The sequence below is a fragment of the Pogoniulus pusillus genome, chromosome 11 (assembly GCF_015220805.1).
Source record: "Pogoniulus pusillus isolate bPogPus1 chromosome 11, bPogPus1.pri, whole genome shotgun sequence".
NCBI classification, from domain to species: domain Eukaryota; kingdom Metazoa; phylum Chordata; class Aves; order Piciformes; family Lybiidae; genus Pogoniulus; species Pogoniulus pusillus.
In genome coordinates this window covers 28,987,316-30,052,134 of record NC_087274.1, presented here as the reverse complement: position 1 = coordinate 30,052,134, position 1,064,819 = coordinate 28,987,316, and the positions used below count along the sequence as shown (strand labels likewise).

At 47.8% G+C, this 1,064,819-nt stretch overlaps 6 protein-coding genes across 22 annotated transcripts; 4 read left to right on the top strand and 2 right to left on the bottom strand.

Annotated features, from left to right (window-relative positions):
* Nucleotides 1–101,829: 101,829 nt before the first annotated feature.
* Nucleotides 101,830–139,300, top strand: RNF24 (ring finger protein 24). Of its 6 annotated transcripts, XM_064151668.1 has the most exons (8): nucleotides 101,830–101,900; nucleotides 109,946–110,014; nucleotides 120,455–120,576; nucleotides 127,126–127,275; nucleotides 134,971–135,013; nucleotides 135,952–135,993; nucleotides 137,962–138,041; nucleotides 138,821–139,300. In XM_064151668.1, the coding sequence occupies exons 4-8, from the start codon at nucleotides 127,133–127,135 to the stop codon at nucleotides 138,957–138,959; spliced, it is 447 nt and encodes a 148-aa protein (XP_064007738.1). In that variant the 5' UTR covers nucleotides 101,830–101,900; nucleotides 109,946–110,014; nucleotides 120,455–120,576; nucleotides 127,126–127,132; the 3' UTR covers nucleotides 138,960–139,300. The 6 variants fall into 6 exon arrangements, with proteins under 6 accessions (XP_064007738.1, XP_064007737.1, XP_064007740.1 ...); XM_064151667.1 differs by lacking the exon at nucleotides 120,455–120,576; XM_064151669.1 differs by lacking the exons at nucleotides 101,830–101,900; nucleotides 120,455–120,576 and adding an exon at nucleotides 105,700–106,971.
* Nucleotides 139,301–142,958: 3,658 nt separating this feature from the next.
* Nucleotides 142,959–168,755, bottom strand: PANK2 (pantothenate kinase 2). 2 transcript variants are annotated; one of them, XM_064151657.1, is made up of 7 exons: nucleotides 168,475–168,755; nucleotides 153,249–153,601; nucleotides 151,086–151,339; nucleotides 149,646–149,822; nucleotides 148,702–148,825; nucleotides 146,568–146,693; nucleotides 142,959–145,144 (listed from the first exon to the last, which is right to left on the bottom strand). In XM_064151657.1, the coding sequence occupies exons 1-7, from the start codon at nucleotides 168,674–168,676 to the stop codon at nucleotides 145,094–145,096; spliced, it is 1,287 nt and encodes a 428-aa protein (XP_064007727.1). In that variant the 5' UTR covers nucleotides 168,677–168,755; the 3' UTR covers nucleotides 142,959–145,093. The 2 variants fall into 2 exon arrangements, with proteins under 2 accessions (XP_064007727.1, XP_064007728.1); XM_064151658.1 differs by lacking the exon at nucleotides 168,475–168,755 and having other exon boundaries at nucleotides 153,392–153,482.
* A 2,017-nt stretch (nucleotides 168,756–170,772) lies between these two features.
* On the bottom strand, nucleotides 170,773–182,569 carry MAVS (mitochondrial antiviral signaling protein). 3 transcript variants are annotated; one of them, XM_064151653.1, is made up of 7 exons: nucleotides 182,519–182,569; nucleotides 180,973–181,102; nucleotides 180,036–180,210; nucleotides 179,420–179,658; nucleotides 177,662–178,241; nucleotides 176,781–176,932; nucleotides 170,773–176,296 (listed from the first exon to the last, which is right to left on the bottom strand). In XM_064151653.1, the coding sequence occupies exons 2-7, from the start codon at nucleotides 181,087–181,089 to the stop codon at nucleotides 175,718–175,720; spliced, it is 1,842 nt and encodes a 613-aa protein (XP_064007723.1). In that variant the 5' UTR covers nucleotides 181,090–181,102; nucleotides 182,519–182,569; the 3' UTR covers nucleotides 170,773–175,717. The 3 variants fall into 3 exon arrangements, with proteins under 3 accessions (XP_064007723.1, XP_064007725.1, XP_064007724.1); XM_064151655.1 differs by having other exon boundaries at nucleotides 179,429–179,658; XM_064151654.1 differs by lacking the exon at nucleotides 182,519–182,569 and adding an exon at nucleotides 182,092–182,414.
* Nucleotides 182,570–183,008: 439 nt separating this feature from the next.
* On the top strand, nucleotides 183,009–345,357 carry PTPRA (protein tyrosine phosphatase receptor type A). 4 transcript variants are annotated; one of them, XM_064151661.1, is made up of 24 exons: nucleotides 183,009–183,091; nucleotides 216,862–216,996; nucleotides 257,739–257,810; nucleotides 307,251–307,329; nucleotides 307,822–308,184; nucleotides 311,369–311,386; nucleotides 319,164–319,248; nucleotides 320,478–320,551; nucleotides 326,562–326,698; nucleotides 327,645–327,735; nucleotides 328,208–328,284; nucleotides 329,861–329,897; nucleotides 331,676–331,773; nucleotides 331,919–332,038; nucleotides 334,210–334,376; nucleotides 335,934–336,069; nucleotides 336,743–336,892; nucleotides 337,016–337,109; nucleotides 338,404–338,480; nucleotides 340,769–340,903; nucleotides 341,377–341,502; nucleotides 342,150–342,301; nucleotides 342,703–342,838; nucleotides 345,026–345,357. In XM_064151661.1, exons 2-24 carry the CDS (start codon nucleotides 216,979–216,981, stop codon nucleotides 345,098–345,100), a joined length of 2,517 nt encoding a protein of 838 aa, XP_064007731.1. In that variant the 5' UTR covers nucleotides 183,009–183,091; nucleotides 216,862–216,978; the 3' UTR covers nucleotides 345,101–345,357. The 4 variants fall into 4 exon arrangements, with proteins under 4 accessions (XP_064007731.1, XP_064007730.1, XP_064007732.1 ...); XM_064151660.1 differs by lacking the exons at nucleotides 183,009–183,091; nucleotides 311,369–311,386; XM_064151662.1 differs by lacking the exons at nucleotides 183,009–183,091; nucleotides 216,862–216,996; nucleotides 257,739–257,810 and adding an exon at nucleotides 279,518–279,539.
* Nucleotides 345,358–349,271: 3,914 nt separating this feature from the next.
* On the top strand, nucleotides 349,272–355,116 carry MRPS26 (mitochondrial ribosomal protein S26). The gene is made up of 6 exons (XM_064151672.1): nucleotides 349,272–349,522; nucleotides 349,929–350,071; nucleotides 352,493–352,664; nucleotides 353,128–353,265; nucleotides 353,963–354,086; nucleotides 354,413–355,116. Exons 1-6 carry the CDS (start codon nucleotides 349,287–349,289, stop codon nucleotides 354,542–354,544), a joined length of 945 nt encoding a protein of 314 aa, XP_064007742.1. The 5' UTR covers nucleotides 349,272–349,286; the 3' UTR covers nucleotides 354,545–355,116.
* Nucleotides 355,117–379,786: 24,670 nt separating this feature from the next.
* On the top strand, nucleotides 379,787–1,051,575 carry SORCS2 (sortilin related VPS10 domain containing receptor 2). 6 transcript variants are annotated; one of them, XM_064151649.1, is made up of 28 exons: nucleotides 379,787–380,444; nucleotides 625,734–625,801; nucleotides 801,402–801,495; nucleotides 937,505–937,669; nucleotides 941,621–941,694; nucleotides 956,659–956,723; nucleotides 958,112–958,230; nucleotides 963,670–963,759; nucleotides 972,960–973,139; nucleotides 979,142–979,288; nucleotides 983,362–983,464; nucleotides 988,197–988,273; nucleotides 992,746–992,837; nucleotides 994,215–994,322; nucleotides 1,010,449–1,010,569; nucleotides 1,013,297–1,013,430; nucleotides 1,014,046–1,014,174; nucleotides 1,015,560–1,015,731; nucleotides 1,019,808–1,019,994; nucleotides 1,025,581–1,025,714; nucleotides 1,027,056–1,027,179; nucleotides 1,029,780–1,029,892; nucleotides 1,031,588–1,031,713; nucleotides 1,033,341–1,033,440; nucleotides 1,035,835–1,035,937; nucleotides 1,047,167–1,047,270; nucleotides 1,049,626–1,049,705; nucleotides 1,050,045–1,051,575. In XM_064151649.1, the coding sequence occupies exons 1-28, from the start codon at nucleotides 379,992–379,994 to the stop codon at nucleotides 1,050,066–1,050,068; spliced, it is 3,486 nt and encodes a 1,161-aa protein (XP_064007719.1). In that variant the 5' UTR covers nucleotides 379,787–379,991; the 3' UTR covers nucleotides 1,050,069–1,051,575. The 6 variants fall into 6 exon arrangements, with proteins under 6 accessions (XP_064007719.1, XP_064007720.1, XP_064007716.1 ...); XM_064151646.1 differs by having other exon boundaries at nucleotides 379,788–380,444; nucleotides 1,047,167–1,047,324; XM_064151650.1 differs by lacking the exons at nucleotides 1,049,626–1,049,705; nucleotides 1,050,045–1,051,575 and adding an exon at nucleotides 1,047,868–1,048,072 and having other exon boundaries at nucleotides 1,047,167–1,047,324.
* Nucleotides 1,051,576–1,064,819: the final 13,244 nt, after the last annotated feature.

The following is a 1,064,819-nucleotide window of genomic DNA, read 5'->3' as shown; positions in this document are numbered from 1 at the left end:
TCAACACTGAACTGTGTCCCTCATCACCACATCTACACTGCTTTAAACCCCTCCAGGGAAGGGGACTCCAGTGCTGCCTGGGCAGCCTGTTCCAGGGCTTGACATTCTGGTTTACCCTCAATTTGGCATGGTGGGCCATAGGATAGTCCTTTGCTGGCAAAAACCCTTTTGCTTTAACTTACTGGCTACTTATTATGATTAGCACTGCTTGTTCCACAGGGGAAATGAGTAGAGTTGAGGCATAGGAGGTTCCATGTGAACCTGAGAAAGAATTTTTCCACTGGGAGCACTGGAACAGACTGCCCAGGGTGGGTGTGGAGTCAGATACTCAAGAACCATCTGGATGCATTCCAGTGTGATCTGCTCTGGATGATCCTGCTCTGGCAGGGAGTCACCGTCCCTGGAGGTGTTCAAGCAAAGTCTGGATGGGGCACTTAGTGCCATGGTCTGGTTGACTGGCTAGAAATGGGTGCTAGGTTGGACTGGATGATCCTGCAGGTCTCTTCCAACCTGCTTGATTCTATGATTCTATTCTATGATTCCATTCTATCAGACAATAGATTCCTCCTCATGTCCAACCTAAACCTTCCCTGGTGCAACTTGAGTCTGTTTCCTCTTGTCATACCTCTTGTCCCATGGGGGAAGAGACTGACTCTCACCTGCCCCCAACCTCCTTTCAGGGAGTTGTAGTGAACAAGAAGCTGGCTCCTCAGCCTCCTTTTCTCCAGGCTGAACAACCCTGATTCATAGAAACATAGAATCCAGCAGGTTGGAAGAGACCTCCAAGCTCATCCACTCCAACCTAGCACCCAGCCCTGGCCAATCAACCAGACCATGGCACTAAGTGCCTCAGCCAGGCTTTGCTTCAACACCTCCAGCCACGGTGACTCCACCACCTCCCTGGGCAGCCCATTCCAATGCCAATCACTCTCTCTGGCAGGAACTTCCTCCTCACATCCAGCCTAGACCTGCCCTGGCACAACTTGAGACTGTGTCCCCTTCTTCTGTTGCTGGCTGCCTGGCAGAAGAGCCCAACCCCACCTGGCTACAGCCTCCCTTCAGGTAGTTGCAGACAGCAATGAGCTCTGCCCTGAGCCTCCTCTGCTGCAGGCTGCACACCCCCAGCTCCCTCAGCCTCTCCTCACAGGGCTGTGCTCCAGGCCCCTCACCAGCTTCATTGCCCTTCTCTGAACACTTTCCAGTACCTCAACATCTCTCTTGAATTGAGGAGCCCAGAACTGGACACAGGACTCAAGATGTGGCCTGAGCAGTGCTGAGTACAGGGGCAGAACCTCCCTTGTCCTGTTGCCTACACTGCTCCTGAGCCAGGCCAGGATGCCACTGGCTCTGCTGCCCACCTGGGCACTGCTGCCTCATCTTCAGCTACTATCTACCAGCACCCCTAGGTCCCTCTCTGCCTGGCTGCTCTCAGCCACTCTGCCCCCAGCTTGTAGTGCTGCTTGGGGTTGTTGTGGCCAAAGTGCAAACCCCTGCTCTTGGCCTTGTTCAATCTCATCCCGTTGGCCTCTGCCCACCCATCCAGCCTGGCAAGGCCCCTCTGCAGGGCTCTCCTACCCTTCAACAAATTGACACCTGCTCCTAGCTTGCTGTCAGTGATGGACTCAATCCCCTCATCCAGATCATCACTAAAGATACAGAACAGGACTGTGCCCAGCACTGATCCTTGGGGCACACCACTAGTGCCAGCTGCCAACTGGATGTGGCATCATTCACCACCACTCCTGGGCCTGGCCCTCCAGCCAGTTCCTGACCCATATCTGAGTGAATCTGACCAAGCCACGAGCTGCCAGCTGTGCCAGGAGCTTGTTATGGCAGCCACTCCTCGCATGAGTTGTGCTCTAGACTCATCATCAGCTTGATTGCTCTTCTTGGAGCCTCTCCAACACCTCAGAACGATTCTAAATGCCTTCAGGCACAGAGCAAGACAGATGTCATTACAGTATAAGGAACTGGGAGAGGAGATACAGAGCCCTTTAGCAGAAGAGACAGGGTCCCCCTGCTTCCCAGTTTGCTGCCTTCCATGCAGCTGCAGGCAGCAGCCTTGTCTCCAAGCAGCAGCCTCCCAAACAGCACCTTTTATTAAGTTCTAGTCTCTATCCACAACGTTTGCAACCAGGACCAAGTGATGTGTAACATATGGGATGAATCATAGAATGCTTTGGCTTGGAAGGGACCAGTAAAGGTCCTCTGGTCCAACCTCTCTGTAGTCAGCAGGGACATCTGCCACTAAGAGCAGGTTGCTTGGAGCCTCAAACAACCTGACCTGGGATGGTCCTGGGGATGGGACATCTACCACCTCTCTGAGCAAGCTGGGACAGTGTCTCACCAACCTCACTGTAAAATGTTTTCTCCACAGGGGAGGAGTATCCACCAAACACTTAGACATGCCCCAGCTTTCCCATTAAACCCTGGCTGAAATTACTGCTGGATGTCTGGAGGATAGGCTGTGCCTTGGATGGAAACTCTCATGCCTGCAAATGGCCTTCAGACGTTTGGAGGCTCTATAAAACACATTCAGCTGCCTGCTGGAGGTTTACACCTGCACAGCTGGGGTGAGGTTACTCAGCCAGCCAAAATATCTGGAGGAAAAAAAAAAGCCAGAACAACATGGGGCTTGGGCTTCCCAGCTTCATCCAGATAGCAAATACTGACTGTGCAAACTTCTCCATTTCACACAGGCAGTGTTTGCTTTCTTCCAGACCTTGCACCCTTCTGGCTGCACTTCACCGCTGGTGGCTCCTGCGACTACCCAGATGCTGAAGCTACCAGTAGCACCTGACCATCAGTGTAGGGCAGTGGGCATCTCCTGACCACACACTGGGCTTGGAAGGTGGCTTCAAAGCCTGCAAAGCCACAAGGATAACTGCTCCTGTGCAGGGCTGGGCTGGGCTGGGGTGTGAATGGCGAAGAAGCGGCAGCGCTGCCCTCTCACACAAGCCCTGTGGCCTCAGCACAGGGTCTCTACCAAGCCTACAGATGGAAGCAGAGCTTTGCAAACTAAAGGACTTCAGGGAAATGAGCCATGCCCCTGTTTCAGCCAGATATATCTGTAAAGAGGAATTGGCAGCCAGGTTGGTTTTGTTGGCTGGGAAGAGCAGCCTTTCCCACCAGAACAGGCAGAGTCTGGGATGATGAACAAATAGGGTTGCTTTGGTGGTGCAACTTGCAGCTACCTATCTGGGGGGGAAGTCAGGATTTCCTGCCCCTAGTCTTCAGCATCTCACAGAGCTATACCTGCCTCCAGAGCTGCCTCTAGCTGAGGCCAAAGAGGAGCCATGGTGATGAAGAACAAGCTGCCTGTTCCCACAGAGAAGCTGACCCCTGAGAGATGCCAGTCACCCAGCAGCTGGGAAAGCTGGTGAGCCAATTCCTGCTGAATGGCACTTCTATTTCCTCCAGAGCAAACAAACAGCCATGCTCCAGCACTGCACTAGCTCTCAGCTTGCTTGGCTGCAATTTGAAGGATCTGAACTAAAACTAGAAAGCTGTGAGTAGCTGGGGTCCCCTGGGCTCTACCCTCTTTCTGCCATTTAAATTTGGCAGCAGAGCCCAGCCAGCTCAAAAGCCCCAGACATTGCTTGCAAGATGTTTTGAGGGTAGAGAGAAATGCAATAACCTGTGGGAAAATAAAGCTCAAACACTTTGCAAGCGCAGGCTTAATGTGGTGCTCGATACATTAAGAAGGAGGAATTTGCAGAGATGGCTGATGCTGGTGGCATACTCAGAGAGTGGCTCCAAAGCTATTTGCTGAAATCCTAAAATAAGCACTTTTTTAATGCCTCTGACTTCTGTTTTCTTAGCTCATGGTCTGTGAACAACCATCATTCAGAGTAAACAGAGCATCTTTCCTGGGAAGGACCTCTGAACCACAGCTTTACTAATGAAATGAAAGGGAAGAATCCTGAGAGTGTAACCTAAAAGGTAGAGAGAAAGACCTCCACGTGCAACAGACCTGAGGAGACCACCAAGAGCTGCAAGCCAAAGATGTAATCATCATAGAATCACAGAACTGTTTTGCTTGGAAAAAGCCTTTAAGGTCATTGAGTCCAACTTTCAACCCAACACCACCATGGCCATTAAACCACATCCCAGAGTGCCCTGGCAGCAGGTTTCTTGAACACCTCTGGGGATGCTGACTCCACTACCTCCCTGGGCAGCCTGTTCCCATGCCTGACCACTCTTGCAGCAAAGAAAGTTTTCCTCTTCTGCAACTTAACCCTCCCCTGGCACAATTTTAGGTCATTTCCCCTTGCTCTTTCACCTGACACTAGGGAGAAGAGACCAACCCTTATCTCACTTCAACCTCCTTTCAGAGAGCAATGAGGTCTTCTCTCAGACTACATACCATGAATGAAAGAGAAAGGTGTTATTGCCCAGCAGGTCTCTTTCTGGGAGGGTTGTTGGGACTTTTTGCATCACAGCAAGATGTCCCAGGGACAGACAGAACTAGCTCAGATCCCGTGTCCTTTGGCACACGTTCAGCTGGGGAAGGGAGTCTAGCAAACTTAATCCCATAGTGGGCACAAGGCAGGTGGAAGGGTACCTGGACATGACATATCTGGGTGTGGGAGTGTTTGAAGTCTTGCCAGGAGAGCTATTTGATGGATTGGTCTCTATTTTTTTTTTGTCTGCCAAGCAAAATAATGATTTAAAGCCATTAAGCAATTGTCCTCTGGATTCCTATTGACCAACAGAATGCCCTATTCCTAGAACTGTCAGGAGAGATGAGGATCAAACCTGGCATGAAGCTTTGTTTTTTTTTTTTTTTTATGGAAAATAAAGATCCAGCTGCCTGGAAAAGACAGCAGGAGTGGAAATGAAAAATGGGCAGCATTCAGCACCTCTCTGTGCTCCAAAACACCACATTCCTGACATTTGATATGAAAAGGTTTTGCCTCTTTACCATTCTCACACAGCATTTTTCATCCTCAGGTTTGAAAGGAATGGTAAAAGTGCTGTTACCCACCTGAAGCCAGCAATCTTTCACCACAAAGCCATCTGATACCAGCCACAGGCTGTGCTATGCTCTACACATCACCCACTCCTGCTTAAGATTTGGAGCTGAGAGCAGCCAAAGGCCTCGTTGCCTGTCAGAATTTTGTCAGGTGCTCAGATTTTCCCTTAAACACAAGGAAAAACCTCTTTGGTGTGAGGGTGCAGGAGCCCTGGAGCAGGCTGCTTAGAGAGGCTGTGGAGTCTCCTCCTCTGGAGAGATTCCAGCCCCACCTGGACGTTGTGATCCTGGCCAAGCTGCTGTGGGTGACCCTGCTTTAGCAGGGAGGTTGGGCTAGATGATCTCCTGAGGTCCCTTCTAACCCCTGGCATGCTGGAATCAGAGAATCAGAGAATCAACTAGGTTGGAAGAGATCTCCAAGCTCATCCAGTCCAAGCCCTATCCAGCCAATTCATATAATCATAGAATCATAGAATCAAGCAGGTTGGAAGAGACCTCCAAGATCATCCACTCCAACCTCCCATAGAATCCCAGTGCCATGCTGGAAGGTGTCCAGAGAAGGGTGATGAAGCTGGTGAGGGGCCTGGAGCACGGCCCTGTGAGGAGAGGCTGAGGGAGCTGGGGGTGTGCAGCCTGCAGCAGAGGAGGCTCAGGGCAGACCTCATTGCTGTCTGCAACTACCTGAACGGAGACTGTAGCCAGGTGGGGTTGGGCTCTGCTGCCAGGCACCCAGCACCAGAAGAAGGGGACACAGTCTCAAGTTGTGCTGGGGGAAGTATAGGCTGGATGTTAGGAGGAAGTTGTTGTCAGAGAGAGTGATTGGCATTGGAATGGGCTGCCCAGGGAGGTGGTGGAGTCACCGTGGCTGGAGGTGTTGAAGCCAAGCCTGGCTGAGGCACTTAGTGCCATGGTCTGGTTGATTGGCTAGGGCTGGGTGCTAGGTTGGACTGGCTGAGCTTGGAGGTCTCTTCCAGCCAGGTTGATTCTATGATTCTATGATTCAAAGCCAAGGTGCCATGAGGGCTCAGACAGAATGATTTATTATCTTCCCAGCCCTACCTACTCCAGAATTTCCATGATTCATTCACCCACTTGAGGAACACTCGAGTAGCCAAACAAAAACATACATTCCCAGGAGAAAAAGCAAAGCCACATCCGGTGCAGGAGAGAGAGACAGGCTACTATAAACACCAAATCCCACTCCAAGTTCCATCTGAAGCAAGGCTGCTGATCATAAACACAACAGGGAAGGGCAAAGATCAAATGGTTGCTTCTTTGTGAATGTTCTCCTCCGTTCCCTCACAATTCCCCAGCAATGGTCACTTGCAGCCCAGAAGCCAACCATGTCCTGGCTGCATCAAGTGTAACCAGCAGGGCAAATTCTGCCCCTCTGCTCTGCCCCCCTCTGCTCTGCTCTGTTCTGCTGAGACCCCACCTGGAGCACTGCCTCCAGTTTTGGGGCCCTCAGCATAAGGATGACATAATACTGAGGAGGTTATTCTTCCATTGTGCTCAGCACTGCTCAGGCCACACCTTGAGTGCTGTGTCCAGTTCTGGGCTCATCCATTGAAGAGAGGTGTTCAGGTACTGGAACATGTCCAGAGAAGGGTGCCAAAGCTGGTGAGGGGCCTGGAGCACAGCCCTGTGAGGAGAGGCTGAGGGAGCTGGGGGTGTGCAGCCTGCAGAAGAGGAGGCTCAGGGCAGAGCTCATTGCTGTCTACAACTACCTGAAGGGAGGCTGTAGCCGGGTGAGGGTTGGACTCTTCTGCCAGGCAAGCAGCAACAGAACAAGGGGACACAGTCTCAAGTTGTGCTGGGGGAGGTCTAGGCTGGATGTTAGGAGGAAGTTGTTGTCAGAGAGTGATTGGCATTGGAATGGGCTGCCCAGGGAGGTGGTGAAGTCGCTGTGACTGGAGGTGTTGAAGCCAAGCCTGGCTGAGGCACTTAGTGCCATGGTTTGGTTGATTGTCTAGGGCTGGGTGCTAGGTTGGAGTGGATGATCTTGGAGGTCTCTTCCCACCTGATTGATTCTATGATTATATGATTCTATGGGGACAGGCTGAGAGAGTTGGGGCTGTTTAGCCTAGAGAAGAGAAGGTTTTGAGGGGAATTTAGAGCAGCCTTCCAGTAGCTGAAAGGGGCCACAGGAAAGCTGGAGAAGGACTTTATACAAGAGTTTGTAGTGACAGGATGATGCAACAGCTTTGAGCTGAAAGAGGAGAGATTTAGACTGAAGACTAGGAAGAAATTCTTTCCAGTGAGGGTGGTGAGACACTGGCACAGATTGCCCAGGGAGGTTGTGGATGCTTCCTCCCTGGATGTGTTCAGGGCAAGGCTGCAACAAGACCTTGAGCAACCTCGGCCAATGTGAGGTGTCCCTGCCCATAGTAGGGGACTTAGAACTGAATGATCTTTAAGGTCCCTTCCAACCCAACCCGTTCTGTAATTCTATGAATAAGGCAATAAAAGGTTGTCCAAGGCTACAAAGAGAGTCTGGAAGCCCAGCAGCCTCCCTCTGGAAGGATTATTCCAGCTTATAGGTGGTTTCAAAAGTCATTTCAGAGAGTCTTGCCCTTTGCTAAAATGCCTGGTGACCTTCCAGTCATTCCAGAACAGCTGCAGTAATTCACAGGCATGAGTAATGGTGACATTTGCTATTCAGTCATTGTTTGACAAGCTAAGTGACAGGGAGACCCATCAGAAATATTTCCCTGTGCTGATAAACAAACCAGACACAGATCTATGTGATCTGGCTTAGATAGTGTTGTCCTGCTCTGGCAGGGGGGTTGGACTCAATGATCCCTGGAGGTGTTGAAGCAAAGCCTGGATGAGGCACTCAGTGCCATGGTCTGGTTGATTGGCCAGGGCTGGGGGATGGGTTGGACTGGATGATCTTGGAGGTCTCTTCCAACCTGGTTGATTCTATGATCTCCTTGGGTCCCTTCCAACCCCTAACATCCTGGGAACCTGTGAACAACCACCCTGCTCATCTTTACAGTTAGAAACAAAGCAAGCTCAGGTGGAGAGGAGAGCTCCTGAAATTCCCCCCTGCAGTTGGGTTTTTTTTCCTTCCTTATTCCCTTCCAGGAGGATGATTTCCAGAATGACACAGCTCAGACAATGATTTCTTTTAATATCCATGAGCAACAGGCTTCAACACCTTCCTACATAGATTCCTGTGAGGGAATAGCTGCTGAGAAAAGTATCCAATCTCAACCACAGGAAGGGAGGCTGTAGCCAGGTGGGGTTGGTCTCTTCTGTCAGGCAGCAACCCACAGCAGAAGAAGGAGACACAGTCTCAAGTTGTGCCAGGGCAAGTCTAGGCTGGATGTTAGGAGGAAGTTGTTGGCAGAGAGAGTGATTGGCATTGGAATGGGCTGCCCAGGGAGGTGGTGGAGTCACCGTGGCTGGAGGTGTTGAAGTCAAGCCTGGCTGAGGCACTTAGTGCCATGGTCTGGTTGATAGAAAAGGGCTGGGTGCTAGGTTGGAGTGGATGAGCTTGGAGCTCTCTTCCAACCTGCTTGATTCTATGATTCTATGATTTTTTGTGGCCTCCTCTGGCCATGCTGCCATAGGTCTACCTCTTTCTTGTGCTCAGCCATACATGGGTTCTCCATGTTTAGAATCCTTCTCTGGAGTTTGTTTCCACCTCTTCATTTGATGTACTGGAAGAGACAGTGAACAGCTGACTCCTTTACAAGTTCTCCACTCTTCTACACACCTCTAGCACATAATTCTTAAGTTATCCCCAGGAAAGTCCTATCCCACCTCGTGTGACTTGCTAAAGAAGCAGTTATGCACCTTTACTCCACTTTGTCACCAGCTGCATGAAACCACAATCCCTTAAAGCATTCTGAACATAAAGCATCCAGGAAATGAAAAATTGGGAGGCACAAAGCGATAGAACTGAATGTGGAAATCTGGGAGGAGGCTTTGCCAATGACAGCAGCATAGCTTCTGCCTTATCTCACAGCAGGTCACATGGAAGAGCAAGGAGTGGCAGCTGCAGTGAGAACAGTGGAACAAAGCAAACTAGTCCTAAGAGACTCCTTTTTGATGTCTAGAACTGGCCACTTGACAGCAAGACTTGCAGCTGACATGTCTCCTGGGCTGCATCAAAAGAAGCACAGCTAGCAGGTGGAGGAAGGGGATTCTCCCCCTATATTCTGCTCTGGTGAGGCTTTATTTGGGGTTCTGTGCCCACCTCTGGAGCCTCTCAACACAAGGGCATGGAACTGTTGGAGTGAGTCCAGAGGAAGCCACAAAGATGGTCAGAGGGCTGGAGCAGCTCTGCCGTGAAGAAAGGAAGAGTTGGGTCTGTTCAACCTGGAGGAGAGAAGGCTCTAGGGAGACCTTCCAGTATTTGAAGGGGGATGCAGGAAAGCTGGAGAGGGACTTTGTACAAAGGCATGGACAGGCAATGGCTTCAGACTGGAAGAAGCTCAATTTAGATTAGACACTAGGAGGAAATTCATCCCCTTGAGGGTGCTGAGGTGCTGGAACCTGGTACCCAGAGAACTGTGGAGGCTCCACAGCCTGAAAGTGTTTAAGACCAGGCTGGATGGGGCCTTGTAGGAGAAGTCCCTGCCCATGGCATAGGGGTTGAAACTAGATGATCTTTAAGGTCCTTTCCAACCCAAACCAATCAATGATTCTATGATCTCTCTTCTAGCAGTATCTCACTGTTTCAGATGCTGCCCCTTAAGGATCAAACAGCTGTCCCAGGAACCCTCCTGCCCACACCACTGTGTCCATCCCCATCCCAGCAGTTATTGTCTCCCCTTCTCAGCCTCACTAGGGGCACAGCACTGCCCACTGATGCCCACTGGCAGTCTGCAGCCTCTGGGGTCAGCCCTGCTGCCTGCCCGTGCCTGGCTCTGGACTGCTCACCCAGCTCACAAGCAATCCAGTACAGAGGCTGCCTTTGTGTTCTGCATGTGTGTTCTGCCAAGTGCTATGAGCTGCCCTGGTACTGCTTCTCCTAAAAATAGCTTGCCCCACAGATAACCTGCAGCCTTGAAAAGTGGCAGCCTTGAAAGATACACTCTCACCTAACCTGTACAAACCAAAAGCTCTAAAGGGAAAGGCTCTAAAGAAAGAAGCTACGAAATACAACACAACATGTGGCCTGGCTATACCCACAAGCAACAGAGGAAAGCAGTGCCAGGGGGCCAGGGACTCAGTTTTGTGGTGCACAGCCTGCACACAGACAGAAATCCAGCAAGTGCTGAGCCACAGGGTGTTGTTTACAGACAGCCTCCAAGTTTTCTGCATGAAGATACAGCACTGCTGGCAAAAGTAACCCAAAAGAAGCACAACTCATCTAAATAACCAGAAAAAAAAGCACTCCAATTTCACTCCTCCTTTCCAGAAGAGTACATATTTTGGGTACAAAATACATCCAGAGAGCCTTTTACCCTTCCAAACCCTGCAACACATCCATTTGCTCTTTCACATTTCATTTTAATAACAGGGGAGTCAAGCAAGCTCGACTGACAGGCTGGTTCCCAGGGAAACACCAGCAACTTACTCCTCTTAAATAGCAGGCACAAATGTTTCCTGTGCTCAGCCATGCAGCCTGCTGTGACATTCAGCTCTCTGGGATATAATCCCAAAAGGACAGAATGTGTTTGCCTGGCACTGAGGTGAGGAATGAGAAAGGTAGCAGCACGCTACAGCTGGTGACAGGCACTTTTGTGGGAGCAGGTGCTTTGTCCTGAACCCCAAAGCAAAGGCAAAGCAAGGCTTTAGCAAAAAAAACTGCTAAAATTACCTAGTGTTGCTGGGAGAGAAGCAGAAAAAGGGAACTGGTAAGACCAATCCATCAGTGTCAGTCAGAATGTTGCTGTCTGCTACTGCTGGGACACCTTAAGAGGGTAAAAAGAGCCACCTTGCTCTGGCCCAGAGCCTGCCCAGCTTGGGGAGCTGCTCTGGCAGGTATAGACAAAGATGGGGAGGAGCCTGGGAAAGAAAATGGAAGATGCATCACAGAAGTGTTTTGGTTGGAAGAGAGCTTTGAAGGTTAACAAGTGCAGCATCTTCATTAGGTGCTCTGTGGTAGCATTGAGGGCACCTCAAAACCTGAGATCACCTCCACGGAGACTTGCAGAGAACACATTCCTGCCGCGGCTCACCCAGGATGCTGATGCTGCTTCTAGTGCCACTCAGGTGCCACAAGGTGCAGTGGCTTTGGTGGCTAAGCTCAGTTTGTTTCCTGCTGTTTTGAGGTAATAAGATGAAAGAAAAATAGCTAAACCCAGTAGCCATGGGCAGGCACCCAAGGATGGTTCAAACACATAGGATACTTCTGCAAAGAACTCCCTCTCCTCTTTCATACTCAGCTCAAGGATTCTCTCTCCTCTTTCATACTCAGCTCAAGTGATGCTTTGAGCCTGATGGGATTTATCTGCCAAGTCAGTCCCAACAGATCTCTCTTCCACTTGCCCATTTACCTCTTAAAGCTTCTTCTATCCACAATGTCCTTCAGCAAGAGGCTCATGAGGACCCACCTCCATGGGTATCCTACTAAATTCAGTTGCTGGGCACTGATTCTTGTTCTGACTGAGAACCAGACAGCTGCTCCCTCACCTTCTCCCTGGCACACAGGATTTTTCCACATGTCCCTGACGGGCTGCCCAGGGTGGTGGAGTCACCACCCCTGGAGGTGTTCAGGAAAAGCCTGGATGAGGCACTTAGTGCCATGGTCTAGTTACAGAGTCACAGAATGAACCAGGTTGGAAGAGACCTTCAGGATCATTGAGTCCAACCTAACACCTAACCCTTCTAATTAACTAACCCCTGGCACTAAGTGCCTCATCCAGCTTCCTTTTAAACACCACCAGGGATGGGCACTCCACCACCTCCCCAGGCTGCCTGTTCCAATGCCAATCACTCTTGGTGTAAAGATCTTCTTCCTAATGTCCAGCTTGAGGCTGTGCCCTCTTGTTTTGTCTCTATGTGCCTGGCAGAGGAGCCCAACCCCACCTGGCTTCAGCCTCCCTTCAGGTAGCTGTATCACAGTGTCACAGTATCACCAAGGTTGGAAGAGACCTCATAGATCATCAAGTCCAACCCTTTACCACAGAGCTCAAGGCCAGACCATGGCACCCACAGAGCTCAAGGCCAGACCATGGCACCAAGTGCCATGTCCAATCCTGCCTTGAACAGCTCCAGGGATGGCAACTCCACCACCTCCCTGGGCAGCCCATTCCAGCAGAGAGCAATGAGGTCTGCCCTGAGCCTCCTCTTCTACAGGCTGCACACCCCCAGCTCGCTCAGCCTCTCCTCACAGGACTGTGCTCCAGGCCCCCCACCAGCCTCATCTAAGAGGTGAGACCAGCCCTGAGAAGAGTCAAGACACCCTCACCGGGATTGATTGGCCAGGGCTGGGTGCTAGGTTGCACTGGATGAGCTTGGAGGTCTCATCCAATCTGGTTGATTCTATGATTCTGTAATTCAGTATCTAGAGCTACATTCTGCTGTCACCTCCCTCTGAGCCCACATTCAAGTGTTTTTTAAGCAAGCAGGTGAGACCTGCCTCTGCCCTCTCACACAGTTTGCTTTTTAGTTCAATCAAAACCAAAAGATTAAATTTGTTTTTCCCCTCCTCGGTTGTTTTAGGCCTCAGAAGGGAAGAAAAAACAAAAAAAAAAAAGATAATGAAATACAAGTTTGGGTTGCCAAAATCTCCAGGTGCCCAACGTCCTGTTACTGGGACACTGAACAAACAGCCTACAAACACCATCCTCTTGCCTTTGTTCTGCCAGCTGGAACCCTCAGGTCACCCTGCACCCGCACACTGCTGCAGAGCAGAACCTCAGGAGGAGACAACATCTGACTGGAGCAAAATGCTGCTTTCATTGCACACAGGATACCAAGAAGAGAGCTGGAGTTTTTCTACTGAATGAGTGGGGTTTGTTCATCAAAGAACATTTTCTGTGGAAAGGTCTCTGTCCACGCCAGTGAGTCAGCTCAGCAAACAGCCTCGGTGATTCATTACAGTGCCTGCTGACTTGTGTGGTGCAGAGTCTCTTCCTCACCAGGAAACAGGCTTAATAAATGACATCAGCAGCGTGATTCAGTTGGTAGGACCATGGACTCTAAGTCTCCCACTCGGGTGCTCCCTCCAGATGTCCCTTCCCCAGCCAGCTTTTCCTTCAGGAAAAGCCTGTCTTTTTCTTCATGGACACTGTTTTCCTGTCCAGATAGTAAAATTAGTATCCCTGGAGGTGTTGAAGCAAAGCCTGGCTGAGGCACTTAGTGCCATGGTCTGGTTGAGTGGATAGGGCTGGGTGCTAGGTTGGACTGGATGAGCTTGGAGGTGTCTTCCAACCTGCTTGATTCTATGATTCTATGGTCTAGTTGACTGGCTAGGGCTGGGTGCTAGGTTGGACTGGATGAGCTTGGAGGTCTCTTCCAACCTGCTTGATTCTATGATTCTATGGTCTAGTTGACTGGCTAGGGCTGGGTGCTAGGTTGGACTGGATGAGCTTGGAGGTCTCTTCCAACCTGCTTGATTCTATGATTCTATGGTCTAGTTGACTGGCTAGGGCTGGGTGCTAGGTTGGACTGGATGAGCTTGGAGGTGTCTTCCAACCTGCTTGATTCTGTGATTCTATGATTAGAGTCCATCTCTCAACTCAAGCCCAGCCTGTAGACCAGAAGACCACAGCTCCCCAGGCAAGAACTGGCTCTTGCTGCACATCTCAGTGATGCCTAGCATGGAGGAATCTCTAAGCTGGGCTGTGATACAAACCCCAAAGTGACCACATGGTGAATTCACCCCAGTGACAGAATTCCAACCATTTCCCTGAACTCTCCATGAATGCACACATAAAAGTTACTGAGAGGAAATGAAATGGGCCAGCCAGCAAAGGTAAATGATGATCCCTCATGGAATTACTTGCTCACAGATGCATGTCCTGAGTTGGACATCCCAGTCTAGCTCCAACTGGGAACTTCTTCTCAGGTTATTTAACCAGATCACAAAACAAGGTGAGGCACAGATATGATGTGATCTGAGAAGAGGGGAGAGTGCATCACAAAAGTCATTCCCCTTCTGAGGCACAGATCTGGTGTGGTCTGAGAAGAGGGGAGAGTGCATCACAAAAGTCATTCCTCTTCCCTGTGTTCAGGCTAAATACCCCAATACCAGCACCCCTCCAAGACCTGATGTTGCTGATTGGTCTGAATCATAGAGTCACAAAATGGTTTGGTCTGGAGGAGACCTTTAGAACTTATCCAGTCCAACCCCCTTGCAGCCAGCAGGGACATCTGCAACTACAGCAGGTTGCTCAGAGCCTCAGACAACCTGACCTGGAATGGTTCCATGGGGACTGGGGCATCTCCCACCTCTCTGGGCAATCTAAGCCATCATTTCACCACCCTCAGTATCAAATATTCCTTCCTTCTCTCTAGTCTAAATCTCCCTCTCTAAGCTTCAAACCACCACCCCTTGTCCTGCCACAACAGGCCCTGCTAAACCTGTGTCCCCATTTTTCTTATCACCCCCTTTAAGTCGTGGCAAGCAGATATTGCTGCTCCCAAAGCATTCTACAAACCACAGAACAGACCCAGCATGGAAAGACACTTAATTCATGTACAGTTGTTTTCCTATCCCTGCCCAGAGAATGAAATTAATCTCATTAGAGTCCACCTCTCAGCTAAAGCCCAGCCTGTAGACCAGAAGACCACAGCCCACTCCAATCCTATCCAAACAGTGCCAGGTTTTATCTCCCAGCATCCGCTTTCCCCCCTCGGCCTCTCAGTCCTATCAGTGTTTGTGCAGTTGCACAGAGCTCTGTGAAATGCTACAGAGACACAGAATCAGGCATAGCTTTAAACTTTGGTCAGCTTGAAGGCCCCTAAAACCTAGTGGAGGCTCAGCTCTTTCTTGTGTCTACTCCAATCTGCAGACCGTGGTCCTGCTTATCTTCGTTCCCTTCTGCTCAGCCCTGCTGGCTGTGTAGGTGGAGGGAAGCAGGTCCCTTTAAATCCTTTGTTGTGCTTGCACAAGTGGAAAACAGCTCCTATGGAAAAAAAAATCCTCTCTCTTTGCCAAGCTGTGTGTAGAGATTATGAATCACTACATGGCAGCCACGTGGCAGCAAAGGGAGCAGGAAGTGTCTTGCCTTTGACCTTTATTTATGGCAGCAAGAGAGCTTCGCAGCGTAGAGTTACTGTGGGCTGATGATCCCTGCTCACCAAGATGTGGCCCTGAAGAATCTGCTGCTTCCATTAAAAAAATCTGGGTGCTGGAGGTGCCCAGGGAATGGCAAAGAAGCTGATGAAAGGCCTGGAGAATGGAGCAGCTGAGGGAGAAGAGGAGGCTAAGAGGAAACTTCATTGCTCTCTACGGCTCCCTGAAAGGAGAATGGAGTGAGGTGGGGGTTGGTCTCTTCTCCCTAATGTCAGGTGAGAGAATGAGAGGCAGTGGTCTGGAATTGTGCCAGGGGAGGTTTAGGTTACATATTAGGGAAAATTATTTTCTGCAAGAGTGGTCAGGCACTGGAACAGGCTGCCCAGGGAGGTGGTGCAGTCACCATCTCTCCAGGTGTTTAAGAAATGTGTGGCCATGGCACTCTGGGACATGGTTTAATGTTCATGGAGGTGTTGGGTTGGCATTTAGAATCATAGAGTCATAGAATCAACCAGCCAGGTTGGAAGAGACCTCCAAGATCATCCACTCCAACCTAGCACCCAGCCCTAGCCAGTCAACCAGACCATGGCACTAAGTGCCTCAGCCAGGCTTGGCTTCAACAACTCCTGGGCAGCCCATTCCATGCCAATCACTCTCTCTGACAACAACTTCCTAACAACATCCAGCCTAGATCTCCCCTGGCACAGCTTGAGACTGTGTCCGCTTGTTCTGTTGCTGCTTGCCTGGCAGAAGAGCCCAACCTCACCTGGCTACAGCCTCCCTTCAGTTAGTTGTAGAGAGCAATGAGCTCTGCCCTGAGCCTCCTCTTCTGCAGGCTGCACACCCCCAGCTCCCTCAGCCTCTCCTCACAGGGCTGTGCTCCAGGCCCCTCACCAGCCTCATTGCCCTTCTCTGGGCACCTTCCAGCACCTCAACATCTCTCTTGAATGGAGGGGCCCAGAACTGGACACAGCACTCAAGGTATGGCCTGAGCAGTGCTGAGCACAGGGGCAGAAGAACCTCCCTTGTCCTACTGGCCACACTGTTCCTGATGCAGGCCAGGATGCCATTGGCTCTCTTGGCCACCTGGGCACACTGCTGCCTCATCTTCAGCTACTATCTATCAGTACCCCCAGGTCCCTCTCTGCCTGGCTGCTCTCAGCCACTCTGTCCCCAGTCTGTAGTGCTGCCTGGGGTTGTTGTGGCCAAAGTGCAGAACCCTGCACTTGGCCTTGTTCAATCTCATCCCATTGGCCTCTGCCAACCCATCCAGCCTGGCCAGGTCCCTCTGCAGGGTTCTCTCCTCCCTCTGCTCTCTCTGCTGTATGACTGTGCTCATCTGCAGGTTTCATTCTGCAGGACAAGGCTGGGCCATTACGGAGATCCACCACGGTCAGCTCTTGCCCAGAAACCCCCTTCCCTGTATTCACAGCAGCAGACCAGAGGATGCCAACTCACTGCCTGTCTCCAAACAGGCCCAGCACACCATGGAGATCTCACCCAGCTTGTCACCACAGAGCAGCTGTGTCTCCACATCAGGTCTGGCCCACAGCTGCATTCTTGGAAAGGTTGCACACACCCTGACGTTGGGTTGCTGAGGCAACCACGCTTGACATCATCACCTCCCATCCACCGCTGTCATGCAAGAGGTTGTGAAAGCCTCTTTGGCACTGTCAGGCAGCTGAGCATGTCAATGGCTGGACAGGAGAATCCCATCCAAACCCAAGCAGTGCTTGGAGCAGATGTGTGGTGTCTCCAGAAGAGCAGGGTCAGGGGGCAGCTCCATCTGCCTAGCACAGCATCGACCGTGGAGCCGCGAAGCAAAACAAGCAAACGAAAGCCGTGGTCCCCTGGGGCTGGAGCTGGCTGCCTCCAGCAGCAGCGAGCAGCAGGTGCAGAGCTGGCTTGGCAGCACCAGGATGTTCTCCAAAGAGATCCCTGGCTGTCTGCACAGGGCTTAATACTCCCTTACAAAATCCCTCAGCCCTGCAGGGCTCCAGGGATGCAGCTGGGAGCAGAGTCACCGTTCAGCCCGCAGACAGCAGCAGAGTGCAGCCACTCTATGGACTCCATCCTCAAACGACTTGGGCATCCCTGTGGGAGGTGAGTCCTGGAGCTTGTTCCAGACCTCCTGTGCAGCTTCAGACAACATGTGGCTCTGTTTTGCTGGTGCCTGTGGCCATTTTACAAGCAGGGCAGAGTCAGGATGGCAGAATTCAAAGGTTTTTGTCAGCCTCACTTCTGGGTTTATGTCTTTTACCCACCAGAGACATTTCTAGGACAAGGGACATCGCCAGCTCACACCTTGTCAAGAGGAGTGGCCTGATTTCTGTCATCCTTCCTAAAGCCCATCCTTGCAGTGGCTGAGCTGGGGGAGGAACCCAGGTTTGTGATACCACACACAGAGAATGGGTGGAATTTTCCAGCCTCCAGCTTGGCAGGGTTTGAAGGAGTGACTTGTGCCTTTCAAACATAGAAGCTTGTTGCTCCTTGAGGAGCATCTGAATTTTCAGGCAGGAAGGTCTGTTGTTTCCACAGCATAGGCTGCTAGCTATGCCAGGAGTGCCTCATTAGCATGAAGCATAAAATCACAGGATTGTAGAATCAACCAGGTTGGAAGAGACCTCCAACTCAGCCAGGCCAACCTAGCACCCAGCCCTAGCCAATCAACCAGACCATGGCACTAAGTGCCTCAGCCAGGCTTAGCTTCAACACCTCCAGGGACAGTGACTCCACCACCTCCCTGGGCAGCCCGTTCCAATGTCAATCACTCTCTCTGACAACAACTTCCTCCTAACATCCAGCCTAGACCTCCCCTGGAACAACTTGAGGCTGTGTCCCCTTCTTCTGTTGCTGATTGTCTAGCAGAAGAGCCCAACCCCACCTGGCTACAGCCTCCCTTCAGGTAGATGCAGACAGCAATGAGCTCTGCCCTGAGCCTCCTCTTCTGCAGGCTGCACACCCCCAGCTCCCTCAGCCTCTCCTCACAGGGCTGTGCTCCAGGCCCCTCACCAGCTTCATCACCCTTCTCTGGGCACGTTCCAGTACCTCAACATCTCTCTTGAATGGATCAGCCCAGAACTGGACACAGCACTCAAGGTGTGGCCTGAGCAGTGCTGAGCACAGGGGCAGAAGAACTTCCCTTGTCCTGCTGGCCACACTGCTCCTGAGCCAGCCCAGGATGCCATTGGCCACCTGGGCACACTGCTGGCTCATGTTCATCTGTAGAAACAAGCTCAGCAGAGTCAGGGGAGCTAAGAGCAGAGGCAGAATGCCAGAGCCTTTAGCCAAGAGTGACAGGTTATTCAGGTCTGGGCTGAGGTTACACCCAGGAGATGGGATGGACAGCATGATGCAGTTGTATTTCTTAACACCAGCTCACTCCCAAGCCTGCTTCACACCACACAGCCCCAGACAAGCTGCTCAGGAATTTTCCAGATCAACATTTTTTTTCCCCCCCATCAGAATGTGAAGTTTTGTGGCACAGTGAAATGTGTCACAGAAAACACATTGCAGTCAGTGAACCTCTGCTAGAACACAGGCAGGGAATTGTTTCAGTGAGTGAGACAAATGTCCATCAGGCACCTGCCTGCCAGTTGGTGTGGTGGTGTGAAGGACTCCTTACAAACCAGTTGTCCATACATGCTGGGAGCCAGGCTTTTAGCCTTGCAGTGAAGATGCCAGCTTGATATTGGAACAGGTTGGCTAAAGATGTGGTGGAGGCCTCACTCCTGAAGATGCTCAAGATCAAACTTGATGGGGCCCTGAGCAATTTGATCTTGTTGGCAATGTCACTGCTGACTATAGGGAGAGGTGGAAAAGGTGACCTCTGTGAGTCCCTTCCAACTCCATGCATCCTGTTGTTCCATGACCTCAGTTCAGGGCTCCTCAATTCAAGAGAGATGTTGAGATGCTGGAAGGTGTCCAGAGAAGGGCAAGGAAGCTGGTGAGGGGCCTGGAGCACAGCCCTGTGAGGAGAGGCTGAGGGAGCTGGGGATGTGCAGCCTGCAGAAGAGGAGGCTCAGGGCAGAGCTCATTGCTGTCTACAGCTACCTGAAGGGAGGCTGTAGCCAGGTGGGGTTGGGCTCTTCTGCCAGGCAACCAGCAACAGAACAAGGGGACACAGCCTCAAGTTGTGCCAGGGCAGGTCTACGGTGGATGTTAGGAGGAAGTTGTTGTCAGAGAGAGTGATTGGCATTGGAATGGGCTGCCCAGGGAGGTGGTGGAGTTTCTGTCCCTGGAGGTGTTGAAGCCAAGCCTGGCTGAGGCACTTAGTGCCATGGTCTGTTTGATAGGCCAGGGCTGGGTGCTAGGTTGGACTGGTTGAGCTTGGAGGCCTCTTCCAACCTGCTTGGTTCTATGATTCTATGACTTCTCCAAAAGCCTCTCCTAGAGCTCCTAGTCAAATACTCTGACAAGCCTGGCAGTTCCTGGCTCTAGGGCAGCTCATTACAGGTGCAATCTCAACTCACACTAACTCCAGCCTGCTGGACTATCCCTGGGGGAGCTTCACTGCCTCATCAGACAGGCAGCCCAAGGAGCCATCCAGCTGATTGATCTAAATCTGTTTTGATTGCTTGAGGTCATTGCACTTTCCTTAACCCCTAGCAACCCCTGCAGCCAGCATCTGAAACCAGCACAGGTCCTGTCAGCTTGTAACAGCAGTTGGCAAGAGTCACGGCAGTGCTCAGTGCTGGGATCCACGTTTGAGTCTGGAAGCACTCAGATTTGGCATGGCCTCAAACAAAAATGTGATGAGATTTCCATGTGGAAGGGAAAAAAAGCCACTGAGGACAGAACTGAATTCTATCCTTCCAAGCCATTTGTGGTGCTGTCTGCAGTCATGCTCTGACAGCCCAGAATCTGTCAAGCTCATCTGCTGGCCATGCCTTTCTATGAGGTGTATGATCCCACCAAGCTATGTTTCTAACACAGAATGCTTTGGGTTGGAAAAGACCTTGAAGATCACTGAGTCCATCTATCAACCCAGCACTGCCAAGTCCACCACTAAACCACGTCCCTCAGCACCACATCTACACAGCTTTGACATCCTTCCAGAGACAGGGAATGTGGTAGATGTCTACTTTTTCCTGCTCTCAGGGCCAAGGATTAGCAACCCTGGCCACTAGTGTCATGTGCACTTGTGAAGCACAGGTGAGGGGTCAGTGACCTACAACCAGCAGCTGTGTGAAGCCTGGGGAGTAACACACTGAAGGTGTTCCATAGGATCATGAATTCAGTTTGGTTGGAAAAGATCCTTGAGATCATTGAGTTCAGCCACTTCTATCAGTCTTCCTCTTCCTTCTGTTTTTAATCCTACTCCCTTTTCTCCTTCCTCATCTTCCCCTTTTTCTTCCAGCTTTTAACCCTGCCATTGGAATGGGCTGCCCAGGGAGGTGGTGGAGTCACTGTCCCTGGAGGTGTTCAAGCAAAGCCTGGATGAGGCACTCAGTGCCATGGTCTGGTTGATTGGCTAGGGCTGGGTGCTAGGTTGGACTGGATGAGCTTGGAGGTCTCTTCCACCCTGGTTGATTCTATGATTCTATGATTCTCAGAGCACTGACCAGTTCAGATTGGCAGAGACCTCTCAAGGTTTATGATCCAACTGTCACTGCTCCCACAGCTCCCATTACAAGAAAACACAGAGAAACCTCTCTTCAAAGCCAGGTCAGGACAATCAATGACCTTGCTTCAACCTCTCTTGGCAAACAAGGGCCTGACAGGTCAACTACCCATATGGTCAGTCACATTTGTTGAGTGTTGAGTCCCTTCTCGAGGGCCTAGACCTTCCATTCAACTCCCCAGACCAAGGCTGTGGAGCTTTTGCACTATGAAAAGTCAAACAGAGCCTTCATGGCCCTTGAGCAAGCTACAACGGGTCTAGATAACTTGGACTGTCTCCATACTGCCAAAGTCCCCCTCTCCAGGAAGCAATTTCTGGTCTCCAGGCTGAATGCTGAGGGCTCTGGTCTATTCTATTGGCCTGGAACAGACCAACCATGTCCACTCTGAGCTCTGCTTGCTGCCAGTCTCTTCTGGGGCCCTTGCTCCTGTTGTGCACAAACTGAGTCTATGCTTTCTTTTCTGGTCAAAGACCTTGTGAGGGCTGTGTCACAACCCTCTGGGGTATGTGTTACTGCCCCTGGACAGAACTGTGGGCATATGGGCATGGCAGATGGTACAAGACATGCTGGGATAGTGCTGGAGGAGACCCTGTAGCTTGGCCAGATAGTCCACAATTTGAATGCTTTAAGCCATGATGTGCTAATGATGTGTGTGGGATGAAGTCAGGGCCACAAAATGATCCAAGGGTTGGAAGCCCTCTGCTGTGAAATCAGAGTGAGAGAGAAAATGATCCAAGGGCTGGAAGCTCTCTGCTGTGAAATCAGAGTGAGAGAGAAAATGATCCAAGAGCTGGAAGCTCTCTGCTGTGAAATCAGAGTGAGAGAGAAAATGATCCAAGAGCTGGAAGCTCTCTGCTGTGAAATCAGAGTGAGAGAGAAAATGATCCAAGAGCTGGAAGCCCTCTGCTGTGAAATCAGAGTGAGAGAGAAAATGATCCAAGGGCTGGAAGCTCTCTGCTGTGAAATCAGAGCGAGAGAGAAAATGATCCAAGAGCTGGAAGCCCACTGCTGTGAAATCAGAGTGAGAGAGAAAATGATCCAAGGGCTGGAAGCCCTCTGCTGTGAAATCAGAGTGAGAGAGAAAATGATCCAAGAGCTGGAAGCTCTCTGCTGTAAAATCAGAGTGAGAGAGAAAATGATCCAAGGGCTGGAAGCTCTCTGCTGTAAAATCAGAGTGAGAGAGAAAATGATCCAAGAGCTGGAAGCTCTCTGCTGTAAAATCAGAGTGAGAGAGTTGGGGTGTCTGCCTCTGTGCTCTCTCCTGCACTGTACCTTCCAGCACAGGTGGGGAGAATTTCTTTTAAACAGCCTTCTTATCCTTCCAGTCTCTTCTTAAAGCATCACAGTGCTCTGTTGGTTACAAAATGGACAGTTGAGGAAGGCTCAGTGTTCTCACTTCTGCCTTCTGAAAAGCTGGGCAGGAGCTGGCACTGAGCACTCACAGCCCAGAGCCACTGTCCTGAGCTGATCCCCAGCAGGGTGAGCAGCAGAGGCAGGCAGGGGATTCTAACTCTCTGTCCTGCTCTGCTGAGACCTCACCTGCAGTGCTGGGGCCAGCTCTGGAGTGCTCAGCACATCACAGACAGGGACCTGCTGGAGTGGGGCTAGAGGAGGCCACAGCAATGCTGGGAGGGCTGGAAGGGCTCTGCTGTGAGGCCAGACTGAGAGAGCTGGGATTGTTCAGCCTGGAGAAGAGGAGGCTCCAGGGAGACCTTCTGGTGGCCTTTCAGTGCCTAAGGAGGCCAATCTGAAAGTCAGGGACAGACTTTTTAGCAAGGGCTGTTGCCCCAGGACAAGGAGACATGGTTTGAAACTGAAAGAAGGAGATTAAGACTAAAGAAGAGATTAAGACTAAAGAAGAAATGTTTTACTGCGAGGGGGGTGAGCTCCTGTCCCAGTTTGCTTGGAGAAGTGGTAGATGCCCCATCCCTGGAACCATCCCAGGTCAGGTTGTTTGGGGCTCTGAGCAACCTGTTCTAGCTGCAGATGTTCCTGCTGAGTGCAGAGGGCTGGACTGGATGACCCTCAGAAGCTCCCTTCCAAAGCCAAAGCATTTCATGGCTCTGAGAAGTCACAGGCTGCATGCAGCCCTTGTCAGAGCTGCTGCAGCATGAGCCCAGTGCTGACAGACATGGGCCACAGCAGCACTTCCCCAAGATCAGGTTATTCTGTCAGTGCCCAGCTCACAGCCACCATCATGCTCAGAGGATTGCTGGTCTCACTCCAGGGACCAGTGCCCTGCCTTAGGACACCCTCAGTAGCTGTACTTGCTGCTGGGACGTGCCAGAGGTCCTGCCAAAGCATGCATGGGGCACATACATGCTCTGCAGGGCACCTCCACACCCTCCCTTGTGCTGTCAGCATGGGGAGCAGAGACACAGCTGATCTAGGCAGCTGGACATCTGCTCCCCACCTCTGCTGCCAGTCAGACCATTCCCTTGTGCAGTGCCTTCCCACCCCAAGCATGGCATTTCCCCTTCTCTCCAGCCATCAGCCCATGTTACTCGAGGTCAGGCTGTTCAAACAGCAGCTGTGGTGTTTGTCTTGCTTGTCTGTCACGGAGACAGTTTCACCACGTACAGCACTTCCTCTTCTGAGCCATTTAAGCACTGAGACTGTGACCTTTGGCTGCCATAGTGGGCTTGGCAGCAGAGGCAGCAGTCCCAGGAGTGGGGGGAGCTGGGTTGAAAAAGACAAGTCCTGATCTTCTCCCTTCATCTCTTTATAGGCAAACTCAGGTCAGATCAAGCAGCCAGCTGTGGTTGGACACCATGTTTAGCCTGCAGAAGAGGAGGCTCAGGGCAGAGCTCATTGCTGTCTGCAGCTACCTGAAGGGAGGTTGTAGCCAGGTGGGGTTGGGCTCTTCTGCCAGGCAAGCAGCACTAGAACAAGGGGACACAGTCTCAAGTTGTGCCAGGGCAGGTCTAGGCTGGATGTGAGGAGGAAGTTGTTGGCAGAGAGTGATTGGCACTGGAATGGGCTGCCCAGGGAGGTGGTGGAGTCTCTGTCCCTGGAGGTGTTGAAGCCAAGCCTGGCTGAGGCACTTAGTGCCATGGTCTGGTTGATTGGCCAGGGCTGGGTGCTAGGTTGGACTGGCTGAGTTGGAGGTCTCTTCCAACCTGCTTGATTCTATGATTCTATGATTCTATGGGGAAGATCTCCATGCAGAGCATGGCTGAAGCAGTAAAGTGGCTCAAGCAGTAAAGCCTCAACCCATCCCTGAGTGTGGGCAACATTTTGATTCCATACCTGACTTTCTTATGGCTGAAAGCAAGGGAAATGAATCCCCATGGGGCACATAGGAAGGAAACAGGACCCACCACAAGTACTGTTTCTGCCAGAGGTTTTTATACACACTCATCCCCCTCCACATTTCATGCACATTCTCCCCCCTCTACTCAGCACTGGTGAGGCCACACCTCAGAGACTGGGTTCAGTTTTGGAAGGACATTGGAGTGCTGGAACAGGTCCAAAGATCAACTAAGCTGTTGGGGTTGTTTAGTCTTCAGAAGTGGAAGCTGAAGGGAGACCTCATGGCCTTCTGTAACTCCCTGAAAGGAGGTTGGAGGCAGATGGGAGCTGATCTCTTTTTACGTGCAACAAGTGGCAGAACGAGATGAAATGGCCTCAAGTTGTGCCTGGGGAGGTTCAGGCTGGAGATTAGGACAAATCTCTTCCCAGAAAGGGTTCTCAGGCACTAGAACAGGCTGCCCAGGGGGATGGTCGCTGTCCCTGGGGCTGTTCAAGGCAGGATTGGACGTGGCACTTGGTGCCATGGTCTGGCCTTGAGCTCTGTGGTAAAGGGTTGGACTTGATGATCTATGAGGTCTCTTCCAACCTTGGTGATACTGTGATGCTGTGATACTGTGATGGTGGAGTCTCCATTGCTAGAGGGATTTAAAAGGCACATGGAGGTGGTGCTGAGGGACAGGGCTTAGTGGCAGTGACTTAGAAGCAGTGGTGGGGTTGTGAGCTCTAGGTGAGCAGTTGGACTTGATCACAATATCACAGTATCACAGTGTTATCAGGGTTGGAAGAGACCTCACAGATCATCCAGTCCAACCCTTTACCACAGTGCCCAAGGCCAGACCATGGCACCAAGTGCCACGTCCAGTCCTGCCTTGAACAGCTCCAGGGACGGCGACTCCACCACCTCCCCGGGCAGCCCATTCCAGTGTCCAATGACTCTCTCAGTGAAGAACTTTCTCCTCACCTCCAGCCTAAATCTCCCCTGGCACAGCTTGAGGCTGTGTCCTCTCGTTCTGGTGCTGGCCACCTGAGAGAAGAGAGCAACCTCCTCCTGGCCACAACCACCCCTCAGGTAGTTGTAGACAGCAATAAGGTCACCCCTGAGCCTCCTCTTCTCCAGGCTAACCAATCCCAGCTCCCTCAGCCTCTCCTCGTAGGGCTGTGCTCAAGGCCTCTCCCCAGCCTCGTTGCCCTTCTCTGGACACGCTCAAGCATCTCAATGTCCCTCCTAAACTGGGGGGCCCAGAACTGAACACAAAGGTCTCTTCCAACCTCAACAATCCTATGATCCTATGATCCACTGCTGAAGCCTTTCTGCCAGCTTCTGTAGCAGGAGCTGCTAAGCTTTCTATGAGGGCAGCCTAAGTCCAAAGGTTCAGGAAGAGGCTGGACCAGTCAGGAGCAAAGCCTCATGCTTGGGCTGACTTTGGCCAGTTAGCTCAGTTGCCAGGGAGGCTGAATGCTCCCAAAGACCTTCTGGGTCAGCAGATGGGGCAGAACACACGGCCTGGCAGAAGGATCCCCTTCCTACAGCAGAACTCACCATGGGTGAGAGGACAGGCATGTAACATAGGAGGCTCCAGGAGGCTTTCCCTGGCAGGGACCATGAAATGAAGGGAGACTATGTCCCTTTGCCCACAGACGTTTATAAAGCTGCTGATGAGAGTGGAAGTGATTGCAGAAGACCAAACTGCCATCTGCCTTGGCAGAACCTGGCAGAGCTTGGGGTGGTGCAGTCTGGCTTCTGGCTAAGGCATGAAAACAAATCCTTCTCTGGGTGCATGAAAGAAAACAAGAGAATCTCTCTCCAGAGATATTCAAGACCTGCCTGGATGCATTCCTGTGTGCTCTGGTATAGGTGATCCTTCTCTGGCAGGAGGGTTGGACTGGATGACCTTTCAAGGTCCCTTCCAGCCCCTGACCTTCTGTGTCTCTGTGGAAATGAGCACCTTGAGAGGCACAGCTGTCCCCCTCTTCAGTCACCCGTCCCTGCCCCTCAGCCCCACCTCAGTTCAGCTCTATTTGTGAGGACTCAGCAGTTTTGCAGCCGTGGCCAGACGTGCAGGTGCACAGACCCACAGAGATGCCTACAGCGTCCACAGGATTCAGATCCCACTCAGGCACCAAGGCAGAGCATAGATTTTGAGCAGTGTGTGGCACAGGTGAGAACTGCAAACCACTGACAGCCTTTGGACCACATTCCTGGAGTGTAGCAGAGTCCTGCCCACCCCCCTGCAGACCTCTCTTGGCATCCTGGATGCTTATTTTGATACCTACTCACAAACCGTGGCCCCAGCAGAGGAAGTGGAGACTCCACCATCTCCCTGGGCCTGAGGTGTCCTGTCTGAGCAGTGACCAGCAGAGCATTTGAACTGGAGTGACCTCAAGGGGTGGTTTCAGTCATTAGAACTAAATCACACAACCACAAACTGGTGATGTTGGAAGGGACCTCTGGGGATCATCTAGTCACACGTGATTTATACACCAGTGAGGAGTCCAATGCTGCAGCCAGTGAACCCTGGTGAATAATCCCAGAATCCCAGCATGGGGAGAGTTGGAAGGGATCTCTGGAGATCACCCACTCCAATCCCCTACTAATGCAGAGTCATCCAGAGCAGGCTGCCCGGGATCACACACAAGCAAGTGTAGAATCTCTCCAGGGGAGACGCCACAGCCTCCCTGGGCAGCCTGCTCCAGGGTTCTGGCACTTTCAAAGTAAATAATTTTGTCCCCTATCTTCAGATGGAACCTTTAGTTTGTGCCCATTGCCTCTTGTCCTGTTGCTGGACACCACTGAAAAGAGTCTGACCCCATCCTCATGAGCTCAGCCTTTAGCTATTGGTCAGCATGGAGAAGATCCCCTCTTAGTCTGCCCTTCTTCAATACATTCCTGAACCAACCTCAGCCACCTCCTTGGTGCATCTTGGTAGGACACACAATAAAGAGAACTCAAGTTAAGGTCAGAGTGCTGGATCCTGGACTCCCAGGACCTCTGTTCATGATGTCCACCTCCTGATAAAGCAGCAGCTCCTGGACTCCCAAGACCTCTGTTCATGATGTCCACCTCCTGATAAAGCAGCAGCTCCTGGACTCCCAGGACCTCTGTTCATGATGTCCACCTCCTGATAAAGCAGCAGATCCTGGACTCCCAGGACCTCTGTTCATGATGTCCACCTCCTGATAAAGCAGCAGCTCCTGGACTCCCAGGACCTCTGTTCATGATGTCCACCTCCTGATAAAGCAGGAAACCCTCCAGTCTAACAGTAACTTTTGCTGCCTGGTGAAACTTGTGCTTGTGCACAGCTCTGCAGCCCTCCTACAAGGACTCCTGATGCCTTCACCCAGCAGTGTTTGTTGCCATCTGCAGCTATCCCAAGTCTCTTTCTGCTGCTAGACAGCTCAGTATGTGACCTATAAACTTCACACCTCTGAATCCTAACAATGTCCTTTAGCTCATAACAGGATAACTGATGCTGGCTTTTCCCCACAGCATCCCTGCCTCAAAGGTGAATGGGTTGGGAATTGGCAGGACCTCCTGATCTGTGCAGCAGAAGAGAGGTCTCAAGGGTTTGAGGTAGAATCAGAGTGTTTCATTGCCAGCCCAAGGCACAGGAGGTTTCCACTGATCTGAAGCTGGTGTAACCCAGAGGGATGCTTGGGGCTGGCCTCTAGGTGTTAGAAGCATGACCTTTGATGCTGGTTCGTTGTAGCTTCCCTGGTGATGGAGGGAGGCAGCAGAGACTCACTGGCCCTGGTGGGATGGTGCTGCCTGAGGTGTGGATGTCAAGCACAGAGAAAATCCTTCTCACTCTCCAAATTTCAGCCCATCCTTTGCACCCTCACCTCCAGCCTTCAGACTCTCCAGCTACAAAGCTTCAGGAGCTGCCACAAGGACTAACCAGTGTCGTGCCTTACCTCGTGGACAAAGTCACCTCTCACTTTTGGCTCTGAAGAGTTCAGGCGTTGTCAGCCAGGTGCACGTCTTGGCTTGTTCTGGGGTAGCTCTGGCATGAAGTGTCCTCCCTGGCCCTGTGGAAGGAATCCAGACAGGGAAGCTGATGTAAACATGCAGCTGCAGCAAAGCAGAGACTCCTCACCACCAGAACAGCCAGTGCCAGCAGCGTGACTTCCCTCGGCCCTTGTGATCCGTGGGAAACGGGAGGAGAGCCAGGCAGGGGACACTCAGCAAGCCTGCAGCTTCCCAGGCACAGGAGCCTCTTTCTTTGCCTCCACAGGTCACTCCCTGGTAGCCAGAGGGAACATGCTAAGCTTTTAAAGGTCACCAAGTGGAACTGGGTTAGAAAGGACAACAGGCAAGCCACAGAACAGCTCAGGGTCCAGCTTAGAATCATAGAATCATAGAATCAACCAGGTGGGAAGAGACCTCCAAGGTCATCCAGGCCAACCTAGCACCCAGCCCTGTCCACTCAACTGGACCATGGCACTAAGTGCCTCATCCAGTCTTCTCTTGAACACCTCCAGGGACAGCGACTCCACCACCTCCCTGGGCAGCCCATTCCAATGCCAATCACTCTCTCTGCCAAAAACTTCCTCCTAGCATCCAGCCTAGACCTCCCTCAGCACAACTTGAGACTGTGTCCCCTTGTTCTGTTTCTGGTTGCCTGGCAGAAGAGACCAACCCCACCTGGCTACAGCCTCCCTTCAGGTAGTTGCAGACAGCAATGAGGTCTGCCCTGAGCCTCCTCTTCTGCAGGCTGCACACCCCCAGCTCCCTCAGCCTCTCCTCATAGGGTTTGTGCTCCAGGCCCCTCACCAGCTTGCTTTGGTCTTGCCCTTGAACTGGGGAGGTCATTTCTACCCCTGCTGATTCACAGAAATATAGAATAGAATCACAGAACTGTTTGAGTGGAAAGGAATCTTTAAAGGGCATCTGATCCACTCCTGCAGTCAGCAGAGACATCTGCAACTGGAGCAGGTGGTTCAGAGCCCCAAACAACCTGATCTTAAACACCTACAGGGATGGAGCATCTACCACCTCTCTGGGCAACCTGGGCCAAGGTCTCACCACCCTCACAGTAACAAATCTCTTCCTTCTCTCCAGTCTAAATCTCTCTCCTTTAGTTTCAAACTATCACCTCTTGTCCTCTCACAACAGATCTTGATCAAAAGTCTGTCTCCAGCTTTCTGATCTGCCCCTTTCAGCACTGAGAGGCCACCAGAAGGTCTCCCTGCAGCCTTCTCTTCTCCAGGCTGAACAACCCCAACTCTCTCAGCCTGGCCTCACAGCAGAGCCCTTGCAGCCCTCCCAGCATTGCTGTGGCCTCCCCTGGCCCTGCTCCAGCAGGTCCCTATCTGTGCTGTGCTGAGGACTCCAGAGCTGGCCCCAGCACTGCAGGTTGGATCCCAACAGAGCAGAGTCATTCCCTTGCACTCCCTGCTGAGAAGCCACTTCTGCAACGACCAGAACACCCACCTCAAGCCCCCATTCTTCTTGGCTGAAGCTCAAGTCCTGCTCCAAGACAGCTGACAGCCAGAGATCCCCACAGCCTGCCTTATAAAGCAGCAGCAGTAGCAGCGTTGTGCAAACACAGAGGTACAGTGAGGCTGTGGCTTCACCACACCAAGCCTTTGCAGAAAAACCTGCTGCAGGTGTTGCTGCCTGCTGCAGGTGTTGCTGCCTGCTGCAGGTGTTGCTGCCTGCTGCAGGTGTTGCTGCCTGCTGCACCCTTCCCCACCCAGCAGCTCCCACTCCACTGCCTCGTCCTCTCAGCTGCAGGCAGCACAGCTTTGGAGACAGCCACACTGGCTGCTGTTGCTCACCCATTTCTCATGTGGATCATAGAATAGTTTTGGCTGGAAGAAACCTTTGAGATCATCCAGTCCAGCCATCCAGCCAACACCACCATGGCCATTAAACTATGGCCCAAATAGCCATGGCCACAGGTTTCTTGAACACCTCAAGGGATGGTGACTCCACCACCTCCCTGGGCAGCCTGCTCCAATGCCTGACCACTCTTGCAGGAAAGAAGTTTTTCCTAATCTCCAGCCTAAACCTCCCTTGCCACAATTTCAGGCCATTTCATCTCACTCTATCACCTGATGCTAGGGAGAAGACACTAACTCCACCACACTCCAGCATCCTTTCAGGGAGTTACAGACAGCAATGAGGTCTTCCCTCAGCCTCCTCCAGGCTAAACCACCCCAGTTCCCTCAGCTGCTCCTCACCAGGCTGTTCCCCAGAGCCTTCACCAGCCTCGTTGCCCTTCTCTAGACATGCTCCAGCACCTCAATGTCCTTCTTGTGAGGGACCCAAAATGGCTACAGCAGTCAAAGTGCAGGCTCAGCAGTGCCAAGTACAGGGGCATAATCACATCCCTGGTCCTGCTGGCCACACTTGTGCTGATCCAGGCCAGGATGCTGGTGGTCTTCTTGGCTATAGCTGCATCTGTGCCTGTCTCTGCAGTCACCAGGCTGGGGCTGGGCACTGGGAAGGGAATAAACACTTTGTTTTGCTGGTACTGAGGCACTCAGGTGCTCAGAAACAAGGGCACACAACTGCCTTCAGGTCCCAGGGAAGCTGCACGATCTGCCCAATGTTTCTGGTCCACACAAGCCTAGGCATGAAGGCAACAAAAGCTTCTCTGATGCAGCTCAGCTCCATAACTTGCTCAAAATTGCAAATGGAGAAACCACAAAGCTTGTTCTAAGACCAAAGCCTAATGCAGATGTAGTTAGACTTACCTCCACTGTGATGCTTCCTGAAGAAGCCAGAGAGTCCCACTATAAAATACCTACAGCTGATCTGCAGATGCAGGTTAAAGGAGCACTTAGGTTTTAGGTTTGGAGGCCACAGTGAGCATGGACTATTAAACACACAGGGATGACACAAACAGTTTCTAAGCCATGGCATGTACAAATCTTCTTGGAGATGACTTGCCTCCTACCTGCAGATGACTTGCCTTCTACCTGCACAGTGGTCAATAATTTATCCTGGCATCACATCCACCAGGAGAAGCTCCCTCAGCATACCACCAAAGCTCATGCAGCATCCTCACAAATCCTGAGACCTAAAGAGTAGTGAAGGTTCTAAGCTACCATCAGGTATTCAGGTAGCAAAATGCAGGAGCATCAGAGCAGCCATCAAGATCCTTTCACCCCAGTCACTTGTCTTGAGCCAAGGCCAAGGGTGGGTGTGTAGAGAAGAGTGTCAGAGCACAGCAAATGGTTTTGAGACACTTCCAACAGCCTGTGGCTTCCTGTGTGCAGTGTTTCCACATTTAATTACCCCTGGGGAGTTATTCTTCCATGCATTTAGCTACTTGCTTTATCAACCCCCATCCCTTTCCAACATCCGCAACATCCTGTTGCAGGGAGTTCCACAGCTTAATGCAGGGAGTTCCACAGCTTAATCACACACCTGGGGGAAGAACCACCTCTTCTTGTTCACTTTGGACTTGCAATTTCATGTCCTGTAATTCTTGTGCAGATAGAGATGATGAATACACTCTCCCTGTCCACCCTTCCCACACCGCTCACTCCTCTGCCACAGCTCTCCTCTTATCGGAGAACCAGAGCGTGGTTTGGGTTGGAAGGGACCCATAAAGATCATCTTGTTCCAACTCCCCTTGCTATGGGCAGGGACACCTTGCACTAGAGCAGGTTGCTCAAGGCCTCATCCAGACTGCCCTTGAACACTCCCAGGGATGGAGCATTCACAACTTGCCAGGACAACCTGTTCCAGTATGTCTCGCTTCCAGCCTGATGAGTCCTCGCCTGCTTTGTGGTCTGGTAGCCACTACAGGGTTCAGAGCAACTTGGTGTCCTGAGTCTTTTCCAACTTCATTTTATGTTCACTTGCATCTTGATGCCTAGGAGCCATCTTTCAGGTGTTCATGAGCATCTAATGCCTCATTCCATGAGGGTGTGCACATCTCACACAGGCTCAAAACAAAGGGGCTGCCCGACATGTGAATGTGAAGCCCTGTGAGGCCAGGCTGAGAGAGTTGGGGTTGTTAAGCCTGGAGAAGGCTCCAGGAAGGACTTCTTGTGGCCTTTCAGTGCTTAAAGGAGCTGATCAAAAAGCTGGGGAAAGACATTTTATCAGGGCCTGCTGTGACAGGACAAGGAGTGATGGTTTGAAACTGAAAGAGGAGGATTCAGGCTAGAGAGAAGGAAGACTTCTTTTGCAATGAAGGAGACACTAGCTCAGGTTGCCCAGAGAGGTGGGAGATGCCTCATCCCTGGAACTATTCCAGGTCAGGTTGTCTGGGCTCTGAGCAACCTGCTCTGCTGGCAGATGTCCCTGCTGACTGCAGGGGGTTGGAGCAGATGACCTTCAGAGGTCCCTTCCAACCCAAAGCATTCTGTGACTGATGTTATGATCCTATGCAAAGCAGCAGAGGAGACCTGGATTTCTCTCAAGTGCTTTGCCTGAATGGAAGCCCTAAAGATGGCTGGCAGGGCACTGCAGAGATCCCTGAGCAGTGCTGTCCTCCAGGAACATCTCCCTATTGCTTTTCTCTCTGTCTTGCCCCAGGGGCTGGGCAAAGCATCTCCAGCACCCTTGCTGCCGAGGAGGCAAAGCCTTCCCTGCTGCAGGCAGGGCAGAGCAGAGCTCACACGTGCTCTGCTGGGCAAACACTGGTGTCTGCCAGCGTTTGCAAAGTCAGCACAGCCAGGAACCAGCCCCAGAGGGCTGGCATCAGTTTTCAAACACTGACACAGGAGGAACCTCTAACAGCCAAGGCAGGAGGCCCCCAGGAGATGCTGCTGAGCGTGCTGAGCCAAATCCACCGGCTGGGAAGGTGAGAAGTGTGAGGGGAGTTGTCAGGTTATTTCCTGCCCTGATGACACCACTCCCAGACCTGCAGAGCTGCTGTGAGGCTGTTTCACCTCTCCGTGTCCCCTGCTCTTACCAGAGCATCCAAAGCAGTGACCAGAGCCCAGAGCTGCAGCGTGTCCAGGGCTGTACGAACAGGGACAGCCCTCCCCAGGAGCACAGCTAAGCCTCTAAGAGGCTCTGACAGAACTAACTACACAAGCACCAGCAGATCTCGTTTGAGACCAGCTGGTGTTGGCTGGCAATAACAGCCTGCCTGCCATGCAACCACCCATCTGTCCTCCAGCACCTACATGTCCTCTCCAGGCAGCATCCCACAGCTTTGCCTTTCTTTAGGAGACCCCAGGGAACCAGACTCGTTTCTGTTGATATCACAACTCCAACAAGAGAGATGTTTGAATTGGAGACATTTCATCATCCCAGGTTCATTCAAATTCCTGTTCACTCAGAACTCTGTGAGCCCAGAGCTCAAGTGCCTGTGGTCAGTGGACACCAGTAAACACCAACAGGAATCAAGGCAAGTTATCAGGGATGGCTTGGACTGGCAGAGACCTTTAAAGTCCAACCCTGCAGTCAGCAGAGACATCTGCAACTGGAGCAGGTGGTTCAGAGCCCCAAACAACCTGATCTTAAACACTTACAGGGATGGAGCATCTACCACCTCTCTGGGCAACCAGGGCCAAGGTCTCACCACCCTCACAGTAACAAATCCCTTCCTTCTCTCCAGTCTAAATCTCTCTCCTTTAGTTTCAAACTATCACCTCTTGTCCTCTCACAACAGATCCTGCTCAAAAGTCTGTCTCCAGCTTTCTGATCTGCCCCTTTCAGCACTGAAAGGCCACCAGAAGGTCTTTGGATCTTTCTCTTCTCCAGGCTGACCAACCCCAACTCTCTCCACCTGGCCTCACAGCAGAGCCCTTCCAGCCCTCCCAGCATTGCTGTGGCCTCCTCTAGTCCCACTCCAGCATGTCCCTGTCTGTGCTGAGCACTCCAGAGCTGACCCCAGCACTGCAGGTGAGGTCTCAGCAGAGCAGAACAGAGGGGCAGAACCCCCTGCCTGCCTCTGCTGCTCACCCTGCTGGGGATCAGCTCAGGACAGGTTGGCTCTGGACTGTGAGTGCTCAGTGCCAGCTCCTGCCCAGCTTTTCAGAAGGCAGAAGTGAGAACACTGAGCCTTCCCCAACTGTCCATTTTGTAACCAACAGAGCACTGTGATGCTTTAAGAAGAGACTGGAAGGATAAGAAGGCTGTTTAAAAGAAATTCTCCCCACCTGTGCTGGAAGGTACAGTGCGGGAGAGAGCACAGAGGCAGACACCTTGGCTGAAGAGAAGCAGGGATCAGCTGTTTGCTGTGCTGTGGCAGTGCTCAGCCACAGAGGATACTTGCAGTGATGAAGGCAGCAGATGCCATGGTCCATGGATGAGACCCATATAACTGTACAGAGGAGTAGGATGGAAAGAACTGGCCAGACTGAGACACAGCACAGTTTGCAGGGGCTGGGGTGAGCTGTGTGTGAGCAGGAGGGGACAAATCCACTGTGTCAGCAGAGGCAGTGGTGTCCTCAGGCTGCAAGAGAAGACAGCAAGGCAGCACAGGAGGAACGAATTAGCTATGCTGGGCACAACCCAAAATCCATGAGGTCCTTAGTGAAGACATGATCTGGGTCTTGGCACAGTGAGTACACAGAAGTGGCAGTCAGATGGAGCTGGAGGGGAAACCAGAGCTGAGGGAGAGTTGTTTCAGATGGGAAAGATTAAAACGTGTTTGGGCAGTGAGGAGGAGAAGCAGAAGCCAGTGGAACAGTAAGCAAAAAAGAGAGCCAAAGCAGAAGGGAGCATCAGGTGATGGAGCGGGGAGGATGGTGAGGACAGGTGTGGGGCAGGAAAGGGGCTGCCAAAGGGAGAGGAAGAAATGTGCTCCTTTGTCAGAGCCTCCTTGGCAGGGAACAGAGAGCTCCTGTTCAGAGCCAGGCGGGGGAGGGTGAGCAAGGAAATCAGCTTTATCACGAGATGTCCCACAGCAGGGAGGAGAGGAAGGGAAGTGGATGCTGGAAGGTGGCCGAGGCTGGTGGGGTGGGCTGGGCTGGGCTGGGGGACCTGCATGAGCTGTAGAGGGACAGGCACTGAGGAGAGAATTGACTTGACAGATTCACAGATTCTATCACGTTGGAAGGGACTCTCAAACCCTTCTGCAGCCAGCAGAGACTCCTCCAGCTAAAGCAGGCTGCCCAGGGCCACGTCGAGCCTGATCTTGAATGTCTCCAGGGATGGGGCCTCAACTCCATCCCTGGGCAGCCTGATCCAGTACTTCACCACCCTCATTGTAAAGAACTTCCTCCTAATGTCCAACCTAAATCTGCCCTGTTTGATTCAAACCACTGCCTCCCAGACCTAGTCCGTACCACACCCTCACCTAGGGCCACTTCTAGCCCAGGGCCTCTGACCTGCAGGTTATGCAACGTGCTCAGAGTTGTGCTGCTACCTGCAGTAACGTGAGGAGTGGAGGACTCATCGTGTCCTCTGCCAGCACCTTGGCTTCCAAGCAGTAACCCAGCAAGCAGTGTTTGTGTTGGCTTGGATGTGAAGACAGAGCATGATGCAATCAGGTGAAAATCAGAGCTCAGGAAAGGGGCATTGCAGCTCTGATGGAAATGTTGCAGTGCTACCCTTGGCTTGAGAGGGTCAGGAGAGTCATGGCCATGCCTAGACAACAACCCACAGAATCACAGCATGGTGGTGATTGGAGACCATCCAGTCCGACCCCTCTGCTAATGCAGGGGCACTCACAACGATTTGCCCAGGGTCACAATGGCCAGGTAGGTTTGGAATCTCTTCAGAGGAGACTCCACAACCTCTCTGGGCAGCCTGCCCCAGGACTCCAGCACCCTCACAACAAAGAATCATAGAATCAACCAGGTTGGAAGAGACCTCCAAGATCATCCAGTCCCCTTGTTCTGTTGCTGGTTGTCTGGCAGAAGAGACCAACCCCCACCTGGCTACAGCCTCCCTTCAGGGAGTTGCAGACAGCAATGAGCTCTGCCCTGAGCCTCCTCTTCTGCAGGCTGCACACCCCCGGCTCCCTCAGCCTCTCCTCACAGGGTTTGTGTTCCAGGCCTTTCACCAGCTTTGTTGCTCTTCTCTGGGTGACAGAGTTTTCCTCATGGTCAGATGGAACCTCCTGGGTTCCAGATTGTGTCTACTGCCCCTTGTCTTGTCACTGGAAACCACTGACAAGACCCTGGCCTCAACCTCTTGACCTTTGTCCTTTAGCTCTTGCTGAGCATTGATCAGATCCCCTCTGGGGCTGCTCTTCTCCAGGCTAAGCAGCCCCAGGGCTCTCAGCCTCTCCTCCTCACAGAGCTGCTCCAGGTCACCTCTCATCTCATAGCCTCCACTGCACTCTCTCCAGTGGTTCCCTGTCTCTCTTCAACTGGGGAGCCCAGAACTGAGCATAAGACTCCAGATGTGCCACCTCTGATGACCTACCTCTCCCACCTTTCCTTTCCTTTCCTCCTTTCCCAGGGGTACAAACACTTCTGCTCCCTCTCTGACACAGGATGTGACAGCTGCTTCCCTGCCCATCTGTCATTAGAGCTCAGCTCACGTATGCTGTACCTGGGCTGGTCACACACTCCATGCCAGAAGCCAGCTGCCCCTGATAAGGCTGCCGGTGGGCACAGCTGCCCAGGAAGGCACCATCCCCGAGGTCAGTACCAGCTATGATGTGGCCACCCTCTAGTGGCCACCACCCCTGTCACAGAGCCTCTCCATCGACCTGAACTTCCCTTGCCTACTCCTCCTTGGTGCACAGGTGCACAAAGAAAGCTTTGTGCAAACTCTTGCTCCCCCCTGCCAGCAGGGCTGGCAGAGCAGCACTTCACTGACTCTGTGTTCCAAGCACAGAAGAAACCATGGAAATGAAGGTGCCCACAGCAGTTCCTCCTGTCCCCTGAGCAGGATAGGTCACCAGCACCAAAAAGAGACCAGACAGGGATCAAATGCCTTCAGGTTTCAGTTTTGTTCTGGGTTTGAAATGGAATATTCTGATCCTCAAATGGTTTTGGCTGTTCTCTTGGAGAACTCCAAGCAGGCCAACCCCTGCATCCATGAAGCATCTCCTGTCAGGACAGGCTGAGAGAGTCGAGGGTGTTCAGAGCCTGGACAAGGCTCCAGGGACATTTCTCAGTGTCCTTCTTGGAGTGAGGGAGCCAAAACTCATCCCAGTCCTCTGTAGCTGTCCTCAAAGGCAGCATTAAAGCTACATTTGCCATTGGGAAGTGCACTTCCACACCAGGTTGGTGGTGTAGGTGGCACCTGTCAACCATCCCACCTACTCCAGTAGCTAAGTGTAGCACAGACAAAGTGAATCAATCATCTCAGATGATGCTCAGAGGGCTGGAACAGCTCTGCTCTGAGGACAGGCTACAAGAGCTGGGGCTACTCAGCCTGGAGAAGAGAAGGCTTCGAGGAGACCTTGGAGTGGCCTTGCAGTATCTGAAGGGGGCTACAGGAGGGCTGGGGAGGGACTATTGACAAGGTCTGGTAATGACAGGACAAGGAGGAATGGGTTTAAAGTGGCAGAGGGGAGGTTTAAAGTGGATGTTAGGAAGAAGTTGTTTGCAGTGAGGGTGGTGAGACACTGGCACAGGCTGCCCAGGGAGGTTGTGGAGCACAGAATCACCCAATGTGATCTTTGATCACATTGGGTGATTCTGTGCTCCACAACCTCCCTGGAGGTGTTCAAGGCCAGGTTGGATGAGGCCAATTCTGTGGGCTCTGTGCTCCACAACCTCCCTGGAGGTGTTCAAGGCCAGGTTGGATGAGGCCAATTCTGTGGGCTCTGTGCTCCACAACCTCCCTGGAGGTGTTCAAGGCCAGGTTGGATGAGACCTTGAGCTTGAGTTCTAGTGGGAGGTGTCCCTGCCTATGGCAGGGGTTGGGAACTGGGTGAGCTTTGACCTCCCTTCCAACCTCAACCACTCTATGATCTCTGGGATTTCCTGAGATGGGAAATATTTGTCCTGCCAGTTTCAGTTGTCTGAGACAGAGCCTAGCTAGTCCTTGTCCACACTCCCCAAGCCACTCCTGGGTTTCTAGACTGCTCCTGTGTCCTCTCACAGTCATCTCCTTTCAAAGCCAAGAAGCCTCTACCTGTCTACTCCTTGCAGGAATGTGACTCCACAACTCTGCCCACCTTGCTGCTCTTCTCTGGACCTCATTCCCCTTCTCTGGACCTTCCCCAGCTCCAGCTCCTCTGCTACCAGGACACCGTATCCATGGTGCAGGGTGGAGTTGTTGTTGTGTTTCCTCTTTGCTCTTAACTCCTAGCTGAGAGTTCCTGATGCCTCTGGAACCTAGAGAGTGCCTGAGGCTGCCTCTAGCCTCAGTCTGGCTAGAGACAGCTTCACCTAAGAGTGAATGTGTCTGAGCAGGAAAGGCTCAGGGCAAGGGACTCAGCAGTAAGGAGCATTCCTCTGGTGAAAATGGAGATGGAGAGCCTGGAAATATCCTCCCCTTCATGGGAAGGACTCAGTGACCACATTTCCATCCCTGTGGCAACAACACAGCCATAAAGCAAGGTCTCAAGGACCTAAGTCAGGAGCTCCTGACAGCCTAGGGGAGGGCAGGAAAGCACTTGGGCTCTCACAGAGGTGCTTGGGCCCCCATGGGCCCCCGTGTGCCCCCGATGCTTTCCTTGCCACATCAGCTGTGGTGAGCACCCAGCGTGAGCCTGCAGCAAGCAGGAGAGGTGCCTGACTTATCAGGGAGGAATGGGAAGATAAGGCCAGCTGCTGTGGTGTCCTTCCTCAGGAAAACCCCTCTGGGTATCAGCTAGCCCTGTGCTGACCTCGCTGTGCCCCTGCCTTCTGCAGCCTCTTTGTCTCTCTCCCCAGCCCAACACCACACTCGTGGAGGCTCAGGCCAGAGAAGAAGAGCAGAGCTGGAGGCATTCAGGGAGGACAGGAACCAGCACTGCCCAGAGCAGGGCACCACTTGGGAGTGGCACAGCACTTCCCCGTGACACTGAGCTGGGGACAAGCACAGCCAGAGTCACAGCATCACAGGATGCTAGGGGCTGGAGGGGAGCTCCACAGATCATCGAGCCCAGCACCCCTGCCAGAGCAGGTCCTTGGCTCTGCACTCATGGCCGTGATGGGGGCACAGGGATGGGCTTGTCCTCAGGGTGACTGGGGCTGTTTCTGTCTCCTTCTCCCCTTACCAGGTGTTTTCTGCTCCTCTTCCCTGCTCAGACACCTTTCATCTTCTCCTCCCCACAGGGCTAGGCTGCTGGAGCTGCCTTGGGATCACGTGTTGCTTAGCAACATCTATCATCCCTGACAACATCCAACTTCACTCCAGCTGCCAAAGGCAACTGGAACGAGAAAGAGCCTCCCCCACCCGAGGCATGGAGAGATGTGAACTAAGTCTGCATCGACTGCTGCCTTCTCTGCATGCACACTGCAAGGTGGTGCTCATCCTTCCCCTCCACCACTGTCCAAGGGCCTTCTGCAGGGGCTTGTCCCACAAAAGGTCCCAAATCTCAATCCTGGCTCAGCAGAGGTAACAGAGATGTAACCAACACCAACCACAGCTGGTGGGTGAAAGAACCTTTGGGCCAGAGCACAGCATCTCTAAGCAACCTCATCTACTTAAAGATGTTCCCTGCTCACTGCAGAGAGCTTGACCTTTAAAGGTCATCTTCCAACCCAAACCATCTTGTGATCCTCTGATTCTTCTGGGCTGTTTCTATCTTAAACACAGCTGTGGGATGTTTACAGCCATTGATTTCAGTGACACATCACACACAGACAACAGGAAATGGCCTCGAGTTGCACCAGAGGAGGTTTAGGTTGGACATGAGGAGCAACTCTTTCCCCAAAAGGATTGTCAAGGGCAGAGGAGGTTTAGGTTGGACATGAGGAGCAATTCTTTCCCCAAAAGGATTGTCAAGGGCAGAGGAGGTTTAGGTTGGACATGAGGAGCAATTCTTTCCCCACAGGGCTGTCAAGACCAGAGGAGGTTTAGGTTGGACATGGACATGAGGAGCAACTCTTTCCCCAAAAGGGCTGTCAAGGGCAGAGGAGGTTTAGGTTGGACATGAGGAGCAACTCTTTCCCCAAAAGGGTTGTCAAGACCAGAGGAGGTTTAGGTTGGACATGAGGAGCAACTCTTTCCCCAAAAGGGTTGTCAAGACCAGAGGAGGTTTAGGTTGGACATGAGGAGCAACTCTTTCCCCAAAAGGGCTGTCAAGGGCAGAGGAGGTTTAGGTTGGACATGAGGAGCAACTCTTTCCCCAAAAGGGTTGTCAAGGGCAGAGGAGGTTTAGGTTGGACATGAGGAGCAACTCTTTCCCCAAAAGGGCTGTCAAGGCCTGGATAAGGCTGCCTGGGGCAGTGGTGGAGTCCCCATCCCTGGAGGGGTTTCAAAGCTGTGTAGATGTGGTGCTGAGGGATATGGCTTAGTGGTGAGCTGGCAGTGCTGGCTTAATGGTTGGACTTGATCTTAAAGATCTCTTCCAACCAGGAAAGCTTTATGATTCTACATGAACACAGCCCATAGGGAGGATATTTCCTGACACACCTTCTGTTGCCAGTTGTGCCACCATAGCAAGCCACAATTGCATCTCTCAAGACAAAGGATCTGCTGGAGAGAGTGCAACAGAGGGCTACAAGGACAGTTAGGGGACTGGAGCACTGCCTGATGGGGAGAGGCTGAGGGACCTGGGGCTGCTTAGTCTGGAGAAGAGAAGACTGAGAGGGGATTTAATCAATGTTTATAAGTATCTGAGGGCTGCCAGGATGGTTAGGACAGGCTCTGCTCACTGCTGCCTGGGATAGGACATGGAGCAATGGGTGTAAGTTGCAGCACAGGAGGTTCTGCCTCAACACAAGGGGGAACTTCTTTACTGTAAGGGTCCCAGAGCCCTGGCACAGGCTGCCCAGAGAGGCTGTGGAGTCTCCTTCTGTGGAGCCTTTCAAGGCCTGTCTGGATGTGTTCCTCTGTGACCTGAGCTAGATTGTGTGGTCCTCCTCTGGCAGGGGGTTGGACTCAATGATCTATGGAGGTCCTTTCCAACCCCTATCATGCTGTGATCCTGTAAACACAGGTCACCAAAGAGATGCAGCTGGTGAATGAGCTGGAAGATGATCTACAAGGCAGTGACAGTATCAGTGTGTCACCTGCACCACGACAGGGAGGGAAGAGCCTGCTGCTGATGTGTCAGCAAGCCCTATGCAATGCTTCTCCTCTTTCAGACCTTAGAGTGATCAACATCCTCTTGACTCAGCAGGAATGGGGCTCAGTTCACAGGAGAAAACCTCACTACCTTTAGGTGTCTGCCTGGAATGGAGGGGCAGGTCTCAGCTGCCACAAGGTAGGCATTCATTCCACTGGGGACAGCCCTGGGTATCCCACCCCCCTCTCTGGAAAGGCATGGCTGTCCCTTGGTCATCTGCTACATTTGACAGCCCTTCAGATGTCCTGGGCATGGAACAGCATCTCTAAAAGGGCCTGAGGGGCCTACACTGAAGCAACTGAATTTAGCCAGAGGTGTCCAAGGGCTGTTATAGTTCATTGAGACTTAACCAAGGGACTCTAAAAGAGCTGTTGCCCTCTACAGAAACCACCTCTAGAGGAGCTTCCTCTAGACATTATTGCCTGTGCTGGCAGGACACTTGATGTAACTGACAAAGCTTAGATGTCCAATGTTACCTGAGACCTGCTGTGGTGTCTGGGACATGCACTTAGGGATGTGGCACAGCCTGTTCAAGCTTGGAGATGCAGGCACTGAACTAGAGGAGAGAGAGACATGCCAGGCAGGAGACCACGGCTAGCACAGACTGCTTTAGGTTGGGAGAGACCTTTAAAAGTTACCTACTCTGCTGTCCTTCTACTAAGCAGGGACATCTGCAACAAGAGCAGGATGCTCAGAGCCCCAGATAACCTGAGCTGGAATGGTTCCAGCCATGGGACATCTAACACCTCTCTGGGCAGCCTGGGCCAGGGTCTCACCACCCTCAGTGTCAAACATTTCCTCCTTCTCTCCAGTCTGAATCTCACTCTTTTACTTTCAAAGCATCACCTCTTGTCCTCTCACAACAGGCCCTGATAAAAACCCTCTCCCCAGCTTTCTGATCTGCCCCTTTAAGCACTGAAAAGCCACCAGAAGGTCTCCACGGAGCTTTCTCTTCCCTAGCCTTAACAACCTCAACTCTCTAAACCTGGCCTCACAGCAGAGGGCTTCCAGCTCTCCCAGCACTGCTGTGGTGTCTTCTGGCCCTGCTCCAGCAGGTCCCTGTCTGTGCTGTGCTGAGCACTCCAGAGCTGGCCCCAGCACTGCAGGTAGGGTCTGAGCAGAGCAGAGTAGAGCAGAGCAGAGCAGAGCAGAGGAGCAGAATCCCCTCCCTCCACGTTGCTGGTATCTCAAGCAGCACTGGAAACCTGTACTTAGGCAGCTGACTCATTGCCCAGGTGTATCTTCACAGTCCAGAGGTGTGTCCATGCCACAGAGAGCACAAACAGCTGGATGGGATGACACAGAGCCTGAGCTGTGTTAGTTTGAGTCAAGAGTGCATTGGCATCCAGGCTGCCAGCTCAGCAAGTCTGTGGAACTCCAGCTTCACCCACCAAGGAAAGGAACGATGCTAGCTCTGTTCTCCAGCAGCTGCAACAAACAAAAGCTGTGTCAGAGCCTGTTCCAGCAACGAGGCACAGAGTAACAAACTGCCCAAGAATATGCCAGGAATTTCCTGACACAGCCAGCTCTCCTAGCATGATCCATGCTCACGGGATGGATGCTGGAATCCCTGCACTGTTACCTAAGACAGGATTTAAAATCACATATAAACACTCCCAGGACCAATTGGCCATCATAAGCACTGCTGTATGGTGGTGGAGCTCTGGGTCTAGTCTGGACTCTCCAGTTGAAGAGAGTCAGAGAACTACTGGAGAGAGTCCAGTGAAGGCTACAATGATGCTAAGGGGCAGATGTGGCTGGGTTGGAGGGCAGAAGGGCTCTGCAGCGGGACCTTGACCACCTGGACAGATGAGCAGAGTCCAAGAGGATGGTGTTCAATAGCTCCAAGTGCAGGGTGCTGCACTTTGGCCACAGCAACCCCATGCAGAGATACAGGCTGGGGTCAGAGTGGCTGGAGAGCAGCCAGACAGAGAGGGATCTGGGGGTGCTGATTGATACCCACCTGAACATGAGCCAGCAGTGTGCCCAGGTGGCCAAGAGAGCCAGTGGCATCCTGGCCTGCATCAGGAATGGTGTGGCCAGCAGGAGCAGGGAGGTCATTCTGCCCCTGGACTCTGCACTGCTTAGACCACACCTTGAGTGCTGTGTTCAGTTCTGGGCCCCCCAGATTAGGAGGGACATTGAGATGCTTGAGCGTGTCCAGAGAAGGGCAACGAGGCTGGGGAGAGGCCTTGAGCACAGCCCTACGAGGAGAGGCTGAGGGAGCTGGGATTGGTTAGCCTGGAGAAGAGGAGGCTCAGGGCAGACCTCATTGCTGTCTACAACTACCTGTGGGGAGGTTGTGGCCAGGAGGAGGTTGCTCTCTTCTCTCAGGTGGCCAGCACCAGAACGAGAGGACACAGCCTCAGGCTGCACCAGGGGAGATTTAGGCTGGAGGTGAGGAGAAAGTTCTTCCCTGAGAGAGTCATTGGACACTGGAATGGGCTGCCCGGGGAGGTGGTGGAGTCGCTGTCCCTGGAGCTGTTCAAGGCAGGACTGGACGTGGCACTTGGTGCCATGGTCTGGCCTTGAGCTCTGTGGTAAAGGGTTGGACTGGATGATCTGTGAGGTCTCTTCCAGCCTTGGTGATACTGTGATACTGTGATCTCTGTGAGGAGGAGAGGCTGAGAGCCCTGGGGCTGTTTAGCCTGCAGAAGAGCAGCCTGAGAGGGGATCTGAGCAATGCTCAGCAAGAGCTAAAGGTCAGGGGCAAGAGGATGGGGCCAGACTCTTTTAAGCAGTGCCCAGCAACAGGACCAGGCACAAACTGGAACCCAAGAGATTCCATCTGACCATGAGTTAAAAATTCTTTGCTGTGAGGGTGCTGGAACCCTGGGGTAGGCTTGAAAGCTGTGGAGTCTCCTTCTCTGGAGAGATTCCAACCCTGCTTGTACACTCTGACCCTGGGCAAATTGCTGTGGGTGCCCCTGCTTTAGCAAGGGGATTGGGCTGTGTGATCTCCAGAGGTCACTACCAACCCCCACCAAGGCTGGGACTCTGTGAAGGTGCCTGGAAGAGGCAGCAGATCAAACAGAACTGGGTTCAGAGGGCAGGAGGGGTTTTCTGAGGGAATTTCCCAGGGCAATGCAGAAGGCAAGACATTAAATGAGTGAAGTGACTGTAGGCAACGAGGAGCTTGCTGTAGAGCAGCCACAGTGCTGGGAGAAGCACTGCTTTGGATGGGAACATCTCTCCATGGCCTTCCACAGGATAAAACAGGTGTTGTAACCTGCATTTCCTAACAGAAGGGAAAGCCAAGGGACTTGAGGGGGAAGCAAGAGGAGGAGCAAGGATTACAGCCTGACCCAGGAATGAGGACAAGCCATTCCTCTTCCTGCCATTCTTCAGCCTAAAAATCAAAGCAATCAAGAAGGGTTTCTGGAGGTGCATCCAGGACTTCCTGGCTGTGGAGAAGCACCAAAATATTCTCCTTTCAGAGCCAAAACAGAGAAGTGCAGGAAATAGGTAAAATCCTTTTCCTTCTTCTGCCATGGCCCTGCATGATCCAGAGGACTCCATCCCACACCTTCCTCTAGACAGAGGAACTCAACAGCACAACCTCTCTGAGGCATGTGATTGAGAGCAGCCCTGTGGGAAAGGACTTGGGGGTGCTGGTGGGTGAAAAGCTTGCATTAGCTGGCACCAAGCATTGCCAACCCAGAGACAGCTGTGTCCTGGGCTGACCCCCAGCAGTGTGGGCAGCAGGGGCAGGGAGAGGATTCTGCCCCTCTGCTGTGCTCTGCTGAGTCCTCATCTGCAGTGCTGGGCACAGACCTGTTTGAGCAGGGCCAGAGGACACCACAGCAGTGCTGGGAGAGCTGGAAGCCCTCTGCTGTGAGGCCAGGCTGAGAGAGTTTGGGGTTGTTCACCCTGGAGCAGAGAAGGCTCCAGGGAGACCTTCTGGTGGCTTTTCAGTACTTAGAGGGTCAGATCAGAAAGCTGGGGAGAGGGTTTTTATCAGGGCCTGTTGTGAGAGGACAAGAGGTGATGCTTTGAAAGTAAAAGAGTGAGATTCAGACTGGAGAGAAGGAGGAAATGTTTGACACTGAGGGCAGACCCTGGCCCAGATTTCCCAGAGAGGTGGTAGGTGCCACATCAGTTGATGCAATGGCAGCATCCCAATGAGAGCACAACGCTGCTGGAAGGAAACTGAGGCACAGCTAACCTCTGCATCCCAAGGAGAGGATCCTAGTCTCATGCTTTCCTGCAAAGAATCCCTGCTCCCTGGGCAATGGAGACAGCAGATACAGTATCTGGCATCTGGATCCATTTTGGCCAAGCCCCCAGCCCGTGTCTGATGGCTCAGATGACAGGTTTCTGTGGTGTCCCTGCTCTTACTGGAAGTGAGCAAGGAAGAACAGCTTGGCTTCCACTTACAAACTGAGCCAAGCCCTAATAGAAATTCCAGGAGGAAGCTGAGCAGGCTTCAGGATGTCCTCTCCCCTACATCTCCCCATCTGTCACAGCAAAAACAGGGATGAGAGGGTTGGGATGTGCCCTGATTACCCTGCTCTGGAAAATGCTCTGCTCCGCCACTGCCATTTCCTGCCCACCTACGACCAGTGGCTTTAGTGTTCATGCTCTTGGCACAGCCTGGGGAGCCTGGGAGCTAGGCAAACATGCAGAGGGCTGGGATGAGTAGCAGCCCTGTGTCTGGGCTGAATAGCTCCGGGAGCTTGTGTGGGCTTCCCTTTCAGAGCCCGCTGAGAAAAGGTTTTGTTGTGACTCCCAGGCCAGAGGCTCTGGGGAGCCTTGAATTCTGCTCTCTGTGCTTGTTTGTGCCCCTTACAGATCACTGTTTATTCCATTGCTGCTCTGAGGGCTGAAGGAGCTCACAGCTCTTGCAGAGAGGACTCCCACTGCTCCTAGGCAGGTGAGGCCAGGGTCTGTCAGTTAGCCCCCAAGGATCTAAACCCCTTCCCACGCAGGAAGTCATTGCTATGGAACTGGACCTGTGATGCAGCCTCTGTGCTGGCCCAGAGTCTCCTCTTGGCAGGGTGCTAAGAGGGTCCTTTTGCACTCAAGGAATGTTCTTGCACTCCACATACTGCAAGAGGAAGAGAGAGCAAGATCAGAATGTGGATGGAGCTGTAGCCACTGGAGATCTTCCCCTTAAGACCTCTGTTCTCAAACCATCGCATTATCCCACAGCTTCTGTCTCCTCTTCAGTTCCCTCAAGCACCCCAACAGCCGTGATGGGAAAGATGTGCTCCCTCCCAAATAGCCCTGACCTTCATCTGGCACCTCATCATCTCATCCTTGGGCCTGGCTGCACTTTCCCACAGACTTGATGGTTGCAACTCCCTCTGCTTTGGGAAGAAGACACAACACACTGCCTGGGAACACCCCAGTGCCCTCAAAACTCATCTTCTCAGGAGAGCAGCACCATAGGAACCCACAGCTCCCATGGCCTGGTGCTGGCTCTGTCAAACACCCTTTGGTGCCTCCTGAGTGCAGGTCAGTACTTCTACAGCCACCACCCAATGGCATCAGACACACATGAAAGAATAACTTCAGCCATGCATGGGCTTCTACATGCTTTTGTATCAGCAGTGGTCTGACCAGCAGGACCAGGGCAGGGCTTGTGCCCCTCTACTGGGCACTGGTGAGACCACACCTCAAATACTGATTTCAGTTCTGGACCCTCACTCCAGAAGGACATTGAGGTGCTGAATCAGGTCCAGAGAAGGGCAACAAAGCTGGTGAAGAGCCTGGAGAGCAGGGCTGGTAAGGAGCACCTGAGGGAGCTAGGGTGATTTAGTCTGGAGAAGAGGAGGCTGAGGGGACACCTCATTGCTCTCTACAACTCCCTGAAAAGCTGGAGCCAGGTGGGAGTTGGTCTCTCCTCTCAAGGAACAAGTGACAGATGCTTGATAGAACAAGAGGAAATGTCCTCAGGTTGTACCAGGTTGGATTTAAGAAACAATTTCTTCCCCAGAAGGCTTATCTGGTCTCTCTCAAAGAACAAGTGACAGGACAGGAGAAAACAGCCTCAAGTCGTGCCAGGGGAGATTTAGGTTGACAACATTGGCTAGTCAGTGGCTTTAGATATGAAGCTCTTGGAAGGGCTTGGAGAGATTTAGATACCAATTAATTAGACAAGCCTGAGATGCAGGATGCTCAAGATGAAGCTGGATAACCACAACCAGCCTGTATGAAAAAGGGTTATTTGTTCATGAATAATTCAGGACTAACATAGAAATCCCAGCTAAGGCCAAACCTCACAGAGAGAGAGAAGTGGATCTAGGATTGAAGCTCTGCCTGAATCTGGGGGCTAAGTTCAGCTTTGGTATTGCAGACGTGTGAATTGTAAGTGCTGCCCATCCTCCCTCACTGCTTTGTGCCTGTATTCACTGAATGCTGGGGGGTGCAAGGGACCTCTGAAGATCATCCAGTCCAATCCCCCTGCTGGGAGTGGGAGTGGCTGGAGAGCAGCCAGACAGAGAGGGATCTGGGGGTGCTGATTGATACCTGCCTGAACATGAGCCAGCAGTGTGCCCAGGTGGCCAAGAGAGCCAGTGGCATCCTGGCCTGCATCAGGAATGGTGTGGCCAGCAGGAGCAGGGAGGTCATTCTGCCCCTGTACTCTGCCCTGGTTAGACCACACCTTGAGTGCTGTGTTCAGTTCTGGGCCCCCCAGTTTAGGAGGGACATTGAGATGCTTGAGCGTGTCCAGAGAAGGGCAACGAGGCTGGGGAGAGGCCTTGAGCACAGCCCTACGAGGAGAGGCTGAGGGAGCTGGGATTGGTTAGCCTGGAGAAGAGGAGGCTCAGGGGAGAGCTCATTGCTGTCTACAACTACCTGAGGGGAGGTTGTGGCCAGGAGGAGGTTGCTCTCTTCTCTCAGGTGGCCAGCACCAGAACGAGAGGACACAGCCTCAAGCTGTGCCAGGGGAAATTTAGGCTGGAGGTGAGGAGAAAGTTCTTCCCTGAGAGAGTCATTGGACACTGGAATGGGCTGCCCGGGGAGGTGGTGGAGTCGCCGTCCCTGGAGCTGTTCAAGGCAGGAGTGGACGTGGCACTTGGTGCCATGGTCTGGCCTTGAGCTCTGTGGTAAAGGGTTGGACTGGATGATCTGTGAGGTCTCTTCCAACCTTGGTGATACTGTGATACTGTGATAAAGCAGAGGCACCCAGAAGAACTTGCCCAGGATCACAGCATCCAGGTGGGTCTGAACCCTCTCTAGAGAATGGGACCCCACAGCCTCTCCGAGCAGCCTGCTCCAGAGCTCCAGCACCCTCACACCAAAGCATGTTTTCCTCATGTGCAGGTGGAACCTCCTGGGTTCCAGTCTGTGCCCACCGCCCCTCATCCTGTCACTGGGCACCACTGAGAAGAGTCTGGCCCCATCCTCCTGCCACTCACCCTTTAGCAGGTGCTCAGCACTGCAGGTGCTGCACCCCAGGGCTGTGTTTCAGCGGCCCGGGAGCAGTGCTTCAGCCACGTAGGTACGAGGCCATCCATCTGCCAGCTGCCGTCCCTGCACGCACGGCACATGGGATGTCCCTGGGGACATTCTCCTCCCCACGCCTGGAAACCTGAGCTCAGGCAGGCAGGGCTCCGGCCGCGGGAACCTGCTGGCCCCTGGGGCAGGCTGCCCCGGCTTGACACCAGGATAACCTCCTCAGTGTCCGCAGCGCCTCCCGCCCCGCACGTGTGTCGCTGGGAGGGAGATGACCCTGCCGTGCTCCTGGCCCTCCAAGTGTCCTCAGGGAGAGCTCCGAGCCTCCCAGCTCCCTGCAGTGCCTCACGTCGGATCATCTCGCCGAGCCTTGCTCCTCCCAGGAACAGGAGAGGCAGAGAGAGACGCTGCTGCCCGGGCAGCCAGAGGTGCCCTTCTCCGCACGTCGATCGGCTTCCTACCGAGCCCACTGGACACAGCACTTCAGCCCAGGTGTCCCACTGACTCATTCCCCTGCAGTACAAAAAGCTTCTTCCCTGGCTGTCTCCTGCAGATCTGCAGACGCTGGGCTGCTTCCCACCCATCAGCAGAGCTCTTCGCCTGCACTCAAGCCAAGCTCTGGCATTACACCAAGGGACGTCTCTGCTTGGGATCAGGCTCTCTCAGCAGCCCACATCATGCCCCCTGGTGAAGCACAGGTGATTGGCACAACACGGGTGAAAGGATGAACCAGGATTACTGTGAGCACCCCCACTCTTCCAGAGTGCTCACTGGGTGAGGAGTCAGCATCCCCTCTTACATCCAAGCCAGTGAAATCATAGAATCATAGAATCATAGAATCATAGAATCAGCCAGGTTGGAAGAGACCTCCAAGCTCAGCCAGTCCAACCTAGCACCCAGCCCTAGCCAGTCAACCAGACCATGGCACTAAGTGCCTCATCCAGGCTTTGCTTCAACACCCCCAGGGACGGTGCCTCCACCACCTCCCTGGGCAGCCCATTCCAATGCCAATCACTCTCTCTGTGAAGAACTTCTTCCTAACATCCAGCCTAGACCTACCCTGGCACAACTTGAGACTGTGTTCCCTTGTTCTATTGCTGGTTGCCTGGAAGAAGAGGCCACCCCCCACCTGGCTACAATGTCCCTTCAGGTAGTTGTAGACAGTAATAAGATCATCCCTGAGCCTCCACTTCTCCAGGCTAAACACCCCCAGCTCCCTCAGCCTCTCCTCATAGGATTTGTGCTCCAGGCCCCTCACCAGCTTTGTTGCCCTTCTCTGGACATGTTCCAGCACCTCAACATCTCTCTTGAATTGAGGGGTCCAGAACTGGACACAGCACTCAAGGTGTGGCCTGAGCAGTGCTGAGCACAGGGGAAGAATAACCTCCCTTGTCCTACTGGCCACACTGCTCCTGATGCAGGCCAGGATGCCATTGGCTCTCTTGGCCACCTGGGCACACTGCTGCCTCATCTTCAGCTTACTGTCAATCAGTACTCTTCTCGGCACGTTGAGCACCCTGCTTTCCAAAGAGGTCTTGGCACCACTGGGGAATCCTTAGTGACCTGCTGCATGAAGCCCAGAGTGGGGAAGATTTCACAGTGCCCTTCCCTTGTGCCTTATAGTCAGTTTGTAGTGACAACCAAAGGCAAACCCCATTTGCCACTGAGTGCTTCAGAACCAGCTGTGGGAAGGATGCTCCTGCCTCCCTCTGCTCTCCACACAGCTCCCATCAGGTAAAATCATAGAATCAGAGCATGAATCAGGTTGGATGGGACCCTTGGAGCTCATTTTGTCCAACCCCTCTGCACAAGCAGGGGCATCTCCAAACAGAGCAAGTTGCTCATGGCTCTACCAGGTCTGACCTTGAATGTGTCCAGCGATGGAGCCTCCACCACCTCTTTGGACAACCTGTTCCAATGTTTCACCACCCTCCCTGTAAAGAACTTTTTCACAATGTCCAACCTAAATCTCCCCTGCTCCAGGTTCAAACCATTCCCTCTCATCCTGTGACCACAGGCCCTTCTAAACAGTCCCTCTCCAGCTTTCCAGAAGGTCATCTTCAGATATTGAAATGCAGCTCTTAGGTCTCTTTGGAGCCTTCTCTTCTCCAGGCTGAACAGCCCCAACTTTCCCAGCCTGTGTTCATAAGAGAGGTGCTCCAGCTCTCTGATCATTTTCAGTAGCTGTCCCCCATCAGGTCCATGTCCTTCCTGCATTGAGTATCATAGAATCTATGAAGATCATAGAACTTTATGATTCTATGATCCCAGAGCTGGACACAGTACTCCAGGGGAGGTCTCAGCAGAGCAGAGAGGCAGGATCACCTCTCTCTCTGTCTGCTGGCCACGTTTCTTTCAATGCAATCCAGGCTGACATTGTCTTCTGGGCTGTAAGTGCCCATTGCTGGCTCATGTCCAGCTTCTCATCCACCAGTAGAATCATAGAATCAACCAGGTTAGAAGAGACCTCCAAGATCATCCAGTCCAACCTATCCCCCAGCCCTATCCAGTCAACTAGACCATGGCACCAAGTGCCTCATCCAGTCTCTTCTTGAAGACCTCCAAGTCCTTTTCTGCAGGGCTGATCTCAATCCCTCCCAGCCTATGCTAGTACCAAATATTGTCCCAACCCAGACACAGGACCTTGCACTGGCTTCCAGGAGCCTTCAGAAGCACAGAGAAAGGGGCAGGGAAGCAAATCTCAAGGCCAGGCTGATGCATCTTCACCCTCAGAAAGCAGTGTGGGTGATTGTGGAGCTTGCTGTTCTGGTCTGCAGCTGCAAGGTTGTTAGCTAAGAGCACAGCAGTAACTTTACATTGTGACTGCGTTAGGAGAAGCACTCGAGCCTCATTATCTTCTGAATAAGACACTTGAGAAAGCATCCACAGCAGTTATAACCTCTGATGGATCCCTGCCTGTGACATGACTTAATGTGCTCATGGTGGAAAAGAGGAGAGAAGAAGAAGCAGATATCAGTCTTCCAGCACAAAAAGCTGCAGCACAGCAGCAGGTGACACGCATCCAGATGGAGGAGGTTCACCAGATATTGAACTGCTTTTATGATAGTAGGAAACATTTTTTTCACAGCACTGGAATGGGCTGCCCAGGGAGGTGGTGGAGCCACCAAGCCTGGGTGTATTTAGAAGTCGTTTGGATGTGGTGCTTGGGGATGTGGTTTAAGGTGCACCTTGTAGAGCAGGGATCTCAGTTGGGCTTGGTGATGCTGAGGGGCTTTGCCAACCTGAACGTTTCTGTGATTCTGTGACCTCCTCTAGCAGGCAGTTTCCAGCCTGGGACTTTCATAGGATTGTTGTGATCCGAGTGCAGGACCTGGCACTTGGCCTCGTTGAATCTCACACCACTGGCCTCAGCCCATTGATCCAGCCTGGCCAGGTCCCTCTGCAGAGCTTGCCTAGGTGAAGACAGCTTTAGACCCAAATCCTAAAGCACCTAAAGACTCCCCAGCTGAATGGCTTTTCACTCCTAGGGCAGAAACCTCCCCAGACAGACCCAAATCCTAAAGCACCTAAAGACTCCCCAGCTGAATGGCTTTTCACTCCTGGGACAGAAACCTCCCCAGACAGACCCAAATCCTAAAGCACCTAAAGACTCCCCAGCTGAATGGCTTTTCACTCCTAGGGCAGAAACCCCCCCAGACAGACCCAAATCCTAAAGCACCTAAAGACTCCCCAGCTGAATGGCTTTTCACTCCTAGGGCAGAAACCTCCCCAGACAGACCCAAATCCTAAAGCACCTAAAGACTCCCCAGCTGAATGGCTTTTCACTCCTAGGACAGAAACCTCCCCAGACTGTCTATGGTTGGTGTAATAAATCCTTTAACCAGGATCACTCAGATTTGCAGCTGAAACGGTTTTGTTTCTCCTGAGCCACACACATCTTCCTAAATTGTGGAGCAATCCACTCCATGATTTAAAATAAGGACAGGGCAGAAATAAAATCAAAGCAGATTTCAGTGACACCAAATTAAGATTCCTGCCAACATCTGCTTTTGGTAAAGGAGAGAGAGAACCTTGAAAAGGTTGTGCTTGAGAAGGAGAGGGGCACCTTCAACTTGAATACTTGAATGTATTGGAGAGGAGGAGCTGTGCAACCCTCTCCTTCCATACAGACACTTCCCGGGGAGGCCAGCGGATTCGGGCGGGTCCTGCTGGAGGATGCCCTCCCTGCCGCATCCCACCTCTCCCGCTGGGCTCCCAAATGTAGCTTCACCCCCAGCTCTGAAACTCAGGCAGGCAGAAACAAAATCCCCTCCCAGGTCCTGCATTGCCTTCCCTCGAGTGGGCTCCGGTGAGGCCAAGCCCCGTGACTGGCAGCGGAGCTCCGCGGGTGCCGTCCGGCAGGCCGCCGGTGGGCAGCAGTTAACGTAGCCAGCGCAGGCTGTGCTGCCGCACCCCCCGCACCCGCGGAGCGCAACCTGCAGCCTGCCGCACTCCCTACACCCGCGGAGCGCAGCCTGCCGCCTGCAGCACCCCCTGCACCCGCGGAGCGCAGCCTGCCGCCTGCAGCACCCCCCGCACCCGCGGAGCGCAGCCTGCCGCCTGCCGCACTCCCTACACCCGCGGAGCGCAGCCTGCCGCACCCCCCGCACCCGCGGAGCGCAGCCTGCCGCCTGCCTCACTCCCCGCACCCGCGGAGCGCAGCCTGCCGCTTGTGGCACTGCCTGCCGCTAGCTCCTGGCTTGCCTCCGCGCTGCTGCTGCTGCATTATTTCGCAAGGACAGAAGGTCATTTTCGCGGGCACCACGCAGCATCCAGCCCAGAAACAGCAGCAGGGTGCAAGATTTACAGAGCAGCTCCTGCTCAGCCCCCGAAGTGCTGCTCAGTGGAACAAAAGCACCTTGTAAGCAGTGTCAACCATCCGCCGGCAACCAGCTCCCTCTACTGCTGCTGCTGCTGCTTTCAACTTGGCCCAAACTGTCTGCAGAGACGAAAAGCCACTAGAAGCAGGTGATGGAATCATAGAATCATTCTGGTTGGAAAAGGTCTGTAAGATCATGGAGTCCAACCACTCTCTAACCCTTCCAAGCCTGGTGCTAAGCCGTGTCCCTCAGCACCACATCCTTGAAACCCCTCCAGGGATGGGGATTCAACCACATCCCTTGAGGAGCCTGTTCCAGTCTTCAAGAACCCTTTCAGTCAGGAAGTTTCTTTTGATATCCAACCTACAGACAGTCCTTGGGACTCTGCAAGATACTTGGTGACATATGGAAAGCTCCATGATACCTTATACAGGCTGGGGTCGGAGTGGCTGGAGAGCAGCCAGACAGAGAGGGATCTGGGGGTGCTGATTGATACCCACCTGAACATGAGCCAGCAGTGTGCCCAGGTGGCCAAGAGAGCCAGTGGCATCCTGGCCTGCACCAGGAATGGTGTGGCCAGCAGGAGCAGGGAGGTCATTCTGCCCCTGTACTCTGCACTGCTTAGACCACACCTTGAGTGCTGTGTTCAGTTCTGGGCCCCCCAGTTTAGGAGGGACATTGAGATGCTTGAGCGTGTCCAGAGAAGGGCAACGAGGCTGGGGAGAGGCCTTGAGCACAGCCCTACGAGGAGAGGCTGAGGGAGCTGGGATTGGTTAGCCTGGAGAAGAGGAGGCTCAGGGCAGACCTCATTGCTGTCTGCAACTACCTGAGGGGAGGTTGTGGCCAGGAGGAGGTTGCTCTCTTCTCTCAGGTGGCCAGCACCAGAACAAGAGGACACAGCCTCAGGCTGTGCCAGGGGAGATTTAGGCTGGAGGTGAGGAGAAAGTTCTTCCCTGAGAGAGTCATTGGACACTGGAATGGGCTGCCTGGGGAGGTGGTGGAGTCGCCGTCCCTGGAGCTGTTCAAGGCAGGATTGGACGTGGCACTTGGTGCCATGGTCTGGCCTTGAGCTCTGTGGTAAAGGGTTGGACTGGATGATCTGTGAGGTCTCTTCCAACCCTGATGATACTGTGGTACTGTGATACTGTGAAACTCCTGCACATGTCCTAGGTCCTGGCAAGGAACCATCACAACTTGAAATCAGCAGACCCTAGGGCGAGGCTGGCTGAGTGTTCAGCAGTGGCTGCTGAGCTGGACCGAGCCCCACAATCCATGTGAACAGACTCCACATGGACTTCAAGGTCCCTGGGTTCTTTGCCACCCTTTGGGGGTGGTGGGTTTGGTTTGTTGGTGTTTTTTTTTTGGTTGTTGTTTTGGGGTGTTTTGTTGTGGTTTGGGTTTGTTGTTTTTTTTTTTTTGGGGGGGGGAGGGCATGTGTGTGTGTGTGTTGTTGTTTTGTTTGTTTTGGGGTTGTTTTGGGTTGGGTTTTTTTCATTAAATAAGGCCAGACCTGTACTAAGACCAAGCAAATGCCTCCACTTCATCAAGTCCAGGAAGATCATTTTGCACCTTCCCTGTTGATGCTGCCTTGGTGGCTCTCCATTCACATGATCACAGGATCCCAGGATGTTAGGGGTTGAAAAGGACCTCCATCGAGTCCAACCCCTCTGAGCAGGACCATACAATCCATCTCAGGTCACACAGGAACACATCCAGACAGGCCTTGAAAGGCTCCAGAGAAGGAGACTCCACAACCTCTCTAGACAGCCTTCACACCCTTCAGAGGGACCATTCCCAGACCAGAGGAGCAGAAGCTTCTTCCTGCTGTGTTTGGAAGATGCTTCAAAGACTGGATGAGGCACTTAGTGCCATGATCTAGTTGACTGGATAGGGCTGGGTGCTAGGTTGGACTGGATGATCTTGGAGGTCTCTTCCAACCTGGTTGAGTCTATGATTCTATGATTCTCTAACCGCTGCACACTGTGCTTGCAAGTCTCAGCTGGAGTGAAACTCAATGGCTGCTCTTGGCCCAAGGTATTTCAACAGCTCAGCATTTGCAGTGCTAGCCCTTGGAGGTATGGGGATGCCAGATACCTTCTGAGCTAGCAAGAAAGGTGAGGAAAACAACATGCTGGCTTGCTGAACATCACCTGTGCCCACTACAGGAGGAGCTACCATCTGCCATAGTGATAATCCTACAGCCACCACGTGTCCCCAGGAGATCTGAGCCCTCCCAGTATGCTTGGGAGTGTGGCAGAGCAAGAGACAGCCCATCTTGGGCTGAAGAGCATAGAGGTGAAATAGCCTCCTCCTCCAAATCATACATGGGGAAACTGAGGCACACAGGGGCTGGGACAGGCCAGTTTCGTAGAAGGTTAGTGGTGAAGTGGAAATGTGTCCCTCAGGCTCTGCCATGAGGATGAAGCTGTCATAGAGGGGTGAGAAGGTGGTTGGGTTCAATGTATCTTTAGAAATAAGGTGATGCCAGCAGGCTCCAGCTGTAGTGGGGTCAGCCTGCAGGGAAGGTTGTGCAAGTCGCTGCCCAGTGAGCCCTTAATTGTTCTGCAGCAGAGAGCAGTGTCCCCTTCTTGTGGCAGCAAGGCCACTGACCTGTTAGAAGTCACAGAATCACAGAATGCATTAGGTTGGAAGGGACCCTCCAAGGTCATCTTGTCCAAGTCCTGCCAAGTGTCCTTCCACCGGGCACATGGAGGAGCCATCGATTCCCTTCTCCCTTAGCCACCCAGCAGGTGCCAGACGTGACTGCATTCAGCTCATCCCCCACCCCTGGCCAGGCTGCACCTGCTAACCTCAGGCTGTTTGCAGTGGTGACCCACGGATGAATCACAGCAAGGTTTATCTTGGAAGGTTTATTTTGACAAGGGTGTCCACCCTGAAAAGAAAATAGCTGGCATCCTCTCTCAGAGCTGCACTGTGCCGCCACGGCTGAGCAGCTGCTGGCAGGAGTGGGACAGCAAAGCCCTTGCTAATGGGCAGCAGAGAAGAGCTGTAGTCAACATGAGCCTGAATTCGTCATCACAGGTCTCTACATGGGTCACAACCCATGTTGTTTTTCAGCATCTTCTCTGAAAGGGTTGCCAAGCCCTGGACCAGGTTGCCTAGGGCAGAGGTGGAGTCCCCATCCCTGGAGGGACTGAAAAGCTCTGAAGATGTGATGCTGAGGGACATGGTTTAGTGGTAACCTGGCAGTGGACTTGAAGATCTTAAAGGTCTTTTGCAACATAAATGATTCTAGGGCTCTCCTGTCTGTGGGCAGTCACAGGGAGCAAGTAGGACTTAAGAGCTAGAAAAAGAGGAATGATTGATCTGGAAGCATAGGAGCTGCTCTGATCAAGGATGCCAGCTCAAAGCAAGGCCCCAGCTCCACTGCTGCAGGATGATCAGCTATGGCACAAAGCCCAGGCCAGGATGGATTCAGAGGGAGCAGGAGGAGGTTAAGAGGCTGGGCTGTGGAGAGGAGGGTGCACTGGTGGAGGAGCATAACCCTGCCTTATATATCAGTGTGCTCATGGCTGCAGAGATGGCCTCGGTCCATGAAGTGCTCTGTCAGCACAGGGCTCTGATGGAGCACCTCATGAGGGGGCACCACCCACAGCCAGCTGAACAAGGAGAGCAGCTCAGGGAAGCAAGAAGGATGCACTCCTGGCAGAGCAGTGTCCTCCTGCTTGCTTCTGTTTGGCCAGCCCAGCAAACAGGCTGGCTGTGATGACAGGGGGCCATACTCCTTTGCTGGAGCCCCAGATGGATGAACATTTGCTATGCAGCTCACAGAGCACAGAGAGCCTCAGACCTTGCCTGCCCAGGTCTGCCAGGCCTGGCCCTCATCCACTGAAGGATCAGAGGAGGATTCAGGTGGCAAATGTAGGTAACCCCACAGGCTGCCTGCTGAGGCTTGCATGAGTGAGCTGCCAGCTAAACCATGAGCTGCTCCCACAAGGGCAGCAGAGGGGAGAGAGTCTGCAGAAAGAAGAGGAGAAGAAGCAGAGAGCAAGGATGAAATTACTAGATGGATATTGCCAAGAGTTTGTCCAGCCCTGATCTCATGAGGGACCTTCTTCAGCCTCCATCTCTTTCCTTCTGCCCCTGGCTGGAGAAGATCAGTGACGGTGACACAAAGACTGGCTTCAGAGGATATTCAAGCTACAGGAGGAGGCATTTTTTGCAGAGGACACTAAATGTGAAAGGAAGAATGTTTGAAGCAAAGGCAAAAGCAAACAAAGACCTGCACAGAAGACAGCTTCATGGTCCTAGATGAGGCAGAAGACCCAGAAGAGGAGAGAAATTCAAGAGGATGAAAGAAAAGCAAGATCAGAGCCTCTTATCAGAGTGCAAGGAGAAGCCAAATTTAGGGTGCTCCACTTTTCATTCACAGCCTGAGGGCTGTCAGCTGCTGGATGCATCCAATCTTCTTAGCAGCCTATAGCTACTGGCTTCTTATCTTTACCTTCACTTGAGCTGGATACCACTAATGGAGCTTCATGACAGTGAAGCACAAGTCCTATGGAGACAGACTGAAAGTTGGGGCTCTTCAGTCTAGAGAAGAGAAGGCTCCAAGGAGACCTTATTGTGGCCTTCCAGTGTCTGAAGGGAGCTACAAGAAAGCTGAGAAGGGACTTTTTAGGATGTCAGGTAGTGACAGGACTGGGAAGAATGGAGCGAAACTGGAAGTGGGCAGATTCAGATTGAATGTTAGGAAGAAGTTCTTCAGCATGAGGGTGCTGAGACACTGGAACAGGTTGCCTAGGGAGGTGGTGGAAGCCTCATCCCTGGAGGTGTGTAAGGCCAGGCCTGGATGTGGCTCTGAGCAACCTGATGTAGTGTGAGGTGTCCCTGCCCATGGCAGAGGGGCTGGAGCTGGCTGATCCTTGAGGTCCCTTCCAACCCTGACGGCTCTGTGATTCTGAGTTCACACTCCAGTGTCAGCTCAGACCATCAGTGCAGGATGAGGAAGGCATGGGTGAGAATGCTCAACACTTCAGCAAATCCCACCTGGAAGAGCAGTAGCTACTCAGGATTGCCTCTCTGCTGGCTCTGCTTGCAATGTGAGGATATCAGACCAATAACCCCTACAACATCTTAAGAGGAGTCCTAGATCATTGCCAAGGAGTTGATCACTTGAGCTAACAGCTAAAATGGGGTCTAGATTGTTTGAAATTAAGCAGACTTTGCCAAAGACAGGAAGATCCATTGTCCTCCCATTGGTTTCTTCTGCTGATAGGAAAGGAATCCTCCATGGATCCTCCCAGTAGGTCAGGGGGAAGACTAAACCAGTCCTGCATTTAAGATCTTACCAGGTCAGGTGAGAGGAAAACTTTGTCAAGGAAGGAGAAAAAAGAACATAGAAGTTTTTTGGTTGGAAAAGACCTCTAAGATCATTGAGTCCAACCTTCAACCCAACACCATCATGGCAATTAAACCATGTCCCAGAGTGCCATGCCTACATACCTGCAGGGATGGTGACTCCACCACCTCCCTGGGCAGCCTGTCCCAGTCCCTGGCCACTCTTGCAGCAAACTGACCCTCAGGCCATTTCCTCTCATCCTATCACCTGATACTAGGGAGAAGAGATCAACCCTCACCTACCTCCAAACTCCTTTCACGGAGCTGTAGAGAGCAATGAGGTCTCCCCTCAGCCTGCTCTTCTCCAGGCTAAACCACCCCAGTCCCCTCAGCTGCTCCTCACCAGCCCTGCTCCCCAGAGCATTCCCCAGTTTTGTTGCCCTTCTTTGGACCTGCTTCAGCACCTTCTTGCAGCGAGGAGCTCTCCTCCCTTTACCACATCACTTGGCAGCCTAGTGTCAACTTTCACCCAAGGATGTGAAGATGTAAATGCTGCAGGATGCTGAACTTCCTGTGGCCTTGTCCCTCCTGGAGGAACGTGGAGCTACCTCTCTTCCGAGGGAACACAACAGGATGCTTCTCTTCCAAGTACCCACTTGGACAACAAAACATCACTGACTTCACTGCACCTTCCTCCCTCTGCTCTCAGGCTCAGCCGAGCTGACAGAGCTTCCTGCCTGGCAGTGTTTCTGGGGGTGCTTTTGGAATTCATTATTGTAAACAGAATCCCAGCGTGGTAGGGAGGTGGAGGAAATCTCTGGAGATCATCCAGTCCAAGCTCTCTTCTAATGCTGGGTCACCCACAGCAGCTTGCCCTGGATCACAATGCCCAGGTGGGGTTGGAATCTCTCCAGAGAAGGAGACTCCACAACATCTCTGAGCAGCCTGCTCCAGGGCTCCTGCACCCTCACACCAAAGAAGTTTCTCCTCTTGTTCAGGTGGAACCTCCTGGGTTCCAGTGTGTGCCATTGGCCCTTGTCCTGCCACTGGACAGCACTGAACAGTCTGGCCCCATCCTCTTGATCCTTTCCCTTTAGATATTGATCCCTGGAGGTGTTGAAGCAAAGCCTGGATGAGGCACTGGGTGCCATGGTCTAGTTGACTGGCTAGGGCTGGGTGCTAGGTTGGACTGGATGAGCTTGGAGGTCTCTTCCAACCTGCTTGATTCTATGATTCTGAGATCATTAAGAAGCTCTCCAGATGTTGATCATGGGCAGCTGCAGCAGAGGATTGCTTTGCTGTTGCAGCTGTAAATCCTCTCCAGCCATGCAAATGCTGGGCACAGCTCTGCTGAAGGTGGTCAGGAATCCTTCCAAAACTTCAGACAGGAATTCCTACAGGGAACTGCTTCTCAATGAAGGAGCTTTACTGGATGTGGAGAGCTGCTGTGTTTCTCCTCTTCTTCTCCATAGAATCATAGACTCAACCAGGTTGGAAGAGACCTCCAAGATCATCCAGTCCAACCTAGCACCCAGCCCAATCCAATCAACCAGACCATGGCACTAAGTGCCTCAGCCAGGCTTTGCTTGAAGACCCCCCAGGGACAGTGCCTCCACCACCTCCCTGGGCAGCCCATTCCAATGCCAATCACTCTCTCTGTGAAGAACTTCTTCCTAATATCCAGCCTATACCTACCCTGGCACAACTTGAGACTGCGTCCCCTTGTTCTATTGCTGGTTACCTGGGAGAAGAAGCTATGACTCTTGGAATGGTATTGGTTGGGACCTTTAAAGGTCATCTACATTAACCCCCCTGCAGTCAGCAGGGATATCTGCAGCTCAAAGCCCCAAACAACCTGACCTGGGATGATTCCAGGGATGGGGCATCTACCACCTCTCTGGGCAACCTGGGCCTGCTTGCAGAAGTCCTGCCAGACCTTTGCCAGCTTTGTGGAGCTACAGGGATCTGAGATGGCTGAGAAACTGCAAGAGACCCCTGGCCCTCTGGGCCAGCAGCCGAAAACCAGGCAGGATATCCCAGGTCACATCCAACAGCGCTCGACACACGTCAGCAGCTGGAATGAGCTGGGTGGGATGGGGGCCATCAAGAGAAAGCAGAGGAAGGGTGGGAGCAGCAGTGGGGCTGTCTTGCAGGTGATGTGATTTCTTCCTCCTAGATCACTGGGCTATTTCCTGATGGATTTGTCCTCACTGTAGTGCCCATGTCTCCTACAAATAACCACTCTTGCAAAGCTAAGGCAAATCACAGACCACCTCTCTGGACCTATCAGGGCAGCTCTCTGAAGCCAATGAGCTCACCACTAGGACAGCAGAAGGAAGGCAGGCTGAGGAGGACCTTGTTGCCCCTGCTTGACTCTGTAGCTGTTTGGACAAAGCCCAAACACCAGGCTGCAGAAAGCCAAGGAACCTCCAACACCAGGAGGGGTGGGAGTCAGATTCCCCTCAGCCTGCCCTGTTTGTGAGCTTTCCTCATGTTTTCTTCTCTGTGGAGCCCTAATCAATGACAGATGCATAGAGCTCCTGAGCTAAGTGTGCCTCAGAGCAGAGGAGGACCAGCACTCCCCGTTCCCAGCCCACAGCCAGAACCACAGTCAGGGGGCCAGTATAAAATCAATGGTTTCGTGGTGTGAACTTTCCAGAGGAAGCAAGATTTCTCCTGCAAAGAACAGCAATCGTGTGTGGCAGGGGCAAGTGGCTCCTTAGGGGCTGCCTGAGCAGGAAGGAAGATGTTTGGATTTGTTCTAGGTGTGAAACTTGGCCAGGGAAGTGTGCCAGGTGTTTGTGTTGGCTCCTCTTCATCGCCAGGCTGTGCTAACAGCAGCGACTTTGCTCCTCAAAGCTGGCCTCTTAATATCCACAGCCAGAAGAAGGGGCAGTCAGCAGCAAGGGCTGCCACACCTGGGGCTGGGTTGTTCTAAGGGCTTAGGTTAGGCTGAGAGCAGCCCTGTGGAGAAGGACTTTGGGGGTGCTGGTGGGTGAAGAGCTGACATGAGCTGGTACTGAGTGCTCACAGCCCAGAGCCAGCTGTGTGCTGACTGATCCCCAGCAGTGTGGGCAGCAGGGGCAGGGGGAAGATTCTGCCCCTCTGCTGAGCTCTGCTGAGACTCCCCCTGCAGTGCTGGGGCCAGCTCTGGAGTGCTCAGCACAGCACAGACAGGGAACTGTTGAAGCCAGAGGAGGGCACAGCGATGATGGGAAGGCTGGAAGCCCTCTGCTGTGAGGCTGGGATGAGAGAGTTTGGGTTCTTGAGCCTGGAGAAGACTCCAGGGAGACTTTCTGGTGGCCTTTCAGTTCTTAAAGGGGATGATCAGAAATCTGGGGACAGACTTTTTTGTTAGGGCCTATTGAGGCAGGACAAGTAGTGATGGTCTGAAACTAAAAGGAGATTTAGACCAGAGAGAAGGAAGAAATGTTTTACCCTGAGGGTGGTGAGACCCTGTCCTAGGTTGCCCAGAAAAGCAAGAGATGCCTAGAACCATCCCAGATCAGGTTGTGTGAGGCTCTGAGCAGCCTGCTTTAGTTGCAGATGTCCCTGCTGACTGCAAGGGGGTTGGAGTGGATGATCTTTAAAGATTTCTTCCAACCCAAACCTTTCTATCAACTGAGCCTCCACCAGCATCTGTCAGGTATCATAGATGCACATGGGCTTCTTCCAGGGTAAGCCTCACCTCCATCCCTGCCATCTCATCAGGGTGAGCCTCACCTCCATCCCTGCCATCTCATCAGAGTGAGCCTCACCTCCATCCCTGCTATCTCATCAGAGTGAGCCTCACCTCCATCCCTGCCATCTCATCAGGGTGAGCCTCACCTCCATCCCTGCCATCTCATCAGAGTGAGCCTCACCTCCATCCCTGCCATCTCCTCAGTGCTGTAGAAAAAAATACAAGACCCCCCCTTGTCATCATCACTTTGGGGCATTTCTCAGAGGGCAGATCAAAGCAAATACCTTCAGCCGGGGTGTGAGAAGCCAGACCTGCAGCATGAGGGTGGCAAGCCTTTGATGGCCCAAAAATGCAACAGCTTCCTGCAGATGGGGCCAGTTCAGAGCAAGCCTTTGTGCTGCTGGACAATGTGACACTGGGCCAGGGGACAGCCAACAGCCTTCCCAAGCCTGCAGGAACCGGAAGGTCCTGAGCTGGCCTGGCAGCAGGCTTAAAGCAAAGCAAAGCAAAGGAAATGCTGCTTCACACCACTCACCGAGATGGTCCAGCTCACTGCCAGCAAACACAGCCACCTCACACCCACCCTTGGTGATGGCAACCCAAGCAAGTTGTGTTCTGGTCCCCACCTGCCTGGATGCTCATGAATTCCCTGACTGCAAGGAGCTTCCTTCCCCTCACAGGGTATGGAGGCATAGTTTTTACTTGTTTAACTCTTCCCTACCCTTCCCCTTATCTTTATCCACCAGCATCACCTTCTCTGTCTGCTTGTGTTGCTTTCTCCACATGACCTCTCATAAGTGGGATAACAGAAAGGGAGAAAACTGTTCCTCCTCTGTTTTCCTCTAACCCTCCTAATCGTCTTGGCACCTCATTTCTTTACTTTCCTCCAATTTTTTTCCCTGCTGCTCAAGGCAACCATGCTGCAGAAGGAGATTATGCTGGGAGTGGAGACCTGCTCAGCCAGCAGGTCAGGGGAGGTTCTCCCCAACTCTCTACTTTGTCTTAGTGAGCCCTCACCTGGACTACTGGGTCCAGTTCTGGGAACCTCAGTTCAAGAGAAATCAAGAAAGAGAGGAAACTACTGGATGAAGTCCAGTGTAGGCTACAAGGATGCTGAGGGGAGGTCAGTCAAACATAGGCTACAAAGATGCTGAGGGGAGGTCAGTCCAACGTAGGCTACAAAGATGCTGAGGGGAGGTCAGTCCAATGCAGGCTACAAAGATGCTGAGGGGAGGTCAGTCCAATGCAGGCTACAAAGATGATGAGGGGAGGTCAGTCCAACGTAGGCTACAAAGATGCTGAGGGGAGGTCAGTCCAATGCAGGCTACAAAGATGATGAGGGGAGGTCAGTCCAACGTAGGCTACAAAGATGCTGAGGGGAGGTCAGTCCAATGCAGGCTACAAAGATGCTGAGGGGAGGTCAGTCCAACGTAGGCTACAAAGATGCTGAGGGGAGGTCAGTCCAATGCAGGCTACAAAGATGCTGAGGGGAGGTCAGTCCAATGCAGGCTACAAAGATGCTGAGGGGAGGTCAGTCCAATGCAGGCTACAAAGATGCTGGGATGTGAGGAGGAAAGGTCTGGTGCTGAGCAGAGGAGGGAGATGCTAGTGAAAGTTATGCCCAGAACCATGCTCAGGTTCCTCTCTGAGAGGACTTTCACTTACTCCAAAAGCAATACAGGCTTTTGCATGTCTCTCACTGCCTGTGCTCCTATCACTCTAGCATCACTAGGGATTCCCTTCACCATTAAGGGTAAGGACCAAGGGCAGCCCCCCTAAGACCTAACCCTAGTGACTGAAGGTGTTCCAGCTCTCCTGCCTGCCTCCCTTGTCACCTCCTGCACTTCACTTCAGCCTTCACACCTATGATTCTGTGATCTCTGCATCTTTTCACAACTGTAAGAGGTGACCCTGGTAGACAAATGGTTCTTGACTTTGGTCCAGACCAAGCAGTGCCCCTTCCTTGGGATGACAGCAAGAGGCTACACAAAACATCCTGCGTTTCCCTGACACCTGCACCTGGCAAGGCTCTGGAGAGGCAATCTGGGGACAGTCTTCAGCTCTGAGTGTTCTTGGATTTGTGGCTCCAAGTCAGACCTTTATTGTCATGGAGAGGATATTGTGGTGAGCATTGTCACTTCCAGTTGCTGTTGGGAATTGGACCTTGCCATGAACCAGCCCCTGCATCCCATGGGCTATTAACCCATGTACTGCTTGGAGGACATTTATGAACAGTCCTGCCCCCAGGTCACTGCCTAATGGAGTGATAGGAAGGGAGATGGCTTTAGCAGAGACCTGGGCCACCGAATCCACCTGCTTGGGTCCTGATGCCTCCTCCCAAGGCATATGCAAGCAACTGCATGACCAAACCAAACTCCGTGGCCAAGATCCACCTGCAGCTGTCTGGATGCACTCCTGTGTGGCCTGCCCTGGGTGATCTTGCTCTGGCAGATGTGTTGGACTTGATGATCTCCAGAGGTCCCTTCCAAACCCTGCCATTCTATGATTCTATGTTTTCCTCTTGTTCTATCACTTGCTACCTGGGAGAGCCCCACTTGGCTCCAGCTTCTTTTCAGAGAGTTGTAGAGAGCAATGAGGTCTCCCCTCAGCCTCTTCTTCTCCAGGCTGAACAAGCCCAGGTCCCTCAGCTGCTCCTCACCAGCCCTGTTCTCCAGAGCCTTCCCCAGCTTTGTTGCTCTTCTCTGGACATGCTCCAGCCTCTCAATGTCCTTGTGGTGAAGACCCCAAAACTGAACCAAGTACTCACGGCATGGCCTCACCAGTGCTGAGTACAGGGAGGAAATCACTTCTCTGCTCCTGTTGGTCACACCAGTGCTGATCCAGGCCATGCTACTGTTGGCCTTCTTGCCCACCTGGGCACACATTGGCTCATCTTCAGCCAGCTCTCAACCCACAACCCTCAAGTGGCTTCCCATGGAAGTTTTCCAGCCACTCTGCCCCAAGCCTGGAGCATTCATGGAGTGGTGACATGATCAAGCAAGCAGGAGAAAAGGAGCAAGGGAAGCCCTGCAGCCTGACAAGGAAATACAAAGTTCACACAAAGGGAATTTATGAGGGAAAGAAACAAATTATGTTTTAGGAGCTTGAAGTAAAAATCCCACCAGGAGAATTTGTAGGTCGTGTTCCAGAAGCCACCACTGCTCTTAGTGGCCCATGGGAAGAGAAAGACAGTTTCTATCCCAATGGGAATAACCTTGGCTCTGCCAGAGCTGCCCTGATTTCCAGCTGGTGACTTCAGCAAGCACAGGGAATTTCCAGAGATGAAAGGACCTCTATGCTTTGTTTGATAACCAACCTCTGCTAGCAACTTCCCTTCATCTCTGGTTTTATTTTGACACATTGATTGTGCTCTTTTGATCTCCACCTTCAGGATGCCACCATGGATCATCATTTCCAACAAAGGATTAAATCATACAACTACAGAATGGTTGAGGTTGGAAGGGATCTGAAAGCTCATCCAGTTCCAGCCCCCACCCCCCCCCAAAGGCAGGGACACCTCCCACTACAAGAGGTTGCTCAAGGCCTCATCCAACCTGGCCTTGAACATGTCTAGAGAGGTTGTGGAGCACAGAGTCCACAGAATTGGCCTCATCCAAACTGGTCTTGAACACCTCCAGGGAGGTTGTGGAGCACAGAATCACCCAATGTGATCTTTGATCACATTGGGTGATTCTGTGCTCCACAACCTCCCTGGGCAACCTGTGCCAGTGTCTCACCACCCTCAATCTGTGTCAGTGTCTTACCACCCTCAACCTGTGCCAGTGTCTCACCACCCTCAACCTGTGCCAGTGTCCTGTGCTCCACAACCTCCCTGGGCAACCTGTGCCAGTGTCTCACCACCCTCACTGCAAACAACTTCTTCCTAACAACCACTTTCCATCTCCCCTCTACCACTTTAAACCCATTCCCCCTTGTCCTGTCATTACCAGACCTTGTCAATAGTCCCTCCCCAGCCTTCCTGGAGCCCCCTTCAGATACTGCAAGGCCACTCCAAGGTCTCCTCAAAGCCTTCTCTTCTCCAGGCTGCACAGCCCCAACTCTCTCAGCCTGTGCTCACAGCAGAGCTGCTGCAGCCCTCTCAGCATCTTGGTGGCCTCCTCTGCACTGCCTCCAACACTTCCATGTGCTGCTTGTGCTGGGGGCTCCAGAACTGCCCCCAGGACTGCAGGTGGGGTGTGAGGAGAGCAGAGCCAAGGGGCACAATCCCCTCCCTTGCCCTGTGCCCACACTGCTCTGGCTGCAGCCCAGTACAGGGTTACTCTCTGGGCTGCACTCACCCTGCAGGCTGCTGTGGAGCTTTGCATCAGCCCAGACCCCCAGGGTCTGTTCCTCAGGGCTGCTCTCAGCCATTCCCCACCCAGCCTGGAGCTGTGCTTGGGATTGCTCTGACCCAGGTAAATATTTTGATGTCTCCACGAGTAGCATCTGCTGTTAGCCTGGCTTGCAGGCAGCTGCAGTGCCTCGCAGCCCTTATGCCTTGAGGCAGAGAAAGCTGATCACCAGCTGAGGTTATGGATCATAGAACTGTTAGGGCTGGAAGGGACCTCAAGGATCATTCAGCTCCAACCCCTCTGCCATGGGCAGGGACACCTCACACTAGATCAGGTTGCTCAGAGCTCCATCCAGGTCCATCCAGGCTTTAAATACCTCCAGGGATTAGGCTTCCACCACCTCCCTGGGCAACCTGTGCCAGTCTCTCACCACCCTAATGGTGAAGAACTTCTTCCTGAGAAGGTGAGACACTGGCACAGGTTGCCCAGGGAGATTGTGGCTGCTGCTTCCCAGGTTGGATGAGGCCTTGAGCAACCTGTTCTAGTGGGAGGTGTCCCTGCCTATGGCAGGGGGTTGGAACTGAATGAGCTTTCAGGTCCCTTCCAACCTAAACCATTCTATGATTGTGTGATTCTATCTTAAATATATGCACAGGACAAGATCCACAGTGACACAAGGCAGGAGAAAAGAGGGATCTGAGAAGGCTTCTGTGGGACTGAACTGCAGGATGTGAGCTGACATTAGCTGCTGGCAGAGGTGGAGAGAAAGCTCCTCTAGGAGAAGTCACAGAATTCTCTTCTCCACACTCAACCAGCTCCAGGTCTCTTAAGTCTTTCATCCTCACAGAGATGCTCCAATCCCATCAGCATCTCTGTAGTCTCTCCTGGACTTCCTCCATCAGCTCCCTGTGCCTCTGGGTGCCCAGAACTGGACCCAGGACCCCAGATGTGACCCCACTGGGGCAGAGTAGAGGGCTTCAGCAGTGAGACAGCCTGATCGAGTGGAGCCTACCTCACTGCTAGCTCAGAGCTGCACTTTGCACAGCAGCCAGAAGCACAGAGCACATCCATCCTAAGAGACAGCTGCCATATGGCCCTGGAGGCCCAGGGCTTGCCAGCAGCATTCCTGCAAACATCTGCCTCCTCAGTGCTCAGAACCAACAGCTGTGATGGGAGCTGTGTGCCTCCTCTGGGGACTTAATCCCAGCGCAGACATGAGTCACCTGGGCTGGTTTGCATTGCAAACCCTCAGCTGAAACCACCCTCCTGGGAAAGCCCAGGGGCACCTGCGAGCTGTGCCAGCGCTGGCTGGTGACAGGAGCATGGCTGCAGTTCAGCTGCCAGTGGTAGCTTGCCAAGTCACAGCACTTCTGATTCCACCCTGCAGAGTCAGAAGCCTTCTGGCCAGATGCCCTTGGCTCTTCTCTTGTCTTAGGACCACGTGGCCCCAAAAAGAAAAGCAAGGAGCTGGGTTTTACAACACTTGGGATGCTGGAGCTGAAAAAAGACCTTAATAGGGTCTTGAGTAGGTGTAAGGCCTAAGCATGACCAAGTCAAAGGAGTTGGTAGGGTGGGTCTTAGCTAAAGAAGCTAAGCACAACAGATATGTCTCTTCCACTGTGTCCTCACCTTGCAAACACAGGCCAGGCTGAGAGAGTTGGGGTTGTTGAGCCTGGAGAAGAGAAGGCTGGAGATCTTCTGGTGGCCTTTCAGTGCTTAAAGAGGTCAGTCAGAAAGCTGGGGACAGACATTTTATCAGGGCCAGCTCTGGACTCCTCAGCACAGCAGAAACAGGGACCTGATGGACTGAGGCCAGAGGAGGCCACAGCAGTGCTGGGAGGGTTGGAAGGGCTCTGCTGTGTGGCCAGGCTGAGAGAGTTGGGGTTGTTGAGCTTGGAGAAGAGAAAGCTCCAGAGACCTTCTGGTGGCCTTTCAGAGGTCAATTAGAAAGCTGGGGACAGACTTTTATCTGGGCCTATTGTGAGAGGACAAGGGGTGATGGTTTGAAACTAAGAGGGAGGTTCAGACTGGAGAGAAGGAGGAAATATTTAACACTGAGGGTGGTGAGACCCTGGCCCAGGGTGCTCAGAAAGGTGGTAGATGTCCCATCCCTGGAACCCTTCCAGGTCAGGCTGAGGCTCTGAGCAACCTGACTGCAGGGATTTGGACCTGATGACCTTTAAAGGTCCCTTCCAATGCAAAGCACTCCATGATCCTAGGACATCTGCAGACCACAAACCTGCATCATCTCTCTACCCAGCTTTGAAGGGTGGAGATCATCTCCCCAGTAGGGGATGCAACTGGAAGTGAAGGAGCTTAGCAGTCCTGACATTTTCTGTTCAGAGGGCCTGGTTTTACTGCAGCCCAGCAGGGAATCTACCCTGCTCTGACGCCAACCGGTGGCTTTGGGGACATTATCTCTTCTGAACACTAATGCCCATGAGCAAACAAAGGCATGTGCCTGGGAGGGAAAGAGTCCCACCCAAGGAAGGAAGGCAATCTTCTTTTTATGCATCTGCACTAAAAACTGAGGCTAAATTCAGCTTCAGCAAAGGTCAGTTCTCATGCAGGCATCAATGTGGAGCATCCATGTCCACAGGAAGGTTCATGGGTTGTGGCATGACCACCAAGGGGCTGGTCAGAAGACCTTGGTCATACCAGTCAGCAACGGAGACCTTACAGTGAGCAGAACTCATGGAGCAAATGCCATGGCAGTAGGAGCTGCCCCAAAGCTCTTGTGGGGTGAGTTGTGACCTCACTCTCCAGAGATGAAGTGCTGGAAAGGAGCAGAACCAAGCCCCAGCTCCCCATCACTTAACCCAAGCCCTCCTTTGACCCATGAGGTGGCAAACAAATATCCCAGGGACCATGTGTGGCTCTTAAAACCTGAGAAAGACTTTAGAAGGTATAAAGCAGTGTCTAAACTCAGGCCCCAGCTCACCTCTGCCCAGAATGATTTCCAATGAGATGAGATAGTTGAAGAAGCAGCAAAGCACTGGCAATAGGCTCCTCCCCTCTCATGGAGCAATCCTTTACTCTTCCTTCTTGCAGATCCAGGTGGAGTCATTGCCAGCTGTGCAGACCCAGGCTGAAGCCCTCTGGAGTACATGGTGCCTCTGGTTTCCATGGAGAATGGATGGTGTACAGAGGGAAGGAGGAACAAGATCCCTCATGAGGACATCCCTTGTGAGGATCCCTTGTGGGGACGGAGTGTCTGAGAGCAGCCAGACAGAAAGGGACCTGGGGGTGCTGGTAGATAGGAGCTGAAGATGAGGCAGCAGTGCCCAGGTGGCCAAGAGAGACAATGGCATCCTGGCCTGGATCAGGAACAGTGTGGGCAGCAGGACAAGGGAGGTTTTTCTGCCCCTGTACTCAACACTGCTCAGGCCACACCTTGAGTGCTGTGTCCAGTTCTGGGCTCCTCAATTCAAGAGAGATGTTGAGGTGCTGGAAGCTGTTCAGAGGAGGGCAACAAAGCTGGTGAGGGGCCTGGAGCACAGCCCTGTGAGGAGAGGCTGAGGGAGCTGGGGGTGTGCAGCCTGCAGAAGAGGAGGCTCAGGGCAGACCTCATTGCTGTCTACAGCTACCTGAAGTGAGGTTGTAGCCAGGTGGGGTTGGTCTCTTCTGCCAGGCAAGCAGCAATAGAACAAGGGGACACAGTCTCAAGGTGTGGCAGGGGAGGTCTAGGCTGGATGTTAGGAGGAAGTTGTTGGCAGAGAGAGTGATTGGCATTGGAATGGGCTGCCCAGGGAGGTGGTGGAGTCACCGTCCCTGGAGGTGTTGAAGCCAAGCCTGGCTGAGGCACTTAGTGCCATGGTCTGGTTGATTGGATAGGGCTGGGTGCTAGGTTGGAGTGGATGAGCTTGGAGGTCTCTTCCAACCTGCTTGATTCTATGACTCCTCCTCTCTCCATGGGGATATCCAGACCTTTTCCTAGAGGCTGTCTGCTGCTCCTTCACACTAGGGAATGCTAAACAGGACTGCAGAATCACAAAGTGGTTGAGGCTGGAAGGGACCTCTGGAAGTCGTCTAGTCCAGCCCCTCCACTCAGTCACAGCCACACAGAGCAGGTTGCCACCAAGAGCATTCAGACAGATTTTAGGTATCTCCAAGGATGGAGATTCCACAGTCAAAAAGTGTCTCCTGATGTTCAAAGGGACCCTCCTGTGTCAGTCTGTCCCTCTGGTCCTACTGATGGGCACCACTTGAAGGAGCCTGGCTCCATCCTCTTGGCACCTTCCCTTCAGGGGTTTACAGACATTGATGAGACACTCCTGGAACCTTCTCCTCTGCAGGCTGAGCAGTCCCAGCTCCACCAGCCTCTCCCCACAGCACAGATGCCCCAGTCCCTTCACTGGGCTCTCTCCAGTCTGTCCAGGGCTGTCTTCACTGGGGAGCCCAGCACCGGACGCAGAGCTCCAGATGTGGCCTCAGCAGCACTGAGCAGAGGGGAAGGAGAACCTGCCCTGGCCTGCTGGCAATGCTTTGTCTGTCACAGCCCAGCACACCACTGCCATTCTTAGCTGCAGGGGCACCTTGCTGCATCATGGTCAAACCCAGACTGAACCTAATGCTGGAAGGGCAACAAGGAAGGAGCTGGGCAGAGCAGAGGGGAACTGATCACTTTGAGGAAAACCTTCACACAGGGAAGGCATAGCCAAGAAGATGCCAAACCTTCTCCTCAGGTGAAGCCTCAGCAGCCCTCCACCCATTGCACCTTCCTTCTGGTAACACCAGAAGATACCAAAGCTCTGCTGGCAATGTGGGAGTGAGAAGATCAGCTCTGCCCACAGCTGGATCACTCCTTGCAAGGGTCTTCTGGGCAGCCCAGCCTCAACCTCCAAGAAGCTGCTTGTTCCCTCTCCCCCACAGCTCCTGAAGTTTCTTGGCTGCTGGCTGGGAGCTGCTGGGTGACTGCTGGTGGCTAGATGGATTTTTAGTGCCAGTGGCTCCAGCTGGTCTGCTGTGCTGGGGAGAGCTGGGAGGGGAGGGAGTAGGAACATAGGGAAGGAAAAACATGAGAGTGTGGCTCTGTTTTGTAATCCAAGGGCACTCTGGGTTTAATCAAGCTTGGGAAAACCCTGAGGGATGTCTCTTCAAGGAAAAGAGAGAGAGAGAAAGCAGGGAGCTGTCAAGGTCAACCAACTCCTCGTGTTTCAAAAGAAGGCAGAGCCACAGCTCTGCCTGAGCCCCAAGGCAAAAGCAAGGCCAGGGCAAACTTCTGCAGACAGAAACCACAGTCCACACTGGTTCCATCGTGCTGTGGGTGAACTGAGGCCAGGGCAGCCCCTACAGTCAGGCTGCATCTGTCATGCACCCTGACTTCAGCCTCTGCCCTGCAAGCTGGATGAGCAAGCCCTTGCACACCATTCATGCACCAGAAGTCAGGAGGACCCAGTACCTCATGGAGTCACAGAATGGGTTGGGTTGGAAGAGTCATTAGAGATTATCCAGTTCCAAGCCCCCTACCATGGGCAGGGACACCTCCCACTTGCCCAGGTTGCTCAAGGCTCCATCCAGCCTGGCATTGAGCATCTCTTGGGAGGGGGCATCCACAACCTCCCTGGGCAACCTGTGCCAGTGTCTCCCCACCCTCACTGGAGAGAATTTTTCCCCAGACTCCAGTCTAAATCTGCCCTGCTTAAGCTTCAATCCATTCCCTCTCATCCTATCACTACAAGCCCTTGTAAGAAGTCCCTCCCCAGCTTTCTTGCAGCCCCTTTCAGGTACTGGAAGGCTGCTCTAAGGTCTCCCTGGAGCCTTCTCTTCTGCAGGATGAACAGCCCCAACTCTCTCAGCCTGCCTCCATAGGGGATGTTCTCCAGCCTTCTGATCGTCTTCATGGCCTACTCTGGACCCACTCCAACAGTTCCATGTCCTTGTTGTGTTGGGGGCAGCAGAACTGCACACAGTGCTCCAGGTGAGGAGAGCAGAGGGGGAGAATCACCTCTCTTGACCTGCTGGCCACACTGCTTTTGATGCAGCCCAGGACCGTTGCTGCCTCACATTGAGTTTTTCATCACTTGCCTGATGTTTGGCCCAACAACACATCTACATGGCAGCAGTGGGGAAGCTGGCAGAGCCTGGGCAGAGCTCAGGCAGGCTGGTTCCATCACTTTAGCACCATGGTGCCCTTGTGAAGATGTCACTACCTGGCAAGAAGCATGGTTACACCTGTGCTGCTGCAAGACACATCTTCACCCTTCTAGCAACATGGTGCTCCCACAGGAGCTCATGAAAGGAGCAGGTCTGAGAGCAGTAAATGCTTTGAAACCCAATCTCCCAGACCTCAGAAGCCACCCAAGGTCCCAGCTGCTTCGAACCACACCCAGATGAGATTCTGGCTCTCTTCAGCCCTTTCCCCAGCGTGCAGGTAAAGCTCTACTGGGCTTGAAACCAACCATCCTCCCCTCAGTCTCTTGTTAAGGGCTGGGACACTTTTTCCTGGCTCAAAGGGAGGTTTTGGGCCACCCAGGAGCTTTCACCCTGCTTGGTTTTGTCCCTTCCCCACCTCAGTCTAGCCTCAAGCCAAGGAGATAACTGGGGAGCCATGTGCCTACCCAGCCCTTCCCAGCACAGAGCTCTGCCTGCTGCATGCAGGCTTCAGCCAGCCAGGAGCATTTGGCTAGGGCTGTCTTCCTTTCCCTAGAACATTTCAGACTGTGTAGATAGGTATCTTGGCAGGGTACATCTCCTTCCCCAGCTCAGGGTGGCTGGGGATGGTTTCATGTTCTGCAGGCATCCCATCTTGACTCCTCCTGAGCAGCAACACGATGGGAGGAGGAAGCTTCTTAGTTCCCTTTTGCTGGTTATGTTCAGACTTTCAATGATTCAGGCTATGTTTGCAGCAGTCATCACACCAGCAGCTCAGGGTGTCCTACCTCCCTGAGAGAAGCATTCAAAGCTCAGCCTTTCCTTTAGGACACACAGATCATTTCCTCCCCGGATCAAGGCTATTTACAGAGCCCCTTGCTCCCCCCATCCCTGGCAATGGGCACCCAAGTATCCTCTTCTGCCCCACAAGCTTCTCCCCAGCAGCAGCAAAGGCTGGAGGCAGCTCATCACTTGCCTAAGATGCTCACCCTCTTCAAAATCGTGTCCCAAGCCATTTTTTCCCCCTCTGCCAAGCTCCAAGTGGATTTTCCCCCACCTCATGGGTTCAGACATGCACGGGGAGGAAAATGAAGTGTTAAGGAGGCTTCTGGGACCTCCCAGCTGCCTGTTGGAAGGAGGGGGCTGAAATCAGACACTGGATCTTTCCATAACCAAATGGCCAAAGGCTGCCAAGAGGTTTTTTTCCACTCTACAGCTACTATAGGGTTGATGACAGGAAAGCTAATTATATCAACATCCTGTTTACCCAGCAGCGTGGAGCAGCTATACTTGGGTGCTGAGGGCATGCCCTGCTCCCGTGGCGTGGAAGAAACGTCTCAGCCGTGTGTCTGAGTCACACATCGGGGCTGGAAAGGGCCTCTGGAGACGCTCATCGAGCCCAACCCCCCCTTGCCAAGGCAGGTTCACCAGATCTGGGTCGTTTTCTTCTGCAGGTGAAGAGCTACCTGCTCCTACTGCCTCAGATCTCTGAAGGGAGATCCTGGAAAGCAGCTCACACCATGTCAAACTCGTGTGGCTCCTGCTGAGCACAGCAGGCAGAACTGGGAAGCTGCTTCCTCTGCTCTTGTTGAGGTTTACTGAAATCCCCATGGGTTCCTGCTAAGCCTGCAGCAAGCCCCAGCCCAAAGCCTGCCAGGGAATTTTCCCTGGGAACACCCTAACCAAGCAACACTTTGCAGAAGAAGGAAACCACCCAACAGAAACCACCCAGCAAGTCAGGGCACCTTGCCTCAGTTTCCCTCTGTGTCAGAGCCAACAGTCAGAGCCTTTTCTCCATGCCCTCCCTGCCCCACACTTTAGACTTGTGGCTGGCAGGCAGCTGACTGTGCTGCCAGGCTCTCCAGATGTGGGTTTAGTTCCAGCCTTTCCACCAGATTGTTTCACATCAGCCACAATGTCTCTGCTCATCTGCCTGCTGCTCTGCTCTATTCAAACCTCCCACAGATACACAGACCAGCCAGGACAGGAAGGGACCTCAAAGATCATCCAGTTCCAACCCCTCTGCCATGGGCATGGGCACCTCCTACTAGACCAGCCTGCTCAGCTTGGCTTTGAATACCTCCAGGGCCAGAGCCTCCACAACCACTCTGGGCAACCTCCTCCAGTGCCTCACTCCCACCCCAGGCTTCTCCATCACTTAAGTCTGGAACGTGAAGGGACAGCCTAGGGAGAGCAGAGTTGAAGGAAGGAGGAGGCCACCAGTAATGAAGCCTCCTCAAACTCCCTCTGCTCCTTGGTGTGTTGCCATCATGTCCTGCACCTCGAGGTTATGGGTTGTTGTGGTGAGCATGCACTGGCAGCAGACTGACCACCACTCTGTTGGCCTTTCCTCCTGCAGGAGCAGTTAAACATTAAATGCAAAAACCCAGAAAACTCAACTCATTTGTACAAGCCTCCAGAGACCATCCAGGATCAGAAAGTGTCCATTTATTCTGCCTCTCCTGTGGCATCAAGAAAACAGCTGGAGAAAGCATCTTCTCCTAGATGGCCAAGAGAGCTGGGGATGTAATGTGGTGCAGACAAAGAGCTGAAAAGTCTTTGACAAATTCCTCAGCCAGGGCTAGAGCTGCCAAGCAGGGAGTTTGGCACCTGGTTGTGGTCCAGGGAAGGTGCTCAGACCTGTCTCTGGCTGTCATAAGCTGCCAGCAGGTTTGAACAGGAGAATCAGAAATTAATGGAACAGAATATTTCACTTGGAAGGGGCCCACAGCCATCATCTGGTCCCACTGCCATGTGGTATTGACGGAACCAGGAGGGATGGAGGTGGAGATCCACATCTGGATCTGAATTTACTAAGAGCTGCAGCAGGTTCAGCAGAGTTTGGGGTCAGCCATAGGTGGTCCATGGTATTTGCAAGCTGCATTTTAAAGTGTCCAGCTTTTCTTCACAGGTGACATACTCTGGTCCCTGACCATCTTAGGGTACCAAACCCAAGCTGCTGGACTGCTGGAGATCCTGCCTGCCCCAGACAACCCAGCCAAGACCTCATCACATCTTCATTACTGATGACCCTCCATCATTTTTGGTGAGGGCTGTGGTTTTAACAGTGAACCCTTGGTGGCTTTTCAAAGTGCAGTTAGCTCCAGCCTCCTTCAGATGCTGCTACAGTTGTTGTACAGGGTTGTACAACCCTGTGGTGTGGGGCACAGCTGCATGGCCAGGTGCCCCCTCTCAGCTGGGCAGCTTAGGACACACAGATCATTTCCTCCCCGGATCAAGGCTATTTACAGAGCCCCTTGCTCCCCCCATCCCTGGCAATGGGCACCCAAGTATCCTCTCCTGCCCCACAAGCTTCTCCCCAGCAGCAGCAAAGGCTGGAGGCAGCTCATCACTTGGCTGAGATGCTCACCCTCTTCAAAATCGTGTCCCAAGCCATTTTTTCCCCCCTGTGCCAAGCTCCAAGTGGATTTTCCCCCACCTCATGGGTTCAGACACGCACGGGGAGGAAAATGAAGTGTTAAGGAGGAGAAGCAGGAGACTTCTGGGACCTCCCAGCTGCCTGTTGGAAGGAGGGGGCTGAAATCAGACACTGGATCTTTCCATAACCAAATGGCCAAAGGCTGCCAAGAGACAACCCAGCCAAGACCCCCTCACATCTTCATTATTGATGACCCTCCATCATTTTTGGTGAGGGCTGTGGTTTTAACAGTGAACCCTTGGTGGCTTTTCAAAGTGCAGTTAGCTCCAGCCTCCTTCAGATGCTGCTACAGTTGTTGTACAGGGTTGTACACCCCTGTGGTGTGGGGCACAGCTGCATGGCCAGATGCCCCCTCTCAGCTGGGCAGCCAGGGCACAGCCTTTACATTCACATCCAGATACGATGAAGATTAGTGACTCAGCTCTCACGAGGTGCTCTGGAAAGAAGAACAGATGGGGAAAGAACAAGGAGAACCTGAAAGACCAGTACAAGAAAGTACATCAGGAGTAGGGCAATGCTGGTCCCACTGTACTCAGCCACACCTGAAATACTGGGTTCAGTTTTGGGGACCTCACTCCAAGAAGGACATTGAGTTGTTGGAGTGTGTCCAGAGAAGGACAACCAAGCTGGTGAAAGGTCTAGAGAACAGAGCTGGTAAGGAGCAGCTGAGGGAGCTGGGGTGATTTAGCCTGGAGAAAAAGAAGCTGGAGGGAGACCTCATTGCTCTCTATGCTCCCTGAAAGGAGGTTGGAGCCAGGTGAGGGTTGGGCTCTTCTCCCAGAAAACAAGTGGTAAGGAAAAAAGGAAATAAACTCAGGTTGTGCCACAGGAGGTTTAAGTTGGACATGAGGAACAGTTCCTTTCCCAGAACAGTTGTCAAGGCCTGGACCAGGCTGCCCAGAGCAATGGTGGAGTCCCCATGCCTGAAAGGATTGCAAAGCCATGTAGATGTGGTGCTGAGGGACATGGCTTAGTGGTGAGCTGGCAGTGCTGGCTAAGGGTTGGACTGGATGATCTTATAGGTCCTTTCCAATCAAAGTGATTCAGTGATTCTATGACCTTTCACAACCATTCATTTCCAAAACACACACGACCCAAGATCCCCAGCTCAGGCAAGTCTGAGTCAAGTGAAGTGTTTCAAGAGTTTTGTTCTTCTTGTCAAAGGAAGACCCCAGTCCTAATCAGCAATAGGCCAAACACCACAGCCAAGACCACTCTTGTTGCTGCCCAGGGAGGTGGTGGAGTTGCCATCCCTGGAGGTGTTCAAGCAAAGCCTGATTGAGGCACTTAGTGCCATGGTCTGGTTGTCTGGCCAGGGCTGGGTGCTAGGTTGGACTGGATGAGCTTGGAGGTCTCTTCCAACCTGCTTGATTCTATGATTCTATGATCATCTTCTTTCCTTCACATCATCTGCAAAGAGACAAGAGGTTTTTTTCAGTTCTTATTAGCAATGTGGAAGGCTTCCCAGGTGTCTTTATGATCCTGCAACACAGAGGTGTGATTGTAAACCACCCTGGCCCACCACTGCCACCTTCTCTCAAGGTTCAATCATACTTTCATCAAGGCAATGTCAAGAGAAGGAGGAGGTTGCTCCTCACATGATGTGATTCAACACTGATCAGGCCACACCTTGAGTGCTGTGTCCAGTTCTGGGCCCCTCAATTCAAGAAGGATGTTGAGGTGCTGGAAGGTGTCCAGAGAAGGGCAATGAAGCTGGTGAGGGGCCTGGAGCACAAACCCTGTGAGGAGAGGCTGAGGGAGCTGGGGGTGTGCAGCCTGCAGCAGAGGAGGCTCAGGGCAGAGCTCATTGCTGTCTACAACTCCCTGAAGGGAGGCTGTAGCCAGGTGGGGTTGGTCTCTTCTGCCAGGCAATCATCAATAGAATAATGGGACACAGTCTCAAACTGTGCCAGGGGAGGTCTAGGCTGGATGTTAGGAGGAAGTTGTTGTCAGAGAGAGTGATTGGCATTGGAATGGGCTGCCCAGGGAGGTGCTGGAGTCGCTGTCCCTGGAGGTGTTGAAGCAAAGCCTGGATGAGGCACTTAGTGCCATGGTCTGGTTGACTGGCTAGGGTTGGGTGCTAGGTTGGACTGGCTGAGCTTGGAGGTCTCTTCCAGCCAGGTTGATTCTATGATTCTATGATTAGATGATCTGGGGCTGACTTCACAGGATCACAGGATGTCAGGTGTTGGGAGGGACCCAAAGCGATCACTGAGTCCAACTTCCCTGCCAGAGCAGGACCATAATCTAGCTTAGGTCACATAGACTCAACCACTTCCAGAGGTCCCTTCCAACCCCTACCAGCCTATGGTTCTGAGATTCTGTCTGAGATGTGCCTCCTCATCAGCTGAATCAAGGACATGAATCACAATCCTGGCAGTCCCAGCAAGCTCTGCAATGGGATGCAGCTGCCCACTGGGGACCCTTGGGCTATGAAGAACTCAGGTCACCATCTCCAAGGGTGCCATGGCAGAGAACCAAAAGCACACAAGCAAAGGAAGCCCAAGAGCTAAGCCAGCACCACGAGTTCTGCTCACATTGAGTGTCCTACATAAGCCACTGCACACCAGCATGACAGAGTCTGGCTCAGACTGCTTTTCCCCATGAAACACCTGGAATTCAGTGGCCAGAACTCATGAATTTGACAAACCCCTTTGGCCATACATAAAAAAAAGATTAAAATAAGACAAAGCATGAAATAAAATCCCCCCCCAGGTGGAGGGGGTGTTGGGAAAAGTCAACATTTGCCACAGCCTCTTCACACCCAGCAGCACCAAATCAAAAAAGAGGTAAGGTTGGGGGGAAAAAAAAGTCCAACAAACCAGCTCTTGTTTTTAGGTCAGATTTCCTTTTCCTGCTCCCCAGTCCCTGTTCCCAGTGGAGGGAGCTCTTCTGTTTATTGACTTTGTGTGACTCAGCCCCAAAACCCCCTCTGGTTTTTCAGTGTTGGCTGAAGGCAGCTCTGGGTTGTTTGCTCAGCTGTCTGCAGACCACGAGCCCCTCGTGATGGAGAACACAGGGACAGCTACTGAGGGTCAGCCCAAAAGTGTCACATGTGGTAGAAGAGGGATGGCCACAACACCTCTCAGCCTTTCCCTTGGCCTCCAGTGTCCCCGTGCAAAGACAGAGAGGCACAGAATGGCTTGGATTGGAAGGGACCTTCAAAGGTCATCCAGTCCAAGCCCCCTGCAGGGACTTCTGCAACTGGAGCAGGTTGCTCACAGCCCTAAACAACCAAGTTGTTGTCAGTGTTGGACTGATGACTGAACTCAATGGTCTTAAAGACCTTTTCCAATCTGGGCTGTTCTGTGAGAACCACACCAAAACCTCCCATCCCATGGCACTCCTGTCCAAAGGATAAGCTGAAAAGCCCAGCCCTCAGCTCCACTTCACAGCCCAGGCAAAGGCAGCCCCTTCAGACACTGCTGCTGGAGATCTCACAGGGGATCAGATCAACATGTCCCCTGGTCTCCTCAGGACACGGGGCAGGGGGTTGCTGAGTGACCTGGTACATTTACAGAGGTCATTGTTGTCCTCCCCACCATGTTTTTGTGACCACAGGACAGTCAAAGCTCTGTCACCAGAGAGTCTCTGCCACTTCTGTACTCTCCTTGCTGCCACCATCAGATGTTTCCACCTGAGCAGTGACTCTCTGGGCTCTGCACAGAGCTGTGACATCCAGCAGAAAGCAGGGAGCCTTCTGTGCTGAGTGACTGGAGGCAGCTCAGCACCTCGACCCCAGCATCCCCCCCCCCCAGCACACCTTGCAGGGGAAGTTCAAGAGAAACAAAAGTTCTGTGAATGGCAAACGTCAAAGTCAAAACTGATTGTGCCCAAAAATATCCTGCCTGAGCCATGGCTTGAAGAAATATTCCTCCCCAGGGGGAGGAACTGAGAAGCAGAATGATTGAATCACAGCCTGGTTTGGGTTGGAAGGGACCTTTAAAGCTCATCCAGTCCCACCCCCCTGCGCTCAGCAGGGACATCTGTGACTGCAGCAGGTTGCTCAGAGCCCCAAACAACCTGGCCTGGAGCGGTTCCAGCCATGGGACATCTCCCACCTCTCTCTGGGCAACCTGGGCCAGGGTCTCACCACCCTCAGTGTAAAACTTTCCATCCTGCTCTCCAGGCTGAACCTCTCCCAGTGTCAGACCTTTCCCCCTGTCCGCTGATGGAGCAGCCTTGCCGTGCCAAGAGGAGGCTGCACTGGGCAAGTGGCCAACAGAGGCTGCCAGCCAAGGATGAGATCTGCTCAAGGGCAGAACCCCATCCTTGGCAAGCACTGCTGGTACAGTGAGTGCAGAGACCTTCCCCTGCTCCCACTTTCAGGGCCCCTTCTGATGCACAAGGAACAAAACAGCTGCAGAAAGCCATTGGAATCTCTCCACCAAACAAGCCAAAACATTTCCTTCTTATTTTCCTTCTCCCCTCCCCCTCCTCCCCCCAGTGTCATTCTTGCAAAATGCTGAAGTATTTCACCTGAAGTTTTCCAAAACTACTTCAACCTGGAGGCACCAAACAGCCTGGAGAAAAGGTGGGGTCTGGCAGAGTTAGCAGTGACTGAAGGCAAAGTCTTGTAATAACTGGAACCAGGGAGCAGGGCTGATGATGGATCCCAGCTCAGCTCTGAAGCAGGCAGCACCTCACCAGCCCCTGACACAAAGCTGCCCTGAGACACCAGAGTGGAGAAAGTGATGATGGATGGATGGATGGATGGATGGATGGATGGATGGATGGATGGACGGATGGAGCAGAATGATACAAAAACCAGAGAAGACTGCTCACTGCTCAGGACAGGAGGCAAGATACTCTTTGTGCTCTCCAGGCAAAGCTCTGTGAGCACAATGAGAGTCAGAGGAGATCCTCTCAGCCACGCTTCAGGCTGTCCTTCACAGCTGCTCTGTGGTGGCAGAATTGGTGTCATTGGTTGTCATCTCACTGGGGGAAGGGCTGAGGGTAGAAATGATCTGTTTCAGGGTTTTTCCACCAGTGCCTACAGAAATCCTTGGTCTTGCTAATGGAAGGTGTCCCTGCCCATGACCACAGAATCACAGCATCACAGAATGTGGGGTTGGAAGGGACCTTAAAGATCATCCAGCCCCAACCCCTCAACCATGGGCAGGAACACCTCCCACTAGCCCAGGTTGCCCAAGGCCTCATCCATCCTGGTCTTGGACATCCACCACCTCCCTGGGCAACCTGTTCCAGTGTCTCACCACCCTCACAGTGAAGAACTTCTTAACATCCAATCTGGACCTACCCACTGCTGCTTTTACTCCATTCCCCCTCGAGTCCTATCACTACCTGACATCCTAAAAAGTCCCTCCTAATAACCAGTGCTCTCCCTGGTTCCAGCTCAAAGCCATTGTCCCTCTTCCTGTCACTACAAACCCTTGTAAAAAGTCATAGAATCACAGAATCAAGCAGGTTGGAAGGGACCTCCAAGCTCATCCAGTCCAACCTAGCACCCAGCCCTATCCAATCAACCAGACCATGGCACTAAGTGCCTCAGCCAGGCTTTGCTTGAACACCTCCAGGGATGGTGACTCCACCACCTCCCTGGGCAGCCCATTCCAATGCCAATCACTCTCTCATTGAAGAACTTCCTCCTAACATCCAGCCTAGACCTACCCTGGCACAACTTGAGACTGTGTCCCCTTGTTCTATTGCTGGTTGCCTGGGAGAAGAGGCCACCCCCCACCTGGCTACAGCCTCCCTTCAGATAGTTGTAGACAGCAATGAGGTCTGCCCTGAGCCTCCTCTTCTCCAGGCTGCACACCCCCAGCTCCCTCAACCTCTCCTCATAGGATTTGTGCTCCAGGCCCCTCACCAGCTTTGTTGCCCTTCTCTGGACATGTTCCAGCACCTCAACATCCTTCTTGAATTGAGGGGCCCAGAACTGGACACAGCACTCAAGGTGTGGTCTGAGCAGTGCTGAGTACAGGGGAAGAAGAACCTCCCTTGTCCTGCTGGCCTCCCTAGCTTCTCCTGCAGCCCATTTCAGATACTGGAAGGCTGCTGTAAGGTTTCCCTGGAGCTTTCTCTTCTCCAGGCTGTACAGGGATGGAACTAAGTAATCTTCCAACCTAAACCATTCTCTGATTCTCCAGCTGAGGAGTAGCTCCTGGAGCACCACACTGCCCGGAGGTGACATTCTCAGAGCTGCACACAGCAGAATCACAGACAAATCACATATGGACTCTCACCATGGAACATCTCCAGCAGAAGACAGGTCTCCTCCTGAAATAAGAAGAGTGTGTTTGGAGTTAGCAGAGGGATAGTACAACCCAATTAATTCAGCACTGCAGAGGCAGCATCCTGCAAAGCCACAAAGCAGTCCTCTGTGTCCTGGGAAAAGCAGGTTCATGACCCACACACACCCCCAATATGTGTTAAAACCCCCTCAGAGCCTTACTAGGATGCAGTCTCAAGTTGCAGAGGTGGACCTAGGCCATTTCCAGCCAGCTCAGCCATTGAGCACATGCAGAAACATCCTCGCAGAACTCTGGGCTTGCTCACTCCAGGCATCATGCAGCTGGAGCCTGTAATCCAGCAACAGGCAGCTGGAGGGAAGCAGACTCCCATCAAAACCATAAAGTGTGGCAGAAGCTGGGAGCAACCTGAAAAACAGCTTTGGATTTTCACCTACATCTCGTTTGGCATCAGCAGGATGGCCAGGCCAGCACGTCCAGACCTCAGGGACACAGACTCAAGAATTCTTGGGTTGCTAAAATGTCTCTCTGGGTTTTTTCCTTCTTGCTGATGGACCATCAAGATCTATCTTCTCCTCCTCCTCTGTGCATCTGAGCAGAGGAGATATTTCTCTGCATGAAGATCTGTCCATGCAGCATTCCTGTGAGTGCAGTTTGGAGCCCCTCACTCTGAAAAGGACACCAAGGTGCTGGAGTAGGTCCAAAGAAGGGCAACAAAGCTGGTGAAGGGTCTGGAGAACGAGGCTGAGGAGGAGCATCTGAGGGAACTGGGAGTGTTTAGCCTGGAGAAAAGGAGGCTGAGGGGAGACCTCTGGCTCTACAACTCCCTGAAAGGAGGTTGGAGCCAGGTGAGGTTTGGTGTCTCCCTAGTAAAAAGTGACAGGGCAAGAGGAAAGAGCCTCAGGTTTAGCTTGGACACAAGAATGAGTTCTTCCCCTTGAGGGTTGTCAAGCACTGGAGCAGGCTGCCCAGGGCAGAGGTAGAGCCCCCATCCCTGGAGGGGATTCAAAGCTGTGTGGCTGTGGTGCTGAGGGCCATGGCTTAGTGGTGAGCTGGCAGTGCTGGGTTCACAGTTGGACTTGATGACCTTGAAGGTCTCTTCCAACCTCAATGGTTCTCTGATTCTAATATTCACACAAGTCAGAGCAGCAAGAGAAAAACCACCAGAGTCACACAGCCATCACCTGGGTCACTGGGGTGTTGCTCTTAATTAGCTGTTAGAATCAGTTTTCTGTTAATTGATTTTTATCCCTTTGGTTCCCAAGTGATCCAGTCACAGTCCAGGATCACATCATGCGAGATGCAGTGCAACAGAAACCAGGTTCTAGAGCCAAGAGATGAGATTTCCACCATATTTTCAGGCTCTATTCCAAGTTTGCTCTAAACCAAGAAGTGTGAGAGATTTCAAACCTTCATGTGCCTGGAGAGGAGAGGGATAGGGAAGCAGGGTCAGCATTCCAAAAGGCCTGTCTGGAGTATATCCAGCTGTCCAGGGCTGAGCTGGAGCAGAACCACTTCTGCTCAGGGATTTGACTTCTCAGCTCAGTCTCTGCTCACTGCTTCACTTTCTGCAGCTCAGGGCAGGTTTGCACAGCCAGAGGCTGAGAAGCTGATGGGAGAGCTCCTGCCAAGAGCTGGGCTGCAGCCAGGCTCTGCTTTAGACTTGCTCTTAGGCACATCAAGGGCGCTGCTTGTAATGTGTGCCAGTCAGAGGTGGCACCTACAGGGAGGATTGGACAGGATGGGTGACCCTAAACTGACCAGCATGGGATTGCAGCTCATGGACACCAGCTGCAGGAGAAAGCCAGGACATACAAATGGCTAGAAGCATTCCAAAGACAAGGATTTCACACTCCTATCTACCACCTCCCTCAGAGGGGCCACAGGAATTTACCTGGATGACAAGAGTTAACAACTGGCACCCAAATCCACCCTTCTTCAGAGAGCCAAATCCAAGACATGTAGCCCATGGAGGAGCTTAGTGTTGTCTGCAGACATCAGATTGAATGTGAGAACTTGCACATGGGCCAGCCCACAGCAAAGTCTGGGTTTGGCTCTCTCCAGAATCTGTGCAGATGATGATGGGGTAAAAAAAAACCCAGCAGGGCAGAGCTGTTGTCTTCAGCATGCTTTTGCCCTATCCACATGGACCAGAGCAAAGCATCAGGCTGGGGTGGGAGAGCAGCCAGACAGAGAGGGATCTGGGGGTGCTGATTGATACCCACCTGAACATGAGCCAGCAGTGTGCCCAGGTGGCCAAGAGAGCCAGTGGCATCCTGGCCTGCATCAGGAATGGTGTGGTCAGCAGGAGCAGGGAGGTCATTCTGCCCCTGTACTCTGCACTGCTTAGACCACACCTTGAGTGCTATGTTCAGTTCTGGGCCCCCCAGTTTAGGAGGGACATTGAGATGCTTGAGCGTGTCCAGAGAAGGGCAACAAGGCTGGGGAGAGGCCTTGAGCACAGCCCTACGAGGAGAGGCTGAGGGAGCTGGGATTGGTTAGCCTGGAGAAGAGGAGGCTCAGGGGAGACCTCATTGCTGTCTACAGCTACCTGAGGGGAGGTTGTGGCCAGGAGGAGGTTGCTCTCTTCTCTCAGGAGGCCAGCACCAGAACAAGAGGACACAGCCTCAGGCTGTGCCAGGGGAGATTTAGGCTGGAGGTGAGGAGAAAGTTCTTCCCTGAGAGAGTCATTGGACACTGGAATGGGCTGCCCGGGGAGGTGGTGGAGTCGCCGTCCCTGGAGCTGTTCAAGGCAGGACTGGACGTGGCACTTGGTGCCATGGTCTGGCCTTGAGCTCTGTGGCAAAGGGTTGGACTTGATGATCTGTGAGGTCTCTTCCAACCTTGGTGATACTGGGATACTGGGATACTGGGATACTGGGATACTGGGATACTGTGATCAGTCCCTCCCCAAGCATCACCAACAAAGCAGAATGCTAAACACAGACCTCCAGAGCCCGGTGGCACTGGACATCAAAACCTTTGGGAGCAAGAAAAGCTGCCCCTGGCCTTCATTGCTGATGGAGAGAGGTAAAAAGAGGGCACCCGTGGTACTCCCCAGAGGAGATCCTCATGCCCTGCGTGGTTGCTGAGACATCTCTGCTGCACCAGCACTGCTGTGCTTCTGGATATAGCCACTAGAGGATGGCAGCGTCCTAGGCCAGGGATACAGATTTGCAGCTGCCTCTGTGGACAAGAGGAATCGGCCTCAGGCTGCACCAAGGGAGGTTTAAGTTGGGTATCAGGATAGGGTCCTCAGGCATTGGAGCAGGCTGCCCAGGGAGGTGGTGGAGTCTCCATGCCTGCAGGTATATGTATTAGCGATGTCACTGTGGTGCTGAGGGACATGGATTAGCTGTCAGTGTTGGACTGATGACTGAACTCAATGGTCTTAAAGACCTTTTCCAATCTGGGCTGTTCTGTGAGAACCACACCAAAACCTCCCATCCCATGGCACTCCTGTCCAAAGGATAAGCTGAAAAGCCCAGCCCTCAGCTCCACTTCACAGCCCAGGCAAAGGCAGCCCCTTCAGACACTGCTGCTGGAGATCTCACAGGGGATCAGATCAACATGTCCCCTGGTCTCCTCAGGACACGGGGCAGGGGGTTGCTGAGTGACCTGGTACATTTACAGAGGTCATTGTTGTCCCCCCCACCACGTTCTTGTGACCACAGGACAGTCAAAGCTCTGTCACCAGAGAGTCTCTGCCACTTCTGTACTGTCCTTGCTGCCACCATCAGATGTTTCCACCTGAGCAGTGACTCTCTGGGCTCTGCACAGAGCTGTGACATCCAGCAGAAAGCAGGGAGCCTTCTGTGCTGAGTGACTGGAGGCAGCTCAGCACCTCGACCCCAGCATCCCCCCCCCCCCCCAGCACACCTTGCAGGGGAAGTGCAAGAGAAACAAAAGTTCTGTGAACGGCAAATGTCAAAGTCAAAACCTGATTGTGCCCAAAAATGTCCTGCCTGAGCCATGGCTTGAAGAAATATTCCTCCCCAGGGGGAGGAACTGAGAAGCAGAATGATTGATTCACAGCCCGGTTTGGGTTGGAAGGGACCTTTAAAGCTCATCCAGTCTCACCCCCCTGCGCTCAGCAGGGACATCTGCGACTGCAGCAGGTTGCTCAGAGCCCCAAACAACCTGGCCTGGAGCGGTTCCAGCCATGGGACATCTCCCACCTCTCTCTGGGCAACCTGGGCCAGGGTCTCACCACCCTCAGTGTCAAATGTTTCTGCCTCCTCTCCAGTCTGAATCTCCCTTTTCTAGTTTCAAACCATCACCCCTTGTCCTCTCACAATAGGCCCAGATAAAAGTCTGTCCCCAGCTTTCTAAGTGGCCCCTTTAAGCACTGGAAGGCCACCACAAGGTCTCTCTGGAGCTTTCTCTTCTCCAGGCTCAACAACCCCAACTCTCTCAGCCTGGCCTCACAGCAGAGAGCTTCCAGCCCTCCCAGCACTGCTGTGGCCTCCTCTGGCCTCAGTCCATCAGGTCCCTGTTTCTGCTGTGCTGAGGAGTCCAGAGCTGGCCCCAGCACTGTAGGTGAGGGTCTCAGCATGGGGAACCTCACACCTCTTGGGAACACCTTTTGGCCATCTGCACCAGTTGTTGAGTGTTTTCAAGGGCCAGAGTGGCACAGTGATACCTCTTCACCCTCCCCAGGGAGGAGGACTTGGTGGCACAGCATCCCCTGCAGCATTCCCAAAACACTTTCCCACTGCCAGTTAAAGATTCTGATGTTGTTGGTGTGATGCTGAGCAGTTCCATGACACCTGGAGGTGTCCAGAGCTGCAGCAAGGGCAGGGATGGAAATAGAGCCTCCAAATCCCACCTCTCCACCTTTCTCCTTGCAGCCATGCTGGTGGCCTCCAGCCTGGCACAGGCACAGGAGGGATGGAGAGAGGCACTGACTCCAGGGCAGAGGTTGTGCCTCTCCATAAAGAGGGGCAGGTGGCAGCAGAAGCAGTGTGGGTCAGCATCGCTGCTCTCCCACCCTGTGGTGCCTCCAGAGGAGGGCCTCAGCTCCATGCCCCTTGTCACCCCCATACAGATTCAGATTGTTTAGAGTTGGAAGGGACCCTTTAAAGTCTTGTCCAATCCCTCCACAGTGAGCAGGGACATTTCCAGCTGGATCAGGCTGCCCAGGGCCACATCAAGCCTGATCTCAGTGTCTCTGGAGGCAGGGTCTCAACCACATCCCTGGGCAGCCTGCTCCAGTATCTCACCACCCTCACTGGGGAGAACTTCCTCCTGATGTCCAACCTAAATCTCCCCTGCTCCAGTTTCAAACCATTGCCCCTCATGTTATCCCCACAGGCTTTTCTAAGCAGTCCCTCCCCACCCTTCCTGTAGGTCCCCTTCAGGTATTGAAATGCTACTCTAAGGTCTCCCTAGAGCTTTCTCTTCTCCAGCCTGAACAGCCCCAGTTCTTTCAGCCTCTTCTCAGGGAGGAGGTTCTTCAAGATGACTGGACAGGGCTGAGTGCTAGGTTGGACTGGATGATCTTGGAGGTCTCTTCCAACCTGCTTGATTCTATGATTCAACCCTCTGATATCTTCCTGGCCTCCTCTGGACCCACTCCAGCAGGTGCATGCCTCACGTGGGCATCTAACCAAGCCTCCAGTGAGGCTCTGACATGGTGGCTCAGCTTTCTCCACCCAAAGAGAGCTATAAAAAGGCAGAGTGAGACCTGAGGCTCGCCCAGCGAGTTCCTGGCAGCGAGAAGAGCAGGTTTTCACCATGACTGGGATGAAGTTACAGGGTTGGAGCCAAGTCCAGCTGAGTCAACGCTCCCTAGCAGCTACCAGCTGGCTGTGATACACCCCAGTTTTACAGGAGAGGCATCCAGCCTGGCACACGGAGCCTTGCTCCTCACCCGTGCACAAAGCAGGGCATTGGCTACGTGAATGGAGGCAGGCACCTCCCCCACGGGCACAGCCCTCTCCAGCAGTTGTGGATAAGCCCAGAGATGCTCAGCTCACAAACCCTGCTGACCCACGGGAACACCCTTGGCTGGAAGGGCTCTCTGAGCTCTTGCAGGGCTGGCAGGACAGCCAGTGAAGAGCATCTTCTGGAGCCCCTCAACGAGGGTGACTGCTGAAGCACCCAGGTTCAGGATGGACTTTGGCCAACTGCTGAATGAGGTGTTCAAGGAAAGCCTGGATGGGGCTCTTGGTGCCACGGTCTGGTTGACTGGATTGGGCTGGGTGCTAGGTTGGATTGGATGATCTTAGAGGTCTCTTCCAACCTGGTTGATTCTGTGATTCTGTGACCCAATGTGACAGCTCTATGTCAACCTCTGATGTCATAGAATCATACAATCAAGCAGGTTGGAAGAGACCTCCAAGCTCAGCCAGTCCAACCTAGCACCCAGTCCTGGCCAAGCAACTACACCATGGCAGTAAGTGCCTCATCCAGGCTTTGCTTCAACACCTCCAGGGACAGTGACTCCACCACCTCCCTGGGCAGCCCATTCCAATGCCAATCACTCTCTCTGCCAACAACTTCCTCCTAACATCCAGCCTAGACCTCCCCTGGCATAACTTGAGACTGTGTCCCCTTGTTTTGTTGCTGGGTGCCTGGCAGAAGAGCCCAACCCCACCTGGCTACAGCCTCCCTTCAGGTAGTTGCAGACAGCAATGAGCTCTGCTCTGAGCCTCCTCTGCTGCAGGCTGCACACCCCCCAGCTCCCTCAGCCTCCCCTCATAGGGTAGATAAGTCAGAGGACACATCCCAGGGTTTCTGAGTCAGGTCATGAGACTGGCTTCTCCTGCTGGCACCTCGGTGATCTTAAAGGTCTTTTCCAACCAAAACAATTCTGTGATTCCCAAGGCCTGGGGACAACTTTGTACTGAGCTGCAGCTCTCCTAACCCTGCTCTGCAGAAAATCATCACCTTTAATTTAAGCCAAAGTGCTGACTTGGAGGTCTCCAGTTTTGAGGGAGGTGCAAGATGATTTTCAGGCCCTCCTCCTGCCCTCTCCTCCCCATGTGATGGTGTCCCACCCATTTCCCGTGGGACCTGCTGATCTTTTCCCCCCTCTATTCCCAAGGTCAACATGAAAGGACATGAGTGGATGCTCTGAGAAGGACCACACTATGAAGCCACACATCTCTGAAGAGAACAGGTCGCTCCAGTGGGCTGTGCCTCAGTTTCCCCAGCTATCAAAAGAGGATTAGTTCCCTTCCAGGGTGTCATAAGACTCAGAAACAAACACTGGGGCAGGACCAAGCATCACGTAGGCAACAGCTTGTTTGGGCTGCTCCCAGCACTGCCCAGGAAGAGGAGATCTGGTGAAGCTTTGCCTCTCCAGCTAGCCCAGTGACAGGCAAGGACACCGCTGGTGGATGTGTGGCATACAGGGAGTCCTATGCCTAGTTCCTGAGCACTGATTCCTGCAGTCTCATCGTGTATCTGCAGGGCTAAGTGCAGAGAGGGTTGCTCTGGAGAGCCCTGGTGGCACACCTGCCCCACAAGAGGTGCCACCTGCACATCGTGGAGGGGAGGAGAGGAGAAAACCTTTCCTAGCACCACTTCTATTTTGTGAAGGTGCTTCTGGGCTGCTGAGGAAGATATTTGCAGCAGGGTTTTGTATCAGAAAGGAATAAAAACACCTTAAGGGGCTGCCAGAGGGCAAGGGCTGACTGAACTCTCTTGGATCAAAGTATTTTCTGGGCACTCCTTGAACCCAGCTGATGTCCACAGTGGCTGACTTCAAGCAACCTCCCACAGCATTAACTCCACGGAAGGCAGCGATGTGAAGAACCACCTGGGAGCAGCTATCCATGGGGCTTGGTCTCTGCTTCCAGGAAACTATGAGAGAACAAAAGGGAATGGCCTCAGGCTGCACCAGGGGAGGGTTAGGCTGGACAGGAGGAAGTTCACTGGAAGGGTTGTGAGGCTTTGGAACAGCCTGCCCAGGGAGGTGGTGGAGTCTCCATCCCTGGAGGTGTTTCAAAGCTGTGTAGGTGTAGCTCTGGGGGATGTGGTTTGGTGCTGGGCTTGGCAGAGCAGGTTGATGGTTAGACTCCATGATCTTGAAGGGCTTTTCCAACCTCAGTGATTCTGTGACTCGAAGCTGTCAGTGTGGTCAGGCTGGATGAGGTCCTGAGCAACCTGGGCTGGTGGGAGGTGTCCCTGCCTGTGGCAGGGAGTTGGAGTTGATGATCTTTGGGGTCCCTTCCAACCAGAGGCATTCTATGCATCTATGCATTGTCTTCATCAGCCTGTCTACGAAGGCCAAAGCCCAAACCCATATGTTACACCTGGGGAAACTGAGGCATGGGAGTGCAGCTGGGCCAGAGGTGCAGAAGCCATCGCTTCTCTGTCAGTGATTTTTGGGGGCAGCCAAGCTCTTGCACCTTCTCTCACCCTTCTTGGCCCAGCTGGTGCAGAGCAAGGGATGAGACCTTCCCACCTACCCCCTCCTTGGGCAGCTGCCTTAACCAGGACTCTGGTGAAGGATCCCCCCTCTGCCTGCTCCCCCACCGCCGCCTCCAGCTGGGTCATTGCACACTGATTTACTGCCGTGTGAGCAGCTTTAATCCCTGTGAGGAGCTAACCTTCTCCTGTTACAGGGCTGGGGTGGCTCAGGGGACGTCCCTTTGGACGTCTCCCACAGCACAGAGCAGTAACAAGACATCTGGGCTTCCTGCCCCAGGCTGGGGCTGCAGACTCAGCTCTGCTGTGTCCTGCTGGCTCAGTCCTGAATATGCCTGAGTTCCTCTCTGATGCTGATGCCAACCTCTCACAAAAATCCACTCCCCTCCGTGGCTGGCCAGGGCCAAGCACACTTTGCAGAAGCATCGTGGCTGCTGCCCACAGCTGGCATGGGAAGTCTCCTCTCAGCCTGCTTTGGTGCAAGAGGGTGATGGCAGAGCTGAGAGCTGCAAACTCTCATCAAGATGTAGAGGCAGAGCCTGAGGCTCAGGCTGGACAGTCAGAGTGACTGTGGGGCCTGTAAGAAAGCTGGGGACAGAGCCTGTTGTGACAGGACAAGCAGGGATGGCTTGAAACCATCAGCTGCTGCCAGTGTGGCACTGTGTCTGCTGGATGCTTTGGTAGCTTGGTCCAGTGGAGAGGTCTGTCAGGAGAAATAAGCCCTGGACAGGATTTACTGACCCAGCAAATCCTCAGATCCCTCCCTGAACATCAGACAGGGCAGTAGGTGGAGCTGGAAGGTGCTCAGGGCAGGGACTGCACATTTCCTGAGCAACCTGCTTTAGTCAAAGATGTCCCTTTAAAGATCCCTTCCAACCCACACCATTCTGTGACTCCTATAGAGAGGTGACATTTCCTGTAGCCACAAGGTCAAGACCCACAAAACCCTTCATAGGGGCAAGTGTTGGAGGGAGGATTTGAGAAGAGCCATCTTGGGTGGCTTCAGAGAACCACAGAATTAACCAGGTTGGGAAAGACCTCTGAGGTCGAGTCCAACCTATCACCTAACCCTTCTAATTAACTAAGTGCCTCATCCAGCCTCCTCTTAAACACCTCCAGGGATGGGGACTCCACCTCCTCCCTTGGCAGCCTGTTCCAATGGGCATTCTGCATCCTCCTCCTCCTCCTCCTCTCCACTCTGCTGACCAGGCTCTGCCAGCTCCACAAGAAGGCTTTGCTGGCTCCCAGTGCTGACTGCTGTGTGATGCTCTCCAGAGTCCTGGCTGTGCCCACACTTGCAGGAGGTTGGGGTGCACTGGGTACAAAGGGTGAGGACTTCCCTCACTTCTCATATAAGGAGAACTTCAGAGGAACAACATCTGCCTCCCTTCAGTGCACAGCAAGAGGCAGCACTGAATGACCACTCCACCAGGCTTTTTTCCAGGTTAGCTGGGCCCTCTGGCCTGGGACCAGTGGCAGCAATTAAAAACAGGACTGGAGGTGTCAAGTGGTATTAGAAGCACAGAACTGTAGAATGGTCTGGGTTGGAAAGGACCTCCAAAGGTCACCTAGTCCAGCCCCCCTGCAGTGAGCAGGGACATCCTCTGCTAGATCAGGTCTCACAACGTGCCAGACCTGCCCTCAGTAAGAGCTTAGGTTCAAAACTGAAAATCTCCAGCTCCTGCTCCACCAAGGAAAGTGGCAGCACTGAACATAAAGGCCTTGGCAGCAGGAAGGCTGGGGAGGGACTATTGACAAGGTCTTGTAATGACAGGACGAGGAGGAATGGGTTTAAAGTGGCAGAGAGGAGACTGAAACTGGATGTTAGGAAAGGGTTCTTTGCAGTGAGGGTGGTGAGACACTGGCACAGGTTGCCCAGGGAGGTTGTGGAGCACAGAATCACCCAATGTGATCTTTGATCACATTGGGTGATTCTGTGCTCCACAACCTCCCTGAAGGTGTTCAAGGCCAGGTTGGATGAGACCTTCAACAACCTGTTCTAGTGGGAGGTGCCCCTGCCTATGGTGAGGTCCCTTGAGGTCCCTTCCAACCTAAACCATTCCATGATTCTATGACAAGAAGAAATAACCTCAAGTTGCATCAGGGCAGGTTTAGGTTGGACATTGGAAGAAAGTTCTCCCCTGAAAGGATTCCCAAACACTGGCAGAGGCTGCCCAAGGAGATGGTTGAGTCCCCATTGCTGGAGGTGTTTAAAAGAGGCAGAGGTGTGGTGCTGAGGGACATGGTTTAGTACCAGCCTTGGTGGAGTTAGAGAATGGTTGGATTTGATACTCTCAGAGGTCTCTTCCAATCAAAGCAATCCTATGACCTTGTGATTGCAAAATCCTTATTTCCACCAAAATAAAATACATTGCAAAACCCAAATTGCCCTCCAAGCCTCGTGGGAGGTGATGAATTTTGGTCCCTCACTCTGCCTTATGGCTAAATCGATGTGTTAGAGGGAAGCAGCTGCTCGTGGTAAGGTGGGAATCACCTCCTGTACCCAACACAGCCGCTTGGAGGGCTGTAAAATCCCTGGCACTGCCGAGTCCCAGGGGGCTGCTGGTGAGATGGAGCAGACAGATAGCCACAGAAGCTGCCAACTCCAGCTCCTGACCAAGCAGGCTCCAAAAGTGCACCTGGGGTGGATCCCACCTGCAAACCCCAACACGATGGAAGCTCTGAGAGAGCTCTGGGCTGAGGCAGTTTGTGTCTGCGTGTGAGCCCCTGAGCCTGCAAGGGCAGCTTGGACCCCTTCCTAGTCTGCAGCATTCCTGTCTCTTTCTGGCTGATGTTCTCCAGATGTTTTGTGTTGCAGCCTGATGTGGAAACCCACCAGCCCTGGGGCTGAATCCTGCTCTGCTCTCCACATTCCACCCTGCAGAGAGGAGGAGGAGGGTGACTTGACGTTGCTGTCTGCAGCCCTGCAGAGCCAAGGTTGCACAAAGCACAGCTCCTGCAGCACTCCCTCTGCTCAACCTTTTTTCCCAAGGAAACACTGCCTTTGACCACCCTGGCTCCACAAGGCCACAGAGAGACAGGGATGCAAGCTCTGGCTCAGGAAGCCCCGAGCCAGCCAATTGCTGGACACAGAGGGAGTGTTCGGTGGGAAGAGCTTCCCTGGCCTGTGCCTCGCCTTGTGCTCCTCCTCAGCACCCCCTGGGTCCCAGCCAGCAGGCAGAGAGCAGCAGAGATGAGCCATGGCTCTGAGCCAGGAGGAGCTCTCATCTCTCTCTGCATGTGCCCCTTACCTAGCTTGTCCTTTCCTAGCTGGTGGACTTTGTTGAGGCTGCAACCAAAGGCTCAGCCAGCTTTAGAGCCAGGCTCTTGCCAGTGGTGCCCAGTGACAGGACAAGCAGCAGTGGGCACAATCTGGAACTCAGGAGGTTCCATCTGAACAGGAGGAGAAACTTTGCTGTGAGGCTGCTGGAGGCCTGGAGAAGGCTGCTAGAGAACTTGTGGAGTCTTCTTGTCTGGGGAGATGCCAAACCCAGCTGGACATTGTGATCCTGGGCAAGTTGCTCTGCTTTAGCAAAGGGGTTGGAGTATCTCCAGAGGTCACTGTGATTCTGTGACCCTAAGGCTGGCACGACATGCTGGATGCATTTCTAAGGTATAAAGGCAATTTTGCTTCCCCTCCTCCAGGTCTGCTCAGGCCTGGACCCTGCAGGCAAGGAGTGTGGCAGCTTGGTCCCTTTTGGCAGCCACCCCAGCCCCGACAGGGACACGGTGGCCATGGCAGTGTCTGCACACCAGGGCACCACATTTTCCTTGTGTTAGTCACCACCCAGGCAGGGCAGGCAGTGTCTTGGCCAAACTGGTTCTGCCTCCATTTAGGGAACTTTCTCATTTACTATTTATAGATTCAGATATTTCCTTTCCAAAGACATCCCTCCCCCCCTCCCCCCCACTTTTCCCAGTTCTCATCTCTCTGTGGTCCCTATATCACAAAGGGCTGGAAGCCTTCTGCTGTGAGGCCAGGCTGAGAGAGTTGGGGTTGTTGAGCCTGGAGAAGGCTCCAGGGCACACCTTCTGGTGGTCTTTCAGGACTTAAAGAGGACAATCAGAAAGCTGGGGACATACTTGAGCAGAGCCTGTTGTGAGAGGACAAGGGGTGATGGTTTGAAAGTAAAAGAGGGAGATACAGACTGGAGAGAGGGAAGAAATGTTTTAATGCTGGGGGTGGTGAGACCTTGGCCCAGGTTGCCCAGAGAGCTGATAGAAGTCCCATGGCTAGAACCAACTCCAGGTCAGGTTGTTTGGGCTCTCAGCAAGCTGCTCTAGTTGCAGATGTCCCTGCTGAGTGCAGGCAGGTTGGACCAGATGACCTTTAAAGGTTCTTTCCAGCACACAAAGTCTGTGACTCTGTGAGGCCAAGAAGCTGCCCTGGAAGCCCAGCCCTGGAGACATGAAATCCTGGAGGCTTTGTGGGCTCTGCTTTGGCCACCTGTGCTTGCACCAGTGCGAGGTCATGCACAGGACAAGGACACTGGGCCTTGACGAGGGTTTTTTCCTGGAGCAGAAGGCACAGGCAGAGCCCAGTGGTGTTGATGGGGTGAGGAAGGGCCTGGCTGCCTGATGGGAATTCCCAAGCACTTCCTCACATCTCAGGAAACCACCTGCATCCACCACTAAATGCTCCCTGCTCTGGAAGAAGCCACTTGAAAACTTTTCCTGACCTCAGCTGCAGGAAAACACCCACAGCCATCAGCTCTCCATCCTGACTGGGCTGAGTCCAGCTCCAGGTCATGCCAGACAGCGTGGCAGAGCCTGGGCACTCCCAGCAGGGTCAGGCCAGGCCCTGCAGCCATGTCCCACTCAGCTTTCAGCACTGCCCAGCCACAGTCAGGCTGGTCCTTTTTCTCTGCCATGTTCTTGGCATGGTCCAGGGCAGAGCAGAAGGATGAGACTGTGTTGTGCCACATCCAAGCACCTGAAAACAGGCTGCTTCCCATTGGGATTTACTTCCCAGCATGGATGGGAGTGGTGATTCCCCAAAACTCCTCTTTCCCCTGTGGATTGGCAGGATTCTGCTCTGCAGCTCAGCCTCATGGTGCACTGAAGGAGAGGAGCTGCAGGGTTTGGGTTGCCACCCAGCAGCAATACCTGCTCCACTCGTTAAGCTGGACGTGATGCAGAGTGAGATCCCACCCCTGGGTGGCTGCAAGGACTGAGGAGGTGGGTCGTGAGCAGGTGGGTTGCCCTTGGGCAAGCCCTGGAAAGGCAGCATTGCTCCTTGACTCACAAAGCCATTCATGAGTCAAAGCTCCCAGGCAATCATGCCCTACTACAAGGAAGAGGAAGAATCTGCCTTGCTCCACCTTGCTCCACATCAGCCTTGTGAGGGCCAAAACTCAAAGTCCTGCTGCAAGGGGTGGAGAAGAGCTCTGAGAAAGCAACCCTGCAGCCCAAGTGTAGAGCAATGCCTGAGCTACCCCCTGAGCCACACCTGAGCTACCCCCTGAGCCACACCTGAGCTACCCCCTGCGCCACACCTGAGCTACCCCGAGCCACACCTGAGCGATGCCATGGTGGCAGGGATGGAGGGAGAGAGGCTCCCCACATCCCACTTCAGAAGCACAGGTGGATTGGGCACATTTGGAACACATCTGATACTCACCAGCCAGTGTCCTCTGCTGGCCACGTTCCCTCCTGGATCAGCCATCAAGGCCACTCCATAGACCTCGAGTATAAGGAGGGAGGAGGGGAGGAGCAGAGGGACCAAGCAGCTGTGGTGGATGAAGAAGGAGAAAAGGGGCAGAGGGGGATTACTTCCAGCAAAGGAGCTGCAGGAAGATGCTTGGGCCATGAAGGTGCCCAGGAGCTGACAGTAATATACCCTGGGTGCTGAGCCCAGGGAAGGGCATGGTCTGTGGGAGCCCAGCTCTTGCTCTACTCCCCAGATCTCCCATTCGCAGCACCCCTGAGACCAGCTTGGCCAGGCTGGTGACACTGAAGGTCCCTTTGACCAGCAGAGACATGTATGGGCATAGGTGTTCCAGGTTGGGTGTTTTTAAGCCCTCTCTACCAGTGACAAAGGCCAAGACAACCAAAGCCCACTTCTGCTGGCAGAGTTGAGCCCACATCATATCTGCTGCTGCTGGCAGATGGGGTGAGGGCTGAGATGTCAGCAGCATGGACCTCACTCAGCAGCATGGCTCAGGAAGAAGCCCTGGGGGAAGAGCCAGAGGGTCATTCTCAAGGGTGAGAAGAGAAAGTCAAACAGGAGTCCTGCTCTGAGACACACTAACATCTTCATCTGCTTCATTTAATCAAAGCCTCAGCCAAGAATGTGCCCTTGATGAGCACTGTGAAATCCTGGATGCAGACAGGGAGGCCTCCAGTGGCACATATGTCACCAGCAGAGGTAATACTGTAGATCTACACCTCCTACCATCTCCTCCCTCTGTCTCCACACAGCCACCTCATCAGTTTTCACCCAAATACAGAAAATTACACCCCAAATCATAGAATCAACCAGGTTGGAAGAGACCTCCAAGCTCATCCAGTCCAACCTAGCACCCAGCCCTGCTGAAAATTACACCCCCAAGTCGACGTTCTCCTGCCTGCCAGATAAATGATGGGGTTTCTGCTCCACTGAGGACCTCTGAGCAGCACCAAGGTGGGTATCAGGATTTCAGAGGGGTGAGCTCCAAAAGTGCAGAAGTACCTCATTGGGTTCACCCAGCTCACTTCTCCACTGGGAGCACACTGGGTCCACCAGGCCAATGGAGCAGACCATGGTTTTCCTTGTGCTGGGCGGGTGGACATAGGTCTAACCCCCCACAGGGAACCCAGAACTCCACCACCACACACAGGCAAAACTGAAATGCCACCAGAAAAATGCTTGTCCCTCTCCCACAGCCCAATCATGGTCTACCTGAGGCAAACTCCAAGGAGCAGGAGAACACCGCAAGGTGTCAGGGCTGCTGCCACCACTTCAACCTCCACCTGCTTCACAGGGACACAAAGGTCCCATCCCTAGGCTTGTCACCTCATTTGTCTTGGGATAACACAGATCTGCTGTGGCATTCGTGGTGCAGCACCAACTGAACTCAGGACTGAGCACCACATCTACATGGCTTTGAAACCCCTCTGGGGCTGGGGACTCCACTGCTGCCCTGGGCAGTATGGTCCAGGGCTTGACAACCCTACTGCTGTCCAACCTAAATCTTCCCTGTTGCAACTTGAATCTGTTGCCTCTTGTCCTGTCACTTGTTCCAAAGCAAAAACATTCCAGAGAGGAATGAAAGAAGACATCTCCCATACCTTCCACCTTCCCAATCAGACAACTCGCTCTTCCTTATCACACCACCTCCCTGATGCCAGGTCTGGTCATGCAGCCAGGCTGGAGCTCAGCTGCCTTTACTCATTGAGTAGGACAGCTTGGATCTCTTCATACAGAGAGAAGGAGAAAGTGGACAGCGTGGCTTCCTCTGGAGCCAGGGTGATGAATCAGAGCTTGGAGGCACATCCTCACTCCCACAGATGAGTCACTTCTGGCTGCTCTCCTCCACAAGCCTCACACCAGCAGCCCAACAGCAGGACACTGCTCATGTCACCCTTCCACCGAGGACACCTTCTCAGCCACATACCTAGGGAGGCTTCCCAAATGGCAAAGCAAGGCAGGAAGGATGGCATATCACAGGGACACATTGATTGAAGCTGGCAGCAGAGTCTGGGTGCAGGGCAGTGACTGGGATCCCTGTGCCACCACTGGAGTCCCAAGAGCCACCATGCCCTCCAGGACTCCTCCCTCACAAGCAGTCGGTGTACAGAGGAGGAAGGTCTCTGCCTGAGGAGCTCAGTTTCAGTTTTTACTCTATTCCAGGCCACTTCTCTCTCTGGTGCAATGTCACAGCCCAATTTCCACCTGCACTATGCCTGTGTTTGTCACCAACTCAGGTGGATGTCATGATCTCCTCAGTCCCAGCAGCTTAGAAGACCTAGAAGAGAAGGTGGCACTCAAGGGAAGGTGGGCAGGCAGATTGCAGGTGAGCTGCAGTCCCACTCTCCCCAGTGCAGACCCCCATCCATCAGCCAGACAGCCCTGCAGAGATGGGAGCTCTGCAAAAGCAGAGAGGCAGCCCACAGGGACACTTTGCTCTGAGTGTCCTCAGACTGCAGTGACAGGGCCCATGTGAGCCTCATGAACTCTGCTGAAACAAGGCCAAGTGCAAGGTCTTGCAGATGGGTCAGGACAAGCTCTGGTGTCAGCATAGGCTGGGGATGAAGGGCTGGAGAGCAGCCCTGTGCAGGAGAACTTGGGGGTGCTGGTGGGTGAAAACCTGGACATGATCTAGCACTGACTGCTTACAGCCCAGAGCCAGCTGTGTCCTGGGCTGACCCCAGTGTGGGCAGCAGGGGCAGGGAGGGGATTCTGCCCCTCTGCTGAGCTCTGCAGCTCTGGGGCCAGCTCCCATCACAGCACAGAAAGTGATCAGTTGGAGAAGGGCCAGAGGAGGTGGTAGCAATAGTGGGAGGGCTGGAAGCCCTCTGCTGTGAGGCCAAGCTGAGAGAATTTGGATTGTTGAGCCTGGAGAAGAGAAGGCTCCAGGGAGACCTTCTGGTGGCTTTTCATCACTTAAAGGGGCCTATAGGAAAGGTGTGCAAGGATGTTTTTTGGGGGAGTGTCATGACAGGATGGAGATGATGCCTTTAAACTGAAAGAGGGGAGACTTAGATTAAATGTGAGGAAGAAATTCTTCTCTGTCAGGGTGGTGAGACCCTGGAACAGGATGCCCAGAGAGGCTGTGGGTGCTCCATACCTAGTAGTGTTCAAGCCCAGGTTGGGCAGGGCTCTGAACAACCTGTTCTAGTTGAAGGTAGTAATGAGCATGGCAGGAGCTTGGCCCCTTCCAAACAAAACCACTCTCTGATTCTACAAGTGCCAAAGACAAAGGCTGTGTGCACAGCCAGCAGTTCTGCTGTCTACCAGCTGCAGCTCCAGGCTTCTATCCTGAGGTACTGGGGGCTGGCTGGGGTGGGAAGAACAGCAGAAGCTGATCTCCAAGTGTATTTGCTTCCCAGATTCATCCTGTTAGCTGTTGGAGGTGAGTCCACGCAAGGCTCTGGCTCTCCAGCCTCTGTGTTGGCACCAGGACTCCCAGCCCGAGCAGCACCAGCATGTCAGGGCAGAGCCCTCCTGTGTGAAGTGGGGATTCCCACAGCAGGAACAGGGCTCCATTCCATGAGTGCATCCAGCAGAACAGCTCCCTGCCGCATCCCTCAGGCATGCCAAGGCATCCCACGCACCCCGGACTGAGTGAGACGAGGTCATGATTGGAATCCCAGGATCTCGCAGTGCCTGGGGATCATCTGCTGGAGAGCAGCAAGGCAGGAGATCAGCGCTGCTCCCTGCTGCAGGAGGAGCTCACCATCAGCACTGCGCTGACGGTCAAGGCCATCTGATTTCACTGGCATGTGGCTGCTGCCACAGCACGGCCCCGGCCAAGGATGGAAACACCAAAGATGCTATTCTTGGGTTTCTCATTGTTGCAGCTGATTATGGTTGCCTCTCCCTGCCCTGCCCACCACTGGGTCTGGCCTTGCTGGTCTTCGCCCACCCAGTTGAGAACAGAGAAATACAGAACCTCAGCATGATGGGGGTTGGGAGGGACCTCTGGAGACCACCCAGTCCAACCCCTCTGCTAGAGCAGGGGCACTCACAGCAGCTTGCCCAGGATCAAAAGGTCCAGGCGGGTTTGGCATCTCTCCAGAGAAGGAGACTCCACAACCTCCCTAGGCAGCCTGCTCCAGGGCTTCCAGCAACGAAGTTTCTCCTCATCTTCAGATGAAACCTGTTGGATTTCAGCCTGTGCCCACTGCCCCTGGGCTTGTTGCTGGGCAACAGTGAAGAGGCTGGCCAAGAAGATAAGGCTTTCCTCACTCATTAATAACATCCTCCAGACAAGCCTGAGCACCTCACACCTCGTGAGGAGCTCTGATAAGGTTGAGATGACTCACTCATGTACCAAACATCTCAGGCTCCGTGAGTTGCCACAGTTCATGACACAGGTGCAGACACACATGCCACCATCATGCTGGACGTCACCCAGCTCTTGCTGTGCTGGGACACAGAGGCCCTCCTGCGCTGCTGTGTGCTGTCTCCATCCTCCTGCCCACCTGGTTCATCTTCAAAGGGCAGGAAGAGGAAACACCTTGTCCCCAGGACAATGAGAGCTCACCCCAACGAGGAGACACCAGCTGGTTGACATCCCAGAGTCAGGGCATGATATCATTTCTCTCACAAGTGATGTTCAATCCCCAGGGTGGGGGCCGGGATGGATCATTCTTCTCCTGTGCAGCCAGCTGGATATGGATGCTGACAGAGATGACCAGAGCAGGACAGTGCACACTTACCCCACTGCTGTCATCTCCTGTCCCCTCTTAGCCCACTGCCACCCCGTTCCCACTGTCACCCTGCTCCAAACCATTTCCCTATCACCACCATCACTCCATCCCCACTGCCATGCCCTGTCCCCATTTTCACCTGCTGCCATCACCACCCCTGTCATCACTGTTGCCTCCCATCCCCACTTCATGCCTCCAATGTAATCTCCCATCCCTAAAGTCCTTGTTTCCAGTCACATCACATCCCTACGCCAGCTTCCTGTACTCAGTGCCACCACCTGTCCCCTCATCATGCCCATGTCCTCAGTGCCACAGTCCCCAGTGCCACCTTTTGTCCCACCATCTGACACCACAGTCACTTCGTGTCCCCACCTCATCATCACCGTTTCACACACAACCTTATGCTCCTACTGTCACCTCCTGTCCCACAGTCCCTGTCTCCCCTATCACCTCATCACCCCCATCCTCAGTGTCCCCATGTCCCCACAGCCCCCATCCTCACTGTCACATCTGTACGGCCTGTGTTCGCTGTCACCCCCTGTCCCCCCTGTCCCCACAGCCCATCTCACTGTCCTCAGCACCTGTTCCCACTGGCCTTACCGTCTCCGCTGGTCACTGTCCCCACCGTAGTACCCCCGACCCTCTGTCCCCGCCGTGCCCGCCCCCACCGCCCCCCGACACCACAGCCCCAGCTGCCGACGCCCCCCGGACCCCTCCCCTCCTCCCTGTGACGTCATCCCTGCCGCGGGTGGGGCCCGGCGTATGCGCAGTCGGGGAGGGGAGCAGGCGTGGGCGGGGCCTGGCGGGGCTGGGGGCGGGGGCTGGCGGGCGGGGGCGGGGCCGGCTCCATCCGGGTCCCTCCCGCCGCCGGGCAGTGCGGGCGGGCGAGCCTCGGCGGGACAGCGGCGGGTGAGTGCGGGGCGGCCGCGGCGGGGCGGGAGCCCCCTGGGGGGCCGGAGGGACGGGCACCCCTCTCTGGGCCCGCGCTGTGGGGCAGGGAGCCCGTTCCAGCAGCGCTGGCGGACAAAGCCCCCTCTATGTGCACCGCTCTGTGGGGCAGGGGCCCTTCCTCTGGCTCCTCCTGTGGGGCAGGGTCCCCATCTCTGTGCACCGCTCTGTGGGGCGGGGTCCTTCCTCCAGCACTTCTGTGGGGCAGAGACCCCTCCCTGTGCGTTGTTCTGTGGGGCAGGGCTCCTCCTTCAGCATCCCTGCGGGGCTCAGCCCTGTCCCTGCGCACCGCTTTGTGGGGCAGGAGCCCTGCTGGTGCGCTGCTGACTGGGGCAAGGCTTCTCCTGTGCCCCTCTCTGTGGGGCACGGCCCCCCCTGCAGCCACCCTGCGCAGCGAGGCCTCTCGTACACTGCGGTGTGGGGCAGCGCTGCTCTAAGGCACGGGCACCCTCTCCTTGGCATTCCCCGTTAGGGACAGGTCACCCCTTCTGGGCTCCACAGGCCCCTGCGGGGCAGTGACCTCCACAGGGAAACGGCCCTGCCCCTGGCTGTGCCCTGCAGGGCAAGGTCTGTCCCTGCTGCCCCCCACGCAGACCCCTGCAGGGGAGGTCCTCCGCGGGGTGACTAGGGTGTGCTTTTGGGGTGTCTGTGGATGTCATAAGATGCCTGCTTGTGGGGCAGAGGGGACATGGAGGAGGGGTCGGCGGAGTCCGAGCCCCTGCTTGGGCCTGCATCACCCAGGAGTGACACAGGAGGGGGCTGGGTTGGCACAAAGGGACAGAGATGTGACTGTGTCCCCAGCGCCCGTCCTGCGGGGACGCCTTTGACAGGGGGGGAGCTGCCGGAGGTCCCACCTCACGCTCAGCTCGAGGTCCCTGGGTCACTCCCGTTCCCGGCAGCTGCTGGTTCGGAATCGGGCATGTCCTTATGCTTTCCTGGGGCCGAGACAGGACACTGCGGGCTCCTTAGGCTCGAAAGCCACAACACCCAGCAGTGGGAAAAGCTGCCCCTCGGAGTTAGCCAGGGCTGCTGTTCCTGCCCCGCGGCGCGCAGGCAGCCCTCGCAGCATCCGCCGCTTCGCTGTCTCTGCCAGGGGACACGTGTGGGTCCCACGGGACTGAAAACCCAGGGTGCTAGCACACCTCCTGGGATCTGGGAGTCGGGGGATGAGGGAAGTTATTTAGCTGAGGTTGTCTTTGTTTTATTCTGGGCGTGTGGAGGAGAGCATCTGCATGGGTCCAGTTGTCCTGCGTGCCTGCGAGCGGTGCCAGCCCCTTCAGCGGTGCCAGCGTGTGTGTCTGGGGGCTGTTTCCCCCCTCCCTTGCGCACCTTTGGCAGGAGGTTTGGATGACATCTTGCTCTGGCACGCTCCTCGCCTTTGATCTCAAGTTTCCTGCCATGTCTAACGTGTTCGGCAACACGCGAGCGAAGCCGGCTCCGCAGCTGCCGGGGAGGGCGATGGGGGTGCCTCCTCACCCCGGTTTTCCCCGGCCGGCTCCTGCTCACAGCTCCTGGCTTTCCTTTGTCTCTTCTGCTTCTGGGACAGGCTCTCGCAGCCCGGGGATGCTCTGAGCGGAGCAAAGAGAAGCACAAAACCCCCCGGCCCTTTGTTTCCAGCCCTTCGCAGGCTCAGCTGATTTTATGCGGCGTTCCCTGCGCCCAGGCAGACAAACCAGCTGCTGCCATCTCTTTGATTTCCTTCTGTTTCCTGGGTTATTCTGGGTGCTCTACTTTGCAAGGAACATCTCCCGGCTGCAGGCTGTGCCAGAGGGATGCGGCAGCTCCCTAGAATCGAGGCGAATTAGCCAGAAGTGAAACTGGAACATCTCGTGGTTGTCCTCTCACGTCTCCTTGGGCGAGCAGAGTCATGAGCTCTCGGCACACATTAAAATCCAGCTCCCCCAGCCCTCCTCATCCTCACTCCGAGGAGAAGTTCAACACCAGCTTGCATGACCCACTGCTGGCAGTGGCTTGGGGGCTGATGAGGACTGGGTAAGCTGAAGGAAACCCAGGTCCAAGCTCTGAACTGGCTGAAATGAGTCTTTTATTTATGCTTGACTTGTAAGGAAGCAAAGTAAAGGGTTTAATGTTACTCTTTTTCAGACTCCTGTTGTGGTCTCTCTTGTCCTGGGTGTCAGGTTTGACAGCAAGAGTGTGGCCAGAATCCATGTTAAGGTTCCTTTATCGCGGGTGGTGTAAACAGAGCTATCCTGAGCGTGTCAAACAGCCCCTGAGTAAAGCAGGTTATTTGCTCTATCACTTTATTCAGACAGGTTAGATGCTCCAGCTGATGCATCTAGAGTGCTGTGCCATCTGGAGCAAAAATTAAATACAAATTTGGCCCCCAGCCCGGAAAAATAACAAGCCTTTGCCTCCAGTAACTGGCAGCAGAAGAATACGGCCCCTGACAGAAGAAATGCTTGGGGGCAATGTGGGAAGAACCCAAAATGTGCTAACAGAGGTATTTGAACAAGATATAAAGAAGGAAAATAACTCCTTTTGCCCTCACAGTGTGTGCTGAAAGCAGCCGGGAGGGATGGTGTTGTGGAGCTGATGCTCACAGATGGAGATCCTGGTCCCTGAGCAGGTGATAGAGGTGCTGGGTCTCCCAGGCTTGCTGTCAAAGGAAGTCCCTTCCACAACCTCCCGAAGCTCCACCTGACTGCCAGCTTTGGTTTGTTTATTTTGTTGCTGCTGAGCCTGGTAAAAGTTTATGGCTGGTCCACTGGCTAGGACTTTGCTTCTCATCTCCAGCAGGGTTTGGATGCTGTAGGTCTGCTGGTTGGGTCACTGGTGGTGTTGTGTGGTCAAAGGCTGTCTCTGACTGGGGAGGACAAGCTGTGGGGTGGGTAAGCTGTGTTGGGACCTCTTGCCTGTACAGCTCAGGCTGCAGTCCATTTACCTCCAAGCATGACTGGAGATAACCTGTGATGGACTAGCTGTGAAGGACACCTCGATCAACATGCTCTGGATGTTGTAGCACCTGTCTGAGCTTCAAATAGGGAAAAGCATATGTGCCAAATGGGAAATAGGATGATGACTGCTAGTTGCTACTGCTGTTCTTGGCCATGTCCTTGGGGAGAGGCAGGTGATGGTGAGAAGAAGGTTGAGTGTCATGTGGCAAGGAAGTTGCAGAGCTGCTTGTGGGGTGTTTGCAGACTGTGAGAAAGAACTGAACCTGGAGATTTTACCCAAGAAGGACTGGTGTTTCCAGCTGATGTCCTGGACTGCATGATTGGTTGGGTGATGTGAGGACACCTGGCTTTACTAGGAGGGTTTTCCTGCTCATGGACCACCTCAGTACATGTTCCCTCTTAGGTCATCCCTCTCAGTGGATGTGTGACAGAAGATGTGTTGCAAATTATTAGCTTGTAACCGTAAATCACCACCTGGATATTGGAAAGGTAGAGAGGGGTACAGCTGGGTGCCCACATCTCCTGCACTCACCACCGTGACTTGAAAGGCTCCAGCCATGGAATGACAGGGCTTGGCATGGCTGAGACAAGGTCTTCTCCCCCTGGGTCAGACTCTTGCTGTCTCTTGTGGGTGCACAGTAAACACAGGCAACCCCATCCCGTGGACCAGCATAGGAGTTGCAGATGCTTCTGGTGGTCTTCAGCCACCTTGGAACCATCAGTGTGAAAGCCTGGAGGGTGATTTTTCTGTTTGAAGCTTCCCTTGGTCTTCAGATGCCTCAGTGTCAGCTGTGGTTGGTGTTGCTGAGCTGGGTTTCTGTTTGTTTCCTGCAATCACTCATCATAAAGCTGCGTGGTGTTGACATCGGATAACATCTGCCTTGCCTATAGACTTCCTTCCCCTATCCCTTCTTAGTGACATCGCCCTGGGACTGCTCAGACTTCACGTTGGGAGTGGCCACCCTGCCCACAGCTCCGCCCCGGCTCTCTGACACTGCTTTCCAGTGACTTCAGCGATGATGCCACGCAGGAGCTTATCTGCTGTCACCTGAGCCGGGCATTGCCTCTTTGCTTGGTGGAGAAATGCAGGTGGTCCCATCGAAAGCATGCTTGAGGAGAAGGTGCCAAGCCCCCTCCATGAGTGGAGGCCGAGCTGCATCATTCTGGAAGGCTTTACCCTCTCTTAGAGCCATGACATGAGCCACAAACATCTCATTTCTCTGCTGATATGGACACATTTGATGTCTGTCAAAGCAAAAGAAGAAACCCCAAGGGTTCCAGCCACACCTCAAAGGTGGCTGTGTTGTGTAATGATGCCAGAGGGGTGTCAACAGAAGAAAGAGCAACTGGCCAAAGCACTCTGGCAGAGTGGCAGCAATGGCCGTGGTGGTGCTGAGGACACTGCGGCTGTGAAACTCCTGAAGTAGGGATCATGGAATCATAGAATGGCTTGAGCTGGAAGTGACTATAAAGAGTCACTCCACTGGTGGCAGAGGAGAAGACACACTTGGGGAGGACAGAGAAGCCAGAAGGCTCCGTATCAACGTGTGGATGGGCGGTGTGAGCCCTTGGTCCAGATTAGCTGCCAGCAGCTGCCTTGGCATAGCCAAAGGCTTTGAGGTCTCAGGTTGCTCCGAGGCTGGAGCTAAAACTGGATCAGCCTTCGGAAAAAGCAGGCGAGACACCGAGGAGCAGGAGGAGGAGCAAGGACCGGGAAGCCCCAGCAGGGAAGTCCTTCAGCCAGTCACTTTTTCTGCTCCAGCTCTGGGGAAGGAAGCAGGAATAACTTCTCGTGGTTTATTTTTCATCCCCGTGGAGGATTAATCTCGTCGCTAATGCAGCTTTTGACTCGCAAAGCGCCTTAGAGGAAGCAGTGCCAGGAGGGTGCGTTGGCAAGAGAGAAACTGAAAGTGCTGGGAGCAGGCACACTCCGGCTGCAGCCCGCAGCAGCTCGGGGCTGCTGCTGCTGCTGCTCTCCCTGCCCACTGATCCCGGGGGTTTCCCATCTGCCCACCTTGGGAGAGCAATTAGGGGAAATCAGAGGACGGGAATCCACAAGCGTGGAGGTTCGGTCTCTTTGATCGCTCTGTTTGAAGCCAGGAGGAGCAGCCCAGCAGGTAGGATGATGGGTTGAAGCCAAACTACTCCTCAAAATCAGGTGGGAGGGAGCGTGGTCACCCACCTGACAGCCTCCAACTCCCATAAACTCATCCCATCTCTCTCCCAGCCCCTCTGCCCGGCCTCACGGTGCTTGCAGCCTGCCCGAAATTCGATTGCCAGCGTAGGGAAAGGATCGAATTAAACTCCCCCCCACGCAGAGCCTTGTCGCTAGCGGGGGAAGGTTTCGGCGGCGCTTTAAAGCCTCGCATTTTGCCATTGTTCGGTACAAAACCCGCTGCCAGGCCGGGCTTCCCCCGGGGCAGTTTCCTGGCTCACCGCTTATTAACGCAGCTGCGGGCTTGGGGTTGTTTTGTGTTTGCTTTTTTGAGCTGAGAAGCGCTGGATTAGGAGCCGACATCTGGGTCCCTCGGCGTCTGGAATACGAGATGAGGGGTTTGGAGGCTGTGTGACAGCAGCGGGCCCGGATTGCACAGCGGCGGGTGGCTTTTGTGGCTGAATAAGTAAAGATCATCTGCTCCCAGAGATGCTGGGGCTTGTCCCTGGGTGCTGGCTGCCAGCTGAGCCCTGCTCCCCAGCCCCGCACCAAAAAATAACCTCTCACTGCTGAGCTGAGCCTTGCTGGGGGCGGCGCCTTGGGACTAAAAGCGAAAAAACCGGAGCATTTCCTTGGCTGCGGCGTTGGCAGCTGTCGTGTGCTCCCCACCGTGCTCAGGGCTTCCCCCTTGCATCTTCCTCCCTGCACTTCATCTCTTGAAACCTCTCTTCCTGCCCTGCATCCCATCTCCTGCAGCACCACAGCACCACTCCCCCTGCACCTCATCTCCTCTCCCGAAGCATTTCTCCCCCCTGCATCTCATCTGTTGCAGCATCTGCCCCCGCCCTGTGCCTCTCATCTCTTGCAGCATCTCCCTGCCCTCTGTATCATCTCCTGCAGTATATTCTTCCCCTGCATCTCCTGCAGCACCTTCACCCTGTGTCTCCCAGGGCATCCTCTCCCTTGAAGCCTGGAGAGAGGGATGGGGCTGGATATGGTCCTAGCATTGAGTGGTTTATTCCAATCTGTATGAGCCTTGGATACTTAATCTGGGAGCAGAGTGCTGCAAGATGTCAGGAGCTGGTTTTCCTAAGGCCAAGAGACTGTTTCGCTGTGCCTGAGGAGACAAAACCATCTTGGTACCCTGTTAAATTGGCCTAGAGCAGGGGGATTCTGCTGCTATCCTATCAAGCACCTCCAGAAGGAGTGGTTTTACGGCAAGCCCTGATGAGGTTGAGTCCTGGTTTAACCTGAGATTGAAACTTGAATCTCTTTCAGTTTCTGTTTTGGGTGGAATTTACCAGAGTGGAGAAGGAAGCACTGACAAAAGTTTGCTTTCTTTGTTGGAAAACTTCTGTTTTCTAACCAAAGTGACTTTTCCTCACCAGAGGATCACCTGAATTCTTTTAGTCTGAAACCTCTTTTGGGGTTTGTTTCATCTGAGCCATTAATGTTTCTCTGAAGAGACAGAATATATCTCAGACTAGGTTGCACATTGCCTGCTTCATCTTCCAGCAAGAATCATGTATTCCTTAACACCATGAATTATCTACTGCAGCCTGTTACACAAGGATGCTCTCTCTGATTTCTTCCACCTAAATACAGTGGCTTGCAAAGTTATGGGGGTGAAAGGTGCTGTGAAGCTGAGTGAAGTTCAGGTTTTGTGTGAGTTGCCCCATTTGCTGCTTAGAAGTTAGTCCAGGTGGGCAAGAAGGTGAACAGCATCCTGACCTGGGTCAGCACTGATGTAACCAGCAGGACCAGGGAAGTGATTGTGCCCCTGTACTCAACACAAGTGAGGCCACACCTTTAGTACTGGGTTCAGGTTTGGAGCCACTTACTCTAGGGACATTGAGATGCTGAAGTGTGTCCAGAGACGGATGACAAAGCTAGTGAAGGGTATGGAGAACAGGTCTGGTGAGGAGCAGCTAAGGGAACTGGCGTTGTTTAGCCTGGAGAAAAGGAGGCTGAGGGAAGCTCCCTACAGCTCCCTGAAAGGAGTTTGGAGTGAGGTGGGAGTTGGTCTCCTTTCTTGTAGCATGTGATGGGGCAGGAGGTAACAGCCTCAAGTTAAACCACAGGAGGTTTAGGTTGGCTGTCAGAAGAAACTTCTTGACTGAAACGATTCTTAAAGACTGAAACAGGCTCCCCAGGGAGGTAGTCAAATCCCCATCCCTCGAGGTGTTCCAAAGATGCAGTGCTGAGGGACATGGTTCAGCACCGGCCTTAGTGGAGTTGGACTCCACGATCTTAAAGGTCTTCTCAACCAAAATAATTGTGTCATTCTAAGTTTGCCCTCATTTTACTCATAAAGTAAGGCTGTCCTCAAGCCACTGCAGAACAAGTTGGAGCTTTGGAGGTGGAGGTTTTTGGCTGGACCATCATTTCCTCAAGATTAGGACCCTAAAAAAAGTTTTGACACTCACACAAGATGAGCTCTTGCCTTTTTGGCTGCAGCCAGGTGAGCTGACCGGGCTCCCTTTGGATACCTGCACCCCTCTGTGCTACTGCTGTGGAAATTCCCCTTTTCCATCCCCAAAACCAGCCCTGGTGAGGGCTTCTGGGCGAGCACTCGCTGTGTGGCAGCCGTCTCTGCGGGCTGCTCTCTGCCTTTGTTTACATCTGGTAGAAAACTTCTGAAATTTACTGGTGAGGGAGTAATTCTAATCCCTTTCAATGAGATCAGCGGATTAGTGTCTCAGACGCTTATAAAATTGTGAGGATTAGCTGAGCCTTCCCCCCACCTTTTTCTCTCCCTGCGCCACGTAGCATCACCGCCGTGTGTTAAAAGGGGATCTCTGCGCTGTTACTAAGAGCTGAAGCGCTTGCTAGGAGCCTGTGCCAACGGGAGCCTTTCAAAACGATCTCTTCGTGCTCTCCCTCCCTCCCTCTGGCTTTTTGTGCAATATTAGGGTTTGTTTTTTTCTGTTTTCCAGCCTCCCCGGCAGCCCTTGAGCAGATACCTTGGGTTTGTGTGGCTTGGCTGCGTTGCGGCGCCCGTGCGGGTAAGTAGGGACCCGACCCAAAAGCTTTTCATGGTGCAGACTTGGAAGTTTGGGGGTGCCAGCAAGCTGAGTGCTGTGGTCAACATGCATGAAGGATGGGGTGTATCTCCTGGATAGGTTGGAGAAGTGGGCCTGTGTGAAACTAATGTGATGCAACAAGGCCAAGTGTGAGGTCTTGCACGTGGGTCAGAACAATCCTCGGTATCAACCCAGGATGGAAGATGAAGGGCTGAAGAGCAGCCCTCTGGCGGAGGACTTGGGGGTGCTGGTGGGTGAAAAGCTGGACATGAGCTGGCACCAAGCACTGCCAGCCCAGAGCCAGCTGTGCCTTGAGTTGGTCTCCAGCAATGTGGGCAGCAGCTGGGAGGAGGGGATTCTGCCCCTCTGCTGCGCTCTGCTGACATCTCACCTGCAGTGCTGGGGGCAGCTCTGGAGTCCTTAGCACAGCAGAGATAGGGACCTGTTGGAGCTGGGCCAAAGGAGGCCACAGCAATACTGGGAGGGCTGGAAGCCTGCTGCTGTGAACCATACTGAGAGACTTGAGCTTGTTCATCCTGGAGAAGGGAAGGCTCCAGGAAGACCTTTTGTTGGCTTTTCAGTGCTTGAAGGGGCTGATCAGATAGCTGAGGACAAACTTTTTACCAGAGAGTGTTGTGAGAGCTCAAGGGGTGATGGTTTGAAACTAAAAGACTAGAGAGAGAGGAGAGATTTTTTTTTACCCTGAGGATGATGTGGCACTGTCCCAGGTTTCCCAGAGAGGTGTTAGATGACCCATTCCAGGTCAGGTTATCTGAGGCTCTGAGCAACCTGCTCTAGTTGCAGATGGCCCTGCTGACTGCAGAGGGGTTGGATCAGATAGTCTTTAAGGTTCCTTCCAACCCAAACCATTCTGTGACTCTATGGAAGTTCCATGTGGGGATGAACAGATCCTGCCAAAGCTGTTACCTCCCAAGGTTGCCCCTTATTACAAAGGATTTGGGCTGTCATGGTCCACCCCTAGAAAAGGACAGTGGGTTTGGGTGGTTGGGATGCTCTTACCCAGCTGTCAGCAGCGGTGGGAGCATACTGCTCTCCACACACCCAACAGTCTTACACCCTCTTCATTCCAACCTCTGCTTTCATTAGGACATGGTCAGTGAATGGCTCACGGGAAGTTCTCACAGGGAGGAGGAGGGTTTAGTGCAGAGGCTGTTGCTGTGTCTGCTGGTGCAGCATCACTTCTGCCTATCCCTGCAGGGTGCTCTTTAAGTGCCTTTTCTGCCGGGTCGGTGGCTGCGCGCTCGCTTGACCTACGTGAGCCAGGCAATCCCCGAGTGCCGAGTGGTGGAAGCTCCCAGCCAGGAATTTCTGGCCCTGACCCAGTCTGCTTTCAGAGGCAAGCTTTTAAATATACACAAAGGCAAGCTCATAATTTCCACTCTGCTAATGAGGCCACGGTGTTTTCACTGAACTGTGCCAGTGGGCGCTGCGGTGGCATTTTCACAGCCTCGCTCTCTGAATCCAGATGGGATTTGACGTGGCAGCCCCTGCCGCCCCGAGGAGACCTGCCTGCTCCCCTCGAATTTCAGTGGTGCTCCTTGCTGCTTCTACCCAAAACACCCCACTCAGGTGGGGCTGTTCCTGGTGGGGCCTTTCCTGGTCTTTAACTGCTTGAGAGAGTCCAGCACAGAGCCACAAAGATGCTGAAGGGAATGGAACATCTCTGTTAGGAGAAGAGGCTGGGGGAGCTGGGGCTGTGCTGCTGGGAGAGGAGGAGCCTGAGGGATGACCTCACTCATGTGTATAAATATGTAAAGGGTGAGTGCCAAGAGGCTGGAGCCAGGCTCTGCTTGGTGATGCCCAATGCCAGCACAAGGGGTAATGGGTGGAAGTTGAGGCATAGGGATTTCCATGGACACATGAGGAGGAATTTCTTCACCGTGAGGGTGACAGAACACTAGAACAGGCTGCCAAGGGGGTGGTGGAGTCTCCCTCTCTGGATTGAAGACCTACCTGAATGTGTTCCTGTGTGATCTGGTCTAGGTGATCCTGCTCTGGCAGGAGGGTTGGACTGGATGAGCTTTTGGGGGCACTTCCAGCCCCTGACATTCTGTGATTCTGTGGTGGGTCTGGCAGGGCCTATCATGGAATCTGAGCACGATGGGTGTTGAAAGGGACCTCTGGAGGTCATAGAGTCTGCTAAAGCAAGTTAATTTAGAACCACTGAAATAACTGAATAATCCACAGGTTGTACAGTATGAATTCCAGTTAGTCTGCAGGGCTATGGTGAGACCACATCTGGAACACTGTGTCAAGTTCTGGGCTCCCCAGTTCAAGAGGGGCAGGGATATACTGAAGTGAGTCCAGTGGAGGCTGTGAGGATGCCAAAGGGATTGAGACATCTGTCTGAGGAGGAAAGGCTGAGAGACCTGGGGCTGTCTAGCCTGGAGAAGAAAAGGCTGAGAGGGGGTCACACTAATGTTCACAAATATCTGGCAGGTGGATGGCAAGAAGAAGGGGCCAGGCTTTGTTTTCAGTGGTGTCCTGTGATAGGACAAGGGCCAATGGACACAAACTGCAACCCAGAAAGTTCCACCTCAACATGAGGGGAATTTTTTTTACTGTCAAAGTGATAGAGCCCTGGAGCAGGCTGCCCAGAGAAGTCATAGAGTCTCCTTCTCTGGAGACTTTCAAGACCCACCTGGATATGTTCTGTGTGACCTGCCCTAGGTGATCCTGCTTTAGCAGGGATATTGGACTTGATGATCTCAGGAGATCCCTTCCAAGCTCTACTATTCTATGGTTCTATACAGCTTTCTGTCACTCCTCTAAAGGACAGGGTCTTGATCCAAATGACAGTTGTCACTGAACCACCCCTTTAGCTTTCACATCCATGTTGTAGTTCTTTCCTTCGCCCTATAGAAACTGTTAACTAACTTTACATGGAGAAATGGAAGCTCTAAGAACAGGCAAACCAACCTCAATCTTTATAGCACAGGTGACTGAGGCCTTGAGCAACCTGGTCTAGTGCCAAGGTATCCCTGCCTATGGCAGGGGAGTTGGGACCAAACAATCTTTAAGGTCCCTTCCAATCCAAACCATTCTCTGGTTCTATGACAGGAACAGAAAATGTTGCTAGAACATTTTTTACACAATCCCAACTTTACATTAAAGCTTTCAGGTTTTCCTTCCTTGCATTTCACCTCCAGGCAGCTTTCCTGTTCAAACTGCACCATTTTGATGAAGATAGGGGAGGGTGAGAATGGATTGAAAGAGAGATAATGATATTTGAGGAGGGGAAAGTCTCCATTTTAAAGGCTGGATCCAAAAGATGCTTGTCTGGATGGTGTGAAGTGGCAATTTGAGAACCAGTTTCTTTAACTCAGAGTAAAAACCCAAACTTGAGGGCTCCAAGGCATTATGTGCTCTCTTCATGATATCATAGAATGGTAGGGGTTGGAAAGGACCTCTGGAGATCCAACCTCCCTGCCAGGGCAGGTTCACCTAAAGAAGGTCACAAGAGAACAAATCCATTTGTGTTTTGAATGACTCCAGCACCTCTCTGGGCAGCCTGCTCCAGTGCTCCACCACTAGTAAATAACATAAGTTCCTCCTCATGTTTAGATGGACCTTTTAGGAAGACACTAGAGGCAGTTTGTCTGCACACTGCTAAGCCCACTCCTTAGTCCCACTCATCTATTTTACCTTCTTGTAGGAAATGCAGCACCAGGGAATTTGGAACCATTCCCCACTCCTGAAAGTCCCCTCAGTGGTTTTGAGCTGTGCTGCCCGAGGAGGCCCCAGGAACCTTGAAGCGGTCAGGGGAGTATTGAGCAGGTTTTGTTCAGTCAGCTGCAAGAGAAAATGCAAACCTTAAGGAGCTCTCTCCAAAGTTGTTTGGGTTTGTTGTTTGGTTGAGGGGTTTTGTTTGGGTTTTTTGATAAATGAGTCCTTCAGCAGCAGCAGCAGCAGCACAGCTGTAACTTGGGGTTTTACTTGTGTGGGGCTTGTGGACAAAGCAACACCCTTAGGCCAAGCAGGAGGTGATGCTATCTATCATCTCCTGCAGTCAGAGCCTTGAGGTGTGGATACCTCTGAATTTGAAGGTCACTTGACTTTCTCTATCCCATTGAGGTCGCACCATGGTGGTGGGGACACCAGGGGATGCCAAGGCAGCACCTTTGGTGCTGAAACTGTGCCACAGAGGAGATGTGTGTGTTGGGTTTGTGTTTTGCAAAGCTGAGAGGAGTGGCTGACATCCTGTCAGGCCATGCTGCATTCAGCCAGACCTGGACAGGCTGCAGAGATGGGGGAGATGAACCTCATGAAGTTCAATAAGGCCAAAAGTAGAGTCCTGCACCTGGGGAGGAATAACAGCTGCAGGGCTGACCTGCTGAAAGCAGCTCTGTGGAGAGTGACCTGGGAGTGCTGGTGGACAAGTTCACCATGAGCCAACAATATGCTCTTGTAGCCAAAAAGGCAATTGGTCTCTTGAGGGGCATTAAGAAGAGTGTGGCCAGCAAGCTGAGGAAGGTTCTATTCCACCTCTGTTTTGCCCTAGTAAGAACACATCTGAAGTACTGAGTCCAGTTCTGGGGTCCTCAGTTCAAGAGAGACAGGGAATTACTGGAAAGAGTCCATCAGAGACTACAAAGATGATTCAGGGACTGGAGCATCTCTGTGAGGATGAGAGGCTGAGACACCCAGGGCTGTTTAGCCTGGAGAGGAGCAAACTGAGAGGGGATCTGACCAATGCTCAGTAAGGGCTAAAGGGTGGGGGGCAAGAGGATGGGGCCAGACTCTTGTCAGTGGTGGTTAGCAACAGGACAAGGGGCAGCAGGAACGAGCTGGAACCCAGGAGGTTCCATCTGAACAGGAGGAGGAACTTCTTTGCTGTGAAGGTGCTGGAGGCCTGGAGCAGGCTGCCCAGAGAGGTTGTGGAGTCTCCTTCTGTGGAGAGATTTCAGACCTGCCTGAGCGTTGTGGTCCTGGGCAAGCTGACCCTGTTTTAGCTGAAGGATTGCACTTGATGGTCCAAAGAGGTCCCTTCCACTGCCTACTATGCTGGGATTCTGTGATCCCCACCTTGCTCAGGTACTTATGGGAGTGGAAAACTTCCCATTTTCAACTGAATTGTGTGGGCTTTGTGATCCTTGCAGCTACTTCTGCTTGTGCTAATCCTGTGGGAATGAAGCATTTGTGTCCCAGTCCTGTGTGGCTCTGAGGTGGGGTTTTTCCTGGTCTCTGTTAGCAGAGGAGAAGGAAGGATATGCAGTCCCACTCCCCAAAGCCCAGCCCTTTGGTTTGAAGCAGGGAAAGGGCACAGCTCAGCGTTGTGTGTGTCGGGGACAATAGCAGAGGGCAGTGACGTGGCACTGGGGTGAATTCCCGGCAGGCTGAGGTCTGGATTTGTTTGGCTTTTCCTGGATGCTGTCAGCATCTCAAAACACAACCCTCCAGTGTCCACAGAGGCTTTGGGGGCAGCTCCTGCACGGGGTTTAGTGTAGTGACCTTTTCCCAGTGCTCAGACAGCAGCTTTTTCACCTTTCTGCACCCTGCTCCTTCACTTCCACCAGGGCTGTAACCGGTGTGGTTACAGGGCTCCGTGCAGAGCATTCCTGAGGAGTGCAAGCCAGGCTCCGGGAGCAGACGGCAGCAGCATAAAGAGGAATTCTTCCCTCTCAGGCCTCATGCTGCTTTGCCACCACGAGGCTTTATGGCCATCTGGATCCCCTTTCAGATTATGTGTGTTCCTCCTCCCCCCACAACCCTCCCCCCAAAAAAATAAATCCATAACCTAGCAACCTTACTTTAGTGCAAAGGAGAGCATTGTGCCTTCCTGCATCCCAAATCCTGCTGCCTGCTCCGGCTGCCTCCAGCACTGCTGCCATTCCCATCCCGGGCAGGACTTTGTAGGCATTATTGGTCCCAGGATCTTGCACTGATTTATGGGAGCAGGTTTCCACATTAAAGGAGCTTAGGAAATGGAGGGAAAAAAGAGGTTTTGGGAGGTCGTTTAGTCCATCTGCTTCTCACTCTAAAGGAGCGGAGAAGGCTGGCTGCTCTTCTGCTCCACACAAAGGGATTTGCTTTTGTTCAGCCTGAAGATAACTTGGATCGAAGTGAGGTCTTCTTCCAGGTGTGAGACCAGAAGACTCTATTGTATTCCAGTACTGAAAGGGACCCATCAGCTGGGGACAGACTTTTTATCAGGGCCTGTTGTGACAGGACAAGGGGTGATGGTTTCAACTAAATGAGAAGAGATTTAGACTGTTAGAAAGAAGAAATGTTTGACACTAAGGGTGGCGAGACCCTGGCCAGGTTGCTTGGAAAGGTGGTAGATGCCTCGTTGCTGGAGCCATTCCAGATTGTGTGGGGCTCTGAGCAGTCTGCTCTAGGTGCAGATATGCTTGGCTTCAGTTGTGGATTTTGATGCTTTGCTTGGTCTAAACCTTTCCAGTTTTCAGTTGTTGATGTTGTAGCATTTGAGCACAGTGCGGTGCTGCTCGCCGGGTGATGCTGCTCCACAGAGCACCACAGTGGCAGACAAGGATGGGGACAGGAACAGAGTGATGAGATCATGGCACCACGGCCCCATACAAACTCCTGGAGGCTCCTACCTTCTGCTTTCCTCCACCATAATCATGGACAGGGCTGTGGGCAGGAGGAGCCAGCGGCACATCCTTTCCCACCGCACTTTCGAGAGGAAGAGTGAGCTCAGCAGGTTGTGACGTGGGATCCGGGATGGAGCCTGCCAGGAAAAAGGGGGAAAAAAGTCTGGAAAAAAAAATCCCCAGGGCCAATGGGGAAAAATTCCTGCAGAGTTACTTCATCCTGAGGAGCAAACTGAGCCATGCACGGGCAGCTGGCCTGCGCCTTCCCAAGCGAGACGCTGCCGGCTTCAGACCCTCCCCATTTGTCATTTCCATTCTGGTGGGAGCCCGAGCAGGGCTCTCCTCCAAACTCCGCTTCCCCCCTCCTGCAGGCCAGTTAGAAAAGCTCTATTGATGTTACTTTTTTTCCCCTCTGTTTGTTTTTCATTTTTTTTCCCCCTGGAACTTGCCAAACCAGCCCCAAGCAAACCTCTGGTTTGCTCATAGCGACGACGCTGAGCGAGAGCATTAAACGCGCTGATGGAAGCTGCCCCTGACCTCTTTTCTTCTCATGTCTACTCCAGTGGCAATGAAAACATCTTCACCTTCAGAGGTGCTCTTCAGTGTCAAGGTCTTAGAATCATTTGTCTGACAAACTGTCTGGGATCAAAAGCTCTTGCTGAAAATTGAGGGATGTGGTTTAGTGGTGACCTGGAAGTGTTGGCTTAATGGTTGGACTCCCCGATCTCAAAGGTCTTTTCCAACCAAAACAATTCCATGATTCTATGATTACAGAATCACAGAGTGGTGAGGGTTGGAAGGGATCTCTGAAGATCACCGAGTCCAGCATCCCTGCCAGAGGACAATCACCTGAGGAGGTCACACAAGAACATGTCCAGGCAGGCCTTGAAAGGCTTCAGAGGCAGAGACTTCACCACCACCTCCCTGGGCAGCCTGTTTCAGTGCTCTGCCACACTCGCAGTGAAGAAGTTCCTTCCCCTATTTAGGTGGAACTTCCTCTGTTCAGGTTTGTGCCCATTGCCTCTTGTCCTGTCAGTGGGAACCACTGAATCCAATCCTCTTCAACTAAGGCAAAATCTTCCTCTCTCCTGACTTCCTCTGTGGTGTTGGAGGTCTGGGCCTGAGGGCTGTCTTCAGAAGTAGTGAAGACTGAGGCAAAGGTGGAATTCAGCAACTCTGCCATCTCTGCATCCTTGGTCACCAGGGCACCCACTTCATTCAGCAGTGGGCTCACATTGCCTCTAGTCTTCCTTTTGCTTGCAGCATACTTCATAGAATCATAGAATGGCTCAGGTTGGAAGGGGTCTGAGATATGTCTACTCCAACCCCCCTGCTACGGGGGGTTGCCCAAGACCTCATCCAGTCCAGTCTTAAACACCTCCAGGGAGGAGGCATCCACAGCCTCTCCGGGCAGCCCTTTCCAGAGCCTCACCACTGTCATCCTGAAGAACTTCTTCCTAAGATCCAGCCTAACCCTGCTCTCTTCAGCTTAAAACCATTCCTCCTTGTCCTGTCTCTGGACCCCCTCCTGAAAAGTCCTTCTGCAGCCTTCTGGAGGATCCCTCAGGTATTAGAAAGGAGCTATAAGGTCCCACCTGAGCCTTATCTCCTCCAGACTGAACACCCCCAGCACCCTCGGCCTGTCCTCATGGCAGAGGTGCTCCACCCTTTGGGTCATCTTTGTGGGCTCCTCTGGACTCAGTCTAACAGCTCTGAGTACTTCTTTATGCTGGGGACACGAGAACTGGATGCAGTATTGAAGGTGGAGTCTCAGCAGAGCAAAGGGGCAGAATCCCCTCTCTGGAAAAAGCCTTTCTTGTCCTTCGGTGGATGTGATTCCAAAGGGCAGAGGCACCTCCTGTGTGCTGTGGCTGTTCCTTTCATTCGAAACTCTTCTTTCCCAGTGCCTGATTGCTTCCTCCTGTTGTCACATCCCCCCCTCCCTGTGCCCCTGCCCCAGGGTGGTGGAGAGGGTTAAGGTTTTGGGCTCAGTGTTGGCAGGCAGGGAGCACAGCCAGGATGTTTCCTGATCCCAGTTCAAAACAAGCATCAGACTCGCTCACGGGGGGAAGGGATCAAAGGTTCCAAACGGTTCTTGCTTGGAGGTCGGTTTGGTTTCTTGGTTGTCCAGGCACCCAAGAAAAAATCCCCCCTAGCCCCGCCAACGTGGCAGGCAGCTGAAGTGGGTGAAACAAACCGACTCTGTTCCGTTCGACAGCCGAGAGCCTCCCCTGCGGCCAGCCGCGGCGCAGCATCGCCCGGGTGAGCTTTGCAGGAGCTCGGAGTGGCTCTGCCCCGGGCCCTGAGGGCCTGTGGGGAACTCTTCCAGTTGTTAATCGTGCTAATCAGTGACACTGTCACTCCTGCGCCTCCTCTGCTCACTGCTGGCTGCTGCTGCTCAAGCAGGGGCTGGTTGGATGTCTGTAGCTGGCACTGGATGTGGCCAGGCTGGACAGCATCCCCATGGGAGCATTGCAGCTCTGCTAAAGGCACAACATGCTGAGATTTCCATCCCTCCACCCCCACTGCTGTTGTCCCCTGGTTTTGGATGGCAAAGGACATCACCCCCTGTGTTTTGGGTGGTGGCAGACAGAGCAGCGTGGAGCTTTCTGCAGCTGCATCCCAGGCGTGGCCGATGCAGGCATGTGGCACCTCTGGGGTGACAGCAGTGATTCCTCTGGCCTCACCCCAACAGCTCTGAGCACTTCTTATGCTGGGGACACGAGAACTGCTTGCAGTGTTGAGGATGGGGTCCCAGCAGAGCAAAGGGTTTGGGGGCTGGCTCTGCAGCTGCTCATGATTTTCCCAGCACTGCGCTGCAGATCCTTGCCCTGGACCAGCTCCAGAGGTGGAGCTGAAGGAAATTCCATCCAGCTGCTTGAGGTCAGAGCTTCACTTTTCTTTTGGGGTTCGCGAGGGGGGCTTTCTTTTGCCTGCGAGTGAAATGCAGGCAGCTCCTGCTGCTGCTCTCTTAAACGCTTAGCAAAGTCTTTTGGCTTACTTAGCTATTGGACGGAGCCAGCAGAGCACCTTCACGGCGTGGATTTCTCGCATGGAAGGGCACCCTAGTGCACAGCATAAGGTGGGATGTTTCAGGAAGGGCTTCTCAAGCTGCTCACACTTTAACTTCCAGCCCAGTTAATAGCTGTTGTGGTTCAACCCGGACAAAGCGTGGCGGGGGCTTGCGTAACGCCTTTGAAACTGGAGACTCTCTTCACACCTGCCTGCAGCCCAGCCCGGCACCGCCGCTTGCAGTTTCACCGTGCCCTGAGATCCCTGCTTTCAACCAGGGGAAGTGATTCTCCCCCTCTGCTATCGTGAGACCCCACCTGGAGCACTGTGTCCAGTTCTGATGCCCCCAACAGGAGAAGGACGTGGAACTGGTGGAGCAGGTCCAGAGGAGGTCACGAAGATGATCAGAGGGCTGCAGAAGTGGAGAAGAAGAGGCTCCAGGGAGACCTTAGAGTAGCATTTCAGATCCTGAAGGGGGCTACTGGGGAGCTGGGGAGGGACTTTTGACAAGGGCTTGTGACAGGATGAGAGGCAATGGCTTTGAGCTGGAAGAGGGAAGATTAGGAAGAAATTCTTTCCAGTGAGGGTGGTGAGACACTGGAACAGGTTGCCCAGGGAAGCTATAGATGCCCACTCCCCGGGGGCATTCGTGACCAGGCTGGGTGAGGCCTTGAGCAACCTGGGCTAGTGGAAGGTGCCCCTGCCCCTGTTGTGGGCTGGAACTAGATGATCTTTAAAGTCCCTTCCAACCCAAACCATTCTGTGGTTCTATGAAGTGAGCAGTAGGAACCTGCTTGTGTTGGTTTTCCAGTTTTTAAAGGTCTGTGTTTCCTAGAGATGAGCTGATGGGATGCTATGGGGACTCAAACCACCAGCTCCATCCAGTTGTGGTTCAGACCAGAGCCTGGCTTGGCTGTGAATTCCTGCAGAGGAAGTTGTTCATCTTGAAAAGCTAAGGTCAGTTCCTCTGAAAATGGGGCTTTGTTAATGGTAGCAGAGGCAGTGCTTAGGCTATATTTAGGCATGATGCAGAGCACTGGCACGGCCCTCTGTGCTCTGATGGGATAAATAAATAATGATGGTAAACCAGCAAAACCCCATGGGCAGCTCCTTTTAATAAGTAAAACGTGGAGGAGGAGGAGGAGGAGGAGGAGGAGGAGGAGGAGGAGGAGGAGGAGTGCAAATGGAATCATTCAAGATCAGACTTGATGTGTCCCTGGGCAGCCTGATCTAGTCTGATCTGACTGCAGGGATGACCTCTGAGGGTCCCTTCCAGCTCTATGCAATTTGTGAATCTGTTGGGCCCCACAATCCAGGAAGGACATTGAGATGCTGGAGCATTTCCAGTGAAGAGAAGCAATGCTGGTGAAGGGTCTGGAGAGCAGGGCTGGGGAGGAGCAGCTGAGGAAGCTGAGGGTGTTCAGCCTGGAGAAAAGCAGGCTAAAGGGAGACCTCATTGCTCTCTACAGCTCCCTGAAAGGAGGTTGGAGCGAGGTGGGGGTTGGCCTCTTCTCTCTACTACCAGTTGACAGAAGAGAACATGGCCTCAAGCTGCACCAGGGGAAGTTTAGACTGGAGATTAGGAGAAGTTTTTTTTCCTGCAAGAGTGGTCAGGGACTGGAACTGGCTGCCCATGGAGGTGGTGGAGTCACCATCGTGGGAGGTGTTGAAGAAACTTGTGGCCATGGCATTTGGGGACGTGGTTTAATAGCCATGGTGGTGTTGGGTGGATGGTTGGGCTGGATGATCTTAGGCATCTTCTCCCACCACATTTCTCTGGTTCTGTGATTCTGTGTTTGAAGAATGAAAACTGTGCAGCTTCCAGGTGACGCTCAAAGCATCACCCGCAGTGGACATCCTCACTGTCAGGCCTGGGCTTGGGGACCATGACTCCTCTGCCTGGCTCCCCACCTCAGTTTCCCTGGCTGTAAGAAGATCACTGCCTCCTTTGTTAATCCTTTGGAGATCTCCTGATGAAAGCTCTGGGTGAGATCTTGGTTATTAAGCGCATTAAGTGCTTGCTGCGATGATAATAGGGATTCATTTGGCTCCATGGCTTCCTTAGCTTTGCCTTTACCAGCTCAACTGGTAATCAAGGCTCTGCCAAGCTGACCTGGAACACTTCCTGACGTCTGGAGATGCCCTTAACCATCACCTGGCTTTTAATTAAAGCTCATTTTGGTGGGTGTCGAAGGCACAAGGTTGCGCTAGGCCCCGCGTGGGGATTTACTGCGGGGTGGAGGAAGGAGGAGGTGTGGAGCTGGGGCTGCTCTGCCCTCCCTGCCTCTCTCTCCAGCATTCATATGGTCTCATTGTGAGGACACCACTGTTCCTTTTCAGTTTTGCAAGCTGTTGGGTTGGTAAAACACAAGAGAGACATGGACCTGCCGCAGCGGGTCCGAGGGAGGCCACTGAGATGATCAGAGGGCTGGAGAACCTCTCCTACAAAAACAGGCTGGGAGAGTTTGGACTGTTCAGCCTGGAGAAGAGAAGGCTCCAGGGAGACCTTAGAGCTGCATTTCAATACCTGAATGGTCTTACAGGAAGGCTGGGGAGGGACTGTTTAGGAGGGCTTGGGGTGATAGGATGAAGGGCAGAGGTTTGAAACTGGAGCAGGGAAGATTTAGGTTGGACATCAGGAGGAAGTTCTGCACAATGAGGCTGATAAAATACTGGAACAGGTTGGTCAGAGATGTGGTTGAGGCTCCATCCCTGGAGACATTCAAGGTCAGACTTAACGGGACCCTGAGCAGCCTGTTCTAGTTACAGATCATAGAATCAGAATGGTTTGTGTTGGAACAGACCTTAAGGCTCAACCAGTTCCACTCCCCACTTCCATGGGCAGGGACACCTCCCACTAGCCCAGGGTGCTTAAGGCCTCATCCAGCCTGGCCTTGAACACCTCCATGGAGGGGCCATCTGCAGCCTCCCTGGGCAACCTGTGCCAGTGTCTCCCCACCCTCATTGGAGAGAATTTCTTCCTCATCTGCAGCCCTCAATCTTCTCTCTTCCAGCTTGGAGCCATTACTCCTTGTCCTGTCACTACAGTCTCATGTCAAAAGTCCCTCCCTACCTCTTCAGGCACTGAAATACTGCTTTAATGTCTCCCTGGAGCCTTCTCTTCTGCAGACTGAGGAACCCACTCCAGCTCTCTCAGCCTGTCCCCACAGGTGAGGTGCTCCAGCCCTTTGGTCATTGTCATGACCTCCTCTGGATCCACTCCAACAGGCCTATATCCTACTTGTGTTGGATGTCCCTGCTCATCCCTGCTCTCCGCAGGGGGGTTGGACAAGATGACCTTTGAGGATCCCTTCCAACCTGATGCAATTATGGTTTTATGACTCTCCCCTCCCCAAAAACCTCGGGCCACAGTGAGGGTCCCATCCAGCCCTGGGGAAACCCTCTCCTCTGTAAGGTTTCTGTGCTCCCAACTCCCTTTCCTCCATGCAGCTCGTGTCCCCCATTCTGAGCGCTGTGGGGACCTGTCAGGGACAGTCAGTGCTCCAGCAGGGCTGGTGGGTGCCCCAGGAGGAGCACCTGCCTGCTCTGCAATGCCTTGGCCATGATGAGAGCAACAGGGAAGCTTTTGTTCTGCACCAGAAACTTTTCATCCTGCTTTACAGCTCCTTTCTTATTTCCCTTGGCTGCGCTCTCACAAATCTGAAGCAGATTAAACTGTAGTCCCTCCCCTCCTCAAAAACATCCCAGCCTCTGAGCTTGGCTGCTTAAACTCATCAGATTTCAGTGAAGGCTTTCAAAGTTAACAGTTTCCTGCATCCTCTGCAGACTAATTTTTCCTTCTGACTTCCATGGTTGTTACTGCTCAGTTTCTCAGCTGTTGGAGCAGAAGGGGAGCAAAGACCAGGGAGGCTCTGACGTGGAGAAGGTTATTTCGCCCAAGGGGAGGATGACTGTGGTGTGGGACTCACTGGACTTGCCCTGTAAGGGACCAAAGGGTTGTCCCCAGGAGGCTGAGCCCTCAGCATATGGCCACAGGTAGGTCGTGGCTGTATAGGTGACAGCCTTTAGGGGTAAAATATTAGGGCCATGGTGCCACTGGAAGAGGAGAGCAGCATTCTCCGGGTGAGCTGGAGCTCTCTTCCTCCCAACCATGTGTTTGCTGGGGGTTGTCCTTGTGGCTGTGAGGGCCGGCAGAAGTCCTGCATGGCTTGGCAGGACACAACCATAAGGAACTTCTCTGGCTTGGTGAGGCTTGGTGCCCGAAGTGCAGCTTTGGGCCCTGCTTCCCCACCAGCTCTGCTTTTGGACTCAATCCACTGCGGCATCTCCTGGTGGGTGAGAGGGCTGAGCCAAAGCCCCTGGCTCTGCTGGGAGGAGCTTTGCAAGTTAGAGGAGCTGTGAAGGAAAGAACAAGCAATAGTGCAGTGCTGGTTGCTTTTGTTGCCTGTCCTCCCAGCGTGGTCTCTCCTTCCTTGCAAAAAGTCACCTGCATCTTAGCCAGGTGGAGGCCCTTTGGCTTTCCCCTGGGTGTCTGAGGAGCTGGAGCCAGCCAGCCTTGGCCAGTGCCTTGACCACCAGTGACTATCAGCAGAAGCCTGAGGGTAGGCAGGCTCAGCTGGAGCCTCCTGCTGCAGCCACAGCATTCTCCGTGGCGTGACCGAGGGGAGAACCTCTGAACCATCTCAGATCCCTTTGACCCAGGCAGTGGTGCAGAGATGAAAACCAAGCGAAGCGCTGCCCAGCGCCGCTGAGCTGCCCATTAACTGCTGGAACAAAGGTTTGGGGGCTGGTGTGGGGGCTCGGTCTGAGCCAGGGGAGCTCAGCTGAGCGCAGCAGAGGCTGCTGCAGGAGCCTCAGCTGCCGCCTGATTGCTCTGCTGTAAAATCCCAGCCCCAGCAGCCCTCGCCGGGGGTGTGCTGACCCCCCCGGCTCTGGCAGCCTGTCCGCCTTGGCTGGGATTGTTTCTGAACATGTATGTTGGGCTCTGGAGGCTTTAATCAAGTCCAGGCTTTAGCAGACCTTGTCTTGAGACTTGCAGTGAGCCGAGGCAAGCGAAAGCCGGCGGAGCAGGAGGCTGCGGGGAGGGCGCTCGGTGAGCTGGGATGAACGGTGAGTCTGCTCCTGCTGGAGCAAGGTGGAGAGGAGCAGCGCCTGTGCGGTAGGAGGGTGGAGGACACTGCAGTCTGGAGCAGGCTGGGGAGGGGTTCTCAGTTCTCATCTCAATTCTGAAGGGGTAGGTGTCAGTCCTTTTTCAGTGGCACCCACTGACAGGACAAGGGGCGACAGGTAAGGAGTTCCATCTGAACGTGAGAAGGAACTTCTTTAACTGAAGTGTGATGGAGCACTGGAATGAGCTGCCCAGAGAGGTGGTTGAGTCTTCATCCCTGGAGACATTCAAAACCCACTGGCACATGTTCCTGTGTGGCATTCTTTAGGTGAACCTGCCTTGGCATGGAGGGTCGTGAAGATGTGAGGGGCTTGGAGCATCTCTGTGGGGAGAAAAGGCTGAGCCCTGGAGCTGTTTAGCCTGGAGAAGAGCAGCCTGAGAAGAGATCTGAGCAATGCTCAGCAAGAGCTGAGGTTGGGAGGGACAAGAGCATGAGGCCAGACCACCTCTAAGTGGTGCCCAAGGGCAGGAGAAGGTGCAGTGGGCACAAGCTGGAGAAGGGCACAATGTGTGTAAACCCAGGAGGTGTCACCTGAAGGTGAAAAGAAACTCTTTGGTGTGAGGGTGTGCTGGAGCCCTGGAGCAGGCTGCCCAGAGAGGCTGTGGAGTCTGCTTCTCTGGAGAGATGCCAGCCCCACCTGGGCATTGTGATCCTGGGCAAGCTGCCGTGGGTTCAGGCCAGGCAGTTTCGCTGCTGTCTCCTCGCCCCATGCAGAACGGAGCCTCGCAGTGAATGTGCCACTGAAAACTCCCCACTCCGGGGCAAGGGGTTTTGCTATCCCTTGGGAATTTTGTTTGGGAAACAGGGCTCAGCCTTCAGGTACTTTCCCGGCGTGTTGTGAAATCTCCGTGCGGGTCCAGCCCTCTCCCCCGGCACAAAGGCAAACAAGGCGGAGTTGTGAACTTCCTTTTCGAAGCTGGAGGTGGCTGAACTTTATGCCTGGCCAGAGATGGCTGTGATCACTCAGGGGTGAACGGCTCAGGGGGTGGCTGCAGTGGGAAGGAATAAGAGGAAGAAATAACAAATGTATGCTGGCCATGAAGGGCTGGGAGCATTAGCATGGGCTTGCAGCAGCCAAGGCGGGTACAGGGGCACTGAGCTGCTTTGCTGCCTGCCTCCTGGCATGGGCTATGGTCAAACGTTCACCTGTGAGACACTGAGCTGCTTTGCTGCCTGCCTTCTGGCTTGGGCTATAGTCAAACGTTCACTTGTGAGACACTGAGCTGCTTTGCTGCCTGCCTCCTGGCTTGGGGTATGGTCAAACGTTCACCTGTGAGACACTGAGCTGCTTTGCTGCCTGCTTCCTGGCATGGTCTATGGTCAAATGTTCACCTGTGAGACACTGAGCTGCTTTGCTGCCTGCCTCCTGGCCTGGGCTATGGTCAAACGTTCAGCTGTGAGACACTGAGCTGCTTTGCTGCCTGCCTCCTGGCCTGGGCTATGGTCAAACGTTCACCTGTGAGACACTGAGCTGCTTTGCTGCCTGCCTCCTGGCATGGGCTGTGGTCAAATGTTCATCTGCCATGTGGTGAATCATCAGACCAAAAGCATAGGAGAGATGATCCACCGAAGCCCTTAGCCCAGGCAGCTGCTTGGAGTTTGATTTGGTCTCTGGGAGGGGAGGAAGGGTCCAGTCATGCGTCCCAGACATGCTCCATCCACAGCCAAAATCCTGGCTGCCACTCACTGGGGCTGCAGGCTTTTGCTGGGGAGAAGCTGCCTGGGGTTGTGCTGAAAGAATAAAGCAGAAACCTGCAAGGATGTCCTTAAACCTCCAAACCTGAGTCTCAGGTGGTGCAGGCAAACCCAGTCTCTTTTGTGGCCCCTGCCATTTCTTGGTGGCACAGCTGTACAGCACTGGGATGTCCTTGGCCTCTCCTGTCTGCTGGGAGTGGGCTGACACCATGCCAGTTGCTGTGCCTGTTTGATGGCTTTGGAGAGGAGGTTTCTACAGAATGAGGCAGCCACTGGAGAGGAAGAGATGCAAAATCTGCCTTGCTGTGAGGCCTTCAGTGGTTTAGTTTAATCAGTGAGGGGGTTGGGGGACTTTGGTTGCAGCTGGAGCGCCTCAGCTGCAAATGGCCACCAGCATTTGCCTTAAAGGATGATGTGTGTGATGAGGAGGGGAAGGGAGCTGGAGGAGAAGCTCACAGATGGAGAACAATAATCCCAGCCCCAGCTGATCCAGCCAAGCTTTGTTTCAGGGTTCATGAGCCAAGGGGCAAGGATTCCTTCACCTCAAGGGGCAGGGAATGCTGCTGACTGCGTTCTCCTTCCCCCTGCCGGCCTCTGGAGGGGCTGCTGGTCTCCAAAGGGCATCCCATGCTGCTGAGGGAGCCTCCTCTCACACCCCTGTGTTTCCTCCCTGTCTCTGCAGCCTACCCATGAGCTCAGACTTCCAGCACTACAGTTTCAGGATGCCGAACATTGGGTTCCAGAACCTGCCTCTCAACATTTACATCGTGGTCTTCGGCACAGCCATCTTCGTCTTCATCCTCAGTTTGCTCTTCTGTTGCTACTTGATCAGGTAAGGGAGCGATCCCCAGCTGCTCTCCAGAGCTGCCTGCCTTCCCAGCGAGCACACATCCCACCCCCCCACAGAATCAGAGCTTGGTAGGGGTTGGAAAGGACTCTTGGACATCACCGAGTCCAACCCCCCTGCCAGAGCACGATCACCTAGGGCAGGTCACTCAGGAACACATCCAGGCAGGCCTTGAAAGGCTGCAGAGGCACAGACTCCACTGCCACCTCTCTGGGCAGCCTGTTCCAGTTCTTTGCCACCCTCACAGTGAAGAAGTTCCTTCCCCTGTTTAGATGGAACTTCCTCTGTTCAAGTTTGTGCCCACTGCCTGTTGTCCTGTCACTGGGGACTGCTGAGAACAGTCTGGCTCCAGCTTCCTGACACTTACTCCTTAGATATTTGTAAGCATTCAGAAGATCCCCTCTCAGCCTCTGCTTCTCCAGGCTAAGCAGCCCAAGCTCCCTCAGTGCCTCCTCATATGAGAGATGTTCCAGTCCTCTCAACATCTTGTTGGCCCTGTGCTGGACTCTCTCCAGTAGTTTTCTGCCTCTCTTGAACTGGAGAGCCCAGAACTGGACACAGTACTGCAGGTGTGACCTCAGCAGCACAGAGCAGAGGGGGAGGAGAACCTCCCTTGACCAGACTCCTCTTAATGCACCCCAGGTTGCCATTGTCCTTCTCAGCCACGAGGCCACGTTGCTGGCTGATGCTCAGCCTGTTGCCTGCCAGGACTCTGAGGTCCTTTTTCCAGTAGGAGACTGGCATCACCTTTTCTTTCTGCCATGTGTCTCACGCCCACCTGATGTGACCTCTGAAGTGGTTTAACTTCCCTTCGTCATCAGAGATGACGTCCCAGAGCCAGCAGGGCCAACATGCGCCCGGTGCCATCTGCACATCACATCCTGGTGCCACCAGTGCCATCAGGCAGCTCTTCAAACCCAGGAGATAGGTGTCTGCATGTGCTCCACCAGGCAGGGGAGCGTGGCTGGCTTCTCAAACGAACCCCAACCAGAGGAGAAAGGGCTGATTCATGGTGGCTGCCTGCTGCTTAATGATTCCCCACGTTCTGCTGTGTAATGAGTAACTGGAGAGCTGTCTGCTGAGGCAATGTTTAATGCCTGCTCCCTGGCTTATTGGACACAAATTGCTCATTCAACAGCACCCTTTGCAGATTAATGATGCAGGCTGCAGCTGTTGGTGCCAGCGGCAGGCAGCACACAGCAGGGTTAAAGGTTGCTGCAATCCGGGGCTTGTTTTAATTGTTTTACGGCCCACCGAGGAGAGAGAGGTGGCCACTAATTGAGAGGTGAGGCTCCTCCTGCTGCAGAGGCAGGCAGGGAGTAACACACTGCCTGGGATTCGAGGTGGCCCTGGGGGCAGGTTGTGCTGGACCTGAGTCAGTGTGTGCCCAGGTGGCCAAGAGGGCCAATAGCATCCAGGCTTGGATCAGCAATAGTGTGACCAGCAGGGGTAGGGAAGTGATTGTGCCCCTGTGCTTAGCACTGGTGAGGCCACTCCTTGAATACTGGGTTCAGTTTTGGGCTCCTCACACCAGGAAGGACATTGAGGTGCTGGAGCAGGTCCAGAGGAGGGCAGGAAGGCTGGGGAAGGGTCAGGAGAACAGGGCTGGTGAGGAGCAGCTGAGGGAGATGGACTTGTGCAGCCTACAGAAAAGGAGGCTGAGGAGAGACCTCATTGCTCTCTACAACTGCCTGACAGGCGGTTGGAGCAAGGTGAGGAATTGGTCTCTTTTCCCAAACAACAAGGAATAGGAGAAGAGGAAATAGCCTCAAGTTGTGCCAAGGGAGGTTTAGGTTGGACATGTGGAAAAATTTCTTCACTGAAAGATGGTCAAGCCCTGGACCAAGCTGCCCAGGGCAGTGGTGGAGTCCCCATCCCTGGTGAGACTGAAGAGCTGTGTGGATGTGGTGCTGAGGGATGTGGTTTAGTGGTGGACTTGGCAGTGCTGGGTTATGGTTGGACTCAGTGATCTTAGAGCTCTCTTCCAACCAAAATGATTTAAGTACTCAATAATTTCCACCTATTTTCAGCTCTGCACAAAGCAAAGCCCCCTAAAACTTAGAGGTTGGCCTAAACCCAGGATTGCCCAGGTGTGGTTTGGACTGCCTGGGCATCACCTCTTTACTTTTGCACACAGTTATGCACAAGAATGGGATGTTTGAAGCTGCAGCACATCTGCCCACCCAGGCAGACAGGGCAGAATCAGGTCCAGGGGGCACCCAGGCCATTTGTATCTCAGTGCTCAGTGTTAACAAGGTCTGTGCTGGGATTTTGCATCTGTGTCCAGTGTTCATGTTTTAACTGGGATGACAGTGGTGGAGGACACACAAACAAGAGGTAAGTGGTGCTCAGAAGGCCCAAGGAGGTGCTTTGCCCAGCTTGAATGTGGATCTCTAGGGCTTGCTTGCAAAATGAAGAGGTGTTTGGACTTCGAGAGTATTTTCCTGGGCACCAGGTCTCGCTGGGTGTGTCCTGTCCCAGAGATGCAATAACAAGTAGTAATGTCTGGAAGATCAAGCCAGAAAGTCTTTAAATTTAGCAGCTGGAGGCATGTTGTAAGAATGAGGGTAACTGGTGAGAGGAGCCAGCAAGGGAAGCAGCAAGTCCCCTGTCTCCTCATGTCTTGAGCTGAAGACAAAGCCCCTTTCTGGGTGAGGTGTCCTGGCTCCCGTTCCCAGGAGCAACAAAGTGCTACTTGAGGGCCTATGATAGGTGGGAGGTTGGATTAGATCATCTGATGATCCCTTTGTAGCCCCAAGCTCTGTGAATCCCTCTTCAAACCACCACCCTCAGCTCTGTTGTTGGCAAAATGGAGCCAAACTGGAGTTCTCCAGCCCTTGATTTGGAGGGTTTGGCCTTGCCACTGGATTTAGCTGTGCTGATGCTCCCTCAGGAGCAGCCACTTACTGTGACATGGCTTGTGTTGGGTAGAAGAGCTTGGGCTTTCAGCATGGTGTGGAAAGCCTTGTGGATGATCAGCAGGATGAGGACCACGGGCCTACAAGTGCAAAGCATCCCAAACATTTGCTTTGGGAAAGGTTTGGCATTGAGCCCTGAAGCATTGCTGATAGGGCTGTGAGCTTGTGAGGGGCCTGGAGCATCTCTGTTAGAAGGAGAGGCTGAGAGCCCTGGGGCTGTTCAGCCTGGAGAAGAGCAACCTGAGAGGGGGTCTGAGCAGTGCTCAGCAAGAGCTAAAGGGCAGGAGCAAGGGGATGGGCCAGACTCTTGTCAGTGGTACCCAGTGACAGCACAAGAGGCAGTGGGCACAAGCTGGAGAAGGGCACAATCAATGGGCAGCAAACCCCAGAGGTTTCAGCTGAACACGAGGAGAAACATCTTTGGTGTGAGGGTGCTGGAGCCCTGGAGCAGGCTGCTCAGAGAGGTTGTGGAGTCATCTCCTCTGGAGAGATTCCAGCCCCACCTGGACATTGTGATCCAAGGCAAGCTGCTGTGGGTGACCCTGCTTTAGCAGGAGGGTTGGACTGGATGATTTGCAGAGGTCCCTTCCAGCCCCCACCATGCTGAGATTCCAGTGTCTGACTGTGTGGCAAGCAAATGCCTGCAGCCCTTCAGCAGGAGGGTTTGGGACACAAAGAAAGATACTGAATTTAAATGGAGTTGTTCCCTGTCTTGAACCAGCTTGCATCTGGAGGCTGTGTAGAGGAGAGATGTTAATTTAACAAGCAGATGCAGCGTGGATCAATCCATGGCACTGCAGAGAAACCAGCCCAGGGCAGAGGGGAAACAGCCTCAGATTGCACCAGAGAAAGTTTAGCTTGGACAGGAGGAACAATTTCTTCCCTGAAAAGGTTGTCAAGGCGTGGAAGAGGCTGCCCAGGGCAGTAGTGGAGTCTTCATCCCTGGAAGGGTTTAAAAGCTTTGTAGATGTGGTGCTGAGGGACGTGGTTTAGTGCTGGCTTAAGAGCTGGACTCGAGGATCTGAAAGCTGTGTGCATCACCATATCATGGAGCAGCACAGAGTGCAAAATGGTTGTTTCCTCTGCATTCTGCTGGCCCTAGGTGGTTCAGCCATGGGATGCTCCTGCAGGAGGTGTTGGAAAGCCTGGACAGAAAGCAGAGGTCCTGAGGAGGTGGTTATGAAGCACAGGGCTGGGTGAGGCTGGGGGTGTGCAGGCAGCCTGCAGCCGTTCCCAGTGCCTCTGTGGCCCCTTCCCTACAGCAGCTGTGCCATGAGTACCTCTGCAGTCACAGCTCTTGACACAAGATGGGTGAAGGCCTGTGCCTGGTGGGGAGCAGCACTTGCCAGCATCCAGGGTGTCCTCATCACAGCTGCATAAGCTCTAGCCACTGTCCATCTGGCCCAGGAGCCTGGCTGGGAGTGGAGAGCCTGGAGGAGCAGAGTGAGATGTGACCAGGTGTGCTCCTGCTGCTGCCCACAACCTTCAGGGGGCTTTTGGGCTTCTGGCAAAGTCTCCTCGTGTAGTATGGAGTCATGGAATGGTTTGGGTGGGAAAGAACCTTCAAAAGCCATCCAGTCCAACCCCCTCTGCACTCAGCAGGGACATCTGCAACTGCAGCAGGTTGCTCAGAGTCCCACTTAACCTGACCTGCAATGGTTTCAGCATCTCCCATCTGTCTGGGCAAGCTGGGCCTGGTGTCTCACCACCCTCAGTGTACAACGTTTCCTCTTTGATGTTAGGAAGAAATTCTTGACTGAAGGAGTGGTCAGAGGCTGCCCAGGGCGTGGTGGAGTCAGCATCGCTGGCGCTGTTGCAAAGCCGAGTAGCTGTGACACGCCAGGACGTGGCCTGCTGCTCACAGAGGGTTTGGGTACAAGGCTGCACTTGATGATCTTGGAGGTCTTTGCCAACTTACTGATTCTGTGCTTCTGTTCTCTCTAGTCTAAGTCCCTCTGTTTTAGTCTGAACCCCTCAGCCCTTGCCCTGTTGCTGCAGGTCCTGCTGAAGCTCTGAGCCCATCTCCCTCTCAGCCTCTTCACTCAGTGTATCACAGTATCACCAAGGTTGGAAGAGACCTCACAGATCATCCAGTCCAACCCTTTACCACAGAGCTCAAGGCCAGACCATGGCACCAAGTGCCACGTCCAGTCCTGCCTTGAACAGCTCCAGGGACGGCGACTCCACCACCTCCCCGGGCAGCCCATTCCAGTGTCCAATGACTCTCTCAGGGAAGAACTTTCTCCTCACCTCCAGCCTAAATCTCCCCTGGTGCAGCCTGAGGCTGTGTCCTCTCGTTCTGGTGCTGGCCACCTGAGAGAAGAGAGCAACCTCCTCCTGGCCACAACCTCCCCTCAGGTAGTTGTAGACAGCAATGAGGTCTCCCCTGAGCCTCCTCTTCTCCAGGCTAACCAATCCCAGCTCCCTCAGCCTCTCCTCGTAGGGCTGTGCTCAAGGCCTCTCCCCAGCCTCGTTGCCCTTCTCTGGACACGCTCAAGCATCTCAATGTCCCTCCTAAACTGGGGGGCCCAGAACTGAACACAGCACTCAAGGTGTGGTCTAAGCAGTGCAGAGTACAGGGGCAGAATGACCTCCCTGCTCCTGCTGGCCACACCATTCCTGATGCAGGCCAGGATGCCACTGGCTCTCTTGGCCACCTGGGCACACTGCTGGCTCAGTAAGCCCCTCTGATCTCCACCGGCAAGGATCTGCGTCCAGCTGCTCATTTCTTCCCCCTTGCTGCTCCCCACAGACACAGGGGCTTGTTCTGCAGGACACCTTGGCTGATGGGGGCCAAAGGCTGGCTGCCTGCTCGGTGCTCCAGGGGACAGCTGCCTGCCCCCTCCCGGGCCAGCTCCCCCCGCAGCCGCACTTCTTTCTCTGCCCCATCTGGGTTTCATAAGCAGCTTCCCAGCGCCGGCATCCCTGCGGATCGGGCTGGTTTCAGCCTGTTTGCTCCATTGTTCCTGCAGCTTTTGCTGCTGTTTCTGCTCAGGGTGGCCGGTGGAGGGCTGGACCTCAGTCTTCTGCTTCCTGCCCTGCAGTCTGATCCCTCACTCTGCCGACAGCAGTAGGAGAGGAGGGCGATGGCTCTCTGCTGCGGCTGGAGCTCAGGGCCTGACTTACTGCAGCTCTTGGCAGCACCAAGCTGCGTTTTGCCCATCCCTCAGCTTTTCAGATCCATGACATTTTGGGCAGGGAGACTTTCAAGCCAACAGCAGTACTGTGTCCAGTTCTGATTCCCCCAGCACAAGAAGGGCAGGGAACTGCTTGGCCACAAAAATGATCAGAGGGCTGAAGAACCTCCCCTGTGGGGACAGGCTGAGAAAGCTGGGGCTGTTCAGCCTGGAGAAGGCTCCAGGGAGACCTTAAAGCAGCCTTCCACTACCTGAAGTGGGCTACAGGAGAGCTGGGGAGGGACTTTTGTTAAGGACTTGTAGTGACAGGATGAGAAGGAGTGGATTGAAGCTTCAAGAGGGGAGATTGAGACTGGAGATTAGAAAGAAATTCTTTCCAGTGAGGGTGGGGAGACACTGGCACAGGTTGCCCAGGGAGGTTGTGGATGCCCCCTCCCTGGAGGTGCTCAAGTCCAGGCTGGATGAGTCCTTGAGCAATCTGTTCTAGTGGAAGGTGTCCCTGCCTATGGCAGGGGGTTAGAAAGGAGGCTCAGGGGAGACCTGGCTCTCTACAACTCCCTGAAAGGAGGTTGGAGCCGGGTGGGGGCTGATCTGTTCTCCCAGGCAACAAGCAACAGGACAGAAGTTGTGTCAGGGGAGGTTTAGGTTGGACATGAGGAACAATTTCTTCCCCAAAAGACCTGGGCCAGGCTGCCCAGGGCTGTGGTGGAGTCCTCATCCTTGGAGAGATTTAAAAGCTGTGCAGATGAGACATGGCTTAGTGGTGAGCTGGCAGTGCTGGGTTAATGATTGGGCTGGAGGATCTGACAGGTCTTTTCCAACCTAAACAACTCCATGATTGCCTTCCAAAGCCTTCTCCCCCGGATAAACACCTGTCCCCTGCTTGCTCGTCCTGCCAGCTGGTCTCTTGTTAAATGCTTCTCCCTGAGACTTGTGCAGGCAGAAGCAGCACAACTGAGCTTACTACTGAAGATAAAGCTGTGCTTGAGGAACCCAAGCAGCAGGACAGGGGCTTTGGTGGGAGAGCTCTGAGTGGGTAGGTCTCCTTCCCCATCCTTGCTAGAGCAGGAGCTTTTCCTGGGGTCTGGAAAAGGTGGCATGGTCAGTCTAATGATGGTTGGCAGAAGAAGTGGTTGGAAGCTGGGGGTGCTTATTATGGCAGCTCCTGCTGGTCCTGGTGTCTGCACAGAGAGTTGGGGTTGGACATAAGAGGGAAAGAGGAGGAGGTCCTGTGCCTCTGGATGGGGATGTGCTCTTCCCAGCTGCAGGAGAGGCTGGGTGTTGCTTGACTCGTCATTCCCTGTGGGCATTCTCCTTTCTGAAGGGCCTTAGAATCATAGAATCAGCCAGGTTGGAAGAGACCTCCAAGATCATCCAGTCCAACCTAGCACCCAGCCCTAGCCAATCAACCAGACCATGGCACTAAGTGCCTCAGCCAGGCTTTGCTTCAACACCTCCAGGGATGGTGACTCCACCACCTCCCTGGGCAGCCCATTCCAATGCCAATCACTCTCTCTGTGAAGAACTTCCTGGGAGGTGGTGGGGAGGAGATGGCATGGCTGGAGTATTGCAGCCGAGCCTGCTGGTTCTGCCTGGCTTCACACTGCTCTCTCTTTTGGTTGCAGGCTCAGGCACCAAGCACACAAAGAGCTTTATGCCTACAAACAGGTGAGATGATGCACAGTGAGTTGTCTTCTTCCCTTGGCCTTAGCACCAAATCCACACTGGAGCTCCAGCAGCTTACTTTGTGCTGCTCTTCCCCATGGGAGGATTGTGGCCTTCAGGAGAAGTTGTAACACACAGTCAAACCTCTGTCCCCACTGATTCTATGGTTTCTCTGCCATCTGGACACTCCAGGAGCATCTCTGACCTGTTAGTTTGCAGCTCTCCACATTCTCAGACTCCGTCCCTGGGATTAGGGGCACATCACCTCAACGGGACAACCTCTCTAGTATCTGCTGGGGGGCAGTGATGCCTTCACTTCCTAGCAATTCAGAGATGCTTTGTGGGGTCTGACTCAGCTCCTGGGTTGGACTTGACTGCTGTGAACCCCTCCCAGCCTTGGGACTGTGTTAGGAACCTCTCTGAGGATCCACTTCCACCTGAGTTCTGTGTGCCAAGCTCTTTTCTGCGGGCACCCACATGTGCCAGTGCCTGTGTTAAAATAATCATAGCCAAGGGATGGGGGTCATGTGGCCATGAGATGGAGGTCAAGTTGCTGCTTCAGTGTCCTGCTTCCCCCTGGCCTTGTGCAGTTTTTCAGCCTCTGGTCTGTTATTTAAGCAAGAAACTGGAAGAAGCTGGGCTGATGTGGATTTGTAGCCCTTTCCAGATGCTGCTGGATGGAGTGGAAATGAAGAGGCAGATGTCCATGCTGGAGCTTGTTGCAGAGTGTGGGAACCCAGCAGGCTTAAATCTAGGAGGAGACCTGGTGCTGGTGTCAGTGCTTACAGCTGTGCCAGCACTGCCTGCTTCCTGTGCCAGCACGGGGCTGTGCTGGGTTTACTGGGGGGGTTCCAGTTCTGTTGGGACACTAAAGGGGGGCTCTTTCTGGGGATCTCTCCTGCAGGGAGGCTGGGTCCTGAGCACGTTGCTGTGTCTTACAGGTTATACTCAAGGAAAAGGTGAAGGAGCTGAACCTCCATGAGGTGAGTACATAGGGTCACAGAGTGGGCTGGGCTGGAAAGCACCTCCAAAGCTCATCCAGTACAACCCCCCCGCAGTCAGCAGGGGCACCCTCGACTGGAGCAGGTTGTCCAGAGCTCTGTTGAGCCTCACCTTGAATACCTCCAGTAAGGGGCCTCAGCATTGCTGGGATAGTGGAAAGACTCCCTCACCCTCCTCTTCCTGCTGCTGGGGAGGGGATGGAGGGCAGACAAAGGTTACTTAAAGCCCCAGACAACCTGAAGTGGAAAGGCTCCAGCTGGGGAGCCTCTACCACCTCTCTGGGCAACCCGGGCCAGGGTCTCACCACCCTCGGGGTAAAACCTTTCTTCCTCCTATCCACTCTAAATCTCCCTCTCTCAGTTTCAAAGCATCACCCTTGGCCCCGACACAACAGGCCCCGCTAGAAGTCTGTCCCCATCCCCCGGGCCCCTGCTGGGGCGGTGGGGGCTGGTCTGGACGGAGCAGGCGGCGGGGAGCGGAGCGCGGAGGAGGGGGAGGATTTTGCAACGTCCCGGGGCAGCTGCCAGGGCTCGCCCGGAGCCGCGCAGGGAGAAAGTCTCCACCGAGCTCCTCAGCCTCTTGCTTCTGGGTCTATTTTTGGCCTTTTTTTCCATGGCGCCGCTTCTCTCAGCTTCCCAGATGTGCGTGCGCTGCTCGGGGGCCGTGCCGGGGCTCAGTCAAAAGGTCTCCGGCGAGCTTTGGGTGGCTGGAGAACATCGACGGACGCCACGTCCCCGGGAAAGCCGGGAGCCTCCCGGGGTGCTTGCCAGCAGCCGGCCGTGTCCCCAGGGCTCTTGGCAGCGGGGCTGGCCGTGCCTTTGGACTGCTGGAGACTCCCAGGGGAAGCGAGGCTGGGAAGAACGGCCAGCACTCTCCCGAATCCCTGGGAATATCCCAAATGGGTCAGGAAAAGCTGGCAGCATGGGTGAAGGAGGGTTCAGGCCTGTCGGGAGTGCAGCCAGCAGGGCAGAGATGCAGCCTTTTCCCTTCCCCCTTCCCAGAGTTCTGTTCCTGCGGGTGCAGTTCAATCCCAGAGCCCAAGCAGCAGCCTAGAGCCGTTCCTCTGCACCCTAAAGCCTCCTGGCATCTTGGAGAAGCAAAGAACTGTAGAATGGTTTTGGTTGAAGACCTCTAAGATCATCAAATCCAACAACCATCAGCCCAACCCCACCATGGCCCCTAAACCACGTCCCCAAGTGCCATGGCCACAGGTTCCTTCAGCACCTCCAGGGATGGTGGCTCCAGCATCTCCCTGGGCAGCCTGCTCCAATGCCTGACCACTCTTGCAGCCAAGAAATTGTTCCTAATCTCCACCATAAACCTCCCCTGGTGGAGCTTGAGGCCAGCTCCTCTTGTTCTGTCACCCGACAGTAGGGAGAAGAGACCAACCCCACCTCACTCCAGCCTCCTTTCAGGGAATTGTAGAGAGCAATGAGGTCTCCCCACAGCCTCCTCTTCTACAGAGTAAACGATCTCAGCCTTGCAGCTGGCACCCCAAAGTGTTTCCCCCCCAACCATGGGAGGGAGACCCAAACCCCAGCCTGCAGTCCCAAGGCCTGGCAGGAAGTCTGGAAAGGCTTTAGGGGTGATATCTCCCCTGTGATGTGGGAACCACCCTGGCATTGCTTCTGCAGCACAGAGGGGCAAGGGAAAACCAGCAGCTTCTGGGTCAGAACAGAGGGTTGCAGCAGAAGAGGAGCTTGCTCTCCCTGGGGCATGGGAGGGTGTGTTTATCCCCACTCCCAGTGTTTCCTCGCTGGCATCAGAAGTCAGAGTGCCCCTTCTTGCCCCAGCCCAAGGCAGGGGTGAGGAGAAGATGGGAACTGGCCACGGGCATCACTTTGGGGTGGGCTTTTGTGGGGAGTGTTTTGGCCAGTTTGGGGACATGTGTGTAGCTTAGGTGTGCTCAGAAAGCTTCCTGGCTGCTGACTGCCCTCTCTCCTCCGCAGATCTGTGCCGTGTGCCTGGAGGAGTTCAAGCCCAAGGACGAGCTGGGGATCTGTCCCTGCAAACATGCCTTCCACAGAAAGTGAGTGTGGCAGCAGGGCTGGGCTGCCCCCACACCGCAGGGAGCTGGGAGAGCAGTCAGGTCTCCCCTCAGCCTCCTCTTCTGCAGGCGGCACAACTGCAGCTCCCTCAGCTGCACCTCCCCAGACCCTTCCCCAGCTTTGCTGCCCTTCTCTGGACCTGCTCCACACCTCAGTGTCCTTCTTGGAGTGAGGGTCCCAAAACTGACCCCAGTACTCAGGGGGTGGCCTCACCAGTGCCCACTACGAGGCACCATCACTGCCTTGGTCCTGCTGGCCACACTATTGCTGATCCATGCCAGGATGCTGTTGGCCTTCTTGGCCACCTGGGCACACCCTGGCTTACCTTCAGCTGGCTGTCAGCCAGGTCCTGTTTGCTGGGCAGTTTCCAGCCGCTCTGCCCCAAGCCAGGAGCCTTCCTGGGGTTGTTGTGTCCCCAGTGCAGGATGTGTCTGCTCCCACATCTGTCCCTGTGCGTGTGCAGTGCTGTGTTTTAGGCGTTTTCGTGGCTGTGCCCATGCTTTAGAAACCTTCCTGAAGGGTATCAGAGGTGCTCAGAAATCCACCTAGGCACGGCCCTCAAAAAGCAGCTGAGAGAACACAAAGGCACCTCAGTGGTGCCGTCCAGCAGCGGCAGCAGAGCTCCAGGGGCGGTGCTGCCATTATCCAGCGGGGAGGGTGGAACGAGGCAGCTACCACCCCTAAGAGGGGCAGGGGGCACTGAGCTGAAGGTTTATTTTTGCAGTAACGCCCCCGTTTGTCCGTGTGTCCCCCCCCGCAGGTGCCTCATCAAGTGGCTGGAGGTGCGGAAAGTCTGTCCCCTCTGCAACATGCCGGTGCTGCAGCTGGCGCAGCTGCACAGCAAGCAGGACCCCGGCCCCCCGCAGGGCCCCCTCCCCGGCGCGGAGAACATCGTATAGCTGCAGCCCCGGCGCCCCGCGGCCCGCCCCGCCCGCGGCCCGGGCCCCTCGGACACAACCAAAGCACTGCTGCGGCCCCGGCAGGCAGGGCCAGGCCGGCGGGGCGCGGGCGGCTCGGCGCGCAGCCCGCAGCACTTTAGCGGGGGACTCGTCCCCAGCGGCCCGGGGACAAGAGCCCTGCGCCGCGGAGCCCTGCCTCCACGCAGCCCTGCCGGGGTGAGGGGGCTCAGGTCCTCTCCTGGCGGCCTCCTGCACCGCATCCTTCTTCCAGCACATCCCTCCGCCGGCTAGGCGGCGGCGGGGACACGGCGGAGCGGCGGGGACACGGCGGAGCGGCGCCGAGCGCCCAGCACCCTCCGGCCCCGCCGCGGCAGCCGCAACGCCCGGAGCGCAGCTGCGGACCCCGGAGCGGCGCCGGCGGCTCCTGCCGCCCTCCCGGCGCGCTTACCTTTGCCTTCGCCGCCATCGCCCCGCAGACCGGGTGCCGGCACCCTGGGTGCGGCGCTGCCTGCCTTGGTGCTGTGGGTGGGCGTCTGCTGGGTGCCCACTGCTGCTCTGAAAGGGCTAAGGGTGGGGGGCGGCGGGAGGAAGCTGTTGTCGCCCCCCGGCGCGGGAGCTTCGCGGGACCTCGTGGGCTTTGGTTATCTCACCTGCTTCCTCCAGGGCGGCTGTGCCCCCTCGCTGTGATGGGCTACCTCAGCAGGGCTGTTGGGCCAGCAACCATCCTCAGCATCCCGGCACGGCCTGCCTGGGGCCAAAATCTGCCATCTGGGCTCATCCCATCTCTCCCAGCCTGACCACGGGTGGTGGTGTGGGTTCCTGGGTGAAGGACACACGAGCAGCCAAAACCCCCCCAAACCCCACTCCCACCACCTCGGGGAGAAGCTGCTGAAGGGGCAGGGAACACACCTCACCTCCAACCACCTCATGGGGAGGACTTGGGCACCGTAGCAAACGCCCCAGCATCCCCTCTGCCTTCATCCCCCTTACTCCCGGGGGCTGGCTGGGTTGGTTTGTTTCGGTGGGGAGCATCAGTGTTAGATGGTGGTGGCTGTAGCATCCCCACCGCAGGGCACAGGATGGTGTCATTGTGTGTGTGTGTGTCCCCCCCCCGAACCTGTAAATAGCAGGTGACTCCCAGGACTGATTGTGGAGTGAAGAGCCTCACAGAGGTGTTTGGACACTACCAGTTCTGCAGCAGGATCTTTTTAAACCAGTTGCTGGTTGTTGGTTTTGTTTTTTTTTGGGGGGGGGGGAGGGAGTTTTGGAGGGGGTCGTTTTGTTTGTGTTTTGGGGTGGGGGTTTTGTAAGCTCTATTTTTGTATATTTAATTGCTATTTTAAAAGTCTAATGATGCCTCTTTTTTTTTTTTTTTGTTTTTTGCTAATCACATTCTTCTTAAGGAAAAAAAAAAAAGGACAAAAAAATACACAACCCCCCCCCACGATGCCCCCCCCAGGGCCAAGTTTGCATGTGATTGGACTTGAAATGTAAATAAAAGCAGGTTTTTTGGAAGCAGGGCTGTGCTTGCAAGAGGGGGGATTTGCACTCAGCCGTTGTGGCTTGGCTCTGTGGCACCCCAGGATGTCACTCCCCAGTAGGACTCTGCCCCCAGCTCATTACCTTGAAGCTAGAAGAGGCTGCTGTGGGGTCAGGGAAGGGCCTTCCCAGTGCCTGTGTGTGCCAGGTTGGGGAAATCGCCTATGGGTGCCTTGGAGGACATGGAACTGTTGGAGCCAGTCCAGAGGAGGGCCATGGAGATGCTCAGAGGGCTGCAGCAGCTCTGCTCTGAGGACAGGCTGAGAGAGTTGGGGCTCTGCAGCCTGGAGAAGGCTTGGAGGAGACCTCAGAGTGGCCTTCCAGTATCTGAAGGGGACTACAGGAAGGCTGGGGAGGGACTATTGACAAGGTCTGGTAATGACAGGACAAGGAGGAATGGGTTTAAAGTGGCAGAGAGGAGATTCAAACTGGATGTTAGGAAGAAGTTGTTTGCAGTGAGGGTGGTGAGACACTGGCACAGGTTGCCCAGGGAGGCTGTGGCTGCTCCCTCCCTGAAGGTGTTGAAGGTCAGATTGGATGAGGCCTTGAGTGACCTGTTCTAGTGGGAGGTGTCCCTGCCTGTGGCAGGGGGTTGGAACTGGATGAGCTTTAAGGTCCTTTCCAGCCTAAACCATTCCATGACTATTCTGCAGGGCCCAGCACCAAGAGGAGGCTTCTCCAACCAGCATCCCCCTGCCCCTGACCAAACGCAGCCTCCCAGCAGCTGAGCTCCGGAGCAGTCCAGCTCCCAGCCTCCTGCTCGTGGAAGCTGCAGGTGCCCCCTCCCAGGAGGTGTCCCTGCCTACAGCAGGGGGTTGGAACTGGATGAGCTTTGTCCCTTCCAACCCAAACGGTTCTGTCATGGGATTTCCTGGAGTCCAGCTGGAAACCACAGCACCTCACCCTCTTTTGTAGGACCATGGGATCAAGGCATGGGTTGAAGGGACCTCCAAAGGTCATCCAGTCCAATGCCTCCCTCCAGTCGACAGGAACATCTGTAACTAGAGGTTGCTCACAGCCCCAAACAACCTGGCCTGGAATGGTTCCAGGGAGGGGACATCTACCACTGGTCTGGGCAGCCTGGGCCACCCTCAGGGTAAAACATTTCTTCCTTCTCTCTAGTCTAAATCCCAGTCTCCCTCTTTCAGTGCCAGACCATCACCCCTTGTCCTGTCACAACAGGCACTGCTAACAAGCCTGCCCTCAGCCTTCTGACAGGCCCCTGGAAGGTGTCCCATGGAAGTGATCTCATTCCAGTGGTGCTCAGTGACCGAACAAGGGGCAGTGTGCACCAGCAGGTTCCATCTGACCATCAGCAGTCCGTCCCCCGCTTTCTGTCCGCCCCCTCTAAGTCCTGCAAGACCACCAGAAGGTCCCCCTGGAGACCTTGGTGGCCTTTTCTCCAGGCTGAACAGCCCCAGCTCGCAGCACCTCTTGCTGTTGTGCAGGGTCCGGGCTCGGCAGGACGGGCAGAAGGGTCCTTTCCCTCCGCCTGTCCCCATGCGGGCTGCAAAGGCTGCAGACAGCGGCTGCGGAGGAAGCGGCTGCGGAGGAAGCGGCGCTGCCCCCCTGCTGTCCCCCCTGCTGCCCCCACTGCTGTCCCCCTGCTGCCCCTCTGCTGCCCTCCTGCTGTCTCCCCTGCTGCCCCCCTGCTGTCCGCTGTGCCAGCGCCCTCTAGTGCTGGCTGCGGGTCCCACCTGGGGATGTTTCTGCTTCACCCCCAGAAGGAAACAAGGAGCCAGCCTCTCGCCGCCCTCCCAGCGTCTTCTGGAAGCTCAGGGAGCTTGCTGGGTGAGGATTCCTGCTGGTAAGGCAAGGCAGCACCAAGGGGCGTAAATATGCCCATGGATCCTGCTCTGGAGGTGCCTGACCTCCATCTCCAGTTCCATCCCTATCATCCAGACAGGAAAGCCCAAGGAGCTTCCAAAGCACCTACCAGCAGCATCAGCCCTTCAAACACTGCACTTCGCACTGGAACCTCCTTGGCTGGACTGAGCAGTGCTGGGAGCTGCTGCTGCTGCTGCCAATGACAGGTGGTGGCCCTCAGAAAGCCTTAGAGCAGGGAAGCCAGCTGCAGAAACAGACTGGGGATCTGGGGTCATGCACAACACACCCCCAGCAGCAGAGACCCCATACAGTGCTCTGCTTTGAGCCAAGCCTGGCTGAAAACATGAGCCTGAGAGAAGGCCCAAGCAGGGAGGAAGACCCTTGCCACCAGGCCACGCTGCTCCCCTCCACACACTGGGCTCTAAAGACCAGAAGAGGCAGGCAGCAAGGGGTGGGCAAGGACTGCTGAGCTGTCTTTGGTGAACTCCTGTGATCAGCAAGGCCTCATCCACACCCAGGGCACCAGCACCCACCCAGCTCAACACCCACTCCCTGCCCTTGTCTCCTCCTGGAAGGAAGAGACAAGAATCAAAGGAGGGGTTCAGGGATATAAAAAGAAGAGCAACACTTGGATAGGAGAGAAAAAAATCAGTTTACAAAAGAAATACATCAGGGACTTTGGTGATGGACAGCAGACAGCACAGGGGCCACGCAGAGGCCACAGCAGGAGTGACACACAGAGAAGTGGAGAAGCAACAGTGGAGAACCAGTAGGATGCTGCTCCTAGGGACACCAGCCTGCCTAGGGACTTGGAGGCTGATTTGTGCTGCTATGGAGGTTCCTCAGCTCTGCAGAGGTTCCTCAGCCCTGCAGCTTTCTCAGCTCTGCAGAGGCTCCCAAGTCCTGTAGAGGTTCCTCAACACCATGGATGTTTCTCAGCTCTGCAGAGGTTCCTCAGCTGACTAAGACTTGTAGGTTGAGCTGTAGGGTTGTAGAGGTCCCTCCCTCTGCAGAGGTTCTTCATCTCTCTGCACCTCCCTTCTGTGCAGTATCAAAGCTGCTGCTTCTTTTGGTCATTCTTCAGCTCCCAAAAGCTGCCAATGCTGAAGGCAAACAGCAGCTCTTCTCTGTGGGATGAGGACCTGGGGCAGGCTGGTGGACCCTCCCCACACCGACATGGTCTGTGTAAAACCCACCTAGTCCTCACCAGCCCAGTGCAGCACAGAAGCACCACACTGCAGAGAGAAGCAGCTCCTGGCACAAGGACAGCTCCAAAAAGCAAAGCATGTTTCTTTTCCACGAGTTACACCAGGGCCCAGGCTGTGACTGCGAGGATGGAGACCTGGGGCTGAGAAAGAGTCAAGCTTAGGGCACCTGCAGGCAGCAGCTCCAAGTGGAGCTGGGTTTGTACACTTCCCTGGGGCATCCTTTGTGTGGTTTCATGAGTACTGAAAATAAAGCAAGTCCCAGGTGCAGTCTGCCTAGGAAACTGTGGATGCCCCATCCCTGGAGGTGTTCAAGGCCAGGCTGGATAGGGCCCTGAGCAAACTGGTTTAGTTGCAGGTGTCCCAGCCCATGGACTAGAGGATCTTTGAAGGTCCTTTGCAGGCCAACTCACACCATGAACCTATTGCTGTGCTCTTCAGAGAAGCAGCTCTTCACACTCCCTGCCTGCACTGGTGCTACCAGCACAGCCTCCACAAGAGGAGCACTCTGTGCACTCCAGACCTCCTTCATCACAACTCAAGGTCCAATCTGCATCATCAAAAAGCAGGAGACACAGAAGGAAGATGAGACAACAAACCTTGGGCGTGCTGCTTCTCTTCTGCAAACTGCTGCCCGCTGCCAGCATCTCCACTGCCTTTATTCAGAGCTCACTCAGCCATCTCCAAGCCCACAATGGCTCCAGGGGCTGCAAACAGCAGCACTCAGCTGGCAGCTGCTTGCAGGGTGGTGTGCAGGGAAGATATGGAGAGGAGAACAGGGGAGGAAGAGGCTTCCCTTGGAGCTATGGCCAGGTAATGAATGCAAAATGGGGCATGGCAGAGAAGATCCCCAGCGTGGAACTGGAAGAAAGGAGCTCTTTGGTACAGTTATGTGCAGCCAGGTTTCAGAGCAGAGGAAGGGAAAAGGAAAACCAAACAAAAAGCCAACAGAGTTCCATCCTCACGTTTGCTTCTGGTGGATCACGAGCTGGGAGGCTGACAGACTCCTGATGGGTGCTGTGGTCTGTACAGGGTGGAACAGGCCAAACTGGGAGCCAACCAGAGACAGCGTTTGTGTCTCACCCTGTCTCTGGCACACAATCAGTGAGGAGCAGCAGGAAGGGGCACTGAAGCTCCCTGACAGCCTGCTGGTGCCCAGCAGGAAGTGGCACAGAGGAAACAGAGGTGCCAGTGCCATGCTGCTCCCTCCCCTTTACAGACAATTCCCTTCCCTGTGCAAACACAAACCACTGCAGACACTCAGCACCCACAGGCCCCTCGATGCAGTGCACAGCTGCAGGGACATCCCCACCACTGAAGGCAGAAAGGGCTCTCAGCTGTCAGTCGCTGAACACCTCACAGATGCTGCAGACACAGCTGCCACCTCCAGTCAGCACATCCAGGTCCAAAGTCCTCTGGCCAAAGCTGTGCTGCCGTGGAAGGTGACTTCAAACACAAACACAAACACCACTCCTTGCCTTCTCAGGGTGGGTGATGCTCCACTGAGCAGACACTTGGAAGCAAAACGTGGCTTTAGTGACACAGGTGCAGCTCTGCCCAGGGTCAGGCTGAATCCAGCAGTTCCAGGAGAGCACCAACTGCACCAAAATAACCCTGAGGAGCAGAGAGGGATGTCCATTAACAACTCAAGCATGGCACACAGCACACATCAGAACAATGAGCCTGCACCCACAGGGCAACTTGAGCAACTTACAAAGGAGGGTGGAAAAGTGGCTACAGGCAGGAGGCCAAGAAGCCAACATCATGGCCTGCATTAGAAGTAGTGTGGCCAGCAAGACCAGGGCAGGGGTTGTCCCTCTGCACTCAGCACTGGTAAGGCCACACACTGAGTAATGGGGTCAGTTTTGGGCTCCTCACTCAAGGAGAACACTGAGGTGCTGGAGCAGGTCCAGAGAAGGCCAATGAGGCTGGTGAAGGGTATAGAGTAGAGGTCCTGTGAGGAGCAGCTGAGGGAACTGGGGTGGTTTAGCCTGGAGAAGAGGCTGAGAGGAGACCTCGTTGCTCTCTACAACTCCCTGAAAGGAGGGGGGAGACGGGTGGGAGTTGGTCTCCTCTCCCTAGTAACAGCAGTAGTGACAGGACAAGAGGGAATGGCCTCAAGGTGCACAGGGGAGCTTTAGGTTGGCTACTAGAAGAAACTGAAAAGGTTTTCAAAGCCTGGCACAGGCTTCTCAGGGAGGTGGCTGCATCCCCATCCCTGGGGGTGTTTCAAAGAGGCAGAGATGTGGTGCTGAGAGACATGGTTCAGCACCAAACTTGGTAGATTGGACTGGATGATCTTAAGGTCTTTTCCAACCAAAAGGATTCTAAGGTTCTATGCTGACAAAATAGATTCTACTTCTGATCACAGAATCATAGAATCAAGCAATTTGGAAGAGATCTCCAAGCTCCAGTCCAACCTAGCACCCAGCCCTGTCTAATCAACCAGACCATGGCACTAAGTGCCCCATCCAGGCTTGGCTTCAACACCTCCAGGCACGGTAACTCCACCTGGGCAGCCCATTCCAATGCCAATCACTCTCTCTGACAACAACTTCCTCCTAACATCCAGCCTAGACCTGCCCTGGCACAACTTGAGGCTGTGTCCCCTTGTTCTGTTGCTGCTTGCCTGGCAGAAGAGACCAACCCCCACCTGGCTACAGCCTCCCTTCAGGGAGCTGTAGACAGCAATGAGCTCTGCCCTGAGCCTCTTCTTCTCCAGGCTGCACTCCCCCAGCTTCCTCAACCTCTCCTCATAGGGTTTGTGTTCCAGGCCCCTCACCAGCTTCTCTACTGGCAAGCAGAGCAGCACAGAATCATCTGCTCTGTCAAGAGTCTTAAAGCAAGGGGAAGCTGGTAGCAAACAACTCTTTTAGGTGATCCTGCACAGGGTCCTCCACAGTGACTGCAATGACAAAGCACTGGGGACCTGCTGCACACCGTGGTGGCGGGAACCACTACAACCCCCACCCAGCTGTCTCACCACGGCTTTGCCTTTGGCCACTACCACTCCAACCAATTTAGAAAGTCTTTTCACCTCATGTTCCAGGAAAAGTGCTTTCAGCTGTCCCTTGGACCAGTAGTCCAGAGCATAGGCCAGGAGCCTCATGGAGATGGTGTTGATCCGGAGGAAATTCCCAACGAACACCACTCGGTTGATGTTCTGCAGCAAGGGGAGAAAAAAGCATTACAAGGGAATTCCATTCTCTGAGCACAAGGATGAGAACTCCACCTTGGAGTAAGAAGAAACAAGTGACACTTGTGATGCCTTCACAGAAGCCCTGGGCAGCTTTTCAAGTCCATTTTCTGATGAGGCTGGATGAAAAACAAGGAGCTGAAAGCAGAGGGAAGCCTCCAGCTGGCATTAAACCAACCAGATCCAGGGCAGTGGCATTGTCCTGGGGAGGTGTTTTGGCTGCCAAGGAGCCCAAGGGCCACAGTGAGCAGGGATGTGAGCTGCAGAGGCAAGAGTCACCAACCACTTCTCTGAACTTAGAACTTTAGACTGGACCCGAAAGAGTAGATCTGTGAACATGAGACAGCTCAGAGCTGGGCTGGGGTCTGGCAGCAAGACATGGTTCAAGGTCAGGTGAGATCAGAGAGGTGCACTGGGAGAGGACAGAGGTGCAAGACAAAGAACTGGTGAGGCCATCCCTGGAATACCAGGTTCAATTTTGGGCCCCTTACTCCAAGAAGGACATTGAGGGGATGGAGCATGGCCAGAGAAAGGCAACAAAGCTGGGGAAGGCTCTGGAGAACAGGGCTGGGGAGGAGCAGCTGAGGGATCTGGTGTAGTTTAGCCTGGAGAAGAGGAGGCTGAGAGGAGACCTCACTGCTCTCTACAACTCCCTGAAAGGAGGTTGCAGTGCGGTGGGGGTGGGCACTTCTAAAGAACAAGCAATAGTGTAAGAAGAAGCAGCCTCAAGTTGCACCAAGGCAGGTTTAGGTGGGACATTTCTTCTCTGAGAGTTTTAAAGGCCTGGACCAGGCTGCCCAGGGCAGTCCCCATGCCTGGAGGGGTTTCCAAGCTGTGTAGATGTGGTGCCAAGGGACATGGTTTAGTGGTGACCTGGCAGGGCTGACTTTATGTCTGGGACTCGACAGTCTGAGCCAGGGGATGAATCTGAAGCTTGTTCTCCAACCAGGACAGGCTTTTTTTCACAGATTCTTAGAATGGGTTGAGTTGGAAGGGACCTTAAAGTTCCAACCCCCCTGCCACGGGCAGGGACACCTCCCACTAGCCCAGGTGGCTCAAGGCCTCAGCCAGCTTGGCATTGAACAGCTCCAGGGAGGGGACATCCAAGACCTCTCACCATGCTTAGTGATTTCTTCCTAATCTCCAGTCTAAATCTGCACTTCTCAAGCTTAAATTTTCCTCCAGCCTAATTTCCAGTTCCAAGGTCCTAGTGCCATCTGCTGCTTCACTCAGGGATTTTCCTTTTCCCCCATGTTCACCAAAGCTCTCCCCAGCTACTCAGCACCCTCTTGACACTCCGAGTGCGCTCCAGAGCAAGGACTTGGCAGCTGCACCGTGGGCAGCACTGTCGGGGAGCTCTCGCCTAGCTTCAGCAGCAAGTGAAGATGAATGGTGAGCATCTGCCAACAGCAGCAGAAGTCAGAAGGATTCTTCACCCTGCTTCACCAGGAGCAGGCTGGCAGTGAAGAGCACTCCTCTGTTCTCTCATAGCCCTGTACAATGCTGCTTGACATGAACGCAACAAGGCAGCACTGTAAAGAAGCTGAGAGCCCAGAGACAGAGGAAGCAGTGAGGCCCGGCCAGGAGATGGACTGCAACTGAGATCAACAGCACAGGAGAGGTTCCAGCCCCTGCATGCCTCAGCCCCACCCTTCCTTCTCCCTCAGCAGCCCTCACAGCTGTTGTTCATCACAGGCACCACAGAGGAGCTGTTTAACTCCTGACCGTGCAGAGGACCTCAGGAGACCAACCCCTACCTCACATACAGCTCTTCAGCCATCAGCACAACCATCTGCCCCAAACCACACAGACAAGCCAGGTCAAACTGTCCCTCACACTCCAAAACAAGGGCATTCATCCAAACAGCTGAGCACAGCCATCTCCAGAGGCACTTCCAGGCAAAGAGAGATCTGTGTAACAGCAGCACTGAGGTGCTGCTTTGGGCAGAAGCAATGCATGAGGTCTCCTGCAGTACCTCGTTGAGCGCACACATCCGTGCTATGGAGCCAATGTTGTTGGTGATGGTTATCAAGGTGGCCTTGGCGAGGTCCTCTTTGCTGACAGATTCCCTCTTCTCCTTGCTCATCATATTTCCAAAGCTGTAAAGACAGTTGAGGGGTTAAAGGTCTATTGGCAGCAGATTCCCTGGAGAAAATGAGAACTGCTCATTTAACTCAAGTGACTCATCTTCAGCTGTCTCTTTCTAACTTAAGACTTCTCAGTCAAGAGAAGTGTCCCCAGCAGTTCTAGGGAGGGTCTCCTTCCACTCTGCTCTGCCCTAGTGAGACCACACCTGCAATACTCTGTCCAGTTCTGGGCTCCCCAGTTCAAAAGGGACACAGATCTGCTGGAGAGAGTCCCACAGGCAGCTGTGAGGATGACTTGGGGCTGTGAATGTCTCTGCTATGAAGAAAGAGAAACCTGGAGCTGTTTAGTCTAGAGAAGGCTGAGAGGGGATCTGACCAATGTCTGTAAATATCTGAGGGGTGGGTGTCAAGACAAAGGTGCCAGGCTCTTTATGGTGGGGCCCAGTGACAAGACAAGGAACAACAGGTCCAAGCTGGAACCCTGGAGGCTCCACCTCAACACGATGAGACATTTCTTTACTGTGAGGGTGCCAAAGCCCTGGAGCAGGCTGCCCAGAGAGGCTATAGAGTCTCCTTCTCTGAAGCCTTCTAAAACCTGCCTGGATGTGTTCCTGTGTGGCCTGCCCTGGGTGACCCTGCTTTGGCAGGGGAGTTGGACTCAGTGACCTCTGGGGGTCCCTTCCAACTCCACCGTTCTGTGATCCGCAGTAATTCAGACCTGGTAACATGGGAGAGCAGAAGGCACGGTTGGTCTCCAAAGACACAGCAATCCAGTTTGTCACTCCTGCAGATCTCCAGTGCAAACAACCCCAAAAGCCAGCCCAGTCCTCACCTGGAGGCTACAGCCCAGCCTGGCAAGCCGAATCGCTCGTAGTCTCCTCCATAAATGTCCCGCACCAGTTTGTCCACTTTGGTACTGTCTCCACGGGATGCCATCTCAAGGGCTTCTTCAAAGGTGGAGCAGCCAGTAAGAAGGCAGCAGAGACCAAAGAAGGTTCCTCCCCCAAGGCTGCAATGCAAAGAAAAGCAGAAGTCTTTCACCTTGCTTCCAGAGACAAGGCAATGGCTCCTAACACTGACACCTCCGATGCACACCAGCTCAGGCTGCCCCACTCAGAACTGCCTTTAAAGGTCATCTTCTCCAACCCCACTGCAGTCAGCAGGGATCTCTCCACCTAGATCAGGTTGCTCACACCCCAATCAAGTTTGACCTGGAATGCCTCCAGGGATGAAGAGAGCTATGAGGATGACTGAGGGACTTGAACATCTCTGCTATGAAGAAAGACTGAGACCTGGAGCTGTTTAGTCTGGAGAAAGCTGAGAGAGGACCTTTTGAAGGTCTGTAAATGTCTGAGGGGTGGGTGCCAAGATGAAGGTGCCAGGCTCTTTGTGGTGGTGCCCAGGGATAGAACAAGGAACATCAGGTACAAGCTAGAACACAGGAGGTTCCACTTCAACATGAGGGGACATTTTTATGGTGAGGGTGCTGGAGCAGGCTGCCCAGAGAGGTTGTGGAGTCTCCTTCTCTGGAGACTTTCAAAACCAGCCTGGATTCATTCCTGCCTTAGGTGAGTCTGCTTTGGTGGGGGGGACTGGACTTGATCTTTGGGGGTCCTTTTCAACCCCTTCCATGCTTCAAAAGGACCTCCAGATGTCCCTGCTGACTGCAGGGGAGTTGGACTAGATGACTTTTGGAGGTCTTCTCCAACCCAAACTATGATTCTGAGTGTACCTGGGATAATCTCAAGCTCTGGGATCTATCTGATGGGAAACACTTCAATTCTTGCAGCAGGGAAACTAAAACCAGCTCCTAATGAGACTGGTGGCACTAAAGAGACCAAACCACGACATTCAGACTGTCTCTTTGCAGGAGGGATTGCTGCTGGCAGAGGGAAGGAACTGCAGTGAAAACAGGAGCTTGAGCATTCAATTCACCCCCTATATTCCAGCTTGTCCCTGAAAATGTCACCATCCCTGGGGGTGTTCAGAAAGCTGTGGCCATGGCACCGTGGGACATGGTTTAATAGCCACGGGGGTGTTAGGTTGATGGTTGAACTCGATGATCTTAGAGGTCCTCTCCAACCAAAACAGTTCTATGATTCTATGAAAATCAACTTTGCCATGCAGAATCACAGAATGGTTATGGGTTGGAAGGGACCTTAAGAGACCACCTAGCTCCAAGTAGGGACAGCTCCCACTGGAGCAGGTTGCTCCATGCATTCCAGAGTGCAAAACAGAACTCGCTTTACCCCCTCCTCACCCCAGCGCTCACCTGGTGCCCGTTACCCGTTTGTAGTTCTCCTTTGAATACACAGCCAAAATGCTGACCCCTGAGCCAATGTTGACCAGAAGCAGAGGGTAGGGGTTCTCCAGGTTGAATGGGAGCTTCTGACAGCGTTCAGCATCCGTTGGGTTCTCAAAGTAGTAGCACTCGGAGCGCCCGTTGAAGCCAACGGAATCAATGTAGAGAACCCCTTTAATAAGGCAGTCGAGCTCGTCCAGCTTACACAGCTGAAGGTCACCCATCTGGGGAGAAAACACAAAGAAAGGAGAATATTCAAGAAGCACCAAGGGATTTGAAGTGCTTTTGCTCAGGGCTAGGAAAATGCCCCTGCTGCCAGCTGAATTCAGCCACCTCTGCCACTTCCTGAGCGCAGGAGAGCTCTGTCCTTGTGGACCACCAGCTGCCCTGACCCAGATGGGAAAGAGGCAGGAAAAAACAACTGGGTCCACCAGTGGGCATCAAGAGAATCCCATCAGCTTCCAATGGCCTGATTCAGGTCCTGACTCCGAGGGACTGTCAAGGTCCAGAGAACAGAGAATGCAATCTTTCTTTGTTGATGAACAAGAGAGAGGCTTTAGACTCTCTCAGGGACCAGCATGAGAAGCAAGGAAAAATGAGAAGGGGCTTCAGGTTTGACAAAATAATCCCCCCAAAAAACAGCAAAAAAAGGGAGTTATGAAGGTGCTGAGTGACATAGTGCAGAGGTGGATTTGGCAGTGCCTAGGTCAACACTTGGACTTGACAAACCCAAAGGTCATTTCCAACCAGTTTATGAAATGTTTTTCTCCTCCAGTCACTGCCTTCACTGCACAACCCCCCTCTATTTGGTGCATTTGTCAAACCCTGCTTAAACAAAGTGTTTATCCCACATTTTTCACTTATGGACAAGAACCCAGCTCACAGTGAAGCCCCATGATGGGGGCTTCACTTCACTGACCACCTACTATAACTGACCCTCCACCAGCTCACTCACACAAGTGTTAGAAGCGAAACCACATGAGCAAAAGAGGAACAAAACAAGTATTAAAGCATATGAAAGACAGCAATGAGAGAACAACCCCCCCCAAGACTGAGATGAGAGGCTGACAAGAGAAAGGAAGTCTTGGTAGGAGCTCTGGAAGTTAGTGGCTAGATTCAGTTGGTGGCCAGGCTCAAGCTCATTTAGGAGCTTGACTCAGTTAGGGGGGAGATTCAGACAGGAGCTAGATCCACTTACAGGCCAGATTTAGTCTGGGGTAGATTCAGTCAGGGGCCAGATTTATTCAGGGGCTACATTCAGTTAGGGGCCAGATCCACACAGCAGGCAGATTCAGTCAGGGGGCAGATCCACTTAGGAACCAGATTCAGTCAGGGGCCAGATTTATTCAGGGGCTACATTCAGTTAGGTGCCAGATCCAGTTAGGGGCCAGATCCACTTAGGAACCAGATTCAGTCAGGGGCCAGATTTATTCAGGGGCTACATTCAGTTAGGGGCCAGATCCACTTAGGAACCAGATTCAGTCATGGGGCAGATCCACTTAGGAACCAGATTCAGTCAGGGGCCAGATTTATTCAGGGGCTACATTCAGTTAGGTGCCAGATCCAGTTAGGGCCCAGATTCAGTCAGGGGCCAGATCCACACAGTGGCCAGATTCAGTCAGGGGCTACATTCAGTTAGGGACCAGATCCACATAGTGGCCAAATTCAGTCAGGGGCTACATTCAGTTAGGTGCCAGATCCAGTTAGGGCCCAGATTCAGTCAGGGGCTACATTCAGTTAGGTGCCAGATCCAGTTAGGGGCCAGATCCACACAGTGGCCAGATTCAGTCAGGGGCTACATTCAGTTAGGGACCAGAATGACTTAGGGGTTAGATCCACATAGTGGCCAGATCCAATTAGGGGCCAGGTCCAGCTAGTGGCTAGATGCAATTAGGGGCCAGAAGCAGAGGAACAGGAGCTGCCCTTTGAGGAAAGCAAGTCTCCTGATTTGAAGATGCACAGCGAACTCCACATGCTGTTTGCTGAGCCAGGTTTGAGAGCCAGGCCCATTCCTTGCACAGCTGAAGCTTTAGCCAAGGTTTTAAGAGCCTGCAGAGAAAGTTCCCTAGTTTCAGGCTGTTCCCCCAACTTTCACCCCCAGATCCTAAGGGTATAGAAGCCAAAGATGCCTACTGTGCGAAAGTCCTGCTCAAATTTGTAGGCTCCCCCTCCCGTGGCACATAAGGTGGAGTGGAGGCTGGAGAAGTGCTTCTGGCTGCCCATGTGAATAAAAGCAGGCATGTCATGGGTAGGGAAGCGAATAAAGTGCAGATTGCCTTTGCGCCCACACAGGGTCAGCTCCCTCAGCTCCAGGTGCACATCCCGGATGCCTGTCGAGCCGTAGGCTACGTTGGAGGTCAGGTATTTCCGGATGCTCTTCAGGTTTTCCACTTCTTCCTCCTCTTCTTCAGCTGTGATGTCCTTTGGTTCAAAATACACCAGTTTGACCAAGGTGCCTCCGATATCCAGGCCAAACCAAGGGAAGACTGAAGAGAGAAAGAGAGAAAAACAAGAGGGTTTGATACTGTCCTGTCAGCCACAAAAGCACTGAGTTGTTTTGGCTGGAGAAGACCTCCAGCATCATCAAATCACAGTATCACAGCATCACAGTATCACAGTATCATCAAGGTTGGAAGAGACCTCACAGATCACCAAGTCCAACCCTTTACCACAGAGCTCAAGGCCAGACCATGGCACCAAGTGCCACGTCCAGTCCTGCCTTGAACAGCCCCAGGGATGGCGACTCCACCACCTCCCCGGGCAGCCCATTCCAGTGTCCAATGACTCTCTCAGGGAAGAACTTTCTCCTCACCTCCAGCCTAAATCTCCCCTGGCACAGCTTGAGGCTGTGTCCTCTTGTTCTGGTGCTGGCCACCTGAGAGAAGAGAGCAACCTCCTCCTGGCTACAACCTCCCCTTCAAGGTGGCCTCAGCCACACAGCAGCCTCTCCACGCACAGAATCGAAGGCGTCTAAGATCATCGAGTCCAAGTGTCAGCCTAAGGCAGCCATGGCCATTAAACCACGTCCACATTTCTTAAACACCTTCCTGGGCAGCCTGCTCCAATCCCTGACCACTCTTGCAGGAGAGAAATTTTTCCTGATCTCCAACCTAAAATCTCTCCTGGCACAACCTGAGGCCATTTCCTCTTGCACTCCTGCCTGATACTAGGGAGAAGAGGCAACTCTCACCTGGCTCCAACCTCCTTTTGGGGAGTTGTGGAGAGCCAGAAGGTCTCCTCTCAGCCTCCTTTTCTCCAGTTCCCTCAGCTGCTCCTCCTAAGACTTGTCCTCCAGACCTTCACCAGTCACCAGCTTTGTTGTCCTTAAATGGCTATGAACTGAATGAACATGTGCAGCTCCCCAGGGACTGCTGGGGGCAGGTCTGGTTGCTCTACTCACTTTCAAGTGGAAAAGAAAGAAATAAAAGTTAGCAGCTTGGCCTGCCCATGACAAGCATGGCTGAGACTCCTCTGAGGTAGACTCCCTCCTGCAGCAAGGTGGTGAGGGCTTTGGAAGGCATCTCTCAGGAGCAGCAGCTGAGGGAGCTGGGAGTCTGGAGAAGAGAAGGCTGAGGGGCAAATCATCAAATCGTAGAATTGAGTGCTGGGTCCAGTTCTGGGCTCCTCAGCTCAAAAGAGGTGTTGAGGTGCTGGAATGTGTCCAGAGGAGGGCAATGAAGCTGGAGAGGGGCCTGGAACACAAACCCTATGAGAGGCTGTGGGAGCTGGGGGTGTGCAGCCTGGAGAAAAGGAGATTCATGAGGGACCTCACTGCTGTCTACAACTACCTGAGGGGAGGCTGTAGCCAGGTGGGGTTGGTCTCTTCTGCCAGGCAACCACCAATAGAACAAGGGGACACAGTCTCAAGTTGTGCCAAGGGAGGTCTAGGCTGGATGTTAGGAGGAAGTTCCTGACAGAGTGACTGGCATTGGAATGGGCTGCCCAGGGAGGTGGTGGAGTCACCGTGTCTGGAGGTGTTCAAGAAAAGCCTGGATGAGGCACTTAGTGCCATGGTCTGGTTGACTGGATAGGGCTGGGTGCTAAGTTGGACTGGCTGATCTTGGAGGTCTCTTCCAACCTGGTTGATTCTATGATTCTATGATCATCTAGCTCCAAACCCCCTGCCATGGGCAAGGACACCTCATTCTAGTCTCTAGGGAAACCTCATTGCTCTCTACAACTCCCTGAAAGGAGGCTGGAGCCAGGTGTGGACTGGTCTCCCTAGTAATCAGTGATAGAAGAGAGGAAATCAGTTTGTTGTGCAGGGGAGGTTCACACTGGACATTAGGAAAGGTTTCTTTACTGGGAGAGTGATGAGGTATTAGAACAGGCTGCTCAGGGAAGTGCTGGGGTCCCCATCCCTTGGGGGAGTTCAAGAAGCTGTAGATGTGGTGCTTCAGGACATGGTTCAGTGGTCATGGTAGCTGGGTTATGGTTGGACTCAAGGATGGTAGAGATCTTTTCCAGCCTCAGTGATTCTCTGATTCCTGCATTGAGGTACCCCATGTTCAGCAGCTGGCCTGCATCAGGAGCAGTGTGGCCAGTAGGACAAGGGAGGTTATTCTTCCCCTGTACTCAGCACTGGTCAGGCCACACCTTGAGTGCTGTGTCCAGTTCTGGGCCCCTCATTCAAGAGAGATGTTGAGGTGCTGGAAGGTGTCCAGAGAAGGGCAACAAAGCTGGTGAGGGGCCTGGAGCACAAACCCTATGAGGAGAGGCTGAGGGAGCTGGGGGTGTGCAGCCTGCAGAAGAGGAGGCTTAGGGCAGAGCTCATTGCTGTCTACAACTACCTGGAGGGAGGCTGTAGCCAGGTAAGGGGTGGCCTCCTCTCCCAGGCAACCAGCAATAGAACAAGGGGACACAGTCTCAAGTTGTGCCAGGGGAAGTATAGGCTGGATGTTAGGAGGAAGTTCTTCACAGAGTGATTGGCATTGGAATGGGCTGCCCAGGGAGGTGGTGGAGTCACTGTCCCTGGAGGTCTTCAAAAGAAGCCTGGCTGAGGCACTTAGTGCCATGGTCTGGTTGACTGGATAGGGCTGGGTGCTAGGTTGGTCTGGCTGAGCTTGGAGGTCTCTTCCAACCTGCTTGATTCTATGATGATTCTATGATTTGACATCCTCACTCCTACAGCACTGTCACAGCACAGTGTCCCCACCCCTGCTGGACACTGCTGCCATTTTAATCCCCAGCTCTTTCTCCTCTCAGGTTCTGAGCCAGAGCCCAGGATAATGCAAGAGCTTCGACATCAAAGGGATGTACAATCACGAACTAATTACAACACATCGCTGAGGTAAGAGAAGGAATCTGAGATGCCCCAGGGAGACAAAAAAACCCCAAATGTTTAATTGGATTATTTTATTAGTACAAAACATGCCTGTTAGTGCCAGGCCCAGCAACGTTTACAGCTGGGGTAGATAATGAGCTGCTTGGAAAGAACCACCAAGAGAAAACCCTGATCAGATGGAATCTGTGATTAGAGCTAAGGACTGGAATGGATTAATATTGCTATTAATGAGCTAAAGGATAGAGCCAGAGCTAACAAGATCTGTGGGCTCCACAGCAAACAGAAAAAGGCAGCCACATGTTACAGCTTCTGGCAGCAAGACGAAACCCTTGGGGGTGTTTGCCAAGAGGGAAAACATTTGGAAAGTAAAGCTGAGTGCAGCACAGAATCATGGAATGGTCTGGGGTGGAAGGGACCTCCAATGCTCACCTACCCCAATCCCTTCTGCAGACAGCAGGGACATCTTCAACTAGATCAGGCTGCCTAGAGCCCAGTGAAGCCTGACCCTAGGTATGCCCTGGGATGGAGCTCTGGCCACCTTCCCGGGCAACCTGTTGCAGTGTTCCACTACTGAGGCACTTAGTGCCATGGTCTGGTTGACTGGCTAGGGCTGGGTGCTAGGTTGGACTGGGTGAGCTTGGAGGTCTCTTACCAGAGATGAGGTGTCATAGAATGCCTTGGGCTAGAAGAGACCTTCAAGATCATCCAGTTCCAACCCCCTGCCATAGGCAGGGACACCTCGCACTAGAACAGGTCGCTCAAGGCCTCATCCAACCTGGCCTTGAACACCTCCAGAGAGGGAGCAGCCACAGCCTCCCTGGGCAATCTGTGCCAGTGTCTCACCACCCTCACTGCAAAGAACTCCTTCCTAATCTTCAGCCTCAATCTCCCCCCTTCCAACTCAGTCATTGCCCCTCCTCCCATCACTCCAGTCCCTTGTAAACAGTGCCTCCTCAGCTCTCCTATAGTTCCCTTCAGGTACTGGTAAGCTCTCTAAGGTCTCCCTGGAGCCTCTTCTTCTCCAGGTTGGACAGGCCCAACTCTCTCAGCCTGTCCCCATAGCAGAGGTTCTCCAGCCCTCTGATCAGCTTCCTGGTCTCCTCTGGACTCACTCCAGCAGTTCTGTGTCTTTCTTATGCTGGGGGCAGCAGAACAGCACACAAGACCATCTGGGTCAACTTTTCAATGTAACAGCCTGGTCGAAAGGAGCTGGCCCAGCAGCCTGTCAAATTGAGCCTTACAACTGCCCAATGCAGGGCAATCCACTGCTTCCCTTGGGAGATGATTCCAAGGTCTCACTGTTCTCATGGGCAAACATTTTCTTCTGGAGTCCAGCAGGAATCTCCCCAGCAGTAACTTGTCCCCATCACCCCTTGTCTTTTCCATGGGATTCCTTGTTAAGTGGGAGTCTCCAACCTGCTGGTAGCCACCCTTTACGTGCTGGTATGTGGCACTAAACACCTCTGTGGTTACCATCATCTTTGGAAAGCCACAAACCCGACAGGCAAGTGCACATCTGAAGACCATCTTCTATCTTCTCAGCAGGGCAATGTTGCTGCTGCACAAAGCAGGAGCAAAAGGCCTTCTCAGAGCACTGCAGACCCCCAGGGCTGCTTGGCCATGGCTTACCCAGGTTATTTTTAAACCACCCAGCTGGTTTTTGTGTATTTACACAGAGGCAACCCCCCAGGCATCACCAAAAGAAACCTTCAAGGAAGATACAAACTCTGTTTTAGGAGGCACATCTTCTGTTTCTAATGCATTTGCTTCAAACAAGAGCAGAGGTAAAAATAGCTGTTCATGAAGGAGAGAGAAATCTGAATCAAGGCCCAACAGAGAAGCAAAGCAGGAGCAGTTCAAGGACTTCTGTGAAGGCAACCTCACATTCTGCACTCCTTAAATGAACTGCAGAGTTGCAGACTCCTTCAGCACTTCAGGGTGGGAAGTCTGCCGAGTGCTCTACTGGAGTGTGATTGGCAGGGGTTAGGGAGGAACAACCTCCCTGCCCAAACTGGACCATCCAAACCAGGATGCCCAGGCAGGTTCCTAGTACCTCCATGGATTGAGACTCCACCACCCCTTTGTGCAACCTATGCCTGTGTTCAACTACCCTTGCATACCTCACCCAAAATCAGGCAGCTTTTCTTTCTTACATCAGAGGTTTTGACCTGCCTGATGTGGGATAGAATCAGAGCATCATTTCAGTTAGAAAAGATCTTTAAGATCAAGTCCAACCATTCCCTAACTCTACCAAGGATGGTGCTAAACCATGTGCCTCAGCACATCTCTGCATCTTTCAGATACCTCCAAGGATGGGGATTCAACCACCTCCCCAAGGAGCCTGTTTCAGTCTTTGGAGAACCTTTTCAGTGAAGAAGCTCTTTCTAATACCCAACCTAACCTCCCCTGGTGCAACCTGAGGCCATCTCCTCAAGAGGTGACTGAACCAAGGTGCTCACTAACATCAAATGTGTTGCTGATCCTTAGGGGTCCCTTCCACCCTGAGATTTCTGTGGTTCTGTGTGTCTTACTTTACATTTCCTCATGAAAACCTTACTGAAGCTCTTCACAAACAACCTGCACAGTGCAGTTACTCCTCCAGAGATGAACACTGCCTGCCTGGGCCTCATCACAATGCCAGGAGAACCATATCCTTGGAGATGACAAACCATGAGGAGCACCCATCCTCATGGAAAAAGGGAATCCAAGACCTTGGAATAGAAGTGAAGGGGAAAGTGAGACAAACTCCAGGGTTTCTGGACCTCCAATGGAAAGGGCCTTGTCATGGAGAAGTGTGACAAGAGCAGCTGAGATGGCAAACAGGAGTGACCAGTCCCAGGAGCACTCCAACAGGGAGATGGACACAACTGTGTGGCTGGCAGCAGCAAGTGTCTGCTTGCTTCACTCATACATTCCTCCCAGCACCTTCAGCCTACAAGCCTGTCCCCATGCCCTCCTAAGGCCATTCAAGAGCCACCTCCAACATGGCATCCACATCCACAAGGCAGCAGAACAGGACACACAGCCCAAAGTGTTGTGTCTTTGTGTGACTGAAGTCCCAGATCTACCAACCTGCTACTGCAGGAGATTGCTCTGAGCCAGGAGCAGAGAAGCAGCAAAACACCAGCAGTGCTGTACAGACAACAGGACACTGACAGCATGAGCAGAGCCTGCAGCTGCTGCTGCCCCAGTCCCCCCAGTGACTGAACTGGTGACCACCACTCTATTTAAATACCCAGTTCAGAGAATGGTGGATGCACTGGGACAGAAGAGACCTCTGGAGGCCACTTAGTCCAACATCCCTGCAGTCAGCAAGGACATCCCCAACCAGATCAGGTTTCTCAGAGCTCCATCAAGTCTGACTTTGAAAGTCTCTACCACCTCCCTGGGCAACTTGTTGCAATGCTCCACCACCTTCAAAGTGGTCACTAACCTTAGGTTCCCCACATTCAACACTGCACAGGCTCTGCTAGACAAGCAGCAAGCTCTAGGCAGGGGAAGGAAGAGGCTTCCCAGCTTACTCAGCCAAGTCCTCTCCTCTCTGTGTGGTCACTGACATCCTGGAATTCCTTCTCACTAAATTCCCACTCTGAAAGCATTCTGCTGCTTTGTCATCTCTGCTCTGAGGAAGGACCACTTCCAGAAACTTCAAGTCCTGGTGCCAGGAGGCCTCTTTGGACTTCTGAAACATATTCCTTCCTGTCAGGGCACACCAGGTTTTCCCCACATTATGAAACCTGTCGCTTTGTCTGCTTGTTTGTTTCAAAGCACCCCCCTATTTCAAGGCAGGAGTCCTCTCCCCAGCCTCACTTTGCCAGGCTGCACAAGGGTGAAAATGAGGAGGGTGGGGTCTTGGGGTGCAGCAGCAAAGGATCCAAAATCCAAGGCATGGAGCCCTGTAACATGTTTCCATATAACTGGAAACACCGTGTGAGTTGCTTCATCACTGGCTCATGGCCTTCCATTTCAGAGCAGAGACAGCTGCCAGGACATCCACTCTTCAGCAGGGTCACACCAGCTCATTTTAAAGTTGGTTGTGAAGTCCACACACCAAAAGTCCACCATTCAGGGATACAAATCTTCAAGATTTAAGGTCCCTTCCAACTCAAACCGTTCTATGATCTCAGGACATGAGAATCACCATCTTGGTCCATCAATTCAGGAAGCTTGCCTAATTGATGGAAGAAAACCCAAACATGAGATACCATCTCCTTAGAAACTTCAACCCAGCTCATTCCCAGTGCTCTCAGGACCTTCCATTCTTCATACCTGTATTCAGGTGCCACAGCTGCCACTGACCTGGCAGAACACCCAGCATGGGGTTACACCACCCCCCAGCCATCCACTGCCTGGCACAGCAGAGGACCACTAACAGGGAAACAAGAGCGATGCCTGCAGAGCCAGGTGTAAACTGCAGTCAGGCTGGGCTCAGGCCCCACTGGTCTTCACTCTGGCCTCACTAAACCCCAGATGAGCCTCCTAAACCCCTAAAAGAGCCTCCATGCAGGGACCCAGGCTCAGAGCAGAGCTGGCTGCCCACATGCCTGTGGAAAGCCTCTGCATGGAGCAGCTGGTGCTCTCCATCTGCCAGCAGCTTGTCTCTACCTCCAGCGAGTCACCAGGGATAAATTCTTAAAGATAGCCTATTAAGGTAATTAACTTAAACCAAATGATTCTTAATTATGCATCTCTTGTTATATACATCCCAGCCACAGGTGGAGAACCCAAGCAGGCAGCATGCTAGCTCCAAATCTGTCACCATGCTACACAGAGAAACTTGCAGAGCTCTCAAATCACCCAGGGCAGGGAGAGAACGTCCCCTACAAGCCCATTTTTGTAGGAGAGGAGGAAATCATTTCAACAGCCTGGAGAAGTGATGGTTTGTTCCTTGCACCGACAAGAAGTCAGCCAATGTGACTATGCAGGGCAGCAGCAGCTCTGCCACATCCCAGAACCAGAAAAATCTGTGCCTCCACAGGCAGGAAGGAGGAAGCTCTCTTGGATGAGTGCCAATGCCATCTGCTACTGAGATTTCTCTGTTCAAACATCGATTTCTTCCCAGCAGCTACAGTGCAGCTGAAAACCACCCAAAGATCTCTCTCCCTTTTAAGCTTCTGAAGCATTTTCTCCAGCAGAGCTGCTGCAGCAGACGCCAGAGCCAGAGCAGCGTGAGAACTGGTGGCATGCAGGCGCCTTTGGGCATCAGCCTGGGGGCTGATTTTTGTCACTCAGAAGGTTCTGCTGCAGTAACTGGTGTGAGAAGACACCAGCTTTGACAGCCAAGGCATAACAAGCAAATGCTGCCCCTCTTCATCACCTCCCTGCTGCTACCTGAAGCCCTCTGTGCTGGGGAAGGGCCCTGCACGCTGCCTTTCCAAGCGCTCACCAGCCACAGAGGGATGAGGAATCCATCAGCAGAGCATCGCTGTATGAGCATTCAAGGTCCCTTCCAGCCTCTGACATTCTGTGAACCTCTGGACCCTCCTGCCCAGCACCTTGCAGGTGTTCAGTCTCTCCCTGGGTGTTTGGGCAATGACAAGAAAGGCAGGAAATCCTCTTCTCAGAGCCACAGCTGATCCTTTTTCAAACCCTGCTGCAGCCTTTTCCTGAAAGCAGCTCTCTATGGCTTCATAAGGACAATCAAGAGGCACCAACCCCACACTCAAACACGGTGTTGAGACAGAAGAATAAGCACAATGTATTCAGAGTGGAGAGCAGTGCAAAAGGGGCTTGAGAAGTGGTGAGCCTGTGGCAGCACTCAGCAGATCAGGCACACGAGGATGAGCTTAGTTCCTGTCCTTCCCTCCCCTAACACAATACCCTGCAGCAGCAGTTCGGAAGGATCTTTTTACTGAGGAGGAAAAAAATGGCTCTAAGAATTCTTCATCTTCTGACAAAGGATTGCTTTCCTTTTCAAAAGCACCTCTGTACAGAAGTTTTCATGCACAAACACAGACTCAGCACCTTCCCTTAAAAACAGCCTTCCTTCAGAGGGGCACATCTCTGGATATACACCACCACCACCAAAGCAGCCTGCAAACAGTGTGAAGGGCTCACAGCTCCTGTGAAACAACCTGAAGGACTCTACACACTGCCACCTCTCCACCTCCAAATCCCTTTCAGAATCAGACTGCAAGATCTTCAGGGCAAGAAAAATGGAATGCAGGAAGGAAAAGAGAATGTCTTTATTTGGGATGTAAATTACTTTATGAAATTGAATGCTACAGAAATATATAGATAATAAAAAAAAAGCCCTCAACAGTCTCCTTCTGAAAGCTGCAGAAGTGTCAAGATGAAGAGATGACAACCCAAGATCTCCATGATGGATTTTCTTCACACAACACAGAGCTTCAGGCTGTATTTCAGCCTCATCATGAAGCTGTCAGCCAACGATCCCAGCAGCTAAAATGATGAGGCTGAGGAGTTAGCCCAGTGTATGGTAGCATCTCTAAACATCAGCTTACTCTAAAACATTCAACCTTACTTGCAGAGCATTACACTCATGGATATTTTACAACTAGAGGGGGAAAAGCCAGTATGTTCATCAGCATTTCATGTCAAGTGACAGTAAATCTACACATCCTCCTATCTCCAAAAGCAAGTTCTGCCAGACATAGACATTTCAGACCCAGCCCTCAAAAAAACAGCTATTTAAAAACAAAATAATCAGAGCTTAAATTTTGTACTGCAAAGGGGTTGCCAAAACAACCTTTTCTTGGTACCTCTGCTTGGATACTGTGTACATCCAGGATGTAAAGCAATGGCTGTGGTCTGCTTTCATGTGATTCTGAGAGGAGTCACTAAAACCTTTCAACAAAAGGTGCCAGATCATAGAATCACAGAATGGCTCAGGTTGGAAGGGACCTCAGAGATCTTCTACTCCAACCCACCTGCCATGGGCAGGGACACCTCTCAACTAGCCCAGGTTGCTCAAGGCCTCATCCAACCTGGCCTTGAGCACCTCCATGGAGCAGGCATCCACAACCTCCTTGGGCAACCCATTCCAGTGTCTCAGCACCCCCATACTGAGGAACTTCTTCCTAACATCCAGTCTAAGCCTTCTGCTGGAGAGGATCCAGTGGAGGGCTAGGAGGATGAGGGGACTGGAGCACTGCCTGATGAGGAGAGGCTGAGGGACCTGGGGCTGCTTAGTCTGGAGAAGACTGAGAGGGGATTTAATCAATGTTTATAAATCTCTGGGGGCTGGGGGTCAGGAGAGTGAGACAGGCTCTGCTCACTGCTCCCTGAGATAGGAGCAATGGGTGTAAGTTGCAGCACAGGAGGTTCTAGCTCAATACAAGGGGAAACTTCTTGACTGTAAGGGTCCCAGAGCCCTGGCACAGGCTCCCCAGAGAGGTTGTGGAGTCTCCTTCTCTGGAGCCTTTCAAGGCCTGTCTGGATGTGTTCCTTTGTGATCTGTGCTAGATTGTGTGGTCCTGCTCTGGCAGAGAGATTGGACTCAATGATCTCCTTGGGCCCCTTCCAACCCCAAATATCCTGTGATCCTGTAAACCTTCTCTCTTCAGCTTAAAACCATTTCCCCTTGTCCTGTTTCTAGCCAACCTTATGAAAAGTCCATCTGCAGCCTTCCTGTAGAATTCCTTCAGGTTCTGTAAGGTAGCTCTAAGGTCCCCCCTGAGCCTTCTCTTCCCCAAGCTGAACAACCCCAGTTCCCTCAGCCTGCCCTCATGGCAGAGGTGCTCCAGCCCTTGGATCATCTCTGTCCTCTGGACTCACTCCAACAGCCCTGGGTCCTTATGATGGGGACACCAGAACCAGACTCAGGTAGGGTCTCAGTAAAGTCAAGGGGCAGAATTCCCTCTCTTGCCCTGCTGGCCACATTCCTTCTGATGCAGCCCAGCACAAAGCTGCCTTCTGGGCTTCATGAGGGCACTGCTGGCTCATGCCAGGTTTCTCATCAACCAATATCCTCAACGCTTTGTCTTCAGGGCTACTCTCAACCCACTCTGCACCCAGCCTGCATTTGTGCAGGGGGCTGACCTGATTCAGACACAGGACCTTGCACTGTGACTTGTTGAACCTCGTGCACCAGCTCACTTCTCAAGCAAGCCTGTCAGGATGCTTTCTGGATGCCCTCTCCACCTTCAAGTGCATCCATGGCACCACACAGCTTGGTGTCAGCTGCAAACTTGCTGAGGGTGCACTCAGTGCCACTGCCCACATCACTGGCAAAGATGTTAAATAGCACTGGACCCAGGACATAGCCCTGGGGAAGTCCACATAAAGGAGTCAAGAATTGGTGAGAACACATTTGGGCTTTTTCAAACCACAGATGCATCCAGTGACAGAAAGTGCTTGCAGGATGTTCTCCTTGATGCTTTAGGTATAGAATTACTGCAGTTGATGGGCACCCTGCACTGCAACTACACTTTATACAACTTACTTCCCCTCCCCTTCTGTCCAGCAGTGGAACATCAGGAAGCACACCTGGCCAGAGCATATACACAAGCTGGTTTGTTTCTAGAGAATGAACAAGCAGGCTGCAGAAAGGAGCAGCATGCTTGGGCATATAACCTAAAATTTCTCTCTGCCCAGCAAAGCAGGTTTGCAGGAAAGGGCAGAGAGAAGTGCAGCAGCACAGGAGAGAGCAGGGTGGAGGGGGAAAGCTGATGAACTGGACTGCTGACCTGTTTCTCTTAGCACAAAGAAGATTCATTACAATAAGATATTCCCCAATTCGTGATGTTAATCATTGGATTTATGCCTGGCACTCAACCCTGCCCACAGCAAGGTACCTTAAACATAACATGAATATTCTCTTTATTGATCTGGGCTGTTTCCAGTCCAGCCTGTAAGTGCAGATTTCATCAGTGGTGTTGATAATTCATTATCAAAAAAGGATTCTTCTGCGTCGCCCCTGGAGCTGATAGACCCTTTTCAGTACACCATTTCTGCCCTTACTAACAACCCCAGCAAGCCCCCTTCACATCCCACCAGCTCAGAACTTCCAACAGATCTCTGCTTCACCACATTTTCAGGGATGCTTCTCACTCCCTTCCAAGGGCAACAGCGTCCTTGACTTCTCCTTCTTTTACCTGTGGCACACTGAAAATCACGGTGCCCACCACAACGCGCTGTAGCTGCTCTGAAGCACACCAACAAGCATTTAACAGCCCAAGATGTAGCACAGATGTCAGCTGCACCGCCACAGGTTGGGTTGTTTCAGACCTACCCTACCCACCTAATTCCTCTCGCTCTCAGCCCTTCCCCAGTCCCTGCAGTGAAGCAGCCCTCGCTGCACGTTGCTGGCGCAGAGTGGCAGCTCGGAGCTGGAGCTGCAGCCCACTGAAATCCTTTCATTCCCGGGGAAGCAGAGCTCATCTGCCAGGGCATCTGCCAGCACAGGCTGCAAGACAAGCTTCAAGGTCACCGAGCACGTTGGCCACAATCCAGCAGCAGACAAGTGGGAGCTAAAGTAGGGCATTTTTGATCAGACACCCATTAAGCAGCCTGCTTTCACCGAGGCTTGCTTGAATCCTGAGGTGGGATCCAGCGGGTTCACTTGAAAATGTAACTTACCCTGACCTCAGCCACTGTCCCTACTAGAGGATGTGCTTGCTCCCCCACTCTGCTCTTCCAGTTACCACAAGGATCATTTAAGGAGATGATCCTGAATTGCGTTCTGCTGACCTTCCAGACTGGATCCCAGTCCCATCTCAGAAGCTGCCAGAACATCTATTTTCCCAAAAGTGTCCCATGCCAGTTTCTGCATTTTACCTCATCACAACCTTCACTGGGAAACCCTCAACCACCAACTTCAATCTGCATTTTCCACATCAGACACCAGAAACTGCCCCTGAGCAAGGCAGAAGAGTTCTCATTATCTCATGCACAGCTCCAAGTCCACCCTCATTTTCATACCAGAGACATACACTCCCCTACAGCTGCCTGCACCCTATTAACCATCAGGTCTCTAATTAACAACCCCACTGGTAGGTTCTGCTGAATTCCTAAGAAGAGCAGCCACAGAAAGGGATTTTTGCATGCAGAGTTTGTTTTGCCACATCTAAATCACAGGATGCTCACCACACTGCTAGTGTTACTACATCTCTCTACTGAAGATCTCTTTCATCCTATCAATTCTGGGGTAAGCAGAGTACCTCACAATTATTTATCTTTGAATATCAAACCATCAGGTGCAGGATGGCTCCTGTAATCCAGCATGGCCTGGAAATGAAAGGGAGATGTGAAGGGTTGCAGGTTAGTGCAGCTGCACCGAGGCTACGTGAGCATCGCTGAGCTGTGCTGCCCTGGAACCAGGGATGCAAGAAGCATCCAGCTTAGTAACATCTCTGGCAAGCTTTTGAGCTGTGATTCCTATTTTTCCACACTAAAGGCAAAAGAGAAGCTTTTGAAGCAAAGAGAAAGAACGCCACTGAAAATGCCATTCATATATGGTGGTGGTGATGTCTCGGCACCATCGGCCAACAGGCTGAGTCCTGCGATGAGCCGCAGGAAATCCTGGTCCCTGCTGCCAGCCTGGGCTCTTTTGTGACACCCTTCCAGCAGCTGTTCAGGTAACAGGGAGCAGGCTGAAGCCATTGCATTGTCAGGGGATGGCTCAAGGAAAGGGCTCCAGCACAAGTGAAGAAATAATCCTTCAGCTGCACTTCAAACATGGCTGAAGCAAGTCCTCCGCCAGAGTCACCTGAGCAGCAGCCCCTGCGGCTGCCAAGATGAAGGCTGCCATCCATTTTGCACTTAACCTGCTCCTGACGCGGCATCTGGGAGCCTGGCTCAGGGAATGGTGCTCTCCATATGGAGCCTGGGTCAGGCTGTTCTTAGAGTCTGCCAAACCGGCAAGGCTCTCCCCTCCCCACATTTACACCGTTCTCTTTGCCCCCTCTTGTTTCCTTCCAACAGTGCCCAGCCACACAGCCCTCCCTCATCCCCCGGCTCTGGCTGCACTCCTGGCCCTCCCAGCTGTCTTCCTGTGTCCTCGCCAGTGACCAGCTCACGTCCTCCAGTCTAAGGTGCCCAACTTGGGCTACTCAACACTCACCACAGCTCCAAACTCTGCCCCATCAGCCCAGACACCACCTCACACACCTCTTGTAACTTGTCTTGTTGTCCATCCTAACATTTCAGAGCCCACATCCTGCCATGTCTCCAAACTTGACATATTGAGCCCATCACCTCCCTCCACTACACCTCCAAACTGACCAAGCTGGACCCATGCCATCACCCCACTGCAATGTCCCCAAACTGGCCATGCTGGACTCATGTCATTGCCCCACTGCGATGTCCCCAAACTGGCCATGTCGGACTCATGCCATCATCCCACTATGACGTCCCCAAACCAACCATGCTGGACCCATGCCATTGCCCCACTGTGATGTCCCCAGACTGGCCATGTTGGACCCATGTCATCACCCCACTCCGATGTCCCCAAACTGGCCATGTTAGACCCATGCCATTGCCCCACTGCAATGTCCCCAAACTGGCCATGCTGGACTCATGCCATTGCCCCACTGCAGTGTCCCCAAACTGGCCATGTTAGACCCATGCCATTGCTCCACTGCAATGTCCCCAAACTGGCCATGTCGGACTCATGCCATTGCCCCACTGCAGTGTCCCCAAACTGACCATGTTGGGCCCATGCCATTGCCCCACTGCAATGTCCCCAAACTGGCCATGTCGGACTCATGCCATTGCCCCACTGCAGTGTCCCCAAACTGACCATGTTGGGCCCATGCCATTGCCCCACTGCAATGTCCCCAAACTGGCCATGTCAGACTCATGCCATCATCCCACTATGATGTCCCCAAACTACCCATGCTGGACCCATGCCATTGCCCCACTGTGATGTCCCCAAGCTGGCCATGCTGGGCCCAACAGCACCCTCTCACCGTGCTGTCCCTGCGCCTCCACTGCCCCCATCCAAGAGCCCATCTCCCCCAGCCCCACCCCCGTGACCCCGCCCCGTCCCAATCTCTCCCATCGCCCCGCCCCTGCCCAAAGCCCGCCCCCACCGCAGACCGCGCCGCCGCCCGCCGCCCCCCCCCTATTTCCCGATCCCTTTAACGTTCCCCTTCCCGTGCCCGCCGCACTCACGCGGGCGGTTCTTGCGGACCGAGTCCCGGCGCTGGCGGCTGACGGAGCCGCCTCGCTCGCGGGGCTGCGGCCCCGCCGCGCTGTCAACCCCCGCCGCGCCGCTGCTCCGCCGCCTCGGGGCTCCGGCCTCGGCCGTACCCCCACCTCCGCCTCGCCGCCGCGGCTTTTCCTCCGCGCTGCCGCCATTGCGCAGCGGCTCCATCCGCAGCGCGGCCCGACCCCATGGGCCGCCCGCCCCGCTGCGCCGCGCTCCTCAGCTGCCGCCGCAGCCACCGCCGCCAGCGCGCCTGCGCGCAACGGCCCCCTGCGGCGGGGCGGGACAGCCGATGAGACGAGCGCCAATCCCCGCTCCTCTCCGCAAGGAACGACAGGAGGCTTCGCCAATAGAAGGCAGAGATTGGGCTCCCGCAGAGCGTTAGGCGCCCCCTCCGCGCTCTACGGCGGAGAGTGACAGGCGCGGCTGCCCAGTCGGACGCCGCAGGTCCCGGCAGGGCGGGGATTATGTGGCCGGCGAGGGCAGGCCCCTGCGCTACATCGCTGGCCTATGGAGAGCTTTCGGGAAGAGAATGACACGGCAGCTGCCCAATGACGCGAGAGAGCTGCTGACCGAGGCGGGAGAAGGCAGACTGATTGACAGGCCGGGTAACTATGGCAACGCAGGAGGGGCCCGAACGGGAGCCCGCAGTAGGCCCAGCCGGGCTGGGTTGGGGGGGCGCTTCTTTGCCTAAGGTTTGCATATGCAGATAGCGAGGCCGCCCTCACCCCCCCACTGCGGACTTCGGCACCAGCCCGCCCTCGGTGGCACTGCCACGGCCGGGACCTCCAACCCCCGCGGCCCCTGCCCACGTTAACAGTGCTGACTCTGTGGGACAGCATCGGTGTTCCTCAGACACGCTGGAGGACAAGCGGATGGGGCTGCGGCCTTGGGCAGCTTTTCGTACTACGGAGGAGCAGCAGCAGAAAGAAATGAGTGAAAAGCTGTTCAGCCGATGAGGAGCGGGACCTGGGAAGCAGCCATCACTGGTGCCTGTCCAGCAGAGCTGAACCCAAGGTGGCCAGGGCGGCTCAGCTCCCGCTTCTGTGGAGAATCCCAAGATCTGGTTCAGCCAGAGGGTCTGGAGCATATAAAACTGGCAGCAGCATCCTGGAGCTGCTGCCAATTGTCCATCTCAGGAAACATCTGCTTGCAGTGTCCATCTGTGTTTATCTCTAGTCCCTTCCTGCCTAGCCTGCTACTGCAGCTACCTATGGCCCAAATGCCCTCTGACTTGTAAGGATTTGCAGCTTGGAGCTCTGTTTCAAAGCCTTTGCACTTTCGAGCACAGAACTCACTCAGTTGCTCTTTAGCAACCACAGCATTCTGAGGACAGGCTGCTGCAGCGCAGCTCTATGCTACCTTGAGAACCATCTTCGTCCTGAACCAGCTGTCTGGGCTTCCTAGGACCTGCTGTCCAGCGGCTAGAGATGGAGCTGCTTGAAATCCTCAGTGGCAGAAGCTGTACAAACAGGCTTCTCTGAAGGCACCTGTCTCCTCAAACAGGACACCCAGGGTGCAGGAACCCAGCCCAAAAACAGCAGAGGAGGGCTGCTGCAATCCTTCTGTGCAGCCTCTGCTCCCTGAGCAGATGAAGTTTTGGTATTTAATTCTCCATCTTCCACAGGACAACTTGCTCTAGAGAAGGTTCCAAAAGCCATCACAGTATCATCAGGGTTGGAAGAGACCTCACAGATCATCAGGTCCATCCCTTTAGCACAGAGCTCAAGGCCAGACCATGGCACCAAGTGCCACGTCCAATCCTGCCTTGAACAGCTCCAGGGACGGCGACTCCACCACCTCCCCGGGCAGCCCATTCCAGTGCCCAATGACTCTCTCAGGGAAGAACTTTCTCCTCACCTCCAGCCTAAATCTCCCCTGGCACAGCTTGAGGCTGTGTCCTCTTGTTCTGGTGCTGGCCACCTGAGAGAAGAGAGCAACCTCCTCCTGGCCACAACCACCCCTCAGGTAGTTGTAGACAGCAATAAGGTCACCCCTGAGCCTCCTCTTCTCCAGGCTAACCAATCCCAGCTCCCTCAGCCTCTCCTCGTAGGGCTGTGCTCAAGGCCTCTCCCCAGCCTCGTCGCCCTTCTCTGGACACGCTCAAGCATCTCAGTGTCCCTCCTAAAGTGGAGGGCCCAGAACTGGACACAGTACTCAAGGTGTGGTCTAACCAGTGCAGAGTACAGGGGCAGAATGACCTCCCTGCTCCTGCTGACCACACCATTCCAACCCCTCACAGTACAAACACACACCGCACCCTCGCCAGTTGCCCACAGGTTTATTATGCAGTTAGTAAAAGGCTTTTTTGCTTTAAGAGATGTGCAGGGACATGGCTCACCTGCTGGTGACACTTTTAAAGTGCTGCATTTAGAGCTGTGAGAACACCACAAAGCAGAGTGTGTGCTTTGATCCAGCCTGAGGTGGCATCGACCAGCTGTGTCAACAGGGAAAAGGCAAAGTGCACAAACATGGCTAAAAAAGCGAGGGGAGAACACAGCAGGCAAGTGAAACATCAGAGAAGAGGGCCTTGGAAGGGAGGCTGCTGGTTTGGGATCTCATGGATGTCCCCAGATCCCACAGAAAGCACATGGGGAAGGCACACATCCCCACCTCTAATGAATCTGGGATGGGTTCTGCAGCCTGGTCACACAGGATTAGCACTCTGCTTTCAGGGGATAGAATGAGAGGTAATGGCCTGAAATTGTGCCAGGGGAGGTTTAGGTTGGATATCAGGAAAAAAAATCTTTGCTGCAAGAGTGGTCAGGCATTGGAACAGGCTGCCCAGGGAGGTGGTGGAGTGACCATTTCCAGAGGTGTTCAAGAAATCTGTAGATACAGCCTGTGGGGACATGGTTTAGTGCTCGTGGTGGTTTTGGGTTGATGCTTGGACTGGATGATCTGAGAGGGCTTTTCCCACCATGATTTTGGTAAATATTTAGAGGTAATCATGAGCCTTTTCAGAAGGCAAATAGGTTTGGGGAGACTTCCTCACTCCTTGCAAATAAAGAGCAGTTCATAGTGTTGAAAAGTGCAGCTTTCCTGGGGAGGTCGTGGGTCAAAGCCCTCACTGACAAAAGAAAGCTGAGGAAGAAAAACAGCTTACTGGCAGTGGTGATGTGGGATCCCAGGTCCTTCTCCCTGCCTGGTTTTGGACAAATCACCACAGGTCAGGTGGGGAGAACAGCCCCTGTGTTCCCTCTCTCGACAGAGGGAGTTGAATGCGTGAAGGACACATTGTCACAGACTCACAGAAACATTCAGGTCGGGAAAAGCCCCTCAGGATCACCAAGTCCAACCTAAAACCCTACTCTGTAAGGCTCACCCCAAACCATATCCCCAAGCACCACATCCAAACGACTTTTAAACACCTCTAGGCTTGGTGACTCAACCACCTCCCCAGGCAGCCCATTCCAATGCCTGACCACTCTTGCTGGGAAAGAGTCCTTTCAATGAATGGGAACATCAGAGTACAACCTTATTAGATCAAAACCAGCTTAACTACTACAGATATTTATTGTCCTTATCACATAAGGGAGGCACTGCTTGCATTTGTGGGGCAGAGGGAAAGAGGGAGAAGCCACTGATGGACCCTTCCCACTGCAGGCTGAGTTCTGCACATGACAGCAGCACTTCACAGCCAGGATTTGGGCAGCTCATCTCACTGCCAGCAGGAAGGTGTGGCAGGAATCCCTGAGGAATAAGTTACTGGACACAGTAAAGAAGAGAAGAGGTAACAGCCTAGATAGGCTAGATCAATGGGCCAACATGAATGGGATGAGTTTCAACAAGGCCAAATGCCAGGCCCTGCACTTGGGTCACAACAACTGTGAGCAACGCGACAGGCTTGAGGCAGTGTGGCTGGAGATCTGCCTGGCAGAAAGGGATCTGGGAGCTGTAATAGACAGGCAGCTGAATATGAGCCAGTAGTGTGCCCAGGCAGCCAAGAAGGCCAATGGCATCCTGGCTTGGATTAAAAGTGCTGTGGCCAGCAGGAGCAGGGAGGTGTCTGTCCCTTTGGACTCGGCTTTGGTGAGGCCACACCTTGAGTGTCATGTTCGGTTTTGGGCACCACAACACAAGAGAGATGTGGAGGTGCTGGAGTGGGTCCAGAAGAGGGCAACAAAGCTGGGGAAGTGCCTGGTGAATAAATCTGATGAGGAGTAACTGAGGGAGCTGGGGATGGATAGTTTGAGGAAGAGGAGGCTGAGGGGAGTCTACAACTACCTGAAGGGACATTGTGGAGAGGCTGCTGCTAGTCTCTTCTCACAAGTAACTGGAGACAGAACAATGGCCTCAAGCTGAGACTGAGGAGGTTTAGATTGGACATTAGGAAAAAGCTTTTCATGAAGAGAGTGGTCAGGGATTGGAATGAGCTGCCCAGGGAGGTGGTGGAGTCACCCAACCTGGATGTGTTTAAGGGTGGTTTGGATGTGATGCTTAGGGATATGGTTTAAGGTGAATCTTGTAGAGTAGGGTTCTAGGTTGGACTAGGTGATCCTGAGGGGCTTTTCCAACCTGCATGTTCCTGTGATTTCAGTGGTGCCCAATGACAGTACAAGGAGCAATGGGCCCAAATGGAAACCCAGGAGGTTCCACCTGAACAGGAGGAGAAAATTCTTTGCTGTGAGGGTGCTGGAGTCCTGGAGCAGGCTGCCCAGAGAGGTTGTGGTGTCTCCTTCTCTGGAAAGATTCCAAACCTGCCTGGACATTTTGATCCTGAGCAACCTGCTAAAGCAGGGATGTTGGACTAGATGATCCCCATGGGTCACTTCCAACCCCCACCATGCTACGATTCTATGATTAAGAATGCAGCCCAGCCACCAGCATCAGACCACTGCAACCATCTGGAGCCCCTGGCATCCTTGTGGCCTCACCAGACTAAAATGATACCTGGCCTTCTGCTGTGCACATCTACCACCAGACTGCCAAACATTCTGCCCAGTCCTGTCTCCTCCCTTGCTGCCCCCCAGCAAATCATGGGAGGATGGGGGCACCTCAAAAGTCTGCACTGGCTTCTTTAGAGCTTAGAAAAAAAAAACATCAAGAAATCCTCCAGCTGCAGTAAGCCTCTAACTAGAAAAACAAAAGAAGTAGTGTTGTTACTTTTGTGCCCTCTGCTTTATGAGAGAGGAGATGAGAGGACGAACAAATGAGATGGTGAGCAGCTGCAGGGACAGAAGTGGGTAGCATGGGTCACAGTATCACAGGATGTTAGGGGTTGGAAGGGACCCAAAGAGATCATCGAGTCCAACTCCCCTGCCAGAGCAGGACCATACAATCTAGCTCAGGTCACAAAGGAAGCATCCAGACAGGCCTTGAAAGTCTCCAGAGAGACTCCACAACCTCTCTGGGCAGCCTGTTCCAATGCTCTGTGACCCTTACAGTAAAGAAGTTCCCTTTTGTGTGGAGGTGGAACCTCCTGTGCTGCAGCTTGCACCCATTGCTCGTTGTCCTGTCACAGGATTGGTTGTCACTCAGCTGCCCAAAGCTCAAATGTGCCAACAGCAACTGAATCAGAGAATCATGGAATGCTTTGGGGTGGACTCTTTGAGGTCTTTTCCAACCTAAATCATTTTATGATCCCAGGCCAACCCCCCTGCAGTCAGCAGAGACATCTGCAACTACAGCAAACTGCCCACAGCCCCAAACAACCTGATCTAGAATGGTTCCAGGGATAAGGCATCTACCACCTCTCTGGGCCAGGGCCTCACCACCTTCAGAGTAAAAAAATGTCTTCCTTCTCTCCAGTCAAAATCTCCCTTTTTTTAGTTTCAAATCATCATCCCTAGTCCTGTCACAACAGGTCCTGCTAAAAAGTCTGTCCCCAGCTTTCTTATTGTCTCCTTAAACACTGAAAGGCCACGAGAAGGTCACCCTGGAGCCTTCTCTTCTACTGGCTCAACAACCCCAACTCTCTCAGCCTGGCCTCACAGCAGAGGGCTTCCAGTCCTTGGCTCATTCTGTGTTCCCTTTTTATACTGAGTGGGGCTGCTTCTCCACCTGAAAGCTGCCCTGTGCAGGGAATATTTCCTCAGGGTTGTGGATTTGATCTTAGAACTCTAGCAGCCCAGTTCCCTCATACTCCAAGCTGATCCCTCAGGATAGCAGGGAAATGACAGACTGCAATTTTAAATAGGACCTTCAGGATAACTGCAGCATCTCAACCACTGGGTAAAGCCTCCCACAGCTCACATTCAACCCTATTTGTGTCCCAACCTGGGTGAAGCTTTCCTACATTTCCATAGCACCAGATACCAGGAAAAGCCCAGCAGAAACATCCACCTCTCCAGCCAGGCTCTAAAAACACAGCCTCAAGGCCACAGCTATCAGACAATCCTGTGCGGGACCAAGTACACTTAGCGCTGGCATCGTGTGCATGGTTCCTCTGAAAGCATAATCCCACTTTCCCTGTCTGGAGGGGGCTGAAATGAGCTTGATCCTTGAGGAAGCTTGCTAGATGTGGCACTTTCCTGACACTCAGCTGCATCTCCAGGGCATCAGTGCTGCGGGAAGCAATGCCAGAGCCCATCCCTGGTCCCCTGGATGCTCTGAATCAGGATGGCAGCTGACAGGAAAAGGAACAGCTCCCACGTGACCTGGCCTCTGGTTCTCATCACTGGGGTGTCTCTTACCACCAATGAACAGAAGGTGACTTGGTGCATTGGGGTCCTGCCCACACACCCAGCACCAGGGGGAAAGGAGTAGTTGGGCCAAGCCAAGGTCCCAGCAGCAGAACCAGAGCCACCAAGGCAAATACAACATGAAGCACTTAGTAAGGCTGTTCCACAGACCCTCGACCAACAATACCAGCTCCATGTTTACAGGCTGTCTGCAAAACCTCTCCTTGCTGCACAGTCCAGAGGTCACCCTTTGGACCACCAGGACATTCCCTGGGGCTTCCTGGAAGATGTGGACAATTGCCACAAGAACTTTCTTTTTGGACTCAAAAGTCACTCCCTGAGCAAGACTCTCTCTATAGGTGTAAAAGGAGATGGTTGAGAAGCAGAGTAGGACCAGACCCAAACCCAGCAGCATCTCACAACCAAGGCCTCTTCCAGCCAAATCTTCCAGAAAGAGATTTAACACCACTCCTACCATCTCCCCACAGCTGCTGCTCTTCAGGCTTTAAAGGTGTTGGCCAAATTCCTGCTGTAAAGAGGCATCACCCAGGCCGAGTGCCAGCAGTGGCATCCCATCCCTGCAGGGCTATTTCTGCAGTCGCTTGTACACCAGAAGGGCTGAGAGCAGAGCGATGCCCACAGCTGGAAGGATGTAAGGCATGGATGATCTGCTGCTGTCCCCTAGGGACACTCTGGCCTCAGGGGAGCTGCTCACAGCGTTACTGCTTGTGTCCAAAACTGGAGGGTTTCCAAGGGGATCAGCTCCATCTTGGATGTTGTTGCCTTCCTTGAACTGCATGCTGGGGTAGTGGTCTTCATGGATGCCTAGAGAGGTGCTGTCCCGGCTGGGAGGTGGACAGGAATTGTTGCTTGCTCCAGCTGCCTCCTCTCCTCTGGGGTCTACATGAGCTGCTGGAGCTGGACATCTCAAGTTGACTCTGGAGAGTGCTTCTCCTGACTTGGAGCTATCTGTGCTCAGGAAGAGTGGGTCGCTGCTGAGGCTGAAGCTAGATATGGAGAGGAGGACATCTGGCTTGCTGAGCTCATCACCCTCCACATCACTACCAGGCTCCCAGATACTTGTGCCAGAGCAGTCCCGGGGTGCCATCCTCTCAGATGGGACTTCAGAGCTTTCTGCAACAGCTGGGACAGAGTCCATGAAGACCTGGAGCACATTTGGGAGACAATGAGAGAGGCTGGGTACCACTGGAAGCATCCATCTAGCCTGCTCTTAGGCACTGGTGTCACATGCTAAGCCCACCTCAGCACTCAGCCATCACATCTCCACTCACTAACAGCAAGGCTGGGTCACAGGTAACTCTCAGGGCTGGGACACTCAGTGGGGCAAGGAAGTTTCGGGACTCTGGGGGAGTCTCAGGAAGCATGGAAGTGGAGACATGCAACAAGGAGAGAAGTGGAAAGAGACACCTGGAAGCCAGGAGACTGGAGAGGAGTCAAAGCCTGACAAACCTTGGCTCTCTTCTCCCACACTCCAAAACACAGCATCCAGAAGGGGGAATGAACACTTGAAAAAAGTCCTGAAATAAACTTGCTGCCAGATCAAATTCTGACACTGCAGCAGCAGATTTGCTGCTCAGGGGGAGTTCACAAGGACCTGAGGGCAAGTGACAGAGGGAAAAGTCACCTACTTTTTCCTTTGCTGGCACAGAAAGGGTGCTGCTGGCCATCTTCTCCACAGTTTGCTTGTCCTCTTGTGCACAATTCAGGGGGGTGGTGTGAGATGGAGAAGTGTCTATAGGCACAAGGGCAGCAGCTGGGGAGGCTGTTTCCATCCGTGTGTCTGTTGGGAAGAAAACAAAAGGCACTGTGTTCATCAGGAGACCTCCAAGAGTTCTGCTCCTCCCCAGAGCTGCCACAGCAGGAGACTCCCAGAGCTGTGCAGGTCAGGGAAAGGATCCAGCACTGCTGGGTACTGCTCATGGCCCTGCCTCTGCTGTGGCATTCCAGATCTCCTCCTAGGTGCACGTAAAGTAGATGGCACCAGCCAGGTCAGCACACCCAATATATTCCTTCCCTGCAGAGCAGGGTGGCACCAGGCTGCTGAAAGAGGGGGGCAGAGGCATTCAGCTGGGGAGTTTGTATCAGGGATGAAGTAAGTACCTCGGCCAAGTCCTGGTCAGGACACTGTGCCTAAACACATTGAGCCAACAACTGCAACAACAAAATCAGGGAAAACCATCGGAGAACAGGCAGCCAGACTGGATTTCTGTACCTGACCTACTCCTTTCCTTAAGAAGGCTCCTGCAGTCCAGCAGATGGTTGACAACAGCAGAGAGCTGTTCAGCTGTCCATGGGCCATGAAGGCAGACAACACTGGACCATTCCCTATCAACAGCCACAGCTACCACTGTTCTCTGGGAGGGTTCTCATGGCCTCCTGGCAGGGCCCTGACCGAAGCTATCACCTTCACTGCCACTTTCCATCCTCGTTGCCAAGCAGGATGGGCATTGGGCTGCACATTCAGTCCTGCTCCCTATCAGCACAGTAGCTACATGGAGAGGAAACCCACCTCTGTCTCTTCCATCCTTTTGCAGCATCCTGTTCTGCTTCTGCTCCCCATCCACCTGCTGCTGAATGAGGAGTGGGCTGCGCACATCCACCAAGCTCTCCAGGGGCTCAGAGCTGGGTGCAGCCTGGTTTTCCGGTGTGGAGTCTGGAGGCTGCAGTCCCCCGCTGTGAGCAGCCCCCTCCAGCCTCAGGGGTGACTCAGTGGAGATGTACGAGTCCTCCTGGGGCTCGTTGCTGCGCGGCTCAGGGTGGCAGGCAGTGCCCTGCTGCCTGGTTGGCAGGCCCGCCCGCAGCCCCAGGCCCGGAGCGCCGCGCTGCAGGTGCTTGGCGTTGCCGAAGCAGCCGTTGTCCACGCACACCGGGTGCTGCGGGCGGCTCAGCCAGGACTGGCCCTGCTCGGCAGCGACAGCAGACGGCACATCCACGCTGGCGGCCCCGAGGGGTCTCGCTGCCTCCTGTGCAGCCCCAGTGGGTTTCAGGAGATGCCCCTCTCCGCTCTTCCCATTGTTTGTTCCATCACAGACCGTGCTTCTGGATGGAAGTGTTTGGGGACTCTCTCGCTCCGGGAGGCTTTCGGAGAGCTGGAAGGAAATCATGGAATCATTTTTGTTGGAAAAGACTTTTAAGATCACCAGGTTGAAGCATTCTCTAACTCTGCCAAGGCTAAGACTAAACCATGTGCCTCAGCACCACATCTCTGCCTCTCTGAAGCACCTCTAGATTGAGCCACCTTCCTGAGGGGCCTGTTCCAGTGTTTGAGAACCTGAGAACCCTTTCAGTGAAGAAGTTTCTTCTAATGTCCAACTTAAAGCTCCCCTGATGCAACTTGAGGACATTTTCCCGTGTCCTGCTGCTTGTAGCTTAGTAGAAAAGCCCAATTCCCATCTGGCTCCAGACTCTTTTCAGGGAGATGTAGAATGCAGCTCTGTTAAATTGCTGTGCCAGGGAGCCCAGACTAACAGAGCAGACTCTACATGCCAATCCATGGTGTGGAAGCAGGAGAGGGGAACAGTTACAAGATCACAGTATCACAGTATCACCAAGGTTGGAAGAGACCTCATAGATCATCAAGTCCAACCCTTTACCACAGAGCTCAAGGCTAGACCATGGCACCAAGTGCCATGTCCAATCCTGCCTTGAACAGCCCCAGGGACAGCGACTCCACCACCTCCCCGGGCAGCCCATTCCAGTGTCCAATGACTCTCTCAGTGAAGAACTTTCTCCTCACCTCCAGCCTAAATCTCCCCTGGCACAGCCTGAGGCTGTGTCCTCTTGTTCTGGTGCTGGCCACCTGAGAGAAGAGAGCAACCTCCTCCTGGCCACAACCACCCTTCAGGTAGTTGTAGACAGCAATGAGGTCTCCCCTGAGCCTCCTCTTCTCCAGGCTAACCAATCCCAGCTCCCTCAGCCTCTCCTCGTAGGGCTGTGCTCAAGGCCTCTCCCCAGCCTCGTCGCCCTTCTCTGGACACGCTCAAGCATCTCAATGTCCCTCCTAAACTGTGGGGCCCAGAACTGAACAAGATGTTCCATAGGCTATAGGATGTCAGATTCAAGTACAGAATCATAGTCACAGAATTGTTTTGGTTGGAAGAGATTTTAAGATCACCAAGACCATTAGTCCAGCACTGCCAGACCATGCAGCAAGATCAGAAATAAGAGGCTGCTTGGAGGGGTCCCTTGACACACGCAGCCCTATCGCAGGCTCCCCACATCTCACTGCAGTCCAAAAGGGACTTTTGTGTCCCTGCCTGATGCGTACCCCACTCACCGACTCCTGCACTGGGATCCTGGCATCCCGGTCAGCGACGGCAGAACTGGGCAGGGAAGGTGGGGGGCTGTCTGCAGGCTGGTCCTGGTGTAGCTGCTTGGCCAAGGGCACACTCGGAGCCGGGACAGGCCTTGGGGATGGGGTCTGGGCCCGGATGGAGGTGTTGGGACAGACACCAGTGGCTGCAGGAGGGGAGGGAGCAGCAGCAGGAGCCGGAGCACCTGGAGGAGCTGAGGGGGTTTGTGAGTGAGGACACTGGAGAAAAAAACAAAGAGGCAGAGGTAGCCTCTTGCTTGCCCCTCCCTGGCCCCTGTGTCTGCTCTATCCCATCAGCCAAGCCTGCAACACCCTCCTAACCCACCTTTCCATCTCCCCTCAAGCAACAAAGCCAGCCCACTGTCAACCCAAGCACCTTCAATCAAGGACCCTGCCACCCCTGGGCACACCACTGGGGTGAGGGACAACTTCAGGGGCGGTCATGGGCACCCCTGGGACACTGTGACAGGAGAGAGGCCAGCTGCTGAGCGGACGCCAGGAGATGTGGGTCTGGTTCCCATCTCCACCAGACATCCCTGGGACTGCGCTCAAGGATAAGTAGGCCACGTACAGACTTGCAAGGAGTCGTAGAGGTGCTGCAGCTCGTTGGCCAGGTGCTCCGCGTTGTTGTGGCGCAGCGCGTCGATGAGGTCAGGGACCCAGCCCTGACGGCACTTCAGGTACTGGTAGAACCTATAGACAGTGGCCTGGCTGCCTCGAGTCTCTTCCCGAGTGTGAAGCTCATCCTACAGAGAACACAGCAGCTCTGAGAGGCTCTGGATTCAACCTACAGCACCTAAGCATTGCCTGAGCTGTAGGGTGACGGGAAGTTCATCCTAAAGAGGACACACAGGGCATCTAAGAGGTGGTCTGGCTTAGAGGTAAAGTTCATCCCATATAAAACAGAGGATCTAAGAGGGGCTCTGGCTTCAGTGTAAAGCAGCTATACGCTGCCTTACATTGACATGGAACAAGCCCCCTGTAGGAAACATACAGCAGATCTACAAGAGGCTCTGACTTCAGCCTAAGGCAGCTATATATTGCCTAGCTACGTGCTTAAGTTCATCCTAAACAGAATACACAGGGCATCTAAGGCACAGTCTGCCTTAGAGGTAAAGCAGCCATATGCTGCCTGAGCTATACACTGAAGTGATGCTCACTGCACATAAAACACACAGAGGATCTAAGAGAGGCTCTGACTTCAACATTAGAATCATAGAACCACAGAATCAACCAGGTTGGAAGAGATCTCCAAGATCATCCAGTCCAACCTAGCACCCAGCCCTAGCCAATCAACCAGACCATGGCACTAAGTGCCTCATCCAGTCTTTTCTTGAACACCTCCAGGGACAGTGCCTCCACCACCTCCCTGGAGATGTATGTTGAAGTTCATCCTCAACGGAACACACAGGGCATGTAAGAGAAGCTCCGTTTCGGACATAGGCAAGGTATGCTTGGGGTATATGGTGGGGAAGGAGCCTGGTGGCACTCAGGAAGCAGGGAATTACTCTGTCAGCGTCGGTCAGGCAGCTGAGGGAATCGGCCAGCGATGCCACGCGGATGTTCCTGAAGTTCTTCAAGTTTCTCAGGATGTAGTCGTACACTTTGTCTTCAGCAAAACCCATCCTGGCTCCACACCTGCCCAGAGAGGGACAGAACGTCAGCGGAGGGCTGCTGGGCATGCTTGGCTTTTATAAAACCGTTCTGGGCTGGAAAAGACCTGCATGATCATCATCATAGAATCATAGAATCATAGAATCAGCCAGGTTGGAAGAGACCTCCAAGATCATGCAGTCCAACCTAGCACCCAGCCCTATCCAGTCAACCAGACCATGGCACCAAGTGCCTCATCCAGGCTTTTCTTGAAGACTCCCAAGGACGGTGCCTCCACCACCTCCCTGGGCAGCCCATTCCAATGCCAATCACTCTCTCTGTGAAGAACTTCTTCCTAACATCCAGCCTATACCTACCCTGGCACAACTTGAGACTGTGTCCCCTTGTTCTATTGCTGGTTGCCTGGGAGAAGAGGCCACCCCCCACCTGGCTACAATGTCCCTTCAGGTAGTTGTAGACAGTAATAAGATCACCCCTGAGCCTCCTCTTCTCCAGGCTAAACAGGCCCAGCTCCCTCAACCTCTCCTCATAGGATTTTGTGTCCAACCTCTCAGCTCTGGTGCTAAGTCACATCCCCTGGCACCACAGCTCTGCCTCTTCTGAACACCCCCAGGGAGGAGATCTAACCACCTCCTGCAGGAGCCTGTTCCGGCCTGAGAACCCTTTCATGGGAGAAGTTTCTTCTGTCATCCAACCCAAACTTCCCCTGGCCCAACTTGAGGCCCTTCCCTCATGTCCCATCACTCCTTTCTTGGAAGACCACCACCCACCTGGGTCTAAGCTTTCAGAAGCTGTAGGGCCAGAAAGTCTGCCCTCAGCCTGCTTTTCTCCAGGATGAACAATCTCAGTTCCCTCAGCTACTTTTGTACGGGAGCTTAGGCTCTTCTATAGCAGCCTGGGCTTTTCTACGCGAGCCTGGGCTGCTCCATAGAAGCCTGGCTCCTCAGCATGGCTAACCCAACCGTGCCACACTGGCGACAGCCACAAGGGGAAATCCCGGCCGCAAAACACACCAAGAAAAGCCTCTCCCGTTGAAGTTCACCTCTCGATTCCGCTTTCACAACCCAACTCCCTCCGTCCGCTGCCCGCTATTGATTTACTGTGATTACTTTGTGGGTCGGGTTCTTCGTGCAAGCCTTGGCACAGAGCCACACCAGACCACCGGGGACCTGCCCTGGGCCCTGGATGACGGGACTGGAACGGGACGACGGAAGTAAAAGCAACGGAACGGCTGCCCGGGAGGGGCGGGGACGACCGGGCCTTGCCTGCTCACTCGGCGAGGCCGGTCCCCGCCTGTTGTTCCCGCCCGGGCCCTGCCTGCCCCCCTCGATGAGCCTCGCCGCTCCCCGGGAGGCTCTGTGCCTGCCTCTAACGCCGGGGCTGGCCCGGAGCTCGCTGCCCGCCGCACCCCCGTACCCCGCTGCTCCACAGCCCCGATACCTTCTCCGGCAGCCGTCACCGCGCCGAGCCCGCCCGTCCGCGCACGCTTCTGCTGCCGATTGGTCGCCACGCACGCCTGTGGCGGTGATTGGTAGGCGCTGGAAGGGGGGCAGCGCCTTCCCTCTCCTCCTCTCCCCTCCAGGGACGATGGCGGCGACAGGGCTGGGCACCGCTCGCCGCCAGGGGGCAGCACCAGCCCGGCGGCTTCCCGCGGCGCCTATCGGGGCGGGACCTCCTCTGTGGCCCCTCCCCCGCCCCGCCCCGCCCGCGCCGCCCCGCCCCTGTCAGCCGCGCGCGCCCGGCAGCGAGCCGCACCATGGCGGCCACGGCGGGAGCGGCGCCCGGGCGCCTCAGGGCCGGCAGCTCCGCGGCAGGGCTCTGAGGGGCGGCGGCGGGGTCTCCCCCCCTCCCCTTCCCCTTCCTCCTCCCCTTCTTTTCCCCTACCCCCCCCAACCCCAAGCCCCCGACCCCCGCGCCCTCCACCGGCGCGGCTTCCATGGTCGCGGCCTCGTACCGGGGCGGCGGCGAGAGCCAGCGAGGGACGAGGATCGGGGCCCGCGCCCGGCGCTGCAGGTGAGCGACCGCCCCGGCTCTGGAGGGGGGAGCGGAGACGGGGGCGTTGTGGAGGGACGGGGCCTCTCCGGGCGTCAGGCACGCGTGGGGCCCGGCTCGGGTCCCGTGTGCCTCCCGGTGAGCTGTACGGTGCTTTTTACTGATGGTAGTAACGAATTCCCCACGGCCGCCACACGTGGGTTCCGCACGGCCCACCTGTGGAAGCTCACATGCCCCACGCCCCGGGGCTCGGAGCTGTGGAGCCCCCTCCGGCACCCCGCACACAGGGCGCCCCTCTGGGGTCACCGCATGAGTGAGCGGCCCCCTGACCATGCCAGGTCCTGGCCCTGGGCCTGTGCCGGGGTGTGAGGCTGCTCTGGGGAGCGGTACGCCAGTCCCGCCGGCTCCTGCTCTGAGCGGGCCCCGCGCTGTCCCCCGCTCCGAGCTGCAGCGGCCGATGGCACCTTCCCCCTCGGCGGCAGGTTCGAGGGCTATGTGCCCTTTTCATCACGAGGTCCTAGGGCTGTGTCCCTTCCTCGATGCCAGATCCTGGAGCTGTCTTCTCGCTGAAAAGTCCAAGGGCTGTGTCCCCTCCTCGATGCCAGGTCCGAGGGCTGTGTTATGAGGTCTGAGGGCCACTTCTCCTCCTTGGTGCTAGGTTCAGTGGCCGTGTCCCCTCCTCACCGTGAGGTCCGAGGGCTGTCTCCCCTCCTCACCGTGAGGTCCGAGGGCTGTGTAAGCTGCTTGACCCGTGTCTCCACACACCCCCAGTGGGAAGACACAGGGAGCCACCACGCTCCAGGCTCTGCCCCTTTCGGGGCTCTGAAGCTGGAGTAGATGCGTCTTCCCTCTTCGGCCAGCACTTGCTTATTTCTGATCTTGGATGTCATCAAGGGTGGAAAATGTGACAGGAAGGAAGGGAGGCTTTTTTTTTTTTTTTCCTCCTGCTAAATATGGACTGACATTAAAATCCAAATACTGTCATGAAAGGAATCCCAGCCCCTGTTTGTTGGAGGAGGGAAAACCAAATGTTTTCTGGCGTTTCGGTTCCAGCTGGGAAGTTTCGCAAGGAGCAGCGAGGTCCTTGCCGAGAGCCTCAGGAATTTGCTTTGCTTGATCACAGGACGCTCTCCGTAGAGCATTGTGCTAAAAAAAATTTAGCCCTTCTCTGCCTGTCCCTGGCTGCTGCCAGCCTGCAGGATGCCTTGAAGATGTTGAGGGATTTTTCCTCTCCTCTACAAGGACTTCTAGAAACAAAAAGGGGTGTGGGCAAATCAACCCACAGCCCCAACAGGAGTTCTGGCATCTTTCTCGATGCCAGTTCCTGTTGCTGCAGCGGGTGGTGGCAAGGAGGGAGGTGCATACGGTGTGTGCAGCCAGCACAGGGAGCTGGGCTTGCAGGGAGGATTTATGTCTCTATCAAGGATCAGATGCGAACTCCTGCCATTTGAAGAATTGGTTGGGAAGTCATCTAGGTGACAAGGAACAGGACCTTGTGGATAGCCATGGTGCTGCTAGCTCCCCCAGTGACTTTTGCTGCAGTCAGAGTGAAAAGCCAGCACGGTTTCAGGGGGTGTGGACCACAGCTTTGATGAGACCTGAGGGTACTGTGTGAGAGACACTCATCCATACTGGGCATAAAATGGACACTGCCACATTCTACTTCCACACGTTTCTCTCTCATCCCTGTTGGAGAGCCTTTTTGGGGGGGAGATGGCTGTGGGGAGCTCCGGGGCTTTTTCCTCATCTTTATACCAACAGTTTGTTGAAGCAGTGGGGGGGTACTGGGAGGTGCTGAAAATAGCAGTTCCCTGTTTCCAGGGCCCTGCTGTCCTGGCGTTGGTGTGGCTGTATTGTTTGCAAGCTAATAGGATACATAGCTCTGCTCTTCTGAAATGTCCCTCGCCAATAGCTGATGCTTTGTGTGGATCTGTGATATTGGTCCCATTCCAACATCAACATCCTTGTGGAAGAGCAGTTTTGAATTCCCTTTCTCCCTGTCTCCACCCGCTGCCAACCTACATCTGCTCTTCCCCAACCCTCAGTGTCTGCAGTGGGACAGTGGATTCTGATCCAGCAGGAAAGGAGCAGAATCCCAATGTGATGGAGTTGGAAGGGCCCTCTGGAGACCATTCAGTTCAACACCCCTGCTAAAGCAGGGTCACCCACAGCAGCTTGCCCAGCATCACAATGTCCAGGTGGGGTTGGAATCTTCGCAGAGGAAGAGACTCCACAGCCTCTCCGGGCAGCCTGCTCCAGGCCTCCAGCAGCCTCCCAGAAGTTTTTCTGTGTGTTTGGGTGACTGCCTGATGCCTCAACCCCCCCAGGAACTGTGGAGGGGTTATTTCGGGTAGAGCTGGTGCTTGTGTGCTCCACAGGGTCAGGGGTAGTTCAGCAGATCCAGAGGCTGCTGGCTGGTGCTTTATTGGCGGTGTTACATGAGAAGGAGGTCAGCCCTCGTGGCTGCTTTCTAGTCTCATTCACAAATTGCATTTTCCTCCTGAAAGAAAACTAATCCCAGGGCTTTCCTGTCACGGTGGAGATCGTTTGAATGCAATCGGGTCTATAAGCATCTCGGAAGCCTGCAGACAGGAAGAAGCACTGGACTGGAGAGGTAGGAAATGTCCACGTTTATAGCAGTGGGCTGATTCATCTCTCCGCTCTTAACTCTTCCCCTCCTGCTCCAGGGAAGGTCCAGATGGTAGGCTTCCAGGTTTGGAGGCCAAGGAGAATATTGACAGCTCTCCTCTAGCTGGATCACAACCCCCTGCTGGGCTTTGTCCTTCTGTTTCTGTGGTTTGGGGTGGCAGAGGGGTGGCTGCTGAGGGTGTGTGGTTATCTGAACCGGATAACCGGAACGCCAGCAGCCACATTAGGAAAGGATTAATATTTAATAGATGGGGTATGAGCCGTTGTGCTTAATCACTCTCTGAAAGGCTTAGGAGGAGATTTACCGAGCAGCAGGCGATTCCCCAACTGCCCAGAGTCACTCCTTGCATCTTCCTTGGGAGCAGCTGGTCCTGGGTATTGCTAGAGGCTGGCCTGATCCTGTTCTTCCTGATGTCTCTAGCTTTGGTGAGCGAGTAGAGTGGCTTTCATCACGAGGGCTTTCTTCTCGTGAAAGCCACAAGAAACACTGGAGACTTTTTTTGTGTGACACAGCTCACCAGGCTGTGCTGTCAGCCTCAGCACCCAGCGCTGCGTGGAGCTTTGGGTGTAGCCAGAGCTCGTGGGAAATGTGTCTTGGGCTCAGCACATGCTGTCACTGTCACACATACCTGCCCAGCTGGGAGGCCACAGCTGGCTCAGCCACGCTGTCCTCTGGCTAATGTCTTCAGGAGGTCTCAGATTTCCTCTTGGTGGCTCTGGAAACTCCTGAGACAGTGGTGCTGCTTCCCACACTGACCCACAGTGGGCTTTCCTGCAGTGTAAGGTGTTTTGTGGCACGGCTGCTCCTCAGGGTTGGGTGCTGCTGTTTCTGCAGGCAGGAGGTGATGGTGGGGAACATGTTTGGGCACACAAATCACCTGTCTTGACCACCACACGGTTTGGAAAATCTTCTGGCTTTCTTCAGCTCCCTGAAAGGAGATTGGAGCCAAGTGGGTGTTGGTCTCTTCTTCCTGGTAGCAAGGATGACAGGAAACGATTTCAAGCTGCACCAGCGGAGGTTTAGGTTGGGCATTAGAAGAAACCTTGACTGAAAGGGTTCTCAAATGCTGGTGCAGGCTCCCCATCCCTGGAAGTATTTCAAAAAAGCAAAGATCTGCAGAGGGAGGTGGTTTAGCACTGGACTTGGTGGAGCTGGAGAATGCTTGGACTCTTAGAAGCCTTTTCCAAGCAGAACAACTCTATGATCCTGTGTCCTACAGGGCTGCATCTAACCATGCCCTGTATGCCTGGAGCTGATGGGGTCTTGTGTCTCCCACAGGTTTGTTTTGAGCTGGTTTGAGGTTGGGAAGTGAAACTGGAGGTCTTGTGTCTCTGGTGGGACATTTTGGTTTCAACTAAATTTGAGGCTTGTGTCTTCATCTTGGGTGAGCCTGCTTTGGGTTGCCTTTGTTCCTCTGCCCTCCCTGCTCCAAGTCCAAATCCATGGAAGCACCAGCCATGGCCATCTGTCTGATGTGGCTACACATCTGGTACCACCATGTTTATGGTGGCTGCAGTTGTGATGATGGAAGTTGAAACAATCGAGTGTGGGTTGGGTTTTGGCATGTTGGTCATGTAGGAAATCCTGGTGGCTCCTGTAACAGGCATGGAGGTTAGAAATGTTTTGAATAAATGCAGTGGTTATGGCTTCTTCCCCAAAAGATGTGTGAGAGAAACCCCTTTTTATTCCATGTGCAAACAGATCCCTTGCCCGGGCAGTGAGTCCTCTTTATTCCACAATAATTTGTTGTCCTAATTCCTTCCTGTTGAAGCAACTCCATTTTGTGTGGAATAATTAGTACTAATTTGGACCTGGGATGGAAATTAAGAGTTGTCCAGCTTCAGAAGAGTAGAGAAGAGCATAACCTCTGCCTCTCCTGTGTGAGTCAGGTCGTGCCATGCTGTCCTTCTTGCAAAGCAAAATGAAAACCAAACCTCTTGGATTGGTAGGAGGGGGTAGGAGATGGAGGTGTCACCAATTTTAAGCCTGCTGCTGCTGCAAGGAGCAGAGGATGTCTGTGGTGAGGGCAAACAGACCACCACCACCTCCTTCCTTCTTGGCTAAGGCTGAGGAACAAACAAACAAACGGGTTCCCACCAGAGTTTTGTGAGAAGCTGCTCCTGAGCCGGTCTGGCATGTTGGTGTGTTCCTGGCGCCTCGGCCAAGTGCTTGAGACTTTTTGACTTCCACATCCTGCTCCGCAGCCGAGCCCGAGCCGCGGCTATTTTCTGGTCCTTCCGGGAAGACATCCCTGTGCTCCCCTCCTCCGCCTGGAGAGGGGAAGGCAGCCAAATTCCTTCCCTCTCCTGAATCCCTGCCTGTTTGAAGAAGGGGAGGCACAAGCATCCTTCCTGGCTTCCCTGGCGCTTACCTGGGACTTGTGGGCACCTTCCCTGGCGCTGGTAGGTTCTTGGTTTCTGGTGGAGAACACCCAGGCTGTCTCCTCCTGTTTTTTTCTAGAGTGTTGCCTGATTGTCTCCTTAGGCTGAGCCCTGAGGGTGGTGGAAGTGGGAGATGCCTAGCCTGGAAACACCAGCTGTCGGGAGATGCTCTGCAAGTCAGGTGGGCTTCCAGTGCCTGGACAGCCACCTGCACAAACCCTCGGCTGATGCTACCTGCTTGTAGGCAGGGTTAAGACCTGAACTGATAACTTGGGGGTCCAAAAGACTCCAAGGTAGGCTGATAAGAGCATGTTAAGCTGCAGGCAGAGGAGCTGCAGCAGCATTACCAGTCTGAAAAACAGCGCTCGGCGTGTTGCGGCTTGTAGGGTTGTGTATTGGAGTTAAGTAATGAGGCAGGAAGCCTTGATTCAGGTGTGAGCAGTGAATCAATCGGTGCTGGGGTGCTGTCTCTGAGGAAGAACCAGCTCCCCCTCAGGCTCACTACATACCATGCCTGAGGTTTTACACAACCTCTCTGAGTTAGGGCTGTTCTGGTGATCTGAAACCCAGGGGTTTAGTTTACTTTGGTCTCCACCCTGTGGATGATGACCCAGCTCTGGGGTTGCAGAGAGCAGCAGATGTGTCTGGTTTAACTGCTGAAGGCAGGGTGTCTTGCTGGGGCTGTGCTCAGAAACTCTTCTTCAAGGAGCTGGGCATCTTCTGACCAAAAGGCAGCTTGTAGGAGGTTTCCCCAAGCCAGTGCTTGGCCGTCCTTGCTTGTCTTCTGTGCATCTGTGTGTGTCATCTTCTGGGTCTGGACAGTCTGGTGCGCTCGCACAGGGTCAGCTGTACCTGACCAGGTGGTAGGAAGAGCAGCAAGCAGAGGGTAGTGTGAGTGGGATGGACTGGGCAGCTCTGGATCTCCTCTGGGAGCCCTGATAACAGCTGCAGTAAGGTGTATCAGGTTCAGTGGTGAACTTGCAAGCCCAGAAGCAGATCCTCCTTTAACCCCTGCACTGTGTGGGGTCTGTCCCTCACCTGCGAGCCTGGGTTTTCAGAGCCGGTGTCTCGCTTCACACTCTGGGGATCTCAGACACTTCATTCACAAGCTGCTGCTGGCTGAAGGCTGGGATTGCTAATTTGTGTTGGTAAATTACGTCATGGTTTGTGTCAGCAAGTGCTCTGCAGCCAGGAAATTGTTCCTGGCTTCATCATGCTTTGCAACTAGCTTGAAGTCCTGCTTGCTCCCAGCTGGGCATTTCTGACTTCACCCTTTGAAATAGCTTCTCCTTGGGAGCTTTCAGGTGAGCACTGGAGTGATAACTGTTTACTTATGTTTCTGGAAGGAGTGTTGTGTCCAGTGCTGGGCTTCTCAGTTCAAGAGAGATAGAGACAGACTGGAGAGAGTCCCTTGAAGGACCAGAGACGTGATTCAGCCACTGGAGCATCTGTGCTGTGATCAAAGATTGAGAGACCTGATGCTGTTTAGCCTGGAGAAGAGCAGCCTGAGAGGGGAGCTTCTCAATGCTCAGCAAGAGCTAAAGGGCAGGGGCAAGAGAACGGGCCAGACTCTTGTCAGTGGTTCCCAGTGACAGGGCAAGGGGCAGCAGGCACAACCTGGAACCCAAGAAGTTCTATCTGGAACCCATAAGGAGAAACTTGTTTGGTGTGAGGGTTCTGGAGCAGGCTGCCCAGAGAGGTTGTGGAGTCTCCCTCTCTGAAGAGTTTCCAACCCAACCTGGGCACTGTGATCCTGGGCAAAGCTGCTGTAGGTGTCCCTGCTTTATCAGGATAGTTGGACTGGATGATCCCCAGAGGTCCCATTCAACTTCCACTATGCTGGGATTGGGGGGAAAAAAGAGAGAAAAGGAGTACCTGTGTTGACCTGGAGATCATCCCACTGGCAGCAGGGGGACAGGGCTTGCTCCGTTCATAGCCGTGCTCATTCCAGTCATGAAAGACTTTGCTGTGCACAGTGCAGACCCAGCCCTGACCAGGGAGAGGAGGAGGAGCAGTGATGGAGGAAGAAGCAGGCTGCCTGGCCACCAAAATAGTTTTGTGGAAAACAAGGCAGGAAGGAACTCAGGTCTGGCTGCTGGTGTCAGGGTGACCCAAGAGACTTGGCTAAAGCCAGGGAATAGATGGGACAGATACTAACCTCACCATGCTGTTAGGAGCTTCTGAAAGGCAGCAGCCCTCAAGCAAGGAGGTCTTGCTGAGTATGAGGAGAAATAGGAAGAACAGGATTTACATTTTAAAAACAATAATCACAACACAATCAAGCAGCATTTTAGTGGCTTCTGAGGATTCCAGCAGCACTCTGGGCAAGGGCAGCCCCTCAGCCCAGGCACCATGCGCACAGCATGGGCATCTCCTGGCTCTCAAACTGATGACTTGGAAGAAGCAGAAATGTTTCTTGTGATGGTGTGTGGCAGGGCAGCATGCAGAACCACCCTGCTGCTTTACAATTTGAATAATGTTTTTGTCATGCCAGCAGATAATCATCTTGTTTTTGTTCCAGAAGCAGAGCTCTTAGGGAGATGTTGGAGAAGCCTGAAAACGCTGCCATGTGTTTTCCAGCGCTGCTGAGCATGGGCTGGAATTCAGAGCCTCTGGGCTTCACTTCATTGAAAAATGACCCCTCTTGAGTGTGAAGGCCCAGCAGAATAGCTTCAGTTCTGCTATAAGCTCTGCATATTCTTCAACCCAAAATGTTCTATGGCTCTGTTCTGTGTGGGTGTTCAGTCTCTGACTGGAGGTACAGACTCAGACTTCCCTTGTGTTACTGTTGTAGATCAGACAAGCAAAGTTTTATCCAGCTCAAAGGCAACTTGGAACCACAGAATGGGTTAGGATGGAAAAGACCTTTAAAAGCCATCTAGTCCAATCCCCCTGCAGTCAGCAGGGACATCTGCAACTAGAGCAGGTTGCTCAGAGCCTCAGACAACCTGACCTGGAATGGTTCCAGCCATGGGGTATCTGCCACCTCTCTGGGCAACCTGGGCCAGGGTCTCATCACCCTCAGGGTAAAAAATGTCTTCATTCTCCTTGGTCTAAAACTCCTTCTTTTAGTTGAAACCATTATCCTTTGCCCTGCGCCAAACTCTGTGCCCATCTTTTCTGCAGACCTCCTTCAAGTCCTGAAAGGCCACCAGAAGGTCTCCCTGGATCCTTCTCTTCTCCAGGCTCAACAACCCCAAACTCTCTCAGGCTGGCCTCACAGTAGAGGGCTTCCAGCCCTCCCAGCTTTGCTGTGGCCTCTTCTGGCCCTGCTCCAGCATGTCCCTATCTGTGCTGAGGACTCCAGATCTGGCCTCAGCACTGCAGGTAGGGTCTCAACAGAGCTCAGCAGAGGGGCAGAATCCTTTCCCTGCTCCAGCTCCCCACACTGGTGGGGATCAGCTCAGGACAGGGTTGGCTCTGGGCTGGCAGTGCTTGGTGCCAGCTCATTTCCAGCTTTTCACCCACCAGCACCCCTAAGTCCTTCTCCTCAGGGCTGCTCTGCAGCCCTTCACCCCCCAGCCCATGTTTGTAGCAGGGATTGGCTGGACTTCACATCAGTCTCCTAGCAGACACTAATGCCATCTCTCATAGGCTGAATGACGAATTAGAGATGAACATGGATGAGTTAGAGATTAGTAATAAATCAGAAGGCATGGATAATCCTCAAGATCTTCTTTTAAGGAGACTTTAAACCTATTTACAGCCAGGGAGATGTTTCTAATCCCAGTCGCTGTGCAGAATTTGCATTCTCATTTGGTGGCAGGACAGGAATGCCAGGAAGGATCCTTGGTCAGATCAGTGATGGCAGCTTGTATTTAGCTACTTGACTCCGTGGAAGACAGTGGCCAGGATTAAAGAGGCTAAATTGCTTTTAAAATGATCTGAAAAGCCATGGGAAGGCTGTTTTCATGGATTTGCTCTGCAGTTTTGCAGATAAAGTCTCACTGCTTTTTAGTTCTGCTTCGCTCATTCCTTCAAAATCTTCCCACCTTGCAGTGGCTTCCAGCAGCTTCATTTGTGGGTCCCTCATTTTTCCATCACTTTGACCCTTGTAATGGGTATAATGGTTGAATTTGCTTTCCAGTCCTCCACTGGGCTCTGAAAGTCTCCACAGTTTGGTGAGCTCATCTGGAGCAGGCTGCAGACATTTCTCATGGGGCCAGGGGGCAACCTTTTACATAGAGCTGCCAACTCATCTGCCATCATTTATGTGCTTGGCTTGATGTGCAGTGGTTGTGTACCAGTTACTTTGACTCCAGTAAAGACCCAAAGGTGAGAGACCTTAAGAAGAAATTCTTCACTGTAAGGATGATGAGACATGGGCAGAGATTGTCCAGAGAGTGGATGCCCCGTTCCTAGAAGTGTTCAAGGCCAGGCTGGGTGAGGCTTCCATCAGGCTCTTCGAGTGGAAGGTGTCCCTGCCCATGGCAGCCTGTTGGAACTAGATGAACATGAATGTCCCTTCCAATCCAAGCTATTCTATGACTGAATGAGGCATGGGATGGGCAGCTTGCAGCTTGTTTGTCTGTGCAGTCCAGTCTCTAAGAGTATCTCCTCTTGCTTGTTCCCTCCAGCGAGTAGAGGAAGAGTGACTCTTTTATCCCCTCCTCAGCTGAGGCTCCAGAAAGGTTGACAAACCTGATGGCTGTGAAAAATTAACTCTTATCTCAGCTGAAACCACAACAGAGCATTTCTCATCTTGATTCCACCAACATGTTAAGATGGCTTCAAGGGTCCTCAGAGTGTCTCTATTCCTCTCAGTTGCTGTGGAGAGGAACTATGTGGGAAGTTATATCCCTTGGTCAGGGCTGCAGGGGAACTCCTGTTGATACTGGCATAAAAATGATGCTGCTGGTGCATGTTCACCAAGATGGTAGATCTCTTAGAATCACAAAATGATTTGGGTTGAAAGGGGACCTTTAATGATTATCCAGTCCAATCTCCTTCAGTCATCTGGGACATTTGCAACTAGAGCAGGTTGTTCAGAGCCCCAAACAACCTGGCCTGGAATGGTTTCAGGGATGGGGCGTCTCCCACCTCTCTGGGCAACCTGGGCCAGATTCTCACCACCCTCAATGTAGAAAGTGTCTTCCTTCTTTCTGATCTAAATCTCCCTCTTTTGGTGTAAATAATCACTCCTTGTCCTATTACAACAGGCTGTGCTGAAGAGTCTGTCCCAAACTTTCTTACATGTCCTCTATAAATACTGAAAGGCCACAAGAAGGTCTCGCTGGAGTCTTCCAAATGTCTTGATCCACCCAAGAGTGGTAGTGTAGGCATCCTAGTGTCTGATACTGCTTTCATGGCCTGTATGCTGGAGGATTTCCTAAGGAGTGAAATCTTGGAGTGTGTGGAGCTAAGCTTGATGCCTGTGCAGAGGCAGTTGTCATTTCTCCAGGATACAGCACGTTCTGGGGGGGTGGTTCAGTTTATGTAACTTCCCATATGGTGCCCTGTTTGTGTAGAAACTTGAAGATGAATTGTGAAATGCAGGGAGCTGCCTGGAAAGGGTAGACCCTCAGCTGGATCTCAGCCTCTTTGTGGCAGGAAAGAGGAACCCAGGGAGCCTCTGTCCTTCCTTTCTCTTTCCTGCAGCTGAGTGAGCAGCACGGGATGGAGCACCTGATGCTGCCCCATTGCCTGACGCTGCAGTGCTCCTTCAGAATGAGTGCCTGGTGAGCTGTCAGCAGTCTTAGGGGCAAGCACATGCTTTTAGGGAGCAGAGTGGTTTCTCCATGGAGGTGCTGCAGCCCTGGCATCATTCACTGCAAGCCCTCTCCACCTTTCCAAAGATGCTGCTGTCTCTGTGGTGCATCCCTGCCCAGCAGAGGTTGGCATGCTTGGTGGAACCTTAAGTCATTGCTCGTGGGACCATCTGGACAGAACTGATCTTGCCAGTGCTGCATGGTCTCTGCTTCCACGTAGATCAAGGGGATCAGGAGACATGTGTCATCCTGTCACAGCAGAACCTGCTGAAAGGTCAACCCCTTTAAGCACTGAAGGGCCACCAGAAAGCCTCCCTGGAACCTTCTCTTCAGGCTGAACAACCCCAACTCTCTCAGCCTGGCCTCACAGCAGAGCCCTTCCAGCCCTCCCAGCATTGCTGTGGCCTCCTCTGGCCCTGCTCCAACAGGTTCCTGTCTGTGCTGTGCTGAGGACTCCAAAGCTGGCCCCAGAACTGCAGATGGGGTCTCAGCAGAGCAGATGAGCAGAATCCCCTCCCTGGCCCTGCTGCCCATACTGCTGAGGATCAGCAGTGCTCAGTGCCGTTTCATGTCCAGCTTTTCACCCACTGGCGCCCTCAAATCCTCCACAGGGCTGCTCTCCAGCCCTTCACCCCCAGCCTGTGTTGATACTGGGGATTGTCCTGACCTTTGTGCAGGACCTTTCATTTGGCCTTGTTGAGTGTTGTGGGGTTCACATGGGTCTGCTTCTTAAGCCTGTCCAGGTCTCTCTGGATGATGTCCTGTCTCTCAGGTTTGTCAACTACTTCATTCAGCTTGGTGGCATCTCCACACTGGCTGAGGGTGCACTTGACCCCACTGTCTGTGGCATTGCTGGCTCAGTCGAGTGTAAGAGCAATTGTAGGTCTAACACTGCCAGTTTGCAGCCTGCCTTTGTCAAATACCCCTATTTCCCTTATCCATTTCCAGTCCCTCTCCACCCCACTGCAGCCCAGCCCCTAAACAACCCCTTTTTGAATTTGACAGCCTGAATTTTCGTTCTTAAAACTCCAGTTGTTGACTGAAGGATGGAGAACAAGGAAGGCTGTGCACAAGAGGTGGAAAGTCCTGGGGGGAAAAAGTGCTTCAGAGTTGAGCCACTGCGCAGCTCGGATGGTAGTGGGGTGGAAACTTCAGCCAGGGCTGCTGGACAGTGAGGCAGGCTCAGCAGTGACGGGAAAGCTGAGCTCCTCAGCAGCTCAGCCCAAGAACTGACCTATTCAGTGAGGGGTTTTTGAAGCTGCTGCAAGATCATGACTGTTCTTAGGAAACCAGGAGCTTTGCAGTTGCTCAATACTGGCTCAGCTGCTTTTGTATGGACTGTTTGGAGTGATTTTGTCTTTGCCGGGTGGATCTAGAGTTCTGAACACAGCATATGTGGAGATCAGTGCATTCAGCTGCTCTAGAAATCAGTGGCAGGCCAACAGCAATACAAGGCTCTCCTGGCTGCAGCAAGGGGAGGAGAGTTGGCCTGAGATCCCAGAGAGGTGCTGCCTGACTTTGGTTAGTAAGGTGAGGGTGTGTCTCAGTTTGGGAGAGAAGCTTTAAAGTCATGTTGTACAGTGGTTAAAGGTCTTTCTCTAATGGGAATCGTGGTGTGCCTCCTCATGGAGCCATCAACACAGGGAGGAGGTTGTGGTGTGCACAGAAGGGTTTCATTTTGGGACATTCAGTGAGTTGTGGGAGAAGAAATTTGACATAGACATAAGGGAATTTGGGTTCTGAAGCCTCGTCTGCCAGAACACCACCCACTTGCACTGGAGAAGGTGTTGCTGGCCAGCTGAGGTGGTCTTTTGATGGTTGGCCTTGGAGTTTTCTCCCTTTGACGCTTCACTGAGGTAATGTAGTTACAGAAATGAGTAATTAACTGATGGAGGACACAAGTGGCAGTGCAATAACCAACTTCTATGGGGACATGGACTTTTTTCCTTGGTTTGCAGCCCAACATGAAAAAGTCATCTCAGGATACCTTTGCCAAGCTCGTTGTGGCTGTGGCCAGTCCCATCCTGCAGCCAACACTTTCCCTGCCACCTCAGCTGTGTCCAGCTCTTGTGCTGGGTGTCCCCTCTGACACCAGAGTGTCAGCAGGCTCCCAGCCCTGCCAGAAACCCTGCCAGCAGCAGATCTCAGGCCTGGGGGAGGAAGAAAACTGCTTCTGCTTCCACCTTTTCTTTTCCCAGTAACAGTCACAGGTCTTTTAAAGTGTTGCTTGAGCCTTGTCTTCACTAATGGGACTGGCTTGTAGGTGCAGGGCCTTTGCAGAATTAGTTTGCTGTTTAGGTAATAAATTGGCCAGCAGATGAAGGAGGAGATTCTGCTCTTCTGCTCCACTCTGCTGAGACCTCACCTGCAGTGCTGGGGCCAGCTCTGGCATCCTCAGCACAGCAGAGACAGGGATCTGTTGGAGTGGGGCCAGAAGAGGCCACAGCAATGCTGAGAGGGCTGGAAGGGCTCTGCTGTGAGGCCAGGCTGAGAGAGTTTGGTGTTGTTGAGCCTGGAGAAGAGAAGGCTACAGGGAGACATTCTGGTGGCCTTTCAGTACTTAGAGGGGGCAGTAAGAAAGCTGGGGACAGACTTTTTAGCAGGGTCTGTTGTGACAGGACAAGAGATGATGGTTTGAAACTAAAAGAGGGAGATTTAGACTAGAGAGAGAAGAAATTTTGACACTGAAAGTGTTGACACAGGTCCATGTTGTCCAAAGACATAGTAAATGTCCCATCCCTGGACAGCATCACAGAGTCCTGAACTCAGGGAATGCAGATGTGCTCACTGGAAGCACTGAGCTTGTACAGGTATAACTTTTGGAAGCAACCAAAAATGATGACTTCAGAAAAGCTTTCTTGTTCCTGGTGGATTTTCTCTTTGCTCAGAGCCCAGCAATTTTGAACAGGCACCTTGGAAGCTTGGCTCACATCAGCATTTGGCTTCCTGCAGGGTAGCTCCCAGGCTTTGCTGCTTTTCTGCTCACAGACCTCCTTGCACACGGAGCAGTCCAACAGCTGTGTGGCTGTGGTGCTGTGGAAGCAGATCCCCCAGCACAGGTGGTGGCAGGAAGTCCACCTCACCCCCTGCCCTGTCCACAGCAAGCTGGTAAGGGCTGCTGAGAGCTCTAGCACTGGGTTGTGTCAAAACCATTCACAGAATCACATCACAGGATCCTTTCAGTTGGAACAGACCTTGAAGATCCTGGAGTCTGACCACTCCACCAAGGCTGGTGCTAAACAATGTTCCTCAGCACCCCATCTCTGCCTGCAGGCATAGGGATTCAACCACCTCCCTGGGCAGCCTGTGCCAGTGTTTGAGAACTCTTTCAGTGTAGAAGGTTCTTCTGATCTCACAAAATGATTTGGGTTGGAAAGGACCTCAAAGATCATCTAGTTTCAACCCCTCCTGCCGTGGCTAGGGTCCTAGTAAACCAGGTTGCTCAAAGCTTCATCCACCGTGGCTCTGAACACTCCAGGCAGGGGGCATCCACAGCCTCTGGGCAACCTGTTCCAATGTCTCAGCACCCCCAGAGTGAAGAATTTCTTCCTCTTATCTAATTTAAGTCTCCCCTCTTTCAGTGTCTATCAGAATCTCCCTGCAGCTCCAATTTGCAGTACAGGAGTGCGACACCAAGAAGCCGTTTTCATCTCCCTGCTGTGAGCTGTTCTTTAATCCTGCCTCTCCATCTCCATGGCCAAGAGCTGAAAGATGATCTTTGAATTTAGTGCTTGCAGGCAGGAAGTCTGTTAGTACCCACACTACCCTTTCTTCCCCTTTCTCCTCTACTCTTACAGATCTCTTCCACACCTTGTCTCTGCTGACAGACTCACAGTCCTGTCGAGCGCTTGCCCACTTCATTCTTCCACTTGCCCTTTTCCTTTCCTCTGGACAGGGCTGTTTCTTAGCAGCTTCAGGATGCCTGTTTGTACAGTTTTTCCTGGCTTCAGAGTTGAACCTCTTTAATATTCCTGTCTTCTGGCAGCAATCTTCCATGAACTCTGCTTCATTCATCATCCTACTCCTGTTCATTGATAACTTGCTTGCTGGTTTTGTGCCCAGGGAAGGGACTCTGGGGTATTCCCCTTGCATGTCCTCCGGGAAAAGGGAAGGGATGTGAAGTAAACAGGAGTTGTTGGTTCTGCTGTGCTAGTTGAGAAGGTGCTGGGTTTTGAAATGCTTTCTAAGCCTGAAGTGTCTTGCTTGAAGAACAGATAGGATGTGTCTAACGATGCTGACTGCTTCACACTTGAAACCTGAGCCCCACTGGATTTCTTCCCTCTGAACTGAGGCTTCTTCAGCTCACTTTAGGTAATGGGCAGCTGAAAAAGCACCACTTTTGCTTTTTCCTAGCAGCAAACGTTCTGCAGAGGATTCATTATTAATAATGAGCTTTGATGGCTTAGTGGCTCAGTCCTGTCCTGTCACCTTTCCTTAGCTTTGGTGCCAGCTCTGCTATTTCACCATCAATACTTGCATTCAGTATTTGTACAGTCACAGAATGGATTGGGTTGGAAGAGCCCTTAAAGATCATCCAGTTCCAGCCCCACCTGACATGGGGACACCTTCCACTAGACCAAGCAGCTCAAGGCCCTGTTCAACCTGGCCTTCAACACCTCCAAGGATGAGGCATCCACAACCTCCCTGGACAGCCTGTTCCAGTGTCTCAGCAACCTAACGCTGAATAATTTCTTCCTCATCTCCAGTCTTAATCTCCCCTCTTTCAGCTCAAAGTCACTGTCCCTTATCCTGACACTCCCAGCCCCTGTGAAAAGTCTCTCCCCATATCTCCTGTAGCCCACTTCAGGTACTGGAAGGCTGCTCTAAGGTCTCCCTGGAGCTTTTTCTTCTCCAGACTGAACAGCCTCAGCCTATCCCACAGGGGAGATCATCCAGCCTTTGGTCATCTCCATGGCCTCCTCTGTCCCTGCTCCAACACTTCGATATTCCCACTTACTGTCTGACAAACAGGGGTCAAGCCCTGTCCTGTCAAGCATGGATGTTCCCTGAGGCTCAAGCACAGCAGCTTTGGCTCAGTATTTAGTTCAGGCTGCTGGGCTATCTTGTCCAGCCTGTGCTATTCCCCAGGACAATTGAACCAGATGATCCTTGAGGTTCCTTCCAATCTGGGATTTTGTGTCTCTCTGGTAGTCGGTTGAGCTGAGACAACCGTTTTGTGCCCTGTTGACCAGGAACAGCAGTGTGAAGAGCTGATGAGCTGTTCTGTGGCAGAGGTGAGCTGATGTAAGATGGAGGTGGTGTAGTTTTGAAGAGGTGATTGTTCTGTTCCCTTTCCTGCACGTGTTGGACCATGTCTGTTGGCCGGGCAGGGCAGCTCAGCTTGCTTACCTTGGCGCAGCGCCACACTCCCAGCGTGGCTGCCCATCCTGGCTGACACTCTGGCAGGTTAGTTGGGTGCCTTGGCCCACAGTGCCTGACACAGCCTGGCACAGGTGACTGTGGGAGTGCCTGTGCTGGGGAAGTGAAGGAGAAGGGAGCTCTGGGCTGGTGAAAGTGGCCTGTGGGATCATCCAGTTCAAAGGACCCAGAATCAGCCAGCGCAGAACTTCTCCTAGCTGCCGCCAGTGTCAGAGTCTCACTGTTCAGTAGGCTGAAATGCAAATGTGGAAAGCAGATGTGATCTGACAGTGCTATCTTGTTTAACTATCTGTATCCAGATGTTTCCAGCTTGTAGTGCTAATTTCCACTGAGAGTTATCCGAGAGCTACATCCAAGATGCTCCCTGCTTTTGTGTCTGGGGAAGGGAGTCAAACTAACCTTAATGTTAATCCTGTGATCTCTTACTGTGCTTCATCCTTGCATCCAGGTAGGGTAAGAACGTCCATACTCAGGCTGCCGTCACCCAGGTAGGGCAAGAACATCCATAACCAGGCTGCCACCACATAGGTAGGGCAAGAACATCCATACCCAGACTGTCATTACACAGGTAGGGTAAGAACATCCATACCCACGCTGCCATCACTCAGGTAGGGCAAGAACAGCCATACCCAGGCTGCCATCACCCAGGTAGGGCAAGAACATCCATACCCAGGCTGTCATGACCCAGGTAGGGTAAGAACATCCATGCCCAGGCTGCCATCACTCAGGTAGGGCAAGAACGTCCATACCCAGGCTGCCATCACCCAGGTAGGGCAAGAACGTCCATGCCCAGGCTGCCATCACTCAGGTAGGGCAAGAACAGCCATACCCAGGCTGCCATCACCCAGGTAGGGCAAGAACAGCCATACCCAGGCTGCCATCACCCAGGTAGGGCAAGAACAGCCATACCCAGGCTGCCATCACCCAGGTAGGGCAAGAACAGCCATACCCAGGCTGCCATCACCCAGGTAGGGCAAGAACAGCCATACCCAGGCTGCCATCACCCAGGTAGGGCAAGAACAGCCATACCCAGGCTGCCATCACCCAGGTAGGGCAAGAACAGCCATACCCAGGCTGCCATCACCCAGGTAGGGCAAGAACAGCCATACCCAGGCTGCCATCACCCAGGTAGGGCAAGAACGTCCATGCCCAGGCTGCCATCACCCAGGTAGGGCAAGAACGTCCATGCCCAGGCTGCCACCACACAGATATGGTAAAAATGTCCATACCCAGGCTGCCACATGGATCTAAAAGTCTCCTTAGTGAAGGTTTTTCTTCATTAACTAGACGAGAGGATTGCAAAGAAAGAGGACTAAGATTGTTTAGGGAGTTGTCAGCGTATCAGGGTAAGTGCTTTGCAGGGTCTGTTCATCATGCCTGCTCTGAAGGCCCTGTGAGTGGCATTCTCTAAGGCATGCTCTTCTGCACAGGTTTTCCTTGCATTTCATCAGCACATGAGCATGGAGCACTGAAGGACTTGTCTGGTTTTGCTAACTCCCTGTGTAAGGCAAAGCTGTTCTTCCAGCTTCTTGCAGAGTCTGTGTGACAGGAGATGCTGTAATCAGGCTGCAGCAGTAATTGTGTTTGTAATGTGAAAGACAGAAGAGAGTCTCCAGTGCTCCTCCGTGACTGGCTCTGCAGGGACCCAAGGTAGTTAGAAAAGCACAAAGGCAGCAAAGCAAGCGTTGCTTTTGACATTTGGAATCAGTCTGGGCAAAACATTAGGAAACAACATCCTCTGGGAGACAAGATGATCTAATACATCAGACTTTAAAGGAACATGCTCCCATGGAAAGTTGCTTCTCTGCCTATTCCAAAGCCTTGCCTGCTGCCTCAATCTCCCCTTCCCCCTCTTACCATCACAGCATAGCTGGCAAGCTCCAGTTGAAGCTCTCTTGTGCCTTTGGCCTTGTGCAGGTAGCTGAGTTAGCTCTGCTCCTTGTCAGAAGAACAGCTTCCAGGATGCTACTGGAAACTTACTGTCTCTTTCTGGAGAGAAAACACTTGATTTTAAATGTTTTACCCAAGCCTTCCTGCTTTGGTTGACCTTACTGGGAGAATATTTCAGCCTCCAATGGGTGCTGTCTGTATTTAGCTCTGAGAGGGAAGTCCAGAGATCAGGTCTGTGCTGGAGGATTTCATCACCGTGGCTTTGCTGGGCCTTTGCATTGTGATGTGTGATGATCCTGGGTGTAGCAGCCCTGATTTCCAAACAGAAGTTCTCTGCTGCTGCGTGCTGTTGGATTGTGAGTGGTGTGGAGGTGTGACGTGGACTGGAGCAAGCTGCAGTGGTCAGATGTCCCCAGCACTGTGAGAGATCGTGGCTGGAGCCAAATGGCTTGGGTTTGGGATGCTTCCTCAGTGGCAGATCTTCCCTGATCTATCCTCTAGCCAGCCCTGACTGCAGATTACGAAGATAGCTCTGTGGAATGAAGACAGTGAGAAGGGTTTAACATCCCAGATGGATCTGACCTTGTTTGCATCCTGCTTGCTCTAGGTTTGGTGTTCCCAGTTTGGCTGCCTTGAACATGAGGCGATTTATTTATGTAATTGTAGACATGATATGGACCTCCTCTGTAGGATGATGCATATTCAGTCCTGTTCTTCTTCCCTCTTGCTGCATAAAGAATATAATAGACTGCTTGATGACACCAAGCTGAGTGGTGTGGTTGACATGCCTGAGGGATGGGATGTCATCCAGAGAGACTTGGACAACATCCAGAGGTGGATCCATGTGAACCTCGTGAGGTTCAACAAGGCCAAGTGCAAGGACCTTAACACTGGTCTGGCCAACCCACATATCAACACAGGCTGGGGATGAAGGGCTAGAGAACAGCCTTGTGGAGAAGAACTTGGTACTGGTGGGTGAAAAAATGGACATGAGCTGGCACAGAGTGCTCAGCCCCGAGCCAGCTGTGTCCTGGGCTGATCCTCGGCAGCAGGGACAGGGAGGGGATTCTGCCCCTGTGCCAAGACCCCCACTGCAGTGCTATGGCCAGCTCTAGAGTGCTCAGCACACCAGAGATAGGGACCTGTTAAGAGTGGGGCCAGAGGAGGCCACAGCAATGCTGGGAGGGCTGGAAGGGCTATGCTGGGAGGCCAGGCTGAGAGAGTTTGGGTTCTTGAGCCTGGAGAAGGGAAGGCTCCAGGGAGACTTTCTGGTGGTTTTTCAGTACTTAGAATGGCTGATCAGGACAAGGGTTGACAGGACAAGAGGTGATGGTTTGAAACAGAAAGAGGGAGATTTAGACTGTAGAGGAGGAAAAGTGTTTCACCCTGAGGTTGATGAGACCCTAGCCCAGGTTGCCCAGAGAGGTGGGAAATGCCCTATGCCTGGAACCATTCCAGATCTGGGTCTTTAGGGCTCTGAGCTGCGGTGTTGGTGTGTCAGGACCACCCTTTGCACACTGAGCACTCCTATTCCTCGTTGTTTCTCTATCCCTCCCCAGAGCAGAGCACCAGGCTGCAGCAGAGCTGTGCCCGGCTGCTGAAGGCACATCCCTGACTCGTCAGCGCGGGAACAGCCGTATGGGAAGTGGCGCTTGTGCAGATGGGAGCCATCCCCACTGAAGTCAAAGCAGATGGGATGCCCAGGCCCAACCAGCCCGTCTAGCTCATGCTGTATTAATTAGACATCTTATCAGAGTCATCTCTGTTTTCTTTCCTTTTCTCTTTGCAAACCAGTTCTGCTGCTTCTCTGCCCGCAGAGGGACTAATGAGGAGCACAGTTTGACTCTTCCAGGCGTGCGTGGCAGCACTTGTTTGTCATGGTCTGCAGGGCTCCTGCACAAACTTTGGGCTGAGAACTTGGTGGAGCTTTGTGAGCTGTGGTGGGTACTGTCATTATGGGAGTTGATGGTACTGTCCTAGTAGCAGTGGAATTTCTGGAGACGACAGGGTCACAGCAATACTGGGAGGGCTGGAAGCCCTCTGCTGTGAGGCCAGGCTGAGAGAGCTGGGGTTGTTGAGCCAGGAGAAGAGAAGGCTCCTGGAAGACTTTCCATATGGCCTTTCATTGCTTGAAGGGGCCAGTGAGAAAACTGGGGACTGACTTTTGCACTGGGCCTTCTGTGTCAGGACAGGAGGTGATGGTTTGAAACTGAAAGAGGGAGATTCAGATCAGTGAGAAGGAAGAAATGTTTCAGCCTGAGAGTGATGAGACCCTGGCCCAGGTTTTGCAGAGATGTGAGAGATGCCCCATGGCTGGAACTGTTCCCACTGATGTTGTCTGGGGCTCTGAGCAACCTACTCTAGTTGCAAATATGGAGGAGTTTTACTGGATGACTTTGGGAGGTCCTTTCTAACCTGATACATTCTGTGATTCTCTGATAATGCTTCTACTCTGGATGAGCTGCAAGATGGGTCCTGCACAAATGGGGATGGGTTTGTGTTGGACACCGCACAGGCAAGATGCTGTGTCCAGGTTCTTCCCTAAAATCCCTTTCCCAGGCATGCCATGCCTTTGGACATGCCTGGCATCTGCCCTGTTAATGAGATGCTGCTGTCTTCTCTCAGCCAAGTAATTGTGTCCCTTGGTGCAAGGACATTTCCTGCTGCTGCATCCTCCTCCTAAAGCTCTGTGTCTGCCTTGCTACCTCACTGCACATCAGGAGGACTGGTGATGCTGTGCTGTCTGCTGGGCCTGAAGCCAGTGAGGTTAAATCACAGATAAAGCTTTTGGGCTGCTCTCAGCTGGGGGTGATGCACTTACTGAGAGGGTTCCTTCAGTTGTTTTAATTGTGGTGTGTTCACTGTGCCTACTGCCAGCACAGCAGGAGGCTGCTGCTGAAAGCCATCCATCACCCTGCCACCTCTATCGATCCCAAGGGCTCTGAGCAACAGGGATGTGCTGCTGGACATCTCAGCAGGTGGTTCCAGCTGAGGATGAAAGTCTCTCTGGGTCCTGTGCTTCCTCCTTCAACTTGGGTCTAAGCAACACGATTTTTAGGATGCTTCATAGAATCACAGAGCATGGGGACAGCCAGGGGCTTCTTTGAAACAGCACAGGGAGAGAAGTGTGAGCCTTCCTGCAACCTCCTTCAGTCCAGACCCAGATGTTATTCTGATTCCAGAGCATGAAGGATTTTTGTTATGATAGTCATGGAATCACAGAATAGTTTGGGTTGGGAGGGATCTCTAAAGTTCATCCAGTCCAACCCTGCTGCAGTCAGCAGGGCTATCTCCAGATAGAGCAGGTTGCACAAAGCTCTATCTAACCTGACCTGGAATTGTTCCAGGGATGGAGCAGCTACCACCTCCCTGGGCAACCTAGGCCAGTGTCTCACCACCCCTAGCATGAAAAATGTCTTCCTTGTATCTGGTCTGCTTCCTCCTCCTGAAAGCAAGCAGCCCTGTTGCTAAGGGAGGAGGAAAAAAAACCACCAACAACAAACCCCTCAGGAATATTAATCCTCAGCAGTCCACCACTGCAGATAAGATTGAGTCACTGCTGAAAGCCTCCAAGCAAACCAGATGTTCATTTTCTAGTGACTAAGTATTAAAAGTGCTAGATGAGCAAGGCTTTAACTCAAGGAGTTAATTTGTGGTTGGCAGCTGAGACAAAATAGGAGCAAAGAGGGTGCAGTGCAGGAGTGGACCTGACTTCTGCCTGCTTGTTTTCATTAAAACCTTTTTTCCCTCTTTTCCCAATAGGCCTTTCCTGCTTGACTCATTCTCACTGGGGCTGGATGGGCAGGCAATTCTTTTGGCAGGCATGAGGGCAGCAGTGGGGTGAGTGGACTCTTGTTGCTGCCTCTGTCAACACAAGTCGCTTCTCTGGGAGTGTCTTGGCTCTGTGAAGTTGGGGATGATTATACTCAAAAATAAGGAAATTGGACTTCATGGTGCAGCCTGGCTTCAGAATTCCTGAATGAGTAGAGACCTTTGAATGTGGCTGTGGCTCTCAGACAGCTCTTAGCCTTTGAGTAAGAGACCTTTTTTTTTAACAGCTGTGTTCTTAGAAATAAATAAATTCATAAAAATTAGATCAGAACTGGGATTTTACTGGGAAGCCCAAAGCAGACTCTTCAGGAAGCCAGCACTGGAAGCAGCTTGAGGTGTTTCTGGGCTAGGGCTTAGGTTCTTGTTTCTTTAGTTGTTGATAAGAAACCTGCAACACTGTCTGGCTGTTGGAAGCTCAATGTTGTGTCCCTCCTTGCCACTCAAACCTCAGCACCTGTGCAGAACACCACATGGAATCATAGGATGCCAGGGATTGGAAGGGACCTCCAGAGATCATCAAGTCATAGAATTATAGAATCAACCAGGTTGGAGGAGACCTCCAAGAGTATCAAGTCCAACCTAGCACCCAACCCTGTCCAATCAACTAGACCATGACACTAAGTGCCCCATCCAGGCTTGGCTTCAACACCTCCAGGGACAGCAACTCCACCACCTCCCTGGGCAGCCCATTCCAATGCCAATCACTCTCTGACAACAACTTCCTCCTAATATCCAGCCTAGACCTCCACTGGCACAGCTTGAAACTCTGTCCCCTTGTTCTGTTGCTGGCTGCCTGGCAGAAGAGACCAACCCCACCTGGCTACAGCCTCTCTTCAGGTAGTTGTAGCCAGCAATGAGGTCTGCCCTGAGCCTCCTCTTCTGCAGGCTGCACACCCCCAGCTCCCTCAGCCTCTCCTCACAGGGCTGTGCTCCAGGCCCCTCACCAGCTTCACTGCCATTCTCTGGACACATTCCAGTACCTCAACATCTCTCTTGAATTGAGGAGCCCAGAACTGGACACGGCACTGTTCAGGGGAAGAATAACCTCCCTTGTCCTACTGGCCACTCTGTTCCTGGTCCAGGGCAGGATGCTATTGGCTCTCTTAGAGCAGGTCACACCAGAACTCATCCAGGTGGGTTGTAGACACCTCTAGAGAAGGAGAATCCACAGCCTCTCTGGTGGAGCATAAAAGGAAAGGAAGTGTGCCCTGGTCCATCTTCTCAGCAGCACATGCAATCGGAATGCCTCTGGGTTTGTTAAGATCAGTGAGTATCTAAAAAACTCTGCAAGTCCTGAGAAAGGGGACCCTGGCCAGGACTTCCCTCCTAGTGTTGTCCCAAATCCCAGTCGCCACTTGTGCATGCTTTGTAGTGTAGAAATTCCACATCTGGCTGCTTAGCAACACAGCATCTTCAGGGAGGGACAGGGAGGCAGGGTGGAGAATAGATCGAGAGCAGCTCTGAGGAGAACTTGGAGGTATTTGCTTACAGGAAGCTCAACAGGAGCCAGCAATGTGCACTTGGAGCCCCAAAAATGACCATGCCCTGGGCTGATTCCCAGCAGCATGGGCAGCAGGTGGAAAGAGGGGGTTCTGCCCCTGTTCTCTGCTGAGCCCCCAGCACAGCAGAGACAGGGACCTGTTGGAGCAGGGCCAGAGGAGGCCATAGCAATTATGGGAGAGTTGGAGTTGTTGAGCCTGGAGCAGAGAAGGCTCCAGGAAGACCTTCTGGTGGCCTTTCAAATACTTAAAAGGGGTCTCCAGGAAAGCTGGGGAGGGACTCTTTGTCAGGGAGTGTAGTTATAGGACAAGGGGTGAGGGTTTGAAACTGGAAGAGGATTATTTTGCTAGATGTTGAGAAGAAATTCTATGCAGTGAGGGTGACAAGGCACTGGAACAGGTTGTCCACGAAGGCTGTGGATGTTTTATCCCTGGAGATGTTCACGGCCAGGTTGGATGAGACTTTGTGCAGCCTGGTTTAGGGGGAGGTGTCCCTGGCTATGGCAGGGAGGTTGGAACTGGATGGTCTTTAAGATGCCCTCCAACCCAAGCTATTCTCTGATTCAGTGACAGAAGAGGCCATGGACTGATGAGGCTCCTCTCTCTGGTGTGTGGGAAGAGGCTGTAAACTTCTGAGCCCAAGCAGGACCTGAAGCCAGGGCTCCATCTTTTGACCTCATAGGTCCTAGATGGTTTCTAATATGAAAAAGACTTTTTGGATCTCTTCTAAGAGTGCTTCCCTTTGCAGGCTTGCTCAGGAGCTTGGATACTCTGGGGACAGAGCCCAAACCTTCTTGGTGCTATATTTCACTTAACTCTTGCAGTTAATTGTTCTTGATTGGGCTTTTAAGAGACTCTCTGCCAAAATCAAGCAGCTAAAAATTAACCTAATTATTGTGGTGATGGAAGCAATCAGCAGCCATCAAGTTCCTGGCTTGCATGCAGTGGAGGAAAGGAGCAGGCTGGATTTGATCTGATCTCCTGGGACATGCTGGACTCTGAGACTTAATTTTGTTCCCAGCTTGTCTGTCTCTGAATAATCCATTTGTGCTGGAAGTAAATGGGAATTTCTTGTGGAGAGAACAGGCTTCACTGCTGGAGAAAATGATGTGTGTTTGCCATCTACACAGCTGGTGCTCTCCCTGCTTTTTTTTACTTGTTCATCTAAACTAACCACTTTGGTTTACTTGTTCATCTAAAGGAACCACTGTGCCATCAGATCCCATAGTGACCCACAAGCAGTTTTCTGTCCTGCATCTGCTGTTTGCCTGCAATCCCTATCACTGCACCAGTCCAGGAAGACCAAGCAGGTAAATGTGAGATTCTCAGAATCACAGAACCCTCGAGGCTGGAAAAGACCTCTGAGATCATCCAGTCCAGCCTATCACCTAACAGCACCACATCAGCTAAACCGAGCCATCAAGTGCCACAGACAATCTTTTCTTCGGGACTTCCAGGGGTGGTGACTCCACCACCTTCCTGGGCAGCCCATTCCAGTGCCTAATCACCTTTCCATCAGGAAATGCTTCCTAATATCCAGCCTAAACCATCCCTGGTGCATCTTCAGACCATGCCCTCTTGTCCTGTCACACGTTGCCTGCAAGAGGAGCCTGACGCCCCATCTGACTACATCTTCCCTTCAGGTACTTGTAGAGAGTGCTGAGGTCCCCTCTAAGTCTCCTCTTCCCCAGGCTAAACACCCCCAGCTCCCTCAGCCTCTCCTCATCAGACTTTTCCTCCAGCCCCCTCATCAGTCTTATCACTTCTCCAGCCTTTTTGAGCCAAAACTGCAAGTACAGGTAGGAGATGGAGGACTTCACCCAGGAAACCATTCCCAGACATATGATGGATGAGAAAATCATCAGGAGTGGTCAGCATGGGTTCAGCAAGGGGAAGTCCTACTTGACTACCTTGAAGAATTTGTACAATGAAGTGACTGGTCTGATGCATGAGGGGAGAGCAGTGGGTATTGTCTGCCTGGACTTCAGTAATGCCTTAGAGCCTTGTAGAGAAGCTGTTGTTGTGCAGACTGGATGAGCAGACAGTGAGGTGGGTTGAAAACAGAAGGATGTGCCCAAAGGATGGTGACCAGTGGGATGAAGCTGCTGGAAGACCAGTAACTAGTGGTGTACCCTGGGAGTCAATTTTGAGTCCAGTCCTGTTTAACATCTTCATTAATCATCTGGGAGATGAGGCTGAGTGCACCCTCAGCAAGTTTGCTGATGACACCAAACTGATGTTCAACTGAGAAGAGTGGCTGATACTCCAGAGGGCCCTGCTGCCATTCAGAGGCACCTCAACAGGCTGGACAAAATGGGCCAAAAGGAATCTCATGAGATTCAGAAAGAGAAGTGCCAAGTCTTAACCCTGGGAAGGAACTACCTCAGGTACCAGTAAGTGCTGGGGTCCACCCAGCTGGAAAACAGGAGGGCCTGGGGTCTTGGTGACAAAACATTGCCAGCAGGTCAAGGGAGGTTCTCCTTCTCCTCCTCCACTCAGCACTGGTGTAGCCACAACTGGAGCACTGTGTCCAGTGCTGGGCTCCCCAGTACAAGAGACAAGAACAGACTGGAGAGAGTTCAGTGAAGGACCAGAGACATGACTCAGGTGCTGGAACAACCTGGAAGCCAAAAGGTTCTGTCTGGAACCCATAAGGACAAACTTGTTTGGTGTGAGGGTGCTGGAAGCCTGAAGCAGGCTGCCCAGAGAGGTTGTGGAGTCTCCCTCTCTGGAGAGATTCCAACCCCACCTGGGCACTGTGATCCTAGGCAAAGCTGCTGTGGGTGACCCTGCTTTAGCAGGGAGATTGGATTGTATAATATTCAGAGGTCCCTTCCAGCCCCCACCATGCTGGGATTCTGGGATTCTGTGTCTTGCTGTACATTGTGAGCCTCTAACCCACTCTGTGCTGGAGAAATGAGTGTTCTGGGGGAAGTGAAAGGCAAATAACAATGGAATCATAGGATGTTTTGGGTTAGAAAAGACCTCTAAGGTCACTGACTCCAGAGAGGTTGTGGAGTTCCTTCTCCGGAGAGATTCTGCCCCCCCTGGATTTTGAGACTCTGGGCAAGCTGCTGTGGATGTCACTGTTTAGCAGAGGGATTGGACTGAATGATCTCCAGAGGGACTTTCCAACCTCTGTCACTTCTGAGTGATTCTGAAAGAGGGACATTGAAGTCCTCAGGAGGTAGAGGGTTGGGCTGAGCCCCGTACAGGGATTTGATTGGGGACACAAGTGCTTGTCTCACACCATGCCATCACATCTCCTCTGCTGGATAAAGTGTTGGGCAGATGTGAAATGGCTTCATCAAGCTTCTTTCGCTGTTCTGGATTCGTTTGTATCATTCTGCTGCCTGTTTTCTTCTGCCTTTTCCTCCTTTCACCTTCCCAGCTGTCTCCTCGGAGCAAACTTCCATCACTCTTATTGTTCTCCTTGTTTTCCTTCTCCTCCTTGGGCAGATGGATTATAAGTGTGGTTTCCCAGAGCTCTGCAAGAGGCTCTTTGCCACGCTGCATTTGGAAGTGTTGGTTGTAAAAGGAAAGGGGAAGGAGCCCTAATTCAAGTACATTTCTTCCTTTCCCCAACTCTCTTTTCAAAAGTGACTGAACTCCAAATAAATAATGCTAATTTTTGCTGCCATCTGGGAGTGCAGGCCCAAGCTGTTTCAGAGTGGGCTTTTTTAGTGCTTTATCTGTTCAGGGAGGAGGAGGAGGGGAAAAAAAGAAGCCCCAAAGCTCTTTGCTTTAGCAGCAGTAACCTATCTCCCACCAAACTGCACTCTGTGCTCCCGTGCGCCACGAGAACCCAAAGCAAACAAAGGTTGGTGCAGGGACAGGAAGCATTTTTGGGTGGAACTTTGCTTTCATCAATGATTTCTTTTTTTGTTTTGTTTGTTTGACTGTAAAGGCTGTGGTTGGCTTTGGGAGGATTTATTGTGAGCTCTTGCTGTTCTCTAATTTGACGTTTTTGGCAGTGGAGCAAGTGCTCAAACCTCCTCTGCCAGAGTCTCCTGGCTGCGCTCAGCCCCAGCGTCCCACCGCCAGGAGAAGGGGGCCGGCGGGAGCCGATACGGGGAGTACGCCCTGATGACAGCCCTGCCTCCAGGCAGCTTGGCTTCCAGCCTCCTCATAAGCCTGCCCTGATCCCTCTCCTGCTGCCTGGCTCGGAGCTGGAGGACCCTCCGGTTGCACTTTGGCCACAACAACCCCATGCAGAGATACAGGCTGGGGTCGGAGTGGCTGAGAGCAGCCAAACAGAGAGGGATCTGGGGGTGCTGATTGATACCCACCTGAACATGAGCCAGCAGTGTGCCCAGGTGGCCAAGAGAGCCAGTGGCATCCTGGCCTGCATCAGGAATGGTGTGGCCAGCAGGAGCAGGGAGGTCATTCTGCCCCTGTACTCTGCACTGGTTAGACCACACCTTGAGTGCTGTGTTCAGTTCTGGGCCCCCCAGTTTAGGAGGGACATTGAGATGCTTGAGCGTGTCCAGAGAAGGGCGACAAGGCTGGGGAGAGGCCTTGAGCACAGCCCTACGAGGAGAGGCTGAGGGAGCTGGGATTGGTTAGCCTGGAGAAGAGGAGGCTCAGGGGAGACCTCATTGCTGTCTACAACTACCTGAGGGGTGGTTGTGGCCAGGAGGAGGTTGCTCTCTTCTCTCAGGTGGCCAGCACCAGAACAAGAGGACACAGCCTCAGGCTGTTCCAGGGGAGATTTAGGCTGGAGGTGAGGAGAAAGTTCTTCCCTGAGAGAGTCATTGGACACTGGAATGGGCTGCCCGGGGAGGTGGTGGAGTCGCCGTCCCTGGAGCTGTTCAAGGCAGGATTGGACGTAGTACTTGGTGCCATGGTCTGGCCTTGAGCTCTGTGGTAATGGGTTGGACTTGATGATCTATGAGGTCTCTTCCAACCCTGATGATACTGTGATACTGTGTGACCAGCTGGAGCTGGGAAGCAGGTGTCTCCAGTCAGCCCAGCCGAGAGCCGGGGGGCGAGCACAGGAGCAAGCAATCGCAGCGTGCCTCGGGTCGGAAGGGACCCTCAAAGGTCATCTTGTCCAACTCCCCTGCAGTCAGCAGGGACATCCAACACTAGATCAGGTCGCTCAGGGCCTCATCAAGTTTGATCTTGAATGTTTCCAAGAATAGGGCCTCAACCATCTCCACCACCTCCAGTATTTCACTACCATCACTGTGCAGAACTTCCTCTTAATGTCCAACTTAAATCTCCCCTGCTTGGGTTTCAAACTGTTGCTTCTCATCCTTCTAAAAAGGCCCTTCCCAGCTTTCTTATGGATCCCCTTCAGATGTTGAAGTGCAGCTTAAGGTCTCCCTGGAACCTTCTCTTCTCCAGGCTGAACAACCTCAACTCTTCCAGCCTGTGTTCATGGAAGAGGTGCTCCAGCCCTCTGATTATCTTTGTAGCTGTCTTCCAGACCCTGTCCATCAGGTCCAGGGTTTTGTGTTGAGGCCTCCAGAGCTGGACACCACACTCCAGGTGAGGTCTGAGCAGAGCAGAGGGGCAGAATCACCTCTCTTGACCTGCTGGCCATGCTGCTTTCAGTGCAGCCTGGGATGCCATTGCCTTCTGGGCTGCTGGTGCCCATTGCTGGCTCATGTCCAGTTTCTCATCCACCAGAACCCCCAGGTCCTGTTCTGCAATTCTTGGTCGGATGGTGGAGTCAGTTTGCCTTGGCTATATCAGAAGACTTCAGCAGTACTAGAATCTGCTTTTAGGGTTACTTTGTAGGCTGAAAATAAATGAAACCTTGAGTGTGGCACAGAAAAAACTATACAAGAGGACTAGCTGCTGGAGCTCCTGTGTGGCACAGCTGAATGGTACAGCCCCACATCGAGGGTGAGCTCTCCCTGTGAAGTCCTTGTGGCTTTCCCTGGTGTGTTTTATCTCTTGTTCATTTCCCAAAACATAATTAGAGTGTGATTTAGCACCAGGCCTTTAAGGAAGCTTGTCCCAGCGAGGTGTAATAGCATAATAAAAACATAACTGCTTCTCTTTCATGTGTCAGAATGACTCATTCCAGTTATCATAGTGGAGATCTGAGGGGCTAGGAGATAAGCAAGTCTTGCATGGGAAGGGAATATTGTTTAATGGACCCAAAACTACAACTGGTAGGAGGAAATCTGCCTTCCGTTGCAGATCTGAGGAGGAGGTTTACCTGCCTGAGGAACTTTCCTGCCCTTTGGGTGCTCTGGCAGAAGTCAGCACTTGCCTGGGTAGATGCCTGTGAAGAATGTGGCTGCATCAAAAGCAGTGTGGCTGGCAGATGGAGAGAGCTGAGCCTGCCCCTCTGCTCTGCTGAGACCTCACCTGGAGCACTGCCTCCAGCTCTGGAGCCTTCGATACAGGAAGGACATGGACCTGATCTAGCAGGTCTGGAGGAGGGCCAGCCAAGTTCATCAGGGGGCTGGAGCACCTCTACTCCAAGGACAGGCTGAGGGAGCTGGGCTTGTGCAGCCTGGAGATGAGAAGACTCTGGGGAGACCTAATAAGGACCTTCCAGTTCCTGTCTACAAGAAGGCTGCAGGGGGACTGTTTCCAAAGGCCTGCAGTGACAGGACAATAGGGCAATGGCTTGAAATTAGAGCAGATTTATATTGGATTTAGGAGCAAGTTCTGCACCATGACAGTGGTGGAATGGTGGAACAGGTTGCCCAGGGAGGTAGTTGAGGCCCCATCCCTGAAGATACTCAAGGGCAGCTTTAACAAGGCTCTGGGCAAACCTGTTGTAGTGGAGGATGCCCCTGCTGGCTGCAAGCGGGCTGGACTAGGTGACCTTTGGAGGTTCCTTCCAATCCAAACCATTCTGTGAGTCTACTTGGCAGTCCTGCACATTGTGTGACCTGATCTGCTGAAGTGTTCATCCCTTGTCCATTTTGTCCCAGCAAGCTTCAGCATTTCTGGCCCCATTATCTCCTTCAACACTTCATGAAATGTGTGTGTATTGTCCCCCTGTACCCCAGTCTGTAAGTAAATGATGTTCTTCTCAACTTCCTCCACATACTCTACTGTTCCTCTTGTATTAGATGGAAGTTGAGGTCTGACAGGTTGGTGCATAGCCCTGCTCTTCTAGGAGCAAGAAACTGATGTGGAAGCAGGGAGAATATCTGTGTTCCTGTAGCCAACCCCCCGTTCCCTATAGCAAACCCATTTTTCTCTGTAGATAACTCCCTTCCCCCTCACAGCTCAAGTACTGGATTCAGCTTTGGGCTTCTCGCTCCAAGAAGGACATTGAGGTGGTAGAGTGGGTCCAGAGCAGGTCAGTGAAGCTGTTGAAGAGCTCACAAGCAGCAGCTGAGGTTGCTTAGAGAAGGAGGCTGAGGGGAGACCTCATTGCCCTCCACGACTCCTTGCAAGGAGATCAGAGGCATGTGGAGTTTGATCTTTTCTCTCTGGTGGCCTCAAGTTGCACCAGGGGAGGTTTAGGTTGGACATTAGAAGAAAGTTCTCCCCTGAATGGGTTCTCAAACACTGGCACAGGCTGCCCAGGGAGGTGATTGAATCCTCATCCCTGAGGGTGTTTTAAAGGAGCAGAGATGTGGTGCTGAGGGACATGGTTTAGCACCAGCCTTGATAGAGTTAGGGAACTCAGTGATCTTAGAAGGCTTTTCCAACCTAACCAAGCCTTTGATTTTTCAGCCATCCCCTGTCTCATGTCAGCACAGAGCAGCCAGGTCCATCTCCCCCACCCTGCAGGAGCTAGGGACGCGTCAGACAGATGTTCAAAGGATGATTATGTTTGATGGGGCTTTGAAATGGGCTCTAGATGAAGCCATTGGTGTTTACTGGGCCATTAAACATTTATTAGCCTCTATCCCAGTGCGTTGGTAGCACTGTAAATAACAGCTGTGATTGAAGTGAGGAGCAGGGGCAGCAGTGGCCCTTGGCACCGAGGTTTGTAAGAGAAGTGGAGCAGCTTGTTTTTAAGATAACCTGGGTGGGGGAGGCATCAGCCCTGATGCTTTGGAGAGGAGAGGCAGATGAGCTGGCAGCTAACTGGAGCTCCTCTGTATCATGAGGGAGTACTGGAATGGCAGGAGGTGGGAGAATTGAAATGAAAAACGTTAAGGCAGTGTGACACTGGCCCAGGTTGCCCAGAGAGGTGGTAGAGGCTCCATCCCTGGAAGACAGAGACAAGTTGGATGGGACTTTGAGTCAACAGATTTAATTGCAGATGTCCCTGCTGACTGCAGGGGAGTTAGACTCAATGACCTTCAAAGGTCACTTCCCAGCCAAACCATTCCATGCTCCCATGATTCTATCCCCCTAGCAGAAGTCCTTAATACCCTGAAATTGGAATGGGTTTTGGTCTGGATTTACTGAGGTTGCAGGAGGGTTCACACCTCTTCCTCTGTGCTGCCTGAAGGACCCCCTTGGCTGTCCCCATGCTAAGCTATGTGGGTTTGGCTTGGCATTGCCATCATCAGACCTTTCTCTCCCCTTCCCACCCTCACCAGGCTTTGACAGGGAGCAGAGCAGCTGAGACCTGACTCGTGGGGTCTTGGCTGCATCACCTGGTTGGGTAATGAGGTTGTTAATGGAGGACCATGAAGAGCTTTCTGCTGTCACTGGGAGGCTGCAGCCTGGTGATTGACGCCCCGGGCAGTTCCTCTGAAGTCAATGAGATTGTAAAGCGTGTAAATCCGGGTGGAATTCAGCCTTTTCTAGCCAAGAGGGGATATTTGCTCCATTTGCATGGAAATGACTTCTGATAAGGCTCTCTAGACGAGGCTGAGCCTTCTAATCACACCTTTGCTCCTTGCTAGCCCAAAGTTAGCCTCCCTGTCCTCTCAGTTCAACCCAATAATCACTTCCCTGGTGGCTGCTGGGAATGAGTCAGGCAGGAGCGTGTCCTGCTGTGCCTGGGCTCTGTGCTGTGAGTGGAGTGAGGAGACAGGCTTATCTTCACACTCACTCCTTCAGAGGCTCTGACGAGTTCCTCTGCCACCGTGTAGATGGCAGCAGGCTGAGGGATAATTAGAAGGAGCTGCTTCTGCTGCAGAGCAGGACTGGGGAGCCACAGCGCCCTGGGCAAGCCAGAGGGATGTGCTGGGGGATGCAAAGTGGGGGAGTGGGCATCCAGGGAGCATTGCTGTACCTGTGTCTGCAGAAGATGTCTCTTCTCTACCCCAGCAGAAGGTAAAGCAATTGTCCTGTTGGCCAGATCACAGAATGGTTTGGGTCAGAAGGGACCTTAAAGATCATCTGGTTCCAGCCCCCTTGCTATGGGCAGACACCTTCCACTAGCCCAGCTTGCTCAAGGCCTCATCCAACCTGTCTTTGAACACCTCCGGGGAGGAGCAGCCACAACATCTCAGGGCAACCTGGGACAGTGTCTCGCTACCCTCACAGTGAGGAATTTCTTCCCAATGTCTAATCTAAATCTACCCTTTTTCAGTTTAAAACCATCACTCCTTGTCCTATCACTACTTGCCTTTGCACACAGTCCCCCTCCAGCTTTCTGATCATCCCCTTTAAGTACTGAAAGGTCACCAGAAGGTCTCCCTGGAGCCTTCTCTTCTCCAGGCTCAAAAGCCCCAACTCTCTCAGCCTGGCCTCACAGCAGAGAGCTTTCAGCCCTCCCATCATTGCTGTGGTCTCCTCTGGCCCTGCTCCAACAGGTCTCTGTCTCTGCTGTGCTGAGGACTCCAGAGCTGGCCCCAGCACTCTGAAGATGAGGTCTGGTCAGGGTGGAGTAGAGGAAGATCTTTCCAGCTTGAGGACAGCTGACTCGTGTTCCTTGTCCTCTTTGCAAGACTGAGCAGTTTAAAACCAGTTATTTATTTGGTTTTTAGGCTCTTGGTGTGGGTTGCTCTCTGAATGGCCTCAGCTATGGTCTTCAGTCTTGTTCTGCACCATCTCTGTGCCTCCTGCAGGCTGATGTCCCTCCAGCTGTGCTTGTAATACTTAGATAAGCTTATTTATGATGTGTCAGTGATTGGGACAGTCTCATTTATGTGGGACAGTCCCAGTCATCCATAACACTTCTTTTTACTGTTGCACTCTATGATCTCAAAGGTGTTTTCATGAAGTCATAGAATGGTTTGAGTTGAAAGGGACCTCCAAAGGTCATCCAGTCCAGCACCTCTGCAGTGAGCAGGCACATTCTCTACTGGATCAGGTTGCTCAGAGTCTTGTTGAGCCTGACTCTGAATATCTACAGGGATGGGGACTCAGCTACCTCCCTGGGCAACCTGTTGCAGTGTTCCACCACCCTCATGGTGCAGAACTTGTTCCTCTCATCGAGTCTACATATCTTCTTCTCTAATTTCAAACCCTATTGTCCTGTTACTGCAGGCCTCTGGAAGCAGTCCCTCTCCAAACCAAGTGATTCTAGGACTGTAAAATGCATGCAGTTGGGGCAGTCAAGAGGCTGCTCTGTGTGAACCACCTGACTGGACTCGGCCCAAGCCATGATCTGGCTGTTGCTGTCTTGCAGGGCACATCAAGACTAATCATCAGGCTCAGCAGGGACTGGTTGTGTGCCACACAGCATCCTGCTGGGAGATTCATCAGGAGCACCTCTGGGCATCCCAACGCGGAGGTGGAACCTCGGATGAGCATCCCTGTCAAGGTACAGTAGAAACAGAAAGGGCTCTGGGCAGGGAGCTGGTTCTGCTGGAGCCTACCTAGGACAGCAGCTGCCCTCAGAGTGATTGCCCACGGGTTCACATCTCCCTTGTAGCACTTCCGTGCTGGAACCTGTGCTCCATCCTTCCCCTGTTTGATCTTGCAAGAGTGTGGTCTTCATTGTCTGGGAGGTTACCTTTGTCTTGATGTGAACTTCCATGAATCTAGTGTTTGCTTATTATTGACTTGGAAGAATCTTCCATTTTGGTAATACTCAGTTTGTGTTGTGAGGATTTGGGGTGTCAAATATTTGCAGTGTTTTGAAGAGGGCTTTTCTTAAGGGTTTTTTCCTTTGGTTACACAGACCAGTAGGAGGCTGAAGTTCACTGACCTCTGCTGTTGCCATGGCACAGATGGGCATAGAAAGTCTGGTAGGAATTAAGGAGGGGAAATTAAGGTCATGGGGTAAGGAGGAAGGTTATGGGGTAAGGAGGAAGGTTATGGGGCAAGGAGGAAGGTTGTGGAGCAAGAAGGAAGGAAGATTATGGAGGAGGAACAAAAGGTTGTGGAGTAAGAAGGAAGTGAGATTATGGAGAAAGAAGGAAGGGCAAGGAGTGAGAAGGAAGGAAGATTATGGAGGAAGAAGGAAGGTTGTGGAGTAAGAAGGAAGTGAGATTATGGAGAAAGAAGGAAGGGCAAGGAGTAAGAAGGAAGGAAGGTTATGGAGGAAGAAGGAAGGTTGTGGAGTAAGAAGGAAGGAAGATTATGGAGGAAGAAGGAAGGTCGTGGACTAAGAAGGAAGTGAGATTATGGAGAAAGAAGGAAGGGCAAGGAGTAAGAAGGAAGGAAGGTTATGGAGTGAGAAGGAATGCGACTCAGGACATTAGTGAATTAAAACCCCACATCCAGCAGGGAGTTTCTGGGCAGGTGTTCAGGTCAAAGTTCTTCCTGTGGTCTGACTTGAGGAAAACTTTGAGGAACGCTTTGAAACAGCAAATGAAAAGCTGACTGTAAGCTTTCTTCTCCGTCATTTCAAAGGTCTCCCTCCAACCAAGATGGGTTTGATGCTAGAATGGTGTTGCCAGAGCTGTGCACATGGAACCTGATGAGTTTGATAGGGGAGGGCTTTTCTGAAGGGTGTCCTGCTGCTGTGGCTGTCACAGATTCACCCTGCCTGCAGATGAAAGTCGCCTGTGTGGTTTGATATTTCCATGAAGAGAGAAGTTCTCTCAACTCTTTGCAAACCTGGTGAGAAACCTCTGTGCAAAAGGGAAGTGAAAAAGAACTTTTATGGGTGACTCGATGCTTCCCTTTGAATTTGGGTGATGCTTAGTGGTGAGTTTCAGATCTGTTAGTGTGTCCACTTAACTCAAACACAGAAGCACAGAATCCCAGCGTGGTGAGGGTTGGAAGAGACCTCTGGAGATCATCCAGTCCAACCCCCTTGCTAAAGCAGGGTCACCCACAGCAGCTTGCCCAGGGTCACAATGTCCAGATGGGTTTGGAATCTCCCTGGAGGAGACTCCACAACGCCTCTGGGAAAGCTATTTCAGTTCTCTCACAATTAAACCAAAACACAGTAATTTCGTGTTCTGTTTTGCTATATTTGTTTTTCAGTCTGCTTGGCTCATTTCTTGATTTGAGGGCAACTCCTCTTGAGGTCTACAGCTGAATTAATCCCACTGATTTAGTGAGAAGTGGCCAGCTGTCCTAGAAGAAAGGGTTTGCCTTTGATGCATGCTTTCTTCATAGCTGATCTCACAAAAGGAATGAGTTTGGTGAGACTAAACTCAGAGCATCAGAAAAGGTTTGCCTGTGATGCACACTCTTAATAGCCCAAGCTTCATTTGTTATTCAGTTGTTGTTGTGTAAGAGAAGCTGTTTTGGAGAAACAAGAGAGCTGAGAGAGTGGGAAGTGTTCAGCCTGGAGAGGAGAAGGCTCCAGGGAGACCTTCTGGTGGCCTTTTGGGACTTAAAGGGGCTGATCAGAAAACTGAGGACAGACTTTTGAGCAGGGCCTGTTGTGACAGGAGAAAAGGTGATGGTTTGAAACTGAAAGAGGGAGATTCAGAATAGAGAGAATGAAGAAATGTTTGACACTGAGATGGTGAGACCCTAGCCCAGGTTGCTCAGAGAGGTGGGAGTTGTCCTATGGCTGGAACCATTCTAGGTCAGGTGGTTTGGGGCTCTGACCAACCTGCTCTCATTGCAGGTGTCCTTGCTGATGGTAGGGGGGCATTGGTCTGAATGTCCTTTGGAGGTTCCTTCCAACCCAAACCATACCATGATGAGAGGAGCAGCCGTGGGCAGGTGCTTTGCCACAGCCATGCAGACTGATAGGGCTGGCCAATTTTGAGTGCAGCCTCAGCAAGTTTGCTGCCCACACCAAGCTGTGTGGTGCAGCAGCCAGGCTGGAGGGCAGAGCTGCCATCCAGAGGGGCCTGGACAGGCTGGAGAGGTGGGCACAAGCCAACCTCAGGAGGTTCAACAAGACCAAGTGCAAGGTCCTGCAGCTGGATCAGGGCAATGCCAAGCACAAATCCAGGCTGGGTAGTGAGTGGCTGGAGAGCAGCCCTGAGGAGAGGGACCTGGGGGTGCTCTTGGACGAGAAGCACAACATGAGGCAGCAGTGTGCACTTGCAGCCCAGAAAGCCAAGCAGAGCCTGGGCTGCATCAGGAGAAGTGTGGCCAGCAGGTTGAGGGAGGTGATTCTCCCCCTCTACAGTGCTCTGCTGAGACCCCACCTGGAGTACTGCATCCAGTTCTGGAGCCCTCATTACAAGAGGGATGTGGATGTGCTGGAGAGTGTCCAGAGAAGGGCCAGGAGGATGCTGAGAGGGCTGCAGCAGCTCTGCTGTGAGGACAAACTGAAGGACTTGGGGCTGTTCAGTCTGGAGAAGAGGAGGCTCTCAGGTGACCTTCTGGTGGCCTTCCAGTACCTGAAGGGAGCCTACAAAAATCTGGGGAGGGACTTTTTAGGGTATCAGGTAGTGACAGGACTAGGGGCAGTGGAGCAAAGCTGGAGGTGGGTAGGTTCAGGCTGGGTATGAGGAGGAAGTTGTTTGGCATGAGAGTGGTGAGAGGCTGGAATGGGTTGCCCAGGGAGATGGTTGAGGCTCCATGCCTGGAGGGCTGTGGGCAGCCTGATCTAGGGTCCCATGGCAGAGGGGTTGGAACTAGATGACCCTTGTGGTCCCTTCCAACCTTGACTGTGATTCTGTGATAATATAAAAGGTCCCAACTCAACTGCTCGTGTGAGAGTGGTTTGTCTTGTGTGGCGAAGCTGGATGTGGATGTGACTCTGTCAGAAATAGTCCAACACCACTTTCCTTCCATAGCAAGGTCCACACTTGAGGTCATGAGACTTGTTCTGCTGTTTCAGGTTGTGTGGGCAAGATGCAGAACTGGATGCTGGGGTTTTGGAGGTGTCCATCCTGCTCTGAACCTCTCAGCTGCTTATGGGCCACTGGACAGGTGTTTTGGGCTGAGTGTTTTTCCTCTCTGAAACTGGGCTTGCGAAGCAGTCAGTGTCCACTGAAAGGGTTCAGTGATCTCTGGAGATCCCTTCCAACCTCTACATTTCTGTGACACTGTGATTTAGACTGTTTGGGAGAAAACCAAGTCCATACTAAGCTGTCCACTCAGATGCATTGCTACGTTTTTGGGCTTGGTTTTCCCTTCTCACATTCCCTTGTCACAAGTCAGCCAATTCAGCAGTGTCACACTCTTGGAGGTCTCTTCCAGCCTGGTTGATTCTATGATTCTGTGATTCCAGCTGTGGCATGCTGGCAGGCTAGGGAGCTGGCATTTGCAGCAGGCAGGTAAGAAGACTTCAGAGTTTCTGTCTGAAAGTTTGCAGTCCTAAAGGGTTCAGTAGTGTAATTGGAACCCTTGGGAGATCTGAGCCATCACAAGTCTGGTGGCAGCTTTGAGTAGAGGTTGTGGTGGTGTCAAATCAGAACTGGCTGAACTGAAAACGCTGTGCTCCTGGAGGAGAAGGAGGGTGAGAGGTGGAATACACTCACCAGCAGACACTTGCTGCCTCTCCCAAGGAGTGTGACTGGGAGTCATAGAATACTTGAATTGGAAGGGAACTTTAGAGGTCGTGCAGTGAGCAGGGACATCATCAGCTCCAGCATGCTACTCGGAGCCCTGTCTGTGGAGTCATGGCATGGTTTGGGGTGGAAGGGACCTTCAAAGCTCAGGTAAATCCAACCTCCTTGCAGTCAGCAGGAATATCTGCAACTAGATGATGTTACTTCAAGCTCTGTCCAATCTGCCCTTTGCTAACCCGGGCTGACTGCACTGCCTCATCACTACCTCAGGCTCCAGGGCTTCAGGGTCTGTCCCGGCTTACCCTGCTGGGTACGACAGCTTCACCAGGCCACCCCTGGGTTAGCCCAGGTTTTTCCACCATAGTTAATTTTGTGATCCCAGCAGGTTGCAGGAAGGGTAGAGGGGAAAGCATCCTCAGTGTGGTGCAAAGCCTGCAGTGAGAACAGAGGCAGGCTCATCTTCTGCCCGGGCCTGAGACCACCAGGCTCACCTCAGGCTGCTGTCAGCAGCCACGTGGAGAGAAGTTGAGGGCATCATTGGAGGGTGGTGGTGCTTTTTGGGCTGTGCCAGCAGGAAGGGAAGCAGCTCAGGGGTGGCTTTGGAGGAAATACAGCTTCCCAGGGCAGCAGAGGAGCCCAGGCTGTGCGCAGCCGCGCTGTGCCCAGCAGCGGCTCAGGAGCTGCGTGTTTGGGATCACTGCCAAGAGACCTTTGCTGGGAACTGCTGGGTGTGCGGTGCCAGCAGCAGGGCGGGAGGTCTTGGTTGCAGCTCGAGGTGATAAAACCACGGAGGGTTTGGCAGGGCTGTGTGCTTGGATGCCTTGCTCTTGGCCTTTTTCACTTGGGTGGATAGGTGAGCCCCTGCCTGGGCTGGCTCAGAAGCTTCCATCTGACTTTCCACTGAATGGGGAAGCTCTGGGGGAGTGAAACAGCTCCATCCTATTGGCTACCTCCAGTTTGCTTTTCTGAGTCAAACTGGCACTGAGCCTCTACCCCACAGGGTCATTCTTTTTTCTTACAACTGATGTTGTTCTGGCCTGTCTGCCCTCCCTGATGTGTAGTCTTGCTGTTTGTGTTACCTCTTGGCCTGGGAGAGAGATGGGTAGTGAAGTCCACCTGCCTGCCTGAGACTCACCAAGACCCTTAGCTGACTCAACATCTCTTTTTTTCTCGGTGTATCTCATATTAGGCAGAAGAGGAGGGGATGGGTATGGAATTTCTGACTAGATCCAGCAGTAATTTCTTCAGGAGGAATCCATAAATGCTGTTGCAGTGGAAGTTACACTAATGATGAAGTAGTTGCCCAGTCATCATCCTTGGAGGTGTTCAGGAAATGTGTGGACATGATTTAATGGCTACAGTGATGTTAGGTTGATGGTTGGACTCAGTGACCTTAGAGGTCTTTTGCAACCCAAAAGATCATGGAATCATAGAATCATAGAATGGTTTAGATTGGAAGGGACCTTAAAGATCATCCAATTCAAATCCCCCACTGCAGGCAGGGACACCTCTCATGAGAGCAAGTCTATGATTCCATTGTTATTTGCCTTTCACTTCCCCCAGAACACTCTCATTTTCTCCAGCACAGAGAGGTTTAGAGGATCACAACATGGCAAGACACAGAATCCCAGCATGTTGGGGGCTGGAAGGGACCTCTGGAGACCATCCAATCCAACCTCCCTGCTAAAGCAGGGTCACTCACAGCAGCTTGCCCAGGATCACAATGTCCAGGCGGGATTGGAATCTCTCCAGAGAGGGAGACTCCACAACCATTCTGGGCAGCCTGTTCCAGGCCTCCAGCACTCTCACACCAAACATTCCTCTCTGGTGGAATCTCCTGGCTTCCAGTTTGTATCCATTGCCCCTTGTCCTGTCACTGGGCACTGCAAATAGTCTGCCACCACCCCTTTAGCTGCTGACCAGCATTGAGAAGCTGCTCTCTCAGGCTGCTCTCTGAAGTTCTGTCCCAGGGCAAAATGCTTTTTGTGTCATTTTTTTAGTCTGAAGCCATGACATGGAGCGAGGAGAAGTCACTGCAGCTCCTCATGTCTCCTCAAGCCATATGATCACACAGAAGTGGTGTTCAGATGTGTGGATTCTGCTGTCTCAGTGGCTGCCAGGGAGCTCGAGAAGACCTGGGACATGGACAGAGCCATGGGTGCCATCTGGAGTGTCAGACAGTCTGTAGCCTGGGTCAGATTTTCCTCAGCCTTTTATCTTGGTGTCTTCCCCATTGCTTTCTCCGAATCCCATCCCTCTGTATTTCAGGAACTGTAACATTTATGCGGGGAAGGAAAGCAGGAAGGAACTTCTCTTCCTTACTGCCAGGGCCAGAGCAGCAGCAGCATCTTTTTTAAAATCCCTGTGAGAGATTTGTCAGAAACCCCTGGGGGCAGTGGAAGAGCTGAGCCTAGCAGAGCCAAGCCGAGCTTGAACGCTTCCTTGGCTTGAGCTCATCCCTATCAGCAAGGTGCAGAGGGAGCAGCAATCTCCTTATCAGTGACTGCACAGGATCAGGAGAATTTCCCAAAGGTTGGGCTTCCTCCCTCCGTTTTGTTCTCTGAGGAGGCCCTGAGAAAGGCAGACAGGCTGGGAAGTTGGTAGCTGCAGACAAGTGGCTGCACGCAGCAGAGTTGCATCCCCACAGGTAGCTACAGGGGGAGCCTGCCCAAAGAGCCCAGAACATGAGAAAATGCAGATAAAATCAAGAGACAATTGAACTTAATGAGGCCTGCAAGGCAGCTGGAGATGGGTTGGAGTCTTGTGGGATTTCTGAGGCCTCCCAGGGCAATTTCAGGCTGAGTGGTTGGGAAGGAGGTTTGTTTGCTGTGGTCATTGGTGTCTCAGTTGGGACTGTCACCTGTGGCTGGTGTCAGATGGTTACAGCTTTTGGGTGATGCATGACACAGATGTCACTGCTGGAACAGTTTTCTTCCCCTTGCAAATTCTCCTCTGTAAAACTATGTCACTCAGCACCACATCTACACAGCAAAGATTTTTTCCTAGTCTTAAACCTCCCAGGGTACAACTCTAGGCCATTTCCTCTTATCCTGTCATTAGGTACTTCCAAACCGCATTCCAAGAAGTCTTGGATATGTCTTTGGTTTCCAGAGGAATTGGGATGTGACCAAACACTTTCAAATGCCAGATACTGGATACTCAGGGCTCTACAGGTGAGCTGCAATGCAGTAACTGCATTTGAAATCCATCATGAGTGTGACGTGGCTCCTGTCCTCTGATGCCAGCTTGAGAAACAAAAGGATGAGCCTTGCTTTAACTCTGGAAGAACCCAAAGCTTTAGGGATGTAGCAGTGAGAGACCACACAGCTGTGTGGGACAGTGTTTGTTGCTATGATTTTATGCCAAGAAGTGCTGCACTAACCTCAGGATCTTGCCTGACCTAACCTTTGGGTCTGCTAACACAGAACGATGTAGCAGCAAATACGTTAGCTATGCTCGGTTGCACTGCCCTGTTCTGCTGCCTCCAGCACTACAGGACATCCACCTGCTGGAGTTGGTCCAGAAGATTACCAGAGGCCTGGAGAACCTCCCCTGTGAGGACAGGCCGAGAGAGTTGGGGCTGTTCAGCCTGGAGAAGAGAAGGCTCCAGGGAGACCTTAGAGCAGCCTTCCAGTACCTGAAGGGAGATACAGGAAAGCTGGAGAGGGACTTTTTACAAGGGCTTCTTGTGGCAGAATGAGAGGCAATGGCTTTGAGGTGGAAGAGGGGAGATTTAGCCTGGAGATGAGGAAGAAATTCTTTGCAGTGAGGGTGGTGAGACACTGGCACAGGTTGCCCAAGGAGGTTGTGGATGTTCCTTCCCTGGAGGTGTTCAAGGCCAAGTGGGATGAGGCCTTGAACAACCTGGGCTAGTGGACAGTGTCCCTGCAGATGACAGGGAGGTTGGAACTAGATGATCTTTAAGGGCCCTTCCAACCCAACCCATTGTGTGGTTGTCTGGTTTTATTACGTTCAAGAGAGTGTTTGTTCAGAGTTGTGCTTCAGCAGTGGAAGCAGTGGTGCTGTTCTAAAGCTCCTTGGTTTTATTCCCTTCAGATGGAAGATCTTTCTTCAAAGAGTCATGAATAAAACAAGGCAGTGCCTCGTGTGGGTACGAAGGGGAACTAAAGCTCATCAAAAGCCTTTGGAGTGGTCGTTCCCTCTGGCACCTTTGCTCAGGTTCTCCCATCAGTAATGGAGAGGAGGGCTTGTGGGGAGCAGGGGCGAGATGCAGGAGCTGATAGGACTTCCCCAAGGGTGAGAACTTCCAGTGCTGGGCCCCAGACGTTAATCTCTTTAATTCCAGCTCAACACTTCACTATGAGGTAATTATTCTGTTTGATTAATCTGCGCAATGCCTCTAAAGCTCCTAAAGCCAGAATGCTCCCCACGCCTTGGGGAATCCTGCAGCTCCTTCTTTGAGCAGCTGGGAGCCTTTTGCTGTCCCCAGCAGCTTTCTGCTTGAACTTGAGCTCTGTGGTAAAGAGTTGGACTTGATGATCTATGAGGTCTCTTCCAACCTTGATGATACTGTGAACTTTGAGTAAGGTCAGCAGCAGCAAGTTCGTTGATGGTACAAAACTGGGGCTAGGTGGCTGACACTGGAAGGTTGTGCTGCCATCCTTCAGGATCCAGACAGGCTGAGAGCTGGGCGAAGGTGAACCTTATGAGGGGACAGCTGCAGTGTACTACATCTGGGGAGGAACAACACCAGGCATCAGTACAGACTAGGGGTTGTCCTGCTGGAAAGCAGCTCTGTGGGGAAAGACCTTGCAGTGCTGGTGTGCGGCAGGTTATCCGTGGGACAGCAATGTGCCCTTGTGCCCAAGAGGGTCAATGATGGCATGGGGTGCAGCAGAAAAAGTGTGTCCAGCAGGTCTAGGCAGGTTCTTCTCCCCCTCTGCTCTGCCCTGGTAAGACTACTCTTGGAATACTGTGTCCAGTTCTGGGCTCCCCAGTTCAAGAGAGACAAGGACTTGCTGGAGAGAGTCCCAACAGGGAGCTACAAGGATGACTGAGGAATTTGAACATAGAATCATAGAATCAAGCAGGTTGGAAGAGAGCTCCAAGCTCATCCACTCCAACCTAGCACCCAGCCCTGCCCAGTCAACCAGACCATGGCATTAAGTGCCTCAGCCAGGCTTTGCTTCAACACCTCCAGGCACAGTGACTCCACCACCTCCCTGGGCAGCCCATTCCAATGCCAATCACTCTCTCTGTGAAGAACTTCCTCCTAACATCCAGCCTATACTTTCCCCTGGCACAACTTGAGACTGTGTCCCCTTGTTCTGTTGCTGGTGGTGCCCAGTGACAGGACAAGGAAGAAGAGGTACAAGCTAGAACCCAGGAAGTTCCACATCAGCACAAGGAGACACTTCAACCTCCTTTCAGGGAGCTGTAAAGAGCAAAACTGGATTTGTAGGGTGCTGCCAACTCCTTGGTTGAGCTCATGGTATTACCAAAGCCTCATGTGGGATGCTGGGCAGTCACTTCTCCCCTCTGCCACATCAACCCCTGTGGTGTGTCTGGATGGCTCACTCAAGGGGCACACTCTGTAAATGCTGTGAGCACCCCTTGCTTGGAGACCTCATGAGGAGCTTAAAATCACATTGCCAGCTGTGAAATGGAAGATTGAGCCCCACTTCAACGTCGTGTCGTGGTGAGCAGCAGAACTAATGAGGCTCAGCATACTAATGAGGGAGGAGTGAGCATTAAGTGCCAGCCGCAGGCATTCAGCTTCACCTCTGAAACCTGTCTTGGAGGCTGCTCTTCCTCTTGGGCTGAGCCTTGTGGGGTCCTCTGCAAACAGCCTGGGCAGTGCCAGGGGGAAAAGCCCAACCTGCTGACTTTCAGGGAAATAGCCCAGAAAATGAGATCTCCTCTATAATTTATAAAAGGCCTTAAGGAAGGAGGAGGAATTGATGTGGAAAAGGTTGCTCTTCCTGGGGGGGATAGCAAAGATGAAAGAGAGAAGGCAGAGGGTTACCAGAGGGGTAAAAGTGACATGATGACAACTCAGGATGTTGGTTGGGGGCATCTCAAATGGTTCTCATTTTGGAGGACCCTTTCTCTAGCACTCTCTGTTTGGGTCACTGTCATGTGTTCATTTGAATTGCAGAATATCAGTATGACAGAATATCAATGCTAAGGGACAGAACGGCATCCAGAGGGACCTGAACAGCTGTGAGTGGGGGTCCCTGCAAACATCATGAGAGAAGACCCTGTAGTAGCCTTCCAGTATCTGAAGGGGACCTACAGGAGGGCTGAGGAGGGACTATTGACAAGGTCTTGTAATGACAGGACGAGGAGGAATGGGTTTAAAGTGGCAGAGGGGAGATTCAAACTGGATGTTAGGAAAGAGTTCTTTGCTGTGAGGGTGGTGAGACACTGGCACAGGTTGCCCAGGGAGGTTGTGGAGCACAGAATCACCCAATGTGATCAAAGATCAAAGATCACATTGGGTGATTCTGTGCTCCACAACCTTCCTGGAGGTGTTCAAGGCCAGGTTGGATGAGACCTTGAGCAACCTGTTCTAGTGGGAGGTGTCCCTGCCTATGGCAGGGGGTTGGAACTGGACGATCCGTGAGGTCCCTTCCAACCTAAACCACTCTATGGTTCTAAGTGACATGGCATTGAGGTGTCCCTGCCTAGGGTGAGGAGTTAGAACTGGATGAGCTTTGAGATCCTTTCCAACCTCAACCATTCTAGGATTCTATTAACAAGGCCAAGTGTAAGGTCTTGCATGTTGGTCAGGGCAGCCCCAAGTGTTAACACAGGCTAGGGAACGAAGGGCTGGAGAGCAGCCTGAGGAGAAGGACTTGGGGATGCTGATGGGTGAAGAGCTGGCTGTAAGCTGGCTCCATGTGCTGCCAGCCCAGAGCCAGCCCTGTCCTGGGCTGATCCCCAGCAGTATGGGCAGCAGGGCCAGGAAGGGAATTCTGCCCATCTGCTCAGCCGAGACCCCACCTGCAGTGCTGGGGCCAGCTCTGGAGTGCTCAGCACAGCAGAGACAGGAACCTGTTGGAGCAGAGCCAGAGGAGGCCACGACAATGGTGGGAGGGCTGGAAGGGCTGTGCTGTGAGGGGAGATTGCCCTGGACAGAGCACCTGTCCAGGACAGTGTGGTGGTTCCTGTGACTTGGAGCCCTCTCACACCAGCCCCTGGAGGCTGCCTGCGTTTGAAATGGCAAAGTTCTGATTTGCCAGTGATGGAATGGCCAAATTCCTTAAAACCTAAGTGGTCTCCTGAAGATCTGTCCTCTTGATTTGGAGAGCATCCAAGAGCAAAGACGGTTTTAGTTTAGATGCCCTTAGCTGTAAAGTGTGCATTAAAAATCTCAGACACACAAATTCTTCTCTAATTGCCTGACAGCTCCACACTGAGCTTTTATATCCCTGGGATGATGCTGATTCAGTGTCTACAAAAGGGTTGTAAGGAGTGGCTGAGGGAGTTGGTGTTGTTCAGTCTGGAGAAAGAGGCTGAGAGGAGACCTTCTGGATATATACAACTCCCCTGAAAAGAGGTCAGAACCAGGTAGAGGTTGCTCTCTTCTCACAAACATCAAACAAGAGGACAAGAGAAAACAGCCTCAAGTTACATCAGGGAAAGTTTAGGTTGCACATGAGGAAAAATTTCTTCCCCAGAAGGGTTGTCAAGGCCTGGAACAGGCTGCCCAGGGCAGTAGTGGAGTCCTCATCCCTTGAGAGGTTTAAAAGCTGTGTAGATGTGATGCTGAGGTTTAGACCTGGCAGTGCTGGGTTAAAACCACTTGGAGTTGATCTGAAAAGTCTTTTCTAACCTGAACGATTCTATCCTCCCATGATTTGTTTCCACCAAGAAAGCCACAACCTTTCTGGGCAACCAGACAGTGCAGAGCTGGAAGCAGCTCATTGACAGAGGATGTTGATGGGGAACCCCCAGGGTTTTAAGAGCCTGATGAGCAGTAACAGCACAGAGAGGCTGTTGGTCACCAAGTTGCCAATCTAAGTGCCCCAGAAGCACAATCCACTACGATTCTAGCAGCTTTCCTGGGCCAGGAAACCCCAGTTGCTGCCTGTGGTGTTTCGACACACAATGTTATCTGTGCCTTTGTTACTGGGCTTTTGTGTGCTGCAGGCAGGGTGGGGCTGAGCCTGGTGGCAGTGGTCAGCCTTCTCCTGTGCTTAATTTAGACCCTGAGTGCTGTCCTTCAGGAGAGAGTAAGGAACAAGAATTGTTCATGCTATTGTACTGCTGTCACCTCTGTGCTGTGGGGAGGAGGCTACAGCACAGCTCAAGTCACTCAAGATTGCCCAAGTCATGGGTTTGCCTGCAAAAAAAAGCTCATCCACTCAAGACTCTCACCTTTTCTCCTGCTTACACAGATTCATAGTGGGTTGGAAGGGACCCTCAAAGGTCATCTTGTCCAACCACCCTGCAGTCAGCAGGGACATAGAATCGTGGAATGGTATAGGTTGGAAGGGACCTCAAAGTTCATCCAGTTCCAACCCCCTGACATAGGCAGGGACACCTCCTACTAGAACAGATTGCTCAAGGTCTCATCCAGCCTGGCCTTGAACACCTCCAGGGAGGTTGTGGAGCACAGAAGCACAGAATGTGATCAAAGATCACTGGCAACCTGTGCCAGTGTCTCACCACCCTCACTGCAAACACCTGCTTCCTAACATTCAGTATGAATCTCCCCTCTGCCACTTTAAACCCATTCTTCCTCATCCTGCCATTACAAGACCTTGTCAATAGTCCCTCCCCAGCCCTCCTGTAGGCCCCTTCAGATACTGGAAGGCCACTCCAAGGTCTCCTCAAAGCCTTCTCTTCTCCAGGCTGAACAGCCCCAACTCTCTCAGCCCAAGAGCTGCTGCAGCCCTCTGATCACCTTTGTGACTCTCTGGACTCACTCCAACAGTTCCATGTCCTTCTTGTGTTGGGGGCTCCCCAACTAGATCAGATTGCTCAGAACCCCATCAAGTTTAACCTTGAATGTCTCCAGGGGTGGAACCTCAACCACATGCCTGGGCAAGCTGTACTGCTCTCATTGTGAAAAACTTCTTCCTGATGTCCAACCTCAGTCTCCCCTGCCCCAGTTTCAAACTGTTTCTCCTCATCCCATGACCACAGGCCCTCCCAAACAGTCCTTCCCCAGCCTTTCTGTAGGTCCCTTCAGGTATTGAAATGCAGCAGTTGCACACTGGGAAGTCTTAATGGATGGATGCAGTCTGAAAGCAAGCCCTGCCCTTGGAGGTGTATGTGTCTGTGTAGGCTTCCACCCAGCTGAGCATCAGCTGAGGGAAAGAAGCTGAAATGTTCAGAGAAACTCATCTCTGCCACCATGACTTTAATTACCCTAATTTTCTCTTCTCTGAAGGGTGTTGTGGCAATGCAGTGGGGGCTAATGCAGAGTCCTGGGGTGGGAAGGCTCTGCATGGATGGGCTAAATCAGTGGGTCAAAGCCAGTGGGATGAGGTTCAGTAAGTCCAAGAACCAGCTCCTTCACTTGGGTCACAACAACCCTATGAAGGCTCCAGGCTTTCCAGGTGACTGGAAAGTGCCCAGTGGAGAAGCACTTGAGGGTGTGGGTCTGCAGCTGGCTGAACATGAGCCAGTGTGTGCTCAGGTGGCCAAGAAGGCCAACAGCATCTTGGCATGGATCAGCAACAGTGTGACCAGAAGGGACAGAAAGTGAGATTTCCTGCTGTCTCCAGGATCTGCTGCCTGTAGGTCTTGGTCAGTACTGATCAATATCTGAAGGACAAATGTTGAGAGGATGAGGCCAAACTCATTTCAGTGGTGCCCAACAACAGGACAAGGGGCAATGGACACAAACTGGAACCCAAAAGGAGAAACTTTGGTGTGAGGGTATTGGGGTCCTGGAACAGGCTGCCCAGAGAAGTTGTGGAGTCTCTTTCTCTGGAGAATTCCAACCCCACCTGGACATTGTGATCATAGGCAAGCTGCTGTGGGTGACCCTGCTTTAGCAGGGGTGTTGGACTGGATGATCTGCAGAGGTCTCTGCTATTGTGTGACCTCATGGAGCTGTTCTGCTGTAGCCTTTATCAGAGGGGAAATTAACATGCTGGAGCTTCCTGGTGGGCTGAAATGCATCTCTCTGTCCCAGTTTGGAGCTAAACAAGATAGGAACTGGCAGTTGGCTTTTGCAGACACAGAAATGTCACAGCCATCTTCAGCTAGCAACAGAAGAAACAGACACAACCATTTTGCTGAGAATCAGGCCTCTGCTCTGTACCCTCTGCTCAGCTCTCAAATCAAAAAGTTCATTTGCTGAAGACCATTTGCTGTTGCTGCAGCTACCCCGAGGAGGCTGAGCTCAGGAAGCAGCAGAGCCTTGGCTTAATTTTATTCAATCAAAAAAAAACCCAAAACACAAAAAAAACAAAGCCCAACCCTTCTGTGAGTGCTCTTCAGACTGCACTTCCTCAGCTGAGGGCTTCAAGTCTTTCACAAAACACAGCCACATCCCAAGGGGCCGCAGCCATCCTGGGGTGGTGAATTGAATGACTTCAGTCTCCTTTTTTCAGCCTGCTCTGTGACTGTAGCTTTCATTTATTGCCTTCTCTCTAAACCACAGATATGTTTGTTATTTGCAGAAAGGGCTTTATTTGGGTTGTAAAGTCATCCTTTCTCTTGGCCTTGCTGTTTGTTGCAGTGGAATCCTTGCAGGAGGCCCGTGGAGAGAGCTGGGTTGAAAGAGTGTTTACAGGACATGTGATGGGCAGCTGTGGTGCAAAAGCCCAGGGAAAGAGAAGAATGAGGAGTTTACACCTTCAGTGAGACTGCTTAGGGCAGCATTCAGGGACTGGTTCAGAGAATGAGAGAATGGTTTGGGTTGGAAGGGACTCTCAAAGGTCATCTTGTCCAACCACCCTGCAGTCAGCAGGGACATGGAATCGTGGACTGGTATAGGTTGGAAGAGACCTCAAAGTTCATCCAGTTCCAACCTCCTGCCATAGGCAGGGACACCTCCCACTAGAACAGGTTGCTCAAGGCCTCATCCAGCCTGGCCTTGAACACCTCCAGGGAGGTTGTGGAGCACAGAAGCACAGAATGGGATCTTTGATCATTTAGTTCCAACCCCCTCTGCCATGGGCAGGGACACCTCCCACTAGATCAGGTTGCTCACAACCTCATCCAGACTGGTCTTAAACACTTCCAGGAATGAGGTATCCACAAGTTCTTTAGGCAACCTGTTCCAGTGCCTCATCACCCTCATAGCAGAGGATCCTCTTCCTAATGTCCAATCTAAACCTACCCTGCTGTAGGCATCCTGGCCTGCATCAGCAGCAGTGTGGCCTGCAGGACTGGGGAAGTGACTCAGCACTGGTGAGTCAGCACTTCAAATACTGGGTTCAGTTTTGAGCCACTCACTACAGGGAGGACACTGAGAGGCTGGAGCGTGTCCAGAGGAGGGCAACCAGGTTGGTGAAGGGCCTTGAACACCAAGTCCTGTGAGGAACAAGCTGAGGCAACTGAGGTTGTTTAGTCTTCAGAAGTGGAGGCTTAGGGGAGGCCTCACTGCCCTCTACATGTCCCTGAGAGGAGTTTGGAGCCCAGTGGGGGTTGGTGTCTTCAAACATGCAGCAAGTGATAGGACAAGAGGAAATGGCTTCAAGTTGTGTCAGGGGAAGTCTAATGTTGGAGATTGGGAGGAATTTCTCCCCAGAACGGATTGTCAGGCACTAGAACAGGCTGCCCAGGGAGGTGGTGGAGTCCTCATCCCTGGAGGCATTTAAAAGACACATGGGTGTGGTGCTGAGGGACAGGGTTTAGTGGCAGTGGCTTAACAGCAGCGGTGGGGTTGGGAGCTCTAGGTGAGCAGTTGGACTTGATCTGAAAGCTCTCTTCCAGCCCTGACAGTTTTATGGTTCTATGGTTCTGTTCTAAGATGATGGTCACCATGAGCAGGTGTCTCAACTGAGCAAATAGCCTGCTCGTTTTGTCACTTAAAAGTTGACACTGACATCTTCCTGCAGAAGAGGAGGCCCAGGGATGACCTCATTGCTGTCTACAACTACCTGAGGGGAGGCTGTAGCCAGGTGGGGTTGGACTCTTCTGCCAAGCAACCAGCAACAGGACAAGGGGACACAGTCTCAAGTTGTGCCAGGGGAGGTCTAGGCTGGATGTTAGGAGGAAGTTGTTGGCAGAGAGAGTGATTGGCATTGGAATGGGCTGCCCAGGGAGGTGGTGGAGTTGCTGTCCCTGTAGGTGTTGAAGCCAAGCCTGGCTGAGGCACTTAGTGCCATGGTCTGGTTGACTGGACAGGGCTGGGTGCTAGGTTGGACTGGCTGATCTTGGAGGTCTCTTCCAACCTGGTTGATTCTATGATTCCTGCACATTTTATCCTTTCTCTCTTCTACTTAACTGAATCTGGTAGATTGAGTTTTCATTTTCAGAGGAGGGAGAAACTTGTGGTCCAAACCTAGTGGTTGGTGGTCAAATACTTCCAACAGATTTAGCAAGTGGACTTCCCTGCTGGTTTTCTGCTGGTAAATGGTCAATCTGACATCAAAGCAGCAGGCTGCATGGTACCTGAGTTGTTTCTTTATGAATTGTGTGTGAAAGGCCATTCAGTGCCCACAGAAGATGCAGTGGCTTAACCAAAAAGCTTTGCTCTCTTCTGCACAGAGTGGAAGCCTAACACCAGAGAAGCCTCTTCTGCCGGGAGAAGAAGCCTGACACCATGGTGGTGGCAGTTGGACTTGATCTTAGAGGTCTTTTCCAACCAAAGCAATTCTGTGATTCTATGAGAGGTTGTGGCACTTTGCCACCATCCTTGCTGGTGACAGCAAGAAAGTTCCTCTGCCTGCTGCTGCTGTTTGAAATTGACAATAAAAGGGAATATCTTCAAAAAGAAGAAAGTTCTGAAGGTGGTGCTTGCAGGTAGTTCTTTTTGTTGTCAGTGGTGATATTCTATCTCCCCAAGCTGTCTGTGCTCCTCCTCTGAAGTCTAGAGCCTTTTGTGCAGCGTTTAGCAACAGTGCAGTGTGGGCTTCCAGTTGTTATCAGAGCAGCATCCAGTGCTTTGGGCTGGAAGGGATCTATAACAGTCATCTAGTCCAAAGGCACCTTTGAAAACTGATCAGGCTTTGCATCAGTCGAGAGATTCGTGCAGCAGTGTGGTGTCATTGCTGGAAAAATTCCTGGGCACCTCAGAGCTGAGCAGCAGAGGGGTGGATCTGAAATCAGTAATCAGAGTCATGACATGGGTTGAGTTGGAGGGACCATAAAGGTCATCGAGTTCCAGCCTCCCTGGGGCGCACAGGGACGTCTTTCGCTAGATCAGGCTGCTGGGAGCCCTGTCCAGCCTGGCTTTTGTTTGGATGCTAGAGAAAATTGTATGGGCAGAGGTGGTGGCAGAGCCCTGCACCTGCAGCAGGAGGGCGTCTAATATACTTTGCCAAGTATTTTCAGGGTGAGTCGGGATCGTGGGGGAGGTGCAGTGATGCAGCTCTCAAAATGCCTGCAGGTTCCCTTGCCAGGCTGAGACTGGATTTCTGGGCTTTGTGCAGCAGCTGTGGGGGAGTTACAGAATCATAGAATGGGCTGGGCTGGAAGGGACCTCCAAAGCTCATCCAGTCCAACCCCCTCTGCAGTCAGCAGGGACATCCTCAGCTAGATCAGGTTGCCCAGAGCTCTGTCAAACCTCACCTTGAATATCTCCAGAGATGAGGCCTCAGCTGCCTCCCTGGGCAACCTGTTGGAGTGTTCCAGCACCCTCATGGTGCACAGTTTTATTCTTAACATCCAATCTAAATCTCCTCTTCTGTATTTTGAAGCCACTGTCCCTCACCTTACCACCACAGCCCTTTACAAACAGTCTCTCTCCATCCTTCTTGTAGGCCTCCTTTAGGTACTGGAAGGTCATTGTTAGGTCAGGTTATTAGAAAGGTTATTAGCAGCTGGAAAATCCTCACAAATTGGGTTAAAAAAAAAACCCAAACCAAACCCCTCAATGCTTAAAATAGTTGTGCAGGTAGAAAAGGGGGAGATGGCAGCCCTGGGAGGAGCTTTGGTACCCAGTGCTGAAGAGCTGTTTCCTGAGGCTGGCAGGATGGATCCTGCAGGCCAGAGTAGCACGGGGGTCGCTGCCTTTCCTCTTGCTCACTGCATTCCCTTGTCTCCAGCCTGTGTTTGTTACTTCACTGGAGTTAGAGCTGCCTCATCGGTGCGATGGACACAGGGGAGGGGGAAGGAAATGCCTCTGCCTTTCTCTGCAGGAGGGTCTGAAGAGCTGCAGCTCAGAGGCTGGCCGAAAGGGCTCTGTAGGAGCTCTCTCACCTGGAGTACTGTGCCCAGTTCTGGGCATCCCAGCTCAAGAAGGAAAGGGAACTACTGGAGAGAGTCCAGCACTGGGCCATTTAAATGCCAAGGGGACTGGACATCTTTTAGTGATGAAAGGCTGTGAGAGCTGGGGGTAGTTAGCCTGGAGAAGAGGAGGCTGAGGGGGGATCTCTTTGATATTTCCACATATCTAAAGGGGGGCTAACAGGAAGCTGGAGCCAGACTCTTCTCAGCAGTCCCCAGTGACAGGACAAGAGGCAGTGGGCACAAACTTGAACAGAGGAACTTCCACCTAAACAGGGGAAGGAACTTCTTTGCTATGAGGGTGGCAGAGCCCTGGAACAGGCTGCCCAGAGAGGTGGCAGTGGAGTCTCTGTCTCTGGAGCCTTTCAAGGCCTGCCTGGATGTGTTGCTGAGTGACCTGCCCTAGGTGATCGTGCTCTGGCAGGGAAATTGGGCTCTGTGATCTCCAAAAGTCCCTTCCAGCCTCTACCGCTCACTGATGCTGTGGTCTTTGCAGGGAGGGGAGAGGTGAGGTGCTCCAGAGGGAGCTGTTGCCGGTACTTTGAGTGCTCTGGGGGTGCAGCAGAGGAGGATTGCCACCTGGCCAGGTTGGTTTGTAACGTAACACACCATGGCAAAGGGCCTGCTGCCTTCTTCTTCTTTCCACCTATTTGGTGTTAATGTTGAGCTTGTAGGTTGGTGGTGGTTTCTGGGCACTCCCAAGCCCTTGCTGCCTGGCGGGAGTTGAAGGTAGCTGGGTTTTGTTTGCACTGCTGCCTCCAGAGCCCTGTTTCCCTTCACACAGTCACAATCAGACAGGAAATGGGTTTGTTGTGCACGGAGCCAGCCTGGTTTTCTCCACAGCAAGAGCTCCCTCCTGACTTTCTCCCCGGGAAGGTCTCCAGCTCTGCTCACCCCCACGCTTCTCCACGCAGTCCCCCCCGGAGCAGTATCAAGCCAAAGCTTTCCATCGCCTGGCCCCACCTGGCTCTGCTCCGTGCTCTGGGTCATTTTGCTACCTTAGACCCCCCTAAAAAAGTCAGGCTGTCCCCTTCTTCTTTCCATATCACTGTACAAAACGTGGCTGTGGCACACCCACTGCCTTCCTCTGAGGCTTTACCCAGCGCCAGACCCTGGGTGCCCTGCACAAAGAGTTCAGTGCTGGGCAGCGGCAGCGGCAGGGTTCCTGACTGGCATGACCAGACTCTCAATGTGACATTCCCAACTGTCAGGCACTCCCCGACAATAGCTGCTCTTGTTCATACAGCAGCAGAAACAATCAAGGGGGGCTTTTCTGTTCTTTGGGGGGTCTTCTTTTTTTCTTTCCCCCCCCTCTTTCTTCTTTTTTATCTTTTACCTTTTTTTTCCCCTCTCTCTCTTTTCTCTCCTCTCCTCTCTTTTCTCTCTCTTCTCTCCTTTCTCCTCTCTCTCCTTTCACTCTTCTCTCTCCTTTCTCTCTCTTCTCTCTCCTTTCTCTCTTTTCTTCCTTTCTCTGTTTTCTTCCTTTCTCTCTTCTCTCTCCTTTCTCTCTCTTCTCTCTCCTTCCTCTCTCTTCTCTTTCCTTTCTCTCTCTTCTCTCTCCTTTCTCTCTCTTCTTCCTTTCTCTCTTCTCTCTCCTTTCTCTTCTCTCTCCTTTCTCTCTCTTCTCTCTCTCCTTTCTTTCATTTCTTCCTTTCTTCTTTCTCCTCTCTTCTCTTCTCTTCTCTTCTCTTCTCTTCTCTCTTCTCCTCTTTTTTCTCTTTTTTCTCCTTTCTCCTTCTTATCTTTTTCTTTTATCCCTTTCTCTTTTATTTTTTCTCTCTCATTTCTCTTTTTCTCTCTCATTTATCTTTTTCTCTCTCATTTCTCTTTTTTTCCCTCTCATTTCTCTTTTCCCCCTCTTCTTCCCTCTTCTTTCCTCTTCTTTCCTCTATTTCTTCTTTTTTTTTTCTCTTTATTTTTTCTTTCGCAATAACATCTCCTCAGGCAGCCTGGGGATGCCACAGACTCCTTGCATGAGCAGCACTGGAGAGGAAGTGTAGCATGGTGGGGAGTTTTAGGATAGGGCTGACATGGAAAAGGGGAGACTTCAGGTGGTTATCTAGAGGGTTTTCCGTGTCATGGCCCTGGGATGTGTCTTAAATGAGGTGCTGTAGCCTGTGTTCTCTCTTGCACCCTTTTCTATACAGAATAAAATCATTCTCTCATGCATGTTTGTGGCATGACAGGCTAACTCTGTGGCCCAAGCTGTAGCTGATGGTGGAATGCCAGGGAGGACAGGCTCACAGAGTGATCCAGGTGGTTAGGTGAGGCCTCAGGAAGCCTCCAGTCCAACCTCCTGTATAAAGCTGTGAGGCTGGGCCAAGCTGCTCAGGGCTTTATCCACTTGAGTCTTGAAAACCTTCAGGGATGGAGATTGCACAACCTCTCTGGACAACCTGCTCGACTGCCCTCACGCTGGGAAAGCTTCTCCCTACAGACTGAACATCTCTTGTTTCATCTTCTGCCCTCCTGATCTATGCTCCTAGGAGCAGCTTCTCTGGCTCTTCTACCTGTCCTCCTTGGAGATTAGGTCAACACCTGGACTTGATTTTGAAGGTCTCCAGCCCCTTTCTCACTTGGTGCTGGCAGCTGAGTGTGCCCAGAGAGCAAACAGGAAAACTACAGATGTATTTCTGCAGCTACCAAACCCCACAAGCTTTCCTTTGCCTTTCTGTGTGCCCCTGGGTCTGTCCTACCTCCACTGTGTTCATAGATCGAAAAGCAGGGATGGGGAAGCTCTTCTGCCTTCCTTTAGTCTTTGGCCTCCTTCACTACACTAGAATTAAAATGAAAAATAAAAAATGTGTTGCAACTCCCAGAAATTTGGGTTAGCAACTCCGTGAAATGTGGTGCCAGGCCATGTGGCTGGTGACTCTCTTGTTAAGGAACTGAAGGTATTGAGACCCTGGCCCACAGGGGTTGCTAGGTAGAGGCCTATAGGAAGGATGGGGACAGACTTTTATAGCAGGAGGTTAGTTGGGATTGTTGAGCATGGAGAAAAGAAGGCTCTAGGGCAACCTTCTGATGGCCTTTCAGTGCACCAGAAACCTGAGGACAGACTTTTTATCAGGACCTGTTGTGACAGGACAGGGGTGATGGTTTGAAACTGAAAGAGGGAGATGTAGACTTAGCCAGGAGGAAGAGATTCTGTACAGTGAGAGTGGTGAGACCCTGGCCCAGGCTGCCCAGGGAGGTGGGAGATGTCCTGTGGCTGGAACCATTCCAGGTCAGGTTGTTTGAGGCTGTGAGCAACCTGCTCTAGCTGCAGATGTCCCTGTTGAGTGCAGGGGAGTTGGACCAGAGGTCCCTTCCAACCCCAACCCAGGCTGTGATTCTCTTTCTTTCAGTAGGAGATGCACATTTCTAAGACTGCTTTTCTCCCTGTATCAACATTTGTCACTGTCAGGAGATGACACCAGCAGTATTTCATCAGTTAGGTGGCTTTCCAGTGCTGTCACCTGAACATGGGGCAAGGCAATTGCAGATTTCACCCCATTCTCTTCAGTGTGATTTTTCTGTTCTCTCTTGTGATCCTTGCCAAAAGAAATCAGGAATGTCAGCTCTGGAGCAGCTTCTTTGTTGGTGATTTCCCCAGGACTACGGAAACAAAGCACTGAAATAAATTATGTTGTGCAGTAAACATGCAGAGGAAGGAGCTTTTGTGACATCTTAAGGCTGCAGCTGACCCCAAACTCATCTATTAGAAATGACATCTTTGTGATAAAAGTCACTGAAATCTGCGTCTTCACATGCAAAGAATACACAAACTGCTCTAAAACTGAGCTTAAAGTGAGGGGGGAAAAAATGCTGCAGTATCTGTGGCCGTGGCCAGACTCTGCTCAGCACGTGAGGTGGGTATGAATGAGGCCTGGCAGTGTTGTCTCCAGGCTGGATTAGGCACAGTTGCTACTGGTTACTGCACAGCCCAGCTCAGCGAGGCTCCGCTGGGGGCCTGCAGCCTGTGCCCTGTGAAAGCGCCGCTGGAGCTGGGGAGCCCAGTGGGGAGGTGGCATCCTGCTTGAGCAAGGGCTGTGGGGGTCTGCCTGGGATCATGGGCTTGTGGAACTGTGGCATGGCTTGGGAAGGAAGGGACCTGTAAAGCTCATCTAGTTCAGCCCTGCTGCAGTCAGCAGGGACACCTGCAGCTAGAGCAGCAACCTGACCTGGAATGCATCCAGGGATGGAGCTTATGCCACAGAATCACAGAATGTCAGAGGCTGGAAGGGACCTTGAAAGTTCATCCAGTCCAACCCCCTCTGCCACAGCAGGGCCACCTATAGCAGACCGCAGTGGATTCCATCCAGGCAGGTCTTGAGTATCTCCAGAGAGGGAGACTCCACAACCCCCCTGGGCAGCCTGTTCCAGGGTTCTGTCATTCTCACAGTGAAAAAATTCCTCCTCATGTTTCCATGGAATTTCCTATGCCTCAACTTCAACCCATTGCCCCTTGTCCTGTCATTGGGCATCACCCAGCAGAGCCTGGCTCCAGCCTCCTGGCACTCACCTTTACCTATTTATAAGCATGAGTGAGACCACCTCTTAGTCTCCTTCTCTGCAAGCTGAAGAGCTCCAGCTCCCTCAGCCTTTCTTCGTAAGGAAGATGTTTCACTCCCTTAATCATCCTTCTGGCTCTGTGCTGGACTGTCTCAAGCACTTCTCTCACCTTCTTGAACTGAGGGGCCCAGAACTGGACACATAAAACTCACACCTCTCTGGGAAACCTGGGCCAGGGTCTCACCACCCTCAGAGTAAAACATTTCTCCTATCTAGTCTAATCTCCCCTCTTCAGTTTCAAACCATCATCCCTTGTCCTGTCATAACAGGCCCTGATACAAAGTTTGTCCTGGTGTACTGAAAGGCCATCGTAAGCTCTCCCTGGAGCCTTCTCCAGAGTCAACAACCCCAACTCTCTCCGCCTGGCCTCACAGCAGAGCCCTTCCAGCCCTCCCAGCATTGCTGTGGCCTCCTCTGGCCCCACTCCAACTGATCCCTGTTTCTGTTGTGCTGATGACTCCAGAGCTGGCCCCAGCACTGCAGGTGAGGTCTCAGCAGAGCAGAGCAGAGCAGAGCAGAGCAGAGGGGCAGAATCCCCTCCCTGCCTCGGCTGCCCACACTGCTGGGGACCAGCCCAGGACATGGCTGTGAGTGCTTGGTGCCAGCTCATATCCAGCTCGTCACCCAACAGCATCCCCCAAGTCCTGCTCCACAGGGCTGCTCTCCAGCCCTCGATCCCCAACCTGTGTTCATGCCAGTTTGTTGCAAGCACATCTTCCCTGCCCGCCCATCTCTTCATGTCACTTGCTGGCTTTTTAGATGTTTAAAAGTCTTCTGACCTCTGACAACATCCAGGAGAGGCTTTTGCCTCTGGTGTTTGCTCTGGGTTGAAACACTCTACTTTTTAATTTTGATAACTCCTCCTTCCAGGACTGAGGCCCCATGGAGTCTGCTGTTTGAGTTTTAGCTCCACTGCTCACCCAGGCAGTTTGTCACCCCCAGAGCAAGTGAGGGTGGATTTTGTTTAGAGATGTAAACCAGCAGCAGCTCTTGGTTGGAGTGTGCTGCTTTCTGCTGTCAGGAGGGCAGCCACTGCCTTGTTCTCAGCCCATTCCCACCCTTGTCTTCCTGTGAGTCCATTGAGCTGGCTCCTGTCACTCAGCAATGCTTTGGGAACAAGCACAAGGGACAAAGCTGCAGAATTGTCCTTGTGTCAGCTCTGGAGTGGTGACTGCACAGCTCTGGTAGTGACAGGCAGACCTGCCAGCAGTTGCTTTGACACCAGCACTTCTCCTGTCTGTGGGGGAGCAGAAAATGTATCCAAAGGAGAGCACCAGCATCAGGGAGGATAGAGAGAGGGAAGGGCAGGGTGCCTTCATGTGCCCCATAAGAACACAGAATGGTTTGGCTTGAAAGGGACCTTTAAAGGTTACCCCCCCTGCAGTCAGCAGCGACATCTGCAGCTAGAGCTCTGGAGCCCCCAACACAAGAAGGACATGGAGCTGGTTGCCCAGAGGAGGCCACAAAGATGATCAGAGGGCTGAAAACCTCTCCTACAAGGACAGACTGAGGAAGTTGGGACTGTTCAGCCTGGAGAAGGGAAGGCTCTGGGGAGACCTTGGAGCAACTTTCCGGTACCTGAAGTGGGCTACAGGAGAGCTGGGGAGGGACTTTTGACAAGAGCTTGTGGTGACAGGATGAGAAGCAATGGTGATAAAGTAGAGCAGGGTAGATTAGATTGGACACTAAGAATAAATTCTTTAGACTGAGGGTGGTGAGACAGTGCAGCAGGTTCCCAAGAGAGCTTGTGGATGCCTCCTCCACAGATTAGCTCCAGAGCAGGCTGGATGAGGCTTTGAGCAGCCTGATCTAGTGGGAGATGTCCCTGCCCAGGGCAGGGGTGTTGGAGCAGATGATGTTTCATGTCCCTTCCAACTCAAGCCATTCTCTGATCCCATGATACTTGCTCACATTTCATTGCCATCGAGTGCCATGCTTGGTCAAAACCACCCAGCTGCCACCACTGGATAGGTGTCATGGCAGTGTTGTCAGCAGAGACCAGGCTTGTCTTCTCCATTGCCAGTGAATTCTCAGCCCTTCCAGAGCAATGGTTCCAATTTAAGCCTACACACCTGGAATTATCCCTCAAGCTGTGTTGTGCAATTGGGCTCGTGATTCCACAGGGGTTCTGTGCAAGCAGGAGAGGATTTTGGGTGTTGTGTTGGAAAATCAAAGCCCTCTTTGGGGGAACTTGTGGTCTGACTATCCAGTTGGACAAGCTCAGCTTTCCCTGCAATTTAAATAGGCTCTACCAGAATGTTAATTGTACCAGTCTCCATCAGTACACTTTAACTCTTTAGGAGAGGCTTGCCATGTCTGTCTTATTTAAGTGGTACCACAGAACCATAGATCTGTTGAGGCTGGAGGAGACCTTTGAGGTTGTCAAGTCCAACTGCTTGCCTAGAGCTCACAATCCCACACTCTTGGAGGAAAAGAACAGCTCTGCAGGTGTGTGCTTCAACTTCTTAGCTCTGTAGAAGGTGGCTGCAGAATGTCATCTGAGGTAAACCAGAGTATTTCTGCCCAGGGCAAGAAGATCCTTTGCTCCCTGCTTGCTTTCTCAGAGCTTCCCCATCCTGAGCTCCCTCTGAGCACAGATTTCCCCCTCATTTAGCCCAGAAGTTCCTCTGCATCTTTGAGGCATCTGTAACATCTTGGCACATGTATGCTGTTGTCTTGTTCTCAGTGTCTGGGGGTACTTCTGTAGAGTTAGAGAATCTCAGAATCATTTCAGCTGCAAACCCCCTCTAAGATCCAGTCCAGCCATTCTCTAACCCTACCAGGGCTGGTGCTAAACCATATCCCTCAGCATCACAGCTCTGCCTCTTCGAAACACCTCCAGGGATGAGGATTCAGCTGCCTCCTTGGGCAGACTATTCCAGTGTTTGGGAACCCTTCTACTGAAGAAGATTCTTCTAATGTCCAACCTACATCTCCTCTATTGCAACTTGAGGCTGTTTCCTCTTCTCCTCTTACTTATTACTTGGGAGAAGAGACCAACCCCCACCTGGCTCCAGCCTCTTTTCAGGGAGCTGTAGAGAGCGATGAGATCTGCCCTCAGCCTCCTCTTCTCCAGACTAAACAACCCCAGTTCTCTCATCTGCTTCTCCCCAGCCCTGTTCTCCAGACCCCTCATCAGCTTTGTTTTCCTTCTCTGGATCTGCTCCAGCATCTCAATGTCCTTCTTGGAATGAGGGTCCCAAAGCTGAACCCAGTACTCAAGGTGTGGTCTCAGCAGTGCCAAGTACAAGGGAACAATCACTTCCCTGGTCCTGCTGGTCACAGTGTTCCCGATCCAAGGTGAGAACTTCACTGCCCATTTATTTGTTTTAAGCTTAAGTGAATCATATCCACCAGATGTTGGTAGCTAAGGCAGGAACAGGACACTGGTGTGGGCAGGCAGTCCTGCTTGGAGGCTTGCTTCCTCTTGGCTGAAGGTCCTTAAAATGTGTGGTTTCAAATGAAAACCCAAACCCACTTAAAGCAGGATTGTCTGGTTCTAAACAAAGAAGGACTTCAGAGAACCAGGAGCCTTATTTTACTGCTGGAGCAGGGTCTCCCCTAGTGAAACACAAGAGAGACCCCTGAAGAAAGCCCAACCCTCTTGCACTGAGCCCTCTGAAGCCTGCAGAGAAGCCCATGATAGATTAAAGGAAAGCCTCACAGCTGCATGCAACATCTGGCACCACTGCTTAAAGATTTTCCTTCCATGAGGAGGTCTCATCAGTGACTTTTAGCTCCACTTCCCATCCCTGATATGTGCAAAGGTTACAAAGTTCCCATGGCAGGAATCCTCACACAGTATCGCAGGGATTCTGCTACTGGTATCAAGTGTCCCACAGCTTTTGTCCTGCCATCTGCTGTATCCCAACAGAAACACCAAAACCTCTTCCAGAAAACCAACTGGAGCCTGGGACTGTCTGGGGGACTTTGGGTAGTGTGGACCAGGAATCACAGACTGGTTGGAAGAAACCTGTAGGATCATGAAGGAGGTGGATCCTCCAAGGCTGCATCTCCAGGAGTTTGCTCTGTCACCCCTTTACCATTTGATGAGCCCTGCACAAGTTGCTGGATGCTTTCAAACAGGCTGCACATAAAGACTTGTGCCATATGGTAAAGGGTTGGACTTGATGATCTGTGAGGTCTCTTCCAACCTTGGTGATACTGTGATACTGTGATACTGTGATAATTCTCCAGGTCTTTGGGTATATTGAGTCCCCATGGACTCTGTGGTGTTTGGAGATGGGGGTCTGTTGAGTCCCCATGGGCTCTGTGGTGTTTGGAGATGGGGGTCTGTTGAGTCCCCATGGGCTCTGTGGTGTTTGGAGATGGGGGTCTGTTGAGTCCCCATGGGCTCTGTGGTGTTTGGAGGAGGGTGTTTGTTGAATCCCCATGGACTCTGTGGTGTTTGGAGGAGGGGGTCTGTTGAGTCCCTATGGGCTCTGTGGTGTTTGGAGGAGGGTGTTTGTTGAATCCCCATGGACTCTGTGGTGTTTGGAGGAGGGGGTCTGTTGAGTCCCCATGGACTCTGTGGTGTTTGGAGGTGGGGGTCTGTTGAGTCCCCATGGGCTCTGTGGTGTTTGGAGGAGGGTGTTTGTTGAATCCCCATGGACTCTGTGGTGTTTGGAGATGGGGGTCTGTTGAGTCCCCATGGACTCTGTGGTGTTTGGAGGAGGGGGTCTGTTGAGTCCCCATGGACTCTGTGGTGTTTGGAGGAGGGGGTCTGTTGAATCCCCATGGACTCTGTGGTGTTTGGAGGAGGGGGTCTGTTGAGTCCCCATGGGCTCTGTGGTGTTTGGAGGAGGGGGTCTGTTGAGTCCCCATGGGCTCTGTGGTGTTTGGAGGAGGGGGTCTGTTGAATCCCCATGGACTCTGTGGTGTTTGGAGGAGGGGGTCTGTTGAGTCCCCATGGGCTCTGTGGTGTTTGGAGGAGGGGGTCTGTTGAGTCCCCATGGACTCTGTGGTGTTTGGAGGTGGGGGTCTGTTGAGTCCCCATGGGCTCTGTGGTGTTTGGAGATGGGGGTCTGTTGAGTCCCCATGGACTCTGTGGTGTTTGGAGGAGGGGGTCTGTTGAGTCCCCATGGGCTCTGTGGTGTTTGGAGGAGGGGGTCTGTTGAATCCCCATGGACTCTGTGGTGTTTGGAGGAGGGGGTCTGTTGAGTCCCCATGGGCTCTGTGGTGTTTGGAGGAGGGGGTCTATTGAATCCCCATGGACTCTGTGGTGTTTGGAGGTGGGGGTCTGTTGAGTCCCCATGGACTCTGTGGTGTTTGGAGGCAGGGGTCAAAGCTCTGAATAGCACCCAGGGAACTGACATTATTCTGTGGTGCAAAGGGCTGAGCAATGCAAAAGGAATACAATCCTGGTGTAGCAGTGTGAGCAGGGTCAGTCCCTTGCCTTTTTGGGGTTACTGCTGAGGCTGCCTCTGTCAGATGTGGGAGACACTGTCTCAAGCCATTCGTGGACAAATACAAGCCTCAAACCTGCTGAGGGTACCATGTTCTGTGTGGGAGTGGATTTAGTTGCAAACTTCGACAGTAAGGATCAGAGCTTCATAGTCAAACTGGAGGTGAAGCTCTTCCTTGAAACACTGAAGTGGGGCAGTGCTGGTCCCAGAAGTCCAGAGTCCTTCTCCTTTGGTCTCTGCTGCTGTAGACTAATCTCTTTCCCCTCCATTCACCTTTTGCTTCTGCAGTGGTCTGCTGAAGGTTGGGTTAATGTTGAACTGGAGCAGGACCAGGGTGAGGTATCACAGACGGGTGTGATGGAGTGTCCTGAGCAGTGCTAAGGAAAGATCTTGTGATGGGTGTTTGAAAGGGACCAAGGCTGGGGTTAACCCCAAGATGCTGGAAAATCCAAGGGCTAATGGCAGCCAGAAAGAGCTGTTGGTTTGTGAGCACAGAATCATGGCATGGGTTGGGTTGGAAGAGACCCTTCAAGTTCATCTAGTCCAAACCCTCTGTAATCAACCTCAACTAGTTCAGGCTGCTCACAGCCCCAGACAGCCTGACCTGGAATTTTTCTAGGGATGGGGCTTCTGCATGACTTGCTGCAGCTCTGAACTTGCAAGCCAGGGCAGAAGAGCACAGTCTCCTGGGGACAGCAATGCTGTTTCTCTCCAAAGCTCAGGAATCCACCTGTGTGGAGCTCTGAAGAACATCCTCTCACTGTCTGATGCTACAACGAGGTTCACAAATCTGGCTGGAGCTTGGTTCTTGGCTTCCTTTCCTGTGACTACTTGGTGTCTGTGCTCTGGTGCCACTGTGGCAAGTGGAGGAGATGGTGGCAGTGTGGCACATGGATGGGTTGTGGGTTAGAGGTAGTTCAGATAGGGAGCCACAGTCTGGTTTGGGTTGGAAGGGGCTTTTAAAGGTCACTCAGTCCAAGCCCCCTGCAGTCAGCAGGGATGTCTGCAACTAGAGCAGGTTGCTGAGAGCCCCAGACAGCCTGACCTGGAATGGTTCCAGGGATGGAGCTTAGTATCCCACACCTTTGTGGGCAGGCAGAAGTTCCTGAGTTCAAGGTCTGGCAAGCCAACAGCACAATGAGGCTCTGGGATTTTTTCTGCAACCCTTTGGGGAGGTACAAATAGCAGCTTGGTGCATTCCTTCAGTCCCAAGGTACAGGACATGGCCAAGCCTTCTGCAGACAAGCTTTGTGTCCTGACAGCCCTGCTCAGTGAGTGCTGCAGATGAACACAGCTTCCTAAACATGGAGCCAGCCACAGGCCAGCAGCAGAGATTGTCCTCGAAGCAGCGTGTAAGGTTCTGCCACCCCATCTGCCCTGTGGCAGCTTGTGTCCCCATTGTGCTGCTAGAGTCTCATGTCTCCATGTCACTTCCCAGCTGCTCCCAGCAAAGCCAGGCTGTGCAGGGCATGACCAAGTCACAAGGATGGGTTTCTTCCCCTCAGTCAATGTTTATTCATTGAGGAAGCCGACAGAAGAAGAGGAACAAAAAGGTTGCAAATGTTTGGCTGGATGAGAAAAGAGACCCCAGTGACAGAAGAAATTGGAGTGAGCCTTCTCAGTGGTGTCCAGTGACAGCAGAAGGGGCAGCAGAGACAAACTGGAACACAGGGCATTCCATCTAAACATAAGGAAAAAGTTCTTCCCTTTGAGGATGGCAGAGCCCTGGAGCAGGCTGCCCAGAGAAGTTGTGGAGTCTCCTCCTCTGGGGAGACTCCAAATCTGCCTGGAGCTGATCCTGTGTCGTTTACTGCAGGCAATCGTGCTCCAGCAGGGGGGTTGGACTCAATCTCCAGAGGTCCCTTCCAACCCCCACCGTTCTAGGATTCTGTGGCTGGGCAGCACGTTGCCCTGAGCAATGTCCTCAGCAGCTCTGGTGTCCCAGGTCTGCAGCTCAGGAGGGCTGCTGTGCCTTCCCAAGGTGTGTTCAGGGAGAGCCACAGCTTGTTTGCCATCCCACTTACATCCATATCGGCCCATGTGCCAATATTTGACTATCAAATCACGGCTGATGAATGCCTCTCACACACAGTTGTTCAGGCACTCACTTCCCATGGTGTGGCTCTTGAGGTTGGTGGCCACCTCTGCATTCCTGGGCTGCTTTTTTTAACCCCAGCTGTGTCGCTTCAGTTCGTAGGGGCTGCTCTCCTCAAACAGCTTGGCCTTGTCTCTTTGTGTTTGCAGCCCAGAGCCAGCTCTGTCCTGGGCTGATCCCCAGCAGTGTGGGCAGCAGGGGCAGGGAGGGGATTCTGCCCCTCTGCTCTGCTCTGCTCTGCTCTGCTCTGCTCTGCTCTGCTCTGCTCTGCTCTGCTCTGCTGAGACCTCACCTGCAGTGCTGGGGCCAGCTCTGGAGTCCTCAGCACAACAGAAACAGGGATCAGTTGGAGTGGGGCCAGAGGAGACCACAGCAATGCTGGGAGGGCTGGAAGGGCTCTGCTGTGAGGCCAGGCTGGAAGAGTTGGTGGTGTTGACTCTGGAGAAGAGAAGGCTCCAGGGAGAGCTTATGATGGCCTTTCAGTACACCAGAAAGCTAAGGAAAGACTTTATCAGGGCCTGTTGTGATAGGACAAGGGATGGTGGTTTGAAACTGAAAGAGAGAGATGCAGACTAGACAGAAGGAAGAGATTCTGTACAATGAGAGTGGTGAGACCCTGGCCCAGGTTTCCCAGAGAGGTGGGAGGTGCCCCATGGCTGGAACCATTCCAGATCAGGTTGTTTGGGGCTGTGAGCAACCTGCTCTAGTTGCAGATGTCCCTGCTGACTGCAGGGGGCTGGACTAGATGACCTTTAAAGGTCCCTTCCAACCCAAGCCAGTCGAGGATTCTATGATTTAGCTTGGAAAAGACCTTTAAGATCGAGGAGTCCAACCATGGCACTCACTGCCTTGGTAAGAGGCAGAGGAAAGCCTTCCCTACTGGAAGCTGCTGCCCCGATGAGCTGTCAGGGAGCAGCCAGATGTTTGCTTTGCTCCCAGTTGCTGGTTTAGCCTTTCCTGGGGTGAAAGCAGAACCATCACCAGGCACAGCAGGCAGAGCTGCTGGCATTTGCTGCTGTCACACCTGCCAGGACAGTCAACAGGCAGGTAGAGCAAATAGGGTGGATTTCTAGAATTCTTTTCTACAGGAGAGGAGATAAGGGCTGGCTGCTGTCCCACCTCCAGGGGAGGAGCTGTGTGCCAGCTCTGACTTGCTGGCATTGCCCTGGTGAGGCCGATCAGCACCCAGTGCCCTTTGCTCAGTGCTGGCAGTGGCTGCCGCAGCTTCACCTTGTGCCTGCTTGAGCTCCTGTCAGGAGCAGCTAAAGGCACTGGTTGTGATGGAAGCAGCCCCCTGGGCTTGTGCTTCCAGGGGAGATAAAGCAGTAAAAAAGAACCTGATTGAACTTGGGTGTTAAATCGTTTTGCATTCCCTTCGTAGCAGCTGGAGCTGCTCAGACTGATGTGTGCAGCCAGCTCCCAGTTTGTGTCTTCTGGTTTATACAATCACAGAGTCCTTTTAGCTGCAAAAGAGCTTTAAGATCATGGAGTCCAAGCATTCTCTAAGCCTACCAAGGCTGATGCTATGCCATGTCCCTCAGCACCGCATCTCTTCCTCTTCGAAACACCTCCAGGCATGGGGATTCAACCACCTGCCTGGGGAAGCCTGTTCCAGTCTTTGAGAACCCTGTCAGTCAAGAACTTCCTTCCCATATCCAACCTAAACCTCCTGTGCAACAGCTTGAGGCCAGTTTGGACTGGTTTGGTATGGGGAGTATTTGGACAAAATCTTTTCATGTAGCTCCAAATTAGTTGCAGTCCAAAACTGTTCTGCTGGTGACAGGCTTCAACTGATTGTCACCAAAGGGTGGAGGGAAGAGCTTTTAAAGCTGCTGCTGTGCCAAAGTATTTGGGGTTTGGAGGGACCTGGGGATTACTAGGTGGTAAGGCCATGCCAGGATCTAGCTTGCTTCTTAGAGAGGGAAAGATGAGTTGGCTTTCACTGTTGAAGTACTTGCAGGGGTTCTGCTTAAAGATAGTGGGGGAGGAGCATCTCCCAGCCACTTGTGCTCGAGGGGAACTGCACAGTCAAAGAGTTATTGAATGGTCTGAGTTGGAAAGGACCTTTAATGGTCATCTAGTCCAACCCCCTGCAGTGAGTAACTTGCTGAGGGTGAGCTTGATCACACTGTTTATGTCAGTGATGAAGATGTGACTCATCCACTGAACTGTCCACCCATCAAATCCATATCTGTCCAGTTTAGGGGGAAGGATGTTGTGGGGACCATGACAAAGGCTTTCCAGAAGTCCAGCTTTTCCCTTGTCACTCCATCAGAGAAGGCCACTAGGCTGGTCAGGCAGGATTTGCTCATGGTGTAGCCATGCTGGCTGTCTCAAAGCACCTCCCTGTCCTCCACCTGTCTTAGCAGAACTTCTAGCAGGATCTGTTCCGTGATCTTCCTAGACACAGAGGTGAGGCTGACAGCTCAGTAGCTTCCAGAGTGCTCTTCCCTACCCTTTTCTAAAGAAAGGAGAATAATTTTGGGAGGGTAGCCTTAGAGCTTAGAGGAGAGACTGACACTTCAGGTGGAGCAGATGCCAGCAGGTCTCCCTACCCCTTCTCCTCCGTGCTTTAGGCTTTGGGATGCGGTGCAGCAGGATGCTGGCGCATCCCCAGCCTGTTCAGCTGCAGCAGCAGCTCGCTCCTGGTGCCTTCCCAGAGGGCTGTGACAGCTTACAAACACACTCAGCACCATCACACCGCCCCAATTAGCATAACGACGCTGCCTGATGTATGTGCAAATTGCCCTAATTACGTGTGTCGATACCTGGGATTACACCAAGCACGGTGGGAACTGGCTCTGCTCTCGACCCACCCGGGGAGGCGTGGAGCCACGTCCACCTCTGTGTGTGGAAGGGCCAGAGGTTGTTCTCTGTGCCACCAAAACAAGGAGCTTTGGGTTGTTATGGCCCCACAGCTCCAGCAGCATGAAGGGGTGCAGGGGAAGGGATGTGATGGAGCCTGGTGTGGATTACAGGCAGCTTTGTCTTCTAGATGGGTTACATGGGTGGAGGATTTGGTGCTGTCTCACCAGGAAAGTCCTGCTTTTAATTATTTTGGTAGGAGATGGGGGAATCCTGCCCCCATAGGCCACTTTCACCAGCCCCATGTCTTGAACACTTCTATGTTTTAATGTTTGATACCACATGTCCAGAGAAGGGCAATGAAGCTGGTGAGGGGCCTGGAGCACAGCCCTATGAGGAGAGGCTGAGGGAGCTGGGGGTGTGCAGCCTGCAGAAGAGGAGGCTCAGGGCAGAGCTCATTGCTGTCTACAACTCCTTGAAGGGAGGCTGTAGCCAGGTGGGGTTGGTCTCTTCTCCCAGGCAAGCAGCAACAGAAGGGGACAGAGTCTCAAGCTGTGCCAGGGGAGGTGTAGGCTGGATGCGAGGAGGAAGTTGTTGGTAGAGAGAGTGATTGGCATTGGAATGGGCTGCCCAGGGAGGTGGTGGAGTCGCTGTCCCTGGAGTTGTTGAAGCCAAGCCTGGCTGAGGCACTTAGTGCCATGGTCTGGTTGACTGGCCAGGGCTGGGTGCTAGGTTGGACTGGATGAGCTTGGAGGTCTCTTCCAACCTGGCTGATTCTCTGATTCTCTGATTAACAAACCTGCTGATGTTGTCTGAAGTTCCACCTAGCACAGCTAGTCCCAGAACATTTTCTCAGCAGCTGTGGCCATTTGAGCTGGATAAAAGAAATTCAGAACAGAGAAACTCAGAAGTGGAAGCTCTGAGTCGAGAGGTGAACTTTCTAAGGATAGACCATACAATGGCAACAACATCATTTCATTGGAGCATCAAGAGTTTTATGTCTGGAAGCACAGTTTGGACCTTCCCCTTGCTGCTTTTGCTGCTTCAGCTGCTGCTGCTGCTCTCTTTCCCCACTGCTGTTTTGTTTGCTGCTGCTTTTGCTGCTTCACTGCCACTTGACCCCTTCCCCATCTTCCTTAAGGTTATTGCATTTCTGTAATAGTTTATTCTCCTTATACTGTTATAGTTAAACTGTAAGAAATACAATTTCATTTTCCCCTGACTTTCCAAAGAAATCCGTGTTGCAGTGAGTTTACTCACAGCAGGGTTCTTCCAAAGGAGCCACAGAGGCTCCAGAGGGCTGGAACACCTTCTCCTGAAGGTGTTCCAGCCCTCTGGAGCCTCTGTGGCTCCTTTGGTGTTCCAGGACAGGCTGAGAGAGTTGGGGCTCTTCAGCCTGGGGAAGAAAAGACTCCAAGGGGACCTTAGAGTAGCCTTCTAGTACCTGAAGGGAGCTACAGGAGAGCTGTGGAGGGACTTTTGACAAGGGTTTGTAGTGACAGGATGAGAGAGAATGGATTTGAGCTGGAAGAGGGGAGGTTGAGACTAGAGATGAGGAAAATTCTTAGTGAGAGTGGTGAAATGCTGGATCAGGTTGCCCAGAGCGGTTGTGGATGCCTCATCCTTGGAAGTGCTTAAGACTAGGCTGGGCGAGACTTTGAGCAACCAATTCTAGTGGGAGGTGTCCCTGCTCATGGCAGGGAGATTGGAGCCAGATGATCTTTAAGGTCCCTTCCCAAACCATTCTGTGATACCTTCATTTGTGATCGTGTGTTCCTTGCTCTGTGAAAGAAGCGATGCTGTGCCTGTTCCACTGAGGTCGGGATGACCCAGCTGTGGAGGGCAAAGCTCCTCCCGAGAGCCCACTGAGCCTTCCTTCCTGTCGGTGTGCTCCATCCACCTGCTCTGGGTGCTCTAATCCAAGCACGAGCAGCAATCCCAGGCAGGGTCCTGCTGTCCCTGAGGCTGGTGGGTCCTGTCCTGGCTCACGGCAGGCAGCTGGCTGTGGCAGAGCCGCAGGATGCCGCATTGCCAGAGGATTATCTGGTGAGTGGATTACAGCGTGGTCAGGGTCCGGCGGATGTGGGGCACAGCTTAAGAGGAGCAGCCTGGGGAGCTGAGATTGTTCTGTCTGGAGAAGAAGAGGTTGAGAGGAGACCTCATTGTTCTCTATAACTCCTTGTATAGAGGTTGGAGTGAGGAGGGGACCAGGCTCTTCTCCTTGATGGCAAGGGACAGGATTACAGGAAATGGTTCCAAGCTGTGCCATGGGAGGTTTGGGCTGGATGTTAGGAAATATTTCTTCACTGAAAGGATTCTCAAACGTTGGAATGGTCTGCCCAGGGCAATGGGGGAGTCACTATCCCTGGGGATGTTCAAGTGATGTGTGGGCTTGGTGTTTAGGGACATGGTTTAGTGCCTGACCTTCAGTGCTGGGTCAGGGTTTGGACTGGATGAACTCGGAAGTCTCTTCCAACCAGATATGTTATGTGGTACTAGGGAGAAGAGACAACTCCAGCTCCCTGAGATGCTCCTCACAGGTCATGTGCTCCAGGCCTTTCATAAGCCTTGCTGCCCTTCTCTGGACATGCTCCAGCATGCTCCAGGTGATAGAACAAGAGGAAATGACCTGAAATCGTGCCAGGGGAGGTTTAGGCTGGAGATGAAGAAAAATTTCTCTGCTGCAAGAGCAGTCAGAGATTGGAAGAGTCTGATCAGGGAGGTGGTGGAGTCACCATCCCTGGAGGCGTTTAAGGAGCATGTGGACGTGGTCCTCTGGGACATGGTTCAATGGCCATGGTGGTGCTGATCTTGATGATCTTGGAGGTCTCTTCCAACCTAAATATGAGCAGAGAGGTTCTATTCTGGTTCTATGAGCAGAGAGGCCGGAGGAGGCTGCAGTGGCTGGGGCTGAAGAAGCCAAACGCAGGCCACACCACCTCCTCTCAGCTCTGCCGTCTGTTGGCTCCTCAGCAGTGGCTGTTTCCTCTCCACATGGACTGTGTGACTAATTCCTCAGCACAGATGTAGATGTCAGATACTCCTCTAAGTCTGTGCAGCATCAGATGTTTCTACTTGTACCTACCGGAGCTCCCCGAGTGCCTGCCTGCCCCGCGCCCTGTACCTGTCAGAAGGAATGAGCTTTATGAGTCACTGCGAGTCATGCTGTGGGAGCTGCTCTCTCTTTCTGCTACTGAGCTGTTTGTACAGCCATCCGAAGACACAGCCTGCTCTAAAAGCCCTTCAGACGTCTGCCCTTGACGTTTATAAGCTTTTACAAGCTCTTCTGTTTCCATTCTGCATTTGCTTTTTTTTCTTATCCTTACCTCCTCTTGTAATTTTTTTTCCTTCAGCAATGTTTTGTCTTGTCTCACAAAGAACTCTGCCATGCTCCAAGCCCTAGGAAAACTCAGCCTTACTGTCAAATCCCTAATAACAGCAGGGAAGGGAAAGCCTTCCTTGCACCAAGGCTTGCTGAAGCTGAATCATAGAATCATAGAATCAAGCAGGTTGGAAGAGACCTCCAAGATCAGCCAGTCCAACCTATCCCTCAGCCCTAGCCAGTCAACCAGACCATGGCATTAAGTGCCTCAGCCAGGCTTTACTTGAAGACCTCCACCACCTCCCTGGGCAGCCCATTCCAATGCCAATCACTCTCTCTGCCAACAACTTCCTCCTCACATCCAGCCTAGACCTCCCCTGGCACAGCTTGAGACTGTGTCCCCTTGTTCTGTTGCTGCTTGCCTGGCAGAAGAGACCAACCCCACCTGGCTGCAGCCTCACTACAGGGAGTTGTAGACAGCAATGAGGTCCCCCCTGAGCCTCCTCTTCTGCAGGCTAAACAACCCCAGCTGCCTCAGCCTCTCCTCATAGGGTTTGAGTTCCAGGCCCCTCACCAGCTTTGTTGCTCTTCTCTGGACACCTTCCAGCACCTCAAGATCTCTCTTGAATTGAGGGGCCCAGAACTGGACACAGCACTCAAGGTGTGGCCTGACCAGTGTTGAGTACAGAGGCAGAATAACCTCCCTTGTCCTGCTGGCCACACTGTTCCTGATGCAGGCCAGGATGCCATTGGCTCTCTTGGCCACCTGGGCACACTGCTGGCTCATCTTCAGCTACTATCTATCAGTACCCCCAGGTCCCTTTCCTCCTGGCTGCTCTCCAGCCACTCAGTCTCCAGCCTGTAGCCCTGCTTGGGCTTGTTGTGGCCAAAGTGTAGAACCCTGCACTTGGCCTTGTTCAATCTCATCCCATTGGCCTCTGCCCACCCATCCAGCCTGGCCAGGTCCCTCTGCAGGGCTCTCTACCTTCCAACAGATCCACACCTGCTCCTAGCTTGGTGTCATCTGCAAACTTACTAATGCTGGACTCAATCCCTTGCTCCAGATCATCAATAAAGATATTGAACAGGACTGGGCCCAGCACTGATCCCTGGGGCACACCACCTGTGCCAGCTGCCAACTGGATGTGGCACCATTCACCACCACTCTCTGGGCTCTGCCATCCAGCCAGTTCTTGATCCAGCACAGAGTGAATCTGTCCAAACCATGAGCTGCCAGCTTGGCTAGGAGCTTCTTGTGGCAGACAGTGTCAAAGGCTTTGCTGAAGTCCAGGTAGACTCCATCCACAGCCTGCCCCACATTCACCAGGCAGGAACCTGATCACAAAAAGAGATGCAACAAGCATGCAACAAGCATGCAGCAAGCTGAACAATATCTTCCAACTTCTCTTACTCTTAGCACTGTCTGAGGCTGCGTTTGGAGTCTGGCAGCTTTGTGAATGAAGGGATAAAGTGGCCATGAAAAGACTGACAGCCCAGTTGTGTTTGCCAGCTTACTGGTCTGATCCTCTAACATTTGCCCCTTTGTTTTAGAGTCATAGAATGGTTTGGGTTGGAAGGGACCTGGAAGGTCATTTAGTACAACCTCCCTGGCATGGACAGACACCTTCCACTAGAGCAGGTTACCCAAAGTCCCATGCAGCCTGGCCATGAACACTTGCAGGGGTGAGGCATCCACAGCTTCTCTGGGCAATCTGGGATAGTGCCTCACTTCTCTCAGAGAGCAGAACTTCCTTCCCTCTGGTCTAGATCTCCCTTTTTTCAGTTTAAAACCATCACCCCTCATCCTATCACTACACTCCCTGATAAAGAGACCTCCAGCATTCTTGTTGGCCCCTTTTAGCACTGAAAAGGCCACCAGAAGGTCTCTCTGAAGCCTTCTCTTCTCCAGAGTCAACAACCCCAACTCTCTTAGCCTGGCCTCACAGCAGAGCCCTTCCAGCTCTCCTAGCATGGCTGTGGCCTCCTCTGGCCCCTGTCTGTGCTGTGCTGAGGACTCCAGAGCTGAACCCAGCACTGCAGGTGAGGTCTTAGCAGAGGGGCAGAATCCCCTCCCTGCCTCTGCTGCCCACACTGCTGGGGATCAGCCCAGGACAGGGTTGGCTCTGGGCTGGGAGCACTTGTTGCTGGCTCGTGGCAGCTCTTCACCCACCTGCACCCTCAAGTCCTTCTCCTGAGGGCCGCTCTTCATCCCCAGCCTTTGTGTTATACCAGGAGCTCCTGACCAGGATGCAGGACCTTGCACTGAAGGTGCAAGTTGCAGCTGACTGAAGGACAGAAGGAGCTCATCACCATTGCACAGGGAGACAACAGTCTGCAGGCCAAAGGTGCTTCTGCAGCCCCCAGACCCCTCTGCCCCAGGATAGCAGCACTGCTGGCAGGTCTCAAGGAACACTGGATCGTAAGGAAGCAAATCCCAGTGGTAGGGGGCATTAGCCAGACTGGCATCTCTGTGGGTTGCTCACTTTGAGCCAGAGACAAGAGAAGGGAGACACCTCAGGCATTCTCCAGTTGCCCTAAAAGAGAAATACCAGGGAAGTAACCCAGCTCTTCTCCTCCCTGCCAGATCCAGCATCTTCTTCCTCTGCTCTCTGTCAGCTTCTCTTTAACAGGGAAGTTGCTGGTTGCTGGTGGTCTGCTCAGGTTAAACAGCGATTCTGGCAGACTTCAGAGCAGATGTGCTCTCCAAGCCTTGCTGCTTTGAAGCTACTGGTTCTATCAAACTCAGCTAAATCAGACTTTTTCTTCTCTGTGGAGGTAAAAATCAGCCTTGTGTGCCCATCTGATTGAAGTGCTGAAACTTGTCTAATTGAACAAGTGCTCGAGTCAACACTTGAGTAAGATGAAAAGCAGCGAGGAGATCACCCAGGGATTGTGTCTGAGTTGTGCAGCTCCTTGGCACCAACTGAGCAGATGGCTGGGCCACATCCTGCCCAAGGCTGGGCAGAAAAGATGATGACAGAAAAAAAAATATTAATTGGGTTAAATATATTCAACTCTAAATCCAGCAGTGCCTCAGGTCTCTAATTTCATACATTACAGCATCAGCACGCAAGATGGGATTAGGGGAAGGAGGGGCTGGGACTGCAGACTCTTGCAAGGAGCTGCCTCAAAGCTGATGGAGGTAAAGAATATTTTAAGAAGAAGGCTGGAGAGAGTGGGACTGACTTGTGGAGAGTAACCAGGGACAGTCTTGGCTTCGTGTGTAAATCATTGAGGCCTGTGGTGTGGCTTTGCAATGCAGCAAGGAACCCACCTCCAAGAGCTGGAGGGAGGTTGGTTTGTGAGAACATGACAAACCTCACCACAGGTCACCTGAGCCACAGGAACAAGCTTCAGCCCCTTCCCTTTATAAAATTCCAATGTGATGGGGGTTGGAAGGGGCTTCTGGGGACCCAGTCCAACCCCCTTGCTAAAGCAGGGTCAGCCACAGCAGCTTGCTCAAGATCACAATGTCCAGGCTGGTTTGGAGTCTCACCAGAGGAAGAGACTCTGCAGCTTCACTGGGCAGCCTGCTCCAGGACTCTATATCTACTAAATCATGCTTAATCCTACAGACAAAGTCTGTAACCAGGGGCTGGAGAAGCCCACTGGTGGCTATCTCACTGCTATGTGACCATCAGAAGTCCTGGTGATCACCCTCTGGCCTTCTGGCCCCTTCCCTTGGTGTGGGTCTAAATGAACATACACAGAACGCTTTTGCACGTGCCCCAACCACTTGTGTCAGGCTAAATCCACACCCCCAGGAGCCCAAGGTGCTTTCACTAGGATAAAGAGTATCTCTCTTCTGTCTGGGAGCCATCCTCAATGTCCCTGCACTCCAAACCTTAGTGCTTTCACTGGGATAAAAAACATCTCATTCTTCTGGCTGGGGCCCATCCTCAACTCCACTGCACCCCAAACAAAGCCATCAAAATCTTCCCATTTATCACTGCTGCTGTGCTTTGACCTCAAATCATCTTTCACCCTGGAAACTTCCACAAGTTCACCTTCTGTATTTAAATTCGTTCTCCTTTTTTCCCCAGTGTGTCTCTAGCTGGAGCAGTAAGGAGAAGCTGCCTTGTGCATGCAGGTAGAAGGAAGCAGAATCCCCTGGCTGATAGCAGCAGCAGCAGCAGAATGTCTGTTTCTCCAAAGATGTGGCTGAATTTTCTTTGTTTCTTTGTTTCTTTGCAGGGGGCACCACTGGAAGAACCTTTATGGGCTCCTTATGACATGCAGGTGGACGTTTTACTCCTGATAATTAAGGTAGGAAGAAGCAATTGTTAATTTTGGCATCTTGATGTTTGTCCTCTGGCTCTGGCCAGTCACCAGCCATGGCAGGATGCAGCAGCTCATGGTCCAGCCATCAACCTGTCTTAAAGTGTCCCTTTAAACACAGGGGGAAGGGAAATCTTATTTAAGAACTACCTGGGAACATAACTAAGTGGAAAATATCTGACTTCCTCCCCAGAAAGGATAATAAAGCCTCTGTTGGTGCAGAGCTGGAAGGGACATGACTCTTATTTGAGTGCACTCAGCACAGGGATTTTTTTGTTCTGCTGAAAGGCAGTGGTTGAGCTGGAATTCAGGTTCTAACTTGCCATCTTACACACACACACACACACACACACACCCCAACCAAAAAAAAACCCAACAAAAAAACCCCAACGCCCTTAAATGTATTTTGTTAGCTTATTTTCATCTTCTTCAGCTTCTCTGGAAAGCTGGTCCACCTCCAAACGTGGCAACAGAGTCCTCAGTGCTTGATTGATGTGTTGGAGGAAAATCCCTGACGTTAAAAGTGCTTCAGCTATGGGACAAACTTGGAAAAGAAGCAGTGTGTGGAGTTAAAAGTGTTTCTGAATCGTTTTTATGGTACTTTGCTCTCTGGATCCTTGCCTCACTAGGTCGTTTCTGCTGTGGCTGTTGTGCTAGGGAGCATCAGCAGGGTGGTGCATTGGTCACTGTTGGTTTCTGCCTCCTCTTGTAGTAGGGAAGAGTTTTCACTGCAACCACTGTGCAGTGGGAGCCCACCTTTCCACTTGCAGCTGAGAGAGCCAGGAGGGGAGGAGCAGAGAGCAAGGGATTTGGGATGCAAAAGCCATCTCGGAGAACATGCCCAGAGAAGGGCAACGAAGCTGGTGAGGGGCCTGGAGCACAGCCCTGTGAGGAGAGGCTGAGGGAGCTGGGGGTGTGCAGCCTGCAGAAGAGAAGGCTCAGGGCAGAGCTCATTGCTGTCTGCAACTCCCTGTAGTGAGGCTGTAGCCAGGTGGGGTTGGGCTCTTCTGCCAGGCAAGCAGCAACAGAAGAAGGGGACACAGCCTCAAGCTGTGCCAGGGGAGGTCTAGGCTGGATGTTAGGAGGAAGTTGTTGTCAGAGAGAGTGATTGGCATTGGAATGGGCTGCCCAGGGAGGTGGTGGAGTGGCCGTGCCTGGAGGTGTTCAAGCAAAGCCTGGCTGGGGCACTTAGTGCCATGGTCTGGTTGGTTGGGCAGGGCTGGGTGCTAGGTTGGACTGGCTGAGCTTGGAGGTCTCTTCCAAGCTGGCTGCTTCTGTGATTCTATTCTATGATAACCCTGCGCCGTTCCAGACTTTGCTCTGCACATGCTCATAACGTTTCCATTTACAAGCCTGAATCAGTGACAGGGCCGTGTCAGAACTCCCTCTGGGACAACAAACCTCTGGCATGTGCAAATACCCTAACTGTAGTGACACTGGATGTGGAGCAGAGCTGTTTGGTTTCACAGGCAGAATTTGTTCTTGCAGGTAATTGAGCTGTAAACGTGTAAGGAGGCATCACAGGTGGCCGTGAAGGGTGTTTATGCATCACACTTTCACACCAGCTGTGCTTTATGTGGCACTTGGGCTTTACACTTCTCCAGAGCACGGGTGGAAGGGTTTGGCTGGTGGTTGGTGTTGGTGGATGATTTTCCAGCTGAGTGGTTGGAGGCAGAGGGGCAAGTTCAAGCTGTAACAAGAGCAAATTCTGCCGGCGCAGGCTGACAGCTCCCTGGTGCAGTTGCAGGTTTTGTTTGGCTCGTGATAAGATGCACTGCTGTGGAATTTGCTTGGAGCAGGGATTTGCATGAGTTATTGTTCCTCACCAAATGAACATCTGTACAAGGCTTCTCCCTGCACTCCATGGAAGCATGGCACCCAGCAGAAGGAGGAGCTGCATGGCTGGACTTAGTGGTCAGCAGAAAAACAAGGGCTTACAGGGAGGAAAGATGGAAAATAAAACCAAAGCTGCTGCAGTCAAGGGGAGAAGTCCTCCTGGGCTGTGTGGTGGCATCTTCTGGGCTGTGTTAACACTGGGCAGCCTGATCTGGTTGGAAGTGTCCCTGCTCTCTGCAGGGGTGTTGGATAAAATGACCTTTGAAGGTCCCTTCCAACCTGGTGCAATTTGAGAATCTGGATCATAGAATGATGAAATGATAGGGTTTGGAAGGGACTTCCAGTGATCAGAGTCCAACCCCCCTGCCAAAGCAGGATCACCTAGGACAGATCAGCCCAGGAACACATCCAGGTGGGTCTTGAAAGTCTTCAGAGAAGCAGACTCCACAGCCTCTCTGGGCAGCCTGCTCCAGGGCTCTATCAGCCTCACAGTAGAGAAGTTCTTCCTTATGTTGAGGTGGAGCCTCCTGTGTTGCAGCTTGTGTCCATCACCCTTTGCCTTTTCACAGGACTCCCTTGTAAAGAACCTGACCCCTTCTTGATGCTGGGTGTGTTTCTTTGATGTGCTGCCTTCTTTCCTTTCTCATCACAGCACCAGGCTTGCAATAGCAGCATCCTGCTGTGAGGAAAAAACTTTGGACAAGGATTGCTTGGGAGTATGAAGCCATCAGGCACAGAGCTGACTAAAATAGCGTGGCCCAAAAGCAGATAGAAGATAGGAGTAAACACTCATGATGGTTGGTCTCTTGATTCTGCACTTAGAGTGTTTCATTTAAGGGTTTCACATTCTCCTAGAGAGATCCTTCTGTAAATCACTAATTAAGCAAATTAGCTCCAGTGTCATCATCAGTCTGCCCACAAAAAGCAAGAAGAGGATGTTCTGAAGAAACCTCCAAGCTGCAGACTCAAATTATCCAGTATTTAAAATTACAGTGGCTCATAGTAAGAGGGAGAGGGAGGGAAGACCCACTTGAAGTTCAGGGGACTTAAGGCAGCTTGCTTGTAAAAGGGGAGCTCTTCCTTTCACGTGGATGCTAAACCTCTCATCCTCACTTAAAAATTTGACTCCACCTGATACTTTGCTTGTAACTCTTTGTTTTCTTACTCATAGAACCACTGAGTTGTTTTGGTTGGAGAAGACCTCTAAAATCCAGTCCAACCATCAATCCATCACCACCACAGCCACTAAACCATGCCCCAGGGTGCCATGTCCACAGGTTTCTGAACACCTCCTGCTGGCCACACCATTGCTGATCCACGCCAGGGTGCCTGTAGACCATAGAAAAGTTAACTGAGATAGTTGTGCTCTAATACCTGAAGGGACCCTACAGGAAGGCTGCAGAGGGACTTTTCCTAAGGGTGTCTAGAGACAGGACAAGGGGGAGTGGTTTGAAGCTGAGGGAGAGTAGGTTTAGACTGAGTCTTAGGAAGAAGTTATTTGGTATGTGGATGGTGAGACTCTGGAACAGGTTGCCCAGGGAGACTGTGTTCAAGGCCAGGTTGGATAAGGCCTTGATAAACCAAGTCTAGTTGATAGGTGTCCCTTTCCATGGCAGGAAGGATGGAATGCATGATCTCAGGTAGCCAGCACCAGAACGAGAGGACACAGCCTCAGGCTGTGCCAGGGGAGATTTAGGCTGGAGGTGAGGAGAAAGTTCTTCCCTGAGAGAGTCATTGGACACTGGAATGGGCTGCCCGGGGAGGTGGTGGAGTCGCCGTCCCTGGAGCTGTTCAAGGCAGGACTGGACGTGGCACTTGGTGCCATGGTCTGGCCTTGAGCTCTGTGGTAAAGGGTTGGACTTGATGATCTGTGAGGTCTCTTCCAACCCTGATGATACTGTGATACTGTGATCTCTAGAGTCCCTTCTGACCTAAGCCATTCTCTAATGAGATGTGGCTTTGGGTTGAGCCATCTGGGTTTGGGCGTGTGAAATGTTACCAGATACACTGCCCAACAGCTGCCATCTGCTTAGCCTTGAGTTGTACCAGGGGAGGTTTAGGTTGGACTTGAGGAACCATTTCTTTTCCAAAAGGGCTGTCAAGGCCTGGCACAGACTGTCCAGGGCAGCGGTGGAGATCCTTGGAGGGGTGTCAAAGCCGTGTAGGTGTGGTGCTGAGGGACATGATTTGGTGGTGGGCTTAGCAGTGCTGGGTTAATCATAAAATCATAGAATGGTGAGGGTTGGAAGACACCTCTGGACATCATCTAGTCCAACCCCCCTGCTAGTGCAGATTTGCCTAGATCAGGGTGTACAGAAACAGTCTCCAGAGAAGGATACTCCACAACCTCTCTGTGCAGCCTGCTCCAAGCCTCATCAATGGTTGGACTTGGTGATCTTAAAGCTCTTTTCCAACCTCTGTGATTCTGTGCTGCAGGCAGTTTGTGCTGTGTGTGTCCTGGCACCAGGAGAGTTTCTGAGTGTTCCAGCTGCACTCAGAGGTAACCACAGGCTTACCATGAGCTACTCAGAAGGGCAGGAAACCATACAGGGGTGGAGGTGACGCCCAGACTGATACTGCTGCAGTCCTGGGCTCAGTGTGGGTTTTGTTCAGAGAGTAAGTCCTGAGCCCACAGATCTTGTTCCAACCAACTCCATCCAAAGCCATGACTACCTTCAGACCATTCATAGCCTTCCCTGTGTCTTTTCCAGCCTCATTCCCAGCATCTTTTAGGAGGTGGGAGCCAAACTGTTGTGCCCCATGGATTTGCAGTTGATCTGTGTGGTTTCTTCTCACCAGCTCTAGCAGTGCTGATCACCCAGCTGATGTTTTCAGCACTACCCACAACAACTGAAAGGTCTTTCCTCTGAGATGAGATGAGAGCTGCTGATTGTGGCAGACTTCTGCCTCTTATCTTGACACTGAATTTCTCCCTGAGGAGCTTCTGCTGCTGCTGCATGGCTCCAGCCCCTCCAGTTGCACCTTCCCAGGTGGAGACATCAGCAGCTTCAGTGGTCAGTCCCTGCACCCTCTCTCTTAAGGATTGCTCTTCCAAGGAGTGTGTTGGTGCCAAAGCTTGATCCTCTCCTTTTGTACATGCCATTATGAGCAAACTGCAGGGGAAATGGAGAGGTTACAAGTCAGGACCTATCCTAGTCCTGCACTGCTTCACCCTGGTGGCTTTTGCATTGGATGGTGACCAAGCCAAGAAGTGCTTTTTTTTCCCACTATAAAGAGTTACTCTTTTAGTGTCAGATGAAGACACCAACATCTGTGGTCCTTCTCAAACCTTTAAAGGTTGCTGTCAGATTTTGGCATTTCACAGTATCACAGAATCCCAGGTTGGACAAGACCTGGAGGATCATCTGCTCCAACCTTTCTTGGCAAAAGCATGGGCTAAAGAAGATGGCCCAGCCCCTGTCCAGCTGAGTCTTACAGCTGTCCAATGCTGGGGGCTCCACCACTTCCTCAGGGAGATTTTTCCCATGGCTGATTTGTTCTCAAGGTGAAAAATGTTCCCCTTTTGTCCAGTCAGAATGTCCCCAGGAGTAAATTGCTTCCATCAGCCTTCATCTTTTCCATGTGACACCTTGTAAAAAGGGAGTCTCCATCTTCTTTGTAGCCACCCTATGAACTGGAACACGGTGATAGGTCTTCTGAGCCTTCTTTTCTCCAGGCTGAACAAACCCTTTACACTCAGCAGCTACCCAGTCATCAGTATGGCTCTTTTCTGAGCCCCTTTCAGCCTGCCCACATCTTTTTTTGCATAGCAGGGATTGAAAGGGAATGCAGTATGCCAGGCATGGGTGGGATAGTGACTTGCTCATCTCTGCTGGTGATGACCTTGTTGATACAGCCCAGCATCCCATTAGCTTTCATTTCATGTGTGTCGATGTGCAGGCTGAGCTTTGGAGGGCTTTGTGGACCAGAAATCACAAGTTCATGGTGCTCCAAACCCCACAGACACTTCTCCTCACCTCTTTCCTGTGAAGCTTCAGACTCCCAGGTGGGATTTGACATCAGCAGCATGAGCTGACCTGGCCTCTAGGTACTATTAGTACCCTGGTTTTTGTCCAAGCTGTTTCACAAACCACCAGTGCTGAGCTCACACCCCCAGTACTTGGCTGTTGGAGCTGACTGTAGGCTGGGGATGGGAAGAAGACAACTCCTAGAGACCACAGAGGGCAGCATGTTGGGACCTGCAGCCCGTACCTGGAGTCCTGGTGTGTAAACAAACACATCCACCCTCCACCTTGCTTCTGACACCTACCTCCCTGAGTGGGAACGTTTTTGTTCTCCAGGAGCTGGTTCTGCAGGCAGGTTTCCTCTTGCAGGTGTTTAGGAAGACCTCAGACTTGTGTTAGTGGAACAGAAGTTGGGGAAGCCTGGGAGTGTTTAAGACTAGGTTGGATGGAGCCTTGAGCTACCTGTGGGAGGTGTCCCTGCCATATGTTTTAAGACTAGGTTAGACAGGGCCTTGAGCAACCTGTGGAGGTGTCCCTGCCATTGGAACTAGACAATCTTTGAGGTCTCTTCTGCCCCAATCTGTTTGGTGCTTCTAACATTGACAGCTCCTGCACCCTTCTGAGACCTGTGACTTGTGTTGAAACTGGGTCCTGAAAAACTGACACCAGCAACTGTTGGACCTGGCACCTGAATCAGGCAGGAAGTGGCACCAAATTGGTGGCTGCCTCAAAAATACGTTGCCAGTCTTTGTTCTGCAGGGTGTAGCAACCACAGCTTCAGCTTTCAGGAGGGCTGCAGCTGTGACCAGACTGTTGGACCTGACTGGTGGCTCCTTGCTAACTCGAAGGGCTTCTGCAGCATTGTATCCTAGGCTGATCCCCAGCAGTGTGGGCAGCAGGGGCATGGAAGAAATTCTGCCCCTCTTCTCTGCTCTGCTGGCATCTCCCCTGCAGTGCTGGAGCTAGCTCTGGAGTCCTCAGCACAGGAGGGACATTAGGGTCACAGAGCACTGAAATAGGCTCCCCAGAGAAGTTGTGGAGTCTCCTTCTTGGAAGCCTTTCAAGGCCTGTCTGGATGCATTCCTCTGTGACCTGAGCTAGATTGTATGGTCCTGCTCTTGCAGGGGGGTTGGACTCAATGATCTCTTTGGGTGCCTTCCAGCCCCTGACATCCTGTGATCCTGTGACATGGACCTGTTGGAGCAGGGCCAGAGGAGACCACAGCAATGCTGGAAGAGCTTTGCTGTGAGGCCAGGCTGAGGGAGTTGGGGTTGTTGACTCTGGAGAAGAGAAGGCTCCAGGGAGACCTTCTGGTGGCCTTTCAGGGCTTAAAGGAGCTGATCAGAAAGCTGGGGACAGACTTTTCATCAGGGCCTGTTGTGACAGGACAAGGGACTTGAAACCAAAAGAGGGAGACTCAGACTGGAGAGGGAAGAATTATTTTACCCTGAGGGTGATGAGATACTGTCCCAGGTTGCTCAGAGAGGTGGTAGGTGCTCCATGGTTGGAACTTCCAGGTCAGGTTGTCTGGAGCTCTGAGCAACCTGCTCTAGATGGGGATGTCACTGCTGGCCACAGTTAGATCACAGAAGACCTTTAAAGATCTTTTCCAACCCAAATCATTGCACAAATATGTTTTTAAATGCAGCTAAACACAGTTACTACTCACACTGGAGGATCTAAATCTATAGGAATATTTTTGTTGGTTGTTGACTTCAAACTCAGCCCTACTTTGATTATGTTTGATCCCAAGAAAGGGTTGAGTTGATCCTCATCTCCTTCAATGAAACAGAGCCTTCAAATCAGGCAGGTAACACATGAGAGGATTTAAGTGAGCATTTCTACAGCCCAAAATGGATCTTTTTTTTCTGAGCAAGTAAAGCTTGTTAGCTCCAGCCTGGTTAAGTGAGATAAGGTTAGGAAGTTTGAGGAGGAAAATGAGGAAAGGCTGAGAGAACTGGATTTATTCAGCCTGGAGAAAAGAAGACTCCAAGGAGACCTTATCACCATGTTCCAGTATTTGAAAGATGGCTACAAAGAAGATGGGAGTCTCCCTTTTCACAAGGAGTCCCATGGAAAAGACAAGGGGGCATGGGGACAAGTTGCTGCTGGAGAGATTCCCTTTGGACACAAGAAGAAAGTCGTTCACCTTGAGAACAATCAGCCATTGGAAAAATGTCCCCAGGGAAGTAGTGGAGTCCCCAGCACTGGAGACTTTCAGGATTTATCTGGACAAGGGCTGGGCCATCTTGTGTAGCCTGTGCTTGTGCCACAAAAGGTCGGAGCAGATGATCCTTGAGGTCCCTTCCCACCTGGGATTCTGTGAAATTCAATCACTTGTGCCTTGGGTCTGTTGGTGAAGCTGAGAGTGCAGCTGATTTAGTGACAGTTATCACAGTATCACCAAGGTTGGAAGAGACCTCATAGATCATCAAGTCCAACCCTTCACCACAGAGTGGTGTCACAGTACCAAACGGAGAGGCCAGAGGAGAACATCTGGTCCCAGCTGAGATAGAAGAGATGCTATGAAATTAGGGAGTTACACTCAGGAGATTTCATGCCCCAAGGCCTTACCAGTACTGGAAACCACATCCAGGTTTCAGGAATGCATTTGGTCAGCCAGATGCAGGCCAGCAGGGGAATTAGACAGGTCTGTGATTACAACACCATCACCTTCTCCTATCTCCTTCTCCAGAATTCAAGTCCTGGGGTGTTAAGTGTTCTGTAGGCCAAATCCTTGACATTCCCTGCTGGAAGGAAAAGCAAACAAATCAATCCTATCAGGTCATTCCCACAGCTAGGTGTGGAAATCCCCTCTCCTCAGGCTGGCATTGTCACCCGAGTTTTCCTCTCCCCCTTGACCAGTGCCTTTTCCTTTAGTGTTGCTGTTGAAATCACTGTGCAGTGATTCAGAGTAAAGGACAAAGACAATTCCATATGCTACAAGAATTACCCTCCTGGTGGATGTGGGGCAGGCTGGGGATGTAGTCTACCTGGACTTCAGCAAGGCCTTTGACACTGTCTGCCATAACAAACTGCTGGCTGAACTGGCAACCCTTGTCTTGGACAGGGGCACTCTGTGTTGGGTCAAGAACTGGCTGGATGGCCAGGCCCAGAGAGTGGTGGTGAATGGTGCCACAGCCAGTTGGCAGCTGGCACTAGTGGTGTGCCCCAGGGATCAGTGCTGGGCACAGTCCTGTTTAGTGTCTTTACTGATGGTCTGGATGAGGGCATTGAGTCCAGCATCAGTAAGTTTGCAGATGACACTTAAGGTGAGAGTGAGTGTGTTTCTGTTGGAAGGTAGGAGGGCTCTGCAGAGGGACCTGGACAGGCTGCATAGGTGAGCACAGTCCAATGCCCTGAGTTTTAAGAAGGCCACGTGCCAGGTTCTGCACTTCAGCCACAACAACCCTGTGCAGTGCTACAGGCTGAGAGCAGCCAGGCAGAGAAGGACCTGGGGGTACTGCTTGACAGCTGAACATAAGCCAGCAGTGTGCCCAGGTGGCCAACAAGGTTAGTGGGCGTCCTGGCCTGGCTCAGGAGCAGTGTGCCCAGCAGGACCAGAGAAGTCCTTCTTCCCCTGTGCTCAGCACTGCTCAGGCCACACCTTGAGTGCTGTGTCCAGTTCTGGGCCCCTCAATTCAAGAAAGAGGTTGAGGTGCTTGAATGTATCCAAAGAAAGGCAGCAAGGCTGGGGAGGGGCCTGGAGCACAGCCCTGTGAGGAGAGGCTGAGGGAGCTGGGGGTGTGCAGCCTGCAGAAGAGGAGGCTCAGGGCAGACCTCATTGCTGTCTACAACTCCCTGAAGGGAGGCTGTAGCCAGGTGGGGTTGGTCTCTTCTGCCAGGAAAGCAGCAACAGAAGAATGGGACACAGTCTCAAGTTGTGCCAGGGGAGGTCTAGGCTGGATGTGAGGAGGAAGTTGTTGTCAGAGAGAGTGATTGGCATTGGAATGGGCTGCCCAGGGAGGTGGTGGAGTCACCATGCCTGGAAGTGTATAAAAAGAGGCTGGATGAGGCACTCAGTGCAGTGGGTTAATTGACCAGAAGGTGCTGGTTGATACATTGAGCTTGATGGTCTTGATGCTCTTTTCCATCCTGATTGATTCTGTGGTTCTGTGACTTTGGCAGGAGACACTTGGGCCTGTTGCAGTTGGTGGTTAGGTAGCTTGGTCTCATGTACACCTGTGTCATCTGCTTGTGGTGAGGAACCACCAGTGCCTGGGCAGGGACCTGTTCCCTTTTCACACAGTCACTCTGAGGGCAGGCAGATATTCGGTGGGGTGTGGGGGGTGGTTGTATGTGGATGTTCATGGGGGGCATGAGACAGGCTGGGGTAATTGATTATGCCTTGGGAGAGCATTTCATAGAATCATAGAATCAACCAGGTTGGAAGGGACCTCCAAGATCACCCAGTCCAACCTAGCACCCAGCCCTATCCAGTCAACCAGACCATGGCACTAAGTGCCTCAGCCAGGCTTTTCTTGAAGACCCCCAGGGACGGTGCCTCCACCACCTCCCTGGGCAGCCCATTCCAGTGGGAAATCACTCTCTCTGGGAAGAGCTTCCTCCTAACATTTACAAGTGCTGTGGTGCTTTGGGCAGGACAGTCTGAGGCAGACAGGTTTTGTGGGGAGCAGTATCTGGTGGCAGGTAAACTGCTGCAGCTGGGGAGAGGCAGAGGAGCTTTTGATGCGTAAATCCTCCAGTTGAGACAAAAGGCATTGTTGGGTTTATAGCCTCAGCCACTTGCTCTGAGCTCCATCCAGACACTGGAAGCACCTCAAGTGAGAGAGGACAGTTGGTACCTGCACGGCCGAGGGATGTGCTCGCTGGGGAAGGAGGTAAATTGTTTCTGGGGGTTATCTGGGGAGCAAAGAGGAAGCCAGTCAGACACCACCCCTCACTGACACTGAATTCCATTCCTTAGCTTGCTTTTTGAGTGCCTTTCATAGATCCCCACCTGCTGTGTTTTGCAGGACATATGCCCTGTCCCTTCCGTCCTCTCTGACACCCAGATCCTTCTGCCAAGTGCCTGCGTTGGCTCTGGGTGGAGCAGGAGGAGAGTGGTGTCCCAGGTAAAGTGCATGGTCCTCGGGCAGACTGCTGGGATCCATGGGGAGTTGCTGCTGCAGAGCATTCGTGGGGCTGGGGGCTGTGTGTGAGCAAGTGGAGCAGCTTGGCCAGGTTCTGCTTCCTTTTGGTGTGGCACATGTGCTTGGGTGAGCAGTTTGTCAAGGTCACGAAGCTCTCTGAAGAGCAGGAGAGAGGGAAAAAGCTCTTTAAAGTAAAAGACTTCCAACACAGATGGAGTTTATACTAGAGAGAAGCTGCACTTCTGCCTGGCTGTTTCCTTTCCCCGCTGCAGGGTGGCCTTGCTGGCTTGTCTGCACCTCGCCCAGCAGATGTTCTTGGCAACCTCAGGTCTTACCTTGGGCTGAGCTTTGAGGAAGCATAAGGTCAAGCAGCTGTAGTTCTAGAGGAAGTTTGTGGGTTATAAATTCAAATGGACCTGGTCCTTTAAATAAGATTTAAAAGAAAAACCAAATCAAGAACGATGTGAACTGCTTCCAGTCTGCTTCAGGGGGTCGGAGGAGTCAGCGAGGTTGTGTGAGCAGGTACATGCTGCTAAGGAAACCAGAGGCCCCAGTGCCTTAGTTTTTGCACAGGGATGTGTGTTTGAGACAAGCTAGTTCTGTTCTGAGGCTTAAATGCTGCTGTCTTCTTGCAGTGAGGCATCTGAACTGACATCTGAGCCTCTGAGCAGAAAGGTCTCTGCAGCTGCAGTCCATTTGGGTTTAGTTCTTTCTGGTTACTGTGTGCAACATTCCTCCTTGCAAAGAGGTGAGGAGATGTGAGAGCTCTGCAGGAGAGGGAATCAGAGTCACAGATTGCTTTGGGTTGGAAGGGGCCTTGAAAGTTCATCTAGTCCAACGACACTGCAGTCAGCAGGGACATCTGCAACTAGAGCAGGTTGCTCACAGCCCCGGACAACCTGACTTGGGATGGTTCCAGGGGTGGGGCATCTACCACCTCTCTGGGCAATGTGGGCTGGGGTCTCACCACCTCACTTCTCTCTAATCTGAATCTCCCTCTTGTAATTTCAAACCATCACCCTTTGCCCTGTCACAAGAAGCCCTGCTAAGAAGTCTTTCTGCTGGGCCCAGAGATTAGGCAGCATGAAAATAGATTCAGGTAACTGTTGAAGCTGTGTTGGGCTGTCCAGGAGAGCTGTAGGTCAGAGTGCATTTGAAGCTGTGCCACAAGACTCAGTGAGGCGTGTTCAGAGATGCATAAGAGAAAGAAGTGATGGGCATTGACCAGGCACTTGCCAGGATACCCAGTGTCTTGCTTCCTTCACCCCAAAGATGATCTCTGAGTTAGAGATGTGGTGAGGCAGATGGACATTGACCACTGTTATGAGCCTTCAGGCTCACGCACAGAACAGTGAGCTTGAAGGATCTGGAGTGAAGGAGTTAAATCTGAGCAAAAAGCAGTCTGGAAGGGCTGGATCTCTGCCTTTCCCTGCTTGCCCAGGCTGAGATGTGCATCTCAGGACCCCCAGGGCTGGCTCCTCGTGGCCTTGAGCAACCTGCTTTAGAGGAAGGTGTCCCTGGATGTGGCAGAGGGAGATGGAATTAGATGATCTTTAAGGTCCTTTCTGACCCAACCCATTCTGTGATTCTCTGGAGCCCTGCTTTGGGAGCAGTGGTGATGACTGGAGGTTTTCTTGAGTCTGCATCTTTGGATGAGCCTGCAGCAGAGGACAGGGCTTCTGCTGTGCTCACCCCTCACTGCTGGACCTGGTGCCACCTGAAAGTCACTAGTCACAGTCAACAAACTATTCTGAAACCACAGCCACAGCAGCTGGCTGCCTTCAGCTGCCAAGGCACTAACCTTGTGTGGGGCCACCTCACTGGCACTAACCTTGTGTGGAGCCACCTTGCTGACTTCTCTCCACTTTTGCAAGTGCTGCTGTTGAAGGAAGGCTGAGCCCTGGTCCTGCACCCTGAGGGTGCTGAGGCACAAGCAGACCTCAAGACCTGTGCTGCTGGAGCTCTTTCCAGAGCTGTCTGAGAGCTCAGGCACCTTAAGCACAATGAAGATTTGTTTCCTCAACCAATCAGTTGCAGGAAATTAAGTTTCAGCCCTTCAGCTGCCAGCCAAGCCCAGCCCATGGGGTTGTGGTGAGGCAGCCCAGGTTTCACAGCACCCGTCTGGGCTTGGGTACTGACAGCAGCACGCAGTCACCCTCAGCTTCAGTGGTGGGGATGCTAACAGATACCCTCCACAAGCACAAAATCAAACTGGTAAAGCAAATATGCCACTAGTTTTGAGCCAGGTGCTCGTTGGAAGTGCTGGGGGCTGCTGCCTACTTCTCTTGGTGGCTGCTTCCCCAGTTGTGCTGTTTTGTTTTGAAGGAGAATCCATTAAAGCCTTGCCCTGAGCACCAGCCAGAGCCTTCAGCAAAACCTATTTGATAAATATTTCTTTATTTCAATCTGCTTTGAGTAGAGTCTGAAATCCATCATCTGGGGAGATGATTTAGTGAGATGCTGGGTAGCAACCCACTTTGCCCTCTGCGTTAACTGCTTTAAAACATCTCCTCCCTGCATCAGTTTTGTTTGCCTTTTAATAAAAAAAGCTCCTCTCTGCTGGACAGGAGTTTTTTTCATCCTTCAGGTAGATGTCTAAGAGATTTCTTTGTTTTTGAAGTGACTCTCTGTTTTTGCAAGGCTGTCAGATGCTGAAGATGCTGATTGATCTTGATCAAGTGCTTAATTGAACATACTGTTCAAATGGCGTGGTGCAGACCAGCACTGAGACACTCAAAACCACCTTTGCCCCATACACTGTGCTTTGAGCATTGCTGCTTTATAAATGCAGTGAAAGCAGACTCAGAATTTGAGTGCTAGCACAGCAGAAGCTCTTTCTCAGTGGTTCATGGCCCTGCTTATAGTGAAGTGGCCAACAGCATGAGGTTCAGCAAGGCCAAGAGCTGAGTCTTGCTCCTCAAGTCTTAAAACCCCCTTGAGTGAGTGTTCACTCAAGACTGGGGGCAGAGTAGGTGGGAACTGCCTGGTGGAAAAGGACTTGGGGGTGTTGATAGACAGCTGGCTGAAGATGAGCCAGTTTGTGTGTCCATGTGGCCAAGAAGGCCACCAGCATCCTGGCTTGGATCAGCAATATCATGGTCAGTAGGACCAGGACAGGGATTGTCCCCCTGTACTCAGAACTGGTGAGGCCACACCTCAAGTACTGGGTTCAGTTTGGGACCCTGACTACAAGAAGGACATTGCAGCAGATCCAGAGAAGGTCCAGCAAAGCTGGTGATGGGTCTGGAGAGCATGGCTGGAGAGCAGCTGAGGGAACTGGGAGTGTTCAGCCTGGAGAAAAGGAGGCTGAGGGGAGACCTTCTGCTCTCTACAACTCCCTGAAAGGAAGTGGGAGCCAGGTGTGGGTCAGTCTTTTGTCCCAAGGGACAAGTGATAGGACAAGAGGAAAGAACCTTAAGTTGTGCCAGAGGAGGTTTAGATTGGATATTAGGAAAAATTCCTTCCCTGAAAGGATTGTCAAGCCCTGAATCAGGCTGCCCAGAGCAGTGCTGAAGTCTCCATCCCTGGAGGGATTTAAAAGCTGTGTGGTTGTGGTGCTGAGGCTTATGGCTTAGCAATGACCACCAGGCGTGGACACGCTTTCAGCTGCTGAGTCACAGGTTCACAAACTACACTGGGTTGGAAGGGACCCTCAAGGGTCATCTTGTTCAACCCTCCTGCAATGAGCAGAAGCACCTTCAACTAGATCAGGCTGCCCAGGGCCACATCAGTCTAATCTTGAATGTCTCCAGGGATGGGGCCTTAACCACCTTTTACCACTCTCACTTTGAACAACCTTCTCCTGATGTCCAACCCGCTCCAGTTTCAAAACCATTGCCCTCAACCTATCACCCCAAGCCCTTCTGGACAGTCCCTCCCCAGCCTTCCTGTAGGTCCCTTTCAGATACTGAAATGCTGCTCTGAGGTCTCCCCAGAGCATTCTCTTCCCTAGGCTGAACAATCCAAACTTTCTTAGCCTGTCTTCATAGGAGAGGTGCTCCAGCCCTCTGATCGTCTTGGTGGCCCTTCCCTGGAGCTACTCCAACAAGTCCATGTCTCTCTTGTTTTGGGGGCCTCATAGCTGGACACAGTACTCCAGGTGAGGTCTCACCTCTTCTGCCATGGTCTTTATAGGAGATTTTTCTGTGGTACCATGTTTTGTAACACATATGTGGAGAGTTTCACAGCACAAGTGGCTTGGGGGTTGGGTTTTCTTGTCTAATGATGTTTACCATCTGTATTTGGTAAAATGTGCTACTTGTTCAGCATTTGGAGTTTGCAGCTGAACCACTTTTGATGTGAATTGTCCAGCTTCTGGGTTTGGGGAAGAGCAAATCTATTTTTGCTCACCAGCCTACACGACATTTGGGCCAACTGGAGCACGTGGCTGCTGCGATACAGAAAACAAAACTCAGGCCTGGTTGGCTTCAGTCTCAGGTCCAGGGCTTGCTGTGCTGTTAGCTGAAGGTTATTTGTGTTGAAAGATGCTGCTTCTGTTTTGGTAGGAATGTCTGTGTCATCAGGAGGGTTTCTTCCCACTAGCTGCACACTCAGCCCAGACTACAAACGATTTCCAGAGGGACATCTTAATGAAGTAAACCACCAGAGACAAAAAGCAACCACCCCAGATCATAGAACCACAAAGAGCTTTGAGTTGGCAGAGATTTTTAAAGGTTCATCTGGTCCAACCTCCCAGCAGTCAGCAGGGACTTCTGCAACCAGAGCAGGTTCTTCACAGTCCCAAACAACCTGACCTGGAATGGTTCCAGCCATGGGGCATCTCCCACCTCTCTGGGCAACCTGGGCCAGGGTCTTGCCAACCTCATTGTACAGAATCTCTTCCTTCTGTCTAGCCAACATCTCTCTCAGTTTCAAACCATCATCCCTTATCCTGTCACAACAGGCCCTGAAAAGAGTCTGTCCCCATCTTTCTGATCAGCCACCAGAAGGTCTCCCTGGAGCCTTCTCTTCTCCAGGATGAACAACCCCAACTCTCTCAGCCTGGCCTCACAGCAGAGCCCTTCCAGCCCTCCCACCATTGCTGTGGCCTCCTCTGGCTTTGCTCCAACAGGTCCCTGTCTGTGCTGAGGACTCCAGATCAGGACTCAGCACTGCAGAGGGGCAGAATCCCTTCCCTCCACCTGTTGGTAGTGGGACCAAGCTGGATGCTCCCCAAGAGCAATGAGGTTGGGTGCCACTGAGAGGTGAGCGAGCAATCAGCTGGAAACTGAAGTGTGGTTTTGTCTGAACAAAGTCATTGGGTACAAACTTTAGTCTTGTACAGCAAAACATTGGATGCTGCATCTCATCAGCCACAAACCAGCAGGAGTAGTTGTGTTGGATTTAAATAGTCTGGGCTGCACTGAGGACCCTCATTAGCAGGGGCAGAGGGCAGTCGGTTAATTAATCTGCTCAACACACGAGGATGTGCCAGGGATGTCTGGCTGGGAAAGCACCAAATCCACAGCTCTTCCCCCTGCTCCCACGGATGTGCTCTGCAACCAAAGCCTAGACATTGGCAATGCCTTGAAGAGGGAAGGAAGTTCTCTCTTAGAGAGGAATGTAGCAGAAGCAGGGCTGTGTGCAGGGGCTGAGACAGCCCTACAGTGACAGTTCTGCCACTGTCACCTCCTTCCCTGCCTGGGTCAACAAGAGTCAAGGGGAAGGACAGAAAGCTGAAGAAGTGGGTAAGTGGCCCCTTCTGAAAGCCACCATCTCCACCAGCTGACCATCTCCATGGCCCCACTCCTCTTAGCCCCTCAGGGTCCACTCAGTCCTCACAAGTGCTTCTGGAGGGATTTGCAAAGCCACTGAAGTGCTCAGAAGTATTTGAATACCCCAGGAAGTACCTGTCTGCAATTAAGGCCTGGTAAAAACGCTGTGAGAACAGGAGCCACCATCCAAGCCCTGCTTCCCTTTCTGTCAGGCTGGCAGATAGTGAGCTTTCATCTCCTCTTGTCCCTAGGGTTTAGAGCCATCTCCTTTTTTCTTTGCACAGAGGACCCACAGAAGCATCTGGAACCCTGCACAGCCTGGCCCAGCAGCAGCAGCAGCAGCAGCAGCAGCAGCAAGGGGCCATCTCTGCAATTTTCAGGCTCAGCAGTGCCTTTTGTGAGATGGCACCAGTTTGGGTGCTTCAGAGGGAGGTGTCAGAAATGCAAACCCGAGCAATTAAGGATTAATCTGCTGGCGGGGGTGGGTAGCTGCCTCTCCCCTCCTGCTTGTGCTCTGAATTAGCGCCTGGCCCCTGCCTTGTAGTGTTGCTATTTCTACCTCGAAGGTTTTGAATTATGGCTGTGGAGATTAGATCATCCCTTTTGTTTAATCCTTTTTCCTTTCTTCTGTCATGCTTTTGACCTCAGCGATTTTCAAAGCAGTCAGATTCGCTTCCTATGGTGTTCTTGTGATGGTATTTGTGTCCAGGAAAGAGGAGGAGGAGGACCTAGATGGCTTTTTTGGTGCTGTTTTATTTTCTCCTGCGCTCTCCTTTTACTCATTTCCTCATTCAGCAGCCCAGTCCTTTTGTTTAACCTTTTCAGAGCTTTTCATAGCACAACCTTCCTGGCCTTTCTAGGGCTTTTTATTGTCTAGGGCTTCCAAAGGATGTGCACAGAGCTAGAGGTGGACATTGGGCAAAGGGGAACCTCTGGAGGTCCAACAAGGACAAGTGTATAGTGCTGCACCTGGGGAGGAACAACCCCATGCACCAGTACACTTAGGGGTTGGAAAGCACCATGGTGAAGGACCTTGGAGTCCTGGTGGACATTAAGTTATCCCTGGGACATCAATGTGCCCTTGTGGTCAAGAAAGCCAACAGTATCCTGGGGTGCATTAAGAAGAGTGTGGGCAGCAGGTCAAGGCAGGTTCTCCTGCCTCTCTGCTCTGCCCTGGTGAGACCACATCTGGAGTATTGTATCCAGTTCTAGGCTTCCAGGCTCAAAAGGCACAGCAATATACTAGAGAGTGTGCAATGGAGACTAGGAGGATGATGAAGGGACTGGAACAGGCTGGAAAGGCTGAGAGGCTGTTTTCTCTGGAGAAGAGTGAATGTTTACAATACCTGAAGAGTGAGTGCCAAGAAGAAGGAGCCAGACTCTTTCCAGTGGTGTCCTGTGACAGGACATGGGGCAGTGGACGCAAACATGAGCACAGGATCATCCACCTCAGAATGAGGGAAGACTTCTTTGCAGTGAGGGTGCTGCAGCCCTGCAGCAGGCTGCCCAGAGAGGATGTGGAGTCTCCTCCTCTGGAGACTTTCAGAACCCACCTAGCTGTGTTCCTTTGTGGCCTGCTCAAGGTGATCCTGCTTTGTCAGGTGAGTTGGACTTGAAACACTCACATCTCCAAAGGTCTCCTTCTATGGAGACATTCAAGGCCTGTCTGGATGTGTTCCTGTGTTAGATAGGATTGTCCTGCTCTGGCAGGGGGGTTGGACTCGATGGTCTCCTTGGGTGCCTTCCAACCCCTGACATCCTGTGATCTGTGAGCCTTCCCCCCCCTAATATTCAGGGATTCCGTGATTGCACCTAATGGGCTTGAAGGCTCCATGAAAAGGTTGGGAGAGGAGGGCTCTGGCCATGCATCTGCCTGCTCTTTGGACCTACACCTCTCCCGTGTTCCCCTCACCAGGGGACAAGCGATGCAAGGGAGGGAGCTGGAGCTGTGGGGGTCATTGGCTGTCGTGGTGCAGGTCAGTGCTTTCTAATCACTTCCTCACTGTGCCTCTCCAGGAAAGAGAGAGCAGGGAAGGGCAGGCTCCTGCTTGTGCTCCGGCTTTCCCTTCGGATATGCACTTCCTATCTCCAAGATGCCTTTCGTTTAGACCTCTAAGAAGTGTTAATGGTTGCACTTGATGATCTTAAAGGTCTTTTCCAACCAAAACGATTCTGTGATTCTGTGACAATTGCTGGGCAAAGGCAGTGCTGTGCTGGAGTTGAGTTTTCCAGTCAGGGCTTTCTTTAGGATGCTTGCAGTCAAAGCTATTGTGTTTGTGAGGTTCGTTCCCAATGCCAGCTGCAGCCACCAGCCCGGTGGACGTTTGGGTGTTCATTTGTCTCTTGCAGCTGTGCCAATGTGGGGAGAAAACAGGAGGGTTTTTTTCCTTGACTTGCTGCCCACAGTTTGGCCAGAAGTCAGGATTTCTCCTCGGTGTTTATGAGCTGTGGAAGCTCTGCTGCAGCCAAGCCAGTTGTTGGATAAACCCAGCCCCTGTCTCTGAAACACAGTTGGGAATATTCATCAGGCAAGGCTGGTGTCGGTGTCCTGCATTTCCATACACTTGGGGACTGTCAAAAGCAATTAGGCTGGTCTGGTGGGATGGGTCCCTCTCCTCTCTCCTCCCACTCTTCTTCCTTTTCCTTCTCCCTCTTCTTTCCCTCTTGCCCAGAACGGAGCAGAGAAAGAAAAGCAAAACAATTTGCATGGGTAGTGGGGAGGTGTAATTATGAGCAGTGGGACCAATTTAAAGATGGAAGATTGTAGAGATGTTCAGACTGTCTTTGACATGTTGGGCTTTTTTTTCAGAGAGGATAAAAGGAAAACCAATTAATTTATTCCTAGAATTGTAATTCCTTTCTGGTATTAATCTGTTTAATTAGTGTAGTTCAAAAATGCACATACACAGGGGAGGGCAGGGGGCTGCAGACTGCCATGAAGACGTTTTCAAAGGGAGAGCCTTGGTAGGAAAGGCTTCCTGGCAGTGAGGTAATTGAGGCTGCAAGGAGAAATGATATCCCAGGGGAAGAGGTGGAAACTCCAACGCTTTGGGCTTCCAGAAGTGAGGCTGGATGGAGTCATTTGGGAAGTTTCTTGCAGGGAACAGTCCTTTGCTGAGTGGTGGGCAGGAGAAGATGATCTAAGCAATTTCTGCCCTGTCCAGTTCATGTGGTTTCCATTTCCTCTGCCGAGGTGGGCTGGTGAGGAGGTGGTGCTAGGCACTGCTCGTTTGTTAGGGGGTTAATATTTCTCTGGGATGGGGTTCTGCAGCTCCAAAACGTTTAAAGAGGCCATTCTGGCCCCTGCTGGGAGTAATTCTGGGTCCCTTTAGCAATCATTGTTCTGCAGCTTTCCTGAAGCTGCACTTGAGGCATCTCCCAAAACTGTCTTGTGTCCTTAGGGTGACAGCCCCAGAGCTTGCTAACTGAACACTGCTGTGCTAAGATTTCAACAGCTTCTTCTTTGCTGGCACCCACAGCAAGTCCAGTTTGCTGCATGGTACAGAGCTCTTGAGAAGGGGCAAGAAACTGGGGTAGAACATAGCTGGCCATCAATGTTTGATTTCTGCTCTCTTCTAAACTTGTTCACCGTGCAGCTTGGTGTTGGGAAAACCCTTTGAAGCATGTTAGGATTTGACCTGCTTGTAATGCTAAACTATGTGGCTAATTGTTCTTGATGTGGTCACAAGTGGTCTACCACTGGCCTTTCTTAGCTCCCAAGGTGGTTCCTCTTCCTGTCAATGGGAAGGAAAGCAGGGAGATGTGACTTGAATGTGTGGTATGAGGGATCTATGGTGTGAGTGTCTGAAGAGAAAGGGAGAAATCAGCAATCCCCTGCCAGTTTTTCATCCCTCTCCTCGGTAGTGATTTGTGAATGTTCTTGGCTCCTGCATTTCAAAATACCTTTGATCTGGCAGAAGAAGGACTACTTTTCACAGTATCACAGTATCACCAAGGCTGGAAGAGACCTCACAGATCATCAAGTCCAACCCTTTACCACAGAGCTCAAGGCCAGACCATGGCACCAAGTGCCACGTCCAGTCCTGCCTTGAACAGCTCCAGGGACGGCGACTCCACCACCTCCCCGGGCAGCCCATTCCAGTGTCCAATGACTCTCTCAGTGAAGAACTTTCTCCTCACCTCCAGCCTAAATCTCCCCTGGCACAGCCTGAGGCTGTGTCCTCTTGTTCTGGTGCTGGCCACCTGAGAGAAGAGAGCAACCTTTTCTGGGACTCCTGCTGTGTAAAATTGTCAGAGAATGGTTGGGATTGGGAAGGACCTGTGTAGGTCATCTAGTTCCAATATCCTTGTCATAGGTGGAGACACTACTAGAGCAGGCTGCTCACAGCCCCAAACAACCTGACCTGGAATGGTTCCACAGATGGGGCATTTCCCACCTTTCTGAGCTCACTGGTATCAGGGCAAAACGTTTCTTCATTCTCTCTAGGCTGAAACTGCCTCTTTTCAGTTTCACACCACCACCTCTTGCCCTGTCACAGGAGGCCCTGCTAAAGACCAGTCCCCAGCTTTCCAGTCCACCCTTTTAAGGACTGAAAGGCCACTAGAAGGTCTTCCTGAAAGCTCTTCTTCTCACAGAAGCACTGAATGTTAGGGGCTGGAAGGGACCTCGAAAGATCATCCAGTCCAACCTCCCTGCCAGAGCAGGACCTGGTTTTGTTTGGGTTTGGTTTTTTTAACCCCCCTTTTCCTCTATCTCCTTCCTCTCCACCTCCCATTCTCCCCCCTCTTCCTCCTTTTCATTGCCTTCCTTTCCTCTCCATCTCCTCTTTCACCCCATCTTCCTCCCTTCCTCTCCATCTTCTTCCTCTTCCCCCATCTTCATCTTTTCATCTCCATCCTTTTCCTCTCCATCTCCCTCCTTTCAGCACCACATCCCCTTTTCCACCCTATCTGCCACCTTCCCACCTGGCACCAGATTGTCTCTTTTCCCCCCAAACCCAGAGCACCTGGCTGCTGTTGGAGTCTCCTCCCACCCCAGGTGTGGCCACTTTGCCCTCCCTGCCTGCTCCCCTATTTAATCGGCCCCAGGAAAGGCAGCAGCCCTAAGCTTGCCCACTTGAGCAGAGGATCCTCCTCCTGTCACCAGAGGTGAGTCCCTGTGGTGTGCACTGGGTGAATGGGAGTGGGATCTAAAGGCTGGGGGGCCTGGTGGCCTCCTGGTTAGCTAGGAGTAGGCTTGATAGTCGCTCTAGCATCACCCAAGGGTACTGTCTGGGCCTCCTTTCTTAAGCTGAGCTCCTCTCTATTTAGCTGCTTCTTTCTGCTCCCTTGTGATGAGCTGAAGTACTTGGCTGAACTGGAAGCTCGTGAGGGAGTAGTATTGTGTTGTCATAGAATTGCTTTGGTAGGAAAAGCCCTCCAAGATCATCAAGCTCAACCCAACACCACCACAGCCATTAAACCATGTCCAGGGCTGGCAACACCACCACTTCCCTAGGCAGCCTGCTCCAATGCCTGACTGCTCCTACAGCAAAGAAATTGTTCCTCGTGTCCAACCTAAACCTCTCCTGGCACAACTTCAGGCCATCTCCTCTCATTCCATCACCTGACACTAGGGAGAAGAGCCCAAACCTTCCTTCAGGGAGCTGTAGAGAGCAGTGAGGTGTCAGCCTGTCCTCACAGCAGAGGCCTTTCAGCCCTCCCATCATTGCTGTGGCCTCCTCTGGCCCCACTCCAACAGGTCCATATCGTTTTTAGCAGCATAGTATTAATTCCATGGAAGTCATTTGAAGAGCTCTTTACTAGGAGGATGCCCACAGGGATGGGAGATGCCCCATCCCTGGGACCATTCCAGGTCAGGTTGTTTGAGGCTGTGAGCAACCTGCTCTAGTTGGAGGTGTTAGAAGGGGGTTGGACTGGGTGAGGTTTGAAGGTCCCTTCTAACCCAGACCAGTCCTCCATTCTGTGATTCTAAGTCAGCAGCAAAGCTGCCACACAATGAGGGCAGATCTCTTCCTTGATAACACTCATCAAGGTTTCCTTTTGTCCTGCAACTTCTAAATAATCAGCCTGCTCCCTCTTTGCTTTTTGGCCTGGGGATGTTGCAGCCTCGGATTGTTTTGCAAATCACTAATTTTAGACTCAGTTTGCTGCTCATTGTTCTCTTCACATCGCTTTTTTAGTGCCCTGGCGGAAATCATCTGTGTCCTGAGATTTTTATGTCTAGACTGGATGAAAGGCAAGAGAACTGCCCAGAAAAGGCTGCCCAGAGAAGTTGTGGAGTCTCCATCTCTGGAGACTTTCAAGACCCACCTGGCCATGTTCCTGTGTGACCTGTCCTACGTGATCCTACTTTGGTGGGGAGTTGGACTCGATGATCTCCAGAGATCCCTTCCACTCCAACCATTCTGAGATTCTATGATCTTGGAGTTGTCACCCAGGAGCCCTTTTATAAAGTCACTTTTTGCCTTCCTAATCCAAAACCTCAGGACAAATTCACTGGAGGGTCAGGCAGCAGAAACTGGACAGAAACCACAAACATACCTATATGGAATGAACATGAAATCAGGAGCAGCTTTCCAACCCAGCAGGCAGATAGGAGAGGCCACGTGGGCCCTGCAGATGCAGTGGAGTTAGTGGGGCAGGGCTTTTCCAGGAGTGCCTTCCTAGCACCATCCAATCCTTCTGCTCCAGTGCACCTTGACAATGAGGAGCAGATAACGCGTGGCCACCCCTTTGCTTGGAGGGGTCAGTTTATCTCAGCTCTTTGTAGGGCAGTGGGGGTTTAGGCTTTGCCAAGGCAGATAATAGCATCCTCCCTGCAGGGATGCTCACTGGAGCCCATCCCTAACTAGGTCAGGAGAGGACAATGAGAGAGCATAGTGTGAAGAGCGATGCTGGAGTGCACCTTGCTTAGCGAGGATTATGTTCTCTGCAAGGCAGTGAGATGGTTTTGTCCTTGTGCACCCAGTCTGTGACTAAAAGTGGGTCAGTTGGACAGTCAGTGCCAGTAGTGGGTTTCAGTGGCAGCATTTGAGGTGGGAGGGTTTATGGAGCCTGGGGTTAACACTTTCCGTGGCAGCATCAAGGAGTGTTGGCTTTGCCACCTGAACAGCAGCTTCTGGAACGCTCTCTAGCAGCTGTGTCACCTCTTGAATATTATGAGCATAGAATCGTGGCTTGGCATGGCTTGAAAGGGACCTTTAAAGAGTGTCTAGTCCAACCCCCCTGCAGTCAGCAAGGACATTGCTCACAACCCTGGAAAAACCTTACCTGGAGTGTTTCCAGCCACAGGGCATCTTCCACCTCTCTGGGCAACCTGGGCCGGGGTCTCGGTACCCTCAGGATGAAAGGTTTCTTCCTTCTCTCCACTCTGAATCTCCCCTTTTAGCTTAAAATCATCCCCCCCTGTCCTGTCATTGCAGGCCTTGTAGAAAGTCACTTCACAGCTTACTTATTGGCCTTTTAAGCACTGCATGGCCACCAGAAGGTCTCTCTGAAGCCTCTTCTCTAGGCTCAAGAACCCAAACTCTCTGAGCCTGACCTCACTGCAGAGGGCTTTCAGCCCTCCCAGCCTTGCTGTTACACCCTCTGGACACACTCCAACACATCCCTGTCTCTGCTCTGCTGAGAACTCCAGAGCTGGACCCATCACTGCAGGTGGGATCTGGAGGAGAAGAATAGATGAGAATCACCTCCCTCCCCCCTGCTCTCCCCCAGCAGGACCTTCTCAAATAGCAGCTGTTTCTCTTTTCTCAACTTTAATCTTTTGAACCTATTTGCCAGGGGTTGTGGGACTGTTATCAGCTGCAGCACCTTGGATCTCAAGCTAATCCTCATGACACTCAAAAAGAAGGATCTCAGTTTCTTTGATAGCTTCTGTATTTTCTAGTACTGTGACAAACTGCAGCTGCTGGGTATAGTCAGGGGCTTGGCTACAGTGGGAAAAGACACAGTAGTGATAGAGTTTCTCATTCCTTCTCTCCCCACCAACAGGCTAATAATTATGTGAGGAAATAGGAGGTCTCTGTAAGGCAGAGTGGTGGCAATCAGAAGCCAAGGTAAATATAGCCTGGGCTGTGCCTTTAAGAGACCCAAGGCCACCATGGTGATGGCAGGTGGCTTGAAACCAGTTGGGATGATACAACCTGAGCTTAGCAGACAACTTTAAACACCTGCAGGTGAGTGATGCAAAGCCTTGGGAGTGTTCTGCTCTCCCTGGGTCTAAGATCAAGCAGCAGGCTGGGATCATCCTCCCAGAGCTGCTAAAGAGCACTTAGGATCAGAGCACTACACAGGACACATCAAACATAAAACCAAAATCCACTTCTGCCTGCCTTAACATGGAGTTTGCCCTCAAAACCCACGTGGGAGCTAGATGGATGTGTGGGGAGGGAAAGAAGTTGCACTGGAAGCCTTTAGTTCCTCTTGTGCTCAAACCACAGACCTTGCTGCTGGGCATGGAGTAACCACATGCCAGAGATGCTTTTCATTTTGCAGTCTTGCTGGGGAAAGGGAAGGAAAAAAAGACCACTTCTGTTAGTCCCTTCTGCAGGGATGCTAGGCCTCAGCTCAGCAGGGACTTAGCTCCTCGCTGTGGTTGCTTCATTTCCTCAGCAGATATCTTTCATCTACTGCAAGCAAAGAACTTCCAAGGTAAGACTTTAAATGATGCTTTCCTCTTCCACTAAAACATGAGGGTCATTTGAGCGTGACCCAGTGCAGTGGAAACACTCAGAGGCAGGAGGAGGAGCTCACCCTTTTATTTTGTCACACAGCTCTTTGGTTGATCCAAACCTAGGACACTTCTTTTTCCCTCCTCTTTCACTGCTTCTCAAAGTCTTCTCTGATGTTTCTTCCATGTTCTGTGATCAACTCTGGTTCCATGGCCAGAGGCTCTAGCACAAAGGAGTGACCTCTTGGTTTGTTCAGCCCCACTGCCTATCGTCTCTGCAGTTACTGCCCTTCCACATCAGACACTTGCCACTCCTACCCAGGAGCCTCCTTTTATCCTTGCACTGGTTTCCTCTCTATAATGAGTGGAGAGAGACTGAATGGCAACTGCCTTGGGCCAGGAAGGTGGGTGTGCAGTGAGACATCCAAAAAAAGATGTGACAGTAGCTGGCTCCCTGTAGCCAAAACTTCTGTGCACCAAGGAGGGGTGTGGAGGTTGGTGCTGACCACAGCTGGGGCTCAGGAGGCTTCACTGTTGTAGAATCACAGAATGGTTTGGAAGGGAGGGACCTTCAAAGGTCATCTTGTCCAAGCCCTCTGCAGTCAGCAGGGACATCTCCAACTACAGCAGGTTGCTCAGGGCACCGAATCAGCTGACCTGGAATGGTTCTGGGACATCTCCCACCTCTCTGGACAAGCTGAGCCAGGGTCTCACCACCCTCAAGGTAAAAAAGTTCTTCCTTCTCTCTTGTCTGAATCTTCCTCTTTTAGTTTCAGACTATCACCTCTTGATGTGTCAAAATAGTCCATGATAAAAGGTCTGTCCCCAGCTTTCTGATCAGCCCCTTTAAGCACTGAAAGGCCACCAGAAGGTCTCCCTGATGCCTTCTCTTCTCCAGGCTCAACAACCTCACCTCTCTCAGCCTGGCCTTACAGCAGAGCTCTTCCAGCCCTCCCAACATTGCTGTGGCCTCCTCTGGCCCCACTCCAATTGGTCTCTGTCTGTGCTGAGGGCTCCAGAGCTGTCCTGGGCTGCTCATCTCATCAGCTGCCTCCAGGCTGGCTCCCTGTTCTGGCCAGCAAACAGATCCTCATACCTAGGTGTGGTTCAGGGAACACTTTGCTCCAAGGACCCACTCAGTGTGAACAGGAGGTGCTGAATTTCCCTTGTCCTGCTTCACCTCCACGTACTGCAGGGCTTGTGCAATTAAATGGCCCTGTGTGCTCCTGTGCTTGTGTGACTCACCTTCTTACCTGCCAAGCTGTTAACCCCCACAGTCTGGGTGTGCTGCATCACAGCTCTTCTAATATCTCAGGTCCTTTGAAATGGAAAAGAAGCAAAGAATGACCCACAGGAAGATGCTGTTGAGCCATCAGGACAAGCCAGACATTGCTGGGCAGGGAGGACAGAGCCTGCTCTAGGGTGGACTGGTTTTAAGGGGCAATGGGTGGAAGCTGAGGCATAGGAAACTTCATGTAAACATGAGGAGAGCTTTTTTTTTCCCTGTGAGTGTGACAGAACAGTGGTGTTGTGGAATCTCCCTCTTTGTAGATATCCAAGACCTGCTTGGATGTGTTCCTGTGTGATCTGGTACAGGTGATCCTGCTCTGTCAGGGGAGTTGGACTGGCTGAGCTTTGGAGGTCCCTCCCAGCCCCCTCCCATTCTGTGGTTCTGTGATCTTGAGCAGTGAGCTTGCTTCAAGGGGCTAGCTATCTCTCCTAGGTGGAGGCTGTGTTGGGTGGATGTAACTAGCTGGTGTGAGTACTGTCTGTAAAGCAAGACAGTGATGATTTGACTTAACCTTCTCTCCTTGGTTTGCAAGTGCTGATCTTTGCCACATGCTCATCAGAAGATCCATCGTGGCCAGAAATGATGCCTAAGCTCACCACCAGCCTTAGCACTGACTTCTACAGCTTGGTGTTGGAGCCACTGAGAGTCACCTTGCAGAGGCTTTGTGCTAGAAAAGCAATGTGAAGGCCTTGTGGGTCCAACTTCAGAGAATTCCACAGTGGTTGAGTGGGAAGGGAAGGTCCTGTGCATCCCTCTGCTGTGATGGAGTAAATCAGATGCAGAAACCTTCCCTTCTTTTCAGGCAGTGCCAACGGAGCGGTTAACACCACGAAGACACTTGCAGCTTTGAAGGGTTTGCTTTGCTACTTCCTCAGGCAGTTTTCTGCTGGGGAGATAAAACTAATCAGCTGTGGCTGGAAAAATTCAATTAGCTTGGATCACCAAGCCCTATCTCCTTGAATGGCTCCACACTTCACTGGCACAGCTAAAGCCTTGGGGGTCTTTGCTGGAGATGACCTTTCTATCTTCAGCCTTTCTGCTGACCTTCCCCACGAGGACTGCAGCTCTCCAAAGTTGTGTCCTTGGTTGGCAGCACAGGTCCAGCTGGGCTGGAGTGCTTTTGGCACTGCTGCAGTTTCAGAATGATGGTTGATCTCAAGGCTGGTTGCACAGGTGCACCCAGAAAGCTGCTTGGGGGTGAGACCATCCACCTGATCCTCAGAGCCATGATCCCAAGCTGGGTACTTTGCTGCAGCAGCGAGGCAGGGTGGGGAGCTGCCAACTGCACGCTGTGTTTCTGGTAGCTCCTTGCTGACTAAGATGAAAACACTGCCCATAAAAAACGTGCACTTTGGGTTTTTAACCCTCTGCATTTTCCTGAAATCAGTGGAACTGCCTGAGAGGGAGAAGAGGAGGGGTGAGCTGGGGGATGGGGAGGAGGAAATAATGGTGTCTCTGTTCAGTGAAACTCCCCTGACAAACAGTTTGTGTTGGGTATTTTTCCCCCTCCAAACACATAGATGTGATCTGCAAATCTAGGGCTTAAAAGCACAGATGCTTAGTCCAACACAAAGACAGCATCTCTCCAGCAAGTGAAACAGCTTTGCTGCTGGTAGCTTCAGAGGAGCTAATCTGGGATGAGAGGAGTTAAAGCTGCTCAGCAAGAGCTGCATCATTCAACCATCTCACCCCAAGCTTGCCTTCTCTTTCCTCCAGGTGAATGAGGTCTTTCCTCTGGTGCTAACACAGGTTTCTGAGATGTCACTGCTGCTTCTGTCCCTCAAAGTGTCTTCTGGGGCAAGAGCAGGAGCAGTGGTAGAGACATCAACCAGTCATTGGCAGTGGCACCGTGCAAGAGCTGTGGAGGTGGTTTTTGTGTGTCTTATCTTCATGCCCAGGGAGGTCAGGAGGAAGATGGTCTGCAGTGACAGGACAAGGAGTGATTGTTTCAAACTAAAAGAGGGACACCTATACCAGAGAGAAGGGAGAGACTTTTTACACTGAGGGTGGTGAGATGCTGGGCCAAGTTTCCCAGAGAGATGGTAGATGCCCCATCCCTGGAACCATTGCAGGTCAGGTTGTTTGAGGCTGTGAGCAACCTGCTCCAGTTGCAGACATCCCTGCTGACTGCAGGAAGGTTGCACTGGATGGCCTTTAAATGTCCCTTCCAAACCATGATTCTGTGACTAATTCTGTCTGTACATGAACTCGTGGTCTCAGAAGCTGAGATGCCAGTGGTCATGGTGAGCCATTTCTTTCCAGCTGGTTAACTTTAATTGCAGTCCACACCAGCAAGGATTATAGCTCACCCCACTGCTGATGTTCCTTGCTTGACTCTTAATAAGTGTCTTGGCGTCTGCCATTTATAACTGGTTCTTCCAGCTGCTTCAAGAGCATCCCACACCTGCAGTGTCCTGCTGCTGAGAAAGGCCACTTGCTAAGGGCAAAGGCTGCCCTGCTGGTGCCTGTCTGTGCCCTTCCTAGAGCCTGGCTTTTCACAGGGTGCTTTTCCCACGAGGTGATGGAGCCCTGAAGCAGGCTGCCCAGAGAGGTTGTGGAGTCTCCTCTGCAGGCTTTCAAATCCTGCTGGGGACTGTGATCATGGGCAACTTGCTCTGGGTGACCTTGCTTTAGCTTGGGCTAGGTGGTCTCCAGAGGACCCTTCCAACTGTAACTGTGCCCTGATTCTGTGAAAGTCTGCTTTAGAGAGTGATCTGGGCCTCTTGTCTTCATCTACCAACACTGGATATAGTGGAATTCATCCACTCCCTGCTTTGCTTCAGCAATGTGCTCTCATGGCTAAGAAGGCCAATGAGATCCTGGGGTGGCCAGCAGATTCAGGGAGGTTCTCCTCCCCTCTGCTCTGGTGAGACCTCACTTGGATTACTGCATTCAGTTTTGGGCTCCCCAGTTCAGGAGGGACAGGGCTCTACTGGAGAGAGTCCAAGGCAGGGCTATGAAGATGGAGTTGGAGCACTGCCTGATGAAGAGAGGCTGAGGGACTTGGGATTTTTGGTCTCATGAAGAGAAAACTTGGGGGATCTAATCAATGTTTATAAATATCTGAGGGAGAGGACAGGCTCTGCTCAGTTGTGCCCTGTGACAGGACAAGAGGTAATGGATGTAAACTAGAGCACAGGAAGTTCCACCTCAACATGAGGAAGAACTATTTTACTGTAAGAGTCACGGAGTACTGGAGCAGGCTGCCCAGAGAGGTTGTGGAGTCTCCACTCTGGAGACTTTCAAGCCCTGTCTGGATGTATTTCTGTGTGACTTGAGCTAGATTCTATAGTCCCACTCTGGCAGGGGGTTAGACTCAATGATCTCTGGAGGTCCCTTCCATCCCCTAACATCCTGTGACCACTGGAGTTGGTCAGAAGTTCTCATGAGCATGCTGGCAGCCTCTGCAAAGCAGTGGCTGATATATGGGGGGCAGGGGCTTGCCTCAGCAAAGCAAAGCTGCACTTAAGACCTAAACCCTTTTCTGGTGCTGCTCCTGGGGTCATTAATTAGTCACATTTTCCAAAGCTTCCAAGTCTGCCTTTTCTGTAGCTCATCTTCTACACCAGAATCAAAGATGGGAAGGAGTCACCATACAATCACCAGACCCTGGCCCACATTGCCCAGAGAGGTGGGAGATGCCCCATTACTGGAACCACTCCAGGTTAGGTTGGACAGAGCTTTGAGCAACCTGCTCTAGTTGCAGATGTCCCTGCTGAATGTGGGGGGGTTTGTCTCTAAGATCTCTTCCAAGCCAAACTAGTTTATGATTCCTTGTTTGTAAGATGCTCTTCTTGTTGGTGTGGCTCCAAGACCTGTGCCTGTAGCATCACTTCATCTTGAGCAAGGATGCCCCTTCTTGGGCACGGAAGATGGAAAGGAAAACAGATTGGGGCAGGGAGGATAAAAATAGATGGGGGGGAAAAAAGGTGGAAAGTGGAAATAGAGCCACTGGAGACAAACAGAGTTTGCTTCTTCAGAAGAGTGGGATGATGAGAAGAAATGTTTGGAAGACTGATAGTGAAAGATATCCCTGCCCTCAGCAGGGAAATTTGGGTTAGGTGACACTTAAAGGTTGCTTCCAACCCAAGCCATGTGATGATGCTGTGAAAGTGAGCCCAGTTTGTTAGGCTGGGCCAGCACAGCACCAAGTACAGCTTGGTCTTCAGCGACAGACTTCGTCTTGTGTCTGTGCAGCCACTGGCGGCTGCAGAAAGCTGCCTCTGTTGTTGGCTGCGAGCTCCTGTACCATTTCATGCCTGGCTGAAGGGGGTCTCGTTTGACAGCCGCACTGAAGAGCCCTCTGTGTATTATGCTGCTAGGCAGGGAGGGCTGGGAATGGGTGGCTGTGTAGGAGAGCTGCTTTGCAAAGCCTTTTGAAAAGGCTGGGACAGCACAGACTGGGAGAGATGGGGATGTCTCGGCAGCTCCCCGCTGCGTGGCTGCTGGCATTACCATCACAGAATGGCTTGGGGTGGAAGGGACCTTAAAGATCAAACCCCTTGCTATGGGCAGGGACACCTCCCACCAGACCAGGTTGCTCAAGGCCCTGTCCAACCTCGCTGAGGACACCTCCATGGAGGGAGCACCCACGACCTCCCTGGGCCACCTTTTAGTGTCTTACGACCCTCACTGTCAAGAATTTCTTCCCAATCTTCCCTCTTCCAGCTTCAATCAGTTTCCCCTTGTCTTATCACTACAGGCCCTTGTAAAAAGTCCCTCCTTGGCTCTTCTGTAGCTCCCTGCTTAGAGCAGCCTTCTGGTACCTGGTCTCCCTGCAGCCTTCTCTTCTCCTGGCTGAACAACCCCAATTCCCTCAGCCTGTCCTCCAAGGGAGGTGCTCCAAACTGAGCCCTTGCACCTGAAAGCTTTGAATGGAGTTTCATTTCATCGTGGTGGGTGCCTGGCATAAGTGCCTGGTTCAGAAGAATTTGAGCTCTGGCATAGCCTCTTAATACTTGCCTGGATACCACTAAAATCTAAGTGACACACGGTGACATTCAGTGACCCTGTTTATTGGCCACAAAAATGCAGAATGTGCCATAAAAAATTCACTCCAGCCTTACCTTGACTCTCTTCTCATTCATGTGAGTCCAGGCTGCTGTCATCAAGGAAGCTTGGAAGTCCCTCTTGGTGTTTTTGATGTCACACATGAAATGGCCAGAAAGCATCGCTTCAGCGCTGCTGACCTGCCTGCGGAAGCGTTTATGGTGCCAGTGCAAAGAACATCTCCAGAGGAGTCATTCCTTCTGGCAACTGCCCCATTGTGCCTGATCCCAGCAGCCCTTCCAGGCTTTTAGGTGGCCTTGGAGCTGAGGATTACCCTGATAAAGGAAAGAAAAACCCTTCTGGGGGCTCTGTGCCTCACCTGCAGCTTGCCGCGATGGGTGTTTCACTGCCGTACTGCAGGAGGGAGTCATTTGTCTGATGATCTGTTGGGGTTCACAACAAGCCAAGCTGCAGGTCAGGAGATGATGAGATGCAGCTGCTGTGGCTTTAGGGAGGAATCTCAGGCTTCTCCTGCAGCTCCATCTAGAGGGGAGGAAGATGGGCTGCTCTTGGAGACTGGTGGCTTCTCTGGACCACCGTGACTCTGCCTGCCCCTTACCCAACCTTCTGCCCTGTGGCACCTTGCTGGGGCTGTGAGCCAGGGGTCACTCTTGACCCTAGAGCCACTTTGCTGCTGGGAACTCTTGCTGCAGAGCTGGCAGCTGTGTTTAACAGGGAGCACACCACAACCAAGCCAGGCTCCATGCCACTGGGTAAGGCCTTTCTCTGCGAGCCCCCAAAAGCAGCTGCTGTCCTCTCAGCTAAGGATGCAGCAACCACACAGTGCTCTGCGGCTACTTTTTGGGGTTGATGTCACAAGAGAAACCACTGAGGTTGGGGCTGGGGCTTTCTGTGAGAGGAGGTCCCAGCTGGATCTTTCCAACATCTGCACTGTACAGCCATAGAGTGGTTAGGTTGCAAGGGACCTTAAAGATCATCTAATCCCACCCCCCTGCTGTGGGCAGAGACATCTTATCCTAGACAGTGTTTCTCAAGGTACCACCCAACCTGACTTTGCACACACTTCCAGGGTTGCAGCCTCCAGAACTGCTCTGGGTGACCTGTTCCAGTGTCTCACTATTGTGATGATGAAGAATTTCATCCTAATGTCTTATCTAAGTCTGGCTTTGCACCTCAGCCGTGCAGGCAAGGTGGCCAGCATCTCCATAGCCCTTTTTTGCCTCAGCAGAACTTGCTTCTACAACTTCAGCCTTCTTCTTGCTGTGCTGGCAATGGCACTGCAGAGTGCAGCCATCTGCCAAGCTTGTGACCATCTTAGCCATTAACACCTTGAGGTTTCACCATGGAAATTTTTCAGTCATGGATCACCTTGTGAAGGTGATGGATCATGGATCAAGGTGTGAAGCTCAAGACTATATCTGGAACACCTCTGCTGTGAGGACAGGTTGAGGGAGCTGAGGTTGCTCACTCTAGAAAAGAGAAGACTCCAGGGGGGACCTTAGAGCTGCCTTCTAATACGTGAATGGAGCCTACAGGAAGGCTGCAGAGGGACTTTTCATAAGGATGACCAGAGACAGGAGAAGGGGCAAAGATTTTAAGCAGAGGGAAAGCAGGGTTAGACTGGAGCTTAGGAAACAGCTCTTCAGTGTGAGGGTGGTGATACCCTGGAATAGGCTGCCCATAGAAGCTGTGGATGTCCCCTTCTTGGGGGCGTTCAAGGCCAGGTTCGTTGAGGCTTTGAACAACCTGGTCTCAGGGTTGGAGTAGATGATCTCTAAGCTCCCTTTTGAGTGGAGTCATTCTGTGATGCTGTGATACAGAGGTTGAAGCAATACGTGAGCTCAGGCAGAGCATCACCTGCTGTAAGCAGCAGCATGCTCCACATGTTGGCTTTGATTTGAAGTCAGCTACAGGATACTGGAGGGAAAAGCACAATGGGGCTAAGTCTCAGGTTATTTTCCCTAGTCCAAGTCCAGATTCTCCCCTTTCAGGTTTTTTACCCCAATCTGAGTGTTAATTCTGCCTGTTTTCTCTATAGGGTGGCACTGCAATTCCCACCTTAGGGAGTGGGAATTGCCCCCCAAAAAAGGCTGATTTTGACCTTAGCAACAGGGTGGTTTTGTTTAGGCTGTGTTTATTCTCCTGTGAGGGTCATTGTTCTCTCCCATGCCTTGACCGACTCAAAGGCTGGTGATAAAAGCCCTGGCTGACAATAGCATGGTTGAGTTCAGCCTTCTGTTGGGGAGATTAAAATAGAGAATGAATTGTGAATAACATGGGAGGGCTACAAATTGGTTGTCCCAGACTGTTGTTTAATCACTTAAAGGCTGAGGAAGCTGCAGCATTTGAGTTACATTTTTCATGCTAACTGCTGAGCAGTAGATTTTGTGTTGGGATCTGCAGGGGCTTGTACCCACTCTGTTGTTTAAGACTAGGGTTGGGTGAGTTTGCCTGATCTTGTGTTGGCAGGAAGTAGGTTTAGAGCAATGATGTTAGGCTTGTGATATGTTTATAGCATTATGCATGTCATATATCATAGCTTTATGACATTAGGCTAATAATAGGTTTATAGCTATTTAGATAAATACATCTAGGTGTAATAGGCTTAGAGCTGTAGGAGTGATAGAAGGTCATTAGGACATGGGGTGATGGCTTTAAGCTAAAAGGAGAGATTCAGACTAAAGAGAAGAAAGACATTTTTTTCTGCTGGGGTTGTTGAGACTGGATCCCAGGTTGCCCAGAGATGCCTCATGGCTGGAACCATCTCAGGGCAGGTTATTTGGGGCTGTGAGCAACCTGCTCTAGTTGCAGATGTCCCTGCTGACTGCAGGGGGCTGGGACTAGATGGCCTTTAAAGGTCCCTTCCAAGCCAAACCATTCTATGATTCTCTGATTGTAAGATGCCCCTCTTGTTGGCATGGCTCCAAGACCTGTGCCTACAGCAGTACTTTGTCTTGAGCAAGGGTGCCCCTCTGGGGCATGGAAGATGGTAAGGAAAAGAGATTTTTCAAAGACTAATAAGGAAGGTAGATGGAAAGTGGAAATAGAGCCACTGGAGTCAAATAGAGTTCCCTTTTCAAGAGTGTGTGCTGATAAGATGTTAGGGAGACTGGTCCTGCTTCCACAGCAGGGATACAATAACAGGGATCACCCCAAAACCCTGCTGGGCACCCAGACCCTACCCTTGCTGAGGACATTTCAGCTGCCCTCAGGGCTCAGGCTCCTTTCTGACGGGATTTTGTTGTTCCCAGTGAGCTTCCTGCTCGCATCAGCATCTTGCAGAGCTTCCCATCCCTCCTGGTAGACAGCCTCTCCCCAGCTGCTCTTACCTGCAGTCCTCATAATTGGCAATAATTGCCCTAATTGCTCACAGAAGCAGATGTTCTCTCTGTGGTCACATTGAACCAGCTTATTCTGTTCTGTAGACATGAGCACACAGCATTAAAGGACTAATTCCTGTAAATAAGCCTATTAAAAGGTTAGGAACAATGCCTCCAACTAAAGCAGCAGCTGAAGCCCACAGGTTTGATTTGTCTCTTCCTTGAAACATGTCCATCCTTGTCTGCTTGGGACTAGGATGTCCTCATGTTTGGCTATTTGCTCTTGTGTTGTGGTCAGTGGGTGCCCTAGCATGAAAGATCAGCCCTGTGCCTTGTTTCCAGCTCTTAAATTACTTTTATAGCTCATTAACATCACACCCAGCCTACCCCCAGTTTTACTGGGGAGTGAGAGGCCTGTCCATGCAATGGTGAGCAGAGGGGCTGTGCTTGGAAGGCTTTAGCTGATGCTGCTACAGAAGGAAAAACTCATCTCACCCATTTTCCTGCCTGAAAAAGGGAGGAGGAGGAATTGTAATTCCTCAGTTCTTCTCCCAAGACTTTGGTGTTCATCCTTTGCAGGGAAGGATTATCGGCACAGCGCAGCACCAAACCTGAGGCAGCCTGGGGAAGGGTCCTCACCCCAGTCATCAGCTTAATTGCAGTGTCAGTCCCCCAAACCAGGAGCTGATGAAGTGTAATTAGGCTGTGGAAGAGTAATTAGAATCACAGAGTTGTTTGGGTCATTAAGTTCAACCGCCTACCAAGTCCACCACTAAACCATGTCCCTCAGCACCGCATCTACACAGCTTTAAACTCCCTCCAGGGATGGGGAGTCAACCCTGGGTAGGTCTGGTCCAGAGTCTGCAATCCTTTTTGGGAAAAAAAATGCTCCTCATGTCCAACCTAAACCTCCCCTGGTGCAACTTGAGGCTGCTTTCTCTTGTCCTATCACTTATTGGTAGGGAGAAGAGACCAACCTCCAACTGCCCACTAGGGTGGTAGTTGTCGACAGCAATGAGCTATGCCCTGAGCCTCCTCTTCTGTAGGCTGCACACCCCCAGCTGCCTCAGCCTCTCCTCACAGGGCTGTGCTCCAGGCCCCTGCCCAGACTGGCTGCTCTTCTCTGGACACCTTCCAGCACCACAACATCTCTCTTGAATTGAGGGGCCCAGAGCTGGACACAGCACTCAAGGTGTGGCCTCAGCAGTGCTGAGTACAGGGGCAGAATAACCTCCCTTGTGCTGCTGGCCACACTTGCTGATGCCATTGCCTGTCTTGGCCACCTGGGCACACTGCTGGCTCATCTTCAGCTACTATCAACCAGCACCCCCAGCTCCCTCTCTGCCTGGCTGCTCTCAGCCGCTCTGATCCCAGCCTGTAGTGCTGCTTGGGGTTGTTGTGGCCAAAGTGTAGAACCCTGCAGGTCATCAATAAAGATACTGAACAGGCTCGGGCCCAGCACTGATCCCTGGGGGGCACCACTAGTGCTGTGGCAGCATTCACCACCACTCTCTGGGCCCAGCCCTTCAGCCAATCCTTGATCCATTTCAGAGTGAATGCATCTGGACAAGCTGCCATCCAAAGCAGCATCACGCTGGTTTGCAGCTCCAGACATACCTGCCAGGCCATTTTCCTTTGCCTGCAAATATGCTCCAGTGCCCTCATGTTGAAAAACACTTGTGTCTGGCATCCCAAGTGCTGCAGCCAGAGCCTTCAGCAGAAGGCATGCCTCAAAATGCTTCTGGCACTTGGAGCAGAACTCAGAGAGGAAAAGACTTTCAACTCATTATCCTGGGTACCAGCACAGGCTGAGGGATGATGAAATTGAGAACAGCCCTGCAGAGAAGGGCTGGGGGGTGCTGGTGCATGAGGAGCTGGATGTGAACCAGCAATGGGCACTTGCAGCCCAGAAGGCCAGTGGGCTGCATCAGAAGCAGTGTGGCCAGAGAGGGAGAGGGGATCCTGCTCCTCTGCTCTGCTGAGACTTCATTTAGAGTCCTCAACACAGGAAGGGCATAGACCATAGGAGGCCATGAAGATGATCAGAGGGCTGGAGCACCTGTTACAAAGATAGGCTGAGAGACCTGTAACTGTTCAGCCTGGAGAAGAGAAAGCTCTAGGGAGACTTGAAGCCTGCATTTCAGCATCTGAAGGAGACCTACAGGAAGGCTGGAGAGGGACTGTTTAGAAGGGCCTGTGGTCATAGGATGAGGGGCAATGGTTTGAAGCTGGTGCAGGGCAGACTTAGGCTGGACATCAGGAGGAAGTTTGTTACTATGAGAGTAACATACTTCCAGAAATACTGGAACAGGTTGCCCAGAGAGGTGGTGGAGGCCCCATCCCTTGAGACGTTCAAGGTCAAACTTGATGGGGCCCCGAGCAACCTGATCTAGTTGGAGATGCTCCTGCTGATTGCAGAGGGGTTGGACAAGATGACCTCTGCTCCTTTCCAGCCAGATTCTGTGAACTCCAGTTCCCTTTGCAAACCTCACTTCCAGACCTCACAGCTCCCTGGTGAAGCTGGGATGTGTGTTCCTCTGTCTGGCAAACTGAGAGAGCAGCACAGCGAAGGGGAGAAGCAGAGGCTGTGCCCCTGGCCCCGCTCCCGCTGTTGCCATTTGTATGCCATCCTCGGCCCTTTTTTGCCAGTCTTAATTCATGCAAATGTATGGAAAGAGTGAAGACTGTTCCACCACGTCTTGCACATTTGTTTAGAGAGGAGAAAAAGGAGCCCAACGTAGAGGGAATTTGCAGGCTGAATTTTAAGACCCAGCTCTCAAAAGCCCCAAAGAGCTGCCGGTGTGGCCAGCGGTGCTGACCTCGCTTCCCGGCGGCTCCGTTCCCCCTGCTCCCGCAGCCCTAATGTCATTACCGTGGAGCTTTTGGAGACCAGGAGTAGATCCTAATTAGCAGCCTCGCATTTTTTGTTGGGGTTTTTTTTTTTCCCTCCCCTAGTTTCATAATCAGTGATCTGGGCTCTACCAGAAGTGTTACTGTGGCAACAGGGCTGAAGCAGCAGCGGTGCAGGATTACCACGGGCAGGTACGGCAGTGGTTTGGTGGCTCCGCGACACTTTCTTAGCCCCCGGGGTGGGGGCTGCTCCGTGGGACTGGCTGGCTGCTCCCCTGACAGGTGCCCCGGGTGGATTGCAGGGTAAGCACCAGCAGTCGTTAAGCTGCATGACCGAACGCGTGCCTTTTAATTGGAGCTGAGCCTCCCTAATGAGATTTTAAGGCTGGCAGGAGAATGAGCCTCTCCGACAGCTTTGTTTGAAGTAGGCTGCTCCCACCGCTCCTTGCTTGACTCGGAGCTGGGACATCAGCTCCATCCTGCCCAAAAGCTGGGCTTTATCTTTGGTCTGTTATTGTTAAACCTCCTTTCTCCCGTGGGTTCACTCTCCAAAGGCAGCTCACGAGGTGGGGATGTTGTGGTTTAGTAGAGGATGTCTCTGCCTATGGTGCGGGGGGGGGGGTTGGAATGAGATGATCATTAAGGTCCCTTCCAACCCAAACCCTTCTCTGATTTCATGATTCGAATCAGGCAGCCCTTCTCAGAGCTGCTGTGTGAGCTGCACCCCTCTTCTCTTTGTAGTGGTGCAAACAATGCTTGGGACAAAGAAGGGGACACCCTGACATGGAATAGTTAAAGAAATCTATTGCTTTGTGACTTCATTGGTTTCTTTCCTTCCATTCTCATTCATCATTTTGAACAATAAGATGAAGCAGCTTCACTGGAGCCTCTCAGGCTGTCACTCTCCCCTTGCCAGCACTGTGTGGCACCTGCAATGCCTGTCTCACAGGGCGAGGCCATGCTGGTCAGTCCTGTGCTGGCCAAGGGTTTGCACAAGCTGTGGGGATGTTGCTACAGCAGATCATAGGATCACAGAATGGTTTGGGGTGGAAGGGACGTTTAAAAGCCATCTAGTTCAATCTCCTGCTATGACCAGGGGCATCTTCAACAAGATCAAGTTGCTCAGAGCCCCAGACAAGCTGACCTGGTATAGTTCCAGCCATGGGGCATCTACCACCTCTCTGGGCAACCTGGGCTAGGGTCTTACCACCCTCAGAGTAAACATTTCTTCATTCTCTCTGCATCTCCCTCTTTAAGTTTCAAATCAGCACTCCTTGTCCTCTCACATCAGGCTCTGCTGGAGTATCTGTCCCCAGCTTTCTGATCAGCCCTTTTAAGCACTGAAGGCCACTGGAAGGTCTCCCTGGAGCCTTCTCCAGGCTCAACAACCCCAACTCTCTTAGCCTGGCCTCACAGTAGAGGGCTTCCAGCCCTCCCAGCATCACCTGCTCTGGCTCCACACCGATAAGTCCCTGTCTCTGTTGTGCTGAGGACTCCAGAGCTGGCTCCAGCACTGCAAGTTCAGTATCAGCAGAGCAGAGGGGCGGAATCCCCTCCCTGCCCCTGCTTCCCACTCTGCTGGAGATCAGTTCAGGACACAGCTGGCTCTAGGCTGTGAACACTCAGTACCAGCTCACATCAGCTTTTCACCCACCAGCACCCCCAAGTCCAGTTGCTCCCCAGCCCTTCATCCTCCAGACCATCTAGAGACTGGGGGACACCCTAGGAGGTCTACTCTCTCTCCAGGCAGCTCCTGCCAGTTCCAGCCATCATCACCATCCTGGCCTGCAGTGAAATCCTCCATCCCCAGCACCTTTCTCCTGGTTGAGGCTCAGAGTTGGTCCTTCATCCTCTGTTACCTGCCAGCTCTCTTGGGTTTACCTCACTGCTCTTCTTTCTCTTAGAACTCGACTTTTTCCCTGGTCCCAGGACTCTTCTAGGAGACTCACTTATCAGTCTTGAGCTGCTAAGCCCCTTTGGAGGAGTCTGTAATGGCTTCATTTTCCCTGAGCAGCTTCTGATTCTTGGTTAGTGGCTCTGAGGAGGTGAGGGTTGTCTCACACACAGCAGAGGGCTGTCATGGTGTGCAGTGACTGTTCAGTGAACACCAGCACAGAGCTGGAGGGACTCTGGTGAGATCCTGAGATACATCCTGCACAGCGCAGGCATCTCCTTCCCAGTATAGGATGGTATCTTACTCCTCTGTGAGCTTAAAACTCAGCAAGTTGGCCTTTTGAAAAGTTAACAGGACAATATGTTACAGAGTCAAGGAGTCCCAGAGTGGTTGAGGTTGGAAAGGACCTCTGGAAGTCATCTGGTCCAACCTCCTTCCAGCAGGGCAATCTAGAGCTGGTTGCCCAGGTCTATGTCCAGGCAGAGTTTAAAGATCTCCAAAGAATGGAGATTCACAACCTCTTGGGGCTCCACAACCTCCCTGGACAATCTGTGCCAGTGCTTGGTCACCCTCACAGTCAAAAAAGTGTCTGCTGATGTTCAGAGGGACTCTGCTGTGTCTCAGTCTGTGCCCATGGTCTCCAGTCCTGTCACCAGGCACCACCAGGCCAAGCCTGGCTCTGTCCTCTTAACTGCCCCACTTGAAGGCTTTATAAACATTGATGAGACCTCTCCAGAGCCTTCTCCAGGCTGAGCAGTTGCAGCTCCATCGGTCTCTCTTAATAGCAGAGATGCTCCAGTTGCTGAATCATCTCTGTGACCCTATGCTGGATTCTCTGCAGTCTGCCCACATCTCTCTTGTACTGGGGAGCCCAGCACTGGACACAGTGCTCCAAGAGTGGCTTCACCAGTGCTGAGTGGAGGGGAAGAGCCTTCCTCACCCTCCTCACCAATGCTTTCTCTACCACAGCCCAGGACACCACGGACCTTCTTTGCTGCAAGGGCACCTCGATGGCTCATGGCCAGTTTAATGTCCACCAGGACCCCCAGGTTCTCTTCTGCCAAAGTGTTCCCAGCAGGGTGGCCCCTGGTATGTTCTGGTGCCTGGGGTTATTTCTCCTCAAGGCAGGACTTTGCACTTCTCCTTTTGGACTTCACAAGGTGCCTGTTGGCCCATTCTCTCCAGCCTGTGGAGATCCTTCTGAATGGCAGCAGGACCTTCGGAGTGAACATCAGCCACTTCTCCCAGTTTGGTGTCATCTGCAAGCTTGCTAAGGGTGTGCTTAGCCTCACCTCCCAGGTCATTAATGAAGATGTTAAACAGGACTGGACCCAGAAGGTTCACCTGGGCTGTGATCTCAAAGGCCTTGGCAAATGAATTCAAGCTGTGTCACAGGATCACAGGGTGTTAGGGGTTGGAAGGGACCTCCAGACATCATCAAGTCCAACCCCTGTGTCAGAGCAGGACCACAGAATCTAGCACAGGTCACATGGGAGCACATCCAGACAGGGCTTGAAAGTCTCCAGAGAAAGAGACTCCATAGCCTCTCTGGGGAGCCTGTGACAGTGCTCTGGGACCCTTACAATCACTTCTGGAGTCAAAAAGCCAATTTGGGAGACTTTTTATGCTAAGCTGGGCTGAAATAGAATAATACCCAGTTACCAAAGTTAGGAAGGGAGCTTGGGGAACCTCCTTCCACCTTCTGGCTGGTGGACACCCGATCCTCCCTTCATCCACCCACAATGGTTCCATGCACATTGCTGCTGCCAGTGTGAGCTTTGAGAGCCTGCGTGGTCAGCATGGGGCAGACTTCACATCTCACTAAAGACTACCTCCACGAGGAAAGCTGATCCTGGCTCAGGCCAGCAGTTTAACACCATCCCAACAGTAACAGCTATTTCTGGGTGCTCAGAAAGCCAGGTGGGAGTGGGGTCAGGTTCCCTCCACATACCTATGATGATGTTGCTCTTTCCAAGTGGAGTTGTGCCTTCACCTCTCGGTCTGAGCAGCACAAAAATGATGGGAGGGTGGCTGTGAGGCCAGGCTGAGAGAGTTGGAGGAGAGAAAATGCCAAGGCAGACCTGGCAGCCTTTCAGTACTTAAAATGGGCCACAGGAAAGGTGGGGAGGGATTTTTTTCACCAGGACAACAGGCAATGGTTTTAAACTTCAAGAGGGTGAGTTGAGGTTGGATGCAACAAAGAAATGTTTTATGATGAGGGTGGTGAGGCACAGGAACAGATTGCCCAGAGAGGTGGTAGATGTCCCATCCCAGGAACCATTGCAGGTCAGGTTGTTTGGGGCTCTGAGCAACCTGCTGTAGTTGCAGACATCCCTGCTGACTGCAGGGGGATTGAACTGGATGAGCTTTTAGGTCCCTTCAAACTCAACCCATGCCATGACTAAGTATCAAGCAGTGATCTGTTGGAGGTTGGGCAGGTGGAGAAAGCAAAAACCCAAGCCCTTCCCACAGGCCTGTCCCCTCCTCATGCACCATCCCTCACAGCAGCTGTCACTCATATGGAGCCTCCTGTTTATTTAAAAGCAGAAAAAATAAGCAAGGGAAGGCAGTGGATTTCCAGAGAGGATAAATGGTTGCTGTGATTCATCTTTTCTGTTGAAGAGTGGAAAAGCAGAGGGTGGGGTGGGGGAATAATGCTCGGTGACACATAAAAGGCCTCTTTGCAGCTTTGGAGACACATGCGAGGCATTAGTCACAACCCTTTTTTCCTCCCTAAACTCAGTGGCCCCTCCCTCTGTGATGTCCAGCTCCCTGCAGCCACCCCAACGTCCTCTAGAGCTGAGGCAGCTCCTCACCAGGGGCTGACCATGAGAGGAAACCAATGCACAATGTGAGGACCCCCATGCTTGGTCCCTGGGGGCACCTGAGAAGCAGTCTTTGCTGAGCCCCCCAGCAGTGGAGCTCATCCCCACTGGCATTTTCTCATCCTTTGCATCTCATCCTATCATGAGAGATTTGGGCTTAGAGGGAAGAGGAACCCAAATCATTCTGCCACCAGTCAAGCCCCTGGGGCAGCTTTCCTCTGCTGCTGGTCACAGCTCCACAGAGAGGCTGCAGGACCACAAATGGGATTGGAAAGGAGCAGGGAGGGGGAGAGAAACAGCAGGTTTGTTTTCCAGCCACTCTGATGGCTTGCTGCCACCTAAAAGGGAAAAAAACCCAGACCTTTTTCCCCTTTCTTTATGCTCAGGCTTGTTCTCATCCTACTGTAAGCTGCTAACCAGGGCAAATGCCAGCTTCATTCCTGGCTTTGCCCTCTTCCCTGCCAAAAAAACAGAAGAAAAGGGAATGATTTTGTAGAGTTTTCACTGCAGTTAAGGGCCAGCAGGAGGGAGGGAGCTGGGTGGGCTGGGTTGAGCCACTGGATTGCAGCATCCTTCTGAAAGCAGCAGTCGGGTTTAGGGTCCTGTGGAGCTGGCTGGAATTCAGGTCGTGTCTCCTCCTCGCACAGAGAAAAGGATTGCCTCATTTTCCAGGAATCAGGAACATGTCAGAGGTGGGCGTAGAATCCTGCCTTTGATTGTGGACGGCTGTATCCGGCTAGGATCTGGCCAGTTGCTGCAGCACTAAAGGCATTAGCCTGGGGAGGGGTGAGGAGCCAGCCCCCCTCCAGCAGCAGCATGCACAAGGGCTATTTTCAAGCCTCTTATTACTTTATAAAGAGATTATTTCCTTCTCTACCCCCACCCCAGCATCCATCATCTCGACAAGATCCACATGTTTTAAAACAGAACTTTCTGCAGCCTCAAAGCCAACCTTTCCTGGGGGAAGCTTCCCAGCAGCACAGTGGATGTACACTGTAGATGTCTGTATATGTGTCTGCACAAAAATATGCATACATAGAGATAAATAAATGCATTTATTTAGGACATATTAAATCCCCATTCCTATTTGTCCTAAACTTATTTAGGATAATTATGGGGAGGATAAATAAATACAACAGGAGAAGAGAAAATAGCCTCAAGTTGCTCCAGGGGAGGCTTAGGTTGGTCATTAAGAACAATTTCTTGCCTGGATGGATTGTGCAGCCCTGGACCAGGCTGCCCAAGGCAGTGGTGGAGTCCCCATCTCTGGAGAGGTTTCTAAGCTGCACAGATGTGGTGCTGAGGGACATGGTTTAGTGGTGAGAGGGATGAGCTCAGCATTGTCTCGCTACCAGGTAGCAGCACTCAAGTCTTCATGATGTATAGAGGACGGTCTAGAGACTGGTTTGTAGCACCTCTGTCTGCTGTCAGAGACATGAAACATTCCTCCACCAAAAAGGCTGTCAAGGCCTGGACCAGGCTGCCCAGGGCAGTGGTGGAGTCCCTATCCCTGGAAGGGTTTCAAAGCTGCACAGAGGCTGTGCTGAGGGACGTGGTTTAGTGATGAGCTGGCAGTGCTGGGTAAATGATTGGACTTGATCTTAAAAGGTCTCTTCCAACCAAAATGATTCTATGATTCTCTGATAACGTGAAACTCTTTCTATACCCTGAGATCAGGCATCACCCTGTTGTGCCCTACCTTCAGGTAGGGCAGTAAAGGGTAGGGTTGTGATAGGGCAAAAGGGATTGAAGCTTGAGGAGAGCAGAGTTACACTAGAAATTAGGAAGAAATTCTTTCCAGTGAGGATGGTGAGATGCTGGAACAGGTTGCCCAAGGAGGTTGTGGATGCCCTCTCGCTGGAGGTGTTCAAGGCCAGGTTGGATGAGGCCTTGAGTAATCTGGGCTAGTGGGAGCTGTCCCTGCCCATGGCAGGGGGATCGGAACTGGATGATCTTCAAGGTCCCTTCCAACCCCAACTATTATATGATAGGAATAAGAATCTAGTAGTTGGACTTTTTCAGCAATTCTGTGATTTTAAGATGTATAAATATATTAATACATATCTACAGTCACAAATAAAAGTTGGAGGAATATGTTTAAAATAGATAGTGGCTGAAGATGAGGCAGCAGTGTGCCCAGGTGGCCAAGACAGCCAATGGCATCCTGGCCTGGAGCAGCAACAGTGTGGCCAGCAGGACAAGGGAGGTTATTCTGCCCCTGTACTCAGCACTGCTCAGGCCACACCTTGAGTGCTGTGTCCAGTTCTGGGCTCCTCAATTCAAGAGAGATGTTGAGGTGCTGGAAGGTGTCCAGAGAAGGGCAGCAAGGCTGGGGAGGGGCCTGGAGCACAGCCCTGTGAGGAGAGGCTGAGGGAGCTGGGGGTGTGCAGCCTGCAGAAGAGGAGGCTCAGGGCAGAGCTCATTGCTGTCTGCAGCTACCTGAAGGGAGGCTGTAGCCAGGTGGGGTTGGTCTCTTCTGCCAGGTAATCACCAACAGAAGAAGGGGACACAGTCTCAAGCTGTGCTAGGGGAAGTCTAGGCTGGCTGTTAGGAGGAAGTTGTTGCCAGAGAGAGTGATTGGCATGGAATGGGCTGCCCAGGGAGGTGGTGGAGTTGCCATTCCTGGAGGTGTTGAAGCAAAGCCTGGCTGAGGCACTTAGTGCCATGGTCTGGTTGACTGGATAGGGCTGGGTGCTAGATTGGACTGGATGAGCTTAGAGGTCTCTTCCAACCTGAGTGCTTCTGTGATTCTGTGAAAACATGCCTGGACACTGCTAGCAGTTTTCACAGATGAGAGAATCACAGAATGGCCTGGGTTGGAAGGGACCTCTAAAGCTCATCCAGTCTAACCTGCCCTGTGCTCAGCAGGGACATCCTCAACCAGATCAGGCTGCCTGGAGCCCTGTCGAGCATCAAATTGAGTATCTCCAGGGCTGGGGCCTCAGCTACCTCCCTGGGCAACCTGTTCCAGTCTTCCACCTCCCTCTTGGGAGAGAACTCGTTCCTAACATCCAATCTGAATCCTCTTTTCTGTAGTTTGAAGCCCCTTAGGGAACAGTCCCTCTGCAGCGTTTTTGTAGCCCCCTTCAGGTACCATCAGGCTGCTCTTAGGTCTGTCCTGAGCTCCCTTCAGGTACTGTCAGGCTGCCGTTAGGTCTGTCCTGAGCTCCCTTCAGGTACTGTCAGGCTGCTCTTAGGTCTGTCCTGAGCTCCCTTCAGGTACTGTCAGGCTGCTCTTAGGTCTGTCCTGAGCTCCCTTCAGGTACTGTCAGGCTGCTCTTAGGTCTGTCCTGAGCTCCCTTCAGGTACTGTCAGGCTGCCGTTAGGTCTGTCCTGAGCTCCCTTCAGGTACTGTCAGGCTGCTCTTAGGTCTGTCCTGAGCTCCCTTCAGGTACTGTCAGGCTGCTCTTAGGTCTGTCCTGAGCTCCCTTCAGGTACTGTCAGGCTGCTCTTAGGTCTGTCCTGAGCTCCCTTCAGGTACCGTCAGGCTGCTCTTAGGTCTGTCCTGAGCTCCCTTCAGGTACTGTCAGGCTGCTCTTAGGTCTGTCCTGAGCTCCCTTCAGGTACCGTCAGGCTGCCCTTAGGTCTGTCCTGAGCTCCCTTCAGGTACCGTCAGGCTGCCCTTAGGTCTGTTCTGAGCCCCCCTCCGCCAGGCTGAACGCCCCCAGCTCCCTCCGCCCGCTCTCGCAGCAGAGGTGCTCCAAGCCCCTGATGGTTTTGGCTGTTGGGGTTTGTGACGGGAAGGCTGCGAGCAGGCAGGGTCCGGAGCACCCCGAGCGGGCGGGCGGGCGGCGGTGCGGGGCCGGGGCGGTCCCCCCGCGGCAGCGGCGGCGGCGGCGGCGGTGCAGTGACGTGCGGTGTTTGTGCGCGGCGCTGGCAGGATGTGGCCGCGGCCGGGAGCGCTGTTTGTGTTGATAACGCTGCAAGTATTTCCTCTGCCTTTCCGAGAGCAGCGGCGAGGGAGCCGGGGGGGAAGGGAGGCTCGCGTTTCGCCGCCTTTGGGCCCTGCACGGGCAGAAGCAGGTCTCGGCGCACCCCTGGCGTTCCTTCAGCCGGCGTGGGGGAGCGAAGGCGGTGGAACGGCAGGGGTGGCAGCGGGGCTGGCACACGGATCTCCGCTGCTCGCTCTCGGCTGAGGGCTTAAGGTGGTGAGGCAGAGCTGGCAGCTGATAGAATCACGGAACGACAGATACTCCTGGTTGGAAGAGGCCTTAAGATCAGCGAGTCCAGCCATAACCTGACCTCTGGCATCCTGGCCTGCGTCAGGAATGGTGTGGCCAGCAGGAGCAGGGAGGTCATTCTGCCCCTGGACTCTGCACTGGTTAGACCTCACCTTGAGTGCTGTGTTCAGTTCTGGGCCCCCCAGTTTAGGAGGGACATTGAGATGCTTGAGCGTGTCCAGAGAAGGGCGACGAGGCTGGGGAGAGGCCTTGAGCACAGCCCTACGAGGAGAGGCTGAGGGAGCTGGGATTGTTTAGCCTGGAGAAGAGGAGGCTCAGGGGAGACCTCATTGCTGTCTACAACTACCTGAGGGGAGGTTGTGGCCAGGAGGAGGTTGCTCTCTTCTCTCAGGTGGCCAGCACCAGAACGAGAGGACACAGCCTCAAGCTACACCAGGGGAGGTTTAGGCTGGAGGTGAGGAGAAAGTTCTTCCCTGAGAGAGTCATTGGACACTGGAATGGGCTGCCCGGGGAGGTGGTGGAGTCGCCGTCCCTGGAGCTGTTCAAGGCAGGACTGGACGTGGCACTTGGTGCCATGGTCTGGCCTTGAGCTCTGTGGTAAAGGGTTGGACTTGATGATCTGTGAGGTCTCTTCCAGCCTTGGTGATACTGTGATCCCCCTGCACACAGTTGTTAGACTACGTCCCTGAGCCCCTCGTCTTTTGAACACTCCCAGGGATGGCTGCTCATGCCACTGGGACCTTCTGGAGAAAGCCCTGCCCCAGGATGGGCCATGGAAGTTGCTGGAGGAAAGCTCTTATCTCTGGAGCTTGGTTTCCTTCTGGGTTAGGGTTTGTCTGACCTGTTGGTCACTGAGTAAGTTTGGCTTCTGCCAGGTTTTCTTTCGAGGGGTAGGAAGGACGTGTAGGTGGCTGGTGCTGGTGGGAGGATACTCCTGGGTGGGGATCTTGCAGTTCTGATACGGCTTCCAAGGTGTCGATGACTTCAGTGTTGTTCATTTGCCCAGAGTTTGGGATGGGTCTGGATGGAAGTGGATTTAAATCAATAGAAGGAGAACAAACAACGCAAGACGCACGTAAGAGTGAGAGGCTCAGGCTGCCTATCGGGAATGAAGTCCTTTCTTGGCAGCCAGTTGAGCTGACTTGGCAGCAAGGTCTCACAGCCTTCTCCCAGGAGGTGCTGAAAATGCAGCTGGATGCATGACAAGAGCCTGAAGGACAGGAGGGAGTCGTACAGCAGCTGCCGGGTGATGGCATGTCAGTGGCACATAGCAGAGCCATCTCCAAGCCTTCGCTGCTCTCGCAGCATATGCAAGATGCTGGCCCATCCCTGGGAGGTCCCAGGCCCACGTGCTGCTCTGGGGCTTGGCAGCTTTGGGCTTCTTTCTGGCCAGGACAATGATGTCTCACATCTTGCTGTCGTTTACCTCAGCCTCTGGACCTGGATTTGGTCGGGAGGAGATAGCTATACCCACTTCTCAGGAGATTTTGGAGGTCTGCTGAGGAAAGAAATCACCATTAAAGCCTTGGACTTCTAAGGGCTGGGAGAACAGCTCTGCTGAGGTCATCATCCTGCAGATTTGCAGGACGTTTCCCGCAGTGCAAGCAGTGATCTCGGGTCAGAGCTCGCGGCTGTGTTTGTCCTCACGCGCAGGGAGTCCGGTGGGGTTTGGATGGAGCTGAGCCTGGCCCCCTGGGGGTGTTCTGCACACACTCAGTAACAGGCAGCAGCTTCAGTGAGCTGGGCACTACCCACAGGAGGAGCTGACCTCTCCTTCTTTCCTGCCTGGGCATTTTCACAGTATCCCAGTATCATCAGGGTTGGAAGAGACCTCACAGATCATCAAGTCCAACCCTTTAGCACAGAGCTCAAGGCCAGACCATGGCACCAAGTGCCACGTCCAGTCCTGCCTTGAACAGCTCCAGGGACGGCGACTCCACCACCTCCCCGGGCAGCCCATTCCAGTGTCCAATGACTCTCTCAGTGAAGAACTTTCTCCTCACCTCCAGCCTAAATCTCCCCTGGCGCAGCCTGAGGCTGTGTCCTCTCGTTCTGGTGCTGGCCACCTGAGAGAAGAGAGCAACCTCCTCCTGGCCACAACCACCCCTCAGGTAGTTGTAGATCTAGGCTCCTTGCCATAGTCTTCACATTGCTCATGGTACACTCTTTGCAGGCACATTATTAATCTCCTTTAAGACCAGGTCCTTCTCTTTGGTGCTCACCTTCACAGCTTATTCCTCTCACGCTCTCCCACTGTCCACCCATCCCTGTGGTCATCTTTGCTGGTTCACCAGCCTGGGATCTCCCCAAGCACTCTGCAGCTGGAGATGTATGAAATCCTTCCCACCCATGTGCCTGCAGGGTCTCCAACCACAGAGTGTGCCACAGAGTATCCATTCACAGAGAGAGTGATTTCCCATAGGAATGGGCTGCCCAGGGAGGTGGTGGAGGCACCGTCCCCAAAGGTGTTGAAGCAAAGCCTGGCTGAGGCACTTAGTGCCATGGTCTGGTTGACTGGATAGGGCTGGGTGCTAGGTTGGACTGGCTGATCTTGGAGGTCTCTTCCAACCTGCTTGATTCTATGATTCTGTGTTCACTCTTCTCTCAGCTCTGCATGCACAAGATGCACGGTGGTGCCCACAGTTTGAATTGGTTTGGGGTGATGTGCCACACGTGGCACTTAGGATATGGTTTAATGGCCACGGTGGTCTTAGGTTGATGGTTGGACTCAAAGATCTTAGAGGTCTTTTCCAACTGAAGCATTGCTGTGAGTCTGTGAGGGTTTAAGTCACTGTTCCTTGCTCTCTTCCCCAGGTCAACATGGATTTGTGGCTCTTTCTCCTTTTGCTCGGCAGCAGCTTGAGAAGTGTAGGTGCTAACAACATCACAACAGGTAAACTATGCTCCTTGTCTTCTCTCATACGTGAACTATCTTTAGGATCAAAGGAGTAAGTGCTCACAGGGGCAGTGACTTCTGCCCTCCACTTAACTGCAGTCTAAAGCAGGCAAGAGGGTGCTGAGCCATCTCATTTCAGCTCTACTCTTACCTAGAAAGGTTGGACCAGATGATCCCTGGGGTGCCTTTCAACCTGGCATCCTGTGATTCTGTAGTGAATGAGACCTGCTGGTTTTGCTTCTAGCAAGTATGGATCCTCTCTCAGAGGAGATCCAACCCTTGTTCCTCCTCAATATCATAATACCTGTCCAAGTTGTCTGCTTTTATAGTTCCCTGCTTTGCTGTGCAAAGTGTTCCCTGTCCTGGCTTCAGAGTGTTTTGGCTCTTTTGTCCCTGTGGTTATGGTCATGCAAATCTCCAACATCTAAACCCTCCAGTGTTGCTGCAAGGTATCTCATGGAGGTCCTCCTGTGTTTTCTTCTCTTGCAGTGCCACCCACAACAGTGCCCACCTCCCCCAGGAGCCCCAGCAAAGCTCCTACAGCAAGTCCTGAAGATGGGACTACAACGAGCGCACACAGCCTCAACATTAGCACTCCAGTGACTGTTTCTACCATGGCATCAAAGCCACCTACAACTACAGCTACCAGGATCTCCTCCGACACCACCACTGTCAGCCTCAACACCTCCACCCTGGGGACAACCATGCCTGTGCCTCCAGCCACCTCCCTGCTGCCCGATGTGACGCCGTCTGCTCCACACACTGCTCTCCCCAGCACAGAAGCGGAGACGATGGAAAGGAACTTCAGTGCGACAGTCACAACACAAGAGACCTCTTCTGCTTCCCACAATGGTAGGCTTCTCCTTCACCTTTTCTCCTCCCTTCTGCCAGCTTTGTTTCTTTGCTCTTGGTTTTGATGAAAGAAAGGAGAGGAGAGGACACTCTGAGGCAAATTCCATGGTGATATAAAGAAATATAACTCCCTGAACTGACCAGATCAATAGAGATTTATCCTGCTGAAGGTTTGGGCTTCTTGACAAGGTGCTAGGGCACCAGAAACCCTAGGGTCTTGTTCCACAAGGTGCTGGGGCACCTTGTTCTTGGATCTTGTTCTACAAGGTGCTGGCATCCACAAACCACAGGACCATGTCACACAAGGTGCTGGGGCAGCAGAATACCTAGGATCTCATTCCATGAGGTACTGGCGATGCAGAAACAATGGGATCATATTCCACAAGGAGCTGGGACACCACAAACCTTAGGATCTCATTCCACAAGATACTGCAGCACCAGAATCACAGAATTGTCAGGGTTGGAAGGGACCCCAAGGATCATCTAGTTCCAACCCCCTGCCATGGGCAGGGACACCCTGCACTATAGATCTCATTCCACAAGGTGCTGTGCCACCACAAACTGCAGGACCTCATTCCACTTTTGTCACAGATGAATTTCATCAGTTTGTGGTTTCCAGAGTGTAAAACAGGGCAAGTGCTGCACAGCTCCCAGCTGAAAGGTTGACCCATAAGGTGACTCTGTAGCCACCAGCAATGATTCCTCCAGGCTGCTGCTCAGCTGCAGAGCTTGGGTTATCTGGGGAGTTTTGGTAGCCACTGCAAGCTCAAGCCATGCACATTGGCACTGTACAAGCATACACACAACAGGGCAGTCCCTGTCCCAAAGGCTTACAGTAGAGGTGTCCAACTGAGGGTGAGATCCAGCTCCTGGGAAAGCTGGGAACTGGCTCCTTGTCCAAAACGAGCCAAGCTGGGGATGAAGGATGATGTGCTAGGATGGTTTTGGCCAATCTGTATGCTCCACCTGATGGTTGCTGGGCTGCTTGCAGATGTGAGCCACACATGATTTGGTAAACCATCTGAAGGTGCTTTTCTGCACTGTGATGAATGGCAGAGGCAGTGTGGTGAGACATTATTGAGCAGAGTATTCCATGCACTGCATGTCTCAGTCTCGTGTTTGCTGGCACATCCAGTGGTGGGATGAGTGCTCCATTCCTTGGAAATGTTGAAGTTCAGGTTGGCTTTCAACAGCCTGGTCTAGGGGATTGGTCTGAATGACCTTTGAAGTCCTAGCAACCCCAGATCACTCTGTGACTGTAAGCTTCCATTATCACTGTTTCCCTATTACTTGATCTACTTTGAAAGGTCTTAAGGAGCAAGAGTTGTCCCTATTGCCATCCTGTTGTCATTCCCCTCTTGGCACATCATAAAAGTGCCCCCTGGGAATGTAGTTTGGCTGCTCAAAGAGCAAAAAGAGGCTGAGGTGACCAGAAATCTTAGTTGATCTGTGTCCCCTCAGACGTGGTTTGCACATGGATGTCATTTGAGACCCAGCTTTGGTACCATGTGAACTGCAGCCGTTCTAGACCAGTGCTCACTGGAGCTTCTCATGAAAGCCTTGGCAGTGCAGGACTGGTGGTAAGGTAGGAAGGACAGAGAGGAGATGCTGCTGCAGTTAGTGCAGGAAGGTGGCATGTGTACGTTCCTTAACAGTAAATTTCCCAAGGGATATTGGCTGTCTAAACCTTCCTTCACATCCCTGAGATGTGTGTGTCCACTTCCTCTGGGCATCTTTGGGAACTGCAGTCACTGAAGTTGTCTTTGCCACCAGTGCAGGAAGGGATGTGGCTGAAGGAAGTTTGCAACCCAGCTTTTCAATGTTCTGCCATCTCTAAGCTCATCCAGCTTCACACCAAACACAGATCTTCAAGGCTCTTGTGCAGAGAGGAGTCCAAAGTCACCTTAGATACATGGAACAGGCTGCCTGGAGATACCCCATGCCTGGAACCATTCCAGGTCAGGCTGTTTGGGGCTCTGAGCAGCCTGCTCTGGTTGCAGATGTCCCTACTGACTGTAGGGGGTTGGACTGGATGAGCTTTAGTGGTCCCTCCCAAACCAGTCTGTGATTCTACACATGGTGCAGGTGCAGGAGGGGTGAAGCCTTTGAATGGGAGAGACCTGAAGTACCACTAAGGTCTGGATTTTGTGCCATGATGTCTGCTGCAGGACACTGAATTTCTGTGTCTGTCTGTCTTGCTTTTTGTCTGACTTGGGTTACTGGTTTGGGTGAACTCCCTCTATGTATGCCATGACCTGCTGGCCTTTGCACCATCAAGGCCAGATGTTGCTTCTCACTTAGAATCATAGAATCATTCCACTTGGAAAAGACCTTTAAGGTCATCAAATCCAGCCATGAGTTGATGTCAGTTCTGAGAACAAATGATTAATCCTAATTCTTTCTTTATTTCAAGTAATTCATCAGGGAGAACAATTAGCTTTAGGGCTGCCCTCACCATTAATCTTAATGGGAAATTTGGACATCAGTCATGGAAGAATTAAGTGGTGCTCAGGAGAAGGATGGGAGCAGAAAGCATCACATCAATTACACACTGTACAGGCAGCTCCTGCTTCTCCAAACCTACCTCAGCTCTGTGCTGCAGCTCTTCATGTTCAAATCAGGGCATTGGGGTGGCCATGCCAGCAGCACTGCAAGAGAGCTGGGCTGGAGTTTCTCACTGTCATGGATTTCTTCTGGCTTCTTCCAAATGAGACATCCAAAGCAGCAGGTACAGGCTTTCCGTGGATGCTCACCACCCCCACCCCTCAGCCCAGCTCCTCTTAATTGAACTCCTGGCTCAGCCACTCTTCTAAAATTAGTGCTGAATGCTATCTCATCATATTTAAGTGCTAATGAGTTACACCAGTGACTTGCTGGTTATGGGCTTAAACAACCTGTTTGGGGATGAAGAGCTGTAGGTCATGCTTGTCCATGTTACAGCTCAGCTTCAGCTCCCAGCTCTGCTGCTAAAAAGATGGGGATTTGTGCCTTTTCCCATGACACTAAGCCAAGCCTGAAATTCCCTATGACATCCTGGCTCTGTAGCTGATGTTTTAGAGAGAGGATTTACAAGAAGATAGTAAGAATTACTAAATGTGTTACTTTGGTTGTCTTTGATCCTTTCTGACTTATGGAGCTGTCTCTTTCTCTGTTGCTAAGAGACTTCTGTTTTCTTTTTCTGCAGGTAACTCTGACAGAAGAGGTAAGAATTCCCTGTTTCATTGCTCTTTAGTCAAACCCTCAGTACAGAAATAAAACACTTCCAGAAATGTGCTGCTGTTAGCTCTCCTCAGGACATGCCTCAAAAATCAGAGAATCACAGAATGGCTCAGGTTGGAAGTGAGCTTGGAGATATCTACTCCAACCTCCCTGTCATGGGCAAGGACACCTCTCAGCTAAACTCGGCTGCTCAAGGCCTCCTCCAGCCTGGCCTTGAACACCCTCAGGGAGAAGGCATCCAGAACTTCCATGGGCAGCCTATTCCAGAGTTTCACCACCCTTGTCCTGAGGAGCTTCTTCCTCAGCTCCAGTCTAACCCTGCTCTCCCTCAGCTTCAAACCATTCCCCCTTGGCCTGTCTTCTGGACACCCTTATGAAAAGTCATAGAATCATCAGCCAGGTTGGAAGAGACCTCCAAGCTCAGACAGTCCAACCTAGCACCCAGCCTTAGCCAGTCAACCAGACCATGGCACTAAGTGCCTCATCAAAGTCTTTGCTTCAACCCCTCCAGGGATGGTGACGCCACCACCTCCCTGGGCAGCCCATTCCAATGCCAATCACTCTCTCTGACAACAACTTCCTCTTCACATCCAGCCTAGCCCTTCCCCAGCACAACTTGAGACTGTGTCCTCTTGTGCTGTTGGTGATTGCCTGGGAGAAGAGCCAAACCCCGCCTGGCTGCAGCCTCCCTTCAGGTAGTTGTAGACAGCAATGAGCTCTGCCCTGAGCCTCCTCTTCTCCAGGCTAACCAATCCCAGCTCCCTCAGCCTCTCCTCACAGAGTTTGTGTTCCAGACCCAGAAGGTCTCCCCTCAGCCTCTTTCTCCAGCTGAACACCCCCAGTTCCCTCAGCTGCTCTGCTCAAGCCCTGTGCTCTAGACCTTTCACCAGCTTCATCTTTCTTCTCTGGACATGCTCCAGCCCCTCAGTGTCTTTCCTGTAGTTTGCCACTATTCACCTCAAAGGATGTGAGCAGTTATGAGTCCCCTGAGCTCTGCTGGCAAGCAGCAGCAGAAATCCATTTCTTGTAACACAGGGACACTCACGCACCTTTTCCCAGCTCTCAGCTCTGGAGCTGGTGTCACCACCAGAACATTTCCAGTTACTCCTTGCTTTGGCACTGCAGGAGGTGCAGCTACTGCTGCCTATAGAAATGAGCTTCCTCTGTGCTCTTTCATCCCTGCTCTGATGAGTGTCAGCTCTGTGAACTCCACAGCAATCTGTTCTTAGAATCATGGCATGGGTTGGGTTGGAAGAGACCCTTCAAGTTCATCTAGTCCAAACCCTCTGTAGTCAACCTCAACTAGTTCAGGCTGCTCACAGCCCCAGACAGCCTGACCTGGAATTTTTCTAGGGATGGGGCTTCTGCATGACTTGCTGCAGCTCTGAATTTGCAAGCCAGGGCAGAAGAGCACAGTCTCCTGGGGACAGCAATGCTGTTTCTCTCCAAAGCTCAGGAATCCACCTGTGTGGAGCTCTGAAGAACATCCTCTCACTGTCTGATGCTACAACGAGGTTCACAAATCTGGCTGGAGCTTGGTTCTTGGCTTCCTTTCCTGTGACTACTTGGTGTCTGTGCTCTGGTGCCACTGTGGCAAGTGGAGGAGATGGTGGCAGCGTGGCACATGCACGGGTTGTGGGTTAGAGGTAGCTCAGATAGGGAGCCACAGTCTGGTTTGGGTTGGAAGGGGCTTTTAAAGGTCACTCAGTCCAAGCCCCCTGCAGTTAGCAGGGATGTCTGCAACTAGAGCAGGTTGCTGAGAGCCCCAGACAGCCTGACCTGGAATGGTTCCAGGGCTGAGCCATGCTGCCAAGCTCCCAGTGCCCCACTGATGGTGCAGAGGAGAAGATGGATGTTCTGGCTGTCAGGTCACATCTGCACAGAGGAAATCAAAGGGGCACAGGTTTGAGGGAGTTCAGTTGAAATAATGGTTAAGCTGCTGCAGAAGTGTTCATTAATCCCCTTGGGTCCAGCAGGGCTGAGATCTCACTTTGTGATCTCTCTGCCATCATTCATTCCTTCCTGATGGCCTTCCAGTGTCTGAAGGGGGCTACAAAAACGCTGGGGAGGGACTTTTTAGGATGTCAGGGAGTGACAGGACTGGGGGGAATGGAGCAAAGCTGGAGATGGGGAGATTCAGACTGGACATGAGGAGGAAGTTGTTCAGCTTGAGATCAGTGAGAGGCTGGAATGGGTTGCCCAGGGAGGTGGTTGAGGACCCATCCCTGAAGGTGTTTAAGGCCAGGCTGGATGAGGCTGTGTGCAGCCTGCTCTAGGGTAGGGTGTCCCTGCCCATGGCAAGGGAGTTGGAACTGGCTGCTCCTTGTGGTCCCTTCCAACCCTGACTCATTCTGTGATTCCTGCGAAGAAACATAAAATGGGGGAAAAAATCAGACTTCCTATTTATATGAATATTAATGATTTTGTTACTAGTAATGTTAATATTAGCAATGTTTTCCCAGGCCTCTGGCTTGGAGGCTTATTCTAGGGGGATTCATCACAATTCCAGGCTCTCTGGCACCAAGAAGCTGCACTGGGAGCCAACCAGTCGTAGCCAAATGTGGAGGAGCTGTTGTTGATGAATCCAGCTGTTGGTTCAACTTGGCTTGGGGTGTGTTGTCTTCCCAGTGACTCTGAAGGAACTAATCCAGTCTCAGCAGGTCAATTTTCTCCTGCTTGAAGATGGTGGAGCTGCCTCTGCTCTGATTTATTCCTCAAAAGCATCTTCTCTGATACTTGGTTGTTTCTGGATGTGTAAAGGGCTCAGAGGAGAATGGGTTTGATGTGTTCCTGGATCCAGAAGTGGGGTTAGTGAGATGAAGGATTAGCTGACATGTGTGTTTCTCTGGCATATGTTGCCAGCTCATGTCCAGCTTTTTACCCAACAGCACCTCCAGGTCCTTCTCCACAGGCAGCTCTCCAGCCCTTCATCCCTCAGCCTGCGCTGATACCAGGGATTGCCCTGACCCATGTGCAGGACCTTACACTTGGCCTCGTTGAACTGCACGAGGTTCACATGGGCACAGAAAGGGCCATATCAGCCTTCCAGAGAGGCATCCAGGCATGGATGCTAGGAGGAAGTTGTTGGCAGAGAGGGATTGGCATTGGAATGGGCTGCCCAGGGAGGTGGTGGAGTGGCCATCCCTGGAGGTGTTGAAGCAAAGCCTGGCTGAGGCACTTAGTGCCATGGTCCAGTTGAGTGGCCAGGGCTGGGTGCTAGGTTGGACTGGATGATCTTGGAGGTCTCTTCCAACCTGCTTGATTCTATGACTCTATGGTTTGAAGAAAGCAGGTAACAAACCCTCTTCCATTTCCCTGTGGATGGGCTGAAATATTGTGTCTGTATCCCACCAGGATGAGCAGCAATCAGTAGAGAGAGCTCAAGGGGATCCTCTGGCTTTAAAGGATTGCTCTGCTCCTTGCATGCCTCTCCCAGCACACCTCAGTGCAGTGGTGGCACCTTGTAGGACCACCATGCTGAGCAGCATGCAGTGCTGGGCTGGCCTTTGTCCCAAGCAGGACACTTGCACTCCCTTCCCAAGGCAGTCATTTAAGGTGCTTTGTGAACACGCTGAGTTATCTGGGGTGGCTTCTTCCACCTCCTAGCTACAACCAGGAAGGAAATACAGCAGGAAAACAACTAGAGGTTGTATCAGGGGTCTCCTCTTGCAAGCCTCTTGTGCTGTTGGCAGGGAATGTAGCCAGCCTGTGATTTATGATTTCACATCTCCAAGACAGCATTTAAACTCTTGCTCCTGCTCTGCTCCCCTTCTCTGAGCTCCACATCTCACCCCCTGGGGTTTTATGTGAGAAGCACTGACCTTACATCTTTGCTGCCATTTCTTTTACCCTCATTTTTTTGGTCATGATCCCATAGCTCCTTGTCTGCTCCATGTGAGTCACTTTGTGTGGGCAGGCGTTGAGAGGGGTGAGCAAGGAGCTCAGTACCGACCCTCTCTGCCAGGTGGCAGCACTCAAGTCTTCATGATGGGTAGGAGACAGCCTAGAGACTGCTGTGTAGCAGCTCTACCTGCAGTCAGAGACATGAAACATTCCTCCACCAAAAAGGTTGTCAAGGCCTGGAACAGGCTGCCCAGGGCAGTGGTGGAGTCCCCATCCCTGGAGGGGTTTCAAAGCTGCACAGATGCTGTGCTGAGGGACATGGTTTAGTGGTGACCTGGCAGTGCTTGCTTAATGGTTGGACTTGAAGATCTTGAAGGTCTCTTCCAACCAAAACATTACTATGGTCTTGAGCAGCAGATGTTTTGGTGTCTCCTCAGAGGGTCCAGGACAATATTTAAGCATCCTGATGACTTCCAGGCTCTAGACCATGGTGGATGCTCCAGCACTGCTCGTCTGTGCAAGTAGAAGGTTGAGCCCTTATACTTCTCTAAGTTAAGCATAAAAGCCCTGGGGCCAAGGCTGGAGCAGAATGGGAGCTGCAGGGTGGTTGGCACAGCTGTCAGGGCTGGCTGGGACAGGAGGGGATCCCTCCAGCTTGTTTCCTGCCTGGGCTTTGCAGACTGAGCTGGGCAGCACGGTGGTGGTTAGCAACCAGGGTGGAAAAGCTCTAACTCATCCAGCCAGATGTGTCAAGAGGAGAGCTGCAGAGTGAACCACCAACCCCTCAGGCACCCTGCATCCTGCTGCCAAAGCCACCCTGCCCATAAATCACATCTACCAACGGGCACGGCCGCAGCAGCTCTGCCCAGCTCAGCAGCCGTTAGCCTGAGCTTAGCTCCAGCCAGGGCAGAGAAGTGCTCCAGTGATGCCTAGTGGAGGCATGGTGGCCACGGGCTTGGGCAAGGCAGCTCACATCCTCTGCTCTGGCCAGGATGGTGGTGATGGTTACTTTGGGAAGTCTCAACAAGGAGCACACTAGAGGAGAGACAAGGGCTGGCTGTGGTTGGGCTGAGATGCTCCATGGTTGCTTAGCTTTCCTGCTCTGGCTTTTTGTAATCCTTGTGGTGGGTAATGCTAAGGCCCAAGCAGCTTCTGAGTATGCAGGAGGCAAAAGTGGGTCACAACAGCCCCATCAGTGCTCCAGGCTTGGAGCTGAGTGCCTGGAAAGCTGCTTGGCAGAAAAGGACCTGGGGCTCTTGGTCAACAGCTGACTGAAGATGAGCCAGCAGTGTGCTCAGGTGGCCAACAAGGCCAACAGCATCCTAGCCTGCATCAGGAACAGTGCGGCCAGCAGGACCAAGGCAGTGATAGTGCCCCTGTACTAGGTGCTGGTGAGGCCACACCTTGAGTACTGGGTTCAGTTTTGGGCCCCTCACTGAGGTGCTGGAGTGGTTCCAGCCAGAGAAAAGCTGGTGAAGGGTCTGGAAAACAGGTCTGGTGAGGAGCAGCTGAGGGAGCTGGGGTTGGTTGGTGTGCAGAAAAGGAGGCTGAGGGGAGACCTTCTGGCTGCCCAGGGAAGTGGTGGAGTCTCCATTCCTGGAGCTGTGTAGATGTGGTGCTGAGGGACATGATTTAGTGGTGACCTGGCAGTGCTGGGTTAATGGTTGGGTTGGATGATCTTAAAGGTCATTTCCAAAGGGAACGATTCTGTGAGTTCATCAATTTCTTGGCCTTTGGCTGCTGGGCTGGGGGAGATACTGACAAATGAGGGCAGTAGATGGAAAGAACAAAGAGGCACAAGACCAGGAGTGTGTCATGGCTTTATGTGCCATACCAGGTCACTGCACACAAATCCTGTCTTTGGGGTGGAAGAACATCTCTTGGCCACACAGCCACAGAGGACAAATGCAGGACTATTAACCCTCACTAGTCAGAGGGTTAATAGAATAAGAATCAGCCTCCTGCCATGAATTAGGTTGGAAGGGACCTTTAGGGATCACCTAGTCCAACCCCCCTGCAGGCAAAATAATCCTCACCTAAGAAAATCTCCTGGCTGCAACTGCTGGGCCATGTGGAGCAGGAGTCTGCCTTGGCAGGAAAATGGGTGCACAGAAGGTGGAAAGGGGGATCATGCCCTGCAGCCTCGTGGGACTGAGACATGGTATGGTGACCCATACAGATGGAGAGAGCTGATGGAAAATGCAAACACCTCCAGCTGGCATCACTGGCATCCACATTTATCTGGAAAAAGAGCCTCCAGGGCCCTCTTCCTCTCTGGTTAGCATTGCTTGGCTTCCAGCCCCAGATGGGTGATTTGTGTGCCCAACCACTGTTTCACCAACCCTCAGGCCAAGTTGCAAACAGCCTCTTTAAAAATACATTTGTTGTGGGTGCTGGAGGATGGGAATCTCTCAGACATGGCTGATCTGAGTGTCTGTGAGGGAGCTGTGTGGTGCCCACCCCTGAGAAGCTTCTGCAAAGGAGCAAAAAGCAAAACAAGACGAATTAGTTGCTACTCAGGGGCCTCACATACAGAGTGATCATCTCCAGAGAGGGCTTGTTTGACATCACCCCCTCTCTAAACTCAGTATTTGCTGGGAGGAAGGAGATCCCAGCAGGAGCCACCTCCTTGTGATGAGCCAGACAGATCCTGATGAGCTCAGCAGCCCTGAACCTCTCCAGCAAAACTCATCCTGAAGGTGTTCAGGTGCAGCATGAAGCATTACCCTCTTGGCCTCTTTCATAGAGTCACAGAATGCTTTGGTTTGGAAGGGACCTTAAAAATGATCCAGTTCCAACCCCTCTGCAGTCAGCAGGGACATCTGCAACTAGAGCAGGTTGCTCAAAGGCTCATCCAGCCTGGTCTTCAACATTTCCATGGATAAGGCATTCACAGCTTCTCTGAGCCACCCTTTCTAGTGTCTCACCACCATCACAGTAAAGAACTTCTTCCTAATGACCAACCTAAATCTGTCCTGCTCTAGTTTAAAACCATTGTCCCTTGCCCTGTTGCTACAGGCCCTTCTAAAGAGCCCCTGCCCAGCTTTCCTGTAGCTCACTTCAGCTACTGGAAGGATGCCCTAAGGGCTCCCTGGAGCCTTCTCTTCCCCAGGCTTTGGATAGCAATGACAAGCTTTAATCTCACCTTGGGGTATCTGAGATACGTGGTGCCCACTCAGGTCCTGTGTCTGTCTGCATTGTCAGGCTGGAGAAATGTAATCTTACTAGGAGATGGTTATGGTGAAGATGGTGCTGGTGATCATGCTGGTGGTGAGGATGATGGTAGTCGAGATGATGATGATGGTGATGGTGACAATAATGATGATGGTAGTGAAGATGGTGATGATGGTGGTAATGAAGATGATAATGGTGGTGATGATGATGGTGACAATAATGATGATAGTGAAGGTGGTGATGATGGTGGTAGTGAAGATGATGATGGTGGTGGTGGTGATGATGGTGACAATAATGATGATGGTAGTGAAGATGGTGGTAATGAAGATGATGATGGTGGTGGTGATGGTGACAATAATGATGATGGTAGTGAAGATGGTGATGATGGTGGTAATGAAGAATGTGATGGTGGTGGTGGTGATGATGATAATATTGATGATGGTAGTGAAGATGGTGATGATGGTGGTAATGAAGATGATAATGGTGGTGATGATGATGGTGACAATAATGATGATGGTAGTGAAGATGGTGACAATGGTGGTAATGAAGATGATGATGGTGGTGATGATGGTGGCAATAGTGGTGATGATGGTAAAGATGAAAGTGGTGGTGATGATGATAAAGATGGTGATGATGATGGTAATGGTGATGATATTTTGCCAGCAGCGATTGCAGAGGCCCATTGAATGCTGCCACTGATGTTTTCTGATGTTTCTACCCACACTTCTCTGTTCCTTCTGCAGATGAGACTCCAATCATAGCTGTGATGGTGGCCCTGTCTTCCCTTCTAGTCATAGTATTTATTATTATTGTGCTGTACATGTTAAGGTAAGAGATTATTTCATGCTGACTTCTCTTGTCTGACAAAAATTAATGCCTGAATGAGTCATGTTCCAGAAGCTGGAGGCTGACACAGCCATGTTTTTCCAAAGAAACCTGTAAGGATAATGGAAGTGATGTTTGGGGTTATCTGGGAGGTGCTGGCTTACTCCTGCCTTGATGAAGCTCATCTTTGTGTGTCCTATTTAGTAGGGTGTTTTAAACTCCCAGCTCCTGTCAGTGTGGTTAGAAAACAGGTGAGGTTTCTGTGCAAGGCTGAGGGTGTTGGACTGAGTCATCCAGGGAAGCTGAACTTGAGCCAGAAAGTCCTTTCCATGTATGAACAGGGATGTTATTCCTGGCTTCCCATCTTGGTGTCAAACATGATCTGACATCCAGAGCCAGGTTCTGCCTTGGGTACCAGACCTATGCGTGGTGCCTGTGCATCTTCTGCTGTGAATGGGGTACAGCCAGAGTGCTGGGTGGTGCTGCACCTGGAACTAGAGCATAACAGAGCATGTTAAGTTCATTTTCACCAGATCCAAGCATCTGGACTGCTCCAAGTGCAGCCTCCCCAGCTCCTGAGCACATATCTGCTCAGCAAGCAGAGGGTGTTCATTCACCTGCAGTAACCATTTTCATCCACTCCCTACAGTGGCGATTAAATAAGTTAATAAAAGAAGAAAAAACAATTTCCTTAGTGGTGGAAAAATTCCCTTGGTGTCTTGGCTGTGGGCCTGCCCTCACAGCAGTGAGGCTGAGGAGAGTTTTGCCTCCAGGAGCTGGGAGTTTGAGTCCTCCCCACCTGGCTTCCAGCCCTTCCAAAAGGGTTTCTGCTTGCCACCGCCTGCCCAGTGATTCAGCAAAACCCTTTGCTCCAGGCCAGCCAGTGCAAGCATCTGCTTCAAGTTAAAAGCTGTGCTGCAGAAGGGTGGATCAACCTGGGGTTTATGTGCTTTGCTGGATCAACCCATGGAGCAGGAGCTCCTTGGGGTGTCCTCCATAAATAGCAGCCTTAGAGCTTTCTGGCTTTCACCTTGCTCTGGTCTGCTGCAGCCTTTCCAGATGTGGTCAAATTTAGGCTCATAGGAAGGATTTTAGAGGTCCTATAGCCTCTCGGACCCACCAGCTAGTTCATCAAGCCAAGAGAACTCATAGGACACACTTCTGACTGCATCTCTCACCCAGAAAGTGACCTGAGTAGCTACTGATGTTCTCCACCCCTTTGTCTTTGGTAGGTTCAAGAAATACAAGCAAGCAGGGAGTCACTCCAACTCCTTCCGACTGTCCAACGGCCGGACAGATGATGCAGGTGAGACCCGCGTCGGTGCAACGTGGGGAGCAAAAACACACCTCACAGATGCCTGTTCACATCAAAAAGAGTTGATGCAAACATTCTTCAGAACAACAGCAGAATATTCTAGGGTTTCCTGCTTGGAATCAGTCCAAGTTAGCTGGTGAAATATCCACCATTTCCCCTAAAAACTCTAAAACATTACCAAAATGTCAAACCCTTGAAGAGGCAGCAGCAGGACTGCTTTGTGCTCTCCAGGGCAGCTCTCTGGGCAGGACAGACCTATCCATGTATTGCCTTCCCTCTTCCAGCACAGACATAAGACATAGAATAGAACCATAGAATCAACAAGATTGGAGGAGACCTCCAAGATCATCCAGTCCAACCTAGCACCCAGCCCTGGCCAATCAACCAGACCATAGCACTAAGTGCCTCAGCCAGGCTTTTCTTCAACACCTCCAGGGATGGTGACTCCACCACCTCCCTGGGCAGCCCATTCCATGCCAATCACTCTCTCTGTGAAGAACTTTCTCCTAACATCCAGCCTAGACCTCCCCTGGCACGACTTGAGACTGTGTCTCCTTCTTCTGTTGCTGCTTGCCTGGCAGAAGAGACCAACCCCACCTGGCTACAGCCTCCCTTCTGGGAGTTGTAGACAGCAATGAGCTCTGCCCTGAGCCTCCTCTTCTGCAGGCTGCACACCCCCAGCTCCCTCAGCCTCTCCTCATAGGGTTTGTGTTCCAGGCCCCTCACCAGCTTCGTTGCCCTCCTCTGGACACCTTCCATCACCTCAACATCTCTCTTGAATGGAGGAGCCCAGAACTGGACACAGCACTCAAGGTGTGGCCTGAGCAGTGCTGAGTACAGGGGCAGAAGAACCTCCCTTGTCCTACTGGCAACACTGTTGCTGCTCCAGCCCAGGATGCCATTGGCTCTCTTGGCCACCTGGGCACACTGCTGGCTCATCTTCAGCTCCTCTCTCCCAGCACCCCCAGCTCCCTTTCTGCCTGGCTGCTCTCAGCCACTCTGTCCCCAGCCTGTAGTGCTGCTTGGGGTTGTTGTGGCCAAAGTGTAGAAGTCTCCGCTTGGCCTTGTTCAGTCTCATCCCATTGGCCTCTGCCCACCCATCCAGCCTGTCAAGGTCCCTTTGCAGGGCTGTCCTGCCCTCCAACAGATCAACACCTGCTCCTAGATATATATATATTTTATATACATGCAGCCTCACAGAATTCCAGCACAGTGGGAGTTGCAAAGGACCTCTGGAGACATCCAGTCCAACCCCCCTGCTAAAGCAGGGTCACCCACAGCAGCTTGCCCAGGAACACAATGTCCAGAGGGGTTGAAATCTCTCAAGAGAATGAGGCTCCACAACCTCTCTGGGCAGCCTGCTTCAGGGCTCTGCTTCAGCACTCTCACACCAAAGTTTCTCCTCCTGTTCAGATTGAACCTGCTGGGTTCCAGTTTGTGCTCCTTTCCCTGTCATGGGCACCACTAACAAGTGTCTGGCCCCATTCCTTGCCCCCCACACTTTAGCTCTTGCTGAGCATTGAGAAGCTCCCCTCTCAGGCTGCTCTTCTCCAGGCTAAACAGCCCCAGGGCTCTCAACCTTTCCTCCTCCTCACAGAGATGCTGAAGGCACCTCAACATCTCCATAGCCCTGTCCCTCTTCAGCTGGGGAGCTCAGAACTGGACACAGTACTCCAGATATGGCTTCCCTAGGGCAGAGTAAAGGAGTAGAAAATGTAGAAGTAGGGCAGGGCTATGAAACACTCCTCCAGCAGGTGTGGTCTCACCAGGGCTGAGTAGACAGGAGAGGAGAACCTCCTTTGACTTACTGGTCACACTCTTCTAAATGCACCCCAGGATCCCACTGGCCTTTTCAGCCATGAGGTCACCTTGCTGGCTCAGAGTGAACTTGTTTCCTGCTGGGACTCCCAGGTCCTTCTCTGCAGAGCTACTTCCCAGCAGGTCAGCTCTTTACCTGTACTGGTGAGCTCTACAGGCATGTAGCTAACAGTGGGGTCTTACTGGCCAAATGAGATGGGGAAACTGAGTACTGGTTTGGGGAGGTGACTGAGCACATGAAAGTGCTGTTCTGTTTGAGAAAGGTCTTGAAAGGGCACACAGAGGAGGTCCTGAGTATGGATTTGTATTGTTCCTGGTGGGAATATCATAAATATTATACCCCAGAATAAATATCAGTGCACCAGAATAGCACAGAGACACCAGAAGACAGTCCAGGGAAGCTCCTGGATGTGGCACTGAGCCCAGTGCAGTGACAGAGCTTGGGGACTTAGCAGATCTCCTCCCACCTCACAGTTTTGGAGGAAACTATTTTCTTCCTTTATGTTTTCATTTGTTTTTTGTTCTGGACCTTCTGTGTTTTCCATTATTTTTGACAAGCTTTTGGAGGAGAAAATATTTACTTCCTGATTTTCATTCCAGTGGCAAAAGGTTTGTCCTCAAGTGGTTACTGTTAAAATCCCTTCCAGCACTAAACTGCTCACAGCTCCTCTGGAGTTGTCACAGTATTTCTTGGGCTCAAGTAAGCTTCTTTTACTGGAGAACACACCTTGGTGAATTAATTACATATCCTTCTACTCTTTTCAATCAGGGTCATGGCTGATTAAAGCTCAGATCTTCATGTTAATTGTAGACACCAAACTTAGATTGCTGGCACAAAGCAGGGAACAGAATCTTAGAATCATTAAGGTTGGAAAAGACCTCTAAGATCATCGAGTCTGACCAACAGCCTAAGACCAGCATGTCCCATTAAATCATGTCCCCAAGTGCCATGACCACAGGTTTCTTGAACACCTCCAGGGGTGGTGACTCCACCACCTCCTTGGGAAGCTTCTTCCAATAGCTGACCACTTTTTGCTACTGTCTGTCCTCTGGAGTAATTCTGGGGTTCCTTAAAATGCACAAATGCCATTTTAAACTCTTTGCAAACCAAATGTGATGTCTGAGCTCTTCTGTCCAAACCAAATGTGATGTCTGAACTCTTCTGTCCCTGAGCTTGCTTCGATTTCTGGCTTTGAGCCTTTGGAGGGTCTGAAGCTGAGCATATCCATCCTTGTGTAGGCACCAAAGTAAAAGCTGAAGAGGAACTGTGACTCAGTTCAGGTCCTTTTCCTGAGCTACTTCTGAGCACCTTCAGAGCAAGTGCTAACTGAAAATCAGCACTTGTTTCTTTATGTTGGCAGCTGAGACCTTCCCAATCCATTTTACATCGCTGTGAACAAAGGTGTGAACTTCCTAAAGCATCAGTGGTGTTGGTATAACCCTCACGTGGCCTCTCTTGGCTTTACTAGAGAAGCAAGAGCAGCAGCCAATTTTGCTGTGTCCACCTGGGAGCTGTATCACTGTGTTGGTGCCAGATGTTCTGTGTGAGCAAGGGTGAAGTCTGAATTCAAAGTGAATCCACCAGTGTTGATCACCTGGTCCTCATTGCCCTCTCTTACCTCTCTAATAGTGTAATCCTTGACCACAGGGTGTTCAAAGAGTTTCTTATTATCATAGAACCATAGAATTCTTTTGGTTGAAAGAGACCTTTAAGGTCAAGTCCAACCTAGCACTGCCAGGTCACCACTAAACCATGTCCCTTGGCACCACATCTACACAGTTCTGAAACCCCTCCAGGGATGGAGACTCCACCACTGCCCTAGGCAGCCTGGGCCAGGCCTTGAAAACCCTTTGGGGGGAGGAATTGTTCCTCATGTCCAACCTAAACCTTCCCTGGCACAGCTTGATGCCATTTCTTCTTCTCCCATCACTTGGGAGAAGAGACCAACACCCACCTGGCTCCACACTCCTTTCAAGGACTTGTAGAGAGCAGTGGAGGCTTCCCTCAGCCTCCTCTTCTCCAGGCTGACCATCTCATCTCCAGTTCCTTCCCCTGCTCCTCCCCAGCCCTGTTCTCCAGACCCTTCACCAGCTTTGTTGCTTTTATCTGGACACACTCCAGCACCTCAGTGTCCTCCTTGGAGCAAGAGGCCCAAGACTAAACCCAGTACTCAATGTGTGGCCTCACCAGTCAGTGGCCACTACAGGGGCACTGTCACTGCCCTGGTCCTGCTGACCACTCTATTGCTGATGCAGGCCAGGGTGCTGTTGGCCTTGTTGGCCACCTTAGCACACTGCTGGCACATCTTTAGTGATCAAGAGCCCCAGGTCCTTTTCCACCAGCCACTTTGCCCCAAGCCTGGAGTTTGTTAGTTTTGGTCCTCGTTGTCCCATTCTCCCTCTACAATAGCACAGTGCTCATGTACAGGTGCTGGAAGAGTTTCTTATCACAGCATCCCCAGGCTTCTGTGTACCACCCACAGGAAGAGCAAAAGACCAGGAAATTTTAAGTAGGTTGGGACTTTGAGCAACCCAATTCTAGTGGAAAATGCCCCTGCCTGTGGCACAGGCTTGGAACTAGATGATCTTTGAGGTCACTTCCAACCCATCCATTCTGTGAAAATACAGGAGATGGTGAACATGAAGGGGACCTGCAGGAAGGCTGGGGAGGGACTGTTGACAGGGTCTGGCAATGACAGGACAAGGAGTAATGGGTTCAAACTGGCAGAGGGGAGATTCAAACTAGATGTTAGGAAGAAGTTCTTTCCAGTGAGGGTGGTGAGACACTGGCACAGGTTGCCCAGGGAGGTTGTGGCTGCTCCTTCCCTGGAGGTGTTCAAGGTCAGGTTGGATGAGGCCTTAAGTGACCTGTTCTAGTGGGAGGTGTCCCTGCCTATGGCAGGGGGTTGGAACTGGATGATCCTTGAGGTCCCTTCCAACCTAACCCATTCTATGATACTATTAATATTTCACAGAATGTCAGGGGCTGGAAGGGACCTTGAAAGCTCATCCAGTCCAACACCCCTGCCAGAGCAGGATCTCCTAGACCAGATGCCACAGGAACATATCCAGGCAGGTCTTGAACATCTCCAGAGAGGGAGACTCCACAGCCTCCCTGGGCAGCCTATTAGAGGGTTCTGTCACCCTCACAGGGAAAAACTTTTCCTTCTGTTTCATGGAACATAGACACATTTAAATTTAGAATCACAGAATCAGTCAGGGTTGGAAGGGACCACAAGGATCAACCAGTCCCAACCCCCCTGCAATACCCAGGGACACCCTACCCTAGAGCAGCCTGGCCACAGCCTCATCCAGCCTGGCCTTAAACACCTTCAGGGATGGGGCCTCAACCAGCTCCCTGGGCAACCCATTCCAGGCTCTCACCACTCGCATGCTGAACAACTTCCTCCTCACGTCCAGCCTGATCCTACCCATCTCCAGCTTTGCTCCACTCCCCCTAGTCCTGTCACTCCCTGATATCCTGAAAAATCCCTCCCCAGCTTTGTTGGGAGCTGGGATTGTTTAGCCTGGAGAAGAGGAGGCTCAGGGGTGACCTTATTGCTGTCTACAACTACCTGAGGGGTGGTTGTGGCCAGGAGGAGGTTGCTCTCTTCTCTCAGGTGGCCAGCACCAGAACAAGAGGACACAGCCTCAGGCTGTGCCAGGGGAGATTTAGGCTGGAGGTGAGGAGAAAGTTCTTCCCTGAGAGAGTCATTGGACACTGGAATGGGCTGCCCGGGGAGGTGGTGGAGTCGCCGTCCCTGGAGCTGTTCAAGGCAGGACTGGACGTGGCACTTGGTGCCATGGTCTGGCCTTGAGCTCTGTGGTAAAGGGTTGGACTTGATGATCTGTGAGGTCTCTTCCAACCCTGGTGATACTGTGATACTGTTGCAGGCCCCTTTTCTTAAAGAAGACATGAAGCTTGGGACTACAGCTGGAACACCTCTGCTGTGAGGATAGGCTGAGGGAGCTGGGGTAGTTCAGACTAGAGAATAAAAGGCTGTGGGAGGACCTTAGAGCTGCCTTCCAATACCTGGAGGAAGGCTGCAGAGGGACTTCTCATATGGCTGTAAACGTGGAGAGCCGAGGCTGCACAAGGTCCCTGTGCCCAGCTGGGCTTGGCTGAGTGCTGGGCAGGGGGAGCAGCTGGGTGGGCACCTCTGACGGCCGTGTGTCGTTGCAGAGCCCCAGAGCATGCCGCTGCTCGCCCGCTCCCCCAGCACCAACCGCAAATACCCTCCTCTGCCCGTGGACAAGCTGGAGGAGGAGATCAACCGCCGCATGGCCGACGACAACAAGCTCTTCAGGGAGGAGTTCAACGTGAGTGCCTTCGCTGCTCGCCCTCACACCCTGCTCTTGCTGTCAGCCTTAGGGTGCACAGCAGGGAAAAACCTGGTGCAGCCTGGCAGAGCGGGAACAAAGCAGGTGGTACCCTAGGGAGGAGCCGCAGCGGTGCCAGGCAGGGACCAGCGTAGCAGCCTGGGGAGATGGAGTCAGTAAAGTGATGGTGCTGGACGTTGTGCTTCTGAAGAGCTTATCTGGGAGCTTGATTGAAGGTCTTCTGTGCCTCAGGCTGCAAGCTGGGGAGACTGATTCTAGTCCTGGGGAACAGTGGTGCTGAGAAGCCCTTGCTCTGCTCCAGCATGAAACCCAGCTGCTGGGACTGGGACAGCATCACATCATCTGTGACCCCAGCACTCCCTATCCCAGATGTCCCCAGCACTACTGGATGAAAAATCAGCCCTTGCCTGGGTGTCCATTCCCATCCCTGTACCTGCTGGAGGATGCCTCAGCAGCAGCCTCCGCGCGCAGAAACGAACTCCTGGACTGCTGGGCTGGTGGGTTTGGTTTTGGAGACTTTGCTGCCACCTCGTGTCCATGCGTCCCGAGACTCCAGATATTACCTTTCAGAAGGGATTTGCTACCTCTAGTCCAGCCCAGGCTGCTTAAATGGTTGCCCTGGGGACAAGGAGCTGGTTCTGGGGTGGAGGGGAGGGGTGGAGGTGGTGGGGACGTGTCTGAAGGGGCAGGATGCTCAGATGTGGTGCGCACCAACACACCAGAGGTGGTGTGGTTACTGCCATGCCATGAGTAGGAGCATCCACAGATTGCACTGGGTTTGATCATCTTGTCCAGCATCTCTGCAGTGACCAGGGACACCTCTAACTAGATCAGGCTGCCCAGGGCTACACCAGGTCTGCATCCCTGGGCAGCCTGTTCCAGTATTCAGCAACATCATGGAAACTCTGCTTTCCTGCCATTGCAGGCTCTCCCAGCGTGTCCCATACAGGCCACATGTGAAGCTGCTTCCAAGGAGGAGAACAAGGAGAAGAACAGATATGTGAACATTCTGCCCTGTAGGTATCAGAGCTGACTGGGGGTGGAAATAGGAAACAGCTGGTGGCCCTGCCAGGGCTCCCATTCCTGGTTTTGGGGTGGGTAAGGATGTGTTTGAGGTTGTTTCGCCTCCTGGGTGGGTGGTTGCAACTGGTTTAGCCTCAGGTACCTACAAGGAGAAGCTTCCTGAAGCTGTCAGTGGTCAGGAGCCCTTGGAAAATGATAGGGGTGGGAAATGGCAGCACAGCCAGCTCCTGTCAAGTGCCATAGGCTGCCTTGGGCACCTCCTTACATCTGCAAGAACCTTCCCCAAGTGAGGTCGAGCACCTCTCTGAGCTGAAGGGAGAAGAATTTGGGGGCATAAAGGTGTTAGGGGCCAGGGGGGAGCCAGCAAGCCCAGGCTGCACTCCCAACACCAGGCTTCCTCAGCAGGTCTGGTGCCAGCTGAGTGGAGGGAGTTGGTTTTAATGCAGAGCTTTAATTTTCCTGCAGATGATCATTCCAGGGTTCACCTGACTCCTGTTGAGGGGGTTCCTGACTCCGACTACATCAATGCCTCCTTCATTAATGTGAGTTTTGTGCTCTAAAGGGGACATCTCTGCCCAGCCAGCGGTCCCTGGTCCCACCAGGAGCAGGGGGATTTTATGGGGTGTGACTTGTGCCTGGGAGAGGGTGGTTAAGAAACCACCTCCTGTGTTACCATCTCCTCAGCAACTCCAGAACAATAAATGATACTGTTCTTTGATCTTCTAATCTCTGCCTGGCCGAGGTAGGGCTCAATGTGCTCCACTCCAAGTCATGAGCCCAGGCAATACTGGATGGAATAAGAGGCTGAGAGCTGACACTCAGATTCTGGTTGTACCTCTCCCCTTGCTTGGTTGTGTTGCCATAGTCACGTCTCTTCCCACCTCTGCTTTCCACACTTAGACTCCTTGGGGTGCTGCAAATCTGAGCCAGCTGGTTTGGAAGGGCCTTGGGAACTGTTCCTGCAGGGACTGGGGATTTCTGATTAACAGCTGATGAGTGATGGGGCTGGTTTGTCAGCAGTCCTTCCCAGCTTGCAGGCCTGGCTGTGGGAAAGGCAGCTGAAAGGAAATCAAGGAACCCAGCTGGAACAGAAGCACAGAATGCACTGGGTTGGAAGGGACCCTCGAAGGTCATCTTGTCCAACATCCCTGCAGTGAGCAAGGATGTCTGCAGCCAGAGCGGGTTGCTCAGGGCCCTGCCAAGTTTGACCTTGAATGTCTCCAGGGATGGAGCCTCAAGTACATCTCTGGGCAATGTGTTCCATATTTCCCTACCCTCATTATCAAGAATTTCTTCCTGATGTCCAACTGAAATCTCCCCTGTTCCAGTTTCAAACCACTGCCCTCATCCTATCCCCACAGGCCCTTCTAAACAGTCCCTCCCCAGCCTTCCTCTAGGTGTCCTTCAGATATTGGAATGTTGCTCCAAGGTCTCCTTGGAGCCTTCTCCAGGCTGAATAATCCCAACTCTCAGCCTGTGTTCACAGGAGAGGTGCTCCAGCTCTCTGATCATGTTCATGGCTCTGCTCTGGACTCACCTCAGCAGGGCCACATCCTTCCTGTGAAGCCCCACTCTACTTCCAGGAGGAGATGGGTCCCATGTGGTTATCACCACATAGTTCAGAGAAATTGGAAGGTTGATAGGAAGAAGAAGACCTGGAGAGAGATGAAGGCATATAAAAAAAAGGAAGACCCAAAGGAGCTTTTTACTGTCCTCCTCAGTGACTGCCCTTTGGGAACATAGCCAACCCCATGGGCTCAACAGCTCCACCTCCCAAAGATGAATGCTCCTTTTCACCTGGTGCTCTGGATGCAGGCTGTGATTCCAGCAGAAAGGCTGACAGGTGCCACTTCATTAGTGTTCTTTGCCAACAAGTGGGGTCACTCCCACCTCACAGGAGCATGGAGAGCGTTGCTGTGAGGCAAGGACCCTTGGCAGAGGGATTTGCCATCATTTCTGTCCCACTGTCAGTGCTGTTTATCCCTTCAGGGGCTGCAGACCCTTCTCTGCCTGGGGGGCCCTGAGGCACAGAGCAGGCAGTGGCTGTCCATGGTGTGGATGCATTTCGTGGTTCTTGTGTGCTGAACGTACTCATCTTTGTCTCCCTTTTCTCTGCAGGGGTACCAAGAGAAAAACAAGTTCATTGCTGCACAAGGTAAGCAGTCTGTTATTCTGTATCTCTCTCTGCTGGTGGTTGAGTTGGGCTCCTTCTGCCCTCTGAAGCTGTGCCAGGTCACAGCACAGCTCCTTGCAGGACAGCCCTGGTCAGAAGGAGGTTTGGGAACAAAGTTTGTTCCCAAAATGGTTTTGCAAGTCGAAGAGCAGTGCTGGGTGTGTTGTGGAGAAGCCCTACATGGGACATGCAGATTGCAAGAGGGGATCAGAGGATTTTTGCCCTTTGCCTCATCCTTCCACCCCAGCCCAGAGCTGCAGGTGGTTCTGATCTCTGGAAATGCTGCCAGTGAGCTGCTTAACTCCTCACATCTGTTCCACTCACTGCAAGACAGGCATGGAAGTGCTGGAGTGTGTCCAGAGAAGGGCAACAAAGCTTAAGGGTCTGGAGAGCATGGCTGGGGAGGAGCAGCTGAGGGAACTGGGGGTGTTCAGCCTGAAGAAAAGGAGGCTGAGGGGAGACCTTTTGCCTCTCTACAACTCCCTGAAAGGAGGCTGGATTCAGGTGGGGCTCTGATTCTTCTCCCTATTAAAAAGCAATAGGACAAGAGTAGGGATATCAGTTGGACCTGGTGATCCTGAGAGTCTTATCATAGAATCAATCAGGGTTGGATCATCTAGTTCCAACCTCTCTGCCATGGGCAGGGACACCCTATCCTAGATCAGGCATTCCAACTGGAATGTTTCTGTGTGATTCTGTGTGAAGAGGAAATGGCCTCAAGTTGCACCAGGGGAGGTGTAGGTTGGATGTGAGGAAGGATATCTTCCTCAAAAGGCCTGGAACAGGCTGCCCAGGATAGTGGTGGAGCCTCAATCCCTGGAGGGCTTTAAAAGCCATGTGAAGTGTTGCTGAGGGACGTGGTCCAGTGGTGATCTGGCAGTGCTGGGTTAATGATTCTGTGATTTCTCCTTTTCAAACCTTGGCAGACCAGGTCATGGTCTCGTGCCCCTGGAGAGAAATTGCCTGTGGTTTTCAGAGGAGAGGCAGGACTCAGCTACTTAGGGCAACAAGCATCACAAGTCTTTCCAAGCTCAGCTGCCCCCAGAGCATCACCACCTTGCATGCACCACCTGTGAGCCTCCAGCTCTCTTGCTTTCCTTGGACTGGTTGAAGCAATGTCTGTAAACCAAGGTGCCCCCTTGGAGGGAGATTCATGTTAGTGAAAGGATAATTCTATGACCGTAGGAGGTGGTTTGCATTTCCTCTCTTGGCTTGCAAGTGGGTTAGGACATGGCCTGCCACTTTGCCTGGTTCTTGCTGGAGGAGGAAGGCTGGAACTGGTTCTTCAGCAATACCAGGCTGGGGTGAAGCTTTGGCTCTGCTGTTCTCTTGGCTCATCCTTTGCCTAAGGCCTGGCAGGGGAGGTCTAGGTTGAGTCAGGTCCTTGTGTTGCAGGCAGCAGTTAACCATCCTTGTGCCGCGCTGAAATGGGTTCTGACACAAAGCTCAGGGACAGGGCTTCTGTGAACTGCTTGCACAGGCTTCCTGGGTGACCTTGGGCAAGTCATTTCCATGCTCCATTTGTCTGGTTTCCTCTACTGGGGCCAAAAGAGGAATTTCTCACCATAAAACGTATCCCAAAAGCCCAGCTCCTGTGTGATAGCTGCAACTGCTGGATACCAAAACCCTTCCTGTGCTGACATCTACTGGCAAAAACCGTGCTGCATCATCCGAGGGGCGTCACTTCTCATGCCCTGGCCTTCAATCCCAGCCCTTGAGGGTGTGCCAAAGACCACTTTTCCTTCTTACTTTCCCCTTAGGACCAAAGGAAGAAACAGTGAACGATTTTTGGAGGATGATTTGGGAGCAAAACACAGCAACAATTGTCATGGTGACCAACCTGAAAGAGAGGAAAGAGGTAGGTGCCAGAAGGCTTCTTAGGTTGGTGTCCAACTCAGCTGCACCTGAATCTGGCACACCTCATGCCCATGGACATGTCTCGGAGCCAGTTCCAGGTGTGAGAGAGACCTGAGCTCACCTGCACCTGTTTTCTGTCCCCACAGTGTAAGTGTGCTCAGTACTGGCCAGACCAGGGCTGCTGGACCTACGGCAACATCCGAGTGTCCGTGGAGGACGTGACCGTCCTGGTGGATTACACCGTGCGCAAGTTCTGCATCCAGCAGGTGCCAGTGCTCCTGTCCCCGACCCTCCCCTCCCTGTGCTGGGCATCCAGCAGATGCTGGCGAGCTCAGTGCTGGGGCCACTCCTCTTTAATCTCATTATCAGTGATCCTGACGAGATTGAGAGCACCTCAGTAAGTTCGCAGACAACACCAAGTTAGCTGAGAGTGTTGATGTGCTGCAGGGCAGGAAGGCTCTTCAGAGGGGTCTGGGCAGGCTGGATCAATGGGCTGGGGCCCATCACATGGGCTTCAACAAGGCCAAGTGCCAGGTCCTGCACTTAGGTCACAACAACCCCATGAATGTTCCAGGCTTGGGGCAGAGTGGCTGGAAACTGCCTGCTGGAAAGGGACCTGAGGGTACTACACATGAGCCAGTGTGTGCCCAGGTGGTCAAGAAGGCTACCAGCATCTTGAGTTGCATGAGCAATAGTGTGGCCAGCAGGACTAGAGAGGTGATTTTTCCCCCAGTACTGGGCACTGGTGAGGCCACACATTGAGAACTGGATTCAGTTTTGGGCCCCTCACTCCAAGAAGGACGTTGAGGTGCTGGAGCAGGTCCAGAGAAGAGCAACAAAGCTGGGGAAGGGTCTGGAGAACAGGGCTGGGGAGGAGCAGCTGAGGGAACTGGGGGTGTGTAGCCTGCAGAAGAGAAGGCTGAGGGAAGATCTCATGGCTCTCAACAGCTCCCTGAAAGGAGGCTGGAGCCAAGAGGGGATTGGTCTCATCTGCTAAGGAACACGTGGCAGGACAAGAGGCAATGGCCTCAAATTGCTGCTGGAGAGGTTGAGGTTGGACATTAGGAAAAAATTCTCTGCTGAGAGGGTTCTCAAAGACAGGAACAGGCAGCCCAGGGAAGTGGTTGAATGCCCATGCCTGGATGTATTTGAAAGCCACTTAGATACGCTGCTCAAGGATGTGCTCTAGTAGTAGAGGTAGATGATGGTTAGATTTGATGATCATAGTGATTCTGTGAGCTCCTCTAGTCCTTTGAGCTGCTGGGAGAGGAGAGTTGGGATGAAATTACCTCAGCATCCATTTTTAAAAGGAGATGTTAAGAATTTGCTCACCTTAACCACCCAGGAGCCCATTCCCAGCAGATACCAGCATGGTTGTGCTGAGAGCCAGGAAGCTGATAGATGCCATGGCTGAAATTGAGTCCTGTCATAGGCCAGCAGCTGATGTTAGCAGAGCCAGTTCCTGCTGTTACCCTGGATACTTAGTGCCTGCCAATAATCCCATTTATCCCAGGAGCTGAGGCAGAGCCCAGGGCCATGTGTTGGTTTGATTGCTTTCCCATCTCAGTGCTGGCTCTGGGTGCTTTAGTCACTCTGTTTTCCTGCTGCTCTTGAAGGCAGACAAGGAAGAGCTGGTAACTGAAACCTGTTTGGACCCTGAATGGGGTTCTCCTGACGCTCCAACAGCCTAGACATGGGTCGTTTCCTCTCCTGCTTTCAGTACAAGGATGCTATGGGCAAGGATCAGAGAATCATAGAATGATGGAATGGTTTAGGTTGGAAGGAACCTCCAGAGGCCATCTAGTCCAACCCTCCTGCAGTCAGGAAGGGACATCTGCAACTAGAGCAGATTGCTCACAGCACCACACAACCTGGCTTGAGATGGTTCCAGGGGTGGGACATCTACCACCTCTCAGGGCAACATAGGCTGAGGTCTCCCCATCCTCAGTAGCAAAAAATTCTTCATTCTCTCTAGTCTCAATCTCCCTCTTTTAGTTTAGTACCATCACTACAGTCCCTGATGAAGAGTCTCTCCCTATCTTTCCTGTAGTCCCCTCTAAGTACTGAAAGGTGACAAGAAGGTCTCCCTGCAGCCTTCTCCAGTCTGAACAGCCTGGAGAAAGATGGAAGAGTGGCTTCCATTTGAGCTGGCTGGGAATGGAGTACAGCAGTTTCTGCCAGGCTGGAGCTGTAGCCAAGTCTGGGCTGGCATCTCTCACTCCTGGGAAGCAGGATGTGATGCTGGACAATTGACTTGTCCTGCTGGTATAGACTGACTTGGCCCTGGAGCCTGGCTCCGTGCCCTTTGCCTGTGGACTTTAGTGCTTCTGAGCTGTCCAGCTCAGCCTTGGGGCTGCAGCTCCCTCTCTGCCCCTGTTTTGGGGGAGGGAGAGGAGATCTGAGGGGTTGCCATTAACCTTCCGTGTTTCCCCTTCAGGTGGGCGACGTCACGAACAAGAAGCCTCAGCGCCTGGTGACACAGTTCCACTTCACCAGCTGGCCTGACTTTGGGGTGCCCTTCACCCCCATTGGCATGCTGAAGTTCCTGAAGAAGGTGAAGACTTGTAATCCCCAGTATGCAGGAGCAATAGTGGTGCACTGCAGGTACGTCCTGGCCGTGCTGATCTCTGCCTCTCCAGGGTCATAGAACTGCTGAGCTTGGAGGAGACATTTCAGGTCATCAAGTCCAGCTGCTCACCTAAAGCTCACAACCCCACCACTACTGCTAAGCCTCTGCCATTAAACCATGGCCCTCAGCGCCACGTCCATCTGCCTCCAGGGATGGGACCTGCACCACTGCACTGGGCAGTCTCTTCCAGGGCTTTTCAACCCTTTTGGGGAACAAATTGTTCCTTGTGTCCAACCTAAACTCCCCTCGTGCAACTTGTGGCTGTTTCCTCTTGTCTCATTGCTTGTTCCTTGGAAGGAGAGCCCAACTTCACCTGGCTCCAGCCTTCTTTGAGTGAGTTGCAGAGGGCTAAACAAGCCCAGTTCCATCAACCCTTCCTCACAAGACTTGTGGTCAGGGCCCTTCACCAGTTTAGTTGCTCTTCTTTGGACATGCTCCAGCACCTCAACATCCTTCTTGTGCTAACAGGCCACTTGGGAAGCATCTCCAGTGTAGTACCAAAGGCATTTTGTTTTGTTCAACTTATCCATGTTAAACAGGAATGTTTCACATGGGAATGTTAGGAAAAAATAGATCTGGATTGAAGGAACTTATTGGAATCAGAAGATAGTGGTGTTAGACCTTGTGTTGAGTGGGAGAGCTGGATGCTGAGTGAGCCCAGCTAGGCACCATTCCTGGGCATTGGTGGCATCTCCCTTGGCTCTCTGCACAGGAGGGCAACATAATTTTTTGTGACAAGGCAGTGCTCAGAGTCATAAAATCAAGGAATCATTTGGGTTGGAAAAGACCTTTAAGATCATCCAGTCCAGCTCTGCCAAGGCTGGTGCTAAACCATGTCCCTCAGCACCACATCTCTGTCTCTTTGAAACACCTCTGGGCATGGGGATGCAGCCACCTCCCTGGGCAGCCTGTGCCCGTCCTTGAGAACCCTACTGCCTATCTAACCCTGCTCAGCTGATGGTGTGCCCGCGAGTGGAGACCACTCTGTCTGACCTCCCATGGAGCTGCCTCAGGCAGAGCAGAGCCACAGAGGCTGTCCATGCTTCAGTAGAGGAAGTTCCCACAGTTAAAGGCAGTGATGCTCACATTGTCAGCTTCCCACATGCACCTTTCCAGCTTTCTTCTCAGGAGACAGCTGAGCTTTGTCTGTGCACAGCCTCTGCTGGCCTGCTCTTTCTTTTTCTCTTCAATGGTTGGGTTACCAGCACAGATCAGGGCATCTCCATGGGCTCACCTTCACTCGGTGCGGGGTGGCTGGAAGGAGCAGCAGGCACTGGCAGGAACAGGCAGCCCATGAGGACTCTGGAAGCTGTAGCTGGCTCACCTTTCACTATGGCTCACCCTGCTCAGCGTCCTCCTGCTCTCCGGCCATGGCAGCTGCTGGAGTTGCTGTGCGCATCTCAGGCCACGGCGAGCAGCAGGCTGGGGACCTCTCTCCTCTCCAAAGCAGCTTTTGCTCTTTGCTCCGCGCTGGGACGCGCCGGGCTGCTGCCGGCCGCGCCGCGCTGAGCGCCTGTCCCTCTGCTCCGCAGCGCCGGGGTGGGACGCACAGGCACTTTCATCGTCATCGACGCCATGCTCGACATGATGCACGCCGAGCGCAAGGTGGACGTCTACGGCTTCGTCAGCCGCATCCGCGCCCAGCGCTGCCAGATGGTACAGACGGACGTGAGTGTGCCCCGCGGCCCCGCGCCCGCCCCTGCCGCCTGCGCTCGCTGCCTGCCCGCGGGCCTCAGCGCCACCCTCCTTCGGCAAGGAGGCTCCCCAGAGTGAGCCTTTGGCTGCGCCCTGCTCTTCGTACTCTCCTTCAGAGGATTGTTTTGGTTGGAAGAGACCCTTAAGGTCAAGTCCAGCCCTTAACCCAGCACTAAGCTGTGTCCCTCAGCACCACATCTACAGGGCTTTGAAACTCCTCCAGGGATGGGGACTCCACCACTGCCCTGGGCAGCCTGGGCCAGGCCTTGACAACCCTCATGTCCAACCTAAACCTCCTCTGGTACAGCTTGAGACCAGTTCCTCATGTCTTATTGCTTGTTCTTTGGGAGGAGAGATCAGCCCTCACCTGGTTCCAGCCTCCTTGCAGGGAGCTGTAGACAGCCAGAAGGTCTTCCCCTCAGACTCCTGTTCTCCAGGCTTGGAGAAGCTTTTGTATCTTGTCAGCTTTGAGTGATGTAGTAAATAAGACCCCAGTCCCTGCAGTGCAGCAGGAAGGTTGTTGTCCATTTTTCTGGGGTCCTAGAGAGCTGCCACCTGCCCAGTGAGGCTGGGTGTGCACTGATACAGGCTTGCCCTTGCTGAGCAAGGACTGGAGGCTGATGGCTGTTCCTTGCAACCCCTGCAGATGCAGTATGTGTTTATATACCAAGCACTTCTGGAGCACTATCTCTACGGTGACACAGAGCTGGAGGTGACCTCGTTAGAGATCCACCTTCAGAAGATCTACAACAAAGTGCCAGGGACCAGCAGCAATGGGCTGGAAGAGGAGTTCAAGGTGAGCAAGGTTCTGGTTCTGGTGGATCTGCTAGGATGGTGCTGGTTTGCTGGGACCACCATGCCCTTCCCTGGCACTGGGTGGCTCTGAAACCTGCTTCTGCTTTTGCTCCTTTCTCTGCAGAAGCTCACTTCAATCAAAATTCAGAACGACAAGATGAGGACAGGCAACCTGCCAGCAAACATGAAGAAGAACAGAGTGCTTCAGATAATTCCATGTAAGTCTTGTGTGCCTGCTTGGTGGGGGTGGGGAGACAGGAGCCAGGCTGGAGAAGAGGGCCAACAAAAACCTCATGATGTTCTACAAGGACAAGTGCCAAGCCCTGCCTCTAGGGAGGAACAATTTTAGGCACCAGTAAGTGCTGGGAGCCACCCAGATGGAAAGCAGAAGGACCTGGGGGTGCTGGTGACAACAAGCTGACCATGATCCAGCAAAGTGCCCTTGCAGCTAAGAATGGCAGTGGTGTGCTGGGCTGTGACAGACAAAGCATTGCCAGCAGGCCAGGGGAGGTTCTCTTCCCCTCTGCTCAGTGCTGCTAGGCCACATCTGGAGCTCTGTGTCCGGTGCTGGGCTCCCCAGTGCAAGACAGCCCTGGACAGACTGGAGAGAGCCCAGTGAAGGGACTGGGGCATCTGTGCTGTGGGGAGAGGCTGGTGGAGCTGGGACTGCTCAGCCTGCAGAGGAGAAAACTCTGGGGAGCCTTAGCTATGTCTGTTAGATCCTTAAAGGGGAGGTGCAAAGAGGACAGTCAGGCTCCTTCCAGTGGTGTCCAGTGACAGGACCATGGGCACAGACTGAGACACGGGAGGGTCCCATCAGGAGACACTTTTCAACTGTGAGGGTGACTAAGCAGTGGCACAGATTGCCCAGGGAGGTTATGGAGTCTCCTTCTCTGGAAATACCCAAAAGCTGTCTGGACACTATCCTGGACAATGAGCTCTGCTTGATTCTGCCTGAGCAGACATTGGACCAGGTGTCAACCTCGACCACTCTGGGGTCTTGTGAATGCTTAGGAACTGTTGAGACATTTGTCATTGACATTAGTGGAGCCACAGACTGGCTGAGGTGAGAAGGGACTTCAGAAGGTCATCTGGTCCAACCCTATGCTGCAGCAGGGACAGCACGAAGGGATGGGGCAGAGTAAAGGGCAGGTGGGTTCTGTGGCCAAGTACAACTCTGCTCTTGGGCTTTCTTGCTTTCATTCTGTCCTGTCTCTGCCTTGACTTTCTTCTCAGGAGGTTTGTGCTCCTGAGACTTTCTGCTTGGAGGCAGAATAGAGTCCTCATGTTGAGCAGGTCCTGCTCCTGAGTCATCATCCCCTTCTCCCTCCCCAAACCAGAGCATGGCAGAAAGCAGAACTAAGTCTTCTTGTTCCAGTTGGTGCAGGACAGGTTCCCAGATCTCTGTCCTCTCACCTAGACCTTGGTGACTTCCCAGGCCATGTGTGGTTCCCAAGGAGTCATACTTGGAAGGTGTTCTCAAAGACTCAGCTCATTCCACTTGTGTTTCAGATGAGTTCAACCGAGTAATCATTCCAGTGAAGAGAGGTGAAGAGAACACAGACTACGTCAACGCTTCCTTCATTGATGTGAGTCTTCTTTCAGCTGCTTTCCATCTCCTCCCAGTGGAAACTCTTTACCTTGTGCTGCTTCCTAAGGAAAGGATTTGTCCCAGAACACTGCTGCTGTGGGCTTTGTGAGGCTCTTTCCAGCTGACTTCACTTTGTGTCAGCAGATGGTTCTCCTGAGGTGCATGTAGAAGAGTGGAGCCAGCAGGTCAAGGGGGGGTTCTCCTCCCCCATCTGCTCTGCCCTGGTGAGGCCACCCCTGCAATACTGTGTCCAGTTCTGGGTTCCCCAGCTCAAGAGGGACAGGGACCTGCTGGAGAGAGTCCAGTGGAGGCTACGAGGGACTGGAGCATCTCTTTGAGGAAGAAGGGCTGAGAGCTGGGACTGTTTAGCCTGGAGAAGAGCAGCCTGAGAGGGGATCTGATCGGTGTTTATAAATACCTGAAGGATGGGTGTCAAGAATAAGGGGCCAGGCTCTTTTCAGTGGTGTCCTGTGACAGGGCAAGGGACAGTGGGCACAAACTGAGCCCAGGAAGTTCCATCTGAACAGGAGGAGAAATTTCTTTGCTGTGAGGGTGTTGCAGCCCTGGAGCAGGCTGCCCAGAGAGGTTGTGGAGCATCTCCTCTGGTGATTTTCAAGAGCTGTCTGGATGCATTCCTGTGTGACCTGCCCTAGGTGACTGCTTTGGCACAGGGGTTGGGCTAAATGATCTCTGGAGGTCACTTCCATCCCCCCAGCATTCTGTGATTCCATGGCAGTTGTTCCTTCCTCCAAGAAACTCCTCTGTACCTACAGTCTCCTTGTGACAAGGATGGTGGGAGAGGAGAGCTGGAGCTTGAGCAGAGCCTCTACATCTTGGTCTCACTTCTGCAACTCTGGGCCCTGCAGATGGCTCTGGAGAAGTGGATGCAAGGTAGCCATGGAAGTGATTGCTCTATGGCACTGCTCATTTGATCAGAAAACATCCAGCAGATTGGGTAAGGGAGCAGTACATGGATCCCAGAACCCCTGAGGAAAACCAGGTCAATCCCATTACAGCTGTCTGGGGGACAGGAGGAGGAGAGGCAGAGAGGTTAAGTGCTTCCCTCACTGCAGGGAGGAGGCAGAGTGATTGCACATCCTCTGCTTGTGAGTAATGCTGTTGACTTTGGGGGGGGCATCTCCTAGGAGTGTTCATCTTGGTGCCGTGGTGGCAGCGCTGGCTGCGTGACACAGCCTTGCTCTTTTCCAGCCCCATTTCTATTTTCATCTCCTAACGACAGGGCTCTTTTTTCCCCTTCAATGGACAGTTACAGCTCTGTCTTGAAACAACAAAACCAGCATCTTCCCAGTTACAACATCCCACATTAATTGCTCCCTGAAATCTCCTCTGCTGGGTCCCCACGCGCTGCTCTGCTGCAGGAGCGTCCGACACGGCGCGGCTGGGAGCAGCGTGGAGCTCAGAGAGCTGAAATGTCACCTCAGCCTTTTTGGGTGAGGATTTCATTTCCTGCCTCTGCTGAGCTTTGCTTCAACGACAAGCTCCAGATGATGAAGTGTCTTTAGTCACAGTCTGCAGAGAGGGCACAGGGGAATGGTGGAGAGGAAACAGAAGGATTTTGTGGCTGTGGAAGAGCTGGAATCGGCCAGACATAGGGGGCTGGGTTTTGTACATCACAGATCAGACAGTGGTTGGGGTTGGAGGGGATCTACAAAGATCATCTAATCCAAACCATCTGCAGTCAGCAGGCACATCTGCAACTAGAGCAGGTTGCTCACAGCCCCAAACAACCTGACCTGGAATGGTTCCAGCCATGGGACATCTCCCACCTCTCTGGGCAACCTGCGCCAAGGTCTCCCTCAGGATAAAACATTTCTTCCTTCTCTCTCTAGACTGAATTTACCTCTTAGTTTCAAACTGTCACCTCTTGTCCTGTCACAACAGGCCCTGCTGAAAAGTCTGTCCCCATCCCTTCTGTAGGCCACCAGAAGGTCTCCCTGGAGCCTTCTCTTCTCCAGGCTCAACAACTCAAACTCTCACAGCAGAAGGGCTTCCAGCCCTCCCAGCATTGCTGTGGCCTCCTCTGGCCCCACTCCAACAGGTCCCTGTCAGTGCTGTGCTGAGGACTTCAGAGCTGGCCCCAGCAATGCAGGTAGGGTCTCAACAGAAGAAAGGGGCAGAATCCCCTCCCTCGAGGTGATTCACACAAATAGTCATGATGCTCCTGAAGCACAGCTAAGCTTGGTAGCCCCACCAAGTCCAGAAGCCTTCCTTCCTCTGCTCCCACATCCAGGCAGTGCCAGCTCACCCCTGTTCTTGTTTTCACAGGGCTATCGCCAGAAGGACTCCTACATTGCCAGCCAAGGACCACTGCAGCACACGATAGAGGATTTCTGGAGGATGATCTGGGAGTGGAAATCCTGCTCCATAGTGATGCTCACAGAGCTGGAGGAGAGAGGCCAGGTGAGCACCTGGGCAGAGCTGCATTTCAGCACCAGCAAAACACATCAGTGAGACCCCTTAATATGCCCCACTGGCCCCAGTGCTGCCCATGCCACATGTGTTGGGTGCTGCTTCCCCCCTGCTCTGTCAGGAAATACATTTCAACCTCCACTTCTGATGCAAAGAATCCAGTTGTTTGCAGACTCAGAGTGGGGAGATGCTCAACAGAGCAACTCTCCCCTTTCAGTTCTCAAAGCACCTTTGGGTGCAGCAGGCAGCTCCTCTCTGAAGCAAGCCTGTAGGACCCCGCCTGGTTTTGGGCAGCTGCCAGTCTCAGGGGAATCATAAAATCAGGGCATGGTTTGGGTTGGAAGGGACCCTTAAAGTCCAGCATGCCTGCTGTGAGCAGGATGCTCCCTGATGGAAAAGAAGTCTTCTGTTCAAGCCCATGAGAAAAGCACAGGGCCTTCACCTGCCTCCTGCTGCCTCCCCAGGAGAAGTGTGCCCAGTACTGGCCATCTGACGGCTCTGTGTCCTATGGAGACATCACTGTGGAGCTGAAAAAAGAGGAGGAGTGTGAGAGCTACACAGTGCGGGACCTGCTGGTGACAAACACCAGGGTAGGAGTGTGGCTTCTCCCTGCGGGGAGCTCTGGGTGCTCTTGACATTGGCTGCAGCAGCTCTTGCTGATGTTCATGCTGCTTTGGGAGTCCTCTTGCAAGTGCTGTACCTCCCCTCTGGCTTTTTCAGCCCCGTCCATCATCTCCCTGTCATCCACTTCAGTCCCACCTTGGTCCCTGTGCTTCCCTCTCACCACGCAGGGTCCTTCTGCTAATAGTTTCTCATCTAGTCCCTCTGCCCTGGTGTCCCCCAGCAGCCCTCGTCCTCTTCCTACCTTGTCCCTGTGCCCACCACCCAGCAGCCCTCATCCTCCTGCCTTGTCCCTGTGCCCACCACCCAGCAGCCCTCATCCTCCTGCCTTGTCCCTGTGCCCACCACCCAGCAGCCCTCATCCTCCTGCCTTGTGCCTGTGCCCACCACCCAGCAGCCCTCATCCTCCTGCCTTGTGCCTGTGCCCACCACCCAGCAGCCTCCCTGCAGATCCCCATTCCACACACCCTGCCCTGCTGCATGCTCTGGCAATGCCTCCTTTCCACAAGTGGCCATCGTTCTTGAGTGGATGGTCTTCCCAAAGCCCTGAGCTCCTGGGTTTCCTGGTAGGAATCTCCTACCAACTTCCTGACCTGGAGCCATGCTCTTCCACCAGGAAAACAAGAGCCGGCAGATCCGGCAGTTTCATTTCCATGGCTGGCCAGAAGTTGGGATCCCTGGGGATGGGAAGGGAATGATCAACATCATTGCAGCTGTGCAGAAGCAGCAGCAGCAGTCTGGCAACCACCCAATCACTGTGCACTGCAGGTAAGGCCTGGCTGAAGGCAGGGGTTGGCCACCCCATCAAGAGGGCCTGCTCTACAGGGAGCCTGGAAGATGGTCAAAGCTCCTTCAGAAGACCTGGGCTGAGTTGGAGCAGCCCTGGCATATGTGGTATGGGGTTTTGCTGCTGGACTAAGCTCATGCAGAGCATGTCCTGGCTAAGCTGGGAGAGGACAGGACTCCTCCAGTTCTCTGGTGGTTCCCCCATGGATTGTGCCCTAGCAAAGCAAACCCATCTGGATGCATTCCTGTGTGAACTACCCTGGGTGATCCTGCCTTGGCAGGGAGGTTGGACTCTGATCTCTGGAGGTCCTTTCCAACCCCTAAGGTTCTGTGATTCCGTGAGCATGGATGGTTTCCTTTACCTTCTTGTTTCTCTTTGCCAGTGCTGGAGCAGGAAGAACAGGCACTTTCTGTGCACTGAGCACTGTTCTGGAGAGGGTGAAGGCAGAAGGGATTCTCGACGTCTTTCAGACAGTGAAGAGTCTGAGACTACAGAGGCCACATATGGTGCAGACACTGGTAAGTGCAGCTGGGTGCACCCCACGCTCCTCCTGCCACCCCAGACCTCAGCAGAAACAGGCTGGGGACTCAGGGTTGGGTAAAGACTTCCTCAGCTGAAGGATTTCTCTCTCCATGAAAGAGTAAGGGGTGGAGGGGGGTCAGAAGACATCTCCCCTTCTTCTTGTTAGGACATCTAGAAGACCAGAGCTTGGCTGGCTGTATTTATGGGCTCCAGGAGCCTGGAAACATGTCCTGGAGTGGCTGTGGCATGGGCTTGGGCATGCAGGGGAGCAGCAGGCACAACCAGATGGGGGTCTTGCAAGAGGAGGCTGCAAGGATGCTCAGAGAGTTTTTGAAACAAGCAATTTTGGGTGAAAATAGGACAGGAGAAAGGGCAAAGCAGAGGCTCCTTAGCTGATGACACCCCAGCAAGGAGGGTGGTCAGCCTGCATTTGAGAGGCACAATGGATGCCTGTTCCTGCCCTGGGTCTGGGCTGAGGGCATCCAACCATGCTTGGTCCCAGCTTGCCACAAGGCATCAAATTGTGTCTGAACTGTGCATACTGGGCCCAGAGTCTTGTTCATCACAACCAGCAGTGACCTGGATGAAGGGACAGAGTGGAGCCTCAGCCAGTTTCCTATGATACCAAACTGGCAGGAGTGGCTGACCACATCAGGCTGTGCTGCCACTCAGCCAGGCCTGGACAGGCTGGAGAGCTGGGTGGAGAGGGGAACCTCATGAAGTTCAGCAAGGGCAGGTGTAGAGCCCTGCAACTGGGGAGGAATAACCTCCTGCTCCAGGGCAGCTGAGGGGCTGACCTGCTGGGAAGCAGATCCACAGAGTGCTGATGGGAGTGCTGGTGGACAAGTTGCCCATGAGCCAGCAGTGTGCCTTTGTGGACAAGAAGGTCAATGGTCCCCTAGGGTGCATTAAGAGTGTGGTCAGCAGGCCAAGGGAGGTTCTCCTTCCCTTCTAGTCTGCCCTAGGGAGGCCACACCTGGAGTACTGTGCCCAGCTCTGGGCTCCCCAGTTCAAGAGAGACAGGGAACTGCTGGAGGGAATCTGGCACAGGGCCACCAAGATTCTGAGGGGACTGGAACATCTCTCCTATGAGGAAAAGCTGAGAGCCCTGGGGCTGGTTAGCCTGCAGAAGAGCAGCCTGAGAGAGGATCTGCTTAATGCTCAGCAAGAGCTAAAGAGTAGGGGGCAAGAGGATGGAGCCAGACTCTCTTCATTGGTGCCCAGCAAGAAGACAAAGGGCAGCAGTAACACCTGGAACCCAGCAGGTTCCATCTGAAGGAGCAGAAACTCCTTTGGTGTGAGGGTGCTGGAACCCTGGAGAGGTTGTGGAGTCTCCTCTAGAGAGATTCCACACAGCTGGGCATTGTGATCCTGGGCAAGCTGCTGTGGGTGACACTGTTTTAGCAGGGAGGGTGAACTGGATGAGCTCCAGAGGTCCTGCTTTAGGGAGGTGGAACTGGATGATACTGGAGGTCCCTTTCAACCTAAACCATTCCATGATTCTATGGAGATCATCCAATACAGTCTGGATGGTCTCCAGATGTCATGCTTTAGCAGGGGGTTGGACTGGGTGATCTCCACAGGTCCTGCTTTAGCAAGAGGTTGGACTGGATGGTCTCCAGAGGTCCTGCTTTAGCAAGAGGTTGGACTGGATGGTCTCCAGAGGTCCTGCTTTAGCAGGGGTTGGACTGGATGGTCTCCAGAGGTCCTGCTTTAGCAGGGGTTGGACTGGATGGTCTCCAGAGGTCCTGCTTTAGCAGGGGTTAGGACTGGGTGATCTCCACAGGTCCTGCTTTAGCAGGGGGCTGGACTGGGTGATCTCCAGAGGTTCTGCTTTAGCAGGGGCTGGACTGGGTGATCTCCAGAGGTCCTGCTTTAGCAGGGGGCTGGACTGGATGATCTCCACAGGTCCTGCTTTAGCAGGGGTTGGACTGGATGGTCTCCAGAGGTCCTGCTTTAGCAGGGGTTGGACTGGATGGTCTCCACAGGTCCTGCTTTAGCAGGGGTTGGACTGGGTGATCTCCAGAGGTCCTGCTTTAGCAGGGGGATGGACTGGGTGATCTCCAGAGGTCCTGCTTTAGCAGGGGGTTGGACTAGACAATCTCCAGAGGTCCCTTCCATCCCCCACCATGCTCTGCCTGTAAATTCCCATGGTCTAACTGCCCTCTCCCTGCATCCCCCAGGAACAGTACGAATTCTGCTACAAGGTGGTGCAGGAATACATCGACGCCTTCTCCGACTATGCCAACTTCAAGTGAAGAAGAAGAAGATGATGAAAAACACCCAACAAAATCCACACCCTGAACAACAAAACGTCAGAAGAGTTGCCTTCTTTAATATTTTGTAATATTCTGTTTGTTAATATAACCCCTGCCCCCCAAAAACCACACACAAAAAAAAAACCCCAACAACCAACAAAAACAGAGCTGTGTATATATCTTACCTGGTTTAGAGGTTGGTACCATAAGCTTCATATTAGCTGGAGAATTTTATATGTAGCAAAGTGTTTAGTGCACATCCTCTTGGCTCCCTTTTTTGTTTGTTTGTTTGGTTTTTGGGGGTTTTGTTTTGTTTTTTTTCCAATGTTTTATTGGGGAATTCAGTAGCGTTGACGTTTGGATTAATGTTGTCACCTCACCTCTCTTCTGGAGAGCTGAGCTTTGTTTGTAAATCTCAGTTTTGGGTTTTGGGTTTGGTTTGGTTTTGTTTGTTTTTTTTTTTCTTTGGAGGGAGTAAAGGCTTTCTTAAAAAAAAATAACAAGAAGAAAAAAAAGTATCTTGGCTCTCATCTGAAATAATAACAAAAAACAATCGACCTGCAGCCTCCCCAGACAACCTGCAGCCTCCCCAGACAACATCCAGCCTCCTCAGACAACCTACAGCCTCCCCAAACAGCCTGCAGCCTCCTCAACCTCCAGCCTCCCCAAACAACCTGCAGCCTCCTCAGACAACCTACAGCCTCCCCAAACAGCCTGCAGCCTCCTCAACCTCCAGCCTCCCCAAACAACCTGCAGCCTCCTCAGACAACCTACAGCCTCCCCAAACAGCCTGCAGCCTCCTCAACCTCCAGCCTCCCCAAACAACCTGCAGCCTCCTCAGACAACCTACAGCCTCCCCAAACAGCCTGCAGCCTCCTCAACCTGCAGCCTCCCCAAACAACCTGCAGCCTCCTCAGACAACCTACAGCCTCCCCAAGCAACCTCCAGCCTACTCAGACAACCTACAGCCTCTCCAAACGGCCTGCAGCCTCCTCAGACAACCTTCAGCCTCCCCAAGCAACCTCCAGCCTACTCAGACAACCTACAGCCTCTCCAAACAGCCTCCAGCCTCCCCAGACAACCTCCAGCCTCCCCAAACAGCCTACAGCCCCACGAGGTTTTCTGGACCTACAGGGAAATGGTTTCATGGAATGCTGGAATTGAATGGCTGAGGTTGGAAGGGACCTCAGAGATCATTTACTCCAACCTGCCTGCCATGGGCAGGGACACCTCTCAACAAGGCTTGGTTGCTCAAGGCCTCATCCAACCTGACCTTGAATGACTCCAAGGAGGAGGCAGCCACAGTCTCACCACTCTCATACTGAAGAACTTCTTCCTAAGATCCAGTCTAACCCTGCTCTCCTCAGCTTCAAACCTTTCCCCTCCTTGGCCTGTCTCTAGGCACCCTCATGAAAAATCCCTCTGCAGCCTTCCTGTAGGATCCCTTCAGGCACTGGAAGGCAGCTCTAAGGTCCCCCCAGAGTCTTCTCCAGACTGAACGCCCTCAGCTCAGGCTATCCTTATAGCAGAGGTGCTCCAGCCCTTGGATCATCTTTGTAACCTCCTCTGGACTCACTGCAAAGACTTTGTGTCCTTCTCTACACTGGGGACACCAGCACTGGATGCAGTATTTGAGACAGGATTTGATTTTTCTCTTGCTGGACAGCTCTTTAAAAACCAAAAAGGAGAAGAAAAGAAACAAACCCACAAAACAGCTTCTTCTGGCTCTGTCTGTATGGATAAGGCCAAGGGCATCCTGGGGTGCATCAAAAAGAATGTGGCAAGCAGGAGCTTCTCTTCCCTCTCTACTCTGCCCTGGGGAAGCCACATCTGGAGCATCGTGTCCTGTTCTGGACTCCCCAGTTCAAGAAGGACAGAGACTTGCTGGAGAGGGTAGAGCAAAGGGCTACAGAGCTGCTGGGGTAGGGGCTGGAACATCTCTGTAAGGAGGAAAGCGATTTGGGGTGGTTTAGTTTGGAAAAGAGAAGACTAAGGAGGATCTCATCAGTGCTGAGCAAAACTCAAGGGGTGGGTGCCAGGAGGATGGGACCAAGCTTTTTTCAGTGGTGCCCAGTGACAGGAGAAGGGGCAAGAGGCATGAGCTGGAACGTCAGAAGTTCTACCTAAACATGAGGAGGAACTCCTTTAATTTAAGGATGGCAGAGCACTGAAACAGGCTGCCCAGAATGGTGGTGGAGTCTCCATCTCTGGAGACATTCCAAGCCCAGATGTGTGACCTCGAGGTGCCCCTGCCATGGCAGGGCTCTTGGACTTGATGATCTCCAAAGGTTCCTCCCAACCTCTACCATTCTATGATTCTGTATATCCTGATTTTTTTTAATCCAGACCCAAAAAGGTTTCCTCCTTCAGGCACAGGCCACCAGATGCTGCCAGTTTGGACACCATAATGACCTTAGCAGCAACTGGTGGGATTGCAACCCCTAAAAAACCCAAACCCCAGGAAAAGAAAAGGATTTCTGCTTCCTAGAGGAAACATCTGAGTGTTCAGTGCTGGGTTTTAGATCTGCCTCAAGGATGGGGTTTGGAGTGGGACCAAGTAAGGACCCAGCAGGCAGTGCTGCTGCTGTGTGGTGTTCAGGGGCTGGAGAAGAAAGCAGCTCTATGTGGTCCAGGCTTTATGTTCTCACCCATTGTGGTGTTTCTTCCCAAGTGCCACCCAAACCCTTCCCTCTCCTTGGTCTGTAACAGCAGTGAAAGAGGAATTCTGGAGCCACCTCAGACTGACACCATGCTGCAGGGGTTTGCCTCCCATCTTTGGGCTAGACCTCCAGTCCTTGATGCTGGGGGAGATTTGAGGTAGTTCTGGCATCTCAAAAGATCACAGAATGGTTTGGGTTGGAAGGGATCTTTAAAGATCATCTAGTTCCAACCCCCTGCCGTGGTCAGGGACACCTTCCACTAGATCAGGTTGCTCAGAACCCCATCCAACCTGACCTCAAAGACTTCCAGGGATGGAGAATCAGCAGCTCTAGGAACTTGTGCCAGTGTCTCACCCCCACCATCATAAAGAATTTCTTCCTTCTATCCAATCTCAGTCTATCCTCTTGGAGTTGCAAACCTCAAGAAGGTCTCTGCAGGGTCACAGTTGAAGCACTCAGAAGTTCCTAAAGCTGAGGGTGAGCCTTTTCCAGCCTGAGAGATGTTCTTGCTGTGCTCAGGACAAGTTCAGAGGTTTTTTCTCTTGTATTTTTTTGGTGTGTGTTTTTTTTTGCTCCAGTGGAGGCTCCATGTTTGAGATTTGGTCTATCAGGGAAGGAGGCAAAAAATAACTGCTGGGTTTTATCGTTCCCCTGCCAGAAGATGTCAGACATGAGGAAATCCTGGCGCTGGTGGTGGGCCAGGTTGATTTGAGCAGCTTTGTTGTTACAAAGAGGTGGTTGGTGAAACCCCCTCCTGGTTCCCTCTGCAACTGGGAGACCCTGCCCTGGTTTACTGGGGCAGCTTCATCCTCTGCCTCAGGTATTAGGAGAACTGGGTTCAGAGTTTCACCCCAGGGATTAAGCTGGGCATGCAGGGTGGTGATAGGGAACACAGAGAGGTGGCAGGGATCAGGGATGGTGACATTGCTGCCCAGCAAGACCCAGAGGACATGGAAAAAGCCTTTCCATGGTGAGGTATCTGAGTTCCAGCATAGCTTTACAATCCAGGTGGCATTTGGTGGGGGCACACAGGCAAAGAGAGACCCCACAGCAACACAAGACATACCCCAGAAACAACCTTGCTGCTGGCCTCTCTCTGCTTCCTGGCACCCCCTCAGGAACTCAACATTGTCACTTAACTCCTGAATTTTGGTATGTGTGTGGGGAAGCATCTGGGGTTTTTCCCCCCTTCTTTTCCCAGATCATTGAAGGGCAGAAGAGTTTTGGGAGTCTGGGCAGCTGCCCACCTCTTGTCAGCACATCTGCCATGGTCCCATCCTGTCATATCCAACAGCAAACACAAGCAGCTGCTGAAGATAATCCCAGCCCAGACCTTGCCTAAATCCCTTTCCTGGGCTCCACCACATCCCTGAGCCAGGGGCTTTGGACCATGTGGCTATGGCCAGCATCCAGCCCCAGCTGGGAGGTGATCAACTCGAAATGGAGGGAAAACTGATGAAACTGGGGCTGGGTGGGGAACCGAGGCAGGGAGGGTTTGCTCCCTCCTCTTCCCCACAAGCACCTCCATGGGCTGTGGAGAACCTCCTAGCCATTTTGTCGGTGGGGCTGGGGACCATCTGTGCTGGATCCAGCCCTCTTCCAGCCGCTGGCAGCTGCAGCGTTGTCCGAGGGGTGATGATCCCCCGCGGGAGCGACGGCAGGACCAACGTCACCATCGCCTGGCACTACAAGTAGCAGTGCCCAGCCCGTGCTGCCCACTGCTCTGGCTGGACACAGCCACCACCGGCACCCATCCGGCCAGGTGAGGCGGGCTGCTGGGGGGTGGGAGCTGATGGCATGCAGGGACCCCAGGGTGGGTGGTCCTGCTCACCTCCAATCAGACCCTGATGGTATCCCCATGCTGGAGTAAAACTCCAGCAGCGCCCATGGGTGCTCGTTCCCTCCAACATCTCCATTTCTAACCCAAAGAGCACCTGGGGTGGTCATCTCCTCCATACCTCGCAGCACCTATGGGTGCTCATACCGTGCAGCACCTCCATCGCCAAACCTACTCCACATGGGACCCTGGACTTTGGATCTTTGCCAGACCCAAACCACCTCCAAGAAGCACCCATGGGTGCTCATCCCTCCAGCACCTCCACCCCCAAGCTCCCAGCAGCTCTACTGGGGTGGGTGCTGGTGAGACAGGAACCAGTCTCTCCCCGCAGCCCCCTCCCCAAGGCCATGGCACCCCGCGGGTCCCTGCTGCTGCTGCTGGCACTGCTGCTGCTGGTCACGCACTGCCCTGGCCAGCACTGGTCCCACGGCTGGTTCCCGGGGGGCAAGCGGGACCTCGGAACTCCTCCGGCCCGACAGGTAGGACGTTCCCCAGGGCGACCCCCCCCGGGTGACACCCCCACTCCCCACCCAGTGTGACATATCCTTCTCAGGGTGATCCCCCTCTGTGAACATCTCCTCCCCATGAGTTAGCCCTTTCGGGTTTCTCCCCTACCCCAATTATCCTCCTTTCCCATAGAGCTTCACGCCCCCCCCCAGATTACCTCCCCCCCGCAATCATCCCCCTCAACCCAGGTGACACTTCCCCAAATGATCACATTCCCCCCTCTGATTTATCCCCCTCGGGTTTACCCCACACCTCCCTCCCCAAACCATGCTCCCCTGTTATCCTCCCCCCACTACCCCTCTCGGATTTATACACCACCACCCCCCCCACACACACACTTATCCTCCCCCGATTATCCTCACGCATCCCCCCTCAGATTCACCACCTCAGCCCCGGGGCTTTGTGTCAGGTCCCACTCCGACGCTGGTCGCTCTCCCGCAGGTCCCGGTCCCGCTCTGCCGCTGCCGCCCCTCTCCGCCGTGCCCCCCGCGGCGGGAGGAGCCTCCGCTGGTGAGGGGGGCCCGAGCCGGGGCAGGACCGGTTCCGAGCTGGGGGTCGCTGGGGAAGGACAGCTACCCACTCCCGGCCCGCTCCTCGCAGGGGGCTGCGCTGCGCTGAGCGGCACCGGCCGACCCCCCGTGACAGACTGGCAGCACCCACCCGGGACCGACAGACCAGCCCCGGGACAGACTGACCCCACCCGGGACCGACAGAGCCCACATGCGGGTCCCCGCGAGCAATAAAGGGGCCCCGCGGGACTCCGTGCCGAGTGATGCCGCCTGTCGCGGGGATGGTGGTCTAGCGGGGAGGGTCCTGCGTGGGTAGGTGCTGGGGTTGGGGGGGGTCTTACCCTAGGGTGTCCGTGACCCATGGGTAAGTCTCTGTCATGTCCCGGGGTGTGTGGGGGTGGATGTCCCGAGTAACTGCCGTGTTCCGTGGCGGGGGTGTCTTTGTCCCACAGCGGGAGGTTTCTGTGCGTGACCAGCGGCTGGCTGAGTCCCGTGTGCCCGGCGGGGCGGCACGCCGCAGGGAGAGAGAGGCTGAATGCCGTGTGCCCGGCGGGGCGGCACGCCGCAGGGAGAGAGAGGCTGAATGCCGTGTGCCCGGCGGGGCGGCACGCCGCAGGGAGAGGGCTGAGTGCCGTGTGCCCGGCGGGGCGGCACGCCGCAGGGAGAGAGGGCTGAGTGCCGTGTGCCCGGCGGGGCGGCACGCCGCAGGGAGAGAGAGGGCCGAGTGCCGTGTGCCCGGCGGGGCGGCACGCCGCAGGGAGAGAGAGGGCCGAGTGCCGTGTGCCCGGCGGGGCGGCACGCCGCAGGGAGAGGGCTGAGTCCCGTGTGCCCGGCGGGGCGGCACGCCGCAGGGAGAGAGAGGCTGAATGCCGTGTGCCCGGCGGGGCGGCACGCCGCAGGGAGAGAGAGGCTGAATGCCGTGTGCCCGGCGGGGCGGCACGCCGCAGGGAGAGGGCTGAGTGCCGTGTGCCCGGCGGGGCGGCACGCCGCAGGGAGAGAGGGCTGAGTGCCGTGTGCCCGGCGGGGCGGCACGCCGCAGGGAGAGAGAGGGCCGAGTGCCGTGTGCCCGGCGGGGCGGCACGCCGCAGGGAGAGAGAGGGCCGAGTGCCGTGTGCCCGGCGGGGCGGCACGCCGCAGGGAGAGGGCTGAGTCCCGTGTGCCCGGCGGGGCGGCACGCCGCAGGGAGAGAGAGGGCCGAGTGCCGTGTGCCCGGCGGGGCGGCACGCCGCAGGGAGAGGGCTGAGTCCCGTGTGCCCGGCGGGGCGGCACGCCGCAGGGAGAGAGAGGGCTGAGTCCCGTGTGCCCGGCGGGGCGGCACGCCGCAGGGAGAGAGAGGGCTGTGTCTCGTAGGGCGCTGTCTTCTCTGGGGTAAGGTATGTGTCCCGCGGGGTGCAGTGTCCCGGGCAGGTGCCATGTGCCGCAGGGCTGCGATTGTGCAGGGAGGATTCCCCGCGCCACGAGTGCCCCGTGCCACACGGGTTTCCGCGGGGTGGGATCCCGTGTCCTGGCAAGAGGGCTCCCGTGGGTGCGTTCATTGTCCCGCAGGACATCTCTTGTCCCAGGAGTCTCCCGCGGGGGTGCTGCCCGTCCCGGGGATATCCCCTGGGGTGATGCTGTGGCTCATGGGGGTCCTCTGTCCGCGCACCGCCGGGTGAAGGCCGGGCAGGAGCCGCCCTTCACCGGGTGAGGGAAGCGGCTCCCCCGCTCCCTGTCCCGTCCTGCCCTCGGCGGGGCGCTTCCGGCGCGTCACGCCCGGTGCCGCGGGCCGCCGCCGCCATGCTGCCGGCGCTGAGGCGCTGCCTGCCGGGGCCGGGCCTGGTGGCCGCGCTGGGCCCCGCCGCCCGGCCAGGACCCTGCCTCGGCCTCTGTCCCGGTACGGGCCCTGCCTGGGGCCCGCGGCTGGTCCCGGCGCGGGGCCGCAAGACTCGGCATGACCCTCCCGCCAAGTCCAAGGCGTCGCGGCTGAAGGTGCCGCCGCCTGTGGACCCTGAGGAGCTGCTGGTAGTGATCGAGCGGTACCGGCAGCACCGGCTGGTCCTCGGCGCGCTCCGGTAACGCAAGGGGCTGGGACTGCTCTGTGTAGGGCTGCGAGGGTGCCGTGGTGCGGGGCAGGAGCAGAGTGTGTGTGTGTGAGGCTGCCTGTGGGGCAGGGGCGGTCTGTGAGGGTGCCGTGGTGCAGGACAGGGCTGAGGTAGCGGGGCAGGAGCAGAGTGTGTGTGTGTGAGGCTGCCGGTGGGGCAGGGGCGGTTTGTGAGGGTGCCGTGGTGCAGGTAACTGAATTTGGGGCTGCTAAAACGCAGGGGGTTGGTTATGGGGCAGGGTGCTGGGGGTAGGGCTGTGGGGCATGGGAGATGTGAGGGGCCTGAGACCACTTCGGGCCGGGGTGGCTGACTCGTTCTTGTGCGGTAGGGAAGGGCCAGGGTGGTGGAGCTGGCTCTGCTATGGGGCAGGTTTGGGAGAACCTCTTGCGTGCCCAGCCCTGGGCAGGAGGTCAGCGGCCTCCCCTCCTGGCAGGGCCGAGTTTAGAGCCGAGGTGCTGCAGAAGAGGCGGGAGGCTCTCATGGCCCAGGACGGCTCGGCGGACCTGATGGAGGAGCATCAGCGTCTGATGGCCTGGAATGAGGAGGAGAATGCGCGGCAGCGAGCACGCAGGTCAGCGTCCTGCCCTTCCCTGTGACTCCCGCTTGTGCGCCGCTGAATTCAACACCTGGGGCACTTAGAGTCAGGCTTCATTTTTACACTTGACCTAAACCTTGACCTCCTGAAAATAAACCTGCATACACCCAGACACATCTGCAGCACCTCTTGCTGCTACGGGTAAGCCACCATGCTCTGGAGCTCCTACCACTCTCCTGTGGAGGTGTCATGCTCTTTCCAAGGGAGCTGTCCCCCGGTCAGACACAGGAAGCATGTCAGTGCTTCCAGTAAAAATCAGTATTTCCTGAATCTCAAAAGCAGAAGGTGACAGGGAGAAGTCAGTCTGTCTTGTCTGCACTAGCTTGGTCCATCACAAAGTGCTTGAGCTTCTGCATTCAGTGCCTGCTGAAGGAATTGCGTGCTCCAACTCAGCGCTCCCAAATACAACCAGACCTTGTTGGGTCTTGGGCTTACAGCACATGGGCTCTGGAAAGCTTTTGTCTTCGCTCTTCTCTTGCAGGACACAGGGGATTCCCTTGGTCCCCACGCTGGGGACAGGGCAAGCTCTCCTGCCTAGCATGGCTCCTGGCTGTGCACAGCCCTGCCAGCTTTGCATCCATCCCATGGGGTCATTGTCTCACCGAGGTGCTACTCTGCAGAGCACAGGTGTCTGCCAGCACTTTGTCATTTTGTTTTCCTTTCCCTGTGACAGAGAGGAAAGACTCAGGAAAGAAGAGGAAGAGCAGAAGAGGCATAAGCTACAGGCTGCAGAGACCAGGGCCAGGAAGATGGAGGCTGTACTGAAGGAGAAGGAGAAGGAGGTTCTCCAGCTGCAGGTTAGAGCTGCTGCTGCCTCCTGGGGGCAGCGCTGCCAGCAGTCACTGTGAGGGATTTGTTGGCAGCCCGTGGGAACGATGTGGAAGCTGTGGGATCATTTTCCAGAGATCTTTATAGTGGGAGCTGGGAACACAAGTGTTAGCAGCTTCTGGGAGTGTTGGCAGCGTGTGGCTGGGAGGGAGGCTGAGCGAGAGCTGTGAAAAGAGGGTGCAGTGGTCCCGAGGAAGAGAATAAAGGTTTCCCTGGCGCCTTCCGAGATCCCATTGCTGCCCGCAGTGACTCATCTGCTGCCATGCATTCAGAGCTGCTACTTGTCCCCTTTCAGGAGGAAGCCAAATCCTTCATCACCCCAGAGAACCTGGAGGCACGGATCGAGGAGTGCCTGGACAACCCTCGCAACTACAACTTCGCCATCGACAAGGAGGGGCGGATCGTCAGACGGACTGTGCTGCCCTAGCGGCCCGGGGCAGGGGCTGCTGGCCTGCTCTCTGTCCTCAGCCCCTGCTCACAAGCCCAGTGCTGCCTTTTTAATTATAAATCACCCACAGAACTGGGAGAGACAGTTCTGGGCCTGGCCGTGGTTCTTCTGAGGGGTTCATGCCTGTGGCGAAAAGGATGAGGGAGAAACTTGGGAAATCTCAGCCTCTTGAGGCAGCTCAAAGCTGCTGGTGTTCATGTGCCTGTTGCTGGCACTCTGCTCTCCTACCTCCCAGAGGTGCAGATCCTTCTACCTTCTGCACCAAGCATGTGGTGGTGGAAAGCAGGAGGAGTTCTGAGGCAGCTCCCAGCTCCTTGCTGCAGCTGTTTGCAGATGGACCCCTCTACGTGCCTTTGAAGGAAAAGGCATTTAGTGGCACTGTAGGAAGTGCCATCCCTCTGCTGATTTTTGGTGGTGGTGGGAAAAGAATTCACTGTTCTTCTGGTTTCTGCCGTGGTGGAGGGACCTGGTGTTCCTGTGCACACTTCAGACACACTTTTTTTTCATCTCTTGGTGTGGCTAAAGAAGAAAATGTGTTGAGAACATCCAAACCATGCCAGATTTTGTGTGTCACCTGTTCTTTTTCTCACCTCTTGCCTGATTTTACTCATCACTGACCTGATGGAGAGCAGTGAAGGGGAGGAGGACTCAGGAGTCCTGGTGAATGGAAGGATGACCATGAGCTAGCAGTGTGCTCTTGTGGCCAAGAAGGCCAATGCCATTCTGAGGTGTATCAGAAGGGCTGCAGATAGCAGGGGGGTTCTCCTTCCCCTCTGCTCTGCCTTGATGAGGCCTCATCTGGAGTATTTTATCAAGTTCTGGGCACCCCAATTCAAGAAGGACAGGGAGCTGCTTGAGAGAGCTCAGAATTGATTAAAAAGGTTGAACATCTTCCTTAAGAGGAGAGCCTGAGGTAGCTGGGGCTTTTTAGCTTGGAGAGGAGGAAACTAAGAGGTGACCTCAGTCATGTTTACATAAGGTGCAAGTGCCAGGAGGCTGGAGCCAGCCTCTTCTTGGTGATGCCCAGTGACAGCACAAGGGACAATGGGTGGAAGCTGAGGCATAGCAGGTTCCATGTGAACCTGAGGAAGAAGTTTTTCACTGCGAAGGTGACAGCGCACTTGAACAGGCTGCTCAAAGAAGTTGTGGAGTCTCCCTCTCTGGAGATAGTGTGAACCATCTGGATGCATTCCAGTGTGACCTGCTCTAGGTGATCCTGCTCTGGCTGAGGGGCTGGACCAGATCTTTCAAGATCCCCTCCAGTCCCTGACATTCTGTGATTCTATGATCACCTGTGGTGTTGGAATGGAGTAATTACTCTGGGTCCTCCAGAGTCCTGGCTTGAGGTGCTCTTGCAGGGCTGTCAGAGCACACAAAGGGAACAGAACAAAGGAAAGATAAAGAGCCAGCAGAATCCTGGCCCTGAAAACCGCCTGAGAAAACTGAAACTGGAAGAAGAGGAACAAACCCCAGCCTGGAACCTGGGGAAAAGTCCCAGCAGAAGGAACTTCACAAACTGTGGATACGTTACAAGCCCTGCAAATGCCAAGCAGCCCCTTTCCTGTCATGTAGTGAGCATGGCCTGGGATGGTGGAACATCTCCAAAACACAAACATCTTGTTTGCTAGATGTGGGACCTGCAAGCTGCTTATTTTCCACCATGGCTGTGGTTGGCACTCTCCTTATCGGGTTGTCATTCTCTCCTGGTTTCCAGTCGGTGCTGGAGCCAGGTGTTGAGGTGGACAGCCCGGGCAAATCGATCTGGGCATGCAAAGCAGCAGCCACAGAGGCTGGATTCCCCTGCTGGCACTGCAAAGTGCCTGGGACTCCAGGGTACCGAGCAGGCCCTAACGTAGAGGGCAGCCTTGGTGCCAGAGGCCCACAGAGGCTCCTCTCTGATTCAGAGGCATCCTGACCCATGCCCCACTAATAAGGCAGGCACCGCACACGGGCTGCCAGCTGGGTGCAAGGGCTCTCAGCTCTGACCCCTGCTTTTGGGGGGCCCACACCCAGGGAGTCAAGAGCTTGGCCTGGCCCTGCAGCCACAGGAAGGAGACTCAGCAGGCAGGCAGTGGAACTACACAGCCAAAGGCTGCAGGACCAGGGCCACTGCTCAGCCGAAGGCAGCAGCACCTGGGGGGCACCTGCTCGGCCCCACACACCTGGGCTCCACACCTGAAAGGCTGGGACCAGAGATGGCCCTATGATTACAGGGGTGTCCCTGCTTGAACCTCCTGCTGGGCACCGGCAGCATACAGCCCTGCTTACAGGGCGGGCACCGCTGGCTTGGCACGCCCAAAAAGCCTCACGGAGCCACAGGCTCAGGACGGTGCCCAGCCTACAGGCTGCCCCTCCTGGCTGCAGCACAGCGGCACCCCTGCAGGAGCTCAGGGGCTGACCCCTCCTGGCTGCAGCACAGCGACACCCCTGCAGGAGCTCAGGGGGTGACCACGGGAGACCACCGCAGCCGAGAGCAGCGCCACAGGCAGCACTGTGCCCTACGGCACAGCACTGTGCCCTCCGGCACAGCACTGCCTCAGCCTGCGCCCTCTGACGGGCCAGGGGAGGTCACCGCAGCCGAACGCAGCGCCACAGGCAGCACTGTGCCCTCCAGCACAGCACTGCCTCAGCCTGCGCCCTCTGACGGGCCAGGGGAGGTCACCGCAGCCGAACGCAGCGCCACAGGCAGCACTGTGCCCTCCGGCGCGGGTGCCTCAGCCTGCACCTTCTGAAGGGCCAGGGGAGGCTTGCTCCAGTTAGCTACCTGGAGCAGCCTCCCCAGCCCTGCTCACAGGGAGCCTGGGCTGCTCCTGGGGACAAAGTGGGACAGAGGACTCCACAGCTCATCACACAGGCCTCGACTGTGGGGCTGTCACGCTGGCCAGGCCACCAGCAGGACGAGCAGCCACCGAGACAGGCCCAGGCCCTGAGCTGCAGGTGAGTCGCCATGCCCATGCTGCTGCTGGGCAGCTGCGCTCCCTCTCTGATCCAGCCCTCCGAGGACGCTGCCCTGTTGCTGCCCAGAGCCCCTCTTAGCTTCCTGGAAAGGCTAAGTGAAGCTGCAGACTGTGCCCAGGGTGCTACAGGACAGGCACACTCTGGTAGAGCCAAGGGGGCTCTCGTACACCCCTGCCTAGGAGAGGGAGCAAGCCGCGGGCAGGCAGCGCCCGGGGCGCTACAGGACAGGCACACTGGCACAGAGCCAAGGGGGCTCTCGTACACCCCCTGCCTAGGAGAGGGAGCAAGCCGCGGGCAGCCGGCGCCTGGGCTGCCGTCCCGGCCCCAGCGCAGCAGAGCAGAACCTCACACCTGCTCCTGTGCGCAGCCCAGAGGGGCCTCACCGCACCGAAGGCCTTCACAGGGAGCCAGGGGATGAAGGCTACAAGCCCTGAGCACAGGGTGGCCAACAAGCCGCCGTGGCCACGCTGAGGGCCCTCTGCTCACAGCGGGGCTGGGAGGCCAGGCAGCTCCCGTGCCCCACAGGTGGCCGCTATCTGCGGGCAGCCGAAGGAGCAAGGCAGCGACCCTGATCTGACAAACCCATCCACCTGCTGAGCCACATTACAGCTGGGAATCAGCGCTCAGAGGGCTGCAGCACCCCCCCGCGGCGACAGGCTGCCACAGCTGAGGCGCTTTGGCCTGCAGAAGGCTTTGGGGAGACCTTAGAGCAGCCTTCCAGGGTCCGAAGGGGGCTGCAGGACAGCTGAGGGGGGCTTTTGACGAGGGCTTGCAGTGGCTGGGTGAGGGGCAACGCTTTGAGTTGCAGAAGGGGAGACTGAGGCTGGAGATGAGGAAGAAGCTCTTGCCAGTGAGGGTGGTGAGATACCCTGCACCTAAATGCAGAGTGTAGCCTGCAGGGTGCTGGGTTAGTTCGTGATTTGCTTCTCATCTGTGACGGCCATCTCAAAGGGAACTTGAAGGTCGAAGGAGGTGATTCTCCCCCTCTACTCCACTCTGGTGAGTACTGCATCCAGCTCTGGAGCCTCCATTACAAGAGGGATGTGGAGATGCTGGAGTGTGTCCAGAGCAGGGCCAGGAGGATGCTCAGAGGGCTGCAGAAGCTCTGCTGTGAGGACAGGCTGAAAGGGTTGGGGCTGTGCAGTCTGGAGCAGAGGAGGCTCCCAGGTGACCTTCTTGTGGCCTTCCAGGATCTGAAATGGGCTACAAAAAAGCTGGGGAGGGACTTTTTAGGCTATCAGGTTGTGACAGTATTTGGGGGAATGGAGCAAAGCTGGAGGTGGGGAGAGTGAGGCTGGAGGTGAGGAGGAAGTTGTTGAGCAGGAGAGTGGTGAGAGGCTGGAATGGGTTGCCCAGGGAGGTGGTTGAGGCCCCATGGCTGGAGGTGTTTGAGGCCAGGCTGGCTGAGGCTGTGTGCAGCCTGCTCTAGGGTAGGGTGTCCCTGGGCATGGCAGGGGAGTTGGAACTGGCTGATCCTTGTGGTCTCTTCCAACCCTGACTGATTCCAGTCTATGATTTATGAGACTTACATGGGCATCCTTCTTGTAATGAACGTTTGTAGAGCAACCAAAATGTGGTCAGTGAGCAGCGCTTCACAATATTAAAGCTGCTTGCTGTGGGGTGTTACACAGCATGCTTGGAGCCTCAGCACAATGAGGTAAAAGCCAAGTTCTTACCCAGCAGATGCCTTGGTTTTCTTCATTCCACTCTCTCTTCAGAAAGCCACAGACAATATAGAGTCACTGTTGGATTCAGTGACCTTGGAGATCTTTTCTAACCAAAGCAGTTCACTGATTCTTTTGTTTCAAAGGTCTGCTTCAACAGAGCTGTGACTTTGGGCCTCTAACCACACACACTGCTTGTCTTACAGAGCTGCACTCTTACACAACTTAATTACTCCTTTCTCTTTTTATTTTTAATGAAGGACACAGGCTGTGCTGGGATGTGTTTGGCATCAGGCAGCATCCAGGGGAAGATTTGTTTGAAGTTCAAGGTCATCACAAAGAGAAACTCAGCCTGTTCTTGGAAGGTAACTTTGTCTTAATGATTTTTAAGAGTCTTTACCTGAACATTAGCCAAGCAGACTGTTTGTTATTCACGGGGGAGGGATGTATTAAAACACTTCATCAGCCTTTGGGTTCTTTTCCTATTTCGTTCAGCAAACACTGGAAAGTTCTAATTAAGATGGAAGGTGAAAGAAATTTTGCATTCATCTCATCTGTGTCAAGCAAACACTGAAAATGTGGAACAAGTGCAATTGCTGGAAATAGTTCTGCATAGAGCAATGTCTGCTGATTAGCCACCCCAGAACTAGACATTCAGTTATAATTTTAGTCTTATATAAATGTATGACATAAAAGCAAATATATGCAGGGTAGGTTGAAAACTATCAGATCAGCTGTATGATGATCCTGGTCCCACATCCACTACACCTAGCCATATATATATATGTGTGTGTGTGTGTTTAGGGTGTATATATAAAAAGAGAGTATATATTGGTATGCTTTTAGGCTTCTTGCCTAATAGGTAAAGTTAATTTCTAGTGATTCTACTGAGTGCAGATGCCTTAGAAGCTCTTAAAGTATGAGCTTTGTCTTGTATGTGCTTAAGTTTGACAGACTGTGATGGTTAGGGTGTTCCCTGTCCACTCACACTTTGGAAATCATCCAGACTAGACTCAGGCAGCTCTGGAAATCGAATGAAGCTTATATTTACAGCTAAGCAGAATATACAAGCAGATAGTTACAGTATATACAGTTATAGACAGAAATAGACAAGGGAAAAGTAATACAGAAACACAACAGCCCTCCCAGAAACCTGAGTCCCCAGGAGGGGCTCCCAACTGCCCCTTCACCTTCTCCCACCCCTCTCAACCTTACCCCAGTCCCAAGGAAGAATGGAGGTTTGGCCAGGGGGTTAGGAAGCAAAGTGGGTTAATCAGAGAGATGGCAGAGGGGCTAGAGAGAGAAATGCAGTTTGGAGCTCCCCAGCAGAAGTGAGTTATCTATGTTTGGATTCTTGTTCTTATATCTCTCAGCAAGCCTATGAGTGAAGTAGACATCACTCTTGTCTTTCACAGCCTGTAATCTAGTTCTTCTCACCAAAACATTCTAGCTAGGCTCAAACTAGGACACAGGCTAAGACAGTTGGGTTTCATCAGCCTGGAGAAGAGAAGGCTCCTGGGAGACCTTAGAGCAGCCTTCCAGTATTTGAAGAGGGCTACAGGAGAGCTGGAGAGGGACTTTTTGCAAAGGCATGGAGTGACAGGATGAGGGGTGATGGAAGAAGCTACATTTAGATTAAACATTAGGAGAAAAATTTTGCCCATGAGGCTGGTGAAGCACTGAAACAAGTTGCACAGAGAAGCTGTGGATGTCCCCTCCCTGGAGGTGCTCAAGGCTGGGCTGGACAAGGCCTTGGGCAACTTGGTCTAGTGCATGAAACCAGATGGTCTGGAGGTCTGGATGATCTTGGAGGTTTCTTCCAACCTGGTTGATTCTGTGATCTTTAAGGTCCTTTCCAACCTCACCTGTTGTATGATTGCATTGTAAGTTGCTGAATGTAAAAATAAAAGGCAGCATGAAACCCCCTGTAAAGCAGATTCCCCCAGAGCAACACAGGGCTCGGCACACTCAGCTTTGAGATGCTGCAGTAGTTTGATACAAGGGCACAGATCCCTCTGAAATCCCTAGCGAGGACCTTCATACACCTAAATTAATCCCCCCATATCTCTGACCCAAATCAGATGTTTCTGAGCCTAACTCATCAGCTCCAGCACACAGGAGGAGAATGAAGCATCTCCTGGTGCCTCCATTTTGCTGTACAGGACTTTCACCAACCAGACATTACCAGCAGGTCCCAGCTGACAGTGACAGCTTCCCTTCTGATCTGAACTGAAATCAGCATCATCTCCCTGCACAAGTCAGAGATCTGCACTGTTCTGTTCTCTGGGACATGCTCCATGCTAGATGATAATTTAGGCCTTTGGCAGACTTTAAAAAGTCGAGGTTTTGTGTGTGTGGACAGAGCCCCAGTTCTTGTTGAATTAACAGACATTTGCCCCTGCAGTTATGTTCCTAGGAACCTCAGCCACAGAGCTTTTCCCCACCCAGTGTTATGGTGGCATCTCAATGCTTGTCACTTGTTATTCAGAGATAAAAATGTGGCATTTTGGGGGATTCTGGGTTTCTATTTAGGCTTGAGCTAGAGGATCATCCCTCCGCCAAGTTCTTTCCTCTTCTACCACTTGATGGCAGGCTTGCATCAGCAGACTGCAGGCTGAGGGCAGGGCAAATCAATAGAACCTCTCTGAAGTTGTTCTAATCAAACTTTGCATCATGACTGGACCCGTTTCTTTGGTGAGGGAATCTCATCTCACACTGCGATGCTGACTAGGAACAAGCAGGGCATACACAATAATTGCATTTTAAGCCTTTAATCTCAGACATTGCCTTCATAATTCATTACTTTTTCACGCTCTCCCTAAGTTTGGTAAGAAATTTGCCTTTGCCTTATCAAAGCCTTTCTTCTAATGGTGGCAGATTTTCTTGCTCAGTGTTTTCTTCTTCATCAGAAGGCTTGTGGCAGGTTTGTTTGTTGCATGTGTTCCTGCAAGGTTCTGGTTTCGTATGATTCAACAGCAGAAAATGCCACGAAAACTAAACAAGGATCCCTTCTGTTTGGCCAGATGGGACATGGAAATGAATTCATGTTCTCTGAGCAGTAAAACTATGATTCAGCTTCATATCAAAGGAACATTATCCAGTGTGATATCAGGGGTTAATCAAAGAGCATGAAGTGTTATCACATATGCCACTTATCTCTAACTTAAACCCTAAGCCTTAATCCAACCTCAACTCAAGAAAGCCTGGCATCACAGTCCAGCCACTTGACAAAGTAGTTTGAGTGACTCAGTTATTCACATGCACCTCCTGGGGGAGAGTTTATAGATTTGGTGTGTATTGATGGTCTGGCTGCTGTTGAATACAGGATGCTGAATATATTCAGTGATGCTGAAATTTTGATTGAGGAGAAGACTGTTAAATATTTCATCCAGTGTGGTTCCTTGAGGATTTGTAAGGAAGGATGTTCAGAGAACTCTGATTAATTCCTTTTCTGCCCTGGTCAGTGCTGTATCTATACTTCATAGAATCAACCAGGTTGGAAGAGACCTCCAAGCACAGCCAGTCCAACCTAGCACCCAGCCCTAGCCAGTCAACCAGACCGTGGCACTAAGTGCCCCAGCCAGGCTTGGCTTCAACACCTCCAGCCACAGCCACTCCACCTCCTCCCTGGGCAGCCCATTCCAATGCCAATCACTCTCTCTGCCAACAACTTCCTCCTAACATCCATCCTAGACCTCCCCTGGCACAACTTGAGACTGTGTCCCCTTGTTCTGTTGCTGGTTGTCTGGGAGAAGAGACCAACCCCACCTGGCTACAGCCCCCCTTCAGGTAGTTGTAGACAGCAATGAGCTCTCCCCTGAGCCTCCTCTTCTGCAGGCTAAACAACCCCAGCTCCCTCAGCCAGTGGCATTCTGGCCTGCATCAGGAATGGTGTGGTCAGCAGGAGCAGGGAGGTCATTCTGCCCCTGTACTCTGCACTGGTTAGACCACACCTTGAGTCCTGTGTTCAGTTCTGGGCCCCCCAGTTTAGGAGGGACATTGAGATGCTTGAGCGTGTCCAGAGAAGGGCAACGAGGCTGGGGAGAGGCCTTGAGCACAGCCCTACGAGGAGAGGCTGAGGGAGCTGGGATTGGTTAGCCTGGAGAAGAGGAGGCTCAGGGGAGACCTCATTGCTGTCTGCAACTACCTGAGGGGTGGTTTTGGCCAGGAGGAGGTTGCTCTCTTCTCTCAGGTGGCCAGCACCAGAACGAGAGGACACAGCCTCAGGCTGTGCCAGGGGAGATTTAGGCTGGAGGTGAGGAGAAAGTTCTTCCCTGAGAGAGTCATTGGGCACTGGAATGGGCTGCCCGGGGAGGTGGTGGAGTCGCCGTCCCTGGAGCTGTTCAAGGCAGGATTGGACGTGGCACTTGGTGCCATGGTCTGGCCTTGAGCTCTGTGGTAAAGGGTTGGACTTGATGATCTATGAGGTCTCTTCCAACCTTGGTGATACTGTGATACTGTGATAGAACCTCTCCTCATAGTGTACTTGGTCTATAACTAAGCCTAAGCTTCTCAATACACAGATTTACAACAATTAACAATTCAAAAGGGGTAAGAATTTGGTGTCATTTAGTTTTTGCCAGTTGTATAGTGCTACACATTATTTAGTTTTGATTAGCTTAGTCAATGCACAGGGCCAGTAAATGCATTGCTATTAATCATACAGCAATCCCACTTAACAAGCTGTCAGCTTTTACTGATATTAAGACAGAAGTACAGGTGTGCAAATGAGGAAAGTTTTGGCTTTAAAAGCCAAAGTTTTCTACCTCTCACACCTGCACGTGTTTGAAAAAGAAATACAGCAAACAAAAGCTCTTCTAAAATATTATTGCCCAAGGATTCCCTGCCCAAATATTTGTGAGACATGTAAAAGAAGCAGATGCTCTTTTGGGACGTTTAAAGCATGTGTATTGCACCGAAGTTAATGTGGTCTATTCATGCTCATCAGGCCGAGGGAGCTGGGGTTGTTTAGCCTGGAGGAGGCTCAGGGCAGATCTCGTTGCTGACTACAACTACCTGAAGGGAGGATGTTGCCAGGTGGGGTTGGTCTCTTCTGCCAGGCAAGCAGCAATAGAACAAGGGGACACAGTCTCAAGTTGTGCCAGGGGAGGTCTAGGCTGGATGTTAGGAGGAAGTTGTTGTCAGAGAGAGTGATTGGCATTGGAATGGGCTGCCCAGGGAGGTGGTGGAGTCACCATCCCTGGAGGTATTCAGGAAAAGCCTGTCTGAGGCACTTAGTGCCATGGTCTAGATGACTGGCTTGGGCTGGGTGCTAGGTTGGACTGGATGAGCTTGGAGTTCTCTTCCAACCTGGTTAATTCTGTGATTCTAAGAACAGCAGCTTGCTGGAAGTATTTGATTACCTTCAGAGTCTGGTCCTAGCTCAATAGACAGGTGTATTATTACCTAAAAAGCCTCATCTTGCTCCTTCTGAAGTCGGTGCCAGTGTTCTCATCTTCTTGTGGTTAGTAGGTGGTCTCTTGGCAATATTTCATTATGTTGTGTGATAGTTTGGGTGTTCCCTGCCCCCCCACGCCCCCCCCACTCTGGAAATCACCCAGACTAGACTCAGCTGGCTCTGGAAATTTAAATGAAGCTTATATTTACAGCTTAGCTCAATATACAAGCAGATATTGACAGTATATACAGAAATAGACAAGGTAAAAGGTAATACAGAAACACAACAGCCCTCCCAGAAACCTGAGTCCCCAGGAGGGGCTCCCAACCACCCTACACCTTCTCCCACCCCTCTCAACCTTATCTCAGTCCCAAGGAAGAATGGAGGTTCGTCCAGGGGGTTAGGGAGCAAAGTGGATTAATCAGAGGTGGCAGAGAGGCTAGAGAGAAGTGCAGCTCAGGCAGTGCCCCAAGAAGAAGAAGCAGCAGCAGTGCCTTATCTGTGTTTGGAGTCTTGTTCTTATACATCTCAGCAAGCCTATGAGTGAAGTAGACATCACTCTTGTCTTTCACAGCCTGTAATCTAGTTCATCTCACCAAAACATTCTAGCTAGCTTCAAACTAGCACAGGTAGTGGTTCACATCTGTGAGCTTCTAGTTAAAATATTTGCAAATCCCTTTTCTTGTTTGTTTGAAGTGAGACACTTAGACACTTCCACCTGTTACCTTATCGTAGGTTCTGTGGTTTTAACACTCAAAACAACTGCAAGTGGCATGTTGCTCTGCTGTTTTCAGGGCAGTTATAAATGCACAGTTTACAATCTCCATGGCAAAATGCAGAATCTGGTATTATAAAGCTCAGTTTTGGCAAGAAAACCTCCTGTGAGCAGAGTTTGTGGCGCTCTGTTTTTGAAGCTGTTATTTCAGAATGAAACAGAAATTTGGCAGAGGGCATTTGTGAATCAATTACACAGAGGATAACACTTCCTGAAAGGTTCACAGGACCCTCATGAAACCCCAGCTGCTGAAAAGCAGGCTCCCCTTGTAGTATAGATCATACAGACACCTAATATGTCTCTTCCAGAGGTCAGTCAGGAGATAAGAAGATCAAAATTGGTAGAGAACGTTCCTAATCAATCGTTAGTGCAGACACCATTAGACCTGCAGCTGTGTGAGTGTAACAGCTGGGGAAGGCAGGACTGAGCTTGTTTAGAGCTGCTTTGGTTCTCTCTTTTATAGGCAGATGTGAAAATAGCTTAACTTGTAAAACCTGGGGAAAGCACAGTTCATAGAATCATAGAATCATAGAATCAACCAGGTTGGAAGAGACCTCCAAGATCATCCAGTCCAACCTAGCACCCAGCCCTAACCAATCAACCAGACCAAGGCACCAAGTGCCTCATCCAGTCTTTTCTTGAAGACCCCCAGGGACAGTGACTCCACCACCTCCCTGGGCAGCCCATTCCAATGCCAATCACTCTCTCTGTGAAGAACTTCTTCCTAACATCCAGCCTAGACCTACCCTGGCACAACTTGAGACTGTGTCCCCTTGTTCTATTACTGGTTGCCTGGGAGAAGAGGCCACCCCCCACCTGGCTACAATGTCCCTTCAGGTAGTTGTAGACAGTAATAAGATCACCCCTGAGCCTCCTCTTCTCCAGACTAAACAGGCCCAGCTCCCTCAACCTCTCCTCATAGGATTTGTGCTCCAGGCCCCTCACCAGCTTTGTTGCCCTTCTCTGGACATGTTCCAGCACCTCAACATCTTTCTTGAATTGAGGGGCCCAGAACTAGACACAGCACTCAAGGTGTGGCCTGGCCAGTGCTGAATACAGGGGCAGAATAACCTCCCTTGTCCTACTGGCCACACTGTTCCTGATGCAGGCCAGGATGCCATTGGCTCTCTTGGCCACCTGGGCACACTGCTGGCTCATCTTCAGCTACTATCTATCAGTACCCCCGGGTCCCTTTCCTCCTGGCTGCTCTCCAGCCACTCAGTCCCCAGCCTGTAGTGCTGCTTGGGGTTGTTGTGGCCAAAGTGCAGAACCCTGCACTTCACCTTGTTAAATCTCATCCCATTGGCCTCTGCCCACCCATCCAGCCTGGCCAGGTCCCTCTGCAGGGCTCTCCTACCCTCCAACAGATCAACACCTGCTCCTAGCTTGGTGTCATCTGCAAACTTACTGATGCTGGACTCAATGCCCTCCTCCAGATCATCAATAAAGCTATTGAACAGGACTGGGCCCAGTACTGATCCTTGGGGCACACCACTAGTGCCAGCTGCCAACTGGATGTGGCACCATTCACCACCACTCTCTGAGCTCTGCCATCCAGCCAGTTCTTGATCCAGCACAGAGTGAATCTGTCCAAACCATGAGTTACAAGATGATGCTGGGGAATATTGGCAGAACTACTTAAAACCAACAAACATAACAGAGAGGAGGAAGGACTAAACTTTTCAGAGGATATCTAACTCAATGGAAAGAATGGGACCAAAGCAAAACTGTTAGGAAGCCTGTTTGCATTGTGGCTCTAATGGAGTCACATTTTCTTATACTTCAGCTCATTTAAGGCATACAGCCACCTAAAAAGATCACTGTAGCCTTGGGTTGTGTGGCAGTAACTCTAAGGTTCAGAAATGACATTTTTAGTGGAAGAAAGAAGTGAATGGCAGTAGCTGTTAAGACATGATTAAATTTGATGTATATGTCAGAAGTGGTTAACTTCTGAGTGGTTAGAGGCTATTTTTATTCTTCAGTAGATGTTTGGTGACCAGAACTAGGAGCCATATTTCTGTGGCATTGCATGAGCTGTCCTAGATTAGCATCCTCTGATGGCATTCCTGGAAAGCAGTTATTGCTAAGGTTTTAGTCTTGCAAGACCTACAAACCTCAGATCATTAAGTGGCCACTCCGTTCACTGTGCTGCAGGTGGGTTCCCAACCTAGGCTAGGGATGAATAAGACTTTGGGGTAAGGTAAAAATAAAAAGTCCAGTTGACAGATATGACAGCATGCATCAGGGCACCATTGGCATGGGAAATACTAATTATTCTTCTCCTTTGAAGTGCTGATGCTTAGTGAATGCAGTGGATGTGAAGCTGAGATTTCCTCCCTGTTTTTTTACAATGTACAAAAACGTTTTGTTTCAAGGGTTGCAAAAGAAGGTTCCTAATTAAAGCAGTAGGTCCCCTGGCATGACTGTAAATGCTCAAGATCTCTGCATTTGTGAGCTTTGGCATAGAACCTTCCTGTATTGCTTCTCTTTTTTTGATGTCATTGCAAAGTCAGTAATGCACACAACATCTTTTCCATACCGTATAACCCAACAGTGACAAGCTCTATGTCCAGTGTTGCAGTTATGACTGAACTAATGAAGTGCAAGGGTTGTGTGCAACGCTCCACAGCTTGACAAAGAATTGCAGTGCTTTGGGAGAGGAGTGGAGACTCAGCCAACACAGAGAAAGCTCAGGTGCAGCCTATTCACAGCAGCACACCCCTAGGAATGACTAACAGCTGGGGTAGTGTGGCAGTTTGAGATAGATTGCTAGCTCAGACATAGGGGAGAGGTGAACATTCTAGGGATAGGACAATATAATGGCAACAGTGGATAAGTTAATATCATTTCACTGGAGCATCAAGAGCTTTATGTCTGGAAGCACAGCTTGGACCTCCCCCTTGCTGCTTTTGCTGCTTCAGCTGCTCCCACTGCTATCCTACCCCACTGCTGTTTTGGCTGCTGCTGCTTTTGCCGCTCCACCGCCGCTTGACCCCTTCCCTGTCCTTGTTAAGGTCATTCTATTTCTCCAGTAGTTTATGTTCTCCTTATACTGTTATATTGAAACTATAAGAAATACAATTTCATTTCCCCCTAACTTAAAAAAAAAAAATATCCATGTTGTAGTGAGTTTATTTTACCCTAACCCAGCACAGATGGCAAACCTGGAAGGTGAAGGTGCTTTGAAAATAAAGTGGTAGGAATAAATTAAGGCTGAGGAAAATCCTGCATCAAGCCAGCTACAACTGAAATCTTAAGTGAATTTCTTTCTGCTGACAACAGAAACCTCATGAGAAGTCTTTCATTTTTTTTTCCCCTTCTACCTTCCCAAAGCAGAAGATTTGTGTCCTGCGATGCAGTTCTGTGCAAGCTAAAACTACAACAGCACTGCTACAAAATTGCAGGGACAATGATTTATTTCTGGCTTGAAAGCTGAACAAGAGAAAACACTGCAGGCACAAAGGGTGATTATTTTTGCCACACAAAACAGCTTTAAAATTCATGAGAAAACATAATTTTTGACAATATGGTGTAGGTTGTTTAGGTCTTCTAAAGATAGCTATGGACAGTGTGTTTGCTTTGCAGGCTGCTCTCTTAGCTCTGCCATCCAGGTATTTTTAATGGGCTTTCTTAAATGAGTAGCTAAGTTGATTGATGGATGAATTTGTATGATTACAGCAGGCTAAAACTACAGGAGAAACAAATCTGAGGCCTTACTGTGTTTTTCCTGGGAGAAAGGATCTGATGGTTCTGCTTGATTGCCTTTCATTTCCTCCCCGTGTTGTATTTAAGTATTTTGGTTGATAAAGGTATAGAATCATAGAATCTAGCAGGTTAGAAGAGACCTCCAAGCTTACTTAAGGTCCTTTTTTTCTTAAAAATTCTTTACAAACTATCAATTCAAAACCAGAAAAAAACAGCTCAGGTCCTACAGTGAAAAAAACCACTGCAGAATCATAGAATCAACCAGGCTGGAAGAGACCTCCAAAATTATCCAGTCCAACCTAGCACCCAGCCCTATCCAGTCAACCAGACCATGGCACTAAGTGCCTCAGCCAGGCTTTGCTTCAACACCTCCAGGGACAGTGCCTCCACCACCTCCCTGGGCAGCCCATTCCAATGCCAATCACTCTCTCTGCCAACAACTTCCTCTTAACATTCAGCCTAGACCTCCCCTGGCACAACTTGAGACTGTGTCCCCTTGTTCTATTGCTGCTTGCCTGGGAGAAGAGCTCAACCCCCACCTGGCTACAGCCTCCCTTCAGATAGTTGTAGACAGTAATGGGCTACTGGGATGATCAGAGGGCTGGAGCAGCTCTGCCATAGAAAATCCTGCTAGACCTTTCTGCCACAGCACCGCAAAGGAAGAACTGAAATGCTGAAATATCATGAGAATGTGACATGAAAATGAAATTCTTGACTCTGCTTGTCTTATCTTCTAAGATCCTGAGCCTAGAGGATTCATTTATTCAGTGTTTTCAGTCTGCCTTTGAGAACATGAAGACTGTCACACTTCCTAAGTGCCAACACTCAGATTTTTCTGCAGTCTCCTGCTTCCAACAGGCTGGAGCTGTAAGGAGAGGATTGTGAATCTACAAGCTGCTAAGTGTTAGATATTGTTTCCTATGGGTAGGATTTGCTCTTCTTTACCTCACACACAGCACTATTTCTCAGGTCCCAAGTGAATGATATAGCAGTCATGTGGAAAAGCCTGCAAGTTTCCAAGACTTCTCTGATATTGGATTGCATCAACAGAAGTGTGGCCATCAAGGCAAAGGAGGTGATTCTCCTCCTCTACTCCATGCTGGTGAAACTCCACATTGAAGAGAAGGCTTTGAGAAGATGTTGGAGTGGCCTTCCAGTATCTGAAGGAGGCCTACAGGAGGGCTGGGAAGGGACTATTGGCAAGGTCTTGTAATGACAATATGAGGAATAATGGGTTTAAACTGGCAGAGGGGAGATTGAAACTAGATATTAGGAAAAAACTCTCTGCAGTGAGGGTGGTGAGACACTGGCACAGGTTGCTCAGGGAGGTTGTGGCTGCTCCCTCCCTGGAGGTGTTCAAGGATGGGTAGGATGAGGCCTTGAGTGACCTGTTCTAGTCCTTGCCTATGGTGGGGGGTTGGAACTGCATGATCCTTGAGGTCCCTTCCAGCCTTGACAATTCTATAATCCAGTTCTGGAGCCTCTGTTACAGGACAGATACAGACACACTGGAGAGTCCAGAGAAGGGCCAGGAGGGTGATCAGAAATCTGGAGCACCTCTCCTGTGAGGACAGGATGAAAGAGTTGGGGCTGTTCAGTTTGGAGGAGAGAAGTCTTCAAGGAGACCTTATTGTGGCCTTCCAATATCTGGAGGAGGCTACAAGAAAGCTGGTGAGGGACTTTTTAGGGTGTCAGGTAGTGATAGGACCCCAGGGGAAATGGAGCAAAACTAGAAGTGGCTAGATTCAGATTGGATGTTAGGAAGAAGTTCTTCATCATGCGAGTGGTGAGACACTGGAATGGGTTGCCCAGGGAGGTGGTGTAAACCTCACCCCTGGAGGTCTTTAAGGCCAGGCTGGATGTGGCTCTGAACAGCCTGATCTAGTGTGAGGTGTTCCTGCCTGTGGCTGGTGGCTTGGAACTAGGTGATCCTTGAGGTCCCTTCCAGCTCTGACAATTCTATGGTTCTATAATCCCAGAGAAAACTAACCCAGCCACTCGTGCCAGATTTCTAAGGGCAAATAAGTTTTCTAAAGCATTTGAGCTCTTAAATCCCATTGAGCTTTGTAGAAGTGAGGAGCCAAAAGCACTAAAAACACCTACCTGAATCTTTACAGATTTAGGCTCTTCAAAGATTTGGAATCAAAGGGAACTTCAGGGTAGGCTGCAATTGTTTGGAATTGGAGATAAAATATTACATAGGAAAGAAAAAAGAGGGAGAAAAGCTTTTCTTTTGGATATTGTTTCCTCCTGTGTGTTTATAAGGCATCCTGATAATGGAATTTATTGAAAGCTGTTGGAAACAGTTTAATATTTATCCAGTGGTTGTTTTCTATGTTCAATTGAGTTACATCAACCTATATTCACAGGTCAATACCAGGGAAAAGTAGCCTAGCCTTGATGTAAATAATCTACCTTGGTGCATGAAAGAAGATGTAAAGATGTTACAAAACACAGAGGGTTTTTTTGTTGTTGTTGTTTTACTGGGTCAAATGTAGAGCAAGGCTGATTTAAAAGAAATTAACATTTAAACATAGAAATAAAATTGATGAGAGCCTTGGAATAAGTGAAGACCCCCAGCTTGTGTTTCCAATACCCTCCAGCCTTTTATTTATACAAAACATTTGCCTTCAGCTGTTGTGATTTTGAGGAACCCTAACTTGTAGGGGAGGAAATGGTGGCAGATGTCATTTCATAGAAACATAGAATCAATCAGGTTGGAAGAGACCTCCAAGCTCAGCCAGTCAAACCTAGCACCCAGCCCTAGCCAGTCAACCAGACCATGGCACTAAGTGCCTCAGCCAGGCTTTGCTTCAACACCTCCAGAGATGGTGCCTCCACCACCTCCCTGGGCAGCCCATTCCAATGCCAATCACTCTCTCTGCCAATAATTTCCTCCTAACATCCAGCCTAGACCTTCCCCGGCACAACTTGAGACTGTGTCCCCTTGTTCTGTTGCTGCTTGCCTGGGAGAAGAGACCAACCCCACCTGGCTACAACTTCCCTTCAGGTAGTTGTAGACAGCAATGTGTCTCCCTGGCCTGCTTTCTAACTCTGCTGGCTGCTCCTCCAAACTCACCTTGCATATAAGGCAAACTCTGGGATAAGGTAGAGGAGTGGAAAGGAGGTGGAGGGGTGGTTGGGAGCCCCTCCTGGAAACTCTGGTTTCTGGGAGGGCTGTTGAGGTCTCTTCCAACCTGATTGATTCTATGATTCTATTTTTGTCTATAGCTTTATATATATTGTAAGTACCCAATTGTATATTGTGCTAAGCTGTAAATATAAAGCTTCATTCCTTAGCTTCCAGCTCAGTGAGTCTAGTCCGGGTGATTACATAAGATTGGGGGGGCAGGTAGTGCTGAAACCATCACACTCAGTCCCACTCCAACTCCAGATGGATTGCTTGCAGTAGAACAGCTTTGCTCTGTTGGTTAAAACCTATCAACCCTAAATTGTAGTCTACTCACATCTGCATTCCTCACTGTGCTCTTTCCATGAAGCCTCTTCTCACAGGTAACTGGAGACAGAAGGAGGGGGAATGGCCTCAAGCTGAGGCTGAGGAGGTTTAGATTGGACATTAGGAAAAAGTTATTCATGGAGAGAGTGGTCAGGGACTGGAATGAGCTGCCCAAGGAGATGGTTGTCACTGCCCCTGGATGTGTTTAAGGGTCGTTTAGATGTGGTGCTTAGGGATATGGTTGAAGGTGAATCTTGTAGAGTAGGGTTCTAGGTTGGACTTGGTGATCCTGAGGGGCTTTGCCAACCTGCATGTTTCTGTGGTTTTAAAATGGAAGTAACTGCCTATCTGTGCCTACATGAAGCTGAATGTAAACTTGTATCATCCACACCACATTTTACTTAACTAAATCCCCCAATCCTTCCCAGCTTCCCATATTTTGTGAAATCAGCTTTATGAAATGTTAGGACAGAAGGAACACAAGTGCAAAACTGTTCTGTGAAAGACAAATTGCCACATAAAAGAAGAAGCTTTTGTTCTGTGTGAGCTCCTAAAGTGCAGACAATTAATCCAACTCTCACATTTTCAGAACTCACCTCATTAATTGTTGGAGAGAAATTATGAAGACATCTTACAACAGCCAGCACAACATTATATGCTTCACCATACGTTGTCTGTTTCAAGCTCTGTGGCACAACAACTTTATACAGGTTAGTTGTACCTTCTTTTTTTTGCTCTTGCATCTGATTGATGGAAGATGAAATGTGAGGGGCTCAAGGCAGTTTGAATTCATTGTTTTGTAGGTGACAGTGATTTTACTTTGTTCTCTCTTTAATTTTATGAGCTTAAACTGGAGAAGTATTATGTGTATTTCTTCACTTGATAGTAAGAATCCTGCGGGGTGCTGAGCTGCTCAGTCACTTCTGTTGAATTAGATGAGATGCTCAGAGGATGAGGTTTCTGGTTTGCCTCAGTGTCTTCTCGTTTGTGAGCTAACTGGACCATATAAATGTAGGTGGTTGTGTCAGTTTCTTCTTGCTTGTTAAAATAAAAACCTGTTTAGCTTTCTCTCACATAGTTCACAGCTCTTCCATATTTTTCCTGCTAGGTGTATGTCAGTTGGTGCACTCATACCTGAACACAGCTTTCTGTAATAATCAGAGCTAATAGTCTGTACTGAAATCCTCTCTTTTATATTGTTCAAATTTGAATAGGATAATTGAACGTGTACCTTGTAGCTTAGTCAGTCTTTCACAGAACAAAGGCAGCTACTCACTTTTTCAACTTCAGAACTTCCCACAGAGGCAGGGTTCTGTTTTTCTAGTGACAAGTATTGCTTCCTATTAATTAGGCTTTCTTCTGTGGGCATCTGGGCTGGCTGCTGACAGCAACCTATCTGTGAATTAATGCAAGCAAAACAATCTGACATCTGCTTGAGTTTATTCTCTCAAATGGAACAACTATGGAGAAAATTAAGACACTTAGATTTGTTGACTAGGAAAAAAACCCATAGATATATATATTGTAATTGTAGTAATACAAAACTAGAAATTCTTTTGGACTCTGAGAGGCTGAGCTAAATAAAACCTCTGCTGTTTGGCATGAGGGAAATGAGGGTATGGCATTATGTATAATAATTTGCATTTAACACAGAGGAAAACATTTTTTGTTTTGCTAATTGGGTAAGGAGGCAATAAAGCCTTGTCATGTGTTAATTTGTTAGCTCAGAATGTAGCCAGAGTAGTAAGGCTGATTTGGAGTCAGGCATTTTGATAAGATAGATGAGAGATTAGGTTGTTTTCATGCATTTGGACCAAAACCCCTGTAGGTCACTGTGCTCTTAAGGAAGTTGTTAACATAAGCACAACATAAATGGAAATGGGTTTGTATCTAATGAATAGAGCAAAGTATCCTAAATGTATCTGATACATTCATTTAACTCAACCTTTAAAAGAAGAAAAGCAATCTGTGTGGAGCATGCTTAAAGGGGTAATTCTGTGCTTTTCTATCATCCTGTGTTATCAACCTTAAAAGGCTGTGAGCACGAAGCATCTAACAGGTTGTTATCAATATTTTGATAGGTGAGAGTACTTCTTACATCCAGTAACAGAAGGAATATTAGCATTGCATCTTCATTTATGCTTGACCAAAACTTGTGGTTTCCTGTGATACTTTCAGTGTTTGATCAGAAATTAACCTGGTGAAAATGAAGTGAGTTAATTGAAACCTCTTAAATCTTAATCTGTTCTGACAGCCAATACAAATGAGTAGACTTTATTAGCCTAGCATTCTGCCATTAACAGGAAGAAACTTGCCTTGGATTTACGACACACTAATTCTTTCTCAGGCTTTTTTCTATTTCTCCTCTGGGACTAGAGGAGCTCAGAGGTGTCTGATACCAGGTTACTTGTCTTTTTGTCTGCCTGTGTGTGTATTTGTTGAACTGGAGCTTACAGGAGACATAAAAGGTGACAGGAACTTAGGGAAGCCTCTTTGGTTTAGCATCTCTAAACTCAGTCTGAAGTAGCTTCCTGGCAAACCTTAAGAAGTTCCAGTTAAGCTTTGATACTGGGGAAGCCTTTTACTTCTTACAGTTGGTCTCTTATATTTCTTAACTTGCTTGGGCATTACAGATGAAATTGTAGTCAGTGCTCTGTAAATTAGCTTCTTGCTTATATTAACATCCTTGATCTTAACAAACCTATACAAATCACTAGCAGCTCTGTCCCTTCCCTTTGCATTTTATCTGGAATAGTCATAACAGAGAAGGAAAAAAGTAATTCAATATGCTGATCACACTTTGGTCTAGGAGTATGTTGATTGCCCTTTGCATAGCCAAACACTTCTGTGAAGCTGCATCAACCTTTGTTTCATCTTTTTTGTGTATGCTACTTGCCTAATGCAATTGGACTCTGATCTGTGCTGTGATCCCCTGACTTGGGACAAAACAAATACATATTTTTCTCTCTCAGGTGATTTAACTACAGGACTTGAAATTACATCACTGGGAGTTATATAATGGAACTTCCTCTGCAGTTTTTTCAAACCTCAGTCTTTCCATTCAAATTGCTCAGTACTCCTATTTTGGAACTCTGCTGTCTCTGTACACAGCTGTGCTATAATGCAGTACATTGAATCATAGAATCAACCAGGTTGGAAGAGAGCTCCAAGATCATCCAGTCCAACCTAGCACCCAGCCCTAGCCAGTCAACTAGACCATGGCACCAAGTGCCTCATCCAGTCTTTTCTTGAACACCTTCAGGTACTGTTGCTGCCATATCCCTAGTCTAGAGGTACATTTTATTGTTGTGGGTTACTGATATAGTAGGAAGAGTCACTAAGTGTGTATTAATTTGGCTGGTGTAAAAGCAGATTCAACAGCCATTGAAGAAGAAGCCAGGTAAAAGCCCTTCTCTTAGTGCCAGAAACCCTCATCATCTATTCTGAGAATGTCTATTGCAGAGACAGAAGATGGTGCCAATATATCACAGGACTGCCCACTGATGTGTCTTGGGTATGACAAAGGAGGGAAATAGTCAAGTTACTTTTGTTTCCATTCAGTCCCTGACCTTGTAAGAACCTGATAGCAAGGGATTCAATCAGTGACAAGCACAGTGTTAGGCTGAATGATTCAACCCCACAGACTCAGATCTCACCATTCATAAAAGGCAATAAGAATTCCATCAATTATTGTCTTCTTTAGCATCCTTCAGGTGGGATTTTTAGTTTACTTTGGCAGTGACTAACGAGTTGGTCTGTGCATCTGTCCATCTTTCTTGGTCAAATCTAAACCTGTAAGACAATTTTAACTGAATTGGTGAAGGTTACAAAAATAGAAGGCAAGTTTTGTGACTGAGCAGACAAAGAGGACTTTCTTAGTGAGTTTGTTAAGTTCCCGTGAAGATACATGGGGAAGAATTCTGACAGTGGAAAAAAAATTCAAGCAGACTTTGCAGCTCACCGTTAAGATGTAAGGTTGGAGGAATCCAGGCTTCATTATTTCTAGAAGCACTGCTTGTTTTCTTGTTCAGTCTCACTGTAGGAGATGTCAGTTACTGACAGATAGATAGAGCTGGACTATTAGGAATGTGGATATTATCCTCTCTTATCTGCTGCTCACTGCAAGCCCTAGCTGCTGAACACACTAGTGAACGCAAAATGGCTAAGCATGGCAAAGTTCAGCCGTGTTCCTTCAGATGAAGTGTCAGTGTTCACCTGCCTGTTTTCACCTGTTAGGGACTCAGACCCTTCCATCTGCTCTGAAGCTCTTTTGGGATGTTTAACAAGTGTTGAGTAATCTTCACAAGCTCACAGGACACAAGCTGTGATGCCAGAATCAAAATGATTCACTTCCCCACAACAGGCAAATCACTCTTTCTGTTGGTGAACCCAACTGTGGTCAGTCAGTGTCTCCTTGACAATCTGGTATTGTATTTTTAGCCTGTCCCCTTTTCATAGAATCATAGAATCAACCAGGTTGGAAGAGACCTCCAAGATCATCCAGTCCAACCTAGCACCCAGCCCTAGCCAATCAACCAGACCATGGCACTAAGTGCCTCATCCAGTCTTTTCTTGAAGACCCCCAGGGACGGTGCCTTCACCACCTCCCTGGGCAGCCCATTCCAATGGGAAATCACTCTCTCTGTGAAGAACTTCTTCCTAACATCCAGCCTAGACCTACCCTGGCACAACTTGAGACTGTGTCCCCTTATTTTATTGCTGGTTACCTGGGAGAAGAGGCCACCCCCCACCTGGCTACAATGCCCCTTCAGTGCAGAGGTGCCACATTCAACATGCAAGTGACCATCCAGCAGGAACCACTGCCCACTTGTGTGTCTTCTGCAAATGGTTGAGTAGCTGCCTAATTCTTTCACCCCTAAAGAACCTGTCCAAACACTGATGATTCAAACAAGTGCTTGACCACCTGCCACTGAGACCAGTTTGCAAAAGGCAAGGAGTTCTGTCTGGAAAGCTTATTTTCTGCTCTTTTAAAGTCAGGTGGTTTTCCCCTTACATGGGTTGTGTTTCAGGGGGGTAAGACACTGAAGAAACTGACTGTATGCAAAGGTCATTTTGTCTCATACTCCTGTTTCACTTTAGACACCTCCCTGTGACTTCTGGGCCTTCTGAGCTTTCTGTACCAGTTCCAGAAATAAAGGGGGGTGGTGGTGGGGAATTACTTGATTTTTACAGAAGATGTAAAAAGCTTCAGCAATGAATTTAAGATACAGCCCCTCTGGCAGTTCCACAGCAGATTATGCTGACCTGGGCTTGGTTGTGATGCCTGCTTGAGTTCCTGTTGGTTGTCTGGGGTCCTGCTGACAGGCTGTTTGGAGCAGAATCTCCAAAACTGCCAGTTGGAGATTCCCAGGGGATAGGCAGTTTGTCCTGTTAATTCAGCACCATGACAGAGGAACAAGGGGGAAGGCTGAGAGCAGGCCACACCTTGAGTGCTGTGTTCAGTTCTGGGTCCCCCAGTTTAGAAGGGACATTGAGATGCTTGAGCGTGTCCAGAGAAGGGCAACGAGGCTGGGGAGAGGCCTTGAGCACAGCCCTACGAGGAGAGGCTGAGGGAGCTGGGATTGGTTAGCCTGGAGAAGAGGAGGCTCAGGGGAGACCTCATTGCTGTCTACAGCTACCTGAGGGGTGGTTGTGGCCAGGAGGAGGTTGCTCTCTTCTCTCAGGTGACCAGCGCCAGAACAAGAGGACACAGCCTCAGGCTGTGCCAGGGGAGATTTAGGCTGGAGGTGAGGAGAAAGTTCTTCCCTGAGAGAGTCATTGGACACTGGAATGGGCTGCCCGGGGAGGTGGTGGAGTCGCCGTCCCTGGAGCTGTTCAAGGCAGGCTTGGACGTGGCACCTGGTGCCATGGTCTGGCCTTGAGCTCTGTGGTAAAGGGTTGGACTTGATGATCTGTGAGGTCTCTTCCAACCTTGGTGATACTGTGATACTGTGAGGCTACTTTAAGGCTGTGGGACTGTGTTTGGGACTCTGAAAGTGGACTTTGCTGTGAGCTGTGGAAAAAGCACAGGGAATTTTATGTATATATATATATATAATTAAGCTTAATTCCTTTTGAAATGTGACAGTCATCCTGAATTTAAAACTCTTTCAGTTTGAGCCACTACAGGAGTAAACAGGGTGGGATACCACAGGTGTGTACAATTAATCTGTAATCACATAGCTTGCTGAAAGCCCTTTTTACTTGAATTTGAGATGACCAGATCACTATCTGCCATGATGGTAGTCACACCAGGCCTACAAATGGTAGAGTTGAATGAGCAGATACTATTTTTTTCTGTTAATCTTCCTAGACAAGCCTTTGTAATCCTAATTTTCTAGGCCATTAGGATACAGGCAGATTACAGCTAAAGCTGTTTTATTAACTTTACTCACCTTGGTTTTGCCCAGCCCACATCTCTTCTGTTTGGTGTCATCTAACAGGTGTCTCTAATTGGAGTAATTACTTGCCTTGCTGGTCTTTCAAGTGCATTTTCTGACTTGTAGACCTGAGCAACTTTCTCTTACTGTGAAGTCAGATACAGCTTCAGTTTTGACCTTGGACTGTAAAGAGGGTTACAACAAGAATCCTCCAGAGGTTCCTGCCAACCTCAATTACCTGCTGATTCTAACCTGCTTCCTCTCCCAGAGTCAAATGCTCCACAATCCCCAGTTTATCCAGTTACACAGCACGCTGAAGTGGACCTGGAAAGAGCATCCAAACTGTGATGCCTAAATCTTCTTCCATTGCTTTGCCTGCCTACTTTGAGTAACGCTGCAGTGCACGGGCCCAGCCGTCACCCACCCTGGCTGTGACCACGCTGCCCTGTGCATTGCTTTGTGTTTCGGTGGATCCCCAAGTTTCAAGTCCCGTGTCCTCGCAGCCGACAGTGCTGGGTTAGCAGCTGACCCTGGGCAGCGCAGGTGCCCAGTCTGGCAGTTTCCAGCACGTGAGGAGCAGCAGGGTGGGCTCGCTCCTGGGCTCCGCTGGAGCACTCTCATCCCAACGGCCATCCCTCTGCACCTGCTTCACCTTCTGCACCTGCTTCACGTGCGGCACCTGCTCCGCACCAGGGCCCCAGGACCGGCAGCCCCAGGACCGGCAGCCCCAGGACCGGCAGCCAGCGCAGGGCGCTCCCCCGTGCCGCTCGAGGCAGGGCTTGCGCGCTCCCCCCCGCGCCCCTCAGCCCGCGCCCCTCAGCCCGCGCCCCTCAGCCCGCGCCCCTCAGCCCGCGCCCCTCCGCGCCCCCCGCCCCGAGGGGCTGCTGAGTTCTGCTGGGTGCGCGCTGCGAAAGCTCTTCCCCGGACCTCAGCGCCAAAACACCACCGGCAGCGAGCTCTGCGCACCCCAGGCTATGCGCCGCTCGTCGGGCGAGACCTACTCCACAGCTGCCGTGACCCCGCCTGTGTCCGTCCGTGCGTGGGTGAGAGCCTTCTGTTACCGCTCGGCGTTTCGGCGCGGGCCAGCAGATGGCGGCGGCGCCCCGGCTGGGCGCACAGCCCCGCTCCGGTTACAACCCGCCCTCCGCGGCGGTGTCTCCCTCCCCGCCACCTCCCTGCCTGTCACTGCCACGCCGGAGAGCCACCATGGCGCACGGCGGGACACGCGTGTCCGCCGCCGCTCCACGCGGGGCCGCCCGCCTGCCGCTGCCGGTGCTGCTGCTGCCGCTGCTACTGAGCGCCGCCGCTCTGCGCTGCGCGGAGCCCTGCGGTCGCCCGCGCCCAGGAACCCTGACTCGTGGGGCGCGCAGCTCTCCGGAGCCCCGGCGAGACGGCGGAGCGTCTGCGGGGGGTAGCCGGTCCAGGAGAGCGTCCTCGCCGACGGACCGGGAGCAGGTCTCCCTCATCAGCACCTCCTTCGTGCTCAAAGGGGACGCGTCTCACAACCAGGCGATGGTGCACTGGACGGGCGAGAACAGCAGCGTGAGTACGCGGGGCAGTGCGGGTGGGTGACGGGCTCCTCTAATTACTCCTGCCTTTACTCTTGCCTTCGCCGTGGCTTTTCTCCTCCAAGTAACGGGGCGCAGCCTGCGCTGCCGCCTGCGCTCAGCCGGTCGCAGCGCGACCGGTGCACGCCGTTTCCCGCTGCCCCGGCGGGCCGAGCTCGGGGCGGGCAGCGCCTGAGGTGCCGCGGGGAGGAAAGGCACGGCCGGAGTCGGGCCGAGTCCGCGCACCCCCCGCCACTTCCCCACAAGTTTGAAAAGTTTTAGAGGGGCCGGTGCGCGGTATGCGAGGAGGAGGATGCTGTGGCCCCGGACCCGCCGTGCGGTGTCCGTGGGGCATCGGTGTGACCCCGGCGGTCTGTGGGTAAAGAAAAGACAGAGGGCGAGCTGCGGTGAGGGGATTATCTACTCCGGCCCCGCAGAAAGTCCCAGATTAAATTGTCGCGCCTTTAATCGATTCACCTCGATTCAGTCATCCCCCGTGTAATCTGTTCCGCGCTGCGCTTGGTCTGCTCAAAAGCCATGGAAAGAAAAAGCCCAAACAAAACAAAAATCCATTAGAAGTCAGCCCCGGGCTTCAGCTGGAGGGTGAGCGGGGCGGCCCGGCTGAGCCTCCGCCACGCAGCGGGCGGTTGGCGAGGAGAGACGGGATCGGACGGGCTTCCCCCGGCACGACCCGCTGCTTCCCCGCGGCACAGCTCCGTGCTTCCCCACGGCGGGCTGCTTGCCGCGGCGACCAGGGGATATCCCATCCCGCAAAGCTCTGGGAGTATCAGCAGCTTTCCGAGGATTTTTCCAGCCCCAGCGATGGATAAACTCAAGCACTGCAACCGGTGTCGGTGCCTGAGAGCATTAGTGTTCACAGCTTCCCGTAGGTGAAGCAGTGTGCCTGGCCCTTATCATTTTATGGTTGTTATAGACAAAAACCTCTGGTGGTGAGCACCCATAAGCTATTTTGAACTGATTTTCACCTTCAGCCAGTTATCGTTTCTTTATGTATTGACCCGTTAAAGGTTGTGTGTTTGCATGGGTGGCTCCTGGGATTTGCTGCTTCTAATTTTTCTTTGGCTGAAACGTTGTAGGGTAACAGTGGATGTCATAGGTAAAGTAACTTACACTGTCTAACTTCGTAGTCAGGGAAATAGCGTTATGAAGGCTCAAGATAACTTTCTCCTGGAGGAGACAAAACTCCTGACATTGCTGCAGTTCAGCAAAGCTCTGCCTCTGCTTGAACTTTGTAAATTTCACATAAAGTTTACTTAAGCTCGGCTCCCTTCAGGGAGTTTGTGTTGTGCTTTCCTAAGAGTGAATGGTCATCCTTCCCCTGGGATGTCAAGTCCTGGTTTTCACCTGTTTTGCTAGGGAGTTACCCAGGATGTGGAGCTGCTAAGCCTCCACGCCTGAGGATGCGGTGCTCCTCTTATACACTCTGAGCGTTTATGTTAATGACCAAGGTGTCCGAGTTGCAGTCAGCATCGTAAAGCCTGGCAGTTTCCCAGGCACTTTTTTATTCGCTCAGGAAGGAAGCCTAAGATGATGGTCATGTTCTTTGAGAAGAAAATGTGGCAAATCAGCATCATCAGCTATCCTGATTCTGTCCTTCCTCCGTTTTTTATCTGCTAGACTGCTGCTGCCTTTTTTTATCGGTGGACAGCGCTTGCAGGCTGTAAGAACTATTTCCCTGAAGAATTCAGTATTAAAAAGTTGGCACAAGTTCATTTTTTTTTGCATGGAAGGCGAGTAACAGCTTTCATGCAAAACTCTCTGCACTCTAAACCGAATACAGCAGAACCTTGCTAATCCACGTTTATGACTAGTGGTCTCTCTGCGAAGATTTAATAACAGATGCTGCAGTGAGGGCTTGTATTGCTAAAATGTTACTATTTGTTCACAGTATGCTGCAGTTCACTTGCTAACGTACTACCTACCCAGTAGTCTCTCCGAAAGCAAAGGAAAGTAACAACTGTCTGTCTGAATGAATGTGGTTGTAGTCTTTGCTGCAGCTTAATTATTTTGTTAGCTATTCTCTGCTGATTCAGTTTTGCAGGATGAGGCACTCTCATCATGAGTGCCTGTAGATGTTCTCCACGCTATTTACGTGTTCAGTAAGAAGAACTTGTGCAGAGTTAGTTAAAAAACATGTTGCTTACTCTACCTGCCGTCAGGGGGTTACCATCAGGCAAGACTGCATTTGAGTAAGTAACCTGGTAGTGAAATCTTTGCTGCCCTATCCCACATGAGAGCAGCCAATCTTTTGGCACTGGATGTTTTACAGGCTGACTCTGGGCAGGTTTTTTTGAATCCTCTTTTCTTGTTAGCTTTGTTTTATTGCTTTTTTTTTCCCATAGAAGACCTGATTTTTACCAAAGCTTCTGGAGAGAAATGATTTGTAAAGACAGTTGGTAGACTTTTATTTGTTTATTTTGTATGTGCATGTGTGAAAAGGACTGGAAGAAATACATTAAACTAAATAAAAGCAGGGTGGGCTTAAAGGGCTTGGAGAGAATTTTGCTGCCTATGCATGTATGAGATAAAAAGAATTGAAAATAAGTACCTGATCCAAACCATGTTTAAAGCAGTCTTGACTGTTGCTGTGTTTCTATAGATATATTTGTATGTGTTTATTTTACTCTGGGTTAAGTGTATGGAGGTAGGAGGGCTAGGATCCAGTGCTTCTCGAACCTGGCACATTCAGAATCTGGCAGACCTTGCTCTGTCTGGGAAGCACAGGCTGGAGCTGGAAAGCACTGCTGTGTCCCAGGTGTACTGCAGTCAAGGAGAGGAGGCTGCCATTCCTAACAGCGGGGTTTTGGATCAGACCCTGCTAACCCCTGGAGGCACTGAGCAATCTTTTAAGTGTCACCAAACACATTTGGCACCTCATTGGGGGTGCTCAATACTTTCTAAAGCAAGAAGCTAACCTGGTTCCTTTACCCTTTACAGCCGTGTAGCTGAAAATTTGACAGTGATGTGCTCACTGCAGGTGACCATGCATCCTCTTAAATACCTCACCCAGTAAAATACCTGAAGAAAAATACAGTAGGATTGTTCCTTTGAGCTCTGTGATGGAGAGACAAATAACCATAAAAGATGAGGGGACAGCTGCTCCTCTCAGGGATGTACATCATTGAAGGTGCCACCATGGCATTAGTTGTGTGTGGGTCAAGGGCAAATAACTACATGTAAAAGGAGCAGAGGTTAGGTTGATGTGCACATGTCACTTAAAAAAAACTAATGGTGTCTTGTAAGTCCTTCCTTCTGTGCTGCAATAATAGGAGTGTGTTGTGAGAGCAGTGGTTGTGTGTCTTGAAAGAAATGAAGGGGACTGTAAATTAAATTGGTCCTCCCTCCTCCCCCTTCTTTTCCATGCTGTAGAAGTCTGATACCTACTTTATTACCCTCTTGTAATGCCCTTAGCTTTGTGAATTAGGGGAGCAGCTGATGACGATAGCGCAGCAGAGTGTATGGCCGCACTGATCATAAAGTGAGCTGGAGTAACGGGGGGAGAGCACCGTGTCTTGAGCACCTTGCTCTGTCAAGAGGGAGCTGTGCAGGGAGACATGCAAATTGCTTCCTGTTTTGTGTCCTCATTACTTTTCTTTTGCATGTTAATAATTAATTATTTAGAAGTTCTCTGACTGATAACAGGCCTGTCACCTTTCCTAGCAGTGGGATGGATATCACTAGCGCTGCAAGTCTTGCAGAGCTGGTCCTTGTAACATCAAAAGTGCATCTGGTGAGTGAATTCCTACAATTAGTATCTCTTCTCTCTGTCCTCTGTGCCCACAGAAATCTGTTGTGCGCTGTTACTTTCAAACAAAGGCTCATGCAAGTGGAACTGATTTCCTTTCCAGTCTTAAAATATCATGAACTGATGAGATGACAGGTGGGTGGTGCAGTGCACCATTTACTCCAGTGATTGACACTTGTGTAACTGATAAATGACACAGAGTTGTGCATCAGGGTGTATACAGGTGGTGTGCTCTCAGGACAGCCTCTTGCTGTGTTAAGCTGAATATATATGTTCACAGATGAACTAAAAATACACTACCCTTCCTGATTTGGAGGGAAATAGTCAATAGATGACAGCTTAAAAAAAAAACACCTTTCCTTAGAAGAGCCCTTGCAGCCATCCCAGGAACTTTTTCATGCTAGGTAAACAACTTTCTTTGCAAAACTATCTTCTTTTTGGCCCTCTTGGGGAATTCCTGTTGTGCATTAATACTGGTTTTAAAAACACTGCATTGTGCTGATTTAAAAAATAACAACCAAAACCAAACCAGAGATGCAGAGAGAGAATCTCATAGTCACAGTTGATTTTGATTCATGCTGTGTGCAGACTGCTGAAGTGTTGTGACCAGGGCTTTGGCCAACTAGTTCTAAGTCTGCAGTTTCATAGTGCCAGTATTTCCTGTTGTTGTTGTTGTTGTTGTTTGTTGTCACAATATGAACTCCCTGCAGGCACTTATCTGTCCAGTAAGCTAATGTCTTGAGCCCTCATAAGCATACAGCTCTTTGTTATGGAAAGAAACATAGCTGCAAGTTTTTCCCAGGTTTAGTATTTAGCAGCACTTGAGCAGAAAGGAAAGTTTATTGCACATCCAGAGCAATTGTAGCACAAAGGAACTTTAGCTGATTCAGGCCTCTCTCTGTTTGATATACAGATAACATTTTTGAGTTTAAAATTGATTACTCTGTGTCACACAGTTTCACCATATATGATTGATACAGCCCAGTGATCAGTAAATGTCTTCTTCTGGCAGATGTTTTCTTTAATTGTTCTTTTGGTCTGTTCAGTTAGCAATACATTTTGCTGAGGGGAATCTATAAAAAGCATTGACTTGAGTATTGCTGTAGCAGTATCTGTAATGGTAAATGTAATTAGCTATGCAAGCTGGGCAAAAGTCCATTTGTGGTAAGGTTTTGGTGCTGTTTCTCTGGAATAGCAAGGCTACTTTTTATGAAACTAAAAGGAGCATGAGGTCAAAAATCCTGACTGCTCAGATCCTTGATAAATGGCAGATGTATTGCAAAGTGAAAGGCAGATTCCCACAGGGAAAAGGGGTTTAAAATGCTTGAGATGATAGCGCGATAAAGACCAGAAACCAAACCCCATAATCATATTTGAATGGAACAGCAGAATCCCACACAGAAAGCAGAATGATTTTCATCTGACTGAAGTAACTGTGGAGTTTAACTTTTTTTTTTTCCCTTCTCCTTAGTATATTTCCTTCTACCAGCCTCTGCTTTCCCTCTCTTCCAGTCCTGGTTGTGTTTTGGCCAGCTGAGCTCTCTCCACGTTTCAGCAAGTCCTAGCTGCTATGGAAAAGAGGGAGCACCTCTTAGCCTCTAAGTAGACACTGAAAACTGATAAATACATAATGATTAAGTCTGTGTTTCAAATAGACTTGAAAGTCCTCCTCCATGTGCAGCCCTCCACACCTGTACTCATACCTGGTTTTACCTGGTTTGCTGGTTTAACTGGCACTGCCTAGTTGGCTTAGGAGCAAGGTGCTGGCAGCTTCAGCATGAGTAAGTACCACTGTGCTGGCATTGGGACGAAGAAAGAGGCTTGAAGTCTATGAAGGAAGTTTAGCAATGAACACTAAAGACAGACATCAGATTGAAATCCTCTCTCTGGTGCTGCTGATATATTCCATGTGCATGGTGAACCAAATCTGGCTTAATACCAACGATTAGGGATGTTTTTAGGCTCTTGATACCAGGTCCACATATCACAGTGGGAGCAGAATGCATTCTTCCCAAGCTTGATGGTGTTAGGAATCTACTGATGCAATTTTTTTGGGAAATAAATAAGGACAACCCTTCAGAAGAAAGGAAAAAAGTAACTGTTTGGCTAAACCAGGAAGTTCTGTGAGGTGTGTACTCATCTCTGAATTTAAAACGTGAAACTGCCCAGATTATGGAGGTTTTTTATGCCAAGCCCTTTGTATACCCAAGTGAAATATTTTCATGGAATCATTTAGGTTGGAAAAGGTCTTCATAAGATCATTCAGTCCAACCATAAACCTGACATTGCCACATCCACCAACACTGCCAAATCCATCATGGTCCTGTCAGTTAGGACCAAAGGATGTTAGCTTAAGGAGGGATGACCTGCAGTACAGTGCAAGCGAGGTGCTTCAGGTTCCTGAAAGCACAAATTCACTAAAGCAGCAGCTAAAAGTGTAGGTTAAAAGTGGTCTGCAGTATAGGACTGCTTGCCATAGCTCAGGATTAAACTTGACAACCCACAGCATTCCTTCAGTATTTCTTTTCCCATGCTCTCACATTCTTTACCAAACATTCCCATCCTCAAACCTCTGCCCCAGTAATAAGAATTTAAAAGCCTAACAAATCACCAATGACAAAACCACTTTTGAGAGAAGTCGTGGATGGTGTGCTAGTTTGAAGGGATATTTTGGTGAGAAGAATTATATTACAGGCTGTGGAAAGAAAACAGTGGTGATGTCCACTGCACTCAGAGGCTTGCTGAGATGTGTAAGAACAATAGCACAAACATAGTTGCTCTCTGGCTCTGGCTGCATGCACTTCTCTCCCAAACCTGCTGTCTGTGCAACTAATCCTTCCATTTTTTTCTAAGCCCCCTGGCTGATCTTCTAAACTCACCTTGCATGTAAGGCAAAGTCTGGGGATAAGGTAGAGGGGTGGAAGAGTGGTTGGGAGCCCCTCCTGGGGACTCAGGTTTCTGGGAGGGCTGCTGTGTTTCTGTATTACTTTTTAACTTGCATATTTCTGTCTATTTGCTGTATAGATTGTAAACACCTGCTTGTATATTGTGCTAAGCTGTAAATATAAAGCTTCATTCTAATTTCCAGCTCAGCTGAGTCTAGTTTGGGTGATTTCATAAAAGTGGAAGGGGTAATTCCCAAGCAATCACAGGTGAGATTGTTTGTCATGCCTGACTTCAGCTTCCAAACCTAAGCTTGGACTTTTGCAGTAGGGAAGAGGTGGATATATTCCCTGCTTTGATCTTTCACCTGACAATCTTAACATCCATGCTTGAGAAAGGTTGGATTGGTTGGCTCTGAAAGCATGCATCTCTCTCCACTTCTTGTAGAGGGGCCTAGATTACAGACTTGGCTTAAACACAGAATTTATTTGAACTTACTAACCCGAATATCTGGAGTTTGTTGCAGTTATTTCTTTCCTTCCTTCCTTATTGTAGCATGACTGTTTGGCTTTTGGTTACAGATTAAGACTCTGTTGTGGTAGATACTGCACAAAAATCCATGTGCAGCTCTGAAGAACTTGTAGTTACAGTTCTACCTGCATACATCCCTGAGAAGCAGAATTCTATGCTTAAAGCATGGACCTTGACTGAAATTACAGAGGTCTAGCTTTCAGTCTGAGGTCTGCTCCAGCAGCTGTTCAAGTTGTTTGGCTTTCCCCCTGTTTTTATTCTTTTTCTTCCCCCCCCCTTCTCTTGGAATATTAGAATCATAGAATCAGTCAGGGTTGGAAGGGAGCACAAAGATCATCTAGTTCCAACTCCCTGCCATGGGCAGGGACACTCTACCCTAGATCAGGACACCCTACCCTAGATCAGGTATTCACATATAAGCACACACTGGGGCAAGGACTATAATTTCCCCCCTGAGCTGAGAGTTACCCAGGAGCTCAGAAACCTGCCCACTCTGTGTCTATGTGTGCAGGGGTGTTTTTCTGGCTCACTTTTGTCCAAACCAGAAAATAAGCAATGTGCCAAGAAACAGTGGAACACCTTTAGCAGTAAGAGTGGTGAGTCTCTGTTCTGGCAGGAAATGTGTATTTCAACTCTTTAAGCAGCGGAATTAGATCCTTCTGCTGGGTGAGCACTCTGACCTGCTGCTGCTGTGCATGGGTGAGGGGGGCAGTGTCACTTCTTCTGAGAAGCTGTGTGCTGGCATTTCTGCTGGGCTTGCTGACTTAGGGTCAGGGGAGTGTTCCTGCATCCCAGTGGGTTTTGTCAGCTCTGAGTGAGGTTGTCGTGGCAAGAAGAGGGATGCTGAGGTGCTGCAGGACTGAAGGTGTGGCTGCTGCCCTTGGTGGCTCTGCACAGCCCTCTCACTGTTTCTGCAAGCTCTGCGGCAGTGATGTGGTGTTTGCAGTGATACTTCAGAGAAATTTGAAGCTTGGACAGGGCTAGAATGTGAGATTCCAAATGAAGGGCTATTGGGTTAAATTGAAGTAGAATGGGCATACTGAGGAGCTTTGCCAGTTGCCTCACCAGCATCCTCAGAAATAGCACTGGCATGATAGAGATGATTTTACACCTCAATTTCCTACCTGCAACGTGAGAATAACAGGGCCTCTCTATCCCTCAGGATCACTGTTGCTTCAGTATGAAAGTCATGGTTATCACCATAACACCTAAAAGAGGCATGACTGTAGAAAATCACCTCTGTGGTTTCTTTGTCCCTTTGACTGTTTCACACTACCTTCTAGGAATTGGAGATGAAAAGGGCTCTCACAGCTCATGCAAACTTCTCTTGTTCTGATGTTTGCTTCGATCAGGTCTCCTCTTGTTGTGTAGTGCAGCTTGATTTAAATACCTGGACTCTGGCACTTCAGGATCATTGGACAGACTGAAGATTATGTGACTAAAGCCATTTTTAGTGAAACAGCCTGTGTTTAATGTAATTTTTAATGCCCTCATTTACCAGTGTACTGAAAGAACTGTGCTTATTTCCTGCTCTTCACACTAGTAAATGTTTCTCTGAGAAACGTTTGTTTTGCCATTTAGAATTTCCTTTTATAGCTCACTTTTGCTACCTCTTCAACTGCAAATGGATTTTTTTGGTAAGTAAAGGTAAAAAGCTTTTTTTCTGTGCACAAGGTAAGTTGTAAACCCACTTATTTTGGTCATTAGCAAATGCTAATTTCTGTGGTTTCTGTGCAGCAGTGTTGTTAGAAGTTTGTTCTAGTAGATGAAGCAGGTGTACTTAATGTCTTTTCCCCCCATTGACTTAATGAAATTTGTTTCCTTTATGGTCTTTGGAAGCTCATTCAAGAAGGGGTAAAATTGCATCAAGTGCTGTAGAAACTTCCTTGCAAACACGAGCTACAGTGATCTGTTCTTATTCCCACTGAGCAGTAGGCCTGAGGTTGCTGGCCAGCATGTTCAGCCTTAGCAGATGGCAAGCTGCACTCTGTGCACACACCCTTTTTGTCACTGCTACTGTCACTTTGCTCCCCAACCTGGCAGTGCCCCAGGGAAAAAGCAGTGTTCCCCCTGCATGTGTGTGAGCAAGTTGTGGTATACTGGGACTCTGCTCAAACCTCCTGGCTTTTAAGTGTTTCTCTAATAACAAATGGTAATGATGATTGAAGATCTGTTCAATCTGTGAATTCTAGCAGGGTGCAGCCTGGCCTCCCTAACTGAGCTGTAGAAAAAGTTGCTTTTCTCAGGTGTTGAACAGACTGTTTATGGTTAATGCATTCCTATGCCTCCACCAGCAATTGTCACTGCCAGGCAGATGTCCGAGGAGATGGGGAGTTAGAGAAATATGTTGGAATCCCTCTTTGGGGCCACATGGATGAGGCTTAATACCAGAGATAAACCAAGCAAAAACCCATGCAAAGGACAGGTGGACTACTTTCTGGGTCATAGAGATGTCTTTGCTACTCAGGTACCACTATGAGGCAAGAGGCTGCTGTTGTCTTTCCTCTTGTCATTCCTCTGGGATGCAGTGCACATACACATAGCTCCAACATCCAGCCTGGTACAGAGCTCTTGAGGTGAACTGAAGGCAAATTTGTGGTAGAAAATGCCTGGAGATGCCAAGGGAGCACATTGGCAATGCTGGATACCTGTAACCACATGCAGTTGGGTGGCACAGAAATAGTTAACGCTTTCTTGCTCAACTCACTTCAGCCTGCAGCGATCTCCTTGGTGGAAAGAAAGTCAAGGTCCAGCCACTGGGATCTCTTCTGTCTTTGTACTTGCAGGCTCTAATCTTAACTAACTCCATACCCTACTCCATGTCAGGTTGGTGTTAATGTAGGTTCTGTAGGTTCCCAGCTGGTTTGTAGAGTACTCCCTCTGAGCGCTTCATGGAGCCATACTGTGGTCAGTGAGGGTCTCTGTTAGTTTTGACTGCTCCATATTGATTGCGGATATGCTACGTGACCATGATTTCTTCTACCCTCTCTTATTTCAGTCTTGTTAACCACAGAGGCTAAGTGATGTGTATAGGGCTTTGGAATCCTGCATATTGGAGTATTTTATGTGGTTAGAGCAGAGGAGCAAGCAGGAGCAATTCTCAATATGAATTGAGAAGCTTTCCTCTTGCAGGCTTGTGTGCCACACAGGCACTGGGACTTCATCAGAGCAGCAGCATTTGATTTAGAGGCTTGTTTCTTATTTTGCTAATTTGTTTGGCTTTTAAGCAGTGGTTTCCTATGGTTCCCTGCCTGTTACCCAACTCACATAATGGCAAGCATGTCAAAAGGTCTCGGCTGCCTTGGGAGTAGACTTGAAACATGCTCTTTGCCCTGAGTGAGAAGTACAAACTGAACAGAAACTATGCAGAACACTTCTGTTGGAGTACAGTGGCTTTGGAGTGGGACCTGTGTTGTGGGCAGCAGTGACAGACTGTAGAGGGCTGACAGTAGACTCCTTGGCTGCCTTTGCTTGTGCCAGTGCTTGGGGTAAAAATTGGGAAAGTGTCACTGCTGGTGGTTCTGAGCTTTTCTTTTCCCCCAGATGAGGGAGGCCAGTACTGGCAGGGTTAGCTGAAATCTGATCCTGTTCCTTTTGACGTTTCCCAGCCTGATAGGAAAAACAAATATGAAATAATCCAGGGTTATTTTTTTTCCCTCTCTTGTATGAGACATCCACAAAGGTGCTGCTGAGCACATAGAGGAGGGAGGAGGATGTGTGGATGTAGCAAAAGTGCCCATATTGTTGGAGTAAGCAGCCCACTGTCAATGATGTAAAATTCTCTTGGAACAGAGAGAATTATTTTTATACTCTAAAATCACTGTAAAGAGGAGAAGGAAATTATGTTGTGCCTCAGCCAAACAGCATTTTTGTAGCTCTGCAAAACCCACTTTGTAATTCACTGATGAAGCTGCTGGCTCCCACCACTTCTGCAATAGAAGATGCAGAGGGACACATTTCCTCTGCATAGGCTGAGCTGGGTACCTCTGCATAGGCTGAGCTGGGTACCTCTGCATAGGCTGAGCTGGGTACCTCTGCATAGGCTGAGCTGGGTACCTCTGCATAGGCTGAGCTGGGTACCTCTGCTTAAAAATGATCAGGTGTTTCCAGCTCCTAATGAAATGTATTAGTTCATCTTTATGTAGCATCTGTGTAGAGTACTGAGGACCACTAACAAGATCTTCCTTTTCTTTCTTCCTCTTTCAACTGCTTTAAAAATTATGTGGTTTTTTTTTTTCAAAAGTGGGCTACATTTAGAGGCCTTTGAACCTCAGTATTGCTTTTAATGATTTCTGGGAAAGAAGTTTAAAAAAATCCATTGTATAAGCACCTTGTGCCCTGTGGTCCATGTCTTATTTAAATGACTCTTGTGATGGAAGAGGGAGATCACAAAATCACAGAAACATTCAGGTTGGCAAAGCCCCTCAGGATCTCCAAGTCCAACTGATATCCCTACTCTACAAGGTTCACTCTAAACCATATCCCCAAGCAGCCCATCCAAATGACTTCTAAACACATGCAGGATTGGTGACTCCACCACCTCCCTGGGCAGCCCATTCCAATGCCTGACCACTCTTGCTGGGAAATTGGTTTCCCTAATATCCAGTCTAAACCTACCCAGTTGCATCTTGAGGCTACTCCCTCTTGTTCTATCACTATTTCCCTGTGAGAAGAGACCAGCACCAACCTCTCCATGACCTTTCAGGTAGCAGTACACAGCGATGAGATCTCCCCTCAGCCTCCTCTTTTTCAAACTAAACACTCCAGGAGATGGCAACACTCTGTGCTGGGTTGGGAACTGGCTGGAGGGCCGGACCCAGAGAGTGGTGGTGAATGGTGCCACATCCAGCTGGCAGCTGTCATTAGTGGTGTCCCTCAGGGATCTGTGCTGGGCCCCATCCTCTTTAACATCTTCATAGATGATCTGGATGAGGGCATCGAGTCAGTCATCAGCAAGTGTGCAGATGACACCAAGCTGGGGGCAGATGTGACTGAGTTAGAAGGCAGAAGGGCTCTGCAGCAGGACCTTGACCACCTGGACAGATGGGCAGAGTCCAAGGGGATGGGGTTCAATAGCTCCAAGTGCAGGGTGCTGCACTTTGGCCACAGCAACCCCATGCAGAGATACAGGCTGGGGTTGGAGTGGCTGGAGGGCAGCCAGACAGAGAGGGATCTGGGGGTGCTGATTGATACCCACCTGAACATGAGCCAGCAGTGTGCCCAGGTGGCCAAGAGAGCCAGTGGCATCCTGGCCTGCATCAGGAATGGTGTGGCCAGCAGGAGCAGGGAGGTCATTCTGCCCCTGTACTCTGCACTGGTTAGACCACACCTTGAGTGCTGTGTTCAGTTCTGGGCCCCCCAGTTTAGGAGGGACATTGAGATGCTTGAGCGTGTCCAGAGAAGGGCAACGAGGCTGGGGAGAGGCCTTGAGCACAGCCCTACGAGGAGAGGCTGAGGGAGCTGGGATTGGTTAGCCTGGAGAAGAGGAGGCTCAGGGCAGACCTCATTGCTGTCTACAACTACCTGAGGGGAGGTTGTGGCCAGGAGGAGGTTGCTCTCTTCTCTCAGGTGGCCAGCACCAGAACAAGAGGACACAGCCTCAAGCTGTGCCAGGGGAGATTTAGGCTGGAGGTGAGGAGAAAGTTCTTCCCTGAGAGAGTCATTGGACACTGGAATGGGCTGCCCGGGGAGGTGGTGGAGTCGCTGTCCCTGGAGCTGTTCAAGGCAGGATTGGACGTGGCACTTGGTGCCATGGTCTGGCCTTGAGCTCTGTGCTAAAGGGTTGGACTTGATGATCTGTGAGGTCTCTTCCAACCTTGGTGATACTGTGATACTCCCATCTCCTTCAGTCCTTCAGAGATGGTTGGTATGAGTCTGCCATATGCAGCCAGTGTGAGAGTTGGCTTCTTAGCTGCTGCATTACCAGCGTAGACTAATGATTTGCTTTAGTTAACTGCTGAAAACCCACTTCTTAAACTGGCATGAACTGGGCAGTGTGTAAGCATGTAGGGATGTTTGAGCTGCTTTTGTGTGCATGTTACTGAGGCAAGAGATGTGTTTGGAATGCTGGGGCTGGCTGCAAAGAAGACCCTCCACTTCCTGTTGGAATCAATGACTGTATTATTGTGAGGGCTTACATCTTGGCTCTAGTGTTAGTGACTTCAGAGAGATAGTTCCAGAAGATGGGAATGGAAGGCTAAAGTAGGATATAATCTTGGTCTGGTTTGCAGAAACTGCCAACAAGCCTGGTTATTGAGTTGCTGTGTATTGTGGAGTGTATTGAGGCTCCCTGAGGGAGCAGGGCTCGGTACAGTGTGATGTTTCACAGAGGTCGGTAGCTCAGAAGTCAAGGCCCATTCAGATGAGAGCACTGAAATTCACTTTTAGGCATGGACCGTGTGCCAGGAAGTGATATAGAGTCTTTGATCCACAGCCTGTTGTGTGTGGAGGGTTTGCACAAAGTATGGCAGCTTTTCCTTTTTGCAGCAGCTAAATAGATGTCCATTTATTAACTGAACCTGACTGCCACAGTCACCATCCCTCAGTGAGAATCTCTGCCCGCCTCTAGACAACTTCTGTGTCTGTCCTTTGTTTCTGTTACTTCTCTCTCTGCTTTTTTGTATGTCTCTCCTTTCTCCGCCTCTGTTTATCTCCTTTGTTCCTCTGCCTTCATTTCCTTCTCTGTATTAAATCACCTTCCTCACTCCTTAGGGCTTAAATAGCATCATCTTCCCAGTTCTATCTGGAAAAAAAAGATCTTCAAAGCCATGGTTAATAATGACACAGACATGGTTAATAATGACCAAGAGATGTCATCAGTTTGGGAGTTGCCATTCCAGTGAATAGAGATGTTCACATGTTGCCTGCAGGCTTGGACAGATAACACAGCATTGCTTAGGGTCACTGCAGTATCTGTAGCCTAGGAGGGTAGCAATAGCAGGTGTTTAAAAAACCCCAAACTGTTCCCAAAATACATCATCTGACTTGAAACCAGCCTAGGAGCAGAGTATTTCACCTCATGCCCCAGCCTGAAGCTGTGAAGCGATCTCTTCAAGTCACTGAGGCGGACTTTCAGATTTGGGATGTGAAATGGAATGCACTGTTGCTGTGTCAAGTTTCTGTGTGAGTTTAAGTGATCATAATTAGAAGTGAAAGGCTCAGAATCCCATTTCCAGGCTTGCAGTTGTGTAATCTGCACTTGCCATTTGAAAAAGAATTTGTGTATTACCCATCACTAGAATTGCTGGGCTGCTCATCTAGGTTGAATTTAATCACGGAATCAGTCAGGGCTGGGAGGGACCACAAGGATCATTCAGTTCCAACCCCCCTGCCATGCTCAGGGACACCCTGCCCTAGAGCAGGCTGCCCACAGCCTCATCCAGCCTGGCCTTAAACACCTCCAAGGATGGGGCCTCAACCACCTCCCTGGGCAAACCATTGAAGACTCTCACCACTCTCATGCTCAACAACTTCCTTCTCACATCCAGTCTGAATCTCCCCACCTCCAGCTTTGCTCCATTCCCCCTAGTCCTGTCAAGCCCTGAGAGCCTAAAAAGTCCCTCTCCATCTTTTTCATAGGCCCCCTTCAGATGCTGGAAGGCCACCAGAAGGTCACCTGGGAGCCTCCTCTGCTCCAGGCTGAACAGCCCCAACTCTTTCAGTCTGTCCTCAGGGCAGAGCTGCTCCAGCCCTCTGAGCATCTAACTATGATTATTTAAAAATAACTATGATTAAAAAAAGATATGTAAATAATATGTAAATAATTAAAATATTTACATACTATTTAAATTATATTAAATATTTTAAAATAATCATAGTTTATTCAGTCTTAGCTTTAATGCAGAATGGGCAGAGGCCAGTTACATGAGGTTCAACAAGCCCAAGTGCTGGATCCTGTACTTGGGTCACAACAACCTCATGAATGTTCCAGGCATGGGGGAGAGTGACTGGAAAGGTGCCTGTCAGAAAAGAGACCTGCAGGTGTTGGTCAACAGCTGGCTGACTATGAGCCAGCTGTGCACCCTGATAGCCAAAAGTGCCTCTTGCTTCCTGCTTTGTAACAGAAATAGTGTGGCCAGCATGAGTGGACAATGATTGTCCCTCTGTACTTGGCAGTAATGAGGCCAGTTTAGTGGTGGATTTGGCAGTGCTACCTTTATGGTTGAACTCGGTCATCTGAAAGGCTTTCTCCAACCTAAACACTTCTATGACTCAATGTAATTGTGTGGGTATGGAGCTCCAGCTTAGAATTTCAAAACTGTTTCTTACTGTATTGATTAAAATAGTATTTAAATTCCAATGTAAAATGCCAAGCAGACCTCTCAACACACAGTTTAGAAAGCACTTGTCTTCTCCTGCATGTTTCTCACCAGTTAAGGATTCTAAAGGGTACCATTTCTCTGGAATTAATGTTGCTTCTAGAAGGAAAGATGCATGGCAGTAGTAGTTTTTAGGTGTCTTTTGTTCCTATGGACTTTGTTAAAGCATCTGTTTAGGAGTGTTGGTTGATGGTGGTATCATATGGAAGTGTGCTGTATCATGAATGCTCTCCTTGGTTATTTAAAGCTCAATAAGTGTTTGTTACGTGAGCAACCTCATCTGAACCAGCAGTCATTTTCAATTCAAGCCATTATTCTGTTGGTATATTACCAACACAGAATATATCTTCTTATCAGCAAGTGAGACTCAGTTTTAATTTATGAAGGGTTACCTAAGAGTATTCAAATGTCTCACTCTTTCCAAGTATTAAAAATGCCTTTGATGTCCCAGCACTTGATTTGGAAACACCTGATCTGCTGGTGTGCTGCATGATGCAGGTGTTTTGCTGGATACAAGAAATTCTGCTTGTTCATTCCAAGTTTGAAGGGCAAACAGGGTTTTCTCCAATAAAATCTGGTGACTCTGTTCAAGCAGAAAATCCCACCCTTTTCTCTTCAGGTACTTTAAGGCAAATGATTTAACAGGCACCATCAAGTTCCTTAAGATTTTAAGAAGTGCTGAAGGTGGATTTAGAAAAATCTTGGTAGTTCTTGTTTACAAATAGTTCATAGATTTTAAATAATGATTTCTGATGCTGTTGGGTTGAAGGATGTGCTGGATCAAGAACTGGCTGGATGGCAGAGCCCAGAGAGTGGTGGTGAATGGTGCCACATCCAGTTGGCAGCTGGCACTAGTGGTGTGCCCCAAGGATCAGTACTGGGCCCAGTCCTGTTCAATATCTTTATTGATGACCTGGACGAGGGCATTGAGTCCAGCATCAGTAAGTTTGCAGATGACACCAAGCTAGGAGCAGGTGTTGATCTGTTGGAGGGTAGGAGAGCCCTGCAGAGGGACCTGGCCAGGCTGGATGGGTGGGCAGAGGCAAATGGGATGAGATTTAACAAGGCCAAGTGCAGTGTTCTGCACTTTGGCCACAACAACCCCAAGCAGTGCTACAGGCTGGGGACTGAGTGGCTGGAGAGCAGCCAGGAGGAAAGGGACCTGGGGGTACTGATAGATAGTAAGCTGAAGATGAGGCAGCAGTGTGCCCAGGTGGCCAAGAGAGCCAATGGCATCCTGGCCTGGGTCAGGAGCACTGTGGCCAGTAGGTCAAGGGAGGTTCTTCTGCCCCTGTACTCAACACTGCTTAGGCCACACCTTGAGTGCTGTGTCCAGTTCTGGGCTCCTCAATTCAAGAAAGATGTTGAGGTGCTGGAGCATGTCCAGAGGAGAGCAACAAAGCTGGTGAGGGGCCTGGAGCACAAATCCTATGAGGAGAGGTTGAGGGAGCTGGGGGTGTTTAGCCTGGAAAAGAGGAGGCTCAGGGGTGATCTTATTACTGTCTACAACTACCTGAAGGGACATTGTAGCCAGGTGGGGGGTGGTCTCTTCTCCCAGGTAACCAGCAATAGAACAAGGGGACACAGTCTCAAGTTGTGCCAGGGTAGGTCTAGGCTGGATGTTAGGAGGAAGTTCTTCACAGAGAGAGTGATTGGCATTGGAATGGGCTGCCCAGGGAGGTGGTGGAGGCACCGTCCCTGGGGGTCTTCAAGCAAAGCCTGGCTGAGGCACTTAGTGCCATGGTCTAGTTGACTGGCTAGGGCTGGGTGCTAGGTTGGACTAGATGGTCTTGGAGGTCTCTTCCAACCTGCTTGATTCTATGATTCTATGATGTCAATAAAAGTATTCAATGACAGAGGATTGTCTATAGGCTCCATGGGAACATGTGCTGCAGTTGTAATTCTTGGCTAGAGTAAACCAGCACCGTGTCATTGACTTAAATTTCATCAGGTACAGATGGGTTCTTAGGTTTGATTTGTCTGAGAGTTAGAGGAATGTTCACAGTAATGGAAGAGAAGAGATGCAGGAGCCTACAACGTGAGGAAAAGTAAATAGAAACAGGTAATATCCCAGGACCTGTATTTTAAATGCTGAATTTCACACTGTTCTTTCTCAGTGTCTTTCCTCATAAAATTTTATCCTGAGCATTTCTGTGTTACTGAGTTAGCCAAGAAAAAACAAGCACATTAGCTCCAGCAGAGGTTTGTTGGTTTTGCCTTTCGTTGTCTTCTAACAGTCTCATAGTCCTCATCTCCCTTTCTGTGGATTGCCTCATTTAATCTTTCTAGCTGCTGTAGCTGGTTTGTTCAGCATGGCTAGAGTCAGTATGTTAGGTTTGGAAGGCACATCAGCTGGAGAGAACTGATATCCTGATCAACTTACCATCGATGAGGGAAACCAGCTGGTATGAGTGAGTCGTTTTGGCATCAGTCTCCTTACACAGAGTTCATCAGAGAGGAATGAGAACTGAGTCCTCATGGCTTGCCTGTTGGAGGGAGCTCCCTACGTTGAGGTCTTCAGAATTCACTGATTAGAATCACAGAATCAACCAGGTTGGAAGAGACCTCCAAGCTCAGTCAGTCCAACCTGTCACCCAGCCCTGTCCAATCAGCTGGACCATGGCACTAAGTGCCTCAGCCAGGCTTTGCTTGAACACCTCCAGGGACGCTGACTCCACCACCTCCCTGGGCAGCCCTTTCCAATGGCAAATCAATGCACTCTGCTGCCACATAGCTATGGGAGCAGTGTTGCTCCATTCACTGCTACTGAACCCAAAGGGCTTCAGTGTGTTCTGGGTCAGATCTTTGGGGTAGTGCTTGGACTGTACTAGTCACTGCATTAAGTAAGATCTGTTTAAGCCCCTAGAGTATTAGGAGTGATCCCTCATTTCTTATTGCTAGCAGCATGAGTGTCATCCTGATAAGAACTCAGGACTGATTCTGTTTTTAATTTTTTTAGTATCCTCAGCTGCTTTTTGTAGATTCTGAACCACACATGCTAATACTTCAAGGAATGACACCTGGCTTTGGCAGGTATCATTAGGCTATCAACATGGGGAAAAAATGATGATGCCCTGGTTCTCCTCCCTCATGTTTTGTTGAAGGGCCAGCAGTAAAGCAAAGTAGGTCTCTTCTATAGTAATAATAATTTTCAAGGCACTATACTGTATCACTTAGTTAATGGCTTAAGTAGTCAAGTTAAAGAGAAGATAATTAGAAGACTAATTTAGATTCGCCCTTCCCTATTACCACTTTAAGATGTTGGCTCTAGAGGTCTGTTGCTGGTTCATTTAGCTTGACTAATGCAATAACTTCTTGTGCATCAGGCTGCTTTTCTTCAGATAGGGAGTGGAGTTTTTGTCTCTGGACCAGACCTGGCAGCACTGGAGGCTTTTCTGATGCTGTAGAACTGGGAGCAAATGTGCTGCCATTGGCTTATGCAAGGGAACAGACTTGTCCTGCTCGAGTCTCAAAGGTGTCATTGATTCTCTTTGTTTCACATGGTCAAATATTTGTGTATGGTATCATTGAGGCTAGCAAAAGGTTGTTGTAGGGCAGCATTTATGTCACAATTGTGGCATTTACTTGTTGATGGCACACTATAATGTCAGCATGTCGTGGTGCATATGCCATCATTTTGTGATGTGACAAATTGTCCCTCAGGAGAGACTTTTAATTTCAGAGACATTAAAGGGTGTTGGAAAAGTGGATAGGTTTAGACTGCTTTTCTTTGTGTTGTATTTAGGAACCATCAGAAGTTTTGAAAGCAGAGCTCGCAGCAATTTGTATCACTTCTCATTCTTGAAGGGTCTTTGCTCATGTCACAAAACTTCAGTCATGGTCCACGTGATGCTTCCTAAGCAGTCAAATTTGTTGACTCATCGTGCTTCAAGGCAGGTCCAGAGATGACATTTCTTCAGCAGCTAACATGTTTAATTGCACCACTCTCCATTTGTTGCAGACTGGATGTTCCTATTTTAACCACAACATAGAAAGAGAATTTGGAAAGTTTCCAGTCTGTCAAAACTCAAGTGCAATGGAAAGAAAGATCATTTTGTTTGCATTTGTTCTGTCCTTCATTCAAACCTTGTCAGAGGCAATTAGGAAGCATACTGAGCAGTGCTGCTTACGTCTTCTGTCCTAGGCAAATTCAGCTGGGATGGATGTGCTTTAGTAACACACAGAACCAAACCAGAATTCTGCATGGTATTGAAGCATGGTCTTGGGCAGCTTCTTGGCTATACCTAAGCCACACTGTAAGAAATGGAAGGAGAAGATGTTCAGTAGTTTCCACAAGACATCTTAAATAAAGTTAAGATGTAGCTTGCCCTGAAATCAGAGCCTTTGAGAATGTTGAGCTGGTTTCACAGATATGAAGGGAATCTTCTGGCAAGAACTGAAGGGTGCAGCTTTTTCTGTGGAAGTAGTAGATTTCTGCTTATGTAGAAACAGACTCAATAAGATGTTGTGTAGGGTGGTTTTATTTTTGGTCCAAGCATAGAATTATTACATCAGAGATTTACTCTTCAGGTGAAGTGTTTGTGGATTTAATATGAAATTTGGTATTAGGCAGCCCTAGACTTCCCCTTGGATGGTGGTGGCATGCAGGCTTATTCTCTCAGATGTAGGTCAGAAGAATGTGTCATAGCACAGGCAAACAGTACCCTTGCCTTCTCTCCCTGGAAAGCTGCTTGCTCCTTCCAAGGCTGACTTCAGATGAGTGGTTTTGTATGAAAACCTAGATTTGGAGAAAATTCTGATGACCTTTCCTCTTTTGTAGTCTGTGTGTTCTCAGCTTTGTGTTAGCACAGAAATTCAAGTTTCTGCATGTGCTCTAGGTGAAACTATGTGTGCAGGTGGTTCCAGGCTGCCTGTGTAGTTTCTTGATTGAATGCAGAAGTTTGAGCTGTTGTTCTTTGAAAACACAGGGAAAGATGAATAAAATACAGTGTGCTCTCATAACAAATTTCTAAGGCTGGGATGGGAAGTCTGTGACTACTGTGTCCAGTTCTGGGTTCCTCAATTTAAGAGAGATGTTGAGGTACTGGAATGCATCCAGAGAAGGGCAACAAAGCTGGTGAGGGGCCTGGAGCACAGCCCTGTGAGGAGAGGCTGAGGGAGCTGGGGGTGTGCAGCCTGCAGAAGAGGAGGCTCAGGGCAGAGCTCATTGCTGTCTGCAACTCCCTGAAGGGAGGTTGTGGCCAGGTGGGGTTGGTCTCTTCTGCCAGGCAACCAGCAATAGAACAAGGGGACACAGTTTCAAGCTGTGCCAGGGGAGGTCTAGGCTGGCTGTTAGGAGGAAGTTCCTGCCAGAGAGAGTGATTGGCATTGGAATGGGCTGCCCAGGGAGGTGGTGGAGTTGCTGTCCCTGGAGGTGTTGAAGCCAAGCCTGGCTGAGGCACTTAGTGCCCAGGTCTAGTTGATTGGCCAGGGCTGGGTGCTAGGTTGGACTGGATGATCTTGGAGGTCTCTTCCAACCTGCTTGATTCTATGATTCTGTGATTCCCAAAAGCTGGGGGAAGCCTGTCCACCTCTGTCAGCTTTAACCATGGCACTGCTGTGAGAACTATGCTCATGTGGACTCTTCTTGCTGTACTTGGCCAATATTGAGCAAATGCTCCATGACTACTGTGATGGTTTGGGTGTTACCTGCCCATCCCACTTTGGAAATCACCCAGACTAGACTCAGCCAGCTCTGGAAATTGAATGCAGCGTATTATTTACAGTTTAGCAGAATTTACAAGCAGATATCGACAGTATATACAGAAATAGACAAGGTAAAAGGTAATACAAAAACAGAACAGCTCTCCCAGAAACCTGAGTCCCCAGGAGGGGCTCCCAACACCCCTACACCTTCCCTCTACCCCTCTCAACCTTACCCCAGTCCCAAGGAAGAATGGAGGTTCAACCAGGGGGTTAGGAAGCAAAGTGGATTAGAGAGGCTAGAGAGTGAGATGCAGCTCCTAGCTCCCCAGCAGTAGAAGTGCTTTTATCTATGTTTTGATTCTTCTTGTATCTCTCAGCAAGCCTATGAGTGAAGCAGACATCACCATTGTTTTCCTTTCACAGCCTGTAATTCAGTTCTTCTTGCCAAAACATTCTAGCTAGCTTCAAACTAGCACAGCTACACCAGGCTGGAACTTGCTGCTAAGGAAGAGAGGTGAAATAAAGGAAAGAACTATAGTGTTTGGTGAGAATGAACAGTGTTGAACAAACTTTGAACAGCTTTCTGATCAAGATATTTGGACATCAGGTTCTTCTTCTAAAAAGTCTGATATGGATCCAAAGCCAATCTTTCTTCCAAGCACGTTCCTGAAGCAAGACTTTTTTGCTCAGATGACCAACAGTGTAAGCCTTCCTTCCTGTATCTTCTGTGTCAGTTCAAAGAAAGACTCCAGGTGAGTTGTGATTTCTTTACAGAGGATGGGCAAACGAGGCAAGGCCTATTGTTTTTGCATCCCTTAGGCTTCAGGAGAATCACTCCTGGTTTGCAGGGCTGCTCAAAGCTTTGTGTTCAGTGGGAGCAGGTAACTTGAATTCTTCTGTATCCTCGTGTCACACGCGGAAGTCTTGTTCTGCCTCTTTGGTTATAAGGGCAACATCAAAGATCATGAAGTGTTTGGATACTTGAAGATTGGTGTGATCTGGTTACCAAAGGTAAACAGAAGGGAAAAGAGAGGAGAGCTACACAGGAAAGTTATTTTCCTGATCTTAGCCTGATACAAGAGCATCTCATTTTACAGTCCTTTATCCAGAGCTTTCATGTAGTTTTACAGCCTACATCATACTGTTTTTTAAGTGCTGCCCTGTAAAAACAGTAGAACATTGAGTGATTTTTTTTTCATTTAGATATATTTTTAATGCTTCAGTGAAATATGTTTTTTACCAAGCCACTTTTTAGTTGGATTTTCTTTCATATCAGCATCTATTAAAAAAAAAAACTTGGGAAATTTTAGGCTGGGATTTTAAAAATTGCTTTTCCCAACTGCATTTTTCCCCCCCTTTTAATAATTTTAATTTGGGAAGAGTTATACATTTCTTAGAATCATTGCATACATAACAATTTGGAATGTGGCTAGCATAAGTGCTGCAAAACCAATCTGGATGGTCTCTGCTCTGGATCTACAGAGCTGTAAAATATATATGGTACTGTATTAAGTTTTATAATGTTCATTACTTCAATGCTTTACCTGTTGGGTAGAAAATCACTGAAGCAGATGAAGAGCATTGCTCTTGGAGCAGCAGAAATATTAGAAGAGTTTTTACATGGCCCCTTCTAGATATGAGTTTCACTGCAGGGTTCAGCAAAGAAATGATTAGTATTTAAAGTGTTTGCAGTAGAATATGACTGTTCCCCCCAGAGCAGAAGAATTACAAATCAATGGAGCACTGCAGAGTTTTTCTTTGGGCTAAAATAATTGCCATATGAGGTCTTCAGGATATAATGAAGGATATCTGTGGTCTAGCAAAGTCAGCCTAAAACATGATCCTGTTTTAATTCCTGCCTCTTTCACATGACTGTCATTGTAATCTGGGGCAGTGCCCTTTGTTCCTGTTGCAGTTGTCAGAGCTGTGTTAGCAATGTAATCTGTGTGTCTTGAAAATGACACTGCACCTTCATATTTAGTTACTGTCAGGGTCAATTGCTAAGCTACTTAGGCAACAAATTTAAGCTACCTGCTTTGTAGTTAGTGCAATCACTACTTTGGAAGGCCTGGGAACTGCATGCGTGCTGTACAACATTGACCATTGTACTCCAGCAATGAGCTCCAAGAGGTTAAATGCTTGCTCTGTGTTAGCTGACCTGCTTGTAACAGTCGCCCTAATAAACCCCAATGTGATGGTTTGGGAGTTACCTACCCCCCCCCCCCCCCACTCATATCAAGTCACCCAGACTAAACTCAGCTGAGCTGCAAATTAAGAATGAAGCTTTATATTTACAGCTTAGCTCCATATGCAAACAGGTGTTTACAATCTAGACAGCTATATGCAGAAATATACTAGTTAAAAAGGTAATCCAGAAACACAACAGCCCTCCCAGAAACCAGAGTCCCCAGGAGGGGCTCCCAACCACCCTTCCTCCTCCTTTCCATCCTTCTACCTTATCCCAGACTTTGCCTAACGTTCAAGGTGAGTTTGGAGAATTGGCCAAGGAGGTTAGGAAGCAGAGGGATTAGTTATACACACAGCAGGTTAGAGAGAAAAGTACAGGCAGCCAGAGCCAGAGAGCAACTCTGTGATCTGTATTTATGTTCTTGTTTTTATACTTCTCAGCAAGCCCATGAGTGAAGTAGCCATCACCATTGTTTCACAGCCTATAATCTAATTCTTCTCACCAAATTATTTCAGCTAGCTTCAAACTAGCACACCCAATATTTGCCCTGATAGCTGCTTGTGAAGGAGATTTTTATTTATGGTCTATAGAAAACTGGTGAATGGGCATTGCTCATTTAGTTTCAAAGGATACCTGCTGTGAAATTTCCTGCAGAATAGTGGAAGTGCCACCATGCACTTGGGAGTGTCTAGGAGAAACTCATGTTAACGTTCTGGTTTGAGAATGGCATCATAGCATTCCACTTGCAGTACTGAAGTGCCAGTTGTGTGGTCTCAGGAGAGACGTACAGGGCATGAAACACTCCTGTAAGCATCATGGCACAAAGCCTTGACAGAGCATGGAAGTTTGTGGTGAGTGTGTAATCCCCAGCTCAGCTTTGCCTGATGACAGCTTGTCGTGGAAGTTTTGGATGTAAGCAACTTCTGAGTATAGAAAGTGGCCTGCTTGCCCCTTTTGTGTGTGACCCAGGTTCACTTGACTGTTGTATGGGTTTAGATGCTTTGCAGCTTGCTGATTTTGTGTTCTCCCAGGTTACAGCCCTCTTAAACTCTCCAAACCCAGGGCTCTTAAAATTGACTCATTTCACTGTCCCAGTGCTTGGTGCAGCTCTACAGCCATGGCACTGACAAAACTGAAAAGGCATCAGACACAGGCCAGGGGCTAAGAACAAGTGGCCAGAGCAGTATGGAAAGGGGAACGTTGGGAAGTAGCTTCGTTGGTGAATCAGTGCATTGTGAAACAGATTTCTTAGCATGCAGTCTGCTGCCTATTTCTCTGGGTAGCAGAGCTGTATGGAAGTGGGAATGTTGGGAAGTAGCTTCACTGCTGAATCAGTGCATTGTGAAACAGATTCCTTATTGTGCAGCCTACTGCCTGTTTCTCTGGGTAGCAATGCTGTCTTAAGCAGCCACAGGCTGTTTCCAGACCTGTGCAAACTCTCAGCTGGTGTCAGTGTGCTTGTTTGTGAAGAACTAAACTGGAGAATTGATCCTGATAAGAACCTGGACATCTGGGCTAGGATGTTTTCTTGACTGTCTGATTTAGAACTGCCTTGTTTCAGTTTACTTCTTTCCCTATCAAGAAAAGGGTTTTTTTTTTATTCCTTGTCTCTCTTCATCAAGTTTTAATATATCTAAGAGCCTTTTTTATGTTTCTCCTGTGTCTTGCATTCTTTAGCATAAATAACCTCAGCTTTGTCAGCTTTTCCTTGGTGCTGACTTGGTGCTGCTTTCCTGAACCTCTGATGATTTTGATTGCATTCTTCCAGGCTCTCTCCAGTTAATAATGCAGCATGAGCAGTCTTCCAGGTGAGACTTCCAGGTTGCAGTAGAAGTTCCTTTTCTGAGACTCACAGTCTGCACGAGTCTTGCAGCCTCTTTATCCATCTCTGTACAGTGCTGTGGTGCCACAAAAAAGGCAGACTTCACTGTCTCATGAGCCATTAACACTCCCAGGTCTTCTTTTGCTGGGTGTGCTTTGCTCTTGCCTGTTCTGATTGTGCACACTTCAGTATTTGTGCTCATCCACTGCCCTTGTCTTGCTGAATGGCACTTGGCCATTTCTGAATGTTTTTCCAGCTTGTGAGGTTCCCTTTGAGTTCTCACCCTGTACTTCAGCCTGCATGTTTCAGCTTGGTGTCATACTCACTTCAAAGAATCACAGAAACATTCCTGTTGGAAAAGACCCTCAGGGTCACCAGGTCCAACCAATATCCCTACTCTACATGGTGCACCCCCTAAACCATACGCCCAAACACCACATCCAAACGACCTTTAAGCACATCTGGGGTTGGTGACTCAACCACTTCCCTGGGCAGCCCATTCCAATGCCTGACTGCTCTTGCTGGGGAAAAAATATTTCTTACTGTCCATGTCCAAACCTACCCAGATGCAGCTTGAGGCCATTCCCTCTTGTTCTATCACTGATTACCTGTGAGAAGAGACCAGCACCAACCAACCTCTCCACAACCTTCTTTAAGGTAGTTGTAGACAGCGATGAGTTTTCCACCTTCATGCAGGAGTTAAATAATACCAAACTAAGGATGTGTAACAAGCCTACTTGACAGGCATATTATCTGCTGCCTCTGTTTCACTTCTAAGGCCTCTTAACTCTGCTGTATGAAGGAATTAGACAAATTTGGTACTATTTGCTTTTGAGACTTTCAAATTGGAGTCACTGTCCCTGGAGGTGGTTAAGAAAAGACTGCATGAGGCATTTAGTGCCATGGTCTAGATGACTGGATAGGACTGGGTGCTAGGTTGGACTGAATGATCTTGGAGGTCTCTTCCAACCTGGTTGATTCTATGGTTCTATGAATCAAAGCCCACCTGGATGTATTCCTGTGTGACCTGCCCTAGGTGATCCTGCTCTGACAGGGGAGTCAGAGCAGTCTTAGAGGTCCCTTCCAACCCCTAACACTCACATACAATATATTTAGTGATATCTTCTAGAATTTTTCTGAGGATTGAAGCTAGACTGACTACTTGGTGCTTTCCAGATTCCTCCTACACCCCTTCTTATAAAAATAAGACCAGTGTCTGTCCTTTTCTAGTCATCTGATACAGATCCCAATTTCTATTAGTCCTTTCAGAAGTAAGCAGTGTGTGAGAATCTGAGGATGATGTTCATAGAATCAACCAGGTTGGAAGAGACCTCCAAGATCATCCAGTCCAACCTAGCACCCAGCCCTATCCAGTCAACTAGACCATGGCACTAAGTGCCTCATCCAGTCTTTTCTTGAAGACCCCCAGGGACAGTGCCTCCACCACCTCCCTGGGCAGCCCATTCCAATGGGAAATCACTCTCTCTGTGAAGAACTTCTTCCTAATATCCAGCCTATACCTCCCCTGGCACAACTTGAGACTGTGTCCCCTTGTTCTGTTGCTGCTTGTCTGGGAGAAGAGGCCACCCCCCACCTGGCTAACAATGCCCCTTCAGGTAGTTGTAGACCTCTGCTTCATCTGCTACTATGCTTTTGTTGCCTTGTTCGTTGTTAAAATGCCATCTAAATTATTCTTTCACCTTTCTCTATCTCCAAGCATCTGTCACTTTTCAATCTATTTCACTTCTCTTGGCTGCCACAGCTCTTTATTTCACTTTGTAAAGCATATGAGTGAGTGGATTTGGGCGAGAGTAGCTCTGCAGTCATTCTCCACAGTGTCTTGTCTTTTTGTGCTTTGTGTGACACCTTCTCCCCCCTCCCCATCCCTTCACCCTTACTCCCACTTTGAGGGAATCATATGTGGAGAAGTCTGCATCCAGAAGTGACTGGCAGAAAGTTCTGGCAGATGCTGTGTCCTGCTGCATTCCTTTTCCTAAGTACATCTTCTGGGTAGCTCTTTTCACTTCATTGGTAAACTGCATGAGTTGAGTTATTTTTCTTGCTCATCAAAATAATGTACAAAGACAGAAACCTATCTAGAAAAATACATTTCTTTATATTTCTGTGGCTTTTAGTTCACATAGCAAACTCTGCTTTGGATTAGTGCATCTGCTTCAAGGCCTGCACAGTGTCTTTGAGTTTTGCATGCCACTGCCTGGATGGTCTTCCACACTGGAATCTGGGCACACAGCATATGGCCTCCCAGGCTTTCTCCTTCCTTGCACTCTTACTGCTGAGCATGCTCTTGGTCTTCTGTAATTTGATTATTTTCCTTCTTTTTATTCTTTCTCTCTTCATTCTTAAACCTGCATGAGCATAAATATTGTAGGCATTTATAGGTAAGTTTTGCATGAGCAAAACAGACAACTGGTAAGAATGAGTTCTGATAAAATCAGGGAAGACTCAGGGGTTCTGTGTGCATTTCTGCAGCACAACATGCAGAGGAATCCCAAAGTTTAACTCAGTGTTGAAGTTCTTCAATGGAGAGAGAGGAATTCACCCAAAGTAGAGTTGATGCAAATTATTTTGCCTGCTGAGCTGTAGCAGATCTTTAGGAAGAGTTTATAGACTGAATGTTGGCTGCAGTTATCTAATAATCTATACTTCAGTACTTTATACACATACATTTTGCTTCAGCCTAGATAATTGGTGTTGCCAGTGGTTATCACTTTCAGTGTAACAAGTCATATCTGTCCTGGACTAGAGGGTGATAAGTTCTTGTTCCATCTAAGTGTTGTTGTGCATCCTCATGCCACTGTCTATGCGCTACTTAAACTGTAACGATGTCTTTCTGGGCTTTCTTGCTCTTGCCTTTCTTTGCTGGTGAGCATCTGTCAGGGTCTGAGAGAGTGACTAGGTGATCCACTTCACTGGGGAATGAGGACTGTTAAGAGGAGGTCGTGCTATGTCATACTGCAGTATTTCTTTATCTTTTTTGGGCAGCCAAGACTTCCTGTCTCCTAGGGAACATATTTTAAGCTTCCAGAGTGGAAAAAACTGCCTGTGCTTTTGCTTCCCAGGTTAGAGACCTGTCACACAGAGCAATGCAGCATGAAAAGCTTAACAAGAGTGTTCAGGCCTCTGTCCCTATCAGCACACAGCAGCTCAGCCTGTAGAGTTTCAGGTAACTTGATGGTGGCTTGCAGAGAGCTTGTTTCAACATTGTGCTCTCTCTATCTGGAAAGGACCAGTGCCTTGGTGTGGGTGCAGGTGTGGCTTTATGCTCCCAGTTTCCTTGGGAGAAACATTCACTGTCACAGCATGCAGTTGTGACTATGTAAGGAATAGAAGGAACAAGAGAGGAGCAGGAGGCCATTATCACAACTTCTAATTTTAAATACTCCTTCAATGTGTCTTTGTGCTAAATCTGAGTCTATTAAGGAATAAGCATTGGGGAATAAACAGAAGCTATGAGTAAACTGTTCAGCTGAACCCTAAAATGTTCACAGGATCACACTCTGAGCTTTAAACAGTTGCTTAAACAGTTTACTGATAGAAGGCCATTTCTTGAGTTTGAAGATGATTTACAGCTTATCCAGTAATTGAAGTGGCAGTTACTTCATCACACTTAAGTTTATTGATTCCATTAGTACATTGACCTCCTTTCTGCTGAACCACCAGTTTGAATGTCTGTGTGGTGGAGGATAAATTAAAAGGGAAAGATGCCATTTTCCTAACTATGCAGGACTCAGTTTTCTGTGATAACCAAGCACAAGAACTAGTAGGAAATGCAGAATGGCAGGAGAAATGATGCTGTGAATCTCTTTTTATTTGATGGTTTTTTTTGAGTGACTTAGCATTTATCTGAGCAGGTCAGTGATGGATGCTGAGTTTGCTTACACTGTTAAGTGGCCAGCATCTGTATTCCAGCAGTTAAAACAAACAGCAGCCCAGAAGAATATGGAAACTATCCTATGAATGGGAGAGCAGAGCCAGCTGGAGAGTGGTTTCTGTATGATTTGGTCTGTATATTCCATGTGTCAAATAAGTTTCTGCACTTCTTTTTCCCCTCAGAGAGATTGCATGGAGTTGGGCAGTGCTCAAAGCTGCAAAATAGAAATGTGGAGCATTGGCCTGTGAGCTCAATGGGAGCTGAAAGACAGAAATTACAGGAATACAGAAGTTTCTTTGCTTATGTTCTGCTGGGGCAGCAGCTCTCTCATCCTCCAGCCTCTTCAGAGCAAGACTGCTCAGGTTCTGCTGCCATCTTGCTGTGCTCTTATCTCACCTTGGAGAGGATAGTGGCTTTCCATGCCAAATGGTGCTGCTAGAGCAGGAGCTGCTGCCTTGCCAGGAGCAAGCGATCCTCTGTCTGCCCTTCCTGAGTTCCCGGCATTGTTGAGCTTGTGGCAGCTCTCCTGTCAGTGTGGTATGAAAGCTGGTGGTCTGCCATGGCACCAAGTACTCAGCTAGCCTGAGCATGGCACTGAGGAATGAACATTTTGGGTTTTGCTGCATGGCTCTTAGATTTGATAGGCTTTCAACTTTCTCCCCTTAATCGCTGATGAAAGTCAGCCAGACTGAAAGGACGTATTTTGCTCTTTGTAACTGGGAAACAGAACAAAACAAAGTAGGGATCTGGCCCTTGGGATAATTGAAATGAGAATAACCCATCATTCTCTGGTGGCAGGACAGTTAATGTTTTTACCATTGCTAGTACATGCTGGGCTAATGGATGAAAAGCTTCAAAAGGGCTTGCAGGAAATTCTGACCTTTTAATCATGCAGTTCTGAAAACAGAGGACTTTGATTGCAGCCCAGGCTCCATATAACGGTATCAAGCTGACATTCAAGGGCTCTTAGCAGTACTCAGGTGTTGGTAGAAGAGGTATTTAACAAAGTTGTCTTAGGAGCACCGTGTTTTTAACAGCATGATTTGTGCCTGGATTACCACAAAGAGAGTTTTGACACAATTCAAGGAGCACCTTTCTCATGGGATTTGACTCAGGCATGCTATGCTTCACTGGAGTGAGCCTGGCCAAGCTGAATGGGAGAAATAGAAACTGGGAATTGTCATGCTCTTTCCAAAAGGTCTTTCAAGTAGATTTGTTTTCATGCTATTGCAAGATGGAAATTTATGGATGCAGAGCCTGATTTAGAGGCCGAAGGGATCACACAATCTTGTGTTTATTAGATTGTGATGTGAGCTGGGCCAGATGGCACAGAAGCAGAGCAGGGGGATTGTGAAGGCTTTTCTCCAGGGTTCCTGCTCTCTTTCTGGGACTACAGTGGGGTGATTACTATTTCATGACACAGACATGCTCAGATGCAGTACTGAGAAGAGCAGTAATCTGAACTGGACTGCATTAATGACTTCTATATGACAGCAAAGTCTCTGGCCACATTAAAAAGTTGGCCTCCTGTCATCTTTTCTAGGTTGTGGTACTCTAAATCCAGACCATCTGTGTGGAGTTATATTAGAGTTGTTGCTCAAGAGTTTACAAGCTTTCTAACAGCCAAGTGAAAAGGGCATTTCACAGAATCATAGAATCAACCAGGTTGGAAGAGACCTCCAAGATCATTCGATCCAACCTGTCACCCAGCCCTAGCCAATCAACCAGACCATGGCACTAAGTGCCTCAGCCAGGCTTTGCTTCAACACCTCCAGGGACAGTGACTCCACCACCTCCCTGGGCAGCCCATTGCAATGCCAATCACTCTCTCTGGGAAGGACTTCCTCCTAATATCCAGCCTAGACCTTCTCTGGCACAACTTGAGACTGTGTCCCCTTCTACTGTTGCTGCTTGCCTGGCAGAAGAGCCCAACCCCACCTGGCTACAGCCTCCCTTCAGGGAGTTTTAGACAGCAATGAGCTCTGCCCTGAGCCTCCTCTTCTGCAGGCTGCACACCCCCAGCTCCCTCAGCCTCTTCTCACGGGGCTGTGCTCCAGGCCCTTCACCCTTGTTTGGACACATTCCAGTATCTCAACATCTCTCCTGAATTGAGGGGCCCAGAACTGGACACAGTTTCTCATTGTTGTACCAATGGCTGGGACATTAAATGCTTGTTATGCTCACAAATGAGGGTCCAGATTTGTGGCTAAACTGAGAAGTTGGATTCACTCATGCAGGTGAAGGTTTTATTGCAGTGTGTCCAAGGGGATTGTGAATGCCCAGGTTGAACCACTGAGGCTTTCACCTGAAACAAAGAGCAGGCCATAGGCAAAGAATTGGTATAATATTTTATCGACCATTTCTTCTTTTAGTTTTTGTTTTCATCAGTTCAATTAAAGAAGAAAACAGGATCTAATTTAATTTTGCTTCCTCCTCCCTGTAAAAATCTGTTTCCCTGGCAAATTACTGTGATGAGAATTTCTGAAATTTTATCAAGCAAATACTTTCCATCTGACAAGGCTGAAACTCCAAAGTTGCCAGGAAACCAGAAAGCAAGTCTGATGTTAATTAGAGGAGATGGTCTGGCTCTTGCTTTTGCCATCTAACTCCAATTTTCTATCTTTGCATCAGTTCACAGATGAAGCCCAATTGTAGCTTCAGTACCCAGCTGATTGTATTGCCTTCTATATTGTGTGAATCAAAACAGAAGTAGTTTATTTGCAGTAATATCATGAAATCACAGGATGTTAGGGGTTGGAAAGGGACCTATGGAGATGTTTGAGTCCAAGCCCTGTGCCAGAGCAGGACCATAGAATCTAGCACAAGTTGCACAGGAACACATCCAGACAGTGCTCGAAAGTCTCCAGAGAAGGAGACTCCATAACCTCTCTGGGCAGCCTGTTCCAGTGCTCTGGGACTCTTACAGTCAAGAAGTTTTTCCTCATGTTGAGAAGGAATTTCCTATGCTGTAGTTTCCATCCAGTGCCCCTTGTCCTATCCTAGGGCACAAGTGAGCAGAGGCTGTCTCTGTCCCTTCCTTCCTGACCCCCAGCCCGCAGATATTTATAGACATTTATTAAATCCCCTCTCAGTCTTCTCCTTTCCAGATCAAACAGCCCCAGGGCTCTCAGCCTGTTCTCATCAGGCAGTGCTCCAGTCCCTTGTAGTCCTCCATTTGACTCTCTCCAGTAGATCCCTGTCCCTCTTGAACTGGGGAGCCCTCAACTGGATGCAGTATTCCAGGTGGGGCCTCACCAGGGCAGAGTAGAGGGGGAGGAGAACCCCTCTTGGTCTGCTGGATGCGCTCTTATCTGTGCTACCTATCTATGCACAATAAACCTTTTAGATGTTATGAGGTCTAAGCTTAAATGAGAAGAGAGGGAATGGTGACCAAAAGAGTGGCTGAGCACATAAAACCTGCAAGAAATACTTTCCACAAGCTCACTGTTGTTATTTTATTAGGGTGATGATTAGGAGTAAGTATGAATCCTTTGAATACAGGAAAAGGTTGTTCTTCCCACCTCCTGATTTAAGGAGATGCATAAGGCTTAAAGTAAATATGCCTGTAATTTGCTGTATTGCATGCATTCAGCATACCTGCTCTTTGAAGAGTATCCAGCTCTGTTCAGTGCCAGTTACTTCCTAATCAAGTAATAGATGAGACTGCAAGGAGGCTGCTCAGCATCCTCTGGTTGAGCTTTTTCTGCTGAGCAGAGATTTAATGGGGCCAGATACAGAATAAGCAAGATGAGGCAGGATATATAGGAGCATGGATGCTGGGAGGATGCAGGGCACTTCAGCTGTTTGTTGTAGGTATTATTTGTACTTCATTTTTTCTTAAAGGATCCTTGGTTTAAGTACATGAATGATGTTTATAGCAATGGATTCAGTATCTGCAGTTGTGGTGTTGATAGCTGTCTCAGATTAAGTAATCCACCACCCCCCTGGCTAAGGATTGTAGGACAGAAGTTTTTAGGAGTGATGTTTTGTGATATATTCATGTTGTCTTTCTTGCTAACTTGAATATTAGTTCCTTTGCCATTTAGCTGTCATAGCAGTGGGCATCTGCCTTCTGAGGTTTATAAACAGCTGCCATCAGAAGACTCCCAAACAATTAATTAAGAAGAAAAGATGAATTTAGGCTGAAACTTGTTCAGACACAGGATCATGGGGAGTGGCTACACTGATTGGTCCACAGCATGGATGTATTAGGAGTACCTCTTCCACGACGAGAATTAAAGCAGATACTAGCAATGAGCTTAACCATTCCTGTGGAGAGAAACCTGGGGGTGCTGGTGGATAGCAAGTCAACCATGGCACAGCCATGTGCCCTTGTGGCCAAGAAGGCCAATGGGATCCTGGGGTGTATTAGGAGGAGTGTGTCCAGCAGACCAAGGGAGGTTCTCCTCCCCCTCTACTCTGCCCTGCTGAGACCTCATCGTGACTACTGTGTTCAGTTTTGGGCTCCCCAGTTGAAGAGGGACAGGGATCTGCTGGAGAGGGTCTAGCAGAGGGCTAGGAGGATGATTAGGGGACAGGAGGGCATGGCTTATGAGGAGAGGCTGAGGCACCTGGGGCTTTTTAGTCTGGAGAAGAGAAGACTTAGAGGGGATTTGATAGATGTTTATAAATATCTAAGGGATGGCCAGGAGGGGGGGACAGGCTCTGCTCGCTGCTCCCTGGGATAGGACAAGAAGCAATGGGTGTAAGTTGCAGCACAGGAGGTTCCACCTCAACACAAGAGGTAACTTCTTCACTGTAAGGGTCCCAGAGCACTGGCACAGGCTCCCCAGAGGGGTTGTGGAGTCTCCTTCCCTGGAGACTTTCAAGGCCTGTCTGGATGTGCTCCTCTGTGTAACCAAGCTGAGATATGGTGCAATGCTCAATATTTATATTTTCATCACTCTTTGGGCTTTGAATATTCTCAGGTCTATAACTGATCCTAGGTTGTTAACAAAATTTTCCACTACCTGTCTGCTCCATATTCCCTAGTGAGAAATTGAGTGGAAACTTTGTCTGTGAAGATCTGGTGGGCCAAGAAGAACTTTTGCAGTCAAATTAATTTTTAATGGTGCTTTGATTCAAACAGCTTAGATGTCAGTGTATGAGACTCACTCTCTGTCCCTTCCCTAATGCATTTCCCTTTAGAAGTCACCTTTTGGACATCTCTTTTTTAAAGTTTCATTTGATTTAGTGACCTTTAGATGCATTGGTGCTGCTTCATTTAAGTTTTATGCAGGAGTTGAGCTGTTGAACACTGAGACTTCAGTGGAACCACCTCCACCCCTGGTGTGCTGTCGCAGGCATGGTGCTGCTGCTCTGTGCTGATGTTGTCTGAAGCAGAGGCAGCTGTGAGAAACTGCCAAACTTAACTTCCACATTTAGCGTGGAATAACCTAAAGCAGGAGCTGGTACTCCTGGGTCAGGTTTCCCAGGTAGATGTATAAGATGCTAAGGCATTGGGATGCTGGTGCTGGCTGTCCTGCTGATTTGTTGTTGCTGATTCTTACTGTGTTTTCACAGTGTCTGAACATCCCAGGCAGGGAGCTGAACATCTTCATCCTGTGCGCTCTGTAGACACGACACACAATGTGGTTTAGGGAGCAACTGACAAATGCTTTACAAGCATACAAACACTTCTAAAAATGTAAGCTGAAGGATGTGGATGAACCCAGTTTCAAAAGTGATAAATTGCAATATTTACAGCTATTTAATTATATGAAATAGTAAAGATTAATTAAAATAGTAAAGATTTTTGGGTACTCATTTTAAGGATGATTTGAAAGGATTAAGAGGACTACTTTCTGAAAATTAGCTCTTCCTATGGTTGCCTAAACTGGAGATAAGTGCATCTGCTCACCAGCTCTATATCCATCTCATGCTGAGAAGCTACAACTGAGGTCTCTGTTGGGTCACACCTTTTGCTTTTCTAGCTTCATTTGATCCCTCTGTACACAGGGCTGAAAGACGTACACCTCATTCTGCTGCCGTCAGAATATCTTGCAGTCCAAATACTTTACAAATTACCCTGCTAAGGTATTAAATTATTTATCATTGTGTCCCCTGGTGGAGGCAGATTTTGCCTCTCTGTATCTCTGTCTCTCTAAAATGAGCACAATGGTGTTATGTTTCTTAACATATATTTCTCCTGTGGGGAGTGCAAACCGGTTGATGCAGAGAAGAATTTTGATGAGCTTCCTGTTTGAAGGTTTTGTAGCTTAGGAGTTCCCTCAGCCACACTGCTGTCCCCTCCAGGAGACATTTATAAACAGTTTTCCTCTCTTGTTTTGATGCCTACTTGGTAAAATATTCCTATTAACATCACTTTTGTGTCCTGCATCATTTCTAGTGCCGCTCTGTAGCTGCCGAGGTGCAGGCATTTCAACCTAGAGTGAGTCTGTGGCTTGTATTGGTATTCAAACATCTGTATCCTCTATCTATGAAATTATTCATCAAATGCCTCTGTGAATGCTTTTAATGGTTTAATGTGTTCAGCTGATAACTAACTGCATGCTCAAATGTGATGTTGCTCTTTTTAGACTTGATTAGACTCTCTCCTTGATTGTGATTTAATGGCTGTTCACAAGCTTGTTCGCTCTTGCTGTTGCATGTTAAGTACCAAAGTATCCAGCCGGGTCTGCCAAAGTCTTTTAAGGAACTGTGGTTTCTGAAGGGAGATGAAAAGCTCTAAGTAGGCTCTCGTTGAGATTCAGGACTTGGATTGTATTTGATTGTTCTTGATCACCAAAGATTTGGTCCGTAAACCTCTCTGGAAGTGTTTTAAGTGCTCAAAGACTTGTCTCGGTGCTGGGTTTTTACTCTCCTGAAATGCTGTATAAACAATCAAACAAAATCCTTTTTTTTTACAGCAATTAGCAGAGGCAAAACAATTCCAAATATAAATATTATCCACCACTTCCTTTTCTTCTCCCAAATACCTGTCAGAGCTATAGTTCCAGAAAAAGCAATGCTTAATTAGAAGTTAGTTATATCTCACTTGCTTTGTACGCTGTCGCTGTTAACATCTCCTGTTTGTACTTGCATGGCCCCAGTTAGAATTATCTCTGCCTTTTTGCACAGATTGTTTTTTCATGGAGCCCTTACAGAAATACTGATGTACCTAGCTCACAAACAGGAAGATGCAGAGAATTGCACAAATCTAGAGAGGAAGGCTTGATCTGCAGATCCTGCATTAATGCCATTGCCATGGAGTCACTTTTCCTGTGTGTATCTAGTCTCTTCTGTTGGAGCTAGGAAAGGATTAATTAAAGCATGATAGCAATCCAGTAGTTAGGAGATTAAGCTGGACTGGAAGTTGTACCATATGCTTGGACAGATGAAATATCTTCAGTAGTTTTCTGGACAAAGGGTCAGATGATGGAAGATGCCCAATGGGCAGTGGGACCACAGTAGTATTGCTGAGGAATAATTCAGGTGTTTAACATAATGACCTGCTGCCACTTTGGCTGTCTGAATTGCCAGTATCTTCTGGAAGTACATGTTCTGGGCCCCCCAGTTTAGGAGGGACATTGAGATGCTTGAGCGTGTCCAGAGAAGGGCGACGAGGCTGGGGAGAGGCCTTGAGCACAGCCCTACGAGGAGAGGCTGAGGGAGCTGGGATTGGTTAGCCTGGAGAAGAGGAGGCTCAGGGGAGACCTCATTTCTGTCTACAACTACCTGAGGGGAGGTTGTGGCCAGGAGGAGGTTGCTCTCTTCTCTCAGGTGGCCAGCACCAGAACGAGAGGACACAGCCTCAGGCTGTGCCAGGGGAAATTTAGGCTGGAGGTGAGGAGAAAGTTCTTCCCTGAGAGAGTCATTGGACACTGGAATGGGCTGCCTGGGGAGGTGGTGGAGTCGCCGTCCCTGGAGCTGTTCAAGGCAGGCTTGGACGTGGCACTTGGTGCCATGGTCTGGCCTTGAGCTCTGTGGTAAAGGGTTGGACTTGATGATCTGTGAGGTCTCTTCCAACCTTGGTGATACTGTGAAAAGGGTGGAATGCTGGACCTGGGAAAAACACATGGCTTTTTAGATCAGCCAGGTGGAATACACTAAGGCATCTGAAATGGCACTAAGTAATGGATTTTTAATTACAGTTGTAATGCCTGGAACTCCACTGGCTCCATCAGTGGACAGTTAGCTCATATCTGACTGCACACTTGAGTTTAGGAAGGATACCAAACTCCTTATGCTTTTCTTAAGTAGAGATTAAATGCAGAAAGTTGTACATGAAGAACTGATTTGGCTGCAATGCATTAAGTGGTAAGCACCAGGTGTCAGGGAGCAGCCATAGGAGAGATGCAGCTTCAACCCCAAGTGAGGAGGAGCAACTGACTTGTTTGAAAGTAGGCTTACAAGGAGGCAGGTTCTAGTATCCTACTCTGAAGTACTTGCAAAGATTAAAACCTGTAATATGCCTGTTGCAGTCCAAGTGGCTCTTTTGTGCTTGTATTCAACTCCATGCCTACATCGGTGCCTGCTAACAGTCCTTCATTTTTCCATGGGGAAATAATCACTGGGAAATCAGATGAAGTGGATCAAGAATTACTTCTACGTGGGTCACACTCAGCAGCAAGCTTAATTACAGCTGAAGTGTCAGATACTCCTCTTGTGACTCATCCTCCCTTTACTGGCACCAGAAGAAACATTGAGCAGTGGAGGAACTCTGAACTTCCAGGAGGATGTTCTGCTTTTCTTTTGCTCTGGCCAGATGATTCTTACCTTAGCCCAGCTGCTGCTTTCCTCTTCCTTTCAGGAGAGATGCAATATGTAACTGGTGATTTAATCTGTACCCAGCATGAGGACTGGGTATGGTGGTGTTAAAATCAGCAAACTATTCTGCAAGCTTCAGTTGCATGATAGTGTTCTATTGAGGCAGCAGCTCTGGATTTTATCAAGATGTAATTCAGACATTTTTATTACTTATTAATCAAATCCCAGTTATGTCAGGAGCATGATTTAATTCCTGTCTAATAATCCTCTAAATGCAAATATTGGAACTCTTTGAAACAAGCTAAATATTTTTTCACTTGAGCTTGATGAAGCTGATTAAGAAATACCTTCAATAAGTTGTTTTAGTTCCAGTGTAGTCTATTTGTTTAATAAAATAAATTACCACCTCAGGGGAGCATGAAGAGAAACACATGGAATGTGCTAAGGGCGAGATTTTCAGGAGCATTTTGCTGTGGCTTAACTCTGCCCTGTGAATTTTAGCCTTCACTTCAAGTGGAGGAAGGTGAAGCAAAAAAGCCCAGTGTCCATCTTGGATGAACAGTGCCCAGAAACATTTTTTTACCCTCTCTGTTCTCTAAAATGTTTGTTCAGCATTGCTATGAAATCCCAGTTGTCTTGCTAAAATCAAAAGTCTTCTGCCAAAGGCAAGGACAGGTTAAGCTAAGTGAGCTGAAAAGCAGCTGTGTTACTCACTGGCAGTGCTTTATTGTCTATGTCTTGTTAGCTTTTTGTTGGGGTTGGCTCAGTTCCTTGAGAAACAATCCCATCTCTTGAAGAAATAAACCTTCTGTTACCACCTTAAAATAACATCAGAAGTACTTGGTTCTTCTTCCTACATCCCTCCCATCATCTTCTCTCTTTAAGCTGTGTTATTTGGCCATTTTTATGTTTGATGTTATTGCTTTGGCATCTTTCAATGCTGAATCTGATGTATCTACTTCTCAAAGCCAACCACATTCAGCTTCCCCAGCAGTGAACTTCCAGAGGACAACTTTACTCACCCTATGTTCCTACAACTTCTATGAGGAGATGTACCTAACTCTGGCACATGGAAAGAAACCACATTTACTGTTCAGGATGCTTTTCACTCTGCGTTTTATCGACACACCAAAGGGAAGTGAATAACAACCAAAGACAAAAAGGCAGGGGCACCTCACACTAGATCAGGTTGATCAGAGCCACCTCCAGCCTGGCCTTAAAAACTTACAGGGATGAGGCTCCCACTACCTCCCTGAGCAATCTGTTCCAGTGTCTGACCACCCTCATGGAGAAGAACTTCTTCCTAACATCCAATCTGCATCTACCCACTTCTTGTTCTGCTCCATTTCCCCCAGTCCTGTCACTACCTGACACCCTAAAAAGTCCCTTTCCAGCTTTCTTGTAGGTCCCCTTCAGATACTGGAAGACTACAATAAGGTGTCTTTGGAGCCTTCTTCCCTCCAGACTCAATAACCCTAAGTCTCTCAGTCTGTCTCCACAGAAGAAGTGCCCTAACTTGGAATGGAAGCTTGCAAAGTGCCACTGTTTTCCTGTCCTGCTCTCCAGGAGAGTGAAGCCACACAGGACATCAGGGAAGCTCCGGTGCCTTCCCTCTAAGTGCCCAAAACATGCAGGAGTGAGTCAGCACCAAAACTGTTCTGCTCTGTCACACAGCCATGGAAAACTCCAATTTAAGGCCATCACTCTGCCCACTCCTCACCACCACCTCCAGCCGAGGGCAGTGCATGTCTTTGATCACTGTGCTCGCAAGGAGAGCAGCAAGAGCAGAGCATGAGCAAGAGGATTAAAAGCTCTGCATTTCTAGTATGCCACAGAACCTCCCTGCTTCTCAGATCCACATTGTTCCTCTAGGAAGGTCTATTATTTCCCAGGCTCCAGAAGGTAGAGTATGGCTCATCCCCTTGGCAAACCACCCAAATCCCCTGCCCCTCTGAAGGGCTCTCAGCTTAATGTTCAACAGAGATCCAGGCAAACAAAAGGGACAAGATCTGTGGATAAAAACAACACCATGATGCTTAGTTTGGCTGAACAGTCTTTAACATCACCTATTTCTCCTAAGTATAGGCATATTAATTAAAGAGAGTTCATAAACTGATCAGTTGGCTTCTTGCAAGGACTGGGACATGGTTGAGGTTTTTAGGGGAGAAGGCAATGAGAAATATTGTAGGTATCAGGTTGTAGGAACATAGGGTGAGTAAAGACCAGGCTGGATGTGGCTCTGATCAATCTGATCTAGTCTGAGGTGTCCCTGCCTATGGCAGGGAGGCTGGAAATAGATGACCCTTGAGGACCCTTCTGGCTAGTGATGGTTGTGTGATTCCAACAGCTGTTCATGGCCACCTCTTCTGCAGAGCACCCAGGTCACAGATTTTTTTTCCTTTGGTTGTTATTCACTTCCCTTTGGTGTGTTGATAAAATGCAGAGTGAAAAGCATCCTGATCAGTAAATGTGGTTTCTTTCCATGTGCTGGAGTTGGGTACATCTCCTAATAGAAGTTGCAGGTTGTAGGAACATAGGGTGAGTAAAGTCTCCTCTGGAAGTTCACTACTGGGGAAGCTGAATGTGGTTGGCTTTGAGAAGTAGATATATTAATTTCAAGATGCTGTTTATTAAACTTCCATATGGAAGTGCATTTCATGTGTGATATTTTAAATGAAGACTAAAAACTTCTCTCTACAGCTTTCTGTTTTCTCTAACTCTTAGCTAGAAGCTGACAGATAACTCTGCATTTGCACCCTGAGAAGCTTTTACTTAGGCAGAGGCACCATGAGTCAAAGTGTATAGTTTCATGTCCAGTCCTTAACCCTGACTTTGCAACCTTAAAAAAATGACTTAGGCCAATATTTTTTTGAATGTCAATGTCTGAAGTTTGACATCTGAATTTGTAGTGAAACCTGTAAGCAGGACTGCACTGATTTTTATAGCCACAGACTCCCACGGTGTCTTTATGTGTTATGTTGTGTGGGGGTTTGCAGCATTACTGAAAACTAAATGTGGATGTAGGAGCATAATATAAGACAGGCAAGTTTGAGAATGTCGGCCTTGACCTACACAAGCTTAATTTTTTGCCCCTCTGTTAATGTAACCTGGCTGAAGAGCATCCCTGGAGGACTGATAGGCAATGAGCTTTCTGATTATAACCTTAGTTTGATCAAGCAGTCATTCCTGGTTTAAGAATAAAGACAGATATTGTTACAATATGAGGAGAAAGATTGCTTCAGACCCATTGCCCAAACACAGTGCAGCTGTCCTGTGCAAATATGGGAATCTAATACGTATCTGGATGTCAAGACAGTCCTGTTAAACACAGCCTGGTTTGAGCCACCCTTCACTGAGCAGATGAACTGCAGTTTCTTAATGAGCAGTCAGCTTCTCTGAGACATGAGCAGTATCATACTGATGAGGTAAGGGCTCATTTCACAGAATCACAGAAACACTCAGGTTGGCAAAGCTCCTCAGGATCACCAAGTCCAACTGACAACCCTACTCTACAAGGCTCACCCTAAGCCGTATCCCCAAGCATCACATCCAACTTTTTTAAACACATCCAGGGTTGGTGACTTGAGCACCCCTCTGGGCAGCCCATTCCAATACCTGATTGCTCTTGCTGGGAAAAAAAAATCCTAATGTCCAGTCTAAACCTACCCAGTTGCAGCTTGAGGCCATTCCCTCTTGCTCTGTCACTATTTACCTGTGAGAAGAGACCAGCACCAACCAACCTCTCCACAACCTCCTTTCTTGTAGTTGTAGTACTCTTTTGTGGTGCTCCAGATGCATATGCATGCTGGCTTCATGGAGTGGGGCAGAATGTTTGAGGATTTTACTGGAGAAAAGGCCCAAAAAAGGCAAGTCACTGTTTAGCTTAAGTTTTGGGGGCACATTTCAGTCCTGTTTTCATCACCTATCTCTGGCATAGAGAACAGAGGAGCTTACAGCTACACTGGGGGCTAACTCCCTTTTTGTAACGTGGGGACTAAAGTGTAGAGCTCTCCTTTAAAATTGCTCTGGTTCAGGTTAAGAGCAGCAAGAGCAAGTTAATCTTGCTTTGTAATATAGAGTGTGAGTTCTGTAGCATGTAGGTTTGATAGCAGTGAGTGCAGTTGCAGCTTTCACCTGGTTAGAATTAACCTCCAGAGTCTGTGCTGAAGAAGTTCTCAGTGACTATAACATTGTTTGGAGGCAGAAGCATCTTTCATTCTAGTATCCCTCTCCCATTTTTGTGTGTGCTGTGGCAATTCTGCCTCTTTTGGGGGCAGACCAAAGTCTGGTGGTACTTTGTGTGGAACATCTATCAAAGCCTACTTTTGTCTTGCTGAATTCCATGGGAATTTTGTCTTTAAATGTAATGGCAGCTCCGCTGGACTCCTTCTGTTATCATTTATTCTTTGGGGAGTTTATATCCAGAGGTACTGACTGTCTCTTGCTTCCAGTGACTAAAACATGAGCTGACTGCTTATCATGCTTGGAAGGTGGGGTTATAGGCTGCAGAAGATTTCAGTTTAAACAGACAAACTTAATTGCTCAGAAACAATTTCCCCCTCAGCTCCTGGTGAGGCTGCTTTAAATCAGGCTTGGTTTGGCTTAGTGTGCGCTGATACAAAGGTGAAACAGAGTTTTTCACCTAACTGGGTTAACCCTGAAAGTGCTATCTGATTTGGTTAACATGCTACAGTTTTTCCTTACACATCAACAACCACTACAGACACAGAATCGTTTGGGCTGCTAGAAAAAAAAAGTTCTTCAATGAAATGGCTTTGTCAGATCCTTAACCCTTCAAAATGCAGTCGTAGAGCAGAATCAGTGCAGGCAGTTGAGCTTTCTGCAGGTTTCAAGTAATGTATCAGAAAATATCTTGACTTTGGAAGAAATATGCACAGCCTGTGGTGTTTTTTTTCACTCTGAAGCCATGAAGCAGTTTTGCTCCTGTTTAGATTCAAGCGTCCTGTGCAGCACATGGCTGTGTGTGGTACACAACTGCTGGAATTGTTTCTTTTTTTAACTAAGAGATTGGCATCCCCTTGGGTGAGTCACAATCATGAGCCTAATTTTAGCTGGTAGGTGTGCATTGGGAGAATCTACCGGGGACTGTTGCATTTCAAGAGTTGAAAGAGGTGAAGTGAGCTTAGTTTTTGGGCTCCTTAGAAATCAGCTTTTCTGTCTGAATTCCATTTCTTGTTAGGTGGTTTTGTACAGTCCTATTATTATATGACCTTTCTGCTAGAATTCACCTAATTCCTTCATCTTCAAAGAGTTTATCAAAAGGGGACAATCTAGAGTGACATCAGTGATTTGATTGATGCTTGTTTGGTTTGTGTTTGTGTTTTGAATGTAATGAAGTGCAGAGTTTAAGCTGTCTGTAGTGTCCCAGTTCATTTATTAGTTTAACCTCACTCAGCCTCCTCTGATTTCCTCTGGGCTGACCTAAGAAATACATTTTCAGTGAAGGTGTGCCAGTGTGTAGTGAGAGAGGAGTTCAGTACATGCAGCCAGAGCCCACCAGTCATTCTGGCTGCATCATCTGCCTGCCAGCACTTGTGCCACTGTTTTGTAGCTGCTGCTGTTAGTTTAAGGCAGTGAAGCTATTCGGTTGAGTGCTCTGTTGATCCACCTGTCCCAAAGTAACACAGCCTCTGCCAGGAGCTGGTTCCTACTTCATGCAGCCTGTTAGGAAAGCAGCGTAAACAGCTGGTGCCAGCCTTTAAATGCTGCGTATCTGAAAAACAAAAGATGTCTTTTATGGCATCTTGCACTTCCCTCATGCATTATTCCTGTTTCCCACGTGGCAAAGATGTCAGAATGGATTGTGCAAGGCAACGGAGGCCAAGTTGTCATTTACTGCCTGTGTTCAGAAAGCAGCTGTCAGTAGTACCCAACTCCTTCCTCTGCTTTGTGTTCTGCTCAGCTTCTGTGTGTTCCTGGGCAGTAAACTACCATATGTTGTTTATAAAGAATGCAAAGGCAGTGTATCATTTTCCACTTAATCAGGGTGTTCCTGAGTGGGAAATTGCCCAGGGAACTGATAAAGCCAAATGTGCTCAGTAACTACTGTTCAAGAGGCACAGTAATTCTGCTTAGCAGGAACGTCCTTAGATAATTTAAGGTACCTGGGCCACATCCCATTTTTAACTGAACGTGACCTGGTTTCTCCTAGGAGAGCTCTCACTTTTGTCTGAATTATGATACAGGGTTATGATGTAGTTATGATGCAGTTCAAACAACTTCTCTCACTGATTTGTATTGAAGCTCAATCTTTCCTAGAACAGATAAGCAAAGTGTTCTCCTAGTTCTGCTCTGGACAGAGCCACTTCTTCCATTACCCCAAGAAGTCTCAGGATGTGGGGTTGGTGGTGGTCATGGTTCTCCTTAAATTAGCTTATCCTGGACATAAACACCCCCTAGACCTCTTGATTTGTACTGCTTCTTGTGTTGTCCTGGCAAACTGTTTGTTCAGCTGTACAGCAGCTATATCTGGATATTTGTCTGGCTGAAGAATTACCCAGAGAGAGGGGAGAGAAAAAGAAGAGACCTGTCTCACCCAAATCATTTTCCTAGCCTGGTTCATGATGTGGCTACACAAACAGCTGTACAAGCACAAAGAAGGGAGTGGTGAGTGGTGGGAGTAAGTGGGTGAGGTCAGGCAGAAGGAAGGCTCCTTAAGCCAGCACTGCTTCCAAAGCGTTACTTGCCAAATTACTGCTCAGTTCCTGTCTTTTCTTGCACACTTCCTCACATCTGCACTGTCACAGTAAACTCTTAGGGATGTTTCCACTTCTACATGGTAACATAACAGCTGTAGGGGTTTGAAGACTTCATCTAGCCCAATGGGCTGTCTCCAGCAGACCTAGGGACAGGCAGGAGACAAGCATGTCTGATACTTCCACGAACGTTCTGCAGCCTCAAACATTTAGCTCAGGGGCTTTCTTGAACCTGGTATGGCCCATTTACACAGGCAATCTCAAGTGATCTCCTAAGTACTTGCCCAGCTCAAGTACTCCCCTGAAGGCCATCTTAAAATCATGGTGTTCATGACATATTTTAGCAAGGAGTGCCACAGTTTTCCTACTTGGGAGAAGCATGAAGCTCACAGGCAGAACAGACCTGGGACCATGCTGGTCCAGAACACGACAGCTGTGGGAGCAGCTCAGGACTTGTCACCCTCCCAGCCAGGTTAGCTCAAACTCTCTCTCTTGTTGGGACTGATTCCTTGGCTCATTGTGGCTCTCAGGCTGTCTAGAGATTGTTGGCCGTGTGGAAAAAGAAGTGCAGGGTCCCTCGATGGCTCCCAGCACAGGCAGGTTAGTTCCAGTGCTCAGGGGTGTCCCATGGACCCCTGAATCTACAGAAGGAGGTGAAGCCACGATGCCTTCAGTGAGATGTGGACTAATAGCATTTGCACAGCATTTTAGATCTAGATGAGCTTTGTAAATCTTTTAGGGTTTCAGGAAGATGATAATTTAGTAGAGATGATATTGCTTATTTAGTGTCCTTAAAGGAGTAATTCCACTGATCAGATTTAATTCCCAGTCCAGTCATCTGTGACCTATTGCAACTGACTTTATTAACATTTCTTTTTACATTTTGTTGTACAACAGATAAAAATATTATGCTGGGGGAGGCACAGGCTGGATGTTAGGAGGAAGTTCTTCAGAGAGAGTGATTGGCATTGGAATGGGCTGCCCAGGGAGGTGGTGGAGTCACTGTCCCTGGAGGAGGTGTTCAAGAAAAGCCTGGCTGAGGCACTTAGTGCCATGGTCTGGTTGACTGGCTAGGGCTGGGTGCTAGGTTGGAGTGGATGATCTTGGAGGTCTCTTCCAGCCTGGTTGATTTTATGATTAGGGAAGAGGCTTCTCTGAAGAACTGGAAGCATCATGAAGTTGGTAACTCCTGCTAGCTACTGCTCTGTGAAGATCAACTGTTTCAGATGTCTCAGTCCAGTATGTGAAAGGAACCTTTCCATAAGCCAGTGAAAGGTCATTATGCTTTTGGTGTGCTCAACTGAAATGACCAGGAAGGAGCATGGAGATGCACATTGCATGCTCTACTCTGAGGTAGATGGGTTGAGTTTTATCTGAAAGCACACAAGCCAGTGAAAAAGCTTGCAGCCTGCATCAGTTTTGTGGGCAAAGGCAAATTTTGTACATCTGTTGGGATGCATGTTTGATTCTGAACTGGGTCACTCTTGATACCATTACTTGCTGTGCACTTCTGCACTTTGTGACCAAGTCACTGCATGGTGATGCTGCTTGAGAAGGGTGAAGCTGCTGAGGCAAAGCCTCGCTGGCAAACTAGGGCAGATTTTAAATGTTTTGTTTAGTGACAGGTTAGGTGGAGATTACATTTCTTCCTAGAATGTACCTACCTGTTAACTGAGTGTGATGAGCTTAGGAAATAACCCCTCAAATTGAAATTTACCAGACCAGCTCAGATGGCTCAGAAGTAAGATAAAGCTGTGTTTCACAGCAAAGCTAAATCTACAAGCATATATACACCATCTATTTGCATGTATTTACAGTTATAGACAACTTAGAAGTAATACAGGAATATCCAGTCTTGGCCCTCAGACCAAGGATTAAGTCTAAACAGGGCCAATGACAACCTCTCTCTCCCCAGATAGGAAACAACCAGCAAAGCTCAGTCGTTATCTGGTCAGTCGAGGTTGGTATTCAGTGTGGAGGAGTCAGAGAGGAGCAAAGGAACAGTGACAGAGCCAGTGCACAAAAGCCAAGGCAGAAAAATTGTTCACATCTTGCATTTTTACACCAATTAGCAAACCAGGGAATTGTACAGGATTTATCATTGTTTTTCCTGTAATTTCCTTATATTCTGTACTGAACTTTCAGGAAAGTCCTGATTTCTCTTACTGGAGTATCACAGCATCATCAGGGTTGGAAGAGACCTCACAGATCATCAAGTCCAACCCTTTACCACAGAGCTCAAGGCTAGACCATGGCACCAAGTGCCACATCCAACCTTGCCTTGAACAGCTCCAGGGACGGCGACTCCACTACCTCCCCGGGCAGCCCATTCCAGTGTCCAATGACTCTCTCAGTGAAGAACTTTCTCCTCACCTTGAGCCTAAATAAGCCTTAACATTGAGATTGGAAGGAAAACTCCATCTCTTTTCACCTGATGTTCTTCTCATTTCTCACAGTGACCTTTGCTTAGACCTGCAACCAGGCAGTCCTGGTTGGCATGTGTGGTGCTACCTGAACCACCTGAGTTGCTTTGTCAATGGGGAGCACACAGGCAGAGAATAAAATAATCTGGTATTTGTTTGCATGTTAAAATCTTTTTGTGAATAAGCTGTACCTTCTTTTCTCCTGCTCCCTTGGGATATGATTCCCCCTTTTTAAGATGTTCCCCATTTATGTTAACAACTGTGATTGCCAAACTAATCAAACCAAGGACAAAAACAATCACGGGAGTTCATCTAGCATCTAGCTTCCTGACTCCAGCCCCTACATCAGCTTCTACTTCATTAAAATATATATGACCCAATTCAAGAGCTAATTTGGACTCTAAACCATTAGGCTTCTGTCCTCGTCACTGGTAGAAGTCTGAGCTTCATTTTCACACATGAGTGAGCAGATGCAGCTGTAAGATGCATGAAGGTTATTGCTGTGTATGTGCATGTGGAGGGGAAAGGGGCAGGCAGTGCACATGCAGCATCATCTTCTGAGGTTGTCTTTTGTGCTCCACCTGTGGAATGATAGATAGGATATTAGAATAAAATAAACCCATGTGAAGAAAATTAGTTGTCTGTCAAGGGAGGGTGTTAGGATGCTCATGTTGCATTGTAACTGTTGAGTGAGTGGCTAGTACAAAAAAATCATAGAATCAACCAGGTTGGAAGAGACTTCCAAGATCATTCAGTCCAACCTAGCACCCAGCCCTATCCAATCAACCAGACCATGGCACTAAGTGTCTCAGCCAGGCTTTTCTTGAAGACCCCCAGGGACGGTGCCTCCACCACCTCCCTGGGCAGCCCATTCCAATGCCAATCACTCTCTCTGTGAAGAACTTCTTCCTAATATCCAGCCTAGACCTACCCTGGCACAACTTGAGACTGTGTCCCCTTGTTCTATTGCTGGTTTCCTGGGAGAAGAGGCCACCCCCCACCTGGCTACAATGCCCCTTCAGGTAGTTGTAGACAGTAATAAGATCACCCCTGAGCCTCCTCTTCTCCAGGCTAAACAGGCCCAGCTCCCTCAACCTTTCCTCATAGGATTTGTGCTCCAGGCCCCTCACCAGCTTTGTTGCCCTTCTCTGGACATGTTCCAGCACCTCAACATCCTTCTTGAATTGAGGGGCCCAGAACTGGACACAGCACTCAAGGTGTGGCCTGACCAGTGCTGAGTACAGGGGCAGAATAACCTCCCTTGTCCTACTGGCCACACTGTTCCTGATGCAGGCCAGGATGCCATTGGCTCTCTTGGCCACCTGGGCACACTGCTGGCTCATCTTCAGCTACTATCTATCAGTACCCCCAGGTCCCTTTCCTCCTGGCTGCTCTCAGCCACTCAGTGCCTAGCCTATAGTGCTGCTTGGGGTTGTTGTGGCCAAAGTGCAGAACCCTGCACTTGGCCTTGTTAAATCTTGGCCTTGTTAAATTTGTGGACTCAGTGGAGTTTCTGGTGGAAGGTGTCAGGTCAGAGGCGTTTGGAAGTAGCCCAGAGAATCTCTGTATGCTCTGCAAAATTTGGTGGTCGCTTGTTTGTTTTTCATATTGTTTTTAAGTGCCTTAACTTCAGAAGAAGCCTTTAGCATGCAGAGTTTGCAAAAATACTTAGACGCTTGACAGATGAAGAATCTCAAGATAGTTTTAATTCAGCAAATCCAAGCAATTTCTCACTCTTAGGAAGGATGCCACAACCTTATTGTGTCAGTAGTACCTAGTGTGTGGCTGGCTGGGGGTTTCTTCCCTGGAGCCACCATCTGGGGTATCAAGTACTTGAGTACTGTGTCCAGTTCTGGGCTCCTCAGTTAAAGAGAGATGTTGAGGTGCTGGAAGGTGTCCAGAGAAGGGCGACAAAGCTGGTGAGGGGCCTGGAACACAAACCCTATGAGGAGAGGCTGAGGGAGCTGGGGGTGTGCAGCCTGCACAAGAGGAGGCTCAGGGCAGACCTCATTGCTGTCTACAACTACCTGAGGGGAGGCTGTAGCCAGGTGGGGGGTGGCCTCTTCTGTCAGGCATCCAGCAATAGAACAAGGGGACACAGTCTCAAGTTGTGCCAGGGTAGGTCTAGGCTGGATGTTAGGAGGAAGTTCTTCACAGAGAGAGTGATTGGCATTGGAATGGGCTGCCCAGGGAGGTGGTGGAGGCACCGTCCCTGGAGGTGTTCAAGAAAAGCCTGGATGAGGCACTTAGTGCCATGGTCTGGTTGACTGGCTAGGGCTGGGTGCTAGGTTGGACTGGATGATCTTGGAGGTCTCTTCCAACCTGGTTGATTCTATGATTCTAAGTTATCCTATGGACTGATGGATGACTCACCAGAATCTCTGTTTTGTTTGTGCATTGTATCTGAGATCATCAGGCAGCCGTCAGTATGATTGACTCACTCCATGCCAAGTGTCAGGCAGGAGTAGCTGAAGTGAAGTAACACAAGTGACAGCTAAAGAATAAGCAACAATCTGTCTGCTCAGATGAGTTGTTCTGCTGGCAATTTGACAAACTGTGCGGTGTGACTGAAAGTTCTACATAATGTGCTACATGATTTCAAAATACTCTGTTATGAACTGCTTGCATTTAAATTCTGACAGAGAGATGCTTAATGGGATCAGTACAAATACAGCAAAATTGACATGGAAATGCTGAGACAGAGTGAGTCTTCTTGAGATAGATTCCTAAATATACTTGCAAAGTCCTGCCTCAGCATTTATAAAAATAATTTGACATTTTTGTGTTCTGCAAAACAAAATGCAGCAGGAGAGCTCTCCATATAAATGGGCCAGAAGGAGAAAGGGTGGGATTGGAAACAGTTTGCCTGTGGGAAAAGCTCCTGCAAGCTTTTTGCTCAGCAGATTTATCTGGGTGCCGTACCAACCGATGGATCTCCTTCGATTGCTTTGCATGTATAATGCATGATTTATCCATCCTAAGAAAGACTGACCTCTGTTTTAACTTGAGTTTGATCAAAATAGCTCTGGTTCTGTGATATTAGGATGACGTTCTAATGGAAGGTGTAAATAGAATCATAGAATCAACCAGGTTGGAAGAGACCTCCAAGCTCAGCCAGTCCAACCTAGCACCCAGCCCTATCCAATCAACTAGACCATGGCACTAAGTGCCTCAGCCAGGCTTTTCTTGAACACCTCCAGGGATGGTGCCTCCACCACCTCCCTGGGCAGCCCATTCCAATGGGAAATCACTCTCTCTGTGAAGAACTTCTTCCTAACATCCAGCCTATACCTACCCTGGCACAACTTGAAACCGTGTCCCCTCTCCACAAACTACATTTTTGCTGTACAAATAGAATCATAGAATCAATCAGGTTGGAAGAGACCTCCAAGATCAGCCAGTCCAACCTAGCACCCAGCCCTGGCCAATCAACTACACCATGACACTAAATGCCTTATACAGGCTTGTCTTAAACACCTTCAGGGACAGCAACTCCACCACCTCCCTGGGCAGCCCATTCCAATGCCAATCACTCTCTCTGCTGACAACTTCCTCCTAACATCCAGCCTAGACCTCCCCTGGCACAACTCGAGACTGTGTCCCCTTGTTCTATTGCTGGTTGTCTGGCAGAAGAGACCAACCCCACCTGGCTACAGCCTCCCTTCAGGTAGTTGTAGGCAGCAATGAGGTCTGCCCTGAGCCTCCTCTTCTGCAGGCTGCACACCCCCAGCTCCCTCAGCCTCTCCTCATAGGGTTTGTGTTCCAGGCCCCTCACCAGCTTTGTTGCCCTTCTCTGGACACCTTCCAGCACCTCAACATCTCTCTTGAATTGAGGGGCCCAGAACTGGACACAGCACTCAAGGTGTGGCCTGACTATCAGGAATGCTGGAAGAATTTTCTTCCAAACTTTTGCCTTTCTGGGCTGGTTAATGCTTTGACAGAGCTCATAGCTCTTGTGATCAGTGGTGTTTACTCATGTTTATTTTTTTTAATGACTCTCATTCTATAAGACAATGTGAATCATGGTTAATTGAGCAGTGGCTGCATTCATTTATTATGACTCTATTTCAAGGTCTTATAATTAGTTTCTCACACTCTGTCCAGTCAGTGTTTTGTACATGGCTCACTAATGATACAGCTGGTAAAAAGCTTTGCTGGAAAAATTCAAGTATGATTCCTAACAACTGTAGATGTATGATTTCTAACAACTTTTACTGGTTTATCTCCCTGTGGGGATATCTTTATTCTACAATGAATATTTTGCTTTCCTTTTATTTTTTCCCTAGGCTGACAAATCAAACTTGTGGCTAAATTGAAATACTCTCCTTTGAGTTCAGAGTAAGCATCCCCACAAGAAGAGGTATTTGCAAGTACAGTCTGAAGTTGTGCCAGGGTAGGTATAGGCTGGATATTGGGAAGAAGTTCTTCACAGAGAGAGTGATTTCCCATTGGAATGGGCTGCCCAGGGAGGTGGTGGAGGCACCGTCCCTGGGGGTCTTCAAGAAAAGACTGGATGAGGCACTTAGTGCCATGGTCTGGTTGATTGGTTAGGGCTGGGTGCTAGGTTGGACTGGATGATCTTGGAGGTCTCTTCCAACCTGGTTGATTCTATGAAGTAGTCAGATGGCCATATTTTAATAACTTGCTATGAAGGTGCTTTAAATGCCTTTGTTCTATTTTGCACTGCAAAGGACTAGGAGTGTACACTGTCATCTGCCATGCTTGACTGGGGCTGCTAAGTCAGTCACATGTCATCACTAAAAAAGTCCAGTGTCCATTAATTACCTACCACTGCTTCTTGGGCTACAGTTGTCAGGGCATTTGCAGTAGCTAATAGTATCTGGTTGCTTCAGGTCTCCTGTGGTACCTGTTAGCCTGGCTCAGAGTGAAGATATCCATCTCTGGTGGCAGGCACAGACTGCAGATAAAGCACCAGCTGTGTGGCAGTCCTGTTTCTCTTCCTCCCTGCTATCTGCTCACGCTGCAGTGAAGCCCCTGTGTTTTCCCTGAGGACAAGAGCAGATTTTTGTGACTATTACTGTTAGAAGAAGAAGACTGAGAGGAGATCTGCTCAATGTCTGTAAATATCTGAGGGGTGGGTGGCAAGTGGATGGCGCCAATCTCTTTCTGGTGGTGCACAGTAATAAGAGAAGGAACAACAAATGCAAACTTGGGCATAGAGGGTTTCACCTCAGCATGTGGAGAAACTTCTCTGAAGTGAGGGTGATGGAGTTCTGAAACAGGCTGCCCAGGGAGGTCGTGGAAGCTCCTTCTCGGGAGACTTTAAAAACCTGCCTGGATGCATTCATGTGTGGACTACCCTGGGTGATCCTGCTTTGGCAGAGGGGTTGGGACTTGATGATCTCTGGAGGTCCTTTCCAACCTCTAACATTGTGTGATTTTGTGAGACCTGGCAAACAGCAGAGGTCTTTCCACATTCTGCTTCTCTGTTGATGATAACTGTGTGGTTGTTGGAAAGCAGCACAGGCCACAGTTACCATGATTGTGTTGAGGCTCGGGGGTAACATAGAAGGTAAGGAAAAGCTGCTTAATCTGCTGAGAGCAAAGCAGAAGTCTTATTCGTGTTACTCTGGTGGGGCTGATAGTCTTCTTGCTGATGCAAAGGCTCTGCCTCATGTTTTGATCAGATTTAAACATCACTGACATCAAGATTTGTGCCTTTCTTCCAGTGGAGCTGATGTGACCAAGTGTCTTCTTCACAGTGGGCTGATACTTGAGCTTAGATAGTGGTTAGGTGCTTAAAGTCTAAGAAGTAGCATAAACAATTTAAATAGAAGATTACCAGGAAGTTATTGCAGAGACTGTACCCACTGCTTGCCCTGAAGATATGTAGGTGTTCTGTAACAGCTGAAGTTGCTGTGACATTTTAGTGCCTGTGGCAATTAGTGCCATAAGAACTTTTTGTTTCTGGTGCAGACTTTGGAGCTAAACTTCTGCCAGGCTGCAGTACCTCTGGGAACCAGTGTATGACTACACTGAAAGCAGCTAGGCTGTATTAACTTCAGCAGAGTGCCCCACAGCTGTAGGGTGGCTGGTCAGTGCCTGCGTGGGCAATGGTCTCTTATGGGATTGTCTAACTTCACAGAATCACTGAGGCTGGAAGACATCTCTGAGAGCATCAAGTCCAGCCTATAACCTGACACCACCTCATCAGCTAAACCAAGCCACCAAGTGCCACATCCAAGCTTTTCTTAAAGACTTCCAAGGATGGTGACTCCACCACCTCCCTGGGCAGCCCATTCCTGTGCCTGATAGTCAGGAAGCGATTCCTATATCCAGCCTAAACCTCCCCTGGCACAGCTTCAGGCCATGCCTTCTTGTCATGTCATAAGTTGCCTGGGAGAAGAGCCTGACCCCTACCTGACTACAACTTCCCTTTAGGTAGCTGTAGAGAGTGCTAAGGTCCCCTCTAATCCCCTCCTTTCCAGGCTGAACACCCCCAGCTCCCTCAGACTCTCCCCATCAGACTTTCCCTCCAGCCCCTTCACCAGTCTCATCACTCTCCTCTGGACTTGCTTTAGCACCTCAATATCCTTCTTGAAGTGAGTGGCCCAAAACTGCAGACAGTGCTCGAGGTGAGGCCTCACCAGTGCCAAGCAGAAGGGCAGAATGACAACCCTGGTCCTGCTGGTCACACTGTTCCTGACTTGGGACTTCCTGCTCTGCAGCTCAGAGGCAATTCAGAGAGGCAAGGAAGGGAAAGGATGGTATAAAAGTCTTTCCTCTCTCCTGCTCTGCAGTCAGCCCATTTCTGTGCAGGGCTCTCCACAGATGGGAGGCTGAGGAGGTGTTTTTTTTTGAGGAGACAGACCTGCTGGCGTCATTTCAGAAAGCTTTAAACATGAGAGAGCTTTTGAGATCCCTTGTGGAGAGCTGTAGGTGGAATCTCCTGGCAAGAGTTGAAAAAGCATAAAAAAGAGAGAAGACAATGATGCTGCCCTCGCTCCTCTTCCCTGAAACAACTTGGATGTTCACATTTTATCTTCCATTTTCAGATGGATGAACACTAATCCAGAGGTTATGTTGATAGCAGTGGATGGGTTTATTTTTGTTGCTTGCTAAGTGTTGTAATATCCTTCTGTTCTGTGATTTATGGTAAAAATAAAGCTGCTGATAGTTCTGAGAATGTGGGGGAGGTTTGGCTAACAGAGTATTGGGGGGAAAAAAAAAACACAAATAGATGGGGAAAAAAATGACATTCTTTAGCAGTGAGTTTATTTCTTTTGGGCTAGGGTTTCTAAGGCAGGTAATAAAATTATGTTATCTTGATTCCAAGAGCTATATTTGAAATGAGGGAGCTGGGGTTGTTTGGCCTGGAGAAGAGGAGGCTCAGGGGTGACCTCATTGCTGTCTACAACTACCTGAGGGGAGGCTGTAGCCAGGTGGGGGGTGGCCTCTTCTGCCAGGCAACCAGCAATAGAACAAGGGGACACAGCCTCAAGTTGTGCCAGGGGAGGTCTAGGCTGGATGTTAGGAGGAAGTTGTTGTCAGAGAGAGTGATTGGCATTGGAATGGGCTGCCCAGGGAGGTGGTGGAGTCACCATCCCTGGAGGTGTTGAAGCCAAGCCTGGCTGAGGCACTTAGTGCCATGGTCTGATTGATTGGCTAGGGCTGGGTGCTAGGTTGGACTGGATGATCTTGGAGGTCTCTTCCAACCTGGTTGATTCTAGGATTCTTTGATTCTTTATTGGCTCCCTTTTTTTTTTGCCATATATCCACAGACTTGAAATGCAGAGGCCATCATCTTAAAGAATCCTACCATTGCCTTCTTTGCAGATTAGCCTCTTGGATTCCCAGCTGTACATATTTTGCATTTAATAACTCAATTTATTAAGGAAGCAAGAAATTAATTATTCAATTACTGTGGACCAGGCACCAAACATCCTAGAATGTTAGATGAAGCATGAAGCTGATCAATAAAGATCTATTTCATCAGCATTTCTTAGCAGTGAACTAGCTGCTTGGGAAGGAGTGAAAGCACACACACACCCAAACCCCTTTCTCCTCACCATGTCTTCAGATGATGTGACTGAAACACAAATGTCCTGCACAGTAAATCTAAGTATCATCAGGGAATTTGTTCTATATGAAATGCAATTAGCATTTAGTTCCTGGAAAGAAGTTAGATGTGTGTTTGTTTGTATTATGTATGTCTGAGTGAGATGTATGGATCCCAGGAGTAAGGAACACATTATTGCAATGCACAGGCAGGAAAATGTTGTGTATCTTAGCATTAAAGCTGTGGTGAACGCTGGCAACGGTCCAGAATCCAAACTGTGGTGGTTTGTATGTGTCTGCCTCTTTCCTTCTTAGGGATCCTTGAAATCTTTGTCTGAAAGCAGGCTCTCCAGATAGCTTAGAGAGGGTGCGGCCAGGCTCCTCTCACAGTGGACATATTAGAGGCCATGTGAAGTAAAGGAAATCTTTTTCCTTGGAGTTTGCTTGTTTTACTTGGCAGAGAGGAAGGGGACAGTCAGAAATATTTCTGGTGCAGGTGATGGGATGGATCATCTCTTACTGTGCACTTCATGAGAAGAACAACAGATGCCTGTTTTGGGGTGCAAACAATAGAATCACAGAATCATAGAATCAACCAGGTTGGAAGAGACCTCCAAGCTCATCCAGCCCAACCTAGCACCCAGCCCTAGCCAGTCAACCAGACCATGGCACTAAGTGCCTCAGCCAGGCTTTGCTTCAACACCTCCAGGGATGGTGACTCCACCACCTCCCTGGGCAGCCCATTCCAATGCCAATCACTCTCTCTGCCAACAACTTCCTCCTAACATCCAGCCTAGACATTCCCCTGCACACCTTGAAACTGTGTCCCCTTGTTCTGTTGCTGGTTGCCTGGCAGAAGAGACCAATCTCACCTGGCTACAGCCTCCCTTCAGGTAGTTGTAGACAGCAATGAGGTCACCCCTGAGCCTCTTCTTCTCCAGGCTAAACAACCCCAGCTCCCTCAACCTCTCCTCACAGGGCTGTGTTCCAGGCCCCTCACCAGCTTTGTTGCCCTCCTCTGAATACCTTCCAGCACCTCAACATCACTCTTGAATTGAGGAGCACTCAAGGTGTGGCCTGAGCAGTGCTGAGCACAGGGGCATAATAACCTCCCTTGTCCTACTGGCCACACTGATCCTGATGCAGGCCAGGATGCCATTGGCTCTCTTGACCACCTGGGCACGCTGCTGGCTCATCTTCAGCTACTATCTATCAGTACCCCCAGGTCCCTTTCCTCCTGGCTGCTTTCCAGCCGCTCTGTCCCCAGCCTGTAGAGCTTCTTGGGGTTGTTGTGGCCAAAGTGCAATGACCCTGTCACCTGAACATCAGCGTTCTTAATGTTACTCAGGCTGTTGCTTGCTGTTGTAACTGTCCACAAAGCAATCATTGCATCAGTGTAACTTTTGTGCCTTCCTTTGCATATTTGGTTTAATAATAATCAGTTTGGATTCCTCAGGCCTAGTTCTGCACTCTTCTAGACAAGTCTCATACTGTCAGACAAACTCTGAATGTGGTTTGTGTGGTGTATTGAGAACAAGGAGATGACAGTGCTCTTATTCTAGTGGCTTCAGTGGAGTTCCCTTCTGTTTACACCTTAATAATGAAGGTCAGTCAGGTCATTGGTGTTTGGAGCCCAATTTTTTCCTTGTCTAGGACCCATCTAATCATACTCAGCTGCTTGAAAAAATTCAAGGCAGCAGCCAATATATGTATTGCTTAGTGGTTTAGGAATCTCTCCTATTTTGGGACAGTCTTATTTTGAGAATAAAATAAAACTAATGCATTTTGCAAAACTCAGCTTATGATCTCTGGCTTGTGTTACTGGTATTATGATCTCTGGCTTGTGTTCCTGATTCTCTTCTAGCCTGAGATCTCCTAGATAGTCCTAGGAGATGTTACAACAGAAGAAGGATCTTCATCCCTCTGTCTGTCAACCTGTGAAAACTACTACCACCACAAATCTACACAAATGAAGGAATCAAAAGAAGTTAAGCTCAATGCAAGTCTAAGTGCCTCTTCAACCAAACATTTCAGCATGTGTATGACTACAGACATGAGTTTAATTCATTCTCTAGTCAACAAGTCACTGAAGTGCATAGTAGCCCCGCTGCATTACCATAAGAAGTGAGTGTGGGCATAGATGCTGCATCCAGTTCTGGAGCCCCTGTTACAAGCTGGGGAGGGACTACTTAGGCTCTAAGGTAGTGATAGGACTAGGGGGAATGGAGCAAAGCTGGAGGTGGAGAGATTGAGTGGAAGTGAGGAGGAAGTTGTTGAGCATGAGGGTGGTGAGAGCCTGGAATGGATTGGCCAGTGAGGTGGTTGAGGCCCCATCCCTGGAGGTGTTTAAGGCCAGGCTGGCTGAGGCTGTGGGCAGCCTGATCTAGGGTAGGGTGTCCCTGGGCATGGCAGGGGGTTTGGAACTGGCTGCTCCTTGTGGTCCCTTCCAACCCTGACTGATTCTGTGATTTGCTGACTTGGAGTCTATGCCATATGCAAGTGCTAGAGTCTGATAGTGTGGTGTGTGTGACTTTCTGCTGTGGTAGTATGGTACAAAGGCACAGATTTCACAGAGTGAATCATCAGTATCACCACAGCAACAAACTTCTTAATACTCAAAAGCTTTGTCTCTTGTGAGACAGGATCTCTTGGTACATGACCCTGGCAGAACATTAAGGTTTTTCTTGGAACAAAGTGAGCTGGGAAGCTTGCACATACTGAAGTCCAAACAGTAACTCTGCTTGCTTTGTGTGGAAGATCTCATGGACTTCATGTCCTGTAGTTGCTTTCCAGATGCTGTCCTGGTGCAATCATAGAATGGTTTAGGTTGGAAGGGACTTCAAAGCTCATTCAGTTCCAACCCCCTGCTATAGGCATGGATGCCTCCCTCTAGAACAAGTTGCTCAAGGCCTTGTCCAACCTGGCTTTGAAAACCTCCAGGGAGGTTGTGGAGCACAGAATCACCCAGTGTGATCTTCAGTCACAACCTCCCTGGACAACCTGTGCCAGTGTCTCACCACCCTCACTGGAAAGAACTTCTTCCTAACATCCAGTTTGAATCTCATCTCTGTCAGTTTAAACCCATCACTCCTCATCCAGTTATTACCAGACCTCGTAACTAGTCCTTCCTCAGCCTTTCTGTAGGCTCCCTTCAGATACTGGAAGGCCACTACAAGGTCTCCTCAAAGCTTTCTCTTCTCCAGACATACACACATGGATAGCTACGTCCATCCCCATGCTGATGGACATGTGAGGAGAGGGAGCACTGAATCCCCTGCTGCTCCCTGACACCCACCTGCAATCCAGAAAGGCTCAGAACCTGTTGAACTTGCAAACATTGCTGTGTCAATGGCAGCTACATCTGACCTAGGTAGGGCCATCCATGAAATGAAATGGTTTCTTATACCAGCTTCTCAAGGGGTGAGCTTCAGTGCCTGAATTAGTTACAACCATGTAAACCAGCCAGGGGGAGGATTTCCTATATGTGTCTGCCATCTGGGGAGTTTGCTTACTGGAGCAGGCATTTGGAGTGGTGGGTTTTGCTTTTTATTTTTTTTCTAATAGCAGCATAAATTTGGTTATTTTGAGAGATCACAAATGTTCAGACAGAAACATTTTTTTACCCATTTGAATGATCACATCAGAAACTGAGGCTGGTATCCCTTCCAATCTCCAGCAGGGCAATGAATCAATGAAACTGAGGCTGGTATCCTTCCCAGTCTCCAGCAGGGCAATGAATCAGTGAAACTGAGGCTGGTATCCTTTCCAGTCTCCAGCAGGGCAATGGATCAATGAAACTGAGGCTGGTATCCCTTCCAGTCTCCAGCAGGGCAATGAATCAGTGAAACTGAGGCTGGTATCCTTTCCAGTCTCCAGCAGGGCAATGGATCAATGAAACTGAGGCTGGTATCCCTTCCAGTCTCCAGCAGGGCAATGAATCAATGAAGCTGAGGCTGGTATCCTTTCTAGTCTCCAGCAAGGCAATGAATGAATGAAGCTGAGGCTGGTATCCCTTCCAGTCTCCAGCAGGGCAATGAATCAATGAAACTGAGGCTGGTATCCCTCCCAGTCTCCAGCAGGGCATTGAATCAGTGAAACTGAGGCTGATATCCCTTCCAGTCTCCATCAGGGCAATGAATCAATGAAACTGAGGCTGGTATCCCTCCTAGTCTCCAGCAGGGCAATGAATCAGTGAAACTGAGGCTGGTATCCCTTCCAGTCTCCAGCAGGGCAATGAATCAGTGAAACTGAGGCTGGTATCCTTTCCAGTCTCCAGCAGGGCAATGAATCAGTGAAACTGAGGCTGGTATCCCTTCCAGTCTCCAGCAGGGCAATGAATCAGTGAAACTGAGGCTGGTATCCCTTCCAGTCTCCAGCAGGGCAATGAATCAGTGAAGCTGAGGCTGGTATCCCTTCCAGTCTCCAGCAGGGCAATGAGTTAATTTGATGTTGTTCTCAGTAGTGTAGGTACAAATGTTTCCGTGGGGAGCCTAAAAAGAAAAGATACTTTTTGATGCTGTGCCTAATGATGTGTAGTGAGCCTGAGGTTTCTTATGGGAGATAGTCTGTGCAGCCTCTGTCAGTACTGTGATATTTTCCACTTTGCTGAACTCTCCAAAAAGGGCCTAGGATCCTGTTTTCAACTTGGTGCTTTAAAGTGATGCAATAATCATGATGAGTAAAATGTTTTACGAGGCTTTTTGGCTTCTGTATGCTTTACTTGGTATAGACGAAGGCACTCAAAGCAGAATTCAGAGCAAGGGTCAGAAGAGGGGTTATGATGAGATGACCATCATGGGAGTCCTTTCTTTCCCCAGCAGTATTTATTTGGGTAATAGAGCTCTGGATGGTGGCAGAGAAAAGATTTATGGTTGCTTGTGAGCAGAAAGGCATTGCAGGTACAGCGAGGTTGGGTGCCTATATGAGTAGTCAATATTCTGTTATTTGCTGTGATAATTGCAGGGGTTTTGTTGGTTCATTTTGTTTGTTGTTGTTTGGTTGTGTTGAGTTTTTGGGTTTTTTTAATTCCTAGAAAGCAGTAGGAGGAAGAGAATATTAAAAACTACTGAGAATAATAGTGCAGTGACTGTTCACAGAGTCATAGAATCAACCAGGTTGGAAGAGACCTCCAAGATCATCCAGTCCAACCTAGCACCCAGCCCTGGCCAGTCAACCAGACCATGGCACTAAGTGCCTCATTCAGTCTTTTCTTGAACACCTCCAGGGATGGTGACTCCACCACCTCCCTGGGCAGCCCATTCCAATGCCAATCACTCTCTCTGCCAACAACTTCCTCCTAACATCCAGCCTAGACTTTCCCCAGCACAACTTGAGACTGTGTCCTCTTGTTCTATTGCTGGTTGCCTGGGAGAAGAGGCTCAACCCCCTTCTGGCTACAATGCCCCTTCAGGTAGTTGTAGACAGCAATGAGGTCTGCCCTGCGCCTTCTCTGCTGCAGGCTAAACACCCCCAGCTCCCTCAGCCTCTCCTCATAGGGTTTATGTTCCAGGCCCCTCCTCAGTCTTGCTGCCTTCTCTGGACACCTTCCAGCACCTCAACATCTCTCTTGAATTGAGGGGCCCAGAACTGGACACAGCACTCAAGGTGTGGCCTGACCAGTGCTGAGCACAGGCGCAGAATAACCTCCCTTGTCCTGCTGGCCACACTGTTCTTGATGCAGGCCAGGATGCCATTGGCTCTCTTGACCACCTGGGCACACTGCTGGCTCATCTTCAGCTACTATCTACCAGTACCCCCAGGTCCTTTTCCTCCTGGCTGCTCTCCAGCCACTCTGTCCCCAGCCTGTAGTGCTGCTTGGGGTTGTTGTGGCCAAAGTGCAGAACCCTGCACTTGGCCTTGTTCCTCAGCTGTTGGCTTCTGCAACTGCATGACTCGTGTAGCTCTCTACCTTGACACATTTATTTGGAGTTAGTAGAGACACTTATAAATTAGGGAAAAGAAAAAACAGTAAAGACAAACCAGAAGTTGGACTTGGGGGTGGGAGGAGAGAAGACAAATATCTGGCCAGCTCATCTGTCTTTGCCTAATGACAGTCTTTGTCCCAGTGGTTATCTTGCAGATCTGACTAGGCTCATTTCCCAAAATTTATATCCATCTGTAATCAGAAGTTAATGTGGTAGAGTAATTCCAGTCCTGAATCTGTTTTCTCTCTCTCTTAATTGAATTACTTCTGTCCTTTTTGCAGGAAGTAAGTGCTATTTCGTGGGTATCTCTATTGAGAATGAGAAGTTTCCTTTCCAGATGAATATAGTTCAGTTTAATGGCTTGTGTGTAGATCAGCCTCTCTTAAACGAAGATTTTGTGCCAGGAGAATCACAGAATCAACCAGGTTGGAAGAGACCTCCAAGATCATCCAGTCCAACCTAGCACCCAGCCTTGTCCAGTCAACCAGACCATGGCACTAAGTGCCTCAGCCAGGCTTCTCTTGAGCACCCCCAGAGATGGTGACTCCACCACCTCCCTGGGCAGCCCATTCCAATGCCAATCACTCTCTCTATCTATCTGTGATCCCAGCTCCCTCTCTGCCTGGCTGCTCTCAGCCACTCTGTCCCCAGCCTGTAGTGCTGCTTGGCGTTGTTGTGGCCAAAGTGCAGAACCCTGCACTTGGCCTTGTTCAGTCTCATCCCACTGACCTCTGCCCACCCATCCAGCCTGGCTAGGTCCCTCTGCAGGGCTCTCCTACCTTCAAACCGATGAACAACTGCTCCTAGCTTGATGTTATCTGCAAACTTACTGATGCTGGACTCCATCCCCTGTTCCAGATCATCAATAAAGATGTTGAACAGGACTGTGCCCAGCACTGATCCTTGGGGAACACCACCAGTGCCAGCTGCCAACTGCATGTGGCACCATTCACCACCACTCTCTGGGCCTGGCCCTCCAGCCAGTTCTTGACCCATATCAGAGTGAATCTGTCCAAGCCAGGAGCTGCAGCTGTGCCAGGAGCTTGTTGTGGCAGACAGTGTCAAAGGCTTTGCTGCAGTCCAGGCAGACTCCATCCACAGCCTGTCCCACATTCACCAGGCAGGAACCTGATCATAAAAGGAGCTCAGGTTGGTCAGGCAGGACCTGCCCTTCCTAAACCCATGCTGGCTGGGCCTGATGCCATGGCCATCCTGTAGGTGCTCTGTGATGGCACTCAAGATGACCTGTTCCAGCTAGTACTCAGAAGCCTCTCAAAATGCTGTGCCCAGCTCTTCTAAACATGTACTGGTTTTGATATGGCCTTTGGAGCTTACTAACTTGACAGGCCTCAGTTGGCTTTGGCTGGGAAGTACCTTCTACAGTGTGTTAAGGATGTTTTAGTTCTGGTACTGAGATTATTATCCAACTTGAGAATTCTGAAGGGTTGCTTACTGACTATGTTTGTGGTTGATATGTTGAGTTTTTAAGAGCTGGGTGTGTTACACGATGTGCTTGCCCTCTATCATTAAGTATTTGTAACATTTGCTCTCTGGCATAGCTATTTTTTTAAATGGGTTAAAAAAGGAGAACACTTTCAGTCCTGAGAAGGCTCTCTTCTGCAGTAATGGATGTGAAATAAAGGGTGGGAAAAGCTGTGTGGCACAAATCTGTAAATGGGAAAATGCACAGGAGAATCAGTGAACACCAAAGAGGACGTTTCCCCCTGATAATGCAGCCTGTGGCTTGTTACCCTACAAAGCAGCTGATGTGTTAGGTGTACAGCTGGAGAGCCACACTTCCATTCTAGGTTTTGATCATTTGAACCAGTTAAGACCCTTACAACTGCTGATGAAACCCTTAAAACTGCTGGAGCTGTTCAAGGCAGAATTGGACGTGGCACTTGGTGCCATGGTCTAGCCTTGAGCTCTGTGGTAAAGGGTTGGACTTGATGATCTGTGAGGTCTCTTCCAACCTTGGTGATACTGTGATACTTTTTTGGTCTTGAGTTAGCTGTGACATTTGTAGCTCAGCAATATTTAACTGCTGCATAAACTCTCAGAGCGTTCATCCCTCGTTTGATGAACATATTATAGTCATTATGGCATCCTGGCCTGCATCAGGAATGGTGTGGCCAGCAGGAGCAGGGAGGTCATTCTGCCCCTGTACTCTGCACTGGTTAGACCTCACCTTGAGTACTGTGTTCAGTTCTGGGCCCCCCAGTTTAGGAGGGACATTGAGATGCTTGAGCGTGTCCAGAGAAGGGCGACGAGGCTGGGGAGAGGCCTTGAGCACAGCCCTACGAGGAGAGGCTGAGGGAGCTGGGATTGGTTAGCCTGGAGAAGAGGAGGCTCAGAGGTGATCTTATTGCTGTCTACAACTACCTGAGGGGAGGTTGTGGCCAGGAGGAGGTTGCTCTCTTCTCTCAGGTGGCCAGCACCAGAATGAGAGGACACAGCCTCAGGCTGTGCCAGGGGAAATTAAGGCTGGAGGTGAGGAGAAAGTTCTTCCCTGAGAGAGTCATTGGACACTGGAATGGGCTGCCCGGGGAGGTGGTGGAGTCGCCGTCCCTGGAGCTGTTCAAGGCAGGACTGGACGTGGCACTTGGTGCCATGGTCTGGCCTTGAGCTCTGTGGTAAAGGGTTGGACTTGATGGTCTGTGAGGTCTCTTCCAACCCTGATGATACTGTGATACTGTGATTTTTTGGGACGCAGAGTAGGACTTTCCAGTCACAGTAACAGGGGTTGCTGAGTAGTTCACATTTAATTCCTGAAATTCACATTTCTAGGTAGATTCCTGGAGATGAAGCAAATATAATAGAACATTGTGGTTTTCTTTTCAGTCCACATGATTAATTTCCTTTCGTGTTATGGTTACAACCCAAGATTCATCATTTTCAATTGTTGAGGTCAGTAATGGCCTTCTCTCCAGGAGTGATACATTGAGCTTGACAGACAGCAGCCTTTTACTATTTCTGTCTTCTAAATTGCTATTTATGTGGAGAAAAGTCAATGGAATCAGCTGGATTCAGCACTGAAGACACTAGAGGAAAAATAAACTTCTGAGTGCCCTCTGGATATAACCAGCAGAGATGTGTTATTCCTTGCCTACACTAATGTATCATGAGATATTCTTTGCTGTCCACAAGCTAATACATTGTTCTATCAGGGGAATGCAAAATATGACCTGGAGACTTCATATTGAGGGCCAGAAAAGACAGGAGCTTGTTATTTAGTGTGAGGATTCAGAAACCGTTTCATACTTAATGGCAGCTATTGATTTACTAAGTTCTTTATTCTGTCCTGAGGGGTTGAAAAGAGGAGAGCTTTTGCTCATGTGTGAAGTCTCAGCAAACACAGTTTTCAAATCTCAGGCACAACTAAAGGTACATCCCTAAATCAGCATCATCTGGTTGGTAGTCTTTGGTCTACTTCTACTGCTTATTTTCTGTTTTCATAAGAGGAATCAGAGATGGGGATTAGCTCCTCCTGCACATAGAGTGGTTTGGGCTGGAAGAGACCTCCAAAGGTCATCTAGTCCAACCCTCTCTGCAGTCAGCAGGGGCATCTTCAACTAGATCAGGTTGCCCAGAGCCCTGTCGAGCCTCACTTTGAATATCTCCAGGGATGGAGCCCCAACCACCTCCATAGGCAACCTGTTCCAGTGTTCTACCACCCTCATGGCAAAGAACCTGTTCCTACCATCCAATCTAAATTTGCTTTTCCCTAGTTTGAAGCCATTGCTCCTCATCCTGTGTACTGCAGGTCTTTGTAAACATCCTTCATGTAGGCTCCCTTCAGCTACTGGCAGGCTGCTGTTAGGTCTGCCCTGAGCCTCCTCTTCCCCAGGCTGAGCACCCATAGCTCCCTCAGCCTCTCCTCATATGGTTTATGCTCCAGGCCTTTCACCAGCCTTGTTGCCCTTCTCTGCACACCTTCCTGCACCTCAACATCACTCTTGAATTGAGGAGCCCAGAACTGGACACAGCACTCAAGGTGTGGCCTGAGCAGTGCTGAGCACAGGGGCAGAATAACCTTCCTCGTCCTTCTAGCCACACTGCTCCTGATGCAGGCCAGGATGCCATTGGCTCTCTTGGCCACCTGGGCACACTTCTGGCTCCTGTTCAGCTACTATCTATCAGTACCCCCAGGTCCCTTTCTTCCTGGCTGCTCTCAGCCACTCAGTCCCCAGCCTGTAGAGCTGCTTGGGGTTGTTGTGGCCAAAGTGCAGAACCCTGCACTTGGCCTTCTTAAATCTCATCCCAGTGGCCTCTGCCCACCCATCCAGCCTGTTGATGGTCCTCTCTAGCTTAGCTTACCTTGTTGAAAAGATGTTTTGTGATGCACCTGAGCTCTACAAGCCTCATTGGGAAATTGGTCCATTCCTGGAAGGCACTTTTAATTTACTAGGCAGCCTGGTGTATTGCAGGGAAGAACACTTCAAGATGTCTATGAAGGCTTTGGTATGTATTGAACAAGTACATGATTTGTGTGCTGCAGAAAAAGAGGAGCTGATTTATCTTCTGATCTCTTGCCTCTACAGAACCTTGCAGTATGTTACCAAGGTTGGGATATTGTTGCTGGCACACCCTAAAGGAAAGCCAAGCTCTGCTTCTATTTGGCCTCAACTCTAGAAAGCAGGTTTTTATGATTTCAATTGAATTATTTGCTTCATATAATTCCATAATGCCTCTATAATGCAGAGTCCTGTGCTGCACACCTGCAATGGCAACTTCACATAATAGCTTAGTGTTTGGGAGGAACAGAAAATAGTAGAGTAAAAAGAAGAGTAGAGTATAAACTTGCCTGTTTCACCTGCTGGTTGCACTGAGTGTGCTTGTTCTCTAAGACATTCATGCCTTGTGCATTTTGCTAACAGCCTCAGATAGACATAGTAACATTTTGAAAGAAGAAATGATCAATTTCCACCCTAATAACTCTTTGGGACATCTCATATTGCTTGCTCTCAAGCTGGGAGTGCTGGCTGCACTTGTGGCAAGCACGCAGCTGCTCCCCACACCGGTGCAGGTCTGTGGTTTGTGGCATTTGGGGTCACAGAGTCACAGAACCTCAGAGGTTGGAAGTGACCTCCAGAAACCATCAAGTCCAACCCCCCTGTCAAGGCAGGATCACCCAGGCTGGTTCAGAAAGGAATCCATCCCAATGGGTTTTGAAAGTCTCCAGAGAAGGAGACTCCACAGGTGGCCTGTTCCAGAGCTTCGTCAACCTCACTGCAAAGAAGTTTCTCCTCCTGCTGAGGTGAAACCTTCAATGTTCCACTTTGTAGCTGTTGCTCCTTGTCTTATTGCTGCTGACCAACGAGAAGGGGTTGGCCCCAGCCCCTTGACGCCCTCCCCTCAGGTATTTATAGACACGGATCAGTTCTTCTCTCAGTCTTCTCCAGCCAAATGTGAAAGCATACAGCCAAAGATGAAAGTGATGATTAAAAGAGTTATTATTTCTTTTAATACCATTCAGGGCTTTCAGTGGTGCCTGCTAATTGAAAATAACTCTGCCTCTCCCAGGAACACAACCATGCAATTGCTATAATGCTGCTGCTGGCTTTGCTGGCAGGGCTGCTCTATCTGTGAGGGCTGTGGTTGGAAATGCAGCTTTTGCCTTGGATGGAGAGAAAGGAAATTGTACTTTTAAGTGGAGAGACCACATAGCTGCCCAGAATGAGAATCGTTGTGGGGTGTGGGGGGGAAGATTTTCTTCTGAGTCATAGATTCATACAATCAGTCAGGGTTGGAAGGGACCATAAGGATCAGCCAGTTCCAACCCCCCTGCTATGGCCAGGGACACCCTACCCTAGAGCAGCCTGGCCACAGCCTCATCCAGCCTGGCCTCAAACACCTCCAGGGATGGGGCCTCAACCACCTTCCTGGGCAACCCATTCCAGGCTCTCACCACTCTCATGCTCAACAACTTCCTCCTTATGTCTGACTCTCCCCACCTCCAGCTTTGCTCCATTCCCCCTGGTCCTCTCACTACTTGATAGCCTAAAAAGTCCTTCCCCAGCTTTTTTGTAGGCTCCTCTCAGATACTGGAAGGCCACATCTAAGTTAAGCTTAGCCTTTAAGAAAACCCTGGCAGTGTTTTGTCCAACTCATAGACATTTAATGTAGGTACTGATGTAGTGAATTTTTTTCTTTTAATTTACTTTTCTGGCTGTCTTTCCTAATTGTCTGATAGGCAACTACTCAGCCACAAGGCCAGGCTGTTGCTTCCTAAACGTGAGATAGTTACATTGTTGGAGCCTAACTCATTAGGCTGATGAGTTTTCTGCAAGCAAAGGGAGTGTACAGTGTGGAATACCAACTGGGTGGATATGTAGCTTGTTGAAGTGATTAGAAAAATGATGGCACCAGCCTGTTTATTACAGCATTTGGATTAGGGCTTCAGCTTGCAATATTATCTCAGACAAAGCAGCTGTTAGGGGAGCTTCTCTTGTTGCTGTTTACAAGGAGCTTGCTCCTGTACTTATTTTCCAGTCCATGGGGGAAAGGGTGAGAACATAAAGCTACTAAAGTGGCCAGAAGTGATACCAGTCTGTTACAGCTTTCTGGTTTACCTCTCTTTACTCTGCTGTAAGGAGATGATCCAAGGTACCTCTGGAAGCATACATAAACCACATGCCTCCCGTGCTATAGTGGATGCTACTGTTTACCTTCACCTTTCCCAAGTGATCCCATGGGATTTGAGCCTGTGCTCTTCTCCCATGTTGAATAGTCTTCCAAGGCCATAGTCTCGGTGTGGCAGGAAGCTTCTCTGGAAGTACAGCTTTGTGTGGAGGAGAATCTGCAGTCTCAGGTTGTGATTTCTATTTCTGTTTCTCAAGTGCATGGATTTCTGATGCTTTTTCATCAAAGGCAGTAGAAATAAATGCACATATGCCAGCATCAAGACCTGTAGACACCATGCAACTCTTTCTTTGGGCATGTATAGAATCATAGAATCAACCAGGTTGGAAGAGACTTCCAAGATCATCCAGTCCAACCTAGCACCCAGTCCACTCAACTAGACCATGGCACCAAGTGTCTCATCCAGGCTTTTATTTAACATCTCCAGGGATGGTGACTCCACCACCACCTCCCTGGGCAGCCCATTCCAATGCCAACCACTCTCTCTGTGAAGAACTTCCTCCTAACATCCAGCCTAGACCTCCCCTGGATTTCCTGACATCAGATGCTGTGTGCTTTCAAAGGTAGAGATTTAGAAATCCAAGTTGGTTTCCAACTAAGTATGAGACTCAAAATGTTTATAAAACTATATTTTTAAAGTGAGATTATTAGTAGGTATTTCCATCAAGGTAATGGTTCCTTCACATTCCCAACTATATGAATGAAACATTGCTTTTATTATTGATGTGTGCTTTTGGTGGTGATTTGTATTGATGGGGTCCTGCACTTTGGCCACAACAACCCCAAGCAGCTCTACAGGCTGGGGACAGAGTGGCTTAGAGCAGCCAGGAAGAAAGGGACCTCGGGGTACTGGTGGATAGTAGCTGAAGATGAGCCAGCAGTGTGCCCAGGTGGCCAAGAGAGCCAATGGCATCCTGGCCTGCATCAGGAACAGTGTGGCCAGTAGGACGAGGAAGGTTCTTCTGCCCCTGTGCTCAGCACTGGTCAGGGCACACCTTGAGTGCTGTGTCCAGTTCTGGGCTCCTCAATTCAAGAGAGATGTTGAGGTGCTGGAAGGCGTGCAGAGAAGGGCAACAAGGCTGGTGAGGGGCCTGGAACACAAACCCTATGAGGAGAGGCTGAGGGAGCTGGGGGTGTGCAGCCTGGAGAAGAGTAGGCTCAGGGGTGACCTCATTGCTGTCTGCAACTACCTGAAGGGAGGCTGTAGCCAGGTGGGGTTGGTGTCTTCTCCCAGGCAACCAGCAGTAGAACAAGGGGACACAGTCTCATGTTGTGCTGGGGGAGGTCTAGGCTGGATGTTAGGAGGAAGTTGTTGGCAGAGAGAGTGATTGGCATTGGAATGGGCTGCCCAGGGAGGTGGAGTCACCATCCCTGGAGGTGTTCAAGAGAAGACTGGCTGAGGCACTTAGTGCCATGGCCTGGTTGACTGGCTAGGGCTGGGTGCTAGGTTGGACTGGTTGATTCTGTGATTCTCTGATGCTTCACATAATATAAAAAGTTTTCCCTAAAATGTAGTTTGTGTTTGGAATTAAAGAGCAAACGTTGGCAAATTTGTTTTGACAAGGACTTGGATATTTGGCATCCTGCCACTGAAAGTACACAATCCTTGCTGCTTCTCTCAGAGCTGCATTGTTCCTCGAGAGCAGAGCTATGGTGCAAGATCACCATAGAAGAGAGTGGGTTGTTGAGGAAGCTTGAATGAAGGCTTTGTAAATGTTAAGATAAGGCTTTAAAATATTTTTTAAATTAAAAAGGTACTGCTGAGACCCCATCTTGAGTACTCTGTCCAGGAAGGATATGACTGTGCTAGATGCATCCAGAGAAGGGCCATGAGGATGATCAGAGGGTTTGAACACTGCTCTTATGGAGAGAGACTAAAAGAGTTGGGGTTGGTTAGTTTGGATAGGAGAAGGCTCTGAGGAGACCTTATTGTGGCCTTCCAGTATCTGAAGTATATCTGAAGTGGGCTACAAGAAAGCTGGGGAGGGACTTTTTAGGGTGTCAAGTAGTGATAGACCTGGGAGGAATGGATTAAAACTACAAGTGGGTAGGTAGGGATTGGAAGTTAGGAAGAAGTTCTTCCCCATGAGGGTGATGAGACACAGGAACAGGTTGCCCAGGGAGGTGGTGGAAGCCTCATCCCTGTAAGTTTTTAAGGCCAGGCTGGTGTGACTCTGTGTAGTCTGAACTAGTGTGAGGTGTCCCTGCCCATGGCAGAAGGATTGGTCCCTTCTAACCCTGACTATTCTGATTCTATGGGACTTGTTTGTGTTGACTCCTGTTTTCCATGTATGTCTTTGCAGTCATATACCTCATGCTAAATGTAGATGGATGGAGTAGTATCAGATCTATATGGGGGCTATAAGCCACTGACAAATTTGCTTGAATGAAAATGTCCTACAGTTGGTATTATTGATTAGAACTAAGAGGCTTCCCCTAACAGTTACAGCACTCAGAGGAAGAAAGGTGGATTTAAAAACAGCTTGGACCCAAGCTATAGAAAGACTTTCATTGGTCAGCATCAACATCTCAAACTGTATTAGGGTTAATACAGCATCTGTGTGACCTGAAAAAATTGTTCTGCTTGTGGTGGGGAGCTGCTTTCTTCACTGCTTGCATCTCCTAAGGGATCCACAGCTGCTACGTCTGAAAATCAATAGAGTAATCCAGCCCTGGGGTCCTAAGGTGTAGCAGCAGTGGCCATTACACTGTGACAATAGACTTCTGAAGTGTGTGGTATGGCTTCATTACAGTGAATAACTTTAATGTACCATCAGTTTTCTGAGGCTTCTCTGATCAGGGCTGAGCTGGAGCAGAGGTCTTAAATCAAGAGAGCTGCTCTGTCCGAGCAGTCTGAGCAAATGGATCTGAATGATGGCAGCTGCACCTATTGCTGTGGTGTAGCAGACCTTGCATACCACAGAAGTTTGCTTTCAGATGAGCTGGGGAATGAGGATTAGTTTGAGGCAGGTAGAGCAGATGTTTAAAGCAAATGAGGCACCGCACTTGAGGGGAACAGCAGAGATTTCAGATCACTTTGTGCTGCCTTTGTTGCCTTTTTTTTATTGTAGGCATTTGCAAAGATTACCTTGGATGTGTGCATGCCAATAAAGAAACCTATTGTTTAGGCAAACAGGGAGTCTGGCCTGCACATTTATCTGAGGTGAAGCTATTTAAGCCGTTAAGGAAATGAAAATATCATGGTAGAAATAAGCCCATATAGATACGGCCTTGTTGTGTTTGGTCTTCTGCCAGACACATTCTGCCTGACACAGCCCTTGCAGTTGTACTGTTTTGCTGTCTGTAAGATAGAGATGGAGCCACTGAGACAGCCAGAGTTGGAGGTTACTTAAATCAGAATGCAGTATTGCCTGTTGAGGCTTGCAGTTGTAGGGGACTGCACCTTCATCGATCAGATCAAGATGGATGGCTGCAAAATTAGATCTCCATCCTGTAAAGGATGCAGGCAGAGGAATTCTGCTCTGTTTGGCCATACTGCTCAAGCTGTAGCCCCAGGGCTGCTGCTGCTGCCATCCCAGTGGCCTCTCTTTTGGCTGAAGCAGAGCTGCCTCACCCTTGAAGAATTTAAGATGAAGGAATGTGTGTTCTAGCCTGAAGAAAAGAAGTGTTTCTAGCTGCCAGTGCAGTGTGTGTAGTGGGCCTGTTCAGCTTGAAGTTAGCTTCAGGTGCATATGGGAATTGAAAATGTCAGTCTCCTGCAGAGTAACCAACAAGACACTGCTAAGTTGCTCAGATATCACTTTGTTTTTCTGAACTGTTATCTATCAGTCATTTCTCATCCTCTTTCTTTGCTGTCCTGAGATAATAACAAATTATCTGTAGGTCTGTACACCGAAGTTAAGTGCATCTATGTTCTCTGCAAGAAACAGGTTTGGAAACTGGAATTCTAGTGAGCACTTAGCTTCATCCCTAACACTTTGTGTCTTTTTGAAGTCATGAATAAGAATTAAACATGATTTTTAAAGGGGAGTTTTAAAAACTAAGAATTATTAACACAGAAAGATGACTCTTAAGTAAGCTTTTCTTCCTAAGACCCCAAACCTCGCTGTAGCAGGTTGTCCTTATCAATAGGAAAAAGGTATCTGTGGAATTAATGTGCTCAAAAGTGTAGCAGGGGCCTCCAAAAGAGGTAAAAATGCAGCACCATTTGCCATTTTCCAGGGACAACAGGCTCCTGTGAGCTTGTGTCTCAATGCAGCAAACAAGGATCTTTGCTGCATGTGCACTTAGTGTAGGATTGACCTGCAGAGCCACTTAAAAGAGCATGGTTGTAGTTTCATGGCTAAGTGAGCTTTAAAAATCCCATCTTTATTGCTTAAACCAGTGAGAAGACCAGCACCTTTTACAGGGCTCTTTGTAAATCCAGTTCTGCAAAGATAAGTATCTAGGTCACAGGCTAGAGGTACTGTCACCTGCTTTTTCAAAGCTATAATATCTTTGGGAAGTCTTTAGTAAAGCTGGATTGCTATAAGGAATCCAACTGCTATCTAAAATACTCATTGAATTTAACATGCAAAATTCAACTTACAATCATAGGCTCACAGAATGGTTTGGGTTGCAGTGGACCTCCAAAGGTCACCTAGTTCAAGCTTTCTGCAGTCAGCAGGGACATCCTTCACTAGACCAGGTAGCCCAGAGCCTTGTCAGACCTGATTTTGAGTATCTCCAGGGATGGGGTCTCAACTGCCTTGCTGGGCATCCTACTCCAGTGTTTCACCACTCTCATGATTCCTAACATCCAGTCTAAATCTGCACTCCTTTAGGTGTTCTTTCTTGAAGTAGGTCCAACCTTCCTGGATCCTTTTGTTTTTAAGGGCTCTTTCCCAAGGAACTTTCTGAGTTAGTTCCTTAAGTAGGCTAAACTCTGCCCTGTGGAAGTCCAGCGTGGAGGTTCTGTTGATGCCCCTCCTGATTTCTCCATATGTTGAAAACTATAATTTCATGGTCACTGGACCCCAGGCAGCCTCCAACCACCACATCCCCTACCAGCCCTTCTCTATTTGTGAGCAGCAGGTCAAGCAGAGCTGCACCCCTGGTAGGCTCATGTAACAGCTGGGATAAGAAGTTGTCTTCCACACACTCTAGAAACCTTCTAGACTGCCTCTTCTCTGCAGTATTTAAGTCCCAGCACTGCAACGTTTCCCTTCTGCCAGTCTCCATGGATTTCACCTGACTGCCAAGACTGTTCAGATATTGTGGAGAGTGGCTCTTAGGGATGCTGTTTCCAGAATGTTGCCTCAGCTGCTCTGAGAAGATTGCTAAACTTGCAGCAGGTTAGCTGAACGTTGTCACCATGGGCCTACAACTTCCCTTAGGCTCATACCAACCTTTTGAGGAGGAGTGAAGAAAAAACTCTGTGTTCTCTTTACTCAGTTCACTTGTCTTGTGAACTCTTCTCATTTACTTGACTCCTTCATTACTCTGTCAAATTGAGCTTCACTGTGCCATTTAGCAGCGCAGGGCACTTAGCTGGGTGGTGACACTGTGGCTGCCGACACCTTCCCTGTGCTGGGTGCATCCAGCAGAGCAGCAGCTGCTGGTAGCAAGGGAAGGGCTGAAGTGGCAAGGCCAGAAGTGATGTTAACTGCATGAAGCTAGGGCTTGGGTACAAGGGTACAATGGCTTTGCCAGGCTTGTACAGAAACAAGACACCAAATGTGTACCTTGTTAGAACAGCAAACCTGCCTGAGAGGAGTGCCTTTGAACTGAAGGGCTCTTTGGGGCTATATATACTTGTCTGGAGAGAACACTTTCTTTTGCTGTCATTAAGTGATACTTGTTGCTCTGGTAGTCAGTTTAATCACAGAGTTAACCAGGTTGGAAAAGACCTCTAGGATCATCAAGTCCAACCAATCACCTCACCTTTCTAATTAACTAAACCACAGCACTAAGTGCCTTATCCCAGCCACGTCCAGGGATGATGATTCCACCACCTTCCCAGGCAGCCCATTCCAATGGGTGATCACTCTTTCCTTGAAGAACTTCTTCCTAACCTCCAGCCTAAACCTGCCCAGGTGCACTTAGAGACTGTGCCCTCTTGTTCTGAATGGATCAGCTGGAACAGATTCAGAAGATGCATCCTGCTGATATCAATATCAATACATTCAAGTTCCTGTTTAGATGGTTATGGCTTTGCTTTTGTTTCTCTGACTTCAAGAAAAGAAGGGTTTTGAAGAACATGTAGGTGCATACCTATTCAGGCAGAGACTTTGTGAACAACCTTTTCCAAGCCTGCAGTTACTACAGGTGCCTAAAATGTGCTCTGTGGCTTCTCTGCTTTAGATATTCCTTCAGTAAAATCAAAACATTACACTATCACACAGTATCACAGTATCACCAAGGTTGGAAGAGACCTCACAGATCATCGAGTCCAACCCTTTACCACAGAGCTCAAGGCTAGACCATGGCACCAAGTGCCATGTCCAACCTTGCCTTGAACTGCCCCAGGGACGACGACTCCACCACCTCCCCATGCAGCCCATTCCAGTAGCCAATGACTCTCTCAGTGAAGAATGACTCTCTCAGTGAACATTAATTAGGATTAATTCACTAATGGAGAATGTGTGACAGCTGGACAGTGTGCTGAGGACAAAATGTAGTTTGCAAGAATCCAAGAAATCCAAGAAATGTGAGATTCTCACCAGTGTGAGATACATAGGTCTGACAGTGGAGGCAGTAAGGAAGAAGAGATTGTTCCACACACCCTCTAAAGAAAAAGATGTTCCCTTAACGGCAGAACTCTTGGGTGCTTCTTTGCAGAAAGCAGACTGACAGCATTTGCAGGTTAGATGAAATGAATTAGCAAACAAGTAATTATATTTGCCTGTAACCTTGTTAAGATAATATCCTGTCCATCTTAAAGCTGTCACATAAGACATCTTTAATCTTGGTGACGCATGGAGCGGTGTATTGTGTTTGACAGCTTCTCAAGGCAGAAGGACAGAGAGCCTGCAATTGGAATGTTGCCATTGGATAATAGTGATGAGCATTACTCATCTTCAAAGGGTTTTCAGCCTCTGTAGCTAATCCACACATCCGCTGAGTGGGGAAGGTAAGTGTTATCCCTGTTTTACAGACAAAGGAACTAGGATGGGAAAGGAGTCACTGTATAATACCTCAAAGTGCCTAGATGGTAGTGATGCTGTGTGAAAACAAACCTAACTTCATTTGCACACTCAAGATAAAGTCAGTTGTTTAGGTTTAGGTTATGTATGTCAGTTGTTCTGGTAGTTGACCCTTCAAATATAAAGTCAGTCTCATGCACTACCAATATAATGAGTGTTCTCTATTAATAATTATATTACTGCTGAGTGCAATAATATTTATCAGTGAAATGTGCAGTTTTGAACACTTGGAAGTGAAGATCTGACTTAGAACTCTTGAAAGTGAAGACCTGATCTTGAAATTTGACTAGAATTCTAGATACAGAACCTGCTTTGCAATTAATAAATCCTCAAACTCAGAAAACACCTTCCTCTCTTGAATTGATTCCTTTAGGTGATGCAAAGGGCTGGGTGACAGGTTGGACTGGATAATCTTGGAGGTCTCTTCCAGCCTGGCTGATCCTGTGATCGATTCTATGATGAACAAAAAGGTGGTTTGAAAATAACATTTCCTTTTGGAGTTAAGTCTGTAGCTTATGTTACTGAACTGGAAAATGCTTTAAAAAGCTGTTTGCCTACCAGTGTTTGTGCTTGGACTCTTGGAAGTTACTTTTTGTTCTTTAGCTGAGTCAAAACCACACCAAATCACCTTTCTATAAACAGCAAATGATGGGCCAACCATAGCATTTTTTCCACCCCTGTGTGATTCCATTGTCACAAGGGCTCAGGAATATCAAATATACATTAATAGTTTTTACAGAAAGTTTTAATTTCATGGAAAAAAACACCACTATTTTTCCCCTCATTTTGTATTCAGTAAAGCTTCAGGCTGGATGTTAGGAGGAAGTTCTTCACAGAGACTGTGATTGGCATTGGAATGGGCTGCCCAGGGAGGTGGTGGAGGCACTGTCCCTGGAGGTGTTCAAGAAAAGACTGGATGAGGCACTTGGTGCTATGGTCTGGTTGACTGGATAGGGCTGGGTGCTAGGTTGGCCTGGATGATCTTGGAGGTCTCTTCCAACCTGGTTAATTCTATGACTCCCTATTCCCACCAGATGAGCCATAAACTGAACCACTCTATAGTGTCCTGTTGGAAGCCAGCAGGTGAACTTTATGCAGCTGCTGAACATGTATGAGAACAGCCTGGCTGATGACAGGATGTGAGGGGCTGGACAATCATGGAATCCAGCTCCCCTGTCAGAGCAGGACCATAGAATCTAGTGCAGGTTGCACAAGAACATATATCCAGACAGGACTGGAAAGTCTCTGGAGATGGAGGCTCCACAACCTCTCTCAAGAGCCTGTTCCAGTGCTCTGTGACCCTTGCAGTAGAGAAGTTCTTCCTCATGTTGAGGTGGAACTTCCTGTGCTGTAGTTTATACCCATTGCCCCTTGTCCTATCATGGGGCACAGCTGAGCAGAGTCTGTCCTCTCTGTTGAGTTGGCCTCTCTTCTAGGCTGTGTGGGAGAGGGAGAGACACTGGGCTTACACCAATGTGATGCATAAAGGTCAATCCCCTTTGCAGCAACTTAGCCACGACATTGCTTGTTCCCAGGGCTGACCAGCCTGCTCTCCTTGCACAGCTCAGCTACAGCAGCTTCTCTGCTAGCCTCCCAAGGCCACCCTTCAGCAGCTGTGCCTCCTTATCAGAATGACCTAAGTCTGTTCAGTTATTCTGCCTGTTCTTTTCACTTCAGTTCTGCTCAAACCCCAGCACCCCAGCCCTCAGATATTTATAAACATCGATTAGATCACCTCTAAGCCTTCTCTTCACCAGACCAAAAAGCCCCAGGTCCCTCAGCCTCTCCTCATCAGGCAGTGCTCCAGCTGCTGCATCATCTTTGTAATGTCTGCCTGCCTGGAGAATGCTTTGTGAATACAACACCCTCCCAAAAAAACCCAAACCAAAACTAACCAAAACCCAATAAACAAAAGCAACTAAAACCCCAAACAAACCAACACAAACCCCCACAAACTAAAAAAAGTCAGCTAAAATTAATCCAAGCACAAATTGCAACATGTGAAAACCTCATTAATAAACCCAGCAATAATCCTTTCCCCTTTTTAAAATTGGAATGTTCCCTGTAGAATCATAGAATCAACCAGGTTGGAAGAGACCTCCAAGATCATCCAGTCCAACCTAGCACCCAGCCCTAGCCAGTCAACCAGACCATGGCACTAAGTGCCTTATCCAGTCTTTTCTTGAAGACCCCCAGGGACGGTGCCTCCACCACCTCCCTGGGCAGCCCATTCCAATGCCAATCACTCTCTCTGTGAAGAACTTCCTCCTAACATCCAGCCTAGACCTCCCCTGGCACAACTTGAGACTGTGTCCCCTTGTTCTATTGCTGCTTGCCTGGCAGAAGAGGCCACCCCCCACCTGGCTACAATGCCCCTTCAGGTAGTTGTGGACAGTAATAAGATCACCCCTGAGCCTCCTCTTCTCCAGGCTGCACACCCCCAGCTCCCTCAACCTCTCCTCATAGGATTTGTGCTCCAGGCCCCTCACCAGCTTTGTTGCCCTTCTCTGGACATGTTCCAGCACCTCAACATCTTTCTTGAATTGAGGGGCCCAGAACTGGACACAGCACTCAAGGTGTGGCCTGAGCAGTGCTGAGTACAGGGGCAGAATAACCTCCCGTGTCCTACTGGCCACACTGTTCCTGATGCAGGCCAGGATGCCATTGGCTCTCTTGGCCACCTGGGCACACTGCTGGTAGCCTTCCCCTTCACTGATTTTTGCAGTGCAGTGCCTCAGGGTACTGTTGTGAGCAAACACCCTTTTGGGTTTTTTTCCCCATTTTGCATTTTTCTGAGGAATTCCTGCATGTTCTTAGCTCCCCAATAAAAGGAAACCTTTTCACTTAGTCTTTACCTGAGTTCTATTGGCCGAAATGACAACAGTGCTAAAAATCAATGTACAGAAAGTCAGATCATTACCGAGTTGCCTTGAACAGTTCATAGAGAGAGCAAGCTCAGGGAAACAGCCTGGGTAAACTGCATCATGATTGATTTCAAGTACATCTGATGGAGTGTAATTGTCTGCCCATTCATTTCTTTTCATTCTCTTCTCTACATACTTCCTCTTTGGGGACTAAATAATCAGTAGTGATAATCGCAAGCAGCAAGAATAAAAGGAGAAAGTGCATAGAGGTGATCATCCCTCAGCTTGGACTGCAAAACCAAATAGTTACTTAGAATCATAGAATCAACCAGGTTGGAAGAGACCTCCAAGATTACTTTGTACCTGTTTAGAGAATTCTCGTATTCTCCTCTAACATCAGCAGTACCTTGGGGAAAGCTCTGACTCGGTATTAACGTAACAGTGTGCACTTTGGTGTGCCGTTGCTGGCATTGAGACTAGATTTGCCTGGGTGTCATTTTATTTTGAAGCTCTTCAGGACAGAGCAATGCTTCCAAGTCTCCAAGAAGTCATGTCTGTCAGTTTTATAGGAAGATCATTATCCATTTGCTAGCTATTCAGACAGTTTCTCCTTTTCCACTCAATGTTAGGTGTATACTAAACCCTTCTTTGCTTTGCATTTTGCTTTTGACATAGTTAATCATCAACTATGTTCATGTTTTCTTCTTTCCTTCAGCTCAGCCCTCGTGAATTCAGCTTGCTTTGTTACTTCATTGTATGAATGTCCCTTCCCTCCATCTTGGATTATGTTTGTTCCCCTCTGTGAGAGCTCTCCAGTTAGCTGTCTTCCAGATCATAGAATCAACCAGGTTGGAAGAGACCTCCAAGATCATCCAGTCCAACCTAGCACCCAGCCCTATCCAGTCAACCAGACCATGGCACTAAGTGCCTCAGCCAGTCTTGTCTTGAACATCTCCAGGGATGGTGCCTCCACCACCTCCCTGGGCAGCCCATTCCAATGCCAATCACTCTCTCTGCCAACAATTTCCTCCTAACATCCAGCCTAGACCTGCCCTGGCACAACTTGAGACTGTGTCCCCTTGTTCTGTTGCTGCTTGCCTGGCAGAAGAGACCAACCCCACCTGGCTACAACCTCCCTTCAGGTAGTTGTAGACAGTAATGAGCTCTGCCCTGAGCCTCCTCTTCTCTAGGCTGCACATCCCCAGCTCCTTCAGTCTCTCCTCATAGGGTTTGAGTTCCAGGCCCCTCACCAGCTTCGTTGCCCTTCTCTAGACACCTTCCAGCACCTCAACATCTCTCTTGAATGGAGGAGCCCAGAACTGGACACAGCACTCAAGGTGTGGCCTGAGCAGTGCTGAGTACAGGGGCAGAAGAACCTCCCTTCCTTGTCCTACTGGCCACACTGCTCCTGAGCCAGGCCAGGATCCCATGTCTCCTCTCTCATAATTGCTCTTCTTGCTTTATCACAGGCTCCTTGTTGCAGTTGCTTTCATACTGTTGAGGATATCATCAGAGCACTGATTTCTTGTGAAGGTTTGCTCTGATGTTGTGTGTTACTTCTGCTTAGTCCCGAATTCCTCTGTCAAATACCACCTTTGCCAGTGTGTCTTGAGGTTCTACACTTATAGGTTCTCAATGTTCCAAGTATCAAAGTCAGTAGTGAAAATTTCTGTTTGATTATTTTGTTGCCAGACTCATAAACTCAATTTGAAACGTGGGGAATGTTCTGCCTTCCCTTTTTCTCTGTGTGTGTATTTAAGCCTGTCTCCAGTGAGAGAGAAGCTCCTTCAGGTTGAAGATTCATTGACTGCCATCAGAAAAGAAATCAAGTCCACTTTTTTCCCAGATGATGCCTTCAGTGATCTCAGCCAGTGAAGGCAATAGGGCTGTGCAGAGAGAACAAGGTTATGAGGAATGAAAGCTGTAACGTTGTGTTCATATAGATCTCTGTAAGGAGCAGATGCCATGGAAAAGAAGGTGTCGTTTTATTTTGAAGCTCTTCAGGACAGAGCAATGCTTCCAAGTCTCCAAGAAGTCATGTCTGTCAGTTTTATAGGAAGATCATTATCCATTTGCTAGCTATTCAGACAGTTTCTCCTTTTCCACTCAATGTTAGGTGTATACTAAACCCTTCTTTGCTTTGCATTTTGCTTTTGACATAGTTAATCATCAACTATGTTCATGTTTTCTTCTTTCCTTCAGCTCAGCCCTCGTGAATTCAGCTTGCTTTGTTACTTCATTGTATGAATGTCCCTTCCCTCCATCTTGGATTATGTTTGTTCCCCTCTGTGAGAGCTCTCCAGTTAGCTGTCTTTCAGATCATAGAATCAACCAGGTTGGAAGAGACCTCCAAGATCATCCACTCCAACCTAGCACCCAGCCCTATCCAGTCAACCAGACCATGGCACTGAGTGCCTCAGCCAGGCTTGTCTTGAACATCTCCAGGGATGGTGACTCCATCACCTCCCTGGGCAGCCCATTCCAATGCCAATCACTCTCTCTGCCAACAACTTCCTCCTAACATCCAGCCTAGACCTCCCCTGGCACAACTTGAGACTGTGTCCCCTTGTTCTATTGCTGGTTGCCTGGCAGAAGAGATCAACCCCCACCTGGCTACAACCTGCCTTCAGGTAGTTGTAGACAGCAATGAGGTTTGCCCTGAGCCTGCCCAGGTGATGCTGGGCATAGAAGTGCTGGTTAGTCAGCCTGGTCTGTGTTAGTGCAGCCCATTCACAGGTGATTTAAAGGTTTTCAGTTGTTATTAACACAGGCAAATTTCATCATCAGCATACTGGCAAATACTTTTTTATCTTGCACAAACTTTTGTGTATTATCTTTTATATCTTTTTATTACTTTTTGTGTGTTCATCTGTTTCAGCTCTAACTTTAAGGGAGTGCTGTTTCCTTCTGCCATTTTGGCTGAATTCTTACATACATAAAAAAAAAACAAAACATGGGAGGACTTTATCACAGAATCACAGAGTGCCAGGGGCTGGGAGGGACCTCAAAAGATCATCCAGTCAAATCCCCCTGCCAGAGCAGGATCACCTGGAACAGATCACACAGGAACATATCCAGGCAGGTTTTGAATATCTGCAGAGAGGGAGACTCCACAACCCCCCTGGGCAGCCTGTTCCAGGGTTCTGTCATTCTCACAGATAAAAAAACTCCTCATCATATTTCCATGGAACTTCCTATACCTCAGCTTCCACTCGTTCTCCCTTGTCCTGTCACTTGGCATCACCCAGCAGAGCCTGGCTCCATGCTCTTAGCACTCACTTTTACATCTTTATAAACACAAATAAGGTCATCCCTCAGGCTCCTCCTTTCCAAGCAGCACAGCCCCAGCTCCCTCAAGCTCTCCTCATAACAGAGCTGTTCCATTCCCTTCAGCATCTTTGTGGCTCTGTGCTGGACTGTCTCAAGCAGTTCTGTGTCCCTCTTGAAGTAGGGGGCCCAGAACTGGTACCAAAGCTCCTATTCATGTGGTGACCATCACAAAGAGAGAAATTTTATGGCATACAGCAATGCATTGGTGTCTGATGAGAATTATAATGGCTTAAATTGTCAAATTGTATTGATTCTTTTTTTTTTTTAAGTACAAATGGGCATTGTGGCTCTTTTTGCTGTCTCCAAATGTGTTTTCATTAGTGAAGCAAGATAGCATACAGCATAACTCTCTGGTTTCAAATAAAGGAAAACATCTGTGGGCACGAGATTGATATCTGCATTTTCCTTGTGTTCCCTCTCTTCTTGTGTTTCAAGGAAGTTCACATGTACTGATAGAGTCCATTACACAGTACATCAAGGAAAAACTGTGGAATTTGAAGCCAAGATAAAATTTGACTCAATTCTGTCTGTATATTTAGTGAACTTGCAGCATATTTTTTTCTTATTTATAATTACTGAAGTGCTGTGATTAGATTTTGGGCTTTTTTTAAAGGCTGATAGTGTATGTCAGAAATAAACCTTCTGGCATTGGAGAAGAGATTTTGAGGTGTGGTTCTTGGAGAAGAGAAGATTTTGAGGTATGGTTCTTGAAGTCAAGATGTTGGGCTGTGATAGACACCTTTTAGGTATGCATCCATAATCAATTAGCCAGATAAATTCCTTTGGGAAGGAACCTTAGAATAAAATCAGCAACTGATGCTGTGCTGTATCTGACTAATACTCTCCTATGAGGAGAGGCTGAGGGAGCTGTGGGTGTTTAGCCTAGAGAAGAGGAGGCTCAGGGAAGACCTCATTGCTGTCTACAGCTACCTGAAGGGGAGATTTTAGTCAGGTAGGGTTGGTCTCTTCTGCCAGGCAACCAGCAACAGAACAAGGGAACACAGTCTCAAGTTGTGCCAGGGGAGGTCTAGGCTGGATGTGAGGAGAAAGTTGTTGGCAGAGAGAGTGATTTCCCATTGGAATGGGCTGCCCAGGGAGGTGGTGGTGGAGTCACCATCCCTGGAGGTGTTCAAGAAAAGCCTGTCTGAGGCACTTAGTGCTATGGTCTAGTTGACTGGATAGGACTGGGTGCTAGGCTGGACTGGATGATCTTGGAGGTCTCTTCCAACCTGGTTGCTTCTATGATTCTATGAACATGCAGGTCTGTGCCAGTTGTGTATTAAAGCACAGAGACACAGACTTCTGATTTCATCTGCTTCCATGTGAAAAGTTACATGTTGTTCATCATTAATAATGTGCCTTTTGAAATAGCACAGAGAGGAAGACAAAGCCTGGAGTGTCTCTTATAACATCATTGCTACTACAGGCTTCTGATCTTGGTGTGAACATAGTGATCAATTGGAAAATGCCTGCATCTCAAGAAGTCAGTGACATCTTCCTGAGTGCTCTCACGCACACTTCCTCAGTGGTGATGGATTTGGGTTTCTACCACTGTATTTTAACTCTTGTCCAACAGAACAGATGAGTTTCTAATTGTAGTGCTCTTCAAACTAACTTAGATCTCCGGGCTGTTTTTGGAGGTGGTGTGGTGCATTAACACAGAGGATCAATCACAATAGTTGTTTGTTGCTGAAAACAGAGGAGCTGTGGTGGTCGTGGAAAGGGAAGACTACCTTGTGCCTATGAAACCTGACAGACTGAGACTCAATTTCTTTCTCTTCCAGAGATTTTTCTGTGCAACTGTGGGCAACTCTTTCAGTGTCATAAAAGGACTTGGGTTAGAGAACTTGATTCTTCTGCTGTTTATTTCCCCTCTCCCATTTATTTAGGTATTCTTAATTCTTGTGCAGTTTATTTCCCCTCTCCCATTTATTTAGTTACATATTCTGAATCCTTGTGCAGTTTATTTCCCCTCTCCCATTTATTTAGTTACATATTCTTAATTCTTGTGCAGTTTATTTCCCCTCTACCATTTATTTAGTTACATATTCTGAATCCTTGTGCAGTTTATTTCCCCTCTCCCATTTATTTACTTACATATTCTTAATTCTTGTGCAGTTTATTTCCCCTCTCCCATTTATTTACTTACATATTCTTAATTCTTGTGCAGTTTATTTCCCCTCTCCCATTTATTTAGGTATTCTTAATTCTTGTACTGTTTGTTTCCCCTCTCCTATTTATTTATGTATTCTTAATTCTTGTGCTGTTTATTTCCCCTCTCCCATTTATTTATTTATGTATTCTTAAGTCTTGTGCTGTTCATTTCCCCTCTCCCATTTGTTTAGTTACATATTCTTAATTCTTGTGCTGTTTATTTCCCCTCTCCCATTTATTTAGTTACATATTCTGAATCCTTGTGCAGTTTATTTCCCCTCTCCCATTTATTTAGTTACATATTCTTAATTCTTGTGCAGTTTATTTCCCCTCTCCCATTTATTTAGTTACATATTCTGAATTCTTGTGCAGTTTATTTCCCCTCTCCCATTTATTTACTTACATATTCTTAATTCTTGTGCTGTTTATTTCCCCTCTCCCATTTATTTAGTTACATATTCTGAATTCTTGTGCTGTTTATTTCCCCTCTCCCATTTATTTAGTTACATATTCTTAATTCTTGTGCTGTTTATTTCCCCTCTCCCATTTATTTAGGTATTCTTAATTCTTGTACTGTTTGTTTCCCCTCTCCTATTTATTTATGTATTCTTAATTCTTGTGCTGTTTATTTCCCCTCTCCCATTTATTTATTTATGTATTCTTAAGTCTTGTGCTGTTCATTTCCCCTCTCCCATTTGTTTAGTTACATATTCTTAATTCTTGTGCTGTTTATTTCCTCTCTCCCACTTATTTATTCTTCATTATAAAATGCCCTTATCACTGGCAGTAGAGGTGTCAGGAAATATATCTGTTCCAATGTTTTTAATGACCTGATGGTTAGAGGACCTTCTACCAAAGCAAGACACACAGATTTCACTGTAAGACTAATATCTGCTGGATAAATGTTTTCTCCTTTGTATTAACACACTGGCCTCTGAGTAACTGGCAGTAGTAAATGATTGTGAAAATGCTGAGAGCAATGAGTGCAAGTTCGTATCTGAATGCAGAATTCACTTCTCTGCAGGAAGCTTTGCATTTTCTTCGTTGCCTTCAGTGATTTAAATTTGCCAGATAAACTTGGAGTGGGAGCCTCTGCCATTGGGATGGAGCATTCTTCTTGGAGTCCTTGGGAAAGTGCTTGTAGGAAATCTGCCTATTAGTAGAACCAAAAAAAGGAAACCATAGAGGTGCCGTAAGGACAGCAGCAGTGCTGAGAGCGCACAGAGGTTTGGAAGGTAGTGCAGTAGGACTGAAGTGTGAGATGCTGGTGGAAGAATTGTTCTCCTGCTGCCACAATGCTTGTGTGTACTATACAGAGATGAAAGACTGAAACTGAGTCACCTGTGGAGAAGACAAAGGTGCAAATCTGCAAAGACATCTTAATAGATACAACTTTAGGTACTAAGGCATCATTGCAGCTGTAAGGTGAGAAGATGCTCCCTATGTATGTCAGTGGGGCTCTGTTGCTTTGCAGTGGCAGAGTAGAGAGGTGTCTGAGTGGGTGGGAAACACTCCTGTTATGCCCTCCTTGGAGGTTATTGCAAGAACCAGTCACCAAGAGAAACTGGGTCCTCAGATATTAGGCTCATTCCCAGCTGCAGTGGAGGTGCAGCTTGGAGCAGCTTCCCTAGTTAGCATCTGTGTGTGTGTGTGCACCTGAGCCTCTTAGGCTCATTGGCTCAAATACTGCAGAGCTGTCAGGGAGGTTGGCTAGGCTGGAACGAGCAGGACAGATCTTTGTAGAGGAAATGGGAGTAGTTTTTGTACTTAGGAAACTGCTACTATGAAAACTGCCTTCCAAAAAGAGAAGCATGACTACTACAAAGCCACATGCTTGTCACCAGTTTTAAAGACTCTGCTCAAAACTCCCAGATTTCCTCTTTGGTTCCTTTTTCAGTGCTTTGTTGTTTTTTCTTCTTCTCTGCTAGGGTTGTTTACATTTCGTTGCCATTTATTGCTTTTAGTCAATTCAATCTCTATAAAGGACCTGCAGGAAAAAAGGTCCAATAGTGGCAGATGCTCAGTTCTTGTTAGTGAGGCTGCTGTCTCTGTGAGGGGAATTCTGCATGGGTGGCAGTAGGTGAGAACTGAAAAAAATGGGAATGTGATGAGGCTGAGGGAGCTAGGGGTGTTTAGTCTGGAGAAGAGGAGGCTCAGGGCAAACCTCATTGCTGTCTACAGCTACCTGAAGGGAGGCTGTAGCCAGGTGGGGTTGGTCTCTTCTGCCAGGCAACCAGCAATAGAACAAGGGGACACAGTCTCAAGTTGTGGCAGGGGAGGTCTAGGCTGGATGTTAGGAGGAAGTTGTTGTCAGAGAGAGTGATTGGCATTGGAATGGGCTGCCCAGGGAGGTGGTGGAGTCACTGTTGCTTAAGGTGTTCAAGAAAAGCCTGTATCAGGCACTTAGTGCCCAAGCCTAGTTGATTGGCCAGGGCTGGGTGCTAGGTTGGCCTGGATGATCTTGGAGGTCTCTTCCAACCTGGTTTATTCTGTGATTCTGTGTTGTGCACACGAAGGAAGAATTTGGATTGTTGAATGTTTCTTGTCCTGCAGCATACTTATTGATTAAAATTTTACTCTGCAAAAAACCTCTTTTGAGCTTTGCGCTCCTTTGGCATGGACAGTTATAGGCTATGGAGAAATGCAGTCTCTTTTAGACAGCAGTCATTAATGGTAATGCCACTAACCTGTAACGTGTTCCTATTTGCTGTGAGTTTGGCAGAAGAGGGTAGAAAAGCACTGAGCATCCTTTGCTGCTCTCATGATGAAGAGGAGTGATCTTTCCTACCGAGCTTTGGGTTCCCCCGACTCCGCAGAATAGATTATCTGTTGCTTTTTCAGGAAGAAGTTACAATAATTGTATTGATTGTCTTTCATTTGACTCATGACTGAGAGGAATAAAAAGCTCCAGAATTATTGATTTAGTTTTGCACTCGAGTATTTTACTTTTGTTTTCACTTCCCATAGGACCTAATCCCAAGGCCATTTAGGCAGTTGCGTAAGGCCTTAATGCAGTAGAGATAATGCAGTTTTGCTGTGCAGAAGGCTGAGTCTGCAGACAGCTCATGCCTCCATCTCCTCACTCAGGTATTTATAACTATATAATCTGAGAATAAACCTAAAATGATTTAAGAGAAGGTTATACAAGTGGCTTTATTCTGGTTTTGGTTGTTGTTGGTGGTGGTTTTGTTGTCGTTGTTTTGGTTTTGCTAGAGTTTGGTTTTTTTCCTTATGAATAATTCTTTTCTCTTCTGCACCCAAATGACTTCTAAGTAGATCTTTGCTATATCTGCCCCTGTCAGAGACCAGCACTAAAGAGGCAAGAATTTAAGGCTAGAGATTTTAAAGCGCCAAACAGACCTTGGTGGTGTCACTGCTGAAAAGCTGCATCTGTAGTGACAAAAGTTGTCAGTGGATTGTGCTTTGGAACATCCATGAGCAAGTGTTAGGCAACACTGTCATAGTCAGCACTTAGCATTTGAGTGTTTAAATCTTATTTTCTTCTCCTTGTACCCTGTTCTGCATCCCCAAATAAACTAGAGCATAGACTGTGCCAATCCAAGCCATTCTGTATGAAGGGACATTGAGATGCTTGAGCATGTCCAGAGAAGGGTGACGAGGCTGGGGAGAGGCCTTGAGCACAGCCCTACGAGGAGAGGCTGAGGGAGCTGGGATTGGTTAGCCTGGAGAAGAGGAGGCTCAGGGGAGACCTTATTGCTGTCTACAACTACCTGAGGGGTGGTTGTGGCCAGGAGGAGGTTGCTCTCTTCTCTCAGGTGGCCAGCACCAGAACGAGAGGACACAGCCTCAGGCTGTGCCAGGGGAGATTTAGGCTGGAGGTGAGGAGAAAGTTCTTCCCTGAGAGAGTCATTGGACACTGGAATGGGCTGCCCGGGGAGGTGGTGGAGTCGCCGTCCCTGGAGCTGTTCAAGGCAGGACTGGACGTGGCACTTGGTGCCATGGTCTGGCCTTGAGCTCTGTGGTAAAGGGTTGGACTTGATGATCTGTGAGGTCTCTTCCAACCCTGATGATACTGTGTGATACTGCGAATGGCTGTTGAATTCCCTGCTAACTAGGGAGGTGATGCCTGGCTCCCAAGACTGGAACTATGAATATTGTTTTCAGTTTCTCAGTGCTCTGGTGTCTCTAGAAAGCAGTCTTCCATAACTCTGTAGGGTTTTATGTTTAATACTCATTTCTCCAGTTCCTTTACTTGGAAAAATAATTAACCTAACCCATAAATACAAATACAAGTTGGCTGGGGAGAAATATTTCGGCACCAAAAAAAAAATAGTAAAGCCAAAGTAGTACAAGCCAAGCACAGAAACATGCCATTAAATACAAGTAAAACTGATTTCATGGATCAGAGTCTCCAGGGCTTAAAGACTTTGTGGTTCAGAGACCCCACATGGAACCAGCCCAATGTCTGTACCCGCTAGCACACGGACTGTGCCTAGGCTATGCAGCAGCGCTGGTGTGTGTAGCAGGGAAGGAGGGGCACATGGATTGCTTGCTTACATAACAGTCTCTGTGTTTGCACCCTCATTTCAATCACACAATGGTAGAAGAATGTCAAGTTTGCTTCGACTTCCTGGCCATGTCTTGTTCCCTTCTCTTTCAAGCACTTAGCCTGGAGAAGAGGAGGCTCAGGGGTGACCTTATTGCTGTCTACAACTACTTGAGGGGAGGTTGTGGCCAGGAGGAGGTTGCTCTCTTCTCTCAGGTGGCCAGCACCAGAACAAGAGGACACAGCCTCAGGCTGTGCCAGGGGAGATTTAGGCTGGAGGTGAGGAGAAAGTTCTTCCCTGAGAGAGTCATTGGACACTGGAATGGGCTGCCCGGGGAGGTGGTGGAGTCGCCGTCCCTGGAGCTGTTCAAGGCAGGATTGGACGTGGCACTTGGTGCCAGGGTCTGGCCTTGAGCTCTGTGGTAAAGGGTTGGACTTGATGGTCTGTGAGGTCTCTTCCAACCCTGATGATACTGTGATACTGTGACAGGAGGCAGATTTGTTCTGTGTCCCTCTGCCACCTCATTTTCTATGCGGGTAAGGTATATTAAAAGCTAAAAATGCTTTGGGACATAAAGGCATGTGAATTTAAAACTGATTTACTGTATTCAATTCAGCTTCTACTCCCCTCTGAAGTAGTGCCTTGTGCATGCAGGCGTTTTAAGAAGGCAATTAAATATACTGCAGTCAGGTTTGTTCTCGTGGACAAAGCTGTTTCTCCTAGAATGGTTTGTAGCTGATAGCAGAATCTGGTTCTCTCGTCTTAGTGTTGACTTACTGGATGACTTTAAGCCTTTTCTGTGTCTTGTTCTTTCCTGTAAGATAAAGATAAAGAGGCAGGAATCCACTGTGCTGCGCTTTGACCTCTCTCAGTGAAGAATGCTGTGCCACTTCCAAACTTCTGTTGCCATCCAAGTGTGGCCATTCGTGTACTCTGTCCTTGAGAACATGAAGATCTTTTCCAACTCATTCTCCTTTCCTCTTCCTCCAAAATATTTATGTCTACATATCTTATGTCCAGAAACCTCTTAATGCTTTAGAAAGGTGGGGGGAGCGGATAACATTATCTCTGGTTTACAGAGGTAGCAACAGAGAATCTATAAAGAGTAAGCTCTTTCTTGGAGATTACACATCTTGTTCAGTGGTCTAGCTTTCTGTTTCCCAGCAGCTTTAATGACTAAACAACTTTGCTACCCTTTGTAAGAGAAAGAAGGATGAAAAAGCCATCTGCTGCATGTGGTTGCTAGGGAGTCTCATGCTGCCCTCAGGTTAGCCTGATCCACTTTCTCTGGCGTTTCTACTTGTTTGGACCACTGCTTTGTGCTGAACTGAAGCTGATGTAGCTCTTGCTTTATTCCTCTCCCTCCCATTAGTATGGCAACTGTACAATTCAAGGTGGGCTGCATGAATTTCAATAGGTAACCTCTTCATACTCACATGCAGCAAAGGAGAGTAAAGGTAGATAGAGTCCACTCTTGCTCTTCTGCTTCCTCGTTGGCTGAGGCTCACAGTATCACAGTATCACCAAGGTTGGAAGAGACCTCATAGATCATCCAGTCCAGCCCTTTACCACAGAGCTCAAGGCTAGACCATGGCACCAAGTGCCACGTCCAATCCTGCCTTGAACAGCTCCAGGGTTGGCGACTCCACCACCTCCCCGGGCAGCCCATGGCTGAGGAAGAAGACTGCTTTTAGTGAGGAGTACTCACACCCCAGACACCGGCAGAACAGTGAGGTTTATATAAATCTGTTCATTATGGCTCTGCAGGGAGTTTCCAAATTATTAGCATTTTTAGGCTCTCTTATCACCACTTCAAAGCTAAAGCAGTGGTGAGGCGAACGCTTCTCTCTTAGCACACCAGCTTTGACGTGCACTGTGCAGCCAGAGTAGGTAGGAAGGTCTGAAGGGGGATTTATAAGCAGATGTTAAAAAAGGCAGTGGATGATTTTTGCTGATGATTTTTAATTATGGTTTCTCAGATGGCTTCTCCTAGGAGTTTAATCACAAGCCAGATAATCGCTGATGGTGCAGTGAAAGAGAAAAGAGGCAGAAAAGGCAGGCTGGGTAGTGGGTTTGTGAGGGACTGCTTGATGGGGGCTCTGTGTGTGTCCATCATTTTTATCTCCCTGCTCGCTGTCGTCATGGAAGCTTAGAGCCAACTGGGAGATCCTGCTCTGCACGGGACTGGATTACTGACCCTAATGCATGGAAAATTGAATGTATTAAGTGGCAGCTGCATTTTCAACCCTGAGGACTTCACAAGGAATTGGAAACAAAAGGCCAGAGCCCTCTGAGGAGATTTTCATCCCCGGGGGAGGAGGGGAGGGCTCATTTTTGAAAACAGAAATTAGCATCACCATAGAGAAGTAGCTCCCAATGACCAAAAATTAGAAAACAAAATTGAAGATTGTTGGTGGGGTGTTTTTTTTTTTCTCATTCTTTTGGGTGCTATTCCTCAGTTTTTGCCTGTTGAAGAAGTAGTCTTGGCTTAGATGTAGCTGAGGTGAGCTAAGCTCTGACCTCAATGCAGTTGGTTGCACTCTCATTGAAAAGTAGGCAAGCTAGTGACACCAGAGCATCTTGCCAAGAGAAAAGAGGCTCATTCTTTTATAGGGGGTTAACAACAGCAGTCTCTTGTTTTATATGTATATAAATTCACTGTAGGGCTGCAAAAGGAGAAATCCATAGGAGTTAATCTAGCAGGGACAGACAGAAGGGGTTTTTTTCCCCCTTTCTTTTCTTCCCAGTAGCAAATAAAGTATTTAACAGACTTGTAATAAAAGACAGCCAGAATTCTGGAAAGACCTGTGAAATAAAGCTCCTGAGGTGTAAAAGCTTGGCTTGCATGTACTCACGTGTGGAAAATGTGGATGTCATATCCCTTGCAACAGGGGTAGCCAGGAGCTGTAGGAAGAAGGCTGAAAGGTTTGCACTTGGAAATACAAAGGCTGGAATTGCCAGAGGTAAGGCATGGACAACCTCCATGTATCTTCTTAACTGGTCTACTGCTTTGTGCCACAGGCTGGTGTTGCAGCAGCTGGACACTGGGTTGCCTAGTGAAGTTGGTGCTGTCTCTGTGTGAGAGACAGAGTGCACAGGATGAGCCTGATGGGCTGCTTCTGCCATTTCCTCCCCTGGGGTGATGGCAGAATAGCTGCTGCCAGGGATGTCTGTGGGGACTGTGTGCTGGATTAAGGCAAAATGTGCCTCACCTGCCTTTTGTTGCGATACACATTGTCCTCTGAGCTCAGTGTACACCTTCTGAACTCTAAGGAACTGTTTTATCCTCACTGCAAACACTAGCAGATTCATAAGCTAACAGGCTTATGCTGCTACTTTCTCCTTCAGCCTGGCTATCCAAACATACTAATGCTCTGCAGATTTTTCCCTGAGGGGTGCCTGTGTAGCCTGTCACTTCAGAGGGCGTGCACAAAGGCTGCAACAACACTTCATTACATGGAATAAGCAGATTTTGTTGATATCTGTTGTGGGATGAGATGTTGCAAGTGAAGCAAGCATTTTTGGTGCAACCAAACCAAGAGCAGATGTTTTGGCATTTTGCTGTAGAAAAATACTGAAAATATATTCCCTCCCTCCCCCTTTTTATTTTTAATGCAAACCACTTTATAAATATTAATTAATTAGTCTACACAAATTATATACTCAAAGCTGAACTTGTCCTGAGGCTTTTCTTCACCTCTCAGATTGTTTCTTAGTTTCTGTCATCCCGGAGTAATTCATGCAGTGCTCCGTGGTGATTTGGTTTCATGCTTGATAAAATTGTGGCATAGGAATAAAAGGGTAACTACCTAATTTATTTTCATACAATCAACCAGGTAGGAAGAGACCTCCAGGATCAGCCAGTCCAACCTAGCACCCAGCCCTGGCCAAGCAACCAGACCATGGCACTAAGTGCCTCAGCCAGGCTTTGCTTCAACACCTCCAGGGATGGTGACTCCACCACCTCCCTGGGCAGCCCATTCCAATGCCAATCACTCTCTCTGCCAACAACTTCCTCCTAACATCCAGCCTAGACCTCCCCTGGCACAGCTTGACACTGTGTCCCCTTGTTCTGTTGCTGCTTGCCTGGCAGAAGAGACCAACCCCACCTGGCTACAACCTGCCTTCAGGTAGTCGTAGACAGCAGTGATTTTAAGTGATAATATGCTACAGAACCCTTCAGTATGTTTGTGTATAAGTCTGTACCTGGGCATACATCCCTGTGCAGTTGGCAATACTGATGCAGCAGTTTCACCACCAAAAGCTCTGGTTTTGGGTAGTATAGAGCATAATAGGAACGTTTTATTGTAAAGGTGGTGGTAAAATGTCCTTTTTCTGCTCTGCACACTGAACATTTAAAGGTCACTCTTGTCAAGGGCAGCAGCTTTATTTTTGCAACACAAGTGAAGTGTTTTGTCTTGATTTGGGTGTTTTACTCTGAGGAGTGACTTGTGACACTTGTGATGTGACTTTGCAGCATTTCACTTTGGGAAGTGTTAGGTGATGCACACACACCAGCCAAGGGGGAGGGAGGGCAGGCAAAGAGCAAAAACATACTAAGGGGGCCTACAGGAAAGCTGGTGAGGGACTTTTTAGGGTGTCAGGAAGTCATAGGACTGGGGGGGAATGGAGCAAAACTAGAAGTGGGGAGACTCAGCTTGGATGTTAGGATGAAGTTCTTCACCATGAGGGTGGTGAGACACTGGAACAGGTTGCCTAGGGAGGTGGTGGAAGCCTCATCCCTGGAGGTCTTCAAAGTCAGGCTGGATTTGGCTCTGAGCAACTTGATCTAGGGTGAGGTGTCCCTGCCCATGGCAGGGGAGTTGGAACTGGATGATCCTTGAGGTCCTTTCCAGCTCTGACAGTTCTATGATTCTGATAAAGAAAGATGCTGAATCACTGCCTGCCCTGAAGACATCTCTTCCAGCAGCACAGTTAAGATTCAATCACAGTAATTTGTCAACTGTTCACTTTTTTCAGTATCTCCTAGCATAAACATACAGTAATAATAAATACAGACTGAAAGAGTTGGGGCTGTTCAGTCTGGAGGAGAGGAGGCTCCCAGGTGACCTTCTTGTGGCCTTCCAGGATCTGAAGAGGGCCTCCAAAAAAGCTAAGGAAGGACTTTTCGTGATGTCAGGGAGTGACAGGACTAGGGGGAATGGAGCAAAGCTGGAGATGGGTAGGTTCAGGCTGGAGGTGAGGAGGAAGTTGTTGAGCATGAGAGTGGTGAGAGGCTGGAATGGGTTGCCCAAGGAGGTGGTTGAGGCCCCATGGCTGGAGGTGTTTAAGGCCAGGCTGGATGAGGCTGTGGCCAGGCTGCTCTAGGGTAGGGTGTCCCTGGGCATGGCAGGGGAGTTGGAACTAGATGACCCTTATGGTCCCTTCCAACCCTGCCTGATTGTGTGATTCTAATGGTGAGAAGTGGGCTAGGCAAACCCTGCACAGCGTGACCCAGGAACGGTCAATCCTAACCGGAGAGAGAAAGGAACAGATCTTTTCTGCAGTGCAATTCTATAACGGAACATGAGGTGAGGAGGGAAAGGTGAGGGGGAGGAGAATGAAACAAAGGAACCCAGCATAAATCCCCACCATGATTAACGTGGCACAAAAGCAGAGATGCTGGCATTCCTGTGTGCGGGTAGGGAGAAGGCAGTGGTGACAAATGGACAGGCGACAGCCCCCCAGCCATTTGCGGCTGATTAGAAGTGCCACAGAGGAGCAGCTGCCATGCCAGTGGAAAAACAGGGAATTGAAATGGATGTAGAGCTGGTTGGGGTGCCACCCCTCCTCCTTTGCTTGTATCACTGCTCCTGCAGGCTCCTGCCCTTCACCTAGTCAGTGAGTCTATCTCCCCGCACGCATCCCATTTAATTAGGCTCACTCTAAATCAAAGTGAGCCTCAGTTTCTGCAAGGCTGTGTTTTGTAAGTAGAGAGCAGACTGGAAGTGTTCTTCTCAAGCAGAGCTGAGATTAGAGAGGCTATCACTGATACAGGTGTGAGCTTTCTGCTCTTCATTAGTCTCAGCCTTCCTTTCCATACTCTTTTTTCCTCTAACCCTGCACAGAAAGCCTGCTACTATTTTGTTCAGCTACCAGAATGGGGTTGCAAATAAGGGAAATGCTTCTCCTGAAGCAGCTGTATCCTTAAAAATACATACCTGTGTGCTGAAAATGCTGAGCCTTGGTGTAACACATAAAAGACATGTGCAGATGATTCAGCTCAAGCCGTGGTGTGAAAGGTAATTCTGGTTGACTGCTGGGAAATGGGAAGTGTAGCCTCTTATTTTCTGCTTTCACTGCTGAACTATTCATGGAATCTGCAACTTCTTTTTTTTTTTTTGGGGTCTCTATTATTTCCATGATTCTTTGCATTTAGCTGCTTCAAAATCCAAAGGAATACTCTGGATTTAAACTGCTGCCTCCAGGAGCAGAAAGTCTGTTTTCCTGTAGGATGGATGTTTTGCTCTTGAGTCTATTAATTATGGCCTTTTCTTTCAACGGGAATAATTGTGTTATTAATAGTCTTTTGATGAACAGAAGAAAGGCCTCTTTGGAAGGAGAATGCTCTTGCTTCACAAAAGGTTTCTGATAGCCTTAAGGTGGATTTATCTGGTGGAGCCTTGGCTAACCTTCATATTAAACAGACGGAAGCAGTTTAGGGAATTTGGGGATGTGAAGCAAATTAGAAAATAAATTAAAAGCATTATAGTTCAATAGTATAAATTAATGCAGCTGCTGTAAGCTTCACCCTGAGAGAGTTGTCAATAGCTGCAAAGCTCCTGCTATGGGGAAGAAAATGAATGTGTATTTGAACACTTGTGGGTTTAGCCCCACAAGAAGCCGTTTGAAAGGCTCTCCTGCACCTTTGATGGCTTTGCTTATCTTAACTTCTTCCACACCAGTGCTCAGGGTATCCTCTGGGGACAGCAGAGCAAAGGGGCTGAGAAGCCAACCCAGGCAAAGCATGTTGTGGGTAAAAGCTGTGCAAAACAGATGCCCATGTCCAGCTTCCCCCTACTCCTTGGAGCCACTACTCCAGCCATATTGTGGCAGGCTTGGCCCAGAATCATAGAATCAACTAGGTTGGAAGAGACCTCCAAGATCATGCAGTCCAACCTAGCACCCAGCCCTAGCCAGTCAACCAGACCGTGGCACCGAGTGCCTCATCCAGTCCTTTCTTGAACACCTCAAGGGATGGTGACTCCACCACCTCCCTGGGCAGCCCATTCCAGTGCCAATCACTCTCTTTGTGAAGAACTTCCTCCTAACATCCAGCCTAGACCTACCCCGGCACAACTTGAGACTGTGTCCCCTTGTTCTATTGCTGGTTGCCTGGGAGAAAAGGCCAAGCCCCACCTGGCTACAATGCCCCTTCAGGTAGTTGTAGCCAGCAATGAGGTCACCCCTGAGCCTCCTCTTCTCCAGGCTAAACAACCCCAGAAGCTTCTCTGTCTTGCAGGTGAGTAGTTTTGGTGCAGAGGCATCAGCTGGGTCTGTGTCCACAGAACAAAAGTGTTTCCTGCCCTGCTATGGTTTTGTTAGTGTTGATGGGAAGAGAGCACTAACCTCCCATCCTGTATTCCTGCCCTCTGTGGTGCTGTTTGTGTCTGCTCTGGTAGATTCTAGTGTTGCCTCTAGAGATTTTAGTGTTGGGTTTTTGCTCTCTGACAGCTGCAGGGAGGCTTACTGAGAGATGAGAGAGGGCAGTGGCAGGTCTCTTTTTACTTATGGAACAGAGAGAGAAGTGCTGCTCATTCTAAATCAACAGGAGACAAGGAGAAAAGAGTAAGATAGTAGGAATTTTGTCTTCAGCACGGATGGAGTAATTCAGAATGGTTACCTGAGAATTTGAGGATGCTACCAAAACCACCTGAAGTTGCTAACTAAAAAAGAAGGTTCTGTATGGCATTTTTGTTCTCTGGTGCTCTTCATGTAAACAGGAATTGCAAACTGTTGTTGTCTGTATATTCTAGTTGCACCTGTCCCATCCTGGGAGGTTATTCTACCCCTGTACTCAACACTGGTCAGGCCACACCTTGAGTACTGTGTCCAGATCTGGGCTCCTCAATTCAAGAGAGATGTTGAGGTGCTGGAACATGTCCAGAGAAGGGCAACAAGGCTGGTGAGGGGCCTGGAACACAAACTCTATGAAGAGAGGCTGAGGGAGCTGGGGGTGTTTAGCCTAGAGAAGAGGAGGCTCAGGGCTGACCTCATTGCTGTCTACAATTACCTGAAGGGAGGCTGTAGCCAGGTGGGGTTGGTCTCTTCTGCCAGGCAACCAGCAATAGAACAAGGGGACACAGTCTCAAGTTGTGCCGAGGGAAGGTCTAGGCTGGATGTCAGGAGGAAGTTGTTGGAGGAGAGTGATTGGCATTGGAATGGGCTGCCCAGGGAGGTGGTGGAGTCACCGTCCCTGGAGGTGTTGAAGCAAAGCCTGGATGAGGCACTTAGTGCCATGGTCTGGTTGATTGGCTAGGGCTGGGTGCTAGGTTGGACTGGATGATCTTGGAGGTCTCTTCCAACCTGGTTGATTCAATGATTCTATGACAAATGTGCCTGCTGGGTGCTCACTGCTCCTCTGTGGGGTAGAGAGTACAATCTGTTGCAGAATATGGCAGCAGAAGATAGGGAGAAAGCTTGGTAAAGGTAACTTGTTTGCTGCAAGGAGATGTTTCACAGACCTGTTACATCATTGTAAAGAAGAGAGGAGATGCTTTCGTGAGTTGTAGCCTGATGGCTTTTTTGAGGGCTATTTGTGTCTCTCTACAAAAAGCACTACTTGCTCTCTGTAATACACACTACTGTTCTTTAAACACGAATCCTAATCCTAACACTGTGGAATAGATTGTAGCATGCTTCTGGCAAAACCTGACTTGCCTCCAGAGCAAACAAGGAAACTCATAAACTTGAAAATCTGACCTTTTGCTTAATTTCTTCTTACTTCTTCTCAATGTGTTTCTCCTGTATTCTTCTCTTTATTGAAATCCTGAGGGAGTAAGAATGGTAGCTTTGTCTTTCTCTTTTAAGGTACTTGGTGAACTTTTGTATGCCTTGTAAGTCCTAAGGAGAAAGGGTATGGGCAAGGGGGATGAGGAACTGCACGCATGCAGAAAAGGATAGAACAGAGTATCTGGAGCAAAGCTGGACTGAAAAATTCATATCAAATGAAAGCTCACTTAGGTAGAGCTCTGCATCTGGTGTACAGCTTAAGCTTCTTGCAGCCTCTGCCACAAAACTAGAAAAACACTGCCTGGATGATTTGTTTGAGCTGCAAACATTACATATGGAGTTAGGAGGCCTAACATGTAACAGCAGGTGCTGATGTCTTTATTCTGCTGCACCTGAGACCCTAACAGTCCCCTTCTAGTACTGCTGAAAATGCAGGTCAATTAAAAGGAGCAGAGTTCTCATTTTTGATTCTGTATTTAATTCCCTGAAGCTATTATTGCCTTGAGGGAATGGGAGAAAAGTGGAGATGATAATTAGACTTGACCTTGTGCTGTGGACTTGTGCAAACTGTTGGATTAGCAATGAAGACTGCCAAAATGTGGCTAGAAAGCAGGGGGGGGATGACACAACACATTGTAAAGGTTGTTGCTGTGAATAGGCAAGAGAATAAAACCTGAAATGTAAAGAACAAGAGGGAAGCTGAAAACAAATACTGAGGCCAGCTCGGTAAGTGTGATGCTGTCAGGAGTTAATGCCTTTCTCTTTTTGTGTTGTTGGAACATCAGTGATAATGAGACAAAATGGTACTTCCTGCAAAGAACAATTAAGTTGGGTCTTCACAGCCTAAACAATGGGGAAAATAAAGGAATAAAGCAGAACTTACACTGAGGGAGCATCTTATGACTTGTGGTGGTTAAGCAGCAGTCATACATCAAACAGATTGAGCAGAGCAACTGATCTTGATCAGCTTGGCTTTTTCATTCCCATTTTTCACTGTACATTCTCTCACATTATCCTACTATTAGCATTACCAGCTTCCATTTTGGTGTGGATTACAATGGCTTGAATGAGTCTCTTTTGGAAACCATCTGGCCTTAGACATCAAAGAACAGCTGTAGATAGAACTGGCTTTTAATGTAGCTAAAGTTCACGTCTCTGCATAAAATAAAGTGGAGCAGTGTCCACATGGATGCTGACATGGTGACACTGAGCCTTGGGGAATTCAGTTTCACATTTAATGTTTCTTTGCCTTCAGCCTCTCTCCCAATTAGAGATTCTGGGCCAAATTCTCTTCACCTTGCTCATGTGAAAATGATTTTTGCTAGCTAGGATTTGTCTTGTACCTCATTTAGACCAGCAGCCTGTCTCCTGAACGTAGGCACTGTTGGAAAGTAGGGGTGAAAGGGAAAGCAGAATTAGAAATTTGGCTGTGATTTAAGCATTGCAAAATGCCTTTTTTGTTTGTTTGTTTGTCTGAGTCTTTGTGGCACTGGAAACCTCCATCACAAGCAGTTCAGTGACATGAACACAGCAGAAAACCCTTGAAAGGATGGAACCATTCTGCTGAGTGCTGCTCTTGGTTCTGGTGCTGTGATTCTTGTGTGCTGTAGACATCTTCCAGATTTATGTAGCCATCACAAATAACTCTACCCAGCCTAGGAAATGGGAGTGATCATTGTTTTCAAGACCAGGCTGAGTACAGGAGGGGAGAATTTGAGAACTTGACATGATTTATGGAAATGTATTAATTTTCTGAGTTCCTAGGATTTAGCAGTAGCATTACAGCTCAGCTGGAGCTGTGATGTGAAGTTGGAAAATTTCAAAGGCAGCATTAACAGGCAGACCCCTTCCAAGAACAGCCATGTGGTTGTTGCATTGCCTGTGTGTGGGTCCAAAAATAGGAGAGTGGTGCCATGACCCTTTCCTTCCTGCTCCTGGGGCTTTGGCGCAGTGGGTGGTGCTGATCTGGCTCAGCCCTGCTGTGCAGAGGAGGAGAGTAGTGAGGAACAAGACTTGCTGTCTTCATACCCTCTTCTGTTGAACCTGGGAATGACCTAGCTTAGAATCATAGAATCAGCCAGGTTGGAAGAGACCTCCAAGTTCATCCAGTCCAACCTAGCACCCAGCCCTATCCAATCAACCAGACCATGGCACTAAGTGCCTCATCCAGTCTTTTCTTGAAGACCCCCAGGGACGGTGACTCCACCACCTCCCTGGGCAGCCCATTCCAATGCCAATCACTCTCTCTGTGAAGAACTTCCTCCTAACACCCAGCCTATACCTACCCTGGCACAACTTGAGACTGTGTCCCCTTGTTCTATTGCTGGTTGCCTGGCAGAAGAGGCCACCCCCCACCTGGCTACAATGCCCCTTCAGGTAGTTGTAGACAGTAATAAGATCACCCCTGAGCCTCCTCTTCTGCAGGCTGCACACCCCCAGCTCCCTCAGCCTCTCCTCATAGGATTTGTGCTCCAGGCCCCTCACCAGCTTTGTCGCCCTCCTGTGGACACATTCCAGTATTGCAACATCTCTCTTGAATTGAGGAGCCCAGAACTGGACACAGCACTCAAGGTGTGGCCTGACCAGTGCTGAGTACAGAGGCAGAAGAACCTCCCTTGTCCTACTGGCCACGCTGTTCCTGATGCAGGCCAGGATGCCATTGGCTTTCTTGGCCATCTGGGCACACTGCTGGCTCGTCTTCAGCTTACTATCTGTCAGTACCCCCAGGTCCCTTTCCTCCTGGCTGCTCTCCAGCCACTCAGTGCCCAGCCTATAGCGCTGCTTGGGGTTGTTGTGGCCAAAGTGCAGAACCCTGCACTTGGCCTTGTTCAATCTCATCCCAGCTTCCTGATCATCTCTTTCCAGTTTCTCTAAGTAGAAACACCTGAGGCCCCTGTGCAGGGAGAAGCTAGCAGAGTTGTGGTACTGCTTTCTAGGAGGCTGCACTGTCAAAACAGAGCAAATGGAGAGTGGACACTCAGAGAGGAAACTAATCCCCTGTTTATACCAAATCATCATCCATAGTCCTCTCTGAGAGGAACAAAGAGAAAGCGAAGGCAAGGGAAGAGGGGCTGTAGAAACATGTTTCAATTACTTCCTGAAGAGGTAACTGTTAAGGTTCCTCTTTAAAATTTGCTAAGCTTCACTGATTTAACATTGCACTCAACATGGGAATTTCCCCCCTGAGCAGCTAGGTTACATTGCACCTGACCTCTTCCCTGCTCTTTCTTCTATTTTTTCCAAGAGTGACTTTTGCAAAACAAAATTAGATTTGCTTTTGTAAGTGCTTTCTCTGCGTTCCTATATTCTTTGACCATTGAAGTAATTGCTTGTAGGAGGAAAACGTGTTAATGTTATGAAAAAAAGATCCCACCTCTTTAAGTATAATGCACCCAAACTCATGTCTTTGTCCTGAGCAGATTTGTTTTTAAGATAAAAGTGCCCTTGCATACAGTCTCACATTTAACAAAATGCCATGACCTATAAATATTGCAGTGAACATTAAATGCAGTAGGTATTGGGCTGGATGGAGGAGAGCTAATATTTCCTACTCCCTCCATGGAGTCTCTGAAAGTTAATCCAAACCCTGCTCCCTTTGGGCTGCCAAGGCAACGAGGAGCTAAAAAAGAAAAGGGAAATAAAAGAACAAAAAAATCAATCCCCAGCAAAGTGCAGGGTGAAAGATGATTACAGTGGGAATGAACAGCTGGAAGGAGATGGTAGAGCCACTGCCTAGCTATGCTCTAGGTTTATGCTTGGATTATCTGATGGAAGGGCACTAAGAGGAGTAGGTCTGATGCATCTAAGTGTGATCTAAGTGTTAGCTAGGTGTAAGATAGCAATCATAGAATCAACCAGGGTGGAAGAGACCTCCAAGATCATCCATCCCAACCTAGCACCCAGCCCTAGCCAGTCAACTAGACTATGGCACCAAGTGCCTCATCCAGTCTTTTCTTGAAGACCTCCAGTGATGGTGCCTCCACCACCTCCCTGGGCAGCCCATTCCAATGCCAATCACTCTCTCTGTGAAGAACTTCCTCCTAACATCCAGCCTAGACCTACCCCAGCACAACTTGAGACTGTGTCCCCTTGTGAGACTGTGTCCATCATGTGAGGATGCAATGGTGCTTTAGATGTAGTAGTTAAAGATGATCTGTAGGATGAGTTTGGTATTTGAAGCAATGCAGAGATGAGCTGTCTGTGTGGCAAGAAGTGAAGGGAAACTCTGCAGAGCTGGGATGAACTTGAGTGAGCTCAGAGGTGAGGGACTGCAGTGACAACCGTGCTGAGAGCAGAGCTGGGAACTGAGGGTCCCAACATGTGATGTTCATCAGGGTAAAATTACAATGTTGTGGTCAGTTAGGGTTGAAAATAACATTCTAGTTGCTCAAGGATTCTTTCATCCTTACCTGTTTCAGTTATTCTGGCATTGTCTGGGAATCTGAGGTGCTCATGTTCTGGGAATCTGGGGTGCTTAAAGTGGGGACTTCCCTCAGCCTCCTTGCTGTGACATCTCTTTGCACACCTATAGCAATGTGCTTCGATGTCAGTCAGCAACTAGTCTTAAAGATGTATTTATGGGCTAACTTGATCCCAAGGATCCAGATTTCATACTTGTCCAGTTCTTTCAAAAAGAAGCAGGTTGTGATTCTGAGCTACCTTCTGGAGGTTTTGTTTCTCTTCTGGAGACTTTGCCATCTGTGGATGTGTTCAAGGCTGACTTATTTCCCCAGGCATTAATTGATTTGTGGATATCTCCACAGGAGTCTTGCTTCAAGATAGGAGGAGGAGAGGTTTCTGCTTTAGCTGATGGAGGCTCTTTTGCTGATGTTTAATGCATAACTTTCCAGATTTGGGCTTTGGGGTAATTGAGTCTCATTTTTCTTTGCACCACAATTCTTCAGAAGACTCAAACTCCCCATAGGTATCTTTGCTTAACCAGTTGCTGTAAATGAACTTGAGCTAGGGTGAGTTTCTGTGAGTACTTGTTCATGAGGTTCAGCCCTTAGGTACATCCTGATTGCTTCACAGACACCTCCAGTCAGATCTCAGTGATTTAACTGACTGCATTAGCTTGCTAGCTGCCCTTTTTGTTTTTAAGTGATGGATTAATACTCCAAAGTCAGAAATGTACTTGAAGCTTTAAATCAATTTCTAGTCCTGGAGAAAGCTTGTGTTTTGTTCATCTTAAGATTCATTTTACTCCTTTTTTTTTTTGTTCCTAAATCAAAATGTATAGTACATGATAATGTGATCAAACTGCAGCAACAAAGGCCAGCCAGTGCCTCATTGCCTGTTGTGCTCTCCAGTTTGAATAGTAACAGCACATTTTCATGCTGAGTTTAGATGAATTGGCTCCTGCCTGTGTGTGCTGGGTAATGTCCTTTCATATTCTTGGCATTGGTAATGAATAGGATTTTGAACACAGCTTGCAGATGTTAAGGCTTACTGTAGGGAAAACCCTCACAAAAACCTTAAAGCTTCTAATAGATGCCTAAAAGCCAAAGAGGGTATCAGAATGAGGCTGCTAATTCAGTTGCCATTGGTTGCTTGCTGGATCTCTAATTACCTGTTCAGGCACTGGAGTGTGTTTGGTGATAGGTGACCTGACTTAATAATTCCCAGATTTACTTTTTTCCCCCTGTCCTTTTGTGTATACATGAGAGAACTTTCCCAGTCTGCTTGCTTACTGACCTGCATTCATCTTTTAAATCCCAAATATCTTCTTGAACATCAGTGGTGTTCTTGCATTTTAGTTAAGATCAAAGTTTGACCTGTTTCTCTCTCTCCCTTAAGTGACATAATAGCTCTCCTACCATAGTTTACTTTAGGAAATCCTAGGGAAAAGAAACCCAAACATCCCAATCCCAAACCCTCAACCTCCCCCCACCCCCAAATTGCAGTACCCCATTAAAATATTTGCTGCCTGTAGCTGAGAGTAGATTCATAGAATGGTAGGGGTTGGGAAGGACTTCTGGAGAGTCCAGCCCACTGAAGCCTAAAAAGAGCATTTGCCACCTTGGGATGCATTATTTGTTTGCAAGACTAGAAACTGGGGTGGGGGGAAACATCTTTGCAGTGTCAGAACTGTTTACCCTACACTGTCCCCCACAGCAAACTGCTGGCTAAGCTGTCAGCCCATGGCTTGGATGGCAACACTCTGTGCTGGGTTAGGAACTGGCTGGAGGGCTGAGCCCAGAGAGTGGTGGTGAATGGTGCCACATCCAGCTGGCAGCTGTCACTAGTGGTGTCCCTCAGGGATCTGTGCTGGGCCCCATCCTCTTTAACATCTTCATAGATGATCTGGATGAGGGCATGGAGTCAGTCATCAGCAAGTTTGCAGATGACACCAAGCTGGGGGCAGATGTGGCTGGGTTGGAGGGCAGAAGGGCTCTGCAGCAGGACCTTGACCGCCTGGACCGATGGGCAGAGTCCAAGGGGATGGGGTTCAGTAGCTCCAAGTGCAGGGTGCTGCACTTTGGCCACAACAACCCCATGCAGAGATACAGGCTGGGGTGGGAGTGGCTGAGAGCAGCCAGACAGAGAGGGATCTGGGGGTGCTGATTGATACCCACCTGAACATGAGCCAGCAGTGTGCCCAGGTGGCCAAGAGAGCCAGTGGCATCCTGGCCTGCATCAGGAATGGTGTGGCCAGCAGGAGCAGGGAGGTCATTCTGCCCCTGTACTCTGCACTGGTTAGACCTCACCTTGAGTGCTGTGTTCAGTTCTGGGCCCCCCAGTTTAGGAGGGACATTGAGATGCTTGAGCGTGTCCAGAGAAGGGCAACGAGGCTGGGGAGAGGCCTTGAGCACAGCCCTACGAGGAGAGGCTGAGGGAGCTGGGATTGGTTAGCCTGGAGAAGAGGAGGCTCAGGGCAGACCTCATTGCTGTCTACAGCTACCTGAGGGGAGGTTGTGGCCAGGAGGAGGTTGCTCTCTTCTCTCAGGTGGCCAGCACCAGAACAAGAGGACACAGCCTCAGGCTGTGCCAGGGGAAATTTAGGCTGGAGGTGAGGAGAAAGTTCTTCCCTGAGAGAGTCATTGGACACTGGAATGGGCTGCCCGGGGAGGTGGTGGAGTCGCCGTCCCTGGAGCTGTTCAAGGCAGGACTGGACGTGGCACTTGGTGCCATGGTCTGGCCTTGAGCTCTGTGGTAAAGGGTTGGACTGGATGATCTGTGAGGTCTCTTCCAACCTTGGTGATACTGTGATACTTCTTATTTTACCAAGGTGTACTTCTGGATGCTGACACATTATAAACAACTAACAAATCTTTTCTTAAGGAATTACTGTCACTTGCAGAAGCTGTTTGATTTTGTAGCAGAGAGGAATGCTACTGAAAAGCTGGATTGAAGACAGTTGAGAAGGATTCTGTATGTTGGATTTTTTTCGCTCTTTTTTTCCCCTTTCCTCCCCCTGAGAGATGTTTATTTCAGCTGTTGATTTAATCCTTCCTTCAAAGGCCTGGAGGATAAAGTGAATTCCAGAGCAGCACAGTTGGTTTCTACTGTACTGTTCCTCTTTGTTGCTGCAGCGTTCAACAAGTTTCTGTTAATGTGGTGGTGCAGGTGAAAATGCTGGGACTTTGTTAACAGTCCTGCTGATGAAGTGTGAGCCAGAATAAAATCCAGTTCCTCCTCTGGTTGCCAAGTTAGATTTGCAGGTCGAGCAGAAGCAGAAAGCAGCATGTCCTGCTCCTGTTATTCTGCGAACAGATTCCCTCCACTGACCAGATTTCACTCAGACTCCATGGTGAGCACTAGAGGGACAGAAAAATGGCAGTACAAATGTGAAGTCTTTGTGCTGGCGCCTCTGTAAGCAAAACCAGAGGTATAAAACTTTTGAAGTGAGGCATTGCATGAAAATTGCAATGAGTTGTCTGTGCTGTGGCTAAAATATACTGAGAAAGAGAACTCAGGAGCTGCACAATAACAATGGGTGTAAATTGCAGCCAAAGAGGTTCTGTCTTAACACAAGGGGGAACTTCTTTACTGTGAGGGTTGTAGAGCACTGGAATAGGCTCCCAAGAGAGGTTGTGGGGTCTCCTTCTCTGGAGACTTCCAAGGCCTGTCTGGATGTGTTCCTTTGTGATCTGTGTTAGATAGGATTGTCCTGCTCTGGCAGGGAGTTTGACTCGATGATCTCCTTGAGTCCCTTCCAACCCCAAGCAACCAGCAACACAAGAAGGGGACACAGTCTCAAGTAGTGCTTGGGGAGGTCTAGGCTGGATGTTAGGAGGAAGTTGTTGGCAGAGAGAGTGATTTGCATTGGAATGGACTGCCCAGGGAGGTGGTGGAGTCATCATCCCTGGAGGTGTTCAAGAAAAGTCTGGATGAGGCACTTGGTGCCATGGTCTAGTTGACTGGCTAGGGCTGGGTGCTAGGTGGGGCTGGATGATGTTGGAGGTCTCTTCCAACCTGCTTGATTCTATGATTCTATGACACAACCCCTGATATCCTGTGAGCCTGTGAACAAGGAGAAGGTAAGGAAATGGACACATGGTTCTACCTTGGTCAGAAGCTGACACAGTCTGATGTGGCTGTACCAGTGCTTGATTTGCTGCCTTCTTGACTCAACTCTAGCGTGCATAACATGGATAGTCTTGTGGCCAAAGACCTCATTTAGGTCATAGGAGTAGATCTGAATGAATAATACTGATAGTTTGTTGTTTTGGTTTTTTTTTTTTTCAATTCAGTGAATTAAAATATGGGAGACCAAATAAGAAGTTTTAAAAGAGTTTGAAGCCATTGATTAATTTTTAATATATTTATTGATTTTCTTCTTTTTTTTCACCCCCATTCCTGTTTTTCCCTACACTCAGGTAAAACTATGGACAGACAGACAGCAACAAGAGAGTCCTTGCTGATTATAGTGAGGGCTTGACAGAAGAGTTGTAGTAGATGCTCAAGTAGTACATGGTTTTGTTCTGCCTTTCGTAAGGCATCACGAATGGTGTGGCCAGCAGGAGCAGGGAGGTCATTCTGCCCCTGTACTCTGCACTGCTTAGACCACACCTTGAGTACTGTGTTCAGTTCTGGGCCCCCCAGTTTAGGAGGGACATTGAGATGCTTGAGCGTGTCCAGAGAAGGGTGACGAGGCTGGGGAGAGGCCTTGAGCACAGCCCTACGAGGAGAGGCTGAGGGAGCTGGGATTGGTTAGCCTGGAGAAGAGGAGGCTCAGGGGAGACCTCATTGCTGTCTACAACTACCTGAGGGGTGGTTGTGGCCAGGAGGAGGTTGCTCTCTTCTCTCAGGTGGCCAGCACCAGAACAAGAGGACACAGCCTCAGGCTGCACCAGGGGAGATTTAGGCTGGAGGTGAGGAGAAAGTTCTTCCCTGAGAGAGTCATTGGACACTGGAATGGGCTGCCCGGGGAGGTGGTGGAGTCGCCGTCCCTGGAGCTGTTCAAGGCAGGACTGGACGTGGCACTTGGTGCCATGGTCTGGCCTTGAGCTCTGTGCTAAAGGGTTGGACTTGATGATCTGTGAGGTCTCTTCCAACCTTGGTGATACTGTGATACTGTGATCTCTCTTGGTAGAGCTCATTTCTAAACAGTGTTTCACATAAAATAATATAACCCATTAAAGAGAGTGCCTCCACACATCTTTTAAGAGAGATGAAGCAAACAAACCCTTTTTCAACAATGGAAAGTACACTTCACCATTCTGAAGTATCACAGCACACAGGGAAATGCAAAGTGGAAGTAAATCAGAGTCAGGTGAAGGTGGTAACAACAGCAGTTCTTTTAAAACTGGTGTTTCTTGTCTCTTGGTAATGCAATCAATATATTGTCTACAAGGTTTAAAGCTAAGGGGTTCTTTAAATAGTGGAGTTGCTTTGAAATTCCTTTTCATACCTGGTTAAATCAAGAGAAAGCATCATCAAGCTTGCTTTGAGGAATGAAGAGGGTGTGATGGTTTGGGTGTTAGCCCTCCCTCCCCCCCACTTTGGAAATCACCCAGACTAGACTCAGCAGGCTCTGGAAATTGCATGAAGCTTATATTTGCAGCTTAGCTCAATATCCAAGCAGATAGTTACAGTATATACAGTTATAGACAGACATAGACAAGGGAACAGGTAATACAGAAACACAACAGCCCTCCCAGAAACCTGAGTCCCCAGGAGGGGCTCCCAACCACCCCTTCACCTTCCCCCTACCCCTCTCAACCTTACCCCAGTCCCAAAGAAGGATGGAGGTTTGGCCAGGGGGTTAGGAAGCAAAGTGGATTAGTCAGAGAGGCTAGAGAGAGAGATGCAGCTCAGAGCTCCCCAGCAGGAGAAGCAGTGCCTTATCTATATTTTGATTCTTGTTTTTATACATCTCAGCAAGCCTATGAGTGAAGCAGACATCACCACTGTTTTCCTTTCACAGCCTGTAATCTAGTTCTTCTCACCAAAACATTCTGGCTAGCTTCAAACTAGCACAGAGGGGTTGGAGACCTTTTCTTCTTTCTCCAAGAGTCCATGAAGTCATCTGGAACTCAAAGCAGATTCTGAATCTCTACTGTCTTCCTAGAGAGATCCTTGTAGATCTGCCCAGTGCTTTCTCTTTTTCCCTGGGAGCCACCAATGTGCTCAAACTAGCACAATTCACTCAGCTGTATATACTGGTGGCTTATTTCCCAGGGCAGACTTCAGATGATGCATAAACCTCAGGTCATGAACACGGGTGGTAATTACAGATTCACAGGATATATGTTCTAGGTTGTTAACTTGCATATCTGGACAGAATTCCTTCTTGGTTAATTAGATGCTGTCTTCCTGACTTCTGTCAGCAGCTTCCACTGGGTAAGGTCTCGTATTCAAGTCTTCCCCTACACATGTGCAACAATTTCTCTGTGGGTTTTGTTCACGAGTAAATAGGGCTATAAGGATGCTCAGAGGGCTGCAGCAGCTCTGCTGTGAGGACAGGCTGAAAGGGTTGGGGCTGTGCAGTCTGGAGAAGAGGAAGCTTCCAGGGGACCTTCTTGTGGCCTTCCAGGATCTGAAGGGGGCCTACAAAAAAGCTGGGAAGGGACTTTTTAGGCTGTCAGGGAGTGACAGGACTAGGGAGGAATGGAGCAAAGCTGGAGGTGGATAGGTTCAGGCTGGAGATGAGGAGGAAGTTGTTGAGCATGAGAGTGGTAAGAGGCTGGAATGGGTTACCCAGGGAGGTGGTTAAGGCTCCATGGCTGGAGGTGTTTAAGGCCAGGCTGGCTGAGGCTGTGGCCAGGCTGCTCTAGGGTAGGGTGTCCCTGTCCATGGCAGGGGAGTTGGAACTAGATGATGCTTCTGATCTCTTTGAACTGTGACTGATTCTGTGATTCTAAATTTAAATGTGTCTATGTTCCATGGAACAGAAGGAAAAGTTTTTCCCTGTGAGGGTGACAGAACCCTCTAATAGGCTGCCCAGGGAGGCTGTGGAGTCTCCCTCTCTGGAGATGTTCAAGACCTGCCTGGATATGTTCCTGTGGCATCTGGTCTAGGTGATCCTGCTCTGGCAGGGGTGTTGGACTGGATGAGCTTTCAAGGTCCCTTCCAGCGTTTAACATTCTGTGAAATAACAACACCATAGATTCATAGAATGGTTTAGGTTGGAAGAACCTCAAGGATCACCCAGTTCCAAGCTCCTGCCATAGGCAGGGACACCTCCCACTAGAACAAGTCGCACAAGGTCTCATTCAGCCTGGCCTTGAACACCTCCAGGGAGGGAGCAGCCACAACCTCCCTGGGCAACCTTTGCCAGTGTCTCACCACCCTCACTACAAAGAACCCTTTCCTAATGATAGTAACAATGATGACAATCCCTTTTGATAAAATACCCCTTCTTCCCCCCTCTAGTAAAGCTGAATTGGCCTGAGCATATTTGTATCCTTCTGGCAGAGAAGAATCAGGAGAAGTGCAGTTCATGGTAAACCTTTCTTGGAAGGGAGTCAATTAGGAGGAGAGAATTCTCATTGCTATTATCTTAATGTATTCATATATTTATAAATATTGACATTATGTTCTCCTGTGTTGCCTGAGTGTTAGCTGAAAGCTTTGAATAGCTGACTCATTAATACTGTAACAGATTCTAGTGGGAGGCAAATGCTGCTGCTTCTTCATAGTATCACAGTATCACCAAGGTTGGAAGAGACCTCACAGATCATCAAGTCCAACCCTTTACCACAGAGCTCAAGGCCAGACCATGGCACCAAGTGCCACGTCCAATCCTGCCTTGAACAGCTCCAGGGACGGCGACTCCACCACCTCCCCGGGCAGCCCATTCCAGTGTCCAATGACTCTCTCAGGGAAGAACTTTCTCCTCACCTCCAGCCTAAATTTCCCCTGGCACAGCCTGAGGCTGTGTCCTCTTGTTCTGGTGCTGGCCACCTGAGAGAAGAGAGCAACCTCCTCCTGGCCACAACCTCCCCTCAGGTAGTTGTAGACAGCAATGAGGTCTCCCCTGAGCCTCCTCTTCTCCAGGCTAACCAATCCCAGCTCCCTCAGCCTCTCCTCGTAGGGCTGTGCTCAAGGCCTCTCCCCAGCCTTGTTGCCCTTCTCTGGACAAGCTCAAGCATCTCAATGTCCCTCCTAAACTGGGGGGCCCAGAACTGAACACAGCACTCAAGGTGAGGTCTAACCAGTGCAGAGTACAGGGGCAGAATGACCTCCCTGCTCCTGCTGGCCACACCATTCCTGATGCAGGCCAGGATGCCACTGGCTCTCTTGGCCACCTGGGCACACTGCTGGCTCATGTTCAGGCTCTGTGAGTGCTGCGCTTTGTCCTGTGAGTGCTCCTCTGTGCGTCGCTGCTAAGTGCCAAAGTCCTGGAGATGTTGAGAGCATAATTCTTAAGCTGCTTAGTTAGAACAGAAGGCTAAATATAACTCTGGTCAGTTTTATTTAAGCAACTTGAGTTTTATTGTGAAGAGACACTCTAGTGACATATCCCAAGGGACTAGCACGGTGAAGTTAATATAGCAGAGATTTTGTGTCTTCTAGCATCACCTGTGGCAAACTGTGTTGCCAATGAGAACGTGCTGGGAAGTAACCTCCTCATGTGGTTTCTATAGTTTCTTTAATAATAGAAGTGGAACTTCAGAACAGGCATTTCCCAAAGCATAAGATAGTTGTCAATGGAGTTAGATACAAATACTGTGCCTTGGACAGCTTCACCATCTTTAAATCCTGTGCTGGTATTGCTGATTGCTGCTTAGCCTTTGCTTTCTGCTGTTAGGAACAGTCATAACAGTTAATGTCATGGATTCAGAGATACCAAACCAGTTGACTTTCCTACTGTTTCAGCTGCATTTTTTCCTGTTTAATAGGAGGAAAATAAAAGAGGAGAGGGGATACAGATCTGATCAGGAAATCCCTGTGCTGCTGAGATGAGGCTATTGTCCTTCTATGTGCTTGATCCTTTGCTGCTGCAAAGAACATGGAAATAATGTTAGCTATGAGTAAAAACCTCTTCATCGTGCAAACCATAGAATCATAGAATCAACCAGGTTGGAAGAGACCTCCAAGCTCAGCCAGTCCAACCTAGCACCCAGCCCTATCCAATCAACCAGACCATGGCACTAGGTGCCTCAGCCAGTCTTTTCTTGAAGACCCCCAGGGATGGTGCCTCCACCACCTCCCTGGGCAGCCCATTCCAATGCCAATCACTCTCTCTGTGAAGAACTTCTTCCTAATATCCAGCCTAGATCTACCCTGGCACAACTTGAGACTGTGTCCCCTTGTTCTATTGCTGGTTACCTGGCAGAAGAGGCCACCCCCCACCTGGCTACAATGTCCCTTCAGGTAGTTGTAGACAGTAATAAGCTCACCCCTGAGCCTCCTCTTCTCCAGGCTAGACAGGCCCAGCTCCCTCAGCCTCTCCTCATAGGATTTGTGCTCCAGGCCCCTCACCAGATTTGTTGCCTTTCTCTGGACATGTTCCAGCACCTCAACATCTTTCTTGAATTGAGGGGCCCAGAACTGGACACCATCAGTGGTTAAACATTAGAACAGGTATCCAGCCAAATTTGGGAGCCCCACCATTTGGCTAGGTGCAACCCTCAGCAAGGCTCCTTGGTAGCCTACCCTTGCTTTCAGCAGGGTGTTGGACCTGGTGACCTCCAGAGATCCTTTCCTTTATGTTCCATAATTTTAAGTATGCAGCAGAGTGTTTGGAAATGAATTTATCACTTGTTACTCCACTAACTTCCCTAAACTCTGTCTAAAAGATCTGTCTGCATGCCATTAGAGCAGGTTGGAGGTGTTGATTTTCACTTCAACTGAAATTAGTACACATTCTCAGCCTCTGTAGTTCCAGTGCCCAATAAATCAGAACTTTTATGACTCTCATTCATTTCCCTAATTTCTCTAATCCATTTATACGTGTGACATCTCTAACAGTGTGTGGGAAGGAGTTCCACGGTACCTCTATAGGAGAAACCATAGGCCATTCCATAGCCTAAAAGTTTATCTACTTTTTAATTTGCATTCCTTCCCATTGCCTTCCCTCAGCAGGATGATAGGAGTTTGTCAGATCATTTACATGAAGCAGAAACAGTAAGAAAACACATCTCGAATAAAAGAGCTTAGTAGGTAACACTGGATTGGGAACTGTCAACCATGACAGAAAATGAAAGTGTTGCAATTTAAATCAGCATCCTGGGCAGTATATTTCTACCTCATCCTCAATGTTAATATGCCTGGGCTGCAGTAGGAAGGCATTCTGCATGCAGAAGTCAAACCTTTTGCCAAGAGCAGAACTGGTGTGCAGTGGATTAGTCCTCAAAACTTGCTGACTAACAGCAAGCCCTTGGCTGATTTAAGAGCATCCTCTTGCCTGGCTGAGGAGCTTACCTAGCAGTCTCACTGCCCTGAGAGGAGCCAGATTTGAGCCAGTAAACCCAGAGGTGAAAAGCTTTGTGTCCCTTTAGCTGTTCTCTGAGGGATGTTCAGTCTTTCCACTTTTAACTGTTTAAGGATTGATGCACTGCCTTTGATGGAGAGGTTGAGAGAGCTGGGCCTGTTTAGCCTGCAGAAGAGGAGGCTCAGGGGTGATCTTATTACTGTCTACAACTACCTGAAGGGACATTGTAGCCAGGTGGGGGGTGGCCTCTTCTCCCAGGTAACCAGCAATAGAACAAGGGGACACAGTCTCAAGTTGTGCCAGGGTAGGTCTAGGCTGGATGTTAGGAAGAAGTTCTTCACAGAGAGAGTGATTGGCATTGGAATGGGCTGCCCAGGGAGGTGGTGGAGGCACCATCCCTGGGGGTCTTCAAGAAAAGCCTGGATGAGGCACTTAGTGCCATGGTCTGGTTGACTGGCTAGGGCTGGGTGCTAGGTTGGACTGGCTGAGCTTGGAGGTCTCTTCCAACCTGGTTGATTCTATGATTCTATGATTCTATGATTTGGCAGAGTGAACTGATGCTAAGAAATAAGATCAGAGCCATTCCCCTGACGTTTTCTCCCTAACCACTTGTAGCTTGACAATTTGAGTAGTGAAGAGACCAGTTGTTTACTAACATTTTTAGCTTGGAGAAGAGGAGCCTGAGGGGTGACCTCATTAATGTTTATATATATGTAAAGCATGAGTGCCAAGAGGCTGGAGCCAGGCTCTGCTGGGTGATGCCCAGCCATAACACAAGGGCCAATGGGTGGAAGTTGAGGCATAGGAAGTTCCATGGAAACATGAGGAGGATTTTTTTCACTGTGAGGATGACAGAGCACTGGAACAGGCTGCCCAGGGGGGTTGTGGAGTCACTCCCTCTGGAGGTGAATTGAAGACTCACCTGGATGTGTTCCTGTGTGATCTGGTGTAGGTGATCTTGCTCTGCAGAGGGACTGGACTAGATCATATTTTGAGGTCTCTTCCAGCCCCTGACATTCTGTAGTTGGGCAGAAAGATTTGACACCTCTCTAATGCAGTCCTTAGCTGAATTGTGGAAGAGACTGCTTTGAAGTGTCTGGAAATATGCATGACTGCAGCAAGCAGAAAAAAATCTAAGAGCTTTTCAATCAAATTGAGATGACTACATATGAATATTTCCTAATATTTGCACCTTTCCTATCTTGGGAGCAGTGTTACTTACAGGCAGGATTCTTGTAGCTGTTCTTCGTGTGAGGAAGAAGATTTGGCTGCTTGGGTCTATCCTTGGTGCTTCTCACAGCTGTGTAATCCTTGGTGCAAGGTTTTAGTGCAGGATTGGGTGGGCTGACTTCTGCACTGACTGCAAGAGGTAGAAATCTGGTCAAATAATGTGGCACAGTCCTCTTTATTTCAGTGTTTTCTGCTCTGAGACAGTGCATTGCTGAAAGCAACCCAGCAGCTGCCTTTCAAACCAAACTTGCAGACAGTACCAACAGCAAGCTGAGAGGTGGAAGTGCAGGGCTCACCAGCGTGCATCTTCCTGAACTTGCCAGGTGCTGCAGCCTGCTCTGACTTGGGTTCAGAGCAGCCTGCAGTGGGAACGAGGTGCATCATGCTTGCAGCCCCTTCACAGGGTGCTCTTCAGAGTGCATCTTCCTGAACTTGCCAGGTGCTGCAGCCTGCTCTGACTTGGGTTCAGAGTGGTCTGCAGGTGGGAACGAGGTGCATCATGTTTGCAGCCCCTTCACAGGGTGCTCTTCAGAGTGCATCTTCCTGAACTTGCCAGGTGCTGCAGCCTGCTCTGACTTGGGTTCAGAGCGGTCTGCAGGTGGGAACGAGGTGCATCATGTTTGCAGCCCCTTCACAGGGTGCTCTTCGGAGTGCCTGGCCAGGGAGATGACCTTGCTGGGAGTTGGGAGAGTGTGGCATCTCTCCACTGATACAAGAGACAGGTTTTTTCACTAGGAATATTGTTGGGCTGTAATAAGCAAATAGTGGATTCCCAAGGGCTTTATTCTTTTTTCCCTGCAGGGTGTATAGCATAGGAATTTACTTTGAGGAACTGCTTCCTTGAGAAATGAGTGAAAAAAGGAGGATTTGACTTGAGAGAACCTGCTGATAGATTTGATTTGATTTTATAAAGACTATTTAACAAATAGACTCGATTCTGTTGAGGTGCTGCTGAGTCTGGGCATACGCAGCAGTCTGTTAGGAGCAAACCATCTCTTGCTATCTGTGGAGAATCAATTTGACCCAATAGCCTGGAATGTGGGAGCCTAGCACCAGTGGAGCCTCAATGGCATTTCCTCATGAAGCCTGCCAGGATGGCTCAGTGCAGTGCAGCTCTGCCAGCTGTCTCTCTGATGCAGTGCAGCACAGTCCATTTAGATTCAATTTTGGGTTTATTCTTTGATGAGTGTTTAATAACCATTTCCAAATCTCTGCACTGTTGGAAAGTGACATTGTCAAGAACAGGTGCAGCCAGCTGGAATTATGTGGTAATGCTTGTTGTAAGAGCACTGGGAAGAAGTAAAGCAGAAAAGTTTTATTTCCTTCAGAGCAGAGTTGGCAGAATAGAATTGAGGGGTCCTGGGATAAAATCATTACCTTCCCAGTTTTGGCTTGCTTTCCATTTTGACAGAAATGGGATGGCATCTTTGACAAAGAATAAAAGTCCTCTATTCTCAGCCCAGGCTTGATATCAGCTTGCTGCATGATGTTTGAAAAGGCATGAGGAGAGAATTTTCAGCTTAGACAGACAGAAGACAGAAAACTTTCCCCCATGAGTACACCTACCACATTCCATTCATTTGCCATTCATAGAATCAAGCAGGTTGGAAGAGACCTCCAAGTTCAGCCAGTCCAACCTAGCACCCAGCCCTAGCCAATCAACCAGACCATGGCACTAAGTGCCTCAGCCAGGCTTTTCTTGAACACCTTAAGCAACAGTGACTCCACCACCTCCCTGGGCAGCCCATTCCAATGCCAATCACTCTCTCTGCCAACAACTTCCTCCTAACATCCAGCCTAGACCTCCCCTGGCACAACTTGAGACTGTGTCCCCTTGTTCTGTTGCTGGTTGTCTGGGAGAAGAGCCCAACCCCACCTGGCTACAGCCTCCCTTCAGGTAGTTGCAGACAGCAATGAGGTCTGCCCTGAGCCTCCTCTGCTGCAGGCTGCACACCCCCAGCTCCCTCAGCCTCTCCTCACAGGGCTGTGCTCCAGGCCCCTCACCAGCTTTGTCACCCTTACTCCTTCTATGACCAAGCGCCTGCATAAGCCACTTTAGTTTCTTAAGGGAAATCCCACAACTCTGCTTTTCATTCTGGACAGCCAACTTTCCAGCACTTGCTATTTGGGTAATTAGTTGTACACTAATGACAAATGGTTTAGCTTTATTTATTTATTTTTGCTGTAGGAACTCTCTGGGTTGCAAGAAAAGTGGATGGAACCTAGGGGAGTGCAGCATCTTCCAAAATAATTAATTTTACTACTTTGTTTCTTCCTGGTTAAATGGAGGCAATAATTCATCTCTCTTTGTGTTGTTTTGAGGTTTTTAATCAATTAGCAGTAGGTGTTGTGAGATACTGAACATTGCTGGCAAGGGGCCTGGAGCACAGCCCTGTGAGGAGAGGCTGAGGGAGCTGGGGGTGTGCAGCCTGCAGAAGAGGAGGGTCAGGGCAGAGCTCATTGCTGTCTACAACTACCTGAAGGGAGGCTGTAGCCAGGTGGGGTTGGGCTCTTCTGCCAGGCAAGCAGCAACAGAACAAGTGGACACAGTCTCAAGTTGTGCCAGGGGAGGTCTAGGCTGGATGTTAGGAGGAAGTTGTTGTCAGAGAGAGTGATTGGCATTGGAATGGGCTGCCCAGGGAGGTGGTGGAGTCACTGTCCCTGGAGGTGTTCAAGCAAAGCCTGGTTGGGGTACTTAGTGCCATGGTCTGGTTGATTGGCTAGAGCTGGGTGCTAGGTTGGACTGGATGATCTTGGAGGTCTCTTTCAACTTGGTTGACCATGGGGGTTGGAAGGGACCCAAGGAGACCACCGAGTCCAACCCCCCTGTCAGAGCAGGACCACACAATCTATTCTCTTCTATGGTTGACTCTGATGGATATTAACAGAGGAGCATGCAGAGCACTTGGTGCAAGAAGGGATCTTGATGTTTGCCATTGCTTTGAGATGCTGTTCAAGGGCTAAGGTTTATTAAACTTTGTCTTAACACTAGTAACCCACTGCACTGTTGGTGGGGACAAGCTGTTTGTGGCAATGTTCTCTTATTCATGATATGTTTTACTGCTTTTCTCTGATCTTTTGCACTACCTGCTTCATATAAATGTTTCGATGAACTCTGTGAGTGCTGGAAATCCTCCCTTCTTGAAGCTCTCCACTATGCTTTGCTCTGTTTTCTGATGCTCCAGCTTTTTACTTTGCTCCTTCAGTGTGGCAAAACAGCAGGCACAGCAGTCTCTATCCTTCAGAGCAAAAGGATTACAGGGGTTAGATGTTGTAAAAGTATCCATCAAATTAATAAATCCCATTAGAAAATCAGTTTGTTGACTAAGGGAAAGCAGCTGGGAAGGAAGAGAAAAGGAAGAAAAGGGCTTAGTGGAAGTTGTTCTCAGTTGAATCCTTGTTAGTGTGAACAGCTGATGTCTGTGGAAAGTCTCTGACCTCCTTGCCTTAACCATCAACCTCCTCTTAGTTGCTTTAGCTCCCTTTTTTGCTGATGGAAGGTCTGACTCAGTAGAAGGCAGCCTATTTCCTCTGAGAGGCAGGCAGCTGGAGCTGTGGGGAGGTTCTCCAGATGCCCTCTTTTGGAGAAGATACAAAGCCCACAGCCTGGTGAACAGGGGCCAGTCAGGATTGCTAAACAGATTTCATGACAGTAGATGTGTTGCACCCCATGGCCACATCTCATCTTTCCAAGATCACAGTTGCTATTTTAATTATACCACAAAGCTTGGAAACAATCCAGACATGAGATCCAAGTCTTATAGAATCATAGAATCAGCCAGGTTGGAAGAGACCTCCAAGATCAGCCAGTCCAACCTAGCACCCAGACCTGTCCAGTCAACCAGACCATGGCACTAAGTGCCTCATCCAGGCTTTTCTTGAAGACCTCCAGGGACGGTGACTCCACCACCTCCCTGGGCAGCCCATTCCAATGCCAATCACTCTCTCTGCCAACAACTTCCTCCTAACATCCAGCCTAGACCTCCCCTGGCACAACTTGAGACTGTGTCCCCTTCTTCTGTTGCTGGCTGCCTGGGGGAAGAGACCAACCCCACCTGGCTACAGCCTCCCTTCAGGTAGTTGTAGACAGCAATGAGCTCTGCCCTGAGCCTCCTCTTCTGCAAGCTGTGCACCCCCAGCTCCCTCAGCCTCTCCTCACAGGGCTGTGCTCCAGGCCCCTCACCAGCCTTGTTGCCGCTCTCTGGACACCTTCCAGCACCTCAACATCTCTCTTGAATTGAGGAGCCCAGAACTGGACACAGTACTCAAGGTGTGGCCTGAGCAGTGCTGAGTACAGAGGCAGAATAACCTCCCTTGTCCTACTGGCCACACTGCTCCTGAGCCAGGCCAGGATGCCATTGGCTTTCTTGGCCACCTGAGCACACTGCTGGCTCATCTTCAGCTACTATCTCTCAGTACCCCCAGGTCCCTTTCTTCCTGGCTGTCTTGTCTCACTAAGGGTAGCTTTACCTGAGTGTTGAGCTGCTCCTTTGTTCATGTATGGAACTGGTAGGAATGTCAATCCCAACATGTTGTCTTTAGCAAGGTGCTTGACTAAAAATGTGAGGAAAGGTCCATGGAAGTAAGTACTGTGGGTGAAATCCTAATGAGAAATGATGTGTGAAGAGGTATGCTGCTCCTGAGTGCAGCCTCTCTCCTCATGGAAGATGTGATGGTTTGGATGTTACCCACCACCCCACACTTTGGAAATCACCCAGACTAGACTCAGCCAGCTCTGGAAATTGAATGAAGCTTATATTTACAGCTTAGCTCAATATCCAAGCAGGTAGTTACAGGATATACAGTTATAGACAGAAATAGAGAAGGGAAAAGGTAATACAGAAACACAACAGCCCCCCCAGAAACCTGAATCCCCAGGAGGGGCTCTCAACTGCCCCTTCACCTTCTCTCACTCTTCCCAACCTTACCCCAGTCCCAAGGAAGAATGGAGGTTTGGCCAGTGGGTTAGGAAGCAAAGTGGATTAGTCAGAGAGATGGCAGAGAGGCTCGAGAGACATGCAGCTCAGAGCTCCCAAGCAGAAGAAGAACGACTCCCTTACCTGTGTTTGGATTCTTGTTCTTATACCTCTCAGCAGGCCTATGAGTGAAGCAGACATCAGCACTGTTATCTAATCCTTCTCACCAAAACATTCTAGCTAGCTTCAAACTAGCCCAGAAGAGAAGCTCTTTTTGCATTTCACAGAATCACAGAACTTTAGAGGTTGGAAGGGACCTCCAGAGATCATCGAGTCCAAACTCCCTGCCAAGACAGGAGTCAATTTACCACTTGCCCTCGAGAGGCTCCTTTCTGCTGAAGCAGAAGGCACAATACAAAGCAGACAGAGTAAGCAGAAACAAAGCAAGGAGCATTAATTACAGAGAGGCTTTTTAGAATGTTTACTCAAACCCAAAACCCTGCACCGTTTACTACAATACCAACACTAATTTGCTTTGCATTTTGTTGCTAATATTAATGGATAATCACAGAATCAACCAGATTGGAAGAGACCTCCAAGATCATCCAGTCCAACCTAGCACCCAGCCCTAACCAATCAACCAGACCATGGCACTAAGTGCCTCAGCCAGGCTTTTCTTGAAGACCCCAGGGACGGTGCCTCCACCACCTCCCTGGGCAGCCCATTCCAATGCCAATCACTCTCTCTGTGAAGAACTTCTTCCTAATATCCAGCCTAGACCTACCCTGGCACAACTTGAGACTGTGTCCCCTTGTTCTATTGCTGGTTGCCTGGGAGAAGAGGCCACCCCCCACCTGGCTACAATGCCCCTTCAGGTAGCTGTAGACAGTAATAAGATCACCCCTGAGCCTCCTCTTCTCCAGGCTAAACAGGCCCAGCTCCCTCAACCTCTCCTCATAGGGTTTGTGCTCCAGGCCCCTCACCAGCTTTGTTGCCTTTCTCTGGACATGATGTTCTATTGGTATGTTTTAGGAAGAAATTAAATTTAGTATACAGTGTAAAAAAAAACAAACTGAAAAAATAATCCAGTCCTAAATTCATCCAATAGACTTAAAGCCATAAATAAGGATATGAAGTTGGGATTCGGTGGCTTTTAAGTGAGGTTCTGTGTGGTTTCAGTTACTGCAGGAGAAACTTGGGATATTTCTAAACAGTTCTTTGGGTTGCCTGAATGTTAGCTTGAAGAGGAAAGGCAGCTTTCAGCTCCACACACCCTCAGGTGATGGCAGAAACTCTTATGGTGGAGCTCCCAGTTGAGGGTTGAGTAATAGGCTAGCTCTGAAGAGAAAAGCTTAGATTATTATCATTTTGATTTAAAAAACCCTCAACCCTTCTTCTCATCAGTGAGTACAGTTATCAGAGCATCAGAGTGGTGGATTCATTGTCTCACAGACACAAACTGAGCAGCTGCCTGTTAGACCAGCTGGATTTTGTTGAGGTCTCCAGCTTGCCATCATCTGCTCTGTGCACTGCTGTTGTCAAGCCTTGGAGGTCGTGTGTGGATAATCTTTGTCTCTCTTCCATTAGTACAGAAGAACATGCAGGCCTGGATGGGTTCATTATTGAGTTTGCTCTAAGATATCCTTGCTTATAGTTTGTACCCTGTGTGCTTAAAGCAAACTACTTGTAAAAACATAGCTGTTAATACCTCCTAATACATTTTGGCTGCATATTTTACACCTCCAGTTTTGACATCCTGTATGCTGCTGTGGTATGACTACCACACCTGCTTCAAATTCTTCTCTCTCCTACCTGTCAGTGCATCATTTCATGCTCCACTAAGTGATGTGACTAGCAAAACCATCTGTTCATTACTTATGTAGCTATTGTGTGAAATATGAATGAAGCATTTAATGTCTGAAAGAATCATTGTCAACTGAGTCCCGCTGATGTGGCTGTGCTCTGCCCCCAATCCAGAGTCCAGTTGCTCTCTTCAGTTCTTGTGCTTAGTCTCATCTTAGTACTTGTTCAAACAAGTCTCTAATCTGTGATTGAAAAATCTTCTGTTTATTCACTTTCTGCCTCTTGAAGGATGTTTTGGGGTTGACATCTTTGCTAGGGCATTACTGTGGCATGCAGTCAGTCAGTTTTCATCCTGGTAGGCAGAGATAAGTGAGTGGCAGATGTGTGTGCCCTTACACTTGAGGGGAAGAGATGAGTTAGTTATGTAATATGGGAAGCAAATGAATGTTTTCAAGAACTCATTTTCTTTTTTTCCCCTCCACATTGTCTTTGCTGAAATAACTTCCATCAAAAGTTTTCTCTCCCAGGTCTGGAGTTCTGTCTCCATCAGAGCTCTTCATAGTGTTCTTTCTTTTGGCAGAAAGAATTGTTCCTTGGGAAGCCATCATTGTCAGCACCTCACAGATCAGATGGCAATGGCTTCTAAAATAGCAGGTTAATATCCCTGTCTGACAGGATTAAATGCTTAACAGCGCTGCTTGCTTTTACAGCTATCAGGGTAAGTGATGCCATATGCAATGATAAAGATGTGACATTGTTCAGCTTGCCTTGTGGAGAATGACTAAATGACATGCTGAAATCCTTTGTGGCCTCACAGGGCTGATGGTACTGAGTGATAGAGTGGAACAGAGCAGCTGTAACTTAAGTGAGGAACAATGGCTGAGTTACGTATCTAGAATGTAGTTGATGCTTCTGAGCTGCAGGCAGAAGGAGCAGCACACACTGTTTCCATTTGTAACCAGCAAACTGATAGATGGTAATATCTGTCTGCACTGCAAGCTTTCCCACACGCCTGCTGAAGGCATTTGTCCCTTTGGGGTGGAAAAGATTGAATGACAACACATAAAGCCTGAACCTACATCATCTCCTTAGACTTCAGGGTAAGATTCTCACTGTGAATTTCAATCTCTGAATAAGGGAGGAAATTCTTCACAGAGAGAGAGATTGGCATTGGAATGGGCTGCCCAGGGAGGTGGTGGAGGCACCATCCCTGGAGGTGTTCAAGAAAAGGCTGGATGAGGCACTTAGTGCCATGGTCTGGTTGACTGGCTAGGGCTGGGTGCTAGGTTGGTCTGGATGATCTTGGAGGTCTCTTCCAACCTGGTTGATTCTGTAATTCTATGATTTTACTGCATCCAGTTCTGGAGCCCCCATTACAAGAAGGATGTGGATGTGCTGGAGCATGTCCAGAGAAGGGCCACGAGGATGCTCAGAGGGCTGCAGCAGCTCTGCTGTGAGCACAGACTGAAAGAGTTGGGGCTGTTCAGTCTGGAGAAGAGGAGGCTCCCAGGTGACCTTCTTGTGGCCTTCCAGTACCTGAAGGGGGCCTATAAAAAAGCTGGGGAAGGACTTTTTAGGCTGTTAGGGAGTGACAGGACTGGGGGAATGAAGCAAAGCTGGAGATGGGTAGGTTCAGGCTGGAGGTGAGGAGGAAGTTTTTGAGCATGAGAGTGGTGAGAGGCTGGAATGGGTTGCCCAGGGAGGTGGTTGAGGCTCCATGGCTGGAGGTGTTTAAGGCCAGGCTGGCTGAGGCTGTGGCCAGGCTGCTCTAGGGTAGGGTGTCCCTGTCCATGGCAGGGGGGGTTGGAACTAGATGATCCTTGTGGTCCCTTGCAACCCTGACTGATTCTGTGATTCTACATGTGAAGCAGGAATCTCAGCTTCTGTTAAAAAGTCAGTAAAGATCTCATTACGAATCTAAAGCTATTCAGCTTCTTAAGCCACACAGTCTGGGGCTCTTCAGCCAGCTGGATTGAAGTGCTTCTTTTAGGATGAGCTGAGCAGCTGACATGGACTCCATTGTCTATAATGAGTGGTCATAAGGCTCCTTCATGTGTCAAAGCCTGTGTGTGGCACCGACATGTAGGTCTTCATCTAGGAGCTGGATCCTTGGGTCTGACTCCTCATAATCCACAGAACAAGCTGGAGCATTGCAGATGAGGAAGTTTGACTTGTTGGGTTAGTGCTGTTAGGGTTGGACAAACCCAGGGCTGCAGGAGCGTTGTTTTCTGCATACAAATCGTGCAGGCTTTGGCATTCATGCATCAGAGGCACAGGAGGAGCAGCTGAGCTGCAGGAGTTTGAGGATGCCATGGGATCTCAAAAATAAAGGCAGGTACTGAAGCAGCTTGCTGTCTAGGTATCTCTGAGGACTTGGGTTTTGATACTGTGCACTGATGGCTGTCATAGAATCATAGAATCAGCCAGGTTGGAAGAGACCTCCAAGATCATCCAGTCCAACCTAGCACCCAGCCCTAGCCAGTCAACTAGACCATGGCACTAAGTGCCTCATCCAGTCTTCTCTTGAAGACCCCCAGGGACAGTCAGCACTTGGAGTGGTAGTTTGGTCCACTTCTGTGTTCTTTTCATTGCTGGCACAGAATTGAGTGGTTGTGTTGTATGATATTAAACTCTCATGCTAGGATGTTGCAGAAGATGGTGTTGGGAGAGATGTCAAGTGCTGAACTGGCCATCATAGCTCCAAATTCAGGATATTTAGAGAAGGCCTTTGAGGGATGGAGCTTGGCTGGTAGGTGCTTGAGAGTAGTCTCATCCACTGCTATCATGCTGATGGTGCCACTGATCTGCGTTCTGCTGCAGGTGTTTAAGGAGTTTTTCTTCATGCTTAGTTTGTTTTTGTCCAGTGTGAAGGTAGGAGAAGAGTGTTTAACTTTGGTGTTTCCAGTCCTTTAATTGAGGTCAGTTAATCTCTAGTCTCTTAGTGCTTTTCTTTTGACTATCATGTAATATTTTATATATAGAAATAAGTCATTAACCAAAAATATTAGGAATATATGAATAATTACCCTAGGTTTTAATATAAGAATTTATGTTTCTTTTCACATGAGAAGTTGTAGCCATCTGGAATAAGCTTTCTGCCATTAAGAGCAAAACCTCTTTAACTTCTCTGTTGAGAGAGTGGCTGTTTAGTTGTGTAGCTTTAAGATACCTCCCTAACAGGAAATTAACCCTTATACAACCAGACATCTAACACTTTGCAATGGGATAAAATATAACTTGCAGGTTTGTCTTCTGAGCAGTTTCCAGGCTTGTAGGATGTCAGCAGGTTCGGGTCAGCCTTTATACCAAAGAAAATGACTCAAAGTTCAGAAATCTGGAAAGCTGCCGCTGTTTGCTTTGCTTAATAAAGCAAACAGTAAGTCAAACATTTAATCACAGCATTGGGGTAACAGGGGACCTGTTTTAATGGGGCTCTTTTTTATTGGCCTCTTTGTACTTCAGAAATAATAACAGGGATCTTGGTGGATAAGGCATTTTCAAGGCGAGTCTCATGTGGAACCTTGATTTTCAGGCGCAATATGAATCACCGCCGCGAGAGCCGTTCTGATCCGCGGTGGCTTTTCCTGTAGGGAAATAACCTGCTGAGTTTATTAATGTTTGTCTAATTTACATCATTAGGGTCATTTTGTTTTAAATAGCCCTGTCTGTTTGCTTTATTGCTGGCGTGTGTGTAGGGAGGAGGGATGCCAGATCGCAACTGCTGCTCGTATCCGAGTGGCAAACCGTAGGAGTGTTGAGTTTGGAGGAGACCTTTGAGATCGTCGAGTCCAACCCCTTGCCTAGAGCTTGCCATCTCACACCACTACTGCTAAGCCACTAAGCCATGTCTTTTAAATACCTCCAGGGCTGGTGCCTCCATCGTTTCCCTGGGCAGCCTGTTCCAGTGCTTGCTAACCCTTTCTGTGCAAGCCAAGCTTTTTGTCCTCCCAGGGGCTCCCTGAGCAGGGATAACCTTCAAGGCTTCAGGCTCTGAAGGCCAATGTGTTTGTAGTTTTCTTTCTCTTGTTCCTCAAAAGACCTTTGTAACAACAGGAGAAGAGCAGGGCAGAGGAAGCAGAGGAATGGGATTTGTGTGCTCAGCGGGGAGCCAGCACGACACCCGTTTGAAGTCTTTGCAGGGGGGTCTGTGCCATCTCTCTGCTCACAGGTGTTGCACACAGCAGTTAGCAAAGGGGGATTTTTGCAGCTCCTTGTGTGCTGATCAGTTGGCAGTGCCTGGAGAACTCACTGGGGTCATCCTTGTGCTGCCTGTGGTGGAGGGAAAGCTCAGGTGCAGGGGAACGCTGTGGTTATCTCTGAAAGGCTTGGCTAGCTTCTCTGAAGAACCTTCTCTTCTGAAGCAGGGATGTTCTTCTGTGACACAGCAGGAGACAGTATCACACCAGCCAGTAGGATGAGGGAGGTTCTTCTGCCCCTGTACTCAGCACTGCTCAGGCCACACCTTGAGTGCTGTGTCCTGTTCTGGGCTACTCAATTCAAGAGAGATGTTGAGGTGCTGGAAGGTGTCCAGAGAAGGGCCACAAAGCTGGTGAGGGGCCTGGAGCACAACCCTGTGAGGAGAGGCTGAGGGAGCTGGGGGTGTGCAGCCTGCAGAAGAGGAGGCTCAGGGCAGACCTCATTGCTGTCTACAACTAACTGAAGGGAGGCTGTAGCCAGGTGGGGTTGGTCTCTTCTGCCAGGCAAGCAACAGAAGAAGGGGACACAGTCTCAAGTTGTGGCAGGGGAGGTCTAGGCTGGATGTTAGGAGGAAGCTGTTGTCAGAGAGAGTGATTGGCCTTGGAATGGGCTGCCCAGGGAGGTGGTGGAGTCGCCATCCCTAGGGGTGTTCAGGAAAAGACAGGATGAGGCACTTGGTGCCATGGTCTGGTTGACTGGCTAGGGCTGGGTGCTAGGTTGGACTGGATGATCTTGGAGGACTCTTCCAACCTGGTTGATTCTATGATCTGTTGGTAGCACTGCTGGCAATAACACAGGTGAGAGTGTTTGGGTGAAAAGATTGATCTGCAGGTCAGACCAAAATTTTGCTGGTCTGTTTTTTAGCTCCTTTTTCATTCTTAAAGGGGAATATGTGAAAGGAAAAGGTGCAACTGAAATCTGTCAGATCAAGTTGTGACCTTTGTCTCAAGGGAAAATCTGGAATCTCTTGTTGGTTTGCTCGTTGCTATGGATTTACTACAGTGAGATAAGGATTTGATCAAGCTACTATAATTTGTGTGAACTGTGTTTAATTGACATCTGTCTCTTTATCTGCATTTGCCTTGGTGATATGTGCACAGTTACCTGCACTTGACTAAAATGGCACTTCATTGTTGTAGCTGCAGAACTAATTCATCTCCATAGTTTCTGTGACTAAATCTTCAGTGGCAGAACTTGAATGGATTGTCCAGTCTGAGCTGCAGTGCCTTCTGAGTTTGCCAGTGGGGAAGCCTTGAGGTGCTCTGTCCCATAGTGCATCCAGCCAGGCAGGTAAAAGAGAAGCAAAGATGTGGAAGCAAGCCTGATAGTTACCATTTCTGAATTTATCTGGTTTGAGTTAAACCTAACTCTCTTAGTAGCACAGTGTTACACAGATTCCTTGAGGAAGTGTGTTCTAGTGACTGATTTTCCTTGTGTAAATACAGTGCAGAACTTAAGGTTTTGAGGTTATTTGGGTTTTGGATAAAAGGAACTCTGACAGAGCTGTTTAATCTGGTGCACTGACTCTACTTGGTTCTGCATTAGGCTTCAAGGAAGAAGTTACAGGCAACCCTATTTTTCCTGAGTAGGAAATCTTTTTCTTCTCTTTGTGTGGACAGCTGCTCAGCTGCAGGTAAAAAATGTTGGAGTTTATGGCACTGCCAGCTGGAGCCAATTAAAATCTAATGGACCAGAGTTGGCACTAAAATATCTTATTGTGCCCTAGCAGTGCAGAGGTTTTGTTCCGCTGCTTATAGGTGATTTAAAAGGTTTACAGTGTTGTTAATAAACAAACCAAGATGTGTTTGAATGTGAAATATGACATAGAAATGTTACAGTTTGGATCCTTTAGTGGAGTCATGGATCCACCAAGTGTGAAGAGTCACAATGGAAGGACTTTGCCTGCCTGACAATGTTCTCCTTTAAGTGTATGAGGTGGAAGCAGAGAGCTAAATAATTTGCTTTGGTCACACCAAGGTTTTGCTACATACCTAAGAACAGATGCAAGTCTTAAGACAGGTGATCTGTCTTTGAGTTGTGACTGCCTCAAGCAAAATCAACCTAGGGCAAGACTGAGAGCCTGACTTGAAGTGTTAGAAAGTGAAAATCATTATGCATGGGTTGAGGGAGACCGTGGGTGAGGTGTGCTAGAGAGACAAAGCCTGCATCAGGAATGGTGTGGCCAGCAGGAGCAGGGAGGTCATTCTGCCCCTGTACTCTGCACTGGTTAGACCACACCTTGAGTGCTGTGTTCAGTTCTGGGCCCCCCAGTTTAGGAGGGACATTGAGATGCTTGAGCGTGTCCAGAGAAGGGCAACGAGGCTGGGGAGAGGCCTTGAGCACAGCCCTACGAGGAGAGGCTGAGGGAGCTGGGATTGGTTAGCCTGGAGAAGAGGAGGCTCAGGGGAGACCTCATTGCTGTCTACAACTACCTGAGGGGAGGTTGTGGCCAGGAGGAGGTTGCTCTCTTCTCTCAGGTGGCCAGCACCAGAACAAGAGGACACAGCCTCAGGCTGTGCCAGGGGAGATTTAGGCTGGAGGTGAGGAGAAAGTTCTTCCCTGAGAGAGTCATTGGACACTGGAATGGGCTGCCCGGGGAGGTGGTGGAGTCGCCGTCCCTGGAGCTGTTCAAGGCAGGACTGGACGTGGCACTTGGTGCCATGGTCTGGCCTTGAGCTCTGTGGTAAAGGGTTGGACTTGATGATCTGTGAGGTCTCTTCCAACCTTGGTGATACTGTGATACTGTGATACTGTGACTCTGACTAATAAAACTCAGTGAATACCCTGCAATGTATGCAGGATTAGTATTTTAAAAGGGTAGTGAGCATGATTTAAGCAGGATTTGAGCATATAGCCATGGTTTGTCCTTTGCTGTCAGCAAAGCCACCCTAAGTTCATTTCTTTAAAGAAGCTCCAGGCCAAATGTCAGGAAAAATTAAATCAAGCTGTGATGTAGTCCCATAGGGAAAATGTATTTCAATTGTGAGGTACTCATGGATATAATATGTCATCCTTTGGTCTGTGACTGGGGGGTGCACTTAGAGGCAGCATGGTTTGGTAATTGCTACTTGTTAAGAAATTTGGCTACAATAAAAAAATGACCTGCCAGGGAGAGAGACAGTTTTGTTAATTTTGTGTATGAGGCTTACCAAAGTTGGAAGGATGTGTAAATGTGGTGGCAAATCCCCTGTGATTACAGCACCTGTTATTAAAGAACACTGGGATTGTCCCCCAGCAAGGAGACCCCATAATCTTTTAGAGGTTGCAGTCTGAGAAACAAGCTGGGACTCGTGATGCTTATTTCGCTCAGCCACCACCGTTTTGCTTATCCCTTTTAGCAAACCAATGAATGATAGAGACTTTATTATTCTTTTACAGCCAAGGATCTCATTTCTCTTATTGGAATATTCCAGTGAGCCTTAAACCAGCACAGCTACCCAATTTGCCCTTCCTGAGGGGAAGCGTAACCAAGTTTTTTGTCTTCCCAACAGTTGTGAGACAAAGCTCAGCGTGTCAGGTCAGCCTGGATCCAAACCTGGAAAGAATTAACTCCACCCTCTGTAATTTGGTTTTTATTGTCCTGGCACCTATTTGTAAATAATACAAACCAGAGCCTTCAGTTCAGGTTATTCTTTAGTGTGCATGCCTGACCCAGGAGCAATGTCATGTAGGGCATAGATACAGAATCACAGAATTAACTAGAATGGAAAAGACCCTCGAGATCATCAAGTCCAACCTGTCACCTAACACCTTCTAATTAACTAAACCATGGCACTAAGTGCCTCATCCAGTCTCCTTTTAAGCACCTCCAGGGATGGTGACTCCACCACCTCCCTGGGCAGCCCATTCCAATGCCAATCACTCTTGCTGTGAAGAACTTCTTCCTAACATCCAGCCTGAACCTGCCCTGGCGCAGCTTGAGACTGTGTCCTCTTGTTTTGTCACTGATTGCCTGTCAGACTGAGATGAAACCAAGAACTGCCCATGCTGTTGCATTAGCTTATTCTCTAAGCTGTTCTTTGGGCGTGAGGGCTTGCAGTGGTTGTCTTTATTGTCCTTAATTAAAGATGGGTTTACTTAGTGCTCAGTACCAGTACCACAGATGGGTAGTATTCAAACATCCATGTGGTTCTTAGCCATGCTATTTGATTACTGTGAAGCACATCTGAAACTTAGGAAGAGTATCTTTTCAGATGCAAATGGCCATTTAAATTGGAGGATGCTGATGCACATTTCACAGCAGCCTCCTTCCAGGAAGAAAAGATTTTATCACTCATTGAAGGTGAAGGATCAATAGACCTGCTCCCTCAGCTGGCCAAAATCATCATACTGCTTTAGGCTCTGATATCAGTGATCTAACCCAGTACTGTTCCCATATCTGAAGAAGAGAGGAATGAAGCCACATTTCACGGATTTATATTAAGGATGTGAGAAACAGGAGGGGCTGGATTATGCTTCAGCTTGTGTCCAGGAGAGATGAATTAGAAACCCCAAGTAATTTTAAGCAGAGCCCCTGTGTTATCCCACAGTAACGCTTTCCTAGCCAGAAGCTTAAAACCAAAGGAAGAAAAAAGACTGAATCATAAGAATTTGTGAATAGTTTCATTGTGTGCTAGCACAATGCACGAGATGTTCTGGGTAAGGAAGTAGGTTACAGGGAGTTTTGAATAGGAAGAAAACCTCCTGTGGTTAACCCTTTGGAGAGTGCAGGCAGAGAAATGTTAAACCAACTACTAGCAGGAAAATCAGAGATGTGTTGTCACCAGACAGCTTCATCTGGCCCTTGCATGTCTAGCAAGCCAGGTGGACTTTTTATTATTCATGATCTACCTGCAAAATAGTTCTTTTTCCTATCAGATTCAGTTTAGTTTGTCAGTTTTTGATGTAGATTTGTTGAATTAAGAGACTCATCTAAAGGAAGGCAAAGTTTTTTTGTCGTATCCTTAGTATTCATTTTTTATGTGTGTCTTAGAAAATCATGAATTATTTGGGGTCTGTTGGAAGTAAAATGCTTTGGGAGACAGTTAACCAGTGCCTCTTCACTAGGAAGGGGGCTGGCTGACAGACCAAAATCCACCTTTCCCATAATAGCAAGCAGAAGATTCTAATCAAGCTGCCCATACGACCATAAAGAGGTGATTTTTTTTTCCTGGGGAGTGGAGGCTGATTTTGAATTCATTGAATCTTTCCAAAGTGCATTTCATTATGGCTGCTTTTCCTCCTTAACGCTGCTGGAACACTTTGCTTTGCTTGCTTTTAGCAGTTTCCTCCAGGTCCTTCCCCAGTCCAGCCCAAGTGGTACTGCACTGCCCACAGATACCTGCTTGGACTGGTTTGATTTCTAATGAAAGTGCTGCGTAAAGCCAAAGTTACTGAGACATGGAAGCATGTCAGCTGATTGATTTCTTCTGTAAATGCATGATACATAGTTCATTGTGATCCTCAGATTTCCTCCCAGTCCCCTCTTGATTTTTCATGCTCTCTTTTTGTTTGAGATGTTTTTTTTCCCCCCTCATCTTGGTTAGCTATTTCAAATGTGTTTCTCCATTCTACCTTTGTTGCATTGGACATGGACTGGTGCTTGTAGTAGCTGTTAGCACTTGTACAGTTGGCTGTTCAGTGATGCCTGCAGGTATTTCTTTCCTTTTTTAGAGGCTCACATATTGCCTCTTGACCCTGGCTGAAGCTCTGAGAGTTGAGAGCCCTCACTGGACCTGTTAGAAAAGGTTTGTTAAAAGGCAAGCAAAAAACATTCTACAATTGGCAAATGAAGAAATCATAGAATCAACCAGGTTGGAAGAGACCTCCAAGGTCAACCAGTCCAACCTAGCACCCAGCCCTGGCCAATCAACCAGACCATGGCACTAAGTGCCTCAGCCAGGCTTTGCTTCAACACCTCCAGGGATGGTGACTCCACCACCTCCCTGGGCAGCCCATTCCAATGCCAATCACTTTCTCTGCCAACAGCTTCCTCCTAACATCCAGCCTAGACCTGCCGTGGCACAACTTGAGACTGTGTCCCCTTGTTCTCTTGCTGCTTGCCTGGCAGAAGAGACCAACCCCACCTGGCTACAGCCTCCCTTCAGGAAATTGTGGAGAGCAATGAGGTCCCCCCTGAGCTTCCTCTTCTCCAGACTAAATGGTTTAGGTTGGAAGAGACCTCAAAGATGATCCAGTTCCAACCCCCGACCATAGGCAGGGACACCTCCCACTAGAACAGGTTGCTCAAGAGGCTTCATCCAGCCTGGCCTTGCACACCTCCAGGGAGGGAGTCTTTGCTGAACATCATGAAAAGACTGAAGAAAGTGCAGTGGTTGGCAGCTGTGATTCTTACCCCTTGTTCCTTGCCAAAGAAATTCATGTAGCTATTATCAGATGGCGTTCTTGGAGTCATGGAGGTCTCTTGTGCATTTGTTTGCTCCTGGCCTGGCCTTGATTGTTGATGAGGAGAAAGAGCAAAGCCTAGAGCCAGCTGCAGATGGCAGGGGGAGCTGCAGTGGTCCGACCTATTTGTCCAGCCCTGCAGCTTCCTATTTCTATGCATTTATCCTCTGAAAACCTCTGGCTGCAACGCTCAGACTCATTTATGCAGTCTGGTGCGTGATGATAAATATGCTGTTTTACAGAAGCCATTTGGAGCACAATGGTTGCCTTGCACTTTTATTTTGGGATTCTTTCCGGGCCATATGACTCAGAACTTTGAAGTCACTGAGCAAAGGGTCAAGCCCTTCTTCACTCAATAGATGCTTTCAGCTCCAAGTGCTACCAGGACGTTGAGGAATAAAAATCTTGTCTGTTGAAACAGCTGTAGCTCCAAAATGTCATGAAGCTGCATTAATGCTTCATTTCCTGTGGTGAATCGTTTTGCTTATGGAAGTGTAAGAGCTAAGGACACTGGGAATTAAAAAAACACAGGAGAAAGAGAAAGAAATCAAAGCTGCCTGCTCAGAAATGGATCTTTCTTGGGGTTTGTTTCGCTCTGCTTTTCCTCATTGGCTAACTTCACCTCATCACAGCAGTAAAATGCAATCATACGGAATAATTATGTGTTCCTAAGCTTTTCCAATTGATCTACTCTTGGGAAAAACACATTCAGTAAATTCACCTGAGTGACTTTGGCCAGCAAAACACAAGGGCAGTATGAATAAAAGAAACACTCATTTGCCTGATGTAATGGAGTGTTGTGACCAGAGGAACATCACTGTCAACCTCTATTCTAGGAGAGAGTAGGTTTGTTGTCAGAAACATGAGTTCAGAAGGTGACTACAGAAATGACTTGTGGGGCCTCATATTTATTCCCTCCCCCTATCTTATTTAATTTTGGTTTGGAAGATGAAGTTTGCTGCTTGTTGCAAGTGAGCAGGAAGGTGATTTCATTTCATTTGTTTTTTTCCTTTCCCCCTGAGAGAAACCAAATGGCAATTTTGCTGGAGGAGGGAAGAGGAAAAAATAAAGCCTAGCTGTCTTTTCATGCTCATCTTTCTCTTACTGCTGCTATTTAAAATATGATTTACTTCTAAAAATATTCAGATTTGAAGGGAGCAGATCCTTGGGGAAAAAGAATGCCCTGCTATTAACGACTTCTTCCATCAGTAGCTCTATTTTGGAGCAGTGCTGCCTTCCCCAGGCTGCGTTATCCCAGGGAACAATGAAAACAGACAAAATGCAATGTCACAGATAAAAAGTACACTCATTAGCATTCCACTTTTTTTCCTGCAAGGATTCATCCTCTGCATTTGTCAGCTATACTTCAAAGCACCAGGGAAAAACTGTGTGTGTCGGTCAGGAGGGGCTGCAGGAGTTTGGGGATCACAGGATGTTGGAAGGGACCCAAGGAGATCATCCAGTCCAACGCCCCTGCCAGAGCAGGACAGTGCTATCTGACACAGATCACACAGGAACACATCCAGACATGCCCTGAAAGGCTCCAGAGAAAGAGACCCCACAACCTCTCTGGGGAGCCTGTTCCAGTGCTCTGGGACCCTTACAGCAAAGAAGTTCCCCCTTGTGTTGAGGCAGAACCTCCTGTGCTGCAGCTTACACCCATTGCTCCTTGTCCTATCCCAGGCAGCAGTGAGCAGAGCCTGTCCCCCAACTCCTGGCAGCCCTCAAATATTTATAAACATTTATCAAATCCCCTCTCAGTCTTCTCTTCTGCAGACTAAGCAGCCCCAGGTCCTTCAGCATCTCCTCATCAGCCATGCCCTCCAGTTCCCTCATCATCCTCATAGCCCTCTGCTGGACCCTCTCCAGCAGGTCCCTGTCCCTCTTCAACTGGGGAGCCCAAAACTGAACACAGTATTCAAGATGGAGTCTCACTAGGGCAGAGTAGAGAGGGAGGAGAACCTCTCTTGATCTGCTGGACACACTCCTCCTAATACACCCCAGGCTCCCATTGGCATTCTTGGCCACATTGCTGTGCCATGGGGAACTTGTTAGCCGCCAGCACCCCCAGATCCCTCTCCACAGGGCTGCTGTAAGGAGAAGCCATGTGGGCACACAGTATCACAGTATCATCAGGGTTGGAAGAGACCTCACAGATCATCAAGTCCAACCCTTTACCACAGAGCTCAAGGCCAGACCATGGCACCAAGTGCCACGTCCAGTCCTGCCTTGAACAGCTCCAGGGATGGCGACTCCACCACCTCCCCGGGCAGCCCATTCCAGTGTCCAATGACTCTCTCAGGGAAGAACTTTCTCCTCACCTCCAGCCTAAATCTCCCCTGGCACAGCCTGAGGCTGTGTCCTCTTGTTCTGGTGCTGGCCACCTGAGAGAAGAGAGCAACCTCCTCCTGGCCATAACCTCCCCTCAGGTAGCTGTAGACAGCAATGAGGTCTGCCCTGAGCCTCCTCTTCTCCAGGCTAACCAATCCCAGCTCCCTCAGCCTCTCCTCGTAGGGCTGTGCTCAAGGCCTCTCCCCAGCCTCGTCGCCCTTCTCTGGACACGCTCAAGCATCTCAATGTCCCTCCTAAACTGGGGGGCCCAGAACTGAACACAGGACTCAAGGTGTGGTCTAACCAGTGCAGAGTACACACGAGATGGTCTGTGTGCTGTGTTAACACACATGGCTTCCTCATAGTAAGATGTTAGTGCAGAAGTAACAGATTTCAGAAGGACACTGTGAAGCAGCCAGCCAACATGATGGATTGCAAACGAGGGCATCTTGTTGTACAGCAAGGAGTAATAAATTTATCCTGCTGATGATTGGGTTTCAATTTACGTTCATTCTGCAGCAGCATTTGGATTGTTTTTCTCTCTGTTTTAAAACCACAAAATAACTTACTGTAAAAGCTCAGAGACAATGGAAATAGAAGGAAGATCTAAGAACAGAGAGAAGACAAAGAGCATTGCAGGGGATGTGCAACTGAGTGCTCCTTCAAAAAATAGGTATTAATATATTCTGCAGTCTTCAGCCTGGAGAAGAGAAGGCTTCGAGGAGACCTTATAGTGGCCTTCCAGCATCTGAAGGGGGCATACAGAAGGGCTGGGGAGAGACTATTGACAAGGTCTTGTAATGACAGGATGAGGAGGAATGGGTTTAAACTGGCAGAGGAGAGACTGAAACTAGATATTAGGAAAAGGTTCTTTGCAATGAGGGTGGTGAGACACTGGCACAGGTTGCCCAGGGTGGTTGTGGAGCACACAATCACCCAACGTGATCAAAGATCAAAGATCACCTTGGGTGATTGTGTGCTCCACGACCTCCCTGGAGGTGTTCAAGGCCAGGTTGAATGAGGCCATGAACCACCTGTTCTAGTGGGAGGTGTCCCTGCCTATTGCAGAGAGTTGGAGCTGGATGTTAGGAAGAAGTTCTTTACAGTGAGGGTGGTGAGACACTGGCACAGGTTGCCCAGGAGGTTGTGGCTGCTGCCTCCCTGGAGGTGTTCAAGGCCAGGTTGGATGAGGCCTTGAGTGACCTGTTCTAGTGGGAGGTGTCCCTGCCTATGGCAGAGAGTTGGAACTGGATGAGCTTTGAAGTCCCTTCTGACCTAAACCATTCTATGATGTTTTAATTTCAGGACTATAATGAGACTGTAACCTGCAAAGATACAGAGTTGCCTAAACAAAGAGATAAGGAAACCTTTTGTGCTTTCAGGTTTGAGACTGTTTTATGTTTTAACATCCCAACAAAGTTTTGAATTTTCTGAACCTGGGACTAAGTTTTTGAATTTTAAATGCTATTTCCATTTATCTTCTCTATGGAGAAGGGAAGTATAGGCTGGATGTTAGGAGGAAGTGATTTGCCATTGGAATGGGCTGCCCAGGGAGGTGGTGGAGTCACCATCCCTGGAGATGTTCAAGCAAAGCCTGGATGAGGCACTTAGTGCCATGATCCGGTTGACTGGACAGGGCTGGCTCTAGGTTGGACTGGATCAGCTTGAGGTCTCTTCCAACCTGGTTGATTCTGAGATGTGGAAAGGTTTGTTAAAAGGAATCAAATAAAAATAAAACATCAAATAAAAATAAAACATCAAACAAAACATCTGGGGGGGGGAAGAGGCCTGTAAGTTTTGTCAAAGTAATTAAACAAAACATCCACTCTTCTCCAAAATATTTTGCCCCCCCATTTTTAACTACAGAGAACTCAATTTTTTGTCTACAGTAACATCCTTTGCAAAACAAAATATTGATTAATCCTGTTTGTTAAATTCCTGTGGTAGAAGTGAGAACAGTTACCATCTGACTGATGTGACAGCTCTAATTACTCACACTGGGAATTATGTTTGAGAGAAGAGGGATCTTCAGTCCAGGTGTCAAAGACAGGGCACAGTCAAGTGCCTGGAAACTTGAACTAGACAAACTCAAGGCGAAGGTAAAAGCACAGGTTTGTAGCAGAGGTAGATGTGGGAGTGTTATCCATGAGAGGTCTCACCACAGAATGCTGCTCTGTCTCCATCTCTCGCTATCTCACATGGGTAGGAAGGCTTTCTAAGGGATGTGCTGGAAAGAGCTGAGACATTTCTTTGATTTCTAGCCTCTGATCTGTCAGAGGCAAAGTCAGATGAGATACCACAGCAGTCCTTCTGGTCTGAGGGTCAGAATCTATGAAACAGGTTTTCAGGCAGCTTTGTGAGTCTCTGCTCTCTGGCTGGGAGATTCATCCTACATGCTGAGCTGGAGGAACCAGAAGCATTGCAGAGAAAGGCTTATCTGGGCATTGCAAGATGGGATGGTTCAAAAGACCTGCACAAAGCAGTACAGCATGTGGCAGGCAGGGCTGCTGCGCATCTGTGAACCAGTTGACAGTGGTTGGCTTCTAAATGCATACAGCAGGATCACCTTCATTACTCCTCTGCATGCACTTCTCTCCCCTTTGCTCTAATTCAACCTCCTCCCCAGCCAGCTGGCAAAGACACAGCAGTGTCTCCATGCCCCTGCTGTCATGTGAAGAACATATTGCTTGTGTGGATGCAATCCACTTCCTGAAGAAGAAATCATTTGGGAAAAGGAATTTTTGAGCCCATCAGTATCTGCTCTTTTCTGTAGCTCTTACTAAGGATGCAAGTTGCAAAGCTAGGGAGAGGAAGAGAAGGGTCCTTTCTGTGAGGCAGACAGAGACAGCTCATGAGCAAAGGTGTCCTGCTGAGAGCTGAGGTCAGCGCTGGAAGAGGTGCATTTGTCTCTTGGTTTTAATATTGTGTGGCATTAGATGTGGTGTCACTAGCACTTCTGTCCCTACAGAAATGTGGTGTGCAGGTCACATCCTGTAATTTCAGGCAAGGAATAGGTGGCAGGGGGAGATTTAACTGCTATCACTAGTCTCTGAGTTGTTAGAACCATGCAAATAAATATACTGAGCAGAGGGTCATAATCTCTTGAGTAAAGGAGGCTGTTGCATGTGAACAGGAGGACTTTAATCATAATGAAGATGACTAAAGAAATGACAAAGTTATTTAAGGATATGCAGGACTAATATTTGTAGTAGCTGAAGAAGAGCTTGATCCAAAGAAGAATTTAACTTTCATTTTCTTGGTTCTTTATCACTTCAAATGCAGTGACAAAGCCCAGGATGGGATTACAGATCTGTGGATTTGGATGTGCAGTTCTTTAAATAACTTGGCTTTATAGCTGTCCAGTGGATAAAGAAAAGTAATTTGAAGTTCTCATTGTAAAGGAGGAAGATGGAGACAACGAAAATTTGTTGGAGTTTTTCTTGTCACAGTGTCTGAGCCTTATGCTAGGGAAAGGCTGCAAGAGGCTCCAGCTCCTGGTTTGCCTGAAGTTGTGCCTGTGTGATGGAGCAGCCAGGGTAATGTGCTGTCTGCGAGGGTCTGAGTCTTCCCAAGGACAGGGAAAGAGGAGTTGAGTAGAGCCGAGATGGTGACTTTGTGCCTTTCTCTTGGTAGGAGACAGAACTCCTTTTAGTGGCTGGAATTCCCCTATCCGAGTTGGCAAGAGGAAAGAATCAGGTTAAATTGCAGGCTGCAAAATAATTCATTGGTTAAATCTTGATGCATGAGAGGGTTTGTGCAGGATTAGTCAACATTAATATGGGACATTAGGAGTTAAGGTAATTTCACAGAGTCTCAGAAAGGAGTGGAATCAGAGCCAGGATCTGAAGCCAGAATTTGGAGCCAGGTTTTGCATTTGGACAGTGAGGCTTGGCTGTCTTTTGCTGAGGTACAGAGTGGCTGGGTTAGAAACCCCTGTGACTTCTAACACACCATTTCAGAGTATCTGCACAACTGAAGTGCAGCACTGATCCTTCAGCAGCCACATTTGAGCCCTCTGTGGACTAGAGGCTTCAGACCTTAGTAGATTTAACATTTCCTAAATTAATGTTGTAATTGTTTTCACCACTTCAGATTTCCCCTCTGAAATACTGACATCTGATATCCTTTCTCCACCTGCCTGTGTCCAAGTCTGAATGCTTTGTGAGGTAAATTTAAGCTCTTTCTTGCATCATTACATTCAACAGCTCGCCAGCATTTCCATCCCTAGCCATGCTGGGGAGGTCTCTGTAACTCATCTGTGTCCTGGTGCAATGTGGGGTTAAATGCCTAAGCTGTGAGTGGTTTCCCCCCCTGTTGCTTAGGGGTAATTAAAATAAATTGGGATGGAATGTATTTTTAAGTTTGAGGAAGATCTAATGCTGAGACTGGGAATTGCTTAGGAGGTTGGGTTTTGCTGCTTACACTTGAATGAAGCCTGCCTCATTAGTGCAGCTTGCAGTTGTTGTTAATTAGTCCATGCAAAACAAAGCAAGGAGGTTGCTTAACTCTCTTCTAAACCTCACTTTTTGGGGGGAAGTGGTGCTATTCCAGTGGCTACAATAAAATTACTGTAGGTTTACACTTGATGACTTGCTCTCCAAGTCAGATGTGTTCTTTGCTTGATAAAACCTGAGCTCTGTAGTCTTTGGTTGCACTGAGTAGTATCTTGGGTCAAACAAGGACTCTGACTTATGGAAAATGAACTCTCACAACAGGCAGAGTGTTATCAGGAAAGAAATGTGTGCTAGTTTGAAGCTAGCTAGAATGTTTTGGTGAGAAGAACTAGATTACAGGCTGGGAAAGGAAAACAAGGCTGATGTCTACCTCACTCACAGGCTTGCTGAGAGATAACAAGAACAAGAATCCAAACATAGACAGGGGAGTTGCTTCCTCTTCTGCTGGGGAAATGACTGAGCTGCTTTTTCTTTCTATCCTCTCTGCCATTTCTCTGATTAATCCACTTTGCTTCCTAACCCCATGGCCAATCCTCCATTCTTCCTAGGGACTGGGGTAAGGTTGAGGGGTGGGAGAAGGTGGAAGGGGCAGTTGGGAGCCCCTCCTGGGGACTCAGGTTTCTGGGAGGGCTGTTGTGTTTCTGTATTACCTTTTCCCTTCTCTATTTCTGTCTATAACTGTATATCCTGTAACTATCTGCTTGGATATTGAGCTAAGCTATAAATAGAAGCTTCATTCCATTTCCAGAGCTGGCTGAGTCTAGTCTGGGTGATTTCCAAAGTGTGTGTGGGGGGAGGCAGGTAACACTCAAACCATCACAATATGTTTAATCAGTGCTGGGTGATAAGGGGAGGTCCTCCTCTTCCAGAGCCCTTGCACCTCTTCACCTTGTTTAGGTAAAATACTTCTGCTACAAAATCATCCATATTCACTGCAGGGGGAGAGGTTATTACAGTTGGTTCTGGGAATAGGAGGAGTTATTACAATCAGCTCCTGGAACTCATTTCCATACTGTCCCACCTCTTTATGCATGCTCATTGCCACCTGGTGCTTACCTTTTGGGGTCTTTGGGAGGAAGGCTGACGTCTTCCTCACTCTGACCTCTCTATCTTTTGTCCACCTGGCATCAGTTGTGGTCACATTTTTGGCTGGAGTCTCCAATGTTCTCATCTTTGAATACAGCATTCTTCTTCTCTGTGAGAGTGATTCAAGACCCTCTCAAGCTTAACCCACATCCTTTGTGTTCATCTGATTGATGATGCTTTCTATCAGACTGTCCCTGGGGGTCTTCAAGAAAAGACTGGATGAGGCACTTAGTGCCATGGTCTAGTTGATTGGATAGGGCAGGGTGATAGGTTGGACTGGATGAGCTTGGAGGTCTCTTCCAACCTGGTTGAGTCTATGATTCTATGATTCTGTCAGTGCTCACACAGTTAATGATTTAATGAGGTTCCTGCACTCTATGTTCTCTATCCCTTTTCCCATATCAGCTCATTCCCCATGCATACCTGCATTTTATTCCAGGTATTTACTTCTGTGAGCACTGTGCACCTCGAGGGTGCAGATTCAGACAGCTGAGTCTCATCTCACACTTCACCGAAGCTATTTGCTACAGTGATGGTAAGGTGAAGTGTTGACCTGGGGCTTCTGGCACTGTGAGGTCTGAACTTTGAGGCACCCAGCTGAAGATATCCTAACTTGGCATGATTTCCAGCTTTTGCTATGATCAACCTCATTGGTGCCACCTCATTCTTGTTTTAAAAATCTAGGCAGGCATAGTGTACATGTTAAGGAAATTAAATCAGCTGTTGGAAGTCACAGCTTAGCAACTGCCTGGTGTGTGCAGTTCCCTGTGTGCCCAAAGAACCAAGTCTGTGGTTACTCAGTGTGCAGTTAATTCACAAGGAATGAGTAGCCCAGAGGTAAAAGTTTTTGAAGACAAACAAGTTAGGTGGTGATTTAACATGTTTGGAAATAAATTGCTGCCCACACTGAGTATGTCTAGGAGAGGTCTGTGGCGTGCTGAGGTGAGCAGAGTCGTGGCACGTTGATGGCAATTGCAGGGTACCTTTTACTAAGAGTGGCATACAAGTGGCAGTGCAGGACCACTAGAAGTTAAAAGTAAAACTTACTCTGTGCTTTCAGAAGTAGAGAAGTAAAGGGAGGTCTACTATTTCTTCCCACAGAGATTTGAAATGAAAACAGCATTAGTGAGGATGAAAACCCCAGAGAGTTGCTGGGTAGGAACAGGAGCCAGCCCCTGACATCGCAGCCGTTCTGCTGCAGCCAGTGTCCCTGTTTGCCCCCAGCAGTGCAGCATGCAGTGGGTTATCTCAGTGCAGCTGCTGCAAAGAAGGAGTTATGAAATCTTACCCTGATAGCAGTCTTAACTTTGCTGGCTGATGGTGCCCAGCTTAGAGTCACTGTTGTCTCTAGCTGTTGAGGCTATGCCAGCTTGTACCTGCAATAGCGCTTCTGACCATCCTCTGGGCTGCCTGTTACTGAGAAGTGACCTGTGTTACACCAGTGCTGTCTGAAGGACAGTCTAGGACCCCTGTAGGTACTCTGCTGAATGATCAAGACTAATGAAAATACCTCTGGAGAGTCCCACAGGCTCGGGAGGTTGCTTGTCAGCAGTTACATTCTGAGGCTGCACATCTTTACTTGCTTTGGGTTTCTTCACATTTGCTTACAAATTACTTTAACTCATCTGAAGTCATCAGGGCCAGCATTTTATCATATCATATATCATAGTATCAGAAGGGTTGGAAGAGACCTCACAGATCATCAAGTCCAACCCTTTGCTACAGAGCTCAAGGCCAGACCATGGCACCAAGTGCCACGTCCAATCCTGCCTTGAACAGCTCCAGGGATGGCGACTCCACCACCTCCCCGGGCAGCCCATTCCAGTGTCCAATGACTCTCTCAGGGAAGAACTTTCTCCTCACCTCCAGCCTAAATTTCCCCTGGCACAGCCTGAGGCTGTGTCCTCTCATTCTGGTGCTGGCCACCTGAGAGAAGAGAGCAACCTCCTCCTGGCCACAACCACCCCTCAGGTAGTTGTAGACAGCAATGAGGTCTCCCCTGAGCCTCCTCTTCTCCAGGCTAACCAATCCCAGCTCCCTCAGCCTCTCCTCGTAGGGCTGTGCTCAAGGCCTCTCCCCAGCCTCGTCGCCCTTCTCTGGACACGCTCAAGCATCTCAATGTCCCTCCTAAACTGGGGGGCCCAGAACTGAACACAGCACTCAAGGTGAGGTCTAAGCAGTGCAGAGTACAGGGGCAGAATGACCTCCCTGCTCCTGCTGGCCACACCATTCCTGATGCAGGCCAGGATGCCACTGGCTCTCTTGGCCACCTGGGCACACTGCTGGCTCATGTTCAGGTGGGTATCAATCAATACCCCCAGATCCCTCTCTGTCTGGCTGCTCTCCAGCCACTCCTACCCCAGCCTGTATCTCTGCATGGGGTTGTTGTGGCCAAAGTGCAGCACCCTGCACTTGGAGCTATTGAACCCCATCCCATTGGCCTCTGCCCATCTGTACAGGTGGTCAAGGTCCTGCTGCAGAGCCCTTCTGCCCTCCAACCCAGCCACATCTGCCCCCTGCTTGGTGTCATCTGCAAACTTGCTGATGACTGACTCCATGCCCTCATCCAGATCATCTATGAAGATGTTAAAGAGGATGGGGCCCAGCACTGATCCCTGAGGGACACCACTAGTGACAGATCTTTCCAATTCTCATGCTTTCCTCTAGGAAGGATTATGGATTGATGCCAGCCTCTGTCCAGCTCTCCCTTTCCACTCCAGTTGCAGGGGATGCTTAATCAGGAGTAGTCCTAGTCTTGTCCCAGATGTTTGCTGTATATGCTTTTGGCCTTACTCAAGCATAAATAATCCTTTTTTTCCCCCCAGTTGTCAGGCTTGGTTGCATGCACATCATGTAATCCAGTATTTGGAGGAGCAGGAGAACTCTCCAAAGCACTTCTGACTTTTCAAGTGTTTTAAGCTTTGAAAATGAACTTCCAACAGAATCTACTACAGCAGGTTAGAGTAGAAAATAACAATTACTACATATGTACTCTTGGTGTTTCTATGTGTCTGTGTGTTCAGTCTTAGTTTTGCATGATCTGGGGTTTTTAAGCAATGTTTTATTATATTGAGGTACATAGAAGAGTTGGAAAGGTGCATTTATTTTGCATTTGATGTCATGAAGCAAATCTTCTCAGCTTTTTAAGGCTGTTCAATAATTTTCTCTGGGCATCTTATTTCTAAAAGTCTGCTTTGTCTCTTGCAAGTGCTGGCAGTGGAAGCTGTGCTAGTTTGAGGCTAGCTGAAATACTCTAGTGAGAGAAATGAGATGACAGGCTGTGAAAAGGAAACAGTGGTGATGTCTGCTGCACTCATAGGCTTGCTGAGATGTATAAACACAAGAACACAAAACAAGACAGTGGGTCTCTGTCCCAGCTGGTGCCTGTTCTTCTCTCCCTAACCTGCTTTTCTGTGTAACTAATCCTTCTGCTTTCTACCCTCCCTGGCCGATCCTCCAAACTCACCTTGTATGTAAGGCAAACTCTGGGATAAGGTAGAGGGGTGGGAAGGAGGTGGAAGGGTGGTTGGGAGCCCCTCCTGGGGACTCTGATTTCTGGGAGGGCTGCTGTGTTTCTGTATTACCTTTAAATTGTCTATTTCTGTATACAGCTTTATATATATATAGTAAATATCTGCTTGTATATTGTGCTAGGCTGTAAATGTAGCTCCATTTCCTTAGCTTCCAGCTTGGCTGAGTCTAGTCTGGGTGATTACATAAGAGTGGGGGGATGTGGAACACCTAAACTGTCACTTAAGCCTAAAGGAAGAGGTAGCAGGAGATGGGGGAGTTTGGTAAAGACAAGAATTTATCTTCAGTGTGGAGAGGAAGATCAATAATGTCTTTGATCATTGCCTTTCGGTGCCATGGTCTGGTTGACTGGATTGGGCTGGGTGCTAGGTTGGACTGGATGATCTTGGAGGTCTCTTCCAACCTGGCTGATTCTATGATCAGACACAGATCATTGGTGACTGGAGCATGCTGAAGCCATGTGGTCACTTGCCATGGATGATCAATACCTAAATGCAGGAACAGCTTCTCTTGAATACCTGCCTGCTTCTTACCAAGAGCAATACATGTGGCTTTTAGGGACTGGTGGATGAACAGAATTTTGGTGGTGCCAAGTGTGGGAGCTTAAGCTACGTTTTAGTTACTTCAGTGAAGATTCAGCTGCGCTGGCAAATACCAACCACAGTGTCGCCAAGGCTCATCCATGGTTGCAGACAGAAGGATAGTCTGAGTTCACCATTTGCAGTTCTTTTTGACCTCTCCCATTAGATTTCTTTGGTGTTTCATCATCTGTGACTGCCATTCTTGCCACTTTCTCAGCGTGCATGTGTGGGTGAGTGATGATCAGAGGTGAAAATGAACTGTTGCATCCTTCCCATCGATAAACTTTCTTCTCTCTTTTCTTTCTCATCTATTTTACTTTTATGAATTCATCTACTTTCCTTTGGTTAATCCTTGCACTGATATTTGACACCAAAGAATGACTTTTACTTTGAAGGCTTTTAGGGAGTTGGTTAAAGAGATGGAGAGGCTTATGTAGTGAAGATGCAGACAGAAGACATGCATGTGGCAGACATTCCTACTTCTGATGAGCCCAGCTCCTAGGCTATTACATAGAGCTGAAATCCAGCTTCAGATCTGACTTGTCAAAGAGACCCTAACTATGCAGTAGGCTAACTTCAAACTTCAGGACAGAAATCTTCCTGATTTCCTATCAGCTACAGCTTTGAAATGCAAGTCACTATTGATTTTGTGTGTGTGTGAATGTCTGCACACCTATATAATTCTCTGCCCCCAACAACCACAGTATCACAGAAGGTTAGGGGCTGGAAGGGACCTTGAAAGCTCATCCACCTAGCAGAGCAGGATCACATAGGAACACATCCAGGCAGGTCTTGAATATCTCCAGAGAGGGAGACTCCACAACCCCCCTGAGCAGCCTGTTCCAGTGTTCTGTCACTCTTACAATGAAAAAAACCTCATGATTCCTTGGAGCTTCCAATGCCTCAACTTCTGCCAATTATTTTAGAGTTCTCTTTCCTGTAATTTTTCTTTTCTTCTATTTTATCCAACACCTTTTTTTTTTTGCCATTTCTAACACATGCAGGATGCTATGGAATAAAAATCCATGTAGAGGTAAGCACCTTAAACCTGCAGTCTACTACTTACTTGCTGAGTGAACAAGCAGACCATTTGAAGGCTCTCTAGTCTGAGGACAAAACCAGTTTCAGAGAATCATAGAATTGGCCAGGTTGGAAGAGTCCTCCAAGCTCATCCAGTCCAACCTAGCACCCAGCCCTAGCCAGTCAACCAGACCATGGCACTAAGTGCCTCAGCCAGGCTTTGCTTCAACACCTCCAGGGACAGTGACTCCACCACCTCCCTGGGCAGCCCATTCCAATGCCAGTCACTCTCTCTGCCAACAACTTCCTCCTAACACCCAGCCTAGACCTCCCCTGGCACAGCTTGAGACTGTGTCCCCTTGTTCTGTTGCTGGTTGCCTGGGAGAAGAGCCCAACCCCACCTGGCTACAGCCTCCCTTCAGGTAGTTGTAGACAGCAATGAGCTCTGCCCTGAGCCTCCTCTGCTGCAGAGGACAGGAGAGTGAGAAATACAATTCCCCCTTTCAAGGAGTGGGACAGAAATAGGATGCCATTTGGATTTTTCTTCAGCTTCCACATTTTTGGTCACAGCCATGTTTCTCACAGGACTCCAGCTACTTCAAAGTTGTTCTGCCTGCCAAAGTTTCACAGTTTGGGCTGAAGTTTCTGGTACAATGGAAGCTGCTGAGGGCTTTGAGATCTCGTGGGGTGTTCTGGCCAAAAGACTCTTGTTCATTTAAAAATTGAAGTGGAGAGTTGAAAAAACTAAGCCTTGGGAAAGAATGTGTAATGATTTTTAAAAGTCTAGACATTTCCTGCTTCTACATGGTTAAAATTAGTGCATTTTATTGCCTTTTCCCCATGGCAAAACGTTTTCTCCATGTTAAAACCATGCCATACAGCATATAGAGCAACCCATTTCACTGCTTTTGGAGTTCATCTTTTTTATACTGGTGGCATCTATCTGTTGCACTGTAAATTAGGACCTTGTTTGTTACAGAAGTGAGCTGAGAAACCGTTGTGATTGAATTGCAGCCTGAATACACAAGTGCCAGCAGTAGGTGGAGGAAATACCAGTCTGGTATCTCCCTCTTTAAAATCAGGCCATAGGAAGTGCAGTGAGTTGGACTTACATACGCTGTGCCTGCTCAAGGCCTGGTTTTCCAGGCACAAAGCCCAGCTTTTGCAAAATCTCTGACCTTATGAATCTGTTTTCTAGGGCTGGGTGTGCCATAGAACAGGTCAGAGTTATTGCAGACTGATGCAGAAGATGATAGCCATGATGAATCAGCTGGTAGTATTCATAGAGTCAACCAGGTTGGAAGAGACCTCCAGGATCATCCAGTCCAACCTAGCACCCAGCCCTAGCCAGTCAACCAGACCATGGCACTAAGTGCCTCAGCCAGGCTTTTCTTGAACACCTCCAGGGATGGTGACTCCACCACCTCCCTGGGCAGCCCATTCCAATGCCAATCACTCTCTCTGACAACAACTTCCTCCTAACATCCAGCCTAGACCTTCCCTGGCACACCTTGAGACTGTGTCCCCTTGTTCTGTTTCTGGTTGCCTGGCAGAAGAGCCCAACCCCACCTGACTACAGCCTCCCTTCAGGGAGTTGTAGACATCCCCATTTTGCTTCAAGGAGATGTGAATGGGGCTTTGCATGGAATTCCCAAGCCAGACAGCCCAAAGAGGGATTGCAAGACTAATGTAGGAATTCTCTGGCTTTCACAGTAGTGCCCTGCTCAGCATTCACCACTGAGATACAGTCACCATCACAGCCTGTCACACTGAGTGCCATTGTTTGACTGGAAGGCAAATATGTGAGTGCCTGCAAGCTGCTGTCTGCTTCTGATCAAAGCAGCTATAAAATTCTGCCTCCATTCTATAGGAAAGAACTTGTGTGTGTTAGTGTGGAATTTGTCCAGGTTCAGATTGTGAAAATCTTGGAATCACAGAGTCAGGCTGTAAAAGGCCTCTGAGATCATCCAGTCCAGCCTATAACCTAACACCACAGCATCAGCTAAACCATGCCAAGTGCCACATCGTCTTTTCTTCAAGACCTCCAAGGATGGTGACTCCACCACCTCCCTGGGCAGCCCATTCCAGTGCCTAATCACCCTTTCTGTGAGGATATGCTGCCTAATAGCCAACCTAAACCTCCCTGGCACAGCTTCAGACTGCAGAGAGAGTGATTTGCCATTGGAATGGGCTGCTCAGGGAGGTGGTGGAGTCACTGTCCTTGAAGGTGTTCAGGAAGAGCCTGGATGAGGCATTTAGTGTGATGGTCTGGTTGATGGGACAGGACTGGGTGCTAGGTTGGACTGGATGAGCTTGGAAGTCTCTTCCAACTTGGTTGGTTCTATGATTCTATGGAGTTCAGGTCCTTAGAACTAAAGCAGTTAGTATTGCAACCTGAGAAATAATACATTGCTCATTATCATTTCTCTTTCTATTTAATTGCTTTCATTTCTTTCTGTTGACATGCAAACAAACTTTTTTGCTGTCAGCTTTGTTACTACTTGAGCTAAAAGTCAGATTTTTATACAGCATCTTCTGCTTGCTTGAGTTGGTTTTAAAGCAAATTAAAACTACCTTTTTGAGAGCAATTTTCCTTTTCAGTTAATCATTTTTGACTATATTCCAGGAGTTGTCTTAATGCATCTCCTAGCACTAAACATTTAGTTTATTTCCTTCCTCATTATAAAACCACTTTCTGTAACAGGGTTGCCATTTATTTCACCAGTGCAAAAAAATGTTCTGTATCATTATGAAAGTAACCACCTGGAGTGCTATAAGTAATGCACAGACATGGAACAGAACTCTGCTCTTTATTACAGATTTTCAAATGCAAAGTAGCTGCCTGTCAGTTTAAAATAACTATTGACTAGAGCAGAGTTGCTCAAGATTTATACTTGGGTAATTGAGAGCAAAGTGCAGCTTCATGTATACATCTTCTAATAATGCAGCAGTATGGCCTGAGAAGTAAATCTAAGCTTTATTGCTGTCCAATAAATTATCTGGTAAGCACTATAATGGAACTACAAACCAGTTCATTAGGTGCAGCAGGATTGCTAGATTGGGTCTAATGTAAGTTAGGTAGTTGCAGAATGTCAGTGGCTGATTGTGAATGCTATTGCTGTGACAGCCACAGTTAATTCCAATGATGATGGAACTGTAATAGATGGGGTTGTGTGACAGAACTAGCAAAAGCAGATTTGCTGAATAATTGGTTCGTTCTTGGTACAGTAAGTCATTGATTTCTATTCTCCTCCTCATCCTTCCTCTTAGTTGTAATCATCAATCTGATCATATGTGCATCGTGCCCTGAGACTGCAGCTACAGCTGTAGCAAAAGTTCAGTGGCTGTCAGAGAAGAGCAAGCCAGACAAGGGGAATACCAAACCAAATCCATCCCCAGGCCAGGAAGTCCATGGTCCAGGAGGTGCAGGTCTCTTATTATTATAGAATCATAGAATCAACCAGGTCATGAAATAAAGCAAGGAAAGACTCACCTTGGTCTGCCAACCAGGCACATTGTGCTGCCCTCAGAGCTGGAACAGCAGCAGGGCTTCTGCCACAAGCTCCCTGAGCTCTTTCTTCTACCTGCTCCTAATTTAAACAAAATAATTAAGTTGCAGACTAATGTGGTGCTTTGCAAGTGCAAAATGCTGTGCTTACACTGCAGACTTGATGTAGTTGTTCTTTTATTCATTCACTCTTCATTGATTTGATCAGCTGCTTGAAAAATAAATCTCAGACCAAGGACTGTGATGCTGTCCCCTCCTCTGGCAGAGTGGTTGCTCAGCCATGTTTGTGCACCTGAGCCTTTGCAAGTGTGTGCAGGTAACGAGCTCAGCTCAGGGCTGTGTGGTCTATGGGGTGCATGTGCTGCAGCCTTTTCAGACTGCCAGCCTCTTGGAGGGTGCTGGGAGGGTGCAGAGCATGGTGGAGTCCATAACCCTGTTTAATGTATTGCTTGATAGCACCACTCTCTGCCTTGTACTGCCCTCTTCAAATGGATAGTAGCTGTTGGAAGAGCCATTTTAAGAAGTGAAGGACATCCTGGGTGTCTTCAAGAAAAGACTGGATGAGGCACTTAGTGCCATGGTCTAGTTGATTGGATAGGGCAGGGTGATAGGTTGGACTGGATGATCTTGGAGGTCTCTTCCAACCTGGTTGATTCTACGATTCTATGACATGAACTAAAGCACCAGAGGCAGTTGGTTAAAGTGTGTCTTGAGAGGCAGCTACCCAAAGATCAGAGGTAGCTCCAGACTGTATTAGGATAAATTGATTTTCTTATCTAGTAACTTCTCTCAGAAAAGGTGGAGTTGGAGCTATATTTAGTACCTCAAGGGTCCTGCTTTGATTTTGTTTTTGCATGCTGAGAGCTTTGATTGGACCTGTGTGTTAACTTGCCATCACTTCAAGGAAGTGTTACGTGGCTTCATCAATACTCATTTTCTGTGCCCTGACTGCCTGACGTGTTCTGCAGCAGACAGGGGAAATAACAGCTCCCTGCTGCTGGTGCTGCTGCAGTCCCTATGCTCCATCACATGCAGATTCTGCTTTTAGTGTCATGTAAGTGCATTTAGGAGCTCAGACCGTGCAAGGACTGAGAAAACTGCTCCTTTTCTACATACTCTGTGTCGTGTCGCAGAATTAGCTGGCTTGGAAAAGACCTTTGAGATCGGTGAGTCCAAGCTATCACCTAACACCTTCTAATTAACTAAACCATGGCACTAAACTCCTCATCCAGCCTCATTTTAAACACCTTCAGGGACAATGACTCCACCACCTCCCCGGGCAGCCCATTCCAATGCCAATCTCTCTTTCTGTGAAGAACTCCTTCCTAATATCCAGCCTTGAGACTGTGTCCTCTTGTTCTGTCACTGATAGCCTGTGAAAAGAAACCAACCCCACCTGGCTACAACCTCCTTTCAGGTAGTTGTAGAGAGCAATGAAGTCTCCCCTGAGAACTCACCTTGTGTGTCCTCACCATTATTATATTCTCTGGGTTCAGATGTGATTCCACCTGGATTTTAGACTATCTCTGATTTTCAGGTTAGCTTTTTGGGTCCTCATTTCATAGGATAATGAAGTATTGACCCAAACAATGGACTTAAATGCCCACACAGCTGAGGAGATAAATAAATTAGACAATATCCAGGTTTTAATTTCTCTTTTACTAGCATGTAGTATTTTATTGGGTTTTCAGGAGCTGAGAAAGTCAGGCTTGTTAATCTGCAGGATTCTTGCAGATGCTTCTCAAACAGTCTTGTACTCCCAGTGCTCTAGACTGATCTTCTGCCAAAATCCAGGAGATATTCTCCTGCCTTTTCCTGATAAGGCAGGCAGTCTTTGCTTGGTATCCTGTCAACCAGGCTCTAGACTAGCATAATGAAATATGTGCTGCTCCACTATAATCTTGAGTGGTTGGGTAACATGAATTTCCAAATGGAAAGCTCAGTTGCAGTTCATAATTATGGCCCTTGTCTTACAGGGAGACAAGATTAGGTACAACAGCTTAACAGCTCAAAGCTTTGTTTAAACATTACACAACTGCAATACTTTCTAAATCTCTATTTTTTTGCCCTGCTCCTGAAAAGCATTAGGCAGGAATTAGTACTTTCTGTTTTGTAATAGTTTGTAGTATACCTGAGACAATCTGATTGGAGCATTTCGGTGCTGCTAGATAAAGTCAGCTTTACCTCTGAATATTTGACTTGATAAAGCACCAATTGCTGTCTATACAGATGCTAAATAAGTATTAACCATTTCCTCTTCTGCCTTCTCTCTTATGGGCTTTATCTTACCAGTGCTGACTGGTAAGGCCAAGTGTCAGGTTCTGGACTTGGGTCACAACACCCCCAGGCATGAAGCAGAGTGGCTGGAAAGCTGCCTGGCAGAAAAGAACATGCAGGTGTTGGTCGACAGCAGCTGAACATGAGCCAGCAGTGTGCTCAGGTGGCCAAGGAGGTCAATAGCATCCTGGTCTGTACCAGCAGGACTGGAGAAGTGATTTAACCCAGTGCTGGGCACTGGTGTGGCTGCATCTTGAGTACTGGGTTTGGGTTTGCCCTGTGCTACAGGCAGGGCATTGAGGTGCTGGAGCATGTGCAGAGAAGGGCAGCAAGGCTGGAGAAGTGTTTAGGACACAAGTGTTGTGAGGAGCTCCTGAGGGAACTGGGGTTGTTTAGTCTGCAGAAAAGGAGACTCAGGTGAAGCCACCTGGCTCTCTACAGCTACCTGAAAGGAGGCTGCAGTGAGCTGGGGTTTGGTCTCTTCTCCCAAGGAACAAGTGATAGGAGAAGAAAAAATGGCCTGAAGTTGCAGCAGGGGAGGATTAGGTTGGGCAATAAGAAGAATTTTTTTCACTGGAAAGGGTTATTTAGCATTGGAACAGGCTGCCCAGGGAAATGGTTGAGTCACTATCCCTGGAGATATTTAAAAGACGAGTAGATGTGTCACTTAGTGACATGATTTAGTGGTGGACACAGCAGTATTAGGTTAATAGCTGGACTCCATGATCTTGAAGGCCTTTTCCAACCTAAATGATTCTATGAAATCATGGAATGACATGTCAGATGCAAACAAATCACCAACAGGCAGCTCCTGAAGGATTTTTTAGAGTTAATTCAATATTTCTTGGCTGGATTAACTTTTATCCTATGGTAGTATGATGAAGACTCCCTTATGAAGCTGTATAGGAAATAAAATGATTTAAAGAATAATGTGGATAGTTTCACTCTGATAATTATTATGGTTGTTAATCCTTAAAGATCCAAGAGGCTCTGGTCCAGCCAGCATGGGTTTAGGAAGGGCAGATCCTGCCTTTCTAACCTGATCTCCTTCTGTGATCAGGTGACTGCTTGGTGGATGTGGGGAGCCTGTGGATGTGGTCTGGACTTCAGCAAGGCCTTTGACACTGTCCCCCACAGCAAACTGCTGGCTAAGCTGTCAGCCCATGGCTTGGATGGCAACACTCTGTGCTGGGTTAGGAACTGGCTGGAGGGCTGAGCCCAGAGAGTGGTGGTGAATGGTGCCACATCCAGCTGGCAGCTGTCACTAGTGGTGTCCCTCAGGGATCAGTGCTGGGCCCCATCCTCTTTAACATCTTCATAGATGATCTGGATGAGGGCATGGAGTCAGTCATCAGCAAGTTTGCAGATGACACCAAGCTGGGGGCAGATGTGGCTGGGTTGGAGGGCAGAAGGGCTCTGCAGCAGGACCTTGACTGCCTGGACAGATGGGCAGAGTCCAAGGGGATGGGGTTCAATAGCTCCAAGTGCAGGGTGCTGCACTTTGGCCACAACAACCCCATGCAGAGATACAGGCTGGGGTCGGAGTGGCTGGAGAGCAGCCAGACAGAGAGGGATCTGGGGGTGCTGATTGATACCTGCCTGAACATGAGCCAGCAGTGTGCCCAGGTGGCCAAGAGAGCCAGTGGCATCCTGGCCTGCATCAGGAATGGTGTGGCCAGCAGGAGCAGGGAGGTCATTCTGCCCCTGTACTCTGCACTGGTTAGACCACACCTTGAGTGCTGTGTTCAGTTCTGGGCCCCCCAGTTTAGGAGGGACATTGAGATGCTTGAGCGTGTCCAGAGAAGGGCAACAAGGCTGGGGAGAGGCCTTGAGCACAGCCCTACGAGGAGAGGCTGAGGGAGCTGGGATTGGTTAGCCTGGAGAAGAGGAGGCTCAGGGGAGACCTTATTGCTGTCTACAACTACCTGAGGGGTGGTTGTGGCCAGGAGGAGGTTGCTCTCTTCTCTCAGGTGGCCAGCACCAGAACGAGAGGACACAGCCTCAGGCTGTGCCAGGGGAGATTTAGGCTGGAGGTGAGGAGAAAGTTCTTCACTGAGAGAGTCATTGGACACTGGAATGGGCTGCCCGGGGAGGTGGTGGAGTCGCCGTCCCTGGAGCTGTTCAAGGCAGGATTGGACGTGGCACTTGGTGCCATGGTCTGGCCTTGAGCTCTGTGGTAAAGGGTTGGACTTGATGATCTGTGAGGTCTCTCCCAACCCTGGTGATACTGTGATACTCTGATACTGTGACAATGAGTATTTTAGAGCTCTGCTAAGTTCATCTAAGAGTTTAATTCTAAATGTAGTTTGAAATTTCAGGAGTGAGTCAAAAGCAATAGATGTCTTCAAATGGCTGCATGTTCTGCTGTGCCCAAATGTATATTGGTTTAAAACCAATTACAATGACCTCATTTGCATTTTAATGTTTGCTTATCAAAATTAAACCTACCTGAGTCAGATTTTTTTTTCCTGAAGGGCAACCACATGAGGCTCAATGATGCAGTTTGAAATGACACTGCTCATGGTACAAACACAGTGGAGTATGGGCGACCTTATTACTCTTTACAACTACCTGTAGAGAAGCTGTAGCCTGGTGGAGATTTGTCTCTTCTCCCAGGCAACCACTGACAGAGCAAGAGGACACAGCCTCAAGCTGCTCCAGGGGAGGTTTAGGCTGGGAGAAGTTCTTGGCAGAGAGATTGACATTGGAATGGGCTGTCTGGGCAGGTAGTGGAGTCACCATCCCATGAGCTACAGAATCAACCAGGTTGGAAGAGACCTCCAAGCTCATCCAGTCCAACCTATCACCCAGCCCTGTCCAATCAACTAGACCATGGCTCTAAGTGCCTCATCCAGTCTTTATTTGTACACTTCCAGCTGTTTAAAGGGAGGCTGGATGACACACTTAGTGCCATAGTTTAGTTAATTAGAAGGGGTGATCTTATTACTGTCTACAACTACCTGAAGGGACATTGTAGCCAGGTGGGGGGTGGCCTCTTCTCCCAGGTAACCAGCAATAGAACAAGGGGACACAGTCTCAAGTTGTGCCAGGGTAGGTATAGGCTGGATGTTAGGAAGAAGTTCTTCACAGAGAGAGTGATTGGCATTGGAATGGGCTGCCCAGGGAGGTGGTGGAGGCACCGTCCCTGGGGGTCTTCAAGAAAAGCCTGGCTGAGGCACTTAGTGCCATGGTCTGGTTGATTGGCTAGGGCTGGGTGCTAGGTTGGCCTGGATGATCTTGGAGGTCTCTTCCAACCTGCTTGATTCTATGATTCTAAGGTGACAGGCTGGACTCCATGACCTCAAAGGTCTTTTCCAACCTAGTTAATTCTGTGACTCTGATTGGAGGGTAAAGCAAATTGATTTAAAATGCCTCTAGTGATGCTCAATAGGAAGTACCCACACACACTACAACTGGTCTAAGTGGTAACTTCTTAAGTCCTTGTGACTCCATGACTCCCTGTGAAGTGCCCGTATCTTCAGGAGAAACTCAGGGCTCAGACTTGTAATCAGTTTATGACAGCTTAATAAATTAGCATGCATCATCTGAGGCACAGCAGTGAAAGCCCTGCAACATAATCTACCTTAAATCTCAGTGTAAGAGGTTTGAGCTACGTGGGATTACCTGGCTGTGGGCTGTGAGGAAGGGTAACAGCATTGTGGGGATGTGAATCAGAGCCGCTAAGGAGTAGCGCAGGGATAAGTGTTTCTCTTTTCTCTAATGCAGTGGATTACAGCCACCAGTTTGGAACTGGAGAATCTGTGGTAGAATTCTGTCTGTGGTACTCTTCAAAGCACATATATTATTTACATAGGTACAGAACAATACGATCATCATAGAATGGTTTAGGTTGGAAAGGACCTCAAAGATCATCCAGTTCCAACCTCCTACCATAGGCAGGGACATCTCTCACTAGAACAGGTTGCTCAAGGCCTCATCCAGTCTAGCCTTGAACACCTCCCTGGGCAACCTGTGCCAGTGTCTCACCACCCTCACTGTAAAGAACTTCTTCCTAACATCCAGTTCCAACTCTCTGCAATAGCCAGGGACACCTCCCACTAGAACAGGTGGTTAATGGCCTCATCCAACGTGGCCTTGAACACCTCCAGGGAGGTTGTGGAGCACAGAATCACCCAAGGTGATCTTTGATCACCTTGGGTGATTCTGTGCTCCACAACCTCCCTGGACAACCTGTGCCAGTGTCTCACCACCCTCACTGTAAAGAATTTCTTCCTAAGGTCCAGTTTGAATCTCCTCTCTGCCACTTTAAACCCATAACTCATCTTGTCATTACAAGACCTTGTCAGTAGTCCTCCTCAGACTTCTTGTATGCTCTCTTCAGATACTGGAAGGTTACTACAGGTTGTCCTGAAGCTTTCTTTTCTGCAGGCTGAAGAGCCCCAACTGGGGTTGTTTAGCCTGGAGGAGGCTCAGGAGTGACCTCTTTGCTATCTACAACTATCTGAAGGGAGGTTGGAGACAGGTGGAGGTTGGTCTCTTCTCCCAGGCAACCAGCAGGAGAACAAGGGGACAGTCTCAAGTTGTGCTGGGGGAGGTCTAGGCTAGATGTTAGGAGAAAGTTGTTGGCAGAGAGAGTGATTGGCATTGGAATGGGCTGCCCAGGGAGGTGGTGGAGTCACTGTCCCTGAAGGTGTTTAACAAAAACCTGGATGAGGCACTTAGTGCCATGGTCTACATGACTGGATAGGGCTGGGTTGTACTGGATGATCTTGGAGGTCTCTTCCAACCTGATTGATTCTATGATTCTCACAGCCCATCCTCCTAGCAGAGTTGCTGCAGCCCTCTGAGCATCTTCGTGGCCTCCTGGATGCGCTCCAACAGTTCCGTGTCCTCCTTGTGTATTTCTTTGGGGTTTTCTTCATTGCCAATTCCATTTAACCCATGTTAAAAAAATTATGTATCTTCTCTTCAAAAAATTTAGAATTTTCATATCATTGAAAGTTGCTTCAGGCTGAGCAGTTTGTAAAAACAGTCCATGTGTTTAGGCTCTTAATAAATTGTGTGAGCCTACCTTTAGCACCATCAGAATATGGTCCAGCATCTGTGGTGTTAATAAGATACCTTCCATTTATCTTAAAGATATTAACTTGGTCTGTAATTGATTCTGAACTTCTCCTGCATATTAAGAAACAGCTCATGCTGTAATGGAAGGGCCTGTGGAGAGAGATTTGCATACAGTGGCCACCTCTGTGCAGCTGTACAAAACTAACCATCGACTTGGGTTAGGAAAGAGTTGTTCAGAGACTGAAATCTGTGCAGTGCAGGCCAACAACAGAAATCCAGACTCTGTCAGTGGTGGCATTTCTGTTCTTCACAGGTGTAACCTCTTCCCTGAATTCTTTGAAGAGTTAAAATATGTTCACAAGCAATATTTCGACTCATGCTCTTCTCTGCAAGGAGAAGCTGTGCTTCCAGCTAACCTTCCATTTCCTTGCAGTGTCCAACAGTTGTCTGAAGTTCAATGTGTTCACATAGCCCTTTTGGAAAAGGAAAGGAACTCAGGATGTCAGGACTGCAGGCATCCTCCTGTTGACTTGAATCCAGTCACTTTAGTTAATGAAGCTCAAGTCTTGTTATTTTCCCAGTTGGCTGGGTGGTACAAAGCAGGCATTAAGACCTTAATCTAATTCTTCCTGCAAGAGCATTTGTCTTGCCTTACAAAGCCCTAGCAATGTGATGGTGCTGTGCCAACTGTGCAGCCAAATTAAGCTCTCTTATGTTGAAGACACTTTAGATCAAAGAATATTAGAGGTTGGAGGAGACCTCTAGAGATCATTGAGCCCAACCCCCCTGCCAAAGCAGGATCACCCAGGATAGGCCAAGCAGGACTGCATCCAGTTAGGTTTTGAAGGTCTCCAGAGAAGGAGACTCTGCACCCTCCCTGGGCAGCTTGTTCCAGAGTTCTGTCACCCTCACTATAAAGAAGTTTCTCCCCAGGATGAGGAAACCTTCTAGGTTCAAGTTTGTATCCATTGCTCCATGTCTTATTGCTGCGAACCACTGAAAAGAGATTGGCCCCAGCCACTTGACACCCACCCCTAAAATATTTATGGACATGGATGAGGTCTCCTCTCAGTCTTCTCCAGACTAAAATGAGCTCAGAGGGTTGTGGGTGGGCATGCTGAACCTGCTCTGTTGGTAGCCTGTGGCAGGCTTCACACTGTCATTCTGTCACCTCTGTCTGGCTCTTTGTTTTCTGTCTGTGTATGGGAAAGCAAAGAGATTCAAGCAGGAATCTGAAGCAGTTTTGAGACTACAACAATTTAGGGCAATGCTGATGTTTTAATTTTTTTTCTATTATTAAACCTCTTTCCAAATCTAAATACTGTGTTTAAAATTCAGCTACGTAAAATCAAGATGGAGTGGTAAGCTGGCATGGTATTTGGTGGGAAATTAATCAAGATAGCATTGTTACTGTTGTGTAATAGAATATCACAGTATCACCAAGGTTGGAAGAGACCTCATAGATCATCCAGTCCAACCCTTTACCACAGAGCTCAAGGCTAGACCATGGCACCAAGTGCCACATCCAACCCTGCCTTGAACAGCTCCAGGGACGGCGACTCCACCACCTCCCCATGCAGCCCATTCCAGTGTCCAATGACTCTCTCAGGGAAGAACTTTCTCCTCACCTCCAGCCTAAATTTCCCCTGGCATAGCCTGAGGCTGTGTCCTCTCGTTCTGGTGCTGGCCACCTGAGAGAAGAGAGCAACCTCCTCCTGGCCACAACCTCCCCTCAGGTAGTTGTAGACAGTAATGAGGTCACCCCTGAGCCTCCTCTCCTCCAGGCTAACCAATCCCAGCTCCCTCAGCCTCTCCTCGTAGGGCTTGTGCTCAGCCTCAGATATGATCAGACAAGTTAATGAGATGCCATTTGATTTGAATTTGGATCCATTATTAGTATCACCATATTGTAGTTCTTTACTAATACCCATGCACCACACCAGTTCAGGAGGACAGCTCTGTCATGGAATGCATTGAGTGAGCACACACAGTTGGGAAGTGTCTTGGAATGTGTTATTTCGTGTATTTAACATGGGATGATTGATGGTAGTGATCTGTAAATATTAATACTGGAACAGTAGTTAATGAAGACAAGCCTCTCTCTTATGGCCACAATGGATAAAGGAAAGAGGTTTGGGGTTTGTGGGTTTCTTTCCTTCTGTCATTAACTTCCATTAATGAGTGAGATGAAATACCAGACTGACCAAGCTCCACCATAACTTTCCAAGAGGTGAATATCATCTCAGATAAAAGAGATAAATCCACATAGCCAACAGAACACGTTCCTGAGGTTGGCAAATAAGGAAGAGATGATAGAAATATAAAGAACAGTTTCTAACCAACCCTTTACTCAGAATTTCTCTCTCTTCAGTTATAAAGGTATTTTGGACTTCTGGAATCTCCATATGTACTTTACTGCTTGCTCAGGTCCTCTCTGGCCTTGTTTGGGAAGAACAGGAAAGTGATTGCATTTCAATTGTGGTGTCATGTATTTTTCTCCTCTTCCCATTGATGCTTCCATGATATTGGCATTGCAATCTGCAGGAGGTAGCTCAAGACATTACCTGAAAGCTCAGGTTTGAAGGGGTGTGCTGCAAGTTGTTCTGTGATCCTGCTTGTTGGTAGACAGTCTCTTTGCCATCGCTCCAAAAGGCTTAGGCTGATATTTGATACTAAATGTAGGCAGGAGAATGGTTCTAAAACCTCACGTGGGTGCTGAAGCTTAGAGAAGCTCCCTTTCAGACCAGTGCCTGTCAGTAAGTTTCAGAAAAAGAGGGAAGGACTGCATCTGTCTTGTCTCCTTTCACCATTTCTTGTCCTAATTTTTCTGCAGCAAACTAGAGGCTGGAAGGTGCTCAGTGGCACTGTATGGTGCCGTTGCTCTCCTGGCAAGCCTGTTCTAATGTTATCTGGGTGTGAAAATGCCTTTGAAGCTTTTTATAGATGTGGTTGACTCTGATTTTTCCTGGTAATCCTTTTCCATGTTTTCTTATTCAGAAAGGCTGACAACTGCCTTTTTCTTAGAAGGTGAGATCTGAAATTGAGTAGATTTAGTAGCTGTCTTTCATCATTCTGTTAGGAGGAAGAGGTCAGGCCACTTAAAGATGATGAAGACTGATAGATCACAGACAGGGTCAGAAACAGAATTTGCCTCATTCTCAAAGAATTAACTCTTGAAGAGCTGGGTTTTGCTCCCAACTGCTACTCCATAGGCACTATTTTCAGCTGTCTTTGTGGAGCAGTTCACAGCAAGTGTCCACAGCCAAGCTAAATACTTCACCTTCATCACTGATTACATAAATCTGAGTTTTGGTTTTTTTCCTCACCTTTCATCATTTTGTGAACAACTGTCTTACATTTGACTTTTTCAGAGGTTTGGGTTTCTTATTTGGTTCACTTCAGTTGTATGAAAAGTCTTTCTTGTAGCCAAAGAAGGGATTACACAATTCCAGGGCACAAACCTATCCATGGTGCATCACATGTCCACTGATACCAGCAGATTGAGTTGAGTGAGCACATGGCATGGAGTCAGTTCTAAAACCTTTACTGATGAGAGGTTTGTCAACAGGCCCTTCTCAAATTCCTAGAAGAGTGAAGTTGGCAAGGAAGGGCCAGGTCAGTTTCAGGAAGTTGCTGCCACATGGTAACTAAGCAGTGATTTATGTAATTGCTTAGCTTCTGCATTACAAGTCTTCTGAAGCCAGTGTCTTGAAAAGCTATGTACTGTAATGTCCATGTGCAAGACCAAGTTCAAACATTATTGCTCTTCTGATGTAGGCTGGATGTTAGGAGGAAGTGCTTCACAGAGAAAGTGATTGGCATTGGAATGGGCTGCCCAGGGAGGTGGTGGAGTTGCAGTCACTGGAGGTGTTCAAAAAAAGCCTGACTGAGCCACTTAGTGCCATGGTCTGGTTGAGTGGGCAGGACTGGGTGATAGATTAGACTGGATGAGCTTGGAGGTCTCTTCTAACCTAGTTTATTCGGGGTGAATGATCTTGGAGGTCTCTTCCAACCTGGTTGATTCTATGATATAGAAGGGCTGACATCGCTACGGCTTTCTGTGTTGCTTCCATGGCTATCGAGACATTATTGGTCTTTAATGTCATTAATGTGCCAAGCATCCCTGTTTCTGTTCCAGTTTAATACCTCGATCCAGATTGGCAGTCTGAGAATCCTCTTCTGACAGAAGTTTCCCATCTCCTCCCCTTGGCAGGTTCTGTGCCTTTGCCCCAGAGTTGCTCTCTCATTTGATGCAGGCATACAGCCCGAATAGTATCTCTATCCTAGGAAAATGATGTATTAATTCCAAAAGTCCTTTTCCAGATTAAATTAGGGATTTTAACCAATTTGCTCTGTCCCCATCTTTCATTTCCTTCTATAAACCCTCAGCTAACAGTGTAGTTGACAGTGAATTGACAGCACTTGCACAGAAAGATGAGTCAGTGCAGGTCCGGAAGGTCTTAATAGTGGCACACTGTTCTGGTTACAAAGGCTTTGTTGTTGAGCTCCAGTAAATGAAATTGGAGCTTTCAAACTCAACTGCTACCTACAACATTTTGATCCTTTGCTTCCTCTAATATGGTAGTGAAAGAGTATATAGGAAGCTTGTTAATTTTTCGTGGTTTGTAATGGATCCCAACGCAACAAATCTTGAGTTAAAGCCATCTGATGTAATTTTCATGAGTTCTGGTCAGGTCTATACCAAATATTCTGTCTCAGGTATATGGGAATTGTTTGTTATTAATTCCTGTGTATGTAGGGTGAAGTATAGTCTGCTCCCACTGAGGCATCCAAAGTGGTTTTGGTTCTGACCTCAGTGAGACCAGAGTGATGTGCCTTCTCTACATGCATTGAAGAATCTGATTTCCTACTTGTTTTACATTTGGGTATGCTCCTCCCTAGCAAATGTATTTCCTAAGTTCCTTCTGGACTTGGTTCTTGACTGCATCCCCTGACCACTATAGCCTTGCTAATAAGGAATTCCAAACAGGTGAGTGATTTAATCTCACCTAACTTTCCATGGCAGGTTCTTTACAATCTTGCTTTTACCATTTGGTCGTGGTTTTGCCTTACTTCAGGAAAGAATCTTTTGAATGAAATTCAGTGTAAAGTGATTTCTTCAACATCTCATTATCCAAATAGTATCATAGTATCATAAGGGTTGGAAGAGACCTCACAGATCATCAAGTCCAACCCTTTACCACAGAGCTCAAGGCCAGACCATGGCACCAAGTGCCACGTCCAGTCCTGCCTTGAACAGCTCCAGGGACGGCGACTCCACCACCTCCCCGGGCAGCCCATTCCAGTGTCCAATGACTCTCTCAGGGAAGAACTTTCTCCTCACCTCCAGCCTAAATTTCCCCTGGCACAGCCTGAGGCTGTGTCCTCTCGTTCTGGTGCTGGCCACCTGAGAGAAGAGAGCAACCTCCTCCTGGCCACAACCACCCCTCAGGTAGTTGTAGACAGCAATAAGGTCTCCCCTGAGCCTCCTCTTCTCCAGGCTAACCAATCCCAGCTCCCTCAGCCTCTCCTCATAGGGCTGTGCTCAAGGCCTCTCCCCAGCCTCGTTGCCCTCTCTGGAATAGAAGGAATAGTTAGAGCACCATGAGGCTGCTTCTGAGAGTAATTGAATGGAATGTAGTATTTTAATGGTAAAGTGTATGCTATGTAGAAAACTTGACCGAGTATTGCCTAGCATGGAGGTGAGATCACTTAGATGGTGACAGAAATGTCTGCACATATCTGTCTCTCCTTGTTATTCTCTCCTTCATTCTCTACCATTCTTCTCCTTTAGGTCTTCTATTCAAATTCCCCATGCAGAGCAGCTGCCCTGGGCCAGCTCCTGCTGAGCCAGGCTGCTGGGAGAAGGCAGATTGCTGTTGCTTTTCTGCGATGGGTTGTGGGTGGACGTTGAACGTAATGATCCTAGACAAAAAAAATCCAACCAAAGCAACCACCACACCAAAACACACACACTCACCCTCAACAAACTCAAATCAAAACAGAGCCTGAGCACTTCAGGGGAGGCTGGGATGATGTTCTGGGAAAATGCAGTTGCTGTCTAGTCCATCTGTGCCGGCATGCCAGAGGAGCGGTTATTAGGGCAGGACCCAGAGCATCACACCTGCAGTCCAGTCTCTGTGGGATCAGTAATTACGTGTTAATTAACAAGTCTGGAAGGAGTGAGAGTTTGCTTGTCAGCAGATAATCTGTAGAGTGACTAATAAGCTGCAGAATGTTTTCAATTAGCAGGCTTGAAAAGGAAATCCCAGTGAGTGTTGTGCTTGGTTGGGAAAGCAGTGAATGAATGTGCTCTGTTGTTAGGACCCTCAGAATGGGGAAGTGGCAGATTTAAAAACTACATTGTAAGGGCTGAGGTCTGAGAAACACACAGTTACTTGCTGCTGTTGGGCACTGATGAACCCATACAGAGTAAACTGCAGTGAAAAGAACATTTTCACTTGATTAAGTAAGAGCAAGCATGGAAAAATTCCACTCCTGCATAGATTCATTAAGGCGTTTTAGCAGCCTGAAGTTTGTTTTGATTGCAAGGTTTTGAGTGAAGTGAAATAGGGACAGCTCCAGAGTCTTTTCACTCGGGGTGGAAACAAATGTTGCATTCTTTCTTTGACACAGATTCTGGGAACCATTGACTGTGCTCCACCTCTGTTAGGCATTTTGCTGTGATCTCTCAGTGTTAGGTTCTCTCCGTTATATGTTTGCATACAAATATCAGGAGGAAAGTTATTTCCCAGTGACCTGGTTTGTTCTGACTTGACTTCATTTGTCTTCTGTCCATATTTGCACTCAGCAGCAGCAATTGGAGAGGTACTTTGAGGAATTTTTCTTTTTAATTATTTTTTTTTCCCCCTGTGATGGTATCAGAAGGGCAGGGAAGGAGGGACTCTGTTTCTAGCTCCTAGGAACCAGAGCTCATACAAGGCAAGAACAATTAATATTTGCCTGGGATGTTGCTGTCTATGAAATTGGACTATGAAACTTTCCCATTACATTGGACAACTTAGGAACATAGAATCATAGAATCAACCAGGGTGGAAGAGACCTCCAAGGTCATCCAGTCCAACCTAGCACCCAGCCCTGTCCAGTCAACCAGACCATGGCACTAAATGCCTCAGGCTTTTCTTAAGCACCGCCAGGGGCAGTGACTCCACCACCTCCCTGGGCAGCCCATTCCACACAGTATCACAGTATCATCAGGGTTGGAAGAGACCTCACAGATCATCAAGTCCAACCCTTTACCACAGAGCTCAAGGCTAGACCATGGCACCAAGTGCCACGTCCAACCTTGCCTTGCCACATCCTACCTTCCAATGCCAATCATTCTCTCTGTGAAGAACTTCCTCCTAACATCCAGCCTAGACCTCCCCCAGCACAATTTGAGACTGTGTCCCCTCGTTCTATTGCTGCTTGCCTGGCAGAAGAGCCCAACCCCACCTGGCTACAGCCTCCCTTCAGGGAGTTGTAGACAGCAATGAGCTCTGCCCTGAGCCTCCTCTTCTGCAGGCTGCACACCCCCAGCTCCCTCTGCCTCTCCTCACAGGGCTGTGCTCCAGGCCCCTCACCAGCTTTGTTGCCCTTCTCTGGACACCTTCCAGCACCTCAACATCTCTCTTGAATTGAGGGGCCCAGAACTGGACACAGCACTCAAGGTGTGGTCTGCGCAGTGCTGAGTACAGGGGCAGAATAACCTCCCTTGTCTTGCTGCCCACACTGCTCCTGATCCAGGCCAGGATGCCATTGGCTTTTTTGGCTACCTGGGCACACTGCTGGCTTATGTTCAGCTACTATCCACCAGTACCCCCAGATCCCTTTCTTCCTGGCTGCTCTCCAGCATAGAATCAGTCAGGGTTGGAAGGGACCACAAGGATCATCTAGTTTCAACCCCCCTGCCATGGGCAGGGACACCCTGCCCTGGATCAGGCTGGCCACAGCCTCATTGAGCCTGGCCTTAAACACCTACATATAGTACATAGAGAATGTACAAATTTGAACACCTGTCAGGCACTGCAGATGGATCAAAGCTGGTCAGATTAACCCAAAGGCACAGTTCCAAGCTAATTGTGACAAGTAAGCTGATTTCACAATTACAGTCAGAGAGAAGACATACCCTGTGATTTGAGGATTACTGTTACAGAGATGTGCTCAAGATCTGAGTGATTTCCAGAGTGACTGCAAGTTGCCTGAAGTCTGAAGGTTCTTTGGGCAGAAGGTGTCATTGTGGTCATCTCACATTCATCCTTTTGGTTTTCCATCCTGGCTGACAGCTGTCCCTAGCTTGTTGCTGGGAATGTTTGTGAAGTAATGACAAGTCACATTACTCCTCCCCTCACATGGCTTCTTCCAGCTTCACTTCATCTACTGTAATTATTTAAAAGGCAAATTCCCCTCCAACCTTGGGATGTGTGTAGAAGTGATCTAATGACTTGTGCTTCCTCTTAGAAGGTCCTGGGTGCAATCCTGCCTCCCTTTCATTTGGCAGGCCATGCTATATAAAGAATGCCCAAATGAAAATGCCAGTGGAACAGCAGCAGCTGCCAGCTCCTGGTGTTTGGGAGCACTTTGCCACCAACTGAACTGACAGGACTTTTAAATTGCTATGAAATAAAACCACACAGCAGTGGACTACGAAGGATTTAGGCTTTCAGCTGTTCAGCCAGCCTCTCTAACTGTCTCTCCTGTTTGCCAGCATTTCTGAGGTTTGCACTTTCCACAGATTCCTCTCCAAATGTCTCTAAAATGCTGGGAGACACCTGATCTCAAACAACTGTGTTAGCAAAGGCTTTTCTGCTTCTCAGAGCCTTCCTAGTGCTGTCTGCACTGAGGCTGCCACCATGGCTTTGAAAACAGGCTCTCAAACCGTGCACTCTCAGCTGAGAAGCTGTTTTAAAAAGCTGCTGTTTCCCCCAGGCTCTCTAAACCCAGCTCATCCCAAAGAAAAGCTGATGGCCTTCAGCCATCTCACTGTAATTTCTGCAGTGTTAATGCCTTTTTTCCTGGCTGGTGGTGTGGCTGTGGGCTGAGTCCACCTGCATGCTGTGCTGTCCACAGGAGCTGCTTGGAGTGTGTGTGGGATTCCTGGGCTGGGCCAAAACACAGAAGCACAAAATCACACAGAATGACAATGCCAGAGGCTAGAAGGGACCTCAAAAGATTATCCAATCCAACCTTCCTACATGTTGTCCACAGGAGCTGGTTGGAGTGTATGTGGGATTCCTGGGCTGGGCCAAAACACAGAAGCACAAAATCACACAGAATGACCATGTCAGGGGCTAGAAGGGACCTTGAAGGATCATCCAATCCAGCCCTTCTAACAGTTGATGTGGCTGAGTCCACCTGCATGTTCTCCACAGGAGCTGCTTGGAGTGTATGTGGGATTCCTGGGCTGGGCCAAAACACAGAAGCACAAAATCACACAGAATGACCATGTCAGGGGCTGGAAGGGACCTCGAAAGATCATCCAGTGCAACCCTCCTGCCAGAGCAGGATCACATATATCTGATCACACAGGAAGAAAAGCCTACCCTGCTGCCTGCTCTGCTGAGTGAGCCTGCATTACCCCTGCCAGACTCAGCTAGCATGCTGAACCTGCTGGGTTTTTAACTAGGCATCACGAGTCAGACACTTTACTGTTAAAAGTGCTAAGTTTGGGCTATTTAATTATTTGTTAGCTGTAAAACTCTCTTGAGGATTCACAAACCATCTCTTTTGAGGAATGCAATGATTTCATCAGATAAATGTTTAAAGCAGGGCTAAGATATCAGCCAACTACAGCAGAAGAATATTTTTTCCTTTGAGATAACCTCTTAAACATATACATATTTAAAACCATTTTATCTTCTCTCTCTAATTCTAAGCATCTCTTCTGTCAGCAGCAGACAGAATTAAAAGAGAGAAAACCCTCTCTCTTTTTTTTTTTCATGGTGAAATGTGTCAGCTGATAACTAACACATAACTGGGTATTTATTTTACTTTCCATGTGCCCTGCAAACTGTGGAAGGCAGCAGGAGATAGAGCAGCAGCAGTCTGATAAGCTGGGTTTTCCCTTTTAGCTGGCTTTCTGTTTAGACTGCCTTTGAGAGAACACTGGGCTAGAGACCAAATGTCTTTACTCATCTGGGAGATTTCAGAGCTGCTGGGAATGAACTTGTGCAAAAAGCAACTCCTTGATTACAAGATCTGTAGGTAAATGTTACCCTTGCAGTAATTGCCATTTCCTCTCCGTCTCCTCCACAAGCACATTCTGTTCTGCCAGTGCCTAGCAAACAATCATAGCAAAAATAAGGCGTATTTTTACAGTCTCCCCCCCCCTTCCCTGTCTCCTTACTGAAAAGGACACATAATGGAATGAATCTGGCTTCCCATCTGTTGCTAGGTGCAATTCAAAGTGGCAGTTTTGACCTATAAAGATTTGGCTGCTTTGCGTCACGCTTACCCTAGAGACAGCCTCTCCCCTTTAATTTCTCTGTGTCTCCATTTTCCATCTGTGAAAAATCAGGGGAACACTGCTTCTCTACTTCACAGGGATTTTACAAGGACACATTTATTAACAGGCTCAAAGCATGGGCTCAGTAACAGACATCACACAAATATCTATGTCTAAATCTTACTGCCACCCATAGGGGTGAGGAACCCAAGCTGGTTGAGTTGTGTTACGTGGTAGAAGGTGATTTCGTTGTCCTAGGCTGAGCTTGGTGTTTCCCACTGCATAGATTGGGACATGCCAGGGGTGTAAGTTAGAAGTGTGTTTGCATACTGCAGTTTTGGGTGCCCCCCAAATGTAAGGGTCAGTGGGTGCCACAGACTGCTGGACTGGAGGAGGCGTATGGGAGGTAGTTATTGCCTGAGAACCATTTCCTCGTAGCACGTTTCTCTAGAGTTGTGGTTGCCTGTTGTATTAGAAGTGAAGTTGTTCTTCAGTTAGCTTCATAAATCAATAGTTCCCAGGTGTGTTTTTGCAGTCCCATGCAGGTCAGGTTTAAGCAGTTCAGCATTCCTGTTTGAGAGAAGACATCTCCAGGGCATGCTGGCTGATCAAAGCAGTAGTTTAGATCTATACTGAATTATGGACTCAGTCCTGCAAGAATTCAGGGGATGGGTAGGGGCATTTTAAGGAGCTTTGGCTTTGCAGCAACCCTTCTGTCCAGACTTCTGACACTGAACACCTGTCCTGCTTCTGATGTGATAATTGGAATGACAAAATTCAAGCTCAGCAGTGATAGCATTTCTGCAACTGAACGGTGAGCAAGGAAGCAACATTTCTTGTGGATTATTACAAGACACACTCCATAGGCTTTAACTTCCTCACTGCTGTGGCTCTTATCTTGGAAAAAAATGAGGTCTGTCCTTACCAGATCTTTACAACCCTTAGTAAAATCTTTTGAGTTGTGTTCTTTGAGTCGTATTCTCCTGCTGTGCTAAGCATGAGTAGAATCATAGAATCCACCAGGTTGGAAGAGACCTCAAAGATCACCCAGTCCAACCTAGCACCCAGCCTTATCCAGTCTACTCAACCATGGCACTAAGTGCCTCAGCCAGGCTTTGCTTGAACACCTCCAGGGACGGTGACTCCACCACCTCCCTGCGCAGCCCATTCCAATGCCAATCACTCTCTCTGCCAACAACTTCCTCCTAACATCCAGACTATATTTCCCCCAGCACAACTTGAGACTGTGTCCCCTTGTTCTGCTGCTGCTTGCCTGGGAGAAGAGCCCAACCCCACCTGGCCACAACCTCCCTTCAGGTAGTTGTAGACAGCAATGAGGTCTGCCCTGAGCCTCCACCAAGCTAAACACCCCCAGCTCCCTCAGCCTCTCCTCATAGGGTTTGTGTTCCAGGCCTTTCACCAGCTTTGTCACATTTCTCTGGACACCTTCCAGTAGTACATACAGTGCCACAGTGGGCTCTTGGTGGGTGTTTTGGTGGCTACTCACAAGTTCACAGACAAGCAAGATGCAGCCTATGCCCAAGTACCTTGTGGGAAGCTGTTTAAGGTCTGTTCAAGGTCATTGCCAAGGTCATATTTCCTATTCTCCACCATATTATACCCAAATATTTGGAGAGTTTTGTAATACTATTTTCATAACAGTAATGAAAAATGCCCTTGTTTGACATGATATTGTTCTCTTAAGTCTCTATTGCATTATGTGTATCTATATATTTCATACATACATGCATGTACTCAGCCAGCAATGCAAAGTTCTTTATAGAGAGCAAAAAACATAGCCCAAAACATCAGAGCTTCTACTCTAGCAGAGATAACTCCCTTCAATTCTTTGTGCTTTTGGTAGAGGTAGGTTTTTACTCTTTTCAAGTCTACTTGCCCTTTAAGAATCTTGTTGAGAGAAATAAAACCAAAACCAAATAAAAAAAACCCCAACCTAACAAGCAACAACAAAGCCCCAACCAAACAAAAAAAAAATACCTAAAGGAAAAATAAGCCATAGCAGAGTTGTTTTCAACCTGTGTTTAGGAACATGTTAACCAACTGCAAATAAGTGGCAAATTAAACTTCAGCTTAAACTGCATTCATGGTAGGTAATGAAACAAAAGCCAGGAGGCTCCTCTTTTGAGCGTCAGTGATGTGGAAGTTGCAGTTGGAGTTCTGACACAGCTTTTGAGAGCTGGGAATAAGAGTATCAAGGGTAGACACAGGGCCCCATCCTGCAAGGCTTTTACTCATTTGAATGGCTCTTCTTCTTTCCTTAGGGCACGTTTGCCTGCAGCACTTCATTCCAGTGGAAAGACTCTTTATTTTGCTCAAAGAATGGGGGTCATGAGGAGGTGACTTCTCACAGTCCAACCTCCTCCTGCTCAGCCGGAGGAGCAGGGCTTTGGTTCAACCATGTGAGCTATCTCACGACACCTCATTAGCAAGGGATGATGGCTTTATTGGGGGGAAGGAGTCACAAAGAAGCTTCCTTTGCTTAAAAATGAGCGGTTTGGTTTTAGCGTGATGACAGCCTGATGCTGGGGGTTGAATTTTTGCATCGAAGCTGGTTTGCTGTGTGTGCAAACGAAGGGAACCGGACACACATGCCTTGAGAACAGCAGCTGCAGGAGGTAAAATCAAAAGAAGGAAAACCTGCTGTGATTTTAAAATATAGATATATAAATATATATACACACATATATCATTTCACACAGTTCCTGAGGTTTTCACTCTCCAGTCAGCATTTCCTTATCTAGCAAAACCTTTGTCTAGAAGTCCTGTCCCTAAGTCTCTTTTCCAGTACCTGGAAGGGCATTTATGAGGACTTTCTACAAGGGCTTGCAGTGGGTTGGACCAGGGGCAATGCTGGAAGAGGAAATATTTAGACTGGAGATTAGGAAGAAATTCTTTGCAGTGAGGGTGGTGAGACACGAGAATAGGTTGCCCAGGGAAGCTGTGGATACCCCTTCTCTGGAGCTGTTCAAGCCAGGTTGGCCAGAGCCCTGAGCAACCTGGGCTAGTGATGTCCCTGTCCATGGCAGGAGGATCAGAACTATCTGATCCTTAAGGTCTGTCCCAACCCATTCTATAATTCTGTCATATGTGATCATCTGCAACTGTGAGCAAAGTACCAGGGATGAATGTATCAGATGTGGTTTTTTTCTGCTAGCTGTAAAACAAACATTTCATGTGTTGCCCAGTCCTGTATTTTGTCATCATGGGAACAGTCTGCAGAAAGTTTCTGCCTTGTCCATAACAGTGGAAAAACCTAATGTGGGAAAATGTGTCATGTGCCTTCCTCCAGCACACAGATACTGGAATATCAGTGTTTAAAAATACCTGTTTACCTTTTATGTGAACATCCCTAAGTGCTTTTCAGATGAGGAGACTGGAGCACAAATTAACAATGTTGTACTTCTGCCTCCTTATTACAACAGACCTGTTTCATCTTTCTTCTGTACCTTGTTACCTAAGAAGGCCAAGCCTGGGCTTTTTTCTTAACAATTCATACTGTAGTTGTGCCCACACCTTGCCCCAGTCCTGATGTCTCCAAATGCTTTTGTAACGTAGGCAATAGAAGTCAGCAGGTCACCTGCAGGGTGAGGCAGGAGCAGAGGGAATAGGACCCAGGCTCCTGGGAATGTTTTCCTAGCCACTAGACTGGAGTGCCTCCCTAGTGTTGGTTGTATGTTGATGGCCCAGGCAAGCACCCTAGAGGAGCTGCCGTGCCCTTAGAGGAGCTGCCGTGCCCTCAGAGGAGCTGCCGTGCCCTTAGAGGAGCTGCCATGCCCTTAGAGAGCTGCCATGCCCTTAGAGGAGCTGCCATGCCCTCAGAGGAGCTGCCATGCCCTTAGAGGCGCTGCCATGCCCTTAGAGGCGCTGCCATGCCCTTAGAGGAGCTGCCATGCCCTTAGAGAGCTGCCATGCCCTTAGAGGAGCTGCCATGCCCTCAGAGGAGCTGCCATGCCCTTAGAGGAGCTGCCATGCCCTTAGAGGAGCTGCCATGCCCTCAGAGGAGCTGCCATGCCCTTAGAGGAGCTGCCATGCCCTCAGAGGAGCTGCCATGCCCTTAGAGGCGCTGCCATGCCCTTAGAGGAGCTGCCATGCCCTTAGAGGAGCTGCCATGCCCTCAGAGGAGCCGCCATGCCCTTAGAGGAGCTGCCATGCCCTTAGAGAGCTGCCATGCCCTTAGAGGAGCTGCCATGCCCTTAGAGAGCTGCCATGCCCTTAGAGGAGCTGCCATGCCCTCAGAGGAGCCGCCATGCCCTTAGAGGAGCTGCCATGCCCTCAGAGGAGCTGCCATGCCCTCAGAGGAGCCGCCATGCCCTTAGAGGAGCTGCCATGCCCTTAGAGGAGCCGCCATGCCCTTCTCACCACGAGGAGAAACTTCTTTACAGTGAGGGTGCCAGAGCCCTGGAGCAGGCTGCCCACAGAGGTTGAGGAGTCTCCTTCTTTGGGCACTTTCAAAGCCCATCTGGATGCATTCTTCTGCGAACTGCCCGAGAGGATGCTGCTGTGGCAGGGGAGGTTGGACTCGATGTTCTCTGGTCTGTAAGGTTCGGTGACTCTGAGCCCGCCTGGCGCAGCAGTGCCAGCTGCCGCAGTAGATGGTTGGGCAGTGAGCTGCGCGCCTAGCTCACCCCAGAAGCACACCGTTACCTGCAGCCAGCCACAAGACGATGTGTCTGTCACTGCATCACCACAGAGCCAGGTCCTTCGCTGCAAAAGGGGCAGCCTTTACCTGACAAGTCGGCACAAACTAATTGATAAGTAATTAACGCAGACGCGACGCGGCGCCATGTGCTGGCTGCTATTTGCGTTTCGCGGGGAGGGCCAGCAGAGGGCGCCAGGCGATGTCTGCACTGCGCGCAGCTGCGCAGGCTCTGTCCGTGAGCCGGGAGCGGAGCGCAGCGCAGCCCGCGGGGACGCCTCCTGGAGAGGTTGCGCTGCTTGCCGCGGTGCTCTGTCTACCGCTGGCTCGGCTCCGCTTCGCCTTCTGTAGGCGCCGTGCTTGTAGGTCAGGAGGTGTTCGCCTCGCTCCGTCGCCGTCCGGAACAATAGTTCTGCGATAGAGGAGTTCGCACGGAAATGGCAGTTACTGTTTGCAGGATAATGGTAGAATGGCTTCAGCTGGAAGGGACCTTCGTTTAGATCACCTAGGTACAAACTCCCCTGCCGTGCTCAGAGGCTTCAGCTGGAAGGGACCTTCGTTTAGATCACCTAGGTACAAACTCCCCTGCCGTGCTCAGAGGCTTCAGCTGGAAGGGACCTTCGTTTAGATCACCTAGGTACAAACTCCCCTGCCGTGCTCAGAGGCACCTCCCCTTAGAACCAGTTGCTCAAAGCCCCATTCAGCCTGGTCTTAAACACTTGCAGGGATGCGCTGGCCGCTGGGCAGTCTGTTCCAGTGTCTCACCACCCTCCTGGTGAAGAACGTTGCACTGGGAGATCCATGCGTCTGTAACTGGGACATCAGACCATGACACGTGTTTAGAGATTAGATAGGGAAGGGGGAAGTGTTACGTGGCTTGTATAGTCACCTTGATTATCACAGTATCATCAGGGTTGGAAGAGACCTCACAGATCATCAAGTCCAACCCTTTACCACAGAGCTCAAGGCCAGACCATGGCACCAAGTGCCACGTCCAGTCCTGCCTTGAACAGCCCCAGGGACGGCGACTCCACCACCTCCCTGGGCAGCCCATTCCAGTGTCCAATGACTCTCTCAGGGAAGAACTTTCTCCTCACCTCCAGCCTAAATCTCCCCTGGCACAGCCTGAGGCTGTGTCCTCTTCTTCTGGTGCTGGCCACCTGAGAGAAGAGAGCAACCTCCTCCTGGCCACAACCTCCCCTCAGGTAGCTGTAGACAGCAATAAGGTCTCCCCTGAGCCTCCTCTTCTCCAGGCTAACCAATCCCAGCTCCCTCAGCCTCTCCTCGTAGGGCTGTGCTCAAGGCCTCTCCCCAGCCTCGTCGCCCTTCTCTGGACACGCTCAAGCATCTCAATGTCCTTCCTAAACTGGGGGGCCCAGAATTGAACCTAACTGGAGATGAACCTGCTTCTGTCCTCTTTGATTAAGGTTTTAGGGGCAGCTATTTTCTGTGACATCCCTACTCACCTACCTACCTACCTTCCTTGTGTGCTTTTAACATGAAGATATATTACCTGAAAGGATGGAAATCATTTCAGTGAGGTTTTTCAACTCATAGTCAGGTCAGTAAATGACTGTATGGACCCAAATTCTCATATGAGACAATGTGCTCCTGTGGCCTGGCCCATTCTCTCACATCTATGTATTATATAGTTTTTAAAATGGTATTACTCCATTTATGTCCCATTCTTTATAAAATAACTGGGACAGTGGCACCCAGGTTGTCTACTTCATAGAATAGGTTGTGATCAGAGCCCCATGGCATTATCATGTCATGAGTAACCACAATGTTATTTCTAGCTTTAAAGTCTGTGATGGCCCCATCCCTGGAGGTGTTTAAGGCCAGGCTGGATGAGGCTGTGGCCAGCCTGATCTAGGGTATGGTGTTCCTGCTCATGGCAGGGAGATTGGAACTAGATGATCCTTGTAGTCCCTTCTAACCCTGACTGATTCTATGATTATATGTTCTTCTATGAAATATCTCTTTTTAAAGTGCTGTTCATTGTTATTCTTCATAAAGACTACAAGAGCAACACTGATTTGCCAAGTCTTGGAGCAAACAGAAGAGTTAAGGCCATTTTGGGGTGGTTTGGTGCCTTTGTATTCTTCAGATGAAAGTGCTGCTTATTATAAGCACTGTTGACCTGATTGTAATTGTAGCTAATGTCTTGCAGCCATTGAATGGAATATATTGAGTAGAAAAATAAATTCAGTTTTATAGAATGAGGCTGTAAGAGCAGTTTAAAAAGGTCAAAGATGGAATTTATTTTCTCTGTGTTACTGGAGCTTCTCCTGTATTTGAGTGTTTGGAAACTTGATATGCCTTTACAATAAGTGAATCAATCAGAGGAAAGCCAGAGCGTTGTATTGGCAGCTCCTGAATACCTCATTGAGCAGCTTCTCCTCAGAGGTGATCAGTGAGAGGTAAAAGGTGTTGAATGTCTTCAGCTGTTTGTGGATAGAACAGATTATAGCAGGGTGGAATAGAATCCGTCCATGAATTGAGTTACCACAAATGGTTTTCAGTCAGTGCACAGCTTCTGCACATACTAGAATAATAAAGAACGAGGGTGGCCATATCAGAGGTTGTAATAAAAAAAATGAGATGTGCTAAATGTTCACATCTGCCAATTCTCCCCTTTTTTTTGGAGTGAAGAGGTCCTGATGTGTATCCCTAGGGACTTGACATAGAATCATAGAATCAACCAGGTTGGAAGAGACCACCAAGATCAGCCAGTCCAACCTAGCACCCAGCCCTGTCCGATCAACCAGACCATGGCACTAAGTGCTTCATCCAGGCTTTGCTTCAACACCTTCAGGGACAGTGACTCCACCACCTCCCTGGGCAGCCCATTCCAATGCCAATCACTCTCTCTGTCAAGAGCTTCCTCCTAACATCCAGTCTATACCGCTCCTGGCACAACTTGAGACTGTGTCCCCTTGTTCTGTGGCTGCTTGCCTGGCAGAAGAGACCAACCCCCACCTGGCTTCAGCCTCCCTTGTCTCCAGGGACAGTGTTTGATTCTGAACATGCACTATTTTTTCATGTCAGTCCTCACTCTGGCATTGTACTCTGTTATTATGCCATTACCCAGCTTCTGTGAAACTCACAACATCTTCACAAGGAGATAGAGCTCTAAGTGGCTGTCTTGATGGCTGTGACAAGAGCAAAGTTTTCCTCTGATGACTTTCAGAGACATACATGTTTAGTGCACTGATATAAGGCAGTTGTAATTAAGATGGGAGTAACAGAGAGCCTAAAGACATGAAAACATTTCATGAAGCCTAATCATCAGTTAGGATTTTGCAGAGTGCTCCCTGAAGAGTCAGATCTGTTGAGCCTTACATGTGATTTCAGTAACTCGTTCAGGGCATGTGGAGCTATTTTTAGAGAAGAGAAAAGGCTTCCTAAGTGACACAGTGCAATTTGTTAAAAGGATAATTGGTGATTGTATTAATGCCTTGACAAATGCTTTCAACTCTACAAAGCACCACTTCTCTTGTGGATTTAAACAAAATTCTGATGGCTGCTGATAAGTGTTTGGATTGTTTAGGAGACTTTAAAGACTAAAGGTTTAGGATAATCTGACTGTGATTTCCACATACTCTGGTGGAATAAGCCCAGAAAGTGTTTTCTACTTTAGGGGGGAAATACTTTGGCTTTTCCTCTCTAGTACTTATGATTTTTAAAATACTTTGGTTTTCTAGTTTTTAAATGTGCAATTTTTTTACCTTGTGCTGGTTTTGTTCAGGCTAAATGGACTTTAGTTTTACCCACTCTTGAAGGTAAAAAAAGGAAGGTTACTTTAAATATAGTATTTTTCCTAGGCTCGTACAAATTAGGTATTAGAAAGACTTAATTGACACTCATTTCTAGTTTCTGAAATGCTGTTTCTGCATTTCAGACTTATGGTAGCTGTGCCTTTTGAAAATGGGAAGTGTAGACGAGGATGATGAGGAAATTACAGGCTCACAGGATGTTAGAGGTTGGAAGGGACCCAAGGGATCATCGAGTCCAACCCCCCTGCCAGAGCAGGACAATGCTAACTAACACAGATCACACAGGAACACATCCAGACAGGCCTTGAAAGGCTCCAGGGAAGGAGACTTCACAACCTCTCTGGGCAGCCTGTTCCAGTGTTCTGTGACCTTCACAGTAAAGAAGTTGCCCCTTGTGTTGAGGCAGAACCTCTTTTGCTGCAACTTACACCCATTGCTGCTTGTCCTATCCCAGGGAGCAGTGAGCAGAGCCTGTCCCCCCCTTCCTGGCAGCCCTCAGATACTTAGAAACATTTGTCACATCCCCTCTAAGTCTTCTCTTCTCCAGACTAAGCAGCCCCAGGTCCCTCAGCCTCTCCTCATCAGCCATGCCCTCCAGTCCCCTATCATCCTCACATCCCTCTGCTGGACCCTCTCCAGCAGGTCCCTGTCCCTCTTCAACTGGGGAGCCCAAAACTGAACACAGTATTCAAGCTGAGGTCTCAGCAGGGCAGAGTAGAGGGGGAGGAGAACCTCCCTTGATCTGCTGGACACACTCCTCCTAATACACTCCAGGATCCCATTGGCCTCCTTGGTAACAAGGGCACATTGCTGTGCCATGGTTGACTTGCTATCCACCAGCACCCCCAGGTCCATCTCCACAGGACTGCTCTCCAGCAGATCACCTCCCAGCCTGTACTGGTGGTGTTTATTATTCCTCCTCATAATAAACTCCACCAGTTTGATTCCAAGCATTTGCTTAGTTTTACCACTGAATGACATGAAAGGTTCATTTTGGTGTCAAATTTTCTGCAGATGGTGCCACATATATATGAATCTGGGCTGGGGGCAAGTGTCTGTGAAGCCTCAACATTTGGAAAGAAAATAAAGCTTCTGCTGATCTGTATGGAAGTGCTAAAAAAGGACCAAATTCTCCTCTTTGTGTTTCAGCAGAAAGGGCTGTGTTTGCAGCTGGACAACAGTAATTCTAGCACACTTGGGTGTAGCAACACCTTTGTTTCACTTCAGGAAGGTCACTGGTATAAAAAGGCTTTTCAAAGTCAGGATATTTGGATATTCAGTAAATAAATTTAAATGGCCTGGATTAGCATGAATGCTCTTAATCAATGCATTTTAATTAACTAGCATTGAAATATTAATTTATGGTTTTTTTTTTCTGCTTTGCACCAAGGTGCCTATCGAGTCAGATATTTTGTTAGCTCATGCATAGTCGTGGGGGTCAACAGAGTTAATCCATGCAGACATTTTTGCCCAGTGTCATTTTGGTTAATTTAATTTATGCTTAATTGTTCACCATAATTGCAAAGAGTGCTTTAGTGATGGTTTGTGAGAAATACTCCTAACAAAGCATTGCAAGCACTGTAGCTCCACACATGCAGTGTGGCATCGTAGAATCATAGAATCAACCAGGTTGGAAGAGACCTCCAAGCTCATCCAGTCCAACCTAGCACCCAGCCCAATCCAGTCAACCAGACCATGGCACTAAGTGCCTCATCCAGGCTTTGCTTGAACACCTCCAGGGATGGTGACTCCACCACCTCCCTGGGCAGCCCATTCCAATGCCAATCACTCTCTCTGGCAGCAACTTCCTCCTAACATCCAGCCTAAACCTCCCCCAGCACAACTTGAGCCTGTGTCCCCTTGTTCTATTGGTGATCTACTCATTCTGGCATCAGACTTTAAGTAAATAAAGAGTGGCACAGGTAGATCTGGTGCTGAACTCAGTCTGCAAAAAAAAAAAGAATTGTTTTCCTCATACCACATCAAGATTTCACAGAATCACAGGATGTCAGAGGCTGGGAGTGACCTCAAACGATCTAGTGCAACTCCCCTTCCAAAGCAGGACCACCTATAGCAGGTCACACTGGATCCCATCCAGGCAGGTCTTGAATATCTCCAGAAAGGGAGATTCCATAACCCTCCTGGGTAGCCTGTACCAGTGTTCTGTCACTCTCACTGGGAAAATATCTTTCTGTGGAACTTTCTATGTGTCGACTACAAACCCTGTGAGGAGAGGCTGAGGGAGCTGGGGTTGTTTAGCCTGCAGCAGAGGAGGCTCAGGGCAGAGCTCATTGCTGTCTACAACTACCTGAAGGGAGGCTGTAGCCAGGTGGGGTTGGTCTCTTCTGCCAGGCAAGCAGCAACAGAACAAGGGGACACAGTCTCAAGTTGTGCCAGGGGAGGTCTAGGCTGGATGTTAGGAGGAAGTTGTTGTCAGAGAGAGTGATTGGCATTGGAATGGGCTGCCCAGGGAGGTGGTGGAGTCACTGTCCCTGGAGGTGTTCAAGCAAAGCCTGGCTGAGGCACTTAGTGCCATGGTCTGGTTGATTGGCCAGGGCTGGGTGACAGGTTGGATCGAATGATCTTGGAGGTCTCTTTCAACCTGGTTGATTCTATGATTCTATGACTCTAGAAAGGGTAAAGGAGAGCATAGTCTGGTCCCTACCTGTTACTGTGAGCTGTAGTCTCCCATTTGATTCCCACACCTTGCCTTTGGTGTGTTGCACACATGTGTTAAGAGAACAGAGCCTGTTAGGAAGTGCCTAAGAAGGGAAATGCAAATGATAACCACTTTGTCTCGGGTGAGGTATTAGATTTATTCGATGGGATTTTAAAGGATGTTTTAGCATTTGAATTCTCTGATGCATTAGAGAATGGTTTAGGCAGGTTTTGGTTGATTGACATCAGTGGGGATATTTTTAGGCAAGTATTATACTCATTGGGACTTTAATTTTGCTATGAATGATATTATTTTGGGAGATGTAAATTGCTGTTTGTCCCAGGAGACAGAAATAGTATGCTGCTTGTTCACCTGTTAGCAATAATTAAAATGAGGTGTTAAATTAGCCTCAGGTAGTGTCATGAAACAGGACAAACTTACCTGTGAGGGGGAGGATGACTCAAAGCCCCTGACAAAGCTTTGATTTTGTTCAGTGGTTTATTTTTCTGAGGATTGTTTGGAGTGAAACAGACTGGGTACCTTGTGGTTTGTATCTTAGAAGTCACTCCTCTCTACATCTCTCACCATATATGAAGGCTAAGTAGCCTGGCAGTGAGACAAGGCAACAGAGCTCTTCACTGAGATTGAGGCTGCTTGCCCTTCAGATGAGAATTAAACTAAGTGAAGGACAGATGAATGGATGGGAGCTACTGCATTGTTTTGCTCTTAGCTGACACACAGAACTGTAATTTTGAACACTGTATCCTTTAATTCTCACCCCGAGCCACTTGCTTCAGAGGAGGCTGTGACTGAAGCAGTGAGTATCTATGCTTTGAGGGAGCGTTCACTGACAGCTAAACAGTGCAGGGGTCTGCAGGTTACATCTCTCTTTGCAGTTCACCAGGCTTTGTGCTAGGGTTGTAGGAAGGAATAAGGTTAAAAGAAAGATCATTGGGTCTCTCTGCTGCTGGGACTTCATGGCTTCCTACCAGCAGCCCCAGTTTGGTTAAAGTTGTAATTTTCTCCCCTAGGGAAGAGAATTCACAAGCAAAATAAAGAGAAGCTTGTTACAGCTGGTGGGAGGCAAATAGAGTGCAGCAGAGTGGGTGATCTTTACTGGGACAAGGTGGCAGTATCACAGGAAACCCTCTGTGCAGAACCTGACAACAGATGCTCTTGCTTTCCTCCTCAGAACAGGGGCTGGCGGTTGTGCTGGCTGGCTGGAGTGAATGTGAGAGGACTCGGGGAGTGGTTTGATGCCTGTCACTCAGGAGAACCTGAAATCAGCTGCTAATCTCCAAGCAACAGCAAAGTTTAATCAAGTCAGTCAGTGGACAGCTTTGTTCAGAGAACGATGGCTTAAGTGTAGTCAGAGCAGACTAAGTAGTTTCTAAATAGGGGAGGGGAGTGTTTTTGTGTGTGTACCCCCTTAAATGCTCTGAGCAGAAGGGGTTTGTTGGAAGAAGAGCTCTGGGATTTGGAAGAGCATTCACATTTTCTAAATTCCAGCAAAGACAAATATTAATCTACCAGTTGAGGGAACTACAAAATTAGGAGCTGAATGAATTTCTGTTGTGCTGTGTTGTCTGCAGATGCTCTACGTGAAGTGCTGCAAAAAAGTTGTGCCACTTCTTACTGAGGTCATCTCATGTTTTGAGACCACTTAATATCCAAGGACTGGGAGGATCATTGAGATGGATTCCTAGCACTGATTTTGCATTTCTTGCCTTTTTTTGTCATGGGCCTTACAGGTCTGATCTTATCTAAACCAGCTTTAATTACAAATTGCTTCGTGTTTTCAATTCCTACAGGTTACAACATAGAGTAAGAACTTAAGTTGCTACAATTCAGCTGTGGTAGGAGGACTTAGTCTCTAGAGGTTCAGATTATGATTTTCAGTGTTTGGCAGTGTAAGCAAACATAATGTGGTGTTCAAAGTCTGGAATTAGGAACCATTCCCTTGGGCATCTCTCTAGACAAAACTCTGAATGTGACTGTAAACCATGAGCAGACAGGGAGAATGCAGAATGTGCTGAGCTGCAGCTGGGTGGTTTCTGTAGTCTCTTGCCAGGTACTCCTTGATTCCCCACCCCAGGTCAGGGATAGAAAATGGCCATTTGTAGGTAACCCTGCCAAATAAACATAGATTTCAACATTACTGAAGCTTATCATATGCAAATACAAAAAGGTCAGAACGGGGTTTTCTCCAAAACATTATTTATAACATTAGCTGCTGCATTGATTTGGTGTCCTCTCCCACCAGTATTTTTGTTGACTTTATGGTTTTAGCTCTTCATTGTAGTACTTGTCCCTTGCTTCATCCCTTTTCTTTTTCATCCTTTGAGGCAGAAATGTCAGTTCATCTCATTAGCAATAGGACTTGGTGATTTTTACATTCATAAAACAAAAAAAGCCAGAGAGGTTCCCCAGATTCTCCAGGGTCTCAATTCTGTATCACTTTCCTCAGCCTCCTCTGTTTGCACCCTGATGACCACTTCCTTGGCAAGTCAAAACAGTGTCCTGTTGTCAGACAGACTTCAGATTTCTGTCTTCTGTTGTTTGGAACGAAGTCTTCACATCTCTTCATCTCATCAACTCACTTCATGCTTCAGATGTTGTCTAAGAATGTATCTTTCTCCCTTCTCCCTGTCTGTATCTCCATTTCTTTGTCATTTTGCTCTGTCTTGGTATTATATTATAATTTCAAGGTAAAAAATACTAAGAGCACCATTTAGTTGAAAACCTCAATGTAAGATGAACTTGTGTAATGCTCTCTTTATTAATTCCTCAGGCCACTTCTCTCCTTGCAAAAATGAGGTTCAGTTTCTGGAAGGGAACCCTATCAGCTCCCAGCTCTCATGTGCAAAACTGCATCCTGAGGTTGGCTTGTCTGTGTTGGCTATGGTTGTGTAGAAAGGCAGGGTGAGTGGCCTTAACTGTTCAGCTATTTCTGTTAGACCAAGTGAGAATCATTCCTTAAAACTATAGCAAGTATCATGCAGGTATTTGCTGTGCAGCATGTGTCAGGAAAAGCCATCCAAGGAAAATAGCTCACTCAGGAAATAAGAGTGGCCTTTTCCTAGAGCTGAGATGTTAATCCAGTGTGTTACTGATCTCTCCTGCACTCCTGCACCAGAACAGTGCTGTTGAATCCTGTTTCATACAATCACAGAGTCAACCAGGTTGACCTTCAAGATCATCCAGGCCAACCTAGCACCCAGCCCTGGCCAAGCAACCAGACCATGGCACTAAGTGCCTCATCCAGTCTTTTCTTGAACACCTCCAGGGATGGTGACTCCACCACTTCCCTGGGCAGCCCATTCCAATGCCAATCACTCTCTCTGCCAACAACTTCCTCCTAACATCCAGCCTAGACCTCCCCTGGCATAACTTGAGGCTGTGTCCCCTTGTTCTGTTGCTGCTTGCCTGGCAGAAGAGACCAACCCCCACCTGGTTACAGCCTCCCTTCAAGTAGCTGTGTACAGCAATGAGGTCTGCCCTGAGCCTCTTCTTCTGCAGGCTGCACACCCCCAGCTCCCTCAGCCTCTCCTCACAGGGCTGTGCTCCAGGCCCCTCACCAGCTTTGTTGCCCTTCTCTGGACATATTCCAGTATCTCAACATCTCTCTTGAACTGAGGAGCCCAGAACTGGACACAGCACTCAGTGTGCGGCCTGACCAGTGCTGAGTACAGGGGCAGAATAACCTCTGCTGTCCTGCTGGCCACATTTTTCCTGATCCAGGCCAGGATGCCATTGATTCTCTTGACCACCTCCACTTGGCCACCACTTCAGTTTGGTTGATGTCTTTGAGAGCACTCTCAGAACCGAATGTGGGCAGAGTAAACTTAGGTGTTTGGTGTCACTGTTCTCTGTTTTCACAGTACTGAATAATGCTGTGTGGGGGCTATATCATTAGGTGCAGGGGAGATTGACATCCCCTTTGGACAGCTGTCCATGGCTATTGACAGCATTTCTGCAGCCAGGGCCTCTGTGACAAGGTACATTGGGCAGAGGTAAGGTTGGCAGCTCTGGCAGATGTGTCACTAACAGCTAGGGTAATGAGCTAAAGGTGGTTTTGCCCAAAGAGCTAATGCAGAGCTGAAGGGAAATCTGAGCTGGTCTGCCCCAGCCCCACCTGAAGTTGCTGTGTCTGTTAGCAATATCTCCTGTCCTAGCTGCTCTGCAGGCAAGAGCAGTACTTCTCTGTCACATGAAATGGCTTTGTGTTAAGGAGCTGTGCTGTCCTGTGAGCAAGCTGCCTTTCAGACAGTGTCATGGCAGAGCTGCTGTCTGGTCTCAGGGACTGATGTTTTCCTCTGCTTTGGAGTGTATAATATGTTTTCCACAAATGTATTTCTTAGTCTGAATGTGATGCTGTGGTGTGTGGATCAATACTGTTCCTCTCTGGCAAGGTGTACAGAATGCTAAATGTGTTCAGCAGTCTGTTATTATAAGGCAACTCAGTAGAGCCAAGAAGCCTGCAACCACCACTTTCATTATGGGTAATTATCCTTGAGCAGCTGGGATAGGAGCAGGAGCCTGCATGGTAATTAGCTGCAATTGGTAGGAGATACATTTTCAGGTTCCTGCACCGTTTTTCTCTTTGTTTAAAAACCAAACTGAGTGGATTGTGATAAATCCTGAGTCCTTGCTGTTGGAGAGGAGCTACCTGCCTGCTGATCAGCTCAAATTAGGATGTTCTTTGCGTGTCCATGTGCTGCAGTGGAAAAAAAATCATCCTGCACTTGGGTGTTTGGGATCTTCACAAGCCCTCTGAAGAGCAGATGAGGGAGATGGAGTTGTTTAGCCTGGAGAAGAGGAGGCTCGAGGGGGACCTTATCACTATCTACAACTACCTGAAGGGAGGTCATGGTCAGGTGGGGGTTGGTCTATCCACCCAGGCAACCAGGGGCAGGATGAGGGGACAGTCTCAAGCTGTGCCAGAGGAGGTTTAGGCTGGGTTTCAGGAAGAAGTTCTTCACAGAGAAGCTGGCATTGGAGTGGGCTGCCTAGGGAGGTAGTGGAGTCACCAGGTGCATCAGGAATGGTGTGGTCAGCAGGAGCAGGGAGGTCATTCTGCCCCTGTACTCTGCACTGGTTAGACCACACCTTGAGTGCTGTGTTCAGTTCTGGGCCCCTCAGTTTAGGAGGGACATTGAGATGCTTGAGCGTGTCCAGAGCAGGGCGACGAGGCTGGGGAGAGGCCTTGAGCACAGCCCTACGAGGAGAGGCTGAGGGAGCTGGGATTGGTTAGCCTGGAGAAGAGGAGGCTCAGGAGTGACCTTATTGTTGTCTACAACTACCTGAGGGGAGGTTGTGGCCAGGGGGAGGTTGCTTTCTTCTCTCAGGTGGCCAGCACCAGAACGAGAGGACACAGCCTCAGGCTGTGCCAGGGGAAATTTAGGCTGGAGGTGAGGAGAAAGTTCTTCCCTGAGAGAGTCATTGGACACTGGAATGGGCTGCCCGGGGAGGTGGTGGAGTCGCCGTCCCTGGAGCTGTTCAAGGCAGGACTGGACGTGGCACTTGGTGCCATGGTCTAGCCTTGAGCTCTGTGGTAAAGGGTTGGACTTGATGATCTGTGAGGTCTCTTCCAACCCTGATGATACTGTGATACTATCTCTGGAAGTGTTTAAAAAGAGACTGAATGTGGCACCAAGGCCTGGTTTAGTTGATTAGATGGTGTTGGGCGATAGGCTGGGCTTGATGATTTGAATGTCTTTTCCAGCCTGATGAATTCTGTGATTCTGCAATTTGTGGCAACATTACCATTCTCCTGTCTGATCTCTCAGCAGATGTATTGCTTTATCATTGAGTTTTATATTGGTATAACTTAGAGTGACAACTCCTGCACGTGTGCTTCGGTTCACTTTTGTCACATATGCATGTCACCAGTGAACAGAATTATCAGGCTGGTAGAAGCAGGCAGGTAGAGCCTCAGTTACAGACAAGACTGTTGTGTCTCTATCCATCAATGTTTTCCAAGTGCATGTGTGCAGTAGAGCTGTGGTGCTAGGTTTAAATGGAAAGATATCTTTAAACCATTCTTTGATGTTATGTTTTGGTGTTAGTAAATAGCCTTGGAAGAGCCTGACAAGTAGTATGTCCTTGCTGCAGCATCTATTCATGACATGAGAATTCATAAAGAGGGGAAGAAGAATTAGTAAAGCTCTTATCCAGCAGCACAGATCTGCTAGACACTTGATCATCCCTGCTCTGTCCTTGGGTAGTAAGTCATCCTTATCTGCTAGTGCTCATCCTCAGAACTTTTTACAGCTATTAGTTGAGGAACCCTTTGAGTACAAATTAACCCTTTAAAGGAGATGTGTGATGGAAACCCCAAGTAAAGATGTTAGACAGAACCTACTTCTCTTGTATTTCTGTACAGGAAATACTTCTTGTTTGGAAGATAAAGTATTGAAGACTTTGCAGAGGACCCCTGATGAATTATTTCTGTGATGACCAAGGGCATTAAGCATGTCTGTGCTAGCTGCTGAGTCCTGGTAGGATGTGTCCTGGGTGTAAAGTTCTCTCTTCTGGGTGCCCAAATATATTTTCCATGGCTTGCATTTGTAGTATACTATGTAAAATAATGACTGACCTATTTGCACAGTGAGAGTGAGAATAAACCTGCCTGTAAAGCAGACAGAAGTGTCCTAATGTTACAAATTCCACTGCATATCCCTAGAAATGCCTTTTTTTGCCTGCTGTTTCAGGCTTTTGATGTTTTTTTTTTGGTGAGTTAAAGTTTTTGTGCTGGAAATCTAAACTGATTGTTTCATCCCCTCTTTCAGTTTGAGCAGAATTTCAGCCCATGCTATTTATGATGGTATTGAGAATCACTGATAAGAGAGGACTCCAGCAGGGGCTGAAACATTTGAAGACCCAGGCACAGGCCTGGTTTTTGCAGCATGTTTTGCAAAGAATTTTCATGCTTTTTGCAGTCCTTTTTAGAGGTCTCCACTGATCTCTGGAAGGAAAGATATGCTGATCTATCTGTTAAGCAGCAAGTAGGTTTCATTGCTCAAGTGCACTGCTTTCTTTGACACTTCCTCTGAAAACCATAAAGTGCAGCAGTTCATCTTCTCAGTGCTTTGGTTTCTGGTGCTGGTACAGAGGAGAACATGGTGCAAAGGCTTGGCTATGGTGAAGCAGAACAGAGAAGAGCTCAGAGGATGAAGAGGAGATGTCCTGAGCTTAATATAGCAATCTATTTATAAACAGCAGAATCTATCCAAACAACTTCATTGCTGTCTACAACTACCTGAAGGGAGGCTGTAGCCAGATGGGGTTGGCCTCTTCTGCCAGGCAAGCAGCAACAGACCAAGGGGACACAGCCTCAAGCTGTGCCGGGGAAAGTATAGGCTGGATGTTAGGAGGAAGTTCCTGTCAGAGAGAGTGATTGGCATTGGAATGGGCTGCCCAGGGAGGTGGTGGAGTCACCATCCCTGAAGGTGTTGAAGCAAAGCCTGGCTGAGGCACTTAGTGCCATGGTCTGGTTGACTGGATGGGGCTGGGTGCTAGGTTGGACTGGATGATCTTGGAGGTCTCTTCCAACCTGGTTGATTCTATGATTCTACCTTCCTTTGCAGCAAGTCTCCTCACTGTTTTCTTCCTGTTGTTTTTGTTTTGTTTTTTTTTTTGGGGGGGGGAGGGAGTTGTTGGTTTTGTTTTTTTTTGTTTTGGCTTTTTTTTTGTCCAGTCTCCCTGTTCAGCAGCTGTTTGCTTGCAGGTTGTGTGAAGTTACAACTTCATAATTGAAATTCCCCCATTCTCTGGCTACATGTAGACCCCCTGGTGCCTTGTTAAGTGCTCTGTTACCAGTGAAGGTTCTTAATTATGTTCTGGAAGATGTTGTTGAAGTCAGAAGTCATTTACTGAAGGTTTGGGCCCAGCAGGTAAACGTTTTCAAATGAATTGAGGCTGCTAAAAGGAAACCACTTAGATCTTTTGAAGGCTGATAACTTGCACATCCTCCTGAATTCAGTGGCAGAAGAGATTCTTTCCTGCATTTTGAAACCAGGTTGAGTGCAAAGATTGGCTTTAACTAGTCTCCCAGTTTGGAATGTGTTGAATATGACTTGGCTAGAGAGGGAGAGTTGTCTATAAAGTATCTGACTTGCATATTTAGAAGGGACATTGGGCATGTGCTAATGAAAAACAGTTGCTTGTAAATTACTGCAGGCAACATCTCATCATAAATGACTAAACATGAAGATTTGTTGTTTTCTGGCTTGCCAGTTTTACTGAAAGCAAGGCAATAAACCCATCTTAAGGATCTCTATTGCTCCTTTGTGCATGCAGATATGGACTAAATATTGTAGATACTGAAGGTATTTATAGGTGAGTGATTTTTCCTTTATCCTTTTATATAAGGACATACCTTTGATTTTATGGACCTTCACTTAATGTAAATCTTCTGGTGTTTTTTTTTTTCCCTTTAATTGAAAGCTGCAGAATCTTTTCTACTTTGTTTGCTGTCATTATCATCAGCAGCTTTGTCCTTGTGTCCTTACTAATGAATGACAGCCATTAGAAGCCCAGAGTCAGCAGAACTTATAGGGGAGTGTATGCAGCACAAAGGGCAGGGCTGCCAAGGGTGCACTGCAGATGGACCTAGAGCTTTACAACAGCAGATTTACATCTCCCTCAAAACCAGTTGCTGATAGGTACTAAGGGAAAGCCCTCTCCTGCTCCCTCTATCTCACAGTATCAGTGTCACCAAGGTTGGAAGAGATGTCTCTTCCAACCCTGATAATACTGAGATACTGTGATAGACCTCACAGATCATCAAGTCCAACCCTTTGCCACAGAGCTCAAGGCCAGACCATGGCACCAAGTGCCACGTCCAGTCCTGCCTTGAACAGCTCCAGGGACGGCGACTCCACCACCTCCCCGGGCAGCCCATTCCAGTGTCCAATGACTCTCTCAGTGAAGAACTTTCTCCTCACCTCCAGCCTAAATTTCCCCTGGCATAGCTTGAGGCTGTCTCACTGTGAATCAATTGATAGGTCAGGCTAGCAAACAAGCAAACTGAAAGAGCTCTAGACAGATGTAAATCTCCTTTAGCTTAGTTTAAATCCAAGATTTGTTAGTAAGAGAAGCACACCCATGTCCTGATGACCAATAAGGAGGTGACAGGTTGAGATTCAACAGGACCAAGTGCAGGCTCCTACACTTTGGCAGCAATACCAACACAAGGGGGAACATGTTAAGGGTCCCAGAGCCCTGGCACAGGCTGCCCAGAGAGGTTGTGGAGTCTCCTTCTCTGGAGCCTTTCAGTGGCTGTCTGGATGTGTTCCTGTGTGATCTGTGTTAGATAGGATTGTCCTGCTCTGGCAGGGGGCTCGGACTGGATGATCTCCTTGGGTCCCTTCCAACCCCTAACATCCTGTGAGCCTGTGAACGTGTGCCTGGAGGGCAGCCTGGCAGTGCTGGGTGACAGCCACTGGACATGAGCCAGCAGTGTGCCCAGCTGGCATGGAAGGCCAGTGGCATCTTGGCCTGTATCAGCAGCAGTGTGGCCAACAGGACCAAGGCTGTCATCCTGCCTGTAGTGGCACTGGTGAGGCCTCCCCTCAAGCACTGGGTGCAGTTCTGGGCCCTCACTGCAAGAGAGATGCTGAGGGGCTGGAGCAGGCCCAGCGGAGAGCAGTGAGACTGGTGAGGGGGCTGCTGAGGGGGGGCTGAGGGAGCTGGGGATGTTCAGCCTGCAGAGGAGGAGACTTAGAGGGGACCTTAGCACCCTCTACAACTACCTAATATGAAGTTGTAGTCAGGTGGGGGTCAGGCTCTTCTCCCAGGCAGCTTGTGACAGGACAAGAAGGGCGACGAGGCTGGGGAGAGGCCTTGAGCACAGCCCTACGAGGAGAGGCTGAGGGAGCTGGGATTGGTTAGCCTGGAGAAGAGGAGGCTCAGGGGAGACCTTATTGCTGTCTACAACTACCTGAGGGGTGGTTGTGGCCAGGAGGAGGTTGCTCTCTTCTCTCAGGTGGCCAGCACCAGAACGAGAGGACACAGCCTCAAGCTGTGCCAGGGGAGATTTAGGCTGGAGGTGAGGAGAAAGTTCTTCCTTGAGAGAGTCATTGGACACTGGAATGGGCTGCCCGGGGAGGTGGTGGAGTCGCCGTCCCTGGAGCTGTTCAAGGCAAGGTTGGACGTGGCACTTGGTGCCATGGTCTGGCCTTGAGCTCTGTGGTAAAGGGTTGGACTGGATGATCTGTGAGGTCTCTTCCAACCTTGGTGATACTGTGATACTGTGAAGAAGCCATGGCCTGAAGCTGAGACAGAGATGTTTTAGGTTGGATATTAGGAAGCACTTCCTGATGATTAGGCACTGGAATGGGCTGCCCAGGGAGGTGGTGAAGTCACCATCCCTGGAGATCCTGAAGACAAGATTGTCTGTGGCCCCTGGTGGCTTGGTTTAGCTGCTGTGGTGCTGTTGGCTCATAAGCTGGACTGGATGATCTCAGAGGCCTTTTCCAGCCCTGGCAATTCTGTGAATTTGCCTTGAGCACAGCTTCAGTTTCTGATGTGCCCACACCTGAGCTGTCAGAGTGCTCCTTGCAGCAGCCTGTTGGCAGAAGCACAGCCTCTGTTAGGAGTGGTGGTTTATGGAGCACACTGCAGCCTAGGCTTGGGGTTTTGTTTCTGCAGGTGGGATTGGTGATTCCTGTTCTTGTATCTTGGAGCACATGCAGGTCTGGTTTTTATTGACTCCCACTGGTGATAGCCAGCCCACCTTTGCTTAGCTGTTTTAGCTGGAGCTAGGCTGAGGGAGCTGGGGGTGTTTAGCCTAGAGAAGAGGAGGCTCAGGAGTGACCTCATTGCTGTCAACAACTACCTGAAGGGAGGTTGTAGCCAGGTGGGGTTGGTCTCTTCTGCCAGGCAACCAGCAACAGAAGAAGGGGACACAGTCTCAAGTTGTGCCAGGGTAGGTCTAGGTTGGATGTTAGGAGGAAGTTGTTGGCAGAGAGAGTGATTGGCATTGGAATGGGCTGCCCAGGGTGGTGGTGGAGTCACTGTCCCTGGAGGTGTTCAAGCAAAGCCTGGCTGAGGCACTTAGTGCCATGGTCTGGTGGACTACCTAGGGCTGGGTGCTAGGTTGGACTGGCTGAGCTTGGAGGTCTCTTCCAACCTGGTTGATTCTATGATTCTATGGTGAGTAGCAATACTTCTTAGTGCTAGACTTTGGTTTCCAGCTGTGACTTTGTTAGTATAGAGCTTCTGACTTCAGCACAGTGATCTTAATCATAGAAAACATTGAGCTTGCAGAAATACTGTCAGCAGCAGAATCTAATCTTATAAATAGCAGCAGTGCTATACTTGCTAAGATTTCTGTGGGGAAAATATCCCTTCAACACACATCCACCCACAGTAAAAATGATGGTGGGGCTTTTTTTTAATCTAGAGAAAGCAAAGAAAAATTACTGTGGAATGTTCTGTTCTGAGAGGACTTATGGAGTAAAATCTACATATTTGTAAGGATGTTTACAGTAAAAATGCAGATTTTCCTCAGTGAGTCAGACCTGTCAGCCTGACCTCAGTGCCAGGGAAACTGATGGAACAGGTTATCTTGGGGGTGATAAGAGTGCACCTGAGGGATGGCAAAGGGCTCAGGTCCAGCCAGCATGGGTTTAGGAAGGGCAGATCCTGCCTCTCCAACCTGATCTCCTTCTATGATCAGGTGAGCTGCTTGGTGGATGTGGGGAGCCTGTGGATGTGGTCTGTCTGGACTTCAGCAAGGCCTTTGACACTGTCCCCCACAGCAAACTGCTGGCTAAGCTGTCAGCCCATGGCTTGGATGGCAACACTCTGTGCTGGGTTAGGAACTGGCTGGAGGGCCGGACCCAGAGAGTGGTGGTGAATGGTGCCACATCCAGCTGGCAGCTGTCACTAGTGGTGTCCCTCAGGGATCAGTGCTGGGCCCCATCCACTTTAACATCTTCATAGATGATCTGGATAAGGGCATGGAGTCAGTCATCAGCAAGTTTGCAGATGACACCAAGCAGGGGGCAGATGTGGCTGGGTTGGAGGGCAGAAGGGCTGTGCAGCAGGACCTTGACTGCCTGGACAGATGGGCAGAGTCCAAGGGGATGGCATTCAATAGCTCCAAGTGCAGGGTGCTGCACTTTGGCCACAACAACCCCATGCAGAGATACAGGCTGGGGTGGGAGTGGCTGGAGAGCAGCCAGACAGAGAGGGATCTGGGGGTGCTGATTGATACCTGCCTGAACATGAGCCAGCAGTGTGCCCAGGTGGCCAAGAGAGCCAGTGGCATCCTGGCCTGCATCAGGAATGGTGTGGCCAGCAGGAGCAGGGAGGTCATTCTGCCCCTGTACTCTGCACTGGTTAGACCACACCTTGAGTGCTGTGTTCAGTTCTGGGCCCCCCAGTTTAGGAGGGACATTGAGATGCTTGAGCGTGTCCAGAGAAGGGCGACGAGGCTGGGGAGAGGCCTTGAGCACAGCCCTACGAGGAGAGGCTGAGGGAGCTGGGGTTGGTTAGCCTGGAGAAGAGGAGGCTCAGGGGAGACCTCATTGCTGTCTGCAACTACCTGAGGGGTGGTTGTGGCCAGGAGGAGGTTGCTCTCTTCTCTCAGGTGGCCAGCACCAGAACAAGAGGACACAGCCTCAAGCTGTGCCAGGGGAGATTTAGGCTGGAGGTGAGGAGAAAGTTCTTCCCTGAGAGAGTCATTGGACACTGGAATGGGCTGCCCGGGGAGGTGGTGGAGTCGCTGTCCCTGGAGCTGTTCAAGACAAGGTTGGACGTGGCACTTGGTGCCATGGTCTAGCCTTGAGCTCTGTGTTGGACTCTTTGAGGTCTCTTCCAACCTTGGTGATACTGTGAGTCTTGCTCAGAATGTGGTACACAGAGAAGGGACTGCAGGCATCATACCCTGTGGAAGCATACAAGACATGCAACCCATGACTGATATCTCCTGCAAGCAAAGCCTGAGCGATCTGACAGAACCACTCTGTGTGGATGGACTACTTAGTCACCAGGAGTGGGTGGCAGTGAAAATGGGTTTGTGAGGCTGGTTGCATGTACTGAGAGTGTAGAGGTTCTGTGGGTATTTCACAGCTGGGTGTTTGTGGAAGCTGAAAAGGCTGCTCTGGGAAGAACACAGAAAGAGTAGGCTGCTTTGGCTGGAAAAGCATGTGAGTGCTGAGAAAAAGGAGTGTATGGTAAAGCTGGATTTGGAAGACATGAGACTGCTGAGGCAGTGCACTAGGTCAGCAGCCTGACAGTGAAGCTTCCATGTCCCCGTGGCTTTCGCTAGTGAGCATTAGGCAGCTGGAGGGGAGGTCCTCAGCTGACCTTCTCTACAGTGGTGTCTGTGGCTTGAAGTTCTTGCTGTGCACTTGCCATGCTTCATGGGATGCGAGCTATGGGTCGGGACTGGTCTGGGGTGAAGCACAGATACAGATCTCTCTTTGCCTTCCCAGCCATTGCTAACATCTGTTCAGTAAATAGTTCCCAAATCTCCCCCCTGCCTCTGAAGTTCTGTTTGCTTCTGACCAGCCAGCCGTGATGTAGCTATATCCCTGTGTGCCAGATGACTTTCCTCAGTTGTGTTTTACCCAAAGAATTCCCACTCTTCTCCCCTCACTTACTGGGAATGTGAAGTTGTGTTTCTGGATTTCCAAAGCCACCTAGATCAAAAGGACAGAGTTGACAAGAGTTATGGTAGCTTCCTCTTCAGCCTCTTCATCCTACTTGCCTGCTTTCTTCTTCTGCCAGTTGCTTTGGTCATTCCTATGGGATGTTGTTTCCTGCAATATTTTGATAACAGAGGATTTATTGGCATTCAAGAAGCACAAAATTGCTGCACTGTACCAGCTGTGATTAATATTCCCAAATCCTTGATCCTCATCCCTAGCAATATAACATCATGTTACACTGAAGGTAAAGAAGCAGCAGCATCTAATGGTGCAGAAACTGTTTCCTCTATGGTTACTGGGCAGGCACACCTTGTGTAGTAGTTCATAGACTCATAGAACCAACCAGGTTGGAAGAGACCTCCAAGATCATCCACTCCAACCTGTCACCCAGCCCTGTCCATTCAACTAGACCATGGCACTAAGTGCCTAATCCAGTCTTTTCTTGAACACCTCCAGGGATGGTGACTCCACCACCTCCCTGGGCAGCCCATTCCAATGCCAATCACTCTCTCTGTGAAGAACTTCCTCCTAACATCCAGCCTAGACCTACCCCGGCACAACTTGAGACTGTGTCCCCTTGTTCTGTTGCTGCTTGCCTGGCAGAAGAGCCCAACCCCACCTGGCTACAGCCTCCCTTCAGGTAGTTGTAGACAGCAATGAGGTCAGCCCTGAGCCTCCTCTTCTGCAGGCTGCACACCCCCAGCTCCCTCAGCCTCTCCTCACAGGGCTGTGCTCCAGGCCCCTCACCAGCTTTGTTGCCCTTCTCTGGACACCTTCCAGCACCTCAACATCTCTCTTGACTTGAGGAGCCCAGAACTGGACACAGCACTCAAGGTGTGGCCTGACCAGTGCTGATCACAGGAGCAGAATAACCTCCCTTGTCCTGCTGGCCACACTGCTCCTGAGCCAGGCCAGGATGCCATTGGCTCTCTTGGACACTTGGGCACACACAGATTCCTCTTCTTTTGTTGTCTGAAGGTTAGTGCAGCAGTCTGAAGTCTTGCATGCCTCACTGCTGTATTCATTGTAGCTTATTTATCTATCTGCAACTGTTGCCCACAAAAGCCCCAAACAACAACAACAACAAAAACCACCCCACAGCCATATCTCAGTAGCTGCAGGCCCTGAGATCTCCACAGTACCTTCTCCATCAAAAACTCCTACTGTAGTATAGAAACTTCCCTGTACTATTGTGGGTCACCTTACTGATAACACAGTCCTGTAAAACCTGCAGACAGGAGCAAATTGTTCAGTAGATCAGCAGCCTGAGCTGCTTTTGAACTACTCCAGGCTCAGCAGCCTTAGTTTCCCTTGGTAGATCTGTCGATGAGCCAACACTAATTCCTCAAGCTCTTTATGCTTCCTGCTGTCAGAAAACCAGTCTCATGCTTTTTCACTGCCTTCAGATGGCTCAGAGTTTACCAAAGTGCATTTTTCTTTTGAAGTTAGCATTACCCTGGGTCAGACCAATGTGTTCAGCTGATTTCAGCTGCTGTCCTGGTGTTTCAGTCCTCCCTAGCTGTACACTTACACTGATTCTCTTCACCCAGTCTTTGTATTTCTTAACCTGGAATCAGAAACTGGTAGAAACAGCAGTCTCAGATGGTTTTAGCTTTAGAACACTATTTCAGGTTCAGTGCAACAATATCCTTAGGGACATGACTTGGTGACACTACATGGAGCTTCTCTGAACCACCAAAGAATGCAACTGATCATTTAGTAAGCAAGCTATGAATGAAAGAGGATAGCTTTGGAGGGGCATCTGGTGGGAGCACCTGAAACATAGAATCATATCATAGAATCATAGAATCATAGAATCAACCAGGTTGGAAGAGACCTCCAAGCTCAGCCAGTCCAACCTATCACCCAGCCCTAGCCAGTCAACCAGACCATGGCACTAAGTGCCTCATCCAGGCTTTTCTTGAAGACTCCCAGGGACGGTGCCTCCACCACCTCCCTGGGCAGCCCATTCCAATGGGAAATCACTCTCTCTGTGAAGAACTTCTTCCTAATATCCAGCCTATACCTACCCTGGCACAACTTGAGACTGTGTCTCCTTGTTCTATTGCTGGTTACCTGGGAGAAGAGGCCAACCCCCACCTGGCTACAATGTCTGTACAGTTTATTTGTTAGGAATTCTTATGATGCTATCATCTTTTAGGTACATCAGTGTCAGAAATACTTGATTTTGAATGTGTCTCTGGAGTGAGCAAAGACTTTTTGTCACACTGGAAGTGTTTCCCTTTTTTTTTCTTTGCAGAGGTTGGTGATGAAATGATTGAATTTTCACTTTTGGAAAAGGGAAGAGGAAAATCTCAATTCGTTCCCAGTTCAGGAGTTTCACCCCACGTACAGACTTGCCTCAGAGCCTTTATCAGACCACACTGTAGTTTGCAGCCCTCAGGGTCTCCCTGTATCTGGGCAGCTCCTCACATAGGGGCTGCTCTGTTAATTGCTGCTGGTTGCTCTGTGCCAGGATGGCATGACTCGACTCTGCAGGTCAGTCTCTGGTGTTGTGTGACTTTACATTATCTCTAAATGTCAGCTGATTGGAGACTTGCCTTGTAAATGATCTTTCTCCTCTGATCCTCAGGGTACCAGTGACTAGCTTGCCCTTTTCCATTTTTTAAATCCACTTCCCTTGCAGTCCTTTCTTGCATGGTTACATCTGGTGTGCAGTGGCTGCTCTGAGGCTCAGAACTAGAGCTGCTATCTATAAGAGAAGCCCAGCTTCAGCGCCTGTAAGTCTGCACACGGCTCTAGTGGCGTAGGTTTGTGTGGGGTGGTTGTGTTGCTCAGCAGTTGGGAAGCTCCTTTGCTAATCGTTTGCAAACTGACTTTGCACAGCTGATCTCTTGTGCCTTACATCTGGGCACAGAGCTCTGGCTGGGGTGCCCTTGCCAGGTCTTGCACAGCTGGCTTTGCCTCACTTGAGCTGTCTCTTGAGACAGCTGGCACGAGCTGAGCTCCGTGAAAGCGTTTGCAGTGCATGCAAATAGGCATACAGAATTCCTCCTCCTGTTTGCCTTCTGGCTTGCCATCCCTTTCCTTCTTCAGAAAGCTCATCTTCTCTGCCCCTTCTGCTTGGACCTGCTGTAAGCTCACACAGCTATCTCTTAAGACTCAGTGAGAAACTGCAAGCGAGAGACTTTGGTAGCACTACTGAAAAGTCTCGGTAGATAAAACGCAGCTTTTGCTTTAGTGTCTTCATCTATGGAAAGCCTGACTCCAAAATTCAAGTACAGAGATGGTTGATTTGATCAACATCAGTAAATTTAATCTCACATGGAAATGCCTTAGCCATTTGAATCTGCTGGCAGCACTTTTATTACTTTGAAAAACCAGAATTTTGTGGACACAAAAATGTGAGGTTTCAGCTGACATAAGTAGGATGGAACTGTTTGGTGTTTACTGTAACAGGTAACTACTGTCTTGTTATCCAGCTTTACTGCTCAAACAAAGGTCCACTGAGCTTTATTTTGGCTTGGTAGATTTGATTTTACTTGGCAGATACACAGAAGGGAACTAACTATTCCTAAACTGGTGCAGGATCAGCCTGACACAGCAGGTTGGTCCCAGCCAATGTGATGCAGAAAAAGTGAAGAATTTCAGAAGGTAAAAGGATTGAAAGGGAAGAAGATTTCTTATAAAAGGTTGCTGTGTACTTAAAAATGGGATCTGTGCTTTGTACTGTGTAGGTGAAAAGGCAAAGGGCCAAGTCAGCTTGGGGCTCATGGTAGTGTAATTCTCTTGCAGAATAACAGTCTTTTCCTGTTTTATTAAGAGATTTCAACCAAGTCTTACCCTTATTATACTAGATACATATAGCATTGGAAGCCTTGCACTTCAGAACACCAGAACAACGAGTGAAGTAACCCAGGAGAAAAGAGAAATCCTGGTGTTGGTGTTAATTGCATCGTTAGCAGTAATGCTAATTGCCAAGTCATTAGGACAGAGTTCTTGTGTCAGGCAGATGAGGTGCATGAAGCAGGTTTGTAACGAGAAAGACAGCAGCCTTTGCACTCCTTAAGCAAGCAAACTAGCCAAGGATGGATAGTAGGCTGGCAGCGTGGCACCACATGCTTGTGGGTTGTACAGAACCCCCCTACAGAGCACCTGAAAGCTGGGCTTCTGCACCTTGGCTGGTGGAGGTAACAGAATCCCTGCCATGTTCTACCAGGTGCCATCCTAATGTGGCTCAGGGCCAAGCCTGAACGAGCTTCCTGGCCCCATATCCCCACGCATAACTGTGACTCCTTCTGCTTCACAATTCAGCTTGTCTGCACAGCTTGCCAGGGTCTTCTCACCGCCACAGTGGGCAGAGGGTGGCAGATGGAGGCTTCCCACCGTGCTGGAGAGCAGCATGGGGCTGAAGGCAGCACTGGCTGCTGGTGCCTGGATGAGTGGTATACTGTGGGCTGGAAGGCAAGGTGGATGTGTGCTCCCAGAGCTGGTGGAGGCTAGGGGTAAAGGCAAGGACAGATTATGGGAAAAGACTGGGGCTGAGGCTTCCTCTGCAGTTTGTCCACACTTGTTAGAAGCTGAAAACATGACCCAGCTCTTCTGAAACGATTTAGCTTTGGAAAGCTGCACATCCTACCTGCAGTCATTCAGCTGTACAGAATGAGAGGTCTCACTGGTCCAGGATGTGTTAGTAGTGTGCATGGCCTTGCACCTAGCAAGAGAGATGCTATGTATACCACAGGATCACAGGATATTAGAGGTTGGAAGGGACTCAAGGAGATCAAGACCAACCCTCCTGCCAGAGCAGGACCATACAATTTGGCTCAGGTCACAGAGGAACACATCCAGGCAGACCTTGAAAGTCTCCCAAGAAGAGACTCCACAGTCTCTCTGGGCAGCCTGTGCCAGTGCTCTGTGACCCTTACAGTAAAGAAGTTCCCCCTTGTGTTGAGATGGAACCTCTTCTGCTGCAGCTTACACCTATTGCTCCTTGTCCTATATCAGAATATACAGAGAAAAGAAACTACAGACCTGAGTGTGGGTGGCATCAGCACTGCACATGCTAGTAAAATTCCTCTGTCCATAAGCTTAGGAGGCAGCTCCACTTAGTGGGGTTAGCAGTGGGGAAAGGATGAACAGCAGGGGTTAACAGAAGCACAGACCAAACTCCATGACTTAGAAACTGTCTCCTGATGTAGTTTGCCAACATCTTCATGAGGGGACTTAATTTATGTTGGGAATACTTCACTGTGGCACGTACACTGTGGCTGCCCAGGGAGGTGGTGGAGTCACCATCCCTGGAGGTGTTGAAGCAAAGCCTGGATGAGTCACTTAGTGCCATGGTCTGGTTGACTGGCTAGGGCTGGGTGCTACGTTGGCCTGGATGATCCTGGAGGTCTCTTCCAACCTGGTTGATTCTATGGTTCTATAACTGTTGTTTTACCATTGGTTTGAAATGTTCTCTTTAAACTGATAGAATTTGTGTGTGTGTGTGGAGGCAAATGGCTTGCATCTCTTGCAGGATCTGGGAGCATGGGACAGTGCTCTGAAGAACTGCTTGCTTGCAGGTGTGGAGGAACTGTTCAGGGCTTTTGTTGTTGGTTTGTTTGTTGTATGTTTTTTTTTTTTTTTTAAACTTACCATGTACTATGAGTGCTAATTATATGTTTTTATTCATTAAAGCAGCAGACTTAAACACATTCCTTAGTGTTGTACTGCCTGGAGCTGTTAGATACTCCTACAGAATAATTGGGTAGTTAAGACACTGTTAAATAGTGTAGAGTTTGAAAGGCATTTTTTACTTGCAAGGGTTTATACACACTGCTGGAGGAAAAATAAAGTAAAAAAAAATCTCACCAACAATAAAAAGGAGATTCCTTTAGGGAACATAAACCAACATTTTAGTAACAATCAAGTGTCTGGCTTGATCTGAGCAATTGCTTTAGTCAGGTGTTGTGGAGGCAGGGAATTAACGTGGCTGAGTTAGGGCATATATAAAAATAGAATCATTTTATTTTCCTGGAAGCCCACCCCCCAAAACTATATACAAAAATTAGTTTAGGTTATTAGCAGATTCAGTTTGATCTGGAATATCTTAGAAAGGATACTATAGATAAATTTGGATATTTATGAAGTCAGGCAATGGAAGAGGCTAAGCTATAAACACAGCTTTACCCCACTATCAATCAGGCTGAGCAGAAGATTAAGGGAAAAGCTTGCTCACAGATGTGAGCTAGGAACTTGGCAAAGATCCCTGCTGGATTCTCCTGCAGGAGATTGATGTTACCAGCACTGATGTTACCTGCATTGATGTCACCAGCAATGTCCAATAAAAGAGATCCATGCCACAGAAGTCGGAGACGAGTCACAGAGCCGCCAAACTCAGAAATGTCTCGAGCACTTCTTCCTGAGTGGGATGGTCATGGGGTGATGCTGCCCCCACAAGGGCAGGGGAAGAGCTCCAAATTGCTCCAGGAGGCAGTCAGCAATTAGCTACTGAGTAGGGTCTGAGAGAGGGCTGTGCAGGTGCTGCCAGCTCTCCCTTTCAAGGGACCCGAGGCTTGCAAAGTCTGCCGGTTTGCACAAAGGGTGCAAAAGAGTGGGGAAGGTAGGAGCTGTCCAAAGCAGGGACGGTGCAGTCATGGCAGGAGCCTGTCCTTCACAGTGGCAGGGGACCCTCCAGATGGGAACTGTGAAGGCAGGAAGCACCTCAAGGCGGGAAGAACCCCAAGGTGGGAAGCTTTGCTGTATTTATCCCTTTCTCCTAGACAGAGTGTCCATTTACCATTACTGGGCACGAAAACACAGCCAATCACCAGCTCAATTTCAGCACAGGCATCTACATGGGTCACCCCACATGCAGGAAGGACTCTTTGCTCGCCCTCTTCAAGCCTGCACATTGGGGGAGCAGGGGAAACAGGTTTTTCATGCATTTCCTCTCCCATTCAAACCATGAAGTGAGAGGAATTTGGGGTATCCAGGACATTGGGGCAACTAACAAAGCAGGAATTATAAGTAGTTAATTTTATTTCTGGAAAGCCCTGCCCATAACTGTATGCTGATTAATTACATTTGGGTTCTAATTCTGTCAGGAAAATCTTCCCAAGGATGCTTATGAGCAATTCATTCATTTAAGAGAATCAGAAAATATGGAAAAGCTTAGCCACAAAATGGTTTTGTCACACTTACAAATAGGCAGCCTGGAGCCCTAGGAGCCCTAGGGAAAGTCTGTGCTGCTCACTGTGACAGAGTAGAAATTTTAAGATAGTCCCTGGCTCCTTTGTGGCAGAAAGCAGCCAGGAGGAAAGGGACCTGGGGGTACTGGTAGATAGCAGGCTGAAGATGAGCCAGCAGTGTGCCCAGGTGGCCAGGAGAGCCAATGGCATCCTGGCCTGCATCAGGAACAGTGTGGCCAGTAGGACAAGGGAGGTTATTCTTCCCCTGTACTCAGCACTGCTCAGGCCACACCTTGAGTGCTGTGTCCAGTTCTGGGCCCCTCAATTCAAGAAAGATGCCAAGTTGCTGGAACATGTCCAGAGAAGGGCAGCAAAGCTGGTGAGGGGCCTGGAGCACAAATCCTATGAGGAGAGGCTGAGGGAGCTGGGCCTGTTTAGCCTGGAGAAGAGGAGGCTCAGGGGTGATCTTATTACTGTCTACAACTACCTGAAAGGGCATTGTAGCCAGGTGGGGGGTGGCCTCTTCTCCCAGGCAACCAGCAACAGAATAAGGGGACACAGTCTCAAGTTGTGCCAGGGTAGGTATAGGCTGGATGTTAGGAAGATGTTCTTAACAGAGAGAGTGATTGGCATTGGAATGGGCTGCCCAGGGAGGTGGTGGAGGCACCATCCCTGGGGGTCTTCAAGAAAAGCCTGGCTGAGGCACTTAGTGCCATGGTCTGGTTGATTGGCCAGGGCTGGGTGCTAGTTTGGACTGGATGATCTTGGAGGTCTCTTCCAACCTGGTTGATTCTATGATTCTATGATTCTATGTGTTGGAACTGCTCAGCCATTGAGAGGCTTCTAGATCTTCCCAGGGTGCTGGGAAAGAGGCAGATGATCTCTGGCCTGGTGCTGGTTCCTCTTGGCATGGAGGTTTGCAGAGGTGCAAGCAGGATCTCCTGCAGATGTGCAGAGAGCACAGTGTCGGTGGCACTTCTTGCCACATTGTGAGGCACTTAAACACCTTCTCCTGGGAAACTTGAGGCACTTAAGTTTCCAGGTAGTTCAAGCCCAAATATCAGGGCTAAGCCAGTCTGAAGCACGAGGCAGAGCAGAACACATTGTCCAAGAGAGAGCAGCGAGGCAGAGGCAGCAAGGCAGAAGCAGCACAACTGCTTGCAGCTTAGCTCAATTGATATTACTTGCCCAAGCATAATGGCTCCTTTGGCCACAGAGATTCACCAGTCAAAGTGGCACTTGCCAAACTGACCATATTAGGTGAAACCAGGGTTTGCTCACCTTTATTTGGGCAAGACACCAGTAAGTCTCTGAACATCTGTGGATACCTGTTTATCACATTGGGGAGGGACATAATGGCCTGAGGCTTTGTTTTCCTCCTGCCCTTACTTCCCCCATCAGCAGAAGAGTGGGGCAAGCCAGGACATCCAATAGGCCTATTAGCCTTCCAGGACAACAACTCAAGAAAACTCAGAGTTAAGGCTGGAAATCCATGGTGCCAATCAGCCCTGCTTTCTCTTTCTTTATTTTCACAGTAACCAGAATGGAGGCTGAAGTTGTCAGCCCTTTAGCAGAGTTCAGTTTTAAGTCAGACACTTAAGAGTGGGTAATAGCATAAAAAAAAAATCAGATCCTTGCAAATCAGGGGGAAATCATTTTTTCTTTTGATAACACAGTACTGTCTCCAGGGAGAGGAAAATCACACAATGTCAGGGGCTGGAAGAGACCTTGAAAGCTCATCCAGTCTAACCCCTCTGCCAGAGCAGAATCACCTATACCAGATCACACAGACACACACATCCAGGCAGGTTTTGAATATCTCCAGAGAGGGAGACTCCATAACCTCCCTGGGCAGCCTGTTCCAGTGTTCTGTCACTCCCACAGTGAAAAAATTCCTGCTCATGATTCCATGAAACTTTCTATGCCCCAAGTTCCATTCATTGCCCCTTGTCCTGAGAAAGTCTTATGGAAAGCTCATCTTCCAGGTAATGATATCTCCAACCTGGCCTGCTAAGATGAAAACAAGAATGTGGTCTCTGAACAGCAGGAAACATTGGTGAGGAGTTCAATAGGATTACTGCATAGATAGAGGAGGGATGTGAAAGCAGAGAGGTTGCAGTATACTGCAAATGGCAGGTGGCCAAAAATCAGGAGATTGAGCAGAAAACATATTACTGAGTGCATGCTTATGTGTAGGTTTCTGTCTGTAGGATCAGTATATGATATACAGTCACTGTCAGTATAAACATACAGTCAGTGCATGTGATACTGCCATCTTTCTGACCTCTGAACAGGCAGAGGATACTTGCTGAAGTCTTCTGAACTTTGAGCTTAAATATTCTGACCCAATCAGAATGTGAAAAGTAAGTATTATTTTCTGTTAAAAGTCTTTAAGTGCAGTGAAATCCCAGAAGTTAAAAATAGTACTTAGTGATGCTGAATTCCTTTGCATTCAGAATGGTCACTTCTAACCTGTCTCTGATTTGCTTTTTATTGATATGGAACTGTAATATGTAGAAGAACTGAGGTGAAATGGAACGTAGAGAAGTCCAAAGAGACCTCACTCTTCTGTCTTGCTGCTTGGCTGAAGAGTGTTTTCCTGCAGGTACAATAAGACCTCTTCTAACTGTTTCATTTCATTTTAGACATTGAATGCACTCAGTGTCTACACAGGGAATGAAAAATTCAAACCCTTTGAATGATAAGTACTAGAAAAGGTACAAAACAGCTAGTGCACTTTGATCACTCATCTCATCTCAGGTGGCCACGATCAAACCCTCTTCTCTAGGAGAGCTTGGCTGCTCCTGCCAGACTCCAGTACTTCCCATTTCAGCTGTGAAGTAAGATGCTCTGGGGGGAGCATCTTTAATGTAAGTTCCTCTCAAATCCTCATCAACTAGAGTCAAGGTTATTGGCATCCATTGACTTTGAGAGGGAAAATAAATCTTGTGATCTAGAACTGAAAGAAAATGTTCTTTGGATTTCCCTTGAGAGCACTCATCCCTATTTTTAAACTCTGAAAAGGATTTTATGAGGCCTCACTGTCCATGAAGTAAAAGAGCAGATTTGCTCAGCAGCAGCAGCAGCTTTGTGTTCGTGTGGTACTGAGAGAAATGCTTGGCAGGGGCATGAAAGGTTGAACAGAGATGCATTTGGAGGGCATTAAACATCTGGGAAAATGTTGCCAGTACACTGCGTTGGCTTTGCTGGGGTTTTGGTTGTTGTTCTCAAACATAGATAGCACTCAAAGAAAAGACTGTGTGTTAAGAAATGAATCTACTGGACTATGAAGGCTGTTTCCTGTTGATGACTTCTTCCCATTTTCAGTTCAAGCTGTAGAGCTTTCCCATTCTGAGTGTACCCAGGGACATTGCCATACAGTTCAGAGGCATTCCAGGATGTCTGGAGTTTAAACTCACTCCGTGCTCCAGCATTTTGTGTTTATTTTTGTTTACAAACAATTTAAGATACCTCACTGGGAGAGAAATGTCAGAAACATAACCATTTCTATTGAACCAACATCCCTGCATCAGGCTGATACCCACAGAACTCCTGCAGTGCTGTCCTGGGTAATGATCTCCCCATCACCCTCAAGCTCACTTCAGCATCCTATGTTCTACAGCCTCTGCAGATGTGCAGGGCAGCAGTGAGCAGCTGGCTGCAGGCAGGCTGTGGTGAGCCTTACAAGGAGAGGCCGAAGCAGGTGGGGTCGTTTTAGCCTGGAGAAGAGAAGGCTTCTGGTGGGGACCTTATTGCTGTCTGCAGCTACTGAAGGGAGATTATAGCCAGATGGGAGTTGGTCTCTTCACCCAGGCAAGCAGTGACAGAACAAGAGAACACAGTTTCAAGCTGTGCCAGGGCAGGTTTAGGCTGGATGTTAGGAAGAAGTTCCTCACAGAAAGAGTGATTGGCATTGGAATGGGCTGCCTGGGGAATGGTGGAGTTCCCATCCCTGGGAGTGTTTAAAAGGAGGCTGGATGAGGCACTTAGTGCCATGGTTTAGTTAATTAGAAGGTGTTAGGTGATAGGTTAGACTCGATGACCTCAAAGGTCTTTCCCAACCTGATTAATTCTGTGATTCTGTGAGACCACAGGCATGCTCCTGGGTTTTTTATGTAGAAGGCACACAGCCTGTGAAGATTTCTGTGGGCAAAAAAACTTATGTGGTTAGCAAACAAAGGATAGCCATGCCAAGGACAAAGCAAAGTAGTTTTGTTATCTTATGGTATGGAGCTTTTTACTTGCAGGGCGAAAATAAACCTTTACTGGTTTTTGGGTTAGTCTGGATCTGGGGTTTTGAAGAGTTGCCTTGAATTTGTCAGTGTCTATGCTGTTGATAGGTATCCTGCTAAGACTGGACTTTTTTCCCTGGCCTTTTTTTGTCCTGATCCCCCCTTTAAATGCTGTTGCAGTGAATTCTTATCTTTGGAGCTTGCAGTCTTTCTGCTAAACTTGTTGCATGGGTGATGAACTTTGAGCTATGCAATTCTGAATGGAGAGTGCTGCAGGGACAAAAAAAAAAATCTGAGCTAGTTTTCCCTCATTCTATTCCTTCCTCTGAAAAAAACAGGTCGAAAGGCTTTTTATACCACATCCCTAATGAGCTGTTTGGATTCTACATCTCCTGCACTTCAACAATTCAGAGTAAACAGTCAGGGCTGATTTTCATAGAATCATGAATCATAGAATCAACCAGGTTGGAAGAGACCTCCAAGATCATCCAGTCCAACCTAGCACCCAGCCCTAGCCAGTCAACCAGACCATGGCACTAAATGCCCCATCCAGGCTTTGCTTGAACACCTCCAGGGATGGCAACTCCACCACCTCCCTGGGCAGCCTATTCCAATGCCAATCACACTCTCTGTGAAGAACTTCCTCCTAACATCCAGCCTATACTTCCCCCAGCACAACTTGAGACTGTGTCCCCTTGTTCTGTTGCTGCCTGTCTGGGAGAAGAGACCAGCCCCACTTGGCTACAATGTCCATTCAGGTAGTTGTAGACAGCGATGAGGTCACCCCTGAGCCTCCTCTTCTGCAGGCTGCATGCTCCCAGCTCCCTCAACCTCTCCTTTTTAGCTTGCTAGGAAGTACCTGTGCTTCCAGGGGAGGGCAGAATCTTGACTTCACTTAAATTCCTTAGCAGCTCCATGTTATCCAAGACGTAGCACATCCCATGTAGATCTGATAGCAGAGTGTGCCAGAGAAACAATTAAATGTAATAAACTGTGGATTTGAATCACAGTTTGGCCTGAACGTAACCCTGAAGTGTCTTACATTAATATTTACAAGAGATATCAATCATTGCAATTAGTAATAACACTAATGAGGCAGAAGCAAAACAGTGATCTTATTAAAAGTCTTGTTTTAATACTGCAATGTGACTCAGACATGTGAAGTGAAAATGGATGCATGCTGATTGAATTTGAGAATAAAAATGTGGAGTTTCATTGGAATCCTTTTCTTAAAACATCTTCAAAACTCCTTTGAGTTGGATTTGTCATCAGCCCCTTTTAGCTGGATTTGTCACTAAGGTTTGCAGTTACCTGTAGGGAAAATACAGAGCTCCACTGAAATAGATGGAGATCAGAAGGAAGAACAGCAGGGTCTTGCTGGAGCAGGCTTGGTTATCATTCAGGTATTGGAATGTGCTGCCACGGGAGGTGGTTGAGTCACCAGTCCTGCATGTGTTTAAAAGTCGCTTGGGTGTGGTGCTCAAGGATATGGTTTAAGGGTGAGCTTTGTAGAGCAGGGATAACAGTTGGACTTGGTGATCCTGGGGATCTTCTCTAGCTAGAGTGTGTCTGTGATTCTGTGATGATTCATCTCTGGGGCTATGCTTTGTGCATAACCTGAAGTTGGACTTGGTGATCCTGGAGATCTTTTCCAGCCAGAGTGTGTCTGTGATTCTGTGATGATTCATCTCTGGGGCTATGTGTTGTGCATAACCTGAAGTTGGACTTGGTGATCCTGGGGGTCTTTTCCAGCCAGAGTGTGTCTGTGATTCTGTGATCATTGCTCTCTGAGATTATGTGTTGTGCATAACCTAAAGTCATTAGGAATATTTATTGTAACCATAAAACATGTGATGATGCTATCAGGTAGTACTGTTTGTAGTGTCAGCTGTGGTAAATATGTAGTGAAAATGTAGACTTTTCAGGTACTTCTCTAATCAAAACAGCACTTTGAAATAGAAGCACTCAATTTTGTATTGTTGTTATGACCTTTCTGCTAACTCAGTGAAAGAGCCCAAATACCTCTCAGTCTATCTTTGCCAAGAAATGTATATTTAGCAATGGGTTCTTATCTTTTCTGCATCATTCTGTATTCTCCTGCCAGGAATCCTCTGTTCTGATTATTTTCAAGCAGCAATCATGTAAGCTGTAATGATAATGGAAGATATTTGGTGCTCTAAGAAAATATCATAAGCAAGAGAGTGAAAAATGATTTCAGTGCTGTCTTGGGCTTTGCAAGCTTAACAGTGTGACTCATCTCATGGCTGCAATATTTGCAAACCCACTTTATCTCACAGATTCTCCCCCAGTTTTTCATCTTAGATGGTCTCTTCATCTTATTTTCTCTTTCCATTTCAGTTTCTTAATTGCTACAAGACCTAGCACACAGAAGTCTCAGATTCATTGTCCACAATCTTCCTGACTGTAGCAGAAATATCTGTGCTGGTTATTTGTGGTTTTCATTTGAAACTCCTACTACAGTAATTAAAGGCTCCCTTCTGCTCATGTCACGGGGGGCTGCATAAAAAGAAGTGTATCTGACAGTTGTAAACCTCTCTTGTGTTGCTGAGCCCGTGTTTTCTGTAGCAGTGAGGGCTACAGTTGCCTGGTGCTGTCGGTGCTCCACATTTGGTAAATAGGGAGAAGCAGTGTTTCCAAAGTTCAAGGTACACTGGGATCTTTGAGCCACTGCCTTTGGTTCTTTGCTTTCAAGAATCTCCATTACTCCTTGGTTTTGGAGAGGTGTCCCCTCCAGCTCCCCATTCTGGCACTTACAGTTTGGAACATCTGAGGATTCCCCCTCCACACACCCCATCATTATGCACTCTCTTCTGAGTCAAACTTCAGAGAAGACCTGGGGAACATTACTTTTCCATCTCACCACTGGGCAAAATATTTCATCTTGAGAGTACCCTTCTGGAGAGGTTTTGTCTTTTGTTGAGGCTCTTAGCATGCTGAAGTAGTGGCTTATGGAATGAGAAAGAACCTGTACTCAGTCTTTGGGAGTTTCTGCCTCATTTTTCCATCTGGATCCATACAGGTAGAACTGATTTTCCTACTAGAAAATGAATTATGTCCTTCATCATCAATGTCAGTGTACAGGTTTGGTGGCTTTCCTGGGCCCATGAAGAGAAGCTGATGAGGGCTGCTGTCCTTTGAGTACCTATTTCATGGCCAGTGTGGAAAGGCTGGGCTGACTTCTGAGCTGGAGAGGTTGTGTGTCTGAAAAAACGTGGTTTTCTCACTGAGCAATCCAAAGTTAATTTCGTACAAATGAAGTGACTTTCCTCTTCGTGCCACCTCAGTTCATGAATTAGGCACAGTGGCTTTAGGGTCCTGAAGTATTATGCTGTGTATACACTTGACATGGGATTATACAACAACTCCATTTAGAGATACAGGCTGGGGTGGGAGTGGCTGGAGAGCAGTCAGACAGAGAGGGATCTGGGGGTGCTGATTGATACCCACCTGAACATGAGCCAGCAGTGTGCCCAGGTGGCCAAGAGAGCCAGTGGCATCCTGGCCTGCATCAGGAATGGTGTGGTCAGCAGGAGCAGGGAGGTCATTCTGCCCCTGTACTCTGCACTGGTTAGACCACACCTTGAGTGCTGTGTTCAGTTCTGGGCCCCCCAGTTTAGGAGGGACATTGAGATGCTTGAGTGTGTCCAGAGAAGGGCAACGAGGCTGGGGAGAGGCCTTGAGCACAGCCCTACGAGGAGAGGCTGAGGGAGCTGGGATTGGTTAGCCTGGAGAAGAGGAGGCTCAGGGGAGACCTCATTGCTGTCTACAACTACCTGAGGGGTGGTTGTGGCCAGGAGGAGGTTGCTCTCTTCTCTCAGGTGGCCAGCACCAGAACGAGAGGACACAGCCTCAAGCTGCACCAGGGGAGATTTAGGCTGGAGGTGAGGAGAAAGTTCTTCACTGAGAGAGTCATTGGACACTGGAATGGGCTGCCTGGGGAGGTGGTGGAGTCGCCGTCCCTGGGGCTGTTCAAGGCAGGATTGGACGTGGCACTTGGTGCCATGGTCTGGCCTTGAGCTCTGTGGTAAAGGGTTGGACTGGATGATCTGTGAGGTCTCTTCCAACCTTGGTGATACTGTGATATAGCTGTAGAAGTTCTTTGGGGCAGGGATGTTTTGGGATCACTGTTTAGGGAGCGTCTAGCACAGTGGACTTAATGTGCTTTATCATCCTGTAAAGTAATGGTCTGTTACAGCTCAGGGGAGAGCTTAAGTAAAACAAAAACACAGACTTTTTGCTTTACTTATTTTGTACCAGGCTTGAGGTTCATTGACTTCTCAGAAAATCTTTGCATCAAGTGGCTTCAGATAAACCCAAAGTAGAATGTACAGCACAATTAGAGAGGAGAAACAAGGCTCCATCCTGCTCACCAGCTGAACCATCCTGTCATTTGTTTTCACACACTTTCAGATCTCCCTCGTCCTTCCCCATCACTTTGGGAATCTGCTGTTTCCTTCTGAACTCCCAGCTTGCTGCTAGGGGCCCATCTTTGTTTTCTTGGATTTAGGACAATTTCCCTTCCCTTCCATTGGATTTTCATTGCTAATGGGCAGTTGAGGGACAGGACAAATTGCAGTCATTGCCTTGCATCTTCTGCTGTTGGTTTGGAAAAGAGATTTCCAACACATTGTGCAGTGCTGATACCTCCTTGTACCTCATACTGGGGTTCCAAATACATTTGGTCTTATGACTGCAAGCTTTCATTTCCTGTGAGTCATTCCTTCATAGGAGATGTTTTGGCACCTTGAATGTTACTTATGTCTGGATATCCTGCCTGTAGACTCACCAGAGAAAGATGCTGACTGGCTAAAAGTAATCTGTTTGTATTCCAGTTGAAGAATTCACCATCTGTGATCTATAATTAGACTTCTTACTGATTAGATACAACAAAACTGCATAATGCCAAGCTGGAGGAAAATTTTCTTAGGAATACAGTGTAATATATGGCTGATTGTTTTTACTGCTGTGGGGTAAATGAAATGTTCTTGTGTCTTGGGCATCCATAGTTTCCTACCCCTGCAGGTCTAAAATCTTGCTTTCAGTCATCTGTGACACCATGTTGGTTGCTGTAGTGGTACCAATTTCCTGCCTCAAGTTATTGTACTTCAGAGGTACATGAGGCCTTTTCATCTTCTTTTTCTTCCCCCTCCCCCATTTATTTTTTGATTTTACAGATGCTCTTACTCAAGGACTGGAATTCCTATATTGTTGCTCTGGTTTTTCCATTATCTGATGGAAACCAGAATAAATATCTACCCTTCCCCCACAGGAGTAATGAAGATTCCTGCTGCTTTATTGGGACCTTGTCTCAGCATTGCTTTCTATCAAAGCCTTACAAAAGTTATATTTAGGTTTGTTATGGGTCACTAAGCTAGAGAAGCACAGACTGTTCACCTTGGCCAAATCAAGAGCAGCTGCACCCAACCAAGTGGAATCTACACACTTATGAAAAGCAGCTTGTAACATGGTTCACATCTGACATGGAACAAGAAGCCACACAAGCCCAGCATGAGAAGTCCACTTTGGCCAAGTCCCCATAATGTGAGTTACTGGGGACTGAGCCCTGACTCAGTGTGGTGTTTCTGTCACAGTATCATCAGAGTTGGAAGAGACCTCACAGATCATCAAATCCAACCCTTTACCACAGAGCTCAAGGCTAGACCATGGCACCAAGTGCCACGTCCAGTCCTGCCTTGAACAGCCCCAGGGACGGCGACTCCACCACCTCCCTGGGCAGCCTGTGATGTGTGATAGCAAGGACTCGGACAGCAGTGTTAGCTGATCAGTGTTCCCTTTGTTGCTCTGCATACCACACAGCTTGGGTAAGGATCAAGCTGTTTCTTGGGGGGTTGAGGGCTTCTCTGTATTGCTTCCTGCTCTCTCTTGTATCCCTTTGAAGGCTGCTATGATCACAGACAGGCGTGTCTGGCCCTTCAGTCTTTTGATGCAATGTTCCTGTTGATGATGTGGTCTCATTCCAAATGGACAAAAGCTGTCGGGGGGGAAAGCCAGGAAAAGGGATCTGTGTGGTAGGAAGCAAGGGATGTTTGTACATTAGCAGGTAATACATGCTAATGCTGAAGGAGAAATGGGAAATGAAGAAGATGGATGTGTGTGGATCCTGGGATGAGTTCCTACATGAATCAAGTAAGGTGCCAACAACGTTTGTGTAACTGAGAAGGAATGCACAATGTGCTCTTCTTTATTAATGTCTTTCTCACCCATATATATGATCTTCCACTCTGTTGTGTTTTTTTTTTTTCCTGATTGAGGCTGTCTTCTGGTTTCTGTCCCTTGAGTGGCTGTCTGGCTTGGTGGATTTATGCTGTTAATTCAGCTGCATTCCTTCATTCTGTCCCACATGCATTTAGCATCATCTTCATTTGTGCTTCCACTCGCTGTCTGCTTCTTAAGCTTTTCCTCCCAGGCCACTAGCTCAGTTCTGTTTTCTTGCTAGACAGTAATTTTCTTTCTGTGGCAGAAGTAATTAAGTCTCCTACTCTAAAGTCATCTTTTCCAGGATACTGCAGATTGGCTCCTTGAAATCTGTGTGCGATGCTGTGCATTGGTGATAGAAAAACTTGGCTTCTCACGCTCCTTTTCCAGACAGTAGACATCTCTGTGACTGAACTGATTGGCAGCAGGTGGGTCCCAAGGAGGACCTGCACCACACCATGAACAGCTTTTTTGCTTTGGCAGCCAGAAGCTTGCCCTGTGGTGTTGTCTGTTTTCATTTGTACTACTGTTCTTGGGTAGCAGCTGTTTGCTTCCCTGTCTGTTTTTAGCTGCCCGTGTGTGGGCATAAAACCCATGTGAAGATCACTGCTGTGGTTGTAATAGCTGAAAATAGATGTATTTTCATCTCTCAAAAGATCTTTAGATCTTTACAAAGGGAAGTGAACTGTGATTGTGCAAGGTGAAAAGGGTCTTGTGCTTTTTAACTTCCATAAGATGACACAGGAGACAACTGCATTTCTTTCTTCTTTTTCTGTGCCTTTTATTGATGCTGGGAATTCAAGGCTTGTCTGGCTCAAGGGAATCCACAGGATTTAGCTTTTCTCTCTTTCTTTTGTACTTATTTGACTTCATCCCTGTCATTGGTTTAAAAGTATTTTTATTAACTCTCTAACTTCTGTTGAATTGTGGTGTTACTTCCCCAGCTTAGCAGCCAGGGTATGTTGTAAGCACCTCTCAGAACCTGGGAGAGCTTTGTGCAACAAGAGCAGCTCAACCAGTGTCTGAGAATTTGTATATTCTATTTTCTTTCCTTGCTTTATAAATTTGATGTGGGAATAGCAAGCCCAGATTAAAAAGGATGTAAAACTACTGTTTTCCTACTTGTAACAAGCAAGGTCCAAGATCAAGCCAGGAGATCCAAGCAACAGTTCAGGAACATGAGGAAATGTGAGTAGGGACAGGCACATCTGTGACACAGCTCAGGCCAGGACCCAGTGCTGCACCTCAAATGAAGATCTCAGGCTATGGACAGAGAGTTCAAGGGTTGGGGTCCAATTTGAGGCTGCCCATGGCAATTAAGAACTTTGGGGTGCTCAGGACACTGTGACAAATGTAACTTCCTTAAGGCATGAATTAACAGCATAAATCCCCAAGTTAAGAGGGGCAGGGATCTGCTGGAGAGGGTCCAGCAGAGGGCTAGGAGGAGGTTTAGGGGACTGGAGCACTGCCTGATAAGGAGAGGCTGATGAGCCTGGGGCTTTTTAGTCTGGAGAAGAGAAGACTGAGAGGGGATCTAAGAAATGTTTATAAGTATCTGAGGGCTGGGGATGAGGATGGGGGGGACAGGCTCTGCTCACTTGATCCTTGGGATAGGACAAGGAGCAGTGAGTATAAACTGCAGCACAGAAGGTTCCACCTCAACACAAGGGGGAACTTCTTTACTGTAAGGGTCACAGAGCACTGGAACAGGCTTCCTAGAGATGTTGTGGAGTCTCCATCTCTGGAGACTTTCAAGTCCTGCCTGGATGTGTTCTTGTATGACCTGACCTAGATTGTGTGGTACTTCTCTGGCAGGGGAGTTGGACTTGATGATCCCTTTGGGTCCCTTCCAACCCCTGATATCCTGTGATCCTGTGATTTACTGGGAGAATCTTATAGCCAAAGTCACTTCTGACAAGTTGCCCAATAGAGCTGAAAGATGGATGAGTATGAGAAGCTAAGAACAGAGTGAATGCTGCCTTTCAAGTGGAGCAGTTATGAGGAGAAATGGAGATGAGATAATATTGCAACAGAGGGCTGGATGAAGCCCACAGAGACCTATGATTCCAGCTGATGTCCTCCTCACTAAGGTAGTAGAAGAGCCTGGTAAAGAGGACAAGTATATTTCTGAGAACAACCAAAAGGGATGATAACTATAACAATTACTCTGGAAGTAATCAATGGACATACATCATACTTGCTATAAAAACCTGACTCTCCAAAATCTTTGTGTGCCTTTGAGCTGTGAAAGTAACTGCAAGTGATTACTCAGGTCATATTCATATCAAAATACCCCATTTCAGAGAGAAATGAAGTGCTTAGAAACAGAAAGACTTTAAATTCCTTACAGGAAGAGACCGAGGGAGCTGGGGCTCTTTAGCTTGGAGAGGAGGAGACTGAGAGGTGACCTCATACATGTGTAAAAAGAAGGAGTCAAAAGGATGGAGCCAGCCTCTGCTCAGTGATGCCCAACGACAGCACAAGGGGCAGTGGTGGAAACGGAGGCATAGGAAGTTCCAACTAAACATGAGGAAGTATTTCTTCACAGTGAGGGTGACAGAACACAGGAACAGGCTGCCCAGGGGGGTTGTGGAGTCTCTGTCTCTGGAGATAGTCAAGACCTGCCTGAATGTGATCCAGTATGATCTGCTGTAGATGATCCTGCTCTGTGGTGGGGTTGGACTAGATGAGCTTCCGGGGTCCCTTCCAACCCCTACCATTCTGTAGTTCTGTGACTGTCATTTCTATGGAAATTATGGATGCAAAAGGAGATGAGAGTGAAGAATCAAGGTCAACAGCCAGTTTCCTAATACCTACTGTCTAATAGTAATGATATTTGGTTTCCAGAGTCATTTGTCTTTGGAGCAGAAGACTCCTGTGGTAGGGGTATTTTATACACAATGCACTTGGCCTTCTGCCAACAGATGAGTGCTCCAGATTGATACTAATGAAAGAAATATTAATGCACCATAGCATGTCAATTATCTTGAAAAGGTCTCCAGCAACCATTTATCACTTAAATATCACATCTTAGAGCTGGGGAACCAAATCGTGTTCCACGTTAGAATAGTTCTGCCAAATTTGATCCATCATTAACTTTCATTTGTTGATAATTCAAACATGAATTTTTATTTCAGTTATGCATCTCTGTCAACTTGATGGAAATGGCCTGAATTGTCCTGTTGTCACAGATGAGGGATGTGGTTTCCCAGCTGAGGCTTGCCTGTAGTTCTGAAATGACTTTAAAGATATATCTTCATATATAAAGATAAAGATTGTTGAGGTGCTGGAAGGTGTCCAGAGAAGGGCAGCAAAGCTGGTGAGAGGCCTGCAACACAAAGCCTGTGAGGAGAGGCTGAGGGACCTGGGGGTGTGCAGCCTGCAGAAGAGGAGGCTCAGGGGGGACCTCATTGCTGTCTACAACTACCTGAAGGGAGGCTGTAGCCAGGTGGGGTTGGTCTCTTCTGCCAGGCAACCAGCAACAGAACAAGGGGACACAGTCTCAAGCTGTGCCAGGGGAGGTCTAGGCTGGCTGTTAGGAGGAAGTTCCTGGCAGAGAGAGTGATTGGCATTGGAATGGGCTGCCCAGGGAGGTGGTGGAGGCACCATCCCTGGAGGTGTTCAAGCAAAGCCTGGCTGAGGCACTTAGTGCCATGGTCTGGTTGATTGGCTAGAGCTTAGTGCTAGGTTGGACTGGCTGAGCTTGGAGGTCTCTTCCAACCTGGCTGATTCTATGAGTTCTGTTTAGATTTGTCAGAGGAACAAATGTGTGGGTCATCAAAAACAGCCAACCAGGGTAAAAGTCTTCTGCTCTCTCTTTGCAAGAAATGAAAGCATAGATCAAGATGAGTCAGTGTGTGAATATTGCAGGACTATATAAGAGTGTCCAGCTGCAAGCACTGTTCGGTGTACTGAGTGTGAAGATGCTCCCTTAGTTCATGTATGTCTGTGAAACAGAAAGGGTTTGGGTCTGGCAGCCACTGCTGAAGGAAGAACTTCAGGATTTGTTTTCTAATGATGGTGCATGTATTTCATATAAAGTAAATAGGGGAGGGTTTGGTTGAGCTTATTTACTTCCTAGGAAAAGTCTGATCCTGACTGAAAACCTCAATTGCAGGAGTGAGGCTGGCTTTGTATTAACAAGCCACTCAGCTCATCACAGGATTAAGTGATGTGACTCAGTCACCTTCATTCTTGCTGCACCATGGAAACCAGCTGGATACAGGAGCTTGTGTTTTTGGAGGATAAGTCATGGTCAGTCACCCCAGCAGCGAGGCACAGAGGATTTGTTGTAGAATTGATTTTACTCTCAAAATACTCTGTAAAAAGGAACAATTTCCATTTCATCCACTACAAACGTTCTGCTTACTGGTAACATGAAACAGATTTTGCAGAGGAAGTGGTCCTCAGGGAAAACAAGAGTGGCAACCAGCACCATTCCAGCAAACTTGCTTCCTGTGTTCCCTGTGAAGGTTCTGTGCTCTCCCTGTACACCCATTCATGGTTCTCCCAAGCTGATCCACTCGAGTGCTGCCATTCCTGCTTTGGAGGCTTTAAGAAGAAAGGAGTTTAAATGACAGGGCTCTTTGTGATCAGCTTATAACACTGTTAAATGGGGTCCAGCAATGGGGTTCCAGCCTGACAGTTTACTCCTGAGTGACAAATGGCCTGGACAGCATCTAGAACATACAGCTGGGTTTGGCAGCATCTCATGGTGCAGGCTGGTCTGACCAGGGTTATACCTGTACAGCTGCTCAATTGAGGTTGGTCAGCGACTGAATTCACCCCCTTTTGGGTGGGCAGAGCAGATGCTGATGTGAGGCTGCTACCCTGTCCCTGTGCCTGCCTTAGGTCAGAGCAGTTTGGCTGCTGGAGCAGTATAGCAGTGAAGAGGCTCTGGGTGCCTTCAGGTGTCTGTGACTGGTGTCGCCTCAGCACAGTCCTGGGGAAGGTTTTGCTGCAGGCTCTGGGTACAGCCCTATGTCCTCTCTTGCCTTTAGGCTCTGGGCCTGTGTTGGCCAGCATGCTACTGCTGTCTCCTGTCTGGGAGCCTGTGGCTTCTTCCAGATTGGTGTGAATCAGAAATGAGAGTCTAGCTCTGTGATCATTAATCCCAGGCCAGGGTCTCCTCCATCATCCAGCAGCTCAGGAGTGATCTGGAGCAGTGCTGTCACATTAGGCAGGCAGCACAGCGTGAAGTCCGTGCTGGCTCCGTGCCTGATGCTGGAAGACAGATGTTACCTGATCCATAGGGGTGATTGGAACAGTGCAGGCAGATAATACCTGAGCCAACATAAAGCTTGACAACAGCAAATTAACTTTTCAGTGTTTGCTTGTCAGATTTGAACTGTCAGGGTGAGTTAATCCTGAAGCAGTGCTCTGGTGTTTTTTTAGGAGCCCTCGGGGTAGCTCTGCTCTCTTGTCAAACTGCAGCCTAACTCCCATTCAGCAGCTGTTTATGTAAAGCTGGTGGTGAAACTTTGAAAGAAAAGGAGTGGGTGAATTCCTCGACTGCTTTTGAAACCTTCCCACGAGAGAGGTTTGCACCAGGTGAGCATTGTAGCTCTCCCAGGCTAGCAATCAGATTCAGCTCATCTTAACTTTAGGTATTAGAAAGACTGAGCCTGGCTACTGATGTGCTGCCTGTGCTCAGTGCTGTTCAATGAAACCAAATGCAGGTGAAGCACAACCAGGGACATTGCTGAATATTTTTTGTTTCTTAGCTTTACCTTTCAAAGGAAATTTTATTACTGTTTTGAGCTTTTTTATTTTTTAAAATGTTCCACAGTGGGAAAAGGTGATGTGATGGTTTGGGTGTTCCCTGCCCCCCCCCACTTTGGAAATCACCCAGACTAGACTCAGCCAGCTCTGGAAATATGAATGAAGCTTATATTTACAGCTTAGCTCAATGTACAAGCAGATAGTTACAGGATATACAGTTATAGACAGAAATAGAGAAGGCAAAAGGTAACACAGAAACACAACAGCCCTCCCAGAAACCTGAGTCCCCAGGAGGGGCTCCCAACCACCCCTTCACCTTCCCCCTGCCCCTCTCAACCTTACTCCAGTCCCAAGGAAGAATGGAGGTTCAGCCAGGGAGTTAGGAAGCAAAGTGGATTAGTCCAAAATGGAGGGTGAGGTTAGAGAGAGAGATGCAGCTCAGCCAGCAGCCCAAGTGAGAGTGGTTATCTGTGTTTTATTTCTTGTTCCTATACATCTCAGCAAGCCTGTGAGTGTAGGGTTCTGCACTTTGGCCACAACAACCCCAAGCAGCACTATAGGCTGGGGACTGAGTGGCTGGAGAGCAGCCAGGAGGAAAGGGACCTGGGGGTACTGATAGACAGTAAGCTGAAGATGAGCCAGCAGTGTGCCCAGGTGGCCAAGAGAGCCAATGGCATCCTGGCCTGCACCAGGAGCAGTGTGGCCAGTAGGACAAGGGAGGTTATTCTTCCCCTGTACTCAGCACTGCTCAGGCAACACCTTGAGTACTGTGTCCAGTTCTGGGCCAATCAATTCAAGAAGGATGTTGAGGTGCTGGAACATGTCCAGAGAAGGGCAACAAAGCTGGTGAGGGGCCTGGAACACAAACCCTATGTGGAGAGGCTGAGGGAGCTGGGGGTGTGCAGCCTGCAAAAGAGGAGGCTCAGGGCAGACCTCACTGCTGTCTACAACTACCTGAAGGGGCATTGTAGCCAGGTGGGGGGTGGCCTCTTCTACCAGGCAACCAGCAACAGAACAAGGGGACACAGTCTCAAGTTGTGCCAGGAGAGGTCTAGGCTGGATGTTAGGAAGAAGTTCTTCACAGAGAGAGTGATTTCCCATTGGAATGGGCTGCCCAGGGAGGTGGTGGAGGCACCGTCCCTGGAGATGTTGAAGCAAAGCCTGGCTGAGGCACTTAGTGCCATTGTCTGGTTGATTGGCCAGGGATGGGTGCTAGGTTGGAGTGGATGATCTTGGAGGTCTCTTCCAACCTGCTTGATACTATGATTCTATGATTCTATGAAGCAGATATCACCATTGTTTTCCTTTCACAGCCTGTAATCTAGTTCTTCTCACCAAAACATTCTTAGCTAGGCTCAAACCAGCACAGGTGATCACAATAAAATGATTTTCCCCCCTTCATCTTATTGACATCACAATTTGTTATTTTGAAAGCAACTTCAGTTTCTAGTTTAGCAATGTGTTAAATATGTTCATAAAAGAAAGCAATATTTTGAAAATTACTTTCCATACAGAGAAAAAAAAAATAGATCAGAAGTGCTTTTTATACTGATTTTGTGAGGAAAGTCCAGTTGTAAATTGCTGCAAATTATATGCACCATTTTATGAGCTGTTTAATAGTGTGCAACTAGTTAGTGCTCTCACTTCCAAATCCTGATCAGCTGCAAACAGAGGATCGTTTGACAGTCTGCAGAAGAGAAAAAGTTGCTAGGAAGTCATCTCTGTAAGAGAGATGTCCACAGCAGGATCTCACTGGTGCAGGATTGCAGGATGTCAGGGGCTGGAAGGGACCCAAAGAGATCATCAAGTCCAACCCCTCTGCCAGAGCAGGACCATACAATCTAGCTCGAGCTACAGAGGAGCACATCCAGACAGGCCTGGAAAGGCTCCAGAGGAGGAGACTCCACAGCCTCCCTGGGGAGCCTGTTCCAGTGCTCTGTGACCCTTACAGTAAAGTTCCCCCTTGTGTTGAGGTGGAACCTCCTCTGCTGCAGTTTATTATCCATTGCTCCTTGTCTAATCACAGGCAGCAAGTGAGCAGAGCCTGTCCCCCAGCCTGAGCTCCAGCCCTCAGATATTTTATTAACACTTATTAAATGTCCTCTCAGTCTTCTCTTTTCCAGACTAAACAGCCCAGGTCCCTCAGCCTCTCCTCATCATGCAGTGTTCCAGTCCCCTAATCATCCTCATAGCCCTCCACTAGACCCACTCCAGCAGATCCCTGTCCCTCTTAAACTGGAGAGCCCAAAACTAAACACAATACTCAAGGTGGGATCTCCCCAAAGCAGATAACTTTTGGCAAATTTTAAGGCATACTCTTTCCAAAAAGACTTCATTCTCTAGGCAGAAACTACAGCAACTATCAGGACATTGTCTTTAAGGATAAAAGTTATTCTCAAAGAGTTGAGCAGGGGAAGGATTCCTTTCCATAGTGTAAAGTTTCAGGCATTGCTTTAGCATCTCTGGCATTCTTCTCCTGGAGACAGGCTATTGTTAGCTTTCTTTTCTAGTACTACTTGCAGCACTTTGTATTTTCCAGACCTTGCAGCAGTTGAATCTATCACATTATTTGAGATTCTTTTCAAGTGCAATCTATAGATGTGCTGAATGGTTCAGGGGCAGATGAGTTCTAAAGGTGGGTTGGTTGGGTTTTTTTTAAAGCCACCACAGCTTTCTGTTTCAAATGAGATGATCTGGTTCAGAAAAAGAGATGCATCTTGATCAAGGTACAGTTTTTGATGTAGTCATGTAGAATCTAATGGGACTTACTCTGATGTGTCACAATGCATGGTATAAGTGATCACATTCATGCAACAGGAGATATTTAGGAGGAAGTCCTTCACAGAGAGAGTGATTGGCATTGGAATGGGCTGCCCAGGGAGGTGGTGGAGTCACCATCCCTTGAGGTCTTCAAGAAAAGCCTGGCTGAGGCACTCAGTGCCATGGTCTGGTTGACTGGACAGGGCTGGGTGCTAAGTTGTACTGGATGATCTTGGAGGTCTCTTCCAACCTGGTTGATTCTATGATTCTGTGATTCATCTAACACTGACTGAGTCTGTAGAGAAGGAAAGAAAAAAAAAGAATCACACCAGTCCATTTTGGGTTTGGGAGAAGAGTTTTATCCTAAGTGCAGACATCAATCCTCTTCAACACATTCTTAACCGCAGAAACTCACTGATGTAACTACTGCATCCAGTTCTGGAGCCCCCATTGCAACCCCATTGCAAGAAGGATGTGGATGTGCTGGAGTGTGTCCAGAGAAGGGCCACTGGGATGCTCAGAGGGCTGCAGCACCTCTCCTATGAGGACAGACTGAAAGAGTTGGGGCTGTTCAGTCTGCAGAAGAGGAGGCTCCCAGGTGACCTTCTTGTGTACTTTTAGCGTCTGAAGGAGGCCTGCAAAAGAGCTGAAGGGGGACTTTTGAGGATATCAGAGAGTGCCAGGACTAGGGGGAATGGAGCAAAGCTGGAGGTAGGAGATTTAGCCTGGGTGTGAGGAGAAAGTTGTTGAACATGAGAGTGATGAGAGCCTGGAATGGGTTGCCCAGGGAGTTGGTTGAGGCCCCATGTGTGGAGGTGTTTAAGGCCAGGCTGGCTGAGGCTGTGTGCAGCCTGCTCTAGGGTAGGGTGTCCCTGCCCATGGCAGGGGAGTTGGAACTGGCTGCTCCTTGTGGTCCCTTCCAACCCTGACTGATTCTATGATTCTACATATAGTCATCTTGTGGGGGTGAGAATTAGATGCTGAAATGAAGTATCTGTTTCTTTGTGATCTTTTTTGTTGCAGTCTGTGGATTAAGAGTATATATTTTGGGTTGGGGTTTTGTGGTTTTTTTGGTTGTTTGTTTTTTTGTTTAGGAAAAAAAAAGGATTCCAGCTCGTGGCACATCTGATATTTACAGAAGCATGATAGAAACAGCCTCACAGCATATCCAATTACATTTTAATACTGTAAACAGAGTTGAAATACTGTGTGCTTCCAAGGTGCATGTAGGAGATAATTTAAATGATATTTAAATGATTTTTTTTTATTTAGTGTGTGTGTTATAAAAAGAAACCTTAGCTGAGCATCAGTTAAATGGTACTCTATTACATTAAAATGTGGTCATGTTTGCAAAAGTGACTCCTGCAGTAAAATAATATCAGATTTAAACTCCTGGCTAGTGAAAAACCCAAACCAACCCTTCTTGTGAAGCAGTTTCTTTCTTGAATTCTCAAGTGCAGCTGACCAGAGATACTTCTTAGTCCTTGGTGTGAATGGTATAAAAGTTTGTGATGGTTTGGTTGTTACCTGCTCCCCTCCACTTAACAAAATCACCCAGACTAGACTCAGCCAAGCTGGGAATTAGAATGAAGCTTTATATTTACAGCTTAGCACAATATACAAGCAGGTATTTACAATCTGTACAGCTACAGACAGAAATAGGCAAGTTAAAAAGCAAGACAGAAACACAACAGCCCTCCCAGAAACCAGAGTCCCCAGGAGGGGCTCCCAATGACCCTTCCACGTCCTTTTCACCTCTCTGCTTTATCCCCAGACCTTGCCTTACATTGAAGGTGAGAATTGGCCAGGGAGGTTAGAAAGCAAAAGGATTAGTTAAACAGCAGGTTAGGGAGAAAAGAGAGCATCTTTGTTATCTGTGTTTGTCTTCTTGTTCTTATACATCTCAGCAAGCCTATGAGTGCAGCAGACATCAGCATTGTTTCCTTTTCACAGCCTATAACCTAATTCCTCTCACCAAAATATTCCAGCTAGCTTCAAACTAGCTCAAAGTTGGGTTGGAACAAATTGCTGCCGTCTAGGTCAGCATCAGACCTGTCCTTTAAAAAATGAGCTTTAGGCACTGAGCCCTAGGTGAATGAATAGAGTCATAGAATCAACCAGGTTGGAAGGGACCTCCAAGAACATCCAGTCCAACCTAGCACCCAGCCTATCCAATCAACTAGACCATGGCACTAAGTGCCATGGCTTTGCTTCAACACCTCCAGGGACAGTGACTCCACCACCTCCCTTGGCAGCCCATTCCAATGCCAATCACTCTTTCTGGCAAAAACTTCCTCCTAATGTGGCTGGGTGCTTTGCTGAATCATGGTTTCTGTCTGGGAACAACAGGCTTATCTCGTCCTAACTGACTCCCTTTTGGGCTGTTGCAGAGTGTTGCCTGGATGGGGATTCTGATTCTGGGAATTCTGCATGCTTTGAGCTTTTCCTGTTGAAGGAACATCTTGTGCAGTAAGGAAATATGTGAACTTGCCTGTCCTTTCAGTGGCACAACTTGTATATTAAACTCTTTTTCTTAAATAGAAGCTTGTGTTTTGGTGTTCCCAAAAGGCCATGAGTTTTTCCCCAGCAGAGCACGCTGCACAGGGTGATAGGAAAGGGTCATTTGAGGTATCTGATGAGTATTTGAGAAAGTCACCATTCAGGCTTGGAAAATACTGCTCACACAGCTGAACAAGTCCAGGCTTGTTGCAGTGAGCTGTAGCCACTCTGCAGCTGCATTGCTTTTCTTTAGGTTATTGTTTTTTCACATTTTGAGTCCTTCTGCTTTGAAAGGTTGTGAGATCTCCTCTGTGTGTTTGTGTGCAGTTTTACAATAAACTTACTTTGTCAGTGGCTGTCATTTGGGTATTTTTATTAGCAGTGTTAAGACAGCAATTCATGACATTTTTGGCCATTAGCCTCCATTGTGGTTCTCACAATATACCATTATTTTTTTCCCTTCTTCCTAGCAGGCTTCTAGCCCAGACTTCTTCCATTTCTCCTGCAGTAACAGGATGAATTGGACAGGAATCTCTGTTGACTCATCTCCCCTTGCTCATCTACTCATGTACCTCTTAATAAAAAGAATTTTGTTCAGTCATTCTGTGATGAATGTAGGGTTTAGATTCAGTTTTGCCTTTGCAGCCTGTCAGATTTTGGGGTTTATTCATTTCAACAAATGTATTCAAAAGAGTTGAAGTTACTCTGGAGCCAAGTTGAGTGCTGAGGGCAGAAGCTGCTGCTCATCCTGCTGTAGCAGCCCTGCTGCCCACTCTGCTCCATGTGGTTGGGGTAAGGGATGTGAACATGCTCTGCAGCCATCGTCCTGGTGGCTCTGGGAAACTAGGAACCCCAGCTAATAATAGCCTCCTCCACATTAGTAGCTTTGCTTATGAGTACACAGGCACTAGAAGTTGATTTGGGTAAAAAGATGCCCATGGCAGAGTGGGAGCCAGGGTTGTCAGGGAAAAGATGGACAGAAGGAAGGCAGAGGTGACAAAGCTGTAGTGGCTTTAATCCTAGCACTGCCAGTCTGTAGAGTGCTTGATGTTGCATCCTTTAATTTTGCTAACCACTGTGTGTTTCCTTAAGATCTCAGTCAAGGTCAGAATTTCATCTCACTAGATTCTTTACACAGCATGGGAGAGAGCATTTGTCTGAAAAGACCATAAAGTTTTATCAAAGCAAGGAGTAGGTGAGGAAAGCAAAGAATTATTGTACTTTTCCTCTCCTCATGGAGAGCTAAGGTGAAGGAGACTTCCTTAAGAGGCTGAAAATTTACCATCAGAGAATCTTGCTTTAAATTTTCTGTATTCAAGAGGTGAGCCTCCAGATCAATTAATTCCTCTTTTCTCCTTATTCCCTTTGCCTTGGCTTTTTCTCCCTCCACTTGCAAAGCATTCTGTAACCCTACTTCTTTTCACTTATGCAGCTGGACTGAAGTCATCCTGCTACCAGGGGTATTCATAAGCAAAGCTACTAATGTGGAGGAGGCTATTATTAGCTGGGGTTCCTGGTTTCCCAGAGCCACCAGGACGATGGCTGCAGAGCATGTTCACATCCCCTACCCCAACCACATGGAGCAGAGTGGGCAGCAGGGCTGCTACAGCAGGATGAGCAGCAGCTTCTGCCCTCAGCACTCAACTTGGCTCCAGAGTAACTTCAACTCTTTTGAACACATTTGTTTAAATGTGTTCAAACCCCAAAATCTGACAGGCTGCAAATGCAAAACTGAATCTAAACCCTACATTCATCACAGAATGATTGAACAAAATTCATTTCATTAAGAGGTACATGAGTGGGTGAGCAAGGGGAGATGAGTCGACAGATTCCTGTCCAATTCCTCTGCTGTAGGGCGAAGCTGTGCTCCTCAGTGTTTTGTTCACCGATGAAACTGGCTCATTTTGTCAGCTCTGGGAGGTTTTCAGCTAGTTCATCTGTGGCACACTCAGGAAAATAAAGATGAGTGTTGGAAAATGCAATAGGGAAAGGCTTAAGTGGTCAGAATTTAAATCTTAGATTGCCAATTGCTTGGCTGGCTAGAAAAAGGAAATGCAGGAATAAAAAGGAGGCAGTAAACATGATGATGAAGTGGATCTTACTCAGAGTAAATTACAGCATCCCTGACTGAAAGTCTTCTCTTTAAGAGAGAAATCATTAAATGTTAAACTCACACTGTTATTTGTGTTTCATTGGGTAGACTTGCACATGCAGAAATAGCCATTTTAATTAGCGGAGTCTCGCCTACAGAGCCCTGCCTGGCATTAGGTATTTCTGTACTCTCTCAGTGAACTCATTTGATATGATGATGATTTCCTCTAATTTTTAATTAACATGTCTGAGTAAGAGTTGGGGGAAATGATCAGTGTTTCATTAACTGCCTCGCACTTGGAGATCTGTGCAAACCTAATTGATACGGTCGCTGCAGGGTACTTTGGCAGAAGGAGCCATCCTGCCACCGCCTTCCTCCCTTGGCTTGCCAGTGAGGGGAGTGTGAGTGAAGGGCAGGCTGCAACGGCGTCTAGGTTTACCTCCAAAAGTGACAGCACGTGCTGTGGCCTTGACTTTCAATGTGGTGTTTCCTCCAGAATGTTTCAAACCATTCCACGGGCTGTGTATTGGAAGAGCTTTCATTTATCACTGGTGTGTTGTGCTCCCCTTTCATTGCAAGAGGGAGCAGTGCTGAGGAAAAGGAGCGAGAGTATTTCTTGCTCAGTTGGAAGCATCGTAACTAAAACTATATTTGCTAGTCTATACAAATACAGTATCACAGTATCACAGTATGATTAGGATTGGAAGAGACCTCACAGATCACAGTATCACACAGTATCACAGTATCACCAAGGTTGGAAGAGACCTCACAGATCATCAAGTCCAACCCTTTACACCTAAAGGGAATACTCCTAAACTCACATTTAATATCACAACTTATTAAGTATTATTTTGTTAATAATTAAATTTTGTTAAAAATTAAATTTATTGAGGTAGGCAACAAAGCTGGTGAGGGGCCTGGAGCACAAATCCTATGAGGAGAGGTTGAGGGAGCTGGGCCTGTTTAGCCTGGAGAAGAGGAGGCTCAGGGGTGATCTTATTACTGTCTACAACTACCTGAAGGGGCATTGTAGCCAGGTGGGGGGTGGCCTCTTCTCCCAGGCAACCAGCAATAGAACAAGGGAACACAGTCTCAAGTTGTGCCAGGGTAGGTATAGGCTGGATATTAGGAAGAAGTTCTTCACAGAGAGAGTGATTGGCATTGGAATGGGCTGCCCAGGGAGGTGGTGGAGGCACCGTGCCTGGGGGTCTTCAAGAAAAGCCTGGCTGAGGCACTTAGTGCCATGGTCTGGTTGATTGGTTAGGGCTGGGTGCTAGGTTGGAGTGGATGATCTTGGAGGTCTCTTCCAACCTGGTTGATTCTATGATTCTATGATTCTATGATCTACAGGTGAACAATAGTATCTCACTGGAAAAAGTGGCTGAGCTGTATGAAGGTAGGATAGTCTTGTGGTAAAGGTGATGGACTTGAAACGCCTCAGTCATTTAGTGCCATGGTCTAGTTGACTGAATAGGGCTGGGTGCTAGGTTGGGCTGGATGATCTTGGAGGTCTCTTCCAATCTGGTTTATTCTATGATTCAGTCTGGTCCCAGCACTGCCACTAACCTGCTTAATGACTTGGACCATGTCACTGGATACAGCTGCTACACTTAAGAAAGTAACTCTGAGGGAGGAAGAACTTGTTATTGGTCGTGATCATTAATAAGTGAATATGTTAATTCTAGATGTTTTTCAAGGAGTGTAGGTTAAGCTGTAGTTCTGGTCAGGCATCAGAACAGGCTGCCCAGGGAGGTGGTGGAGTCACCATCTCTGGAGGTGTTCAAGAAATGTGTGGACATGGCACTTCAGGATGTGGTTTAATAGCCATGGTGGTCTTATGTTGATGCTTGGGCTCAGTGGTCTTAGAGTCTTTATAACTGAAACAATTCAGTGATTCTATGCTAGTGTAGCTTTATGGTTCCTGTTGCCATACTGTGATAATGAGAAGAGATATGAAAACTGCAAAGATAAAAGAGAGCTGGAATCTGGCAATGTGCTCAGTACTCTGCCCATGAATTATGCCATGAGGCTGAGTTAGATATTGTGAAGTTTGAGTAGAAAAGCTATCATCTCTGAGCTTGCTTTATCTCAGGCAAAACAAGACTTTTTACTGTCTTATTGTCATAGTGAGAAGAGATCACTGCAATAGCAGTAGTGGAGTTGATAAGTTATAAACTATTCAAACCTGGGTTTATGAAGTCATTATTACAAAGAGAATACAATCTTGGGTTTCTCTAAAGTCTTGGACTTAGAAATTTGATCAAGAAATCTTTTGTCTTAAAATATGATATTCACATGAGATATTGAGGCATATGATATTAATATAAAGGCAGTTCCTGTGACATAGAATTGCAGAATAATTGAGGTTGGAAGGGACATCTGGAGGTCATCTGGCCACCTTCCTGCTCCAAGTGAGGTTTATATCAAAAGTGAGATTAAGTTGTTAAGGGCCGGGTTTTGAGATCTCCAAGGATATAGATTCCTTAACCTTGCTGGGCAACCTGTTCTAGTACTTAACCACTTGCATAGTGAAAATATGGTTCCTTTTATATTCCAGTGGAATTTACAGTTTTACCCTTCAGATGGTGTTTTGACTTCTCTGGAATGAGTCTGGCTCTCTCTTTTTTTCCTCCTTCTTTGTAGGTAGCAGAAGATGATGTCTTAGTTCTCTTCATTAATCAGATGGAGCTCCTTTATTTCTCCTCTGTCAGGCTTCAGCTCTGTACCTGTGATCCTTTAGTGGACTCACTGAGCTCTTCCAGTCTTGGATACAGCAGGATCCTCAGTATGGACACAGTGTTCTAGATTTTCTGTGTAGCTGTTGATGGGGAGTTGCTGAGTGATAAAGATCGATGATAGGATGCCCACGGCTACCTGAACATAGGGGGACTTACTTTATTTGCCAGACTTGCTATGAGAAGTTGAATGCAACCTGTAAGGATGAGTTCTATAAATCTTCACCTTTGCACCTCAGTTTCTAGTGCTGAAACAAAGAGGGGCAGGAGAATTTGAAAGAAGAGAGGAAGGTAGAGAGTGCTTGATTGTAACAATGATACTACATCCAAATTCTAAAGCTTCATTTTCCCGGGGAGGTGACAAAGAAGCAAATTATGGAAGGATGAGTGCAAGTGTATTTTCTGATTGGAGCACACCCTTTGCAAGCCCTGAAGCTAACTGAAACACTGGAGCCAGTTTAGTGCTAAGCATGATGTAATGCAGTGAACAGTTTCCTCCTTTAACTGTTTCCAGCTCTGCAATTAGGAATGTAACCCATTGCGTTATGGGAAGACAATTTATTTTCCCTGGTAGGTTTTTTAGTGTTGGATAAATATGACAGTTGGAACACATGGTGTTTCCTTAAAAGCTGTGAAGTGAAATGATGGCTTAGTGGTGAAAAAAGGGATCTTGGGTGTTTACAATCCAAGGCAGATCTGTTAGCTTCAGAGGCCTGAGCGTTTTCCACCAGTTAGAGTAGTCCGTCTGGGGCAGGTGCCAAGAAAAGAAAGAAATCTCCCTCGGGGCAGCAGCAGGGACTTAATTCACAATATTGTAAAAATTCATTACCTTAGTTTCTAGACTTTAATTCTGAAGCTAATGCTAGTCACTGTTTCCCTATTTTCACTCACTGACACAGGCAGCAGTGTGGATTTTGCTGTTAAGTTTGTAGATGGCATGAAAACTGCTGAAATAATGAAGGTTGTTGCAAGGGTAACCTGAAGTGGTTGATTAAATGCTGAAGTTCCAGCAAAATTCATTTTAATGCAGCCAGATGAAGAGCAGTACATCAGGAAATTAAAAAATGGATATAAGACCCTCTGAGGCTGCTTTGGGAAGAAGCAACCCAGAAAGCAGTGTAAGGTTATTGGGGAGGGTAGCTTGGTCAATGTGTACTTAGGCTGAATAGCTCTGGCAAAGAGGACTCATGAGGTTTGTTCTTGGTACTGAAATTCCTATCTGTATTTGTGAACTCAACCTGGCAGATTGTTCTCTTCTTCATTTTCCCCTCCCCTTGTTTGTTTTCCTTGTCTCTGTCTGCAGACTTTTTCTAGATAAACTTCCTTCCTTTCCTTCCTTCCCTCCCTCCCTCCCTCCCTCCCTCCCTCCCTCCCTCCCTCCCTCCCTCCCTCCCTCCCTCCCTCCCTCCCTCCCTCCCTCCCTCCCTCCCTCCCTCCCTCCCTCCCTCCCTCCCTCCCTCCCTCCCTCCCTTCCTCCCTTCCTTCCTTCCTTCCTTCCTTCCTTCCTTCCTTCCTTCCTTCCTTCCTTCCTTCCTTCCTTCCTTCCTTCCTTCTTTCCTTCTTTCCTTCTTTCCTTCTTTCCTTCTTTCCTTCTTTCCTTCTTTCCTTCTTTCCTTCTTTCCTTCTTTCCTTCTTTCCTTCTTTCCTTCTTTCCTTCTTTCCTTCTTTCCTTCTTTCCTTCTTTCCTTCTTTCCTTCTTTCCTTCTTTCCTTCTTTCCTTCTTTCCTTCTTTCTTTCTTTCTTTCTTTCTTTCTTTCTTTCTTTCTTTCTCTCTCTCTCTCTCTCTTTCTTTCTCTCTCTCTTTCTCTCTCTCTTTCTCTCTCTCTTTCTTTCTTTTTCTTTCTCCCTGCAGAAAATCAATTTAATTCTACTGGCAATTAGCCCAGGGAAGGAGAGAGTAGTTAGAATAATTATTGCTGGAGGTGGAGGTGTGGGTCTATAAAGCCTAAGGCTAAATAAAAGAAGACAGATTAGAAACAGCTCTTTGAAGTCTGAGAGATGAATAATGTCTAGGTTTGGAAAGTCCTTGGATTCCTGGGGAGAACCTAGTGGCATGGATGGAAAAAAATAAAGTAGATACTGATTGTATAAAAGGAAAATATCAAATGAATCATTTAGACCTGTTACTGAGTGTCGTGGGTTTTAAAGATAGGTGACAGAAATTAAACTCTCAAATCAAATTGGAGAGAAAATACACCTTCAGGGACAGTGACTCCACCACCTCCCTGGGCAGCCCATTCCAATGCCAATCACTCTCTCTGACAACAGTTTTCTCCCAACATCCAGCTGAGACCTCCCCCAACACAACTTGAGACTGTGTCCCCTTCTTCTGTTGCTGCTTGCCTGGCAGAAGAGACCAACCCCACCTGGCTACAGCCTCCCTTCAAGGAGTTGTAGACAGCAGTGAGGTCACCCCTGAGCCTCCTCTTCTCCAGGTTAACACCCCCAGGTCCCTCAGCCTCTCCTCATAGGGTTTGTGTTCCAGGCCTTTCACCAGCTTTGTTGCCCTTCTCTGTGGACACGTTCCAGCACCTCAATGTCTCTCTTGAATTGAGTGTATTTTGATCAGAAGTTGCATTATTGGTTGTGGACTATTTATTTATTTAAATTTTTCCTTTTTTTTTTCAATGTCTTTTTAGTTCAGGAAAGAATTGCCTGGGGTACCCCCCTAATAAACACATATTTCATAGCCTTTGTCCACTCAGATTCATCGTGAGCTTAGACAGCAAGCATTTAGCTTCTGTGGTCATGATCTGCCATGAGGACTGTTGCACTTTACTGAATGTAGCTGTGGTTAAGGTTTGCAGTTGTAAGTCCTTTAGGAAATAGCTGTTGCCACGGATTTGCAGCTCAATATGAGGCATTGTGGATAGGAAACATTTAGCTACAGGCACTTATTTGTTTGGGTTTTTTTTTGTTTCTGCCCTTTTCCTTTGGTGTCAAAATTGGAATTTTAAACAGCATCAATTTCTGGAACTCTAAAATAAACAAATTGTGTTGAAGGCTTTCTGATCCTCCCTCCCCTTCCTTTTGTCCATTCCTCTACCCCCCCTCTAGATGAAGAACCCTTTCTCTAGGATGTCAGTGTGAAATAACTCTGGAGTCTCTGCAAAGCTGAGTGGTGATTAATAATTAAAGGCAGATCCAGAGGAATGTATCTATAATGCATTGGTTTGTGGGGGGAGGAGCAAGTTGCTTTTTCCTTCTTTTATTTTCTTTTTTTTCCCCTTCCCCTCCTTTTGTTTTTCTTTGTTTCCTTTTCTTTAATTTTTTCCTTTATTTTTTCCATTTTTATTTTTTCCCCTTTTATTTGTCTCTTTTCTTTGTTGTTTTTTTTTTCCCTGTTATTTGTTTTCCCAATGACAATTAAGATTTAATTGCTTATCTTCATTTTAGACACAAAGCCATTTCGCAGGCTTCAGACTAAGCTTCTTAATAGTCCTAAGGCTGCTCCTGGGTAGGGTGAGTGAAGTATTCAGTTCTCTGATCACTCAGTCCTTGCTCGCATTAGGCAGCCACGCACAACCAGAGGCTGTTATTCTTCCCGGGGAAAAGAACCAGAGAAAGACTAACCCTAGGTGCCAGGATGCTAAACCCAAAGGAGACAGCTGTGATCAGAAGCCCTGCACATTCAGGAGCTGAGAAGTAAGCATTTCTTAGGGACTGACAGTTCTCCAAATAGCTGAACCTGCTGAGAAAATGGACACAGGCTGAGCTGGACAGGAACCAAAGAACTGAGCAGCTGCTCTCCCTTCCCTGGCTGATGCATTTCACTGTAGAACTTCTGCTGCCTTCTATTTTACTCATGGGGAATTCACACAGTTTTCAGTCCTATTTTTCAATGCAGTTCTCTATCCCCTGTAGATCCTTGCACTGGATTTGTTTCTTTTGTTCAAAATGGTTTTGATCACGGTCCTGTTGTGCCTCAACTAGTGCAGCTGCTAACAAGTGTGTGTCTTCTCCCTAAGAAATGCACTTCAGGCTGCTTGTATCCTCCCTTGGGGAGGGGAGAGGGAAGCTAAAAAGATATCACTTCAGGTAGATTGCTGTCTGTTTGTTGTTACTGAGAGTAAAGGATGCTTTGACCTTCTCTGGATCAGGGAATATGGAGGGAACTTGATTTCCTTCCCTGCTGATAGGGAATCAGAGCCCTTGACATTGCATAAGTTTCTGTGGGTAGCTCTCTAAGCAGGGCTGTGAGTACAGGTAGGAAATCTCTGCCAGGCAACCAGCAACAGAAGAAGGGGACACAGTCTCAAGTTGTGCCAGGGGAGGTCTAGGCTGGATGTTAGGAGGAAGTTGTTGGCAGAGAGAGTGATTGGCATTGGAATGGGCTGCCCAGGGAGGTGGTGGAGTCACCATCCCTGGAGGTGTTGAAGCAAAGCTTGGCTGAGACACTTAGTGCCATGGTCTGGTTGATTGGCCAGGGCTGGGTGCTAGGTTGGAGTGGATGATCTTGGAGGTCTCTTCCAACCTGGTTGATTCTATGATTCTCTGCACTGAGTTAACTCCCAGTGCTGATCTGGAAAGTTTATGATTTCTTTCTTCATGTAGCAGCAATAAGGCTCCTGTATTAATTCACTAACACTGTAATGAGCTATGCTTGCTCATTTTAGCTCTCTGAAAGAAAAGCTGAGCCCTTTTGATCTGTATTTCTCCTTTATTGGGCACAAGAGTTTTCACTGGGATAGCAGTCACACGTTTTGACTCCTGAAAGCCAAATTTTAGCTGAAAGAAACTTTGTTTCCTTATTTTTGACATCAGTTTTCCTGAAGAATTGTTACTGTTCTCCCATTGGGAGAAAGAGACTTAACTGAAGAACTGGCAGGGAAAATAGAGGATTTGAAAATGTTTTTATTGTTTCCCCTCAACCTCAATCGACTTTTGACAAGCTTCTGTCTTCAGGAGGTGGCTGAGTAATCTTGAATGGATGTTTTATTCATTTTATTATCTACAAAATAATGTGCTAGAAGCTATTTCTTGGGCTGGATTGAAAGCATCTTTTCCCTTCTACTTGCTGTTGAAAAACACAGGCCTACTGCTCTAAGATAATAGTGTTGGAAGAGGTTGGAATGGGTTTTTTTGTGCTGATGAAAAGGTGGGGTTTTTTTTGTTCCAAGGTGAGGAAATCAAAGGAGATGAATGTTGGTTTAGATGTATGGGTGATAGAATTTTCCTGTGGCGTTCAGTCTTGGCAAATGATTGCAAAATGCAATCATAGGATCACAGAATGTTAGGGGTTAGAAAAGACCTCTGCAGATCATCGAGTCCAACCCCCCTGCCAAAGCAGGACCATAGAATCTAGTGCAGGTCACACAGGAGCACATCCAGACAGGGCTTGGAAGTCTCCAGAGAAGGAGACTCCACAACCTCTCTGGGCAGCCTGTTCCAGTGCTCTGTGACCCTTGCAGTAGAGAAGTTCTTCCTCATGTTGAGATGGAACTTCCTGTGCTGTAGTTTATATTCATTACCCTTTGTCCTATCACAGGGCACAACTGAGCAGAGTCTCTCCCCTCCCTCTTGACCCCCAGCCCTCAGATATTTATAAGTATTGATTAGATCTCCTTTAAGTCTTCTCTTCACCAGACCAAAAAGCCTCAGGTCCCTCAGCCTCTCCTCAACAGGCAGTACTCCAGCCCCTCAATCATCTTCATAGCCTTCCCTTGGATGCTCTCCAGTAGATCCCTGTCCCTCCTGAACTGAGAGCCCAGAACTGAATGCAGTATTCCAGATGAGGTGTCACCAGGGCAGAGTAGAGGGGGAGGAGAACCTTCCTGGATCTGCTGGACACACTCTGCTTAATATACCTCAGGATCTCATTGGCCTTCTTGGCCACAAGGTCACATTGCTGTCCCATGGATAGCTTCTTGTCTACCAGGACTGCCAGGTCCTTCTCCACAGGGCTGCTTTCCAGCAGATCCCCTCCCAGCCTGAACTGGTGCAATTTATTATGCCTTCCCTGATGCAGGAGTCTGCACTTACCTTTCTAGAACCTCCTTAGGTTTCTCTTTGCCCAGCTTTCCAGTCTGTCCAACAGTTAGTAATAAACCCCTGAATGTACTTAGGTGATCTGAGGTAATTTTCAGTAGTCTATCTCTGCTCAATTTCTCTTCTACATTGTGAGTTAACTTTTACTTTAAGAAACACCTATTTAAAGAGATGTCCAGAAGTGTACATTTCTTCTCTAGGATAAAAAAAAACAAAAGCTTGCATCATTAAATATCACCTTAGCTGTTCTCTTTGAGCAGCCTCATTTCTCTTATAACCTGACATTTAAAGTCATATATTTGTACAACTAGGTGCATTTGGTGGAAAATACTCTGTGGTTGTTTCCCTTCTGCACTGAGCATTTGAAACTTCAAACTGATCAAAACTGGGTCCTTCCCTTCATGAAAGAACATTTCAAGATCTGATTTGCTTTTAATATGTTTAGAGTGGACTTAATCCAGATTCCCAATGGTTTAAACTGACTTTGGATCAGCCTCAAAATAAATGCACGGGTAGGGAAGGGTGAGGAGGGAGCAAGAAAAACATCCGCTTGCTAACAGCGTCGAGCTGAGAAATTGCTGCTGGGTTTGGGCTGCATAATCTGCCCTCTGGCTATTCCTGCCTGCCTTCCTTCTTGTCCTGGCAGCAGTGAAAGGTCAAACTGGAGAAAAATGATTTGCAAGCACAAACCCTATGAGGAGAGGCTGAGGGAGCTGGGGTTGTTTCGCCTAGAGAAGAGTAGGCTCAGGGGTGACCTAACTGCTGTCTACAACTACCTGAAGGGAGGCTGCAGCCAGGTGGGGTTGGTCTCTTCTGCCAGGCAACCAGCAATAGAACAAGAGGACACAGTCTCAAGTTGTGCCAGGGGAGGTCTAGGCTGGATGTTAGGAGGAAGTTGTTGGCAGAGAGAGTGATTGGCATTGGAATGGGCTGCCCAGAGAGGTGGTGGAGTGACCGCCCTGGAGGTGTTGAAGCAAAGCCTGGCTGAGGCACTTAGTGCCATGGTCTAGTTGACTGGCTAGGGCTGGGTGCTAGGTTGGACTGGCTGAGCTTGGAGGTCTCTTCCAACCTGGTTGATTCTACGATTCTATGAATTAAAAACTTTGTATTTCTTTGTTTTGGGATGAGGTAGTTTCTGTAAGAAAATGGCTGTTCACTTGTAAACAGAGAAGGCTGTGCTGTAAGTTTCAGAAATAACACATAATAAGTCTGACCTGGACAACAGAAAAATAGTCATAGTCATAGAATCAACCAGGTTGGAAGAGACCTCCAAGATCATCCAGTCCAACCTATCACCCAGCCCTAACCAATCAACCAGACCATGGCACTAAGTGCCTCATCCAGTCTTTTCTTGAAGACCCCCAGGGACAGTGAACAAAGTTGTTAGCAAAAAGGGGAAAAAAAAAGATTGGAAAACAAATGGCAGGTCCAGAGACATGCCCAGTATAATGGAGGACAGGAGTAAATGTCATGGATGCTGTGCAGAAGTTTAAAGTGGTGAATAGTATCAAGTTCTGTAATGAAATAGCTTGATGTGAAACTCGTTGTAGTCAGACATGGCCTTTTGAAGAAATGAAATGTATTTTTCTTGGTAGTTACACACACTGGTCTGCTGCACTCAGAGATGATATATGTAGTCACATAAGCTTCTGCTAACTCTTTCTTCAGATTTCTCTTTATTCCTTGGTGGAAAGGCAGGTAAGGGGGAAAATGATTTTTTTTTTTTTTCCATATTGAAAATGTTGATTTTGGCACAGGTTCCATGACAGATAGGACATCTGTGGGATAGAAGCACAGAACTGTACCTCAGACTTTGTAAGCTCTGCAAAGTGCTGGTGCATAGCTTGAAATTGTGGGTAAGGTTAAGTGGCCTTTGATACATGCAAGACATGGGGCTGGGAATTTCATCTGTTGGAAACGAAATCCCTGGTGTTGGTGGCACATAGAATTTATGTTGATCCTGCTTGTTGGTTTTGTCCTTTTTTGCTGTGTTGATTTCTACCCATTTTCCATTGGAATGGGCTGCCCAGGGAGGTGGTGGAGTTGCCATCCCTGGAGGTGTTGAAGCAAAGCCTGGCTGAGGCACTTAGTGCCATGGTCTGGTTGAGTGGCTAGGGCTGGGTGCTAGGTTGGACTGGGTGCTGGGTTGGACTGGATGATGTTGGAGGTCTCTTCCAACCTGGTTGATTCTATGATACCCTGCCTCAATTTCTGCAACCGCCTCAACTTTTTAAGCACAGGTTCATCCAGGCTGTCTGAGATGATCAAGCTGGAAGTGTAGGTCCTTGGGTCATAGAATCAGTAAGCAAAAAGAAAAACACCTTCCATAGGACTGTGAAGATCTAGATGGGAAAAGATGTTCTCCAGAGGTATCTCTTTCTGTCCTTAGCATCTGGTACCTAGGGCATAAATCAGTGATCAGTATCAGATAGAATAAATCAGTGCTACATCTCTCAGCTATAAAATAGATAGTACTGCTGCAGAGAACTGCCATGAGAAGGTGTGTGAGAGAGAACTGTTCAGAAGTGTCCTAGGAGTGAATGAAAAGTATTTTCCTCCCAAGTCTTTGCCGTTTATATCTGGTACTGATTCTTATATCTGGGAAGATCAAGGAGTAGTTCTCATAACTTGAAGAAAGTTCTTAACATATTTTAAAACAATCTGGGAGACCAAGCATGAAAACCTCAGTTTGTAAGGTAAGGGTGTGGGGGAGGAAATTCACATCAAGAGTTTGTTACTGAAACTGTTTTGCAGCCCTAGCTACAGCCTGCTAAACGCTGACAAACATAAACTGTCTCCAGAGAATCTGTCAAATGCTGAAAACTTTGCTGGAGTAAAATAAAGAAATATAGATCTCATTTGTCAGGGACAACAATATTTTTCTGCATGTATCTACTTGATCTAAAGGTCATTTAAAATGTGTTAGAGGCTTAAGCTTGGAATGCAAGGCTAATTTGAAACCCAGCTCTGAGATAACCGGTTGTGTTAGTGTTCTTCACACTGCTTACACTCAAGCCTAGTGTCCATCTGATGGGACAGCATTAACTAGAGATCCAAAATAGCTGTGTCCTTTCACAGACAGTGCTGTGTAATTCCACTTGGCTTTAATGGCCCCATGGCTTTTAAAGTAATGAACACCTAGGGCAGAGGCTGGGGGAGGAAATACAAAAAGCTGGCAAAAACTCAGTGCTCACAGATTGGAAACCTCCTGATTTGGCTTTGGACTGAATGTGGAGAACCTTCCAGCACTCCCTTGGCCCTTTCCAATATTTTCTTTGACATATTTGGCCCTTGTCCAATTTTCCCAACTGCTCCCAAGCCCTCTCTAATAGTCTCCTAACACAGTTGGATGTTCCTTCAGCTCCTTTACGCCCTTACCATTGGCACAGATGCGAAGTTCTGCTGCTGCAGGGATAAAGCTGAAGATAAATGTGCTTTCATCCTTCTTCCTCTCAAAAGGGTTCATTCCTAGTATTTTACAGTAGCTGAGTTCCATTCATATCATATGAAGTGTTCCAAATGTGTTCTGAATGTGGCCACAGAGAGCAGGCAGGCTTGGTATTTGAGTGGAAATGGACTCCTTTTACACCATGCTAAGGGCAGTGTGTTGGTACTTCTGCTGAAGTTAATTATTTCAGCAAGATAAGTAAAGATGAAACAGTTAAAATGAAAAGCAGGCATAGAGAGACCAACTGTGGAAGCTGCAGAGCAAATGGTCCTTGCTTGGGCAGGCACTGGGGTCCACCCTGCTGGTAAGGTATTGCTGCTGGGGGACTAAAGGATGTCTTCTGGATAACCCTTGAGGTAACAGGCTCAGATCTGGTTTGTGTTTGCCCTCTTTTACTAGGAGATCTCCTGCATTATTGTTTTTTTTTCCTCTTTGTTTTTGTGTCACTTGTTCAGGCCTGGTTTTGTCTTTGGCAAAAATGCTGTTAAAGTGTCCCTGGGGACATTCCTGCTGTTCGGTGCAGCACACGTTTTCCCTGTTCCAAAGATGTAACACAGGTTTTTCATCTGCCTCTATGGTGTCTCTGGTCTCCTAACTGAAACACTAATCAGCATCACTGTCACTATGATACAACTGCTTGCCCTGGCAGTACCCCTTTGAGGTACCCCTCCTGTAGCCACGTTTATCTTTCTCATTTATAAAGAACAGATTCAGGTACCTGCAGCATTCAGGAAATATAAAGCCCAGTCCTTATTCCTGATAAGAAAGATATTAAATATTGTGACTCTGGCTGATCTTGATGCAACATCAAAGTCCTTGCTCCTATATGCAGCGTTATGAAGCCTCTTTATGACAGGCAATTAGGTCTTATTTGAACACCATAAGTCATTCTCAGAAGTAATTAAATGTAATTTTGAGGTCAGTGGAGGTTGCTGCAACCTCAGGTACATATGATGTTATCAGGTACAATGATATTTAATCCTGTGGTTCTGGTGAAGACAGAGCAGCTGTGAGCGAAATAGAAGCTATTACAGACTTCTCTGCTAACAGCCTTGTGTCAAAGGAGCACTCTGCCCAGCTTGTGGGATCCTGAACAAATGTTTCCATATGTCTTGTATAATAATGAAAGAATCAGCCAGGTTGGAAGAGACCTCCAAGATCATACAGTCCAAACTTGAACTCAGTCCTAGCCAATCAACCAGACGATGGCACTAAGTGCCTCATCCAAGCTTTGCTTCAACACCTCCAGGTACAATGACTCCACCACCTCCCTGGGCAGCCCATTCCAATGCCAATCACTCTCTCTGCCAACAACTTCCTCCTAACATCCAACCTAGACTTCCCCTGGCACAACTTGAGATTGTGTCCCCTTGTTCTGTTGCTGGGTGCCTGGCAGAAGAGACCAACCCCACCTGGCTACGACTTCCTTTCAGGTAGTTGTAGACAGCAATGAGGTCTGCCCTGAGCCTCCTCTGCTGCAGGCTGCACACCCTCAGCTCCCTCAGCCTCTCCTCATAGGGTTTGTGTTCCAGGCCCCTCACCATCTTTGTCGCCCTTCTCTGGGCATCTTCCAGCACCTCAGCATCTCTCTTGAATTGAGGAGTCCAGAACTGGACACTGTATTCAAGGTGTGGCCTGACCAATGTTGAGTACAGAGGCAGAAGAACCTCCCTTGTCCTGCTGGCCACACTGTTTTTGATGCAGGTGAGGATGCCATTGGCTTTCCTGGCTACCTGGGCACAATGCTGGCTCATCTTCAGCTACTATCTACCATCACCCTCAGGTCCCTCTCTGCCTGGCTGCTCTCCAGCTACTCTGTCCCCAGCCTGTAGTGCTGCTTGGGATTGTTGTGGCCAAAGTGTAGAACCCTGCACTTGGCCTTGTTAAATTTCATCCCCTTGGCCTGTGCCCACCCATCCAGCCTATTGAGATACCTCTGCCGGGCTCTCCTATGCTCCAATACTTTCTTTTTTCTTTTTAATCAAGAGGATAATGCTTAATGTTAAAAAAAACCCCACAAAACAACAAAACAAGGAAACTCTGGCTTTGAAAAAGGATTTAATGATGCAGGTTGGAAACTCCCTTTCAATCGTTCGGTTTTACCATTGGGCAGCAGCGCTGGGAACGTTTTGTGAACAGCTCTTAAACTGTGATCTTTGTTCCCTGATGAATAGCTGTATGTAACATTGCTGGCCAAGGTGAACTGCCTGACCATTATACTGGTGAGTTATCTGGAAGAGGATGTTTTACATATGTCTGCTGCAGATGTCAGCTCTTGTTCCTCTTGAATTTTCATGGGAGTAGAAAAGAATCTTCAGGCCACAGGCTTGCTTTTGCAGGAAGGGTTGCTAATTCCATTCTGAATACATTACTAGAGGAGACAAGTTAGTCTGTATTAAAGAAACAAAATCACAAGTAGGAATCAAGCCAGACTAGGAAAAAAAAGAAATTCTTGCTTCATGCCTTAGAAACTTATTCTAGATCAAGTTCAGAGCCAAATCCAGCCTGACTTTAAAGACTTCCAGGGATGAGGCTTCCACCACCTCCCTAGGCAACCTCTTCCAGTGTCTTACCACCTTCATGGTGAGGAACTTTGTCCTAACATCCAAGCTGAATCTACCCACTTCTAGTTTTGCTCCATTCCCCCTGGTCCTATCACTACCTGGCACCCTAAAAAGTCTCTCACCAGCTTTCCTGTAGGCCCCCTTATTATGTTTTTGCTCTTTGCCTGCCCCCCCCTTGGCTGTTGTATGTACATCACCCGACACTTACCAAAGTGAAATGCTGCAAAGTCACATCACAAATGTCACAAGTCACTCTCTTGGCATGTTTGCAGATGTGGTTTTAAGATCTTATCAAGTGCTATGCTAAATATCTAAACCTAAACTTTAGTTTTGTAGAAAAAAAGGCAGTGGCAGTAAAGCAGGGATTTTTGTGGCAGGGGTGACATTGTTTTGAACTCTTTGATAAAAAAAAGTTTAATTGAACAAGAAGTTAAAATATTAGACACTGTTTCCCCAGCTGCAGATTTAATTCTGAATTTTGAGTCCTGTAATTCTGTGGCCTTCAAATTGAGTTTCAATTTGCTCGAGTGAGTTCTGCATATGGAACGTGCTCAGAAATCTTGGAGCTGCATCTAATGAGGATAGAAATGAGCAGCAACATGAATATGTTAGAGTAGCAGCAGTCCAGATTGCTTGACAAATTGTACATATGCTTTGGTTTTTGAGGACTGACCATTAAGTTACAAACACAATAGTCTCTGTTGTTGTGCTGATTGTCAGGCAGTACTACTTGGAAGCCTGTGCTTATCCTTGCAGCCAACTGATTAAAACTGAGGTGCAGCAAGTTACTGAATGCTGGAAATACATTTGGGAAGCATTTTGGCTTATGTATTTCTCCTGTTCTTACACTGTTGTAGTTTTTGTTTGCCAGTGGTCTAGATGGATTTGTGTTGTGAACTGGTATGGCTTGTTCTGCTGTGTGGCTGTCTCTCTGTATTGTGAACTGATATGGCTTGTTCTGCTGTGTGGCTATCTCTCTGTTAAGTGCAATTAAAATCAGCCAGTGTATTTGGAAGTATAAGGTAGGGATGAGCAGCCAAAAACATGCACATGCATTGCCACCACAGAAAGATCATTTTCTTAGGAGCTTGGACTGAAAAATTGGCATCAGTTAATGATGTGAATGTTTTCTTAACTCAGACAGCATGCTCCTGAAGGCAGTAGGTTGTCTTTTTGTTCTGTGTTTGTACAGTGCTAATGTTCTGAGCTAGGCAATTGATTAAATATATTGGATAGCATAGGGTTAGTCTTAGTTTGAAGGGTCAAAATGTGAAGTGCTCTATTTAAAATATTTTGGATTTGGAAGCAACCACAGCCACCATTTTCAAGACTAGGCACTGAGGCAGCTCTTGAGGATTGAACTACCTTTAGGACAATAGGAATTGAGCCATTATTTTGTCTTGTCCTGAGTTCTGAATAAATTCACTGTACAGAATTGTGACTAATGCCTGTGATAAGTGCACCGGTCCCATGGGTGACTTCATACACATTCAGTTCTCTCTTCTCCTAATACAATTTAGTTAGAAGAACTATAAATCTAGTTTTGAAAGTCCTTCATGTTAAGTCATGGGTTGCTTTTATGAATTTTATTAGCAGAGAGGAGTATAAACTTCTACAGTGAGTTCTCAATAGCTTTAGTAATTATATAAATGCCTCCTCCTTCACCTTTCATCATCACACTGTGAAAGAGTAAACCTAAATGCTCTTTTCCCATTTCCAGTTCCCCATACCTAAGCAATTATAAAGTTGCTAATAGTCTTATGGCAATTGGTCCACACAGAATCATAGAATCAACCAGGTTGGAAGAGACCTCCAAGATCATCCAGTCCAACTTAGCACCCAGCCCTATCCAGTCATCTAAACCATAGAATCATAGAACCAACCAGGTTGGAAGAGACCTCCAAGCTCATCCAGTCCAACCTAGCACCCAGCCCTAGCCAGTCAACTAGACCATGGCACTAACTGCCTCAGCCAGGCTTTTCTTGAACACCTCCAGGGACAGTGCCTCCACCACCTCCCTGGGCAGCCCATTATAGCACACTTGTGATAAAATACTTTCAGCTCAATAATCTTTTGGTCTTTACTTTTCTCCCAAGAGTCTTTGTTTTAAATAATGTATAAAATCTCCCTGCTGCAACAGTAAGAATGCCTTGAGGGACTGGAGCAGCCTATAATCCATTAGAGAGATTTTTGATTATTAGTTGTCAAGAAAGTTTTGGAAGTACAGGAGGTGGTGATGACGAATTAATAGGCTGCCCCCAAAACATCTTGAAATCTCCAAACTAGTTGCAGTTTGCAGTGAAGTAGTTGCAGTTTAATACCTGAAAAAGTGAATTAGACTGTTCCTGAACAAACAGCACCTTCAGTTCCAGTTGTACAGAGCATTAAGTGCTTGTTCCAGTGACTCTCATAAACGCTTTGCTAGATTTCAGTGGGTTCATTCACATGACTTAGATTAAGCAGATGCTAAAATGTTTACAGGAACCTGAGCCTGTCTGAGCAGTGTATTTTCCTGGTAGGTCTGGCTGCCCAGAAGTGTTTATGGCATGCTCTCACCTTCTGATACACTGGAGAGAAGAGAAAAACTAGCCATCATACTTGCAGTTACGCTTTTGAATGTCCGAGTCTTTCCTATTCAACCTTCAAATAGAAGCCAGAAAAAATTAATTACTTCAAATCACAAATGGCAGGGATCAAATAAAGCTTAATCTGTGAGAATCTCATGTGTAGATAGGAAAAGTAAGATCTCTTTTAATAATGGTCCATGAAAGAAAATACATTGGAGGGAGTACAGGAGAGAAAAAAAAAAAACAACACAGCTTTTTTTTCCTTAACTCAGTGTTTAAAACAAAAAATAATGAAATGATCTTAGCAAATCCTTCACAGAAAAGGGAAAAAAAACCCACCAAAAATAAAATGTAAACACCAGGGAAAGTGGTTGATCTGGAATTCTTTCCCTTTGCCTTTCTTGGTCCTCTTAGCTGACATAGTGATGAAAAGAGAGGATTAAACTGGGCATCTTTAAATGCAGAAAATTATTAGGAAATGATGAAAAGCACATTTTGAAGTTCATTTCGCTCCAGCCTTGCTGCAAAGCATATGCAGAAGTGAGCAAGAGACAGTAAGAGGGAAAAAAGCATGGATAATTCTAACTTTAATTTTTCATGGATAATATCAACTCCAAGCAGCGCTATAGGCTGGGGACAAAGTGGCTGGAGAGCAGCCAGGCAGAGAGGGACCTGGGGGGGCTGGTAGATAGTAGCTGAAGATGAGCCAGCAGTGTGCCCAGGTGACCAAGAGAGCCAATGGCATCCTCACCTGGATCAGGAGCAGTGTGGCCAGCAGGACAAGGGAGGTTATTTTTCCCCTGTACTCAACACTGGTCAGGCCGCACACTGAGTACTGTGTCCAGTTCTGGACTCTTTAGTTCAAGAGAGATGTTGAGGGACTGGAACATGTCCAGAGAAGGGCAACGAAGCTGGTGAGGGTCCTGGAGCACAGCCCTGTGAGGAGAGGCTGAGGGAACTGGGGGTGTGCAGCCTGCAGAAGAGGAGGCTCAGGACAGAGCCCATTGCTGACTAGAGCTACCTGAAGGGAGGCTGTAGCCAGGTGGGGGTTGGTCTCTTCTGCCAGGCAAGCAGCAACAGAACAAGGGGACACAGTCTCAAGTTGTGCTGGGGGAGGTCTAGGCTGGATGTTAGGAGGAAGTTGTTGTCAGAGAGTGTGATTGGCATTGGAATGGGCTGCCCAGGGAGGTGGTGGAGTCACTGTGCCTGGCGGTGTTCAACAAAAGCTTGGCTGAGGCACTTCGTGCCATGGTCTGGTTGATTGGCTAGGGCTGGGTGCTAGGTGGGACTGGATGATCTTGAAGGTCCCTTCCAACCTGGTTGATTCTATGATTCTATGATTCTATCCATGCAGTTTGCCATGTCTGTTAATCACTGAAAGTCCAGTGCACTCCTGCGGGCAAGTCCACATACTGAGGAGAGTTCTGGTTCAGAAACTAGTAAATCTCTTTTTTATGGAGAAGAAATGTGAGCTACTTTAGCAGTGAGAATTCATCCACACTGGAAGTAAGTTGTGGAAGTCGTGGAATAGCATAGGAGAATCAAAATTCTCTTTGTACTCACTCCTCGCTCCCCCACCCTCACCTCAGTTGGGAGGAAGATGGAAAAGCAGCTGTAGAGAAATTTCTGAGCTTCGGATTTTCCTAGTATAGACAAATTGACCTGAATTACAGCTATCACTGCTGCTGGAAACTTGCTGCAAGTGCACTTTGCATACGATTTTTGGAATCCTAAGGAATTTGTCTTCCATACTTTGGCCCATATGGAAAAATACTGCGCAGCTCTGGCTTTATGGAAAGCTCCAGGGCTGTAGTAAAGAAGCAAGTAGTAAAACACTAATTTTGTGACAGAGCTCAAAAGCTTTCGTTTTCCTTTTTCCCTTCCTAATTTCAGAGACCTGTGGTGTGACGTAGTTGGCAGATGCCTGTCATTTAATATCGAAATGAAACAATTCCTTGAAAAGAAAAAGGTGAAAGCACTGTCTCCTGTCTCCTGCAAGGAATCTGTTGGGGAACTGGAGACATGATGCTCTGTTTATTCCAATCTTCCTGAAGGGATGTGAAACTGGTAGGATTTGCCACCTTGCTGTGGAGGGGCAAGCAGCAGAGAAGTGATCACAAAGCTTCTAAGATCAGACTGCTTCTAAAAGAAGTCTGTGATGATCAAATACTGAGCAGGAAATCTGTACTAGACATCTGTGTCTTTATTCTGGACCAAAACACGTATGTGCTTTTACTTGTGTTTCACTGTAAAATGAATTCCAGGAAGGTCTGCTTGCTGTAGGACTTCCAGGACAGTGATAGCAGAAGGGATACATTTCTTAGGAGTATTAGTCTAGAGCACCATCAAGTGTTGTGTGCTGGTTTGAGGCTAATTGGAATGTTTTAGTGAGAAAAATCAGGTTATAGGCTCTGAAAGGAAACAGTGGTGATGACTGCTTCATTCATGGGCTTGCTGAGATGTATACAAACAAGAACACAAATACAGATAAGGGAGTGTGTGTGTGTGTGTGTGCCTGTCAGTGCCTGTGATTGTCTTCTTGGTCCTTCGCTATGTAACCCAACTAATTCTGCTTCTACCCTCCCCGGCTGATCCTCCAAACTCACCTTGCATGTAAGGCAAACTCTGGGATAAGGTAGAGAGGTGGAAGGGTGGTTGGGAGCTCCTCCTGGGGACTCTGATTTCATGAGAGTTGGGGGGTGTGAGTAACTCCCAAAGATGAAATGGCTTTAACTGGTCTCTCATAAACTAGGATGGACTAGAAGATCTCCAGGTAACCCTATAAAAAACCCTGTAAACAAAGACTCTGCTGAATCTATTTCTTCTCTGCCTGCATTTATTTTAGCTCTAGATTAACCACACAAAGAAGCTAAATTTATTATAGCTGTCCAGGACTGGTGGTAGTATGAGCTGGTTAAGAAGCATACCCTTGGTTATTGCTAAGCCGCTGTTCTGCTTCAAGCCTCTCCTCATCTGCAGGCCACCCAAGTGGTTTTGCTTGGACAGCCTTGTGTATAAGCCTGTAAAATACACTAATATGGGCTCCCAGTGAAATGAAATCAGGGTAAACAGGGTTCTGCTCTTCGAAGTACGAACAGGGTCAAAAGGTCCAGCACTGGAACAGGCTGCTCCGGGAGATGGTGAAGTCACCATCCCTGGAGGTGTTTAAAAGGAGAGTGGATGTGGTGCCTAAGGCTATGGTCTAGTGATGAAGGATGCTGGGATGAAGGTTGGACTGGATGATCCTGGTGGTCCTTTCCAACCATAGCAATTCACAGTGATGAGATGTTGTGCTGAGGGATTTGGTTTAGTCAAGGACTTGACAGTGTGAAACTAATGATTGGACTCAATGAGCTTGAAGGTCTTTTCCAATCTAAGAAATTCTGTGATCCTCGAGACCTCTACATTTTTTATTGTGAAATGATTCCTCCTGTTCTTGGACCACAGATCCTCGAGACCTCTGTCTTTTTTGTTGTGAAGTGACTCCTCCCATTCTTGAATCAGAGATTCTCGAGACCTCTACATATTTTATTGTGAAGTGATTCCTCCTGTTCTTGGATCTGTTTCTTAACTGAGAAAAAGACACTGTTATGGTTAGCAGGATCACCATTTAATCTGAAAAGCTGCCCATAAGCCTGGGGACAGTTGTGCACTTTGGCTACAACAACCCCATGGAGAGATACAGGCTGGGGTGGGAGTGGCTGGAGAGCAGCCAGACAGAGAGGGATCTGGGGGTACTGATTGATACCTGCCTGAACATGATCCAGCAGTGTGCCCAGGTGGCCAAGAGAGCCAGTGGCATCCTGGCCTGCATCAGGAATGGTGTGGTCAGCAGGAGCAGGGAGGTCATTCTGCCCCTGTACTCTGCACTGGTTAGACCACACCTTGAGTATTGTGTTCAGTTCTGGGCCCCCCAGTTTAGGAGGGACATTGAGATGCTTGAGCGTGTCCAGAGAAGGGTGACGAGGCTGGGGAGAGGCCTTGAGCACAGCCCTATGAGGAGAGGCTGAGGGAGCTGGGATTGGTTAGCCTGGAGAAGAGGAGGCTCAGGGGAGACCTTATTGCTGTCTGCAACTACCTGAAGGGTGGTTGTGGCCAGGAGGAGGTTCCTCTCTTCTCTCAGGTGGCCAGCACCAGAACAAGAGGACACAGCCTCAGGCTGTGCCAGGGGAAATTTAGGCTGGAGGTGAGGAGAAAGTTCTTCACTGAGAGAGTCATTGGACACTGGAATGGGCTGCCCGGGGAGGTGGTGGAGTCGCCGTCCCTGGGGCTGTTCAAGGCAAGGTTGGACGTGGCACTTGGTGCCATGGTCTGGCCTTGAGCTCTGTGGTAAAGGGTTGGACTTGATGATCTGTGAGGTCTCTTCCAACCCTGATGATACTGTGATACTGTAAAATCTGTTAAATAGCTGACCAACATTTTTCAGGTACTGGGATGGAATCCACTGGCATCGTAGAAATAGTGGTGAGCCTTCCAGCAGCCTCATGCCACTCAAGCTGTGGCAGGAATCTGCTAACAAGAGTTTAAGAATTTGAAGGTGGCTTATTATGGCTTTGTTTTTCCTCCTGAATCATTCTCCCTACTTCTGGCATAAGGTATTTTAGTCCTTAAAAGCATTTACCAGTCAGATTGGAAAACAGTGATAACCTGGTTTTCAGAGCTGTGACTCTGATTAAGGCACCAATCCTGCAATGTTAAGAAGATATCTTAGTGTTTGTGGCTGCAGCCCAACACAGCTTGCAACTACTGAACATCATTGGTTTGAAGTGTGTGGAAGTAGCTTCCCAGTTTGGTGCATGCCTCCCCTCAGTGGACTATGGCTAGCAAGCAGTGCAGTGAGCCCACCCCTTGCTCCTGGAAAACTTTACCACTTAAGACAGCTGCTGAGTTACAGTAATGGTTTGTCGGTGCTTTGTCGGTGCTTCCATAGAGCTTGAGGACAAAGCAGGCGGATTTACAGGTAGCTCTACAGGCTTGCATAGGCTGGGGACTGACCTCTCTCAAGGCAGCAAAAGGAGCTGGGGGTCCCAGTGGATGTGAGGTTAACCATGAGCCAACAGTGTGCTCTCGTGGCCAATGCCATTGTGGGGTGTTGTGGTGAATAGTGCTAAAGGGCACAGAATGGGCTTGAGCGTGTCCTGTCTTATTCACCTGCCTGTCTGCACTGCAGCCCGAGGCAGGAAAACAGCACAGAGAGACCCAGGCAGCCTGGGCTGGTTTGATCCGGTCGCCTGAGAGGGGCTTCATAGGCCCACGCCCCTGTCGCGCGCAAGGCCTCTGCGCCCCCGTTTCTGGCAGGCAGCAGCCTGTGGCTCTGCCATGTCTGGGGCTGCCTGGGGATTGCCAGAGGCGATTGGGTGACTGTGTGGGCAGTGAGACCATTGGCCTCGGCCATTGTCCTGTGAATGGGGGTGAGCAGGTGAACAAGGGGCCTGTGTGCTCGCTCCTTCCTCGCTCGCCTGCCCCTCGCCTCAGCCGCCTCAAACCGGCTCAAGCCGCCTCAGGCGCCTCAGTCGCCTCAGTTGCCTCAGCCACCTCAGCCGTCTCAAACCGGCTCAAGCCGCCTCAGCTGCCTCAGGCGCCTCAGCCAGCAGCTGATTCCACACCGCAGCCTGTGTGGGATTCGCCACAGGACTTGTGTTGAATGTTTTGCTGCCTGTGCTGTGGGCCACAGCCATCAGGACCAGTGAGTATCTGAACTCTTATTCACGATGCTAAAAGAGCTTAGTTAACCTCACAGGCGGTGAGGGAAGCTGCCAGGCTCTCTGACAAGGACGTTTCTAAACCCTCCCAAAATCCCATTGCACAGAGACATTCTGTAACACAGTTCTGCTAACCACATCCCAGAGCTTGTGTGGAGAGCTGTAAATAAGTTTGGGGGAATTATTTTGTGTATATTAATGAATTATTTAATAACTTTTACATCGGCCTCATTGCATTTCACCCCAAACTCAGATTTCAACCAGACCCCTTCATAACAGGTGGATTAGAAGGGCTGTGGTTAGTAGGCCAAGAGAGGTTCTCCTGCCCCTCTACACTGTCCCAGTAAGGCCACATCTGGAGTATTGTGTCCAGTTCTGGGTCCCCCAGTTCAAGAAGGACATAGAACTGCTTGAGGAAGTCCAGCACAGAGCCATGAAGATGATGAAAGGAAGAGAATAGCTCCGTTACAAGGAGCCTCGGGGGAGCTGGGGCTCTTTAGCCTGGAAAGGAGGAGCCTGAGGGCTGCCCTGATCAGTGTTTATAAAGATGTAAAGGTGAGTGCCAGAAGCACGGAGCCAGGCTCTTCTCAGTGATGCCCATGGCCAGGACAAGGGGCAAGGGGTGGAAGTTGAGGCATAGAAAGTTCCATGGAAACATGAGGTGAAACTTTATCCCAGTGAGGGTGACAGAACCCTGGAGCAGACTGCCCAGGAGGGTTGTGGAGTCTCCCTGTCTGGAGATGTTAGAAAACAGGATGTGTTCCTGTGTGATTTAGTATAGGTGATCTTGCTCTGCAGGGGGGTTTGGACTGAATGAGCTTTCAAGGTCCCTACCAGCCTCTGCCATTCAGTGATTCTACAATCTTGTGAGTGTGACAATAAGCAGCTGAGTTCAAGAACGAAACATTGGGCTTATCCTGTGGCAGGGTGACTCCCAACATACATTGCTCAAAATCACCTGACCTTTTAAAGTTATGGCTGTGGGAGATGCAAGGATGACCAAAGTCAGCGCTTGCTACATTCAGAATTTAGTCTCCATTTCAGCAGATATGTCAGAAAACAAAGTGTCATCTCTCACTGCCTTTTGATATTTTCTCTTCTGCTTTTTTGTGCACCAAAGATGCACAAAAGGTTGATTTTTCTGGCCCAAGAGGAATCTCAGTTGTTCAGAAAAGCACAATCTGAACCTTTCTCCTTAATAACTGCAGCCAATAGATGCTCTCAGTAGTGAAGTTTCTTTTATTTTCTCCTTAATTGCAAGCACCAGCAGAAAGCCATAGTTAAGACACTGACAAAAGAATAAATAGCTGACCTGGCAGAGTATCTTGAGCTACAGCCAAGAATCTCACCAGTAGATAGCCTGTCCTTTGGAAAATGGCTCTTTTTCTTGGCATAGTAAGTCTTGTGGCAACCTATTTAAAAGATGTTTTTCTCTCTCTCTTTCTTGCCTTATATTAAACCAAGTATTTATTTTTTATAAACCACCCAGTTCCCACAGAGTGCTACGGTACAGTGTGACTCTTTTGAGGATAGAAGCAAATAAGACTGTTTGAGAATTATGGATTGCTTTTGCTTTCATTGATATCAGTGTCCACCCAGGAATATGTGGTGTGAATTTATTAGGTGCAGTGAAATCTGAGTGAGGCTGGTGTGGTAGCTCACTTCTGCACAACACTCTGCCTGTTCCAAAGTGCCATGTACACAGCACCCATGGTCTGGGATTCTGCTCTCGCACGAGCTCCAGCATACAGACACTGCAGCTTAAATGTATCATCAGTACGTTAATTATCTGAGCAATCAAAGTGAATGCCAACAGTTGCTGTTTGCTGGAGCTTTCATCTGGTGGTCTAGAGCAGAGGAAGTGCCAGCTAAATGACAGCTGTTGGGGCCTGATGGTGACCTTTCATTGAAGAAAGGCGGCGGCAGCTGTGCAAGGAACCAGAGGTTCTTCCCCTTCTACATCTTTGGAGTTGCTATGGGAACATGGCTATAAAAACCACTAATATGGACTGGCAGCAAGGGGAAGAAATCTGTTTCAAATGACTTAAATATAAACCACAGCATTCAGCTTACTACAGTAGTCATGGACTAGAGATTTAGGCTTGCTTTATGGTGTCAGACCAGCGAATCCGTGGAGCAGATGGAAGGTGTTTCTTCCTGACTTTTCTCACAGGTTGAAGATGTTTTGTGGATAAAATCTGTCTGTGTATTTTGTTGGCTATTGGTGATTAAGATTAAAAATATGTAGAGTACAGATCTGGGCCTTGAAAGAAAAGAAAGTGGTGCTCATGGGAATGAAAAAGTGACAGACATGAACACAACGTTTGTGATCTTGCATGGAAGAGCAGAGCTCACTTTCTGCTTGAGTTTGTAATCTGAATAATCAGAGTTAAGCACCAACATTCTTAATTAAAAAATAGTCTGTACTCCAAGAGCTTCCTAAATTGAACCTAGAAATCAGATTGGTTCTTCCTGCTGAGCAAGTTGTACACATGCTTGGGGGTTTGTTGTGTTGGGAGGGATTTATGTGACTACTAACTCCATTGCTCATGTGGATCTGGCAATCTTTTCACAAAGTCACCTGGTTTCCTGAAAACTTTGAGTGCTGAAAGCACTCTTGTCAGGAAAATAAAACCCCAGTCTAAAAGCAGAACTGGTTAAGAGATAAACGTGAAATTAAACATTGCTCTCAGATCTGCAGGAGCTTCATTTTTCCTTTCACCAGAATAATGCTGCCCATGGTCTGCTTGCTGTTTCTTGAATCAGTCTGCATATATAAAATGTATTCTTGTTTTCTTTTTTAGGTGATCCTGATCCTGACCAAGTATTATCATAGTGACATGGGAAAAGTGCTGGAGAGCTCTTTGTGGAGGTGAGTTCTCTGCTTTTCCCTGATGTTCTATGAAGAGATCCTTTCCAAACTGCTGCAAGGTGGAGTTAGTAGCCACTTGATGCTTATATAGTAAGATTATCATCAGCAATTTGCGCTTTCTTAAATGCGGTTTCTCCATAGAATAAGATCAAGTTTGAAATGAGTTTTGACAGTAGAGACAAACAGTGATTGAAGGCATCAGGTACCTTCCTGCTGCCACTTTGCCAGATGCCATTCTGTGGCTTTTCTTAGGAATTCTGCATCAGTTACTTAAAAACGTGGAAGTAGCTATAGTGTCGGGATGTGGCTGTTGGGAGTTCTTACTGCTTTGAGTGCTGTGCTGAGGTAAAAACAATCCTGATTTGAAAGTGGCCATGCTTGAATGAAAGACGCCACCAGTGCAAGTTACAGCAGTTTGTGGCAACTGGGAATATGCAGTGATCTAAATACATTTATAAGATGGCTTTTATTTCCTTAGCATGCATGAAATAAGATATCAATATGCTTGTTGCCTCTGTGCTCATCTGCACGCTCTGGTGTGTGTCAGCACAAAACCAGGGCTGTGGTAGGCCTGTGTCACACTGATTATCTTCTTGTGTTAATTTTGTTTTGCCAAGTGGGCTTTTCTGTGCTCTAATTTTCTGTATATGGGTATAATTTTCCACCACAATTCCCCCCCCCCCCCCTCCCCCCCCCCCCAGATTCAATGATGTAGACTTCAAAAGTGAAAGTTTTTCACTGTTACCAATAAATATAACATTGCTTCAGTGTCTGCTCTGGTAAATTTGGTGGTTTTCTGTAGCAGGAGAAATACTCTGCAAATACTCTGCTGGGGCATCTAAATAGTTGTTATAAATGGCAGATTTATTTGAGGAGCCCAGAAGGTTAAGGTCTAGAAACAAATGGGTTATCTAATACCTTGTGGCTCAGTACTTGTGGACTTCATGCTGTTCCAAGAGGTTTCATGAAGATTTAAACCCTTATCAGCACGTGTAAAGAGATTTACAGAGACAGACCAAGAAAAGGAGCAGGCAAGGGCATAGGAAATGAGAAAGGTCTATGACCAGGACATGCTGTACACCAGACTTGTTACTTGTTTTGAAGAAGCTGCATTGTTTGAACCTTGTGGTTAAACCTAAAGCTCCTCCAGAGGAGGATTAGGCTGGATGTTAGGAAGAGGTTCTTCACAGAAGGAGTGATTTGCTGTTGGAATGAGCTGGCCAGGGAGGTGGTGGAGTCACTCTTCCTTGGAATGTTAAAGAAGACTGAATGTGGAACTTGGTGCCATGGTTTAGTTGATTAGATGGTGTCAGGTAATAAGTTGGACTTGATGATCAGCAACAGAACAAGGGGACATAGTGTCAAGTTGTGACAGGGGAGGTATAGGCTTGATATTAGGAGGAAGTTCTTCCCAGAGAGAGGGATTGGCATTGGAATGGGCTGCCCAGGGAGGTAGTGGAGTCGCTGTCCCTGGAGGTGTTCAAGCAAAGCCTGGCTGAGGCACTTAGTGCCATGGTCTAGTTGACTGGCTAGGGCTGGGTGCTAAGTTGGACTGGATGATCTTGGAGGTCTCTTCCAACCTGGTTGATTCTATGATCTCAAAGGTCTTTTTCAACCTGGTTAGTTCTGTGATTCTGTGAATTCTCATAGTCTTAAGTGTATCTTTGGAATACATTGTTGTCATACTGGTCTAGCACAGTCTGGTTAGGGACAGTGGTCTATGCAGCACAAGTTAAAAAGAAACTTCAAGTCATAAAAATGGGAGTGTTCAGGAAAGAAAGGTGATACGGAGACTGCTTGTTGGCTTGAGATTGGCCTTTTTTAGGCCTGTGATAGCTCGTTAACTTGCAAGATGCAAAATTAATACCACATTTGTGTTCTTTTTAAATTTTTGTCCAACAAGTTGTGCAGAGAAGACAACCAAATGGCAATTTGGATGCTCCCATAACTGCGTAAGCAGCCAGCTCTTTTCTGTTCTATGCCCCTGGCCTGCACAACATGTGCAGTGTGTTTCCAGTTTTGCTATCCATGCTTCAGTGTAATCTGCCACACAAGTCTTCTGAACTTGCTCCTCAAAATAAACTTTCTGCTCATTCAAAATAAACATGAAACAGGCTCCAGATAATGTTGCTTTCTTTTGAGAACATAAATGCTTTGAACAAGGTCATTCAGACCTTGCTGACAGCTGGTGTGAAAAAAGAAGTGGTGTGAACTGCATTCAAATAGAACTGATGCTGGCTTGCATCAGAGGGCAACAGGCCCTTTTGCTTACAAGTGCACAAAATGCTCTGATGGTTTGTAAAGCTAGGATGGAAAAAGCAAACAAAAGTTCTTAAGATTAGCCCTTGGGCCAAGGATTTTAGCAAATCCACTCCTAGATATGTTCTGCTCAGCTCTTTCCTCCACGTCCCCTCACCGTGGTGTAAAAGCAGCACACGGAGTTGTCAGCCTGAGCAAGTTACAAAATGCCTGGCTCTGGAAAAGCACAACTGACACCAGCTTGTGAAAAAGCATCCCACAGTGCCTCACTCTGCAGCTCATTATTTGTACTAAAGCAAACAAAAATAAATAGAGAATGAAGCTGTCTGTGCAGTCAGAGAGCTCCTGTGTTTTCCTCTGTGTAAAAATGGTGGAGTGCAAATTGGTGAGGCTCTGTGTTTGCTGATGGAGCCCATGTGTTGTGCTCAGGTTGGCAGCCTGCCTACAAGGCACTGCCTAGACATTTTTAAACTGTTTTTTTGTTTGATTCTATTTTGAATTCGTCTCATTTGCATTGCATCAGAACAAGATCACAGTATAACGAGTGTGAAAAGTGGTGTCAAGTTATTTATTAGTGGATAAAAGTCATTGATCTTTGTGAGGTTTCTGTGCTCTCAGGGGAGTGGATGCTTAGGGTTATTTCCTGAATCATAGAATCAACCAGGTTGGAAGAGACCTCCAAGATCATCCAGTCCAACCTATCCCCCAGCCCTATCCAAGGAGCTAGATCATGGCACTAAGTACCTCATCCAGGCTTTTCTTGCACACCTCCAGGGACAGCAACTCCATCACCTCCCTGGGCAGCCCATTCCAATGCCAATCACTCTCCCTGGGAAGAACTTTGTCCTAACATTCAGCCTATGTGTCCAATGTTTTTCTCCTTCCCATCTTTCCTGGCTAGAATAATAATAGACACTTTGTGTTCTCTAAGACTCTAAGCAAAAAATAAACTTTTATAATCTGATCAAACCCCACCGGGTTCTTAATGTTGTTAATCCCCCATGTTTATCTTGCTAGGTGCTTTATATTATCCTAGCTTGGCATCTATCAGTTCTTTTGTTCCTTGAAACTACATGTCTCTTTTCTTCCTCTAAATCACATCTCCTCTTCATCACTCTTTTTCTCCTAACACTTAAAAGAATTATTTTTTTATCTTCCTTGCTTAGTGGAACAGGGAGTGAGAAGGGAAGGATGACTCAGAGGTCCAAGGGTGCTTATTTTTTTCTTAGTGACCTTGGAGTTGCAGTCAGACTTTGAAGAGTAATGCAAATGGTGGGGGAAAGCACCAATCAGTTGCATGTCTGGCAGGGGGGAGGTCATTGCTTCATGAGAAGAAGACAGATTGGTTTTGGAAGTAGATCCAGGTGATGAATTTCTCTGCCTCTGCAGAGCACTGTTAATTCTTGTAGGTAATTTATGCCTGTCCACACAAGTCAGGTTACAAGACTGGGAGACCTAACTTTTAATTACCTTGGATTATTTTCATTGTTGAATAAACAGGAAAAATGATGCCAGGTAATGAAAGTCTTGACAACTTTTCACTAGTAGCAGCCATGTGTGCTTACTCTGAAGAGGTGGAGGTCTGGATCTTGGTGGAAGCATGTTAAAAAACACCAGGGTGTGCTCCCTGGTCTGCTATTTCTAATACTTTCCTAATTTGCTTATTAATTGTTAAGGTTGGGGTAAACTGTTCGGTTGTTTGACTCCAAATTCTGTGGACCTGAGGTAACATTGATTGACTCTTGTATAAGTTAAAATGACCTATGGAGAAGGAACAGGGGATTGCTTTCAGCTTTGCTTTTGGTTTCTAAACTGCAGTATGTATGGGAATTGCAGTAGGTTATCCTGTTTGCCTTATTAGCATGATGAAAAAACATACTGTGACTAAAACTTAACATTCAGGTACTAAAATCATCTTTACAAGCAGAGCATATATTGAAGATAACTTTGCTTCCTACTGTCCACTCACATCTTCATCCTGCACATTTACAGTAGGAAGGACCTGAACCAAACAGACCATTTAAGAGATTAGATAATAGGGCAGATATTTTCATATGCTCTATGGACCAGTTGGTGTGTAAATATATAGCTGCATGTATTTTACTGCCTCAGATGCCTGCTAGCCTATAGATGTATGAACTTGACTACTGCAATCACATATTTAAACTTGGAATTGGCAGTCACTAAGAAATTCATGCTAATATTTATCTGTACACCTGAATTACTTAATTCCAATAATATCTCTTGGATATTATTGTTCTCTTTTGTACATGGGAGATGGTAAATGACTGTTGAAGGTTATACAGCCACTCAGCATTGTGTGGCCAAGGAACTGGCTTCCAGCCTTGTGCTTAGACTGACTCAAGTCCTGTTTCTGTTATTCCTCTTCTTAGCTTGATCTAAACAATGAATAATAAATGCTGCTTCTGATTGCTAATAAAGTTTTGATTGCATATTATCAAGCTGTAATAATATAGTGGTGCTAAAGTGAGTAGCTGTGTAATTGCCATTGTTCCCAGTGGCATCTCCATGTTGTTATTGCTTCACTCCAGCAAAACAAATGCCGCTGTACACTCTTAACTGTGCAGTTAACTCCTCTTAGCATTGAATGTTGAACTTTAGATAGGCTGTTTTTGGGGAGGTTGTGATGTTCTGCCCCATGTTGTCAATGATGTACTGGTAAATGAGGAATCAGACTTCCCTATCTGCTTAAACATGATTGGATATCCTATCTGAACTTACTGGGACTCCTTACTCCAAATGCCACTTGAGGAGGGAGCAAATTTGCAGTGCTCTCTAAGGAGGAGGTGAATCCATGCCAGTGGCTGGATAGCTGGATGGGAAAGCAGTTGAGTGAGCCAGGAAAATTCTGTCTTTGGTGGCACAACTCTTCCTATCTGCACCCACAAAAAAGCCACATATTCAGGGCAAGACCTGTTTAAACAAGCTTAGCAGCAGCAGCAGTAGCAATCAATGCACAGTAAGCACATGGTGCTTTGGGCATTTACACAAAGGTGCAAACCTATACCAGCATTAAAATTCAGTCTCCAAAGAGCAGGATACTCCTTTAAGTTAGATGCAATGAACAACATACTGCTCAGGAAAGTAAAATTTCCAGACCCCTTGTGACTCAGAGAATGTGAGAAAATTAATATGGGCATTTCTTTCCAAATTCTTTGACTTGGAGGTGAAACTCATTTCATCTATTTCCTGAAATTAATTCAAAAAGCAAAACAACAAAAAGAAAAAAATCCAATATAGAGTCTGGTGCCCCAGTGAAATGCTTGCTTGGTGTGAAGTGCTGCTTAGTAAGTGAGCAACTGTATTCTGCAGCAACTTGTGCTTCCAGATGGTCTTATATTGTGGTTCTGCCTTGAAAACTGACTTTGTAGTAATAGCCCCAAGGGATGGAGTTATTGAGTCTGTGATTTCCATAACAAATTTGCTCTCTTTACAAGTAAAAGTGAAAAAAAAAAAAAAAGAGAGAGAGAGAAATGGCTTTCTAATTATTAGACCAGTGAACTCAGCTTGAGATCTCATGTCTAGCTGTGCTTCCTCTGGCAAATGCATCATCCTGAGTAACACAGGTTCTGCAGTCAAAACATTCTGCCCTCAGTTAGACCTGTGCAGCTCTTCTGTCCTCTTGGTGTACCCTTCTTTACACCTGTTCTGCTGTGAAAAGGTTTGGGGCAGGACTGTTTAAAAAGTCCTACAATTAAATTTTTATTTCTCTTACTGAACAACAGATTTTTTTTTATGCTCTCTTTGATCATGTTTCCATATTCACCTAATAGCATTGCAAAGACTTTCATTATCTTCGCAGCAATTTCTGTCTGGCTAATGCTCCACAGTACATCATTATCAGCTGAATTGTGCAGGAAAGTCTCTGGTTTAATTTTATTTTGGACATTTAAAAACAGCTGGAAAGCCATGGTTAGAAAGTGAATGTAGTGGGTTTCAGCCTATCAGCAGTGTTTTGTTGTGGGTGTCAGGTAAGAACAAATACAGAAAAGACAAAGGAAATGAAAGGGACAAGCCTTGATAAAGCTTGGAATGTGCAAGGGATGGAAGACATGATTCCTGATGTTTTAATAGACAGTGGTATTGATTTAGGGACATAAAGGGTGCTGATGTTGCAGTGTGCTCTAATGACATGATCCACCATAGTCTTCCTCGACTGTAGCCAGGTGGAGGTTGGTCTCTTCTGCCAGGCAAGCAGCAACAGAAGAAGGGGACACAGTCTCAAGTTGTGCCAGGGGAGGTCTAGGCTGGATGTCAGGAGGAAGTTGTTGTCAGAGAGAGTGATTTGCATTGGAATGGGCTGCCCAGGGAGGTGGTGGAGTCACCATGCCTGAAGTTGTTGAAGCAAAGCCTGTCTGAGGCACTTAGTGCCATGGTCTAGTTGATTGGCTAGGGCTGGATGCTAGGTTGGACTGGATGATCTTGGAGGTCTCTTCCAACCTGCTTGATTCTGTGCTTCCCTGAGACCAATACCCTGACAATAACCTTGCTGTTACCTTGGTGCTGCAATTATCCTGTCACATGTTTTGGCTGTAGCTTTTGGCCATTTGATGAACTTTGGTCGTGGGTATTTGGAACCATTCTCTAAGTCATAACATATAGATGTCTCTGAAGGAGATGTCTTTTAAATTGCTCTTCAAAGGCAGGGGACTTAGCTTAAGGAGGTCCTTGTATGTATCAGTTACCATAATACCATTTTTAAAAGTATTTTTATATCTACTATATATAAGGGTCTGAACTGAAAAAAAAAATAAATCCCACAAGCAAGTAAAAGCTCCCAAAATAGTCAATCCACAACTGTTTACTGAGTATCTGTTGCTCACAGATGAGAGCACTGTGTTGTAACTACTCATCCAAGTCTTCAGCAACTTGAAGTGGTGATGATGGTTGCAAATGTTTACATTTTTCCACACTAGTTTGTGAATACACAAAGAATATACAACAGATGGAGGGAAGATCCAGTTGGAAAGCTGTGATTTATATAGTTAGGAAAAGGCTTTCGCTTGCTGTGCACTTGTGCTTATTGGAGCTGGTTGCAGCATGGCTGCTGAGAAGGTTAATAGATCTTGGGGCCTGGGAATTCTGCTGCTTTACACATTTCTTTGGTTTTGTGGCCTTTAAAAAAACTATTTTCTTAGTTTCTCTCTCTGGAAAAGGAATTAAATAATTGTGAGCTATAACTCATAATAAGTAAGCTAATTTATTAAGCAAGAAGATCAATTTGTTAAAACAAATTTAATAATCCTGGCCTGTTGTTTGAGTAACGTGAACCCAAGACACAGAATTCCAGCTTGCTTCAGCTGGCACTGGTGTCATAAACTTATTTTTCTTTTCCCAGCAGGACTTTGCACAGGTTCTTGTTTTAGGTATGTTCCTTTTGGCTGGGGCTGATGGTAATAGAACAAGCAATATTACTTGGTAGCAGTAGGAAGTTCTGGAAAGCCACTTGGCTGGCATTTCCTCACACCTGTCAGGATATCTTACTGCATGAGCCTCCCTACAAGACATGATCACCTTTCTTGCTAGCCTCAGCAGACAGATGTAAGGTGGGAAGCAGAGAAACAATGTCCTTCTATGCATTAGTCATGTAGGGGGTTGTAGTTTGGAGCACACTTTGCTTTTGCCCTCCCTTCCAGCAACAAAGAAGGAATTGTTGCTGCTTGCCAGCCACTTCTGTACCATCAAACCAAGAACTGCAATCTCAGAGTTTTTCTTGTGGCGTGATTCCTGTGTACTAAATTCATACAAAAACAGTCGAGCCATCAGTTTTTAGCTAATCAGAAGGACTTTGCTGCACTGTCATCCATTAACTCCCCCTGTCAGCAGGCCAGCGCAGCAGGGGGGGTGCAGAGCCTGTAACCTGGGGCCAGATGGAGTGACACTGCGTATATATTAAGCACCGTTTCCTTTGCCGCTCTGCTAAATGGAATAAATAAGAAACCATGGTCAAAACAGTCAGTTTCATTGCTCATCACATTTTCACGGTGATGAATGAGGTATAACAACCTGGATAGGAGTTATTTCTGAAATCTGAAAAGGGCAAAGGCATGGCTTAGGGGGGCATATAGTGAAGTAGATGTGACATAGTACTCCACAGCTAGTGATGCTGCTGCTTCCACCTTCAGCCTCTGTCAACTTGCCTGAAGAACCTGTTGTTCCTGTGCTTCCTTCTTTCCTCTTGCTCTTCGCCCAGTGTGAAGGTTTGGGTGTTCCCCGCCCCCCCCACACTTTGGAAATCACCCAGACTTGACTCAACTGGCTCTGGAAATTGAATGAATAGCTATTTGATAGTTACAGTATATACAGTTATAGGCAGAAATAGACAAGGTAAAAGGTAATACAGAAACACAACAGCCCTCCCAGGAGGATCAGCCCTGATTTCCCAGGAGGAGCTCTCAACCACCCCTTCACCTTCCCCCTACCCCTCTCAACCTTACCCCAGTCCAAAGGAAGAATGGAGGTTTGGCAAGGAGGGGTTAGGAAGCAAAGTGGATTAGTAAAAAAAATGGAGGGTGAGGTTAGAGAGTAAGATGCAGCTCAGAGCTCCCCAGCAGGTGAGGAGAAGACTCCCTTATCTATGTTTTGCTTTTATTCTTATACATCTCAGCAAGTCTATGAGGCAAGTAGACATCACCATTATTTTCCTTTCACAGCCTGTAATCTAGTCCTTCTCACCAAAGCATTCTAGCTAGCTTCAAACTAGCACACCCAGTTTTTTCTTTGGATTATAAGCAATTTGGAGAACTGATTGTACAAGTGCAGTGGGACCCCATTGTTGCTGGAGCAGTAGGACCCCTGTCGTTGCTGGGACTATAATGCTGCATCAATACCAATAATAGGGAGTAGCCATAAAGATTGGGAATGTTTAATGTTTGTATCCTTAAAGTGTTTGGCTTGTACCTGAGAAGGACAGGAAACCATCAGAGAGCAGTAACAAGCCATGAGACTCATCTGTAAGCACTGTAGTTTCACTACAAGGCAGCTAATGATCACAAAGGGCTGCTCAGGGAGGTGGTGGAGTCACTGTCCCTGGAGGCGTTGAAGCAAAGCCTGGCTGAGGCACTTAGTGCCATGGTCTAGTTGACTGGCTAGGGCTGGGTGCTAGGTTGGACTGGATGAGCTTGGTGGTCTCTTCCAACCTGTCTGATTCTATAATTAAAATGGGTTGGAAGGGACCTTAAAGATCCTGTTCCAACCATGCTGCCACAGGCAGGGACACTTTCCACTTTGAAGATGCTGGTTTGCACCCCCATGCTGAGTCTCTTAGTGTTTGGCACCTTGTGTCAGGGATGGGTTATGCAGCAGGTGAGCAGCTTTGCTCGCTTCTGTCGCGCGTGATCTGCCCTCCTGCATCCCCTGCAAATCGACTGCAAATTAATTTGGTGGTCGGGGCTGAATGAATGAGCAGCTGCAGAGTTAATTATGCAGAATGCTATAGAAAAATGTAGTGTTAATGTTTTATATTCTCATTATCCCTGCACTATGGAAGATATTTTTCAGTGTGAATATAGCAAAGGCAATATTTCCCACCTAACTTATTCATTAGGAACTTTGTAACGCTAGGCAGCTTTCTCTGCTTTAATTTGGTAGGGATTGGGACAGATGAAAAACTGCACACAGCCCTATTTTAAAATGGTAAATAGAATCTTACTTGCTGAAGAGTTTGAGGGTGTGGGTGGTTTACAAAAAATTAAACTCACTTTTCGGTAATATTTACATGTTTTGATTATGATGATCTGAAATATGGAAGATTAGTTGAGAGTTTCTGCTTTCCCTGCAGCTTCTCAGTGAACAAGTGACTGATAATTAGTTAATTAGTCAACTGAATCTCTGTTCCAGCTATTTTTGGAGGGGGGGTTTCTGTTTGTTTTGTTTTCATATATTAGGTTTTGTTCTTTTCTACTACTCCTCTTCTTTCCACATTAGCATCATTTCCTCCCATTGCATAGAGAGCAGGGATAGCAACTTCTGCTTCTTGAGCTAACCTTCAAAACAGATACTTTACTTTCTCACCAGTTTTCTATCCTAGTGGCCTTTTCTTCCTAGCTATTCCTAGTCTTCTGTCACAGGACTGGGTTTTTGTCTCTTTCAGGCCTGACTTCTCCACTCCTCGCTGTAGAACCTGCTTTTAATGAGTTATTGATGTCCTGATGGCAGTGCCTTTGCCCTCTAGTTGCTTTGACAGCCTGTAGATACGTGCAGGACCTGTGACCACATTTGATTCTAATTTTCTATGACAGCATCTGAAATGGTAATTTCAATAAGGGGTGTGTGTGTATGCAGGAAATACCTCTTATCTATCATTTGCTTGTTGAAAAGCACCTTTTGGTGTTGATTTTCCACCTCCTCCCCCCCAAATCTGGTATGTCCTTTCTTTGCCAAATAGGTTTGGTTTTGCTTGAAGAGGGTGCATGCAGCTCAAATGTTGCCCAGTAAAATACAGACATCTCTGGGCAAAAGCCAGGGAAGCAAATCACTGAATCACAGAATGTCAGAGGCTGGAAGGAACCTTGTAAGCTCTTCCAGTCCAACTCCTCTGCACAGAAAGATGACCCAGACCAGATCACACAGGAACACATCCAGGCAGGTCTTGAATATTTCCCGAGAGGGAAACTCCACAACTCCCCTGGGCAGCCTGTTCCAGGGTTCTGTCACCCTGACAGGGAAAAAATTCCTTTGCATGATTACATGAAACTTCCTATGTCTCAGCTTCCACCCATTGCCCCTTGTTCTGTCATTGAGCATCACCGAGCAGAGCCTGGCTCCAGCCTCCTGGCTCTCACCCTTTGCCTATTTATACACAGGAATGAGGTCACCCCTCAGGCTCTTCCTCTCAAGATCCCCAGCTTCCTCAGCCTGTCCTCATAAGAGAGATATTCCATTCCCCTAATCATCTTTGTGGCTCTGCACTGGACACTTTCAAGCAGTTCTGTGTTCCTCTGAAACTGGGGGACCTGGAGCTGGACACAGTATTCCAGATGCAGCCTCACCACAGCAGAGTAGAGGAGCAGGAGAAGCTTTCTCAACCTACTCACCACAGCTCTTCTAATCTGACCCAGAATGGCGTAAGCCCTCCTGGCCACAAGAGCACAGTGCTGTTGTGCAGTAAAGTGTGCTATCTTAATATGAAAAAGACTAACAGCTCTTTGCATCACTCAGGCTTTTGCTGTCCAGTGAAGCCTTCTCTCTGGCAGGAGGATGTATGGTCGTGCTTTCTGTATGATTCAGATCATTTTCTCCTCGGGCTCACTGGCTCTTCTGGACACTTCAACTTCATAAAATGTTAACCCATGGGAGAGAAAATGATTTTAAATTTTACTCTCTTCCAAGAATTTGGAGACTTATCAGTGTTTTATCCTAATTCTTACCATATGCTATTCATTCCTTAATTCTGTAATGTCTCTTTGGGATAGAATTTAAAGCTGTGTTGTTCTGAAGTATGCTGGCTAGAGTTTGAGATTTCTTTCCCTGTACTCCGCCCCTAGGCAGTGTCTGTGCTAAATACTGGTTTCTCACATTTCAGTAGTTTTTAATGTGCTTTTTCTTCAGCCTGACATGTAAAATTAGTAAAACAGCAATATTTTACTTTCATTAACTTCATTTAAAAATAATTGGAAGCAAAATATACATATGTTGGAGTTTTGTGTGCATGGTGATTCCAGGTGCGCAGCAGTTAAACTCTCAGGGCTATTTTGGTGCAGTTTTCAGACTGCTCTGGGCTAAGGGGAAGGACATACCAGTAAAATGTTCTTCCTCTACGTTGTGAGAGGGCAGCACTTGCAGGCAAAGTACACAAACCCAGGGTGAAAGCTCTCGTGCCTCAGCTTTCCATATGGCCTCAGGTGAAGGTATGAGTCTTGTCAGATCCAGAGTGGAAGGCATCCAAGAAGCACATTTAAAGAAAATTAAAGAAGGAAAGATGGTTAATTATTTAAAGATCAGAAAAGTATGTTACAAATAAACTGCATGAAGCACTCTGACATACCACAGGTCCTTGCTTAAATATACTTGAGGTACAACATCACTTAATATGAACTGGTGTGTGAAGTGTGGGGTTGAATTTGCCAGAACTTCATTCACAGTGGTAACAGGACTGAGTTTCTCAAAAGGCATCTTCAGGAAGAAAATACAAATACATCTTTAAGAATCCAATTGTATTTGATTTCCACCTCACCTGGGAGTCTTGGTACTTCCAAATGCTTGAGGTTTAATAAAACTCTTTGTGATTTCATCTTGGAAATTGAATCACGTTATTGTGATAAAGAATTGATAGGTGGTGATGTTAAAATAGTGTTCTGCCACTTACACAGCTGCTTTACTGGGGAATTATTCTCTATTCATGCATTCAGAGAATGGTTTTGGTTGTAAGGAAGCTCTGGTGGTTGTCAGGCACAACCCCTGCTCAAAGCAGGGCTTGATGCAGAAGTTAGTTGGTTTGCTTGTTGCCTCCTCCTGTGCAGTTCTGAAAATCTTCCCATGGCTTCCTGAGCAAGCCCTGCTCACGCCTTGCAGCTCTCATTTGGAGGCACTATGTCAGCTGGAATTTCCCATTGTGGCAGCTTGTGCTTGCCATCTATCACCTTTTCACTGAGTACCCTGGTCCTGCTTTATTTGTAACCTCCTGTGCTAGTTTGAAGCTAGCTAGAATGTTTTGGTGAGAAGGATTAGATCACAGGCTGTGGAAAGAAAAACAGAATGATGTCTGCTTCACTCATAGGCTTGCTGAGAAGTATAAGAACAAGAATCCAAACATGGATAAGGCAGTTCTGCTGGGGAGCTTGGAGCTGCATTTTTTTTCCTCTCTCGAGCCTCTCTGCTGTTTCTCTGATTAATCCACTTTGCTTCTTAACCCCCTGGCCAAACCTCCATTCTTCCTTGGGACTGGGGTAAGGTTGAGAGGGGTGGGAGAAGGTGAAGGGGTGGTTGGGAGCCCCTCCTGGGGACTCAGGTTTCTGGGAGGGCTGTTGTGTTTCTGTATTACCTTTTGCCTTCTCTATTTCTGCCTATAACTGTATATACTGTAACTATCTGCTTGTATGTTGTGCTAAGCTGTAAACATAAGCTCCATTCAAATTTCCAGAGCTGTCTGAGTCTAGTCTGGGTGATTTCCAAAGTGGGGGGGAGGGGAACATCCAAACCTTCACACCTCCCTTTGGTACTGGAAGGCTGAAATCAAACCAAATTCCCTATTAGCCTTGCTTCCCAGTCTAACCTCATCTCTCCTGTCTGTGGAGCTAAACAAACTTATTCTATCCCATTTCTAGAAGTGAGATGATCTTCTGGGTGTCCCTCTCTGCTGCTTTCCTCACCTAAAGCAGGCTGTACTTGGGCCAGTGCTTTAGTTAACCATATTAGTCTGAATATCAAAATAAGAGTGAAAATCCCAAACTGCTGAAATCATTAATGGGGGAGATTCTCTTCCTTACAAAATACTTAGACACTCAGTTCATTACCTCTCCAAAAATATAACATTGGCCTCGATTGCACAGAGCCTCTGAGTGCAAGAACAGAGGAGATGCCAGCATTAACTTTCTGTCCTCGCTGTTGTCATGCGGTATGAATTCTTGATAGCTTTTGATTTAGTTGCTGGTGCATTATTTATGACATCTCCTGGCTGCAGCTGCTGTAATCCGTGAACCAAAGCCAAACCTATTGTTTCTAGTCATAGAACTGCAGTTGGTTGTAGAGGAACGCCCAGGTAATTAGGCAGAATGTGCTGTAATTGGTTGTAAGATCGACTTTTCTAAACAAGGCGTTTATCAGGCTGAATGACAGATGAAAGTGGGTTCTTTCTTTTTTCTCCTTTTAGGATTTGCCTGCCACAGGTGAATATTATCATGACCACAAATCTTAGGAAGATTAAATTTTCCAGGAGAAGGAAAGAAGGAAAATTAGGTTCCTTTTTTTCTGTTGTTCTTTTAATGATCCTTCAATTAGAAGAGAATTATTTTAAGTCGCAGTACAAAATAAGTTTTGAGGGCACTCTCCTGGGATGTGGGCAAAGCTAAAGGCTTACTCAGAGTGGACCTCTTACAGCAGCTTTACTGCTGTTGGCTTTACAAAGTTTTGGACAATTTTGAGTTATGTTTAGCTTGATTTATACTTCTGTAGGTGTATTTTCTTGACTGACGGGGTTTCAAGGGTCAACCATAAAGACCTGAAGCTGCTAGGGTGAAAAATGTTGATTGCTTTAAAAAGTGGTTGCGAACTGAGACGAAGTTGTGAGAGATACAATCCGGTGGAGTTCTTGTCTCTGGGTTCTTTTGTGTAGCATGTGTTGGATACAAGTTAACTGGAAAGGAAAGGGGAAGAAGTTCGCCGTTAGCTCTGAAAATCAGAACACACAGTAGCCACCCAACAGCCTCTGAGAAGCTGATGGGTTTGCCTCAGTTTCTGCAGCAAGCTTCTGAAAAGGATTTTGGGAGTAGAGCATTCACGACTAGGGATGGGAAGCAAAAGGGAGACAAATTGCATTTGTTCCACTGAAGGTTGCTCTCTTGAGCTTCTTTTCTCTTGTTCTCTTATTTTGGTGTAGTATTTTGTTAGGAGAGGGTACCCTTCCACGACTAAAGAGTTCATCTTTTGTTAGGAAAGAGATTAACAAATAAAGGGTTTCTTTTTTTCATGTGATTCTGTCCCGTTTTAAATCTCTGTGCTTAGTTTGGCTGATGGGGAATGGTGTTGGTGAGGAGGCTCTACTCTGCCCTCTCAGAGGTGGCGAAGCAAAGTGAATTACTGTGTTACATGTTCAAACACAAGTGTTGGGCTGACACGGAGGCAGACCTTAGGCCAGCCAGGGATTATTGCAGTTTTTGTTTTGCTCCACAGAGTGCTGCATATTCAGGATTTAATTTTCCTTTGTGCCCTGTCTGTAAAATCCCCATGAGAAGCAGCAGCTGTCGTTGCTGCCACGCTCACAGCAAGCTGGATTTCTCCCTCAGCAAGCCACAGAGGGGTTTCTCAGAAATCAGCCACTCCAGAGGAAGTGAACTGTGTGGTGTCACCCCTGGGGACAAGCTAACCTGCACTGCCTTCTACTATCTCTGCTTGAAAACAAACCACAATTTAAGGGCACAAATGGATGTGCCCTACTGGGGGACAAGGCAATAAATTGGCTTAATTGGTGTGAAGACTGCAGGTGCTTTTGGAGGCAGTGAGGCTGTAATGATTTGCACAGGTTAGGAGTCAAGTCCTGAAACTAGCAATGGACTTCAAGTGTAGTTTGTAGCAGTTGTGGGTGTTTTAGAGCAAACATTTGTGGCCTACAGTGTTATTTATTATTGTGTGATGGTTTGGGTGTTGCCTCTCCTCCCCACAGTTAAGAAAATGACCCAGACTAGGCTCAGTTGATCTGGGAATTGAATGAATCTTTATATTTACAGATTAGCACAATATACAAGCAGGTATTTACAATCTATACAGAAATATGCAAGTTTAAAAAGTCATACAGAAACACAACAGCCCTCCCAGAAACCAGAGTCCCCAGGAGGGGCTCTCAACCACCCTTCCACCTTCATCCACTGCTCTACCTTACCCTAGACTTTGCCTTATGTTCAAGGTGAGCTTGGAGGGTCAGCCAGGGGGGATAGGAAGCAGATGGATTAGTCACACAGACAGCAGGTCAGGCTAGAGAGAAGTGCAGCCCCAAAGACAGAGAGCAAACAACTGCCTTATCTATGTTTATGTTCTTGTTCTTATACATTTCATCAAGCCTATGAGTGCACTAGGCATCAGCACTGTTTCCTTTTCACAGCCTATAATCTAAATCTTCTCACCAAAATATCCCAGCTAGGCTCAAACTAGCACAAGTATGGAAGCAGTAATCATCTGGTCACATTCTTTTTTCTCCTCTCCTTGGTAGCCTCCGAGGAGGTATTCCTTTGATTACTGGAGTATCTGTTCTGCAGATGAAGCCCTGCAGCAGAAGATGGGCTAAACTCGAGCTCAACAAGAGGCATTTTCTCATCCTGACAGTTTGCACAGCAATTTTTTTTTTGCATCAGAAAGCATTTTCATCTAGGCAGAAATTGGGTGATGTTACGTGGTGTGGGAGGGTGGGAGGAAGGCAGTGTGATTGTGTGGGTTAGATTATTCTGAGTGGAAAAAAAAATAGGTCTGAAAGGCCTTGGTCTTCCTCCGTGTATCTAGCAATGATTGTGTTGGTTTGGACATTAAGGTGGAGAGAATTGGTGTCTTAGAGTGAAGTCTTCTCATCTGTTCATTCTTGGCTCCCTGACCTATTCTTTGCTCTGTCACAAGCAAGAAACTTTGCTGAGCCTTATCCCTCTTCACCCATTTTGACACTTAGTGTAATGGGCAGAAGATTTCGAGGAGGCACGCTGGAGGCAAAGTGCTCCACAGTAGATTCTTGGCTCTTGGTTCCCTTCTGCATTTTAATAGCAAATGGCAAGAGTCCTAGTGTTGAACTGAGTCCTTCTCCCCCAGCCAGCTTAACTCAATCCTCTTAAACTTCTCCAGTATAGCTCAGTCCAGCCTAGGCAGCTGAAAGGTAGCAAGACAGCCAGTTACACAAAGGCAGTGGTTTCTGTCTGTCACAGTTTGCTAGTTGATTTAGCTCTGTATTGAGAATAAGCAGAGAGATCAGTCCCTCCTCTGCTTCAAGATAATGAGTATCAAGATATAAGCCTAAGAAATCTGCTTGTCTCCAGCTGGCTGGAGCCACTGCTCAGAATGAGGTCAGTGGTAGGGGTGTACACTTGATGTGGCACCTGATGCTCTCGTAGTTTCCAATCAGCATGTGACCTAGCCAGTCTTGCAAGACTCACTAAAGTGCCTTAGGTGCCTTAAGTTGGTCACTGTATTTTCTCACATGCTAAATAAATTAACACAGTATTTCTCTAAATGATAGATAATTACTGATAACTCAGTTTTCAGAGGGTGAGCATTCAATACTTTCTAGCTATCAAAATCTTCCCTCCAAGTGCTCAGAATGGGAGTTACCCAATATTTGTAGCATTTTTGACGTTAAATGGTGATATGCACATGAAAAAATAAAGAGAAAAAGAAAGAAAGAAAATATACTATTGATCAAGTTGTATGTTTTACTTACTGAATACCTAGAACTCTCAGGATCTGGTAAGGTTTGCATCTCTTAGCTTACAGAATCATAGAATAAAACAGATTAGAACAGACCTCCAAAATCAGCCAGTCCAACCTAGCACCCAGTCCTAAACAATCAACCAAACCATGGCACTAAGTGCCTCAGCCAGGCTTTGCTTGAACACCTCCAAGGATGGCAACTCCACCACCTCCCTGGGCAGCCCATTCCAATGCCAATCACTCTCTCTGCCAATAACTTCCTCCTAACTTCCAGCCTAGACCTCTCCTGCCACAACTTGAGACTGTGTCCCCTTCTTCTGTTGCTGGTTTCCTGAGAGGAGAGCCCAACCCCACCTGGCTACAGCCTCCCTGCAGGTAGTTGTAGACAGCAATGAGGTCTGCCCTGAGCCTGCTCTTCTGCAGGCTGCACACCCCCAGCTCCCTCAACCTCTCCTCACAGGGCTGTGCTCCAGGCCCCTCACCAGCTTTATCACCCTTCTCTGGGCACTTTTCAGAACTTCAACATCTCTCTTGTATTGTGTAGTCCAAAACTGGATACAGCACTCAAGGTGTGGCCTGACCAGTGCTGAGTACAGGGGCAGAATAACCTCCCTTGTCCTGCTGGCCACACTTTTCCTGATGCAGGCCAGGATGCAACAGAGGAAGAAGTATCACCAAAAAGAAATTTAGGGTTGAAGTGCTTCTGTTGGTTTCCACTTGGCTTTTCCGCATCTTTACCCATATTCTGTTTAAACTTTTTTTCCTTCAGAAATGAATCTGGGTGTATTTGAACAGGCAACCAGCAGTAGAACAAGGGGACACAGTCTCAAGTTGTGCCAGAGGAGGTCTAGGCTGGATGTTAGGAGAAAGTTGTTGTCAGAGAGAGTGATTGGCATTGGAATGGGCTGCCCAGGGAGGTGGTGGAGTTGCCATCCCTGGAGGTCTTCAAGAAAAGCCTGGCTGAGGCACTTGGTGCCATGGTCTAGTTGATAGGCTAGGGCTGGGTGCTAGGTTGGACTGGATGATCTTGGAGGTCTCTTCCAACCTGGTTGATTAAGGAAAGAAAGGGAGGGAGTAACTGCTCTGGTGGATGGACTTGATCTATCGTCTTGAAGATTTTTTCCAGCCTGGTTAATTCTGTGATTCTGTGACATGTTCATTCCCTGATTGTTTTTGCAGAAGAGAGATGGAGGGAGGGTCAAAGAGTAATAGGAAACAGAGTTCTTCACAGAGAGAGTGATTTGCCATTGGAATGGGCAATGGGTGGTGGAGTCACTGTCCCTGGGGATGTTCAAGAAAAGACTGGATGAGGCACTTAGTGCCATGATCTAGTTGACTGGCTAGGGCTGGGGGACAGGTTGGACTGGATGATCTTGGAGGTCTCTTCCAACCTGGTTGATTCTATGATTCCCACAGGAACTGCTGCAGTCTAAAAACCAGGGAATAGATAGAATTGATAGAAATGTAGCTCTGAAACACAATGTTAGTGGATGTGAGCAGTTCAGATGAGAGCTTTGGCCTGTAGCTCAATCATAGACTCAGGAAAAGGTGGGACTTGAAATGGACCTCTGGAGATTGAATCCAACCCTTGCTGATGCAGGTTTTATTTTCTCATCTGTTTAATTTTACCAGCATTAGGTTTTGAAACTCTGAGACTTTTGATGACCATATGAAGTTAGAATTATTACCTCCATGCAACAGAGACAAGAAGAAATCCAGAGTCAAGCATATGTTAGGCTCACTGACAGCTTGTCTAGCTGAGTTGCAACTCATTGCTGCATGCCTTCAAGTGCCTCTGCATTCCCAGGCTTTGGGATTTCCTCCTGGGAGCAGTGGCGAGAGTACTGATTCTGCTTTGTATGCTTCTTATCCACATATTCTGCCACTCGGATGGGAATGTTTTCCCAAGAGAACATTAATTAACAGGAAACAAGGTATTTCAAATGGAAAGGCTGTCAGCAAATGCTGCGTGAATGAGGGCATTAAATGAGTGAATCTGCTGCATGTCTCTCTATCACTGCTGCTTACAGAAACAAACCCAAGAAAGAGATGAAATAGATGTCCAGTGGCTTAGATTGGCAACACTTAACAGTTCACAATACTCTAATTACCCAGGTCCTTGTTAAGAGAAGGAGCAGGGGAAGAAAGCACATGACTTAAGACAAATCAGAAACAATGATTTACTAATTAGTGAATGTGGATTTTGTTTAGGTTTAAACAGAGATGTTATGAAATACCGGTGGACAGTTTAGTGATGAGACTGGTGAGGGGGATGGAGGGAAAGTCTGATGAGGAGTGGCTGAGGGAGCTGGGGGTGTTCAGCCTGGAGAAGAGGAGACATAGAGGGGACCTTAGCACCCTCTACAACTACCTAATATGAAGTTGTAGTCAGGTGGGGGTCAGGCTCTTCTCCCAGGCGGCTTGTGACAGGACAAGAAGCCATGGCCTGAAGCTGAGCCAGAGATGTTTTAGGTTGGATATTAGGAAGCACTTCCTGATGATTAGGCACTGGAATGGGCTGCCCAGGGAGGTGGTGGAGTCACCATCCCTGGAGATCCTGAAGACAAGATTGTCTGTGGCCCTTGGTGGCTTGGCTTAGCTGCTGTGGTGCTGTTAGCGCATAAGCTGGACTGGATGATCTCAGAGGCCTTTTCCAGCCCTGTCAATTCTGTGAATTTGCTTTGAGCACAGCTTCAGTTTCTGATGTGCCCACACCTGAGCTGTCAGAGTGCTCCTTGCAGCAGCCTGTTGGCAGAAGCACAGCTCCTGTTAGGAGTGGTGGTTTATGGAGCACACTGCAGCCTAGGCTTAGGGTTTTGTTTCTGCAGGTGGGATTGGTGACTCCTGTTCTTGTATCTTGGAGCACATGCAGGTCTGTTTTTTATTGACTCCCACTGGTGATAGCCAGCCCACCACCTCCCTGGGCAGCCCATTCCAATGCCAATCACTCTCTCTGCCAACAACTTCCTCCTAACATCCAGCCTAGACCTCTCCTGCCACAACTTCAGACTGTGTCCCCTTGTTCTGTTGCTGGTTGCCTGGCAGAAGAGACCAACCCCATCTGGCTACAACCTCCCTTCAGGCAGTTGTAGACAGCAATGAGGTCAGCCCTGAGCCTCCTCTTCTCCAGGCTGCATACCCCCAACTCCTTCAGTCTCTCCTCATAGGTTTTGTGTTCCAGGCCCTTTCACCAGTTTTGTCGCCGTTCTCTGGACACATTCCAGCATCTCACACTTGGTGGCTTGGTTTAGCTGATGTGGTGGTGTTAGGTTATAGGCTGGACTGGATGATCTCAGAGGTGTTTTCCAGCCTCAATAGTTCTGTGATTCTGTGATGTGGGGCATTGCTCTGAGCAGAGCTTGTATGTTTTCAGTAGATTTTAATGGTCAATTTGAGAAGCATCTGCGCCTGGGCAAGCCATCTTCCTTAATTTGAAAAATGAATCAGGTTTTGTTCTGCATGGCACTCCTACATTTAGATGGATTGAAAATTATTATAATTTAAAATAAATGAGCAGGAAGGGGGAAAATAAATCACAATGAATTGTCCGTTGGAGGATATGAGTTTGAAACCCCCTATTAAAAATACCTTCCAAAGCACCTTGTGCATACAGAGAAAGCTCTTTAAGAAATGATTGGTTTAGGAAATATTTTACATTTTCCCATTTTTGCCATTATTTTTTTTTTCCTTTATCAGGGGAAGGATGAGGGAAAGTGAGAATAAAGTTGTTTGAGTATGTTGAGAGTCAGTGATGTAGTGCAAAACACTATTAGAGTCCTTCTCTACTAAAAGAGTGTGCTAGTTTGAAGCTAGCTAGAATGTTTTGGTGAGAAGAACTAGGTTACAGGCTGTGAAAGAAAAACAGTGGTGATGTCTACTTCACTCATAGGCTTGCTGAGGTGTATAAGAACAAGAATATAAACATAGATAAGGGAGTTGCTCTTTGTCTGAGCTCTGAGCTGCATTTCTCTCTAACCTCACCCTCCATCTCTCTGATTAATCCACTTTGCTTCCTAACCGTCCTAGCCAAACCTCCATTCTTCCTTGGGGCATCAAGGCAACATCTGGGGTAAGGTAGAGGGGTGGGAGAAGGTGGAAGGGTGGTTGGGAGCCCCTCCTGGGGACTCAGGTTTCTGGCAGGGCTGTTGTGTTTCTGTATTACCTTGTCTATGTCTGTCTATAACTGTATATCCTGTAACTATCTGCTTGTACATTGAGCTAAGCTGTAAATATAAGCTTCATTCAAATTTCCACAGCTGGCTGAGTCTATACTGGGTGATTTCCAAAGTGTGTGGGGGGGCAGGGAACACCCAAACCCTCACAAAGTGCCATTTTCAGTCCTATATTTTTTGAACTGGGGTAAGGAGCCTGTGACAGGACTAGACTAGACTCAGCCAGCTGGAAATTAAGAAATGAAGCTTTATATGTATTGCTTAGCACAATATACAAGCAGGTATTTACAATCTATACAGCTATAGACAGAAATAGACAAGTTAAAGGTAATACAGAAACGCAGCAGCCCTCCCAGAAATCAGAATCCCCAGGAAGGGCTCCCAACCACCCTTCCACCTCCTTTCCACCCCTCTCCTCTACCTTATCCCAGACTTTCCCTGATGTACAAGGTGAGTTTGGAGGATTGACCAGGGGCGTTAGAAAGCAGAAGGATTTGTTACACAGAAAGCTGTGTAGAGAGAAAAGTACAGGCATCAGCTGCAACAGAGGGCCACACACTGGGTTATGTATATTTATGTTCTTGTTTTTGTACATCTCAGCAAGCCTATGACTGAAGCAGACATCACCACTGTTTCCTTTTCCCAGCCTATCATCTAATTGCTCTCACTAAAATATTTCAGCTAGCCTCAAACTAGCACAGAGCCATTGAGTCATGAGTCAGATTCAAGCACCTTCTCCTTTAGGAGAAAGGTAAGGAGGAAAAAACAGCTTCTTCAAATAATGCAACCTCTATTAAAGTCCTGTAGAAGTTACATTAAAAGAAGAATCACTCCCTGGAAAGCTTTTGCAATGTAAGAATTGAATTTAACAGGCTAAGCTTTCTGTGCTAATAATTGCACAGCTAAAGGTGATGCAAATTTAATGGCTCTAATCAGGTGAAGTGAAAGAAAGCAAACATTAGGTTTGTGCTTTAATTTGTGATTTGCTCTACTGTTGATTCTTCTGTGCAAGAAGAAAAGTGTTGGTGGATGTTGTTCTTTTTCTTTTTAGCCTAGAAAGCTTTTGAAAATACTAAGCAGTTCTTCATCAACATAAAGTGATTCCAGCTCAAAATTTTACAGCTTGTAAATTACAGTAGTTTATTGAGAAAATGAGAATGAGCAGAGTGCATCACAAGAGAATACTGAGCTAGATGGTCCTTGGTCTCTGCCAGTAGCTCATACCAAATACTTAGACACTGCTAGAAAAGGACCCAAGTCTGTAGTGGAATTTCACTCAATCACACAATGACTGAGGGTGGAAGGAACCTCTGAAGATTGTCTAGCCCAAGCTGTCTGCTCAAAGCATAGTGAGCTATAGCAGGTTGCCCAGGGCTGAGTTCAAATGGGCTTTTAATACCTCCAAGAATGAAGCCTCCAAAATCTCTCTGGGCAACCTGTGTCAGGTGTCAGGAGGATGGAGCCAGGCTTCTCACTGGGGTCTAGTGATAGGACAAGGGGGAATGGGCACAAACTAGAACATGGTAAGTTTTACATAAACATAATGAAAAAATGCTTTACTTTGAGGGTGACAGAGTGCTGGAACAGGCTGCCCAAAAGAGCTGTGGAATCTCCTTATCTGGAGACTTTCAAACCTGCCTGGACACATTCCTGTCAACCTGATCCAGTTGAACCTGCTTTAGCAAGGAGATTGAACTAGATGATCCCCAAAGGTCCCTTACAGCTTCCGTCATTCAGTGATTTTATGGGCACTGCATCTTTTGTTCCTGGAAGAGAGCTCATTTTATTACTTTGATTACCCTTCTCTGTCTTATGTGTATTTCTTGTTCTTCTCTTGTGTCCTGTTTGGAGTAAGTAGAGCAGTGTTGAGCACAGGGGTAAAGGTAAGAGCACAATGAAGGAGCTAACACAGAGCTGTATTAGCACTGTCTGGCCTGGTCTTGGTTGCCTTCCTGCAGAGTTTCTGAGTTGATTTGTTGGATAGCTGTTGTGTGGCAGATTGGTGTGGCTTTTTTTCCTGCTGCTGTGTGTCATTCCACTTTTCAGAATGGCAGTAGTTTGTGCAAAAGCCTTCATTTTATATATGATGTTAGAGCATCCCTTTAAAGCTGTCTACTGTGAATTTCTTTTGCCATTTTAATGACCAGTCCCTCGATATCATGAGGTGCATCTACAACTTTTCATGCCTAATATCTTTCTGGGTACTTATTTGTCTTTGTTTTCCTCCTTTGAATCATGTGCTGGTGTCAGCAGACTGTCTGCCCATATCTCTGTACTTAAGAAAACAGACTAAAAAGAACTGACCAAAGTACCCTGTGGGACTCCTTTGACTGTTCTCAATAGCAAAAATGAATCAAATCTTCCGTTTCCTAAATAATGATTCCTCTAAATGAAGACCTGTCCTCTCATCCTCTTACCTCACCAGCAATATAGCTTCCTGAGCACATTTTGTGGGGCATCTTTCTGGGGAAAAAAAATGAAAGTAGGCAATTTGGTTGAATTTTCCCCTTCATATATTAATTGATTGTGTCAAACCCCAAGGATGTTAATGAGTCATGCGTTCCCTCTCCAGAGTCCATGTGGACTCTCATTCAATATCTTTTGCTTCTCTGTATGTCAAATTATAGCATTGGAATAGCTTTTGCTAATCTGCCTAGTGCTGACATCCAACTTCCCTGCACTGAAGTACCTTTCTAAATTGCTCTTGGAGACCTTTAAAAAAAATTGGAATTAATATTTGCAATGTCCATTTCTGTAGCACAAACATTATTTTAAATGAGAAGCAGCTTTCTGCAATTAATGGCTTAGTGATTTCATCCTTCACTTCCTTTAGAACGTTTGGATGAGTACCATCTGGTTTGGGCAGATGAGCAGTCTTGATTTGTGTGAAGTATCTTTCACTGACACTTTAATACGAGGCATATCTTAATACAGTGACAGCAACAAAGAGCTCTGATGTGGGAGTCTTCTAAAGCAGCTCCAGCGTGAACAGCGATGCAAAACATCAGTTTGATTCTCAGCTGTGGCCTCACCTCTGGATGCTCTTTTCTCACCTTGCTCAAGTCGTGACTCCAGAGATTTCTGTGGCAGTCTTCAAATCCTTTGATAGGTTGACAGAAGATTTGTTATTACAATGTAAACTTTTCTAAGGTGTGTTTCAAAGGTCTTTATTATGCTCTACTGCATTATTGTATTATCCTTCTGATGATATTTTCCCCCCTGTTATCTTTTGCTGGAGAAAAAAATTACCTTGCTCAAGTTGTGATTCTTCAAGTTAAGCATAGAATCATAGAATCAACCAGTTTGGAAGAGACCCCAGCCCTATCCAGTCAACAAAACCATGGCACTAAGTGCCTCATCCAGTCTTTTCTTCCACATCTCCAGGGATGGCAACTCCACCACCTCCCTGGGCAGCCCATTCCAATGCCAATCACTCTCTCTGGCAAGAACTTCCTCCTAACATCCAGCCTATACTTCCCCCAGCACAACTTGAGACTGTGTCCCCTTGTTCTATTGCTGGTTGCCTGGGAGAAGAGACCAACCCCACCTGGCTAGAACCTCCCTTCAGGTAGTTGTAGACGGCAATGAGGTCACCTCTGAGCCTCCTCTTCTCTAGGCTAAAAAACCCCAGCTCCCTCAGCCTCTCTTTATAAGGTTTGTGTTCCATGCCCCTCACCAGCTTTGTTACCCTTCTCTGGACACATTCCAGCACCTCAACATCTCTCTTGAATTGAGGAGCCTAGAACTGGACACAGTAGTCAAGGTGTGGCCTGACCAGTGCTGAGTAAAGGGGAAGAATAACCTCCCTCATCCTGCTGGCCACACTGTTCCTGATGCAGGCCATCTTTTCAGTCGAGCTTGTTTGTCCTTTGGTCCACCTCAGTTAGTATGCACCTGCACTGAAATACAGTCTCTTTAAAAAAGACATTTCTCATATTTTATCTATTTCATTGCCTTTGATTTTTTTTTTAAAACCAAGCTTCCTTCTTTCTATTCAAGAGTTCTGTTGAGCCCACTCCTGTTGTGAACGTTTTGGCTTCCTCACTTAAGCAGAGCTGTTGAATCCAGATCCATGCTGATGGCAGGTGTGGTGTCTCACTGACAGATCTGCTAAGACTTGCCAGAGAGTTGCTTCCCCTTGCAGTTTCCCAGCTACTTGCTCAAGCAGGGTCTGGTGTCATGTCCCAGTATAACATTTAAGCAGCCCACATGAGGTCACTGAGATCTCCCACTTCTCTGTATTTCCTGATCCTGCAGTTGAGAGCACCAAGCAGAGGGAAGTCATATAAGGCCAGCCTGGTGGTAGTGTGCTAAGTGCTGCCTGCTGCGCTCCAGTCCTACTGCACATCCAATCACCAGGGGTTGAATAGTACTTCAGCCACTTCACTTATTTGCTGGGTTTAGCTTTAAACCTTTCCCCATGGATAAGTACCCTTGCTAGCTATTCTATTTTTTCAGTATTCTGCCCTCCTCCCCACTAAGTGTTTAAGCACCTCTGCCCTGGTGAGGACACGTTTGGAATATTGTGTCCAGGTCTGGGCCTCCCAGTTCAAGAAGGACCTCAGAGAACTGCTTGAAAGAGTCCAGTGCAGAGCCATGAAAATGATTAAGAGAATGGAAGATCTTTCTTATGAGGAGAGCCTGAGGGAGCTGGGGCTCTGCTGCTTGGAGAGGAAGAGACTGAGAGGTGACCTCATCAGTGTTTATAAATATGTAAAGGGTGAGTGCGAAGAGGCTGGAGCCAGCCTCTGCTTGGTGATACCCAATGCCAGTACAAGGGGCAATGTGTGGAGGTTGAGGCACAGGAAGTTCCGTGGAAACATGAGGGGGGAATTTCTTCACTGTGAGGGTGACAGGACCCTGGAACAAGCTGCCCAGGGGGTTGTGGAGATATTCAAGACCTGCCTGGATGCGTTCCTATGTGATCTGCTATAGGTGATCCTGCTCCACAAAGAGGTTGGACTGGATGAACTTTCAAGGGCCCTTCCAACCCCTGACACTCTGTGACTCTATGATACATGTTTGAAGATCGATAACATGTGTATAGAAGGACATCTACTTACTTTATCCTCTGGTCTGATTTTTCTGTGGTTTTCATAATTGCTTAAATGTGACTTTCTTCAGCTGCTTTTAATCATCTGCTGTTTCAGATTTGCTGACATCTCTCCTGTTCTTTCCTTTAGGATAATGTTTGACTCCCTTCCTAAAAGATTAATTGTCTAAGCTGCACAACCTTCTGCTCCTTTCAGCATTCTCTTTCTTGTCTTAATTTGCTTTCTTATTCTATGGTTATCAACATTACTGACTGGACATTGAGGTGCTGGAGTGGGTGCAGAGAAGGGCAACGAGGCTGGGGAGAGGTCTGGCAAACACAACCTATGAGGAGCAGCTGAAGGAGCTGTGGTTGTGTAGTCTGGAGAAGAGGAGGCTGAGAGGGGACCTTATTGTCCTCTATAACTACATAAAAGGAGGTTATAGTGAGGCTGGAGCTGGTCTCTTCCCCTGAATTACTAATGGTAGGACAAGAGGAAATGGCCTTAAGCTGCATTAGGGGAGGTTTAGGTTGGATGTTGGGAGGAAGTTCTTTCCTGAGCGGGTGGTCAGGCACTGGAACAGGTTGCACAGGGAGATGGTGGAGTTGCCATCCTTGGAGGTCTTTAAAAGGAGAGTGGCTGTGGTGCTTGAGGCTATGGTTTAGTGCTGAAGGCTGCTGGGATGAAGGTTGGACTGGATGATCCTGGTGGTCCTTTCCAACCATAGCAACTCATAGTGATGAGATGTTGTGCTGAGGGATTTGGTTTGGTCAAGGACTTTTCAGTGTGAAACTAAGGATTGGACTTGATGAGCTTGAAGGGCTTTGCCAATCTAAGAAATGCTGTGATTCTGTGAAATATAGTAGTAAGTAGAAAGAGGAGAGGAAGAAATCACTGGGTTTTTTTTCTCTTAAAAAAAGCAACTGATGCTAAATAAATATACTTTTTTTTTTTTTTTACTATCAATATATTTTTGTGGCTCTTCTTTCTCTCTGTTTTTTTTTTTTTTCCCTATAGTTGTGATTATTCACGTTGGACAAGTCAAAACTGAGACACCACTACCTGTCTCTGTAAAGAGGAGCATCCTTAACTCTGATGGTTTGGGTGTTACCCATCCCCCCCCCCCCCCCCCCCCCACTTTGGAAATCACCCAGACTAGACTCAGCCAGCTCTAGAAATTTGAATGAAGCTTATATTTACAGCTTAGCTCAATATCCAAGCAGATATTGACAGTATATACAGTTATAGACAGAAATAGAAGAAATAGACAAGGTAAAAGGTAATACAAAAACACAACAGCCCTCCCAGAAACCTGAGTCCCCAGGAGGGGCTCCCAACTGCCCCTTCACATTCTCCCACCCCTCTCAACCTTACCCCAGTCCCAAGGAAGAATGGAGGTTTGGCCAGGGGATTAGGAAGCAAAGTGGATTAGTCAGAGAGATGGCAGAGAGGCTAGAGAGAAAAAAATGCATCTCCAAGCTCCCCAGCAGAAGCAGCAGCAACTCCCTTATCTATGTTTGGATTCTTGTTTTTATACATCTCAGCAAGCCTATGAGTGAGGTAGACATCACTCTGTTTCCCTTCCACAGCCTGTGATCTAATCCTTCTCACCAAAACATTCTAGCTAGCTTCAAACTAGCACATTAACACAAAAGCAAAGTCACTTCTGCCTTCCTGGCTACAGCAGCTTCCCTGGGAAAATTCTCACTTGGAGTGAGGAAGCCTTTCTGAAATCCTTAGCCATGTGTTTTGTGTACATTTGTCCTCTGGCCTTTCCCCCTTTTTTTCTTCTTTTGTTTGTTTGTTTGCTTGCTTTGTTGTTGTTATACATATTTAGTGTAAAATCAAGTTGAAATTATCCAGAATTCAGAGGCTTTGGTTTTTCTGGTGAGTAAACCCAAAGATAACAGGCATGAATAAATCAGACTTTGTGTGTCTGCAGCAGCTTCCCACGCTGCTTCCACCCAGCAGCCAACACTTTTTTGTTGGCATTTCAGTTCAAGCTGAATGCATGGGGACGGATTTGCATCATTTAAAAGAAATCTGCTGTTTAATGCCTTATAGACATCACCTCTGGAACATTTTTGTTCCCTAATTTTGTGGCTCAAGACAGTTTAGTCATCTGGATTGCAGCTCATCTCACTGCCGCTTGTGCCTTCCATAGATCTTGGCTGCCTGGACTTGAGCAGTGATTCATAGGATCATAGAATGGTTTAGGTTGGAAGGGACCTCAAAGTTCATCCAGTTCTAACCCCCTGCCACAGGCAGGGACACTTCCCACTAGAACAGGTTTCTCAAGGCTTCATCCAACCTGGCCTCGAACACCTACAGGGAGGGAGCAATCACAACCTCCCTGGGCAACCTGTGCCAGTGTCTCACCACCCTCACTGTAAAGAACCCTTTCCTAATGTCTAGTTTGAATCTCCCCTCTGCCAGTTTAGACCCATTACTCCTCACTCTGTCATTACAAGACCTTGTCAATAGTTCCTCCTCAGTCTTCCTGTAGTCCCTGTCAGATACTGGAAGGCAGCTGTAAGGTCTTCTTGAAGACTTCTCCTCTCCATGCTGAAGAGCTCCAGCTCTTGTAGCCTGTCCTCATAGCAGAGGCTTGTTGGCTAGTCCTTTCCTTGCCATTTGTGCCTCTTGCTTCTGCCTTCCCTTTTGCAGAGAGACATCTTTTATGTTCTTTCATCCAGGAAGAAATCTCTCCCCATCTTTTCAGTGTATTTTAAACATAATCAGAAGTGTTAAGAACAGGAGATAAGAATTTCTAAGAGTAAAACCAGATCCTGATAATTTCTGAGAGGGTGATCATGGATCAGATTTCCTATAAATGTCTTAAAGTTTCCATGCATTTCCAAACATGATTTCATATATTCTGAAGCAAAGAATGGGTTGCCCAGGGAGGTGGTTGAGGCCTCCTCCCTGGAGGTGTTTAAGGTCAGGCTGGATGGGGTTGTGGCCAGCATGATCTAGGGTGGGGTGTCCCTGGGCATGGCAGGGGGGTTGGAACTAGATGATCCTTGTGGTCCCTTCCAACCCTGACTGATTCTATGATTCTATAATCTTTTATTAGATGTATTCTCTGTCTGAGGAAGAGGAGAGGATAGTAGGAGGGGAGAATGTGGAAAAAAGAGAGGTAGGAAGAATTCCTAGGAGACTGTTTCCTACTCTCTCTCTTTCTCTGCAGAAAGCGCTACTGTGCAGAATCTGAATAAATGCTGCATGCCAGCTGAACTGTGTATTGAGGCTCTTATCATCAGATTGTCAGCTTCTGTATGTCAGCTGTGTGGTTAGGAATATGTGGCTGCACGAACAGAAAACAGAACGTGAAGTGCTTTGTAAGCAAGGACTGATTGCCCTTCCTTTGGGATTCTGCGCTATCCCTTATCAGGATCAAAACAAGGGCTAAGCACCAAGGAGCGCTATCAATTGGCTTTTACTGTCAGTGTCAGTGATTTAGGATGGGACTTCAGGATGTTCCAGGTATATAAGGGAAATGAACTTGTCTGCCACGAGGTGGAAATCTGTTCTGTCATTCAGTACTGGAGCTGTAGTCATTTCAAGGCATGAACATTATGGACCCCATCACCAAATGAGCAAGGATAGACGTGATGGTTTGGGAGTTACCTGCCTCCTCCCACTGAAGAAAATCACCCAGCAGTTGGAAATTAAGGAGTGAAGCTGTATTTACAGCTTAGCACAATATACAAGCACATATACACAAATATATACAGTTAGATACAAATTAAAAGTAACACTGAAACACAATACCCCTCCCAGGAACAGTCAGAATCATAGAATCATAGAATCAACCAGGTTGGAAAAGACCTCCAAGATCATACAGTCCAACCTAGCACCCAGCCCTATCCAGTCAACCAGACCATGGCACTAAGTGCCTCAGCCAGTCTTCACTTGAACACCTCCAGGGACGGTGCCTCCACCACCTCCCTGGGCAGCCCATTCCAATGCCAGTCACTCTCTCTGCTGACAACTTTCTCCTAACATCCAGTCTAGACCTCCCCTGGCACAACTTGAGACTCTGTCCCCTTGTTCTGTTGCTGGTTGCCTGAGAGAAGAGACCAACCCCTGTGTCGATACAACCTCCTTTCAGGTAGTTGTAGACAGCAATGAGGTCTGCCCTGAGCATCCTCTTCTGCAGGCTAAACAACCCCAGCTCCCTCAGCCTCTCCTCATAGGGTTTGTGTTCCAGGCCCCTCACCAGCCTTGCTGCCCTTCTCTGGACATGTTCCAGCACTTCAACATCACCAGGAGGGCTCCTAACCCAAACCCCTTTCCCCCTCCCTCTTTCTCTCCCTTCAGAAATAGCCAGATCAACCCACGTATATGTGGAGATCTGAGGTGAGATGTCATAAAAAGACAAGGAGGTTAGAGGAAAAAGGGGTTAGGTGGATCAGAGGGTTGAAGGCAGAGGCAGCCAGAGACCAGGCCGCCAGCAAGAAGACACAGCCCAAAGCGAAAAGCTGAGCAGTGTGTGTGTATTCTTAGTTGCATTTCTCAGCAGAAGAATGGTGATACAAGGCACATGTAGTTTTTCTTCTTTCTTTTCACAGCTAAGGATTTAATTTCTCTCAGCAAAAATACTTCAGTTAGTTTCAAACCAATACACTAGGCTAGGCTCCCCCCTACTACTATATCAAACCTGGAGCTATGTGCTAGGTGTAGAAGGGAGAAGAGGTGGGCACAGAGTAACTGATTCTGCCCCTCTGAGTGATAAAAATTGATGCCTGTGCTGGCTTTTTGGTAAGCTGCTAAATAAAACCACTACCTTTTGTTATCAGCAACTAGCCTTTATAAAAGGAAAAGGCTTAACCCTATTATCCTTCAAGTGCTACAGACTTTGCATGCCTGCATTTCTGTATTCAGACTTACACACTGTCTGGAAGAAATCCACTGTCCTCTCAAACAGAGGAAATACCCAGTACTGGAGAGCTCTACCATTAAAGAAAAGGACATGGATAGAAGCATGGCTGGGAACTGAAGCAAGACAAATTCAAATTGGGAATCAGGCACACGTTTTTAATTGGAAGCATAATTACATATGGAAACAAACCAACCAGAGTAAGTGCTGGATTAATCTACTTAGGACTGGGTGGCTTTTAGAAAGACATGCTTTGCCTAGGTAAAAGTTGTCATCTTCTTGTGTGGCTGTATTTGGCTGAAGTGCTCTAGCCAGTCTTGTGCAGCAGGTCAGAGCAGATGCTCTGATGCATCTTCCCAAATTGAAACTTAAGTGAATCTAAATAGTCAGTACCACTGTGGGACAGGTGTATCTAAAGCTTGTTAAAATGTAGAGGGGCAAGTACTAAAGGAAGGCTCGTGTTCTACTCCTACTTCAGTTTCCTCATTTCTAGTTCTGCCTTTAGTGTGTTTTTTCATTTTTCCTGTTCATGGACACATTCTTTACCTGTGCTGGCAAAGAATCTGAATGTGGAACAGCTTTGCAGGTTGGGATCTACATTACTTAATGTAGTTTTGTCATGGATTGTATCAGAGGATACTGAGGTGTGTTTGTTGTCCTTTGAAGAGGAAGGAGTGTAAAGGCATTTTCTTTTCTTTCCTGTTTGTGGCACATTTGGCTCTTTTCACGTGTAGAGAGAGGAATAATTTTCTCCGTACTTTTTCTATTGTGTTAAAGGGTTTGTATACTTCTAACTGTTATTAATTTATGGCTTCTATACAATCCAGAAGCTTGTAACAGAGAATTGGGCAATGCAAGTGAGTAATTTACAGTGGTCTTACACTGGAGGAGAAGGAGGCTTATCCCTGTCCTATACTGGCTTGCTCCATCTGCTTTAACCTCAGAAGGAAAGAGTCAGCATATCAGCAAAGTGGGTGTGGGGAATGCTGGCAGAACTGCATGGTGCCAGCCTCTGAGGCACCGTTGTATTGTCCTTGTATTCGAGCAGACACTGGCTCTGTTTGTATTTCTTAGGGGAATAAAGGGGAACCAGGTTTGAACAGGCATTTTAAACTGTTTTTCTCTTTCTCCTGGTAACATCCACTGTTTTTCCTCACAGTATATTGGCAGCCAGGGACTGCAGTTGTTCCCTAGAGGGGGAGGAGGAATCCTACTTTAAGATTATGTGGACATTATTAACTTCCAGCAGTTGTAAGATCTCAGCCACCTAAAGCTGCTGTTGTCATCCATCATCTTAATTTCAATAATTTGCTTTTGAATGCATTTCCTTGTAGCTACAGGAAGACATCCTATAGCATCTTGTGCAAGAGCATACAAGGTTTTATAGATGTGGTACTCTATGAGACTATGAAATGTACAGAATCTCTTGGGGAGGTCTCTGTTTCTGACTTCCCCCCCACCCCCCCTCCTTTTCTTCCTGTAGTATACAGATTACACAGGAAATAAAGAGACTCTTCCAGCTGTTTTCCCAAATTTTAAATAGGTTTGGAAGGTTCCTATGAAGTCATCAGTCACCTAGTTACTATACACACATGTGTTCCTAAATCCAACAAGTTTCAGATTTCTGGCTGAATTCCTTTTTTCCTGTGTCAGAAGAGCTTCACAAACTGCAGACAGCTGGAGGCAAACAGAAATAATTGTTCTCTGGAAGTGCCTTTACTGTGCATGGGCAAACAGAGCACAGTTATATAACTGCTTTCTAGGTTCGTCAGTGTGGTTTTTGGACACAGTCTGTACACAATATTAAGGAAGTTATACATTTTAAATTGCCCTCTTTGTTACTTTCCTTGCAGGCAGAGAGTAATTTGGAGTTGGGGAACTTATTAGTAGGAGCTTGAATGCATTTGTTCTGCCCAGCAGAAACTATCTAAATTATTTAGCAATGCTACTAGAAACAAAGAGGAAAGCAAGGCCAATACAGATACTTGAACTTTAATGAGCAGAGGTGTAGCTGAGTTCCTTTCCCTTTTCTCCTCTCCGTGTAGGTGTTATTTTTTAAAGGAAGAGCTCTCCTCTGTGTGTATGAAGCAACTATGGTGTTCCCCAGATATTCCTATTGACTTAAATGCCTACATTAGGTAGGTGGTTGCCTGAGGTCTAAGGTAGATGAGTAGAGACCTCCAGAGTATAATTTAGAAGTTATGACCTGACCATGTCCAGTAGCTCTTCTCTGTCTGCTGATTTCTGCAAGGTGAATGTTAAGTGAGATGGATCTGGATCATGATAGTCCCATAGGAAAAGGAGAAGTCATAGGTACCATCTCTCCACTTTTATTGTTTTGAGATCAGAGATGATGGTCTTGGAAACCTTTAGAGCAAGGAAAGAAACAAAACTACAACATGGACAGTTGTGGGGAAAGCAGTATCTGAGAAGTTCAGCCTGGTGCCATGTTAAGCAAGAAACAGAGAAAGTGGGAGGGATACAGCAAGCAAATAACTCAGTCATGGAGTGAGAAAAACAGTAGCAGATCAAATTAATCTTTTCAGGATACCTCCCAGATGATGCTCATGTCTGGTTCACTCCCATCTTAGTCCATGCAGAACATTTCTGGAGTAGAGAAAGGTTTGCTCTTTGTATTCTTTTTGCTCAAGAGGTCTAGCTAGGTAGGTGATACTACCATGACTGCAATCTTTCTGATGCCACAGGGATGTTGCTGCCATTGCTTCTTGCCTTGTTTGATAGTTGCTAGATTTCCTTTTCTGAGAAGAGATATCCAAATCAAATGGACAAAACAGTCCTCCCCAACAAATTCCTAGCTGGCTGGGCAGGGAGGCTTCCTTTTCATAGGGAAAGCAACAGCCTAGTGTGCCATCTCCATCTGCTGGTTGAGCAGATTGGCAACAGGAGTGTCTGAAATGAATCAGAAGAGAAATTAACCCATTGGAAAATGAAGGTAGGAAGGTGGAAAGCATTATATATACTTCATCCCTTACTGAAAAAAATGGAGTTAAATAAACAAGGTGTTAGAAATTGCAGCCTTCCTTTGGATTATAGAATCAGAGAATGATAGAATGGTTTAGGTTGGAAAGGACCTCAAAGCTCATCCAGTTCCAATCCCCTGCCATAGGCAGGGACACCTCCCTCCAGAGCAGGTCGCTTAAGGCCTCATCCATCCTGGCCTTGAACACCTCCAGGGAGGGAGCAGCCACAGCCTCCCTGGGCAACCTGTGCCAGTGTCTCACCACCCTCATTGCAAAGAACTTCTTCCTAACATCTATTCTGAATCTCCCCTCTGCCAGTTTAAACCTGTTTCAAGACCTAGGCTGTATTTCTTCTCTTCTTCCTCTTCTGCACGTGCTCTCTCTTATCTATGTTTGTGTTCTTGTTTTTCAGAAGAGTGGGAGGGCAGGTAACTCCTAAACCATCACACCTGTATTGGGAATTAATAATCTTTATGAATTATGACTATTAATTTTTGTACAAATATTATTTTTGTTATTAATATTAAAAAATGTGGAACCCTGAGGTTCTTTGGAGTTTTGGTGGACAGGAAGCAATCGCACAGAATTAAATGGTTTAAACAATCAGAGCTTGGAAAAATAGGAACACAAGAACAGGAAAAATTCTAACTGTGCTCATGGAGTCTTGGCATTTACTCCAGCAGCTGTACTCACAATGCTTTTGGTCCCTGAGTAAGTCTGCTGTATCAAAGACGCTTTCAAACTCGCGATGAGGATCCCAGGGTGAGATACAAATATTTCAGGCATAGGGGAGAGATGCTGCTAAGGTGAGCGGGTGTGAGCTGCATACACGTGGCTGCCTTTAATGAGCTGCAAAGGGAGGCAGGAAGGCTCCCTGCAGACAAGGCAGGGTGTAGAAAAGTGTGATTTCTAAATCATCCCCCCTTCGTTTGAATATCAAAGTGGCCAATAGGCACTTGCACCGTTGTTTTGGCCAGTGATTCCAAGCTTCGTGCCTCCTTTGACCACGCAGGCACGGTGAGGGCAGCACAAGACACCCGACAGTGGTGCTAACCCCCCTAAGCCTCAAGGCTTTGCTCATCTGCCTCACTCCTGGACCCCAGCATGACAGGAGGAGGAGATCCAGGGTTAAACCTGCCTGGCAGGATTTATGCCCTACCAGGGCATAGGGTTACCTATCCCTGTGTTCAGTTATGATGGTCTATGTCTAACTACATAGAGAGGTAGAGGGAGGTGTGAATTTTTCAGCTGCACGTTTCAGTGAAAGAAACCCCAAGTGATAGAAGAGCAATTTCTCTCATCATCTTCTGATGATTCTATTAGAGTCATTATTTTTTTTTGTCTAGGTATCATGGTGACTTTTTGATGGAAAAACAGTGTGGCTTCATCCTTACTGAATCCATTGATTGGAAAACAGTGAGAGCTCATACATTAACCACACAAGTGAGGACAGAATTAGTATAATTAATTTTTTTTTTCCATTTAAATCATAATAAAAAAAAATGACTAGAGGTCTTTAAAAAAATTCAAACCCAAGCAGTGTGTGTTTTAGTATTTTTTGATAATACAAGCCTGTGAAGGCTGGGTCAGTGGGCCTATTAATGGGGCTTTGTGCTAGCTCCCACTTCAGAGGCACTCACTGCTGCACTCACTGCTATTCCTTTTTCAACCTTGCCTACAGGAAACTTAATTAAGAAATGAGAGCTTGTTTCATTGCTCCAAGGTTTCAAATCCAACAAGCAGAAAATATACTCAAGAGGGATCTGAAAGGATATGCTGATACGTCTGCCGCAGAAATGTCTGGTTTTGATGTCTTCCCTGGAAAGTAAAATTCATTCTCATGATACCCCTCAGGCTTTTGAACTTTTAAGCCATTCTTCCAGCCATAGATTATTTGAACAAATGACCAGTCTCTCTCTAGCAGGTTCTTCCTACAGGGGTTTATTTCAAGTGAGGATATAGAGGTGTGGTGATGTCTAAAAGAGGCTAAGCATAGTTCATATGCCATATATCAGCTGGAGCTGTACACTTGCTTGATAACTTGGTGTCATCCTGGCTAAGCAGGTCAGTGGCAGGATTCCCAGCTTTGGAAATGGTGACTCGAATGAAGCCTCAGCTCTGAGAAGTCACCAGACGATGACTGAGTTGCATGTCTGAGTTATACAGCTGATATAAATAGAGAGGTGACAGGAAGGACAGGAGCTTTCCCAATGGTCCTTTATCCTGCTGAATTTCTTCCTCCGTTCAGTGCCAGAATTGAGTGCTTGAATTTCTTCTCTTACTGCTGTATTTCCCTTGGAAGAAGTATGTTTGAAACTGATGTTATTTTATCTTTAGCTGGGGGATCTTGGGGACCTAGACCTCCTATGTCTACATGCTGTCCACATGCTACAGGCTGTAGTGGAGGCAGCAGGTGTAAGAATAAAGCTGAGCCAAACGCATCTCCAAGGACACCTCCAAGCTACCTCATGTCCAGTGATGGTGGTTTGAGGAGAGATGGCTTGGCACAGAGGTAGTGGAAGAAGTCTCTTGACATCAGATGAACAGGAATTCCATTTCTAAGGAGTGGAAACAGATTTGTTGGTGTGTGGTCTAGTTTCTGAGACTTCATTAAGCACAGTTTCAAGCCCCTGGGAAGAGGTGAGTGAGCCACAGAATCACAGACGTGTTGGCTGGAAGTGACTTGTGGAGATTGCCTAGTGCAGCCTCCTGAGATCTTTGCGTTGGGCAGTTGCAGCAGCAGCAGCTGTGCAGACTGAGGGACTAGTGCTGACCTGTCTGTGGGGGTGTAAGGCCTTTGACCTCTGTTGCTTACAACACTGCCTTAAACAACTTGCATCCAGATGCTTGAGTCTGAATGAAGCTGGATTTTGGGAGGGGTGTTGGCAGTATTCACCAGCACATTAGGTGAAGAAGACAGATTGGATTTAGTCCATTCATCTAAGCAGCAGAACAATGCTATATACAATGGTAAGGGAAATAACATACAAGTAGAAATCAGGCTTGCATAGTCACAGGATATGCCTGCATTTGTTATGTATAATACACATTATTTCTTAATGTTCCTTCAAAGATGGGTCATAGCTGAGAATTCTCTCTTGCCCTCTTTCCAAAGCATCTTAAGTTATCTGAAGGATGCATACTTAAGAAAGGCCCAGTGGTTTTTGAAATATGAGGGTATCATAGTGTTGGGGAGTAAAGACCACCTTTTAGCTGCAGAACTGGTTCAGTGAAGGCCATGGTAGAAACCATTTCTCAGCTCAGCACTGTTTGGAAAGACCGTCTCTAGCAGAGGGAGGGTTCAGCCTCTGTTGCTGTTGCCCGTTGAACCACTAACATCTAGTGTGTGATTGCCAACAAGGCTGTCAATTAGTTCTAATTGTGTTGGTAGTTTTTTTTCAGGCTAACTAGAAATTTCCAGCCATTCATGTTGCTTTGCTTTGGCCTTCTGGATTAGTTAATGTTACCCACAGCCCGTGAGAAGACATTTATGCTTATGTTGCATCAGTGCCAAATTAGATGGTTTAATGGCTACACTTTGTTGAAAACTGATCCTTGTGGCTTAGGAGTACCTGGATGGAAATAAACACTGACAGCATCTGGGCATAGCAGTGTGGTTTGCTCGTTTTGAGTTGTGGGCTTTTGCATGCAGACAGCACTTGCAGGTATTAACAATGCCATCTGCTCTCCCAGCCTTTGCCTACCGGCTCAAATCAGCCAACATTATTATAAGCAACTAGAGATAGATGATGAACTGTGTCTTGAAGATGTGTTTGCCTTCATCAGCTCAGCTGAGTTTTACTTTAATTTCTGTTAGCTAAGGATTTGTCTGTGTTTCTATTCATACTGAGAATTGTCAGGATATAAAAGCAGGATCTCCAAGCGAGCCCTTGGACTTTGGCTTCTTAATGTAGTTCGGAGTCTTGTGTAGGGATGGGACCCCCACTTAAGAGGAGTGCTCAGCTGAGTGCTGTGGCCTCCTGCCATTTACTAACTTTTGTTTGAGTCTAATCTGCAAAGTAATACTAAGTTTTCAAATACATGTTTTAAAGCTACAGGATGTTCCCACACTGAAAGAAACCCCAGGAGTTCAGCTGTTTGCTCTTGCCTGCTACAGCAGGGGAGATTATTTCCAACTCTTTTCACTCAATGCTGTTTTTTTTCCACCACTATCCATTGTCCCAAGCTATGTTATAACCTGGGTACAAAGCACTGCCAGTCACAAGTAACCCAGGAGCTCAGCATTGCAAGTCATAAGCAGAATGAAATATTGCCAGTCCTTTTGGCTGTGCAGTGCTGGATGGAAAGAAAAATGTTCTTTTGCTTTAGGAAGTGCTGAACCTTTATGCTTTATAGATCAACTTGCTATGTATTCAGAACCTGATGTATTTTTTCGTGTCCTTTATAGAACCAAATGTCAAATTCTTGTTCCATAGAAAGTCATTGCAGCAAGAGGTGAGAATCCTACTTGTTGTCTTGCCTTTCAGTGAGATCTGGCCAGGCTGGAAAGCTAAGAAGTGTGGAACATTGCAGAGTTCCACAGGGGCAAGTGTAGGGTCCTGCATCTGGGGAAGAGCAAACCCCTGCACCAATACAGGTGAGGGGCTGGCTTGCTGGAAAGCAGCTCTGCAGAGAAGGACCTGGGATTGCTGGAAGAGAAGTTCACCAAGAGCCAGCAGTGTGCTTTTGTGTCTGCCGGGGTGCATTAAAAAGAATGTGACCAGCAGGCTGAGGGAGGTTCTACTCCCATACTACTCTGCCCTGGTGAGACCACATCTGGAGTATTGTGCCCAGTTTTGGGCAGTTCTGGAGAGACTTGAGAGAGTCCTATGAAGGCTATGAAGATGCCAAGAGTCCTGGAACATCCTGTGAGGAGGAAAGGCTGAGACACGTGGGGCTGTTAAAGGCTGGAGAAAGGGCAATGTGCAAGGGAAGCTCAGCAAGAGCTAGGGGGTGAGAGGCAAGAGGATGAGGCCAGACTCTTGTCATAGAATCAACCAGGTTGGAAGAGACCTCCAAGCTCATCCAGTCCAACCTAGCTCCCAGCCCTGTCCAATCAACTAGACCATGGCACTAAGTGGCTCATCCAGTCTCTTTTTGAACACTTCCAGGGCCGGTGGCTCCAACACCTCCCTGGGAAGCCCATTCCAATGGCCAGTGACAGGATAAGGGGCAATGGGCACAAACTAGAACACAGGAGATTCCATACGAACAAGAGGAGAAACTTCTTTGCTGTGAGGATCCTAGAGCCCTGGAGCAGGCTGCCCAGAGGGCTTGTGGAGCTTCCTTCTCTGGAGAGATTCCAAACATACCTGGGCATTGTGTTCCTGGGCAAGCTGCTGTGGGTGCTCCTGCTTTAGCAATGGGGTTGGACTGGATGATCTCCAGAGGTCAAATCCAATCCCCACTGTTCTGAGATTCTGTGGTTAGTTGATCTTTGAGGAAAGAGACCACAAAAATAGAATACCTGTTGTCATTTTACTTGTGCAAGGTTTGAAGATGACTAAAGGAATTCCAGAGCATACAGTCTCTTGTTTGAATCAGGAACAGTGTGGCCAGTCGGACAAAGGAGGTTATTTGTCCCCTGTACTCAACTCTGGTCAGGCCACACCTTGAATACTGCATCCAGTTCTGGGCCCCTCAACTCAAGAGAGGTGTTGAGGTACTGAAACATGTCCAGAGAAGGGCGACAAAGCTGGTGAAGGGCATGGAGCACAGCCCTGTGAGGAGAGGCTGAGGGAGCTGGGGGTGTGCAGCCTGAAGAAGAGGAGGCTCAGGGCAGAGATCATTGCATGCTACAACTACCTGAAGGGAGTCTGTAGCCAGGTGGGGTTGGGCTCTTCTGCCAGGCAAGCAGCAACAGAACAAGGGGACACAGTCTCAAGTTGTGCTGGGAGTGGTCTAGGCTGGATGTCAGGAGGAAGTTGTTGGCAGAGAGAGTGATTGGCATTGGAATGGGCTGCCCAGGGAGGTGGTGGAGTGGCTGTACCTGGAGGTGTTGAAGCAAAGCCTGGCTGAGGCACTTAGTGCCATGGTCTGGTTGATTGGACAGGGCTGGGTGCTAGGCTGGACTGTATGATCTTGGAGGCCTCTTCCAAGCTGGTTGAGCCTATGATTCTGTGTTTTCAGATGAAGTAAACATTCCCATTACACTCATTCTGTGTAGTGGTCTACCCAAAATGAAAAAAAAAACAAAACACAAAAATTACCCCTGGATTCAAATGCAGTTTGTGACCATCCTTTCTTAGTGCTAAAAGCCATGGGCCTGATATTGAGTCCCTAAAGAGATCCTTAAGGACTGAAGACACATTGAGAACGTGGGCCTGAGCCCAGCCATCTCTCTTCTGTTGTCAGATGTGAGAAGCTTAAAAGAATTCCGAGGTGTTGCCTTGCTCCTTGCAGTTCTTGTGTTGCTTGGCCTTGTTCTGTGGGAATGTGTCAGCTGGGGAAATTGTCTATTTTCTTTTATTTTTTATTTATGGATACTGCTTTTGCTTTCAGGGCACCAGAGAGTTTCTTTAAGGGGATTTATTGCCAAAATAAGGGAAGAAAATGAAATTCTGCCTGCTGCCGCTTAAGACTTATGGACAAAGAACATACGGACAATAATTACTTTTAAAGCCTCCCTGGAAAATATAAAATCTCTTGCTATTAACTAAACTGCCCTTAAAGCTAGAGTAGGCATGTGCAAGGCCTGCACAATTTTCTAGCACGTGTGCCTGTGCCTGATTCTGTGTAGACTTTTCACTGTGAGTCCACATGCACAGTGCTCTCCCATTTCTTTCCTCTGAGCTCTTAAAAGAACTTCTAATGCCTGTTTGGACACCAAAGAATCACAAAATCATAGAATCAGTCAGGGTTGGAGAATCAGAGGAGCCTGAGAGCAACAGTAGTCTGATAAGGGTGAGAGCTGTGGATTGTCATAATTGGATGACCTGAGCCAATGTGCAAACAGCAAAGGTGTGAAGGGTGGGTTTTACAACTCTTTTCTGTGCATCCAGTGTAGCTGGGCTTCCACAGGATGGCAGATCCCTGCACCTCTGGCACTAGCAAAGCTCCAAGATCAAACCCTCACCCTGAAGTAGGATGTGCTCTTCAGCTAAACGGTTGCAAATCTTTCTGAGATGAGCAATATCTGTTTGTGGATTATTTTTTTTCTTCTTGTACTTGTTTTTAGAAATGCCTGAGCTGTTTCCTTTGGGCAAACCTGCTAAACCAGAGGAGCCTGAGAGCAACAGTAGTGTGTTAGAGAGAAGGCTCTTCTGGCCCCATACCCTGTGTTCATAGTGGCCAACCATGAGCACCTAAAAGGAGAGCACATGAACAGTGCAAGCCTGCTTCTGTCCGAGTGCTGGGGTGCTGATAGGTGTCAACTGCTGGGATCAGCCTCCCCTGGCAGTGCCACTCCACTATCTCATGCCAAGGGCCCAGAGGATGTGTCTCAGCTCAGCCGAGGGCCTCCAGTCCCTGCCTGAGCCATGCTGTAGGTGTGCCCGTCCCTGTCTCCTGGATGGGGCTGGGATCTGCAGTGCAGGGAGCTGCTCTCCTGGAGAGAGCCCTCAGCCCCGTGTCAGAGCTGGTGACACCACACAGTAGAACTGTGCTCTTCTGTTCCCTGTGCTCAACGTGAGTCGAGGGACCGCGAGCCTGTTATTTGCCTGAAATGCTGGAGGGTTTCCTGCTCCAGAAACACTTTAAAGCACACAAAACACAAGGGATACTGGTGGGAACTGGATTTTATTTTAGGTTGGTTTGTGTTATTTTTTAAACCTGTTTCAGAGCCAATGGTTTAATAGTGACACAGTACCCAGGCAAGGCAGGAGCAGAGCTTGGTCCTGCAAGAACCGAGCCAAAAGGGCCCGGAGAAGCCCTGAGAAGAGCTTGTGCTCAGTGCTACAGAGCAAAGAATCAACTCCTGGAGAAGCCAAGGAAGCTTCCCCGTCCTATCAGTCTGCAAAGCTTCCTCCTCCCGGATGTGCAGCCCGAAGGCTGCCTCTGTGGAGTGCGGCCCGAAGGCCACCTCTGTGCAGCACGAGTGACAGCTTGTGTGTTCTGGGGCTCTCAGAGCTTGCTCCCTCTGCATGGGTGGCCCAAAAGCCACCTGCGGAGAGCCTGAGCGACAGCTTCCCTAGCCTGCCAGTCTAGAAAGCTTGCCTCCCCTGCATGGGCGGCCCGAAGGCCACTTTGTGGAGCACAAGAGTTCCCTCCCTATATTCTGCCAGTGCAGAATGCCTGCTCCCTCGGGATGGGCGGCCCGAAGGCCACCATGGTGCCAGAGAGCGGCCCGAAGGCCACCTGTGGAGCACAAGAGTTCCCTCCCTGTATTCTGCCAGTGCAGAATGCCTGCTCCCTCGGGATGGGCGGCCCGAAGGCCACCTTGGTGCCAGAGAGCGGCCCGAAGGCCACCTGTGGAGCACAAGAGTTCCCTCCCTGCCCTGCCTCTGCAGAGGCTTGCTCCCTCGGGATGGGCGGCCCGAAGGCCACCTTTGGGGAGGACAAGCAGCAGCGCCCTGCCTAGCTAGAGGGGCCTGCAGAAGTCCTGACAAGGAAGGTGCTTGAGCTCAGTGCTGCAGAGGATGAGCAACTCCTGGGGAAGCCGAGAAAGCTTCCCTCATCCTGGGAGTCTGGAGAGCTTTCTGTCCCTGCCTAGGCAGCCTTAGGGCTACCTTTGTGCAGCATGAGCAGCAGACGCCTGGCCACAATGGCCCCAAAGAGGCCTGGGCCAGGCACTGTGCTCAGTGCTGCAGAGGAAGGCAAAAAACCCCCGGGGACGCTTACTAGTCCCTTGTGAGGGAAAAAAAGCCTTCCTCCCCTATCTGCAGGGCATGAGAGGACATCTTCCTGGGGCATGACAGCAGGCAGTAGCCCAGCCCAGAGGGAGCGGAGGAGCCCTGCAAAGTGGTCATGCTCAGTGCTGCTGCAGAGGAAGGCAAAAAACCCCCGGGGACCGGTGCCAATCTGCCCCGGGGGGAAAAATTCCTTCCTGACCCCAGTACTGGCGATCGGCTACTCCCTGAGCAGCTGAGCAAGACCTGCTGCCTCCTCCCACAGGCTTCTCATACCTCCCAGGAGATGCCCAAGCCCTTTTCTCCCTCTACCTAGAAGCGCTCTCTCAAGGGCTCCCCAGAGGGGCCGGATAGACCCCGGGGATAAAAGTGCTTGGCCCCAGTGGGTGCTCCAAAGCACGGGGACCCCTGGCAACGTCGCTGCCAGGAGTGGGCATTCCTTACGGCTGCACTGCTGCTGTCCCTGGGCCGGCTCTGGCAGCAGACCCGGGAGGATGCTCCCTTTTATAGCGTCCCGGGGCCCATCCCTGCCGTCGTCAGGGGCAGGCTCTGTGACATCAGGGCGGTGGCTGTGTGGCGTATGGGCGACAGCTGCCATTGGACGGCTCCGCCCCCCATCGCCCCGCCCCCTCAGCGCCCCACCAACCATCGCCCCGCCCCCTCAGCGCCCCACCAACCATCGCCCCGCCCCCTCAGCGCCCCGCCCCCCAGCGCCGCTCGGCAGCCTGCGGAGGAAGCCTTCGGGGCGCTGACCCTCCGGTAGTGCTTGTGTGCAGTGTGCCCGAGCAGGTTGGCCTGTGCCTGCTGGCCACTTGGCACAGTAGCAGACATCCCTGATCCGTTTTGTGCTGCTCGGCTTCCAGGCTGTGCCTCATGCTGTTTGTGTATCACTTAGAATCATAGAGTCAAGCAGGTTGGAAGAGAACTCCAAGATCATTCAGTCCAACCTAGTACCCAGCCCTAGCTAATCAACTGGACCATGGCACCCAGTCTTTTCTTGAGCAACTCCAGGGATGGCAACTCCAGCACAAAAATCTGCTTTCCTTGGCTGGGAGCTCATCTTTCCTCAGCAGCTGTTGTGCCTGGTTTTATGCTTGTTGTCAAGTGCTGGAAAGCTCTTTTTGCACTCTGAAGTGGGCATCAGCTTGCACAGGGGATGTACTAGGGGTCATTCTGTACTGGTCCTCTCTCTGCTTTGGAGTGAGCTGGTGTTCTGACCCAGAGCTACAACCCCAGCTCTTGGGCTCCTCCTGGATGTCCTGACAGAGTTGATTTTGAAGAGGGCAGCTGTGTGGACATGGTTGGCATCAGTCACAAACAGAAACCTGATAGAAGAAGGCAACTTTGGTCTCTTACTACTCGTACAGCTTCCTCCATTTCTCTGACACGACATGCTGGGGAAACCTCTAGTGACATTTCTTCCCTGCCCTGCACTAGCAGAAGGTGTTGAATGCATAGCTCTGTCCCAGCCTAGGCACTGGTTCTGCCAGCCTGTGGGAAGGACACCTGTGCCTTCTGATAAGGGTGAGAGCTGTGGATTGTCATAATTGGATGACCTGAGCAAATGTGCAAACAGCAAACGTGTGAAGGGTGGGTTTTACAACTCTTTTCTGTGCATCCAGTGTAGCTGGGCTTCCACAGGATGGCAAACCCCTGCACCTCTGGCACTAGCAAAGCTCCAAGATCAAGCCCTCACCCTGAAGTAGAATGGGCTCTTCAGCTAAACGGTTGCAAATCTTTCTGAGATGAGCAATATCTGTTTGTGGATTGTTTTTTTTTCTTCTTGTACTTGTTTTTAGAAATGCCTGAGCTGTTTCCTTTGGGCAAACCTGCTAAACCAGAGGAGCCTGAGAGCAACAGCAGTCTGTTAGAGAGAAGGCTCTTCTGGCCCCATACCCTGTGTTCATAGTGGCCAACCATGAGCACCTAAAGGAGAGCACATGAACAGTGCAAGCCTGCTTCTGTCCGAGTGCTGGGGTGCTGATAGGTGTCAACTGCTGGGATCAGCCTCCCCTGGCAGTGCCACTCCACTATCTCATGCCAAGGGCCCAGAGGATGTGTCTGAGCTCAGCCAAGGGCCTCCAGTCCCTGCCTGAGCCATGCTGTAGGTGTGCCCGTCCCTGTCTCCTGGATGGTGCTGGGATCTGCAGTGCAGGGAGCTGCTCTCCTGGAGAGAGCCCTCAGCCCCGTGTCAGAGCTTGTGACACCACACAGTAGAACTGTGCTCTTCTGTTCCCTGTGCTCAACGTGAGTCGAGGGACCGCGAGCCTGTTATTTGCCTGAAATGCTGGAGGGTTTCCTGCTCCAGAAACACTTTAAAGCACACAAAACACAAGGGATACTGGTGGGAACTGGATTTTATTTTAGGTTGGTTTGTGTTATTTTTTAAACCTGTTTCAGAGCCAATGGTTTAATAGTGACACAGTACCCAGGCAAGGCAGGAGCAGAGCTTGGTCCTGCAAGAACCGAGCCAAAAGGGCCCGGAGAAGCCCTGAGAAGAGCTTGTGCTCAGTGCTACAGAGCAAAGAATCAACTCCTGGAGAAGCCAAGGAAGCTTCCCCGTCCTAGCAGTCTGCAAAGCTTCCTCCTCCCGGATGTGCAGCCCGAAGGCTGCCTCTGTGGAGTGCGGCCCGAAGGCCACCTCTGTGCAGCACGAGTGACAGCTTGTGTGTTCTGGGGCTCTCAGAGCTTGCTCCCTCTGCATGGGTGGCCCAAAAGCCACCTGCGGAGAGCCTGAGCGACAGCTTCCCTAGCCTGCCAGTCTAGAAAGCTTGCCTCCCCTGCATGGGCGGCCCGAAGGCCACTTTGTGGAGCACAAGAGTTCCCTCCCTATATTCTGCCAGTGCAGAATGCCTGCTCCCTCGGGATGGGCGGCCCGAAGGCCACCATGGTGCCAGAGAGCGGCCCGAAGGCCACCTGTGGAGCACAAGAGTTCCCTCCCTGTATTCTGCCAGTGCAGAATGCCTGCTCCCTCGGGATGGGCGGCCCGAAGGCCACCTTGGTGCCAGAGAGCGGCCCGAAGGCCACCTGTGGAGCACAAGAGTTCCCTCCCTGCCCTGCCTCTGCAGAGGCTTGCTCCCTCGGGATGGGCGGCCCGAAGGCCACCTTTGGGGAGGACAAGCAGCAGCGCCCTGCCTAGCTAGAGGGGCCTGCAGAAGTCCTGACAAGGAAGGTGCTTGAGCTCAGTGCTGCAGAGGATGAGCAACTCCTGGGGAAGCCGAGAAAGCTTCCCTCATCCTGGGAGTCTGGAGAGCTTTCTGTCCCTGCCTAGGCAGCCTTAGGGCTACCTTTGTGCAGCATGAGCAGCAGACGCCTGGCCACAATGGCCCCAAAGAGGCCTGGGCCAGGCACTGTGCTCAGTGCTGCAGAGGAAGGCAAAAAACCCCCGGGGACACTTACTAGTCCCTTGTGAGGGAAAAAAAGCCTTCCTCCCCTATCTGCAGGGCATGAGAGGACATCTTCCTGGGGCATGACAGCAGGCAGTAGCCCAGCCCAAAGGGAGCGGAGGAGCCCTGCAAAGTGGTCATGCTCAGTGCTGCTGCAGAGGAAGGCAAAAAACCCCCGGGGACCGGTGCCAATCTGCCCCGGGGGGAAAAATTCCTTCCTGACCCCAGTACTGGCGATCGGCTACTCCCTGAGCAGCTGAGCAAGACCTGCTGCCTCCTCCCACAGGCTTCTCATACCTCCCAGGAGATGCCCAAGCCCTTTTCTCCCTCTACCTAGAAGCGCTCTCTCAAGGGCTCCCCAGAGGGGCCGGATAGACCCCGGGGATAAAAGTGCTTGGCCCCAGTGGGTGCTCCAAAGCACGGGGACCCCTGGCAACGTCGCTGCCAGGAGTGGGCATTCCTTACGGCTGCACTGCTGCTGTCCCTGGGCCGGCTCTGGCAGCAGACCCGGGAGGATGCTCCCTTTTATAGCGTCCCGGGGCCCATCCCTGCCGTCGTCAGGGGCAGGCTCTGTGACATCAGGGCGGTGGCTGTGTGGCGTATGGGCGACAGCTGCCATTGGACGGCTCCGCCTCCCATCGCCCCGCCCCCCATCGCTCCGCCCCCTCAGCGCCCCGCCCCCTCAGCGCCCCGCCCCCCAGCGCCGCTCGGCGGCCTGCGGAGGAAGCCTTCGGGGCGCTGACCCTCCGGTAGTGCTTGTGTGCAGGGTGCCCGAGCAGCTTGGCCTGTGCCTGCTGGCCACTTGGCACAGTAGCAGACATCCCTGATCCGTTTTGTGCTGCTCGGCTTCCAGGCTGTGCCTCATGCTGTTTGTGTATCACTTAGAATCATAGAACCAAGCAGGTTGGAAGAGACCTCCAAGATCATTCAGTCCAACCTAGTACCCAGCCCTAGCTAATCAACTGGACCATGGCACCCAGTCTTTTCTTGAGCACCTCCAGGGATGGCAACTCCAGCACAAAAATCTGCTTTCCTTGGCTGGGAGCTCATCTTTCCTCAGCAGCTGTTGTGCCTGGTTTTATGCTTGTTGTCAAGTACTGGAAAGCTCTTTTTGCACTCTGAAGTGGGCATCAGCTTGCACAGGGGATGTACTAGGGGTCATTCTGTACTGGTCCTCTCTCTGCTTTGGAGTGAGCTGGTGTTCTGACCCAGAGCTACAACCCCAGCTCTTGGGCTCCTCCTGGATGTCCTGACAGAGTTGATTTTGAAGAGGGCAGCTGCGTGGACATGGTTGGCATCAGTCACAAACAGAAACCTGATAGAAGAAGGCAACTTTGGTCTCTTACTACTCGTACAGCTTCCTCCATTTCCCTGACACGACATGCTGGGGAAACCTCTAGTGACATTTCTTCCCTGCCCTGCACTAGCAGAAGGTGTTGAATGCATAGCTCTGTCCCAGCCTAGGCACTGGTTCTGCCAGCCTGTGGGAAGGACACCTGTGCCTTCTGATAAGGGTGAGAGCTGTGGATTGTCATAATTGGATGACCTGAGCAAATGTGCAAACAGCAAACGTGTGAAGGGTGGGTTTTACAACTCTTTTCTGTGCATCCAGTGTAGCTGGGCTTCCACAGGATGGCAAACCCCTGCACCTCTGGCACTAGCAAAGCTCCAAGATCAAGCCCTCACCCTGAAGTAGGATGTGCTCTTCAGCTAAATGGTTGCAAATCTTTGTGAGATGAGCAATATCTGTTTGTGGATTGTTTTTTTTTCTTCTTGTACTTGTTTTTAGAAATGCCTGAGCTGTTTCCTTTGGGCAAACCTGCTAAACCAGAGGAGCCTGAGAGCAACAGCAGTCTGTTAGAGAGAAGGCTCTTCTGGCCCCATACCCTGTGTTCATAGTGGCCAACCATGAGCACCTAAAGGAGAGCACATGAACAGTGCAAGCCTGCTTCTGTCCGAGTGCTGGGGTGGTGATAGGTGTCAACTGCTGGGATCAGTCTCCCCTGGCAGTGCCACTCTACTATCTCATGCCAAGGGCCCAGAGGATGTGTCTGAGCTCAGCCGAGGGCCTCCAGTCCCTGCCTGAGCCATGCTGTAGGTGTGCCCGTCCCTGTCTCCTGGATGGGGCTGGGATCTGCAGTGCAGGGAGCTGCTCTCCTGGAGAGAGCCCTCAGCCCCGTGTCAGAGCTTGTGACACCACACAGTAGAACTGTGCTCTTCTGTTCCCTGTGCTCAACGTGAGTCGAGGGACCGCGAGCCTGTTATTTGCCTGAAATGCTGGAGGGTTTCCTGCTCCAGAAACACTTTAAAGCACACAAAACACAAGGGATACTGGTGGGAACTGGATTTTATTTTAGGTTGGTTTGTGTTATTTTTTAAACCTGTTTCAGAGCCAATGGTTTAATAGTGACACAGTACCCAGGCAAGGCAGGAGCAGAGCTTGGTCCTGCAAGAACCGAGCCAAAAGGGCCCGGAGAAGCCCTGAGAAGAGCTTGTGCTCAGTGCTACAGAGCAAAGAATCAACTCCTGGAGAAGCCAAGGAAGCTTCCCCGTCCTAGCAGTCTGCAAAGCTTCCTCCTCCCGGATGTGCAGCCCGAAGGCTGCCTCTGTGGAGTGCGGCCCGGAGGCCACCTCTGTGCAGCACGAGTGACAGCTTGTGTGTTCTGGGGCTCTCAGAGCTTGCTCCCTCTGCATGGGTGGCCCAAAAGCCACCTGCGGAGAGCCTGAGCGACAGCTTCCCTAGCCTGCCAGTCTAGAAAGCTTGCCTCCCCTGCATGGGCGGCCCGAAGGCCACTTTGTGGAGCACAAGAGTTCCCTCCCTATATTCTGCCAGTGCAGAATGCCTGCTCCCTCGGGATGGGCGGCCCGAAGGCCACCATGGTGCCAGAGAGCGGCCCGAAGGCCACCTGTGGAGCACAAGAGTTCCCTCCCTGTATTCTGCCAGTGCAGAATGCCTGCTCCCTCGGGATGGGCGGCCCGAAGGCCACCTTGGTGCCAGAGAGCGGCCCGAAGGCCACCTGTGGAGCACAAGAGTTCCCTCCCTGCCCTGCCTCTGCAGAGGCTTGCTCCCTCGGGATGGGCGGCCCGAAGGCCACCTTTGGGGAGGACAAGCAGCAGCACCCTGCCTAGCTAGAGGGGCCTGCAGAAGTCCTGACAAGGAAGGTGCTTGAGCTCAGTGCTGCAGAGGATGAGCAACTCCTGGGGAAGCCGAGAAAGCTTCCCTCATCCTGGGAGTCTGGAGAGCTTTCTGTCCCTGCCTAGGCAGCCTTAGGGCTACCTGTGTGCAGCATGAGCAGCAGACGCCTGGCCAGAATGGCCCCAAAGAGGCCTGGGCCAGGCACTGTGCTCAGTGCTGCAGAGGAAGGCAAAAAACCCCCGGGGACGCTTACTGGTCCCTTGTGAGGGAAAAAAAGCCTTCCTCCCCTATCTGCAGGGCATGAGAGGACATCTTCCTGGGGCATGACAGCAGGCAGTAGCCCAGCCCAAAGGGAGCGGAGGAGCCCTGCAAAGTGGTCATGCTCAGTGCTGCTGCAGAGGAAGGCAAAAAACCCCCGGGGACCGGTGCCAATCTGCCCCGGGGGGAAAAATTCCTTCCTGACCCCAGTACTGGCGATCGGCTACTCCCTGAGCAGCTGAGCAAGACCTGCTGCCTCCTCCCACAGGCTTCTCATACCTCCCAGGAGATGCCCAAGCCCTTTTCTCCCTCTACCTAGAATCGCTCTCTCAAGGGCTCCCCAGAGGGGCCGGATAGACCCCGGGGATAAAAGTGCTTGGCCCCAGTGGGTGCTCCAAAGCACGGGGACCCCTGGCAACGTCGCTGCCAGGAGTGGGCATTCCTTACGGCTGCACTGCTGCTGTCCCTGGGCCGGCTCTGGCAGCAGACCCGGGAGGATGCTGCCTTTTATAGCGTCCCGGGGCCCATCCCTGCCGTCGTCAGGGGCAGGCTCTGTGACATCAGGGCGGTGGCTGTGTGGCGTATGGGCGACAGCTGCCATTGGACGGCTCCGCCTCCCATCGCCCCGCCCCCTCAGCGCCCCGCCCCCTCAGGGCCTTGGGACCCAAGAATAATGGAATTAATGTAATTCCAAACCCCCTGCCATCCGCAGGGACATTCTACCCTTGATCAGGCTGGCCACAGCCTCATCCAGCCTGATATTCAACACCTCCAGGGATGGGGCTTCAACCGCCTCCCTGGGCAACCCATTCCTGACTCTCACCACTGTCATGCTCAACAGCTTCCTCCTCACAGCCAGCCTGAACCTGCCCATCTCCAGCTTTGCTCCATTTCCCCTAGTGCAACCCAGGATCTGCTTGGCCCTCCTGGTTGCAAGTGCATACTGCTGGCTCCTGTTGAGCTTCTCATCCACCAGCACCCCCAAGTTCCTCTCCTCTGGGAGACAAATTGTAACCCAGAGTTCACTACCATCTCTGTTTACTTTCCATGTCATGGTTATGTTCTGTTGTAGTATTGTTTGGCACCTAGGTTAGCTAAATGTCTATGCCCTACTTTGATTTATTGCCAGCTGGAGCACATCTCCATATAAGCAGCTCTTCCTTTGCTGTGGCTCTATGGTAGCTCGTGTTCTATTTGTACTTTCCATGGCAATATTTCCCAGAGGTGGGATTTGAGGAAGGAAATGGAGCAAATCTAGTTTCAGACTTTGCTTTTGGATCTCCTCTCTCTAGGGGATCAGAACAAATTCTTGGATTTAATGATGCACTTGAATGTAATTAAAATGTGGATATTAATTGTTGCTGGGGACCTGTGTTCTGTGCTCATTGAATAGCAAATTTTTGGTGAGTGCTTCTCATTCCCTTCTGAGATCCTAGAAGAGCAGATAGGCACCAGGCAACATCAGATCATAATGCAAATTCTCTTGGAGGCAGAGCCGTGCATATTGCAGTAGTTTTCAGTCAAACCACAGGTTCCACTTTTACTGCTGTGACTTTAACTTCATAAATATGCAAAACTGCTTTATCACAAGCAACAGGGAATTCTCATCTTTGCTGTAGTGAAACTCTGGACTGTTGAGGAAGATCACTTGCTTGAGTCAACATGTGAATTAGATTGAGGAGCAGATTTCAGGTGTGAAGAATAACAATTCAAGTAGCACTAGAAATAAGTGACTGCTGAAATCTTTCCTGGCTTAGTAGTCTAGTAAATATTTTTCACTCAATTCTATTTGTATACAAGGATGTGACATGACCTAAATCATTGGGGTCATACACAGTTCAGGAATATTATCAATCCAATCTATTCAGAAATCAGAAACAAGCTTGCATGAATCAAATTTCCCCCCTGGCATTTTTGCCCTTAGGACTTGTATTTTGAATGGATTTTTTTTCCTTTCGACTTTCACAAAGAACAGAAATTTTTGTTCAGGATGCTTTAAAAATGCTTTTTAGTGGTTACCAATCTCCCTGAAGGGACAGGAAAAAATATTCTGAAGTCTCAGGATGATACTCAGATTTGTCATAGGATTTCATAATATGAAGCCAAAGGTAATTCCCATGGCTACAGCTGTGTCTTGACTGTTCCCAGGACTAGGTTTCCTTCTCTCTCCATAATGCCCCACACCTGGTGCAGCCAAGGTCTGCTGAGTCATGGCAGAGATGTTTCCTGTTCTGATGGTTTCTTATACAGCAGGACTGTAGGAAGATGCATGTAATCCAGCTACAACTCATGCTTCAGGTTGCTTCACCAGCTGCTGTCCTCCCTCCTGACCCCAAACAGCTTTGGCCTTGTAATGTCATAGGTCATAGGATGTTAGGGGTTGGAAGGGACCCAAAGAGATCATCGAGTCCAACTCCCCTGCCAGAGCAGGACAATGCTGTCTAACACAGATCACAGAGAAACACATCCAGACAGGCCTTGAAAGGCTCCAGAGAAGAAGACTCCACAACCTCCCTGGGGAGCCTGTGCCAGTGCTCTGTGATCCTCACAGTAAAGAAATTCCCCCTTGTGTTGAGGTGGAAACTCTTATGCTGCAGCTTACACCCACTGCTCCTTGTCATACCCCAGGGAGCAAGTGAGCAGAGTCTGTCCTCTGGTCCTGGCCAGCCCTCAGTTGCTCATAAACATTTATTAAATCCTCTCTCAGTCTTCTCTTCTCCAGACTAAGCAGCCCCAAGTCCCTCAGCCTCTCCTCATAAGCCATGCCCTCCAGTCCCCCAGTCATCCTCGTAGCCCTCTACTGGACCCTCTCCAGCAGGTCCCTGTCCCTCTTAAACTGTGGAGCCCCAAACTGAACACAGTATTCAAGCTGAGGTCTCAGCAGGGCAGAGTAGAGGGGGAGGAGAACCTCCCTTGATCTGCTGGACACACTCCTCCTAATACACTCCAGGCTCCCATTGGCCTCCTTCTCCACAAGGGCACATTGCTGTGCCATGGGAAACTTGTTAGCCACCAGCACCCCCAGGTCCCTCTGCACAGGACTACTTTCCAGCAGTCACCTCCCAGCCTGTACTGGTGGAGTTTGTTATTCCTCCCCAGATGCAGGACTCTGCACTTGTCCTTATTGAACCTCATCTGGTTGCTCTGTGCCCAGCTCTCACTCTGTTCAGGTCTCTCTGGATGGCCACACAGCCCTGATCCGGGACTGTCAGGTGCATGGAAACAGTAAGGACTTGCAAGTTTTAAGGAGCAAGGACTGCTTGTGGCTGGTGTCTGCAGGAACACAGCCCTGGTGTGACAGCCCTTCCACCACGCAGTAAGGCTGCCTTTTTGTATTCTGTGTGAGCACGTGGAGTTCTCCCTCAGTTATTTTTTGCTTCACACTAGAGAAAGAAAATGACTGATTGAAGAATGATTCAAGATCCAAGTGTTGCCAGCTACTGTTATTTAAAACCAGGCTTAATATACTTTTAAATATATATAGTATGTTTTTTCTCTCTGTAGAACACAGAGTTTAGAATAATTATTTTAGAGACAAATTGCCATGTTTGTAGTCAATTGTGTGTTAGAACATTGAGCATTAGTACACTGTGAATTATTTATTAAAAATGAGGCTCATGAAGAGGATTTCATCTTCTCATTGTTTGTTACTTGATCTTAGGCAGTGGTAATGACATATTCTTGCTTCCAAACACTGCCTGGGAAGTGGTGAAGTGGAATAGCATTGATTCACCAGCAGTACTTTCTAATTGTTTGCATGCTTGGGCTCTTTTGATTTAAAGAAGCGATGCTTGTTGTGGCTTTGTGTCTGCCCTGAGTGCTAAGCAACTCTCTATCCAAGGCTGCTCTGAGCTTGCAAAGCTATTTATGCATCCTTATGCTAATGAGGGTAGTGTTAGTTTATATACAGTCTAACAAAACCCAAATGGGAGCAGACTGTTGAAGATATCCTTCTACATCCTCTTCTCTTGTCCAGTTTCATGCCAATCTAGGTAATTTATAGTGAGTACTTGTAATGACTTGCTCAGTTTGTGTTCTTTCCTAAATGGCATCTTCTTGTTTGCTTGGGTTGTATGAAGGGAAGACTTGAGGAGACAGTGGCCTTATTTCTGGATTTTAGTTTACTTATGTACATCATCAAAACTCCATTCTATGAGAGACAAGGCAAAACCAGACCCTCTTTTCCTGGTATTCAGCGTGAGTTGCTTTAGTTGAGTCAGGGTTTTAGAAACTGAGATCTTCCCTGTAAAGCCATTTGTCCATAATTTACTGACTATGACAGCCCTTCCCATCCCTCTCTGACTGACTGGTTTGAATTTCAGGAGTGAATGAATTTGTGAGCAATGGTTTGTTCCATTCTGGCTTTAAGGCTTAATGAGTCTGTAATGTGTCCAGGCTGAAGTTTGTGTTTGATCTACTAAGAAGCAGAGAAGCAGATTGCTCTAATCATTACCAATTCCTAGAGCATTTATTTCTCTCTGGTCTAGCAGAATGGTTCTTAAATATTTAGGATGGAGTTGGGCAGACCAGGTAAAACCAGGAGGGTTACATTACCCTGCTTATGTAATATCCCTGGCAAAACCCCATGCAGCTGGTTATGAGGAGGCTGTTTCCATCCTGCACGCCTGCCTCCAGAGAGCTGAAGGTGTCAGTGCTGTTGAGAATAGCAAGATCTCATAGCTGGGAATGTCCTCCTCTCGTGAGCTGCTCCACAGGTGTGACAGAGCTGAGCCTAGTGCCAGTGGAGAATGTGGGATACTTTCAGTCATGCCCTGTGGGAACTGAAAGTGCAGAGCATTGAGTTGGAACTGGTAGCACATTTGTCCTGTGAGATTGTCCTTGAATGTGGTGACTTTGGTGCTCTCTGAATTAATTCTTGAGGCTTGGTCCTTTTGTTCTCTCCGGAGCATTGGAGTGAATTATCTGTCCTGCCAGACCAGTCTGAAATGAATATGCTTCTTTAGGAAACTGCAACATTAAATTAAACTTTAAAGATACCACAAGACCTCATTTGAATATTTAACTTAAACTTCCCCCCCTCCCCCCTGCCCTCACGTGGCCTAACACAGGACAGAATTGTAACTGAGGGATGGAAACCAGGGGTGGGAGAGCAGGCCTAAAGTAGAAGTTGGGTTTTTGGATGGTGACCAAACTTGAAAACTTGCAAGTAATAAAGGCTCTGTGACCAAAGACCCATGGCACATTGGTCTAAGCTAGGAAAAAAGGCCTGCTGATCTGAAAAGATAATATGAAATGTATTGTTGAACTTCTGGATGATGAAATCGTGGAGTGGTCTGGGTTGGAAAGGACCTCTGCAAGTCATCTCGTCCAACCCCCTCTGCAGTAAGCAGGGGCATCCTCCACTAGATCTGGTTCTTATTGCAGTGCAATAGGAAACAATCTTGGACTTTTCAGAAACATCTGGATGTTCTGGGAAGTGTTTTGTTGTTGGGTTGGGTTTTTTTAAGTTAAATAAGACTTCAGAACTTCTCAGCCTATAGGAGCTGCAGATTCTTACCATGTGTTGCTGCTAAGTGTAAGGATGTGTGGTTTGTGCAACAACTGGCATTGTTTTTTAAATGTCCATGTGATTTACTGCTTGCTTTGCTTCCCCACCCCAGACAGTGAAGGCTGTCAGCTTGTGGCAGGAGAGAGCATGAGAGCCATTGCAGATGGAATTAAGGTGATCTGGGGATGGACCTTGATTCCAGTGGAAAGAGACTCTGGAAGCCTGAAAGTTCCCAGCATAGCTATTCTGCCTAGCTTGCCTTCCTCAGGACCTGTCAGCAACACTTAGCTGTGGTGCTAATAAGTACAACCAAATGTCATGGGTGTTGTCTAGAGCCAAATCCTGATGGTGTTGCATTAAATTTGATCCTGGGAATATGCATCATTCTAGAAGCAGTTCTGATATTAAAAGTAACTCTTTTCTTGCTTCACCCCCATTTGGCTGGCAGCTATATAGGCAGTGCCCAGGAGCAGCACAGCTTTATTTACTCTTGGAGCATTTTGCTGCCCCAGCTCATGCTCCTTCCCTGACTTTCTCCACCCTTTTCTTTTTTTTTTTTGGTAAAAGAGGACTAGATCAAGGCATGGTGGGCTTTGTAAGAAACCTTATGCTTTTTGCACCAAAGAGATTGTGCTAGTTTGAAGCTAGCTAGAATGTTTTGGTGAGAAGAACTAGATTACAGGCTGTGAAAGACAAACAGTGATCATGTCTACTTCTCTCATAGGCTTGCTGAGAGGTATAAAAACAAGAATCCAAACATAGATAATGCACTTCTTCTTGGGGCATTGCCTGAGCTAAACTTCTCTCTAGCCTCTCTGCCGTCTCTCTGACTAATCCATTTTGCTTCCTAACCCCCTGGCCAAACCTCCATTCTTCCTTGGGACTGGGGTAAGGTTGAGAGGGGTGGGAGAAGATGAGGGTGATTGGGAGCCCCTCCTGGGGACTCAGGTTTCTGGGAGGGCTGTTGTGTTTCTGTATTACCTTTTCCCTTGTCTATTTCTGTCTATAACTGTATATACTGTCAATATCTGCTTGTGTATTGTGCTTAGCTGTAAATAATAAGCTTCATTCAAATTTCTGGAGCTGTCTGAGTCTAGTCTGGGTGATTTCCAAAGTGTGTGTGTGGGGGGGGGTGGGTAACACCCAAACCATCACAGAGATCTAGAAGCCTAGTGTCTTTTCCTGGCCTGCAAACATTTACTGACTGGAAAGAACTCTGTGCATGGAGCATCCAAACATTTGCAAAGATAAGAATGGCCGTGGCATCTGCACTCTGGTTTATAACTGTGACAGAGATAAAAACATTCTGGGGCTTCTTTGAACCTAAGGAAATTATGTAGTTGAGAAATGCAAGACGTTTCCTGGTGTAGCTGAAGAAACCCACATGCACCCTGCACTTTAGTTCTAGTGCAAGGGTTTCAGGAAGTTAAAGAGTTGGTAGTGTTTTCCTTGTGACATGACATTTACACACATTGAGGTACTGGAACATGTCCATAGAAGGGTGACAAAGCTGGTGAGAGGTCTGGAGCACAGCCCTGTGAGGAGAGGCTGAGGGAGCTGGGGGTGTGCAGCCTGCAGAAGAGAAGGCTCAGTGATAATCTCATTGATGGCTACAACTACTTGAAGGGAGGTTGTAGCCAGGTTAAGGCTGGTCTATTCTGCCAGGCAACCAGCAACAGAACAAGGGGACACAGCCTCAAGTTGTGGCAGGGGAGGTCTAGGCTGGATGTTGTTAGGAAGTTGTTGTCAGAGAGAGTGATTGGCATTGGAATGGGCTGCCCAGGGAGGTGGTGGATTCGCTGTGCCTGGAGGTATCACAGTATCATCAGGGTTGGAAAAGACCTCACAGATCATCAAGTCCAACCCTTTACCATAGAGCTCAAGGCCAGACCATGGCACCAAGTGCCACGTCCAATCCTGCCTTGAACAGCCCCAGGGACGGCGACTCCACCACCTCCCCGGGCAGCCCATTCCAGTGTCCAATGACTCTCTCAGGGAAGAACTTTCTCCTCACCTCGAGCCTAAATTTCCCCTGGCACAGCCTGAGGCTGTGTCCTCTCATTCTGGTGCTGGCCACCTGAGAGAAGAGAGGAACCTCCTCCTGGCCACAACCACCCTTCAGGTAGTTGTAGAAGCAAAGCCTGGCTGAGGCACTTAGTGCCATGGTCTAGTTGATTGGCTAGGGCTGGGTGCTCGGTTGGACTGGATGAGCTTGAAGGTCTCTTCCAGCCTGGTTGATTCTGTAATTCCATGGGGACTCAGGGAGCAGGCCCCAGCAGCCCTGGTCAAGATGTAGCAGGTTCCTTATCCCTTGTGGTCTCATTGTTTCCAAGAGAGTCCAAGAGGAGGTGGTTTTCAGGAGAGTACTTAGCAGAATGCCATCTCCTTGGACATTTTGTTGGTGTTTGAAGCACTGGCATAACTTTGCAGTTCAGAGAGTGATAGGGACATCTTGCTGGAGTCATTAGAGTATTAGAAGAAGCCAGATGAGCGGTAGGATATTTTGGGCAGGTGACAGGGACTGTGACTGAGGCTTGTGCCGGTCCAATCACATTGAAGACTTTCTATAACAAGTACTGTATAATCTTCTAGTGCAAGTGCAATGAAGAGTATCTCCCTGTAATTCGAAGTATTAGCATCCTGTTGAGCAAGCAGATGCTTCTGGAAACCATCAAATGGGCACATTAACTACCTGTTGTGTACCCAACCTTTGCTAGGAATGCTGGTTTATTAGTCTTAGAAACAAGGCACCCATTTTATTTGTTGTTTCCTTTGACAGACTTTATTTTTAATGTGATGACTGTTTTCATGGCTTTGAGGGGTTTGTGGTTCTTTTGCTGCTTTTAAGGACACTGAAGGTCCCCAGACTGTCTGCAAGAAGAGTCTGCTAAGTTAAGAGATGAATGACAGGATTATGCCTAGCCCTGAACAATGAAGACTAATAAGATGAGAACAAAATGAAGGCTATTTTTTGCCTGGTATTCCGGGAGATAGAATAGATGGATAATCTTCTAGTTCAGACACAAATCCTAGCTTTAGCTGTGCTATGAAGTTCATAGATGGGGCTCTTGGAGGCTGTTCAGGGAGCTTTCTCTAGGCATTTACAGAGGATCATAGAATTGTCAGAATTGTAACAAACCTCAGGGATCATCCAGTTCCAACCTCCCTGCCATGGGCAGGGACACTTTCCACTAGATGAGTTTGCCCAGGGCCCCATCCAGCCTGGCCTGAAAAATTTCCTCAATGACCAGTTCTGTGCATTTAAGAAACAGGAGGCTTCAAGGTCAGTCGTGGATCTGGGAAAGTGACTGCCTGGGCTGGCTACACAGCTTTCATCACTGACAGCTTAAGTGCTACAGAGGTACTGCAGTTCTCACATCTCATGCAAAGTGCTCACTTCTGTGCAGTGCTGTGCTTTTGGATGCTGCTATCTGTTTATGATTGTCACAGTCTCTCCACCAGGGCCACTCAGAAAACATTAGCTACCTTTCATGTGGTATTTTTGCCATGGAAGCAGCAGGCTTGCTCTGAAGATATAAGCTGTGCTTCACATTCAGTCCCAAAGGAGCCACTAGAGAATTTAGGTTCAATTTCCTTTAGAGAAAATACTAGAAACGTTGTTTCTTTGAGTTTTTTTTTTTTTCTTTGTTATGCCCAAATATTCATGAATTGAGTTAAAAAAATTAGTTACCTTCTGGAGACTGCATTCTCTGTGCCAGGGAGCAGGAGAGATCACAAACCCTCCTATGCTGGCTACCTTTTGAAGAACAGGGATTTTGTTTGATAGGATTACATGAGTCCATCAGAAGACAAAGAGTTCATAACACTATTTTTTTCTGGTTGTATCTTTTTCTCATGCTTAATCTCTAATGTGGAATAAGCTAAACATGGTTCTTTTCTCTTCTGCCTTTGGAATAAGTCTAGGCAGCTGCATGAGAGGGAGAGGATGCCATTAGTGATCACAGTGGCATCATCTCAGAGGTGATTTCTGATCTCAGATTTTTGGATGCCTTAAAATGTGATATTTCGATAAGATCTTAATGAAGAGTAGCAGCCACTGCTGCTTTTTGGGGGGAGAAAGGTAAGAAACTTACTTCATATGATCTTGTGAAGGAAGAGAGATGAGCAGGCACGAGAGGGAGAGGATGCCATTTGTGATATCAGTGGCATCATCTCAGAGATCATTTCTGATCTCAGAGTTTTGGAAGCCTTAAAATGTGAGATTTCACTGAGATCATCTTAATGAAGAGTAGCAGCCACTGCTGCTTTTTAGGGGAGAGAAAGGTAAGAAGCTTATTTCTTGTGGCCTTGTGAAGGAAGAGAGATGAGCAGGCAGAGGTTTTGAAGTCTCTTTTACCTTTATAGCCTTTCTGCCCCTAAAATGTCCAGACATGACCTTTCCTTCCAGTCCAACAGAGCATGTTAACTGCAGAGAATTTCTTCAAGAATCTGCAGGAAGAAATGAGAAAGCAGAAAAATATATTCTAGAAAGATAGCAGAAATTTCTTCTAAAGACTTCAAGCAATGCAGAGTCCCCTGGTAAAATATTTCAATTTGATTTTCCCAGGTGCAGAAGTAATCAAAAGCTTCTTTCGAGGTTTAACTTGCTAATGAGATCCAGTGACTGGAAGTTAGTTATGCCATTGTCTGCATGAATTCATTATTTCCATCCTGCTATGTGTGAAAATACCTGTGCATGGTGATGAAGTTAGCCTATAACATTCTCTTTGATGATATGAACATGTTGCTGCTCTTATGTCTCACACCATAAATCAGCTTTTTTAGGCTTGAGTAATTCTTGTGGCCCTCCTTTGAATGTTTTCCAGTGTTTCCACGTGTTTCTTAAACAGTGGTCACCAAGCTAATATTCTGTTGGAGGTCTCACATAGAGTGTGCAAAGAAGAGAGATGATTTCTGTTTGTCTAACCTTTATTTGATCCCTCCAAGAATATCAGAGATGTTTCTCACTAAGAAAGCCTTTCAAGAGTTTAATCTGGTGTTCTCATCCTTCTCTTCCCTCCTACTTCTCTCTCCTATCTCACTTCCACCAAAGCCGCTCTCCCAGTTCCCAAAGTGGGTGGATGCTGTCAGTGACCAACTGATAACTTTCAGGCATCCAGAAGCATCTGTTTATTATTTTGTAATCCTTTATGAAGCATGACTCTTAGTTTAAGAACTGTGACAAGCTTCTAAACTAAATCCCTCATTGAGTAGGCCAGCCCAGTCCTAAAGCCCCCACTGGGCACATAAAACCTCTGTTCCCAATTCCCCTCTTCTTGCCTTCCATTGGATTCTGTGAAAGTCCTGGGACCAGTCTTGTTCAGCATCTTTGTGGGTGCCATGGACAGAGGCATTGAGTGCACCCTCAGTGAGTTTGCTGACAACACCAAGCTGTGTGGTGCAGCAGACACACTGGAAGGCAGAGATGCTATCCAGAGGGACCTGGAGAGGTGGGCACAAGCCAACCTCAGGAGGTTCAACAAGACCAAATGCAAGGTCCTGCATCTGAGCCAAGGCAATGCCAAGCACAAATCCAGGGTGGGCAGTGACTGGGTGGAGAACAGCCCTGAGGAGAGGGACTTGGGGGTGCTGGTGGGTGAGAAGCTCAACAGGAGCCATCAGTGTGCTCTTGCAGCCAAAAGGGTGAACCAGAACCTGGTCTGCATCAGAAGAAGTGTGGCCAGCAGGGTGAGGGAGGTGATTCTCCCCCTCTACTCTGCTCTCCATAGACCCCACCTGGAGTACTGCATCCAGTTCTGGAGCCCCTGGGACAAGAGGGATGTGGATGTGCTGGACTGTGTCTAGAGAAGGGCCACTAGGATGCTCAGAGGGCTGGAGCAGCTCTGCTGTGAGCATAGACTGAAAGAGTTGGGGCTGTGCAGTCTGGAGAAGAGGAGGCTCCCAGGTGACCTTCTTGTGGCCTTCCAGGATCTGAAGGGGGCCTCCAAAAAAGCTGGGGTGAGACTTTTCAGGCTCTCAGGTAATGACAGGACTGGGGGAATGGAGCAAAGCTGGAGATGGGTAGATTCAGGCTGGCTGTGAGGAGGAAGTTGTTGACCATCAGAGTGGTGAGAGCCTGGAATGGGTTGCCCAGGGAGGTGGTTGAGGCCCCATCCCTGGAGGTGTTTAAGGCCAGGCTGGATGAGGCTGTGGCCAGGCTGCTCTAGGGTAAGATGTCCCTGAGCATGTCAGGGGTGTTGGATCTGGCTTCTCCTTGTGGTGCCTACCAACCCTGACTGATTCTATGATGCTAAAGTGAATTTTGTTAGATTCTGCTTGTAGGCAGAAACTCAGTGTCACTTCTCCGACACGTAGCCTTTGAGAAGCTGTCTCAACTGCTGCTGTTCCCAGAGGAGAGCTTATTTTTATGGTTTTTTTTTGAGAAAGATAAGTTGAGATGAAGAGTGAATCCCTTATGGCTCCATGAAATGAGTTGTTGGTATGGGGACCGTTTTGAGAGCCCTGAGCGTGCCGCAGTTGAATCCAGCTGAAGTGCACCCTGCTAATTCCACAGCATCGTTTTTCAATTGAGATGTCATGTTGTGCTAAGTCAAATGCCGTGGAGAAATCAAGCATACACTTGCCTTTGTCAACCAGACCTGTTATCTCTTCACAAAAAGACAATAGTTTTGTTTTACAAGACCAACCTTCCATTAAACTGGCTGATTGACATTAATTAGATTTTTAGCTTCTAATTCTTCGTTGATGAAATTCCAAATGAATCACTGCTTTTACTGAATGCTAAATAACTGTTCTAGAGGTCTCTGGCCCATCTCTTTCATCCTTGTTTAAATGTTGGGTCTCCTTCAGCAGTCCTTTATTTCGTTGGAATTTCCCCAGTTATCAAAGGGTTGTTTAAACCTTTTTGGCATCAGCAGCTCAGGGAATTACAGGATCAGTCAGGGTTGGAAGGGATCACAAGGATCATTTATTTCCAGTTCCCCTGCCATGGGCAGGGACACCCTACCCTAGATCAGGCTGCCCAGAGCCTCTTCCAGCCTGACCTTCAACACCTCCAGGGATAGGGCTTCTACCACCTGCCTGGGCAACTTATTCCAGAGCCGCATCACCCTCATGGTGAAGAACCTCTTCCTGACATCCAGTCTGAATCTACCCATTTCTAGCTTTGTTCCATCCCCCCACCTAGTCCTATCAGTACCTGACATCCTAAAGCATCACTCCTCAGCTTTCTTAGAGGCCCCTTTGTGCTGATAAGTCACAAGAAGGTCACCTGGGAGCCTCCTCTTCTCCAGACTGTACAGCCCCAACTCCCTCAGTCTGTCCTCACAGGAGAGGTGCTCCAGCCCTCTGATCATCTTTGTGACTCCTTGAAGTTCTTCAGTGTGTCCTTTGAACACTCAGGTCTTTGTGTTACCCAGCCTGCTGGTTTGAACATGGTTCACTTCCACAGGTGGTGCCTAATGTGGCACACACCAACTCCATTGTTTGTCCACAGCTTTACATGAAGTGAAGGGATAATAGAAGAAAGTGAAAAGTCTATATACTTTACAGAGAGTCAGAGAGTCAACCAGGTTGGAAGAGACTTCCAAGAGGAAGAAACTTCCTTTAGGAGGAAGTTCTTCACAGAGAGAGTGATTTGCCATTGGAATGGGCTGCCCAGGGAGGTGGTGGAGTCACCGTGCCTGGAGGTGTTCAAGCAAAGCCTGGATGAGGCACTTAGTGCCATGGTCTAGTTGACTGGCTAGGGCTGGGTGCTAGGTTGGACTGGATGGTCTTGGAGGTCCTACAGGAAGGCTGGGGAGAGACTATTGACAGGTTTTGTAATGACGGGATGAGGAGTAATGGGTCTAAACTGGACGAGGGGAAGTTCAAACTAGATGTTAGGAAAGGGTTCTTTGCAGTGAGGGTGGTGAGACACTGGCATAGGTTGCCCAGGGAAGCTGTGACTGCTCCCTCCCTGGAGGTGTTGAAGGTCATGTTGGATGAGGCCTTGAGCGACCTGTTCTAGTGGGAGGTGTCCCTGCCTATGGCATGGGGTTGGAAGTGGATGGTCCTTGAGGCCCCTTCCAAGCTAAATCATTCTATGATTCTATGATTCCTTGGCTTCAATCTGGTCCATCGGCTAAGCTGTAATTGGGAAAAAAAACCCAAACCACCACAGTCAAAAAGACAAGCAAAAAAACCCTCCTGAACAAATAAAGGCAAGAACAACAACAAAACCCCCAAGCCCATCAAGCACATTTTCCTTTCAGTCATTTCTTTCAGTTGTTAGAAGTGTAAACCAAAGGCTGTTTGCTTGTCTGATTTTAAAGGCTAGCTGTAAGAACAGTCTTTAAGGGCTGTTGTGGACATTTATTTCACTGAGATGCCAGACTTTGAAGAAAAAAACCCAAGTGATAGCAGTGTGAATAGCTGCTCTTTCAAGATTACTTAATTAATTCATTGCCTAGATTAGCAGTGGAATAATTAACTAAATAATATGCTTGACTTCCAAACTCAGACAGCTTCCTCAGGTACCTAAATCTTGCAGTGTTTCCTCTCCATCTGTCGCATTTTCTGCTTTCCCCATAGCCTTTCCTGACAAAATGTATAATCCTTGTGCGTTTTCAGTGCAAAACTTTCTCCCTGTTGCCATTTAAATCTTCAAAGCCATCCAAGCTAATCACGTGCAGCATGAAATTAAATATGGGAGTAAACCCTGACCTGATCATGGAATCACAGGATTTCTCAGATAAGAGCTTCAAGCTCATCAAGTCCAGTCCTTAGTTTCACACTGACAAGTCCTTGACTAAACCAAATCCCTCAGCACAACATCTCATCACTGTCAATCGCTATGCTTGGAAAGGACCACCAGGATCATCCAGTCCTACCTGCATCCCAGCAGCCTTCATCACCAGACCACAGACTCAAGCATCACATCCACTCTCCTTTTAAACACCTCCAGGGATGGCAACTCCACCACCTCCCTGGGCATCCTGCTCCAGTGTCTGACCACCTGCTCAGGAAAGATCTTCCTCCCAACATCCAACCTAAACCCTGACACAACTTGAGGCCATTTCCTCTTGTCCTATCATTAATAATTCAGGAGAAGAGACCAGCTCCAGCCTCATTACAACCTCCTTTCAGGTAGTTGTAGAGATCAATTTGTGCTAGTTTGAAGCTAGCTAGAATGTTTTGGTGAGAAGAACTAGATTACAGGCTGTGAAAAACAAAGAAGTGTGATGTCTACTTCACTCACAGGCTTGCTGAGATGTATAAGAACAAGACTCCAAACATAGATAAGGCACTTCTTCTATTTGGGGCATTGCCTGAGCTGCTTTTCTTTCTCTAGCCTCTCTGCCATCTCTCTGATTAATCCATTTTGCTTCCTAATCCCCTGGCCAAACCTCCATTCTTCCTTGGGACTGGGGTAAGGTTGAGAGGGGTGGGAGAAGGTGGAAGGGTGGTTGGGAGCCCTTCCTGGGGACTCAGGTTTCTGGGAGGGCTGTTGTGTTTCTGTATTACCTTTTCCCTTGTCTATTTCTGTCTATAACTGTATATACTGTCAATATCTGCTTGGATATTGAGCTATGCTGCAAATATAAGCTTCATTTAAATTTCCAGAGCTGGCTGAGTCTAGTCTGGGTGATTTCCAAAGTAGGGGGGTGGGGGGTGGGTAACACCCAAACCATCACAGCTTCACTTTCAAATTCTGTGTTTCAGTGTGTACAAGATTTCCCCTTACTTTGCAGTAAATGCTGAGCTCTTACCTGTGAGCTTTCCCCCCAGTGCTTGCATGCAGCAAGGTTATCATTCCCCATGTGCAGGGCTAGGGTAGGCAGCAATGGATGCTCAGTAACTTGAGCCAGGATTCACTTCTGGCCCTTATGGGGTTTTTATTGTCTCCCTAAGGCATCTTTAGCAGATGTAATTTTTGAATGTATCTTTGAGGGGGGTACAGGGCATTTTCTTCCTAAAAAATCTTTTCGTTGTCCTCATTATGAACAGCACAAGGCTGCTACTTCTTCATAAAGGGAAACTACCAGCTACTGCTGGTGCTGCACTGAGTGGCAAAGCAGCTTATTCAGTGCAGATGCTTTCCATCTGAAAATGCCTCACTGTCCTTCCTGGCTGCTTTGAATATGCCTGGCTATTGGAAAACCAGGAGCAGTGCTATGTTGCTTTACTAACCTCAACTCAGAGGAGGGAAATCTTTTTGAAATTAAAAGAAGAATGCATTTCTACCACAGTGTCTTGGACTTCCTGAAAGAAACATTACTATATTTTATAGCCATATTACAAGTATGGAATAGGATTAGATTTAATACAGAGAGGCTGTGATCTCTTCAAAGAGTTTGTCTCATTATGCTTCTGTGTACCATGAGCTATCTATTGTCAAGTGAGCATTCTGTGTCGTGGAAGCTACAAGTTCAGGATGACTTAGCTCAAATTGCTGCAGACTGAATAGTTCTGGTTCAAGGCTCTTATAAGCTCCTGAAGTCTGAATGTCCTGGCTGAAGATATTTATATCTCCTGCCTGTGAAGGCCAAGGTAGTTTGTTTGCTCTGCAAAAAGAGCAGCTTAAGACTTTTCTCCTCTCTGTTTCATAATGTATTTGTTTGCTTTGCTTGTGGGGTTTGGGTTATTTTTTTTCCCCTCTAGATGTTTTTTCTCATCTCTGCACACTCAAATAATCAAGCTGCACACTCATGGCTACTGTTGAGTAGGGGTGAAAAAGAACAAGCATCAAGAAGCTGAAGCTAAACCTTGCATATCCAACTCTCATTTTCCTTAGCTTGTATCTGCAGCAGGATAATGTGTCCCTTTGTAGCATTGACTGCTTCAGAGTAAAATCAATGGTGTGCTGTAGGAAGTTAAGACTCTCAGAGACGTTTATTGCATGCTTTGAGGGCAAATAAAACTTCATCCACAGACAAGGCTAAGCAACCTCTGAAAATGTTACATTCTTTAAAGTTACATTTTGCAGACTTAAAGCCTTTCCACTAGCATTCATTTCTCATAACTAAAAGCCTAACTGCTATGAATATTTAATATGGAAAATGATATTTAATGTTTGTGATGCATTAGTAGTTACTGATTATTTGGATGTGAAAATTTGAGTCACTGTCCAAGTTAACCTTGGAGAGATGTGAGAGAATCAAGAGCACAGGTGAAAGCCAAAGGCGTGTGAGAGCTTCTGGGAGGCTCTACAGAGGCATGAGGGCTACAGATGGGCTCTATGGGCACTGCATAGCCTCTGCAGTACCCACAGCAGGTGCGTGTTGACAGGTCCTAACAGAAACCCTGCTCTGAGACCACGAGTTCCCCATGCCAGGGCAGAGTAATCACAGTCCCAAACTAAATTTGGGCAAACTGCCAGTTACTCTTACTGTTTTTATAGATCTTTCTGCTGGTGAAACCAATAAAATCTGTTGTGACTCACTTCAGCACTGTATGGAGAATGAGCAAGCAGAAAATGCCTTTTGCAGGTGTGTTAAGTGGTTAATTCCCAGCTCAGCCCGTGGTTTGCTTTGCTTTTGGAGCAGAATGTTTATCCACTTTGTGGAAGCAGAGGTAATATTGCTTTTAATTATTAGTTTTCTAAAGAGATGAATTTAAAGTTTTGGGTTTTCTTTTAATGCTTAAAGATAGTGCAGTGCTAGGTCCACACTGTTATCACAGTGTTTTCTACATGAACTAGGCAGTGACTAAAGCTCACAGTTCAATGAGATCAGGAGATACTGCTTGGGACCCAGCTTAAAATTACCCAGTGGTGAAAATTCAGCACACAGCTGAATAGCTCTGTCTGGCATTTGAGAAACATGCATCTGAAATGCATTGATTTTTTTTCCCCCCTTGGACAACATTTCATTGTGGAATTATTTTTCTTAGAAGTAAGTAGGAGTTTTTTACGTCATATCTGTACTTGCAAAGAACTATGGAATGGTGGTTCAGTATGCTCTGCATTTTCCTACGAGGTGTTAAAACCCTTTTCTTTCAGGCTTTCCTCTCATTCTTGAGATGCAAAAAGCCCTTTGATTCTACCAGTTTGTATTGTCCATATTTGCCTGCTCACCCAACCTGGCACGCTGAAACCACTCCGCTGATTACAGCTCTTTTAGAAGCTGTTGGAAGAGCCAAGCTATATTTTTGCCTTGTAATGTGTCAGAGAAATAGTGATTTATTGCATTTGTTTCCAAGCTGAAGTGTGGTGCGAGAGGCTGCTTCTCATCATGTTTTCTTCTGGTCTAAAGCACACACTACAATGGGTGTGTGCTTGTGAGGCACAGAGAAAATGATTCCCTCCAACTGGTGACTCTCATGTGGGCGACGCGGAGCAAATGCTTCTAAAATTAACTGCTTGAGAGAGACCAGCGCAGAGCCACAAAGATGGTTAAGGAAATGGAGCACCTCTCTTATAAGGAGAGCCTGAGGGAGCTGGGGCTCTTTAGCATGGAGAAGAGGAGCCTAAGGGGTGACTTCATTCATGTTTATAGAGATATAAAGTGTTAAATGCCACGAGCACGAAGCCAGGCTCCGCTTAGTGTTGCCCATGACAGGACAAGGTGCAATGGGTGGAAGCTGCGGCATAGGAAGTTCCATGGAAACATGAGGAAAAAAATTCTTCCCTGTGAAGGTGACAGAACACTGGAACAGGCCACTGAGAGGGGTTGCAGAGTCTCCCTCTCTGAAGGTGTTCCAAACCCACCTGGATGCATTCCAGTGTGATGTGCTATCATGTGCTGTCGGTGATCCTGCTCTGGCGGGGAGGGGTTGTGTGTGTGTGTTGGACTAGATGAGCTTTCAAGGTCTCTTCCAGCCCCTGACATTCTGTGATTCTGTGAAAATTAACTGCTGAAATGTACTAAGAAGAAAAAGCTCTGTTGTGCTGTAAGGGTCCTGTGGGAATCCTTTCTCCATGATCTGAAACGTGGAAAGGAGGTGATGCCCTTACACCTGCTGCTGCTTCTACCTCCTGCCTCACAGAGTGATTCTTATTTATGATGGCAACTTTTTTTGAAGGTTGGGAAAATACAGAACATTACATCAGAAAGAAAGATCACTTGTTTGGCTGGCTGGTTTGAAATGGATGATTTATCCCCTGTTGTATTGCAAAGTAACTGAAAACCAACTATACTAAAAAGAAATACACTGTTGTGGTAAAAGAGTCAAAGTTGTGTTGTTGCTCCTTGCGTTCTTCCAAGTGATGCATTCAACCCAATCCTCTGCTGTTTAAATGCAGCAGACCAAGTAGTTAGGAATAGTGCAAAGCTGCTGTTGTGCCATTTTGATTTTGCCAGCTTGAGACTGGAGTGCCCTCAAAAGCCTCTGTTTTCAAGTTTTCCGTGAACTGAAATGAGAAATGTTTTAATTGTTGACCTTCAGAGTGAAAAAGTGGTGCATGAATTTGTGATAGCTCTTACTGTACTGTGGTTATCGATTCAGGGGGCCAGAGGTGTATCTCATAACAAGCTGGTGTGCTTTAACAGCAGTATACTGCAATAACTAGCCATGACTGTTTGATGGCACCTATTCTTTTTCTTCCCTCCTGCAATGCTGTCTCATCTTCTGTATTTTTAGCACATCTCCCCAAGTCCATTGGATCACCCTGACCTCTCTTTTTAGTGTCTGTTCAATGCAAAGTGTGTGAAGCCTTTAATTCCTCATTAGATGATCTAAGAATTTTGTATGCAGCAGGACAAAGCACAGGTTTTCATTGGAACATGTTTGCAGTTCTTGTCTAGGACAAGTTCAGCAGGGAGAGGAAATCTATACTGGATAGTTGCTTTTAGAAGTGGTTTTGTATCTTTGAAGTTGTGTGAGTACTGTTTTGCTAAGGAACCAAGAGGTTTTCCAGACTGATTTGTCCATGTGCTAAGTCCTTTTCCTGCATTTTTGCTCCTGATTTTAGTCTTGATAGGTTGAGAGCTCCTCAGGGAAAACTTTGTTAATATATTACAAATCTTTAGTAAAGTAGGCTGTGGGTTGCATCGAAGTAACATTTTATCTCATGGTCTAGAAGAAGCATGGCTTGCTGCAGAATGTAATGGTGAGTGTTGCCTTAGATGATGGGTTTTATGCTGGCTGCTATAATCTCTAGTGATGTTGATGGATAAGCCATAACCCACCCTACACCTTATGAAGACATAGAGTGGACAGCTCAAACTTGGACAGCAAAGTGATAAAGATACCTGGTGGGAAGAGAGAAGGCATCAATTGGTGAATACTTAATTTTGATGCATTTATTCATTCTCGTAATGCACATGGTGTTAAATGGGTCTGGCAAGTCTTGTTTGGTAGATGTACTGTTAAAAGAGGAGGAAGCCTAATTTATTTCAGTGTGAGCGGCCTGAACTTCCATCAGCAGGACGTGATGTGCAAATGCTAAGAACCAAGGGCTTGGAAACATGCACATTGTGTTTGGGGAGTGACTGCAGCTGCTGTAGGTGACTAAGCCACAGCAGGGAGCTGTTATTTGTTTCCGTCATTTCTGTTAGTTTTTGACTCTTTCCAACTGCTGATCAAACTAAGCTTTAAGAGAAGGGTTTTTTTTCCAGTCTGGATAAGCTTTTCCTTGCCTGGATTTGAAGTCAAGGCAGTGGAGCATCTTCCTTAGCAATAATATGAAAACCTGCAAATTACTCTCTTCATTCCCTGTCCTCTCTGAGAAAAGATAAGGAGAAAAGCTTCTATCTCTGAGAAAAGATAAGGGGAAAAGCTTCTATAGACAGGAGAGGTTAGAACAGACTTGTGAAGTAATGTAAAAGGTTGCTGAATTACAGCAAACCTGTGTTCTGCATGTGTGCTCTTCAGGCAACACTTGACATGTGATGTTGATAACTGAACATCAGTGTGCAATGATCAGGCAAACTGGAATTTAACCCAGGTACTAAAGAGTGCATCTGACTCTGAATGACCAAGTTGTAGCCTGTGTTCAGTCCAGCATTACACACTAGGTTCCACTGCAGTGAAGAGAAGGAAATCAGTGTGCTCCTTTGGGTCTGACCATTCATTACTCCTGCTGCATGCAGCTGAGGTCAGGCTCCACAAACAGGAACGACTATTGTGTGTCAGTGGAGATGGCTAATAAAGGCCTCTAGAGGTGAAATATGTTCCACCACCTGCAAGGGCTCTAGTACTATGTGGATGATGTTTCCAGTGCTGTGTCTAGTGTGCTTATGAATTGATTTATTGTGGGTCTGTGTCACTTGGTGGGTTTCATTATAGCAGTCCAGACACAGAGATAATCGAATATGGCTTTCAGATCACTTATTTTGCAGCTGTTTTACTGTCTCTCAAGTTATGCAGTTTATTGGTTAAAGCACCTTCAGAAGATCTTCATTTTCCATATATTACTGCAAGAGAAGATAATGTTTTAGAGAAACTGCTTGCTAACTTCCTTGATGGAAGGTGTAAAGTAGCTCTGCAGAGAGCAGAGAAGAAAGTTCTGCTAATGGATGCAAAGTATTTATAGTCTGATTCCTCCTTCCAGGACTTCTTTTACACAGTCTGTAATTGTCAGTGCTTGGTCTCTGCCTAGGAGCAGGGTTTTTTTTGGTGAGAGTGAAGAATCTATCAGCTTTTGTTTCTAAACTGAAGCCAGAATGATTAAGTCATTGTTCAGAGACATGAGAAAGCTAAATAAAACAATCAGCCCAGATGTCATTATACAGAAATATACAGATGTAATTATACACAATTAGAAAAAAATTGGAAAGCCTAAATAAAAACTGAGCAAAAGCTAAAATCCTTCCCTTGAAAGGATGCTGGGATGTTTGATTAGGTTCAGCAATGAATAAATGCTCATATTGGTGTTGACTAATACAGCTGATTTTACCCTAATATGTCATTGTGCCTTGTGAACTCTGGCTCAAGTACGCATGCACAAGTCATGAACCTTGCCTGGTCTCTGATGTCCTTACCCCTAGTCCTTTTGATTCTTAGGTGTATAGAGAGGAAAATAAAAGTTAAAGTCAGACCTTTGCTTGGCTGTTTAACTGAGTAGAGGGCACTACCCACTGTGTGAGATCTACAGCCATTCCTTCTCCTTAGAAAGAAGGTGCTTGGGGGTGCTGGTGGATGAGAAGTTCAACATGACCCATCAGTGTGCACTTGAAGCCTGGAAGGCCAACCAGATCCTGGCTTGCATCAAGAGAAGCATAGTCAGCAGGTTGCGAGAGATGATTCTTCCCCCCTACACTATTCTGATGAGACTCCACCTGGAGCACTGTGTCTAGTTCTAGAGTCCCTATTACAAGACACATTTGGAGGTGCTGGAATGTGTCCAGAGAAGGGCCATGAGGATGATCAGAGAGCTGGAGCACCTCTCCTGTGAGGACAGGCTGAGAGAGTTGGAGCTGTTCAGTCTGGAGAAGAGAAGACTCTGAGGAGACCTACTTTTGGCCTTCCAGTATCTAAAGGGAGCCTGCAAGAAATCTGGTGAGGGACCTTTTAGAGTGTCAGGTAGTGATAGGACCAGGGGAAATGGAGCAAAACTAGAAGTGGATAGATTCAGATTGGATGTTAGGAAGAAGTTCTTCATCATGCGAGTGGTGAGACACTGGAACAAGTTGCTCAGGGAGGTGGCAGAAGCCTCATCCCTGGAGGTCTTTAAGGCCAAGCTGGATGTGGCCCTGAGCAATCTGATCTAGTGCAAGGTGTCTCTGCCCATGGCAGGAGGATTGGAGCTGGACGATCCTTGAGGTCCCTTTCAGCCCTGACAATTCTGATTCTGTGAAATGTTCTTCTGAGTGACCCTTGTGGCAGCAGGGCACCATCAGTGCAACAGCAATCCTTGAAGAACAGGGAAGAAGGTGAGCTTAGAATTTCTCTGTTCTTGTGCATGCTAAAAGGGACTGGCCAGGGGGGGTTCAAGTAACCTGTGCAGGACAGCAAGACCCTAGGTCTGAATACTGTGGCTCTAGTGCAAGTTTTTCCCTCGAGCTTTCCAGAATTTCCAAAGTGTGATGAGCTCTTGTACCTCACTAGGGGCAGCACCTTTGGGTCTCCTCAGTAATTTGCCTAACGGATAAAACTGATTCAGAGAAATGCCCAGCAGATGATCACAGCAAAAAGCTTTGCATTGTCAGAGTATGTGTTTCCCTAGAACAGAGCTTTGATTTTGGTTTCCATTGGCAGAGGTTTGGGGCACTGTTTGTTTTGATTCTGTGATCTGAATTAGTTTTGAGATCAGTCAATTATTGGCTAATTATTTAAGACAATTTAGGCTTAAAGCAGCCTGGGAAGCCAAGCAATCATAAACCACAGGTACCTAGTTTCTTAAAGCTGTTCACAAAGCTCTTTCAAAGATGTCATCTAACCTTTGTGATACCGTGCTTGTTCTCATTTCCTTTGTATAATACTAGTGTGCAATTGACACACTCTAGCACTATGCTCTGGGTAGTGTTTATTCAATGCTTTTAATTGGAAGAGCTTAAAGCATTTCACAGAGCATCAATAATCCTTACAATTGCCCTCTTAAAGGAAGCATCCATACCCCCAGTTTCCATGTAAAAGAAGACAGAGGTATTGACTCGTTTGCCCTAGGTTACAGAATGAGCCAGTGGCAGAGTGAAAATATAACCTCTGGGTCCTGATCTCTAAGAAGGGAAATAAATCTTCCAACACAGTCAAACATTTTTTCACTGCATGGGAATTCCTTTATATGATCAGGGAATAGGAGAGGGGGGAGGGTATAAGGTTTTATGAGCGAGTGCTTATGGAATTATGAACTAATTTTCTTGAACTCTTCCTCTCAGCTTATTTTAGCCTTTTATTTTTATTTCAAAAGACTAGAACTAAAATTTGCTAATAGGCTATATGAGAATGGTTATCTGCTGGATTGGTTTTTCACCATGGTGTTAAAACAAAAATGCTTTTGTGAGAACCTGAATTGTAGATTAATCTTTAACTGTTCAGCTGCAATGATATCAAGCACTACCAACCAGGGCTGACACAAGCCATGTGGAAATATAGAACAATGCAGGTTTTTTTGCATCTCTGAGGAGATTCAAATCATTAGCCTGTGTAGCATAAAGTGCACTTGAACAGATATCAGCCATATGAGAATAGACATTGTTAATTGAGGCAGGTTTAGTCCTTGAAAAATGCTTTATTTACATAAGTGAAATTCTGCTGCTGCAGGGTTGGGATGTTTTTGGGTCATTTTCTTTGTGTGTGTGTGTGGATTTTGTCTTTATATGAGAAGAGGGTTTTTTTGTATGTAGAGCTATAAAAATGTGAAAGTTCAGGTTGCTGTTATGGTTTTAATAATTACCATTCTGCTGTAAATCAAGTGTTTGATGTTTTTATATCAATTTCTCAAGAAGTATAGCAAAAAAATGAGCTCCATATCACAAAAAAGAAGCAATTTTATAGGAAAAAGGATGTAACAATCATGAAGAGATTATATGTCTGAAGTTTTTTGCTTTTCATCTTGCACGGGGCATTTTATTCTCCATTTCTACTCATCAAAAGGAGATGCTTCCAGTCTTTTTTGTGTTCTATACTGTATTTAAGCAATAATGATGACTTTTGCATTTTGGAAGATGGGAAACTGCATCTCCTGTGTTTGGTGTTGAAGGAAAGGTGTCTGGTGCTGCGTTGGTTTCTAATATAAACCTTGCTCAAGTTAATTGCATCCCATCACTGTAGGGATGCAGCAGGATGCACAGTCTGTTATATGGCACCTGTAGAGAGGCTGCTCTGCTCCTCAGACCTCTGCCAACACTGTGGGCTTTTTTTCTTCATGCTGGTTGTGATCTAGGAAAAATGTTGCTGCTGTGATGGTTCGAGTGTTGCCCACCCCCCACACTTAAGAAAACCTCCCAGACTAGATTCAGCCACTGGAAATTGAATGAAGCTTTATGTTTACAGCCTAGCACAATGTACAAGCAGATACTTAAAATCTATACAGCTATGAACAGAAACAGACAAGTTAAAAGGTAATAGAGAAACACAATACCCTTCCCAGAAACCAGAGTCCCAAGGAAGGGTTCTCAACCACCCTTCCACCTTCTTCTTCCCACCTCTCTACCTTACGCCAGACTTTGCCTTATGTTCAAAGTGAGTTTGGAGGGTTGCCCAGGGGGGTTAGCAAGTAGAATGATTAGTCAGGCAGCAAGTTAGGTTAGAGAGAGAAGTGCAGCCTGAAAAGCCAGAGAACAAACTCTGTGTTAGCTATGTTTATGTTTTTGTTTTTATACATCTCAGCAAGCCTATGAGTGAAATAGCCATCGCCATTGTTTCCCTTTCACAGCCTATCATCTAATTCTTCTCGAGAAGGCTCAAACTAGCACAGATGCTTTGTGAAAGGAAAAATACTGATTTTTAAACCAAATATGAAAATCTACTTGGTGGTGGCTTTGGTCTCTTTCTGCAGAGTTGAGCACCTTGCTGAAAAGAAACAGAGAAATGTTTTCTGTCAAGTCGTGACTGGGTGAGTTTAGACTGAACATTAGGGGAAAAAATGTCACAGTAAGAGTTGTCAGGCACTGGAATGGGCTGCCCAGGGAGGTGGTGGAGTCACTGACCTTGGATATGTTTAGAAGTCGTTTGGATGTGGTGCTTGGGGATACGGTTTAGGGTGCACCTTGTAGAGTAGGGTTGTCGGTTAGACTTGGTGATCTTGAGTGTCTTTTCCAAGCGGAATATTTCTATCATTCTGTCAAACATAACTGACTCTGCTGAGTTCAAAGTCATTATTCACTCTGCAGTGCCACATGAAACATTGTGGAGTGAGTGTATGATGAGAAAAGCTGTCAGATCTGCTTCAGAAGTAATTAATGCTAGTCGTGAGGCATGCTGTTGTCATGACAAAATCCAAACGATGAGGTGGATGTAGCCAACCTAGTGACCACTGATCTTTATGAGCATCTCATTTGGAGACTTGTATGTATGTGCCCCGTGTCTGGCCAGCAGCTGTTCTTCCACAGTCAAGAGAACAAAACATCAGCAAGAAAAAAAATTCCCCTTTGTGGTGCATAGCTTGGAGGGAAAGTCAACTATTTCAGAGCAACAGATATGTGGCTGTGGATAAAGGGAGAGTTTAGCAATAGCTCAGTTACACGTTCAAGTAACCTAATTGCTTTTTCATGCTCATACAGAAGTAAATCTGCATGTTGATCTTCAGCAGCTCATGATTACTAGGTGACCAAGGATCCAACCAGTCCAGTGTGCAACATCTGAGTACCAGGTGCCTAAGAAAAAGTGCAGAATGTGTTAGAGGTTTCTTTGGTATCTTAATGGGTTGAGACCCTGAAGAATTGGGTTCAATAAGGTTTCCAAAATGTCCTGGAATACTTGCCAACAACTCTAGGAATTGTTTTTTCTCTAAATATCATACTGTGACCTGGATATCATTTTTTTGCTGCTTGATTTCTTTACTATGTGACAGAAATGCATGGATTGGTTGCTTGGGAAGGATTGTTTTGCTTGACCAGGCTTGATTAGCTGTGTTCTTTGTTTCATTCAGTACCCCTTCCTCATGGTGTCAGATGAGCCTCTGCTTTCGTTGTACAGCATGCTTAGCACCTTCCTTTTGTCTCCATAAAATAATCTTTCAGTCTTTCAAGTCACTCTTTTTGAGGGGGTACTCCTATCAATCTCTAATTGGTATTATACCCCCTCTGAGTCAGCCCCCTTCAGCTCTTTAATAAATGGATTTAGGCATTTGGATTAAGCATAAAGCAGACTAATTCTGCAGCTAAAAATGGATTTAAACTTGTACTTTCATGTTGTGCTGATTCTTGGCCTCAGTGAATACGTTGGTTAAATCAGAAGTGTTTCTTAATTAGTATGCAGCCATTGGTGAATGAATATTAATTTCTTCATAGCTATTTTTGGATTAAGTTAATAAAAATACTGAGCATTTCATAAAGGGCTATTTTTAATATTTTACTCTGCCATCTAAGCACATGAAGATTATTTTAGATTTGAAGTTTTCTTTTGCTCCTTGGTGACTCAACACCACATTTCAGAAACCAACTTCTGTTTTGCGTAGGACCCAACCACATGGAGCTAAATTCTGGCTTGTAAAAGGGTTGAGAAAAATAAATCCTCCACCTATCAAAGGCTATAAAGGAAACCTTGCCTGACCTTTAAGTATGTCATAGTCATGACTACATAGCATGAAACACCATATAGGATTTCAGGTGAAATAACAATTTATGTTAAACCCGTTCAGAACATTGGAACAAATCCGCTGCCTTTGGTTCCCAACAAGCCACATGCTGTAGCGGCTTTGTTAATCTTCCAGTATATGTAAGGCACACCACAGTTTAAACCTTTGCAAGGGATAGATACACACACACACACCCCCCAACAGTGAAATGATTGTATGAATTAGGTGAAAAAAGTTTTACAAGGTGGATTTGTTCGGATTACCTTCTTTCAAGGCCTGTGCAGAGGGAGCGCAGTGGGAAATGTAATACGATTTGGCTGATGGGTCTCGTTCTCTCCCCTGCTCCTCCCTCCCCTTTTTTCTCAGTTCCCAGCCCGAAACCTGAAGCTTTCCCAAATCCTTGTCCAGTCCACAGGGATAAGTTGCTGGAAGTCAGTTAGCCTTGTAGTGAAACGTGGCTGATCTGGGGCACTGACATCTGTGGCTGTGACCTTCCCGTGAACCCTCTAACAACTCTATTGCTGATTTTCTGTGTTTTGTCCAGTGTGCATGGCAGAGATTCACTGACTGCATCTGCTGGGCTAAGCTACCCTTAAAACAATCTCCTTGCCCTTTGGTCACCATTTCCCCCCCCACCTCTTTTCTGCAGTATCTGGAGAGTATCAAATTGATAGTTGCAAAGTGGGTATGAGCTTTTGAAGTCCAAACACTTGGAATATTGCTCAGCTTGAATGGTGAGAGTAAGGGTGCTGCTGGGAAATGTGGAAGCCAACTGGAGTCCTCATGATGTCAGGCCTGAGCAAATGATTATTCTATCAGTAGAACATTTCATTTCCCCAAATTAAATTATGCATCATTTCCAGATTTATAATGAAATAATTAGTGCCTGCACTTTCTCATTATTGACTGGTTTGCTCCAATTTCTTGATCTGAAGGGGGCTTTGTTGCTTAGTGAGGAGTCATAGTCAAGTTTTGCACATTTTATTGTCTCAACTTCAGCCTCCAAGAATTACATGTCTGCTTGGGAAATGAATTCACAGTACCAGAGAGGCTGGCAGGCTTCCAGTTTTTAATTGCTTACTAGTGAGGTTCAGGGCAGGCTGTTCTTCCTAGGCTAGGAAACGAAAAAGAAACAAACCTCAGTTGTGCTAAAGAAAATGAAAATCACCTTGTGGAAAAGGCCATTCACTGATACCTGGAACAAAGAACTGCATCCTTGCCACTGTGTGGTGGGGGAAACTGAGGAAGTAAGCAAGGTCAGAGCTGCCATGGTGTTTAGCCAAGTCCTAGGACTTGTTGAAAGTAACTTCTAGGCAGTGAAGAGAAAGGATGGTCTGAAAAGCTCTGTAGTAGCAAAGCAGAGAAGTAGCTGCAAACTCATCAGCTGCGATGTAATGGTACTGCACAAAGCGGTCAGTGGATGAGATCCTGTAACTGAAAGCCAAGAAATCTGGATTTCAATCTCAGGATCCACAAGATCTGTCATGCCTTGTTTTTGCTGTGCCCTGTCTGCAGAGAGGGGCTAGTTTTCCACTTTGTGCCAAAAGATCTTTTTCTTTCAAAGAAGCACTTTCCAGTGTGTAACCTCATGTCATTGCTTTCATGTCTCCGCCTTGTAGCGTACGACTGTCGTGATACTCATTGCTGTCTACAACTACCTGAAGGGACATTGTAGCCAGGTGGGGGTTGGCCTCTTCTCCCAGGCAACCAGCAATAGAACAAGGGGACACAGTCTCAAGTTGCGCCGAGGTAGGTATAGGCTGGATGTTAGGAGGAAGTTCTTCACAGAGAGAGTGATTGGCATTGGAATGGGCTGCCCAGGGAGGTGGTGGAGTCACCATCCCTGGAGGTGTTCAAGAGAAGACTGGATGAGGCACTTGGTGCCATGGTCTAGTTGACTGGATAGGGCTGGGTGCTAGGTCGGGCTGGATGATCTTGGAAGTCTCTTCCAACCTGGTTGATTCTATGATTCTATAATTCTATGATAACAAAAGAGCGGTGAAAGTAGCAGAGAGTAATGGATTGGTGAAGAGTAGATACAAAGTGAAACGGCAACTGGAATGGTAGGAAGTTATTTGGAATTTATTGCCAGCAGGCTGTCTAGAAAACAGATTTGGTTTCAAAAGGGATCATTTGAGGAGGAGGAGGAGGACGATGTCGTGTTTCACCTGCTAACACTACTGCAGCAGCTATGCAAGGCTGCAAAAGAGAGAAAACAGAAAGAGGACAGTGCTGAAGAGGCTCAGGTCTAGGCTTCTTTAGAAAGTGTGGTTTCACGAAGTGAAGCAGTTAATAGGTGCTAAAGTGAATTTCTGTTTGCTTGTGTAGCTTTAGTAGGAGTGGTCTTCATTGCACTGTGTGAGAACAGATGAAAAGTAACGTGCTTGAGGTTGGATGAGAGCAGCTTGGGGCACTGTGGAGAAGAAGAGATGTGGTAATCAACAGCTTAAGGAGAGCTTGGCAGCTGGAAGGGTGACTGGACCTATTCAGGGATGCCTTTGTTCCAGGACTTGTTTACTTGGAGCGTGGACAGCCTAATATCTGGCTGTCCTCTAAGAAGTTCAGAGTCCCAACTTCATTGTCTCTCCTGAGCTTTCCTTTCTTACCTGTTCCTTGGCTTATACTCTAATGTTTGAGCAACCTCTGTACTTTTTCAAAACAATTCAGCTGGAAGGAAAACATTTCCATGCAGTGCAACATAGGCACTAAAATAGCCTCAGCAAGGAGGAGGAAACATGCTGCTTTACATAACTACAGATCTCTCTCTCTCTGTATCTGTCAGTGCTTACGTGCTCCAACAGGTACTGTTTAATCTCAAGATACTAATGATGTGCATGCTAAGAAGTGCTCCAGTTAGATTTGTCAGATCCAAAACTTTGTAAGCCTTGCTATTCCTTCACTAATGCTTGCATCGACCAACGCTCATGCTTGTTAAATCTAACACTCATTAAAAATATATAATCCATATTCATCATTGGAGTTATCCATCACTAAATCAGATTAACAGATCACCACACCATTTCACATTCTTTTTACAGCTTAATGGAAATGATCCATTATTCAAAACACTGAGTGTTACCCAGCTGCACTCCTCTTCCTTTATTTTCTTCTCTGGTTGAGTCACCCGTTAATGAGTGACAAAAAGAGTAATGCAGACAAATGTATTTGGAGATCTTCAAGATATTGTTGTCAAGACCCCTGGTAGGGCTTGATCAGCCTTCTGAGTCACTACTTTGTGCTTCTGCCTTCTTGTGCATCCTCAGGTGGGGAACTTCTGTTTTGCAGTGAGATCTCTCTGATAGGAGAGATCTGTGTGATGGGCATGGAAAGGAGTGGGGGAAGAGAAGTCAAAGTGGAGAGGAGAAGCAGAACAGCACTTTCCATGAGAGATCAGGAGTTTCCTGTACGTGCTCCTCCAAGTTCAATGGAGTTTCTAACTGGAAGGAAGAATTCTGGATGACAGCCTTGCCTTTTCAAAAGATGAGGGGGGGTTGTATCCTCTTTAAATATTTAAACAACACAGGGAGCCCTTTGAAAAGACTAAAACATCAAACTAGGCAATTAAGAGAGAAGATTCTGCTGACACCTTGGTTTTGAGGATGGGCTGGAGAAGTTAAAAAAAGCAGGCTAGTCCAAATGCTTAGCGCACACAAGGCAGCAGACAGTAATTGCTTAAGCAAATGTGTGTTGTGAAAGAAAAATAAAAAGGGAGCAATGCAAAAAAGGTCAAGGGCAGTGTTCTCTGTCTGCCATGAGAGCCTGACTACAGCTGTGCATGTTTGTGTTAGAAAGCTCTTGCATGGCCCTCTGCACTGCTGAAATCAGGAGCCATCCAGCATCATCCTTCTTCGATAATGTTATTCCCTTCAGCCCCTGCCTGTCCCATCACTGAGAGCCAGTGGGATATCTGGAGATTTATTGTGCTCAGAAGGTTTTTGAAAGCTGATCGATTTGTCATGGCTTAGAATCTTTCCAAAGGAGTTAATTTTAAGAGTTATCCATCATCAACAACACCCTCACCTCCCCACCCCTGGGGTTTTTGCCCTGAGTTAGGGTATCTTTGCTATAACCAGTGGCACCTGGAATGTGCTTGGGAGAAGCAGAAGTGGAAAGGCTTAGGTCATTCAATGGTGAGCGCTGACAGCTGAAAGAATCCTAGGAAAAAATAATTGGCTTCAGAAGACTTTTGATTTGTGATTAATTATTCACAGCACAATTTCTCTAGCCCATCGTGCTCTTATGCTTTAATCTCCTCAATTTGTCTGGCCTTGGCTGGTTTTGTTTGTAAGTTCATTAAAATGAATCTTTCTGAACAAGTCTGACTTGGGATGTGGCATTGGCGGTGTGATGAATGTGGATGCTGTGCTTTGGTACACACATCTGTGTGGGGGGAGCCACCTAAGAAAGGACAGTCATGTGGATTTGGCATCAGTTGTCTCTGAGAGTAGAGTGTTGCACAGCTTGCCTTCTGGAAGACAGTGGAGCATCTGCAAGGACACTTTCCATACAGCAGCAGTCCCTTCACATTGATGTACGCTTCCTGAAAAGGCTAATAACACTGCTGTGGATGACTCCACCTGCAAATGCAAAGCTGGGGTCCACTTTAGGTGCTGGGTTATGTTTCTTAGTCCTCATTATGTGCCATCTTCATAGATGATCTGGATGAAGGCATCGAGTCAGTCATCAGCAAGTTTGCAGATGACACCAAGCTGGGGGCAGATGTGACTGAGTTGGAAGGCAGAAGGGCTCTGCAGCGGGACCTTGACCGCCTGGACAGATGGGCAGAGTCCAATGGGATGGGGTTCAATAGCTCCAAGTGCAGGGTGCTGCACTTTGGCCACAACAACCCCATGCAGAGATACAGGCTGGGGTCGGAGTGGCTGGAGAGCAGCCAGACAGAGAGGGATCTGGGGGTGCTGATTGATACCCACCTGAACATGAGCCAGCAGTGTGCCCAGGTGGCCAAGAGAGCCAGTGGCATCCTGGCCTGCATCAGGAATGGTGTGGCCAGCAGGAGCAGGGAGGTCATTCTGCCCCTGTACTCTGCACTGGTTAGACCACACCTTGAGTGCTGTGTTCAGTTCTGGGCCCCCCAGTTTAGGAGGGGCATTGAGATGCTTGAGAGTGTCCAGAGAAGGGCAACGAGGCTGGTGAGAGGCCTTGAGCACAAGCCCTATGAGGAGAGGCTGAGGGAGCTGGGATTGTTTAGCCTGGAGAAGAGGAGGCTCAGGGGTGACCTTATTGCTGTCTACAACTACCTGAGGGGTGGTTGTGGCCAGGAGGAGGTTGCTCTCTTCTCTCAGGTGGCCAGCACCAGAACAAGAGGACACAGCCTCAGGCTGTGCCAGGGGAAATTTAGGCTGGAGGTGAGGAGAAAGTTCTTCACTGAGAGAGTCATTGGACACTGGAATGGGCTGCCCGGGGAGGTGGTGGAGTCGCCGTCCCTGGAGCTGTTCAAGGCAGGATTGGACGTGGCACTTGGTGCCATGGTCTGGCCTTGAGCTCTGTGGTAAAGGGTTGGACTTGATGATCTGTGAGGTCTCTTCCAACCCTGATGATACTGTGATACTGTGATACTGTGATCTGCTTGCTGCTGGTGTCTTAGAGCTGAGGTTGCACAGACATTTTATAGACCAGAAATTCCTCTGGCATAGAAAGGAGCAGTTTGTTTCCCTTTCCTTCCCCAGCTAGGGCCAGCCATACCTGCATCATGCCCTGTGTTGCTGCTTGTGTTTGTGCAGCAGAGTGGGGCAGAGCAGGGGGCTGGCCTGTGGCTTTGGAAAGGGACCAGCTTGCAGCCAGCATTATTTGCAGCAGTTTCTTGCTCCAATTTGCCTTTCTCACCAGAAGCTGTGGTGCAAAGGTGGGAACAGTGGCATGTGGGAAGGAAGCAGGGTTGTGCACATCTACTTCTGAAGGCATCAGCTGGCAGTCCTGTATTTAGAGAGGCAGGATGGCACTGCAGTTTGTCAGAGGAGGTTGGGAGGGTGGATAACACACAGGGTCATTTAGTGTGGTGTTAATGCTCACAAATTTAGGTGTTCATCATGATTGATGCCCAGTTTTCTGTAGTGTGTTGGTACACTGCAACAAACAGTGAAGTACTGCTTGGGAAATGTTGATTTTCTCATTCCTACACCTCTGGTGGTGTATTGGACTGGAATGTGGAGTAGGATCCTCTCTGAATTGGGGCTCTGCTTTTTAACTACTTACTGGATATCCATGCACCTTCTTCTGCTCTCTCCAGGAGCATTTCTGTCCCACTAAGCAGGTACATTCTTGATCAGGTAGCAGTGTTTCATCTAAGCCTTTGTCAAAATTATAGTGATGCTCTGCTAGTTCATAGTCTGGGAGGAGTAAGTACCACATTGTCTCACTTCCTATGAAATTACTACTCCTTTTTTTTTCTCTATGTAGATTTTAAATGTGCTTTATGGCTCAGATGAATTTGCTTAGCTCTTTTGTTGTGAGTAAAATAATAAGCTTGAATTAATATTTCTTAATTAGCAGTCCTTAGTCGTTGCTGATAAAAGTCACTTTGAAAATGAATCCAACCAAGTTAGCTGCTACAGTGCTGGAGATACTCATTAGGTATTTCTCTCCACAAGACTACTCCACATGTCTCCCCACCAGGTTTTAGTGCTGATATTCAGAATGATTTGCAGCAGATGGGGAGGAGTTTGCAGCAGATCTGTAATTTTGCAGCTGGCCAGGATGGATCAATAGCAAGGGAAAATAGAGTGGAAGTATGCAACCAGCATGGAAGGAGATGCAGCACACTGGTGGTCGTGCTGTTCAGGCTTCAGTTTGCAGTGAACTCAGATAAGAGTCCCTTTGCTTGCTTGTGTTTCAAATCTTTACTTGGCGTGAAGAAAGAAGGGAAAGTGCAACGCTTTGAGGCTCCTGTGCTAATGAACCTCACTGCACAGTGCCCTGCTTTAACTCAGCACACATCACAGTGGAGCTTTTCAGAACTGCCCAAAGGCTTCTGGTCTCGGGTCCTAAATCCTGAAAGCACTCTGGGAGGATGAAACTTCCCACGGAAGTAAAAGGCTGTTTTGCAGATGAAAGGAGGAAGGTAGAACTGTGAGACTTTCCAGTGGTCAGCTGGATCTGGATAGGGAGTTAAGTGCAGAAGCACAAGATAGTATGGGCATCATGAGAAGTTTACTTGCAAGATGCAAGGGAAACATCTAGTACCCAAGAGGCAGGTGCCAGCCAGTACCAGATATCTGCACTGAATGCAAACAGCACCCCTGCATTTCACTGAAGGACAGCATGATTTAAAGTGCTTGCAAAAAGGAACATGTGGTCACACCTCTGTCTATGTCATCTGAAGGTCTGATGATCTTAAAGGGTTTCCTGTCATGAACTACAAGTGCTACCTAATATGAATTGGAAATACTAATTTTGCCTCTCAGGGATAAGTGCCATTTGAATCTGAGCTGAGATCTGAGACCTCTTCCCAGAAGAGCTGTTCATTAATTTCTTGCAGATCAGTAACACTTGGAGCTTTACATGTAGGATGCAGCACCTACTTCCCCCTTCTTCGTGGTGTTAATACTGACATTTGTAGTGCTGGGAGGTGGAAAATGTCCCAACCTCAAAGCCTCTTCAATTAGCCCAATACCTATCTTTAAACTAATTTCTTGGGAATTACAGATATCACCACAATCATTTGAGAGCACAGATTATTGCTAACAACCTCTTAATTTTGGAGTTTGGTTTGATAAGATGCAGTACCTGGGGGCTGCTGAAATCCTGGTTGTGTCTGGACCACCAGCAGACTATGTCTGGTATTCACCACGAGAACAGTTAGACATTGGAATAACCTCCCAAGAGAAGTAGTGGATACCTCTACGTGGGTCAGTTTTAAGATTCATATTCTGCTCAACTGAGAACTCAACTTCTCATAGGTTTACCTTAACTCTTAATTTTTCACATTCCAGAAGCTTTGTTGAACTCAAGATTGAGAAGAGAGCTTCAATATTATCAGGCAGTGAATTGTTGTGTTATAGTATATTTTCAGGTCAGCCATTTGCGTATTACAAGCACAGAAGTAAGCAAATATTTACCTTCAATTGTACTTGCTTTGCCAGTTGCCTTCATGGACAAACTTTGAAGGTGATTTAATCAGAGTTTCATAAATGTAAGGGCTTGCTAATGGCAGAGTTTTTGATTTTTGTGGTGCTTTGTGGCTATATTTCAGAGTAAAGCTGGCTTTAGACGTCTGCAGCAGCCTGTATCTGGAGCCTGCATGTGTGTGACCATATTAGCAGCATTTTCTTGTAATGACACATTTGGAAAAGCTGGGAATTGTTGGCTAGCCATACATTAATGTTGCTTGCAGAAATTATGCTAGTTTGGCCTTCAGCTAGTGGGTGGTAGAAGAATGATGACTCTTCCTCTTCTGGTCGATGGCTTTGTCTTGGTTCACTGCATCTCTCTCTCTGCAAACCCTCTGCATGTGAGCCGCTGCTCGCCATGTGTCCCAGCTGATCCAGCCACTATCATCTCCTGTTTCCAAATGGGCTGAAATGGGGCACTCAAATGGAAATTCCTATTCACAGTTTGCGATGAAACAACTAATGAAACGCTCCATTAATCATTTAGTTTGCCCTTCATTCCCACTGTAATGAAGACTGAGAGGCAGCATTAGCCCATCTGAAGGGTTCAAGCATTTCAGATTGATCGTGAATGGGATAAGGCCGTCAGTGCTATGATACTGGATTACTAAAGGCTATAATAAATAACTCGTGTCTTGCAGTTGTGTTAACACAGTCATCAGTCATACACAGGACTCCTAGGTGCTGTGTTTAAATTTCATTTTTAAAATGCCTCTCACTGCTGGGTGTTTGCTGGGAAACTGGGGAAGTCTGCTTATTTTGGCTATCCAGTGCTTTTATTGCTCTGCTACAATGCTGTGAATGTTAATAATGCTAAGTGGGGCTGGGATTATTTTTTAATAACTGTAAAATAAGAATACTGCTGCTTTGAGCAGAGATCCATCAGTCAATGTCAGCAGCGTTCTTCTGTTTGTGCCAGATGATCCCAGATCCAAATCCCACTTAGAGACACAGCCATCAATTGTCTCAACATCTTGACGTGGTGTCTGGTGTTCTGTGAGAGGCTTTGAGCCATACCCACGCTTGAAGTGTGAATTCTGAAGTCACAAGAGGCACAAGATTTGGGAGTGCAGAGGAATTTAGAGTAATTGTAATAATGTAATTATAATGTAATGATGTAATGTAGATTTCTCGTTTGTAATACTTCCTTCACCTTTGTGATTAGGAAGTGGCACTCACAGAAAAGAGCACTGGTATTCATAGAATCATAGAATCAACCAGGTTGGAAGACACCTCCAAGATCAGCCAGTCCAACCTAGCACCCAGCCCTGTCCAATCAACCAGACCATGGCACTAAGTGCCTCATCCAGGCTTTGCTTGAACGCTTCCAGGAATGATGACTCCACCACCTCCCTGGGCAGCCCATTCCGATGCCAATCACTCTCTCTGACAACAACTTCCTCCTAACATCCAGCCTAGACCTCCCCTGGCACAACTTGAGACTGTGTCCCCTTGTTCTGTTGCTGGTTGCCTGGCAGAAGAGACCAACCCCACCTGGCTACAACCTCCTTTCAGGTAGTTGTAGTCAGCAGTGAGGTCTGCCCTGAGCCTCCTTTTCTGCAGGCTGCACACCCCCAGCTCCCTCAGTCTCTCCTCATAGCGTTTGAGTTCCAGGCCTATTCAGGGGACTTGTCTCCATTAAGTAAATATATGTAGGACACACAGCACAGCAGTTTGTTGTGTGGCTGTACAGAACAGCAGTGATTTGTGCCTGCTGAAATCTGAAACAGCAGAAGAAAGTTTGGGGCAGGATTGAGGAAACGTCCGTGCGCTGCTCGTTCACTGTTACTAAGAGCTGAGTGATGCATGCAAATAGCACTAATTAATTTTTCAGTAGCAAACCAACACTTCATGCATACTGATTCTCCCAGCACTGGCATGAAATTGGTTACACTATTGCTGTGCTGGGAGCAAGAGGCATTGCTGCAGGGAATGGTAATGTGTGTGGAAAGGTGTTATGCAATCAGCACTTCTTGAGTCTGCAGTCTTGGTGATTGAAAGCATTAAAAATGGGGAACTGTAGCACCCTGGGTGTAACTGATGTTGAAAATGGATGGAATTGAAATGTAATTTTTCTGATTCTGTTTTTACTTTAGGTAAATTAGGCTAGGATCAGTCAGCAGCAAATGAAAGAATGACTGTGGTGCTTGAGACAGAGCTAACAGCAAGCTCTGGGCAACGTCGCGAGCTGAACTTGTTGCTTGTCAGATGACATTTGTCATCAGAGCAGGTTTAATGTGAGATTTTTAATAGGAGAAGGACTTTGTGGTTTTGTGGAATTTTGTTTAAAGATCCATAGCCTTCCTTTCTGCTGTTAATGAACAAGGAGTTTTTCTTGCTTTTATCAGGCTGCAATATTCCAATTAATAAGCCTTTTAAAAAACCCTAAGAGGTAGTTAAATTCCACAGCTGTTAACACTATTCCTTTGCCTTTAACTTCTTTAAAATGCAGGGAAAAGCATAAATGTGTAATTTCTGTACGGTGAGAAGCTGAGATGAGCTCAGCCATGGGGAGAGTAGATTTTCTGAAATGTTTCTACAGCGCAAGAATGTGTTTAAGTAATAAATGATAAAGTCTTCAGGTTATTGAGGCAATGCCTCTGCACGTGGGATGTGGCCCACCAAGAACTGTTCAGCTTTGGATGACCATCTGGGTCGAGGCAAACCCAAGCGCAAATCCAGGCTGGGCAGTGAGTGGCTGAAGAGCAGCGCTGAGGAGAGGCACTTGGGGGTGCTGGTGGATGAGAAGCTCAGCGTGAGCCCGCAGTGTGCACTTGCAGCCCAGAAAGCCAACCAGAGCCTGGACTGCATCAGGAGAAGTGTGGCCAGCAGGGCCAGGGAGGTGATTCTCCCCCTCTACTCCACTCTGATGAGACCCCACCTGGAGTACTGCATCCAGTTCTGGAGCCCTCATTACAAGAAGGATGTGGATGTGCTGGAGTGTGTCCAGAGAAGGGCCACTGGGATGCTCAGAGGGCTGCAGCAGCTCTGCTGTGAGGACAGACTGAAAGAGTTGGGGCTGTTCAGTCTGGAGAAGAGAAGGCTCTGAGGTGACCTTCTTGTGGCCTTCCAGGATCTGAAGGGAGCCTACAAAAAAGCTGGGGAGGGACTTTTCAGGCTCTCAGAGAGTGCCAGGACTAGGGGGAATGGAGAAAAGCTGGAGATGGGGAGATTCACCCTGGATATGAGGAGGAAGTTCTTCACCATCAGAGTGGTGAGAGGCTGGAATGGATTGCCCAGGGAAATGTTTGTGGCCCTGTCCTTGGAGGTGTTTAAGGCCAGACTGCATGAGGCTGTGGCCAGCCTGATCTGAGGTGGAGTGTCCCTGGGCATGTCAGGGGGGTTGGAACTAGATGATCATTGTGGTCCTTTCCAACCCTGGCTGATTCTATGAAGCATGAGGAGGTAGAAAAGCACTGCTCTAGCCAGAGGGTAGAGTGTAGAAATGTTTGTGCAGGACTTTAAACAGTCCCTGTCAGTTTGCACTCCCCTTTGTGTAGCTCTCTATACTTTTCCTGGGCCAAAAATACAGTCTGCAGAATTAGCAGTTGGTGAGGTTCCCACCTTGCACAAAGAAAATCTTTCTGCAGCTCTTGGTTTGAAAGGACTTGGGACTAATGCAGAGTGGAAGTGTTATGGCTTTATGAGTTGATCAAATTGTGTTTAGGGCTTTGCAAAGCATCTAATTTACAGTCCATGCCTTGGCTGCAGCCTCTGGGATGAATTGTCCAGACCTGGAACTATTAAAAAGTTTTTTTTCTCCCTGTTTGTGTCAGTGCTTACTCTGCAAGCTGCTGCTGTCACCTCCTGTGAGGAGGAGGACTTGCTGTTGGTATGTACCATAGCAGGTGTTTGGCTCAAAGGCTTGAGGATGTTGAGCAGTTCAACTATGGAACGCAGCAATAGAATTGTCAAATGTTGGGTGTGACTGAGATAACTGCTATCAGCTGCACTGAATACAAGCAAAGACCTTAGAAAAGTAGAGCCTGATGCAAATTTAGGTGGTAGCATTTTCAGCATCCTCTAGGAAGAGTGATTTCTAGCTCACTCCCAGCCTTTCTTGATGTCTTCTTCAGAAAGCTCCTCTGTTGCCTGAACAGCTGGTATAGAACAGTTTGGAATCTTGCAGAAATGTATTTTCTGATTCCCAGATTCCCATTGGCAACAGCAATTGTCCCTGCCAGGCAAAAGGATTGAACAGTTTTCACCAAGCTAATGTGTCAGGACCATTTTTAAGTACTGGTGCTGTGAAGCTTGGGGAGCACCAGGGTCTTTGATCGCACAATTCCAGTGCTCTAATGCACAGCCAAAGGCTTTTTAGTAGGGCAAGACCTTTCCCCAGCTGAAAAACTTGAGCCAAAAGCAGAATTAGCTAAGTGTTTCTGAAGATTTTTCATCCCACCTACTTGCTAAAAGAACAGCCAACTGAACAGACTTGCTGTATAATGTTACATTGCTTGATCTGCCCTAGCAGGTTTGGGGTTCATGAAAGGACTCATTCGTTCTTCATACTGCTCCAAATGCAAACTGCTTGTGATGATGGGACAGTTTCTTCTGATGAGAGTGGGGGGAAAAAAAGGATTCAAGTTCCATTCCTTGTTCTGCCTTTAACTGGTCTGTGTTCACATTAGAATGATACAAACTCAGAGTGACACAAGAGAAAAAGAAAAGCAGCCCATCCAACCCAAATAAATGGTGAGGGTTGGGGTAAGGTAACACTGTTGAAAGTTGTATTTTATTGTTAATGCCAGAGCATTAAGTGAGGCATTGAACTTGCAATAAAAAGTCATCTCAAGAATTCACATTGATGTTATAAATAAGATTTTACTTGCATTCCAAAGCTTTTGAGGGAAGTAATTATTCTAGTTAAGTAAAGGGGGTGCAGTTTGTAAGAGAGGAGGGTTTTGTCTCCTGCTGGGAAAGGTTTTCTTATGAGGAAAAGTGGACCTAGAGCCTGGTGGCTGAGCTATATTCTTAGCTTTATGCCCCAAAGTATTTTCTGCTCCTATAGTTTAAACTCCCTACGTGAGATGCTGTGGCTACCTAAGAGCTTATGTGAAAGCTGCACAGAGAAGTCTTTGGTGTAGAATGAATCCCTCTAATGCCTTAGGTGCCTTGCACATTTCCCCCTCCTTTCACAACATATCTCCTTTCATTGAGTGTGACCCTGATTCATCTCTCATCTGTTCCTTTTAGACTTCCCTCACTTAGATTCTTCCCCCCAGTGTCTTGTGGCAGATCATTACTGAAGTCAATCTCCTTCAGTGGGTTGGGTTTTGGGTTTTGTTTCTTTTGTTGCTGTTTCTTCTGTTGTTTACTGTTTGGCTTGGTTTGTTTTGGTTCTTTCATTTGATGAGGATTTGTTTGTTTATAATTTTGCGTGTGTGTGCTGTCTTGGATTTTGTCTCCTAGGCTTTTGTGACAAATTATTCAAAATTAGTGATCTGTATTAATTTTGATATCCAGGTGAGTATTATTAACAACTATGAAAACTGTTTATCAACATGAAAACTTGCCAGAAAACTTATTCACGAGGGTCAAAATGCAGATTGGACATTTATACACACAACCAACAGGCAAAACTAGAGCACTTTTATTTCTTAAAGTGGCAGAGGCAAGCATTATACTGGAAAAGAAGATTCTTGTGGTTAATTATACCTCTTATTCATTAGATAGACACAGGATGTTCCTTCCCACTTATGGCAGAAGGCAATTAGTGAATTACAAGAGGTTTTAAGTATTATTTATTCACAAAATATTATCAGAGAGTACCCAAAGCACATGGAGGGGTTGCTGTCAGTGGTCTCAAGGCTGTTAGGGGCTTTGGAGTTTCCCAGGCTCGTTTCTCAGGAAGCTTGGAGTCCATAGCATAGTCTCTGACCACGTTCCTCTTGATTCCTGACTCAGCAGAAGCCTTGCAGAGGGCAGGCAGGATGTGATGCCATGTGCAGACTTGGCACAGTGTCAGGCTGGCTGTGCAGGCTGATCACATGCAGGCATTTAGAACCTGTTCCTGGTAAGCTGGAGGCAGTGGAGTTTACAGGCAGTCTCAGGATGCAATGAGGCAGCAGCAGCATCACACTATGCAATCTCCTCATCTCTTTTATCAATACAGCCTGAGATTAATGGACCTTTGGACACAGTTTAGCCAATCAGAATAGCACTTTGCCAAGGTTGGCCATGTTAGGGTAAGCCAGGGCTTTCGTTTTCCTTTCCTGCAGTTGCTTCCCTTAGCACAGGAGGAGGAGGAGCAGGCGAACATGTCTGGACAAGCCAGAGTCCTTAGACTCAGTGGCTCCAGGTTCTTTGTCCTGTTTCCCACAGTTGCTTCTCCCCATGGCAGAAGGGGGAGAGAGCAGAAAAACATGTTTGGGCAAGCCAGGGCATGGCTAACCCCATTTTGGCCTAACAGGCCTACCACGACAGCTTTGCAGCATGTGTTTCTCTGCAGAGTACAGCAGAATATCTGAAATCTCTCTCTCACCAAGTCATTAACAGTTTTATTACTGCTTATGTTTCTATTAATTAGTTTTATAACTTTTTTTTTAACCTGTTGAGACTCCTTAGTATTTGATCAGCTTTAATATTGACCACATTTAGATTCAAGCTATTTAAGTCTCTTTTTTTTACCATTGTAAGTAATCCTTTAACAGAAGGGGTTATTTGTAAAAGGTGTACTCTCACCTCTCCTGACAGGTGTAAAAGCAGGGCTCTCATTCCTTCCCCTCTGGGCTGTATCTTTACAGCCCTTTCATTGTTTCACTTGCCTAATTTAGATTTTTCTCTAATTTATTAGTGTCTTTTTTGTAATAAGTTCCCAAAATGGCATGCAGTACTTTAAAGCACAGGTGCTAAATAATTTATTTGCTATGAATAATTCAGCCCATCCTCTGTTAATGAACTGATCCTGCCTCCATGGAAGCATCCTTTGTTTGCAGGCCTGTGCCAAATCATTAATGCAAACTCGGGTGGTTAGCTGTTTGGTTTTGGTGGAACACAACTATTGACATGAGGTCTTGTTTTACCACAGGCTTCCTCAGTTCAGTTGGTGCAGAGAGTTTAGTTATGGCTTAAGTTGACTTGAATGTGCTCTGCAGCATTAGTAGTCTTATAAGCTCAGCTCATTAGCTCATTTTCATCGGCAGAATCTATACTTTTAGTCCTTCACAAATATGCAATGAGATTTTTGCCTCCTCACTTTCAGATAAATAGGTTTAGCCTAAGACCCTGATTAGAGCAGTTATTGCTCAGGAGTTTTCAACACATTCATCTGTGTCCTTGCTTGCACATCGAAACTTCCTTTAGCCTAAATGTGTTCCTAAGCAAGTTCAGCTCAACTGAAATAAGTGCCTGGCTTAAGCTGAAATAAGAGCAGATACAAGCACCTTGCAGAAGTGCAGTGCAGTTCTGCAGTCCGCTTCTGTCTGTGTGCCAGACCTGCAGGAGTGCAGGAAAATAGGGTTGTAGCATGTCATTCAGTGACAAGAACCAAACTTGACCTGCTAAACCAGGCAAACAGGGGAGTTGTCACCAGAATCCTGTGCCTGTTCCAAGAACCATACTCCAAATTGCTTCCCAAGAATCAATGCAGAAGCAACATCTAGCAATGCAAGCACAGCGCTGTACAGGTTAAGTTTCAAGAGTACAATGTGGAGTGCTTTCATTCATGATTATGTCATCATTATTAAAACACAAGGTTTTAAAAAAAGATGTAGCTGAAGCCTCATCATTTGTCAGTGAGTCAATGAAGGATAACACAGCACTACATTTTCTGTTATTAATCTGCTTGCCGCAGTCTGCAGGACAGAAGACGTTGAATTTTGACAGGGACATTGAATCTCGTAACAAGCTGTTACAAGAATATTCTAAGGAAAGTATCACTTAAAATTATTTAACAAGCAATTTGTTATTTTGACTTCACATTCAATGGCTTAAGTGCCTAGACTGTAAGGCCATTTTCCTCTTCTGTGCCTCAGGTTGAGTGATGCAAGTAGTGATCCAGATACACACTCATGCTGAAATTCTGTTAGTTAAGCTCTGTAGATAATTTGTGGCTTTTACTTCAACCACTCTAAACAAACAAAAAAAAAGTTCAAAATATTACACTGTAGATTTAAAACAGTCTTGCAGCATGGAATAGATGGGAATTTAAAGATAAAGTATCTATGATACTGTTTTCTGAAGGAAAAATTCAACAGACTTTGGTTCTGAAAATGGCAGGAGAAAAGGTGAAACTTGAAAGTGTTCAGAAATGAAAGAAGTAAAGCAGAGAGCAACATGAAGGGACTTGGTTTAGTCCCAGGCTTGGTCAAGTTAGATAATGATTGAGCTGGGTGATCCTAAAGGTCCTTTCTAACCAAAACAATTCTGTGACTCTAAGATTTGCATCCTTTTATAGTTAATATTGTTTTAAAAGTGCTCCAGGGGTTGTTTGCTTTAGTGTATCTGCGGTGCCCTGCAGCTCCCAGCACTGTGAAGCTCAGCTTTTGTGTCTGATAATAATAAAAATACTTACTGGTAATGCATAGATTTGTGAGCAAGATCATTTGGCAGGCTGGTAAAAGCTGGTGTCAGGAAAATGGTTAAACTGCTTTGGCAAAGTCATGTTCTGCTTTTTGCCCATTGAGTGCAGCTCTCCAGTCCCTGAAGAGCATCACTGATTTGGTGTCCTTTGGAGAGACTTTTAACAGCAGCTAAACACTGAGTTTCAATTGTGGAATGACAATAAAGCTAGAGTTTTCCCCTGATTAAAGATAATATTTAGTTAACAGTCCTGTGATTATCTTTTAAAGACCTGATGCTGTTGGGTTGTTTTCTCAATGAAGTCTTTGAAATGTTGTAGTGATTGTGTTACTGTGATCATGAACAGAGAATGCCAAAGAACAGCCTCTTCTATGGGAGAGCAGATCTGTCCCTTTGTGCTGTCTAGAACATGGGGAGTTCTCAAAGCAAAGCGAGTCCATTCCTCCAGATGAGATGAGCGTTAAGTGCTCAGTTCAGGAAAGCCCTCAGGAGAGCTTAGGGATCATCTCAACTTTCAGTGGGTTTGAAACCAAAATCGAAACAGTAACAAAACGCATGCTGTCTTCCTAGAGTTGTGACCTAAAGGCACCATTGGGCCTTGGCAGCCCTCACCAAGCTCCCCTAGGGTGCCTTCCATCCCCTACCCATGGCCCCAGGAGCCTCATTTCAGCTCAGCTTGGGCTCATCAGCCCCTGTGTGAGCTACACCACAAGTGTGCTTGTGTCCATCTCTGCCACCACATGTAGACCTGGCTGTGGACCTCAATGAGCTGGCCTCTGACACAGAGACTGACTGGTCAACTGGACCTCAGACCTACCTGAGCTTACCTTATAATCTGGGCTCATGATCTGACTTGGCCACCATCTGCAGTCTGTCCAGATCACTTCTCTTGGCATGATAGGGTGGAGCACTGCTCAGTTTGATTCTTGCCCTGCTGACCTTGTCCTTCTGAGAGCAGTCTCTACTTGTTGCTCCTTGACAAAGTAAGGCTATTTTGCAACAATATGAATAACCTCTGTGTGAGTTTAAACAGTGCAATCCAGCATTTCAATTGCTGCTTTAGCTTCATCCTGTTATCAATCCTGGTGAGGGAGGAAAGGAGTCTGTTGCCTGCTTCTACAAAAACAATTTAACGAGAATGTCCTATCTGAAAATGAAAGTCTGAAAAGACACTTTTATTACACTGGTAATTAACTTCCTGCTGGGAAAAGTGCTGTGTGTCCTGTCGGTTTCTGAAACACAAAGCTGAGAATGAAGAGAGAGCAACCCTTCCAGGGAGCACAAACCCTATGAGGAGAGGCTGAGGGAGCTGGGGTTGTTTAGCCTGGAGAAGAGGAGGCTGAGAGGGGACCTCATTGCTGTCTACAATGACCTGAAGGGACGTTGTAGCCAGGTGGGAGTTGGTCTCTTCTCCCAGACAACCAGCGACAGAAGAAGGGGATTCAGACTCAAGTTGTGCTGGGGGAAGTCTAGGCTGGATGTTAGGAGGAAGTTGTTGGCAGAGAGTGATTGACATTGGAATGGGCTGCCCAGGGAGGTGGTGGAGCCACTGTCCCTGGAGATGTTTAAGAAAAGCCTGGATGAGGCACTTAGTGCCATGGTCGAGTTGATTGGCTAGGGCTGGGTGCTAGGTTGGCCTGGATGAGCTTGGAGGTCTCTTCCAACCTGGTTGATTCTATGATTCTGTGATAGGGAGAGATAATACCCCAGGCTGAAGAGTTTCGGAAGATCATAGGTAGAGACTTGTTTTCCAATATCAAAACTGCACTAAACACAAAATTGCATCTGGTATGTAAATACAGTGCCAGGGCTGGTTGAAGTTTCTTTCCTGACAGAATATTTTGCCTCTGTTCTTTTCCTGCTTCTTTATTGCTTGACGCTGCAAACCCATTGGGATGTTGGATTTGATTTTTGTTTCTGTAAAAAAAACCAACAACCCTAAACAAAAAGCTAAACACAAAACTCCCAAAGAAGCTCAAAGAGGTCTCTGTTAGGAAAGTAAAGCAAATGATTAAGCTGTTTTGCAGAAAGCCTACATATTAATCATGCAAATTTGGGCTGATTTAGAGTAGAAGATAGGATGTGCTTTCTAATCCAGGTAAACACTGATCAAATCTTAGCCTAATCCATGTAGGTGAATATGTAAAACCTAATGAGCTGCAGGCATCTTCAGTGTGCTGCTTGTTTTCACTCTTTATTCTCGTGTTCCTTTTGAAACAAGACTGGGAAATTGAGCCTGCCAGGGCACTGGCACATGATGTGGTAGGGCTGCTCAGAGAGACACAGCAGCTCTTCTTCAATGGATGTAGCTGGATGTGGTAGGGCTGCTCAGGGAGACACAGCAGCTCTTCTTCAAGGGATCACAGTATCACAGTATCATCAGGGTTGGAAGAGACCTCACAGATCATCAAGTCCAACCCTTTACCACAGAGCTTGAGGCGGATGTGGTAGAGCTGCTCAGGGAGACACAGCAACTCTTCTTCAAGGGATGTAGCTGGATGTGGTAGGGCTGCTCAGGACACAGCAGCTCTTCGATGGATGTAGCTGCTGATTCAGGTTGTGATAGCAGCATGAGATAATCAGTTACTTCCCTGGGCTGTCTCCTTGGTGTTCTCTGTGTGGTGCCAATGCCTAGTAACAACAACCACTATTATTTTTCTAATGGAATTCTTTACAACTTGACCAGTTTCTGCATCCTAGCCGTGAGATGGACACAGAGACACCTCACTGAGCATAGCAATGTATGCTGTGCAATGACAGGACTGAGAGGGTTACTTGAGCTGCAATAGGCAGTGCTGCTGCTGAATGTGTAATTGCAGCCCAGTTCCCATTGACTTTCAGCTCCTGTCACTTGTTTTTATGGAAATCTGAATCGTGTATGGCCCAGCAATAACTCCTGTTGTAGAGTTGCAGCATGTTTGCTCTGACTACTTGGTGTTTTCAGACTGAAATCCCTGACCTCTTTTGGGCTTATCTGTCTTTATGTGACCTCCTGAGTCGACAATGACTTCTTTCCTCTACAATGTGAAGATTGAGACGCAGCTGTAATTGCTGCCTTGTTCAAACATTTCAGAGGATCTGAGCTGTTGTAGGCAATTGCATTAGGTGAGCACTTCGGCTGCTAGAAAACCCACATGCAGTCACTTGTCCCAGCCTGCCCTCATTCCTCCAGCTCAGAACTGAGTTTTTGTAGATTACTGCTGCTTACCAATTCTCAGGGTTTTCTAAAGCTCCTTACAGCGTCCATCCAGGCTTACATAAGTTACTGACACACGTGTTTCATGCCTCCAGTGGATTTTACCCTTCGGTTGGAAGAGCAGCCCTGATGAAAAGGACCTGGGGGTCTGGGTTGATAAAAAGCTCAACATGAGCTGGCAGTGTGGGTGCAGCCCAGGCAGCCAACTGTGTCCTGGGCTGCATCAAGAGAAATGTGGCCAGCAGGACAAGGGAGGTGATTCTCCCTCTTTACTCTGCTCTTGTCATACCCCACCTGCAGTCCTGTATGCAGTTCTGGAGCTTCCAACACAAGAAGGACATGGAACTGTTGGAGCGAGTCCAGAGGAGTGCCATGAAAATGCCCAGAGAGCTGCAGCAGCTCTGCTATGAGGACAGGCTGAGAGAGTTTGAGCTCTTCAGTCTGGAGAAGAGAAGGCTTCCAGGAGACCTTCTGGTAGCCTTTCTATCTGACAGGGGCTACAGGAAGGCTGGGGAGAGACTATTGACAAGGTCTGGTAATGACAGGACAAGAGTAATGGGTTTAAACTGGCAGAGGGGAGATTCAAACTAGGTGTTAAGAAAGGGTTCTTTGCAGTGAGGGTGGTGAGACATTGGCACAGGTTGCCCAGGGAGGTTGTGGCTGCTCCCTCCCTGGAGGTGTTCAAGGCCAGGTTTTGATGAGGCCTTGAGCGACCTTTTCTAGTGGGAGGTGTCCCTGCCTATGGCATGGGGTTGGAACTGGGTGATCCTTGAGGTCCCTTCCAACCCAACCCATTCTATGATTCTATATCTATTTCTGATTTAAGTCAGTAGACTGAAGCTGGCATACAGGTTTTGCCATGTTAAGGGAGCGTAACGAGGTACATCACACGGTGCATTCTAGTACAGGGCTGGATGAGCTCTTTAACTTCTATTTGTGTAAGAAATATCATATGAGAAAATACAGTGTCGTGGTAGTTGAGACATAATTAGCATATGATGCTGTCAGAGGGTGAAATATACAGATGTGGGCACACAGTTGTGCTAGAAACAATTCCATTCTGTGTGTTTTCAAAGACAGGCAGCCTCAATCATGGGCCTTGGTTGGTTTCCTTTATAGATTATGTGAGGGTAAGGCAGTTCCATAGATTATTTCCTTTATAGATTATGTGAGGGTAAGGCAGTTCCACAGATTATTTCCTTTATAGATTATGTGAGGGTAAGGCAGTTCCATAGATTATTTCCTTTATAGATTATGTGAGGGTAAGGCTGTTCCATAGATTATTTCCTTTATAGATTATGTGAGGGTAAGGCAGTTCCATAGATTATTTCCTTTATAGATTATGTGAGGGTAAGGCAGTTCCATAGATTATTTCCTTTATAGATTATGTGAGGGTAAGACAGTTCCATAGATTATTTCCTTTATAGATTATGTGAGGGTAAGACAGTTCCACAGATTATTTCCTTTATAGATTATGTGAGGGTAAGGCTGTTCCATAGATGATTTCCTTTATAGATTATGTGAGGGTAAAGCAGTTCCACAGATTATTTCCTTTATAGATTATGTGAGGGTAAGGCAGTTCCATAGATTATTTCCTTTATAGGTTATGTGAGGGTAAGGCAGTTCCACAGATTATTTCCTTTATAGATTATGTGAGGGTAAGGCAGTTCCATAGATTATTTCCTTTATAGGTTATGTGAGGGTAAGGCAGTTCCATAGATTATTTCCTTTATAGATTATGTGAGGGTAAGGCAGTTCCATAGATGATTTCCTTTATAGATTATGTGAGGGTAAAGCAGTTCCACAGATTATTTCCTTTATAGATTATGTGAGGGTAAGGCAGTTCCATAGATTATTTCCTTTATAGATTATGTGAGGGTAAGGCAGTTCCATAGATTATTTCCTTTATAGATTATGTGAGGGTAAGACAGTTCCACAGATTATTTCCTTTATAGATTATGTGAGGGTAAGGCAGTTCCATAGAGGGTAAGTGTGTTGTGCAAAACACACCTTTGGAGGAGGAAAGAGAGAGTGAACACTGAGCTCAAAAAGGTTTGTAACAAAAGGAGGTAAAAGGAAGAGAAGCAGGAAAAAGGCAAAAATGAAGATACAGAGTGTGTGAGAGTCACTTCATCAAGCACTGAAACAGACTTGTTCTTCTTCAGCCTGCCTGCTCAGTCTGCAGTGTTTCAGGCTGCTGAGCCCTGTGCTCTGTCACACTCAGCTCTTTGGCTCATCTGCTCGTTTTTATATGGTTGTTCACAGCAAAGAAGTCTTCTCCAGAGGACTGTGGTGATAAATGAATAGAAACCATGCCATTCATTTTGGTTATAATTGCAACCTTGCAACATTTAAGGAGCATTGGAGGAATTTCTTGTTCAAAAGTCCCCCAGAAGCTGCTCATTCATAGTAATGAAACTGCCAGTGAAGTGTTCATAATGCAAGGTCAGTGAATCAACTGATGCTAGTTAGCTCTGGAAAAAAGTGTGCTCCAGTGTAGATGCTGTTAGCATCTTAATAGTTTATAGCTGTAAACAAAGCAGGAAGTGCTCAATATCCTCTGTGCATTATCATTTAGCTTAGATACATGGCAGAAATAAGTCTTTAGGTCTCAATTCAAGAGAGATGTTGAGGTGATGGAACGTGTCCAGAGAAGGGCAACAAAGCTGTTGAGGGACCTATAAGGAGAGACTGAGGGAGCTGGGGGTGTGCAGCCTGGAGAAGAGGAGACTCAGGGCAGACCTCATTGCTGGCTACAACTACCTGAAGGGAGGCTGTAGCCAGGTGGGGTTGGGCTCTTCTGCCAGGCAACCAGCAACAGAAGAAGGGGACACAGTCTCAAGTTGTTCTTGGGGGAGGTCTAGGCTGGATGTTAGGAGGAAGTTGTTGGCAGAGAGAGTGATTGGCCTTGGAATGGGCTGCCCAGGGAGGTGGCGGAGTCACCATCCCTGGAGGTGTTGAAGCAAAGCCTGGATGGGGCATTTAGTGCCATGGTCTGGTTGACTCAATAGGGCTGGGTGCTAGGTTGGACTGGCTGATCTTGAAGGTCTCTTTCAACCTGGTTGATTCTATGCTTCTATGATTCCTGTCTTCATATTAGTCATGGCTAAGGCTGCCACCCAACACTGGAGGTGTGGTGGTTTAGCCCAGGTCCCCTTAAGGAAGCCATAGAATTCTCCAGGAGGACCAGAGAGGTCACAGAATCACAGAAGCATTCTGGTTGGAAAAGATCCCCAGGATCACCACGTCCAACCCATATCCCCACTCTACAAGGTTCACCCTTAAACCATATCTCAAGAACCACATCCAAATGACTTTTAAACACATCCAGGCCCTCCATCACCTCCCTGGGAATACATTCCAGTACCTGACCACCCTTGCTGGGAACAAAGGTTTCCTAATGTCCAAGTCCAAACCCTCCCTGCTGCAGCTTGAGGCTGCTCCCTCTTGTTCTATCAGTGATGACCTGTGAGAAGAGACCAGCACCAACTTCTCCACAACCTCCTTTCAGGTAGCTGTAGACATCCGTGAGGTCTCCCCTCAGCCTCCTCTGTTTCACACTAACTGTCCCCAGCTCCTGCAGCCTCTCCTAATCAGATTTATTCTCCAGGTCTTTCCCCACTTTCCTTGCCCTCCTCTGCACTCTCTCCAGTGCCTCCACATCCCTCTTGTAATGAGGTGCCCAAACCTGAGCAGTCCAGGAGGTGGACCCCAGAAATAGCAGTTTTGTTATGCAGTCCTGCAATCCTGCCATCACTTTGTAAGTGGGCAGCAAAGCCAATCCTTTCTCTTTTCTCTCTCCATTCCTTTGGCTCTCTGGGAGTCCTTATCTGGTAAACCAATGTGGGGGGGGGGGGGGGGGAACCTCCCTGAGGCCTTCAAGGCCCCACTGAGTTTCTTGCCACACAGTCAGGCCTGCTTGGGCCTAGTGGGAGACAATGGCCGGGGGAGAGAAGGAGCACTGGGGTTTGGTGTGGGGAAGGTTTTGGGTGTCCTCTGTCTGTGTTAGGTGTTAAGGATTAATCTATTCCATATTTTTTCCTGTATATCTTTAAGTGCAGTTTTCTCCAGTTCAGCAAGAGGGTTGTTATTTTGTGAGGAGAGGCTGAGGGAGCTGGGGGTGTGCAGCCTGCAGAAGAGGAGGCTCAGGGCAGAGCTCATTGCTGTCTGCAACTCCCTGAAGGGAGGTTGTAGCCAGGCAGGGGTTGGTCTCTTCTGCCAGGCAGCCAGGGACAGAACAAGAGGACACAGCATCAAGCTGCACTGGGGCAGGTTTGGGCTGGATGCTGGGAAGAAATTATTCACAGAAAGAGTGATTGGCATTCAAGTGGGCTGCCTGGGGGGGTGCTGGAGTCACCATCCCTGGCAGTGCTTAGCGGGAGGATGGATGAGGCACTTGGTGCCATGGTTTGGTTGATTAGAAGGGTTAGGTGATAGGTTGGACTTGATGATCCTGGGGGTCTTTTCCAACCTGGTTCATTCTGTGATGGACTTCCTTCGAGAGTAAGATAATTGTATCTGTCCTTTCTTTGAAAGAAAAACTGTGACAGGAGGCTAAGCTGTGCGGCGTTGTCAGGCACTGCATCCCTTCATAGTGCCTGAAGGTGCAAGGCATTTGCTTTGGAACTACCTGATACCATTTCTACAGCAGGAAGTGTTTGTACATGCAGGTTGCATCCTTCTTGCTGTGCAGGAACAGCCTCAAGGCCAGACTTAAGGCCAAATTCATCACCTATGTACTTCATCTTCTCCAGTGCTGTCAGGGTTGCCTCTGAGGGAGCCCAGCTGTGTAGCTGGGAACTCCTGCTTCAGCACACACTCAAGGGTACATTTATTTGTATACAGCCTGGCAGTCTCCTGTGGCTCTGGCATGTGTGTAAGAGGTTCACGCAGTACTTCTTAAACAGCCATCACATCTACGTGCCAAAAATGTAGATGGATTTCTGTAGTAGCAGGAGCTCAGGTTTTCCACAAAGAAAACGTGGAAGGATGATGGAAGCCTAAGTCTGGGCATGATCAGAACACCTCTAGTGGGATCAGGCTCTTTGGTGAAATAGAAACAGTAATAAAGAAGGAACTGGTGGTGAGAGGCTGTGTGCCATCCAGGCCTTGGAGGATAGAGGAAATATAGAAAGGTTTGAGCTAGACTATTGCTTCTTATTCCTCTTCTTCCACTTTTTTTTTTTTGTTCTCAATATGATATCTCTTGTGGATTTCTACATCTAGCATTTCTCTGCCTTTATAGACCATCCCCAAGTGTATTGTCTCCAATAGTTTTGCTCTGCATTCTTTTGAGTAGCTTTCTTTGCTGCTTCTATTATTTGAGCTACTTCTGGTCAAATGTATTGGTCCAGATAGGGGAATTACTTCATGCCTCAAACCCTAAAATAGTAATGAAAAAGGAGTATTGGAGAGGGAAATCAATCTTTTTCCTTAATCATACTTGTTAACTCTTCTCCAAACCATCTTTTGTTTGTAGCCATAGCTATGCACTGAATTTAGTTCCAGGAAGGGAAAAAAAAATCCCCTAAACTGAAAGAAAAACCCAAAGAAACTCTGTGTGTGCTGATAAAGTTATATATGGTAGGAGTCTGCCTAAACAGTACAGTACAGATAGTAGTACAAGAGTGAGATAGCAAAATATTGCAGCAGCAGTCATTCACTGAAGCAAGCAGGAGACACATTGCCTTCCCTACAATCATTATGATAGCAGTAGGACTGGCTTGGTTAATCTGACAGCTGTCCTTAAGCGTGTGAAATGAGATATGGAGATGGAGAGGAAAGCTGTGTCTGAAGAAAACACATCCCTTAATTGAGATGGGACTGAAGGTGAAGGAGTCTTGATGAGAACACCTTTTATTATCTCCCTGAGCATCCAGTACAAGTAGTAAAGTGCAGCAATTTGTGTTAGAAATATTTTCCACCATTAGCAGGAGCCAGGCAGATAGCACAGCCCAGCAGGCAAGGTGCTGATGTGAGCTGGCAGGGTATGCAAATGCTCTAAGAGCAGCTCCATTCATTTATATGCGCTGCTATCAGTGTGGTGGGGATCAAAACTAATCATGTCTGAGCTGTTCAGTTGTTTTCTGGATGAATGAAAAGTGTCAAAAGTAAGAACCTGAGGTACTTATTTACAATATTTTTTTAGGTGGGATGATTTTGAAACAGTTCTATATAATATCTTCGAGGAGGCACTTTGCTGCTGAAGATATTTGCTCTGTTCTCTGAAGAATTGCCATGCTAAATGAGGTTCTATTTGTTGAGGTGTTATCATTTTTCTGCTAAAAAATGTGATGTTCCTTTTCTAGCTACTCAGAAGCTCACTCTAAGGAAGGGTATCTGTTACTCAGATTAGTTGTCCCGAGTCCAGCGTCGTTTTCCTAATCCAAGAGCATGTCTTGAATTCGCAGGACAGAAAAAAAGGAGGAGGATTGATGTAGCTCAAGCTAGACATGAAGAAATTAAAGCCTGGCTGCTTTGAAAGATGGATGCCTCCCAGCAGGAGCTCAGGGAAGGATTGCATGTAAGAATAGAAAGTGGGGACAGGTTGCTGGGAAACGGATTAATGAGCTGGAAGATAAATTGAGAGAAAAAAATTAAACAGCAGATAGACCCTGCCTTTGGTGCCACCAAGACTGATGTCCAGTTCCCTGGAAGTGAGGAAGATGTGAGTAAAACTTCCATCTCAAATCCTCATGCTTCTGGTTTCTGGCCAGACCAAAACGTATTCTGTATCACATCTGGTGGTGAGGCAGGCTGGAGGCTTTGTGCTGTACCTGTACTCCTGCAGCCCACAGGGACTTCAGGACCTGCCATGGTGTGGGGCTGGTGGCACTTTGGTGGCATTTTGTGGGAGAAAGGCAGAACTGGGCTCTGAAATGAGAACAGTTACCAGAGAACAGTGTGCTCTGCAAAACCATGTTTGGGTGCCCATACCTTACTTCTTTTGAGCAGATAGGAAGCTGTAGTGTTTTCTGTCATGTTTTTAGGGGGAAGAAATGCTTTCATCATTGATTTCCAAGTTTATCTGCAAAAATTAACAGAATACATAAGTGATGCTTTCAAAACCAGGCTATTAAAATGCTGTGCATGATGTACATAGGTACAGAATCAGTTTGTCATCGTTTTACAATCTGCACATTTGAGACTAAGGCCAAGTGAGCCTTACATCACCAGGGAGACCTTTGACTGGTACACAGGTCCTTTTCTTTGTCGGAGTAGTGGTGCTGGTATGTCCTGGTCTGTCAGCCAGTGTTGAAACTGGTGGGCAAGAAGAACCTTTTGTAAGTGCATGGAAGGTCTAGTGCAGATTCTCAGAGTAAAGGAGAGCATGTACCTTTTGGAGACACAACAGTGGAAAAATCAGATTATGAAAGTGGGTCATGCTCTGCAACAATGTGTAGTGCCTGAGGGAGTATCCAAGCGGCATCTAAGCACTGGAAATGTAATGACACGGTTTATGGATGGAGCAGCTCTGCTCCTCCATTGGAGCAGAAAGCACATGCATCACTTCCCAAGAGCAGGAGGCAGGTGCAGCAGGAACTGTAGGGAATGAAGAGTTACACACTGTGTAAAGCTCTCCTGTGTGCTGGTCTTGGCATTACATTTCCCAAACTCTAAGTGCTAGGATTTTTTCATAGAGTCTTCTGTGCCTCAGTTATGCTCTCAGTGAACCTGGTGCAAGTTTAGCATCCATCTGTTGAGTTCAGCAGAGTAATTGGCAGATGATGCTCTTGTCAGACCACGAGAACAGGAATGTTCTCAGGAAAGAAGTTGTCCTTCTGCATTTATAAAGTGGCAGTAGAGTGTGTGGTCTAAAATTCTGACCTTTAACCCAAGTGAAGGCTGGCATGGGACTGAGTTTTATAGGATGGGAAGATGAAGACAGCCAGCCAACTGAAAACAGGCTGAGGTGACATTGTAGGTAATGGTATTACTGGAATCTGGCCTAGATCTGATCTCATTGTTGTGAGGGTTCAGAATCTGGGCTGCAAAGGGCTGGAGGTGGAAATTCTCAGGTAAGTTTGAGCATAAAAAGGGTAACAGACTAGGTAGATTGAAAATGATAAATCTAGACCCTCTAGATCTGCTAGCAAGACAAAACAAAAGTGAGGGAAGCAACACCTGAAGTACAGCATTTTTAAACTACATCAAATATTTTGCTGCTCTCTTTGCTCATCTTCCAGGTAGAGAGAGGCAGGGAAAACATGGGAGTCTATTTGTGTAGCCAAAGTGCATATAAAGGTAACTTGAAATACTTTAGATTTTGTGCCATCTTGCCACTTGTCCAAACATGCCTGCAAGGCCTCTTGATGGCTGATGGACTGCACAAACTGCAGCCAGAGTTGGGCAATGCTAAAACAGTCAGCTTTGAAAATGCAAATAACTTCTTTGCTGTTTTAGCTCCCCTGGCTTCGTTCTGTACTCCAGATCAAGACTGAAGACAGCATCAAATTTTGTAGGGCGCTCTCAGATTTCTCCTTCCTCCCACAATTTGCCAAGTTATGACCAGTCATATCCCTGATGAAGCAGCTGCTTAATCTTTAATTCTGTAGTGAATAAATTCTCCTGCCTTTAGCACTGATGTAAAATAATGGGTCTGACCTTTAATTTCAGACCCTGGTCTTGTGGGATAAAGTGAAGCATAATGCTGTGCTCACAGCTTCAGGAGGTTCCCTTTGTAATACTAAGATGTGTACAACAGGAACTCAAGTCTCACTCTCATTGAGCAGCTCCAGGAATTTTATTAGTATCATTTAGAGTGATTGCAAGATCTACCCTTTGGAGAAACTTGGGTAGAGATTCTAAGGAAGCTTTTCAATAGAGGCTCTCTACAAAGCATATCAAAGCTCATGATTAGGAATATACCTGTCAGAGGCTGGGTAACTGCAACACTTTTTCCTTGTTCTGTTGTAAGCAAACGTTCTAAGAACAACTCCTCCTCTTAATTGGTTGTTGTTTTGTTGTGTTTGGTTCCCCCTCACACACTGTAGCCCTATAATTAATAAGATATTCTCCCTGAATTAGATATAAAAAAGAAGTTAAGAGAAATACAAATTTACAGGTGTAATTCAGAGTTCTGAATTCTCAGATACCTCATGAAAATTAAATTCCCCCAATGCAGATATTGTACATGGTACCAGAAATAAGTCTGCTTGAACAACATGAGAGAAGTGCTGGAAGAAATGCCACTATATTAGGATAGTGGGAGGAAACACTATCAAAGGATCAGAAGTATGCACTAGAAACTTGCTCTTTGAACCCAGAGTTATCCTTCAGGCTTCATCAGATCTGAGAGATGCTTGTAGAAAATGCATTTTGAAACTGCAGAGGATTTCAGTATGAATTAGTGCCTGCATTGTACTGTTAGACAGAAACTTGCCAATCCTACTTATCTGGACAGACAGAATTTTTCCCTGATTTTCTTTCTTCTGCTTCCCATCTAGTCTTGTCTAGCTTATTACCTGTTAAAAGCACACTGTCAGTGATGCTGATACCAGCAAAACAGAACTCATACTTCACCTCTACATCTCTGCTGCTAAGAAGTCACGTTGCAGTTATGTCAGTACCTAATAATGCCTGTGAAAGTTTCTTTTGTTTCGTGACATAGGCATCACAGTAAAGAAGTGACAGTGCCAACCCATCTCTTCTGGCTGTGCACTCTGCATTCCAGATGTGATGGTTACAGGAGAAGATCTCTGTCTTTCATTTGTATTTTTTGAATGATCACTTCCTTTGTTTTTCTGTCAACCAGCTTTGATGTTACATGGTGTTGTTAGGTTGGTACATATATATAAAAGCATAAATGAAGATGTAGGTCTGCTTTCTCCTTCTACTTGAAGTCTGCTGTAGAAAAGCCGCCAAGGAGGCCAAATTTCCATGTGTGCTGAGGCCAGCAGAGACAGTTGTTATAAACCATTTTGTTTCCTCTTCTTCTGATTTAAATGGCCAGTAAATAGAAATATCCAGACTTTGAGATTTGAGAAGATGGTGAGGCTGGCCCAGTGGGGCTGCATCTGGAGTGGTGTGTCCAGTTCTGGACCCCTCAGCTTAAGAAAATCCTCAGGGTACTGCTTGAGAAAGTCCAGCACAGAGCCACCAGGATGATGAAGGCAGTGACACATCTTCCTTACGAGGAGAGCTTGAGGGAGCTGAGCCTCTGCAGCTTGGAGAGGAGGAGACAGGAGTGACCTCATTCGTGTTTATAAATGCATAAAGGGTGAGTGCCTAAGGCATGAATCCAGGCTCTGCTGGGTGATGCCCAATGATGAGACAAGGGGCAATGAGTGGATGCTGAGGCATAGGAAGTTCCATGGAAACATGAGGAGGAATTTCTTCACTGTGAAGGTGAAGGAAAAGGCTGCCCAGGGCAGTTGTGGAGTCTCCCTCTCTGGAAATATTCAAGACTTGCCTGGCTGTGTTCCTGTGTGATCTGGTCTAGGTGATTCTGCTCTGCAAGGGGGTTTGGACTGGATGAGCTTTTGAGGTCCCTTCCAACCCCTAACACTCTGTGATTCTATGAAGGGAAGAATATAAACCAGTGGAGGCTTTCTTCTCTGCAAAATAATTTCAATAGCTGTGGATACTAGAAGTGCATGAACATCATCCATAATTCCCCAAGTGGTCTGTTGTGAAAGAATGTCATAAGGGCGTGGCCCTTAAAATTTAGTAAGAAACATTAATATTTCCTATTAATTGCTTGTAATTTCTAAAGGGAGTGAGCTCAGTTGGTGCATTGCTAAGACATTGATAATTGATTAATTTGTTTCCAATTAGAGTTGCTCTCATTTATGGATGTTTCCATTTATTTGGCTGCCAAAAGTGTGGTGAGATGCAATTTGTTCCAAAATTGCCTTGAAGTCTTTCATCTTTAGAAGCCAGTGGAGAGGTTCCTTATTAATTACAGTAAGAATTGGGTTGCTGAAAAAAAAAATTACTCTAAGACTTACTTTTGTTTTCTTTTTACCAGCACATAGAATCAACCAGGTTGGAAGAGACCTCCAAGCTCATCCAGTCCAACCTAGCACCCAGCCCCATCCAGTCAACCAGACTATGGCACTAAGTGCCTCAGCCAGGCTTTTCTTGAACACCTCCAGGCACGGCCCCTCCACCACCTCCTTGGGCAGCCCATTCCAATGCAAATCACTCTCTCTGCCAACAACTTCCTCCTAACATCCAGCCTAGACCTCCCCTGGCACAACTTGAGACTGTGTCCCCCTGTTCTGTTGCTGCTTGCCTGGCAGAAGAGACCAACCCCCACCTGGCTACAACCTCTCTTCAGGTAGTTGGAGACAGCAATGAGGTCTCCCCTGAGCCTCCTCTTCTCCAGGCTAAACACCCCCAGCTCTCTCAGCCTCTCCTTATAGGGTTTGTGTTCCAGGCCTTTCACCAGCTGTGGGTCAAGTATATCTTCCCATATTTTTTTTGTCTTTGGGAAGATAAGTTATTTAGAGTGAGAGGCACTAAGGATTTGGTGATGGAGAGACAGGAATTCTACATATCAGCTTTTAGTAAGAAGAATTTATTTCTTTATGAAGAGAATTTTATCCTCTATAAAGACATTTCAACATGGTCATGATCAACAGTTGCAGTTAAATTGTTCATTCTATTTAATTTTCATTTTGTTTCAAAAAGGGAAAGATAGCCATGGGATTCCTGCAATTCCATTATCGAACTGAGAAGACAGATGGAGAGTGTTAGGGGAAGATCAGGGTGGGCATTTAGTGTTCTGGGTCCTTTTGAAAATCCATAAGCAGATTATTGGCTTCTGCCTTCCTAGTTTCTGAATGGGAAACACAATTGTGCTCTGCAGGAGCCTGCTTGCCCTAATCTAATCAGCACACAGTCTTAAGAATCACAACACTCAAGTTTCAAATGAATCCATGAATTCAGCTGAAATCATGCCTATCCTTTAAACAATCAATGTATGCATTACACTGGTTCTGTCTTGGAGGGAAGGGAAAGGGCCATGAAATGTGGGTGGTCAAAAGTCTGTTTGGCAGACCAGAGTTCTCATGTCTACAGAGGTTGTGATTTTAAGGGAGAAATATTTGGAGTCACAAACGGGATAAGGTCTTAGAAAATAATTTTACAGTCATAAGATTGCCCTCAGAGACGACATTATCTTTCTTTAGACATACTTTCAGTTGTAATGCAATTAAAGATGTGTTTGTGCACTAGTAATAATGTAACACCTTCCATCTGCTCTGGCTTCCTGTGGTGGAGAATGGTTTTAATCCTTCAGTGAACTCTGCTGTGCTTGCCCACCTCTGTTGGTTCTTCAAGGTATCTGTAATAGATGCCATGAAATGGTAAAAGGATTAAGGTTTTAAGCCATCTGGTGATGTAAATCTTCCTAGCATTAAGACTTCTAATTACACATCTCTCCTTTTCAAGACTACATTTACTTCATTTTTTAAGCCCTATCGTGCAGTCTTTAGAGGCATAGGTTTTACTTTTTCACCTGTTTCAGAGATCAGATATTCAGTACCTTGGTTATTTGTCCACACAAATATTGGAATATTTCCCCTGCCTTTTTGTTACATGATGTTAGTTGTGCATTGCACATTTCTGGGTTCCTTAACAGCATTTCAAGTAATCTGCCTTTTACTAAAGCATCTAATGTCCAGGGTTTTGAACTACATCCCTTTGTGGATCTGGGCATGATTCACTGCAAAGTCCATAGATTTCATACAGTACAGTGTGATGGAAATGAAATTAGAGTTACGCTTCTTACAGTGCTCTCCATACAGTTACTTTAATAAGCAAACTGCTCTAAGTGTAACCGAAGCAGTCAGATCACAGGTGGCTGACAGTTGTCATTGTAAAACAATCCAGTCCTTCAGAGTGCATCTTTGCAAGTGCTTCTGAGGAAAAAGTGCCTGTGGATTGACTCTGGAACGCTTGTGAGCATGTACCAGGTTCCTTGTGAACACCCAGGCAATAGCTCACACCCAGTGTTCAGAATGGGAAGATGTTCTCTGGATTGTAGTAGTGTAGGAAAGCACTGTGGGCACAGGAAGTTTCTGAGAGAAAATGGTCAAAGTTACTGAAGGCCACATTTTGGCATTCTTAATCCAAGTAAGTAATTTAAATAAGTAGGAAGTTGGCAGTGTTGATCAAACCCAGATATTTTAGTGTAAGCATATTGCCATGAGATACATCCTCCATGGTCTAATCTAGATGCCAGTGATGGAGATGTCTGTGTTCAGTGCCTGCATTTCTGTTTTGTATATGTTTGTGTAAAGATTGGCTATGTGCTACTAACGAAATCGACCCAGAGCCCTTGTGTGCCTGTTCCACAGAATCACAGAATGTCAGGGGCTGGAAGGGACCATCCAGTCCAACACCTCTGCTAGAGCAGGATCACCTATACAAGATCACACAGGAATGCATCCAGGCAGGTCTTGAATATCTCCGGAGAGGGAGACTCACGACCTCCCTGGGCAGCCTGTTTCGGTGTGCTGTCACCCTCACAGTGAAGAAATTCCTCCTCATGATTCCATGGAACTTCCTATGCCTCAACTCCCACCCATTGCCCCTTTTCTTGTTGTTAGGCATCACTAAGCAGAGCCTGGCTCCATGCTCTTGACACTCATCTTTACATCTTTATAAACAAGAATGAGGTCACCCCTCAATCTCCTCTTGTCCAAGCAGCAGAGGCTCAGCTCCCTCAGACTCTCCTTGTATGAGAGATGTTCCATTCCCTTACTCATCTTTGTGTCTGTGTGCTGGACTCTCTCATGCAATTCTGTGTCTGTGTTCTGGGGGACCCAGGACTGGACCCAATAATTCAGATGCAGCCTCACCAGGAAAGAGTAGAGGTTTCACCTGATAATAAATAAATCTTAGTTGACTATCTCAGATGTTGATATTTGCAACATTTGGTGAGTCCCAGTATTGACATGGCAAAGTCAGAACGCCCATACCTTACTTGGGTGCTGATTGTAATGTGCAAGCTGACTTCTCAGCTAAGAAGATTCTAGAAAGCCATCTAGGATGTAAATTGCCAAGCAATTCATTCCAGAGACACTTAGTGGTTGTGCTGAATTGTTTTGCATCTCATAACATGTTTTCATAGAATGGTTTAGATTGGAAGAGACCTCAAGTATCATCCAGTTCAAATCCTGTGCCATAGGCAGGGTCACCTCCCACTAGAACAGGTTGCTGAAGGCCTCATCCAACCTGGCCTTGAACGCCTCCAGGGAAGGAGCAGCCATAGATTTCCTGGGCAACCTGTGCCAGTGTCTCACCACTCTCACTGAAAAGAACCTGTTTCAAACATCTAGTTTGAATCTCCCCTCTGCCAGTTTAAACCCATTCCCCCTTGCCCTGTCATTATGAGACCTTGTAAATAGTCCCTCCCCAGCCTTCCTGTAGGTTCCCTTCAGATACTGGAAGGCCACTGTAAGGTCTCCTGGAAGCCTTCTCTTCTCCAGGCTGAACAGAAGAGTAACTTAGAGAAGAGTAACTTTTTGAGTTCAGTTCCTGAGCCCAGTGGGAAATCCCATCTTCTCAAGAAGCCATCAAAGCGGTGATGGTGCAAGAGCCACTGACTGCATTGAGAGCTGCTTAAACCCAAATCCACAAGGATCATTACTGCAGCAAATCAAGGAAAGCTATCAAAACTCTAACAGGAACTCTTGAACAGTTAAAGTCTGCTTTTGGAAATGCTAGGCACACCTTTTCCTGAGAGAAGTGGGATTTGACTGTAGCTGGGGTTTTTAAAGTGAGGAGCAATGTAGTGGGTGAAACCCAGAAACAGAGGAGGTTCTGGCTGTCCTCTGTCAATTAAATTGCTGGCAGCTTTTCCTTGCTTTCCTCCAGCCATTCATCCATGTCATAGCAGTTGCTGTATTCTATACTTAGAGTCCATCTTCCTTTTTCTTAAAATCAATAAAGTCCTAACCTGAGGCACCCAGAAGAAGCCAACAGTAAATATTTGAAGCCACTGCCCTGTCAGATACATGAAACTCTTTCCACCTTAATCAATGAACTTGGAACAGGTTTTTGTTTGGAGAAGGTTGATTTTTTTTTCTCTAATCTAAGCTGGCTGTGCAGTGTCTTTGTGTGCCCTTAGGATTTTAATCAGAAGGCTGTATTTTCATTTTAGAATACCATTCATTCTGTAAGACACAGGATATCACTTCCCTGTAATTAGGAAAATGAGGCTTTGGGCTGAGATTTACATGCAGCCCCTGGGTAACTGTCAAAACCAATCCATAACTTTTGTAATCCCTTTCCTCTGAGAAGAGGAAAATTATTTAAAGCACTACTGCCCAACTCTTAGGCACTTCAGCAGTTCCTCTGGGGTAGAAGTTTACTGGTGACCCCAAAAAGCAAGGGAGGAACCCAGATAGGGGCAACTGAAAAGTCTAAGCTTGATATAGCACTGAAATATCAGAAAATGTGTTTTAACACATTCTTTGAGAAAATGTGGGGGTTCTTTATGCAGTTTCTTACTTGGATGAATCTGTGGCATAAAGAGCTTGTTTTCTTGAGCTTCCTTTTATAGCTGGAGAGCTTATGTGCACGTGTTAGCAGTAAACGGGAACAGGACTTGGTGTCTGTTTCTCTTGGCCTCAGGTTTGCTTTTCTTTGGATTACCTCTGCTTTTTAAATATTTATAACTATCCTGCCCCATTTCAGTAAAACTGCCAGATCACTACAAGGGCATTGGGCAGTTCCTCCTTCCCCTTCTAGTAAATCTGAAGTTTAGCAGCCTTTCAGCAGCCCTTCTTTCCAGAATGTGCCATGTTATTTTTCCTCAGGATATCCTAATTTTGCTTAGGAAGGAATGTGGCAACTGTTGTTCTGGGCAGGGATCTTCCCAGACCAGTTTTTTTTCCCTCTGGGAAAGATCAGTACCTTATGGAGGAATGGAGAAAGTGAAGCATTGAGAAAATACCTTAAAATACATTAATTTGTTGGATTTATACTAGCCATTGATCCAAACAATATAATTCTCCCTTAGCAAATAGCACTCTTGTACGAACCACTCTTTTTCATGGTTTTAGCAGCCTTACACAGTCAGTAGCTGTGCTTTATGCTTAAAACCTAATAGGCACTTCATAATTTTCTCTCTAGATTCATATAAATTATTGTATGAAGCAGAAAATGCTGATAAAAATGCAAATGTAGCACCTACAGAGTCCTCTATTCGTAGCAGAAAATGTTTAACTTATTAGGTCCATGTACAATAAATCTCAATCTACTCCGTTTGCTACATACAGAAAATATTCTCCAGCTGTTGCAAACAAGTGTAAATAATGTTGGAGAAAGCAGAGGCTGACATAGATTAAGTGACCTTTCCAGTATAAGGAACAATAAATGTAAATTAGAGTTTCAATTACCCAACATACCTATGGATCAATATCTACAGATGTCTCCCGTTGTGGCTGTAAATACTCAGGGGAAAGTCCTGTGTACAGGTGGAGTTTCTTTTTAAGTTCTCTTTCTTTAGCCTCTGGGTTTTCTCCCCTTTTTGTTTTGGCTGTGATTTCTTGCAGGGAGTTGTGTTTCTGTCCACCAAACTATAACTTCTTTTCCTTAACTCCATCTTTGTTGATGTGCTCTTGGCCTCTCTGTTCTTCATCTCTCCTCCTGCCCTCACTACTCCCTTTCTTTTTCTCTGCATCTTTTTGCCTGCAATACTAATGTCATCCACTTATATTCTGCTCTCTGCTTCTGTTTACATGGCTGATCTCATCACTTTTCATTTCCACAGCACACTCTTCACATACGTCTTTTCTCTTTGCTTTACTTTTCCTCTCTGAACTTTGGTCTCTTCCTTACGTGTAGAAGATTTCCCTCATCCTGTGGAGAAATAACCTGGTTTGTTTATACCCTGAGAACTCATCTCCTGTGCATGATTGATACTGATAAGCCATGCAAATTATTTTAGGTATTCTTAAAGTGATTTACAGTTTGAGATGAAGTCATCTTCAGTTCTGAGATGTGTTGTGTCTGTCTTGTATGTGATTACAGCTGCCTTGGGCAGGGTTCCTGTCTTCACTTCTTCTGGGTGCATCTCTGAGTGCCATTGCTAAACTAGTTGTTATTCCTGACTAGGAGATGGGGCATTTCACCTCTCTGTCTTCTCATTTTGAACCTATGTGGAAAGGGATTCTCTTTTGGAAACTTAAAAATCATCCTACAGCTGCTTTATACTCAGCCCAATATATCCAAACAGGATATATTGTCTCACAGGATGGTTAGGGGTTGGAAGGGTCCTCCGTAGATCATCAAGTCAAACCCCCCTGCCAGTGCAGGTCGCACAAGAACACCTCCAGACAGGGCTGGAACGTTTCCAGAGGAGGAGACTCCACAGCCTTTCTGGGCAGCCTGTTCCAGTGCTCTGTGACACTTAATAGCAAAGAAGTTCCTCCTCATGTTGAGGTGGAACTTCCTGTGCTGTAGTTTACATCCATTACCCCTTGTCCTACCACAAGGCACAACTGAGCAGAGTCTGTCCCCTCCCTCCTGATCCCCAGCCCTCAGATATTTATAAACATTGATTAGATCCCTTCTAAGTCTTCTCTTCACCAGACCAAAAAGCCTCAGGTCCCTCAACCTCTTCTCACAGGGCAGTGCTCCAGCCCCTTCATCATCTTTGTAGCCCTCCCTTGGACTCTTTCAAGTAAATCCCTGTCCCTCCCGAACTGGGAGCCAAATAAAATGCACTGTTGGCATGATTCCTGACTCTCAGAGTAGAAGGTTTTTAGAACAGACATTTTGGATACTTTCTAAGTGCACTGCAGTGAATGCTAAGCTGTGTTTGCTGCAGAGGTCGACTGACAGGCAATCTAGAATTTCTTCACAGTTGTATAGTTATTGCTTTTGATTTTAATGTGAAACCCAAGCCACCAGTATCAAATTGATTAATGGGGTAATATAACATGACATTAAAGAAAGTTAAATGTTGATAAAGACAGCATTTTCCTAGGAAGCTGGAGATGTATTCCAGTTACTGCTGATGAGTTACGAAGTCTGGTCTCTTGGAAACGTTGGCATGGTTCTTAATGGTACAACCTGAGCTAAGGTTTGTCATGGTAGCATTTCTGCAAGTCTCCTTTCCCTAGGACTTTACACTGAAATCTTAATCTCTGCAGGGGCAAAGAGCTTTGTTACATAAACTAACTGGCTGTGAAGAAAGGAAAAAGGCATAAAACTGGCACAAGAAGCAGCAATGCCTCTCTGTTTGAAGCCCACCAGCTGCAATTGTCCTGAAAAAAATTGTATCTGCAGTATGAATATGCAGGGAGCTTGTTGGCCTCTTTACTATGCCATTTTCTTGGCTAGTGTGGTAGAACAACTTCTTGTCCATTTACAGACAAAGACACAATTTTTTGTCCAGATGAAGTCAAAACATGCAGTGTCAGAGGGAGATGGCAGTAGTGCATTTGAAGTGCAGGTTAACACATGCTCTGATCTAAGAGGCAATGTTCCTTCAACTGTAGAGGTGAAACAGTGAAAAAGAAGGATGCTTAAGCAGGAGCTTAATGTGTAAGGATAGGTGAAAGTAGGATGTGAAACAAAAGGAATGGTGGAACTGAACCCTTCATTATCTGACAGTTTTATAAATCCCTTTCTAGAGAATGACAATAGCAGGGAAGGAGAGACCTCAGTGCTACAGTCTCTATGTGGTCCTTCCCTGCAATATTCTCTAAGGTATTCTAGCAGTGTGCTTTGGAAAGAGAGCCTCCCTTCTTCCCAGGGTGCATCAGTCTGGCCATCATTACTCTGTAGTCATCCAAATTAGCTTATTTTCAAAGATGGAAAGGAGTAGAATTGGTGGGAAGGCAGAGAAGATCACCAGAAGCAGACAGTCATTTCAAAAGGCAGAAATATGTCTGCATGCAGTGAATTAATTTGATACTCTTTTGTTTTCATCATATGCAAGAGGTCTATACCCTGAGACAAAGGAGTTTGTTAGCTCTGAGGGTAATGTTGATTCCCATGGACTGTACAACCAAGTCAATGGCTGTTCTTAGTACACATTGACATGAAACACATCTTCATGGGAGACGGAGTCCTCTATGCCAGAGTGTAGGTGTGTGCAGATATTCTGTGTATCTCTGCAACTCTGACTCTGGATTCTCATCCAGAATTGCAAACAACCCTCAAACTTTTACTCCCACTTACAGTTACAAAGCTGAAGAACAGAAAAATTAAGCAATGTGAAGCCATACAACTAATCTGTGATGACAGAGTTAGGACCTTCTGAGCTCAGAACTTCCCTCTATAGGAGGAGTGTAATTACTGCCACTTCTCCAGCTCTCCACTTGTAAAGTTAGAAGCCTTGGAATAATCTTACACTAGAAGGCTATTAAAATTCATATCACAAAACATTTCAACTTTGGGGAAGCAAAATCATCCTCAGTCTTGTCATTTTGCCTCCCATCTCTTCAATGAGTTGATTAATCTAAACTTTAATATAGGATTGGCATTCCTTGAGGATTTGGTGTTTGTAATTACCCTCAGTTTAGGGAAAATTGGCTTGTTGTTGAAGTGCTCATGTAAATTCTTCATGGAAAACAAGGAGCCTCAAATGGCATAAGTGGCATGTTTCATCAGCAGCTTCCTCCAAATGAATTGACAGTTGCAGAGACTTAAGTACTTAGAGCCCTACTCTCAGATAAGGCAATGAGCAGGCCCAATGGGATGCATGACCATGTTTGAATAATAAGATCTTGCACAGGATGCATGAAAATAGCAAATGCCAGTCCTGTGCTGTTACTGATGTTGATGCACCAGAGGCATATGAAGCCGTGGCCGAAAATAGGCAGAATATAGACAATTATGGATGGAGTTTTAAAGTACAAAGAAGATGCCATGAGAGCAGATTTAACATACATCTTGCAGAATGAAAATCACATCTCTCCCCTTCTTCCCACTGCTATTTTGCTCACATGCTTTTAGAAAACAGCACTGACAAGTTAATGCTTTACACCAATTAGCATTTTCTCTGTGGCAGGCTTCAAAGTTTCTGCATTTTAGAGGAAATCTGAAATGCATGGTTAAATATTATAGCTGTGTTGCTTAGATTCTTCTTATGCTTGTGAGAACCCATTTCCCTCTGTATTTTCACTTATTTTGTTCAGTGATTGCTGCAATATTGACTGTCAGTTGCCATGCCTGGTAGGCTACAGAGCTTTTGTATGATGTTTGAATATGGACTGATGCTATCAGGCTGTAAATCAAAAATGTTTTCCAGGGCAGAAGCACAGCTGCTGCATTTGTTTTGCTGTGGTTTTTATTTCCTTTGTACAGATGCAATTCAAAGTCCCCTGGGGTGGGTTTTCACCACCGTTTCTCTGAGGCTGTTGGATCTGGGATCTGTTTCCAGACAAAACCCATTCTTGAGAGAAGCTGTCTGTAGACTGGCTCTGAATTGGCTGATGCCATCTGTATGTTGATTTTCATGTGCTCCATGTGCTTATGCTGTGAAATATGAAAGTTTCTTTTGTTGTAGAGATAAAATCAGGAGCAGAGATATGTGGAATTATATTGCTTTTCTGGGAGTATAGTATTCAAGTGTAATGAATCTTGATTTTTGGTTTTAATCATTAGCTACTGGAGTGGCAAACTCAAAATGAAAGTGAGCACCAATATGTTTTACTGTAGCAGTGTACCTGTTTTTTCTAGGGTATCTCTGTATCTAAATGATTTCTTCTCCCTATTTTTGTCCTTGGTATTCTACATTTTCATATTTTTTTTGGTCCAGATGAAGGTGTTTTATGGTTGAGAAGTTTTTTTTTCTGAAGCAAGTGATGAATGTAGCTTTGCACACACATTTTAATACAACAGATGCAATCGCTCATAGTAGAACCTCAAAGACTCTTTGACAGCAAAATGAAAATATATTGGATTGTCAATAAAGGGGTTTTGAATTTCTTACTAACTTAGATAAATGCAGCAAGGTGCATTTCTGACATCTCATTAGTTGGTTCCAATAGAGTTGTACATTGTTAAATCTTGTAGAGCATCACATTAGACTCTGGACTGAAAAATTTAGTAAGGGAAACTGTAATTATTCTTTGTGTGTTTTTTTTTTCCTCCACCCACATTTACTGACCTATCAACAGGATGGGCTGCCCAGGGAGGTGGTGGAGGCACCATCCCTGGAGGTCTTCAAGCAAAGCCTGGCTGAGGCACTTAGTGCCATGGTCTAGTTGACTGGCCAGGTCTGGGTAATAGATTGGACTGGATGATCTTGGAGGTCTCTTCCAACCTGGTTGATTCTATGATTCTATGATTTGGTGTGAATTAACTCAAGAAGTACAAAGATACGACAAAAATGGGAATTTTGCCCCAGTTTTTAGGTGCAAATACAGCTAGGAGACAAATCATTCATCAGGAAGTGTCAACCTTGCCTGCTACAAGCTCATTACGAGGCCAGCAGACAGACACCAAGAGCACAACACTAAGGTCTTTATTTTTAAAGATCTTTTAAAAAACTATTTTGTCATCTGGCATCTTTCCCTGCCTCCACGAGCCTGCCTGCTTTGGTTCAGTGGCAGTTCTTTCGTTGGCTGCCCATGGAGGGTTGCCGAGTCTCCTTCTCTGGAGTCTTTCAAAAGCTGCCTGGATGCGTTCCTGTGTGGCTTACCCTAGGTGACCTTGCTTTTGGCAGGGGGATTGGACTCGATGATCTCTGAAGGTCCAGCAGTGTGCCCAGGAGGCCAAGAGAGGCAATGGCATCCTGGCCTGTATCAGGAATAGTGTGGCCAGTAGGACAAGGGAGGTTATTCTTCCCCTGTACTCAGCACTGGTCAGACCACACCTTGAGTGTTGTGTGCAGTTCTGGGCTCCTCAATTCAAGAGAGATGTTGAGATGCTGGAACATGTCCAGAGAAGGGCAACAAAGCTGGTGAAATTCCTGGAATGCAAACCCTATGAGGAGAGGCTGAGGGAGCTGGGGGTGTGCAGCCTGGAGAAGAGGAGGCTCAGGGCAGACCTCATTGCTGTCTACAACTACCTGAAGGGAGGCTGTAGCCAGGTGGGGTTGGTCTCTTCTGCCAGGCAACCAGCAACAGAAGAATGGGACACAGTGTCAAATTGTGCCAGGGGAGATCTAGGCTGAATGTTAGGAGGAAGTTCTTCACAGAGAGAGTGATTTGCCATTGGAATGGGCTGTCCAGGGAGGTGGTGGAGCCGCTGTCCCCAGAGGTATTAAAAAAAACACTGGATAAGGCACTTAGTGCCATGGTCTGGTTGACTGGCTCGAGCTGGGTGATAGTTTGGACTGGATGATCTTGGAGGTCTCTTCCAACCTGCTTGATTCTATGATTCTATGATTTCCCAACCTTTAACATTCTCTGATTCTTACTGTGTGGTCTTGGTTTTGGAGTTTGTTTTCTGTCAAACGTACCCCAGCCTTCTTCACTTGTACACTGTGCTCTTGTCATGGACTCCTAATGAATCTGTAGGTGTCTTGGTGACAAAAGCTTGAAAAGATTAAACACTTTAAATGCAATTAAAATAAACTGAAGAATTAAACAAAACAGGCCTTAAATTCAGGGTTAAATAGAACTGCATAATATCCTGATTTTGAGAAACCAAACTTGGTAATTTTACAGTGCAGTGTCACAGTGCCAGTTTATTTTCCATGTCGTTATTGATTTTAATCAGTATCAACAGCATATGTAGCATTAAATGAAACAACTAGCTTCATGCAGGCACAGCCTTTGCCAGACAGCTGGTTAGCTTGCCTTTCTGTGGCGTCAGGTTATCAGATTTGATACTGCTTGAATGGACCCTGTTCAGAAACACCTGGGAACATAAAAGGAACAAGAGATGCTGGAGTGTCAGTCTTCAAAATGTCCCTGTGGAAAACTCAAGTGGACAAATGAATGTCTGCGTGGTGCAGCCAGCCCTTCTTGTGGCCATTAGTTGTCTCTTCAGGGTGTAACACTGTTCCTGAGAACCAGGGAATTTGAGCATTGGTTATAGGGAGAGACTGTCTTGAAAAGGGTGGGGGGAATGGGCTGACCAGGGAGGTGGTGGAGTTGCTGTCTCTGGAGGTGTTGAAGAAAAGCCTGTCTGAGGCACTCAGTGCCATGGTCTAGTTGATTGGATAAGGCTGGATGATAGTTTGCACTGAATGATCTTGGAGGTGTCTTCCAACCTGGTTGATCCTATGATTCTATGAATAGGGAAGCTTTGTCTGACAGTCAAGTAATAGTAACTTAAGCAGATGGAGTATTTTAAGCAGGAAGAAAGAGTAGTGGGAATGGCATGTTTGCCCCAGAGCCCCGTTCTTCACACACTACGTTTTGAATTTAACTAAAGTTTGTTTTACCTTCACCTATTATGTTCCTGAAACCATTCTGGATGTGCATCCTTCTGCAGCTCTATGCAGTCAGGTCTCTGTACACAAAGCAGATTCAGATGTAGTTAAAAGGAATTAGGTGTTTTGGGGGCTTCTTGCAAAAGGCATAGAGTGTGTGTTTCAAAACATGTTTTCTTTTACAGCCTTGAGTGATGTGGAACAGGACTTAAGCAGGACTGTTTTTTGTGTGTGTGTGTGCAGAGAGATTCTCACTGTCATTGAGAATATATGGAGGACCCATTAGAAAATATGGTACTGGAATATTATTTGATAGGATTCAGTCTTTCCAGTGCAGACAAGATTGAATGCTGCTCCAAGTAAGTCATTGAACCATCCCAGGGTCACATAATACTCAACTAGTCTTTATTCTTTGTGTGAAATCAGAAACTGAAATGTTCTTAGCTGAAATATGAAATTTAACTCAGGGGCATGAATAAATGCAGATCAGTCCAAACTACTTGGAAGTACTAAATTTGTTCTTAATTTTGTGCAGTGAACCCACAGTATAGTTAACAGCGTGTGCAGGAGCGTGGCTACTGCTCCCCATGATATGACTTAATGATTGTATAGCTTGGGTTTGTAATTTCTGTGTGTATGATTCTAGAAAGAAGGAGGATGAAGAAATTAAAATGCCTCAGTAAACAAATTGACTAAAGGAAAGGGAGAAATTGAGCAAAGCAGAGGTGCTCAGTGGTTTCACAGTGCTGCAGAAAGGCAGGGTGGGCAGCATCAGGGGAGCAACAGGTTTATGGCGAGGGAGATAATGAGCAGGAAATGAGGCAGCAAAATGATAAGGTGGGAAAGAGAAGATGTGGAAAGAATGATGCAAAAAGGAGGTGTGCTGCTTGATGAGAGAGAAATTACATGATGATCTATGAAATTACAGAGGAAAGGAAGATATGATGAAGCAAAATTGGATTTAATGAGGTAGAAGAAAGGTGATTAGAGACAGAAGAAAAATAGAATTTAGTGATGAGAAAATCCTATTAAATTATCCAATAAATCTTCTTGCCACTCAAGGATTTCCCTTCTTTCTCCTCCTCCTCTCTGGGATGTTTTCCAGGGTAGTTGTGGCAATACCTATCCATACAGGAATGCTTTTTTCCACATGAAGCACTTCACCATCTCCTCATATGACCAGTAAGATGATTGAAGTATAGTCCTGGCATAGTCACAGCCTTCAGGCTTGTAGCCTACAAAGTGCACTTGTGCATTACTAAGAGCCTCTTTAAGAGACTGGGACAGATTTTTTTTAAGGGTTCTTTTGTTTAGGTGTTTTTTAGGGGGATGATATCTGTTTGCTATATCAGATACCAAGCACAAAATAACCATGTTTCCATTTTCCCAGTAATGTCCATTGCATTAGTTTAAATCTCTGGACTTTTTGCCATTTGCCTACTTTTAACATGGGTTCAGTTCCATAGTACATCTTGTTTTTGAAATCTAATCAAAGTAGATAGGAACAGCAATAGACTGCAGAAGCAGATGGCTTTCCATTAGGTAATGATCAGTTTATCTGAGTTAGATTCAAAAGGTAAAGTTCACATTATTTGCGCAGTCTCTTTACCTTTCTTTTTTAAATGAATAAAGAGGAAAATTCAGCACTTCATGCCTAAACAACACCACAGGCAGTCCATCAAAACAACAATTACAATGCAGCTGTTACTGCATTCTCAGTGTGTGACCTTTCTGCCTTGATGCCATGTCATTGAGACCTTGTTTGGCTAGTATTTGCCTGTAGGTTTAAGTTTGCTACGTCTAAACAGTAGGATGGCAATGCCAGCAAAATTACATCTTATCCACTAGAAGTGGTTTGACAAAATGAGCCTAGAAAGACCTCAAGGACTGCTCACAGGGCTCTCTTCAAGTCAGAGTTGGAGGGGTGTGATGGAGAGGTGTTTTGAGAAAGCAGTACAACTAAACTGCAAAGTAATTAAAGTGTGGATTAATTTGCATACAGAAAGCTTTCCTGTGAAGTTGCAGGAGTTCATAGAATCATAGAATCAACCAGGTTGGAAGAGACCTCCAAGATCATCCAGTCCAACCTAGCACACAGTCCTATTCAGTCAGCTAGACCATGGCACTAAGTGCCTCAGCCAGGCTTGGCTTCAACACCTCCAGAGACAGTGACTCCACCACCTCCCTGGCAGCCCATTCCAATGGCAAATCATTCTAAAGCATCAGTCTGTTAAGTGGTGTGTTTGACAGAGTGGAAGGCAACTAACCTGACCAGCATTCTTGGAGGTCTCCTGATCTTTTAGTGCTGATTAGTTGCTAACTTTTAAGGTGTTTGTGTTTTATTCATCTTTTCCCCTTTAGCAATAGTTTTAGATCTTCTGAAGGAATTTTTTTGAACATAATTTCACAGGAGAAAAAAAATAAATCCAGAAACTGAAGTTACTGCACTTGTCATAAATAAGTTGGTTTAGTCAAATCATGAAACTTTTTGAAGTGTGCTGTTAGGCTTATCTTACAGACTGAAATACTGAGCAGAAAGAAATGTGACCTAACCAAGTCTTCTGGCTCTGTGTCCTTCATGGGAAAACATCCTGAATGCTGCAGTTGCATGAGTCTGTTTGTTCAGCTTGGAGTACATTTCAAACTTTTTCTGGTCAATTAGATAAGCCTGGTGTTGGTCAGCAAAGTTCCTAATTTTTTGTGCTGTGAAGTTGTAAGGCAGTTCCCTTAAACAGTAGTCCCCATGACACGGAGGATGCTGAAATCAAACCTGAGCCAGCTGCTTTCCTCTTCCGTAGGCTGATAACTCTGTCCCCATGAATTTGTGTTACTCAGTGTCATGCTGAAAATGCAGTTGGCAGCATTTTAGAGAGGCAGGATTGTTGCCTTATTTTAACAAGAGAACCATAGAATTGTCAGGGTTGGAAGAGACCCCAAGGATCATTTAGATCCAACCCCCCTGCCATCAGACAGACATCTCACACTAGATCAGGTTGCTCACAGCCCCATTCAGCCTGGCCTTAAAAACTTTGAGGCAGTGGGGCTTCCATCACCTCCCTGGGCAACCTGTTCCAGTATCCAAGTGAACCAATATCCAAGTAAATCCTGGCTATCAGTGTTTGAGTGTGCAAAGAGAGCTTCTTAATGACTGTGAAACAGAGAATAATGGTGAAGTAATGGTGCCATAGACAAAGAGAAAGGAATGTGCACTTTTAGCTCTGTGTTGGGACTGTTTCTAAAATACTTGATATGAGCAGTAAGGACTATTTATGTTAATCCCCAAACTTTTCTTTCCTGGGAAGATGTTGCGCTCAGAGGTTGCAATGCCATCTGGGTTTCCAGGGCAGTCTGTTTTCAGCAATGGCTCAAATGCCCATTCTGTAACCAGTAAATCCTCTGCTGGATCCCAGGCAGGTTCCTGACTCAAGTAATTTGTAATGTGAAATTTGAAAAGAAGACAGCAAAAGAGAATTTCTTAAGGAATATAAAATAAAACCTGGTAGCTGTTGAAAGCTAAAGGAAGCTCGAAGTGGCAAGAAGAGAGGAAGTGTTCTAAATTTATAATGAAAATTAATTATGCATTCATTGCATTTGAAGAGGTCAGACATGATGAATTTAAATAGTACATGAGAATGCAGGCCAGCTTTTCTGTTAAAGGCCTTATAAAAGGGTGATGGGAGAAGAAGCAGAGAAGTGGAGGAAGCAAAGGGAGAATTGCAACACCGAGGCACTAAGTAATGTGAACATGAAATCAAACAGAGCTGCCTCATGACTAAATTGATTCATGATTTCCAGGCAATTCAAAATAATGATAATATATTGGCCATAAAATTATGCTGGAAAAACGTTTAAGGATGATGGGAAATTAATGAAAAAAGGAATTTCAAAGGGGATTCTATTCTCACCAGCTTGCAGCAACCTTAACAACCTCTGTACAGGGGGAGAAGTCTTCCTTAGCTTTGTGTCCCTTTGTCACACGTAGCTGCTATATATCCTTCTTGCTTTTATGGGGGTGATTGTAATCTCTTTCTTTCTATTCTTTACTATCTCCTGTCACATCTGCCCTGCTTTCAGGGCCTTGTTCATTTGTGAATGTAGAATATATGAGCAAAGAGATTAAACACAAGCCTGTGCGAATGCCATATGGGACATCTAGCTGCAGGGCTAAAGCAGAGTGTGCTGCTCCACTTTCTGGGTTACTGGAGCAGAGAGTTATTCTTAGCAAGGGTAAACTGTACTGAATGCCACTGCTGGAAGCACAGAGTAACCTGACTGCTTAACACTTCCCTCATACCAGGACTCTGGGATCTGTGAAGAGGTGGCATTACTCTGCCCTCTCCCAACTCAGGTGCCTGCCTTTTGAGCAGAGCACCTTATCTCTTCCTTGTGTAGTCAAGCAATACTTGCACTGAAATCTAGGCACCGCTGTCAGACCAAATAATTTATTTTTACTCAAAGGATTGCTGTGAAGCTCCAGGAGATGCAAATAGTGTTTGTGTAGTAGCATGGCTAAGAAGCCAGAAACTTGCACTGACTTTGCCAGCAAAGGCATGCCTTTAATTGTAGAAATTCCAGGTGAAGGAGGTCCTTCAGGAATTTAATTTCTGTGGCTCTGAGCTAAGCATCGTTGATGGCAAGTGAAATCACGAGAGGCTTCATGGTTAAGTGGTGGGGGTAAGGTAGAACAGCAAATTGTCACCTCAGGCTTATACAAAGTAGCAGAGAAGAGAGATAAAGATGAATCTGCCCAGAGGGTGATTCCTTGTACCTGGCTGGGGGTACAAGGTTACCAGAACAGGGTAGTGTACAAGAGAATTCCCCTGTGGCAGCTGTTAGGTTTCACTGCTTTCAGTATTATCTGCAACTTCAGGGCATTCTGCAGTCATGCTCCTAAAGCACTGCATGTAACCTGAGTGTTACTTGCTTTGTGTTTGTACCCCAGACATGTTTCTCGCTTACTTACAGGCTATACCAAACAGCACAATCACTCCCATGGCCACAGTTGGATACTCATAGTTAGATTGGATCAATACCTTCTGACGAATATTATACTGAAGCATGATTCTCTTTGTCCTGACAAATACAATTACCACTGGAACCCCAGTTTAAAGCCCATCAAATGAATGTAATGAGTTATTTTACAATTAAGTGATCTATTAATAATGCCTGATTTAGTATTTAGTGTATGTGTGCTGTCCTCAGATCTTAGAATCCTAACTAGTCAGTGTTGGTGTTTGTTGATGACTCCTTTCTGCACTGGGTTTGGTGAAATCCAAACGAATTTAACAGCCAGGAATAGCATTGTTGGGCTTTTAGCACTTGGGATTTTTCACCTGTGATATGGAGGGTTGGCTTTTCAAGATTTATTTCCTTCCCCCTTTTATTTTCCTTATTCTTTACTCTAGAAGTAAGAGTAGTTGTTATAATGAGAGTAGGAACTTTGTATGCATCTCCTTGCTCTCGGTGTTGCTTCCCTCCCAAGCTTTGCACTGAGTTTTGAATTGGACTCGTCTTTTTAACCCATGTTAAAAAGGGTTCTGTGGCTGCCATTCTGGGGCATTTGAGCTGAATTTGACTCATTAATGTGTTTTTCTTCATATCTAAGATTTGATTTTGCTGGCTTGCTGCTGCAGTGTACTCCTTTTGTAAGTGCATTTGTTCTTAGAATGTGTACATACAACAATGACTTCGTATCAGGGTAGCCCAGACCCAGAGAGGTGCATGGGACAGTCAAGAGGAGGATCCTGTGGGCTGTGAGAGTGTCCATGGCCCAGGGCACAGCACAGAAATGCATTTCCCATGTGGCACTCTGTATCTTCAAGAACTTGGTTACTCATTTCCCCACTCCATTATGTTTGTTGGACGAGTTCCACATAGCTCATGATCAGCAGAAAGCTGAGGTCATACCATTAACATTTTTTGGCATTTCTAGCTAGGAGCATTTTTCCCCCCTCCTTTTAACAGAATGCAGCTTTGAAGTAAATAAATTTAAAGTCTCTAAAGCCAGTTGTAGTGCCTTGTAGGTCAGTGACTTGGATTTCCAGAATGTGGTGGTGAGTGACAGCACTTGGTGACATTCAGCCACTCTGAAAAGCAGAGTTCAGGTACATGGGGTAATGCCACTGTCTGACTAAAGGATTCTGTATTACTTATTGGGATTTTGTTTGTTTGCTTGGGTTTTTTTCTGACAGGTGTTGCACTGTGGCTTTGATTTATTTCCCTACCACACCCATTATTTCTTTACAGCTTTGAGAGTCTTTAACACCAGCTAACAACCAAAGAAAACGTTCTGGGTACCTAAGTATAAACCACCGATAAAATGAAGGAGTCTCAGATTTGGGGTATTTAATACCTGAGCTGTTCATCTTTGACCATCTGTGGAGTTGCTGCTTTGACCCAAAAGTCAGTGGGATCAATTGAAAAGCTGATATTTAGGTTACAGTTCTAAAAAAAGGTTCTGAATGCTTTGTGCAACCTCTCATGATCTCTGGATACTGATACTAAGCTTCCAGAGGACCAGGTGGGAGTAGAGGATTCATGCAGTGAGTTTGAGGCTACCTGGACTTTGTGATTTCAGTTCTGGTTTATCTGTGACCATTCTTGACCATATTAACAAAGCAGGTTTGAGTTCTACATCGGTCCTTGGTGTTGTAAGACACAAATAGAAGAACAGAGAGCATAGCTGCAAACTTATCTGCTTCCACTTGAAAAGCTTCCCCAAATCAGTGGAGCTGTTTTCTTTCTCAAAAAAAAACACCTTTTAATCTCAGGTAGTCAGACAGTTAATGTCCTGCTGGGGCTTGTATTGTCTTTTAAAGGTACCTGTAGTATTAAGATGCTAACGTCTGAAGAAAGAGATGTTTTAGGCATTTGGAGATTGATTTGGTGTTCAGAAGGTTCATCCTTTATCTCACAGCTACATGCTCTGCCTCAGGGTTGCCCTCACTCTGCAGTCCTCTGCTTGCTGCCATTGTTCTCAGTGACTCTGTCCAACCCTGGCTTTCTCTGGTGGCCTCTTCTTGCTCGCCCAATCACTTGTAAATTCTTGAGTCAGGAAGGCGAATGTGCTGTGTTTATCTGATTATAGCTTTCATTGTGGGTATCAGACCAAGCATGATGGTTCCCAGTTGTGGATCATTTTGCCCTCTGTCACTCACCCATGCATGGTCTGAGCTGCAGGATGGCTGCTTGCTTTGTCCCAGGAGCTGCTCTCTTCCATTACCTTTTCTCTGGTTTTGCCTTGAAACCACAAAGGCTACTGGCTGCTTCTGGGGTTCAGGCAGTATAGAAGCAGGAATGTTTGACAGGACTCGTGTGGAAATCAGCATTTAAAAATGCTCATCTGTGGATTTTGGAAGGTCCTGTAGTAGAAGTTCTCATGGTTCAATCTTTACAAACACTTCTGTGAACATAATCATAGCCATACCCAAGCTGCCCTCCATGTTTTGTGCAGACAAGAAGAGGTGATTTGAAAGGAAACATTCTGTGCCTTTCTGAATGACGTTCTGCTGCTTCCTGGGCATTTTTTGTTTGGTTGCCTTTTTGTTTGTTTGTTGGTGTATTTTTCTTTGGTTTGTCCTTTGGGTTTTGTTTGTTTGTGGGATTTTGTTGGGTTTTTTTCCTCCTCCATCATCAATAAATTCCATCTCTTCCTCCTTCTGAGACAGATGGCAAGCTGGTGATACTAATGAGCTCCCTGCTGCCCAGGGAAGGCAGACTGAAGTGCTTTGTGTTCTGAGAACTAACGGGCCCTGAGCACCCTCACTGAGGATGTAACACATGCAGTGAAAGGTTTGATGCACAAATAGTGCAGCAGACTTTCTTCACATGCACCTATGAACCGCTTCCCTCCAAGAGAACAACTTCCCCAAAGTGCCTACCTCGTAGTCTGGTCCTTGCTGTTAGGGATCTCTCCAAATGCTGGGGTAGTGTCTGTCCTTTATGGAGATGGAGAGAGCATCAGCTTGTGGACACATGGCGATTGAATGCCCTGCTTCCCTGGCATTAGCACACTGAGAAATGAAAACAAAGAGCACCTGCTGTCTCTCAGAGAGAGCCTTTGAACATTAGAAAAACTTCCTTGGCAGAAAGCCACTCTGTTCTGGGCTGACTTGAAAAAGAATGCAATTAATTATAGGAGCTACAGACCTTTAAAGGTAAAAAAAATGCAATTATCCAGGGGTTCACCGTGGATTCAGTTACGTCTTGTTCAAAATGTAACAGGATTGTCAAGACTGTCTTGTACTAAGTATGCAATTAAAGACAGATCCACTTGGCCTGGAAGTCAGATGGCTGTGGTCGTGTGGTCAGTTCAAGGCAGCCTACAAAGTCCCCAAGTGGTGGTAGTTACGTAGGTTGAACATGATCCTGAGGAGTTTTTCCAAACCTAATGAATTAGTTACGAGTCTGAGAACCTCTGTAATGGATTCATTTAATGTTCTCTCTCCAGCAGAGATCACAGAGAGAGATGTGTCCCTTTCTTCACATTCAGCAGAAAAACTGCAGTGACATAAGATTCCTAATTGAGTGAATGTGAAACACAAAGGGTTTTGTATGTTTAAAACCAAATAAACACTAGCATCAGAATATCTTTCTTTTAATGTGAGACCTCTCTTGTCACTGGAATGAAGAACATTAAAAAACTTGACTTTGGTTTCGGTTACTACATAGAGATGCATCACAGAAACTTAGGGGATGGAGAGAAAATCCAACTCTAGCCTGCTCAACTATTATAGCTGATGAAGATGTGTTGGACACTTGTCCAGGCAGGTACTTTGATGTCTGTTGATGCAGAATAGCATCCAGTCCACGTTGGAGTTAATCACTGTGTACTAGGAAGGAACAGATGTGCTGCAGATGGCTGGAGTGAACACCATAAAAAAAAAGTTCACAAATGAAGATTTTACAGGTTTGGAAGCAGACAATAAATAAATGGGTTAAAAAGCACCGTCTGAAACCTCACGTGGAGAGTAACTGAACTAGCACTGTATTTGTTTCCCTCTTATCAGCCAGGTGCTGTGATTAGGTTTAAAACAAAATAATGAGTTACAGACTTGAACAGTGAAGGGTTTTTTTTCCATTTGAGTTTAGCAGTACCATGCCAGCAGTTACTCTGGGAAATGCATCTGTACTTTCTTCTTGGTTCTATGCCTTCACCAGCTTTCAGGAGGAACGTAAAAGGAGATTCAGTCTGCCAGTAGCTGACAGTCTTTTGTCTTTTCCCTCTTTTTAGTGTACATTACCATTTACTGAAATGAAAGCTTTTTACAGGAATGTGCTGGTTTCACCAAGAATGCTTTTACAACCACTTATGACTGGAAATTCCTCCCTGAAAAGAGAGAGAGCCACGCAGAGGCAGGCAAATGACTAAGAAAAAGCAAGGTGGTCCTTTAGGCAGTGTAGGATCAGGAAGTTGAATCAGAGATTCCCACAGGACTAATGAGTGTCTTCACCATAAAGCTTTGTTCTCTTCTGGAGTGCTGCTCCATCTCTGGCTTTTGTTGTATTTTGTGCTGTTTTTCTTTTAAAGAAAACCCTTGGCAAGTCTTACTTCATCATTATTTTCATCCTGATTCAAACCATGGCAATTTACAGTGTCTCAAAACTTTTATATGACAAGAAAATGGTTTCCTGCCTGGCTGTGAGAAGTGTCACTCTAAGGTGAGAAAGACTAAGGAATGTTAAAGGAAATTATTAGAGTCTCCATAATCAAGAGGGTGAGGGAGCCCTGGAACAGTCTGCCCAGAGAGGTTGTGGAGTCTCTGTTCTGGAGACTTTCAAGATCCACCTGGATGCATTCCTGTGCAGATTACCCTGGGTGATCCTGCCTTGGCAAGGGGGTTGGACCCAATGATCTCTGGAGGTCCCTTCCAACCTCTAAGGTTCTGTGATTCTGTAATCTAATCCTATATGGGTAGGTTGACCCAGTTTCTAAATTAATTATAAAAATGGAGCCCACTTTGCTGTGAGAGCTGATCAAGAAGAAACACCTGGACACAAAACATAACACTGAATTAGCTTAGAGATGAGTATCTTCAGTGTAGTACACAGTAACATGTACACAGAATCCTAGGATCAGCCAGGGTGGAAGAGACCTCCAAGATCATCCATTCCAACCTATCACCCAGTCCTGTCCAATCAACCAGATCACATAACACCTCTCATGCTGTGGCACTTGGGACTAGATTAAGGAAAGAAGATAAAATTAACCTCTTAGTAATTGTTCACATGTGAGGTTTTGTTCTTTGCAGTGGTTTTGCTGGTTGTGGTTATTGTGAGATTGCATGTGGTGCTTCATCAGTGTGTTTTGGTTTAAGAGAGTATTTGAAAAATTAGGAGGAAAGGATTCTTTTTGGAAGAGGCAGCTAGACACAGGTGCCAGTGCTTATTTCTGTGTTTTGATATTCAGGCAGGTGTTAGAGCTGTGTCGTCAGAGATACTCCCTTAAAGAGTTAGACAGGAAAAAGAATGCTGCCCTTGGCTGAATTTGCATCATGAGGCACCTTCTTAGAAATCACTTACCTATTGCCAATGTGTCATGTGAAAAACTCCTTCCTTTCCCTTTGGTTGTGAGACAGAAAGATGTGAGCTGAAGAAGCAGTTAGGATTGCTTAAGCTTTCCAGTTTGAGCATATCGTGATGGCTCTGTGGAAGCCTGGGAAGCTCTCCCAGAAAAGATAAAGTGAGAGAAGATGCCTTTTCAGTACTGAATAAACCACCTCTGCTTTAAATATGGAGAAGCTTTGGTATTTTGGATTTAATGAGGCCTAAATATGTCAACATTGGAGGCTGTTTGCTTTTGTTAAATAGCTGGCACAATATCCTGGCTGGCATTGTTGTATTTGCTCTGTCAAAATCCCCTGCAACTCATTGCTTCCCAAGATAGCTGGGTTCAGCTCTGCCTTCTTATTAGGATGCTGTGTTCAGTTTTAGGATAAAGACATCTACTCTCTTTTTTTGTGTGTGGGGTTTTTTTGGTGGTTGTTATTTTGTTGGTGTTTTTCCTTTCCCAAATGTTTTGCTGTTCTTCTGTTGCACATCCTGGAAGTGTCATATAGACTGATGTAAAGGAAGATGATGCATTTGAAATGTGAGCTCTGGAAGTTTCTCTCATGTAGATGCCCTGGTGCAGTCTGGTTGCTTTGAATGTCTGCGACTATAGTACTTTTGGCCAGGGGCACAAAGCTCTCATGCATATGGAGCTGGATTGCTCTGCTGTCCCAAATCTGAAATCCCCTGAGCTCACACTACAAGGGATTATACTTGTTACAAGTGACAACTCCATAATCCCTTATCAGATTTCTGCACCAAAACCATGTTCCTATCGCAAGACCTACTTCACTTAGTGTGTAGAAAAAGCATTTTCTCCACAGATACTGCAGTTTTAAATTTCCCTTTCTGTGGTTATCATGCACAGACTGTAGTAAGTCATCTCCTTTGCTGTTGTGTACCACATCTCTAAGTATAATCCAGAATTACAGTGTGAATTGTTACTATTGCAGCCCTAAGCACTGCAGTCAGTGGAAACTTGGTGTTTGGGGTGCTCAGATTATCATTAGGAGTTCAGCAGAAGACATGTTCAGTTTGCTGCTTTACTCAGTCATTTTCTATGAAGAATTCTGGAGTACGCAGATCTTTATTTTGGTTCAAAGATTTTGATGGCCTCCTGACCCCCTCCCCAACTTCTAGGAGATGATATTCAAATGAAGCTACTGCAGAGGAGGTGGAGAGATGATTTGAAGACTCTGAGAGCCATTGATGCTTCATTGGGAAAAGAGAGAAGTGAAATAAATGGGATTCTCTAAAGAATCTGTGGTTTAGGTTGATCAGTTTTTGTTAGTGATCCACCTGGTGGCATAGGTAGTGTCTGTGTTACATTTGTAGATGTCACAGAGTCTGAAAGGGTTGTAAGCACATTGGAAGGCAAAAGTGGAATTGAAACCAACCTTGGCAAACTGAGGAAATGATGGGAAAAAGAGGAGATTGATTAGTGGCTTTAAGTGAAGCTACTGTGCTTCAACAGGAATTGGCAGCTTCCCAGCACTGTTGAAGTGGAGAATTTACAGAAGTAAAATCTGGGAATTAAAGTGGACCCCAAACTGAACTTCAGTCCTCTGTTGGTCATGCAGAAAACCCAAACCTCCCACTGGAATATATCTGAGCTTACATGCAAAATATACAAACGAATCCTTCTACTTAATTCACCTTTGGGAGTAAGCCTAGAGAACAGCATCAGACATGAAGCAGGGTCTGAAATGTGACCTATGGCAAAGACCAGAAGAATGTGAATTATTTATTGAAGAGAAGTCAGTGTGCAGTGTTTTAACAGTCAAATGCATTAAAAAAGTGTCAGCAAGGAGGATACAATCTTCAAAGGATAGTGCTAGTATTGAATAACAGACTTACAAGTTAGCAAAAACCCCAGGAGTTAGGAAACGTTCATTCAATGATTTGCCATTCAAGATATCCACCTGAGGAGGTTATAAAGTCTTCCATTTCTGGAGGTTAGTAAATACACTAAAAAACATCTATTAGGCAGTACAGAGGTGTAATTCACCTGCCTTGCCTGTGGTGGAAATGAGATTGGCTTCTTTCTAAGAAACTTGCAGCTCTGTTGTCTTGAGTTCTGCGTGGTTCTCTTTATTTGTTTGTTGTGATTCTAATAGGAAATTGATGTTATCAGGAAATAGAGTTTGGGGTTTAGAACAACAAACTGCTTTGGGTACTTAAAGCTGGAAAAATGTGCACTTACAGGTAGTATGGCTTGTATTTAAGTAATAAGAGGTTTTCTCCAATAAGGCAGATCACTAATGCTATGCTAATTGATAATTATTTCATGTATCTGCAGTATTATCAGGCACTGTTACCCATTCAGTATGTAGCAAATTGGATCTTCCTTCTGGAGAACTTCCTTTTATGACCGTGCCTAAAATAAACACTTTTATCTGTTCTGACATCTTAATGCTAAATAAAATATCTTGTTAGTGTTATGGCTCTTTTTTAGTGTCAGGTTTATTCTGATTACTGTTCTGACCTCCTGAAAGTGGTGATCTGGAAAACACGGTAAGAATGTTAATGAGCTCCACAGGCACACTGTGTGCTGCTGCCTTAAAGCCAATTGCTAACTTAAGGAGAAGTTTGTGCAGTAAAGCAGAATTTGCTTCTCTGCCTTAAGTCTCATTCACACTGATGTGCTGCTTTGTGTGGCATGATAATTCCGTGTAAAAACGTATCCACTCTGATTGTCAAGTAACGTGAGGAATAACCTACAGCAGGATAGGAACTTGGGAGGATTTGGGGAGGATGGGGGGTTGTGCCTTAGCCATGGCAGAGCAGGCAGGGTGTCCCGAGGTGTTTGAGTTGAATGGGGCACCTGAGTTACTTCCTCTGTAGTTGAGGAGTTCAGCAGTAATCCAGTGGCCAGCAGCTGCTCTGCCTGCCCCCAAGACCTTTCATTTTTCCTTGAGAAAGCAAGTTTTTGGTCCTGAGAGTTGCTTCCCTCATTGCGGGTTAGTTATGCTGGAAACGTGTGTTTAGATCTGCGGTTCAGTAACGGCAGGATCAAGGACTGAAACACTTCTAAGAAGAAAGATATTTTTACAGTAGTTGGATACAAGAGATAAATATTTATAGGCACTGTGACAGGAAATTTGAATCCTGACTGCTAATTGTGATTTATGCCCAAATCAAGAAGCTTCTTTTAGTTTCTTCATGCTTTGCATACATTCATGTTTCTGCCCTAATGCATTTCCAATTGCTTTTATTTTATCTTTCAATATTCTACATCTTTCAGATTTGGGAGAATGGAGAGTTTCCACCAGACTCTTTGGCTGTGAGTTGCAGCATTAGCTCATGGTTTTATTTCATCAAGTATAGTAAGCACTTGGTTTAGCTCTGTTAGCTCTGCTGGATCCGCACGCAAAGTCATAAATGAATTTGGTATTGTATGCAGATGCCAGCTCCATTTTAAAGGCAGAAGACTGAAATCAGATCCTCTTATCACTGAGCTTAACACTCACTGTCCTTTGGAAAAAAGGAAAAGCTGTCAGAAGCTTTAGTATTCACAAGTGGCCCACTGCAGTTCCTGGAGGCTGAGGGCACCATGTAGCGCAGTGCTTGCAGTACTGGCGTTGGAGCCTGGTTTATCTGACTGTTAGTCAAATAGTCTCCACCATTCCCACTTGAAAATGTTTTTAGGCAAATATGAACACCCCCAAATGCATGTGAAGAAGAGGAGCCAAGAATTAGTTGTGGTACTGACTGGTGACATTTGTAATTTTCTGTAGTGGAATCAAATTCGTATGATAGATGGAGTGTTCCAAAATACATTGGAAGAAGTCATCCCGAGGCTAAGATTGGATTCAGGTTGTTTCCAAGAGGCAGAATGTTGCCAAAAAAGCCCAGGTGTGGACCAGATGAAGAAGCAGCCTTTTGTGTGGTTAGGATTGTTGGGGCAGGTACGGTGACGGTTTTACATCTCTGATCAATGCAGCACAGATCGCTCAAGTTCCTCACAGCGCTGTTCAGTCTGTGTCAGAGAGAGAAGCAGTGTGTTTGGGGAGTGCTTAGGCAAAAGGACATGCATTATTCAGTGTATATGCAGTGCATGAGGATTAATTGAGAGACCTCGTTACAGCATAGAAAGCTCTGTGGCAAGTGCTTCATCAGCTGAACTAAGAAACCTTTTGAACTGTTCCCCCAGCACACTTCTGTTGAGTTGGACTCAGGCTGTTAAGGAGAAGAAACAATGATTTTTGATTATGGAAATAACCTTTTTTTTGCTTTGAATGGGAATGTGTTCTCAACTGAAATGATTCCTAACCACTTGGATAAGCAGATTTCAGGATGAGATCTTACACTTCTAAATGTCTCTATACATAGAATGACAATGGGAAAATAGCACTGACCTCTTAAGCACACTTGAGAGAATCAGTTAAAAAGTGTTGTTTAAAAGTATTGGTAGCTGGTAGAGATGTGGAAGGATAACACTGGAATGGCTCTGGAGGAGCAAGTAGCTTTCTTTTGGAACACAAAGTGACCAGAAGCTCTGACTGCTATGGTAAATCTCAGTGACTAAGAAGGGCTGCTGTCAGTAGAGCATGTCTCCTGCAGGGTCCACCAAGCTCCTGTGTGTATTTAGGATCTGCAGTGTGGCATGCAAACAGAATCAGCCCTGCCAATAGTTGTCACAACACACTTTATGTCATGCACAGCCAACTCCACTTTCCATATCAGTGTTTCTCAGACCTAAGTGTTTCCTAGCAGCAGCCAGAGCAAGTGCTGGGGCCTTGCTGCTGTCTGCAGGTGCTTGCTCTACGGTTAGGAACTGGCATCATTGTGCTCCGTGGCTGAGGTGATTTGGTGGATGATGCTCCCTGAAACACATAACCTCTTGGCAAAACCAGTGGTAAGAATGACAGCATTCCTCATGCTGAGGATTAATTGACAAGCCAAACTGCTGTGGAATTGCTGTGGGCCATTCATTTTCCCTTGGAAGTCTTCCCTATATCTGAGTGTGTTTGAGGTTGTGACTGAGGTTGGTTTGAGATTGGGACCACAGGGAAGTGCACTGGGAAACTAAGACTTTGCTTGGACTCAGAACACCTAAAGAAGTCATGTGAGTAATTGAATCACTTGTTCTGCTTGAGTCAACAGAATGTTGCAAGTTTTCCATGACTATTAGCTCATATTTGAGAATTCATATATTTCAATCCTGTCTAGACCTGTCCTGTGTTCATTTTCTACAAAGAGGCTTCAGCAAAGGCCAGGATTTGCCAAATCAATACATTTTAACTATACATTACAGAGTACTTGAGGAGGATGGCAACTGGAATTTGTGATCACAAATGCTGAGGACAGCAGTCTGGTGGTGTAAGTCACAAGATGATCAGGTAAAAGACAGCCATAATAGATGATCCTATTCCCTATCAGAGCTCAGTGTTTTATAGCTAACAAGCTACAGGTCAAGAATTTACAAATAATCTGAGACAACTGTTGTTGATTCCTCAAAATAATATATAAGCAGAAAACTAAATCATGTTCTGTGACTTTCCTGTGTACTGAGATGCATTTAGTGCTCATATGCATAGAAAACACAGGGCTTGATTCCAGGTGATTTACTTAAGTGCCTTTTTATTTAGAACTTAGAGAATGGACTGTTCTCTGCCTCTTCTCTGACTCTCAGCATCTTTTCCATTCCCATATAAACCTCTGCAGAATAGTAACCATTCTGAGGAAAAGCAATTTGTTTCTGCATTCTCAGAACTTCACCTCTTCTTTGTTTTGGTTTGCATTTTTTTGCTTTGTTGTAATGGAGACTGAGATGGTGAGGGTGGCAAATGAATTCAGAGAGGGAAGTCTACACACAGAATAAGGACATGGAGATGATGCAGCTAACTAAGCAGACTGCTCTAGGTTTAGATGAACAAATGTCCAGCCATCTGTCCTGGTTTTCTCTCCATAATTGATGGTGGAGTGTCAAAACCGTTGAGCTGTTAGAGGTGTCTGTATGCTGCCTGTATAGTGGTTCACAAATAGTGAGCATGGACCACTGGTGGTCACTCCACAGACCAATGCTTCCCAGCTGAGCTGTGGATCTTCATTACAGGAATGTTGTTTCCAGTTGAAAGCTCAGAGTGATTTTGTAAAATATTCCAACAGGGTCCTCTTAGCCAAAACTTTTGGAGCCAGTTGCCTGCAGACAGCATGTTCAAGTCATTTGTTTTCTCTGAGGTGGGACAGTAAATTGACGCTTGTGTGCTAAAAGATAATGTAAAAGATAATTCCAAACCAAATTTAAACAGTCCTTGTCTATGTGTTGAGGATGCCTGGCACTGCTATCAGTGCTGCTAGTGGTGTTTTACCTGCAGTGTGGATGAAATCTGTGCCTAGCACGTCCAGCTTTCAAAATCAGGCAAAGTGCATTTCTCCATGCTGATGGAGAGTCCTGTGTAAGCACTGCCGAAAGATAGGAATGAAGTAGCAAAAAAAAAGCAACAAAACCCCTCAATGCTGTTGTGATGGGGAAGGCAAAGGAAAGACAGATATAAAGAAAGATTGTGTGTGCAGTTGGTGCTCTGATAATAATTTGAAATGCAATTACTAAAGGTCAGCCATTTCCAAAGGCAGGTTCTGCTCTGCTGCTCCTGGACTTGCAAGCTGAGGGGGGAGAGGCTTACAAGAAGTAACAAATAGGGATGGGGTGAGCAGCAGAGAACAGCAGATCATCTTTTCCTCCTCAGAACTTACAGACTTCAAATGATGAAATCAAGCATAGCTCTAGATATCATATACCTGACAGAATTGTTTATTCACTACAGCTTCCAGGCATGGATGACCCTGCTTCCTCCCTGCTTCATTATGCTTTTGCGTGTCTGCTGCTTGAGGGATAGCACAGCAGAGCTAACTCCCTCCCACATTCTTCTATGCCATTTAACACATTTACTAGCAGAGACAACTTTTTTTTTTCCACAAAAAAAAAAAAAAAAAAAAAAAAAAAAAAAAAAGAAAGATAAGAACAGTGTGGCCAGTAGGACAGGGGAGGTTATTCTTCACTTGTACTCAACACTGATCAGGCCACACACTGAGTACTGTGTCCAGTTCTGGGCTCCTCAATTCAAGAGAGATGTTGAGGTATTGGAACATGTCCAGAGAAGGGCAACAAAGCTGGTGAGGGGCCTGGAGCGTAGACGTGTGAGGAGAGGCTGAGGGAGCTGGGGGTGTGCAGCCTGCAGAAAAGGAGGCTCAGGGCAGACTTCATTGGTGTCTGCAATTACCTGAAGGGAGGCTGTAGTCAGGTGGGGTTGGTCTCTTGTGCCAGGCAACTGGCAACAGAACAAGGGGACACAGTCTCAAGCTGTGCCAGGGGAGGTCTAGGCTGGCTGTTAGGAGGAAGTTGTTGTCAGAGAGAGTGATTGGCATTGGAATGGGCTGCCCAGGGAGGTGGTGGAGTCACCGTGCCTGGAGGTGTTGAAGCAAAGCCTGGCTGAGGCACTTAGTGCCATGGTCTCGTTGGCTGGCTAGGGCTGGGTGCTAGGTTGGACTGGATGATCTTGGAGATCTCTTCCAACCTGGTTGATTCTGTGATTAAAATCCTTACCCGATGATTTGAAGAGATTTCTGCAAAGCAGAAATTTGAAGCCTGAGAATCTGTCTGGGGTATGCATAGCCCAAGCTGTATTTTCTTTAAGATAATCTGCTCTTCTTTCTTGAAAGCATAAGCGTAATCACAGGAGAGCCTGAATGTTGTGCTGTTTGTTGTTAGCTAGTAAAGCCACCAATACCTCATCATAATAATGACTCATGAGTTGCTCATAAAGTATTTGTTCCATTAATCCAACTCTGTTGTGTGGTTTGAAAGTAATTACATTTTGAATATCAATGTGAATAACTTAATGGCTTGGAATCACTTGAAGTTTCTTGCCAATCCATCAACTAATATCCCTTTCTAATAAATTGGCATTTTTAACAGAATAGGTGACTCAAAGCTACTTCTTATTTTTCTCCTTTTTATAGTCATTTTCAGCTTCCTTCAATCTCTTCTAAATCCTTCAGTGTCTTTGAGGCAACAGGTATCAGTTTTCTTTTGGATTCAGGCACTAGTAAGGCAAAACTGGAAGTTTCCTTCACCTCCTGTGATTTGAGAAATCTGAAGCTCATCTGTATTGAATGCACATTTATGTACTGGTGCAGAATATGTGAAATGTTAACAGAATCTGAGACAGATCCAAGAGCTACAAAGAAAAAGCTGGGATGCTGATCAGAATGCTGAGCAGGCCATGTGTGGCCAATGCAAATAGTGGCGTGACGTGACTGTTCATTGTTCTGCTAGATTAGTGCCTGAAGACACAGCAGTGCTGCTGGAGGACACCTTCTCTGGGATCTGATGGGTCATCTGATTATCATAGCTTTGTTACTCTCAATAATCACATCCTGTAGAATAGATGAATTTGTAAGCAGGTAAATGAGGAGTGCAGCTATGCTGGAAAAGAGCTGGAACAGAGTATCATTTTTCCTCCTAAGACAGTTAGGTGGCAAAGCAAAGGCTCTTTAGCAAACAAGGAAGAATTATTGCCATATGGAGTTGTTTAGGTAATATTGCTAATGAAGGAAGGAAAGTTCTGCCTCCAAAAATTTCCATCCTCTGTCTCTTTCCTTATATCTAAATGTCTCATTTCCATAGACCTGAAATGCAGGACTGCAGGCCCCGTGCTTGTGACAGAGGGACAAATAGCTTATTCCTGTATATTGCACATAATGATGAAAGAGTAAACCAGCTTTTTCTCTTCTAGGCTGCTTCTCAAACCTGCACAGAGCTTGCCCATAGGCGATAGGCAAGCTTCTTGGAATCATAAAATCGTAGAATCAGTTAGGGTTGGTAGGGACCACAAGGATCATCCAGTTCCAAACCCCTGCCATAGGCAGGGACACCCTACCCTAGATCAGGCTGCCCACAGCCTTGTCCAGCCTGGCCTTAAACACCTCCAGGGATGGGGCCTCAACCACCTCCCTGGGCAACTCATTCCAGGCTCTCACCACTCTCATGCTCAACAAATTCCTCCTCCTCACATCCAGTCTTAATCTCCCCACCTCCAGCTTCACTCCATTCCCCCTAGTCCTGTCACTCCTGGGAACCTGAAAAGTCTCACCCCAGCTTTTTTATAGCCCCCTTCAGATCTTGGAAGGCCACAAGAAGGTCACCTCAAAGCCTCCTTTTCTCCAGACTGAACAGCTCCAACTCTTTCAGTCTGTCTTCATACTGCCCATAGGAGATAGCCAAGCTCCTTAGGCTCTGGATTCGCCATCCTTGGAGGTGTTCAAGAAAAGCCTGGATGAGACACTTAGTGCCATGGTCTAGATGACTGGATAGGGCTGGGTGCTAGGTTGGAGTGGATGAGCTTGGAGGTCTCTTCCAACCTGGTTGATTCTATGATTCTATGATTCTAAGTTAAGTCCTTTACTTGACAAGATAGCTTCTTTCTTATTTTCGTGTAATGTAGCCTCCAAAAAAATAGTGTTCTTCAATAAGAAAAAAGCAACTAAAGAATGAGAAGAGGCTCAAAAATTGTTTGATCTTTAATCATAAGGTAGAATAATGAAATTTGCCTGTCTTTCTTAAAGTACATTACAGATGACCCTACTGTCCAGACCCATTTACTATAATTAGATCTTTTCAAACCTAAGAAGTGCTGACATCCTGTCATTAATACTCTTGTAAATTCTGAAGTAAACAGATTTCAAAGACACTCAGCTGTCAGTGTGAAGACAAGGTCAAAGAGCTGAATGACAAGTCCTCCTGGTACAATAAGGCGACCCATCAATCAGTTTTACTAGCAACTTCTTAATAATGGAGAAAAGAGATCAGAACATGACAAAAGAGTACCTTGGAAAATGTATGTGCTGACATCCCTTTTGGTATCCTTGGACAAGTGGTTAATGATGAACAACTTTTATATATGGTCTGGCAGTCTCCTGTAGGAGAACCTCTTCTGCAGTTTAAAGTGTTCAATGGAGGTTCTCCTTCCCCTCAACTCTGCCCTGGTGAGACCTCACCTGGAATATAGCATCCAGTTCTGGGCTTCTCAGTTCAGGAGGGACAGGGATCTACTGGAGAGAGTCCAAGAGGGTTACAAAGATGATGAAGGGGCTGGAGCACTGCCCTGTGAGGAGTTGCTGAGAGACCTGAGGCTTTTTGGTGTGGTGAAGAGAAGATTTAGAAGGATCTAATCAATGCTTATAAATGTCTGAGGGCTGAGAGTCAAGAGGGAGGGGACAGGCTCTGCTCAATTGTGCCATATCATAGGACAAAGGGTAAGGGGTATAAACTAGAGCACAAGAAGTTCCACCTCAACATGAGGAAGAACTTCTTTACTGTAAGGGTCACAGAGCACTGGAACAGGCTCCCCAGAGATCTTGTGGAGTCTCCTCTGGAGACCTTCAATCCCTGTCTGGATGTGTTCCTGTGCACTAAATTCTGTGGTCCTGCTTTGGCAGGGAGGTTGGACTTGATGATTTTTGGAGTTCCCTTTGAAGCTCTAACATCCTGGGATCCTGTCTGAAATTCAGGAATTGAAAATATCTATTGCACCCAAACTTTTGGAACAAGATACATTAAAGTGACTAAAAGGAGCAAGGTGGTTAAGTTTCATTTAAGAATGATCAGGTTTTAGTGTGGCTAATTCAAGGATGATGATTTACAGCCATTAAAAGTAATTTTAGTTTATTTGTGATGTTCTCTGCAAGCTTCACTGTCAGTGCATTCACCAAACACCCAGCTCAGAAGTTAAGTCACTTTCTTCTGACTTGCTGATGAAGCCTTTGGAACATTTTAATCTTTGCCTGTCATGTGTCGTGGAGGGGATTTCTCTATGCCTCCTCTGTTAGGGGGAGGTGAGAAATTAATTTGAGGCAGTATTAATTTTTTATAAAATTATTTATTAAAATTAATATTTACAAATCTGTACCACCCCCAACCACTAGGTAATTAAGTTCTTATGTGCAAGATTATGAAAACAGTTGGGATATATTTACAGGAATTGGATTATTAAATGGAAGTATCAAATTATCAACAACTATAGACAGAGAGAAAGATTCCCTTAGGCTTAATGCCTCTTAACAACTATACTGTCTGCCCAGCAAGGGCTGAAACTACTGTCTACTCTTAAGACAGAGGTAACTTATATTACAAATGAATTAAAGCTTGCTTAAATGTGTTGCTCTTAAGTATTAATCATTAATCACCCTCCCGGGATTGTGTCACAGCGTGTGCCCAGCATTTGGGTCTTGGTGAAGCTGGAATCTGTCCTGGCTTGCAGGAGAATGATAAGTGTTCTCAGTCTCTGGGGTAAACAGGATTTCTCTAACCTTCTCTCCTGGAGTGAAGTGGTCTCTGCCTCGGTGCTGCTGCTTCTGGATGCCGTGTCCAGGGATGATCAGCTGGCAGGATTTCCAGGTGCAGGAGAAGGATTTGTCCGTGTAGCTTCTGACAGTCAGTCTCACAGCTAGCAAGCTGTGTTTGTAGGTTAGCAGACAGTCTGAAAGGGTCTGCTGGGCCTAGAATTTTCCAGGCTTACAGGACAGCTGGCAAGCAGTGTGCCGGGCTGCAGGGAGACTTGAGCTCCGTAGATAAATGCAGGATAGCAGCCAGTGTGTACGGCTGCTCTAGGCTTAGGCAGGGGGCTCTCAGCTCCCCATGTATGTATGAAATGCAGGCGTGCAGGCACTCTGCTTCTCAAAGGGTTCGCAGACAGCTTAACTGCACCCTGAGATCAATGCAAGAGGGCTGAGCCTCAGTAATGTTTGCAAGAGAGTGAGGCCTGACTCTGTGTCTAGGCCATGCAAGCAGGTCTGGGCAGCAGGGTGCTGCTATGTGGATCAGAGAGCTGAGCTTGATCCTCTGAATGCTCTGAACGCTCTGAACGCTCTGAATGCTCTGAACTCATGGTGCTCCTTTGCACCCCTCTTTATAGACTCTGAACCGAGATTCATGGCTCATTTGGACATCTAAAGTGACCAATCAGGCTGGCAGTAAGCCAAACCTTACCTTAATAGGCAGTAGCTGTTTGCCTGGACCCTCCCAATAGGGGATTACCTGGGCGGACCCCAGGGGTACATGACTGGGTGTGTGTGTGTTATACAACCTGTTTACTGCCATAGGTCCTTGGCAGAAAAACATGTCCAGGCATGTAGAGGCATAGAGAGGCCTCAGTTTTGGGGCTGCTGCCCCTCCACCACATCATGCCACTGAGTTTCATCTCCTTAGAACTTCTGTGGCATTTATTCTACAGGGTTAGATGTCACAGACAGGTTAATCAGTGGTAATGTAAAGCACAGCCAGTCAAGCAGTTTAAAAATAGGACACAGTCTAAAGTTAGATGTCTCTGATGAAAGAATTCCCTTAGTCTATGAAGTAAATTTATAGGAACAACAAGATTATGACTCAGGTCTCTCATTTTTTTATTAGCACAGGATATTACTACTTGTATGTCTACAACTACCTGATGGGAGGTTGTAGCCAGGTGAGACTGGTCTCTTCTCCCAGGCAATCAGCAAGAGAAGAAGGGGATGCAGTCTGTGCCAGGGGAGGTCTAGGCTGGGTGTTAGGAGGAAGTTCTTGCCAGAGAGAGTGACTGACATTGGAATGGGCTGCCCAGGGAGGTGGTGGAGTTGCTGTCCCTGGAGGTGTTCAAGAAAAGCCTGTCTGAGCACTTAGTGCCATGGTCTGGTTGACTGTCTAGGGCTGGGTGCTAGGTTGGACTGGATGATCTTGGAGGTCTATTCCAACCTGGTTGATTCTATGACTACAAATTAGAGAAAATACAATATGCCTGCACATGAAAGACCTTCCGAGGCATTCAATGGCCAAGGTATTAATTACATGTCTTGAAGGCACATTATAAGGCTTTTCAGGTGGTCATTATCTCATGATAATAATTAGAGTTTGTCTCAGTGAAGAGAAAATCTAATCTCCAGTTTACATCTGGAGATCCAGTCTGAACACAAGATAAGTTCACATGTAAATGTACTGTACTATATGAATCTTAGGGAAGGAAGTCAGACTGCAGCATGCTTTGTTCCCTGGGATTACCCAAAGCCAAGGGCATGGGCATGGCACTGAGTGACTCCTAACCACTCTCCTTTTGCACTCTCCAGTGATAGCAGGAGTCATAATATCTTTTAACAACACTGCCTTGAGGTTTTTAGAAGTGAGAACAGCAAACGTATCTCAGCCTCTCCCTGAACACTGGCATGTTGGTTTTCCTTTTATTGGTGTAAGATCAAGCTGGTTTCTGGGCTGTGTCTAGATGGTGCTTAATAAAATATGCCTGGTGGGAGTAGTGGCTAGCATTTGGGATCTGTATGTTTATTTGCAGAGCAGTGGTGGTGTGCTGAACTTTCACTGTGATCCTGAGGCTTGACCGCATGTACCAGAAGGTTTGCCAAAGCCTCATAGGTTAAAGTCGCCAAAGTGGTGGTTTTTGAGTGGAATCAACAACATCAGAAGAGGAGGAAAAAAATGAAGTTTTCATTGGACAAAACCACATTCTACTTCTGTTTCTTTTTTTCCCATGTAATCTTTCCAGCTGTAGAAGACTTTATTACATGACTGCCTCTTCTCTTGTCATAGGGCACTGCAGAGGAGAGTCTGGCTCCATCTTTACTCTCTCTCATCCACTTTTTATAGACGTTGTTAAGGTCTCATCTGAGCCTTCTCCTCATCAGGCTGAACATTCACATCTCTCTCAGCCCTTGCCCCATATTGTTCTAATCATCTTTGCTGGGCTTACTCCTGTATGTCCAGTACTATACAGGGAGTATAGTACTGCAGATGTCTTACCAGTTGTCATCCCGTGGATCTCTTTTTCTGTCATCTCAGAAGCTATGAAGTCTGCTGACCTCCATCTGCAGGTCTTCACTTAGCCAGATCTTCCACCACCACAAGCCTTCTGCAAGGAAGGAGCTTTCTTCTGCTGTCCTGGCCTCAGTGAGGAGTCCCAGCAGACCCAGACCTGCATCCTGTGCTGGCAGCTCTGTCTGAGCTTGACTGGTAGATGCTAAGGGAAGCAGGAGAACATGTAATAACCTTCACTCCTACAGAAAGAACTCCTTTTTAGGTGGCAGGTAATTTTTTTCCCTCTTTCTAATCTCTTTTACTGTCAGACAAAAATGTGGTTGAAGTTTTTTGCTCCTTGAGTGCTTTATATTATTTTGAATATAAAGAACTATTCTAATCTCACTTGCATTTGAAATTCCATGGCAGCAGTCTATAGTGGACCGAGCTTCCATTTGGAGCAGTGAGACATCATCAAGTTGACAAATATATTAGCACATAACCTTGGTATACATCAACTGCCTTTGGTGCAAAGTCTAGTGTCAGCTGTGGGCACGTTCTTGGTGGTGCTTCATTTTTGCAGAACAGATCTAGCATGGCTGGTGTTCAGGAGGCTTCTGGCAAGGATCACTCCTGACTGTGTTTAGAGCTTTCATTGCCGTGGCGTGGAAGCAGCATAGGTCTTTGCGGAAGCATGGCCATACTGGTGGCTGTGAAGGGTGGTCTCAGCTTGGAAGCTCCCCTGTGAACGTGCCTGTTGTAGGATTCTGTTTCCTAGCAAGCTGTGAGGCAGCACACAAGGTGCTGCATCTCTGTGGCTGCCCCTCCTCATCTGTCAGGATAATTTATGGGAACACTTCACGGCACCTTCTGTTGCTAATGGTCTCTCGGAGTCCTGCAGAAAAGACTGGTTCTGCTTCCTAATTTTAAGAGCCATGATGGTGGCACTGTTTGTCTCTTTCCTGGATCTATTTTGGATTTATGTCTGGCCAAGGGTTTGGAAGTGCTGCTATAAAAGCAGAAACATCTGCTGGGGCTTTATGTGCCGGTGGCTTGCCAAGTTCAACAGTAGGCCAAGCTACAGCTGATGGGCTCAGCCCTCCCCAGGTGTCACTGCAGTTAGAGAAGGACTGCAAGGGAAATGCGGCTGCTAATAGCCCTAAACAAAACAAATTGAAAGAGCAAGCTTCAGCAATTGTAGAAGGCTGAGAGGAGGCTACTAAAAGGCCCATTAACAAGTAACCCACAAATGCTGCTGCTGCGAGCTGCTGCATTCCCCCAGCCACCCTGGTGGCTGCAGCTCCCTCAGGTTTGCCACATCCTGTGGTTTACTGCAGCCCTCCCTCTGTGCTCTGTAAAAATGCCAGTTCGGGTGGCACAAACACACCTTAACTTTAAAAGCTGCTAGGAAAATCTGCTCTTGTTTAGCTGTCTGAACATTTTCGTGACACATCATGGCAACCTCAGTCCCAGGCAGACTGAGGTGAGGTAGGTGATGTTTGCAACACAGACAGTGAACTTCTGTTGCAGGAGAGGGATTCAAAATGATGCCTCAAAGTTCCTTGTGAAGGAATTACACAACTGTAATTGGTCATGTTGCAATTGCCATAACTTAGAATCATCACTCCTTTGACACTGCAGATGTGGGAGCTGATACCCTGAATGAAGTTGGGCCGTGTCTGAGCACTGCCCAGCCCTCCATCCATCCAGAGTATTTGCAGAATGCACAGAAGCATGGTAGAAAATCCACAACCAGACAACTGTGGGACAGTTGATGGATAGAATCATAGAATGACTCAGAGGTCACAGGATCACAGCATGTCAGGGGTTGGAAGGGAATCAGAGATCATTGAGTCCAACCCGTCTGCCAGAGCAGGACCATAATCTAGCTCTGGTCTCAGAGGAACACATCCAGATAGGCATTGACAGTCTCCAGAGAAAGAGATTCCACAACCTCTCTGGGCAGCCTGTTCCATTGCGCTTTGACCCTTGCTGTAAAGAAGTTCCTCCTTGTGTTGGACCCTCCTGTTCTGCAGCTTCCATCCATTGCTCCTTGTCCTATCACAGGGAACATCTTCTCCAACCCCTTGCTTTGGGCAGGGACACCTCTTCTCCACTAGACTTTGGGTGCTCTAGATTTGAATCTCTAATGCACTTCCACAGTCTGTGTATCTATATTTACTTACTAGTAAGGACATTGTTCTTTACAAAATGTTCATTACTCCCTTGGTTCTGCCAAGCCCATTCATTTCATTTACTTTTTCATAAAGTGCTACAGCCTGGTCACACTGTCCCTCCCACCTCCCCAGAAAAATCATAAAGTTGAGGCCAGAACTTCAGCAGCAGAGGCAGAAACCTCTACAAATGGAAGAAGAAGAGTTCCATTTGCTGAAGCAGTTGGTTTATGGCTGGCAGAGCCCATTACTTGGGAAATACATGATGGTATGTGATGTGTACATTCAAATTGTGAAGTTACAAGAAAACTCACTGGCCTGGTCAGAAAACACAAGGCCAAATTCTCTCTTCTCATACATCCTAGCATCCTCTTTGCCTTCTGAGGAACTGCCTGACTGAGAATAAAGTTGTTTCAGAAATATATCAGCTGTGTGCAGTGACTTAAGTAAAAATCCTGTGCTGTGGGAAATACCTAGCATTTCTTCATGGTGAAGAATTGTAATGTTCCTTGCATAACCTCAAGCAAATGCTCTTAACCCATCCCTTTCCCCAAAGAGACAAGTATGTGAGATGGAAATTTTCCCTTTGTAATTACTCCTTTCTGATCACAGCACTGATAGAAGAGCAATTGTACTGGAAGTGATGTAAGGATGTTTCCAATTCTGGCAGTGCAATTAGTACACAGTTTGGGAAAACTGTTTTTAGCACCAAAGGCTCTTATCATAGAATCAAGAAGATTGGAAGAGGCCTCCAAGATCATCCAGTCCAACCTACCACCCAGCTCCATCCAGTCAACTAGACCATGGCACTAAGTGCCTCATCCAGGCTTCGCTTGAACTCCCTCTGGGATGGCAACTCCACCACCTCCCTGGGCAGCCCATTCCAATGCCAATCACTCTCTCTGCCAACAACTTCCTCCTAACATCCAGCCTTGATCTCCTCTGGCACAACTTGAGACTCTGTCCCTTTGTTCTCTTGCTGGTTGCTTGGCAAAAGAGACCAACTCCCTTCAGGTAGTTGTAGCCAGCAACGAGGTCTGCCCTGAGCCTCCTCTTCTCCAGGCTGCACACTCCCAGCTCCCTCAGCCTCTCCTCATAGGGCTGTGCTCCAGGCCTCTCACCAGCTTCTTTCTGTTTTTCCTTCCTCCTCCCCGCCCCTAAATTTTCAACCAGCAAACCTCTCTTTTCAGAGCTTTTTGTTTGTTCAAGTTGAAGGATGTTTACAATATATAGCAAGTATTAATTTCTTGTGTAATTAAATAGTTAAGTGAAGTCCCTGGGTGTTGTTTTCCATAGCACAGTACTCAATTAATTGAGCTTGTGAGGGAAAGCCTTTTTATTCAAAGTATGCACCTGATGGTTAAATTCTTCCAGATAGCATTTTTATGGGACAACCCCCCCCCTGCAAATTAATGTTGATAACTTTTGTAGTGCTGTCATTTGCTCCAGTGTTTTATTTATGTTTCTAGTATGCCAGAGCTGTCTCTCAGTAGCAAGCCCCTCAAACACTGCCTGATTTACTCCATTCCTTACTAAGACCTGCTAAGGCAATGCTGGATTTGCAGCTGATTCGCAGTTTTAACTGGGGACTAAATCTGCACAGGTCTGTTTCTTAGGAGAAATGCTTGCACACTAATGGCTAGTTACATGCTCAGTTGAATTCAGTGAAGAAAGTATGGTAAGAAATTGATCTTCCCTTTCTTCTTGCCATTTCATTCTCATTTTCTCCTCCCTTATTTATGTCACTACAACAATTTGTGGGACTGAGGTGAAAACAGGATTACTGAAATGATACTGGTTGAAAGCAAACCTTCAAGACCTTAATTTGAAGGTGAATCATTCTAGCTGGTTTGTTTTTAACAAGAGGAGATGGCTAGAGTAGAAGAGTGATGGGGAATTTTTAAGGAGCTGCTGTGCCTGGCGACTGTGCATGGAGGGCTCTGTGCCCTCCTGCCTGCCCCAGCCCCACCTGAGCTGCAAAGCTGAGAAGGAAGAAATAACACAGAGCCTTTACTTTCATAAAAAGTAAGACCCTGTCTCCCTGGCAGTGTCTTGTCTGCTTTGTCACTGTGACACTGCTTGTTTCATGGCTGAATGGATTCATCACAAATCTCTGTGTACTGCAAGCCTGGCTGCAGGCTGTACCTTCCCAGACGTGCTGTCAGCGAGTGCTGTGTGTTGATGATGAAATTAATGCACCAAGGCAGTAGTTCCAGGATAGGTGTCTTGCCTAAACTAACAGTTTCTGGGAGAAAAGGTGATGGCTGCAGCTAATAGAAGCTAATGTGATGTAAAACACTAAGTCTCATTATTGCAGCTGTGCAGGAAAGTAGCTTGAAAATGTGGCTGATAAGCAACGTGATTATAGGCTAATGAGCAGGATGTTTGTGAAGGTCTAATGAAGGGCTGCAGAAGATAACTGTGGTGATCTGCGGCGAGACTGTGGAGTGGGAATGTTTTGATACAGCAGTGAAAGATAGGTGGTACATACTAAAGGCACAGAGCAGCCAGCTAGCAGAGTTTGTGTGCATCTGTATTGTACACTCTAAGTAACTGTTTATCGTCAGTGTGTCACAATAAACGTGTGACAAGATTCCAGTAAGAGAAAACATCAGCATGTTTTATATACCTTGAGCTCCTGGGCCAAGCAGCATCTCCATTTGTACACAGAGCTCTGTTTATGACCTTCCTTGGTCCCTCATAAGAAAACTTAGAATCATAGAATGGTTTGGGTTGGAAGTGACCTCCAAAGGTCATCTAGCTCAAACCTCTTGTAGGGACATCCTCCACTAGATCAGGTTGCTCAGAGCCTTGTCGAGCCTAACCTTGATTATCTCCCGGGATGAGGCCTCAACTTACCTGTTCCAGTGTTCTGCCACCCTCATGGTTCTTGTGTCAGATGACTTTGAGATTGGATGATTCCTGGAAAATGTGGGCTTTGAAACACTTTCTGCAAAGGTAATTGCATCATCACAGTGGAAAGTTGTAGCCTGGTATGCCAGTGTCTATTGGGCACGGTCAGCCCAGGTACCATGTAGTGCCAGGGGAGCCAGGTGTCAAACTCTCAGGAGAGCAGCCAATACATAGCAGCTTTACATTTGTCTTCTGTCATGTCTAAGTACATTGCAAAACAAGGCTGTGGCTTATCCTCCCTGTGGAGTTAGAAACCACAGCTCCTGAGGGCAGACCTGACTTCTAAAGCCATCTAGCAGGGTAATCTCTGCTTTGCCTATCAGCTGCAGTTTTTCCCTCTCAGAGCAGCCAGCTGAATTTGGACTCTTTATGTAGCGTTGATTGGAAGTCCAGATCATGTTTTGATCTTCCTTGAACTCTCACTTAGTAAGAGTGTGGCTCTTGAGTGTTTTGATTTCAGTTTTGTTTGTTTGTGTGTTTTTTCTGTGGGCTCTTTACTTTCTCCTAATGCCTGCAAAAAAGGGAAGGGCTCTCTGTAACTGTGTTAAGTGTAGAGTTGCACCATGGTCTGTCCTCAGGAGAGCATTACAGAGCAACACCCTTCAGCTGAAAGGGTTGTGATAATGCACAGCTCTAAAAAATATCTAGGTTGTCAGCATGTGAGATCAATATATGTTACCAGGAATAGTTGGGTAAATGAAACCAGGACATTTCACTTCTTTATTGCTTTAGGACCCAAAAAAGTGAACTCTGTATCACCTGAAAGTGAAGTTGCTAAGCTTTCTATTAGCTCTTGTCTGTGCCATTGGTTCTTTAGTGTAAAACTGGATAAAGGTGGAAGCATTTATGTGTTTCTGGATTGGAGAGGGAAAATATTTAACTTCAAAAAAGGCTTAACTTGTGTGGAAAGCAGAGTGAGATTGCAGAAAATATTCCAGCAGAGCTGACAGCTGGGGGGGTACCCTGTAGTAGGATTGCTAGGACTGATGTTCTTCTAGAGCCTTTGAAGAAGAAACTTTCATGTGCACAAATTCCTCAAGACATGAGTCAGGTATTGGAACCCAACGTTACAATGTGCTTCTGCTCTGAAGAAAGGCTTTGGAGCATTGTAGGGTGGTTTTCTGTTGCTGTCTACAACTACCTGAAGGGTGGTTGTGGCCAGGAGGAGGTTGCTCTCTTCTCTCAGGTGGCCAGCACCAGAACGAGAGGACACAGCCTCAAGCTGCACCAGGGGAAATTTAGGCTGGAGGTGAGGAGAAAGTTCTTCACTGAGAGAGTCACTGGACACTGGAATGGGCTGCCTGGGGAGGTGGTGGAGTCGCTGTCCCTGGAGCTTTTCAAGGCAAGGTTGGATGTGGCACTTGGTGCCATGGTCTAGCCTTGAGCTCTGTGGTAAAGGGTTGGACTTGATGATCTGTGAGGTCTCTTCCAACCCTGATGATACTGTGATACTGTGATTTTATGAGGCTAAGCAAAATCTCTACAATTGCCACATATGGGTGAGAAGTCTCCAAGTCCTCCAGGCTGTTTCACTAAAGGAGCTGCATTAGGGTAGCACATCTTTAGTGATAGTCCTCTGGGTGCTTCCCTTTCAATAGTTTTACCCTAGATTTTGTTGCTGGAAGCTCTGATGTATCTGGTTTAGATACTCCAGCAGCCAGGCCTTTGTTACTGCGCTATAGCTACCTGTTTTCCTTCTGAGGTATTGGACGTAGAGTTGTTTCTGTTTATAAGGTGAGTGATCAGAACTCAAAGGAAGTCTTGGTGTTAGTTTAAGTCTGTGACTGAGCAAGAGCCTGAGTTAATTTCTCTTGCACTTGGAAGTTCATGGTATAAATATGGCATTTTTGTGGCCAAAAGGAAGAGGAGGTGTGAAGATGATAGTCTGGAGAAAAGTAAATGGGGAGAGGTCCAGTGAGTGTAATACACTGATCCACTCTGGCTTGAAGCTGTAATGTGCATCTCAGTTGAGTCTGTGAGGTGTTTAAAGCATTTACCAGTAATCTAAACTGGATTAAACTAAAGCAGATCTTTCAGATGGCTTTTATTTTTTCTAGAGGTTTTCTTTTTGTTTCACTGGGTGAGCAATCCCCAAGTCATTGGAAGCCTCTTCATCGTTGTCTTTACCATTTCCAGCTATCAGGGCTTGAATGATATGGCTCATTGGGCTAGAAGAGAGCTGGAGTTAATCTCCAAGAACAAAACATAGAGGAAATGTCATCAACATCTGTGTTAACTGTTTCAACCACTTCATTTCCAGTGCATCTCTTCAGTTTGTTAACTTTCCTCTGTCATCATCTGCTCCCAAGGCATCAGATCCCCCCTGTAGTAACAGAATCCTAGAGTGGCTCAGGTTGTAGGGGACCTTGGAGCTGATCTACTCCAACCCTTTGTGGTGGGCAAGGACACCTCTCAACTAGACTTGGTTGCCCAAGGCCTCATCCAACCTGGCCTTGAGCACCCCCAGGGAGGAGAGTTGTTTATTTTATGTCATTTACTCCTCCTTGTGGACAGCAGTGAGCTTCCTGAGCGGTGGTGGAGCTCAGGGGGACAGCTGACAGGGGAAGAGTTCCGGTCCCATCACTGAGCAGCTACATTTCAAGGGACATAAGCAGGGGTGGCCAAAGCCCAAAGGGCTTCCTCTCAGGGATGCTGGCTGGGGGAGCAGTGGGCAGGGCTCCATCACTGTGACATCACAGGGCCACAGCCTGGCAACAGCAGCCACCTCCCTCAGGGCACTATAAAAGGGAGCATTGTCCTGTGCCCGCTGCCAGACCTGGCCCAGGGGCAGCCCAAAGGCATCCCAGAGGAGACAGCTGAGGAGCAGGTGGAGTTCCTTGGTGAAGGCAGAGAGTGTAAGACCAGAGGCTAGAGCAGGCGGCTGGAGATGAGCGCAACCACCGGTTCTTGGAGGTGCCTGAGGCTCTTAGAGCTGCATGGCCTTGGCAAGATCAAGGGAAGGTGTTCTTCAGGGGCACGGCAGAGCTCCCCCTCTTCATCCACTGTGCAGGCAGTGGCAGCAGAAGCGTAAGAGATGGGAGGCAGAGAGGTCGCCAGGGGTCCCGGTGCTCTGCAGCAGCCGCTGCTGTGCTGCTGGGCACGGGAAAGGCTCTTGCCCTCGAGCCCTATCAGGACAGAGGAATTCAGCTCCTCTGGGAAGCCCCTGAGATAGTAGCTCCAGGCCGAGGGGGAGCAGGGCTAGGGCAGCCTCAGGAGGCATGGCCAGCCGGTGGAGGGAGGCAGAGGGCCTGTTCCATGCTCAGGGAGTAGCCGATCGCCATGGTTGGGGTCAGGAAGGAATTTTTTCCCCCGGGGCAGATTGGCAGCAGCTCCTGGGGGTTTTTTGCCTTCCTCTGCAGCATGGAGCATGGCATAGAAAAGGGCAGAGAGTTAAAAAAAAAAGCATAGAGTACAAAGAGAGGATAGATTAAAAGAGCATAGAGTAAGAAAAGAGAATATATGTAGAGCACAGAGTGAAAAAGAGAAAAGATTGGAAAGGGCATAGAGTGAGAAAGACTATAAAGTAAGAAACAGCACAGATGTAAAAAAGAGCATCGATTTCAAAGAGCATAGAGTCAGAGTGAGCAAAGATGTAAAAGAGCATAGAGTAAGAAAGAGCATAGACCAAGTGCATAGAAGTAAAAAATAGCATAGTGTACAAAAGAGAATGTGGTATTAAAAAGAGCATAGAGTAAGAAATGTTATTAATGTAAAACAGAGTATAGATATAAAAGAGGATAGAAAAAAAAAATAAAGTAAGAAAGCATACAGTGAAAAAGAGCATAGATGTAAAATAGCATACAGTGAAAAAAAGCATAGATGTAAAACACCGTAGAGTAAGACACCAAAGATGTAAAACAGCATTGAGTAAGAAAGAGCATAGATGTAAAAGAAAATAGAGTGAAAAAGAGCATAGATTTTAAACAGCATAGAGTGAAAAAGAACATAGATATAAAAGAGCATAGATGCAAATGAGCATAGATGTAAAACAGCAGAGTAAGAAAGAGCATAGATGTAAAAGAAAATAGAGTGAAAAAGAGCATAGATGTAAAAGAGCATAAAGTGAAAAAGAGCATTGATGTAAAACAGCATAAAATGAAAAAGAACATAGATGTAAAACAGTGTAGAGTGAAAAAGAGCATAGAAATAAGAGATAGAGTGAAAAACAGCATAAATGTAAAATAGCCGAGTAAGAAAGAGCATAGATGTAAAAGAACATAGAGTGAAAAAGAGCATAGCTGTAAAACAGCATAGAATGAAAAATAGCATGGATATAAAAGAGCTTGAAGTGAAAAAGCATAGATGTAAACAGCAGAGTATAAAAGAGAACATAGATGTAAAAGAGCATAGAGTGAAAAAGAGCATAGATGTAAATGAGCATAGAGTGAAAAAGAGCATAGATATAAAAGAAAATAGAGTGAAAAAGAGAATAGATGTAAAAGAGCATAGAATGAAAAAGAGCATAGATGTAAATGAGAATAGAGTGAAAAAGAGCATAGATGTAAAACAGCATAGAGTGAAAAAGAGCATAGATGTAAAATAGCAGAGTAAGAAAAAGCATAGATGTAAAGGATAATAGAGTGAAAAATTGAATAGATGTAAAAGAACATTGAATGAAAAAGAGCATAAATGTAAAATAGCAGAGTAAGAAAGAGCATAGATGTAAAAGAAAATAGAGTGAAAAAGAGAATAGGTGTAAAAGAGCATAGAGTGAAAAAGAGCATAGATGTAAAAGAGCAGAGCAAGAGAGAACATAGATATAAAAGAACATAGATATCAAAGAACATAGAGTGAAAAATATCATAGATGTAAAAGAGCATAGAGTGAAAAAGAACATACATGTAAAAGAGCATAGAATGAAAAAGAGCATTGATGTAAAATAGCAGAGTAAGAAAGAGCATAGACGTAAAAGAAAATAGAGTGAAAAAGAGAATAGATGTAAAAGAGTAAAAGAGCATAGAATGAAAAGGAACATATATGTAAAAGAGCATAGAGTGAAAAAGAACATAGATGTAAATTATCATAGAGTGAAAAAGAACATAGATGCAAAAGAGCATTAAGTGAAAAAGAGCATAGATGTAAAAGAAAATAGAGTGAAAAAGAGAATAGGTGTAAAAGAGCATAGAATGAAAAGGAACATAGATGTAAAACAGCATAGAGTGAAAAAGAACATAGATGTAAAAGAGCAGAGCAAGAGAGAACATAGATTTAAAAGAACATAGATATCAAAGAACATAGAGTGAAAAAGGGCATAGATGTAAAAGAGCATAGAGTGAGAAAGAGCATAGATGTAAAACAGTAGAGTAAGAAAGAGCATAGATGTAAAAGAAAATAGAGTGAAAGAGAGCATAGATGTAAAAGAGCATAGAATGAAAAAGAAAAGACATGTAAATGAGCATAGAGTGAAAAAGAACACAGATGTAAAAGAAATTTGAGTGAAAAAGATCATAGATGTAAAAGAGCATAGAGTGAAAAAGAGAATAGATGTAAATGAGCATAGAATGAAAAAGAACATAGATGTAAAACAGCATAAAGTGAAAAAGAGCATAGAATGAGAAATAGCATGGATATAAAAGAGATTGAAGTGAAAAAGCATATATGTAAACAGCAGAGTAAGAAAGAGAACATAGATGTAAAAGAAAAGAGTGAAAAACAGCATAGATTTAAAAGAGCACAGAATAAAAAAAAGAGCATAGATGTAAAACAGCATAGAGTAAAAAAGAGAATAGATATAAAAGAAAATAGAGTGAAAAAGAGCATAGATTTAAAAGAGCATAGAATGAAAAAGAGCATAGATGTAAAACAGCATAGAATGAAAAAGAGCACAGATGTTAAAGAGCATAGAATGAAAAAGAACATAGATGTAAAACAGCATAGAATGAAAAAGAACATAGATGTAAAAGAGCATAGATGTAAATGAGCATAGTGAAAAAAGAGCATAGATATAAAAGAAAATAGAGTGAAAAAAAGAATAGATGTAAAAGAGCATAGAATGAAGAGCATAGATGTTAATGAGCATAGAGTGAAAAAGAGCATTGACGTAAAATAGCAGAGTAAGAAAGAGCATTGATGTAAAAGAAAATAGAGTGAAAAAGAGCATAGATGTAAAAGAGCATAGAATGAAAAAGAGCATAGATGTAAAAGAGCATTAAATGAAAAAGAGCATAGATGTAAAAGAAAATAGAGAGAAAAAGAGAATAGATGTAAAAGAGCATAGAATGAAAAAGAGCATAGATGTAAAAGAGCATTAAGTGAAAAAGAGCATAGATGTAAAAGAAAATAGAGTGAAAAAGAGCATAGATGTAAAAGAGCATAGAATGAAAAAGAGCATAGATGTAAATGAGCATAGAGTGAAAAAGAGCATAGATGTAAAACAGCATAGAGTGAAAAAGAGCATAGATATAAAAGAACATAGAGTGAAAAAGAGCATAGATTTAAAAGAGCATAGAATGAAAAAGAGCATAGATGTAAAACAGCATAGAATGAAAAAACATAGATGTAAAAGAGCATAGATGTAAATGAGCATAGAGTAAAAAAGAGCATAGATATAAAAGAAAATAGAGTGAAAAAGAGAATAGATGTAAAAGAGCATAGAATGAAAAAGAGCATAGATGTAAATGAGCATAGAGTGAAAAAGAGCATAGATATAATATAGCAGAGTAAGAAAGAGCATAGATGTAAAGGATAATAGAGTGAAAAATTGAATAGATGTAAAAGAACATTGAATGAAAAAGAGCATAAATGTAAAATAGCAGAGTAAGAAAGAGCATAGATGTAAAAGAAAATAGAGTGAAAAAGAGCATAGATGTAAAAGAGCATAGAGTGAAAAAGAGCATTGATGTAAATCAGCATAAAATGAAAAAGAACATAGATGTAAAACAGTGTAGAGTGAAAAAGAGCATAGATGTAAAAGAACGTAGAGTGAAAAAGAGCATAGAAATAAGAGATAGAGTGAAAAACAGCATAAATGTAAAATAGCCGAGTAAGAAAGAGCATAGATGTAAAAGAACATAGAGTGAAAAAGAGCATAGCTGTAAAACAGCATAGAATGAAAAATAGCATGGATATAAAAGAGCTTGAAGTGAAAAAGCATAGATGTAAACAGCAGAGTATAAAAGAGAACATAGATGTAAAAGAGCATAGAGTGAAAAAGAGCATAGATGTAAATGAGCATAGAGTGAAAAAGAGCATAGATATAAAAGAAAATAGAGTGAAAAAGAGAATAGATGTAAAAGAGCATAGAATGAAAAAGAGCATAGATGTAAATGAGAATAGAGTGAAAAAGAGCATAGATGTAAAACAGCATAGAGTGAAAAAGAGCATAGATGTAAAATAGCAGAGTAAGAAAAAGCATAGATGTAAAGGATAATAGAGTGAAAAATTGAATAGATGTAAAAGAACATTGAATGAAAAAGAGCATAAATGTAAAATAGCAGAGTAAGAAAGAGCATAGATGTAAAAGAAAATAGAGTGAAAAAGAGAATAGGTGTAAAAGAGCATAGAGTGAAAAAGAGCATAGATGTAAAAGAGCAGAGCAAGAGAGAACATAGATATAAAAGAACATAGATATCAAAGAACATAGAGTGAAAAATATCATAGATGTAAAAGAGCATAGAGTGAAAAAGAACATACATGTAAAAGAGCATAGAATGAAAAAGAGCATTGATGTAAAATAGCAGAGTAAGAAAGAGCATAGACGTAAAAGAAAATAGAGTGAAAAAGAGAATAGATGTAAAAGAGTAAAAGAGCATAGAATGAAAAGGAACATATATGTAAAAGAGCATAGAGTGAAAAAGAACATAGATGTAAATTATCATAGAGTGAAAAAGAACATAGATGCAAAAGAGCATTAAGTGAAAAAGAGCATAGATGTAAAAGAAAATAGAGTGAAAAAGAGAATAGGTGTAAAAGAGCATAGAATGAAAAGGAACATAGATGTAAAACAGCATAGAGTGAAAAAGAACATAGATGTAAAAGAGCAGAGCAAGAGAGAACATAGATTTAAAAGAACATAGATATCAAAGAACATAGAGTGAAAAAGGGCATAGATGTAAAAGAGCATAGAGTGAGAAAGAGCATAGATGTAAAACAGTAGAGTAAGAAAGAGCATAGATGTAAAAGAAAATAGAGTGAAAGAGAGCATAGATGTAAAAGAGCATAGAATGAAAAAGAAAAGACATGTAAATGAGCATAGAGTGAAAAAGAACACAGATGTAAAAGAAATTTGAGTGAAAAAGATCATAGATGTAAAAGAGCATAGAGTGAAAAAGAGAATAGATGTAAATGAGCATAGAATGAAAAAGAACATAGATGTAAAACAGCATAAAGTGAAAAAGAGCATAGAATGAGAAATAGCATGGATATAAAAGAGATTGAAGTGAAAAAGCATATATGTAAACAGCAGAGTAAGAAAGAGAACATAGATGTAAAAGAAAAGAGTGAAAAACAGCATAGATTTAAAAGAGCACAGAATAAAAAAAAGAGCATAGATGTAAAACAGCATAGAGTAAAAAAGAGAATAGATATAAAAGAAAATAGAGTGAAAAAGAGCATAGATTTAAAAGAGCATAGAATGAAAAAGAGCATAGATGTAAAACAGCATAGAATGAAAAAGAGCACAGATGTTAAAGAGCATAGAATGAAAAAGAACATAGATGTAAAACAGCATAGAATGAAAAAGAACATAGATGTAAAAGAGCATAGATGTAAATGAGCATAGTGAAAAAAGAGCATAGATATAAAAGAAAATAGAGTGAAAAAAAGAATAGATGTAAAAGAGCATAGAATGAAGAGCATAGATGTTAATGAGCATAGAGTGAAAAAGAGCATTGACGTAAAATAGCAGAGTAAGAAAGAGCATTGATGTAAAAGAAAATAGAGTGAAAAAGAGCATAGATGTAAAAGAGCATAGAATGAAAAAGAGCATAGATGTAAAAGAGCATTAAATGAAAAAGAGCATAGATGTAAAAGAAAATAGAGAGAAAAAGAGAACAGATGTAAAAGAGCATAGAATGAAAAAGAGCATAGATGTAAAAGAGCATTAAGTGAAAAAGAGCATAGATGTAAAAGAAAATAGAGTGAAAAAGAGCATAGATGTAAAAGAGCATAGAATGAAAAAGAGCATAGATGTAAATGAGCATAGAGTGAAAAAGAGCATAGATGTAAAACAGCATAGAGTGAAAAAGAGCATAGATATAAAAGAACATAGAGTGAAAAAGAGCATAGATTTAAAAGAGCATAGAATGAAAAAGAGCATAGATGTAAAACAGCATAGAATGAAAAAACATAGATGTAAAAGAGCATAGATGTAAATGAGCATAGAGTAAAAAAGAGCATAGATATAAAAGAAAATAGAGTGAAAAAGAGAATAGATGTAAAAGAGCATAGAATGAAAAAGAGCATAGATGTAAATGAGCATAGAGTGAAAAAGAGCATAGATATAATATAGCAGAGTAAGAAAGAGCATAGATGTAAAGGATAATAGAGTGAAAAATTGAATAGATGTAAAAGAACATTGAATGAAAAAGAGCATAAATGTAAAATAGCAGAGTAAGAAAGAGCATAGATGTAAAAGAAAATAGAGTGAAAAAGAGCATAGATGTAAAAGAGCATAGAGTGAAAAAGAGCATTGATGTAAATCAGCATAAAATGAAAAAGAACATAGATGTAAAACAGTGTAGAGTGAAAAAGAGCATAGATGTAAAAGAACGTAGAGTGAAAAAGAGCATAGAAATAAGAGATAGAGTGAAAAACAGCATAAATGTAAAATAGCCGAGTAAGAAAGAGCATAGATGTAAAAGAACATAGAGTGAAAAAGAGCATAGCTGTAAAACAGCATAGAATGAAAAATAGCATGGATATAAAAGAGCTTGAAGTGAAAAAGCATAGATGTAAACAGCAGAGTATAAAAGAGAACATAGATGTAAAAGAGCATAGAGTGAAAAAGAGCATAGATGTAAATGAGCATAGAGTGAAAAAGAGCATAGATATAAAAGAAAATAGAGTGAAAAAGAGAATAGATGTAAAAGAGCATAGAATGAAAAAGAGCATAGATGTAAATGAGAATAGAGTGAAAAAGAGCATAGATGTAAAACAGCATAGAGTGAAAAAGAGCATAGATGTAAAATAGCAGAGTAAGAAAAAGCATAGATGTAAAGGATAATAGAGTGAAAAATTGAATAGATGTAAAAGAACATTGAATGAAAAAGAGCATAAATGTAAAATAGCAGAGTAAGAAAGAGCATAGATGTAAAAGAAAATAGAGTGAAAAAGAGAATAGGTGTAAAAGAGCATAGAGTGAAAAAGAGCATAGATGTAAAAGAGCAGAGCAAGAGAGAACATAGATATAAAAGAACATAGATATCAAAGAACATAGAGTGAAAAATATCATAGATGTAAAAGAGCATAGAGTGAAAAAGAACATACATGTAAAAGAGCATAGAATGAAAAAGAGCATTGATGTAAAATAGCAGAGTAAGAAAGAGCATAGACGTAAAAGAAAATAGAGTGAAAAAGAGAATAGATGTAAAAGAGTAAAAGAGCATAGAATGAAAAGGAACATATATGTAAAAGAGCATAGAGTGAAAAAGAACATAGATGTAAATTATCATAGAGTGAAAAAGAACATAGATGCAAAAGAGCATTAAGTGAAAAAGAGCATAGATGTAAAAGAAAATAGAGTGAAAAAGAGAATAGGTGTAAAAGAGCATAGAATGAAAAGGAACATAGATGTAAAACAGCATAGAGTGAAAAAGAACATAGATGTAAAAGAGCAGAGCAAGAGAGAACATAGATTTAAAAGAACATAGATATCAAAGAACATAGAGTGAAAAAGGGCATAGATGTAAAAGAGCATAGAGTGAGAAAGAGCATAGATGTAAAACAGTAGAGTAAGAAAGAGCATAGATGTAAAAGAAAATAGAGTGAAAGAGAGCATAGATGTAAAAGAGCATAGAATGAAAAAGAAAAGACATGTAAATGAGCATAGAGTGAAAAAGAACACAGATGTAAAAGAAATTTGAGTGAAAAAGATCATAGATGTAAAAGAGCATAGAGTGAAAAAGAGAATAGATGTAAATGAGCATAGAATGAAAAAGAACATAGATGTAAAACAGCATAAAGTGAAAAAGAGCATAGAATGAGAAATAGCATGGATATAAAAGAGATTGAAGTGAAAAAGCATATATGTAAACAGCAGAGTAAGAAAGAGAACATAGATGTAAAAGAAAAGAGTGAAAAACAGCATAGATTTAAAAGAGCACAGAATAAAAAAAAGAGCATAGATGTAAAACAGCATAGAGTAAAAAAGAACATAGATATAAAAGAAAATAGAGTGAAAAAGAGCATAGATGTAAAAGAAAATAGAGTGAAAAAGAGCACAGATGTAAAACAGCATAGAATGAAAAAGAGCATAGATGTAAAAAAGTATAGAGTGAAAAAGAACATAGATGTAAAAGAGCATAGAGTGAAAAAGAGCATAGATGTAAAACGGCATAGAGTGAAAAAGAGCATAGATGTAAAATAGCAGAGTAAGAAAAAGCATAGATATAAAAGAAAATAGAGTGAAAAAGATAATAGATGTAAAAGAGCATAGAATGAAAAAGAGCATTGATGTAAATGAGAATAGAGTGAAAAAGAGCATAGATGTAAAACAGCATAGAGTGAAAAAGAGCATAGATGTAAAATAGCAGAGTAAGAAAAAGCATAGATGTAAAGGATAATAGAGTGAAAAATTGAATAGATGTAAAAGAGCATAGAATGAAAAAGAGCATAAATGTGAATTAGCAGAGTAAGAAAGAGCATAGATGTAAAAGAAAATAGAGTGAATAAGAGAATAGATGTAAAAGAGCATAGAGTGAAAAAGAACATAGATGTAAAAGAGCAGAGCAAGAGAGAACATAGATATAAAAGAACATAGATATCAAAGAACATAGAGTGAAAAATATCATAGATGTAAAAGAGCATAGAATGAAAAAGAGCATAGATGTAAAAGAAAATAGAGTGAAAAGGAGAATAGATGTAAAAGAGCATAGAATTAAAAAGAGCATAGATGTAAATGAGCATAGAGTGAAAAAGAGTATAGATGTAGGAGCATAGAATCAAAAAGAACATAGATGTAAATGAGCATAGAGTGAAAAAGAGCATAGATGTAAAACAGCATAGAGTGAAAAAGAACATAGATGTAAAAGAGCATAGAATGAAAAAGAGCATTGACGTAAAATAGAGTAAGAAAGCATTGATGTAAAAGAAAATAGAGTGAAAAAGAGCATAGATGTAAAAGAGCATAGAATGAAAAAGAGCATAGATGTAAATGAACATAGAGTGAAAAAGAGTATAGATGTAGGAGCATATAATGAAAAAGAGCATAGATGTAAATGAGCATAGAGTGAAAAAGAGCATAGATGTAAAAGAGCATAGAGTGAAAAAGAGAATAGATATAAAAGAATATAGAGTGAAAAAGAGCATAGATTTAAAAGAGCATAGAATGAAAAAGAGCATAGATGTAAAACAGCATAGAATGAAAAAGAGCACAGATGTTAAAGAGCATAGAATGAAAAAGAACATAGATGTAAAACAGCATAGAATGAAAAAGAACATAGATGTAAAAGAGCATAGATGTAAATGAGCATAGTGAAAAAAGAGCATAGATATAAAAGAAAATAGAGTGAAAAAAAGAATAGATGTAAAAGAGCATAGAATGAAGAGCATAGATGTTAATGAGCATAGAGTGAAAAAGAGCATTGACGTAAAATAGCAGAGTAAGAAAGAGCATTGATGTAAAAGAAAATAGAGTGAAAAAGAGCATAGATGTAAAAGAGCATAGAATGAAAAAGAGCATAGATGTAAAAGAGCATTAAGTGAAAAAGAGCATAGATGTAAAAGAAAATAGAGAGAAAAAGAGAATAGATGTAAAAGAGCATAGAATGAAAAAGAGCATAGATGTAAAAGAGCATTAAGTGAAAAAGAGCATAGATGTAAAAGAAAATAGAGTGAAAAAGAGCATAGATGTAAAAGAGCATAGAATGAAAAAGAGCATAGATGTAAATGAGCATAGAGTGAAAAAGAGCATAGATGTAAAACAGCATAGAGTGAAAAAGAGCATAGATATAAAAGAACATAGAGTGAAAAAGAGCATAGATTTAAAAGAGCATAGAATGAAAAAGAGCATAGATGTAAAACAGCATAGAATGAAAAAGAGCACAGATGTTAAAGATCATAGAATGAAAAAGAACATAGATGTAAAACAGCATAGAATGAAAAAACATAGATGTAAAAGAGCATAGATGTAAATGAGCATAGAGTAAAAAAGAGCATAGATATAAAAGAAAATAGAGTGAAAAAGAGAATAGATGTAAAAGAGCATAGAATGAAAAAGAGCATAGATGTAAATGAGCATAGAGTGAAAAAGAGCATAGATATAATATAGCAGAGTAAGAAAGAGCATAGATGTAAAGGATAATAGAGTGAAAAATTGAATAGATGTAAAAGAACATTGAATGAAAAAGAGCATAAATGTAAAATAGCAGAGTAAGAAAGAGCATAGATGTAAAAGAAATTAGAGTGAAAAAGAGCATAGATGTAAAAGAGCATAGAGTGAAAAAGAGCATTGATGTAAATCAGCATAGAGTGAAAAAGAACATAGATGTAAAGGAGCATAGAATGAAAAAGAGCATTGATGTAAAATAGCAGAGTGAGAAAGAGCATAGATGTAAAAGAAAATAGAGTTAAAAAGAGCACAGATGTAAAAGAGCATAGAGTGAAAAAGAGCATTGATGTAAATCAGCATAGAGTGAAAAAGAACATAGATGTAAAGGAGCATAGAATGAAAAAGAAAATAGATGTAAAACAGCATAGAATGAAAACGAACATAGATGTAAAAGAGCATAGAGTGAAAAACAGCATAAATAGAGTAAAAAAGAGCATAGATGTAAAAGAGCATAGAATGAAAAAGAACATAGATGTAAAACAGCATAGAGTGAAAAAGAGCATAGATGTAAAACAGTGTAGAGTGAAAAAGAACATAGATGTAAATGAACATAGAGTGAAAAAGAGCACAGATGTAAAAGAGCATAGAGTGAAAAGGATAATAGATGTAAAACAGCAGAGTAAGAATAAGAGCATAGATGTAAAAGAAAATAGAGTGAAAAAGAGCATAGATGTAAAAGAGCATAGAATGAAAAAGAGCATAGATGTAAGAGCATAGAATGAAAAAGATCATAGATTTAAAAGAGCATAGAACGAAAAAGGACATAGATGTAAAACAGCATAGAATGAAAAAGGGCATAGATGTAAAACAGCATAGAATGAAAAGGAGCACAGATGTTAAAGAGCATAGAATGAAAAAGAGCATAGATGTAAATGATCATAGAGTGAAAAAGAGCATAGATGTAGGAGCATAGAATGAAAAAGAACATAGATGTAAATGAGCATAGAGTGAAAAAGAGCATAGATGTAAAATAGCAGAGTAAGAAAGAGCATAGATGTAAAGGAAAATAGAGTGAAAAAGAGAATTGATGTAAAAGAACATAGATTGAAAAAGAGCATAAATGTGAATTAGCAGAGTAAGAAAGAGCATAGATGTAAAAGAAAATGGAGTGAAAAAGAGAATAGATGTAAATGAGCATAGAATGAAAAAGAACATAGATGTAAAACAGCATAGAGTGAAAAAGAACATAGATGTAAAAGAGCAGAGCAAGAGAGAATATAGATATAAAAGAACATAGATGTCAAAGAACATAGAGTGAAAAAGATCATAGATGTAAAAGAGCATAGAGTGAAAAAGAGCATAGATGTAAATGAGCATAGAGTGAAAAAGAACATAGATGTAAAGGAGCATAGAACAAAAAAGAAAATAGATGTAAAACAGCATAGAATGAAAATGAACATAGATGTAAAAGAGCATAGAGTGAAAAACAGCATAAATGTAAAATAGAAGAGTAAGAAAGAGCACAGATGTAAAAGAAAATAGAGTGAAAAAAAGCATAGATGTGAAAGAGCTTAGAGTGAAAAGGAGAATAGATGTAAAACAGCAGAGTAAGAAAAAGAGCATAGATGTAAAAGGAAATAGAGTGAAAAAGAGAATAGATGTAAGAGCATAGAGTGAAAAAGAGCATAGATTGAATAGAGCATAGAATGAAAAAGAACATAGATGTAAAACAGCATAGAGTGAAAAAGAACATAGATGTAAAAGAGCATTGAGTGAAAAAGAGAGCATGAATATAAAAGAACATAGAGTGAAATAATGCAGAGATGTAAAAGAGCATAGAATGAAAAAGAGCATAGATGTAAATGATCATAGAGTGAAAAAGAGCATAGATGTAGGAGCATAGAGTGAAAAAGAACATAGATGTAAATGAGCATAGAGTGAAAAAGAGCATAGATGTAAAACGGCAGAGCAATAAAGAGCATAGATGTAAAACAGCATAGAATGAAAAACAGCATAGATTTAAAACAGCATAGAGTGAAAAAGAACATAGATGTAGAAGAGCATAGAGTGAAAAAGGGCATAGATGTATATGAGCATAGAGTTAAAAAGAGCACAGATGTAAAACCGCTTAGGGTAAAAAAGAGCATATATGTAAAAGAGCATAGAATAAGACAGCAAAAATGTATAGAGCATACAGTAACAAAGAGCAAGATGTAAATGAGCATAGAGTAAAAACGATGAAACATGTAAAAGAGCATTGAGTAAGAATGATAAAAGATATAAGAGCATCGAGACAGAAAGAGCAGAGATGTAAAAGATCATAGAGTAAGAGAGAGAAAGGAAGTAATGGAGGAAACAATAAGTCAGAGCAAAGATATCAAGTAGAAGAGAGTAAGACAGAGTAAAGATGTAAAGGAGCAGAGAGTAAGACAGAGCAAAAGTGTAAAAGAGCAGAGTTTGATGAAAGATGTAAAAGAGCGTTGAGTCAGAGAGAGTGAAGCTGTAAAAGAGCATAGAATCAGATAGAAAAAAATTTAAAGAGCATAGAGTAAGAGAAAGCAAATCTCAAAAAGACCATAGAATAAGAAAGAGCAAAGATGTATAAAAAGCATAGAGAAAGACAGAGCAAAGGCGTATAATAAGCATAGAGTCAGATCAAAGATGTAAAAGAGCATAGAGTAAGAGAGAGAAAAGATGTATAAAGAGCATAGAGTCAGAGAAAAAAAATTATGAAGATCATAGAGTCAGAAAGAGCAAAGATGTAAAAGATCATAGAGTCAGAAAGAGCAAAGATGTAAAAGAGCATAGAGTCGGACAGTTCGGTGCTGTGACAAAGCTTAGGCTCAGACAGAGCAATGCTGTGAAAGCACATAGAGTCCAAGAGAGCAAAGATGTCAGAAAGAGGAAAGATGTAAAAGAGACTAGAACAAGTGAGAGCAAAGATATAAAAGATCACCGAGTCAGATAGAGGAAAGATGTAAGAGCTTAGAGTCAGACAGACCAATGCTGTGAAAGAGCACAGAGTCAGAGAGAGTAAAGATTTAAAAGATCATAGAGTCAGACATGGCAAAGATGTAAAAGAGCATAGAGTCAGAGAGAGCAAAGATGCATAAAGAGAACTGGACAAGAGACAGCAAAGATGTGAAAAGAGCGAAGAGATCAGAAAGAGGAAGGATGTAAAAGAGAATAGAACAAGAGAGAGCAAAGACGTTAAAGAGCATAGAGTCAGACACAGCAAAGCTGTGAAAGAGCATAGAGTCAGAGCAAAGATGTAAAAGAGTTTAGAGTCAGAAAGAGGAAAGATTTAAAATATGATAGAACAAGAGAGAGCAAAGGTGGAAAAGAGCAAAAAGTCTGACAGAGCATAGCTATGAAAGAGCATTGCATGAGAGCAAGATGGTAAAGAGCATAGAGTGAGAGAGGGCAATGCTATGAAAGAGCATAGAGTCAGAGAGAGCAAAGATGTATAATGAGAATAGAACAAGAGAGAGCAGAGATGGAAAACAGCATAGAGTCAGAGAAAGGAATGCTGTAAAAGAGCATAGAGTCAGAGAGAGCAGAGCTGTGAAAGAGCATAGCGTCAGAGAGAGCAGTGCTGTGGAAGAGCAGAGTCAGAGAGAGCAAAGATGAATAAAGAGCAATGTGTCAGAATGAGCAATTACGTAAAAGAGCATAGAGTCAGAGCAAAGATGCATGAAGAGAATAGAACAAGGGAGAGCAAAGATGTATAAAGAGTGAAGAGTCAGAAAGAGGAATGATGTAAAAGAGAATCAATAGAGAGTGAGAGCAAAGATGTAAAAGAGCATAGAGTCAGAGAGAGCAAAGATGTATAAAGATCCAAGAGTCAGTAAGAGTAAAGAGGTAAAAGAGCATAGAGCAAGAGCGAGCAAATATGGAAAAGAGCATAGAGTCACACTGAGCAAAGATGGAAAATCGCACAGACTCAGAGAGAGCAAAGCTGTATAAACAACACAGAGTAACAAAGAACGAAGATGTGTAAAAAGCATGGTGTTAGACAGACCAAAGCTGTGAAAGAGTAAAGTCAGAGAGCACAAAGACGTAAAAGAGAATAGGAGAAGAGAGAGCAAAGATGGAAAAGAGCATGGAGTCAGAGAGAGCAAAGATATATAAACAGCAAAGAGTCAGAATGAGGAAAGATGTAAAAGAATAGAGCAAGAGAGAGCAAAGATATAAAAGAGCATGGAGTCAGAGAGAGCAAAGATATATAAAGAGCAAAGAGTCAGAATGAGGAAAGATGTAAAAGACGATTGATAGAGAGAGAGCAAAGATGGAAAAGAGCATAGAGTCAGAGTGATGATGTATAAACAGCAAAGACTCAGAATGAGCAAAGATGTGAAAGAGAACAGAGCACGAGAGATGAAAGATGGAAAGGAGCACAGATTGAGAGAAAGCAAAGATATGTAAAGAGCATAGAGTCTGACGGAGCAAAGATGTAAAATATCATAGAGAACAAAGATGTATAAAATGCAAAGAGTCAGAAAGTGGAAAGATATGAGAGTAGAACAAGAGAGAGCAAAGTTGGAAAAGAGCATAGAGTCTGACAGATCAAAGATATTAAAGAGCCTAGAGTCAGAGAGAGAAATGGTGTGTAAAGAGCAAAGAGTCAGAATGAGCAAAGATGTAAGAGAATAGAACAAGAGAGACCAAAGATGTTAAAGAGTATAGAGTCAGATAAAGAAAAGATGTAACAGAGAATAGAGCAAGAGACAGCAAAGATTGAAAAGAGCATAGAGTCGGTCAAGTCTAAGATTGAAAAGAGCATAGAGTCAGAGAGAGCAAAGATGTGTAAAGAGTAGAGTCAGAAAGAGGAAAGATGTAAAAGAGAATTGATAGAGAGCAAAGATGGAAAAGAGCATAGAGTCTGACAGAGCAAAGATATATAAAGAGCATAGAGTCACTGAGAGCGAAGTTGTATAAAAAGCAAAGACTCAGAATGGGTGAAGATGTGCAAGGGAATAGAACAAGAGAGAGTAAAGATGGAAAAGAGCATAGTCAGACAGAGCAAAGATGGAAAAGAGCATAGAGTCAGACAGCAAAGTTGTTAGAAGAGCATAGATTACTATAGAGCAAAGATGTAAAGAAGCAAAGAATCAGACATTGCAAAGATGTAAAAGAGCTTAGAGTCAGAGCGAGCAAAGATGTGTACAGAGCATAGAGTCAGAAAGAGTAAAGATGAAAAATAGAATAGATCAAGAGAGAGCAAAGCTGGAAAATAGCATAGATTCAGAGAGAGCAAAGATGGAAAAGAGCATAGAGTCACAGAGAGTAAAGGCAGAAAAGAGCTCAGAGTCTGAGAAAGCAAAGGTGGAAAAGAGGAAAGATTAAGACAGAGCTAAGATGTAAAAGAGGAAAGAGGAAGACCAAAGATGTATAAGAAGCCTAGAGTCAGAGAGTGCAATGATGTATGAAGAGTAAAGAGTAAGAAAGAGGAAAGATGTAAAAGACCACAGAGTAATATAGAGCAAAGATATAAATGAGCAAAGAATGAGACAGAGCAAAGCTGTATAAAGAGCATAGAGTCAGACAGAGCAAAGATGTAAAAGAGCCTAGAGTAAGAAAGAGCAAAGATGTGAAAGATCATAGAATCAGAAAGAGCAAGGATGTAAAAGAGCATAGAGGAAAGAAAGAGAATTGGGTAAGAATATAAGAAAGGGCATAGATGTAAATATACAGAGTAGGAGAAGAGCCTATAGTAGATAAAGAGCATGGAGTAAAAAGAGAGAAAAGACTAGAAATGAACATAGAGTGATAAAAAAGAGTAAGAAACAGGATAGGTGAAAAAGAGCATAGATGTAAAAGAGCATAGAGTAAGGAAGGTTATGCAGTAAGAGCACACAGTAAGGAAGAGCATAGGTGTAGAAAATTGCATGTAATAAAAAAGAGCCTAAAGAAAGAACATAGATATTAAAAAGTGCATAGATGTAGAAAATATTGTATAGGAGAGAAGAGCACAGAGTAAGAAAGGTCATAGATGTAAAAAAGAGCATCAAATAAGGAATATAGTGTTAAAAAGAGCATAAAGTAAGAAAGAGCAAAGTTGTAAAAGAGCACAGAGAAAAAAACATAGAGTAAGGGCATAGATGTAAGAAAGAGCAGAGATCTATGGAAGAGCATAGATGTAAAAGAGAGCAGACATGTAAGGAATATCATAGGTGTAAGAAAGAGCAGAGATGTAAGAAAAGGCAGATAATAAAAAAAGAGCAGATTCTAAAGAGAGAGAAGCCTGAAATGGGCATAGAGTAAGAAAGATGATAGTGTAAAATGTGTAAAAGAGCATGAAGTAATGGAAGATCATTGAGTAAGAAACTGCACAGATATAAAAAAGAGCATAGAGCAGAAAAAGAGTCTAGGGTAGGAAAGAGCATAGAGTAGAATAGGGCATAGACTGAAAAAGGGCATAGACTGAAAAAGAGCATAGACTAAACAACATGGAATAAATACCATAGAATAAATGCTTGTTTCCACTCCTACTCTTTGTGTTTTGTGTCCTTCCAAGTGGTTTTGGAGCTGGGAACCCCTGGCATCTCAGCCAGGGACAGGCTCCTGGTTCCTGGCCTCATGGTGAGTGCAGAGGACAGAACAGCTGAGCTCTGCCCCACTTGCTCTGACAGGGCTGAGGGCTCCATCCAGGAGAGCAGCTCTCTGCAGGGCATCTCCCAGCCCCATCCAGCAGACAGGGCCCCAGGATGAGCTGAGACATGTCCCCTGGACCTTTGGCAGGAGACGGTGGGAGTGGGAGTCCCGAGGTGGCTGGTACCAGACATTGAGACCAATGAGAACCCCCGGGAGCCTGACAGAAGGAGACTTGCACTGCTCATAGGCTCTTCTTTGAGGACAGAGTGCCAGGCCAGATGGACCTTCTCTGTGATGGAGTACTGTTGTTCTCAGGCTTCCAAGTCTCTACAACCCTGTGCACACCTGAGCAGTTTCTTCAGCATCCTAACCAACAAACCATTGCTGACTGAATGCTGAGCTCTGTGCTGAGATGCTCTCAGGCCAAGGGGGTTTAGCTGCTTTTTCCAACCATTTGCTTTAGATTTTAGGGATGGGCTTTTGAAGTGCCCACAGCCCCCCAGGGGCTGCATTCCAGCACAGGTCAATGTGTTCTGTTATTGCAGGGTTTGCAGCAGCACTTCTTAAAGCTGTGTGCAGGGAGCTGGGGTCATAAATCCTCCTGCTCTGTGTCCACAAGGTGGAGGACATTAGTGCTTGTTGGATGTGCTGCAAATTGAGGGCACATTCTCACATGGGAAGCAGGAATAGTCTCACACAGACTCACAGAGTGGCAGGGGTCAGAAGGGACCTCCAAAGCTCATACAGGCCAACTCCTCTGCCAGAGCTGGATCACCTAGGGCAGAGGGACATAGAACTGCTTGATAGTCCAGCACAGAGGCACAAAGATGATAAAGGGAATGGAACATCTCTTACAAGGAGAGACTGAGGGAGCTGGGGCTCTGCTGCTGCTGGAAAAGAGAAGACTGAGAGGTGACCTCATCAGTGTTTATAAAGATGTAAAGGGAGAGTGCCAGGAGGCTGGAGCCAGGCTCTGCTGGGTGGTGCCCTGTGACAGGACAAGGGGCAATGGGTGGAAGCTGAGGCATAGGAAGTTTCATTTAAAGATGAGGAGGATTTTTTTCACTGCGAGGGTGACAGAACCCTGGAACAGGCTGCCCAGGGGGGTTGTGGGGTCTCCCTCTCTGGAAATATTCAAAACCTGCCTGGATGCTTTTCTGTATGATCTGCTGTGGGAGATCCTGCTCTGGCAGGGGGGTTGGACTGGATGAGCTTTGGAGGTCTCTTCCAGCCCCTGACATTCTGTGATTCTGTGAAGTCATGCAGCAAGGCATCCCAACAGCTTTTGAATGTCTCCAGAGAAGGAGAACCCTCAATCTCTCTGAGCAGCCCACACCAAGACTCCAGCACTCTCACAGGGTAAAAGTTCCCTTCTGTTCATGTGGAACCTCCTCTGCCGCAGCTTGCACCCATTGTCCCTTATCCTGTCACCATACATTACTGAGCAGAGCCTGGCCCTGTCCTCCTGACAGTGCCCTGCACATCTTTATCAGCATGAATGAGGACACCTGGACTGGGGCAACCCCAAGCACAGGTCCAGGCTGGGTGAGGAGTGGCTTAAGAGCAGCCTGGAGAAGAGGGCTTTAGAGATGTCAGTTGGTGACAACCTCCCTACGAGCCAGCAATGATCACTGGCAGCCCAGGAGGCAGCTGTGTGCTGGGCTGTGTCCAAAGCAGGGAGAAGAGCAGCACAGGGAGGGGATTCTGCCCCTCTGCTGAGACTCCACCTGCAGCACTGCCTCCATTTCTGGTGCTCCCAGCATAAGAGGGACACGGAGCTGCTGGAGATGGTCCACAGGAGGCCACAAATGTGATAAAGAACCTGATCCCTGTGTCATGTGGGGACAGGCCAAGAGAGTGGGGGCTATTCAGCCTGGGGAAGGCTCGAGGGAGATATTAAAGCAGCCTTTCTGTGCCTGAAGGGCTTTACAGGAGAGTCAGGGAGGGACTTTGACGAGGGCTTGTAGTGATAGGATGAGGGGCAATGGCTTTGATCTGAAAGAGGGGAGACTGAGACTGAAGACTGGGAAGAAATTATTGACAGTGAGGGTGGAGAGACAGTGGAACAGATTGCTCAGGGAGGTTGTGGATGCCCCCTCCCTGGAGGTGTTCAGGGATAGGTTGGATGAGACCTTGGGCAGCCTGGGCTAGTGGAAAATGTCCCTGTCCATTGCAGGGGTTTGGAATCTTTAAGCACCCCCAGGTCCCTCTCCTCAGAGCTGCTCTCCAGCCACTCACTGCCCAGCCTGGACTTGTGCTTGGCATTGCCCCGACCCACATGCAGGACCTTGCACTTGGTCTTGTTGAACCTCATGAGATTGGTTTGTGCCCACCTCTCCAGCTTGTCTGCTGCACCACACAGCTTGGTGTCATCAGCAGACTTGCTGAGGCTGCACTCAATGCCTCTGTCCGTGAGTCATTAATGAAGAGCTGTATAAAAAGAGTGAAGTTTAGACAGGCAAACATTTGGTTCATGTCTCTTCTGGTAGCTGTTACCTTTCTCCTTTTCTTCTCAGTATTTCTGTTGGATGATGTCCAGACCCAGCATTTAGGTACAGTTCCAAATTATGTTAGGCACAGATTTATATCGAGAAGTTACATTTTTTTATGGACAAGACCCAGATTTCCTCAGAGTTTAGGGGCTTGGAAAGTTTTGTTTCATCAGGGTACATTCCAGTACCACTTGGAACTTTTCCCAACTCTGCTTTGAGCTCACAGTGTTGAAACAAGGTAAGAAGACATAATTCTGTCTGTGCTGTAATTGTATCATTCTGAACAAACCATTCTTGCAGGAGAAGTGATTTTATTCTATCCTCAAAAGCAAACAGGTTGACATGTGTTTCTGCAGATGTAAACTCCTCCCACGACCTTACTCCAAGAACTTATTATCCAGCCACAAACCCTGTCAGACACAGGTTGTGTGGTGCCTGCCTCAGTAGGTGACTGATCAGATTGTTCCAGCATCCCATGCTCCTACTGCTCTGCAGTGCTGTGGCACATGGATGCCTTTGTGGCTGTGCATTAGGCTGTTGTCTCAGGTTGGGACTGGGTTTCTTTTTTTGTCCCTAGAGGTAGCTAATTTGTGCCAGAAACTAGAAGATTTTTGACTACATGAGGTTTTCTGCCTTTGTCTGAAAACACTTAGCATGCTCTTTTTTGTTACAGCTGTAGCCTTTTCTTGTGCTTTTTGTAAGCCATGAGAATTACAAGAGGAAGTTTTAGACTGGAACATTTTATCTATGAAATAGCTTTTCCTCTTTGGGTTTCCTGCCTGTACTCCTTTCATACCTCAATATAGTTGTTGCCACCGTCTCTCCTGCAGTGTCACTCTCCAGTGGTCCCATTGTATTAATCCTGAAGTAGCCTCTTCAAAGGGAATTGGATCATCTTTAAGGTTCAGATAATTATTTCAGAGTAATATTACTGGGCAAGCCCCTGCCCTCAAAGAGAAAAGACTATGCTCTGTTCCCATCATACACACTTTTTGTGCAGGATTTCAGCACACCTGGATGAAGTCAGGATTTTAAGTCTTTGCTTTAATTTCTGTCCTGTCACACACCTCCAGCGAATCATAGAATCAGTCAGGGTTGGAAGGGACCACAAGAATCATCTAGTCCCAACCTCCCTGCCATGCCCAGGGACACCCTACCCTAGATCAGCCTGGCCACAGCCTCATCCAGCCTGGCCTTAAACACCTGTAGGGATGGGGCCTCAACTGCCTCTCTGGGCAACCCATTCCAGGCTCTCACCACTCTCATGCTGAACAACTTCCCCCTCACATCCAGCCTGAACCTACTCATCTCCAGCTTTGCTCCATTCCCCCTAGTCCTGTCACTTTCTGATATCCTAAAAAGTCCTTCCCCAGCTTGTTTGTAGGCCTCCTTCTGACACTGGAAAGCCACAAAAAGGCTTTTCAGAATCAAATTTAACACTGTCCATCCTATTCCCCTTGGAATTTTAAGCAGCTTGGTGTGGAACACCCAACACGGTGTGGTTGGCTGCATTTGATTTCTACATCAGTATTTGTTGAAACTGAATTGCTCAGATTCTATTAACTTCTGTAATACATTGCTGCATATCTTCAGGTGAAGCAGCACTGTGGAGGAAAAAGCCCAGATCCAATCCATTCAGAGGTAACTATGAAGTAGCTGAACTCCCAGAGTCAGGCTCTCTGTGTGTCATAGGCTGTGCCCAGTCAGTTTCTGGCTTGTAGAAGGGGAAGGAAAGCAAGGTATATATGAACCCTTCTTTACTTGGTGTCCCTCAGGACTTGATCCAGGTCCTGATCATTATCTACCAAATAGATTTGGTGATGCCAAGGACTTTGAAAGCAGGAACACAGCTTAAGATTTTTACATCATGTGAAATGCTGGATGTGTGAAAGCAAAGTGTTCTTTCACACCCCTGGCCTCACTGGGACATGGGTGGGCAGAGAGTGTGCACATAGTGCTCATAGCAACCTCCTACAGGCTCAAAGCCCTTGGGGATCCTTCTGCCTTACATGGCTTTGAGGAGAACTCAGGCTGTGGGCCACTTATCAAGGTGTACACACATGGCCAGGAGTTTGGTTTCTCTCTTTTCTCTCTCTTGCTGCACTCAGTCCCATTCCTATGATTCTCAGCAGTAACTTTCCTGAGTGAGAAGTATGAGACAACAGAGACCACCAGGGAGCAATGAACGTGGTGGGGCTACAAGGCAGAAATCACTGCTAGGTGGTCCTCAGTGTCACACAGGGAGGAACAGAGGTCTCATCCTATTTCTTTTGCACGTGAGAGCTGTTGTGTGTTCCCAATTGTTTGAATAATTCAGGGGTACTGGGCAGGATCCTTTCAGACCTGTATGTCACAGGAGGAAAAAAAAAACGAATGTAGAATGGAAGTCCTCCCACCAATCATCTGTCCTAGGGAGGGCTTCTTGGTGAAGAAGGGGTGGGAACCTTAAATGTATCTGAGTTCCCTTCCAAATGCAAAAAGGACAGTCTGTGACTATTGAGAGGCTATATGGTGCAGTTTGATTGTGGGTGGAACAAATGAGGCTTCATCCAAAGGCTGTGTTTCACTGGCCTTTTCCTTTACTGACATTCCACTTGTGTATTCTGTTTATACCAGGCATTGCTGATGTGAGTGCCTGGCACAGATGCCACATTTCACTGCAGCTTTTTCTGCAGAGTGCCCACACTTGACATAGTTGTGGGTTTACGTGTAGGGCATACTGATGGCCAAGTAATGAATTTGGCTTTATTCAGACAAAATTGAATCATCCTCTGAAAAAGATGCAGAGGAGGGGATGGATGTCTTTACCACGTATGAATTCTGGTAGAGGTCCCTTGCAAGTCCTCCAGATCTCAGGGCAAATTGTTCTCTTACGCAGCACGAGGCTCTGGGGTCAGTGCTTCCTGTGTAGCCGAGGTGATGTTCATAGCTGCTGCGGAGCCTTTGCTCTGCTGAGCTCTTTACTCCCACTTTGTGGGTGGTGATGCAAGGGTGTATGTATGGGGGCTTCCGTCAGTGCATGAGATGAAAGCCAGCACCACACCCTGCTGCAAAACACAGACAGAACTAGGCATGCACTCTCAAACCTAGAAAAAATGTTCTTTGGCCACAACAATCCCAAGCAGCGCTACAGGCTGGAGACAGAGTGGCTGGAGAGCAGCCAGGCAGAAAGGGACCTGGAGGTACTGGTAGATAGTAGCTGAACAGGAGCCAGCAGTGTGCCCAGGTGGGCAGCAGAGCCAATGCATCCTGGCCTGCATCAGGAGCAGTGTGGCCAGCAGGACAAGGGAGGTTATTCTGCTGCTGCACTCAGCACTGGTCAGGCCACACCTTGAGTGCTGTGTCCAGTTCTGGGCTCCTCAATTCAAGAGAGATTATGAGATACTGGGACATGTTCAGAGAAGGGCAACGAATCTGGTGAGCACCGCCCTGTGAGAGGAGGCTGAGGGAGCTGGGGTTGTTTAGCCTAGAAAAGAGGAGGCTCAGGGCAGACCTCATTGCTGTCTGCAACTACCTGAAGAGAGGTTGTAGCCAGGTGGGGTTGCTTTCTTCTCCCAGGCAACTGGAAACAGCACAAAGAGAAGCAGTCTCAAGTTGTGCCAGGGGAGGTAAGGCTGGATGTGAGGAGGAAGTTGTTGGCAGAGAGAGTGGCATTGGAATGGGATGCCCAAGGAGGTGGTGGAGTCATTGTCCCTGGAGGTGCTGAAGAAAAGCCTGGCTGAGGCACTTAGTGCCATGGTCTGGTTGATTGGCTAGGGCTGGGTGCTAGATTGGACTGGATGATCTTGGAGGTCTCTTCCAACCTGTTTGATTCTATGATCCTATGAATAGGTGCAGGCTTCTTTTAGTAGCTAGAAAGTACTGAGAAGAACAGCAGGATGGCAGAGAAGCACTGCACATGGATAGGCAACGCTACCAAATGGGAGGGCTCTGCAGGGTGTTGATTGCCAATGTCTTTAGAAGAGAGCATTTACAGATGTTTGATCTCTTTCAGGTCCTCAGATTTTGGGACATTGTACACAAAGCTGAATCTACAGTCTGGGATTGTTATTGACAACTTCTACATTTGTCCAACCAACAAAAAAAAGGTATGTGGCAAAAAAAACCCTCAAACAACTAATTTTTATAGTGCAGCTAAGATTCTGAGATGCAAAGTGTGTTCTGCAGCTTTTCTAAATATGGAGGAGTGGTTTTCACAAAGGTGCAGGTCACCTGAGCTGTGTTTGTGGGAATTGAGAGGGAATTGGGATATTTATTCTTCAGAAAGGATATTGAAACATTATATGTATGTATATGTAAGTGTAGAATATATAACAGAGAGAAGTGCCTCAACGGACTCTGAGCACTTGAGGTCATTGATTCCTGGCAGTTGAGCTTCCACAGAGTTCCACACAGGAATGGGAGAGGAACTCTTGTAGGTTTTCACAGGTCCACACAAATCCTGGGACTAATGTTCCACTTCTTGATCCTTCGTGCACAGTTACAGAGTCTTTGCACATTCCTTAGTAGAAAGCATAGGAACTGGGCAGGCTGTCATTGGAAATGATACCTGCCCTGTGTATAACCTTAATTAACTACTACTACTAATAGTAATAACAGTAAAAATCCCTCTTTAAAGTTCTTAAAAAAGCTCCTGCATCATTGCTGAACCAAAAGTCTTTCATGGAACCTAGGAAGATTAAGTGGACTTTATAAGTGAGAGGGAAATCGACCTGTTGTGTTTGCAGTGGGTGTTCTATTGAAAGCACCAGGAAGAGCGATTATCAGGAAAAAAACAACCACTATAACAACACTTCTGTGACTTCAAATCACCTGCAACTTAACCAGCAGCACTTGAGGAATACATTGTGGATAACACAAGCACAGGGGGCCTTTCGTGACATCAGAATTGTCTCTTGATGAGGGCCTTTAACTGCAGTGCAGTACAGCAGCAGGGGCTTCCTGCAGAGCCTCCAACTGGGAGGATGATGTTGGTTGTGTTTATCTGTGCCTCTTAATCAAAAATCAGTGGAGCTCAGCAAGGATACCTGTGTGATTAAGTACGTATTCTATTTCTCTTGCACTTGTCACTGGAGTTTTTGTGCCCAAGCTATGCTATGCCTGAGCTTGGTAACACATTTTTAACCTGCTGCAAAGTCAGGGGTTGGTTTGTTTGTTTCTTGAAGTGGAACAACCACCAAGCACAGAGGTTCTGTGCAGGTTACATTTCTTGGATGGAGGAGCTACTGGCAGATGTGCTGCTGGATGTAGGAATTGATATTTCACAGTATCACAATATCACAATATCTCCAAGGTTGGAAGAGACCTCATAGATCAAGTCCAACCCTTTACCACAGAGCTCAAGGCCAGACCATGGCAGCAAGTGCCATGTCCAATTCTGCCTTGAACAGCTCCAGGGACGGCGACTCCACCACCTCCCCGGGCAGCCCATTCCAGTATTTCCTCTGATTCTGCTTTTGTAATGTTGCTAGGGGGGAGATGAATGACCACTGATTATTTTCCCTCGTTCAGTGCATCTTTTAATTTCCATTGGTGCTAATGCTGTTGGTGCATCCATCCTTCTGTTTGTCTGCTTCTGGAAAAGGGGGCAGCTAAGCAGTGCACATTCAGGCTTCTCATATTCAGAGAAAATAAATATTGATTCTACACACATTGACTTATTAGTTAAATGGGTTGAACATTACATTTGCCAGCTGTCACAACAACCCAGAGCTGCCTGGTTTGTCCAAACTAAAAGGCAAGGCGACAAATGTACTCTTGCTTGACACACCATGCAGAACGCTTAAGAGAGTAATAAGGATATGGGCTGCTGTACAATGTTTTACCTTCTGATACTTTTAAGTGGTATAAATTACACATGGTTTGGTGCAGCTGTGAATGCATATCCCAAGATGCAGCTGGCTTGAGCGATGTTTGCAGGCACTTAGAGGGAAATGCAGCATTTTGACATCTGTCTTTCAGAGCAAAACAATTGTTGTCAAAAGCTGTCAGAACTCGGTGTGCCTGCATCTGCTTGTAAGGAGTAATTCTCTTCAGCTATCATTTTCCTTAGGGACCATACCAGAATGTCTGAAAACATAGAGGGTAGAATTATCTTATGCTTCTATCAGAAGAAGTTGTTGACTATGGAAAATTCCTGTCAAGAACCTGAGCAGTTACTCCAGGGAGGTTTCACTGTGGAATTGCATGATATGGGCCTGTATGTTGTGAATGCATCATCACTCTGGAGGGGTGCATCCTCTGCTTACAATCTCAGCACTGGTCAGGCCACAGCTTGAGTGCTGTGTCCAGTTCTGGGCTCCTCAATTCAAGAGAGATGTTAAGGTGCTGGAAGGTGTCCAGAGAAGGGCAACAAAGCTGGTGAGGGGCCTGGAGCACAAACCCTGTGAGGAGAGGCTGAGGTAGCTGGGGGTGTGCAGCCTGCAGAAGAGGAGGCTCAGGGCAGAGCTCATTGCTGTCTACAACTACCTGAAGGGAGGTTGTAGCCAGGTGGGGTTGGTCTCTTCTGCCAGGCAACCAGCAACAGAAGAAGGGGACACAGCCTCAAATTGTGCCAAAGGAGGTCTAGGCTGGATGTTAGGAGGAAGTTGTTGTCAGAGAGAGTGATTGGCATTGGAATGGGCTGCCCAGGGAGGTAGCAGAGCCATCGTCCCTGGAGGTGTTCAGGAAAAGCCTGGCTGAGGCACTTAGTGCCATGGTCTGGTTGACTCAATAGGGCTGGGTGCTAGGTTGGACTGGCTGATCTTGGAGGTCTCTTCCAACCTGGTTGATTCTATGAAACAGTGTCACCATTCACTTTTATTTTAGTGATGCACCACCATAGTGCTAATTCAATGTGACAGCATCACTTTGCTCAAAACTTCTGTCCAGGACTGTCCAGGACTGTCTTCAGGCTTTTCCAAATGCTTCCAGAAGTACACTCAATAATCACGTGGATTTTTTCCATCCATAGTTTTCTAGTAAGTGGATTGCTGTGAGAGGCCACTCTAAGCAGAACTCCCAGGTTTTATTCACACACAGCTGATGAGCAGTTGCCCAGTTGATAACCTGGAAGCTATGAAGTGTAAGTGGAACTCAGTAGATTAAAGCAGTCAGAGCTTTCACTGAGCTTTGAGCTGGAAGTCACCATCTGTGGCAGAGGTTCATGCAGCCCCACCAAAATCAAGCCATGCAAGGGAGAGATTCCATGGCTGCCCCTGGGTGGGGTGTGAGTATGGGTATGTGGAAAAGGTGAAAGAGAGCCTTGAGAAACAGAGTGTGGAGCAGCTGAAAATGAAAATGTACCTGGAACAATGGCTGGGAATGTGACTGTTAGAAACGTGAGCTGTTTACTGCCTCAACAGCAGCTAAGAGCTGCAGCTTTCCCTGTCTGGGTCCTGCTGTGTTTGAGAAACCAGGGCTTTTACTCCCACTTTGTGTGTAAACAGGGCTGCATTGGAAGTGGGCAACTTTTACATGGTTTTCATATTCTTACTTCTTGTACCAGCTGCAGTACATCAAAGGCAGTAGTGTTGTTACTTTCTTGAGGTGTATGCTCTCTTAAACAGGAGGATGGGAATGCATTTTCTGTTTAATGTGATGGACAAAGGTTTGGATTGGTTTCCATAAAAAATTTCCAGACACTTTCTGTACATTTCTCCATCCTGGTCTTCTATGTGTAGAGCTAGAAAGGAATCTTTAGCCCTTTTTGGTCAGATGTGTCAGTCTGCATTTAATACTATCTTGCGTGCCTGTCTACCAAAACATTGAACCATGGAGTCTGAAGCTGCCTCTAAATGCTTTTCTCTATTTCAGTTCAGCTCCTTTTGACCTATACATGTTTTCTAGTCCAGCACCTAGAGCAGACTCTGGTTGAAGACTGCATCTCATTTGAAAACCAACCAAACAACAACCCCACAGAAAGCCCCAATCCAACAAACCTGGATAAGAGCACAAGTGAGCAATAGGCTATCGTGGCTGGTGCGTAGGTTCACCATAGGATGTAGGATAACTCATCAAGGTAGAAGGTGTGTGGGCTAAATGGGTGCACACTTCAACAGATACTCTATCCTGTGGCTTATTTGATGCTTGAAGCAGAGATCTCAAAATGGAAGTTTTTGAGATTAACCTTCCGCTGCGATTTTGCAGCCTAATGTGAGACCTTAGCATTCCTTTGTGCTCAGGCATGCAATTACTCTGTGGAAAAATAGTCCTGTCTTTACTGCATGCTTATTATAGATTCTTTTGTTCTGTTTTTATGAATCTCCTTTCTAAAACTCATTAATCATAAAAGTAGACCAATAACTACCAAAAAGCCATAATGTTAAATTAAGTTTACTGTAGTGAAGCCAAAAATAAAATGACTGCTTGGTGGGAGTACAGCATAAAAAAGATTTATGTGATAAAGGCAAGGACCCATGAGCAAGTGTTAAGAGACCACTGTGCATATGATCCTGCACTTGAGAGACATCCATTTCCCTCCCAGTAATTCTGGGTAGAGAGAAGGAATCCAAGCATCATATTTTCAGCAAGGTTTTATTTCCTATTATGATGAGCAGGGGTCATTGCTTGGAGAAATAGGAGTAGTCAATCAAGAGCACATAGTAGAAAGCAGGTCTGAAGCTTTCCCTCAGCACCTGTGGCAATGTGTGCTGCTGAGTGGCAGCTCAGAAGAGCCAGAAATAGGGAAGCATAATGTTTCACACCAGAGGAAGGTTAAACCCCTGGGATTTTGATTTGGTGTGTCTGAAAATAAGGGCAGTTTTGCAAAATATAGACCAGTCACAGAATCATAGAATCATAGAATCAACCAGGTTGGAAGAGACCTCCAAGATCATCTAGTCCAACCTAGCACCCTGCCCTATCCAATCAACTAGACCAGTCTGTCATTTCTGAGCTGTTGCTTATAAAGTGTAGGTTCTTAGGCTCAAATCTAAATCCAAGCCATGCACACAGAGAAGAATTTAGTAGGGTGATGGTAGATTTGCTGGACAGGACATAAGGCAAGCCATGTCCTTCCCTTCTCCAGCCTTCTCAACTTGGCATAACTGCCAGGAGGGGAAACCCAATACTAGCTGATCAACCTGAATTATTCCAGAAAGGAAGAAGTGGTTGTGTTAGTGGTGCTGAATCTTTGGAAGAGAAAGAAGAGAAAAGAGCTCAGAGAAGCTGATTGTGAAGAAGCAGTGGTAAAAAAAAAGAGTAATAAGCATTTTAGAGTACTTAATAAGTATTTAATTGGTTGCCCAGTATGCTAAGATGAAATGGGTACAGGTGAGTTCATAAAACAGAGTCAGGTTTCTGCTAAGGTGGCAAACAGCAGATGAGATTTGCCTGTGATTAATTTAGATTATTTGTATCTATTGTAATTATCCTGTGTGCAGAGCTTACTTTCATCAGATTATTTACTGAGCATCACAACATGCCTAGAGGAATGTGTCAAGGCTCTTGTGTAACAGGATGCAGGAAATGTTGAAGTCTCTCATCTTAACTCAGTCTAAACGCAGCAACATCTGATCAGTAGGACAAGGCTAGGGAGATTAAGTGAGAACTTCTGAAGAGTATTTGGAGGAAGACAAGTGTTCATAGGATCAACCAGGTTGGAAGAGACCTCCAAGATCATCCAGTCCACCCCCATCCAGTCAACCAGACCATGGCACTAAGTGCTTTATCTAGTCTTTTCTTGAACACCTCCAGGGATGGTGACTCCACCATCTCCCTGGGCAGCTCATTCCAATGGCAAATCACTCTGTGAAGAGCTTCCTCCTAATAGTGAGCCCATACCTCCCCAAGCACAACTTGAGACTGTGTCCACTTGCTCTGTTGCTGCTTGCCTGGCAGAAGAGACCAACCCCCACCTAGCTACAGCCTCTCTTCAGGTAGTTGTAGACAGCAATGAGGTCACCTCTGAGCCTTCTCTCCACCAGGCTGCACACCCCCAGCTCCCTCAGCCTCTCCTCATAGGCACTGCTCAGGATTCTGCAAGAACAGCCTATGGTGGGTATACTGCCCAGACAGCCCCAAAATAATGGTGTGTGTTTGAAACATATTCATCATGCTTGCTGATGGATCTTGTGCAGCTCCTGGAGACCCCTGTATTTCCTCCTCATTTCCCCACTGATGGAGCAGCAGCAGCACGAGTCCCAGCTTCCACGCTTCACGCTCCGCTGGCGTTTTCTAATCTACTGATGTGTCACATTCTGCTGCTCTTCACTGCAGCTGTTCAGCTTCCCTCCACGTCTGCTCACCACACACACTCTTGTGGCTCTCTCAGCAGCAGAGGTGCAGCAGGATTTTTTTTCCCTGGGGCTGGCATGGAAGCATATTGGAAATGAGCAGGGTTCAGATTGCTGCCATGGCCACTGTGCAGGGCCATGGAGCATGCTCACCCCATGGAGAATTCCCATGGCTGCTGCCCCTTCACTGCCAGAAGTAAAGCTCCTTCTCAGGCCAGGTAATGACTGCAAGTTTGCTCTCCTGGCTCAGGCATTTGCCCAGGACTGCTAAACTACTGTAGAAGTTACTATTACAATGGCTTTGTTTAGTTCCACTCTGTGTGGCATTTCCTATAATGGATGATTGGAACTGCTTCCCCATTTCTGGTTCTGAAATTAGCCCTGATTCCCAGTAGCCCCAAGACTCCTGCTGCAAGGGCAGGACCTCTATCACAGATATGTTTTAGTCATGTCCTTCTCATGTACCCATCTATTCAAATATAATCATCAAAAATCCATGCAAAATAAAGCAGGAATTTTTGTCTATATTTTTTTCCTACTGTTTTCTTGAGCAGAAGAGGAGTCTTGCTCCTGGAAATTGAAATCTTTTATGTTAAACTAAGCCACCTCTGAAGCCTTCTTGATGATGACCTCTTTCAGGCTCGTGTTAGGGGGATTTTTCCCATCTGTGGGGGTGATGCTCTAGGTTGCTGTTATCCCTTCATTGCAGAACTGTTGGAGCAGTGGGGGGTTCTTCATAGTTCCTGATTTGATTTCAGTGAGGGATCTTTTACAAGCTTGTTTGCTTTTGTGTCTAATCAACCTTTATCTCTTGCATCTTTCTCCTCAATGTTTATTGTGTGGCTTCTCACCACCTCAACCTGACCTTGTTTTCCCACTTTTATGTCTTCCATTTCTGACCATCACTCCCTTTTACACCTCTCATCTAGATTCTGAAGTGAAGTGACCATTTTTCTTTCACTGCTTTAATAGCTAAAGAAAATTATTATTTAGAAGAAAGTAGCTAATGGTCTGTGCTTCAATTCCAAACCCACTGTTTTCTTGGGATGACAATCAAACTGCTGACACATTTCTGAGTGCAGTTCATAAAATGAATCACTCCAGCAGCAACCGTTGGATGATCCAATCAGGGAGCTGTTAGCCAGGAGGCTATGAGGAGAGGCTGAGGGAGCTGGGGGTGTGCAGCCTGCAGAAGAGGAGGCTCAGGGCAGAGCTCATTGCTGTCTACAACTACCTGAAGGGAGGCTGTAGCCAGGTGGGGTTGGTCTCTTCTGCCAGGCAAGCAGCAATAGAACAAGGGGACACAGTCTCAATTTGTGCCAGAGGAGGTCTAGGCTGCATGTTAGGAGGAAGTTGTTGGCAGAGAGAGTGATTGGCATTGGAATGGGCTGCCCAGGGAGGTGGTGGTGTGACCGTCGCTGGAGGTGTTGAAGCAAAGCCTGGCTGAGGCACTTAGTGCCATGGTCTAGTTGACTGGCTAGGGCTGGGTGCTAGGTTGGACTGGATGATCTTGGAGGTCTCTTCCAACCTGGTTGATTCTATGATAAAAGAGACCTGACATCAGTTTCTGTGATCTTGAGTGAGCCTGAGCCTCCCTGAAGCCTGGCTTCTCATTGCCTCACACCTTGTGGTGCCATTTGCCTTGTGCCAAAATGCTGTGACGTGACCTGATTTGACAGTCTACCTGGAGGTCACATTTACAAGGCTTTGAAAGGAAGTGTAGAATTAGTCTGGTTTACTTTCCTTGTGTATGAATTTAAGACAGTAACACTGAAGTAGCAGAGCAGCTGTGACCCCCTAAACAAAGGCTAAGTATTTCTATGATCCCATTTCAAGAGGAATGCATATTTTTAGTTGTTGTGTCACCATCCCTGGAGGTGTTCAAGCAAAGCCTGGATGAGGCACTTAGTGCCATGGTCTGGTTGACTGGATAGGGCTGGGGGATGGATTGGACTGGAGGATCTTGGAGGTCTCTTCCAACCTGCTTGATTCTATAATTCTATGATTCTATGATCCCTGCAGTACTGAATAGCATTATAAGATTTGCAGCATGCTGAAAATAATTGTTAGAAATATGTTCCTGTGTTGCTCAAGACTGTTTAGCATTTATCAGGCATGGCTGGTTCAGGATGCAGGTAATAATTTGAATGAGATGGTAGTACTTCTGTTCTCACATAAGTCAGGAGATTAAGCTGCTTGACTCAAATGAAACAGGATTAATTTCTGCTGCAGTTGCTGGATCTACAAATTACAGGTTTGCAGCCTTATTCTCAGTCCTCTAAACAAACAACATTATGGGGCTGGGCGTTGGAGGGGCTTTCAGATTTGACTTTAAAATGTTCTGTTCTAGAAGATACTAAGTCTAAGCAAGGAGATCTGGTGGAAAAGGCTGGTGAGAGCAGTGCCTCAGGTAGTGCTGAGGGACTGTGGAGAGTCTTGTAAAGCTTGGTGCCAAAACTGGATGGCTGCTAGTTGCATAAAGAGCTGTGCTTCCAGTGTAACTATGGCTACAGGAATTGCTTGAGATCCATGGGAATAAACAAGCATCTCCTGTCGTTTTAAGATATTAAATGTGCTGGAGTCATTCTTTAGTGTTAATACAGCTCCTGTTTGTTTCATTCAGCCATACCCATGAACTGATTTTCTTACACTTTGCATCACTCATAGAATTTCATAGAATCAGCCAGGTTGGAAGAGGCCTCCAAGATCATCCAGTCCAACCTAGCACCCAGCCCTATTGAGTCAACCAGACCATGGCACTAAGTGCCTCAGACAGGCTTTTCTTGAAGACCTCCAGGGATGGCAACTCCACCACCTCCCTGGGCAGCCCATTCCAATGCCAATCACTCTCTCTGACAACAACTTCCTCCTAATATCCAGCCTAGACCTACCCCAGCACAACTTGAGACTGTGTCCCCTTGTTCTGTTGCTGCTTGCCTGGCAGAAGAGACCAACCCCACCTGGCCACACCGTCCTTTCAGGGAGTTGTAGACAGCAGTGAGATCTGCCCTGAGCCTCCTTTTCTGCAGGCTGCACACCCCCAGCTCCCTCAGCCTCTCCTCATAGGGTTTGTGTTCCAGGCCCCTCACCAGCTTCATTGCCCTTCTCTGGACACTTTCCAGCACCTCAACATCTCCTTGAATTGAGGAGCCCACAACTGGACACAGCACTCAAGGTGTGGCCTGACCAGTGCTGAGTACAGGGGCAGAATAACCTCCCTCGTCCTACTGGCCACACTGCTCCTGATGCAGGCCAGGATGCCATTGGCTCTCTCTAAGATTCTCTGTGTCCGAGTGCTTTTGTAGTTAGTTTGGGATGCAGTGCAGGCAGGTGTAAATTAGAGAGGTTTGGCTAAAGGTTCAGTCTGATCATTGCAATAGTACTGTCTTGCACTTTCTTCTTTTTGTGGGCCCCAGCAAAGGCAAGGTTCTGTCACTTGCTCCAGCTGAAGGTTTGAGAAATGTTTATCTCCTCTGCAAGGTGCTGTAACAGGAGCAGGAACTGTGGGCCTCCATGTTTTATATCTTTGCTGTGCAGAGCTCAGGGACAGAGTTGCTGATAGACTTAGGAACTGCAAAGCCCAAGGGCTCCTTTGAAACTTTCCCACACTGTATATTATTGCAAGGTCCAGCCCATAAGGTTTCACTTCACCTCAGCAGACAATGTCTATAAAGTGTCTTTTCCAGAAGAAAAGGTCCTTCAGGAGGTGGCAATGTTCCCTTCCAGTACTGCTTGGTGACTTGTAGGACTATATTAAAACCCCTTGTGAGTTGTGCTTTGCCATCAGATCTCAGCATTCTATATGCTGGTAGATGATTTGGTGCCTGCTGTTAATAGCTTTGGGAATTCTGAAGAGGTTTTGGGATTTCCCTTGCACAGTTGTGGAAGCAGAAAGATGTAAATGACTTGCCCAGGAAAGAAAGGAGAGACACTTAATAATGTGCCGTGCATCTAAACCAACTTCTCAGATTGAAGCACAAAATTGTCCTTTTGCCACTCAGTAACCTTATAGAGTAATTAAATTAAATGAATTTTTGCCAGGCCAAGGAAGAGGAAGGGCTTGTGGAAGGTCTGTCAGTACCATAAATACCATGTCATATAATTTGGAGGGCAGGAGAGCCCTGCAGAGGGACCTTGCCAGGCCGGATGGGTGGGCAGAGGCCAATGGGATGAGATTTAAGAAGGCCAAGTGCAGGGTTCTGCACTTTGGCCACAACAACCCCAAGCAGCACTACAGGCTGGGGCCAGAGTGACTGGAGAGCAGCCAAGGATAAAGGCACCTGGGGTTACTGGTACATAGTAGCTGAACAGGAGCCAGAAGTGTGCCCAGGTGGCCAAGAGAGCCAGTGGCATCCTGGCCTGGATCAGGAGCAGTGTGGCCCACAGGACAGGGGAGATTATTCTGCCCCTGTACTCAGCACTGGTCAGGCCACACCTTGAGTACTTTGTCCAGTTCTGGGCTCCTCAATTCAAGAGAGATGTTGAGGTGCTGGAAGGTGTCCAGAGGAGGGCAACAAAGCTGGTGAGGGGCCTGGAACACAAACCCTGTGAGGAGAAGCAGAGGGAGCTGGGGGTGTGCACCCTGGAGAAGAGGAGGCTCAGGGGGGACCTCATTGCTGTATACAGCTACCTGAAAGGAGGCTGTAGCCAGGTGGGGTTTGTCTCTTCTGCCAGGCAAGCAGCAACAGAACAAGGGGACACAGTCTCAAGTTGTGGCAGGGGAGGTCTATGCTGGATGTGAGGAGGAAGTTGTTGGCAGAGAGAGTGATTGGCATTGGAATGGGCTGCCCAGGGAGGTGGTGGAGTCACCATCCCTGGAGGTGTTGAAGCAAAGCCTGGCTGAGGCACTTAGTGCCATGGTCTGGTTGACTGGCTAGGGCTGGGTGCTAATTTGGACTGGCTGATCTTGGAGGTCTCTTCCAACCTATTTGATTCTGTGGTTCTGTGATTTGACCAGTAGTCCTATGTATGGAAGAGTGGTTGACATTTCCAGACTGAAGGACTGAAGTCTGGGCAGTGTTTTCAGTGTTAAGATCAGAATTAGCTCTAAGTAAGGCCCAGTTAGATTTTGACAGGTTTTTGTGTTATCTTTTTGGATGATTAAACAGATGAATCAATGGAACTTGATAAAATATTCATCAGTACCTCTTTTAATACTGAAGAGGTGACTTCTGAGCCAAATTTCTCAGGAGCTTTGTAGAAAGCTAATCTGTGATGATAATGGAACATGTTTTAAGGCTTTTGTTTTCAGTGTTAAAGGCAATTGGAACTTCATCTTTGATATGTCATGTTTAGGAACAAAGAAAGGAGATGAATTTACATCTAGGACCTTAAATTTACATCCTCTGTTGGAAAACATTGGCCCTGTGCTTCTGCACAATTCATAGAATTCACTTCCTGTTAACATTTACCTACTACAAAAGAGTTAACACATAAAACATGGCTGGGGTAGCATAAGGTCAGAAAAGCTTATCTGAAAGTTTCTGGGGGAAAAAAATACAGCCTGACTCACAAGTGAAAATGAAAAACTTGGAAAAGAGTTCATGGAGCAAAGATAAGGAAGAAGGAAGAAAAAAAAGAGATCAAGTGCAGTATTGACTGCATGGGGCTGGGTGCTAGGTTGGACTGGATGATCTTGGAGGTCTCTTCCAACCTGGTTGATTCTATGATTCTATGATTTGTTGAAATTGTGGGCCCTCTTAAAGGCTGTGTTTTGAAAGGATGTTGAGGTTCACTTATAAAATAGAAATGCTCCTAATTAAAAGCCATATTTGAGTTAGGAGACCTGTCAGAATTGCAGTGTGCATCGGGGAACATTGACACTTCAGCATTTTCTTGCCAAAGCATACTCCTGAAAGAACCCTGGCATTTTGGCCACAACAACCCCAAGCAGCGCTATAGGCTGGGGACTGAGTGGCTGGAGAGTAGCCAGGAGGAAAGGGACCTGGGGGTACTGATAGATAGTAGCTGAAGATGAGCCAGCAGTGTGCCCAGGTGGCCAAGAGAGCCAATGGCATCCTGGCCTGCATCAGGAACAGTGTGGCCAGCAGGACAAGGGAGGTTATTCTGCCCCTGTACTCAGCACTGCTCAGGCCACACCTTGAGTGCTGTGTCCAGTTCTGGGCTCCTCAATTCAAGAAGGATGTTGAGGTGCTGGAACATGTCCAGAGAAGGGCAACAAAGCTGGTGAGGGGCCTGGAGCACAAATCCTATGAGGAAAGGTTGAGGGAGCTGGGCCTGTTTATCCTGGAGAAGAGGAGGCTCAGGGGTGATCTTATTACTGTCTACAACTACCTGAAGGGGCATTGTAGCCAGGTGGGGGGTGGCCTCTTCTCCCAGGCAACCAGCAATAGAACAAGGGGACACAGTCTCAAGTTGTGCCAGGGTAGGTCTAGGCTGGATATTAGGAGGAAGTTCTTCACAGAGAGAGTGATTGGCATTGGAATGGGCTGCCCAGGGAGGTGGTGGAGGCACCGTCCCTGGGGGTCTTCCAGAAAAGCCTGGCTGAGGCACTTAGTGCCATGGTCTGGTTGATTGGCTAGGGCTGGGTGCTAGGTTGGACTGGATGATCTTGGAGGTCTCTTCCAACCTGGTTGATTCTATAATTTATGATTCTATGATTCTATGATTTTAGCAGCTAGTGAACTGCCAGAATATTACATGTTTTGTTCTCTGATAGCTGGTAAATTTTTGACCTACTTAATATTTATACCTCCTGAGTTTATCTCAAAGCTCTTATGTATTCTGCTTTACTTATTTGTTTTTCTCTCTGTGGGATTCTTGGATTTGTTATTAAAGGGATTATCCTCTTCCCCCTTTTCTTTAAACTAAGATGTTAAGAGGCAAATTCATGAAGCTGTTGCTCACAGTCTGCTGCATTTTTCTTTCTTCCTGTATTCAGTGGTCCATTATTTAGATAATTGCCAGTTACTTATCTTCTGTCAACATTTTGATAGCATGGTGGGTTTTGCCTGTGGTAGTATTTTTACCCTCTCTTGTCTGCTTTCCCTGACTGGAGAACCTCTGGCAGCTTGTCTGTGGCTGAGATTGGACACTTCACTGTGCCTTGGCACTGCTGTCTCACCTGAGTTTAAGCCATCTTCGCAAATACAAGCTAAGTATCATCCAAGTTAAAAAACCAAGACTAAAAGTCCAGCTTCTCCTGCTACCAATGAAGTTTATTATTTGTAAATGACCAAGTGATGTGCTGGCAGAACCCAAGTCCCCCTTTCTGCTTTTTCTGTGGGTCAGTCTATGACCTTCAGCAAATAAAATCATCCTTATGCCATGGTTGTAAACAGGCAACAATATCTGCTGTGGTTGAGGCTTTTACCTGAAATCTCAGAACAAAAGCTCTGTTCTCAAGGCTGTAGCCATTTGGGGTGGATCTGAGACACGTGAAGAGTAACATAAGAATTCACAGTAAATTTTCAGTCCACTTTTTAATCCAGTAAATCATAGAATCAAGCAGGTTGGAAGAGACCTCCAAGATCATCCAGTCCAACCTAGCACCCAGCCCTGTCCAATCAACTAGACCATGGCACTAAATGCCTCAGCCAGGCTTTGCTTGAACTCCTCCAGGGATGACAACTCCACCACCTCCCTGGGCAACCTATCCCAATGCCAATCACTCTCTGTGAAGAACTTCCCACTAACATCCAGCCTATACCTCCCTTGGCACAACTTGAGACTGTGTCCCCTTGTTCTGTTGTTGGCTGCCTGGGGGAAGAGACCAACCCAAACATATGTTTATGGCTGCATAGTAAAGTGTTATTGTGCTTTACTCCAAGGAGTTTGATTTTCCAGCTTGTTTTGATTCCTTAAGGAACCACAAAAAACAGAAGGAAACCTCCAATTCCAGCTTGCCTGGCTCTGCTGTGTTGCACTGTGTGGTAAGCAGGGCTACTCCTGTTTGCTGACCTTTCCTCTGGGGCTGCTGCTGAACAGCACACTGTGCTGCGGTATTGATTTTCCACATAGGGAGGGGCTGGGTTAATAACCTGGGGAGGTCTGGCATCACTTTGTCCTGGTTTGCTTTTATTCCTTAGGGCTCTAGGCAAAGTAGTCAATCCGAGGGAGTGGAGGGCTCCTGCAGATAACATCTCTCCTCACTTTGCACATGTAAAGGTCATGAGAAAGTGCTTCCCTGGTGCAATTGTCTCTTCTTCCAGCTTTCCTTTCCAGATTGTTTCCATTCCTCTTTTTCTCCTCCCACCCTCCAGCTGCAGATTGGCCTGGAAGGGTCTTTTCCCAGCACCCTGACTCCAGAAGCAGCAGCGTTCAGCTCAGCTTGTATTGCTGGGCAGTCTTGAAGCAGTACTGCTAATAGCTACAGTTTTGGAAGCCGAGGAGTTGCACTATCAGGGCATATTAGGTGCAGTTTGGGCCAAGAATTGCCTCAAAGGGGTGCTCTGCTTTCATGATGTATTGGTTTTTTCCCAATGGACAAAGACATGTGCCAGTGTTGTCTTCTTCAGATCTCTGTCGATTCACTTGCTCCCTTTCTGAGACTCTAAGGTGAGAATCCTCCTCATAGAATCAACCAGACTGGAAGAGACCTCCAGGATCATCCAGTCCAACCTAGCACCCAGCCCTAGCTGGTCATACTCAGGTACCATAACGTCATAGGATCATTTGGGTTGGAAATGACCTTTAAAGGTCATCAGGTCCAAACATCAGTGTAATATTACCAACTCCACACTAAACTGTGTGCCTGAGCAGCACACCTGCAGGTTTTTAAATGCCTCCAGGGATGGTGACTCCACAACTTGAGTCACCATCCAGTGCCTCACCAACCTATTGGTGAAGAAATTGTTCCTCATATCCGGTGTAAAGCTCCCCTGATGCAACCTGAGGCTGTTTGCTCTTATCCTACCTATCACTATTACTGGGAGAAGAGGCTGGCAACTACCTAGGTCCAACCTCCCTTCAGGTTTCTGAAGCTGTGTCACCAGATTTCTGTAATCTCAGAGGTGTTTATTCAACCTAAAAACTCTCAGTAAATGAGTCTCTCTCACAGCTGAAATCACTGGCTGGCTCTTTCAGGATGCAGTGTGCTGTCAATATTTGTTCATCACATGGGATGCTGGGTGTGCAATATTTATAGTCTTTACAGAAGAATTACCCCTGGGAACAGTGGAGCCACAACCAACTGCCACAGCTGCTACTTAGAAAAGGCAGCTCAGTTACCAGAGCTTGGTTAGAATCACCTAGCCCTGTGCTAGAGGTGTATTACCCAGGACCACAAAGCAGTTGGTGCCTATATATGAAGAGACTTCAGTCATTTCAAGAGTCTCAGGAGACAAAGAGAGTTGTTTATGTGGCTGAGGAGAGGATGTGTGTTATCTGAAGGAACAGGACAGCATATGTTTGACTGCAGTGTGGCTGGCAGCCTAGAGCCTTGAAAAATGTGTTCTTGTCTTCAGGGGAGCAGACATCAACTCTGTGCATCTCCAGAGGTGTTAAAACAACATCTGATGAGTCAAGTTGCAGTCAAATGAGCCTTGCTAGGGAAGAGCAAGAAACATATTCAAGATTTTGGCAATTGCCATTTTTGCTGTTTTTAATCAGAGAAAACCTACTGTGATTTCTCACAAGTTTTCTTGAGCTTTGCAATAAAGAAAGATGCCTTGAGCTATTCTCTCTCTCTCTCACCCAACCATCTTGAAATTTTAACCTTAGAAGGGAAAAGAAAACACAAAGTTCAAATGCAGTTTGTGCTTTAGCTTCTGTTCTTTTCCCTATTAAAAATTACTGAATTTGTCATCTAAGACTTCCTGAGTAGTCACTGGAGAGGAGACCTGTGGAACCTGTCTTTATTCTGGAAAAAATGAATTGTCAGGTTTGATTTCTGTCATTTTGCAGGACACTTTGAATGCCAAACAAATATCCCAGAGAGTCAGTTTTGCAGATGCATGGAGTCATCCTGTTTGTGTTCAGTGTGCCCTGCCATCTCTTTCAGAGTTACAAGCCACCTGTCAGGTGTAGCCCTTTGGGTAGTTTCAGAGTTTGTGTTTGGTGGTAGAAGATGTCAGTGCTGCCTACATTTTTAGCACCCTCTCACTAGTGAAGGAGAAAAGATGGTAATCACCAGAGGCTTTTTATGTCCAGCAGCTGTCAGACACTGTGGAATGTAGTCCTTGTGCAAGATAAAGACAAAGTGGTTTTCAAAGTCTGTATGTTTCTAGGAGGTTGAGCAATCTCATCACCAGTGCTAGGCAAGGATGAGACAGGAATGCTGCTGCTGAAACAGCCTGGTGAAAAGAGGTACCAGTCAAGCATGTGCACTGGTTGTGTACTTTGATCTAGTCTGCCCAGTTTTGGTTGGCTGAGATTGGAAGCAGAGATTGGTTCCACAACACCTAACTGTGGATGACTCACTGGAAGAGCCTTATCTGGGCTTAGGACACACTGATTAATGAAATCCATGACCATGGTGATATCAGAGGCTCACACTTATGGTCCTCAGGAATAGTCATGGAATCACAGAATACATCTGGTTGGAAGAGGCCTTCCAGATCATCCAGTCCAGCCTTCAACTCAACACTAAGTACCAGGTCCTCCCACTGTGTGTTTCTCCCAATACTGCTTTATGAGCTGACCTAAGCAGAGTGATAACTTTCTAAAAGCCATGGATTTACTCTTCAGTATGTGGGTAAAGGGGCATTTACCCAAACGTGCTGTGTTTGTGCTTCTGCTGTGTTTACCTGTGTCACTTCAGATGGCATCACTCCTCAGAGTCTAAACCTTTTCCCTGCTGCTGGAACTTGAGTATTGAAAGCAGTTTCTTGGTTGTTCTGTGCACTATGAGCACCTTTATTAGCAGACCATATCCTTATGACACAGGGTACAGCTAGAGCTGTATGATATGCAAAGTAAATATGGTAAGAGGTGTCACTAGAGCTCATCCTTGCTTAAGAATTTATTTTGCTCTCCTCTTAACAAGGATTGACTGGATCACAGGCCATTTCATTTAGGAGGCTGGATGTGAGAGCTTTGTTGATTTTTAATTTTCCTCCATTGATTTTCAGCATCCAGAGAGCACTTGTTCTGTAATGGCTCTGTGTTGGTGTTTGCTTGCAAATTGAAGTCAAAGATAAATGGCTTTCAGAGTAACACCTCTCCAAGGGCTTCCACTTGAGGGCTGGTGGCTGTTAGCAGAGCTGCAGTGTGTTCAGGAGAGTTCTGCACTCAAACAAAACCGTGCCTGAGCCTCTGAGTGTGGTTGAATTGTTGAGGCTGGATGCAACAACAGTCTCTGGTTGATCCTTGCAGGGAAGAGCCCAATTTGGCCACGTTTATCTGTGATGAGGAAATGCTCAGCTCTTCCCTTAACAGAGATTCAGATGTTTTTCTTGCAGATATTTTCCTAGCAAACAATAGATTTTGCTGTAAAAGAAGAGGAGAAGAGCTGCAGGTATTTGTCCAGTTATGAAGAAGTACTGGCACTAAAATGTAGTAATTCTGTGCTAAGGTTGAAAACATTATTGGAAAGCAATATTCTGAAATGGCTATAAATTCAATGCTATGAATCTTTGTTTGCTTGGGAATATTAAGCTTACCTGTGGTGTGAATTCGCTGCTCACTGACTCAGAAAGTTGTATTTGTGTGTCAGGGGCTTTATGCAGGCTCTTCACAGCCTGTCCTATACCTCTCCCTGCATTCAAACAGTAACTTTGTGCTAATACAAATATTTAGGAGAGTTGTTACTAAATATTTACTGCTTCTATAGCATCACCGAATCAGGGCTGGCAGGGACCTCAAGGATGAGGCACTTAGTGCCATGGTCTAGTTGATTGGTTAGGGCTGGGTGATAGGTTGGACTGGATGATCTTGGAGGTCTCTTCCAACCTGGTTGATTCTATGATTCTATGATTGTCTAGTTCCAACTCCCCTGTCCTGGGCAGGGATGCCTCACACTAGATTAGGTTGCTCAGATCCCCATCCAGCCTGGTCTTATAATCCTTCAGAGATGGAGCTTCCACCATCTCCCTGTAACTACTTACAAAGCATCTCTCTAATCTTTTATTAATTAGAATTTTAGCTTTTTATTAACTAGATTTTTAGCTTTTCAGCTGCCCTTTAAAATCTTAAGAATGTGGTGGTTTAGGGAACCTGTGATATTTTATAGTTTTAGTATGCTCCTTATGTCACTTAAGTTGTTTAGGACCCAAACTTAATTCAAGCAGCTTCAGCAGAGATCTAGAGTAAGATCACATTGACAAGTCTGGATCAGGACTCCATTAGGATATAGATCTGAGAATTTAAAGGCTCAGTCTGAAATGAAGAGGAGTTACAACTCCTGGGCTCCTTTCTCTGTTCTGCTGCTGTGCCATTTTGTGTCTCCAATAACAGTCCCATAAGAGTCTCCTCATCCTGCTGTGGCCAGCACTGGTCTGAGCTTGATCTAAACTGAAGAATGGAGCCCTGAATTTCAGGATGGTTTCTATGTTCTGCTTCAGCAGAAGTTTGAACTGTTCATGTTTGGCATTAAGTGCATGGATGATGCCATTGACTTCAGTTCATTGCATGAGGTTAAGCATTTGCACGACTGCATTGTGAGCTGGGGAATAAAATGCCTAAGACTTATTCTTTACCAGGGGTGTGGGACAGTGAACTCTCCAAAACTGAATTTATAAATGAGAAGAGTAGCTTTTTACCAAGTGAAATGTGCCATATTGGAAGCCTTCCCTTAGCTCTTTTCTTAAAGTGGGAAGTTGCTGATGGCTGTGTGTGCCACAGGGCACGCAAAAATGTTTTGCTGGAGGTTTTGTTTCAAGCTTGTGGAGCTTTTCCCTCTCAGTAGCCAGGTTTATTACATCAGATGTGGTTTTGTTTTGTTCCTTCAGTGCAGCTTTCAGGGTGACCTCTGCTGAGATAAAAGACTAAACCCACTGTGAATTTTCCTGAAGCAGTATCTTCAGCAGCTCTGAAAGCAACTGTTCACTCCAGGAAGGAGCCCGAGCTAGAGCAGAGTGGGTCTGACAGACCCCTTGCTTCTCTCTGTCTCTCCTTTATTGCTTGTGAACCAGGGCAATGTTAAACCTTAATATACAGTAGTGTACACAGGGGCCATAGTGATGGTTCAGAAAAAGTATTTTATTTCCCTTGGAGGAAGTTAAGGAGCATTGAAATGTCCTTACATCCCCTGTTGGCTGTTCACTGGGGGCTCTCCTGGAAAAGCTCAGATTTTGGGCTGTACCCCCACTGAATAGCTCTGTACTCTTCCAACTTGGTCAAGTCTAACGTGAAAGGGCTTGAAATGCTGCCAGCAGTGAGGGCTGCCTTTAAGCTACTGCTGCCAGAAGCACCATCAAGACTGTGAAGACAACTGGGCTTGTACCATGCAGGACTTCCATAGCTTCTCTGTTATCAAGGGACATGTATACACTGCATGTACATGTGTACACTGAGTCATCTCAGGGCCTCATTTCCCAACTGGTGACATTAACATAGGTTTAGGCCAGCACACAGATTCAGAAAAAAGCTCTTCCTCATTTCCTTCCTCACTATAAAGGGGGAGCAGCAGCCTGAGCTTGAAGAAGCTCTTCTCATAAAGAGAAAGGTATTGAAAGTGCAAAACTGCAGGGCCAAGGGATTTTAGCTAGAGCAAGTCCTGGTGTTTCTTCTGCTGGCTTTAGAATAGAGCCTGATGCTGCAGCCTTCATGCAGGAGAGGTGGAGGGGCTTGTTGCTTGGGATGGTGTGAACAGGGCTGGCTGCTCTGCTGGTGCTGTAGGAGCTCGGTAGGGATGCAGCATTGTTTGGTGAGAGGGTAGGGTGGTTTATATTTACTTTTGTGCAGCTGGGAATGGGTTAATTGAAAGGGTGTAGGAAAATGAAGCCTCCATCTCTTGTGGAAGTGGCAAAGAATAGTCATAGAATCATAGAATCAGGGTTTGAAGGGACCACATTGATCATCTAGTTCCAACACCCCTGCCATGGGCAGGGACACCCTACCCTATAGCAGACTGGCCACAGCCTCATCCAGCCTGGCCTTCAACACCTCCAGGGATGGGGCCTCAACCACCTCGCTGGGCAACCCAGTCCAGGCTCTCACCACTCTCATGCCAAAAAACTTACTCATCACATGCAGCCTGAACCTGCCCATCTCCAGCTTTGCTCCATTCCCCCTAGTCCTGGCACTCCCTGATATCCTGACAAGTCCCTCCCCAGCTTTTTTGTAGGCCCCCTTCAGATCCTGGAAGGCCACAAGAAGGTCACCTGGGAACCTCCTCTTCTGCAGACTGAACAGCCCCAACTCTTTCAGTCTGTGCTCACAGCAGAGCTGCTGCAGCCCTCTCAGCATCCTCCTGGCCCTTCTTTGGACACACTCCAGCACCTCCACATCCTCCTTGTAATGGGGGTTCCAGAACTGGATGCAGTACTCCAGGTGGGGTCTCAGCAGAGCAGAGTAGAAGGGGAGAATTGTCTCCCTCAACCTGCTGGCCACAATTCCCTGATGCAGGCTGGGATCTGGTTGGCTTTCTGGGCTGCAAGTGCACACTGCTGGCTCATCCTCTTGAGCCAGCTCATCCAGCACTGTTGAGCTTCTCATCCAGCAGCACTCTCAAGTCCTTCTCCTCAGGGCTGCTCTCCAGCCACTCACTGCCCAGCCTTTATTTGTGCTTGGGATGCCTCGACCCTGATGCAGGACCTTGCACTCAGTCTCTGCTGTGAAGGTGACTTTATTTGCTTTCACTTCAATTGAAGGTAGGAGATTTTGTAAGCAAAACGAGACCATTCTCAATCCATAAATCAACCCATGTGCCTTGAAATGGAGGTGGATGGAGGCTGCATGTGTCTGTCAGCAAGAGATGCCCTAGAGTATTTCCTGGGAAACAGGTAAGGCTGATATCAGAGAACAGCCCTGGAATAAGGCTCAAATTAATAAAACAGTGAATAATTTTCCATAAAACTTCTTAATAAGATTCCTAACAAGGGAGTTGAGGGAGGGCACCAGAGTGGTTGGAAGCTGAGAATCAAGCCTTTTTATGGAAATAGGCTCATTAAAGCTGCCTGTTAGAGAAGTGCAACTGTTTTCCTATGAACCTGCTACTTGTTCAGTAATTGAACTGTGCTTCTTAAAAACAAATCCACTCTCAGGATTCTTTTTATGGTTGTGTAATCCATAAATGCCATCGATAAGTAGACTAGAGACCTCTTCCCAGAAAGCCTGGTGCACACCATCCTGCTTTTTATTGGTCACATAATGTAACCAACCTGCAAAGTAAAGCTTTCTTTTACTACCTCTGAGTAAATTCCTAATGTGAGTCAGTAAGTAGATGTGGTTCCGCGCCGCAGAAGGTGATGCTGATGAGCCAGACTCAGGTTGATTTAAGTGCTTTGCACAGTTTGAAGTATATTCTAGGAACTGGTAATTTATTTTGCAGTTGTGATGGTTTGTTTGTTACCTGCCCCCCACCCCACTTTGGAAATCATAGAATCATAGAATCAAGCAGGTTGGAAGAGAGTTCCAAGCTCATCCAGTCCAACCTAGCACCCAGCCCTAGCCAGTCAACCAGACCATGGCACTAAATGTCTCATCCAGGCTTTTCTTGAAGACCCCCAGGGACGGTGCCTCCACCACCTCCCTGGGCAGCCCATTCCAATGCCAATCACTCTCTCTGTGAACAACTTCTTCCTAACATCCAGCCTATACCTACCCTGGCACAACTTGAGACTGTGTCCCCTTGTTCTATTGCTGGTTGCCTGGGAGAAGAGGCCACCCCCCACCTGGCTGCAATGCCCCTTCAGGTAGTTGTAGACAGTAATAAGATCACCCCTGAGCCTCCTCTTCTCCAGGCTAAACAGGCCCAGCTCCCTCAACCTCTCCTCATAGGATTTGTGCTCCAGGCCCCTCACCAGCTTTGTTGCCCTTCTCTGGACATGTTCCAGCACCTCAACATCTTTCTTGAATTGAGGGGCCCAGAACTGGACACAGTACTCAAGGTGTGGCCTGACCAGACTAGACTCAGCCAGCTCTGGAAATTTGACTGAAGCTTATATTTACAGTTTAGCTCAGTGTACGAGCAGATATTTACAGTATGTGCAGTTATAGACAGAAATAGACAAGGGAAAAGGTAACACAGAAACACAACAGCCCTCCCAGAAACCTGAGTCCCCAGGAGGAGCTCCCAACCACCTTTCCACCTTCTCCCACCCCTCTCAACCTTAGCCCAGTCCCAAGGAAGAATGGAGGTTCATCCAGGAGTTAGGAAGCAAAGTGGATTAATCACAGAGATGGCAGAGAGGCAAAAATGCAGCTCAGAGCTCCCAGGCAGAAGCAGTGCCTTACCTGTGTTTGGATTCTTGTTCTTACACATCTCAGCAAGCCTATGAGTGAAGTAGACATCAGCACTCTTTCTCCTCCACAGCCTGTGATCTAAGCCTTCTCACCAAACCATTCTAGCTAGCTTCAAACTAGCACAGCAATGTATTCTAATTTTTTTTTAAAGCAATTATTTCAGTGTGAAACTTCTCCTAGATGTAGAATAGACCTGGCTAGCATGTTTGCAAACAGGGTTAGGAAAGCTGCTTAATACTGCCTCTAGTTATGCTGTCTTTTGAAGCCTCCTATTAATTCTGACATTCCACAGAGTACTACTTGGTTTTTATTTCCACCATACAAAGTGACAGTGTTGGCTTAAGGTTTGCTGGCCTTGTGGGGTTAGTGAGGGCCAGACATGCTCAGAATTCAGGTTCTTGGCTCCTGCAGTCAGTTGTTATCATTTTCTCAATATATATTCATTTTACATGTCCAATTGTTTAATTTAACTCAAGAATGCTTAAGATTCTTTTATGGCTAAGATCATAGAATCAATCATGTTGGAAGAGACCTCCAAGATCATCCAATCCAACCTAGCACCCAGCCCTAGCCAGTCAACCAGACCATGGCACCAAGTGCCTCAGCCAGGCTTTTCTTGAACACCTCCAGGGACAGTGACTCCATCACCTCCCTGGGCAGCCCATTCCAATGCCAATCACCCTCTCTGCCAACAACTTCCTTCTAACATCCAGCCTATTTGGGCTGTTTCTGGACACATCTGTTTGCATATTGTACAGTTAAAGACACCATGAGAACAGAAAATGTTAAAAAGCTAGCAGCATAAGTCCTTGAAATAGATCCCCAGAGTCTTGAAATCACCAATTTTTCACTGTTCACTGTTCAAAATTTTGTTGGTTCAATCCCCCAGTTGTCCACAGACCTCATTTCAAACATGTGTTCCTCTTTTCCCTGATATCCTTTCTCTTTTGTAAGTATCTCAGCTAGACTTTTCAAGGTTGGGACATTTCCTTCCTCCCCTTCCTGTAATGGGACAAAAGATTGCTCCTGTCATGTCCCATGGAGACTCAGTGAGACAAGGATCAGTGCCTTGCTAGGCTGGGAGCATCTCAAATTCTTCAGAGGTGGAAAGTCTTGCTGCTGTAAGCAAGATGACCCAAGTTCCTTGGTTTGGTTGTGTTATCTATATTGAGACTGGTTCTTTTGTCGCTTGTACTTAACAGCCTTCCTGTTTCCAAGTCTAGTGCCACACTGGAGACCAGCTGAACCCCAGAGGCACTGATGTTCTATTGTGTGGGAGCTAAGGGTGTCTGAAGCTGTGGTTTGCAGTTGAGTGAATGCTGATCAGTTCCTGTGGCAGATACCATTAGTTATGGTTTCTCTTTAAGCACAAGGTTTGCAAGTGCCATTGTACCAAGCTCTTTGCTGAAAGAAAAGGATGTGAGGTGCACGTGGAGCATTCACCCCCTTCCAGAGCAGTCCACTCCTCAGCAAATGTTGTTCTTTTTCTATACATTACAGACTTTGCTATTCACTGGGTTTGTTTTTCATCCTTTTCATCTAATTTTGTTCAGAATATGGCTATCTGGGTAAACTGGGTTATACTTTTGAATTCAGGATGTTCATTCAGAAACATCAAAGGACACTACAAACACGTCTAACCCATGGCAGAACTGAGTACAAGGTGCTGAAATGCAATTTTTCTCGGGAAAAGAGACGAAGTAGAGTCCATGGAGGTAGGTCACACCCAGCATCAGAGGTTGCCTGCAGAGTGCTAATTGCACGCTCATTAATAGCCCTTGTTCTTCAGTGCACATCTCACTGCTAGCACAGGAGCTGTTGAGGCTTTGGCTGATCACACAAGGTACAGAAGGCAGACCTGCATGGGACTTTTTTTTTCTGATGTCTAGACAAAGTGTGTCCTGTACAGCACCTTTGGTGACCCTTTTCAACTGTCCCCATAAACAGTAGAGCCCCTACTGATGGGCTTCATATTGGCATTTTCATCATGGTTCTGAAGGGGCAGCATTGCTGGGTCAATCGATAAGAGTCAGATTTACTGATTACACAATTCTCCTTCCCTGTGACAAACAGGGAACTGCTCAGCATACTGTATTTTCTAGCAGCTGTATCCAGCCACACCTGCCAGTTTGCATGTGTCACAGGCAGGATTCAGATGGCTTCACATCTCTCTTCTCCCATGCTGCTGTGAGCTGGTTGGCTTTTCTCAGCAGAGCAGGAGAAACAGCCTTCTTTTGATCTAGGCTTGTCACTGCAGCCTTCAGAATGGTGACCATAATGTGAAACAAATGGTTTGGCATGTTAAAAGGGTGAATTGTGACAGCTGAGTGTGCTACCTGGACAAAGAAACAGACTGAGCTGAGTGTGCTACCTGGAAAAGGGGACAGATTGAACTGAGTGTGCTACCTGGGAGAAGAGAGACTCAGCTGAGTGTGCTACCTGGACAAAGAAACAGACTGAGCTGAGTGTGCTACCTGGACGAAGAAACAGGCTGAGCTGAGTGTGCTACCTGAATAAAGAAACAGACTGAGCTGAGTGTGCTACCTGGATGAAGAAACAGGCTAAGCTGAGTGTGCTACCTGAACAAAGAAACAGACTGAGCTGAGTGTGCTACCTGGATGAAGAAACAGACTGAGCTGAGTGTGCTACCTGAATAAAGAAACAGACTGAGCTGAGTGTGCTACCTGGATGAAGAAACAGACTGAGCTGAGTGTGCTACCTGGATGAAGAAACAGGCTAAGCTGAGTGTGCTACCTGAACAAAGAAACAGACTGAGCTGAGTGTGCTACCTGGATGAAGAAACAGACTGAGCTGAGTGTGCTACCTGAATAAAGAAACAGGCTGAGCTGAGTGTGCTACCTGGACAAAGAAACAGGCTAAGCTGAGTGTGCTACCTGAACAAAGAAACAGACTGAGCTGAGTGTGCTACCTGGACAAAGAAACAGACTGAGCTGAGTGTGCTACCTGGATGAAGAAACAGACTGAGCTGAGTGTGCTACCTGGACAAAAGCAGACTGAGCTGAGTGTGCTACCTGGACAAAGAAACAGGCTGAGCTGAGTGTGCTACCTGGACAAAGAAACAGACTGAGATGAGTGTGCTACCTGGATGAAGAAACAGACTGAGCTGAGTGTGCTACCTGAACAAAGAAACAGACTGAGCTGAGTGTGCTACCTGGATGAAGAAACAGACTGAGCTGAGTGTGCTACCTGGATGAAGAAACAGACTGAGCTGAGTGTGCTACCTGGATGAAGAAACAGGCTAAGCTGAGTGTGCTACCTGGATGAAGAAACAGGCTAAGCTGAGTGTGCTACCTGGGAAAAGAGAGACTAAGCTAAGTGTGCTACCTGGACAAGAGATTGTCTCAGCATACAGATCCCACAAGCAAACAAACCCAAATAAAGTTAGTAGCATAACCCAAATCCAGCTGACCCACTGTCACTGGTTTTGATGTTTTTTTCTGAGCAGAAATCCATTTTTTCTTGTTTTCAAGGCTGTGCTAGGAGCTATGAGATCCACAATGTGTTGGTAGCCCTATGACTTCATACCTGCTCTTCTCTTTCACATTGGCAGACATACCAGTCATAACTTTTGGGAATCTTAAGTCTCCAGTACACATAAAATCTCTGGGCTTAGTGTAAGTCTTGGACCTCTTGGGCAAACTAAATGCCAGTCAAGAAAAACTGATAGTTGAAATATTGGAGCTGAGGCTAATGAATTCATTTAATCAAGCCCATCTGGGTATCTGCAGACCACTCTGCTACATGTTAATGGGCAATTCTCTCCAGCTGCTGTTTTCTCTCTGGGCTTGATAAAGCAGTTATTCTCCTTTCTGAAAATGCAGGTCATGTACAACATAGAGAACACACATTAAATATCACAGAGCAGTCAGATGAAAACTTCCCATTCCCAAAATCACCTTTTCCCTAAAATAGCTGTTTCTTTTTACCTATTTAAGGGTGCTGCAGTTTGTGGACTAATGCATGCTTACTGAAGTACTTCCTAAGTTGCTCCATTAGAGGCTTGCTTTTTAATTTGGTTGCCTGCTGGGAAATTACAGCATTCCCTCTCGTCTTCTGGAGCACAGGATCTCTATTGCCATGAACAGACAAGGTTTTCTTGATAACAACACCTGGTTTGGAGCTCTGTCTTTGCTGCTCCTTCTTCTGCACTTGGCTTGTTACTGCTGCAAGAAACTCTCCTCGTCAACTTGCTTAATTTTAGTAAATGTAGTATCTTGGCAACCCCTCTTGCTGAGTCTTCAAACCTGATATCCCTGGAAAATCCATGGAAAAGATGGGAAAGGTTCAATGATGGCAAACAGCTGGAATTAAAAGAAAGATCTGAATGTGATGGGATGTATCCAGAGAAGGGCCATGAGGATGATCAGAGGGCTGGAGCTCCTCTCCTGTGAGGACAGGCTGAGAGAGTTGGGGTTGTTCAGTTTGGAGAAGGGAAGGCTCCAAGAAGATCTTATTGTGGCCTTCCAGTATCTGAAGAGAGTCTACAAGAAAGCTGGGGAGGGGCTTTTTAGAATGTCAGGAGGGGGGAATGGATCCAACCTAGAGGAAGGGAGATTTATATTAGATGTTAGGAAGAAGTTCTTCACTTGAGGGTGATGAAACACTGGACAAGGTTGCCCAGGGAGGTGCTGGAAGCCTGGAAGCCTTGTCCCTGGATGTTATTAAGGCCAGGCTGGATGTGGCTCTGAGCAATCTGATCTAGTGTTAGACATCCCTGCCCATGGCAGGGGGGTTGGAACTAGATGACCCTTGAGGTCCCTTCCAGCCCTGACAAATTTGTGATTCTGTGGATTGCCTTCTCTTAGAGGTTGTCTTCTTTTTCTAAATAATTGTTTGGTTTGGGTTTTTTTTTTTTCCCTAAATGAATTTCATTTGACTCAAAGATCTCCAGAGATCACATCCAATCTCTGACATCCTGTGATTCTCACAGGTCTTGATTCTCTGCTGGCCTGAGACCTGCTGAGTGACTACTAAAACTGTGAGGTACAGCTTCAAGCACAGAAGTGCTCCATCAGCTGTGGCAGTGCAAAGTGGAGACAGCAGAGAAACAGAGGCTGGTTTTACATAGCAGACAGAAAGGATTTGAGGCTCCTGCTTCAAGGTTTAATAAACGTTCTCTAGGGTAGAAACAGCCTGAGATTCATAATGAGTATTTGATTGCATTTCAGGCAACCATTTCACCAAAATGATCATCTTTGCTTTCTTTGAAGCAGACTGACCTGCAGCTGAACTGTGCTTTGACAGAATTACACCAGCTGCTAATAGGGAGTTAGAAAAAAACAGGGGCAAGAGCTCAGCTGCTACAAATTAATGCTCCACTTCTTATATGAACCTGGAGATGTGGGCTTCTTCTGGGGCTGATATAGCTGCCTTTTTTCTTGTGTGCTGAGCTGTTTTGCTTGCTGTGAGGTGGTGCCAGTATCTAGATTTAAAAGTCCTGTGAGTGTGGCCTTCTTCCACCTTTGATGCTTCCCAGGTCTTGAGGAGCACAGCATGCCAACTGTTTGCCAGGCTGGAAGGGCACCAGCCAGCTGCAGGGATGGAAGCTCTCTGAGGTAGGCACAAATAGATATGATAGGTCATTTTACTTCTCAGTGTACAGGTGCTTGAAAGGAAGTCTTGTTTTCAAGGACAAACTGTACTGTAATGTGTTGAAGATGATTTACATGTGAGCAGTATCTGCACTGTGGTCTTAGGCACTGGTTTGCAGGTGGGTGGAAATAAGGGAAAGAAAGTGATCTGTTGATCCTTCCCAGGTTGTCTGCTCCTTAGGAAAACTATAGGACTTTCTCCTTTGGATGAGTTCTTCTCCTCCAGAAATCAGTTGTTTGGTTGGGTTTTAATATCAGATAAAGTTTTTTAATGAATAGCTTCATCTGTTTAGGTAGTTTTCTGGTAGTGCTTTATTTGTGCTCATAGGAGCACAAACCCTATGAGGAGAGGTTGAGGGAGCTGGGATTGTTTAGCCTGGAGAAGAGGAGGCTCAGGGGTGATCTTATTACTGCCTACAACTACCTGAAGGGGCATTGTAGCCAGGTGGGGGGTGGCCTCTTCTGCCTGGCAACCAGCAATAGAACAAGGGGACACAGTCTCAAGTTGTGCCAGGGTAGGTATAGGCTGGATATTAGGAGGAAGTTCTTCACAGAGAGAGTGATTGGCATTGGAATGGGCTGCCCAGGGAGGTGGTGGAGGCACCGTCCCTGGGGGTGTTCAAGCAAAGCCTGGCTGAGGCACTTAGTGCCATGGTCTGGTTGACTGGACAGGACTGGGGGATAGGTTGGACTGGATGATCTTGGAGGTCTCTTCCAACCTGGTTGATTCTATGTCTAGGAGCTGGATGTTAGTGAAGCACAGAGCTACTTGACAAAAGGCTGCTAAGCTGCTTTGTCCAAACTGGCACTTTTCAGTGTCTGCCTCCAGTAGTGCAGAGTCTGTGATAAATGAAGTTTTTCCCTGGTCTTTTGGTACTGTGAAGTAACAGCCCTGATACAGGTGCTGTTTAATGGTCCTCAATTAGTCCTGTATGTGTAAGTTAGAGTTTTGGGGAGAAATCAAGATAAAGAAGTATGTGCTAAAAACATTTTGAACATCTTTATGTTTTTTGGGATGTCTCAATCAAGACTCTTTTTTTCAGATGATTGCTGCTTGCCATGTTCTAAAGTGGGGCTTGTCTCCAAGTGGATGTGCTGGGATGGTGTATCAAATCCATTTTCTTTTGCTTCTTAGGCACCTGTTGCAGCTAGAGGGAAGGGCAGTCAAATGTTAAATGTTCAGGCCATTGATAACCACTGTCAGAGGCAGCATCCAAATGCAAGAAAAATTAGTAGCCTTTCTTGGACTAAAAGCTTGCAGAGAGAAAATAAACCCAAACACACCTGGAATGTTTTTCATCCCTCGTTGCAATACTTTAATCTTTCTTTTTTAATGTACCTGTGTGCGTGTCTGTGCCTCCTTGACATCTGTGACTGCCTGCGTTTCTTCTCTCTGCCAAAAGACAGCATCCATGACCAAGGGGAGGCAGCAGTGTGTGTGTGCGGTCCGCCCTGGTGGCCAGGACTCCTTGGGGCAGCGGCAGCAGGTGAGCTGCTGGCCTCTAGTGGTTAGCACTGAGCAATCCAGGGCCGGAGATGCTCGGGGGCTGACTCCTGCTGCCGCTTCGTGAAAGCTAGAAACTAGAGTTTGAAGCAGGGCTGCTCCCGTGTCTGTGCTATATTCGTGTTTTGCAGAGTGATTCAGGCAGCCATGGGGCGAATCTCTTCATTTGCAGCGCTGTAAGTGACGCTCAGGCTGTGTGAGCACTGGAAGAATGAGATTCTTATAGTGAGAGCCAAAGCCAGAGTCATTTTAAATCATAGAATCAGGCAGGGTTGGAAGGGACCACATCATCATGGAGTTCCAACCCCCCTGCCATGCCCAGGGACACCCTACCCTAGAGCAGCCTGGCCACAGCCTCATCCAGCCTGGCCTTAAACACCTGCAGGGATGGGGCCTCAGCCACCTCCCTGGGCAACCCATTCCAGCCTCTCACCACCCTTACGCTGAAGAACTTCCACCTCATGTGCAGGCTGAATCCAGTCTGTGCCATAAAATGTGCAGTCCTTTGACAAGGCTTATTTTCTCCTTTCCCAGCCAGGTTCTAAAGAGATATGGCTGTCTTTGGGCTTTATGAGGAGCTTTCTCTTCCTGCAGTTAATGAGAAGTACAATATAAAGGCCAGTTCAGTGGCCTACAGGTTCATGCTGTGTGACAGTGCTGGTCTCTGCTCTCCTGAGACAGCACAAGCTACAGAGGGGCGAGCTGCAACGTTCCCATTTGTCAACAGAGCACTCAAGAGTGGTCCGGTCCAGCAAGTGATGCTCACATCAGCTCACCTGGTGAAGTTTGGTTGTTGGCACATGGAAATGCTAGCTAAAACGTGCAGAATCTGTCCAGTCTCCAGTTCTGGAGCTCCCAGGACGAGAAGGACATGGAACTGTCAGAGCGAATCCAGAGGAGGGCCCTGAAAATGATCTGAGGGCTGCTGCAGCTCTGCTATGAGGACAGGCTGCAAGCCTGGAGAGGAAAAGCCTTTGAGGAGACCTTATAGTGGCCTTCCAGTATCTGAACTACAGGGGCTACAGGCAAGCTGAGGAGGGACTATTGACAAGGTGTTGTAATGACAGGACAAGGAGGAATGGGTTTGAACTGGCAGAGAGGAGATTCAAATTGGATGTTAGGAGGAAGTTGTTTGCAGTGAGGGTGGTGAGACACTGGCACAGGTTGCCCAGGGAGGCTGTGGCTGCTCCCTCCCTGGAGGTGTTCAAGGCCAGGTTGAATGAGGCCTTGAGTGACCTGTTCTAGTGGGAGGTGTCCCTGCCTGTGGTGGGGGTTTGGAACTGGATGGTCCTTGAGGTGTCTTCCAACCTAACCCATTCTATGATTACAACAATACCTTAGTGGAAGGGAGGAAAATGCAAACCTTTCAGGAGGGCTGAGAGGAGAGAAATTTCCTTCATTAACCCCAAGGCAACTAGTGTGAGAAGTGAGACAGTTTCAAAAGTCAGTGTATTGTCAGATGTCTTCACTGTAATTTTCTTCAATACATATCTCCATTGCCCAACCTGTATTAATACTAGATAAAGTTACTCCCAGCTTAGTTCACTCTCTTTTTAAAGGACAGGAATAGTAGCCCTGAGTCCTAGTCACAGCAACTGCTGTAGTTCAGAAGTTGCACCAAAGGATCTGTGCCAAGGCAAAACCAGAATGGAATGCAGTTCCTTGCTCTGAATGGTGAGTTAGACTTTGGCTTTGAGGCTGAGCTTCTCTTTTCTGCTTAGCCCAAACTACCATTTTTGCAAGGATATTCCCTTCTGTAAGGCTTCCTTCATCCCTTTCTGCCTCTCTCTCCTCAGTCACTGAAGTGACAGAAAGGATCTGCTTACGCTTACATGCACCTCAATAACAGTGTTTGCCAAATGTTTCCTGGCAGGACATTTTGTGGTGACTAAAAGTTTCTCTTTGTGTATCTATTTACTCCCTTTATTTCCACCCCCCCCACCCCCCCCCCTCCACTCTTTGGAGACCTGTAAGGCAGCTGCTGGGTTTCTGGCTGTGTTCTCTCCAGCAGAAGAAGGTGTTGCAGCTAGAGAAATGCCAGGAACACAATTCATATTTGTCTATTAAAGTTCAGGTGCAGTGGAGAAGGATCAGCTGCAGACCAAGGGCTGCGAAGCCCAGCCTCTCCCTGCTTGGCCACAGGCTGGCTGTTAGGAGCTGAAGGAAGGAGACAGCTGAAACAAATTTAACAAAAGCAAAACACTGCCAGCAGCTTGAGTGGCCTGGTGGTTTTTACCCTGTGTAGGCTCTGTGAAGCCTCTCTTACTGTGGAAAGTGTAATGTTTAAAATGTGCCTCTCGGTGTTTCAGCAGATCCTAGGTCTTTGGAAGCTTTTCCCTGGATATCTCCACTTTGGAAGAATGTGTGGTAGCTGCTGGAGATCAGGCTTTGTGCTTGGTTCTTAGAGCTGTTCCCCTCATTCATAGGGAGCAGTGGCTTGGAAGAAAAGACTGATGCCCCTCCTGGCAATCATAATAGGATTTCCTTCCATTTACAGGGCCTTTACATTACTTACTCAGCTGTGTGGGGGTTGATGTCAGTGAATAGCTGCCTGAGTAACTTTTGAGTTATTTAACACGTTGAAAATAAGCCTGAAGCTGCCAGACCATTAACATCTACGTGGGCTTTTTCTGGCTGCAGCCATTTGTAATGCCTGTGCTATATTAAAGCTAAACTGATAGTAATAGTTTGGGTGATCCTTTGATGGGAAGGATCATTAATGCATTAGTGAGGACTGCAGAAGGCAGTTAATTCAGTGCTAGAGATGTTAGAGAGGCAACAATACTAAACTACAGATGGAATGAATAGATGGAGCTGGTTGTTGTGCTCAAGAAGATAAAACATCTGCGTGTAGGTCTTGGCAGCACACTTGAGTGGTGAATAGGCACAATAGCTGCTTTGTCACCCTGGGAGCTGCCTCTTTGCTTTAAGAATGGGTGCTGAGTGTTTCAAGTGGCGACTGATTGTTAAAACTGAGGCTAATTTTTACACTATGGTTGCAGATACTCAGTACCTCGTTAGGTATTAGTAGTCATTCCCACACTGGCCCTTTTTGTCCAGAAGTAGTCTATCGTTTAGCCCAAGTTAATTAGAAAGAGGGAGAGTGGCTCATTTCTCAGCTGCCAGCAGATGATGTACCCAAGGCACCTGGGTCTGCACCACTCTGTGGCAAAATTAATTAGGTTGTCTCCAAGCTGATTGGGTGACTTGAGAAGCTCGAGAGGGGAGCGGTAGCAGTGAGACCTGCACCTGAGAAGAGCAGGTGATGCTCGTGAGGCCCTAATGGAGAGCAGAGTAGGGCCACTGTTAGCTACAGCTGTGTTCTCTTCCGGGGGCATTGCTGGAGTCAGTGGAGCTGTGGTGAGTTGCCACGCTGGAGAGCTGAGACTTTCGGGGGGCTCAGAGCTCGAACATCCACTGCTGATGAGTCTGAGAGAGACATCGTGGTTTGGAAAGGAAAGTTGAGGTATGTAATAACAAATGCAGCTGTCACTGCAGGACTGCAATCCACTAGAAACCTTTGGGTTTTCTGTTACAGTTATGTTCAGTTAGATGTTAGGCAGTCATAGAGGCAAACCTTACAGGTATTTTCTTTGTCAAAAATAGCTTTCTAAGCTGATTTCTGTGGTTGTGAGGGGTTTTTCTGAGAGGGAGGAGTTGGAGGGTGAGGTGTAAGTGTATCCTGCCATGGTTAGTTGTCTATTTTTGCTTTTCCTTTCTGTTTTGTGTCTGTGAAGTAATTGTCCTGCATTAATGAGTTCTGTTCCTCATACAGAGTTATATAGATAAGCTTGTAAACCATTTTGAAAGAGAATACTAAATGATGTGGATTGGGGTTTATTACCTTTGATCAGACCCAGCAGGGCTGTAGAGGAGGAATTATATGGTATGTTTATATTGTGTATTAGTAATAGTGCCTTGGTTAAGTCCACAAAGGAGCTGCCCAGAGTGAAAAACAGAGACACATATGCTAGAGAAGGTGGTAAAAATTGAACATGGTGCAAAGAGACTAAGCTTGAGACAGACTCTTGTTGCTCTCTCTAGAAATCCCAGCTAGACTGGTAGCTGGTAGGAAAGTCAATGCATTTTGTTCTTGTTGCTGGCTGCCACCCTGAGACTGTCTGTGGCACTCCCCATTTAAGCATTCTGGTACAGTTTTTAGGTGTTAAAATGGAGAAACTAACACCCAGGCAGGTTGAAAGGCTTGTCCAGGGCTGTGCACAGGTGCAAGGCAAATATGAGCTGTGCACAGGTGCAAGGCAAATGCAGCCTGTGAGAGGATTTCTTCTGTGGCAGCCTTGTGGAGGCAACCACAGCAGCTTTGCCTTTGGGTTACACATACTCTCTTGATTGCAGACAATTGGTCAGCATAGAGGAACAAAATGTGTCCTGTAAGGTACCCCAAGAAGAGTCGTGGAGGCTGCCAATGCATGTTGCTCTGTGAGAGATCTTGTCTGTGGTCTACATACAACCTACAGAGGCAGCAGAGCCAGATCTTCAGCCCCTAGCAGTGGCAGTTTTCTGTCCAGACTGGCTTCTGCTTTATGTGAGGAAGGTGATGGGGTCCATATCCCCCTTTGCTTTCAGTTTGCTCACAGCTTACATGAGCAGACAGGCTCCTGTCTTGTATTCCCTTTGTGATTTCCTTACATGTTTTGCCTCTCTTCCCTTTTTATACATGGACCGAGCGATAAACTCTGAAAGCAAATGTGCAGGAGTAAACAGATTGTCCACTCTCTGTATCACTTACAGACAATACAGACTGGGAAATGTTGTGGGTTTTGTTCTTTCAGCTAGAAATGTCAAAGCAGTCAGTGACTGGAAAGCTTCTGCAGGAAACATTGGCAGAATATTCACTGACATAAGGCTCTTAATGAGCAACTGTTAAGGAAGAGAGGACCAGCACAAGTAACTCTCTTACTCATTGGGATTGCCCTGTCAGCTCTAGTTCTCTTTTTGGAGGAGAAAGCAGAATAATGTTTTTATTATAATTGAAGTGTGGGATTTACTGAGGTCTTTTTACACCTGGAATATGGAGCTTTCAATCACCCTGAAAACTTGACTAACCATTTCTGCTGCTGCATGTGAGAGCAGACTTGCAGGGCCATTAATGAGGCAATGGTAGATCACTGTCCTAACCCTCTCTTGGCTTCCATGTTGCTCCCAGGTAAAGCAGGAACATCTTTGGATGGTGTAGCTGAGCAGGGTGCCTCTTCCTGAGATCTGTGCAACTCGAATAGCCTCTTGCCTGGTGCAGTGTTCTTGCAGGGACAATGAAAGAGAGACCATCTTAGCAGTTAGAAGTGTTGAGTAATGGAAGCTCAGGGTGGTAGTCCCAATTCTCTTGGTGAGATTTCTCTCTGGGATGATCAGAGGGCTGGAGCACCTCTCCTTTGAGGACAGGCTAAAAGAACTAAGGCTGCTCAGTGTGGAGGAGGCTCCCAGGTGACCTCCTTGTGGCCTTCCAGGATCTGAAGGAAGCGTACAAAAAAATGGGGAGGGACTTTTTGGGATCTCAGGGAGTGACAGGACTAGGGGGAAGGGAGTGAAGCTGGAGATGGATTGGTTCAGACTGGGTGTGAGGAGGAAGTTGTTCAGTGTGAGTGGTGAGAGGCTGGAATGGGTTGCCCAGGGAGGTGGCTGAGGCCCCATGGCTGGAAGTGTTTGAGGCCAGGTTGGATGAGGCTGTGGCCAGGCTGATCTAGGGTAGGGTGTGCCTGGGCATGGAAGGGGGGTTAGAACTAGATAATCCTTCTGGTCCCTTCCAAACCTGGCTGATTGTATGACTTAGGCATGCAAAGTTTATTTCTACTGCTGGCGCTGATGCTTTTGAAGTCTCCTAGGTACCAAATCCGAAAATACAGAAGCTGATATGAAGTATTTATCTTCTTAGCCAGGATTATCTGAAAACTGAAGTATTGCTGTTCCAGAATTTACCAAAATGGCTTTTGGTTTTTGTGAAAAAAACAGAGCATTCACAGATTTTACAGAGCAAATGGGCATCACCACTCACTTCTTTGTGTGCAGCATAGCTAGGATGCTTTGTGCTTTCTCTACCACTTGCACTGGCACAGTCTCGGGTATAAAAGCTCTTCATGCAAGATCTGTACACAGTGTGAGGTTTTTTTGATGCACAGAGATCTATAAGATTGCTCTGTGCAAGGATTGGTTTAATACTGGGACAGAGGCAGAAGAGAATGTCAGAGTGATGGAAAAACTTGGTGAGTGAACTAACTTCCTGTTAGTTGTCCTGTTTCCCTGAAACAAAGGAAAAAAACCCAAAACCCTGATATTTATAAGTAACTTTTATTGTTGTTTTGGTGTTTATTCTGTTGTTAGAGAAGCAGATTTGTGTGTTGCTGCTGGCATGGATAATGTTTCAAGTAGCCTACATTGAACAATACCATGCCAAGGTGCTGAGTCAAAACCTGAAACATTACTTTTCTGCACTCTTATTTCTCTCCTGCTTCCTGAAGGATGCTTCCTACTGAATTTGCTGATCATGTGGTGATTAAAAGAACTTGGCAGAGCTTGGCATTGGATTTGCTTGGACATGTTCACAATAGTTGGATTTTTTTGTTAAAGCTTTTGTATTTATACTGTATTGATATTACTGCTTAAAGCCTAATTGTAGCAGCTGCTATTTTTATTGGGTTTGTATTTTTGTTGGAGCCTCACCTGTAGAAATGAGCTTTAAACCTCATAGCAGTAATGAGAGCTGGCTGGTTTGTTGCTGAATGTCTTCATCATGTTCCAGCTGTCCCTCAGGTTTGGAACAGAACGAGGTCCTTTAGATGCATTTTGCATTTCAGCCTAACAAATAATATTTGGTTATGTACTTAATGAAAAAGATTGATGGTGAATAATCTCGTTCCACTTTGAGTTCTTAACTGTGCCTATTGATCCATGACAGCTGTTTAATTACACTAAAAATTAATGTCAGTGGGTGTAGAAAGAAAGAAATCTTTTCAATCTGTAGGGCATGCTTCATTGAAATAACTGAGTTTACTGCCCTTCCTAAGATTACCTTTAAGAGAGGTTAAAGTGGAGCTGTAATGTGCTGTGTGTCTGCATTCTTCAGCACTCACATTTAACCTGCCTGTCACTACTTGGAGACTCAAGGGCTGGGCCAATGAGTTGATTTGTAGAGGAGAGCTTCGCAGACCTCAGGTGATCCATCTTTATTATGTGATATCTCATGTTTATATTGGATCAATTTGCTGTGGATTTGTTTTAGCCATGCTCAGAATGGCAAGAATTAGCTATGAAAGGGTAGGAAGTGGCCTTAACTGTTACCCAGATAGCATATCAAAAAGAATTATTGGCTAGGCTTAGCTCTGTCTCTTAGCTTTCAGAGTGGCAATGCTTTGGTTGAGTGGGAACTGGAGACTTTGTTCTGTTTTGCTGCAAGGAAGTGCATTCTGCTGGGTTTTCTTGCACATAACCTATTGTTCAGTCATCAGGATCACCAGCTGTGTTTTCCAAACTCTGAGATTCAAGACAGTTATTTGTATGCATGTGAGGCAGGAGGGTAATTGATGTTTAGGTCAGTACCTTGAATGGTGTCTGAAAATAACATAGTAGTTGTGTGATCTGATTGTCACTAATCTCATTTCCTGGTCTAAAAAGTGTTTTGAGATTTTTTTGGCTGTGTTCTCTGGCAGTCTGCTGAATTGCTGGGTGAAAATACAGTAATTTAGAACAACTCATGTTTCTTTAACTCTATTTGTAACTGAATTTCTCAAAGGGCTTGATAAAGCCTTTAATTACAGAGTAGCTGTGGTGTAAGTATCCCTAGGACAATGCAGGTATCACTTAAAGCTCAGCTACATCACCTTCGTGGCACTCACGCCTGATAGCTAATGAGCATGGTGTCCATGGGAGGGCAGGTATTGGCAGGATAGCAGAGCTGTTGTGTAGCTAGTAAAGGTCATTGGATTTTTAAGCTTTCAGATAGCAAACAGCTACTGAAACAGGCAGGAACCAGGGCTGATGTTTCAGCCCTATCACTGTAGAGTCGCTTAAAATACATCTGTACAGCCAGTGCAAATCTTGACAGCTCCATGGTGGTCAGGGGAAAGCAGACCTGACCTTGGTAGCTCTTCCCTGCACTGCATGAACTATAAGGCAAGCACTACTCAAAGTGGTTCCTGTTTGTCACCCTCCCATGCACTCCATGTCAGATGTTGACTCACAGGTTCAGTTGTCTCTTCATTGAGAACAAACCCCCAAATCTTTCTCTAAGGTGATTTGATTACTGTGTGATAGATGAGGTTTGCACACCTCACTCCCCTCCTTCTCTAAATGTTGTGGCATTTACTCTTGAGGTTGAGACTGAAGTGATCTTCCTGAGGTCAGACAGGAGCTGACTTGAAACAGAAATCCCAACTCGTGTGTCCTTGCTCTGTTTTTTAAGTCTGGGATGTGCTTCCCACACCAGTAGTGTGCATCCAGTGCTTGCTCCTGTGCTTGTTGTTACAGTCCCAGTGACTAATGTTGTTCATCTTGCTTCCTGCTAGGCCATTTGTTAATATCTGTGTGCTGTGTTATCTTCAAGTTGAACTCAATGTTGTGGTAGGCTTGATAGGCCCAAAATAGGCTTATACATATCCTTCCTTGCCTAGGCAGGTTTTTCTGCTCCACCAGAGAGGCAAGCATGGGAAACAGACACAGGAGAACCTGTAGCCACTGAGTCTGGCCTGCCCAGGGTCCTGTGGTGTAAGGCACACACACTGAGCTTGTGCCTGCCCAGTGCAAGGCCTGTGCTCTTCCCAAATTAGGGAAAAGTGAGCCTGTGGCTTTGCCTAATACAGTATGGTTTGGCTAACTGCCATCCTGATTGGCTACTCTTGTGTCCAAAGGGCAATTAATCTTGGCCCATATTGATAAAAGGAGTTAGGCAGGTGACCAACCTGCTTTGCTCCCCTGCTCCTTGCTTGCTTTCTCTGCTGTGCCCAGCCCTGCTGCTCTTGCACACTGCCTTATTGCTTGCCTGCTAAACTTCACTGCTGCCAGTTACCAGGAGCAGACCCTGGATGTCTGCACACACCCAGCACGCATGGCCAGCGTGACATGGTACTGAGACTGCACCACATCTGCCTTCTGCATCTGAAGGTCCTGCCTAGAATCCCTGGACATATACACAAATTATCCAGAAGGAGCCAGGAGACAAGGGCAGAGATTGTCTGCATCCTGTCCCCAGAAGCTGGGGAGATTCAATACTCAACAGTCCAACAAGACAGAGTCCTCTGAAAGCATTTGGGCACTGTTTGGACTGTGGCTAAGACCCATGAGTGGGTAATAATAATTTTGTGAGTAAATGCTTAAATGCCTCTTGGTAATTCTCCATTGCCTTCTGCCATAGAGCAGAAAGAGCTTGAGCCCATCCACTGGGCAAGCAGTGTATTGACCACAAGCAGTGTTTGACCACAGGAACCTTCTCTTCCAGTTCAATGATTGTTCATATAGTTTGCTGGCTATTCCTAGATCTAGATATGATCCATAGAATGTTTCCATGACCATGTAAGAGCCCAAATATTATTGAAATGAGTGGTCAGGGGAGGCAGAGCTCTGAACAGCAACAGTAATAAACAATAGTCATTTTGGGAAATATCATCTCACATCAATGCATTTCCCCTCCCCAACACTTGAGCTTTGGTACACAGCAATCCAGTGTTTATGGCTCATTTAATTTTGCAGGTTTCAGATTTGGTTATCCCCTGTCCTTTATTTGCAATCACTGCAAGGACTCAGTGATCCTGACTGAGTGCATTGGACAGAGGAGGAGCGTGTAAAATGTGAGAGGAAAAAATAAATGGGGGAAAAAGGAAAAGTTGCTTGTTAAAGTGCACCTCTGATTCCTCATCAGTTAGAAGTTCTACTGCATGTGAATTTTATTTTTTTTTTAAGGCTGACATTTCCCCCATAATTCTTTGGCTCAGAAAAATAAAACCACTAAAAATATTGCTTCTGTAGTCTTGTACACAGTAGGTCAGATCCAGAAGTTAGTATTAATTATGTAGTAGTAATTTAGGGGAGAAGAAGTGGCTTACTTGAGCCACAGCAATCGAGCAAGTCAGGCATTAGTACGTTTTAGTTGTCAAAGCTGCTGAAAAGGCAATGGCATCTCTGCCTGAGATCACAGGACCAGAGTGAGAGGCTGCTGAAATGCAGAATTAGCTATGGAAAGCATGGAGGTGAGCAGCCTTGTCTGCAGACTGAGATCTTCTCTCAGAGGCAGCCTTTCAGAAATAAGCAGTGAAGAAGATTTAGGAATTGGCCTTTCTTTGTCATTATTGACTGCCTCTTTGTGTGTGTTCGCTGTTAAACCCTTAAGCAGCTAATCCTGTGTTAAGTTTGCGTTTCTAAATCAATAGTACCAGAGTAGAATTTTGCTTGTAGAGTTTGTTCTCTGTCTGACAAATGAAGCTATTAATGAGGAGTTCTTAATTTCCACCTGCATTTCTGCTGTGCATCGTGAATTGACTTTCAGTGGTAGATCAATGGTCTTGGTTACTCAATCAGGTATAAATTGCTGCTGTTGTTACTCTTAGAATCATAGAATCAAGCAGGTAGGAAGAGACCTCCAAGATCATCCAGTCCAACCTAGCACCCAGCCCTAGCCAGTCAACTAGACCATGGCACTAAGTGCCTCATCCAGGCTTTGCTTGAAGACCTCCAGGCAGGGTGACTCCACCACCTCCCTGGGCAGCCTATTCCAATGCCAATCACTCTCTCTGCCAACAACTTCCTCCTAACATCCAGCCTATACTTCCCCCGGGATGTTATGTGGATGTTTGAGTGCCTGCTGCAGCTGGTGATTCTCCTTGCACTGAGAGGCAAGTTGAACACCTCCTGGAGCAGTAAAGTAAGGCTTGTCAACCTGGGGAACCATGATGCAGATTACAGATTAGTGTAGTGAGAATGCAGCAAGTACAGAAAAAACAGCAAAGCTGGAAGGATCCCTTTATTCTGCAAGATCACAGCATGCCTGGAGATGGACAAAGGGAACCAGGGATAGCTGGTCTAACTTTTAGTTTGTTAGTAGCCCTTTGCCTTTGGAAGAGCTGTGTCCTTTCTCACTTGTATCTGCATTGTTAGCCTGCAGGAAGAAATGAACTGAAAGAAATCAGAGCTGTGTGCACGCATGGCGTGTTAGTCTTGAGCTCCATCTCTACTGATGAATTGACATTTCACTCCTGCTAACAGTCATTTGGTTAATTTGAGAAAAAAGAAGAAGGCAAAGTAATAGAAGATATGCATCTAGGTGATGTGAGACCATAAAGTCTTCATTGTCTGTGGCCATTCACGTTAATTACAAGGCATAAAAATGTTTGCTGGCTGTTCCCCCCAGAAAGGCTTGACCTAAGTACAATTCCTCTCTCTTTGAAGACCACAGTGGTATTACTATTAATCAGATTTTCTTGCAGATGTGGCAGTTAGAGGGCGGGGATGGCTTTGTGCCTGATGTTAATCGAGGTGTTAAAAAGGAGTGGGCAGATGGTCAGTGTTTTTGTGTCTCCAGACCTCTTGCAGGTCACTTTGAGCTAGGGAGGAAATTGCAGTGGGCACTGGTTTAATGCTGTATAATGGTGCATTGCCTGAGAAAGGTGGTAACTCTGGTCAGTAAGGTGTGATTGCAGTAATGAAATTCCTTTAGAATTAAGCTTTAATGGAAGTCTCAATGTGATTAATGAGAAATGAGGGTTTTTCATAAAGGTTATATGTTAATGATGTTAACAATTAAGATATACTGAAAATCACTGTGATGGCTTTGTAGAACCTCAGTGTGTGTCTCTCAGCTGCATGCCATGACATGCTGGCTAAGCTGTCAGCCCATGGCTTGGATGTCAACATTCTGTGCTGGGTTAGGAACTGGCTGAAGGGCCGAGCCCAGAGAGTGGTGGTGAATGATGCCACATCCAGCTGGCAGCTGTCACTAGTGGTGTCCCTCAGGGATCAGTGCTGGGCCCCATCCTCTTTAACATCTTCATAGATGATCTGGATGAGGGCATGGAGTCAGTCATCAGCAAGTTTGCAAATGACACCAAGCTGAGGGCAGATGTGGCTGGGTTGGAGGGCAGAAGGGCTCTGCAGCAGGACCTTGACCACCTGGACAGATGGGCAGAGTCCAATGGGATGGTGTTCAATAGCTCGAAGTGCAGGGTGCTGCACTTTGGCCACAGCAACCCCATGCAGAGATACAGGCTGGGGTGGGAGTGGCTGGAGAGCAGCCAGACAGAGAGGGATCTGGGGGTGCTGATTGATACCCACCTGAACATGAGCCAGCAGTGTGCCCAGGTAGCCAAGAGAGCCAGTGGCATCCTGGCCTGCCCCTGTACTCTGCACTGGTTAGACCACACCTTGAGTCCTGTGTTCAGTTCTGGGCCCCACAATTTAGGAAGGACATTGAGATGCTTGAGTGTGTCCAGAGAAGGGCAACGAGGCTGGGGAGAGGCCTTGAGCACAGCCCTACGAGGAGAGGCTGAGGGAGCTGGGATTGGTTAGCCTGGAGAAGAGGAGGCTCAGGGCAGACCTCATTGCTGTCTACAACTACCTGAGGGGTGGTTGTGGCCAGGAGGAGGTTGCTCTCTTCTCTCAGGTGGCCAGCACCAGAACAAGAGGACACAGCCTCAGGCTGTGCCAGGGGAGATTTAGGCTGGAGGTGAGGAGAAAGTTCTTCCCTGAGAGAGTCATTGGACACTGGAATGGGCTGCCCGGGGAGGTGGTGGAGTCGCCGTCCCTGGAGCTGTTCAAGGCAGGACTGGACGTGGCACTTGGTGCCATGGTCTGGCCTTGAGCTCTGTGGTAAAGGGTTGGACTTGATGATCTATGAGGTCTCTTCCAACCTTGATGATACTGTGAAATACACCATCAGTGGACTGCCTTAGTGTGGTGCACATCAGGTGTGGCAGCAGGTGTCATCAGCATCTCCTTTCGGAAGCAAGCTAATGATCAGTTCAGTTTAACATGTGGGTATGTTCCATGGGAAGGTGAAATACCAAAGTGCTACCTGTGTAACGAGGGTATTTAGATTCCATGGCTCTTTTAGTACAGGTGGATTTTTTTTCCCCCTGTCATTAGGGTTGTCATCTGCTGAAGTCTGTAATTGTCAGGCACATTTTTAGCAGTCGACTGTCACTCTGTTACAGAAGCCAAAGCTTTACACTGGCACTGCAAGACTTTGAAGCCTTCTGGAGTGAGCAGAGCTGCAGTGTTAAAGTACTGCTAATAAAAATGTAAATACCAAAAGAGATGTTATCCAGGGGAATGCAGATCTGCAGCATGTGCAGGGCTGTGTGTGGTGAACCTCTGTGAGGAGCAGCAGCAGCAGAGATTTGGGTATGGAGATGAGCAGTGTGGACTTGACCCTTTGTAGCATCACAGATGGCAGGGAGGGAGATAAACGATTCTTGGAGCAAGCAGTTGTGTGCTAGCAGGCTTTTGGCAGCTGGGTTGCTGCTGCTAGGCCTGCAAGCCTATTGCTGCTGGTGACTTACAAATGCAGGGGAGTTCGCACCGGATCAATAGGGATTGCTGAAGGCTTCAAGGCTGCGCTGGGAGGTGAGTGAGTGATATCCTTGGACGTTCAGGAGGTTGCCCACCCAGTAATAAATCAGGCAAAGGGATGAATTTCTACCACCAGAGTGAAATGAAAGAATGAGCTTGCTGCCTAGAAAGACATACAGCTGAGCTCTAGTCAACTCCATTTGGTACCTGGAGCAGCAGGTTCTGTGGCAAAGCCGGACCACAGGCAGTGCTGACAAAATCCCACAGATGTGGTGATATTCCTCCTGATAGCTGAAAGGCTAATCCCTTTGATGCTGGTTTTTATGAGGGGCCAAGCTCATCACTGCTGTCCTTCTGGATCTGTGGGAGCAGCACCCCACGGATGTCTCTCCTATGACACTTGTTGAACAATTGTAGTTCCCGGAGAGAGGAAGGCAGGAGTAAAGACTTTAGGCAGAAGGCAGGTGTCACAAATTGATCCTGACTGGTTATGAAAGAAACTGTGGGGAATCTAACATATCCACTGCTGAGGGAGTGTACCTCAAAGAGAATTATCTGGATGATTAGAGAGAGTTTTACCATGGTAGAGAAAGGCCAATGTGCAGAAATTGGGAATCAGCCTAGTGTAAATAGGAGCACGACTGTTTATTGGTGTCAGAGGTGTCAGTAAAAGGCTTGTGTCACTTCAGGAGCTGTGGAGAGAGTTGCCTGATGAGGTATTTGGTGGGTATTTCCTCTTGAGCTAAAAACTGCAGGCAGAATCCAAGCCAACATGCTGAATGTCCATGTGAAAATGAAAAAAGCAACTAAACCCTTCTGTTGAGGCAGGAAATGCAGCACAGCGGAGCAGGCAGTGTGTCTGCAGGAGGTAACCCACTACATCCCTTTCCTAGATCACTTGTAAGTGGACAGAGCTTCCACTGCTTGAGTAACTAACCCAGCATCACTATCAGAAAGTGCTCCTTAGAGCCTGAGTGGCACAAACTGAGAAGGCAAATCAATTGGCAGGCAGGGATTTTGCACATTAAGGCATGACTGTGCTGGATTTGGAGGTCCCCAAAGTCAAATTTTGATGAGGCTTGACAAAGGGAAACCCTGATTGTATCTGGGCCACTGCACAAATTTGCACCAAACCAGAAATGTAATCTCACTAAAAGCAGCAGCTATAGATGAAATGATCATCTGCAGAGAAAATTGCTAAGAATGACTGGAGGTGAATTCTCATATTCTAGAATTGCTGAACTCTAAGTCAGCTTTCCCAACATGCTTAATTCCCCTTATTGCACTGAATCAATCAGCAGAACAGCCTAAGCCAGGCAGGGAATGCTTCACACTGACAGGCTGAAGGAGAGTGGAGAAACTTGAAATCCTTTCAGAGTAAGAGGGAAGGCAATTCACTGCTGATGGTAAGTTAGGACATGTTATGAGCAGCCTGTCAGGTGCATTGATGAGAGTATCTTCTGGGCATCCTGATAGACAAGGCTAATAAAACCAGGGCTCAAGAACATGAAAGAAAGAAGGGTTGGCAGAAAGCCATAGGCAGAAAGTTCATCTCTGTATTTAGAAATGAGTAACAAGGCAATTGAAAGGAGGTGTAAAGAAGCAAGGCTGGCTGGATGTGTAGGAACTACCAGGGCACTGGTGCTGAATATTAGAACCATAGAATGGTGTAGGTTGAAAGGGACCTCAAAGATCATCTATTTCCAACCCATGGCCAAGGCAGGGACACCTCCCACTAGAACAGGTCGCTCAAGGCCTCATCCAACCTGGCCTTGAACACCTCCAGGGAGGGAGCAGCCACAACCTCCCTGGGCAACCTGTGCCAGTGTCTCGCCACCCTCACTAATATCTAGTCTGAATCTCCCCTCTGGCAGTTTAAACCCATTACCCCTAATCCTGTCATTACAAGACCCTGTCAATAGTCCCTCCCCACCATTTTGTAGGCCCCCTTCAGATACTGGAAGGCCACCACAAGGTCTCCTCAAAGCCTCCTCTTCTCCAGGCTGAAAAGCCCCAACTCTTGTAGCCTGTCCTCACAGGAGAGGTGCTCCAGCACTCTGAGCATCTTTGTGGGTCTCCTCTGGACTTGCACCAACAGTTTAATGTCCTTCTTGTGTTGGGGACTCCAGAACTGTACATATTGCTCAGGGACTGGCTGTAAACTCATCCTTATTTCAGTGTCTGAGACCAGCAAGGAGAGAATGAATCTGTGCAGCATTCAGACTGGCTGTTAAATTGGATTGTACAGAACCCAAGAGGTTTGCTTGTCAGGTGTGGCTACTGACTGAATCCTCAGCAGTGCTAGAAGGTGCTCCTTGCTCCAGGTCTGCGCTGCATGCCTTGACTGGATGCTTCTGGGTCAGCATGGTCCTGCTCAAAGTTTCTTCCAAATCCTACATCTTGTGTGAGCATAGAGGACTTAAAACCATGAACTTAAAATAGGTTTTCTTTTCACTGCCACAGCATCATGTCTGTGTTTCTCTTCTTACCTGTCCTATCCTAGCATACACCCATCATCAAAACCAAGCATTTCTCTTTTGTTACAACTTTCCCTAAGGACCAACAGTTAGCTCCTACTGAGCAGACTGAGCTCTGGAGTGCTTACATGCTTGAGCTGACTTTTCAGCCCTTTAAGAGCAGTTTGGGTTTGCCTTTTTTCTCCCTTATGTGGCATTATCACATTTTACAGTCACTGTATCTTGCCCTACCTACCTAATCCTTGATACCTTTATTTTTTGTCACCTCCAAATCATAGAATCAACCAGGTTGAAAGAGACCTCCAAGATCATCCAGTCCAACCTATCACCCAGCCCTGTCCAGTCAACCAGACCATGGCACTAAGTGCCTCAGCCAGGCTTTTCTTGAAGACCCCCAGGGACGGTGCCTCCACCACCTCCCTGGGCAGCCCATTCCAATGGGAAATCACTCTCTCTGTGAAGAACTTCTTCCTAATATCCAGCCTATACCTACCCTGGCACAACTTGAGACTGTGTCCCCTTGTTCTATTGCTGGTTGCCTGGGAGAAGAGGCCAACCCCCACCTGGCTACAATGCCCCTTCAGGTAGTTGTAGACAGTAATAAGATCACCCCTGAGCCTCCTCTTCTCCAGGCTAAACAGGCCCAGCTCTCTCAACCTCTCCTCATAGGATTTGTGCTCCAGGCCCCTCACCAGCTTTGTTGCCCTTCTCTGGACATGTTCCAGCACCTCAACATCTCTCTTGAATTGAGGGGCCCAGAACTGGACACAGGACTCAAGGTGTGGTCTGACCAGTGCTGAGTACAGGGGCAGAATAACCTCCCTTGACCTACTGGCCACACTGTTCCTGATGCAGGCCAGGATGCCATTGGCTCTCTTGGCCACCTGGGCACACTGCTGGCTCAATGGTACCAGCAAAGAATCTACATAAGAATCTATATAATCAGAGATAATGACTCGTTACTTGGAGATAAAGAATCCTGAATGCTACTTATCTATATATGCTACAAGTGAGGCAGCTGTTTTTGGACATCCTTACAAAGTATCTAACTGTGAGGTTGGCTTTTTTCACAGATTCTCTTGCTGGCCTAGTTCTGCTCCTGCTGGAAACCACTGTGAAGTTTTTTTCCTAGCCAGTGGGAGCTAAGTTAGGCAGACAATGAGAGCTTTAGAAAATCCCACCCTACAATTACAACCAGAAATAATTTCCTAGCAAATAATTGTCTCTGGGTTCTTTTTTTTAAAGCTAAGCCACCCACTGGGAGTTCGATTCTGTAGTACTTTGGAGATGATTTGAGAGGCAAGGAGGGAAAGTCAACCTGAAAATAACCCAGAGGAGCTCTTTTTCATAAGAGAACAAGTCCTGTGAGTAACTGAGGGGACTGGAGTTGTTCAGCCTGGAGAAAAGGAGGCTGGGGAGAGACCTTCACACTCTCTACAACTGTCTGAAGGGAGACTGTAGTTAGGTGGGCAGTTTTCTCCTTTCCCAGGCAACAAAATGGGGGGGGGGGGGGGAACTTGCTGAAGTTGTGCCAGAGGAAGTTTAGCTTGCCCATTAAGAACAGTGTCTTCCCCCAAACAGTTGGCAAGCCCTGCAGATGTGGTGCTGAGAGATGTGGTTTAATGGTGGTCTTGGCAGTGCTGGGTAAAGAGTTATCATACAGGTCTTTTCCAACCTCAGTGATTCTGTGATTTTATGCCTCAGCAAAGACAGAGTTGTAGGCCTGCTCCAGTGCTCCAGCACCTTTTGAAGTAAAGAATTTTCTCCTGAAGTTCAAATGAAACCTCCTGTGTTCTGGTTTGTGTCCATTGCCCCTTGTCCTATCTCTGGTTGCCACTGAGAAGAGCCCTGCCTTATCCTTATAACCTCCACCCTTTAGATATTTATGTGTGGTGAGAAGATCCCCTCTAAGATTGCCCTTTCCCAGGCTAAAAAGCCTTAGGTGTCTCAAGTCTTCTAGGAGAGATGCTTCAGTTCATCATCATCTTGGTGGCCCTCCAGTGGACTCTCTCCAGTAGCTCCCTATCCCTCCTAATACTTACGAAATACTCCAGGTGCAGCTTCTCCAGGGCAGAGTAGGAGGAGAACCTCATCCTGGTGGTCAGGCTCTGATCCTGTGCCTGTATCCTGTACTACTTCCACACCCAATTAATCTACTCCAACTTGGTTTGAAGTGCGATTTATTTATTTGTACACTTAGTTTGCTTTGAGCCTCCAATAAGACCAATCAAGCCTGAGTATGTGAAGGGTTTGCAGCTCAGGGAGAAGGAAGGATGTAAACATTGCTGCTTGCTTCCTAAAGAAACGAGTTAATCTCACTCTGCCAGGCCTTTGTAAACCTTTCCAGTGGATAAATGATATTACAGTTCCTCAAGCATGTAGAGGAGGAAAGCTGCTGCCTTAGCTTGTGTTGTCAGCTATCATGAGCAACATGCAGCCTGTATTCCTACAGCTGCTGACAGTCTGTGGAAACCATGAATAAAAAGATGCGTTTTTGTAGTCAAATTGTGCTGCCTAACCCCAGAATGCTGTGAGCAGGATATCCTATTTTGGGGTGGAAAACAGTAGATTGGGCTGAACACTTTCTGGTTTGAGTTAGTTAGTTTGTCTTTTTGCCTGTGTTGTCGAGGCTATAAATGAAGTGATGTGGTAATTAAGAGGTTATCTTGCAATGAAAATCGATGGTAATTGCTAGAGAAGAGATGATAATTCATTGGTATTGATGCTACATGCATCCTTGGGTGTATTCATAGAATGATCTAGGTTGGAAGGGACCTCAAGGATCATCAGCTCTAACCCCCTGCTGTAGGCAGGGACACCTCCCACTAGAGCAGGTTCATCATTCTGCAATACAATATCTTTTTGTTCCAATATCACAAAAAATTGCAACTTCACTCTAAGTGTCAAGAAATGCTCTTTCTGACAGCTGGTGTTGACTGATGCCACGAAGGTAGACAGCAGAAAGGATTCTATTCTTGTTTTCTGGAGGTCACAAATAGAGCAATAAATATACCACAATAGGATGAATTCCAATCCATATTTCTGTGCAATTATAGAAAACATGGGTGATTATTTGTCTCCTTGAATCCTCTGGCTGCATTTCCTGTAAATGCCAACTCTGCCCTTTTTTCCCTCTATATCTTTTCATTTTGTTAGCTGAAGGAAAATGTCATTTCCCAGTAGACAGTCTTCTGTAAATAAAGTGGAGGCAGAAATGTAAAATGTCAGCAACTGTTTTCTTTTAAAGGAGGCCAGTTTGTCTGTGTGTCTTCATGCAGTGAGAGGGAAAAGGAATTGCATTATTTTCCCCCAGCACTGCTGATAAGGGTGATATTTCAAGCAGCATTTTTAATTTACTCTTCTCCAGGGGCTGACTGGTATAAAATGGTGATAATGAATTATTAACAGCTCTTAACAGAGATGCTGCCGGTTCACAGCGTGCCTCTAATCCGTGGTCAGGTCCTATCCACCTTGAAGGAGCAGCACTTTCATAGAATCAACCAGGTTGGAAGAGACCTCCAAGCTCAGCCAGTCTAACCTAGCACCCAGCCATAGCCAGCCAACCAGACCATGACACTAAGTGCCTCAGCCAGGCTTTTCTTGAACACCTCCAGGCACAGTGACTCCATCACCTCCCTGGGCAGCCCATTCCAATGCCAATCACTCTCTCTGCCAACAACTTCCTCCTCACATCCAGCCTAGACCTCCCCTGGCACAACTTGAGACTGTGTCCCTTTGTTCTGTTGCTGGTTGCCTGGCAGAAGAGGCCACCCCCCACCTGGCTACAACCTCCCTTCAGGTAGTTGTAGCCAGCAATGAGATCACCCCTGAGCCTCCTCTTCTCTAGGCTAAACAACCCCAGCTCCCTCAGCCTCTCCTCACAGGGCTTTTGCTCCAGGCCCCTCACCAGCTTTGTCACTCTTCTCTGGACACCTTCCAGCACCTCAACATCTCTCTTGAATTGAGGAGCCCAGAACTGGACACAGTACTCAACTGGACACTCAGTACTTTGTTCTGCACAGCCTAGGGGGTGTTTCACCTGGGGTCAAATAGCCTTCAGGAAACAGCTGTAGTGGGCTGAGATGGTTTCACCCCTGAAACATTGATCTTTTGCATCTCAGGTTGGACTGGAAGAAAGGTTATGTAGTGGAAGAAGTTGTCCCAGTGCTGTTCAGAGATTTCTGTGCAAAATCAACTCTTTGTTTAATGAGGTTTTGCTAGTTACCCAAATCACCTGATTTTGTGCTGAACTGCATGAGGGATGTTTATACAATCAGTTCCTCAATCAGCAATAGGAGAGGTGGTCTCCAGCTGAGGAGTTAGCAAAGAGCTTGTCCAAGAGAAAGGCTTGCACCCTGAGGAAGCTTGTGGCCATTGGAAATGTCAGCCTTCTAGTCCTCTTGGTTTGGTTTATTCTTGGATAAACAAGCTGGGGATTTGTGCATCAGGGTCTGGATTCATTAAAAAAACCTGTAGAGCTATCTATAATTTACCCTCCTAACCTGGCAGCTTAGTCTTTCCCTGCAGGGGAGGACTGGCATTTCCTTCCATCCACAATCACAGAAATATTCAGGTTGGCAAAGCCCCTCAGGATCACTGAGTCCAACCAACGACCCTAATCTACAAGGTGCACCTTAAACCATAGTCCCAAGCATCACATCCAAATGGCTTTGAAACAAATCTAGGCTTGATGACTCAATCACCTCCCTGGGCAGCCCATTCCACTGCCTGACCACTCCTGCTGTGAAACTTTTTTTCCTAATATCCAGTCTAAACCTACCCAGTCACAGCTGAAGGCCATTCCCACTTGTTCTATCACTGTTTACCTATGAGAATACACCAGCACCAACCTCTCCACCACATCCTCTCAGGTAGCTGTAGACAGCTATGAGGTCTCCTGCTGTCTTCTCACTCACTGCAGAATCATAGAATCAACCAGATTGGAAGAGGCCTCCACGGTCATCCAGTCCAACCTATCTCCTAGCCCTGTCCAGTCAACTAGACCATGAGGAACATGTGCTGTTCATACACACAGAGTAAAGCATCACCCTTGGCTGTTTGCAGTGAGGTGGGATGAATTCAGTGTGAACAGCTCAAACACACAATCAAGTTACTGTGTTAACTAATTGCCTCTGACAAAGCCATCCAAGTTATCTTTAACAATCTCGTGCTGTGCATTAAGTTGAAATGCATTCATTTGCATGCATTATGGGCTGAGACTGTGCACACTGATGTTTATCATAGGTCAGGTGATATTTGACTGCAATTACTGAGCTTGGAAGGTAATCCTGGGTTGAATGTGTGCATGAAGGGTACTGGTGTTATTGAACATATTTATTAGAGTATCCTTGTGAGAAGAAACCAGAAATTAAATTAATAGATGTGATCAGTGCTGGGTCCAGTCCTGTGCAATATCTTTATTGATGATCTGGATGAGGGGATTGAGGGGGTTGGTCTCTTCTCCCAGGCAACCAGCAATAGAACAAGGGGACACAGTCTCAAGTTGTGCTGGGGGAGGTCTAGATTGGTTGTTAGGAGGAAGTTGTTGGCAGAGAGAGTGATTGGCATTGGAATGGGCTGCCCAGGGAGGTGGTGGAGTCACTGTCCCTGGAGGTCTTCAAGAAAAGTCTGGATGAGGCACTCGGTGCCATGGTCTGGTTGACTGTCTAGGGCTGGGTGCTAGGTTGGAGTGGCTGATCTTGGAGGTCTCTTCCAACCTTGTTGATTCTATGATGGGTACTGTTATTATTGAACATATTCATTACAGTATTCTTGTGAGAAGAAACCAGAAATTAAATTAATAGATGTGATCTAAGGTAGGTCTGCTTCATTTAGTATCCTGTCTTCCAGAGAGATTTAGGGAAAACATCAATTATCTCATAACAAGGAGTGACAGGGAAAGAGTTAATGTTTCATATCCTGTTGTTTTTCCATCTTAATATACCCCTAGTCAATTTGGTTGAGTGACCTTTACTCTTCTGTCAGGAGACAGAGAGCGAAAGCTCCTTCTCAATATAACTCATTATTTTTGATGCATTAATTATGCATTTTCTTGTTTATTTCCCTTCTGGGATAAACACTATCGATGTTTTCAAATCCTACTTCAAAGGAAGAAGCTCTGTTTACAAAGAACTCCTTTAAAAAATGGATAATCTTAAAAGTATGTTCCAGGCACAAACTCTTTGATAAATGTAACACAACTACAATATGAATGCAGCATGGAAAAACAAGTCAGAAAAGAAAACCTGTTCTGTTCACTGACCTGATGCTGCTCCCTTTAGGTGGATGGTAGCTGGAGTTAAAAATCTATCCCATTAGGTCTTGGAGGATAAAGAAAGAGCAATACATTCCTTGTGAAATCTGTTTGTTTATCTGGGGTTTGGAACAGAAATGCTGGACTGCCCAGATCCTCTACAGGGTGTTAGATAGCAAAGGGCAACAGAGTCACTGGAGGAACAAAGATTTCCCATTGGAATGGGGCTACCCAGGTTGCTGGTGGAGGCACTGTCCCTGGAGGTCTTCAAGCAAAGCCTGGATGAGGCACTTAGTGCCGTGGTCTAGTTGACTGGATAGGGCTGGGTGCTAGGTTGGACTGGATGAGCTTGGAGGTCTCTTCTAACCTGGTTGATTCTATAATTCTATGAAACACAACTTCCATGTTTGTTAGAATAAACAAGGACAACGTTTGAGCTGCCTCTTTTTGCTGTCTCAGTTGCTTCTTCCAATTATAGCATCTCTTTTCATTGCTTTTCCTCTTAATTACTGCTGGTGAAATCATCCTTATCCATGTTGTCTAGACACCCTTTTTCATACTTAACATTTCCATCTTTAACAAATGTCTGTTGTCAAGTGATTGAAACACATCCTGAGATGGGCTGAGTGAATACCCTCAAATAATATTTGCCTTAGTCTTCTTTTTTTGGAGCACTGAGAATCTGAAGGCAAGTGTGAATCAGAGCACTGGAACTAGAATCCAGGTTTCCTATGCTCTGAGCAGTGAGAATTGTGTGACCCTGAGGAGGATGAGGGCTTTAGGAATTTGAACAGAACAGAGGCTCCTCTACAAAAACCTGACTTATTTCGTGTCTCACAACTTTAATATCTCCATTAGAAGTCATCTTAGCCAGTAATGGTCTTTTAGATGAGTTTGGGGTTTTTTTACACTCAAATTTATTATAGCACTGACTTTATTGCTGCAGATGAGAATGAAGGTTCTTGTCAGAACATGTGTCAAGACGGACAAGACCTCTGAGATCATCCAGTCCAGCCTGTAACCTAACAGCACCACATCAGCTAAACCAAGTCTCCAAGTGCCACATCCAATCTTCTTAAAGACCTCTAGAGATGGTGACTCCACCACCTCCCTGGGCAGTGCATTCCACTGCCTAATAACCTTTCCATCAGAAAGTGCTCCCTAATATCCAACATAAACCTTCCCTGGCTCAGCTTCAGGCCATGCCCTCTTGTCCTGTCACAAGCTGCCTGGAAGAAGAGCTCACCTGACTACAACTTCCTTTTAGATAGTTGTGGAGATGGATAAGGTCCCTTCTAAGTCTCCTCCAGGCTGAACTCCCCCAGCTTCTTTAGCCTCTCCTCATCAGCTTTTCCCTCCAGCCCCCTCACCAGTCTCATCACTAATCTTACCTTCTGATTGTCCTATTCTATATAATGAAATTTTAGTGAAAACCTGGCAAGTGTTATGAAAAGATGGGTCAGAAAAAGGCAAGTTGTGACCAGCACAGGGCAAGTCAAAAGCTGGTACACCTGTCTCTATACTGCCTTTTTTTTTTCCATCAGGAACTCACAACATGGTACAATGAAGTGTCTTTGGTAACCAGTGCCTCTGCTGCTAGACCATGGCTGCATGCACAGGGACTGCACTGGCCTTGAGCTGTCCTTGCATGGTGAAGAATACAGCAAAGAGGGCTCCTTGGAGAGGTTGTGGAGTCTCCTTCTTTGGAGACTTTCAAGACCCATTTGGATGTGTTCCTAAGTGATGTGCACTAGATTCTGTGGTCCTGCTCTGGTGGGAGGGATTGGACTTGGTGATCTCTGGAGGTGTCTTCCAACCCTCAATTTCCTCTGATCCTGTGAGGGACTTAGGCTTTGATGTCTGTTTTAGTATTCACTGCCACTGTAATCTGCAATGGATGGCTGTTGCCACTGTGGAGTAACAACAGTAGGGGTTCCTTGGCTTTTGAACTAGAAATTCAGGTAAAATAGGTGTAAATTAGACCATGTTTGAACTTGTGTTCTGTAAATACAGTGCAGCTTTTAATGGGCATTGCTGTGGGCTTTTCATCATGGTTATGTTTCTCAGTACTATCTTACTGCCAGCAAATAATTGTTGAATCACAGAACTAACCAGCTTGGAAAAGACCTCTGAGAGTGAGTCCAGCCTATCACCTAACACCTTTGAATCAACTAAACCATGGCCCTAAGTGCCTTGTCTTAAAAACCTCCAGGGATGGTGACTCCTCCACCTCCCTGGGCAGCCCATTTCAATGCCAATCACTTTCTCTGTCAAGAACTTCCTCCTAACAGCTGCCCTGGCCCAGCTTGAGACTCTGTCCTCTTGTTCTGTTGCTGGTTGCCTGGGAGAAAAGACCAACTCCTCCTGGCCTCAACCTCCTTTCAGGTAGTTGTAGAGAGCAATAAGGTCTCCCCTGAGCCTCTTCTCCAGGCTGAATGACCCCATCTCCCTCAGCTGCTCCACGTCAAGCTGTGCTCCAGCTGCCTCACCAGCCTTGGTGCCCCTCTCTGGACACATAGAAGCTAGAAGAATTTTCCTTCTTTCATTCCAAGTAAAAACACAGTTGGACTTAGTTGGGTGGGAAAATGCAAAATGGGCCTTCTCCATTTTGTGTATAAAGGCTCAGTGAATGCCAGTTTTTGCATATTCTCTAATTAAGTTAAATGTAGCAAAGATCCCTTTACAAAATCTGGCAGTTCCTTGCTTGTTGCTATTTCATGAGGCAGAACAGCTGTTTGATTCAGGAGACCCAACTGTACAACTAAATCAATCCATAGTCCTTATACAGCTGTCTTTTATTTGTGAAAGAAGCCATGGCAGTCTACTTCCATATTGCTTCACATTATTGAGCCCAGGACTTGGCATGATGTAACTGATCTGTCATCTAAAGATGTGAGCAGGAATTGCTGTATAGGTCCCAAGGATAACACTAGAGCTGCTCATGGGTAGGATCTTCTTTAGTGGTGGAGGAATCATTGCAATTTTAGATGTTTCCCAGGGTAGTCTGAGATTTTTGATCAGTTCTTATAGCAATGCCTCAGTTCCTTAATGATGTAGAAGTTGTTGAAGCTGTAGGGAAATGCTCAAGAAATTAAAGAGGAGACTTAAGTTTTTATTCTATAATGAAGTGTGACATATTTGATATGCTTCAAGATGGTAGCAGTTACGATATCTGGGAGTGTAATACTCCATTTATTTATGTCCCTCCCTTCCTTCTCTGTAAGAATTCTTCAGTGTAAACCAGCAGCAGTTCCATGAACTGAAACTTTGGTAATAAATGTTGGAATTCCCATACAGGAAGAGAACAGGGAACTTCTTAGAAATCTTCCTGCCATGGAGGGAAGTGCTCCAAGCTGAACTTGTTTTACCTTTGCTCTTTTAAGATGACTGAATCTGTTTCTTCTAGTGCAATTTGGGTAGCAAAAGCCTAAACCCAGGGCTTAAAGTTGGCAGGTTGCTGTTGTCTCCTTGTGCCTCCTGTTTCTACAAAGTATTGATTTCTTTGTCACAACTCTATGCAAGAAGAACAAATATACTTAAATCTTGCTGATAGCATTTGGCAACCTGCCTTTCCCCTTTCTGTTCTTTGTGCACATCCTTTGTGGTTGCATTGCCTTATGCGTCTCATGGTCACTTGAAGTCACTTCTGCTGCCCAAGTGAGTCATCAAGCTACTCATTCGTGCAGCATATGTTTGTTATGTTTAGGTGCATTTCACTGAGTGTCTTTTACTGCTCTAGAAGTAGAATCATAGAATCAACAAGGTTGGAAGAGATCTCCAAGATCATCCAGTCCAACCTAGCACTCAGTCCTAGCCAGTCCACCAGACCATGGCACCAAGTGCCTCATCCAGGCTTTTCCTGAACACCTCCAGGGATGGTGACTCCACCACCTCCCTGGGCAGCCCATTCCAATGCCAATCACTCTCTCTGCCAACAACTTCCTCCTAACATCCAGCCTATAGTTCCCCTGGCAGAACTTGAGACTGTGTCCCCTTGTTCTATTGCTGGTTGCCTGGGAGAAGAGACCATCCCCCACCTGGCTACAACCTCCCTTCAGGTAGTTGTAAATGCAGGAAGCATGGGCTGCTGGTTGGACCAAGCTCCGAGTGTCCAAACTAGCCATCTAGTCAGCTTCTTCTTGAGGGCTGATGCAAATCCTTGAGTTAGAACAGCTGTGACAAGTGCTTGGCTGAATGCTGGCTTGTAGAACTAAAAACCTGAACAGGCAGCATGCTGCCTGGTGTTCTCACAGCACTAAAGGTGTTTCATCAGGCTGTAAATCTGACCATGGGCTGCACATCACCATTATGTCATACAAGGGCAGCTGGAAGAACATTTGTCTGATATTAAACCAAGCAGCTCGATTCTTTCAGACAGCAGCACATGCAGAGCAGTTTCAGATCATTCATCCATCTAGGTTTTGATTTACTGTGAAATGAAATGCCACAATTTATGCACTTGGTCAACACTGCTGACAGATTCCTCAGGATGCTCTGGAGAAATGTGACAGCTCCAATTTAAGTTTACTAATGTGAAAAAGTGGGGTTTATGTTAAAGAAAATCAGCATTTTATATAGGAAGCTGTAGCCTATCCAGGGAGAATGTTTGGCTTTACAAACACACAAAGCAAGCTCTTCTCTCTATGAAACAATGTGGCTTTGCACATCTCTATCCTTAAACCTACTGAAACAACCAAAGGATTCCTTAGGCCACTGGATTTCTGAGGCAAAATCCTGGAAGTCCAGAAATATTCTAAGAAAGGTTAAATGGTGTGATGATAAAACCAACCCAGCTAAAATACACGTGGAATTTTCTCTTGGGTAAGATTCTTCATGCTCATAGCTGTACCAAGGCCAAATGCAGTTGTTTGTTGGTTCTTTACTCATGTTCCTTGGTTGCTATGAAATGTCTCAGGGGTGACAACATTGCTTCCTGCAACTGCCTGAAGGGAGGCTGTAGCCAGGTGGGGTTGGTCTCTTCTGCCAGGAAAGCAGCAATAGAACAAGGAGACACAGTCTGAAGTTGTGCCAGGGGAGGTCTAGGCTGGATGTTAGGAGGAAGTTGTTGGCAGAGAGAGTGATTGGCATTGGAATGGGCTGCCCGGGGAGGTGGTGGAGTCACCATCCCTGGAGGTGTTGAAGCAAAGCCTGGCTGAGGCACTTAGTGCCATGGTCTGGTTGACTGGCTAGGGCTGGGTGCTAGGTTGGACTGGCTGATCTTGGAGGTCTCTTCCAACCTGTATGATTCTATGATCCAAAAACACAGAGCAAGTGTGTGTTTGGATAAAGCAGTGTTCAGGAGAGAGCTTCTGCAACTTGTCTGTGGATGTTGTAGTGTCCCCTATACCTCTTGACAGCAAGGAGTAAGAAAACTGATCTCTCCCCATGCAAATTGAACCAATTCCCTTAACCTTTTTAATGGATAAAAATAGATTTTCTTTTTTTTTAATTTCAGCTTGTGAAAGTTATTTGGTGCTCAGGATCATTACTTGTTTTCTGCTAGTTTGTAAACATGATGTCCTTTCTGCAGTAAAAGATCATCTTAGCATGAGAACACTTAATTATTCTCATGTTTAAATTATAATCATCCAAGGGAAGGTCATCATTACATTGTTCCCTGCTTCATAGATGGACAGTGAAGATCATCCCTTGGTTGGTTTGTTTGTGTCTTTTATGCAAGTGTAAACCTTGAAATAACAGAATGGAAGTAGTTTGTATCTCCTGGAATCAGTCAAGAGATCTTCCCACCATCACCCTTGTTCACAGGGGACACCTGGGGGGGTGAAACTGAAGTTTCAGAAGATAGTAAAAGAAATGGCTAAGAGCTGATGGTCATCACTTCAGAGGGGAGAGGAAGTTGGGGATGAAATAGCTCTGCCTTGTGTCTAAATCTGATGTGCTACCAGAGGACTGGAAGGTGTCAAATAGACCTCAGAACTGGAGGGAGAATAAAAGGGAGCATGTGTGGTCTGTGGAATGACCCAGTAAGTCAAATGGCCATAATTAATCATCAGAAACACGTTTAAAGAATAAAAAACATACATTAAATTAATATTTAAAGGATTCTAAGTGCATCTGAATGTCTCAAATATATTAGAGGGTTTTGGTTTTTTTTGAGGGGCAAACCAGTTTTAGATGAAGAAAGCTTGTTTGTTAGTGTGCTTGGATTCTCTCCTCCCTCTGCAGTCTGTGGATGCTAAATGTTTGCAATGGTTTAAAAAAGGATTAAGAAATTGGTGGAAGAAAAGCACATCTACACTGTTAAACGTGAAGGTGCCACTCTAGTCCTGGAAATTGTGAGCTGATGGAAGATGGCAGTGCAGGAAAAACTGCAGGGCAGAGTCTTGAGTGAAGATTTACTTTCATGCAGACATTTTCCCCTCAGAAATCTATTCCTCTGCAGTCCTGCAGGAAAAAACATGTGGTGGGAACCCTGTCAGCACCAGTGTGGCTAATGGGAGATTTATTTGAACTGCATCTTCCTCTGCCAGAGCTCCCTGGGGCTATATATGTATATATATATTAACATGAAATGGTAGATACTCTCAATGTGTTTTTTAAGCTAAATATGATAGTTGTTCTCTGAGAAGGTTATTGGATGTTTATTCTGAGAATACTTCAATACTAATTGTTCCAGTGCTGAGAGATAGATGAAACAATCTAGGAGTCTGTGCAGAAAGAGATGTTCCACAATTCACCTGGCTGCTCTTGAAGTGCTCCTGCATTCCTTCCTCAGTGTTCTGACTGGAATTCCCTCACAGCTTTGTCCCATGGCGTTCTCTGTATATTGTTTTGGTGAAGTGATGGATTCAGTTGGATGAGCAGGGTATTGGATGCTAAACTTGCTCTCAGCTCTCTAAATCTTCTCATTTCTTTCAGTGGATGAATGTGGTTACAGCCTCCTGTCTGAGTGTGACTCACAGCTCTGCCCAGTTATTCATTTCTTTGTTGCTGTCATGGTTTGGGTGTTACCCAGCCCCCTCATGCTTTGGAAATCACCCAGACTAGACTCAGCCAGCTCTGGAAATTTGAACTATCTGAACTACAGGGGCTACAGGCAGCCTGAGGAGGGACTATTGATAGGTCTTGTAATGACAGGACAAGGGGTAATGGGTTTAAACTGGAAGAGGGGAGATTTAGACTAGGTGTTAGGAGGAAGTTTTTTCCAGTGAGGGTGGTGAGTCCCTGGCACAGGTTGCCCAGGGAGGTTGTGGCCTTGAGCAACCTGCTCTAGTGGGAGGCATCCCTGCCTATGGCAGGGGGTTGAAGCTGAGTGATCCTTGAGGTCACTCCCAACCTAGACCTTTCTGTGATTTTCCATAAGGAAACTAACCGAAGCTGTGAAAGTTTTAGGAGTAATTACATTGAAAATGCAATATAGCACAAAGAAGATTTGAAGACATGGTTCAATATTTTGTTTTAAATGGATTCATAATTACATGTGGGGATTCTTTGCTTCCAGAATCCTGAATGGGAAATAAGAAGAATGACAGCATGTGTGGGAGTATTGATTTTATATAACTAGGCTATTAAATGATAGCAAAAAATGCATCCCTTGGTAGATAGTGCTAAGGACAATATCACATTCATCTGTCACTGGGGGATGGAGAGAAGCTTTAGACTAATACCTCAGCTTTGGATATAGATTTTATGGACTTTCTTTTTCCCTTCTATAATTGGATTAGAATTGTTGCACTTATAACCTTTTTAGTAACTGCTCATTCAAGTATTGACATGTGCTTGTGTTTTATTAGTATGGCCCTTGTTATGCAAGGGCCTGAGCTACAGACAAATGGGTGTCTGGCTCCCTAGGACATGTTTCTCAGTGACTGCAAATTCCAAGAAAACATCTCATTTATAATCATATTGATTTTCATTTTTTTGCCTTTGCCTGAATTTAGCAATATCTCTGTGTTGACAGCAGTGGCCATTAAAGCCTTCTGTTTGGGTTCAGATGGAGCTGTGGTTCTTCCTGTGCGATGCTTAAAGCATATCAGCCCCTCTGAGAGGCCATTTATGTCTTCGTAGCAGAGCTGAGAGCCATTATGTTGCCTGCAGTAGTTGTGTGCAGTGAAAAATGTAAGCCTTTGCTCAGTAAAACTGCTCTTAAATTTATGTTGAATTAATATTACCCAAGAAGTTGGGGGAAAGTGGTGATGATGTTTTTGAGGCACTGATTTGTTTCCTTGAAATTGAGTTTCCTTTTGAAGTTATCTTAACTGGAAAAAGTAAGTACATCAAGGTAGGTGGTGGTGTTGGGCACAGTTGTGTGGTGGTGTTGGGCACAGTTGTGTGGTGGTGTTGGGCACAGTTGTGTGGTGGTGTTGGGCACAGTTGTGTGGTGGTGTTGGGCACAGTTGTGTGGTGGTGTTGGGCACAGTTGTGTGGTGGTGTTGGGCACAGTTGTGTGGTGGTGTTGGGCACAGTTGTGAATCCCTTTTTGCTTTCGATATTTGGGATAAAGGAAGCATCTTAGAACTGTTTCATTTTCACAACAGCTTCTAAGTCTATCTCTAATGTAAAGATCTGAAAACTCCTCATCAGGAATTGGGAATTAATGGCATTGTGTGGATACAGAAGACATAAGAACTGGAGAGCAGGCACGTGATTGTGTCTTGTCTGGAGTCTACAGGATTGTATCTTGTAGATATGGCTTGTACCTGAGTGGAGAAAGAGGCAAATCTCCAAAGCAGATGCAAATCCTTTATTCAAAATGTGGTACTGGTATGAAAATAATTTTGTTCTAATGAAGGCCTTTGTGACCTCAGAGTAGTTTATTTAATCTCTGAATATTTTAAGGGGTTTTGGTGTGCAGAAAACCCTACAGCTGTGCTCAGGAGAGACTGAGCGAGCCTGGGCTCTTAAGCTTGGAGAAGAGGAGCCTGAGAGGTGACCTCATTCGTGTTTCTAAATATGTAAAGGTGAGTGCCTGGAGGCTGGAGCCAGGCTCTGCTTGGTGGTGCCCAGTGACAGGACAAGGGGCAATGGGTGGTAGCTGAGGCATAGGAAGTTTCATGGAAGTAGGAGGAGGAATTTTTTCCCTGTGAGGGTGATGGAACACTGGAACAGGCTGCCCAGGGGGGTTGTGGAGGCTCCCTCTCTGGAGAGATTCAAAACCTACCTGGACATTATATTCCTGTGTGATCTGGTCAAGGTGATCCTGCTCTGGCAGGGGGATTGGACTGGATGAGCTTTCGAGGTCCCTTCCAGCCCCTGGCATTCTGTGATTCTGTCTCATCCCCAGAGATGAAGTTTAATGTGTGTTAGTGCTGGGAGTTTCACGTGAGAAGGCAACACAACAGCTGCCTAATGCAGAGGAAAAGGAGGTTTCCAAACACAACATATTAAGGCCTTATCTTGTGCTTGTCTTGTGAGCTTGGTCTCATGTGGGACAGTTTGTATAGGCCAGGATAATAATTTCCAATTGACTCTTTCCACAAATACAGGGATCAGGAATTAGATGACCTGCAATGCCAGCAATATGGAACTGCTCACTTAATTCTCTTTTGAAATCAAACATACTTCCCAACCCTAACTACTTCTGTATGTTTTGCTGAAAATAGCTCAAGTCAGCTGGGAAAACCATTTCCATGTGAACAGCCTTACTAACATCAAGGGTTGTGCCTAATTATGCTGCAGAGTAGCTGAGCAGTGATGCAGACTCATGTTCTTGGGGGAGATCTTTCTCATTTTCTCCCTTCCACTCCATCCTTTGCCTTTTCCAGAGGCTCTTTTTTGTTGTTGTTGTTTTGGTGGTTTGCTTGTCCATAATTGAGCTCTGAATGTCTGTTGCCTTTGATATAAATGTAACTTCAGACACAGGAGTAATCTGTTCTAGTTCACTGGGGACTACCTGACTTGGAGCTTGCACATCATTCTCATTGTCTAGGGCAGGGATTATTTCTCAGCCGTGACCATGCAGAGCATGTCATCAGCACCCTAAACAAACAGAGGGTAGTAACTACACAGAAAATGTCAGGCTTAGATTTATCAGTGTATGGAAAAGTACAGGTTGGGTTTTATTTTTGGCTTGGGTTTTTTTTTTGCTTGTTTTATGTTGTTCCCCCTTCCCCCACCCCGCAAAGCCTTTGTGCTTAAATCACTCAGAACTGACAAAATGATCCTTTATTAACCTTTCCAGAGTATTTTCTTTTGGAACCAAGACCAAGCAGGAGAAAGATCATCCCTGCTGAATGCTTTTTGAGGAGGTATACATGATGGAAAAGAAGCAGTTAGAGGTGGAAAAATGCTGTTTTGCTGTGACCTTTAACACCCATTCCCAGATGATGCTCTGTCAGTAGCTCTGGTGGGTTTTGTTTTGGAAAGTCTTGTTTTAACCTCATGCCCAGCACACCAAGGCTCTTCAGACTTCCCATCCTCATTATGGCTGATGAATTTCTGATACAGCAGGCTTTGGACAGAAATGTGCCTGCAGATGGTGTGTTGATGTTGGTAGTCATCTCTCTTTGCAATGTGGTTGTTGAATGAGGTGGTTGACCAGAGAAATGTGGGTGAGGTTACTCACCACTTCTGGCTTGTTTTCCTAGTGCACTGCAAGCATCTGTCTATTAGTGTCTCTAAAGTATTAATCCCTTCCTCAAGACTCTGTTCCTGTTGCACAGGAAACAGAAATGACCTCTCACTGTATCAAAGGCAGACTGCAGAACAAGCAGACTTCATATCCTGCAGATGAACTTCCTTTTTTAGCTTACATTTTCTATTGTACAAGTCAGGTAGGCAAGAAACAGACTTCTTGGCTTTTCTTCTGAATCAGGATGTGTTATCTTTCCTCTCCCCTCCTTGATGTGGTGTGTGCAACCGGGGGGAAGTCAGTGCTGTGAGCTTGGAGTTGCTGCTTTGAGACTGTGATGGTTTGGGTGTTACTCTCCCCCTCACACTTAAGAAAGTCACCCAGACTAGACTTAGATGAGTTGAAAATCAGAATGAAGCTTTATATTTACAGCTTAGCACAAGCTACAAGCAGGTGTTTGCAATCTATACAGCTATAGACAGAAATATACAAGTTAAAAAAGTAATCCAGAAACACAACAGCCCTCCTAGAAACCAGAGTCCCCAGGAGGGGCTCCCAACCACCCTTCCACTTCCTTTCCATCACTCTACCTTACCCCAAACTTTGCCTTACATTCAAGGTGAGTTTGGAGAATCAGCCAGGGGGGTTAGGAAGCAGAAGGATTAGTTACACAAACAACAAGTTAGGGAGAGAGAGGGTTAGGGAGAGAGAGGAGGCAGCCAGAGAGAGCAACTGTGTTATCTATGTTTGTGTTCTTGTGTTTATACATCTCAGTAAGCCTTTGAGTGCAGTAGACATCACCACTGTTTCCTTTTCCCAGCCTATAATCTATTTCTTCTGACCAAAATATTTCAGCTAGCTTCAAGCTAGCACAAGGACCTGGCTAACAGAGAGAGTGATTTGCCATTGGAATGGGCTGCCCAGGGAGGTGGAGTCACCATCCCTGGAGGTGTTGAAGAAAACCCTGTCTGAGGCATTTAGTGTCATGGTCTCGTTGACTGGCTAAGGCTGGGTGCTAGGTTGGACTGGCTGATCTTGGAGGTCTCTTCCAACCTGGTTGATTCTATGATTCTATGGTCTAGATGAGTGGCTAGGGCTGGGTGCTAGGTTGGACTGGATGATCTTGGAGGTCTCTTCCAACCTGGTTGATTCTATGAACTTGCTTGTGTTTCCTGCAGCGTGTGCTGGCAGCAGGAAGAAGCACCACTGTGCTGATCTGTCTTCTTTCTGCTGGCACTCCTCAATTCCATTCAACAGCACACTTGGTAACATTGGCTGAAGCAACACAGGATGATAATTGTTGTCATTTGTGGGATTTATGGATTTACTTTTAATCTTTCTGTTCAAAATTGTTTTCAAAGAGAAGGCAGGTGTGGAGTCCAGCAGCAGATGCTGCCTGCTATGGAACGGGGCTGGAAGGTAGTTTGAGGACTCTAAATGAGGATCAAGACAAAAATAAGCTTGAAGTCCATTTTGAAAGCTTTTGAAGCCATAAGCCATTTCTATCATAGGGTTTTGTGGTGTTCAGCAGCCCATGTCAGAGCAGCTTATCTGGCTTCAGGTACTGGTGATGGTGTAAGGTTAAACTTCCAAACCCCAAAGTGATGTGAAGTTGCAGTAACTCTAGTAGCAGAAAAAAGTTGAGGCCACAGGAGTGAACAACAGGTGATGTATCAAAGTATGAAGGACGTTTTAACTCTGTCCTCAGCCCTTTGTAAGATATTAATGGTTTCTTTGAAATGCAAATGAGTGAGGATGCAATTTTATTACAAACCTATATTTCACATCAAACCTTGATGTCAGATTAGGCAGCAAGAGCTTCTAAGATCTTTCTTGTAGTTAGTAAAATCAGCTCAAGGTGTTTTTAAAGGGCCTGCTTTTAAGATGAAAGACTTGATAAGCAAACAGGAATTGTTGGTTTAAGTGCAGTTTCCTATTGTCCAAAGCATCAAGCAGGAGATTCTTTGTCGAACTGGTGGGAGAGGGCAGGAGGTGAGCCAAGATGTTATGGTTGTGTTGGCAGAGCCTGTTTATACAGCCCTGTTGTACCACCTGGTTGGCAATCAAGAAGGCTTCCCTGGAAATCAAACAAGCAAAATTAAAACCCAGGGAAGCTCCTCAGCAGAGCTGCCTGCATTTTCACTGTGACATCAATTCTTCCTTCAGCTCCCAACATTTGCACCAAAGGGCAGCAATGCTGCTGCAGTTGTACATTAAAATTTAACCTCTTCTTAGGACCTTCTTGAATTAATTCTTTTACAGAAAGCAATACTGACCTTGAGGACTAGAAATCACAACATCGTGTGTGTGCTTCACCAATGCAATAACTGCTCTTGGAAAAGCTTTGCTCTTTTGTTTCTCTGTATTTTTTACTCCTATATTCCTACTTGCTTCCCTCTTCCCTTCCTCCATTTGCATCCCCAACTCCATTTCATTACAACCACATAAAAGGAATCAAAACTGCAAACTAGGGAAGAAATATTCTTAAATGACATAATCATAGAATTGTAGAATCAAGCAGGTTGGAAGAGACCTCCAAGATCATCCAGTCCAACCTAGCACCCAGCCCTGGCCAATCAACCAGACCATGGCACTAAGTGCCTCAGCGAGGCTTTTCTTGAACACCTCCAGGGATGGTGACTCCACCACCTCCCTGGGCAGCCCATTCCAATGCCAATCACTCTGTGAGGAACTTCCTCCTAACATCCAGCCTAGACCTCCCCTGATACAACTTGAGACTGTGTTCCCTTGTTCTGTTGCTGGTTGTCTGGGAGAAGAGACCAACCCCACCTGGCTGCAGCCTCCCTTCAGGTAGTTGCAGACAGCAATGAGCTCTGCCCTGAGCCTCCTCTTCTGCAGGCTGCACACCCCCAGCTCCCTCAGCCTCTCCTCATAGGATTTGTGCTCCAGGCCCCTCACCAGCTTTGTTGCCCTTCTCTGGACACCTTCCAGCACCTCAGCATCTCTCTTGAATTGAGGAGCCCAGAACTGGACACAGCACTCAAGGTGTGGCCTGAGCAGTGCTGAGTACAGGGGAAGAAGAACCTCCCTTGTCCTACTGGCCACTCTGCTCCTGAGCCAGGCCAGGATGCCATTGGCTCTCTTGGTCACCTGGGCACACTGCTGGCTCATCTTCAGCTTACTATCCATCAGTCCCCCCAGGTCCCTCTCAGCCACTCTGTCCCCAGCCTGTAGTGCTGCGTGGGGTTGTTGTGGCCGAAGTGCGGAACCCTGCACTTGGCGTTGTTCAGTCCGATCCCATTGGCCTCTGCCCATCCAGCCTGTCCAGGTCCCTCTGCAGGGCTCTCCTACCTTCCAACAGATCAACACCTGCTTCTAGCTTGGTGTCATCTGTAATCTCAGAGAAACTCTTGATCCTCTTCAGTTTGCACTTTGAGTGTCCTTCTGTCTGCCTTTCTACACTCAGGAAGTGCTTCTCACTGAAAGTAGCAGCAGGTCCAACTCTGTAATTCAAACTGCAATCTGTCAAACTGAAATGGAAGCTTTCTTCAAGGAAAGGAAACAATTTGATTGAGAAACTCATCAGAAAAAAATATGTCAGTGGTGTGATAATCTTTGAGTGGAACAACATTGATTTGGAAACATGGTCATCATCAAAGTAAACATTGTTGACCCAATCTCTTCTTCCTCTTTCTTCTGTTTGGTAAGGACCACATTTGAAAACTCTGCCTTCAAGCCTAGGAAGTGCCCTAAAATTGTTATTGCCTTTTTTGCCTTTCCTATGTTTTTTTTGGGTGCTTCTAGGATTTGTCAGCATCTCACTTACCATAATTGTTAGCATCTCAACTCGTAGATGGAGCTACACTTGTGGCATGAAGTTCATAGAGGGGATGTCTGAGTTTCTACCTTCAAACTACCTATTTGTCTTCAGGACCTAGAGAAGCTCAAGTTAAGCTAACTCAGGTCTAGTTATTTAGTTAGATCTAAAGTTATAAATTCATTTTGTGCTCTAGCTTGACAAGTTCCAGTCAAAAATAGACCTTGGCATCAATGTAGATAGCTAAATTCTGGCTTGTATCTATTTTGCAGCAGCTGCCAAAGGCAAAAACCCCCACAAATATTCCAAACTTACAGGAATGAGAGGGACAAAACTGCTGAGAACACTGTGGCTGTGATTATACTAAAGAGGAGGAAAAGTGGATGCTGAATCCTCACCTGGGATATTCTTTTGTCTACTCTGATTGTTGCATGAGAAAGACACGTTGGGGAAATAGAATGGTTGAGACAGATGATGAGAATGATGGGGAGGTATGGAGAAAATCTTCTCCTATGAAAACAGATTGAAAAGCCTCAGACTATTTAGGGAGAAATGAATCAGAGGAAAAGAGTAGAAGTAGCCAAAGTTATGATCAAAGAAAAGCAGGATGGGAATTTGTGTTTTATTTTTAAAGCCTGAGTAGAAGAAACACTGATTGAAACTAGAAGGGGGAAATTGAAAACTGATGGGAGGAAAAGACTTTAATCACACATTGCATAATTAAGCAATGACAGCCATTTCCTTGGGATGGCAGTGAGACTGCCTTTGAGACAGGGACTGAAAATGCAGTTGTGGGAACAAGCACAGCATCTACAGCAATGCATCATCCTCCCCTCAAAAACAAGGGGTCAGCTTTGAGTGTTTTCAGTGCTCCTAGCACAGGGTGGCTTGGGGATGAGTTCAGATTTCATCCCTCTGAAACAAGCACTAAGTAAATGGTTTGAAGGAATATATACATATATTTTTCCAGTAGTTAATTTGTTTATGCAAAATAAATGTGCTGTTTGAAACCATCAGGTAGGATATTGCTTGTTTATCATCTGCTCTCATTTATTCAACTGTATGCAAAATCAGTTGTGGCCCTCTGTGAGAAGGCAGGCATATTTTTTGTTGGTGATATATTAAGGGCAAAATAGCAGCTATGTTTCAAAAGGAGTGGGCTAAATCAGTTTCAGTATATTGTCTGGCTGGGAGAGGAGCTCAAAGGAATCTCAAAGCAATTCAAGCAGGTTGCAGCCTTTAAATGCTAATTGGGTTTGTCTGTACTGGTATTGATAGAGCCTCTAAGGAAGAGAATGAGAATTCATTATGCTTGATATGAATAGCCAAAGCAGGAGGAAGTGAATTAAAGGGGGATGTGCTTTTTCTTCTTAAAATCTAGGTTTATCAAAGTGATTTGACTCATTTCAGTCTTGTGTCTGTTGGTCAGTGTAATGTTCTTCATTTTGTTCTCTTTGAAGGTCATTAAGTATCTGTTGCAAATAGTGGTTTGGTTTTTAATTAAGCAGCTTGCAGGAAAATGTGGTCCCTGGTTGATTGCTCCAGTTGTGGGATGAAACTCAGCAGTGCAATCCTTTTTTATGTCTGCATTGGTCTATTCCATGAAGTCTTGTTTCTCTGAGTTGAGATTTAAGTTTTCTGAAAGCCTAAACATTGTTTTAACTGAGACCTGTCATCAAGCTGCTTGTTGCAACTCTTTCTTAAGTGCCTCTCTACTTTTTTTCTTGGCTAAGGAGATCTGGAATATCCATCCCTGTCTCAGCCTTTCTTCTTGGTGGCATTGCATTATGCTTTGCAATTCCTTACTTCTCACCTTGGGCTGGGATGAGGTTTGGGCAGTAAGAAGGTGCCACAGCAGCATCCTGCAGTCATTTTGTGGTCCATGGGGTAAAAACACAGGGAGATCCCTTCCAGAAGGGTATGGCAAATACATATGAGGTGACACTCTGAATGGGGGTGGTAGGAAGCAACAAAGAAGAATCTGCTTGAACTAAACCATGGAGCTGTTTTCTTTCATCCTAACCTGGAATGATATTCTGGCTCAGTGCACTTCTCTCCCCGTTCTCAGTGTAGTTTGATGTAGCCCAACTCTTAACGTTGTTACTTACCAAACATTCCCATGAAGCTGCTGCTGTGAGTGTCAAATTGGATTAAAATGTGAGTTGGAATGAGCAAAGAAGGAATTTAATACTGGGAGCAGTGGGCCTGTGTTCATTAGTGCATACCAGCTGCTCTGCTTTTGTGGGAAGGGTATGAAAATCTCATCAAATCAGGAGATTAAATCAGGTTTGTGGCTGCTTTTTGTTACTTTCAAAGAGGTTACTGCACTGTACTGGTGAACTCCTGGGATTCAGAGACTGGTTTGGAAGAGCAAGGCCATTCATTTTGATATACTTTGTTAAATCCTGGGGAAATGAATGTCACTGAGGACTGTTGTTTTTTTTCAGACTTGCAGTTAAAAACTGGGAAGCACCTGGGAAGGTTGTGCTGGAGTCTTGTGGCAACTGTTAAGTGTTAGGAGATGAGTATCATGGTTACCTTAAACTGCTCCTCTGTGTATGGTAGTACCTGGCAGGGCACAGAGCATGTCCACTTTGGTCTACTGAGCCAGCAAAGCATCTGTCTGTCTTGTTCCAATGGTGCTTGTTGCTAATTGCTGTTGAATTGAGCCCTGGCAGAGAGTTTTTCAGAGGGCTTTTTGGACCTCTGAATATGGAAGCTTTTTGATACTGTCTGCTCACTTTGTGGTTGTATTGAACTATTCTTTCAGTGTCACTTCAACCATGTTCTAATTTGCAAAGCATGCAAAGTGGTCACAGCCAGGTTGGGGAAAACCAGGAGAAAATGTCAGGGTGACTTGGGAAGTGACAGTGGGAGCGATGAAAGCTGGGGCAGAATGAGGGTTGATGCCAAATAGATGGAGGTTTTTTCTCTTTTCTTTCTTCTTTTGTCTCCCCCTCTCTTTTCTTTCTTCTTTTGTCTCCCCCTCTCTTTTCTTTCTTCTTTTGTCTCCCCTTCTCTTTTCTTTCTTCTTTTGTCTCCCCCTCTCTTTTCTTTCTTCTTTTGTCTCCCCCTCTCTTTTCTTTCTTCTTTTGTCTCCCCCTCTCTTTTCTTTCTTCTTTTGTCTCCCCCTCTCTTTTCTTTCTTCTTTTGTCTCCCCCTCTCTTTTCTTTCTTCTTTTGTCTCCCCCTCTCTTTTCTTTCTTCTTTTGTCTCCCCCTCTCTTTTCTTTCTTCTTTTGTCTCCCCCTCTCTTTTCTTTCTTCTTTTGTCTCCCCCTCTCTTTTCTTTCTTCTTTTGTCTCCCCCTCTCTTTTCTTTCTTCTTCTTTCCTTGTTTTTCCCACATGCCCACTCTTCCCCCCACCCCCAACACACTCTATTTTCTTTTCCCTTTCTCCTTATCCCAACTCTATATTGGTACAGATTTGAGAAAGCAGCAGAGTATCAATATCTTCTCTGTGTCTGGTATGGTCCAGTGATGCAAACCGGATGAAATCGGAGTGACTTCAAAGTACAATGAAATCAATTCTTGTATCGTCATTGTCAGCAGCAGCTTGCCAGTGACTGTAGCCCTAAATATGTGTAAATTTATTTTTTCTCTTCAATACTTGGGCCTGGGAATGTCATTATTATATTACTGCTTTCTTTAATGACTAAGTCTTGAGAATCAGCAGGATTAGTCATAAGTATGTTCACAGTGTCAGTGGTGAAAGCTTCATAATTATTGTTTACTCTCTTTGAAACGGTGACCAAACCTTTCCTTTATGACCTTTGCCTTTGCCTGCAATGGAGATGATTCTTTCCTCATCACTTTCCAAAAGGGAGACACCACAAACTGGCAGCTGTAGGAGAAAGGTTCATTAAATGAGTGTATGATGTGTTTGGGGGCATTCAAAATTAGCCAAACATGCTTAAAGTGACTGCTTTCCATTATGAACCATATACTGCAATCAGTTGGATGTCCTTTGAGGGTGTTTGCAGCCATCTGGATAGCCACACAAATGGTGGAAGAGCTTTATCTTTCTAGGTTAGGAAAAAAAGAAGTTTAATACCAGATAGGGTTTTAACATCTGTTACTAGAACTAATAGTTCATAGACATCAGAATTCTCAGCATCAGATAGGTGATAAAGATTGGAATTTCTATGGCTTAGTTTAACAGAACAGTATAAACCATAGAATGGGCTGGAAGGCACTCCTAAAGGTCATCTAGCTCACCTTCCTCTCCCCTGCAGTCAGCAGGGACATTCTCAACTAGACCAGGTTGCCCAGTTCCTGGGCTGCATCAGAAGTGTGGCCAGCAGGTGAGGGGAGGTGATTCTCCCCTTCTACTCTGCTCTGCTGAGACTACACCTGGAGCATCCAGTTCTGGAGCCCCCATTACAAGAAGGATGTAGACATGCTGGAGCATGTCCAGAGAAGGGCCATGAGGATGCTCAGAGTGCTGCAGCAGCTCTGCTGTGAGGACAGACTGAAAGAGTTGGGGCTGTGCAGGCTGGAGAAGAGGAGGCTCCCAGGTGACCTTCTTGTGGCCTTCCAGGATCTGAAGGGGGCTTACAAAAAAAGCTGATGAGGGACTTATTAGGATCTCCAGGAGTGACAGGACCAGGGGAATGGAGGGAAGATAGAGATGGGTAGGTTCAGGCTGGACATGAGGAGGAAGTTGTTCAGCATGAGTGGCGAGAGCCTCTCCAACCCAGGGGGGTTGGAATTAGATGATCCTTGTGGTCCCTTCCAACCCTGACTGATTCTAGGTTGCCTGGAGACATCCTGCATCTAGCTAGTGTTGATTTTCTGGTACGTCTGTCTAGTCAGTGAGCAGAGGCATCTACAGAGGATGGCTTGTTCTGTCCTAAAATCAATCTCTGAAGGGTAGCAGAAGTTGTCCTACCTCCCTGCCACAACATTAGAGAGAAAAAACAGGTACTTGTCTTTGTGGGGTGACATCAGATTAATTCCAATCTATGTACCAAATTTCAACTTATTTAAGAAAAACAAACAAACAAAAACCCCAAACAAAACAGAAACAAGGGAAAAAAACCACAACCAAACACCACCACCATCACCAAACAACCCCGGTATATCTCATAGCAGATAGAAGCCAGTTGGCATGTTGGGAATGTTTTACGCCAGCCTGGCTTTGGAATTAGTGCAGGGGAGACAGGATGTTTGGAAGCTGTTAAATAAGACATGCTGGTCATAGAATCAGCCAGGTTGGAAGAGACCTCCAAGATCATCCAGTCCAACCTAGCACCCAGCCCTAGCCAGCCAACTAGACCATGGCACTAAGTGCCTCAGACAGGCTTTGCTTCAACACCTCCAGGAATGGCGACTCCACCACCTCCCTGGGCAGCCCATTCCAATGCCAATCACTCTCTCTGACAACAACTTCCTCCTAACATCCAGCCTAGACCTCCCCTGGCACAACTTGAGACTGTGTCCCCTTGTTCTATTGCTGCTTGCCTGGCAGAAGAGACCAACCTCACCTGGCTACATCCTCCCTTCAGGTAGCTGCAGACAGCAATGAGGTCTGCCCTGAGCCTCCTCTTCTGCAGGATGCACACCCCCAGCTCCCTCAGCCTCTCTTCACAGGGCTGTGCTCCAGGCCCCTCACCAGCTTTGTTGCCCTTCTCTGGATACATTCCTGCACCTCAACTGTTAGAACTGAATTAGTTCGAACTGAATCTTACATAGATTTGCTTTCATTGTCTCACTTAGGTCTGAAGCCCCAAGTGCCCTGCAGCAGGTTTTGCCTTGTGTATTTAAGTCCAACCACTTTTAGACTGATTTTTCTTACAGCTGTTGCAGCACAGCTTCTGCTGAACCTGTGCTGCAAGGATAATTACCTTTTTCTCACCTTAATAGAAATGCCTCTAAAGAAATTGGAGGACTCCCACCTCCATGCTTCTCTCTCAATGATTTTGCATATCCCCTGTGTATTCCAGTTGTTCATTAACTAGGTGCAACCCAGATGAGAAGGGAAAAGGTAATCTACCATGCAGCATGACTTCAGGACTTGGTTGAAAGCGAGCTAGCTTTGTTCCAAACCACAGCAGCTAATATGGGCTTGTCCCTTGGGCTTTCCACTGACAATCTCATGTGGAGCTTATGAATGTCTGTTGTGTGCAGTAGGTGCACCTGCTGGTCTGTGTAATGAGGTGACAGAGTGGTGACTGTGTAATGAGGAGACTGGTTGGTCTGGGATGACACTGGGGTGGTGATGCAAGGACAGACAGACCACTGACTGTTCCTTTTATTGTCTTCATTGTCATACCAGATACAGAGAATCAAATCATTCAGCAAAGACTCTGCAGTTAGGTCTGACTCCTTTCTGCACAGAAATGTTCATAGAATCAACCAGGTTGGAGGAGACCTCCAAGCTCATCCAGTCCAACCTAGCACCCAGCCCTATCCAATCAACTAGACCATGGCACTAAGTGCCTCATCCAGTCTTCTCTTGAAGACCCCCAAGGACAGTGCCTCCACCACCTCCCTGGGCAGCCCATTCCAATGCCAATCACTCTCTCTGTGAAGAACTTCCTCCTAATATCCAGCCTATACCTACCCTGGCACAACTTGAGACTGTGTCCCCTTGTTCTATTGCTGGTTGCCTGTGAGAAGAGGCCACCCCCCACCTGGCTACAATGCCCCTTCAGGTAGTTGTAGACAGTAATAAGACATTCTGGTTGGGATTTCAACTTTAGGCCAAATGGGTAGAACTGGAGACTCTGGATGAAGTTTATAAAGAGATAAAGGGAGCAAAAGCAGCAGACAGACTTCTAGAATCATTGAATGGTTTAGATTGGAAGGGACCTCAAAGATGATCTAGTTCCAGCCCCACACTATAGGCAGGGACACCTCCCACTAGAACAGGTGGTTCATGGCCTCATCCAACCTGGCCTTGAACACCTCCAGGGAAGCTGTGGAGCACAGAATCACCCAACGTGATCTTTGATCACGTTGGGTGATTCTGTGCTCCACAGCCTCCCTGGGCAACCTGTGTCAGTGTCTCACCACCCTCACTGCAAAGAACTTCTTCCTAACATCCAGTTTGAATCTCCCCTCTGCCAGTTTAAACCCATTCCTTCTTGTCCTGTCATTACAAGACCTTGTCAATAGTCCCTCCCCAGCCTTCCTGTAGCCCCCTTCAGATACTGGAAGGCCACTCCAAGGTCTCCTCAAAGCCTTCTCATCTCCAGGCTGAAGACCCTCAGGTCTCTCAGCTTGTCCTCATTGCAGAGGTGCTCCAGCTCTCCGAGCATCATCGTGGCCCTCCTCTGGACTCACTCTACCACTTCCATGTCCTTCAGAAATGCTTAAACCATTTGATGACTAAACCCAAACTTTAGTTAATCTATGATGGCTGCTGCTGTAGTTTATTTAAAGCACATATTTACATCTGAATGCTTTCAGTGTCTTCATAAATCTGAGGAGAGGAGCTAAAACCCCCAAGAAATATATTTGTGTGGGGAATTGTTTTTAGTTACTGTCTTTGACAGTCCTAGTTTCATGCAGATCACTGGAAATGCTCATAAAAAGGAATGAGTGCTAGGGGAGGAGCCAAGACTCACTTCTCCCTGTGTGCTATTAGAGATTTAGGTACTCATGGCACCATTCATAGTCTGTAAACTTGCTGCTACATGATCCTTACCTGAGAAACCTGGGACACATTGAAAAATGCACATGATGTATAACTGCCATAGGCTATAACACAGTAAAAACATAACAGACACCCAAGATACCCTTTTGTCATATTTGCTGGTAAAAAAATGTTTGTAGCATCTCCACCAAACTGTCATGAGGGAAAGGGTTCCAGTTGCATGAAAAGAGTCCACTGATTTTTGATGATGACATTGTGCTAGTTGGAGCCTAGCTGAGGTATTTTAGTGAGAGGAATTAGATGATAGGCTGTGAAAAGGAAACAGTGGTGATGCTTACTGCACTTACAGGCTTGCTGAGATGGATAAGAAAAAGAGCACAAACATAACAGAGTTGCTCTCTGGCTTTGACTGCCTCCCTCGTCTCTCTAACCTGCTGTCTGTGTAACTAATCCATCTTCATCCTAACTCCCCTCCCTCCTCTCTCTAACCTGCAGCCTGTGTAACCAATCCATCTGCTCCCTAAATCCCCTCGCTGGTTCTCCAAACTCACCTTGAGCATAAGGCAAAGTCTGGGGTAAGGTAGAGGGGTGGAAGGGTGGTTGGGACCCCTTGGTTTCTGGAAGGGCTGTTGTGTTTCTGTATTACCTTTGTAACTTGCATATTACTGTCTACAGCTGTACAGATTGTAACTGTCTGCCTGTATCTTGTGCTAAGCTGTAAATATAAAGCTTCATTCTGATTTCCAGCTCAGCTTAGCCTGCTCTGGGTGATTTTCTTAAGTATGAGGGGGAGAGTAACACCCAAACCATCACAGATCTAAAAAGCATAGTGGCAGTTTTTGATTGTTGAAGCTGTTAGGTGCATGTGTTGGAAAGACTGAACTGCACTGTGATCTTATTAAGCATTATAAAGCAATGCTTTCCGTCCTGCTGAAGTTCTAATGCCAGCATGCTCTTGCAGTGTTCTAAGCACGTGGTTTTCCTGTAGAAAGCTGAACAGATGGGTATATTTTTGATCTTCTTATTCACAAAGGTGTTCAATAATTTACATGCTACCTGGCATCCCCTTGTGAAACTGCTCAATGAGCAAATTAAAGCTTAAGAAGGCTGTCAGGTTTGTGGTACAGAATTCTGTTCAGTATTTCCATTCTTTTATCTCAGCCATTCCTTCTCCCATCTGTCCTTACCAGTGCTGCTTCTCTTATGTGGTGCCCATACCTTGCTGACCATCAGCTTCTGTCTTCTGTTCGTGGTATTTTCCCTCTGAAATTCCCTCTCGACCCATCTGCTGAGTAGTTGGACATTCCAGCCCTTTTAAAAAGGCATTTCTTTTCTGCTTGTAGCTTTAAGTCAAATTCCTTTACCCTGCTTGCACCAATGTCCTTGATGAAATGCTGCTCTTAGAGTCAAAAAGGAAAATGATTTATCTATTTCTATATTGTTTGTTTTTCTGTTCTTCAATTTGACAAATTGACTCAGGAGTTCTCAGTGAAGAAATAAAATACCTTGGAAGGCTCTGCTGACCTCAGAATTGATGAAGTAAAGAGCATTGATTTTACTGTGGAGAGTGCCACGTGAATTAACAAATGCCTTTGTTACATGTGTAACTCGAGGGCAGTGAAAGGGTCTGAAGGGCATCTATTCAGATTCAGGTTGGTAATTTCTTCCTCAGATGAGGGTCTGTGGCCATGCTGGCCACGTGCAGTGCATGAGCTCCTTCTGTCTGCAGTACACTGCGAGGAGCCAGGTGAAGTCATTCTGCTGCAGACAGTATTTCACTGTCTTGAAATGTTGCTTTTGGTTAAAATGTGAACATCAGGAAGATTCTATTTGTGGATAATTTGCTTCTAAAATGTATGCACTCAGTAATGATAATTACCTTTTTAAACTGTGTTGAACACACGAGGCAGGGCAGGTAGAGGGGAGGTTGAATGAGGTGCCATTGATACTCTGCTGAGTTCCACTAGCAATCAATAGGAAAGGTTGGCAGCAGCATCGCTTCTGTTAGCACATGGATTGGTTTGGTTCTCCATTTATTGGAAGAACAGCTCATATTTTGATCTAAAAATCCATAAATAGTAGACAGGTCTTTGCTGTTCTTATGACAGGTAGTAAATCAATCAAACAAAGTCTTCTTGTCTTCTTGTCAGACTGGTGTTGCAGTTAAGATCTTTTCTGAGTCTGATGGCTAGATTAATTTTTCCCCAGAGACATTTGTTAAGGGAAGATCAGCTAGTTAGAACTGGGAGCAGGCATCTCTCCAGTCCCTGAATGGTCAGAATTGATCTTAAGATAGCCTGCAGAAGAGGAGGCTCAGGGGTGACCTCATTGCTGTCTACAACTACCTGAAGGGAGGATGTAGCCAGGTGGGGTTGGTTTCTTCTGCCAGGCAAACAGCAATGGAACAAAGGGACACAGTCTCAAGTTGTGCTGGGGGAAGTCTAGGCTGGATGTTAGGAGGAAGTTGTTGTCAGAGAGAGTGATTGGCATTGGAATGGGCTGCCCAGGGAGGTGGTGGAGTCACCATCCCTGGAGGTGTTCAAGCAAAGCCTGTCTGAGGCACTTGGTGCCATGGTTTAATTGAGTGGCTAGGGCTGGGTGCTAGGTTGGACTGGATGAGCTTGGAGGTCTCTTCCAACCTGGTTGATTCTATGAAAGTCTCAATGGCAAAGCCAGGAATGCCAAAGTTTGCAGGGATGGGAAAAAAGGAGCCAGAGGGAAGAGGAACATAAGGAAATTGTTTAGATGAGTGCCAGTGAGAGAAGACTGCATTTACAGAGGGCAGGAAAAATCATCTGCAGTGATAGTCCTGAGTGACTCAAGGCTGAGTGATATAGAAGGGACATCATATCTTAGATTGGGGACACAGTGATTGCAGAATGTAGATGCATGATAAAAAGGTGCCTGAGTGGAAAGATGGGTCTGACTCATGATAAAATAATGCCAGCTCCTAATTCAGAAGCTCTCAGATGAGCTGAATTTTGTTTAATAAAAGCCACATTTCACCAAAGAAGCCTAACTGTTTCTCAAGAGGGAGCTTAGCTGGTTTAAGCACGTATGCAGTTGAGATTTATAACAAATTAAAGAGATCAATTTGTAATAGATTTGTGTTGAAGCAGTTCAAATTCCATGAAGACTGAATTTCAGGTGGGTCAGCCACTGGAACAAGAGATTAGGGCAAAGTTTTTCCTCAAAGAGAATTTCCAGATAGTTGGCAGTTATGAAACATCAAACTTCTTATTCATGGTTAAATCAAATATAGGAACTTAACTCTTTTCTCTTGGCCTTAGGGACTCACCCAGGGTCACTCTGAGCAGAGTGGACAGAGCTGGAAATAATGCTGAAGAATTATTGCTCTGTCACAGGCACTAACCACAAGACAAACTTTCCCCTCATTTCCCTTCTAATGGACTACACTTAGATTTAGCATTCCACACCAGTCCACAGAGGAATATTATTGGCTGTAGTCTGAGGTACTCTTTAGTACACTTGTTTAAGTTTATGGCTAAAAAACAGCTATAAAAATGCTCAGTTTTATCATTATTATTTATTGTTTGCAAACATGGAAATGCAATGAAAGTTTACAGATAAAGGAGGCCCAAAGCAGGACTCAAGTTTCCCATTATTTCTTTTCTGTTCCAAAAGCAATATGCATTACTTGAAATGTTTGCCTGAAAGAAGTTGTGGCCAACAGTTCAGTTTTGGAGGAATTTGTTATGAAAAGGCACAGTCTTAGCATGACACCAAAGGAGGACAACAAGAATCACAACAAAGACACCAACCATGATCAACATCAAGGTAAATCCCACACATTCCAAAACCACTAGGGGATTCTGACCCTTCATGCTTGGGTATTTACCCAACCCTGCACAGCTTTTGCTGTAGCTGATGGGCAAATAGCCAAACCCCAAAGGAATGCTTTCTGCTCACTGTTCAATAGTCTTTGCTTAGAGGCTCTTCAGTACCAGAATTGGGGTCCTTACTGAGAATCCTCGGTGCTGGCCAGTCTTGGTCTGCAACCCCAGTATCTGTTGAGGCTCAAAAGGGTTGTCCTATCTGCATCACCAAAAATTGTGACTGAACATGGTGATTAGCACATTCATATCAATTCATGGAATTCATTACACATGTAAATCTCTTGCACACATGCTCATTTTGTGCTTCTGGTCATTTTGGGGTGTCCATCCTCTTCCTCCCTGTGGCCTTTAGCTGAACTGTGTGCATGCACAGTCAGTCTAAACCAGTTTGCTCTTATTCCTTCTCAAGCCCACAGTTGCAATATCTTATTGCTTCCACACCTAATGATCCTTAGTTTACACAACAGATACATTATGTGAGGATTACACACTCCCAAGTGTTCCTAAGTTACTATGGTACCAGTCTGAATGCCAGCTCAGCTCTCCATGATGAGGTCACTTCCCAACCCTTTCAGCTGATTTGTCTTCCTGTCATTGCCGATCAGTATGAGTGAGTGGTGGGAATGAGTTGTGTTGTCAAGTACCACTCAGCATGAACGACCCCTAACAAGTAATGACTGTGTTTTTCTTTGGGGGTTCCATTAATTCAAATGTGACCCATATTTGACAGCAAATATTTACACTGTGGATTGAAATAATTGAGGATGGAGATGAAAAGCAAAGGTTAGCAGGTTATGAGACTTCAGAAAGTCTGACTGCACAAGTTCAGCAAGGACATCACAGAATGCTCAGCAATGGGGAAGAGGCAGGGTGAAGACTCTCTTCTTTGAGACATAGTCACAAGATAAAGATCTGCCTACCTAGCAGAACCTGGCAGGGGTTGTAGGGCCGCAACAAGAATGTGGGACAGGGAAAGGCACAGGCAGCAAGCAGTGCTTGATTTGCCTACCAGCTAGCTGTCGTGTAAGCAACCTGCAGGGATGTGCCATACAGCTCACCATGGAGAGAAGGGAGTAACTTTCAGGACCTGTGCAATAGTGGAGCTTGAGGGCAACCCTTCACATTGAGGAATTTCAAGTCATTTCCATGAGGGGAGAATCTGCCCCCACTCATTCAGTGTGCTAGAGATCTAGCTGCAGAGCAATGAGAGTGGGGTAAGATACAAAATGATGCTTCCAAGAGCTGGATCCTGCAGTAGCTGCTATATGTTAACTTGTGTTTGTGGAATGAGCAGAACCGATGCTGATAATGGATAAGATGCTGGTACTGCTATGAAAGGGTAAATCAATTAGCATGAGCAAGTAGCCCAGTAGTGCCCCTGCAGAAATGAGGCAGCTACTTGGGCATGCTGTGCTTGAGAAGTAAAGCCATACACAGAATGGTGACATGTGTGCTGGGCATGTCTGATATTGCTACCTACACTCAACTATGACAATGCCCTAAAAATTAATTTTCTGAGACCCTGCAGGCAGGTGCAAATGCATTGGTGTGCCTGGGGCTTCTTGTTGTTCATCACATCTACCCTGTGCTTTTTGAGTTAAAGGACTCTGTTCTTATCTTGATATTTACTTATTACTAAAGGACTGAGAGCGTAATCGACCTCAGCGGGGCAAGAAACAACAGCTTTAAAACCTCCTGCTCCTTAGTAATTTGTGTGACTTGTGTACTTGAGTTTTGTTTGTCCTTTAGCCCTGATTCCCAGTAGAGTGAGAAAAAGAGCAAGCAAAGCCTCCGAACCTAACACAAATCACAGTCAACAAGTAGCAGAATCCAATAGCAAATTTCAGGCTTCACTTGGCTACAAATTAATTCTGCATTCTAACTGTGCTCTCTGGTTCATTAACATTCCAGTTCTTTTGTGTTTTCTGAGCACTGCATTTAACTCCAACACGTCCCAGTTTATTTCTGCATAACCTCCTTGCACCACAACATTCCAGTAGCAGACACCAGGCTCAGAAACTTTGTTTTCTCCACGTATTTCTTATGAAAGGAATTTTGCCCTCAGCTTCCACCAGGCTTGAAGTGTGTGAGTACATGAGTAAAGATATAGCTCCTTTATTTGCAAGCCATTTGAATCTTCCAGAACTCTTGGGTCATTAATATTGTTAAACTGCTCTCTAGTCTCGGCTGTGAGACAGCCAAGCAAATACACTCAAGGAGGGGGGGAACCCTTCTGTGGGAGCATCACCACCAGGCTTGTTTTGTCAGCTTTCTCTCTAGCAATAAAGATGTTGTTCATAATTAGTAATCTGGAAGTGACATGAAGAATTGTTTTTAATGCAAAACTGAGTACAGTAAAATTTATTGGCTGTGAAGTCATCATGTACTCCTGTTAAGTACAGAGAACACAACCTGTCAATCCTTGGCTTTGCAAGCTGATCAGCTGGGTTAGAGATATGTCCTTTGGAGGCAACTCTGATGTCATAGAATCAACCAGTTTGGAAGAGACCTCCAAGCTCAGCCAGTCCAACCTAGCACCCAGCCCTATCCAATCAACCAGACCATGGCACTAAGTGCCTCATCCAGGCTTTGCTTCAACACCTCCAGGGACAGTGACTCCACCACCTCCCTGGGCAGCCCAATCCAGTGGCAAATCTCTCTGTGAAGAACTTCCTCCTATCATCCAGTCTACTTGTAGATTTCCTCCTTGCCAGCTTCAGGGCTGTCTGTACCTTTCTTTGGGAGCTTTTTGGTGATGCTGACCTTTTTTTTTTTCTTAAGAGGCTGCACAGTCCTTGGTTAAAAGCAAAACAAGAACATGTATGCTATGGCCTTTCTGTGAACTGGCTTAGGCAGCACCAGCATTCAGTCACAGACTTAGCTAGGAGGTTTTCTGACACATTTCAGATCCCTTCATGTCTTCAGCTTGTGCACTAAAGCCGTTCTCTCTGCTGCTCCTCATGGTAAGCAGTCATGCTCTCTTCTCTTCTCCTTCCCGTTATGGATGAGGCAAGCATGAGCAGGGCTGGCTGCATCCACAGGAGATTACTAATCATTTCTGGCAGCCTGGTATTAGTGTACCCACCACAGCATCAAACCCTGGTGTTGTAAAAGGCATCTGCATCTTAAAGCTCTTAGCCTGGAAGACACAATTTAGTTGCAAATAGGAGTGTTTCTGCTAGAAATGTAATCTCCTTTGCCCAATTTTACACTGAAGACAATTACTTAGCTGCTTTTATTTACAGTTGTAAGCCTGTAGTAAACTGTGTAACTTAAGCATGCTACATATCTGTACAAGTCCTGGTCAGCTGCAACTAAGCCAGAGTTTTGCAGATAGGGAAAGGTTACTCAAGTGAGCAGAAGGAGGATGTTTGCATGATCTATTGGTCCTCTCACTCACACAGTATCATCAGGGTTGGAAGAGACCTCACAGATCATCAAGTCCAACTCCTTCAAATGGGCCTGGGATTACCCTGGAACTGGGCTGTAGTCACACAAGTGTCACAAGTAGTGTGGCCAGCAGAACTAGGGAAGTGATTGTGTTGCTATACTCAGCACTGGTGAGAGCACACCTCAAGTACTGGGTTCCTTTTTGGACACCTTACTCTAGGAAGGACATTGATTTGCTGGTGCATGTCCAGAGAAGGGCAACAGAACTAGTGAAGGGTCTGGAGAATAGGTCTGATGAGGAGCAGCTGAAGGAACTGGGGTTGTTCAGCCTGGAAAAAGGAAGGCTGTGTGGAGACCTCATTGCTCTCTAAAACTACCTGAAAGGAGGTTGAAATGAGATGGGTGTTGATGTCTTCTTCCTAGTATCATAGAATTAACCAGGTTGGAAGAGACCTCTAAGATCAGCCAGCCAAACCTATCACCAATGCTTAACACCAACTAAGGATCCCATTGAAGAGCAGATGAAATGCCAGTTGGTGATATGCAGCTGTGCCATTTAGTGTTGCTGAAATTTGATGGCTCTCCAGAATTTTATATATATATATATGATTTAATTGTTTTTTCCTTCACCTGAAGATGTGATGAAGTTTTATCAGAGGATGTTACAGCAGCGTTTTGGCCAGTGGAGTCTGAAGTGCTTTGCTGTAAAACGGCTCTCTGGCAAGCCTGCAGTTAGGGGCCCTGCTGAGGGACTTATCCTAGAGTAGGAAATCAAAGTCTCTCCATTCCTTCTTGTGATGTCCCAGATTTAAATTTCTAAGGGATGAAGTATTCCGGGAGGGTTGTGTTGTGGTTTTGTTTTGGTTTTGAATAATGTGGATGAAGTGATCTGCCTCACTGCATTTTGTACTATACAATTCTTTTTAGCACAGCTCTTTTTCAGATGTCATGGATAAAGCAAGGTGAGTGTCGTCTCCTGAAAGATAAGGTGTTACAAGGGGTGCAAAACACCACCTGAGCTCCTTGCTGTGCTCGTTAAAGCCGTGGTGTGATTACAGCTGTTTGGGCTCCTGCAGGGCAGAAAAGCACAAGCACTCCCCCATGTCTTTAGCTGTGTCCTTTCAAAGACAGTCCTGGGGTTTGCTAAAAATCACAGGAATTTCAAAGTCGGTGAAATCAATCCATTTAAAAAGCTCAACAAATAATTGGCTGCAGCATGCTGAAGCCTGTCTCTGACAGTTGGACAGGTTTTTGAGTGTTATATTTTTATTATGCTTAAACAAATGAAAGGTTTGACTAAGATGATTTCCCCTAACTCTTCAAATGTCACAGCCATATGCCTAAGAAGAAAATAGTCTGAGATTAGCTTGCATGAAAATTGAATCAACTAAGCATTTTCAAATGTTCTTCCTTTTAAATTAATAGCTGAGATATCTGTTCCACACAGGACTCCAGCAGCTTGGTGAGATTTATTACATACTTGACTTCAGTTCTTGGAGAATTACTGGAAGCAGTCACTAAAGATGCCTGTAAGCTCCCCCCCCCCCCCCCCCCCCCCACACACACAAAATAAAGGAGATGAGAGATAGTAAACATAAATTTGCCAAGAACAAAATGTGTCAAACCAGTTTAATTTCCATCTCTCGTACAGTAGCAGCTCTTGTGGGTAAAGGACGGGCAGGAGATGTCAGATGTTTTGACTTCAGCAGAAGGAATTATTGTAGGTGGGTAGAAAACCATTGACAAAGCTATAATAGGGGAGTGTTATTAATGTTTCACTGCCAAAAGAGAGGCACATCAAGAATGTGCTTATTAAATCTGTAGGTGACACCAACCTGAGGAGTACTGGCAGTACTTGGGAAATGGTGAAGCAGAAGATCAGGGAAGAAAGACTTGAAATGTGATTGCATGGGGAGAGAGGGCTGGAAAATGTAATGATGCTGCAGTAAGCAAGGAATGCCTCAGTTTGCCTCAAGTTCACAGGGGAAAAAACTTCAAGTTCACTTGAACAAAAAAAAAAAAAACCTGAACACTTTTGGCTTTGCTCTTTTTCTTTATTATTGTGATTGAAAAAGATTTTAATCTCAGCATCTGTTTTAGCACTTAGGGTGTGATAGTTCTGTCTAGTGATGAGCAAAAGAGTCCATGCAGATGAAAAGGGACTGACTAAAAATAGCTGAGAGAAGTGCAAATCTTTAGTGGAAAACACCAAAGCTGTTTTCTGTCATAACTATCTCCAACTTGAGTTTCAGTGTTGCAACTGATGCCTCTGCTCTGGCCTGGCATAAGCTTTTTTTCATGTATTAACAAATGATTTATTCTTTAAGTGGAGAAAATATCATTTATTTGATTACATGGAAGTATCAGAATCACAGAATCAACCAAGTTGGAAGAGACCTCCAACATCATCCAGCCCAACCTAGCACCCAGCCTTGTCCAGTCAACCAGACCATGGCACTAAGTGCCTCAGCCAGGCTTTGCTTCAACATCTCCAGGGATGGTGACTCCACCACCTCCCTGGGCAGCCCATTCCAATGCCAATCACTCTCTCTGACAACAACTTCCTCCTAACATCCAGCCTAAACCTTACTCTGACACAGCTTGAAACTGTGCCCCCTTGTTCTGTTGCTGGTTGCCTGGCAGAAGAGATCAACCCCACCTGGCTGCAGCCTCCCTTCAGGTAGTTGTAGACAGCAATGAGGTCACCTCTGAGCCTCTTCTTCTCTAGGCTAAAAAACCCCAGCTCCCTCAGCCTCTCCTCATAGGGTTTGTGCTCCAGGCCTTTCACCAGCTTCATCACCCTTCTCTGCACACATTCCAGCACCTCAACATCTCTTTTGAATTGAGCCCAGCACTGGACACAGCACTCAAGGTGTGTCCTGACCATTGTTTGAGTACAGGGGCAGAAAAACCTCCCTTGTCCTGTGTCACGGAAGGTAGTTTGGGAGGTAGTGGGGGAAATACGTGGAGGCTCACTTGTGGATTTCAAGTGACTTACTGCTCAAACACGGAGATCCCCTCCCGAACTAAATTCCCCACCTGAGTTCTTTTGGGTTTGAAGTTGTAGAATAACAGTTCAGAAAACAGCAGATAAAGGAGAGTCTGTGATTTCTTTAGAGTTCTTTTGAGTCTTTACAGTTACTCCGTCTCTAGGTGAGGAGTTCTTTCTTTGGTCTACTCACGATTCAGCGGCTCAGGTCAGCAGGGTTCGAGGTTTGGGCGGTGTCCCTTTGTTCGCCAGGATCGGGCCCAAGCGGGCTCCAGGCCCCTGCGGGCCCCTTGTCGGGCGGGGCCGACCAGGAACGTGAGGGCACCGCGGCAGGAGCCAGGCAGGCAGGCAGCGAGCGAGCGGCAGGAGCAGGCACCAGCAAGCTCAAGCCAGCCCCGATCCAGGCAGGCACACCATTTTATAATGTTCAAAAGAGGTGTAACCCTCCAGCCCAGGCTATTTTACGTTGTTCTTACAGATGGGCACAAATTATCCTTACCAGTCCTTACCAAAACAACTTCTAAGACCACCCCAAAGCTCGGCCCAGCAGCAGGTGCTCAGTGTGCATGAGAACCAAGGCCGAAAGCTGGAAACCAAGGCCCATGTTTGCCTTTTATCTCCTCTAGGGAGGAAGCTTCTCATGGGACTAGAGGATTGTTTTGGTTTTACGAAGCTTTTGGCATTAATGTGAGACACTGTAACTTTTACAGCAGGGAGGCCTGCTAAGGGCTTCTGCTACCCTCCATGACACCCTGCTGGGCCACACTGCTCCTGGTCCAGGCCAGGATGCCATTGGCTCTCTTGGCCACCTGGCTTTGTAGCAAGTTTTGTAACAAGGCAATTTTCATCCTTCTGTAACAAGAAAGCAAGTATTTCTGTGAGATCAGTCTAGCAGCACATTGGAATATTGAATGGCATCCTCTGTGCTTTCCTTGTGTACCTTGCCTTGCATCTGACAGAAGTACATCACCATCCTAGTGCATAAGCATCCTAGTGTAGTGGCTTCTCTCTGTCTGTCTGCATCTGAATGATGCCTGAGGTTTTGCAGGAGTCTGTCATAGAATCATAGAATCAAGCAGGTTGGAAGAGACCTCCAAGATCATCCAGTCCAACCTAGCACCCAGCCCTATCCAATCAACCAGACCATGGCACTAAGTGCCTCAGCCAGGCTTTGCTTGAAGACCCCCAGGGATGGTGCCTCCACCACCTCCCTGGGCAGCCCATTCCAATGCCAATCACTCTCTCTGTGAAGAACTTCTTCCTAACATTCAGCCTATACCTACCCTGGCACAACTTGAGACTGTCCCCCCTTGTTCTATTGCTGGTTGCCTGGGAGAAGAGGCCACCCCCCACCTGGCTACAATGTCCCTTCAGGTAGTTGTAGACAGTAATAAGATCACCCCTGAGCCTCCTCTTCTCCAGGCTAAACAGGCCCAGCTTCCTCAACCTCTCCTCATAGGATTTGTGCTCCAGGCCCCTCACCAGCTTTGTTGCCCTTCTCTGGACATGTTCCAGCACCTCAACATCTCTGTTGAATTGAGGAGCCCAGAACTGGACACAGCACTCAAGGTGTGGCCTGACCAGTGCTGAGCACAGGGGCAGAATAACCTCCCTTGTCCTGCTGGCCACACTGTTCCTGATGCAGGCCAGGATGCCATTGGCTCTCTTGGCCACCTGGGCACACTGCTGGCTCATCTTCAGCTTACTATCTATCAGTACCCCCAGGTCCCTTTCCTCCTGGCTGCTCTCAGCCACTCTGTCCCCAGCCTGTAGTGCTGCTTGGGGTTGTTGTGGCCAAAGTGCAGAACTCTGCCCTTGGCCTTGTTAAATCTCATCCCATTGGCCTCTGCCCACCCATCCAGTCTGTCCTTCAAGCATCTTTTAGGAAGCTGCTATTATTCAAAGCAACTTCTTTCCTTACACTCACAAAACAAATATGGAAGGATTGAAATCCAAATCCCAATTCCCTTAGCATTGTTTTAACCTTATTAAAGAAATGCTGTTAAATGAAGGGACCCTGTGGAGGTTAACCTAAATATTTCTGGACAGTTTCTTTTCATTGTAACAAAAATATTTGGCTGAAGTGATCGAATCTCAGCAAAATAAATGCTTCCAAAGTGTGTTTTGCTTCAGACTAACTGTGGAGAAAAGGTAAGTTTAATATAAACCTGCTGTTTAATTACCCTGTGAACAGTTCATTTGTTGTGTTTCCAGACAATACATGTTTAATATTAATCCCATTAATGCATTTTACCAACTTTAGATTATTTTATCTTCATTGAAATCATTATATTTTCTTTAATGAGATGAACATTTAACGTGCTCTTGGCACGAATTAATTTTTAATAACCCATTAATAAGTCAGACCTCTGTGGATTTCTTTCCCTTAAAAATCAAGCCTCCTCCAACAAGGAGTTTTTGATAGGTCCTGGCATTTGAATTAATTGTAGCATTTTCAACATTATTCATAAGAAGAAGAAAGGGGAAATTCTGGTTCATCAAACTGCAGATGATTTCCCCCCTCTCCCCCTTCTTTGATATATTTATGACACAGTGTAAAATCTGAGAAGCTGATTCTTGTAAGCTGTGCTGAAGCCTGGGTTATTTTACTGTGTGCAAATTAGCATTTAGAAGAAGCATTTTGGTACTTGTGGGATGGAGTGGCAAGGGCTGAGCTGTTCTCTCCAGGCAGAAAGAGGTCAGGACTGTAGAAATGTAAGCTACCCTTTAAAAAACAGAGAGACTCCTTTGCTAATTGCTCTGTTTAAAAATTAGGAGTCCTGACAGTGGGGTTTGCCTGCCCACAGGTGCTCAACATTTACACCAGAGACTTTGTGTTGCCCACCAGTGAGTTTATACCCTTCAATGCAGTCAGTGACTTCCTGTGGAGCAAAGCTTGGAGCTGTGTAACCTCCTGCGTGTAGACAGTGTCTCTGTTAGCAGAGAAGTCATTGCAAGGAAGGCTGCTCTTGAATAACTCTGTGTGGCTGGAGCTGTTTCAGTATGAAGCTGATGCAAGTCTTGAGTTAGCTTACATCTGACAGAATAAACCATGGGATTGCTCTGGATTGTAGGCTCTGTTGTATTACAGTCTGGAAAGAGACAGGTGGGTACAAGCCTACTTGGTTGGGATATACTCTGAGGCATGAGCTTCTCTGTTCTACCTAGGGTGACACTGCAGTACACCAGTGAGCCATCAGCTCCACCACCAGTTGCCTAGACTTAAATGAGGCTGATGCCAGCTTTCCCATTGGGGAGCATTGGGTGCCTTGTGTGAAGTCAGGCTGTGCTTGGAGTGACATTTGCTGACTTCACTGCTGCTGAGGTCTGTCCCCTCCACTCAAAGAGCTATGTGTTATTAATGCATTGGTGGTGAACCTGAGTCCCATTTAAAAGAGCTGCAGCTGAGGGATGGTCTGCAACCAAATGTGGCTGCTCCTTCCTCTGCTGTGTTATGGAGTCAGTGCTTTTCTCAGACTTGAGCCTCTTCTGGTGCTCTCAGAAATGCTGCTGCATGTGTGGAATTCAGAGACAAGTGCTGATCCTGTGCTGTTGCATGTTGAGGATCATCTCAGTCTCAGCCATTCAATTAAGAGTAAACTTACATTTATTTCTGTTAAATTGGACCTAAAAGTTTTTTGGAATAGACTTCAAAGAGGAATGGATAAAAGAGCCTGAAGAACTTATAATTGGCCTGGATTTATAAACCATGTAGCTATATATATATCTCATGGTTACTTCCAAAAAGCTTGTCAGCTTTGTGCTTCAAAGGTGCTGGCAGTTTCTACTGTGGTACAGTTTGAATACATCTTGGTAGAGGCAAATGCAATCCAAGATAACCTTTTGCTAACACTAAAATCCAATTGATCAGGCTTAGTGACAGAGGAGGCTGTGCAGGGCTAAACCACTGGAGAGAATTCTTCTTCCTTTATTTGTACTGGGTTTTATTGCTGCAAAGCCACTGAGGCATGAGGGGAACACCCATGGGCATTCCCTGGTAATGTGGTTCTGTGACTGGAAGGATCTTGTCTTTTGCCAGAGTCTGTTCTAAGCAGTTGCTGATGCTTTGTGCCTTGTCATGTTGGCATTTCTATGGTGTTCCAACTTAGTTACAGCACATTCCAGTGCCTGTGTTGCCTGCTTTCCTTGCTCTGCTGCTGCTACTCCTGTCTATCCTGAAGTAAGGAATCTGTAATAGTTTCCACATGCTTTTCTTTCAGTAGCTGTAGCTTCCTGGGTTTGGTTGTTTTCAAAGATTTACAGCAAGCCATTGTGGAGGGGCACTATGGGGTGCAGAAAATTGCTGTATTAAATGCAGGGGTTGTTTTATCACTTAATTTTAGAACAATTTTGTCACTAAAGCAACTTAAAAATATGTCAGGTTTTATAATCCCTGCGCCATCCTCTCCAGAGGTCATCTCATAGTTAGAGCTACTTTGATAAGAGATGTGGATTTGAATCCTTCCAGGTAGAGGAAGATGCTAGACTGCAGTCTAGGGAAGTTCTTCTCCCACTCTACCTTGCACCAGTGAGACCACACCTGGAACACTGTGTCAGATTTTGGGCTCTCCAGTTCAAGAGAGACAGGGACCTGTTGGAGAGGGTCTGATGGAGAGCCATGAAGATGGTTTGGGCACTTGGGCATCTCGCCTGCAAAGGACTGAAAGCCCTGGGTCTGTTTAGCCTGGAGAGGAGAAGGCTGAGAGGAGATCTGATCAATGTGTACAAATATCTGAGGGGTGGGTGTCAAGTGGCTGGGGCCAATCTCTTTTCAGTGGTCAGCAGCAATAAGACAAGGAGCAACAGCTACAAAGTGGGACACAGAAGGTTTCACCTCAACATGAGGAGAAACTTCTTTACAGTGAGGGTTCTGGAGGCCTGGAGCAGGCTGCCCAGAGAGGTCCTTCTCTGGAGACTTTCAAAACTCACCTGGATGCATTCCAGTGCAGACTACCTTGGATGATCCTGCCTTGGCAGGGGGTTGGACTGGATGATCTGTGGAGGTCCCTTCAACCTCTAAGGTTCTGTGATTCTGTTAACACCTTGCAGAGTGACGCTCCAGAGGCACATAGAAAAGAAGTGATCTATTCTTTTTATTTTTGGAACCTGACTGTTTTTTCAGTACCATGATTCCTGCTTTTACAGGGTTGACAGGTTAACTCTTGGATTGTTTTTTGGTGGCTTGGTTTGTTGGTTGGTTTTGCTTTTAAGAAAAGCATTGGAATAAATAATGTCTTTGCAAGCAGCTGGGAGATTACAAGGATGTGTAATAACTGTAATCAAGCAAAAAGTCATGTCAGGAATTGAAGTCTCTCTTCTGACAGCTTATCAGTTCTGGTAGATAGAAGAGAAGCTGTAGATGTCTGTATGTGCACATTGCACCACCTGTCAGAACGGACAGATGCATCAGCCTGGACTTTCCAGGAGCCCAGTGATTATTCTGTGTTTCCACTCCCTGTTTTGGATGAAGGATAGAGACTGCCTGTCTAGGCTGCAGATGACAGCATTAGGCAATGTATAAAGCTGTTTGGGAGGCAAGGTCTGAATTCTATGCATTTAAAATAGTTCTAGTTGTTATCTGGCTCAGGCTATGGGGAAAATAAAGTGAGCTTAGCTGGGTTGCTATGTGAAAGTGACACATTAAAAGTTCTGTTATTTAGACAAGAATAATTAAGTGTGTGAGTACAGGATGAGTAATGACTCCTTAGGCATCTGCAATGCAAGTGAAAAGGGGGGTTAACAGTTAATCTTAACTTGAGCTTAATAAACAATGTCTTGGTGTTGATGCCAAACACTACCTGGAGTGTGCGACAGCAACGCGGTGTTAAACAGCAGAAAGAATTTCTTTGTGCTTCTTGGACCTCCCAAGGTAAAAAAGGAGATGGACAAATTTAGGAGAGTTCAGAGACCCTCTGTTTAAAAAAAAATATATATATATTGAATGATCAGGATTTGTTTTTTAATACAGAGAAGGTAAGACCAAAGTGATAACAGCTTTCAAATAGATAAAAGTCTGTCACAAAGAGGCAGAGAATCCATTCATGGCCTTTTGCAGGGAGATCAGTGAGGAGCAGAACTTGAATGGGAGCAAGGAAGATTTAGGTTATACATCAGAAAAAAATCCCAACAGTAAAGATGGTGAAATTTTGTAACAGGTATCCTAGAGAGAATGTGAGGCTTCCATTGTTTGAGGTTTCAAGAACAAGTCTCTGTCCCTGGTGTTGGGGAGTACGACAGGAGCAGGCTGAGCAGTTTGACCTGGTGTGATGGATGCACACAAGTCTGAATCCTGAAGTCACATCTGTTGGCTTCACACTGGGATCTTGGAAACAGTGTGTTTGGGACTGAATGTGTGTTGAATGGTACTGATACCCAAAAACACTGCAGGTGAAGATGCACTGAATCTGAGGAGACTGAGTTATTGCCTTGTTTTCTCATTCTTCCCGTGCAAAGGCGTTTGCACTTGTTAGTCTTACAGAGATTAAGAACAAACTTGTACTGCCTTTTTCTTTTCCCCTCTTAAAATGCTAGTTCAGCACTCAGCAACTCAGAGCACAACATTCCCATTGGAGAGTTGTAGTTCTCTGTCCTTATGCCATCACTGGGACCAATGCTTCTCAACCAGTGCTTGTTACTGGCTTGGATTTTGCACAACCTGAGGGCAAAGGTCCTGCTGATTCCAGCCTTGTTGTAGTCTTTTTTTCTACATCTCATAGCTTTTAAAAGGCATTGAGTTGCCCTTTTTTTTGGAGGGGGGGGTGGTGGTCATTGTCCCCCACCCTTTCCTTGTACAACCTAAGTTCGAATGCTATCAAATGGTGTTCTTAAACATTGGGTGGGTCTAAAGCCACTTCTTCTCTTGGTTCTGCTTTTGTGGGGAAAACAGATCTCATCTGGTTTTGCTTTTGAACGGTGAAGGGCTACACTTCAGGTCAGACTGTTTATCTGAAAGACACTCCAGAGATAAAAAGGAGAATGCTGCATTTATCTCGCAGTAACAGCAACATCCAGCAAATAATGCAGCAATTTCCCTTGGCTCCTGTGCCCAGGCCACAAACAAAGCAGCTATAGAAAGCAGTTCATGTTGCTACAGACCTTCAGTTTAAGCATTGCCTATTAAAGAGCATCTATATAGCCACTTTTCTCTTGTTTTCCTCCCTCAGGAGGGAAAAAGGATGAACTGGTTTTTGGTCACAAAGGTTTTTCAGTCCCAAGAGATGGGAGCTCTGTCGTCTCTTTTCCTTAGGTGAAAAAAGGACATTCATCAGCTCTTGGAATTGGGTGCAAAGATCGATAGCTCCTGAGTTGTTAAAGCCATTCAAAGTGGTGGCTTCAGCATATTTGTAAAACAGCTTAATGCAGAGGATGAAAGGAAGAAACCTGCTGCTGTAGGAAAACCTCAGTAATTCTGGTCTCAGCCAGAATATTCACTGTTGGCCTGCTTAAATATTAGTACAGATCCAAAATACAAGGGAGTTTTCTTCTTTTCCAAAACAGACTGAATTTTAAAGCCTAGAATGAATTTCTTACACTTCTTATCTTCTAAATTCAATTTGTCACCAGCTTAGCCAGTGCTGTTTGCACTGTAAGCTGTGACAGAATGAGGAGTGCAAGCTGGGCTGTTCTGGAGTGACTCAAAGGCAAGGAGGAGGCAGATGGTGCTGCTTCACTGAGCTGCTGCAGTTCAGCTCATCTGTGGCTGAGCCTCTACTGCCGTATCCTCCAGTGGCGACACTTCAAGGTACTGGAAGCAGATAAATACTTGGAGTCTTCTGGCCAATGTAAACTTTCTTTGCTGCTGAAAAGTGAAATCAGCAGTGGGAAATGTTTATTTTGCAATTAACATTGGGTCTTTCACTGCAGGGTGTTTCAGAACATATGACAAACTTCAGTTCACTGCTGACACTGTTCATTTAAGACTTGGTGACCATCTGTGGCTCTCTTTAGAATTTCAAAATTCCAGAATAAACTTTTCTCTTCCAGATAGGGCTTTTCATCTTGCAAAACTCTGTTTAATCTCAGAATTAAGAACTTCTGTTCACTGGGTATGGAAAGCTGGGATTGCATTCAGACCATTCAATGGCAATAACCTCTAACAAATACATTTCCTATATCATTTAGCATAGAACATGCTTACAAAAAAATAAAGGTGGAGTAGATGAGACCTGAGTGACAGAACAAGGAGACACAGTCTCAAGTTGTGCCGGGGGAGGTCTAGGCTGGATGTTAGGAGGAAGTAGTTGGCAGGGAGAGTGATTGGCATTGGAATGGGCTGCCCAGGGAGGTGGTGGAGTCACCGTCCCTGGAGGTGTTGAAGCAAAGCCTGGCTGAGACACTTAGTGCCATGGTCTAGTTGATTGGATAGGGCTGGGTGCTAGGTTGGACTGGATGAGCTTGGAGGTTTCTTCCAACCTGGTTGGTTCTAGGTCTCTGAAGTTTATTCTGCATGTAGAACTGAGGTTTGTATGTTTGTTTCCCATACAGCAGATGAGAGCCCTAACAGCTGTGTATTGGCTGGGCTGCTTTCTGGAGGCTTTACCCTGGGGAAGACTGTGGATAGTCAGATGTGTCATGAAAGATTTTGTGCCCAGCACTAGTTCATGGTTATAGATATTCTTGGTAGTGATCACAGAATGACTGAGGTTGAATGAGACCTCTAGAAGTCATCTGGGTGCCAGGACCATGTCCAGACAGCTTTTTAATGTCTCCAAGGGTGGAGACTAAACAGCTTCTCTGGGCAGCCTGTGCTGGCACTTGGTCACCCTCATAGTAGGAAAGTGTTTCTTGATGTACAGAGTTATGTCCCTTGTTCCAGTTTGTGCCTGCTGCTTCCCATCTGGTCACTGAACACCACTGAAAAGAGTCTGATTCTGTCTTCTTTGCACCCTCCCTGCAAGTATTTGCATACATTTGTAAGATCTCTCCAAGCCTTTCCTTCTGCAGCCTGAACAGTCCTGTTTGTAACGGCACTCTTCTGCTGCATCACACTGACCTGTGCTGTTACAGTCCTGTTTCTGTCAGGTTATTCACTGACCTGAAAGCAGCTGTACCTAGAAACACACCGTTGCTTTGAGATATTGATCAAGTCAGGGCTGAGTACTAAGCATTAGAATAAATACAATCATAATTTAATGTGTGAAGCTGTATTTCTGGTGATGGCAAACTTGACTTTGAGATCCCAGTCTGAGTTTGGGGTGACAGACTGGGAGACAGTTGTTGAAATCCCCAAAAGAGCTATTTGTTCTGATTACTTTGCACAGTCATGTTTATAATACTAGTTTCACTGTCTGTGTATACTTCAGGGTGGGCAGAAACATTCTTTCCTTGCTCAGATTTATCCTATGCTGCAGGGAAATCCCCGTGTCTTGTCACAGGTTTCTGCTGTGGTAACAAGGTGTTGTCAGTCACATCGCAGTGACATCAGGTTTTGTTTCCTTCTGCAGAACATGTGTGCTGGCAGCCAGCAGATCTTGTTCAATGTGTTGTTTTCAGAGCAAAGCCTTGAGATGCCCTTCTCACAAAGACAAAGTTGGAATCCTTAGATCTCATTGTTGTGTAGCTTTAAAGGAAGCTGGGTTGCAATTCAGTTGTGCTCCTGCAAAGGGTCAGCCGGTTAAAGAATTCACTTTGTAGCATCTCTAAAACTGCACCTTTTTTTGGGTCTGACTTTAAAGATTAAAGGTGACTTATGGGGTTGTTAGAAGTGGATTTCATGAAAGGCTTTGAAGAAAATCCTGGCCTAGGATTCAAAGAAGACACAAATCTGTAATTCTTTCTTTGATGAAGTCCACCTCTGTGAGATTTGACACATGAGTTCTCATACTCTGATGGGTTTCTGGTAGGGGAGAGAGCAGTGCTCATTTCTGCCTTTATCTGTGTTTCTATGTGGTCATTGCAGAGAATATGACATCTCTGTCCATTCTTGGTTCCAGGGTAAGTAAGAGATCTTCTCAAAGCTTTATTGTATGAATTAAAGAGGTAGAGGTGCTTGGTGGCTCACTGCTACAGAGAAACTACAATGCCTTTTCATTTGGCAGTGCATTAAGAACTCTGTATGCATAGCCTCCTGAGAATGGTATCAAGTTATCCTTAGCATGGGGTTTCCCATCTTTAATAACTGTTAGTTGAGTTTTGAGTACTGGATGTGTGGCAAATAAACACCAAAATTACCTAAGTGTACTTTGGTCAGATTCTTCATGAGAACATTAGGGAAAGGTTTCTGCAGACTAGATAAAAGCTGATGAATGCCTGATCATGGCTGCGCCTTCCATGAGTGATTGCACTCTTGGGTAGATATCATCTCCTAACCTGAAGAGTTTCTTACTGAGAATTATGGATCTTGTTCCTTTTAAAATATGAGTAAGTAAAGGAAAAAAAGCACCATTCTGACACTGGAGTTATCTTTACCAGCTCTTTTGCTGCACATACTCCACAAAAATGCCAGAGTGCGGTCTCGTGCTCATGGCTCTGCCTAATGTTTTCTTCTGTCTGACGTATTATCAGGGATTTTATTTCATCTCCTCTCTTAAAAACTCTTTGCTATACTGTCCTCATGTTCAGCTTGAGTTAAAGGGAGTTTGTGGGAGATAAATCAGTATAGCTTCAGTTCCTTATGGGTATCAGAGCATTGTGGCTTGGATGGCATTGTGTCTGTACATTGCACACAAGGATCTGGATGCTATCCGGTTTGGATTTTGGGGAGTGTTGGATGACAGACTTTCAGATGAGTTCAAGGGGTATCAGACTAAATATTGAGCATTTTAACAGCTAGAAGAGAAGAAAATGATCAGCATACTGGAAGGATATTTTTATGGGTGATGGATTTTCTGTTGGGCATTTGGTGAAGGAAGATCGCAGCAAGGTAAGGGACAAGGCAGATGGGAATTGCAGGAGGATTCAGAATCTGAGTGTAGCCAAATCATTTCTGAGAGAAATAAGAACAGATTAGGCAGCTGGGTGGCTGGTGTGCAGCAGCTGCTGCTCAAAGGCTGTAGGAGCTGTTGAGAGGAGGAAAGGTGCTAGAGACACACCACATGTATGCTTTGAATGTTCAACACCATTCAAGAATGCAGCTGAGGATGCATCACTTCTTCAGTCCTGGCAGGCCAACAATAAATCTTTCTGGTGTATTTTTCAAGTGGCTTCTCTGTGGTGTTATCAAAATCTCTTAAGTGTCCACCCTCATTCACAGCCTCTTTTACAGCTGCAGTTATCCATCCTGGTGATGGCTTCTCAGGCTTTTACCCAATACCAGCATATTAAACACTTAGCAGCATTTGACGCCAGCAATTCAGTAGAAGGCAGGTCCCCAGTACTTGCTGCTACTCTAAATGAGATCAGTTCGTTTTTTTCCTTTGACATCAGGGATAGATTTGCATATTTTTGTTTTATGTGACTCAGAAAGGAGGAGAAGAGGGCCACCTAGATTGAAGGCCTGCAGGGTTTTTTAAACTGTAGAGGTTGTCCTCTCAAATGATGTAGGCTGAAGATGAGCCAGCAGTGTGGCCAAGAGAGCCAATGGCATCCTGGCCTGCATCAGGAACAGTGTGGCCAGCAGGACAAGGGAGATTATTCTGCCCCTGTGCTCAGCACTGCTCAGGCCAAACCTTGAGTACTGTGTCCAGTTCTGAGCCACTCAATTCAAGAGAGATGTTGAGGTGCTGGAATGTGTGCAGAGAAGGGCAGCAAGGCTGGTGAGGGGCCTGGAGCAGAGCTCTGTGAGGAGAGGCTGAGGGAGCTGGGGGTGTTTAGCCTGGATAAGAAGTGGCTCAGGGCAGAGCTCATTGCTGCCTACAACTCCCTGAAGGGAGGCTGTAGCCAGGTGGGGTTGGGCTCTTCTCCCATGCAACCAGCAACAGAAGAAGGGGACACAGTCTCAAGTTGTGCTGAGGGGAGTATAGGCTGGATGTTAGGAGGAAGTTGTTGTCAGAGAGAGTGATTGGCATTGGAATGGGCTGCCCAGGGAGGTGGTGGAGTCACCATCCTTGGAGGTGTTGAAGCCAAGCCTGGCTGAGGCACTTAGTGCCATGGTCTGGTTGATTGGCCAGGGCTGGGTGCTAGGTTGGACTGGCTGATCTTGGAGGTCTCTTAGAACCTGGTTGATTCTATGAGCAAAAGTGGACATGGAATTTAGGTGGCAAGTTTCCAGTGATTCAGCTTGAAACTTGACTGTATACAGACCTGGATTTTTTTTGCATCATAATAAAGTCCAGATTGTTAGAAATTAGATGCCTGCTCTAGTGAGAGAAAGCTGCACGTTTGGGGGAATGGAATGTACCACTTTAAACACTTTTCAAGTAGTGCAATCTCATGAGCCTAGCAAAAGAACTATCAGGATATGGCATGACTATGATTTATGAGTAGGGAAACAGGAGTTTTCAAGAAGCACAGAGGCAGGCAATTTAAACTTCACACTGCATGCAAATTTTAATGGGTTGTGACTTGTACCTCTTGAGGATCCTGGCTTAAAACTCTAGTGCCTTTATAGTATCAAGTATACTGCAGGCAAATACTCCTTGAACTTGAGAATAGAAAGTGCATTGCACAGCCTTTACTGCACTGATTTCAGACGAGCAGTTAGAATATTCCCTTCCTTTAGAAACCTATGAATCCATGATTCCCAAGGAATAAAACAGCTCTGCCAAAACTAAGTGTTGACCTGTCAAATTCTTATTAAAAATAAATTGGCAAAGGGAGACCAAAAAAATGAAATTAAGCTTCACTGAAAACTGAATTTAGTTTTTTTTTATTCAGGAGATCTGGAAAGATAGGAGACTTGAAAATCATTAACTTATGATGAGCTCTTGGCAGCAAGGTCTGGCTCATTCTGTGCTCCTGCATCCCAAGCACAATAAGTAGTTGGCACGTGGTCCTTTCCTCCAGCAAGTGGAGCCTTCTGCATCTCTCTTGTTCAACTCTGTCCCAAACCTTGTGTCTAGTCCTTCAGAACTGACAGCATTTTGGGGTCAGTTTGACATTTCCCAAGTCTAATGGTGACCTGTCTCTTACTCTGTGTTTTAGCAGGCTCATGCTTCAATGAGCAAATTTGTCCAAATGATCACTTCTAGGTTTTGTGTTCTTCTCAGGCTCTTCTGAGCTAATGATAACGGTAAGACTTGACCCTGAAGCAGCATGGCCATAACTCTTAACCCTAGATGTTTCCTCAGGGTTTAACTTTCTTTCCCCTCTCTCTATGCATGCAGATGTTATCAGATTTACAGGGGTGATGTTGTCTGCTCTCGCAGCTGCAACACAAACTTGTCAACCCATCAGGATTGGGTCACTTTGTGCCATTTTTTGGTGTTTCTGCATGTTGATCACCTCAAACAGTGACATTATTCCTGCAAACTTTAGTAGTAATGTTGTGACTTCTTAGCTGTCTGTGAGTTTGTGAATGGTATTGGACATCAGGGTTTTCTGTTGACTGCATCTACTACTCTTCACACCACTGGGAGCGTTTTTTTAGATCTATAAAGATATGGGTAGAGCAATATTAAAGGAATGATAAGAGCATCCCAGGAGATAACAGACATAGAGGAAGTGTAGTGAGAAAATACTTGTGTCTAACAGGAAAAGCTGTCCAAGAGATGAAGCTGTAATCAGTCAATAAAGACAGCAGGAGCAGAAGGTGGTTTTTTGTGGTTCTCATGTTTTGTGTTTAAAAAAACAAGTGAGATGCATGAGAGCTCTCTCTCTCTTCTAGCTTTTGAGCACTAGAATGCACCAAGTTACCAGGTCAGACTCCTTGGGTAGAGGGAGTTATTGTGATCGGTGAAGAATGAGAGACCTGACACAGCTCTATGAGGAAGGTGGAAATGCTGCTGCTGCTGTGTTGCTTTTCAAAGGAAATTCATACATCTGAGGCCTGAATCATAGAATCAAGCAGGTTGGAAGAGACCTCCAAGATCAGCCAGTCCAACCTACCCCCCAGCCCTATCTAATCAACTAGACCATGACACTAAATGCCTCATCCAGGCTTTTCTTGAACACCTCCAGGGATGGTGACTCCACCACCTCCCTGGGCAGCCCATTCCAATGGCAAAACACTCTCTGAAGGCCCACTGAACTTTTTTGTCTGATACAGATGACAAAATGACACCAGTGTGACGAGCTGAAGGGCTTGTCTGTAGGCAAAGCAGTTACCTATGTGATGCCTTAAGGTTGGACTGGATGATCTTCGAGGTCTCTTCCAACCTGGTTGATTCTATGAATAAAACATTGGATTAAGCCATAAAAGTCTTACTGAAATATTCTGATTTATGAGGCTTAGAACACCTAAAATGCAGTACTTTGGATATGTGCATAGGAATTATCAAGTGTCTGCTATAGCATGAGATAGCAGTAGTAATAATAATAATAATAAACAATTATTCTTCAGTATTCAGTAAGAGAGATTTCCTGCTTGTTGCAGGCGTTTGTTTAGGTTTTTAAATAGTTTATTTTTGTGTTTAAATACAACTTTTTCGCAGAGGATTCTGTATCAGAACCTTTACAACTTCAATAGGTAAAATAATCAGCAGTAACCAAACTGGAAGGTTCTCATAGAAGTGATTTCTGGTGCTGCCAGGCTGTTCTGTCTGGAAGTTGTCTAAGACAAAATCCAGCATCAAGCTATACATCTGTACAGTTTTCTTCTGTGTTTTGTTTGTTGGCTTTTTTAATTCATACTGAGTCCCTGCTGCTCTTTCTCAGTACCTGACAGCTTCTCATTTTTCCTTTCTTTCCCCTCACCCTTTGCAGGGTGCAAGAGAGTGCAGCCTTGATTCCCTTTCAGAGCAAAGGGGTGCAGCCTGTGCTTGTATCTGTAGCTTTCTTTCCCACTGCTTGCCATTCTCAGAGAGGCTGAGGACTCTGCTGCTGCCTAGCTGCAGTTAGTTTTGGAAGTGAGCTCCATCACTGGTACAGAGCAGCAGAACTCTGCACTCCTTCCTGGTGTGGATTTTCTTGGTAAATGAAAGCAAATAGATGAGAAGGTCTCTTGATGTGTACTCGTCAGTGGGATATTCTGAAATACAACTCAGCAATGCTCCCTTTGCAGCTCTGTTGTGATTCAAGGGGAAATATTTGTATGGCAAACACTGTAAATCAGTTTGCTAAAGTGTGTCATCCATGATTCTGAAATTCCTAGTTCTGAGCTGGATGCAGGGGTTTATTCATCATGACTCACTTGAGAGCTTTATAATAATCTGTCATCATCTCCCTTTGCTCCTCACCTGTCCTCTCTGACCTTTTTCTCCTGCTAATCAGTGACTTGAGATGTTTTTATTTCCCTGAATTGTGTCATCATGGTGACTCCTCTGGAGATGGTACCGAGTTCAGGTAATCTATTATGATTCAGAGCCTCAGACAAGTGCAGAGGAAGACAGCAGGGAGTGATAGAAAATGGCATTTGGGGGAATAGAGGATAAGCAATAAATTTTTAAAACCCAAGTGATGAAGGATTGGGGACACACAGGGAAAGGAATAGCAGCAGAAGTATTTCTAGAAATAAGACATCTTTTCAAGTCATGGATTGGCAACAATGGGTCATGTCCTAAATCCTTGCTTTTCAAGGGACACTGCACACATGGCTTCAAAAAAGGCACTGCAGTGCTGGGAAATTTAGGCTCGAGGTGAGGAGAAAGTTCTTCACTGAGAGATTCATTGGACACTGGAATGGGCTGCCTGGGGAGGTGGTGGAGTCGCTGTCCCTGGAGCTGTTCAAGGCAAGGTTGGATGTGACACTTGGTGCCATGGTCTAGCCTTGAGCTCTGTGGTAAAGAGTTGGACTTGATGATCTGTGAGGTCTCTTCCAACCCTGATGATACTGTGATACTGTGTGTGATACTGTGATAAGCATCTGCATCTCTACTACAACATCAGTTGTGTTCCACTGCTAAGCTCATGGACTTCTTACATCAAAACTACAGTCCAGAAGTGAGTTTGCCTTGTGCTCAGCTGTTTAGCATGCCACAGTTTGCACTAATGGAAATGCTCACAGTGGTGTCCAAGTGCAGAATGCAAGTTTAAAGCAGCAGTGATTTAGCAAGCTGGCACTGCTGACTCCTTAGGACCATACTGATGTCTTCCCAGACTTTACAGCACATCATGTCTAAAATTGAAATCCCAAGGATGTGCTCAGCCCCACATTAGGATGCTCCTGGAAGGTGAGCTCAGGTGCCTTGTCACCTCCAATTTTCTGTAAGACCTGAGATTGTTTTGCACAGGACTTTTCCCCAGGTTTTCCCTAGGCTTTTTACCCTTAGATTTAAATACCTGATTGCACAGTCTCATTAAAAAATGAACATCTAAAATTGTATCAACAGCAACTGCTGCAATTTAGCAAAGGATAAACTTTATTATTCAATAGAGCTGCAGTGGCTTTGCAGCACTTTCATTTCAGGAAAATGTAACTGGTAATCAAAAAATGATTACTTGATACTCCAAGTGATAAAAGGCATAGTGTGATGTAGCTGAGTGCCTTTTAAGCAGTGAGCTAGTGGAGGGGAGGTGAAGAGTGTTTACTGTGCCTCCCCTCTGGGATTGTCATTGCCACAGTGCCTTGAAGAAAGCAAAAAATTATTAGTGTGTTTTGATCTGAAACTGAAGAAAATGCTGGGTAGTAAAGGACATTAACTGTACTTGATCTGTAAAGACAGTGGATATTTTTAAGAGCTTGCAGCTATGAGAAACTCAACTGGCAGCCACTGGTTGATTTTATACTCAAGCCTCCAAGAAAGCATGAGAATAATTAAGTGTAAATCTAGAGCAGGGTAGCTTTAGGTTGGACACCAGGAAGAAGCTTTTACTTCTGAGGGTGGCTAAACACTGGCACAGACTGTCCAGGGAGGTGGTGGAGGCCCTGCCCCTGGGGGTGTTCAAGGTCAAGCTTGATGAGGCTCTGAGCAACCAGATCTAGGGGGAGATGTCCCTGCTTGTTGTACAGGGGTTGGACTAGACGACCTTTACAGGTCCCCTCCAACCCAGTGCATTCTGTGGTCGTAAAGAATGTCTTTAGGTAACAAAGTTTGGTAGGACTGCTTTGATACCTTTACTGTAGTAACTGTTCCTAAGCATTAAGTGTGCTGAGGAAAGCAAAACACATTTGCACACAAGGCTGTAAAGAGGTGGCAAATGTGCAAGAGCAAGCTCAGAGATTGAAGGTGTACCAGGCACTGAATCTTGGAAATCAGTGAATGTGCACATGCAGGTTTCTTCAAGAAAGAGAAGATGATGCAACTCAAAATGTATTTTTGATTCTTCACTTCAGAGATGTAGATTAATATTGAATTAAAGGCTTCCTAGGATGCTAATAAATATTATTTGATAAAGTTCAGTAAAGCCCAAGATTCTTACAGTGATGTGCAGTAAATAGCAAATCTTCTTATGCTGGTCTTTCTGGGAGGAAAGCAGGCAGTGATTGTAATGCAAATTGTGGTGTGCAAACAATATTAGCTGGGAAGATACTGCTTAGAGTCTGAGATTCTTATTTCTCAGGTGGATAAACCTACTGCATGCACTTCAAAAATAAACACTGGCAGACTTTGCATGCCCTTTATATGTTAGGTTAAAGTGCTAATCCTTTTTTTCCCCTCATTTGTGTGGTTGTTGGATGTGATTCCATTTCCACGGAGAGATACAGGGCAGTGCTGTCCTCTCTTTCCTTCTGCTCTGGAATTTTGATTTTCTGCAGTGCCTGCTTACTCTGGAGGAGTGGAAGGAAAGGTGGTTTGAAGTGCTGTGACATAGATTTCTGGGTTCCCTAGCACCTCTTGTGGCCTCACTTTCTCTTGATTGGTCTTGACTCTCCCATTGAGCTGTCATCCCTCCTCTACCCAAAGCAATGATTCCCATCAGCACTCTGGCAGCTGTTCATGATGGTGCATGTCAGCAGCATGACTTCTCCTTGGTGTCCATAGTACGTAATGAAACTGTCTTTGTCTGGGGTGGATACCCATGGCAGCAGCAGTTTGTTTGCTGAAAGGTTAATTGCAGTCGTGGTGGTAAACGAAGAGCTGCATGGTGACTAACCCCCATCTACCTGTGCCTGCTGCTGTGCTGATGTCTGGTTGAGGAAGGCAGATCAGGCCTGGTGACTGTGAATTATGTAGCCATGAAGCAGCACCTCTTACAAGAGAATTTGCTCGCTGTTACTTTCATCAGATTCAGACTAAGGACAGAGTCCAGTGGGCTGCCCCTTCAGCCTCTGGTCCTGCAGGTGCATCTCCAACACCATATGGGAAATTTCCCTTGGCCAGCTCGGAGAATGAGCATCTAAAAGTTCTGACCTTGTAACTTGATGTCTTGTGAAGGATTTCTTCCAGAGCACAGAAATGTAATCTCAGCATTCGCAACCGTTCTTGGAAGCAGATGGAGGAGGAGGTAGCAGTCTGAGGTTTGTGAACAGCCAGTGATTACTCCTTCCTCCTTGTCTGACTCTATCACCAAAAGCATGTGAGGAACTGATACACAGACTGAAAAGTCTCCCAACAAATCTTTACAGGCTTCCTAGAATCCATTTTCTGGGTATCTGGCAACTGACACCAGAAATTGTCACCTCTGCATTAGCCCTGGATAGATACCACTGCGTGATGGATGCGTTGAGAGAAAACCCTTCTGAACCACTGTGGAGGGGAACCTACAGCTGTTAGCTTTCAGCTGTAGTTAAACTTTTCAAGGACACAAATGATTGAATCATCAGGTGATGTTTGACAAATACAGCTTACATTTCAGGTAGTTACTTTTCCCACTTGCACTTGTTGAGTATCAAGGGATATCTCATGTTGAAAGGAACTCATCAACATCATGGAATCCAGCTGTCTGCGACTCACAGGACTGCCTGTTTGCAAAGGCCCCCTAGAATCTTTGTTACATTGGTCACCAGAGTGAATTTCTACAAACCCCTGTTGAAAGCAAAGCCTGATTCAGTGATTTGTTGCTTTCATAGTGTAAAATGTAGGTCAAATCCTTAGTAATGTCATGAGCAAAACACAGCAGGGGGATTGTGGTTAATAGGCAGCCTGGGGATGTGTTCAGGTGGGTTACAATGGGATACTGATCTAGTTCCAGCATGGATGATACCTGAAAGGGGTTTGGATTGCAGGATTGATCCATATTGCTGCTGCATTTGTGCAGGCAAAGACTTTATTTATGAAGGAGTGTGTGCAGATGTGGGAGGAAAAGCAAACAGAGTTGAGGCAACACAGTGTGTACTGAGCTTAGCCATGCTTACACTCCTTCTCTTTTTCCTTCTCTGCCTAGTTTGATTTCATGCCCTTCAGAGGAGCATCTATCCATCTGTAGGAAGTACTTTACTGTTTCTGTCTGACACTGCGTGTGATAAATACTACCAAAATTTCTCCTGCCCTGCCCTGCAATGAGAAGTCAGGGACAGTTGGTTGGACAAATTTACTCTGCAAAGTATATAAAAAAAACAATAAAATCTATGAGATGATGGAAATTTGAGACTTTGCAAGGCTTGCAAATGCATTTGCAAATACATTTGCATGCTTGTGGAAGTACCTGAGGAAGTGCAGAATGTTTAAGTTGGATGCACAGAAACGTTTGGAGTATTTTGTTTGTGGTTTGGTTTTGTTGTGGGTTTCCTATTTCTTTGTACAAAGAAATCTGTTTTGTAAAGATCAGGAGATGAGTCTTTTGAAATGAGATGGCTCGGTGCTTATTTCTTAGTCCAAGCTTTGATCATTCCAGTGATGGATGTGGAATAGGCAGATACAGTGTTTCTAGTGTGATTGAAGCCTTGGGAGATGTGATAGCTGCTCATCAGCAAGGATAGCTTGCCATGTGTTTGAAGGGCATGATGGAGGTCACTCGAACAGAAACTTCTCTCAACGTTTATGTGTAGCCACTTGCAGCATTTGAGTTGGGGAAAAAAATGTAAAGCCACAAAAACGATGTGCAGGGAATGAATAAGAGGTAGGTGCAGGGGGTTGTTTTTATTTATTTTATCTTTCTCTTGTTGTTTCACAGAGTAAGGAAAGTAGAGGACTGCAGAAACAGGCAGGAGGTGAAGGACAGTTGCTGTTAGCTGTGGTTGTTACTCAAATAGTTTATAATGGTCGCACAGGAGTGTGCTGGTTTGAGCCTGGCTAGAATGCTTTGGTGAGAAGAATTAGATTACAGGCTGTGAAAAGGAAACAGTGGTGATGTCTACTTCACTCATAGGCTTGCTGAGATGTATAAGAACAAGAACGCAAACATAGATAACACAGTGGCTGTCTGGGCTTTGAGCTGAACTTCTCTCCCTCTAACCTAACCTGCCATCTTTGTGACTAATCCACCTGCTTCCTCACCCCCCTGGCTGATCTTCCATACTATCTTAAACATAAGGCAAAGTCTGGGGTAAGGTTGAGGGGTGGGAGAAAGGTGGAAGAGTGGTTGTGAGCCCCTCCTGGGGACTCAGGTTTCCGGGAGGGCTGTTGTGTTTCTGTATTACCTTTTCCCTTGTCTATTTCTGTATATACTGTAACTATCTGCTTGTATATTGAGCTAATCTGTAAATACAGAGCTTCATTCAATTTCTAGAGTCACTGAGTCTAGTCAGGGTAATTTCCAAAGTGTGTGGGGTGAGGGGGAACACCCAAACCATCCCACAGGAGATGTCCTGGCAGGATGCTCTTGTTCCTTGAGAATGGTGTCAGCCTGATCTTGTGGGGGACGGGGAGGTGAAGGGTAATAAACCTGACATCTGCATGTGAAACAGCTGCATGTAAATGAAATAAAGCTGTTGTCCATTTCTGGTTTGCCTGGAAAACAAATGTAAAAGCTGTGCTGGACCACAGCGAGAAAGGCACGAGATGGGTTCCTGCTTGGCATGGCCAGTGCAGGCACAGTGCTGAAGCACAGCTCTTGGACAGCTACACCAGTATGTAAAATCATGCCTGTGCTCTGTCTCACAGTAATTTTATTTCCAAAGCCATTCAGACTTGCCCTGGGGGGACAGGATATGTCAAGCAGAAAAAAAGCACCCTAGCTGGATGCTGTGAGGAGGATAGGAAGTGACTGCGAAGGCAAGGACCCTCATCAGTAGCTCTCACCCACAATGCCACTTGCTAAGATTTAGTCTCCAGACTCCGATCTAAGGGCTACAAAGGGGCATGGCCATTGGCTGCTAGGTAAGTGGTTGGCCTGCTGCCATCGTTGGGTTGTCTCTACAACAGTGTTTGTTGGCCAGAGAACACATTTATGCAAATGACCAATCTGTGGACAAGGCAAGCTGAGGGATGTTTGTCTCATCTGAGCATGCCTGGAAGATTTGCCTGGTCAATAGTAATTACCGCCTCTTCCTCCAGCCCTTGCAGGGGGATGATGCCCCAGGCTCTTCGCTGCTCACTACCTGCTGCCATGTGGTAATTGCTTTGGTTCAGTCAAACCTTAATTAAAATGTTATTGATAATTTGTCTGCAAAGAAACACTTGTTCACATGCCTTAATTGGAGGTCAAGGCATGTCATCACTTACCTTAATCAGCTAAAAATTTAATAGAAACTAGCTAAAGTGGAGCTTGCTCTTTTTGCTGTACTCTGGAAATGTGGGCACGTTTTCACCCTGTGGGTTTCTGAAGGTAGAACTGGTGGAAGCACAGAGTGCAGGATGATATGCAAGGGCGTGTAAGATATATATGTCTGTATATGTGTGTATATATGTATGTGTGTATATATATAATCTGGAGAGCAGCCAGACAGAGAGGGATCTGGGGGTGCTGATTGATACCCACCTGAACATGAGCCAGCAGTGTGTCCAGGTGGCCAAGAGAGCCAGTGGCATCCTGGCCTGCATCAGGAATGGTGTGGCCAGCAGGAGCAGGGAGGTCATTCTGCCCCTGTACTCGGCACTGGTTAGACCTCACCTTGAGTGCTGTGTTCAGTTCTGCCTCCCCCAGTTTAGGAGGGACATTGAGATGCTTGAGCATATCCAGAGAAGGGCGACGAGGCTGGGGAGAGGCCTTGAGCACAGCCCTACGAGGAGAGGCTGAGGGAGCTGGAATTGGTTAGCCTGGAGAAGAGGAGGCTCAGGAGAGACCTCATTGCTGTCTACAACTACCTGAGGGGTGGTTGTGGCCAGGAGGAGGTTGCTGTCTTCTCTCAGGTGGCCAGCACCAGAACAAGAGGACACAGCCTCAGGCTGCACCAGGGGAGATTTAGGCTGGAGGTGAGGAGAAAGTTCTTCACTGAGAGAGTCATTGGACACTGGAATGGGCTGCCCGGGGAGGTGGTGGAGTCGCCGTCCCTGGAGCTGTTCAAGGCAGGATTGGACGTGGCACTTGGTGCCATGGTCTGGCCTTGAGCTCTGTGGTAAAGGGTTGGACTGGATGATCTGTGAGGTCTCTTCCAACCTTGGTGATACTGTGATATGTATAGAGAGAGAACACTGTACAAGTAAGATGACATAGCAATTGCTTAGCAGTTGTAGTGAAGCAAAGCTCAACCGTTTAAGGTCTTCTACATCTCTTTGAAGACTTTCTTTTTGGTATTTTTGTTCTGAGATGAAAATCCCTTTATGCTTCTGAACAAGCAGATAAGAGGAGCAGCTTGATGATGAGTTTGATGGAGCTGGTGAGTTTGTTTCTGTAAAAAATAGCTAAGTAAAATCTGACCAGGAGAAGTATTGCCACTGCAAGATAATGTTTTATAGAGCACTCTTAAATTTCTTCCAGTACAGATGCATGAGAGTGATTCAGTTGGCTGTGGCTGTCATTGTACAGCCTGATGTGTGTAATTTTTTTATGGAGGGGAAAAGGACAACCTGGAGTGTGAACTTCATTTGAAGTTTATTCAAAGCATATCAGCACTGTCTAAAGCAAACCAGTTATGCCCAGAAAAAGCCTTGGCTGGCTTGTGGGCTAGGACATCATTACCAGTCATTCATACTGTTCTACTGTAGACAATTTCTGATGGTTATTTTAGAAGGCTCATTTTTTTTCTAATTGGCAGAGTGATTTTCTTCTTTGGCCTCCATCAAAGCCTAAACATTCTGATTGCTTCCATGTTTGAGGCAAATCTCTGTGGGAGGAGATTTATTTCAGTGTACATCTCGCAGATAGGGTGGGGATTTTCTGTGGCCTCATAAGTAGATTATGTAAAAACAGGAACCAAATGAGTCTCATTAGTTCTGGATGTAGGAAGGACAGTTTCTTCAGTCTCTCTCCACCAATAATTAGCATAAAATGCCACTCTGTGCTCCAGTGTACTTTTGTGATCTCTCTTTCATGGCTGGCATAACTCAAACACACCTAAATTGTGCTGCACGTTATCAGAGTGTTGTACAAATCAACAGTCCTTGTCATTCCTCTTTCATTTGGCTGATGAGAAGGGAATTATCATCACCATCATCATGGTTACAGAAAAGTCTTAACAGCCAGGAAAGCAAAGAGGCTTCGTCTTCATGATTCACTGGCAGGGAGTCAGCCCCAGCTAATGACAGCGCCTGGAGTAGAGCAGGTCACTGGGGTGCAATTCTGCCTGCTGAACCGTGCTGCCTTGCTGGGAGCAGAAGACAGGATTTAATAAGAGCTGCTAGGTAGCCAGAGGCAGCTATGCTAGGAAATGAGGCAGTATTTATTGCAAGATGCATTTAGTTGTTGTATTTCCTTGATGAGGAAGTGCAAGCATAAATATTCAGCTGGATTGCTAATTATTCCCATCCAGTTATGGGGGCAGTACAATCCATCTGGAGCTAAATGGCTGGGAATAGGGTGGCCACTTGGAGTTGCAAGGCAGCTCCCCTTTCCTATTCTGCTGCCATATGCAGGGTAAGCATCAAGTACAGCCATTGCACTAGTCCTGTTCTCCTGCTTTGAGCCTCTCTAGTAGGTGACCTATTGCTGATAAGATTTTCTAAGTGGCTTTGTTTCAGTTTTAAGACCCACATTAGAAGTAAGAAATCCTGTTGCACATCAGACATGCATTTTGTGACCCCAATGGAGTCTTGCCTGAAGAGATCTCCAGTTCATGCTAGCCTTCAGTCTGTGGTGTTACATTGTGGTCACTGATCCACGCAGAAATAAAGAACAGAAGACAAAGGATGTGTGGATATGAAGCACTAGAGAATGGGTTGAAAAGTAAATGTTTGATTTGGCTCTTCCTATCTTCTGCTTTTTGTGGTCTGTTTATGTGTGCAAGGAAAGGAGAGATGAAAACAAGTGTGACTTGAGGAGTTGTGCATGGGTCAGTTTTGGACTATGAGAGCATGAAATTCCTTTACTCAAAACATGGGCTGTAGAATGGCCCTTCTGGGCCCAGTCCTGTTCAACATCTTTATTGATGATCTGGACCAGGGGATTGAGTCCAGCATCAGTAAGTTTGCAGATGACACCAAGCTAGGAGCAGCTGTGGAGCTGTTGGAGGGTAGGAGAGCCCTGCAGAGGGACCTAGACAGGCTGGATGGGTGGGCAGAGGCCAACAGGGTGAGATTGAACAAGGCCAAGTGCAGTGTTCTGCACTTTGGCCACAACAACCCCAAGCAGTGCTACAGGCTGGGGACAGAGTGGCTGAGAGCAGCCAGGAAGAAAGGAACCTGGGGGTGCTGGTGGATAGTAGCTGAAGATGAGTCAGCAGTGTGCCCAGGTGGTCAAGAGAGCTAATGGCATCCTGGGCTGGCTCAGGAGCAGTGTGGGTAGCAGGACAAGGGAGGTTCTTCTTCCCCTGTACTCAAGACTGCTCAGGCCACACCTTGAGTGCTGTGTCCAGTTCTGAGCTCCTCAGTACAAGAGAGATGTTGAGGTGCTGGAAGGTGTCCAGAGAAGGGCAACAAAGCTGGGGAGAGGCCTGGAACACAAACCTTATGAGGAGAAGTAGAGGGAGCTGGGGGTGTGCAGCCTGCAGAAGAGGAGGCTCAGGGCAGACTTCATTGCTCTCTACAACTCCCTGAAGGGAGGCTGTAGCCAGGTGGGGTTGGTCTCTTCTGCCAGGCAAGCAGCAACAGACCAAGGGGACACAGTCTCAAGTTGTGGCAGGGGAGGTCTAGGCTGGATGTTAGGAGGAAGTTGTTGGCAGAGAGAGTGATTGGCATTGGAATGGGCTGCCCAGGGAGGTGGTGGAGTCACCATCCCTGGAGGTGTTGAAGCAAAGCCTGGCTGAGGCACTTAGTGCCATGGTCTGGTTGATTGGCCAGGGCTGGGTGCTAGGTTGGACTGGGTGAACTTGGAGGTCTCTTCCAACCTGGTTAATTCTATGACTCATTTCCTTTACCATCAGCAGTTCCTCTGTGTAAATCTTTGCAAAGTTTGTTGGGAAGAATTTGGTTTACCTCATGCCAGCTATAGAAATGAGTCATTTTTATTGTCTCATTAATTGAAAGCAATTATTTCACTCTGAATAATTCTCACTGTTCCATCTTTTCTTCCACTCTTCTGATCACTGTAATTTTAGTAGCTCGTGTCCATGTTTTGTGTAGTATCTTCTTTGTTTTCAGACCTAAGCCCATTTCAGCCTACTTAAACAGTTTACAGAAGGCTTTTTTTTTTCCCTTATTAGTTTTATCTGAAATCTGTGATATTTGAAATGTGAAGCACATGTACCCTGCCTTGGGCTCATCTGCTGTCAATCACATTTCTTTGTGATTTTGTTTTACCAGCTAAAACCAGATGAGAAAAAAACCACCACTGATGTGAGCATCATTGGACAGGAAAGCAAAAAAATGTGATCCAGAAATTGTTTCCTTTGTAGTCTTAATGAAAATCAAGGCCAGGCTGAGAAAAGGATGGCCAGCCCCCAAGGATCTTTCTACACTTTCAGTCATTGTAACAAAAACACCATAAATAACAGTGATAGAAAGCAGTAATCTGCCAAATATTTCTTCCTCAGTACATCTCATTGTTTTGCCATTAATACAGTCCCTCACTCTGTATCAGCTGCACTACTTGTAAAGCAAAAACATGCTAGGTGTGATGATAGCTTAGCATACATGCTTCCCATTTAGCCTGTTGCTTGGAGATCCTCTGCTGTTAGTGTTGGTGTCTCATCATCTTTTGATTCACATGACACAAATTTCTTGAGGCTCCATAATGTACCTTTCTACAAGAGAGAATTCTCTCAAGTGTCTTTTATTGAATGAGAAAAGTTGAAGGGGACTATAAAGTTGTGTGTGGTGTTTTGGATTCCTGTAGCTGAAGACTCCCAAAGACTTCATATAATGAAATTTTATCCTCAAAGAGATAATCTTGCTCAGGTTCTTTCCAATCCTAGCTGTAGTTGTCAGATAGCACAGCATCCAGCTGGTTTAGTCCCTGACAAGCCTGCATGTGTGTGTCCTGTAGTGAAATGAAGTAGATAAAAACCAAGTAACCCTCCTACTAGTGCTCTAGTTTGAGACCAAACCAGAGTTGCCTGAAAATGTGACTGTGGGTTTGTGCCAACATAGCATCTCGCACAGGGCAATCCAGACTGCCAAATTCCTGTTATGGTCTGAGCAGTAAGTTGTTCCTTGCCTGGTTGTGAGAATAAAATCTTAAAGCAAGATCTGCAGGGTTGATATTTACTTAAGGGGAGATATTTATTCAATTTCATTTGGTTTTGCCATCTGCTGGGGGCTGGGACCTGCCTTTATCCGTGTTGGTGATGCGGTGTTTAACTTGTAGCTGACAGATAGAAGCCTTTTCAGTATCTCCTCTTCTCCTGCACTTGATACTCAGCTGTGTGTTCTCGTTCCAACAGCCACATTCTTTCCCAATGAATCAGAAATACAGATCTTCCCCCAGAAAGGTTTTTACAGCAGTGTTTGCCAGCCTGAGTCACTTACCCATTGTACAGCCATCTACTGAAGGCATTTCAGAGATTCCTGAAGTCTCTGTGGCTGAAAGAGAAGGGAAGGAAACATTTCTGAAGCTCTAGAGAATAATGGCAGAGGAGCATTTCTTCTGCTTTTCTTCCAAAGCTGTTTTATTTTCTTCCAAATGTTTGTTTGCTTTTCAAATCTGGCCTCTGGTTGGAAGTTTGCTTTGCATCATTGGTTTTTGATTTTTTTGGCAGGGAGACTGTAGCTGACATGTCTAATGTATACTTCAGGCATCTGCTCTTTGCTAGCAAGTCCTGCTAGAACATTCCAAAGCCTTTCCACTACTGTATGGCTGCATGAGTTTTCAAGAGGACTTGGAAATTTTGAAGCTGGCCTCTGGTTCTCTCAGTCCAATTGTTTTGGATGCTATTTCTGAGCAGAGTGTTGGGAAAATAGATGATTGCAGTATTGCTTAGCATACTTGTGCATGCTGCTGGGGTGTTCCTTATGATATGTGTTAAAGAGTTCCAGTGGCCCATTTCATGGTTTCCTTAGTACTACGTGATTTAGGGAGTTTGTGGCTGTTCTGAGGTACCCCAAATTCCTTTATCTTTCTCTCTCCCTCCTGCTCCCTGCCAGCAGTTTGAATGGGAGAAGGCAGTGTGAAAACTGCTTCCCCCCCACCCTGAGGGCTTGAGGGGGGATGAGCAAAAGGTGCTTTCCCCATATGTGGCCTGCCCCATGAGGAAGCTCAGGCTGGAACTGGCCCAGTGGTTGGCTGGGTTTTCATGCCCAGTATGAAATGGTAAATGGACACTTTGTCTAGAAGAGCTTAAATAGAGCAAAGGAGAAGAGAAGGAGTTCCCACCTTGATAGTTCCCACCTTGAAAGAGCTCCTACCTTTTTGGACCATTCCTACCTTTGGGTGTTTGTCCCCACTTCTGCATCATTTTGTGCAAACTTGCAGGCTTGGCAAGCCCTGGGATCCTTTGAGAGAGCTGCCAGTGGCATCCTGAGCAGCCACTCTCAGACCATATCAGCAGTTTGGTCTCTCTTCTGCTGCCATGAAGGTAGCATGGTTCCACGACCATCCCACTCGTGGAAGGAATGCTTGAGATACTTGTTAGTTTGGCAGCTTTGCCATTCACCTTGGAATTCCGCTGCATGGTCATACACTCTTGGATGTTGTCTGCAGCATCAGAAGGTGACTTGTGCAGGGGAATCCAGCAGGAGATCTTTGCCAAATGCTTGTCTCACCTCCATGAGTAAGACCTGCTGTTCCTTTAATCTTTTACTCAGCCTGATGGATAATGGGGTAAAGCTGTGTTTATAGCTTAGCCTTTTCCATTTCTGACTTCCTAAATCTCTAAATTTGCCTATAACATCTGTTTTTGGAAGAAATTCTCTATCGAACTGAATCAGTAAATAAACCTTAAATTACTTTTGGATGTAGTTTGGGGGCAGGATTCCAGGAAAATAACATAATTCTATGTTTATAATTCCTGACTCAGCCACATTAATTCCCTGCATCCATGACAGTGGCAAGAAGTGTGAAACATTAATTTTCATGTACTAGTAAGTACCTTTAAGAATGGCTTCCTGCTCTGCCTCTTCCATATGGAGATTAGCTTTAGAATCATAGAATCAACCAGGTTGTAGGTGGAAAAGCTTGTAGACCAGTTCTTTGGAGAATCATCATTTCACAGTATCACCATGGTGGGAAGAGACTTCATAGATCATCAAGTCCAACCCTTTACCACAGAGCTCAAGGCTAGACCATGGCACCAAGTGCCACGTCCAATCCTGCCTTGAACAGCCCCAGGGACGGCGACTCCACCACCTCCCCGGGCAGCCCATTCCAGTGTCCAGTGAATCTCTCAGGGAAGAACTTTCTCCTCACCTCCAGCCTAAATCTCCCCTGGCGCAGCCTGAAGCTGTGTCCTCTTGTTCTGGTGCTGGCCACCTGAGAGAAGAGAGCAACCTCCTCCTGGCCACAACCACCCCTCAGGCAGTTGTAGACAGCAATAAGGTCTCCCCTGAGCCTCCTCTTTTCCAGGCTTGTGCTTGGGCTTGTGCTCTTCTGGGTATTTTTGGTTCTTTGTTGCATGGGAAATGTGTAGAACAGTAACACTTCAATGCTGTAGTCCATAATCAAGCTGACAAAGAAAAACAAAAAGTGGCTAGAATCCTCATCATGTACCTCTAGAAAAGGTTTTTTACTAATGGCTCGAAATAAGCTGTTGTGATGGTTTGGGTGTTACCTGCCTTCCCCCACACTTAAGAAAAATCACCCAGACTAGGCTCAGCCAGGCTGGAAAATTAAAGAATGAAGCTTTGTATTTACAGTTTAGCACAGTCTATACAGCCATATACAGAGACATACAAGTTAAAAATTAGTACAGAGACACAACACTCCTCCCAGAAACAAGGGTAGTGAGGCACTGGAAAAGCTTTCCCAGAGAAATTGTGCATGTCCCCTCCATGGTAGTGTTCGAGGCCAGGTTGGATGGGACTTTGAGCAACCTGCTCTAGTGGAAGGGATCCCTGCCCGTGGCAGGGGAGTTAGAAGGAGGTGAGCTTTAAAGTCCCTTCCAACCCAAACTGTTCTGTGATTGTAAGAAACACTTGCATTAGGCCTCACACTTTCTGCTTACTTGCTCTGATGGTTTGGGTGTTCCCTGCCCCACCCACACATAAGAAAATCACCCAGACTAGGATCATCCAAGCTGGAAATGAGAATGAAGCTTTATATTTACAGCTTAGCACAAGATACAAGCAGACAGTTACTATATATATACAGAAACATGCAAGTTAAAAGGTGATACAGAAACACAATACACCCTCCCAGAAAACAGAGTCCCCAGGAAGGGCTCCCAACCACCCTTCCACCTTCCCGCCCCACTACCTTACTCCAGACTATGCCTTACATTCAAGGTGAGTTTGGAGGTTCAGCCAGGTGGGTTAGGAAGCAGAAGGATTAGTCACACAGATGGCAGGTTAGAGAGAGAGAAGTGCAGCTCAAAGTCATAGAGCAAACTGTGTTATCTGTGTGTTCTTCATCCATCTCAGCAAGCCTATGAGTGCAGTAGCCATCACCATTGCTTCCTTTTCACAGCCTATCATCTAATTCCCCTCACCAGAATATCCCATCTGGGCTCAAACTAGCACAGCAGTGTTGTTTGAGGCATCTTTCTCCCTGCAAACCTTGTGTCTGCAGCAAATAGCAAAGCTCCAAGACTTGCTCCTTTCCTTAGTTTTCCATGTTGAACTACCTTGGCTCGGAAATAGCACAGTGGTATTTCCAAATGGCTCACAGAGCAGTGAATGAGTGAACAGAAGCTCATGACATAACCTTCACTATTTAAATACTCTTCCTCCAAGACACTCACGTTCTCCTAAGAAGATTCTTGTTCTCTGTCAGGTACTGGGCTCAGTGTTGAAGTTGAAACACTCAGACCAGTGTTACTGCAGCTGAGTTATGTACAATTAGATGTCCTAGCTGATTCTCCATGTTGTTGCTGTGCATCAGAACAGTAGATAGCAGATTTATTACTTCTTCACTAATTTTCCATTTCAGTCTGTCTGTGAGGATGCTGAAGCATTTTACATGTTCTGCTGTCCAATCCCTTGCTTTCTGAACTAATTATTGTACCAATTCAATATGAGGTTCACTGTCTCCCAGGTTTTGGAATTGGTGGTGCTGCTCAACTTGCTTGATGTCAGGCATTTTACTCAGGTACTTAAGGGAAATTGGGTTTGCAACAGAGTGAGAAATGAAGCAGAGCAATGAAAATGACAGCGATGCTCAGGAGCTCACTGGAGAGTATGCCAAAGTTAGACTCTCCATGAGGTTTTCCAGCAAAAGTTTCTGCTCAAGGGTGGATTCTCATAGCAGAGCTCACTGGCAGAGAGTTTGGTGTTGTCATTTTCATCATTTATGTCCTTCCTATCCTGCTGGGAGACTGAAGGGGTATCCTTTATTTTTCTCCCTTGCTGCTCTGAAATGGTTTTAAACTCAAGGATGTGAATCTCTTATTAACTTCAGGCTTTGTCCATAGCTTTCCATTGTATCAATGAATTTTCCTTTGGAATTTTGGGAGAAAAATTAGAATCATAGAATCAACCAGGTTGGAAGAGGCCTCCAAGATCAGCCAGTCCAACCTAGCACCCAGCCCTAGACAGTCAACCAGACCATGGCACTAAGTGCCTCAGCCAGGCTTTTCCTGAACACCTCCAGGGACGGTGACTCCACCACCTCCCTGGGCAGCACATTCCAATGCCAATCACTCTCTCTGCCAACAACTTCCTCCTAACACCCAGCCTAGACCTCCCCTGGCACAACTTGAGACTGTGTCCCCTTGTTCTGTTGCTGCTTGCCTGGCAGAAGAGACCAACCCCACCTGTCTACAGCCTCCCCTCAGGTAGTTGTAGGCAGCAATGAGGTCCCCCCTGAGCCTCCTCTTCCCCAAGCTGCACACCCCCAGCTCCCTCAGTCTCTCCTCATAGGGTTTGTGCTCCAGGCCCCTCACCAGCTTTGCATTTTTAAATCTATTCTAAAAACAACTTTACAATTCTCTTCCCTCCTGCTTTTTGTGAATCCCTGCGAGATGGAATCTGATTTTTATTTCTTGGGTGTTGGTTTGTTGGTGGTTGGTTGTTGTTCTTCCTGCCACCTTGATTAAAAATGTGAAATGACAACAAATTCTCCTCTCAGAATGTATCTGCACAAGATGTGGTAGCAGTCATGATGATGTGGGCTGATTAGACAAGCAGGTGCTCAGATTGATTACATAAAGCAGCTTCTCTCCTGCAAATAGCTGTCATTAAGGGGCAAACGGTGCTGGTTTAATTCCAGAGTCACTCCATTAAAATGAATGGGAAAATCTTTGGATTTTGTTGATAAGCTGTTTAGTGAGGAGTTCAGATGGCAAACTGGCAGCCATATCACAGTATCACCAAGGTTGGAAGAGACCTCACAGATCATCAAGTCCAACCCTTTACCACAGAGCTCAAGGCCAGACCATGGCACCAAGTGCCACGTCCAGTCCTGCCTTGAACAGCTCCAGGGACGGCGACTCCACCACCTCCCCGGGCAGCCCATTCCAGTGTCCAATGACTCTCTCAGTGAAGAACTTTCTCCTCACCTCCAGCCTAAATTTCCCCTGGCACAGCCTGAGGCTGTGTCCTCTTGTTCTGGTGCTGGCCACCTGAGAGAAGACAGCAACCTCCTCCTGGCCACAACCACCCCTCAGGTAGTTGTAGACAGCAATGAGGTCTGCCCTGAGCCTCCTCTTCTCCAGGCTAACCAATCCCAGCTCCCTCAGCCTCTCCTTGTAGGGCTGTGCTCAAGGCCTCTCCCCAGCCTCGTCGCCCTTCTCTGGACACGCTCAAGCATCTCAATGTCCCTCCTAAACTGGGGGGCCCAGAACTGAACACAGGACTCAAGGTGTGGTCTAACCAGTGCAGAGTACAGGGGCAGAATGACCTCCCTGCTCCTGCTGGCCACACCATTCCTGATGCAGGCCAGGATGCCACTGGCTCTCTTGGCCACCTGGGCACACTGCTGGCTCATGTCCAGGCAGGTATCAATCAGCACCCCCAGATCCCTCTCTGTCTGGCTGCTCTCCAGCCACTCCGACCCCAGCCTGTATCTCTGCATGGGGTTGTTGTGGCCAAAGTGCAGCACCCTGCACTTGGAGCTATTGAACCCCATCCCATTGGACTCTGCCCATCTGTCCAGGTGGTCAAGGTCCCACTGCAGTCCAACTCAGTCACATCTGCCCCCAGCTTAGTGTCATCTGCAAACTTGCTGATGACTGACTCCATGCCTCTATCAGGCATCTTATTATTTGGGTTATTTTTTGCCCAGGTGTTCTAAAGCCAGATAGGATGTTTTGAGGTGATTGCGCAGAGGTCATGATTTGAGATACAGATGAAAGAAGGCAACTAAGGTGGATTTTGTGTGTTTGTTTGTTTGAAAGAGTGGGAATTTCAGGTCTTTCAGGTTATTTCATTTTGTTGATGTTGTTAATGTCGTTAATGGCACTAAAAACTTGCTTGGAAGTAGACCCCAGGCAATAAAACTAAATTGGGGTGCTTCAGCAGCACCATTTATTTGCCCCAGCAATCTCTGCAGTTTCTGCTGTGGGTAATGCTCTTATTTGACAGCTGCAGCCCTTTCTTCAGTTGAAATATGGTTCTATTAATGTGGAGATGCATTGAGGTTACTCAAATAATAATGGTGTCCCAGTATCTCCTGATAAGACCTGAAGTATTCCTTCATCCTCCCACAGGGAATTCATTTGCTATGGTGTTGAGCAGGATGGTGTTAGGGTGACTCTCACCATCCCTCCTTGCTCTTTGCATTGCTCTGCTTCATGAAATAAACTGCATTTTACAGCCAAAGCAGAACACAGGCAGTGACCCCTGATCTAGGAAATGGTTGTTCTGTAGCAGGTACAGGCAGTGTAGTATTGAAAAGATAATTAGTAGAGATCTGGTGAAAATCCAGCAAGGATGAAAAATGATGCCAGGGTTCCAGAGATGTTAGGAATGCCACTGCTAGCATGTGCAGGTCCAGCAGGGATATTCACAACAGAGACACAGAGTGGCCTCTCTGGGCCTTCAAAGGTGTGAACCTCTGAGGGGTTTTTGTAGCTGGTGAAAATAGAGCAACTGTTCTGTGTTTTTAGGGTGAATAAGCACTTGCAAAATTGTTTGGTGTCAATAATTCAATGCATAACTCACTCAGCTGTTTACATGTGGGTCATAGTCTGCCTTCTGGATCAAATCCTCCAGCAAATGACAGCCTCCTAACAGATACTTCTGAGCACTATCTGCTGCTGAGAGTTAATACTAAGGCATGTAACAAAACATTTGGTGATTTCCTTACAGGGCTTCATTGTCTTTTCGATGTAACAGAAGGAGAGATAAAGGTTTCTATTATTTGGGCTTTCCAGCTACTTGGCTTTCTGAAGCATGCCCTGCATTTGAGCAGCAGCACTGCTTAATGCTTGCACATTGCAGTCCAAGTTCATTGTGCCACAGCTGAGACTGTCATGATTTGAGCACAGCTGAGTTGATTCTGTTGTCTAATCAGTAAATTCACGACCTGCTGTACAAGTGATAGCTTATCAAAACTGGGTTAGGAGGGAGGAATTGCAAGGCAGGATAGGCATCTGAAATGCTACACGTTTTGAACTCTCACTTGGAAGCCCTGGTGGCAAAGAGCTGAGAGCAGTAGGTTGCTATCACAAAGGCTTGGACAGGTCCAGTGAAGAGCTGTGGTGAGCATCTGTGCCAGCAGTGATACCTGCCTCTTGGTTTCACTTATCTCTGGGGTTCCATTATGTCCCACCTTCACAACAGAGATCCATTGCACTCACAGAGCTCACTGAAGAGTTTGCTGTCTTGTGTAATGCTAGGTTGGAAAGCTACTGATGGAGGATCTGTAAAGGGGAGGGTGAAATTCAGAAGAGAAAAACACTTTGATAGATCCTAACTCTTGACTCTAATGAATGTTGATTGACTGTGTAACTTGTAGGTAGGTTTGAGTTGGAATAAATGTCAGGTGTGATTCAGCTCACACAGCAGTGTGAAAAGCACTGCTGCTGCTCTGAGAGAACCTGACAGCCCAGCTTTCTTAAAGGCCTTTTCTGTCTTGCTCATTTGTTCTCTCTTTTTAATGAAGCTTTTAATAATTGACACTTCCCTAACAAAAGGTAACACAGGTCATTCCAGTGAACAGAATATTCTCACAGCTGTAATCTGACATCAAAAACTATTCTTTCTCTTTCATCTGATGGCAGAGATGAGTTATCACAAGGACAGTGTGGTGTTCTGAAGTGATGTCTCCAGATTGCAGGTGCTTGGTGTTTGTGGCTCATGTTGAGAACAGGTATCAACAGGTATCATGTTGAGAACAGATATCAACAGGTATCATGTTGAGAACTGCCATCAATATCAACAAAGAGTAGATATCATTAGAAAACTAAGAAATGTGTGGTGTTAAGTTCTTGAGTGGGATAGAAAATGCACAGCATTAGTACCCAGCTCTACAACAGACTTCATGTTGCCAGAATCCTTTTGGGAGTGGATTTGGAGGATTGTGGGAAAGGAGATAAATTGCTTAGTGCCTATGACTAAGATCAGATTTTTCAAGAGCTTAGAGTACCAAGTTCTGGCATAATTAGAAAACCTACTCCTGGGGTCACCAGAGGAGCTGCTGTATGTTCAGCACTTGTGAAAAGCAGGTCTCTGTTGATGTGCTTGGGCAGATGATGAAGGTTTCTGAAAGCTGGGCTTTGTTTTCCTCCATCAACTCGCAGCCCAGAGAGGGATGATAATACTGCTCCCTTGTACTTCGGTCTGCTTGCTTTTTTACATCAGAAATCACAGTCAGGGTCTGTCTCCTGTCCTCTGTGCTCATGCTTTCTGATCTGCTGTGGTTGGTATAGAGTCACAGAAGTATTTAGAAGTCCTTCAAATCTGTATGTTCTGTTTTAGCCTTCTGGGACAGGATCACACTGCTTTTAATTCTTGCCACTTGACCAGTATGTGACCAGGCAAAGTTAGGGGGAGCAGGAGTGTTAGATTTGTTACTGATAGCCAGGCTGGGTTGAAAAAGGAAGACTTCCCCTCCAAGGGCAGTCACGAAAGGGGCAGAAAGGAAGAGCAGGAACAGAAAGTTGTAGGAGTTGGAGATAGTTGCTTCCTGAATCAGTCCTCAAGAGCAGTCATGTCAGTAATACAGCCATGCTGAACCAAGCCACCTACAGTGCTGCTCCTTGCTGAAAGTTAGGATATGTGTTAATTCAGTTTTGTAATGAAAATGGGGAAATAGATGTGTCTGCATGGCAGTGAACTGGACTGAACTGCTAAGAGCCACTACTGAAATGTAAAAAAAGGGATTGTCCCTGTCAAAAGCTGCGAGTTCTGCTCTGGAGGTAATTAAATAACAGGAATGACAGAAAGGAAAGGGATCATAGGATGTCAAGGATTGGAAGGGACCCAAAGAGATCATCGATAGATATATTTATATCTATCATTTCTGGAGGTAACTATTAATGGGGTGGATGGAGGTTACATTTGCTCTCTGGAAAATCTGCTTTGGAACTTCTTTTGATAGCACAGTTGATGGTTATTTGTCTTCTCTCTACTGGTTGTTTCCTTGTTCAGTAGCTACTCTTTTGACCTGTGCTATGCCCATTGCAACAACAGTCTGACATGAAATGTGCCAGTCTGTAAATCACAGCACTGGTGTCTCAGCAGTCATACAACCAATGGAATTCATGATGCTGCTCTCTGGAAATGAGGGCAGTGTGCAGCTCATTGGAATTAACTTGCCATAAATATTTGATGTCCCTTTAAAAGTTTCCCCATCTCTCATTGAAAGCTTAAAAACCAAACAAAAAAAGAACTGAATTCAGAAAGCACTCATCAGCTCTCAGCACTCAGTGTGACCAGGGTGGTTTTTGCAGCTGTATTTATTTACTTTTCTAATGGTTGCACCTAGAGGCAAAGGTATGCTTGAGCTTGGCACGGTCCAGATGTGGAGCAGAGAAGACAGCCTTGCCCTGGGCAGTTTGCAACCAGGCTGACAGAGAAATGGATGTGCTGAAGCTGTCTGAAAGCTTAGAGAGGACTACAGGCACATTGGCCACTTTTTGAATGGCGAAGGGGGAGGGATGCCCTTTGCTGCTGTGTTCAGCATTAGTTCTTCACTCCTGATTTACACAGCTAATACTCACTAAAATGTTGGCTGTTGCTTCCTGGAACACTTTGATTTAGGATCTTTTTGGTTCTGCATAAACCTGCAGTGTTGTTTAGTTATCAGAGTGAAATTCTTGCACGGGCCACAGAGGTTTGTTTGGAGGCAATTTGGAAAGAGCAGCCAGCCTCCTGGGCACTCCTTCTTGAATGAGGTTTGGTTTTAATGGAGGGTTTGGTGGAATACTCTTATTGAGGGCCTGTTTGTTTGGGAGAGGTTTGGTGTTTGTTTTTTTTTCATTTGGTTGGTTTGGCTTTTTTCTTTTTGTGAATCATAGAATCAAGCAGGTTGGAAGAGACCTCCAACATCATCCAGCCCAACCTAGGACCCAGCCCTGGCCAGTCAACTAGACCATGGCACTAAGTGCCTCATCCAGTCTTCTCTTGAACACCTCCAGGCACGGCGACTCCACCACCTCCCTGGGCAGCCCATTCCAATGCCAATCACTCTCTCTGACAACAACTTCCTCCTAACATCCAACCTAGACCTCCCCTGGCACAACTTGAGACTGTGTCCCCTTCTTCTGTTGCTGGTTGTATGGGAGAAGAGACCAACCCCACCTGGCTACAACCTCCCTTCAGGTAGTTGTAGACAGCAATGAGGTCCCCCCTGAGCCTCCTCTTCTGCAGGCTGCACACCCCCAGCTCCCTCTACTTCTCCTCATAGGGTTTGTGTTCCAGGCCTTTCACCAGCCTTGTTGCCCTTCTCTGGACATGTTCAAACACCTCAGCATCTCTCTTGAATTGAGGAGCCCAGAACTGCACACAGCACTCAAGGTGTGGTGTAACATCTTTGATTCCTTTCAAGTGCCTGAGGCCCTTTTGGTTTCAGTGGCAATGAATTATAGCCTATTCCTCTACAAACTTTTTCTTGTCTGCATATTAATTCTCTCAAAGAAATGCCTAGGAGCAAGCTGATGAAGCGAGGTAGATTTGACTGTGAGACATTGCCAGGCAAGAGAGTAAATAACCTTCTTTTTTCTTTTTTCCCTATTTCCCCCTTTTTTTTCTTCCCTGCTTGTCACTGAACTGTTTAACTTGTAATAAATTATCAAGAACTGTTGGTAAATTAGTATGCCACCTGGGACAGGCTGTTGATTATTGTGTCATTCCTATTTACTTTTCTGGAATGGGCTGCAGTCTCAGATGAGTGCCTCTAGTGTGGAAGTCACTTGTAGGAATGACAAAAGGCCATTTTGGTGTTGTGTGTTGTTTTTTTTTCCTGGATATAGATTATACTGTGAGTCTTTAATTAACTTTTAATGATGTGAAAGAGGCTCTTAACATCTCATCCTTTATGGCTCACTCACACCAGCCAGCCTCCCTGCAGTGAGTTGTGTTGTGTTAGGGTGAATTTGATGATAATAGAGTCGTAGAATGGTTTAGGTTGGAAGGGATCTGAAAGATCATCCAATTCCAATCCATTGCCATAGGCAGGGACACCTCCCACTAGAACAGGTTGTTCAAGGCCTCATTCAACCTGGCCTTGAACACCTCCAGGGAGGTTGTGGAGCACAGAATCACCCAATGTGATCTTCGATCACATTGGGTGATTCTGTGCTCTGCGACCTCCCTGGGCAACCTGTGCCAGTGTCTCACCACCCTCACTGCAAAGAACCCTTTCCTAACATCTAGTTTGAATCTCCCCTCTGCCAGTTTAAACCCATTCCCCCTCATCCTATCATTACAAGTGCTTGTAAATACTCCCTGCCCTGTCTTCCTGTAGCCCCCCTTCAGATATTGAAAGGTCACTATAAGGTCTCCACAAAGCTTTCTCTTCTCCAGGCTGAAGAGCCCAAACTCTCTCAGCCTGTCCTCACAGCAGAGCTGCTGCAGCCCTCAGAGCATCTTTGTGGCTTCCTCTGGACTGACTCCAACATTTCCATGCCCTTCTTGTGTTGGGGGCTCCAGGACTGCACACAGGAGTCCAAGTGGCATCTGAGAAGTGCAGACTAAAGGGGTGCAATCCCCTCCCTTGCCCTGCTGCTGCTCTTGCTGCACCCCCACACACAGTTGCTGTCTGGGCTGCACTCAAGCTGCTGGCTCACATTGAGCTTTTCATCACCCCACACCCCCAGGTTCTTTTCCTCAGGGCTGCTCTCAGTCATTTGCCACTCAGCTTGGAGTTGTACTTGGGATTGTGCTGACCCAAGTGCAGGACGTTACACTTGGCCTTGCTCAATTTCATGAGGTTGGCCAGCGCACACCTCTCCAGCCTGTCCAGGTCCCTCTGGATGCCATCCCTGCCCTCTAGCAAGTCGGCTGTGATGCTTCCAAGATTGTAGGAGCATTGCCACAAATAGACTTGATATAAAAGACCATAGATCTTTTGATGCTTTCTATCACAGACTTGCTATGATCTGGGGCTGCAATGGATTAAAACATAAGAGGTGAAGGATAAAGTAGCCTAGAATGTTGTATTGGAAAAGATTTTCTGAAGATAAGAAATAACCTCTGTGGTTTGTAGGGCTAATGGAAACAGGAGATAAAAAAACCTGAGACCAAAACACCCCAAAACAAAAAGCAAATTGTGGAATTAATCAGAGGACCAGAAAAGGTCATTGGAATGTGTGTTACTGAGAATTTAAATATTGCTAATTGTAGCTGATGCTGGAGGATCAAGGGTGGAATCTCACCTTTCTGGTTTAGGTATTTTGAGATCCTGCCACAACAAAACGTGAGGGAGCTGAAGATCAGAATGGTAGTGGCATTAAACTTTCTTCAGCAGGAAGGGGAGAAACCTCTGAAACATCCAGGGACAATCTGTAATCATCCCAGCTGCCAGGCTTGCCCTTCATTGTTTGACATCCTAGGAGGCACACTGGGCAAATAACTCCCCATTAACTCTAAGGTACTGAGACATCAGTATGGTGTGTTCTTAACATCCAGCAAAGGGGTGGCATCGATTATGCAGGTGGAACAGACTCAGAGTGCATATCTTGTCCTCCTGATTCCCTCATGGGCCAGAGGAGTCAGGCTGATAACTCTTCTAATGTAACTCTGGCACAATAGATTTCAATTAGGGCAAGGTGATGCTTTTCAATGCAAACAAAGAAAAGCATCAAGCATCATGCATCATCTTTCAAAAGCTCCACTCAGCCCATCCCAAGCACACCTGGAGCAAACTGGTGCAGCAAGTACCAGGAATGCACATTGGCTAAAACCTCACCTCAACATGAAATGGGCACTTTACAGCTGCAGAAATCTAAGCTCTGATGGAGAAAGGTTTATTATCCACAGTGCTGCTAGAATCAGGCACAGCACTGCTGTGTGCTTTTGAATATAAAAGCTCTATTCTTCACTGAAGTCCTTTTTCTATTAATGAGATTCACCCTAATGGGACCAAAAATTACTTTAAAAGACATTTCCTTTCTGCTTTTCAAGGGCTTTTTTCCAGTCCATTTGGACTGGATATCAAAGATAAGGGGAAATATTTCAATAGCATGAGCTTTTATAATTAAGCTTTGTACCCTACATAATGGAGATATGGCCAAATGCAAGTGAAAAATAATTACTGTTTTTCCAGCATTTGCTTTTGCTGCTCTGCCTTCTCTTTCTTCTCCCCCTTCCATTTTCCCCTTCAAACCCACATAGTCAGTGATGCTGTGAAAGATATGCTCAACTCAGCTCTTTCCCCCGAGTTTGTATTGTCCCCTGTGGTCTAGGAAATCTTTAACTGTACCCTGATCTCCACTAAGGGAAGTCCCTACAGCTCTCAGAAGGAAGCAGGTGCTTCCTGAAGGGTTAGAACTGGAACAACTCACTTTCTAGTGCCAGCTATCTCTGTACAGATGGGAATGGACATATCAAAAATGCAGTGTGAGACATATCTGAGAGCCTTTGCACGTGTTGATCTGTTGGAAGGTTGGACAGCCCTGCAGAGGGACCTAGACAGGCTGGATGGGTGGGCAGAGGCCAATGGGATGAGATTGAACAAGGTCAAGTGCAGGCTTCTATACTTTGGCCACAAGAACCCCAAGCAGCACTACAGGCTGGGGATAGAGTGGCTGAGAGCATCCAGGAAGAAAGAGACCTGGGGGTGCTAGTGGATAGTAGGCTGAAGATGAGCCAGCAGTGTGCCCAGGTGGCCAAGAGAGCCAATGGCATCCTGGCCTGCATCAGGAACAGTGTGGACAGTAGGACGAGGGAGGTTATTCTGCCCCTGTACTCAGCACTGCTCAGGCCACACCTTGAGTGCTGTGTCCAGTTCTGGGCTCCTCAATTGAAGAAAGATGTTGAGGTGCTGGAAGGTGTCCAGAGAAGGGTGATGAAGCTGGTGAGGGGCCTGGAACACACACCCTATGAGGAGAGGCTGAGGGAGCTGGGGTTGTTTAGCCTGGATAAGAAGTGGCTCAGGGCAGACCTCATTGCTGCCTACAACTCCCTGAAGGGAGGCTGTAGCCAGGTGGGGTTGGGCTCTTCTCCCGGACAACCAGCAACAGAACAAGTGGACACAGACTCAAGTTGTGCTGGCGGAGGTCTAGGCTGGATGTTAGGAGGAAGTTCCTCAAAGAGAGAGTGATTTGCATTGGAATGGGCTGCCCAGGAGGTGGTGGAGTCACCATCCCTGGAAGTGTTCAAGAGAAGCCTGGATGAGGCACTTAGTGCCATGGTCTATTTGACTGGCCAGTGCTGGGTGCTCGGTTGGACTGGATGATGTTGGAGGTCTCTTCCAACCTGGTTGATTCCATGATGCTAAGGTGGATGTGATGCTTTTTGTCCTCCCAGAGCCCTTCCCAGTTGCTGGAGCCTTTCAAAGCTCTCATTGATTTCAGCCAGCTACTTCAGCATCTTTGGATGTGGCCCATCTGGTTGGGACTTGCAGATGTATACCCAAACACACCCCTCCAAGTCTGGAAACTGCTAATTATTGATGATTTGCAGCAGGGTTGTGGAGTGCATTGATCTCCATAAGAAGTGCTCTGTACAACTGGCAGAGACACAAATAGAGATGTTTGAAGTCGATGCTTCAGTTGGAACTGGGTATATCTTGAGAATATTATGGGAAGGCCTTTGGCTGGGACAGCCTAAAAACCCACTGAGTGTTTGGGACCGGAGAGAACAACTCATGCAAGCTTCCCAGAGTAATGTTCTGAGAGCTCCCTTTTCCAAGTTTCCCAGGAAATTTTTGTGCAACCTTATAAAGGGAACCAGATTTTGTAATAAAAGGCTAAAAGCCAAACCTGTAACATTCTTAGAGCAGGTAAGTATTTGCCTGTTGCAGAAGATGATGAGGAGCCACATGACTGATGTCTGTACCCATCACAACTGCCTTGCTTCATGCTTTCTCTCCCTCCACTCATTACCATCCATGTCTCTTTGAGCTTAGTGCAGGTTTTGCTGCTGACAGATCAAAAGCTGGTGACTAGAACTGTTTGCCCTGTTTCTACACTAAATGAGACCAGCACTAGGAACTGCTTGCCCTGTTTCTGCACTAAATGAGACCAGCACTAGCAACTGCTTGCCCTGTTTCTATGCTAAATGAGACCAGCACTAGGAACTGCTTGCCCTGTTTCTACACTAAATGAGACCAGCACTAGGAACTGCTTGCCCTGTTTCTGCACTAAATGAGACCAGCACTAGCAACTGCTTGCCCTGTTTCTACGCTAAATGAGACCAGCACTAGGAACTGCTTGCACTGTTTCTGCACTAAATGAGACCAGCACACACATGAAGTCCTTTGTTGTGTACCCATTACCCTGTTTGTAGTTTTGCTCTCTGATGTCTTCAGGCAGAAAACATTTGCAGGTCTATTAAAGGTCTGCAAAATAACTTCTTGAATTAGGCTGTGACCATCCAAGCTGGAATGAGCTGTGTGTGCCTGTTGTGCCTAGGAAATACCAATATTTGTGGAGAAGTTGGTGAAAAACAATGAAACTTACCTATTTCTGCTGTGTAATCCAAATCTCTCTCTCCTTTATTTTTTCCCCTCAGAGACACACAAAATGTCCTTATTTTATGGGCAATATAAAACCTGGTTAGGGATCATTCTCCTGCTGTGACAAGAATTGGTGCTATGCCTCCCCCAGCGCTGTTCCTCACTCTGCCTGCTGATTTAGAGCATGCTGGGAAAGACTGATTTAGCTCTTGGTGTGCTGGGGTACATAGTTCTAAATGAAACCGTTTGACTATGTGAAAATGTCAAGGTGCTGACCATCCAACAAAACATCTCTGTATAAAGTTTTACTCTTTTTACATCTAGGAGCTGTACAAAAGCTACACTAACTGATTGCTTGAGCTGAAGAGTTAGCCATAGGCAGGATAACATTGAGCCTTGCAGGATGACCAGAGAATTGTTCTCGCTTTAAGCAGCACATAAATACAACATCCATGACTCACATAGTGTTCTTTTTTGCTGGCCTTAGATACCCAGACAAGTTTCTCTTTCTCTCAGGGTGATTTCCATCTGTGCCACTGCAGACCTTGCTGTTGCCTTCCAGTATCTGAAGGGGGCTACAAGAAAGCTGGGAAGGGACTTTTTAGGGTGTCAGGTAACGATAGGATAAGGGGGAAAGGAGCCAAACTAGAAGGGGGTAGATTAAGAACAGATGTTATGAAGTTTCTCACCATGAGGGTGGTGAGATACTGGAACAGGTTTCCCAGGAAGGTGGTGGAAACTTCATCCCCAGAAGTCTTTAAGGCCAGGGTGGATGGAGCTGTGAGCAGCCTGATCTAGTGGGAGGCATTCTTCCCCAAGGCATGGGAGTTGGAGCTGGATGATCTTTGAGGTCCCTTGAACCCTGACAATTCTGTGGTTCTGTGATACTTTGAAGTTATTCCTTATTAATTAACTCCTTGCTTGTAACAGTGCCAACATGTTTTTGCAGAAGATAGTGTCTGAGTCTCTGCAAGGTAGGCAAAAATACCAGAATTACAGTAGAAAAATCAGCTACCAAAGGAGCGTGGTCTATGAAGGTGCCAAGTGCTGTTTCTCCTCTCCTGTCTGTTGTGACCTGTAGCATATTCACACCTCTTTAAGTATGCTTCAGGAACACTAAATCTGCTAAATATATGTGAGTTCTAAAGAATTCTTGGGCTGATGGCATAAGTTACTGCCCTGAACTGGTTTTGATCAGAGCATCTCTCATGAAAATTTGGCCTGCTGTGCTAGTCAAGTGGCAACATTTTTTTGACTGCAGAAGGTAATAGATGAATGAGATCCCCTCCTGCAGAGGAAGGGGTAAAGATCATCTTGCTCATGCTGCCCAGCATTTCTCTACAGAATTGAGCTGTAGTTGGTATCCCCTAGAGAGTTGGTACAGACAGCACCTTTGGGGTGTTCATTCTCAGAGATCTGGCAGATTTAGATGTATGCAGGCTGCCGACAAGTGCAACAGAACAGGATTTTTTTAAGGCTGGTTATCAACATCAGAGTAGCTGTTTTCTCTGTGGGCATTCATGATGACACATAACCACCTTTAAACTGGCCTCTACTGTAGTGAATGCTCTAAAGAAAAGCCAACTACTTCAGAACTATTTCATGATCAGGTGATGGAATTTCAGGCTTCAGCCAGTTATTCTCAGCCCAGTTGCTTTGAACACATTTTCCTGTTAAAGTGCTGCTCCCTCTGACTTTCATTCCCTATTCAGCATGTCTCATGTGTAACCAGCTACCTGAGATGCTAACCAGCTCATTTTATAAGATCCTAACCTTTTAATATTCACTCCATATCCTAAAGTGCCTGCCACGATGTTGGGACTATATAAGTAATATTACAGCTTCAGTTGTGATATTTCAAATGATTAATGAGGCCAGGGGAGATGAAACTATAGCACATGCTTTCCATTAGCCCCACCAGGATTACTTCAGAGGGCCTTTGATAGTGTGCTGAGATTGTGAGCAGTGTAGAGGATGTTTCCTGGGAGCCATCCATAACATTTCGATTCCCTTCCTGTGTGGCAATTCTCCTAGACACTCATTGCTGTTTTGAATGTATCTGGCAGCTGGAAAGGGGCTCCTCAGGAGAAAGTTCTAGAGAAAGCTGTGCAAAGAAATAGCCTCTTCTGTGCTGGAAGTGTGTTCATGTACAGAGGGATTCCCTCAATGTGCATTTATGCAGTTCAGCTGTACACAGAAGCTGCTTTGCTAGCCTGGTTAATTTTCAGTCATCCATTAGTGATTTGATTCACTAATAACTAACATCTGTCAGAAGTGATTTTTTTTGGGTGCAACTTCCAGGGAAAATCTTTGTGACCAAGCTGCTGTCTGTTAAGACATTTTATTCTGTTCTGCTTGGAATGATTCTTTAGATACTGTTCTTACTATGCTGTCAAGAGTTAGCACTGGGCTGGCCCCTAGAGAAATGACAGATTCTCTGTTAACTCTCCTCCCTTCCAAAAGGGGAAGAGGAAGGGAATAAGGAATTGCCATTGGAATGGGCTGCCCAGGGAGGTGGTGGAGTTGCCGTCCCTGAAGGTGTTCAAGCAAAGCCTGGCTGAGGCACTTAGTGCCATGGCCTGGTTGATTGGACAGGGCTGGGTTGGACTGGATGAGCTTGGAGGTTTCTTTCAACCTAGTTGATTCTATGTAGGTGGGAACACAGAGGATGAAATGAAGCAGGTAGTGATGCAGATCACTGGCTACAGAGAATGCTTCAGTCTCTCCTTGGTACCAGGGAGTTGCATATGCTGTGAGCAGGTAGATTTTCAACTCAAAAGGTGGGAGACCTGTGGACTGCAGAAGGAAACTAAACTGCTTTAATGAAACTGATCACAATCAATCTCAATGTACACAAATAGGCACAGTGCCAGCCTTGCTGGTGGCAATTGCATCACCATCACCACTGGTGCTGTAGGCAGGCCCTGGGAAACTGCCACAGTGGCCACAGCAGCAGATGGGAACTGCATTCAGGAGCTGGATTCAGGAAGTGAGTTCAGGAATGCACAGACTGGGATCAAAAGCAGAACAGGCAGAGTCCTCCTTGAATGCTCACAACTGAAGACAAGGCTCAGCCCTGGGGTGATCCCTCAGCTTTATGCTGAGTAGGTTGTGTATGGAATAGAAGACCTGGTTTGTCCCTTTGGGGTCACCTGTCCTAGCTGCTCCTCCATGCAGGCATGGCCTTCCACTTTCTGTGCTCCCAACGTGGTGCACAAGATTTAGGAGTCACCTTGGTCCGCACAGGAGCAAGTCAAAGGCAGAGCTTTTCTTCATCCCACCCCCTTGGCAATAACTACAAACATCAGCATTAGCACTGCTAGAAGCAGACACTGGCTGTGAAAATATGCCATTAACTTCAGAGGGTGCAGCTCCTGAGCAGAGACCGAGCTGAAAATAAAATCACTGAACAGAATTAGTTCTGTTCTAGCTCACACCAGGACAAATTATGAGAGTAAAGGGACTGTGTTTCACTCCGTGTCTTTGCCACTCTTGAGTTATCAGGTCTTTCGTACCATCAAAGATAAAAATCATAACCCTTGGCAGCCCAATTTGTGTGTTTTATGAATGCCATCTGAACAGCAACGTGTCATTTACACTCGGGACCAGGAGCTGGAGTAATTTCTGTCTCAGCCAAGCATGTCTAATAACACATGAATAATGTAAATTGTAAAAACAAGAAAAATGGATGAGTTAGTTACTTAATCTGGAAAATGTTGAGGGCGAGACTGCAGTGCTGTGAAGCTCTGTGAATTACTGCCCTGAGATTGGCAGTGCTGCCACAGAGAATATTTATCCTCGGAGCACGTGCAGCTGTGCAGGTCTGTGTGATGGTGGCACGAGCAATTTGGTGCTGCCCTGTGCCCAGCAGCCTCACTCTGTTTTAGCTAAGAAGCTTCACCTAGGGAATTATCTGACCTGAGTGGGGCTGGCTCATAAGTTGATTTTGGTAAGACTTTTGCTGGAGTGAGGCCAGCACTCCTTAGGATGGAATCTCCATGGCCAAATCCTCAGTGTCCAGTGGGAAGTGGGGGGGTGGTCTCTTCTCCCAGGCAACCAGCAATAGAACAAGGGGACACAGTCTGAAGATGTCAGGGCAGGTCTAGGGTGGATGTGAGGAGGAAGTTGTTGTCAGAGAGAGTGATTGGCATTGGAATGGGCTGCCCAGGGAGGTGGTGGAGTCGCCGTCCCTGGAGGTGTTACAGCCAAGCCTGGCTGAGGCACTTAGTGCTATGTTCTGGTTGATTGGCTAGGGCTGGTTGCTAGGTTGGAGTGGACGAGCTTGGAGATCTCTTCCAACCTGGTTGGATTCTATGACTTCCTGGGCACACTTGGCCCTATCAGTGCATGGCTGCTGTGTGCTTAAATGAAGAGTTTCTGTGTTTTGTGTTTTACTCAACCAAAAGGAGGTTTCTTCCTTCAAGGTTAGTTCAGAGCAGTGAGCAATATGAAATGTCTTGACCATATACAGGATTAGAGAATTAAAAGTTGCTGTGTCTCATCTCCCTCATCTTCACTTACTGCAGAAATCTCCTGTGGCAAGCCAGATGTTGCCAGTGTAGACACTTCTTTATGGTGGACGCTTTGATTTACTTCCCTATTTTTAATAGTAGGGAAACAGGAAGGAAAATAAAAGCTAGAATGGAAATGAAGATCAGTTGCTGATGCTGAAAGAGACAGCACAATTGTAACATGCTAGAAGATTGCCTTGGTTTAGAGAAAGTGCTGATTAAGATCAAATTTATCTTGAGTTTACATTTTGATTGGATCTAAACTGAGGGGAGGAGGGGGTTATATTTCAGAGGCAGCGCAAATGATGCATGTTAATATCCTGTGTTTATTGCCACTTGAAATTACAGCATAGCTTTGGATTGCTGCCAAATCTGCAGTTAAGACTCCCCAGTAATCACTATGATTATTCCAAGTCTTTGTGGTAGCAGCAGCAGCAGAAGCATGATACGCAAGCTCCTGCAGCACGAGCTGCCAGTGCCTTTTCATCCTTACGGGCTCAGGCTGTGATTCCAGCCAGCAAAGGGAATGGTTAAACATGCACATTGGCCAATCAGTTTTGAAAGAGAGATTAAATAAATGGACTTAATTGTGCTATTTTCTGATTTATTTGGCTTCTCTATTACTTCCTGCCTCACTAACTTGCCCTGAAATGAGGAGAAGCAAAGATTTGCTTTATTTTGGAGCACTTTCATTCACACGTTGGCCTGATGGAGGATTTTTCAGTTTTATTAGCCATCTTTCTTCTATAACACATTTTCCTTGATCTGTAATGTAGCCTGCCTTTGCTCCTTTTCTATACTATCCATGGGTAGTTTATCTCCTTGAAAGATTCTTTTACCTCTTGGAAGGGGTAGCTTTGCATCAGATCTGACCGTATAGATGCATGCCGCTGTGGTTTGTTTAGCTGATGGGAGGTTAAGAAGTGAGGTCAGGCATAAACAGTGTAATATAAAGTTACCATGTACTAAAATATTAGGAAGAGTCTCCCAGGAGAAGGGGGGGAAAAAAAGAAAGCTGTTTAAAAGAAGCTTAAGTGAAATTCAGATGTGATTAAAATCTGTTCTGGTTTTTGGATACACGATTATTTAGGCAAGTAGCTGTTTATTTTGAGTTAAAACCCTCAGCAATCAGTCAGCCTGGCTCTCCTGAGAGTATGTCCCAGTTGCATCCCTTCATCAGGAAGGTTTTGCTATTTGTTCCCCTTAGAAAGTAAATAAAACTTGTTATGGGAGGCTTAGAGTCATAGAATCAACCAGGTTGGAAGAGATCTCCAAGCTCAGCCAGTCCAACCTAGCACCCAGCCCTAGCCAGCTAACTAGACCATGGCACTAAGTGCCTCAGCCAGTCTTCTCTTGAACACCTCCAGGGATGGTGACTCCACCACCTCCCTGGGCAGCCCATTCCAATGCCAATCACTCTCTCTGTGAAGAACTTCCTCCTAACATCCAGCCTAGACTTCCCCCAGCACAACTTGAGACTGTGTCCCCTCATTCTGTTGCTGGTTGTCTGGGAGAAGAGACCAACCCCACCTGGCTACAACCTCCCTTCAGGTAGTTGTAGCTTTTAATAGGGGATACAATATTTACACTGCAATACTTGACTCAGTCAGTGGAGTTAGGCAGCAGGCTCGGCTGAGCACCCAGGGTGTGAGCTGTGGGAGGCAAATCTGTGTGCCTGGCATGGAGTGATCAGTTGATACTATTGAAATATAAATCAGAACACAGAGAGAAAACTCCAAACTGTTTCATAAAATGAATTATGTGATGTGTATAAAATATAGCCAGGGACTGTGCTGTATGTGCTGAAACGTCTACAATCTTTAGGCTATTTTTTCCTGATAGGTTTAGCTCTGAAAAGATCCATAATATTTTTTGCAGGACAGCATTAGCAAATATCAGAGTGTGTTTGCATTTCATTAGAGGCAGCAGTTTTCCTGTGACTTCAGCTTCAGGAAGGTTCTCTGCAGGCTGCTCATGGGTCCTAGTTATGAAACTTCAAGGTGCCTGTATTCCAGGCTCATCATCAATGAAAACTGCTCCCAGATTTACAGACCTTTCTCTTTTCTGGTGCCTATCCCTTGCTGGTTTTTTGTGTTGTACATGTTTTTAAAATGAGAGAATGGAGATTATGATAGGTAGAGCAAGTGTCATTTGGACTAGAAGGCTGTATCCAAAGAGATTAAGCTTTTCCCATGGAATAACCAGCCTGCTGCTTCTGCTGATATAGTGTGGAGTGACTTGTGCACGCTGCAAGCAAAGCAAAGGTCTCAGGACCAGCCTTGTGCATGCATTAAAATGTGAGGACGTTTTAATGTGAAGCTTGCCTGGACACAAGCTTCATCAGGAGCTGCAGCCTTGCTTGTGCCATTTGCCTTAGACCAGACTGGATCCTTCTTTCCAAGGTCTAGTCAGGAGCCAACAGGAGCATGCACTGAATAGCTCATTCAGCACACAGATAGTTTGGATTCATTTATTTCCAAGGAAAATTAGGTGTTTTGAGGCTGACTTGCAGATGGCAGCATGGCAAGGGAAGTACAAATTTCAGTGCTGGGCAGAAATGCTTCTTTGCTCCCTCTGAGCAAAGGGAAGCACCTGACAGCCACAATCTGCTGTGCCCTCTGCAGAAACCCTGCCAAATGGGTGCTACAAGAACCTTTTGAATGCTGTGTCCAGGCCACCAGCAGCATAACTGGAGTGTAGCTAGTAATAAATTAAACAGGTATTGTTGGAAGAGTTTACCAAGAGCCGGGGAGCCATTGGATAGTAGGAATAAGAAATGGCATTTGTGAAGGTGTCATTTATGGAGGCTTTCCAATAAAACTGAGACCAACTGCCTGGAGAGGGGAAGGCTTCAAGGAGATCTTATAGTGGCCTTCTAGTATCTGAACTACATGGGCTACAGGAAGGCTGGGGAGAGACTATTTACAAGGTCTTGTGATGACAGGATGAGGAGTAATGGGTTTAAACTGGCAGAGGGGAGATTCAAACTGGATGTTGGGAAAGGGTTCTTTGCAGTGAGGGTGGTGAGACACTGGCACAGGTTGCCCAGGGAGGTTGTGGAGCACAGGAGCACAGAATCACTCAATGTGATCAAAGATCACATTGGGCTGAGAAAATCCATGTTTTGTTTGTAGCCTATCAGTTGATGAAGACGCAAAGTGGGCATGGTTGATCTGGAAAGACAAGGAAAATGGGTCCTCACTTGTGATGGTTTGGGTGTTCCCTTTCCCCCCACACTTTGGAAATTACCCAAACTAGACTCAGCCAGCTCTGGAAATTGAATGAAGCTTCTATTTACAGCTTAGCACAATATGCAAGCAGATATTGACAGTATATACAGTTATAGACAGACATAGACAAGGGAAAAGTAATACAGAAACACAACACCTCACTCAGAAACCTCAGTGCCCAGGAGGGGTTCCCAACTGCCCTTCCACCTTCTCTCACCCCTCTACTTTACCCCAGATGTTGCCTTGTGCCCCAAGGAAGAATGGAGGTCGGCCAGGAGGATTAGGAAGCAAGTGAATTAATCAGAGATGTAAGGTGAGGTTAGAGAGAAATGCAGCTCAAAGCTAAGGCTGTGCCTGAATGCCTTATCTGTGTTTATACTCTTGTTCTTACACCTCTCAGCAAGCCTATGAGTGAAGTAGACATCACCATTGTTTCTCTTTCACAGCCTGTAACCTAGTTCTTCTCACCTAAACATTCTAGCTAGCTTCAAACTAGCACATGACGTTGGCACTTTCAGACCCAGGCTGTAAGGTGCTGGCCAACTGCAACAAGGAGAAGAGCTGGAAAGAGTGACATCCTGATTTCATTATGTGGGAAGAGGGTTTTTTTGTTGCTGAAGTTCACACAAAGAGGCAGCTGAAGCTATTGCTGTGTTTCGATCAAGATATTATTTGGACCTGAGAAGAAAAGACAGATAATTGATTGGCATGTTTTTTTCCATCAAAATGAATTGCCTTCTTAGCCAGAAGGTGTCTTTGGGAGAACAGGGGAGCAGTAGAAAGAGGTTATAAACTAGTTCTTTCTCCTGGCTCATTCGTCTGCTCTGTCTATAGTAGGGTTGATTTAAGCATTTAGTATCTATAAAGGCAGGCTCACTGAAGTGATGCATTTCTCTGGATGTGGTGAAATGAGTCTTTATTGGTACGTCTGTGCTTTGGCCCAAACACCTCCATGCAGTGCTACAGGCTGGGGATAGAGTGGCTGGAGAGCAGCTGGGCAGAGAGGGACCTGGGAGTACTGCTTGACAGCTGAACATGAGCCAGCAGTGTGGCCAGGAGAGCCAATGGCATCCTGGCATGCATCAGGAACAGTGTGGACAGCAGCACAAGGGAGGTTATTCTGCCCCTGTACTCAACACTGGTCAGGCCACACCTTGAGTGCTGTGTCCAGTTCTGAGCTCCTCAATTCAAGAGAGATGTTGAGGTGCTGGAAGGTGTCCAGAGAAGGGCAACGAGGCTGGTGAGGGGCCTAGCCCTGTAAGGACAGGCTGAGGGTGTTCATCCTGGGGAAGAGGAGGCTCAGGGGAGACCTTGTTTCTCACTGCAGCTACCTGAAAGGAGGTTGTAGCTAAGTGGGGTTGGTCTCTTCTCCCACACAACCTGTGACAGAAAAAGGGGACACAGTCTCAAACTGCAGGGCAGGTTTAGGCTGGATATTAGAAAGAAATTCTTCATGGAAAGAGTGATTGCCCACTGGAATGGGCTGCCCATGGAGGTGGTGAAGTCACCACTCCTGGAGGTGTTCAAAAGGAGGCTGGATGAGGCACTTAGTGGCATGGTTTAGTTAATTAGAAGGGTTAGGTGATAGGTTGGACTCAGTGATCCTAGAGGTCTTTCCCAACCTGTTTGATTCTGTGATTCCTCCTGTTTTGGTTGATCTGGAGAGTTCCTCATGTGGTCTCTCAAACTTTGCATGAGGACCAAAACCTAAGGCAGTCATTTTGAGCAGAGGTGACTAATTCAGTGCTATTTGCAAGAGAAGTTACAGATTTGAGCATTCACCAGTTTAGTCAGGGGAGATTAATAGGATCCTCGAGTCCTTATCAGATGCTTTAGAGTTTCTTGTTCACAGAGTTTTGATGGGTAAGGTACATACAGAGTCTTATATTTAGGTGCAAAATTTGACCTAAGCAAAACAAGGCTGTGTTGTCTGCTCCACAGAAAGCAGTCTTCTGAATCTATGTTTTCATTTTTGTCTTTCAGATCATTCTTGTGAGTTCCTCCCATAATGACCGGGACCAAAGTCTTTTCATAAGCACAGATGAAGGAGCCACTTTCCAGAAACAGCCTATTACTTTCTTTGTGGAAACTCTCCTTTTTCACCCCAAAGAAGAAGATAAAGTACTAGCTTACACCAAGGAAGGCAAGGTAAATACTTCATTTGTTTGAAATTTAGGAACTGCATTATTAACCCCATGCAGAGATACAGGCTGGGGTGGGAGTGGCTGGAGAGCAGCCAGACAGAGAGGGATCTGGGGGTGCTGACTGATACCCGCCTGAACATGAGCCAGCAGTGTGCCCAGGTGGCCAAGAGAGCCAGTGGCATCCTGGCCTGCATCAGGAATGGTGTGGCCAGCAGGAGCAGGGAGGTCATTCTGCCCCTGTACTCTGCACTGGTTAGACCACACCTTGAGTACTGTGTTCAGTTCTGCCCCCCCCCATTTAGGAGGGACATTGAGATGCTTGAGCGTGTCCAGAGAAGGGCAACGAGGCTGGGGAGAGGCCTTGAGCACAGCCCTACGAGGAGAGGCTGAGGGAGCTGGGATTGGTTAGCCTGGAGAAGAGGAGGCTCAGGGGAGACCTTATTGCTGTCTACAGCTACCTGAGGGGTGGTTGTGGCCAGGAGGAGGTTGCTCTCTTCTCTCAGGTGGCCAGCACCAGAACAAGAGGACACAGCCTCAGGCTGCGCCAGGGGAGATTTAGGCTGGAGGTGAGGAGAAAGTTCTTCCCTGAGAGAGTCATTGGACACTGGAATGGGCTGCCCGGGGAGGTGGTGGAGTCGCCATCCCTGGGGCTGTTCAAGGCAGGATTGGACATGGCACTTGGTGCCATGGTGTAGCCTTGAGCTCTGTGGTAAAGGGTTGGACTTGATGATCTGTGAGGTCTCTTCCAACCTTGGTGATACTGTGATTAAGGAGGTGCAAAACAATTCTGATGTGGTGGTTACTCTTGGGTTTTATGAAGCATTGTTTGCCCAAAAAGGAGTCTGGTTTTGAGGCTCCTTACAACGTTTGTGGTGTGCAAATCTTTGTTGTTAGCAGTAATTTCAATCCTGACATTGTCAGTTGATGTGGATAATCTAGTTAAATAGTACCTCTGAAATGTGCTTCTCTCTTGTGAAAGAGACCATGAGCAATCACTCTGGAATTTATAGTGAAGCAACAAAGTTGAAGCAGCTGAAATAGTCCCTCCAAAGGCTGATCATGGGAAGTGAAATGAAGGAGGAGAGTATAAGCTGCACGGTCCCATAGCAGAAAAGGAGCTGGGGAAGCAGTGAAACGTAGAATAATTGCCTCTTCTCTGATGTATTTATGCTGCTTTCATATTCTGGAGCTGCATCAAGTTGGTAGATTTTGACCATCTTTCAGATTTCTTCTGGTTAAATGCTAATGTGTTTTTTCTGGCTGGGTTAGGCTAAGCACCAGTGAGTGCAGGCAGAGCCTGTATGCGATGCGCTTCATCTTTGCACAGTGCCAAAACTGCAGCTCTAAAGCTGCTGTGATTCTGGCCCTGGTAGTGTCTCAGCTCGCCTCCATCATTTCTATGGTTTTAAACTGACATTAGTGCACTCCAGCCTGTTTTAATCCCTCTCAGATCCCTCAGATGTAAATTTAGGTGGTGAGGTGAGTGAGAGAAAGTTCTTCATGCTGCAACCAGATTCTGCATGATTGCAGTGATGTTACATCCAGTCAAAGAATCATAGAATCAAGCAGGTTGGAAGAGACCTCCAAGCTCAGCCACTCCAACCTAGCACCCAGCCCTAGCCAGTCAACCAGACCATGGCACTAAGTGCCTCAGCCAGTCTTCTCTAGAATGCCTCCAGGGATGGTGACTCCACCACCTCCCTGGGCAGCCCATTCCAATGCCAATCACTCTCTCTGTGAAGCACTTCCTCCTAACATCCAGCCTAGACTTCCCCCAGCACAACTTGAGACTGTGTCCCCTTGTTCTGTTGCTGGTTGCCTGGGAGAAGAGACCAACCCCACCTGGCTACAACCTCCCTTCAGGTAGTTGTAGCCAACAATGAGGTCTGCCCTGAGCCTCCTCTTCTGCAGGCTGCACATCCCCAGCTCCCTCAGCCTCTCCTCATGGGGTTTGTGTTCCAGGCCCTACACCAGCCTTGTTGCCCTTCTCTGGACAGGTTCCAGCACCTCGACATCTCTCTTGAGTTGAGTAGCCCAGAAGTTAAGATGAAAGAGAAGGTTGGAATGACCTTAGAGAATGGTGTAACAAATACAAACAAATGAAGGGGTTGGAGCCTGTGGGTTTTGCCTATCTCTGCTGTCGTAGATCGTTTAGACACAATGTATGTGTTGTTGAGAGAATATGATGAATGTCTGTGCCAATTAGTATGTAATTTCTAATGCAAGTACATGTAACCAATTGCAGTGTAATACAGTTTGTAGCCTTCTGATGAAGGGTATATAAACACATGTTTGGAATGCAATAAATAGATTGGGTTGAACTTGCTTATATTAAGCATCACCCTGCCTTTTCTGATGCCTGTGGCAGACAAGGGGCAATGGGTAGAAGCTGAGGCATGGGAAGTTTTATGTGTACATGAGGAGTTTTTTCACTGTGAGAGTGACAGAACACTGCAACAGGCTGCCCAGGGAGGTTGTGGAGTCTCCCTCTCTGGAAATATTCAAGACCCACCTGGATGCGTTCCTGTGTGCTCTGGTATAGATCCTGTTCTGGCAGGGGGGTTGCACTGGTCCCTTCCAACCCCTAAACTTGTGTGATTCTGTGTGATCTTTTGGGATATCTTTGGGGATATAAAAGTTAATAGCTGATCCCCAACCAATTAATGGTAAGAAGCAAATAAGTCTAGAACTAGAATAAGTAAAAAACAGCAACCCAAACTCAGACCCAAATTACATTAAAGGTTTTATTTAGCAGCTTCCATTTGAAATCCTTACACAATTACAAATGTCAAATACATGTTACATAAACAAGATGTGCAGAGTGGCTGAGCAGTGCTGGTTTCCTGTGAATCTCTAATTCAGGCTTTAGTAAAGCTACCCTTAGAGCTAAATTAACTCTTCTTTTATCTTTACGTGCTAGTACTGCTGGCTTTCTGCAGTGACATGTGATGCATAACCATGGAGCTGCTTGTGTCATTTGTTACTGAACCTGTCCTTTTGAAACAAAAACATTCTTTTCTGAGACAATTCCACCCAGAACAATTGGGAGACTGAACTGGTAACTTATTCCCACATCAGAGAACAGTTTTGTCTTTTTTTCCCTATTAGAGATGTTAAGAGAATATCCATCATATGTAAATTGGGTTGAATAAGAAATGTATGCAGACAGCAGGGGACCTGAAATCTGTCTGTTGAGAAGCCTGAGAGATATTTCCCCATTTTAACAAGAGGAACACATTGTCAATGCAAATGATAAGGAAGGAGATTTTTGAATAGCTGGTTTATATCCCACTTTATTCTGGGGGAAAACAGCTTTGTCTGCACTCTTTATATCCATCCATACCATTAACATTTGGGTTTTCACCAGGGGTGAGCTATTCAGAAAGAAGATGGAGCTGGAGTCCTCCTCCAAGGCATCTTCTACCTCTCTGCTGAGTGACCATTTCTCACAGGTCACAAATTAGTATCCATGAAATAAACCTTTCCTCATCAAATCTCTTAAGCATTTCTCTAGTATCTTTTGGTCCTATTTTAGCAGAGTTTTAAATCCATTTGACTTTCAGCTTAGGTATTTTTGATGGAATTAAGGCTTGAAGCATAAAGGGAATATTTGGGCTCCTTTGCTCAATGAATGGGAAGAAGAAGAAAAGGGTCATTTAGCCATCCCTCTTGTGTAACCATGCTGAGGTAAAAAAGGATTTGACACAATCTGAGCTGTGAATTGTTTCCATGGTAAAGAAAATACACTGAGTTTTGTTCATTGTGTGCTGTACTTTCAAAGATTAGAGCTTGTATTTGGAAAGATTTTCTCTATGAAAGGTTATTACTCTGAAAAGTACTGTGGAAAGTTCAATGGTGACCTAGGGCCTGGCTTTGAAGATTTACAGCATTAAAAAGCTTTCTATAATTGCATTTATTATTTATTTGTGGGGTGTTGTTTTTTTCTCTTTTGTAGGTTTATGTATCCATTGACTTGGGGAAAAAATGGAGCCTCCTGCAGGAACGAGTTTCAAAAGATCACATCTTCTGGTAAGAAGTCTGTTTTGGTTTGGTGGGTTTTCTTCCACATAAAATATGAGCAATGAGAGTATTTTTGTTCTGATCAAGAAAGATCTCTTCAGAGGGAAATGATGGGGGCAGAGGAGCCTTGGCACCTGTTGTGGATGGAGTATGCCAACGTTGCTGTGTCTGCTGGTGCCAGTGATCTCACCAAGTGTCAGCACAGACAAGGGTTATAGGTCTGTCTCTGGGGAGCCCAAGATTTAAAGGACTCTCATGTCCACTGGAATTGCTCTTTATTTTCCTGGTGCAATTGATCATAGAATCATAGAATCAGCCAGGTTGGAAGAGACCTCCAAGATCATCCAGTCTAACCTATCACCCAGCCCTAGCCAGTCAACTAGACCATGGCACTAAGTGCCTCATCCAGGCTTTGCTTCAACACCTCCAGGGAGGTTTAGGTGACCTGCTCTTGCAGGGGGTTGGACTACATGGTCTTTTGAGGTCCCTTCTAGCCTCTCACATTCTGTGACATTCTGTGATTTCCCCTCACCCTACCACTTGTTACTAGGCAGAAGAGACCGTCCCCCACCTGACTCCAACCTCCTTTCGTTATCCTTTGATAATGTAACACAACTCTGGGAAGATTCCACGTTGGGTATTTTAAGTCTGTATAGTTGAAACTTAGAGGACATGGTGAGAAGGTGCCATGAGGAAGGTCTAAACTAATTGATTTTACTTCATAATTGCATAAGCTGGAAGTTCACTGAGTGGCACTTCACTAAAATAGCAACATTCAGTTGTTTGCAATCACATGAGCATCACTTCAGAACTTGGCGCTGCTCTGCACTGCTTTGGTAGCTGTTGTGCAACTGCAAGAGTGGTGGTTCCAATGTCATACTACTTAGTTAGTGAGCTGAAGTGGCTTAAGGTAGCTCCTTGCAGTGGGAATTTGGTATAGAATCATAGAATCAACTAGGTTGGAAAAGACCTCCAAGATCATCCAGTCCCACCTAGCACCCAGCCCTAGCCAGTCAACCAGACCATGGCACTAAGTGCCTCAGCCAGGCTTTTCTTGAACACCTCTGGGGATGGTGACTCCACCACCTCCCTGGCAGCCCATTCCAATGGGAAATCACTCTCTCTGTGAAGAACTTCCTCTATGGTTTGGGTGTTCCCTTTCCCCCCACACTTTGGAAATTACCCAAACTAGACTCAGCCAGCTCTGGAAGTTGAATGAAGCTTATATTTACAGCTAGCACAATATACAGCAGATAGTTACAGTATATACAGTTATAGACAGAAATAGACAAGGTAAAAGGTAATACAGAAACACAACAGCCCTCCCAGAAACCTGAGTCCCCAACTGCCCTTCTACCTTCTCCCACCCCTCTCAACCTTACCCCAGTCCCAAGGAAGACTGGAGGTTTAGCCAGGGGGTTAGGAAGCAAAGTGGATTAATCAGAGAGACAGCAGAGAGGCTAGAGAGAGAAATGCAGCCCAGAGCTTCCAAGCAGAAGTGCCTTACCTACATTTGGATTCTTGTTCTTACACCTCTCAGCAAGCCTATGAGTGAAGTAGACATCACCCTTGATTCTCTTTCACAGCCTGTAATGTAGTTCTCACCAAAACATTCTAGCTAGGCTGCAAACTAGCACATTTGTTAAAGAGAGATCGAATCAGACCTATTAACTGGAGCCATGAATCAACCTACACTGTTAAGGGAACTGGTGAGAAATATGACTGTATCAAACACGTATTTATCACATGCCTTCATTTGTAGCTCAGATAGTTTGCAGTCTCTCAAAGTGTGATTTAAGCAGCCTGACAAAATGTTTGTAGGCTGAGGCAATGCTTGCTTTTATAGTTTGAAAAGTCTGTAACTTCTTTTACACCAAAATCATAAAATCATAGAATCAACCAGGTTGGAAGAGACCTCCAAGCTCATCCAGTCCAACCTAGCACCCAGCCCTAGCCAATCAACCAGACCATGGCACTAAGTGCCTCAGCCAGGCTTTGCTTGAAGACCCCCAGGGACGGTGCCTCCACCACCTCCCTGGGCAGCCCATTCCAATGCCAATCACTCTCTCTGTGAAGAACTTCTTCCTAACATTCAGCCTATACCTACCCTGGCACAACTTGAGACTGTGTCCCTTTGTTCTATTGCTGGTTGCCTGGGAGAAGAGGCCACCCCCCACCTGGCTACAATGTCCCTTCAGGTAGTTGTAGACAGTAATAAGATCACCTCTGAGCTTCCTCTTCTCCAGGCTAAACAGGCCCAGCTCCTTCAACCTCTCCTCATAGGATTTGTGCTCCAGGCCCCTCACCAACTTTGTTGCCCTTCTCTGGACACATTCCAGCACCTCAACATCCTTCTTGAATTGAGGGGCCCAGAACTGGACACAGCACTCAAGGTGTGGCCTGAGCAGTGCTGAGTACAGGGGAAGAATAACCTCCCTTGTCTTACTGGCCACGCTGTTCCTGATGCAGGCCAGGATGCCATTGGCTCTCTTGGCCACCTGGGCACACTGCTGCCTCATCTTCAGCTACTCTCTGCCAGCACCCTCAGGTTCCTCTCTGTCTGGCTGCTCTTCAGCCACTCTGTCCCCAGCCTGTAGTGCTGCTTGGGGTTGTTGTGGCCAAAGTGCAGAACCCTGCACTTGGCCTTGTTAAATCTCATCCCATTGGTCTCTGCCCACCCATCCAGCCTTTTGATAACATTTTAAGTAATTTTGTGTTTCCAAGTGATCAATTTGAATACTCAACATTTACCTACTGAGAAAACGAGAGAATTCTTCCTTGGATTTCATTTTATTTCAGTGTGCAAGTATGGAATGTGCATAACTATATCAAAACCAGTAACTGGTATTTTTTGTTACAGGGTTAGTCATAATGTGTTAGACACTTCCATTGCCTGAATGACTTTGGGGTTTAGTTCTAGAAGGACTCTGAGAACTGATTCTGTGTCAGTTGTTTACAGTATCAGTATCCAGATGTTCGTGGAGCCATATCAATTTCCCTAGTTCAAAGGAGGCAGGGATCTGCTGGAGAAAGTCTGATGGAGAGCCACAATGATGATTAGGGAACTTGAGCATCTCCCTTAAGGAGAGAGATTGAGAGCCCTGGGGCTGTTTAGTCTGGAGAAGACTGACAGGGGAATCTGATCACTGTCTGTAAATATGTGAGGGGTGGGTGTCAAGTGGCTGGGGCCAATCTCTTGTCAGTGGTGCACAGCAATAAGACAAGGAGCAATGGGTATGAACTGGAACACAGAAGATTCCACCTCAACCTGAGGAGAAACTTCTTTACAGTAAGGGTGACAGAGCACTGGAACAGACTGAGGTGGTTATGATGTCTCCTTCTCTGGAGACTTTCAAAATCTTCCTGGGAACATTCTTGTGAGGACTTCCCTGGGTGATCCTGTCTTGGCAGAGGGGTTGCAGTCTGGGGGTCACTTCCAGCCTCTAATATTGTGTGACTATCTCATCAGGCTTGCAGTGATAGTTTGTGGTTTGCAAGTAGCATTGCCAGAACTGAAATGGAGAGACCTAATCTGGACTGCAAGATTTATGCTGTACTCCTTGCTCTCCAGGTAGTTGCCCTTCTCTTGAGTTGATACAGATATTTATCTTGGCTATGCCTGGGGAAAAGCAAAACCAAATCCCATTCTGGGGACTTTTGCCAAGGGCATGTAACGGTGGGATGAGGGCTAATGCTTTTAAACTGGTGGTAGATGTAGATTAGATATAAGGAAGAAAATTCTTCACTACAAGGGTAGTGAGGCACTGGAAAAGGATTCCAAGAGAAATTGTGCATGTCCCCTCCATGGTAGTGTTCGAGGCCAGGTTGGATGGGACTTTGAGCAACCTGCTCTAGTGGAAGGAATCCCTGCCCGTGGCAGGGGAGTTAGAAGGAGGTGAACTTCTGAGTCCCTTCCAACCCAAACTGTTCTGTGATTGTAAGAAACACTTGCATTAGGCCTCACACTTTCTGCTTACTTGCTCTGATGGTTTGGGTGTTCCCTGCCCTACCCACACATAAGAAAATCACCCAGACTAGGCTCAGCCAAGCTGGAAATGAGAATGAAGCATTATATTTACAGCTTAGCACAAGATACAAGCAGACAGTTACTATATATATACAGAAACATGCAAGTTAAAAGGTAATACAGAAACACAATACCCCTCCCAGAAACCAGAGTCCCCAGGACAGACTCCCAACCACCCTTCCACCTTCTTCCTAACCCTCTACCTTACTCCAGACTTTGCCTTACGTTCAAGGTGAGTTTGGAGAATCAGCCAGGTGGGTTAGGAAGCAGAAGGATTAGTCACACAGATGGCAGGTTAGAGAGAGAGAAGTGCAGCCCAAAGCCAGTGAGCAAACTGTGTTATCTATGTTTGTGTTCTTTATCCATCTCAGCAAGCCTATGAGTGCAGTAGCCATCACCATTGCTTCCTTTTCACAGCCTGTCATCAAATTCCTCTCACTAAAATATCCCAGCTAGGCTCAAACTAGCACACTTGCTCCTGCAAAATACAGCCCTACTGAACACTTGCCTCTACACAGCATCTGGAGCTTCCTGGGTGATACAGTTTACAGGTCCTGTAGCTGCCATGTGAAAGGGTGTATTCGTTCAGGAATGACACACTGGGTCAGAAATGTCATGGCTACTTAGAACCAATCCACTTACCAAGACTGTAGTGGCTGTAAATCAAGAGGGCTTGCAGCTCATGAAATAAATAATTTCAACTGTGTTGGGTCTGAAACCCATTGAAGTCACTTAACAAGTGCAAGCCTCTCTCTTGCAGACTTAGAGTGTTTTTGTTATCTGCTTGGGTATATTTGGTACACTGAAATGATGAAAAACCACAGCATCCCTCTGAAGTGACTCAGCTGTGCTCAGATTCAGACAATCTGTCCATGATTTTTGTATGGAAGAAGTGAATTCAGCAAGTGTCTGTTTAATGTTAAGTCCATAGTTTGCTTTCAGAATCCTTATGTTTCCTTATATCATTCAGACACAATCAGGGGAGTGTCCTGGAGCTTTGATAGGAGTGACTCCCCTGTAGTACTTCTAAGTCATGGTTGGTCATAAATGTCACATTCCTCTTGGATAAGGATAATAAATTCTAAGAGTCTGTACTTTTATAACCATTAGAAATATTTCCCAGGTTTTTATTTTCCTCTTCTCTCTATCTAGACCACTCTGATGTCTCTCAAGGACTGTGTCAGCAATAGCAGGGATTTGGGAGCAGATGTTTAGTGATTTATCAGTACTGAGAGGTGCTCCCCTTCAGAGAGAGGTGCTCCCCTTCAGAGAGAGGTGCTCCCCTTCAGAGAGAGGTGCTCTTGACATATGAATGTATTCAGCTGGGCCTGTTTAGCCTGGAGAAGAGGAGGCTCAGGGGTGATCTTATTACTGTCTACAACTACCTGAAGGGGCATTGTAGCCAGGTGGGGGGTGGCCTCTTCTCCCAGGCAAACAGCAATAGAACAAGGGGACACAGTCTCAAGTTGTGCCAGGGTAGGTATAGGCTGGATATTAGGAAGAAGTTCTTCACAGAGAGAGTGATTGGCATTGGAATGGGCTGCCCAGGGAGGTGGTGGAGGCACCGTCCCTGGGGGTCTTCAAGCAAAGCCTGGCTGAGGCACTTAGTGCCATGGTCTAGTTGACTGGCTAGGGCTGGGTGCTAGGTTGGAGTGGATGATCTTGGAGGTCTCTTCCAACCTGGTTGATTCTATGATTCTATTTCACTTCTACTATGATGTGGGCCATTGTATTGTCTGAAGAGTCTGCTAGAGGTGGAGCGTTGCACTTGATGACCTTCCAGGGGGACTTTGTCATTATGTTTTTTTCCACTGCTTTATGGCCTTCATCAGCTGAGTTATCAGAGTGCTGCTCAGTTTAGAGGTGTTTTTGTAGCTCTCAAGAGAGACAAGAGTATGAGCTCTGCCACCCCTTGACTAGTAGGGCACTAGGTCTGGTATTGTTTGCTTGGCAGTATTAACATCTGGTGTGTTAAAATGAAATGGAGTTCATTCAGACATCTCACTCCAGATGAGGACACATCTTGCTGATGCTGCCTGACTCTGCCAAGGAGGTTTCACTGGGCAGTTCTTCAGCAGATGTTTCTTTTCCCATTTCAGCAGAGCTTTGCCATGGAAGTTTATAATGCAGCCTGAGGTTTGTATTTCAGCCTGGTAACTACAAATATCAGCAATCATCTTTTTCCTGTGCTTCTTAGAAACAGGGTTTTGGGTTTGTTTTTTTTCTCCTGTGCCTGTAACAGCAGCCAAACCTTGATAAGTCTCCTGGAGAAGTAGGAAGTTCTGGTTTAAACTCAATGAAAATATTAATTGCAATTAATTTAATGGAACAAGTTATGTATTTCTATTAAGGGAAGGTCAGGAGAGATTGAATATCTTAAATTATTTATGTTCACATCTTACACTGTAGTTTCTAAGCAATATATTAAAACCATCTTCTAGGCTTTGTTTGCTTTTCAAGTGCTCTGGACCATCCCTTAAGTATCTTTGTATATTTATTGCCTGGAATTTGGTCTTTCATGATAGTGGAGCTGGGGATCTTTAGCTTGGAGAAGAGGAGCCTGAGGAGTGACCTCATTTGTGTTTATAAGTATGCAAAAGGGGTGAGCACCAAGAGCATGGAGCCAGGCACTGCTTGGTGATGCCTAGTGACAGGACAAGGGGCAATAGGTGGAAGCTGAGGCATAGGAAGTTTTGTGGAAACAGGAGGAGGAATTTTTCCCCTGTGAGGATGACAGAACTGTGGAACAGGCTGCCCAGGGAGGTTGTGGAGTCTCCCTCTCTGGAGATATTCAAGACCTGCCTGGATGTGCTCCTGATTGGTCTGCTCTAGGTGATCCTGCTCTGGCAGGGGGTTTAGACTGGATGAGCTTTTGAGGTCCCTTCCAGCCCCTGACATTCTGTGATTCTGTAATGGAAAGATTGTTGGTGTCAGTGGAAAGAGTACTGCTATTTAGCTTTTAGCACAGAAGAATTTCTTTCTGTCTGGGGTGCAATGTGGCATTTTCTTACCCCTTCCCAGCTGTTTTCTGAGTTTGTTTCATTTCTTCTCTCAAGTAGTGTGATGGTTTGGGTGTTCCCTGCCCCCTCACACTTAAGAAATGACCCAGACTAGACTCAGCTGCTCTGAAATTTGAATGAAGCTTTCTATTTACAGTTTAGCACAATACATAAGCAGGTATTTACATCCATACAGCTATAGACAGAAATAGAGAAGTTAAAAGGTAATACAGAAACACAACAGCCCTCCCAGAAACCTGAGTCCCCAGGAGAGGCTCCCAATCACCTTCTCTCCTCCCCTCTACCTTACCCCAGACTTTGCCTTACATTCAAGGTGAGTTTGGAGGATCAGCCAGGGGGGTTAAGAAGCACAAGGATTAGTCACACAGACAGTAGGTTAGGTTAGAGAGAAGTGCAGCCCCAAAGACAGAAAGCAAACAACTGCCTTATCTGTGTTTGTGTTCTTGTTCTTACACATCTCAGCAAGCCTATGAGTGCAGCAGACATCACCATTGGTTCTTTTTCACACTTTATAATCTAATTCTTCTCACCAAGATATCCCAGCTAGGCTCAAACTAGCACAGGAAGGAAAAGTTGACTATTCCTTCATATCAGTTCTTGTAGCATCTGAGGAGGCAAAACAGGCTTCCTAGTGTAGTGGTTGGTGCCTAAGCCTGTCAGTGACTACAAGGCACTTGGACAGTGCCATTAATAACATACTCCCAACTTTTGGTCAGCCCTGCAGTTGGTTTAGATGGTCATTGCAAACTCCTTCCAACTGAAAATGCTCTGCTCTACAAACAAAAGAGCTGTGAGGCTGCAGATAGATGTAAAGATAACTGCAAACCAGCAGCTTTCTAGACAGCTGTTTATTTTTTTCTTTGCTTGTTTTCTCCTTCAAGTTGAAATAAAAATCAGAAATACAGACACAAACCTGTGCAGAAAACATGGGAACACTGAAGTGCTCTGACATTGTTCATTAAAAAGCTTCTATTAATTTCTCAAAGGTGCTATGGACAGAGGCACTGAGTGCAGCCTCAGCAAGTTTGCTGATGACACCAAGCTGTGTGATGCAGCAGACAGGCTGGAGGGCAGAGCTGCCATCCAGAGGGACCTGGACAGGATGGAGAGGTGGCCACAAGCCAACCTCAGGAGGTTCAACAAGACTAAGTGCAAGATCCTGCAGCTGGGTCAAGGCAATCCAAAGCACAAATGCAGGCTGGGCAGTGAGTGGCTGGAGAGCAGCCCTGAGGAGAGAGACTTGGGGGTGCTGCTGGTTGAGAAGCTCAACAGGAGCCAGCAGTGTGCACTTGCAGCCCAGAAAGCCAGCCAGAGCCTGGGCTGCATCAGGAGAAGTGTGGCCAGCAGGGAGAGGGAGGTGATTCTCTCCCTCTACTGTGCTCTGCTGAGACCCCACCTGGAGTACTGCATCCAGTTCTGGAGCCCTCATTACAAGAACAATGTGGATGTGCTGGAGAGTGTGTCCAGGGAAGGGCCACTGGGATGTTCAGAGGGCTGCAGCAGCTCTGCTGTGAGGACAGACTGAAAGAGTTGGGGCTGTGCAGTATGGAGAAGAGGAGGCTCCCAAATGACCTTCTTGTGGCCTTCCAGGATCCAAAGGGGGCCTACCAAAAAGCTGGGGAGGGACTTCCGGAAAGCGATAGGACTAGGGGGAATGGAGCAAAGCTGGAGATGGGGAGATTCAGGCTGGATGTGAGGAGGAAGTTGCTGAGCATGAGAGTGGTGAGAGGCTGGAATGGGTTGCCCAGGGAGGTGGTTGAGGCCCCATGGCTGGAGGTGTTTAAGGGCAGGCTGGCTGAGGCTGTGGGCAGCCTGCTCTAGGGTAGGGTGTCCCTGGCCATGGCAGGGGGGGCTGGAACTAGCTGATCCTTGTGGTCCCTTCCAACTCTGACTGATTCTGTGATTCTAAAGCAACATCATGAAATATGGATTTGGAATCAGCTTAATAAAATTATGTGCTGGGTCCTACTGTAATTCAAAACAGAACATTTCATTTTCTATTAACATTGGAAAATAAATCTGTTCTCTCTGTGGAAATCCTGCCTAGGAAGGTTTAGGGTTTTTTTCTTTATTTGGGTTTTTTTTTGGTCTTTTTTTTTTTTTTTTGGCTGTTATTTCATGTGAAAAGTTTTAATTTTAAGCAAATTCTTTTGCTCTGTAATTAAGGAACTTTGATTCTCATAACCAGTTGTACTGCATGTGAACTGCAGCTGGCCACACACTATTGCCCCTGTGGGATGGTTTCTTCAGCAAGGATGTTACAGCTCCCAGCCTTTGTAAGACCCTTTTGCAGCTCTTGGTGTATTTGTAGGAGGGAAGGCAGAAAGCTGACCTCTCATAGAATCATAGAATCAACCAGGTTGGAAGAGACCTCAAACATCATCCAGTCCAACCTAGCACCCAGCCCTAGCCAGTCAACTAGACCATGGCACCGAATGCCTCAACCAGGCTTTTCTTGAACACCTCCAGGGACTGTGCCTCCACCACCTCCCTGGTCAGCCCATTCCAATGCCAATCACTCTCTCTGTGAAGAACTTCCTCCTAGCATCCAGCCTAGACCTCCCCTGGCACAACTTAACACTGTGTCCCCTTCTTCTGTTGCTGGTTGCCTGGGAGAAGAGACCAACCCCACCTGGCTACAACCTCCCTTCAGGTAGTAGTAGACATCAATGAGGTCACCCCTGAGCCTCCTCTTCTCCAGACTAAACACCCCCAACTCCCTCAGCCTCTCATAGGGTTTGTGTTCCAGTCCCCTCACCAGCTTTGTCACCCTTCTCTGGACACATTCCAGCACCTCAACATCTCTCTTGAATTGAGGGGTCCAGGACTGTCCCATCCAAACATGAGACACCTGCACAGAATCACAGAGTTAATCAGGTTGGAATAGACCTCCAAGATGATCAAGTCCAACCTATCACCCACTACCATCTAATCAACAAAGCCATGGCATGACATGCCACATCCAGTCTCTTTATAAACATTGTATAGGCTGGATGTTGGGAGGAAGTGCTTCACAGAGAGAGTGATTGGCATTGGAATGGGCTGCCCAGGGAGGTGGTGGAGTCACCATCCCTGGAGGTGTTCAAGAGAAGACTGGATTAGGCACTTAGTGCCATGGTGTAGTTGACTGGCTAGGGCTGAGTGCTAGGTTGGACTGGATGATCTTGGAGGTCTCTTCCAACCTGCTTGATTCTATTACGCCTGGGACAGGGACTCCCCAGGCAGCCTATTCCAATACCAATCTCTCTGCCAAGAACTTCTTTCTAACATCCAGCCTAAATCTGTCCTGGGGCAGCTTGAGACTGTGTCCCCTCATTCTGTTGCTGATTACCTGGGAGAGGAAACCAACTCCCACCTGGCTACAATCGCCTTTTGGGTAGCTATAGACACAATAAGGTCCCCCCTGAGCCTCCCCTTCTCCAGGCTGAACATCCCCAGCTCCCTGAGCTGCTCCCCTGTGGGCTGTGCTCCAGCCCCCTCAGCAGACCTTGGTGCCCAGACAGCACAGGACCTGTCAGTGGGTTTGTAGATCAAGCCCATTATAATGAAAGAATGGTTTATCAGGTGGCAATCCTTGAGCAGAAGCCATGAGTTCAGATTGGGATTCCTCCAGATATGCTGCTATTCTTCTCAATCCCCAGGGCTTGTGCATCACTGCAGATCATTTTGATTTCTCAAAATAGAGCTTAGTAATGCATAAGAAGAATAGCTTGTGAGTCAGCTGTCTGCACCAGCACAAATAGACCCCAGGACAGTAAGTCATGAATCAGTAATTATCAGAGAATTAGTCCCAGCACATTTCCTTTATGACTCTATCTAGAGCCTTTAGAAATGCTTTCATCCTTGACTCACATCTGTGGATCCTGTGCTGCAGGTATTTGTTACTCTTATTTTTAGCTGGAGGTTCTCTGTTTTCATCAGAGGTGAGAATATGAAACTAAACCATGAGGAGTTTATTTGGGTAGAGCAGTTGTGCACTGGGGACCAAAGCGCTGCTCTCATCAGGAAATCCCACCCCAGTCATCAATCACAGCCTAGCCCATTACTGTCAAATGTGCCTGGCTAGCTACGTGTCAGGTGAAGGAGAGGATTTCAGCCACATTACAGCCTGAGGGGAGGAAAATGCAAGAGGGGTTTCATTGATCCTTGAACGTTGAAAGTTCTGTGAAAGGCCCTTGTGTGGGATGCCAAGGATCTGTGTGGGAAGGGGTTCCTGTATGGGACTTCAGCCCTCAGCCTGGTGTTTGTTCCAGGTCCTATGTGGTGATGGGGATGGGTTCATGGGGCAGGGTTTGGTAGTAGGAGCACTAAGAGCTTCTGTGAAAAGAGACAGGAACTGCCTCCACGTTGGGCAGAGCCAGTTCCAGCCTGCTTCATGGCCCGTGAGTGACACTGGGGGCATCTCTGTGATAACATAGTTAAGAAGGGGTAAAAAAAGCTGCACAACAGCATAGAGTGAGAAACAGTCCTGCAGACACCAGGGTCAGGGAATAAGGAGGGAGAAGAGGTGCTCAAGGTCCACGGTGAAGACCATGGTGAGGTCTCCTGCAGCCTCTAAAGATCCATGGTGGAGTAGATACCAACCTGCAGCCCATGGTGGCCCCCACACTGGGGCCATATGAAGGCTGTGACCCTGTTGGAAAGCCTGTGCAGCAGGATCAGGCTTCTGTGACCTCCTGAAGAGAAGTCCATGTTGCAGCAGGTGTTCTGGCAGGGCTTGTGGCAGAGAGCTACAGCCAATGGGAAGGACCTCCACTAGAGAAGTTAATGAAGGACTATCTCCTATGAGTGGAACCCCACACTGAAGCAGGGGAGGAGCGTTACAATGAAGGAGCAGCAGAGACAAAGTGTGCTGAATTAGCCACAACTCTCATTCCCCATCCCTTTGTGCCACCCAGGAACAAGGCAGAGAGAATCAGGAGTGAAGCTGAGCCTGGGGAGAAGGAAGAAGTGGCAGAAGGGTGATTTTTTTGTTTGATTTTCATTTCTTATCTATCATCCTCTGTTATTAATTGGCAATAAATTAAGTTAATCTTCCCCAAGTCAGGTCTGTTTCACCTCTAGTGGTAATTGGTGAGCAATCTCCCTGTCCTACTCTCAACCTGCAAGGTTTTAATCTTATTTTCTTCTCCTGTCTTGTCTAGTTAAGGAGGAGGAGTGATAGAGCAGCTCGCTGGGCATATGGTGGTCAGACAAGGTCAACTCAGAGCAGTGACAAACCACTGTACAAATAAGTAACAGCAGAGTCTGGCTGCATAGAGCATTGACCAGCCATTGAAGGTGTCTTTCAAAGCAGAGGTGAAGGCAGCAAGGCCTGAAGCACAAATATGTCATGGGATCACAGAAGTGTTTTGGCTGGAAAAGACCTCTAAGACCATGGCACTTAGTGCTGTGGTCTAGTCGACTGGCTAGGGCTGGGTGATTGGTTGGACTGGATAATCTTGGAGGTCTCTTCCAACTTGGTTGATTCTCTGATCTAGTCCAACCAAGTCATAATCAGGTTATTCTTGACTTGTATGAATAAAATCCTAGCTGTGTATCCCACAGCAGAAGACTCTGACTTCTGTGGTGAGCCCTGCTTCATCCAAATAAAACAAATGAGAGAAGAAATGATCCCAGATTGCTGAGATGTGAACATTGTCATTGCACAACACTGTGAGGGGATTCTAACCAAAGCAAACCCCCTGCTGTAACTGGGTCCTGAGAAAGTGCTTGTGTTCTGTTAGCTTGTGGTTCAGCTGCATGAGGTCCAGCACACACACACACACACACACACACAAAACCCCAAAGCATTCAGCAATTTTTTCCCCTCAAAATGCTGACTGCAGAGTTGATAGCAGGTTTGATTTGATGTTGTGAATGTCTAGAAAAATAGATACAGCTCACACAGCAAAAAAACTTCACAGGTCTCTTCCCTGTGCTCATATATATTCTTCCCAGACCCCAGTGAATATCACATCTTCTCTGACGACGTGGTGCCTCCTAAATGCTAGAATGGTTTGTATTTCAGTGGCCACTTTCTTAGTAAAAGCAAGGAGTTTCCAGACAGTTACTGGAAAACTCCCACTACAAATTTCCTTCACATCTCCTGGCTTGGTAGGGATTCATCACTCCCTCTCTCCTTTTTTCTTTGAACTGGTCATTTATCTTATTAGGGAAAACCAGGATGTGTGAGTTGTTCTGGTTGTAAAAATCATCCTGTCTCTTCCCCTGCCTGTGTTCCCAAGGGGCCACCAATTACCCAAGTCTGAGTTTTAACTGCTTCTCATAAATCAATGCTATTAAAACCATTGGGCAATGATGTAACTTCAATCCAAAGCACAGATTTATTGCCTTTGATTATTAATAATTATAGCAAAATGATAATTTTTCTCTTAAGTGTTCTAATGTGTTTTTAACCATCTGCATGCAGCTGCAGCTGATCACTCAGTGTATCTCCTTTGCATGCCTTCAGCTCGCATCTGCTGCCCCGATGGACTATTACTGTGCTGTCCTGGGTTAACCCCAGCTGGCACCTAAGCCCCACACAGCTGCTTGCTCACTCTCCTTTTGGAGGGATGGGGGAGAGCATCAGAAAAGTGAAGGTCAGAAAGCTTATGGGCTGAGATGAAGGCAGTGCAAGAGGTAAAGCAAAGCCATGCACCAAGCGAAGCGAGGAGCTCACTGAGTACTTCCCATCAGCAGGCAGCTGTGCAGCCATCTCTGGGAGAGCCAGGCTGGTTACTTAGGAAGAGAAACCCCATCACTCTGAATGTCCCACTCCCATTCTCCTTCCCCTCCCTTTTCATACTGAGCTGGCCTAGATGGTGTGGAGGAGCCCTTTGGTCAGTTCAGGTTGGCTGCCCAGCTGTGTGTCCTCCCACTCTGTTGTACAGCCCCAGACTATTCGCTGGTGGGTGGATGTGAGAAGCAGAAAGGCTTTGACTGTGTGAGCGCAGCTCAGGAGCACCTCAATCATCCCTGTGTTCTCAGCACTGCTTTCAGCACAAAGCCAAAACACAGCCCCAGACTATTATGAAGAAAATGTCTCTATCTTAAACCAGTACCAGTGAGGAGCCTGGTGAGGAGCGACATGGCTGTGGGAGTGGGGCTGGATTCTGTTTCACTTGCTGACAGCACAGCTGCCAGCTCCAAATGTCCTCTGCAGAATCCTTCTGACTAATGATGGAAGGACCAGAAAAAAAAGCACGGCTGGGGCTGCCATTCCCAGGTTGATTTGGAAGCCCTGAGGGTGCAAGCCTTATCTTTTGGCTGAGCACGTTTGACACGGGAGATACTAAGGGAAAATGAGCCTGCATTCCCATTGCACTTTCCCAAAGCTGAACTGCACCTTGATCCATTCTAACCAAATGTCTTTCTCAGGCTATCCTTCTCACAATTATTCTTTGCTTTCTTCCCTTGTCAAAGCAGACTCTGCTCTTGCCTTGAATATGCTAACCAAAGATCTATCAATTTGTTATGGAAGCTGAGTGTCAGGGTTTAAGATATTTCTAATAGGAATGGAATTTTAGTCGGTTTTGGCACTAAATCTGCCTTGTAGTCTCAGATGTCAAATGTAATTGGAAAAAGATGGTCTAGTGCTTGCCAGTGCATGTGAGTGTGTGCATATCTGTGTCTGTATCTAGCCATATATATATCAATTAATAGTTGTGAAGGGTTTGTTTTTTTTCCTAGTTTCTTACCCATTTCTGTTCTCCAGTTGATCCTATTTGCATATTTTAGTAATTCTAAAGAAATTGAAGGAAAATGTACAGGGGAAAAAGAAGTAGTTTCCATCCAGAAGTGAGAAGCAGGGTGTTATCAATGGGGCTTATTTTAATTTCCCAGCTAGAAAAAGTTGAGTGGTGAGGAATCCTCTTTTCTCCCATTCACATCATTACTATTCTGTGGCTGGCTCTGGATAACTCGGTGATGTTTTGTTCTCAGGTCTGTTGCTGGAGTTGATGGAGACCCTGATTTAGTTCATATGGAAATCCAGGAGCCCAGTGGAGGTATGCAAATGAAAAAGCTATCAACTGATAACCAAGTGTGTAGTCATTTCTTTTTGTTTTAGAGGGTTCCTTTTGGACTGGTTGTGAAAATAGCCAGGAGAGAAATTGTGTAAGTCAGGTTCTTTGTTTCTGGGCGGGCAGCAAAGCTGTCCCAGTGTGTACAGCTCTAGTATAATTTGAACTTTACTTGTTTTCTGCTCTGAGGTGGATTGATGTCAAGATGCCATGCTCTGTGGAAAATGTGCATTAATAGTGCAATTTATTCTGGCATTTAAGCATGGAGCATTGTTTTCTTCTTTGCAAATCAAACAGGCAGTGCAGTGCCAGTGCTGGGCAAATGTCTGTCGAAGCGAATCGCTGCCTGCGCCAGTCCTACTGCACTAAGTTCCATCTCCCAGAACTGGAACAGACATTTGTAGCCAGTATACTGCTTTGGCCTTTCCTAATTTGAAGTCATAAAGTGTGGAATGCATTTCCTATCACACTGTTCTTTGGCCTTTCCCACTGTCTGGAGCTTGGGGACAATCGGTGACCTGGACACAGCTTTCTGTGTGTAACATCTTTCTTGCTGTGCTTGGGAAAGTTGCTGCAGTACTTTGTGCTCAGAAGCTTGTGGCAAGGAGGAAGCTTTTCAAGGACATGACTCTTTGCCACAGCCAGAGTAAGATGGGATTATTGGCTCTGTGCTCTTTGTCAAGAGCAGACTGCTTCAAAGATGCAGAGATGCTGTCTTCACAGCCCAGGCAGAGAAGATGCTCCTGGTCCACTGCTAAATGGAGAGGAAGAGAGAGGCCATAGCCTCTGCTGATATAAATCTAGGCTTTTTCAGCAAGATATTAACTTTGAATATAGAAGTCCTGCCCCAACAGAGCAGATCCAGCAGCGTGTTAATAGTGTGTTTTAACTTCCCCACAGAGCTTTGAAAATAGCCTTTAACATTCTGCACACTGTCTGTTAAATGGAGCCTGATTCTCCTCTCTCACATCACAATTTTATACTGGAGCTGATCTATTGATTTTAGTTGTGTTGTGTCAGGCTGCTATTTCTCCAAGTGAATAATTTGTCCCTGTGCATAGGTTAAGTGAGAAAAGAGGCTCCTTCTATTATCCCCACCCATGAATGTCTCATTCATCTAACCCCTAATCTCTCTGGACCAGCAAAATTTGGATAATAACAGGCTGCCTTCTGGGAATGATCTGAACTGTAAGCAGTTAATATATTCTCAGCACACTGGAGATTGAAAAACTCTTGTCTGAGGGTTTGGTATAATAATTTTACAGCTAACTCACCTGGCAAAGGCAGCCTTTTCCCTACATGAATAACATTTGATTCTGCTTGCTTCTTTTTCCCCTGACAGCCCTGTCACATTTCTGTCTCTCTTCCCTCAGGTTATCGCTACATCACTTGCCAGATCCAGAACTGCTCTGAGAAGACAATGACAGTCCAGTTTGCTGGGGGCACCGACAGGGATTCCCTGACTGTGCAGGATGACTACATATTTCTGCAGGTACTGCCATGTTCTGGAGAGGCAGCTCCACATCAGGCCCAAAAATAACACTTCAAACAGTACAGCAGCCCTGATTTAGGAGCCCACATGGAGAAACCTGCTCCAATGTATGAATGATGATTTATCAATTCTTACATGGAACACAGCATTCCTTTGTCAGGCAAATTAGTCTTTGCTTGTGCACCCAGTTGCCCATTTTTGTGATTTTACTTTAGCACTGGCCTGGCTCTAAGTCTATGAACGTTTTCAAGTGGTTTGTATGGTTCAGAGATATTTTTTGATAAGTACTTGTGTCAGGCAAAATACAACCTTTTTGTTCTTGTGCTTACAATCTCTTCTGGATCCTTTGCAGTAGCTCCATAGCACAGAAGAGTTCCCTACAGAGCATCCAAGGAAAGCTACTGACAGAGTAGTGGCTCAGCTTCTTCATATGATTCTTCTCTGAAGAGGTTTATCCAGGAAAGGACTTAGGTGGATGTACCTGGGAAGTGAAAGGGGGAAATGACCCAAGCTGGGGAGCTTGGAGCAACTTAGAACAGAATCACAGAATCATTTAGGTTGAAAAAAATCACTTAAGATCTTCAAATCCAACTGTAAACTTGACACTGCCAGGTCTACCACTGAACCATTTCCCTAAGTGCCTGCCACTTGTGATGGTCCAAAACTGCAAGACCTGCATAGAGAAACCTGGTTATGGCAGGAGTGCAGCTCAGGGACATGTGAAAATGACATTCTGTGTGCTTGGAACTGGTATGGCTTGAATCTGTCAGAGCTGCAAACTTCTCAGAGAGCAGTTATGTCCACTGTTCCCCATCCATTGATACAACTTACTTGTGCAAGGCTTATGTATTTACTGTTTTTTGCAGCAAAGCAATACCATGCAATGGATTGGTCTCCCCATCACTGCCTCAGTGTACATCACATTCCCCCACCTGTGCCTGTTTCTTCCAAAAGGATCTGTCAATTAACAGACACACACAAGATCTTTCCTCCTCTCATTTCAAGGACACACATAGCCTAGAACATGTAGTGCCACAAAAAAAAAGCAAAGGGATCTGGGAAAGAGTTTCTGAATTGAAGTAGGTTCAGAGCTAGCACTCGCAGCACTCATTTGCTCAGAGGTGTTATTGCCATGACTCACTCCAGGCACACTCTAAAATCCATTTCACAGTGTGTAGATGGTGAGAAGTGCTTCTCACCATGTAAACTTCCAGACTGCTGTGCTCAGCAAAATACTGGCTGCTTCTTCTTCAAGCTTTTTGTTTTGCCAGACCTCTCGTATAATTTTATCTTGAGCTGCTGTTGTTCTATCTCATGCCAGGCACGGGCAGATGCAAAACGGAAGTGCAACCTGAGAATATACACAGACAATAATACCCAGCTGCTCCTAGCAGAATGATGCCATTGGTAACATAAGTCTCTGTGGGTCTGAGAGACATCAATGCCAGTAGATGATCATAGAATCATAGAATCAACCAGGTTGGAAAAGACCTCCAAGATCATCCAGTCCAACCTAGCACCCAGCCCTAACCAATCAACTAGACCATGGCACTAAGTGCCTCATCCAGTCTTTTCTTGAAGACCCCCAGGGACGGTGCCTCCACCACCTCCCTGGGCAGCCCATTCCAATGGGAAATCACTCTCTCTGTGAAGAACTTCTTCCTAATATCCAGCCTATACCTCCAGCCACTCAGTCCCCAGCCTGTAGTGCTGCTTGGGGTTGTTGAGAGCAGCCAGGAGGAAAGGGACCTGGGGGTACTGATAGATAGTAGCTGAAGATGAGCCAGCAGTGTGCCCAGGTGGCCAAGAGAGCCAATGGCATCCTGGCCTGTATCAGGAGCAGTGTGGCCAGTAGGACAAGGGAGGTTATTCTGCCCCTGTGCGCAGCACTGCTCAGGCCACGCCTTGAGTGCTGTGTCCAGTTCTGGGCCACTCAATTGAAGAGAGATGTTGAGGTGCTGGAAGGTGTCCAGAGAAGAGCAACAAAGCTGGTGAGGGGCCTGGAGCACAGCCTTGTGAGGAGAGGCTGAGGGAGCTGGGGGTGTGCAGCCTGCAGAAGAGGAGGCTCAGGGCAGACCTCCCTGCTGTCTACAACTACCTGAAGGGTCATTGTAGCCAGGTGGGGTTGGTCTCTTCTGCCAGGCAACCAGCAATAGAACAAGTCTCAAGTTGTGCCAGGGGAGGTCTAGGCTGGATGTTAGGAGGAAGTTGTTGTCAGAGAGAGTGATTGGCATTGGAATGGGCTGCCCAGGGAGGTGGTGGAGGCACTATCCCTGGAGGTGTTGAAGCAAAGCCTGGCTGAGGCATTTAATGCCATGGTCTGGTTGATTGGACAGGGCTGGGTGCTAGGTTGGACTTGATGATGTTGGAGGTCTCTTCCAACCTGGTTGATTCTATGAATGAGAGCAGTGCAGGGCTGCACAGCCAGTCCTGGCCCAAATCTCACCCTTATGCCGTCTTGAGGAAGATCTCAACCCCACTGCTGTATTATGTCTGCAGTCACAAACAGCAGCAAGTTTCTAATGCTCTTTTCTTTTCCCATTGACACTGACAGTTTTAAAGGTGATTGTAGTAGGAGGATTAAAGTTTCAACGCTGTGTTTAAGCACAGACCAGCCTTTAATGTTAGTGAGGTGTGACAAGACTGACTGCTTCATCTCTGATTCTCTGCTGCCTTGCATCATCTTGAGGCATTTGACATGAGTGACATGGGGAAAAAAAATGCATAATTAACCAGAAGGCTATGAAAGGATGGCTAAAAACTGCTACTGAACACTAATTAAATCAGTGCTGAGGTTTTGGGTTTAATTCATCATGTAAGAAACCAGGCTTCTGAAGGGCATCACATTCTTTCTACCACTAAAAAGGAAAAAAAAAAGGGGGGGGGGGAAGTGATTTAAAGAAAGAGTGGCTATTTTTACAATATTAATATCTTTGAAGTAGTTAGACAGGTGGATCTGCTGCCATGCATCAAGTCTATTTTGACCAAGTCGAGTTTGCATGCTCCAGGATAAGCTGTCAGGTAAATTAGGTTCCCTTTTCAAACACAAAAGGTGAGGAGTGTGCTACTTTGAGCCTAGCTGGGATATATTAGTGAGAGGAATTAGATGCTAGGCTGTGAAAAGGGAACAGTGGTGATGTCTACTTCACTCATAGGCTTGCTGAGATCTATAAAAACAAGAACATAAATATAGATAAAAGAGTTGTTCTCTCTCCTGGGCTCTGGCTGCATGCACTTCTTTCCCTAAGATGCTTGCTAACTAATCCATCTGCCTTCTATCCCCCCTGGCTGACTCTCCAAACTCACCTTGAGCGTAAGGCAAAGTCTGGGATAAGGTAGAGAGGTGGAAAGGAGGTGGAAGGGTGGTTGAGAGCCCCTCCTGGGGACTCTGGCTTTTGGGAGGGCTGCTGTGTTTCTGTATTACCTTTAACTCTTCTCTTTGTGTCTATAGCTGCATAGATTGTAACTATCTGCTTGTATCTTGTGCTAAGCTGTCAATATAAAGCTTCATTCTTTCAATTTCCAGGCTCAGATGAGTCTAGTCTGGGTGATTTCTTAAGTGTGAGGGAGGGCAGGTAACACTCAAACCATCACAAAGAGAAAAGCTGTGAGATTGGAGGAGAATTGTGAGTGGATTCCTTCAGTCAAAGAAAAGAGAAGTCTACTTGCACTTCTGTTCCAAACCCTGATTTGTCATGGACAACCAGAGAAAAGTTTGGGATATTTCATTTTTGGGTTTGTTTTCTTGGGTTTAGTTTTTGGTTTTGTTTGTTTGTTTTCATTTTTGACCAAACCATCCCTGCAAAGCAGCCAGTCTTTATAAACTTAGGGAAATGACTGAGCAGCCACTACTTAGCTGATCATCTGTGGGGGGGGAAGAGAAGTGCAATAGCAGTTACCAAAGGCTGGAACCAGAAGCATAGTTGGCAATGTGCCAATTGACCTACCACTTCACATTTCTGACTGGAAAAGGAAATCCAGGGAGGCTGCTAGTTGAGTGCTTTCATTGATGGTTATTTAAAATCCTCCTTTTCTGTGTTTTGGAACAATATTTGCTTTGCATTTTTGTGAGTGGAGGTAGAAAGCCTCATCAGTGGTACTGCAGAGAGGAGCAAGATGCTAAGGGGTGCTAGGCACATGGGGATGTTCTGTCAGTGCCTGTTTCTGTTGCTTTCTTCAGTGAAAAATCTTCATAAGCCCCCAAGTATTTCACATAAAACCTGCATCTCTTCTCAGTCTCAGGGATGCAAGCAGATGAAATGTGTCACTAAGCGCAGCATTGTGTCTTCAGCACTGTGATGGTTTGGGTGTTCCACACCACCCCCTCCCCCCACTTTGGAAATCACCCAGACTAGACTTAGCCAGCTCTGAAAATTGAATAAAGCTTCTATTTACAGCTTAACTCAATATCCAAGCAGATATTTACAGTATATACAGTTATATACACAAATAGACAAGGGAAAAGGTAATACAGAAACACAACAGCCCTCCCAGAAACCTGAGTCCCCAGAAGGGGCTCCCAGCTGCCCCTTCACCTTGCCCCTACCCCTCTCAACCTTACCCCAGTCCCAAGGAAGAATGGAGGTTCAGCCAGGGGGTAAGGAAGCAAAGTGGATTAGTCAGAGAAACGGAGGGTGAGGTTAGAGAGAGAGATGCAGCTCGGAGCTCCCCAGCAGAAGTAGTGCCTTATCTATGTTTGGATTCTTGTTCTTGTATCTCTCAGCAAGCCTATGAGTGAAGTAGACATCACCACTGTTTTCCTTTCACAGCCTGTAATCTAGTCCTTCTCACCAAAACATTCTAGCTAGCTTCAAACTAGCACAAGGACACATTGCAGTCTTTCAAGCTGACCGACCAATGGATGCAGAACTGCATCATCATCTCCCACGTGGCACATCAACAACTTGCACTGGGAAATGTCTTTTTCCAGTACAGAAAATATGAGTCAAAAATAGAGAGTGTGATTGATTCAGCCTTTCATGCTCTGCTTTGGATTATGCTGTTAGATTCCCACTTGCCCTTGAGGGGTTCATGGAGAGTGCCTCCTCCCTGCCACTTGCCTGGAGGCTCTGTTGCCACGACTTCTATGAAAGGGCCAAGATCTGGCAAGCCAGTGGGTACAGAGAACAAGAACTGGGGACAGTCAGATGCTGAAATCTTAGGTGTCACCCAAGGCAGCTGAACTGGCAAAAGATGGCAATAAATCACTTTTTTCTTCCTAGTGGAGGGGAAGAGAGCAAAAGAGTTTTGAGTCTATTTGGAGTCTGTTGTTTCAAAACGTCTGATTTATTCTTCTAGGAATACACTCTGCAAATTAATTGCATGCAGTAAAACCGATGGCTGTGTTTAAAAGAGGGGGGGAGAAAAGTCATGTCTTCCATCTCAGACCTTTCAGATTTCACACAAACTGGCACTGGGTTCTGTTTTCCCTTTGCACAGACAACCTCAGCAAACCGGACCAAGTACTACGTGTCCTACCGGCGCAATGGCTTCCTACAGATGAAGCTGCCGAAATATGCACTGCCAAAAGTAAGTACTCACAGTTTTCTCCCTCTTTACATATTTGTTGTCTTCTCTTTCTACCTAAACTAGTTTTCTTCTTTTCAGTTTTAAACCACATTGTTCTGAGATCACAGTTTCTCCTGGTAAGGATTTCTGCATCCCAGTCGTAGGATGCTGCTGTTTTTATTCTAGGAATATAGCAGCTCACAAACCAGAGAGGGTAAGAACATACAGCAGCTTGTCATCAGTCCCTGCAACAGCTTTTGAGCTCTGCTTCCAGCAAGCAGTGATGCACACTCAGTGGCAATGCCATTACAGTGTTCATTGGACAGATCACTCTGATAGAGGCCAAGAACTGGCTGCAGGGCCAGTTCTTCATCCTGTCATTACAATACCTTGCAATAGGCCCTCCCCAGCCTCCCTGTACCCCCCTTCAGGTACTGAAAGGCTACTATAAGGCCTCCTCAAAGCCTTCTCTTCTCCAGGCTGTGGAGCCCCAGATCTTATAGCCTGTCCTCACAGGAAAGGTGCTCCATTCTTCTGAGGGTCTTCGTGGCCCTTCTCACTTATCACAGAATGATAAAATCAAGCAGGTTGGAAGAGACCTCCAAGCTCAGCCACTCCAACCTAGCACCCAGCCTTGGCCAATCAACCACACCATGGCACTAAGTGCCTCATCCAGGCTTTTCTTGAACACCTCCAGGGACAGTGACTCCACCACCTCCCTGGGCAGCCCATTCCAATGGTAAATCACTCTGTTTGTGAAGAACTTCCTCCTCATTTACTTCTTCCACAGTCCACAACGACCTCTCGTGTTTGTGGGACTGTGTTATAACCAAGGTCAGTGTAGTGGTCTCAGGGGAAAGAAAAGTAGAAAATGAAGTTGTATTTCCAAAGTACAGACCAAGAATCCACTGCATTGGCAGAAAATATGAAGTCTTAGGGGTGCTTTAGTGGAGAAAACCCAACTGGGTCAGCTGGGAGCTGAATCTAGATTAGAAACTGAATTCAGCTTCTTAATGGTGCTGATAATTAGGTGTTTGAAGAAGCGCCAAGGAAGGTGACAAATGTTCTAGGCTCTGAAGCTTTCCAGTGCCTTTCTGGGAGGTTGGCTCTAACCACAGAGAAGTTCTTTGCTCCTCAGGCACCTTACAAAATATTGGGAAACAGTTGTTGGATATTCTGTGGTTTAGAAGCTAGTAGAGAGCAAACTAAAGGATTGGATCATCACAGCCATGAATCTGCACAGGGTGCTTAGCTTACTGGGTGCAGCCTCTTGCTGAATGCATCTCTGGCATATTCACACAATCACACAAACGTTCTGGTTGGAAAGACTCTCAGGATCATGAAGTCCAACTATTTTCCCTAAAAGTTCACCCTTAAACCTTATCCAGAAGCACTACATCCAAATGACTTTTAAACACATCCAGGGTGGGTGACTCAACCACCTCCCTGGGCAGCCCATTCCAAGTCCTGACCATCGTTTCCTGATGTGCAATCTAAACCTACCCAGTTGTGGCTTGAGGCTGTTCTCTCTTGTTCTATCACTATTTACCTGTGAGAAGAGACCAGCAGCAGCTTCTCCACAATGTCCTTTCAGGTAGCTGTACTCAAAAAGTGTCCCTCGAGACTCCCCAGCATTTCTGTCAGATGCAGTCTGGTTTGTTTGGAACAGAGCTTCATGCTGAGCTCTTTGTCTTGGAAAATATGGAGCTTATTTGTCTACTGTCTTTTTTTTCTAGCTAAGCAGATTAACTCCAGGCTTGACTGAATAAATAAATTAGAAGTTAATGGTTTCATTTTGGGTAGAGTCAGTAGCTAGCTAGTAACAGGATGACCATGTCGTTTGGAAAGGGATGTTTCTGTGTTCTTCCTAGTTCAGGCAGTACCTGATGAGTGAACAAAATAAACTGTATCTCTTTAGCATTTTGATGGTGCCTCCAAGAAAAGTTTCTTTGGTATCTGCACAGAGCAGAGCTGAAAATTGCACTGAGAGAGGGCCTGAGAGCCAGACATCCATTAGAAAGAACAGTGGTGAACATCAGAGATTTTAACCTCTTCTGTCAAAGGTAGTGTTTGGTTTGGGGGTGTTGTTTGTTTGCTTTTGTTTTGTTGTCCTGCATCTGGGGAGGAATAATAAACTGCACCAGTACAGGCTGGGAGGTGATCTGCTGGAGAGCTGTCCTGTGGAGAGGGACCTGGGGGTGCTGGTGGCTAACAAGTTCCCCATGGCACAGCAATGTGCCCTGCTGGCCAAGAAGGCCAATGGGATCCTGGGGTGTATTAGGAAGAGTGTGTCCAGCAGATCAAGGGAGGTTCTCCTCCCCCTCTACTCTGCCCTGCTGAGACCTCATCTTGAATACTGTGTTCAGTTTTGGGCTCCCCAGTTGAGGAGGGACAAGGATCTGCTGGAGAGGGTCCAGCAGAGGGCTGTGAGGATGATGAGGGGACAGGAGGGCATGGCTGATGAAGAGAGGCTGAGGGACCTGGGGCTGCTTAGTCTGGAGAAGAGAAGACTGAGAGGGGATTTGATAAACGTTTATAAGTATCTGGGGGCTGCCAGGAGGAGGGGACAGGCTCTGCTCACTGCTCCCTGGGATAGGACAAGGAGCAATGGGTACAAGTTGCAGCAAAAGAAGTTCTGCCTCAACACAAGGGGGAACTTCTTTGCTGTAAGGGTCACAGAGCACTGGAACAGGCTCCCCAGAGAGGTTGTGGAGTCTCCTTCCCTGGAGACTTTCAAGGCTTGTCTGGATGTGTTCCTGTGTGATCTGTGTTAGATAGCACTGTCCTGCTCTGGCAGGGGGGTTGGACTCGATGACCTCCTTGGGTCCCTTCCAACCCCTAGCATCCTGTGATCCTGTGTGATCCTGCATGATCCTGTGTGATCTTCTTGTTGGTTTCTTGTTTGGTTTTGGTTTTTTGTTTGTTTTTTTAACTTGGTGCCTTCACATGGGAGGAGAAACTGTAGTTGCTGAAGCGAACAAGAGCACAGCTCTGAACTTTTTCACCGTGCTGTATTTCAGTGAGAGGCATCAGTGGAAATGTATCTTCTAATCCAGTTTGAGCAGAAGGGAAAAGATTGCTGTGAGCAAACTGCTGCTGAAGTTATGCAGAGAAGCAGGGTATCAGCACAGACACTGGCACATTGGGAGTGCATCAAGGGACTGTGCAGTGGCTGCTTTTGTGGTGGTGGGAGATAAACAGAATGAAAGAATTTACACAGAACTGCTTTAGTTTTTGTAAGGTTGATTTCCAACAATAGCTTTTTTTTGAAAGAATTGAGTTTCTGGGTGTTCTTAAGTATTAGATTCTGCCTGTGCCAGGAGATGAAGCAGGTCTGAAGTGTGTTATATTCTGTATTTAATTTCTCTCAAAAGAATTGAATGAGGCTTCCAAAAAAATCTCTTCCCAACGATCTCTGTAAGGTGCTTCATGTCCCTGGTCAGACTTTCTGAGCAGTGGCTGTGTACAGGGAAGGAGAACTGTAGCCAAGTCAGAAGATACTACAGTCTGGGCAAGGATGTACCTAACAACATTAGGAGGGCTGTGCTGGAACACCAAGCTCTAGCCTGAGGGAGTATACTGGGCACTTCAGATACTGGGGTGTTTTTGCTGCACAGATGTGTTTCAAACCAGTTTTACATATGGAGATCATAGAATCAGTCAGGGTTGGAAGGGAGCACAAGGATCATCTAGTTCCAACCCCCTTGCCATGGGCAGGGACATCCTACCCTAGATCAGCCTGGCCACAGCCTCATCCAGCCTGGCCTTAAACACCTCCAGGGATGAGGTCTCAACCAGCTCCCTGGGCAACCCATTCTAGCCTCTCACCACTCTCATGCTCAACAATTTCCTCCTCACATCCAGGCTGAACCTACCCATCTCCAGCTTTGCTTCATTCCCCCTAGTCCTGTCACTCCCTGATATCCTAAAAAGTCCCTCCCCAGCTTTTTTGTAGGCCCCCTTCAGATCCTGGAAGGCCACAAGAAGAATTGAATCATCCTGAGTCTCCTTTCCACTTCTGTTACAAAAACTCCACTGATAGTGATAATTTTTTTTATCAGCTGATACAAAGCTTTCCTTGATTCTGCATTTGTTACTGCCAGCTACAAAACCTTAATAATGCAGAAGCTCTCTTGTGTTTTGTCCCACTGGAATTCAGGTTTAGCTCTGAATAGATGCGGCGTGGAGAAATCTTCTTTCATCTGTTTTGATCTCTCTCTGTCTTTCCAATCTTGAGAAATAGGCAATAATGTCAAATTTTTCAGGTAACCAAGACAAAAGAGAGAACAGAGGGGGAAATAAAAATGAAAGGAGAAAAAAATGCTATTGCCTTAGAAGTAAGTTCAAGTCTTTAATGCCTTCATGGTAATATGAGTCTCCTATACATGCCTTTATCAACTCCATATATTCTCTTTATTTGGTTATCATCTCTTACTCTGCTGGGAGGCCTGAAACACCTCTTCCTTGCCCCACTCTGAATCATACATACCTGTTTTGACCACAGGCTTTCTTCCCAGCTTGTATCTACCATTCAAAAGTAGACCTCACACTATTAAGAATAAAATGTTTTGAGCAGCTCTACATTTTCTCCCCAAATAACTATCTGTCTTCTGAAGAATGTATTCCCTTCTGTGTCAGGCTCCCTCTTACATGATTTCTGGAGAGATCTCTTAAGTGGAGGCTCAGGGCAGACCTCACTGCTGTCTACAGTGACCCGAAGGGAGCTTGTAGCCAGGTGGGGGATGGTCTCTTCTCCCAGGCAAACAGCAATAGAACAAGGGGACACAGTGTTAAGTTGTGCCAGGGGAGATCTAGGCTGGATGTTAGGAGGAAGTTGTTGCCAGAGAGTGATTGGCATTGGAATGGGCTGCCCAGGGAGGTGGTGGAGTCACTATCCCTGGAGGTGCTCAGGAAAAGCCTGGCTGAGGCACTTAGTGCCATGGTCTGGTTGATTGGCTAGGGCTGGGTGCTAGGTTGGACTGGATGATCTTGGAGGTCTCTTCCAACCTGCTTTGTTCTATGATTCCTAGCAGCATTAAAGGCAGGAGAAATTCCTGCAGCCCTGCTGTCAACAATGTTCTCCTGAGGCTCTGGCTGCCTGCTGGTTGGATGGCAAAATAGTGAGGCTAGGAGAGCTCACTTAGCAAGGCAATACCTCTCCCAAGAATCATTTCTCCCCTTGGGCCACTGCTACTGTCCACCCTCCAGGGAAGTTTCAGCTGAGGTTGTTCCTGTGTGCCAGGTGGAAGAACAGCTGGCAGCTGCAGCTGGACTGCTCGTCCATTGCTCTGAAAGTCCATTGGAATGGCTGCTGAACAAAAAGTACTAACAGAGATGGCAGTGGCATTTGATGCAGAAGTATGCCTTTCCTGGGTGGCATCAGGGCAGCTGGCAGTGACCCTGAGCTGTAGCAGTTGTCTGGCTCCCCAGATGTACAGATCCATCCAAGGTGGGTTCAAGGAACTGCTCTTTCCTTCCTGGTGTAACTGTGTATCGATTGCTCTCCTTGCACCGTTTTACTTGGACAAGCAAGGAGATTATCTGCCTGTGCCACCCATTTACCTCGACTGTGCTTAAGAGATCACAGGGGTATAAATGTTGTGCATCCAGAGGTCAGGCTGAGACTACACAGCCTTGAATGCTTGCGTCTGTTGTGCTTCTGAGACCTTCGCTCCTCTCGATTCTCTGCTCAATTTATCGCTTGTTTCAGGGTAATGCATTGCCCAACCTCAGCACTAAAAGATTGCAAAGGGGCAAGCCTTTGACATTGGACTGAAAACTGTAAGATTTGAAGAGCAGGAACTTTGAGGGTCTTTCTTTATTTGCCTTATTGACTGAAGTGTGGTGTTAGACTGGCTGTGCTGAGCCCTGCCTGCAGTGTGTTCACTTACTGGTAGCTCCTGTGCCATCAGCACATTCTACTACACAAAAGAGCACTGACTTACTGTACAGTCCTTGTGATTATTTATACCCCTCTGTCTTCAGGTTGTAATTGTATTTGTTTGTGTCACACAGGTCCTAATTGCAATTAGCAATCCAGCAAACCCTATTGAGCACCTTTTGAATATGAAGTTATGTAAAGTATTAGCAGAGTGGTGAGCTGCTAACTGTAGGCAGCATGGGTCTGTCTTCAGTGAAAGCAAAGTATTTCTCCTCCCTTTCTTCTCTAAAGCTGTTTCCTTCCTCACTCTTCAGCAAGCCAAACATGGTGCAACTTGAGGCCATTTCCTCTTGTACTATCATTAACTAATTTGGAGAAGAGACCAATCCCATCTCACTCCAACCTCATTCCAGGGAGCTGTAGAGATCAATGAGGTCTCCCCTCAGCCTCCCCTCCAGGCTAAACACAGAATCACAAAATCATAGAGTCAGGTAGGTTGGAAGAGACCTCCAAGATCACCCAGTCCAACCTAGCACCCAGCCCTATCAAATCAACTAGACCATGGCACTAAGTGCCCTATCCAGTCTTTTCTTGACCACCTCCAGGGACAGTGACTCCACCACCTCCCTGGGCAGCCCATTCCAATCCCAGTTCCCTCAGATGCTCCTCACCAGACCTGTTCTCCAGACCCTTCACCAGCTTGGGCATTCTTCTCTAAACACGCTCCAGATTCAATAGATTTCCAGCTGCCCTTAATGCTAATTCTATGGTCAAGTTAAAATATTTCTTTGTCTGGAGATTGTTTGCTTTCTCTGTCATGGCTAAGAAATTATAGCTCTTGAATTAAAAAAAAAGATAGATTTAAAAGGGTTGCTTTGCTCCTGGCCGTGCCTGAGGGATGCAAAGAGCTTCAAACCAACAATCTCAATAAATTAACATGTTTGATGGGAACATGGAACGTGCCCAGAGAAGGAAGATGAAGCTAGTGAGGGGCCTGCAACACAAACCATATGAGGAGAGGCTGAGGGAGCTGGGGGTGTGCAGCCTGCAGAAGAGGAGGCTCAGGGCAGAGCTCATTGCTGTCTACAACTACCTGAAGGGAGGCTGTAGCCAGGTGGGGGTCAGTCTCTTCTGCCAGGCAAGCAACAACAGAACAAGGGGACACAGTCTCAAGTTGTGCCAGGGGAGGTCTAGGCTGGATGTTAGGAGGAAGTTGTTGGCAGAGAGACTGATTTCCCATTGGATTGGGCTGCCCAGGGAGGTGGTGGAGTCACCATCCCTGGAGGCATTCAAGCAAAGCCTGGCTGAGGCACTTAGTGCCATGGTCTGGTTGATTGGATGTGGCTGGGTGCTAGGTTGGACTGGCTGATCTTGGAGGTCTCTTCCAACCTGGTTGATTCTAAGATTCTATGTGGCTCCATGCAATCTAAAGATTCACTCATCAGGACACCTGACAGTGCACAGATTTTCTCATTTGAACACGGAGAAGAAAAGAAACCTCACAAGAGCTCAAATAGATTAAAAGAAAACCCAGCCTGGATGTAAACAAACATCTGAGCAGTGACAGTAAGGAGTGCTCAGAGTCCTGAAGATTCTTATTAATTTAGAAAGATCTTTATAAATGAGTATGAATAAATAATGTGTGAATAGCATAATTACAGAAAAATGAGATGATCAGCAGGGCTTTGAGCAGCCTGCAGAATGTGAAGGAAGGAGGCAGGAGGTCCAGCAAGGAGGCAGTCGCAGTAGTCCAAGCATGAAATCATCAAAGAATAAATGCTTTTGTTATAGGATCTGCTGAGATTACAGCCTGAGGTCATATCCGTGGCTGTGAATTAGAGAGAGCAATAAAAGCTTGCTTTCTCTCCATCAGGTTATTCCTGCTTTCTCACATGTGCCTCCTAGTTAACTCTTTAGTGACAGTCAATTCGGCCTGGTGGTGTTTGCTGACATCCCATCTTCAGGTGCCTGTCAGCTGCTGAGCAGTGGGTAGCTGGACTGACAGGTTGGGCTTGGCACATTGCAGTATTTATCAGCTCTGTACTTCTCAGTCAATTTCTCATTCCTCTTTTTAAATTCACATTTCCTTTTGTGCAGTGTAGGAGCACTACAGGAGTGCTGTGGCAGTTTTAGCTTGGGGTTTCTAGTCTGTGCTATACAGGGTTTTGTGACACCAAGCTAGGAGAAGGTGTGGGTCTGTTGGAGGGTAGGGGAGCCTTGCAGAGGGACCTGGACAGGCTGGATGGGTAGGCAGAGGCCAGTGGGATGAGATATAAGAAAGCCAAGTGTAGGGTTCTGCTCTTTGGACACAACAACCCCAAGCAGCACTACAGGCTGGGGACAGAGTGGCTGAGAGCAGCCAGGCAGAGAGGAACCTGGGGGTGCTGGGAGAGAGTAGCTGAAGATGAGCCAGCAGTGTGCCCAGGTGGCCAACAGAGCCAATGGCATCCTGGGCTGGCTCAGGAGCAGTGTGGCCAGCAGGACAAGGGAGGTTATTCTGCCCCTGGACTCGGCATTGGTCAGGCCACACCTTGAGTGCTGTGTCCAGTTCTGGGCTCCTGAATTCAAGAGAGATGTTGAGGTGCTGGAAGGTGTCCAGAGAAGGGCATTGAGGCTGGTGAAAGGCCTGGAACACAAACCCTATGAGTTGAGGCTGAGGGAGCTGGGGTTGTGCAGCCTGCAGAAGAGCATGCTCAGAGGTGACCTCATTGCTCTCTACAAATACCTGAAATGAGACTGTAGCCAGGTGGGGTTGGGCTCTTCTCCAGGCAAGAAGCAAAAGAACAAGGGGACACAGTCTCAAGTTGTGCCAGGGGAGGTCTAGGCTGGATGTTAGGAGGAAGTTGTTGGCAGAGAGAGTGATTGGCATTGGAATGGGCTGCCCAGGGAGGTGGTGGAGTCACCATCCCTGGAGGTGTTGAAGCAAAGCCTGGCTGAGGCACTTAGTGCCATGGTCTAGTTGATTGGCTAGGGCTGGGTGCTAGGTTGGGCTTGATGATCTTGAAGTTTCTTCCAACCTGGTTGATTCTATGATTCTATGAAAAGATAAACTAGACTCAGACATAAAATTTGCAGTCTTCCTTACATAGTCCAAGTGATTTCCCAGAGGCTTTTATCATGACTCTGCAGAAAGCATTGTGCAGGATTATTGCAAGTTGGTGTAACTAAAGGACTGGTTGGCTTCTCGAGGGAAAAGAAATCACTGTGGTGGGAAAATAATGGTAAGGCTGAACTGGAAGTCTGAAAGTGTAAATTCTGAATGGAAGAAATAAAGTTCAAGGAAGGCCAAGTTCACTTGCTGAAGCACAGTCTATTAAGTTCTTGCCTTTATTTTCTCCAGGATTTGCAGATCATCAGTACAGATGAAAACCAGGTCTTTGTGGCTGTTCAGGAGTGGTACCAGACAGATACCTACAACCTCTACCAGTCTGACCCCCAAGGGGTTTACTACTCTATCCTGCTGGAGAACGTCCGGAGCACAAAGCAGCCAGAGGAGAATGTCCTGATAGATATTCTGGAGGTAGGTCTTCATCTCTTCAGGTGTGGGTAGTCTGTGTGGCATTTCATTTTGTTGGTTTTTAATCTGGAGTATAATTAATTTTACATTCCTGTATTTGTCACCATTGCTGTAATACAAACGGGCCAGGATTCCATGGTAGGGCACTATTACTATGTACACATTTCCCTCCTCCCCTGCTGATGTGCTGTGCACTCTAAGGTTCTTGCTGTGGGGTACCATGGATGTGCTAAAGCAGAATTGGCTGAGTTTTGGGAGTTTGAGGATATCAAAAAGTGAAGCTGGCATCACAACTTATTATTGGGGAAGCAAGAAGTTATGTAGCTGCCTGCATACAGGTGTTTGTGTTCTAGGTGACTCAGTGATATACGACCTGACTTAGAGAAGGACATCTTTTAGCCAAGAGGGTCTTAGAAAGCATCTCCTGTGAGCCTTGAGCTAGGTTGTGTCAGCTCTGATAAAGCTGAGAACCAACACAATTAGATATTGGGCAGCAAAGCCTGTGGTTTCAAGAGGTGTCTTGTGCCAACAGCATGTGCTATGAGACAAACTCTCCTGTAAACAAATCTATCTTGGTTCCTATCATCAGTGCCCTTGGCAAAATGAAGCTCTGTGGTGTTTCTACAGAAGGGCAGCACAAACTGTTACCAGTTCTGTTCCTGTTGATGATGACATTGAAATGAATGGTGTGGACATTTGCTCTCCTTCTGCTCTTTCTTGTAGCACGCAGGAGTGGCCATTACCAGATTATTAAACTTAATGGACCTTTGCTCTGACCCAGTTTGGCCACAGTTGCACTCTAATCTGCCTGGGGTTAGGCTATAAAACCACAACATAATCTTGCTAAGTGCACCAGACTCCTGTGGAGAAGGTTTGTGGTCACTCTGGATGCAAGTCACAGACTCAGGGAGCTGTTAAGTGGCTGTAATTGGACTCCTCTTTGGGGGAGAAACAGTAGAAAGTTTTTTCCACCTTATCATAGAATCAAGGAGGTTGGAAGAGACCTCCAAGATCATCCAGTCCAACCTAGCACCCAGCCTTATGTCCTCCATCTTTCTTTAGCTTTTCTTCCTTTGTTGGAAAACACAAAGGTCTGCCATTACCAGTGGCTTTACAGGCTCTACCCTCAGGCTTCCTAAGGAGTGAAGCTTTAGATCGTGTGGAGCCACATTCCCACGGGTGATTTCCCCAGAGTGTTAGTTTGCAGCTCTTTGCTGCTGGCCACTCCTGAGGGATGCAGAGCTGAATGGGAGTCAGGTGTAATCTCGATTGCCTGTCACCTGCCAGCATGTCATTTCGGATCAACTGTAGGGAGGTGCCACCCCTGGCTGTCCTTTTGTCTGCAACACTTATTTAGTTAACTCAATTTCTCTGATGATTTCAGAATCTCACAGTGCTGCTGAGGGCATATTTGGCAATGTGCAAGAGACAAAGGGAGATGACAGATTATTGCGTGTGCTGGATTAGTTTGTAGGAGCACATTAAAAAGCAAGTGTGCAAGTGATAGGAGTCATTGAAAGGCAGTGTGCACGGAGCCACATGGTTCAGCTGTTTAGAGCTCTTTCTGGAGCACAGTTGCATTACAGGGGAACATTTTTGCTGACCTACAGCTCCCAGATAGCTTGTATCACAGTATCACCAAGGTTGGAAGAGACCTCACAGATCATCAAGGCCAACCCTTTACCACAGAGCTCAAGGCCAGACCATGGCACCAAGTGCCACGTCCTGTCCTGCCTTGAACAGCTCCAGGGACGGCGACTCCACCACCTCCCCGGGCAGCCCATTCCAGTGTCCAATGACTCTCTCAGGGAAGAACTTTCTCCTCACCTCCAGCCTAAATCTCCCCTGGCACAGCCTGAGGCTGTGTCCTCTCGTTCTGGTGCTGGCCACCTGAGAGAAGAGAGCAACCTCCTCCTGGCCACAACCACCCCTCAGGTAGTTGTAGACAACAATAAGGTCTCCCCTGAGCCTCCTCTTCTCCAGGCTAACCAATCCCAGCTCCCTCAGCCTCTCCTCGTAGGGCTGTGCTCAAGGCCTCTCCCCAGCCTCGTCGCCCTTCTCTGGACACGCTCAAGCATCTCAATGTCCCTCCTAAACTGGGGGGCCCAGAACTGAACACAGGACTCAAGGTGTGGTCTAACCAGTGCAGAGTCCAGGGACAGAATGACCTCCCTGCTCCTGCTGGCCACACCATTCCTGATGCAGGCCAGGATGCCATTGGCTCTCTTGGCCACCTGGGCACACTGCTGGCTCATGTTCAGGTGGGTATCAATCAGCACCCCCAGATCATTCTCTGTCTGGCTGCTCTCAGCCACTCTGACCCCAGCCTGTATCTCTGCATGGGGTTGCTGTGGCCAAAGTGCAGCACCCTGCACTTGGAGCTATTGAACCCCATCCCATTGGACTCTGCCCATCTGTCCAGGCGGTCAAGGTCCCGCTGCAGAGCCCTTCTGCCTTCCAACTCGGTCACATCTGCCCTCTCCTCATAGGTATGAGAAATAATTGGTGTTCAGAACATGACCAAGTACTCATCTGTGCAGGCAATGCATGGATTATTCACACAGTGCAAAATAGCTAATAAATATTGCACACATTGCAGGCCTTCAGCACGGGAGGGTTTGGTGTTATTTTATTTCTGTCTAGTTTGAGTTTCATCTGGACATTTTAATTCAACTGTCCCATCCCTGGAAGAGGAATCTTCAGTGCTACACAGAGATAGCCCTCAATGGTAGACGATTTCTCTTTCCACCAGCACTTAATTCCCCTTAAAATGTGTGCTGTTCATCTTTGTTATCTTCTGCTGACCTCACTTCAGCTGTTCCCTGTGCATCTGACATAAAATCTTTCACAGGTTTCTACCTGTCTGCATTCATTTTCTTTCAGATATTTTATCCTTTTCATTTTTTTTTTAGTACCATATTTCTTTTCCCATTGCACATATGAAAGGTGAATAATTCCCAAACACCTTCCCAAAGAAGGCAAGAAGAGGAAAGGTAAAGTGTCCATCCAGGAGAAGCATGTCCTTGAAATTTGTGGCTGTACAAAAGGAGGATGCCCTTGAAATGGGATCAAGTGCTGCCAGCAGGAGCCAGTCACACATTTGACATAGGCAGATTTGAAAAATGGTAATGCTGAGGTAATCATAGAATCAGCCAGGTTGGAAGAGACCTCCAAGCTCAGCCAGTCCAACCTAGCACCCAGCCCTGTCCAATCAACCAGACCATGGCACTAAGTGCCTCAGCCAGGCTTGGCTTCAACACCTTCAGGAATGGCAACTCCACCACCTCCCTGGGCAGCCCATTCCAATGCCAATCACTCTCTCTGCCAACAACTTCCTCCTAACATCCAGCCTAGACCTCCCCTGGCACAACTTGAGACTGTGTCCCGTTGTTCTATTGCTGATTGCTTGGCAGAAGAGACCAACCCCACCTGGCTACAACCTCCCCTCAGGTAGTTGTAGACAACAATGAGCTCTGCCCTGAGCCTCCTCTTCTGCAGGCTGCACACCCCCAGCTCCCTCAGCCTCTCCTCACAGGGCTGTGCTCCAGGCCCCTCACCAGCTTTGTTGCCCTTCTCTGGACACCTTCCAGCACCTCAACATCTCTCTTGAATTGAGGAGCCCAGAACTGGACACAGCACTCAAGGTGTGGCCTGAGCAGTGCTGAGTACAGGGGCAGAATAACCTCCCTTGTCCTGCTGCCCACACTGTTCCTGATGCAGGCCAGGATGCCTTTGGCTCTCCTGCCCACCTGGGCACACTGCTGGCTCATGTTCAGCTACTCTCTACCAGCACCCCCAGGTCCCTTTCTTCCTGGCTGCTCTCAGCCACTCTGTCGCCTGTCTGTAGTGCTGCTTCCAGGCTAGACCTTGTCCTGACTTCTCAAGTAGAGAAGGGCTGAGCTGTGCATGTGGCTGCACACATTACTCATGTTGTTTTTTTTGTTTCCCATAACAGCAAAACATACATATTGACATTTCAATCACAAAGAGCATTTCTTTTGTGTTCCAGTAGCTGCTGCTGGCAAACACTGTGGGGCATCTGATCTTGTACTCTGCTGTGGTGAGGCCACACCTCAAGTATTATGTTCAGTTTTGGGCACCTCATTACAAGAGGCCTGTGGAGTTGCTGGAGTCAGTGCAGAGGAGGGTAAGGAAGCTGGGGAAGGGCCTGGAAAATAAATCTTATAAGGAGTGACTGAAGGAGCTGGGGATGGTTAGTTGGAAGAAGAGGAGGCTGAGGGGAGTCCTCATTGCTGTCTACAACTACCTGAAAGGAGGCTGTGGAGAGGTTGGTGCTGGTCTCTTCTCACAGGTAATTAGTGATAGAACAAGAGGGAATGGCCTTAAGCTGCAGATGGTAGATTTAGACAGGATATTAGGAAAAACATTTTCCCAGCAAGAGTGGTCAGGCATTGGAATGGGCTGCCCAGGGTGGAGTTCACCAACCCTGGATGTGTTTAGAAGTCATTCAGATGCAGTGCTTGGGGGATATGGTTTAGGATGCACCTTGTAGAGTAGGCTTCTCAGTTGGACTTGGTGGTCCCAATGGGCTTTTCCAACCACAACGTTTCTGTGAGCTGTGCTCCTTGCTGCCAACTAGTGTAGAGCATTGGTTGGTTGGAAAGGCAGTCATGTAGCAGAGCAGCAATTAAGATGTTACTGAATAGAATAGCATAGCAGAAGAGCTGCTCAGAAAATAGGTTTTACGGTACAAAGTGGTTCTTTTAAGAGTCCTGAGGAATGCTTAACACCTACTGTTATGAAATATAGGTGCTCCAAAAGCTAATCCAAAAGTCCAAAATCAAGGGGAAAGTGCTTTAGAATTTGCTTGTGTTCATTTGTCTTGGGTAGCTTTGGTGCTGTTCATCAGAGTAACTGAGCGTTCCATGATGCTGAAATGTCTTCCTTTCTGTGGCACTTCATTATCACATGAATCTTTTCCCTTTTTGGGAGAGTGATTTGCCATTGGGATGGGCTGCCCAGGGAGGTGGTGGAGTCACTGTGCCTGGAGATGTTGAAGAAAAGCCTGGCTGAGGCACTTAGTGCCATGGTCTGGTTGATTGGCCTGGGCTGGGTGCTAGGTTGGACTGGATGATCGTGGAGGTCTTTTCCAGCCTGGTTGATTCTGTGATATGATTCTATGATATTAATTACCCAATTTCAGGTTAGGAATCTAAGTTGAGGACCATAAAGTACAGAAGAATTTGGGTGCTTCTGCATCACAATTGAGCCTGGAAGATAGATTTGACACACAGCAGTTACAGACAGAGCCAGGCATAGTTTGCATAGATCCCAGGAGGAAGAGCGCAGAAAATGCTACAGGGGGGTGGGGTGAGTTAGACCTGCCATTTTTTAAACACCACAATTTCATTTTGGTTATTATTTTTTAGGCTAATGCCCCACTCCAAACATCATTTTTCTGCACCTGCTCTGAAGATAGATAACCTGAAGCTTATTTAATATTTCAGGCAGGGATTCTGCCTTTCATTCCAAGTACAAGGGCTGAAGTGCTGATCAGCTTTTATCTTGCACAGCAGCAGGGAGAGAAGCTAACTGAGATGCTGGAAGAAGTTTTTTGCATAACCTGTCTGTGTCTGATAGATTCAAACACTTTATATCCCACATTCTAGAGGAGAGGTTATCCTAGTGCTTGGTTATGTTAGAGGTGGGAGTGGGAGTGAAGAAAAATTCTGCTATGCTGTTGTCATTTTGGTATTTTACTGTATAAAGTACCTGTAATTTGATTAGCCTTCTGACACTGAGAGAACTGGGGATCCTTTTAAAATACTTTCAGACATACAAATGAGTTAGTAATTGTCCTCTCCTTCCTCCTTTCTCTCTTCCCTCTCATCACTTTGCCTCCCTTACTTATTTCTTGAGGTTTCATTCACTTTGCACATTAGCTGAGACGCCGAGTTCCAAGCCAAGGAAGAACAGTTTAACCAGGGATAATGCTGCTTGTCGTGTATGTGCCACTCATTAACTCTCTGTCCTGTATGCTTCAGGTCAGAGGTGTAAAAGGAGTCTTTTTGGCCAACCAGAAAATTGATGGCAAAGTTACAACGCTGATAACCTACAACAAAGGCCGCGACTGGGACTTTCTAAATCCTCCAGACATGGACATGAACGGCAAACCCACTAACTGCAAACCTGTAAGTGGCTCTCTTTAGCCTCTTCTTTCTCTACAGTGCATGGGAATTGTTTGTCTAGTGGGACGTGCAGCTGGAGAGCTTGATGCAAGTGACCTGCAAAATGAACCCCAAAGCTCATGCAGAGTTCTGCAGTAGGTATATTTTGTTACAGCTCTGGTTGCAGGCAGGATGGCTCCATCAATCTGCACAGCCCGTGCTGGCACAAGCCACAGTTTATGTCACAAGAGCAGGCATATCCATAATAAGAGGTAAAGTTATTACAATTAGTTCTTGGAGTTCATTAACATAGGTATTTTTCCATTCTCCACTCCAATTCCAACCCACCCTGGTGGTCTGGAATGGTTATCTGTGATGAACACCTCACACAGTCTTCATTACAGGGTCTTTTTCATCTCTGCTCAACAGACCATTCTTTGTTGCTGATGTCAGGATATCCCTGCTTCTCCTTTACCTCCTTCCTGCTTTCCTTAGTCCCTGCAGGCCTGGGTCTTTACAAGATAACCAGCAATAGAACAAGGGGACACAGTCTCAAGTTGTGCCGGGGTAGGTATAGGCTGAATATTAGGAAGAAGTTCTTCACAGAGAGAGTGATTTCCCATTGGAATGGGCTGCCCAGGGAGGTGGTGGAGGCACCGTCCCTGGGGGTCTTCAAGAAAAGACTGGATGAGGCACTTAGTGCCATGGTCTGGTTGACTGGATAGGGCAGGGTGATAGGTTGGACTGGCTGATCTTGGAGGTCTCTTCCAACCTGCTTGATTCTATGATTCTATGATTCTAAGATTGCACATCACAGATGTCCAGTGAGTAGCTGCAGATACTTCTACAGTAGCCCTTGTTTAGGTTTGCATATTATCAACTGATTACTATAAAGAAACATTTCTACAAAGTTTAGTATTTTATGATTTGTCACAGACACCCTCAAAATGAGCATCTGGTCTATTGTTGGGGAGGGGAAAGGAATTGATGCGAGATGATATCTCCCCAAATTGCTATTGTTTATTACTGTTGCTATTCAAAACTCTGCCAACCCTGACCACTCATTTTAATAATATTTGGGTTCTTACACGGTCATGGGAACATTCTATGGATCATATCTAGACCTAGGAATAACCAGCAAAATATATGAACAATCATTGAACTGGAAGAGAAGGTTCCTGTGGTCAAATGCCGCTTGCAGTCAATACACTGCTTGCCCAGTGGATGGGCTCAAGCTTTCTGCTCTATGGCAGAAGGCAATGGAGAATTACAAAGAGGCATTTAAGCATTTACTCACAAAATTATTACCCAGTCACAGGGCTGGCCACAGTCCAGACAGTGCCCAAATGCTTTCAGGGGACTCTGTCTTGTTGGATGTTGAGGCTTGAATCTCCCCAGCTTCTGGGGAAAGAGGCAATCTCTGCCCTTGTCTCCTGGCTTCTTCTGGACCATCTGTGTATATGTCCAGGGATTCTAGGCAGGACCTTCAGGTGCAGAAGGCAGATGTGGTGCAGTCTCAGCACCATGTCACGCTGGCCACGCAGGCTGATGGTGTGCAGGCATCCAGGCTCTGCTCCTGGTAACTGGCGGCAGTGGAGTTTAGCAGGCAGCAATAAGGCAGTGTGCAAGAGCAGCAGGGCTGGGCACAGCAGAGAGAGCAAGCACAGAGCAGGGGAGCAAAGCAGGGAAGCAAAAGCAGGTTGGTCACCTGCCTAACTCCTTTTATCAATGTGAGCTGAGATTAATTGCCCTTTGGACACAAGAGTAACCAGTCAGGATGGCAGTTAGCCAAAGCTTACCATATTAGGCAAAGCCATAGGCTCACTTTTCCCTAATTTGGGAAGAGCACAGGCCTTGCACTGGGCAGGCACAAGCTAAGTGTGTGTGCCTTACACCACAGGACTCTGGGCAGGCCAGACTCAGCGGCTCCAGGTTCTTTTGTGTCCATTTCCCACACTTGCCTCTCTGGTGGAGCAGAAAAACATGCCTAAGCAAAGCAAGACATATATAAGCCTATTTTGGGCCTATCAGGCCTGCCACAACATCTGTGAGACCTTTTTTCCAGCATTCCTTGTTTTTTCTTATATCACTAGGTTACCAGCCAGGGTTGCATTGCAGGAGCAGTGCTTTCCAAGCCGTGGTGCAGTCACCGCCGGGAGTGAGCGGTCAGCGCTATCTGTGGCACTGCATTTAGTAGGTTAATCACCTTGGCACAAAGGGGACGTTTTGTCTTGAATGCCAACCACACACCCAGCTCAGCATAACCATGACATCAGTTGTTTGTGTCTGGCTATCATCAGTCAAATGGCTCTTACCAACCAGCGCCGCTTCTCTTGCCACCTTGCACACCTTTTCTTTCATCTTAAACCAAAGGAACCCTCGATTCCCTCTTAAAGGGAACTCCACAATGGCTTGGAAATAAGCATCATAGTTACCTGCATGAAAAAGTCCTTCCTTTTTGTAAGGTGATGTTGTTGCAGTTTGTTTAGGTGTCCCAGCTACCCACAGTAATTTGTTACTGAAATCTTTGTATTTTTCTCACTCCCTGCTTCTGGAGACTCCAAGCTCTGCAGTGCTCAATGAAACGTTTTTATCCTCTTGCTACAAGAGCTTTCATCCCCCTTTCCATGTGGCAGAAGTGGAAGGCTGGAGCTGCTGGCTCCCTCTGGAAGAGTTCCAGACTGTGCTACATGATTCAAGCCTGCAGGGCCTGACCCAGAGCTCTCTGGAATGAGTGGAGGACTTGACGTGGCAGCAATTTCCGGGCAGTGCTGGCAGCCTGCTCCTGGTCAAACTGCTGTGAGCAATTTGAACTTGCAGTGCCACTGCACAGGGTGCAAGAAGCAGCAAGTTGCTTAGGAAGGAGAGATTGTCAAATGTGTCCAAAAGTCATTCTGCTGTTTTTCATACCACCTTTTATTCTAAGAAAGAATCTTCAGTGTACATTGTTGGGTTTCATCATTTTATCAGCTACCTGAGACCAACAAACCTGCAGTGAGGTTGCTGTTGGGATTAGTTAGCATCTTTAGGCAATTATTCTGTCAGGAGGGCTTTTAATAGAATCATTTCACCTTGAATTCCATAGGTTTGGAAATGTTTTTTTATTGAGATAATGGCAGACTGTGCAGGCATCACCAGAGATTATGGGTAAAAAGCTTAAAGCTGCTATTTCAAACTGGAATTGGGCTAGAAGGGAAGCAGCCATTCTCTCTCTCCACAAAGACCTACATTGCTGAAGCTGATTTCTGACTGGGTTTTCATTGTTGTAGGAGCGTGGTAGTTTAGAACTAACATCTCAGCTTAGTGTCTTAATTATGAACAAGAATAGGAAAATTCCAGAGACATTGAGTAGAAAATAGTAAAAGGTAAATAAAATAGGGGATTTGGATACAAAGGGAAAATAATGGTAAGTCTATATCATTCCATTCACTTGCTGATCAGAACAAGGGGACACAGTCTCAAGTTGTGCCAGGGTAGGTATAGGCTGGATGTTAGGAAGAAGTTCTTCACAGAGAAAGTGATTGGCATTGGAATGGGCTGCCCAGGGAGGTGGTGGAGGCACCGTCCCTGGGGGTCTTCAAGAAAAGACTGGTTGAGGCACTTAGTGCCATGGTCTAGTTGATTGGCTAGGGTGGGTGCTAGGTTGGACTAGATGATCTTGGAGGTCTCTCCAACCTGGTTGATTCTATGATTCTATGAAGTTTGCTGCCTAAACTATTTTTCTTCTCCTTTTTGTTGCTTCTCTCTGTGATTCCGCTTTGCATTACTCCGTTCTCTCTTTCCTGACCTTTTGTGTCTGTGAGGTACTGGGAAGGGGAGAAGGAGGCTGCTGGTAGCCCCCCAGAAGGATGGGGATAAATTCAAGGAGGTCCTTGTGTTGTTTCTGAGTTGTAAATCTATGTTTTGTACATATCCTTTGCGTTGTACACTTCGAGATTTTTAGTGTGCTTTTGTAAATACAGCTTCATTTAGCCTCCAAACCTTCTGAGCTGGCCTGCTGATTTATTTGGGTAGGTAGTTTCAACCCACCACAAGGAGCATGGCTTTTACAAATTGGTTTTAAAACTTGTCTACTTCTTCTTCTTTCCTCCCCAAAGCCTGACTGCTACCTTCACCTCCATCTCCGCTGGGCAGACAATCCCTACGTGTCGGGAACAGTCCACACGAAGGACACTGCACCAGGGCTCATCATGGGGGCAGGTAAACACAGGACATTGGTTTTTAAGAGCTGAAATGTGAGAGTGGCTCTTCGTAGCTCTTGTCTTTCTGGTTTATAGCAGTATCATGCTGCAAACACTGCCAATATAAGGCTTTCCCTGCACAATAACCTTTTGACAAGAACTTCATCTCTCTGTGCTCTCAAGGTAGAGCAGGTGGAGGGTATTGAGAGACACAAAGGTCACTCTGTACTCTGCCAGTCAGCATCTTAACAGACACTTAGACCAATGTTGGCCATGGCTTGGTCTTACCCTTTCATTAACATCTTTACAGAAAGATCTGGCTATTTTTAGGTGCTTGAAGCTTCATCCCTGGAGGTGTTTAGGGCCAGGCTGGATGAGGCTCTAGACAGCCTGATTTAGTGTGAGGTGTCCCTGCCCGTGGCAGGGTGGGTGGAACTAAATGATCCTTGTGGCCCCTTCCAACCCTGACTGATTCTATTATTCTATTATTATTGTTGTGGGATGTCTTAACCAAACAAGTTAATTGAAGTCCCAGAGCTGTGGCTGCTAGGACAGCTCTGTAAGAGTTGCCTGGACACATTATGCTTCTTTGTGCTGTGTAGTACCTCCTTCCCTTTCAGTGTGGTGTGGAGGAGTGATAGTGGCTGAAGGTCTTGTCCTGCTTTCTTTTTCTCTGGAAGTGGGGTGTAGGGCCTCCAGCACCATGAACAGCCCAGCAAATCCAACACACTGATGCAGTGTGTCCAGAGAAGGGCAACAAGGCTGGTGAAGGGCCTGGAACACAAACCCTATGAGGAGAGGCTGAGGGAGCTGGGGGTGTGCAGCCTGCAGAAGAGGAGGCTCAGGGCAAACCTCATTGCTGTCTACAACTACCTGAAGGGAGGTTGTAGCCAGGTGGAGGTTGGTCTCTTCTCCCAGACAATCAGCAATAGAAGAAGGGGACACAGTCTCAAGTTGTGCTGGGGGAGGTCTATGCTGGATGTTAGGAGGAAGTTGTTGGCAGAGAGAGTGATTGGCATTGGAATGGGCTGCCCAGGGAGGTGGTGGAGTCACCATCCCTGGAGGTGTTCAATGAAAGCCTGGCTGAGGCACTTAGTGCCATGGTCTAGTTGAGTGGCTAGGGCTGGGTGCTAGGTTGGACTGGCTGATCTTGGAGGTCTCTTCCAACCTGGTTGATTCTGTAATCATGGAAACTGATAATCCCATGCAAATCAACTAAAGCAGCAGCTTCTGAATGCATGCAGGAATCAGATTATTTAATACACATCATGCACTGTTGGAACTTCAGTTAGATTTAGGGAGTGCACATCTGGAAATGACTGAATATAATAAAGATTTGTAAGTTAGGTGATCACAGGGTGCCTAGGGGCCATCAGGTCTTGTGCTGTGAAAAAGGGAAATGTGTTCTGAGGGTGAACTGCCAACAGAGAATGGGAATATTAATACTCTAGCAAAATATTGTACAGTCTGCAGAAGAGGAGGCTCCCAGGTGACCTTCTTGTGACCTTTCAGTATTTGAAGGGGGCCTACAAAAAAGCTGGGGAGGGACTTTTTAGGATATCAGGGAGTGCCAGGACTGGGGGGAATGAAGCAAAGCTGGAGGTGGGGAGATTCAGACTGGACATGAGGAGGAAGTTGTTGAGCATGAGAGTGGTGAGAACCTGGAATGGGTTGCCCAGGGAGGTGGTTGGGGCCCCATGGCTGGAGGTGTTTAAGACTAGGCTGGATGGGGCTGTGCCCTGCCTGATCTAGGGTAGGGTGTCCCTGCCCATGTCAGGAGGGTTGGAACTGGATGATCCTTGTGGTCCCTTCCAACCCTTTCTGATTCTATGATTCTAGTTAGAACCATAGAGTCATTAAGGTTGGAAAAGACCTCTAAGATCATCAAGTCCAAAGGTCAACCCAATACCACTATCCTCTCAGTAAGAGCAGTGAGGGTATCAATCAAATAAGGGGAAAAAAAGATAATAAAACAACTCCTTCAGTGTAGACTTTGGTTACTTTATAGGAAGCTCACTCAGCACAGCTGCTCATGCTAATGGAAAACCTAACCATGACTTAGAGACACTTTTGATACTGTGCTTGAAAATCAGGGCAGAGAGACTACTGAATATTGTTTTAATTTAAGAAACAATTAGCTAGCAAAGAGCATTAATGCCGAGAGCATTTGGGGAAGTGCAATAATAGGATGTTAAAATGGCATCTTTCTGAACTCATTTACAAACAACAAGTCCACTCCATTAAAGTTGCATAAATAATTGTGAGGAATGCATATTTGTAGCTTATGTATATAGAGAGATATAAATGGTGCAGGCAGAACACTAAATTTTACAGCTGCACATTAAAGTGTTCTTTTAAATAACTGCTTTGATGCCTTTAAGAGGTGGAATAGGATTTTGCATTTACATTGGGTCTCCCTGCAACTGCTTCTATTCCTCAACAGCTCCAGCTATGAAATGTGTGTCAATTCATGTGTAAATTTTTGCTATCAACTCGTGAAGGGCTCTTCTATAGAAAATGTTTTGAGAAGTGTAGATTTTTTTTCAGGTGCTGGTTCACCATAATGGTCTGCTGAGCTGCCAGTCCAGAGGGCAAATCAGTAAATTCTGCACATCCACAGGAACTGAGGAAGTGCTGGAAAACTTCAGTTTGCTTCTGGTCCTGTCAGGCTCACATCCTTTGCATACATTGTGAGATATCTGTGTGTGTGCACACATCACGATGCATATCATAGAATCAACCAGGTTGGAAGAGACCTCCAAGATCACCCAGTCCAACCTAGCACCCAGCCCTAGCCAGTCAACCAGACCATGGCACTAAGTGCCTCATCCAGGCTTTCCTTCAACACATCCAGACACAGTGACTCCACCACCTCCCTGGGCAGCCCATTCCAATGCCAATCACTCTCTCTGCCAACAACTTCCTCCTAACATCCAGCCTGGTTGCCTGGCAGAAGAGCCTAACCCCACCTGACTACAGACTCCCTTCAGGTAGTTGTAAACAGCAATGAGGTCACCCCTGAGCCTCCTCTTCTGCAGGCTGCACACCCACAGCTTCCTCAGCCTCTCCTCACAGGGCTGTGCTCCAGGCCCCTCACCAGCTTTGTTGCCCTTCTCTGGACATGTTCCAGCACCTCAACTTCTCTCTTGAATTGAGGAGCCCAGAACTGGACACAGCACTCAAGCTGTGGCCTGAGCAATGCTGAGCACCGGGGCAGAATAACCTCCCTTGTCCTGCTGCCCACACTGTTGCTGATCCAGGCCAGGATGCCATTGGCTCTCCTGGGCACACTGCTGGCTCATGTTCAGCTACTATCTACCAGTACCCCCAGGTCCCTTTCTTCCTGGCTGCTCTCCAGTCACTCTGTCCCCAGCCTGTAGTGCTGCTTGGGGCTGTTGTGGCCAAAGTGCCGAACCCTGCACTTGGCCTTGTTCAATCTCACCCTGTTGGCCTCTGCCCACCCATCCAGCCTGTCCAGGTCCCTCTTCAGGGCTCTCCTACCCTCCAACAGACCCACACCTGCTCCTAGCTTAGTGTCATCTGCAAACTTACTGATGCTGAACTCAATCCCCTCGTCCACATCATCGGTAAAGATATTGAACAGGACTGTGCCCAGCACTGATCCTTGGGGCACACCACTAGTGCCAGCTGCCAACTGGATGGGACACCATTCACCATATGTGTGCATAGACTGTGATGCACCTGTGTGTGCACATACTGTGACTCCCAGAAGTGAGATTTCACGCTGTTACCCTAATCTAAAGTGTTCTCTTTCCTCCTCTCTCCTGCTTTCAGAGGATCTGCTAACTTTTATTTCTCCTATAAAGCCATGCAAACCTTCTACTTAACTCAAATTCTCCTGGAGGATACAATTTAAAAGGAATATTGTGCTACCATTGCTTCTCCTCTGGGCCTCTCTTTGGTGGTTTAGTACTTTTCTGTTTGAAATACTTCATGTGAAAAGGTGGACATCTCAGTAGCTGGGATTGTGTCTGCTAAGATCATCTTCCACGAGTTTATTTCAGCACTTCTGTTTGCTCTGCAGCAATTTAATTGCTGTCTGCTGCTCCTCAGTGCTTTCTGTCAATATATTTAGTAGCTTCCTGGCCAATATTTAGGTAAATCAAGTAATTCTGTGTTAGCTTCTTCTATATTTACACAGGGTTATTTTTCAACCCCGTTTTTGCAGTGTTAGGTATTTCTGCAGGTCCTGGATCTCACTCCTACTTTTTGGAGTCTTACCCTGATCTAGGGTAGAGTGTCCTTGCCCATAGCAGGGGGACTGGGACTAGATGATCCTTGTGGTCCCTTCCAATTGTGCCTGATTCTATGATTCTGATTCTATGAGATAAAACATTAAATGTCAAGACAGAAAAAAAGCCCTTACAGAATATGGTTCTGGCTGGGGCACAGCTTCTGAGCTGGTGATCCTTTCAGACTTCTGTCTCGGTGTGGGGGGCATTAAAACAGTTTGTCAGCATGCAGCAACAAAACCAAAATTGATTTGACTTCTGCAGTTCAGAGTCCTTGTTCCCACCTATGGACAGCAGTGTTAAGGGAAGAAGTTAAAAGAGTACAATGTGTTTTTAAAAGGCTTTTTTTCCAGTGCTAGCAGCAGTGAAGTGACCCAATCGAGCATCAGTTTAGTTGTTTCTCTGTCCCAGAAACTTCTCACTCTGGCTGGTGTCAGAAATAGATCCAATCCCTTGCTGGTGTGGACACAACCTTTGTTTCCTCCTGTTTTGTGACAGGTAACCTGGGGTCCCAGCTGGTTGAATATAAAGAAGAGATGTACATAACTTCTGACTGCGGGAAGACGTGGCGGCAGGTAGGAAACCACTCAGCAAAGGCTCCTGCAAACAACGTGCCAGACGTGAGGAGTGTAATGATGCTTAACTCAGCTTCATCACAGTCACAATTTGGAATGCTATTATCCCTGTTTTGCTTGGAAACTTGGAGAGGTTAAGAATACAGTTTGCAAGGACTCAAATTGGTTGAGTTGTCAGGTTCTGCTGCAACTTGGATGTTGTGGTCTCTTTGAAGATCTTCTAAGTGCCTTGCATAGAAAGCAGAGTGTTCAGGTTTTCAACGATCTTCCTATGCTAATGATGAAGTGCACTTTGCTGGATCTTGCAGTACAAATATTCCAAGATAAAAGATGTGGTTTAGGTAGAAAGGCAGAAATTCTTCTGCTTTGTAGTCTGAAAACTGGCATTTAAGCTAAAACTTTGTCCTACTCCTGCAGAGCTTTGTAAACATTCCCTCTCCAACTTTCTTGTAGATCTCCTTCAGGTACTGGAAGGTTGCTCTAAGGTCTGCCCATAGCCTTCTCCAGGCTGAACAGCCCTAGTTAGCTCAGCCTGTCCTTGTAAGTGAGATGCTCCAGCCCTTAAGTTTTGGCATAACTCTTTGGGTGGGTTTAAGTCCCTGACTTGGACACTTTGCAGGTGTCTCCAGTGTTTGTATCTTGGAGTAAACTTCTGTGGAGCATGTTTTTCTAGGATCATTTGATGCATTGTCGTTATGATATGGCTTCAAACTAGAGCAGAGCAGATTTAAGACTGGATGCTAGGAACAGGTTCTCTACCATGAGGGTGGCAAAACACTGGAAGTGATTGCCCAGGGAGGTAGTTGATGCCCCATCCCTGGAAATATTCAAAGTGAGGCTCAACAGGGCTCTGGGCAACCTGTTCTAGTTGAGGATGGCCTTGATGACTACAGAGAGAGTAGGACTGGATTACATTTGCAGGTCCCTTCCAACCCAGACCGTGCTATGATTCTGTGATTCTAAAGCAGATAGCATGCTAAAAAATGACAGAAGAAGCTAAACCATATAAATAGGCTCTAACAAGCTAGTGCTGTAGTGGCTGGGTGCAAGCAAGGATGACAATAAATGTATTACCTGGCTTTAGTTGGTGGAGAGACATATGTCAGTACTCATAGCTGACTGTGAACATAAGTATCTCGTGTTTCTAGGTTTGAACTTCAGATCTGGGACCACCTTTGCCTAAATCCTTTATAAACTGTTTGCCTCACTTTTGTTTCCAGAAAGCAGAGAGAAATGTTTACTTTTGTGCTGACCTCCACAGGCATGAAAGCCTTTTTTCCATGTACTGAAGGTGAAGAATTGCTTTCATAAGGAGCTGCAGACATTCTGCTTATAAAGTGTTTGAAATGCGTGCAAGGAGAGCCTGATCTAAAGTTGGCATTAGTGTGCCTGTAATGTGTCCATGTGTGCCAAACCTGGGGTACTCAAATGGTGCATGGGAAGGGCCATCCTGCATTTCTGTGAAGACCTAATTTGGGTATAGTGATGCAGAGACTTTAGAGATGCTTCCCTTACCTTCAGTACTACAGTGAACCCTTTGGAGGTGTGCCCCAGTGATGTGCTGCTTTGCTTTGATTTGAGCAAAAGTTCAAAGTTTAGAGGATCAAAACTCTGCTGATCTCATCCTTGTGAAGTGCATTCAAAATTAATGTCTGTCCTTTATTTAATTCCCTCCTAAGCTATGCAGATGCATGGAACAAGTAGATAGGACTGCAAATGCCTCCTATCAGGGATGTGCCTGTGTCCTAGTCCAGAGGAGTCCTGGGTATGGGAGGTTCGGATTCTCAGGCACAGAATTAAGGCACAAATGTGTAGTCTAGTTTTATTACACACACACGAGGACAGGGAGGTATAAGGAGAGGAAAAGAGAGAGATGGGTGAGGAAAGAGAAAGAAAGCAAGCAATACCCCCACACAGACAGAGGAAAGGTCACCCAGAAGTCATTTGGCATCCCGAAGGTCTGTTTGAAGAGAGTGGGTGGGGATCTCTCCATCTGCAGGTTGGAGCTTCTCTTTTTTCCCCTGGCTGCCCCATTGAATAGGTGTGTTTTTCTGAGAATCACCTAGCATTTTCCAGGGGTGGTTTGCTTAGCCAGGCCCACTGCCCAGTTGTGTTGGGTACACTCGGTGTGGTAGGGGGTTTCCAGAGTTGAGCCCCCCTTCTCCAGCCAGTTTCTCCAGAATGATGGCTGCTGTTGATAAATCAGGAGCTGCTAGACCGTGGTTGGCTCAGAATCAACATCACCTGGCACAACAGGAAGCCTTCACCTCCTATGTGTGTTAGGTGACAGGAGCTCAGTTCTAGGTGTGGTGGTCTTTTAGTCCATGCAGTCTGAGCAGTCACAGTATCACACAGTATCACAGTATCATTAGGGTTGGAAGAGACCTCACAGATCATCAAGTCCAACCCTTTACCACAGAGCTGAAGGTCAGGCAGGTGGTCCCATGTTAGCATGCACAAGCTCACTCTGCACTCTTCGGCTGGTTTCTTGTCCAATTGTTGCATGTTGGGGAGCTCCTGGGAGTCTGAGCTCGTGCAAGAGGGGATCTTTGGGAGAGTGAGTACAAAGAGGATGCTCACTTAGCACTTCTCAGAAACTTAGCTCAAAACAAGTTTTGTTTTTTCTGAGATGTTGGGACTTACTGTTTAGCTCAGTCTCTGACAGCCTGTGAGCTGGCGGCACTGGAAAACTGATCAGACCCTTGAAGCCATAGGATTCCCTTAATGTGCTCTTACTAGATGAGAGGAGGTCTGACTTCCCAACCCAAAGTAAATGCTTAGTGGTTTTGAAGTAATTGTGAGTGTTCTGTAAGATGCTTTCCTCCTACTCCACTCTTGCTGCTAAATCCTCTCAACGAAGCATTTAGTATTGCCAGAAAAGGAAGTGTTTAATGTTGGCATTATTGTTTCATTCACCAGGGCAAAGTAAATGAAACCTTTATGTCTTTCACCTTTGCTTTGTCAAAGAGTGTAGGAGGCTGCATGTTTGTCTGTTAAGTGCTGAGTGTGTGCAGTAACTCTCACTTTATCACCTGCTCTCATGTTAAATGAACTTTCACAGGTTAGTAACAGGATTAAACCCTGTATCAAAACAGATTTCAGATGTAGGAAAGGAAAATCTCTATCTGGTCCTTTATTTTAGTATCACACAACTTTAGAGGTTGGAAAGGACCTCCAGAGGTCATTGAGTCCAATCCCCTGCCAAGGCAGGATCACCTAGGATAGCCCCCACAGGAACTCATCCATGTGGATTTTGGAAGTCTCTAGTGAAGGAGACACCACAACCTCTCTGGGCAGCCTGCTCTAGGGCTCTGTTGCCCTCACTGTAAAGAAGTTTCTCCTCATGTTGAGGTGAAGTTTTCTGTGTCCCCAGTTTGTAGCTGTTGCTCCTTGGCTTATTGCTGCTGACCATTGAAAAGAGATTAGCCCAGCCACTTGACACCCACCCCTCAGATATCTGTACACATTGATCAGGTCTCCTCTCGGTCTTCTCTTCTCCATTCTCCAGGCTAAACAGCCCCAGGGCTCTCAGTCCCTCTTTGTAGGGCAGATGCTCAAGTGCCCCAGCCATCCTCATGGTTCTCCACTGGACTCTCTCTAGCAGGTCCCTGTCTCTTCTGAACTGGGGAGCCCACAATTTGACACAGTATTCCAGATGTGGTCTTACTAGGGCAGAGCAGAGGGGGAGAAGAACCTCCCTAGACCTGCTGGCCACACTTTTCCTGTGCACCTAAGGATGCCATTGGCTCTCTTGGCCACAAGGGCACATTGCTGGCCCATGCAGAACTCACTGTCCACCAGGACGCCGAGGACATTCTCCACAGAGCTTCTGCTAACCTCTATAAACCTCTATAAACCTCTATAAACAGTGAATGAAAATAATTTAGGAAATGTGGACTCCTTTGTGCCATGAAATCAATACTGCAGGTGGTGTGCGTCGGAGCTCGGAGGCTCCTCTGCGTGATCACATCAAGTTTGAATTGAAATAAGCGATTGACACTGGAAATGCAACGTGCCTGCATCAAGTGTTTCAGGTTCTGCAGAGTCTGCAGAGCATGAGAAAGTCACAGGCAGCCTTTTTTTTCTTTTAGAATTAGACTACAAAGCATTTTATTCTGCACGATACAGAGAATATGGCGAGCACTGAAGGAAGGTGATAGGTCATTTGGTGATATATAATAGGAAGGAATGCAGAATGCATACTGTGAGGAATAAAAGGTTGGGCTAAAATCACTTCAGACAGTTTAATCTGATTGTGATTTGAACCTGAACATTTTCTGATTCACCTGTTTAACTTTATTTTCTTTTACAGCCAGGAGAAATAGAAGAGTTAAACTGACTTTTGTGTCCTTTTCGATTTGAAGTGCAGACATTACAAAAGAGGAGTTCTTTAATCCTGGTTGCCTCATACATTTTATTTCTGCTGTTCTGTGCCTTTGCTTAGCTGGCCTTTTTTTTTGTCTCACTCGCAGGTCTTTGAAGAAGAGCATCACATCTTGTATCTGGACCATGGTGGAGTTATTGTGGCCATCAAAGACACTTCTATTCCTCTGAAAATACTCAAGTAATGCTATACACCATTAGAGTAGAGCTATTGTGTATTCAAGGCCTCAGGCAGAGTTGAAGATGAGCATTTTGGTGTGATTGTGTATGAAGTGCAGGTGGAGTCACCTTAATTTAGAATGTATTAAGTCAACAAAATGCAAGGGGATCTTTTCTTAAAGATGACTTCATGGTTCACAAAGTACCATGGAATACTGCACTCTCCTAATAAATTCTTCTTGCATCAGTGTAGGCAGACACAGCTGTTATCTTCAGCATAAAAAAAAACCATAAGAGATCTTTCCCACTTGGGACTAGCTTTGGGTTTGCATGATACTGTGTACACTGAGAGGAGCTAGGCTGTGGACTTGGTTAGCTAGAATCGAAGCTGTCCTTAACCTGCTATGCAAAAGACCTAGGAGAAAAGAAGAGAGTAAAAAAGACTCTTTGATAAGTTCTGGGGATCCAGAGTATTTGTGATAGGTTTTCCTGAGGTGCTGGAACATGTCCAGAGAAGGGCAACAAAGCTGGTGAGGGGCCTGGAGCACAAATCCTATGAGGAGAGGTTGAGGCAGCTGGGGGTGTTTAGCCTGGAGAAGAGGAGGCTCAGGGGTGATCTTATTGCTGTCTACAACTACCTGAAGGGGCATTGTAGCCAGGTGGGGGGTGGCCTCTTCTGCCAGGCAAGCAGCAATAGAACAAGGGGACACAGTCTCAAGTTGTGCCAGGGTAAGTCTAGGATGGATATTAGGAAGAAGTTCTTCACAGAGAGAGTGATTTCCCATTGGAATGGGCTGCCCAGGGAGGTGGTGGAGGCACCGTCCCTGGGGGTCTTCAAGAAAAGCCTGGATGAGGCACTTAGTGCCATGGTCTAGTTGATTGGCTAGGGCTGGGTGCTAGGTTGGACTGGATGATCTTGGAGGTCTCTTCCAACCTGGTTGATTCTATGATTCTATGCAAACTTTGGAGTGGATGGTAGCAGTTGTGAGGTGCCTGCAGTTACAGCACCTCTCACATTTCAGCAGTTGGATTGTTCTGCCTCTCAAGCTTCCCTGACCTGTGCTTAGCAGGTGTCTAGCTCAGAGACTACCTCTAGAAAGAATGAAGTGTGAATTAGATTGCTCTTGGACCTACAAAGTAGCAAGATAGTTTGTGGTTAGGCTTTGCTTTTTACTTGCCTGAGAATCCCATTGTTATGTCAAATGTATCATACACCTCTTAATAAAGATGTGAGCCTCTGAGAAAAGATCACAGTAACCTGTTGCTTAGTCCAGGGACACTGTGTTTTATTGATTGTAAATCCTGGGCTGTAGTAGTGAGGGGGTTTTTATTTTTAATGAATGGATTCTCATTTGTATAAAGAGAGCTCTAACTGAAAACTACTTCTGCTTCTCTCCAGGTTCAGCATAGATGAAGGCCAGACGTGGAGCACACATAATTTTACCAGCACTTCAGTGTTTGTAGATGGGTTGCTCAGTGAACCTGGTGATGAGACACTGGTCATGACGTAAGTTTCTGCTTTCATCTCTTTTGTTTCAGGGTGCTCTCTACTTCAGCACTTTGGTACATTTTTAATGGTGGATGTTTGAGACAGCCCCTGGGTCAGTGGCTTTTGCTTCTTGCAGTGACACAGATGTCCAAGCAGCCCTACTATGCAACCTGTCTTAGGAGCTGACCTGAGTTCAGCGTTTCAGAAACTTGAAGTGAAATTCTGCAACGTTACAACCAGGGAGAGTTAAAGAGTAGAAGCAAAAAGACACAACTGAGCTGAAACTTAGCTGAAAAAGGAACTGCTTTTGCATTCCTTCTGTTTTCTACAGACTCTTAGGCAGACGTGAAAAATGTCAAACATCTCTCCTATCCTCTTGTGAAAATTGTCTCATGGTATAAACGACTAGATTGGTGTCCTAGCAACTAGCTTCACAGTGCTAACAAGCAACTAGAACAACACTCCGCTAACAAGTGCATGTTTTCATTCTGGGCAGGGACTGAGGCAGATGCTGTGGATAGAGTTAAAAACAAGCAAATTCTGCAACTCAGGCCTCTGTTTGTTTGCCTTTTTCCAAGGAGCCAGAGACATCTGGTTAGAAGCTTTTATGGGTTTGTTTTATCTCTAGGATAAATGTTAATGTTTTAGAAGCATCTGAGAGTTCAAACCTGCCTGTCCAATTAGGGAGAAAGGCACAAGCTGACTGCAGCAGGGAAGGGAAATGAGCTCAGAAGTGTGCAGGGTGGTGGCGTGCTCCTACCAGAGCAGCTTGTTCCATCCTTGTGTTGGAGCTTGGTGTTCACGGCAGGCTTTCTCTCCTAGGAGTTACAAATAGAGCTTGGACATGTGCTACTAACATTTTCCTCAAGAAGAAACAGTGAAAATAGCCCAGCCTGGAGTTGTGTAAAATGATGGCTCCTTTCCTCCTTTTCTCCTCTCTTCCCTTTTTTTTTGTACCACCCTCCTTGTCTCTCCTACTGCTTTTAATTGGGGTTTCCCTTCAGGGTGACATTGCCTGCCCAGAGGTGCTCTGCCTGACATTGCAGCCCAGACCTTTTGTCACTGTCTGCCCTAGGTCATGCTCTCCCAAACCTTCACGCTTGTACTGAGCTGCTGCACATGACTTAATCTGCAGTGATTTGCTGCTTTGAGAAATGTCATCCCCTGGGGAAAAAAATCCACTGTTCCATTCTTTCTGGTGTAGTAGCTAAAGCATTTTGTCTTCTGGATAGGGCATGGTGAGATGAATTTGTATATGGTGATGACAATAAATTAGTAGCATCTTTTCAGCCTGAAATTCAAGATCTTAACTTAAAGTCCAAGGTCAAAATCTGCATCAGTTAGGAAAGTTAGCAGAATTCTGAGGAGGCAGGCAGTAACTGAGGAAGTGTTTAGCAGAACGATGGAACAGGCACTGTTTAAGCCTCACAACAGAGGTAAGAAACGTTTGGCTTGTATGGAAAGTGGCTGTCATGGTAAGTCAAAGTCCTGGATCCACTTAGGGCTTTCTTTCAAGGCTTTCATTTGCATTTAAAAATGTCTGGGAAAGACATTGTGGGGGCTGGTAACATCGTGTCTGAGAGAGGCTTCTCATTCTCCAGCATGGAGAATGGGACGCTGAGCTGGCTTGTGAGCCCCGTTCTGCCCTAACTTAGCCTAACTGGTAAACTTTGCTGAAGAAAGAGGGGGATGTGAATCTGCTTGCCTCAGGTTTTTATTTCAGAAAGCTTTCTGTTTTCTCCAAAAGAGAGGAAAAAAAACCAAATGTTGACTTGTCAAAAGTTTCGATGACACTGAGTTGTCATCTGCCAGTCGACATCAATCTAAATCATCCATCCAAATCCCCCGTGGGGTTCAGGATGCCAAGGAACATTGCATTGTGCCCTGCACTAGACCTAGTTAAGACTTTTAGGACTGGTAAATTATTCAAAAGCTTTAGGAAACTCATTGTGTGTAGAAATCAGTTTCTAAATGGACCCAGCTCAGAGTTGTAGGGAAGATAAGCAATAAAGTGCTCACCAAGTGTGGTGGAGGGGAAGAATAATTATGCAAGATGCTATTTTTCCAAAATGACTGTTGTTTATTAATTTTGCTCTTCAGAACTCTCAGCACCCCTGACCACTGATTTTTATTAATATTTAGGTTCTTGCACAATCATGGAAACATTCTATGGATAATATCTTGCTAAGGAGGGGTTTGAAGCTGGGATAGGGGTGAATTGTAATGAGGCTGATGTAAAAATATGAAATAATTTATTGATTATACAAAGAAAACTTCCGCAAACTTCTTTATAATTAACACAGACAGATTCTGGGATGTGGTTGGTAAAACTGGTTTGCAGAATGTATCTGCACAGCCAAATTAAATGATGGAGGAAAAATCTGTAGAAAGGTTTATAACTAGAGAGACTTGCAGCACAAACTGCCACTGAAAGGTTAAGCATAAACCTTTACAAAGTTGAGTAAAGAGAGGTAGGCTACTCACTGGTCAAAGGTCTCAATATTTGCACTGCAAAAGCATAAGCAGGAAAATACAGATAGTTAAAGCCAGGTGGTGGACTTCAGGTGGTGATGGTGCAATGTGGCTTTGCTGCTTGTTCAGTCCAAACTGAGGTCTGGTTGACTGGATAGGGCTGAGTGCTAGGTTGGACTGGATGATCTTGGAGGTCTCTTCCAACCTGGCTGATTCTATGATTCTAATAACTGGAGTTTGCTAAGTAATTTTCCTAAGGAGTAGATATTCATCCAAACAGTGCCTGCTCTATCAGGCTGTCTTTTGTCCTAGGTCCTTTGAGAATGAAAGTTAGATCAGCCCAGTCTTAGACTTGCCTAGGTCTTGTATTTGGGCAAAAGGACTCAGTAATACTGGACTGAGTAATGGCCTAACTCAGTGGAAAAAGGAAGAATTTGTGTCTCTGAAATATTGATGTTTCTCTTCAGAGGAAGTAGTTCATGGAATGAAAGTTTCAAGCCTGTTAAAATGACTTATAAATCACAGTTCAGCTTCTGGGAGTGCTTCCCAAATGGAGTTACTTGGATTGCAGATAAAGTGATAACCTCAATGCTGCAGATCGTGGCCCCTGGTAAAGGCCAGGAAGAGGTTACATGAAAGGACTTCTTGTCTTGGTGTCATGTAGAATCACAATTATCTTTACAGGTAATTGAGTGGTTTTCCAGAGGGGTTTTCTTTCTGAAGTCTCACAGAATAACAAGATGCTGCTGGGAGCTTTATAGTATCCCTGAACTCCACAGCTCCTGCATGTGCGTTTTGCTCTCTTGAGAGTCTGTTGTTGCATTCCCAATATGTTCCTAGGTGATAATGGAAGCAAGAAAATAGCCTGGATTAAACCTGACCAAAACAAAATGGATGTGACCCTAACAGGTGTTAGGAATTAGGAAGAACTATCTGGATTTTTGCAGTTTAATTCTGCTAGGGATATCAACCTCACCTGTAGCAACATTCCCAACAGTCAGCATTATGTGGTGGTGTTGTGCCACATATGCCAGCAGCTGCCTTCCCTAATGTCCCTGGGTGCTTCACTAGGTGGAAGGAAGCACTTCTTGGTGTTACAAATGCTGCACTAAAGATTCCCTCACATTGCAACCCTTACAGGAGCAGAGAAATGGTAAATAAAGTCTCAGTACAGAAGAGACTAGCAGATTTCCCAAGGTGAAATCTGGGTTTTATTTACAACTAATTAATCTCTTGTTTGAGAAGTTATTGCTCAGTTAGGAAGTGTTTGCTGCGCTCTCTGAACAAAGAAGGAAGCATGCAGAAAGAATGGAAGAAAATAGTGGGAAAAGCTATTGGAAAAGCAAACCAGTGCCTCTGTTCCAACCTAGATTCCAGCCAGTTAGCTGTACAGATGCCTTAGCGGCAAGTCCAATGCTCTTGCATCTCTGTGGACACAGATGGTAGCTCTTGTAGTGTCACTGCCAACCTGTGGTCTTGGAGCCAAGACTGTGGGACTGCCCCTGTCTCTGCTCAGAAGTTCAGTGGGTAAAGCTTGGGGTTTTTTTTCTTTCTGTAAGGCTTTCATAGCATGGGAAAATGATGCCTTGTTGAAGCAAACATTTTGTGGAGTTTGAGGGCAGGCCTGGAAAATATGTTTGAATGAGAGGAACTTAAAGGATAGGAATCCATGTCTTGCAAGAATCTTTTATCCCTTTGTCCCTATTTAAAGGAGGGGAGAAGGACAGGAAAAGGGTGACATGGGACTTTTTCACTAGGATAGAGTCTTTGTGTCATTTTGAGCCTCTGCCACTGAGTCTGCAGGCATGGTGCCCTTACTTCTGTCAGGAAGGCAGCTCCATTTTAGTTTCTAGTTCTAGTAAGTGGTGATGATTCAGACATTAGAACAGTAAAATTACTCAGACATTTTGCTTAATTTTCTTGTGGCTTCAAACTCCATTTTCCTGTACTTTGCTCTCAAAATGAAGGAGCTGCAGTTTCTGTGAGCATAGGCACTTTATTCTGCCTCTATCAGATGAAGTTTAAACGGAGAATTTCTTGCCTGTGACAGAAGAGAGTTGACTTTTAAATATGTGAGCAGGTGAACCCCCAAAAGTATCAACTAAAGAATTAATTGCAAAGTTTGTATGTATTTCAGATTAATTTGATCTTCAAATAAGATGACAGCAGAGAGATGGATGACACAAAGCTCTCCTCTACAATGTCATGTTTCTCTATTAATGAATCCACTCTGTTCACTGTCTGCCTTGTATTTACTTCTGCATAAGGCATCATGCTAGGCATTAAATCTTTCCAAACAGCTTTCAAGTTAACAGGGATTTACCAAACAGATGGGGAGAAAATTGGTGGTGGTGATTCATAAACGTGGTGGATCCACTGAGCTTCTGGATGAAATGGGAACAGGCTCATCCTGTTCCTCCCCAGCAGCTCTCAGAAACTAAGCATCCATTTCCATTCTTTGCTTCACAAAAAAAGAAACCCTGAATCCAAGATGCTTTGGCATAAAAGAGTAATTGCCATTCCTTTTTTTTTTTGGGGGGGGGGAACAATGAGAAAACATCTTTTGGTTCAATTTCAACTAAATTGTTTCCTCCTCTCATTTTTCACCTTGGCAGCCAAAGCAATAAAAAAAACCCTACCCCAAAAAGCCTGCTTTTCTGCTGGGTGCATTCAGTATAGGCATGTGCTTGTAGTTTAGGGCACTTAAATCCCCAGCGTCCCAGCACATTTGAACATGATCTGTTGTGTACACAAGCACCATCTACATGCAGTTGTGTTTTGGAGGCAGGTGTCTGCTTCTGCACATGGAAGCATTCATCATTTCTGCAGCTGCAATTTGGGAAGGCCACTGAAAAGGTGACCTCTGCTACATTCTTTAGGGGAATTAGAAAAATATGCTGAATTCTGACCTTGATGTATAACAGGTTGCAGCTTGAATCTCACATCACTTTCATCCTCTTCACTAATATGAACCCTTTGACTGTTTTTTGTTGATTTCACAACGATGTAAAGGAAGCAAAAACAACTGTTGGGAGGGAAGCATGCCTAGAAAGATTCATCTGACATTTCCTTTTGGAAATGGTAGGCTTTCCATAAAAACCTGCTCTTCTAACCCATATCCCCTTGGAAAATCTTTCATTAATAACGCTTCAGCTTCTGTGAGTTAAGGAGAATGCTACCTGTTGGCAGCAGTCACACTAGAGAGAAAGTGCATCCTTCCATGTCTCCCTACGAGGAGAGGCTGAGGGAGCTGGGGTTGTTTAGCCTGGAGAAGAGGAGGCTCAGGGGTGACCTTATTGCTGTCTGCAACTACCTGAGGGGTGGTTGTGGCCAGGAGGAGGTTGCTCTCTTCTCTCAGGTGGCCAGCACCAGAACGAGAGGACACAGCCTCAGGCTGCGCCAGGGGAAATTTAGGCTGGAGGTGAGGAGAAAGTTCTTCACTGAGAGAGTCATTGGACACTGGAATGGGCTGCCCGGGGAGGTGGTGGAGTCGCCATCCCTGGAGCTGTTCAAGGCAGGATTGGATGTGGCACTTGGTGCCATGGTCTAGCCTTGAGCTCTGTGGTGAAGGGTTGGACTTGATGATCTGTGAGGTCTCTTCCAACCCTGATGATACTGTGATACTGTGACTTTTACTCCCTCAGCTTGGAAAGTCCATTGCCATGGCATGGGGACGTCGTGTGTCTTGCTGTGTGTTCAAAGGCACTGTCATTGATGTGGACTACAACAGGCAAAACAAAAAGAAGATGGTCACATTTATTTGCTTTGTAGTTAGGTTGTTATGTTCTGTAGTGGAGGTCTATGTGTGGCAAAGGACTCAGCTCTTTGAGCTCACCATAAACTGATAAGAAACTTTGCATTCCTTTGGGGCAAAAGACAGCTGAGAAACTTAGTGCTGGTTTAATGTAAATGGCCTCTGATATCTTGTGACCTGTAAGGTGGATTGAGTGTTCACTCTGAAATTACAATGGGGATATAAAAATAATAGGGAAGTGTGACAGTTAAAAAATACCCTGACAGAGCAGTAAGTCCTCTGACAGTTGCAACTCATGCTGATGGGATTCAGTCCAGGACATGAAGCCATGTTTGGGGAGCAAGATCTAAGTACCACTTTTTAGTAGAGCTCTGTGACTGCTGCCATTTAAGTGAAAGCTTTCCAGGAGACAGGCTGAAAGTTGTTCAAATAATTAACTACCATTTCTCAGTCTGATTTCCAGGTTGGCCACATACTTTCTGTTGGATTTGGAGGTTTAAATCCACAAAGAATTTCAGGGACCTGCCTTTTTACACATGCTTGGCATTCTTGCTTAGGTGCTGCCCAGAAGAAATGAGACATCATCCAAGAGAGAGACACTGAGCTTGTCCACGTCACCTGGGTATGGGGTCCTCAACTGACCCTGATTCAAACTCTAGGTTTTAGTGTCAGTAGTTTCACGTGTTAGAAGGCTGTCCTAAAGAACTAGTTGTCCCATTCCACCTGCACCTGTCATGTCAAGTTAGCAGAGCAGGGCAGCACAGGACCATGCAGACAAATTCTGCTGCCTTGGCAGCATGCTGCTTCAGATGTCATGGTTGATGACAAAGTCATCTAGGAGGGAGCAAAAGCCAACACAACACTTGAGAGATGAAAGCAGCGTGTCTAGAATGAGAGAAGTGTCTGATTTCAAACAAAAGTAGCTGTGCCTCATGTAGTTGTCATCACCAATCCTCAGTGCAACTGCAACACTTGGAGAATTGAAGTTGCTGCATTAAACACCCAAATAAATCCCACGTGTGCTGTCACCCTGGCAGTAGTACAGCAGGAACACTCCTGCCACTCTGAGGTCTGGAAACATTCTTAGATACTCAAACCAAGCTGCTGCAGCTTCAGCTATGCTGCTTCAAGGATCTGGTGGCTTTATCAGCCATCAAGCTGCTCAGACTTATTTCTTTCACAGTATCACAGTATCATCAGAGTTGGAAGAGACCTCACAGATCATCAAGTCCAACCCTTTACCACAGAGCTCAAGGCTAGACCATGGCACCAAGTGCCACGTCCAACCTTGCCTTGAAGTGCCCCAGGGACGGCGACTCCACCACCTCCCCGGGCAGCCCATTCATTTTTGTCCGGAGACACTGTGGCTAACAGTTCAGAGGAAGCCACCATGACAGCCACCAGACAGGAAGCTGCTCCAAGTATGTCTTCATTTATATGGCTTTAGATTCATGATGTGGGACTTTGTGGCTAAAATCTGGCTCCTCTGACAAACAGTGTTCTGATGCCATGAAAACCTCGGAATCAAATCCCAAAGAGCACCCAGAAAAGCTGAAGAGGAAGGTCAGTGTGGTGGTTATGCCTCTGACATCAGAGATAAGCAGTTGGTGTGAAAGTAAGGTTAATTTCTCCTGAGTGAAGCCAAGGAAGCTGAATGTTTGCCTGATAAGTTTTTGGGAGTCACCAGCATCAGCACCATCATAGCTTCAGACAGTGGTTTGTAAGGTGACACAGCTATTGGTGCTCATCTGTACTAGGAACACTTACTGAATAGAATCATAGAATCAACCAGGTTGGGAGAGACCTCCAAGATCATCCAGTCCAATCTAGCACCCAGTCCTATCCAGTCACTACGTGCCTCATCCAGTCTTTGCTTGAACACCTCCAGGGACAGCGTCTCCACCACCTCCCTGGGCAGCCCATTCCGATGGCAAATCGCTCCGTGAAGAGAGAAGAAGCCCTGAATTTGCTGGCAAAGGTGATCACTGCACAGAATTTGTGTTAAATTAGCTTCCCTGATGATGAGCTTTATCAGGAACAGAAATAACCAGCAATCTTCCAGCAAATAGTTTAAATGAGTTATCTTAAAAACTGCATTAAACTGTCGCAGCTATCAAATGATGCAATCAAATTAAAAAATGATGTGCTCGTAAATGAACTGGGAACAAATGCACAAAGTTGTTATGGCAACTGAAACACTGCAGTTAAAATTATGGGTTCCAAATTCCTGCAAATAAAAGCCAACGAATTTCCAAGGTAATTGGAATTTCCTTCAAAGATTATTTATCACTGCATCATCTTTCATCGTTTTGGCAGAATTGATTTGATAGTTTTCTAATGAAGTATAATTCATCAAGGAGAAGGGTTTAGTAGCTTGTGAATTAGTATCATCTTGATGTTTAACTTCTGCTCATCAGTAACACTTGCTGCACTCTTCCAGGTTTTTGGGTTTTTTTCCATCTGTGTGATTTGCTTGGATGTGTGTATTTTGTACCTGGGCAATCACAGAATCACAGGATGTTAGAGGTTGGAAGAGATCATCCAGTCCGACCTCACTGTCAAAGCAGGATCACCCATGGTACTCGTACAAACATAGAATCAAGCAGGTTGGAAGAGACCTCCAAGCTCATCCAGTCCAACCTAGCACCCAGCCCTGGCCAATCAACCAGACCATGGCACTAAGTGCCTCAGCCAGGCTTTTCCTGAACACTTCCATGGACAGAGACTCCACCACGTCCCTGGGCAGCCCATTCCAATGGCCAAGTCTGCATCCAGGCAGGTTTTGAATGTCTCCAGAGGAGACTCCACCACATCCCTGGGCAGCCCATTCCAATGGCCAAGCCTGCATCCAGGCATGTTTTGAATCTCTCCAGAGGAGACTCCACCACGTCCCTGGGCAGCCCATTCCAATGGCCAAGTCTGCATCCAGGCATGTTTTGAATCTCTCCAGAGAAGGAGACTCCACCACGTCCCTGGGCAGCCCATTCCAATGGCCAAGTCTGCATCCAGGCATGTTTTGAATCTCTCCAGAGAAGGAGACTCCACCACGTCCCTGGGCAGCCCATTCCAACGGCCAAGCCTGCATCCAGGCATGTTTTGAATCTCTCCAGAGGAGACTCCACCACGTCCCTGGGCAGCCCATTCCAATGGCCAAGACTGCATCCAGGCATGTTTTGAATCTCTCCAGAGGAGGCTCCACCACATCCCTGAGCAGCCCATTCCAATGGCCAAGTCTGCATTCAGATAGGCTTTTAATGTCTCCAGGGAAGGAGAGTCCACAACCTCTCTGGGCAGCCTGCTCCAGTGCTCTGTCACCCTCACTGTAAAGAAGTTTCTCCTCACGCCGAGATGAAACCTTCTGTGTTCCAGTTTGTGGCTGTCGCTCCTTGTCTTATTGCTGGGCACCACCAAAAAGAGATTGGCCTCAACCACTTGACACCCACCCCTCAGATATTTATATACTCTGATGAGATCTCCTCTCAATCTTCTGTTCTCCAGACTAAACAGCCTCAGTCTTTCTTCACAGGGGAGGTGCTTAAGCCCCCCAGTTAGACTGTGACTGCAGCTAATATTGCTTTGTTGTTGCTCCTTTTTTTGTCTAAGCCATCGAATCCTGCTTAAAACCTGCCTTTCTTCCTTACCTTGCAGAAACAGTTCTTTTGAATTCCAGTGATGCTTAGCAATGCATTTAAAGGGGCTCCTCTGATGTTACTACAGCCCCCTGTCTTCAGCAGAGCACAAAGTGTACCTTTAGCAGCAGTGTTCAGAATCACAAGGCCACATTTTCAAGCCTCTTGCTCAGCTGTGTGTGCAAGTACAACCCAATTCTTTCAATCTTTCTTCATTGGTCCCATTTGCTAAGCAGCTTATGAATCATCCTTGCCCCTCTTCAAATTAATTTTTAGTGGGTATATGCATGAACCATCAAAAGTTTGGCAGGGTATTATTTCAGAGACTCCACCAGTGCCAAGCTTATCAAAACAGTTGCCTTCTGCTTTCCAGTTCTGGATACAACCTACAAACAGGGTCTGGAACACAAACCCTATGAGGAGAGGCTGAGGGAGCTGGGGTTGTTTAGCCTGGAGAAGAGGAGGCTCAGGGCAGAGCTCATTGCTGGCTACAACTACCTGAAGGGAGGTTGTAGCCAGGTGGGGTTGGTCTCTTCTCCCAGACAACCAGCAATATAGCAAGGGGACACAGTCTCGAGTTGTGCTGGGGGAAGTCTAGGCTGGATGTTAGGAGGAAGTTGTTGGCAGAGAGAGTGATTGGCATTGGAATGGTCTGCCCAGGGAGGTGGTGGAGGCACCGTCCCTGGAGGTGTTCAGGAAAAGCCTGGCTGAGGCACTTGGTGCCACGGTCTAGTTGACTGGCTAGGGCTGGGTGCTAGGTTGGACTGGATGAGCTTGGAGGTCTCTTCCAGTCTGGTTGATTCTGTGATTCTATGATCAGCTCTTCTTTTATGGCAACACTGCATACTTGGTTTAATCCCCCAGGATTCCCCAAGATTTTTCTTTGACATTTGGAAATCATTCTCCACTTTGGTTTTGCAGCTTTGATGAAAGCTGTTGGCTTTTTTTTCTGCCTAGGAGTAGGTTTTTTTGCAGTTGGTTTTGGACAGTTTCATCAGAAGGGTTTCTGAGCGCTGCTGCCGTCAGTCAAGGTCTGCACCCTTTGTCTTGTGTTCTCCACAACATTTTGTGTGTTTGTTAATCAACCACACAGACCTTAATGAAAATTATTGACTGTGGACCTACCATATCTTTCTGCTACATACATCAAAATGGAATCATAGATTTCTTTGAGTTGGAAAAGACCTTTAGGATCATCAAGTCCAACTAACATTTCCCTGTTTGATAGCTAGGTTGTTAAAATGGATTCTTCTTGTTGGATACATTCTCCCATTCCTCATTGTGCTGATTTTATCTGCAATGGTCTTTTCTTTTTCCTGTTGAGATAATGTCAGCTAGAAGGGTGTCAGAGTTCTAACAGAACTCACAACATGCTTTGTTTTCTCTTTACCCATCAAGCTAGTTCTCCTCTAAAAGGAAATTACATTAGTTTGATGTTATTTGAGTTTGACAAATCCATGGTGATTTTGTTATCACTTTAATTATCTCCAAGGTACTTATAAGTGCATAGCTTAATAATTTGTTTTGTATCTTTGTGGGTATCCAAATTAATTCTGTAACTCCCTGGGCTCTGCTTCACTGAGTTATATATTGTTGTGGGTTAACCCCAGCTGATGACTAAACCCCACGCAGCTGCTCGCTCACTTCCCCCTTAGTGGGACAGGGAAGTGGATCAAAAGAGTGAAGGTGAGAAAGCTTGTGGGCTGAGATGAAAGCAGTGCAAGAGGCAAAGCCAAGCCATGCACCAAGCAAAGCAAGGAGCTCACTGAATACTTCCCATCAGCAGGCAGCTGTGCAGGCATCTCCAGGGGAACCAGGCCCCTTCATGCAGCATGGTTACTTGAGAAGATAAACCCCATCACTCTGAATGTCCCACTCCCTTCCTTCTTCTGCCACCTTTCCACAGTGTGGAGAAGCCTTTTAGTCAGTGTGGGTCCATCTGCCCAGTTGTGTGTCCTCCCACTCTGTTGTACAGCCCCAGACAGAAAGGCTTTGACTGTGTGAGCGCTGCTCAGGAGCAGCTCAATGATCCCTGTGTTCCCAGCACTGCTTTCAACACAAAGCCAAAATGCAGCCCCAGACTATTATCACAGTATCACACAGTATCACAGTATCATCAGGATTGGAAGAGACCTCACAGATCATCAAGTCCAACCCTTTACCACAGAGCTCAAGGCTAGACCATGGCACCAAGTGCCACGTCCAACCTTGCCTTGAACAGCCCCAGGGACAGCGACTCGAACAATTCTCTATCCCAGCCCAAAGCAGCATATATCTATGAGTTTATATACACACTTCTATGTATGTGGACAAGTATATATAGATACACACAAAATGTTTCCCTTTCCATAGTCATCTAGAGTCACCTTCATCCTCTATGAGGTCTCAAAGATGATTATAATGATTCAGAGAGTTAGTTTGATGCTTTCAGGAGAACTTCATTGAACTCAGTCAAGCATCTCCCTTGTTTTTCTTACTAATCTGCCTGAGATAGCTGACATGAATGAAGAAAATTTCATCTAGAAAATACTTAGCTTGAGGTGGGAGTGAAGCTTTGACAGGACTTGGCTCCTTGCACTTGAATGTATTTGTTGATAATTGAGTTTGTAGAAGAAATGTTTTGTGATGCCTAAAGAAGCGTTGCTGAGGTAGGCAGCTGTGTGAGCACGTGGTGAAGTCTGCCTTATGTTAGTACTTTGTGAGGAGAGAGAAAGAGTTCTGAAATCAAAAAGTGCAGGTATTTAGCATGCAAAAGACACCTTGTGCCTGTCAGCACAGCCAGGCATACTGTGGCAGGCTTTGTGGGAAAAGCTTGAGACCACCTAGGCAGTCACTTTATTGAGCATGTCAATACCAGTGACGAAGATTGTAAAGTGACAGCACCTCTCAGGATCCAGCTGAACCAGAAAAAAAGGAACCAAAACCTGTAGATCTCAGTGGGTGAAGTGGGACCACACACACCTGTGTGCACACCCAGCCAGTGGAGCAGACACCTTCTGTAGTTATTGTGTTGTTTCTGCTTCTGAGCCATGGCTGCATTGAGAAGGAAAGGAACTAGGTGATCCAAGTTCTTTAATCTCAGAGCATTGCAAGAAAAGAGTGAGACATGCCAGCTGAGAGCACAAGTTGCTGTTCAATGAAGTGCACTTCTGGTGGTGGTGTTTTGCTGTGAGCATGGCAGGCAGTCATCTGGAGATGCTACATCTCTGTGCTGCGGCTGAGAAACAAAGGCACCAGGAAGGAAAAGGGGAAATCATTACAGCTCTTTAGCCACTGGGACTGATTTCAACCTGACTTAGGGAAAATGACACCTCACAGCACTTAGATTATTGTAAGGATAGGGATGTTTATTTGGTGCCAGGTGACAGAGTGGATCGCTCCACAAAGCTCTGCACACCTGCACCTCCTTCAGGTAAAGTACCTATGCTACAAAATCGTACGTATTCAGTGCAAGGGTAGGATTAGTACATTTAGTTCTAGGAGTAGGTGGAGTTATTACAGTCAGTTCTTGGAACTCATGCTCTCTTCACACATGCTCGTTGCCACCTGGTGGTTGTGTTTTGGGGTCTTTTGGATGAAGGCTTGGCATCTGGAGAAGAGGAGGCTCAGAGGTGATCTTATTGCTGTCTACAACTACCTGAAGGGTAGTTGTGGCCAGGAGGAGGTTGCTCTCTTCTCTCAGGTGGCCAGCACCAGAATGAGAGGACACAGCCTCAAGCTATGCCAGGGGAAATTTAGGCTGGAGGTGAGGAGAAAGTTCTTCCCTGAGAGAGTCATTGGACACTGGAATGGGCTGCCCGGGGAGGTGGTGGAGTCGCCGTCCCTGGAGCTGTTCAAGGCAGGATTGGACGTGGCACTTGGTGCCATGGTCTGGCCTTGAGCTCTGTGGTAAAGGGTTGGCCTTGATGATCTGTGAGGTCTCTTCCAACCTTGGTGATACTGTGATCTTCCATGGTCTGCACTCTACCTTGTGTCCACCTGGCATCAATTGTGGGTCACGTTCTCAGCCAAAGTTTCTGATGTTCTCTGCTTTAAATACCGTATTATTCTTCTCCGTGGGAGTGTTTCTGGTCCTTCTCATGCTTATACCACCTTCTTTGTGTATCCGTGGTCGATGATGCCTTATGCAGTTAGTGTGTTACCTACGTGTTGAGAAATGGTTAAAGGACAGGGAACATGGGTCCCTGGAAGCTTTGTACAATCTAGTCCTTGATGTGAGGTCTGAGTGTATTGAGATGCAGAAAGCCACAGTGGTGTATGTGATGAAGCTCAAAGGCATTTGTCCTTGAGCCTTCTGATAACTTCTGCAGGACTGTGTCCTGATAGAAGGAGTAACTAGCTTTAGCAGGAAACTGTGAGTAGGAGGACCATGCAAATTCCAATCTTTAGATGAGCCAATGGCTAAAGAGCAGTAGTAAATAGCATGCTGGGTTCGCAATGACATGTACACTGATGTTCTGAGTATAAAAGCCTGATGTTTGCAATCAGCTTTGGACTGTCTTGTAGCTAACTCATATTGAGTCATCTCTTGACTTGCCCAAATCCCACCCCAACACCTACATTGCTACATTCTGTATTTTCTATCCCCCTTTTCCTGTATCAAACCTCTCTGGTGTTGGGAACTAGCTGAAAAATGGGGGGCATGAGCCCTTGGAAGCTTGTACAATCAAGCCTTGGATGTGAGGTCTGAGCACTGGAGCTGCAGTAAACCGCAGTGCTGTGTGTGAAGAAGCTCAGAGGAATTTGTCCTTGAGCCTTCTGATAAACAGCTTCTGTGGGACTGTGTCCAGAGTAGGAGGGAAATAGGAGGAAAATGCAGATTCCAATATCTAGGTGCACTGAATGCTTTTGCAGTAACCGCAAGTAGGGAGGATTATGCATGTTCAAATATTTAGACGTGCCAAATGCTAGTGAACAGTACCATGCTGCATGCTGTGTGTGCTCACTTTTCTCACCCTAACTGAAAAGTATGTGCTTTTTAACTTGAAGCCTGATGCTCTCAATGAACTGTGGATCACTTGGACAGCATAGCTCACATTGAGTCGTCTCCTTGCTTTCCCACTCCCTTCCGCGCTCTGGTAAACTCCAGAGCTCTGCATCCATCTACCAGGGAAGATACCTACTGTGATGGAGCTGCTTTTGTGCTGCAGAGAATCCACCATCTGCCCTACCCAACATCCACTTTGAACCTGGAGTTAGGACAAGAGAAAGGGCTGTGCACGGCAGAGGGCTTTGAGCAAAACTCTACCATTCCTGCTGTGTCTGGATTTGGACAAAAGCGAGGGCAAAACAAAAGGAATGAATTAGTTTGGGGAGTGCTGCTAAAGCTTGGAATACGAACTCTGAGCAGCATTAACTACACAGGAATTTTTGGCTTCAGAGTCAACCTTAAATTCTTTGGCAAGTAAGCCATGTAAGCCTGATACAAACCACAAAATATATTTGACTTGTGCCCAAATCGGGTATTTATCCTTTCTAATTTGTTGCTGCATGTCATACTTGCTTGTTTTGGTTTGGAAATAAATATACTGACTTGGAAAACATGGGCTGTTTTGAAAGTGCACCTTGGTTTTTAAAGCAAGGAGATTTCCTTTTCCATTCCCCACCCCAAGGGAAAGATTTGTAGCTTGTGGCTGGTTTTTATTCTCTATTGGACTATCTGAAATGAAGAGGAGGCAGAGTTCTTCAGCCTTACGTGTAGATGAAGTGTATTCTCTGCAAATGAATACCACTCCTTGACACTGCTGTGAGTTCAGTCAACAGCAAATTGCCATCTGAAATCTGCAGAAGTTGGGGGAAAAAAAAAACCACAAAGCAACAAAACCAACTGAGGAAGTTGCACTCTAATCATAAGTAATGAGTGACAGAGCTGGAAACTGAATCCTTTGCTCCTGTTTTCTGCTCCCTGGTCTGAGCTTCCCGTCACAACCCGAGAGCTCTGAATGCTTCACATAACAAGACAGCAGACTAAGCTGTTGGCTGCCAAATGAGATAAAGCAGCAGATTTCCAGTTGAATTTCTGGATAGTTTACTGGGGAGGTGGGGGGGGGGGGGAACCCAGCTCATCTCTGGGCTGCATTTTTTCATTGTAAAGTTTCATGCTCAGTTCACAAATGTTTTCTAAGTAGACACGCTGTATGTGAAGAGGAATAAAAGCAGAAGGGAAATTAAGCAAGGACCTTTTAGAAACAAACCATGCAATTGGGAAGGAAAAGACAGAGCTGAAATTGTGAATCTCAGCTGTGTTATTTCTTTGCAGTAAGGTTTTACATTTGATTCTTTTCTTCAGAGTCTTCGGACACATTAGCTACCGTTCGGACTGGGAGCTGGTGAAGGTGGACTTCAGGCCATCCTTCCCCAGGGAGTGCACTGATGATGACTATGAGTCCTGGGAGCTCACAAACCTACAGGTATTCATGGCCTTATGTTAATTGCCCAGCTTTTCCTTGGCTTTCAGATTCCTGCAGAAGTGTGTGCTAGGGAAATGTTTTCATACAGAACTTGGATGCTACATCTGCAGCTTGGATCTCCTTCTGTGAGTCTATGCTGATTTAACGAGACTTTAAAATGAGAGAGGATTTTGTGTTCCCTTTGGTTGTGTGATCTGTGTCCTGGGAAAAAGCAGAAGTGTATCTGGTGATCTGCCATAATAATAGGTGGTCCTGCTGGATTCTGCAGCAGTTGCCATCAAGTGAAGTGTGTGATATTGATTGAAGCAGTTTCAGCATGCAGCCCTGTGTTCTGCCAACTTCCTGACCACATGCTGTACTCAGATAGAAGCTGCCATTAGTAAAACCCATTCCAGAAGTAATTCAGCGTCTCCGTGGACTAATCCTGTAATGCAGTGCAGTTGTTTTGGGCAATGCCATGTCTGCAGTAGTGCACTCCACCACGACAGGCTGGGAGGTGATCTGCTGGAAAGCAGACCTGTAGAGAGGGACCTGGGGGTCCTGGTGGCTAACAAGTTCCCCATGGCACAGCAATGTGCCCTTGTGGCCAAGAAGGCCAATGGGATCCTGGGGTGTATTAGGAGGAGTGTGTCCAGCAGATCAAGGGAGATTCTCCTCCCCCTCTCTCCCCCTCTTCTCTGCCTCATCTTGAATATTGTGTTCAGTTTTGGGCTCCCCAGTTGAAGAGGGACAGGGATCTGCTGGAGAGGGTCCAGCGGAGGACTACAGGAATGATTATGGGACTGGAGGGCATGGCTGATGAGGAGAGGCTGAGGAACCTGGGGCTGCTTAGTCTGGAGAAGAGAAGACTGAGAGGGGATTGGATAAATGTTTATAAGTATCTGAAGGCTGGCCAGGACGTGGGGGACAGGCTCTGCTCACTGCTTCCTGGGATAGGACAAGCAGCAATGGGTGTAAGTTACAGCAAAAGAGGTTCTGCCTCAACACAAGGGGGAACTTCTTTACTGTAAGGGTCACGGAGCCCTGGCACAGGCTGCCCAGAGAGGTTGTGGAGTCTTCTTCTCTGGAGCCTTTCAAGGCCTGTCTGGATGTGTTCCTCTGTGACCTGTGTTAGATTGCATTGTCCTGCTCTGGCAGGGGGGTTGGACTCAATGATCTCCTTGGGTCCCTTCCAACCCCTAACATCTGGTGATCCTGTGTGATCCTGTGATTAGGGCTGTGCTAATCCTGGTGCTCTGGCCAAACCCAATCCTGGGCAGCTATGTTCTCCTTACAATGTATTGATTAAAGAGACCAACATAAGGAGGGGTTTTACATGAAGTGGAACATGTGATACTCATTTGGAATCATTCTGGTTATTCTGGTTTGCTTCTTCCACTGCATTTGTTCTCTCACTTTCTGCAGGGTTGGGGTGTGGTTATTTCTGCACACTACTCTCTCTTGCTCTAGTTCTCATTTACTAATATCTCATGCCTCATTTTATATTGTTTGGGAATACTGTGAATTGACAAAGGACCTGAGCCTAAAAAGCAGCAGTGTCTTTGGATATTGGTTTTGAAATGTCTTTCACAAACATAAACTACTAAAATGACTTGGACAGAGCACTTGCAACTGCTCAGTTACCAGTAGAGCCTGTTCACTCAGTCTTCATTCTGCTTGTGTCCACATGCTTGGTGCTTCCTGTTGACATGGTGATTTAGGTAGAACTTCAACCATCTGCATCCACACTGAGTTTTTAAATTGCCAGTTGTTGGGTTGTGCCAACCCTGTACACACCAGGCCATGCATTAGCATGCACTTGAATTTTCATGTGCTTTGGATTTGTGCCCCAAAATACAGAATCACAGAAGCATTCCAGTGGGAAAAGCCCCTCAGGGTCACCAAGTCCAACTGAGAACCCTACTCTAAAAGGTGCACCCTAAACCATATCTGCAAGCGCCACATCCAAACGACTTTTAAACAGATCCAGGGTTGGTGACTCTACCTCCTCCCTGGGCAGCTCGTTTCAATGCCTGACCACTCTTGCTGGGAAACAAATGTTTCCTAACAACCAGTCTAAACCTACCCTGTCACAGCTTAAAGCCATTCCCTCTTGTTCTATCACTAATTACCTCTGAGAAGAGACCAAACTCTCCACAACTTCCTTTGAGGTAACTGTACACAGTGATGGGATCTCCTCTCAGCCTCCTCTTTTTCACACTAACCATCCTCAGGTCCTTCAACCATTCCTCATAAGATTTATTCTCCTGGCCCTTCAGCAGCTTGTGTTGCAGCTCTGAAATCATAGAATCAACCAGGTTGGAAGAGACCTCCAACATCATCCAGTCCAATCTATCACTATCTCTAGAGATGTTCAAGACAAGACTGCATGAGGCACTTAGTGCCATGGTCTAGTTGACTGGCTAGGGCTGGGCGCTAGGTTGGACTGGATGATCTTGGAGGTCTCTTCCAACCTGCTTGATTCTATGAATTAGACTATGGCACTAAGTGCCTCATCCAATCTTTCTTTGAACAGCTGCAGGGATGGTGACTCCACCACCTCCCTGGGCAGCCCATTCCAATGGCAAATCACTCTCTCTGTAAAGAACTTCCTCTTCAGATGCCTGCAGCTTCTGGAACATGAGAGAGTTGAGATGAGCTTGTGGCAGGCTTTTTCGGGTCAACATGTGGTCGTGTCTGTGCAGAGTGGGCTATGGTTTGTGCTAAGCCTGGTGCTTTGATCTTCAGGGTGATCGATGCATCATGGGCCAGCAGAGGAGCTTTCGGAAGAGGAAGCTTTCATCCTGGTGCATTAAAGGGAGAAGTTTCACTTCAGCTCTCACATCCAGAGTCTGTGAATGTGCAAACTCCGATTTCTTATGGTGAGTCTGTGGACATTCGGGTTTATTGCCCAGAAATAGTTAGTTAGAGGTTGAGATGGATATATTTGCCTCCTTTTGCCCCTCTCCTCACATAGTTGTGTATGAACAAACAGGCAAGCTGCTGTTTGAATAACAGGCCACTTTCCCATTTGCCTTTGTTTGAAAACATTGCCATGTTTTAAGTGTTTGCTTCACCTGACTGAACAACTCCTGACGCTTTTCTCTATTGACCGAGACTTGAAAAATGACCATTGGATCGATTTGTAAGGTGAGAAAACCCTTTCTATTTGCAAATGAAGCAAAACAAAACACAAAACCAGAAGAAATGTGTTGGCCTGGGTGGCAAAGGAAACCTTTTAAAAAACACTCAGCTACCAAGAGAGTTAATTTTGCAGAACTGACAAAGTAATTACAACCAGTTTTTTCCCCAGGTGTGTACAGCTCCTACTGAAATTAGCCTTAGAACAGAGTTGGCTTCATCAACTTTTATGCCTAGCTGGTAGAATAACAAGTTAAAATATCTTTTTACTCTTAAAAGAAGTAGTCTCATCCACACTACATTAGGGTGAGGAGTGAAGTGGAGCTGGTAGCACTCTTGATGTCCATGTTTTCCAGTGACTATGGGTTTGAGCGCTCCATGCCGCTGAAGTCGGAGTCCAGCAAATGCTTCGCTGACTTTTGGTTTAACCCAGAAGCACCTCCTGAAGACTGTGTGCTTGGGCAGGCATACACCAGCAGCACTGGGTAAGTTGATTTTGTATTCCACTGCCTGACAGAGGCTCTCAAAAAGAGGGCCCTTCAGACCAAGGGCCACAGAAGTGCTTTGAAGGAAATGTAAATCAGACAAACTGTTAAAACGGAGAATTGAAAAGTTCTGACTCGGAGCAGAAGCTTTCTACAGATCAATGGAAGAGAAATGTGGTTTTACATGGTCACAGCAGTTCAAAAAGGAATCCATCTGGGGAGAGGGAGCAGTCTTGTTCCCAGCTGGGTTTTTTGAACATTTTCTTGTACCATTTTGTAGCCACTGTTGCCCTTCTGACGAGAATGCGCAGCCAGAGCCTTCTCTTCCAGCCCATTCCTTGCATTCGGGTCAGCTTTCAGTTTGAATCCAGTGCATTGCTGTAAGGAGCCAATAACATCTCACAGCGCTTCCTAGCCTCTCACTTCCCTAGGGATAAGGAACTCCATGAAGAACAGGTTCTTTTGCTGCCCATATGGGACACTCAGAATCAAAGGAAAGCTTTGGTAAACAATACCACATAGAATATACACTACGGTGCAGTCTGACGTCTGTGCTGAGAATAACTCGCAGCTGGCATCTATTCTGGCTTATCATAACATCATCTCTGTCAGCTGTGGAGATGAGAACCAAATGAACAAAATGTCAAATCTGGCAACAGAATCAGGGGCTCTCTGTATATTTGCCTTGCTGAGGAAAATGATGCCTTTTGAGTTGTGGCTGACAGCTGTGATACACAGAAAAGGAATTCAAGAGTGAAAGCCTACTCCAGTTTTAAAGGGTGCTTAAATATAACATACCTGAGTGAAATAGATCTGTAAATAATTACTGGATACATCCCACATCCCCCTTGGTCGTTGTTAGGGTTTTTTTTAAGTGTTGGGCTTTTCACTCTGTTACACTGTTATGTCAAATAAGTGCTTTAAGAAACACATGGGTTTGAGAGCAGCAGTTAAGCAGCTTGCTTTGGGTTAACGCAGAAGCCACTTTGTGTAATCTCTTCCTGATTTGGGGGGTTTGAACCAAGACCTCTTGAGCAGTGAAGCCTGTTGAATGATAGGAAAGGATATGGCAGAAAGGGTAGCAGAGTGTCTAACTTCTGAAGGGCTGCTCAGGCATGTCTCTAACTGGGAAAAAGCAGAGTCTTCCAGGGCATGCAAGTGAAATCCTTACTGTTTCCTACACCCTCTTTCTTCCACAGTTTTTACTCAGTAAAGGCAATGGCGCTCATCAAAGCATTTGCATCACGAGTTGGTTTTGTCATCTACAGTCTTGTCTCTTTGCAAAGCCAAGGGATTCATCAGCTACCATCCCCCATTCAGTGCCTCTGATGGCATTCTCCTGCTCACCTCCAGTTCATGGTGCTTGTCCCTTGCTGTTTTCGCAGGTACAGGAAAGTTGTTTCTAACGTGTGCGAAGGCGGCGTAGACCTGCAGCAGAACTTAGCGCAGCACATGTGTCCGTTGATTGCTCCCAGGGGACTTCAGATCAGCATCAGAGAGGAAAGCCTGGCTGTTAAGCCTGGGGAGGACATCACCTTCGTCGTCAGACAAGAGCAGGTAGTAGTGAACATTGGGCTCATGCCAAGTTGCTAGATATTTTTAGGGTTCCTTTCTCTTCAGTCTGCTTGGCTGCTGAATGAATCATAGAATCATAGAATCAGCCAGGTTGGAAGAGACCTCCAAGATCATCCAGTCCAACCTAGCACCCAGTCCTAGCCAGTCAACTAGACCATAGCACTAAGTGCCTCATCCAGTCTTTTCTTGAAGACCTCCAGGGACGGTGCCTCCACCACCTCCCTGGGCAGCCCATTCCAATGGGAAATCACTCTGCTCGAGACAAAACTGAATGACTCTCTAAAGGGTGAAACCTCTGTTTTCAACTGAATCCCACAATCCAGTACATTCAGTGAACCACCAAGTTCTGCCCACGGAATGAGATATGTCTCCTCAGCAGCACAGTCATTATTCCATAAAGGCAAAAGCTTGGAAAATCAAAGAAACTAAGTTACCAGAGCCTCCTTAGAATGACAATTTCAACTGCTGCATCAGAGAAGAATAGAAAAGCAGAGGAAATTTAATATTCTGGTTTAAGTGTTTTATAAACTCTGCTTTTCAGAGAGGAATGGAGGCAAAGCTTCACAGAAACCAGCACATAGCACAGCATAAAAAAAAACATTTATTGCCTATTAGTTGTGCTGCCAGAGGTGTGGGGTTTCTGTTTGTTGGGAGAGACAATGCCAAACAGCAGTGAGGAACTTTGGGATGAATCCTTTGCCACGGGTCTGTTCCCCAGAGCATTTCTCTTAGCCTTAGGCTGTAACTGCTGTGCTCAGGTTACTGCAGGTTCCTGGCTAACCCCACTGATCTGACAGAACTTGAAGCAAGCTCACACATTTTGGCAAAGCTGTGTGACATAAATTGGGCACTGGGGATTGATTTCTGTGGTGGAACCAAGGAGGTTACGTGCAGAACACGGAGCTCCCAGGCTCTACGTCCCAAGGCTTGCTGGGCCCCAACACTTTGCTGCCTTCTGTGATTTGTTTGGGAATGTTTGTTAGTGGAGGAGAGCATTTGGTTGCAATTTGGACCCTGATGATTTTGACTAGCAGTCTGACTTTGTACTGAAGCTTTCACGGATCTCTGTGGCAATTGGTAAAACGTTTCAAACTGTTCAGAAGTCTGCAGGAGTGAGGGGTCTGGAAGGGAATCCCCTGGTGTGCTTCCTGAGGAGCTCTTGGCTTGGGACAGCCAAGTGCAAGGCAGACTGAGAAGAAATGTAGCAGTTTGCTGCCCTCTATGGCTGCGAATAATATTTGTACTCCAATGTCCTAAACATTGCTTAGGACTTAATCTGTACCACAAACTCTAATGAGTTTAAGAAACACCTCTGCTAGGATGAACCAAAGCTTACCATTTTCTCTGCTGACCAAGATGAAAAATGTCCAATTCTGTTTAAATTTAGCTGCCTTCTCCTTATGTGACTCATCTGTTTGCTGTCCACTGCTGTCTTTCCTCCTCAGGGAAGCAGAAGTGCCTTGGTCTTTTGAAGGCAACGCTCTCATCTGTACTCTGGGGAAGTTATTAGAGTAAAACATGAAGAGAAGCTTGCACCTCCTGCTTTCAACACTGGTTTCTGTCTCACCTGGAAAAGAATATGCATGTATACTTGTTAGCATAAGAAAGAGCAAACAAGAACTGTTTGCAAGCTAATGTCATCTAAAGAGATTCCACTTACTGGCACACTGCTGGCAAGAAGACATCTCTTTGCTTTAAACTTTAATAGCATGTTATCTCCTCCACTAAATTCTACCCCATCTGTTGTCAAAAGCAAGGTGTTATTTGGAAGAAAAATACAGCAAAGAAACTTTCAAGGTCCTTTATGTTTGCTGAAATGTGATGGTTAGGTATTTGATAACCCCAAAGGTTCCTTATTGTGGATATTCTTTTACTTTACAAGCAATGCTCTTTCATCTGATAAAACATGGAAGAAAATCAACCAACCTGCAAAATGACAAAAAGAGGAAGCAATAATAGTCTGTTCTTAGCTTTGTGGTGCCAGGGTGTGTAAGCTCTGGGCTTGTTGCCTCCTTTGATTTTACATTAATGCTCCTTTGAGGGATTACATTTTGGTATAAACATATTTCAGAGAGTGGCTTCTGAGGAAGTGATTTTGGGTAACTTCAATGAACGTCCTCCTTTCTCTGCTCTGATGGCCTTTCAGGTCACTGGCTAGCATAAGGCTGTGTGGGTTCCTACCCTAGAGCCAAGGAAGGTTTTTAAATGAAGTTTGTTTGTCCAGAGGCTTTTCTACCATCCTGATCATCCAGTGTGTTTTAATTGCATGACTGTGATGGCCATGTGCTGGAGGAAGCAAGCAGAGATGCAATGCTGAAGACCAAGGAAGCAGGGCAGCTTGCTAAGGCACTTTTAAGGAAGTGTAGTATTGGGGAAGTGCTGCTGCTCACAGCTGAAAGAAATTCTCCTGTGACTGCTTCCACACTGTCACACTGACAACTCTTCTGAGCATCCACACCATGATACTGAGAAAGATATGGGGAGCAGCAGAGGGAACCGGAGCTGCCTAGTGTGGAGAAGGGGAGGCTGAGGGGAGGCATCCCAAGCATCAGCCCAATGTCACTATGTCCAACCTAAACTTCTCCTGGCACAACCTGAGGCCATTTGTGGCATAGGAAATTTCATGTAAACGTGAGGAGGAATTTTATGCACTGTAAGGGTGACAGAACACTGGAACAGGCTGCCCAGGGGGGTTGCGGAGTCTCCCTCTCTGGAGATATTCAAGACCTGCCTGGATGTGTTCATGTGTGATCTGGTTTAGGTGACCTGCTCTTGCAGGAGGTTGGACTACATGGTCTTTTGAGGTCCCTTCTAGCCCTTCACATTCTGTGACATTCTGTGATTTCCCCTCACCCTACCACTTGTTACTAGGCAGAAGAGACCGTCCCCCACCTGACTCCAACCTCCTTTTGTTATCCTTTGATAATGTAACACAACTCTGGGAAGATTCCACGTTGGGTATTTTAAGTCTGTATAGTTGAAACTTAGAGGACATGGTGAGAAGGTGCCATGAGGAAGGTCTAAACTAATTGATTTTACTTCATAATTGCATAAGCTGGAAGTTCACTGAGTGGCACTTCACTAAAATAGCAACATTCAGTTGTTTGCAATCACATGAGCATCACTTCAGAACTTGGTGCTGCTCTGCACTGCTTTGGTAGCTGTTGTGCAGCTGCAAGAGTGGTGGTTCCTATGTCATACTACTTAGTTAGTGAGCTGAAGTGGCTTAAGGTAGCTCCTTGCTGTGGGAATTTGGTATAGAATCATAGAATCAACTAGGTTGGAAAAGACCTCCAAGCTCATCCAGTCCCACCTAGCACCCAGCCCTAGCCAGTCAACCAGACCATGGCACTAAGTGCCTCAGCCAGGCTTTGCTTCAACACCTCCAGGGATGGTGACTCCACCACCTCCCTGGGCAGCCCATTCCAATGCCAATCACTCTCTCTGCCAACAACTTCCTCCTAACATCCAGCCTAGACCTCCCCTGGCACAACTTGAGACTGTGTCCCCTTGTTCTGTTGCTGGTTGCCTGGCAGAAGAGACCAACCTTACCTGGCTACAGCCTCCCTTCAGGTAGTTGTAGGCAGCAATGAGGTCTGCCCTGAGCCTCCTCTTCTGCAGGCTGCACACCCCCAGCTCCCTCAGCCTCTCCTCACAGGGCTCTGCTCCAGGCCCCTCACCAACTTCATTGCCCTTCTCTGAACACATTCCAGCACCTCAACATCTCTCTTGAATTGAGGAGCCAGAACTGGACACAGCACTCAAGGTTTGGCCTGAGCAGTGCTGAGCACAGGGGCAGAATAACCTCCCTTGTCCTGGTGGCCACACTGTTCCTGAGCCAGGACAGGATACCATATATTGTCTCCAGCAATGCACACAGCACCTGTTGCACCAAAATCTCTGCTGTGGCTGTAGTGGTTTTACTGCAGCTGGGGCAAGAGTGAGAATATCTGACTGGGGCTCGAAATGATGCTGTGATTCAGGAGATGGTTCTGATCATCTGTCCTGTTTTCTTGGTTCTGGCCACTGAGTATGTTTTTGATCTGTTTCTCTTTTAGGGTGATATGTTGAATACCAAATACCAGGTGGATCTTGGAGATGGCTTCAAGGCAATCTACGTGAACCTGACGATGACTGGAGAGCCCATCCGGCACCGCTACGAGAGCCCTGGCATCTACCGCGTCTCAGTGAAGGCTGAGAACGTGGCTGGGCAAGATGAGGCTGTGGTGTTCATCCAAGTCAGCTGTAAATCAGTTCTTTGATTTTCTTACCTCTGCTGCTGCTTTAAAACCTCCTGACAGCTATGAAATACTGCAAAAAATGTCTAGTGTAGTGGCTTAGATTTGGACCCCAACAAATTGGAATTTACACCCCCGCAGTAAATACCAAACAAATTCCCAACTTGGAAGCAAAAGGAAGGTTATATTTACAAAGGTGGACTAAAGATAAATGTCCAAAGGTGTACAGAATATATCTACATATATTTACAAGTCAGAAACAATACAAGGATCCCCTTGTACTGATTCACACAGCCCTGGACAAAGGGGAAAAACAAATAACTCCTCTCTGGCCCGTACAAGGGAAGAAGAGAGAAAGCTCCACTGCTGCTTTGCCATAACAAGAAGCTCAGCAATGCCAAGCAAAAGCAGCAGCCAGAGCAAAGAAAAGGGAGGGGGGGGGGAAGTAGTTTGTGCAGTAAACTCTGTTCTAATCAGGAATCCAGTGGAATAGCATACACCTATAATTGTTCTACTCTGTCAAATCCCTTACTTTACCTTTTACTCAAAGATCTCCAGAGAGTTCCCATTCTTGTTTGCAATTAGGAACTAGGCTAAAGTTTTAGTTTTAAACCATCACAACTTGTTCCAGTTAGGAGAAGTGCACTTTTTTTCCAGTGCCCTCACCCAGACTGGCAGTGCTGTTAGGTTGTTAGTACACAAGCTTGTAAACCTGGTGTATTAGGAGGGCAGAGGTAGAGTTGGTTGGATTTGGGGGAAGGATGGTGTGTCACTGACTGAAATAGCAAACATGCCTCGGGTCAAATCTCAGGTTTGAGCTATCTTCCTGGCTCAGGACCTTGTTGGCAGTGTTAGCAGCTGAAGTGTTAACACTTTGTGTCGTCTTCAGTGCTGTCTGAAGCAAGTGAACAGATGTGTTGAGAAGTGTACAAACTCTTCCATGATTCTCAAAAAAAGATCAACATCTCAGTGTTTCTGGCTGCCCAGGGAGGTGGTGGAACACCCTAGAGGTGCTCAAGAAAAGACTGGATGAGGCACTTAGTGACGTGGTCCCCAGTGACTGGCTAGAGCTGGGTGCTAGGTTGGACTGGATGAGCTTGGAGGTCTCTTCCAACCTGCTTGATTCTATGATTCTAAAATGCTAGGACCTAGATAGTTAATTCTAACAAAGTTTGAAGGTGGCACTTGGATAGAACTTCATGTTGACAAGTAGGGTTACTTGACTTAGACTTCTCTCCTTGTCCTTAATTAAGACCTAAAAACATTCCATCAAATGACTTTAAAGTACAAGAAGAGCATGGCACAGGGAATATCATGCACCATCACCCACTTAATGTACCTCAGTCATCTCATAATTGAAATGAAGAAGGAAACTCATAACTGGAACTGAACTTTTCCTCTTCCTTTGAGATTCAAGACAGCTATTGCCTTGTCTTTCTTCACATGTGTCACAAATTCAGAAGCATCAAAGGAAAAGACACTGATGTGGCATTCTCCAGGTGTCTCTTTTCCCTCTGTTGTGACTGGTGTCTTCCCTCCTAATCCCAAAGCAATAGAAATCACTGGAGCCACACATGAGGCTGTGCACACATCTGTGTGCTTTGCCACTGCTGATATTTGTGTATTTTGCTAGTCAGTCCTTGGGTCCAGAGTTTCCACTCCTGCTTTGATTGGCAGATGGAGCCCAGCTCCTTGATGCTGGTGGCAAATCTCCTGCTAAATCAAATGGAAAGGCTCAGAACTGAATTCTCCTCATTGCTTTCATTCTCTTTTACTCTGTCATGTTTGTTTTTTAAACCATTTTACGACTCCAGAGAACTCAGATAAATTACTTACGTCTTCACCATTACTTTTTAGGAGCTTCTAAGTGCTGAGAAGTAGATTAAGTACAGGAGCAGTAGATCTGTGCAGGCAACAAACAGCAATAAACTTTGTGTAGCATCCTTCTCTCCAGGGAAAGCAACTTATTGTTCAGAGAGAGGATGATGAGCAGTAACAAACCCTGGTGGACAGCAGGACAACTGCTTTCTCAAAGTGTGTTTCTGGTGTGGCCTGTATCAGGGTAAGCAGTAAACCCAAAGGATGTCAACCATCTGCAGAAGCCACAAAGGGAATCACTGCTGTGTTAAGAGAACCTTGCTGCTGGAGTGGAGAGGCAGCAGAGCACTGAAAGCAGATGTAGTCCATTCCTGAGCTTGCCCATGGATGCTGCCTGTGGTCTGGAAGACTCGTGGAGCCCTGTGACCCAGAATGCTTGAACAAATCCTCTCTGAGTGATTTACTCTGTTTAATTTTTAAAGTAAATTACAAGATTTGAGGAAATTAGCTGGCACTAATTAAACTGCTCTGTCTACACTCAAGAGAAACACTAATAGCCTTCAGGGACATTTTTCACTGTAGAATACTATGAAAGCAGAATTATTCAGAGTCTGCTTTCACTCTGTCTCCAGCTGAGGTATTTCTTGGGATTTTTATCAGGAACAAATGGTAAAGGGAATATTTTTTCCCCCCTAGAAAGTTCTGTTGCTATGGGATGCCCTTTAATGCAGGACAATTGTATGAACTGTGGCCTGACATCCAGGTGATGCTTTCTGATCCAGATAACACAACCTACAACTTGCTGATGAACTGCACAAGAAATAAGAGCAGGTCTCATAGAATAAATGCAAGTAGGTGTCCTAAAATAAAAGGAACTGAAGAAGAAAGGGATCTGGGGGTGCTGGTAGATAGTAGCTGAACATGAGCCAGCAGTGTGCCCAGGTGGCCAGAAGAGCCAATGGCATCCTGGCCTGGATAAGGAACAGTGTGGCCAGCAGGACAAGGGAGGTTCTTCTGCCCCTGTACTCAGCACAGGTCAGGCCACACCTTTAGTGCTGTGTCCAGTTCTGGGCTCCTCAATTCAAGAGAGATGTTGAGGTGCTGGAAAGTGTTCAGAGAAGGGCAGCAAGGCTGGTGAGGGGCCTGGAGCACAGCGCTGTGAGGAGAGGCTGAGGGAGCTGGGGGTGTGCAGCCTGCAGAAGAGGAGGCTCAGGGCAGACCTCATTGCTGTCTACAACTACCTGAAGGGAGGCTGTAGCCAGGTGGGGTTGGGCTCTTCTCCCAGGCAAGCAGCAACAGAACAAGGGGACACAATCTCAAGTTGTGCCAGGGCAGGTCTAAGCTGGATGTTAGGAGGAAGTTCTACAGAGAGAGTGATTGGCATTGGAATGGGCTGCCCAGGGAGGTGGTGGAGTCACCATCCCTGGGAGTGTTTAAGAAAAGACTGGATGGGGCCCTTAGTGGTCTGGTTGATTGGACAGGGCTGGGTGCTAGGTTGGACTGGATGATCTTGGAGGTCTCTTCCAACTTGCTTGATTCTATGATTCTAAGCACTAGGCATGCATTTTCTTTTTCATGAAACCATAGCCTCTGTAGTGTGTGAAGAATTAGGGAGCTTTGAAAACAGAAAGTGCAAGGCAGCCTCATTCCTAATTGTCCACACTTAAGGATTCTTTGAAGCTTCTTCCAACATGTTACAGAATTGGGTGGCTGAGACAAGCAAGACTCACAATAGTTATTTTTAGCTTTCCAGTGTATCAGACTGACAAACTTGAAATACCAATCATCAGTCAAGCACCAAACAGCTCCCACCCTGACAATTTTAGAGAAAGAAGTAACCTCCTTCAGGAGCAAAGCCTAATCTCAAAATGATTAGTTTTCTCTGGGAAAATGTAAATTGGTGGCACACTCAAAACAACGATGCAGATCTTCTCCAGCCTTCTTTCATTTGCCTCATAAGAAGGAAAATCTGCTTCTTGGGGGACCTAAATTAAATGGAATTCCTAGAATTTCTGACTTTTCCTCAAGACATCAGCAACAGAAGGAGCATTTTCATTCTGTTTTGGCAAAGAAACTGTTGAAGCAACAACTCATTTAAGCCCCCAACATGTCTTGTATTCATGTTGGTGGTTATTGAGTGATGGAAAATGTAGAATGAGAGTCAAGCTGTGCATTGAGATGAGACATCTGACAGGCTGGGGGAAGCCAGGTGGGAGAGGAAGGAGTGTGCAGCTTGGACAAGGTGCTCTCAGTCAGGTCAGTCCAAGTGGTTTGGAGGTGAACAGGCAATGATTCAGTCCATGAAAAGTGAGTGAAAGAAAGGCTTCAGATGGGTGTTCCTTACAGTTAAGTGTACACTGAGATGAAGGCCTCTGAAGGAGTTAGAAGATGTTTAGAATGGAACACAACTGGCCAGGTTAGCTTCACCCTGTGTAAGGAGTGTGCATTGGAGCAGCTGTTTGGTATCCTGGCTGGGTGGTGCAGTTAAGAACTTCTGGTTATCACCTTGTGCTGTTAGGAAGCTTCCACCTTCAGAGAGCCTGAGAAAGATACGCTCAGAAATCTCCAAGGGAAGGATTTTCTAAACTCTATTACAGAATCACAGACTCATTGAATGCCAAGTGCTGGAAGGGACCTCAAAAGCTCATCCCCCTCAGTCCAACCACTCTGTCAGAGCAGGATCACCTAGACCAGATCACACAGGAACACATCCAGCTGGGTCATGAATATTACCAGAGAGGGAGACTCCACAATCCCTCTGGGCAGCTTGTTCCAGTGTTCTGTCACTCTCACAATGAAAAAAATTCCTCCTCCTGCTTCCATGAAACTTCCTATCCCTTGGCTTTCACCCATTGCCCCTTGTCCTGGCATTGGGCATCACCAAGCAGAGCCTGGCTCCAGCCTCTTGGTACTCACCCTTTACAGCTTTATAAACATGAATGATGTCACCTCTCAGGTTTCTCTTCTCTAAGCTAAAGAGCCCCATCTCCCTCAGGCTCTCCCTGTAAGGAAGATGCCCTACCTTGAAGGCTTGGTCCAGATGATCTTTGGGGTTCCTTCCAACCTGGCATTCTGTGACTTTGTGAAAGTTCCTGCACTGTGAAGCCAAACCTGACATAAAGCAGCAGATAAAATCACTGTGATGATGCTTTTCTTTTCTACAGATAATAATAATACTTAGAGCCTTTGTAAGTGGAAGTTCAGAAAGGAATAAACTTACTGTGGGTGGGGTTTTGGAACTCAAATGTGATCTATGTTGATTTGTAAGTAAACGGTCCCCTGATGTACACATCTATTTTAAAGCATGCATCAATGGTGATGTGAGCACAACAGCTGACATTTTGTAATGAAAACGAGCAGTCAGCAGCATTCTTTGTCAGTTTTCTGCTTTTCCCTTAGCAGTTTGAGATTTCTTAGAGTTCTATTCAGTTGATCTTTTGTTACTGGGGGGTGGGGAAGAGGCAAAAGCTGTGATTGCCTTTTCCGCTTTTAACTGCTTATGTTTGCTGCAGTTGGGCAAACATCAAAAACATGCATCAAGTGAGGTGCATTTTGGTGATCCATCTCATTGCTCTAGGAATTAGTGGGGTTTTCTGGGGGTGCTGGTGATTGAAATGAGGTCCTTCCAACTAGCTTTCAAGTCACATGGAAGAGAATGAGGGAGGGGAAAAATACATCCAGGACCCTATCGTGTCTAGGTGAGAGGCTTTTGGGGAAAGAGGCCCTAATAAATGGATGGATTCTTGTTCAATGACATCTTGTGAATTTTGTTCAGCTCCACTGCAGGCTTTGAATTTGGAAGTGGTTCCAGTCATTGGGAGAAACCAGGAGGTGAACCTGACAGCTGTTGTTCTGCCTAAGAACCCTAATTTGACGGTCTTCTACTGGTGGATAGGAAACAATCTTCAGGTACCTGAATGGTTTTGACTGAGATCACTTTCATTCTCTTGCCAATAAAGGTTGAGCGAGACACCTTTAACAGAAATGCTTCCATCTTGCAAGACTTGTTTTGGATCATCTTTCACACCAAAGAGCCATTTAGTGTCTGGTGGCCAGAACTATCTTAACATCCCCTGTTCCACCACGCACGTTGCAGATGCGTTGACTTGCCTTTATTGCTACTTTTGAGGAAATGGGAAATTTCTCTTCTAGAACTGATTTGAGTTACTTTGGGGAGGAAACAACAATTTATTCTGTTTCATTACCTGTGGAAAAAGACTTGTGGAGGGGAATGCTTTTGGGACCATAGCACTGGTGACTGCTGCACTTGCCTGTTGATAACTGGAGTGCTGCAAACCCAAGTGCCGTACGGAAATATATTCATCAAGTAGATAAATATTTTCTGGGAGTCTAAAATAAACTGACATAGCAGAGATAACTAGGACATCTAAAAGGATATCTACCTCAAACTATCTTGTGATACTCATTTGGGGATAGAAAATCTAGATAAACATATCCTAGAGCAACAACCATGCAAGTGTTTCTGTTGGGAATACTTCTGGTCTCGCAGGGTTAATTTCTTTGAAGGCAATTTCTTTCAGTAAGAGATAAGCGACATATTTTATTTATGAGGCAGACTAAATGTGACAGAGGAAGGCTTCAGATAAGCACAGGGAACTTTCTTCTTGTAAATCCCTGCCTGCATCTGCTCGTTGTTGACTTTGCCATTGCTAGAAGAGGCTCCACGCATCAGTGCGCCCTTGTGGAGAGGGGTTTGTGGTCAGGAAACAGTGTCTCATCTCCACCTTGGGGCTCACAGTCCCATGACTTCTGTGGGTCATGGTCAACAGTTAACAGAATTTATCCCTTTAACCCTGCCATACTCTTCTTCTTTTGGAGGCTAATGTCATGCTGGATAAAATGGTGTGAGGTTGTTGAGCCTGCCTCAAAATCTATTCATTCCAGCAGGATCTGAATGAAAACCTAATACTCTACCAATGGTTCTAAAAGAAATGAGCTGCCCAGGGTGACCCTGCTTTGCTAGGGAGGTTGCACTTGACCTCCAGAGGAGCCTTCCAATCCAATCCTGTCCAATGAAAAGCCTTGCTTCAGCTGGCAGCCATTCTGTCTCTAAAGGACCCATGCAGGGAGACAAATGTCTGTGTTGAAAATGGTGGTTGACCAAACTGATAAGGTGTTGATTAATTGAATCATTGACATGAACTGCTTTTGGATAGTGTCTCTTCAGACACTGTTTGCATAGTTCTTGCTGAAATTCTACTTTCAACTCATCTTTTGTTTTTTTTAAAGCCTCTCCTTACACTGGACAGCTTTCTGGTGACAAAGTTTGCTGAAACAGGTGACATCAGAGTCACAGTGCAAGCTTCCTGTGGGAGCTCCATGCTTCAGGACTCTAAGGTTGTCCACGTATTCGGTAAGACCTTACTCACGTTTGTTTCACATCCACTTGTTTCTTATACCTCTTAAACCAGCCCTGACACGACTGGACCCAACATCAAACTCTCTCTAAAGCCACCTTTAATTCCTGACATGGAAGGGATGAACTGTCAGGTTGGTAACTCCACGCAGTTAAGCATTGTGGTGGCGTGGAGGGGCTTCATCTGAAGAGTTTTGTTTCCTTAACCTATTTTAAACACCATCATGATTCCCAAACACTGCATATAGCAATAGCACTTGAGTAGTATTTTGGGCTGTGAGTAGAAAGATTATTAGAATTCCTAAATAAATTGGCTTAAATACCTCTTTAAGAAAAGAAAATCTACTTCTCTATCTGCTCTCAGTATTAAAAGAAAAAAAGAGCAATAATTGCCTTTTCTCACAAATTCTTTGATGTTTATCTGGGGGGGGGGGGGGAGGGTTGGATCAAGTATAGCTCTGCTCTAATTATTGAATAACCCTTCAGCTCTTGTTTCACTGCCTGTCCTGCTGTGTTTTGTTGTGTCTTAAAATGTGGTGGCAAGGCAGAACAGACTGTGAGAAATTATTTACTTTTGTGTTTGTTCTGTCGGGTGTAGGACTGCAGATAAGTGGAAAAGCTTCCTTTTAATGCAGAGCTAAAAGCCTTCAGATATCACCAAACACACAGCATGATACATCTCCATTTGCTGAGGAGGAGTTTGTTAGTTTTCCCTTTAAGTCTAGTTATTAATTGAAAAGAATGGTAAAGCCCACACTGATGCTGAATGCAGCTTTTATGGATGTTCCTCCTCCCCTAAGATGAATGGATTTAATATTTATGCTACCACTTATAAGTGCATCCACTTTCCTCGAAGTCTTAGAGGTATAATCCTCTTAGTGTGACTAGATAATGACTTGGGCTTTCCAAGACTCCTCCTGCTCTTAGTAATCTCAAAAGCAAGAATGGACTGATCATGAGGGAAATAAAGAAACCTTTGGAAAACAAAACCAGGTTAAAATGCAGTTCTGATGGAAGTGTTGAGGAGGACAGGTTTGACTCTTGGTGCAGCCCAGGAAAGCCAACAGTATCCTGGGCTGCATCAAGAGAAGTGTGGCTGGCAGGCTGAGGGAGGTGATTCCCCACCTCTGCACCTCTCTGGTGAGACCCTACCTGGAGTGTAATCATAGAATCAGTCAGGGTTGGAAGGGACCACAAGGATCATCTTAGTTCCAACCACCTACCAAGGGCGGGGACACCCTACCCTAGATCAGGCTGGCCACAGCCTCATCCAGCCTGGCCTCAAACATCTCCAGGGATGGGGCCTCAACCACCTCCCTGGGCAACCCATTCCAGCCTCTCACCACTCTCATGGTGGTGCATGGTACTGCATCCACTTTTGGAGCCCCTATATTGCAAGAAAGATTTGGACATGCTGGAATGTCTCCAGAGAAGAGCCACGAGGGTGATCAGAGGGCTGGAGCTGCTTGGCCATAAGGACAGGCTGAGATAATTGGGGCTGCTCAGTCTGGAGAAGGGAAGGTTCCAAGGAGAACTTATTGTGGCCTTCCAGTATCTAAAGGGGACCTACAGGAAAACTGGTGAGGGACTTTTTAGGATGTCAGGTAGTGCTAAGACTGGGGGGAATTGTGCAAAACTAGAAGTGGGGAGATTCAGATTGCACGTTAAGAAGTTCTTCAGCGTAAGCATGGTGAGACACTGGCACAGGTTGACCAGGGAGGTGGTGGAAGCCTCATCACTGGAAGTTTTTAAGGCCAGGCTGGATGTGGCTCTGAGCAATCTGATCTAGTGTGAGGTGTCCTTATCCATGGTAGGGACGTTGGAACTGGATGATCTTGGAGGTGCCTTCCAGCCCTGACAATTCTATGGTTTTAGGACTCTTGCATCCCAGAGGATCTTTTCCTCTGCATTATATTAAGTTCCCCAAGTGTTCAGCCAAGGAGCCTATGTGGACAAAGAGAAGATTTTGGAGACAGTTTACAAGGAAAGAGCCCATTTCTAGTATTTCAGGTATTTCAACACTAATAGCTGGGTGGGTGTACCTTTTTCTTATGATTTCAAAGAGGGCAGCACTTAGCCTTTGTCCTATCTTTCCTGTTCATGTATTTTTGTAGCTAGCTTGTGGAGTGTATTCCTTTTACAGCAACATGTCATGGGCAAACCCATATGTTTATGATTCAGCAAGAATAAAGTCCACTGATGCATTCCCATCACAAATAAGAGAGACCAACCCTGGCTGTGTGCTGTATTGTCCTAAGGAAAAACTGCTGCCAGGGTTCTAATTCCAGAGCATGTATGTAAATCTGCTTTGGGGTTGGGGCTTTTGGTTTTTCTTCCTGCTTTTCTATCTGTAGGCACAAATATGATGATGCTGATGAAAATGCAGGAAGGAATGGAGTGCCTGACAGGAAAGTGCTCTTGCTACAGGCAGAGAACACAACACAGAACAGCAGGGCTCCCAGCCACTGCCGTGCTGCACAGCAAATTGTGCCCAATACATATTGGCAGCTTTTATTTCTGTAAAGCTCTTTTTGCATCCTGGGTTGTTGCTTGTTCAAAAATCTTTGGGTTTGGTTTGGTTTTGTTTTGTTTTCTAGATCATTTTCATGTTCTTCCTCTGAAGTTTACTAAGCACCTGGACATGTACAACCCCAACATCCCGGAGTGGAGAGAAGACATAGGGCGGGTGGTAACACGACTCCTGGCAAAGGTGCTCCTTCAGATTGCTCATAAAGTGGTCCCTCAGCTGCTGTAAAGCTTGAAGGTTAAGCTAATGCCTCCTCAGTTAGAAAGAAGAAGACAGAGCAAAATAGTCAAGTGAACCTCATGAGCCACACCAGACAAGTTTGGACCTAGTGTTGCTTTTCCATGCTGGCTGTAGACAACTGTGCTAGTTTGAAGCTAGCTAGAGTATTTTGGTGAGAAGAATTAGATTATAGGCTGTGAAAAGGAAACAGTAACATAGGGAGTTAAAGTCTAACACAGCCTAATTGGTAAGTAATGCCAAATATTGCTCTGTGGGATTAGGAGTAGATGCACTGCTGCCTCCAGAACAGGAGGAGTAACTTGAATGTGACATATTTAGAAGTTAGGTAGAGGATGCTGTGTAACACAAAGACATTGCCTGTCTGTACAAACAAAGCAGAAAGCAAGCATTTACAGTGGCACTTGTGGAACTCTGACAGTGAAATATAATCTGTAGGCACGTGGTTCCTACAGCTGGTTTGTAGATCATGTTCAGAAGGGAAATGTGGATGGGGAACAGCTGAATCCTGCAGGTTAAATCAGGTACAAAGCCATGCAGCAGTATGGTGAGATAAGGAAAGAGCACCCCATGAAAACTGAGCTCTAGAGCTGTGCTTTTCAGTTGCTCACGTTGCCTGCAGTGAGGTGAGAGCCCTGAGCTGGAGGTTGGTGATGCTTTTAAACTGTTTACATTTTTAATCCCTTGGCTTTTTCCTGAGTTTGCAGTAGTGCAAATCAGGTTCTGGAATTTTGACTTGATATCATTTCCTTCCTTTTTTTTTTCCCCCTAAGGTTTGCATCCAATGCCAAATTAGAGTAATTTCCCACTGTGTCCAATCGAAACCTATTCCATAAGAATGGTTTGTCAAACGGATTTTGTACTCCTTACAAAGCAGTCCTTACATTTTATTACTTGCTAAGTCATTTACCAAAGAGAATGAACCATTTCATGGAATTCTAGAATCTGTTAGAGAAAGGCTACAGGAATCATAGAATCAAATGGTTTGGCTTGGAATGGGCCTCCAAAGGTCATCTAGTCCAACCCCTCTGCAGTAAGCAGAGGCATCCTCAACAGTGTGGCTGTATCCTACAATACATGGAGGAACTGGGAACTAAAAGCACCACTAGCACAAACTGGTCTGAAAAAGGCTGCAGTTGACTTTCAGTGGAGGATGCAGGTGTTCATTACAATGCCAGGAGCTGAATCTAGGTGCTCTTAAACTCACTCTGGAAACTTCTCGCTGTTCATTAACCAGAGATGAAAAAACAACTTCCTAAGCTAAACACAGCTGTAATGAATATGCCCTTCTAAGTAAACTAAATGTCTGAATGGCCCACAAATGATTCTAAATCACTTAGGAGTGTTTGCTGTGTTACCCTAGCACTGCCCAGCATTGTAGAGCTTTGCTAAAAGTCCAGACCACTTCATTTTTGCTTCTTGCCACGATGCCCTTAAATCGCCTTAATGCGATAGAGGCGCTTAGCTCTTTCACAGAGCAGCTCACATTTCAGCTGATTTGTGTTTGGCTTTGTTCACGTTTTACCTGCTGCTGGAATCCTCTCTTAATGCTAAGGGTCTGAGCAGCAAAGGCTAAAAGACACCTGGAGTTACTTGTGTGTTTCCTCTCAGCTACAGAACACAGTGTCCTTTGCGTTGCAGGAGACCAACACACCCGAAGAAGCGCTGGTGACGGTGGTGAAGCCAGGTCTGCCCACGACTGCTGACCTGCATGTGCTGCTGCCAGCAAACCAGCCCAAACACAAGAGAAGTGTACCTAGTGATAAGGTAACCAGGGCAGACTACATCTGCCCAGGCCACTCTTCATCTTGTTTTGCCGTTGCTGCCTGCACTCCGGTTGCCTCTACATGAAATTGAAAGGTGCTTCCTAACTGTGTGAGGATCTTACTCCCACCTGGATAGAGGCAGGTAAAAGCTAGCAACAGCTACAGCTGCTGTTTGGCAGTGGACAGGCCAGCATCACCTTCCAGTGCTTACTGGCTTTGGTGTATTCCTCAAGAATATCCTTTTATTCTTAAAAGAAAACCAGCACTGATGGTACAGGAGTCTGGAAAGATCTGCTAGAGCAAAGAGTGTATTTGGAACTCTGGTGTTCCTAATGAGGACTGAACCATCTCAGCTCAGTAATTTCACTTACTGACAGTCAGATTAGCTTGGAGTTCTGGCCCCTCTTGCATTATATGCCATGAACATGTGAATGAACGTGAACTGAAACAAAGTGACTCTGTTTCAGTGATGCTAGCATCACTTTAAAGGCTGCTAGTCAGTGCAGTTGTCATATCCATTCTGGTTTGAGACCTTGGGGGAAAAAAGATAAACTCTCAGAAGCTGTCTGGGGTGATTGGCTTGTAAAATAACTGAGCCTATGCTCACATCACCCTTATGTGGAGGCATCCTCCCTCACCCCAAGATATAATGAAGTCAGGGGAATGGTTTCAGAAGTTAGATGTTCCTCAGTAAGAGTGAGAATATTTGAGTCTCAGCTTGTGTGTAGTCTCTGTCCATAACGAGAGAGAGGTTGCAAGGATTTCTGTTACACTGCAAAGCCTTTGTCAGAGGTGAGCACCATAATTGATAATGTCATAAAGGAGTTACTGGTGAAGGTTCCATGCTTGTAAAGCAGATTTCTAATCTGGCATCCTATGGGATGTTGCATCCAAAATGATGGAGCTGGCTTTGATCTTTCAGGAAATTGCCCATGTTGGAGACACAAGCAAGTAGAAGAGAAAATCAGGCAATTTTTCATCTGGGGTTAGGATATGATGGTATATTTAATGGTTCTGCTCCATAAAAACATGAAAGGACAGATATTACTGTGCTTTATCCACTGGAAAAAGATGAAGGATCCTGTTTTGTTGTTTTTTTCCCCACATGGATGGATGGATGTGTTTCTACAGAATATTGCTAAGAGATAGGTATAAATGGAATCCATCCCCTCATAGGAAAGGAGGTGAGGTGAGTTATGACGTGCAGTTCATTACCAAGCAGCAGTTGCTTGTGATCTCAAGTCACATCATAGATCTTCTACTGATAGGTTAGAAGAATGGAGGGGTTTGAACACGCCTTGTGCGTCCTGTGAGTTACGAGCGAGGCAAACCCAGCAGTATGTGCAAATGACATGCTGTCTGTCACAGGCTGGGCAGACATAAAGCCTCTGCTTAGCAGAAGATGTAGAGGAGATAGAAAGATTTGACATTTTTAGCTTTTATGGCTCGTGGAGTTCTGCAATGTTTTTAAATATGGAATTCCTTTAAGAGTTCAGCTCAGCCCTGACAAATGCTTTTGGAGTTTCTCACCGTTCAATGGCACAGAGGTTTTCCTCTGTAGAGCATTGAGTCTTCTCCTGAAGTGGAGCAGAGCCTGAGAAGTCTGATGTTCTCTCTTGTGTTTGCAGAGAATAGAGGCTATAAAGCAGGCCTTGAATGCACACAACATCAGTTTCTTCCTGAGGGGAGGATACTGGGTCTTGGTGACGTTAGCTGACTCCGATTCAGGTAAATGTCTAAACACAGCTCCCAGCAGACCAGTTTTTGGGTGTCTGAGTTCTTACAATGAGAAAATCCCTTTGTAGATCTAGATGTCTGCATGTACACACACAAACTGACTTGTACTCGTGCCATAGACACACATAAGCACCCGTGTGCATGTGTGAATACATACACACACACCCCCCTACATTTGGATAGGTTTTCATTTGGCATTCATTAACCATCACCACCAAATAACTGTTTCTCACACATTTTGCTTTTCCATCCATCATCTTTTGTTTCAGAAGGTTCTTGCTGTTTTCTGTGTAACCCTGTCATAGCTAAACACCAGTGTTACATAGAGCTGGGGTCTGAAGGAGGACCCCACCTTTCACTGAAAGCACTGCCTGCCGAAGTGCTTTGGCTGCACCAGCTGTTGTGAAAGCAGTGTCTGAGAAAGCAGAGTCTTCAGCCATTAACTCTGTAGATAAAGCTCCAGGGGTCTGGGATGTAGCCTGGCATCTCTGAGCTTCAAATCCACATGACACGAAGCTTAAGGCAGGGTCTCCACATTGCTAATCCTGTTCCAAGATCAGTTGCATGCTGTTTCTGTCTGTAAAACAAATAGCAATGGTTTGTGTGCATGCATTTCCTGCATCTCTGGCTTTGCTGTGTGCCTGGGAATTGAAGAGAGTCTGTGTGCATCCGTGTGTGTATTTGAGCAGAGATAGATTAAAATGATCTCTTAACCAGGAAGTTCAGCTTTGGCAGTGCTTTGTCTTAGAATGTGCTGTGATTTTAGTTTGTGAATCATAACCCATGATATATCCTTTCTTAATTCAGTGTGTGGTGGCAGAAAGCTCAGCTGTCCACAGTCCATTATGTAAATGCTGTTGTGATTCTTTGTCTGTCAACTCTCTATAGAGGACAGAGCTCCTATGCAGAGATACAGGCTGGAGTCGGAGTGGCTGGAGAGCAGCCAGACAGAGAGGGATCTGGGGGTGCTGATTGATACCCACCTGAACATGAGCCAGTAGTGTGCCCAGGTGGCCAAGAGAGCCAGTGGCATCCTGGCCTGCATCAGGAATAGTGTGGTCAGCAGGAGCAGGGAGGTCATTCTGCCCCTGTACTCTGCACTGGTTAGACCACACCTTGAGTACTGTATCCAGTTCTGGGCCCCCCAGTTTAGGAAGGGCATTGAGATGCTTGAGCGTGTCCAGAGAAGGGCGAAGAGGCTGGGGAGAGGCCTTGAGCACAGCCCTACGAGGAGAGGCTGAGGGAGCTGGGATTGGTTAGCCTGGAGAAGAGGAGGCTCAGGGGAGACCTCATTGCTGTCTGCAACTACCTGAGGGGAGGTTGTGGCCAGGAGGAGGTTGCTCTCTTCTCTCAGGTGGCCAGCACCAGAACGAGAGGACACAGCCTCAGGCTGTGCCAGGGGAGATTTAGGCTGGGGGTGAGGAGAAAGTTCTTCCCTGAGAGAGTCATTGGACACTGGAATGGGCTGCCCGGGGAGGTGGTGGAGTCGCCGTCCCTGGAGCTGTTCAAGGCAGGATTGGACGTGGCACTTGGTGCCATGGTCTGACCTTGAGCTCTGTGGTAAAGGGTTGGACTTGATGATCTGTGAGGTCTCTTCCAACCTTGATGATACTGTGATCAGCAGCTCTGTGATGCACCTCTGATGTGGTACCTCAGTGAGTTCTAAGAGTCAGCAGTCCTTAGCCAGCCCAAAAAAGCTTGCGCTGAAAGAGTTCATTCCAGCCTTCACCAATGCATGGCCTTGAATCACAGAATCAACCAGGCTGGAAGAGCCCTTCAAGATCATCCAGTCCAACCTAGCACCCAGCCCTATCCAGTCAACTAGACCATGGCACTAAATGCCTCATCCAGTCTCTGCCTGAGCACCTTCAGGCACGGCAACTCCACCACCACCCTGGGCAGCCCATTACAATGGCAAATCACTCTCTCTGTCAGCAACTTCCTCCTAACATTCAGCCTCTACCTCCCCCAGCACAACTTGAGACTGTGTCCCCTCGTTGAGTTCATTTGTTGTTCACACCCTTAGTTTCCTCTTCTGTGAAATGAATATAGCTCTGCTTTTGCAATGCATGTACTTAGGGCGTGTGTTCATTTCCTATGAGAGCTTGAGGTTCCCAGGAAATACCACCCAGTGAGGGTGCAAACAATTAAATCTTTAAGGTTTTATGCTCTTGGTTTTGTTTTTAAATTGGACCTCTGTCCTTCAGTCACAAGGCACCGATTAATTTTGTGGTGTTGCCTTTTTGAAGAAGCTACAAACACAAAGGAGTGGTCATACAAATAACAAGAAAAAAAGTATTTTGACCTGACAGTTCCTTAGAAAAGATAGCCCAGGGATGTGAGTGGTGTGAAAGAGGTTCTGAGCTGTTCTGTTTCCTATTTCAGATGCTCAGAGGATCGGAGGAGGCAGTGGCTACTGGGCTATCGTGGTTCTCTTTGTTATCTGTCTAGTCGCGGTTGGGGCTTTCATCCTCTACAAGTTCAAAAGGCAAGTAAACCTTCAAACAACAACACAGACATTTTAAGAGTTAGAATTTTTATCAAGGTATCAGGAAAACAGAGGTTTGGGAAAGAGATTTCTTGAAAGTACCAAAGTACTGCAGTGATGCTTGCTCTCCCTTGCTGTGTTCCAAGATAAAGAGCAGCAATAGGAGAATGATGGAGAATTTGTTCTGCTTGTCTAAATAATATCATCAGGAAAGAGACCTGAGCTAAAATATTGGTCCTGGTTAATTCCTACCTCATTACTCCTAGTGGTTATGAGCAAACTAAAGCCATCATGGCAGAGAGTGCATCTGCAATGCTGATATGCTGAAAAAGTCATTTTATCCTAAGACGGAGCTCTCTGGGGGGGGGTTCTCTTTGCTCACATTACATTTTAATTGCTGTGGCAATGCCACATGGAATGAGTGGTGGAGATAGATTAGGATTAATTTGACACTAGAGTGTGTTGAGAGGAGAAATAATTCTGCAAGTGGCCTTTTTGAGACACCTTTTGTCAAACCTGACAGGGTGCCCTGCCAGACTTTGACAGTCTGAGAGGTCTTTACGATTTGTTTTAATCATTGCTGCTGGGGCACCCTGCAAGTCAAAGAATTCTGTTCTTGTAATCATTGGCTGAGCTCTTGTTAATTTTGTTATCTCATGGGCATTTAGAAGGCTCTTGCATTTGCTTATAGTGGACACAAGCCTTCATCACCATCAAATCCCGATGCACTTGCTTTAGGGAGGACGCCGATCCATTTGTCTCGTTCTTTAAAGATTGATGCTCATTTGAAATAGGCACTGAAGAACATCTGCAGAAAGTCAGTAGAAATGAGGATGAGACTGAGTCTGTGACAGCAGTGGGCATAGACAACATTTAAGTAAGACAGTCTAAGAAAAGAGGTTTTAATTCAATAGAGGAGGCCCCCCCTCCCCCTCTATCCCAAGAATCTCTTCATCTTCTCACCACAGCCTTTGAGTTTCTGAGAGCCCACAGTGGCTGGTTGCTGTAAAGGACAAAGCACAGCTCACTGTATCAGACTGTCTACAAGTAAATAAAAAGCCACTTTGCTATTTTAGATGCCTGCAGCAAGGAAGAGCATAAAAATGGTTGATGTGTTGTAATTGTTTTATTTCAGTAACAATGCATGGAAGATTTGTTGTTTGTAGAGTGGAATCATAAAATGTGTTGGTGATATCTTTTGAAAGCTCTGTGATTTATATCTCTTATTAGCTCTTAAATGAGAGCAACTAAATAACAGACACAGTTGCTGGGTGGCAAAAGGAGTGTAAAATATTCAAGAAAGGAAGAAGAAAAGAATCATTTTCCTTGAGTTTTTGAACCATTGCTTTATAGACAGAGCTTTTATTAAGAAGGAAATTATAGTGCAATTTGCAAATTGTGAGCTTTAATGTCTCTCCTTCTTCTGTATATAATTTGTGAAAGTCATCAGCTGCAGTTACATTTTGCTGGGTTTTAATCTGGGTGCAGAAGTGGAGACTTTCCAGCAGTGTGCACTTGCAGCCTGGAGGGCCAAACAGGGCTGCAGCAGGAGCAGTGTGGCCAGCAGGGCGAGGGAGGTGATTCTCCCCCTCTGCTCTGCTCTGCTGAGACCCCACCTGGAGTACTGCATCCAGTTCTGGAGCCCCCATTACAAGAGGGATGTGGAGGGGATGGAGTGTGTCCAGAGAAGGGCCACTGGGATGCTCAGAGGGCTGGAGCAGCTCTGCTGTGAAGACAGACTGAAAGAGTTGGGGCTGTTCTGTCTGGAGAAGAGGAGGCTCCCAGGTGACCAGCATCTGAAGGGGGCCTCCAAAAAAGCTGGGGAGGGACTTCAGGCTGTCAGGCAGTGACAGGACTAGGGGGAATGGAGCAAAGCTGGAGATGGGTAGGTTCAGAGTAGACGTGAGGAGGAAGTTGTTGAGCATGAGAGTGGTGAGAGGCTGGAATGGGTTACCCAGGGAGGTGGTTGAGGCTCCATCCCTGGAGGTGTTTGAAGCTAGGCTGGATGAGTCTGTGGCCAGGCTGATCTAGGGTAGGGCATCTCTGGGCATGTCAGGGGGGTTGGAACTAGATGATCCTTGTGATCCCTTTCCCCCCACCTTGACTGATTCTATGATTCTACTTGTGAGTTGTGTTCAAATGTTTCTCAGTAGCCTGCAAACAACTGCTGACATTGATGAATGGCCATGCAGTGGTGCTCAATTTTAGTCCACATCATACCTGGTTCTGAGGGATGTGACAGAATTCTTTTAAAATATTCCTGCTGAGCTTTGCCAAGATGACAGCTTCTTTGGTTGCATCATTCATAGGCAGTTTGATCTTCAAGCAATATTGAGCACCTGATCGGTGCTACCTCTGAAAAATCACTTTTTTAGCTCACGCTGCCTGTGAACTCTCCCACCCAAATCTTTAATCCCTATTAAAAAGCCTTTGCTGTGTTTATAAAGATGGATAGTGAAATGCTGGCTCCCCATGGAGTACTTCCTGGTGAATACAGTCCCTGTAAAGTCAGCACAACCAGTATGTAAGTTTACAAAGTGAACCATAGGGACTGAAGCTATGAAATTGAATGTCCCTTATAGATAGAAAGGTTGCAGGTTCTGAGGCACTAAGGCAGCCTGTCAGTTTTCTGTGCCTTGTATTAAAAATCCATTTGCTGAAAGGATGCCCCAGAACAAACCCCATTCATTTTAGGAGATAATTTCAGCAGGATAACGCTTTCTGGCTCCTGAAGCAGGCTGCCCAGAGAAGTTCGTAGAATCATAGAAGCAAGCAGCTTGGAAGAGACCTCCAAGATCATCCAGTCCAACCTAGCACCCAGCCCTGGCCAATCAACCAGACCATGGCACTAAGTGTCTCATCCAGACTTTTCCTGAACACCTCCAGGGATGGTGACTCCACCACCTCCCTGAGCAGCCCATTCCAATGCCAATCACTCTCTCTGCCAACAACTTCCTCACAACATCCAGCCTAGACCTCCCCTGGCACAACTTCAGACTATGTCCCCTTGTTCTGTTGCTGCTTGCCTGGAGAAGAGACCAACCCCACCTGGCTACAGCCTCCCTTCAGGGAGTTGTAGACAGCATTGAGGTCTGCCCTGAGCCTCCTCTCCTGCAGGCTGCACACCCCCAGCTCCCTCAGCCTCTCCTCATAGGGTTTGTATTCCAGGCCTTCCACCAGCTTCTCTGGACACCTTCCAGCACCTCAGTATCTCTCTTGAATTGAGTGGCCCAGAACTGGACACAGCACTCAAGGTGTAACCTGAGCAGTGCTAAGTACAGGGGCAGAATAACCTCCCTCATCCTACTAGTCTTACTAGTTGTGGACTCGCCTTCTCTGGAGGCTTCCAAAACCTGCCTGGACACCTTCCTCTTCAGCCTGAACTAGGTGAACCTGCTGTAGCAGAGATCTTGGGGCTAGGTGTTCTCCAGAGGTCACTTCAAACCCTGCCACCCTGTGATTCTGTGCTAACTCAAACACCACTGGCAAAGATAAATGGGAGTTATTGTCACATAAAATTGCACACATGTATAAGGTGCTGAAATGTTGCTACTGTCCTTAGCTTTTATGTGGGGTTTGCAAAGTTTAAGAGGAGGTGGAAGGCATTTGGTGCTTTCATTTTGTGATAGTTTGGCTGTTCCCCACCCCCTCCATACTTTAGAAATCACCCAGACTAGACTCAGCCAGCTCTGGAAATATGAATGAAGCTTTTATTTACAGCTTAGCTCAATATCCAAGCAGATATTTACAGTATGTGCAGTTATAGACAGAAATAGACAAGGTAAAAGGTAATACAGAAACACAACAGCCCTCCCAGAAACCTGAGTCCCCAGGAAGGGCTCCCAACTGCCCCTTCACCTTCTCTCTACCCATCTCAACCTTATGCCAGTCCCAAGGAGGAATGGAGGTTCAGCCAGGGAGGTTAGGAAGCAAAGTAGATTAGAAAAGAAATGGAGTGTGAGGTTAGACATGCAGCTCAGCCAGTTCCCCAGAAGAAACAAGACTACTTTATCTAAGTTTTGATTCTTATTCTTGTACATCTCAGCAAGCCTATGAGGGAAGCAGACATCACCACTGTTTTCCTTCCACAGCCTGTAATCTAGTTCTTCTCACCAAAACATTCTAGCTAGCTTCAAACTAGCACACATTTGCATAAGCTCTTAGTCAGATACTCCCTTCAGAAGAGTTGAAACTCCTTTTCTTTCCCCAAGACAGAGAAATGTTTACTAGTCCTGGTTTCATCACTACACTAATTGGGTCTACAGGATTTGCAGTTGGCATCGGAGCACAGGCAAAGCAGGTGGTCTGCAAGATTGCCTTGGACCATCCTCGCTCTTTGCTGGCCCAAAGGACAGAGCAGTTCTTTACTTAGGGTTGATACTTGGAAAAATGCAAGGTGGAAAGACTGGTTTTCAGTGACTGGCTTGGCAGGGAGGTTACATGAGAGTATTCCATCCCTTTTCACCAAGCACAGGCACTGTTCGAGGCTTGTGATGAAAAGGGAAGAGAAAACAGCAGACTTTTGTGTAGACCATAGTAGAGATTGGCTAGGAAATGGGAGAAACCTGCCCAAACTGTCCAGTGCATCCTGAGTACTGAGGCCCCTTGTTCACACCTGCCCTCCCTGCCTGGATGGTTTCTAAAGTTCATGTCATAAAACCTTGGGTCTTGATTTACACCCATCTTTGTGAGGCAGGATTGCCTGCTGCTGAAAGGCAGTGTTGACAGAGCATCAGGGACCAAACTCATGCCTTTCTTCTGTGCATCTTTCAGGGCAATCAGGACAGCTATGGTGAAACTTGCTGCTCTTGTTCCTATCTCTCATTGCTTGAGAACTGCAATATCCAGTGCTGAAACTTGGTGTTCATCACAATGTGCTCACAAAATTATTTGGGGAGAGCATTCATCTTAAAAGAACCAATCCTGGAAAGGCAAGACTGTGTCAGATGCCTCATATACAGAAAATTAGAGCAACCTCCCCCTGGCCACAACCACCCCTCAGGTAGTTGTAGACAGCAATAAGGTCTCCCCTGAGCCTCCTCTTCTCCAGCCTAACCAATCCCAGCTCCCTCAGCCTCTCCTCGTAGGGCTGTGCTCAAGGCCTCTCCCCAGCCTCGTCGCCCTTCTCTGGACACGCTCAAGCATCTCAATGTCCCTCCTAAACTGGGGGGCCCAGAACTGAACACAGGACTCAAGGTGTGGTCTAACCAGTGCAGAGTACAGGGGCAGAATGACCTCCCTGCTCCTGCTGGCCACACCATTCCTGATGCATGCCAGGATGCCACTGGCCCTCTTGGCCACCTGGGCACACTGCTGACTCATGTTCAGGTGGGTATCAATCAGCACCCCCAGATCCCTCTCTGTCTGGCTGCTCTCCAGCCACTCTGACCCCAGCCTGTATCTCTGCATGGGGTTGTTGTAGCCAAAGTGCAGCACCCTGCACGTTGATGTCTTCAAAAAAACTATTTCCAGTCACACCCCCCAAAAGCACAGAGATTGGTTTAGATAGTTTTAGGGGGAGATTTTCAGCATGGTAATACCCAAGCTGCTAAATCTGCCTGTGGCTGTGGCACAAGAGGCAGTGCAGACAGCGAGTGTGGATGGTGGGCAAGTGAAAACCATTTGCCTTTTCCTTGCTCTTGCTTTCTGAGCGTGGAAATCACCTATCTGATGCCTCAGGCAATGTGTTACAGTGCTCAGGAGTATGCTTCAGTTGTTTAAGCATCCAAGTACAATGAGCTACAGCTGCTTCTTTTGACCAGAACAATATGAAGCAGATGGAAAATATTTTTGAGAAATCAAATCTTATTTTTTAATGCAGATCTGGGACCTGCATATATTAATTTTTTTTTTTTTTTATTCCATACCATCTTTACTAAATTTGGCTCAGTAAAAACACACTTCTTCCACTCCCTTTGTAACAATGTTTATGAGGTTGGGGTTTTTTTTGTGGCTTTCAAATTGCCATCCAGAAAATAATTTCTTCATCCTTTCTGAGCAAGCTTCTCTGGTGTGGGGTCCTGGGCAGCAATCTAGAGAAGGCCAAGAGCAGTATCCACAGCAGGCAAAGTGGGGGAGAGGAATGTTGTATTTTAGCCACATCAAAGCTGCCTTGCAGTCATCATGTTACATCTGAAATCATCCTTTTCTTGCTTTTTACTTCTGTGTAACAACAGGATATTAGAGCAGCCAAACCCAGGCAAAGAGAGAGGAGATCTTATTGCTGTCTACAACTACCTGAGGGGTGGTTGTGGCCAGGGGGAGGTTGCTCTCTTCTCTCAGGTGGCCAGCGCCAGAACGAGAGGACACAGCCTCAGGCTGTGCCAGGGGAAATTTAGGCTGGAGGTGAGGAGAAAGTTCTTCCCTGAGAGAGTCATTGGACACTGGAATGGGCTGCCCGGGGAGGTGGTGGAGTCGCCGTCCCTGGAGCTGTTCAAGGCAGGACTGGACGTGGCACTTGGTGCCATGGTCTGGCCTTGAGCTCTGTGGTAAAGGGTTGGACTTGATGATCTATGAGGTCTCTTCCAACCTTGGTGATACTGTGATACTGTGAGATGGCTTCCCTGCTTAGGTGTTGGAGCTGGTTGAGAACAGTTAGCAGAAGCAGGTGAATCTTCAGCTCTCCATTTGCATGCAGACTGCTGCCATGTGCTTAGAGCTGCAATCATAGCATCAACCAGGTTGGGAGAGACATCCAAGCTCATCCAGTCCAACCTAGCACCCTGGCCTAGCCAGTCAACTAGGCCATGGCACTAAGTGCCCCATCCAGGCTTTTCTTGAACACCTCCAGGGACAGCGACTCCACCACCTCCCTGGGCAGCCCATTCCAATGGCGAATCACTGAGCCTCCTTTGGCCAAATTTACACCATTTTGTGTCTATTCCTTTTCTTCTCTCTACTGGCAAGTGCCACTTTTGGTAAATGAACCCACTCCTGGGTCATTCCCACAATCTGGAGCAGAGCTGCATTACCTTTCTGCCTCATTGCCTTACTATCTCATTTTCAGTCCCTGAAGAAAAGCTTTCTTTGCTTTCTTTTTTCCCCCCACCTTGCTTATACTACTTTTATGTTCCATCAGAGCAAGTTTAGTCCCAATCCATGCCATTTACTCATGAAAAAAAAAAAAAAAAACAACAACTCAGGCACTAATTTAATGATCCATAATATTTCATAAAACCTTCCTCAGAAATCAAAGTGGTAGCATGCAGAGAAGATTTGTGAAATGAAAGAGGCAAGTAAATCAGGAGTGGCTTAAAGCACAAAGAAGTCAGTTGTCTGCACGCTAATCCAAACAGCACCTCAATAAAGTCTTGCATTTAATGGATTATTAGTTTTGTTAGTGTTGTTTAAGTTCCAAGAGAAAGCTGCATTATCCCATATGCTTTGCCACGTGAATACCTTCCTGCTCCTTCTATGAGAGGATCTTAAAGCTCTGGGAAATAAATTGAGTTGCATAAAGGCCAGCGAATATTGGCTCTGCGGGGAAGGAACTGAAAACCAAATAAACTGGAGAGTTTAAGTGAGTGGGAATCAATATCTCATCCACCTCCTGATGTTCCTTCCTGCTGAACATTAAGTGCAAAGGGTTTCAGATATGAACTGATTAGAATTTGTGATTATAGGCTGAGGGGAAAGGAAAAACAACACTTTCTAGACTGTCTTGTAAAAGGTGTGGGACCTAGAGGGCCTGCTGAAAGCTGTGATGTTTGTTCCTAGTTCTGTGCAGAATTAAGGCTCCAGTTTGTGTTTTTATGGTCCTCAAAGCAGGCATGAATATTTCCTCTTCTTCATGATTGAAATAAAATGCTGCAGAGAAAACAAAAGGAACTAAAAACGTAAGCCATGGAGTGCAGCTCAGCAGAGGTAATTGTTTGCAGTGATGGATGAGAAGCACATGCACTCTGCAGCTGAAGAGTGAACCCTCCAAAGGAGCTGTGGCATAATCTGCTTCTCTCTTCTTACAAATGTGCTTTCCATTTTCTGTTGCTGGTATCAAACTCTTGGTCAAACTTCCTGTGGCTTTTGCCATCCAGTTACTGGAAGAGCAGTGGTGCAAGGCTTGGCATGATCTGTGTGTTAGTGTTGGAGGAGCCCTCGGACCTGTTGAAGTGGTTATGATAGCAGAGCACTGCACCATCAGACCTCCTTTCATCCTTTCCCTTTACATTTGGTTATTCCTGTGTTTTACTCACTCCATGCTCACCAGGATCTAGAGAAGAACAAGATCAGATACCTTTCTTTGTGCTGATTTTAAATACTGGGACAAAATCCTTGATCTTAGATATCCAGTTTTGTCTGTGTCTGCATATAGCCGATAGAGATATCTGTGTGTGCATGTAGAGCAGCAAGGGGAGAGGGACTTGGGAGTCCTGGTGGATGGAAGGTTGCCATAAGCCAGCAGTGAGCTCTTGTGGCCAGGAAGGCCAATGCCATTCTGGGGTGTATTAGAATCATAAAATCAACCAGGTTGGAAGAGACCTCCAAGATCATCCAGTCCAACCTAGCACCCAGCCCTAGGCAGTCAACTAGGCCATGGCACTAAGTGCCTCAGCCAGGCTTTGCTTCAACACCTCCGGGGGTGGTGACTCCACCACCTCCCTGGGCAGCCCATTCCAATGCCAATCACTCTCTCTGCCAAAAACTTCCTCCTGATGTCCAGTCTAGACCTCCCCTGCCACAACTTGAGACTGTGTCCCCTTGTTCTGTTGCTGGTTGCCTGGCAGAAGAGACCAACCCCACCTGGCTACAGCCTCCCTTCAGGTAGTTGTAGACAGCAATGAGGTCACCCCTGAGCCTCCTCTTCTCCAGGCTAAAGAGAAGGGCTGTGGTTAGAATCATAGAATAGAATCATGATTGTCCTTCCCCTCTGCTCTGCCTTGGTGAGGCCTCATCTGGAGTATTGTGTCCAATTCTGGGCTCCACAGTTAAAGAATCACAGGGAGCTGCTTGAGAGAGTCCAGTGCAGAGCCACAAAAATGATTAAGGGAGTTGAACATCTTCCTTATGAGGAGGGCTTGAGGCAGCTGGAGCTTGTTAGCTTGGATAGGAGGAAACTAAGGGGTGACCTCCTTCATGTTCATAAATATCTAAGGGGTGAATGCCAGGAGGCTGGAGCCAGCCTCTTCTTGGTGATGCCCAGTGACAGCACAAGGGGCAATGGGTGGAAGTTGAGGCATAGCAGGTTCCATGTGAACCTGAGGAAGAAGTTTTTCACTGTGAGGGTGACAGAACTCTGGAACAAGCTGCTCAAAGAGGTTGTGGAGTCTCCCTCTCTGGAGACATTCAAGAACTGTCTAGATGCATTCCTGTGTGAGCTGTTCTAGGTGATCTTGCTCTGGCAGGGGGGCTGGATTAGATAATCTTTTGAGATCTCTTCCAGCCCCTGACATTCTATGACAAACTTCTTGAATAGCTCACATAAAAGGCAGGAGATCCAGAGAGTGACCTTGCATTATTTAGCAATTTCTGTTAATGCTGATTTCTTTGCTGCACCAGAAGATGCAGTTCAAACTAGTCTGATGCAGTAACTTTTATCTCAAAGTGAGAGTGGTGCCACCTGGTAAAGAGCCTTTTCTCTGAAATGTCATTGAAAGGCAGGCCAACTTCAAAAGCCTGGAGGAAACAAAGCAACCTACATATTTATCCAGGCATCAAACTGCTGCCAGAATTTGGAACAGAAGATGGTTGGGTTTAGATGCCTAAAAATTAGTGTCACTTTTTCTATTTTCTCACTGTCTAAGGAAGCTCAGAAGAAACCACAGCTTAACCTCAGCAGTTCAAACCAATTTTCTCTTTTCTTCTCACTGCCTGCCTCTGGCAATAATCTATGTTTAAGCAGAGACTTTGACAGCTGTGATCTACTGTCATGCTGATCAAGCTGTCAAACTGCTTCTTGCAGTGTAGGAAGCAGAGCTCACAACCTGCAACTCCCTAACCAGAAGTGTCTGCTTGGTGCTAAGGAGAGGATGTCCTTAGATGTCCAGGCAGATCATAGGTGACTGCAGCTACAGCAAAGGGTATGGCTCTCGAGAAGTGTTTGAACCATAAGTTCTGATGCAGGGTTAGAAGTTCCTGATTATTGCCTTTGATTTCACAAGGTCTAACTTGAGTTAATCTAGTTAAGAACTCTTTGTCAATGTTAAGTCTTACGCTTCCCAGCCTGAACCATGGTGCTAATTGTTCAGCAGAGCTGATAAAGGCATTTAATAATGTGATTCTGAAGGAATTAATTAAATGCTGCCTGCTTTAGGGACTTTTGTTCAGTTCAGCAGTTCCCAGTCGTGCTGGGCCAGGCTTTGCCCTTTATCCTTTTCAGTGCTGCCCACTTAACCTCACCAAGCTGCCTTGTCTTCTTTGCCCTTATTGATCCTGTTTACCTCCTTACACCTTATCCCTTGGTCTTGGGCCTCCTGGTTCTTCGTTCTCTACTTGCTCTCCATTCCCTGTCTCTTGTGTTTCTACTGCTTCTGTCTCCTCAAACTTGACAGAATATGAAATGCTGTCACCCTGCATTGTCAGCACGCTTAACCAGAGAGATGTAATGATGATTGTGACCCAGATTAATGGTTGTGAAGGCACTTGGAACCAGGAGTGAATGCCTGCTGGGCCTTTCTGTTGCTTGAGGTCTTCAAATAGTTTTTCTGTGGTTTTAGTAAATGTTTTTGTCTTTTTTCCCCCAGGACTGCTCATTGTCTGCCAATCTTAGTCAGAAACTGGTAGGTAGTGTGTTGGGATGAACATCGTGACAAGGCAGGTGCATCAACCTGTGACTGGGAATAAGGAGCTGAGAAGCTTAGGCTGTGAACACTAACTTAAGGAAGGCAGGTGCATCAACCTGTGACTGGGAATAAGGAGCTGAGAAGCTTAGGCTGTGAACACTAACTTAAGGAAGGGAGGTGCAACAACCTGTGACTGGGAATAAGGAGTTGAGAAGCTTAGGCTGTGAACACTAACTTAAGGAAGGGAGGTGCATCAACCTGTGACTGGGAATAAGGAGTTGAGGAGCTTAGACTGTGAACACCAACTTAAGGAAGGGAGGTGCATCAACCTGTGACTGGGAATAAGGAGCTGAGAAGCTTGGGCTGTGAGCACTGACTTAAGGAAGAGAGGGGTTGGTGCTGTGTTGTGATTCTGGAATGACTTTGTTCTGCTGGAGTTCTGCTCTGATGCCAGTGTGCGCGCCACGTGAGGGAACTCCATCACAAAACCTTCTCTCTCTGTCTGATGTAGGAAACTTCCAGGCAGAAATGTCTACGCCCAGATGCACAACGAAAAAGAGCAGGAGATGACAAGCCCTGTTAATCACAGTGAGGACACCCAGAACATCATCCAGGGTGAGGAGTTTATTGATGATGATCTGGACTCTCAAACGCTAGGGAACGCAAGAGGTAACTTCATTTTGACTTTATACATTTTTCACAAGTAATTGGTTTTTAACTTTTGGTTTAGGGGTTTTGTTTTGTAGGTTTGGGTTTGTTTTCTTTTTTTGTTGGTTGGCTTTGTTTAGCTGTTTTGTCTTTTTCCCCTCAGTCTGAGGAAGAAGCAGAAGGTGCACCACTAACAAAGGATTACCTCGGTTGGCTTCTGGCTTGTGTGTGATACAGGCTAATGTATGAATGATGTGCTATGTAGAGCATGAGTACAGACAGAGTACAGTTCAATGTCAGGAGCCTTGCTTGGACAATTTCTGAGAGAAATTGCATTTGGTAGAACAGGATGTGATAGCTCACAGCTCAATTAACTCAAAACCACCCCCAGTTAGTGAAACATTGAACTTAGGCTAGGAGTCTGTGTTCTCATGATTGCAGGTGGATTGTATCTGGATCCTTTGCTATGTTTGCCATTGTGTCCCAGTGGCAGTGAAAGTTTCAGTCCTAGGAAAATCCCATTTATTTCTCTGTAAAAAGTGTCATAAATCTTCCCTACTTTAGCTGACAACGTTCTGGTATCCAAGGGGTGGTCATAAGGAGCCTGTGAGGCAAACACCTGCACCGAAGGTTTCCAGTGTCAGGTGGAAGTGCATATCCTGGCACCCTGAGGTTCTTTGCGGTGCTGGTCCATAAAGTTCATTGCTTGTAAAATTTGTCATCGTGTCCAGACTCCTTTCAGGTCACAGTGAAAAATAAAGGATAATGGAAAAAAGCTCCCCAGGTCCATTTCTGTATATTTGGTGAAAATAAACCAGATAACTCAAAACCTTTGGGATTTCTAGCAGCAGATTTGTGGTGTAACAGGCAGCTGCAATGGCTTCATGACCACGTGCAATAAGGATGTGTTTTAGCTGCAGGAGAAGGAGCCTGAGGCAGGACAGAACTCCAGCCAAGGAGAGTTTTCTTTATCTTGAGTTTCACCTTTTCTTTGTTGTCAGTGTCTTTATTTCCACATGCTGAACTGTGTGCCCCTTCTAGGTTCTTGGAGGTGTTAGCTTTGCACGCAATAATCCAGCCTCTTGCCTTGCTGTGTTTATTTGTGTCTTCTCTTTGACAGCCTTTGTGTATGACTATCACTGGGTTTCCATTCAGCTTTGCAAGATGACCTTGATTGCACTCATGACTGTGCCAGGGTTGTTCCAAAAACAACCCTGGAAAAACAAAGTCTGCGTTAAAAGTGTTTGATCAACTCATCTCCAGGGTCTTTAGAGGAGAAAGATGAATGCTAACCGAGTCCTTGCAGACAAGCCTATTAAAGTGGAGCATTCAAATATCTCTAGCAATGTACAAAAGCACAACTTCCTTTAATGTAGAGAATCCCTCATGGCCTGTTTATCTAAGGTAGCTTGGGATGCTGGAAGAAAGAAGTGCTGCCCTGCTTTGTAGCACATTCAGAAATAATCTCTGCTTGCCCTGCACTCCTTGCTTGGAGATAGATCAATAAATCTTCCATCTGGGCAGAGCATTATTAGAGTTAAAGAGTGCAAGATCGTGATGTTCGGATATGCAACTTGAGGCAGTTAGCAAATGCAGATCTCGAGGTGATCTGTGCTTCTGCCAGGCTGCAGCACCAGCAGCACTTCCACCAGAACGTAAAGAGTTCATTTCTGTGGACCATAATCATCTGTGCTTGTCAGCTGCTGTGCAGCTTTTAGACACAAGACTTTATTTAAGACTTAAACCCCCCCTTTCCACTCTCTATTGTTTTCTTACTTGCAATACTTCCCGCTAACTCCAGCATTGCTCAGTGCCACCAAGTAGATACTCCTCATAAGGATACTCCCCTATTTAATCTGGCTGGAGTATGAAACCTGTGGAGTTGCCATCCCTGGGGCACTTTAAGGCAAGGTTGGACATGGCACTTGGTGCCATGGTCTAGCCTTGAGCTCTGTGGTAAAGGGTTGGACTTGATGATCTGTGAGGTCTCTTCCAACCCTGATGATACTGTGATACTGTGATAATCCCTGCTCGATGCTAAATTCTGATTTGCAGAAGGTTCCAATGCTATGGAGACCCCTTCTAGTTCTGGAGAGCTTTCTGCCTCCCTGGTGGGAGCTGTCAGTAGCAGCCTCAGCTCCGTGCACAGCAGGGAGTTGCAGGCCTGGGGTTCTGTTTGTTCTCTCTTCTCATAACTTTTGAATTTCCACAGTACAGTACTTCCAGACTCACCCATCCACTTTTTTTGTTTTCTATATATTTTATGTTGCCTACTTTATCGCAACCCCCACCTTGGGACTCCTCAACACCATTACCTTGCAGTGACTCCTTCTGGGAGAAGTGGCAACTTGAACAGCTACAGAGTTCCCTTATTGCTGATGCCGGTCAGTGTCCAGTCCCAGGTCAGTGGCATGTCGAATGGATGCCTCAGGTTCCATTCTCCTCCCTCACCTGCACCCCTCCAGACAACTACACCTTTTTAAGCCACAAAAGGGAACCAACTTTTGCTGTCACTGGGCTAGAAACCCTAGGAATTCACCACAAATCCACCACCATGACCAAAAGCTTTGTGCCAAAGTGCGCTGTAGGTACACGGAGCTGTTGCACCGACCTTCACCTGGCCTGTGGTCTGATAAAGCCACTTTCTGTATGTGATTGACTTGTCCCTGCAGTAAAAAGGGGATGTGTGGTGAAGTGACTGCAAAGCACTAACGCTGGCCTTTTGTTTTGTCTTTCCGTAGGCAATCACTCAGGCGTGGTTTTGAGCATCAACTCCCGAGAGATGCACAGCTACCTGGTTAGCTGATAGTCACAGCTGAACGCAGCACCCGACAGACTCTTCTCTATAGCGATTTCTCTTTCCCTGGTGATGTCACAGAATGGCAAATCTGACTGTAAAGGCTGCTGCAGAGGAAGGCTCTTATCAGTCCCGTGGAGAAAAAGGTTCATCGTCGGTTACCAAGGGAAAAGAAAGCTTCGTCTTGTGTTCCTCTCCATGGCCTGAGAACTTGTCACAATGGAAACTCAAGCTGTGATAGCCAACCTGTAGCCCTAGGCACCTTCAATGCCACCTTCTTTCTCTTCTGTATACGCTCTAGTTCTCTATGTTTATTTTTAGAAGGATCAATTGTAACTTTTTAACTCTCTTTTTAATCGAGGTATTCAGTGCAAGGCTGGGACTTTTCAGCCCAAAAAAAAAAAGGTGATTTTTACACAAGTGACTAGACCAGAATGGATGGTGGGGGGATCACAGTGACAGTTTTTTAGGAGGCCAAGAGTGCTGGGAGAGGACCGAGCCAGGAGACAAATGCACTCTCAGTCCATGTAAGCTCTTCACTTAAACACGTGTAAGACAATCTAATGAATTTAGGCTTAGGCCCTTCTGTGGGTTAAAGTGGTGATTAAGGTATCTCATAATATAGGATAATGCTCTAGTAGGTGTAGCAAGTCCTGACAAACCATCAGCACCCAGTTCCACCCTGTGTGAAACAAAACCACCAGCTGGATGCTCTTTCCAGACCAGGTGCCTTCGCTTGTGGACAGTTCAGTCGCTCTCCTCCTGTCTCCTGAGCCAGCAGCTGCAGAATGATGCCAGCTGCTGGATGAGTTATGCCCATACTGGTGTCCTTCTTAACTTTGTGAGTGTGGAAATGCCTCCCCCAAGGCCCTGTCTTTACATGGTGATTACTGTCCGGAGGGCAGTGCTGGTCAGGTAGGTGGCAGCTCTCCTCTGGACAGGGCTGGGCTGCACACCACCACCCCCTTCCCACCCATGTCTGTCCTTGGGGTTTTCCCTGGCTGCTTGCCCTGCAGGCAGGGGTGGGCAAACTCTGAGCTATCCTTTTCCACTTGGGTGGGCTTGGCAATCCAAGGGGTGGCCATGGGGATTGCAGTCTGTGATTTAGAGGTTCGTGTTGCCTTTCCATCACCACAGGGTGTCACTCGGTCCCTACCACTGCTGGCCTCTTCCTGCAGGGAGGGTGGGAGGGCTTCTGAAGGAGCTGCCTGCGGAAAGGCTTCCTTAATCCCGACACTGTCACTTGAATCAGTTTCCTAGTCCTGGCTTCTGCATCCCTAGGGAAGAGCAGTGCAGCAGACCAACATCCTGCTGGCCATTTCCTAGTGCTTTATGGAACCGTGCGGGAAACAGGCTGTGGTGTGATGAGTTTAACCAGCTGGCGTCCTCTGGGTTGCAGCTGCCTGGGGTTAGGATGCTTAACCATAGAGTCACTTCTTGCCTTTGACAGAGAATAAACAGCCCTTTGCTTGCTGGATGCCGTGCTGATGCCAGTGAGAAGCCCACACAGCCCCTTGCTTAAAGAGGAGACAGGTACCTGGCTGCATCTTTGTGACTAAGCAAACAGAAGATACCTACTGCTGGTAAAGCAGAAAAGAACTGGGTTTAAAGTACCATGTGCATTGGAGTCACTCTTCCACCTGGCCGTGGATATCTCAGAGCATGCTGCCATCCAGTGCAGCAGAGGGGGGTGTGGGAATTCAGTGTGGTGCTGTGGGCGCTCACAACCCCCGCAGGATGTGTGTGTAAGGCACAGGACAACCTAGGTTGGAAATGCACCAGATGGAACTGGGTGGGAAGGGTCAAGTGAGGAGTTTGAGAGCTGTGCTGAAATGGCTACGTCTGTGGCTGTGGAGTGCTGTGCAAGCTCCTTTGCAGAGCAGCAGTGCTCATGCTGCCTGTGGTCTGCCAGGCAGGGGGGACCCGGGGCTTTACATCTCTCTGAGCCTCTTTGCAGAGGTGCAGATACAAACCACGCTCTGCACATCGCAGACTCTGCAGACTGCTGCACCAGAGGCTTTCCCTCCTCACCAGCTCTTCGTGCTGGTGGAAACGAGCTGGAGCAGAGAATGAAATAGCATTGGGAACAGCTCACTTGTTGCCATCAGACAGCTCTGAGGTGGGGTATTTGTGTAGGGTGAGTGAGTAGAGGCTTAGCCTCTTGAACAAGGGGTGGGATGGAAGTTCTAGCTTGCTGTCGTTCTGCCATGGTTCATCTGATGGGCAAAGGGCACTGCTGGAGCCAGGTCACGAGCACCTTGTGCTTTAGCAGCTGCTTTTAGCACAGGGGGGTTGCCTCTCTAACATAGCTCTTTTGGATGACTGCAGAATCTTTAACCACTTGCTACTCTAATTAACACTCAACACAACACAGGGCCTGGAATCGTGGGGTTTGTTGCTTATTCATGTGCTTCATGCAGCATTCCTATGAGGTTGGTTTGTCATGCCTTAAACCCACTGTTTTCTAAGGAGATGTCAGCGTGGCTCAAACTCTATTTACACTACCCAGCAGATACAAAGGAAGCCTTTGATGCCCTGGCAAGAATAGCTTTAAAATGAATGATTTTTAGAACTGAGTCACTCCCATTGCCATGTTCCCCTTCCTGATGTCTTGGTTTATCTTGAAATGAGAAGTCTCACTAGTGCTAGGCTTCAGATTTCTTGCACTATGGCCATGACACCTTAGCATTTTCTCTCTTTTGTGTCTAAAAGCCTGATACGTGCCCCCAGCAGCACAGAGTTGTTCCTGTGCATGGTCAAACATGTGCATTTGGCACATGGAATTTGTTGTGTTCCAGTTAAATTTGTTAGTGAGGAAGGGTGAGGTGATGGCTGAAAAACAGAAGGTGGGTGTCAGGCACCTGGGCTGGATTCTGTGCCAGACTTGGACTTGAGGAAAGCTGTTTAACCTGTATGTCCCTCAGTTTTCCCACCTGTAAAATGGAGCTGATAGAAATTAGCTAAATTGAGGCTAAATTAATTACTCTTTGTTCAGCATCTTCATGGTGAAAGAATTTGGTGAGTGTAAATTATTGGTAGTTTCCAATTCTTTGCCATTAGTAGTTCCTAATGCAAAGCAGATTTCATCTAGTGGTGGTGATGCTGAGCTGTGGTTTAGGTCCAGTGAGGCATCCCTGTAGTGGGAATGCTGCTGCTGGCTGCTGTCTCTCTTAGAGAGGTCAGCAGAATGGAGCTGCAGTGGTTGCCACCCTCCTTACACAAAGAAGTGTGGGAGAAGGCTGTGCTGCCATTCAGCCAGACTTGGACAGGCTGAGGATTGGGCAGGAAGAGATGCAATGACATTCAACAAGGGCAAGTGAAGAGTCTTGCACCTGGGAAGGAACAACCCCAGGGAGCAGGATAGGCTGGGGACTGACCTGTTGGAAGGTAATGAAGGTGAAAAGGATCTGGGGGTCCTAGCTGATTGGAGGTTGACCATGAGCCAGCAATGTGCTCTTGTGGCCAAGAGGGGCAATGCCATGCTGGGGTGCATTGAAGGGCTGTGGCTACTAGGTCGAGAGAGGTTCTCCTGCCCTTCTACTCTGCCCTGGTGAGGCTGCATCTGGAGTACTGTGTCCAGTTCTGGGCCCCCACAGTTTAAGAGGGACATGGAACTGCTTGAGAGAGTCCATCACAGAGCCACAAAGATGATGAAAGGAATGGAACATCTCTGTTATGAGGAGAGCCTGAGTGAGCTGGGGCTGTGCTGCTTGGAGAAGAGGAGCCTGAGGGGTGACCTCGTTAATGTTTATAAAGATGTAAAGGTGAGTGCCAGGAGGCTGGAGCCAGGCTCTGCTGGGTGATGCCTGATGACAGGACAAGGGGCAGTGGGTGGAAGCTGCGGCTCTTCAGCTTGGAAGAGAAGAGCCTGGGAGGTGATGTCATTAATGTTTATAAATGTGTAATTTGTCAGGAGGCTGGAGCCAGGCTCCTCTCTGTGCTACTCAATGGCAGGACAAGGGGCAGTGAGTGGCAGCTGAGGCATAGGAAGTTTTATGTATACATGAGGAGGAATTTTTTCCCTGTGAGGGTGACAGAACACTGGAACAAGCTGCCCAGGGGGTTGTGAAGTCTCCTTCTCTGGAGCTATTGAAAACCTGCCTGGATGTGTTCCTGTGTGATCTGGTATGGGAGATCCTGCTCTGGCAGGGGGGTTGCGCTGGATGAGCTTTTGAGGTCCCTTCCAGCCCCTGACATTCAGTGAGATGTTTGTTATGTTGAGAAAGTTAAATACATGCATAGGTTTGCAGAAACCTTGTGATGAAGAACCAGTGGCTCTGCTAAGTTTTGAGTCTCAAGTGTTATTTCAAGTCAAGCACAAGGTTGCTAAGTTGAGAGAGTCGATGACAATTTCAGTCACAGGAGGTTTTTTTTCCCCTGTCTCCTATGATACAGTGTGATGCAATTTTTCATTAATGAGACTTTGGAGGAAAAGGGAGGCTAAAATTTTGATTTCATTGCACAGTCCCTGACAGTTGGAGCTGTTCTTGCACATTGATTGATACTGCTGAATTATTTCCATCTTCCTTGTTTAGCTCAGAGCTTTAGAGTCAAGTAAGTTGTGTGTTTCTCTCAGGAAAAAAAAAAAATTGGCTCCCCACCAGGAGGAAATTTAGAAGCATTTACCTTTATAAATATTGATCTTTGAGTTGCAAAATTATATTGTGTCTAAGTCCACCCAAAAAAGATGCTTCCTGGCTCATTCTCTCTGCTCTAGTCCCAGTTGCACACCGCTGCTGCAGCTTTCTTTATGAGATTGGCATTTAGCCTAATCTTACCAGACTGAGAAGGTCTTTCTAAATCTTCCATTAGAGCAGCACTAAATTGCTCAGAAGTAGTTAAAGGATCTGCTCAGACCATTCTCATAGAGTCATAGAATGGTTTAGGTTGGAAGGGACCTCAAGGATCATCCAGCTCCAACCCTCTGCCATAGGCAGGGAGACCTCCCACTGGAACAGGTCACTCAAGGCCTCATCCAACCTGGCCTTGAACACCTCCAGGGAGGCTGTGGAGCACAGAATCACCCAATGTGATCTTTGATCACATTGGGTGATTCTGTGCTCCACAGCCTCCCTAGGCAACCTGTGCCAGTGTCTCACCACCCTCACTGCAAAGAACCCTTTCCTATCATCTACGTTGAATCTGCCCTCTGCCAGTTTAAACCCATTACCCTTGTCCTGGCATTACAAGACCTTGTCAATAGTCCCTTCCCAGTCCTTCTGTAGCCCCCTTCAGATACTGGAAGGCCACTATAAGGTCTTCTCAAAGCCTTTTTTTCTCCAGGCTGAAGAGCCCCAATGCTCATAGCCTGTCCTCATAACAGAACTGCTGCAGCCCTCTGAGCATCTTGGTTGCCTCCTCTGGACTGGTTTCAACTGGCTCCCCTGTTAGGAGGAAATTCTTCACAGAGAGAGTGATTGGCATTGGAATGGGCTGCCCAGGGAGGTGGTGGAGTCATCGTGCCTGGGGGTGTTCAAGAAAAGCCTGGCTGAGGCACTTAGTGCCATGGTCTGGTTGATTGGATAGGGCTGGGTGCTAGGTTGGACTGGATGATCATTAAGGTCTCTTCCAACCTGGTTGATTCTATGTCTTTTTTTGTGCTGGGGGCTCCAGAACTGCACACAGTACTCCAGGTGGGGTCTGAGGAGAGCAGAGTAAAGGGGCAGAATCCCCTCCCTTGCCCTGCTTATTCCTTCCATGGCTACATATGTCATGGTTTGCACTCCTGTTCAGACTGTAGTCATCAAAGTGACAAAGTGTGAGTTAACTCTGACCTCCAGTTAGCTTTCAGAGCAGAAAGCCCAACCCTGCAGTCTCTGGGCAATGTCAAGCTGTGCACTCTTCATTTTTTTAATCTTCTTTCCTACACCAGCCCTTCTGCTGGACTGATCACCTCAGTGTCTTCTCCTCCACTTCTTTTTGCAGCCTCAGAAGGATTTCTCAGTGTTGAGATGGCCTAGAACAACTCACTTTCCAAACTTGAATGGGAATATTTTGTGGACAAAGTTGTCCTTTTCCCTTTCTTTTCAAGCATGTTGCATAGAGCAGGTTATAGAATTACAGAATCATAGAATCAGTCAGGTTTGGAAGGGACCACAAGGAGCAACCAGTTCCAACCCCTCCTGCCATGGGCAAGGACACCCTACCCTAGATCAGGCTGGCCACAGCCTCATCCAGCCTGGCCTCGAACACCTCCAGGGATGGAACCTCAGCCACCTCCCTGGGCAGCCCATTCCAGGTTCTCAGGGAGAGTTATGCATCCTATCAGGGAAAGAAGGACCTGTGGTGGTCTTCAGGTGGTGTGAAGACTGAAGAATGCAACCCTCTTCAATTCAGCTTTCTTTTAAAATGTACTTTCCCCCTGGAACTGATACATGCAGCAAATTGTTTTTAACATGGGAGATCTGATTGCTTTAAGTCCCCAGCCCCAGCCTTTTCCTTCTGTTAAATGGAGTAGCAAATGAGTTAAAATATGAGTTGTGGAGCCATGGATGTCCAAACGAAGGATTTTCATTCTCTTCATCTCTTTTGCCTTCTGTGAAGCTTGCCAGAATTACTGTTTTGAGTTGGTTAATGTGCTGCTAGCTGAGATCATCTTCTGGAAGGCAGTAAATAAGACCAGAACTACTGGAAGGCTTAGAGATGCATGCTCTGAAGTGCAATGATACAGGTACGTGAACAAAATCCTTATTCAAGAGACCTGATGGGTTGTACTCAAATACTTCTCTAAAGAGTATCCCTTAACAGTCCATGCTCTTAACTGTACAGCCTCCATCTCTCCTCTCTCTTCTTCAAGATTGATTTTCCTTTAGGAGTGACATTTCCTAGCCTTGAAAAAACAAAAAGTTGAGCTCTTTGCCTTGCAGAAGTGATTGCATTCAAAAGTATTTCTGTGCAGCACTTGAAAGCATTACACAAACCTGAGCTTTCTTGGTGAGCCTGGCATTGTTTCTGTAGAATCTGCCCTTTTTTTCCCCCCCACACACTGATTTGCTGCACAAACCTGAGCTTTCTTGATGAGCCTGGAATTGTTTCTGTAGAATCTGCCCCATTTTTTCCCCCCACACTGATTTGTTGCACAAACCTGAGCTTTCTTGGTGAGCCTGGAATTGTTTCTGTAGGTTCTACCCTTTTTTCCCCCCCACACACTGATTTGTTGCACAAACCTGAGCTTTCTTGGTGAGCCTGGAATTGTTTCTGTAGAATCTGCCTTTTTTTTTTTTCCTCCCACACTGATTTGTTGCACAAACCTGAGCTTTCTTGATGAGCCTGGAATTGTTTCTGTAGAATCTGCCCTTTTCTCCTCCCCACACACTGATTTGCTGCACAAACCTGAGCTTTCTTGGTGAGCCTGGAATTGTTTCTGTAGAATCTGCCCTTTTTTTTCCCTCCCACACTGATTTGCTGCACAAACCTGAGCTTTCTTGATGAGCCTGGAATTGTTTCTGTAGAATCTGCCCTTTTCTCCTCCCCACACACTGATTTGCTGCACAAACCTGAGCTTTCTTGGTGAGCCTGGAATTGTTTCTGTAGAATCTGCCCTTTTTTTTCCCCTCCCACACTGATTTGCTGCACAAACCTGAGCTTTCTTGATGAGCCTGGAATTGTTTCTGTAGAATCTGCCCTTTTCTCCTCCCCACACACTGATTTGCTGCACAAACCTGATCTTTCTTGGTGAGCCTGGAATTGTTTCTGTAGAATCTGCCTTTTTTTTTTTTCCTCCCACACTGATTTGTTGCACAAACCTGAGCTTTCTTGCTGAGCTTGGAATTGTTTCTGTAGGTTCTACCCTTTTTTTCCCCCCCACACACTGATTTGTTGCACAAACCTGAGCTTTCTTGGTGAGCCTGGAATTGTTTCTACAGGATCTGCCCTTTTTTTCCTCCCCACACTGATTTGTAGCAGAAACCTGAGCTTTCTTGGTGAGCCTGGAATTGTTTCTGTAGAATCTGCCTTTTTTTTTTTCCTCCCACACTGATTTGTTGCACAAACCTGAGCTTTCTTGGTGAGCCTGGAATTGTTTCTGTAGGATCTACCCTTTTTTTCCCACACACACACTGATTTGTTGCACAAACCTGAGCTTTCTTGGTGAGCCTGGAATTGTTTCTGTAGGTTCTACCCTTTTTTCCCCCCCCACACACTGATTTGTTGCACAAACCTGAGCTTTCTTGGTGAGCCTGGAATTGTTTCTGTAGAATCTACCCTTTTTTTCCCACACACACACTGATTTGTTGCACAAACCTGAGCTTTCTTGCTGAGCCTGGAATTGTTTCTATAGGATCTACCCTTTTTTTCCTCCCCACACTGATTTGTAGCAGAAACCTGAGCTTTCTTGGTGAGCCTGGAGTTGTTTCTGTAGAATCTGCTGTTTTTTTTTTTTTCCCTGCACTGATTTTTTGCAATCCAGTGAACATAAAGCCCTGCTGGGCAGCAATAATGCATGCAGCAGTGCTTGGCACTACTTCAGCAGTATGCCTTTGTTGCACTATTTTAGTGGCATAATGAGTATATTCAGCAGCAGGGTGCCCAGGCATTCCAAAGAACTTCCTTAGCACTTCTGTGCTATTTGTTGCTAATTTTAGCCAGCTTTTGATGCTTATATTTAGCTCTTACTCATGGTGTCTGCACTTAGAATCATAGAATCAGTCAGGATTGGAAGAGACCACAAGGAGCAGCCAGTTCCAACCCCCCTGCCATGGGCAGGGACACTCTACCCTAGGTCAGCCTGGCCACAGCCTCATCCAGCCTGGCCTTAAACACCTCCAGCCATGGGGCCTCAACCACCTTCCTGGGCAACCCATTCCAGGCTCTCACTACTTCCATGGTGAAGAACTTGACTTACTGTGAAGGTTTGGGTGCTGGATGTTCTCCAGAGGTCACTTCAAGCCCTGCCACCCTGTGTTTCTATGGTAACTCAAACACCACTGGCAAAGATAAATGGGAGTTATCGTCACATAAAATTGCACACATGTACAAGGTGCTGAAATGTTGCTACTGTCCTTAGCTTTTATCATAGTATCATAGTATCATCAGTTATGTGGGGTTTGCAAAGTTTAAGAGGAGGTGGAAGGCATTTGGTGCTTTCATTTTGCGATGGTTTGGGTGTTCCCCACCCCCCCATGCTTTAGAAATCACCCAGACTAGACTCAGCCAGCTCTGGAAATATGAATGAAGCTTTTATTTACAGCTTAGCTCAATATACAAGCAGATATTTACAGTATATACAGCTATAGACAGAAATAGACAAGGGAAAAGGTAATACAGAAACACAGCAGCCCTCCCAGAAACCTGAGTCCCCAGGAGAGGCTCCCAACCACCCTTCCACCTTCCCCCTGCCCCTCTCAACCTTACCTCAGTCCCAAGGAAGAATGGAGGTTTGGCCAGGGAGGTTAGGAAGCAAAGTGGATTAGTCAAAAATGGAGGAGGAGGAGGTTAGAGAGTAAGATGCAGCTCAGCCAGCAGCCCAAGTGAGAGTGGTTATCTATGTTGTTAATTCTTGTTCCCATACATCTCAGCAAGCCTGTGAGGGAAGCAGACATCACCACTGTTTTCCTTCCACAGCCTGTAACCTAGTTCTTCTCACCCAAACATTCTAGCCTGCTTCTAACTAGCACACTTACTCTCCTTCTATGAAGCAGTATGCATTCACACCATTTGCTTGTCAATTAAAACAGCTTTAAAAAGCAAATGGTAGTGAAATGGTTGCTAGTTCAGGAGAGCAGCTCAGACAGCAGGAGAGCAGCAGAATTGTACCCAGGCTTTTTTTGAGCCCTCTTTGTTACAGTTTATGGCCAGGCAGAAGACATGTATGCTCCAGACAGGCAGCTTGCAAATGCTAGCACTGCTCTGAAGGAGAGGATTTTAATACCCCACTGCACAGCTTCCCAGATGGGCTTCTGAAAGGTTCAGAGGAAGGTGCCCAGTTGCCTGGCTCCAGTTGCTTGTGAGCAGGCTCCCCTGGTGGAGGTTAAGCTTTGGAGATGCTGCACTTTTCAGAGGGCTAACCTGCATCGTTTGGTGCTTCCAACCTTTTGCTAAGCAGCTGATGACACTCCACAGAAAACTCTGTCTGACATCCAGGTCTCTTCTGTTTCTCCTTGTTTCTTGCCTGCTCCTTCCCCCCCCCACCCCCCCGCTTTTGTTCTTTGTTGTGATTGCCTGTTGGTTGCTCTGCCTTGCCTGCCTCCCTCTGCTGACAGCTCTCTGCAGTCCACATCCTCCTTCTTTGAGTTCTGTTGTGCTTCGTGTTCTGTTTCTGGTTTTATTTGGATGTGCACCCTACCGTGTCCTGAGTGACAACATGCAGACTCACCAGCTCTTCCCCATCCCTATCTCCCCTCCAAGTTCTCCTCTTTGCCTGGGTAGATGCAGTCCCCCTGTGTCTCACTGCAGCTGATCCTTCCTGTCTCTTTCTTTCCCATTTCCAGTTTTAATCCTTTCACTTTAAATTTTGGCTCTCCTTTTTCTCTAATTCTTTCTGGAACTCTTTGCTTGTGCCTTGCCAGGACTCCTCTCCAATGCTTGTCCCAGAGCACATACTTCTAGCCTGAGGTGTGGATGATATGGTCTACAGCTACCTGAGAGGAGATTGGAGCAATCTCTGGGGGTTGGGTTTCTTCTCCCAAGCAGCCTGAGGTGTGGATGAGAACAAACAGCTGCCATTTTCCTCTTTCATCCTCCTCTGATAAGGTCTACAACTACCTGAGAGGAGATTGGAGCAAACTCTGGGGGTTGGGTTCCTCCTCCCAAGTAGCAAGTGATGAGAGGAAATGGCCTCAAGTTGCACTAGGGGAGGTTTAGATCAGATAGTAGGAAACATTTCTTTGCTGCAAGAGTGGTCAGGTGCTGGAACAGGCTGTCCAGGGTGTCACCATCCCTGGAGGTGTTTGAGAAGTGTGTGGGCTTGGCACCGTGGGACATGGTTTAATGGACATGGGACAGTTGGATTGACAGTCAGGACTTGATGTTCTTGAGTGCTGCGTCCAGTTCTGGGCTCCTCAATTCAAGAGAGATGTTGAGGTACTGGAAGGTGCCCAGAGAAGGGCAATGAATCTGGTGAGGGGCCTGGAGCACAAACCCTGTGAGGAGAGGCTGAGGGAGCTGGGGGTGTGCAGCCTGCAGAAGAGGAGGCTCAGGGCAGGCCTCATTGCTGTCTCCAACTACCTGAAGGGAGGCTGTAGCCAGGTGGGGTTGGTCTCTTCTACCAGGCAAGCAGCAACAGAACAAGGGGACACAGTCTCAAGTTGTGCCAGAGTAAGGTTTAGGCTGGATGTTAGGAGGAAGTTGTTGTCAGAGAGAGTGATTGGCATTGGAATGGGCTGCCCAGGGAGGTGGTGGAGGCACCGTGCCTGGAGGTGTTGAAGATAAAGCCTGGCTGAGGCACTTAATGCCATGGTCTCGTTGATTGGCTAGGGCTGGGTGCTAGGTTGGACTGATTGGTCTCTTCCAACATGTTTGATTCTATGATCCTAGAACCATTTCAGTTGGAAATGTGTTAACTTTGTCCATCTACAGTGGAACATATATATTTATTTGACAGACAGCTATGCCCATGATCTCCAAATGCCTCCTCCTGCCTCCTTTTGGGTTGTAGGGGGTGAGGCTTGGTGGCTGCCTGAGTTTTTCTGGAGCTCATTAAAATGGTACCTGCCTTCAAGCTGGCAGCTACCCAAGTGCAGCAAGGCTGGGCAGACACCTTGCCAGAGCATGATGGTGTGTTGAGTTGTAACGTGGGACCTTATTGCTGTCTGCAACTACCTGAGGGGTGGTTGTGGCCAGGAGGAGGTTGCTCTCTTCTCTCAGGTGGCCAGCACCAGAACAAGAGGACACAGCCTCAGGCTGTGCCAGGGGAGATTTAGGCTGGAGGTGAGGAGAAAGTTCTTCCCTGAGAGAATCATTGGACACTGGAATGGGCTGCCCGGGGAGGTGGTGGAGTCGCTGTCCCTGGGGCAGTTCAAGGCAGGACTGGACGTGGCACTTGGTGCCATGGTCTGGCCTTGAGCTCTGTGGTAAAGGGTTGGACTTGATGATCTGTGAGGTCTCTTCCAACCTTGATGGTACTGTGATACTGTGAAACGCTGAGGCCAAAGCTCACACAGAGCCTCTTAGAGAACAGTGACAATCCAAAGCTGAAGAAACAGGTAAGGTTAAGAGGGTCCATTGCTACCAGAGGAGTGGGAGCAGTGGGAGTTGTCAGTGTGTGGGCTGGGTGTAGGTGCAGCATTTCCCAGGGGCAGAGGCATGTGGCTTACTTTCAAGTTCCACACAATGCAAGTTTAAGCAAAGCCAGCAGAGACATTTGGCAGAACTTTCTTGTTGGAGAAGCTGGTGGGAACAAGGTAATTGAAAAGCTCAGTGGTGTCTTTGAAGGGTAGAGGCTGCTCTAGAGAGAGTGGATGTGGGATGTGGGACAGATGCAAGAGGGAGGGGAGCACAAGTCTGAACAGGATAAGGAAGAGAAGAGGAAGTTGGTGTTAGCCGTGTGTGATGCTGCCAGGAGCTGGGGGCTTTGCTCGGGGCTTGCAGCTTGCTTTAATTGGTAGTGGCAGTTCTGCTGCTTGGGCACAGACTTTAACCCACGAGTCTGAATCGGTGCAGCACCAGGAACAGGTGGCAATATCAGCATTTCTGCCTGCAATTTAGGAGGGATCTGACTTAGAGCCACATCCCAATTGAGGCACGTGGAGAAGAGGCTGCTTCCTGGGAGCCAAGATGCAAGAATGTGCTCCGTAGAGGCAGCTCCAGTGTGGGGTTACTGCTGAAATGATGACAGGGCATCCCTCCACAGCACAGCACTGAGCTGGCTGGCAAGGGAAAGGCTGCTTTGGTAGGCTCTGTGTCCTGAGAAAATGTCATTTGTTAGAATCCCTCCATGGGCTCTAATTTTAGGATGTTTAGAGAGTATGAATGAGTTGGTGGAGTATTCCTGAGGGCAAACACCAGCAGCATGTGACTAGAAATCTTCATTTTCAGAACACAGAGTCTCTCTATTTGATGTACACACCAGGCATCTGAGCACAGCTCCTTTTTTATTTGTCACTGGCAAGCTATGATTTATTTCCTCCTGGGTGTAAGTCATGGGCTGTGCTTGCTGCAGTGCAGAAGGCTCTGGAGGGAAAATGTAATCAAACGGAGAAGGGAACTTGAATTCTCTCCTCTCTTGATCTCAGTCTCTTCTGAGTTGCTTTTCTTTGCTTGTGGTTCTGCCAGGAAGCTGAGTGGATATCAAAAGGGGACTAACTAATTTTTTTATTCCCTTCTGTGTGGCTGAGACAAAAATGCTAAGAAAGATTGCAGAAGAAAACCAGCCTGGAAGAGGTGGGGACCTTGATGAGCTGGCAGGGTGCTTGGGGAGGCTTCCACTCTTGTCCTTTACTTACCACTTGCTTTAACAACTATGTGTGGCTACTGTGATTTTGCTTTCCACCAGACATAGATAAGTTTCTCTGCCAAAAGGGAGGTGGTTCCAAAGAGTATCATCCTAGAGCATGGCAAATGTGCTTCAGGAGACACCAGCTACCACCCTTCCTCAGCAAAATGAAGTGAGCAGAGCATCCATGGTTCTGTGTTTATACACTAGGAACATCAGTTCACCTTGGATTAAGTCCTGGAAGAAGATTTAGAGAGATAATGGAGCTGGGATGGGAGGATTTTCCATTTAAGAGCAAAAGATAAATGCTGGCATGTTTACAGTGCACCTGGGGCTCTTTCAGCACAGGTGAGTCCCAGATCCTTCCAGATTCAGGCAGATAAACCATGCAGATTTTGTTGGCATTACTCATCTGAACAAAAGGAGGAGGGAAAAAAATGGAAATTAAACCAAGCCTGGAAAATGTTTTTTTGGCTGGTTAGAGCTACAGCTCTTGGTAAAGCTGTGAAAGCCAAGAAAATAAAAGCTGGACCTGCCACAGTCCTTGTGAGGGTTCACAGAGCATTCCTCGCTCCCCTGCTTTTCATGGGGAACCTTTATTGGGCACTGCAGGGCCAAACTCTAACCTGATTCGTGACTGTGGAGGTTGACAGACTGTCAGCCTGGCTCTGTGCTAGGGAGGAGAAGTGCTCAGCTGTCATCTCCCTGCATATCTTCTCACCCAGCTGATTTTCCCCTGGAATTCTGATGCCCGTGGTTAGCACAAGAGGACTTTGGGTAGAGGTAAGCTAATTACAACTAAAGCAGAACTTTGCTTCTGGGCTACTTCCAGCTGCTTTGCCAGAATATGACCAGCAAATGCTTAACACTGTGGTTCTGACAGTACTTTTCTGACCAAGAAGCCCTGCAACATGAGCCAGCAGTGTGAGTGCAACTCAGAAAGCAACCGTGTGCTGTGCTGCAGCTAGAGCAGTGTGGCCAGCAGGACAAGGGAGGGGATTCTGCCCCTAGACTCTGCTCAGACCTCACCTGGTGACCTGTGTGCAGTTCTGGAGTCCCCAGAACAAGAAGGACATGGAACTGTTGGAGTGAGTCCAGAGGAGGCCACAAAGATGCTCAGAAGGCTTCAGCAGCTCTGCTATGAGGACAGGTGACAGAGTTGGGGCTCTTCAGCCTGGAGAGAAGGCTTTGAGGAAACCTTATAGTGGCCTTCCAGTATCTGAAGGGGACTACAGGAGGACTGGGAAGGGACTATTGACAAGGTCTTGTAATGACAGGAGGAGGAGTAATGGGTTTAAAGTGGCAGAGGGGAGATTCAAACTGGATGTTAGGTAAGGGTTCTTTGCAGTG

Coding starts and splice junctions, on each gene's coding strand:
- RNF24 (XM_064151666.1), top strand. CDS start 123,527: ATGACTGTGGTGTGGGACTCACTGGACTTGCCCTGTAAGGGACCAAAG. Junction 123,616..127,125: donor CCCTCAGCATATGGCCACAG/GTAGGTCGTGGC, acceptor CTGTCTCTGCAG/CCTACCCATGAGCTCAGACT. Junction 138,042..138,820: donor AAACATGCCTTCCACAGAAA/GTGAGTGTGGCA, acceptor CCCCCCCCGCAG/GTGCCTCATCAAGTGGCTGG.
- MRPS26 (XM_064151672.1), top strand. CDS start 349,287: ATGGGCTGTGGAGAACCTCCTAGCCATTTTGTCGGTGGGGCTGGGGAC. Junction 350,072..352,492: donor CCTCGGAACTCCTCCGGCCC/GACAGGTAGGAC, acceptor GTCCCGGTACGG/GCCCTGCCTGGGGCCCGCGG. Junction 354,087..354,412: donor AGGAGGTTCTCCAGCTGCAG/GTTAGAGCTGCT, acceptor GTCCCCTTTCAG/GAGGAAGCCAAATCCTTCAT.
- MAVS (XM_064151653.1), bottom strand. CDS start 181,089: ATGGGTTTTGCTGAAGACAAAGTGTACGACTACATCCTGAGAAACTTG. Junction 179,659..180,035: donor CTACGACTCCTTGCAAGTCT/GTACGTGGCCTA, acceptor AAACCCCCTCAG/CTCCTCCAGGTGCTCCGGCT. Junction 178,242..179,419: donor TGCAGGAGTCGGTGAGTGGG/GTACGCATCAGG, acceptor ATTTCCTTCCAG/CTCTCCGAAAGCCTCCCGGA.
- PANK2 (XM_064151657.1), bottom strand. CDS start 168,676: ATGGAGCCGCTGCGCAATGGCGGCAGCGCGGAGGAAAAGCCGCGGCGG. Junction 151,340..153,248: donor TTGAGCAGGACTTTCGCACA/GTAGGCATCTTT, acceptor TTTTCTCCCCAG/ATGGGTGACCTTCAGCTGTG. Junction 149,823..151,085: donor AAACGGGTAACGGGCACCAG/GTGAGCGCTGGG, acceptor TTTGCATTGCAG/CCTTGGGGGAGGAACCTTCT.
- PTPRA (XM_064151661.1), top strand. Junction 307,330..307,821: donor TGCTAACAACATCACAACAG/GTAAACTATGCT, acceptor CTTCTCTTGCAG/TGCCACCCACAACAGTGCCC. Junction 342,302..342,702: donor CCAATCACTGTGCACTGCAG/GTAAGGCCTGGC, acceptor TCTCTTTGCCAG/TGCTGGAGCAGGAAGAACAG.
- SORCS2 (XM_064151646.1), top strand. CDS start 379,992: ATGGCGGCGGCGCCCCGGCTGGGCGCACAGCCCCGCTCCGGTTACAAC. Junction 956,724..958,111: donor AATCCAGGAGCCCAGTGGAG/GTATGCAAATGA, acceptor CTCTTCCCTCAG/GTTATCGCTACATCACTTGC. Junction 1,013,431..1,014,045: donor GCAAACTCCGATTTCTTATG/GTGAGTCTGTGG, acceptor CATGTTTTCCAG/TGACTATGGGTTTGAGCGCT.